Here is a 1,153,433-nt window from a genome sequence, read left to right as displayed (position 1 = left end):
TTTACTAGAAATCATTGAATTTACACTTAAAAATAAGTATATCTAAACAAATGAATGTTATGCTATGTAAATTTATCTCAAAGCTATTAAGAAATACAGAAAACAAAAAAAATAGCCACAGATACAACAGACATTAATAAAAATACTAAGGATTATCAGCTACTATGTGGTATTGATTCTGATAATATAACAGAAATGGATAAATTCCTAGAAAATTAGAAGAAGAAATAGATATCTTGAATAGTCTAGTAATTATTTTTAAATGGTAGTCAAACCTGTCCTCTGAAACAATCCCAGGTTCAGATGTCTTTACAGGTAGTTCTACCAAAGTTTCAAGGAATAGTCGATTCCTTGTTTTATAAGTGGTTTAAGAAAATTTTTTTAAAAAAGAGCATAAGCTACCCAGCTCATTTTATGGGGCTACTGTATTCTTAACTCCAAATATAGATGAAAGCAGGAAAAATTATAGAAAGTATAGGTGCATTTCATTTATGAAAATAGGTATAAAAATACATTATCCAACTGAATTCAACAGTGCATAAAAATATAATAAAGTGGAATATATCTCAAAAATATAAAGTATTGTTAAACAGTAGAAAACTCATATGATCATGGAAAATGATGCCAAAAAGTTTTCAAAATTGTTCATGCATCTTCAGGATGAATCTAGAAAGTCCCCATCTGCGGTGCATCCCAGGAAACTCTGACCCAGATTCCAGATGAGGGGACATGTGTGAGAAATTTCCTTATCAGGCTATTTGGGTTACTGAAGAGTTGGAGACAACCTGGATGTGCATTTCTAGAATAGTGCACTTCTAGAATAGTGGATATATCATTGTGGATACACACCTGGGAGGATTATGCAGCAGAGGAAGCAACAGAAGAAACAGAATAAGATATGTAACATGTATATAAATGCCATGTATATAAATTAAAATGTACATAGAACAGCACGCACATAGAATAGCAGTGCACATTTTGAAATAATATATCAAATAGAATACACATTAAAGTGTTGGGGGAGAGAGGCATGGGAGTGTAGTTTGGGTAGCCTAATGAATCAGTGAATCAAGCAAACAGCCCAGACACTTGGCAATCCTTTACCATGAGCTGAAGAGCATGATTAATTCAACCCTTGCACAGGGTGTTAGAGAAACATGATCTCTTTCTGAAGTTCTTTCTGGGACTGAGGTAATTCCTCTCATATGCTCTAAGACTAGTCTCTTTGTTTAATATTTAACAAGACTCATTTTACACATGGATTGAGTTGTCCATTTTTCAAAATAGTTGTTCCCAAACTTTTGGAATTCAGTTACCAAAAGCATTTTTTTAATGTGGATACCAACAGATTTATCTAATATTTAATTTTCTAAGAAAGGAAAAAACCTCAAAATAAAGTCTAGGTTTTTGCCAAAAAGTCCTGTTAGTAAAACTGCATGGGTTATCTTATCTATGCTATATAGACTTATATATATACATATGCGATAACACACACACCCATTTTTCTTTGGGCTGGAGAAAATATCCTTGTAAACTACTGTTTTTCAATCTTATTTTCATTATCATCTCTCTTTCCCTAAAGAGTCTTTTTAGACATTTGTTTCCTAATCACACTCCCTGCCCATGAAATTTTAACACCACAGGTATACTGCATATCTCTTAAGTACTGTGGCCCTTTGGAGGGTCACAAACCACTGTAATATCTAAGGATGTTTTCAGCTCCCCAAGAACCAATTTTCACCCTCTGGGGGACAATATCACCCCCACTGAGAACACATGCTATACACTGAAGCCAATTTGTGAACCAGGACTCAAAACCACTCTAGTAGGCAGTGAGATTCCAAGAAATATCTCCTCTACCTTTGCATCTGAAATCCCTCCTTCAGCAATTCATTCTTTTGTTTTCATTATTTTTTATTCTCATCCCATCTCTCTTCTAAGTAGCAAACATTTCTGAGACACAGCACATTAAGATATAAAACATTATTTTTTTAATTAAAATATATAGAACACCTGCTAAGAACAACATGCTTTGCTAAGCACTAGGAAGGATTGAGAGTTGACTCAGCTGCAGGCTCACCCCTCAGAGGAGTTCAGAACTGATGAGATTCTCCATCTCATGGGTACCAGACAGTGAATGTAGATGTGAAGGGGAGGTGGTTTGTGTGAGCTGGAGGTATAGAGGGACCTAGCCTCAAAGTGAAAAACTGGAACACTCTATTATCATAATGTCATTAAGTTGATTCAGTCTTTCTTCTAGCAAGGAAGAGTAGAAAGGAAAGAGCTGATAAGCTTGGGTAGGAGAGATGTTCATTCATTCATTCATCCACTTAACAAAAATTTATTGAGAACATGCCACATATCAGGTACTGTTAGGGGCTGATGCAGATACCCACTGTAGGGCATTGGGTCTTTACCCTCAAGCCAGTCCTTCTCTAAGGGCCAATGACCAGGGAAAACTAACATTCTAATAGTGAGAGCTCCTCTAGTTTATAGTCACTGCCACACTGGCTGCTGCAACTCTACTCCGAAAACAAGTGTTGTTTCCTTTCTCAGCCTGGCTGTCAGCAACACAGTAATGAGACGGGCACATTGTGTAGCAACCTGGTCTCCCCTGTGACTGCCTGACAGTGCTTAGAACCATTTGTCACACCGCTCAACAATGAGTTCAAATCCTTCGCAAGGTGGCAATTAAGAAAATTCAAGCATATCTTCATTTATCCCAGTGGAGTCTTTGTTCTTGACAGTTTGTGAAATTACAGTGTTAAGTAAAGACATCTCCGGAATGTTCTTAGCTTATTTGAAAACTCGTTAACTAGAAATTAAGTAAATTTATACTCCTAAATGATGTTTACAATTCTGTGCAATGTCTGGACGTTGCTTTTCTTTCTTTTTCCTTTCTTTCTGTCTTTCTGTCATTCTTTCTTATTTTTTGTTTGATACCCTCTGAATTTCAGGAGTTTTTGTTGTGTTTTGTTTTTATCTTTGATTGTAAATAACATATTATGCTCGCTACTGTGTAAGATGAGATTTACCTTCTGCAGAGTTTGAAATAGAAGTTTAGGGAAAGTCTAAACTTTGGGCTAGGGCTTGCTGGGGAATCTGCCCTTAACTGGTCCCACAAATGCCACTGATCCACTGTGTGACTAATCCCCAAAGCATTTTTTTTTTTGTGAGGAAGATCAGCTCTGAGCTAACATCTATTGCCAATCCTCCTCCTTTTTTTCCCCCCAAAGCCCCAGTAGATAGTTGTACGTCATAGTAGCACATCCTTCTAGTTGCTGTATGTGGGACGTGGCCTCAGCATGGCCGGGGAAGCAGTGCGTCAGTGCGCACCCAGGATCCAAACCCGGGCCACCAGTAGTGAAGCGCGTACACTCAACCGCTAAGCCACAGGGCCAGCCCCCCAAAGCCTTTCTAGTTGGTTCTAGAATACAAGATAACTAAAAATATTAAAAACCAAGGCCTCTCTGCTCAAATGTTGGGTGTTACTCTTTTTGTAGCTCATTATAGCTGGAATATGTTTTGTTCAGTGTAGAATGTTGGGGAAAAAACTGGTCTAGGAACAAAGACTAGGGCTTAAACCAGCTCTGTTATTAACCCGCTAGGTGACTGTATCAGTCACTATAGGTTTTTTGATGCTGCAGTAACAAATGACCTCAAGTGGCAGCTTACAACAACAAAGGTTTATTTCTCATTTATATCACTGTGAGTTAGCTATGGCTCTGCCTCACTTCATCTTAGATCTGGAACCCAGGCCAAAGGAATAGTCCCTATTTAGGACACTGCTTGTTGCATAGAAAGAGGTATAGAACATGGCAGAACCATAAGATGGCTCTGAAAATTCCTGATTGAAAGTGGCACATACCATGTCTGCTCATATTTCACTGGCCAAAGCAGATAACATGGCCAAATCCTATGGCAGAGGAGTAAAGAAATAAAATCATTCCACAAAGAGAAGCAGCAAATGTCTTGAAAAGTAGCAATCTACAAAGTGACCGTGGACAGGGCAAAGGACTTTAGTTTCCTCCTCCGTAAAACAGGAGGATAAGACTGAATGTCTCTGAAAATCCTTTACTTCTAATAAAACTAGTGAGTAACATTTGAGAAGCTGGGGAAGGTACATACTGGGGACTTCTGGCTGAGATTAAATGTTGTCTTTGGGAAGAAAATGTATGAAAATGAGTAGCTGTCCTGGACAATGCAATACAATGTCTGTATCACATGAGACAAGGAGTAGCAACAGTTGCTTGATTTTGAAAGAGGGTCTCACACAGTAGCTAAATAAGCCATCCAAATGGCATGATCCCAGGCATGCTAAAATTCTCCCCTGCCAAACCTGCCATGGGGCCAGAGATCCCCATATCCAAAGACACACCTTTCTGTTTAGCCAGAAAGCCCACATAATGACAGATGTGGGATGATCTAGTGTGAATCCCACCTCAGCAAAAAGTAGGTCTGGGAGTGACGTCAGTGTCATGGTGGAGCGAGCTTTCCCATGAACTCTTCCCCAGATAAGATACAACAAAAGGAACAGTCACAGACCAACAACGGAATCCCAGACAGTGAAAAGCTAGATCAGAAGGATCCACACTGCCACACATCTGAGAGTGGAATGTGCTGGGCCCCCGGAGGAAGTGGGGAGAGGTAAGGAGAACTCCTCTCCCTCCCCATCAGATCAGTGATCCAGGGCCACGAGGTTCCCAGAGATGGGGGAGGGGTGGCCCTCGGTGGGGAAACCGTAGCTCTTCCGGCTCTCTCAGCCAGTGGGAAACTCCCGCATAGAGGACTCAGAAGAGCCACAGGGCTACCATCAACATCTGAGCACCCCAGAAGCGGATAATGAGGGGCGAACGAGAAGCCCCCACGCGAGGGACCCAGAGGGCAAAAGAGAGAGCCCCCCCCCCCGCCGCAAAGTGGACCCTGCAGCTCAGCCGACCAGACCTGACCAAGCGATCCGCGGCAGACCAGATCAAGCGAATCCCACCACGGATTGCAGCGGAAAAAAGGAGGATCGCAGGGGAAAAACCGTGGCAGAGTGCAGGGGGCTTAGATTACACAGCCCTTTACCACCACACAGTGGCGGCGGGTGGAAATTGCAACCAGAGATTTCCAGGATGAGGAAAAACAAAGCCAACACAGGAACCACAGTGCAAAGATATATGAAATCACCAGACCAGAAGGAAAATGACAAGCACCCAGAAACCAACCCTGAAGACACAGAAATCCATAATCTAAACGACAGAGATTTCAAAACAGCTATCATAAAAACACTCAACGATATATGAGACAACACAGACAAACAATTAAATGAGATTAGGAGTTTCTTCACAAAAGAGATTGAAATCATAAAGAAAAACCAATCAGTGCTAATGGAGATGAAGAACACAATGGAGGAGATAAAGGAGAATCTGGAATATTTAAAGAACAGAGCTGGGCCGGCTCTGTGGCTTAGCGGTTAAGTGCGCGCGCTCTGATGCTGGCGGCCCGGGTTCGGATCCCGGGAGCGCCCGGAGGCACCACTTCTCCGTCCAACGTGAGGCCGAGTCCCACGTACAGCAACTAGAAGGATGTGAACCTATGACATACAACTATCTACTGGGGCTTTGGGGGGAAAAAACTGAATAAATAAAAAATCTTTAAAGAACAGAGCTGACAATATGGAGGAAAGAATTAGCATTTTAGAGGATAGGAATACAGATAGGCTCCAGATGGAAGAGGAGAGAGAACTAAGACTAAAAAGAAATGAAGAAATTCTCCGAGAAATATCTGACTCTATTAGGAAATGTAACATAAGAATTATAGGTATTCCTGAGGGAGAGGAGAGGGGAAGAGGAACAGAGAGCCTATTCAAGGAAATAATAGCTGAGAATTTCTCAAATCTGGGGAAGGAACAGGAAATACCAGTAAGCGAAGCCAACAGGTCACCTAAATATATTAACAGACAAAGGCCCTCTCCACGACACCAAGTGGTAAGGCTACCCAGGGTCAATGACAAAGAAACAATATTAAGGGCAGCTAGACAAAAACAAAAAATAACATACAAAGGAACTCCCATCAGGCTCTCAGCGGATTTCTCAACAGAAACTTTACAGGCTAGGAGAGACTGGAATGATATATTCAAAATACTGGAAGACAAAAACTTTCAGCCAAGAATATTCTATCCAGCAAAAATATCCTTCAAATATGATGGAGAAATAGTAACTCTCCCAGATAAACAAAAGCTAAGGGAGTTCATGGGCACAAGACCCCCACTATAAGAAATACTCAAGAAGGCCCTCAGGCCTGAAAAGAAGAAGAGAAAGGGAATACAAAGCTTGGAGCAAGGAGAAAAATAGGTAGATAAACTCAGAAAAATAGTAGATCTTTACCGGAGTAGGTTAGCAACCTCTTAAATACTAAAATCAAAGATCAAAGGAAGGAATTCACCAAAAATAAATTTAACCCCATCACTGTAAACACACAGCCACAACACAAGATAGAATAAGGTATAACAAGAATGACTTAGAAGGGGAAGAGGAAAGTGATTGAATTGACTTAGTATAAGGAAATAGGAGGCCATCAGATAATGGAATATCTCATACACAAGATTTTTAACACAAACCTCAAGGTAACCACTAAACAAATAATCAAAACAAAACCACATATGATAAACAAAGAGAAAACTAGAAGAGTCATAACACAGAACAACCAAACTGAATTGGCAGTCCAAAACAAATGGGACAAAAAACGAAACGCAAAAGAACCAGAAAATAAGTGACAAAACAGCAACATTAAGCCCTCATATATCAATAATTACCCTAAATGTAAATGGATTGAACTCTCCAATCAAAAGATACAGAGTGGCAGGATGGATTAAAAAGCAAGACCCAACAATATGCTGCCTCCAGGAAACACATCTCAGCACTAAAGACAAGCACAGGCTCAAAGTGAAAGGATGGAAGACAATACTCCAAGATAATGGCAAACAAAAGAAAGCAGATGTTGCCATACTCATATCAGACAAAGTAGACTTCAAGATTAAACAGGTTAAGAAAGACAAAGAAGGGAAATATATAATAATAAAAGGGACACTCCACCAAGAAGACATATCACTTATAAATATATATGCACCCAACATAGGAGCACCAATGTACATAAAGCAACTATTAACAAACCTAAAAGGAGACATTAACAACAACACAATAATAGTAGGGGATCTTAATACCTCACTTACATCAATGGATAGATCATCCAGACAAAAAGTCAATAAAGAAATAGTAGACTTAAATGAAAAACTGGACAAGATGGACCTAGTAGACATATAGAGCATTCCATCCAAAAACAGCGGACTACACATTCTTCTCAAGCGCACATGGAACATTCTCAAGGATAGACCATATGTTGGGAAACAAAGCAAGCCTCAATAAATTGAAGAAGATTGAAATCATAGCAAGCATCTTTTCAGACCATAATGCTATGAAAGTGGAAAGGACCCATGAAAAAAAAAACTGAGAAAGTGACAAAAATGTGGAGATTAAACAACATGCTACTGAACAACAAATGGATCATTGATGAAATTAAAGGAGAAATCAAAAACTATCTGGAAACAAATGAAAATGAAAATATGCCATACCAAACCATATGGGATGCAGCAAAAGCAGTCCTGAGAGGGAAACGCATAGTGATACAAGCCCACCTTAACAAACAAGAAAAAGCCCAAATAGGCAACCTTAAATTACACCTAACAGAACTAGAAAAAGAAGAACAAACAAAGCCCAAAGTCAGCAGAAGGAGAGAAATAATAAAAATCAGAGCAGAAATAAATGAAATTGAGACAAAAAAACAGTAGAAAGGATTAATGAAACAAAGAGTTGGTTCTTTGAGAAGATAAACAAAATCGACAAACCCTTAGCCACTTACTAAGAAAAAAAGAGAAAAGGCTCAAGTAAATAAAATTAGAAATGAAAGAGGAGAAATTACAATGGATACCATGGAAATACAGAGGATTATAAGAGAATACTATGAGAAATTATATGCCAACAAATTGGACAATCTAGAAGAAATGGATAAATTCTTAGACTCATACAACCTCCCAAAACCGAACCAAGAAGAAATGGAGAATCTGAATAGACCAATCACAAGTAAAGAGATTGAAATAGTAATCAAAAACCTCCCCAAAACTAAAAGTCCAGGACCAGATGGCTTCTCCGGTGAATTTTATCAAACATTCAAAGAAGATTTAATACCCATCCTTCTCAAACTATTCCAAAAAATAGAGGAAGATGGAAAATTTCCTAAATCATTCTACTGGGCCAACATCACCCTGATACCAAAGCCAGACAAAGACAATACAAAGAAAGAAAATTACAGGCCAGTATCGCTGATGAACATAGATGCAAAAATCCTCAACAAAATATTGTATTGCAAACCGAATACAGCAATACAATAAAAAGATCATACACCATGATCAAGTGGGATTTATACCAGGGACGCAGGGATGATTCAACATCTGCAAATCAATCAACGTGATATATCACATCAACAAAACAAAGAATAAAAACCACATGGTCATCTCAATAGATGCAGAGAAGGCATTTGACAAGACACAACATCCATTTATGATAAAAACTCTCAACAAAATGGGAATAGAAGGAAAGTACCTCAATATAATAAAGGCTATTTATGACAAACACACAGCCAACATCATACTCAACAGGGAAAGACTGAAAGCCATTCCTCTGAGAACAGGAAGGAGGCAGGGTTGCCCACTCTCACCACTCCTGTTCAACATAGTTATGGAGGTTTTGGCCAGAGCAATTAGGCAAGAAAAAGGAATAAAAGGAATCCAAATAGGTAACAAAGAAGTGAAACTCTCACTACTTGCAGATGACATGATTTTATATACAGAAAACCCTAAAGAATCCATTGGAAAAATATTAGAAATAATCAACAACTGCAGCAGAGTCACAGGGTACAAAATCAATCTACAAAAATCAGTTGCATTTCTGTATGCTAATAATGAACTAACAGAAAGAGAGCTCAAAAAGATAATACCATTTACAATTGCATCAAAAAGAATAACATACCTAGGAATAAATCTTACCAAGGAGGTGAAGGACTTATACAATGAGAACTACAAGACATAATTGAAAGAAATCCATGATGACATAAAGAAATGGAAAGATATCCCATGCACATGGTTTGGAAGAGTAAACATAGTTAAAATGTCTATATTACTTAAAGCAATCTACAGATTCAATGCAATCCCAATGACATTCTTCACAAAAATAGAAAAAAGAATGCTAAAATTTATATGGAGCAACAAAAGACCCCGAATAGCTAAAACAATCCTAAGAAAAAGGAACAAAGCAGGAGGCATCACAATCCCTGACTTCAAAACATACTACAAAGCAATAATAATCAAAACAGCATGGTACTGGTACTAAAACAGACACACAGATCAACGGAACAGAATTGAAAGCCCAGAAATAAAACCACACATATACGGACAGCTAATTTTCAACAAAGGTGCTAAGAACATACAATGGGGAAAGGAAAGTCTCTTCAATAAATGGTGTTGGGAAAACTGGACAGCCACATGCAAAAGAACGAAAGTGGTCCATCTGCTATCGCAATTCACAAAAATTAACTCAAAATGGATCAAAGACCTGAAGGTGAGACCTGAAACTATAAAACTCATAGAAGAAAATATAGGCAACACACTATTTGACATTGGTCATAAAGGAATCTTTTCGGATGACATGCCTACCCAGACTAGGGAAACTAAAGAAAAAATAAAAAGTGGGACTGTATCAGATTAAAGAGCTTCTACGAGACAAATGAAACCAGAATCAAGATGAACAGACAACCCACCAGCTGGGAGAGAATATTTGCAAAACATACATCTGACAAGGGGTTGATCTCCATAATATATAAAGAACTCACACAACTGAACAACAAAAAAACAAACAACCCGATCAAAAAATGGGCAGAGGAAATGAACAGACACTTCTCCAAAGAAGATATACAGATGGCTGATAAGCACATTAAAAATGTTCAACATCACTAATCATCAGGGAAATGCAAATCAAAACAACCCTAAGATATCACCTCACGCCCGTTAGAATGGCTATAATCACCAAGACAAAAAAACAACAAGTGTTAGACAGGATGTGGAGAAACAGGAACCCTCATACACAGCTGGTGGGAATGCAAATTGGTGCAGCCTCTATGGAAAACGGTATGGAGGTTCCTCAAAGAATTAAAAATAGAGATGCCCTATGACCCAGCCATCCCACCACTGGGAATCTATCCAACGAACCTGAAATCAACAATCCAAAGAGGCTTATGCACCCCTATGTTCATTGCAGCATTATTCACCATAGCCAAGAAGTGGAAGCAACCTAAGTGTCCCTCGACTGACGATTGGATTAAGAAAATGTGGTATATATATACAATGGAATACTACTCAGCCATAAAAAAAAGACAAAATCGTCCCATTTGCAACAACATGGATGGGCCTGGAGCGTATTATGTTAAGTGAAATAAGCCAGAAAGAGAAAAAACAAACACTGTATGATCTCACTCATATGTGGAATATAAACCAACACATGGAAAGAGAAAACTGTACGGTGGTTACCAGGGGCAGTGGGGGTGGGGGGTGAGGGGTGGTCACAAGGAGTGAAGGGAGTCATATATATGGTGATGGACAAACAAAAATGTACAACCCAAAATTTCACAATGTTAAAAACCATTACAACATCAATAAAAAATAAAAATTAAAAAAATTAAAAAGTAGGTCTGTATTATTCGAGGGGAGAAAGGAATGGGAAAGTTCTCAGACGTTTACATGGAGGCTCATCCCAGAGTCTCAGCGGGATATACTCTGGGCACCCAGACATTGTAGGAGACTGGAATACCAAAACAGCTTGGATTGGGGGCAAAAGAGAGAAGGTATCCACATTAGAGATTAAACTCCACTTTATGATTTATTCCTAAAACAGCTGATTTGGACAAGACTTTTTACCCCAATTTGGCTTTTTTCTATTACAATAAAAATGAAGTTTTCTAACACTGTGAAGTGGGAGCATACATTTAACAGAACTAAGGTAGCAGAGAAAAGCCATATTACTTCAAGGTCTTGTGGACCTAATGGGGGGTTTAGTAGGAAGTTTGCTGTATTGTTTTGGTTATACTACAAAGTAGTCACCGTTAGCCTTGCACTACGTAAGGGAAAGTGTACGTAGGATCACTTGAGGTATAAACATGCAATATTTAGGCATGTGATGCAGATGTTTTTAGCACATCTGTTCAATGATCTCATTCTTTCATATGCACCTGCACCTTTTGCCACTTGGAAGCTGGCTCAGTAAACACTTTTAGTAGTAAAGGCCAAGGCACTCCCAGACAACCAAAGGCTGGGGGCTCAGAAAAAAAAGTCAAGTTAAATCTCCCCATCGAATGTGCTGTTGGCCAGCTGTGTCCAGAGTGGCCCTCTCTCTGATCCATTAAGCTGTTCCCACAGCAGTGTCTTACAGCCAGCAGCCAGGTGGCTGTGATATATGCCACTGCACTGGGGAGCAGATAGAGCTAGAAGAAAAATGAAGGGATTTGCCAAGCCCCTTGTGCAGAACAGAGACCTCAACCAAAGGAAGTGGGAGAAGAGCGATTCATCTTGGACCTACCATCACTGCCTCTCTTCTGGGTGCTCTCACGACCTGCCCTGTGAGCTCTGTCTCACGGCAGTTGACAACACTGAGGCAGGGTCAAGGGCCTGGATTTCTCAACCTTGGCACTATTAACAGTGGGAGCTGTGTAATTCTGTGTTGTGGGGGCTCTCCTATGCATCGTAGAATGTGTAGCAACATCTCTTTTTTCTACCCACTAAATGCCAGTAGCACCCCACCCCCAAGTTGAAACAACTAAAAATGTCTCCTGCCATTACCAAATGTCCCCTTGAAGACAAAGTCACCTCCAGTGGAGAGCCACTGATCTGGAGAACATGAGTTTTGAGCCAGTTGATTGTTGACTGCAGCAAACAGACATGTGCCTCGCAGTGATGGGTTTCTGCATAATTTGTGTTTAAAAGTGTTAAAGAATGATCAAGAGTCTGGCTCTCCCAGGTTAGTAATTACCTCTGTTGTTATTAATTTTCAAAGCAGCCCAGTCAAATGAGTCATTATTATCTCAATCCCTCCACCATGGCTGATTGATTTCGCTCCCCTATTGTTTCTAATTTCATGTAATGTCTGATTACAATAAAGAAGTATTCAATACAATTCTCATGTAAAAGTCATTACAAATAGGCTTATTCCTCAGCTCTAAGTAGGAACAGACGAAGGGTTTTATATCACTTTATTGAAATAAATGTCTCACTAGAAGTAAAATGCTTGAACACACCACAAATTGATAGCACAGTACAAAAAGCCAAAATAAGTCAATACAAGGACCTGATCATTTTTAAATGTGCTAAAGATGCTTATATATGATTTGTTTTCATTTACGTTGTACAAATTAGAGCATCAATTCAATGAAAAGCACCCTTAAGTGATACATATCATTCTTCTCCCTGGAATTCTTGGGAGGTATGTGTTGGATTTGTATGATATTTGCTCCTGTTTGAAAATATATCAGGAGCTCCCTGCTGATCTTGGGAACAACCCTTGACAGATATAAAGGAGAGCAAAAGGAATGGGCTTTTAGCCTAGAGAGTGTCTGAGTCCCTGGTGAGAAATTAGGCATGTGGATGGCATATCCCCTTACTCAGCTCCTGCGGGGCCCTACCACTTACTACGTTGCCAGGAGAGCACCTGGCCAAAGCAAGAGTCTGGGCAAACGTTGGTATGGTGTACTGTGATGCTGTCCTCTCATCACAAGATACAGCCATAAAATAAGTATTATGAGCCAGTCAGGAAGGGACAGTGGTGGCACTCAAGGTGGGAGTTTGGAGGGGGGTGTGGAAAGCACGAGAAGATGAGGAGCCAGTCAACTGCAGCCAGCTACTAGATGGTGTCCAGACTCCAGAGAGGGATGTCTAGGGCTCTCTTTAGGATTAGAGGGGCTTTTCCCCAGGGACTATACTTTCAGTTTTAAGTGCTGAGCAAACAGTTAAGCACAAAGATTCACTATGTTAAAAGAGCTGTGATGAGATGTTGTTCTCAGTGTAGCCACAGACCTCCCCTGGCATAATTACGTGGTGGTAAGAGCCCAGATTCTGCAGCCAGACTGCTTGGGTTCAAATCCTGCCTCTGCCCCTTGTCACCTTGGGCAAGTTACTTAATCTCTTTGTGCCTCAGTTTCTTCCTCTTGGAAAAAGAGGATGGAGTAGTAAAACATACCTCATAGGGTCTTATAGCCATTAAATGAGTCAAAATGTGTCACGTGCCCAGAATCGACCCTGACAGGTAACAAGTGCTATATGGTGTTGACAGGAATATCTTTAATATTTGCTAATCTCTCTTTTTTTTTAAAAAAAAAATAAAGCAAGCTTTGACTAAGATCTTTCTAAATAGAATTTCTAGATTTAGTCAATAAAAATACAGAATGCCCTGTTAAATTTTAATTTCAATAAACAGAAACAATTTTCTAATACAAGTATGCCCCATGCAGTATTGGAGCATACTTGCACTAAGAAAAAATTAACAACTGCACCTGCTGCTGTTCGTAGACACCACTCCTTAAGAGACAAATGTGTCCCACTCACTTCGCTGATGTTTCAGATAGTGTAAAATAAAATACTCTTCAATCAGGCCACATAATACTGCTTTTCTGGCCCTCATTTGTAAACTGCCTCCCTCCACCACTCATAAAAAAAATGCAACTCTTCAAATACTCCCAAACACATACATACTCCCTACCTTCTAGAAAATCTCATAGTAAAGCTCCATGCTTCCAGTAAGCTTTTTCTCATTAATTCCATCTAGCTCTCTCTCTTTGCAATTTTTATTCTATTTGTTATATCAATTAGCAGATAGTTAAGTGTTTCCTTGAAATGTTTTCTTGATGTCTCCCACGGACTTCCAATGAGTTGCTTTATAACCTGAAGCAAGAACTATGTCTGTTTTATATTTTCCAATAGGAAAATATATTTTTCAACTCTGCACCGAGTATTCAAAAAGGGCAAGTTAAGATTGTACATGCGTATGATGACACAAATTCCCTATCAGCCCAGTAGCTGTTTATTTACTCATGTTTGAGTTATATTGGCTTGAAGGACTTTGAACAAAGTGGCAGAATGCAGATTATCAGTTGAATTATAACCCTTTAAGAGGAAACTATTTAGATGTATTTTTTTGGCAAGCGCGGGTCATATAAACTCATCTTTCTCAGAGGCAGATTTGCTTTGGGAAACCATGAAGACATCCATAATTTATAGCTTAACTCTTGGGCACATTATACTGGCTTATGCTCCAAGGTTTATGGTAAAATGACAACATTATTTTCCTAGAGAAGTTGGTAGTAAAATAGAGTAAGTGGATCTCTTAAAACTTTTTCAGTTCATTTTGTGCTCGTTTTAGATGAAAGACCTGCTGAGAAGCATATGAGTGATTTTCCCATGCTTCTGAGTGACACTGAAAGATTCTGATATGACCTGGAATGTATTCTCTCTGATTTTACTTACAGACAATAGTATTCAACAGCAACATTTTGTTTTGCAAAACCCTGCAGTCAAGATACTAATTGTTTCACATTACGCCTCACAGTCTCTTTTGAATGTCAGGTCTGAAACTCCTGCCTCACCTCTCTACTCCTGTTTTAACACTTGAGGAAACTCATGCTCCAAGATGTGATATAGCTTCCCAGGGTCACGTGGCTTGGGAGTGTCCGTTTTTCTTCCTCCATCACAGGAATAGGGTGAAGAGAAAAGAAATATATACTACTAGATTCTTTGACCTCTTTAGAAGAAAACTCCATAGAAATGGAAGCATCGTTATTAATAACATTTTCTGTACTGTCTTTGCAATGGTGTGTGGGCTCAAGATTCACAGTCGCTTCAGCACAGTGTTGTGGGTGGTTCCAACTGCCTTTGAACTAGGTGTTGACAGAAAAATAACACAGCACAGCAGGACTATTCAGAGAGGAGTCTCATGAGGACATGTGGAACATACTGGATCCCTCAGCACCCTTTGAGTTGTAAGTGACAGAATATATCTCAAACACACTGAAGTACGAATGGAAAATAATGTGTTCACCTAAGTAAGAAATCCAAGTGTTAGATTCAGACACACCTAGGTCCAGGGGCTAACCTGATGCCATCCAGACTCTATCTCTCCATATCTAGATTCTGCTTTATTCCCAGATAGGCTTCCTCCATGCAGTGACAAGGTGGTCACCAGAGTCTTCAAGTTCACATCATTCTAATGATTGCAGAGAGAGTGTGTTTCCTGATAGTACCAGGAGAGTTCTCAGAGGGGGCTTTCATTGGCCCAGTGTGATGCAGTTACATATCCCTTGACCAATCACTAGTGAGAGGAATGGAGTAATCTGATTGACCAGGCTTAGGCCACAGGCCCAGCCATTAAGCTGGAGGGAAAGGAAATTGCCACCAGAGCCATATATACTGAAAAGAAAGGATTGGGACTTTCCCTAAAAGAAGGGAAGTTAGACCACAAATGTTTTGTCTATATATTTATTTACACACACACACACACACACACACACACGCACACCCCTATAGCCATTGCACCTATTCCTGAGCGTAGCCTAATCCAAACCTTGGAGTCAGCAGCAGATTCTAAAGGTATTTCTGTGTAGTGTTTAGAGTTAATTTCTCATCTCAAGATTCCCTAGCTCCTTAAGGATCTCTTCTCATATTGTTAAATAGTGAGGAAAATCTGTTCTGTGGCTCTACTTGTTGCCATATTTATGACCTACGATTTGTTTCTGACTTGGACAGCTGCAGGGTACCCTTGTCTTATATAGTTGTTTCCTTAAAGGCTAAGAGGATTGACCCTATGATGGACTCATAGAATTGACGCTCAGATATTCACAAGACATGAGACATGATATCCTGAACCTGAAGGTATCCAGTAACCTGAAGGATACTGCGGATTTTAAGAATGTCTTAGAGGCTCCTTCATTCATTCATCAAATATTTATTGAATACAACTATGCACAGGCATGATTTTAGGCACAGACTTCAGAGTAATAAACAAGGCAGACAACAGCCCAATTCTTATGGAGCTTGCATTCTGGTGGTAGGGGGAGAAAATGATCAAGTAAAACAAGTAGGAAAATAAGAACAGGGTGATAGGAGAGTCACTGGGAGGGCAACTCTTAAGAAGTCAGGGAAGGACTCTCTGGGGGAGACCAGTCTTCAGCTGACACTTAAATGAAAAGGAGGACCATATATTCAAAGATTTGGAAGAGGAACATTGCTGGTCGAAAGTTCTGATGTGGGAAGAAGCTTGATTGATGAGCAGTGGAAAGAAGGCTCAGTGAACAAGAAGGAAATGAGGTCAGAGAGATCATCAGGAGCCATATCCAGAAGGACCTCACAGGCCGGGGTGAGGGGTCAGGTTTCTGGAATGGGAAATGAGAAGGTATTGGAAGCTTGTTTATGAGGGTGAGACTTAATCTGATTTGAGTTTAGGAAAGATCACTGTGGCTGTTACAGGGGAAATAGATTGTGTAGAGCAGTGGTTTTCAAAGTGTGGTCCCTAGACCAGCAGCAGCAGCTTTACCTGGGGACTTGTTAGAAATGCAAATCCTCAGGCCCCATCCAGACCTACTGAATGAGAAACTCCGGGGTGGGCCTCAGCAATCTGTGCTTCAGTAAGCCCTCCAGGGGATTCCAATGCACATTCAAGCTGAGAATCATTGGTTTTAAGAGTAACGGGAGAAAGACCCCTTAGGAAGCTATTGCAGTCATCCAGGCAGGGATAATATAGTGGTAACTTAGACTTGGGTGGCAGCTGTGGAGATCAAGAAAGACAAATCCAATACCGATTTGGTAGGAAAAATTGAGAGGACCTGCTATGGATTGGATGTAGAGATGAGGAAACGAGAGGTTAACTCCTGGGTTTGTGGCTTGAGTTGCTACTTTATAGAACCTTTGTTTCTCACATGCCGAGAAAGTATAGGCAAAACAGCAAAGGCACGGAAACCCAAGCTGGAAAGAGTAGAAGGAGCCAGATGACGCAGTTACGTCTTGGCTCTGCCCTTAGTGTTTCTGTTTCCATGGTAAAGTCACCTATGCTGTCTGAGCCTTAGTTTTCTCTACAGTAAAATGGGATTATTGATAACCTACCTCAAAATATGGACATTAGGACTAAGCATTGACTTTGTGAACAATTAACCACCATATAAATCGAAATTGTTGTCATTAACAGTGTTCATGCTGGGGGGGAAGTTGTTAATGTGTGGGGACATGGATCCACACACCATCCTGGGAAACTCCACTAAACAATCCCCCTTCAATGGTATCTGTTAACCCCTATGCTGAATTCCAGTTTAACTGGAATTCCTGATAGCTGTAGTTCCAGCAAAATCACTTGTTTACCTTGAGGGGTATATCTGATTAATTTCTATACCTGAAAATATTCTTCAACAAAAATATAATAATAATCAATTCATAAGACTGCATGCTAAACACTGTTTAGACTACAAAGATAAATAAAATCTACTTGCTGCTCTTGGAGAGTTTACAATCTAATAAAAGATAAAATGTATATGGAATATTAGAATGGCCATAATTACATTCTATAGAAGTTCAGAAAAAATAAAGATTTCCAAAGACCACTCCATCCTCCTTAAAACTTGCTTATAACTTGTAATGTATTACCAACTCTCCGGAACTCCCACTTGTGTTCCACACGAGAAGTTCCATTTGAGAAAGACAATCTGAAACCCCACCAATCTCAAAAGAGAATAAACAATGTGGAACTTCTCCAGAAGCCCACAGATTAGCAAATCTAGCTCTGAATTTTAAAGAGAATGAGAAAAGTAGATTCTGTGAACCACTGACAGTGTGTTAATTATAATCTTAGGCAATTTTTCTAGAATATAATATCAAAAGAAACTTCTAAGGCAGGCCTGAAACTTGGCTCTGCAGAAGGAGACTATGCCTGAGAAATTTATCTTCAATTCACCTAAATCTGGCAGTAAACATTCAGGAATGTGCTGGGGCTGTTTTCTACTAATTAATCGTACCTAGTGAGTAGGTGGCTCACAGCCAAAATCTTAAGGGCAGTTGGAAGGCAAGGAGGAAATAAAGATCTTTGAGTGTAAGATGGTGCAGGCTTTTTGCTTGTGGAGCATCCAACACTATATGAAAGGGGTACCAGCCATAGATTTCCATGGGGAACTTGGGGATACCTGGGAAGCCAAGAGCATGCTAATTATCTCCTGCTTTGAGTAGCCACCTCTAAATAGATAAATTTCCTTATCTTTTGCTATTAAAGAAACCTTGTAGCTTTTTTCTGCATCTTTTCCTGTCTTTTCACGCATGCATTGCAACAAACATGTAGATGAGTTTGGAGCTGTCATAAAAGGAAGGAGTTATCACAGGAACCAACCACTACACCAGACCAAACTCATTTCCCTTTCTGAAAGGATTTCCAGAACAAAAGGTAAATGTAGAAGAAACAGTATATTGAAGTTCCAGAAAGGCATCAACTAGTTCTTTCATAATGTGATTACAGACAGATACAGAAAAGTGTATATTAGAGAACAGTACCAACTGAGAGGATTCATAAAGTGGTTGAAAAGCCAATACCTAAAGGTGCAGATGAATTGATTTTCACTGATTTCCAAGCCCAGTCTGCCACTTTGTACAGGGTGATTAATCCACTGTCATAGGACATGATGGAAGCTGTCTCTAGAGACATGCCAAGTCAGCACCAGGTAAGCACAACTGAGCATCGGTTTAGTTCCATCTGTGATATGGGAGGTAGCGTCTTGCATTGATAGATGGATAAGAGAGGGATCGAATAAGACTTATAATGAGGTACTAAAAGCTAATCCAGAATGAGCCCAAATCTGAAAACCAAGAGCACAGCACTAAAGACACCAGGCAGTTATCAGAAAGGAAGCAAGATTTGATCAAAGAGTAGGTCAGACAACATCTCCAAACACATTTCTTGGCACTCCAGGCAGTTTTTAATTGAACTCTCCCGTGTGGCAGGTCTTTCCAGGGGCATCTTAAAGGTACTTTAATTGGAGCAGGAAAATCCTAAAATGAGTAACCAATATAGTGAGTAGGGTGGCCAATCATCCTAGGTTGCCTGGCACTAAAGAGAGATTCCCAGGATGTGGGCTTTCACTTTTAAAACTAGAACAAGTTGGTCACCCCAATAGTGAAGGGACTCAAAATCAAGTCACAAGAGGACACGTTGGAAATTGTTTCATCGGAAATGTAGTCATAATAGTAATAACTAGCATTTACTGAGCACTTACCATTTGGCAAACTCTGTTAAGCACTTTAGAAGAGTATCCTCATTTTAATCTTTGCAACCATTTTCATGAGGAGGAAACCAAGGCTTAAAATGGCTAAATAATTGCCCAAAGACACTTCTAGTAAATGAAAGAACCCTGAATTGAACCTGAGCAGTTGGATTCCAGAGCCTGCAATCTTAAATCCTTCAGAAAATTTGAGGGGACTCACTAGCTGCTTCATTACTTGAAGGGCTGCTATGGGAGAAAAAGTGGGTTATTTTCTAAAACTGTGGTGGTCAGCAAGTCTGTGAAGTCGTGGAGAGACACGGTTCTGAATTTCTGACCTTTCCAGAATAGAATAGGCTGCTCCAGAAAAGAGAATTCCCTGAGCTTGGTAAGAATGTTTAGAGAAAATTCAAACATTGCATAACTAGCCTCATCTTTAAAATCCCTCCTAACGAGATGCTATTTTTGTCATTTATTTTTCTAGAAAGGTCAAAATTAGGAAAGGACAACCCCACATATATTCACAAAATCCACTTGAAAAACACAATATAAAGGCAACTTTTTTTATTTTACAACAAAACCTATGATTTATCATAAATCCCCATGCTTTTTTAATAAATGCTGATGTACCATATGCGCCCTTCAGTTCAAGTCTGAGTGTAAATCATAAAAAGTCCATAATCCAAAACGCTTTATGAGTTTTTATGATCACAGAAGGCTGCCTTGCCTTCCATTCATGATTAATTTTTTTGATGGCTCCCTCTAGATCTTAGAAAATAATTACAGCTAATGAACAATCCGCAATGGCAGTAAAGCAAGGAGCATATTGTTGCCTATCTGGGCTCCAAGCCTGATCAAAGAGAAAGCTCACTGAGACACAGCGCACTGATGCTTTGCACTTCACTTCCTGACCACCCACTGAGCCCAAATGACAGCCTCAGGGAAAATCATGAAGTCAGATTTTTTAGCACTTTATAGAATCATTACAATTTGTAAAAATACAATTACTCCATGTAACTGCTGATCCCCCAACAGAGAAGGATTCTAAGCTATGCACTTTTTATTTTCTCTTGCCACTTTCCTGGGTCAGTGGAATCATGTCTTCATTAAACCAGATCTCCTAATCACAAATATCTCATAAACCAGGGTGACTGCTGCAAAAAAAAAAAGAGGCATTCACAAATTACCTTTTTATCATATTTTCCCAGGTTTGGTGATATGTTTTCAACAGATATTACAGAGACTATTTTATTCAGTGAATTGTCCAATCAAAGAAAAGAGGAAAAGCAAAGCTTTAGGTTAAATGGATACTTTCGGGGAGAGGGAGGTTGAATTGTGAGGTGTTTCTGTAGAAGGTAAGAGGGAAGTGGAATTTGGGGGGATGATTAATTACTTCCATCCATTTTCTATTGTATATTCTGTGGCTGCATCTATGGAAAAGTGCTTGACTTTTGTGGCTGACCTGATACTCAACTCAATTAAATTTGACCGTTCAGGCAATTAACGAATCGTAGTCAATCAAAATAGAGGCTTTGTCTTCTTTTGCTTTTCTTCTGCAAATGATTTTTTTTTTAAATAAATCCCATGCATTAAAGATACAGCCAAAGTGAATTAGCTTTTAACATCGACCTCAAAGGGGATTTAGATGATAATAAAAATATAGTCAATTCTTAATTGCTCTGAAGCGGATTACATTTGGGGTCTTCTCAAGAGTTTCTTCCTTCTTTCGTTTCCTGTCTTTCGGTTTATTGGCTCCAAATGGCGAGGAAGAAACCACAGATGCTCCAGAAGCACTTGTTAAAAGACTTTGATGCAGAGAAGTTGTCTGGAGTTGGTTAGATTTCGATCACCAAGCTTGCTCCATTGGCTCATTGGCACAGCAAATTGAAAGCTGGCAATATAGTTCCAGAACCCCAAGTTAGGAGGCTTCTGTGGATTTGCCACCAGCATTGGCTCTAAGCAAAGCTGTGAAAAGAGCGAAGTTCTGCCTTCAGAATGCCTTCATGTGCCCCCACCTTCTTCTATCTCTATTATAGAATCTTAAAACCTCAAGAATGGAAAAGCTTAGCTGTTTCCTCACCAGCCCCTCAGGTCAAAACTTCCTCTCAGAAAATGATCTCACACCTGCAGAATTTCAGATGGGTTTTTAAATCTTCTTTTTATTGTATTGACTAAAAGAGATTATGGGTTGAAAAGGACAGCAAATATCTGTGACTGGGTGGAGGAAAAAATCTTAGAGGATGGGAGCATTCAGAGTTTGAGACCACCTCAATTGCTGAATTCATATTTTATATACAACACACCTACTTAGCGCATATCTAAGATTGTCCCTTACACGTAATTGAGGGCAGAGTTCTTAATCAGGGTCCCTTGACAAAGGTCTAGTTCAGGGCTTGGCAATCTACATCCCCGGGCCAAATCCAGGCCACCACCTGTTTTTATATGATCTGTGAGCTGAGAATGTTTTTTACATTTTTAAATGGGTGAAAAAAATTAAGATTTTGTGACATGAAAATTGTATGAAATTCAAATTTTAGCATCCATAAATAAAGTTTTATTGGAACACAGCCATGCACACTCATTTACATATTGCTTATGGAAGCTTTTGTGTTACAATGGCAGAGTTGAGTCACTGTGACAGCCTGTAGAGCCTGAAATACCGGAAATATTTACTATCTGTTCCTTTAAGAAAGAATTTGCCCACGCTTGGTCTGGGTCAATGTTTTAAAAATAGTTTCCTAAGAATCCTGATGGTTCAACAGATCTCACCTCCAAGCAGAGAATGGGAAGGGAATGCCCCAGGAAGAGACCACGTGGAAGATGTGCTATCTTCACCCAGAATGGTTCTGCTTCTACCTCTTATATTTTAGAATCTACAGTTGAATTTGTAAAAGTTTAAAACCACTGTAAGAAGTGAACTTTCAAATCATAAAGTGTTTTAAATCTTCTTAGCACTTTTCCAAATTAAATTCTTAATAACAGGCAATATGCTTTCCAGGAAATAAGGAATTGCTAATATTATTTCACCATAAAAGCAGAGGTTTCTGTGGAAGAAAGCTGGAACTGGAAACTTGTCAGGACCCAGAGCAGTGCTAGGGATCCACCTTCTTCTCCTCCCGCTCCTCATCCCAGCTCTTCTCATCTTCACGTCTTTCTGCATCTGTTCTAGTTTCCTCCTCTCTCTCCGTGCTAACTTCCTCAGCCTCTGCACGCTTTCTTTTTTTTTTTTTTTTTTTTAAAGATTTTATTTATTTTATTTTTTCCCCCCAAAGCCCCAGCAGATAGTTGTATGTCATAGCTGCACATCCTTCTAGTTGCGGCATGTGGGACTCAGCCTCAGGATGGACGGAGAAGTGGCGCCTCGATGCGCACCCGGGATCCGAACCCGGGCCGCCAGCATTGCAGCGCGCGCACTTAACCACCAAGCCACAGGGCCGGCCCTCTGCACGCTTTCTTATTCCTTCTTAAACAAAGCTTACATGTGGCTTAGGCTTGCCATGGCGTCCTTGTAACTTCTGCTCTGCTGTAATTTGGCACTTTCTGTTTCTCTCCAAGAGAGAAGAACCTGGCAATTAAAGGCATAAGCTTTGGAGCCAGACTGCCCAGGTTTGAATCCTGGCCCTTAGACTTAACTAGTGGGGCAAGTTACTTAACTTCTCTGTGCTCCAGTTTCCTCATGAGCAAAATGGGGATAATAAATGTACCTATCTCATAAGGTTGTTGTGAGAATTGAATAATATAGGTAAAATAGTTAGAACTATGCCTGGTATATAGTACATGATAGAGGAATTTGCTGTTAAGAGTATCTGATTAGCCCACTCCAGCCATAGGTGGGTCCCTGGACAACTTAAAAGATTTTTAGGACTGATCTTTGTTAGCTGCCAACCCTAGGTATAATCAGCAAAGGTTGGGTGATAGGGTATGGTAGATTGCATTAAAGGCCTCAAGTCTTTACTCCTCCCTGTATCCACTCCCTGTATTGTATAATGTTGCAGTACATACATTGGTAGAACATGCTTCCCATGCCTTGACTCGAGGGTTGGTGTGTGTCTTGCTTTGGCCAGTGGAAAGTTGGGAGACATAATATAAACAGAAGCTTGAAAAGTGCTTACGCAGTTGAGTTTACACTCTCTGCCATCTCTGCCACTGTCATGAGAAGATCATGCTCAAGTTGACCTGCTAATTCCAAGAGGAGGGTGAAAAACATGTGGAGCAGAGCCATCCCTGGCCCAACCAGCTTAGATGAGCTAACCCCCAGTCAGCCTGCAGACTGCCGAGAAATAAGATCTGATTTTATGCCATCAGGTGTTCTATGCTGTTAGGTTTTAGGTGGTTTGTTTCACAGCATAAACCATTTTAGGAAGAAAAATATCTGGTTAAACCCAGTAACATATCAACTTATTCAATAAAAAAATCACACTCAAGCATGTTTGTAAAATATTTTTCACTGAATTCATCAAGATTTTTTTTTCTCTCAAACTAAATTATTCAGAGCCCCTAACTCCAGAATTCCAAATGCTTTCTCTCCTTCCATTGACTCTCCTAGCTTTAAATTTTCTTAAGCCATTTCTCCTATAAACTCCACAAATATCTCTAACGGGTTGAAACACGATGTTTTGCCTTGCCAGCAAATTCTCTTTGGGATTCTCTTAAAACTCATCTGCTGTCAAAGGGTACTGCAGGTGGTTTGCATAACCACGGAGGGTGAAATCGATTTCCAGGCGTCCAACTCAGTGGGGTTCCCGTGAGGTTCGAGGAGAAAAGGAATGGAGTTTATGGGAATGGAGGAGCAGGCTGACTTCTACATATTTGTAAACTGGAGATATTTTCCTTTAAGGGAGAAACAGAGAGAATGAGACAGATACAGACACATACATATAAACAAAGGTTCACCTCAAACCTAATCCTTTTTTATAGACATCCATCTATTGAAGCTGAAACTAGGGATATAGAGCCAAAATAGTGCACATAAATTGAAAGTCAAGATTTTTAGCCTTTCATCCCAGACGTGTCCATTTTCCAAATAGTCCAGGCAGGCTGGGATCAGGATACAATTTACAATCAACTGAAGTGCATATGAAGAAATGCCTTCCAAGAAGGGATACTGACCATTGTCTGTTCTTGTACCCTGCCTTCTAGGGTGGCCCTGAGGGTTTTATTGTCCCATGTCTGTGAAGCAGCAGTATTGAGCACTAACAGCACCAACTCTGGAGCCGGACTGCCTAGGTTCAAATCCTGGTTCTACTTCTTATTAGCCATGTAACCTTGGGCAAATTACTTCAGCCTTTTTGTCTTCTCATGAGGTTGTTATGAGGATTAATTTAGTTAAAACATTTAAAATGCCCAAAAGAGTGCTGGACACATACTGAGTACTCCATAAATGTCTATTGTTGTTATCGTTCTTGTTATACGTATTACTACTACTTTGATGAAAAACCTTGAGTGTCTTCTGGGGAACCACCTCTTCCTTTACTTTAGACCATAGTCTACAAATACTAACTCCATCCTTCTTAGCCCTGCCTGACCAATTAGAGCCATCATCACCTGGCACAGTGATGGACTGAGGTTTCAACATGTGACCCAGTTCTAACCACTGAGCTGTAACCTTTGGAATTGATGGAATTATGAAAAAGAGGCATGCTTTCTCTTCCACTGGACATCAACTCATAAGGAGCTGGGCTGAGCATGAAGCCCATTACAAAGAGCAGAGCAAAAAGATAGAGCAAGAGCAGGTCCTGATGAAAATATTTAAATCCTTAGATTAAGCCCTCCCTGATACACATAGATTTTTTTTATGCAAGCCTATAAATTTCCTTTTTTGCTTAAATTAATTCAAGTTGAGTTTAACAGAAGGAGATCTTACACCCCTCCTAATTATTTTTACAGAAAGTTCTATTGAAACTTTGGTTTCTTTTTTGAAATTTTTCATGGAGATTCAGGCTATTTCAGGTCAAACTTAAATGAGCTAACATTAATCAAAAAATGGCAATCTCTTTCAGATTGGGCTACCAAGAATTGTCATTTTAGGGGATTTTTACTTTTATTTTGTGGGGTTTGGGGGTGCAGGAGCTTATAGTAGAAATCACCACCTTACACTTCTGTCCTAAGTTGTGCACTAAACCATGTCAAATCTAAGAATTCATAGAATATGAAAATGGCAAATAAAAGAAAGCAGCTTTGATATTCCCCCCTTGTGAGATTTATTCTGACAGTTTGAAACTGGATGATATAGGTAATGGAAGTCCCTTGTCACAATAACTCAGTTTAAATGTATTGTCAGATTAATAGACTCAGTTATCTACTTCACCAAGGCCTGTAAGAGGCAAGGCTTGACATCACCTCTTCTCATAAACATCTGAAAGGATTAAAAAGGGTTTCTAAGTAGATAAAATTGTGAAATCAGCAAATTTCGCTTTCAGTGAGCTACTCCCTACTTCCCCTTCCTGGATGATGATGATGAAGATGATGATGATGTTGATGATTCCTGAATTATTGGTCTTCTTTCTCTCTCCTACACTCCCCCTTCCAAATGGTTGTCTCTATGCCTAGGAAGAATCTCCATTATCTTTTCTGGTCCCATCTCTGTGGCCCCAAGGGTGTGCACATAGTTCAGGCTGCACCAATCATATTCCCTCCCCTCTTCAGCCACAGTGATTGGTCCAGGCTATGGGAATGTGAAGCAAGGTGAACCAATCACAATCCTCCCACCGGATTTTTTTTTTTTTTTTTAATTTGAAGCTAAAGAAAAAGTTTCTTTGCTTGTGTGGAACAGAACCCTGTTAGGGTGTCAGTCCAGAGCTTCCTGCAGCCATGGAGAAAACAGATCAGCAGTCAGCAAAAGTAAAGAGTGGTGCTGTAATAGAGAGAAATAAAAATGCAGAGAAGCAGTCTTGGCAGCATTCAAGGCCTTAGTCCTCGTGGTTCTTGAAGCCAGTTCTGCCTTTGCCCCTCCCATGAATTTGTTATGTAGGTGAATAAACTTATCTTCATTTCTTGAGATAGAGACTTCTGGTATCAGCTCTGACCTGTAAAGAGCTTGAGAGACATCTTCCCATCCTTACAACAAGAAAAAACTGGGCAAACTGAAAATCAATTACTTTTCTTGAATTTTTCTTGAAAGTCCTGAGGACCACAGACTTTGAGAAACCCATATGTCCCTAAGCATTACCTTCATGAACCCCACTAGATTCCCACAATAAATACCCCAGAAAGATCCACTCATGGCTCTGGCAGGGACAGGGGAAGAGTAATCATTGTAAAATTCACCCAGGTCCATAACAAAGACCTACTCTCTCAGAAAAAACACTTTGCCAGAGCCTTATCCCAGTAAGGCAAAGGACATTCCTCCAATTCCAGTCCCTCAAGCCTTCCTGTCTCACATCAAGGGAAAAAAAGAAACTCAACAGGGGTCAGAGCTTCAAGAAAAAATACTGGGAATGCTATAGACAGGAAAAGGAATAGGAGGCAGGAGAGAAAAACTATACCACTGGAGAAACACTTGTGAAGGTCAAAACCCCAAGATTCAGGCTCATTAAAACACTGAGATTTAATCAGATTATAATGCTCCCCTTTCACTTCCCTTCACTTCCCCTTAAACTTCCTCAGTTTAACAACAGTGGATTGCAGCTGAAAGAGCTACAAAATACAGACTATATCTGAGGAACTGCACTTGGGGAAGCCCAACATCTAGAGGGGAGACAAAAACAAGGATACTAGATGAATTTGAAGCTTCTGCCACCTATAGCTACAACAAGCATTAAACACAGTCCCGTTCCTAGCCACATTACCATAAATTCTCATGCTAAAGTTCTGTTTACCTCAAATTCTTTCAACAAAATATTACAAGACATGCCAAAGGCAACAAAAAAGACTATCTGAAGAGACAAAGCAGTAGTTAGAAACAGGCTCAGATATGACATAGATGTTGGAATTAGTACAGGAGGTATTTAAAATAACTATGATTAATGTGATATGGGCTCTAATGGGAAAAGTAGATGACATACAAAAACAGATGGGTAATGTAGGTGGAAACTCTAAGAGAGGATGAATAGGAAATGCTAGAAATCAAAAACATTGTACCAGAAATGAAGAATGCCTTCAACAGGCTCATCAGTAGACTTGACACCTTCACAGAAAAAATCTGTTAGCTTGAAGATAGGTCAACAGAGACCAAACTGAAAGACAAAGTGAAAAAATAGCAGAAAACAAAAAAGAACAGAACATCCAAGGACTATGAGACAATTTCAAAAGGTGTAACATACATGTAATTATAGTATCAGAAGGAGAAGAGAGAAGGAAGCGAAGAAATATTTGAGTAATGGCTGAGAACTTTCCAAAATTGAAAACAGACACCAAACCACAGATCCAGGAATCTGAGAAAAAACCAAATAGGATAAATACCAAAAAACCACATCTAAGTATATCATATTCAAATTGCAGAAAGCCAAAGGCAAAGAGAAAATCTTGAAAGAAGCCAGAGGAACAAAACACCTTACCTATAGAGGAATAAGGACAAAAATCATCCCCCTTGTTAGAAATCATGCAAGCAAGAGTGTGGAGTGAAATATTTAAAGTGGTAAAAGAAACCACCCCTCCCACCAACCAGTAATTTTATATCCAGCAAAATTAATCCTTCAAAAATAAGGGAGATATAAAGACTTTTTCAAACAAACAAAAACAGAGAGGATTCTGGATATAGTTCATGGTGATGGTTACATAACAATGTGAATATACTTAATGCCACTGAACTGTACACTGAAAAATGGTTAAAATGATAAATTTTAACTTATGTATATTTTACCAAAATAAAAAAACTTTAAAAAATGTATATTTTAAACTCTAAGGCAACCACTAAACTGCTTTTAAAAATATATAATTGATCTTCTAAAAGAAAATTAAATGGAGTCATATAAAATGCTCAATTAAAACCAGAGAAGGCAGAAAAATGGGGTGGGGGAGAGTTTCAAAGAGCAAATACAATAAATAGAGAACAGTTACAAACATGGTACAAATTATATCAATAATCATTTTAAAAGTGAATGGTCTAAATGTACCAATTAAAAAACAGAGTTGGGGGGCCAGCTTGGTGGCGTAGTGGTTAAGTTCGCACACTCTGCTTTGGCGGCCCAGGGTTGGCGGGTCCCTGGGCGCAGACCGACACACCACTTGTCAAGCCATGCTGTGGTGGCGTCCTATATAAAGTAGAGGAAGATGGGTACAGATGTTAGCCCAGAGCCAATCTTCCTCAGCAAAACGAGGAGAATTGGCAACAGATGTTAGCTCAGGGCTAATGTTCCTAAAAAAAAAAAAAAAAAAAGAGTTGGATTAAAACAAAAACAAGACCCAACTATATATTGTCCACAGAAACTCACTTTCTCACTTTAATGTCAAGACTTAAATAGGTTAAAAGTAAAGGCATATACCTTGCTAACACTAGTTTTTAAAAAGCTGGAGTAGCTATATTAATTTCGGACAAAGCAGATTTTGGAACAAGGAAGATTATCAGAGACAAGGGCATTACATAATGATAAAGGAGTCAATTCTCCAAGAAGACATAACAAAATTTACTGTGTATGCACCTAACAAGTGTGAAAATACATGAGGCAAAAACTGATAGAAGTGAAAGGAGGAATAGACAAATCCATTATTATAGTGGAGACTTCAACACTCGTCTGTCAGTAATCAGATCAAGCAGGCAGAAAATCAGCAAGGATATAGATGAGCTGAACAGTGTTATGTATCAACTTGATCTAATTGACGTTTATAGAATACTCCATTTAACAACAGCAGAATACACATTCTTTCCAAGCTCACGTGGAACTTGTGCCAAGGTAGACCACATTCTGGACCATAAAATTTACCTAAACAAATTTACACAAATTATACAAATATGCTCTCAGACCACAATGGAATTAAACTAGAAATCGATGATAGAAGCTTAATTGGAAAATCCCAAAGTATGTTAAAAATTAAACAACACACTTCAAAATAACACATGCATCAAAGAAAGTGTCAAAAGAAATGTTAAAATATTTTTAACAAATGAAAATACAATTTACCAAATTATAGAATGCAGCAAAACAGTGCTTAAAGGGAAATCTACAGCGTAAAATACATATATTAGAAAAAAAGAAAGATCTATAACCAATAACCTAAGCTTCTACCTTAGGGAACTAGAGAAAGGAGAGTAATTATTTCTAAAGCAAGCAAAAGAAAAGAAATAATACAAATTAGAGGAGAAATCAATAAAACTGAAAATAAAAATATAGGAAAATCAACCAAACTAAAAGCTGGTTCTTTGAAAAGACAATGTCTTAGATAGATCAGATTGTCTTGTTACTTACAACCAAAAGTTCTGATTAATCTACACCACAGTTATCTCCAGCTTCTAAATGTTCAGCAGTTTTTCTCTTTTCTACCTGTCTTCTCTACTCTTTATAGAGGAAATTTTTCTGATAAATGGATTCACACTAAGGCATTAATGAGATAATACGTTAATCATCCTGGAATTATTGTGCACTGCTGTATCAGCAGTGCCTGGTATAATGAAGGTGCTCAATAAATATTGGTTTCAAGGACAAATAAATTATATACACTTTAAACAGGAATCACCAGAAGTGATCAGATTATCTTTCACGCTAGGAATTTGGAAGCTGCAGAGTCTAGATTGGGGAAGCTGTATGTAACAGATGTCCTTCGATTCGGATTACATATCTTGGGCCACCTCCTGAGACCAGCTCTCCAAAATTAGATTCACAGGCTCATCTTCATGATTAACTTTTGCTCTTTCTCCCTAATTACAAGCTGGAGATGACACTTAGCATCATCTGTGGTGAGCAAATGGATAATATACTTGTCAACTAAATCTATTCAGGTCCAGGGTTGTATGTATCAAAGCAAGAAGGGCATGGTTAGCCTTTACCCACCTAGTGCATCGCCATAAACAGAAAAAAATACCTCTACCTAGTGGCCAAGGAGAGTGCTGCTATTTTTAAATAGAGATGCTCAGCCTTAATTAGCATTAGAGGCCCATTCTAATTTTGAAATTTAGCTCAGAAAGCCCCAATGGTTTCTGTTCCCTTATTCTGCCTAATGGTGTGACCTTGTTATGGGTCTTATATGCCTTTTGTTTGTTTCTTTCTTTAATTTGATATTATTGGTAAATCTATATAGTTCACAGTAGTTCTCTTTATAGGTAGATCAGCTTAGAAAATTGGCAATCAAACCCAGGGCCCATCTGTTTTCCTTGAATGGTAATCATAGTATATCTGGTGGTGTTAATTAACGAAGACAGCATTAATATGAGAGAGCAAAAAATATTTCCATTAAAATAGTACACTTCATGAGCTTTTGCTCACTCTGTAACCAAATAACCTTAGAGCCTCTTTGGTAAAGTTCTTTGCCTTTAACTGTTAACAGTAGAGGATTAAAGCAAATATGAGACATAGTTTTCCACTATGTGGACTCCAAATTGCTACAATGCAAATTTACATGGTTTTTAAAAATACGAAATGCTATATTGTCAAAATTACACTTAGAATAAATCCACACTGCTTCATTATCATGCATTTGGTAAAGCTTTTGGTAAAATTCCAAGAAATTTCATTTTTAGTCTGGAAAAACAATAGCTGCCATTTTGCAAAGCACTATATTAATGCTCTTCTTTGAGTAACTTTTAATTCTCATGACAATGCTATAAAGTAAGTACTATTGCCTCAATTTAACAGACGTGCACATCAATTTAGAGACATTAAGTTCCTTGTCTAAGGTAGTAAGCTGAGATCAAATCCAGGTATGTATTACACCAAAAGTCGTTCCATTTTAAAACAATGCTTCTACAGAACTTCAGATTCCATGAGCAAATGTTTATTAAGCACCTACTATGTGCCAAGCCCAGTGTAAATGCTGGAGGGTACAACAATTGATTATGCTGAGACCTTGGCCCACTGCTTATATTCTGGTAGAGAGGAAAAAAAATTTACCCAATGTGCTGCTTAGGAGAGCATAGCAGCAAGAAGCTCTCAGAATTAAGTGAAGGAAGGAGAGACTCTCTTCACACTGCCTCACTCTTCCCTCTTCCCCAGATAGCTGTTCTTTTTTATTTGGCACAAAAATTTTGGAAAACTATGTATGAGAAAGGGCAAGAAAGTTGAAAAGTCCATTGCCATTTGGTAACAGGAAATGGGGAGTACAAACAGCTGAACTACACTTTCTCTTAGCTATTCTCATCCCACTGCCAGTGCAGATTTGAGCTTTCGTTAATATCGTGTCTGTTACTAGACAAGTCGTGGCCTTTGTGGCATAGAACAATTTGTAGTGTGAAATTTTAAGAACTAGTTTAGAGATTCTCAGTCTCTGCAAAACAGACATGTTCCATCACTAAATTGAAATAATTGCTGGGTTATTGCAATTTCCAGAAAATATAACTTAATGGATAAAATTTTCTCAATTTTAAGCTTTTCTTTGCCAAAAATTTTCAGTCTTTCTGCACCTGCTACTGCTCGCCTGCTGGTGTGTGCTGCCTGATACCAAATCAAACGAATAAGTAGCAAGCAAAAGTTAACGCAAACAGCCAATCACTCTTAATTCAACAGCATGCTTTTTTATGGATGTGTGTTTGTGGTTATGATTTTATATTGTGACATACAATAGAGCTATATTTTATGCCTGAAATTGTTCCTAGAATTAACTGTATCAATATTTCATGGTGTTCTATGAAGAGTATAATAACTTCCAAGTATTCTGTCATTAGGAACTCTTTTTAAAAGATCAAGAAAGTACTGTTTTTGTGGATCATATGCCAGATATGAAAATCACATCCTCTGGCATATATACCCTGGTAACCCCCAACGTCAGCTCAGTTAACTGCCAGGAGAGGGAGGGACACAGTCGGCCCCTCATCTCACATTTCTGACACTGTCTCTATGGTGAAATCGTGACAGAATATTAAGCCCTCACAACAGAGGAGGGACTGTTCATGTGGGGTGCTCATTGGGCCATATTTTACTAGTGAGCAGGTGTCTTAATTGGTTTGGACTGCTATAACAAATTACCATAGACTCAGTGGCTTAAACAACAGACATTTATTTCTCACAGTTCTGGAGGTTGGGAGGTCCAAGATCAAAGTGCCGGCTGATTCAATGCCTGGTGAGGGCCCGCTTCCTGGCTACAGATAGCTGTCTCTTCTTGCTGTGTCCTCACATGGCAGAAAGAGAAAGAGAGAGAGACAAAGCTCTCTACTCTCTTCTTATAAGGACATTAATCTCGTCATGAAGACCCCACCCTCATGATCTCATATAACCCTAATTACCTCTCAAAGTCCCCATCTCCAAATACCATCACATTGGAGTTAGGGCTTTAAGACATGAATAAGGGGTGGGAGGCGGGGGCGGGGTGGGGGGGGCGGTTGGGGAGCGGGGAGCACAATTCAGTCCATAGCAGCAGGATACCTGTACCTTGTCAGGAGTGCAACCATGCCCCACTTCCCTCTTCAATTCCTGTCCCCATTCTATGAGTACCCTCTTCCCACCTTTTTAATTTCTTGCTTTCATATGATAAAGATGAGAAACTTAAGTCCAAGGGCCAAGCCAGATGTTCAGGTTCATGCTCCAATTTGATTTTATCAAAAAGGCCACCCATTGCAAGTCAGTACTTGCCAAGTAACTACTAAGCTCTTACCCTATTCCCCATTCTGTAAATTATTCTTCCTTGGACAGAAGCTTCTTGCATTGACAGCCCTGAAGAGAAAGAGGTACCAAGGCAGGACTTAGCTCCCTGAATTCTTAATACCAACCATTTACTTTCTTTCCTACCAGAGCATATTATGTAATTATGCACCAGGTCACAGCCTCCAACTTCAATTCGGCTATTTCTGTCCTCTTTGCTCTGGTAAATGTTACCAGTGACCTCCTAATTCCTCTCAACCTCCTGGTTCCTCTTCCTTTGTATTCCCTTTTAAAGCATTGCCCTTAACTCCTGCTCTCTTCTCACTCCACCTGCTTTCCATATGTGCTCTTATCCAGTCTCACACACTCATCTATCACCTGTATACAAGTGGCTCCCAAGCCACATCAGCACCCAGATATCTCACTTGAGCTCCAGGCCAATTTCTCCGTTTACCTACTAAATGTCCCTAACTGCTTGTCCCACAGGTACCTTAAAGTGAATGTGTCCAAAATGGAACATATCAGCAGTTTACCTACCTTCCCCTAAATTCCTTCTCCTCCTGCAGTCTCGATGATGATGGTGATACTAATGAGGATGAAAGAGAAGAAAGTAAATAATTATAGACGCTATCTTCCAGCACAGTTCTAAGTGCTTTATGTATATTAAGTCATTTTATCCTTACAGCTTCATTTTACAGATAGAGAAACAGAGGCAAAGAGAGACTAACTTGCCCAAAGTTACATAGCCTGTGGTGTCAGTGTCAGGATTCAAACCCAGAGAGACTGGCTCTCAATACCACCTTGCATGCTACTACTCCTTATCTCAAAATATGACATTAATACCCATCCAGCCCCCTGAGAATGAACCTAGATGCCTCCCTCGTCCTCAGTATATAATCAGCCACCAACAGGGATCTTTTCTTGTATGCTTGGGAAGGGAGGGTTGTGGACAAGGGAAAGAAAGGCCCTTCCATTTAGCTAGAGTTCTGCAACATAGTAAATACATGAACAAGCATTAAAAACCACTCATAATTTTTAAAAATCCTCACATCCCAGTCTGGGATTTCATGTCCTATTTCTGAATATTGTTCAAATATTTATTCTACATGAGCACGACCAATATAGGAAATGGCATAGAAATAGCGCTTCAGTGACAGAGTGGAATTCAGAACTTGTGCTTAAGTAAAGTAAGATGTGTTATTCTCACTCCAAGGAGCATTTTTCCTTAACGCAGAACAAAAGATGGAGCCCTTTGGGGTCTTCAAATTCCATTGCCGGTGGGCTCAGTACGGTGGGATTATAGTATAGATAACATTGCCTTATTAATAAAATCCTTTTAGTCGATGGGTAATGGATTCCAAGAGGAGCCTATCCTGAGCTAAACTTTCCTCTGAATGAAGAGTATATGAAAAGTGTTAGTATATATCATAATTTTCAAGATTGAATATTGTGAGCATATTATAGATGTTGATTCTGCCAAGTAAATGTTATAGATATGAAGGCAGAAGTGAGTTTGTTTGAAAGTTAGTCTTTTAGTAGGGACTATTTCATAAAGTTTTCTCCAATATTTGAAGAACATAAGCTAACATAACTGTTCTCTCATAACCTGAGCTATTTTCCATTTAAGAAATATTTGTTGAGCAAAGGCACTATACCAGGCACCGAGATAGCTGCTAAGAACACAGCAGTAGCGAGACAGACATGAACTTTGCCCTCAAATTGCTGAAAGACAGAGTTAAAAGAAAAAAAAAAAGGAAGCAGAAAATTCAAATAATTTTAAGTCATAAAAGTGTTATGAAGGAAACCAAAAAAACAGGCCTCATATAAAACATAATTCACAGGATCTCTCTAGGAGCAATCAAGGAAGACTTCTTTGAGGAGGTGACATGGAAACTGAGTCCTGAGGATTGAAAAGAGGTATTAGCACTTGGCCCCCCCAAATCCATTCGCCTTGCCTCTTGCCCTAGGATGGGGATGAAATGCTTGTCTTCTCTTTGCACCGTCCCCTTTCATGTTCATCTTCCTGGTTCCACTTACCATACAGAGTGCATTTCCCAGCAATAGATAAAGTCACTCCAAAGCTTGAGACCAAGTTCTGTTCACCAAAGTGCCCTTGCCACTGCTATCAAAGTGAGAGAACCCAATTAAAAAATGGGCTAATAATCTGAATAGACATTTCTCCAAAGAAGATATAAAAATGGCCACCAAGTACATGAAAGGACGCTCAACCTCATTAGCCACCAGGGAAATGCAGATCAAAATCAGTGAGATACCACTTCACACCCACTAGGATGGCTGTAATCAAAAAGACACTGTAAGGACTGACAAGGACGTGGAGAAATTGGAAGCCTTGTACACTGCTGGTGGGGATACAAAATGGTGCAGCCACTTTGGAAACAGTATGGCAGTTCCTCAAAAAGTTAAAAATAGAATTACCATATGATCTACATTTCCATTCCTATGAATATACCCAAGAGAAATGAAAACATATGTCCACAGAAACACTGTACATGCATGTTCATAACAGTGTTATTTATAATAGCCCCAAACTGGGAAACAACCCAAATGTCCATCAGTGAATAACTGGATAAACAAAATGTAGTATATCCATACAATAAAATATTATTCTGCCATGAAAAGGAATGAAATACTGATACCTGAATGGATGAACCTTGAAAACATAAAGCTAAGTGAAAGAAGCCAGTCACAAAAGATCACATATTGGATGACTCCAGTCAAATGAAATTTCAGAATAGGCAAATTCACAGAGACAGAAAGCAGATTAGTAGTTACCTAGGGCTGAAGGGAGGGGAGAACTGGAGGGTACCTGCTAAAGGGTACAGAGTTTCTGTTTGGGGTGATGAAAGGACTCTGAATTTGATTGTGGTGATGGTTGCACAACTCTGCAAGTATACTAACAACCCTTGAATTGTATGTATACTTTAACTAGGTAAATTATACAACTATGTAAAATATATCTTAATAAAGATATTGTTAAAAAAAATAAGTGATAGGAAATGGAGACTTGAAATGGAGGGCAGGATACAAGTGTTGAGAAAGGGATTATTTTTCTCCATGACAACCCTTCACTTGAATAACAACTCTTTCTGCCTTTGTCCGAGAGGAAATTGCTGTATACCACTGAGTCTGGTATGGCAGTGATAGATGGTGACAACCTAGCTCTAACATTTAAATATAATCTCTTTCCACACATGGAAGAAAAAATGGCCTCTTGGCCAACTTCACCCTAATGTGATTTTTATCACTCTCACAAAAAAAAAAAAGTACTACAAGTATAGTCTGGCATCACTTAACGACAGAGATATGTTCTGAGAAATGCGTCATTAGACGATTTGTTGTTGTGCAAACATCATAGAGTGTCTTTACACAAACCTAGATGGTATAGCCTATTACAACCCTAGGCTATATGGTACTAGTCTTATGGGACCACCATCATATGTGGTCTGTCATTGACCGAAATGTTGTTATGTGGCATATGACTGTAATCGTTTCATGTCCTCTAGAATCAGAAATCCAGCACGAGTAGTGCCTAGACACGGGTCATGATAGAATGAACTATGGAAAAGTTTAATTGATCCTTTCATTTAAATTGCATGTTTTTAACAACTATATTAGGCAGAATTCTTTATTTCAAGTGACAAAACCCCAACTCAAACCAGCTGCATGATGAAATGGAGGCAGTGGTATGTATTAGCTTATGCACCCAGGGAGTCCACGTGTGGCTTTCATTCCTGGCTGCGGGGACTCAGACCGTGAGTGCTCTCTGATGCACTATCCATGTCTGGCCCTGCTTTTCTCTGGACACTCGGCTTGCCCTCTCCTGGCTCAGAAAGGCTCGTTCCACATGTTGGGAAAGATGGGTGCTGATAACCCCGGCCTGTGTGTCACAACTTGTGAGCCAAAACCAAGAGCAAGCTATCCCTCCGACTAATTTGATGAAGTCTGAAGATGGAATCTAATTGGTCTGACTTTGGTCACATGCCTGTTCCTGAGCCAGTCACCATTTCCAGAGGGGAAGTGCACTGATTGACCCAGCCTGGTCTACATACCCACTCCAGTCACAGGGTTGGGATGGGAGTGGGGAGCTATGATTGACAAAGTCCACATGTACTGGTGGAGGAGTTTCCCAAAGGAAAGGATGTTCTGTTACTAGAAGGGAGATGGGTATATATGTTGAGCAAATAAAACCACAGCCCACTGTAGTGCCCACCCTGTGCAGAATGCTTTACTACTGTGTTCTGGGGCAGAACCAGGCAGAAGTGCCCTCTGAGAAAGCTGACTAGCCTGGACTCCAATGCCATCTACCTGGGGCTGGCATCTTGACTGTACCACCATTGCCCTGTGACAGTATCTACTCCATTTCACCCTGTACCCTCCTTTTCCCTTCTGGAATCATTTCTCATCACAGGAGAATGGCAGACGTCTGATGAGCTGCAAACGCAAATGGGGAACATCATCCATGCCACTGTTCAAGAACAACTAAATTAGACACCACAATACACTCCATCAAACATTTTAAATGGCGCAATCAAATGAGAGGTTTATGGTTCCAAAAGCACTAATGATGCATCTATACTTGTTGCGAATTTTTGCTTTATGCAAAGAGTTTGTAATACCAGCTGCCGTGTTCTATGAACTGCTCTTTTTTATCTTTGACCCAGGTCCTTCAATCAAAGGTTCATTCTACTATAAACAATGACTTGCGGCCTGCCTAGTTAGTTGACCAAGCCTTGGAAAGTACATGTAAGAATAATTGCTTGAATCAGGTTTCTTTTGGTCCAAAAAATGCTTTGTCAATCTGGTTGAAGAGAGAAGTTCTTTGAATTATCTCCAAGGTCCAGATGCATAGGAAATGGCAAGTGTTTCTGCAAGTCAGACTTAAACATCTAAATCTTATTAGTTAAATGCAGAGGTGGTTCTGGTTTTCAAAAATGAATTCAGTGTCTTGTTCATTAACTGTCAACTGTAGTACAGGGAGCCCAGCTGGTATCAGGAATCAAAGAACCACGCTATAGATGTGTTGTGTGATCCTGGGAGCCGCATAGCAAATGTTTATTGAGGGCCTGTTGTGTTTCCACTCTGTGCTCACAAAGAGACCTTATAGGAGTTAATTTGGTAAAGGAAGGGTCACTCTGAATAGTCCAACTATCTACAGGCCTGAGTGCCTTTGGAAGAAATGAGGAAACTTAGGAACACTGATCTCTATCATGGAGAGTTTCTTACTTTTAGTGGTAGCCAAAAGACTGAGACACAGGAGTAGTTTGAGGAAGCTAGAAATGCAGGGCTTCAGCGGCTGTGCCAGAAGATAGGATTACCTCAAAGACATTCAGGCATGTGATGTCCCCCAGTGCAGTCTAGTTAAGGAAAGCTGAGCCACCTTGAGGCTCTTACAACTCACTTTGAGGGAAATGGTGGGCTCATTGGGGGAGATACAACCCCACATTACTTGTGAGGTTGATCCATCCTCATGGATGGGAACATATACCTTTGGTTAACTGACCATCTCTGCTATCTCTATGTTCTTGTCTTCCCTGATATCTTGAAAGTAAGGGACTGTATCCCTACTTCTATCTCCTAGACTATATTGATAGAAAGCAATCCTTCTCCATGTGGGACCTCTAAAACTCCACCTCCAATAGGTCTTAATGATACTCCAAGCCTTAGATTCCTGAGGCTGAGAGAACTGCACAATGATTATGTAGATTTTATCTGTAGGTGAGAGCCTTCCCTTTACAAACACTGTGGAGTTACAGAATACTTCCACATACAGGGTCTCATTCAATTCTGACAAAAACCCTGCAAATTACTTGTTAGTATTCACATTTTACAGGTAAAACTAAATCTACAGATAAAATCGTCCACCAACCTATTAGCAAAACCAAGACTGCAGCATTATCTTGCGTTCGAAGTCCTCTGCCCCTTCCATTCCCACACCAGCATTTATCTCTGGCTCTAGCTTTTCTATCCTTTTTCTCCCTTACCCAGTCATTGTCACATCTGGCCACTGCTCTCTATTCCCATTGCCTTTTCCTTAGTTTGGGCCACTGTCCCTGCTTACCAGGATTAGAATATGGCCTTTGCATTGGCCACCCTGCCTTCAGTCTTGTTCCCTTCATCCTTCACACAGCAACCAGAATTATCCTTTAGAAACCCAAATCTGATTAAAACCCATTAATCTTGCCCTTTGGATCAAGTCTAAACTCCTTCAAGATCTAGACCTTGCAGGTTTCTCTTACCTCCCCCCATCCCATTCCATACTTCAGCCATATTGAACCACTTTCAGCCAATTCCTGTTCACTCTCTAGAGCTTTATATGTTTTGTTCCCTCTGCTTGAAATGCTCACCTTGTATCACCCACTTTCTTCCCGCCCCTTATGACTTTCTGTGGGCTCTTCACCTTGGTATCCACTCATCATTGAGGTATTGCGTATACTTTATCCCACTTTAGATGCTTTTCTTAATCTTCCTCAACCTTCCTCTTCTAGTATCCCATTGTATTTAACACTTTTGTAACACGTATCACATGCTGTTAAACTTGCCTTTTGTATCAGGTAAACAAACCTTAGTTTCTATAACAGGTGAACACAAAAATTTTTATGGCTATTATAATATAAGTTTATTTTTTGCTTAAACAACAGTTCATTGAACCTGAACAGTGCAGGGGTTCAATGAGCAGCCTTCCACTGGGGATTCAGGGACCGGTGCTCCCTCCATCTTGTGGCTTTGCCATCTTTCACAGTCATTGCAGAGGAGAAAAGAGAGTGGAGAAATTAAAGCTAGTTCTTAGCCTAGTCAGCTTGAAAGTGACACACATTACATCGTTCACATTCCATTGGCAAGAACTTGCCATGCGGCTACACTTGCATGCAGGGAGGGTTGTGAAATAACCCTGGCTGGACAGCTGCTTCCTAGCAACAATGCTGCTGCATGGAAAGGGAGCGTCTGTCTTTGGTTAACTGGTCATTTCTGCTAGCCCTATGTTCTCTGTCTTCCCTGATATCTTGAAAGTAAGGGCTGTATCCGCAGCTCTATCTCCTAGACTATATTTATAAAATTAGTATACATATATAAATATTTGCCAATAAAGATCAGTAACTTTAATTTTTGCACATATTAATGTGCAACATATATGTGTAACATAGTATTTGTCACAGACACCACTGAGATATGTCATAAATAAAAAGTCATGTACCTTTTCTCCGGAAAAGTGCAAGTCATGAAATTTTACCTGTAATTTCATATCTTACATGTCACCAGATAGGTAAATCCATCACCTGTCCTCGGACAGAATGAAGCAAGGCCCAGAAAACAATCGAGCCCACTCATAAAATCTCTAGGGGGTTGTTGGACTCCATGTTAAGAACTATGGTGTAGGATACATCAGTGCGTCTGAGCAGATTCTCTGCATCTTAGTTTGGTTGGTTCCAACACAGCTTTTTATTCCTGGGAAACACCACACAAAGTGACTACCTTGCCCTCGTGATTAGGTGCTCCCTCCTGTCTGTTCCCATAGCATGCCCTACATTCCTCTCTCAGTGTCCAATGTAGTTAGAAGTTGGTCTCCCGCCTAAGTTGATTAACTCATCTTCAGCACCTCAAAATGCCTAACACACAGTAGGGAACACTAAACATATCTTGAGTGGAATGAACTGGATCAGTTAAGTGTCAACACTCTACAACATAGGTCTCAAGGTCAATCAGCTCAGTACCTACCCTAGAGAGAAAGTTCAGTAGAGCCCAGGAGACTGAGGTTACATACCAGAGTGACTAAGTCCCAGCTAAAGGGGGAAGGCGGGCTCCATCTGGAAAACAGATGGAATGCTCCCTTTTAGTGCTCAACATAAATTAAACCTCACTGTCTGCCAAAATGGAAAGTTAACATTGATTTTGGTTTTTTTCCTCCTTAAACAAAAAAGCCATTTGTTTATGAACTAAAACTTCATGACAAATTTTTGCTCCATATTGTGATTATAACACCTAATTTCCTAATTAAGCATGCTAATTGTGAGTTACCTCACATAACTACAAAGCACAGAAGTATAATTATGTAATAAAAAGCTTTTATGAAACTTTTGTGGGAAAAAGGGCTGGCTGAGGAGACAGCTGCTTAGCAAGAACAAGAGTATTGCTACCTAGGGCCCCCCTGTGTCTGAATTGCCAGCGGGTAACAGTTACACCTTGGCTCCATGCTTGAGTTTCTCAAGTTTTAAGTCTGAGAAAACCTCTTTCCGTAACTGAAGGCAGGGCAAAAAAGCCACTGCCCGGTCATAAAGGTGAAGGAATATCATTATGGACAAAAGAGTCTCTGCTCTCTTCCAGATTGAGAGTGGAGCAAGCCAAAACTTTCCATGTGGTGCTTCAATACCATGAGATTATCCCCAGCGCCTCCCCCATGCCCCACATACACACACACAACTTCCCCTGTCATCTGCCCGCTAAAGGAGACTCTTAGTAACTCCAGTTTTCTCATCTTCTATGTAACAGAATTGCAAGCAAGAAGCAGATCGGAGAGGCAAGTGGACAACTAGCAGGATGGACCTACATAAAGAACTGGGAGAAAATAGGAACACTGGAAGAAAAACCATTGAGCTCAGACTTGAGAGAGATGAGTGATTTGGTGTAAGAAGGAGTTGGGAAATTCAGGAAGGAGCTTTGGAGAAGTGTTGCTCGTCAGTATGAATGGAGTTCCTTTAATGTTTTTCAGGAGACACAATTAAGGATTAGGATTTCTTTTAAATACCCTTTGATGCCAAGACTGCTTCTTAGAATGCACAGTTGTATATACACTGGACCACATGAGGCCCACATATATATTTAAGTTATACCCTATCATCTTATCCATATTCATTCCCATAAAGCAAATGTCTTTTATTTCTCCATTGTTTTTCTCCCCATGCATAACCTCTTCACCTTCAGCATATATACACACACACACGTATACATATATATATGTATACACACACACATATATGTATATATGTGTGTGTGTATAAATTCTAGCTGTATTTTTTCATAAATCATCATTATCAAAATTATTACATTCACAATTATTTCCATATCCCATAAGACCTCAGATTCAAGCATCCCTTCCTGTTCTCTTAGCTCTTCTGTTGTTTTTTATTTTTTCGCAGCTTACCACCATCAGATCTATCAAATGGGCCTTTATTTTTCTAATCAGTAGTCCAAAGTTCAAGGCAAGTAAACACTTAAGCTGAAGCGTACAAGAGAAATTGATAGGAAGGTTGAAACTATGTCAGGTCAACTGACTGAGCTACGGCCACTGTAATGTCCTGTAATTATGCCCGTTACTCCCTGCAAAATGCTATGTTATCCTCTCATCAAACTATGCATTTAAAATATTACCCATGAGCAAAGCTATCAGGTTAGATTGATTTTCCCATTCCATATTATGTACGTAATTGATGCTATAGCCCAGCAGCCGTAAATTAAGTTGTATCACGTTGAAGTGACAGTAGAATTCATGGTGGTGTATGGGAGAGACACTCTGATAGCACCTTGTCAAGATCTCCTGTGAGGCGAGAGACCAGCTAAGCCTGATGTTTCCCAAGCTGACTGACACAATAGCATGGTCTCGTGTATTTACTGATGGAACTCACAGGCACTGTGGTTTATTTTTTCAGAGTGGAATACAGCAAAAATTTCCCAAACCCTCACATAACCAGCAGCATCCAGGGTAACACAAGGAAACAAATAAAACCCCCCACAGCCAGCCAGGGCATTTTTGGTGGCACAACCTGACCAGAAACAATTTCTTCAGAGAAAATAGATAGGCTTATGTCTGGAAAATTCTATTTCACATGTCAGAAAGAAAGATTTTGAAATGAAAGTTATTTAATATAGAAGAAAAATATATTCATGATAACATATTACTAGCTCATAGTAGGAGATCCATAAAGATTTGTTGAATAAGTTTTGTTTTTTGTTTTTTTTTTTGAGGAAGATTAGCACTGAGCTAACATCGGTTGCCAATCCTTCTTTTTTCTGAGGAAGATTGGCCCTGGGCTAATATTCATGCCCATCTTGCTCTACTTTATATGGGACGCCACCGCACCACGGCTTGATAAGCGGTGCATTGGTCTGCGCCCAGGATCCAAACCCGCAAACCCTGGGCCACCAAAGCGGAGCACACGCGAACTTAACCACTACACAACCCGGCTGCCCCCGAGATTTCTTGAATAAATATTTTTAAGTAAACAAATGGTGGTGGTTTAATTTTCCTTCAAACATTGTGCTTATTTTGATAATTCCATAAGTTTCCTGAAAAAGGGGGAAATATTTTCTTTAGATGCCGTGATACAGAAAACTCTTCTGGGTTTAGATTCTTAAATTCGTTTTTAAACACTGTATATCTTGAGATAATTTTAGACTTAGAAAAAAAGTTGCAAAAATAGTACTGAGAGTTCCCACATACTCTTCACTCAGCCTCTCCTTGTATTAACCCCTTACAACCTGAACAATTAGCCTTCTACATTATTAACCTGCAGAATTTATTCAGATTTTACTAGTTTTCCATGAATGACCTTTTTCTGTTCTAGAATCCAGTCTAGAATCTCAAGTTGCATTTAGTTGTCATGTCTCTTTAGTCTCTTCCAACCTATGACAATTTCATCATCTTTCCTCATCTTCATGACCTTAATACTTTTGAAGAGTACTGGACAGTTGTTTTGTAGAAAGCCCGTCAATTTGTGTTTGTCTGATGTATTCTCGTTATTAAATTGGAGATATGTGTTACTGGAAAGGATACTACGCTGGTGATATGCCTTTTTCTGTGTATCACATCAGGGAGGACATGATAACTGATAGGTATTATGGGTGATGTAACCCTGGTCACTCGTGTAAGATGGTCTGCTAGATTTCTTCACCGTAAAGTTACTTTTTTCCCTTTGTAATTACTAAATATTTGGGGGAGATCCTTTGAAACTATGCAAATACTCTCTTTCTGCTCAAACTTCCACCCACCAATTTTAGCATCCAAAACTGGATCTTGCCGGCAGCAATTATTGCTATGGTGGTCTAAAGATGATTTTCTATTTCCTTCCGTTTACGTTTATTAATTAATTGTTCTGTAATGAAAAATTATCACTTCTCCCTCATTTATTTGTTCATTTATTTATTTATATCAGTCTGGTTTCATGGCTATTTATTTTGTTCTTTGGTTTATAATCCAATAATACTGTTGTTTATGTATTTTGATGCTCAAGCTGGTCCAACTTTAGCCATTCAGAGTCTTTCACGTTGCCTCCTGTGCCTTTTCACTGTGCCCCCATCCTTCTTGTTTTGTTTTTTGAGCACTTCCTCACTATCTGGCACTCCAAGATGCTCCAGGCTTATCTTGTATTGTCCCTGCCCCTACCCTGGAATCAACCAATTCACTGAAGCGCCCTTGGTGGCTTTTATTGGCAAATGGTGTTTAGAATGCTGCTACTGAAGTGTCACCAATTCATTGTTTTTAAGACTGTCCTTGCCAGGTCAATGCTTCAGGAAGTCTCTGTTATGGAGTGATTGTTTGTGTCCCCTCAAAATTCATATGTTGAAATGCCAACCCCCAATGTGATCAGGAGGTGGGGGCTTTGGGAGCTGCTGTGGTCTAAATGTTTGTGTCTTCTCCAAAATTCAAATGTTGAAATCCTAATGCCAACATGATGGAATTAGGAGGTGGAGACTTTGGGATGTGCTTAGTTCATGAGCATAGAGCCTCATCAATGGGATTAGTGCTATTCTAAAAGAGACCCCAGAGACCTCCTTCATCCCTTCTGCCAGGTAAGGACATAGTGAGAAGGCTATGAACCGGGAATCAGGCCCTCACCAGACACCAAATCTGCAGGCGACTTGATCTTGGACTTCCCAGACTCTAAAACCATGAGAAATAAATGTTTGTGGTTTAAGCCACCCAGTCTATAGTATTTTTGTTATAGCAGCCCACACAGACCAAGACAGTCTCCCAACCCATCCACTCCTAAAACAAAAAACATAGCTCCTCAGCCCCAAACGTACATAACATATCAACACAAAGTCCTGTTTACCAAAAGTAATACTTTTTTAAATTCACAATCATTACTGCATGGACAACAACCAGTCAAATTGGATGCCAGCCTTAACCCTGGGACAGGCTCCTGAGCTGCCCTGCTGTGACAGATATTAACAACCCTTTGTCGCTAGGTCTTAAGGAGATACTGAAAAAATGGAAGGTATAAGGGAGACCCTTAGGAGGAGCCACAGCAGCTTGGGGCTAAGAGGCAAGCACTCAGGGGACTCAGAGCAGCAACAATTTCCAACCAGTAGGCTTGTTTCTATATTTTAAGTATCAGTAGAGCCATTGTGATATTGTGATTTATAATAAGAAATATATTTGGTTTTTATCCCCCTTTCTGGCACAGAGCTCCTAAAACCATTGGAATTTCCTAAGTGATGAGAGTTGCAAAGGTGTCTTTTATGTTAATGAAGTGGCTTTTGAAAAGACCCTAACTAACCTAAGGATGGGAGCTGGTTCCCAGGGGAAGTTCCACCCTTGACCTCTGGGAAGGAGAGAGGGGCTGGAGGTTGAATCAATCATGCCTATGTAATGAAGCCTCCATAAAAAACCCAAAAGGACAGGGTTTGGAGAGCTTCTGGGTTAGTGAACACATGGAGATTGGGGGAGAGAGGCACACTCAGAGAGGGCAAGGAAGCTCTGTACCCTTTCCCTATACTTTGCCCAATGTATCTCTTCCATCTGCCTGCTCCTGCGTTATATCCTTTTATAATAAACTGGTGATCTAATAAGTAAGGTGTTTCTCTGAGGTATGTAAGCCATTCTAGCAAATTAATTGAACCCAAGGAGGGGGTTGTTGGAACCTCCAATCTATGGCCAGTTGGTCAGAAGGCCCAGGTGACAACCTGGACTTCAGATTGGCATCTAAACTTGGGGTGATGGGCAATCTTTTAGGTCTGAGCCCCTAACCTCTGGGAGTTGATGCTATCTCCAGGTAGAGAGTGTCAGAAAGGAGTTGAATTGTAGGACACCCAGCTGCCGTCAGAGAATTGATTGGATGTATTGGGGAAACCCCCCCCCCATCAGAATTGGATGACACATAATCGTTAGCCATACATGTATATAGCAGTTAAATATCAGCCTCCCTATTAATACCTTATAGGGCCAGTCTTCTGCAAACTGGATGCTAATCCTGATTAGTGATACAGCATATGAGTCAGTTTAATCTTCTAGCTGAGGGCCAGGACTCTGGAGTCAGCTTGAACTGCGTTTGAAATCCATTTCTGCCACGCACCGGCTGTGTAATCCTACTCAAATTACTTGACCTCTCTGAGCCTCAGTTTCCTTGTAGAAAGGGGTGATGAGAGCACCTACCTCATAGCATTATGTACATGACATAATCCATATGAAACACTCAGCATAGTGCCCAGCACGTAGAATATGCTCAGCGAACTTTAACACTGTTACTATTTCTGCTATTAATACAAATAATAATAAAGATTATATGTTAGCCATTATTTGCTCTATCATTGAGGTGTTTTTCTTTTCTATCCTCCACAGAACCAGCAAACATTTACAGAACTCAGTGTGTTCTCTGCAAAAAGGGAGAGACTGGTATTTTGTCAAGATGGCGCTGCAACAATGAGATGGCGAGTTCCACCTCCAATTATGAATTACCTAGCATATTTCACATAACTGATCAACTCTGCATGGAGTGGTAAGATAATGAAATTTTGCTTTGCTTTGTCTTTATGAAGCCAGAAACAGTAATTGCATAGGAGAAATTCCATCTCTGTTGGCATGATTAGTTTAGGTTTTTAATTAGTTTTAATGCTATAAATACCGTGGGCATGATTTTAAGGTTTGTACCACCTATAATTATACTTGTAGAATACTGGAAGCAAGAGTAACTTTAATGATAATTTAGTTTGATAAACCTGTTTTGCAAAAAAGATAATTGAAACCCAGAAAAGTAAAGTGACTTTTCCAAGGTCATACAGCAAGACAGTATGTCTGCCTCAGGACCGCAATGCTTTTTCAGTCACAAAATACCATCCTGCAGATAACTAATTGGTACTCTATGCTTAGAGGTGAGAATTTTGTCCTGATGACTCAAGTCTTTAGCTGACTTTTGTGTTGTATCCCATGTCTTTAAGCTGGCAGCATCTTAGGTAAGCAGAGAAAGATTCATAACAGTGATATGAATATCATTTCAGTTTCCATAAAAGTTAACTCTTTTTATCATCAACATAACCCTGTGATCACCATACTATAGATGAGAAAACTTAAGCTCCTGGGTCTGGGATTTGGAATGATGAGCTCCTCTCATGGCAATCAAGGAAGACTTTGTGGAAGAGGTGGTATCTTAGTCAGCTCAGGCTACTGTAGCAGAATACCATAGACTGAGTGACATAAACATTTATTTCTCAGAGCTCTGGAGGGTGGAATTCCAAGATCAGGGTGCCAGCATGGTTGGGTTCTTGGTGAAGGCCATCTTCCTGGTTTACAGATGGCCGTCTTCTCATTGTATCCTCACATGGTGGGGAGCAGAGAGAGAGGAAGCAAGCTCTCCTGTCTCTTCTTATTAAGGGCACTAATCCTATTCATGAGGGCACCACCCTCATGACCTAAGTACCTCCCAAAGACCCCATCTCCTAATACTATCATATTAGGAATTAGAATTTTGACATATGAATTTGAGGGGGACACAAACATTCAGTCCATAACAGGTGGCATCTAAGCTTGGACTTAAAGGATAAGTAGAATTTTACCCATTGGACCAGAGGAATGTAGAGGAAACAGCATGAGCAAAAACAAGTGGTGTATTGGGATGTTCATTAACAAAAACTTCCTCTCATGCCTTGATTTAAGTGTTAAATACTGCACTGGAGGTAAAGAATGAGATATACAAAAGGCATTTTTATTGGTTGTGGAATTTCAAGGGCTTATCAAACAGTTAATGAGCAAGGACTGTGTACATTTTGTGGTTACAAGTTTAACTAATAGGCAGAAGGGGAATTTTAATTTTATCTTCCAGTGTCCATAAAACAGCATCACAGTACTGTAATTATTAACATAATCATTAAAAAACAGTTTAGTTAAATTTAGGAAAACCTAGACGCATGAAGACATAGTGTCTTCATCAAAGCAGCTCAAGTCCAAATAAAGCAAGCCTCCTAAATTGACTTTGATGCTGTGAAATAAAATCCTTGGAGTGCCAATTATAGCAGTCTCTGAAAAGCAATTATTATCAGCCACCACTGCTTTCCACCATGAATTCTAATTTAATTACATCTTCTCTTCTGTTTAAAATGTAGTGCTGTACTGTAAGGTGAAGCAATGGAAAAGGAGTTTAGGTTATTTTTCTTTAAGTATTTTTTATACTGAAGGTAATTAGTCTTGGTCATAACTGCTTCCAAGAGAGAAACAGGATTATGAACCCATTAATTTCAAGTGGTCATTGCTGCAAAGGAATTTTAATCTTCAGAATTGGGAGAATCATTATCCTTGGGTGAAATGGATCTAGAAGGAAAGAGACAGAGCTTGAGCATCCATTCGCCCTGCTGGGCCACATGGTAACTTCCAGGGATCCCTTTCAGCCAGGATCCCTTATTTCAAGAGAAATCAAGTTTACAAATTTGTTTTATCGATTGTGAATATTTAACAATCGCATTTGGCTTCCAACTCCTGTTGATGAAACAGTCATTTGCACAACTTGTGAATTCGCTTTTCACATTTATAACGCTGGGGAACAAAAGTGGATGTGCGCTTCCCTGGCAGAAAACCAAGCCATGTTGACGTTCTACAGAAAAGCCTTTTCCCATCATTCTCACAGCTCATTGCTTATCTGGTGGCACTAAAATTCCTCCTATTTCTGAATTCGCCATCTCCCTGGATGGTGGTGAAGAATCATCGCATTTTCTCGGTGGAAACAGTCCTTCTGATCACAGGCCCACTGATTTATTTTACAGATGAGGAGAGAAAGAGGTACAGTCATTAAATGGACTCCTCAAGGTCACCAAGATGCCAGGCAGGGGAGGAACTAGATTCCAGGTCACCTGCCTTTCAATTCCACTGAGGCCTGGAATATTCTATGGAATGAAATCTGCATTTGGTCATGACCTGTAGGCTGAAGTTAATCTCCACCCATTCCCCACTTTTTTTCTTTTTTAACTTTAGTTAATCATTGCTTCACAAAGTCTTCATAACAGTGTTTCAAATCCCTTGTGTGAACATTCCTTTTAGAAAAAAATGTAAGTGCATGTTTCTGGACCCTATGCCAGACCTACTGGATCAGAATGTATCACACTGAAGTTTTAAAGATTTTATTTATTTATTTTTTCCCCCTAAAGCCCCAGTAGATAGTTGTGTGTCATAGCTGCACGTCCTTCTAGTTGCTGTATGTGGGACGCGGCCTCAGCATGGCCGGAGAAGCAGCGCGTCGGTGCGAGCCCGGGATCCGAACCCAGGTCGCCAGCAGTGGAGCGCGCTCACTTAACCACCAAGCCACGGGGCCGGCCCCACACTGAAGTTTTAAAATATTGCCCTTCCCCAATAGCTCTCAATCGAGTGGAGGAGCTTGATATAAAAATCAAGGAACCTCTTCTAAACCACACATACAAAATATTCCCCTCTCATCACTACCCATGGTAACATACCTAGGAATGGACTCTTAAGAAGAATACTCCCCAGTATAAAAACCATTGCTCTAAAAAGCACCAGGAACAAAGATATATCGGGTTAAACATTCTACAGTAGGATAAATGGGTTCTATGCACTTATTTCTAGCTGCTTATACTGAAAGACACAGATATAATAGAATGAATAAAAACAAAGAAAAAAGAGCAAAATCAATGTAATGAAGATGTCTTGGCAGAGAGTACGGAAAACTGAGGGTAATGAAACCTGCTAAGAACACATAGCAACTTCTGAGCTACCTGGCAGCCAACGCCAAAAAGGAAATGCAATATACCGCAGTGCTCTCACAATCTAATAGCGGTACAAAGGAGTATTGGTTTTCTCAAAGCATGAAATTCTGAGAAATTTTAATGAGGTGACATTAAACAACAGTGGAGCAATGTTTGTCCTTACAGCTTTGGAAAGATGTAGAAAGATTGTTTGCATGGTTATTCCAGCACTCTTCAAGTGTGTAGGCCAAAGCAGTCTGACTATGGCCCCTACGTATCCCTTGGCCTCATCTCATTGTGCGTTATGGGGGAACAAGAGAAGCATAGGCAGAAAAGGACATTTTGGAGGAGTACTAGAGCATACCTGGATTTGCCTGCATCATGCAGATAAAAGTTTTCCACATGAAGCTGTTGACAGGCACAGGGAATTTGGCAGCCAGCACATCTGCCTCAAAGCTAATGATTCCTGTAGGGATCCAATCAGGGCAGCTGTGCCTTAGATGCATTGCAATTCACCAAGGCCACAACCCCAAGAACACAGTCTTAAAGATGCAGGCGTCCAGCCAGTCACATACTTTGGAGAATCCTAGGAGAATTTAAGCTTCAGTTTCCTGCAGGAGCTTACTGCAGCACCCCTTAAATTACCATCTTCAATGTGTCAGCATAAAAACTGAGCTGCTGTTACCTTTGGCTGAAAATTGTGTGACTTGAGTGGTGTTCTGTCAAAATATTTCTTAGAACATTTCTTGAGGCTATAAAACAAAACAAAACAAAACAAAATCATTTATCTCCAGGTCAGTAACTCTCCAGAGAGCCATAAAGATAATTTTTTGTTTATGTAAAGGGGAAATAATTATTAAAAAACAAAACCACAAAACCTGGCCTAAAGGTTTTATCAGACTCCTCTTGAATGGTGTAATGGAACTCTAAAATGTAGTAAAATTGTCCTCCAAAGGAACAGGCTATCAAAGTAACGTAAATAGTCTACTTTAGCAATGTTTTATTGAAAAAGTAGATTAAGACATATAATTTCACTCTTCCCATAGTGAGTTGCTATATGTTTTTCATTTTTGTTTTTAAACCCTGGGTCTAACACACCGAAAGATCTTATCAGCCATATCAATATATCATCTCCCAGGAGGAGGCGGCCTCAGAGGCAGCAGGCGGTTTTGTTTGAGCTGCCGAGTGCTCTGGAAAAGAGAAATGTTGTTCTCTCACCAAAGGGATTTCACTCTGGACCATGACTCATATTGCTAATTGCTCATGTGCCCAATTCTCAGGTCACACTTGAAATCATCCAGTTCAAAGGGGAGCTCCTAAGAGATTATTTCTCGTTTGCAAATTTGACACTCAAATTAAAGAATGGAAGTTACAAGTCTTCACGCCTTTCCTTTCTCAATTGATCTTTACAAGGACTTTATGCCTCTGCTTCTCCATCTCAGCCAGAGAAGACTGACCTCCTATGCCAGGCTCAACTTGAAACATTGAAGATTTCTCCTCTAGAAATTTGTACCTGAAATCTAGCACTAAATTCTGCTGCTTCACTCAGGGTTGGATTGAACCAAGAATGGGATGGTTAAATTCAGAAAGCTGTCACAACCTTGGGACCCAGGTGGAAGAGGGTGTCTGCATAGCACTGAAGACTGGAGCTTGAGACCTAGTCTCCCCCTTCCCACCTCCATCTCATAGAATCACCTACTGCCCCACCACTGTCCCAGATGTGAGCTTTGTACTCTCCAATAACTCACATCGCCTTCCTGAGCCCAGGGGCTCTCCCTTAAAAATTAAAGCATTACTAGGGAGGATTCTGATGACTTCTAGAGATCTCTCTGTCATTCTCTTACTCCCCTAAAATGATCTAAAGCTATGCAGGAGGGTGTAAAATGTCTCCCCAAATCACACAAGAATGTGCAGATTTTCAAGGAGGCTAGAAGCTCCCGAGATGACACACCCAGAGTTTGCCCAAAAAGAAATCTCATCTTTTCAGTATTTTGCCCTAGACCAGACTAGCTAGTTCCACTTAGAGACAAAAAAAAAAAAAAAATTTACTTTGAAGAGCTAAATATGATCATCTGACTGTACATTTTACTAAGGATTCCCAAGTACACTATTTCATTTAACCTTTATAATAATAGGACTAGTCAATAGTATTATCTTCTTTCTATTTATTTATTTTTTTTTGTGAGGAAGATTGGCCCTGAGCTAACATCTGCCAATCCTCCTCTTTTTGCTGAGGAAGACTGGCCCTGGGCTAACATCCATGCCCATCCTCCTTTAGTTTATATGGGATGCCGCCACAGCATGGCCTGACAAGCAGTGCGTCGGTGTGCGCCCAGGATCCGAACCTGCGAACCCCGGGCCACTGCAGTGGAGCGCGTGCACTTAACCGCTTGCACCACCCGGCCAGTCCCTATTATCTTCTTTTTTAAGAGAGGACTGGCACCATGCTCATGCGTTGCCCTATTGGTACTAAAAAAATGTATCTCACCAACCCAATATTACTTGAAGACACTAAATTTATAACAGGATGGAAGAAAAATGAAATTCATTGAGATTAGGGAAGTAGAAGAAAAAGCTAAGATACTCAGAGAATAAGAAAAAACAGTAAAATGGGATGACCTCTAAGCACCTTCTAGCTCTCAGCATTCTAGCTCAAGTTTCCCAAAGTGGTGTCCCACAAACACTGCTCCACGGGTTAATAGGTATGCTGAGAACATAAGGGTTCCATGCGCAAACGTGTTTGGGAAACTAATAACATAAAACCAGCTTCTTTGCTGCAGGACTTCTTGGGGTCATTAACATGTATGCTACATCTCCTAAAGGTGGATAGTAGGCATAGTGTACCAAATATTTTTCATGGGGCTGTTCATACCCATCCCTAAAAATGAAACTTCAATCTGATTCAGGGGCTTTGTGATCTTACATTCAAAACAAAAGAATAATCGGTATTCTGCATCAGTCAATGATATTTTGCTCTGAGGCAATCATCATTGGTTCCTTATGGTAAAAGGCTATTTCCAGTGATTTCCAAATCTAGGTATTTGAAGTCTTCTTTCCTCTACACTCCACAGAAATAGAACAGAATGCTTAAAATGAATGGTCATGAATTAGTGTTTATTATATACACACAGAAGTGATTTCAAGAATATCTGCTCACATGCTTTTATTCTGGACTTAAGTAACTTCCCCAATGTCACTCAGAGCCAGTTCTCAAAAACAATCATGGGACTCCAAGCTTTTGTACCAGTGAAGGCACCAGGATAGTATGAAGTGGTAATCAGGTAGGAAGGGGTGATTGAGAGCTCATCATACTTTCTAGATGAGGTTGACTGATGGTCATCAATACAGTGTTACTGAGCAAAATTATATCAAGCAGACCAAATGAAACAATCCTTTAAACAAGAAGAAACTATTTGCAGGTGCAAACAAGCGTGAAATAGAATTCTGCTAATGAGTTTCCGTTACTAGCTAAATACATAATCACATTATTTAGGTCCTACTCATGACAGTGAGAAATCAATTATTCATCATAAATCAGGGGATACGTATTGACCATCTTGGTATGTGTCTAACCTGGTTGGTAATGAATGAATGATGCAATTTAAAGAGCATGTTATCATTAGCACATAGGTAATGAAAAATCAAAAACAGCTAAAAGTTCTGAAGTAATGAAAAATCAAAAAAGTTGAAAAGTTTTCCTTCAGTTTTTTTTAAATAAAAGAAATATATAAAGATAAAACTTAAATTTCTTCTTTTCAAGAGATGGTGCTAGAGCAATTGGGCCTCTATCTTCAAAACAATAAACCTGAACCCACGCTTTGTACCTATAAAAATTTGACCGAAAATAGATCATAGATCTAAACGTAAAACCTAAAACTAAAATTTCTAGAACAAAATCTTTGTGACCTTGAGTTAGGCAAAGATTTCTTAGGACACAAAAATCGTGAATCATAAAAGGAAAAGAGTGATAAATTGAATGTCATTAAAATTAAAATCTTTTCAAAAACGCTGTTAAAGAAAATGAACAGAAAAGCCATAGACTGGGAGAAAATATTTTCCAAATGCATATCTGATAAAAGATTATAATCAAGAATATATAAAGAACTCTCAAACGCTATAATAAGAAAACAAAAAACACAATTTTTCAAATGGGCAAAAGATTTGAACAAACATTTCACCAAAGAAGACATATAATGGCAAAGAAATACATGAAAAGATGCTCAACATTATTAGCCATTAGGGAAGTGCAATTTAAAATCATAATTAGCTGCTGCTACACAACCATTAAAATGACTTGCTTTTTTAAAAAAAATTGATAATATTATATGCTTGGGAGGTTGCAGAGTGTGGTAGACAGAATAATGCTGCCCCCTCCTCCAAAATTGTCCACGTCCTAATCCCCTATACCTGGGAATATGTTATGTTAAATGACAAGACGGAATTAAGGTTTCAAATGGAAATAAATTTGCTGATCAATTGATATTAAAATAAGATTATCCTGGATTATCAAAGTATCCAATGTAGTTACGAGGGTCTTTTAAATGTGGAAGAGGGAAGCAGAAGAGTCCGTGTCAGAGTGATACATTGTGAGAAAGACACGGCCAGCCATTGCTGCCTTCCAAGATGGAAAGGGGCCACAGGCCAAGGAATGTGGGCAGCCAAGGGAAGCTGGAAAAGGCAAGGAAACAGATTCTCCCCCTAGAGCTTGTATAAAGGAACGTAGCCTGTCGACACCTTCTTTTTAGCCCAGTGAAATCCATTTTGGATATCTGACCTCCAGAGATATAAGGAAATAAATTTGCATTGTTTAAAGCCAACAAGTTGGTGGTAATTTGTTATCACAGACGTAGAAAACTAATACAGGAACTAACTGGAACTCTCCTAAACTTCTGATGAGTGTAAAATGGTGCCGCTACTTTGGAAAACAAAATTTGGCAGTGTCTAATAAAATTAAAAATATATCTAACATATGACCCAGCGATTTCATTCCTAGATATTTAAACATATATCCACCTAAGAGTCTATTGTGACTCTTTTCATAATTTATCACTGGTTAATACATAAACTGTGGTATATTCACACAATGGAATACTACTCAGCAATAAAAAGGGGTGAACTACTGGTACAGGTAATAACATGGATGACTCTCAAATGTAACCAAGTGAAAGAAATGAGACTCAGAAGACTATATATCCTGTGTGACTGCATTTATATGACTTTCTAGGAAAGACAAAACTATGGGGACAGAGAACAGACCAGTGGTTGCCAGGGGCTGGATCACGTGAGGAAATTGACTGCAAAGGGGTGTGAGGACAATTTTTGGGGTGATGGAACTATATCTTGATTGTGGTAGTGGTTACATGACTGTATGTGTTTGTCAAAATTCATAGAGCTGTATACCAAAAAAGGGTAAACTTTACTATATGTAAAATTTACCTCAATACGCTTGAATATATGTATATATTCTGCTTGTAAGACAAGCTACGTTTGATGTCAAGGAATCTGAGAAATCCCTTCTACTGATGGCTCCTTTCTACTGTCTCACAAAAATCACTTTTTAGAAAGAGGATTTTTGGAACTGGGAGGAATTTTAAAGATCATTTAGTCCATTAATTTTTAAAATCATTTTTAGTTTTCAGAATCCTTTCCCCAAATATAGCAATATTATTAAGTAGACACTGTGTACCAGACACTATGGCAGGCACCTTGCAATACCTCTTTGCATTACCTCAAGACATCCCTATAAGGTGAGTGTTGTTAATAATAATAACAATAATTATACAGGTGTGGAAATGGAGGCTTAGATAACTTTACACAGCTGGCCAGTGGTGGAATGGACAAACTCTGCCAGTTTGATTCTGGAGCACATTCTTGTAACCATTACATTGCACAGCCTTTTTTCTATGAAATCCTTAAAAAACAAATACATGTGGAGCTGCTCTGGTTGCTGAATGTGTTTATGTGTGTGGTGGGAGCAAGGGTCTGGATCCTGTTGGTAGTTTCACAATAACAGTATAATTTGAACACTACTGATCTGGTCCAATGATACAATTATGTAAGGAGGAATTTGCAGCCCAGAGAGGTCAAATGATTTGCTCTAGGCCACACAGCTAGTTAGTGCTGAGCCAGGTCTCCTGACTCCTAGTCAAGTGTTTCTTCTTCAATACAGTGCCAAATATTAATATAAAGCCCATTTTTAATACAAATATCTATCCTCTTAACCTGTTTAAGACAAAGTCCAATAGAAAATTGAAACTATTAAGTTGAATTTCTCCTCTTTGTGCCATAGTTTTCCATTTTAAAAATAAATATTATTACATTCAAAGGAGGAATATTGATCCCAAAGAGAGGAGTTGTAGAAGGGTAAATAAAGTCCCAGCTGTTTCCAAAACCTGGGCTTTTGCCATCCCACATTCTTCTGATTCTTTCTTTTGAATAGTGTTTGTTATGTTTTACCAGCCCAATAGCCTATATTAGGTTTTATAAGGGAGAAATGAATTTAATTTGTGTTTCATAGGCAACACTTGCTTGCATTCCCCATTGTGTTCTCAGATGCAAATTCTCTTTCTGTTCCCTTGAAGCCTGCACTGTATTGAAGCCCCACCTACACACCCTTCCCCCTGAGAACTGCATAGTGGACCTAGCGAGGAGCAAGACCTAGCTGATCTCCCTCCCAGTAAATCCCAGAGAAATACGATAGCAATTGATAAAGTAATGCAGACCAATTAAGAGCTCAATATAGTAAGGTGCTAAAAAATGAGGTATGTGAATCTCACTGAACATATTCTCACATTAGACAAGAGCAAATGGATTTCTATATTATCTCATTACAGAGAACAGGAGTAAGGATGGTGGCTTTAAGAAGCTTCCAGTAGAAAGTGGGTGCAATATGGCTTCAGTTCATTAAGATGAGTCTGCTTCTTAGTTCCACTGACCTCCTGTAGCTATTCTGGGATGGAGTCCAGAATATCTAGTTGGCGCGTCTTTCATCAAACAATGGCTACATCGCGGGGATGTACTTCATTCATTCAATAATTTACTAAGTGCCTACTATGTGCCAAAACTATGCTCAGTGTTTTTTATCCATTATCTTATTAAATCCTGTGTAATATTCCTGGATGGCAATCATTGTTCTTCTTGTTTTTGTCCTTTTATCTTTTTATTTTGACTCATTATTCTGATTTTAAAGATGCTAAAGAGATTAAGTAAATTGCTCAAGCTCACGTGTCTGTTAAGTTGTAGAATCAGAATTTAAGCACAGGGCTGTCTGATTCTACACCACAGGCTTCTTTCTATAGATCACATTATCTTCAGACATGAAATAGCAGCATAGGACGGTCAAACTAAGCCAACCAAGAGTATCATCTTTGCCACCCAAACCTGAAACTTTCTGCTCCTTAGAGACCATCTAATATGTATATTTTGGCTCGGCTAAAACATTAGAGATTCAGTAATATCCAAAGAATACTAGGATCAGAAGAAGCTCAGAAGCCATCTGGTCTAATTCCCTTATTTTACAAATTCATTCTTTTTTTTTTTTTTTTTTTTTTTTAAAGATTTTATTTATTCAGTTTTTTCCCCCCAAAGCCCCAGTAGATAGTTGTATGTCATAGGTTCACATCCTTCTAGTTGCTGTATGTGGGACTCGGCCTCACGTTGGACGGAGAAGTGGTGCCTCGGGGCGCTCCCGGGATCCGAACCCGGGCCGCCAGCATCAGAGCGCGCACACTTAACCGCTAAGCCACGGAGCCGGCCCTACAAATTCATTCTTTATTCAATGCATGTTTACTGAGAACCTGCTGTATGCTGCACGATGCTGAGGATACCCAAATCTCCATGCTCTTACGGAGATTACAGTGTAGTGGTAGTGAACGACAAGAATCCGGATCATTAGAGTCCTGGCAATGTGAGGGTTGGGTGGTACGGAGCTTAATGGAACACAGTGAATAGCCACTCTGTCCAGATTTGGGGGATCTAGCAGAAAGCGATGTCTCTGTTGAGTCCTGAGAAAGATACAAAAGAAATAGAAGATAGCAACTCAAGAGGACAAATGAATTGTAATTAAGGCCTCAGGGAAAAGGGACTTGAATTAAATATCTAGGAACTATACTGTTTGAATTTAACCTCTCCCTCTTCCCAGTTGCATGGAGGAGGAAAGAGAGTGGTAGCATTAGACTTGTGCAGCCAGAACTCCAGGCCAACATTGTAAGAGTTGGTTCAGCTAGCACCAAGGACCAGGTGAGAAGGATAAACATGTACAAGCAGCATTTGGTGGGTGCCACTGTGGATTGGGTAGTGCAGTTTATAGCTGCCATAGGAATTCAAGGGAATAAATAAACAAATGGGCAAGGATATGTAGTACACTCTGGTGACTATTATTTTGGGCTGCCCAATATATTTATCATCCATCAAACTGCTTGTGGTAATAGAACCTACCTCCTTGATATAAGGATGGACACTTGACCCAAGCATGGTCTGCCAGTGTACCCCGTTTTCCTGGACACAGCTATTGTCCCAGACAGCAATTGTTCCAACTAGAGTACTTCTGGGATTAATAAACAGAAATTGAAAAAGAGGCATTATCTTACCAATGAGCTTGCTAAACCAGGAAGAGTGAATCTAGGGTACCAATAGCCCTTGTCCTTGCCTTGTAAAGAGATCCTGACTGTTGCCTGAATCCAGAGACCAGAAAAAATGCGATATGGAGTCCTGGCAGCATTGCTTCCCTTATATAGTCCACGAGACTCAGGTTCCTGCACTTCTTTCATTTTCTGAGCTACTCCAGTGTCCCTCCCAGCTGGTAAGCTAATACATCTCGTTTTTGTTGGTTCATTTGTTTCAGCCCAATTTGAGATGGATAACTGGTAATCGCAAAGTGTCCTGATAAATAGAAAAAAAATCACAAAAGAACAAATCCAAATGTGAATATGTGTATGCAAAGTTCTTTACCATCCTAAGAATTAGAGAAATTGAAGTGAAACAGTGATATCACTAGCTTTCTATCAAACTAAAGAAGAGCAAAAGGCATAATGGTGCCCAGGGCTGGTTAGGATACAGGAAATGAATTCTCCCATACTTTTGCTGCGAGTGCACCTTGGAAAAATATCTGACCATATGTATCAACATGTGACGTGTGCATTCCTTTTAATCTAGCAATTCCTCCTCTAGTAATTGATTCTAGGGAAATAATTGTATAAGCTTACAAATGTGTATGAACAAGAATGTTTGTTGCAGACTTGTTCATAATAACAAAAGATTGGAATAAGCCCAAAGGTCCTTATTTAAGGGACTGATTTTTTTAAATGATTGTATGGTGATGGAGTAGAATACTGTTCAGTGGTTGTAATAATGACAGCAGATCCTTATGTTGGTGACATGAGAAAATGTCTATAATATGCTGTCATGTGATCAAAAAAGGATACTAAATAGCAAACATAGTATGATCTATTTCTTATTTAAGAGATATGTGTTTATATGTATGCGTACAAGAATCTGGAAGGTCTGGTTATCTCATGGGGACTCAGGATAATTAAGGAAATTTTACCTCTGCTGAATTGTTTAAATATTTGACAAAAATCTTCTATTATTCAAAATTCAAAAATATGTTACTATATTCTTTTGGGGGGAAAGAATGTAGGAAAAGGATTAGAGCAGTAGCCTTGGGAATCATCACATCATGGAAGAAGTCAGCCTACTTAGGCTTTAATTAAACCTTCCTAGAATAAAGAACAGTACAGATTGATCGACAAGATATGGAAGAAACATGTACACGTTTCATATGGTCCAAAAAATAGCCTGGAGGTGGAGTAAATCTCCACACATTTTCCTACTTCTGTGCCAAGCCCATCACCACTTAGAAATAGACCCGTATGCCCAGCCCCCACTGCAGCTAATGGCATTAGCTTATTAACTGAATTCAGTGACGTGATTCTATCCTTAGGATTTCTAGAATGCTGGCGGTATTTTTGTTTCCTCACATTTTAGGTTGAACAACTTGAAATTGCCACCATCAAACCACTTTGACCTATAGAAACGGTAAATTTATATGATTCGTCATAACACACTCTCTCTAATAAAGAATTTTATATTTTATATGATTTCTATGAAATGGTGTCTTCAGCAGCCCATAACTACTGATCAAGAAGTAGTATATATTCAGTCTGAGTGGGGATTTGGCCTCCCAGATTTGGATGATGTAAAAAAGTTGTGGTTGCACAATTTGAACTGTGTACATTTGCTATCGTGATTGCCAACTGTTGGTAGAAACTCAGTTGAAAGCTCTGCTCCAGCCACCGCTTGGCCCTCTACTCCCCTGTACCACAGGCATTTCCATCCCTGCCCTCTTCTTTCACACCTACTGGAAGAAGCTTTCAGCATATCTTGTTGTTTTTATTTCAAAATACTATTAAACACAGAGGCAAAGCATGAAAACCAAGCCGTGGAGATTCTCTGAAGCTAAACTGTGCTTTGTCAAAGATGTGAGAGCAAAGCTAAATGAAATAATGACCCGTACTTTCTAGGTGGCCTAAGTTATAAATTGTAAGGCAGCAAAGATAATTAAGAATAATGTAAAAAAAGGTAGAATCAACATAAATCATATAAAAAGGGTAACAAGGTTTATCAGCTGGACCGATTTTGAGGCAGGTTTTAAGTTGAGTATGTTTGGAAGGCACCAAAGCAGATGATTAGATACAATATTCAGCTTAATGTGTAGGAAAAGCAATTGGAATGAAGCAAATCAGTTTCCTGGACTCTAATGCAGGGAACGTGGAGGGTTTTATTAAATATAAAATTAAATTCAGATTTATGGCCACTGTTGATCCACTAGAAGTAAACTGACATTATCACATCATTATTTTTTAATTTCTTGCTTTAGATGCTTTATTAAACAAACAAAAAATAGACTGGAAGAAGAAGTCAGTGCCAGTTTCAGAATAATTTTTGCCATTTCCCATAATTGTTTCAATCTATACCCATTTATTTCCTGCATCGATGTCACAGAGAGCACACTGCAAGTATAAAACATTATGTTAAGGTGTAGATGAGACACAGGGGGAAAGACATTTTCTAATATGGACCTTTTTATATAAATGAACCAAGTTATTAACATTTTAAAAGATCTTTCCGTGACCGATGATGCCAGAAGCAAAAGAATTTGTCCAGAGCAAGTCATGCCGGGGAGGGTGTTTCTCAGGAGGTGGTTTCTAGGAAAAGTGACATGCACTGAGGTATAACAGGTGAACAGATGACAGATGTGGGAGTTATGTGAGAGGAGTTGTCGTTCCCAAACACTGGGGTGAATAGAACCCAGCTACTTCATTCCAGAAGATGCTGCTGAGTCCTGAGTGTGACAAGGCAGCGGCCTCCTTTCAGATTGTTGCCCTTTCTGCTGCTTTATGGAGGAGACCCAGCTCAGAGTGCAAATGAAACCACCGTAAGGCAGAACCCTGGAGAGGGACATGACCAGGGTTTTGCCACTTAATAGGAAAACAAAACAACAGCTAAAAAGAACCTGAGATGTGATTAGGTCGTGAATGTGGAGCTGTCTGAAGAAACGGGAAAAAGAAGTGATGTGCCCTACCCTAGAATGAGCCAGCTGCTGAGGCGCCATGAATGGTGAGTTTCTGTTCCAGAGTCACTTACCAGGACCCCCTCCATAGCTCAGATTCTGCAGAAGTCCCAGACATTCTATTCCCACCACTGTACGAGGGCAAGCCCACCAGTTGCCTCTGACTGATGCCTACATCCTCCGTTCCCAGGTGCCGGTATAAAGTGGGGCAGGCCCCCAAACGTGCTGCTCTTATTGACTTCTTCAGATTTCCTGAATGACCTGGTCCTGCTGTGCTTCCTGCTCCACGCTGCCATGACTGAGTGGTCAAGGCTTCATGCCTTGGCTCCCTGACCTGGAGTATCTACAGATCCCTTCTGCTTAGCCAGCTTCCAGTCATTGCCATCTCAAAGCTGCCCTGTCCCTTTGCCACTTATAGCCTGTCAAGGAAATGATTCAATCCTCCTCTAGTCTGGGGGATTGAAAGACAGCCTCTTTCTCCCCTGGAGGGATGCAATGACAAGAGTTTAAGGCAGACGGGTGAGATTGGTGTTCTTTCTTTTTTTTTTTTTTTTGTGAGGAAGATCAGCCCTGAGCTAACATCCATGCTAATCCTCCTCTTTTTGCTGAGGAAGACTGGCTCTGAGCTAACGTCTATTGCCAATCCTCCTCCTTTTTTCCCCCAAAGCCCCAGTAGATAGTTGTACGTCATAGTTGCACATCCTTCTAGTTGCTGTATGTGGGACGCGGCCTCAGCATGGCCGGAGAAGCAGTGCGTCGGTGCGCGCCCGGGATCCGAACCCGGGCCGCCAGTAGCCGAGCGCATGCACTTAACCGCTAGGCCACCAGGCTGGCCCCTGGTGTTCTTTCTTGACCATTTTTTGATATGGTTAGCCCTAAGTGGAAAAGGAGTTTCCAATCCTTTCCCCCACTCCCCAAGCTCCAGCTCAGGAGGCTCGCATATGCCGCAGTGAGCCGCAAGCCCCAAGTCACATATCCACAATGGCAGTGCTTGTTTCCATAGTGTGTATGTAATACATATGATAGGTTGACTACTGAAGATACTCAGGACAGTTTTCAATGGTATAAATACATACATGATGATATTTGAGTAACAGAACTATCACATTACATCAACCTCATGAATTTGTGGATTATTTAGGATGAGGCTAAGATAAAAGGAGGGAGTTTATTTAAAGAATAATAGTACAAGAGGTACAGAGACATAGGAAAAATAATGAAGGGCTGCACAAATGACTGAGAGTTAAGAAACCTCAAACTAGAGGATTTAATGAGCAGAGGTGAAACAATTGCAGCAGCTGGCCTGGACGGTTTGATCAGGAACGTTGTGCCCAGCTGGGTCCTTGATTCCATATACTGCCCTAGAGATTGACATGATGCCAGGTTGAAGCAAACTTTCCCCTGTCCAAAAGCCTCAGCATGTCTCTATCCAGGAGGCAGCATCAAAATACAGGATAAAGATGAGCTCAAGTTGTGTTTACCAACTTTGGACTCAGGCCCCAACTGTCTTCACCTCCCCCTCCCGGGATTGGGCAGCTTCTCTTATGGGCCCTCAAACATGAAAGAGTTGATGACACTCCTCCCAGTATCACGGCGTTTTTGACCCCTCCATCAAGGGATGGCCCCACTGTTTGCTGTTAGAGAACCCTGGGTGGGGTGGGGGGGCGGGATTCATTGAGTGACTCAAAAGTGAGTTCTTCCACCCACCCCCAGTGTAGATCAAGGCCCTTTGGGGTACCATCCTCCATGGAGCCAGGGGAGGGAAAATTTTCTCCATCATATCTGTAATGGTAGAGGTCAACATTAAGAGTGATCCTCTGAGTGAGTAATGTGTGAAGATATTAGTGGGTAAATATTGACATGGATACTCAGAAATTTTACTTGCTTTCTTCCTGGTTCTGGACTCTGTTACAACTGCTTGAGGTTTGACGGCTAATAAGTGAGGAGATACTGAATACTAATAGAAAATACCTATGTAGTACATGTATTAGTTTCCTAGGGCTGCTGTAACAAATTACCACAAACTTGGTGGCTTAAAATAACAGGAACATATTGTCTCACAGTTCTGGATGACAGAAGTCCAAAATCAGTGTGTCAGCAGGGCCACGTTCCCTCTGGAGACTCTGGGGAAGGTTCATTTCTTGCCTCCTCTGGTTTCTGGGTGGTTTTGGCATTTCTTGGCATTCCTTGTCTTGTGACCACAAAACTCCAATCTCTACCTCCATCTTCACGTCACCTTCTCTTCTATGTGTCTGTCTTCTATTCTTTTGTCTGTCTCTTATAAGGACACTTTGAACTGGATTTAGGACCCCCCCAGATAATCCAAGATAGTCTTTCTACCTCAAGATTAACTTAATCACACCTTCAAAGACCCTTTTTTCAAATAAGGTAACATTCGTAGGTTCCAGGGTGTATTAGTTGGAGTTCTCCAGAGAAACAGAATCAAAAGGATATGTGTGTGTGTGTGTGTGTCTGTGTGTGTCTGTGTGTGTGTGTACACAGAGAGAGAGAGAGAAGTTGATTGATTGATTGATTGATTGATTGATTTTGAGGAATTAACTCATGCTCTGTGGAGGCTTGGTGAGTCCAAAATCTGCAGGGTAGGCCAGCAGGCTGGAGACCTGGGGAAGAGTTGCAGTTGGAGTCCAAAGGTGGTCTGCTGGCAGAATTCCTTCTTGCTTGGGGAAGGTCAGTCTTTTTCTACTAAGGCCTTCAACTGATTGATGAGGCCCACCCACATTATGGAGGGTAATCAGCTTTATTCAAGGTCTACTGATGTAAATGTTAACTCATCCAAAAAACACTTCACAGAAACATCTGGAATAGTATTTGACCAAATATTTGGGCACCATGGTCCAGCCAATTTGGCACATAAAATTAACTATCACACAGGGATTCAGATATGGACATACCTTTAGGAGCCATAATCAGCCTACCATAGTAAATAAATTCTAGGCACTGTTGTAAGCTTTTCTATCTATTAACTCATTTAATAGTCACAACAACTTCAGGGGTAGAATTATTATCATCTCATTTTACAAATAAAGAAGCTGAAACAGAGAAGACAAGGAATTTGACTAAAGTCATACAGCTTGTAAGCGATGGAGCCGGGATGTGGACCCAGGCAGTCTGGCTTAATCCAATTAAGTTTGGATTAAAGGGTCATACTTCTGGTAAATCTCCATCTTCATTGTCTCGTGGACCTTTAAATTACATTCAACATTTGACGTTTCTGCCTGGATATTTTTTCCTTGCTAATTCAGTGTGTGACAGTGGTATGTAATAAAGGTGAGGCGATTTCTGTACTAATTTCTCCTTTCTCCTCTTCTTTGTCCTCCTCCTACTGCAGTGATTACCTCGCACCCTGTTTTGACTTGGTACACCCACCTCAGATAGTGGCGTCTGTCTTGATTTGACATTTGATAACACTCGGTCTAGTCTCATGCCAGGCTCTATTCCAGGTGCTGGGGGTACAGTTCAGAACTCTGCTCTGTTTCAGTGCTGACGGCTTCCTCCTGAACCCCCATGTTGTGTCATTATCTTTCTCTGAGCAGAGGCTGGAAATTGGCTCAGAGGAGCTAAGAAGCCTGTCCTCTGATTTAGTTCAGACCTGAAGGGGTCAGTGAGACACTTGAAGTATCTACTGATTTGGGGAGAAGATAACAAGGATGTTAAAGCGTATAAAATTATCCAGGCCTTTCCTTATCTCAAAACCTGGGTATGGCCAAGAAATCCCTCACATCACAAGGATGAGTCAGACAGATGTAAATAAAGATTCAGGCAGAACTCAGGCAGTTTACTGCTGCTGCTTCCTCTCAGGCTCTCAGCAGCACAAAGAGAATCTCTGTCTCCTTAAACTGAAACTTCATAAAGCTAAGGACTTTTCAATGTCTGTTTCCCTTTTTCTAAACACTTCACAATGCTATTTTGAAAGATTGAGATTCTAATGGCTGTTTTGCATTTCCTATTATGATTAAAGTTTAATGATAATCCTTTTTTATTTCAATGGGGCTTTGGTTTTCTAAGTGCTTTCACACATGCAATCTGGTTCAGCCTCACAATGACCCCACTGGATAGATAGGACAGGAAGGTGCCTCATTTTATAGATGAAAAAGTCAGACTGGGAGGAGTTAAGTCCCCCAAAACACACACGTGATGAGTCTGCCTGTTCACCTTTAGTTTTTAGATGTCCCCGTGTGAAATTAGCAGAGTGCAGAACACTAGGAAATATGACAGCATTCTACCTTCTTCTGAACACTAATAGCAGACACCTCTATTTTAGAAAGGTAAAAATTGCCATCCCCCCATAGAATATCTTCACATGTAAATGATTTTCAAGCTGGGTATGTCCAACAGTTCCTTAAATAATGTCAGGTTTTTTTGAAAATGACCTAATAAGTTCTATACAAAAATTTAATACTCTACATAATTTCAGTCCATTATACCCTATTAGAATACAATGAGGGAAACATATTAATTTTTACTGCACTTATTTTACGTAATGAAGGCCTGATGGCAGAAACTGAGCTACTTGGATAAAACTGCTCCAATCTGACCTGATTTATTGGTCAATCTTTAAGTCATAGCTACACATGAATATAAAATGTGCCCTTTTTGCCTGAGAAAGTGTGAATACGTATTCTAAATGGAATGTTTTAAAGTGGAGTTTTTACTACTATTTTATTTACGATAAAAGTTTTCTAAATCAGGTTTACCAGAGCTTCTATATGCCCCACACGTGGAGATACTTACATATGCTGTATGCAGTTAAAACCATGAACTATGGTATCAGATCACATGCGTATGTCAATATTAAGCTGTATGCCCTTAGATAAATTACTTAATCTCTCTAAGAATTGTCTTCATTTTCCAGAGACAGGAAATTAATAATCTGATCAGTCTCATGGGCTTGTTTTGAAGATTAAATGATAGAATGACTAGAAAATGATAGGCCTAGAAAATAATAGCCTGCCCATAGTTAGCACTTAGTACATATTATCTATTGTTTTTCTTATTCACAAGATGATCTCATTTACCCAAAATGGCTTAGACAGCGAATAAAGGAGACTATAAAAGAGAACCAGGTGAAAAAAATAAAAAGGCCTATGTGTTACTTTCCTACTGCTGCCATAACAAATTACCACAAATCTAGTGGTATAAGACAATGTGAATTTATTATCTTACAGTTCTGAAGGTCCGAAGTCTGAAATCAGTTTCACTGGGCTAAAATCAAGATGCTGGCAGGCCTGCCTTCCTTCTGGAGGCTCTAGGGAAGAATGTTTCCTTGTCTTTTCCAGCTTCTGGAGTGGCCCCCTCTTCCATCCTCAAAGCCAACAATAGCTTGTCAAGTCCTACGCTGACACTCCTCTTCTATAGTCAAATAACCCTCTGCCTCCCTATTACAAGGACTCTCATGATTACATTGGGCCCACCCAGATAATCCAGGATAATCTCAAAATTCTTAATCACATTTGCAAAGTCCTTTTTGCCCTAAAAGACAACATATACACAGGTTTTGGGGATTAGGATATGGACATGTTTGTGTAGGAGGCATTATTCAGCCTACCACAGCTTACTCCAAATATACACCATAATAACCATATGTTAAAGTTCATGGACTCCATTCATTAGAGAGTTCCAATTCAGAGCCTTCTTTCTCCTCATTTTGGTGCTATTCCAATGAACTTGATTCTTTATTTCTTAGTAACCCACTGCCGCTTAGAAACAGTCAATTATTGTGTGCCTGCAAAAGGCCTGGAAATTAGGGACCTCGCTTCTGCCCATATTCCATTGGCAAGAACTTGGTCACATGCCTGCCTTCCTCCCCAAACTCAAAGGAGCTGGGAAATGCGGCTGATGCCCCAGAGAAAAAAGAAACAGAGTTTCATAAATCCATACCAGTGTCTGTCACCTTCTCTGGCTATTGTAATAATTCAAGTTAGAAATGAGAGCAGAGGAGAGATCCAAGAGGGTAGAAATCACTGAAAGGGAAAAGAGAGACAACAAAGATAAGCTTCCTCTTTCTGGTTTGCCAAAGACCCATGGGGAAGAGAGAAAGGATGACCTGAGCACCTGAAACCTACAACTAGTCTGGCTTGTACTAGAGAGCCTTGGATCCTGAGCCAAAGCATCTCTTGGAAGACCTCAGAATTATTGCACAGTGTTCCAGACCAGATTACAGAGACCAGTGAATAGACCCACGTTGAATACGAATAGAACCATTTCCTTGGTGCACTGAGAACAATGTAACAAAATGTAATATAAAGGAATACCTAAGCAATTCTTTTTAAATGAAGAAAAATATTTTTCCTTTTGCTATCTATAGCTAATTACTAGATATTGAAAGCAGAAGGAAATTAGAGGACTAAAAATTGGCCTCAAAGCACAGACTGAGTCCAGTGAACTCAGAGAGACTGACTCAACAGAGATGAGTTTTCTAATACCTCTCTCTCCTCATCACAAAACCTCCCTATTACTCCTAGAGGCAATACTTTTCCTTCCATTCTGTTGTCATTTGTTTTAGATAGGATTTGGAGTTTGAGGTTGCCTTTTCTCTGGCTTTGGGGAATAGGAAAATTAAGCTTGAATGCAAAGGCACCTCCACATTACTGAGTGTCTTGGTAAAGTAAAACAACTGGTGAGGGAAGAAAGAAACCAGACACTCCTAAAGAAAATAAAAACATCAGCCTATGCTATGGATTTTAAAGCTTTGGGCAATCTTTTCAGCATGTCAGAATAATTTGAATCAGAACTTTAGAGCCCATCCTTTTCTGTAATTTTAAAATAACCATGGAAATATATACTAACCCATAAACAAGTCCAGTGCTAAAAGAAACTAAGATACCAGAGTGAAATCACAGAGTAGATTTGATGAGATGTGTGCACCTAGGAGACATCTAATACCCTCTGCTTCTCTGTTCTAAAATTTTTTTATTTGGCTTTCACAGGATTTTGAGACTGGAAAAGTCTGGACCCATCTCAGCTCAAGAATAAATCAGCACTAAATGAAACACTTGGGCATACAAATAAAAACCTCTTCTAGCCCTGGCACTGCAGCTTCTAGTTTGAAATGATCAGAGGACACATATTTGCATTAGAACAACCCCCTATTGCCAAAGTAAGTTGACTAGATGAGGTTAATATCTGTGAAAAAAGACTTGGGGTAAGCCACTCTCTGAAATCAAAAAGTGGTTTTCCTACAAAACAAGTACAAATGAAATACTAGATGTGAAGTTACTTTGAAGGGTCTAAAGTACTACACAAATGCAGACTGTTAACATTTTCAATAGATTTGTTCATATCCCACAGAGGTATGTTTGCTACAGATCAAGTATAATGTGCATGTTAGAATCAGATCTGGATTCAAATCCATCGTTTACTAAACAGGAAAGCCTGGGCAAATTTTTTAATTTTTTTTCATCTTGTATTGGGAATAATAGGAACTTTATAGTATTATTAGGAAGATTAAACAAGAAGAATCGGGCACAGTGCCCAGCTTATGCGGCACCTTCAGTAAATGTTAGTTTCATTCACTCACTGCATCACAGCACAAAGGTTGATAGATGCCATCTAGGAATGTGGATACCCTTGAGGCAGGATTTTGCATATGACCGTCAAAAATCTGAACCAACAGTTGAATGGAAGCCACCATATAATCTGGTCCTTTGGCTAGCCCAAGCAGGAAATCACAACATTCCTCTGAGTAAACCGAAGGTTAGTCCGCTAGCAGGAATTGCCAACTGTGATTGGAGACGGTGAACCTTATCAAATGGAGGGTTTGTCCCTCTATTAGACAAGCCTTCCTAGCTGAATTTCACAAACCCCTTGGGTCTAAGAAACGAAATTAGAAATGTCAAGGGAAGAGAGTCCCCGTGAGTTTTATATACAATGATAATTCAGAATCATATGCCGTTTTATCAAGAGAGAGAGACATTTCACTCTCATGGTGATTGCTAACTGGTCTAGAGACTCAGCATCAAAGAAAGACAGGCCTTGTTCTTGAAAATTGGCACTTTTTTTCAAACTTTTTTCAAAAGTGTTGTGTGCCAACTATGTTCCGAGCATGCTAAGTACTTTACATCAGTTATCTCATGTAATCCTTAAATGACAATTTTATGAGGAGGTACAGTTATTATCAGTTTCTAGGTCACAAAGCAGGGTTATCCGATTCTAAAGTCCATGCTGGACATGACCGTGTGTTACATCCTGTCCTCAAGAGACTCTCCTTTGCATGGAACCTGTTGCCACACAGACCAGATACATCCACAGATAAACTGGGTGAGTAGTCCCCAGAGTGGGGGATTGTACCCCTGGTTGTTTGAAGATAATTTTAAGTTGTATGTGATATTAAGCAACATTGATTAACATAATGAGAAAATTACTCCCTTACCTTTTTTATACCACAAGGAGAACCTCCCAGCCTGGTGTTAGCGTGTCTTTAACTCCTCTAACACTTCTTAATCCCACAGAGAGCAGACCTCAGGCCATGATGAGATTTCTGTAGCCAATACTATTCAGCTAGAATTTAATAATTATTTTTGCTTTCAGTATATATTTCTAATTACTTTCTAGGTACTGCTGCACTTTTATGGGAGCAGGATACATGTTTCCTTTTAAAATAAATGTATTTCTACTTATTGTAAATTCCTTTGAAAATAGCTTTAAGGGGCTGGCCCAGTGGCGTAGTGGTTAAGTTCACGTGCTCCGCTTCAGCGGCCCGGTGTTCGTGGGTTCGGATCCCAGGTATGGACCTACACAGTGCTCATCAAGCCATGCTGTGGCAGCATCCCATATACAAAATAGAGAAAGATTGGCACAGATGTTAGCTCAGGGACAATCTTCCTCAAGCAAAAAGAGGAAGATTGGCAACAGATGTTAGCTTAGGGCCAATCTTCCTCACCAAAAAAAAAGCAAGCTTTAAAGGGTACACCTAAAACTAATGCAATGTTGTATGTCAATTATATCTAAGTAAATAAATAAATACATAAATAAGAAGAAGAAAGAGAAAGCCTATCAGGAAAATAAGAAGTAGACAGAGTTTTACTCAGCAAATCTACATGTGAGGCTCCCCCCTTTTGAAGTCAGGGTGAAAAATAGGGTTAACAGGACAGCTGCCTGGAGGAGTGAAGGAGATGGAACTGTCTCGAGTGCCTGCCAGGTTTCGGATTAGATGCAAGCCTTCTCAACTCCGATTCCTGGAAGATTCAAGCTCTAATGTACAGAGGTATCCACTTATGTAGTGAATTAACTTCCCTCCTAAGTATCTGGAAAAGTTCTAGATACATGCAAAAAAAAATAGCTTTAAGGAATATTATTGAGTAAATAAGAGTATCAGTAGTATAAAAATTATTAAAAGTCTTAAAAGTGCTACACAGTGATGAGCAAAAACATAAATGTGGTACTAGAATGACCAAACTTTGAGACATTCTCCACTGACATACAACAGAGGAGCCACTTGTAGAAGCCACTGTGAAAGGGTGAAGCTGCCCTCAGGTATGAGCAGCAGTCCTGGTGGTCTTCCATCATGGACAATTTTGCTCCCCCGGGGACATTTGGCAACGTCTGGACACATTTTGGTTGTCAGACTTTGGGGGATGGGGATGGGGATTGTGCTACTGGCATGTAGTGGGTAGAGACCAGCAATGTTGCTAAATACCCTGCAGAGCGTGGGACGGCCCACAACAAAGGCTTGTCCAACCCATCGTGTCAGTTGTGCCAAGGTGCAGAAACCCTGCTCTATGCTGACTGTAAGTGTTGCAGGTAATTCAGCTGCTGCCACTTATCTTATCTGAAGGCCAAGACCCTATCTGATAAAGTTCATTTGTCACATTATAGTTGGCAATGCTTTTTGCGTGATTTGACCTTTGCAATTTTCTGCTTGTTCTAGACAAATTCTTCCTTTATAAAGTATCTTCTATGTTAGCTTTTAATTCAGAGTGTGTCCCAGCAGTGAGCTGCAGTCTTGCCCCTGGTCCTGTTATAACTAGATGTACAGGCCTTTTGATAACCATTTTTTAGTTGTTTCAGCTTTTAAAAGGAACCTCCTGTGGGTAGTTCTGATCAAAGGAGTGTGATAGTTTTTATTTCAGCTGTTTGGACCATTTCACTGCAGATTTTCCTACAATTTTTATCCTTTGGCTTATTTTACCCATTTACTTGTAATCTATATTTTACTTTTAAAAATATCTCTATAATGACATGTAATTTACCACAGCCAATTAAACAGGTGTGATGTTGGCGTTCTGAGCCTCAATTCCTATTATTGAAGAATGCATAGGGGCCTGGTCTGAAGTTGTACCAACCTTGGTCCATATCTGAAAATTGGATTTTCAGACTAATTACATGACTTCATGTTCTCGTCTCTTTCTCCTAAACATAAACCTCAGAAAGTAAACATTAGTTCATTGAAGATTTATGTCACTGGAGAGATGGAAAACCAGAGTTTTTCTATAATGTGATTATCCTGTGTTGGGTAAAAAAACACTTACTGGTATTACTCACTAAAATGGAGAAGAATCATATAAGGCTATACATTAATTTTTATAAAGGAATGAAAGAATATTTAATTGGTTTTTATCCTAGAATTACTTGTGGGTGGGGAATCTTGGAAGCCCAAAAATATTTACCAATAATTGACCTCTTACAAAATCAGCCCCTATCCACACACTCAGAGGCTATTGTCTACATTGGGTGGTATCACGTTGATTGAATATTTGTCAATTCTGTGCTTCAACAATGCAAAGCAATTGCAAAATGAAATTGCAAATCTGACAAATCTTGCTCCCAAAATGCAAGATTTCAGAAAGCTTAGGTAAGAGAAGGAAAACTGCTCTAACTGAACACAAAGCCATTGACACATAAGGATCTAGTAGAGTCAGACGGTTAACAGTTAAGAGAAAATCGACAAGAATGATTACAAGATAAATGCTTCAAAAGAGAAAGATTTAAATATCAAAGATGAAGAGAGGCTCTTGGGAAAATTCCTCAAGCCTTTCAATATTTTTATAGAAGTGACTCCCTTGATTATCACACTGTGAAAGTCAAACATGAAATAAAGGATATTGTATCACTCTACTGTTCAAATTAATTAGAAAAAAACTATTCTTGCCCCCAAATAATCAATGCTTGATTCAAGTTGTGCTCATTCTAACATTTTATGCGTAGTTACATTCATAATTTAAATGTTGTTAACTTTGGAATAAAATTTTATAATTTGGTTTCATTTTTTAAGACAACATTCCAATCAAACATTTCACTATTTGCTGTGAATTTTTGGCCCCCATTTTAATTACATTCATTTTAAACTGTCTTTTTCCAGTACCAATTATCCTTGGACAACTATTACCTCTTGTAATAGAATCTCTTAACATAGTAGAGTTGAAAGAACTTTCAGAAGCCATCAAGTTCATCACCCTTTTCCAGATAAAGAAATTAAGATTGAGAGAGATTGCCACCTGTCCCAAGGTTACAAACAATCTATACAAGACATTTTAATGGAGTATAAAATCACTATAAGTCAATAAAATAATTTCCAGACAAGAAGGGTAACTCTCTTGATGACCCTTGGATGCTGCTTCTGAATTTAAAATCACTTATTCATATAAAAGCTATAAAGTTTAACTATTTTTGCCCATATTTTTATCAGTCCCTTTCATGTTTTCAGTAAAGGGGTGAGAGAATGAGAAGTATGAATCTCATATCTAACACTTCCTCTGGATTAGTCATTCTCTGCTTCTCCCGAAAATCTGTTCTAGCTCAGTGTTTATTTTTATTTTCTCCTTCACTTAGCGTAATATGTGATGGATCACTACATAATTAATTCAAATTCCCAACATTTCATTATGATAATCTTTTTAACTACCTTGAAATGAATATGGTCCTGATTTGACAAGTTTGCACTGTCTGGTATAGGAAACCACATGAAGGCATCTGTTTTCTTCATGCTCTGAGGATGGTGAGGTTATCGTGTTCTTACGGTGTTTTTTCTCCCCACTTCCACCCCACGCAGCGTCCTACCTCCCCATTTACCCCAGGCTTCTCAAACCGGTGATCCATGAGCCAGAAATGGCCCAAAAACATGTTTTTCCCCAAACCTATTTGATTTTTTAAAATTTGTATTAGTGGCCAGCTTCAAAACTTGGATTGTTTACATAAATCCAAATTTCTAGCTTGCAGTATTGCTTTGCCATCGGCACCAGTCGGCTAAGGCTTGGTGACAATTGGCCCTTTTTGCAGAACACCCACTTTGCAGTGTGCCTCAGTCCCATCAAGTCCTATTGTCCCTGTAAAGACAAAATATCAGTTGCTATTTTGTATTTATGCTCGTCTTTTCTTACGGTAGAGTTAAGGTAAAATTTTTGCGTGTGTGAGGAAGATCAGCCCTGAGCTAACATCCATGCCAATCCTCCTCTTTTTGCTGAGGAAGACCAGCTCTGAGCTAACATCCATTACCAATCCTCCTCCTTTTTATTCCCCAAAGCCCCAGTAGATAGTTGTACGTCATAGTTGCACATCCTTCTAGTTGCTGTATGTGGGACGCGGCCTCAGCATGGCCGGAGAAGCGGTGCGACGGTGCGCGCCCGGGATCCGAACCCAGGCTGCCAGCAGCAGAGCGCGCGCACTTAACTGCTAAGCCACGGGGACAGCCCAAGGTAAAATATTTTATGTATCCATGTCCCCGGATAAAGTGGGAAAATGAAAAGACAGAGAGGGCTGCATATTTCACAGAAAATGAGAAGGAGCCTTCTTACACTCACTTGTTTCCAAGACTCCTGTAGGCCCTTGAGTTGGCAATCCCTGATTAAGCCTATCGTTTCTCATCATTTAGTGTTTGTATTAGGCAGGGTTCTCTAGAGAAATAGAATCATTAGGATATATATCTCTAGAAAGAGATTTATTATAGGGTAGTGGCTCATGAGATTATGGAGGCTGAGAAATCCTATAATCTGTCATCTGTAAACTGGAGACCCAAGAAGGCTGGTGGTGTATTTCAAAGGCCTGAGAGATGAGGAGCCAATGGTGTACATTCCATTTCAAGTCTGAAGGCCTGAGAACCAGGAGCATCAAGGGCAGGAGAAGATCAATGTTATAGCTCCATTAGTCAGGCAGAGCTAATTCAACCTTTCTCGCCTTTTTGTTCTATTCAGGCCCTAGACAGATTGGATGATGCCCACCCACACTAGGGAGGGCCATCTGGTTTACTCAGTACATCAATTCAAATGCTAATCTCATCTGGAAACAATCTCACAGACACACCCAGAAATTATGTTAACCAGCTATCTGGGCATCCTGTGGCCCAGTCAAGCTGACAAATAAAATTAACCATCATACTGTTCTTGTGGTGGAGAAAAAAAGTATGGCTCAATACATGAATTAATGCAGAACAGAAGTGTGTATATGCTTCATGGACCAAAGTAGCCTGTTGGTGAGGATATTTCACCAATGTTTGGAAGTTCACACCACAAATCTTAAAACCAAGAGGTTTTCGGACTTTACTGCAAATATGATGGTCGGATTGTTTATTCCCAGTCCTATGCTTTTTCCAGGGAAGTTTGAGTTCTGGCAGAAATTTACTTGAATAGAGGACAAAACAGCACAAGTATCTCCATTGTATTTAGTGCTTTAGAATCATCCGGGGTTTACTGACTCATTTTCGGCTTCCTTCCCTCCTCCTTTTATATGCTCATCATAAGGAGGTCTCATGCTATCTTAAACTGATTTAAACTTAAATGGAAATGTTTGCCTGCTTGTCTTGATAAGAGCAGACTAATGCCTTTTTCCTCTTCCCAAGTAAAGCAATCTATAGCCTGTGTGAAACTGTTGATAGCAGGTCCCAATTCCGGAGAGACAGACTGGTTGTGTACTTAGCGTTCTGCCTTGGGGGCTACACTGAGGAGCTCAAAGGTCAAGTTCCTAATCAAAGCTCTAGTGGAATATTTTAAAATACAGCCAGTAACCATCCAGATAATGATCATACAAGAGAGTTTAAAGCTCTTTGGCATGTTTATATCTAACCGGTCTATTAACCTCAAGGAAAGGTAATAAAACGTACACTCAAGAGAGATGATATTACCTACTTCAGGATAAATCTATTTGATGAATAAGTAATAAGCAAGTTTTTAAAGAAAATGAAATTCCTGGGGACTCTTTGGAAAAAATTTAAAATCACAATTTGGGAATGTGTTTACCATATAACTATGTAAATGATAATTAGCCCACAATATCTGAGCCAGAAAGTTTCTTCATTACTAAATAACGCACTAGGAAGAAAATGAACTAATACCACTAAATCTGCAATGACCAACATCAATTAAACATGGATTTCTAGAATCCTGTTTTAACTAGCTGTATTAACATACCCATATCACAATATCACGCAGTAATAAAGACAGTTGAAACAAAGAGCGGAATAGAAAGAGATAAAACAGCTATGATAAAAATATCTTTTTCTTGAGTGATCTATAGGATTGTGAAACGGATGGGAGATAGTTTACTGTCGTGAGGGAGATTAATTTGTGTTTGTTAGCCTATTTATACTGAGGTAAAACAAAGATTAAAAGAGCTTATTAATGCTTTGCTCAACCCTTTTAAGACCCTCCCCCACCCCCAACAATTTCTTACCAAGGAAATTTGACATCCCTTCTGGCATTCAAGACCCTTCACCATCCCTTTGCTTCTGTGTTTGAAACAGATTTCCTGCTTCTCCCCTCAGAAATTAGTAAAGCCTAGGGCTATGGTCTGGGTTTAATTTCTAATTCTACTCTTAACTAGCTGTGGGACTTGGGATAAGGTTCCTCAATTTCTCTTAGCCTCAATCTCTATCTGTAAAAGGGGTCATTCATCAAAGGCGTAAACAAGGATTAAATGAGATAGTCTGTGTCATGGATTTAGCTCCATGCTTGACAGAAGTGTTAGCTATTACAAAGATAAATTGAACTTCTCTCTGTTCCGTGGCAGTGACCCACCTTCAGGCTTTTGTATATATTAGTCCTTCCTGCTTGAAGGCTCTTCCCACCCCATCTCTTCAAGTCCAAATCCATCTGTCAAGTGCCTCTCAGTGAAGCTTCCTGACACCCCCACCTCCTCTGAATGTCATGTTTTACCTCTCCTGCTTCCTTTTCTTTTCCCTGGAAGACACACTCAGCATCTGATTATAAACTCCATAAGGACGGGAAGCACATCCCGGTCACTTTTGTTACAGTCACAGTGCCAATTCCAGTGTCAACAGATATGAGGTGACCCGAGAAGCAGAGAGAGGAGAAGGTGAAATGAGGGGAGAGGAATGCAAGCCAGAGAAACAGGAGGGAAATGGTAAGTGAGAGCACAAGTCCATCCAAAGAAGCCCCCCAGAAAAGGCCAAGGAAGGAAGGACTGAGTGGGAGAGAATGAAAAGCAGGTTGGAGGTACGTGGCTATGTTTTCCCTTCCATAGTTGCTGCTGCCAGCCAGTAAATGGCTCCTAGAGCTCTTCAGTGGGAACTCTGCTAGAATAAAGCAGCTCTGTGTAAATAATATCCCTGTGTGATCGTCAAAGAATGTGCAATAGGCTTTCTGTGTGAGGGAATGTATAATAGACTCTCTGATGAGGTTGCTGCTTCGCCCCTTTGCTATTTCTGTGCACTACTCTAATGAAATCTCAGAATATATTAACACCAGGACCACTGGAATTGTGGTGTTAGAGGGGACATAGTGGGGAAGGATAAGTCTTTCTGAGGTCATGGTGACCCCTCCACCATCACCCCTGGCCTGCAGTCAGCCTCAGTGTCCATGGAAATCATTCTCACCATGAAGCTTGCTCACAATTCTGGTTCTTCCCTCACCTGCACTCTGTATGTAGCTGCTACTGCCTAATATCTCTAAAAGGTAGATTTGAGGGATTTCTATCTATTTTCAGCCATCCTGTTGGAATTCAATAATCCTCTTCCAGGGATGTCTCTGCCTGAGATTTTCATTACTTGATGTCTAAACTAGCCTCTGGAGAGGTTCTGATAAGGGAGGTTCAGGCTGGCATGGCTGGGGACAAGAAGGTGTCACTCCTGGATTCTCTTCCCTAGAACCCTGCTGTGTGGAGCTCAGGGCTGATCTTACTGACTACAGAGACAGCTGTTCATGATACATGGCTCTAGGGACTTCAGAAGGGATCTTGCTCCCGAATTCTCCCAGATCAGCCTCTCTTCTTTGAAGGATCATGGACAAAGGTAAGGCTCAGCACACAAATACTTTGAGATAACAGATACAGTTTGATCTCTTACTATGTACCTGGCCTTTCACTATGCATTTTACAGACATTATATGCTTTAAGTTAACCCTATATCAATTGTATTCATTCACATATTCATTTATACACATTTACTAAGCATCTACAATTTTCCAAAAAATGGAAATAGAGCAGTTACCAAAACACAGTTCTGTTCTCCTAAAGCTTACAGAAATAAATACATACATATATAACATGTCAGACTATGTAAATAGATAACAAGTCTCTGATGAAAATAAAGCAGTCAGGGACTAGAGAATGTGACTGGGAGAGGAGGGGGCTATTATTTTATATAAAGGGGTCAGGGAAGCCCTCTCTGATAAGATGACTCTTAAGCAAAAATTGGAAGGAATGGAGGGAGTAAATGCTCTGGGAAGAGGGGTATAGGTGGAGGGGCCAGAAGTGCAAGGGCCCTGAGGCAGGAGTGTGTTGAGTATTTCTCAGAAATAGCATAAAGATAGGTGTAGTGGGAATGGAGTGAAGAAGAGGAAGTGGTAGAGATGAGGTCAGGGAGGAAGGGAGTAGCCTGGTCATACACAGTCTGGTCAGGATAGAATTTTGGTTTTCCCTGTGAGGTGGGGAACTTTGAGCAGGGGAATGCCATGATGTGAGTTGTGTTTCACAATGTTTGCTCCTACTGTTGTATGACAAACCACAAGAAGGAAAGGTGGAAGGAGGCAAGGGTCGGCAAGAGATGGTGGCGTGACTATGGTGGTAAAAGTAGTGAGAAGCGGTTGATTTCTCTGTATAGTGGCTAATGGATTGAATGTGGAGTGTGTGTAAGAGGAAGAAAGAAGCCAAGAATATCTCCAGGGCTTTGGGCATGAGCAATTGGACAAATGGAGCTGCTATTTTCTTAGATAGGAAGGGCTGAGAAAGGAACAGATTAACCTAAATCCATGAGGTGGGTATTATTGCCTCATTTTACAGATGGGGAAACTGAGGCATGGAATTACTATAAGTTGCCCCAGATCACACAACTAGACAAAGATGAAGTGGATTTGACCTTAATCCTGTTTGATCCCATCAACCTAACCCTAACCATAACCCTAACCTTAACCCTAACCCAACCTAACCCTAACCAGCAAATGTAAATTACAAAAGACAAATGTAAATTATAAGATATACATCATGTGATGATATGTATTACATGATAAATTATATTACTTGGGATTCTCCTGGTTGCAAGTGACAGAAATTCTAGGCAAGCTAACCGAGGCAAAAATATAGAAAATAAAGGGGAAAAGAAAGGAGAAGGTAGTCTACTTCGTTGGCTCATGTGTCTGGGAAGGACACTGGAGTAAGTAACTCACTGAACCAAAGAAACAGCTATGGGAACTGGGGTCTCAGAACCCGAATTGAGGGCTCTAAGCCAGTAGGGCTCTCCATGCCCCTGGCATCCTGTTCTTGCCTTCTTCTCTTGAGCATTGGACTTAATGTCTCCCACTGTTGACGGGCCTCTTCTACAGGATGGCAAACACAGATGTTAGCAGCCCTATCTATAAATCTCACACAAAATAGAATTTTTCTCTCTCAACATTTATACACTAATACAAGGTATAACATTTTATATTATTATTTAAAATAATTTACTCCCCCATCCCCGTAAAAGGATTGTAACCTCACCCATTGCCATGTGACTTACCAGGCCTCCTGTGGATCAAGTGTACATCCCACCTGGTTGACTTTGGGCTTGGCACTGTGACATGCTTTGGTCAATGGAATGAAAGTGAACACCGTGTATGCCACATATGAACGTAAGCTTTAAGAGGCATCACAGTTTTCCACCAGCCCTCTTGCTTTTCTCCTCTGCCATAAGACCAGACATGCCCCTAGGGGACTGCTCCATTGGTCTGGGCCCCAGAATGAAAAGAGCCACAAAGCCAACATAAAGCTGCTGATGTGTAACATGAATGAAAAGTAAATGTTTGCTGTTTTGAGCCACTGAGATACTGAGGTTGTTTGTTACAGCTCCCTCATATGCCAAGGAAAGACTCCGGTTGGCTATCTTTATATCGTATGCCCTTGGACCAATTACTGTGCCCAAAGAAATACAGTACTATATTACTAAAGGAAGCCTAGGCTGCATTATGGTAACAACCCCCAAATATTCGTAGTTTAGCAGATCAAATTTTATTTGTAATCATCCAAACACCAGTGGATCAGCAGGGACTCTCCTCCATCAAATAACTCAGGAGTCTAGGCTCCCTTCTTCTTAGGACGCTTGATCTAAATGCCTGGCCTCCAAGGTCCCAAAACATGGGAAGAAAGCTAGAAGTTTATAGAGGAGGTTTTAAAGGCCATACTTGGAAATTGCATACTCCATTTTCATCCATATCCCACCAAGTAACGTGGCCTCACCTAACAGCAAAGCAGGCTGGAAAATAATGCAGTTTTCCCACATGCCCAAGAAGAAGAAAACAGACTGAATTTGGTTATCCTATGGCACAGAGTCTGCCATAAGAACTAAGCCATGTGCCCACCTCTGTGATCTTTATTACAAAGGGAGAATAGAAAAAATGAGAAACCCTGACAATAGTAACCACTGTCCACTATGCAAAGTGGAATTGCAGTGGGTCACTAACTGCAGTGGCTTAGGAACCAGGAACCTTGAGCTGTGGTCCTGTTTCTATATCTTACAAAGAACAATAGACCCTTTATCCAGGGATCTACTTCCCTTATATGTAAAATGTCAAAACAAACGTTAAAAATTATTATTTTGGGGGTCATGGACCTCTTTGAAAGTCTTGTAGCAGCTTTGGACCCAGAAAATGCATAGACATAACAAAGTTTTAGGGGTTCAGCATTCTTCAAACCTCGTGTGTTTCAGGTAACAATCCTAGAAAATGATATACCGGGCCCCTTCCAACTTTGATGCTTTATGATTCAACCAGATGGATCTGAGAGAGAAATAAAAGGAGAGGTAATTGGCAGTGGAGAGGAGACAGAACCTACGGGCTGTGTGCTCTGCAAACCTGCCCTATGGGCTGTCTTCCTCTGCTTTTCATCAACAATAAAACTTACCCAGAGACATTTTTATCATGTCCCGCTGGAACAGATCAAAAATATATATATCAAGTGGATTTATTTTCACACATTTTCAATGAGTTGACAATCTCTTATTCTTAACTGAAATATGGCTTGAGTGATATCATCTTATTTGCAATACAGCCTACTTTGTACATCTGAATGAAAAATGGATGATCTACAGGTGGGTAAATAAGGAAACAGCCATCAGCTGTGCCATGTTCTCCATCGTTAACATGAATCAGTTTTACACGATGCGTCATATATCTTAGAGCAGAGAAAAGAGCACCTCGGGAAGGCAGAGATGAGAGTCCATCTTGACTAGACCACCAACTTCTCTAGGTATTTTGGCACTTATACTGTCTGCTACTGGTTTGTCTATCAGGAAAATGGATCTCAGTCCCTTTCATTAAAATATTATTCTCAGGAAATAAAGACAGTGGTTACACTCCACAGAGTGGGGGTGGGGGCAGAAGAGGGGGTTAGCCTTACTCTATTCTGCGCCCATAGCTAAGATCCTTCCTTAGATTAACCCCTTTGCAAATGTCTTAGGTGGATTTTGTGCGGCAAAGTATGATGGGGCAGTTGCAATGTACAGTTACTCCTGAAATTATTTTAAAAAAAGGTTAAAGGGCATACCTAACTGTGGCATCGTCACAATTGAGGGTTTGTTCATTCCCTCATTCAACAGACACTCATTAAGGCCCAAAGTGCATTGGATATTGTTTTGAGATGACAGAGGCCTGGTTCCAAAACTCAAGAGTCATATTCAAGTTGTAGAGATAAGACATATATCATGAGTCACCTAGGGCACAGAGACTAGATTCTAAAGCCAGCATGAGAGGCAAAAATGGCCATTGTCAACATTCTTCTTGAGGTCCCAAAGAAAGGTGTGGGCCATGTTGAAGACCAAGATATCTTGATCAGTAAGTCCAACATAGCCAATTTTTCCAATAGTTGAAACAGACCATCAGTTCTTTGGTTGAGCACTGTGTGAAGTAGTTGACTTCCCAGAAAGAGGAAAATGAAATTGAATTTGGTAATCTTCAGTGCTGTCTCTGCCTTGGGAACTACTTTTGGTCCAGCCTAAGCCTCTGTAGTGTTTAAAAAAAACACAAAATTCAACCAAGTAAATTTGAAGATCTAATTGACTTTATTAGGAGATTCACAAATCGGGCAGCATCCCATCTAGCAAGTAGAAAGGTGCTCCAAGGGGTTGTACAAAATGGAGGGTTTTTATAGGCAGAAAGGTGGGGCAAAGAAGTTACTGGCAAAAGAAAAGAAAGGATTATTTTGGACCAGCACATCTTCTCTTTGGAGGAAGGGAAGGCAAGAGTTTTATCATGCAGATTGCCTCTTCTTCCCTTGGTGAGGGGAATAGAGAGGGCCCACGTGACAGATTACCACACTGGTACCAGTCAGAAGATTCTGATCCAGTTGATTAAGATTACATTTCTGGAGAAGGTCAAAACTGCAATTAGGTTAGATATTAAATGTATGTTTGGTATCATAGGTTTTAGCACAAGTGATGCCATTTTGGACCTGTAGTTTTCTCCTTAAAAATTGCCCCCTTTTAGTCAATCTCAGCCTGACTGAGAGATGTGATCAAGATTTAAGGCATTAGTGCCACACTCAGCTACCACTCTGCACTTCTTGCAGCTTTTACCAATCCTGTGTGTGATAGTCACAGGTAACAACCTTCCTGCTTAATCTCTGCCGCACTCAGAGGCCATGGCTTCAGGTTCACGATCTTTAAGTTAGTCGTTCTCTTTGCTGCTTTTCTGACATTCCAGTCTTAGGAAGATTATTTGCTTAGTAGTTAGCAGCTGCAAACATGTATTGAAATCTTAAAAGAGGATAAAATGCGCCGGGGAGATTATTATAATTACAATAAGCAGGATACTTCCCAATGTCTGGAGTGCACTTTGGAGCCATGGTCCCCAAGACCCAAACCAATCAAAATCAAATAAGTCAGAGAAAGACCCCATCGAAGGAGTCATCTTTTTAAGCCAAGTGGCTTGCTCAGTGATATTATGTAACTGAGTTTCAACTTCCCCAGAAGTGTTGATCCAGGTACAGCAAGTATTGCTGGCCAAAGCAAGACACCTCCTTGCTCAGCTAAAGGATAATCAAGGGTTATCGTATTATCAAGAACAGCTTAGGCCAGAGAGCCTAAGGATTTTTGTTGAGCAGCAAGTGTCTTAGCAATGGAATCTGCAATGTCTCCAAGAGTTAAGAAGTTTCTGATCATATTCTTATTTGTACTTACTCCTAATTAGGGAAGTAGGTCCCCGCCAAAGGAAGTGAATCCTGAATCATGAAAGCCTCTTGGTCTGTCCTTTCTAGAACAGTTAGGGGAACAGTTAGATAACCTAAGTGCATTGCCCAGCTGTGTACCAGCTACCTAGGCATTCATAGGACCAAGGAGAATGATAACCACCACAGACAGAGATAAATCCTGTTGGGACACAAATCACTTCCAGTAAGGTGGCACTGTTAATGGACTCATTCACAGGGATCACTGTATTTACCTGTTCAAGCTAGGGATCAGTCAAGTTTTTAGTACATGTGGGAAGAGAATCTTCTAGCCTGAAACAGAGTCATCCTAAATGCATTGCAAAGATAGGCACTACTGGTGACATCTTTTAGTGAGTGGGGGCAAATCTAAGCCAGATAATTATGGATAGATTGGAATCTTTGATGACAATTCCTGCAATCTGAAAGGTTAACCCACTTAGCAATGGCCTGGTAGATAGAGATGATCGCATTAACTCTCCAGGCCAATGCTGGAGTGAAGGAAAGGAAAAGAAAGAGAAAGGGTTTCATGTTTAGTTAAAGTATGATGTCATCCTCTGTCATCTTGAGCAAATGTCAGCTACTTCTCTTCCTCGTCAATTTGATTCAGAGATCTCCAGTGTCTGTACAGGACCAGATGTCAGGTGGAGACTCCTCTAGTTGTGAGATGTGTACCAAGGCTCAATACCTTCCAGTTTTGCATCAGTGTCAGCGGTCGGGAGCACTTGGTAAGGTCCCTTCCAACAGGACTTGAGGGCTGTCTTCTCTGATGATGCTTCCAGAATACTCAGTCATCAGGCTCTAGACAACCAATAGGATCCCTTGGATTTGGATCCAGGAAAGCTTCTTTAACCTGTTGATGATAGACTTGAGCATAAGACATTAAAGACTTACAGCAGCTGGCCATATTAGCATGAGACAAGGGATCAGCAGAAGGTTGTATACCAATAGACATTGGTCTGCCGTTGACTATCTCCTGTGGAATGAGCTCATGTTTCCCAAAGAGGGTACTGCGAACAGTCAGTGAGACCAAATATTTTAAACCATCAATATGTTAAACACGAAGTCATAAAAATTAGAATCAAATATCTACACAATTATAATCAAAGAAGGTTTAGCATCACTTATTTGACAATGCTTCCAATGCAATTTAATGTACCAAGTAAGCTCTACTCCCTAGAAGGTAGAAGGTGATCGGTCCCCACAATATGGGAATCCAGATCTCTCTTCTTTCTGGGTCATATTATCATGGTTGTTCCTCTCAGATTTAGACAGAGAAATGGAGCCAACCGTTGCCATTGGACTGGAAAATTGATTTACTGTATGGGTAGCAGCTAGAAGAACATCTACACTTTCTGTGTTGTTGTCGTTTGATTATTGCTTTTTAGTGATTTGAAATAATAGGAAATGCAGAGACAGTACAGTAGTCCAACATTTCTTTACATTGTAAGACTCCTCATTGCTAGGGCTAGACTTCCAGGCTCCTTGCTTGAAGATTTCCAGGTCAGGCGACGACTGCCCTCACATTATTGGATGATTCTAATTGTTTTAAAGTTCTCTTAGCTTCCTCTTATGTGGTTTTTGTGTTACAGCTATGGACTCCTACATATACATACACATCAGCCTGCCTACTGCCATCTTCTTATGGTTGTGATCCTTTCAGGACCTAAGTTTACTTAAACATAAGATAGAAACTATTGAGAAGGATCTTGAGAGACTTTATTAACACATAGCATTGCCATGCAAAAGAATCATGCCAAGTTCAAATCCAAGACCCACTGGGGAGGAAAAACTTTCACAAATATATTTAAGCTCAAATTTTATGGTTTTTGAAATAGCTTTCCCCAGCCACCATAGCAATCCACATAGTAAAAGGGGCATGCAGGGAGAGTCTGACTAGTGGCCTCATCTCATCTTTGGGTTTTCCTAGATTTCTAATACTAGATTAATTCAGCTTGTCGTGATATCACAATCCAAATTTTGCTTATCATTGGAATTCTTTTGGGATAGAAAGAGAGAGAGAATGAAGAAAATAACAGAGATATTCTAAAGCATTTGGTTGAAGTAACAGGAAGGGGAAAAAAACCACAAAAGCCATTATGTAAATCTACATTAATTCATGAAAATCCGTTTAAAGTCCTTTTGCCTTGAGAAATATCACAATTCCTTGGCAGACAATAGGGTGAAGGCAAAGAGTGGAAAATTTTAGGTTAGTCTGAGTTCACTTATAACATTGGACATTATGATTAAAAATGTAACAATATTCTACAATATCACATAGTAATAATCTGTAGCTACCAGCCCTATTTCTTTCCCCAAGAGAGAGCAAGTCAGCTTTTTCTTCTCTCTCACAGCCAGCTATCACTTCTCCTTTAAGGCTTTTCTCCTTGGGTCCACACAGTCTCAATTTTTCTAAGCAACCAGCTACTTGGGAATACAAAGATGATTAAGACCCAACCTCTGCCTTGGAGAGTTGGCAGTCTCCAATTTGTCAGTTTCCAGACACCCCTCCCCCACTCTCCCATCAGCCTCTTCTACCTAGTTTCTGATTTATCACTGTTCCTATGAAAATATATCATTTGAGATCAAAACCAGTAGTGTTTATCTGGACTGACCAGTGTAGAAGACAGTGGAAAAGAAACTTCCCATATGTGTTAAATATTGTGCTTTTATTAATAAAACCTAAGAACCTGCTGGCTTACAATGAGTGTATGGTTAGCTCAAGCTCTCTGTCCACATATCCATCATGCCTTTATGCAATTTACTTCTTTGAACTTTAGTAAAAGATTATATATGCATTCCTATCAAATTTTATCTTAATGGTCTGGGCTCTTGATTTGTGTGGTTTATTAGCATCAAAATCCTTTTTAGATGCTAGACTCAAGTCTCTTTCTAAGCAGAGAGTAATCTGCTGGTCTGCCAAAGGTGAACTAATGCACAATAAGAAGTCACAGACTGTCCCAAATCCCTCGCCATCTTGTTCCCCTTAGAAAGGAGAACAAGAAGGGTTGAGGTTCAACACTGGAAAGAATACCCGCAGCAATCTCTGCCTTTGTAGGAAAAAACAGTGGAGCTCTGTATGAAGAATTTGAATGTTCCCATTCAGACTGTTTTAAAGATATAAATCTAAATTTGTCCCTATAACACTGAATGGTTTGCTTAAAATCTGGTACAGTTGGCTCATAGGCTAACTCCCCCGTGCCTGCATGCGAGTGTCACATCATCTGGAAGGAAATGGCATTTCCATGAGCTCTTTCAAGGAATTTAGTGCTCCAGAAGGAGCAATATTTTACAGGGGCTCCCAAACACACCCCTGAGGTACCATAAAAGATTAAGCTTGCCTCATTCATGGGAAGTAGATTTTTTAAAATCCTGATTTATTTCAAATTTGTGTAATAAAGCATTCTGATCGGCCCCTTGTGGATAAGAGAAACAAAGAGGATAGAAATCATGACACTGAAAATATTTTCCGAAAATTGTTTCATTCTCCCATCAAGATGCATTTCAACAATATGCAAATTAGGTGGTGCTATTGTACGGTAATTATGTCTTCTTAATGTCTCCACACAGCTCTGCTTTTGCCAGACTTCCATATTTTAGCAGCATAATGGTCACTTTGGAAGGGATGAACACCCATTATATCTGGAGAAGTAAGACCTTAGAAAATCAAATTCAGATAATGCAAAGAATATACTTTCCATTGCTAATTTTTTCATAGTTGTCTTAGCAAGGGAGAAAAATAGAGTGCTCTCTCCAGAAAAAAATTGGATAAAATGCAGATGAATTAATTAGAAACATCTTGAAATACAAATCCCTCAAATTCTAAACTTGTACCTAAAACCTTTTACAGGACCATTGGACACATAGGTTGGACAGATCTCAGTGCAGCTGTAACTCGTCAAAGTATGTGCCATGGGATGCGAGTTCTGGGCAATGTTAATAAATGCTATCTTTTAAAAAGTTGTTTTTTTGTCAAGTAAATGTGCAAAATGCACTAGATTAAACAAAATTAACCAAGTTTCATTCCTATAAGAAGACTCTCAAATATGGCAATATTCAAGGGGTATCTTTCAAAGCCAGGTAAAAGATGCAGCATTCCCAAGCTATCTGGAAATGGAATCCTGTTTTCATAGAGACTCAAGAAATGGGTGCGCCAAGAAATACTCTGTGGGGAACATTGGCTACACCAATCCCTAATGTTATAATAATAAAACTATAGCCCACGAAATTAAAGAGACTCATCTGAGGTCATCCATATGACTCAAGGTTGAATTAGAAGTAAAATTTTAGGTTCTCTGATTCTCAGTACAGCTCTCTGCTCCCTCCTGCACATTCACTGCCTACCCATTTGGCAGAAACTCATCTGATATAAACACATTTATAAATTTCCACTTTTTAGGATATTCCAGAATTTTCCAATAGGGAACAACAAATCTGTAATATCCTAGAGTATGCTTTTCATTTTCTAAATGAATTTTATAGTTAAAAAAATGAATGTCTACTCCCAGGTAATTGTTTAAATAAATGCAATCCTTTACAACAAGGGTCTCAGACCTCATTGCCTCAGGGGCCAGGGAGGTAATGCAAATAAAACAGCTCAGCTGTAGTCACCTCCTGCTTTGTGGAAGTCTGAGCCCTTTGTTGCTACTTCTGATTTCTTGAAAGAGAAAGCCAAATATAAAAGTTTTTATGTGAAACTTATTAACTTTAAATTTTTGCAAGTAGTTCAAATTAAAAAATAAAAGAAATTGCTGGCCAACAAAATACATCTGCAGGCAGAATTTAGCCTGAGGCTGCCAGTTTCCAGTCTCTGCTTTACATTTTGGAATTAGTCCACTTCTCCCCCTTAGTTCTGTGGGGGTGCAGTGGTGGGAGAGAGACTCTGGGTATCTTGGGGACAGACTCAGACACTCAACAGCCCAAAGATATCGCCAGCTTCCATTTTCCATTACAACCAAATGTTGCAAAAGAAGGGAGAAAGCCAGAGATAGAAAGTTAGAGATAAAGAGGAAGAGAGAGATCAGGTAAGATCTCTTCACTTTTATCTTTTTCTTTTTAATTTATTTTTTAATAAATTTTATTTTTTAAAGCAGTTTTAAGTTCACGACGACATTGAGTGGGAAGTACAGAGACATCCCCTATACCCCCTGCCTCCACACAGACTGCCCCAGTATTAACGTCCAGAACCAGAGTGGCACATTTGTCACAATAAATGGACCTACACTGATTCATCAGGTTGTAGTTTACATTACAGTTTACTCTTGGTGTCGTACATTCTGTGGGTTTAGACAAATGTATAAAGACATGTGTCCATCATTATAATACCATACAAAGTATTTTCACTGCCCTAAAATCCTCTGTGCTCTGCCTATTCATCCCTCCCTCCTCCTAACCCCTGGCAACCGCTGATCGTTTTTACTGTCTCCATGGTTTTGCCTTTTCCAGAATGTCATATGGTTGGAATCATATAGTATGTTGCCTTTTCAGACTAGCTTCTTTCACTTAGTAATATGCATGTAAGGTTCCTCTATGTCTTTTCATGGCTTAATAGCTTATTCCTTTTTAGTGCTGAATAATATTCCATTGTCTGGGTGTACCACAGTTTTTATCCATTCACCTACTGAAGGGTATCTGAGTCCCTTCCAAGTTATGGCAATTATGAATAAAGCTGCTATAAACATCTGATGTAGGTTTTTGTGTGAACGTAAGTTTTCCACTCCTTTGGGTAAATAGCAATGTGTGAGATTGCTGGATTGTATGATAAGGGTATGTTTGGTTTTGTAAGAAACCACCAAACTGTCTCCCACAGTGGCTGTACCATTTTGCATTGTCACCAAAAACAAATGAGAGTTTCTGTTGTTTCACAACACTTGTCTCTTTTAATGCCTGATATAACTTACTTGTACTGAGCTGACTGATGGAAATCCACTCACTGAGTGACTTGGTGCATATAGTTTCTTCTTCAGGGAATTGAGTCTCACAACACCTGAGGGAGGAGAGCCCTTCTGTTCCTCGGCTATTTGGTTAATTTTCAGAGTTGGACGTTGCCTGGCAAAGCGCCTTCTCACAGGGTCTGGCCTCAGACACTGGCCCTCACGAGCTCTCTCCCTCCACATTTTCATTGGGAGAAATCCATTTCCTCACTACTATTCTTGGAGGCAGTCTAGCAGCATAGACTGTTAAAGATTTTCCCCTCAGGCTTTTAAAATAGCCCAACCTCTAGTCCGAGTGCTGGCAAATTGAGCTGAGTAGAGATCTGGATAAAATTAGCATGTCCTAAAACCTGTATGGTAGCAAATTTTGCTTTTTAACTTCTGTAACCATTTTCTTACACAGCAGGCTCAATTAACACACAGGCAGAAGACAGCTTTATTGTCCCCTGTTACATGTTCAAATTCACTGCTGGTATGAAATCTTGGTCAGACCTCAGAACTTTCAGGAGTCACACTCAGATAATTACAAAATCTTCCCATCACTTTCCGTTCTCAAAACAATCTCAAATCCAGGAATTAAAATCTCCCTTCCAGTGCAAGAATCAAAACTCTGAACTCTTACCTGGTAGTAGAGATTCTCAGCCCCCAGCTCAGTATGCTTTGAGTCTTTTAGTTTTGCTGAAGCCCGTGGGGAGGGAGGGGAGCCCAGTGGACTACTACTCGGCCTCCTGGTCCTCAATAGCTGATTTACCCCTCCAGGCCCGGGACCGGAGGGTGGCGGGCAGAGAAAAGAGCACAGTCTCACGTGGCTGCTGCTGCCATAATTTGGCATCAGCACCCTCTGCACTGGCATTTTTTCCTCTAGTGGGGTACCTCTGTATGTTTCTCAGAGATACCCCTCTAGGAACGTCCAACTGTCTTGTGGGGATATTTCTCTTCTTCTAGTCTCATAGGATTCCCTCTCTTAGGCTCTGGAGTCAGACCACAGGAGTTTGCATCGTTAATTGTGAATAAATTACCAAACCCCTATGCCTCAGTTTCCCCACCCTTGAAACAGGATGATAATAGAATCCACCTCATAGGGCTCTGAGAGGGATTTAATGAAATTATTAATGTAAAGTATTCAGACTAGAGCTTGGCATATAGTAAGATCTAGTAATAAATGTCGTTATTGTTAGTATAATGTACCAATAGTTTGAAGGCAGTTTCTAGAAGATTATTACCAAAAACACAAATTCAGTGTCAAAGAAGGCAGTATAAATGTGAACTAGCTACAGAGAATTCTGGCACAGAGAAATAAATATGTTCTAAAGTTACACACGATGTTTAGTAAAGTGGAAAAACACTGGGCTCGCCTTCAGGAAACCTGAGTTCTAGTCCTGGCTCTGCTACAAACTGCTGTGTGTTTTTGAAAATGTAAAAGAACCTCTCTGTTCTGCACCTCAACTTCCTCCCTAAATTTAGATTAAGAAACTAGTTTTAAGTTCCTCTCTTAATTCTGCTGGTTTAATATTGGCCAAATTGCATACTCCTCAGTTTCTTCATATTGAAAATGGAATTATCTGCCCAGTCCACCACAGGGTTTTGGTAAGGATCAAGTGAGACAGTATGTAAATGAGCACACCATCAACTCTAAATCATTTATTCAGTCACTCAGCAAACATTCTTTGACCAACTACATTCCCAGACACTATGAAACTGTAAACTATTGCTGACGTTACCATGAAGGAACCAGGTAAACTCCAGGGTTTCTTCTAGTTCTAAAATCCTTGGAATCAAATCGTAAAAAAATAAGAATCCTTCCCATTGCCCATGAATAGTTGTGTACCTGCTAGAGAAACACTAAGGCAGCTCTGTCCAATAGAACTTTCTGTGGTGATGGAAACATTCTATGTCTGCACTGACCAGTAGAGCGGTCCTCAGCCACATGTGGCTATTGAGCACTTTAAATGCAGCTAGTGCTACTGAGGAGCTGAATATTTCGTTTTATTTAATTTGAAATAACTTATATTTAAATAGCCACACTTGGCTAGTGGCTACCATATTGGACAGTGCAGAATTCTAGGACCCTAAGCAAGGCAAGGCAGCAAGAAAGAAGCAATGCAGGCTATGAAGTCTAATTCAGAAGCTATATTTGCCACTTGGTAGGAGCATATGTTTGCAGATATTTGGTTTTATTGTTTTTCAATATTGAACCTTGGAACTTGGATAATTGTGATTTGTCTGGAAGAGACTCCAGCTTAAATTGCAAAGAGTTGTCCATTGCCTTGCCCTGAAAATGGAATGCAGGACATCCTCAAGCTCTCTATTCTTACAGAGAATAATTATGTGTGTTTCATGAACTGTGAAGAATTGAAGATTTATTAGAAATTTTCTACTCATTGGTCCTTGAAACAGGCTTGATTGAAGAGGCACCAAATGCAAACAAGTGCATTTCCCCCTAACTGCGCCATTGATGGGGATGTAATCATGAAGGATTTAGAAAACATATATTTAGTGCCTCTAATTCTGTAAATTCTGTAAGTGAGACTTTGCTGACTGGTGTTGGAGACAGATAGGTTATAAATTCACATACTGAGCGTAACATCGGCATGTCTTTATGAAAACACATATCTGAAATGCCTGGTGTGGCCAGAAGGGTGATGGACTCCACGTCCATTCTCATGCCAGGCCTGGGCTTTCCCCCACTTCTCCAAAAGGGGCAAAATTTCCCACATCTTTTAAAATGAGATAGTCAGATAGGAGAGACAATGTGTGTACAGAAAAAACTTGTGTTTCTCCCGTACTACTCACACAGAACACTTCTGTGACCTGATGTCTGGGTTTTTTCACACACCAGCCAATTCTCTGACACCAGCTGGGTATCCTACAATTAAATTTGGTTCTGACACTATCTACCTGGAGTTAGAGCCAACTCTGTCCATATTTCTCTATCATGGGGAAATGCCTGTATTTGTTTCCTAGGGCTGCCATAACAAATTACCACAAATTAGTGGCTTAAAGCAACACATATTTGTTATCTTACAGTTCTGTAGGCCAGAAGTCCAAAAGTGCCAGGTCTGTATAAGAGGGAGACAAGAGGGTCAATGTGAGGAAAAGAAGATGTGACAACAGAAGCAAAGGTTGGAACAATGTGCTTTGAAGATGGAAGAAGGGGGCATGAGCCAAGGAATGCAGGAGGCCTCTGGAAGCTGGAAGAGCCTGTAGGGGAGAATCTGTTTCCTCGCCTTTTTCAGCTGCTAGATGCCTCCTGCATTCCTTGGCTCATGCCCCCTTCTTCCATCTTCAAAGTGCGTTGTTCCAACCTCTGCTTTTGTTGTCGCATCTCCTTTTTCTCACACAGGCCCTCTTGCCTCCCTCTTATAAAGATGCTTAAGATTAGTTTGGGCCCACCCAGATAATCCCGGATAATCTTCCATCTCAAGTTCCTTGATTACATCTAAAGTCCCTTTTACCATGCAAGGTAACATATTCACAGGTTCTGAGGATTAGGCTGTAGACGTGTTTGCCAGGTCGTTATTCTACCCCAGAGCCATAAGCAGCTAACAAGCAACCTGACCAGTGAACAGCGTGCACTCAGGCTACCTGCTTTGCTTGGGGCAGTGGTTCTCTGAGTGTGCTTCCTGGCCCAGCAGCATCATCTAGGAACTTAATAAAACTGTAAATCCTTAAGCCTCACCTCAGACCTGCAGAAGCAGAAACTCTAGGGAGGTGGAGCTTGACAATCAGTGTTTTAAGGAGCCCTCAATATGATACTGATGCACCACTGAAGCTTGAGAACCACCAGCCTAGGGAATGGTGTGGAGAATCAAGGACTGATTTTCGTTTCATGCTTTTGGGAGCTGCTGTCTTCCATTTATTCTTTGTCAAGGAGAAATGTCTATAAGTTCTTTTAAGGTTAAATTTCTATCAGTTTTAATATTGTTGTGTATTTGTCACATGTATGCCCTGAATTGCTCCAAATAGAATTTAAGATGGCTTGCAAAAGCTGGTAAGTCACCTTTAGTAGGGAGGTTTTAGTTCTATTTTTGTCATCCCTGAGACACTTTTGCAGGGGAGACAGAATTTGGAGGAGAGGGCAGTGGAGGGCTGAGCTCCTCCCCCTTTCCTCCTACCCTCCTTTTTACCACTCCAACCTCCTCACCCCCCCACCCCCCACCCCCTGTCCAGGGCAGCCTTGCACATATTAGTTAAAAGTCAGCAAACACTATGTTGGAGGAGGTTGAGTGAAGTATGTAGCCACTGATTTACAGAATTAGAAAATGTTAGAACTAGAAGAGGTCTCTGAGAGCATGTTTCCAAGGCCTTTATTTTACAGAGGACTCTGAGGCCCAAAGAGGTCATACACAAGGTCATACGGTTAACGTGTAGAAGTCATGGCTAGCTGCCTGGATTCCTGATTTTATACTAGTCAGGTAGACTCCAACACGCCAAATAAAAAGTATGAGCCGTTTTCACCCGAAACAAAGAAACTTGACTTAAACAAGGTGAATCTGACCTACTCTCATTTTCATTAGGTTTCCACATTGTGGGGAGAATCAGTTAGCAACATGTGGGGATCAGGTTATTCACACTAATGCCAGGGCAAAATGAAATTGAAATTTATCTGAGGCATGTCCAGAGCAAGAGAAGACATGGGAAATCTTTGTAGTTCCATAGAAATGAAAATCTGTTAAAGGCAAAGATAAGAATTTTAGAAAATAATATCAACAGGGTAGATAAGGTTTATGAAGGCAGGTGCTGGGGTGGGGATGGATGGGGGAGTGAGGAAGAGTTGCCCATACAAAGGGGAAGACCATATGAGAGGGATTATTAGAAGAACAGTGCGAAATTCCAAATGCTAAGTTATAAAGCCAACCCAAGGATTTCTTGAAACTTATCTACAGGAAGGGAAATAAACAAGAAAAGTGTTCACTATGGCAAAGAGAACTAGCCAAAGAATGAAGAGCAGGGATTTCCTTTCCTTTAACCCAGAAGATGAAAATGATGATAATTTAAACAGGAAAGTGTGTAGAGACGCAGGTGGGGGCAGGCCAAGGAGGGGGATGGCGATCCAGTGAAAAAGTTGGAGAGAAATTTAGAAATTTGTCACCGTGGTCTGGCACGTAAAAAGTATGTGCCAAAAAATGTGGAGCCAACCAAATAACCAACAGGGTATTTTCCCTTGTTTTATATTTTTACTAATTTTTTGTTTGTTTGTTTGTTTGGTCTTGATGAGAGGAAATGAGGTTATCCTGTGGCAAATATGTTTTAGAAATTGATGAATTCAAATCGTTGGCATCATTATGTAGAGTCAGACGATTTATGAGGGGCCTCAAATCCAATTAGCATCAGTGCCCACAGACAAGGTTAGGGAAAATTTTCTCTATTTTTGAAAACTTAGTTGGACATTATTTTATAAATGCCTTTCTTTTCTTATCTACTTTTGTTTTCTTATTCATTAAATGGAAAGAGAGAAAAGAGAATATGTGTATATGTGTGTGTGTATCTGTGTGTGAGCAATTCTTCTCAAAAGATCCAATTTTTTTTCCCCCAAGGCACTCTTTGTGAATATCAACCTCGCCATCTTGTGGCTAATGGATATTTGTGCACTTGGCTTAAATCCACTTTGAAAAATGAACATTAAATTTGAAAAATACCAATATCATGATTTCCCATTACTTTCAATCATTAGGTAAAATGGGAATTCTGATGCCATGAACATTAACTAGAATGCAAAGTGTAATTGAACTAGATGCTTGTTGTAAAATATTGGTTATGAAATGAAGGACAATTAAAAAGTAAAGAGATCCAAAACCCTTTACCAGAATCTTATACATAAACAAAGCTTGAATATTTGTCCAGGTCTGTGATGACAATTGTGAAGGCTTCTATTTTCCACTCAAACTAAAGTCCCCCTCATCCTTCTCTCCTTCTGCCCCTTATCATTTCCTTCAGATTATTTATTACAACTTTCTGTTATTTTATTTGCTTTTTTCCTCCAGCATTGCTTTTAGAATGTAGTAAATTTCTCAAGATTAGGGATTGCTATTGTGTTTTTCACCCTTGTATCCCCAATGCTTAGCATTATTCCTGGCACATAGTAGACACTCAATAAGTATTTGTCAAGTGAATTTAATTGAATTAAAAATAAATAAAATAAACTCAAATTTTAAAAAGAAGTTATATGAACACATATAAATTAGACAAATCTCTCTGACTGAAGTCAACTAACATTTTTCAAAGAATTCAGTCAAACTGGTTTGGATATATATTTCTGCTACTTTCAGAAGCTGCAGCGTTTGGTGCCATGCTGCTAATAGTAAAACTGCCAGAATGCATCCATTATTCAGTGATGTGTCATTAGAAATGAAAAGCCCTCTTATTTAGGCTGGAGTCTTTAGCAGTAAACTGGTGCCTCTCAGAATCAACAATCAACTCAAAGAACAGCTGGGAAATTCATATCTTGATGTTTGCCAGATTTCACTTGGTTATTAAGTGACATTTCCGTAACCAATTTAAGCCCCACCATTGGGAGCTTCATAACTTGCTAAGTTTGTGGATTTCAGTGTATGGAAGCAAAGGGCTGGGGCTCTGCCCTCTTGGATGTGAGCTTAGTCATGTCTCATCACATGTTTGTTTTAAATCAGCACCACATCTATAGTTTGACTTCTGACAAATGCGAAGAGTTTCCTGAAACACATATTCTTGACATGGGCAAAGTCTATTTGAACACCAGAAGAAATCATGGACAGGTAGAAAACTGAATTGCACATGGATTTGAATTTGACATTGTGTAGATTTTGTGTTCAGTTGACTCTATTCAATTTAGACAGCAATCTCGGGAGTTCCCAAATGTTCCTCAAGGGAGATTATTTAGTTTGAGAACTTCTCAATGGATAATGGGGTCCAGATGAATTAATAATGGTAGATAAGTCCTACTCATAGTTAGGGGAAAGGATATGCTCTGGTTGGCTCTTCTTTTTTCCCTTACCCCCTCAACTCTTGCTTGGGATCCCAGTGAACCATGGACAGAGTATGGAAGTGGGGCTTTACCAACTGAATCATTTTTATTTACTGCAATAGGATCCAAAATTTCATGTGTATTAAAGTCATCTGGGAAGCTTGCTAAAATGCAGAGTTCCAGGCCCTGTGCATTCTACCTCTATAGATGTGTAGGAGCCAGGAATCTGGTAATTAGATGAGGCATAGAACACACTTTAGGAAACCGCGATCCACTACTTTCAGCCCTATCATTGCAGACACTCTCTTTTGTCACCACCATGTCCCAGCTGCCCCTGGCACATGGTCTGTATGCAATGAGTAACTTGTAGGGGAGGGACGATGAATGGCTGGGTGGATGGATGGACGGGTTGGTGGATGGATGGAATGATGGATGAGTATGTAGATTCAGGGACTTAAAGTGAGCAAGAGTAGAAGAGAGAACGATAACATTTCCAGTCTAAATATTCTTTGCACTTGTTCTTAAATTTCTGACACATAATATATTGCGTTCACCCACCTGATTTTGTGCGACCTTTATTTAAATATCATCTCCCTTTGGCAACAGAGTAATTTTGTCACTTGGGATTAAAAATGATATTTTTGTAGAATGGCAAACCATCTTGACAATTCATTACAAACCTTTTAACAAATTTTTGTTCTTATCGAAAACTACTCTTCCAAGTAGAACAGAGACTCCCATCAGTGGTTTTATAAAAACAGAATGCTTCTTTGCATGGAGGTTCCAATCAGAGGGGCCATAGGGAGTGGTGGGAAGAGGACTAGGCTATGAGCCAGGAGAGCTGGATTCCACGAGTAGCTCCTCCTCTGTAATCAGCCATGTGACCTTGAGCAAGTCATGCCCCTATCTGGGCCCCAGTTTCCTCATCTGCAAAGTGAAAGATTTAACCAGATAGTCTCCAAGGCCCTTACATATTATTTAGTATTGCTTTGAGGCTATGGATTTCCCCATGTGCTTCATTCTTAGTTGCAAAAAATAGGCTTTCCTGAAGGCCTCTGTTGATTGTATTGTGGCAGGCAGATTAATGACTCCCCAAAGATGTCTGTGTTTTAATCCCAGAACCTTTGAATATGCTACCTTACATGGCAAAAGGGACTTGGCAAATGTGATTAGGTTAAGGACCTTGAGATGAGGAGAGGTCCCCATCTACCTGGATCAGGTAGATGGATCATCCAAGTGGAACCAATCAAATCATAAATCCTTAAAATTGAAGAAGATTCCCTAGCTGTGATCAGAAAGAGAGAGATGTGACATGGAAGAAGGGTCAGAGAGGACATTGGTGGTTTGAAGATGGAGGAAGGGGGCCATGTGCCAAAGAACACATGCATCCTTTAGAAGCTGGAAAAGGCAAGGTAACAGAGTCTTCTCTAGAGTTTTCAGAAAGGAATGCAGCCCTGCCAACACCTTGGGTTCAGCCCAGTCAAACCCAAGTTGGACTTCAGACTTAAGGACCCGTAAAATAATAAATTTATATTGTTTAAACTGCCAAGTTTGTGGTAATTTATTATGGCAGCAATAGAAATCTAACAAATATGCCCTAAGAATACAAGTAATATTCAAGAGTCTGGTACTTTTCCCAGCTCATTGATTGGGCAAACCATGGCCTCCTGTAAAGATCATTTGGCTTGGACCTCATACTCATAAGGGTCCTCATATTTAGACTTTTTGACACTGATCCCCAAGTAATTCCTTTGAAAAGTATATATATAATATTTGCGTATGTGTATACATATACACACATACATGTGTATGTATACACACACGTATATTCAGTCAGATATAATCAGCCAGAATAATTTTTCAGCACCCCTAGAAAAGCCATTGAATGGTCTAAAAACACGATTGATAATTCATAACAAATGCCACTCAGGCTAAGCCAGTTGCAGTGGGTACACTGAGTGTAGACAGTAAAAGGACATTCTGAGGCGAGTAGCCTCTATCATGCACCTCTGGCTCATAAAGGTAATTAGGCTGAGTTTGAGAAATTTAGAAGCCAAAAGCAGCAACTGGATACACGTAAAATTATAGAGTAGAAGAGGACCTTGGAAATCACCCAGGCCTCCTCCTTCATTTCACAGATAACTGAACTGAGACTCAGGTTTAGGAACTATCCTAAAACTACATCTGAAGTATTCTTTCTGCTGTAGTAGAAGTTCTTATCATCAAAAGGAAAGCGGAATTGGAAAGTGAACTTATATCACAGCGTCCTAGAATCTGCATTGCATGAACCTACCTGGTAAATCAGCTGGTCCATTACATTTTAAGGTCTTGCTACCCAACCCGGGAAGTTGACCATGATTTAAGGAGGCAGCAGGTGGAAAAGGAGGCAGCTGGGATATAAGAACTGACACACAAGCAATCAACTCATGCTGGCTAAAGATAGGCACATATGTCTCAAAATAAATAAGTAGAATCTCTAAAGTTGTCTACAATCCACTTTGGCCTAAATTATCTGGATAATTTGGGTATTATTACTGGTTTTTTTTGATCGCTTAACAAACATTAATTGAGCACCATCTGGAACGTTAGCACTGGAAGAAACCTTAGGAGCATCTAGTTTATCCCCAGGATTATACAAATGGAAACAGGCCCAAGAGGCTAAGGGATGCATCCTAGTGGCAAAGCCAGGATCTCAGCCCCGTTTATCAACTCCCAGGCACTTGCTCTTGCCCCTCTGCTCATTGGAATGTAGATGGTGTTTTCCTGTAAAGACCCTGAAAGCATCATGAAATGTGTGTTTAGTCTCATGTACTACCACCCGCCTGTCAGTCTGAAAAGTGTGCCTCCTGAAGTCAGAATTCATGTCCTCTCATCGAGAAAAAAATATGGACTTGAAATCTCAAATCTTTGGCAACTAAGGAAAAGACATTCCACTTCTAGGCCGAGGACACAACTCCTTCAAGAAGATCGGAATGGAAAGCACTAATTATTCGCCAGTGAATCTGATACACTGATCACCACAGTGTTTGTGAAAACCACAGACTTCTCACTTTCCTTTCATCTACCAAGTAATATGGTATTAACAGGCTGTCAGTGATTACCCAGACATTCAGCTTAACCTATTTAACATTAGATAAAGATGACCACCCAGAGCCATTAGATAAACTTGAATTTGATGTTAAACCTAATTTGAAGGTATTATTCAAATACTTCAAACCTCAGGCCTTTGCTAGGGCAATTGCCCAGATCTTTATTCCTGATTTTTCTAAATTCACTCTCTGAATAAGGAGGCACACTAAATGCCTACCTGTCAAGTGCTACCATTTTAGGAAAATTCATTTTACTGTTAACACTTAAGGGACAGGGGGATTTCAGATTTGGGGTATCTGCATTCTACCGCGATATTTGATATGTGTCTCTGTGCTAATTTCAAGTCTCATCCTAGAAATGGAATGCGTAGGTAAGAAGAGATGTGTTAAATGAGCACTATACAGGGATTATCCATTTGCAAAGATTGATAATGCAATAAAATACTCTTAACTTTGAAACTGTGAGTAATAAAATGTAATCTTTCTTTGATAGTTCTGAATGCACTTCAAAATTATGCAGTGCCTTAGAGTCATTGCAGAGAATATTACTTTTTATAGATCATAGGACTATAGAACTTTGAAATTGAAAGGGACTTTTTGAGTCATCCAATTGAGAGTTGACAACTAGATTTTGTATAGTTGCCAACTACAGTCAATTGGTATGGCTCTGCTGTGCTATGCTGACAAGAATTCTGAGGCTACTTATGGGCTCAGTGGACAAGAGTAATGTGATTGATTAGCCATGTCTGCCACGAGTGGCAGGAAAGAATAGTCACTGGTAGGAGAAATATTTGCTATCCTTAACGATTCCAACCTCTTCATTTTAAAGATGAGTAGCCTAAGGCCAAGCATAGTTCAAAGGATTTGCCAGAATCAACCAGCTGGTCTGTGTTCAAGCAGACTAGCCACTACTATTTCTCTCGTAGCATGCCAGCTTTGCGATATCAACTCACAACTCCTAGAAAATAGGAAATCAACAGTTTCTCGGGTGTTTAAAAACTTTGACAGAAAAAAACATAAAATATATTTGGATGGTGATGTACATTACCTAGGAAGTTGGTGACAATTCACTGAATAGTTTAAAGGAATTTGAAGTTAATTTTCCAGTGAGGCACCATGTAGTTTAAACTATAATTATGCTTTTGGAATTCATTTTTACACACTCAATAAATATGTCTGAATGTCTGCTCCATGCAAGGTACTGTATTGGAGCTGTGAGAATAGTAATGAGACATTCTATGCTAAAATCCCCTAGCACTCATTCAATAGACATTTAGTGAGCACTTGCTTGAGTCAGACAACATACTCAGTCCTGGAGGCTCAAAACCAACTAAAACTCTGCCTTGAAGCAGTTGTCCTCCTGGTAAGCAATAGCTGGCACCACAACCAATGGTTAAAGCAACTTTGTTTTGTGTTTATATCTGCAGGGGATTCCAAGAAAGTGAAGAGAAAGACGATGCTCAGAATAAAGGTAACGTATAAGAAGGGAGAAGTTGGCAATTTTTCAAAATAAATGCCCAATGAAGATGAGAAACTTCAGGCTTTAAGTATGTTAAATCTTTTTATTGAAGTACAGCACACATACATAAATCAACATGCACAGCTTAGGGAATTAACACACAACGAATGGAGTAATCACACCCCTGAAACCATCACCCAGGTCAGGAAACAGGACATTGCCAACACAGAAACTCCCCTTGTCCTCCTCCCAGTCAGGACCCCTTACATCAGCCCCAAGGCTGACAACTATCCTGACTTCCAACACCAGATTGGTTTCACCAGTTTTTGAACTTTATGCCGATAGAATCACATTATATTTATTGTTTTATATCTAGCTGCTTTTGCTCAGCAATATTTTTGTCAGAGTTATCCATGTTTTGTGTAGCTACCATTTATCCATTTTTGTTACTGTATAATATCATTCCGTATAAATATACTTCAGTTTCTTTGCCCATTCTATTGTTGGAGGATATTTGTATTGCTTCCAGATTAGAATTATTACAGCAAAAGCTTCTGTAAACGTTCTTGTGCGTGCATTTCTACTGGGGATATACCTAGGATGTAATTGCTGGGTCATAGGGTATAGATATGGTGAACATTATATAAATACTTCCAAACAGTTTTCCAAAGTGGCTGTAACCAATTTATCCTCATACCTGTCGTGTTGGAGAGTTCACATTATTCTACATCCTCATCAACATTTAGTATTTTCAGTATATTTAATATTAATTGGTCTAGTAGGTATCTCATTAGAGTTCAAATCCTAAATTACTAAGGGAGTTGAGCACATTCTCATGTTTACTGGGCATTTGGATATCCCTTTTTGTGAAGTACATGTTCAAATCTATTGCTCACATTTCTTTTAGATTGTCTAATTTTTTCTATTTGTGCAAATTCTTTGATAAGTTGGATTATGTTCAAGGTAAGAACTTCTGTTTATCAAAAGACACCACAAGAGTGTTTCCATCAGGGTCCAGTCAGGATACATAAACTATCTCCCGGTTGTTTGGAAAGAGAAGGTTTAATACAAAGAATTATTAACTAGATACAAAACAGTTAACTAGGTAACTGAATAGGCAAAAAGAAAACACTAAGGCCTCTTGGAGTTGGCACTTGCAGGAAACAGTTACCCTCCCAGGACTGGAGGAACAAAGGGAAAGGTTGACATTATTAAACTCGGAAGCCTGGAGAAGGGGCTTCAGCTCAGGCTGCTGAGCTGAAACTTGGTTCTCTGAGAGAGGAGGCGTTGGTCCACTGGTGCTGGGATCTCTAGGAGGGGTGCAATAAGACTACTTCTGCAAATGCTGGAAAAACTATAGACTGGATTTGATTGCTGCTGTGGGAACAAACTGATGCTGTTGCAGTGAAGTGTAAGCTAGAATGATGCACCCAGGAACAAGCAAGCAGGAAAGTGCAAGTCTCCTCCTCCTCCAGCCTTGCACTTTCCCTCTAGCACCCCCTATTGGCAGCTGTCAAAGCAGAGCCACGGTTTGCAGTGTCCGGGTACCACTATCCACAAAGCCAAATAGAGAAGGGTGGGGTTGCAGCTGAGAGACTATAGCTGAACACCCAGAAAGAGAACAAAAAGGCAAACCAAAGAGCAAGGCAAGCTATACAACTGACAATGGGCTCGGATCTAGGCTTGAGTGATGTTTAGCGGTTACTAATAGCCAACCTTTGAGAAGGTGCTTACCATGTGCCAGCTTGTTCTAAGGCTTCCCTACACTATCACGTCTCATCTCACAACAGCCCTTTAAGATGAGAACTCTCACTATTCGCACTTGAACAACAAGGAAATAAAAGCAAGAGAGTTTAAGTAACCTGCCCAAGGTCATACAGCCAGGAGGTGCCAGACAGAGTAGATAATTCAGATCAATCTAGTTCATTTTTATTTTCATACTCCAATTCAAAAATAAAGAGGATTTACTGTAAAAAAAGCTATAAAGGATTACGGTAAATGAGACATGAAAATTAATAGCAGATCTCCTGATTTAAGGGAACTTTTATAGTAATCAATATTTTCTGGTCATATTAGCTCATAAAAATATGGCAGATGACATCAATATCTTTCCTGCTTTACCTTCCGCACAGTCTTTATGTTCCTTCAGTTGCTCTTTCAGGAATCCTTGTCACTGTGGTGAAAAACCACAGGTTCTGTTGATGTAGGTTGTTTGCCATTACATTTACTGACTGTTGCTTTGATTTCTGTACTTCCTTCTCACAGATGATAATTGTCTTTGGGTGACAACAGTCCTCCTCTGTCTTCTCTCAAATCAAAGCTTATGGCCAAGCTGCTCCCAAAGCCGTAGCAATAGGAAACCTCTCTGGTTTATTCATCGCCTGTATGTGATTGTTTCCATGCAGTTGAACCACCTACGGGCACAGTCATTTCACTGTCCTCACCATGGACTCTGTCTGACACGCTGATCTGTCCGAGATTTGGAGAAAATTGTTTATTCATTTATTCTCAGCCTGAAGTGTAGGGTAGGCTGGAAATCTGACCTCCTGTAAGACAAACCAGCGCGGCAGTCTTGTGGAAATTAGTGGCGGGAGCTGACGTTCATTGGGCTCCTCTGTGTCTCAGGCACTGTGGCAGGTCCTGCCTCTACCTCCTGATTGGTGTCTCCTCCCCAATTCAGCTGATCCTCCTCCCTGCAGCCAGATGCAAACCTGACAACATGACTCATTGCTTTGGGGAAGGTGAAAATTCTTCACGCAAACACAGGTGCTGCATTCCCTGCAGCCTCATCTCAGCCACTTGCACCTTCACTCCCTGACTTCTAGCCTACTGGGTCCCTCCTGCCTCAGGGCTCTTGCATATGCTGTTCCTGCTACTCTCTCGCCTCCCCCACAGACACCCCCTTCCCATAGTTGACTCTTACTAATGCTTCAGATATCATTTCCTGAGGGATATCTCTTTGCCTTCTCTCCCCAGGCAGGTCAGGTCCTCCAGTTAGAGGCTCCTAGCTCCCTGGACTTTCTCTTTAAGGCATTCATCATTTATGACATATGCTCGCGTGTCTATTTAATCCATCTCTGTTCTGTTTTTCTCACTAGACTAAAGGTTCTGGGGGAGGATGGACTGCCCATTTTGTTCACCGTTGCGTGTCCTCAACACCTAACACTGCACTGGAACGTAGTCACCATTCAACAAAGATAGTGAAGGGATAATTAACTTCCATGACCACAGCTGGTAGGGGGCAGTGAGCAACCTCTTTATCCTAGATCTGCTCTGAATTTTCCCCTCCACAAAGGCCAGTGCAAATCAATATTCTCATGTCAGCTGCTTTTGTTTATTTATCTATCTGGATAGGTTGTAACTTGATAGTCACCCTTCTGTCACAGCAGCACAGGTCATGAGGGTCACTGCCTGAGCAATCAGACTGGGAAGTTCTAAGGTGGGGCCCAGGGATCTGCATTTTAACAAGCACCCCAGGGTGGGCCCACCTTGAAAAACGCTCCCCCAGTTGCTCACCCTGCTCCATCCCCACCCCAAAACCAAGGTGACCTGAGAAATCTCTTCCCCACTTCAACACCTTTGGCATTCGGCCCTGTGTTAGTTTCTTTTCGCCACTGTAACAAATTGTCGCAAACTGGGTGGCTCAAAAGGACACAAATTTATTATCTTACTGTTCTGGAGGTCAGAAGTCCAAAATCAGTCTCAGTGGGCTAAAATCAAGCTGTTGGAAGGGCTGTGTTCCTTCTGGAGGCTCTAGGGGAGAATCTGTTTCCTTGCCTTTTCCAGCTTCTAGAGGCCGCTGCGTTCATCAGCTCATGGTCCTACCTCACTCTGCTTCTGTCATCACATCTTCTCTGATTCTGACCCCCCCTGCATCCTTCTTATAAGGACCCTAGTTTTTACCTGGAGGCACCCAGATATTCCAGGATAATTTTCCATCTCAAGATCCTTAATTTAACACATCTGCAAAGTCCCTTTTGCCACAGAAAGTAACATATTCAAAAGTTCCAGAGATTAGGATGCGGACATTTTTGGAGGACCGTTATTCTGCCTAGTGCACGCCCCAATCTCCACTCCATCATTCTTCCTTCCCTGCTATTTCTAGGGATTAAATGCCTCTCATATTTGCCAAGGCTTACACCATACCCTCCTCCCTTCTGCTGTTCACCTCCTCCCACACTGCCTGTCCTACCTGTAGGCAAATACTGCCTCTCATCGTCTTCGACTGTAGCGATTAAGTTCTTTTTGGAGACGCGCTGGTCTGGGTTTGAATTCCCAGCTCTGCTGCCTCCATGCTGTGTATCCTTAGTCATGGAACTTCAACTCTCTGGTTCCGTTTTCGTGAATTTACAAATGCCTACCTTTGGGGTTGCTGGGGGGAATTAACTGAAATAATGGATGAAAAGTCTCTTTCCCAGGGCCTGGCAGGTGGAAAGCATTCCGCTTAGGTAGGTTATTGCAATCATTATCTTCAATGTCTCCGCCTTTCTTCTGTCCTAACTTGGGGTCTGGAGGTCTATACTGCTTTTAAAGATGGTTGGGTTCTCTCTGTGAGCCATTACTCTAATAGCGCACACCGTGACTGGATAGACGCAAGCTGGACTTTTCCGTCACATCTTCTCTGTGTTGAATTCAGTCCAACAATTGTTGATCAACACCTCCCAACTTGGGGCTATTCACTGAGCATACAAAGGTGAGTGAGGTGTGGTTCCCCACAGAGCTGGGCAAGGGAACACACACAAAAAATTTCAAAATAAAGTGACAAATGCCATAGTTGTCTGGAGAGATCAGGAAAGATTTCTCGATGAAGGGACACTTGAGCTGAGCGAGGTAGGAAATACTTTTGCAGGAAAAGGATTATTGCTCTTTGTATTCATGGATTATATCACTGCCCGAGGCATTGGGCCAAACTCTATCATCAGCAAGATTTATGCTTGAGTGTTTCAGAATAATAAGAGCTTCACCACTCTGTTCTTTCAAGCCCAAGCCTGGCACAGAGAGAGCTTGTGGTGGGGGCCTGGCTAATCCCAGGATGCATGGCTTTTCCAGGGACAGGACTGTATAAATGTAAAGCAGCACAGTCAGTGTGCTTGATTGGAATATGGTGGCTGCCCAAGCGTCTTCAGCCAGCACTGAGGACTCCGCCGACGGGAAAATGGCCATGTGATAAAGCACAAAGGACATCAGGCTGGGCTGTAAATCAGCGGCTCTCTGGCTTTTTAGACCCTGACTCATTCCAGCAGAGCAAAAGCCCTACCTCTACCCATGCTATCCATTCCTGCTTTCCAGGGCGAAAGAACGCCACGATGGCTAAGCACTGAAGTGAGCACATAACAATAAAATCTCTGAAAATGCATCAGTCAACCAACATAATGACCAACAAAAGCAAATCCCAACATAGCTTCTCAACTATGTGAATTAATGCATCAATAAGAGCAACAATCCAAAACCAAGACCAACTGCAGACAGCAGTGATGCTGTACATTTAATACAGCCCCCTGCCAGAAAGTCGTGGAATCCTCTCGCTTCTTGCTTGCACGTTCTCAATAGAAGCTTTGCAATATTGCCAATGCTCTGTGTGACCGTCAGACCTCTTGATAGAATAGAAAATTAAAGTCTTTAGCAAACTCTAATAAATGCCCTAATTTTAGTTTATGAAAACCAAGTTTTAGTTACCCATATTTTTAAACTTTATTAATAAATAGTCCTTAGTTGTGCATTAAAATGGAAATCTATGAGCTATGTCTACTATCTCCAAAGAAAAGAAATACATTTACAATCTATCCAGAAAGATCCCTGTCGCCTACAGTGGACTCAAGGCCATACCCTGAGAAACACTGCTCCATCGTGAAACCAACATCATTCCTTGTCTCCGAGCCCCCTCTACTTGGTTCCCTTCATCCTCTGTCTTGGGGAAGCTGAGGGGTGTCACACAGAACTATAAGAAGCAAGAATAGGGCTGCAAATCTATGGCAAAAGGAGGAATCTGGAGGTAGATTCAGGCAGCGGTGGGACAGGGACCAAGCGGATAGGACACAGGTTAAGGAACACACAGTGAGCTAAAATCTCAGCAGACTTGAATTCACAGTCATAGAAGACGAAAGCTGATTAGGACCTAGAACATTATTCAGCCTGAACCTCCCGTTTCATATGGAAAAAGTGACTTATGATCCTAAAAAATAGAGATGATAGCACCTACATCTCAGGATTGCTGTAAATTCAGTGAAGGACACGTGCAAAGCACGTGTATCGATTTCAGACCAGAGGAGGTGTTTAGCAAACGTTTGCCCATTCATGAGTGACAGAGCCAGAGCCAAGTCTTCTAATTTAGAGGAAGTGCTCTGTCAGGCTGCCAGGAATCCCGAGCATACAGGAAATTTACAATGAAACAGTGGCAATCTCGAGAGCATGATACTGGGCCCATGCTCTGGTCCACTCAAAGGGATATTATATGTTCCTGTTTGGATAGCAATGAATCTCAAGCTCAGTATATGACCCCGTCCAGTGAAGTAATTCTTTACATGCTGTGCTCCCGTGGCGGGAATTTCTTCTCAACAGCACTTGCCACATTGTGGCTTATGCTATTATCAATGTGTGTTTTATCTCAACTATGATTGTGACCTCTTTGGAAAAAAAAAAATACACCTCCGTTTAATTTTTTTTTTAATTATGGAAGTCCTTACTTACAATTATGTTTGCTCATAAATTACTTATAATTCTGACATCTTGGAAAAATAGAAAGGTTTTAGAAAGCAGTGGGGAAAAAATATCCCAGTATCCAGAGGCAACCACTACTTCCTTATTTTAGTTATATATTATTTTGTCTACAAATTTTTTTTCCATATATATCAATCAGGATTTCAGTAACAAACAGAAATTGACCCTGGTTCACTTAGGCAGAGAAATAATTCATTAGGAAGATATCAGATGACTCATAAAATACTGGATATTTAGTTTGTTTCTAACTTGCATGTTTTAAGTAATGCTAACATGAACATCTTCGTGCATTAAATTTTTGTCTGTTCTTTCAATTATTTCCATAGGATAGATTTCTAGATGTAAAGACTAAAGGTGAATCCTTTTAGATCATAAGATCCTTATTCTTCGGTGTTTAATTTTGATTAAGCTCTTGGATGGCTAGTATAAGTCCATAAGTAATTTTTATGAAGGAAAATAAGTGAGTGATAAATCTCTTCAGGGCTTGCATATCTAAGATGCTTGCAGTAAAAGGCCTACCAACTGCTCATTGTCCAAATTGCGGCTGGTGCTGCAGCCAAATGCAGAGGTCTGATGTCACTGTTGAACTTGGACAATTGAAAGAGAAGCCTCTGTGTGCTGCTGCTGCCACCACCACACCATAGCCCTGCGTCAATGCTGAATCCGGCAGTTTGAAAGAGTGTGGCTGAGGCCAACCTTCTACTTAATCCTTCCCCTCTTAGAAGGTCCCTGCATTCCTTATAGAAATGTGTCTCCTCCTCCAGCAACCATATGGTTCACATATCAGTTTCTCTTGAGAAAAAAATATTTGATGTGGCCCCCTGCACCGGATACCCTGTTAGCTTGTTTATAAGCCTCCTTCCTCTTCTTCCACCTTTAAACTATAACCCAGCCAAGGGCAGAGATTACATTTTAGTCATCATTTTTTTGTGACTAGCTCATTATCCGCATTCTCCCAGTGGAATGTAAGCTCCGTGAAGACAGGCACTTCTGTCTATTTTCTTTCCCTGTCAGTTTCCTTGGTTCCTGTAACAACACCTGGCACATAGAAGACATTCAATGAATATGCTTATTAACCTGAGTTGAAGAATAGCCAAGTAATTCAGAGTCTGGAGTCTTACTCTGATTTTGTCTCGGAACACATCTGGTTCTGCTCTCAGCTCGGACCCTCGCTTGCAAATCATCTTAGCCTTTTTCTGTCTACTTGGCTTTCCAGTTGGCTCCTCTGCTGGAATACACTATTAGACTCTCTTTTCTCCATCTTTCTATTTTTCATTAATTGAAAGCCACAATAGTCATGCATCTATTAATAACTGCATATGAAATAACTTTCCCAATTAACACCTAGGTTCTAAATTTTTCTGCTTCGTAATACAAACGGTAGACTAATGTCAGTTGCAGCTAAGGATATGTTTACTAGAATCTGGGGACCCAAATCCTCTTCATGCTTTTGGAATTATATTTATTCAGACATTAATTTGATCGGTTTTCTCTCTCTCTTCTTATTCCCCTCATGAGTTGCTGGACCTTCTCATATAGCACAGGTGTGACGAGATACCTCATGCTGGTTACATCTGAATGTGGTCACTGTGTTGGTCTCTTATTTTTAAGCTAGTAGCTTCTGAAGGTATTGAGTTCCTGGCCATTGGATAGCATCACATCATGTTAGAGCTGTCCAGGGATTGTTGAACTGTGGCCCCCCTCAAGTGTAAAAGAGTGATGAGAGCTAAAAGCATCAACCTCAGCAGTTCCACTTTCATTTATTATATTTATTTATTTATGCATTCATGTAAAATTTCATTTAAGTCAAAGTATTCTGAAACATATATGTATATATATGAATACGTGTGTATATATGTGCATATACATATATATCTGTTCATATATGCATACACACACACACACAGGAAAACCTCTGATTTAGTTCCACCCTGTGGCAGATGTTACTAATGCAACCAAAATACAGAGTACTATACTTCCCCGACCCTTGAAGTCAGGCTTGGCCCTTGGATTCACTGTGGCTGGTGAAGTATGAATGAAGGTGATGTGCATAACTTGCAGGCAGAAGCATTTAAGAGGCAGTGCTCGGGGCCAGCCCTGTGGCATAGCGGTTAAGTTCAGTGCACTCCGCTTCGGCGGCCCAGGTTTGCAGACTCAGATCCCAGGCGCGGACCTACACCACTCATCAGCCATGCTGTGGAAATAGAGGAAGACTGGCACAGATGTTAGTTCAGGGCTAATCTTCCTCAAGCAAAAAAAGAGGAAGATTGACAACAGATGTTAGCTCAGGGTGAATCTTCCTCAGCCAAAAAAAAAAAAAAAAAGTGGCAGTGCTCAATCCTCTAAGCTCTTTTCTTTGACCCTGGCAATAAGTGATTGTAGAAGTATGTACTGATATGGAGGTACCACAAGATTGAGGCAGCCTACACTGGGGATCCATCTCAGAGAGTCATCAAACCCATAGCAAACTTGATTTGAACAAAAAGTACACTTGTTGTGTTAAGCCACTGAGATTTTGTTACTATAGCAAAACATCATGCATCTCAGCCATTGTAAACCCCTACACATGAGGCCAAGAATACAAGGCCAAGGGGAAGACATTGAAACAACCCAGCTGTGACCCAAGATTATGGTAGAAAAGAAGGCAATGACTGGAACCTAGGACTCCTCCCTCCTTGCTTTGTGTTCATCTCTCTGCAATACTCTACCTGTTTGCTGCCATGACTACAGTGGAAACAGCACACGGCATCAGAAAAAGCTACTGGGTGAGTCACGGAAACAGTTTTGCACACAAGTTTAAAACCATAAATTGCCCAACGTTTTACTGTCTTGCAAAATCTTCCCTACTTTACCTGTCAAGTCAGAGATGGATGGGACGGCAGGAAGTCTCAGTAAATTGCAACATTAAGTATCATCACAAATAATCATTTTTGCAAATAATCCAACATGCTTGAGACTTGAATAGGCTCTGGTGGACCTGAAAATATTACCGTAGCAGTGACAGATGTATATAAAGCATCTATATAAAGCATTTTTCAAGCCCCAAATTATTCATCATATTACTGAAATATGAAAGTGAGTAGTTAATAAAATTGTCAACATTTTGAAGGGGCTATGAAATATTCTTACTACATCTGATTTTATGTCTGCTCACAGAGCAGGTCCCTGTTCTCGCCCCTCTAGGTCTGCATAATGCAGACAAGATCCATCTTTCATTCCCTTGTAACTGTGGGATTTACAGGATAATAGATGCTGAAACACACATCCCACGACGACTGCTGCCAGACCCAACCCTGGAAGGTGAAAAGTAGACTAAAGAAAAGATGGCATTGCTGGATATATTATTACTTTTCCTGGTATTTAGGTTGCCAAAAAATTAAAAAGATTTCTCCACTTGGACAAGCTTAGAAAACTGTGGTTTCTGGAGACTAGAAACAAGAGAATTACCGTGATTTTATTCTAAAGGATATTTTTCAAAGTTAGTGACAGCACAACTAGAATAGTTCAGGGAAACTTCATGAAAATGATCCCTTTATGAGTGAATCACAGAACCTCAAAGAATTGAAAGATCCCTAACTTTGACCCTTTATTATCAAGGGAACCTAAATGTGAATGTGAACCCTCAAACAGATGGTTGTCTAAACCCACACAGCTCTGGCACAATGCTCTAAACACCTTTGTGGGTCATGTAATTATATAACTCATCGTCCAAACTGGCACACTTTGGAGAGTGGAATGGGGCGGTCAGTGCTCTGGTAGTAATTGTTCTGATACGCCAGACACATACCAGGGCTATCCTGGGCGTGGTGTCACTCTATCTATACACACTCATATGAGTGGTTGCAAACACAACGCCAGCCAGATCTGGGCAGGTAACACATTGGCTGGTTGGGGTCTCTGGCCGACAGCGGCTGTTCCTCTAAGGGGGTGGCCGCCACTTAGTTCAAGACAATTGTTCCCATGCACGAATCTCATCTATAATTACTAAATTTTCCTATTTTTAAAAAGAAATCAATATTTGTATGTATACTCTTCAATTTCCAAATGTTGTCAATTAATTGAAAAACTCAAAATACCACAAAGACCAAACAAATCCTCATAACTCTCGCTGGGAGGTCACCAGTTTTTGACCTCTGTCTTCAGACTGGTAGAGAGAACGGCCACACTGAAAGAGGAAAGGGCTCTTGGAACAAGGCAAATCTGTCAGTTCCACATGCTTTTGCACCAAAGGGTAAAGAACAGGAAGATTTATGCAGTTCCAAAATTAATGAATTAATCTCTTAATTAAAAGTGATAACAGAATATGTCTACAAGTAAATCTAGCTTTGCTTTGTCTAAAATCCATGATTTCCTTTCAAAATGATTTTGGCTGTTTGGCTGGTTTTATCCATCAAACCAACATGGAGCTTAATCTTCATCCCTGCAGGAGTGAGCTGGAGTAAAATCTTTTCCTTTAATCATGAAGGAAAATCTTTTCCGGAAGTTGTTCTCCCTTCTTGCTATTCTCCATGGCTGCCAAGCAGACTTCCTCTAAGTCATATCAGCCAGAACAGTGTCATGTGGCCACCACTAGCTGCAAAGGATCATGGGGAAGGGGAGTGGGCTATGACAAGCTTAGTGCAAACATGACCCAGGGGGCTGGCACACCGTTGCCCCAAACAAAATGAAGGTTCTTAGCAAGGAAGAAAAGAGGAGTTGATGTTGGGCCAATCAACAGTGTCTGCCATAATTGGGCAATTCATTCAATCAGGAAACATTTTTGGGGCACTTACTAAGTGCCAGGCCCTGTGCTAGGCCCTTGGGACACATGAGTAACCAAAAGAGGCAGAGATCTCTGACCTCCCCACTGAGCTTACGTTCCTAGAGGGGGGAGGACAATTTTAAAAAGTAAGCCTCATAGTATTTTAGAAGTTGATAAATGCTTTGCAGGAAAATAAAGCAGAGAAGGAGGAGAGAGGGTGATGGGACCAGGGTTGGAGTCATAATTTGATGTTGGGTAGTCTGGGAAGGACTTCCTAGGGAGGGGCATTTGATCAAAGACCTGGAAGGTATAAGGGAGCAAGTCATGCTGCTACGTGGGGAACATGGAAAGGCAGTGCAAAGGCCCTGAGGTGGGAGTGGCCCCCACTTGGTTGTGGAACACAAAGGCCAGAGTTGATGGAGAGGAGTTAGAGCCTGGAGAATAGTAGTGAAGGGAAGTCAGAGCGGGATGTGGGGGCCCACTGTGCATTACAAAGGCCTTGTGGGCTACTGTGAGGATGACTACAGTGAGACAGGGAGTGAAGGAAGGGTTCTAAGCAGCAGAGTCACATGATCGGACTTGTGCTTTAAAGGGATCATTCTGGCTGCTTTGTTGAGAATGAACTCTAGGGGCCAAGGGTGGAAGGCAGGAAACCAGAACTGAGGCTATTGTAATAATCCAGGCAAGAGATAAGTGACTGCTTAGAGCAAGGAAGTAGCATTCTTTAACACATTAAAAAATAGACAGAGAGAGAGAACACAAAAAACCGAAGAGAGCCAGAAATGTCTCTTCCCAGTATGTGCTTCCCAGGATTGCTGCTAATATGGTGTAGAAGCCAGAAACTGAAAGAGCAGCAGGCTTTTGCATTCACATGTTCTCTCATCTAGTGCTAGCCTTAATTATGTACTATGAAAGTTAATTGAGCCATGAGGCAATGATCTATGAACCTGTGTAATTCCTTTCCCTCTGGTTTGCAGAGCTCCTTATCAATGGACACATTTCATGCAAGCCAAGAAGAAATGTGAGGAACTTAGTATGATACCTTGTTTCAGGATACAGTTACCGAATTAAAAATAAATGGCAAATGATCATGCTTCCTTTTTGGGTTTTAATAACCAGGGTTTAATCCAAGAAACCTGCTTACTTAGTAGTTTTTGTTCAATGATCATTTGCTGTTATCCCTATTGAAAGATGTAGCTATAGATGACTGGGTAGACTCTGGAGGCATGAAACGAAGGAGGGAGCAGATGGTGAATGAGAATGGACGGGAGAAAAAGGAGGAGAGTGGGGAGTGAAAGATATGCAGATAGTGGCATCAGTAACCCTGGAGCAGTGCACAAAAGAAGAAAGAAAGAGCTAATGCTTTTCCACCCACATCTGCTGACCCCGCCAGGCTTACGGCTGTCCTTTCTCATCCACAGGGTTCTTGGTTGACCCAGGGTGCAGACCACAGCTCTGGCGCTACCTCTGGGGAGGACCACAGGAAGGTCAGCGCTTCCTTGTTTAGAGGCCAGATGCTTGCTGTGTAAAGACACTTCTGCTGCAGGTAAGCACAGTTTATTCAAATTCTAGAAATCATAGTAAGATTAATAATGCTACAGCATAACACATGTAGATATCTGTTGCTTTTGCCCTCCCTCTCTCTCTTTCACTTTCTCTCTCTCACACACACACAAACACCCACCCAGCCATTCCCTCATCATTCTATATCATTCTATCCCGAATTTTCGTTTCTGTCATTCTGGCGTAGAATCATCCTTCAACTGACGAGAGTGATCATCTTAACTCCACTAACCCATCACAATAACGTATTATATGTGACTGTTATTAACCTGATCATAAAAGGCGATGCTATCATCAATATCAGGGACATTATTAACAAACAAATCTGGGACACTATTTAGCCTTCTCATTTTGCAAACGGGTAAACTAAGGCCTGAGGCCATAGATGACTTGACCAATGCCACAGAGTAATACAGGGAGAGAAAGCAGAAAGACACAGAATGGATTCATGAGCCTCACTTACTAGGAGGTTTTTGGGTTTTAACTCTTCAGTGAGGCAAATTTTCTAAAGTTTTTAAAATCTCAGATTCATTATTGTTTTCTTCAGAGCAATGCTGCTGCTTCCCCTCCACACCATGTTTAAATATTTTATTTCATTTAAAGATTTTTCAGTTTTCCTCCTTTGCTGAAAAAAATGATATTGAAAAGACACTAAGAAAACTTTTGTCCATCATCCAAAACAAAAATCTTACCAGTCACGACCCCACTACTGTAACAGACTTATGTTCATTTTTGCCTACCTTAGTCTTTTTGCCACATAATGACTTATTTTTACTTAGTTGAAGTCATAATGAGTAGGCTATTTCATAGTCTGACAATCTTACTTACCAGTCAATCATGGGCCCTTTTCTATTATGTGTAATCATCATTTCAAGTCTTTGCCTCTGATTAATATATGTTAATTTTGGAATATATATAGAAACTACTGAAAATTGTTGAAAAGAAAATCAGCTAGAATCCTACCACCCTCGGAATAACTGATGCATTTTCCCAGTCTTCATATATATACCTGTTATTTTAAGAATTGGAGCTAATGCTGTATAAACGGCTTTCTATTTGCTTCCCGCCCCCTTTGTTAAGAGCGACGTGGAGACAAAAATCTGATCCTCAGTTTCCCCACACGTAAAATGTCACGCCAGGGGCTGGAACAAGGTGAGGGCTCTGTTAAGATGCGCGGCGGGCATGAAGTGACCGGGGACAGGGACAGCATTCGGTCCCCGCAGCCCATCGGCCCGCCCTCCTGCGGCAAGAATGTTTCCAGGCCTGGGCCGGCGCGCTGTCTGCCCCACGGGGGCCGCCAGAGGGCGCTGTGGCCCCGGTGCGCGGCGGCGGCGACGCGGCGCGGACCCTCCCCCGGCGCCCCGGGCGCCGCCCTGTCCCAGCTTCCTCTGCGGGTAAACAGACATGGCCGACGAGGAAGACCCGCACGACGCTGCGCACAACATGGGCAACCACCTGCCGCTCCTGCCTGGTAACCGCACGGGGCCGGTCCCCGGCAGCGGGAGGGGGCGAGGCCCGAGCCGCGAAGAGCGCGGCGAGGCCGGGGAGCGGGGCGGGCCGGGGGCGCCAAGGCCGGCGGGGCCGCACCGGGAGCGGCAGCACGTCAGGCCCCCGGCCAGCGACCGAATCCCGGAGCTTCTCTCTCATCGGCTCGGTCGCCCCGGGCCGGGGGCGAGGAGGGGGTTTGCTCCCAAGGGCAGGGCCCCGTCCTCTCCATCCCCCGTGTGTCCAGAACTTGGCTCCAAGGAAATGCTGTGATACTCGGGGCGGGGGAGGGGGGCGTGGGGGATTGGATCAGGTTAGCAGCAGTTACCTTTCCTGGACTTCTTCCTTTTGATAAAGAGTGACAGCTAACGTGTATTAAGCACTGACCATGTCACGGCCCCTGCAGTAAGCGCTTTGCATGCATTTCTCCGTTTCATTCTCTGCACATCACTCTTCTGATCCCGATTTGGTAGGTGAGAAATGGATTGGCCGGCTAAGTCAATGACTTGCCCAAGGTCACACAGTTGCAGAGCCGGGACTCCAACCTGAGTCTGTCTGTCGGTATAGCTGGTATCTCTTAACCACTTCACTGCCAAGACAGTATTTGGTCTGTTTTTTTTAGGCAAGTAGTTCAAACACGTGGTACAGTATGCTTGCTTAGACTGAGGAGTGTGAAGTTAAACTCAGTTTTCTCTTTACGTTTTGTGAAAATTTAGACGTTGGCCTTATGTTAGAAGACTGGATATAAAAAACGCGTGGAATTATTGTACAGACTTGTCATGGAGTGCTATAGATAAGATGCTTTCCCAGAGGTGTATCAGCCAAACCGAGACTATTAGTTGAGTCCCTTCACTGTAGGCCAGGGAAGTGTGTGAGGTGGTGTGGAGATGAAAAAAGGCATGATACACAGTCTGGTACTTAAGGAGGTTTATAATCTATATGAGGCCCCTGAAAATATAACTAGCAGAAAGTAGTTGATTTAGGGCCAGATAAGTGAGTGCTGTTATGGTCCTTCAAAGCAATTGGAGAAAAGCACTGGGAGGTGGATCTGGAGACATCTAAAAGCATATACTTAGAATAGGGTTGTGGAAGATAAGGCTTGAAGATAGGTTGGGGGTAGATTGGGTCTGAGTTGTTGGGCAGCTTGCATCTTGTGCCAGTGGAGTTGGAGTTTTTTTCTATGGGTTCCTAAGAAATAATTGAGGGTTTCAGGCAGTTGCCTAAAGAAAGCTATGCTTGTAGGATTAATTTGTCCACTAGGAGTTGCATGGATTGGAGGAGAAAGAGACTGAATGTGTGCTCACCAGATAAGAGGACCTTTTTGTATAAAAATAAACCAGAGTCAGGGGGCCGGCCCGTGGTTTAGCGGTTAAGTGCGCGCGCTCCGCTACTGGCGGCCTGGGTTCCGATCCCTGGCGCACACCGACGCACCGCTTGTCCCGCCATGCTGAGGCCGCATCCCACATGCAGCAACTAGAAGGATGTGCAACTATGACAAACAACTATCTGCTGGGGCTTTGGAGAGAAAAAGGGAAAAAAAAAAGGAAGAAGATTGGCAATAGATGTTAGCTCAGGGCGGGTCTTCCTCAGCAAAAAGAGGAGGATTGGCATGGATATTAGCTCAGGGCTGATCTTCCTCACAAAAAAATAAAAAATAAAACAAAACCAGAGTCAGAGTCAGTGGTTGTTGCTGACCAACCTAGCTGAGTTGACATAAGGGTAAGTGTGTCAGCCTTGGACTGAAAGAGCCGAGCTGTTCGTTTCAGAGACATCAGTCCAACTCTGTATGTGCTAAATCCACTGTTTGAGGGAGGATGGTGAATTCAATAGGGAGGCTACTGATGTTCTGTTGTTATTCACATGGTGCTCCTGCATGAGATGACTCATCAGACTTCACCCTGGTGGTTCTGAACAGTCAGTGTGTGTTTTGTTGGAAAAAATCAGGAGGTTATAGATATAATAATCAGAGAGGTTATAGATATAATAATAATGCTTTTCTAAATCATATATGAGTTTTGTTTGTAAAGGAACATTGGATTGTTTATAAATCCGTGTAGTATGAGTTGTTTTGAAGGGTAATTCTCTTTAAGTGCTAAGGAAATAGTTTAATATTTAAGATGCAAAGAATCTGTCTTGGCCAAAGGAAACATTAATAGATAAACAGCTAAGTAGGGGGAGGTGGCTTTCAGCCAGCTTTATGAGAAAGGCCACTATTTATAAGGAAATCATTTAGAGACTAGAAGCAGAACAGTTAAAATGTAAATTTTAAAATTATGAATTTTAGCCTTTGAGTGAATGGTTGATCTTTTAAACTTTCTGTAGTAGAGCAATAAAGTGGGTCTCTCCACCTGCCGAGTGAAAGCCATGCTGTCAGAATTGTAGATACAAGGAATTAGATTCAGAATATTTTTCTTATCCGTTTAGATTTTTCTTTGTTATCTCTTGGTGAAACTTCTACGTTCTTAGGAAAAATTTGTATGAATTGTTAGACCATTGACCATTTGAATATTAGTTGAAATAATTATGTTGTTCTCTGACAAAGCCATATATCTAGGAATTCTTAAGAATTACTAGAGGGCCGGCCCCGTGGCTTAGTGGTTAAGTGCGCCCTTTCCGCTGCTGGCGGCCCGGGCTGGGATCTCGGGCGTGCACTGACGCACCGCTTCTCTGGCCATGCTAGGGCCGCGTCCCACATACAGCAACTAGAAGGAAGTGCAGCTATGACATACAACTATCTACTGGGGCTTTGGGGGAAAAAATAAATAAAATTATAAAAAAAAAAAAAAGAATTACTAGAAAGTCCGAGGCAATTACCATATTGAAAAACATTTGTATATTCGTGTCAGGAGCCTAGCTGGAGGTAGTCTGATTTAAATAATGAACTATACAAAGGATAATGACTATTTTGTAGTGACAGTTTATCTATTTAGAAGTTTATTTGGGGCATTTAAAAATACATGAAATATGAGTTCAAAAATGAGATTCAGTAAATCTTTATGGTGTGTCTAAGCTAGGGTTTCTCAGCCTCGGCACTTCTGACATTTTGGGCTGGAGAATTCTTTGTTGTGGGAGACTGTCCTGTGACTTGTAGGATGTTGAGTGGCATCCCTGGCCTCCACCCACTAGATGCCAGTGGGACTCCCCTAGTTATAACAACCCAAAATATTTCTAGACATTTCCAAAAATCCCCTGAGGGGCAAAATCACCCCTAGTTGACAACCATTGATTTGCAATAGGAATTTTACCCATAACTGGCATAAAAAGGACAGTCTCCCATTTAATAGAATAGCACCTATGTAATGTAACTTTTTCTAACCTTCATCCCTATTATTAGTAACATCAGATTTTTAAAGATCAGCTTAGTTTTCAATAATTTAAAAATTGTGTGTGGAGAAGGCTTTCTAAGACATTTCTTTTAAAATATGTTTTATGTTTCATGTGAACTTTATTTTTAAATTTAAAATTCCAAAGCAAAATTCGTATGAAAATGATCACAGACATTTCATTTTTAAATAATGTAGTGACAGCCAGGGAGGTGATGTCACTACTATGAAAATCTGTCAGGTAATAATATCTTTTTTCAATTTTAATTAATGGATCTTCCTTCCTCTTTCTTTCCTTGCTTGCTTCCTTCCTATCTTCTATAGGAACTTTTTAAAGTTAAGAGTTTGACCTTAGGGATTGCCTTGTTCGTGCCTGTCATTTTTCAGATAAGGAAACTAAGGCTTAATCAGGTGGAATGAGTTGTCTAAGGTGTCAGAACTGGCAAGGGAGAAGAGACACATCTGTCACACAGAAGAATTTCAAATATCTTATGTAGATATTGCTCCTTCAAGAAGATGGAGCAAAATTCCTCACCCCTTAAGTGTGAGCTGTGCCTAGTGATTTGCTTCCAGAGAGTATTGTGTGGAAAGGAGGAAGAACGTGTCTTTACAGTGGAGAACCCTGACGGACACGACCTCAGCCAGGTGATCAAGGTCAGCAACAGCAGCGACAGGTCGTGTTGGTAGTATGCACCCTTGACAGGACGTCGTGAAAACGGCCCTTCACGGCTCTGGTCTTCCTCCCCAAAACATACCACCTCAGTCTGATCATGAGAAATACATCAAACAAACCCTAATTGAGAGACACTCCACAAAATGCCTGACCAGTATTCCTCAGAACTGTAAAGGCCATCAGAAACCATCCCAGCTCAGAGGAAGCTAAGGAGACGTGACAACTATCTGTAATGTGGTATCCTGGATGGGACACTGGGACAGAAAAAGGATATTAGGTACAAACTGAGGAAATCCAAGTAAAATGTGGAGTTTAGTTAATAGTATTGTGCCAACACTGAGTCCTTAGTTGTGACAAATGTACCATACTAATATAAGATGTTAACTATAGGGGAAAATGGATATGAGGTATACAGGAACACTCTGTACTGTCTTTGCAACTTTTTTGTAAATCTTAAACTATTCTAAAATAAAAGGTTGATTTAAAAACAGAGTCGTTAGTGGCAGAGCCCAGCATAGACCTCAGCCCTTTGGCTGCCTCTTCGCAGTCCTGCAGAGGTTACCAAATGTGAGTGATTCTTCTTAGAAGAAGAAGCCCTCTTCTCCAGGGCTCAGAATCCTCATGAAGGAAGTGTACATTTGAAAGACATAGCTTTGACATTTTCATGCATCCATCTTTTTTTCTTATTCTACTTTTGCAGCAGAGAGTGAGGAAGAAGATGAAATTGAAATGGAAGTTGAAGACCAGGATAGCAAAGAAGCTAAAAAACCAAACATCATAAATTTTGACACCAGTCTGCCAACATCACATACAGTATGTAATTCAGTAACAGATCTAATATAACAGATATATACATCTAACTGTAGATAAAAGTTCCTGAAAACAAGTGACTGATCTTAGCATTACTGTGTATTAACTCACATCAGAAATTGTGAGTGAGGACATGGGCTATTTGCCAATAGATAAACGCACTTACTGTGGTTTTTAAGCAGTTTCATATTATGTCTTGGTGTAATTCTTTGAGGAATTGTCGCCCTCCTGATGTTTTTGCTAGTAAGGGAGCTACTAAAGTACTTCTTATTCTCTGTACTACTGTGTACTCTGTGGTTATTTAACATACTAACATTTTATACGTATCATTTGTGGTATTTGGACATAGAAATATTTCTTATCTTAGTCAAAATAAAATGTTTTGAAATAAAAAATGCTCTTGAATTTGTACATGAGAGATTCTTCACAAAATACTAGAAATTCTACTTCTAAGAGTCGAAATTAAACTTTCCTGAGGGATGTTGAGACACCAAGGTTATTATTTAAATATTTGTACCCTCTGTTTATATTTCTTTTACTCTAATTTCTCTTTAGTCTGTTGAGCCTGTATTTTTATTGTATATCTATAGTGACACTGTATCTATGTATGTTCTTAAATAGTATCTGGGCTCTGATATGGAAGAATTTCATGGCAGGACTTTGCACGATGATGACAGCTGTCAAGTGATTCCCGTTCTGCCACAGGTGATGATGATCCTGATTCCTGGGCAGACCTTACCTCTTCAGCTTTCTCGCCCTCAAGAAGTCAGTATGGTGCGGAATTTAATTCAGAAAGATAGAACCTTTGCAGTTCTTGCATACAGGTAAAATATTAAAGTGAATTTGCTTAACATAGTCTCTCTCATGTATGGTCACAGTAGAGGTCGGTGTGAAAGCCAAAACTGATGATTATTTTGCATGCATAGAATATTGGGTAAGGTAGTGAGGTAAAAAATTTTGATGAAAAGATTGAAAGGGCAAGCTGGAGTATTTTTGTTATTATCATTACCATCTAAATCAGACATTTATCTTTACACGCAATTTAACTATCTGGTATTTGAAATTTTTTTAATCATTAATATTTAATGAAAAACTTTTCTAGAATCATTTTCAAGGACTGACTTTATTTGAAGTCAAAGAGGACTTTTACATTTTAATGTAAAGGATTACTTTTACAAAGGAATGGCTTGTTCTTTCTCTCTCTCAAAATTCATAAGTTGTCCCATTACAGACCACTGGTAAACTGAAGCTGAATTTCAAGTATCCTATTGGTAACTGGAGGAAATCTGCAGTAGAGGCAGGAAATGAATACAGGAAGTTCCCACCTCAGTATAGTGCTGCTGATAAGCAGCAGAAATGATGGTCTACCGAAGTAAAAGAATGTTTGGTTTGGGAAATGAGAGTTTAAGCCCCTATCAGTCCTATGTCATTTTCAGTGACTAGAAATCTATTCTTTTCCTAAAAGTGTTCTAATTGTATTTCCTGAAGCTTCCTTATATATCTAAATTCCCCCATATGATTTTAACATAAACAGAATTATAATAGCTTTGATGAGGGCTTATTGCTATAAATTGTTTCCCATGTGTATTGCTTTTGCCAACTTTGCATATTTAAAAATTAAATGTTCAAAACTGTTTCCTTCTAAAATTTACCTCGGAAGTAATATACAGGAAAGGGAAGCACAGTTCGGAACAACAGCAGAGATATATGCCTATCGAGAAGAACAGGACTTTGGAATTGAGATAGTGAAAGTGAAAGCAATCGGAAGACAAAGGTTCAAAGTCCTTGAGCTAAGAACACAATCAGATGGGTAAGAAATACCTTATCTCTTAAAGCTATGGAAACATCTTAAAATAAAATGGGTTTCTTATATATTTTGTAGTCTACTGACCTTTCACATTTTGTAACTTTTAACTAGTTGTTCTTTTTCCCTTTGAAGGTATAGCCTAGTGGTTTCCAACTTTGCTGTGCATCAGAATCACCTGGGAAGTTTTTAAGACCGTAGAAGCTTGAGTTCCAACCTCATCTCCCATCCCTAGAAAATGATTAGCCTGGGATGAGGCTGCGGCATCTTTTTTCTGATTTCCAGGTGATTCTAATGTCCCTCCAGGTTTGAGAAAAGTAATATAAACCCAAAGGGCAGTGTCATTGGGGGTATGGCTTCTTTGGGATTGAAGACCTCTCTTCAGAGTAAGAAAGGGTGACGAAGCCAGAGGCTTGTGAGCTCTCTGCTCACTGGGACAGCTGGGGTGTTTACAGCCTTCCTGCGGTGTTTGAAAGCCATGTTGGTTACAGCTGCCAGCTGCTCCATCTGAGCTGTAGAAACCATTTACATTTAGTGCCTATCTCCAGTGAGAATTTTATGTCACCCATAAGTGTATTACATACATAATAAAGAGATCAATAAATGCTTGTTGTCTTTGTACCTTATAAAGTTTAGAAATTCTCTGAGTATACCATTTTAGCAGTTACCATTTTGGCATGGCTCTCATGGTTAGGGTTTTTTCATAATTTTAAGGAATATTAACCTCATTTAAAAGAAATCCGGTTTACTTTATCCTCTTAAAAAAACAAACAAAACAAAGCATTTGTCCTGGTCATTGCATGTTATCTCTTATGGGAATGGGTCTCAACTGTGGCACATAAGAATCACCTATGAAGTCTTAGAAAGATAAAGATTCTTGGGTTCTACCCAGTCCTAGTGAATTGGTCTCTTATCTATAACCAGAGTTGAAAATCTCGTCAGACCTGGATTTTGCACAGGTAATGTCTTCTGAACACATGGAAATTCAGAGGTTTTTTTTAAGATTTAAAAAAGAACGTGAGCTGCATGAGGGCAAGAACTTTTTGTCTGTTTTGTTCACTTAGTGGGCATTCATAAATATTACAGAATTATGAAAATATGGATGGATCAGGCAACTCTTTGGGGCTAGAGAGAGCATAGAATAATGAGAGATGGGAGGCCTGAGCCCTTAAGGGTTTTAGTTCTTCCCTCCTGGTACTCCCCCAGAACATTCACTGTGCAGACTTGCACAGCATTGAACGCATTGTACTGTCATTACAGGATTGTATATCTGTCTCCCTCAATAGGTGAGTTGTTCAAGGAAAATGAATGAGACTTCTTTCTATTTTACATTTAGGACCATAAATGTTACGTGAATGAGAGAATGTCCTCCTGAGGGCTCTGCATTAAGATGATTAGCAAGCTGTTTTGTAACTGTGGATTTACTAACAGTTCCATTTTTAAAGTACTTCCTATCCTCATGCTTATAAAATTTTGATTATTTGTGACTACTGCATTCCAGAAACCATAATGGAAAATTGATTTGGGGAAAAGTATATTTCTGAGACTGTCTTGTTATCAGTGACTTTTGACTGTGGAAAAACTATTTTGAACACAAGATGGCAGTAGACCATTAACTGAAAACAAGGAGTATATATTTATAATAAAGATTAGCATCAAACTAATAGGGCTGGACAAGACTTGAAAGGGGCACATTCTCGCTAGTATTCCATAGACCTACTGTTAAGACCTCCCATAAAGGTGAGTGTGTCTTAATTTAAAAGGCCTCCATGGAGTGAGATTTCTCTGGCTCCACTGCCCATCTGGTCCTGTAACTACCTTCACTAGAAATGGGGAAACAGAAGAAACCATGGAGATAATTTAGTGCAATCGCCTCTTTTTCCAAATAAGGAAACCAAGTACTCTTAAAGAGTTAAGTGATTTGCCTAAAGTCATACAGCTAGTAAGCAAGAGCTGGTTGGTTCTAGGTCCCCTGACTTCCAGACTAGTGCTCTTTCCACTGGACCAGAATTTCTCCATAGCACATTTGAAACTCAAGCCACTTTCCTTTTCTCCAGTACAGTAGTACCAGATAATAGTCATTTGTCTTTTATATAAATAACCCTTCATATGTAAAAAGTATACTGCTACCTTCTAGCCTTTTCTAAGTTGAGTCTTTATTTCTTTAGCATCTTCTGAACACATGGAAATTTTTTTTTTGAAAAATTAATGAAAAACAAATAGAAGTATATCATTGAAGCACTGTGGGACTCTTTAGAATTTCCTGAGTATTTCTTAGTATGTAGAGAAGAAGAGAACATTAATACTCTATTTGGAATCGGAGAAGAAGTCCTCTTACCTATCATAATTGAGACCAGTAATTCTTACTCAAAAAAGTTAATTAAAGCTGGAAATCAGGGGCTGGCTCCGGGCACAGCAGTTGGGTTCGTGCGTTCCGCTTCAGTGGCCTGGGGTTCACTGGTTCGGATCCTGGGCGCGCACCAATGCACCGCTTGTCTGGCCATGCTGAGGCAGCGTCCCACATAGAGCAACTAGAAGCATGTACTATGACATACAACTATCTACTGGGGCTTTGGAGGGAAAAGAGGAGAAAAAAGATAGAAAGTAAAAGGTATCAAGAAAAAGTTATAAAAAAACCAAAAGCTGGAAATCATAAAAAGTTATACATATATACCTTAAATATTTCATTTTAACTTAAAAGGTATAGGTGTACATTCGTTCATTTTTCACTTGATGGAGAGACAAGATAACTTTCTTTGAACTGGGTCTGCAGATTGGAGATGGCAGCAGTCTTTTTCTCACAAACCACTTTCATTGTGTATTATCTGGTTCCAGTTTATACCTGTAAGTTTTCTTTAAAGAGAGATTGTAAAGATAATCACAAGGCAGTTTGAGTGCAGAATCCTTCCAGATTTGTGCTTTTTTTTTCCTGCTATTAGAATTGTCTGAACCTAATTTCAAAAACATTTTTTATGGCTCAACCTAAAATTCATTGAAGCCATTTTATTTTTGTACTCAGATTTCATTGGTTTTTATAGTATTTATATAAATTAATGTAACTATCATCACAAAACAACTGCCATAAACAGATCGGAAAGACACAGAACTAGCTTATGTTCAAAACAAATCTCAGCTGTGGGGAGAAGAACCGGCCGTGTGTGTGCATCAGTCCTGGGCCTGTCTGACAAAAGTGACGGAGAGCAGCGCTTTATCCTGCAAGGCAATTCAGACAGCTTGTACCGCAGACTCATTATTAAGATAACAGCAAGCCAATTTTTCAGTAACATTAATGTTTTTATCATAATAAAATCTTACATAATAGTTGGGTGAAACATAATTTTTAATTTAGTTACTGATGACCTTAAAGAAGAATCAGATTTCTAAAAATTTATATAGAATGGTATACACTTTGGCTTGAAAAATATGATTACCAAGTATTTGTGTTCATGTGGTCAGGTAAAGAAAATTGAGATTTTGGTTTTTTTTTTCAGGAGCTCTAATAATATAAGAACATTTGAACATAATTTGAATACAGTCAATTTTTTTTTAACATCTTCCAAAGTCATGTAGGCATCAATTTGAGCTTGCAGGAAAGAAATGAAGTTAGTGGAGTGAATCTGATATTATCATTAAATTAAACCTAGATATTTTCAGACACAATTAGCTATTTTCATTTAATAAATAAATAGAAATATCAAAATTTCATTCATAAATTTTTGTTGGTCAAGACAGTGGTTAATATGAAAGATCACTTTAGAATTCCTAAACATAATTAATAATGAAGCAGCCACTTTTAAAATATCAGACTTTGTTAATCTCAGAGTGATTTGTCCCAGCATTTGAATGTACTGATACATTCTGTATTTCAAAATATATTATATCCAGGAGATATAATGACTCACAAGAAAACAGCTTGTGGGTGCAACCTTCTTGTTGGCATTAGTTCATGAAAAGATGTTTGCGATTATGATATTGTCAAGTAGCATTCTGGAAGTGATGACTATCATGAGAGTTTAAGTAAAAAAAGATAATGCGTATTTTCATTCTTTGCATATTCAAGTTAAATGTTTGAGAATGGGAAAAGGAATGCACCTAGAAATAAAGGCTACATGTAATTCTCTAGTCTTATTTTAACTCATCCATGTAAATGAGTTCTTGATTTTCGCTTCCTTTCACTACCTACTCCTCAGGTTAGATGATTTATTAGAAGGGATAGGTGTAAGAGTCAGGCAGCATAAGGCGATGGGGAGATGGGAGGGGTGGGGTGTCTAAGAAATTAATTTAGAAGTGTCAAGATACAGAGTAGTAGTAGTTGGTATGTTGATTTTTTTTAACTTTATTTATAGACTCTGTATATTTGTCTGAAATGTTAAAATCTTCCTTTTCCATTCCACAGTGAGATTGGAAATCCATACCTTAGGTTATCTTTGGTTTTAACTTTGGTATGATTTATGAAATATAGTAATTTTTGAAAATTTCATGTATCTTAACATCAGCATTTGGTGAATATGTTTAAAAAGAAAACTTTGAAAATCTTAGAATTTAAAATTACCTGTATGTTTAGAAACTTAATAGTTTAAGTTAGTTTATCTTGAAAATGAACATCATGCTTGGTTCTCTTTATTTTAGAATCCAGCAAGCGAAAGTGCAAATTCTTCCTGAATGTGTGTTGCCTTCAACCATGTCTGCAGTTCAGTTAGAATCCCTCAATAAGTGCCAGATATTTCCTTCGAAACCTGTCTCACGGGAAGACCAGTATTCATATAAATGGTGGCAGAAATACCAGAAGGTGAGAAACTAATGTTTTATGTACCTTCAAAAAATGAAGACAGGTTGCTTTCTTCCTCTTTTTAAGGAAGAAACACAACGTGCATGATTCATTCCCCGGACACCTTCTGCGGCTGTACTCTGGCTGCATTTCATCATAGCTGGGGCTTCTAAAAATTTCATAGGCAGCTATTTATGTAAAAGCAGTTTACAAAAGTAGTAAAATGTCACAATACTGTAAGGTGTTCTTGCTGTTATGCCTATCAGTTAGGTATTAATTCATAGCTTGTGATAATTCTACAGGAATCTCTTACTAAACTATAATCAAATCAGATGTTTGGCTCGAATCATAAACACATTACCTTAAAGAAAAGAGATTTGGGGTTAGCACATGGTAGTAGTAGAGTAAATTATACTTCTGAACTTCTGAAAGAAAAGCTTTTTAGCTATCTTTTTGTATAACGCAATTGACATCACAAAAATTGGCTTGAGACTAGGTGCTCTTTAAAAATACTGCTTGTTTGGGCATCAATTCTTATGTAGGTCCTTTTGGCTACATCATTCTTCCTCTTAGGAAAAAACTGATGAAGCCTCTTGCTGCTCATTTGTAACATGTATCAGCTTTGAGTATAAGATAGGTAGTATTTGATTTCTGCCTCAAGGAAAAGATTACTAGTTTCTAGATTAAGAATAAATTGGGTTTTTTTTGAGATTTATCTTCTAAAAATATGGAAAGACAATTCCCATTGTAACCTGAGAAATCCTGCATTAATCATCCCTTACTCTTTGTCGAGTAGAGTAGTGAAGGTCTTAATTTTTATATAAATTAGAGTGAGATCCTAATTTGATATAAATTGGTGCATGTTATTTATAAAGGAGTCTCCTACACTACTGACTAGTAGTATGTTCTTGCAGTAGAATTCATCCAGTTTTCAGCGAGAACCTTGTGCAGGATGACAGCTTGGTGGGCATCAGGCTCATAACTGGATTTCTGGAGACTTCTTGGTCTTGTTACTCTGTATTTCACTTGACCAATCTGTGACGTGGTATTGTGTGTTTTAATTAGTGTTTCTAAGAAGATTCTAATGAAAAAGTTATTAGACTGCTTAGATTCCCAAGCAACCTTGAAACTAATATTTTTGAAGATTTAATAATAGTGGTACTGCCGTAGGTTTGTGGGCAACGCTTATGTAGTTGTGCAGTACTTCTTTTTCAAACCTGATACAGACACTTTAAATATACTTTCACCTTTGTTTATTTTAACAGTAGAACAGTGGAAGCTTTTGTTGTCATAGTCATTTTAAATGTAACTGCTGAAAATAAGTATGTAAAAGATAGCTCTGATGGTACATGGGCTTCAGGGAGTGGTTTTGGAATTTGTTGAGTCATTTAGTACCTAATAGTGTGTTTGGCACTGGGTGGTACTGAGATGTTATGTGGCAAGTAACTGCATCAAGATGCTGCCTGCAGGGCCGGCCCCGTGGCTTGGTGGTTAAGTGAGCGCGCTCCACTGCTGGCGACCCGGGTTCGGATCCCGGGCTCGCACCGACGCGCTGCTTCTCCGGCCATGCTGAGGCCGCGTCCCACATACAGCAACTAGAAGGATGTGCAGCTGTGACACACAACTATCTACTGGGGCTTTGGGGAAAAATAAATAAATAAAATCTTTAAAAAAAAAAAAAAGATGCTGCCTGCAGGGGCCAGCCCTGTGGCTTGGCGGTTAAGTGCACGTGCTCCGCTACTGGCGGCCCGGGTTCGGATCCTGGGCACGCACTGACACACCGCTTGTCCAGCCATGCTGAGGCAGCAGCCCACATACAGCAACTAGAAGGATGTGCAACCATGACATACAACTATCTACTGGGGCTTTGGGGAGAAAAAGGGGAAAAAAAGGAGAAGGATTGGCAATAGATGTTAGCTCAGGGCCAGGGTTCCCCAGCAAAAAGAGGAGGATTGGCATGGATGTTAGCTCAGGACTGATCTTCCTCACAAAAAAAGAAAAAAGAAAGAAAGATGCTGCCTGCGTATCATCTCAATATTTAGATAGTTGTGCATTTCATTTCAATCACTGGATTTTTTTTTGTTTTTTGGTGAGGAAGATTGGCCCTGAGCTAACATCTGTTGCCAGTCTTCCTCTTTTTGCTTGAGGAAGATTATTGCTGAGCTAACATCCGTGCCAATCTTCCACTATTTTTTTTTTTTTAAAGATTTTATTTATTCAGTTTTTTCCCCCCAAAGCCCCAGTAGATAGCTGCATGTCATAGGTTCACATCCTTCTAGTTGCTGTATGTGGGACTCGGCCTCACGTTGGACGGAGAAGTGGTGCCTCGGGGCGCTCCCGGGATCCGAACCCGGGCCGCCAGCATCAGAGCGTGCGCACTTAACCGCTAAGCCACGGAGCCGGCCCTTCCACTATTTTTATATGTGGGATGCTGCCACAGTGTGGCTTGATGAGCAGTGTGTAGGTCCGCGCCCAGGATCTGAACCCACAAATCCTGCGCCACTGAAGCAGAATGAGTGAACTTAACCATTATGCCACCAGGCCAGCCCGTCAATCACTGGATTTTTTTCAGGTGGTATTAGTACGGTCATGTATCACTTAATGACAGGGATACCTTCTGAGAAATGTGTCATTAGGTGATTTCCTTGTTGTGCAAATGTCATAGAGTGTACTTACACAAACCTAGATGGTATAGCCCACTACACACCTAGGTTATATGTTATTAATTTTATGAGACCACCATCATACATTCAGTCTGTCATTGACTGAAACATCATTATGCAGCGTATGACTGTATTTTGATTTATGTAATCATTCTTGTATACCAAGATTGGTTTTTAAAAATTATTAACCATTTAAAAATCCTAATTTAATTCTTCTTTGCAAAGTTCTAAGCATAGAGTGAGAGTGATTGTAGTTAATTCTTGACTTAAGTACTCTACTAGTTCTATGTCCTATTTGCAGGATTTTGCCATCTTAAACCTGAACTTGGGTTAAACAAATAAGATTGCTTCTTAAATTTACTTTTTGTGTGAATTACTGATTATATTCTTCCTATTCTATGGTTAAAGCACTTTAGCTTGTTCACATTGAATTCAGAATTAGGCCTTTGCAAGTGGGTTATTACTGGCTCAACAAGAGCAAGGAAAGACAGACTTGCAAAGACCAAGGAAGCACGTGTTTGTCTGGAACCAGCTCCTCTGACCTTTCCCTATGGTCTTATTTCTCCAATAATTCTGGACTCTCAAACATTAGCCCTCAGTTATTTTCATATTCAGAGTTGCCAGGGACTAAACAGAAGGTGCTGAGGAATGAGAGAGGCATAAAAGGTTTTAGGAGATAAAAATGCCTTCATCCCATGTATTTTTCAGATTGTTTGAAGGGTTCTCATGTTTAAACTTTGAGTAGAGTTTCTTAGGTTCTGAAATTTGGATCTAGATACTAGGCCAAGAAAAATTGCTGGCTGATCTATTTTGGACTTCAAATGACCTTCAAACTGTTCTACTTTAGAGAAACCACTTAGAGCCATTCTGTCTAGTATAGGCCGGGAAAGTCTAGCACAGGAAAAGGGGATGGCAGATACCACTGACAGGAACTCCCTTTGCAGTGGTACTGTCTCAGTGGTTCAGCTTACTTCGCCTTTAGCTGGACACTGACTTACCAGGGGGCTGGATTACATAACAGTGCTTGTCTTTAGACAGATCTAAGGTTCAATTCACTCCTCTTCATAGAGTTATTCATGTCTGACTTGTACATCCCACCACGATCTGAAGCAGTGCATCCATGTGTCTCCATGTCTGAGAAGTAGTTAACATGGTCAGATTTGGGTGATGCTTAGATGATTCTAAGGTAATTCAAGCTAATCAGGTTGCCACATACTTTTCCAGCAGAAAAGATACTTAAAAGGTGTAGAAGTGTCATCTACCTGAGATGTATTCAGTTAACCTTAAAACTGTTTGTACCTCTCTTAACATTTGGCATGGAAAACTAAACATTCTAAATGACGTCTAATTATTTAAGCTTCCAGAAGTGTTTTTGTGTAATCTTCCATTCTGACAAGGGAGCATTAGAGAAGATGCCCCTAATGATTAAGAAGTCAGGCCAGTATAATTAGGAAACACTTCCAAAACCCACTTCCATCTGGAGACCTTCCTTATTCTATGCTTTGATCTTTGTAACTAATGTTTACTTACTTCCTTTCCTATCATAGTGCTTTCTCTCTTCTCTGGGTTTACTGTAGGGGGATTCTCACAGCGTGAGGAAACTTTTCTTTAACCTACTTGGAGTATAATGTAAATGTTTTTAAGTATACTCCCTGCTTGCCCAGACTATCTACTTGTTCCTTTATAAAGCCCCATTATGTTAATCAGAAGGGAGTTGAATATGAAATGTAAAAAGAAATCAAATGTGGAAACATATTAAGAAAGTGATTGAAGCTCATCTTTCTAGTCTGTGCTAAATTTACAAGCCATGGTTGCTCCTGCTTATCATACAGAGCAGGGAGGAACTGAGCATTAATTCAGAAGGGCAGGGTCCTCAAACATGGGCTCACAGGTTAGTTTCTAAGTCTTCTTTCAGAGTTTCTTTATGAAGATACAAATAAATATTCTTATTTCTTTCCTCTTTCTTATGTAAAAGGATACCTGCTGTCCTGGACCTTATTGTCTTTTAACAGTGTAGGAGATTCTTCTGTATCAGTTTTGGGAGCACTGCTTCCTTCTGTTTAAAGCTGCACAGTATTCCGTTGTATGGATACACTATAATTTATATAAACCAGTCCACTGTGGAGGACAGACCTGCACTAAGTGTTGTATACAAATGACCTTTCATACAGGTAAATATATATGATTAAATTTTAAGCAGTGGAATTACTGGATGGCAGGGCAACTGCTTTTGTTATTTTGGCAGATATTTTCAAAGTACCTTACTAAGGAGGTTGTTCCTATTTGTACTCTGATGATCGGTTTCACCATGGCTTTACACACAGTGTAGTAGCCACCTTAATTTTTGCTGATCTGATAAGTGAAATACACTATCTTGTTGGCGGTTTCATTTGAATTTCTCTGAATATGAATGAGGTGTAACGTTTTGTGTTTAAGAGCAATTTGTATTTCCTTTAGTAAGCAATATCTGTTCATCTTTGCCCTTTGTTGATTTCTAGTTCTTTTTACCTTAGGAAGCTTATTCCTTTGTCTGTAATTAATGAGTTCCAGACATTTTCACTATTTTGTCATTTGTCTTTTAACTTTGTTTTTGGTGTGCTCTGTCATATAGAAGGGTTTTTTTTCTTATGTAATTGAATTTATCTTTTTTTTAATACTTCTGTATTCTAAATCACAGCTAGAAATGACTTCCCTGTGCAAAGGAATCTTCATTTTTTAAAAAAGTAAAAAATGTAATCTTTTATTTTCTACTTTTGACTTTATTGCTTTTAATGAAATCAGAACCTTTTTTTTTTTGTGAGGAAGATCAGCCCTGAGCTAACATCTGTCAATCCTCCTCTTTTTTTGCCGAGGAAGACTGGCCCTGGGCTAACATCCGTGCCCATCTCCCTCCACTTTATATGGGACGCCGCCACAGCATGGCTTGACAAGCAGTGTGTCGGTGTGTGCCCAGGATCCGAACCCTGGGCCGCCGCAGCAGAGCATGCACGCTTAACCGCTACACCACTGGGCCGGCCCCTGAAATCAGAACTTTTAAGCTTTGATCCATGTATAGTTTATCCTGAGATGAATTCAACTTTACTTTTTTCCAGCTAGCTCCCCATTGTGCCATTTCCATTTTCTGAAAAGCGCATATTTTCCCTCACTGATATGAGGTGCCACCTAATTATAAACCAGGTTCATGGTTTTTATTTTACTTTTCTTCTGCTCTCTTGTCAGTCTGTTAATGCACCACCACGATACTGTTACAACTGTTAACAACTTATAATTTGTGTAAATAAAAACATGACTGGTAACCCCCCTCACTGCTCTTCTTTTTTCATGGTTCGTTTAGCTGCTATTGCTTATTAACTTCTCCATAAAACTTCAGAATCTGTTTTTGCCTTGTTCCACAATAATACTAGTAGCAGTAAGAGCAATAGTATTTGTTGTCTATTTTTATATTAAAGAAGAAGAAAAGTCTTGAAATCTTAGGTTCTGTGTAAGCAGGGACTCCCTCAGCCAGAGTAGTGATTTCCCCCGCACACATCTTACACTTGTAAGTTGCGTATCCGCCATTATTCGTTTATGATCCTCAGGAGCAGGAAAGAGCTTATCATTCCATTCCAGTTCTTATAAGCAAATGGAAATTTGGTAAATGAAGGAAACAAAAATTGGTAGCTTTTGGATTATTTGGGTAAATTATCATCATCTACACTGCTGATTGTGATGGGATTTAGTACAATAAATGACCACCTTGGGTCACCATGTAAATCAATGGTGATGATTTACTATTCACGATTAGCCTTTCACATTACTCTTCCAGTTTCACTGCATTTCAAAGAACCATTTAAGTGGAGTTTCACATTTTTTGAACATTCTGGATTGTTGGGAGGCTAAGCTGAAGCTATAGTATGAGGCTTAAAAACGGAAGAACGTGATGCATTACCTCCAGGTAACAGAGATTTATTTTAAGGGCTTTTCTGCCTCTTTCAGTAGTAAATCCTGTTCCCAGTAAATACTTCACTGGAGAACCAGTCACTGGTCACTTTTTAAAAAGCACCTAACTTTTCAGCTAGTATTAAAGTTTTGTTGAAGTGTAGCCCTTTTATGAAGTAAATCGTGGTGTTGATATACTTGAAGAATGTTCATAAATTGCTAGGACTTATCATCAATATTACCCAGATATAAGCCAGGAGCCTCTCCTGTTGTGCCAGAAATCTAAATGGGACTCTTATTTGAGGATACTGAAGTGGCTTAAATTTTGGCAGTTGCTCTGTAAAAGCTAGCTAATCTTTTCTGGTATACTTCTCTTGAGTTTGTATAGTTGACTATATAAAGCATATTGCAAATATTAAAGATGTAGTAAGAATATTTAATTGATTTGTAAATAGAATTGTAGAATCTGTCAGAATAATCCCAATAAAGAATTTTAGAGGCCTTCTCACTTTAGAAAGTAGGCAACTGATACACCTGAAACTGCAGTGTGTTCACATTCACAAAGCATGGGTGGTGGCAGAGCGCATAGTAGCCACCTTGACCCAGTGCATTGCTCTTAATACAGAGCATGCCATATTCTGCTCTCTTTATGTTATAATGGGAAGTAATGTTTATATATGAATAAATTATTTTGGTTTCTTTTTATCTTGACATGGGTGCCAAATAAAATTACATGCTTTTATATTACAAAAGTGATCATTCTGATGTGTATATATTAATGACTGAATTGGGAGTGTCAGTCAGCGAAAGTGAAACTTCATTGGATCTTTGTCATTTTGTAATTCTAAGTATACCTCTGGAAAGTAAGCTTCTCTTTGCTAAAACGTAAGCTCCACAGGGCAGTGATTTTAGTCTTTTTTTATTGTTTTAATCACTGGGATACCCCAATGCATAAAAATGCCTTGACACATACTAGGCACTCAAAATGTTTGTTGAATAAATAATGGTTAGAGTCACAGACTCCCTGGATGCACATACTAGCCACTTCCCATTTACTAACTGTGACCTTGGGCAAGTTATACCATCCTTCTCTGCCTCTGTTTCTTTATGTTTAAAATGGGGATGATAATACTACCAACCTTATAGAATTCTTATAAGACATGTAAAGTGGTTGCTGTTGCTGTTACTGAATATTCAGTTATCTGGTGGGCTGTTAGTAGCATTATTTATTCTGTAACTGGACCGTAACAACAATCCTTAGCATTAGCTTTTGGAACTCCTTGGAGCTGGAGGGTACCTTAAAGTTCTTACGGTCTGACTCAGACTGAAATCACTACCTGAGCATTACCTGAAAGCACTACCTGAGTACTTGGAGGCCATGCCAGACCATCTTTGGGTAGCTTCAAATATAAGACAGATTATATTGAGGCAAAAATTCTTCTCATTAAAGAATCCATTGGTTTGAGGGCCGGCCCCGTGGCTTAGCGGTTAAGTGCGCGTGCTCCACTACTGGCGGCCCAGGTTCTGATCCCGGGCACGCACCGACGCACCACTTCTCTGGCCATGCTGAGGCCGCGTCCCACATACAGCAACTAGAAGGATGTGCAACTATGACATACAACTATCCACTGGGGCTTTGGGGAAAAAAAAAGAGGAGGAGGATTGGCAATAGATGTTAGCTCAGAGCCGGTCGTCTTCCTCAGCAAAAAGAGGAGGATTAGCATGGACGTTAGCTCAGGGCTGATCTTCCTCACAAAAAAAAAAGGAATCCATTGGTTTGAGCTGTAGCTCATGAGCCTTCCAGAACTAATCTATCCTCATCCTGTAGCAGTTCCTAATCCTACAATATTTGAAAACAAGTATCATGTCTCCTTGAGAGGCAGCTCCAAAGTAAATATCCCTGATGTTAACTCTAGCGCTCTCTTTGGCATCCTGGCCCCTGACAATGAAAGTTACCATTTCTGACCATCACAGAAGATTAACATTATTGTCTCATCTTAGATTCTAGACTTCTAATATAGCTAGAGTAAGATTGTGGAGGGAGTAGGGGGGTGAGCTCTACAGCCCACTGCTTAGTTCATAACTATCAACTAAGTCCCCCAAGTCCTTTCCATGTGTGCTGTGTACCCATGTTTCCCCATCGCATACCTGTTCATTTAGTCTTGCAGGTGCAAGCGTACATTCCCTTTTATTTTGTCAAAGGTTACCTTACTTTTCTTGTTCCATTCTGGTAAAGTCCTTTTTGATCTACCTTACTCCTTTCTTACCCAGTTTCATGTGTCATGCCCTGTGTCAATTAAGTTTGTTTACAAAATTACCAATATCTGTACATACATAGGTTTTGTTTTGTTGAGAAGAAGGTGATCATTATATTCTGTAGGTTTGATATGCCTGTTCTTTGATAAGTACAGAGTATGCCCTGGTGTAAACATTTTCTAATGTATTTATTTATTGTTGATTGATGATCAGGGTGTTTCCAATTTGTTGCTATTAACAGCACTACCACAATGCATCCTTTCGATCATATTTTTGTGTCTTGTAGAACACTTCTCTTTCCAAATTTTCTTGGTTGTTTTTCCATTTATTCTTCCAGATGAACTTTATTTATTTATTTTTTCTTTAATTAAAAAGAATGACTTTTATTGCTTTTCTATATAATAAAATCCATGCCTGTTCGCTAAATAAAATTTAGAAAACACAGACCCTGGAGACAGCCAGTTGGACTACACGTGTACATTTTACAAAAAACAACATTCAGTCTCATAATTTGCTTTTTAAAGATAATCTAACATTATGTTTTAATTCTTTCCATGTCAATAAATACGTATTGTCATTTTTTTTTTTTTTTGTTAGTTTGGGGAAGGCACCTGTTCTAACAGGTGGAATTATTTATTTATTTTTTTGTTTATTGCAGTAACATTGGTTTATAACATTGTAAAAATTTCAGGTGTACATCATTGTACTTCTATTTCTGCATAGATTACGTCATGTTCACCACCAAAATACTAATTACAACCCATCACCACACACATGTACCGAATTATCCCTTTCACCCTCCTCCCTCCCCCCCCCCCCTCTGGTAACCACCAATCCAATCTCTGTCCCTATGTGTTTGTTTATTGTTGTTATTATCTACTACTTAATGAAGGAAATCATACGGTATTTGACCTTCTCCCTCTGACTTATTTCACTTTGCATTATACCCTCAATGTCCATCCATGTTGTCACAAATGGCTGGATTTCATCGTTTCTTATGGCTGAGTAGTATTCCATTGTGTATATATACCACAGCTTCTTTATCCATTCGTCCCTTGAGGGGCACTTAGGTTGCTTCCAAGTCTTGGCTATTGTGAATAACGCTGCAATGAACACAGGGGTGCATGTACCTTTGCAAATTGGTGTTTTCAAGTTCTTTGGATAAATACCCAACAGTGGAATAGCTGGATCATATGGTAGTTCTATCCTTGCTTTTTTGAGGAATCTCCATACTGTTTTCCATAGTGGCTGCACCAGTTTGCACTCCCACCAGCAGTGTATGAGAGTTCCCTTCCTCCACATCCTCTCCAACACATGTTGTTTCCTGTCTTGTTAATTATAGCCATTCTGACGGGTGTGAGGTGATATCTCATTGTAGTTTTGATTTGCATTTCCCTGATAGTGATTTTGAACATCTTTTCATGTGTCTGTTGGCCATCTGTATATCTTCTTTGGAGAAATGTCTGTTCAGGTCTTTTTGCCCATTTTTTAATTGGGTTGGTAGTTTTTTTGTTGTTGAGATGCATGAGTTCTTTATATATTTTGGAGATTAAGCCCTTATCAGATGTATGGTTTGCAAATATCTTGTCCCAATTGTTAGGTTGTCTTTTCGTTTTGTTGATGGTTTCCTTTGCTGTGCAGAAGCTTTTTAGTTTGATGTAGTCCCATTTGTTTATTTTTTCTATTGTTTCTCTTGCCCGGTCAGACATGGTGTTTGAAAAGATGTTGCTAAGACCGATGTCGAAGAGCGTACTGCCTATGTTTTCTTCTAGAAGTTTCATAGTTTCAGGTCTTACATTCAAGTCTTTAATCCATTTGGAGTTCTTCCAGATGAACTTTAAATTAGGCTTCTAAATTCCAATTTCATTGATATTGCACTGAATATATACTTTGAGGACTGGCATCTTAATTATTGAGTCTTCCCATCAAATATTGAAATTCTACAGGAATTTAAGTATAATTCACATTTTTCTATGGATTTAGGCATGCTTCCATTCGGATCCCAAAATACAATTGGAAGAGACACGTAATGGTTTTCTCCTTTCCCTGAGTTTTATGAAGTGGGAGACTTGATCATGAAGTCTCAAGTATATGATCATTTTATTTTTGCAATTTTCACTTCTTATGTTTACCTCTATGGTGATTCAGTTGAGAGACATTGAAGGTTTTTACACAAAGACAGTTTGGATTATATTTTGAGGTTTTCACTGCAGATACTGGACAAGTATTAGTATAAAGGTAAATAATGTGGTTAGCAGAAATGTGATGTTTAGTCACTCTTTAAGTTCATCTTATTTTTACTTAGTTGTCTTCAGTATTGAAATCTTAATATTTGAACTTTTCAGTAAGAAGCAAGATTCTAATTGCAACATATATTTGAAGGATATACAAACATGAGTGTCAGACTTACTTAATAGATAACCATCTCTTATGGGATTATCTACAAAATTTTCTTTTTGAAATTAAAAAACCTTTTCCTGGGCCAAAATCGTATTTCACATGTGGCTCTTTCCACCATAAGAATCTTTATTCTGTGTGGTCTTTTAAGTGGCTTTTTTCTGTTTTTCAGAGAAAGTTTCACTGTGCAAATTTGACTTCATGGCCTCGCTGGCTGTATTCCTTATATGATGCTGTAAGTAACTTACCTTGAACTTTTTGTTTCTACAGTAATCCACGTCATAATTAAGGGTCACTAGAGCAAAACGTAGGTTTTCATACTCAGTGGTGTTTAATTTTCAAAACTAACGCCATTTGTTATATTAAGTAGAACATGCAGGAATCAGAGACACTGCTGCGTAGGCTTTGCCTTTCATTCATAGAACTTTTAGTTTTCCCACAGTTTCTAGTGGCTTATAACTTTAGGACAAGATACCGATACATTTTAAGGTTTATTAACAATTTGAAATTTTGTTAGGTCAAGTGGTAGTTACATTTAGAAAATTAAGGAATCCTTCTATAACAATGTTTTAGTTTTTTTCCTAAACAAGGATATTATATCTCCTGATTCCTAGTGTATTAATTGATGCATCCACAAGTGTTTTTGCTCCTCAAATTTTGATACTAGGTGTCGCCACATCTTGCAGAACTCACTAAAAGACAGACTGTTGGAATAGTTCAGAGAATCTGCATTTTAGACAAAAAGACTGTTTTCAAAGCATGATTTCTATCAGTCTCTCTGCTTTGGGGCAAATTCCTTGAGTATCTATTAAATGAGGATAATGGTAACTATTGTACTTGGCACATAGTAGACATTCAACAAATACTAGTCATTTCCCGTAGTGAATCACCTTGCCCACAGATTTGGAGTCCTGGGAATACTGAACAGATAGGTTTTGAGCACTTACCAGATGCACAAGATTAAAGGACACTACAGTTCACTCTACTCTTCAGCAGCTTTTGGGCCACTACAAATACACAAGAGCCAAGAGTGTTTTTTGCTTACACTTGTGCAAAGATAGTAAGCACTTTTCTGTAGTAAATAGGAACCAAATAAGGTATGTAGATAGCAAGTGCTACTGCCATTTATAGGGGCCAGAATCCCTATGGACTGAGTCAGAAAAGGCTTCCTCGAAAGGGGGAGAAGAGAGGCCAGTGCCAAGCTGCTGAGAACAGAGCACCTGCAAGGCAGTGAGTCAGGAGCACGTGCCCCAAGATAGCCAGACTGTGGGAGAGAGGCCAGGAAAACCAACTCCATGCTGCTGGGCAAAGGAATTGGGGCTTGGATCATTTCTGCATAAGAAAACAGACATATTTAAACTAGGACTCAGATTTTACTACATAGTGATGCCTTAAATTGCTACTAATTATTCATTTTATTAAAAAGAGTTGAAAAGCTGACAGTAAATTATAAAAAGTCTGTGAACTTATGGCTACTTTTATTTTAAACATCAAGGAAACCTTAATGGATAGAATCAAGAAACAGCTACATGAATGGGATGAAAATCTAAAAGAAGATTCTCTTCCTTCAAATCCAGTAGGTATGAAAAATCAGTTTCCTTCCTGTGGACTGTGATGTCTTACTAAAAGAAATTATATGTTTTCTGTTTAATGAAACCAAAAATTTTAGTTTAACATCTTTATTAGTTATGAAAAGCATACACATTTGCTTTGAGCAGTTAAAAAAATTAGTATTTTTTAGTTAATTGTAACAAAGTTCTTAAATTCTGTGAGCACTCCAATTTTGGGCAAGGTTTTCATAAAAAGTTCAAATTGCAATAAATGGCTCACATCCAAAACACACTTTCTGAGTGTAGACTCTCCTTTCCCTATTCTTTAAGGTGGTTTTAAGTGACCCCAGTTCCAGGACTTATTTACATATAATTTCTAAATCTGTTTATTAGGTACAGTTAGCTACTTTTCTAGTCTCGTAGCAAATAAGTGACTTCTTCTAACATGGGTTTGATTTCATGTTTAACTTGAAAGAAGGCATTTACAAAAACAAGTATGGGAAAAGAGGTTACATTTTAGAACTTCTTAAGAGTATATACTTGATATATTGCTTATAATTGTGTGAAATATGTTCTTTGAGAACCCTGTAGAGAAGGGTTTATTTCAAAGGGACATTATCTGATTTATAAGTTGTCTGATACTCATCTTGCTTCATCAGTTTAAAACTTGAAAAACCCACCATGTCTTTAAGATTTTTCTTACAGAGTAGCTGCTTGTCTTCCTATTGATGATGTATTAAGAATTCAGCTCCTTAAAATTGGTAGTGCTATCCAACGACTTCGCTGTGAACTAGACATTATGAATAAAGTGAGTAAAGTGAATATGTTTGTGATACTCATGTTTAGTCAGTCCAGAGAGCTAGGATGCACTGTTTGCTATGGGGGTCCACTCCTATAGTCATGCAATTAAAAAACTAATTGCCCATCATGGTTTACATTACAAATATTTTAAAGAAAGAAACGAATTGTTTTGCATTCCTCAAATATGAATGAATACCTTTAATAACTTCATTTAGACTTTGTGAACACTTGATTTCTACATGGAACATCTGTGGTTTTATATATCAGTCTTTACTTCTTTATCCTAGAAGGTCATTAATTTTATAAGGGAATGTGTCAGATCTCAGATTGTGGGTTTTTTTTGCTCCATCTTTAAAACTATATTTCTGAATGGTTAGAAGGAAAATATGACATTCAGAGGGATCAATACCTTAGAGAAGTTTCTTGATGAGCTATGTAATTACATAATTAAATGAATGTGAATTTTCCCCACTAATTTTCTCTTAAATTTTTTAGTGTACGTCTCTTTGCTGTAAACAATGTCAAGAAACAGAAATAACAACCAAAAATGAAATATTCAGGTGAGATCTTTATTACATTTTTAGTATACTTCTGAATACATTTTCCCAACTGCCTTAATAGAATTATAGTCAAGACTATAGTACCATTCTCTGTGTATTTCCCTCCATTAAATTAAATTACAAACATTCAGCAATTGAAATATGGGGAATTAACTCACTGTTAGGTAAGACAGTCTTCCTGATTGGGTCCTCAGAGCAACAATGGATAAGTAAGAGATTATTCAGAGGTAAGGAGGATGGTAAACTAAAACAACTGGGCAATCCTTTTTCACCCTGTCCTTGTTGAAAATCTATATATTATACAACATCTGTATGTTAGAATATCTTCTTAGTAATTCAGGACCTAACATGAATGCCTCATGCATTATATTTCAATCAAACATCAGTTTTGCCACATAGGGCCAAGATAAAGTAGGACAGTCGTCTGAACATGTGCTGAAGCTGTGTGATATAAGTGTTCAAAAATTATGATAAATTCATCATAATTATAAATCAAGACGGTAAGGAAACTGCTGTCTGCAAAGTAATAAGCTACCCAAAATGATCAAACGGGACCTTTCCATTGCATGTCCATTCTTGGAGACTCCTTTAGAGGAAGTTGAGCTCTGTACATTTTAGAAGGTTTAAAAACCTAGTACTGTTTTCCTTTTGGTCATCATGGAAAACATTTAGAATAAAACTGGGCTGACTACCAACCTCTTGTTATTGTATTGGATTCTATTATCTAAAACTAACTAAAAAGTTAAAAACTATAGCTCTTATAACCTTATTTCTTGGTGAACTTTTTAAATATCTGTTACTTTTTTTTTTTTCATTTTGACTTACTTATCCTCTGTGCTGATTCTGTTTTAGTTTATCCTTATGTGGGCCAATGGCAGCTTATGTGAATCCTCATGGCTACGTGCATGAGACGCTTACCGTGTATAAGGCTTGCAACTTGAATCTGATAGGCCGGCCTTCTACAGTGCACAGCTGGTTTCCCGGGTAATATGATGGTGGTGGTGACGTTTGTTTGTTTTTGATTTTGCCTTAATTGGGCAGAAAAACAGAGTCCTAAGCAGAGTTGCTAGAATTATAATCAGAAATAGACAATGAAATGAATAATTCTATTTAAATACTCTTCATTTTCATGAATGGCTAGAAACAGCTATTTTTCCATAGTCTCATTGAATGTAAAGTTAGGGAGAAAGAAGATTGGCAACTGCCATTATCCTCAAATCAACTATACAGTTAGTTAATCTAAACTTTTTTCATTTCCTATCAGCTCGTTCTGAAAATTAACTGTTTTATGACCCAGTAAAACTCTATTTGAACCATATTCTGTAATATGTAAAACCAGAGAATGTTGCTCAAGCAGTGGTAAACAAGAAAGATGCAGAAACCATTGACTCCTGCTTTTCTTCTATTTTTGCCTTTTTTTTGCCCTTAGTCCAGTGGCCTTCACAGTATGATCCTGGGACCAGCCGCACCACCTGGGATCCTGTTCGATTCCCTCAGCCATATTATCTTCAAGAACCCTATTATTTGTCTTTTGTTCCAAATTCTGGGTCAGTGTTTTATTTTGAAAGAGGCAAGCTGAGTAAGGATTAGTGATTATACTCTATTCTGGACCTAGAACCATGTCATGTGGATTGTCCACTCTTATTTGACACCCTTCTTAAGGACTAAAACTAGAATTAATTTATTAATATAAATACTAAATGTGGGCAATACCTAGGAAAAAAGTAAGGAAAGGGTTGCAGTTACATAGTTTGGTTTATTTTTCTTAAAAACAGAAATGCCATGGCTTATATTTCTGGTGAAATTATCTGAAAAAATCATTCTTATTTTAGAAGAGTAGTTCTTAAATCTTGTATGAGGAATAGGCTTATTTTTCCCCATCACCCTTCCAATTTTAACTCACCCAAAAGTGCATATTTCTACAGGTGGTTGCTGTTTTTCTAACTTAACTTGTCTCCAATACAAAACAACAAAGGAAAAGCAGGTGTGAGTTAGAATGTGGTCTTGGCAACCAACAATTTGTATAAAGAAATCCATATTAAGATGTTTTTCTTTTGCAGCATTGGAAAAAAAAATTTAAACATAGCTTAAGAACACAAACAAGTAACATATATATAACCTATATATAAAGACTGATGCATTACCATGATGAAATGTACAAATTAGAAAATCTTTTTTTTTTTTGGTGAGGAAGATTAGCCTTGAGCTAACATCTGTTGCCAATCCTCCTCTTTTTGCTGAGGAATATTGGCCCTCGGCTAACATCCGTGCCCATCTTCCTCTACGTGGTATGTGGGATGCCTGCCACAGCATGGCTTGATGAATGGTGCCTAAGTCCGTGCTCGGGATCTGAACCTGCAAACCCCGGGCCGCCAAAGCAGAGTGCATGAACTTAACCACTATGCCACCAGGCTGGCCCCTAGAAAATCTTTTTATGAGGTTTCATGGAACTGTACAGATCAAAGCTCAGAGTATTTATTCTTCTCAACCTTTAGAATTTGGCTCTAAGATCCATCTTCATAACAGGTTTATATGATGATAGGCTTTTGGGGTACAACAATGTGTTTCCTTAGCTGATATCTTTCCTTAATTTTGTAGGTATGCCTGGACTATTGCCCAGTGTAGGATCTGTGCAAGCCATATTGGATGGAAATTTACAGCCACCAAAAAAGACATGTCACCTCAGAAATTTTGGGGTTTGACTCGATCTGCTCTGTTGCCCACAATACCAGACACTGAAGATGAAATAAGCCCAGACAAAGTAATACTTTGCTTGTAAACAAATATGGTAAGGATAAAGTTATTTAACAAGTTGGTATTCTAAAAATCAGATCTGCTTTGGAAATTACCACTTTTGATGCATACCTAAGTAGAAAAGCAACATTACATGGAAGGTTGCAGGTTCTTAGTCAAATTGTATTTGAAGATTTAAATTAAAACATACTATTGAAGAGAATGAAAGTACTATTGAAGACAATGAAAAGATGGTTTTCAAAGACAATGGTTTTCTGGAGTATCTACTTTAGTAGCTTGGTGCCATTACTCTGTGGACTCTGATATGTCTGGGAGCATGTCATTGAGAGGACTAGAAGACACCTCTGAAAGGGATGAGATTGTTTCCTGCACAAAACATATTTGAAATTCCTGTAATGTGAGGTTAATTATAATGATATGATCCCAAAACACAGAACAGCATGTTTGTATCAGCGCTCCAAATGGCTGACGTTCCAAAAGCCAGGGTGCCATGCACAAGTAGATGTTCCTTTTTGAAAGAGGCAAGGCAGTGTATATTAAGGGCTTTGTTCCTTTAGAGCTTCTCTGAGATATTGTGCTTTGTAAATTTTGAAAATACTAAAGAGGTAAAATATGCAGTTTGAGCCCCAAAATAAAGTTTTCATTTCTTTACGTGTTCGTTAGTGAAAAACAGTATTTTGTGTATTTGTTCAGTGTTTGTTTGAAGTATAACCCTGGTTATTCTGTTCCAAGGTTTAATTTGTATCTAAACTACTATGGAGCAGAGATGCTATTTTTTAGGCTGTTTCATTAAATGTAAATTGAAGAAAATCTGTAAGTAAACTTTAAATAATGTAAAATATCTACTCATAAGTAGATAATTTAGGTGTAAGAAGTAATTTTTAAGATAAAGTTCTAGATAGACTCATTTGCCACTACCTCTTTGCTTATACATTCAAGGGTTTATCCGATCCTTTCACATTTGCGTAATTAACTTTGGTTTTGATATTCTTTCACTGCTTTGGGAAAAGTTCGACTAATCAGATAAAATGTATGAGGCCAAAAACAGACTGTTAAATTTCTTATGTTTTAATTTATCAGTATTTTGTCTTTTACCAAACATGCAATGGTTTTGATTGCCTAGACTGAAAACATTAATATCGTATTACATATTTATGTAAAGAGAGTAAATGAAAAGCAACCCAAGAATGCTGTCAGTTCTTTAGCACGTGCCCCTGCCTCATTCAGCATGCCCAAGATTGTAACTTTTTTTCGAAGCTTTACTTCATTACTACTACTAATAACCTTGGGTTTATATGACTTTACTAGTTGTTCATCAGTCTTACACTGAACTAAAACTTACTCTAAATGGATTCCAGGGAGTTCTTTGCAGCAGCACACCACACCTCTTTACATTGAAATCCAAACCAGTTGGCGTGAGGGAACATTGCTTTTACATTTGCCCCCTGAAGGGTGTAATCTTAGAATGTTCTATATTGTTTACTGACACTTGCAAATAAAATTTTCTGATACGTAAAAACATGCATATAATACTATTTTCAAGTGTTTTATACATGACAAAACCAGACCTCTGAAGTAGCTAAATCAACATCCCTCCTATATAGAATAGTAGGAATTCTCTGATGTTAGGTCCAAACATCTATTTTAGTAGTACTTAAATATTTCAATGTCTTATTTTATAGTACGTTTAATTACTGACCTGTGCGCAGTTGTCTCTGAGGCCCCCTTTCTTGCACCACAGCCCCTGTTACACTGAGTGTCTGTCACACTTCCTCTTAGCTGGGCTTTAAGAGAAATATGCTTTTCAAAAATGTTTTATCAAGGTCCAAAATTGCTATTTGCCCATAGAGTACAAAGATGCTATGACTGGCTACACAGAAAGGAAAATCAATTGTAAAATGTCAGAATATAGCAACTGAAATAATACTTTGTGCTATACACCCATTTACCCACTGAAAGCATTTAAGGCTCAAATCTTTAAAAAGCAAATGTATAGGCCTGTTCATGGAAATTTTAATGTAGGTCATATCCTTTTAATTAATGAAAGAAATTAACATTTACTTTAAAGGGACAGGAGTACTGTCCCTCTGTATATATGCTACCTGATATATACCATCAGATACCACATAAATACAGTTACCTTCCAATTCCAAAGGAAATGTTTATTAAAATAACAGGCTCAAGAGTGACCCTCAAGTTAATCTTTCCCAGGCTTAGCATGCCTAGTTAAGGAAATCATGAGAGAGGAGAGTGTCAGCTACATACTGAAATATAGCTTGCCTAGAAGTCTTGCATGTATGAATGGCAGCCACGTAGGACACATCCAGTCTTCACATTTTATATAGGGTATTTTATGCAAATTTGTCAACTATTTTCTTTTCAAACACAAGTTTATTCTGGAATTCAGATAAGAAATGATACTTATCATAGACAATTACTGTATAAAATAGCCCAGTTATTTCAATTGCCAACACTAAGAAACATTTTTTCTTCAAGACAGTTACCACTTTTTAAGATCAATCTTAGTACTGCCCCGTACAAAAAAAAAACACCTTTTTTTTAAAGAAGCCTAGACAGATTAAGATGGATAGATAGGAGAGGCCGAATATACTTTTCTCAGTAGGAACGATTCCAAAAGAATTATAAGGTTCAGTGATATAAGTCAGATTAAGAGGAGGTAGACATCAGTTTAGTGCCTGAAATATAATTATATTTCACAAAATAAGATCTTTATTCTTCTGCAGATGTCCTCTAAGCTGGCTTTTATTCAGCTGTATATTCAAGTCTCTTAAATCTCACTAAGGGGGAGGAAGAAAAATAACTAGTCTTACCAAAAATTTCTGCTTTTTAGTAGCCAGCTCTCATCAACTTTAGGTCTTCTTTATATAACTTAGAAGTTCATCTTTTTCCATCTGGTAACCACTTTTTTTCCATTGTTCTCGCAACTGCTGCAATAGAGCCCCAATTTCTTTTCCTGAAGAAATGCCCACTTTTCTGATGTCATGGCCACTTACAGGAAATGGAGGAATGGACCACTGCTGCATTTCCTTTAGAAGACCGTGTTCTCCTTGGTACTTCAGTAGTTCACATACACGAGTAGTTGCATCAGGTTCCCTAGACTAAGTGCCAAAATCAAACATTTAGTTCCATCACACAGATTTAATGATCTTATCCTAAAATTTAAAATAAATGCTTGATGTGAAATTTTTCATTTAAAATAAATGAAATCCACAGAATACATTGTGGGTCTTAGTATTAATAAATTAGTTCTACAGTTAGTGACAATGATTTATATTCTGACCAAGCCTTGTATATACTTACATCTATAATGAAGTCTTGATAGGGTTTCAGTGGTTCTGAACTATCTGTTGCTTTAATTAAATCTTTCCTGTTTTTAACTAGAAATAAACCAAGGTTTTTCTCTTCTTTTGAAATCTTCAACCTCAAATCCAATTTTGTGACATCATCCTGTACTTTGAATAATGAGGCCAAGAGAGTCATTGGCTTTGGTGAAAAACCTTCAACATTTTTACTGACTTTGTCAAATTCTTCGAAACTTGCATTAGCAGGTAAGCCTGTAGGGACAAAAGCATTTTTCACCCATTTTTACAGTGGATAAATTTAATAAAAAACACTCAAATCCTAAACCAGCCATTGTTTCAGTATACAGAAATGCCCTGTCACTAGGACTCATTATTAGTCCAATCTGATGCTTCATCTTACAGGTAAACTACTGATACACTCTTGCTATCCTCTCTCATATCATTCTCAAACCAAGGGAAGTCCTAAAATGCTCGTTTCCAGGTCTAGAGGCAGCAGTGGTGATGGTGGTGTCATAGTCACAAGGGATACTTATTCCAATTACAAATTCTTGACTTTACACTGACATTCTATCATAGAATGTCTACCCCCTCTTCAATAATTTTGTCTTTATCTGAAATATACCCAAGTTTCCTGAAGTGTGATAAATGATACAATCCCACTGTTCTTTCTGAATATTAATTACATTTATTGAATAATTTCTATGTATAAGTCACTCTTCTGAGTGCTTTACATGTATTAACTCATTGAATCTCTCAGCCCTTCCATTAGATAGATGCTATTATTTTCATACCTGTTTTTCAGATTCAGAAACTAACACTTAAGGCACTAACCCAAGTCACAAAGCTGGTAAGGAGCAAAGCCTCATTCAAACCCAGGTCTGTCTGACTCCAGAGGCCACTTTATATCACTGTAGTAGGTTGTCTTTGAGCTGTTCCCTACCCGTGACAAAACCGTCCTACCCCTGACCTCCAAGTTGATTGTATTTTAAAATATTCCATTTTTCCTTTTAGAATTCTTCAACTAAATTTCAAACATTTTTTCCTTATGAAATTTTAAACCAGATGTGTTTCATTGCCAAAAATGCAAACATTTTATAACTTGCTCTCACCTATGTAAGGAGCCACATCAAGATCATAGATGAGGTGAATCAAATGATTTACATGGTTACCAACAAGAATTTTTTTCAATTCTACCCAAATCCTTTCTCCTGATATTGCAGCCAAGCCTTTTGCGTTTTCTGCAATTGCTTCCAAAGTCTCAGGATCGTGGTCACCAAGTTTGCCTACAATTCTCCCATAAAACCTACGAAACAAAATTCTTGGAGTGTATTACCTCTGTGTTGGCATATCACCAGAAAAATCCATTTTTCATTTTATTGGTACTATCCCACACATCTATTTAATGAGAAACAATATAGAATTAGGTCTAGGGGGAACTTAGAAATCATCTGGTCAATTCTCCACCTTCTCTTTTTTCCCAGATGAGAAAACCTGAGATCCTATAAAATATAAGTAACTTTCTCAAAGTTAGCCAGAACTAGAACCCCCCCCCCCCACTTTCACTTCCAAATTGCTGACTGAGACACTTGGAGTGTCCATTAAATGCAGTTCCTGAATTGGTACTTATAGCAGATGAATAAAACAGAGAATTCTTGTAAAGGCACCAAAATAAGACTGGAATGCCATCATGGAACAGTCTTAATCCCTCACTGCTTACCTGTGTCTGTACACATCAATACTTTTAATGAAGAGTTTTAAATATGACAAATCTAGTTGCAGATGCTGAAGCATGTTTCATGGAATCTCAGAATTGGAAGCCTTAAAGTACACCCGTTCTACCACTCATACCTTTAAAATTCAGTTCATTAGTGATCTACATTAAATGACTAATTATGGCTAAGTCTCAGTCTATGTTCTGTTATTTGTAAAGAAAGACTGCAAATACTCAAGTTTAAAGGAATAGGATTTATTGACAAAATACGTAGGCTCTATATTGTAGAATATTCTGAGAGTGATCCCAACCAGCAAAAAATTAGTATAACTAGACATATAAACTAACCAGTTAGACTAGTTTTTAAAAAGGTTAGAGTTCAGAGTTTAAAAATCATTGCTGAGGGTCAGCTTCATTGCACAGGGGTTAGGTTCGTGCACTTCACTTTGGTGGCCTGTGTTTGTGGGTTTGGATTCCAGGCGCTGACCTACACTTGTCAGCCATGCTGTGGTGGCAACCCACATACAAAATAGAGGAGGATTGGCACAGATGTTAGCTCAGGGCTAATCTTCCTCAAGCCAAAAAAAAAAAGAGAAAGATTGGCAGCAGATGTTAGCTCAGGATGTTAGCTCAGGGCAAGTCTTCCTCAGCAAAAAAAAAAAAAAAAAAAAAAAATCATTGCTACCCACAAAACCATCCAAATGCATTTCATACTTAACAGGTTCATCTAAGAGATTTCCCATGACCACCTGAGACTGTAAGCGATATGAAGGCAAACTTTCATTCATTACTCTGTGTTCATAGCACCTAGCACAGGGGTTGACCTACGGTAAGCATGCAACTATCTGTGTAATGAATGATCAGTGCAGGAAATGTTCAGTCAAAAAGAAAAATGGACATTTAAAAATATGATTTAAAGCTGAATTATATAGAAGATCATCACAGAATAGAGTAAATATGTGTATGTTTTGGGAATGAAAATATGAACTAATTAATATCTCACTCAGAAGTTAATAGTCTGCTAAGTCTCTACTGGGGGGGACAGACATTTGGGATGTCACCATTTTGTACACTGACCTGCTGTGTGTTTCACATGACCAGAATTGTGCTCTAGTAATAATATTAAAAACTATATCATTAAATTTTTAAGAATTCTTACCTGAAATATCTTAAAATTCGAAGATAATCTTCTTGTATCCTCTGTTTAGCATGTCCAACAAATCTAACTTTCTTATTTTGTAAATCTTCATAACCATTAAAGTAGTCAAATAAAGTACCATCAAAACCTATTCATTAGAAAACGGGGGAAAAAAATCACTATTAGCAAATAAGAATTGGAAAACAGTGTGACACACACACACACACACACACACACACTGTAATGTTATTCAGCCATAGAAAAGAATGAAATCTTGCCATTTGCAACAACACAGATGGACCTTCAAGGCATTATGCTAAGTGAAATAAGTCAGACACAGAAATATACCATATGATCTCATTTATATGTGGAATCTAAAAAAGAAAACCAAGCTCATAGATACAGAGAATAGACTGATGGTTGCTGGAGGCAGGGGATGGGGGTGGGCCAAATAGGTGAAGGGAATCAAAATGTACAAACTTCCAGTTATAAAATAAGTCATGGGGATGTAATGTACAGCACGGTGACTATAGCTAATAATACTGTATTGTATATGTGAAAGTTGCTAAGAGAGTAGATCTTAAAAGTTCTCATCACAAGGGAAAAAAAAATTCTGTAACTATGTATGGTGACAGATGTTAACTAGATTTATTGTGGTGGTCATTTAGCAATATATGCAAATACTGAATCATTAGTTGTACACCTGAAACTAATATAATGTATTTCAATTATACCTCAATAAAAAAATTTAAAAAAGAATCCAACTGGGAAAAAAAAGAATTGGAAAACACAAGAAAATCAACTAAAAACTATCACTAACAGTAATAATTAAGCAAAGTGAAGAGTTACAAAGTTAAAATACAGACATGAATAGTATTCATCTGTATCCACTATTGAATGGAAGATATAATGGAACAAAAGGCTGCATTTACAACAGCAACTAAAAAGATAATACACTCAAGAATAAACTAAATAAGAAATATGCCATTTGGGTGGAGGAAGACACCAAACAAGCTGATTTTCAAGTTAATATGGGAAAATAAGAATAGCCAAAATACTCTGGAAAAAATAATTAAAATAATAAGAAACAACAGGAAAAAAATTTATAATCCTAGAATGGGGAAGACCTTTCAAAATATAATTACCAAGAAAATAAAACACAAACACACACAACACCAGAGCCTTCAAAGAAATTATTAATCAATTCAGCTACACAAAAAATCAAATATGCCTGCATGGTAAAAAACTACCACAATGCAAAGCGTAAAATCAGTGACGTACTGAGAAAAATGTATGTAAGTCAGTATCATAGAGACAAATGGCTAATTTCCATAATATACAAAAAGCTCTTATAAATGAAAAGACCACATAAATAGAAAAACTAACTAAAAATATATACAGGAAATATAAGAAATCTCTTTAAAAAATGAAGATTTTCAACCTTAGTCATAAAAAACGCAAGTTTATATCAGCATTTTTTCAGATTTCTATCAGATTGGCAAAGATCCAAGTTTGATTACTGCCAGCAAGGGTCTGGTGAATTACATCAGGAGACTTCATCACGCAGCCTTTTAAATTTTGTGAATTTTGAACCATGTGAACCTAATATCCATTCAAAAAAATTTCCACATTACATTCTCTCAGATGTTGAATGAAAAGAATAAAATTGACAAAACAATATAAGGCACATAAAACCTCAAGTACTACTAGAGTAACCAATTCATCCCATTTATCCCAGGATTTTCCTGGTTTTAAAATTAAAAATCACTCATGTCCCAGAAAATAGATCATTATCGGGGAAACTGAAACAGATGGCCACCCTAGGGACTAAGAAGGAAAAAGAGAAACACCGAGAGCAAAGACAGGCACCATTCAACCATCCAAATGCGAAGTTCAGTGATCCTAAGAGACATTTCACCTTGTGGCACCACAGAAAGGAGGCACTGCCACTACTTATGAAAAATAACCACCTGTCAAGTTAGTTCTGTTTGAACTTGAATGCTCTTTGATTATCCCAAATGCAACAATACTGGTAAGCTCAGGCTTAACACTTCCCAAGCTGTTTTGGTTTATATGGGATTTTGATATGTACCGCAAATTTAAAAGGCTCCAGATCCAAAGAGAAATAACAGAAAATGAAAAGAAAAAAATAGGTAAGTAAACAGATAAAAATATGATTACAAAGTAGCAAATAAATGTGGTATATCTGTCCCTTAATGCTATTTCTCTTAATGAAGAGACTCAGCTCTCCCTGGTGAGCGTCTGGAAATACTAAGGTCTTTTTCAGTAAAGGAAAGATCAAAATTTGGAGGAAAAAAACATAGGCTATGATAAGAGCAAAAACTAGTCATGATTCATCTAATAAGGCTTGAAAAAAGCCTGGACAGAAAAATGGGCTAAAAGTAAGGATTAGTGAGTGTCATATTGGTGTGTACTTTGTTTTGCTCTGAATATCATTCTTTTAAAATATGGTGAGTGAAAATAAGAAATAAAGTTGAGTTGCTGAGAATAATGTAGTGGTTAAGAACGTGACCTCTGGAGCCAGGCTGCTTAAGTTGGAATCCTAAGTCTGCAGTTTACCAGCCAGCAGTATCTGCTTCACAGGGTGGTTAGGAAGATTCAGTTTATGTGACGTGCTTACAACAGCGCCTGGCACATTGTAAGGATTCAGCAAATGTTAGAAAACAGTAGTACCAATAAGAATAGCTTTTATTTTTATAAAATAGTATCTTGAAAAAGAATATTTAGTTTCTCTCTTCAGTTAAGTTTGCTTACGAGAAGCTAGTTACAAGATTTTATACACTGCACTACCTGGAGCAGCAGTTTACCCTGAGTAAGAATGACGTAAGATGAAATAAACACCTGGAGTTTGACCACACAATGGAGAGAAAACATGCCACCAACTGGGCTCCCTCATAAATCACCTAGACTTTGGAAACAGGCTCAAATCACGGCTATCTGTGACTTGAGCTAAATTACTTAACATCTCTGAATCTGTTTCTTCATCTGTCACATGGGTTTAATACCCACTTTATGAAGTTCTTCTGAGAGTTAAATGAGATAAAGTATATCAAGTGACCAGTGATGCGTCTAGAACCTAGTAGGCACTCTAGAAATACTGTCATTAATGTAATTAGCAGCGATCCCACCTTGGCCTACAACCCCCTTCTGCATCCCATGAAGGAAATCCTGTTACTTCATCCTTTCACTATTACTGTTGCCGCAAACTAGGTTATGAATAGTGGACGCTTCATCTCTCTCTTGTGTAATCCAAAGTCTTAAACATAAAGGGCTTGTCTAAAATTTAAAGTACAAAAAAACAATGCTTCGATTATGTACCAAAACACTAACCTAATTCACATCGACTCCAATTATGATTCTTACTGCTTTCATCAACAAAAAAGTTACACTGAGATGACAAATAGGTTTCCTCTTACATGTCAATTCTGCCTGACTATAGATGATTCCTAAAATGCAATGCAATGAAAGAATTTCAGGTTGTATCTAGGCTCAGCAAAAGAAAAGGTGCTGACGTCATTCACCAATGTGTGCCATGGGCACCAGAAGAGAGGAAAGGGCGGGACATGCATGCACGAAAGATAGTGCAGAGGACAAAGAGGGACACAGAGGGTGCATCTATGTGTGCATTTTTCTTACCTGAAATGTTAACATTTTTAGATGCAGTCAGTAAGTTAACATTGATTGAATGTGTACATGTGCCAGGAACTGTTCTAAAGATTTACAACTGTTAACTCCTTTAATTCTCATAACAACTCTACAAAGGAAGCTAATGACATCCTCATTTTACAGCTAGTGAGTCATGGCATCAGAATTTGAACCCAGGGATTTTGGCTCCAGAGTCATCTTTTAACCAATATGCTACACTGTCTCTTAGAAGAAACTAATGCAATCTCTCAAGCTGAAGAACATTTCCAGAATGCAGGTTTCACTTTAAAGCATTCAAATAGATTGAATTAAAATACTATTTTATCTCCATATATTACCTAAAAACATAGAATTTATAGTGAGATCTCTGCGTTCAGCATCTTTCTGCCAGTCAGTTGTGAATTCTACCTCAGCATGTCTTCCATCAGTGACAACATCAATCCGTAGCGTAGTAATTTCAAAATTTTCTTCATGAAGCTGTAATTGAATATGTTTTTTAAAAATTAGTTTTTAGTATCACTGGATGGATTGTAAAAAAATACATGGGTACTGACAGGTATATCTTCTTTCTTTTTAAAGTCAACTAGTACACATATACCTTGAAACAGAAAGACACCCACAATATTCAAAGATAGATCTAAAGAATATTTTTAAAAAATAAAATAATAAAACCATCCTAATTAAAAAAGATGAGTCTGACATACAAAAATGGCAACTCTGACAAGAGATATGGCACAAGGGAGGAGCCCTTAAAACAGCATACAGTCATGTGTCGCTGAACAGGGACACGTTCTGAGAAACGTGTTGTTAGGTGATTTCATCATTGTGCGAACATCATAGAGTGTACTAAACAAACCTAGATGGTATAGCCTCCTACACACCTAGGATATATGGTACTAATCTCTTGGGACCACGGTTGTATATTCGGTTCATCATTGCCTGAAACGTCGTTATGCGGCACGTGACTGTATTCTGGTTCTTCGATTTCAGATCAGGCTTTTCTTTGAAAAATTTTTGAATAGCTTCAGTTTGCAAAGAGCTGAATACCAATTTATAGATTACATACCATTGAGCAAAGGACTGATAAAGAAATACAAAGAATTAACACATGCTGCAACTCCTTTATTAGTAATCATCAATGAAGTTAAAGTGTTACATATATCTTGGGAAGAGAGATTACCTCCAGCTGGGAAAAGTTGAGTAGCTTCATGATGGAGTGACACATGAGCTGAGCCTTGAAAAGTAAGTAGGATTTGTACATGCAGATGTGGGAAGAACATTTCAAATGAAGAGAAAAGGTGACTAAAGGCACAGTGGAGAGAAATAGGAAGTATACCTGACACAGAACACATTAGCATTTAGGGGTAGACAGCAAAGGGTTTTACATGCCAAACAGAAGTCTGGAATCTCTTCATTAGGAACTGAAAGCCACTAATGATCACCAGAAGTCTGTTCTAGAATTCCTCTCAATCTCATATATATTCTTCTCTGGAAACAAGCTAGTTCTCTCTATAGAATTCTAGAACTCGGGCACTGAAGCACAAGTATCTCTGAAGGCAAAGGGTAAGCAAAGGGTTTGAAATAGGAAGACTGTTGAAACATCATCACAAGAAACATCATAAAAATTATAAGAAATATCATAAAAATTATAAGAAACAGCCTAAGAATCATCATAACACAAACAATTAGACTGCCCTTACCCAGGCAGACCCCCAGAGACTAACTCACTAGAAAGACCTGAAAATAGTCAGAACTTGGAGCACCAGACAGATGATCATGGGAATGAAGCACAATGAAAACAAGATTAAGTGAAAAAAATCAACATGACCGCCAACCCTTTCCCCATTTGGTTTCCAAAAGGCTAATAAGTAGGCTTTTATTCTAACCTGGGTAACACTGGAGGATTCCTCTGATTTCTCCTAATGAAAAGTCCTACTGATATTGACATTGGTGCTCCCACAACTAACTGGCTGACCCTTCCCATGCAAAACTATAATAAAGCTCTCAAGTCATTGTGCTAACACTAGAAGATCACCCATAATATAGAGAGAGAGCCAAAGAATACCCACATTTAAAGAAAGCCAACCAGCAAAAAAGAAAAAGCTCAGAGGAAATAAAGCCATTGTCAAAATAAGTATAATTGGTACCATAAGGCGGGATATTGTGATTTATAATAAGAAATATATACATTTGGTCTTCATACCTGTTTCTGGAAGAGCTCCCAAAACCCTTGGAATTTCCTGTGATGAGAGCATCTAAAAACAGGGGCTGGTTGCCAGTGGAGCCAACATGTGACTAGAGGGTTGGAACTTTCAGTCCCACCCCGCCCCCCGCCCCCGACTTCTGGGGAGAGGAGAGAGGCTAGGGGCTGAAGATTGAGCTCAATCACCAACGGCCAATAATTTAATCAATCATTCCTATGTAATGAAGCCTCCATAAAAATCCAAAAGGCTTGGAGAACTTCTGAGTTCGTGAACACGTGGAGATTTTGGGAGAGAGGCGCACTCAGAGAGGGCAAGGACGCTCTGCACCCTTTCCCTATACTTTGCCCCATACATCTCTTCTATCTAGCTGTTCCTGAGTTATATCCTTTTATAATAAACGTGATCTAGTAAGTAAAATTTTTCTGAGTTCTGTGAGCTGCTCTAGCAAATTAATCAAACCCAAGGGGAAGTCATGGGAACCTCTGATTTATAGCCAGTTGATCAGAAGTACCGGTAACAACCTTGACTTGCAACTGGCGACTGAAGTCCAAGGAGGTGGTTGCTGGAACCTCCAATCTGTAGTCACTAGGTCAGAAGCACAGGTAACAACCCGGGCTTGTGCTTGGCATCTGAAATTGTGGGGAGGAGGGGTGCAGTCTTGTAGGACTGAGCCCTTAACCTATGGGATCTGATGCTATCTCCAGGTAGACAGAGTCAGAATTGAGTTGAATTGTAGGACACCCAGCTGGTGTCGGGAGCATTGCTCATTGGTGTGGGGAAACCGCCCCACCTCACGTTGGAATTAGTACCCCAACCCCTTTGTAAGGAAAATGAGAGAAGATGTTACCTCTGAAACAATAACAAGAAGCTTTCAAAAGAAATATTCTAAGAAAGACCTCTTGAAAATTCAAAAGAGCAAAAGTTGCAAATATAATAGAAAGATTGGAAGATTAAGTTAAGGCAATCTCATGGAAAGTAAAATAAAAGACACGAGAATATAAAACATGAGACAAAAGATAAAACTAGAAGATCAGTCCCTGGGGTCTGACATGCAATAGGAGTTTCCAAAGGAGAAGACATTTAACAAAGGGGATGAAATTATGAGCAAAATACAAGAGAGCCCACTAAGTGCCCTATATAATGAATGAAAAAATAAATCCAAACCAAGGCACCTCATCTTGAAATTAAAAACACCAGAGATAAAAAAGATCAGAAAAGCTTCCAAAAGGAAAAAAAAATCAGGTTTCAAACAAAAGAGAAATCTGAATGAGCTCTGACTTCTCAGCGGCAGCGCCGGAGGGTAGAAAATAAAGCCTTTACGTTTCTGTGCGTAAATGATTCCCAGCCTCGAATTCCACAGCCAACAAACTATCAGACCACTGTGAAGGCAAAATAAAAATATTTTCAGGCACGTAAGCCTTTCTCAGGTTTCAGACTATTAAAATGAGGGCATAAACCAAGCACGAAGACCACATGGGATCCAGGAACCAGGAGGTCTAATAAGGAAGAGGCCAAAGAAATTCCCAGGATGTGGTGCAGGAAAATCCCAGGATGAGAGTGGGGAGCCCACCTAGAATGTCCAGATGGGAGCAGAAGACAGACTGCACCAGGTGAGATGGCTCAAAAAAAAAAAAAGGAACTGAAACTTGATGTGTTTAAGTCTACTGAGAGGAACTTTATAGTTCTGACACAGAGTACAGGAATGAATTAGTGGCACATGGAAAGCTATGTAAAAGAAAAATGCTATTAACTGCAGGGAAAACCAACCATGCAACACAAGAAATGTAGTCATAATATACTACACGATCCAGCTGTAAACAATACACTTATAAATGTAAACCCAGAATATTGATTTAACCAAAAATTATGGTATAAATATACTGAGAAGATGAGGGAAGGAGAATTACATGAGCTTGCTGTTGAGGAGGGGTGAGGTAAGAACACTAAATCATCTTCCCTCGTACGAAGTCAATAGATAGCATCTTAAAACTGGGAAATTAAAAAGAAAAACAAAACACTGCAGCATAGAAAGGTCTTTTTTAGAAATGTGGAGGTCAGGTGAGTACCATAAAAATTAGTTGAAAGTGGCTGCAACAAAGGAGGATGCAGGGTTTTGGAGGTGGGGTAGAGGACACCGATATTTTTTTATTAGGCTTTTTGCTGTTTTCTTTTTTTAAACCAGAAAAAAACATATAGAAATTTTAAAAATTAGAAAAAAGGCAATGCAATTACTGTCACACTTTTCACTCACCCTGGCAGTAATTGTTCCATGCTTTTCTCCTTTGTTGTTTATCATACGAATTCCAGCAGACTGAAACATCTCCTTCATTTGAGTTGGGGTAGCAGTGGTAGCAAAATCCACGTCTTGAGGCTTTACTCCATTTAATAAATCCCTCACTGCTCCTCCTGCTATTCTTAATTCATGATTTTCTTTGACAAATAATTCTGAGATGACAAAGAATATTTTTTATTTCAATGTGTTTCTTAAGAAGCACAGAAGTACAAAGTTTTTCAATCTTTTAGGGACAGCTGAGATTATTTAACTGAGCCTTTTCATATGAAAAGTAGGAGAACACGGCCCATAGAAATGAAGTGACTTGCCTACATTAGAATGCCCGCAACAACTGTGAGAAGCAGGGAACTTGCAGAATTTTTCTTTGCTGCTTTGGAAGATAATTCAGAATTCCACAATGCACCAAGGTCATTATTATAAATCTGAATTATTACCAAAGAGTAAAGTGAACAATTCTGCTTTCTTTCTCCAGGTTTATGTGCATACTTTAAAAATGTGAAGTGTTCTTGTATGTATTTCTCTTTGTGTATTGATGTTGAAGCAATATGTTCATGCATGAAACTATCAAACATTAGCCTATCACACCAAGTATGATAAATGTTATAGCTAAGAATCCTTCAAGAAATAATCTGCATATGATGTTTAAAACCAACTCATATCTCTGCTCTGGAAAAGCCATATGAACACTGAAACTACTGTGAGGGCCTCAGTCCAGGAGCCAGAGCTGATGCCTCTATAGGTATAGGACAAGACAAAGTCCATTATAACTACCCATATGACCAAAGGACACCATATGGAACCTAGTGAGAATGACATCCAGGAACTGGCCTGCTATGACCAGCTAAGCCTTGGTGTTGTTACGAGCTGGGCTGGCACTCACAACTAGGCCCTGCTGTTCTCCTGTTGAACGTAGTGTCAGAGAACATCCACATCAGACAGGGCCACCCTGTGACTATGATGGATCAAGATAAGACAACTCATAATCATGTCCGAACACAGACAAGACATGAACACTAAGACACCACCCTATAGCAGTTAATATGTGTGATTGCTCCTCATTTACCAATCAGTTTTAATCTTGCACTGTATTCTCACCTTCTAGGTAAGAATTATTATAAATCACAGATTTATCCCTGCTTCCTGACACCACCTAATCCACAGCAAAGCCCCACTGCTTAAACCCGCCCCCAAACCATGTAATATAGCCCAAATCCTACAAGAAGTCCTTTCTAAAACCCTTGCACTGAGATGTCCCAAGGTTCTCCATGGTCAATGTTCTCCCTCACTGCAAGAAGTAACAGCTCAACTTGGTGTGTTCCTAGTGGTCTTTGGCTGGAGGGCACTGACCTGCGATTTCAGCTAAATGCATCTAAGTTCTAGCATCCCTAATCACAACTCAAAATGTCATCCTCCATCCCTACTCTAACTTCTTTTCTTTGTCATCTCCTCCTTTACCTATTCTTCCCAAACCTTCCAACCCCATTCTCTGTAGACTCCCTAAATGATCTGCTAAAAAATAACAAATGCTCCCTCCCTCTACCTTCTTGCCTTAACCAACAGCTCTCCCAGAAGGATACCACTTCCATGAGCCCTCTCCAAGAGGAAGTGTTCATGTTCCTTTAACTCCACATTTCCAATCAAGTCCCACTGACTACATTTCCCTATTAAGGGTTCCTTAACATGGGGTCCATGGTCCTTCAAAATAAAATATAAAAATCATGTATGTTAGTCCACAGTTTTCATGAGATTTATAGAGGTCCATGATCCAAAAGGTTAACGACTGCCAAAATATATCTGGACTCTACCTTCATTTCTCCCTAGTCCAGAGCCTCTTAATCTCCTTCCTGTACTGGTATAACAGTCTCACAAGAGTGCCCTCATGTATCTCCCTGCCTCCAGTGCTGCACCACTCCCCTTACATCCAGCCTCCATGGTCTAGATGTAGGGATCTAAATCACCAGCTTCATTACACTATGCCACTGCTCCTCTAACTAGTCACATCACAATATCCAAATTTCTTTAGCACAATATCCAAGAGCCTCTGTGACCTATTTCTGTCTCATGTCTCACTAATCTTCATATCACACCTTACAAGCACCGAACTCTCCCTGTAGTTTCCCTCTGTAACTTTGCTCATGTGAATCACTTCATCTAAACACCTTCCCAACTTATTCATCTAGTTGAGTGGCTGGCTATCAAACGTCTTGGAGCACAACCCACACTAAGAAAGACATTTCTCATAGCAGTCACTCATACTTGTGTGTGTGGAAGTGGGGTTAAATAAAAATTCATGAAATAATACTTACCCTTACTACATACCATGCAATTTAAGCTATTCTATTTTATCCTCTTTTCCTCTCCCTTTGCAATACTGGTCATGACCACCAAATTGACTTCTGGCTACTAATGGGTCTCCACCCACAGTGGGTAAAACACTCACCCTTACTCATCTTTTGTGATTCAGTTTAGGAAGCCTCTCCTGATGATGGAGTTAAGTGAATTTCTTCTAAGCTACCAGAGAGGCCTATCTTTACTAATTATATTAAAATTACCTGTTTATGTCTTTGTCTCCCCACCTCTCAGGGTAGAAAATCTATCTTACTCATCTTTATACCAACTTGGCTCACAATGGAAGTGAGTGTGATCCTAGCTTAAAAAAAAGTGGCTTCACTGGAAAGTATTTTTTTTTAAGGTTTTCTTCCTTCAAATTAAAACAGTATCTAAGAAAATGTTTTTGAATGCAAAAGATGGGCAAGTTTCACTTTCATTTGAATCTACTTTAACAGCCTGAAGAAGACCAAGGCTGAATACATAGATAACCACTGTTTTAAGATACTGGTGCCACTAAAATAAAATTGTAAGTTGAAAGTCACCCAATACATCAACTGTACTACAGAAAAAGAGATCCAGAACTCAATCTATTCATCATTTTGATTAGCCCTATGAAAATGGATAACTAATTCCAAAAACCTCACACTTCTAACATTTTACTACAATTGAGAAAGGCATATAAAGGCATATGTATGGGCCTGTATGGAATAGTAGTCATAAAAACTATAAGAAACGGGGGGCCAGCCCCATGGCCAAGTGGTTCAAGTTCCGCGCACTCCGCTTCAGCAGCCCAGAGCACAGTGGGTTCAGATCCCAGGCACAGACCTATTCCACTCATTGGCCATGCTGTGGAGGCATCCCACATACAAAATAGAGGAAGACTGGCAATGGATGTTAGCTCAGGGCCAATCTTCCTCACCAAAAAAAAAAAAAAAAAAACTATAAGAAAGTCATGATTTTTTTATTGACCTAAAACAGTAGGGATTATAAAGCTTAAAGACTCCTTTTTTCCTCAATTACTGACATCTTTAGTCTTATAGAAACAGGGATGCATTCCACTTCCAACAAATTTTGTAAACTACATACAAACTCAGTGAAAGTAACACCTAATGCAACTAAATTGTAAATTTAAGCCTAAGACTCAAGTAATGCAGAATCTCATCATTCCAAAACTGCATTAATTTGCTTCATCTGCCACATCTCATAGTAAGCTATGGTTAATTATTCTCATTAGCAATCCAAAAGCCCATGACATTAATGTGTCAGAAAACTTTTATAATTGTCTCCTATCTTTTTAGTTTTATTTTAATTTCCAGTCAAATTTTCATTCACTTCTTCCCTTTACAATTTTGAATTTTGAGTGTTGGAGGTTGGAGGGATGGACAGTGAGTGGGAATATAAGCAGGAAGACTACTACATAGCATGACGATCACTCCCAGAATACAAACGACCTGTTCTCCAGCACTTGCTGGAACTCCCAAACTTCAAGAGTGATCAGCTGTTCCTATCATCCCAAATGTTAATATGATGACTTTCTGATATCACATACCTTAGCAGCTGATAGCTAACCACTGAGCCCCATCACCCAGCAGTGAGTATGGACCACAGCCAAGTGGCTGAAGAAGCCCTGGCTCATCCACTGTGTAACTGAGGCAGAAATCACGACGTTTGGAACTTCAGTCTCAGGTATAGAATGGGGAAATAATCTTATATGCCACTAGCATTATACAGTTGTCCTCAAGCAAAAGGAAAATAAATTACATGAAATAAACTGACAAATTATAAAACCCCGTATGAGCATAGTAACTATCCTAACCTCCCAAATTCTTGCACACTGGAAACTAATTTTACATGTGGCAAAGCAGCTATTAAGATTTGAGAACTGGTAGAATATTAAACCACACAGTATCACCATACAACAGCCATCATTGTTTTCCTTTTTGTGTTTTTGTGCATATTTTCATACAGAACATTGTATTTTACCAGAACCCCCAAGTCTTTAGAGAGACGCAAAGGCCACATAAAAGCAATTACTTGATTTTCTAACTCTTGAGCACTGCACTAAGATTCCATTCTTGCCACTTCCCCTACAGCCTAGAAAAAGTCAACTTCAGAATACGTCCATGCTCCCGTTTGCCAGTCTTTCAAGGACAAGACCCTGGGGGCAAATACTACTTCCATCTTACCATACTATTTAGTTTCTCACTTCCTTAGGACTTCACCTCTCAAAGTGGAGAAAATTCAGCTCTTGAAATCAGACTTAGTAAGCCAAATGCAACTGTTAAAATAAAAGATGTTCAAGAACCTATAGTAATCAATATCCAGAGCCTTGTTTCCAAAAGAAAAATGCAGAAGGATCTGAGATAGGCTGCCAAGAGTTAATTACCTACATCCAATTATTTGGCACCTTTCTTCCAAGAGGCCTCTTGCAATGGAACTGGGAAAGGCATATAAAGAAAGAACAAGCTTGAATTCAAGCCAGAGTTGGAGCGTCTAGACCTGTGCTGTTCAAACAGTGGTCAAATGTGGATATTGAGCACTTGAAATGGGCAAGTCTGAATTAAGATGGTCTGTACCCGCTGAACACCAGATTTTGAAGACTTACAAGGAAGGATGTGAAATATCTCATTAATAATTTGCATACAAATTTGATATTAAAATGATGGTATCTTAGATATGAGATTAAATGAGACAATATACTAAAAATAATTATTAAAATTAATTTCACCTTTTTTTTTTTTCCCCGTGAGAAAGATCAGCCCTGAGCTAACATCTGTTGCCACTCCTCGTTTCGCTGAGGAAGATTGGCCCTGGGCTAACATCCGTGCCCATCTTCCTCTACTTTATATGGGACACCACCATAGCATGGCTTGACAAGCAGTGCGTCAGTCCACGCCTGAGACCCAAACCTGCGAACCCCAGGCTGCTGAAGTGGAGCCCGCGAACTTGACTGCTCAACCAGCAGGCCAGCCCCTCTTTTTACTTTTTTAATGTCGTTACTAGAAAAGTTGACATTACATATGTGACTCATATTATATTTCTACCGGACAGTGAGTTTCTAGCTTTTTTTTTTTTTTTTTTGTGAGGAAGATTAGCCCTGAGCTAAAATCCGATGCCAGTCCTCCTCTTTTTGCAGAGGGAGATTGGCCCTGGGCTAACATCTGTGCCCATCTTCTTCTACTTTATATGGGACGCCACCACAGCATGGCTTCACAAGAGGTGCATCGGTGTGCGCTGGGGATCCGAACCTGCGAAACCTCTGGCCGCTGCAGCATAGTGCGCGCACTTAACCACTACGCCACTGGGCCGGCCCTAGTTGCTAGCATTTTTCACTTTAATTAAAAACCACAGTGAAGCATCAGCTTTAGGCCCTCTACTTCAAGACCACGTGAAGAACCTATAAGAATCAAGTTCTGGACCATTTACCTCTGACATGTACCTAAAAAATCATCTAATTTCAAGAATAGGAAAATAGCTTTGGGAATAAGCTAAGACCAGCAAACTCATTTTAAAACAATGGTTCCTTCACTTTCGGTGCATCAAAATTATTAGAGTTTTATAAAAATTTATAGATGCCCATCCTCCCCAGAGATTCCAGTTCAGTAGATCAGGGGTGGGACTCCAGCATCTCTACGTTTTAAAAGCTCGCCAGGTGAATCTAATGGACAGCCAGGGTTGCAAACCTTGGCTGCAAACCAAAAAGTCTGTTTAGGTCATGTGTCTACATACATACACCTTAATATAGTTCTGAAGCACCACTAAAATAACACAGGCTTTGAAACGCAGCTGTGTGGCTGCTTCAGCAACAGCAGTAACTGATATTGAGGACCAATATAAGGAATGATAAAACTGTAGCAAGCAATATGGAGCTCCTGCCAGCAGGCACTTAGCTAAAGCCACTGCCTGTGTTCCTTCCAGATAAGCTTTGTACGTGCACAAGTGGAGGTGACTCCTCTTTCCTTCTGCCTTCAGTTCTCTCAGAAAGCACTTATACCTAGGGAGGAAAGACAGCTTAGCGGTTACAAGCTGGGTTCTGAAATCAGACTGCACAAGTTCAAAACCCAGCTCTCCAGTTATTAGTTATAAAAACTTTGGCAAAGCATTTTGCATTCCTAAGTCTCTGTTGCCTCATCCATAAAACAAGAGAAAACGTACATACTTACTAAGTTAGTAGGCCCAATGCTGGAATGTAAAGTACTTGGGATAGCAAACAAAAAAGCCATGCTTTTTATTGCAGCCATTTCTAGCCTCTTCTCGTGATTTAGTGGCTATAGTTTTGGATTACCCATAGGAAACCTTTCTCTCATTAGCTCAACAAGAACAAAAAACAGATAAAAAATGTTAACCCTCTGCTCCTCCGTTGACACAGGCTTTCAAAGCAAGAAAAGGCATCCTAATCTCTCACCTGTCAGACTCTTCAATCCTTCTGTGAAAAGTGACTGGAATTCTGGAGACTGCAACTTCATTGTAAATAGATATTGCTTCAGAAGGCACAGTCTACGCCAACTACAGCTCAGTAAGGGCCTGCGCCAGGGATACAGGCACCTCAGCATCTGGGGGAAAGTCGCCAAACACACACCTACAAGACAAACATGCATGCACAACAATGACATTTGTAAGTGAAGGAAAACAAAGGGATACAGTGAAATTTTATTTACCAATTGAAAGACATTCATCTCCTGTTCAGATGAAAAACTGAAATAAGTGGCAATCTGAGGGGCAGTTAGGCTTGCAGCTGTCCAGTTTCGTACTCCTGAAACACTACCGTACTTGCATATCGCATTTTACTGTTACCAAACTCGCCTGAGAGGCGGGTTTCAGTTAAAGCGTGAAGGGGTACAGGGCTGCCAAGAAGAGTGGTTCCAGAAAATGTAACTCAGAGACTCGCAGGAACACTCGGTCTCCTCCGGAACACGTCACAGAGTCACATGTGTGTATCACCGTACTTTCCCACACACACCTGAAATGTATGACCCAGGCATATTTCCTAAGCACTATAAAATGGACATCTTCCCATGACTCGTCTTTGCTGCCACTCACCATTTCCCGCCACCATACCGTGTCCGGACTCCCACCCACACTCTGCCTCCCGTTCTCCATCATCACACCCTGTTTTCCACATAAGGTGGGCCTCCAGGTGACTCCAACAGAAACCACTAGAGAAGAACCATGCCTTCCCTTGGAAAGCGGCTTTCAAAGAGCGGCCGTTCCCCCCAGAGGGCGAGTTCCTCTTACCGAGACCACATGGGGAAGAAAAACACTCCCGTTTTCTTCCACATCCGCCTCAATTCAGAAAAACCCACTGGGGACCCTGGCCCTGAAACGGCGAGTCCCGCCCCCCACACCAGGTGCTGGCCCGAAAAGAATCAGTGAGACCCTCGGGGGCCCGGCCGCGAGGAAGGGAAAGTGCCAGGGGAAGCCCGATGAATCAGCCCGCGGCCAGGCGAGACGTGGCAGGGACGCGGCCCCTCCACGTTGGGCTCTGTTCCCCACAGCTGAGGAGGCCTCTCGCCGCCCCCGGCTCCCGCCTTCCCCTAGTCGCGGCCCCGCGCAGGCTACACCGCCCCTCCCTGCCCCTTCCTGCGGCGCGCGCCCGTTCACCTACCCCGCCGTCGCCGCCGCACGCACGTCCGGACGGCGGGCGTCATGACGTCACAGGCGCGCGTCGGTCGGCGGCAAATGGGAAGTCGCAGCAGGGTGTGGGCGGGGCCCGGGAGGCTTCTCCCCGCCTACAGTGCGGCCTCTTGCTGAGTGCGGCTTCCCGGGTGCCCTGAGGCCCGATGGGGCCAGGGGTGCTCCTGCTGGGACTTGAGGGATCAGGGTCTGTTTATTTCTTTTAATTACATCTTACTGTACCTCTCTCTTGCCCTGAGGTGGTGAGACGCACATCAGCATTGCATTCCTGTGTGACCTTGGACAAGTGACACTGTCTTCCCTTGGAAAATGAGACTATCAATAAAACCTATCTCAGGGTGTTGCCAGTCTTAAATTGTTACTCCCTAGCAAAGAGAAAGTGCTTAGTAAATGTTAACTTGTTATTCCTGCCTGCTCCCCAATTCGCACTTGACTCGTTTTTTTGTCATTGGAAATTTTTAATTATTTTATTGAGATCATATGGGCTTATAACATTGTGTAAATTTCAGGTGTTCATTTCTGTGTAGACTGCATCGTCTTCACCAATAGTCTAGTTTTTATTTGGCATCATACGTATGTGCCCCTTTACCCTTTTGCCCTCTCCCCACCCCCTTCTCCTCTAGTACCACGTTACTTTATTATACCCTAATCTCTGCACAGGAATAAGAACACAATTTTAAAAATACTCAGAGACACATCGTCAAGACCTAGGCAGAGCGTTCAGCGCATACTCATTCTATTATTAAGCCCTCCGGTCTGTTGACATTACTGGGCCTATTTTATTTTCCTGCTTGGGTTTTGTAAACATTGGCTTCCGTGGTCTGGAGGCTTTTGGAGCTGTAAAGTGAAGAACTTGAATTTGATTCCGTTTTTTCGTTTTCCCCAGGGCAGAGAAGAGTGAAGAAAGTGGATAAGAGTGGGAGTACAGCCCTAAATCCTTAAAATGGGAAACTTTCAAAAAATTTCCCAATTATCTTAAAAATGAATAAAATCTGCATTGTAGGGCTAATGTATGTGTTTTATTTAAAGTGTAGGCTTTTCAATATAACTTCACTTAATTTCCCTAAAGTTTTCCTAGAAAAATTCGTGTGCCATGATATTTCTGTAGCTTCCAATGATTAGACCTCTTATTTTCAGGTGTGTTAAATAGCCTATTTTGAGAAGCACAGGACTAGCTTTCCAAGCTGCCATTCAGAGACAGAGCATTGATTCAATCCAACTTCTTAACATGGTAATGAATATATATATCCTAACTAGACTGACCAAGGAGAAAATACAGAGAATTCAATGTAAAAGAGCATATCACTACAGACATGTAGACATTAACAGGATAATAGGAGCTATTATGGACAATTTTACTCCCACCAGTTTGACATTGTAGATGAAATGAACAAATTCTTTGAAAAATACAACTTATCAGAACTGAAACAGGATGAAATTTTAGAATCTGAATAGCCCTTTACTATTAAAGAAATTGAATTTTGTTCAACAAACCTCCCACAAGGATAATTCCAGGCCCAGATGGTTTCCCACTTAAGAAAGAAATTACAGCAATCTTGCACAATTTTTGTTCAGAAAATAGAAGAGGGAACACTTTTCCTCTCATTTGAGGCTAGCATAACACTGATAACAAACCTGAAATAGATATTAACAAAAAAAGAATTTACAGATCAATATCCACATGAACATAGAAACAAATATCTTTAATAAAATATTAGCAAATTGAATTGAGCAAGTTCAGTTGATCAAGTTGAGTTTATCCCAGGAATGCAAGGTGGATTTAACATTTGAAAACCAATCAATGATATTCACTGTACTAGCAGACTAAAAAAGAAAAACTATATGATCATCTCAATACATGTAGAAAAAGCACTTATTCAACACTCATTCATGATAAAAACACTCAGAAAATTAAGATTAGAAGATTTCCTCAATCTAGTAAAGGACATCTATGAAAAATGTATAGCTAAAATACTTAATGGTAAAATATTGACCACTTTTCTCCTAATATCAGCAACAAGGCAAGGATGCGCAGTCTCACTACTTCTTTTCAACATTTTAGCATAGTTCATAACCATTAACATAAGGCAAGAAAAAGAAATAAAAGACATAACAATTGAGAAGAAAGCCAAACTGTCTGTTTTCATATGACATGGTGGTTTACATAAAAATCGTGAGAACTGACAAAACAGCTATTAGAACTAATAAGTGAATTTAGCAAGGTCTTAGGATTCAAGGTTAATATATAAAAATCAATTGTATTTTCCTATAGTAGCAGCAAATAGTTATCAATAAATTCTAATTTTAATAGTAGCTAAAATTATGTACAGATATATATAGATACAGATTATAATGTAGGAATAAATTTAACAAAAGAAGCTATATGGTTGGTAACCACGCATATATAAAGATACTGAACATCATCAGTCATTAAGGAAATGAAAATTAAAACCGCAATGAGATATCATCACACAACTATTAAAATGTTTTAATCAAAAAATCCAGCAATATCAAGTGCTGGTGACAATGCAGATCAACCAGAACTTTCATACATTGTTGGTGAGAATACAAACTGTTGCAGCCACTTTGGAAAACAGTTTGGTAATTTCTGATAAAGTTAAATATACATGCACCATATGACCCGGCAGTCCAACTCCTAGATATTTACCTGAGAGAAATGAAAACTTATGTTCACACTAAAAAATGTGTGTGAATAGTCATAGTAACTTTACTGATAATCATCCAAATCTGGAAATAAGCCAAATTTCCTCTAACAGATGAATGGATAAGTGAACTGTTGTACATCCATACAATGGAATACTACTCAGCAATACAAAGGAATGAACTATCGGTACACACAACAACATATCTAAATCTCAAGTCAAGAAAGCCAGACTCAAGAGGCTACATACAGAATGATTCTATTTATATGACATCCTGGAAAAGGCAATACTATAGAGACAGAAAATAGATCAGTTGTTGCCAGGGGCTGGAGATGGAGGGAGGGGTTTACTACAAAGAGGCATGAGAGAATCTGGGTAGACTAAAAAGAGTCTAGAACAGTACACTAAAAAGGGTGAACTTTCCTGTATGTAAATTATACCTCAATAAACCTGACCAAAATATTGTCTTTCTCTATATTAGCCAAAAACTAGAATATGACATTTAAAAAAAATATTTAAAAAGGCTCTCAAAGAATGCTTGTTCAAATGAATTCAGTTGTTAAAGCATTTACATATGAAGGTAGAATGAAGGACTTGGAGGTCATTAAACTAACTGCGAAAAGAACTATAGGTAGAATGCCCCTCAGCCCCTCTACAAAGTATATTGGTGAGGAAAGAGGGGCTCAAGATGTTTCCTATTATTTCTTACTATAGACCCATCCTAAGGGAAATAAAACTTTACCTGCAACGGAACTGACATTTACTACACAGAATTCCTACAGAAAGTATTCTCTTTGCATAGTACATACCCAAAAGTAAATATCATGAACAGAGGGTACTGCTAGGGTCAGGCAGGTTGCTATCATACCATGGAAACACTACAGCCATGAGTATTACTCTGCAGTTAGAAGGCAACATATTATTAAAAAGGAAATTCAAGAACATGAGATAAAAACAGTGTAGAAATATATATCAATATTTATTGTATGTACCAACTTTAGGTCTTAACAGTTATCAATGTTGGTTTGAAAACCCGTTAATGCTGGTTGGAATGTATATCAGTGCTGGTTCAAGATTCCCTCATGAGTGGACAGCTTCTGTCTTTCTTCACAGTAAATCAGATCTTTGATTCCAGTTGATACATCTAGTGGCCAAAATGTGGCTTGTAAATGTTTAGTTGTCTCTTCATTCATCAAAGTTTTGGTTGTGTTTCTTTGAAATTGATTCATTTCTGGAAACCAGAGAGAGAAATAATAGTGTGTGCGTACCAGTTGTCAATGTAACATTGTTTTCCTTCATTCATTCGTACATCCATCAAATGTTTTAGTGTCTACTATGTGCCAATGGCATGTGTGAATATGACAATAATAAAACTACCTAACAATTTATGTTGTGCTTAGAACGGTGCCAGGCATTATATTAACTCATTAACCCTCACAAACACACAATGAGGTGTTTTTCCAATGAGGAAACAGGCATAGAGAGGTCAATTTGTCTAAAGTCACACAAGCAGTAAGTGGCACAAACAGAATTCAAACCCAGACTTTCTGACTCAAAATCACTACTGCATTCCGCGAAAGCTGGAGAAGCAGGCAGGGACCAGATCATGCAGGGCTGGTCCTTCACATGATGACATTTGGATTTCATTTTAATGGTAATATAAAGACATCACAGGTTTTTTAAGCAGGGGTTTTCATAAATCTATTTGTGTTTTCATGCAATTAGTCTGGCTGCAGCACGGAGAATGGGTTGAAAGGCCTGGTGCATAAATGTATTTTCTCACAGTTCTGGAGGTCAGAAGTCTAAGAAGGGTCCAGAGGGCTGCATTCCTTCTGGAGGCACTTGGGGAGAATATGGTATTTTGTCTTTTCCAGCTTCTAGAGGTTCTCTCCCTCCCTCTTCAAAGCCAGCTGTGTAACATCTTCTTTCCTCTCTGACACTCCTGCCACCTTCTTACAGGAACTTTTGTGATTACATTGGGGCCTTAGGATAATCTTCTCATGAAAAGATCCTCACCTTAATCGCATCTGCAGTCTAAGGTGATATGTTCACAGGCTCTGGGAATGAGGACGTGGCCATCTTTGTGGGTCCAGAATTCAGCCTACTGCAAGCCCCAAATGTGTCTTTTAGTAATTAAGGGGATGGGAAGACACAGGAGCATCAAGGGTTATTATGTTACAGAACAACTGATTGGTCAACTTGGGACGTTAACTATGCAGACCTTAATGCTGAATTCTTTCTCCGTTTTTCCCCCTTTCTGGTTTTAGAGAGGTGGTTTGATTTCAGGTAAAAACACATGGCTGAACAGAGGTGGAACCATGAAATGGCAGTGACAGCCCTCAGATCAGAGCTCTCCACCCCACCTGCCACGTCTCACTCCAGGACCCTTCCCCGTCAGCTGTCCTTAATATATCACCACTCCCAGGAGCATTTGCATTTTAAAATAGGACAGAGAAGGGAGAATAATGTGTCACATAAAGATAAGAATTTATAATGACAGCATTTTAGGCTCCTTGGGGAAGATATTTGAGACAATATTTAGACAAGTCAGATAAAACATAATTGTGACCTAATTTTAATTTCTGCAGTTTTGGAGTTATGGTGGTTAGCTCCTGAAACCCCTCCCTCACCCTTTTTTTCTTTGTAAGCAACAGTGAGTAATTTGTTTAAAAGAACAAGTTCTGTTTCAAGAATGTGTTCTTTCTTTGAAACAACAAAAAGTACCTGTTTGAAGAAAAAGTCATTCACTCGTTTTGTTCTCATAAAAGTTTAATAGAAGCCAACTAAAGTTTAAGATCTCCCAGAGGACAAATAAAGATATTTCTCAGCAAATGTGGAATCGCAGTTTTCATTGGTGCTGGGGGATTTTACACACAAATGCAATTTTATTTTACATTTAAAAGAGGTAAGTAAGTAGACAAATCAATTTTAGCTGTTCTGAAATTTCATACTGCGTCATTAATTTTAAAAGATGGAACTTCAATAATAGTTAAAAGAACAGAGGCCCAAGGGTAAAGGCTGAGAATAATCACCTTCAAAATTCTGACTTAGCCACAGCCTGAGATCAGAACCGAGAGGCGTCTCAAGCAGCTGCCTTGTGATGTTTGCCATTGCATTTCTTACCTTTAAATATAGGTTCATATGGAATTCCCTACTGTAACAACACAAGCCCCCACTTCTTTCCTCAAAACTGGATACTCTGGGGCCAGCCTGGTGGCTTAGCGATTAAGTGCGCACGCTCTGCTACTGGCGGCCCGGGTTTGGATCCCGGGCGCGCACCAACGCACCACTTCTCCGGCCATGCTGAGGCCGCGTCCCACATACAGCAACTAGAAGGATGTGCAGCTGTGACATACAACTATCTACTGGGGCTTTGGGGGGAAAAAAAGGAGGAGGATTGGCAATAGATATTAGCTCAGAGCCGGTCTTCCTCAGCAAAAAGAGGAGGATTAGCACAGATGTTAGCTCAGGGCTGATCTTCCTCACAAAAAACAAAAAACTGGATACTGATGGATTCTGACAAAACCAAGCTAGATAAAATCAAGACCTGTCCTCGTGTCTAGTGGCAGAGACAGAGATATAAACATAATATTAGTACAATATAAAAATAAAGACACGTACACACAGCAGTTGAATATACACTCGAGGGAGAGAGAGTAGAGTCAGAGTTCTTCCCGTAGGATGTGAACATTCAGACTCAATCTGAAATAATTAGAAATTTCTCAAGAGGAATCTCCTCCCCCCACCACCTAATAAGATATTTAGTTCCAGTTAAGCACTTGTATTGTTTCTTTTAAAATAATTATTACAATTATAGAATTAAAGTTTTGCCATCCTGGGGAATGTGACTTTGGGGAGCATCATGAAGAAGCTGTGCTAAGTAAGATCTCTGAGTCTCAGTTCACTCATCTGTAAAATGGGTTTATAGGGCTACGATATGATAATATGTATAAAGCAATGGACAGTCCCAGGCAGATAGTAGAGTCTCTCTCGACTGAAATAGAACAATAATTTACATCAATAAAGTTTAATTGTATGCCTTTTTGTTTTTTGGGTTGTATTTTTCACATTCTGGTTGATTTTCTATACCTGGCTTTGAGAGCAAAGAACTGGTCACTGAGTAAAGAACTGAAAGAGCTTCAGCTACTGAGACTATGGAATAAAGACATGCTCTCTTTTTTTTTCTTTTGCAGGGAAGGAGTCGGCCAGAGCTAACATCTGTTGCCAATCTTCCTCTTTTTTTTTTTCTTCTCCCCAAAGTCCCAGTGCATGGTTGTATATCCTAGTCGTAAGTCCTTCTAGTTCTTCTATGTGAGCTGCCACCACAGCATGGCAACTGACAGATGGGTGGTGTGGTTCTGCGACCAGGAAACTAATCTGGGCTGCCTAGGCAGAGAGCACAGAACTTGAACAGCTAGACCATCACGGCTGGCTCTGAAGACGTGCTTTTAATTTTAGCTACACATGGTAAATCCACATTGATTTTATTCTGGAATTATTTTGCTAACTACCTGGGATTCTACTTAAATCTTGTTGGGGGTGCTGGCCCCGTGGCTTAGTGGTTAAGTGCGCGTGCTCCACTACTGGCGGCCGGGGTTTGGATCCCAGGCGCGCACCGACGCACCGCTTGTCCGGCCATGCTGAGGCCGCGTCCCACATACAGCAACTAGAAGGATGTGTAACTATGACATACAACTATCTACTGGGGCTTTGGGGAGAAAAAGGAGGAAGATTGGCAATAGATGTTAGCTCAGGGCTGGTCTTCCTCACACACACAAAAAAATCCTGTTAGGGCATCTTTCTAGTATTTTTTATAACAGTTTTATTGAGATACAATTCATGTCCTAAAATTTACCTGAAGAGTGTAACCCAGTGGTTTTTGGTATATTCACAGAGTTGGCAACCATTACCACAATCAATTTTAGAACATTTTCATTACCCTGAAAGATACCTTGCACCCATTAGCAGTCACTACCCATTTTCCCCAGACTCTCCCCACACAGCCGTAGGCAACCACTAATCCACTTTCCATTTCTATAGATTTGCCTATTACAGACATTTCATATAAGTGGAGTCGTACAATATGTGGTCTTTTGTGAACTGGCTTCTTTCACTTAACTTCATGTTTTCAAGCTTCATCCATGTTATAGCATGTATCATACTTCATTCCTTTTTACTGCTTAATAATATTCCATTGTATGGATATACCACTGTTCTCTATCCATTCATCAGTTGATGGACATTTGTGTTGTTTCCAGTTTCTGGCTGTTATGAATGATGCTGCTATCAACATTCACATACAAATTTTGGTGTGGATGTATGTTTTTAATTTTCTTGATTATTTGGCCTAGGAATGGAGTTGCTGGGTCATATAGAAACTCTATGTTTAACCTTTTGAGGAACTGCCAGACTGTTTTCCAAAGTGGCTGCACCACTTTACATTCCCTCCAACAGTGTATGAACGTTCTAATTCTCCACATCCTCTCCAACACTATTTATTATTGATCGTCTATCTTTTTTATTTCAGCCATCCTAAGGTGTGAAGAGTTGTCTCATTGTGGTTTTGATTTGCATTTTTCTGATGGATAATGATGTTGAGCAGCTTTTCATGTGCCTATTGGTTACTGTCATATTTACTTTGGAGATGTGTCTATTCAAACACTTTGCCCATTTTTTCATTGGGTTGTCTTTTCATCATTGAGTTGTAAGATTTTATATTTTCTGGATACAAGTCTCTTATCAGATATCTGATTTGCAAATATTTTCTCCCATTGTGTGGATTATCTTTTCATTTTCTTGATGGCGTCCTTTGCAGCACAAAAGCTTTTAATTTTGGTGAAGTCCAATTTATCTATTTTTTCTTTCATTGTTTATACATTTGTGTTTAAGGAACCATTGCCTAATCCAAGGTTACGAAGATCTATGTCTATGTTTTCTTCTAAGAATTTTATAGTTTTAGCTCTTCTTTTAGATCTTTGATCCCTTTGGAGTTAATTTTTGTATAGAGTGTGAGGTAGGGTATGAACATCATTCTTTTGCATGTGTATATGTGCCATTTATTGAAAAGACTGATCTTTACCCCCATTGAATTGTCTTGGCATCCTTGTCAAAAATCGATTGACCGTAAATGTGAGGACTTGTTTCTGGAGTCTCCATTCTCTTTCACTGATCTGTATGTCTCTAATATTTTTTAAAATAATTTTTTATTCCTACATTTGTATAGAATAAAACATTTGTATATATAGAAGCATAAGAAGAAAATTAGAGGAAATATTAATCCCACTGTGGCAGAATGAACCATTGGTGCCAATTCTTCACTCCCCTCTAGTAGTCATATACACCCACACTCTTGTCATGGTCTTATTATGGTGGGTGGAGTGTACTGTGGGCTTGGTCCACTTGAAACTGGGTTTAGTCGTGCAATTTGCTCTGACTCTTGGGATGTCAGTGAGTGTGACATGAACAGATACTTGCAGTGTGCCTGTGCAGTTGGTCTTGCTCTCTTGCATCACCATGAACAGAATAAGCCTTGGGTAGCCACTGGTTCCAAATGAATGTCAGATGCTTGGAACAAACCTGAACCCGCCCTATGATCTGGAGCCCAGGCAAGTAGAGCCAGACCCCAGTCAAAACTCAGACATTTGAGCAAGAAATAGATGCTTATCATTGTTTACCACTGTGGTGTTTGTGGTTGCTTGTTCTTTAGCAATAGCTAACTAATAACACGTACCCCTTAAAGATAACTACTCCTATCAGTTTGGCCTTTTGATCAAAAATGAGATTATGAAAAAAATTATGTACGTGTATATTTGTTCTCCTGTTGTTTTTACTTAACGTTTTTCCATAATACCCTGTTATTAAAAGTTCTTGATAAATACCCCTTCTATTATCTGCATATTTCAACCTTTAAAAGTTGTACATTTCTCTTAACCATTCCTATATTACTTTTACCATTACAAGTAAAGGTGCAGTGAATTTTACTCCCTCTTTCTCATATAAATCTTGGTCTACATTTCACATTTTTTTCCACAGAATGGATTCCTAGAAGTAGATATCTTTAATAAGTTCTTTTAACCAGAATTTGAGGTGGATCCACTGATTTCCTGATTTCCATGTTATTACTATTCATATTTTCACTTACACTATTTGGCTAAACCCAGATTGTTTTGTTTCTTAAGGCATACAGGCAAATTTGATTTAACTTTTTGTGTGTGGGTATGAGGAAGACCAGCCCTGAGCTAACATCCAATGCCAATCCGCCTCTTTTTTTGCTGAGGAAGATTGGCCCTGGGCTAACATCCATGCTCATCTTCCTCTACTTTATATGGGACACCGCCAGAGCATGGCTTGACAAGTGGTGCATTGGTGCGCGCCCGGGATCCGAACCTGCGAACCCTGGGCCGCCAAAGAGGAGCGCGCGCACTTAACCGCTGCGCCACCGGGCCGGCCCATGATTTAACTTTTTAAAAAACTATTTTTGTGAATTCTTCCAGCATGTTCCATTTTACTGTCTTTGGACATTAATAGTTTATTCAAAACAAGAAAATTGTTGCGACAAAAAATAGTCTATACAAAGCCCTGCCTCTCTTGTTTTCCTTTGGGCTTATGTCGAAACAGGGCATGGAGACAAAATGTGAGCACATGTGTTTTTTTGTTTTGGATTTTTTTTTTTTATTGGCATAGTTAATAAAGGATCATATACCCGTGAAGATGGTATCCAGGGTAGTAGCCAGGTCTAACTTTCTTTATATCTGTAACAGTGCTTAGGTGCATTCTATAAATATTTGTTGAGTAAATGAATGTAAGAAATATTGAGAACATTAAAGCAGTCTTTCAGGCCAGAAATTACTGCCCTCACAATGATTAATAACTATTTTTAAGGCTTCTATAGTGACACGTATGCTACATCTAAAATTAGATGTGTAGGACTTTGAACAGTAGGCCAGATGGTGATACTATATCTAAAATTTTCTGGGTGCTGCTTAGCAAATAAATGGCTCTCTCTCTCTGCTCCCTCTTCTCCTTGCCCTCTTCCCAAGGAAAATCACATTATTCGGGTCATCTAATAACAATTGATCCAGTTTCATTTTGGCAACTGCTAAAATGGTTACCTTGGGAACCCCAATATGTGCACTGGCTGTCTTTGCACAGTACATACACTGAGCCTTCTGAGAAGTTTCATTCGGGGATCCCACGGTCTGTTATCTTGCAAACCGAACCCCTGATCTCACCTGGCAACCGCCTCGCTGTACCTGCTCTAAGGGGACCTCGGTCCCTATGCTCCCACTTCTCCTGCACTGGCTTCTCAGGGGCCATCATCACTCAGCCTGGGCTAAGCCTGGGCTAAGCCTGGAGGTCCCCTTTCAAAGGCAAGGACTACTATTTGGTTCTGATACTTAATATATTAAGCGCCATTCTTATCTATTCACACCCCACGTCACATTTTTTTAAAAGTCATCTTTGCTAGTCAGTCACCTTGAAATTCCCCAGACAGAAATGGAACAAAGGACAGGAAAACCCTACTAGTTTTACTTAAATGCATGCATCCTGAGGACAGCTGAGGCTGAACTGGGAGATGACATGAAGGAGAAGGTCCTAGGATGCGCCACAGACCAACACTGCCACTGCCACGATTTGTATAAGATGAGTCCAGGCTACAGATGCCAGCAATTTATCACACCCAAAAACTCTCCCTACCCCCAGCACTCACATACTTACCTGAGGGTGCAGGACCCGCTAACAAAGCAGAGAAGGGCTAAGGCATTCCCTAAAGACCGAGAATTGCCGCTAATGCTCAGCGTGCAGAGAAAGGCATGTTCCTCATGCCTCATTTTTTGTCAAATCACGTGCCTGGTGCTGTGTAGGTGATGGACGCGCAATAAATACTCCAGCTGAATGAAGCACAGAAAGAAAATAGAAATGCAATGCTTTAGAGTGCCCACAGAAAACTTGATGACCTTGTCATCCAGAAGTAAATTTAATTTCTACTCCTGAATAGAGCAAAACATCTTGAAAGAGAGTGAAAATGCAGATAAGACAGTTATCAGATAGTGGCTATCTGGACAGGAGAGATCTTTTCATTTGTCAGTCTAGTCCTTGGGAGTTTCGGGTAAGGCTCGTCCCTAACTGCTCTCTTACAAAGGCACCTCGAGATGGTCTTAGAGAAGCCCTCTTGCCGTCCCATCGGAGAGCAAACTGCCTGTGAGTTTTCAACCATTTCAGCTGTGATGATGAAACAGTGAAGAAGAACCGCCTCTAGTCAAAAAGTGCACCCAGAGATAAGGTTCATTTTCAATGCCCTGCGGCGGCGTCTGCTGGCATGGCCACTGCACTTCTCAGTAAGTGGGGATACAAGGCTGATTCATCACGGAGTGAGCAAATGCCTTTTTTTCTATAACAATACCCTGTGCTCCACCTCCTAATAATTTCATTACATGGGTGAGGGTGGGGGGAATGGAAAAAGCGAGAAATATTGGTTTATAAATGTATGGCAAACTTTTAAATAAAGGAAAAGAGGAAACAAACCCTTGTAACTCTATTATTAGCAGAGACAGAACTAATAATAGTGCTATAAAATGTGTAGCAGACAAGTCACATCAATTCTGGGTGTAGCATTCTCCTCTTATGTATTGGCTACATAACTGAGGTGTACAGAGCCCTGGCAAGGTGAGTCCTATTAAAATAACACTTATAGTCTTGTCGATGCTTATATAGAGACTGGTTTCCCCCTGCTGCAGATACTTCAGGGATTAAAATGAAAACATATATTCTGCAAAGATTTCTTAGAAAATACATGAGTTTAGAAAACAGGGTATAGGATATAATAAAATATCTTGGTGAGGAAGTTTCAGAGTTAATTAAGAAAGCTACAAATTAAGAAACAACAGCAAAAAAGGAGATGATTGCATTGCATCTAACTGAAGGCACACTGCTTTTTGTTTCTCCTAGGGGCTCTGGGATTTTTTACATTGTTTGGTTTTATATAAAATGTACAAGAATTTGCTGAAATATCTCACTTGGTTTTACGTGAGATATTATAATTCACTAATTTGTCCGTTTACCCAAAGCAACGTAAACATATTTCCATGTATACAGTGGAAATGGATGGAATGAAACAAAAAGAAAGGGAAAGAGAAAGAAAGAAGAAAAGAGACAGAAAGAGAAAGAAAAATCAGACTCTGTTAATACCTCATGAGCCTAAAACTCAAAAACACAAGAAAAGTGACTGCTTTTATAGCCATATTATTAATGCATTTGATACCCAATTTAATGAATTATCATGCCAAAACTTTCATTACCTGGTACAATTTCCATTTCATGTGAAAGGTTATGCCCTCTTTCATAGCTATTGAAAGATGTATTAATGTATGTAGCTATTTGTTAAAAGTTTGCATTCCAAAACATAATAAAGCTTTGGAAATCAAATCACCTCATTTGTTTTCATTACTTGAAATGCTGCTTGGGGAAATTTTTAGGCAAGCTACCAAATGTATCACACCTTCCCCTGAACAGACCAGGCTTGTTACATGCTCCCAGCCTGCTGTGCTCTGATCTAGCTTGTCCCTGCACTAGGTTTTTCCCTACATAGCTTGACTTGGTAAGGGTTGTGTATTCATTTGCCTCTGTTCTATACAGGGCCAGGCACATTTAGCATCTGCCCTGTGCCTGATACTGTGCTAGGTGCTGGGGCTGCAACCACGGGCACAAACAGGATGGAGAAGGTGCTGGCACTCTGCTATTGAGTACGGTCATCGGAAACTAGAGGATCGCCAGAGACAGGTACGCCCAGGAATGGGGGAGCACGGATGCGGGATGACAATTCGCATCAGGTGCGATTAGCTGGAAGCTATTTAACCATTGGGAGATTTGCAACAAACTCTTTCCTCCCTTTTCCAAATACTCAGGGTGGCAGCCCCACTTCCACCTTGCCTAAAGATTGTTTATGTCTGTGGCAACAATTTGAACACATGAGTTATATTTTATGACCATTTCAGAAAATTAATCAGAAATCCAGCAGTATTTTAAAAAGTTGCATGCATTATACATGTTCCTTATTACTCATTTATATTTTTAGGAGTGTGCACAGTTTTTCATTTGGGGGTAATGCAATGTACCTAGCTAAACATATCATTTTCATTTTACACCTTGGTTTATTTATTTATTCTTCATCCCTCAAGAGAGAGGTTTTATTGCTGATTACATTGTACAGGAAAAAAAGAGGAAGTAAAAAGTTAACTCTTTACTTTTAAGGGCCTAATAGAGCATGAATCCTCTCAGTTGCTTTTCAATTTCTGTGCACTGAGGTTGAGCCTGGAATTAGGTGTCACCACAGCTGACTCAAAAAAGCTCTAAAAATAGGCCCGCAAATGCAACTTTGGTTATAAAACAAATGCCACAGGCAGAAAAATAAGTTGAAAAGAAAAAAGGAGGGGAAAACATTTATAAGTCTGAACTTCAGTAGAATTTGACCAATTCTCAGGAACACTGGGGAAACCCATCACTGATTGTTAAAACTTTACCCAACTTTCTAGAAACATCTGTACTGAAAGAGATAATGCTCCTGTTGTATCCCACATTTCAAAGAATATGCCACCTACCAGAAAACAGATTCTTAGAGGGCATTCGAGGAATTTTGGATTGACTCAATGAAATGTCACATGAGCAAGTAGCCTACGATCTCTCTAAGAGATCGAGTGTGTATTTCCGATGATTGTAGGTAGTCAACCCGTGTTTGCTTTGTTCCGCTTAATTTGAATCTTATTTTAACAATTCAATGGTTTGCTGCTGGATTTTAATTGGCAGCCATGAGATGAAGAATGAGTTGAACATTGTCATTTTGATATATTTTTTAAGCTAGTGAAGTAGCTCTATTTTTGTACAATGAAATGTTAAGTATTGCCCAGTTGACATCTATTTAACAGTATAGCTTTGGCTTCAAGCAATGGCCCAAAGAGGTATAGGCTGTTTTTCCAGCAGGATTGATTTCGATGCCTGAGACCAGAAATATTAAGGTGCCAGGGCAAAGCCTCGAGGAGCTTTCAGGGAACAGAGCAAAGAGTGAACAGAATTACAGAAAATATGGGGTCAATTGCTGAAGGTTCACTAATACCCGACCTTGTGTGGAATTTACCTGGCTCACAAAAAATTGTCATTGGTAATATTTAGACTCTTATTTGAGTATCTTGTATTGTCTAAAAGACAATGAATTTTTTTCAAAGGTGTCGTCTTTTTTAAACAGAAAATATCACAATGAGATTTGAAAAAATATGTATGGCAGTTTTATGGCAAAAAAAATTTAATCACTAAAAATTTTTGAATGATCAAATTTGAAAAAAAAACTATTTTCAGGGGCCGGCCCAGCGTAGCGGTTAAGTGCGCGCACTCCGTTGCTGGCGGCCCGGGTTCAGATCCTGGGCGCGCACCGACCACGGCTCGTCAGGCCATGTTGTGGAGGCGTCCCACATAAAGTGGAAGAAGACGGGCACGGGTGTTAGCTCAGGGCCAGTCTTCCTCCACAAAAAGAGGAGGATTGGCATGGATGTTAGCTCAGGGCTGATCTTCCTCGCAAAAAAAAAACTATTTTCAGGGGCTATAAAATCAAAATACGTAAGAAATTCTAAGGGAGAGTGCTTGTAAAATATTCGATTATCCCCACAGAGATATTCGACAGTTTCATTACTGCAACAATTTAATTGCAAAAAATAAATAGATGGTTATTATTTTTACAAGTATGATTATAACATATTACCTACTTTATCAGTCAGTAAAAGTCACTAGGGAGTATCAATTTTGCATTTTTTTCTGACCTAAAATTCCTCCTATTGATGACAATTACTGCAAAGTTAGAACATATATAATATTTCAGGAAATGGTATCAAAGACATCACCTTCTTAACTTGAAGAGGAAGCTATCTTTGTTGTTGTTTGTTAAAGATTTTTTATCTTTGCTTCTCAGGCTTAGTACGTTACTCATGCCTCCCTTGAATTCCTTAAAATTCTCAGTTGTTGAAAATTTTAAAAATACTAGAATACCTGCTTTTATTGTCATTGTCATTTAAAAAAATTCTCTTTCTACATGGTGTGGAATCATCAGAAAAAAACAGGATTATTTTTATGAAAAGTGGCATAATTCTGATTAGCAATATTTAAGTTCATTTGAAAAAGTAACTGAATGATTTATATGCTCTTTCTGTCTTCTATGTTGTGGCATTTTACTAATTTCATTAGTAAGTTAAGCAGTAATAGTAGTAAGTTTAGTGGTAAGTTAGTTAAGTAGTAAATGGAGAAGTAATAATAAAGTTGAGTGTTTTTCTGTTTCCTAAAGGTACCCATTTAGCCAATGTCTATCTTCTGTGGTTCTATCAGAAATATATTCGGGAAAAACCAAGCCATTTAAATAGATTTTTAAATTGAAAATTATGTCATTTAAATTAGTACAGAACATAGATTTTGCTGTAGGAATATCCGAGATTGGTCTAAGTCCTATTATTTACTAGCTGCTTGATCTTTGGCAAATTATTTAACCTTTCAGTCTCCTTTTCGTCATAGTAAATTAGGTAATAACCACATATGTCACACAGCAAGTCACTGGGGGAGAGCGCATGAGAGACCCTAATAGGAAGAACTGCTTTGTAAAAGTGAGGGCAGCACACAACAGGTGGAAGCTATGCATATTATTTGTTCCTTAAAATTAAGTTAATATGAAAAATGCCTTTCAAAATTTTCAGAGGAAACACTCAAGATTTCTAATCTACCATTCCCAGCAAGAGATCCTCAACTCTCTCCTTTTGATGTGTGAAATGAGATGCTGCAATGATTTATCCACTTTTTCACACTGCCTCACGGAGTTAGAATATTTCTACTCTAGACTCATTTTCATTGTCTGATTGTTTCAAGTAGGTAGAAATAATATTTTTACTTTCTCCGGGCTCATAACTATGTTTTCAATTCCTTTTATGGCCTGATTGCATTTGGGTTCATCAAAAAATTCAGCATCCCCAAAGCTCAAAGTACCACAGGTTCATTCTAGGTTTGTGATACAAGTTTCTCTTTCCCATGTTGAAATTGTTTTAGATTTAAGTATCTTGTCTTTGTAGGGTAGGAAGAAATATTCCTCTACCCTTCTAGGTTCTTCTGGCTGGTCTAAGAATTAAATTGACATGAGACATACTAACAGGAGAAAATCAAACAAATTTAATAACATGAATATATGGGAGAAACCCAGGAAACCTGACTGACTCACCAAAATGGCCGAAGCCACCACCCTAGCTAAAGACAGAGGAGGATGTTGGGGCTAGTGGTTTGGGACTTCAAAGGGGAGGAAGGCAATTCACATGGAGATGGAAAAGCAAATGTTTAGTAAACAAATGTTTGCCATGCCTGGCAGAGACCATGAGACATGGAAAGGACTTAGATCAAAGGGACCTTGCTAGGTTCCTCCCTGTCTACCACACCAGTTCATACTATATTATAGTTTTCTATGGTGATAGTCCTTCCTGGAACAGGCCTTCTATCTTAAATTCTTTTAAGCAGTAAGGGGGAAAATACAAGTTTCTTCCTGAGTCTTTTGTTCTTAAAAATAATCAAGCCCAAGAGACACATTCTGGGGTAGCCAATTCTGCTCCCCTACATTGTGTTGGCTCATATTGAAATACTCATCAATGAAAATGATAATGATGTTTATTTTCAACTTAATGAACTGTGCCCAGAACTTTTACTGTTCAAAGATCTTCTCTGGTCTCTCCCTGAACACCAATCCTCTGCTTATCTTCTGCTCACCTGGCTTTGCACACGCTGTGCATGCCACCAGGAATGACTTTGTTCACTTGTATGTGTGTCAAGAACTCTAGTTCATCCTTTAGAAGTCAATTCAGAAGTCTCTTTGCTCTACTGTGCCCCATACACACCTTTATTGGAGCAGTTTTTGGACTGGACTACAATGATTGATTTACTTCTCATTCTGTCCCTCAGACTATGGATAGACATTTGAAAGACAAAGTCCAAGGTTTATTCATATTTGTATTTCTAGCACGTAACAGATAGTTCAGAAATGTTTGTTGAATGGCCGAATGACATCGTACTTTAGAACGTAACTGTAAGTTTTTCTTAAAAATGGCAACAAGTGCCAATTTGGATCTTCACCTTGCTGTTTCCCATAGGATACGATCATCATGGCACCCGCATTACTGATTCTTTTGGGGGCCACAGTGATACTACAGGTAGATTTACTTCCTGATAAAAAATGTAAGTACCATCTATTAAATTCAATAATGTTTCTTTTAAAAAAAAGTACATTACAAAAATGATAACATTATTTTCTCCTAAATAATCCCTCAATTTGGAAATTATATACGGATTTTTAAAAAGGGATAGAATATTTATCATCAGAATACAAACTCTTTAAATGTGCTGTATTTTAAGAAAGCAAAGTTGGCTGAAATGCATATTTTAAGTTGCAACAGGAAGTAATATTCCAAGTGTGGGTGTGCGGACACTACGGAATAAAGCTGGAGCTGGTGGCCACTTTTGGATGTCTTCCCACACAAGGAAATGGTTAGAAGGCCTCACAACCAAAGAATTAAAAACTTCCACTATGTTTGGTTCAGAAACTTGTTGACCTATGGGTCTGGTGTGATGACAGAGTCTAAGAAAAGAAAACTGTCACATGGTCCCCATGTAGCATATCTAAGAGAACTATCTATGATAGTGACAATGTTCCGTGTCTGCACTATCCAGTGCAGTAGCCACTAGCCATCAGTAACTATTGAGCACTTGAAATATGGCTCATGCAATTAAGACAATGAACATTTGATTTTATATAAATTAATTTAAATTTTATGGACAGCACAGTACAGACAGAGCACTAGAAGTCTGTATGTGGCAAGTGTGGACATGGCGTTGTGGAAAGCTGGGAGGCTTTGAAATAGTAAAGGTCAATGCTAACATCCGCTTACCATATAGTAAATGAGCCAAAGGAGGTTTCATAATTGTGTGTACAATATTGTCCTAATTTTAGAAAAAAATTTAAAAAGTTGTATAAACATACACCCAGGAAAAAAAAGATAATGAATATATCACATGTTAATGCCATTCTCAGTGGCAGGATTATGGGTAATTTTTATTTTCCTTTTTTGCTCATCTTCGTTTTCCAAAATTTCTAAAGTGAACAGACATTGATTTTGTAATTTAAATGAAAGCTTTTATTTTGAAAGCAAAGTTAGAGAGTGGTTCATTGAGGAAAAAAACTCCTCTTTCTATAAATGCCTATTAAAACAGTTTTGCTCACAAAATGTTTTTGCCTTTAAGTCATAATAAGACATAAATCCATTTTATATCATGAACCAGTAAACATACAAATATAAGTGCATTTATATAATTGAAACAAGAGTTTCATGAAACAATACTTATTATATTTCATGCATCCTGGTATTTTCTACTCTATTTTCTTCCTTCTCATTAAAAAAAGTTGCTAGTCACAAAAATGAATTATCACAGCCCATTAATGGATAATGACCCTCAGTTTGAAAACTATGGTTATAATGAATAATGATATAGTAAAATATTCATATTTCAATAAAAATCCTGTAGATGTTATAGGTAAACACCTGGGCAAGGTAAAAAAAATCGTAATGAGTTAAAAGCAGTTTTAAAGAAAGTTTTTCTAAAATTATTTCAGTATTATACATTCTAATAGCCAGAATAAAATACTATACTGCACAATTAAATATTTAAAAAATTTAAAAAGTGTTGCCTATGTACAAGTGAACATTGTGTTGCTTCTTTTTTCTTTTGATCAACAGTTGTACTTCTCCCACCTGTCAATTTCACCATTAAAGTTACTGGTTTAGCTCAAGTTCTTTTGCGTTGGGAACCAAATCCTGATCAAGAGCAAAGGAATGTTAAGCTGGGATATCGCGTGAAAATAAATGCTCCACAAGAGGAAGACGTAAGTGTTTATTCTGATGGCCGTCCTGATTTAGACTAAATTTTAATTTTGACTGCATTTTCCTTATCAAAGGAAGTTTTAGCTCAAAAAAGGAAAACTACTAAAGGGCTTTTATTATGTTCCCAGTAGAGTAGTGACTCTGGTTGAAATGGCTGTGAATAGTGCCATACACTTGCTTAGCATTAAAGAACAGTATAGAACATTTTAACTTTGGGACGATTCTTTCACTTAAAAAAGAAAGTTTAGTAATCCATTGTACCTTCTAAGGTGACAAATCAGAGTGGCCAAGTTCGAATCCCTGTTCAGCCTCTTCCTGCCTGTGTAACCTTGGACCAGTCACTTAACTCCTCAGGCACCTGGTACACTGCAGGATGTGTTAAAGCACCTGGTTCCTTGTAGGTGCGCAATAAAACTAAACAAAGGGAGAAGCAATTAGTATTTATGATTTTTCGGTCAATATGGAATTATAGAGAATTTTCTATCAAAAAGTTACCTTTAGGGAGGAGACTGGAACTAGAGATGGTGGTCAAAGGGAATTTGAGCCTTAATTGTAATATTTTATTTTTATAAGAATGTGCTCATGTATCATTGAGGAATTATTTTGTTATTATTATATTGGTTTTTTAAAAACATGTCCAAATACTAAAATTGGGTAATTTATTTATTTTTTAAAACTATTTTATTGAGGTATGACTGATGTGTAAAAGGCTGTACATATTTAATGTATACAACTCGATGAGTTTAGGAATATGGATATACCTGTGAAACGGTGAGGTTAGTCTTTTTCTAGCAAAACGATTTCATTGCATTTTGTTTATGTGCCATTTAAAAAGTGGAAGAAAATGCATATTTGATTAAAATAGTTTGTTTAAGGCTATTTTCCTTTTACATATCATGACTTGTGGGTTTTATTTTTAGTATGAAACCAGGAACACTGAAAGCAAACGTGTAACCATCCTTCATAAAGGCTTTTCAGCAAGTGTGCAGACCATCCCGTGGAGTGACCCCTCCCCCGCAGCAAGCAGCTGGGTTTCTGCTGATCTTAAAGCCCCACCAGGTAAGGCAGGCCTCTAAAAGCCCAGTTTTATATTTCGGACTTTGTAGATATGGGAAAGTCAAGCAACTAACAACTCGCTTTTCTTTTCTATAGTCACTCGCCAGTTCCTGCCCAGTATTCTTCCACCTCATCAACATCCTCACGAAGGCTGTTGTCACTTCTTATTGTCACAACCCATACAATTCCATCTGGCACATCTCTGCAAACATCACACACACTTCTCACTGCCCTGCTCAGAAGACACGGGGTCATAAACAAAATCTGGGCCCATCAGGTCCCCCATAATTGGATCCTAAGACATCTTTCCAACTACACCCTACATGAGTCCTCTGCTCTTCTCAGATGGATTTCTAACCGTGGCCCCCACACACCAGCACACTCCTGCCTCGGACACTTTGCTTTCCTGGGCTCATCTCCTCTGCCTGCTTTTCTGAATCCTCCTGTACTTCAAAGCCCAGATCAAGTTGTACATCCTCTGTAAAGCCCTTTTTCTTTTTCATCCTACACACTGAAGGATGCTTTCCCTCCTCAGAACTCAATCATGGGCTGTGCTACCCATTTGGCACATACAACATTACATTATGCATCTTTCACAAACAAATAGATTTATACCCTGCCATCCTCAACTCTCAGCCCACTGCGGGCAGGGACGACGTCTCATGCTTTATTGCACCCAGCATAACAAGCAGCACGTGCTTTAGATGTGTATTCCCTCTTGTCGGGTTTGTGGACTTGTTTTCATTCTATGATTTCTCATACCAAATTGAAGAAAACTTTGCTGACAGTTCACAGAAGCCATGAGACGGAACAACCTGACCGCCATGAGGAAAGAGGACAACATCCAATGTCTGTATACCATCCTCCAGTGGAAAGTTGGGGTTTCCAATACTTAGAACTAGTGATGCTTCTGATTAAACCCTTGGACACAGACACACACATAATAGGGAAAGAAAAGAGGAGGAGTAGGCCACCAATTCCTGGGATATGTGAGTGCACCTAATAACAATTGCCTTGGCCAGTCTGGCCTGTGGGTAATTGTCAAACCCTTCTCTTGTCACATCACTGGATGGACAGGCCAGCCCTCCCAAATTGTGTTGGTGACTGAGAACAGTATTGTAAAGATCAAAGATTGTCCCATTTACTCATTACAACACATTATCTAGATCATATAGCAGCCAATTCACAATGGCTTGATCCCAAGTGCACAGACAATCCAAGGTAGACACAAGATCACAAACACAGGTCATTGAGGGCCTTACGTTAAACCACTTTCCCACCTCTCTAGAATGAATTACGGGAGTAAACCTGTAATGTACCTTTCAGAACTACATTTCTGTAATCCTAATTATTCTCTGAGCATGCCAATACAGGTTGAAATTAATGGAAAATTATTTCCGCCTTGAATCGAATTGAATTCAAACCAAATAATTCCTTGGAAGGGAGCTGGGAGACAAGCAGACTTCAGGAAACTCTAAACCGTACTCAGGCATAGACCATCTGGTCATTTAGTGTATGGACAGTGCATTTAGTACAAGGCATACATTATATGGATTTACATATTTATACATATATGGATGTAAACAAACAAACAAACATATCTGGCAGTGCATGGTGGTAATACAAAGTAGCCAGTCTTCCTTTTGTCTTTAAGTTCTCTACAGACAATAGGGGGCTCTATTCCTCTCCCCCTTGAACGACACGGGCTGATAGAGATGAATATGATCTTACAACTGACTTAAACTAAGCTAAAAAGACTCTTTTCTATCATTCAAGATTGAGTCTAAAGGCTTCCACTTTGATGAGGTCCTCCCTGACCCTCAGCCCAAAGTGCTTTTTCTCTCCTCTGAGCAACCACAACAAGGCCAGTCTTCCCACAGTGTGTTCTGAAGAGCACCTGTTAATGTGGTGACAAGGAGACTGAAACGAAGACAAGTCTTTCTAGTCAAATAACTTTGGGAAATCCTGAGTGAAATGAACATAACGGGTTCCATTGAAAATCTCAAGATTTCCTTAATGTCCTTGCATACTAAAGAGGACTTGAATGTGCTAGTGTACGTTGAGTCTCCAAAGAGGCGGTATTATTTTACAGCGTTGTCAGGACTCATTTCCTTCTGAGCAACAATCTATGTTATTCATGACTCATTTGGATACAACCTAATGAATCATACAGTTCTAGGATGGAAAACGGCGTCAGACACTTTCCTCAACCAACACTCCCATTTACAGTTGGAAAAACTGAGGCCCAGAGCAGTAGGGGGCAAGGTGTCACACCTACTTATTGACAAATGTGGCATCAGAACACCGAGGCTACTGGACACAAGCTTCGAATGACAATATATTGTACTGCTCTTGAACTTTCATACATGTATGTCACACACAACCACCCCTCCAAAGTAGCTGGAAAGCTCTTTGATGTCAGAAACTCCGGTTTTGTCATCCTAGCTTCATCCCCCAGTAAGCTGGCCCTTCGCAAATAGTAGATTTCTATAAATATGTGATAATGAAGACTTTTTGATGATGGATAAGATGTTCCCAACCACTACAATTTCGAAGGAAGTACAAAATCCACAAGTTATCATGGCAATGTTTTTTTCTTTTTCTTTTTGACCACCTAGGTTCTCCTGGAACCTCAATTGTGAATTTAACTTGCACCACAAACACTGCAGCAAATAATTATACACATTTAAGGCCATACCAAGTTTCTCTTCACTGCACCTGGCTTGTTGGCAAAGATGCCCCTGAGGATACACAGTATTTCCTCTACTATAGGTTAGTACCTATTTTTACTTATGCAAATGGGTTGTTTCCTCCAACCTTAAAAACTTACGAGCGTTCCAATTTAGGTATGGCTCTCGGACCGAAGAATGCCAAGAATACAGCAAAGACACACTGAAGAGAAATATCGCATGCTGGTTCCCAAGGACTTTTATCAATAGCAAAGGGCGTGACTCACTTGCAGTGCATGTTAATGGCTCAAGCAAGCATGCTGCGATCAAGCCATTTGATCAGCTGTTTGCTCTTCATGCAATTGGTAAGATGGTAAGATGGACTTAAACCCAAAACAACCAAATGGCAAAATCTCAGCATTGGAAGGGATTATAAAGGTCACCTAGTTTGACTACTGTTCTGATGATAAGTGACCATCTGGCCCCTGCTTAAAAACCATAGGGGCAAGGTTTGTCAACCTCAGCACTACTGGATATTTTTGGTCAGATAACTCTGCATTGTGGGGGCTGTCCTGTGCCTTGTAGGATGCTTATCAGCATCCCTGGCCTCTACTTACTAGATGCCAGTAGCAGCCTCCCCCGCCAGCTGTGACAACAAAAATGTCTCCAGACATTTCCAAATGTCCCTTGGGGGATAAAATCTCCCCCAGTTGAGAATCGTTGTCCCAGGGAAAGTGAACTCACTGCTGAAGGGAGCCCATTTCGTCTCTCAGCAGTTCTGACTGGTTTCATAAAATTTCTGCCCGTGGATCCTGTGAGGGATTGGCACCACCTCCAGACACTTCTGATCCCTTTCCCCACAAGATGGTCTCTCAGCTCTCTAAAGGCAGCCAGGTTTCCCATCCTGAGACTTCTCTTCCCCAAGCTACCTGCCCCCAATTCTTCGTGCATTCCTCTTATCATTCTTTGCCATTCTGGTCTGTCTCCTCCGGATGTTCTTGAGTTATAATGTCTCTCTCAGCATATGATTCTCAGATCTAAACATATCATTTAAGGTTTCATTTGCTCAGTTCTCAAAATAGAAGATATTCTCCTTCATCCTAGTTACTCATATCAATGAAACTCATCAGGTGCCTTTCACGTAGCATTCTTGGTTATGAACGCTCAAGATTTCAATGGTGGTATGGTTATTAGCGTGGGCCGTGGAGCCAGGCTGCCTGGGCTTGGATCCTGGCCCCTCCCCTGACTAGCTTAGTGACCATAGACAAGCTGGTCATTCCTCAGTGCCTCAGTCTCATCCAAAAAATGGGGAGAAACTAATACTTCCTATAAAGTTTTTGTGAGAATTAAACATGTTAATAATTAGAAAGTGCTTAGGACAGTGTGAGGTATAAGTATCCAATAAATATGCAAAATATTATTATTAAAGTGACATGATTTGGCTTGTGGCATATCTGTGTCTATATCAAATGAAGTATATCTTTGTTTAAAGAACTATAGTCCTTACTAAAGAGTTTATTCAATTCTCTTCAATAGTATTTTTCTTAATGACCTAAAAATGTCACTTTCATGAAAATAGGTAATAAAAAGTGCTGAGGAGGACCTGGGAAACGTATTAATATGGAAATGGACACAACCTGGTGCAGACCACAGAAATTCATTTTCTTGTATGATTTTCATTTTATTGAGACCAATTCCTCAGATTTCTAAAAGAAATGGATACTTTCTTGGTTAAAAATTTTTTGCTTAGGGAATGGCAGTCTCTGGGGCCAGTAGATCCCATTCTGAGCTTATTCCTATGATTCATTAATCATGAGATCTAAGTCACATAACCTAAGACAAGAACACTCCCTTAGAAGTAATTTCCACCCACATCACATGGCCATAAGGCAATCAAAGGAGAAGGTCTCAGGAGAAAGAACTGTAGAGTTATAAGCAAAGACAAATTTAGCCCAACCCATTCTTTTTATGCTAAAGAAAACTAATGCTTCCAACTCCATCCCCCAAACAAACCAAAATAAGACACACAAAACAAAATGAAACAAAAACGGGAGCCCAGAAAGGGGGAAATGATTACCCAGAGCCACACACCTGCTCAGTAGAAGCAGGGCTTGGTGGGAGTTCCAGGGCAATTTCTCTCCAGGATCAGGTTTATTCCAGGCTTGGACCCACTTGAAAAGTAAAAAGGGTTGGTGGGGTGGGTCTTGTAATGAGCTAAAGTGGGGAGGGATTCAACCATTCAATGCCATTTGGAGTAGGAATCCTTGAAGGTTACCAGAAGGATCTCTTCTTCTTCAATGCTACAAGATAGGAGTCATATGTGAGCCACTGGAGTCCTGTGGCTTGGAGATCAGTTAATTAAATCATGAGGGTAAATACTTGAGAAGATCATATCTTAGAAATGCCTTGAGGAGTGTGAATGGATTGGATTTATCAGCCCCCATCAGTGACCTCTCATTCTCTAACCTAGATCGAGTAAATCCTCCAGTAAACATCACAGTGGAGATTGAAGGAACCTCTCTCTATATCCAATGGGAGAAACCAGTTTCTGCCTTTCCAGTCCATTGCTTTGATTATGAAGTGAAAATTTACAACACAAGGAAGGGTTATTTTCAGGTAATTCTTTAGATCATTCCAATATTCAATGATATCATTCTTTTAGAAACTTTTATTGTTCTTCAGCAATGAACTTTTATTAAAAATGACCCTCCCCAATTTCCTCCTAAAACCAAACAAAAGTTAATCTTCCCTTTGTCTCTTTGGACTTGCCTATGGCTTTGTTTGTCCCGAGTTGCAATTCCTCTGCTATTGCTGAATGAACTCATCATTTTTTTGAGCTTGCCTCAGTTTACCTCTTTTTTCTAGTTTTTCCTTTTATTGAGGTAACATTGGTTTATAACATTATATACATTTCAGGTGTACATCATTATATTTCAACTTCTGTATAGACTATATCGTGTTTACCACCAAAAGTCTAGTTGCCATCCATCACTGTACACATATGCTCCTTTACCCCTTTTGCCCTTCCCCCATCTTCCTTCCCCTCTGGTCACCACAAATCTGTTCTCTGTATCTATGTGTTTATTTTCCACATATGGGTGAAATGTGGTATTTGTCTTTCTCTGCTTGACTTATTTCACTTAGCCTAATAGGTCCATCCATGTTGTTGCAAATGGCAAGATTTCATCTTTTTTTATAGCTGAGTAGTATTCCATTGTATATATATATATATACACCTTCTTTATCCATTCATCCGTTGATGGGCACTTAGGTTGTTTCCAAGTCTTGGCTATTGTGAATAATGCTGCAATGAACATAGGAGTGCATATATCTTTTCAAATTAGTGTTTTTGAAACACTAGTGTTTTCAATTAGTGTTTTAAAAATTATCTTCAGTGACTGCTCTGGTTACAGCTTGGATCTAACAAGGTCAAAGGTAACTTACATCTACCCAAATTTTATGAAAATAAACCAAACCTTACTGGCCTTTTGTCTTAAAAGGACATACTTTGGGTTGAAAATAATACAAAGGATCAGATGAAAATTCATTAGCACTACTGTTGGTGAAAATGTAAAATGGTGCTGTCACTATGGAAAACAGTATGGCAGTTTCTCAAAAAATTAAAAATAGAATTATCATATCATCCAACAATTCCTCTTGGTATATAGCCAAAAGAATTGAAAGTAGAGTCTTGAAGAGAAATTTGTACATCCATGTTCACAGGAGCATTATTCACAACAGCCAAAAAGAAGAAACAACCCAAGTGTCCATTGACAGATGAATGGATAAACAAAATGTGGTATACACATACAATACAACATTATTCAGCCTTAAAAAGGAAGGGAATTCTGACACATATTACACCACAGGTGAACCTTGAGGACACTATGCTAAGTGAAATAAGCCAGTCACAAAAAGATAAATACTGCATGATTCCACTTATACAAGATACCAAGAGTAGTCAAATTCATAGAGACAAGAATGTAGAATGGTGGTTTTCAGGGGAAAGAGGGGGATGTTGTTTAACGGGTAGAGTTTCAGTTTTGCAAGATGAAAAGAGTGCTGGAGATTGGTTACACAACAAGGTGAACGTAACCACTACTGAACCGTACATTTAAAAATAGTTGAGATGGTAAATTTCATGTTATGTATATTTTACCACAACTTAAACTCATTAGCACTAATGGACAAAAAGGGGAACAGAACTGAGAAGAAAGCTCTGACATTTATTGAGCATCAACTCTGTGTCAAGCTTTATTACACTAGTTTATTCCATCCTCACAGTAACTCTATCATGTAATTATTCTTATTTTACAGAAAAGTGAGGCACAGAGAGACTTAATGATTTGCCCAAAGTCCTAAAGCTAGAAAAATATGGGGAAGTCAGGATTCAAACTCATGTCTTACTGATAGTAGGCATAGCAAATTCAATTTGATTGAATTTGACTCAACAAATATTTACAAATTGGCTCCTTTGTGGGAGATATGAAGATAAATAAGATACTGTTTTGCTATCAAGGGACCTAGTCAATTGGACACACTTACCTAGCCTCAGAGTTGCCTTACCAAAGTAAAGGCCATGCCAGGGCCTCCAGAAAGAGGAATTGAATGGAATCTTGAAGGACGAATAGAAATTTGCTTGGTGAGAGAAGGGGAGGACTTTTTTAGCTAGTGCTTCCCAAAATATCTATGGTGAAAGACTGGCTTTCCTTTTTTAATTTCTAACCCACTATGGATTGGTACTTTCGTAAAACACAATAAAAACAATTTGCTGGAAAAGTCAAATATACCTAGAGACAAGCCCAACGATCATAGACTTGGATGTTGTGGCAATGTCAAATTGCTATGAAAGCTCCTGAATTGTAGTCCCAATTTCTGTATTTACCTTATCGCGGATCAGTAATAAACAACTTCTGACCCACACCAGTCCGCTAACCACACTTTGAATGGTGGGGGGGTCTAAGCAGAAGGAATAACTCAAAGGCTTGAGAGAGCAGGGTTCCTTTAGCCGAGTGGCAGTAATTTAGTCGGCCTGGACATAAGGCCAACATTGGAATCATAACTCTAGATCCTACACTGGGACTTCTCCCAGAATGACTCTGTAAGATTTTGTTTAAAAAAAAGAAATGGTTTCTCTTTTTTAAACCATGGCCATAGGCAATGGAAGCCACTGTAAGGTTTTACTCAATACAGAAATATGACGACATCTGCAGAATTGAAGAATAATATTGGTAGCAGCATGAGAGCTGGATGGCAGGTGCAGGGGGGTCACGTGGACATAGGGATATCAGTTAATGGCTACTGCAATTGTCCAAGCAAAAGATGATGAGAGCTCAAATAGGCAGTGGTCATGGGGCAGGGATGAGGAAGGGAAAAACCCATCCAGGAGTATGTAAGACGCAGGTGTAGCACAGGGGATTAGCCGGATGGTGGTGACACTAACCAGTAGAAGGAATATAGGAGAAGAGCTCATTTGTGAGAAAACAGCCTCATTTCAACACAATGTTAGCCTAAGTTGCCTGTAGCAAACTAGTATTTATTGAGCACATATTATCAGATTGATCCATCCAAAATTGCTATTTTTGCAGATCAAAAATGGGTTGAATATTGGCAGTTTTCAATGATTAAACCTAATGTATCCTTAAGCTTGGGTTTTACAAAGGTAATTCCATTTAACTCAATAATCCATGAGTTAGTATATTATTCCTATTTTACATACGGGAAAACGGAGGCTCAGAGAGATCAAGGAATTTGCCCTGCAGTTAGTTGGAGGTAGAGCTAGGATTCAAACCCCACCCTTCCTAGATTCAAGGTCTCTGCTCTTTCTACTTCCCTATGTACCCCCTCGCTCATCACCCCCCACCCCAGCTCCAGTTGTTTGAGACATTTCTGTGTCAAGGATCAGCAAACTTCTTTTGTAAAGGGTCAGATGTCATAGGTTTTGCAGGATATACCGTTTCTGTCACAATTCCTCAGCTCTACCACAAAAGCAGCCATAAGCAAATACATGTGGGTGTGTTCCAGGAAAAATTATTTGTGGACACTGAAATTTCAATTTCATGTAATTTTCGTGTGTCATGAAATACTGTTGTTTTGATATTTTTCAATCAATTAAAAATACGTAAACCATTCTTAGCTTGCAGACTCTACAAAAACAGGCACCAGGCCAGACTGGTCCGCAGATTGTAGTTTGTTGATGTCTGCTGAATATGATGAAACCAAGTGATATTGTTTAGTAATTTGACTACAGAATAGGGAGGGACAAGATGAGGGGGATTATGCGCTCTGTTGCCAGCCACTCCAGTCTTTCAATCTGGAAACATCAATTGGACCCGGATGGATCATCTAGATCTTACGATTGCCCATTTTATTTATTTTGGTTACGAGATAGCTTTGCCCTGAAGGGTGACTGCCAACACAGCCACACTGAAACCGTCTAGAATAAACTAATCAATGTTTCCTATTGATTTTAAATGGGTCACTGAACAGTGAGGCACATTACTTATATATGACCTCCCATTCTGGTAATTGACAGTACTTAAATTATGTGTCCAGAGATTCATGCTGGAAATAATGCTAATTTTTTCCCATTTAGACAGAAAAAATGACGGCCAATGCATTCATCTCAGTAATTGATGATATTTCTAAGTATTCCATTCAAGTGAGGGCAGCAGTTCGCTCTGTGTGCAGAGCGATGGGGCCCTGGAGCGAGTGGAGTCAGCCTATTTATGTGGGTAAGTATCTTGCGTTTATTTTAAAGCAAGCAACCTTACTCATGGTTAAAACAGATGATCCTGGAAAGTGTACACATTCATTTGTGGGACTTGAAATGCTTTCACATCTTTGCTATGCCTCATCTTCTGTCAATCTACTGCCTTTTTGACCAGAGATGGATTTACTGTGAAGCCAAGGAAGCTAAAGTGAGCTAGCATGAGCCTTTCCCAAGGCCCTGTACTTAATTTTTTTTTTCAGATTATCTGATTCTACTTCTATCCAATTTTTAATAATTTTTTATTTTGAGATAATTGTAGCCTTACATGCAGTTGTAAAATATAATACAGAGAGAGCCTGTGTAGCTTTCATCCAGTTTCCCCCAAGGGTAACATCTTGCAAAACTATAGTATAATATTGCAACCAGAAAATTACCATTGATATAATCCACTGATCTTATTCAGATTTCATCAATTTTATATGTACTCATTTGTGTGTTTAGTTCTATGCAATTTCATCACGTGTAGGTTCAGGTATCCATCACACCAGGATCCCTCCTCTTACCCTTTTATAAACACACTCATCTCTCTCACTCTCTCCTCCATTCCTAACCCCTGACAACTACTAATCAATTCTCCATTTCTATAATTTTCCCATACTTGATTTTGAATTCACTTTTGTTTCTTTTCTTAAAGAAGATTCCAAAATTGAATAAACTTCAGGGCCCACAAAATCTGGATCCATCCCTGGGTCTTCAGCCTAACAGACACAGAGGATCACAAGGATTGTGCATCATCCGGGCACCATCCGGGCACCTGTGTTAGTTCGGCAGCTGTTTTTGTTTATGACCAAATTTCCTAGTTTACTTGGCAAATAAAATGATCATTGCATCTGTCAGTGGGATCTGTGAAGGGTAATGAAGTACCCAATGGAGGCTCTAGATGAAAGGGCACACTCCCATTCTCACTCTGCTTCAGATGGCAATCTCGTATCCTGGAGACGCAGCCTTGTATCTTGAGGACAGAAAATTCATACCCTGTGTTTGCTATTATCTGGGTGTCTTGGGCACCCATCAGCATTTTATGAGAGAAGGAGATGGTTAAAAACAACTAGTGTATCTCATGTGTATTCCACAACCATGCAGCCTGGGCCTGCACACATACATGGTTAAGTGTTGCCTAAGATCTACAAGAACATGGAATGGCGGAAAGAACACTGGGGTCTTACATAGAAAACACAGGTTTAACGCCCAGCCTTCGCACATATTGATTGCACACCCTTGGACAAATCACTTCTCTCTGCCCTTACTCAGGTTCCCAGGACAAAAGAGATAATATCCACCTTTCCTGCCTCACAGGGTATTGTGAAATAAAAACAATAACAATGATAGCAGATAACATTTATTGATGGCTGTTTACCAAGCATTGTGCTTAATGGTCCACACATGCATTACTTTCGTTAATCCTATCAACAAACCTATTTTGCAGATGAGAAAATAGGTTTGGAAAGTTTAGGCAATTTGCTTAACTCTGCGTGGCCAGCAAGTGGCAGAGATGCGATTCAAATCTAGGTTGACTGACTCCAGCACCCGAGTTCTTAGCACTCTGGCATGCTGTGCCAGGATTCTGCAAGCCGCAAAGTGCTAAACAAGTTAAGACTTCTTTAAGAGATCCTGGTGGCTAACTTTGTGGTTATGGCTGGTCAAGCATCTGAATGTCACCTCTCACTCATCCGATGGGGTATTCAATGATCATTTGGAGAGCATACTTAAGGAGAGATTTCTTGCAGGCACATGCTAAAATTTTCTATTATTTAATTCATGCACTTAGGTTACTGGGTGGGTCTTCAGGAAATTCCCAGGCAGTGACCCAACATGGATATGAGTCAGATCAGACATATATCAGGCAGATTTCCACGGAAGACTGGGAAAGATGTGGAAAGGCCAGAGGAACGAAGAGCTGTTCTGAGGGGGCTGGTCATGCTGAGTTACTGAGTTTCCAAAGCGGAATGGTGCCTCCTCGGGTTGTGCAACACACAACTAGCACAGCCTTATGGAGTGGCCCTGACATTACCCTACCAGGACTCAGAGGTGCAGCAGGAGCCTTCCTGGGGGGAGGGAACAGAAAGGAGGATAAAAGAAACTGAGAATGGGCCAACTGCACTTACTTCATAATTCTGCCAAGGCCAATCTTCTCTCCCTCCCCTCCTCCTTAGATTGACACCCCAACCTGACTAAACAGACCCAGCACACACAGGACTTCCCTCCCTTTGCTCCATCTGCACAAATAAAATTCACTGCACTCACCGAGGGAAACACGCAGGGGAAACATTAATCAGTCCCAGGGAATTTTTAACAAGGTTATTAATTTTATCAAATGCCTATAGTAGAAGCTTAATTATCATTACCTGCATTTCATTCCTTTTAAAAAATGCTTTATGTTATTCCCAAGGACACACAACTCATTGGCCCCAAATTACTGATATTTCTCCATGTCTTCCCAACATCACTACACATCTAGTTTCAGATAATATTTTAGTGCTGTCCAAGGACTTCAAACCAACATGGTAGAGACCAAGGTGGGAACCCTGGCTAAGGAGACAGTTCTGCTTTCTGACTGTTTGAGTTTTGAAGTTCTAGTCAGTGTTGACTGTAAAGAGGTTAGAACCTACAGAGTGAGGAAGAAGCAAGAGACAAATCAGGAGATCCAGGTTTTAGCCATGGCTCTGTCAACGTCCAGCTCTCTGACCTAAGTTAAAGATGGCAAAAGATAATGTTTCACGGGCCAAATAATCGGCGACTGCTCAGAGTGCTGTGTCGAGGATTGTCAGGCTACATTTAGGTCGTCAGGAGGGGTGATCTTCTGTCACCAATACAGGCACAGAGTGGTGACAAGCATGCCAGGGTTTTGCCGCCCCTGACTAGTCATGCCTAATTTTTCAGTCTCCTCACCTGTAAAATGTGTGCTGTACCCCAAAGTTCTTTCCAGTTCTGCTACTCATGTTCTTCTGTACTCCATCAGCCCACCACAAAAGTGCTGAGAGTGAAATTGTGACCCATTGAGAGTTTATTTTAAGGTTGTTTTTAATTTATTACTCACTCCCCACTTTAGAGCTCTCTTCCCACTATTTCCTAAATAACATCTTCCTCATTTGGAACTGGGCTCATTAGCGTTTCCCCCCAGGTGCACCTCACTGCCATTATCTATGGCAAATCCCATTTCATTTACTGCCACCCTTTTCAGGAAGATGAGCTGATTAATATTACTACTCACCTTATAAATCCATTGTTTCTGGAATTGACTCCCCTGCTCAGTTTAGGATCATTAGTGAATTTAATCAATGCAGACTTTCCATTTTCATCAGGATGATTAATAAACATAATAGGAAGGCCAGGCCCCTCTGGGACCTTTTGCATGGCTCTTCCTTACCCCTTGAGGATGCAGCAATCATTATGCTCAGCTTGCAGTCTATCAGGCAACTTTGCTGCTACATTCATTTCCTTTAGACAACCTTCCTCCTCTCCTGCCTTGTCATATAAAAGGCACTCTGGAGCACTCCCCTTCCATTTCACTCCAAAGCCCCACTCAAATATCACCTCTTAGATATTATTAAGGCCACCTCCTTCATTTTAAGGTAAGGAAATGGAGGCCAGAGATACCAAATAATTCAGTGGTTATCAAACAGCCAAGAAGTGGCTGTTAATGGATCATTTTCTCAAATAGGTGACACAGGAGTCAATTAGCCAATTGGAGTAGATTCAATTAACTAATTAACCCATTATAGCCCAAGGTTATTGAATAGAGCATGAGACACAGGATGAGTAAGTTTTGATTGATGAAGAGAGGCTGGAGGAGACAGGACTGCCGTCCAGCTCCGGTTGGCAGGTCCCTGGACTGTCCAGAGGCTCAGAGGATGGCAGTTGAGGGGACAGCCAGCAAGCGTGTGCTCCCTGCCTGGCCTGAAACTGCCAAAGATTGGCCCTCTCGTGCTAGGATTTCCAGAGCATGGAACATTTTTTTTCAAACGGCAGTAGCAGTTTCATTTTATCAGTTCTCGTTATCAACTGCCCTTCCTCAACTGGCTTCTCTGTCTTATCTTATGAGCTAACTTCCCACTTTTCACAAGTCTTCCTCCTTTTTAAACTCTCTTAACTTCCGGATTCTTCTGTTCCTTTATTATCTCTGCTATCTCCTGTTTACCAAAACATTTGTCTCCTGACCCTGGTCTTAGCGAAGCTTTTCCTTTCCTGAAGTCCATCATCTTCTCTTCTCTGCCCTCCATGAAGCTCAAATGACATGCATGAAACAAATAATTATGAAAATAAATTTCCTACAGTTATGTCCTTCCCCATGGAAAAGAGTGTTATGTGAGTCCCCCCTGCGTTTATTTCCAACCATGTCATTGGTCAGGCTCAGTGTTCTGAGTCCCGCAGATCAGTGACGGGTCTTACCCACATTCACAGGCATTGCCTGTCAAACAGATAATTGGGCTTCGCCCTGACCTCACTGAAGGTCATATCTGAAGGCCAGGATCCATGCAATGGTACCAATTTACCAATTTTTAAAAAAAGATTTCTTGAAGCTTGAGATGTGTAGCACTTGCACCCAGAGGAGCAGAACAAGGCTGACCACAGTTCTCAGATCGCTCAGCCGTGCAGTCAAGGCTAACAGGGGTGCCCCCTGCTTTCCAGGGCACCTCCTTCCACAAGACAGGTTACTTATAGGAAATCCTGGCCTTGGCTTTCCTGTCACAGTTTGCGGGGGTTGGGGGTTGGTTCTTAGAGCTACATGACACATCCTAGAACTTGTGAGGACTTAATGAAAATAGGTTGAGGCAGAAAATCAGGAGGCATTTAAGAATTTGGGCTGACCGTGGCTTAGCGGTTAAGTGCGCGCGCTCCGCTGCTGGCGGCCAGGGTTTGGATCCCGGGCGTGCACCGGTGCACCGCTTCTCCGGCCATGCTGAGGCCGTGTCCCACATACAGCAACTAGAAGGATGTGCAGCTATGACATACAACTATCTACTGGGGCTTTGGGGGAAAAAAAATAAATAAAATTAAGAATTTGGGCTGAAATTGAAGTAAGGTTCCCACGGGGAAACTCTTGTGCCTTTGTCCTCTGACCTGGGGGACTGGGGTCATGGGCTGTGAATGTATGAGGAAGGCCAGTACACTGGCCCAGAGCACTGGAATCAAAAGCTGGAGGGGGTGGAGTCACCTTTGAGACCACCAAACGCATCTCCTTCATTTTACACTTTGCCAGTGGAATCACGACCCTGGTCCTACAGCTCCCACCCTCAGCTCTCTGACTGACTTCTGTGCCTGCACCCTCGTGCTCCTCTCTTTTTCTTTCTTTTTTCTTCTCCTCACTCTTTCTTTTTAAATTCTCTCACTGTGGTGAAACAGAGAGAAAACCAGGATAGGGAAAAATTGAAGGGGGAACATTGTAGAAGTCCCAAATTAGACTTCCCTAGCCTTCCGAAAGAATTTTGCAAATTCTAAAGCCTTCAGGAGGTAGGAGGTGGTTCCCTCTGGGTCAATAGTGACAAAAACTGGTTGAAAAATAAAAACAGTTGACCCAATAGCCTGAAAAACCCACTTGTGCTTACCTGAGACTGATAAAACTTGTGGTGATTCTGGATTTTCGTTGCAAATAGGGGATTTCAGGTTGGTAACATGGTAGTTGGTTTGGTCAACTGCTTCCTTTTACCCAGACTCCTGGGTTTCAAGGCTGGTTAGATACCTGGCAGCTCCATCACTTGTTCCCAGCACAGGGGAAGGACCACCTCACCCCACTGGTGGTGCCACTGGCCTGAAGGAGGGCTAGCAGGGAGCTTTCAGATTCTGTCCCCAAATGTCAGGAGGAGGAGTTCCCCCCACTGTGCTTTCAGGCATGGCCACCTCTAGTGGTGCCCATCCTGCTTTTCCACGCGTGAATTCCACCGCACGATGGGTCCGTCAGATGGGACCACAGCTTAGAGAAGGAGGGGCTCTACTACTGGGCCAGGCACTGTGCTAGGCACATTCACCTACATTATCTTGTGTATCTTCACAAACACAAGACTTTCCTAATTATACAGATTTATAGATTTTGAGAAAATAGATGCAGAGAGGTTAGGAAATGCCCAAAGTGATAGAGGTAGGAAGTGGTGGACCTGGGTCTGGAACCAAGCCACAGGACTGGCTCTACACCCTGTTTTCTGTGATACTTTGTCACTCCATTGGGTCATGGTGCCAGCCAGGGAGACGAAGGCAGGAAGAAGGGCAGTAGTGGCTGGGGCTTGTGAAAGAGGATGCTCAAGACCAAGTTGTCCATAGTGTTCATTTTAATATAGACCCTTGAGGGTTAGGGCCATAAATGCTTTATGCCCCTTCCTAGTCCTTAGCGTCTGGATTATTTGCTGTGTTTTTTCCCCCTCCAGGGCTGAGCTTATTACATTGTATTTTGAGGATTCTGACAGCACTCAAATTTTAGTCTTGCTTTGATGATTTAGGGAAATTATCTTGATGCCTTAGTTCCGACACAATGTGTTTAATCATAATAACTAACCTTTATTGAGCACCTACTGTGTACTAGCACTGCACTAAACACTTTACATGTATCATTTCATTCAGTCCTTATCCCTGTTTCACAAAGTAGGCAATGGAAGCTGAGGGGGACACCCTGCTCGAGGTCACCCTGGGACCAAGGGGCAGAACCAGGATTAAACCTCTTGTTTCTTGCTTCTGTGTGATGACTGCAGCCTCTGCAGCCAGCTTTCAGTTACATAGCAGGTTAATAGAACGAGCCCAGCAGCCCCTTACAGGGAAGAGAATTCTGGGTTGCTTGGGGGCCCCTGAAGATACACAGCCCTTGGTGCTGTGTGGGACAGCCTGTAAAGAACAAGAAAACGGCAAAGAGGAGTTCTCCATTCAACTTCATCAAGTCTAGTCCTACTGGGGAGATGCACCCCAACAGTGGGGCAGCGATCCATCCAGTGACTCCTGAACATGCACATGCACATACACACATGCACAGGGTCTCCATTTCCTCTCCATATTTTGGGTCACTTGAGCCCAGTTTCTCCAGATGAACATAATGCAAATTTTGTGCATTTTGCTCTGGGCCCTGGACTACTCTACATTTTGTCCACTGAAGCTGCATTTGCTGCCCCCTCTCTTTTTGTCTCCCTAAACCAGGTAAATCCCACAGCTGCTTGAAAAGCTCACCCACCCAAAAGGTTTTCTTCTGACTTGTGCTTGCATTGTGAGCCTGTGACCTAGTTGGGGTGTCCCTTCACAAATGATGAGCAGTGCCCATCAATTTGCTTGCATCTCCCTGCAATGAGAAGCAAGCCATAGGCAGCTTCATAGACTAACGCATTGGTGTTCTCTCAAATACCTAGAGCCCTGTTGGTGTCATCTGAACTTCACCCAGCACCTGCAGCTTTTATGAACACAGAGCAGGGATGCTTTATTGGAAGAGTCCCATCAATCTACTAATTAGCTCTTTTTCCTCAAAACCTATTGTTGAGTCTGAAATCAGACGCAACTGATTCAAAATCAATATAGAAGCACTGAAAGTCATACTTGTATGGACAATTTAAGGTGGAGCAGGCCTGCAAATCAAATTGATCTAAGAGTTATTAGTCTGAACGACATAGATCATAGAATTCTAGAACAAGAGGGGCTGCAACACCAGGAGGGGAGTGATTTGACAAAGCTCCCAAGGCAGCCAGAGGCAGAGCTGGGACTAAGTCAGGTCCAGCGCTTAGGTCTTTCTGCCCTCTTGGCTGCCACCATTTCATCCCACTCCTCCTTCCCCCCATATACACTCCCAGGTGATAGAACAGTAGCAGAATTTTCATTAGTTGGCTTATTATTGTCCAAGGGCAAATGGTTGAGATGTCCAAAACGACAGAAGCCAAGGTCACCAGAAACTATGGAGCTGAGCTCCCCAAATGCTCTAAACTGACACTGTAGGAAGAGCATCCAGGAATGAGGGCTTCTCCTCCTCAGAAGGACAGGCTTTGTGACTTCCTCTTTCTAAAACTCATTTCTTCATAACCAAATAGCAGTGCCCATCAATTTGCTGAAAAGAAACATCTGTGGCTTCTATTTTAATGGCAGGAAAAGCATTCTCCTTGAGTCAGAGAAAAGATTCTCGTTACCTGGAAATACTTGTTCTTAAGAAAATCTCCAGGGTCAGAGACCCCAGCTTTCAAATGAGTAATGTATTCAGGGGCCTCCCAATTTTTACGGTATTGAAATTCTTAATCATTTTTGACCCAAAGGATGTATTGGGATCTGTTCCCCTTTTCTACTTTCAGTGAAATCAGAGTAGATGCTAATTTTAATTATTTATATAACTGGCTCTCAAATTCTTTTTGTACTAGTAAATAACTGAACAGTAGATCATCAACAATAATTTCCATTTGGCAGGAATATGTGGAAGCTTTTTCTTGTACTAAATTTACCTGCCAGTTTGTTTCCTTCACGGTAAAGCTGACCTTGGCTCTGTTCTCTGGGGGTTAGTCCCGTTCTCAATAAGTGGTAGGAGAGTAGTTCTAAAGCACTTTGGGACACTGCAGAAGCCAGGCCAGGAGAAATGACTAATTTGCCAACTCCTTCCAGACAGCGAACATGACTTTGCTTCCCACATAGTACCTTGCATGCATCAATAACTTTTTTTGATTGAATGAAATAAAATCAGTTGCCTCTATATTTTTGCTAATTCAGTGAGAATCTTTGCTTATCAAAGTGAGAGCTGAAGTGAATAACTAGAGAGTGGTTTAACTGAAAAGATTTTTGTAATCATGGTCCGAAGTAAACGGTACTATTATCAGGACTTGACATATCAGGCTACGGGGTATTGCACAATTTGAGACACAAATGGGACTGAGTGTGGGACCCTGATAATATTTGCAACACTGCTCATTCTTTCTGCAGGACCCAAACTTTACCTGTCTGTTTAACCTAGTTGTAAACAGGATAACTTTTTTCCTGCTGACATACCTCTTGCTAAATTTGTATTCCATGTATATGAGGCTCGAGTTTCCGAATGTACTTATTAGGGTACTTGTATAATGGTTAAGAGTGTGGAATGGCAAGTTTCAGAGATGGAGAAATGAAGCAGGTGGAATCCCTTATTCAGGAAATCAGACTAGGAAATAAAGCAAGACAGTATTTGATTTGACAGTATTAGTTCACCCCAGTTGCTCTTTATATTAGCTATGAGCAAGTGCAGTAAAAACTAGGTTTAACTGGACCCTCAGTTATAATCTAGACTCTGAATATTAATTCTGGAACCACTGAGGATCTGTGGGATTTGGAAAAATAAAATGTTTGTCTTTCTGAGGCTCTGTTTTCCATCATTTTACAAAGTTAGGCTAACGCCTGTTTGTAGAATAATAGATATAAATACATAAAACTTTTTTTAATACTATGGTCATAGGTTTTTAATAAAGTGATTCAGTCCCAACTAGAGATTAGGAACATCAGGAGGAAAGGTAGTTTGCAGAGCAGACCCCTTCTATTAGGATGCAGCTTGCAAACCCAGCAATGCCCAGCAGTGGAGACACCACAACAAAACAGCGCTTCCCTGCAGGGAAGCGGTATCCAGCCGGGAAGATGATGCTCAGGAGAGTGTTCAGTGACAGAGAAATGCTTAGGATGTTTTCAGTGAAGTGCCTGCCTATCCAGTGTGTCCTCGGTTTGGGGATGGTGGAGAGGAATGGGATCCTGCACCGTGGTTGAGAGCATTACTGCTCAGCCAGTCCTAGGTTTGAATCCCAGCTCCCCCTCCTACCAGCTGCGTGTCCTCGGCTGACTTATTCTGCCCTTCTCTGCTCCAGTTTCTCCATCTGTAAAATGAGGATAGTAGTGCCCACCTTGAAGCATTGTTGTGAGAATTAAACTGAGAAGGCATGTTAAGCAAATTGCACAGTGTCCAGTACCTATGAGCAGTCAGAAAAAGTGATTATAAAGATATGTATAGAAAATAAGCTATTAGTTACTTCCAGTTACTGATGATTTTTATTTTATTTTTTTATACTTTACTATAACTTTTAATCTTTCAGCAATGGAAATATACTTTTCTAAAATCAGTTTTGTTAAAGGTAAGTGTACAGGACGTGACAATGCCCTGGATTGAGTGAGTGGGACTAGAAAAGGTGCTGGACTGGGAGGGATCTTAAGGGTCATATATTTTTCCACTCCTGCATTTTTTACAGATGAGGGAACTGAGGCCCAGAATGGCCACCTTCACAGCAAGCTGGGAATAGAACCCAGGTTTCCAGTCTAGGCAAGGATGGATGCATGAGACAAAAGCATGCCTCTCTTACATTTATGATTGGGTATGAATTAATGATGTAAACTGACAGAATGAGGAAAGGAGGCAAGGGCTGTAGAGAATGGGAAGAGTCAAAGTGACTTCCAAGGAGTCCAGTTTGGGAACTTGGAAGAGTGGAGACCAAGATGGGGAAGTTAGTGGGAGTAGTTTTGATGTGAAGAAGGGCATGAGTTTGGTTTTGAATGTTGCCAGCTTTGAGAAACATCCCAGTGGGCTTCAACTACGGGCAGTTTAAGATCTAGACCTGGAGCTGTGGGTCAGGGCTGGGCCAGGAATAAAGACCTGGGAGAAGACTGCATGGACTTAAAAGATGAAGCTATGCTAAACAAACTTTTCGAAGTTCAAAGAATAGACCGTGGTGGAAAATATCAAAGGGTCAAGGGGTGAGCTGAGAGAGTCAATTGAAATCAGAAAGGGGAAAGAGAAATGTCCTTGAAGAGGAATATTTAGGTAAAAGAGCCAACAGCTTGCTCTCAAGGTGGGCACAACCATCAAACCTGAAATTCAGGAGGGAGGTCAGGAAAAATAAAGTTGGAAAAAGAAACCAAGAGTCCTTTGGATTCAACTAGGAGGAAACCACTAGTGATTTAAAAAGTGGTTTCTGTCATGGGAAAATGAAGCAGCCTGAATCCCTTAGTCAAGAAATTAGGCTGAGAAATAGAGAAGGTATTTGATGATAGTTCGGAAAGATGGCAGAACAAAGTAATGGCTTATTCAAGATAAAGGACTCTATGAATATTTGAAAGCAGAAGGGAAGAGGTGAAGGAGGAGAGATTAAAGCTTTGAAGAAATAGAAAATAAAGCCTGAGCAAGAGTTCTCAGGAGGCAAAAAAGCAAGAGATCCAGGCAAAGTTGGACTTACTAGCATTAAATCCTCAAGACATCTCTCCCTCTTGACATGTTGAACGTTTTGGGTTTGAAGTATTTTGGAGCTTTTGGAGGTCTTAGGATATTTACAAGGACTTGAAAGTTCCACTTACATTCATTTCTCATTTTATAGAAGAAACTATTAAGGGACCTGTTTCTCTTGGTGCCATGTGGTTTGAACATCACGTCGGTACTTAGTGAAGCTGTCATCAAATCATTACCTGTGTCATTCTTTGCTTAGTGCTGCTCTTCTCTGACAGACTCTGAACCCCATGAAGGGAGAGCCCACATGAGTTCTTTTAACTGTCTCCCAGCAACTTGTCCAGTGCCAAACACACAAGAGCGTAATAAATATTTGTTAAATGGGTGAATAAAGGAATGAATGAGTGGCCTTTACCACAGAAAGGAAACTTGTATTCAGGGAGATAACTCAGGATTTGCATTATTCTCTGGAAGTGAATCAGGCAATTTAGCAAGTGCATTACCTCTTTAAACACCATTTGGTAAATGACCTCGGGATTTTCTATTTGGTTTTTTTTGACCTGGAGTTTTCCTTGAATGCATTTCTAGTACCTCAGAAAAAAAAAAAAAAAAATCACACACACTCCAAAGCTACTATCAAAGCCTACAGAAGAATCTGTCTCTGAGTGCAGATTAGAAGCAAATTTAACTAGGAAGTAAGGTGGCATGCAACGTATTTATACTGTACTGCCTTAGTGGCAATTTTCTTTTCCTTTCCAATCTGTGAAATGGGAATAATGGTAAGAGATGTTTTCAAGATAATTAAGATCGTAAAGAACTCACAGCAGAGTCTGATGCCTTTATTGTTAACTACGAGTGTTATTCCACACTTTACTTCCTCTAAAAGTTTAATTTCCAATTTTGTAAAACATTTTGATTGTAATATGATTAAGTTACTAAATAGGCTTACATTTCTGTAGCTTTTTCATCTAAAAATCTTACTACTTACCAAAAGCTGATAAGCTCCAAGATCTAAGTGACGTAGTACATAGAACATACTCCATAAATATCTACTGATTGATTAAATAATGCTTTAAGATTAAAAGTGGCCTCATTGCTGTTATTTTGTTTTACCTTCATATCAACTTTGTGAGATGGATATTATCCCTCCACTTTACAGATGAGAAATCTATGGCTCGGGAAGGCTAAGCTACTAGCCCAGCATCACCCAGTGCTGGCAACTCAAACCCAGGCTAGTCATTTCTCATATCTACTGCTAATCCTGCTCTGATTTCTTTCTTCATCAGGAAATGATGAACAGAAGCCCTGGACAGAATGGTTTCTTATTGTGCTTATAGCAACCATCTGCTTCCTCTTGTTAATTTTCTCACTCATCTGTAGAAAGTAGGTATTCTTTATGTTTGGGTGCTTCCAATGGGGTCTGAGTATTGAATTTTTACATTCTTGCTGTGCATCCATTGGGGTTCTTGTTATCAGATGGAATTTACAGCACTTGTGTGTCTTCTAGAAAGACTTTCCAAGATGAGTGTGAACCAAATCAAAAAGCGAGAAACACCAATAGGTGATTTACAGAAACTGGACAGAGCACTACATAGCCCTCAGCCATTACGAGCCCCTCCTTGAATCTCTCAACAGTGTATTCATTTCTGTGAAGGGTTTTACAGTCATGTTCTTTTGATTCTTTTACCACCTTCCACTCAGCACTTGGTTGCCTTAGTTGAGCCACCAGCACATACCTTTTACAGCTTGGGTAAAGGAAGGCAGCCCACCTGAGGCTGAAATCACCACAATGCCTCCCTCGTTATGATCCCCAATTATAAGGTACCAGCTCCCACCCTTGGCCTTCAGTCATCCGGCCCCTGAGTGGCTGATTGTTCTTAGGTCAAAGAATACAGATTCTAGAAATGCCGTGCAGATCTGGTGACCAGCCCTAGAACCTGCAAATTGTCCCACAAGAACTCCTCATCCATTTTAGCATTCAGTAAAACAAAGTGCCATTTAGGAGGCTTAAGAACACGTTCTGTCTTAGCCCTTTCATAATTTAGAAAGTGAGTTGTATTTTAAATTTTAAAATAGCTTCACTATTTTAAATGTTATATGCAGACAGCATCTATGGGTTTGGGGGGCAGCAGCACAAAGGAGAGGAAAAAGAAAGTAAACTCTGAGAGCCAGCAGTTGGGGAGGGGCTGCTAACCAGCATTGAAGGTAATGACAGGGCACCATCACTTGACATGGATAGCCCATTTTCAGAAATCAGTCCTGGTAACATGCACCAACATAAAGCAATTACCATTTTGTCTTTCTTGGATAATTCAGAGGCCCTATTAGAGCCTTGCAGTACCCTCAAGGTCTTCAACTATTATTACAATGGAGATATTTGGAAGTCTTGGTCAATAAAGATTTTGAATTTATAAAATGGCAGGTCCTGGGATTAACTAGGTCAATTTTTAGAGTAGATATTGAAGGACAAGAAAGGATGCTCTTGCTCACCTAATTCTCTGCTTTACTCTGTTTTCAGATGTCACTTATGGACCAAATTGTTTCCACCAGTTCCAGCACCAAAAAGTAATGTTCAAGATTTCTTTGTAACCACCCACTATGAGGTAATGTTGAAGGTTCTTATGATATGTCATATCTGCCCAGGGTTGGGTCACCAGGGATATGTCATTGGGTTATTGGTTTTCCATATTACAAGGCAGGGTCTTTACCCAGCATGCCAGATGCTTTTATGTTGCTTCAGTCATTCTGCTCTTTGGCTGATTGTTTTGTTTTAGATGTTCATTACTGTCTTGGAATATTGGAAGGGTCCTAACTCAGCTGAGCGTCCTCAATCAGTCAGACTTGAATCTTTTCTATCAGCCATCTCTTAACTGACCTTGGGTGATTCCTTCAACTCCATGAGCCCTAACTTCCTTTTCTGTATAGTAAGGAGCATAGATGAGATGTCCAATGTCCTATTTAGGTCTGACATTTTAAGAACCCATGTTTCTGCACGTGGGTACCCTAATCAATAAAGTTTTCAGAAGAATTTTTCCTAGTTCTTTAGTATAAAGAACCACAGAGAAGGCAAATGATTTCCCCAAATATGCATTTTCTTTGGCCCTATTCACCACTCAGAGCACTAAGGCCTAACCAAATGTTCACTTACCTATGGCTATCCAATTGTTCTAGCATCATTTGGTGAAAAAAATCATCCTTTCCCCCAGTGAACTGTCTTGGCATCCTTGTTGAAAATCAGTTGTCCATATATCTGTGGGTCTATTTCTGGACTATCTATTTGGTTTCATTGATCTATTTGTCTGTCTTTATGCCAGTACAATACTGTCTTGATTTCTGTAGCTTTATTGTAAACCTGGAGAGCAGGTAGTGTAAGGCTTCCAAACATGATGTTTTTTCCCAAAGTTGTTTTGGTTATTCCAGGTCCTTTGCATTTTCATATAAATTTTAAAGCCAGTTTATTAATTACTACAGACAGTGCTGCTGGAATCTTGATCAGGGTTGTGTAGTATTAGGCGTTAATTTCGGGAGAAGTGACATCTTAACAATGAGTTTTCCGACCTATAAATATGACATATCACTTTATTTATTTAGGTTTTTTAAATTTCTCTCAGCAACGTTTTGTGATTTTCAGTGTATACCTATTGCGCATTGCTTGTCAAATCTGTCCTTAAACTGAATGGTTATTTAGGATCAGGGATTAGCAAACTTTTTCTATAAAGACAGATAGTAGATATTTGAGGGCCAAACGATTTATCTCAATTATTCAACACTGCCATTGTAGTGTGAAAGCAGCCAGAGACAATGTGCAAATGAATGAGCTTGGCTCTGTGCCAATAAAACTTTATTTACAGAAACAGGTAACAAGCCAGATTTGGCCCACAGGCTCTAGTTTGCAGACCCCTGATGTAGAGCAAGCAATTTTCTTAACAAATTTAGTTTTCTCTCTAATAAAGTGACTCATGATTGGATGAATCAACTGGTGACTCATTGTAGGGACAGGAGATCAAACAGTCACCAAAATGAATTATTTCAATAAGCTGTGACCTTTCTTTAGAGTTTGTAGTTTGGGTGTTTGAAATGATTATAGACAACGATAGTTACTAACCTAGTGAAGCACAGAATTGAGGCTGGCAAAAGAATCACTCTGCCCTTAGTTCGATCCTTGTGTTCTCTTTTATCAGGGGAACAGCTGGTTTGCTCTTGTTAACCCCTAGCTTTTCCGGAAGGAGAGCGGGGCCCCAGTGTAAAACTTTCAGTTCATGTGAATCTGTGCTGTCAGTCTCTCCTCGCTCTAGCATACTCATCCCTAAGAAACTACATTTGATTTTAGCAGCAGACTGAAGTCATTTGTCCTGGTCTCTTAATGGAACATCTTAATGCTGGTATATGATTTCCCTACAGAGCCCCCAAAGACTTCCTTTAATATTTTGAGGTCGGTAAAAGAAACTGGCTTAAGAGCTTATTGTATAAGCTTGTGGTTTGTTGTTAATTAAAATCAAGTCATGTGTGCAAAATAACAACTTAGGGTAGACAAGCTGGGTTCTGAAAAAGCAAAGGATTAATGTCAGAACTCAGCAGTGCCAGGCTCCACAGGACAACGTACTCTCTTCTCACACTGTAAAGTTTCATGTCAAAACAGACCAGTGAGAGAGAGACAGAGAGATCAGGTAGAATTGAGAAAATAAAGAATATGAGAGCAAGTGCAGAGCTGACCACAGCTGGGCTACATGTGGTGGTGTCCCACCCTCTACCTCCAAAGGCAGAACCTGTCCAACTCACCCTTCGGGCCTCTGCTACAAGGATGACAAGGGGGCCCAGTGGTGCTACTGGCAGTGACAGTTTGGCAAACCACAGGGAAGCATTCAGCTAGTGGGAAAGGAAACCCTCTGCTTTGAATTACAACTTGCACCTCTGAGCTTGGTGTGGTTACCTGCAGCCCTGGGATTTGGAGGATAGCTGCCATCCCATGAGTCTCGTTAAGTGAGCTTTGCTTGTCCAAATCTGAGTTAGAAATTGTTCTTTGTTTCTACAATGGTAACCAGAGAAGGTTCCTTCCAAAATTGTAGACTATAGACTATTTAAGCACATAAGGCAGAGACTATGTATGCTGTTTTCTTCACTGCATATTCAATGCATAGTGCAGTGTCTAATGTGGAGTAGACACTAAAACGTATTGAATGAGTAAATGAGGTAGAGGAATATGATCTGGTACAGGTAGTATTTTTTGTCACAAATTTTCTAATTAATATCTGCATTATTTATAATAGCTAAAATTGGATATAACAAATATCCAAATTTAGAGGAACACTAGCTGTCCTTCCTACTCCCTGGATGTATGGAATATGATGGACCTACTAAAAATTATGCAGCCAGAGAATATATAACAATATAATTTAAAATATTATATGATGTTACATAGAAAGAAATCAATTTATAAAGCCATTTATCCATTTGCCTTCACATAACTGTAAAGATAACTTTATACCTAGGAAAAAAGGCTTATGAGAAACAGTGGGCCATGTTTGGGAGGTAGGTTTATGGGTATTTTTTTTTTTTGTCTTCTTCCTACTTGATTTTCTACATTTTATTCAGTGAACATTTACTATTTTTATAAGCAAAATAGACTTAAAACCAATTTTAAAGAAATCTGAAGAAAAAAAGTTCTCTAAAAGACATCTGAGGAAGAATGTTTTGTTTTGCAGAAAACTGGTTCCAATGAAACAGAAATTGAAGTCATAAGTTATGTGGAAGAGCCTGGATTTGAGACCCTAGAAGATTCCGTGTTTTGATTGTCACTGTCACATTCTCAAAATGAACTCACACTTACACGCCTCAGAGATAAGAAGAACAGGAACGGCTGTTTCTTGGCGAAGAGAAGTTCAGAATTTACTGAACGCTCAATTCAGCTGCAAGACAGAACACACAGACACATCTCTTAAACGTGTGGATGCCTCATCAAAATCTCTTCGCTCACTCAGAGCAAGTGACTGACTCATCTGACCATTCTGTCGTGTCTTTTCTCCCTACTCTGGTCAGGGTAGCACCTCCTCACTGCCAATCTTTGTGATTTGCATTACTTACCTCAAAGTTTTTTGTGCAAGAGACAGTTTTTAAGGCTGAAGTCAACTGTATTTACTGCTGGAAGTGCTGGTTTGACTGCTGAAACTGCCAATAGTAACACAGCTAAAATCTCAGGAAGAAAGCATTTTGCATCAGCCTGGAGGGAATCATGAACTTGGATTCAAGACTGTGTTTCCCATAACAAGTGGGAGCCATGGTGCTTTTTTTTTCCCTGAGTTCCAGAATACTTTTTCTTTCAAGTGTGTGTGCATGTGTGCACACACGCACATAAGCGAGAGAGAGAGAGAGAGAGAGAGATTACTTTAAGCTCCAGAGGCATGGTCTAGGTAGCATCATTTGAGGCAAATTAATTTAAAAACAAAGAGCTAGTACATCACTCTGTACCAAAAGAGAGGACAGGATTTTTTTGTGTGTGTGTGAGGAAGATTAGCCCTGAGCTAACATCCGTTGCCAATCCTCCTCTTTCTGCTGAGGAAGAGTGGCCCTGGGCTAACATCCGTGCCCATCTTCCTGTACTTTATATGTGGGACGCCTGCCACAGGATGGCTTGATAAGCGATACGTAGGTCCACCCACGGGATCCAAACCCACAGACCCTGGGCCACCAAAGCGGAGTGCGCGAACTTAACCACTACACCACCGGGCCAGCCCCTGAAGATTGTATTCTTGAAGGCAGCCTTCATATTCCGGGAATATCCTGAGAGGCATTGAGAGGAAGCGGGTTGTGAAAGGGATCACTGGATGAAGAACAAACTTTCTGAAGAGACGTTTGCTGGCAAAGACTTCAGAGCAAGTTGTTGGCCATGTGGTCAAGTAGCCCTACGTCAATCCTAGCCTCTTGGGTTTGGAAGCGTCCTACCTAGGGAGGATGGAAGGCCATCCATCAAACATCCCAATCCAGATGGGAATTCCTCCTCTGCATATCCTCCTGTATGAGCCTGCATCTAGATCAGAGGCCTTTGTGATGGGCAGTGGGCTACAGGCAGAACCAAGTACAGGTGTGTCCTTGGCAGAGAGGGGACAGGAGGAACAAGTTAGTACTCAAAGGGACCCAAATAGTTCTGATTGGACATGGCCCTGGAGCAGGAAGCTTAGTACAGGGAAAGGAGGTCACAGTGCTCAGAACCCCTCCATGGCGGCACACTCTTTATATGCTCTCTGGAGTTGGTTTAGTCAGTTTTGATTCAAGAAAGAGGCACGTTGACTACCAACTACTTCCAGGGGTTGTTTTTCTAGTAACCATCCACTGCAATGAGCAGGAAGTTGGGCCCAGGACAACAGGCACAGCAATTATGGCAGCTGTCAGTTATGACTGGTTTTCTTTTTTTTTTTTTTTTTTTTTTTTTTTTAAAGATTTTATTTATTTTATTTTTTTCCCCCCAAAGCCCCAGTGGATAGTTGTATGTCGTAGCTGCACATCCTTCTAGTTGCTGTATGCGGGACTCGGCCTCAGGATGAACGGAGAAGTGGTGCCTCGATGCGCACCCGGGATCCGAACCCGGGCCGCCAGCATCGCAGCGCGCGCACTTAACCACCAAGCCACAGGGCCGGCCCGATGACTGGTTTTCAAGTGTTATGGACTGAATGTATCCCCCTCAAATTCATATGTTGAAACTCCACCCCCTGATATGATATTAGGAAGTGGGGTTTTGGGGAGTAATAAGGTCCTGAGGGGAGAAGTCTCATGATTGAGATTAGTGCTCTTATAAAGGGACCCCAGAGAACTGTCTTTCCCCCATGGGAAGATATGAGAAGCCCAGAGCCTGCAACCAGGAAGAGGACTCTCACAGAATCCCACCATGCTGGCATCCTAATCTCAGACTTCTAGCCTCTGGAACTGTAAGAAATAAATTTCTGTTGTTTATAAGCCACCCAGTCTGTGGTCCTCTGTTATAGCAGCCTGAGCTAAGACACCAAGGGTCAGGAGCTGCACCAGAGACTTCACACACATCATCTCTAATCCTGACAAGCCCACATCATCAGTGTCACTGCCCCCATTTTACAGATGCAACCACTGAGGCTCAGAGCGATTATTAGATAGGAAATGGCATAGTGAGTGAAGAGTTGAATACCAGGCCCAAGTGACAGTAACATGGACTTGAGAGTGCATCAGAATCACTTGGAGGGATCATTGAAACAGATTGTTAGGCCCACCCTCTGAGTTTCTGATTGAGCAGGTCTGGGGCGTGGCCAGAGAATTGCATTTCTAACAAGCTCCCAGGTGAGGCTGCTGCTGCTGGTCCAGGGACCACACTTTGAGGATAGCTGCCCTGGGTGATTCTGATGAATATCAAAATTTGAAAACTAACTGTTGAAGGAATAAGTGATGGAAAAGTCCTTCCAAAAAAATCTGCCCCTTTTTTGGCTTATTGCTCCTTATCTGATCTCTTTCAAACTGGAGCCTGGAAACCTAGGATTGTGGAAACTGCCTTTGCCTAGGAGGCTGGAAGAGAAGAAGGGAGTCGCCCCCAATGTGACCAGTTCTTCATTGTTTGGTATGGTGCTTGCTTCAGAGATGACTCCCTCCACCTCAGCAGCCAGCCATCACCTGGGTACTGAGCTGGTACCACCATCCATCTCTCGCTGTATGTGTATCAGGAACAACACAAATACTTCCTCTTCCTCACTGCTCGGCTTGTGGAAATCATAGTCATTCTTTGGGAACCCATATCCCACATGTTCTCCTCCTTGAAGCTTTTAAGAGGCGAGTTTGGTTGATCCTGCCTCTGGGGTCTTATTCTGGGCCTCATCCTCTGTCTTGGAGGTATCACATTGTAGGATATGCCATTCCCAGCTTGAATGTCTTCCCACTAGACTGTGCACTCCAGGAGGATGGGGCTCGTGTGAAATTCATCGTTTTATCTGCAGTGTCTAGGACAGTACCTGGCCCTTAGAAAGCATAAATGCTTACTGGACTCTCTTAAACCCTCTTTAACTCTGGCACATCTCCTTGCATATACTTGGAACCGAACAATATTTGACAGAGATTATCAAGGCCTACAGCAGCATCATGGAGAGGAAGACGGGTGTCTAATGAGAATATGATTGGAAATAACCAGGGACACGTGTGTCTGACCATCTGGCTAGTGTAGCCTGGGTCTCTTTTTGTTGAGTATGCGTCTAAGTTATGGCATATAAATTGCTGTATAAAAGGAGTTGGGCTTTGGAAGCGGCACATTTGAGTGGTCTATACAGTTTTCACTAGCCTCGTCGTCGCAAATCAGAGTGTGAACATTCACTTAACAGTAAATACCCTCATCAGCAGGCTGATTAGACACTGGCACCCACCTCTTCCCATCATCCACCAGGACAGGGTGGAGAGCCACCTTCCTCCTAAAAGTCTTCACAGTCACAGGCTCAGAGCAAACAGTGGTTCTCCAAGACATCCTTTCCATTAAGGATTTTAGGCCAATCTCTTTCTTTGCCATTTGGAATTCTGAGTGCAGCACAGGGGAAGTGCTGGGGAGACTGGAGGGTGCAGTTCAGTTTGCCAACAGCTCAACCATCTGAGCCTCATTGAAATGCCTCCAGGCCTCAAGCTATTTATGCAGGCTGGGGAAAAATTCCACGTGGGCAAAGAACATCCTGATTAAAAATCCAAACGTTTTCACAGTGAGACTCATATGTGTCAGGACCATCTGTTGGTGGAATTAATAAACCTTAGGTGCTAATTTGTTAAAGAAAAAGTAGATATCTGGAAGTGAGAACAGAGAACCGAAAACAATCTTTGATAACACGAGTAAAGGTGAAAAACCTAATTAGAACAGGACTTGGTGTTGGCCCAAGGATCTTTGTGACAATGACTCTGTAGCTATTCCTGCTTCCATGTCCCAAATCTAGTTCCAGGGTACAAACCTTTTGAAAATCATTCTCTTTTTTTTTAGAACATTATATTGAACTAAGAGACAATCTTGTTTTTTCCCCAGTATCCTTCTGTTTTAGGCAATAGATGTGAATGTAAATAAGGTTCAGAATTAGAAATGTTTAACATAAATGACAATGAATTGTCCAAATTTGCAAATTTAACAGGAGCACATTTCTCATTTCTTCCCCTAAATATTTCCCTTCTTTGTCTCCACTATTGTCTTCATCATCTTTTAGCAAGGACTATTGCAGTAGGCTCTTAACTGAACTCCTGGCCGCCTGTATTTCCTTCCTTTGAAGCATGTATGTAAAAGGCACATCTGCCTATGTCACTCCCTATCCAAAACCATTAAATAACTCCCCATCATCTTCAAGTTAAAGCTCCTTTTAAAGCAAAATCCTCTCTGACTTGACTCCTCGGTAGTTCCCCAGCCACATCCCCAAGGAGGACCCCCTTGGGCACCATGACGAGCACCATGTTCTCTCATCCCCCCATAACTCTGCCTAAGCTTCTCTGGGGGAAAAGCCTTTTCAATCATTTTTGCATCTCGTTGACACTTTATCTTTGAAGTCTCAGCTCTTTGCCACCAGGAAGTCTCCCTCTACGTTCCCCAGGTAACTTCTGTTTGATTCTATTTTATCACTTACTATATTATTTAAAAATTTTCTGTCTCATAGTGGAAGCACTTTGTGTCCTGTTTATTTTTGTGTACTTAACTGAGTAGGAACTGCCTAAACTTAGCCAGATAATGGGAAAAAAAGCAAGTCTCTTAAATGTATGCCAGAATAGAAAACTACATTCAACTAGATCTAAAGAACTAAGCTCTGAGGGGTGGACTCATTTATTAAAACTGTCTCGTGATAGCAGAAATTAAATCATCAGTAGAGGTGAAGAATGAAGTAATAAGAACTCACAGTTGGTGTGGCTCTTGCTTCAGAAACGCTTCCCTCGACCTCAGCAGCCAGCCATCATCTGTCACCCGGTCTCCGCGGAGTTCCTGTTGAACTTCCAGGAGCCGGTACCACCCATTTGGCTCCTGATATATGGGGGTCAGGTGCAACAAAATAGCCTATGTAGTCCATGTGGGTTACTTTAAAGTTCTAGAGGATTCTTTTCACCATGAAGGTGTGTTATTAGGTTCATTTTATTTATTAAAATTAAAAGCAAAGATTTGTCCCTGCCAGGTGATAAAATGAAAGAACACATAAACTTGGGGAAAAATTGCAGGAAAGAAATCAACAAACTACTGGTGTCAGTTCACAGGTTGGCAAGCTTCTTGTTAAAGAGCTAGATAGTCAATATTTTCAGCTGTGAGAGCCGTAGGGTCTCCGCTGCAACCACTCAGTTCTGCCATCATAGCACAAAAGCAGCCATCGGCAGTACGTAAATGAGAATGGCTGTGTTCCAATAAATCTTTATTTACAAAAAATAGGCAATGTAGCAGATTTGGCCTGTGGGCCAATATTTATCTGTACAAAGCTTAATGGATCCAAAATATGTGACATTTGAGTGTGTTGTTTTCTTTTTTTTAGAACAGCCAAGCAACCAATTTAAGAAAATAACAATTATGTTTAATCAAATGAAAATCATTCTATAGGGGGGAGGTAATGGTGAAAAAACTTGTGTTTGACTGAACTTAACCTTGTTATAAGTTGGTTTTGCAAGAAACATAGGTCCAGAATTATGTTCATACTTTTATCTGTTCACACTTTTCACACCATCTTTCAAATAAGTGTGTGTTTTTGTCACCTCCAGTGAACCATGAGGAAGGTAAGCCTTAATCCCACTTATCTTGGTTTTTAAGTGTCCAGTACAGTGCTTGACACATAGTTAGCACTCAACATCTTATCTGTTGACAATTAAACAAAGGAGAAACAACTGGGCCAATTCAAACTCCCAGTTATTTAGTTGCAGATATTTGATCCTCAAGACTGATAAATGGTGCCTCAACCACATAATTTGTTTTCCAACTAGCTGTGCTATGATTATGTTCTAGGCAACAAGCCTATTTTTATAACCCTTCAAAATATTTCTGGAATCCCCCTCCTCACCCCTTTTCTTGCCACATAATCTGGGCTTTGCTCTGAAAAGATCCCTTTGTTTTAAGGCTCTTTGCTGCCAGCTCTAAGAGGAACCTCACCCACCAGCCCTAGCTCCCTGGACACACATACAGACACACACACACACACACACCATCCTCACACCATCCAAGGAAAGGGGGAAGGAGAGTTTGGCAAACCAAACAGAACTCAAAACAGCAAACCTGAAGCTGCACCCTCAGAGCCATCAGCCTTCAGAGATCTGATAACACATCAGCAAGACCCTGGAATTTTGCATTAGAAATTAATTACCTCAATGAGGATGCATCTTCCTATCTGCATAAGGTTGCCAGACTTAGCAAATAAATACAGATGAGGCCCAATTACATTTGGGTTTCAGATAAATACTGCATGGGACATAATTAAATTTAAAAAGTATTAATTTTTTATCTGAAATCCACGTTTAACTGGGCCTCCTGTATTTTATCTGGCAACCCTGATCTTGCAGGATAGCCCGAGTTCGAAAAACAGCTCTGAGACCCCGGAAACCAAGTACAACAAATAAGTAAAAAACACCATTTGCAGTCAAGAAAGAGAGGCAGCCAGGGTGGGCCACTTGAGAGCAGAAAAATCACCACACTTGAGCGGCGTGGGCTCTCTCTGAAGGAATCCTACACCTGGGAGCTTGGCCCAAGCCCCCGCCTGCTTTCCAACAACCTGTGTACAACTTCCTGGGAAGCACACGACCTTCTTCCTTACCAAGTACAACAAATAAGTAAAAAACACCATTTGCAGTCAAGAAAGAGAGGCAGCCAGGGTGGGCCACTTGAGAGCAGAAAAATCACCACACTTGAGCGCCGTGGGCTCTCTCTGAAGGAATCCTACACCTGGGAGCTTGGCCCAAGCCCCCGCCTGCTTTCCAACAACCTGTGTACAACTTCCTGGGAAGCACACGACCTTCTTCCTTTCTTGTTGGGAACCAGTGTCTATCTGTCTGTCTATCTATCTATCTGTCTATCTATCTACCTATCTATCTAATGTTTTGAGGTGGGGCCTAATGTTTTGCAAAGCCGCTAGCACCTGAATTCCTGGCTCCTTGGTCAGCTGTGTGACCTGGGAAAAAACCTCTGTACCCATCAGCCTGGGTCACCATGTGCCAAATAAGGATAATAAATGGTAACTAAACCACCAGGTTGATTTACACCGAGACCGGCATGTACCAGAAGCATAATCATTGTCAGCTGTTATTATCATTGCATTTCTTTGTGTTGCAACAAAATACCATTACTGGTTCCTTGGCTTCCCCCACACAGTCTGACTCCAAACCAGGCAATTTCATGCTGGCCTCCAAGTGTCTTCATCTCCTTCATCCTGTGGCCCTCGTGGGGTCTCTCTTTCCAACTGCCACACCACTCCCCTGTGCCTAGAACACTGCCTGGTACACAGAGGGCGGCCAATAGTCCCTTGCTGAATGACCAACCAAACCCACTTCAGGGACCCGCTCCTCCCAACAGCTGTGCCTGGGCCTGGTCATCATTCAGAAATTCCCCACGTCTCAACCTCAGACATCATACCCTCCTACCTCACTATCTTCCTCCTGCCGACTCGGTGTCCTGGCTGCTCTCTAGTTGAACTTAAGAGACTGGCCCCTTCCTCTCTCTTGTCCTTTCTCTGAAATGCACTGAATTAAGAGTTTCAAATTCTAGTCCTGATTTTATAATTGTCGGTGTTACTCTGGGCTTGTTGTATCACCTCTTTGCTTTCATTTCATAAATGAAAAAGGAATAAAACCTGCACCTCCTGCTTCCTAGTGCAAAGAGCACTTTGAAAACTGTAAAAACAAATCAAGATATGACTCTTTGTTAGTTAAAATCCTAAGACATACATACTTCCTGGTCTAGTTTGTGCTATTCATAACAATTAGTAAGAATACGTAGTGAAAGACCAATTTACAGCGATTGGGAAGATCCCATTTAAGTTACTTCAGCCTTGCAGTTTCCAGACATTCACATCTATCATATGGTTGACGTTTTTTAAAAACATACTTTCTGTTAGTGTGGTCTCTGTTATTAGAGCTCTGCTAATCTACAACTGACCACACTTGCTGATCAAGGACAGAGGATGATTTTGTTTAAATTGTGAGCTCTGTTGAGCACTGTGGTTTACACTTGGGTTGTGGAACTGGAACAACTAATCTGCATGGCCCATTTAGCACAAGGGGAAAGGGCCCTCCTTTTGGAATGGGGAGCCTGACTGGCATATGGTAATCACACCCTGACAGGAAGGCAGGGGCTGGGGAAATTACTCAAAATGGTGCCAGAGATTCACCTCCTTCTGGCTTTGTTAGGGTCAGAGATGGGGGGATACAGGCGTGGTGCTGGGTGGCACAGTCAAGAATCACAGCCAGACTCTAACCCTGAGATACTCTCTGTCTACAGGGAGGAAGAAGACATGAAGGCCAGTGATTTAAATAGCAGGTAATGGGATGGTAGACACGATGGGTACTGATGACATGCCCTGGAAGTCAGAGAAACGAGAGGTCAATGCCAGATGGGGAAACTGAGCGAGGCTTTGTGGAAAACCTGGCATCTGAGTGAGGACCCTACCTAACTTCTTTTATTAATATTAATATTATTAAATAACTTTATTTTATTTATTTAATTATTGAAATTATTAAATGATAATATTTACATTAAGAAATGAAAATATTTAAATCAAAGGTGATTGATAATGGATGTGTCAGTTGAGTTCGACTCATTTTGGTCATGCGAGGCACCCACATTCTACATCTGGTTTTTGTGACTCTCAAGTCTCTGGAGAAAAAGAACAATAACTGATTTATAAAATAAATAATTGCTAACATTTGGAGAGTTATGCATTTAGAACTTGACAAACTTTATCCTAGTTAATAAGTGGCAATTATCAGAATGCATCCCAGGTGGTCAGACTCCAGAATCCATATTCTTAGTCACTGTATTAGGCTGCCTGTGGAAGGCCCCAGTGTCTGTCATTTTGTGATGGAATAATCTGGGATATGTCCACAGATTGACTATAAATCTTTGATTTTAAAAGGCTTGCTCCTCAAATCACTGTGGTTGGCCAGAGAATTGTTCTAATTGTAACAAGAGGAAAATACAGTCAATTCTTGATTATCTGTGTTGATGGAGGGAAACAGTGGCATTGATAATTCAATACAGTGTACAAAATCATCTGGTGCTTGATTACATTACATTAAATTACCTTAAAAATTTCATGACATTTTAGTAGCTAATTATGTACTATTTATGTACTTTTTACAATTCAACATTCTTTGAGCGTATTTGCAGTAAGGTAAGGGCGTGGGAGAGCATGGGAAAAGGTTAATCAGCATTGAACGTTGCTTTCCGGATGTAAATAACCGAAAATTTGATGGTAGGAATAACTCAATCATTCTATTTTAAGATAAAGGCTTATGGAAGCTCCCACCTTATATGCTGGAAGAATTATGAGCTCACCTGAGAAATGAAATTTATCACCCATGTCTTCTGCCCCATGGAAAGATGCTGTTTTGTTCATATGGTGTGTGGGCTCTATAAAAACTCAGGTACACTGAGAGAATCCAATTATCTGGCAAAATAGAATTTCCTTTTCTACAGTTAAATCACAGGTGGATTACACACAAAAAAAGAGGGTAAGAGTAAGCACTTGAAAAGGTGAAATAAGCAAGGCAACTGGCCCTTTTCCAGTGCCCTTCCTTCAGAGTCATTGTGTAAAATTCCCAAGCAGTAAAAAATTCTGTCTGAGTTTATTAATTGGGACTAGAGCCTGAAAAAGTCCCCTTGGATAGCTAAGCATAGAAAGTGTGTTGCTTAGACCTTCCCTGGAAACATCATCTTAGACCTGGAGACATCATCTCAATTTTCTTTTAAGAAACTATCGCTCTCCTATTAGAGTGCAGGTTTGGCATGATCAAGGTGCTCTGGCTGTCTGACACAAATTAGACTGATCAGATTCTTCTAGAAATTTGGATATTGAACAGAGCTACATCAAAATCAGAAACAGAGCTAATTCATCCCCACACCAGCACCCCAAAAAGACTTTCTAAAGTTCCCGCAGTCTGGATCCTCAGAATGGCCTGGTTCTTATTCTCAAGAAGGCTTGGTCATTCAGTGTTTCCTTGGATCATGTGATCTAACCTGTGTCATTCCTTTTTGTCTGCTCAAGTTAGCCAGAGTTGTTTCTGTTGCTTGCAAGCAGTGAACCCAATCTGCAACAACCATGGAAGCCAACAAATCAGACACATTTGGGTGAAGGTGCCTACGAGGCACTTTCTAAAATACCTTCAGCTCAGACAGACTCAGCTAATCCAGGGTCTCATTTATCAGATGATGAAGCTGAGAGATTAAAGGACTTTTCCAAGGCATGAAATTAGAAGCAAGGCCTTCTAACGTTTTCCACGACCTCACAGAAGTAGTGACACAGTCTTCCCTGGTTGGTTCACTATGGCATACAGGCGGGCAACTGATGCAAAATGCTACTTCAAAGACCCCTTCAATCAATTAACCAATGATTATTTATTGCAAGGCACTGTGCTAGGCACTATGAAGAGTACATGGAAGATAAGACCGAAGTCCCTGCCCTCAAGGAGCTTACAATCTAGTTGGGAAGACAAGGCATACATACAAGGAAAATTCAGTAACAATACAGGAGTTAAGTTAAAATGCAAGATAACAGTACAAGAGATTTCCAAAAGTCGTACCTGATTAATTACTAAGTGAGTGGTACCGACAGGGCTTGCAGCTCATTCAGAGGCAGGACATCACAAAGGACTGAGTGTGGGAAGCCTTCACAGAAGAGCTGGGGCTGGAGCCACCCTAGGACAGTTGGGATTTGGGTGAGAAAGAAGCGTGGGGAGGGTATTTCAGGAAGGGGTAGCCATGTGACCAAAAGGCACAGAGGTGAGAACAAAAGCAAACAGTGTTCAGGGGCCAGTGAGGGCTCAGTATGGCTGGGTACAAAGTTAAGTTATTAGATTAAGAAGGGCCTTAAATGCTCAAGTTTAGATTTTTATCCTTTTAGCAACAGTGGTGGGGGAAAGCTTCAAACAACAGATATCCTTATAGGTTAAGTGTACAAAAGATTTAGCTAATCAAGAGAAAATATTCATGTTTTATATTCAGAACATTTATTTGTGGATTTTGACCTTCTCTACTTCCAAAGAGGAAGTGTCTTCAGGGCTGTCAATTCCAAAGGAATAGCTCAGGGGCATCTAGCTTTGGACCCTGGCCAGAGACTTTTGAGTCCGTCTATGATCTCAAATTATAACTAGCACAAGGGTGAGCTAACAAATTCCCTGACAGGCAGGCAGGAAAAATGCTCCCAAAAGACAAGTATCTTTACAAATGACAGAATATTTATTAACAATACCTTTAAAAAAAGATTACATATGCTAGATCACTGGTAAATATCATTTACACTGGGGTTGGGAACTACCTGGGGTGTCATTTTTTTTTCATTCATTTTATTATTTTGTTGATTTTTTTGTGTGTGATTTTAAATTTTGTTTTATTTTAACATAGATGTAATCATATCAAACTAAGAAAGGAACACAGCTTGAAATACTGACAATATTTTTTCCAGTTACCACTCTAGTTTTTACACACGTGGACTCCTGATTATGACTTTATCGGATAAATATAGCTAGAAGGTTGAAAAGTTAACTTATATCATTTGTAAGCAAAAATGACAAATTACAGGTAAATTTGAGCTCTCTGAGAAAGAAGAAAGTGGCAGCGTGTTTACAGGTGAAAATTTTTATAGAAAATTTCATTGCCTTTTATATGCACTGTTCCACTAGTGTCAGCTTACAAAACCTCCCCCATTATAACAAATAGTTCTTTTCATAAGAATACGGTTTTGTTGATATTGTCATTTTCCAATGTGTGATTTTAAGACTTAGAAGGTAAAGCTTAAAAAGCAACTAGGCTACTATCGCAAAACAGGAGAATCATCAAGATACCATACAATTGTACTAAAGATCTTTTATAGAGTCATGGAAAAAAATTCTTTGTGGCAACTATTTGGTGAAATAGGAGAAATCTGCCAAACTCCACACATGATTTTAATTCAAAAGAAGGGCTCTATTATTAAAGAGATACACACATTATATATAAAGAAATTATGAATCCATCAACAGAGAATTACCTTTTTTAAAAATGTACATTCAAAACAGATACATTTAAAGATAGTAAAATTATCTTTTATCCTTTGAAAGACTTGGTTGACTATAGTAACTTTTGGTCTATGTTACTACAGAATATGTAACTTCAAATTTAATGTCTAAGATAATGCTACTACAAAGACAATGCTAACTTAGTGGAGTGAAAAGAAAGTCTTACTGTACAATGCTAAATTCAGGGATGGGAGTATCGCACAAGGTACCTCTTGGGCAGTTAGTTTAGGTTTTGAGATTGCAGCCATTCCTGAAACCATCTCAAGTTGTGTTGAACAAAATTCAAAACAGGGCGGGAAACACATTATACATGTCAAAAGGACTCGATTCAATGCATTAACCATCCGAAGGGTCATTTACAGTTTACAGACAGCAGCCTTGAGTTACAGACCAAGTCTTCAGCTGTTCTGCCACTAGATCCTTGTAAAACTATACAAGTAATTTGCAAGTTATTTACCAAGATAAGTTCCAAAATCTGTCTTAAAAGGAAATATTTTCAAATAATAATTGTATGATTGTGTTGCCCATAGCATTTTACAGCAGAGGAAAAAAATTAATATCTACATTTCATGTTAACTTTAAAAAATTCTATAAAACACTAAATATATAATAAAAAATATGCATATAAGGACATATGTAAACTGCTTTGGTAACATCATATTACAGATGTCTTCAGTGCATTGCAGAGTTTCCAAAGAAACTTCAGACAAAGCTAGGTTTGCTTTGAGGAAGTACTGTATAATGCCATTCCTAAAGAAGCAAAAAACATTTTTTTTTCCAGTAATAAGATGTACTTGAACAACAATATTACCTAGTACTGGGCGTCTTCAAAACAACTAGCTAAATGTTGCTTATATTATAAACAGCAAGTCTTTTAGATAACTTCTGTCATAAACTGGACCTAGCTGTGAGGGAGATCATGATGGTACTGATGGCTGACAGTGTACATGCATTCGAAGTGGAAGGCCCGGCTCCTCTTGCATAGGCATCTGAAAAGAGAGAATAAATTCACTCAATATCACTTCACCCTGGCTACAAAGGAAAGTGAGGCCAGGGCTTTTGGAAATAGTAGAACTGGATGGGTTTTACCGGAAATGACCATTTCCTAATGACTTTTTAATATCAGGTCCATGACTACCTAGCTATGAACCTGGCAGTAGGTTATGGAATATCTTTGGATCTACGTTTAAGCATTTGTAAAATGAGGATATCCATATCTTACATGAGAAGAAACTTCAATATTACTAGTAACATTACTAATAAATATTATGAGATATCAATGATGCACCAAAATAAAAATTGCTACTTCCTTTTGAACTCTACCTTTGCACTGGGCACAGAGCAATATGACACATATCTTACAAAAACCCTAAGAATATTTGGTATTGTTATTACACCATTTCATAGATGAGGAAATTGGGGCCCAGGGAAGTAAAATAACTTGTTTAAGTTCACTTAGTTAGTAAACAGCTGAATTGGGATTCAAACCCATGTCATTTACATATACCCACTTTTTCCAACAAAATAATCTCAATCCTTTAAAAATTTTTTCTTACAGGTCTTACATTTTTCATAGTAAGAGGTCACCAACTATCATTTGATGCTTCTTTAAGAATGTAAGATCTTTGACTAACAAAATGGAAAAATCTCTTGAGGAAGACATCATGTTTTGCTTACAGTTATATTCTTGTCATCTAATAATTATACCAATATAATTGCTTAAACTATGTTTTTGTAATGAATTAAACCAAGAATCATTAGTTAGCCTAAAAAAAAAAACAATCCTTGCAATGATAAGTATGAAATCAGATTTTAACAAAGTGAGATAAATTAACCCCAAAACAAACCCCAATCTTGTTTTGTTTTTGTGGCCTAGAGATTACTTCCACATCTCACCATAAATCTGATTCCTTTTCAACAGAAGTCAGAATCCTTGGTTTAATGAGGTGTAGAATTCGATTCTCACCAGTTTTTTAAAAGACAAAAATGCCGTTAGTGTTTGTATGCAAAAAAGGTGTAGTAAACACAAACTTCATCTGGAAACTGGCAAATCACTCCTAAGTTCAGAGCACAGCTTGGTGTAGCCTTGGTTTCCCACCTAAAGTCTGGTTCTGTTCGTTAATATTAACAAATGCTTATTCAAAAGGGTGAAATGACCAGTGGACATTTTCTTTTCTGAACTGAGGCATCTGAATTTTATAGATGCTGTTAAAATTGCTTAGTGGATGCTCTACTCTAACTTGGTATCAGCAAGACACACTAGCCCCTTTCCTCATCTGACAAATAATGTGATGGACACTTAACAGAGGGGCTGAAACGCAGGACTCTGTGGTGAGGATTTTGCCCATGATTTAAAATATCATCTCTCCACTGAGGGCTTGAAAATTTATATCTGCAGTCTTCACTGAATCCCTTATCTCCAGACTGTTAGATGCAAAGGCCAGTGAAAACTGACACTTCGACATCGAACTGCAATTTTTTTTTTATTGTGGTAAAATCACATAACATAAAAGTTACCATTTAAATTATTTTAAAGTGTACAATTCAGTGGCATTAAGTACCCCCCGATGTTATACAACCAGTACCACTATCTAGTTCCAGAACTTTTTCATCACCCTAAATGTAAACTCAGTACCCATTAAGCCACAATTTGCACCACTGGCCAGTCACCAATCTGATTTCTGTCTATGGATGTGCCTATTCCATTTTTATTTTCTTTCAAATAAATGAAGTCACATAACAATGACAAAAAATAATATGCTGCTGAGATATTTGCAAACATAGTATTAAAAAAACAGGAACGAATGTATTTTCTCAAAAAAGAATACTCACACGCTATTCAACAATCTTTAAAAACAAATAATCTTGACTATATATAGACATATGCATTTATGTACATATGTTACACACAGATATTCAAAATAAATAGTGTCAGGTTCAAAATACTTGCAGCCAAAGAATGAATCACAAATGAATCACATCGTTTCACTAGAGACAAACGGCTACAGCATTTTAAAGAACTCGTTGCTTGTTCCTCCTGACTGAGTCATGCTTTTAACTTTCTAAGGTATAATTTTGGGGTTTTTGTAGATGCAAACCACATGGGTCCACGTGGAAAAACCTATGTAACCCATTTGGGACTGCTTTAATCTAATTTTTTATTGGAACAGATTAAATCAGCCAAATTGCCTTTTGCATGAGACTGCCTGTGATCAGCAAACATCAGTCGTCTGAGGAAGGGGGATGGTATTGTCCATTTTTATTATAAGTCTTTCTTTGTGGGCTTAGTGTCGTTGAAGCCCTGACTCATTGCGAAGGCTTGTAAGATTCCATTTTTATTTTCTTTCAAATAAATGAAGTCAGGCAGGGAGAAGGGAGAGAAAAAAAAGACATTCTTACTTGATATCTTTGGAATTCGAATTTGTTCACTGCTGCTGCCATCTCCTCCATCACTGAACGGCTTAATTTCTATTATATAATCTTCATCAAAAGGCAAAGAAAGCTCCACCGACGTTCTATTTGTTTCAATGACAGATGTGCTGCTTTGTCTGTTCCATCTGTACAAGACCTGCCGAGACAGAAAGAACAGGTGTCACCCGCTGTCCGCACAAAGGCCCCAGAGATGGGCCTTCATTTGTTTCCACCTCTGGGCGCCAGTGAAATGCAGGGCCGCCGAGGCTGTCAGCCTGCCCACACGCATTTGGAAGGCTCGTTTATAGTGAGAGGCATGTCTGCAGCTACCATTTCATCGTGAGGAAGGAGTTTAAAGGATGCTGCAGCACGCAGGTGGGGTAGCATGAGTCTACAACGTGCTGTGTGGCCTCCCATAACCTCTGGAAGGCTCAGCTAACACAGCTGGAAAAATCAATACCTCTGAGGACACACAGAGCTCAGTTACACATGAGGGGCTTTGGCATCAGAATAGACTTGGCCACTGTGTGACCACTGTCCACTTACTTCACCTCTCTGAGCCTCATTTCCCTCATCTGTAAAATGGGGACAATAATACCCATCTTTCTGGGTGTTTTCAAGATTGCACAAGGACTGAATATAGGGAAGGGCCTGGCTCAAAGGAAGCATGTAAAAATAGTATTTATGAGGGCTCAAAGGGCACAAGAGGGAAACATAGTTGGCAAACGTTAGAAGCATAAGGCAGGAGTAATAAGTTACTATTATCGTGAATCCTGTAGAGAGAGGACATTTCAGCACAGGGAGAGGATCTCCAAAAGGCAAGGGCAATTACCCCCTTTTTCCTCCCACGGGATCACTTTTGAGTTATGTACAAAAGAGGGGATGTTAGCGGCAATCACTGTCACTCTACAAGTGTCTGCAGCTTCAACAGTCCCACTCACTCATCTTTGTTTCCCTTCTTGGCCCCCACTCGGTCTGAGTCTGGGTTGGAGGCTCATTTGATATTTGGCCACAAGTGGCCAACTAGCTCTCGTGAAAACGCATTCCCCTGCCTGGTATCGCCTACTCCAATCGTCATCGATTCCAATCAGGAACAAAATATAAAAGCCTGGAAAAGTGCATCCATCTTTCTGGATACAAGTGTGATGATAACTATCCCACAAGTACTTTGTGATATTTACTATGAGCTAGGCACTTTATCGACATCACCATGTTTAACTGTCACAACACTCCGACATCACAGGTATTATTATTCCTTTCTACAGACGAAGACACTGAGACTCAGAGATGTCACAGAGCTGTAAGTGGCAGGATGAGGATTCCTAAACCTGTACACTTAAACCACTATAACCCACCACCACCAGTTTCTGACAATAAGAAAGATAGGGTTGGGTGAGATCAGCGGTTCTCAGTCCTGGCTGTGTATTAGAAGGACTTACGGAGTTTGTAAAGACACTGACGCCCTAGTCCAGTGGTTCTCAACAGGGCTGGGAGGGGTGGAGGAGCTGTTTTGCCCCCCAGGGGGCATTTGGCAATGTCTGGGCAATTTCTGGTTGTCACAACAGGAGCCACTAGTGTAGTGAGTAGAGGCCAGGGATGCTGCCAAACATTCGACAATGCAGAGGACAGTCCCCACGATAGAGAATTCTCCAGCTTGAAGTAGCAATAGGGATGAGGCTAAGGAACCGCTCTGGCTCCACTTCAGCCCGTCTGAGTCAGACTCTATACAGGCGGGGTCCAGGCTGTGGCACCTTTTAAAAACACATCTTCAGGTGATGTTAATGGAGGCTGGGAATCATGGATTAGATCAGGGATTCTCAAACCTGAGCATGCATCAGAATTCCCTGGAGGGCTTGTTAAAATACAGATCGCTGGGCCCCACCCCAGAGTTTCTGATTTAGTATGTCTGGGGTGGGACCCGAAAATCTGCATTTCTAACACATTCCCAGACAATGCCATTGCAGCTGATCCAGGGACTACATTTGGAGAACTACAAGATTAGTTCCTCCATCCCTAAGGCCCACTATAAATTCTGATCTGCTGAGGTTAGAGACATAAGGTCACTCTTCTATTGCAAGAAAAACCAAACACAAGTGAAATTCATAAAATTCCCCTAAAATGGTTCAGATCCCATTTGTTCCCTGGCATTTCATCACCTTAATTTATGTGTCTCTAACACAAGGTGGAAAACACAATTTCCTTACGGTAGAAAGATTCATAAGCGCCCCCCTTCCTTCTCTGGAGCATCAGTTGTATCAAACTCAGCGTCCCCTCACTAATGATCAGGCTCAAATAAATCTTCAGGCACATTCAGGAGTGAGTGTCAAAGCATCTCCTCACGGCCCTTCAGGAACACGGGCTGGCTGATGGGATGCAAGGGCACATCTGGCTTTGAGGAATAAATTGCTTCTTTGATTTACCTCTGGTCCTTGCCAGAGCGCAGAGAATTCGACTAGTTTCAAACATAAATCCAAAAGAAACACTTCCAGGAAAAAGCAGCCCTTTTATCAGCACTGCTTATCAGTCTTGTAATATTAGGGACTGCAGTGGAACCTAAATAAAGGCTTATACAACCTTTATTTACATCCAACACTTGGTTCAGCTGATTGACTTGAAGGCTGTGCTTGCATTTCATATAACCCGGGGTAGAAGACAAGGAGAAAGACTGGATTCCTGGGAATCATGATAATGGCATCAAACATTATTGAACACTCACTGTGTGTTTAAACACTGTATTTTCTGAATGCTACCATGAATGACCTCCTGAGGTAGGCATTGTTATTACCCTGATTTCAAAGATGAGGAATCTGAGACCTGGAGATATTAAGCAATTTGCCCAGGGTCCCACAGCCAGTAAGTGGCGGACCCAGCATTCAAACCCAGGCAGTCTGGGTCCACAGCCCATATTCTTAACTAAGATCATATGGCCACACCTGTGTACTTGTGGGCAAATTGCTTCCCCTGTCTAGTTTCTGTCTTCATAAATGCAAAACAAGGGAGTAAGATACTAGAAAACTGATGGTCCATGGGTCATATTTGGCCTGCATATGTTAACTGGTTGGGCTTTATGGTGTTTACTTTTTTTTTTTGAGTTAGATGTCAACAATTAAAAACCAAGAAATTATAAATGAAAAAAAATGTGGGTTCTACTGAAAAACTGGACGATATGGCCACGCTGGCCTATATTCTTTTCTGGCAGCAATTGGCTGGAGCTGAGAAGCCACTGCCTATTCTGGACAATCACAAACTCTGCAGTTTGTCACAGTCCCCAACACTTCCTATTGTGTCCATGTGCCCACCTCAGGACATTTGCACATCCTGTTTGCTGTGTTTGGAGCACTCTTTCCCAGAAAACTGCCTGTCTCACTCCCTCTTTTCTTTCAAGGCCCAAATGAAATATCATCTCTTGAAAGAGGCTTTCTCTGGCCTTTGTATAAAATAAGTCTCTCCTGTCTCTCCCATGGCACTGTCTATTCCCCTCACTCTAGAGTTATTTTTCTTGGTAGTACTTTATTACTACTTGATATATTTGTTTACTGCTGGCAGGCAGAAGAGCTGAGTGGCTAAAAGGTGGGACTCTGGATCCATACTGCCTGATTCAGATTCCAGATCTTCAATATACTAGTTATATTAATACTGTATCATATACTTGAATGTTTCTAAGAGAGTAGATCTTAAATGTTCTCACCACAAAAAGGAAATGGTAATTATGTGATGGGAAGGAGGTGTTAGCTAAGGCTATGGTAGTAATCATTCTGTAATATGTAAATATATCAAATGAATGCATTGTGCACCTTAAACTTACACACAATCTTGTATGTCAATTATATCTCATAAAGCTGGGAAAAAATAGACTAGCTATGTGAAGTAGGCAAATTACTAAACTCTGTGCCTTGCGTTCTTCATCTGTAAAATTGGGGCTAATAACTCCACCACTTCACGAGCTGTTATAAAGTTAAAATGAATTAGAACAGTGCTGGGCACATATATTTACAGTATTTGTTGAAAAGACTGAGTCAACTTATTTGTCAATCCATTTATGTAACCTGCCTGGCTCAGTAGGCAGTTTAGCTCGTGATACTAAAACCAGATGTTCTCTTTGTAGCTTGAGTGTCATAAAGTTGCTTGAGGATTTGTGCTGATAGAATATTCTGGGCCTCAAACTTCCTAAAGTCAACTTCTTATTGAGACTGTCTTCCCAAGCAGAAATCCCATGAGTCTAGAGAATTTAGGTGAAAATGCAAAAATAAACACACACACAAATACACATGTGTAATTTAAAAAAACTTATATATCTCCAAACATTTACATTGTATACATAGCAATTCAGTATCTAGAGCCAGTTACAGTGAGATTCCTTGGGATCTAACTGGGGAGATGGGGAGTCTGGCTCCTCCAATCCCAGCCCTAAGAGAAGGGAAGGGATTGAGTTAGAAATCAAGAACTCAGAAAGAGCCCTTTCCTACTCTCTGGTCTAACCTTGTGACCCCTTTTCTTTCCTCTACCGTCACACATGTAGTTTCTGCAGCATTTCACTCACTTGACACCCATCCATCATTGATGCTTCCTTAGATGCAAAATTCCCAACTTGCAGGTGCCATTATATTTTTCATAAATATAGTCTAGATCTACAGAATATAATGAACCACGATGAGAAACTATATTTGGAAAAAATGTCTAAATCCATAGCTTAAATAGATTATATCATCTGATCTGCTGCTCTGATCTGGAAAGGTTCCAAGCTCTCCAGTTATCATTCGTTCCAATGTTTTATTCCAGTTCTATAGAAATAAAAAGTTTCCCCAGATGTTAGCTCAGGGCTAATCTTCCTCAGCAAAAAAAAAAAGTTTCCCCCAATCTTATGCCAAGCCCAGCAGGTCTTTTCTGGGAGGTGAATGCCCCCATGTTTGTCTTGCCCTGCTCTATTTCACCACACGCTGTTTCACATAGAACAGCAGATTCTATGCTGCTCAAGTAAATCTCCTAGAAGTCTGCAAAACTGCCTGTTGCAGTAAAAAAAAAAAAAAAAATAAGCAGGGCTTTCTTGGAAAGGGGCTACCAAGACAAGCTCATATGAGAGTTTCTGAAAGGGGACAGGAGTATAAAGAAATGGCAACTAAATAATACTTGTTCCCCAATTTTTGTTTTCTAAAAATGCCTATAATCTTTTGGACCCAGCTCACTGAAGCAAACTTCAGCTTGCAAACAGATCTCTGTCCCTGTGAAAGCTGTGGGCACTCCGTGTCACTCCACTCAACAGGCTTCGGTTTCCACATCCATAAAATGAAAGGCTTTGACTAGATGATCTCTAGGATTTCTTGCCGAGCTAACATTTTGCCTGGCTGCCTGAAACACTTTAGGTAGCTCCCTGCCCTTGGATTTTATTTCAGCACCAGCTTGAACATGAGCTTAAAATCTAGTTAAAGCTTCACTCACGGAACTCGTGCCCCCTCTCTGGGATTCCTAAAGCATTTTTATTGTGTTTTCTCAATCTGTTCTAATGGGCGAAACTGGAAGCTGGGAGGAAGAATTTCTCAGTTCTTTCACTCTCTCCCTGGGTTTGGTTAAATCAATTCGGCCCACATCACGTGTGCATTTCTTTCCTGTGGTGCTCAAGGTCCTGCCGTGTTCCCTGGGGCAGAACTCCCAAGTTGCAGATGTCTGTCTGCACTCTTGCCTTCTTTCTTTTCTTCATTTTAGTGGACTCCCCCCTCTTTCATCTTCCAGCCTACTAACCCCAGTCTCTCTTGTCCCGGATAAAACAGATAAATTTTTTTCACATTATTTCACACTAAGAGGCTAATGATTTAGGAGCTCAGGAAATGAGAACTCCCTTCCAGTACAACCGGAATGAATGCCTCCTTGGCTGGAGAAATCATGGTGAAAGTCAGGCACTGTTCTCTTGAGGCCCCCAGTATGGGGATTCACAATAAGTCATCAGCCAATTACAATTACCCAAGAGGATGGAAAGTATTTTTAAAAATATGGCAAACAGAGAGAGCTCTGACCATCAGGGAAGGCTTCTAAGCTCAGATCTGAAAGACGAGTGGCTGCTTAAGGATGTGGAAGTAAGGAGTGGCAGGCCCAGGGAGATGGAACAGAGATGCAAAGGCTCAGAGGAAAATGAAGATACAGAAAATTTCTCCTTTAGTAAAAGAAAAATGCAGTCCCAAAGAGATTAAGAGATTTACCTAAACACAGCCAATAGGGGACCAAAACATAGGTCTCGCATCTCTTTATGCTATCCAGTCATTCGCCACATAACCACGTTTCAGTCAACAATGGACTGCATATCTGATGGTGGTCCCATAAGATTTGTACCATACAGCCTAGGTGTGCAGTAGGCTAGACACTCTAGGTTTGTGTAAGTACACTCTATAATGTTCGCACAATTTTATATCACCTAATGATGCATTTCTCAGAATGTATCCCTGTCATTAAGCGATGCATGACTATATACTTTAAGACCCTTCCAGGAGAGTTTGCTTTTAAAAAAGGACTCAGCGAAAGGTCTGCAGATTAGTTCTTAGGGAATGTTTCTCCACTGGCAGAATACAAATCATTGTGCCATTCAGGTACAGGAAAAACAGTTCATGATGGGGAGGATTTTCTGAATCCTTCTCTAATCACACCTCCCAAGGCTCTATCACCAACTATGTCAACTCTGAATTCCAGCTCTGGCTTTACCAACTATTTCCCTACAGTCCCATGTTCTTTAACTAGTGCCTGGCCGCACTGCCTATCTGCTACTCTCAACGTCTCTGTGCAAAAATGTCACAAACCGGCGGCCTGTGGGCTTCATTCAGCCTGCAGACCAGTTTTGTTTGGCCTGCACTGCATTGCCTCAAATATTGTTTAAAAGTAAAACAAAACAAGATATTTATAACTCCTTTTAGTTGGGGCACCAAGGCTACATACATTTTCTTTTCTAGCTCTTTAAAGTCAGGCTGACATTTATGGAATCAGGCAAATGAATTTTCTAAAAAATCCTTGCTTTTTTTCCTATATACAAGCCTCCCTAACTATAGGAACATGAGCAAAAATGATTAACCATTAGTAATTTTGAGAAGTTACTAGTGTTGATTAAAAAAACACAACCAAGGGGGCCAGCCCAGTGGCTTAGTGGTTAAGTTCAACTCGCTCTGCTTCGGCGGCCCGGGGTTCGCGGGTTTGGATCCCAGGTGTGGACCTACACGCCACTTGTCAAGCCATGCTCTGACAGGTGTCCCACCTATAAAGTAGAGGAAGATGGGCATGGATGTTAGCCCAGTGCCCATCTTCCTCAGCAAAAACAGGAGGATTGGCAATGGATGTTAGCACAAGGCTAATCTTCCTCACCAAAAAAAAAAAAAAAATACAACCAAGACAAAAGCAAAACAAAGCTGACAGTAGAGACGTTAAAAATGTGGTTCTCTGGGATTTTTCAGAGATGCAACCACAGGGTCTTTAACCGTTTCAGATTGACTCTGCCTGACCCCAAAGTTTAGGCAATTCTCTAAATCCTGGCCAGTTGCCAGCGACCATTTATAAGTGGTCAGAACAAACCACTTTGAGGACAGAGATTCCTAAAGAGGCTGTGAGAGCATCATCAGAGAAAGTGAGAACACGGTTCATGTGATTTGTGTAAAGAGACTGTCCCCACTAACAACAGGATTAGGTGCCTTTGCAAAAAAGAAATTACCCACTTTGTATCCTTTTACTTCCGACTCATTATCCAGGGCCTTCACTTGATCCCAATTCAGGATAATTTTGGAGTCCGATGAATTCCATATGATGTTTCCGGGGGGTTGACTTGGTGCTATAAAAAAATTAAGATATACGAATTCACAGATTATTAAGTCTCAATGGATTCTGAGGAAGATCTCCTTACTAGAATTCGAGAGTGGAGGCAATTTAATGGGCTATTGCACTAATATGTGTCTTCAAGGTCACTAAAATATGACGAGATACAGCACTGCAAATGGAAAAAGATTCAGTTGGTCGGCTAACATTTATAGCTAAAAGAAGTAGCCCTTCCCAGTGAGGAGAAAAACATTTATCTTTCTGTCCTCTGGAGCAATGAATTTTGCATGGTATTCGGAAAGGTTCAGTTAAAATGCTAAGGTAAATCTGAATCCACATAATGACACCAATTAGTATGCAAATGATCCTTGGGAGGTGGGGATAGGGAATGAATTTGGGATATGTTTAATGAATCCCTAAAATATTTCTGAGCAAGGTTGTTCCTACGTGGCTTTCTGGTTGTCACATTGACTGTCGCACTGGAGGGGCCTGTCCCAGCAGTATTATATGCCTTGACAGCTAAATGATAGAGCGCGCTTCCTTTTAAGTTGGTGATCTTTGTTGATGTCTGATTTCCGATTGTTCGTATTTTTCTAGCATTTTCTTCCTTGTCATCATGTCTCCAGTATTTAACCTGAGAAAATAAAAGGAAGACCTTGGAAATCATACCTATTGGGGATATTTCCAATGTCATCAGGTAATTTTTTTTAATACAGATTCTTATGACTGAGTTAATTTTCTATACCAATTCATAAGCAGAGCTTTCAGAACCAAGAGTTTTGTACGCTCTGAGAAATTATCCACAGTAAGAAGGGCCCCTTTTTTTTGTTCTTAGCTTCATAGTGAGATGGTAAATTGGCATGACCATTGCTGGCTACTTCTTCCTTTTTTCCCACCTTTGTTTTGAGCCCAAGGAATCCCCGGCATATCAGAAGTCAAAGCTCATTTTGCCAACTATCTTATAAATGCTTAGACCTCCATCTATTTTGAAAAACATCTCTGGACTGTACCACAGAAAAGGGTAATCTCACAGTGGAATGTTCTGTGCTTCCATTAATGCTCCCCTAGAAGCCATTGTTCTCTAAAACAAATGCCTCTAACTGGGAATCCAGGTCTTTTTCCCATCAGAGTGTGTCTTGAAGGTCTCAATGAAGGTCTCACTGAGTCGCGCGCTCCACTTTGGGCTCTTTCCCAGACTCAAGGCACATGTCTCTTCCTTACCTCATAACCTTGTATCCGTCCTCTATTCTTGTCTATGGGGGAGGCCCAGAAAACTTCTATGTCTGTCGCAGAAAGACTTCTGGCAAAGATGCTGGCTGGTGGTTTGCTGGGTTCTGCAGATGAGTATGGAAAAAGTTATTACTCTATCAGCTGCATCAGGACAGGCTTCTAGATACTGGCATTACAAAGTGCAAAGCATCCACGGTTATATTATAGCCCTTAGTGATTATGACCCAAATCCTTATTTTATAGAGAAGCCATGATTAACAGACGGGAGGGGAGTGGTGATGGACATGGTGGTAAAGAGACTTGTCCAAAGTCTTTGGCTTCTAAATTTGGGGGTAGGTGAAAGGGAAGTAACCCAAGACTACTTAAGTTTAAGCACCAAGTTTTCACAGCCAGTGATTCCTTTAACACACATCCTTCTTAATTAGCATTTGTCATAGGTGAGAGTCTTAGTTACTGGATTATGAAAATGAGAGAGAAAGGAAAAAGGAGAGTCATCTGACTTGACTAAGATTCAGGAGAGCCAGGTGACAGTTCAGTTCTACACAGTAAGCTGTGTGATCTTAGACAAGTCATTTATGCTTTATGGGCCTCAGCACCCTGAGCTGCAAAGGAGATCTGGACCAAGACTGCTTCCCAAATTTCAGTTATTTTTGCCAGAGCTATGTACCATTTTTATATGCTAATATTTTCCTTTCAGTGGTCTTTCTTAAAGAAAAACCTAGCCATGTCATAAACAATAACATTCATAAAATCCTGGTTTCATTTGATAGCTGTATTTTTTCTAATGCAATTCACATCAATATATAACTACTACATATTTTTAAAAGTTCATCTAGTACTATTTATAATCAACTTGTGTACTCCCTCTGGAATGCACATCGCATTCCAGAAAATGTTGGACAAGGAGATCTCTAAGGCTTTGTCTATCCATAACAATGTAAGGTTCTATTTCTGTTAATTAATTCAGTATTTATTAAGGGTCTGTGTGCCACGTTTAGACACTGGTGACACAAAGGTGAAAAATAAATAACCGGCCCTCAAGAAACACACCTTAGTGAGGATGGCAAACTAAAATTCAAAATTTATAATACATTGAGAGGAGAATTATAACAGGAATGTTAAGATATTAGGGGAAAGAGAAGCACTTGCCTCAGCTGGCCAGGGGAAATGAGAGAACCTTCGTTGTTCAGGTGCAGTCTTGAATGACGACCATGAAATCACAAGGTGGGCAGGACAGGAAACATTGAGAGAAGCTGAGGCATATGCAAGGGGCTAAAGCTTGTTTGGATAATTGCAAATCCTTCGGATATGGTGGGAGCATGGAGTATGCAGGGGAGCAGCAGGAGTTGAACCAGAACATAGAGGCAGGAGCTAGATTATGAAGGACTACTGAGTTTACGGGGCTCACTTCTCTATCTGGGGGGAAGAATTTATTGCATCTTCACTTACTCCAAATCAATGACTCAACTTGCAGATGTTTTAATATGGTCTTATTCTGAACATTACCTTTGAAACAATGAAGACAAACTCCAATGGTAATGAGGAGCGTGTAGGGGCATTCTGAGAGCAGGGATAGCACAGAGGCAGTAATAATGAGAAGCCCTAAACATGATGACATTGTGGATGACAATGGCAGCAATTGTGCTGCTTCATGACTTACTCTTCTCTTTAACAGGAAAGAATAAATTATAAGTCCAACATGATTTACGAAAATAAAAATGGTGAGAGGAAATGCAAATTATATTTTGATATTCACTTAAAGGCATAAAATAAAATAGAATTCTTTTGAAAGTAATGATAACATATAAATAGATATGAAGATCTTATATGGCACTTGTGATTTTGGTCCTTAGCAATGGAATTAATAATGGGGAGCCATTAGTCTTTATATACAGTAGAGTTGCTGTCTTTCTAAGAGACTAGCGGTAGATAATTAACCAAATTTTTTACATTATACTTTTCTCAAATAAGGATATGCCTTCAATTTATGGGTACAGTGTTAAATTGATTCTACATCCTAAAATCAACATCATCTCAGAATTGAAGAAATATCAAATGTCTAGGCACCATAAACATACCTTCTTCTGCAGAATATACCACTGTGGTGGGACTGAATGGACCTTCTCCTTTATTGTTGAAGACACCCACTTTAACCTCGAAGGGAAAGAAGGGGCGTACGCTCTCATTCCTGAATACATATCTGGAGGCGTCAGCTGAAGCCAGCACTGTCAGCATCCAGATTATTTTGCCATAGGGCCGGAAGGCTACCACGTAACCAAAACCTCTACCATTCTGTAATTCCTCGGGGACTGTCTGGGAAGGAAAGGAGGTGGTTTTCAGAAATCACAGTAGTTTGATTCAAATGTCAAAATTGTTTTATTCTCCCTCCCCAACATTCTTGTCCATATTCTTCCCCACCTATCTTATTTTGGGCTTTGCCAAGAGTCTTAAATTTGGGGCTTGCTATTGGTCTACCCTAGGTATTCATGAGGTATTGGAGCAAGGTTAAAAACACTCGATGAAAATTGGCAATGGAGAACCTGGCTTCTTGATGGGGTGACCCAGCTCTGAAATTGTTGGAAATGACTATGGAAGACACTGGACAGTTGATCTAGAAACCACCATTTCCAACATATACCATCTAATATGAATCTTCCTCCAGTGCCAAATAGACAAAAGATCTCATTGAAGAAGTAAAGACCATCTTGGCTCAGGCAAGAGCCTTCCTGTGAGAACTGAAGCATTGAGCTGGAGGGGGTGATTTCTTTTATTGCTGGGGCTTTGGTTGAATGAAAGATTTTAGCTTCTGGGGCTGTCATCTAAAATTCTTCAAAAACATTAAGAACTCATTCTAAAACTCCCACCTCCTCTTTCACAATCAATTTTTGATCAATTGGTGACTAACCTTCCTCCAGGTTGTTTAAAAAATACCTTATAGAAGAGAGCTCCAGCAGCAAAGCCAATTGCCAGGAAATCGTGCTAGTACACTGAATCTATTGCTGGCAGACGTTTTAAATCAATTGGTAATGCAGCAATTCAAGAAGGAAAAAAAACTGGTTTTCTCTGAACTAGCCTTCTTTCATATATATATATATATATATATATATATATATTTATATACACTTGTTTTTTTCTTGTGTTGTCTTTCCCTTCATGATTGTTTTTCCTGTGATGAATTGAATTAAAACTTAACAACTGATGGGCAAGCACCATCTTGTCCTGCTAGTCATTAGCTATGTGAGGGGGAGTGTTTGCATGCAAATGGATTTTAGCTGCTAAAAACAGAGGAGGAAACTGCCCAGATATGTTTAACATAGAGGAAAATAATAAAATCGCCTAGACGAACGTATGTTCCTTTTGTCCTGTGATTCATTTACCTCCCAGGTTATAACCAGTTCAGATTTGCTGCCTCCACCACCACTGACGTTAGCTGGGGTGACTTCGGGGACTGTGCAGGAGACAAAAGACAAGTCATGTCAGATGGCAAAGGCAAATGAGGGCCAGGAAAGTCGCCTGGCTGAGGTGACTCACTTTAAATGAATATTCTGATGCACACACCTTTGTCTTTTGAGGTCAGAAAGGGGCCCAAAGCATCAGCTCAAGGAAGTGAAATGTACTGAGTAAGTTGCTTTTAGTTACCTGTTTCCCATTCAACAAGGTACACATGTTATCTGACCTGTCTGACCAATTGTTCAGCTCCATCCCTAGAGGCCGAGGTTCAGTGGGATGAGGAAAGGATTGAGGTTCTGCTTCTAACGCTTGGGTAGGCATTTATTAACCATGTGGTTGTACACAAAGCAGAGACAACAAACACTCTGCCCGTGCAGAGCTTACAATCTAGTTGGAGGGAGAAAGCACATGCAGAACAATTGCAGAGCAATGTCAACAATAAACAACAGTACAGTATAGACAGGAAGGAGAAGTACAGTGGCGTTCTGAAGTAGCAGGCTGTTCAGAGTAGTGTTGGGCTAATGGCTTCTTGGAGGAAGGTGAGTTTTGAGCTGGGTGTTGAAGGAAGTGGTTGACACAGGTTGACCCCTGGCTCACTATGCTTAAACTCTTTGATCCCCAGTTTTCTCTGTAAAAGAGGGGAAATTATGCTAGCTTCCTCCTCAGGATTGCTGAAAAGAATTAATTAAAATACAGTTTTGGAGGGGGAAAAGAAAGCATGGGGGTTAGCTATATTATCACTATGTAAATGAAAGACTGCAGACAGAATTTAAAATGGTCTGGCTGGGGTATGTAGTTGGTGACTGTGTATGCCCCTTGGTTAAAGCCAATGAAATAGATGTAGATGGGTAGATGGGTTTTTGTCCAAGAGTAGGGTCAGAGTTCCCATTTGCTTAGGGACCTTGCTATTCCTTGAACAAATGTTTGGCCTTGTCACTGCTGGGAAGTCTACACAGACCCACACTTAGGCCTCCCACTTTCCATGAGAGAAGTAAAAGTACAACTAATGCAGATAAATTGATGTGATTCTCTCCCTGTGCGCATTCAAGCTGTGTACATGGAGGGTCATACTAAATGCTGACCGGGCTTGTGTGAAATAGCAGGATGTTCTGAATCTTAGCTTCTGGGAATGGGTTATACTCTAACAAAATCTTACCAAACATTCTGAAGAACTTACTCTTTGTCACAGTGATTTCTGTGAGTTGATTTCATTTGAAATGTGGGGTGTATATTAAAAAAAAAAATCCTGGTAGGAGAATCTTGGTGACAAACAAACCAATGAAGAAAGAGTTGGCATTTGAGAGAACTAAGCACAGAGGGTCTCTCCCTATACAAGGGGACCTGATGAAGAGTGAGAACTTAACTCTTGATTGAAACTCACTGCTGGTTAAGCTGAGCATCTACTGGCTGGATTTCTGATAATTATAATCATTCAAGGGAAGGGTGTGCTAATACAGAGCCTCACTAGGGCTGAAGATCAGGAAGAATTCAAAGTTTTTCCCTAAGGAACAGTAGCCACTGGAACAGACTATCTGTATCCTGGGTGCTACTCACGGGCCTCTTCTGTCCTCCGCTTCTCTGAGGGTCGGCTGGGCTCCCCAATCCCAATCACATTGGCTGCAACTGTGCGGAATTCATATTCAACCCAAGGGTTCAAACCCACCACAGTCGCTGTGAAAGTCTTCCCATCAATGAGCTCCGGGACTGAAAGACATCAAAAGGTGAGGGTGTTTCACAGGACTCCATGTTAGGAAGTCAGGAACTTTCATCCATCATCACCATTACTGTGTTCAGGGCACTGTAGGTGGTCTGAGAGTAGCAGCACAAACAGCTGTTGCAGGAAGGTAGTCCCAGAACTCTCTATGCTAAACAAATAAACTCAAATGAGACACCATCACAAAAGTCACAGTCCTCAAGGCCCAAAGCTACTTGACTGTAATCGTTACTGTTATCACCTGTAACACCTATAGCATGTTTTTCAGCACTACCGTATCGTGCTGGGCACATTGTTTACATACAACTATCCTATGAGTAACATACAACTATCCTATGAGTAAGGTAAAATTATTATATTCATTTTTTATAGATGAGGAAAATGTGCCTCACAGAGGTTAAGTGACTCACCCAAGGTCACCCCGGATTTGCATCTTTGTCTGTCTGACTGTGGTCCAAGCTCTGTAACTTATTATAACAATGGAGTTACAATGTTATAAATCTATATTACTACTGTCAATGAACTATATTAGCATATCTAAAGAATCTGTAAACAGAAAAGGGATGGCCCATGAAGAACACAAAAAATGGGAGTCAGAGAAGCAGAATTTGACAGTGTTCACCCAGCGGTATTTGGAGAAGGGCTCCTTCACAGGAGGACAAGGCCATTGCTTGATGCCACAGCCATGAAGCTCTGGACATTGCTTCCATGCTCAACAAACAACTTTTTGAGTTTTAAACTGATTACCATAGAGATTTCCCATTGCGTCCAGAAGACTCAAAGTGAGGTCCCCTGTGACCAAGCTGATGCCACCATACTGGTGACTAGGCTTCAGTGGCTGCCAGCCTCCTCGGGCCACACTTACACTGTCCTACCCTCCAAAGGTGAAGAGTGTGGGCTTTAGAGTCAGACCACCAGGAGACTAATCCTGAATCCACACTTAGTAGCAAAATGACCTTGGGCAAGTTGCTTATCCTTTCCATGCCTTGGTTTCTTCACCATAAAATAAGGCTAATAACAATATCTATTCACAGTGCAGTTGCAAAATCCGAAAAAAGCACTTAGCAGAGCTTATGGGATTTAGTAACGGCTCAACAAATTTCAGTTTATTTTTTTAAAACATGATAATCATCATCAGCAGCAGCAGCATCTTCATCCTCCTCCTTTCCTTCATTATATTTATGCAGCACTTTCTATTTCTTAAAAAGTTTCACAATCACTTCTCTTCTGGGTCATAAATAATTCTTATTATGCCCATTTAACAGAAGAGGAAAATGAAGATGTCTAGAGATCCGCTGATTAGCAGAGTCAGGAGCAGAATTCATATCTCCTAATTTCCAGATTTTTCCCAGCTTTCCTCTCTAAAACACTCTTGTGGCTCAGAAGAAATTCAGTGATTCAGCTGGAAACACAGAAACCCATTTCTAATGTTGGATAAACTAAAATGAAAAAAAAAAGTTATTAAAATCAATACGATTCATATGAATTACATAAAACTGGGCATATCAGTCCATTTATTTCTATTTCAAAACATCAAGACCACACAGCTAACCCTTGGGGACTAGAGAAGTGTGTATCTTGCTTGCAATAACTACTTGTTTGTCCAATTTTTCCTCAAATGAAACCTAAATAAAATAGCAAAATGAGTCAATTTGGAGGTATTGACACAGGTGGGATGCTATGGCTAACTCAAGTATTTTTAATTTAATTTAATTTTATTTATTTATTTTTAAAGATTTTATTTATTTATTTTCCCCCCAAAGCCCCAGTAGATAGTTGTATGTCATAGCTGCACATCCTTCTAGTTGCTGTATGTGGGACACGGCCTCAGCATGGCCGGAGAAGCGGTGCGTCGGTGCGCACCTGGGATCCGAACCCGGGCCGCCAGCAGCAGAGCGTGCGCACTTAATCGCTAAGCCACGGGGCCGACCCAAGTATTTTTAATTTTAAAAAATCTCATGCCTCTCCACGCCCCAATTTAACCACCTAAAAAAAATGGGCTCCAAGTCAAGAGTCTCCATGCAGTCCTTAGTTATTGGTTTCTTGAGAGCAGTGTATAAACTTCACACTGACTGTGATTGTAGACTAGCATAATCCACTGCTTCCCAAAGTGTACTAGTGGTATGCAGCTGATGTTAGGTAATACACAGATGGATGCATTTTATTTCTATAACTAACTTTTTTTTTTTTTTCTTGTGAGGAAGATCAGCCCTGAGCTAACATCCGATGCCAATCCTCCTCTCTTTGCTGAGGAAGATTGGTCCTGGGCTAACATCTGTGCCCACCTTCCTCTACTTTATATGGGACACTGCCACAGCTGGCTTGACAAGTGGTGCATCGGTGTGCGCCCGGATCCGAACCTGCGAACCCCAGGCCGCCGCAGCGGAGCACGCGAACTTAACCACCACACCACCGGGCCAGCCCCTAACTAATGTATTTTTAAATGTGTATTAAGAAAAAATATAATGAGCATAACAAACCTATCATTTCACAGATATTCTTGCTTAGGACAAGTTAAAAACAAATATGAGTTGATATAAAGAAAAATATTAAATAAATGATAGTACAGTTGGCTGAGGTGTAGGAAATACTTCCACAATGTATCATTTGCAGCTTTGTCTGAACCAGAACCTAGATATTCCTTGGCTTCTGCCACAGTGCTTTGCCCATTATGTTGAGTTTCAGAAGCCCCTAAAGACATCAGCACCGGGTATCCAATATGGTACCTGTATTGACAGCTTGCCAGCCCACGGAGAATGGAGTCCTGGCTTGAATGACATACATGGTGATGGGGCTATGGTTGTCAGGCCCGGGTCTCCAGGAGAGCTGAGCAGTGGTGTCTGTAATTTCATCTATGGTCACAGCCTCTGGGGGGCCTGGGGGACCTGCGAAAGAGCAAGACCCTCAGAACTGGAGCAGTGTGTTCAAACACCCAAGTAAGTAATCACTTAATTGAATGGGATGCTGACTCATTCAACTATTTATTGACTCACTCACAGATTCTTCACTTGCCAATTCCTTTTTGAATACCTACTAGGTGCCCAGCATTCTTCTGGACTCTGAAACTACAGAGATGAATGAAACATGGCCCCTTCCTTCTAGAGGCTCATAGTACAATAGGAAAAGCTAATAGGCAAACAAAGAATTATAATAGAATATTTGGTAGATGTTAAGAGAGAATATTGGAGCACCACAAGGGCCCAAATTCATTAATTCATCCATCATATATTTACAGGTTCCTACTATGGGTCAGGCAGTGTTATCTGGGGATATAGTACTGATAAATGAAGATTAGAGTCTTCTGAAAATTGAATTTTTAGGCTGAGGATGTGGATTTGAGCAGAAATGGCTTTAGAACTTTGGGGGTCACAGCATTGCTCTGTGCACTGTAATTACTGACCCCTTCCCCTGCTCCACATCAAATGCGAGCACACACTTGTATACAAGGGAACTGTTGTGAAAATGATCAGTGCTGAAGAGTCACAAGACTGTGGCTTCTTCAAAGCAATTTCAGAATCGGGCTGGAGTCTAAAGACCCTCTTTTGCAGTTTCTACAAGTCATATCTGTATTTTTCTACTTATCCTCCTGATGTTCACTGTTTCTGCCCATGTACTTAAACCATTGAAACATGAGGAAATCAGATTTAAATAAAGGCCTGGAAATCATAAAGAAATAGAGGGATGGAAAGTGGTTGGCAGGCAAACACAAAATATCAACAGAGCCAGAGCAAAGACCCAAAGCTACCCTAGATTCAAACATGAAAAACTCTTACTAGGCAGTGAAATGCATTTCTAACTAGGCACAACTGACCACCTCAGGAGAGAAGGTGATTGTGAGGGAGACATAACGACAAACCTCATACCCATTGGACGGGCATAAGGAGCTATTCCTAGGAGGGATTTGCTAAGCCCCAGGACAGCAATCAAATGTCCTGCCAAAATACTCCTGGGCCATGCCACAGGCGCAGGGAAGAAAGACACCTTTAAGAGAGTGGTGAAAAGTCAACGGCAATTTCCTGAAGTAAGACTTTTTGTTCTGGGATTCACTTCTGCACATGTTTTGTGATGCCCTAAATTCCTCTTTTAAAAATCATTTTTATAGACCCACAGGTGAGACTAAATTTATCTTCTCCCTCCTACTCCTGAATGAGAGGTCTGGAAATCTGTACGCTGGAACTGATTAATTTTCCATTGTGACATTTCAGCATGTCAGTCTAATGCCACCTAGAGAGAACTGAGGTAACCTTTGGTCTTCAGGACCCTTATTAACCAGATAAAGTCTGGAAGACAAAAGAATCTTTTTTTCTCACCAGCTGTTTCATCCAGCATTCTAGTCCCCTGTTTTAACACAGGCTCCTTCGATGGCCTTTAAAATCAAAGTACCACACATAGAAAAGTGTTACCCTCGAAACTCCTCAATGAATTAAATTGATAGGAAGTATCTGAGCCCATTGTTGGCAACTGAGTAAGAAGGAAATGAAGGGTGGGTATGAATTTGACCATTGGAGACAAGATGGTATTTCATAGCTTTCTTTGCTCTTTGTCATGTTCCTGCCACCCACCCCCACCAGTGTGTAGATATGACCTTACAGAATGTTTACCAACTTCATTTTGGGGAAGTTGGGTCCCTCTTTCAAAATGACAAAATGAGCAAATGTTTATCCTCTGAACAAAATGTTCACATGGTCAGGGGCTCATAGAAATTTCTGTCACAAGCAAGAGCAGAGGGAATGTTGGTGTGATACCAGTGTCTCTGCTTCTCTCTCAGGGAAGCGTGGCCTTTCTGGCTGCCGTTAGAGTGCTATGGATGAAATAAGTAGATATCAGAGAATCAAGGAAGCCAGAGCCAAGACTCAAAGCTTTACTAGATTCAAATAGGAAAATCTCTGACAAGGCAGTGAAACGCATTTCTGCCTCCCCTCTGTAATATGCAGAAAAGCTGCAAGGGCAGAGCTAGAGGAGATAAAACAAAAGATTATGGTTTAAAATGGCATATTAATTTATTGACCTTATTAACTGATTAGACTAGATTTTCTTTTAGTCTGCGTTTGCAGATTCCTCTTGGTATTTAATGTTATTTTCTGTGAAATGAAGTATACAATATCATTTAAGAACTTCAAGTATTACTGATTTAAATATTTATTAGTCTAATTTATTGGTGTTTAAACTGCTGATCTGAATATTATCCTAATTAAATAGAGGATAAATTTTCAGCAACAGAATTCTTTTGTTCCCAAGGGGAGAGCAGACCAGCTCTGGTGTATTTTAAAATGGAAATAAACACGTTTCCATAAGTTATTCTATGGGGAGCTCTACCCAGGTTGGAAGTTTTTCTCTTACTGGCTCTGATCTGTACCATTACTAAAAGGTTTTTTAGGCAATTTAAAGAGGAACCAGAGCAGACACAATGTAAAAGCTGTTTTTCTTTAACCTCTCTTGACAGTGAGTTTAAGTTGCTAACTCCCACACATTTCCCCCTCACGGTATGCCTAGAGGATATAGCAACACTTTTTGCTGCTTCCAATAATACCTTGTTCTCTGTGCACTCAGACTTACCCTGCCTCCAAATCTGATATTCTCCGGATTTTTATTTTCTGAAACTCAAAGTTCTGCTGGCCAAAGATGCCTAAACACCAACTGTTGGGGTTCAGATGAAGCAGATGCTAGCCAAGAGATTATTTTGATGTTCTAATTTGACTTCACTTTTAATACTTTAGAAAATCCTGGGCATGCATCAGTTTAAGTCTGGTATGTACACTGGTTCACAAAGATTTTAATTTTAATTTAAAAATATTTCTTAAAAGTCCAAACTCTTCCTTTACAAGTTGGTTTGGTGGGGCTCAGCCAGGGCGTCTGCAGCCATTAGGCTGAAGTTAGGCCATGTTAGTAATACTCAAGAGAATCTCACAAATGTCAGGTTTTACATCAGCTCCCAGCTTAGTTACTACATCCCAGGTAGTCAGGAGGTGTTTCCCTCTAAAGCCATATTTTAGGAATCGGACAGAGCTATTAACCTTAGGGAAAAAAGGAAACAGAAAAACTGGTGATGATTTTACTTAAGCCACTATTATATCAGCAGCCAAAAACACTAATTTGTTTTAGCCCAGATGAAACATAAAAAGGCTCAATTTGATCCCTATTTAAGCCATTTTCTTTTGTTAATCTAAAGTTATTCTAAAAGGTCAATCAACTCCAACAGCCATAAATCAGGTGCGCTCAGCACTCACAGGAGTTATTTTCAGTACAGAGTAACTGGATTTGCTCTGCACTTTCTGACGATCCCCGGTGAGAAATAGATGCACACAAAACTTCTGTAGACTGTACTGTTTATAATGTTCAGCTTCTACCTGACTTTTTCTCATAATTCTAAACCACTGAGGTTTTTGGAGCTCTGTGCAGGAGTAGATATCACAAAAATATTTTAAGTACAAAACCCAAAATTCTCATACCTCTTACAATCAGGTCCGCAGCAGCAGACAGCTTGTCTACACTTGTTTGGACCATGCAGACGTATTTCCCAGCATGCTTCAACTGGATGTTTCGGATCATCAAATCACCAGCTGAATCCTGCTGATAAAGTAGGGGAAAGTGGCTACAATTACTTTTTAATGAGCTCTAAATATCATTGTCACATGAAGGACACTGTGACTAATGGATTTATTTTACACTGGCTGATGAAAACATTAGTGATGCAAGCCATGGCCTATTAAAAATATGTGAACCTGCCTGAGAGATTAGAGCACCAACATTTTCAGAACACATCTTGGACAAGACTGCAGGTGTCTGGCTGCTTTGGGTTTCAGGAGCAGTCTGCCACCCATCTTGAAAGTACTTAAACTTACGTAAGGCGGCTCTTGATCTAGTCCTGTGGGTTTCTTCAGGCATGCCCTCAGCCTATAGCCTTCACTGGCATTCCAATACTTTGGAACTTTATATTTGGAAAGGGGAGGAAAGCCCACATTTGGAGGCATCTGTATGTTACTGCACAACTCTGTCTTATAGCCAGCATTTTCATTGCTCCCAGGTTTGATTAAAAGATTATGAGGACCAGACTCTCCAAGGAAATCTTGCATCACCTAATGTGGAATGGTGCTGGTTTGTTTTCCAAATGCCAAATGCATGTTTGATTAGCAGATGAATAGGACTAATTACATCCCAGTGTGAATGTCTATGTGCCCCAGAAATATTTCTACACTGTTCACCAGCACGATACTCTTAATAAATATAAGGAGATGCCTCCACAACCTATCACAAAGGTGGCATTTTAACTGAAGAACATGCTACACCTTGGAGTTTGGTTTCATAGCTCTGTTAATCAAAAGCTTGGAGAATAGCTGCTTGAGCAAAAGAACACCCTAGGGGTCAGATTCAGGAAGCTATGCTTATTTCTAAACCCTCAACGGATGACAAGATAACGTAGGTTATTTTGGCCTTGTTGCTATTCTTCCAAAGACTGTAACATTGGATAATGCTTAATGGTATTTACTATATGGCAGGCATATATTAAAGCACTTCCTGGTACTTATATTAACTCACTTAATACTCACATGTCCTATGAGTATTTAGTGCTTTAGTATATAGTCTTTTTATCCTTACTTTACAGATGAGGAAACTCAAGCACAAAGAGGTTATACGACTTGCCTAAAGTCACTTAGGTAGTAAATGGCAGAGCCAGGATGTGAACCCACATGGTCAGGCTCCAGTCTCTATTCTTCACTATAATGCTATACTACCATCCAGAAAGACTTTGTTCTCATTCTAAATCAATGCGTACTTGGTTCCCTTCCTTTGTTTCAGCACAACACATCACATATTTACCCAGGACAATGGAAGACACGGAACTGCCAATGGTTGTAAACAGGATGAGAAGAGAGGCAAAAGCATATAGTAAAGAGAGAGCTGAAGGTTCAGGACTTAGTTGTCTTGGGCTGATCCCTGCTGTGCGACTTCATGTAAGTCTCTTAATCTCTCTGAGCCTTAGTTTATTGACCTGTGAAAGAAGGATGCATTGCCTACTGTGCTAGGTTGTGAGAATCAAATGAGATTGTATGGGTATGTGAAAACCTTCTGAAAACTGTGAAGCACAGAGTAAATTTAAACTGGTATTATTGATGACCCGGATCAATTTTTTTGTGCAACAATCACGTCAAATATATTAAATCTAATTCAAGATGAGCTGTGATTTTTTTTTAACCTGAAAGCTCTTTTACTTATAACACTTGGGTTCTCATCCAGATTCTACAGTTTACTAATCAAGTCTTATAATTACTCAGTAGAATTGGATAATAACTGCTAACCTATTTCACAAGGTTTCTGTGAAGATTAAGGAGCTGATATATATGAAAGTGCTTGATAAATGTTAGGCACTTTGCAAATATAAGGAATCATCATCGTTATTAATATTATTAATACTTCTTTACCTAAGACATTGCATGCGTTAGGACTTTGAGTAAAGGTTTAAACACGAAATACGCCTCACAAGGGGGTATGTGCAGGGAAGGTGGGAAGCCACTCTGGTTTTAAGGAAATGCCTACAGTTTTCCAATAATTCATTTTATTCACCAAGGGCTCAAATGTTGGAGAAACTTGTAGCTTGTAGATTTCAGAGCACAGCAACCTATTAACAGAATTTTGTGACTGTGTCATTTAGAGTCTGCTCTCTTTATTTACAAATTTTGACCAGATTTGTGTTTTTAAAGTAAAACGGAAACGAAGAAAAAAATAAAGTCAGAATTGAGGTAAGTGTCTCACGGAAGCAGACCACAATGACTTTCTCTTTCTCTTTGAAGTCATCCAGACCACACTGTTAACTGAGATCTACGTTTATGTTCCTGCCAAACAGAACAAAACAGCACCAGCTTATTTTCCCCCACTGTGGTCTGTTCTGTTCCTGACAGAGTGGGTAGAGGCTATCAGAGGACAATGAAATAATAACTTTTCAAAAAACTACAATAGGGTGGCTCTACCAAGCATCATTTCCACCATGCTGATCCAGGAAGTAGAAACGGCGAAATGGGTTTGACTTCAGAATTGCTTCCTTATCTCTTCTATCGTCAAGTCCAAATCTACAGACATTAATGATCCTGGTAGCTGATACACTTAGCTCTCACAGTTTGTAGTGCTGTCCCTAATTTTGTACTTATTTCTTAGCAATAGTTGATTGGGGTTAGCACTAGTTTCCCAAAGGAGAAAAACATTTCCCATATGAAAGACTAATGAGGGTGATTCTACAAATAGAGGTCTCCACAAAAGGTGGTCATTAGTGCTTGACTTCATTGAGAGTGTTTCCACCTGTGCCTCAGCCCTGGCTGATATGCAGCCAGTCCAGCATAAAGGTCACATCTGTCTGACTGGCGGGGCATCTATTTTGATCAGTCAGGTACCTGTTCTGATTGGTTGGTGCCCGTGTCATTCTGGGAGATAATATTTCTCATATCTCTCCTGCCTGAGACATTGGTTTTAGCATGAAAACAAATATTCTGCCTAATTTATGAAGGTTTTCTCAATTTATACTTTTCTGTTATTAGAATCAATGTTACCCTTCCTTCAATTAACACAACCATTTAAATTTATCAAGTAATTCTTTTCTGGTAGGCATTGGGCTATGTACTTTTTTATACCTGAAGGTATTTAATATCCTTAATGCCCTTGTGAAGTAGTTAATGTCTCTTTCACTTGGTCAAGGTTATTAGGCTGAACCATATCAAAGAGGTCCAGAATGGTCAGTACTGGCAATTTCATCCAGCCTTTCTCAACTACGGTTCCAAGAGAGAATCACTAACGACCCGAGGCATCCGTTGATGTAATGAATTAACTTCTCTCCCATGCATCTAAAAGGGTACCAGTCATGTACAATCCTTGGGAGAACTGAGAAAATAGTTACTCAAATCATTTTTGGTGTTCTGTGATTCAACCGAGAAACACTGAGAAAGGCAGCAAGAATGTAAGTAACAGGACTAGTACTATATTTGAGTGGAAAATAGGCCCTCAATATATCATGTGGATAGCTTTTTAAACTTTAGTCCGTTTATTCTCAACATGGGGTGGGGGTAAGTTTAAGTGGGTAAATCAGATTCCTATGGCAGCATGGGGGATGGGGAGGGCTTTTCAAGTCATAGCCCATTTTTATATTCTGCTGTCTTTTGGTTGGACCCCTCCATGAGAATGGCAGCCAGAGTGAATCTTTATTACCAATGGGAATGTTGGGCTGTGTTAGGGCAGAAAAAAATTTTTGGAGAACAATTGTGATAGACCCAAATTGTTTCTAGATTTAACCTGTTCTTGGTGTGAATGCAACGATAATATGTATTTTTATGGAAAGTAAGGCATTTTGAAAATTCAACCATTAGAATTCAAATTACCTGGAGATAATAAATAATCTGATCAGACTTTCAGATTCAAGAAAGAGAGCCCTAACGTCACAGTGTTGAGTCTTCTAGAAGAGCCAAAGGGAGTTTAATCAGCAGCATAAAAACATAGGAGTAAACTATCCTTCAGCTATTTTTTTTCTTTTATTTATTTATATTATTTTTTTTATTGAGGTCATATTGGTTTATAACATTGTGTAATTTCAGGTGTACATTATTATATATCAGTTTCTGTATAGACTGCATCGTACTCACCACCAATAGTCTAGTTTTTATCTGCTACCATACATAGGTGCCCCTGTAACCCTTTTGCCCACCTTCACCCCATTCCCCTATGGTAACCACTAATCTGTTCTCTTTATCCATCTCTTTATCCATGGATACATATCCATGTATCCATGGAATTTGAAGTTTAAAGCTGAGTTCTGCAATTTTAGTAGCTGTGAGGCCAAGGCAAACCATATAACTCCCCTGAGCCTCAGTTTCCTCATTTATACACAGTAATGAATAACTATCCTGTAGGATTGCTGTGACGATTAAGAGAAGGCCTGCCGTATGGGGTTGCTCATATAGGGTGCCGCATTTATCATGCAAAAAGCAGCAGGAATTAACCAAGAGTTTCTTGAAATAAGGTGCTTAAACGAAATTATCAAAGAATAACTCTAAACAAGTTGAGTCTGTTTTGAGAAGTTCAGTCGCACATTGCATTTCCTGTGGATAGTTTGATATTAATACTTACCCCTCCGACTCTTTCGAAGTGGTCCCCGTCTTTGTCGAAGTCTATCAGGTGTCCATTAAATGACCAAGTGAACATGATGTCTAGTGAATGATCATGTGTTACCTGGCATGGCAGAACAATACTTTCTCCAACAGTGACATCCATACTGGAAGGGGGCACCATTACTCTTGTTGGATCTGGAGAGTGAAACAAAACAAAACAACAACAAAGACCATGAGCTTGTGCGGAAATAAAATGTAGAATCGAAGAGCACGGAATACTGAGTAGTTTTGCTTTATTTTTACTTAGGCTGTGACTGGCAAACCTCAGTCATCTGGGAAGCTCAGATTCAGGCCAGGAGGTCATTTTTAATATGAAAAGATGAAAACACTCATTATGTGAAACTTCGAATAGCAACAGAACTCAGCTGGGGAGCACTGAGGTTAGATTTCTGAAGACACTCGTGGAAGGGCCTACTTCTGGCAGCCTGCTCTGAAACTGCCCCTTTAAAAAGGTTTTTGGATCTCCCCAGTTTCACTAGAAAGCAATATTTCAGCTGAGTGCAAACAGGAAAATCCATGCTAACTTGAAGTTTGTTGGGCTTTCTTTTTTCCTATTATAAAAGTGAAAAATGTTTAGTATGAGAAATTTAGAAATTTCAGGAAAGTTAAAAGAAAGTACCAAAAAAACAAAAACAAAAAAAAATATAAATGTTATATTTACTTAATATAATATTAGGTATGTTTATATCTTTATCCACATATTTTTATAATCTGCATAATGTGCTATTAAGTTTACAGTTTTAACCATTTTGAAACTAGTAGACATTTTAGCAAATTTTATTATAAATATAATTATTATTAATACTTTGATGAACATCATTGACAAAATGACATATGTATATTACTTCTTTAAAATAAAGACTAATTTGTTTTTAAATTCACCGTTTACATTATAGTTTTAATTGGGAATGGAACGGGCTTGCTTAGCTGAGAGCTTATAAACTCCAAAACTACCTTCACACACAGGGAGTCTCTCATTTTTCACTGCAACATGATTTCATAAATGGTGTCAGAGAGTACAATGGTGAAAAGCAATTTGAGCTAAATATAAAGGTCATATAAGTGCCTAAAGAATGAAATTCTGAATTCAGCCATATTCCAGAGATTTCTCTATACTAAACCAAACCAAACCAACCAAACAAACCATAACAAAGAAGACAAATCAAAAGCAAACAAAACAATAAAAGAACATTGATTAATTCCCTTCCATATTCACAGGATTTTGTTTCAGGCTGTGGGGTATATAAATATTTATTAAGTGAACCTCAGATTAAAATCTCTCTTGGGAATTTTGAAATGATATCTTATAGGAGACTTTTGATGGGTCTTACTTTCCAACAACCCACACTAAAATTTCCTCTTTAAAGAGAGTCTTTAAAACAGTTTGTCTGCGCTTTTATCCAATAATGGAAAGTGAACATTTCAGGTTGTTAGAAAAGTCTGTGTCCATAAATAGATTGTAATCCAGTGGTAGGATGTACTTTTGCTGTTTTCTGAAAATAGGATAAGATAATAAGTGGATTGGTAAGCTTTCAGTCTCTGTTGAATGAGTGATGTCTATGAAATGAGGAGTGAAAAACAGGGACTGCAGCTAAGTAATAGGAGGGAAAAGCCTTTATTTGGAAACCCAAGGCTTTTGCAAGTCACATAATCAAAAATCTGCTCTACTGATTCACTGACCTGCAGGAATAGATACAGATTAAGAGTTTTTTAAATAAGGGAAGGAGTTGAGAGCAAATCACTTTAGAATAATTCTAAACAAAAATCTAGGAATAGCTCCATTTTGACTTAACATGCCATTTATCATTTTTGATTTAAAATTTTTCTCATCTGTAAAATGAAGACTGGAACAAATAATTCCCGGCTAAAATTATAGGATTGTATGGTTTTTATTTGGCAAGATGTTGCCTAATTCTACTTTAAATAGCTGTCCACTGATTTTGCAATTTAGATTTTCATTTTAATGTACCTTCATTTGTTTGTTGATTTAGCCACCAAGCATGCATTGTGTGTTATGTGGATAACATTGTCCTGGTACCAAGAGAGACATAAAGGAGACTGAGGCATAATAACATTTGTAATAACTAATTGAGCCCCTCAGGTTCTAGACACTGCGTTAAGCGCTTTACATGGATTATTTCATTTATTCTTAACAAATAGGTACTATTATCGTCCCTACTTAACAGATGAGGGAAACTGGTGCCTAAGAGTGGTTAAGGAACTATCTATTGTGCTATGCTGCCTCCCTTCATTTAGTTGAAAACATAATATCCATTCACAAATCATCCAGAGAACAACTCTAAGGGCACAATACAGCGATTTGCACTCTTCATTATGTGTAGTCAATGGAAGATATTTGAATGCAGAAGGAATTCAAAGAAGGCCATGGGGTGAAGCTGGTTTCAGAGGGCTTCACTGCAAGAGTAATGAAGTTACTGCCTTACACAAGTAAAAGGCAGCGATGATTTTATGCCTAAAATGCTGGCTTTGGCTCTAAGCTCACACATCAGACTTATGAGTGCAGAGTCAAATGTCCGGCTCAAGTCCTTAAACATGTCTTGGCTTCCTATCTCCTGACAACTTCTGGGTGAGCAACAAGGACTTGGCACATACCCCAAGGCCTAGAGTCATTTGCAATTCTGGCTCACATTTTTAATTGACATTTGTTTCCTAAAGAAATGTTCATCTCTTTATGCACATGTAGGGATCTGGAACAGATTTTCTTATTGGTGAACTCAGTTGCCTGTTAACCAAGGACCAGAGAAGTTCCCTAAATCAAGGATTATGCTGGTATGGTATGGTTGCTGTGCTGACAGCTGCTAATTCATTAATTTAGCACTTGTCACCGATTCATGTTCTGAGCCCTGAGGTAGCAAGAATCGATGCAAAGCAAGTCATGCACTGTACACACACCAGTGAAGTCTCCTTGGGACTAGAGAAGATTAAAGTAAAGAGGTTCAAAACCTCATTAGTTAGTTGGTTTTCTCAAATTGTATGCTTGTTCAGTACTCCTTTCTGTGTTGCGAATTCTTATGCTTTTTACTTGATTAATTTCTTTGAATTTGAATACAAACTCTGTACCCAAATAAACAGATGGCTTCTTCAAAACAAAACTGTCTCCCCTCTTTTGGTTTTAATTCATCAAGATCAGGAAGAACCTATATTTACAACTTCTGTTCTGAAGAGTCACTCCAGCTATTGTTCTGTGCATAGAACTCTCAAAGGCAATTAGAACTCAAGATGTAGAATTGATGTCTGGATTTGGATGTAATTAAATAGGAACAATACATAGGACCAACAACACCCCTAACTTTCCTGCTTATGGTTGGTTCATCCTGCGGAGAATGATAAATTCAGAACTCCAGAGAATTGATGCTTGAAACATACATATTTACGAAGTGCTTAACCCACCTGGAGTAAAAAAAAAATTATTCTTTTACATTCTATAGTGTTTTCTATAATATATAAAGGACAGAAGGTAAACTAAGTGCTTTGTTCTAAAGATCATGCCAACCATGAGAGAGAGCATGAATTATTAACCACTTTGTTAATGATTAGGCCAACAATTAGATGCATAAATTACAACACATCATCCAAGTCATATTATATTCTCACTTTCATTGTTGGTGGAAAGGCTTTCTGATTTAGGACTTTTATTATCTGTAAAAACAAGTGCTTGTGGGTTCGTAGGATGAGAATTCCATGTCAATGTTGCTTTCCCTATACCATATCAACTCTTCCATTTCTGTTTATAATTTCTTTACCTTTCACTTACAGTGCCAAGATACTCACATGGTCCCTATCAGGAAAGTATTTAATGTGTGTTTTAATCATCTTCATTCACGGAAGGGACACATCTCCTTTTGTTAGCAAATTTCTTACTGTAATGGTTTTGATGATGCTTTCAGTCAGATTGTCTTCTTTTTATATTAATTTTTATAGAGAGAATTTAAAAAATGGGATTCTTTAAAGACCTGGAACTAGTCAAAAAGCTGACAGTCAGGTCGCCTCATATGACACAAGGGGGACTGGACAGAAAACTATTTTCAATAATAGGTAAATGCCACAACAAAAACCTTTTATTAATGATCACAATAACCCGGAGCTAGCATCTCTAGGGATGAATTTCAGCACTCTCTAGTTGGTCCCATTTTTTTCAATAAAAATAAAACCAGTGCCAGACAAAGTGTATTTATCAATTCTGCATAAAATACACATCTAAAAGGAATACCCTAAACAGTAGAGAAGAACCAAGATTCACAGTAATTTCAAGCTGGACCAATTCTTTCATTTAGGATGAAATTTAATAGGGATAAAGGCAAAAAGTTATACTTAAAAAAGTAAGCTGTATAGGTACAGGCTGTGGGAAGACTGGATTGGCAGTTCACATGGAAAAGATTTGAGTATTTCAGTGTCAACAGGGTCCATGTAGCTGCCAAAGAAAGCTAATGCAATCTTAGGATGCATTACTAGCATGTGGTATTCCATTTTAGAGAGAGAATAATCTCGTATTTTGCATTAATGAGACCACAGCTCACTAGGAACATCCTTTGGATTCATTGACAGATTAGTGTATCTGCATTAGTGAAGGATCTAATAAATCTATAATAGCTAAAATAACTGAAAGTATTTGGCACAAGAAAGAGAAATTAGAGGAGACATGATAGTGGTCTTCAAATATGTGAAGGGTTTATACGTAGAAGATGAATTAAGCTTATTTTGTGTTGCCCACAAGTAGAAAGCAAAGAGTAACTACAAACAGGCATATTTCGGCTCCACATAAGGGAGAACTTTCTAATAATTTGATCTTTCCAATAGGGAAATGGGCTGCTTATGAGAACATGAATCACCATTTCTAGAAGTATTCAAGTGGAGGTGGTCGCCATCAGAGAAGGGATGTCAGGTTACACTGAAGGCCAGCCAGGCTGGACGATGTCTATTGTCTCTTTGGAGAGCCCATGACTCCAAGCCACCTTCCCAATGCTTTCCTGATCACCCTACTCACAGGTGACCCTTTCCTTTTGTGAAGCTCATCAGCATTAACTGTCTGTTCTATTTCTTCAATATTAAGCTTGAGCATTGTTGTAGAATATCATTTACATATATCCAGTTTCTCCCCTATAATCAGGTTCCTGGGGGTCAGGGACCACATCTTACACTTTTATAAATCCCTGATGCCTAGCTCTGTCCTTACTCATGAGAGTTGGTTAAAGATAAGTTGTTGATGATCTGTGAATGGTAGTATTGGTGACTGATAAAAATAAGGCACTGATCCTTGAAGTGCTGAAGCTGTTGTGCTGTATTTCTTACTATTTACCCTGACTTATGTTGACCATAAAAAGAAGCCACCTAAGAGTTCACTCAGCACTCACTGTGCAAACTCTGGCCCTTCTTCTGTGCTCATTACTGACTTTTGCCTCTAAGGCCACATTTAGGATTTATTTTTTCTTGCTTTTAAAAAGTAATTTATTTTAAAAATAATTTCTAACTTAAAAAAAGGTTGCCAGAGAAGTACAAAGACCTCTTTCACCTTCACACAGACCCCTCCATTGTTAATATTTTACTGCATTTGCTTCTTTCTTTCTCTTTCTCTCTTAACATATTATACATATATCTCTAAATAATAGATATATATCTTTATATATAATAAAGTATAATAGTTATATATATAATATATAATAGTTATATAATAGATAACAGATAAATTACATGATCTATAATATATATTTACCAGTTATCATTAGTCTTTTATATATAATATATATTATACAGATAATAGATAATATATATATCATATGATCTATAATATATAAGATTTACCCCTTATCCTTAGTCTTTTTCTGAACCTTTTGAGTGCAACTACAGACATGATGTCTCATCACCTTTAAACATTTCAGTGTGTATTCCCCCAAATAAGGACACTTTCCTAATAAGCAGCATACAAACCTCCAAACAAGTAAATCAACCTTGGTACATCACTACTATGCAATTCAGATCCCATTCAAAATTTGCTAACTTTCTCAGTAATGTCTCTTTATCTTTTGGTCCAGGACCTTATCTGGGAATGCATGTTGAATTTAATTGTTATGCTTCTTCTGACTCCTTCATATTAGAACACTTCTTCAGTCTTTCCCAACTTTCAAATCCTTGACAGTTTTAAAAAAGATAGGCCTTACATTCTGTAGGATGACTCTCAATGTGGATTTATCTGATGTTTCCTCATGACCTGATTTCGATCGTGCATTCTCAGCAAGAACATCACTGAAATAGTGTAGAGTATCTTCTAAGTGCATCGAATCAGGACCTATGCGACGTGATGTGAACTTGTCTCAACACTGATCATTTTTTTTATTTTTTGTGAGGAGATCAGCCCTGTGCTAACATCTGCCAATCCTCCTCTTTTTTTTTCTTCTGAGGAAGACTGGCCGTGGGCTAACATCTGTGCCCATCGTCCTCCACTTTATATGGGACGCCGCCACAGCATGGCTTGCCAAGCAGTACGTCGGCGCGCGCCTGGGATCGGAACAAGCGAACCCCGGGCCACCACAGCGGAGCGCACGCACTTAACCGCTTGTGCCACCGGGCCGGCCCCTCAACACTGATCATTTTAATCCTGATCACCTGGTCATGTTGGCATCTGCGTGTTTTATTCACCTTATATTTACCATTTCCCTCCTTACAACTGATTAGTATTTTTGTGGGGAAGTATTCCGAAATTACACCAATATTCTGATGCTCATCAAACCTCCACCTATCAGCCTTAGGATCCATTGAAGACTTCTGCCTGAATCAACCACCTCCATGATGGTTACCAAATGGTGAGTGCCTCTCTATTTCCATCATTCCTTCTACATACACTAGTTGACATTCTACTTTAAGGAAGTGCTTTCCATTATTTATCATTATATAAATATCCTGATGAAATAAGATATATTCAATCTATCATCTTCTAGATAATATCAGGCATATATGTATTTGGCATTTGTTTCCACGCCTTTATTTTAGTTATAATTATTACTGTTTTGGAAATCCCCGACATTTGTTTTCTTTTAGACATTCACTTTTCACTAGGATTTGTTTTCTCTTGAGTAGCTATGCCTGTGAATTGAGAATTTAAAAAATTTTTAAACAAACATAGGCTATTTTTCTCTTTATCTTATCTCTCTTTTTGGTAACACAATTAATATATGACTTTGTTGTTTGAAGAAGGGAAGAAGAACCAGTTGAAAAAAACCAATGATTTTATCTTGGCTAAAGACAAGGAAATCTGCCCTTTTTAGGTAGCGGAGAAACCACAGCAACGGTGTAGGGCACTTTCACGTGTCAAGGTTTTTAATCGATTCACGCCACGAAGCACTGCCACATAGTATTGTGACCTGGTTCTTTGAACAACTTGTGCAACTTGACAAATGACATCGGAAGAAAACACAAGGCAAATTCTGACCCCAGTCGGATTGAGCACAAACTGGAGCCCTTTGTAAAGCAATTTACAAATCACCCCTGAGCAGAATGCTTACCGATCTATTTTCAAGGACTAGGGAAAAAACACAAAGCAGAGCTGTTTAATAAGCTTGAGTGCCACAAATGGAAACCGCTATGCACAAGCCAATTGAGAGTGGCCAAGAACAGGTACTTGGGAAACAAGCAGCCAAATGATAATCAGAGTTATTAGATTTGCCTGGTCAAAATGTGTAGCAGAAAGCACCTATTTAATTATGAAAATGGCTCTAATGACACCCAAATGCTCTCGGATGCCTTTCAGGTCTCCAATAGTCAGTTACAACTATTAATAAGTAGTTTTTGTTTTGTCTTGTTTTGTTTTTCAACAGCAAGTTATAATTGGTCTTAAAATCATTCATGGTCAGCTCATTTGCTTATTTTTACCTGCTACCAGGGAAAGCAAACCTTCTGGTTTTGGATTTGTGCCATGTTTTAGTAGCAGGGTTTCTCAGCTGGGATGTCTTTCCAAATGGAAAGAATCTTCTGCAGGTGCCTAAGCTTCCACTATGAATAAGAATACTCCTCAAGCAAAGTAGCAAGCAACAACAGAGGGGGTAAGGGGGTGTGCTAAATTTACCTTCTCACATTTTCTTTGTGAAGCTTTCTTCATGATTTAAAAGAAATGATCTAAACAGACTCTTGGAAAAGAAAACATTGATAAAAATTTATCAATGTTCTCATTGATAAATTAAATAAATTGTATCTCCAAGTCAAGATATAATTAAAATTACTACTCTATGGCATTTTTGTGACTGGGTTGGAAGACAAAAAGAATGATAAATGGGAACCACAGATATCTTTTAACCACGGAGAAACGTTTTCATCAAATAATAATTAGAAATCTTTCTGTTTGAGAAGAAGGGATTACAGGCTTATTTCTTTTAGCTACTACACCTGAGTAACTCTCCCTTATGAGTCACTGGGCAAAAGAGTCCCAAAGAAATCTCATTAGTGTCAGTGAAATAAAGTAAATTCCATCATAGACAATGCCTAAGAATGGCATAATATAGTCTTTGCTGATTAAAGGAATATATTATTGTACCTGATGGGCATCTGGCTACATCTACTGATACCAGGTAAGAGAATATTTACCTAAATTACAAAAGAAATGAAATGCACACCTTGAGGGAAGGTCAATGAATTCCACAGACAATGCCTCCATTGTCTTTACGTACAAAGTAACCACCAAGTGCCCATCCATGCAGCTTCCTACATGGGGAAGGATTAATGTCTGGTCAGCAGGTGGTGCTGAAACCTTAGCAGAAGGAGAAAGCCTCCCTCTTTTCTGTTCATCCTGCTCCTGTCAGCAATTTTCTACATGTTTTCAAATTCCTCAGTTTAAGGATCTGCATCTTGGGAAAGAGGCAATAATTCTCATATTCTAAAGCAGTATTTCTTTGTTTGCTTATAGATTTGAGAAAAGGTCACTGTGGAGCATATGAAGCTTAAAACAGAGGGTATCACTATCTTGGTGGACATTATTAGCTACCCTCCCTTTATTTGATGCAGGAAGGATTGAATTATAAAGCTTTCTGCAAAACAAAATCAACCAACCTCACCCACTCCAGCAGCCAGGGCAACTACTGACTAGCTTGTCTAGGGGCTTGTCTATAATTCTAAGTGAACTTTTCCCTGAAACCCTTCAGGACAGACAACTATTCATAGTTCCTGGGCCCCTGCAATTGATGAAATGCTCCTTTTGTGTGCACGACAGGTAAGACGTCACGAGTTTAGCTAACTAAAAGAGATTCTGCTTCCTGTTGCATTACATGCTTCAGAGTGTGATCTGTATACACAATGAAACTTACAGGAAGGAGAATGAAAATTAGGAGAGTCCTCAATTAAGATTTTGTTACTGTTCTTCATTTTGAGGAGAAAGAGGCAAATCGTTGGAAAGCACACTCTTGTAGGGAAGAACTACTTTCTGGGGTAGATTTGAGGGTCACTGCACATTTAGTCTAGTCTTCCACACCAGAGATAGGGAAACTTTTCTTTCTATTGCGAGTTGCTGACCCAAAGAGAAAAAGAGATCATCTGAGGGTCAGAGAAGTAAAAAGCAACTTAATTTAGTTTATTTTCAGAGAGATGTTTACAATTTTTCATGCCTTTTAAATTAGGTACAGGGGACATAAAAATCTCAAGATATGTCACATAATTTAAAACAGATCTAATCTATGTAGAGAGGACAGTGAAGATGAGAGACCATGGGAAAGCAGGGAGATGGAGAAAAGGAGAGCAGAGAAGAAGAGCAAGAAAGGCACAGGCAACACCAATTTGCAAAGGTACATGCACCCCTGTGTTCATTGCAGCCTTATTCACGATAGCCAAGACTTGGAAGCAACCTAAGTGCCCATCAAGGGACGAATGGATAAAAAAGCTGTGGTATATATACACAATGGAATACTACTCAGCCATAAGAAACGATGAAATCCAGCCATTTGTGACAACATGGATGGACATTGAGGGCATGATGCAAAGTGAAATAAGTCAGAGGGAGAAGGTCAAATACCGTATGATTTCCTTCATTAAGTAGTAGATAATAACAACAATAAACAAACACATAGGAACAGAGATTGGATTGGTGGTTACCAGAGGGGAAGGGGGGAGGGAGGAGGGTGAAAGGGATAATTGGGTACATGTGTGTGGTGATGGGTTGTAATTAGTATTTTGGTGGTGAACATGATGTAATCTATGCAGAAATAGAAGTACAATGATGTATACCTGAAATTTTTCAATGTCATAAACCAATGTTACTGCAATAAACAACAACAACAACAAAAAAAAAAAAAAAAAAAAAGAAAGGCACAGGCAGAGAGCAGCAGAGTTCCCTGCTCCACAAACACCGAACTGATCCCACACTGAGTAAAGGACGCTCGCACCACGAGGAAGGCACAGAGCCACAAAAGAATCTTTGGAAAGTGAAAAGGCAGTCTTTTGTGGACCAACATTCCATTTTGTGGTTTTTAGGATATTAAAACAGAAAATCTTTGTTGGACAAGCTGCATCTTTGTAAATACAATCATTGACAGGTAAGTTGCATCTTGCTACTTCCACCTAAAGGTGGAATTTAAGTCAAAGTTCTGGTTTGACTCAAAGTCCCACATTTTCTACATCTTCATTGACTTCTAGAATGTCTTCTACAATGACAATTTGTGTTTGGCCACGATGATTATGTAAAACACTGCAGTGCTAATATTCTCTAAAAATATTGAGTAACAGCAGTAAAAATTGGTCAGACACTTTGGAAAGAGATTTATTAAGGGCAAAAAGAGAAATAGCTTTATGGCCAGGCAGATCTTGGTTAACTGAAAAAAAATTAACTACTTCCTCATTTCAGAAACATGTTAGTTACTTGAATTAAAAGAAACAAACAAAAACTTCTGGGGAGGGGATGTGTGTGTGTATGTATCCAAATGTCTGTTCCTCAGTAAATCTTTTTAAACTTTACAGGAAATGTACTCACTTCCTAGATTATCCATTAGAATCTAACAGCTCACTATTGGTAGCGAAGATAGTGAGGCAACACCTCAGCCTAGGGTATAACAACTACATACACATTATTTGCATAACTCACGCCCAGTCCCTAGGGTGTCTCTCTGGGCTGCAGTGCAAAAGAGTGAACAGAGTTTTTGCAAATTGCTGCAGCATAAAATAGACCAAAACTCACAGAGAGATATGGAAGAAAAATCAATTCATTCATTTGTTCAAGCAGGCAAGATATACAAGGCTCATGGCCCTTTGCATTGTTGATCATTCCACAGTTTCTAAGCGGTTTCACATCCATTTCCATAACTCTCCTGTACCTTAAGATACACCCCACTGGGAGTTGTTTCTGCATTAGGTAGAGAAGCAAACAGGCTCAGAGATATTGTCTTGCATTTGGCTACTATACAAGGACCTGCTACTTTGCTCAACTCCAGAGAGCACCATTCACATAGCGAACAATGTTCACTTGTGCAATTGTTGTGTGAACAAGGGGCCAGTAGAACACCTTGCCATTGTTTCCCAGAGGTGGAGGCTCCCGAACAACACTGGAGGATCAGAAATAAGCTGGATACTCAGTTCACTGGAAATAAGCCCAGGCCCAGAGCTCGTCTCAGAAATGGTAACTGGGAGTTATTTCTCATGGTGTAAAAGATTTTCTTTTAGTGATGCTTTGATGTCAACAAGGTTTTGCTAAAAATGTCAGCCTGATGAAATGTATAAAATACTCTATTTAGTGTCTTAAAAACCAAGTTTCCAGGTTTGTCCATATAGCTCTGATTAGGCATGTAACCACCAAGAAGTCATTTGACATCTCTGAGCTATAGTTTTCTCATCTGTAATTTGGAAGTGATGGTATTTGGCATCCCAGGATGACTATGAAATTCAAACTGGGTTAATGGATTTTAGCATGCTTCATAAACCATAAAGTGCTACCCTAGTGTGAGATACTATTACTGTTACTATTGATGCTGAAGATTTCCTTGGGAAAAAAAGGAAAAGGAGAGACTTATTTTGAGGATAAGAAGAGGGTGACATTCTAAGGGAAAGAGCTCACTGTAGTAAGTCACAGTTCCAAGACAGCTGTTGGCTGCTTAATAAAAGCCAGTGAAGATGACAAAGTAATTTCTGGTTCAAGCATGAATGCTCAAGTACAGCAGTTTATGTTTGATTGGTAGATGCTTCAAGCTAGCAGCTAAACCAAAGACACCAAAGACACTTCATGCACCAACAATATCCTAGCCTCTCAAGTTAGAGGACTGCATAAATGCACATTCCAAAAGGAAAGGATGTCACTGGAAAATTACCCAGGAGGAGGAGTAATTGTGAAACTGATGAGAAAGGTGGCAAATTCAAAAAGAATCACTAAACCACTGGTTAGAAAAGGAGGTAAAATATGAATAGAGAAAATGCAGCATTTATAGAGTTGAGTGATAAAAAAAGATAACACTGCTGTTTGCTAATGATGATGATGACCATTCCCCTTGGTGCTGGAAGAGGTTACATTTATTTACGATTTTTGGAAACCTGTCATCAGAAGATTTAACGTGAGTGATTTAAAAGACACTGTTAAAATGCTTACCTTTACTACTCTAACCAAGAGTTAAGGTTGCAGTATATTTATCAAGGTGGTCAAGTAACCTGTTTTTTAAACATTTTCCATTTTGTTTTGTGGTTACCTAGTAGATCCTTTATATAAGGAGAAAAAAAAGAGATCAAGTAGATTTCCTATTGATGCCTAGGTCCTGTGAACTGGAATTATCATTTCAGGTTCTTGTGAAATGGTGATGATACCATGGAGGCCACCATCACTGTCATTGAACACCATCATCATTATCATCACAGCAGCTTATGTATAGTATATGTTTACCATACGCCAGGATCTGTGCTAAATTACCTACATTTATGACCTCACTAAAATATAAGCATCATAAGGGCAGAGAACATGTCTGTCATGTTCAGCACACACATCTTACACACAGCATAGCTACTGACACAATAGGTGCACAATAAATATCTGTAGAATGAATGAATCACTAGCAGTTAACCTTCATTCTCGATGATACAGGTATCATTATTATCACCATTTAATAGACAATGAACCCGAGACTCCCTTAAGGTGGCTAAGACCACAGACCTAATTCCCCAAGGCCACAGACCTAATTAGAGGGAGAAAATAGGTCTCCAACCCCAGGTCTGGTTGACTGGAAAGCCCTTTCTCATATAAGTTACTGATTTCCATTCCAATATGACGGCAGCTCACTGCTCACTTTAATTCATTGTCAAAGAGGCATTTGGGTGGCTGCCAATGTTTAGGTATAAATGATCTATGCCTAATTCTCTTTTTACTCTGATAGAATGTGACATGATGTGTTGGAACCAGAGGTACTTGCAGGAGTCAAGACATAAGAAGGAGGAGGAAAAATGGGAATCCAATGGAGCCCAGTGTGATGAGGTGAGACAAGGATTCAAGAGAAGAGTGGCAAGAAGCAGCTCTGGGAAAGCCAAAAAGGAATCATCAGATTTTATTGTCAAATGCTCCCAAAGGTCTTGGTTATTTGTGGAATCCAGCTCCGTAAGTGAAGGCTCAGCTCAAGAGGAGGCAAAAATACAAAAACTATGTGGATTTAAAACATTTCTATATTTAAAAAAAATTATTTCAAACTATTATACACTGGAAAATCAGACTCCTGAAATGACAGGTGGTTTTGTTTAGGGATTAAAAATGTGGACAGTGGAGCTGGACTTCCTGAGTTTTAATTCTACATCAACCAACCACTTACTGATTGTGTTGATCCTAGGGAAGTCATCACATTTCTCAGTGCCTCAGTTTCCCCAGATTTAATGGGAATAATACATATACCTCATACTTTGAGGATAAATGAGTAAATTGATATAAAGTTTTGAAAATACAGCTTGCCACATAATAAATGTTAGCTACGACTATGAATCTAGCAGAAACAAAGATGCCTCCACATTTCATTCAGAAGCATGCCCAGGGGCTGGCCCGTGGCTTGGTGGTTAAGTGCACGCGCTCCGATGCTGGCGGCCCGGGTTCGGATCCCGGGCGCGCACCGAGGCACCGCTTCTCCGTCCATCCTGAGGCTGAGTCCCACATACAGCAACTGGAGGGATGTGCAGCTATGACATGCGACTATCTACTGGGGCTTTGGGGGAAAAAAATAAATAAATAAATAAAAAATCTTTAAAAAAAAAAAAGAAGCATGCCCAAATCCTTACAATGGCCAACAATGCCCCACCTGATCTCAACTGATATTTTTGTTGAAGACAGAAATCCTAAGTAAAAGAACCTCTTTCAGGTGTAAAGATAGATATCTGTACCACACATAGCCCAACTGAAAACTGCTATCTAGACTCTGATAGCAAGGAGGTGCAGATTCTAGGTCGAAAGCTGCTATTACAGACTAGAAGTGGTTAAGAAACTGAGCTGTGGAGTCAGAAATAGCTGGATGCAGACTTTAGCTCTACCAGCTACTAATTGATTATGGGTAGGTCACTTGACTTGTAAGTCAGTTAATTTGTTTCTTAACTTGTAATACTCTTATGGCTGCATGTAACACAACTAGAATATTTTAAGTGTTTGATGCCAGTTAAGTATCATCATTATCATCATCATCATCGTCGTCATCACCATTGTCATCACTGAGCTCATTTGTGCCTGGGTCTATGTGTTGTAAATGCAGGGACTTTAAAAGAAAAACAGCTTTCCCAAATACGCAGAGATTGGGGAAGGGGAGCGAAAATTTTAGTTAGAGAAAAATGTTCATATAAATCTCCAAAGAAATATTGTGGGTCTCTAAGTAATGACAAAATCTGCCTCAACTTTATAAGGAAGACAAGGAAAAAAATGAAATTGACAGCTACTAAAAATGGTAACAGATGCTCAAAACAATTTGCTGCTAGTGAAAGTATCATAAGGAAATTATCATTGTACATAGACATTTCTTTGCCAGAACAGTGTACAAATATCCAGAGAAACAGAACAGGTGCTTTCTTCCTCATTTGCCCGGGCAATACACCAAGCTTGAAGATGATCCCCAGAATGACATCAAGAGATTATCATGCTCGTTGTAGCCACATCCCAGGACCTCCATTAACTCTCTGGACATCATCAGACACTGTGAAAAATGCTGAAGACAGGACAATATGACCCTGAGCTGAGAAGATTAATAACCGGTGAATAACTAAACTAGCTCACTGATAGTTTGCTATGCTGATTTCTACAGCTATCTTAATGGATTATTTGAATAGTTTATGGGGCATGGCCAAAAATATACTTCATCAAAGGGACATGAAAGGTCTGAACAAAGCTTAGCTGAGTGGTCTTTGGCTTTAAAACATGGAATCTTTTTAAACCTTTGTTTTCCCCTCTTGTCTTCTATTTTATAATTCTCCAGAGGCCAGAAATCACACAAGGACTAAGAGTTACTTTTGGGAGCATCACAGCACAAATTCCTACAGATGCTGTAGGATTGCTGACCTCACAGCGTCACCCCGAGGCATACTGCTTCACGTTGTACAAGTGATACACATGTGGGAGGTGGGGTACCAAACTACTGACGAGCAATCCGTTCTTCAATAGGAGTCAGTGGAATCTACCAGTAATTAAGAGATCTGGATTCCAATACAGCAGTCTACTTACTTGATGCTAAGCATAGACTTAGAATCCTCATTGCGTTAGTGTCTGGGTGTCATATACACTCAACCCTGTTTCTTTTACAGGCTCAGTCTAAATGATCATGGTTATATAGATAACCTAAAAACAGTGGCAAGTGGGACCAGAATAAATCAGATAAATTACATAGGTCATGATTTCACAGGGCCTTCCCTTTCTATGCTATTTGGCTATATAGAGCTGGCCAAAAATAATTTACATACGAGGATGACTTTACAAGAATAGAATAAAAAAAAAGCAACAAAAATAATCACTATGATTATGTGTCAGACACTGTGCTAGCTTCTTTCCATAAATTATCTCATTTCCTCTTCATAATAACTCTAATAGAATTCTGGGAACTCTCTAAAACCTCGTGAAACAGTACCACAGGGATTTTTTCTTTTGAAAAAAGGCATAAGCTTATAGGATAGAGAGAATGGTTGGGAGGCATAACCATTAAAACTGGGGGTGTTTAGAAGTAACTGGACAGTTAATGAACAAGAAGCCCTGAATCCTAAGCTGGCAATGGGGGAAAACAAGAAGCAGACTGACTTACTCTTTAGAATATCCCCCAAAGATTCAGGAATTGGTGGCATCAGGTACTGCTGAATGGAGCACTGGATGAATGTTGTTTAGAATCAGTTAAGTCTCCAGACACTCTCCCTTATTCTACATAGCCAGAAGTAACCCTCCTTACCCCAGAAGTATGCTGGGAGTTTACTCTCTCAGCAGATAACAGAGGAAGGTCTCTGGGCCAGGGGACACCAGATTCAATTGAGAGTATGTATTTTGTGAATGTTTATATCATGAATGCTGAGATTCCCAGCTCCCTTCCTCAATATGGCTCCCAGCACACTGGCAGCCAGATGTCTGTCCTCCAAGGAGACCAAATACTCTTTCTCTAGGGACTGTGATCAAGCCCAAAGGAAAAACCTAAAAATAGTGACATGGGGTGGGAGGCGGTCATCAAGGAAATGGTTCAGACATATTGAATTCACAGTCAATACACTTCACCCACAGGTTCATGGCTTCAAGTTAGCTTTTTAGTGCCTCACTCTTCAATATGAGCCAACAACTAAGAATCACTAGACATCTGAGGACAGCTTCTAACATAAAAGATCAAGTCTAAAGCAAGTAAAGAAAATCTATCATTAATATTTTCAGAGAAATAAGACATATTAAATTCATACATAGACAAGAAAACAGTACTCTAAATAAGGAACATTCAGAGACTAAAACAAAAAAGGGATGTTATAAATAAGAAACATTCAGAGACTAAAAGAAAGTTCCTAGAAATTTAAGCTATGATAATTGAGAGGTAAAGGTTAACTTGTCTAAGACTAATCTCCTGTGGGCTGGCCTCCAGAAAAGGAGGAGGCTTTCTGTACTGCTCCATGGAAACTAGCCACGGCCCAGTGTTTAAGGCAATCAAGTCCAGTCAACTCTAACACTTGGCATCTAGCACCCGGGAAAGGGGTAGTGCTTCCCCAATCGTGAACACTGAGGTGTTGTTCCTGCCACTTGCCCACACACTAGCAACCACAAGCGTGGCGTCTAGTCTACAGATCATGCTAGGAAAGAAGCTGTGCTTCCATAATCATGCAGTCTGAAACCCTATAGCCTAAGGTTCAGCACCCCATTTTGTCATCTGATGATCAGCTTACTAGATCTTTGGGGGTTACCCTAGAATGCCACGGACAATGGGGGACTTGTATTCCTCCTACTGCTTATGTCTCCAAGAAGTTCTTCCTGAAAATGCTGCTGCAGTAGGTATGATGTGTGAGAAGCCTGGCCATTTGCCTTTGTTTGCCTCGCAATGGCACAGATGAAAAGTAGTTGGAAGAGAAATCTGAGGAAAGTTTCTGGAGGACAGAGCAAACACACAAAGAGATGAAATGAAAGAGAAAATTACAGGACCACTCTCAATAAAGAGAACAGGTAGAAGACAAGAGAGAAATAAATTCTCAACAAAATAGTACCCCCAATTTCCCAGAACAGGAGGACATAAGTTTCCAAATTAAACATGTCTATTAAGTATCAACCAGAAAAGAGAAAATTAGATTCCACAGTAAATCACAATATTGTGACATTTCAGAACAATGGAGATGAAGAGAATAGGCTACAAGTGTCGAGAGAGAGAGAGAGAAACAAAACCAAAAATAGGTCACATGCAAAGGAACAGAAATTAGAATGGCTTCAGACTTCTCAATAGCAGTGCTGGAATTTGGAAGATAATGGATCTATACCTTCAAAATTCAGAAGGAAAATTATTTCTATACTAGAATTCTATTCCTAGCCAAACTATCATCGTGTGAGAGTAACAGAAAGAAGCTTGAAGAGAAGCAAGATGCTTTTCAGGAAGCCACTGCTGGATATGCTTCAAAAACTGAAGGAACACACAAGATCCAGGAAATAGGTGATCCAAAAATAAAAAAGAGATGATAGGAATTCCCAGGAGGATGGTGAAGAAACATTCTAGAAGGATATTTTATAGTCTGGGTCTAATCATATTTCAAAAAGTTTTGAAAACTGGCCAAAAGTTTGGGGTTTGAATTAGTGATATGTATCTAGAAACTAAGTAAATGAACAAAAAGATAGCAGGGAAATAAAAAAGATGTGCCAAAAAAGAAAAGTAATCATGCTTTGTTCCATTGCTTACTTGGAAATAGCACTGCATAGTCACAATTATGTAATCGTGGGTTAATAATCTAACCAGAATTATGATTTATTTATATTAGGAGGATAGGAAATAAGAAGGGTACTATTTGGGTAGGGGCATGTGAAAGAGAGCTAAAAACTCATTTTCTATAATAAGAAGTCAATAGATAATCCCTAAAATGGAAGAATCAAGAGATAATAATATAGATGTGTTATTTAAAGATAAGAAAATCAATACAAAATCAAACCAAAAAAAAAAAAAAAAAAGCCTAAAGAGTTGAAAGTGGTTGCCTCTAGGAAAGAGAAAAAAGGGAGCAGGAGAGCTTATGTTTCTCATACTAAGTCCTTTAGAACTATTTCATTCTTTATTCTTTGTCCCAATAAACTGTGGGGGAAAATTAAAACTGAGAAAACAAAGTATTGTCAGGTGGACATTTTATCCCTATTTCAAAGACAAGGAAACTGGGGCTCAGAAAGTTTACACAATTAGTAAGTAGCAGAGGGGGAATTTTAACCTGGATCTGTGGCTTCTTAATTACGACAGCATAGCTAGTTCCTCTAGAAGGGAAAAGACCTACCATTTTGCAGAGCATCTGTACATGTCAGGTCACATGCTAAGTGCTCTGCGTAATGCCACCTCACTTAAGACTCATAACAACTCGGAGAAATGGTTACTATTTTCATTTTACAAAGGCAGAATCAGAAGCTTAGAGAGGAAGTGGTAGAATCAGGATTTGAAGGGAGGTTTCAAAGCCCACACTAGGGAGTCCATTGTGCTACATATTTTAATCCTCCCCATCATACTGAATGAGTTGGGGATACTGTCAACCTTTATATTAGATTCCTAAAGTTTTCTCAACATAACCCCTGCTTCTTTGGCCTGCTGTTACTGAGTCTCAAAAAATTCAACTCTGATTTGTCTGTTTTCTTTGGTGGATCTATGTAGGTAAAATGTTGTCTGACAGATTTCTCATTCTGTTACCTAACGTTCATTTAGGAGAACAGCAGTTTTCTGCTTGACTCACTACATCTCCAAGTGGAGATTTTGTATGAGGCATTAGCATTTCCCCTAAACTGACAATGAGAAAAGATCTTAGCGTGGATGGAAAACTGTCTGAACTTGATGTAAGATTATCCTTCCCAAGAATTAACAGCTCTCCTCTCCTAGTAGGAGCCATTATCTCAAATAATGTAAGTACTCTTTCCCTACATGGCTGAATAACAAGTGATGGTTAATTTATATCCCAAAGGACTTTCCTCAGAGAATCCAGAGGAGGAGTACACCACAGAAACAATGCCAACCCCAAACGTCCCAGTTACTCTATGTTACAGTGGTATGACTTAAGAGTGGCCATAAGTCCTTGCTTGCCCAGGACAGTCCTGGTTTATCTCTGTTGTCCCAGTCTATCAATAGCACCCTGTTAATTCTGATTTGGATGAAAAATTACATGATAGCCTGGCAATACTTCATCATTGCTCCCATTTTGGTATGCTGGCACAGAATCTTGATGCCAACATATGTGTTACCAAGCCAGTCCTGCATAATGGAGATGGATAAGGGGATTTCTCACCCCCTTGGTATCCTCTCTTTCTAAGAGAAAACAAGCTTGCATTTTACTAACCTGACGTATTGTTTTGCATACTGTTTTTAAAATAAAGGCAACTTCACTTCCTAGGTGCTTTAAATTAAATCAAGTTATTTGACAAATGACAGCACCCTTTCCATTGGACGTTATAGATAACCAGACGCAGAGCCAGGTGACACCTTTTGTAGGCTATTGATTAAGAGGAGCTGATATCCATCTTTCCAAGCACAGAATAATCCGCTGGCATTACAGAGATGATGGCAATCTTACAGAGAAGGTTAATCAGATACATGGGAAATCATACCTGCTCTTTGATAAAGTACAAGTCACTCAGAGATCAATCACAGACACCAGATGCCCACACCACCGTCTCTCAGAAAACAGAATTCGGGGCAGGCAGATACTAGTTTGTCAAAGACCTACTACAAAACAAGACATTCTGCAGGTTTGAACAGCTTTGCCTGCTGAGAGCATTGATTTGTGGGTTTTATAATACATGCACAATGGTAAACAACATAAATATAAGAAGTAGATATAAAGTAATGATTTACTTTTCCTGAGAAGAGAGTGACTAATCTTCAGTCCTCAGTGCTGCTACAAAAGCACTGCTGGATTTTTGATACATTTTTAGAGAACATAGGAAGATACAAAGTTAAGCACGTTGAGACATTGCTCTTGGATAAACGTTAGTGGAGACAATGGGAGGCAGGTAATGAAAGGACTAGAAGCACAATGATACCATCATTTAAAGGTAACTACTAAAGGCCAGGGGCTATTACTGCTTTACAGAGAGAATTCTAATTCTTACAACAGGTAGGACTTCCCATTTTATAGAGGAGGAAGCTGAAACTCCTAAAGATTAATTTGTCCCAGGTCACAGAGCTGCTCAGAAGGGTTGGAGTTGGTATATGAAACCAGGCTGTCAAACATCAAAGCCCATGTCCCTTTCACGGTGCCCCATTGAGAATCTCTATGTTTCCCTGGTCTATTACTTATTAATTTGCTCAGCTGTTACTTTAACAACAAGAATTTGCCAAGCTCCTTTGGGAGACAACGTGGTATAGTAGAAGGGGGCACAGACAATTGGGCCTTAGCTTGGATATGAAATTTACCCTTTCTAGTTTCCTTTGCAAGAAGAAGGAGCAGGAAGAGACAATCTCATCTCTTCCAAAGATCTCAGAGGTCCTTTCAGATGGACCATTCATTTATGAATAACTGTGAGAATAGGATGATTTTAACATGCTGCAAAAGGAGACCTGGTTATGTGGCCTATTCATTCATTCATTCATTCAAGAGATACTTACAGAGCACCTAATTAAGTACAAAGCATGTGCTCAAGATTGTGGGCACAGGTCAGCAGTTCTGGTCCTCATGAAGCTTACATCCTAGTTAGGGTGATAGATCATGGATGCATAAATAAGCAAAACCAAAAAATATGTTTAGGTTATGAAAGAAATGAATCCGGTACTATGATAGAGAATGATAGGAAGAAATTTGTTTTGATAAGATGGCCAGAGAAGATTTCTGAAGGAGATCTAAAGGATGAGACAGAGTCAGCCACGAAATAGGGGTAGGTAGGAAGAGAGTTTTATGATATAGAGAAAAATTATCCAAATATCTCATGCTATTATAATAATATGAACTACAAAGACAAACATGTACAGGTGCGTGCATACACACACACATACAGACACACATAAATACACCTTACTTCTGGAGGTATTTACATTATCAAAGCCCACTGGCAAAAAAACAAAAACAATAAAAAAAACATATAAATATATAAATAAATGAAACAGATGAGCCTCATTTTCTAGATGAGGAAATTGAGGCTCAGAGAGATGAGAAATTTTTGTCAAGATAACCCAGGCTGAGAAACCAAACAGGCTAAAGTTAAGGTTATTTAAGCCCAGCTGAAGCAGACTCTACCATATACCATAGCAATAAGGCTTGCTTTGGTCAATGTAACTGGTGAGATTTATATTCTTGAGAGCCCAACACACCAGTCATACTCCTTGTGTCTCAGCAAGATGGGCTCCAGGTAATCAGTTAAACCCAGTGACTGGCTACTGCTCCAGGGTGGCTTAGGAGATTTCACAGATTTTTCCAATCTGTACAAAAATGATAATAATAATACCTAATATTTATTATGTGTTTACCACATGGACAGGTACAATATTGAGCACTTTAAAGCATTATCTCATTTAATTTTCTCAACATCTTGATGAGGTAGGCATCATTTTTATTTTCAAGTATGCAATGGCATAGACAAGATGTTTGTAGAATATGACCATTTGGCCAGGTGCTGGAGCTCTCAATTGGCGAGCTGTGACCAGTAGTCAGAGAAAGAGAGGGTAATAAATATTTGAGTGGTGATATACACTAATTAATGTAAATATATTATCCAATTTAGTCTTCCCAACAATCCTATGTGGTAGATTCTGTTATACCCATTTTACAAGTTCATTTCGAACAGTTTGTAAGTGATAATGTTGGGATTTGAACCAAATTTGTCGATCTCAAAGCCTATATTCTTCCCCCTACAATATATTAGTAGAGAAGGGAACAGATGGACTATATTGGATGTACTAGAGAACTTCTCTGTCCAGTTACTATGCTCTTAATATCTGGCATGGCATCACAGGAATAGAGAGGAAGAGTGCTAAGAGTGTGCAGAGCTACAGTGAATGGAAGTGGTGCTGGAAGTACTCTCCAAGGATGTCTTCCAGGAGTAGAGTGGAGGGCTGTCATCACAGTAGAAGCAGGACTGGGAGAAGCACCTACGTAACTGAGAGTTGTAAAGCGGGTGATCCCTAAGAACACATCAAACTCGAGGAATTATACGATTCCTGGATATCACAGGTGGTAAATTTACTTCATTACTTCTTTTTTTCTTTCTTCTTTTTTTTAGTGTGCAAAATAGATCATTACTTATTTTTTCCTTTTTCATTGAGATATAATTCACGTAACATAAAATTCTCCCTTTTAAAGTACGTAATTCAGTGGGGTTTTTTTGTATATTTACTATTTATGCAACCATTACTACCATCTAATTCCATAACGTTCCATGACCTCAAAAAGAAACGCTGTACCTATTAGGAGTCAGTCTCAATTGTCCGTTCCCCCATTCACTGGCAACAGCTAATCTACTTTCCATTTCTACGAATTTGCTTGTTCTAGGCATTTCATATAAATAGAATCATACAATATGTTGCTTTTTGTGTCTGGCTTCTTTCACTTAGCATCATGTTTCCAAGGTTCATCCATGTATCAGTAGCATGTATCATTACCTAATTTCTTTTTATGGGTGAATAATAGTCCATTGTATGGATAGATCACATTTGGTGTATCCATTCATCAGCTGATGGACATTTGGTTTGGTTCCACTTTTGGCTATTATGATTAATGCTGCTATGAACATTCATGTACAAGTTTTCATTGCTTTCTGATACATCTACACAGGGCTCAGTTTTAAAGTCAGTATGTGAAAAAAAAGTTTTATATACTAAAAATTATCCTTAGAAGTGCCACTGGAAGCCACCACCTTGAAATCAATTAGCTATCCAAATAAGCCAGTCTTCTCTCCAGCTTTCTTTCGCTATGAGCCCGCTGAAGTGGCTGGCTTGTGTTTGGTGGCCATATTGTATAAGATTAACATGTCATCAAACACTGGAATTCCATTCAGTGTCGTGAAATGATCACATTTTAAGAGGTACATGAAGATGGAGGCAACTGAGCCCAGTGTCCTTTCAGATCCTTATCTCGTGACCACTCGTGGCTGCAGTGGTTGGTAAAACTGCCCACACCACTTAAATTGTAATTTTCCTCTTTCCTTCAGGGATCATAACCTGAATACATGTAAAATAAATGGTCATATAATGCAAATCTCTTGTACATGACACATTTCATCTCATTTTCTTTGGGAGCCTGAGTTAGAGGACCTCTGGATAGATTTTGTTATTGTTGCTGAGTGAAAAATAAATTGGAAATTAGTGGGCTTCATGCTTTATTCCAACTAAGTACTTTATCAAATCATATAAATTTAGAACTGGAAGAGGCCTTAACTCGCTCTATTCAATTCTTCATGTTACAGGTGAGGAAAGGGGAGTCTGGAGCAATGTGATCTACTTAGGCTCACACAATCAGCTGGTAACAGAGCTGGGGCAAGAACTCAGGTGGGCAGGACCTCAGTTCACTGTTCTTTCTGCTAGACCGCAATCATTCCCACATTCACAAAATTTAGAAAAAGTAGGTCATATCTTTCCCTCAAGTTTTTTACTATTCACAACCTTCGTAACACAGCATGTTGTCTATCGTTTTCTGTCTCTCTCTCTCTTTTCTGTGGTAAAGATGAACTATAATCCCCCCCAGGCTGGCAGGGAGTCCACGAAGATAAGTTAGACAAGGGAAAGAGCTATTTTGTCTGTAATTTATGGCTTTTCCTTTATACACAGAGCTTTCCCAAACAGAGTGGTACACGAATGGCACCCTGGTTTTCTGGAGCTGAAGGCTAGCACAAATTTCGTCATCAAACACACTAGTCAGATCGATTACAAATATTCATGAAAATGAGTTTACGGGTATCTCATGACCACGATTTTCGTACCATTAATCCACACTCTCCCTGTTTCTTTGGCAGTTGACAGGAATCCCCAGTCAGCAACTGGAACAAGCAGAGTCTTTTTAAAGACAAGACAAATTTGTCTCCTGGTGAGAGGTGACAACCTGCCTCAATTTGCTTCCGATTTCTCAAAGATAATGACTTGTGTTTTCTTGTTCCAATTAACCACTGGCTGCTCCTGAGAAGACCATGTCCATTCAGATAACTGAGTTTCTATTCCCACTGATAACCTCCTGGTATAGATACGGGAGTGAAATGCAGATTTGGAGTAGAATCATGTACAGAATTATAAATAGAAAGATTTTCAGCATTCCCTTTTCCAGTTTTCTTCTCATATTCCCACCATGGTTAATTTGTATCTACTTAATAATCTAATAATTGGAAATAATCAAAAGGCCGGCCTTTTCTACAGAGTGATGACACTCACAATACTGCATATCAAATGCTTCAGAGGGCCTTGCAGTACCATCAACGTGTGATTTAGAGATATACGATAATAAGGAATAATGAGGTCTGGGATCAATTTAGAGAATATATGCCCCCTGTCTAAAGGCATTCTGATTCAAAAGTTTTAAACACTCTCACAGCCAAACAAAACAAGTCAGTAGGTTCAAGTCAAATTAGCCATGAGAGCCACCAATTTGCAACCTCTGGTCTATAGCTGACATTTAAACGACATTTAAACGGGAGATGTTTCCTAACACACTTCTCTCTCCTCCTCTCACTCATTCCTCCTTATCCAATGGTGAGTCTGGGGAAAAACAATGAAGAATTCTTGGCTCTGTGTCATTCTTCCTCCTGGAAGTGTGAAGGAAGCACATACATTGGGTTGATCTTCCATTCTATAAGTTTTGTAATGAGAGAGACCTGAGGTTGTACAGTGGTGCAAGTCTACCCAATTTGGAGTTCAGTCTTATGAAGCCCACTATTGCTATGTACCTAGCCACACTCTCATCTATCAGCTCTACCAGTAACGAAGGTGACATTTGATTGCCTTGACCTACCTCTCAAAGAGTTTAAAAATCAGGCAATGAACAAGGGTATTGTTTACTGAATTCCCTCAGATTCCAACATACGATTAAACAGAAAAGAGATTCTTTTATTGGACTCTATTTTAAGAATACATCACTCATAGTTAGCAGAATAACCTTTTCAACCCAGACTGCATTGCTGATTATGGATAAATTCATGCTGGGAGAAAAAAACGGAAAGACTGCAATAAGAAAACAAAGTCAATGTGACAGAATTAACCTAGAAGCATGCTTTTGCTCAGGGGTAGAAAAATAAAAGGGCAGAAATACATTTTCAAAACCATAAAATCACAGAATGGTAACATTTCAGAGTTGGGAGGTTCATATGGGTGAACATTTACAAAGTCACCTGAGTAAGCCCTGAGAATGCTAAAATGACTAGAAATTGCCCCTTATAGGCCGCTCAGACCACACATTCCCATCTGATACAAGGATTCTTTCTGCAATGTTTCCCCAGAGTAGTCGTCCAGTCTAGACCTGAACATCATTAATAATAGAAAAAAATCACTAGTTTCATCTTTTGCAAGGTCTAATTATTTGAAGCTTTTCCTTTTATTGAATAAAAATAATACCCTCTGCTCCAATACTTACTACCCATCTATTCTAGTACCGCCCTTTGATATCACACAGTTTGATAGCTCTTTAAACATTTGAAAACATTGACTATCGTTTCCCTTCCACCTTCCATAAATTCTCTTCTTTGGCTTAACCAGCCTCAGTTTCTTCAGCTGCGCCTCCTTTCATAATTCCGGTCATTTTTCTCTAGACTGATTTTAAATTTGAATGTCTGAAAATCAAAACACAATCTTCCTCCAGTTGTATTTTCACCAGTGCTACAGTAGATTTTTCCCTCTCTTATTTTGGATACTCTATTAAGTTATAGATTCAATTTGCTTTTTTTTTTTTTAAAGCATAGAATATTGTTGACTCATCCATGATCTTACAGTCAACTAAGACCTTTAATACACTGCCTGACCCTAAAATTTGACTCTCTCCTCCTGATTTTTGGGGCCAAGTGCAAATCTTTACATTTGCCACTATTAATATTGTTACATTTGGTTCATATGAATATCTTTTCAAGGTAATTTTGAGTACTGATTCTGTCATGTCATCTATTCCTTAATGACTCATGATTAGAAAACCTACTCAGCATATTATTAGTAACATCATGTGTCACTAATAAGAAATTTCAATAGGAAAAGGTTAAGAAAGAAGACAGAGGGATGGCTAGGGATCTCCCTCCCAGGTTAACACTGATGACCTAATCCACACTTTTGGACTGAGACATTGTAACCAATCTTCCAAACTATTGTCCAGCATCCTCTCCCTATCTTGCCCACATAGGTATCACGATAGATTTTTTTTTAAAGGAGTCTTGCTGATGCTATTTTGACTAGCAGGAGAAAGAAATATATTTATAAGAAAATAAGGCTAGTCTTTATATCTTGTTCAAAAATCTATGCTGGTGGAAAGATATAATGAAAAAACAAGTTACAAAACAGTGTGTACAGGATGATGTTTTTGTGATAAGGATACTTATTTACAGATTTGAAGACAGATGATACAAATTTAAATATACACACACAGACACACACACACATATATACATAAATATATATGCATGCCTAGATATTATTCTGGAAGAAAATATTTAAAAATATTTATGTGGATTTCTCTGAATGATGAGATTATCTTTTTTCTAACATTTCTACAAATAACATGGATTATCACATACTTAAAAAATAATTGAAAAAAGTCCCATGCTGCTGATAACCACTTTTCTTTCTAAATTCTCTTAGAAGATGTAAAATTTCCCCTAAAGTTGGTGTCAAGATCATTAAGGTACAGTTGATGAAATCTCTCTTCTTTCCGTTAAAAGGAAAATAAAAATATTTGCCTCTCTGTTGTCCACAGTTCCTGAAATACAACTGACAGTGTTTCAGTGGCCTCCTCTCTGGATGTTTCTCATCTCACCTTTCCATTGTATTTTCCCTGAACGTGCTGGGGGTTTTCACACCTTTGGGCCATTAGATAAACTTCTGCCTGGGATTACCTTTACATTTTTTAACCTAGTGAACTCTTACTCATCTCTTAATTCCCAGTTCAATTATCACCTTTACCCCCTTAGTAAGGTACTCACTCCTTCCTTTGTGTTCCTTCTATACTTGGAACTCAGCTCTGTTTCTTTGCCTCTCAGTATCCACTCCTAGACCGCGAGCTCCCAGGTTTGTGACCTGTGCTGTATGTAAGCATTCCCTGGGGAACTTGTTAAAAATGAAAATTCCTGGGCCTCACCCTGGAGATTTTTGTTCAGCAGGTCAAGAGGAGGGTCCAAGAATGTGCATTTCTTAAAAAACCTGTAGGCAATTCTGATGCTTGAGGTCGATGGCCCACCGTGTCTAGACAGAGGGAAATGGCTATGTCTTCTGTATTTTTTGACTATTTCCTAATATTTAGACTGCATCAGAGTGTTCCCTCACCAATTATGCTGGTCTTTATAAATTAATTTCCTTTGTCTTATCCATCAAGAAATGTTAGTGCAAATAGCATGGTGACCAGATATTTTATTTATGCTGTGGGCAAAGCCAATGGACACAGATATATGTTACATCAGAAGAGATCAGAGGAAAGCATATACGGAAGAGAAGGCAATTCTGATTAGACCCTTTGAATCCCACTCTTCTAGGTAGAATTCAAGCTTCACTTACATCTATAAGCAGTTCTACTTCTGATGAGAGGGAAAGAGGGAAACAGTTAATGTGGTAATAGGTGACATGTTTTCCAGTTTGAGAAATTTACAAAGCAGATGTTGCTAATCTTCACTTAATAACATGTCTTGCACATTTGCACACTGATTACAGAACTGCTAGAAGGCCACGTAAAAGCCACTGTTGCTCTAAATGTTCTGCTTACATTTCCTCTCCCATAACCAGTAACCTACTTTCAGCTCTTCAAATGGCTGCATAAAAGAGACAACCATTTTAACCTTTTAGAAATGGATCTTGCTAGAGTAAATCAGAGAGAGATGATGGAAATGTTAATTAACTCGCTTTCATCTTGGTCAGATTCTGTATTTAACCTAAAGGCCTATAGTCTTTTGGGCGGTTTTCTTAGATTTGATTGCCTATGACAGCCAGAGAAATTCAATCACAGTTTAGTGGGGTTACTCCTGTGGGAGAGCAATACCCCTCCTGTCTCTGGCACAGAAAACAAATGTGAAGGAAGGAAGGTGAGAGTCACTCATGAATTATTCTGATACATCTCTTTTCTGGTTCAGGATTTGTAATAGACTAAACTTTGCAGAGTTGGGACCAAATGTTGGCTTCCCCCACGGGACCACTTCTAAAATACAAGGAGACCAAAGACTTAAAATACATACACACACACACAACCCTGTCTCTGAGAGATCACATCCACATAAAACCAGTCTGTATGACAAAGCATCATTCTCAAACCATAGGAAGTTCCAACATTTAGGAACAGAAGATAAAACTGCTTAATTTTACTTTCCATTTTATTTATTACACAATGAGCCATTTAAAATCCATTTCAGCTTTGAAAATTAGAAAAAAGAAAACACAGCATAGTTGAAAACAAACCACATTGAACTTTAAACATTTTATGGACTGAAAAGCTCAAGATAAACCATTTTTTTTCCTTTAGGAGGGTAAGAGCTCTATGGTAAGATATAAGATGACAGATGTAACCTAAATGGATGTGCATGAGAAACAGATGGATGTTTACTTATGTATTTGAAAAATATATAACTTTAATAATGCTGGGGATGTGTTCAGAAGTGGTAGCAGAGGTAGGTCAGAGATCTATGCTTTTTAATATCAACTTCCTCTCGAGTAAGGATTTTATCACATTAATAGCTAAATCATACTGATTGTAAAACAGCTGAAATGAGGCAATTAGTATGGCCTATGACAGCCATGAAGAATGAAACGTGAGGTTTTCAGTGCAAGCCAGATGGATATCTTCAATATACTTCTTATTATTTGCTTGTGGTAATAAGTTCAATTAAACTGAATCACTACAACACAAATCTTTTTGAATTGCCGGAAAAGAAATTAATTATGTGCTTCACATTTAATGAAGCCAAAGAGTCATATTCTGTTTGCCTTTGTTGTTTGTTTGTTTTGTTTATCTTGATTGGTAAGTATTCATTAGGAAATAAATTATTTATTTCATTCTACAGTAGAGTTTTTTTCCTTAAAAGAAAGTATTTGGATTAAACAGGTTAACTATCACTAGGTAATAAGGTTTTATTTATCCTGCAATATCTAGGAGAGAAGTAGAAAATCAAATGCATCATTTGGATGATACTGACTGCAATGTCTGACCATGTGGAAGAAATCTTACCTGAGGTTTTCCTTTTAATTTGAGATATTATACATATAAAAATACAAATTTTTTTTTTCCAATACTCCTATTCCCACTTCCAGAATTAACAGTCTTTAACAATTTTTATAGACCTCCAGCCTTTTCCCCCTCTGACTATACCTTAAAAATTTACCCAATTAAAATATTACTAATACAGTTAAAGTCCTTTCAGGTAATCTCGCTCCAGATGCCCCCCTCAAAAATACTATCATGAGTTAGTGCTTATGTTGAACATGTATTTTTATGTTTAAACATTACATGGTATTATTTTCTATTACTAATTTTCTATTAAATCATATTACATGTATTATGTGAAATAATACCATATGTATTATTCTTTAATTTGTTCGTATATGTTTTTTGTCACTACTAAGAACATAGTGAACATTTTTGCAAGTCTACCTCAGAACATGTATAATTTCCTCAAAATACCCAGAAATGGAATTGTTGGGCCATGGAGATTACACTTTTTCAATTTTACTCACTCTTCACAGTGTCTATTCCAATTTGCATTCCTACTCATAGTGTGCAGAGTACCATTTTCCTCACGTTATCACCAACAAAAGGTTTTGTTAGATGTTTATCTTTTGCCAATCTTATATGTAAAACATCGTATCACATTGGTGCTTAAATGTGCATTTCCTTGATTACCAGTGAAGTTAATGTTTTTTCAAAAGCTTGTTGGCCCACAGCATGTCTTTTACACCAAAAGCAAGAACGTGAAGCCTGCCTTCAGCATAGAGGCCTTCCTACAAAAGGGCAGAATCGGCATAGAGAAATACAATAGTTAAGGAATTACATCTTCCCTCTAGACCAAGGATGGAGAAATGATGGGCAGAATGGAGTCACGGTAGACGGTCATGGTGTGCAATCTTAATAAACTTAAATTTCAGCATTACAAAAGGTGAGAAGCTCTTTTACAGAGAGAATTGGACAGAAGGGGAATCACTCTATCCACGATTGATATTGCTAAAGGCACACTATTTGTTAAATCTACGTGGCTCTCATTAGGGCTCACAAGAATGTCAGGGGAAATAATTATGCTCTGTTTCAAGATCTTGCTTCATGTCTTGGTAGAAAGAGATTTCCAGGTGATGTCATGCTCTGTGAACACAGGAAGAACAAGAGGCACAGCTATCTATCCTTTCTTTAGGATTCTCCTATCTTAGCTGTTGCAAACTCCAGTGTGGCAGGTCTTCTTAGATCTAACAGGATCTAGTATTGGAATATTCTGGTCACTGTCCTTCTACCAAGGGACCTACCATAATTAGCATTTAGTTCTTCTAACAACTAACTTTTCCTTCCTACTCTAGATGCCTTGGGTCAGAATTTGTGTTAACCCTATTAGAAAGACCCTTAATTATCGCCTAGAAATAATTGGTTCCAGTGGAAGACATCTAATTAGGTTGAAGTTCATTCTGTTATAAGGGCCCAACGTTAAAAGCTTTTGTTGTGGATTAGCAGCCAGATGTCATTGCTGGTTACTGATTTCTTTTTTTTTTTTTTAAAGATTTTATTTATTTATTTTTTCCCCCCAAAGCCCCAGTAGATAGTTGTGTGTCACAGCTGCACATCCTTCTAGTTGCTGTATGTGGGACGCGGCCTCAGCATGGCCGGAGAAGCAGCGCGTCGGTGCGAGCCCGGGATCCGAACCCGGGTCGCCAGCAGTGGAGCGCGCTCACTCAACCACCAAGCCACGGGGCCAGCCCTGGTTACTGATTTCTGATTGATCCCCAGTCAAATATGGATAAAGCCTTGAATAATTTTACATAGAAGATATGAGCTGCTTCAAATTCATTTCCAAGAAAGGTTTCAATTGAAAAGACATGACATTATTGTATCGGTCATGCCCAGCATGGAAAGGTTGATATTTCTCAATATCCTACAGTTAAAACAGAAGAAGAATTTTATATAGTGCACTGTAGTAATGCTGTAGACACTCTGTGGTGTTGGTAAGAAAATTTCCTTTCTGTCTGCTATACGTACATATTGGTAGCATCTTTTCTTCTAAACATAAATAAACTCTTGATGAGATGGACAATGAGCACTAATTCTGGCAATGAAGGAATCAATTAAATGTTCAGTAAGCCACAGAAGCATCTTTACTTTACAGGGACGGAGAATAAGAATACAAAGTAATTTCTTGTTAGGAGTAGATGTGGTCTTAGTTAAATTGTACTGAGAACATTTTTCCTATCAAAGATAGTTAAAGTACAAATTATTTTTTTATTATTATAAAAGTAACTCTGTGCATTGAATAAAAAATTTTTAAACAAACAGAAGAACAAAAAGAAATCTTTTCAAATCCAGATGAAATGAGGGTAAAATTTGTATAGGGCAACTTCAAAAGAAAAAACATATATATTAAGTAAAGAACAACCTGCAGCCTGAGAGGTGTGGAAGCTTAACATGGAACAGTTCAACTGATTTAGGCTGGGGATAGTGGAAAGCTCAGGAAGTGATTAGTGTCTTAAAAAACCTCAGTTGACGTATTTTGTGCTTTAGGGTTTTCCCTGGCCTGACAGTCTGGTTCCAGCAGTGAGAGGCCTCCTCAAATCCTGAAGAATCAAACTGAATACACTGTTCCAGTGTCTGCCAAGTTATTATTCTCCTCTCTCTCAATCAATGATCTGATGGCCTCCCTTCTGGATTTTCCACTTATATCCAAGTACTGAGGTCAACCCTTTTGGGGTGAGGCTAAGGTTCTGGGAAAGAAATTTCCCTACCAATTCCAGCTTGTTATCACACTCAAGGCATCTGACATCAAGGAGATGTGAAAATTTCCAGTATGCGAGATCAGCATGAGGGGCATCACCTAGCTAAGCTACATCTTGGACCAAATTGTGAGGATCCGTCTGGGGAAGCGAAAAAGTTATCAGAAGAAGGGATCAGTAAGACATTTTCCGTAAAAAACTGAACAGTAAATATTTTAGGCTTTGCTGGTCAAGAGGCAAAATTGAAATATTATGTAGGTACTTATATATTATAAGGTCTCCGAAGTGACTACTCAACTCTGCTGTTGTCATGCAAAAACAACCAGTCAATACATAAACAAATGACATGGCTGTGTTCCATTAAAACTTCATTTATGGACGCTGAAATATGAATTTCACAAAATTTTCATATCTGAAAATATTATTATTATTTTGATGTTTTCCAACCAATTAAATATGTAAAAACTATTCTTAACTCCTGGGCTATACAAAAATAGGCAACTGGCCGGATTTGGTTCACGGGCTATAATTTGCCAACTCCTGAAAATGCAATGTTCTCAAACTTTGGTGTGTATGAGGATCAAGTAGGCTGTTTATTAAAAATAGCGTTTTTTAGGTCTCCTCCCTAGAGATTTAGATTTATTAGGTTAGGGGTGAGGCACCAGGAATCTGTATTTCTATTAAGCAGTCTACTAAACTTTCACTTTCTAGGTGGCATGTACAAAGTTCTTTGATGTAGGACAGGGTTTCTCAAAGTACAGACTAGAACCACCAGCCACGGATTTCCTCAAGGTTGTTTTGGATGTAGTTCAGCAAGATAATTATGGTAACAGCATCCATGGCTTAAAGCCCTGCACTTCATTTCGAGCCCTGGAGGTGATCAATAGGAGCTAGGGTTGCTATTACGCTAGTTATCTTGCTGAACTACATCCAAGACAAATACTCTAAGTTACTCTTCTCTAGGACTGCTACTTAAAAATATCTGTCATATGAAACCTGCACAGAAAGACACTGTGTCACGCAAAACGGCATGCTTTTACACTGCTATAGAGATAAAAGTGAATTAGTAAGTACAATATTGCATGTAAATGAGGTCTGCCCTCCATACAGTTCTTAAAGATGTTGACAAAATGATGTCACTAAAGAATGTCTTTGTTTAAAGGTCAAATATTATGCTTTCTGTTAGGATTCAGGGCTCTGACTTGAGAACTGTTCTTGCTTAAAATTAAACTGCAAATCCCAAATATACTATAACCATCTTAAAAAATAAAATCAGTAAAACTTAGAAATTCAGATGATGGGATGATAATCAAGAGCCCCCCTGGGCACCTGTCAGAATTCTGCAGTTTGGGAGCCTGCTCATGCATAATCTGAATATTTATCCATTTTATGGTTTCTTGCTAGAAAAAGCTCCGGTATCTGGAGTAGGGGATTTGTCTCCTCCTTCTCCTCCTCTACTTATTGAGCCTGTGTTTGACACAATCTTCAGCCTCTCTCCAAAACAGGGCGGGGGAGAGAACTGGATTTTAAAAGCGTTGTTAATGATAGAATTACTGTAAAAAGCTTAGAGAAGATGTGTTCTGATGTCTGACCTTCACAGTGTTTTAATCCCAGACATATGATGAGATCAAAAGGAACACAACCACATTTTAAGGTTAGAGAACACCTTCTCTGATAAATTAGTCCCTTTGTAGATCTCAAAATTGAATTAAAATACAGCACTCACTCATATTTTGTGCTAAACTGTTACTTTTGCATTAAAAGTGCACGGCTCAAGCATTTTGATGTGAGATTCAGTACTTGGCACAGTTCACGTGGAGTTCAGAATGGTTTTCTCTGCCTTTATCGTGCTTTATGGGGCAGATTTCTAAATTGTATTTCTCAGTTTATGTTAATGTCCTTCTCAGAGACCTGGCGGTCTGAATGCCCCTCTGCACACACACGTACTTCCCATTAATGCTAATGGGAGTCAGAACCAAGCCCTCGGAGATGAATGTTCTCTCAAATATCTTCTGACCTTACCCAAAGTAATAGGATTGTTAACTCCTGTGAACATATTGACCAGATAGAGCTCACCTCTCTCTTTTTTTCCCCCGTCTCATCTAGAAGAATGATATAAGAAGCAGAGGACTTCTGTGGAGAAACTGACTGCAGTCGAGTACCAGCAGCCAAGCCCAGAGAGAACTCTTACTTTGAAACAAATAAATTCTGCCTGGCAATCGGGCAGGGAACCTCACACCTACACATCTCTGCTTTCCTCTTTTCATAGGCCACCAGGCTCTTCCTGCCCCAGTCCTACTCTTTCTCCCATCTATTAAGAAATTTCCGTTTTTAAAGTGGTCCACATGCCTCAGCAAAACATGTGGCCAGCATAGGCACGGTATACTGATGCTGTCACATGTCCCTCAAATTCCTTTCCATAAGTCCACTAAAACTCTCCTAAAAATTGCCACTAAATCATATTTCCCAATCTTCATATACCACCTTCATGATTTTTTACATATTCCCTCATAACAATGCATATTTAATACTTTTCTTTATACTGACTCACTTTACTCAAATATATTTTAAAATAATTGTTTTAATCATTGCCATTAATGGAAATCTAGTGTTTTCCTAATACACACTGAAAGGAACAAAAATTATTAAAATAAAAAAACAGTTTAACTATGAACTGCCTAAAATTATCTATTATACCATACTTGGGAAATCACTGTTTACATTTTACTAGAAGGCAAGAAATAAAGTATTTAGTTTCTTAAAATAGGTAGAAGTTACTATCTCAACAACATTTATATCCACCCTAAAAATGAAGTGACCGTGGCATATTTCATCAGTGGTCTATCTGTAAACTTTGCACCATGATTCAGTATAAGACGAGTTCAGGGAGCTGCACAAGTAGTTGGGAATGGTTTTGTCCTGGGGCTGGTGGTACTGCTGAGATATGAACTCTAATGAGAATCAGAGGACCTTCCTTTCTGCCAACTGTCTTGAAAGCCAAAGAAGTCAAGGCTTATAAGAAGGATGATAATCAAGTACAGGACGTAACTTGTTCCTACATGTAAAAATACCCCACTTTCAGCAATATGGAACAGCATACATATGGTTTCTATGTTTAGATGTTTATAATCTTTCATACTCTCAGTCATTTCTTTGTGGCAGGCTCACTTCTCTTTGCTAATTATTCTAACAGGTTGGGGATGGAAACATCGTAAGTTTTCATTTCACTAAGATTTTGAATGTACGTATAGCCATTTTATTAAAATATAAACAACAGCAACAAAACTACTACTATTTCCTAAGTGCCAGGCACCATGTTAAGCACTTAACACAGATTATCTTAGTCACAAAACAACCACATGAAGTCGTACTGCTATTATCCCCACACAGGTTAATCACCTTGTCCAAGGTCACAGAGCTGGTAAGTGGGAGAAATGAAATTCAAAGACAGATCTCTCTGACTCTAAGCCCTGCCCCTTACTCACTACTTAAGACTGCTGCCTACTATTCTCTTGTATCTCCATAACTAGCAAATAATCTATAACAGGTCCTAGCTCTGCAACTAACCAGCTCTGAAACCTTGGGATCCCTCCTGGTCCTAGTTGATTACTAAGTTTTCTTTCGTAGTTGAGATAGCCATACATTAGCAAAGACCTCTATCTGGAATTTTCCTTTATAAATATTATCTAACCTCTTTTTCCTTTTCCCTGTGAAACAAAGTGAACACATAGTCAGTCATACACCTGTGCTATTGCTCTGAGTGAATAATTAATAGACTGAAATAGCTAAAGTCAATCTAAATACAGATTTACTTATGACTCTTGGACTTCCAATTTTCTATCTGCAAAGACAAGTACGTTTATGATAAAAAGCCTTCCCTAAATGGTAGTAATATATAATTAGGTTATTTTTAGCCTTCTTCTTTAAATTAAAATTGAGGCAAATATTCTTTTTGGATATTTTTATTTGCCTTGGACTATCTCATTTCACAAAGGGAGCTACCAAATGGGCGAGAAGGAAATAATATGATATAACCCATCCATATTCATTATGGAGAAACAGGAAAAATGAATAAAAAGATTTCCTGGTGCAGGAGAAAGAATCAAGCGGAATACAGAATCAGGATTTCTTGGTTCACATCCCTCTTCTGCTACTGATGACCTTGAGAAAGTCACCAACCTGAGTCTTATCTTCCTCAGTTATATCATTGCCAAGATCCCTTCAACTTAAAAATTCTATGACTTGGCAAGATATAAAGTGATAGAAATGCAAATGAATGTTAATTAAAATCTCATCCTTCCCCCCCCGCCCCCAAAGCCCCAGTAGATAGTTGTATGTCATAGATGCACATCCTTCTAGTTGCTGTACATGGGACGCGACCTCAGCATGGCCGGAGAAGCGGTACGTCGGTGCGCGCCTGGGATCCGAACCCGGGCCGCCAGCAGCGGAGCACACGCACTTAACCACCAAGCCACAGGGCCAGCCCAAATCTCATCCTTCACAATTCTTTCTTAGTATTTTCATCCCATCCCACCAACCTGGTGTTGAAATAGACTCACATCGTGTGCTGTGCTAAGAGCATAAAGGACTTTCTGTCATAAACTATAAAGCACCCAGTCTACGGTACGTGGAAAATTTTATTTCCTTAAAACTGACAGGGTTGGCTGGGTGACTAAAGCAAAGCACCGAGGTGATCAAAGCCCTTTATTAGGATAATAATCCATATCCATATCTCTGAATAACCAGGGTAGCTCTTTTAAAAATAGCCAATGTCATTGTTTAAACAGTGTTTGCTAAAAATAGTATTTGAGTTGTGGGTTTTCAATTTGTTAGCACAGTGTTCCTAGACATGAATTTCAAATCTACAGAGACTTGAAAGAAATTTAATTAAAGGATTGAAGATAACATTAGTTACAATACTATAAGAGATACAATGGCTGTAATTCTCAAAATTGTATTGGATGATTCCGAAAGAAGATAGCCTTTCAATCACATTCATTACCAGCTCTAAGAATTATTAATCATATCATGTTTGCCATGATGAATTAATTTAGCAACACAGTGATATCTGTACCTATTAATATGAATGATGCCACTTCTATAGATTACATTACTAGAAATGAGGACACAAATATTAATGTGTGTGTTCTCTCGGTTAGTCATTACCTTTTACTACCAAGTTTCCAGTACTGCTAGCAGTTCCAAAATGGTTAGTGGCTATACAGGTATAACTCCCAGCATCTGATTTAGTCACATTGACGATTCTGAGACTTCCATCTTCAGAAATGGTAATTCTGAAATCAAAGCAAATAAACCAAAAATGGTAAGTTTATCTCATATGACTAATTGGAAATTTTTTTCTGTCATTCTGTCATCTTTCAAACTATAAATCATGGCTACATCATTTGACAGCCTCATCTTTATTTAGGATATTTGTCTACATACACATAAATATAATTAGGACATGTGACTTATTTAGTATTTTTAATACTTTTCTTGCTAAAATGGTCTCAACATTCTGTTGGAATAACTATTAAAAACATTAGATAGGTTGTAACCATTCTCTCTTCTAACCACATTATTGTAGATCGCCATTAGTCTTAAAATTGCCAATGAGGAATAAGGAAAAAGTCCCTTGATTGGCCACTTTATGCATTTTCATTGAAAGTGTTTTCTTCTAGATGAGAGGCTTAAATTAAATGAAGTATTATTAAGCATATTTATTTCTGAAATATGCCAGACAATACATTTTTAATGAGATGCAACAATTGAACTTAAAAAAATTAAAATACTCCACAATATGGTATGACTTTGGCAGAACAGCAAATGCAGATGGCACATCTCAGGCACTACAATTAGGGACCATTATCTACTACCTGGTGGGAAGGTAATGCTTTCACTGGCAAACACAAAAGCTTGACCAGGAAGGATTCTAGAGAACACTATTGTCAATATGACTACAGCAGAAGAGGAAGATGCAAAGATGAATAAGACATACAGCTGTGAAAGTTGTACACAGATAGCTCATTCAGGTAAATGTCTGTTCAATCTCTACTATCTCTTTCAAATCTACCCACTTCTTTGGATCTCTTCTGCTCTCCTTCTCGCCCAGCCTATCAAATGATCTGCCTCCTAAATGATCTGCCTATTCCTACTCTTACCCCTCAGATGCATTCTTCAGTCAGTGCCCAGGTGATCTTTTAAAATATAAATCAGATTACAACACTTGCCAGGCTTAAAGATCCTACCTTGGCTCCCCATTGCATTCAGAATAAATTCCTTTCTAGAACCTACAAGGCCTAATGGATCTGGCCTTTGCCACTCTCTTGCCTACTTTATTTTATTCTAATCTTTCTACCCTTCAATGAACTCTAGTCACACTGGCTTTCTGCAAGTTCCTAGGGTATCTGAAACCCTTTCCGTCTCAGGGCCTTCCTATTTGCTGTTCTGCCTGCCTCGACATCAGGACATAGCTGCCACCTTCTCATCCTCTCAGGACCTCAACATAGAGGTAGCTTTTTCTTATAGACCTTTCCTAACTCACATTTCTAAAGTGGATTTCCCTGTTATTCTCTTTTCCTGCAGCCACTTTATTTCTTCCCATTAAACACAATCCAGAAGTTTTGTTTACTTGTTAACTGTCTTAACACACAGAATATTAGCCTCCCTGAGGGCAGGGACTGTGTTTGTATTAGGACTCAATCACCGGGATCTAGTACATAGGATGACATGTAGTAGATGTCCTGCAAGTATCTGTTAAGTGACTGAGTGAATAAGTAAATAAATAAATATTCTAAGAGAAAAATCAACAACGTGTTATAGGAATTCAGAGTGACTGAACCATTAGGCACTGGTGCCAGCCTTACCAGAGTCCTTTACAAATATTTGAAACAAGGAGTCTAGGATGGGCATAAATTCACTTAGAACTTTTGGCTAAGCATTTTAAAACCACAGGTGAAGATTTAAATACACTGGGTCGCAAATGCTGTATATACTTTTCATGAAGGCTCTCAGGGATGGAGAAGCTATAGACTTCCTGATGACCTGTTCCACGTTCTGTGATCACACTGAAGAGAAGATATGAAGGTGTAAGAACTCTACAAAGGATTTTGGAGTCAGAAGGATGGGTGTTTAAATTCCAGTTCTGTCAGTTCTAGCTGTTGTGACAGGAGGCAACTTGCTTAACTTCCTAAGTTTTAGCTTTCTCATCTATAAAATGGAGTGAACAATACCAGTTGGATAGACTGATAGTAAGAACTAGGTAAGTTAGGTTCAGTGAGATTCATAGCACATTTCCTGGTATTTATTAGGTAGTGATTTTCTTTCATCTTTAAAACTATGTTCTTTTATTTAGTCATTTGTATACGTGGGGAAAATCGGACAACATTCTCTTAACATACTTTCTCTTAATAAAGTAACTAAATCAGCCTGCTTTTTGCACTCCAACTATCATTTCTAATAATCTGAAGTCAATATACAAACTAACTGATCATCCCCAATCAGCGTACAAGATACAGACAAGGAGGCCCATTGTTCATTCACACCACAGATACGCACATAACAGTTGCTCAATAAAGACCATATGCTACCCCATTAGCCAAAGAGCAGATGTACTGACAAAAATAGAGTGGTGATCAAATCCTAATTACATCAATAATCACAAAAATAGCTTAAAAGAAGTTAATCATATTCCTATTTATTAAGCAATTCACTGGAAATTGTGAAATGTTGGCAAATGAGAACTCAACAAGGAAGGTGACATTTGTGTTTTGAATATGGAGTCATCTTCCGCGAGGTAACATAGATCTGCGGCGTATTAAATGCTCTGAGGGGTAAGCGGACTCTTTCATAGCACAAAGGCCTATTAATAATTTATACCATTTAAAATGGTATTGTAATTCCCCAAACATAAAGCCATCACCTGTATCGCACTGTATTATGGCAAACGATACGAAAAGGGAAACAAAGGATTTGTCATCAGATGACCTGGGTCCTAGCCTTGACCCTGATACTTGCTAAGCATATGACTGGCCAACTTATTTATGCTCTAAGACAGGGTTTCTCAACCTTGGTACTACTGACATTTGGACCAGATAATTCTTTGTCCTTGGGAGGATATTTAGCAGCATCCTTGTCCTCTACCCAGTGGACTCCAATAGCTCTGTCCTTCCTCCCAAGTTGTAACAATCAAAAATGTCTCCAAATATTGTCAAATGTTCCCTGGGGACAAAATTACCTGCAGTTGAGAGCTACTGGTCTACGTCATTTTTTATTTTTTTAATCTCAGAGGGTATTATGATGATTATCATCTATAATGAGATAAGATACTTGAAAAGTTCTATTAACTATAAAGTGCTGTACAAATGAATTTCCCAGTATCATTTCCATCCCTGCATCCCTAATTTTTGTATTTCCATTGCACAAAAGGCACCCAACATATTGTTGCTACTCCAGCTATGGGACCCAGCTAGCTCTTCACCATCTCTCACAAAAGTCTCTTTGCCCCTTATCATCAAAGCTTCCCCGTTCAATTTCCTTTTATCAACTGTACTATTCATTTTTAAGATTTCAGTGCCTGACGCTGGTTTAGTATTCTAATCCTCCTATTGTCATTTGCAAAGAGGTAAGTAAAAGAACTAAGCCTCTAATGCTAAAATTTCAGATAATGGAGAAGGTCGGTAAGAGAGATAATTTGTAGAAGGGGTAATTTTTAGTAGCAGTCATTAAATCACATCATATTGCTGTGACTACTTATTCTTCCTAGGTATAATACAAATATGGGTGTAATATGAAGTTGGGGGAACTGTTCTTTTGTGAAATTCAACCACTTTGTTATCCAAGGAATATAGTGTAGTGATGAAAAACATAAACTCTGGAACTAAACTGTCTAGGCTCAAATCAGGCTTGTGCCACATATAAGCTATGTGACTCTGGGTAAGTTAATTTCTCTGTACCTAAATTTCTTTATTTGAGATAATGGAATAATAAAAATAACTATATCTCATAGGGTGTTGTAAAGATATGTGATGCTCAGAACAGCACCTGGTTCATAATATGCACCACATAAGTGCATTAGCCAAATGTTCTATTAACTAAAGTTCTGTATGCTCCTAGAGCCATTGTTTCAAACATTTATAAAGGACTCTATTAAGACTATGACTATTACTGAGTAGTTCTGCCCCTCTGAAGTCCAACAACACGTGATTACGCTTAACGAAGCATTTGGGTGACAAGCAGTCATGGAAGGGGGATGAAAAATTGGACTCATTCATAAATATCTATTAAACACCTCCTCTATACTAGGCCTATATAAGTCAGGAGGACTTTAGATGATTATATATCTAGAAATAATTCCAATGTGTTACATACCATAATGCACACATTTGTATAAATGCATAGTAGAAGGGGCATTACTTTTTCCAGTGGGGAAGCTGTTTCTCATACTATCTGTAGTATAAAGATGGACAGGGACGGAGGCCTGGCTGATCAGGAGACTCTGTTCTCTGCAGTGACTGGTTTATGGATAGGCACGACACCAAAACTGGGAGCTATTTGAGGAAACAATCTCTTTATGCTAAATTGTTAAATTTGGAGATAGGAATCTAGAACTGTTTGCAGTCATCTTGCGTGCCATAGAAAGCATGCCTTAAAGAAGCCAAGCAAAGAGAAACAGAGCCCAAAAGAAAGAGAAAAAGGCAGAGACATTATGGCATCCTTGAGCCCCTGTTTCTGTCTATGCCTAAAATGAACAATTTCTCTTAGATGCTCCAGTTATATGAGCCAATAATTTAAGATATTGGAAATTGCGTTTTAAGCTCTTACAACTGGACAAGTCCAATGTCTTAAAGAAAGTACTGAACTTGTTCAGGAGAGAGTGGCAGTGAAAGTGGAGAGGACGGAATGGATTCTGCAGATAATTCCATGATGGCTAGCTCCATAGAACTTGTTGCTAGAAGACTGATTAACTCTATTATGGAAGAATAACCATGGATTTCTGAGTATGAAAAAATTGACCTTATATTTCTTCATATACACCTATATCATATACTTTTGCCTATTTATTTCTGCAGATAAAGGGTAAGTATATAATGACCTGTTGCTTTTAATTTGTTATATAGGATTTTTATGAGTCAGGAATTAGCTATAAAGCTAGCATTTCGCCTTGGGGAGCTAATTTGGACTAACTCAAGGAATTTTGGAAATGCAGCTCAACACTAATATTTAGACACTTGCTTCCTTCCAGTTTGGATCCTACACCAACTTAGAAAAAGAGTTTTCAATTAATATTTCTACATTCATTTTTTTCCCCATGAATATAGTACCTGAATCCAATCCAAAGATAGTTTTATTTTCATGTTTGTTTCTTGATGAGATTTAAAAGTTTCTATTTCATTTTGGTTTCCTCACTTCAAACTATTGACTGATCTGTAGCTATTAGCCTGATATTGAACTTGCAGCTCCTCCTAATACTCATGACCAGTGATAGAATTATAAAAAGAAATGAAAATGTAAATCCATTCCCAGCTTAGAACAGGTTAGCCCTGACCTACCTGTAGGCTCTTTTAAAATCATTGATAGTATCAGAAAAAAGTCAAAGATGATAAAGCAGCAAGGTGTAAAAATAAAGGTGTGATACAGGACTTAATTTTCCCTACACGAAAAGAGGTCATCTAATGCACAACATAGTAAATTACCTATTGCATAGAGAAGCCGTTGTTCCCTCACTGTCATTTGGAGATTTCAGATCCATGGAGGATAGGAGTGTATCTGGAATTATGAGATAAATTGAATCTCTCTTTCTTAATATAAGGCTCTGCGTTATAGCCATTGAAGAGCTGACCTTGTCAGTCCTATAAATCAAAACCAGTCTGGGGACACCAGACCTTTAAAAATGCTGATCTTTTCTTTTTGAGGGCTTTAGTAACAGATGATAGAAGCTGCCAACTCCACAATATTCTATCACCCTACAGAGGAGGGTTATCCCAAAATGGCCACCTATGACTTTCTGAGAAGTTCTATACTGAAGCCCCATTGCTGGTGAGAGAGGCAGCATTTCCTCGCCTGCCTCTGAGTCATAAGAAAATACTTCCCTTATAAGTAAATCCCTTTAAAATACAACTCAGAAAATCACTTCCCCCCTTCTGCAAAGGGCGGAATTATGGATTAATAATTTCCTTTCAACAAACAATGGAAGTGTCAAACTGTTAAATTTTAAATCATCTTTAACATTGTTAGATTAGTGATAACGTAACTCACTTAAAATTATGTGTAATTTAAAAAAATCGCAAGGGTCTTTTATACACGACGAGTTCCAAAAAACTTGTTTGAAAGTTGAAAGCCTGAATGTGAAAGAATAGATTTACACATTACAAGGGAGGTTAACACTCCTGGAGGGCTAAAATATATCATAAAACTTTAAACATGGTTAATATAAGTACTGCTACTTCTCAGCTCAAGCAAACTGGCAGGATGGTGGAGCTGTCACAGGAGGCCTGGTCCCAGGCAGGAGTGGACTCCTGACCCCAGGGGCCACCAGCAATGCCCTGGAATGAGGGCAGTTAAGTCAGACATCCCCAAACCAGCAGTTATTAACCTTATGAGACGGTACAGGGCTAGGTACATGTCAGCCAGCCCTTCATCATAAGACCAGAGGAAGGACTGACCAGCCACAGATGTGTTTATTTTATTATGCATGGAATTTTCTTTTAATCCAAGTAATTGGGAACTTTCATGTAAAAACCCATTCCTGGCTAATTATGACAAATGGAAAATAGGGCAATACTGTGACACATCTCCTCCAGGCACCAATGGGCTGGAGGGGAAGAGCAGCGGCTCCTTTAAGCAGCTGATAGGCCTTCTAGCTCCCATCAGTCCCTGGCTTGAACTGCTCATTAATGTTCCTACCTCGCTCCTGTGGGCTTCTGAGATTACTTTAAGCTGTCACCGTGTGCTGAGTAAATGGAACAGGGCTTTTGGGCATCCTTTAGGCTTAAACTCACACTTCCCTCCCTCTTGGAGTCTCTCCATCCCAGACATACCACACAGAGAGACCAAACAATGGAGTAGGAGAGGAAATTGGGTGTTGTACTTGTTTCCTAGGCTGCCATAGCTAAGAATCACAAACGGAGTGGCTTAAAACAGGAATTTACTGTCCCACAGTTCTGGAGACTAGAAGTCTGAAATCAAGGAGCTGCCAGAGTAGCTTATAAGTAAATCCCTTTAAATACAACTCAGAAAATCACTTCTCCCCTTCTGCAAAGGGGGGAATTATGGAGGCTCTGAAGGGGAAGCCTTCCTTGCCTCTCTCCTAGCTCCCTGGTGACAGTTAGCAATCCCTGGTGTTCCTTGGCTTATAGATGCATCACTCCAATCTCTGCCTCCAACGTCACGTGTTCTTCCTGCATGTCTCTTGACATCATCTTCCTTCTACGCATGTGCCTGTATCCAAACTTCTCTCTTCTTACAAGGACACTAGTCATTGGATTAGGGCCCACTTTAACCCAGTACAACTTCATCTTAACTTGATTACATCTGCAAGAACTTATTTCCAAATAAGGTCATATTTTGAGGTTCCTGGTAGACATGAACCCTCGGGGGACACTCTTCAACCTACAAGAGGTATCAAGCGAGGAAACTCACCAGGGTTGTTGGTCTGAGCTGAGCAGGCAGCTTCAAGGCCTACTTTGTAGACCTTAGAAGATGGGGAAAGAAAGTGATGTCGAGGAGTGTGTTTGCTGCCACGGGCCTAGCACCACGGCACACACCCACCAGTCAACCTCCTCGCCCTCCTGGCCCTTTTTCCCAACAGTAGCTAGCAGAGACTTGAAATTGTTGCTCTTCAGATGATACATTAACAATCAAATGTGGAGTATGAAGGACAGTTTTGGTGTGGTAATGGATAATGTGCAAAAGTATAAAAGTTGACCAGGAAAAAAAAAAATAAGGCCTGCCTGCAATTTCAATTTCTTATTAAATTAACCCAGTTTGTTTATTTATTTGATTAAATTAGATCTCCCATTGTATCCTTTTAGATAGACAGCCAATTAATTATTTATTTTGATATGAAAATTACAGCCAAAATTAGAAAGAGGAGGTCTATAGCAAAATGATGACCTATGGTTTTCTGACTAGTTCTGCACGGAAGCTGAACTGCTTGTGGAGTGGAACTGCAGTGTCTTTACTTGTCCTTGAGGCAATAGCCATACAACATAGTGTTAGAATGCAACACCCATGAATTAGGCAAAACTTTGAAGGATTGGAGACAAAAATAAAGATTCACATATTCAACCTATCAACTGGAGAATTAGCCTGTGACCAACAGAGTTGAAGACATACGGACTTAGTAGCGCTATCCTGGCTTTGTGCCAGTTGAGGAATAAGAAAAGCCTGGCCAATTAACTGGCATTGATGTACTGTAGACATTGGCCTCCACTGTTAGCAAATAACACCGAAACTTTGCTCTGAAGGGAAACAAAGGACTTATTTTGGTTTGAATTCGGCTACCTATTTTAATAAAATCCAAAAGGTATTTTAACTTTTGTGATGGTTAATTTTGTGTCAGCTTGACTGGGCTAAGGGATGCTCAGATAGCTAGTAAAACATGACTTCTGAGTGTGTCTGTGAGGATGTTTCTGGAAGAGATTAGCATTTGAATCAGTGGACTAAGTAAATGTGATCACCCTCACCAATGCAGGTAGCCACCACCTAATCCTTTGAGGGCCTGAATAGAACAAAAAAACAAAGGAAGGAAGAATTTGTTCTCCCTGCTTGAGCTGGGACACCCATCTTCTCTTGCTGTCATATGTTGGCGCTCCTGGTTCCTGGACCTTCAGACTCAGACCGGGACATATACCATCGGCTCCCCTGGTTCTCAGGCCTTGGGAATCTTTCTGAATTACACCACCAGCCTTCCTGGTTCTTTAGCTTGCAGATGGCAGATCATGGGACTTCTTGGCCTCCATAATTGCGTGAGCCAATTCCTAAATAAATCTTCTCCTATATGTCTTATTGGTTCTGTTTCTCTGGAGAACCCTGACTAATACAATTTTTATTGGAATTTGCCTGAGCTTACATATTTAATTTCACAAAATACATGGAAATTCTCAGCCTGATTGGAGAGAGTGAATTATCCTGATTTATGAAAGAAAGATTGTTTTGTGGTAGTGTGCAGTTTATAAAGAGTTGATAGAGAGCCCTAGAGGATGGCTTTGCTCCCCAGCTTAAGAAAAAACGATGTTTCAGATTAAGAATTTAAATGAAGGTCAGTGGGGAAAGTTACTCCAAGGGCAATTTCAGGCCAATCTGTCATTGATCTTTCCATGTAGTCTCTGTGGCAGCAATAGATATTGCTATTGAACAGACACCCTGGTGACAAAGTTTCGTTAGAGATAATTTGCTTTCTGTCGTAAGATTCGAGTTTAATAAACCACTGAACAACCTGTGTATTTCAGTCCGCCTGAAGAACAACCAGCAGTTCAGAGCCTATTGCCCTTGCCTGCAGCACTGCTAGAAAGAGAAAATAAACTCATGTTTCTTTAATTTGGTTTGATCCAGGTCTAACTTCCTCTGAACAACAGTTTTAAAAGCTCCATAAAATAACCTGGAAGGACCTATTTGCCCAGGGCTAGATGAGTATTAAATATCATACATACAATTTTAATTATTCTTTGTGACTCAGTGCATGGATGGATGCAGGAAATACTTCTCTTGGGCAGGTAAAACTTTGTAATTTTATTTATTTCCATGGTAAGAAAAAACACTGGAAACACTAAGTTTTGGAAGAAAGAAATAAAATAAAGGATGTCTTTTTGTCTAAAATTTGTTTCTTAAATTGCTACCTTTAATTTATGCAGGATCTCTCTGTGTCTCCATTAAAGCAAGATTTAGAATTCCTTTCTTCCAGGAAATTATGAACTGAGATAATTTCAACATAAATCTACAAGGCATTGTAAAGATGAATGAGGTAGGGACAGAAAGGTAATAGTATATTCTACTTTCTATACCTCTATGTATTTTTATCAAAGCATGATAATAAGTAATATTATTTTTATAATGAGAAAAAATTTATTATTAAACCATAAGGCATTCAGGAAGTTTTATATAACAACCTCTCAGGACACTAGAATAGCTGGTAAAAGAATAGTTTAATAACCAAGTGCAGTTGTCTTTAGAAATAATTGGAAATAAAGAAGAAGACATGAACAGAAATGGACCAAAAGACCCAGAGGAATGGCTATAAATACTCTAAGTTGCGTGTTGGGCATGGCGAGGTGTTAAGGATGTTTATTAGGCACCTACAGTATACTATTGGGTGCTGTTGGATGCTTGCACTTATTATCACATTTAATCCGCACAACAATCTTGAGAGGCATTATTATCCCAATTTTTCAGTTGAGAAAAATGAAATCCAGAGAAGTAAATTAAAATGTCCAAGGTCAATGCAGTTAATAAGTAATAGAGTGGAGTTTCAAAATCAGATCTCACTGCAAAGCCTGCACTTTTCCTACCACGCCATCCTGTGGTGTTGGAGGATGTAAGAAAGAAAGAAAACAAGAAGCAAAAAACATGACTACAATTAAGAGGTTTGCCTTAAATTTGCCATTAGATCTTTGGTTACAAGTAAACAAAAATTTTTTTTTTTTTGCTTTTTAATTTTACTTGTCAAAATAGCCTTTTTTAAGGGCCGGCCCCGTGGCTTAGCGGTTAAGTGCGTGCGCTTCGCTGCCGGCGGCCCGGGTTCGGATCCCGGGTGCGCACTGAGGCACCACTCCTCCAGCCATGCTGAGGCCGCGTCCCACATACAGCAACTAGAAGGATGTGCAGCTATGACATACAACTATGTACTGGGGCTTTGGGGGAAAAATAAATAAATAAAATCTTTAAAAAAAAAAAATAGCCTTTTTTAATATTGAGAAATTTGTGTTCACACTAATGTCTGAAAGCAGAAGCAAAAGTAAAGGATTATAAAAACACAACAGAAGTAGTCACAGAAGTTTCCTTTACCCCTAAGGAACTAAAATGACTGGAAGATAATATTAGTTTTTAATTAGAAAGGGAGGCCCACTATATAGGATATGTAATGTAGTAAGCATAGGAGGTTTCTACAACACAAATAGCAATACTGGCCATGCTAGAAAAAATGTTTTAATTTTATTATGTACCCAACTCTCAACCCTTTGAGAATTTCAGGATCATGGTTTGTTTGCTTCAACCCCTCACCCCAGAACTTTATAACATTTCTAAGAGAGGAAATCAAAGTGAAATATCCTAGTTCCTGCACATATCTCAATAGAACACCACTATCAGGGTCCAGCTAAAATTTCCAAAGTCCCTTCCTGCCCTGCATACTAGCTGCACTTACCATCTTTGCTTTCTGCAGAAGAACTGAAACTCAGGCTCACCTTAATGGTCATACAATCCAAGCTTTCCCAAACTCCCTGGCATGCCCCCAATTTCTGCCATATTCATATACTACCATACGGCTCGAATCCTTGCCCCAATATTTGTTAGACGTGTGACTTGGGAAAGTCTCTTAACATCTTTTGGGGCTCCAGTTTGCCATGTCTAAAATGGAAGTCGTAATAATAGCACCTCTATTTCACAGGGTTTTTAAGAAGGTTAAATATGAAAATACCTGTGAAGCATTTATAACTGTGGTGACGCATAGTAAGCATCTAATAAAAGTTAGCTGCAGTGATCACTTTTATTATTATTATTTTCCAGATCATTATCAAAATTAATAGTCACAATATTTTCTTTAAATGGCTCAAAGTTTAAAACTAAAGTAATTGAATAAAGGAAACTTTGTATTGCTACTATAGATAGAAACTAATGTCATTTGCCATAAATAGATACTAACCATAAAAATAAATATGATAAAAACATACCTAAGGTATTACATTCTAGCTGGGTATGGTGATCTGCCAGGATACTGAGCCTACGGCCTGCTTTTTCTTTGATAAAAGGGGTATTATCTAGGGTTTCAAAAGCATTCAGACATACTGGGACCAAACTGACTTGCCCCTTGATGGACTCAGAAGGAGTAACAGAGAACTTTTACTGGTTCAACGCCATTCAGTGTCTGCATACTGTGTACTGCCTAAGATCATCTGAGTGCTCAGAGAGGTGCAAGTCTTATACTTCATGAAACACACATCTATTTCAACCATGTTCCCAGGATCAAGTTCCTCTTACCACATTATGACCAAGTGGGCCATCAACCTGTGTTTGGCAGGTCCCATTACTGCAAATTCATGACCTTTCAAGGTTCCCCACGCTGCTCACATGGCATTTATCATATACTGCTTCAATATCTCATCACTCCATCTATCCAAAGAATTTCCAGAAATCAGGGCCCAATTATCACACTTCTTTCTGTCCCCTTATCATTTCATACAGTCCTTTATATACAAACAGGCACACAGTAAATATGTTGATTACTGGATTAAAATTCATTTAGTCTTGAGAATTTTAGAGACATGGGCGATACCTCTTGGGATAAGGACCCCGATGACCTGTTTTGGTGCGTGAGTGGAAGTCAGAGATGTCTTTAAGAATTCAAAGCAAATTGTAACGTTCTCCCCCAGAAATGCAACTATGCACTTTGTTTTTGAAAGTTTACAGGCCCCTTAAAGCTCCTCCTTGTCACAAAACTGTAAAGAGAAATCATTGTCCTGGAGTAAACAGAGATGTCACCAAAATTTTTACTCAGGAAGGTGTATAAGCTGTATTTACTGTTTTGTATCAAGCTCAGTTAGAGGACTCTATGCGCTGAAGTTAACACTTGGGTATTCTCTTCCCAGGGGAATTATGTTACATGCTCTGCACCCTCCGGTCTATTTTGCATAGGAGAAATTTCCATGATCAACCTGAGACCTTGCAGCAATCCTCTCTTCTCTCAACAAACGCTTGACCAAGTGTCTACATGTGAAAATGTAGACAGGGATCTGGTTGTTGTATTTTTTTTTCCCCTTGATGGAAAAGAAAGCTATTTCTTTTCAAGAAAGAGTCTTTTCAGACAAACCATCTAAAAAGAACTGTAAAGTCACACAGGTAAGGGGTTCCAATAAATAATTCTCATGATGACAGAACATTTAAGGAATTGATATATGGGCACTCTCCTATTTAATAGCCAAAATCTGCAAGGACCTTTTCCTAATTCCAAGGGGAAGTTGATGACAGAAAAAGTGAAGAGCTTAAGAAAGGAGCAGGAAGCTCTTATAATTAAAGATGTCTTGGTTGAGGGGCAGAAGATAGTAATTTAGATATGTCAATGATAAGGGGAGTTGGATAAGATTGTGGGGGGGGGCTCTAAAGAGAACAGATCATTGCGACTCTGACCTACTTAAAGCACAGAAAAGGACAGGATAATATCTGAACATATTTGTATTGTATGTGTATAAAAGAATTTTCTGGCAAATCCTCCTCTAATAATCAGCACACCACATTTCTTGGAAAATCTGGTAAATGAAGTATTTATGTGAATTTTAAACAAAAGAATAATGAAAGGAATATAGCAATCCTGAAAATACTGATAACCTCAAGCAAAAATCCAAATGTGCTACAATTATTTTCAAAGAATTCACAGTAGCGAATTATTCAATTTGGATGTCTCTAACCAGTAAAGAAATTAGACTGGATAATATTATCCCCAACAAAGCATGCTTTGTTGCTTTGTTGCTGTGTCCAATATCTCAGGTCAAGTAATGCAGAACTGTTAGATATGTTAGACTTGGGTACACAAAAAGAGTCAGATAAGGAACTTATTAGAAGCTTTCTTTTGAGTGTGTGTGCCTAGGTGTGTGTGTGTGTGTGTGTGTGTGTGTGTGTGTGTTATATATAGGTCAGGTCCAAAAATAAGGAACAGAATGATTATTAACATTTCTGAGTTACAGTGATAGATGAGCAAAGTGTTGTTAATAGCAAATTCATTTTTTCAAATGAGGTAACCTGAATAATAAGTGATTTAGGGATATTCACTTTGTAGTGGTCAAATAGCAGAGGGAAGCAAAGTTGAAAAGGATATAAAATATCAGGAGGTCTGTATAATTAATCAGCAATCCTACAAAGTATGCCATAAATTCGAGTTACAATTACACCACTGTGCTTGGAAAATAGGAAACTGGACTTTTTATATAAGCATTCAGGTTGATTTTTTAATATCTATCTCTAGCATAATGTAAAGTGCACTTTAGGAAATGTGGCTAAGAGAGTTAATGCTTTCATCGCTGCTATTTACAACCTAATTTGCAAGTTTTTATAGCATCTTAATAGTCACATTGCAGTTAAGAAAGAAATATCTTGCCATTCTTGAACTTCTTGTCAAGAAAAAAAAACTTTAAAAGTCACTGGAAAATGAAGTTTCTATTTTCCTTTTATGAAATTAAGTACAAAATTACTTTTAAAATATAAGTTGTGCCTTTGCAATTTTCAACTCCATTTCTTTCTACAGGCAATATACTCCAAGGTATACATTGCTAATATTTATTCCAAACATTCTGGAATTCCACATTGTTTTCATGTTACAGGTAAAGATTTGTACAGTTTGGGAAAAAATGGTGAATATAAATTACAACATGGTAGGTTCTCTGCCAGCTTACATTATACCACTGAATTAATTCCAGGTCATTCACTAGGGTCTCTCTTCTAAAGAAAGGGCATTAAGAAAGGTCAAATTGAGGGGCCGGCCTGGTGGCATAGTGGTTGAGTTCACATGCTCCACTTTGGCAGCCTGGGGTTTGCAGGTTTGGATGCTGGGTGCGGACCTACATACCACTCATCAAGCCATGCTGTGGCAGCCTCCCACATACAAAAAGTAGAGGAAGACTGGCACAGATGTAAGCTCAGTGACAGTCTTCCTCAAGCAAAAACAGAGGAAGATTGGCAACAGATGTTAGCTCAGGGCCAATCTTTCTCACCAAACAAACAAACAAACCAAAAAAAGGTCAAATTTATATACATAAAAAAGGCCCTTCACAGGGGAAGAATCTGGTTGCAACCTGCTTTTGAGTTCCTACACCCATCCAGCCATTCTCTGACCATCATGTGCCCTTGTGGCCTCTCAGAATAAGCCCCAAATTATTAGCTTTTAAGCATATTAGCCCTCTTCCTAACTTCTGTAGCCTTCTCAAACAATAAAATAAGGGAACATAAAGTCCTTCATTCTTGGTCGGCTCTGTTTCAGCCTAAACAAAATCAGGCCACAGATATTTCCCGAGCACTTGCTATATAAAAGGCTTTGTGATAACCGCTACAGGTGATTCAAAAGGAGACGAGCAGCATTGCTGTGATCCCTGAGCTCTTCTGTGGAGTGGACATCTACTGTATTGCCTCCTCAGCATCCATTCCTCTTTGTCTGGTAATAATAATAATCCCAATTTTCTTTGGGAAGTCATATCTCCCTACTCTGAGACCACACAGTTTGGGTGGTGATCACACCATCCCCTGGATACTGGGGTGTTCATGTGGCTCAGATGTGGCTAATGAGAGTATCAGATGCTTTTGGTTAAAGCGATTGGCTCAGGGGTGTGCATGTGACCTACTCTAGGCCAATCAGGGTAAATGAGTGTCATCTTAAGACATGTGCTAAAATACGCAGAAAAGAGGTAAGCGTTTTCTACTGGAGTTACGAAAATGGTAGATGACCTGCCAGGACTCACCTGTCATTCATATCGGGGAACAGCTTGCCTAAGAAAGAAACCAAGAGAAAGCAAGTCTTGATGAGATTCCTCTAGCTCACAGACCACACTCTGGAATTTTCAGACACATGAACCAATAAATTCCCTTTAAAGGGTAATGAAAATGTTCTAAAAATGGATTATGGTAATAGCTGAGAAACTTAGTCAACTTACTAAAAATTATTGAGTTGTGCGTTTAAAATGGGTGGATTTTATGGTATGTACCTCAATAGAGCTGTTTAAAAAATCCCTGTAAGCCAGTTTAAGTTGGGTTTCTGTCCCCTGCAACCTAAAGAGTTGTGACAAATAAACAGTGTTACTGGTGAGATGGCGCACATAGAGAAAACAATATCTATATGTCAACAGATGATGCATCAAATGGGTGAAACACCAAAAGGAGGGGGTCGATATGGGTGCTTATGCTGATTACTACTGTCCACCTCCTTATCTACCTCCTCACCAGACTATATGCTCATGAAATATAGTCCCCTTCCTCTCTGTGTTCAAACCCTGGTGCAGTAATGACTCAGAGAGGCTGTAACACACGTTTGCTCTGTGGTGGTGGTGGCTGTGCAGCTGGGGAGCTGTTCTTGTGAGAAGCGGCTTGTGGTAAGACAGCGAGTTCAAAATGACCTTGACTGTATGATACACAAGAGTAAGTGTTTGGCTTCCCTTTTAGTGACTGATCACAAAAAAATTTTTCTGCCTCATAACAGAATTATTCAAAGTTCAAACTTTGTTGTTGGTGCTATTTCTGGTTTTCAGAAAATTCAGGCAAAAATCATTTGGGAAGAGGAAGTTTGAACTGTCAAGTTCATCAACCAAACTGGGCGAATTCCCTGGGTAACTGCTAATTCTTCACCTCGCTTTGTCTACATGGTGACAGGAGATTATATCCCCTCTACATTAGGTTGGCCCTTCCACATTTTTCTCAGTGCTGGTGCACTTCTTTGTTTACGAATACATTCCAAAGTATAAAATGATAGATTATGATTCTTATCTTACTTTTGAGGAGAAAGAAAAAAAAAAAAGGAATATTGTAATCAATTTCGAAGAAGCTTAAAAGTGATTTTCTTGTGAGGAGAAATATGTACATGCCCACAGATTCTGTACTCAGTTCAGCTGCTGACAAGCCATTTTTGGAACTGTTCTTGAGACTAGTGCAGAAAAACAGCAAACGCAATCTCAGCTTATTTGTTCCAGCTGATACCATCTGAACAGAAGCCCAAAGGCATGGGTTTTTGAGATAAGGCAGACTTCCCTAACTTCCAACTGAAAGTGGTCATGGTTCAAAGACAGATGACCCAGCCCACTTTTAACTGACACAACATGAAGTACAAAAGACAGCACAACTTTGTAACTTTTGTTTTAAGTTACATTTCATCAAAATCTTTGTCATGGTTTTTTATAAACTCCTCTGAAGTAAGTTATTTGGAAAACAAAATGCCTTTCCTTCCAGACTTACACTTTTAGAATGTGTCCATGTACATACAAGGTTTGATTGAATTCACTCCTCACTTACTGACTTATCATGGGCAACTTGTATAGTTTCCTCTGTCGAAAAATGATGGAGCTGGACTTAGTGTTTTCTGGCTTTTATTAAAAGTCCATGATTGTGTCATCAGCCAATATAGTCAAAGATTCAGACATTGCAGCAAAAGGAAAAACAATTTGGTTGATTGAAACAATCTGGCTATGTAGAGAAGACATAATGCCTTTTATTTTGTACAGTTGAAACTAAATTCAAAAGATCAGTTGTTTATAGGAAAGCCATCTAAAAAACACGTCCAACTTGGATTTACACTAGCAGTCAATGGTGAGAAAATAAAGTTAACTGGAAAATTGAAATTCTCAAACAACAAATAACCAACATTTTAAAAAAAATGTTTATATCAACTGGTTTAATTCCTCCTTCCTTTTTTTCCTCCCTCCTTCTTTCCATCTCACATTCATTCAATGCCTATGAGTGCTTACCAACCATGGTAGGTTCTCGGGTAATCACGATGAATAGGAAATAGTCCCTGGCCTTCAAGAAACACCCAGTCTGGTTAAAAATGAAAGTCCCACCACCATTACCATCAATAAACAATAGACAGATCAGATAACGTGGTTAACTGAAGGGATCTATGTATTTGTAGGGTATCCTGAAACACATAGCAGAGATCCTCGGTGGGGATGAATCAAGAAAGGTTTTCACGGACATGAACCGATTCTTAAAGGATATGTAGGAGTTAGACACATATGTGTAAAGGACAGTATGTGGAAAAGCAGCACCTCATTGTCAGGCATTAATCTTGAGGCAGAAAGGGCACTGGAGGATTCAGCAAGGGCCCAGGTCACAAAGAGCCCTGTAAGTCATATTTGAAGCAAAGACTTTATCCTAAGGATAAGAACCGAAAGCATGAAAGAGATACCATCAGATTTGCATTTCAGAAAGATCATGCTGCTGAATGAGTGAGAAAAATGAATTAGAGTACAAGATGGCAGCCAGTGAAACCAGGTAGAAAGCTCCTGCAAGAGTCCAGACGTATGCTGTCCAAGAGATAGCTACTAAGCTCATGTGGCTACTTAAATTTAATTAAAATAAAGTTTAAATTTCAGTTCCTCAGTTCCATTAGCTACCTTTCAAGTGCTCATTAGCCACATGTGGCAAGTGGCTACCATATTGGACAGTGCAGATATAGAATATTTCCATCATCACAGAAAATGCAATTAGATGCTGCTGGACTAGACAAGAGGTGAAGAGAACCTGAACTAGGGAAACTGTGGCCAGGACGACCACAAAACAGCACAGGAGGAAAATTTAGGAGAAGAATTAGGTACTGATTGGATGGATGTGAAGGGGGAGTGAATGAAGATTCAGACATGCTTGACTGCAATCAGACAGAGAATGTTGGAAGAATTCTTATATGGTGGCAATGATCAGCTGAATTTAAGTTTATTAATTCTAAGTTTATTCATTAACATGCGGGTAGATGATGATGCCTAAGATAATGCCTGAATTCTATAATTACATTTTGTAAATACAGACATTTTAATAGAATCACAGAACATTGGAGTTAGGAGGGGCCAATCATTCAATTCACAGATCAGAAAACACAGTAAGACCTTGGTCTCATTCATTGCTGTATCCTCAGCCCCTATAATAGTGCCTGATGAGTAGGGAAGCATAAATAAATTCATTGTGATTGAGTGAATGAATGAAGCCCAGAGAGGTGTCATGAAGCAGTGTGTACGATGGAATCGAAGAGTCAACACAATTACTAAGCCAATTTGGTGGGAAACAAATGTAATTTGAGTCTGATTTATTCACATTGGATGTTCATAACAAGCTGATGGTCCTAGAAAATTGCTAGAGCCAGTCTAATTTTCTTATGTAGATCTAGTCTTGGTGGTGGCCAAATTTCTCCAATGAGATTGCTGATTACTTGGATGAGGGCAGGGATAACATGCTAATTGCTTTCCCAGATGATACAAAGTTGAGAGAGACAGGTCACATATTGTCTATCAGTCAGGGTCCAATCAAGAGGCAGAAACCACATTTTGCATCACAGAATTAAATTCCTAGATGATCCCCATCATCTGTGATGTTGGGCTGAATATAATAATCAACGATATTTAATAGGGATAAATATAAATGTCTCTATACAGGTTCAAAAACATTAATAGTGCAAATATGATATTCTTTCATTCAGTAAATAGATATATAATAAGAACCTACTGTGTGTCAGGCAATGTACTGGAAATGCAACGGTGAGCCATGCTGAAGTCTCTGCCTTCATGGTACTTAAACTCTTTGGACAACTATTCTTACATTCACTAATTCAACAAATATTTCTTGAGCATCCATGGTGGGCTCTGTACTCTTCCAGGTATTGGGTATATAGCAGTAAATAAGACAAATAATATTGCTGCTTTCCAGGAGCTTCCATTTCAGTAGAAGGAGAGAGATAAGAAACAATATAGTAAATATACAAATGTGATAATTTAGTTGAGTAATATGTACTAAGAATAAAATATAGACACTAATATGATAGATTTATGTGTTCCAGGAACAGAAAGAAGACTAGTGGGAGGGAAGTGGCAGTGGTAAGAGATGAGTCTGGTTGCTAAGGCTTAGGCTAAGTCATGTAGTAAGAAATTTAGATTTTATTTCTAGACTAATTTGAAGCCAACAATCATATGCATAAATGTAAAATTACATCACAATAGTTGCTATAAAAGGAAGTACATGGTATTATAGGAGTTTGTAACAAGGGGAATTGAGTCTAAGTAAGTGATGATGCTGATGAGATCTGAAGCAAAAGAGTTAACTAGGCAAAAACAAAAAGCAGAAGAGTGTATTCTAGTAAGAAGAAGAGATATGATCATGATGGGGGAAGACACGGCATAGACTAGGGGAATAGTGAGAAAATTAATTACCAAATTTCAAGTGACTTAAACTCAGTCTGATTCAATGAAACGATGAGATTGCCAAAATGTGAACATAATTGTAGGCTGCATTAATAGATAGATGGCATCCAGAATGAGGGAGGGGATAGCCCCACTCTACCCTGTGCTGATCAAAATGCAGCTGGAGCTAAGGCACCACTATTCATGTCCTTTGAGAAACTAAACACTGTCTAAGGGGAGGGCAGCCCAGGATGTTAGATGATGCATAGGAAGAAAAGGGATGGGAGTCAGGCCCTTCACATGAAAATGAAAGAATGATGCTCAACAGTTGTTTTCGTTGTTGCTTTTTGTGTGTGTGTGTGAGGAAGATTGGCCCTGAGCTAACATCCGTTGCCAATCTCCCTCTTTTTGCTGAGCAAGATTAGCCCTGAGCTAACATCTGTGCCCATTTTCCTCTATTTTGTATATGGGATGCCGCTACAGCATGGCTTGAGTGGTGCGTAGGTCCACACCCGGGATCTAAATCCACAAACCCTGGGGCCGCCAAAGTGGAGCGCACAAACTTAACCACTACGCCACTGGGCTGGCCCCCCCTCGTTGTTGTCTTTTGACTACCTAGCTTCCATTCTCCCCTTTTAACAGCACCCACATTTTCTTTTGAGGACATCTTTTCCCACTGGATTTGATCTGCTGGGGCCGTAGTCAGGGGCTTTCTCTTCCCCTGTGGCCTGGGACAGATGCTGCCATGATCATACACAACCACTTTCCCATAGAATAGCAGGACAAAGAGCCTGAATGGGGTTGGAGTCTATGTAACTCAGTAGTGGCAGCCTGATCAAACTATTCCTATAAAGAAACAGCTTCTGCATTTCCTGTTTCCTAGCCCCAGAGAGCCACTTTGGGCCCATTTAGTTTCAAACCTGCTTCTTCCATGGATTTTCTAAGTCTCTCGTCTCCTTCCCATAAAATTTCTGTTTGCTTGAGTTAGCTAGAGTTATCTCCATTAATTGCAATCAAAGAACGCTGACCCATTTAGCCTGGTGAACAAAGGACTTGGGTGAAACTGGCAATAAGAGAGCTGCTGTCTTCAAATATTTGGAAGACTGTTAGAAATCTTGGATTTCTCCTGCACCACACCAGGGAGCAGGCTTAAAACTCAATGACAAAAACTCTATTTATGCATAACATTTTAATAAATAAAAATCCCCTAAAGGGTACAATTCTTCACAAAAAGCAAGGAGTTCCTATTTCTGGAAGTATTTTTAGCAGAAGAGAGCTAGACAACTTAGGCTTTTCTCGGAGGGAATTCAAGAATCAGAGGGGAAAGGCCTAAAGGATTTTTAAGGTCCAGAGATTCAATAATTCTCGGGGTTCAAATGACATCTTTCATATAACTTAAGTTTTCAAATGTAATTGTCTTTGGCATGTTTTTGCCAGTATATTTTCCCCGAGCTTAAAAAGACTTTGATGAAGAAGAAAAAGGCAATAGATTTTTATAGGGAGTGCCACTAAAAGCAGGAATACAAAAATTTCAAGTATCAAATGGATTGAAAAAGTTAGGACATGCATTCTGGACCAATTCCACTTTTTTGTGTGTGTGTGTGAGGAAGACCAGCCCTGAGCTAACATCTGCCAATCCTCCTCTTTTTGCTGAGGAAGACTGGCCCTGGGCTAACATCCATGCCCATCTTCCTCCACTTTATATGGGACGCCACCACAGCATGGCTTGACAAGTGGTGTGTCGGTGCGCGCCTGGGACCTGAACCGGTGAACCCTGGGCCACCGCAGCGGAGCACGCACACTTAACCACTTGTGCCACAGGGCCAGCCCCCCAATTTCACTTTATTAAGTGTCTCTCAAGGGTTATTCTTTGCAGATGGCTTTGTGTTCACCCTCAAAGCATGACACCATGGCTAAACCGCAGTCTGATAACTTCATTCTCTCAAGGCCTCTTTTAAAGCGTTTGAGAGAGTAATAATAGCCTTTGTTTCCCCGGCCATTAAACAGGGTTGCTGTGCATGACTGAAAGGATGGCTGTTTTCTAATGACAAGGTGGTTTGGTTCAGAGGTGGGTATGTTATCCCCAGCAGGAATTCGATAACATTTCATATAGTAGGTACTGAGGCAAAGAAAAAGTATTTTTATTTTTAAGGTATGATCTCAAGGGCTGTCATTTGTTATATTCAAGATATTCCTATGTTGCTGAAAAACTACTGCACAAGACACTGTCTATTGTATTATTAAATATCCCTTGTATGAGGATCTGCATCAGTTAGCTATCACTGCATAACAAATAACCCCCAAGCTCAGTTGCTTAAAACAACAAGCATTTTTATTGCTCATGAGTCTATGCGTTAGCTAAGTGTTAGTGGGGTGACAGAGGTGACCAGGCTATGTGTCTCTTCCTCATCCAGCAGGCTTCCCTTATCTTGTTTGCATGGTAGTGAAAGATTTCAAAAAGGAGCTAGGGGAAAGCTCCAATGTGCAAGTGCTTTTAAAGTACTTGCTTGGGGGCCAGCCCCATGGCTTAGCGGTTAAGTGTGTGCGCTCTGCTGCTGGCGGCCCGGGTTTGGATCCTGGGCACGCACCGACGCACTGCTTGTCCAGTCACGCTGAGGCCATGTCCCACATACAGCAACTAGAAGGATGTGCAACTATGATGTACAACTATCCACTGGGGCTTTGGGGAAGGAAAAAAAGGAGGAGGATTGGCAATAGATGTTAGCTCAGGGCTGACCTTCCTCACACACACAAAAAAATAAATAAATAAATAAAATAAAAAAATAAAGTACTTGCTTGCATCAATTTTATTAATATTCGACTGGCGAAAGCATGTCACATGGCCAAGCCCAGAGTCAAAGTGGGAAGGCAGAGCCAAAGGGCATGGATATAGGCAAGTGTAAAAAAACTGGGGACATTACCGCAATCAATCTGCTACTGGATTCAAGTAATAAATTTAATTTATAATTTAATATCAGGAGAAAGTTGTCTCTTTTCAAGACAATTTTTCAGATAATGAATTTTAGTAGCTCACTGATTTCCCTTTTGGCTTAGGATACTAGAAAGCTCAATATATTAATATTGATTTAGCTAAATCATTATTAATGTATGATTTTCCCTTCTTCGACACGGTCTAAATGTGTTATTTTAACAGTCCTCTTGTATAGAACTTGTATTGTAAGCTGTCTCAGTATTTTTTGTTTGTTTTTGAGAGTTAGTATATTAATAAAAAATGAATATTTATATTTATTTAAGGTATGGCCATTGTCCATGAAGTACCTATAGACATTTGAAATATCTCTGAAGAAGAAAAGAGAGAAGCTCTATCTTTTAAAGGAGCATTAGTCATCATTACATATTACATTCTCCTGTGAACCAAAATGACAACTGTACACCTCAACAAAAGTTTTTCAGGGAATTATCTCACACCAATTTTCACCAGGGATGTAGCCTTTTACAATCTCCACAGGTTCAAAAAGAGAAATGTTTTAAAATTCAGAACCCACACCTAAGAAGCTGACAGATGTAAAGAAAATTCAGCTGAAAATGAAGTTGTTCGTTTCATTTTGGAATATTTTCTTCTAAAGATATCATGAGACAGATTTTCAAAGGGCTTTGAAGATATAGCTGCAGTGTTTCATGCCCATATGATTGAGTCCAGGAAATGTTACCTGAGCCTTGGCAGTTGAATTTGAAATGCTGACTTAAATATTTTCATTGAAGTTGTACCAGTTAAATAGAACTAGAAAGTTATTTAAGCTGGATTTAACATTTTCTTAAACATTTCCTCTCAACTGACAGCGAACTCTCAAAGCTAGTGAGACAAAGAATAAATAGGTGTCAAAAGTCTTTGGGAGAATTTACCTCAGAAGAAACCAGAAGATTTTTATAGATCTCAAACTATTTCTGATAAGTTGAAGATTTCTTTTTGATAACTCAGTCACTCACAAATTAATATGGGTTCAAAAATAAAAGATCAGTTCTCCCAATTAAATGTGGGATGGGCTAGGTATTCAATCTAATGGTAAGGAAATGATTTATATTAAAATAATGATTAGATTGTATATCCCAATTCTAAAACCAAGGGATATCTCCTTAATGATTTTCACACAATAGGTTGAGAGGCATAAATGTGAAGAGGGCTATCAAATTTACAATCAATCTGAAGAACTCACAAATACTTTGTGTAGACTTGAGGACTTTCTGGTCCCATCATACTGCAATATGATTAGGTATTTATAATTTTAAGGAGCTATTCATAGGCACTCTATAGATATCATAAACATAACTGAAAATATACTGCCTTCTGAAAACTTGCTCTGAAAATATTACCTCACTCCTTGTTTTTAATATATTTTCCCCTAGAAGCTAATTTCCTTGACCTAAAAGGACTTCAAAGGATTATATTCATTTCTTGATGTCAAGATATTGCTGTAGTTTCCTGTAATGATATTTATTCCTGTGCACAAAGAAATAGTTTATAGCTAACCTTAAATGCTTATATATTTTACTCAGTATGATCCATGAAAAGGCTCTGGCATAGACACTGAGAGCTTTGATTTCAATTAACGCCTCAGTCGCTCTCATTATACATGTGTCTTTGTCTGTTGGTATGTAGATACCCAAATGACTGCTGACCCTTCTGTTTCCTAGGGGCACAATTTTTGTCAAACAAGTTGTTTGTGCAAAATAACTAGTCAATGAAATGGTTTTTTCATCTTTATGCCAGTTGCTCTAGACTTATGTAGGAATACAGAAGTTCATAAAATCTAGATTCCCTAGGTCTAGCTTTGGTTTCCCCACTTTACTCATGAAATGCATGGAATGCCTGTCTCCATACCCTCTCCACAAATGTACTGCTTCCTTATCACATAAGGCACCTCTTAGGTGTTGTCTCTTCTATGAAGACTTTTCTGGTTCTCCCAGCTTGAATTTCTTTCTGCCTCCCCTGCATTCCTGCAGCCCTTGATTTCACTGCCTCTTGAGGGAGTTCTTGCTTTCTATATTATATTACAATGCATACATTTTACATGCTCCTTGAGGGGGACTCAATATCTGTCTTCTTTTTATCACTCACAGTTGCACTCGGGGGAGTGATGCCAGGGATAATTAAAAAAATGCAGATTGTTTATACTAAAGTTTAAAAGGAGCACATTGCAAAAGTAGTAGGGAAGGTGCTAGGCCGGCTGCTATGAGAATTCAGTAGTCTGAGTTATGCTGGTGAATTTCCATGGTCCAATACCCTGGCCACCACTGATCCTTTTACTGTCTCCATAGTTTTGCCTTTTCCTGAATGTCATATAGTTGGAATCTTACAATATGTAGCTTTTTCAGATGGGCTTCTTTCATTTAGTAATATGCATTTAATGTTCCTTTACGTCTTTTCATGGCTTGACAGCTCATTTCTTTTTAGCAATAAATAATATCCTATTGTCTGAATATTACTATTTATTCAGTTTACCGTTCATATACCGTTTATTTATCCATTCACCTACTGAACAACATCTTGGTTGCTTTTAAGTTTTGGCAATTATGATTAAAGCTGCTCTAAACATTTGTGTGAAGATTTTTATGTGGACATAAGTTTTCAGCTGCTTTGGGTAAATACCAACGAGTGCAATTGCTTGATGGTATGGTAAGAGGTATGTTAGTTTTGTAAGAAACCACTCTCTTCCAAAATGGCTGTACTATTTTGTATTCCCACCAGCAATGAAAGAGAGTTACTGTTGCTCCAAATTCTTACTAGCATTTGGTGTTGTCAGTGTTCTGGATTTTGGCCATTCTAGTGTAGTACTACCTCATTGTTGTTTTAATTTGTATTTCTTCAATGACATATGATGTGGCGCATCTTTTCATATGATTATTTTCCATTTGCATATCTTCTTAGGTTGGTTGTATGTTGAGGTCTTTGGCCTCTTCTTAAAATTGGGCTGTTTTCTCATTGTTGAGTTTTAAGAGTTCTTTGTATATTTTGGATAATAGTCCTTTATCTGATATGTCTTTTGCAAATATTTTCTCCCAGTCATTGCCTAGTCTTCTCCTTCTCTTGACAGTGTCTTTTCCAGAGCAGGAATTTTTAATTTTAATGAAGCCCAGGTTATCAATTATTTCTTTCATGAATTGTGCCTTTTGTATTATATCTAAAAAGTCATCTCCAAACCCAAGGTCATCTAGATTTTCTCCTATGTTATCTCTTAGGAGTTTTATAGTTACAGTTTTGCATTTTACATTTAGATCTGTAAGCCATTTTGAGTTAATTTTTGTGAAGAGTGTAAGGTCTGTGTCTAGATTCATTTTCTTTTCCATGCAGATGTCCAGTTGTTCCAGCAACACTTGTTGAAAAGACTATCTTTGCTCCATCGCATTGCCTTTGCTCCTTCATCAAAGGTCAGTTGACTATATTTATGTGGTTCTATTTCTGGGCTCTCTATTCTGGTCCATTGATCTATTTGTCTATTCTTTTGCCAATACCACATTGTCTTGATTACTGTAGCTTTATTGTAAGTCTTGAAGTCAGGTATTGTCAGTCTCCCAACTTTGTTCTCCTTCTGGATTGTGTTGACTATTGTGGGTTTTTTGCCTCGCCATATAAACTTTAGAATCAATTTGCCCACAAAACGACTTGTTGGGATTATGAGTGGAGTTGCATTGAATAGATAGATCAAGTCGGGAAGAACTGACACCTTGACAATATTGAGACTTCCTACTCATGGACGTGAAAAATCTCTCCATTTATTTAGTTCTTTGATTTCTATCATCAGACTTTTATAGTTTTCCTTACATAGATCTTGTACATATTTTGTTAGATTTATATCTAAGTTTTTCATTTTTGGGGGTGATATTGTAAATGATATGTGTTTTTAATGTCAAATCCCACTTGTTCATTGCTGATATAGGGGAAACAATTGACTTTTGTATATTAACCTTGTATCCTGCAACTTTGCTATAATCACTTATTAGTGCTAGGAATTTTTGGTCAATTCTTGTGTATTTTCTACGTAGCTAATCATGTCATTTACAAACAAAGAGTTTTATTTCTTCCTTCTCAATCTGTACACCTTTTATTTCCTTTTCTTGTCTTGTTGCATTAGCTAAGACCTCTGGTACAATATTGAAAAGTAGTTGTGAAAGGAGAGACTCTTGGCTTGTTCCTGATCTTAGTTAGAAAGCTTCTAGTTTCTTACCACTAAGTACGATGTTAGTTGTAAGGTTTTGGTTGGTATTATCAAGTTGCAGAAGTTCCTCTCCACTCCTAGTTTACTAAGAGTTTTTTTTTTTTTAAATCATGAAATTGGTATTGGATTTTGTCAAATGCTTTTTCTGATCTATTGATATAATCATATGATTTTTCTTCTTTAGCCTTTCGATGTGATGGATTGCATTAATTGATTTTCAAATGTTCAACTAGCCTTGCATACCTGGGATAAATCCCACTTGATTGTGGTGTATAATTCTTTTTATACTGTTTTGTATTTGATTTGCTAATATTTTGTTGAGGATTTTTGCATCTGTATTAATAAGAGATATTGGTCTGTAGTTTCTTTTCTTATAATGTCATTGTGTGGTTTCAGTATTAGGGTAATGCTGGCCTCATAGAATGAGTTAGGAAGTATTCCCTCTGTTTCTGTCTTCTGAAAATGATTGTAGAGAAGTGATATAATTTCTTCCTGAAATGTTTGGTAGAATTCACCAGTGAATGCATCTAGACAATGTGCTTTTTGTCTGGAATGTTTTTAACTATTCATTCAATTTCCTTAATAAATATAGGCCTATTCAGATTGTCTTTTTCTTCTTGTGTGAGCTTTGGTAGATTATGTCTTCAAGGAATGGGCTCATTTCATTTAGTTTATCAAATTTGTGGGCACAGAGTTCTTCACAGTATTCTTTGATTGTCCTTTTACTATCCATGGGATCCATAGTGATATTCCCACTTTCATCTCTGATATTAGTAATTTGTGTCCTCTCTTTTTTTCTTAGTTAACCTGTTTGAGTCCTGGCTTTCAATTCCTTTGAGGATATATCTATAAGTGGAATTGCTGGATCATATGGTAATTCTATTTTTAATTTTTTGAGAAACCTCCATACTGTTTTCCATAGCAGCTGCACCATTTTATATTCCCACCAGCAGTGCATGAGGGTTCTAATTGCTCCACACTGTCTTCCACTTTTGGCCATTCCTTTTTGTATAGACAGTTGTGCCCAGCATCCACTAGCCCTATATCTAATAATAGCCATTTTAAAACCTACCCATTTTCCAGTCTCAGCCATATGATTTTTTTTGGCTTTACTACTAAACCTTGGAGTGAAACACGAAACCCAGGCTTATACTGATCACAGAACTTAATTTTTTCTGGCCACAGTGATTGGTTAGGGATGAATACATGACCCAGTCTGAGTCAATGATCTACAATGAGACTTTTTCTGGAACTTTCTGGAAAATGATTCTCACTCTTTCCTTCTGGAATTAAATATCCGAAGATTTAAGGTCTGGAGCGGTCGAAGCCATTTTTTGGCCATGAGGAGAAAAACAGTCAACATGGTGGAAAGAAGAGCTGAGCTTGTGTTTATTTTGTCACCTGCATTGGGAAGAGGCTTAACATACTCCACCTGACTGACACATGCAAATACCATTTACTATGCTGAAAGTTGAGTCATGCTAATAAATAAGATGTATATGCATTTTAGACTTGAGTCCTGCGGAATATTTTATCTTTAAGCCTGATTTTGCATCTGATTTTACTCAGTATGTGTGACTTTTAAAGTTCAGCTCTTAGATTTTGGTGAGCACCTGGCTATCTCCTCTGCGTACTATTTTTTAACGGTCCATTTAGCTCTGGAATGTTTTATAAGACTCTTCAAGGCAGATTTGCCTTCTTGATTAGTTCTGCTTTAGCCAATATTAAAATGAGGTTGCACCACTGGAAAACCTACCTGCTGTTATCTGCCACGCATCTCCTCAAAATATTCCAGGTGATGGGGGAGGGAGAGGGACTATGGTTAAACATTAGTTTTAGAACCTACTTAATTCTGACAGTAGGAATTCTTATGGTGAGAGAAAATGACTAGAGAACAAAAGCCAAGATTTTTAAATCTAAACAAAATTGTCCAGAGATAGAAGCTCAAAATTAGTACCAGGCACAGAGGATGAAAACACTAGAAAATTCCATATGGTATTGTTGTAATTACTCACTAGACCTAGATTGCATGACTATAAAGTTATTACATTGCAAGATTAAATGCACTGAAGCTATAGATCTTTGCTAGTCATCCTAGGCATAAAAAGTTCCAACTCCAATAAGTGAACGGCCTTCCCCCTCAGTGAAAAAAGGAGGAAGAAGTCAGGTGTTGTTGGCCTTATTGATTTGGATGACACATGTTCTCTGAACCACCTAGAGGGATTCTCTGTAGACTAAATGAAATCCAAAGGTCAGAGAAAAAAACTGATAAATATAATTGCAATTTCCTTACAGTACCATATTTGATGACAAGATATTTGACACAGTGACAATTTAATATGTGGAAAGGGGGAGAAAGACCAGACATACTGTCCATCTGTAGTAATTGATCTTCTGCAAATTCCCAATGGGCACAGGGGGACAACTCTCATAAATAGCTTCTTCATGTAACCCAAAGGGAGAAGGTGAAAGACCTTGTTCATTTCGGTGAAGTTTCCTCTTCTCTCTAGAAGACAAGCTGACATAATGACATCAAGCAGAGGGACCAGAGGATGCTGGGTGATGTGTAGGCAATCAAGATAAGGTTTCTGAATGAAAACTCAATCTCCCTTAGGTCAGGTTTACAAAGCTGCAATTATCTTGTATGACATCCAAATAAATCTCCATTTTGGAAAGGATTATGTATATTTTAAAGAAGTGAATTTGGGGATGGGTAATTCAGAAATCCTCTGTTCACTGTGTATTATGAAAACTGAAAGCCGATTCTAAAGTTATCAATTTAATTTGGAATTATTTATTGCTTAGATTAAAATTTTTATCTAGAGTCTTAGCATAGTACTTGGCACATGATGTAGCTGCTACATAATATCTGAATGAATGAATTGATGAATTAATGATTCCATTAATCAAGGAATTCCTCCAGGTGGTTTGGAGAACATGTCATCCAAATCAATAGGTCCAACAAAGCTTGACAGCTTCCTCCTCCTTTCACTGGGGGGAAAGACAGCTTATGTATTGGAGTTAGGACTTTTTTTTTTTTTTTGGTGAGGAAGATTGGCCCTGAGCTAACATCTGTGCCCATCTTCCTCCATTTTGCATGTGGGATGCCGCCACAGCATGGCTTGATGAGCGGTACATAGGTCTGCGCCTGGGATCCAACCTGCGAACCCTAGGCTGCCAAAGTGGAGAATGTGAACCCAACCACTACACCACTGGGCCAGCCCCTGGAGTTAGAACTTTTAATGGCTAGGATGGATAGCAAAGACCTAGGTAAATATTGAATAGACTACAAAATATACTACTGCGGAGTTTTTGGAAGAAGTCTCGGCTGGAGACATAAATTTCCACTTCTGTAGCATTAGATAGCTTATAAGGCTATAGACTAGATGAAGACAAGGCACGTAGGAAGAGGGGATAGATAGAGAAGAGGCCCAAACACTGGGCCCTGGGTCAGTTTAGAGGTTGTAGAGATGAGAATATACAACAGACATAACCGAGAGGGAGTGGCCTGGGTGCAGAAGGAAAAGCAGGGTCCTGGATATCAAGTACAGCAAGAGTTTCACAATGGGAGGAGAGATCCACTACCTGTGTCAAATGCTGCCGAAAGGCCAAGTTGAGGAAGGAATACTGGTCATTAGATTTGACAATCCATGGGTCATTAACCTTAACAAGAGTGGTTTCAGGGCAGTGGAAGGGAAGGCTTCTGGTTAGGGCATCCTGGTAGATGACAGTACCTTTCATGGAAATGGGGTCATAGTGGGGACACATTTGAGGGAAGGTTGAGACGGTGAGATCAGATCTGGATATGCTGAGTTTGAGATGACATAGGATATTGATATGATGCAGTTTATGTTGTTTTGAAGTAAAATAAATCTACATATGACCTCTGGTTTTGCCATTTACTCATCTGCAAGGCTAAGAGTAAAGCTGGTTAATGCTGATGAGCTTCAGTTCCTTCAAGTGTAAAATGAGCATAACAATAATGAGCTGGACTGTTTTGGAGAGATTTAGACACAGCATTATGTAAAACACTCAGCACATATTAGGTACTTGATAAATGCTAGCTGTTACCGTACTCATGTTGGTAGAGATGCCCAAAATATGGCAGCTTGGAAATTCCCAGTTATTACTGCAATTCTCATCAGAACCCTAGAGATTTGATGTGGTTGATGTGAACTGCAGTAGGTTAAACAGCATTTTGCAAGAAGATACCGAGTTGTTTAAAAAACCTACAGTGAATCAACAAAATCATATAATGTCATGTGATCGAACAATTACAAATGAAAATATGTTCCATACCTACATTATGGAATGATATCTACTGTATATTTTAAATCAAAAAGTCAAGTTATAAAACAGGTATGATATAATTCCATCTTTGTAAAAATGTATATAGATTTACAATCTATAGAGTGAAACCTCTACAGTACTTTACCATTTATAAAGCACTTTCCCCTCTAATGAAGTCTCACTAGAACACCACAGGTAATTATTATTAAGTCTGTTTTAAAGACAAGAAATTAAGTGACTTGCTCAAGGCCACACAGAAGGCAAAACTGGGCATCTTATTCCTTTCCCCAAATCCATTCCTTTTCATGGAAGTTGTCTCAAGCTCCATGAGAGTCTGGGAATAAGAGTTCAAAGTACTTGGGAAGCTGTGAGCCCAGACAGGCTGCATCTACATCTGCAAAATCATCCAACTGAGGCTTTAGATAAGGCTGTTTGGGGAAAAAGTAGTTCTTATGCTCTTTCTCTTTCCTCCTCTGTTTGTGAGGACTTTTGCCTCTGCTTTAAGAAGCTCCCTACTGCAGGGGCAGCAGGTCTCCTTTCCAGGATTTTGGGCTTCAGGCCAGGGGTAGCAGCCTGGCCTCTCTGTGTTGAGTGACTTCCAGAACCTGCCAGGCAGCTGGTATAGGGTTGGGAATCCCCTGTAGCTGATGTTAAGTCTGTCAAGTTTCCTTTAGTTCACTCATTCATTTAAGAGCCACAGCACAGGGATCTGTGACACATGTGGCTAATTTTGGGGTTAAAATTCTGGCATTCCAAAACAAAACTTTTTAAAATAGTGTTTTGAAGGTAAAGTCACTAGAGGCCTACATTCACACACATTATGATTTTGACACAGAAAAGGATTTGCAATGAAAGTAAATGAATGGAATTGTAAAGAGATGAGCCACATTTGTCGTTCTGTTATACACATATGAAGGAATGAAACTTGCCTTGTGGGAAGTTATACATAAATATATTTATTTAGTATCTATTATGTGCCGAATACTGTGTTAAGTGCTTAAGATACCTCAATGACCAAGACAGGCAAGCTTGTCCTCATGGAGCTTATAGTCTCGTGTAGGAGACCGACTCAAAACCAATTACTGCAACTTCAAATGCTATGAAAGAAAAGTGTGTGGGCTATGAGAATAGAGACTAGATCATCTTGGCTTTCAGGAAGGCCTCCAAGTAGAGCTGAAGTCCAAGAATGCTGGGGCATCTTTTTTGCCTCCACACCCACAAGGCACCGCCAGGGGAACTCAAATGAGAGCCTAGGTGAGGGGTCACATTTTGCCTTTGACATTCTGCCCCAGTGCCATCACAATGCTGTCAGGGCAATGGGCACTCATTTTGCTGAAAGAGGGTCTGTTTCAGCATCTCTTGGCTCAAATTTCATGCAAAGGTGGGCAAAGGACCCCATCTGGATGTCACTAGGACAGGAACCTGCTCATCACAGACAGTGGCAGGCCTAACTGCTGAGCACAAGATGCTTATATAACAAGCTACTGATGTGTTAGGGCCTTCCCAAACTCATTTGTCAGATCCATTGTCCAAATCTCCTTCAGTGAGAATCAAGGAAGCAGAGAAGCACAATGACTCATTCTGGGAGGATACAGATGCCAGACAACCTGAGTCTGCACAAAGGCAGCCAAAAGGTTTCGGCCAAAGAACTTCACAAACTCCAGTGTCAGAACCAGAATGCTGAGCACATGCTGTGGCAGTGGTCAGCATCACACTCCAGTGCATGCTCTCCTTCTGGAGAAAAGAGCTCTCTAGAGGGGATGCATTTGTTTTAATTCCAGGGAATCCTGGAACTCCACATACTCAACACCATTAGTCCTGGATGAGGTACGTAGTCAGGTGGGTAACAAGTTAAGTTGAATGCAAATACCTTAGTGAAGCAAAATGTTTCAAACCACCCTCAAAAGGTTTTAGATATTCAACTTAGCAAGTTATCTAGTTCCAATGGGATATGATATAATCATTTTTAAGAACTGAGATAAATACCCAAATGCCATTAAAGGGTTGCTTCTTGTTTTTCTAAGGCAGATTTAAATAAAAAATATCTTGTTACAGATGATCCATGTGTTTGCCTTTATCAGTTGGGTTTCTGGATTGTAAGTAACTGAAATAGACGGTTAACTTATGCAACTTATTGAAAGGATATGGGGTAGCTCACAAACTGGAGACGAAGTTGAACAAACAGGACGTGGAAAGGCCAGCACCAACAGTAGCTCTGGGGATCTAGAGAGTAGAATCTAAGGGGCAGTATCCCCAGGGAACTGCCCTCAAAATGACTCTTTTCGAGAACCACCTTCTGCCCATAGGGAAGCTCTGATTTCTGAAGAGGGGAGAATCTGATGGGTTCAGCTGGTGCCTGCCCACACTGCCACCCACTGGACAGAGAAGGGCAGAGCATTTAGACTGACAAACCTAGGAAAATTGCACCTAATGGGAAAAGACACTCCCTGAAAGGATGACTGAGGTGCTTTTGTCAGAAAAAGAGCAACTCGATGCTGTGCAGATAAAACAAATTTCATAATATCCAAATCCTTTCTGATATCGTCTCATCTATGAACCGGGAGAAATTCACCTAATTCACCATCACACTATTTTTGGTTTGCATGACAGGAGCAATGTCATTTTGTATGTGCTAGAGGTCTCTCTGCAGAAGCTGCATTTCAGCTGAGATGCAGGACAAGAGGGAGCTGGCCATTGAAGATCAGGGAGGAGAGTGTTTCAGTCCCAGGAAAAGCAAGCACAAAGGCCCTGAGGCAGAAAAGAGCTTGATGTCTTTGGCTAACTACAAATCCAGTGTGATTACAGCTAAGTGAAAGAGCTGGCGAATGGCAGATATTGTCAGAGAGATAAGCAGAGGCCTGGCTATGTAGCACACTGCAGGACGTGGCAAGAAGAAACTGTGTTGGAAGTGAACGAGAAACCACTGGAGGGGTTTATTAGCTGTCTGTCCTTGAGCATGATACTTAATATCAGTGAGCCTCTGTTTATTTTATCTGCTTTAAAATGGTCTAATACATAACCCCTTATAAAAAACCCTCAGGGAAAGTTTGTGTTTTAGAATTCAGGATTTCTAATATTAAGAAACATACTATGGTACATAGTTTATTTTACATAACATCCCCAAAAAGTCTGATGTGGTACCTCACCGTCCAGTACACTATTATTTGTGCAATTGAACATGGGGTAAAAAAAACACTAAGTCTATAGCCTCAGTTTGGTTTTGCCACCAAATGAGTTTGCTACAAAACTGTCAAAAATGAACAAATAAATTAGTAAGAAGAAGAAGATGGGGCTGGCCCGGTGGCGCAGTGGTTAAGTTTGTGTGCTCCACTTCAGTGGCCTGGGGTTCACCCGTTTGGACCCTGGGCTCCGACCTACACACTGCTCATCAAGCCACGATGAGGCGGCATCCCACATAGAGCAACTAGAAGGATGTACAGCTATGACATACAACTATCTACTGGGGCTTTGGGGAGAAAAAAGGCAAAAAGGAGGAAGATTGGCAACAGATGTTAGCTCAGGGCCAATCTTCCTCAATAAAAAAAAAAAAATCCCAGCTAAAAAATCTTTCCTCCTTCTTCTAAAAAAAAAAGAAGAAGAAGAAAACCAATATTTTGTTTTCAGAGCTTTTTCGATTTCAAAGATACAGATACAGGATTGCAGGCCTGTGCCTGTAGGTAAGGGTCTTCTTTGGTGCCTGGCAGGTAATGGAGAGTCAAAAATATTTGCTTACCTGCCTTCTCCATTATCTCCGCCCCCCCCCCCCCCCCCGCCTCCCTCCCAGCCATAATACCCAAGTAGGCCAGAGCAAATATGAAGCCCTCCTACCCAGGGGGTTTTCTATTTTACTTGTTTCACTTTGCATCATGAACTTCAGTTCCTTCCTATCCCCAGGCTCTGTGGGCTTGAAAATATGTGTAGGTTTGCAGATCACAGAGCTTGTCACGTCTACAACATAATGGGACCAACTGGGAACACCACCGACAACCAAATCCCACAAAGAGAACAAACCTTCCTCGAGTTTCTAGGTCAGAACCTACTCTAACAAAGTGAGCCATGAAAGCTCCTTTATATAGTAACTTGTTTAATTAAGATAACAGATGTTACTATTATACGAGTCCTAGTGAACCACTATTTAATTGGACACTCATTCACATGGCTTGTGACTGGTAAAAACCAGTTCAAACAACCATTTCCCTTGCACGAGGTTTTTTTTTTTTTTCCTACAATTAAATTGAGTAAACAATGCACCCAGTGCACATTCATTTAAAAGAGACAGCTTTAATGGCACAGGAGTTTAATATGAGCAATAATGTTAGGATAGAATAATTTCCTCGTTTAAAAGGCAAGTTTAATTCTCTGTTTTATCTATCAGGCACTAAATTAGGCTGACAATCAGCTGCTCAGGAAAAACAGCTGAGAAAACCCCTCACTTGGGTGTTGTTAGATTCCTGGTATTTATAATGGAAGAGGATATGGCTGTAGCTTTTATGCTCAGATTTAAACATAATCTGCAAAGAGGGATAATTGACAACCCCTCATGCATGTCAGTACGACAGCGGAAACAACGACAAAAAGAAGAGGAAAAAAACCACCAGTGGATTAGCAGAATCCCCAGGGAAGACAAAATACAGAGATCCTGCTATTTAATCCTTCATGGGAAAATAAAAAGAACACCTAGCTAGATATCAGGAAATAGGTTCTCGTCCAGACTTCCACAGCTGGGCTAAGGGATTCCAAACCTTCTTGTTCTTCCAATTTATCACTGGTAACATAAAGGGACAGAACCAGACCTAGATCTACAGATGCCATTGCCTACAGGGGCTAGGCGGGTACTATAAACAAACGAAGTGGGTGAGAACAAGTTTTCATGACACACATTGCTTCTATTTGAAAACAAGGATATTAATTATGAGCACATGAAAACAAACTCTTTTTCTACATTTTTTTGAAATGTGTGGCCCTTTTGCCCAAGCTTTCTTAGTTTCATTTTTGATAGAGAAAAAGATAGCAGAAATATGTTACTTTTATTTTAACTTCTGTAAGAAAAACAGTAATTCAAGAGCAATGAAAACTGGCAACCAACACTACATCTTATTATGGGGCACACAGATTGTGTGGCTAACTGGAGATTTCATGCCCTTGGTAAAAGGATAACTGTTTTTCAGCTCCAGCCAATTATTGCCTATAGAAATACAGGCCGACTGTTGTAGATCATTCAGTTTTTTAAAAAGAAATCAGAAATCTGGATTACATGACATATTCTAAATTTTAATCATTAGAACCTAGTTAAAAAAAATTAAACACGATGATGGCTAATATACTGTGCTGACCAAAGAAAGCCTTTCTGCAAGCTGGATTCAGTGAACCCTCCGCTAGATGACTTTTGGGACCTTCTGATGGTATGTTTCTGGAATTCTAAATACCACTCTTGCTGTAAAGCTTTATTGCCAAAGCAAGAGTGGGAAAGGGTTTCTTTCGTATGGACATCCTGCTACACGAGCATGTATGTGCCAGCAGTTAGTGTGAGACCTGCTATGATTCATCTAACCCCATTTTTCTTATAAATGTAGAACAAAAGTGCTGGGGAAACCAGTGATTTCCATAGGTTGGAAAGCCATGCATGACAGAATGTTATGAAGGGGCTTTTCAAATCATACCCTGCCTGAGATTCTTACACATCATATGCTCCTGGGCTCCTTCCCTCCACTGCTTTCCCATCCCCTCTTCCGTCTACAACCAGTGTGTGATGACCTATTTCGAGCAATAGGAATACGTTGCAGTCCTCAGGTATGCCGGGGTAGAAACAGGTTGAAAACCACTGGCCTATTGATCTCTAAAGCTTCATCTAACCCTAAAATTCTCATAGCCAGAGATGACATTAGTTACATGAAAAGACATATATCCTTCAAAGAAGACAGGGGCATCTCTGGGCTCTACACATCATATACTTATTATTACTTGCATATATAAGTTGTAGAGAACATTTCCAGTATTCAAATCTTCTACCTCACTTTTGAAAACTCTCAAATGAATTTGAATGAATACATGTAGTCATGTTTGTATAACAGATTCTTTTTTTTTTTTTGACTTGCTTTTTTAGGCTTGACACATATCCACCCTCAGGGCAAGTGGCATGTACCAAGTTAGGCTAACTAAAGGGGACTTTTTTTCATGCAGCTGAAAGCAGAGAAAAGATACTCACTATTTGCATAAAAAATCATAGGTACTAGGCTAAGAGGTGGTCTCACTGGTGTGTAAAAGTTTGATAGTTTTAAGGTTTGCTTTCCCTCCGTCCTCCCTTCCTTTCTTCCCTCCTTCCCTCCCTCTTTCCTATCTTCCTCCCTCCTTCCTTTCTTCTTTCATTTTTCCTCCTTTTGTATGGATCAGAAATCTTTTACACTTTCATCCAGGAGGAAAAAAAGGAATGAAATGACTAACATCTCAGAAAAAAGTCAAAAAAGAAAGGTAGAGGTTGGCAGGTGGAGGTGCACAGAGAGCTTTAAGAGACAGAGGAGTCTGTGGGAAAGAAGAAGGAAAGAGAGAACTCAGAGGAGAGAGAGTCCCTGATGGTATGAAAAAGGAGATTCTGCGTAGGTGACTCCCTGAGTCTGCCTTCTGAGGAAAGGTTGAAGAATGAAATCAGGCAGAGAAATCACATGTTGTTTCCCATCCAAGAAAGACTTTCTATCAGTTTCAACTTATGCTTTGACCATGACATGAAATGCAGAGCAGATTCCTCTGGGCATCCTATGTAAGACTGATTGGCTAACATATCATGTTCTTTTGATGATGAAGAGTTCCAGCCATTCCTCTCATGGTAAGTGCGCACAGGCTGTTCTTATAATTATCCCAAAGAGTTGATCCCTTCCTCAGTGCCAATGCACACCCCTCCCCAACTCTGCCCAAGAGTCTTGGTTGTTGACAGCTCACAGCCATGCCCCTCACTGAACTGCCCTCTGCAGTGGGGAACTGCCTATACCAAGGTTACCACTCTCCCTTCCAGGCAGTGGTCTGAGGCTAGTGACTGGGTGGATCCAGGTTTCAAAGACCACTCCCCCTTGCTTCAAGATGGGACAACTCTGAAGGCATTCCGAGTTCCAGAGCTCCCTATGGGATTGGCTGAAGCCTCTACTGCAACGGCACTGCAGGGCAGCTGCTCCCTCTGCCCAGTTCTGCCGTCCTCGCTTCCCTACAGGTGCCCCACAGAGCACTCTCCCATAAATCTTCTGCATGCAACTCTCCATCTCAGAGTCTGTTTCCCGACTATCTAAGCTAAGACACTAGCCTTAAAAAAGCTTCCAGCAAGCTTCAAGATAGTCTTCATATTATATTTTTACTTCAATTCACTTGCCTCAAATATCTGTTAAATAAGGATGAAGGTCATCATTTGAAATTTGAAACTATTCTGTTATACATAGTTTGCTTACATTTTGCTTTGCTTTGTTTTTGGTAGGTGTTTAATAGAGGTCAGTATTCAAAGAAAATAAAATGCATTATAAATTCAGAACTAAATATTAAATGGTTTTATGGGGAAGCAGAAATAATAAAAGCTCCATCACCAACATCATAGGTCTCAGTTTTGAATAATTATTAGAAGGAAAATGAATGCGCTATTATAAAGGAGGAGCTAGTTTAAGGAGTTCTACATTGGATACTACTCTTAGCTCTAAAATTCTATTGCTTGGATTCAATTTTTTTTTCACTGTGTGCTATAGTGCTCCCAATAATAAAATGGAAAAGTACAATTTCTACTCTAGTAACCCCAAAATGTTGCTGTTAATATAAAATTTAATAAAGCAGCTATGATGTTTCTGTTGGTGTTTGAGGGTATGGGGCAAAAACAAAGCAGAGCAAAGCAAAATACAACAAAATTCATTTTTCTTTAGGCCATGTTCTTGGCTTGTGACTACGCTTGTTTGAATGATAAAGGTAAAGGTGATTAGGAATGAAATTCTAAGAACTCCTGAGGAATAACTCACCAATGGATTTTCTTTTTACAATGGAACCACAATCCCCTTATTATATAATCACATACAAATGCATACATCTGTAGGCAAAGTATATACTATGGGCATTCCTTCCAGGCAAAGCAAACACTTCCAAGCCAATTGGTAAGGAATTGTTTATGACCATTACAAATATTATCTAGGATTCTAAAAATACATAATGTAACAATCTGAACAACATCTATGTCTATATAACCAAGCATTCACTAATCAACATTAACTGACAGATGCCAAATTAACAAGGAAGATGATGAAACCCCTATGAAATTGTGAGTGTTCCTTCTTAACTATGTTTGAACTTTCAGCTTCTTGACACCTGAGGGAACCAGGAGTAAAGCCCTGTTGTTTCTTGGCTAATTGTAGGCTTAAGTCATTCATGCTATTATTCCATACAGAAAAAGCTGGTCTGCTTTTGATTCAGCTATTCAGTTATAATGCCTAACGCTCTTGTGGAAAAGTATATCAGGAAAAACTTGAGACTATTTTCCCATCTTTGACTTTGTGGACAGAAATCAGTTATGGGCTAAATGCTAGGATCCCTGTTGATTGATTCTCACAGGGAACTTGCATCCTTGTGCCATTCTTAAGGTGGCATTCTGCCATTTGTCTTAGTGATTCTTTTGGCCTGTTTTATAGTAAGGACCTGGTCTAAATTGGTAATACTAAATTGGTAACACAGAATAATTGCTTCTCATATTCTTGACAGTAATTATAATCTTGAAATTTCTTCTAACAAACTCTTAATACAATTCTGGCCATGAGAATTAATTATGGAATTCCTAAAGTAAATGAACTCATATATTCATTTAGATCAAAGTTTTCCAAAGTATTCTCCCTCCCAAAACCCTAATCCCTTGAGGTATTCTGTACGATAAGCTTCATTACCAATTAAATTTGGGAAATATAATTCTGTGAGACTCTTGATGCCAATAACAAAGTAAAGGCTCTGAGAAGGTCTGAAATACAGACCTTATACTTATTTGATCACAAAATACTGTATTATACAAAAGGTATCACCTCTCACTACCACCCCAAGAACTAGTGCTGGAAAATACTGCCGTAGATACTTAAAACGTTACCCTTAGGTCAAGTCTCTCCATTCAAACAACAACAACAACAAAACAAACTATATTCTTGGCCCCACCTCACAAAACTGTATTTATTAACTTGCCCTTTATCACTATATAAAATTTGCCAAATGTATGAAAATTTTAAGGCACATCTATGAATTCTTGTTGTATCTACCATAGTAATTGTGTATCATGGGGAAGATTTTTCTAAGATTTTACTATCAGGAAAAACGATTGTTTTTAATCTTACAAACACCATGGATCTTTTAACTAATTATGTTTCTCTCTTTGTTTAGGTAGTAAGACAGGTATATCCAAAGTTGTGAATTATACAGAATGTATTTTCATGTACTAATTTCATTTCTGATATTTTTGTTTTTCTACTGATAATTTCTCATTGTTCCCACTCCCTAAATTATGTACTTTTATCTTTTCTATTGCTTGTATTTTTTTTGTAAGCAGCCTCAAATCCATTGTGAAATGAGGCAAACTGTGAGTTCACTGACTTCTTTCTTCATTTATTCAACAACTGATTAAACTCCTCAGTTATAGTCCTGTGCTGGTGGTGGATAAATAGTGGCGAATGAAACCAGGTCCTGTTCTCACTTAGCTTACAGACCAGTTTGGGAAAATAGATAATAGTCAAGTAAAATAAGATATAAACATGTAATCACAAATTCAGAAAAATGCAAAGGAGGAATTGAAGAGAAAAGTAGGCTCTGGTGATCTAATGGGAAACAAGATACACACGGCCTCAGACATCTTGGAGGTTAGGATTAGTGAGCGGGAGGATAAACGAAATAAAAACCAAAAATAATATAATAAGGAACCAGATCATGCAGTACCTTGAAGGTCCTGGTCAGGAGCTTAGTTTCTGTGTTAAGGATTCGTGATAAGATTTATCTTTTAAAAAGACCATTCTGGCTGTGGTACAGAGAACAGGTTGGAATGAGGTGAGTGTAGAAGCAGGGTAACCAGTTAGGAAGTGTTGTGAACTGAATGCTTGTGTCCCCTCAAAATCCCTATGTTAAAATCCCAACCCCCAATGTGATGGTATTAAGAGGTGGTGCTTTGGGACATGATTAGGTCATGAAGTGGAGCCCTCATGAATAGGATTAGTGCCTTAATAAGAAACCCCAGAGAACTCCCTCCCTCTTTCTGCCACGTGAGGTTACAGCAAGAAGATCGCTGTCTATGAACCAGGAAGCAGGCTCTCATCAGACACTGAATCTGCCAGCACCTTGATCTTGGACTCCCCAACCTCCAGTATGGTGAGAAATGAATGTTTGTTGTTTACACCATTTGGTCTATGATATTTTTGTTACAGCAGCCCAGACAGATAAGACAGGGGGCTACTGCAATAGTCTGAGACGAGATGATGGTGATTGGGCCAGGGCATTGGCAACGCAGATGGAAAGAAGATAAATTCTATATATTCTTTTGAAGTAGAAATTATAAAATTTACTAATGCGTTGGATATGTGGGATGTTGAAATAGAGGAATCAGGATGATTTCTAGGTTTCTGGCTTGAGTAACCAGAGGGAGATGGTGTGATTGGAAGAATAGGTTTTAGGGTGGAGGTTGGTGACAGAAATGAGTTCTGTTTGGGGTATGTGAAGCTCGAATTGCTCAGGAGAGAATCCTGGACTAAAGATGTACATTTGGGAGCTGTTAGTATAGGTGGTGTTTAAAGCATGGGATCGCCTAGGGACAGAATGGAAATAGAGGAGAGCAAAGGAGGCAAAGTGGATGAGGAGGATGGAGATGTGCTGACCAGAATGATCCAATAGAAAGTGAAAGAGGAGGGAGAGTTTGATGATGCAGGAAACAGCAGGGATAACTGAAGGGGTGAGAGTCTTTGAGAAAAGGAAAAAGGGTAATAGTAATTTTAAAGTGCATTGCTTTTTTCTGAGTCAGAACATACTGAATTCACCTGAAAAACATTTTTGTTGGTGTTAAGAGCATTCAGCCTCATTTTTTCCATAACAACTTTATGCATCCTTTGGAACAAACCACCTCTTTTGGAATAAAAGCCTTCAGAGCAAATCAATATGTGGCAAAGTCAAAGTGTGTGGAAGCAACTGAAAATATAAAAAGCGCAATCCAAATCTTATCTAATTTCTATGACAATGACCATAGAAGACAGTCCTGACTGATGTCCCTTTCTCTCAAGCACACAATCACCTCCCATGGCCACACTTTCAAAAGATGACCTTGACTCTCATTTTATCGAGATCAAGGTCAAGTCTATATTACATGAAATTCCTCAACTCTCTCTTTCCCATTTACTTCTCTGTGCCCTTACCCACCCTCTCTTCCTCCCCACAGTCAGAGAAGAAGACAGGTTCATCCTTCTTTCCCACAATAATTGATTTTGGGTCCAATACTCTCCTGTCTCCTTGAGAATCATCTCCCCTCCCTTACATCTTTAACTCCTTCTTTACCACAGTGTGATTTCTCTCAGGTTATAAATATGCACCAATGTCCTCCATCCTAATAACATCCTTGCCACAAATATGTCACTCCCTTCCAGTATGTCTTATCTCCCTCTTTTCATTACTTAACATCTGCAAAAAGTAGTTAGTGCTTATCATCCAGCCAGTAGAGCTTTCGCTCTTACTGAAAGTATTTATTTCAAGGTTACTTTTGACTTCATTATCACCAAATATATATAGTTTGTGGTCCTCATACTTTATGACCTCTCAGTGACACCTGCAATGTCAACCACTGCCTATTTATGATACTCTCTTACCTAGAATTTCACAACACCGCAATTTCCTGGTTCTCCTCTCAGCTTTCTGATGAATTTTCTGGTTTATTTTTCTCTCTCATGCACTTGACACAATTCAGAAGAATCTATCCGGAACTCTTTTGTTTTTCCACGTTCTCTCAATGAAACTTATTCACCCTCATCACTTCAAAGAAGATGAGTTGGAAAGCTATATTTCTAGTCTTTATCTCTCTCATGAACTCCAAATTGGCATTGCCAACTCTGAGCTGCATATGGCCCACAGGTAATGATGTGCTGGTAAATGTTTAACAACTGGTTCTGTGTGGAAAAAAATGTCCTGATGTGTGCCAATTTCCATGGTTGTATCAATTTCTTGGGTAGAAATTAGATTAGATTTACCATATTTCCATGATAAATGTGGCAAGCTACCAATGTGACATCACTGCACCTGGGAGGAAATGTGCACAATCAACTCTTTCAAGCCCAGCCAAGTGGGCTCCAGGATACCACTGCATGATAAGCCTTTCAAATTCAACATACCAAAACTGAACTCAACATCTACCCAAACTGGTTAATCCACTTCCATAGATTATAAATATGCATTAAGAAATGCTTCTTTCTTGACTGGTCAAAGGATTCAGTTCTATTTTTGTTATATATTTAGCAGCCATTTGGATAAGTGTTTTTGCGTGGAGGGAGGCATATATGTCCCATTGAATAGTTCGTCTTTCACAAAGCTGCTTTCAGCGTTGCTGACATACTACACAAAGCTGATAATTTTTAGAGGCGTAGAGGGCTAAATAATTTATGCTAATGTTATCAATTATTTGTTTTAAATTTTAAAACTCCCATTCTATGATATAATTATGGTGTTTCATGTGGGAAGAACAGTTGAATTACAAAATATTTCTTATTCTGGGGAGAGTAGGAGGAATTGTATACATTAAAACACACATGCATACACACACACACACACACACACACACAAACTACAAGTTTGTTTAATGGGTCTTTTACCCACCACCTGGGTTTCTCATCAGGCAACCTATAATTCTACTATATGTACCCTCTAGGTGCCATATGTTGTAATTATATAGAAAGCCAGGTGTTGCTCTAATTAGATCATTTGGCAAAAGGGATTTAGAAACACCATGATGGATATTTACTAGTAGAGATCTGATTAACTCTGACATATCTGTGATTGAAATACGATGACAAAACAACCCAACAGAAACATAGGGTCAAACATAGTATATGATCCTAGACCTTCAATATTCACATAGCATCTATACATCTAAACAGTCTAGCAGATTCTATTTCTAAAGATGACAAAGTTAGGAGGAACCCAAATTATCTGCCATGTCTCTACTGAGAAGGCACAAACACTGCTTGTCTGGTTTTCTTTTTTTTCTTTTTTTTTTTAAATTTTTTGTTTATTGCAGTAACATTGGTTTATAACATTGCAAAAATTTCAGGTGTACACCATTGTACTTCTATTTCTGCATGGACTACATCATGTTCACCACCAAAATACTAATTACAACCCATCACCACACACATGTACTGAATTATCCCTTTCACCCTCCTCCTTCCCCCCTTCCCCTCTGGTAACCACCAATCCAATCTCTGTCCCTATGTGTTTGTTTATTGTTGTTATTATCTACTACTTAATGAAGGAAATCATACGGTATTTGGCCTTCTCCCTCTGACTTATTTCACTTTGCATTATACCCTCAATGTCCATCCATGTTGTCACAAATGGCTGGATTTCGTCGTTTCTTATGGCTGAGTAGTATTCCATTGTGTATATATACCACAGCTTCTTTATCCATTCGTCCCTTGATGGGCACTTAGGTTGCTTCCAAGTCTTGGCTATTGTGAATAACGCTGCAATGAACACAGGGGTGCATGTACCTTTGCAAATTGGTGTTTTCAAGTTCTTTGGATAAATACCCAACAGTGGAATAGCTGGATCATATGGTAGTTCTATCCTTGATTTTTTGAGGAATCTCCATACTGTTTTCCATAGTGGCTGCACCAGTTTGCACTCCCACCAGCAGTGTATGAGAGTTCCCTTCCTCCACATCCTCTCCAACACATGTTGTTTCCTGTCTTGTTAATTATAGCCACTCTGACGGGCGTGAGGTGATATCTCATTGTAGTTTTGATTTGCATTTCCCTGATAGTTAGTGATTTTGAACATCTTTTCATGTGTCTGTTGGCCATCTGTATATCTTCTTTGGAGAAATGTCTGTTCAGGTCTTTTGCCCATTTTTTAATTGGGTTGGTAGTTTTTTTGTTGTTGAGATGCATGAGTTCTTTATATATTTTGGAGATTAAGCCCTTATCAGATGTATGGTTTGCAAATATCTTGTCCCAATTGTTAGGTTGTCTTTTCGTTTTGTTGATGGTTTCCTTTGCTGTGCAGAAGCTTTTTAGTTTGATGTAGTCCCATTTGTTTATTTTTTCTATTGTTTCTCTTGCCCGGTCAGATGTGGTGTTTGAAAAGATGCTGCTTGTCTGGTTTTAATATCCAGTCATATCACTTCAGTTCTAATTGCTCTTAATTACATGCCACTTTGGTTTGAATATTTTCATGATCACTTAAATCCATTTGATGATACAGAGCTATTTTCTCTGAACAAAGGCACTGCTGAGGTAGTTCAAGGACTTAATTTACCTCTTTTCCAAGGGGCTTAGATGGTTCTAACCCAGCCCTGAAATCAGACCATGCCTCCTTCCCCCTAGGAAAATATAAAGCCATGTCTCTGAAGGCTGCCAATTTATTACTGAAGATATGAAACAACAGTGAAAGCTGCTTCTGGCCAATCATCTTACCCATATTAAAGGCACCTGCAATATTCCACAATTTTAAAAGGGAAGTAATGAAAGCAGTGCTTTACTTTACTAATAATTTATTGACTTATCATCAGATTCCATGTTCTCTTTGCAGTAGAGAGAAGCATCTAATGCTTGTTCTTTCTTCAAGCAAAGCTGAAGACCTCTGGAATAAGTGAGACCTGGATTTGAATCCTAGCCCTAATACTATTGAGCTTTGCAACCTTAGGTAAGGTAAATAGCCTCTTGAGCCTAGGTTTCTTTATCTTAAAGATGGGGTTAATAATAGGACTGATCTCATAATGTTTTTCTGAGGACTAAACAGAACACATATAAAGTGTTTAGCAGAGGGCACAGTAAAGACTGACGAAAAGCTAGGTATTATTATTATTATTATTAACAAATGGATAAAAATGATGGCTACAAGATAACCAAGAAATACATGAAAAAAGCCAAAGTAATAAGTATCCTGAATCCCCCCAAATTCCCAAAGCCCAAGGATTATTCATGAATGTGCTAGTGACAAAAAGGGAGATCAAAGTCTCATTTCAACTTAATAACTCGAGATTTCCGAGCTCTTCCTAGCCAAGCTGACTCACAGTGTTTCTGTCACTATTATTTTATATCTGTCAATGGTATTTCATAATGTTAATCATCTCTTCTTAAGAAACCTGAAGCATCTCCCTGAAGATTATTCCTCCATTTCTTACACCTACACTCTACAGATACCAAGTCTTCCACCTGGCTGGATCCCTCTCTTCGCCTCAATTCTCGTATGAGACTTGCTCATGTCTACCCCTTAATCTTGCACGTACATGAGCTCAAACATGGAGAGCTCCCTGTTCCCTCTTTGCCTCTCAATGTGGATACTTTCTTTAACAACAGCTTAAACTCACTTTCTGTTGGAAGCCAATTTTGGCAGACCCTGCCTGACTTGGAGAGTCTCTTCCCTGTGTGTTCCTTAAGCACTGCCGTGTACTTCTGTTTGGACTAAATCATGCTAATTTGTACATCACTGGTAGTTTCCAAATTGAATCATGTGTATATATATTGTCACAATAGGTGAATTTTATAAAACCCTATGAAGGAAGTCTTGGGATTTCTATCTTCTCTCTCCTCCTTCAGCCAAACTAGATGGTTTATAATTTTCATAATCATAAAATTAAAATGAAAGCCCCTGTGTAAAACAGTCACCATAAACCACTGACTTGTCAACCAGGGATGAAGATTTCCCACCACTTCATTTTTTTACTGTTTTTCCAGAAATTTGGGGCAGAGGATCAGGTATGTATTTTCCTCTCCATCCCCAACACTCCTCACCTTCTGTGTTTTCACCTTTAAAGCTCCTCCTGCTCTGACTTCTCTGAGGAGTTCAAGGCTTTGGGGACATGAAGAGAAGTTCCTCCCAGCAAAAGTGGGGAACCACTGCTCTAGAGACAGAAGGGAGGGCTTTCAGGCCTCAACCAAATTTACTTCCCCTTCACTTTGCATTAGATGCGCCCAGCGGCAGCAACAATTTAATCAAACGGTAAGTCCCAAAGGACAAGTAAAAGGCACAGTAAACCAAAACAACACCAAAATAAAAAAGAAAGCCAAGCAAAGGGAAGGTCATGTTACTAGGAAGATGTTTCAATATATTTCCAGAAACGTGCCATGAGTTGGATTGGGGGATGGGCAAACTTTTTCTGTAGAGGGCCAGACAGTAAATATTTTAGGCTTTGCAGCCCAGGTGGTCACGTCACAACTACTCAACCTTGCCCTTGTGGTGTGAAAGCAGCCTAGACAATTTGTAAATGAGTGAGTATGGTTACGTCCAATAAAACTGTATTTGTAGACGCTGACATTTGAATTTCACCTAATTTTCATGTGTTACAAAATACTATTTTTCTTTTTATTTATTTCTTACCATTTAAAAATATAAAACCATTCTCAGCTTGCAGGCTGTGCAACCAAAGGTAGCAGGTTGGATTAGTCCCGTGGGCTATAGTTTGTTAAGCCCTGGATAAGATTGTTTCAGGCAGAGAGAAGAGTATGTTCAAGGACTCTGTGGCAAGAGGAATAAAGACATTTGAAGAACTGACAGGAGGTTCACATGGCTCAAGAAGTAAGGTTGAGGGTGAGTAAGTGGGAGAGCAGGTAGGACAGCAAGGCAGGAGCCTGACCAGTGTGGGGCCTGTTGGTCATGTGATGGGCTGTCTGTTCAGAGGTCAGTGGGAAGCCACTCATATATTGTCACACCTGGCTGTGCATTAGAATCACCTGGAAAACTTAAAAACAAATTCAAATTCCTGGGTCTCATCTCAGAATTTCCGAAAAGGAATCTTTGGGGACAGACAGTGGGATTCTGCATTTTTAAATGTACCTCTGTTGGTTCCACGGTAGCCACCTCGGCACTGGTCTGCAGACCTGAATTTGGGAACTACTTGTGGATCTCTGCTTTAGGGATAGAGAAACACTGCCCCAGAAAGGTCAGGTGATTTCCCAGATGGGTGCACAGTAAGTCACAACAGATGCTACCTGAGTACACACATTGAACTCAACTGATCAAGGATGGGAAACAATTTAAGTGTGGAGACTCGTGCCAAAATCATTCCCTGAGTGGGTCTGTTTCCCAGTGACGGGCAAGCTCCTCAGCTTGCCATGCAATGCCTTTCTCAGCCTGACCCTGAGAAATTTTCCAGCCTTGTCTCCCCCTGCTCAAACATTCCTCTGTACTTTCCTTTTGAATATATTTGGTTCTTGCTGCTCTTTCCACTTAAATATCCCACCACCACCTTCCCCACCAATCTCCCCTAAGAATCAGATGATTTTGGTTGGCTGGTTCATTCATTTCACATAAAAATATTGAGTATTTACAATATTCTAAGCACAGTATCAGGAGGTGGGGGTGCTAGTGTGCTCAAACATGCCTGGCACCTTTCCTCATGGCCCTTTCAGCCTGTTATGGGAAATGAACCTTAATGAAATAATCATACCCATAAATATAAAACTTATAACTGTGAAAGAAAGAAAGAAGGAAAAAAAAATCCATAGTTCCAATTCCCAGGGAAACCACTGTTAACATTTTGGTGGAGTTCCTCCCAGGCTTTTTTCTATACATGTATATCAAAATATCTATATGTATATGTGTGTTGAAGGCTATAGAATGATATTTTATGTAGAGTTAAAAAATAAAATTTATAGCTTTATTAAGATAAAAAGTCTCTGTCCTTTAGACCACTGTATAAATTTTGTCCCTTTTATGACACCTGTAGAACCCTGATTTAAATTAGGCTACATTCATAATCTCAAATACGTCTTGTACAGAGAAAGTGTGTGACAAATGTTTATTGAATTGATCGGAGATGTGATGTGGGAAGTTTCATCTTGTAGAAGATTTCAGTGAGGGCTGGTTCCAAATAAACCAGTTAAGAGGTTAGTTTAGGGCCGGCCCCGTGCCTTAGCGGTTAAGTGCGCGCGCTCCGCTACTGGCAGCCCAGGTTCGGATCCTGGGCGCGCACCGACACACTGCTTCTCCGGCCATGCTGAGGCTGCGTCCCACATACAGCAACTAGAAGGATGTGCAACTATGACATACAACTATCTACTGGGGCTTTGGGGTAAAAAAAGGAGGAGGATTGGCAATAGATGTTAGCTCAGAGCTGGTCTTCCTCAGCAAAAAGAGGAGGATTAGTTAGCACGGATGTTAGCTCAGGGCTGATCTTCCTCACAAAAAAAAAAAAAAAGAGGTTAGTTTAATAGTTGCAAAGTCCATGCAAGCAATAATAAGGATAGAAAATAGGAAGGGGCAGACGACTGACTAACAGAGAGGATTAATGTGGAGACACTTAGAAGGATTTTTTTATTTTTAATCAGGTGTTGTCTTTAGATTGGGGACCTTATTTTAAATACTTCCATATAAAAATTCAGTTCTCGTTGCAGCACGTCCTGAGGCCTAACCAACACCAGGACCACACGAATAGAACAGATGGTAGGTAGTCCCTGCCTCAATTTGGTCATCACATTAACCCCTGACCATAATACAATATGACATACCATAGTGAAGTAGAAAAGGCTTGTGGCTGAGGGTAAGTTCATGGAGTCTCCCGCAGGACTGGGTCCGTGTATCATCACAAACATTTAAAAACAAATCTCTCTAAACTCTTCTGCACTGCTCTTCAGAGGAGCTTAAAGCCATAACTATTTTATCCATGGCTCTAGGAGAGACAAACTGAGGTAATGGGGGAAAGTTCCAGGTCTGAATTTGGAGAGCAGGAGGAGCTCTGTCTATTTCCATAACTGCACATGCAAAATTAAAATGATAAAGTACTACCAATAAGCAGGGCAACAGATTCTATCTAGAGCAATGATGCTCGCGTTGCTTTGATGTTGTTTTGCCTCCAAGGCAGGATTTCCATTATTATGGTGATGAACTGTCTCTAATTATTGCAATAACATAATTGTTCCCCAGGGCAGAATTCCTAATAATAGAGCTGTACAGCTCTGCAGCAACTGTAAGAGATATCCTGAGGGCAGGTTTCTCATTAAAAGCACATATATAGACACTCTGCCTCCAGAAGAGAAACAGAATGCCTGAAGCAATAAACTTTCCTTTCTATGCTAGGATTCGATCGGCCTTCTGGGCAAATACCTGCCATCACATTTGCTCTGCCTCCCAGACTGCCAGCATCTTTAGACCACAGTTTCACACCTTATATACAACATGGAGTTTTGCAGCCCTGAGCTGGGATTTCCTTCCATGTATTACATGAATTTCAACTTTTTCAAAGGCCTTTGGGAAGAGAGGCATATCCGGGCCATGATCTAATTTCATCTCTAGGCGAGACACAAGAACATGAATTTTTTTCCTATTTGAGTTGAATATTCTCATAGAATATTAGACTTGATCTGATTAACTATGGGGGTCAGGCAAACCTAAACATATATTTCAGTCTGGGAGAAATGCCTAAGAAGATTGATCTTTATAAAATTTTATTGTTTCTTCAAAACTGGTCCACCGTGGCCTAGAAGTGCTCTGCCCAAGATGATGTCAAGGTTCCCAAATCCAGTGGTCATCTTTAAGCTGTTATTTGGTTGGACCTCTTGGAAGCACCAAGCACTTGCTCCTTCTTGAACCTTTCTGCTCCCTTGGTTTGTTTCTTACATTCTCCTAGTTGTTCTTTCACTTCTTTGAGCCCCTTCGTTAGTCCTCCCAGAAGGCTCTGCTTCTACCCATTCTTGGCATGTGGCTGTTCCTCAGGGTTCCTTCCTTTGATTCACAGATGTTCTCAGTCTACAAAACTCTCTCTGGATGAACTCATCCACTCCACGGCTTCTTATCTACTGATGATATCTAGGTCTCTGTCTGTACTCTCCTGAACTCAGACCCATATTTCAATTTCCTCTTGGGCATTCATTCACTGAGCACTTACTCTATACTAGATTGCCCTAGATGCTAGTGTTAGAGCATGGAACAAAACACGCACAAAGGGCCCAATGTAACCACAACGGTCCTTCAAAGTAGAAGGAGGCAGAAGAGGAGATCAGAGTGATGTGATGTGAGAAGAACTCGACTTGACTTGCCTTTGCTAGCTCTGAAGATGGAAGAAGGGGGCCATGAACCAAGGAACGCAAATGACCCCTAGAAAGCTGGGAACAGATTCTAGAGCTTCCAGAAGGAATGCATGATTTTAGCCCAGCGAGACCCATTTCAGATTTTTGACCTCCAGGACTATAAGATATTAAATTTGTATTGTGTAAAACAAATATACACACATGCATGTGCACATGCACAAATTTCTGTTCTCCTGGAATTTACATTCTGATTGGGTGAAGGACGGGGAAGACAGAAAAATGAAATAAAAAAGTGAATATATAATATGTTAGATGGCAATAAGAACTATGGAAAATACAAAGCAGGGAAAGAGGATGGGGAGTTTTACAATTCTAAGTAGGTTAGTGGGAAAAGGCTCTTCACTTAGAAGGTGACGCTTGAATGGGAATCCCATTTGAATGTGACATCTCCACTTGCAGGCATCTCAAATTCAACATATCAATATTAATCTCTTTATTTTCCCCTCTCAAACTTGCCCTTTCTATATTCACTCTTGTGGCAAATGGCACTGCAATCCACCAGCTGCTCAAGTTGGAATTCTATGAGACATTTTCTTTTTTTTCCTTCTTTTAAAAATCTTTCTACTTAATATATCAAGTCGTTTAAATTCTACCTTTAACAGCCTGTATATCTGTCTTCCCTCCTTTACTCTCAAGAGACTGACATCATTCATTTGATGTCCATCCTAGACTATTGCCTGCAGTTGGTCTCTCTGTCTCTCCAATCTTTCTCCACTCTGATTCTTTCCCCATGTTGCAGGTAGAGCAATCCTTCTGCAGCACACGTATGCCTGCATACTCCCTTGCATAAAATCCTTCAATTCTCTCCAGGGTCTTCTAGTTCAAGTCTAAAGTCTACAGACATAAAATTCAAGGCCTCCACAATCTATTGTTGGCCTACATTTTTCAATGTTCCTTCTCAATATATCACCTTTATAACACATGCCCTAGGATTATTGAAAAACTTATATTGTTATTTTGCTACTGGGTCCCTGCACTAGCCTATGAGCATCTTGAGGGCTAGGTTTATGTCTCCTCTTTCTATCTCCAGTACCAAGCAGAGGACCTAGCATATGGCAAGCACCCAAATGAATGCTTCGTTCACTCAACGAAATTAGAGTTGGCTAGTTTGATGGAATAGTCATGCTGCTGTTCTGAAACCATGCCTGTGACATGCTGGCTGTAGGTTTGAGATTCTTTTCAGAAGCATTCAGTGGCATATCTAGACCTGCTTATTATCCATTAGCTTGACATTATGTATTAGCCTAATATCTAAAAGAGAGGTCAGAAATTCTCAAGCATGAGTAAGAATAAGAAGCCTTTATTTACACAATGTTAACTAGAATATTTCTTTAGCTTCAGTGAGAAGTAAAACATTTTGTCTAAGTGAGTTTTCCAGACAACTAAATTTCCCCCTGTAAGCACTCAGTTAATTTTTAAACCTAACCATTTAGGAGAGAGTGGTCTTTCTACATATTATGCACTAGCTTGCTTTACTAATATAAGCTCACTGAAGATAATTTTTCCTCTTCAGAGACATTACATAACAATAATTATCGTCCTTTGCCACAGAGATAAATAAAAGTATTTATTACCTTATTAATACTGCTTTTAATTCTGGGTAACATGCTTTCCAGAAAGATATTGATGGAAGTGATCAAGACAGTGAGAGGATACCAAATGATGTCATATGAAGGATATCAGGACATTTGGGCTTGGAAAAGAACTGAAAGCAGACATGAGAGTAGTCAGCCGGTATATAAGGGGAAGGAGAGTGGTGGAGAAGAATTCGATTTGTCAGTATAACTTGAGAAAGCAAAACAAAAAACAATGAGAGAAAGTTATAAGGATATAGATTATGAAGAAATAACCTTTTAACAATTAGTTAGGTTTCCAACAGTAGAAGTAACTAGGAAGGTCTAGCCATTGTGGGCATCCCTGTCCTGGAATAGAAGCCGGGCTCTGTGATAATAGTAGGAATTTGGCATTGTTGTCTGCCCGGTGTCCATTTACTCTTCTTGTGGTTGTGGGATCCTGAATTTCTTTGGGGAAACCCCTGTCCCATTCTCAGTCCACGCGGTTTGAGGTGGACTTCCCCATGGGCCTCTTGAGATAAGCACATGACTCACGTCCTCGTAATCAATGCAATACATCTCCCTTGAATGTGACTGGTTTAGGAAAGAACGCTGACCAAGATAGGTTTATTAAACTATGTGAGAATCTATTCTAGAATTGTTGTGAGGTGCTGCGAACAAGGGCAAGCATGGGGCTGCTGGCAGCCATCCTACCACCAGGAGAGGAGACCCCGTCAGAAAACAGAGTCAACACAGAGGAAGGCGCTGGTGAGAGATGAAGAGAGCAAGACAGTCCTGACGCCACTGTGTGAGCACCCGAACCTTGTCTCATCTCAACTCACAACCCATCTCTGTCCTTCTCAAATGTGTGAGAATTCCAATGAATTCTCTTTTGTACTGAAGCCAGTTTTGAGTTGGGTTCTGTCACTTGCAACCAAAAGAGTCCATCCTGGTTGATAAATGGTTTTATGGCTCCTTATAATCCTAGGATCCTAGGTGTTTATTAATGATTCTGCTGTTTCTGTGTTTTGATGTTTTTGTTTCTAATAGATCAACTTCAATCTCATCTGCCTCAAGTGCCCTCTGTCTAGAAATTAAAAGTAAACAAAATTATGAACCTTATTCAGTTAGTAGGCTTAATTGCTCAATTAATCCAAATAATTTTATGGCTTTGATGGTGACTAGAGGCCTCTCCTTAGGACTAAAGTACTTGGGCTTTGTGACAGTCATCCTTGTTTTAAATATCTGATTGCTAGATAAGTGTACAAGAATACAAAAAATGTTTTATGTATATGGATGTACTGCCTACACAATAACAAAGCTATAAAAATTGAAAATTAAACATTTCATTTAGATGCTTGGCTTAATACAGATAAGGCCAGCAGGAATATGCTTTAAATTTCAAAAGGCATGAAAAACCAAAATAAGTACACACAAACATATATATATATTTTTTTTTTTGCTGAGGAAGATTCATTCTGAGCTAACATCCATTGCCAATTCTCCTCTTTTTTCGCTTGAGGAAGATTAGCCCTGAGCTAACATCTGTGCCATTCTTCCTCTATTTTATATGTAGGACACTGCCACAGCATAGCTGGTGAATGGAGTAGGTCTGCCCCTGTAATCCGAACCTGCAAACCTGGGGCTGCTGAAGCGGAGTGCACGGAACTTTAACCACTAGGCCACGGCGCCGGGCCCCCAAAATAGTTTTTAAATGGTTCACATGTTAACATTAAATCAGTATTTATGAATCTATATCCACTATATATATATCTATATATCTATATATAGTTATATATATATCCAATCTATATAACTACAGTATAACCATATGATTACATAAGATAAAAACTTTTAAATTTTTTTAATGTTGCTTCTTACACTTATATTGTAAATTCATTTGTAGGCAGTTGGTTAGTTAAAATCCAAATTAAATATCACTTAATAAGTAGTGTTTGGGAAAGTCTTTCAAAATATAGAATCTAGGGAAAACATTAATAAAAAGGGTACGTGATCACAAAGTTTTGTTTTGCCAAACTTTGTTTCTACCAGTATTTTGTACTTAAGAGATTAATAATTTTAATTCAAAGATTAAAGACTTGCCTTTTGATTCTTAAGATTCCACATCTCAAAAAAGAATCAGGGATAACAAGTCAGTGCATTAGAAACTATTACTCAACAATGGGCATAGTCAAAGAATTTTGCCTCTTGTTGTCAATCTTTTCATAAAATAGGAATTCTAAAATTTTTTACTCATGAATTCTATGTATGATTGCTTTTGCTCACTTATTCACTTAATTTTGTTTCTTCTTTACCAGAAGAAATAAAAAAAAGAAAAATAGCAGAATTTCTTCTTTGCCAATGAGGAAATAATAGTAAGATCTTTCCTATTTTTCACCCTTTTCAGAAATTTTAAGATGTTCAGTTGAGGTTATGTCTTTCTCAGAAGTTACAAACAGTGGCCCTTGGAGTAAACTTGATCCATGGATGTGTGGTCCATATTGCACTAACATTAAAATAAAAACATTAGCTGCTGACATTTAAAAATGGAGATAGTTCAAATAAAAGTCCAGATTTCTAGTTTCTCTTGAAAAATGAGAAGATAGGGAGGTACCTGACCTGCATCCATGTGGTGGCAATATGCTAGAATTGAATGGCAGGTGGCTCCCCTTAATGGGGCACACACTGAACTCCCTACCATTCCTCTTATATTACACTTGGCCAGCTTTTGGATTCATTTACATCACCAAAATCAGTCTATCTGCTTAACACATTCTGAGTGAGGTAGAAGGCAGGAGCAGAGCTGTGAGAACACAGCACCCATGTGGAGAATGAAATGCTAATATTGACAGTTTGGGTCATGCCTGGTGACACTGGAGGTGGAGGTGATAAACAGCAAGACTTGGGTAATGATGGGGAGTTTCCTTGGTTTAAATACATCTTTAGTGTCCCATAAATGTTGAAGCAATATTTGAACCCTATTAATCAAATCAGGAGTAGAAAGAACAAAAACTGGAGAGAGACAAACTTTGTGGTAAGACAAGTGGTAGAAACAATCAATTATATTCCCTTATCAAATAGAATTCTTGATATTGATATGCCATTTTCGCAAAGGTAATTTGATCATCTTGTAACAATGGTTAAGTTATAGCAGTGGAAAGCAGTCATTAATACTGTTCAAAATGTTAGGTTGTCTCTTTTCTTCTAGGCACATAGTAAGATTGTATTTCTTTGCTGGGTTGAACTTGGGCAGAGCCATGTGACTTGTTTTGGCCAATGAAACATGAGTGAAAGTGAAGTGTTTCACTTCTGGGCAGAAGATTTAAGGACTCATGCCTGTTTGGCCACTCTCTTTTCCTTCCGTAATTCCAATGTTCCAGAGAGGGCTTCTCCACCAGTCTTGGCTTTAAAGGGCCACAAGCAGACCCCTGATGGGCATGCAGTGTGAATGAGAAATTGCCTTTTGTGGTTTTAAGCTACTGCAAGTTGTTTGTTACAGTAGCATAACTTAGCCTCTCCTGGATTGATCTACCATGTTACTCTAATTTCATTCATTCATGGTTTTTGACATGTCTGTCAATTATTCATATTATTTTAAAATATTTTTTCTTTATATCATTGTTAAATTAAATGTAGCCTTATTTTAAGCAATACATGTGGTACATACTAGTTATATTTAAATTATGTTTTAATACACATCAAAATAAATACATAGCTATTATACACAATCTTACATACTACATTTTGGGGAACACCGAGGTAAAATAGGAAAGGAATCTGATGTTTAAGGCTGCAAAATAACAAATTGTGCTCTCAAATTGCAGGTTTGGCTCCAAATTTGAATGCCATGCCAGTATAGTGAACTATACTGCTTTCTTGATATAAGAGAAATCAGAAAGAGATACATATTATGAATTTAATATGTGTGTGAATACACCATCTATAAACCATATCAGATTTGTTTGCAAAAATCATTAATAAGGGCAACATCATCAGTGCAATGACCTAATTTGCATATGCAAATCCAAAGGTGTACAAGTGTAAAGGGTAGATACATACACATTTTTACAGGCTTCCCCATTGCATCCTTGAATATTTAACCTTTAGCATCAATTAAAATCATTATGTATACAGCTGGTAAATGTTATCTTATGGGTGACACAGAATCATGCATAATTACCATTTTCCAACAGATTGAGTAGATTACAGAAAGGGGTAGGGCATATTTTATAGGGGTGTCAGTTGAGAAAAAATCTTAGAGACACCTCCCATTTGTTGCAATATGACCTAAAACTATAAACTATAAACAACCCATACATATTCACATTGTATAAACAATATGTATTCTAAATGTAATTCATGTATAACAGGAAAAACACAAGTGAAGAACTTAGATATCAGAAAGAAAAAAAACTGTTGTTTCAAAAAGATGTAATTAAAATAATCAAATGTTTATTTGATTTGCAGAATGTTATTTGCAGAATGAGTTTTGGAATTAGAGATATTTAGCTTCAAAAAAGGACAGACTAATAAGAGACATAACAGCCATTGCCAAATATTGGTGGGGTTGTCATAGCAAAGAAGAACTGGATTTATTTGTTTATGAAAAAAGGAGGTAGGATGGATAAAAGTGGGCAAATCTACAAATAAATTTTAGGCTAAAATTAGGAAAGCTATTTCTGGCTACCCATCTTTGTGCAGCTGTGGCAGAGTCTTCCACAGGGATCATGCCATCTCTCTCTGCAGGCAGAGCTTTGTGGACTCATAATATCAAGAAGGATTACAAACACTAACTACTATACCACCCTCTTCCAAAGCTTCAGTTCTTTGATTGACGTTTAGTCCATGAATAGCAGATAGTAAATTCCTCCCTCTAGAACTATTAATAACAGACCAATAAATTATTACAGGTTAGTCAAATATTAAAAATATTTCAAGATAGTACCTTTCATTTTCTCTTAATATGTCCCTTCCTTTCTTCCAGGTGTAGACAGGTTTCGGAGAAGCTTTTGGCTTACACTCAATGACAACTTCACCTCCCACTTTGACAAGAGTTACCCTTTTTAAGAGGGTTCTCGAAAAATCCGGACCCAAGGCTGGAAAAGAATATAGAAAATAAAATAAATAATTATTATGGAAGGAAAATCCCCACTAGATCTTTAGACTTTTTCTTCCTATAATGCACTTATTGTTGCCTTGGCCATCAAAGGGAGAAAATTAAATTTTTTCTAAAGTAAAGGAAGTAAGCACTGTAGGTTTTGATGGATTTAATAAAATTTGAGGTATAATTTATATATGGTAAAATGCACCAGTTGTAAGTGTATAGCTTGATGAATTTGGTATACTGCACTATGAAGATCAAGTATAGAACATTCCATCTCCTGATTAAGGGATTCTTTAAAAAAAATTATTCCATGTTCAAATGAACAAAAATTTAAAAATTTCTGGAAACCAAAAAGGAAAGAAAACAAGAAAATCCATAGGCATTTTTCTGATTGTGTAGGTTGAAGCATTCCCTCTTAGACAGTTACTGCCTCTGCTCTGCCCCACAACACTCTGCGCATGTCTCCATCAGAGTACATGCTGAAATGTCTCCATCATCACCCTCTGTGAGCTTCTCCTTAAAAACAAGGGCTTCGTTCAGCTTTCCACTACTACTGCCTAATGCAATGCTCGGCTCATGCAGGAGAAATTGTGACTTGCTCTTGGAAAACTCTATTCCATGCTCACTACTAGTATTCTAAAAAATTCACTCATGTCAATACCAAATATGTAGTTATTATACCATATTAAATAATTAATAAATATTATATTAATTATTTAGGAAAGAATTATTTCTTTCTTAAAACAATAGACATCTATATCCTCTCGGAAGGAACAGAAATGATGCCTTTCTGAAAAACCTCCATTTCCTTCTGAGTTAATTGAATTAACGTCTTCTAGGACCTGTTGTGAGAAGGGATTCATCTCTTGGAATCTTAATTTTACCATATTTAAAATCCCTGACTCCCTGCAGTTTGACCTGATGGAATTTAAGATTTCAGACCATGCTGAGTAAGAAATTTAAATACTAACCACAAATTACTTAAAGGAGAACAGGGAGTGAGTGTGTGTGTATGTATGTGGGGAGAATGGGGGTCAATTTCTTTAATGTACCCAAACCATATACTAGTGATTAAAAAAAAACAAAAAACAAAAACAAGCTTCAGTGGAAGCAAGTTAAACCTTTACCAAGTGCTTTTGTTGTAGAAATATTTTCAGTAATTGTCTAGAAAGAAAGAGAGAAGGAAAGATTACTTTTTAATGGGGTGATGCAATGTACACATGGGGCTGGTTTTACTATGTGAAGGTAAAATTAAATAAATGAATCTAGTAGGCAATTGATATCTCAATCTGTGTACCTTGGATTCATGAGAAGAGTCTATAATTCAGGGAGTAATTCTATAATGATAAGTGCAATTAATAAGTAGAGTGCAAGTACAGACATTTCTGCTATAATGAGATAAATGCATTCCTAGTATGATCTGCAAAATCCCATAATAAAAATTATAGGGTTATGGAAAAGATAAGGTCAGGACAGACCTATTCGATATTTATGTAACAAGAACACTAACAAAACAATAATCATCCTAGTAAATATTTAAGCATGATTAAAAAAGCTTAAACTGCTAATAGATAAATACCACAAAAAATACAGGACTTCAGCGCGCGCGTGTGTGTGTTTGTGTGTGTGTGTGTATGAAGAGAGCTTGACAGAAGAGGGAAGAATGGAGTCAAGATTGCTAAACTATGAAACAAGGCAAACTGCAGAAAGACTGAGGAGAACCATCTATAAGCACTGCCATGTTAGAGTACATGGCCGGACTGGGCCAAGACGGAGAATGTGGGATGAAGGGGAGTCATGGTAGTATGCTCTTTGCCTCGGCAAGCTGCACTGATCTGTGGTAGTGGGCTCTGTGTTTGGTTGGTTGCTGCACCCAGCGACACACACGGGCAAGGACAGCACCTGTGTTGTACTGACATTGTTTCCCATTTACTGACCTCGTACAGGCTAATATGCAACATAGAAAGGTTCTTGTCGCACAACAGACTCATCTTAGGCAAACACTTGAACTGACACATTAATGTAAAAAAAAATCAAGTCTCTAGAAGCATTTTAAAAAGGATATTGTGTGAAATAGAGTTACAAATCTGTATCACATAAAAATCCCTTCTTAAAACTGTATCTTTCTACACACATATATTTTTATCACTTCAGGAAGACATTTTTCATCTGTTCAGGAGGAATTCTGCACTTGCATTTGAAATGAGTTTACATAAATCAAACTGTGCACAACACATGGGTGTCTTTGTCAAAAAACTATATATTGCTTTTACGGGATTTGAAATAGTGTGATATCAGCCATACAGAAGATAGAAAACACACATTCCAGTTTCAAAACCTTTTGTACTGTACTATTTATATGCATATTATCTTTTGGATATCCTAGAGATAAGACTGGCTTTGAAAGACTTTCACTAATAAAAATGGAATTATAAATTCAAACTTTTTCCCTTTGTTTTTTCAGTTTGCTTAATTTACTTCTAGCGTTATCTAACCCATCAAATCTATCAGTCGCAACCATAAGCGGTGGTGCTTGCTAGGGCAAACCTTCATCAGTTTTTGAATACTTGACCCATTAACGGGTTTCTTAACATTCTGCCATTTTGTGAACATCTTTTGCATCTGAGATGTCTTTAAGCTTGTGGAATGATGCTTTTTTCCTGTCTGCACCCTACATTTATTCTGATTTCCAAACACCGGCCCAGCAGAGGCTTGAAGGAAAAGTGAAAGGAGCCTGTTCAATTTGACATTCACGGAAAGTGATGTTTTGAAAGTTATTGTTAAGGTTCCCAGTAGGTCACTATGAGAATCTAACCTTTGCTGGCACTGAAAAAATTAGCACACATTGAAGGTGAAACTTCACTAGGTTCCTAATAGTTCATAAAAGATAAAAATCAATTGTCAAATCACCCATTTGAGTCTGAGAGTAGCTCAGATACTGGGAACATCCTCATTTGCTAAATCACTTAGATGATAATATTTCTTACATGGGGGCACTGCTTTCTCAGTGTTGGAATGAGTCATGCTATAGGACCTCTTCCAGGTGGGAAATGCAACTTCTTTTTATTTATCAATGATCTTTAATACATTAACATCACAATATCTATAAGAAGCATCCAGCTGAGAGAAGCCCTCTATGCAATTCTCATCTGTTTGTTTTTACTTAATTAAACGACTCTTGGTCACATGTCAAGGGTATTTTAAAGTGGTCAAAAGAAATTTCCTTCATCCAGTACTAGATAACAACAACAATAAACAAACACATAGAGACAGAGATTGGATTGGTGGTTACCAGAGGGGAAGGGGGGAGGGAGGAGGGCGAAAGGGATAATTCGGCACAGGTGTGTGGTGATGGGTTGTAATTAGTATTTGGGTGGTGAATATGATGTAATCTATGCAGAAATAGAAGTATAATGATGTACATCTGAAATTTATACAATGTTATAAACCAATGTTACTGCAATAAACAAAAAATTAAAAAAAAAAAAAAAAAAGGACCCTTGAAAACAAAAGTTTTGTGCCTTAGTATCATTTCTCAAGAGAGATGGTCAGAAAGATAATTCCTTAACAGGATGTGCACTGGCAGTCGCATTTGGGAAATATATGGGTGTGATGTTTTACTCTATTATTTAAGAGAAAAGGATAATCGTGCGTACCAGTTCTATCACAGACTGTAGAAACATAGCTGGGAACACTGACAGTTGATGGAGACTATTAAGGCTGGCCCTTTTAGAAGTTCAGAGCTTCATATTATTCCAACCTTTCCTATTATCTCTAACTATTACCTCATCATTCCATAAAAATAAACCTAGATGGAATGCATTCATTCAAATATTCCCACCACTGAGGAGATAATGCTGGGATCAGATTTTAAAACCCCAAACTTCTCCTGGCTACAGTGGAAACTGTCTTCTTTCGAGGTCCATCATTTCAGGATGGCAGATTCAAAATCAGGCCTATGATCAAGGATAATAATCACAAGGTGACTCTCAACAAAACTCTAAAGCAAGATTTTCCAGTCCTAAGATCAGCATGATGTGTCCCTTCTAAGTCCCTAGCACCCAGGCCCTGCTTGTCTTGGTCTCCACTGAATGCCCTGTTTCTCCAGGGCTCCTCCTACCATGGTAGCTCTTATGTTTATGGGTTTCTGTTCTTTTGCAGCAGAAATAATAATATTTACAGTCACAAGGTTGTTTTGAAGACTAAATGAAATAGTACATGTATTGTACATTAAGTACTTAGCACAATAATTGCCCAGAGTAAGAATTTCATACATACTCCCCTCCTCTGCTATTTCCACTGCTGCCACTACCTCCACCACCACTATTAGGGGATTTTATGCTGAAAAACTTCTTAGAGCCCCAGAAACACATCTTGGTTCAAAAACAAAAAACCTTTTTATTCTGAAATAATTATAGACTCACAGAAAGTTGCAAAGAAAATACAGAGAGGTCCTGTGTATCCTTCATCCAGTTTCTCATGATTACACGCTATATGAGCATTGTATAGTATCAAAACAAGGACACTGATAATTGGTACAACGTGTGTGTATAGTTATATGTTATTTTACCACATATATAGACTTGAGTGAAGTCTGAAGTCAAGATACAGAACTACTCCATCACTACAAAGATTTCGCTCATGCTACCCCTTTATAGCAACATCCAGCCCCCTTTTGCCCAGAAACCACTAATCTGTTTTCCATCTGCATAGTTTTGTCATTTTGAGAATGTTATATATATGGAATCATACATTATGTGACCTTTTGGGATTTTGTTTTTTTCCACTCAGCATAATGCTCTTGAGATCCATCCAAGTTGTGTGTATCAACAGTTAGTTCCTTTTTACTGCTGAGTAGTAGTATCTCTTCCATCCTAGTGTGGATGAGAAATACATCTTTCATGTTGGCATTTCAGGCACTATGATAACTGACAAACCGAGCACATACACCATTTCAAGATCTTTCAACACTTTCTCTGCCAACAAGTAGGATCAGGCTTAGCCTTTTTTCTTTTTATAAAAGGTTTCAAAAGCCAAAAATTAGTTGTATAGACATGTGTGGAAACTTTTTTCTTATTCCAAGAAAAACATTTTAAAGCCATTTTAGAACATCATTTCTTATACAATAATTAACATGTTGATTAAAATCATTCTTAGAAACTTTAAGTAGATCTTCAGCTACTAAACTTCCCTTGAACTACCCTATCTATATAAATATAATAAAGCAAAATGCATTTTTAAATATCTATAATCACTTTCATCTTCTATCAGTCCAAATAAGAGATATTTCATTATATTTGGCAGTATGTCCTAAACACTCATACACATTCGTGTCCTTGGTTAGACAAGTAGTGTAGAGTATTGTAACGCCATGTTTGATTATGATTAACTTTGTTACGAGAGAAATATTTGTTGAACGTACAGAAGAGTCATTAGACTGTGATAGTGAGAGTCCTAGAATTCCGGTAGTTAAGAAATGGTAGCTCGTGTTATTAGCTATTATTAGTTCATCAGTTCCTGGAAGACATGGAGTATGTATTATGGATCTGTATGTCCCTTGGATCTAGCACAGAGCTGGGCACAAAGTAGATTTTTAACCAATATTTGTTGAATTAATGTATGTTGTAGGAGAGGACTCAGGAATTCAGTTCAAAATAGGAAATTCCCTTCCCATACGCTTTGCCTGGATACCACATCCCTTTGTTCCCTCCACGTGGAATTGTCAATGGCTTTTTTTTTTTTTTGTGAGGAAGATCAGCCCTGAGCTAACATCCGTGCTAATCCTCCTCTTTTTGCTGAGGAAGACCGGCTCTGAGCTAACATCCACTGCCAATCCTCCTCCTTTTTTTCTCTTTTCCCCAAAGCCCCCCAGTAGATAGTTGTACGTCATAGTTGCACATCCTTCTAGTTGCTGCATGTAGGATACGACCTCAGCATGGCCGGAGAAGCGGTGCGTTGGTGTGCGCCCAGGATCTGAACCAGGGCCGCCAGTAGTGGAGCGCGCACACTTAACCGCCAAGCCACGGGGCCGGCCCTCAATGGCTTTTTGAACTTCCAGGCATGTGTACAGAACACTCCATCGTCTCTGGTTTTGGACCTCAGTCTAATGAAGCAGAATTACCCAAGAAATACAATCTGGGCTGTTTATACTCTGAAACCACCTGGTGTGAGGGTAGATGTTTAACAACTGGCTCTTCAAACCAAACCAAACAAAACACCAAAGAACTTAGTTTTCAGTGCTTGCCAATTTCTGTGGTATTAATACTTCCATTATGGCCAATTTTAAGCTACCAACAAGAAGTCACTGAATGCTGAGTTGAGAAGGATACATAGACTCATCTCTTGTCAGTATGAGCTAGTTCCAGCACATAGACTCAACTCCTGCCAGTATGAGCTAACTCCAGCACCTAACTTCCTTTCCTACTTCCCCCCCAAAACACACACTTATGGGAAGGCAACAGGACAAGTGGGCCCTGGGAGGGCAGCTTTCCCCAGATTTGGGTCTTTCTCGGAGGCAATACTACCAACTCCTCTCTTCTCTCCAGGTACTCCCAACCAACCAACCTTGTGCTGAGAAGATGGGAACTTCAACTCCCTGCCAATTCCTATGATTGGTTCAATTTGTTCAAAGAATGTGTTCCCTGAGGCTTTGTGAGTCAAGGTCTTACAGTAGTTTTAAGGGCTTCAGTTACACATGCCCTGCCCCAGACATGCAGGCTCAATACGGATAAGCAATGTTTACATAATCCAGCAGTGACTGATTTCTTGCTTATCGTGTTCCCTCAATAAGGCACTTAGTGAAGGAGCTTAACGTGCAAAGAGAACACACATTTTGCTTTTCTGCTATGCTCATTTTCAACCACATTCAAAAGGCTTGATTAAAAGCAACCTGCCTTACACTAAGTACAAATGAATTTCTTCAGGAGCCTAGAGAAGCCACTGTCTGTTCATCTTGGGGAAAAAAAAAAGCTGGAAAGTTGCTGGTGCAAATGCTCTATTTCTGGCAGCAATTGTCTCACGTGATTGATAGAGCTTTGTCAATATTAGGTTCAATAATGGAAACATGAATTAACTGGATGTAGAGTGAGTATACAACAGTCATTATTCCTCCCTCCAACCCCACTTGTTTTTACAAATTAGAAAACTACTCTGCTGTGATGGTTTAAGAATGGGCAACAAGGAGATCCAGAAAGCATATTCTAGATTTGTGGCACCTAAATTTAACTGATCAGAAGAATCACGTGAGGAGCTTGTTAACTCTATATACTCCTGAACTCCACCTACCATGAGGGGGACCTGAGAATTTATCATTTTACAATTTTTACCACTGAAAATGTGATCCCCTTGTTAGAAATGCAGAATCTCAGGCTCCGGCCCAGACCTGAAATCAGAATATGAATTCAAAAAAATCCCTAAGTAATTTATACATGTGTTAAAGTTTGAAACATTGCTAAATCTTCTTGAATGCCAATTCTACCACTCCCTGAGTCAGGCTACCAAAATAAAAACAATTTGTTGCCAGAAGGCGATGGCGGGGGTGGGGGTTAATTTAATTTATTTATTCACTAATTCAAAGAGACTTGTGGTGGATAATGGTAAAAGATATAAAGTAATAAATACATTTATAATATGGCTGAAGTCAAACACAGGAAAGGTAGGAAACAATCTTACTAGACTTAGTACAATAGAGTAAACTTCTGGAAGCCAAAGCAGACAGGTCAACATGGTGGACAGAGAGACAAAGAAAAGCATCTTTCTTACTGGCTGATAAAAGAAAACATAATTTTGCTAGAATACTCAAGCTTTCCTCGTGGTTGTACCTTTTAAGAAGAATTTATTGGAAATATCTTTATGCAAAGGACTATGGACCTCAGAATGGACAATGCCTTCCCAGCAATTTTACAGAAGACTCAGAGATTTTGGTTGTAGGACAGTGTATGGGATCAATACCCAGTAATGCCTTGGGCTGCATTCCTGAGTTACAGTTTAAACTCTTACTCACTGAAGGCATTTCTCATGGAACTGTCTGTATGGAATTGTCACAATATTCATCCCTCAGATTTCAACATCTCCCCTCAGTTGGCTTTAAGCCACCAGAGTCTTGCCAAGCAACTTCTTAGCTCAGTCCTCACATGGCAGTCTGTGAAATCACTGTGTGTGCCTACTCCCACTCACTGTCTTGGTGAAATGGGTCCTTCAGCGAGGGCTGGAATCTCAGATGCCTGGTATTTCTCTTCTACAGGAGGACTTCGAATTCATAGTTCTGATCCAAATCAAGCTTTGCTAGGTATTCTATATTCAACTTAAGCAAACAAACAAACAAAAAACCTCTGTGTAAGCTAGATTTCCTATTTTAGGATAGTAGTTCTCAAAGTATGGTCTTGGAGCAGCAGCATCAGCATCACCTGGAAATTTGTTAGAAAGGCAAATCCTTGGGCCCCACCCCAGAACTACCACATCAGAAATTCTGGGGGTAAGGTTCGGCAATCTGTGTTTTAACAAGTCTTCCAGGTGATTTTGATGCATGGTAAAGTTTGAGAATCAATACCTTAGGAAAACTCAATGGCTTTCTGATCTGATCAATTTGAGCGGTAGTTCCCAAATGGTGCTGTTCACTGGAATCACACCAGGGCAGCTTTAAGGACTAATGCCTAGGTCCCAGGTCCAGAGACTGAATTAGTTGGTATGGAGTAATATATGGCATTGAGATGTTAAAACACATCCCAGATTATTATAATCTGCAGGAAAACTTGCGAACCACAGCAACGGGATTTACTGGTGGTTCTCTAGCTGTCTACGTTATAAGCTTTTGGTATGGATATGAGTTAACAGCAACAAATTTCTTATATTGTTGCAAACACTTAGGCTTGCAAAAAGCTTTCGCATGTGACCTCTTTCAGTTTTGATAGTAAGGTAAGTAACAGCATCCTCACTTTACTGATAAATGAAGGCTTAGTAACTTATTAAAGATATCAAATTTGAATTTGGGATCCAAGTTGCATAGCTTTCCCTGTTCACAATAATTTAAGTAAAGCTCCTGCCTAGATGACTGCATTTGGGTAAGAAAGGCATTTGTCCTCTCATTGGATGCTGATCACACAGCACATTTGATTATTTTGTAATCTGCCTCAATGAGGCAGTTGAGAAATCAGACTGAGATGCAGATGAGCACTTGTGAAAGTCCCTGTGAAATAACTTTTAGTTTAGCCTTAATGTTTTTCTAATTTGCAAGCCAATCATCTGGATACATGCCAAATTAACCAGATAATTGCTCAAGCCTGCACCTCACTTTAATTGGACCATCAGTTCCTTAATGGTATTGGAGTGTCCTGCCAGGGTCAGATGTCCTCCACTACACAGGCCTGGAGAATCCCCAGGATACTGACCGATCGGACAGAAATTCCTCAGGGCAGAAGCTACTTCTGTACCATTGCACAGTCCTGGCAAAGTCAGGTCATAGGCAGACATCCACTTGCTCTTAGGAATAGTTCATCCCACTTCAAAAATCAAAGATACTCTAGTTACACTACCCATTATGATCCAGGTAAATTGGACAAAGTAACCAAGCATCTTGATCTAGCACAATTACTTGTCCTCTGCAGAGAATGCCGTTGGTATCCTCACACAGATTCTTTTTTCTGGCTCTAGCTGCTGTGAGTGTTGGCTGCTTACCACCTCCAGCTGCTCTCTTCTCTGGGGAACTGAATAGAAGGTTTTGCTCCCAAACTTCCCAACCCCCACTGCCACTACCACCACTAAGGGGCAGCCCAAAGACTGACTGATATGGAGATTTTTTAAAAAGGCCAGCCTCCTTGCCTCAGGTGGGAATAACTCTGAGATGCAGGTTATGCTCCAGATATTACTCTCCAGAATGAGCTATAGGCTAGACTTTACCTGAGACCACATCCTTGCTCTGCTCCCCCATTCTCTAGCTTGCTTTCTCTTGCAGGTTTTTCCTAGAGAATATTCCTTCAATGGTTCACAGGTACCTGAATCAATGCCTCTGCTTTTGGGACCTTAGTTATCCTCTATCTTTACCCCATGATATATACATGACATAAGCATTCTGTATAGACAATCACAGAAAACTTCAATTTTGGCAATTCAATCAGAAGTCCGCGTCACTGATATGATCATCTATCTAAGTGGACACAAATACTAAACATGAATAGAAATAGGGCATTAGAAAAGCTATTTTTTTAACCAATAAAATATCTAACTTAGTTTTTTTATTGCATTTTTATAGAAGATTCAAGTTTCCCCATGATCATAAGATTCTATTCATTCCAATTCCAACACTCCTTCATGAGTGGGAGACAGGGATGGAGTAATGGTATCACCCAGGGAATTGTGCAGAATCCCAGGGATGCCCATAGGAGCACATCACACAGGTGAACCTCATCCACGACATAGGTTAATACAGGAGAAAGAGTCTGGGCACAGTCCCTGAAGAATAAAAAACTATCAATTGTAATAGGTCAGTCTCAAACAAGGACATTTCTATTTGATATACTCATCACTGGGCCTACTCTAATATACTGACCTCAAGGTAAAAGTCTCTCTATGACATTCACCCATTCAGTGAGTAAATCATCCAGCACCTGGGTTAACTATTTAGCAGTTTCAACCCATTAAAAATAGATATGTTACATACACATTAAATACCCAGACAGAACACATAAAACAAGACAAGGGAAAAGCCTATTAAATATATGCTTCCTACCCATCTCTTATTCATGACTTTAGGGCTATTACCTAGCATGCAAGGGAATCTCCTCTCTAGCTTTGGAGGATCCTGATATTTGATCAATTGCTGGAACCAATATATGTTTTTTTCTTCCTAATACTGAAGTATCTTGTTTTCATTTTGTTTCTTTGTTCAATTCAACCTCCCTAATATTCTAATACAGGTAATAACTAATCAGTTATTTGATCCCAAAGAGGCAAACTATTACTATTCTACAAGAAACAAAGTGACTTGTGGAATACAATCATATTATCGCTTACCCAAGATAACCAATAATAATTTATGTGTATTTTTAAATAGTCAACTGTGTTCTCCTTCATTTACTTAAGAGAACTCTGGGGATTTACTCATTCAACACTTAACTGCCCCTGACTTCACTTGGAATATATTAAGTTTTTTTTTTTTTTTTGGCAGGAAAAATGGGATATTAAAGAGGGAATTTCTAAGCTTCTTGTTTAAGATCCTCTAAAATTGGTCCTTAATTAATTTTTCCATCTTTCTCTTTCAAGTTTAAACTTTGCCTATATGCTTTATGTATCTGAATCAAAATTTTTGAAAAACATTCAGGATTCTCTATGTGCAAAAAACTATCCAGATGTTTTATAACTTTGAGCCATTTCACTCTGATCTGGAATATTCCCAGTCCTCTTTTCTGTCTCCAAATATAAATGATTTTTCAAGGCTCCGCTGACCAGCCCAGTCCAAACTCCCTTCCCTGAATTCCTAGAAGTCTTACTCTTTTTCCTACTTGTTGGCCTGTATCATCTACTGATATGCCTTATTGTTCTCATAGTCAACTTGGTTGAGATCAGGGTGGTTAAAAGAACTTCTCAGGCATCTTTATCTTATCTTCATTGCTCCAGTTTGCTGACCTCAAGGGACTTAAGAAGGGACTCAGATCAAGAATTCATTTGGAATTAGTTCCAATTGGAAATGATTTGAAATAAACCTCTGAATGTAAAGGTTGGAGCAGTGATTCCCACCTCACAGGCCTTGAACCCTGGGTGGGGGGAAGGAGAAGGGACTGGGAAGGGCTGTGCAGAGAGTTGTTTTAAATTGTTACACGTCATATATACATATGAATTAATACACACTCACACAGTCTATGTATAAACATATACATCTCACGTATACTCTATTATGTTCAGATGTGGGTAGGTGATCTAGACAAAAATCATTTAATAGCCTTTCTCACTTCAGGCTCTGCTTTTGGGACTTTAGTCATCCTCTATCTTCACCCCATGATTATATCCCATGACTTGCAGTCATTTCTTACTACCAAATTTTCTTATTTTTAACAAAGGGACCTGCAAAATCTTTTAAAATTATAACGGAGTCCCCAGACTCGTAAATTGGCAAGCACTCACCTAGAGGGTTTTAGGACAACGTGATTCATTCATTAGGCCACACACCCTCAATTTTAACTGTCCTTCTAACTAGTTGACATAACGGTTAATAGAGAACACACTTCTTTCTGCAGAAAGTCCTCAGCAATCTACCACGGAGAATTGTGCTCCAAGAGAGTCAATTCTAACTACCAATAATTAGAGCTGACCCAGGCAGGGTAGGACCATTGTCCTTGTCCTGGAGGAAGTTGGAATTATTGTTCCCAACATTTATGGGGTGGCAGCTATGCTTATTTAGGCTTCCAAAAAGGTCATGTGTACAGTAGGCCAAGCCACGCTGATGACTATTCCAGGAGCAGAGAATGCTCCTAGGCCTCTTTGAAAAAGGCTACAGCCCCATGAACTCACACAAATTCTTGTTTTGATGGGATGTTGGTCCAAGTAAAGAATAGGTGAGAAGAACAATTGTGGAAGCTTTTTCTTCTTTTATTTACCTTGCACAAGGTGGAAATACATTTAACTTGGGAGTATGTACTTACACATGTAAGATCTACATGCTAGGCACCAAGAAGTACACTGCAGAAGGGAAAGTCAGGACTCTGATACTGGGTAAATTATCAAGATTTATGGAATCAGCTCCATTTGTGTGTTGCTTTTCTCTTATTCATAATCTTTCTATTATGCTCTCCCTAAGAAGAACTACTGTTTAGATACTTTAGATAAATTCTGAAGTCAGAGTCAAGATTTTTCTGTGGGAATCATGTAAGTTGGTGGCCCAGACATTTTTTTTTTTTTTAATACTCATAGGTTCGTCAATTCACTTAACTTATGCTTTTGTGGGGGATCAGATTTGGCCACCTCAAAATATGTCTCTTTACCTTGATTACTTTCAAGGACAAATGACTCTGAAAGAAACTTTGACCTTCCCCCCACTAACTGCCTAAAACAAATTTAAGATAGATGGCCTGTCACAGGCCATCACCATAGATAACTCTGGGCATGGATAGACTGGGAGGGTCCTTGTTAAGCCCATTCTTATCAAAGCTCTGAAAACCAAGTAAAAGCAGAAGTTATCCTTTGTAAGAGACATTTACATTTGTAAGGAAAATCTCCATTTGTAAAGGTATCTCCCTCTCTGCACCAGGAAGAAGAGGGGATGAATTTATCTCTGGAAACTCTTACCAATGTGGAAGGTGAGGCCTTAAATCTGCATAATAACCTTACTCTTGTTTACAGTGCTTTTCTGGTGATCTCCCACAGCTGACTCCCTGCACCCCCAACATCCTCCTTTGTCTTTACCAGAAAATGCTATTTAAGATGAAAACCTCCGCCATTTTGGCGAGTTACCCCGTTTTTCCTGGGTCTCTCCCATGTATACATATTAAAAGGTTTGTCTGATAGTCTCTTGTTATTCTGTCTCATGTCAATTTAATTCATACCCCAACCAGAAGGACCCAGAGTGGGTAGAGGATATGACTTCCTCCCCTACACTTTCAATGATTTATTTACTTATTAATTCATTTTTTAAAACAGTCTCTCAACTACTTCATCACTTACCACATTCATTCATTCTTACATTCATTCAACATTTATTGAGTGCATACTATGTGCTTCAATATTGTATCAAGTCCTGAGGATAAAATGATGAGTTAAGCCAAATATGGGCCTTGACATCATGGTGAAATTAAAGTGCAGTGGGAGAAAAAGATAGAAAAATCACATAAATGTAAAATGCAACTGTGGCATCTGTTACAAAGGAGAGCTAAAAGGCAGTATAAAAATCTCTAAGAGAAGGAGCTGACATAGGCACAGGGCCAGGTGTGACTTTCTGAGGAAGCAACAACAGAGCTGGGAGATGGAGAATGGGAAGGAGTTAATGAAATGAAGAGGAGAAGGAAAAGCATTCCATGCTGAAGGAACAGTATGCGCCAGTGCCCCCATGGAGGAAGGGAGGATGGTGAATACGTAGAACAAGCGCAGTGGGGAAGAGGTCACATGATGAAAGAGGTAGCTGGAGGGGCAGACCACTAGTACATAGTCTGGAAAATGCAGATGTGGAAGAACAAGATTCACTCTGCCAGCTGTTCAAATAAAACTCTCCAAACCAAGTCAGCTCTTCCTCCTTCCAAATTAAGTTTGCACCAAATCAGAATGATAGCAACAGACTCCAAAGCATTTCAGAAACTTTGCTCAATTTAGAAGAGTGGTCGATAGAGGAATAAAAATGAGTGCCAAGGGAACTGTGGTACCCATTGCAAGCATCAGAAGAGGCTGATTTAGAAAGTGGTCTCTTCTTATTGCTTGTAGAATGCACTACTTGTTTCTCAAGCAATATCTTTGGTCTAAAGATTTCTTTACTCTTGTTCTTGGATTGAACATTTATGCTTGGCAAAGCTCATGTTAGTTTAGTGACTTAAAGAGTTTTTATTTTTTCCTTTCCAGTATAAAGACTCACCTATAACACTAAGCTCTGCACTGGAAAAGATAACTCCGTGTTTATTCTCTGCCACACACTGATACATGCCGGCATCTGAGAGGTTCACTATTGTTATGTTGAGTGTTCCTTGCTCGATTTGAATTCTATCCTGTGAAGGAAAAAAGGAACACAAAGCAATGATCTTCTACAACTGAGACCTTAAGGCAATTTTGCTACATGTTATATCAAAGGGGCTTAATGAGAAGGAAATAGCCATCATATAAGCAATTTACATAACATGATCTATTTATCTGTCAACTAAGTTTGTGGAGGGTCAGATGCTAAATGGAACAACCCGTACATCACTTGGTAAACGGAATTTAAATTGTAGGACTCTCTTGAGTTCTCATTGATTTAATAGCGAAACCATTCAGATTGATATGCCCTCTAAATAGATGAATTTGAAATTTAAAATGCTTTTAGGGCTTTGTGCTAACTGGGGGGTGAGAAATACAACCAAATTTACTGTCTAGAGTATTTAAAACACTTGGGTTATGAGCAGGCAACAGTTTGAAGGGTAACAGAATTGTAATCTTCTTGGTTGAAGGAGAGGCAAATATTTAATATTGGTTGAGGTTTACTAAAAAAAAAGTAGGTATTAATAAATTAATGTTCCCTTACTCTATTGCTGTCAGTGGCATGATCTAAGCTTAGGACCATCTGCTGGTAGCCAATCTGAAGACAGCAAAGTTAGCGTATGAAACAACAGACCACTTTCTTTTTTTTTTTTTTTTTTTTTTAAAGATTTTATTTATTTTTTGCCCCCAAAGCCCCAGTAGATAGTTGTTATGTCACAGCTGCACATCCTTCTAGTTGCTGTATGTGGGACTCGGCCTCAGGCTGGACAGAGAAGTGGTGCCTCGCTGCGCACCCGGGATCCGAACCCGGGCCGCCAGCATCGCAGCGCGCGCACTTAACCACCAAGCCACAGGGCCGGCCCGTACAGGCCACTTTCATTTGTCAGTCTGAGGATATATAACTTGCCTTATCAATTTTCATAAGTACCCAAAAGGATCTCCTGCTCCCCAGGAGACCTGCCATTTAAAAAAATAAAATAGAAAGCCGTACTGGTTTTCTATTTGCCTTAGGGTTGCAATTTAGCTGGGCAGACATGTTATTAGGCTTTGATCAAATCCAGGCATCCATGTTCCCTCACATTAAATAAAGGGAGAAAAATGCCAGTTCCCTGGGTACCTACACTCTAGGGACTTGAGTTTGGCTTTTATAATTGGGAGAGTCATGGGACGAGCAGGAGCCCTTCCAGTGACAGGAGGTGTACAAGACAGGGCAGGGGTTGGGCACATCAGTCCTCTTTCTGCTGTTGTGCACATTGACAGCCTGGCCATTGCTCAGGGCAGGCATTCTTTCCTGGGTGGCCTACAGGGGAAGAAATCTGAGCACGAAAAACTGGCTTTCAGCTTGGGACCTTAGGAAAATGTCAAATTTCAGTGAACGTGTGAGTGAACATTTGAGAAAATACAATAAGGAAAGTTAAATTGGACACAATTGTTCCTCATTCTAAGGTCCTTCTCTACCCTCCCCTGGCTTCATTCCCAGTTCTTTGTCAGGGTCTGCTCCATTAGATGGGCATGCCTGTATAGTATCCATCCCTTCTGGATTCTGAGACGTACCTTCGACGTATTCCCTTCAGAACCAAGGTACTTATTCTCCCAGCTGCTAAGAGTGATGACTGCTCACTGTGGAGTCTGTCTCTGGGAACTGCCCTTGGCTGAAAAAAACTTCCCAAATCCAGTGACTGGTCAGTGCAGGGGTGCAAAGGCAGGGCCCCCTTGCCTCAATCTGAGAAATTCTGAAGGACTCTGGGCTCCAGAGCGCCCCCTGAAGGCCTCTGTTGCAAATGCAACACTGTTTAACCTCCCTCTGCCCAGTTGGACTTCCCTGATTCCTTCACAGGTGAGGCTCCCTAGAGCATTCCCAACATATCTCTTGCATGAAATCTCTGCCAAAGAGTCTGTTTTTAGAAAACCCAAAGACAGAGAATGATGTTTGAACTACTTTCAAAGAGCATTTAAGCTTTTCTTCACTTTCTGCCATATCTCTTCCCCCTCATCCCTTTTCCTTAAGAAATTTTCCATATAACCAATTCTGAAAACGTTATTCACGGAAACTTTGGCAGTTCTGAATCCAGCAGACATTTAGTATTTGGATCCTGGCTCCATTACTTACTAACGATGGATTTGATCTTAGGCAAATTGCTCTGTTATGCCTATTTTACAGACAAGTTGGTTTCCTCGTCTGTAAAATGGGTATAACAATAGCCCTTACCTCATAAGGTTCCTTGTGAATATCAGATGAGACAATGTGAAGTGGTAAGATAGTCTAGCATTTGTTAAAATTGTTTGCCAAGTATGCATTCCAAATTCTTTGTGAATATTATAATAACCTATCGTTTCCTCTTACAAAATGAATAGTTTGAGCAGAATTTTTATTTCAATGGTTATATATTTCTAAAATTTCCACTTTGTTCTTTAAAAAAAAGATCTGTTTATCTTTTCAAAATATCTTGTTTATTTTTATGGACATGGTTCCTTCATTTACCCCTTTGATCTTCCTTCATTTACCTATAGAGCATTCCTATCTCTTTGTTAGACTGTTCTATAGGTTGGTTATCTTTCTAAAACATAAATTTTTGCATAAGTTTTGGAATATTGGTTTGCATGCTTATTTTTGAAAAAGAGTTATTTTTATTTGTTTGTCTTTTTCCCCATTTAGCAGTTTTGTGGCTGCTCCACCTCATCCCCTGGGCCACCAGTCCAGAAACAGATCTACTCATAGCTTTTCTGAGGTCCTGATATGTAAGGACAATGGGACTACTGCAGCTCCCATCCCAGGGCCAGTGAGAGGCATGGCCCAGTACCTTCTACCTCTCTCACACCACAGCATCCTAGTAAGCCAGGCAGCAGCAGTTTGGCTGCTTCTTTCACTGGGCAGCAATAGGTGGGGGGAAAATCTATCCCCATAGCCTTCACGCCAAGGATAATGTATCCTGTCTCCAGAGAGGATTTTTTTTACCTGAGCTCCCAGCTACCACTGCCTGTTCCCAGGCCTATAGCCTGGTGCCTCCAGCCCCAGTCATCACTTTTAGTTATTGTTCTATTTCTGTTGTATTAGAGATGTTAATCTTGTGTTTGAATATGTCATTACTACACGTTTGAGGCAGAGTGGGTATTTTGATGGTGATCTTATTGCACCATGTTGTCCAGAAGTCTCCCAAGATGAAGGAATAACGAACCACATTGAGAAGGGAATTTGGATGCTGAGAGGTCTTACTCATTCACTTACTCTTGTCTAGCACACAAATTTATATCTTAGCACTATTACATGTTCCAGACCTTCTGCACAACTTTCCAATTGTAAAGCCAGAGATGTTAATCTGTGAAGACCAAAGATCTAGTATAGGAGCTTAACAAGGCTGAAGAAGAACAAGGCTGAGGAAGTGGATTTATGTACAGTTTCTATTTATCAACTGCATTCACTTTCACTTTTTCCACTATTAATGGCATTTGGTTGCAAATTATTTTGGAAACATCTCACCAGTTTCCTGTTTCTAGAGCAATGAGCCCACGTTAAACATTACAGTCAATAGTAAGACACAATTATCAGCAATTTGCTTACCCGAGTTAACAGTGGTTCACCATTTTTTAGCCACCTGTATGTAGGTTTGGGTCTTCCATTTGCTTTACACTCCCAAAAGACATTTTCTTCAATGGCCACATGGATATCATATATTTTTTGAATCCAATTAGGTTGAGCTACAGCAGTTCAAAAGGCAAAGAAAAGACATAGATTGAGTGTATGTTCAATCTATTTTTATCATATGCAATCAAGGGACAAAAGTGGGCTTATAAGAAAATTCCTTTTCCAGATGTTATGCAAATTACAAGGCTAGGTAGAAGTTCAGGGGGTGCTTTTAGAAGACAGCCCATCCTTTGTCCAACTCTGAATGCCCTATCTTTGTGGCCTATGTGGCTAGTCTTTTAATCACTCAAGGCAGAATGAATAAAACTACCATATGGCAAAAATTAACTGTCCCTGTCTCCCAAGAATCTTTTCTTCCTTTTTCCTTTTAGTGGGAAAAATCTCCCACCACTGCCCCAGGGCTCATGTTTTGTTTTGTTTTTTTTTTTTCCCGCTGGGCTGATGTTTTCCTAGCTACACACTACATCTCCCAGATTCCTTTGCAGCTAGAGGTAACCATGTGAATAAGTTCATGCCAATGGTATGTTAGTGAAAGTAGTGAGAGCAACTTCCAGGTTATTCACTTAAAGATACTTGCCCTGGACTCTCATTGCCCCCTCCCACTGATTGGAAAAAAGTGACAATTGAAACAGCCTTGGGCTCAGAGATAGAACCTATGTAGGATGGAAATGATGGCCTGCCAACCTTGGACCTTGAGTGACCTTGTGGAGCAAAGCAGCCTCAGACCCACCTGCCTATTTTAGAGAGATATGTGAGAGATAAATAAACTTATTTAAGCCACTGTATTTTTGGGTCTCTCTGTTACAGTAGCTTAGTCTGTCCCTAATGAATATACTTCATTCTCACACTTAATTAGATAATTTTTGTGACTCCTTTTTCTTTCAAGACTATTATCATTTTTTATTATTGACTTATTCCATATTGATAGAATGTTATCCACAAGAGTATGGCCCTAGAACCCCAAATCTCTGAATAAGTCCTGATTTTACCAAAACCTTCTTAGGAAATCTAGTCCTGCCCACAGTCTAACATGGGAATTCATGGCAGCACATAATTCTCACATTGCCCACTGCCCTACACCACTCCTACCACCAAAATTATGCCACATTGCTTATGCTTCAATTGAAGTCATGTTTTCTCTCCTTGTTCTTGGTGGAGATAAAGACAGTGTTAATTCCACATCCAAAAAACGTCTTCATAAATATCAAGCCTTGCCTAAAGCACAATTCATGCTATTGTTAAATGTAATGACAAGTGTATTTAGGTAGAAGACCTTCAGCCCAAAGGTCATGCAGAAGAGAATCATAGCTATCATTCTGGAATGTTATGTTCTCACAGTGCATTTCTATAGGGTAATGCCTACCAATATAAACCTAATAGAGTTGGTATCAGTATTTAATTAGAAGATGCTACTCGATATTCTTAACATGTCTCTTAGCTGACTTGACCTCAGTATCTTCATTTAGTGAGGCTCCAAATCATCCACAATTTAATTCAAAAGGAAATTACTAGTGTTGGGGCCAAGCTGTCTTTCTTACCTTCTTAATGATAAACAAAACTAGAAAAACACTCAACAAGTCACTTAACCAGCAGAAGTTTCTAGGTCCCTGAATAAATACTGCTTCTTTTCCATCTATAAGCAATTTCATGTTTTTCAAAGAGCAAAACACAATTTTACAAATCCTCTACTGATGGGGATGACACATTGCTGCATGTGAGGGGAGGCCGAAAGGGTCAACTTTCAAAAAAAGTTGTAACATCAACAAGTATTAACCTGAATGAAAGGTTATGAACTTCACCCTTGAAAGTGCTGCAAGTCTGCTGTTGTTCTGTATCTTCCTGCTGCTAGTGCAAAGGGACCTCAAAAGGTAGATACCTTTTCAGTTCTCTGCTTGGAGAATTTGATATGCAACCCTGATAGGGCTAATGGCAGTTGTGTGCCTGATTTCACATTCAACCTGCTGAATATTTACCCCCCACAGAGTCCATGAAAACAAAGCAAAAAAGAAAAGCTACAGAAATCTGTGTGGAATATTAACAACTAAGCCAAACTTTTCAAAGAGTGAGGAAAAAAAAAGTGGAAGGGCAAATGTAACTTATGAAGCAATGTCAAGTTGAAGTTCAAAAAGGAAACATCAAAACTATGTGCAGAGACAGAGATTTCAGTGTCATAGATTTCCTGTAACACTTGGGCTTATTCATTGCTTTCTTCCAAAAGTATAGAAAGCTGGAAGCAAGACCTTGCAATCTCAAAAAGGAGATGAGGCAGGGAAGGGAGGGCCTTGAGAGGATTTTGAAAAGACCTTGCAAAGTTCTAACTAATTAAACACTTCTGAGGGCTCATTCTGTCTCTTCCAACAGGTTATGGAGGCTAAAGCATTGGACAAGAATGCTCAATGATAGTTATTTGTGCTGACCAAGGTGGAATCAATAACTAACTCAGCCTTTGTGAGACAGCATCAGGTACTTTCTTTGTTTTTAAAATAAATTAAGTTCATAGAAGCCCGATTTGAAATGATATAAACATATTCCTTTTGAAGTTAATATCTGGACATGGGCCCAGGGAGATCAGGAATGGAATGTCATATTATATAAATGGCAGAGAATGAGATGATCTTTCTTTTAACATGCCATTTGCAAATCTACAGGGCAAAAGCCCACACAGTGAAGGTTTCTGCTGCCACTCACTTAGATTAGATGAATCATATCTAAGTGGGTGAGTTTTTTTGTAGTAAAATAAAGTCCTTTGCCTGATGGAAGTTGTTCCTATCTCTCTATATGTCTTTGGGTCACCCAGTTCAAAGTCCTTGGATAACAAACAGTCCATTTTAGTGCATTATAGAAAACACTGTTTGTTTCCTTTTTTTTGGATAATGCATGTGAGTCTTTATCACTTAATATCTAGGTTCAACTACATTTTATAACTCCATGTATAAATAATAGCTCTGAGGAAGGCCTAAACAGGTTGGTTCAGCACTAGTATTTCAGAAAGAAGGTTATATCTAAATTCCTTTTTTTGGTAATAAATGTAGATACATGTAGATCCCATATACTAAACATACGTGGAATTAATCATATCCACATATTAAAACAGAACCACCGTTTTGGCCATTCATGTTCTTTCAAGGTTTGAAACAGGAGAAGCCCTCCTCTAAGACACCTTGTTCTCAAGCTACAAATTCAAATATAAGGTTAAATGGTTGTGTTAGGATTTGACCTTGTGACACTGTTAGTCTCTTGGACAGAGGAACAATCTCTTCATTTCAATATTTTGTTCAATAACTGCCAGAAATGGTCTAAATCAACCTTTGTGTATTCCAACCACTGGAATTGTGTAAGCATCTTATCCAATAATTATTTGTTGCAGATAGATATAATTTGAACTTAGTGGTCAAACAATTCTCAGAGGTATTTGTCTCTCTGACTCTCCAAAAACAGAAATTTCTATTAGAAAGAAATGCCATCATAAGACTTAGAACTTAAAAATTTTTAAATCTAAAAGAAAGGACATAATGGGAAAAAATTAAATTACTATTACAAAGATTACCTGTAGTCATTCAAAATTATTTCTGGTTGCTTACACAGTCTTGGAGAAGATGAATCATTTCCAGGGAATGCAGAGGTTTGAAGCCATTGCTTCATAAGTTTATTGGTAGTGAGCTTCATGAGCCTGAAGATAATTACTTGGCTCCAATTTACAACCTATATAGTATATACTTGTTTCCCAAATCTTTATCTCTTTATCTGAATTTCTTGTACCATTAACAGAATCATTGAGATAGTCTCAATATCTTGGCCTTGAATCCAACATTCCCAGTACTGGCACTTGAACTACTCATTTTTCAAACTTACTGTAGAGAGTCTTCTAATTTATTATTACAGTCTTCTCTCAAACTTCTGACTTCCCAATTGCATAAGTCACTGAAAAGAGAGATCATCTTTACAAGAAATACTCATATTGTGTTCCGGGGTAGAGTCCAAATTTGATCTTTGTTCAGCCTTGATACTCGCCACTCCTCTGACTTCAGGCTGTCATCCACTCCCCACACAACAGCAATCATCATCCTAATGAGAGTTTCCAAATTCAATTCTATGAAGCTCAGAGCGTTCTTAGGAGGTACCACCTTCAACTAGAGCAGGCTTGCTTTGTTTTAAATATAGAGAATTTCATGTAAAAAAAAAGTAACTCAGGGCCGGCCCCGTGGCTTGGTGGTTAAGTGAGCGCGCTCCAGTGCTGGCGACCCGGGTTCGGATCCCGGGCTCGCACCGACGTGCTGCTTCTCCGGCCATACTGAGACCGCGTCCCACATACAGCAACTAGAAGGATGTGCAGCTATGACATACAACTATCTACTGGGGCTTTGGGGGAAAAAATAAATAAATAAAATCTTTAAAAAAAAAAAAAAAAAAAAGTAACTCAATGATTAAACAACACATGCACTTGAATTACTCATTTGTAAAAATACTTTATGGAGGCATCTAAATCTTGTGGTTTTGTAAGAAGAGCTTTGGATTTGGAGGCTGCAGATTGAAAGCTTAAGTTTTCTCATTTAAATTGAGGGGAGGTTGACTTGATGGTGTATAAAGTCCCTTCTGTCTTTAATATGCTAAGCCTTTAGATTGCCTCTTGAATTAACCGAATTCTTGAATCTCCTGGGTTCTCTATTAATTTGTGCTTTACTTAACACTCCTATTTATGGTCTCTTCATCTCTATATAAGTTACACCGCACTTTTGCTTCTGGCAATGGCAGAGGAGATGTCATCAGGCCAATGGTCTTGTAGAAAACAACGATAAACTCTTCACAAAATATAAAAACCAACTTATGTGAAGGCACACTAGAGGGCAACCAAATGCAGGCATAGTTCTATTAATAGGTATTTATTAATAAATAAAACAGACACGGTTGTAGGAAGTAATCTGTGTGTGAGATAATGTACAGGATTTGTGAATGTGCTTTGCCCGCTGTGAATGTTATACGAATTAAGAGAACATTACCATCATTTCATATTTTTAGGCTAATATTTAAAGTACTCTGTTATCTGGTTCCAACTAGTTTTCTTTCTTTCTTTCTAAATGTGCTCCGTGAACCCATAGCTCCTGTCAAATAAGGGCCTTCTTTGTCCTCAAATCCAATAAGCCAGTTCCTGCCTCATATCTTTGTTCATACTACCTTGTCTTTTGGAATGTTCTCCTCCTCTTCATCCCCTAACCAGTTTTTACTTTGCAGAAATACTTCCTCCATGAAGCCTTCTCTGATCTGCCAATTGCAATCCTCCCCCATACAGTTCATTTGGCACAAACAGCATAACTATTTTGTGTCATCACTTGTATTGTTCTCATACGGTTTGGTTTAACCCATTTGTTATTAATCAATTTCTATAAGAGCACACATTTTCTCTTTTCTTCCCAGATGCGCTGTGGTCAATTCAGAATTTTAGAAATGAGTTGTGGAATAAAAAGAATTGGAAATCAGCAATATGTTCCTAAAAAAAGAACTTAAAGCTGGTTCACTAAGCCCATTTCTACTCAAATAAACCAAGCCATTATTCTCGTCTAACATGGATTAATTTCTTTACATTTCTTTTTAACCCTCAATTTAGTCACTACTGAATGTTCCTCTGAATCTCTTCTTATTGTGTTGAATTTATCCCTTTCTCCTTCCTCCATCCACCCTCTGAACAAAACACTACCAGTCATGGACACTATGTACTTACAGAATGTCTGATCAATATCACTTTATACGTGTTATTTCTCAACCTCATAATAACCTGCAAGTTAAGTGGAATTATCCCCATTTTATAGATGAGGCCCAGAGACATTAAGGTCCAGATTCAGAAAGTGGTTCAGTTAGGATTGGCACACAGGGCTGCTTGGCTCCAATGTCCATGCTCTACCTATAGGCTCTCAAAATACATCTAACCCTATCACTAACGGTGATGGGAGTATTCTTTTGGGCCTATGGTTCTCAAAGTGTGGTCTAAGGACCAGTGGGGTTCCCCAAGTCTCTTTCAGGGAGTCCATGAGATCCTTTCTTTCCAACTGCATATTTGTGTGAGACCAGATTTTCTTCACATACTTCAACCAAAACAACACATCGTGACAGACTGAATACAGAAGCACATATAAGAATCCAGCTTTCTTATTTTAAGACAGGCATTGAAAGGATTTGCAAAAATATAAACAGTGTCCCTCTTCTCATTAAAAGTTTTCTTCTTTGGAAAAAATATAGTCAGTTTTTAAAAAATATGTTAATTATGTTAACATGCACTGATTGTATTATTGTCATTTTAAAATAAATAAAGTACTAAATTAAATTCCCAGTTTTAATTTCTAACATGGTATATATTGGTAGGTATAAGCCACATAAGCAAAAAATCTTTGGAGTAGTCAATAATTTTTAAGGGTGAAAAAGCATACTGAAATCAGAAGTTTGAGAACTCCTGTTTTAGATAAGCAAAGAAACTTTCAGATAAATGAATCCACTTATGCAAAACTTGCTACAAGTAAATTTAAACAATACTCCTTGATGGATAAAAATTAGAACAGTTATATCTGCCTTCTGTGGAAATATAGGGTGAGGGGATTGAACTGCATTTCAATATACTGTCCTTTGTCCAACTTTTCCTTCCCTAGTCTGAAGGTTCTCAGGGGGTAAGGACCTGTGTCCCCACTCCTGTATTACTTCCCACTGACTATTATTCACAACATTTTCCCTATGCATCCCTTGAAAAATTGCAGAAAGCCACTTTAGTGGAATGATGAGATGAAAGGAAGGAAACAAAAACTGTTGACTTTAAGTGACACTCAGGAAAATTGAAGGTCTCAATATCTAGGACAATTAAGCAGACTATTGCTCTACTACGAAACTACTTTATCTTCTGTGTTCATTTTTCAGTCACTCTGTCCTTTAAGCCACTTTGCAGGGCTGAATATTATCTAGTGATCACATATACATAGTACATCCGTGGGGAAATTAGTAAGCTGTGCTGCATGATGCTTCTGTATTCACTTATTGACGACCTTAGAGATACTCAAGCATTTGCAGTGTCATCCAGCCTACAGTTTTGCCTTTAGAGCCAAAGGACCCTAGCACACAAGGTCTAGACATACAGCCGTACAGGTAATTTGAAGAGGAAAATAAAAAGAGCTTTTATGGACTCAATAATCAGGTGATCATTTTACAAAATAGGAAGTGAAAAAGTCAATTGTTCATCTGGACATTTTCATTTATGACATTGGTTGTGGAAAATATGCAGAAAAAGTATCTGGATGATTGATGGAGTTTTTCCCTTACCTATTGAATTAAAATGTTGTATTGTCATGAAAAGTAACATGTGTAGTGTAACAGAAAGAGCAGTTCTAGACATAGATCTGATTCTCACTAATTGTGTGATCTTGAGTAAGTTACGTATTTTATGTCTCTGGGCCTTATTTTCTTTACTTATAAAAATCAAAGTGTCGGCCCAACAGTTCCTTCCAGCTCAAACATTACAGGATTCTATGAAATATAGCCTTGTTTACTGCTCAAATATTATATTCCCTGTTTCCTAATGGTGAAGATGATTTTACTGTCTTAACACCTGTTACATACAGGAGAAGTTGTATAAAAGCCTTTAAATATCACGTTCTTTTAGTACACATGTCATTCTTCTAAATGATGACTATAATTCTATTGGTTTATTTGTGCCAAAAGGAAGTAACTATATAGACACATGAGGTTGAAAGATGAGTAATTATCAACTGAATCAAATCTATTTTCTACTTCCCTTTCCTCCCTTCAAAGATAATTAATTTGCACTCTCACTCTACTTTGTCTATGTAGACTGGCTACAATGGCTGATGTGACAGCAACCTATCAGCTTTCTGGAGAAGCAGGAACATCTTTCCTTGCATGTCATTTAACCTTCAGCTTCACTCCACCACTTGGAAATAGCTTAACACAGAGCAATGGTTCCCACAATGTGGACTCCAGACAAACCGCAGCAGCATTACCAGAGAACTTAATAGAAATGTAAATTCTCAGGTCCCATCCCAGCCCTACAGAATCAGAACCTCTGGGGTTAGGGCCCAATACGCTGTATTTTAATAAAATTTCCAGATTATTCTAATGCATGCTGAAGTTTGAGAACTTCTAGTATGAAGGAACAAGCATAACATTTGGAATCTAGCTCTGCTTCTTATTACGTAAACTTAAATACAAACTGAGTAATTGTAGGAATGACATGAGAGTGCCTTACTGGCTCTAACTCCAAAATATATCTCAAGTCTCTCCATTTGTTCTCCTTCCTTGACTCCTAGCCACCAACATCTCTCACCTAGATGCTTCCTGACTGGTTGTCCTGTTTTTGCTCTTGGTTCCCTATAATCTATTCACCACAAAGCAACCAGAGTGGTCTTTTAAAAGCATGAATCAGATTGGGTCATTCTCCTGCTTCAAATCCTCCAGTGGTTTCCTATAATACTCAGAATAAAACCCAAACTCCGTGCCTGGCTTACAAGGTACTGCATAATCTGTCACTCTCTTATGTTTCAAAACTTTTGCCCTTTCTCACTGTGATTTGGTTACATTGGCTCCCTTGATGCATCTCAAATATGTCAAGAAGTTTCCTGCCTCAGGGCCTTTGCACTTCCTTACTTCTGCCTGGTATGTCCTTCCCCTTGAAAGGCTGGCTCTTTTTCATCCTTTAGGTTTCAGCTCAGGGGTCAATTCTCAGAAAAATCTTCCCTGACTACCTTATCTTATGAAGGCTTTCTCCTGCTCCTAGTTATTTTATCAAATCATCCTAATTATTTTCTTCATAAGTTATCACAATACGACGTTTTCTGGTTTATTTATTTGCTTAATAGTATACTGTCTGTCAACTTCTAGTGAAATACAAGCTCCTTGAAAGCAGGGATTTGCCTTGCAGTCTTATTGCCTAATATTGCCTGCCATATGGTAGCCAACGCAAAAATATTTATTGAACAAATTAATAATATATTAAAATCATTTTGGAAAATTTCTACCTTTAGCATCAAAGATCCATAGTATTTTATCCCTGAAAATATACAGATCTATTTTTAGGACTTTTTTAATGCTGAAAAATGTTTGAAAGAGCAGATTAAAATTAGACCACACTGGTCAAGTATTGATCATGACAAAAATAAATTGGGAAGATGGGGTATGGTAAAAATGTTCATGTCTGAATTAGTTTCAGTTCTTTACACATCTCAAACATGAGGAGCACATGCTAACCTAAAGACACAGCCATAGTGGGAACACACCAACAGGACACAGGGGCTCCCAGCATTCTGACACAGGGAAGATGGGGGCAATGGAATCATGCTCAGCAGGTCTTTGGAGGAAGGTAAACGGTTTTAGTGCAAGAAGGAAAAAACTGCCATTTTGTCAAGCCAGAACAGAAGTTAGCACATCTGTGGTTGTTGAAGTGAAGAGTTGATGAATAGAATGCAACAACTTGGAACCGAAAAAGAGAAGCAGGTTTCTAAGCTCAAACCCATGGTTTATAATCCCTGAGCACAGCACATCTCAATGTCATAAGAAATTCTGCTGTCAACAAAGACAGAGTGCTCACGGATAAGTGACTTGGGCTACTCTCTCCCCTTTTGTGCTCTACATGGTGATTTTAATTACAATAACTCATTTAAACTGGAGATCTAGGCAGCTGGATATTAAAAACACAGCATTGGGAAAACCCAATAGAGACCAAAAACATGAGAGGAACAAAATGACAGCCAAGCACTTTTGTGTAATTAAGCTCTCCTGTGACAATGAAAACAATTCGATAATTTCTGTGTCACTGATATGCTAGTTGAGGAAAAACAAAAGAATAAACATAGATGCAACAGCCAAGTGCTATGAAAGTCAACTGATCTGACAAGCTTCTAACACCAAGGGTGGTTGACAACTGAGGAAAAAGCTGAGTTATCTTCAGAAAGCAGGCAAATTTCATTCTGCTTTTTTCCCCATGCATGGATGCAGATAACTCCATGTAAAAGGGAAACACCGTTAGGATCTCACTTTCATCTCCAGGGCAGGATCCCTGAAGAAACACCTCACTGCACAAGGCTGGGGGCCAGTGACAAGGTTGATTCTTCAGAACAGTAACTCTGGAGTATGCTTTTTCCAGTGCAGGAAACTTTTGACCCACTAGCAGGCACTATGCCAACTCCTGGTTACAGAAAATTTCATGCCTTTTTAACATACTGAAAACAGATATTTCACTTAAAAGAAAATCATGAAAGTGAAAATGACTATTCAATTAGTTGAGCAACGCAAATAATATTTAGGAAAAACCACCACTGAATTGAAAAGTCTATTCAACTAATAAAAAAGAAAAAACATTGGCCATTTACCTGAATATTTTCAGGTTGTTCCTACCTGACATATAAGAAATAATTATTACACTGGTGAGAAAAATGTACCCTAAACACTTAAAAAAAAACCCAGCAATTGCATCTCACTGAACAAATCTGTACCCTTCAGTCTTATGTTTTTCCAGTCAATTAACTGTGGTGTCTTTTGCTTTTCAACCAACCAAATAGGATATCAACTACCATAGTTTAAGAAAGAGCAAAGATCAAATGTCAAGTCTGCCATTTGGCATGAGTAGAGTTAGTGCTTTATTATTGTTGAAGAAAGATGAGTGATTAAAGAGGAGTGCAGATTTATTCAAACAACTGCTGCCCAGGTCATCATGTGAAGTACTTTCTAGAACCATGTGTGCTCTCCCACCACCTAGGCTACATCAGAAGTATGTAAGTCTAAAATGCTGAGGGTCATGTTGGGGAGGTCACTGAAGGCTAGCTGATATTAGAAATCTCTACCCAGTTTCTAATCATGCTTCTAAAAACCCTTATACGACTACTGAACAAAATTCTTCAGCTATATCTTAAAACCAATGCTTTGGAAGAAGAAGTGGGGAAATAAATAGACTTTCGTGGTATCAGTTATTGCAAGAAATGAGAACATTTAAAGATTTTGCTACAACTTGCCCCTACAGAACTACTGTCATCATTTTAATAAACATTTGTTGTTTATTTGAATAATCATCAATCTATAATATTTATTTTCAATACCCCAGACAGTTGGGATTCAGGCATGTTCCAATTTGGCTGAACTCAATCTGCTTTCAAAATGCCTATCCAATGAAATCCCTTTTTGGATATCAAATCAATACCCTAACACGGTTTCCAAGATAGGCTCAACTGACGACCACGTGCTAGAGGTTTTACATTCATATTATGTTTGGATCAATGCCGATGATTTGATTGGAATAGGAGCAGCTGCACATATAAAGTCTTTGGGGTGAGAGAGATTTGTCACGCTCCACGCTGATAAGAACTAAATTTGGACAGTGTGCATTTTGAGATGTTCATGGCACTACATTAAATTGCTATCAAATAGGAACAATTACACAGGATTAACACGAGCCTCAAATCAAAATTCCAAGGAAGAAAAGCATAGAGGTTTAAAAAAATAAATCAGGAGCAAGAATAACAAAATGTTTCCTGTGTCAGGTTTATAGCTTGATGGCAGGAGGGAAAACAGTTCCTTTGCAAGTGTGTTCACACTAATATCCATCCCCCAAACACATCAGCCTAATTTCTTCCTCTCTGCTCTGACAACATCCTTGCCCCCCACTCTCACTCGACACTCTCAGAATTACCCAGGGAATGCTAATTAAGTAGAAAACCATGGGTTTTACAGTCCTATTTTGCACAATCTTTCTCCAAAAGCCTGAATGCAAACTTCCCAGCTTATTATTTTAATAACAAGAAATTCTGCAGCACTACAAATGATAAATTGGAATTACAAACTTACCGTAAAAAGTCAACTGTCCCCTTGCTACATTTTTCCCTCTCGAATTTTCAGCCACACATTCATATAAACCAGCATCCTCCTGCTGAAAATTGGGGATTTCAAGAATTCCATTTGACTTGTGTCTTCTGGCTTTTCTCGCTATTGGCTTCCCATCAGCTCTTCTCCAGATAATGGTTGGTACTGGACTGATAGTAAGAATAAAAAGGAATGAATCAAATTAGAGAAAATTGTTTCTTTTATTTGAACCTATCCTCCCAACAACCTTTTTCTTCTCAGTTCTAAACACAAGCTTGCATTAGACAGTGTTTTCCAAACTTCATTCATTTGTATGTCACTATTATGATTTTAGCTATATCCACATCTCTAATATTATTATATACTTTGTATCTAACTTGTGTCAGTTTCAAGGCTCAGGTGATAAGAAACTGGCAGCTTCCACGTTCTGTCTCTTGGAACACTCTCTATGGAACTTTGCCAACATATACCAGTCCATTAGGAGAGTGGTTTGAGGAAACTTGACTTAAAATAGTGAGATAAGGAAATAAGCAATCTATGGGGTCTTTATGTACTCTCAAGGCATCTATCATCCTACAGCCCTAACTGTTAGAACACATCTTAAATTGCAAGGAGGGCATCATTGAGTCTGCAAATCAATGGTTTAGTGAGCTAACCACAGCTTTTAAGATTGCGGCTTCCTAGCAGGAGATACAATTATTTACTTATTTATTTTTCACAAAAACACACACAGAGAAGTAATTAGACTAAAGATTTGCTAATCTTCTCTGGAAAACCTGAGATGGTATTTAAAAAATTAAAGCCATCTACTCTACCACACTTGTTTTAGAAGAATTTAAGTTCATTATACAGACACTAACTCAAAATGCAGGAAGGGCTCTATCAAAAGAACATTATGGGTGTCTTTACATTTGATGAGAGATACACTTAGTACATGCCTTTACAAATAACTGTACTTAGACAGTCTTTCTGGTCTTTAGTGGGCGATGATGATGTGTTTCAGCAGCTGGATGTGCATACCCAAACATTTCTGTGTAGACTGGAGGAGCCCAATTTGGGTCTTTTGTTTTTATTCTAGTGCCATTCAAGCAGCATGAATAGAGTTTAATTCATAGCCCCTTTGAAGTGTGAACAACGTGAATTTTGCTCTTTCTCCACAGATGATTTTTCAAGGTGTCACCTTGCAGAGTTCAACAAATATATTCCTAACTTATCCAGTTACCTGCTTTCACCTTTTTCCTCAATTGAGTTTCTTAATATATATATTTAAAATAAAAAATGGGACCATATTATACTTTCTGGCAATCTGCTTTTAGTCTCTTAGCAATAAATCATGGGCATTTTCTATGTCTTATATGTTCTTTTACAACTTGACTTTTAATGTCTGTACAGTGTTCAATCCTACAGCCATGTCATAATTTATTTAATGTGCTAAGTTTTCAGGACATAAAAAACAATCATTGTATTGCACCAAAGTAAAGATACTACTGTAGCTTATATGGCCATGAAGTGAAAACATGGGAACCAAAAGAATCCTTCTACTAGAGCTGAAAATAAAATGAAAAAAGTAACACTTTCTTCTATGGTTGCTGTAAAACACAAAAACCATAAGAAAATAGATTACATGCTGATACAGGGGTTGGGCAAAAGTTAGTGTTGTTGCCTTAGCCAACATTTGGGGACAGAAAAAGGACGGGGCGCATTAGCAATGGTTTAGCCCGATAGATGGCGCTGGGTGTAGAAATTCACGTGCATCATTTAAATCCATAGAAGATCCAAATATTCTCATTTCAGATGATAGTTTTTATTGTTTATGCCAAACCTTTTCTGCAGGGTTACTGGCAAAATCTTAACCGATCTGCTTTTCATTTTCTTTATGCCTTCTGACAGATACTGTATGGAAAAGTTAACTGGGTCCCAAGTAGGCTTAGCTAACGATACTCCACAGACTGAATAATAAAGTTGTGAATAATTTTCAGACGAGTCTGTAAAATAAAGACACTCTTAGAGAATATCAGTTCTTACCTATCTCTAGCCATAGTAGAAAGAAGAGACTAGCAATTTAAAAAGAAATTCAAGAAAAGTTTGATGCACCCTCTGTAAACTAGGGCTGGAATGAAAGTCCATATTTTTCCAAATAGTCAGCTTGACTCTACCTCAAATGAAGGCACTGTTTTCCTGTCATCCTGGGTTAGACACTGTGCACACTACAGGTCATAATAACAGAACAAAATACTTTTTCAGAATTGCCCATTCTCCTCTCTTTCTGGCCATGGCAATTGTGGCCGCCAAATCCTCCCCACACCATTACACATTCCCTCCTCGTGGCGAGAGGGCAGAATCAAAGATGCAGACGCAGAATTACAAAGAGAAAGTCTTGACTTGCTTTTCAGTCACCTCAGAAACCATCACTGCAAACCGTGCAAGGAAAATTCTATACCTGCCCAAGCTGAAGAGAGGACAAGGAGGGAGAGAAACCAGAACTTACTTTCCTAAGGCAAAGCATTCCAGCTTCACTGTTGTTCCTTTTGCAGTGGGGACCGTTTCTGGGAACTGCACTTCTATTTTTGGCTCATATTCGCCCATCACCCCTGTGAATAAACAAAGGAGCTAAGTCTTGGAGATTCTTTGAAAATGTACATAAATGTTTATTGGTCAATGTAGGATGCTCCTATACATCAGTATGTGCACGATTAATTCTTTCATTTAAAGTAGGTCCTGGGCCGGCCCTGTGGCTTGGTGGTTAAGTGCGCGCGCTGCGATGCTGGCGGCCCGGGTTCGGATCCCGGGTGCGCATCGAGGCACCACTTCTCTGTCCATCCTGAGGCCGAGTCCCACATACAGCAACTAGAAGGGTGTGCAGCTGTGACATACAACTATCTACTGTGGCTTTGGGGGCAAAAAATAAATAAAATCTTTAAAAAAAAAAAATAAATAAAAATAAAAAAAATAAAGTAGGTCCTATCTCTAACAGCCGTGAATTGTGGCTCCTCTCCCAGCTACTGCTAGAGGAAAATTTGTATCACAGCACCACACCATCTGCCTAGGATTAAATTCTCCGTCTATATAACCTCACTTTTCAGAAATACTTTTTTTTTAGGTAATCATGGAAAAAAAAAAAGAAAAGAGGAAGGGGGATAAAGTCCTAGTCACCAGGAAAATTAAATAAATTATCTTTTTAGAAACATACTACAGAAAAATTTAGAATATTTAAAAAAATGCTTGCATGCTTTATTATGTCTACATAAGAAAAAAAATTCTGAGTAATCTATTTGTGGCCACAAATTACTTTATCTTTTATTTCCAAGGCCAATTGGAACTAACCATAAAGTAGTACATGCAAGGTAACATCAAAGGCCAATATTTTCATTATATTCTGAACCAATGTAAAAAGAATAATAGGAAGCAAGTATAGAAAACAACCTTTAAGTTATATCTACCTTGCCAATGGCATGCTTACCTTGAAGGACATCCTCTCCCACTTTCCCATACCCAGGAAATGACTACACAACTACCGCCCAGGTAAGACAACCTAACAAGCCAAGTCCATGCTTTAAACTAAATACTTATCAATTATTTCTTATCAATTCATTCTTGACCCCATCTACCACTGCTCTAATTGTTTTAACACATTTATTTCTTTCTATTCAACTTCTAATCATTTTCCATGGTCTCTGATTCAACTGTGTCAATATAAAGTTTGGAATTATCTAGGGTACTAAAAAATAATAGGATCCTCCCTTTTCTTTCTCCTTTAGGCTTCATTTAGTTAGAGAAAAAGAGATGGAAGGATTCAGAAGAAAAGGTTAAAAGCAAGGAATGGATGGAGACAGGAACAATGACAAAGAGAAGTGATTCCGAAGTGATCCTTTCCACTGCAGCTTCAGAGTTTGGGAAGCGTCAGGGGATTTCCTCAGTGTGGGGGGGAAAAAAAAAAATCAACACTAAGTGTCAGATGCCATAACAGTCTAGCTAAGTTTACTATGAGGTATGTCGTCAGAAGTGCAAAGATGAATATAGTTGTTTGTTTATTTCCTTTCATAAATGACAGGGAGGATTGGATTTGGTAGGGACCTTTGAGATAATCTAGTTCAGCATTCCTAATCTTGGCATTCGTGGATGCACACTTTAGTACAGAGAGGTCCATAGCTAGCAACCTATTCTTGAAGGGACCTTAACTTCTCCCAAATTAAAATCACAGTTCTCATCTATCCCTTCCTTTCACAAGCAAGGCTGTAATCTCAAAGGGGTTAAACAGTTTGTTTTTAGTCTCAAAAAACTAGTTAGTGTTCAAGGTTGCAACTCGGGTGCCTGATTCCTCGTCTCAGTCTTTTACTACAGCCTCTCACCATTGCAATGAATAACACTACAAAAGTAGATTCAAATACAATAAATCCATGCTTGACACGTTCAGATACAAAACGATTCTTCCCTTTTTGGCCAATCTCTGAGTTCTCTTGCACTTAAGTTTGGGTTTGCCTTCCTTTGAGCATTTGCCACAAAGCTGGACCAGTAAAGAAGCAACTCTTGCTAACGGCGGCATCCACACACAGCGGCTGAACTCGCTAACACACAGCCCATGCAGTTGACTCATCGTGCCATAAACAGCAGTAGGGTGATGCTGAGCGCAGGCACAAGTTAACACGTTTTAAAGCTGCGTGTGTGGCTGTGAACTACGAGGGCTGTGTTAATTAAAAAAAGAACTGCCTTGAGAGAGAGCTCTTTTGTCCTCCCAGGAAATCAAGACAATCTGCACTGCAGTGTATCATGTGTGAGAGAGATGACGATAAGGTTAAAATACAAGGGGCAAGGCTGTCTTAGCAGTGATCAGGTTTCCCCCTGCTTTCTCTTTCTAATAACATTACATATAAATTGAGTTTCTTTAAGCCAGCTCTGAACAATACGTTAAGGCAAATAAATCTCACACAGCCGTGTCCCGAGCAACTGAAATATTACTGCTGTGCGGAGACTCAGTGTCCCAAATCCCCTGAACTGGTATCTCCTCATCCTAAAATCCTACCTACTAAGGTCCAGACTCAAGGTTCACTTCTCTAGGGTCCTTTACCCGTCTCCTCTGTACGCCCTACACTCTAGGCCACAGTGGTCTTTAAATGATCAGAAAGTAGCAAAACCTCTTTTGCCTCAGTTCTCACTGTTCCCCATGACTTCTTAAAAAAAAAAAACACCAATTTATTGAGTTATAATTTATATACAAAAAAATTGACCAATTTTAAGTGTACAATTCAATGATTTTTAGTAAATTTACCAAGTTTTGCAATCATCATAATTCAGTTTTAGAACATTTCTATCATCTGACAAAGATCCCTCATGCCTGTTTATACTTAAGCCCCAGAAATAGTCCCAGCCCCAGGTAACCACTAATCTGCTTTCTGTCTCTACAGATTTACCTTCTCTGGACATTTCATATAAATGAAATCATTCAATATGTGGTCTTTTGAGACTGGCTTCTTTCACTTGGCATAATGTTATCAAGGTTCATCCATGTTCTAGCATGTATCAGTAGTTCATTACTTTTTATTGCTGAATAGTATTCCATTATACAGAGGTTCCACATTTTTTTATCTATTCACTGGTTGTGTTAGTCTCCTACGAATGCCGTAACAAAGTGATACAAATTGAGTGGTTTAAAGCAAAATAAATTTATTCTCTCACAGTTCTAGAGGCTAGAAATCATAAATGAAGGTGTCAACAGCACTATGCTCCCTCTGAGATTCTGGGTAGAATCATTTCTTGCCTCTTCCTAGCTTTTGTTCGTGGCCATCAATCTTTGGTATTCCTTGGCTTGCAGTTGTGTCACTCCAATCTCTACCTTGTCATCATGTGACATTCTCTCTGTCTGTCTTCCTATTGTTTTCTTTTAAGGACATCAGTCATATTGGATTAAAGATCCACCCTACTCCAATATGACCTCATTTAAACTAATTACATCTGTAGACACCCTATTTCCAAATAAGGTCATATTCCGAGATACCTGGGGTTAGGACTTCAACATATCTTTTGGGGGGACACAATTCAACCCATAGTACCAGTTGATGGGCATTTAGGTTGCTTCCACTTTGGGCTATAAAGAACAATGTTTCTAGCATGCAAGTGTTTGTGTGGACATGTTTCATTCTGTTCCCCACGACTTTTACATAGATGATTCTTCTGTTGCTTCATGTCTCAGCTCAAATGATGCCTCCTTGGAGAAATGTTTTCTGGTCACCCTATCTAAAAAAGGTCCCTACTGTTATTCTCTATTAACATCTCATTTTCTTTATGTTAATTATCACAGTTTATAATTCTCTAGTTTGTTCATGTTAGAATGAAACGTGTTTAGATTGTAAAATGCATGACATCAAGTAATGTGTCTGTCTTTTTCACACATCATCTCTGGCTTCTATTGCTGTTTCCTCACTTAATAGGTGCTAAGTAAAAAACTACTGCCATAAAACATTTAACATATAAACTTCTTGGTACCTCTGGAATAGCATTACTGTTTTCCATCATCTTGACAGCAATTTATATACATGTCATTTCTTCTGTTGTACTTTCACTTCCTTGAGGAATGGAAATACTTCTGATTTTTTCTGTACCCCTCACAAATCTCAGCTCAGCACCAGGCATATGGGAAAAAATTGTGATGAGCACAAATTTGTGGAAAGGAGGAAAAGACATAGGAATGTGGGCCTTTACACTGTGACACATAATAGCCCTTAAGTCAAACATGTACTTCTTTCCAGGCATGGAAGTCATTTATTAAGTATCATCATTGCTCTTTATATGAATTCATTCACTTAAGATCATGTTTTTCTAAAATGAGCTGTGTAGATTGTTTATGGGGTCACATGGAGGGATTTCTGAGTTGATACACAATGATCTATATTTATGGCTATAGGAATGTAACAGAGTTATCAGTAATAATACAGATTGATCTGTATTTATAGTAGTAGTTATAAGACATAAAGATATGGATCAGAGATGGTTTAGTATGGTTTTCACTGCTATTTAAAGAATTTTTATTATATATAAAGATTGTCTTAGTATTAAAGTCATAAAAAATGAAGGAAGCAATTTTCTTTAACTATATTATGAACATTTTTTGGAACACCTGTGAACTGGTCCATTTAATTTGGTTACATCTGGCACAGGCTACGTTTTTATTTGACTATTTCTCTCATTTTATCTATTTTGGCCTTTACTTTCTACATTAAATTTTAAAAGCTGTTGCCTTTTTTATTTTTTAAGAAACAAAAGGCCCCTTAAAACAAGAGTGCATTTTTCAAGTCATTCTTCTGACCACCTGTACACTTTTGAACTTAATTGGTCTACAGCTGCTCTGGTGATTTACAGAATGATTAGGCAAAAAGAGTGAGGCCATTAATGGAATTGCTCCAGAACCCTTTTTTCATCTTCAAACTATTCAAAAAGGTGGGAAGATATAAAGGCCTAGCTGTGTCTACACAACAAGGTAAGGTAGAAATAAAAAGTGCAGATAACATAGTCAAGATCAACCAGGATATGTAATCTCAGCAACGTTCCCTTTCTCCTGCATGATATATGTGATTTGCCTATAGACACAACTCTTAATTCCAATTCTAAATAGAGACACCTATATCTATAATTTTAAACAGAAAGTAAAAAAAAGTCTTAATTCATTAAAATGCATTGTCATTGTTTTCTATTTTTCGGAGTAAGAGAGCCACCATAACAATAGTGAAAGCTACAGCACTTTAAATTCCGTACATCAAAGTCCTCAGAAGTCAGGGGCTTAGCTATATTTACAGTCAATGAATTAATTCAATAAGTATTCATTTAACACCAATCATATGCTATGCACTGTGCCTAGAAATGGGGGCACAGTGTGGATAACACAGTCCTGATGGTTATCTTTATGACATTTGTAGGCTATTCTCTCAGTGCATTGCATAGCAATGTGGGATATGCAGGCAATGATTGTTTATTGAATAACTGCAAGTATTAATATCCAGAGGAAGACATGGCTAGAAATTCCTACGTGGTTTTTCTAAACCAGTGGTTCTCAAACTTTATATCACCTGGAGGGCTTGAGTTTCTGACTTAGTAAATTGAGATGGAGCCCAAGAATTTGCATTTCTAACAAGTTCCCAGATGATGTTAATGCTGCTGGTCAAGGGAAAACACTTTAAGAACTTCTGTAGTAACCAGAAGATGTTAAGCCAAAGCATGAAGTTCCACCTAACATTAACAGACGTCTGCTATGAGCTAGTCATTGGGAGAGTGCTAGTAATGGAGCCCACCAGCGACAATGCCCATCAAGATCCTGGATTCTGTAGATGACCTTGTGGCAACTATTGTTCCCCTTTCAAAACCTGGAAAATTATTAAGGCTGATGCTGATGTCTGTAAGAACAAAGAATTTCACAAAATAACTGGCAAATAACAGAATATAAAAGAGAAATCAGCCACACACCACGCTTGTTTAACTACAATTTGCAGAGTGCTGTGTTGGCAGAGGAGGCCAGTTTGCAGAGTTGCGTGCCATAAGATTTTACCAACACCTGCCTTAGCTGGAATCTGTGCTTGCTAAATTAAACCACAGAAGGGACTTTTATCAACTCCCACAGAGTGGGATTTTCTACTGAAAAAAAATTGCGAAAATTGTCTTATGAAAAGTTCCCACATTGACTTTCTTGAGGAATAAGTCATATGATGTATATTCCATTAATCTAAAAATGTTTGGAAATATCTGATTAGTCACACAAATTCCCTTGGCTGAGTTTATCATTTTGCCCTTTTAAAAAAGGCTTGTTTTGCCCTGGGTTGAAGCAGACATTGTGGAACCTACTGGAAGGTGAATTCCCATTGAGTCTGAGGCAACAACTATCCAATCAAGAACCTCCCCAGTGCTGGAGAGGAGTAAGGAACCTGAAGGTTGTATATTACCTCGTATACTTTGGGTTTTAATCTGACCTCAGAAACCTGTGGGATATGAAAATAAACCCCATTATTTGACCTCAATCAAACCTACATCTCGTTCCTTCCTTCTCAATAATTAAAGAGCAGAGATAACCTGAGTTATTACAGAAGGCAGTCTCCTATAAAGGTAGAGTGACTGTGTATCTCTGCTTGTCTGGGACAGTCCTGGTTTATGTGATGTCCTGAAGTAGTTTGCTAATAGTTTGCAGTTTGGGCAATTAATTATAAGGTCATCTTCTTTTAGGTGAAAGAAAGCCAACTTTTGTCTTCTTTTGAGGAAGTACTTGTATATTCATCTTAATAAATGTTCTTCATATTGTGTTGAACTAAACACTCTTTCTCTCCCTCTAATTTGTACATGCTGGTCCTAGTTCAAGTCTTTGGATCCACAAAGAACAAGTCTTTTGATGGACAGTTTTTAGATATTTAAAGATATTATCATGTTGTCAGGGATTGGCCAAGTTTTTCTGTAAACGGACAGATAGCAACGATTTCATTTAGGTTTTGTGAGCCATACAGTTTCTGTTATGACTCAACTCTGCCATTGTATCTGGAGACTAGCCCTAGACAATATGTAAACAAATGGATGTGGCTATGTTCCAATAACACTTTATTTACAAAAATGGTGGTGGGCTGTATTTGGCCTACCAGCCCTAGTTGGCTGACCCCTGGCTTAAAGGAAATGGGGAAGATAGCAAAACTTGAGAGAATCAATAGAATCAACAGACAAACTATTAGAACTAACAAGAGATTTCAGCAAGCTTGCCAGATGTTGAATCACTACAAGAATAATAGCATTTCCATACCTCAGCAATAACTAATTAGAGAATGTGATTAAAAATAAGCTACCATTTACAATAGCAGCAAAAATTACAGAGGATCTAGGAATTAACCAAAAATATCCAACATTTCTATGGAGAAAAATTTTAAACTTTATTTACAAAAAAGCCCAGGGGCAGTATTGGCCTGAAGGAGGGAGTTTGCCATCCGGTTTAAACAAATACTGTACCCCCTGCCTGGGAATTCTTTTCTTCTCTCTTAGATTGGCCAACTCTTTATAGAAGCTTGGGCTGATTCGCCAAGCCAGGCCAGGTTTCCTCACCCCCAGGCTGTGACTGTGTGTATAATCTCACTGGTCCTTGATTTTAGCACAACTGAAATTTAAATGAACTTGCTTTAATTCTCTATTCTCCCCAATACGGCCCCACTCCTGCCTCAGATTGCATTTAGGTTCCTCAGCCAGACTATAATCTGTGAGGACATAGAAAGACTTTTGCATCTGTAGTGACAAATATACAACAGATACTAAATGAATATTTGTTAGTTAAATGCATGATCAAATGAATGCCCCAAGTCACCTCTATTCTAGGCTGGACACCTCTACTTCCCTCTTTCATTTCAAATCCCTCTGTAAATGTGTTTTTGGAACTCAATTCAATAATTCTGATAAAGAATGAAACTTTAGACCCTTCACTAATTTGGAGTTCTCTAAGACTGTAGGTTCCCAGGGGCTGAGAGCACATCTTTTTTCTCATAGTGTATAACACATAATGAGTACTTAACAGATGCTTCCTAACTGACTAGCTAAATGACCATTCAAGACCTTTGGTCCCCATGGACCTGAGATAGAAATGACTGTACTGGAGGTCTAAAGCTGACTGCCAAGTTCCTGAGCATGTCAAGCCTTCAAAATACCCAGAGCCATTAAGACACTATTAAATCAGATTAGCAATGACAGTTTAGCCAAATATCTCACATCCTTTAGTCATTTAGATGTTCTTCTCCTAAAACATGTTTTACACTCACAGATCCTCAACCATGATGATGTTAGAAAATTAAAAACAAGATATGATTGCTGTGACAAAGCCACACAAAAGTTGCAATTAGAAGTGAGAGTAAAATAAAGCAAAGTGTTTTGGTGTAAACTCTAGATCTTAAGTAATACAAAATTACGTCTAAGTGAAGGGCATATCTCCACCCGTTGCCAGGCAGAAGTTACATCCTTGCCAGTCTAAATGCTAGGCCATCAATAAAAAGTTGTAGATCTAGTTTACAATCAAAAAGAGATCCTCTTAATGAATGGGTTTTTTAATCCGATGACTAGGTTAATTAAGTGGCCTACAAATAAAGCTGATCTGTTCATGAAGCCATATAGTGGTTGTTAATGCTCCCTTGAGGATCTAATCCAGTTTGGGGCAATATTAGGAAAGTTGACTCTGAACAGATGGCAGTATCATAAAGGAGGATACATTACAATGTATCAGTATGACAGATATTCTAGATAGTCTAGTTTTTCCCTTTCCATATTTTAGTCTTTGGGCTTTGGTCATAAATTTGGAACTTTGAGGGGGATGTAGTCTTCTGAGCCACTAGGAGGTCTAATAGTCACAGAGGTGAAGCCTCACAAAATGGCCTATTGTGGCCTGAAAGAGTAGACACACTTACTTTTGTGCTAGGATTGGTTATTAGCACTGGAAAGAAATCCAATCCAATGAACAGCATCTGTCTGTTAAGTAGTGTTTGATACTATCTGGCCTGTGCAAATGTTAAGATTGGAGTAAATTAAGGTAGAGAGTTGTGACTAGAATCCTAGAAGACAACTAGGAGGAACCTTATGTGTAACACTGTAAATCACTCATTTTTATAGTGAAGAAAACGGAGGACCAAAAAAATAGCTTGATTTGTTTTGCGAGTTATGGTAGATCTGGGACTACACTCCAGATTCCTATGACTTTCTTCTTCTTGAATTTTAGTCTTGCCTTCTTTGTACTGCATCCTAGGTGAGGCCACAGCAAATAAGACAAAGTTGGTACCAATCAGGAACATTCTCAACCCCATGTTTAGCACATCTATTTCTGTCTCACTTTGGGCTGCTCTGAAACCACAGGATGCTGAGGTTATCAGCTGATCTCTTCTCCACTAGGTTAAAGCTTGATTTAAGGCAGGAAGATTAAATGCTTCAGTGCTGACCTTATTCAATGTTTTCATGGCTAAATAAAATTCGGCTGAGAAAAATGAGTGAGGACTTAGAAAAATATGGTCATTTTGTTTATATTTGGGAACATAAATTTTAAATAATTTAACTTTATATTGAAGTTAATTTACATTCAGAAAAGTGAAGTTTACATTTTAACTTCTAAAGACAATATATCTAGTGTATACAAACATATGTATACTTATACTCACATCCTAGATATATATGCTTATCAATGTATACAAACAGGAGGATGGAGGAGAGAAAGGGAGAGAGGTCGAGAGACAGAGACATAGACAAAGAGATAGAGACAGATGGAGAGACAGAAAGAGAGAGAGAATTTGAAACTCTAAGATAGGATAAATCCTTTGTTCCCTGTTCCCTAGTATCTCTTATATTTGGACTTCTAATTAGGGACAATATTCAAAAATATTTAACAACCAATGTGCAAAGCATGGACCCAACAGACAGACACTGGCTGTAAACTTCGCCACATCTGTCTTGGTTCTAATAAGCAAAACAAAGAACTGCCAAACCAATCCCCGGCCAGGCTCAAAGAAAACAGAAAAAAAGGCAAAGGTCTTACAATAACTTTTCATGTGCAGTTCTGTACCTGTGTATGTAATGTGCATAAACAACCTCACAGACATGATCTCATTTCCCCAAGACTGTCCTAATCTTTGCTCATTCTTTTTGTCTTTAGCCATTTTAGAGCAAGTTAGGGGTAGTGACTAAAAACAGATAAACAGCCATATGATTATCATCTAAACCTACGATTTCTCTTGTAGTTATGCTGTATGAGTGGTCTATTGCCTTCATTTACGGAAATTTCAGTACAATACTTTGAGATCTGTGTAGGAAGCACATAATAGAGTAAGCTCATCATCATTAATAACCAGCAATTGGGCTAATATTGATCCATGTAGTACTTTAGTACCTGTGGTAAAAATAATTATGATATATTTTTCTCAATGAAATCTTTTTCTTTCATGGTACCTGAGCAACAGGTGCACATTTCCACATAACAAGTTATATTACTTTTTTCAAAGCAGATTTAAAAATATCTAGATAAATAAACATATTTAAACTCGGATATAAAATTCTCTCACATTTGTCTAGCAACTCTCAGTTTTATAGTTCCTACAGGTGAATACCACAAATAACATACAGTTATTTAGGAGAATTTCCAATATAAAATTTTCAAAAATCATAATGGAAAAGAAATAAAGTAAATATGTAGATCTAGAGCCCCCAAACAGCTTTTCTGAACCTCAGTTAAATAGCATGGTGACTGAGGATCAAGAATTTGTTCCTGATGCTGTCTTGAGTTACTTCTCTGGTCCTCAGTTCCCTTCTTTCCTGAAGAATAAAGACATAAAATTGTGTGATCTCTAAGTGCCTTCTAGGTCCAATAAGCTATGGATAGCCCTTTACCAAACATTTCTTCTAAAAATTCAATAAGTCTATAATCATTGTAGCAAAATGAGAAAATACAGAGAAACAAAAAGTAAAAAAATTAAGAATTGAACATTTTACCACTAAAAGTTAAACACTTTAAAGTTTAACATTGTTACCATTTTGGAGAGTAATATTCCAGCTTTCTCTGTCATTATCCACATATGTTTTACAAAACAAGGATAATACTTTCTATATACTATGTAATCTGTTTTTAAACATATAATTGTTGAGCATATCTTAGGTAAGTTATTGATGTTGCACTTCTATTTTGTCACTGTTCAAAGCACTTTATATGTAGTTTAACACACCAAGTAAACACCAAATGTTATCCTCATTTGACTGATGAGAACATGGAACACAATGAGGTTTAACTGACGTCCAAAGTCCCAGAGCTAATAAGTTGGTGAGGCTGGATTCCACCTAGAGAGCCTGGCTCCAGAGTCCTCACAGGTTAACGCTGAACCATCTGCCCCATATTTCAGTCACAATCTGAGATGCAAGAAGGGGTGAACCATGTGAAAAGTTGAGGAAAAGGGAACAGCACATACCAAGGTCTTGCAGAACTGTAGTGTGCTGGGAACAAGAGCTAACTGGGTCAGGGGGATCCACATGGGACACATCACACTTGACTCTTACCAGGACCTGAGCCAACTGTTCACTGTTCACTTTTTATGACTTATTGTGACCTTCTAGGCTGGAAACAATGAATCGTAGTCTGGAACTGCTTAGCTGGAACTCCAAAGAAATAACCTGAATATTGAGAACATCTAGTTCTTTAAGCTACATCTGTACTTAGCAAGGGAAATGACCAGCCATGGCAATTAGTTCAGTTCAGACAATAAACTCCACTGCCTTGCTTATTCACATTTCAGAGGCAGAAGGAAGATGCGAAATTTTGAGTGAGCTTCAATTATATAAATGATTGTACAAATTCTATACTCACCTTGCACTTATCAGTCTAATACACAGTCACTAAACACCAGATCATGCGGAACGATAATTTCATTGATTTTACTCTCACAGAGTAGACCTTAACAAGAATGTCATCTTTATTTTGCAATCTCTTCTTGATTCATGTTTCCCCTTTTCTCTTACCTCCAGACAAGAGCTAATTAAATAACCTATTTTGTGCTTAGTAATATAGTTCAAGTATCCATTTTATGTACTCCAGCCTAAATGGGAAAGACATATTATGAATTTTCACCATGCAACTCTTATGGAAATTAAGAATGAATGGGCATTAATTGTTGAAGAATGAGATCCTTAGTCTGCTAATTTTGTGATAAAATATTCTAATAAAAAACATTTGTCATCTCAATGAAGATATACTAGACAAGTCGAGATAAATCTAAAAGCCAAGCAAAAGGCAGAGTTGTTGCCAACTTGAGGCACACATGATGATTCTGGAGTTCTTGTGTTCCTGAATTTTTGTTCCTTCTTTCTGAATCAGCAATTCAGCGTGATGTCTCTCCTGGGCTGTGTCTTACTGCATCAAAGTCAATATTTCGTTACATTTGTGACTTGACACACTCAAAGGAATAGCACCACTGAACAGACATTTTGGCATTAGTGTACTATGGGCAGAGGCCAGAGGGGCTGTATTTTTAAATAATTCTGTACAAAAATGCCACTGGAGCACATATTTTGAAAAAATTTCTTCATTCTTAGGTCTTTCAAGATAGCACTGATAGCTTTTGATGGAACTGGTCCTTTGCCTACTCTTCTTTTTAAACTGATAAGATTTTTCAGTTTTATTTAATATAATTCAGTTTATTCCAACATATTAATTTAACATTTGTCATGTGGCAAGCACTGTGCTGGGCCCTAGTACAAGGACGGATAAAAACTATGATCTGTACTTAATCACAATGTCAGTGGGGTGGGGGAAGGCAAGCTGATAAGAAAATATGAATATATCAGATGAATATTATGATAGAGAGATAGAACAAGAGATACAAAACAAATAATTCTTTCTATTGCCAACGGAGAAGTCATGCTTTTGGTTTTACAAATAATGACTAAAATAATATTCTTGATTTTTCCCTTACAAACCTGTTTAGTAAAACCATTTCGGTAAATGGCATTCCCATAAACCCAACTGCTATGCCAGAAACCTATGTGTCATCCTTGATTTTCTCTTCCACCACCTCCCACATCCAGTGCATCAGCAAGTCCTGGCAGCTTTACCTGCAAACTGTATCCTAAATTCATCCACTTCTCTTCTCTCCACTGCTACTCCCTAGTTCAAGCTGTCATCATTTCCCAACTGAATTAGTGCAATGGTCTTCTAATGGGACTTCCAGTTTGCACTCTCACTTTCTTAAAGTCTGTTTCCACACCATAGCTAAGCAATCTTTTTAAAAACATACATCACTCTCTTGCATTAAGTCCTCTAACAGCTTCACTTTGCACTTGAAATAAAATCCAGTCTTCACTCCATGGTCTCCATGATCTGCCTGTATTCTTTTCCAATCTCAATTCAAACCACCCTCCACGCTGCTCACTATGCTCCAACCACACTTGCATTCTCTTTGCTCCCTGAACATGCCAAGTGATTTTTCAGGCCTTGAGACCTTTGTATGTGATGTTAACTCAGTCTGGAATGCTCCTCCTTCTGATCTTCAAAGGACTGACTTCTTATCATTTGGGTCTCAGCTCATAAATCACCTCCCCAGAAAGACTTTCCATGACAACCCTGTCTAAAGTAGAAATTCCACCCCACAGAGCCTCTATTTTATCTATTTATTCCTATCTAAAATAATTGGATTTTTGCTTTTGTTTATGTTCATTTGTTTTTACCTGTGTTCGCCAGGAGAATTAAGTGCCATGAGATAGAGGCCTTACTGTTCTTGTTCACTGGCACGCAGGGAAGTGGCTGTCACATAGCAAGTGTTAAATAAATATATGTTAAATGCATGAATAAATGAAGGAATGATTGAAATCTACATTATTTGCTCAAAAATTCCACAGTGTGGTCTATGATATAAAGATGTTCAGACCCAGTCTGCAGAGGTTTGTCTGCAAATATCCTGTTCTGGGAGGTTCAGGTTCATAGCCCCACTTGGGTACCAAGTTCCTTCAGTAGAAAGAGAAATTTGGAGTGAAATCTGAGTTTCAGGCTTGATTTGCCAAGTTTTTCTTGTATAAATTCAAGTAAGATGTAGTGTAGTGTAACAAAAAGGAACATAGTGAGGAGCTGATATTTGGCTCTGGAGTAAATAAGCTGTGAGTGCTGAGTGTGAATCTTGGAGTCATTATTTTTTAGCTAGCTGTGTGGCTTTGGGATTTGTTATTTAATATGTCTGAGCCCCAGTTCATTCATCTGTAAAATATAAAAAGGATATTCCTCATATAATGGCTTGAGATTTGAATGAGATAATCCAGGTGAAAGTCTGAGTGCCCAGCAAATAGTAAGTGCCTAATAAATGCTTGTTATTAATGTTCTTGGCTGACAGTTTCCTCACCTGTATGACAGGTCTAGTAATTCCTCTACATAACGTATGGTTTAAATGTGTACTTGGGAAAGGGATTTATAAAGAATAGAAATTTAAACATGTAAAGTGTGACTGCTTAAATCATTACACTAGCAACTACTGAAGAATTTAATTATGTCTTTGTTTTCATTCATTCAACAAATATTTACTGAGGATCTTCTATGTACCAGGTACTGTACTAGGTGCTGGAAATATATTAGTCATCCAGACACTGCATGTGCTTTTAAGAAGGCAAGTTTATAGTTAAGGAGACAGTGAAACTGGCAATTGTGATACAGAATAAAGAATTCTTGGGGCTAGTAATAGGTTTTATTGGAGTTTATAGAGAAGGCATCTGATGCAGCATAGATTGTAGGGGAAGACAGAGATGACTTCCTGGAGAAAGTGATATATTTGAAGAAACTGGAAGGACCAGTATAAGTTAGTCAAGGGACTAAAAGAAGGAAGAGTATTTCAAGAAGAGGGAACAGAATACATATAAAGACTCATGGTGGGTATATAAAGACCATTGTGGGGAATGGGCATGGTGCTACTAGAGTTTGGCATATAATTTGATAAGATTGTCTTTAAAAAGCACATGGTGAATTACCATATACTGTCATGTAATCTATCTAAGTAATTAAGGTGAAGGTCATATATTTTCTTGAAATATTCTCACAAAAGTGTGGTAAATTAAAACTCTGTCTCAAATAAGCCTTAATATTCCTGCATTTCACTGTGGTGGGAACTGTCTTCAGTATAATAAATCCAGAAGTTATTTGGAAAATTTAAAACTTCTTTTTGGACACTGAATACTAAATTACATAGAATTGATTAACGAGCTAATTGTTCAACCTTCCACTTCATTCTGCCTGTGTACACAATTTAGGTGGAAAGAAACAAGAAATAAATTCCTTTGTTATTTATATTCACCTAAATCCACATTCCATTCCTGTTGAGATTACCCATTAGATTTCTAATCAGTTTTCCAAAATGGATACATGGGTTTATTTCTTACACAAGTGGAGAAAATATGCGTACTAAATGTAGAAAGCATTAAACTTTTCTTAAATTTAATTTAGACAATCCAGCTTTGTGTGCCAATAACAGAACAATTTTCCATACTCAACCTGTGATCACCAAGAACAAAATTAACAAAATCCCTTGGAAAACTCACCGTCATTTCTCAATATTAGCGGTGTGGGTGGCCCCAGGACCTTGTGGTTTGTCACCGTATTCGTAACTACACAGGTATAATTCCCAACATCTGATTTTTCTACTTTGGCAATATACAGATTTCCAGTCTCTTGAGAAACGAAGCGGCGATTATCCTGATACGAAGGGTATTCATTGAAGATCCAGGCATAGCTCAGCTCTGAAAGCGAAAAGAATCATCATTACAAATATGTCTTTTGGCAATGGAATTCCACTGTATTCATGAAAGAAATTGTCAAGTTAGAAATTCATACTGTTGCCCAATGATCCTTTTTCAGCCTGCTAAATATAAACAGGAAGTAATCACAGTCCCTTAAAGCATTTTACCAGTCTTCCTACTGTCAGTCAAGAAGATTTTATTTCTAGAAAATGAGAAGGTACAACTGGATAGTTAAGACAAGTTCAACCTCTTTAAGTCAAGAGAATATGCATTTACAGTTTGCTAAGCACGTGCCAAGAACCAGGCAACACTTACTGAGCTAACATCCAAATTACAGACCCAGAGAGTCTATAACCTTGATATAGTAAGACTGGAGGCCACTTTGAAAACTATTTAGATCACTTCTTTTATTCTGTAGATAATAATCATTATAGTGCATCATAGTGCCACATACTTGCATAGCACTTTGTGGTTTCCAATATATTTTTATAGTTTTCGATTAACTGAGAAACTTTGGCACAGAGGAATGAAGTAACTAATCCAAACTTTTAGCCCTAGTTAGAAACAGAATAATTCCTGAGTCTCAATTCAGATTTCTCCTAATGCCTCCTACTATCAACACAAATTTTTACTCTTTTCTTACTTGTGAGGTTGAACTCTTTTTCCATTATTTTAGTAAGATGGTAGTTTAACATTGTAGCAAATACTTGCTAAACATACATTGACTGACTGGTTGGCTGGTCGCATAAATGTAAATCTGTATTTTAAAAAATTAGCTGAAAAAATTATTATATCCATAAGGGAGTAAACGTGAAATAACAGCCAAAGGGCAACCTTTTTGCAAATATTTATTCATCCAGGAATACCAGTGGGATGAGTGTAAAAGGCAGTCATACCTGAAAATGTTCCTTTGAAAGTTGTAATTTTTCTTAAGAATTAGCTAAATGTTTTTGAATGAACATCTGAGCCCATGCTTTCAATTTCAGAGAAGAACTCTAAACGACAGCGAGCTTGAATCATCTGCTGCAGTAACTATTGTGCTCCAAGGAAATCAACCTTTTTCAGTTCCAGGCATTCCACAATTCCTCGTTAAAGTGTGATCTCCAGATTTGTCCAAAGCTGGAGAAGTGAAATACTAGCCACTGGCACTGATTAGCCAACATGCTCCATTTTATCTTCAAAAGTTATTGTGATGGGGGAGGGGAAACAATTAGATGCAAACGGAGCCTCTGGTTTCAGAACTAGTTGCTGATTTCTTGTATGTTGCTCTTTAATATGACCCTGGGCTAAAGTCTAAATGCATGGAGTGTTCTTGGAAAATGGCAGAAAGGTCATTTCAGCTTTGTATAGAGAACACTAATTACTGAAAAAGGCATTTTTGTTGTTTAGTACTTCAATGAGTCTCAATTGTAATTGACCTCATTAACAGAATGTGCAACAGCCTTAATAATCCACTGTTTACATACAAAGGAGGGGTCATGCAGATTGCTTTCCCTTTATCACTGGATTATAACATTTCTGCATGCATTATTTGAGAGAGATATAATTATGTTTATATGAGAATAATCATTTTATTTACGCATGTGCATGTAATTATAAATAACCCCATGCTGATGTCAAGAGGATACTCAGTGTAAATAAGCAAGTGCTTCCCAGCAAGCTAGTTACTTCCTCAAGAAACTAAAATCTGGGAAAGAAAAGTCCCTTATAATAGGTCATGAAAAAGTACAATCTGGTATGGAAGTTTTCCCATAAAAACAGGAGATTTCAGCTAACAGCATGACACAATGTATTCTTCACTCAATTTGGTATTTGAGTTTCAGGCAAACCAAATAATCTCTGAACATCTCAATTTTCTCATATGAACAATGAGGAGAACACTGCCTATCCCCTAATTAGCTATCAGAGAGTTTTAAGTATAAATTAGCATCTCCAAAGTCACAAGGTAGAAGTTAGAAAGTAATTTACCAGTACAATATTAATCAACCCACACCTCTCCAGGGAGAGTTGTAATCAAATATGTGAAACAGTGTATTTTTTTCCCTGAAGATAGTTTTCAAAACTGTTGCTAGTGGCTAGTGGCTGCAAGGCTTTCTGAATTGTGTGGGAGAAGGCTGGTTTAGTAACTAGAAAACTGTATGGACTACGGATGTCAGGAAAAAGGCATCTCCTTTGTTATTTTTCTAATCGGAGAGAAAAAAAAAAAAAGACCAGGAAACCGAAATTCAAACTTGTGTTACATAAGGGAAACCATTTAAACACTCTTACTTGCAACTTCTTACTCCATCAAATGGGGATAATAATAAATGTGATGCAGGTAGGTAGTGAGGATCAATTTACGTGAAAGCATTCTGAATCATCAGCACATCTGAATCATTAGAAGTTAATCATATATATATATATATATATATATATATATATATATATATAGACACACACACACACTGGCATACTATTCATTCATAAAAAAGACTAAAATCTTGCCATTTGCCACAATGTGGATGGACCTGGAGGGCATTATGCTAAGTGAAATAAGTGAGATAGAGAAAGACAAATACCGTATGATCTCTCTTATATGTGGAGTCTAAAAATAAATAAATAAATAAATAAATAAACTAAGCTCACAGATAGAGAGAAGAGACTGGTGGTTGCCAGAGATAGGGAGCGGGGTGAGAGAAATGGGTGAAGGGGATCAAAACGTAAAAAATTTAAAAAATTAAAAAAAAAAAAACCTCATCAAAAGAAAATTTCCTGGCAATTCCATTACCTCAACAGAACGATATCCATTGTTTGGTATAACTTTCAATTCTAGCTTATATGCCTATAGGGTTTTCATGATTTTAACCATAGGTTAAATGGTATTTATTTATTTATTTAATTAATTAATTTATTTATTTTCCCCCCAAAGCCCCAGTAGATAGTTGTATGTCATAGCTGCACATCCTTCTAGTTGCTGTATGTGGGACGCGGCCTCAGCATGGCCGGAGAAGCGGTGCGTCGGTGCGCGCCTGGGATCCAAACCTGGGCCGCCAGTAGCAGAGCGCGCGCACTTAACCGCTAAGCCGCGGGGCCGGCCCTAAATGCTATTTAAAAAAACAAAACAAAAAAGGAAAATTTTGAGGCCTGGAAAGGGTAAGCTCAGAGAGTCAAAAAGTGGCAAAGCAGACTATATCCTAGTCCCTCTAGCTACACTTCCATTCCAGTACTCCCTCCAGGAAGCAATAAGAGCTCTTGACCATTGAAAGTAAAGAGGTAGTGTTATTATATCACTCAACAGATGATACAGTTTTCCCCTAAGAACCAAAGTCTATTTTTATCAGATCAAAATATTAATCCATTGGGTTACAGGAAATGCTATCAACATCCCGTAAAATAAAGCCAAGTAAATAAAACAAAATAAATTCTCATGTGCTGCAACTAGCAAAAATGTACCCAACTCAGTTTGATTTCCTTAGGGACTTTCATGCAATATTTATTCTTATTCAAACTTGACAGCTTTCTTTTGATAAGTTTTCACACACTAATTGCTCTGCAAGTGACAGACAGTTCCTGTCCCATTGGCAATTTGTAACAACTGAGTAAACAGATACTTGGAATGCAATATTTAATAGATTGTGAGGCTTCTGAAGCTCAACGGAAAAGTACTGAGACTAGTTATAATGGGATACCCATTAAAGCAGAAGGACCTAGTGATGTTTTCTGACTTGTAGCATCTAAATCCATAGGAAATTAACTATAAAATGTCACTCTCTTAATTGGTTCCTTTTTCCATATCTTTGGGCCACAGTAAAGGATGTTTGGTTACTATTTTTATTTATTTACATTATTTTATTTAGTTATTTATTTTTTAATTATTTTATTGAGGTCACATTGCTTTATAACATTGTGTAATTTCTGGTGTACATTATTATCTATCAATTTCTGTATAGATTGCATGGTATTCACCACCAATAGTCTAGTTTTTATCCATCACCATACATACGCGCCCCTTTACCCCTTTCTCCCACCCCCTACCTTCTCCCCCTCTGGTAACCACTAATCTCTTCTCCTTACCCACGTGTTTATCTTCCATATACGAGTGAAATCATAGGTATGTGTCTTTCTCTGTCTGGCTTATTTCTCTTAACATAATACCCTCAAGGTCCATCTACATTGCTGCAAATGGGATGATTTTGTCTTCTTTTATGGCTGGGTAGTATTTCATTGTATATATATACCACATCCTCTTTGTCCATTCATCAGTTGATGGGCTCTTGGGTTGCTTCCACATCTTGGCTATTGCGAATAATGCTGCAATGAACATAGGGGTGCATAAATCTCTTTGCATGGTTGATTTCATGTTCTTGGGATAAATACCCAGTAGTGGGATAGCTGGATCATACGGTAGTTCTCTTTTTCATTTTTTGAGAAATCTCCATACTGCTTTCCACAGTGGCTGCACCAGTTTAAATTCCCACCAGCAGTGTATGAGGGCTCCCTTTTCTCCATGTTCTCTCCAACATTTGTCATTTTTTGTCTTGTTAATTGCAGCCATTCTGATGGGTGTAAGGTGATACTTCACTGTAGTTTTGATATGTATTTCCCTAACAATTAGTGATGTTGAACATCTTTTCATGTGTCTGTTGCCCATCTGCACACCTTCCTTAAAAAAAGTGTCCATTCATATCCTCTATCCTTTTTTTTTTTTTTTTTTTGGTGAGGAAGATCAGCCCTGTGCTAACATCTGCCAATCCTCCTCTTTTTTTTTTTTTCTTTTTGGCTGAGGAAGACTGGCCCTGGGCTAACATTCGTGCCCATCTTCCTCTACTTTATATGGGATGCCGCCACAGCATGGCTTGCCAAGTGGTGCATCAGTGCATGCCCGGGATCCAAACCGGCGAACCCCGGGCTGCCACAGCGGAGCACACACACTTAACTGCTTGTGCCACCAGGCCAGCCCCTCTACCCATTTTTTCATAGAGTTGTTTGTTTTCTTGTTGAGTTGCATGAGTTCTTTATATATATTGGAAATTAACTCCCTTCGGATATATGATTTGCAAATATTTTCTCCCAGTTGCTGGATTGGCTTTTCGTTTTGTTCACGGTTTCCTTTGTCTTCCAGAAGCTTTTTAGTTTGATGTAGTCCCATTTGTTTATTTTTTCTTTTGTTTCCCTTGCCTGACTAGACATGGTATTCAAAAAGATGCTGCTAAAACTGATGTCAAAGAGTGTACTGTCTATATTTTCTTCTAGGCATTTTATGGTTTCAGATCTTACATTCAAGTCTTTCATCCATTTTGAGTTAATTTTTTGTACTTTTTATTTTTGCTGAAGAGGTTAAGCCCTGAGCTAACATATGTGCCAATCTTCCTCTACTTCATATGTGGGATGCCCCCACAGAATGGCTGACGAGTGGCATAGGTCTGTGCCTGGGATCTAAATTTGCGAACCTAGGCCACCGAAATGGAGCACGCTGAAGTTAACCACTGTGCCATGGGCCGGCCACTTTTTGAGTTAATTTTTGTGTATAGTGTAAGATAATGGTCTATGTTCATTCTTTTACACGTGGCTGTTCACTTTTCCCACACCATTTATTGAAGAGACTTTCCTCTCTCCATTGTATATTCTTGGCTCCTTTGTCGAAGATTAGCTGTCCATAGATGGGTGGGTTTATTTCTGGGCTTTCAAATCAGTTCCATTGATCTGTGTGTCTGTTTCTGTGCCAGCGCCATGCTGTTTTGATTACTATAGCTTTGTAGTAGATTTTGAAGTCAGGATTGTGGAGGATTGTGATACCTCCAGCTTTGTTCATTTTTCTCAGGATGGCTTTGGCTATTCAGGGTCTTTTGTTGTTCTATATAAATTTTAGGATTCTTTGTTCTATTTCCATGAAAAATGTCATTGGGATACTGATTGGGATTGCACTGAATCTGTAGATTGCTTTAGGTAATACGGACATTTTAATTATATTAATTCCTCCAATCTATGAGCATGAAATATCTTTCCATTTCTTTACATCTTCTTCAATGTCTTTCAGTAATGTCTTCTAGTTTTCAGTGTACAGGTCTTTCACCTCTTTGGCTAAATCTATTCCTAGGTATTTTATTCTTTTTGTTGCAATTGTAAATGGGATTGTATTCTTGACTTCTCTTTATGCTAGTTCGCTATTAGTCTAGAGAAATGCAACTGATTTTTACAGGTTGATTTTGTATCCTGCAACTTTGTTGTAGTTATTGGTTATTTCTTGTAGTTGTTGGTTATTTCTAATAGTTTTCTGGTGGATTTTTTTAGGGTTTTCTACATATAGAATCATGTCATCCACAAAAAGCAAGAGTTTTATTTCTTCCTTTCCAAATTGGATACCTTTTATTTCTTTTTCTTGTCTAATTCCTCTGGCCAAAACCTCCAGTACTATGTTGAGTTGGAGTGGCGAGAGTGGGCACCCTTGTCTTATTTCTGTTTTCAGAGGGATGGCTTTCAGTTGTTCATCATTAAGTATGATGTTGGCTGTGGGTTTGTCATATATGGCCTTTATTATGCTAAGGTACTTTCCTTCTATACCCATTTTATTGAGAGTTTTTATCATAAATGGATGTTGGATCTTGTCACATGCTTTCTCTAAATATATTGAGATGATCATGTGATTTTTATTCCTCATTTTGTTAATGTGGTGTATCACATTATTTGATTTGTGGATGTTGAACCATCCCTGCATCCCTGGAATAAATCCCACTTGGTCATGGTGTATGATCCTTTTAATGTACTGCTGTGTTCGATTTGGCAATATTTTGTTGAAGATTTTTGCATCTATGTTCATCAGCGATATTGGGCTGTAATTTTCCCTCCTTGTGTTGTCCATGTCTGGTTTTGGTATCAGGGTAATGTTGGCCTCACAGAATGAGTTAGGGAGCATTCCGTATTCTTCAATTTTTCAGAATGGTTTGAGAGGGATAAGTATTAACTCTTCTTTGAATGTTTGTTAGAATTCTCCAGAGAAGCCATCTGGTCCTGGACTTTTGGTTTTTGGGAGGTTTTTGATTGCTGTTTCTATCTACTTGTGATTGGTCTATTCAGATTCTCTATTTCTTCTTGATTCAGTTTTGGGAGGTTGTATGAGTCTAAGAATTTATCCATTTCTTCCAGGTTATCCAATTTGTTGGCAAATCGTTTTTCATAGTATTCTCTTATAATCCTTTCTATTTCTGTGGTATCCGTTGTAATTTCTTCTCCTTCAGTTTTAATTTTATTTATTTGCGCCTTCTGTCTTGTTCTTAGTGAGTTTGGCTGAGTTTGTCAATTTCCTTTATAAAGAACCACCTCTTGGTTAGTTTCATTGATCCTTTCTACTGTTCTTTAGTCTCTATTTCATTTATTTCTGCTCTAATTTTTACTATTTCCCTCCTTCTGCTGACTTTGGACTTTGTTTGTTCTTCTTTTTCTAGTTCTGTTAGGTGTAGTTTAAGATTACTTATTTGAGATTTTTATTGTTTGTTGAGGTAGGCCTGTATTACTATAAATTTCCCTCTTAGTACCACTTTTGTTGCATCCCATAAGAGTTGGTATGTTATGTTTTCATTTTCATTTGTCTCCAGACATTTTTTGATTTCTCCTTTGAATTCTTCATTGATCCAATGGTTGTTCAGTAGTAGACTGTTTAATCTCCACATATTTGTGCCTTTCCCAGCATTTTTCTTATAATTGATTTCTAGTTTCATAGCATTGTGGTTGGAAAAGAGGCTTCCTATGATTTCAATCTTCTTAAATTCATCGAGGCTTGACTTGTTTCCCAACATAAGGTCTATCTTTCAGAATATTCCATGTGCATTTGAGGAGAATGTTTATTCTGCTATTTTTGGATGGAATGTTCCATATATTTCTATTAAGTCCATCTGGTCTAGTGTTTCATTTAAGGCCAATGTTTCCTTGTTAATTTACTGTCTGGATGATGTATCCATTGATGTAAGTGGGGTGTTGAGGCACATTACTATTATTGTGCTGCTGTCAATTTATCCTGTTAGGTCTGTTAGTAGTTGCTTTACATACTTTGGTGCTCTTGTGTTAGGAGCATATACATTCATAAGTGTTATGTCCTCTTGGTGGAATGTCCCTTTTATCATTATATACTGCCCCTCTTTGTCTTTTTTATCTTGAAATCTGCTTTGTCTGATGTAAGTATGGCAACACCTGCTTTCCTTTGCTTGCCATTTGCTTGGAGTATTGTCTTCCATCCCTTCACTCTGAGCCTATGTTTGTCTTTAGAGCTGAGATGTGTCTCCTGGAGGCAGCATATTGTTGGGTCTTGAGCCACTCTGTGTCTTCTGATGATTGGAGAATTCAATCCATTTACATTTAGAGTGATTATTGATATATGAGGGCTTAATATTGTCATTTTATCTCTTGTTTTCCAGGTGTTCTATATTTACATTGTTTCTTTTCCCTTATATTTCTGACTGCCATTCCAGTTTGGGGTTTTCTGTGATGGTTTTCTCAGTTTTCTCTTTATTTAAGATTTGTGGCTCTGCTCTGATTTTCTTCTTTAGTGGTTACCATGAGGTTTGTATAAAAGATCTCATAGATGAGATAGTCCATTTTCTGACAGCCTCTTATCTCCATTAGCCTTAGCATGTTCCATCCCATTCCTCTTCCCCTTCTGAGTTCTTGTTGTCACAAAGTATTCTTTTTTGTGTTGTGACTAAATTGAAGTGTTTATAGTTATTTTTGATGCTTTCCTTCCCTTTATCTTTTATGTTATAATTAAGTGTTTGCTAATCTGTTCTGATAGAGAGCTGCAATTTTCTGATTTTGTCTGCCTATTTATCTCCTTGCTCAAAGCTTTGTAAGCCTTTGCCTTTTTGTTACAGGTAGGAGGGCTTCCTTCATAATTTCTTATAAGGGAGGTCTAGTGGTGATGAACTACCCCAGCTTCTGTTTATCTGGGAAAGCTTTCATTTCTCCACCACATCTGAAGGATAGTTTCACTGGATAGAGTATTCTTGGCTGAAAGTTTTTGTTTTTCAGTATTTTGAATATATTATACTATTCTCTTCTAGCTTATAAGGTTTCTGCTGAGAAATCTGCTGAAAGCCTGACAAGCGTTCCTTTGGAGGTTCTTTTCTTCTGCCTTGTTGCCCTTAATATTTTCTCTTTGTCATTGACTTTTGCCAGTTTTAATATTATATGACTTGGAGAAGGGCTTTTTGCATTGATTTAAATAGGAGTTCTGTTGGCTTCATGTGCCTAAGTCCAGTTCATTCTCGAGGTATGGGAAGTTCTCAGCTACTATTTCTTTGCACAAGCTCTCTGTTCCGTTCTCCCTCACTTCTCCCTCTGGAATATCTATAATCCTTATTTTGATTTTCCCAATTAAGTCTGATATTTCTTGAAGAATTTCTTCATTTTTTAAAAATCTTAGTTCTCTCTCCTCCTCCACCTGAGCATTTCTATATTTCTATCCTCTAATTCACTAACTCTGTCCTCCATAATATCAGCTCTATTTTTTATGGTTTCTAGATTATGTTTTATCTCATTAATTGTGTTTATATTGAGAATTTCTGGTGTTTTTTTTTTCCACTTACAGCTTCAATCTTTTTGATGAAGTATTCTTTCTGCTCATTAATTTTACTCCTGAGCTCACTGAACTGTCTTTCTGAGGCTTCTTGTAACTCATTGAGTTTCTATATGACAACTATTTTGAATTCTCTGTCATTTAGATTGCAAACTTCTGTGACTTTAGGATTGGTTTCTGGAGAATTGTCATTTTCCTTCTCCGAAGTGTTATTGTAGTTTGTCACGGTGTTTGATGAACTTATCCTTTACCAGTGCATTTGTGGCAGTATCAGGTCACAGATTCCACGTGCCCCTGCTGAGGGGTGGGGGCAGGAGCTGTATTTTCTGATACCTCCCTGTCTGCTGTAGTGGTGCCAGTAGGACCACTCTGGGTTTGCACGGGTTGGCTGCAGCTGCTGGGCAGATTGTTCTCATGGGTGGGGCCTCTGCACTTGGCAGGTGGGTCATACACTGCAGGCGGGGCCTCTGCGCTTGGCGGCTGGGTTGCTCTTGCAGAGGGGTGCTTTCTTTTGTGCAGGCTGGGGCTGCGCTTGTGGGCAGTTTGGCTGAGCTGCTGCGCTAGGTGGGAGAAGTGCCTATGTAGTGGCTGAACTGCTGCCACTCAGCGGGGAGTGTTCCCATGGGCAGGGCTGCCATGGCATGGTGGGCACTCCTGCGGCCCAGGCTACCTCCGAAAGTGTTCGTGTGCGGGCCGGGTTGCCCCTGCCTCCACTTACAGTCATGCCGAGCCACTGTGTGAGGATCTGGGACCTAGAGTGCTGTCACTGGGAAGGGGGAGGAGTGCACCCACCTAGTTCCATTGCTTCCCAGGGATCCAGTCTGATCACCTTCAGATATGTGACTGCATAGATCTCTCAGGCCTCCTATTGTGCTCTGTAGGGAATCCTTTGTTGGTTAATGAATGTCCATTTAGTTGTAACTTGGAGGAGAGAGACAAAGGGAACAATTCATTCTGCTATGATGCTGACATCACTTTTAGTTATTATTTTTAAAAGAAGACATCAATCAAGCAATTTTCAAATTCAGGTGCTCACTGAGCAAATTCACCCTCTGATCAGAGTCCTCTGGATGAATGCTCTTAACTTGTTCTTGATGCTGTCTAATTTCTTTCCAGAGTTATACTATGCTTCATTACATCCTGAGTCCTATCCCAGGGGTAGCAAAGATGTCAGTCTTCAAAGATGCCTTTATTAATCCTCAAAGTTTCAAATCTAAAAGGAACCTTAGTCAGACCCTTTCAATTTTACAGATCAAGAAACTGAAGTCTAGAGAAATTACATGCCTGGATCACAGTCACACATTTGGTAAATGGCAGAGATGAGATTGGGTGGTCTCAGTATTCAGAAGAGCTGGTTCTGTTAGAAAGCCATTTGTTCGTCTCAGAAATTAATTTGGAGCTAGAAGAGATCAATTTTCCTTATCTGTAAATTAAGAGAGTAGAACTAGATGACCTCTAAGACTCTTCCAGCACTAAAATTCCATGATTCTTGGGCCGGTCCAGTGATGTAGTGGTTAAGTTTATGCACTCTGCTTCGGTGGCCTGGGGTTTGCAAGTTTGGAACCCTGGATGCGGACCTATGCACCGCTTATCAAGCCATCCTGAGGCAGGTATCCCACATAAAATAGAGGAGGATGGGCACAGATGTTAGCTCAGGGCCAATCTTCCTCAGCAAAAAGAGGAGAATTGGCAATGGATGTTAGCTCAGGGATGGTCTTCCTCACCAAAAAAAAAAAAAAAAAAAATTCCATGATTCTTTATGTATGCCATCAAATCCAATATCCTATTCTGACAAACAAGGAAAGCGGGATCCAAAGAGACCCAATATCTAGCTAAGAATCACATACGTAGTTATTGGCAAAGTCAAGAACTAGAACTTTTATACATACACACACACACACACACACACACACATTACACTGATTTGATTTAAGCTGTGTTGTGTAGAAAAAAGATAATAGAATCAATAATCAAGAGTCCTAGATTCTAGTCCTTGCATTGCAACCAATTTTGGCTTTGATAAGTTATTTTAACAGCATGAGAGAGTTTCTTTATCTTTAGACAGTTTTATCAACACCTACCCTACTTTTTGCACACTGTTGTGAGGTTGAATTTAAACTGAGATATGATTCTAAGCAAGTAGATATGAAAAGTGTATTTTAAGTGATTCTATAAGTGAAATGGGTTATGTAAATGCATGCGCTGGCTTATTTGTTGGCCAAATATTTACCAAGCATCAACCATTTACAAAAGCACTGAGCTCAGCACTGGAATGTAGAGCAGTTAGGAAGACAGGGATTGGAATCAATCAATCTCTCTCCCCTGGGCAAGGGGAGAGAGAGCATAACCCAGTGGAAAGATCCTTGGATTTGGTGTCAAGATAGAGGGATTGAGTCTTGGCTTCACCACTTACCATCTAGAAAGTAATTTTTGCTCCTTAATTTTCTCAATTGAAAAATAGGGATAATAAAAAGAATACCTGTTCTGCCTAAACCAAGAGTTGCACTGAACATCAAACATGTTAACATCAACTTTTTAAGATTCTACTGGGAGGTTTTTGCTTACAAACAGATTAATAAGTCTTTTGTCTTTCTGTGACCTTAGGGAAAGGGAGATGTTTTAAATTGTGAGTAATCTAAATAATTCCAGAAAAAATAGAAGTCTACTGGGAACCTTAAGCATTCAACACCACTAGCGATTATGCACCATAAATATATAGCAGGAGCATCTAAGAGAAAGTGTGTTGTAGGAAAGATTTGTGAGATATTCAAAGGAGTAACTGATAGACTTCTGGTTTCCGAGAGATACAGTCTCTAGATGACACTTCTAATTATATTAAGACACTAAATGATCAATATAAAGTCATATTTGAACTGTTATCCAGTGAACAGCACTTTGGGAAACAGGAGTGGAGGGGAGGTGTCCGAGAGGAGCTGAAATCTGAAGGGCTGGAATAGGACAGATATTGTACCTCTATTAATTAGAAGACTGACCAATGGGTGTTTAACACCTCTATGATGGCCAGGGCCCTTCACAGCTTAGGTTGCTGAAATCATAGCTGTGGCTGAAAAGACTCCTATTATGGATGCTCTGTGGCCCAGAAAACTTAGTTTAGACAGGTCCCCAGCATCAAACAGGACCCCCCAGGGTTCAGACACTGTTTTTCATTACTTGTTAGTGCTGAGTAGAGCAGGGGATGGCATATATCTTTCACTTAGACCACCAGTCACCACTCCTACAACCATGGGAGACACTGATAATTGACTACGCCAGACACAGATTCACAGTCATTCTTAATACAGTGATTCAGGCAGTTACCTCCAATCAGTTCGTGTTGGCACATGAAGTCAAACCTTTTTACCATCTTCACAAAAGTGATTTAGGAGAAATAAAATGGTGACCATGTGAGGTAAGGATTAGATAAAACCTAGTGCTAAATCTTATCCAACATGTGGCAAGCTTTTCTAAAAATAAGCCTCCTGACTAAGTCTCCTGACTACTCACTATATTCCATGATTTTTTTAGTACGTGCTCTTTACTCACTCAGATGTGGCAATAGAAGTGTGGGAAGTAAGACGGAAAAAGGGACATTTTCTAGTCATGTATACAGCCCTTGAATATTGCTCTTATGTATGGCTTACAATCTGCCCCCCTTTTATGGGTTACTTCTTGTTTTCTTACAACCATTTTATTGGATAAATTGAGCATTTTTCTGGGGTGTAGATTTTCTTTAAAAATTTGTAGGTGTGGGACCATCCCGGTAGCTCAGTGGTTAAGTTCACATGCTCCGCTTTGGCCACCCAGGGTTCGCAGGTTTGGATCCTGGGTGCGGACTTATGCACCGCTCATCAAGCCATGCTATGGCAGGTGTCCCACATATAAAGTAGAGGAAGATGGGCACAGATGTTAGCCCAGTGCCAATCTTCCTCAGCAAAAAGAGGAGGATTGGCAACAGATGTTAGCTCAGGGCTAATCTTCCTCACCAAAAAAAAAAAAAAAAAAATGGGGGGCCGGCCCAGTGGTGTAGCAGTTAAGTTCGCGTGCTCCGCTATGGTGGCCCGGGGTTCACAGGTTCGGATCCTGGGTGTCGACTGACACACTGCTTGTCAAGCCATGGTGTGGCAGCATCCCATATAAAGTAGAGGAAGATGGGCACAGATGTTAGCCCAGGGCCAATCTTCCTCAGCAAAAAGAGGAGGATTGGCATCGGATGTTAGCTCAGGGCTAATCTTCCTCATACACACACAAAAAATTTGTAGGTGAAAGTTAAGGAATTTAACTTGAAGGCAATTTAACACACTGTTTTGATAATAAGCCAAATATGAGTATATGATGGAATAAATATATAACATATAAATCTTGAAGGTCAACAAAATCTTGTACTTGGAGCTGATTGCTTCAGAAAATGCTCCCAGGTTCCCAGGGGTAGATGCTGACTCTCCTTTGCTCTCAAAAATGTATCAGTAAAAAAGTTTGAGAAATATTGCCTAGGCCTGGACTCAGCAGACTTTCATACTCTAAAGGAAGAAGCCATATATTTTTTGAGCAGAAAAGCATCCTTTTTATTAGCATGTTCAGGCTGGAAAGTGACAGCACACAGAAAGGATTTAACTTGCACAAGTGTGTGTCTCTCTTAAGGTTTCACGTGCTTTAAAAACATTTGAAAATCAAATAGACATCTAGATACTGGGATTTTCTTGAACTCAAACACAGTTCTTAAATATCAGTCCTCAAGAGGAATCAGGGTGGCGCAGCACAGATCCACACACTAGTGGTTCTCTACCTTGAGTGAGCTGCAGAATCATCAGAAGGACTTGTCACCACACAGAATGCTGGGTCCTACCGGGGACCAGAACTCCCCCAGACTTTCTAATTCAGGAGGTCAGGGGTGAGGACCAAAAATTTGCATTTCTAACAAGTTCCCAGGCGATGTTGATGCTGCTGGCTGGTCTGGAGACCACACTTGGAGAAATACTGCTTTAAAGATTTTATTTATTTTATTTTTCCCCCCAAAGCCCCAGTGGATAGTTGTATGTTGTAGCTGCACATCCTTCTAGTTGCTGTATGCGGGACTCGGCCTCAGGATGAACGGAGAAGTGGTGCCCCGATGCGCACCCGGGATCCGAACCCGGGCCACCAGCATCGCAGCGCGCGCACTTAACCACCAAGCCACAGGGCCGGCCCAGAAATACTGCTTTAAAACATTTGAATACGTTAGGCTCTCATTCCATCACAATTGCAAGAGCTGAGTAGCAGCTTCCCACTTCACTTCAGAGCAGGCAGGCAGTCTCCAGTTTGCTATGGTCTCTACCAATCCCTACTGATATACCAGGCCCATATTACTCAGTAGGCGATTTAGTTTGTGATCTCTGCCTTGGTACAGACAAGTAAAGACAAACAAAGAAATGGAATTGACACTTAGCTGCATACTGTTGTCAGCATGAGAATGGTATTGGAGACTACAAACACAAGCTAATGTGAGTATTTTGAGGGGATGAAGGTGGAGGTGGTGCTGAAACCACACAGAATCAACAGTAGAGCTTTGTATGATTGTGACAAGGAGTGGTCCAGCCTGCTCAGTGTGGTCAAACCAGTAAGGCCACAGCACAGAGATACAGCTTGAGTGGACTATGATGAGCAAATGAAAATACTGTTCACTGGAGATTAAAGGATATTTCTTTCAGTTATTTGTTAAATATTTGGCATTTAAAGAAGTCAAATGTATCACCATATTTTATGAAGAGCTCAAATACCACAGCCAAAGTTCATTTGAGAAGTATTAATCCCTTGAAGCATAAATACTCTTTGATAGCCAAGTATAAAATACTTCAGACAATGTGAAAATTGCATAATAGTTAAAGAGATACCTATCAAAATTCAATGCCCAGTTCTAGAAAGAATACCACTTTTCCTTGGGTGGTGGGAGAACAGAAGAAAACCAGATGATAAAACTCTTTCAGCTCAATATTTCCACCCTCTTCAAACAACATCCTCTGTCAGGTCTCAGATTCTCTGGGAAGGAGTGAAGTTCCTATTGCTGGGGGAAGGGTATATCCAATCAGCATCCCAGTCCTGTTGATTTGAATTCCACAAGTGTTTTTACTTCCATGCCTGTCTCGTCATTACCTGTCCCTGGCCTAAGAACATCCTGCCATTTTGCCAACTTTATTTATTTATTTATTTTTTTAAAGATTTTATTTATTCATTTTTTTCCCCCCAAAGCCCCAGTAGATAGCTGTATGCCATAGGTTCACATCCTTCTAGTTGCTGTACGTGGGACTCAGCCTCGCGTTGGACGGAGAAGTGGTGCCTCGGGGCGCGCCCGGGATCTGAACCCGGGCCGCCAGCATCAGAGCGCGCGCACTTAACCGCTAAGCCACGGAGCCGGCCCCGTTTTGCCAACTTTAGACTCACTGCCACTCCAGGCCAACCCACACACCACTGCCAGATTAATCCTTCTAAAGAGCAGCTCTGAATCACATCCCTCCTTCCCACACCAGTTCTCCATGAGCCCCAGTGCTTCCTGGGTTAAGTAAAATGCATCCAGCTAGTATTTGAATCCTTCCAAAGCAGGACTCCAAATTTTCTATTCTTAGCTTTCCACTCTTCTCTCCTTGTAAGTCCATATTCTGGGGGAGTATTCCTCAACCTAGGCTCTGCAAAACTCCAGAGAGGCTGAGGAGAGGCAGCATTGATTAATTTATTCATATAATATATACTGATTCCCCCAGGGATCACCTTTAGATGCACAGATAAGGCACTGTGGGAAGGCTCTGCTCACCCTGTCTTGGCTTTAAGTAGAAAGTTCTGTTTTTAAATTTTTTGTGATTTGCACTTCTCAACAAAACTGTATTTTAAGAAAAGTTCATACTCTTAAGTAGGGCTGCTTAAGGTAACATGGAAAAATAGTCACTGATCCCTTGATGTGCTCTATGCTTTTCAGCCTCCCTGCCTAGGCTTGTGCACTCTCTTCTCAGAATTCCTTTCCAACTTCTGCTTGTCTCAACCACTATCTTTTGCAAAGAGTCATTTCCTGCCTGGAAAATATATATGGTTTCTCCTCAACAACCAAATAAGATGTGTCTCTTTAATGCCTCATAGCAACTACACATTATTTCACATATTAAAATTTTGTTTTTCCTATTTAATGGCTCAATTGCTTGTCTTTTCTACATCTACCAGACTTGAGTATAATAGTCCCCCCTTATCTGCAGTTTTGCTTTCCACCGTTTCAGTTACCCACGGTCAATGGCAGTCCAAAAATATTAAATGGAAAGTTCCAGAAACAAACAATTCAGAAGTTTTCAATTGCATGCTGTTCTGAATAGCATGATGAAATCTTGCACCATCCTGCCCTTTCCCGCTTGGGACATGAATTATCCCTTTGTCCAGTGTATCCACGCCGTATACGCTACTCGCCCAGTAGTCACTTAGTAGCTGTCTCGGTTATCAGATCAACTGTCGTGGTATCGCAGTGCTTGTGATCAAGGAACCCTTATTTCACTTAATAATGGCCCCAAAGCTCAAGAGTAGTGATTCTGGCAATTCAGATATGCCAAAAAGAAGCCATAAAGTGCTTCCTTTAAGTGAAAGGTGAAAGTTCTCAACTTAAGAAGGAACGAAAAAAAATCATATGCTGAGGAGGTTGCTAAGATCTATGGTAAGAAAGAGTCTTCTATCCGTGAAATTGTGAAGAAGGGGGAAGAAATTCATGCTGGTTTTGCTGTAGCACATTAAATATGTATGCATAGGAAAAAACAGTACATATAGGGTTCGGTACTATCCAAGGTTTCAGGCATCCACTGGGGGTCTTGGAATGTATTCCCCGGCATAAGGGAGGACTACTGTACTACTTGTGGACAAGAATACATATGGCAGGAGATCATAGTCACTTTCGTCCCTCACATTCTGTAATCAACTCAAGAAAAATTGGTTGAACTGAGCTGGAATTCTGAATGTCAGAAGTTTCCTGGCACAACAATTTCATTACTGAACTCCAGGCCAAGAGTGTTAATAAGAAAGACATTACCTGTAAATAAAGGGGTACTATAGTTTCATCAGTCCAGTGATGGCAAATCGAAAATCACTGAAATCAGAGGAGGGCAAAAAATCTGTATTATCAGAATCCATACGTTTTAAATCAGAATGCCTAAGCCCTTTCCCTAAAAAATCTTTTCCTTTATTGTTTTTCTGACTCTCTGGTGCAGTTTTACTGAGTTTACAAAATGGCAGAAAGAAAAGATGACTGATTCATAGTCTTCCAAATATCCAAGAGTGAGAAAGACTCAGCAAAATCAGAGAGGTAAGCATGCAGGGGTGGAGTCAGCCCTTATAACAGCCTAAACGACATATGTTGATGAAACTACTTGAGTTACCAGATGACACCTGTGTGACCTGGCCAGATTTCAGTTATACAAAGGCAGCAGTAATCCCTGGACTAAGATATTTTTATGCATTAGGAAGGTAAATTTGGGTCCAGTGAGCCAGGTTTTCCCATCTACCTTTAAATAAGTCTATGTCTTAAAGTACATTAGCAGAACCACAACTTGTTTAATTCTTTACATTTCCAAAACACTTTACTATCCATTATCTCATTTGTTGCCTCTGATAATTTTTGGAAATAAGTAGAATAAAGATTAGTTCCATTGGCAAGACAGGGAAAGCAAGACATAGAAAATAAGTGATCTATTCCAAGACCACAGAGAGAACCAGTGGAATTAGATTTGGGATTAAAACAGACATCTCCTGAGACAATGGCAAAGATTTCTTTTCCTATGCTAGAAACCACTACAATGGCAACCTTCAGCTTAATTTACCCAATAATGTGGTGGTAGAGGGGTTATCATAACTGATGTATCAGGCCCTTTCTGAAATAAATGCAGTGGGGATTGCGGTAGGGATCACAACAATCTTGTTTGCTTCTATATGCCACGGTGCTTAATCCTGTTTCTGGCTTTCAAGAGATGCTCAGAATTTCAGGGAACTAGGTGAGTAGCTAAATCCTGAAATATCAGGAGGTACATGTCACTCGTATCATCAGCATTTAAAGATATTTTCTAAGAAAAGATTGCACAAATCATCATTAATAGAATTTGTGCTTTTTGTCGCAGCATAATCAAAATCTGTCTTATTACTTTAAGCTAAGCAATTTCTGGCGAAGAAGAAGAAAAAAAGAAATATTCTAAGTGGAAACTGAAATGCATTCATAGAAGTAATGAAAAATTTTGAGTAAATGATAGAAAATGTCAATTAAACTACAATTATTTACATTTTTTAAAGGATTCAAGCAGTCATATGACTAACCTAACAAGCTTTCAAGCAATATCATCAACTTCCACACAAGTCACCAATACACAGCCTTTTCACGAGATTATTAAACAATTCTACACCCTCCTCCATTAAAGATGTGATCTAAAATTTAAACAATTGACATTTAAATTCTGAGCATAAATTAAGCCTTAATCAAATTTGCCAAGAAAATAGCAGTGTTCGTTGTAATCCAAGATGCTTTTTCCCATCTCTTCCTTGCATCTTGCCAATGCTGAAGTGAAACCAATAACAGAAGCATTTGGCCTGGTGGTCTATTAAAAATGGATCTGTCCTTCCCCAAAGAGAAGTATTTTCTCATTTTATTTGGGCCTTTAAAAACAAAAGAGATATTCACTGACTGCAGTGATCAAGTTCTGCCTTTGAGGTGTGGCACACAGGACCAGATGAAAGATTAATCATCCATGAGTTTGACTTCATTATCTGGTTTGCCATGAAAGGCACTTTTCTTCTTCGTAGCAAGAATTCTTCAACTGGTTCTCATGGGACCCAATCATCATTCCTCAAAGGCTAGCCATAGGAATGAGGATAGTCATGAGGCAGACCAATCATATTACCTCATCTCCCAAGGAACAGTGATTGGTCCAGCAAGGGTCATATGACACAAACCAGCCAATCAGAAATTTCTAAAATTCAAGCTGAGCAGAAGTATCTTTTTTCTCTGATTTCAAGACTTGGAGACTGTGAGCAGAGTACCCCATGCCCATGTCTAATGTGCTACTGACAAGTTGATCTGAGAGGATGAAGCTAAGACTCAGAGCTGACAGGCAGGGCAAGTGAGTGCAGGTAGTAATTCAGTTCCTCAAGAAAATCAACTGTGAGGAAACATTATTGCCCTTCATGTAATTTTCTTTTTTAAAAAAAATCAATAAATTTGGCCATTAAAAAATTTTCTCCTTCATCTGTTGTTTGTGTCCAAGTCTTGGCTATTGTGAATAATGCTGTAATGAACATAGGGGTGCATATATCTTTTTTTTTTTTTTATTATTGATGTTTTAATGGTTTTTAACATTGTGAAATTTTGGGTTGTGCATTTTTGTTTGTCCATCACCATATATATGACTCCCTTCACCCTTTGTGCCCACCACCCAACCCCCACTAGGGAGGGGTGCATATATCTTTTTGAATTACTGTTTTAGTGTTCTTTGGATGAAGAAGATGCAGTACATATATATCTTCTTTATCATAACTCCCCTCCCCCATTTCATAATGGCCCGGTCTTACCATCATCTTTCATAAGTCCCCTCAGAATGTCCTTTGAAAAATACTTGTATACTAATCCACCATCCATGCACTACCATTTAAAATTGTTCTTTAAATTATTGGTTCTTAGAAATGGTGGATTCTTACCAATGACTTTTGTATCTCTTTTAAGGTAGTAAAACAAAGACTTGCAAGAAAAAAGGCAGCTTCAAGAAAAACTTTCAGGGGGCCAAGCCAGTGGCATAGTGGTTAAGTTTGCATGCTCTGCTTTGGTGGCCTGGGGTTTGCAGGTTTGGATCCTGGGCACGGACCTACACACCACTCATCAAGCCATGCTGTGGCGGCATCCCACATGAAAAATAGAGGAAGATGGGCACGGATGTTAGCTCAGGGCCAATCTTCCTCAGCAAAAAGAGGAAGATTGGCAACAGATGTTAGCTCATGGCCAATCTTCCTCACAAAAAAAGAAAAAATAAAAACTTTCAGGACAAAAATAACATCTGATGATCACAGCTCTTTATTTCATGTCTAAGCAAGTCTGTGTTTTTTTGTTTGTTTTTTAAATATCTTCACCTCAGGTGTTTTAAGAGTATTTTCTATAACCAGTCAAATATCTACCCTAGTATTTGGAGTTAGGCACATCTGGTCCTCAAATTTTGCTTTGCCACTTCTGCAAGACCATGGAAGGTTACTTATCTAAGACTCAATTTTCCCATCTGAAAAGTAAGGCTAATTATACTTACACTTTATAGGTGTCTGAGAGGATCAAGGGCAATGCTGCAAGCAAAGTGCTTAATTATAATTAGCACAGTGTCCAGCATATACAAGCACTCAATAAATGTTAGTTAATGTTTGTTGGTATTATTGATAAGGCAAAGATGGTGCATAGAACTGTATGATGAACTATATATTCATTCAAATTCATTCTAAAGATCCATTCTAAAACATCCACTTAACACACCAAGATTTATGACTAATAAATTTTATCTGACATTTTAACTTAGTATAGTATCCTATTTTTCTGAAATTATTTTCACTTATGTTATTCATTTGATTCATCTCTAGGAGGTAATATCTGCTTTCCAGGAAAGGAAAGGAAGGAAAAGAGAGAAAAATGACTTATTAAAACTTAGCATGAAACAAAGCAAGTCCAGAAAATTAAATCTTCTGACCATTTGTATAGTGCTATTATACTTATGCTTATAAAGTGAAGCAGTAAAATCATAACTTAAAATTAATATGTTCTTTCACTTTCCAGAAACTGAGGAGATCTGGGAGAAGCTGGGAAGGCAATGATAAACAGAGGTGTGATGGGTAATAAACAAATGCTGTATTTGGGAAATTTAGCAGTAAAGTTATACTTAGAGCTCATGTATTACAGAGTATAGCTGGGAAGTACCTTAGAGAACATCTGTCCAATACTGTCCTTTTCAGAAGCAGGGAGAGGTACCTAGAAAGGCATTAAATACTTTCCTTGGTTTTTGTTTTGTTTTTTTGTAGTTAGTAAGTGATTAGGGCAGGACTCGGAATCTCTGACCCTAGTTTTTATATCTCCTGCTCTTTTCTCATACAGCATAGTTGAAAAGACAGTAGGGGAGGAGGTGTCCTCCATCTAACTTTGTGATCTTGGCCAAATCATTTAATCTCTCTAAGCCTCAATTTTCTCTCATGTAAAGAAGGGATAACCCTCACGTTAGAGGCTTGATGACCAAATAAGACCATATATGTGAAAACGATTTGTAAACAAGAAAATGCCAAGCAAAAGTGAGAAATCATTATCAGACAGGGACTGCAAATAGATTTCAACTTGACTATGGAGCTCTGCTTAATTGTTATTGGCTATCTGGAATGCTGTGTTAGGGTTCTGAGTATGCACTGGGACCAGAGGAAAAAGGAGTCATAATTGATTTGGGATGATTGCCGCGGGTGCAAGAGTGGGTATTGGAGACACGTGGTGTGACAAATATTTAGGGTACTGCATCTGCATAAATGAATAGTAGCTCGGATGGGGAGAGGAGAGCCCTGAAGGAAGAGGCATATGTTCTATGGCATAGTTTTTCACCTCTTTATTCCCATAAAATGTAAAATTCTGTAAAATGGATATTAAATTACCAAAATCAGTGTGTTGTCATGAAGACTAAATTAAGTAATGTATGCAAAAGAGCTCAAGAAACTGTAAAGCAACATCCAGTAGAAACGAATTAATATTATTATAGCACAAAAAATTATACATGCAACCATATCTTACCCATAGAAAACACCTCCTGTATGTGGAGGAAAATAAAAGTTAATTACTCCTCTGTAATAGCAGCAAAATAATACAAAACTGATGTTCTTTAGTGAATGTTAGTAAAAATACATTTTACCCACCTTCGATTTCTAGCTTTTTGCCTGTCACTTTAAATTGGCTAAATGTTTGACAGATGTTCAATAATTGACACAGCTTATCTTCCTCTCTCAGGCTCCTTTCCTACTCAATTGCCAGCATTTCTAGTTGCTATAGCAACTGTAAACATTAATGATTATTCTAACATGCCAAGGGGATTTAAACATATTCTTAAGTTAAAACTTCCCTCAGGAAAAAAAAAATCTATCCATCTCTGGCAAGATGGAAAATATATGATTTAAATTTCCTAGTTATTTCATTTATTAAAGCTAAATACACAAACCTATTTCTATCCTTTCACATAGATAATGATTTTTTTCTCCCATCTGACTAACAAAAGGAGTTGTGGGGAATTGAGAAACTCAATTTTCTACAATCCAAGGGAGAAAGATTTCATCTAGATAAATGATAAATAGGAGAACCTGAGGGGGAGTTTTGAAAGCAACCACCTGAGGTCATGTGATACAGAGCATTGTTTCACAACAATCTGGGTGCAAGTTTAGGCCCCTCCACTTAAAGCCTCAGTGGTTTCAAGAGTAAAATTGGGATGATGATATCTGTCCTAACCTTGCATGTCACCCTAAACTGTAAAAAGTACAAAATACATGAGATCATTACTGTCATTTGTGAGAAAGTGAACAATAGCCTATCCTGTGGAAGAAAGTGAAAATAGGTAGAAAGGCAGAGGTTGACATCAGCATCATGGTGAAGTGAGTTGCTGCCTTTGTCTCTCCCCTCCAAGTTACAACCATTAGGACATTCATAGACCAACAAAGAATTCTCTGCACAGCACACCAGAATGCCTGAGAGATCTGTACATCTGAAGGTGGGTGGACTGGACCTCTTAGAGGTGGTAGAACCAGAGGAGCAGTGGCGTCAGCTCCTGAGACCAGAGGCTCCAGAAGCTATAGTAACACCTGTGAACAAAGGCCCCAGGAACCAAGGCAGCCCATGTCCCTGGAGGCACCAGGAACCACTGTGGTGCCCACGATCAGAGGCTCCGGGAACTGTGATGGTACCTGCGAATGAGGCAACTTCCCCTCCCCCAGCAGCAGTACCTTCAACCCCAGCCCACCTAGCAGTGGGGACTGCATCCAAGATTCCAGTATCCCTGGCAGTGGCAATGGTGCTCATGACCTAAGGTTTCAGGAATCACACAAGTGCCCAAGACCAGAGGCTCCAGGAACCACAGCGGCACTTGCAATTCAGCCTCTCCCCCGACCCCAGCAGTGGCAGGTGGCACCTGCAACCTGAGGCTCCAGGAACTGCTGTGGTGCCCAAGACCAGAGGTTCCAGGAACCACAGTGGTACTGGTGACCGAGGCTCCTCTACCTCCTTCAGTGGAGGTGCCTCTGATACCTGCTTTTCCAGCAGCAGGGGCTGTATCCAAGACCCCAGGCCTCTGGCAGTGGTGGCAGTGCCAGTGACTGGAGGTTCCAGGAACTGTGTCAGTGCCTGAGACCAGAGGATCCAGGAACCCCGGTGGTGCCTGCAACCTAGGTGCCCCTCCTCCCATGGTGATGCAGTGTCATCCATGACCCTGGCCCACCTGGCAGCAGCAGTGACTCCTGCAAACTCACTGCCACTGGCAGTAGCAGCGCCAGAACCCACAGAAAACCTGGGAGCAGCAGCACAGGCAGCACATGTGGCAGCAGTGCCTGAGGCTGAAGAGAGTCCATGGAGAGCCTGGTAGCAGTGACAGCAGAGCCCATGACCCTGGTCCCCCCAGCTGCAGCAGCACTTGCAACTTTGGCTGCCCCACCCATGGCACCTAATTGTCTCAATGCAAAAAGACTTCTCCAAGGCACATTATATTAAAACTGTCAAAAGTCAATGACAGGGCCGGCCCTGTGGCTTGGTGGTTAAGTGCGCGCGCTGCGATGCTGGTGGCCCGGGTTCGGATCCCGGGTGCGCATCGAGGCACCACTTCTCCGTTCATCCTGAGGCCGAGTCCCACATACAGCAACTAGAAGGATGTGCAGCTACGACACACAACTATCCACTGGGGCTTTGGGGGGAAAAATAAAATAAATAAAATCTTTAAAAAAAAAAATAAAAAAAAAAAAAAGTCAATGACAAACAAAGAATACTAAGGGCAGCTAGAGAGAAAAAAACAATAAGCTACAAAGGAACTTCCATTAGGCTATCAGCAGATTTCTCAGCAGAAACTCTACAGGCCAGGAGAGATTGGAACTATATACTCAAAATATTAAAATAGAAAAACTGTCAGCCAAAAATACTCTATCCAGCAAAGTTATCTTTCAAATATGAAGGAGAAATAAAGGCTTTTCCAGACAAACAAAAGCTGAGGACGTTTATTGCCACTAGACCTGCCTTACGAGAAATCTTGAAAAGAGCTCTCCTACCTGAAATTAAAAGGCAAAGGTATACAAAGCTTTAAGCAATGTGATAAATAGATAGAGAGATGCAGAAAATTGCAATATTAAATATTCTGATATGTATGTCAGAATAGGTTATAATGCAAAGGCTAAAGGGAAAGAAATCAATAAAAATAACTATAACCACTTCAATTTGTTAACAAATTTACAATACAAAGAGATAATCTGTGACAATAAAAAACATAGAAGGAGAAGAGGAGAAGGAAGAAACCTGCATAGGCAAATGGAGATAAGATGCTATCAGCAGAAATAGGACTATATCATCTATGAGACCTTTTATACAAATCTCATGGTAACCACAAAACAAAAAATTCAGAGCAGAGTCGCAAAACAAAAAATAGAGGAAACTGAGAAACACATCACAGAAAACCACCAAACTGAAATGGCAGACAGAAACACAAGGAAAAAGAAACAATGGAAATATAGATCAAGAAGAGAACAAGAAACAAAATGGCAGTATTTGGTCCTCCTATATCAATAATCACCCTAAATGTAAATGAATTGAATTAACCAATCAAAAGACACAGAGTTATTGGATGGATTAAAAAACTAGACCCAACAATATGCTGCTTTCAGGAGGCCCATCTCAGCTCTAAAGACAAACATAGGCTCAAAGTGAAAGGATGGAAGATGATACTCCAAGCAAATGGCAACTGAAAGAAAGTGTTGTAGCCATACTTATATCAGAGAAACTAGACTTCAAGCCAAAAAAAGATAAGAAGAGACAAACATTGATGTTATATAATGATAAATGGGACAATCCACCAAGAAGACATAACGTTTATTAACATATATGCACCTAACATAGGAGCACCAAAGTATATAAAGCAACTACTAACAGACTTAAAGGGAAAAATTGACAGCAACACAATAATAGTAGGGGACTTTAATACCTCACTTACATTGATGGATACATCATCTAGACAGAAAGTCAACAAAGAAACATTGGCCTTAAATGAAACACTAGACCAGATGGATATTTATAGAACATTCCATCCCAAAGCAGTGGAATACACATTCTTCTTAAGTGCACACGAAACATTCTCAAAGATAGACCAGATGTTTGGAAACAAAACAAATCTCAATAAACTTAAGAAGACTGAAATCACATCAAGCATCTTTTCTGACCACAATGTTATGAAACTAGAAATCAGCTAAAAGAAGAAAGCTGGAAAAGTCACAAACATATGGAGACTAAACAACACGCTACTGAACAACTATTGGATCAATAAAGAAATCAAAGGAGAACTCAAAAAATACCTGGAGACAAATGAAAAATGAAAGTACAACATACCAAAACCTATGGGATGCAGCAAAAGCAGTACTGAGGAGGAAGGTTATAGTAATGTACGCCTACCTCAAAAAACAAGAAAAGTCTCCAATAAACAATCTTACACTATAGCTAAAAGAATCAGAAAAAGAAGAGCAAACAAAGCCCAAAATCAGTAGAAGGAAGGAAATAATGAAAACCAGAGCAGAAACAAATGAAATAGACACTAAAGAGACAATAGAAAAGATCAACAAAACTAAGAGCTGGTTCTTTGAGAAGATAAACAAAATTGACAAACCCTTAGAGCTAGACTCACTAAGAAAAAAAGAGACAAGGCTAAAATAAAGAAAATCAGAAAAGAAAGGATACAATGGATACTACAGAAATACAAGGGATTATAAGAAAATACTATGAAAAGCTATATGCCAACAAATTAGATAACCTAGAAGGAATGGATAAATTTTTAGAATCACACAACTTCCCAAAACTGAATCAAGAAGAAATAGAGAATCTGAATAGACCAATCACTAGTAAAGACATGGAAACAGTAATCAAAAACCTTGCAAAAAACAAAAGTCCAGGACCAGACAGCTTCTCTGGTGAATTCTACAAAATATTCAAAGATTTTATACCTCTCATTGTCAAACTCTTCCAAAAATTGAAGAGGATGTGATACTTCCTAACTCATTTACAAGGCCAACAGTACCCTGATACCAAAACCAGACAAGGACAACACAAAAAAGGAAAATCACAGGCCAATATCACTGCTGAATATAGATGCAAAAATCCTCAACAAAATATTAACACATCGAATACAACAATACATTAAAAGGATCGCACACCATGATCAACTGGGATTTATTCCAGGGACACAGGGATGGTTCAACATATGCAAATCAATAAGTGCAATACACTACATCAACAAAATAAAGAATAAAAGTCATATGATCATCTCAATAGACACAGAGAAAGCATTTGATAAGATTCAACATCCCTTTATGATAGAAACTCTACAAAATGGGTGTAGAAGGAAGGTACCTCAAAATAATAAAGGCCATATACGACAAAGCCACACCTAATATCATACTCAACATTGAAAAACTGAAAGCTATTCCTCTAAAATCATGAACAAGACAAGGATACTCACTCTTGCCATGCTTATTCAACATAGTATTGGAAGTCCTAGCCAGAGCAATTCGCAAGAAAAAGAAATAAAAGTAATCCAAATTGGAAAGGAAAAAGTAAAGCTGTAATTATTTGCAGATGACATGATTTTAAATATAGAAAACCCTAAAGAATCCACCAAAAAACTATTAAAATAATTAACAAATACAGTAAAGTTGCAGGGTACAAAATCAACATACAAAAATCAGTTGTGTTTCTATACACCAACAACAAACTAGCAGAAAAAGAAATCAAGAATTCAATCCCATTTACAATCACAACAAAAAGAATAAAATACCTAGGAATAGATTTAACCAAAGAGGTGAAAGATCCATGCACTGAAAACTATGATACTTTTGAAAGAAACTGAAGAAGATATAAAGAAATGGAAAGATATTCTGTGCTCATGGATTGGAAGAATTAACGTAGTTAAAATGTCGATATCACCTAAAGCAATCTACAGATTCAATGCAATCCCAATGAGAATCCCAATGAATTTTTTCACAGAAATAGAACAAAATAATTGCAAAATTTATATAGAACAAAAGACCCCAAATAGCCAAAGCAATCCTGAGAAAAAAGAACAAAGCTGGAAGTATCACACACCCTGATTTCAAAATATACTACAGAGCTATGGTAATCAAAATAGCATAGTACTGGCACAAAAGCAGATCCACCTATCTATGGACAGCTAATTTTGACGTTGGGAAAACTGGGCAGCCACATGCAAAAGAATGAAAGTAGACCATTATCTTACACCATATACAAAAATTAACTCAAAATGGATAAAAGACTTGAATGTTAAGACCTGAAACCATAAAACTCCGAGAAGAAAATGTAGGCAGTAGGCTCTTTGACTAGTCTTCGCATTGGTCTCAGCATTATCTTTTTGAATATGTCTCCTCAGGCAAGGGAAACAAAATTAAAAATAAACAAAGAGGACTACATCAAACTAAAAGCTTCTGCACAGCAAAGGAAACCATCAACAAAAAGAAAAGACAACCTACCAATTGGGAGAAGATATTTGCAAACCATATATTTGATAAGGGGTTAATACGCAAAATATATAAAGAACTCATACAACTCAACAACAAAAAAACAAACAACCCGATCAAAAAATGGGCAGAGGACTAAACATACATTTTTTCAAAGAAGATACACAGATGGCCAATAGGCACATGAAAAGATGTTCAACATCACTAATTGTTAGGGAAATGTAAATCAAAGCTACAATGAGAGATCACCTCATGCCTGTCAGAATGGCTATTACTAAAAAAGACAAGAAATAACAAGTGTTGGAGAGCATGTAGAGAAAAGGGAATCCTCGTACACTGCTGATGAGAATGTAAATTGGTGCAGCCATGCTGGAAAATGGTATGGAGGTTCCTCAAAAACTTAAGAAGAGAACCACCATATGATCCAGCCATTCCACTTCTGGGTATTTATCCAAAGAACATGAAAACACTAAATCAAAAAGATATTTGCACTCCTATGTTCACTGCAGCATTATTCACAACAGCCAAGACTTGGAAGCAACCCAAGTGCCCATCAACAGATGAATGGATAAAGAAGATGGGTAATATACATACAATTGCATACTACTCAGCCATAAAAAAAGATGAAATCTGGACCTTGAGGGTATGATGCTAAATGAAATGTCACATGGAGAAAGACAATTACTATATAATTTCACTCATATGTGGAAGATAAACAACAAACACATAGATATGGAGAATGATTGGTGGTTACAAGAGGGGATGGGGGAGGGGGAGGGTGAAAGGAGTAAAGGGGCACGTTTGTATGGTGAAGGATGGCAACTACACTTTTGGTGGTGAACACGATGTAGTCTATACAGAAATTGAAATACAATGATTTACACCTGAAATGTTTATTATGTTATAAGCCAATGTTACCTCAATAAAATTAAATAAATGAACGAATGAATAAATAAATAGAAAGTAGCGTTTACAACATTTATTTCAAGCTGGTGGACCATGGGCCATGTATGTATATATTGTATTCTTTTTCCCATGCTTATTGTATAAAATTTTAAAAACTAATTCTTAACATTCAAAAACTGGAAGATTTCACATAGAATACAACAAGCATGGCTTCGCATGAAAAATCATAAGACCAGGCAATAGTGAGCCGTTATTTTTTCAAGGCCAAAATTAGCCTGAGGTGAGCAGTGGCTGGCCTGTTTGAAGGGGGCATATGAATCTCCACCTGACCTATATTATCTTATCATTTACTTTCTTACCTGCCTGGCCCTCAGAGACAACAGAGTGTTCGAAATCTGACTGAACCTCTTTCATACATTACATGCATTCATAAAGAAAATCTTCCTGATTTCCATCAATCCCAACCATTTTGTATCTCTTGGTCTTCATGTGTGAAGCAGAGGGCAGCTAATATCTGTGACCGACTTTGGTGGACCAGCACTGGATAATTCCTTCTGCTCCCCTTGGTGACTACATAACTCTTGAGGTCCAGTGACTGACTAGGGCAAGCTTAAATGGAAACCAAGAGGACTGAAGAAGCCATCAAAATCTTTTCTTTTTTAATATCTAAGTTTTTAAAAAAAAAATTTATCGTGGTAAAGTATGCATAAAATGTATCATTTTAACCATTATTATGTATACATTCAGTGGCATTAAGTACATTCAAATTGTTGTGTAACCATCACCATTATCCATCTCCAGAACTTTTTCATTATCCCAAACTAAAACTCTGTATCCATTATGCCTAGTTTTTAAGCATTTACTCAACAAATACTTAATGTGTGTATACTACGTGAGAGGCAGTCTCCTAGATACATGGATATAGCAGAATATATACAGAATGGATATAGTTCTAGGGGAATGAGTTTTCTTGAATCCTGATCAGGTTTCCAGGATAGTGGATCTTCTAGTTCATGGTATACACCTCTTCTATCCTGAAATAACTCTTTGGGTATAGGATCCTGGATGACAACTGGATAACATTTGTTTTTGGTGCATAGCTCCCCCAAACCCGGTAACCTCATCCCAATTTTTCATCAGGAACCATTTCTCCCACACTCTCAGTAGATGTCATCATATGAGTGAGGTTGATCCCCATTCCGGCTCCATGTTCTATGTCTGCCCAACCAAATTTTTCTATCCACACCATCCCATATCCTACAATTACTATAATGGTCTAGGGATGGGTATATAACTCAAGTTGGCATATGAAAGTCACTTTTGAAGCTTTTGCTAAAATTATTGGGAATGAGGCAGTCTCTTTCTGCTGGGATTACCATGCAGTGAAAGCCAGTTTGAGGAAAGTAGAGCCAAGAGATGGATAGATAGATTCCTAACATTATCATTTGAGAACTGAAATCTACCTGCATCTAATGGGAATTTTATGTCAATAGTTTCTCATTTTTGTTTAAGCTCATTTGAATTGGATTTTGGTGCTGGCAACCAAAAGAATCCTGATTAATAGAACAATTAGATAATAGACACAGTTACACAATCTTAACAAGCATCCAATGGCCAATTGTATGGTGACTTCTGGAAATCTGTTCTCAAACTCTACCTTCATAATTCTTTTTTTTTTTTTTTTTAAAGATTTTATTTATTCAGTTTTTTTTCCCCCCAAAGCCCCAGCAGACAGCTGCACGTCATAGGTTCACATCCTCCTAGTTGCTGTACGTGGGACTCGGCCTCACGTTGGACGGAGAAGTGGTGCCTCGGGGCGCTCCCGGGATCCGAACCCAGGCCGCCAGCATCAGAGTGCGCGCACTTAACCGCCAAGCCACGGAGCCGGCCCTACCTTCATAATTCTACTTAAAACAAAATCATTCCCCTTGCACCTTACTAGTCCTACTCTGTCATAACATGTCCTTGGCTTCTCTGTTTAATTCTTCTTCCTCAGATGTCTACCCAATTCATTCCAACTGAAAAACACGTCATCTAAAAGCCTATGCTAAGATTTAAGATACAATGTCATATCTACCAATTGTTAGTTGTATGATCTTGGGCAAGTCACTTCAACTCTCTGAGCTGTTCTGGTAGTCAAATCCACCTGTAAGAGTGTTGGGGATGGGGAAGTGAGGCAGATTGATCTTCCACAGGGGTATCTCTGTAGCTGATCTCTTCTGGGGAATGGTGGTAAAAATTCAGGAGAGGGGCTAAGGGTGAAATGTAGGAAGGTCCTTCTTGATAAAAGCTCTGAGCACAAGCATTCGGTGTTCACTAATATTTACTAGGTGGTCAGATGCTAGCAAACTGAATTTGCACAGGACAGATACAAGTGACAGTAAACCACAAATGGCCTGGTTATCCTGCAAAGGAGCACGTGTGGCTGTAGCAGGGCCAGGGCTGAGGTCTACACAGAGCTGTTTTCAGCCAGCTTCACAAACACAGAGCAATCTCCTCCTGACATGTCAACTCTAGCTATAGGGACAACAAGATACATATAATTTTAGCATTCTTGCAACCCTTCAGATCACAAATTGCTGGGTGAACATTGATTAGCTGAGCCTCTTTGATGATGCCTGACCCTAGTTGTACTTGTTCAGATTGTGACAAGAGTATGAACTTTTTATGCTCTTCATAAGCTTCTTAACCAAGGCCTGGTGAGCAAGGGGTGATCTCAATCTTGACTCTCTGCTTGTGAATAATTGCATGTAGCCCTTATTGAACTCTAAGCGGAGGGGTGCCAAGGTCACAGTTCAGTTATCAGAAGAAACTACCAAGTCCACCTCTTGAAACATTTGTCTTTTCTCTCCTGAATATGACAAAAAGCTGAGAAATGGAAGGGTGCAACAAAAAGATTTGGACCAGAGAACAATGGTCAACAAGAGCATGTAAGAACAGGACTGGACATATATAAACACATAAGCACACATTCTATAAAGTAATATTTTAAAGATGTGTGCATGGAATACCAGTTCAATTGAATTTAAAGATTTTATTTATTCATTTTTTTCCCCCCAAAGCCCCAGCAGATAGTCGTATGTCATAGGTTCACATCCTTCTAGTTGCTGTACGTGGGACTCGGCCTCGCGCTGGACGGAGAAGTGGTGCCTCGGAGCGCGCCCAGGATCCGAACCCGGGCCGCCAGCATCAGAGCGCGCGTACTTGACCGCTAAGCCACGGAGCCGGCCCAGTTCAATTGAATTTAAAGAGGCATTACATGATAAAATCATGTGGACAAATATGTTTGGGAGATACTGGGTTGAAAAAAGTTAGGTACATTTCTTTACCACAGGACTTCTCCCAATCTTAGCACTGTAAAATCTCCAAGAGGAGAATTTGATATGTAGCATTTCCTAAGTCAATGAACTGCCTCGTTCTGCCTCCCTCTTAAGGGTGCGGTTACTAGAGATGTAAAAATGGCATTTCTATTATCACAATGTCATAGTGATTTAGATGCCATTAATTAAAATATATGATTAGCTCAGCAGTCTTTAGCTGACATTTATTTTGAAAAACCCGAGTTATAAAAGATCTAAATGAGACGTGTAGGAGAAGAGGTTTGAAGAGGCATTAAAGTATAAGATCTAAGAGCACGAGCCTTGAGTAAGGTAGATCTTACTTCTTCTTTTTTTTTTTCTTTGTGAGGAAGATCAGCACTGAGCTAACATCTGATGCCAATCCTCCTCTTTTTGCTGAGGAAGATTGGCCCTGAGCTAACAACCATGGCCATCTTCCTCTACTTTATATGGGACGCCGCCACAGCATGGCTCTACAAGCAGTGCGTCAGTGCACGCCCAGGATCCGAACCGGTGAACTCCAAGCCGCTACAGCGGAATGTGCGCACTTAACCACTTGCGCCACCAGGCCAGCCCCTAGATCTCAGTTCTTAAGACAGGTCAGCTCTAAGTCATTTACTCTCCTTAAGCCTCATGTATAAATTGGGAATAATAACTGTACTTTTCTCACATGATTGTTCTGAGTATTTCCCCTCCTTTGCCATTCACAACATGACTGTAATGGGCTGTAATGGGACTGTAATCCCTTCTTCTTCTTCTTTTTCTTTTTCTTGGGGGGGGTGGGGGTGAGGAATATTGGCCCTGAGCCAACATCTGTTGCCAATCTCCATCTTTTTGCTTGAGGAAGATTGTCGCTGAGCTAACATCTGTGCCAGTCTTCCTCTATATTGTATGTGGGACGCCTCCACGGCATGGCTTGATGAGCAGTGTGTAGGTCCGTGCCAGGGATCCGGCCTGTGAACGCCAGGCCGCCAAAGCTGAGCACGCGAACTTAACCACTATGCCACCGGGTTGGCCCCTGTAACCCTACTTTTGAAAGCTGTTTTTAAATAATGTAAAAACTCTCTTATTCTATACTTTTGGAACCCAGAGGTGGCTGGTTAATTGAAAAAGTTGTAGAAGTGGGAAACCATAAAAAAAAAGCCACATTTAGATCTTAAACATTTCATGCAATTAAATTTATTTATTATTACGTTTTATATATATAGTTTATAAATTTATAATTTATTTATTATTCATTAATAAAATTATTATTTAGGAAATTAAATTTATTATTTGTCAATTTTTTGATATAGGGCCAATATGCCCCTTGCCTTTTATTTTTTATCTTTTTAAATTGACTGTTGACAGGGGTTCTTGTTATAATTTTCACATAAACTACACTCATCATGCATCATCTACACTCATTTCCAGTCTTGGTTTCCTTAAAAAAAGGCTTGTGAAACTATATGTGTACAGAATCCTACTAGAGTTTAATGATCCCCTTAAACTTTTATAATTGTCGTGCCTACAGCATCTTTATTTTTTTATTGACTTGCCTTTATTGAGTCTTCCCCAAAGGATTTCACACAGTTTGTGTGGAAATGACACTCCTTTTCTTTTCATTATATTTCATTAGTTTATGTAATATTTAAAGTATATAATTACGAGTACAACTGGCATAAACAGGTTTGGAAATAAAAACAACTGATTCTTGGCAAGCATACAACTCAACAGGTAGGAAGTAGCCTAGCCATGAACCTTCAGCTTGCTACAGGCAATGGTCCTTGAATATTAGAGAAGGAATGGAGAAAATCTGCTTATCCAGAAAGTTAGTTAAGGGGAGGTGGGTTGAGAGAGCCTCTATAGCACTTTGGCGGAAGCCATATTCTGCCTTATTGCCCCATAAACTGACTCTTGCTCATTAGACCATGTTATTTTATCTAAAAGTCTCTGCATAGGCTTCCTATAGAGGCATTGTTAATTCACCTCTAATGAGGTGGGTTCCATTAGGGGAGACTAATGTGGGACTTTACAGGTATAACGGCAGAGCAATGACAGATGAATATGGGGAAGAAGGTAGGTTTTTAGGTATTTTTACATATTATGGATGATTATCCAGTCTATAAAAAACAGTGCATTTCAAACTTTTCCACCGATGTATCCTTAGTTGAAGAATAAGATGAACACACACTTCTAGAGGGCCAGGAGGCAAATCCTGAAGCAGCCCACTGCAAGCCTGGGGTTTATATTACATATTTACTCTAGTTCTGAATTCTACTGGATAATATATCTATGGTGGCTTTAATATAAAATGTTTTAAAATACAACCATGAAATTCTTCAAATCTGTTAATAAATACAATTCTCAGAAAGGACTATGAGGCCACGTGGTGCTAAACACTCTTAACAAGAAAAAAAGCAACGAAAGAGATGAAGAATGAAGGTCAGTACTATTTTAAAAACATCAGAGAAGGAGTGAAAATGAGCAGGGATCTGAAATGAAATAAGGGTGCAAGCCATACAGGTATCTGGAGGACAGGAATTCACGGCAAGAGAACAGTAATCACAAAAGCCCCATTGCAGGTAGGGACATGGTTAGTGTCTTTGAAAAACAGTATATGCCTGGAGTAGAATGAGAGGGGGAATGATGATTGAGAGGCAGCCACGGACCAGTTTATGGAGGCTATTGGCCAAAATAAGGGTTTGAGATTTTTTCCTTTTTTTTTTTTTTGGTGAGGAAGATCAGCCCTGAGCTAACATCCATGCCAATCCTCCTCTTTTTGCTGAGGAAGACCAGCTCTGAGCTAACATCTATTGCCAATCCTCCTCCTTTTTTTCCCCAAAGCCCCAGTAGATAGTTGTATGTCAGTTGCACATCCTTCTAGTTGCTGTATGTGGGACGCCACCTCAGCATGGCCGGAGATGCGGTGCGTCGGCACGCACCCGGGATCCGAACCAGGCTGCCAGTAGCAGAGTGCAGGCACTTAACTGCTAAGCCATGGGGCTGGCTCCTGAGACTTTTTTCTGAGTGAGAGGTACAAGCCTTTCGAGGGTTTCAAGCAAGGGAGAAACATGAGCTGACTTATACCTCAAAAGAATCACCCTGTCTCCTACAACAAGAAACAGCTGGATAGGGGCAGGAATTGAAGCAGGGAAACCAGTTAAGAGGCTGTTATGAAAAACCAAGGTAGATATGATGGGGCACAAAGGTGACAGTGGTGGAGCTGGGGAGAAGTGGTCAGATGCAGGGTATATTTTGAAGGTACAGTGGATGGGATTTGTTAACAGATTAGATGGACGTATGAGGAAAAGAAAGAAATTAAGGACTATGCCCTAAATTTCAGTCTTGGGCCACTGGATGAATGGAGTTGCCCTTTCCTGTGTCTGGGAAAACTCTAGGAGCATCAGATTTAGGAAGAAGATGCTCAGGTTTGGTCATATTATCTCTTGAGATGACAATTAGGCAATCAAGCAAGATGATGAACAGACAAAGGATACATAAGTCTAATATTTAGGAGGGAGGGATGTTGAAGATAGGTATTTGGGAAATATCTATCTTGGGAAAGATGGCATTTGAAGCCATGGAACTGGATGACATTACTAGGGAGAATATATATAGAGAGATGAAAGGTCTAGGTCTTGAGCCTGAGGGCACTCACAATTTACTTTAAGAAGATGGGAAGATGACAGGAAAATGAGAAGCCAGGAAAGGAGAAATGGAAATGGAGAAGGAGAAACTGAAATGGAAAGCCAGTGAAGTAAATGGGGTACCAAAAGACCTGTAGCTTAAAAGCCAAGGGAAGAAAGTATTTCAAGGAGTTTAGGGTGATCAACTATATTGAATACTGCTGACTGGCTGAATAAGATAACTGAGAATTTACCACTGGCATTAGTACTGTGGAGATTGTTGATGAGACTATTTTTGTGCAATTCTGGGGAAAAGTCCTGATGGATTAGGTGCAAGAATCAATCAAAGAGAGGATGTAGAGACAACTCTTTGGTGCAATTTTGTTGTAAAAGAGAGCACAGATGGGGCCAGCCCAGTGGCTTAGTGGTTAAATTCACGTGCTCTGCTTTGGTGGCCGGGGGTTCACTGGTTTGGATCCTGGGCGCGGACCTACATACTGCTCATCAAGCCATGTTGAGGCGGTGTCCCACATGGAGCAACTAGAAGGATGTACAACTATGACACACAACTATCTACTGGGGCTTTGGGGAGAAAAAAGGAAAAAAGGAGGAAGATTGGCAACAGATGTTATCTCAGGGCCAGTCTTACTCAAAAAAATAAATAAATAAATTGGGTAGTGGGGTCAACAGAACTTCTAATTTATTTAAGACAGGATATGTTGCTGCATGTTTGAATGTATATGGGAGTGATGTATCAGGGAATGACAATTTATCTAATGCAGGAAAGAGGAGAAAAACAACAACTAGAGCAAAGTCCTTGAGCGGGTGAGAGGGGATGGAATTCAGTGCACAAGTGGGTGAGGTTGACCTTAGATAGGGGCCCAGAGAGATTTTGTGTTTGTGTTAGGAAAGGGGGCAGAAAGTTTCCATCGCTACAACCACCACCTAAGACAAAGACAACATCATCTCTTAGTTGGATTATTGCAACTACCACTTTCTTGGTTTCTATTCACACACTCCTGCCCTGCTCCAAGCCATTTCCCACACTCTCAAAAGAGTTATATTTTCAAACTATAAACATAATTACCTAAACCTAATGGCTTTCCATTGTCTTATGTTAAAGAACAAAATCGTTAAGATGGTTTCAACAATGCTCAGTAAGAATATCTTAAATGTTGAATGAAAGCTCAATATTTTCTCTTAACTAAAATGTTCTGTAAAAAAATGGAGGAAGCTAGTTTCTGTATTTTTTTGTATGTTTCAAATGAATAAAAACAGGTCCCTCTGTTTTTACATCGTATATTTCAATGTGACCTAGTTAATCCTTTAATAGCTGGCTTCCAACACCTTTGATCAGCTTCTTACTGTTATATAAAAGATTAGATCCCATTCCTAAGACTAAATCTCCCATGGAACATTTCCTTGTTGAAACGTTTAATGTTGTGGTCAATGGAGAAAAGTGAAATTCCTACAAATGCCAGTGTTATCACAAACAAGAAGCATTTCTAATAACTGTGAGGCATAGCCACTTTCAACCTATTCCTTTCTGTTCCTCATGAATATACTTTTCCTACATAACAAAGAGCCTCTGACCCACAAAAAATGAAAAGCTTTCTTCAAAAAGGATTGAGCAAATAACCAAATCCCTAGGCTATTGGCCAAATGTAGATTTGATGTTGAAGCCATGTTGGGAGTTGATAAATTCTTTTCTTCACTGCTGGCTATATAACGGAATCCTTGACTTGGTCTCCATAAGATTGTGGATGAAACTGTAGCAGGAATATAAAAATGAAAATAATCTTAATTCGCTTTCATTTGTAAATGATTTCCAAACCACACTACATTTTCTTGGTGATGATGGTAGGGTTGGCAAAAATAAAGATATTTGAGTGATTGTAGAATATAACAATGTTACAATATGATGCAATTTCAGCTAGAGTTGTAGCAATTCTAACTATATTGGTAAATGGTGCATTGTATGTTAACATATCAATAATCTGAAAAACTGTACTGAGAGTCAAAATTCACCCAGACATAACTTTTTTGACCCAATTTCTATGGGAAATGCAAACAAAAGCAGATATGTTGGTCTAAATTCTACGACATTTAGCATCACCCCTCTTATTTTCTTTGTTGGAAAATCTTGTCAAATGATGAGACTGGTATCAACCATTTATGGTTTTGAAACACCTTTGACTGTTTTTCTTTTACTCTTTGGTTTCACATAATAAAGCAGAGTACAAAAGTTGAGTAAAGAGAAACAGACTCCCTGGCATTGAGCACATGAACAGGAAGTATCAACTCTTTGTCAATTAGAAAAGAGTAACAGAATCATAGAAATAGCTTTTCTCTTGACCTTATGCAAGACTTTTACTTTATGGATGTAGACCACACAGCTAATTGCTAGAATACTAGAACTTAGGTCTTCTGTTTTGTGATCCAGTATTATCACTCTAGTATTCTCACTTAAAGATTGGGAGATTTAATATTTAAAAAATCTGGACTTCTAGCTTTTCTAAAAGAAGAAGAAAAAGAAAGAGAAGGAGGAAGAGGAGGATTAGAGGAGAGAGAGGAGAAAAGAAAAAGAAAAAGGAAGATGTGAGCTCACACTCCCATATGGCAACAGTCGGTAAAGTGTGAAAACCCTTTCTTCATCTCCATGGACAAATTTATCTAGGGTTAACTTTCTGGCTTTGTTATCCCGGAAACCTGATAAAGGTGAAATGTCAGCTGTGTGAGCAGGCGATGTTGTTATGGAAAAATAACCCAGGATTGGCACCCTACATCTGGCTGGGAGGACTGCAAATGAACTATACTTATCTGGTGGAAAGTCATCAGGTTGGGCTTCTAGGGGGTGGTGACGCTTGACATTGGGCTTGGTCCTCATCAGGACTTTGAAAGCTATACCTATAGAAAGGTTACAAGAAATCTTGGCTCCTATTTAAGACATGGATCTTATAAATCAGGAGGCTCAACATTTAGCTACATGAGTCTCAATTCTTTGCTCTTAAAATATCACTTGGGAAAACAGAAAATGAAAAAAAATAAAAGTCCCTGGATTGCTCTTTGGATTACTCCAGGACTCTCATTGAAGAGAAGGGCCTGGCACTGCTCTGTTGGCATGCACTGTATCTAGTCCTTAAGCTGGATGCGAAGTGTGACTCACAGTGATCACGTTAGTTTTATTGTCTAGGTGAGCCTAAGAACAACCCCCTTGGGTGCATTGTAGCAACAACTGGTTGCCTCTTTTTGATGAGACGTATGCTCTCTATTCACCAGAGTCTTCACCATTCCCTAATATCTGACATCTGGCTCACTCTGATTCAGTTTCAGTGTGGTCTCTGAAAGTTTTAGAGCCCTGTTCTAGATTCTGGGTAGGTAATTTATTGCTACAGTAACTTGACAAGTAAACTGTCAAGGGAAGTGCTGAACCTCTCAATATTTATGAGCTTTAGAGAAACAGAAATCATTCACCTACAGGGGTCTAGTATATTTCTGTTTTGATGATCTCTTCGTTCTTTCTCTCATTTTTTGAACAGAAGCAAAAATCTCCCATCCTGGCCCAGTGGGCTTCCAATTTTCTCTTTCCAGCCCCTAGTTTTTATCTGCATCTTAGGTAAATTAATAAACAATCCAGCCCAAATCTTAGAGTCAATTTTGACTGACTTCCGAGAATTCTTTCTTAACAACTAATTGGAAAACAGGTCTTGACAACCTATTCAGCTGTCATATCTTCAGACAATTCCTTTGCAGATACAGAAAGAGATAATGTTTTCAAAATAATTGGGCTCTATCTCCAAAGATTCAACATAGCAATTAGAAATATATCTTTTAAATAAAAATTTAGGATGTGTGTGTCAGTGTGTGTGTATGGATTTTTTTTTTAACTGGTTACAGGCTGTCACCAAGCTAGAGGAAGGAGGCCATTAGCATGATATTCACCATTCAGTATTTCCAGGAACTTCATTTGACAGAACAATCTACCTGCTTTAGTTTTTATGAACCCCCTATGAGTTACAGATGCCAGATGTCTTTTCTCTGGCTGTCTTTATGATGACAGGCCTAGTGGCACATAAAAGGAAAGCAGTCGGTGTTGGGGAGGAAACTCACAGCTTACAGTGGGACAGTCCATTATTAATGGAGAAAGTCACAGGGTAGTTAATGTATGGATGTCAGACTTTCCAACTTTCATAGAGTCCCCTTGGGAAGTGGTGCTGACAGATGTGTTGAAGGCAGAACTGCAAGCAGAGCTGATAGTCAGCAGGGGATGATTAGTGTGTTTCAAGAGCTGGGGCTCCTGTGTGATTAAGAGGTAACAGCTTACAAAAGCCATGCATAAATTACACATTCCAGGGTCAACACCCCAAATTCTTCTTAATTTTTTTTACAAGGCACAAGGTCTGAATGGCAAATATATTCTATCAGTTTGTCAACAGAAACTCTTAAAACTTTAATATTTCTCATACTCACTGTCTATAAAAGCAAACTGACTCTTCAATTAATTAATCCTGGATTGTTTCCCAGCTTCTATTGGAAAAGGAATATGGCGGCATTATAATGTGAAAGGGTGTCCAGAAGAGCCCTTTCAGATACTTGTAAATCATTTTAAAGATACTTGCACATAGCAAAGATGAGAGTTTTTAAAGCTAGGATTATGGAGGATTAATTTTAGTCTCGCTTACTTTTATCTTTTAATGAGCCCATTTGTTCTCATTCTGAAAATTTCAGCATAATCACATGAAAGCTTCTGTACTTTAGGTTTTATGGATCTATTCTGACATTAAAACAGGAGACAGTACATATGGTGGTAACAGGGGAGCACCTTATATGTGGTTTGTTGCATGAAGCCACTCGTGGTCAAAAAACTGACAGAACAGCATTCTCTGCTTTACTCTGACATATTTACCCCTGAACCTCTGGATTTAATTCAGACTTGATTCTTAATTGTTTATGAGCTGTCTGGAATGCTAGTACATCACGAGATAACTTATGTTAATTGCATTTTTGCTGTTAAAGACTGCTGCTGGGTACATGGGATTTTGTTGAAAATAAAAGGAGACGGTCTACCAGTGGAAAGCAAATTTGGTATGGTATCTGCCACAAAATAAAACATGACATATTTCAGATCACAGCCACTCTCAGGCTTTGGACCACTGACTTTCCCATCCCCTCCCTGTATTTCACTGGTTGATTTTTAGTGACAAACACTGCATTTCCCCAGCTGAGATAAGTATGGAAATGAAAACAGAAGGTATGTCAACTTGAATTTAAAGTTTTCTAACCTGAAAACGAACTAGTCCTCTTAGCATAATGCACTTCCCCGCAAGCAATTCTCTTAACTAGGCTACAGTGCCATTTGGGAATGACGGTGTTTATATGTATATTTTTTTCATTCCCTGCAGAAAGTCAAGTCATCTGAGCATTGCTGAGTGCAGATTTAATGCACATCACTGCACACTTGCCCCAGTAACACAGTGAGGGCCTGCCACTGGAGATTCAGAACAGCTCCAGGCAGGAGCAAAGCGGATTACTGCCAATCCAGGCATTTTTAGTGATAACCATCTCTCAAGGCAGGGTAGCAAGGACAGCTATTTTAACTTGAATATCCAGAATGATTTTCAAATGGAAAATAAGTAATAAAATAGCTATATGGTTTGCAGGAGACCTATGTGTCCATGCATCGTAGAAACTCCTGCATACAACGTAAACCTTTTTTTCCCCCAAAGGTAGGTACAAAAAAATGCTTTTATGGAGAAAGAGGTAATTAACCATAGAGAACCACGTAAAATCTGAGCTAGAAGCAACCTTGGAGATCACTAAATCCAACCATATACTTATATTTTTAAATATTTTGTTATGAAAATTTTCAAACATACACCAATTATAAAGTAGACATAACGGTATAACAAATCTTCATTGTATCCTTATCCAGCTTCAATAATTATCAACATTGTTTCATTCTCATTTGTTCCTACTCTCCCTGTTGGCTGTCATTTAGCAGGTTTTAGACATATCTTTCTACTTTTCATTATGTTTTTATTTTGTTTCTTAAGTTTATTTTTGGTTTTGTATTTTTAATCTGGAATATGGGAAGGATTTAAGCAAATAAATACTCTTTTTGGTTCTATGAGTTATCTATACTTCTCAGATGTTTACCCCATTTTATATACATATCCTAAAATGGCTGTTTGTGAATTATTGAGGAATGTCATATTTATGCAATGTCTAGGGGTTTTGTTGTCTATAAAATGGGGATATATAGCACCTATACCATAAGGTTGTTATAAGAATTAAATTAGTTAATATATGTAAAGCCTTTAAAATAGTGCTTGAAATACATTATTACATTTAGTGACATCCACAAGTGAGACTGCCTCCCCTTTTGCTGTCTTTGTCAGGTTCTGGTGCCTGGATTATACTCATTTCATAAAATGAACTGGTAGTTTTTCATCTTGTCTTTGCTCTGACACAAATTATTTGGCAAGGGAATTACTTTAAAAATTTGAAAGAATTTCTTTGTAAAATGTATAGCCTAGAACACTTGGAGAAAATAATTCTTGAAAACTTTCAATTCCTTCCCTTATAATTGGTCTAATCAGAATTTCTATATTTTCTTGATTCAATTTTGTTATTTATATAGTCTCAGCAGATTGTTCATTTCATCCAGATGTTCAAATATTCATAGAGTTGTATGTAGTATTCTCTTATGATTTTAAAGATTTTATTTATTCAGTTTTTTCCCCCCAAAGCCCCAGTAGATAGTTGTATGTCATAGGTTCACATCCTTCTAGTTGCTGTACATGGGACTCGGCCTCGCGTTGGACGGAGAAGTGGTGCCTCGGGGCGCTCCCGGGATCCGAACCCGGGCCGCCAGCATCAGAGCGCGCGCACTTAACCGCTAAGCCACGGAGCCGGCCCCTCTCTTATGATTTTAAATCTTATATGCACAATCATATGCTCTTTTTAATTTCTAATTTTGTGTATTTGTAGATCTCTTGTTTGTTCTTGATTAGATTTGGAGAGGAAGATGCTTGATTTTTTTTTTTTCTCTCTTTCAAAGCTCCTCTTGGATGTCTAATGTATACTGTTTCTATTTTCTAATTCATGAATTTCTACTTTAATTTTCTTCTTTCTATTTCCCTTAGGTTTCCTTTGTGTTCTTTTTCAACTTCATGAGATGAACACTTAGTTTATTGATTTTGATTTAGGGTTATTAATTTGCTTCAGAGTACACTTTTCATAAAATTCATAAGTGTAGATATATACATTCTCATTTCTATCATTTTTTAAACATTTATAAATTATGGTTTTTATTTTTGTGTTAACCCAGTAGATATTAGAAAACTGACTTGAAATTTTAATGGATTGACTTTTTTAAAAAATTGTGGTTATTGTTGTTGTATAATACTGACCTATAGCTAATTTCCAGTTTAACTACATTATGGCAGAAAATAAGGCCTGACATGTACAATTTCAACTTGGTTAAATCTTCTTTTCTTGGCTTAATATATAACCAATGAAAATAAGCAGTATATTAGGCACTTGAAAGTAAACAAATATACATTTTTATTATTACACTATTCAAATTTTTGTATCCTTATTTCTATTTGCTTAGCCTGTCAAGTTAAATAACAAATGTGCTTTATTAATTTCTCCTTGTATTTCCAAATTTTTAGCATTATAAATTTCGACCCTATGTTTTATGGTGTCTAAAATAACAGAATGTCTTGATTGAGGTTTATGTACTTTAATAATAAAAAGCATCTTTCCCAATTTTATGTTTTCCCATGTAAATAAGACTTGGTCACAAACTAATAATTTCATTCTTCTTTCTTTTCTTTTTAAAGTCTATTTTGTTAGGAGAATAGATATTTTATTTTAAAATAAACTCCATTATATTTTGGTTAGATCACACAGATTTTTAACTCAATCTGATGTTCTCATGTTTAACATGGAAATTATATCTCTTTGAATTTTCTGTCATAAGCTATAAACTCTTATATCTGTCACCTTTTTTGTGTATCTTTAATTTATGCTGTTTCGCTCATCTTTACTTCTGGACTTTGGTTGAACAGATTACAATTTCTTTGATTTAACTGTCTCCAGCAACTTGGAAGGTACACATTCTGTTTTCATATCTACCAGATCTGTTTCCTCTAATTATTAAAATAAAGAATACCATAATAACTTTTGGCTCCCTCTCAAAGAGGAGAAAGTGCAATATGCTTTTACTATTAAAAGCATGATGTAATGACATGAAATATTAAGTACTCCATGATATTAAATAAAATAGTATGTATACACTGCTCAAGTATTTTTATCAATTACATTGTGTAGAGATTGGATCCTGACTCCTTAATTTCCATATTTACGAAGCTTTCTGATTGTTACACTTCCCTTTTGCATTCTTTAAAAAAACTTATCTAGTTAGTCACGCTTATCACTAATTCAATTTTCTACAATCTTCATTTGGCTTTTTATTGAGTCTGCCTTGCAGATTTTAATTCTCTCATTTCTAAACTTTGCAGCTCCCTTGAAACCCCAGTCTGTGTCAGAGTCAGCTCCATTTTCACATTAGCATCTTTGTTTTATAAAATCCATGTTTTCTTTTACTTGACTGAAAGCACAACAGAGATGCTTCTTTTAATTTTCCTGTATTTTTTCAAGGCATCTCTTTCACATGCTTTTTTGCTTTGTTTTGCATCCTCAGGCAACGGCTGACACTTCTCTCTTCCCAACCGCTCCACCACTCCCCCCTCTTTTTTTTTTTTTTTTTTTTTAAGATTTTATTTATTTATTTTTCCCCCAAAGCCCCAGTACATAGTTGTCTGTCATAGCTGCACATCCTTCTAGTTGCTGTATGTGGGACGCGGCCTCAGCATGGCTGGAGGAGTGGTGCCTCGGTGCGCACCCGGGATCCGAACCCGGGCCGCCGGCAGCAGAGCGCACGCACTTAACCGCTAAGCCACGGGGCCGGCCCTCCCCCCTCTTTTTATTGGTGGGTATTTTCTTAGGTCACCATGACAGAGTAGGTTTTTTATTTAACTCTGTTTATTAACATTGGTTATGATTTTACCCAGGTCTTAGGTTCACCAACTAAAAATGGGTGTATCCCTTTATTCCCTCAAACTGACCAGAGGGGGCTCCCAGAATCCCTATCTCAGATCTTAAGTTAAGCAATTTGATAGCCATTTACCTTTTCCAACTTACTAGTTTCTGGCTATCATTGATTTAGTAAGATTCTGAGGAACCGAGAACAAACTTTCTACTGCTTTGGTTGCCGCCTTCAAAGTAAACTGGTATCACTCTTTTCCTGTGTCCACACCCAATATGCCATGTTAGCCTCTTTCCCTATAAAGTATTAGCTGGAACTGTTGATTTCCTAGTAATTTTTAGCAGGGCGGGGGAGATGGTGAATGGCGTGTGTGTGCGGGGGGCGCGTGGTTAAGTATGGTTGGACACTTAAGAATGCCTTAGAAAAAATGTTTTCTCATAGTAAGGGGATGGCCATCAGACTTTTTAATTAGATGTCCAGATTTGATATATATTTGATATATAGATACAAAGTGGCTGCTGCTGGAAGCCTTTAAAGATATCCTTTCTATCTTCCTTGTCAACTTAGTTGTTTAGCCACGAGTCTCTGCTCTGGTCTGAATGTTTGTGTCCCCTCCACATTCATATTGTGAAATCCTAACCCCTTAAGGTGATGGTATTGGTAGGTGGGGCCTTTGGGAGGTGATTGGTCATGAGGGTGGAACCCTCATGAATGGAATTAGTACTCTTATAAAAGAGATCCCATAGAACCCCCTAATCCCTTCCACCACGTGAGGACACAGCAAAAAGGCTATAACCTAGGAAGAAGGCCTTCACCCTGGTCTCAGACTTCCAGCCTCCAGAACCGTGAGAAATAAATTTCTGTTTATAAGCTACCCAGTCTGTAGTATTTTGTTATAGCAGCCTGAATGGACTAAGATGGTCTCCTATGGTCATTTCTCAATTTGGCCTATCTGTGCTACAATTATAGGTAATTCTTCAAATTTTTGATGACTACCCTCTGTTTCCAGTCCAATTAGATCTTTGCTTCTTTCTTTGTTTTTTCATAGAAAGTGGGGTAATAATAAATCAGCCTTGGCTGCCAAGAACCCATTTTAACACTGCCTTCCACCCTAACTCATCCTCTATCTTACTATACTGCTAAAAAAATCTTTAGCAATTTCTAACTTTTTTTTCAGAAAAACATCCAAATCTTTACCACCACCTCAGAGCCTAGTCTCTGCCTACATCCCAGACTTAGACTTGTCTTATTCTCCCTGCCACTCTCAGGGTCCCACCACACTGACTTTTTCTTATGGTCAGACAACCTTCCCACTCCAGAATTATGTACTGTTGTTGTAATACTATTCCTTCTTTCCTTCAACTCTTTCATCCTTCCAAATCTAAGCTCCAGAGTGCTACTTCTTCAGGGAAGCTTCTCTCAGGCTATATCATGTCCTTCTATGCTACATGATCAGATCATTGAGCCCCGTTTCTCTCCCACCCGACAACCTAAAGCATACAACCCAGAGTGGTTATCTAATTACCCTCTTAGTTCCCAGCAGACCAAAGGTCCCATGGGAGGAGGAACCATTCTGTTTCTCCTCACTCCTATATCTGCCATGTCTATGACAATGCCTTGCATCTGAGAGGTTCTGCCGAAGTTCAATATTTTTACTTTTTAAAAGCAATCTATTCTCTTCAACCTTGAAATCCTGATTTACGTACTCCATCAGGACCCAACCATAAATCTCATTCATCACAAGCATTTCTACAGAAGTAAACTGGAACTGTACATTGATAAGGAATGCTGACTTGCAGATATAGTAAAAAAATTCTAAAGGTAGCAAGATTCACAGAGAATAAGGTGTAGGAATGTTTTCCTTATATTTAGGTGTTGATTTCAGAGGTGTGTCATACCTACCTCATTTTGCAGTAAGTGGGAACCACAAATGGAAGAAATATGATACTTAAATCAGCTACTTTTTATTTTTGAAATCTCATTTATCTTTTCAAAAGGCAAACTTGAGTTTGCATGAAATGATAAGAACTGGGCCTCAAACACCTACAACTGAAGTATCTTTTACTTCCTGGGTATTTTTTAGTGTATGTGCTGGTTTGAGGGAATGAGAAAGCCTAAAATTTCCAAATTACTTGACAAAGTAGAGATTCTTTGGATATTTCTGAAATGCTACATTATCGACAAACTATCTTTCCAGCTGTGCCTGCCATACGGATTTATGAATTCCTGTGGAGTGTTGTTATAACACAACTCCTTTCCAGGGGTTAATTTTGACAGTGAAGAATGTGATAATGTGTTAACCTACAACTAGCTAATGTGAGAAACATAGGGTGTGCCACAGTTAGAGATGAGAAGAGCTTTCTTGGCTCAGTACAAAATGGCTGCCCATTGTTTGTTAGCAGCCAGTACCTGCCTAAGAGATCAGGAACATTCTTCCAATCTGCCTCTGAATTAAAGATCTGACCTTACTCTTAATTCATAATGTAGGCAGAGTTGGTCTCATTGTTAAACTATTACAACTTCACCTGGAGTTTTGTATTTATTCTATATGTTCCAAATGTCAAAATCATTAGTGAATGTGGTTAACTCAAATCAGCATGATTGGTTGAAAAAGTTTTTCATCCATATTCTTTGCCGTTGATGAATATATAGCCACTTAATTAAAACATGTCCTTTTAAATCAGTATTCTGATATTACAGAGCATCAGAAGCTATAATATTACCTCAGACAAAAATGCCACAATCTATTTCCTTGTGTGTGAAAATAAATTTCACTTGCCCAAGTCCATAGTTTTCTCTGGTCTTTGATTTGGCCTACTCCAGTTATTTTCTTTTTAAATGTTTGAAAACTAAACTGAATGAGTTAAAAAAATATATCAGAAAAATAGCCAATTTCTTTTTTGTGCCATAACACTCACAGGATCAAGATCCCTGACAGTGGTGAATACTTTCACCACTGTGAAAGTATTCAATTTCTCATCTCCCAACTTGAATCTATTTCCAAACATCTAGGACTCAGCCAGCATTTTTTCATTCGATACATTGCACCATTATCCTGCTTAATTCAATGCAGCATCATGATGCGCTGACCTGACAAAACGCTGATTCGTTGTTGAAAACGTAACCAAAGAGGAGCTCATTTCTTCTTCAGCTGAAAAGACAAGATTTCTAGGGTATATTTCCAGTGAGCATAAAATAAGGATAGTTCTCATATACCCTGCAGTGATTGTTCACTGGATTATTTATGAAATGCTCAGCCAGGTTCATGTTGTTGAAAGATCACTGTTGATCATTTGTTCTGTTCTGGCTGGTACATCCCTGGTAGCACTCTACTGGATATATAATGTGTTTTTCACATCTCCAGACTCTTTACATCCCAACTAGCACCTGTGTTCCAATACAATACCATCCTTCATTGCTTTCTGGGACAGGACAACTCCCAAGAGGAAAAGCTCTGCATGTAGTTGAGCTTTGTTGAATGATCATGGTTGTAGATCATTCAGCTTTATAGATCAAATCTCACTTTCCAAAGCCATTTCCTTTTGGTGCTAATGTATTTGGCCCTCATTTTAACTGATCAATGGGCCTCTGGTTCCAAGGATCAAACCTAGAGATAATCCATCTGATTTTTTTTCTTGTTTTTTGAAGTTTAAAAAGAAAATAGAGACATTCTGTATTTAAATTTAAATCTATGCACAAATACTCTTATGTAGTGCCTATCATTAAATTAAATACAGAGTAACTGTCAGGAGAGAAGCTGGGTAATTAGGGTCATCATTAATTAACTAAAATCCTTGGTTTCTGCCAAATAAAGAACATGGAAACATTTGCACAAAAGCAAAGGAGGAAAGGAAGAGATAGAAAAAGAAATTCTTGAAATTTATTTCTGCTATTTAAAAAAAAAAACAACTAAATGATCCTCTTTAGGCTACTGAACACAAAGAAATGTAATTAACTGCTACTTATTAAGTTGCTGAGTTTATTTCTAAGTGCTATGGCCTGGGAGTTGCTATAGCTGCAAAAAGAGCTTAAACATCTCTCTCACTAGAACTAAAAGGAGAATTAAGGTAGAAAGTATACATACAGCTACCATTCCTGGGGAACTCTTCTTAGAAACCAGACCAGCAATTCTCTACATAGGTTAATTTAAGAAATTGGGGACTCAGCTATCTAAGGTCTAGAATTATTCTATGACCAGGGAATGTTTGCTACTTATACAAACTCATTTTTTCTTTTCATAAGTGTATAGTTGTTGACATCAAGGCAGTCAAGAGTAGAGTCATGAAACATTCAAGTTGTTTTAAAGAGTTGACAGGAAAATTCAAAGGCCAAAAGTATGTCAGCAGCATCACACAATACACTTAACCAATTCTGGAGATAACCCACATCAGAAATATTCACCTCAGTTCTTTCTGTCACATCCAGTAGGGGAGAAGCAAGTTGTTCTTCTAGACATGCAAGACCTAATTCCTTCCTTTTGTTTCCTCTGCTGATTCTTTCTTGGAGCTAAATGATCTCACGGCTGAGAGAAATGGAGCCTGTGTTTGCTGTAGTAAGGACAATAATCCTAGTGGCCTATCTTCCCAAGCACGAGACACTCCACCAAGCCATTTGAATGGGACAGTTTATAACAAGTAGTCCCTGATCAATGTGGCTCTTTTTCCTGCTCAATGGGTGGAAAAAGGGAGGCTTAATGAATGGAGAAAAGCATCACCTTCCAAATTGTTTCACATTACTCTGTGCTGATTAAATCACTCATGTGCTATAACTTGCTCTGATTGGCAAAGTGGGAAAAGAAAAAAGGGAGGAAGTGGCTCATTACATTTCACATGAAAGAGTCCAGGTTCATGTCTTTCAAAAGAACAGAGAGTCAAGGAGCACCAAACAAGATTGCCCTAAGAATGTTTAATACCAGAAAAAAAAAAAAAAATACAAGATACCTGGTAGTCTATGGCGTTGATTAACCAATCACTAACTAAATGTTAGCTTTTCCTCATTGAATTGGAATAGATATCTAAGTGAATATATAGTTTCTTGGCTTAGACATGGAACTTGAAATGCATTTTCCTTAGAAATAATACCATAAAAGGTGGTTTACCCAAATTTGACTGATCCCTAATATCCTCGAAGAATGGTAGTAGTAGTATTCCAATGCTGCCCCGGACCAGCATTTTAAACATTCTTTCCTAGGGTTTCAAACACCCACTTTTTGCCTTAGTGACAGAGCTTCTTCTGAATCATTGGTATCCAATGAGGTCAGTCTTAACCTACTGTACACCTGTGGTTTTAAAAGTTATTTGTAGGAGACAAGTCATCTCTCAGATTAAGTCACTTCTCAGGTGACATGAAATGATCATTCAAGGTCAGCTACCTCAGTGGTGACCAAACAACAAGGACTCAAGATCCTAAGACCATAATTTATCATTTTTTATTTAAGTGTTTTTAAAACTGGGTCTATTTTTGAGCACCTTTCCTCACTCCACACACACACACAGAATGAGATGACTAAAGTGGAATGCTGGGCCCTTCTTCATTCCCATAAACACATTCCACCATGTCCCCACTATACCCAGAAAGGGAGATTGTAACAACACTTAGAGTGGTATTCTTCCGATATCTTTTCATGATAATGAAGTGATTGTTAATTTCATAACCATTTAAAAATTTTAAATTTTGCCTTTTTAAAATTACCATATAAGTTGAAGACTACAAATCTTTACTCTATTGAAAAAAAAACCTCAGCAATATTTTAAAAATCTTGGTCCCTCTTAGGTCTACTTAATGTCTTGTTTCTTCTAAGGAAATGAAATGGAGCCCAGGTACATACTATACACACTAAAGAGAAAATGTAAACATTAAGAATTACATAGGGTTTGGCCTATGAGAAGACTATTGGTAGAGTTTAACTCAAGTGTCATTTTGAGTCTTTAAGGGCAATTTTCAAATGTTACAAGAATGGCTAAATCAGCATTTTAATAATGCTGCAGTGCCAGAGCATGATTAGTTTATGTTATTAATAGATATAAATTCCACATGAATCTCTTGGGAGACATAGCTGAAAAACATTTGTCTACTTAAAAGTTGTCACATGTATGTAAATCAAGAATCAAGTCTTCCAAAGACAAGCAATTTTCTGATTTCACTTTAATTTCAAGCTTAAGCAAATGAAAAAAATCAAACCAAGCCTAATTAAGAAAATCAGGAGTGCTTGGAAGTTTTAATTGTACAAATTGTTGCCACATTTATTAAGTCTTTTTATCCTCACAACACATTTGAGATGTTTATTGGACAAAGATAAATTCCATTTGGCTGGCATAATACTGTGTGAGGATTTGAGAGTTATGCTGGGAACCAAGATGTGGGGAGGGAGAGGGAGACAAACCTCGATGAGAGAAAATAGAGGGAATAAGCTGGAAGGGGGAGGGGCTGCTTCCTGAGGAAGGTGGCCAGGTGTCCAAATCACAAGGTGACAAAACTAGAACACAGCCAGCTCATGTCAATATCTAAGGGGATCTGATATGGTGGGTGGGCCCAGTAACTAGACTTCCTAGATGTCAGCAACACTTAGAATCTAAAGGATAGTATGTTGAAGTTTAAGGTTTGGAGTTGGATTCAAATGGGATCTGGGTGCACCTTTGGATGAGACATGAGGGCAAGAGCTAAACTATCTAGACTATAGTAAAACGGGTTGGTACTTGGATCAAATAAGGACACCCTTGAAAAATCTAAAGTTATGTAGAAACAGTAAACCTGGGAGCCAGTTTGGGGCAGGGGTGGGAATAAGGCATGGAATGAGGAGTTAGGCAGAGGTGGCAGCTTGACTAGAATTTGGATGTCCTGAAGATTATTCTGTGTATAGAGAAGGCTCATTTTAGCATAGCAAAATTAGTCCTGACCCAGTTACCTGTCAGCGTAGTTTGTACTATTAAGAAACTGGGTGAGCCTGATCCTCAAGGCAATATCTTTTTTGTGTGTATGAGGAAAATCAGCCCTGAGCTAACATCTGATGCCAATTCTCCTCTTTTTTGCTGAGGAAGATTGGCCCTGGGCTAACATCCGTGCCCATCTTCCTCTACTTTATATGGGACGCTGCCACAGCGTGGCTTGACAAACGGTGTGGCAGCGTGGGCCAGGGATCCGAACCTGCGAACCCTCGGGCCGCTGAAGCAGAGCACGAGCACTTAACTACTGTGCTACCGCGCCGGCCCCCTGAAGGCAACATCTTGATGCTAGAAGTTGAGTATGTGTGGGAAGATAGAAACAGAACAGGGCTTAGAGAAGTAACATAATTGGCCCAAGACCACACAGTAGGTTAATAGCAGAGCTAGGACTAGAATGTGGGTGTCCTACTTTCATCAGTCTATCTCTGTCCTATAGTAAATAGAAAATGATCCAGCTGAAATAACCATGCTGTGGGAAGGCATGATTGATTCTTTGAAGGTTATAATATTCATGATACGTCCGGATCAAATCAGATTTCTGGGATCCTGGAGATGTTTGCAAACAGAGAGGTTTTGCTGGGACAAGACCTATTTGACTGTGTGATGCAGACACACACTTCTACCCTGGCTGCATATTAGAATCACCTGGACTGCTTTTAAAATGATAAATGAGGGGCTGGCCGGTGGCGAAAGCGGCTAAGTGCTCGCACTCTGCTGTGGTGGCCCAGGTTTCGCCGGTTCGGATCCCAGGCGTGCACTGACGCACAGCTTGTCAAGCCATGCTGTAGCGGCGTCCAATATAAAGTGGAGGAAGATGGGCACGGATGTTAGCCCAGGGCCAGTCTTCCTCAGCGAAAAAAGGAGGAGGATTGGCAGATGTTAGCTCAGGGCTGATCTTCCTCACAAAAACAAACAAACAAACAAACAAACAAAATAAAATGATAAATGATGCCAGAGGACCCTTCTCAAGAAATTCACATTTAATTGATCTGGGATGGTGCCCAAAGAACCACTGGCATAGAGAGTCCAGTATCTATTTCCACTGTTGTCTCCTGCCTGGAAAAAAAGGGGCATGTTCTAGGCAAAGGTAACTCTTGGCCATGCCATTGATTAATGTGTGACCTTGCATAATCTCTGCTTCAATTTCCTTATCTATGAAACACGTCCTTACTTCTTATAGGATTATTGTGAGCATCAGAAGATAATATATGTAAACTAAAACATTATAAATATCATAAAGAACTCTACAGATGCTCTATTATAAGGTCCCAGCCATGTGAATGGGATCCAACTTTAATGGGGACATGTTTTATGTAAAAAGCATTGAATGATGATACCTATAGCTAGTTTCTATAAAATTCGTGACAGTGAAAATGATCTCAGAATCAGAATCACATGGTTTTCTTTTTTATATCCTAGGAAACCACACATTCACTAACAATAATGTAGTAAGAGCTGGCCAAATGTAAAACGCTACCTTTGAATATGAATACCTGAGAAAAAGCCAGTCTTTCTTAGTTGTTCATCTCTCTTATTAACAACCACAAAAATATACGAAGTCAAAGATAAAGCCTGAGGTGATTACATTTTATTTTAAATTCTTTTACATACGAATTTGACGTAAGACACACTCAGCCCTTCTGCTTGGGTGATGTGGAAATCAAAGCACTCCATCTCAGCCAGGTGGACCTGGGCTGGTTTTGTGGAAGGTGATCAAAGTGGGTGGATCTTAAATCTGGTGCTGCCTCAGAGTCTACTAAAGCAGCAGTTTTGGGGACCCTGCCCCAGATTTATCGAATCAGAATCTCCTTGGGGAAAGGCTGGGCACTTACGACTTTAACACATTGCCCTGGTGAGGCTTCAGCTTCCTTCCCACCACTGGCCAGAGGTGGTGGGGACCACAGATACAGCTCAGGGCTTCTCAAACATTCATGTGCATATGAATCATTTGGAGCTTTTGTTAAAATTTGAATTCTAATTCAGTAGGCCCTGGGTGGGGCCTGAGATTCTGTCTTTTTAACAAACTGCCAGGTGAGGCAGATGCTCTTGGTCCACGGATCATATTTTAAGAAGCAAGGATATTGGTGACATATAAAAGGGAGGTGGGAACAAAAACTTCCCTTGATGACCAGTTCCTGAGGACTTCACTGTTGAATAACCTGGCAATTTTAGTGCACTGGAAGGAAGAATCTCAAAGTACCTCAGTTCTGTTCCTATTTAACGACAGCTTGGTTAAAGATCATGAATTCCTGGTGCCAAATGACCTTGGAGTTGATGCAACGCAAGGTGAAAAATCTGGACCTCAATAAACTCTGTTTCTAATATGAAGGAGCATCACAGACCACCAGAGCCCATCATAGTGATTTCTATTCTTTGGTGTTTGCATTAAGATTTAATAGCAAAATCTACGTAATGACATCACATTTGAATTTGTATCTATTATCCAAGAGACGACAAAGATGCTACACATAGTGATTGGTAGATTACTAGAAATACCTGCTGACTGAAATGCTTTTTAAAATAGATTAATTGCTGTTCATTTCTATGTTACCCTAAGAAGGTCTGACACTGCACAGCTTTTAAATAGGACATGCAGCATCCCCTACAATGGATTTCATGCCATTACTCAATATCCCACTGATATAATAAAAGGCTGACTCATTTCCTTTCCTCTGCATGATCTGTTACAATTGAAACTGGGATACCATATGCTAGGTCTAAAACGCTCAGTACGTCCAGTGGCTCATGGTTATTCTGCCAGCTTTAAGGTGATATACAGCCTGCAGAACAACAAGAGAATCACTGCTAGAAAGTTTGCATTGGAAAGTTTTCAGTAATTGGGGGCATTTCATCCGATAATCAATGACCCACTGCCCAAAACTGATGGATGTCTGAGATGCTCTCTTACAACCTTCAAGATCCTCCTTGTTGTTTTCCCACAAATTCCCTTGTCCTGCCTGCCTTGCCCACCGTGTTACCGAGCACACAGTTTCTAATAGGGCCCATAATGAGAATATTTATTTCCTTGTCTTGCACCACCAAGACTGTCAGGAATGTCAGCACAGCTCAAGGAACTGGATTTCAGAGCTGCTGTCTGCTGCCAGCAGAGACAGGCACATTTCAGGGGATGTCTACGAAAAATTTTAACATATTTCTCTGTGGGAAGGGGAAAATGTTCAGGTACTTCATTGTGTAGCAGCACAGCAGCACTCCATGTGTTTGCCTTTCCCAAAGATATCATTATACCAGGGAGTAGTGGAGTATTTTTTTCTTAATATACCTACAAGATTAATTTTTAGAGTTGCTGCCATGTTATGAAAACTTAATGCTGTGAAGGTAGACTGCAGCAGAAATGAGAAAATCTTCAATTCTTATTTTGATCAGATTTCATAACAAGAAAAGTGTTAGTTTGAGTGAACTTCACTTTAACTTAAATATATGTCCAGTTAATTGGTTTCCTCACACAAATGACAGGACTTCAATAATGCAAACATACTTTATAAATAAGTTTAGTCTTTATTGAGTTATTATTTCATAGTGATAGAACTGAAAGGGATCTGAGAGATTTCCTTTAATCTCTTCACTTTATAGATACGTAGAGTGTAGCATAGAGAATTTGAAGATATTTGTCCAATATCAAATAATCATTTGAAACAGAGCCAGGGCTGGAACTCATGCCCTGGACTCCATATTTAATGCTTCTGATACTAACTTGAAGAGAAAATGAAGTTGTAAAGAATAAACCCATTTCTCAGAACACAAACTCCTGAAGTCTAATCTGGATTCTCTGCCAGTCTTCAAAAACCAGAACCCTAATATTTCCATGTCCGCGATCTAGACTTGGAGGGGCACTTGCCTCCTCCACCTGCTTTTATATTCATTGTGTTTGAAGTGCAAGCCTTTTAGCTATTTTGCTCATCGTCATTTCCTTCTGGAAATGTTAGCTGGGCCATTTGACGAGAAGGGAAAAGTCACAACTTTTGAATACAGGACACAAATAAAAGAGTGTTTTCAAATTCTCAGTTTAAAATATTTTCTCTTTTAATCACGTGTAAAGCCAAATAGGAAATTAAGGTAATAACAAGGATAGCAGATATCAAATTAAATTTTAGCGAGAATTCCCAAGAACAGAGTGTATCAATCTGGTCATCACAAACTTCAGTGGAATCCTAATAAATATCACTACCTATTAAACCTCCACACTACTGAATCCTTTATATGCAGTCAGATTTGCCTTACAGTCATCATTAGTCCTTTTAGCAGACACTGCAAGTTGCCTACACAGCATCTCTCTATATTCTCCCTTATTAACAAAATTATGATTTTTTTTCAGGGCCATCGTGTGTCTGTATAAAATAGCTGATTTTTCAGTCTCCTTTGCCACTGGAGTTAATAAATGAAATGTAGTCCTTGGGCAAAGCCAACCTTTCATCATACAAAGGCAAAGTGAAACAGAGAATTTTGACTTTCGTCCTTGCCTTTCAAACCTGCTATTGAGAATGATGATACAGAGATAAGAAGCAGTGCCGTAGCAGACGATGACAATGTGTGAACAATTTCCTAACAGCTTTAGAAAGTTTAGTGTGATACATCTCTCATACAGTTTGGGGCAAATTGTAAAAATGAAGAACTATAATTTATGTAGTAAAATATCTCATTAGAAGATTATTTGGGGGGGATTTCAGTGTGAAGAAAACCAAGAATGCTGTGTTGGACATTATTTCTTTGTAAGTGAATGTTGTAGAAATGAGGACTTTGGTTGACCCAACACTGACTTTCTTCATCACTGCAGCATTTCTCTGATGAGCAATGTGATGATATAACGAATGAGATTTTCTCATTTAATGATAAAAAAATGTGAATGTTTTGCAAAGCTTCTGTCTTAAAATGTCTGGTTCTTCAAAAAAAAAAAAGGGAGCTTACACTGTTTTGCTTTCAGTCATATCTTTTTTGTACGGTGGAAATCCTCAAGTCCACTTTATGTACCCCCAAACTCCCTCACTCCCAAAAAAGGACAATGTAGCAGGCTGGCTAAAGCTAGAGCAAAGTGCACTGAAACATTAAATTCCTGGAAAAAAAAAAGGCTTCCTTTTTGTCCTTCCATTTCTTCCTATCTAGATTGCTCACTTGGTGCCTTAGCAATGCCACATGTTAAAGACTTTAGAGAAAGATCAGAGAAAGGGCTTGAGTCCTGGCTGACATCCTCAAGAAGCAGTGCCAGCTTTAGACTACATGCCTTTGGAAATGTACGTGAGAACAACACACACTCCAGTCTGTCAAAGCCAATGTTAGCACTGTTTTCAGTTATTTGCAGTCAAATGCCTTCTTAACTGATCTAGTCATTATGAGTCTTCACAAAGTGATCTTGGATTCTGTGGTCAAGGGACTTTGGATCTGAGTCTGATCCCTTCCCAGACCAAGAACGAGATGAAATGAAGCAAGACCATCTTTTAACCAAATCAAGCTGGAAAAAGTACCAGTACTTTTATCCACGTTGCTTTACCAAGCAACAGGATTCTGATTTCCATTGACTCAGATGTCTTTCCCCCTGTCCCAGGAAGACAGCAAGTAGGGTGGAACATTTGCACAATCTGATATTTTCCTATCCTAATTATGGGAGGCAGTGACAACGATTCTTCCTTGACACAGAGGGACTTTGGGAATCTCTACAAATGACACTGTCCCCTCAGCTGGTGTCAAGAGGGAGAAAATCAGCAAGAAAAATAGCAGCCAGTGAAGTGTGCACATTTCAGTGCATTTATAGTTACCTCCAGAATGGGCTGGTGGGCCACACAGTAGTACCATCCCCTGACCTTGGCGGACAGACACAGTGCTTCTCGTTCTTGTTTTAAAGTTTTCAAGATCTATTGGGAGAAATAAAGTAAAAATGGTTTAAAATTTAAAGTCCTACTTGAGGATATTAAGCTAAGCGAAATAAGCCAGACAGAGAAAGACAAACACCATATGATTTCACTCATATGTGGAAGATAAACTAACACATGGACAAAGAGAACAGTTTACTGATTGCCAGAGGGGAAGGGGGTTGGGGGGTGGGGATAAAGGGTAAACGGGCACATTTATATGGTGACTGACAAATAATAATGTACCAACGAAATTTCACAGTTATAAACTATTATGACCTCAATAAAATAAAATAAATTTAAAGTCCTAAGATGTTATGGGAGAGTATCACTATATTTCAAAAGAGGATAGTCTTCTGCTGAAAAACAGCCTTAGCAGAACCCATACTAGGGGAATTCAGTGTAGACTCTTTTCACATGATATTATTCTGTTCTCCTTGATTCTATATCTATACTGTCCACTAAGGTAGCCACTTGCCACATGTGTCTATTTAGATTTAAAACAATTAAAATTAAATACAGTGTATAATTCAGTTCCTTAGTCACACTAGCCACATTTCAAGTACTCAAGTCACACATAGCTCCTGGTTACCATATTGGACAGCAGAAAGGTAGAACATTTATATCACTGCAGAAAACTAGATTAGACAGTACAGGTCTAGGAGAAGAAATCAAGGTTTAATGATGTTAATGACCTCCCCAAGATCTCTCTGTAATTAAATATCATTATCAGGATATAAATTCATGTCTTCTGCTACTCAATTCTGTGCACTTCACAAATCATTCTATTACATGCAATTATACTTGTCACTCTGTATGTACCTAGAATATGACTCTCTCTATACACACACACATTATATACAATGTATAAATAGACATATACATAATTGTTTTAAAGTTCTTACATATTTTTAAATATTTATAAGATATCATCCAATGATCTGTTTGGAAAAAAGTTCCCCTCTCTCAAGGGGGTCAAGTCTGGTTAGAGAGATAAGACATTACAAACCCAAAGATCACAGTTTGAGTCAGCAAATAAGCAGTTGCCAATAAAAATGAGTTAATGAGAGAAATATGTCTAATAAAGTGTCAGACATATTATTGTTCCAAAAAAATGTTTTTTCTTTCATCCTCCCAAATGTAAATCCTCTCAACAAGGAGTGTTTTAAGTGCCATTTCATTTTTTGTTGTCTAAAACATTTGATTTAATAGCCCCTTATCAGATTTGAGAATTATTCCAGCCAAGTATGTTCTGCAGGGTTGCAAGCCATCTAGCTGTGCACACTAGAGTACAGTAACATTTATGGACTATTTCCTCCGTGGTGGCCATTTTGGTAAGTATTTTATGATGATTATTTCAGGGGATCTTAATAACAATTATATGAGTTAAGTACCATTAGTGTCCCCATTTTACAGACTAGAAAAGAGAGGCACTATGGAATTTGTTAAAGGCTACCACATTAGTGAGTGCTGGAGCTAGAAGGTGAACCTGGACAGCCTTCCTGCAGTTACAAAATGGATGTTTCCACACTCAGGCTTGATTTTAGGGAGAGTTCAGGGTATTAAAAAATTTATACACATATATGTCTTGATTACCAGTTTCTTCTGGAACTAGACAAATTTTAAGCTCAAACATTATTGTTTCCATCAATCAAATATTTATAAAAATTTCATTAAACATCATCTGGTTGCTGGATCAGGATGCAAACATTGTGAGAACACAGTTTCTGCCCTGCAGGGATTCAAGAGTTTAGTAGGGAGGACTGACAGGTAACACCTAATCAGAGGAACCCAAAGACTGCCAGAGTTGAGTGTGAAAAGGGGCACCTGGAGGACACACACAGAACAAAATGAAACATTACTATAATTTGAATTACATTTCTGATGTAATAAACTTCTTATTATTCAATGAGCACCAGGTGAGGCTCAGACACGATTTTTTCTTCTCTTAAGGAAATTGTTTGAGAAGCCTTCAAAGGAGACTAAACCTGAGATTTAAAAAACTTTATTATGGCATTAATATTGTAACAGCATTATCCCTAAAAGTAACACTGAATCAGTCTGAATGGTCACTTCTGCATTCAGGTTCTTGGAATAAGTCATCTAAGTTTTTGCACAGAGATTCCATCCAATCTCCAGAATTGCCTGAAACATTAAGAGCTGATAGATAATAGAGATCAAGTCTTATCTAGGCAAAATCTACCACGGTTCTGACTAGAGGAAGTGCATTAGGAAATGGGAAAGATAATGAGAAATATATGCAACGGTTTTTAACTGTCCTAACTGAGCTTAAAAATCTGGATTCCTGTTTCCTCCTTTTTAGTTTATGCATCTGTGCAGTTCTACAAGATTCGGGCAGTCAGAATATATCACATTAATCTGGTATTTGAAAAAACAATTAGAAATGCTTTTTAATAGTTAATTAAAGTAGATTCCAGATGGTAGACTCTACCTACATGGTGATTGGAAAGACTGCACTTAGACAGATCTGAGTTTGAAAATCATCTCTGCCATTTATGAGCTGTGTTGTTGACCTTGGGCAAGTCGTCATTTTCTCATAAGTAAAATGAGAATAAATGTGCTTTGTTTTCAAATAGGAATTATAGGCAAAGATTAAACGGGATAATATTTGAAAAGCACAAGGCCTTTCATACCACAAGTTTGGTGCTCACTGTATGTTTTTTCTGTCCATTGAGGAACGCTGTAATCCAGTAGCAAATCATACCCCAATCATTCCATTTAAAAAAGGGTTCTAGGGGCCGGCCCGGTGGTGCAAGCGGTTAAGTGTGCACGCTCCGCTGCGGCAGCCCGGGGTTTGCCAATTAGGATCCCCAGCGCGCACCGACACACTGCTTATCAGGCCATGCTGTGGCGGCGTCCCATATAAAGTGGAGGAAGATGGGTATGGATGTTAGCCCAGGGCCAGTCTTCCTCAGCAAAAAAATAAATAAAATAAAAAAGAGGAGGATTGGCAGATATTAGCTCTGGGCCGATCTTCCTCACACAAAAAAATAAATAAAAAAATAAAAAAGGGTTCCAAATAGCAAATGCACTCTAGAGAGAGCTGTACGTGCTAAGCAAAAGACATCATATTTATGCACATGTTTAAGGAACGGCTGCATGTTCAAAACTAGTCTTTTCAGATATAACTATTCATCCGGATTCTAATCGGTAGCAGCATGATAATTTTCTAAATTAAACAACTTTTCTAAATTAAACAACTATGTGTGTAAAGTGATTCTTTTTGGTAAGTTGTTCACTCGTGGCCAGGCCCTTCTCAGCAATATTCCCATACATATTGTTTTAGTTAGAGTCATTTTATCTCCAAAGCTTTGGTACTGGGTAATGATCAGTATTATGAGATAGTTAGAATACATTATGGATAAGCTCTACTGCCACGACCATTGCACTATTAGCAATAACAGTATCTACTTGCAAAATGTATTAACGTCATACCACGTGCCAAGTACTTTTCGTATAGATCTCATTTAATTCCATTATAGTTCAAATTCCCAATTTACAGGTGATATAACTGAAGCTTAGAGAGGTTCAGTACTTTCCTCACGCACCTAGGAAGTGACCAGAAGAAGAACACAAACTCATATCTGTCTCTCTCCAAAGCCACTGCTCTGAAGCACCAGATATATGGCTTCCTCACTGATTTAGCGAAGCCAGCAAAAAAGAGCATTCAAACGAGTTACTCCATATCTTAGAGACAAAAAAAAAAAAAGTTCATTTGAATGAATTTTATGTTCTTCAGTGAACATGTAAGAAAATCCACATTTCAATGCACAATGCAATGAGTCGGTACATTTAATTTGAAACCTTCTATTCCTTTGCTTTCTCTTGTGGCCGAGTACTTGATGTGGGGATTTTAAACATTAGGTGCAAAGGATGAAGTTGAACAAGGAGAAAACAATCAGAAACAACTCTCTTAAGGAGCTAAATGCTTACATTGTTAGGAAGGTAGCTGAACAATTACACTTGGATTTTATTCCCTTTAGCTCCCGGCAATTGGTTACAAAAGATATGGTTGAATAAATGATGTGTATGTATGACAGTGAATTAATATCTGTGTACCATGGTTTGTCAAAACAGCTTGTTTTTCTAGCTTTTTATATGGTTCATCGACATGTTATTGTAGACGTTAAAAAAACAAATGGCTGTACTTTTTGGTGTTGATTTTATTCATTAGCATTTTACATAAATTTTTCCAGAAATCATGTACTAAGGCATGCACAATTTTGTGGCAGATGTGTTTTCATATCATATTTTTCTGTGAAAACAACTGTCCTTTGTTCTCCTATGGAATTAATCTGCATTTTATTTTTAAATGAGATTAGAAAATATGCTATAGTACTTGGAACATATAGCTTATTGAGAACACAGACAAAATGATTTAGCAGTTAAATTCCTGAGGAAGTAAAAGTGTACAGAGGTTTTAAAGTTGCAATATGTGATAAATAATAAAAAGCCTTAATATACACAAACATTTCAAATTCAGACTGAAGAGTAAATCAAAGAGTGAAGGGAAAAAAATTCTCTACATATATCCTCCCTGGAAAGTTATTAAATGCTCAGAGCTGGGGAAGAGAAAACAAAATCAAGAGGATCCAAGATATTTTTTGAGACATACTGGCAGTAAATAAGAAAGAATAACTTATTTAGGCCATCATTTAAGGATTACCTATCACACATATGAACAGGGAGAGCTGAAGCCATTCATAGGGTGGCACCACCCAAAGAAGAATATAAGAAGTTTAGTTTTAAAATGGCCAGGAAAGGTTAACGAGATGAGAACACACATCATGGTTTATTAAGACTCCACAGAGAGGCAGGAGAAAAGGAAAGAGGAAAAATGGTATAGTAAACCATGCAAGTAGTACATGTATTTTGTGTGTGTGTGTGAGGAAGATTAGCCCTGAGATAACACCTGTTGCCAATCCTCCTCCTTTTTGCTGAGGAAGATTGGCCCTGGGCTAACATCCGTTCCCATCTTCCTCTACTTTACGTGGGATGCCGGCTACAGCGTCGCTTGATGAGCGGTGCATAGGTCCGCGCCCAGGATCCGAACCTGCGAACCCAGGGCTGCCAGAAGTGCAGCGTGCGAACTTAACCACTACGCCATTGGGCCGGCCCAATAAATATATTTTTAATGCATGTATTATTTACTATAAGTGAAAAAAATACCAATTCACTTTTTTCCCGGACAGACCCGAATTTATTAATTCTCTCAGGGTGGCCTCAGAACAAGAAACTGCCAGCACCAGTTCCCTTTGTTATTCCTTCTTCTAATTCTGAAAGTAGCAATCAATAAGGAAATCAATATCAGCTTGGAAAAATGGTCAACCGATACATTTGTTACAAATATGACTCCCATAACGATGACTGCCCAATTTATTTTTTAAAAAAGAGGTATTTTTGGAACATAACTTTAAAAACCAATTATCATGCAGTGTAATTATGTTTTGACTTTCTGCCATTTGCTCCTTAAGTGTGTGCATGTGTGGATGCACATTTGTATGGTTTCTTGAATTCTAGAGACTCACACTGAAAATAAGTCTAAATTTACAAAACCTTAGGAGTTGCAAATCTACATTTTTGATATTCCTTCCACTCAGAAGAAGGAAGAAACCATTAGTAAGACTGGCATGGTTGACTGCATTTTCCTTGAGAGAGTATACAGAAAGAGGAAGAATTTCATAATGGTTTAACACACTGGCTTTGGAGTCACAAGGACCTGAGTACAAACTCAGCATTCTTGCTCTTTAGCTATATGTTGTAGGGGAGTTACTTAATCTCCTTGAACTTTAGTTTTTTCATCTCTAACACCAGGACAATAATTCCCATTTCATAGGGCTCTTTGAAGATTAAGATCACGCATGCAAAGCACTTAACATACTGTCTGGTCCAAAGCCTGTAGCCCATAAATGTTAGCACTATCATTACCATTTCTGAGCATCAAAGGAAAGTCTAAAGAAAATTGATCCACTGGAGGAAAGCTAGCAAGTCCAAACTTCTACCAGTTAAAGTAACACTAGAGTGGTCAAGTCAATCCTACTGTGGGAAAAAATGTTGATATGACTTAAAATACATCTTCTTTTGCTAGTCTTAATTGTGTTTTCAAGTCTAGATAGATGCTGATGTGAACCAGATACCTCATTCTTTGCAGTGCATGGACTGTATTCTTTATATGACTTACAATTAAGATATACTGAGATATACTGGATCCAGATAATTCTCCTTAAGAACTTCCTATGATGATATGGTCTGAGAGAGCTTGTGTTACTTTTTAACGTAAAGGTGGAAAATATCATTTTCATAAAACAGTAAAAATTGATGTTTATTTTTTATAAAGGGCGCAAAAATATGTTATTTTAAAACAGAAATAAAAGATGAATCATTGGATTATTTACTGATTATATAAATTTACTCATTGAGCTTAAAGTTTTAGGAGTTCACACTATATACCAGATGGAAATAGGAAGTTGAAATACATATATATAATCATAAAACATGACAGATATGCTTGTCAGTATCTTGCTTTCCTTATGCCATTAATTTTTCCATGTGTTTATCCAATCTTCAGCAAATACTTTTTGAGTTCCTCCTTTGTTCCCAATGTTGGTGCCAGCCATTTTTTCTCTCCAACAGCTAAGTAAAACAAAACAATACAAAAACCAATGGCTGTGCTAAAGATCTGACATTAATTACCCCAATTTGTTGGTGGTCTAAACTAAGGGTCCAAAATCTGATTATAGGTGGTGGTTTGATATTGAAAAGGAAAGCAAATCTCTTCAAGATCTTTGTATAGATAACAAAGGGTCTTATTAATATTCTTAAGTTAATGTACACTCAGTTTACAAATGAATCATTCACAGAAATGGCTTATGATCTTGTTCTTTCATAATTCCTAATGCTGTTGCTATGGACATCACTGTGAAAATCCTTAGAGCACTTACTTCAAAGTAAAAAGGAAGAACTTGTGAGAGCTCTCCCAGGTGCTGATTCTGACATCACAATGTTCTCCCTCCAAATGTCTGAATTTTTTTCTCACCCTCTTTAGTCATACCAGATGAAACTCTACAATTTAGGGATTACTTTGGAATTATAGAAATGCCATTTTAAAACCATAAATGGCTGCAAATGCATTACCTTGCTATTGCTCATTTACAGTGAAGAGTGAATTAATTCAGTTAGATTGCTTCCTCTTAATTAAATAAGAGCAGTATGGATTCTCTGAATGTTTTTGATTAAGCAAAAAAAAAAAAACAAAGGAAAATGTAATCTATGAAGTAATGGGGAAGGCAAAGTAGGTCTGAGAAAGCTCAAGAAAGATTAATGACTTAAAAAATAGGATGAGGAAAGGTGTGTAGAGATTGCCAAAGACAAATCTGCCTGAGGTCAGCAATCCTGCATTTAGCAAAAGAAAAGGTTACTCTCCTCCTTCTCTTCTTGCATCACATTACTATATCACTTTTTGTTGCCAACAACAAAACCTAAGCAAGAACTTAAAATAGCATAATCAATGTTATGTTTTAAGGAGGCTTCTTTGGGCTGCTTTGGAAATGTAATCACTTTTGTAAATATTAACTCTTTGGGGAAAATGTAAGGTCAGTTTCCAATAGCTTACATAAAGAACACAATTTCTCACTTTCCACGTATTCATTCATGTAACCCTCACAACAACTCTGTGAGGTATATATTATTACTAATCCCATTTTATAGAAAAAAAAATTAACATCCAAGATCACAGACTTAGTATAAGGAAGAGCATGGATTAGAATCCAGGTCTTCCTGACCTGGAAGCCCATATATTTAGCCTCTACTCTCTACTGAATTAAATAACAGGAGTGAAACCTGTTGCTGATTGTCTAATTGACTATAAGACTCTCACATTTCTTCACCTCTCTACCATTATTTTCTTGACTTTACAAGAAAATAAAGGTTGCTTTGCTGCCCTTTTCTCTGTAAGTGTGTGACTTTCCTGATAGCTATTTTTATTTCTCATTTTAGTTCTTTTCTCTTTCCTCATTTCTTTGACATACTCTTTTTTATCTAGACCTTTGTGCTATTTACGAAGCCAAAGAACAACTCAATTTAAAATGTTTGAGTTACCCTGTGTATTCCATAAAAACGTGCACCTAACTCACGAGGTTACTGCGATTAATGTGATATGGTTTCATAAATAATGTTGTTCTCCTTCGGAGACAGGTGCCCTAAAACACAAGCTATTATTACCAGCATTTTTCTCTATGGGAGATCATCTCTTTTCGCATATCACCCTGGCTCAGGAGTGTTAATGGTTAGGCAGCTGCATTCTCTATCTTTGGTTTCATACTTACAAAACACAAAGAGAAACCAAGGTTTCAGAAAAACATTGCCCTAGTAAATTCTGGAATAAACCATGGACTAGTCAGTGTGCGCTACAAAGGCCCTTTGGGATCTGGTCTCTGTCCACATCCCCAGTCTCATTCTCTGCTACTCTCCCCCTTACTTAGTTATACTGTAATAACCATGTTTCGCTCTCTGTGTTTCAAACACCTTAAGGCTAACTCTGTCTCAGAACCTTTTAAACTTGCTGTTCCCTTTGTTTGGAATGCTCTTTAACCATCTTTTGGCTTCTCATGTTCATTCTCCAGGACTCAATGAAATGTCACCTCCTCGGAGTAGCCTCTTCTGAGTGTTTATCTAAAGTAGACAACCACCGGGCTCCAGTTACTTTCTCTCACATCACCTCTTTATTACATCTCTCATAGCAATCATTACCAGCATCTGCAATTACTTCGTTCATTTATATGCTATTTGGTTTATCGTCCTTCTTCCCCCCTCCACAAATGAAGGCTTAATAGGGGCAGGAATCTTTTCAGTCTTTATCAGGCTATAGCACAGTGCCCAAAACAGTGTCTGACACACATTAGGTACTTTAGTGGGACTTGTTGAGCACTGCTTTCCCTCCTGGTTCACACACTGAGGTGGTAGTCAATGAGACTTGGACTAGGGTGAACTTTCTTCTATTTGTCCACATGACACACTGTTTCCCAACATCTTGGCTACAAAGGACCTTTGTACTTAATGGCCAGAGGTGCTCTGGAAGATAGCTTTAAGGAAACGTCTCTGATCAAGGGCATTGAGCCACCTACCACACCTTAAAATGAAAGCTCGGAGACAGCTAAGAGTGGAATGCAATCAGCATATGAAACAAATTCACTGCTTGGCAAAACAAATACCCTCCCATCTGACCACTGCCCCAGGGAATGCCTGAGATGATGAAAACATGAAACAACATCATGCAAACTGCATGGGCCTGTTATTTGTAACCAGGGCTGTTATCAGCTAGTCAGTGATATATCATACAATTATCTGCTCTTCACCTAGTATGAGAATTCTATAATTTGATAGACTTATGATCATTACAGTTTTGACAGAAAGAAACATGATTCTTCATTTTGAACTTTTACTTCATAGCCTTTTCTTCTCCCCTCTGAAAATTAAAATTAGCACATTGTAATTGATTGTACCAGTCTTCTTAATAAGCAGACAACACTAGAGGGCAAATCAGATATATTCAAATAACACTAGAATAAATAAATATTCTCTGAAGAAATGCTGAAAAGGCACATATCAAGAGGCCATTGTAAAATTAGTAATCTACAGGAAAAGCCTTGGGAACATATTACTGAATGGAGATAGTTGAGCCACAGATCTTGATCAAACCTGAGCGAACACAAATCTACCAGCCATACAGTGAGTCAGGAAAAACCCTGCTTTCATGTGAAAAAATCGCTTCATTTCAAACTTTTTCATTCCATTTCTTTTCTTTTGTTAATCCTTCAGGAACAGAAGCTGGATCCATGAGCTTACTATGGAATTTGCCTGGGACTTAATGGCCGTGGATGCAATCTCTAAAGGAAGAGGGGCAGTTTCTCACTTCCGGCTCATAAATGAAACTAGGTAGATGCTCATATAGGTAAGCTTTCTCTTAATTCTATCCCCCAAAATAGGAATTTTCCCCAAGAAGCTTGGGAGGAAATTACACTGATTGTTAACTTTAAAGGGAGAGGCAGACTTGATCAGTATTTGCCAACACCCATGCTCTGCAGAAAAGTTTCACTTTAAAAGGAGACAGAAGATTCCTCACTATGTATCGGTTTCGGATTTTTTCACTAATAAAATAGAGATTGGTGACTCAAAGGAAAATGCCAGTCATGCTTAGATTCATTGCTTCTAAGAAATTGGACATGCTTTGCCATATAGCTATTTGGGGGAAATCAAAGCTGTTGGAAGTAACAGGTTCGTTTAATCACTGGCTCAAAGGGGGCTATTTCTCTTCCCTTTTCTTTCCCCTTCTTTGAGTAGAAAACATTTCTTGGGATACTGGATGCTGAATGAGCTGTATACTGGTTAAACATTTTTAAGGGCATAAGAAAAGTTCTGCATATAAATGAAATTCCCAGATGAAGAGCAGCTGTTATTTATGTTGAATTTAAGTTGCTTCGGCAACTTCAACCATATATTTTTATCTCATTTAATTACAGTTTTGAAAATAAAACCATCATCAAATATACACCCAAGCTATGTGTTTATTCATCGTCTATTTAGACTCTGCTATGGGTGCTGTCTCACCGTTCTTATTCCCACAGAGAGAAATCGGAGAAAAGGCTGCAGTGTGGAAACCTGCGAATTTGGGGAAATGTCATCACTTAAGCCCCTTGCTTATAAATGCACTGTAAGGTAGAGAAGAACCAATACAGATTCATTCAATACCTACAATATGCCTGCTATGAGCACCTATTATAAGCCAGCTACTGTTTTAGGCACTGGGGATACATTATTGAAAAACAACACGAAACAAAACAAAAAAATCTCTCTTTCACCAAAGAGGTGAAAGTAGGTAAAATGACCATAAACAAAATAAATAAAACACTCATAATGTCTTTGATGGTGATAAGTGCTATAGAAAAATAAGTTAGGGCAACAGGATAGGGAATGTTGGTATGAAAACTTTAAAACAGGAAGAAAATACAAAAGTAGAATCTTTTTACTTCCCATCCTACCTCCAAATGTGGAGGAATAAATCACTCTCCCTCTGCCAACTCAGCTGCTGGCCCCCACTGAGACTGCCAAGAAGGTGCAAAGTAGTGCCAAGTGACACAGCAGTCTTAATTTAGTTTTGTACTTTCTTATTTATAATTGACATTGAAGTCACCTTAGTTCAGGTAACACCTGAGGAAACTAATAAATAAGTATTTTTAACTTACATCTAAAAGTTTAAAACAGTTCCCCAGCAAAAACAAAACCATACTTCTAAATAACGGAAGAAATAGGAGAAACAACTGAGCAGGCATACTAAATAGATACTGATTTCCTAAATAAAGACAATTACCAAACTAGTACTGTGATAATTTACGTGTCCCTTTAGACAGACCTACTGTTTTCTGCCTTAGAAATGCTAGAGAGCTGGAGAATTTCAGAGCTGAAAAGGTCTTACTGTTCGCGCTGCTATAATAAATAGACCATAGACTGGATGGCTTAAACAACAAATATTTATTCCTCACAGTTCTGGAGACTGAGAAGTCCAAGATTAAGGTGCTGGCAGATCCGGTGTCTGGTAAGGGACTGCTTCCTGGTTTGCAGATGGCCATCTTCTCATTGTATCCTCACTTGGTGGAGAGCAGAGAGAGAGAGGAAGCTTTCCATGTCTCCTCTTATAAGGGCACTAACCCATTCATGAGTGCTCCATCCTCATGACCTAATTACCTCACAAAGGCTCCTCCTCCTAAAACCATCATGTTAGGGGTTAGGATTTGAACATATGAATTTGGGGGGACACAAACATTCAGTCCATCACACTATCCTTTTTTCAGTCTGAACACCCTCCCTTAGCCTCCTTTCTTTCCTTCTCCTCACCAATATTATTTATGGTGTCCTGCGGAGGAGATGCTGTGGAGAATATGAAGGTAAATCAAGCATGGTTCCTGACCTCAAGAAATTTACAATCTAGATTAGACAGGCACAAAAGAAACTCTATTGCAAGGTATAAAGGAAGTAATCAATGCTATAGAGTGGTAGAGAGAAAGTGCTATGGGAGTTGAAAGGAAGTACTTTTTGCTGGGGGTGAATCATCCAATCAACATTCCATTTGGACAGATGATGGATCCAGGTGTATGGGGATCAAGACACTTGGATCTTGGGTTTAATTCATGTCAGCATCCATTACCTGGTTCCTCTCCATCTCCATCTCTGCCCTGCTCATTCTCCCCACTATTCTACTGCAGGTCAAAGCACACAGACAGTGCAGGGCACGGCCTCACTCTACTGCAAGGTGTGACCGGATTCTTATGAGAACTTTAGCATCGAGTGCATTCAGGTTGGTCAATCCAAACCCAGACTCTGACAACTATTGAGACTACTGGTACTCTAGTTTTCATATGAGATAAGCTCATGTCTTGCATTTCAGAGTACTAGCCTGTCATCTTTCCATCTTCACAATGTCACACCTGAGGTCATTTTCCATTCCAAAGTCTCTAGGTGTGTCTCTGCCTTGCAACTTGGCTGCTGGAGTTTTCATAAGATTGTAGCGCAACCTCCATTGTTCTTCTGTAGCAATAAACTCTACAGCTGCAACCTCATTGTGGTACACAAATTTCGACAGACTTCTTTAAATATTGTAGATGAAGCCATAGTTATCAGAATGCTACAAAGCACAGCAAGTGAGACAGACATTTTTAAATGTCCCTAAAATGTATGTATGAAGTTGAGTGATCTAGTGAAGGTATTATGGATCTCTGCTGAGTCATCCTGGGACTCAAGTGATGAGCTCAATGCTTGCATCTTTCTTGCTCAGTTGGAAGTTTGGTACTAATTCAGAGGCAGCTCTGGGTTGCAGCAATAACAATAGCATTTACAGCTAAGATTTATTGAGTGCTTGGCACTGATCGAGGTACTTTTCAGGTGTTAACTCATTTAATCCTCTTAACAATACCATGAGGCAGGTACTATTATATTTCCTTTTATATATGAGGAAACTGAGGCCCAGAAAAGTGAAATAATTTGCTCAAGTTCACACTGGTAGTAAATAGCCCTGCCAGAATTCTAACTCAATCTGTCTGGCTCCATATAACCCAAGATTTTTCTTTATTTTTAATTTTTTTGTGTGTGACATTTTAAGCACATGTATCATGATTATGTAGAGTTTAAAGAATAATAAAATGCACACCTGCGAACCCAACACCCAGATTAACAGATGAAACATTGACAGTAACTTTGAAGGCCCCTGTGTATTCCTTCGTGATTGCACCCTCCACTACTGATTAAAATAATATATTTATCATTTTGTGTTTTTTCTTATGGTTTTATTATACATACATATTCCTAAACAACATACTGTTTAGCTTGAAAGTTATGCGTACTTTATGAAAACGGAATTGTACTATGTATTCTTCTGTGATTTGCCATTTTTATTTAACATTATTCCTTTGAGGATCAACTTTGATGAGTATAGCTGTGGTTCATTGATTCTCACTGTGGTTTAATACTTCTTTGTAGGAATTTGCCACAGTTTATATACCCTTTCCACTGTGAGTAGATGGTTATTTTTTTCCTACTTATTTGTTATTATAAACAAAACTGCTATGAAGGCATGTTTCCTGGGAACATTTTCAGGGGTTTCTCTGATCTAGAATATATATATCTAGAAGTATAAAAAAATTTAGATATACTAGTTCACAAGAGATTTACACAATCTGTTTTCTAAAGTGGTTGGGGCAAGTTTTAATCTTGTCAGCCTGAATGAGTATTCCTGTTGTTCCTCACTAACCTTAGTATTTTAATTTTTGTTAATCTGGTATATGAAATGGCAATCCATCACTTCTAATTTGCATTTCTTTGGTTACTAATAGAGTTGTTGTTTTCATATGTTTATGGGCCACTCACATTTCATCATTCTTAAAATGCCAGTTCATGTCATTTACCCATTCATCTATCGGATTTTTGTCTTTTTCTTATTGACTCACTGGAGTTCTTTATATATTTGGGACCCTCTGTCAGTTATACTTTTACAAATATCTTCTCCTTGTATACGACTTTTCCCCCCACTCTCTTTCTAGTATTTTTTGATGAATAGAAGTCATCTTAACTTCTCAATCTTTTCTTTATGGCTAACATTCTTATTAGTTTCTAATTTAAGAAAGTGTTCATTATCCCAAAGCCATACGGATATTCTCTGATATTTTTTTCTAACAGTTTTAAAGTTTGCTATTCTCATTTAAGTCCAGGTCTTACTTTCAACCACAACACCACACTCCTGGGTATCTATAGTTGATGCTCATCACTGGCAGTATTTATGTTCGATAAAGTTGCCACAAATACTGAATTAGTGAATACCAAACCGTTGTTCCTGGGGGAAATACAGGGTTAGGTTTTGGGAGTCTTTGGTCACAATATTTTCATCAACCGATTCATACGTAACCTTTTTTTATGTGTGTTTTTGTTTAAATACACCTTATTTAATATGTAATGTTGATTCATTATCATTAACGTATGGCTAGTAGCACTATAACTCAGGTCTGAATGAAGTTTATCTAACACATGTATTTTCTGTGTAAGGCATATCGCAGCCTTCCTGCGCTTAGGAACACTTTAGCACTTCAGTACTAAACTTGGGCTATTTCAAACAGCGAAATTACCCACAAAGAGCACAAAAATGCAAAAAATGTTGCACTAAATAGATTGCAAAAAGGACACTTGTTTGTAGTATGAGAGCTGAAACAAGAAGGCACAGCATCACCTTGTTCAAGCTCGGCAGGGCAAGTATGTGTAGGGTGATCCAAATATTTTGCTGCTCTGAATATGTCCAAGAAAGACCACGAAGCAGCTGAGAGTATTGATTTTGGGGTTACAGATAAATTTCAGAGATCATCAACGTATATTGGGCATCAAGCTCAGGGCTGGGCACTTTGTAGGCACTCGATAAATGTCACAAATATTTAGTACCTTACACGGAGTTTAGACATAGGTGATACCAGAAATTTTATTCTTTTAGGCCATGCTTCAGGTAAAATGATGATTATGAAGAAGATGATGATGATGATGATAATAATAACAGTAATAATGACAATGACAACAAAAAAACTATTAGAGGTAGTAGTAATAACAATAGTGGGAGCAACTAGACCAATGATAATGTTTCCTTAAATTTTTATAGTACTTAAAAAAATTGCTTTATTTTTGTTGAGCTTTCCTGAATTTGGGACCATCTTAATTATCAAAGGCACCTGAACTCATATATCCAAATGAATGCAGTCCTTCAGCATGGGCTCCTTGGGGTATGTATATTTTTTCCCCAACATTTTTTTATTGTGGTAAAATACATATACCATAAAATTTCCCCTCTTAAATATTTTTAAGTATACAGTCACGTGGTATGAAATACAATCATAATGTTGTGTAACCACCACCACCATCCATCTCCATAACTCTTTTCATCTTGTAAAACTGAAACTCTATACCCATTAAACAATAGCTCCCCTTTCAAACCTTCTCCCAGACTCTGGAAACTGCCACTTTACTTTCTGTCTCTATGAATTTGTATCATCTTATTTTTAACAAGTTAAAAAAAAAACCAACATTTTTACTCATAATAACTCATCTGATCATCAAAACATCCCTGTGCAGTAGACAGGGACGGCATTAAGTAATAACAGCACTGTATAGAAGACAACATTTGAAATTCAAAAAAGTTAATAGATTTACTCAAAGTTAAACCTCTAATAAGTAGATAATATGGTTGTCTCATATCTTGGTTATTGTGAATAATGCTGCAAAGAACATGGGAGTGCATATATCTCTTTGAGATTCTATTTTCATTTCCTAAGTGTCCATCAACAGATGAATGGATAAACAAGATGTGATGTATATACATATACACACACAATGGAATATTATTCAGTCATGAGAAAAAAAGAAAACCCTGACATTTGTGACAACATGGATGGACCTTACAGCATTATGCTAAGTGAAATAAGTCAGACAGAGAAAGACAAATACTGTATGATACCACTTATACATGGAATTTTAAAAAGCCAAACTCATAGAAACAGAGAATAGAATGATGGTTACCAGCTGCTGGGAGGTGGGGGAAATGGGGAGATGTTGGTCGATGGATATAAACTTCCTGTTATAAGATGAATAAGTCCTGGGGATCTAATGTACAGCATGGTGACTATAGTTAACAATACTGTATTATATTCTTGAAAGTTGCTAAGATAGTAGATCTTAACCATTCTCACCACAAAAAAGAAATGGTAATTATGTGACACAATGGCAATATTAGCTAATGTTATGGTAGTAATCATTTTGCAATATATAAGTGTACCAAATCAACATGTTGTACACCTTAAACTTACACGATGTTATGTGTCAATTATATGTCAATAAAGCTGAAAAAAATAAGTAAATGATCTGAGACTAGAATCCAAAACACTTACTTCCAGTGGAGAGTGCAAGCTCCTTGAGGGCAAGAATGACCTGTCACATTTCTTAGGCTCCCAAAACCTATCTCAATGTTCTGATGGAGTGGACGTGTTCTTAACCATGATGATGGTGAAAGCAATGTTATGTTGGATTGAAGAGCGGAACTAAGGTATTTTAAAAGAGGGAGCCACATTTTTAATGCTCTATTTTTCTCTCTCGAAGAAGGTCTTCATTTATTTTACCAAAATTCATGAGAGGGAACAAAATTTACCTTATGAAATTGACATACTGTGCCTAGAGTGATATGTGAGGCTACGAAGAATCAACAACCCGACTCAGCTGTGTTATTAATACTGCTCTTCCTGATTAGTGTTAATTGGAATATTTTAATTGATGCAATGTTTTACTGCCTTCACAGCTTCAGTGAGCTGAAGTGCAGAGAACAATTTTTCAATAATGAAAGCTAACAAAAACTACCCTGATCTCACTAAGTTCTACATGAACATATTGTAACAAATAGCGCAAAATTTCTGTACTAGAAAATGGGATGAAAACCACGTTCACTCATTCAATTCTTTTAAAATATGTTTTATGAAGTGCCTAAAATAGGCCAGAGCCTGCTCTGGGGGTTTGGGACACGGCAATGAAGAACCCGACAAATACTCCCTCCCTGCGGGCTCCCATCTGGCCAGGTGAGATAGGAAAATAATAAACATGATAAATTTTAAATTACATAGTATGTTAGAAGGTAGTGAAACTGTGGGAAAAGGAAAACCCAAAACAGAGCAGGGTAAGAGCGACTGGGAGAGCTGGGAGGAGGGAGGAGAGCTGCTATTTTAAATAATGGGCTCAGGGTAAGTCGGAGCAAGGAGATGACATTAGAGCAAAGACTTGCAGGAGGTGAAGGATTTAACCAGGTGGGTATTTAGGGGAAATTATTTTAGGTAGAAGAAAGGATCTTAAAGACAGGATCTTGCGCATGTTGGAGGAATACCAGGAGGCCAGTTTGGCTGGAGTGGAATGAATGAGGGAGAGAGAAGTTAAGAGATGGAGTCTGGGAAGTAGTGGGGCAAGGAGGGTGGGTGAGCATGTAGAGCCTTGAGGATGCCTGTAAGGTCTTCAGCTCTTATTCTGAGTTAAAATGGAGGCCACTGCAGGCTTCTGGGCAGAAGAGTGACGTGATTTGACTTACAGTTTTATGGTTATTCAACTCAATTCTGTTCAATCAGAATGACTGTCTGTTACGTGCCTGGTGGAGTGCTAAGAAGCGAAAGATGTAAAGATAAATTAAGATAAAGCCAGGGCCCCTGAAGAGTCTCTCGTTTTGTAGGAAGACATGGACAATTACCTGATTCAAAACAGACAATGGCAAGAGCTTTAGCGGATGTATAAACAAAGTGCTATGGGATTACAAAGGAGGAAGCAAATTATTTTTCTTGCAGGAAAAAAAAATAATAACAAAGTACATAACATTCAGTCTTGACCTAGAAAAAAATAAAATTTCAAGAGGAGAAAAAAGACAGAAAGAAAATGCTGGGGTAGGGGTCAGCACGCACAAAAATCAAGAGGTGTTAAAAATATGCAGTGTGGTCACCAAAAGGCAGCAAGATGTCTGCACAAAAATAAGAGACATGAAGCTAGAAAGATGGGTAAGGGTCACAGTGCAGACACTGTTGATAGCCTGGAATTATATTTTGTTTTCCACAGAGTAATCTCATTAAATAGAGATGCTTTAAAAATGTTTTGTGGTTAAGTTGCAAGAGGTAAAAAACTACATTGACCTCTTAGAGAGTCACAGTTCACAGGGCAGAAACAATCCACAGTAAAGGGACTTGTTTAACTTTATCTAATCCCTCAATTCCTAAACTTATTTGAGCTCTGTACACTTTGAAGGTGACTTTATCAATATCCTGCAGAACCAGGATGCAACAAGGACAATAGCAGGAATTTGAGTATAGAATGTGGGTGATGTGGTGAGCAACATAATAGTATTCGGATTTGGGAAAGTTAACTCAACTTAAAAAATGGTATGAAACCAGGACAAGTACTTTACGGGTATAGCAATAGGATAGGATGCAGCTAAAAATAAATGCAAAGTTATTTGCCATCTTCATTTAATCTCTCTTCCAGAAAACTTTAAAGAACACAAGATCTTATGTAAGGACTTAAGCAATTAACATTTATTCTGCTAAGTCTTAAAGAAAGAAGCTGAAACACAATGTGAACTGGTAATACTTATTCATCTTTATTCAGAACAGTGGTACCAGCCTAAATTAGATTTCATTGAATTAATGTAGCAATGAGAAAACCTGGGGGTATATTTAGCTTGTGTATTAAGTATGGATTTTATTTTTAGATTCCAGCTTTTCATTTCCATTTTTTTTCTCAGAGAAATAAGGGCACATTAAAAATCATACTATGGAATTAAAAGGGATATTGAAAAGTGAATTTAATCAAGTGGTATTTTTAGATGAAGGGATGCCAAAAGATTCTGCTCGATTGGCTTTAAGAAACCTCAACTTCATTTCAGCTATACAGATGAGTTTTTCAACTTTCCACATTTGGTTTCTAGAACCTTCAGATATAACCCCGACATCTCTCAATAATTCCATTTTAGTAGGAACTGCAATGATGAAGTGAGGTGAAAGCTACCAAGTTCAGTTTGTTCAAGTTATAGTGTCGCTTGTTTAAGTCCCTATTTTTTTTTTGTCCCAAACCAAGTATTAACCTAATTGAGATGCACCTGGATTTAATTTAAAAGAAGAAAACAAACATAAACTTAACTTCCTATGTTTAAGTGTCAAGAAAGCACTAACCAACAATTCTCTAGTCAGAACAAAACATCCTGTTCTTTTCTCCAGCTGTTTCTGTGATTAATGAAAGGATAAGAAAAGCAATTTTCAAAAGTCGGAGAAAGAACTGTCTAAATTTTCTGCCGTAATGAACACATAAAAATTAGGTGTAATAAAAAGATTACTTTGGCCACAATCAAATTTTACATAAATCTGATTAGTCTTTGCACTGATCACAGATACTTTCTTTGGATACAAAACAAATTTGAGTCAAACAATACCCTTCTGTTATTCTAAGATAAGACTGCTGTGAGTGAAATGAGATGCTTCTTACCTATCTAACAGAATATATTATAGAGGGTCCCCTCCTCTGTGGGAGTGTCACCTGAGTTTTGGGAAAAAGGTATTGGGATCCCACCAAATCCTAATTATACAAGTTCTTCTCCATGCTCTTTGGAGAGAAGGAAAGAGAATGACGGATGAGAATGGGAAAACAAGGGACATATATGACGCCACTTTGCACCAGATCCTGCAGAAAGGAGAATGGATGGTTGAACTAATGCCATCAGGAAAAGATCTGGCCCTTCACCACCTGAACCACTCACTTTCCCAAAAACCTCGTGGTGTGCCAAAATCTATTCTAGCTCTTTATTTGGGTATAAGGACCAAGTGTCAGCCTGCCAGTTCCAATTTTGATATTTAACCTGCCTAATTTGGACTATTTGTTTATGACTATGATACATTCAAAATATTAACCCTTTTCAGGCTAATTATGTAATTATTCCAGTGGTTTTGATGATTCTTACTGAAACTTGTAGAACATAACCAAACTTGCAGACTGGAAGAGTGGATATTACACAGGAATCTCTTTAGCCATGGGCAGAGAATTACAGCATTTCAAGTTTTCAAAAGACTCAAGAGATCATTTGTTTCCACTCCCAAAGGAAGCTGAAATCTTGAGCTGTCAAGTGATTTGCTTAAAGTGCCCTGTTTGTGGTGGAGCAGAGACTAGAACCCAAGATGACACTTTCACTGCTTTCCCATTCCATTATATTGTACTATGCTAACAGTTATGGCCAAGTTTGTTCTCAGAACACTGCTTTTCTATTAACTAAAAGGAGATTTATCATCAAATGAGTTTGGGAGTTACTATTTACTGTATCTACTTCTTAGGGATATACAATGCACATTACAGCATCAAAGACTCCAAAAAGTTCTGCAGAAAACAAAGCTGTGAACTGTTCATTGTTGATCTCTCCTAGAATCAGTGTCCTCCTAGGCATACATTGAGAACTGCTGCAGTGGACCATCATGCTAGAATTTTTCTACTAATAGATAGGGCACCAGACATTGTTTGCAGAGGTAGAAATATTTCTTTGATGATTTAATCAACTTGGAGGATCAGAATCTGTAAACATGGCACATGTTTTTCATTATTTGTTCCAAACTATTAAAAGAGGTGAATGGACAGGAAAATATACCTGAAAGATATGGCGGGCTTGAAACATGCTAAATTTCCTGATGCTATAAACTTTATGCCGTAAGTCAACAACAACAACAAAAAGATATGTGGTGCAGCATGTTTTTATTTGATATTCCCAAGTACTCAAAACCTACCAGAAAAGTGGTAGGCAGCAGTTGGTCATTTTCCTCAGGTATGAATTTGAGACCCTCATGCTCCAAGACTCATATATAGGAGTGGGTTACCTGAATGTTATATGAGTCCTTTCAACTTCCCAGAACCTGAAGCTCCATGTGACTTGACTGTTCTCTCCTTAGTGTATATTCAGGAACTGTGATCAAGGCAAGAAGTAGTTACCTTTTTTCCCTGTTATTTTTTCTCTACAGCATGAAATGAGGTAATGCCATACTGGTAGCCACAAATGAGGTTATCACAAAGGTCTGGAAATTTGGCAGCTGAAACAAATAAATCATTCTTGAGAATTGTAAATATGAAATAATACATTAAAAAGTCCCTCAAATAGTACTGATCAAGAACTGAAAAGAAAAATCATTTAGGTTCCTGATAGCTGCAACTGTCTTTGATTAAACCAGTACCATGCCATATTTCATGAAAGTAATCACCCATAATTCAGGGCCAATTATACCAAAGTAAAATCCTCAAATCCCTTTTTCCATTATAGATGGAAATAAGCCAGATGGTTATGGATAAAACCTGGAAGTGGAGAAAGTTTGGCACATCACTAATAGTTCTAGCAGGGTCTTAAAACTTGCTTTCGGACCTCATCTGACATGGTTTTGTAGGTTAATAAGAGAGATTAATAGGCTTGTTGAATAGAGAAGATGATTAACCAGCCTTCTTATAGCTATGAAGAAACAAGCAGAAGTGTGATAAGAATTGAGAGTGAAATGCATGACCTCTGTTTCTAGCAAGTAAACTTTCCATTTAGGATGAAACTAATTGTGAAGTTTTTTTTCACTTGAACTCTGGCATTCTGTTTACAGCATTTTATACAAGGTTAGTTTTCTTCATTTTACTGCCTGTAATGTGGAAATAATTCAGCAACTGAACTTGCTGCTCCTCGGCAACCATAATGAAAACAATAATACTTCCCCAGGGAGGTTACATGTCTCAGGTCATTGGTGGTGTGACAGAGATGTCCTTATCTTTTATGAAAGCTAAGCTCTGCTTTGCAAATCTTTATTCACCAGGAGAATGTTCCCATGAATACTGGCATTTCAGAAACTATGTTTTAAAAATGCACAGTATACATACAGCCCTATACTAATTTTGTGGGATTTATTGTTATTATATTCATTTTAAAACTAAAAATCTAAACTAAGGGTCTCTCTCTCTCAAGGGAGAGAAGATATGGAGTTGAAACAAAACACCCTTTAACATTAGAAGTGAATGCTAAGTGAATGGAATTGGTTGTGACAGGTGTCTCACAGCAAGACAGTTTCTGTAGCTGATTCTTCACGAAGGACTTCCACATTTACCTGAAAAATGCTATCAAAATCCAAGTGCATTTGTTAATTCAATTGGCTTTCTAGCATTTTTGCTTAGGAGGCTCACAGCCCAAATTAGTACACATTCAGCTTTAAACTAAAAGATGCATGTATCAATTAGTTTTAGATACTTTAAAAGCATCTCATTCAAAACTAAGAGAAATATTAATATTCAAGCAAATTCATGTTATTTCTTTTAAGGTAGGAGGACTGTGGATCCCCAAATGATCCATCTCTGAAATAAAGCTTGTATCTAGCCATTATCACCAAAGTTGTTGTGCAGTAGAAATCTCTATTGTTTGATTCAAGCAGTCCAACACTTCTCATTGCAAAAATGTCCAACTAGGATCCATATTGGGAGAGCATAGGGATCATCTACACATATGGAGACCAGGTATACTGAGCTGAATGGTGGCTCCCAAAATGATATGTCCACGTTCTAAGCCCCAGAACCTGTGAGCATTACTCTATTTGGAAAAAGGTCTTCACAGATGTAATTAAGAATCTCCAGAGGAGAGGATCATCCTGGATTATCTGGGTTGGACCTAAATCCAATGATGAATGTCTTTAATAAGACAGAGGCAGAGGGAGATTAGGGAGACACACAGAGGAGAAGGCTATGTGAAGACAGAGGCAGAGACTGGAATGATGTGGCCAGAAGCACAGAAATGGCAGGGCAGCCACTAGGAGCTGGAAGAAGCAAGGAGCAGTTTCTCCCCTAGAGCTACCAGACAGTGCATTCCTATCAAGTTTTGGAATTCTAGGCTCTAGAATGTGAAAGAACAAATTTCTGTTGTTTTAAGCCACCAAATTTGTGATAATTTCTTATAGCAGCTTCAGGAAACTACTACACCAGGTTTGCATTCTTTTGCTATGTGAACTTGGGGGAAGAATCACTAAATTTGTATAGGCCTCAGTTCCCTTATCTTTTAAAAATTTGTTTTTGAACTAAATAATGAAAATAATAATAAAAAATAACACCACTATCACCACCACTTGTATAACTCCTTACACTAATCCTGTCAGTTGTGTTATAAAACTCACTTTAACAATAAGCTCAGAGAAGTTGAATGACTTGTCTTTGTTGGAACAGGGCATTTGTAGGGACTCTATCCTGGATCTTCCTTTTTTCCCTTTGTTATTCAATACAATTCAGGACACCATGAGTGCTCTGGTGATGTGGAATTTACAGTAGCAGGGAAGACAAATATTAAATAATCAACGATATCCAATCTCATTTGAATTTATAATTAAATGAAATAATAATACCTGTTACTTCTGCAAATTGGTGATAATAGATGCTGATTATCACTGAGTATTTATCTACTTCATGTACAGAATTTGCATCAAAGATCAGATCATTTTCCTTGTAACAGAAGGAAGTCAAGAAAATGTAGAAGTTATAGATGGCAGGAAAAGACATCTCATTGGTCATCCTCTAAACTGCTTCTATGGAAGGCAGATAGGTCTATGATGAATATCAAACTTGCTCTGCTACAACCAAAGCCATTGGATAAATCCATACAATACTCACAGAAAGCAAGGTGATTTTTCTGGACTTAAGACTTGGAGGCTGGTTTCCCTGGCCTGTTAAACAGCAAGTTCTCAAGCAGAACATCTCACAGCAAGCTTGTCAGCTGGGGGCCCGAATCACATGGAGCACATCTGCCCACGTAGGCCCTTACTTTGCCATGCTTGACCGGTTCCGCTCCTCTGCCTTCTGAGGAGGTTGTGAAGTGGCTATTCCTGAAGATCTTTCAGAAAAAATAGGAAGCATCTGTCTAGGATGGCTGGGTCACTCACCTGATGGAAGGCAGCAAGCTGGCCCAGCTGATCTCTTGAAATCTATTATGGCTCAATGCTTCTCTCTTTTTAGTTCCTTTAGCCAAATCTAATCCCTTTAGATGGTGCCAAATACCGAAGAGGGAACCTGGCCCAGGCAGGGCAGTAGCATTTAGAAGATGAGAACGTGATAAACTTAGGTTGGGATTCTAACTTTGCCACTTACTGTGTGACTCCAGATAAATTACTTCATTTGGCTTAACCTTGGCTTTCCATTTTAAAAATAGATAATGATTTTTCCCCCTAAATATAAACTGAGATTATGCTTGTAAATTGTGTAACTTGGCATTTGGTAAATGCTAAGCACTAAATGGCAACTGCTGCTATTATTGTAATCATTGTTATTAATTCCACCTTCTCAAAGAGTTATCTCACTTGTAAAGCCAATCAAATGGCTGGAGACCATATGCGTTTCCCTAGTTTGATATAGCCAGAATCATGGGTCGTGTTCCACTCTTTATCTTGCAACCAGATACATACCCTTCCAAATCTCTTCTAGTTTACTTCTTTTTTCCTTTACTTCTCTACAGCGTTCTTTGGGATCCCTCTGTTTTCTATCAGAAGGAAACTTCTGTTTTGCATCTACCTGGGCAACCAGGTCAGGGCTAAGACCTCTCAGAAACGGCAATTTAATAATGATAATGGTACAACAATAATAACTAAACACTATTCACACTTTACAAGTGTTATATCTTTAATCCTTGCAACTGCCCCATGGGTTAGGTATTATTATCATTATTTTTTTTTTTTTTCCTTCACAGATGAGGAAACAGGTTCAGTGTAAAGGACCTGCCCAGAGGCATATAGCTATTAAGAGGAGTCAAAATTTGATCCTACACAGTCTTGTTCTAGAGATTTCCATCAAATGGCCAGGCAAATTCCTAGGGATCCTAGATGCAGGATCCAAACGGATACAACATCACACACAGTGATGATCTACCGGATTATATATTAAGGAAATTCTTAAAGGCATAAAGAGAAAAAAAAAATATGTGGAGGACAGACAGAATCAGAACATTTTCCCCCCCTTTTTTCCAGGTCTCTCAGAAAACTGAAATTCTGAACTTTGTAGAGACCAACCTCTCTATGTGTTGCATCTTTAAAAAAGGAAGTTTCTTGTCATTTCTTAAGCAAATACAGAGGTTATGCTCTCCTGCTAGCCCTAGAGATGCTGGCAGGGCTGCTCAGCTGGCTGGAGGGGTGGGTGGTTCTAACAAAAGCCCTTTGGATATTAAGGATATTAAGCTTAATGGTTTTTCCATTTAAGAGTTGGCATTCTAATGACTATTTCTTAGAGCCTTTTGAGGATGAATGTTTTCTTTTTTTTTTTTTAAAGATTTTATTTATTTATTTTTTTTCCCCCAAAGCCCCAGTAGATAGCTGTATGTCATAGCTGCACATCCTTCTAGTTGATGTATGTGGGACGCGGCCTCAGCATGGCCGGAGAAGCGGTGCGACGGTGCGCGCCCGGGATCCGAACCCGGGCCGCCAGCAGCGGAGCGCGCGCACCCAATCGCTAAGCCACGGGGCCGGCCCCGAGGATGAATGCTTTCTAATTTGATCTTTTGAAAAGAAGTTTTGTATAGGATTACAATTTAATTGGAAAAGAATTTACAAAGATATAGCGTACTCTCCAAAAGATTGTGGAAGATAATTAGCCAAATAATAGTGTTTAAAAATTATCCTATCACAGATTCTTTTTTCATATATAAATTATATGAAAGAATATGAAATATATACGAAAGAATATCAAATGATATATATACACAAGTCTGACTGATTTTGGACATCTTAACTTGATAAGAATGTTGTGAAGAGGTATCTGCGTTATTTGAGAGATCAACTATTTATATCTCCAAATTCCATTTTATCCTTATATTATGAGGTAATGAATATTCCATCAGTTTATATTCCATTGGGCTAAATAATCTCAAATTATATCATACAGTGAAATGAATGGGTGCCTGCAATATGGAAGGCCACAGGACACAGGAGACAATCTCAAAAATTCATTTCCTTTGACTGCCTCAATTACTTCTTTATTCCCAAATGCCCACTCGAACTTTTGCAGTTTGGTCCATTGTGCCTCATGCCCTAAGAAGAGGGAAATATGATCTACTCTCTAACCAATTATTTTCCCCACCAGTGATATGAAATTCATTCGGGATGCTGGCTAGTGTCCTGAGGAAGGAAGAATCTCACTAGAATCTTCCCTGAGGTGGGAGACATTACAGATGCCAAGACTGTTTAGAATTAGAAAAAAAGAGGATAAAGGAGAGTCCACCATCAATAGACCTGTAGCGGCTAGGAAGGTGGGTAGGGATGCAAGCCTGTGGAGTAAGAAGTACAGAGGAAGGATGGGAGCAATCACGCTTGATTTCTGTAGTGAGTGCTGCTTCAACAGTTGAGCAAAAAGTCATCTGTACCTTACTGAGAACCTAGATTCTTTCCCCCGCATTCTGGTGTCTGGGCAGAAAGACACGCTAGTACAGCCATACTGGAAAGAAATGGACTCCCAGGAGGGGATATCAGAGCTCATACCTCAGGTCTAGAACAATCTGAGAGCCCCTTAGTCCAATGCCAAGCATAGAAAGAGCCTGATAAATGTTACTGAATAAATGAATATATGACCCTGTGTTCTGGCAGGATCTTCCTTATGCCATCATTGGAGAAAATCTTTTAAATAAAATAGTCATAAGATGAATTTTTTATGCATACTTACTTATACTAACCAGTATTTAACCAACTACACAGTCAGGAAATTTGTTTATTGGCTCTGAAATTTTAAATGCTAAAGTTGAAGTTCCTCTTATAACAGCAATAAAAAATTATTCTAACAATGAATAAGCATTAACAAAGATGATGGTTCTTATTAATTTGAATTAATAGTTGGAAACATTATTATTATTATTAGCAGCTAATGTTAATCTAAAAATGGCAGAGTGTTATGTTTAAAGCATAGATTCTGGAGCCATGCTAGCAGGGTTCAAATCTTGGTTCTACCACTTACTAGCTGTGTGACACAGGGGAAAATGCTTAACTTCTCTGTGCTTCATTTTCCTCATTTATCACATGAGGATAATAAAATATCTTATAAGTTTATGTGAGGATTAAGGGAGTTAATACATGTGAAGTGCCTAGAATAATGCCTGGTCTATAGTAGGTGCTCAATACATATTAGCTATTTCTGCCATGATGATGATGTGATGGTATTATTATGATGTTTACAGTATGGTAGGACTGTGGTAAGTACATTCTATGCATTAGCTAACCTAATGACCCTATCAGGTATATGCTCTAGCATTCCCATTTTACAGATGAGAAAAACAGGCTCAGAAAGTTAAATAACTTGCTTGTGCTAAATAGCTGAGAATTGACAGAGAATGGATTTGAACTCAGGGAATCTGATTCCAGAAACTGCAAGTCAATCATTACGGGATTCTGCCTTTTTTATGTTATCTCATGAAGAGTGCAGACATTGAGCAAATAAACACCACGGCTTTTATATCAATAATTCTTGCATATAACGACTGCTGTATGTCTCCTCAATTTACTCCTCAAGAGGTATAATAATTCTGGTCACATGCCTTTTTAAATAATTTTTCTCATAATTCTTATTTATATAAAAAATCAAATTTTGATTTTCTTGAAATATCTCCAAGTTTTTTTATTCTTCTTAACTGTCAAGGTCAAACTGTACATTCATATTATAGCATGTGTCTACTGTTATATCAACTTCTGACACAGTTTTTGTATGAATGAGTGCCAGAAAAGAATACAAATAAAAAATAAAATCATTTGAAGGAATTACTGAGGTCACTCACTGCATTTAAGGTTAATATTTTATTTTTGGCCTCAAGACTGACACCAGATTTTACCCTTCTGGAAGGTTGCCCTTGCTGATCTGTGATGGTATTCAGCGTACAGTTCAACTGCATTTCACAGAAATGGATCTAACAATTTTTAAATATCGAAAACCATAGCCAAAAGAGTACTTTTTCTTGCGGTCAAGCCACTCTTAGCTCCAGTGGGACCTATTTTTTCTTTCTTGAACATGATTATGACTCTTGAAAATGAGAGGAGGTGAGTTTTGGCAATTACCAATACATTATTTCAGTCAAGAAGGAGATGGTGTTGAGGGGTGGGAATCACTTCTTGTCTTTCAGGTCTAAACTCAAATATCCACCTCATTAGCAGCGGCACCATTTGGTGGTGGAACAACGCTGCTGTCTGAGAGGCCTTCCTGATCACTCTTTCCCAAATTTCCTTCCACTTCCTATCTATCACAAAACCAGTTGTATTTTCACCATAGCGTGATCACTGTCTTAAATAATTTTGTTTATTTATATGTTCTCTTGTATTCCATTTGGATTCCTCCTAGGATATAAGCGCCATGAAAGTAGAGAACTTGCTTGTCTTATCCATCGCTGTACAACTATGAGAACACAGCAGATCTCAATAAATGGTTGTGGATGGATGGACATGTCTATCTCTATGACTGAACAGAGGAACAATTAAGAATCCAGGGGTTGGGGGTCCAGCATCAAGTAAGCTAAGTCATGAGGGCTGACCCAACTAGGAGCTACTCAAGTTTAATCAACCAAGAACTCAGAAAGGAGAGACTCCTTGTAAAAATCTTCCCTAGACTCAAGCCAGCACTCACGTCAAGTCTGTAGGGGAAAGGAAACTAGTGTTTATTGAATGCCCTCTATGAGCCATGGCATTTAATTCGTAAAGCACAGTGGTAAGGTGAGCCATTTTAAGCCTTTTATACAGGGGGAAATGAAGCTCAGAGAGATTAAATAAGGCTCAAAGTGAGACAGCTGTTAAGTCACAAGCAGAGCTGGAATTTTGATCCAGAGATGTCTGCCACCAAAACCCTGCTCCTTCTAAGTCATCATAGTGATCCCAGGCTACTTCCCTCCGCCTGACTAAGAGCTATTCTTTCAGTGACAATACTGCTGGGTTTCCTCTGGGTTCAGGTCATATTTGCCATAGCATCATCTCAATTCTGATACATTTAGCAGTATGATTCAGCCTGAAGTGAGATATTTTAATCAGGTCACACATATTAATGATGTATCACACCTAGAAGGGATCTTAGAAATGATGTAGCTATTTGACCACTCTGATTTTGCAGATAAGGAGAATGAAGTGCAGGGAAGTTAAATGCCCTGCCCAAGGTCGCACTCTTATTTATGCATAAAGACCAGAGAAGACAGCAGGACTTGAACTTCTTTCCTTCCCGAGGGGTTAAACAGATTGCTTAAATTGTAATCCCTCTTTCCTGTCTTGGTAAACTTACCAGTATACATTTGTTAAACGATATCTATAAAATGGCTCCTAGAATCTAGCATGGGAGATTCCATAGTGGGCACAAAATTATAAATACACCAGAATGAGAACCAAAATGTTTAGAAATCAGTTTAAAGTCATTTCATTAAGGGCAAAACTGGGCCTGAAATGCAAATTGCTTAGTTTGTAGCTTGATGTTCATTTATCACTAATGGACTGCATTCATCACATTTTTTTCCTTTAGACCATGATTTTGGTTTTTCAGGCATCAGAGTATGGTTTGGGTTGAGTTTACATAACACTGTTACCACTTATTAGCTCTATGACTTGAGGCAAAGATCTTAATCTCTCCAAAACTCAGTTTCCTCATCTGAAAAATAGGGCTAATTATATTTTCCCTACAGTGTTTTGAAGATGAAATGTATGTGAAAGTGTTCAATAAACTGTAGCAAGAATGGGAGAATCAGCCCAAGATGTGTTGTGCCTGCTGAGCATAATTATTAACTTGCTTTCAAAACACTGAATGCTATAAAAAAGAGCACACACACTCTGGTCTGGCACAATTTTCACTCGCTCAGTTAGGCTTATAGCCATCCCTCTGCATCACCCATTCATGTTACCTGCCTGGTCGCTACATGAGTTTGGGTTTCTAACACTTGAGAAAACAATAAATAGTGTTGGTTGTTATTAACCCAATTTTCTAAATGTTTTCAAGTAAATATTTCAGCAGGCAATGAGATGAATGTACCCAATCTGTATAATCTAAAATTTGAAATCATGATACAATAGTCTATTCTCTGACAAACATACACCCAGAAAACCAGAAAGGGTTCTGGTTAATAAAAGAGTATACTGACCTTTCCAGAAGAACTATGCATGGCACCTTTATTACAAATATTGTAAAATGAAAAAGAAGCAAGAAAATTATGGAGTTCAACCAACTAGAGAACGGGTTTATCATGAACATTCATTAAATGTCAACCTGGTGGATTAGGAAAAGCAGTAATTAGCCTATAGTGATCCAATAATATTTCAAAATGCCAAGAATAGATTTTTTTTAAGTGACAACTCTTTTCTAGTCTTGAGTTCAAATGCTGTTTTATAATATGGGACACATAAAATTGATTTGCATTTTCTTCTAAGCATTGGAAACATTTCAGCACTAAAATATTGATATTTTCAAGTAATCTAGAGAAAAATTTAAAAAAGTTTAAAAGCCTAAATTCTGCTGAGAAAAATCACAATTACCTTGTAACTTACTCCCTTTGGTACCTACTTCTTATTCCTTCTGATCCTTAGATTCCCATAAAAACCTCAATGATGTGCCTCTGGAGATAAAGTGGGGGACACAATGTGAAAACCATAGTATGGTGGGAGGAGGGGAGAACAAGAAGCCCTAATAATAGCATCAGGACTTCAGCTAACAGCTGTGACCTTCAAGATGCATAGCCTCTAAGGCCTCAAACATCCTCGCCTTTAGAATTAGGGAACTGGATCAGAGTTCTTAGGGTTCCCTTACATAGCTAAGTAAATACATGGATCAGGTCAGGACACGCAACAGAAACACAAAACTGATTCTAGGTCATTCTTTAGCCCTAAGACTATGATTTCCCTTGAAAGCACTTCATAAACATGGAGTTGCTTTTCCTCACCACAGGGCTCTAGGATACAGGCCTTCCTTTTCTTTTCTTTATTATACATTAAAGAGCAGAGGGCCGGCTCTGTGGCTTAGCGGTTAAGTGCGCGCGCTCTGATGCTGGCGGCCTGGGTTCGGATCCTGGGAGCGCCCGGAGGCACCACTTCTCCGTCCAACGCGAGGCCGAGTCCCGCGTACAGCAACTAGAAGGATGTGAACCTATGACATACAACTATCTACTGGGGCTTTGGGGCGAAAAAGCTGAATAAATAAAAAAAAAATCTTTAAAAAAAAAAAAAAAAAGAGCAGAGAGATAAAGAGAAGTAGTAGCTCATCCTGGAAGCCACAGGGCATGAGCACTAACAAGGTTTTCAAAGTGAAGTGTTACTGGCTTTTGATCCCCAAACTGAATCTTGACACTTGGTCTCCCATCCACCCAGTGGGTATCATAATTTCTTAGAGAAAACAGCCAGAATTTTCTGGGGACTTAAGCTAATTCTTTGTTAGTAAGGAAGGCAGGACCTTTTATGAGTTGTCTATTCTTCTTCATAAAAAAATTTAAAAACCCATACAATAAGAAGGTAGGAATCAGGTATGGGTATACATTTTCAACTTTTTCTTGCCACTAGGAAACCATTTAGTAAAAAGCTGCTCCATGGAAGGCAGACTAAAAGGGTTAATGCAGTGTTCCCAGTATCTTGCTCACCTCACACATATATCTTTAGGATACAGCTTAGATCTGATTCGTAGTATAGTATTATTGCTTGCACTTTTTTCCATTTTTTAAAATTTGTAGTGTGTTTTATATTTAATTTGTTAATGATGATAAACTTAGAAGATGGCAGAGTATTTTTCCCATACTTTCAAAAGGAGGAATGAAGGATATAGAAGAATAAAGAATATAAATGGTATTTACTGAATTCAGCAAGTTTGAACTTGCCGAAATTAAGATTAAAAGCATTTTTATTCCTTGTTAAGGTTTCTGGAGGATACTCTATTTTGACAGATCTTATGGCATATTGGTCTCTTTCCTTTTCATTTGAAGCTGAGTACTCCACGTATATTTCTCTTTATTTTTCCCTTTCCTACTCATTTGTGATTTAGGGATGATCATATCCATTTTGTCCCCTGTTTTCCAGAGTTCCTAGGATAGTGTCATGTGCTCAGTTGGTATTTAAATGTAGATCAAAATATTTGACTTAACCTGGGTTTAGAATTGTGAGAGATAATTAAAATCAGCAAGTAATTCACACTAACTAAAATTTATAATGCAGGAACTCTAAAGAAGATTATATAATTCTGTATGATAAACAGCATCACAACTTTCCCTCTCAGGAAATAAAAATATATTATTATAAATATGAAAGTGGTACTTTTTCACCAATGCAAGCATGGAATTTTAAGAGCAGGAGTATACAAGGACTACAAACTCTCTTGCCTATGGAGTAAAAAACAAACATTGAATGAGCAAAGTAGGCTGAGTTTACTGCTGAGTTTAACTGCAAATTACATATAAGATCAAAGTGGTGGAAAAACATGCCCCATCTAGAGAAGCTCAATGGCAGCCATGGTTGCTAGAAATTCTGTTTTTAAGAGAAGTCTGGAATCCAAATTATCTTCTGGAGAAACTACTTTTTTAGAAAACATATATTCCTTTATTCTTAGGCAGAACAGCAAATATAAAACACATAAGAGAGACATGCTTATATTGAATACATTGAGGGTTGGAGGGTCCAGACCCCTTTGGAGATTATAAATGTGTTTATTGGGGGAATAGGGTGGGGGTGAAGAATCAATTTCACAGATGCTAACAGGCATAAAAGATCCCTTACACCAAAAAGGTCCACCTAGTCAGACACTAAATGTCTAATATAAGAAAAGACAATAATAGTAGGAACATGCGCTTACTATAGCTTGAACTGAAAATATTTAGAATCATTCTGTGTCGACACTTGGCCCTCGCAATGTAGATTTACAGGGCAATTGGTTTCATCTTACTCTCATTTACAATACTCTCATATATAACACTCAGAGTATGAGTCAGATATACCCACTGACATTTTCTCTTCAGTCACATGTCATCCACTACAGCTGGTGAGTTTAGATCCCTCCCCCCTATCTCTTTTACACTTGTATCAGAGAGTGTTTAATCTTAAAGTAATAATGGTCAGCTAGCTCTTCAAATATATGAATAAATTAATGTGTTTCCCTTATGTCACTATTTGATTTTGGTATGGCCTATTGCCAGTTAATATTGCACTGCTTTGAAGTAACATATTGCTAATTTACCCTATCAGCCATTTATCTTTATGATAGCTTTTACAAATATCCCAAGAATATCCCCTCTAATTTTAGGGGTTAACAGTAGCACAAATAACTACCATAACTTATTGTGTGGCTGCTGGGTACTTCAAATATGTAATCCTGTCTATTCGTTGTTCCAAAGTGTATATTATTATACCTATTCTTCCAAAGGGAACACTGAGCTTTTGAGGAAATTAAATGACTTACTCAAAGTTAGCCACATCTACTAAGTGAAAGAGCTACCATATGAACTCCGATCATCTCACACCAAAGTTTCTACTCTTAAATGTCCCTTTTCTTCCACTATAAGTATTTAAAAAAATAGTAAAATTGATTTCTAATTAATAACCGACTGCCAGAAAAGAAAGCCATTAAATGTTTGTCAAAGTCTCAAGTCATTTCAACATGTTGATGTCAATAAAATCATTACTCGAACTCCCTGCCCCCCTAATAAAAAAGTTATACAAACATGGCTTGCTTTCTGAAAATGCTTTCATTGTCAATTATATTTAAAACAATTACTTTGTTGATCATTTACTCATCTGAAGGAAATAAAGGCCACTATGGGGCATTAAGAGGCTAACACAGTAAAGAATCTGAGCTGCAATTATAATTTGTCTCTTAGCAACTAACAGCAAAAGTTATAAAGTTGATTTTAGCACATCTATAAGAGGCAGCATTACAGCCTTGGGAATATTGTGACAGTCCTTAACAGTATAATGTTGTGAGTAATTTGCTTTTCTGCTATCATAGATAAATTATTTTGGATCTGCCTGGTCAAAGCCCTAAAGAATTCTCATTAAAAGTCAGCTACTATGTGTCGTTTTCTTCCCCTCTCTCCCCCATTATACTGAACTCAACTGTATTGGTCATTCCATGCATCATAATAAGTTGAAAAGAATCAGGATGATAAAAACAGTTTCCTTCAATAACTAGGGGAAAGGAGTTCATCACTATAATAGTTCCATTTCCTATCTGAAACAGCACTTATTAAATGTAGTTATGGTTAAAGCAAATTAAAAATTTTATAATGGATATGAGTGAGAGTGATAGGGATTTTAAAGGGTCCTATATGCTGTAAACAAGGAAAAACAGTAGTGAAATTTGAGTGGTCTGAGATCGAAGAGCTTAGGAGTTTCTCAGGCACAAATTTGCTTTTAAAAGATCATATTGGTGGGTCACATTTTGGGAACAGAATTTATTTTGCTTGGCCTAGAGGAATAATATTCCATTCATCAAATTTAAAAATCTTTAAAACAATTGTATTGTGGTATTCTCTCATACATACATGGAATATAAATGATATGAAGTATTCCTGAGATAGTTTTTTCTTAAAACTAGAATATAGTACTATCAGGAAAAAATTATTGCATTAAAATACAAAAACATAATAATAGGTTAAGTAATGAAGGAGAACTAAATATTTTAAGAGCTTTCAAAGAGAAAAAATACAATTATATGGTTAGGCATGTTTGGAAATATGTTGGCCACACTGGAAAGAATTTGTGTTGTGTAAAAGGAGCTAGATTAGAACTGCTTGCTTGAGAATGTCTTGGGCAAGATATCTCCCAAATAAACCAAGAGTTCATGACTCCGCCTTGTCCTGTTGACATGCTGTGTGTCAGAAATCCAGCACTGCGGAAGAGCAGAGCCCCACTCTCCCAGTGACTTGTGAGGTGACTCAGTTTATAGTAACTGGGGAAGCTGAGAGTAACCTGAGTAACCTGAACTGAGGCATCAATTGGTCTTCCTGCCCTTTGCTGCTGTCAGAGAGGTCAGGCGCACCTAGCCTGGTCTCAGATGGGTAACCGACGCCAGGCATGTTAGCTAAAGCAAACCTTTATTCAATCAAAGACACACAAGCAGCTGTACTCTCTGGGAGAGCCTTCAAACACACTATTAGAAATAGCAGTTGAGGGCCGGCCCCGTGGCTTAGTGGTTAAGTGCACGCGCTCCGCTGCTGGCGGCCCGGGTTCGGATCCCAGGCGCGCACCGACGTACCGCTTCTCCGGCCATGCTGAGGCTGCATCCCACATACAGCAACTAGAAGGATGTGCAACTATGACATACAACTATCTACTGGGGCTTTGGGGGAAAAATAAATAAATAAATAAAATTAAAAAAAAAAAAAAAAAGAAATAGCAGTTGAAGATGTTTCCGGTGGTAACCATGACTCTTGCTATCTTCAGTCCCTCTTCACTAAATTTAGGGAAAAAAAGCACACCTAACCTGAGACAGATATAGAGTGCTAAGTAGTCTTATTTTTTCCCTCATATCAGAAGTACTAATCATGAATGAAATTTAATTTCTATTTAAATATCATATAAAAATTTTATTTTCCCCAAAACATAAAGGATGTTTGAACTCATAGATTTATCATGTCTCTTTTGGAATAGAAATTAGGGATTTCCAACATATCATATATATTTTTTGGCTTCTACTTTGTTTGTCTAAAAGATCAAATGAAGGGTCTATGTCTATTTCCAGTTAGCAAACATTCATAACCTAGGTCTTTGTACCCTATGGGCTCAGCAAAACTTATTAAATAAAATTTAATGTAGTGGATGCCTACATGCAATTCATCAAATATTTATTGAGCACTTATTCTATGGTAGGCTTTGTGCTGGGTGCTAGGGAATCAAAGATGAGGAAGACACAGTCCCATCCCTTCAAGAGTTCACAGTCTACCACAATCTACCCACAGTTCTACTGAGGGGAGAGGGAATGTCACACAAATTTGTGCAATACATATCCTATGACATAAGTATGAACAAAATGCAAGGCAAATGCAAAAAGAAGTGGCTATTTCTATCTGAGGAGCAAGACTTAATTCAACAAATATCTGCTAAGTGCCCCTACGGGTCAGGTCCCATACTAGGTGTTGGTATTATAGCAGTGAATATGAAAGAAAAGTTTCCAGCCCTTGTGGAGCTTGTATCATAGTGAGGGAGACAGACAATAATTTAGTAAATAAGAAAAAAATGAGATGATCATACAGTGTCATAATAATTGCTGTGTTGGAAAATTTTTAAATGTTATAGAAATAAAATGGAGGGAAATGGCTTTCTAGAGAATGGTTAGAGATGGTGTGCTTCCATGGGAACGCTACATACGGAAGAGTTTTGTATGGGGAAGAGGGCGAGGGTGGGAGCAAAACAGGAGCAGAAGAAATGAGGCTTGAAAACAGATCCATAAGAATGAACAGGCTGGAAAGAAACACACTAAGCAATATTTGAATTCTGAAACAAGCGAAAGCAGTGCCCAAAAGGAGTCCATGTGAATGTTTAATTGTTACAGTCACTGTGCAAACTTATGGATCATATCACACAAGATTAATGCTTTTAAGATGCAAAAGCAAACCATCACTTATGCCTGCTGCAAAGTCATTACTGTCCCACAGAGCATACGATGAATCAAGAGCACCAGCAGGCTGCTGGGTGAACCTTACAAGCACAACCAGTCTCTTGCAAAGCTGAACTAGCCATCCCTACTTCCAAAGAAGAGAACTGTTCAGTCAATGGTTGAATGGGAATTGACATAAGACTCCTGGGAATCTTGCAATGAACAATAAGCTGCTTTGTAAATTGCCCCCAAAAGTATCTGTCTTGTGTTCTACATGGTTAAAGAAAACAGTGTTAAATCAACACTTTGAAGCTGAATGATGCTATCCCATAGTCTACGGTCACACATTGGTTCCAAAACTCCTCTGATAGTCATCCCTCTTGTAGTTTTTTCAAATGAAAGCTAAGAAATACTTGCTAGTCTGAAGGAATGCCACGTGTTCTATTTTGCTGCCTTACCTCCTCCACTTATATGTCCAGTACACAAGGACACGTTAACTGCTTCTTGAAGGCTTTCTAAAACTCAAAATATACAAAATATCAGTTGCTGTCTAAATGTTCACAAGAGCTAATAGAGTGAATGATAACCATTATTTTTTAGTCAATTTGTAGAGGAAAGGAGTCCCTCCTTTACTTTGATGTACACAAGGAGAAAATGAGTGATTAGTTACTTTGAAGGTAGAGGAGACGAGAGATACAGTAACATAAGAGTGTTGTGGAAGAGAGAAGGAAGAATTGTTGTGGGAAGGGTAGGTTGATAGAAAGCAACAAGATTGGCAGATAAAATGAGGACTGGGGAGTGGAGCTGACATAGCTTTTCTGTATTAACACCTGTCTTGGACAAAAGCTTACTGAGTTGAGGTGAATGCTTCATTATTACCCAATAACCAGATTTTTGGTAACCACCTAAGTCCTCAATGCCTACAGGTTGTTCAGAAGAAAGGACATACTTTCTACCCATGGATAAGGAAATCAGTGGTGTAGACTTAGTGCAGCAAGTTAGGAGCAGGCACACAACCAGACTTTCCCATCTCATCTTCATCCAGAATCATACGTGCATCACCTTTCTGAGGTCTTCCCCCAGTCTCTAGGTGTTTTCAAATAATTCTCCAGCAATGTGTTGTTGAAAGTACCCAATAAGAATGTTGGATTCCCTTCCCCACCTACTTATGGGAGCAAAGTGCAAAACAAAACTTAAATGAGTTACTACTGTCACTGAATAAAAATGGTACAAACTTTAAACTTGAACGAAACTTAAATAAGTCAGTACCACACTTGAATAAAAATTATATCTTTTTTTTTTTTGAGGAAAATTGGCCCTGTGCTAACATCTGTTGCCAATCTTCCTCTTTTTCTTTTTTTTTCCCCAAAGCCCCAGTACATAGTTGTATATCATAGTTGTACAGTTGTAGCTCTTCTATGTGGGATGCTGCCTCAGCATGACTTGATGAGTGGTGAGTAGGTCCACGCTCAGGATCCGAACTGGCGAACCCCAGGCTGCCAAAGCAGAATGCGCAAACTTAACTGCTATGCCACCGGGCCGGCCCCTAAAAATTATATCTTTAAAGTTGCTCTTTCTGCCTATTAAAATATGCAAATTTCTGTCAACTTAAAAAAAAAAAACAAGCAAAACTTCCTTTGACTCTGTACTCCTTTTAGCTATGTCTCTCTCTTTCTCTTTCCTTTTGGTGTGCCCTTGCTTTCTCTACTTCTTTAGTTCCCATTCACTCTTCACCCCACTATCTGGATACTGTCCCTCAGTTCTACCTGAAATCATCTGGCAAAAGTCAACTCTATGTTGCCAGATCCAGTAGGCATTTTTCAGTTCTTTTCTTATCTGATTTCTCATTTCTCTGCTGCACTGGACATTTTCAACCACTCTCTGAAAATGTCTTCTCTCTGCCTTCTCCTGATTGCTAACTTCTCTGCTTCTTCCCTCTTAGTCTCCTTTGTGGGTTCTTCCAACCTTGCTTACCCTTTAAACATTAGCGCTCCTGGGTGTCCCTGGCCTGCTGCTCTTCTCTCTTTCTTTTTTGGATGATCTGAAACACTCTCATGATTTTAATTCTAATCTTTATGCTCATGTCTACTTACTGTAAATCTTCAATCCCAATGATGTATTATCCTCACATATTCAATGGCCTGATTAGCACAGACATATATACTTGAATGTCCTTTGGATAAGGTGACTTTACATCCTAGGTTCCCCGAGATAGTTGTGGTTTACATTTACTGTCCTGGCAAAATTATTAATAATGGCCTTTCTCACATTCATAAGTATCCAAGTTTGGATGCTAAATCATAAAACTTGGTGTGTCTTAAAGTAAATTTGCCATCTCTTCATCTTCAACCCTAATCTGCTTCTAAACTCAGTCAATGATATTCTGCCATCCAAGACAGAAACTTGGGAGTCATTCTATACTCTTCACTCCTTCTTCCCACCCTCACCCAAACCATCCACCAAGCCCTGATGATTTCATCTCATAAATATTTTCCTAATATGCCTCTTCTAATTCTACGGCCTTTGTCTTAGGACAGACTCTCATGATTTTCTGCCAGGAATATTAAAAAGTCATCATAAGTGTTTTTCTAGGCTCTGGCATTCCAGTCCTTTAAATGCACACTCCAAAATGAAGCCACAGTAATCAGTGTCTGAAATACAAACCTGATTATATCACTCTGCTGCTTAAAACCCTTCAAAATCATTACCCACTAAAAGACTAACTCAAGCTCATTAGCATCTCAAACAAGGTCCTCCATGACCTGACCTTTACCTCTCTCTCCAGCCTCATGGCCTCCCACTCCCCATTTCGTATTTGACAACCTTGATATATAGTGTTTCCATGTCTCCTGCATGTCCATGAAGATTCAGGCTTTCTTGCCTTTGCAGGTCTTGTTGCATGAAACACACTGCCAACTCTCTTGGCCTCTTTCTCTGTCAGCCATCTGTCAAGACTAGGCTCAGTCATCGTCTCTCCTGGGGAGCCTACTGGGCACCCCAGTATGGGCTATATGTTGTGCCTCGACGCTTCCAAAACATACTGTTTATGCTGCTGTCTTTTCATTTATCATATAATATCCTGGAATTAATACCTCATTAATACTTTATGCCTTTCTTTCTCATTAGAGTTCAAGATCCCTCTTAGTCATCTTTACTCCTTTCAGACATTTCTTCTTTAGATCTTTTTCTATTGTCTTTTTCCAATAAGGCATGTCTTACTTTTATAATTCAAAGAAAATATTCCCATATACTTTGTCTTAGTGGATACTTAACACAGCCATTGATATCAACATTATCCTCATTATATAGAGAATGAAACTGAGGCTTAGAGAGATAAAACGCCTTACCAGAGGCTGCACAGTGGGGTGACATATGTCAGACAGAAGAGACAGCCATATAAATAGCGTGGGCAATTCTCCTCACCATGCCACTTGATTGGTCAATTTTCCATATTGCATTAAAAATAGGGGACCCATATTTATTTTATTACTCAGTTTCAATTTTTACAGCTTCACACAGAGGGAGTATCTTGCCATGTTTTCTAGTAGTTAAAGATATCTATTTTTCATATAACATGGTTCTAAACTCAAGCTAACTTTCTTCATCTGATGCTGAACCAAAGTTACTTGTATATTCTGATTCTGGTGAAAAAAAAAATGGCATGCTGGTCTCCAATGTGGGCATGTATACTCACAACTTAAGGAAATTTTGAGGGTAATTTTAACTATATGCATTTTGCTTTAAGTACTAACTTTGGAAACAAACTTCTGTGAAGCTGTGTGAGGCTCCACCATGCTCTTTCTATTCCAGAACATTCAGTGCATCTAGACACTACTGGTGAAGGAGAAGCAGTATTTTTCAAGCACATTTGCCTACCACTCTGAATTTTTAATAGAAAAGCAAACAAAAAATAAGGAAAACACAATAAAATAGACCTTCTATACCAGCTGGGTATGCATTGCCTATGTTTCTGTGAGTAATCTGCCATGTTTGGTAGTAGAGTCCCTCAGCCTGTGCCTCAGATGGTAACAGAATCCCTGTGAACATTTTATCATCCACTGAGTGCGGCTTTTAAACGCTTGCTATTCCCAGTGCATCAGCTTTCTGAATAGCGGTTCTTAGCCACACGACACTTGGATTTTACATTTCTTTGCTGAGTCCAGTAATCTTTACAGGTCAGTGCAATGATGCAGGTGCAGTAGCTGTGCAAGAAAGTCCTGGAAAAAAGGAGATAATGTTCTGCAAAAATCTGCAGTTTTTAGGATTCCTTGTCTTTGATGGAGCCAGACTGGTGAAGGATTCCACAACACACTTCCTCTATTGGGAGGAAGGGAGATAATTTGCCTGGTTCAAGGATGGAGAAATATGTGGGTGCAAAAGGCAATACTACCTTATTCTAAATGGTTGTAAAGCTCCAATAGCTACCTCCAAAACTAAATGGATAGAGATAGAAAAGAAGCCACTCTTTTCTTCTTCAGTAATAGGATATAATTAATCTAACCTTGAAAATAAGATATAACACAGGTGTTGCGGTCCAAGAGACGGCCTCCAGGGAACACCATAAGAGGCTGGCATTGGCTCCTGGAGAAAGTTTGCTTGTCTCGCTGGTACTTTTGGTCTGCTTATTGTAGACCCTTGACTCTGCTGATGATTTCTAAGGACCTATGCTGCAGGAAAGAAGCATTTTTACCTGCCACTCATTCTATCAGCTGCATGCTGTTTTTAAAAACACTAGTTTGCAGACTTCTGGATTTAATGGAGCAATAGAATTGGAAGGAAAAAAAGGGGAGGTGTGTGAAACCAACATAAATGTTTCTAAGTAGTGACAATAAAAGCGACTGCCTCTACCACCACCATCTTCTACTATCATCAATTCATAAAAGAAAGAACTTTTCAACGTTAAAAATTATAGGAAGAGCATAATGTCAGGAGAAAAATTGTTCTTTAAATTGTCTAAACTCTGCCTTATTAAAAAAATATTATATAATTTCATCATAGATTAGTTTTGGGAACCAGCATTTGAAAGTATACCCCAAAATATCTTCTTCACAAAATAACGATCGCACATTTCTTTGGCTTAAGAAAGGGCCCATTCAAATGAAAATAGCAATGTGGTGCAGTGAACAGACATCAGTACTTAAAGTCAGAAGCCTGAGTTTTGATTCCTAGATCTGACACTTATTAGTATCACGGACTTAAGGAAGCCACTTTTCATATTTGAACTGCACATTCCACATCCACAAAATGGGGATGACGATGATGATAAATCATACCTCACGGGGCTTTTGTAACGACCAAAAGAAATAATAGATTTGAAAGTGCTTTCTAAACAGTAGAATAAATTGCCTTTTAAATAGTCAATTAGTTATTTTTGCACGGCATAACAGTGGTGGCTTGGATTATCAAGGAGACAGTGAAGCAGTGGACAGAAAGGACCAACACTCATTCCATGGACATGGTGACAATTCCCTCAGCTTTACAGTACTCAGTGCCATGACAAAGTAATTAGGGAAAATATCATCAAGATTGTTTTGGAGGCAATTGGAGGAGACGCCCCTATGGTCCTCCATATTTTATCATGAGCGCCCCACAGCTGGCTGAACAAGACTGTGCTACAAATTCAGTAAATACCTCACTGATTTCCATTTTTCTATAAACACAATTTCAGCTAAAAGACAACTCATAGTTAACAAATTTAATATTGAGCCAATTAGCCAGATCACCTACCTGCTAACTGTAGCAACACTAATTTTTGTTGAAATATTAATTATCCAAGACAAGATTTCCTACTTAACCTTCAAAACAAGCTTAAAATGCACTATTTTACATCATTGCCAAGGTTAAGAGGAAGATGTTTATGATGTGATTATAATTTATATTCCCAGACTCACCATTCATTTTAGAGGCAACAGGGCCACCTGGTCAAATGAAGGATACATTTGTGATGCTTAATTTCCAGCAGGAAATGGCAACGACACTCAAACTAATAAGTATGAAGGCTCCACAGATGTAATGTATTCGTTCATCTCTAAGTGCCACTCCTTGACCATTTTACCTACATTTCAGTAATTTAAAACCCTTCAATTCAATGTAACATTTATATGCAAATGTTTTCTAGCTTCATCATTTGGTTGGCAAACAGCAAATGACATCACACACTCACTGCTTTGTGACAAGATTTTAAATTCTTCTTCTCTCTAAGCAATTATAGAAAAAAATACAAAAATATTAAGGGGATAATCTATTTAATGTAAGCTTTTCTCTGCTCCCCACAGAGCACTGAACTATGTGCAGGGCAATCATGATGAGTAAGCCACAGTTGCTGCCACCAACGAACTCACATTCAAGACTTTGTTTCTTATCATTATTAGGATGTGGATCAGAGAGCAAATCAGAGACAGAAAGGGGATCAGAACCCACTGTCTGGGATTCCCAGTTTGGTACTCTCAAGCAGGAGTATTTCTCCAATGGGCCTTGCATTTTCCACCTTGACGTATTCCATAGACTATTATCTCTATTATCTGTCAATGGGACCACTAAACGAAAATTTTAAAAAACCAGCTCACTCAGAAAAGGCAGTAAAGAGCATTTTCATAAACTTCCTTTTTCAGATATACTAACTAGGTCCCAATTACCTAAGGCAAACAACGGGTCTATTTTGAAAATCAGTCATAAGACAGAAGCTCAATAAGAGTAGAGGGAGAATTGTCACTCCAGTGTCACAACATAACTCTGATCAAAAATTTACGTGCATGCCAGTCACGAGATAACAAAGGAAATAGTCTTTGGGAGATCTCCTTTCCCCTCTTCCCCCAGATCAACATCTCTCCCAAAAGGAAAGCACATTCATCTTTGTCTCTGAATTCAGTTTGTATGTTTAGGTCTAAAGTGTTAAAATTTTCAAGGATGCCATTCCTACTAGCTTCTCTTTGGACACTGGCTTCTATGTAGAATGACTTACTAGCTTGTTTATCCAACAAAAATTTATTGAACAAAGTAAGGGACTGGTAGGGTTTCTAGTGGGGTTGACAAGCAATAGATAGACTGATAGATAAAACTATAGACTATTATTTGGGCTGTATAAAGAAAATCAGTGGGGATTGAGAAACACAGGACTGAGGAAGGCCACTTTAGCCAGTGTGGCAGAGGCAGGTGATATTAGAACTTTGCACCTAAAACAAAAAAATGAGCCTTTATTACTTTACACTTTAATTCTGATTTGGAAGACAAAAAAAATGAGCCTTTATTACTTTACACTTTAATTCTGATTTGGAAGAAGTAGTGATAAGAGATACCTTCCAAGGGGGTGGGGGGTGTAAGATTCATTTGTAAAAGCTACAGAGAGGAGATAAAATTCTGGGAGGTTCGTACTCTCCCATTGCCCAAATTCCTAAGCTCATGAAATGTTTTCTTTTTACAGCTGGTGGTTTGTCTCTTCTGGCAACCAATAATGTTAGTTTCTATGTGTATAGGTACAGTGTCATCACTGAAGAAATACTCACTAAATACTTGTTTTGATCAGTTTTAAATTTAACAAATGCTTGTGTGCTTCTAGGCAAATGAAGGAATTAGGTTTCTCCAGGTGGCACTTGCCTTATAAAACTATGGAATGCTTTCCGAGACAAACTAGAGACAGACAGACAGAAAGACAGAGGAACTTTTATGCAGCTATTTACAGGTATAAAAACTCTATGTAATATAACACTATTTAATTATATCTAACCATATCTAAGCGATGATTAATACTAGAAAATTGTTACACAAAATTAAATACACAAATGCGGCTATCAGAGCAGAACCTGATTAGCTGTCTAACTATATGAAAACTAAGAGGTTCCCTTTTCTACTACATACCAGATATTTTGCAGATGTTTTCAAATTTCAAATTCCTACCACAACCATGCATGGCAAGTACTCCAGGCTGAAGGACCAGGAGAAATAGCTCCTTCACTAGGACAGAAAGAGCATCGACAGCATCATGTGAGCACCATTCTCGAGGTTCTTCCTGACCTCTTAGCATCTTCAATCTTATCCTCTCATTTTGTGCAGAAACTTAGTGATGATAAATAAGATTAGTGATATTGTATATCTCTCTGAATTGTACGTAGCACTGCTGCTTACTGGCTAGAGTTTGAGGCAAGGATTAAAAGAGAGAATTCATTCTCCAATGGCTGGCACATGTAAAGCAAGTAAGAATCGTTAGCTCTTGTTGTTACTATAGGTGGTTGGTTGTGTGTGGAGATATGTGAACCGAGGATTGGACTAATAGAAAGCTTCCAGTGTAGTGAAAGCCATGTAGATTTCGAAACACTGAGCATGTTTTATGGGAATATATGAGAATTTTCCTAATCTTCAGCCAGTAAAGTGACATGCTTAAGTACAGTGACCCCAGGAAATCTTGAGGTAAAAATGCAGCACAAATAAATAATCTTCCCTTTTCTCACACCTTACCATCATCTTCTATTCTGCTGCATTCACCCCCCTGCTCTGTGCCCTCCAACCACACAGGCAGGTCTTCTTCAATTCCCCTAAATGTGCCATGTTCTATTTTACCACAGTGCCTTTGCACATCCTGTGTTTTCTGTCTGGAAAATGCTTCTTCTTTAGTCCTTACTTATCCCTCAGATCTCAATTACAGTCATTTCCTCAGGGAAGTTTTCCTTATTACCCTCTGTCCATGTTTACTTTCTTCATTACAAATGTCATAGTACCACAGCCATTTTCTTGGCATTTATCTCAGGGATTACGTATTTTTTGCATGATAACTTGATGAACATTATTTTTCTCCCAATAGAATGTGAACCCTATAAGATGAGGGACTGCATCTTGTTTTCTTTACCTGCCCAGCACAAGTAGATACTCAGAAAAAAATCTGAATGAATGAATGCCACATACAGTCTATGTTCTCCTCTCGTGAAATGCCTTGCTCTCTTCTCTGTACCCCTCCACTTTTTACCTCTCCTTGAACATCTGTCTAACCAACTACCTTATTAACAAACACTACTTTCAGGCCATCTCTCCATTTCCTCTCTGTTGCTGCTTATTCTGCCCTTTGTTCCTTAGAAATCAAGACCTTCAACCTTCCTAACACTCACCACACTTGAAATGACTTGTTCAATGTCTGTCTTCCTTGCTGTATGTAAACTTCATATTTGTCCAGTTCATTGATGTATCCCTCCTCATCTAACATAATGCTTATGACCTAGTTGGTATTCATTAAATATTTATGGGAAGGAAAAAACCAAACACACAAAGGAAATCTCCAAACTCAGTATTGATAACTCAGTTTTTCACAACACATTTACTTGGATGATGATGTATTTTCCAAAGGTACTTAATTTTCCAAATACATAGGAGAATTAACAATTTCTTTCTTCTTCTTCTTCTTTTTTTTTTTTTTGTGGAAGATTGGCCCTGAGCTAACATCTGTTGCCAGTCTTCCTCTTTTTTTCCTTTTTTCTCCCTAAAGCCCCAGTACATAGTTGTATATCCTAGTTGTACGTTGTTCTGGTTCTTCTATGTGGGACGCCGCCTCACCATGGCTTGATGAGCAGTGTGTAGGTCCACGCCCAGGATGCGAACCAGCAAAGTCTAGGCCCCTGAAGCAGAGTGCAGGAACTTAACTGCTATGCCACCTGGCCGGCCCCTTAACAATTTCTTGACGGTATAGATAATTACTTAGCATAAATCTAGGTTGTCACTACTGATGTTGAATTATATGTAGGATAAATGGTTGGTTAGAGCAAAATGAAGCTTAATATCCTAGATAGAGCAATTGCTAATTGTGTGTGAAACCTGGAACATCTACTAGGTACAAGGAACCATGCTTAACGCTGAGTAAAATATAAAAACATGGATACAGTCTGATTCTCAGGGTGAGCCTAGTGAGAGGGCCAGACAAAACCATATGCTGTAATTCTAGTACTTCATAATAAATACTGGAGTACTCACAGACAAAAGAGATAAGAAAGCATAGCATTCACGTGTTAACGTACGTTCCATACATGAATAGGTGAAGGCATGTTCATAAACATACAAATTACATTTCCCAGGCATATTTAATTCTCACAACTCTAAAATACTATCATCATCCCCCTTCTATAAATGAGGACACTAAGGTTGAGGGGAATGTGGAAACTTCCTCAAGGTCACACAGCCTTTTGGTGGTAGATACAGAGAACAGCAGGTACAAAGCCAAGAAGAGGACTGAAAGTTCTATGCAAATTTAGGAGAAATGACTTATTATAAAGTACTCTGGTGGAGATAGGAAAACTGACATTTTAAAATAAACCCTGGGTCAAGAGTATTCTCTGTTCTGAGAAAACTCACCAAGGGCCCTTCAGGTATGCAAATATAGCAATTACCTCTCCACAGTTCTTGGAAGAGTTAGAAAAGGAGATGTGCTGGCCAGTGTTAAATGGTCTGGTTGCTTATTTAATAGTTCTCCTAGGACTTCAATGCCTTAGAGAAAAATATTTCTCTACGGATTTAGAGTGTGCCTGGCCTGTAAAATAGTGATGGCTCTTAAGAAATCACAACCATTCTTGTTTGAGGAAAACAGAACTGAGACTCTGAGGAGTAAGGAAAAATGAGTTCTTCCTCAAATTTGAGCAAACAGTGGATTATATTGTCGAGGCTCCAAACGTGATGTTATTTAAGATTACACAGCCCAGAATTTATCAATATTGAATTTTATATTACATGCCCAAAGGCGATATGCTTTGCGTATAGGGAAAGTAGGATGGAGTCTATAGTTAATGTGATAGGTGTAACGTATTTCTTTGATCTTATGATGCTATTAATGGACACTTCTTGATTTCAAAACTTACTATAAAGCTTCAGTAATCAACACATTGTGGTACTTGCATAAGGACAAACATATAGATCAGTGGAATAGAATTGAAAGTCCTGAAATAAACTCTTACATTTATGGTCAATTGATTTTCTTGACAAGTGTGCAAGACTATCCAATGGGAAAAGAACCGTCTTTTCAACAAATGGTGCCGGGACAACTGGATAGCCACATGTAAGAGAATGAATTTCAAAAAAATAAAAAAGAATGAAGTTGAACCCCAACCTCAACATACATAAAAATTAACTCAAAATGGAGCACTGACCTAAACTTAAGAGCTAAAATTGTAAAACTCTTATTAGAAAACACAGGAGTACATTTTCGTGATTTTGGATTGTGCAATGGTTTCTTAGATATGACACCAAATGCACATGCAACAAAAGAAAAATGGATAAACTGGACTTGATCAAAATTAAAACTTTTGTGCTTCAAATGATCATCAAGAAAGTGAAAAGACAACCTAGAGAATGAGAGAAAATATGTACAGGTCATATATCTAATAAGGAACTTGTATCCAGAACATATAAAGAAATCTTACAACTCCACAATGGAAGGACAAATAACCCAATTAAAAATGGACAAAAGGTTTAAATATACTTATCTCCAAAGAAGATATTACCAATAGCCAATAAACACATGAAAAGTTGCTCAAAATAGCATCAGGGAAATGCAAATCAAAACCACAATAAGAGGGCCGGCCCTGTGGCTTAGTGGTTAAGTGCGTGCGCTCTGCTGCTGGCGGCCCGGGTTCGGATCCCGGGCGCGCACTGACACACCGCTTCTCTGGCCATGCTGAGGCCGTGTCCCACATACAGCAACTAGAAGAATGTGCAGCTATGACATACAACTATCTACTGGGGATTTGGGGGGAAAAAATAAATAAATAAAATCTTTAAAAAAAAAAAAAAAAACCACAATAAGATACCACTTCACATCCACTATGAAGGCTAAAATAAAAAAGACAAGATCAAGCGTTAATAAGGATGTGCAGAAATTGGAACCCTCATACACTGTTAGTGGATTATAAAATGTCACGACAATTTGGAAGAGTTTGATAGTTGCACAAAATGTTAATCACAGAGTTACCATTTGACCCAGCAATTCCACTCCTAGGAATATACCCCAAAGAAATAAAAACATACGTCTACATTAAAGAACTTATAAATGAATGCTCATAGCAGCTTTATTCAGAATAGCCAAAAAGTGGAAACAACCTAAATGTCCGACAACGGATGAATGGACAAACAAAATGGTGTTATTTCCATATAATGGCATATTATTTGGCCATAAAAAGAAATGAAGTACTGATATATGCTACAACATAGATGAACCTCAATGATATTATGCTACTTGAAATAAACAAGTCACAAAAGGCCACACTACTGTATGGTTCCACTTATAAAATGTCCAGAATGGGCAAATTCATAGAGACAGAAAGAAGATTAGTAGTTGTCAGGGGCTGAGAGGAATGAGGAGTGACTATTAATGAGTACAATGTTTTTTTGGGGGGGCTAATGAAACTGTTCTGAAATTAGATAGCGGTGATGGTTGCAAAACTTTGTGAAAATACTAAAAACTAACTAAATTGTATATCTTAAATTGTTGACTAATATGGTACGTAACATAATAAAGCTGTTATCCAAAAAAAAAAAAGATAGTATTGAAAATAAGAGGCAATACTTCTTTAATGAATTAAAAAAAAAAAGACAAACAATGGGGCTGGCCCAGTAGCGCAAGCGGTTAAGTGCGCGCGCTCCGCTGCGGCTGCCGGGGGTTGGCCAGCTCGGATCTCGAGCGCGCACTGACGCACCGCTTGTCAAGCCATGCTGTGGCAGTGTCCCATATAAAGTGGAGGAAGATGGGCATGGATGTTAGCCCAGGGCCAGTCTTCCTCAGCAAAATGAGGAGAATTGGCAGATGTTAGCTCAGGGCTGATCTTCCCCACAAAAAAAAAAAAAAAAAAAAAGACAAACACTAAAAAAAAGTACTTCTCAGTTCAAGAAAATAGAACATTTAAGAGGAAATATTATGTAATAGGCTGGCAAAGGCCAAGGGATTTCTGTTTCTCTTATACTCTTCACTGGTTGATTCATATATTCATTCAGCTTCATTTACTCTACAAATATTTATTCAGCACTTATTCATAAATACCTGCCCTATTGGTGATAACATTTGAAAAAAGTAGGAGAAAGTATTCACTGAGCTTAAAAATAAGAAAACCCATTTGTTGATTCCCTTACACTCCCCTTACCTTTTAAAAATAAATGTGGGCTACTTAAAAGAGGATCTATAAGGTAAAATTAATCTAAATTTTATGAGGCCACGCTAACAGATTGCTCACAGCACAAGACTGTATCGAATTTGGGGTGAGAGGGAAGTAACTGCTATGAAAAAAATGAACAAATCTGAAATGCTAATGATATACAACAATGCAAGTATTTAGCAGCAAGTTAACGCTCTGATCATAATTAGTGTGTATCTTAAATACATACATCAGGGATAAATTACTGACCAGCAGTGCAATCCATTGCGAGTTTAGTGGCTAGTACAGAATTTAATCTCTGGTAAAATATCTAACAATAATATAGTTCTTAGAAAACACACACACACACACACACACACACACATATCTTTTCATGATGCCCTTAAATTTCAGATTTAACCTCTGAACCCTAAAGCATGCTTTGTTCTCTAAAGGGATCCCATATTACAGCCGTGAAGTAAAAACTACCTAGCGTCGTGCATAAAATACATGCCAGCTAGGAGGTAAATGGCTTGTTCAGATTAGAGTTTATGCAGTGAAAGGTGCTGATTGGGAGGACAATGGAATCTGGCCCTCAATAGCATAGAGGCTTTCTGCAGCTAGAAATGTCATAATAGGAACCATAACAATGCATGAGAGACCACAGTCGAACTGTTACAGCCACAGGTAGGTCAGACACTCTAAATGTGATAATAGCTAGTTTCTACGGTTTTAGAGTACCAGACAAAGGGGTCAAATTCAGGGAAAATGACCTAGAAAAAAGAAGTCCAGAGAGAGGGTCTCAGGGCCAACAAACTACTCTGAATCACCTCAACTCATTGTCCTACGGAGAAGGGGCCAATCCTGCCTATTTTAGAGAAGGCCTAGAGAGAGGCAGAAAAGTGCTGGGGAAAGAAAAGGTTACTCTTTGAATTTCTGCAGCTACCTTTTTTCATTATTTCATCAAATCATACTATATAAGGTTCAAAACCCTGTTATGCTCTCCAGAGGAAAATGCATAGCATGACACAAAACTTGCACAGATTATCCCACATTTAATCAAGGCCATCCCTCTCAATACATTGCTCCCCAACACAGTTAAGTTAGAAAAGCACCTGATTTCAGTCTCATTCCCTAGGTGGTTTTATATTTCCTTGATGACAGTGGTCAGGAAAGAAAAGGAAAGAAACTGTGAATATGTTGGTCTATTAGTTTCCTAGGGCAGCCGTAAACAAGTTACCACAAATTTGGTGTCTTAAAACTACATAAATTTAATCTCTCACATTCTGAAAGCCAGAAGTCTGAAATTAAGGTGTCGTCAGGGCTGTGCTCACTGTGAAGGCTCTAGGGGAGAATTCTTCCTCGCCTCTTTTGGCTTCTGATGACTGTTGGCAATCTTTGGCATTCCTTGGCTGCGTCACTCTAATCTCTGCCTCCATGGTCATATTGCCTTCTCCTCTTTGTGTCGTCTTCTCCTCTGTCTCTTATAAGGACCCTTGCCATTGGATTTAGGGTCCAACTGCATAATTCTGGATGATCTCATCTTGAGATCCTTAATTTAATTACATCTGAAAAGACCCTTTTTTGAAATAAGGTCACTCACATTTACAGGTTCTAGGTGGATATATCTTTTGATAAGTTACCATTCAACTTACTACAGGTGGTCAATTGGATTTTGAATTTTGAATCAACTGAATATTTGTATATGTTCTACAACATCATAACCTCTCAAATAAAAACTCTTGAAAAAGAATAGACCATCAACAAAACGAAAAGACAACCTAACAATTAGGAGAAGTTATTTGCAAACCATATATCTGATAAGGGGTTAATCTCTAAAATATGTAAAGAACTCATACATCTCAACGACAAAAAAACTAACAACCCAATTAAAAAATGGGCAAAAGACCTGAACAGACATTTCTCCAAAGAAGGTAGACAGATGGCCAACAGGCACATGAAAAGATGTTCAGCATCATTAACTATCAGGGAAATGCAAATCAAAACTACAATGAGGGGGCCGGCCCGGTGGCGCAAGCGGTTAAGTGCGCGCGCTCCGCTGTGGTGGCCCGGGGTTTGCTGGTTCGGATCCCGGGCATGCACCGACGCACTGCTTTGGCAAGCCATGCTGTGGCGGCGTCCCATATAAAGTGGAGGAGGATGGGCACGGATGTTAGCCCAGGGCCGTCTTCCTCGGCAAAAAAAGAGGAGGATTGGCGGATGTTAGCACAGGGCTGATCTCCTCACAAAAAAATAAATAAATAAATAAAAATAAAGACCTTCAAAAAAAAAAACTACAATGAGATATCACCTCACGCCCGTCAGAATGGCTATAATTAACAACACAGGAAACAAGTGTTGGAGAGGATGTGGAGAGAAAGAAGGGAACTCTCACACACTGCTGGTGTAAGTGCAAACTGGTGCAGCCGCTATGGAAAACAGTATGGAGATTCCTCAAAAAATTAAGGATAGAACTACCATACGATCCAGCTATTCCACTGCTAAGTATTTATCCAAAGAACGTAAAAACACCAATGCATAAAGATACACACACCCCTGTGTCCATTGCAGCATTATTCACAATAGCCAAGACTTGGAAGCAACCTGAGTGCCCATCAAGGGACGAATGGATGAAGATGATGTGGTGTATATCCACAATGGAATACTACTCAGCCATAAGAAACGATGAAATCCAGCCATTTGTGACAACATGAATGGACATTGAGGGTATTATCCTAAGTGAAACAAGTCAGAGGGAGAAGGTCAAATACTGTATGATCTGACTCATAATTTGAAGATAAAAACAACAACAAACAATCACATAGAGACAGGTTGGATTTGTGGTTACCAGAGGGGAAGGGGGGAGGGAGGAGGGCAAAAGGGATGATTAGGCACGGGTGTGGTGATGGATTGTAATTAGTATCTGAGTGGTGAATGTGATGTAATCTACGCAGAAATAGAAGTATAATGATGTACACCTGAAATTTATACAATGTTATAAACCAATGTTACCAATAAGAAAAACAAAAAAAGGTGTTTAAGATTAGCCAAGAAATGCCCTGAAACCCTACTGCTCATTATGAGAGCAACTAGATAAGAGTTTTCCCAGATTTGACAATCCTAAAAATTAACGTAAAATCACCAATTATAATTTGTGAAACTGAAAGTAACTTTTCTAAACTATTAATAATACACAACAACTTTTTTTGTTGTTGTTGCTAGAAGACTGAATTTTCTGTTTTCTTTCTAGAAAAGATTACACAATTGTTATTATGTATAGAGTTAATCAGAGAGTACGGAGCCAAAAACTGTGGGGGAATAAATTATTATAGAGATTATTTAATAAGATTATTTAATCTTGTATACAGACTATTAATAATGACAATTATTTAATAAGAATATTATATTTATGGATTTTGTGATACTTGTGGTATTAGTCAAATTTGATATATTTGTAATTTGTCATACTTTCTTCTCTCAGTCTAAAGAAATATTCACTTTTATACCAAAAAAAAGAAAGAAAGAAAAAGAATGTATAGTGATATGATTAGAGTGATCCTCTGTATGTGACATTTTCTCCCATTCGGAAACTGCTCCTCCCTTTCAACTAAATGGCAACACTGAACTGATTGTTGACCAAAACTTCAGCCAAACTTAAAGCACAGTGGTGGTAAGACTGAACCCCCAGTGTTTAAAAATTAAACTTGAAAAACAATCAAAATTATTTTAATATTTATTGACTGAATTATTCACAACAATGAAACAAAAAAGGATAATTTAGTAACTTGATTATTTTTTTTAATTAAAATACAAAGTGTTAGTTGTTTTTAACTTCAGTGATTTTTTTAAAGCCCCATCTGATCAAGCTTGTTTGGACCCCCATGTGGTCTTGGTTACCAATTTTCACGTGTACTATAGTCTTAGAATGCTCCTGAATTTTAAAAAAATCTCTGTACTTCATTGATTTAGTCACAAACTACTCTTTGTCAGTCATACAGACCCCAAATTGGACTGTGGGATGACTGAAAGGAGATATATCTAATAAACTAATAGTTACAATTAACTAGCATTTATACATTAATAGGTTTTGTGTAAGAGACAGAAAAAAACATAAGCGAGAATGATGTATACATGCAAATTTCAATTATTCATTATACCATAACTCACAATTGTCACCAACACCAAGAACCAATAATATGGTCATAAACTGACTAGTTCTTGAGGTTTACATTATGAAATTCTCAATAGACACCAATTGTCATCAGTAATATCCTTCTAGTACTATAGCAAGTGGCAGAAAGTATCTATTAAAAGCATTATTTCAAAAACTCAGCAAGTTTGGTTTGAATTCTTCTAACTATTCAAATGAGAAAAATTTACTCTCTTATTGAGGATCAAAGCTTTCCACTGATAAATGTTTTCAGTTTGTCATCCAAATGTTCCTTAGTTGATTAAGTTTTAATTGATCTAAACATTCACAAATTATTTATCCAAACAGTCATCCGTCAACATTTTATTGCTCAGAAACAAAAGTTTGCCTATGTAAGCAGCCTTCCTAATTAAAAATCAGTCAAGCCAGTCATGGGTGTGGCCATCTATCAAATCCCCAGCTATTGTTCTGATTGACTGCATATTTCATTCTTTGGCTATGAAAGATAAACTAATTATTGAATATTAAAAGCAATGAACATTTGAGATTTACTGTGAACAGAAGCAATGACCAAGGCTCAAAAACGAGATTGTCAAAAGCCCTAGTTAGAATACAGCACAACCTTATAAATTTAATACGTTTTTTTAAGCATTATTACCATCATCACCACAATTGTCAGAGGGGGCCCAAAATTAAGGAGAACTCAGACAAGGTTAACTGTAGTAGCCATAAGAAAGACCTCTTCCAACGAAGCTATCTAATCAGCTACTGTTCATCAATGTGATGTTTTCATCATAAAAAATGTTGGCTGCCACATAACTGATAAAGCTAACTGAAACTAACCTTAGAATGGATTGGTTTATTGAGTTACTTTATCCTTATAGATACATTGCTTGAGGTCACAGGAAGGCCAAAACAGTGTGGCTTTTGCACCTAAGCGTCCCCTTCACTTATCATTTCCTTCCTTTGTCTTCTTTTTTCAATCCCCTTCCCCTTAATGTAAGTTCAGGAGATAGGTATGCAGCGTATGAATAGTTTACCAGTTTAGTTTCTTTTCCCACCTCAGGCGAGGTATCATCAGAGATAAGCATAGATATCACTCCATTGCTTCCTTCAAAAGAACACCACCTTGCTATGGCCAAGACAATGCCAGTTTCACTATAGCAGGCAGGCAACTTGATTTTGTTAAATAATTTAATTTAACCATGAGCAATTTGGAGGTACTTATGTATGAACTATAGTCATCTACAACTTGAGATGATGAATAGCATAAGTCTTCTGTTTTGAAGATCTGAACTGTTATAAGACAGCTGAATTTCCAGGAAGAGGCCCCAAACAATGTTTATGAAGCAAACAGTTTGACAGGCTAAAATCTGCTGTTATTAGATTATTCTCTTGGAAGCTCTTCATAATAATCTACATTTAAAGTGCATCTTTTTCACATATGGAGGAGGAATGATATGGGAGTAAGAAAACTTATAATAATATGTCATTTACTGCTTGGGGATATACAGTTTACCCACAGTTATAATAACCCACAGTTATTTACCATAAAATACCAATATTCAGAATGTTTTACAACCTACTTGCAATAAATTTGAAATTTGCATATTAACTTTTAGAGCAGAAATATTGTTATTAATTATTCTCATTATGGAACCTGAAACCAATTATATTAAAATTAGAGACACAAATGTATGCATAATTGTGGTATACAACATTATGCTTTTAGATGTTAACAGTAAATCAATAGTATGACAGCATTAAGGAAGTCTATAACTAAAAAATTAAAAACAAAAAAAAATAGTGATGGATGTGCTACATTAAATGTTGCAAACACATTTTAAAAATCCAAGTTTGTGTCTACAAAGGAAACATTTTATCAACCACCCAAATCTATGGTTTGAACATGAATTCTATTCAGAAAGTGTCACGGGGGAACTGTGCACGTCAAATGCTATGTAATGGGCATCTGCCCGGGAGTCAGGCGGTCAGGTTCCTATGCTGGGTCCTCCTCCTTCCACTGCACCCTTGGTAAAAGTTATCTCATTTCACTAGTCTTCAGATTCTTCACCTATAAAATGAAAACAATACCTATACTTCCTTGGGTTATGTTGAAAACTAAATAGGACAATGTTTCCAAAGTACTTAGCATAATATCTGACATAGACTGATACAATTATAACAAAAATTATAATAATAGCTAACATTTATTAAACTCTTAATGTGTGCTAGACAATGATCTAGAAGTTTTATCAGTATTAATTTATTTGATCCTCATAACAAAGGGAGTATTAACTCCATTTTATGGATAAAGAAACCGAGGCAGAGAGAAGTACCTTGTCCAAGGTCATAGGGTTACAAGAAGAATTTCAACCCAGGGAATCTAATCCAGGGCTTTTACTCTTCCCACTATACCGAAGCTCTTAATAAATGTTAGTTATTATTCTTATTTTAAAGACAGGAAAGGAAGGGAAAGAAAGGGAAGGGAAGACTAGAGAGATAGGAAAGTAGAGAAGTAGTTATTGACTAACTTTCTCATGCTAGGAACTATTCTGGGATTTTGCATATGCTTTAGAATTTAATCTTCCCAACAACCCTAAGAGGGAAGTATGGTTATCCCCAGCACTAATGAGAAGTCTGAGTTTTAGAGACATTATGGGACACATGAAGTGAAACAGAGCAACGAACACCATTCCAGTCCATCTAAACTTAGGCAATGTAGTAGTATCTCAGCTTCTCAAGCCCACATTCCCAACTTTTTTTTTAAATAGTGATTTAGATATTTTGTGAGTGTATAAGTGTGTATTGCAATTTACTTTAAAAAAAAAATCCATGTTTATATGTCAGAGAAAACAACTGCCCTGCTGAATAACTGTGTACAATGATTCTCAAGCACACTTAGATTGGGATGCTTGGCTGAGGAAGTAGGCAGCTAGAGTGATGACGCTACAGCACTTCATTCTGTATAGACACAGCTTCTGGAAAAACCCTCACTGTTAAGCTTTGGAAATAATGACTTGAAATTCCCTCCACTCCTGGCCTTGTCTTCTGATTGAGTTGCCTACTTCAGCATCAAAGAATGTTCAACTTGCTTTTCTCCCTGGGTGGAGGGGCAGAGAGAGTAGGTGGAGGTTGGAGAGGCATGCCTAAGGTGAAAGGAAAGCTATTCCTTTTTTTTTTTTTTTTTAAAGATTTTATTTATTTATTTTTCCCCCAAGGCCCCAGTAGATAGTTGTATGTCGTAGTTGCACATCCTTCTAGTTGCTGTATGTGGGATGCGGCCTCAGCATGGCCGGAGAAGCGGTGTGTCGGTGCTCGCCCGGGATCCGAACCCAGGTCGCCAGCAGCGGAGCACACGCACTTAACCACTAAGCCACGGGGCCGGCCCAGGAAAGCTATTCCTAAACACTTCATTGAAGCTATGCATGCTCTCAGGCTTGAATTTTCAGGCGACAAATGAAGTTTGATGGATTCCCACATGAATTTCTTTTTGATTAGGCTAAGGCTTCCTGCCCCAACACATACTCTTATCTGGAATTAAGATGTCAACTGTCTTCTACACAACCTCAAGGTGGCAATGCTTGCACCCACCTCCAAAGCACTCGAAAGGACCATCAGAAAGTTCTTGAACTTAGGGGTTCAACTCAGGCCCCAAACATGGCCTGATGACTTTAACATCCAATTCCTACTTTTTATTCATTTATTCAACGACTACAATTGTGAGTTTATTAAGTGCCAAGCAACGAGCAGACCCCTGGTAAATTAATCAATCACGTTTTCTACCCTAGGTGAAATAGAAGGAGTAAACAGTAGAAGGGGTATTGGTAGCCTGCCATTAGAAACAGGCTAAGTGACAATAAGAGACGTGATTGCTGATGGCTCAATATTGCAGGAGGACAGAAAAACAAAAGGTGCTCCAAATTACATTATAATAAAGTATGCTCATGAAAATGTCCACACCTCATCAAGAGTGACTTAAATTATGCTATGCCTATTTAATCAAGGAAGGATTTCTATCCTAAAGATATTGAATGAAAAAAGTAGGGGAGGGGCAGGTTCTTAGAGGCATCATCTCCATTAACTAGAATTTTTGGTTATGTGAATTAATTCACTTTTGAAAATGCTAAATACAAGAGATTACCAAATTCTCTGTACAAAAGCAGCATGAAAATATTTTAAAAATAAGCCACAATAATGTCTATTTTATAAGATTGTCCTATGGATAAAATTATATAAAGTATATAAATGAAATTTAAAGTTGTGACATATTTGGGCCGGCTCCCTGGCTTGGCAGTTAAGTGCGTGCGCTCTGATGCTGGCGGCCCGGGTTCGGATCCCGGGTGCGCCCCAAGGCACCACTTCTCCGTCCAGCGCGAGGCCGAGTCCCACGTACAGCAACTAGAAGGATGTGAACCTATGACATACAGCTATCTGCTGGGGCTTTGGGGGGAAAAAAAATGAATAAATAAAATCTTTAAAGTTGTGACATATTAGATAAAGATTAAGAGATGTTTTTCTTATAAATCAAACTGGGGCTAAAGCAGAGGAGAGCCAGGGCTCACTGAACTAGGAGTTGAGGCTGGTGTTCCTTGGCTGTCACTTATTAACTGTGTAAATAACAATGAGCAATTCAGCTACTCCAATCTTCGATTTCATTTTTAAAAAGACACAAGCCAAGAAAACTTTAAGGTCCATTTCCGCCATGAAATCATATGATTAAAAACGAAAAAATATTCTCACTTGCATATTCTAGTGCAGTAACTACGGTCAAAAGACAATATTTTTTTCCTCACTGATTATGAAAATGATCGGGGTGAAAGCAATTACTCAGTAACATTCAAAAGATGTCATTGTCATGCTTCACTTTACATCACTGAATAAAAGTATTTTATTTGAATCAATTAAACATGGTTTTTGAATAAAGGCAACATCTTTTGACGTTTTTTAATTAAAAAAAGATAAGAAAAAAAAAGTCTAGAAATTACAGATTGATGATCTAGAGGCTGGACTCCAGAAAATGATTAGAATAGAAAGGGCGTGGGTTTATAAAAACACATCATCCCCCCAAAATAATTTTATACATATATTTTCTTTGTTGTGTCACTGAATAGGCAATTAATAAACGAACTCTTTTATTCATACGTATGAAGTGTTCTAGACTCTGGAGACAGGAGGATGGACAAGATAGTGTCAGCTCTCTTAGAACCTGGATTCTATCAATCACAGGAGTTAAATAATGAGAAAAAAATAAATATACAGAATCATTCCAGGTTATATTAAGTCCTAATAAACAAAATAGAGCATGCTGTTATATAGAGGTAGAGGGCTAGAAGAAGGTAGGCAGAGGAGAGGAGAAGAAATGATAGGAATTACTTCTTATGTTAGACAGGGTGATATGGAAACTTTCTCTCAGGAGGTCATATCTAAATTGAGAACTAAGAATCATAAGGGAGCATGTGAAGGATGAAAAGAAAAGCATATCAGTCAGAGGGAATGAAAGTATCAAGGCCTGTTGTAAAAGACAGTTTGTCATTTTCAAGAAATTAAAATGAGATCATGGTAATGAATTTGAGATTTATTCTAAGTGCAGTAGAAGGCATAAAACAGCAAAGTGGATTGATCTCATTTACATGTTTAAAAGATTATTCTGGCTGTTTTATGATAAATGGTTAAAGATCTAAGAGAAGATGCACGGAGATCAGGTAGGAGTGGAGGTTGTAGAAATAGCAGCACATCTTGATTTTATTTTATTTTGTGTGTGTGTGTGTGTGTGAGGAGATCAGCCCTGTGCTAACATCTGCTAATCCTCCTCTTATTTTGCTGAGGAAGACTGGCCCTGGGCTAACAACCGTGCCCATCTTCCTCCACTTTATAGGGGACACCGCCACAGCATAGCCTGCCAACCAGTGTGTCGGTGCGCGCCCGGGATCCACACCGGCGAACCCCGGGCCGCTGCAGCGGAGCGCGCGCACTTAACCGCTTGCGCCACCAGTCCGGCCCCCAGCACATCTTGATTTTAGCAAGGCATTTGGCAAAGATTCTCATTACTTTAGTAACAAGTAGGAAAAACTAGGGTTCAATTATAGTATGTTTGGGTAAATTTGTAGCTAATTGAACAAGAGTAGCAAAGAATATTGACTTAAAAGTTCAATCTCATCTTAGTGAAATTTCTCTGCCGGCATGCTGCCCATCCTGGTCAACATCTTTTATCAATTATTTGAATGGACACACGCTTATCAAATTTTCTGCTGATACTAAAATAGTAGGATAATCAATACGTCAGATGAAAAAAATGATTTAAAAAAATTCAACTGTGATGGAACAAAGGGTCACTATTCAGAAGGTGAATTTAATAGGGGTAAATATAATATTCCGCATTTAGGTTAATAAAATAACACTGTTGGGTAGCTGTGGATTAATAGACATTCTTGATCAAGTCTCAGATTTTACAGGACTGTACATTCAAAACAAAGTTACAATATGAGACCAGGGCTTTAAAAAATAAAGAATATCATTGTCAGCTGCATTCATTGAAAAAGAAGTTCACATCATGGGATACTACTGTTCCCATCGTCCTGTGCAAAGGTCAAGGCACATGCACGGAAATGGGTACAATTCTACACGGTCACAATTTAATAGATTAATTAACCTAACCGAGTGTGTTGTGAAGAAGATGGTTGTGGATTAAGTAGCTGGAGAAAAAAAGAATTATGAGACAAGGGACATGATCCTATTTTCACATATTTGAAGCCTAAGGAGAATCATTAAGTAAGCACTGAGAGTGAAAGTGATGGAAATTTAGATATTTAGCTCAAATTTAAGGAAGAGATGTTGGGTTTGTTTTTGTATTTTTGAATAACTAGGGCAGTCTACTACGGGTCAGGATACTTTGTGATGAATAGATGAGCTCTCTATTTCTAGAATTTTTCAAGCTGAATGATTATCAGCCAAGGATTCTGAGGGCGGCAGGATGCTTACATCACACATGAAGTAGGATAAGCAAGGTGGATTCCAAACACTGGTCCTCAGGCCAACTCAACCACAAAATGAGTGGTAGAGCTTTTCCTTAGGCTAAAGTATTCTCTTTAAATGACTGTCCTTGACGATGAGATTCTGTCTTTCAGAAACATTTGGTAGTAGAAATGCCTGGACTTTTTACAAAAGGATAGTCAAGAGTTGGTAATTTTTTAAATGTCAAAGTTAGAAAAACAAAAGCTTGGTAATGTTATGTCAATCTCTATTTTTTGCTGTTGTTTTAAAATTTTTCCTACACTATGAAATGCAAAAATCAAAGAAATACAAGAGTAGCTGAATACAGAGATTTTCCCTACTCTGAGAGTCGATTTTATGATTATTTTCCAAAATGAGTCCAACAAAATTCATTTGTCACTACTAAAAAATAAGTACAGATATTAGACTTCTATTAAACCAAGAGAAATAAACACTTTGGTTCTGTAGCACTCAGTCAGACATATTATCCTCCTATTATTCTGCACACCTAAGAATATTTGGAAGACTATCTCAGGAGACATTCACAAACAAAATAATCCTATTTCCCATATATACCTAATACTTAGAAAATTCATTTCTCAACTAATAAAGATGCCACCAAACAGCAATAATAGATTAAGCACTGGATTATTAGGTATATTTGACATTGAGTTCCTGGAGAGGATTTTGTTAATGAGAATATTCTACAGTGTTACTGCCAACAGACTTTGTAATTATGAAACCTTTGACATTAATGCACTGCTATATGAGTTGGGATTTTACACAAGGAAATATATAATCCCATGCAAATACATAAACCCTTCAAAACGTAGCTGGAACATCAATTCTCAAATGCATCTCTACTCAGATGTGTACTCATTGCTCTTGCCTATGAATTTTATTTTCAACTTGCTATTTCTAAATTCCACTTTCTTTGATATGCTCATGAACTTTTACTAGATGGTGGTCTTAAGAGATGGCAATTTGTTTTTTAAATATTCTAAACTGGAAATATAAAAGATACAAAAGGTAACACTTTGCTTGTCTTTACTTTTTGTTATTATTGTAGTTGTTTTTAAAATTTTCCTGTTCTATGAAATAAGAAAAACATTGGAGAATTATAGGATTAATAGACTACCAAGGTTTTTTCCAACTTGGAATTTTATAGTTAAGGTACTTCTCATATTGACTATTAAGTCAGTGGTAGTTCAACCACTTGCTTATATACACTCTCTTTATAAGGTGTATGTGTGTAATCTGTTGTGTATATAAATTTATATGTGTGTAAATTTGAGTGTGTGAATTTATGTGTGTATAGAGCATATAACCAAACTATCATATAATCAAACTATCTCAATCCTTATAAAAGCAGAATACATCTTCCCACTCAGATTTACAATTTATCCTACAAATATTTCCCAAATACGAAAAAAGGGTAAAGAAGACCATATAGCGAATTAAAATCTGTTTGGTTTTTAAAAAGAAAACTGTTTTAAAGCCTTATTGGTACAGTGATACAAAAACTCAAACTTACATTTGCAGCATGATATAATTGATACTTACAAGCAAACTGAAGCTTTGCTTCTCTGCTAACAATTGTTCCAAATGAGTTTGTTGCTATGCACTGGTACATTCCAGCATCTTGGGTTTTATTGGGGTTATTGATCAACAAGCTGCCTTCAACAACACTGTAGCGGAAATCCATACCAATGTCAACATCTGTTCCATTTAACTTCCACCTATAGTATAAAGATGCCAGTAGATAAAGCCTTGTAATATTAATCAATATTTCTGAATTGTCTAAAATATATAAAAACTATAAATAGCATAAAATATCATCTGTGACTTTTTTTTAACCATGGTAAAAAAAATTAGAAATGCTCTACCCAGCGATGGTGACAACTTAAATGCTCACGGAAAGAGCAAGTTCCTTATAGTAAACAACGATATTAAAATTTTAACATCTGTTTTTGTGACTACTTATGATGAACAGACATTCACTTTTTTTTTTTTTAATTTTCCCATAGTATCTTGTACAACTTTCTTCAAATAGGGCTCCTCAGTAAAAGTCCTTTTTCTAGTTTGTAGCTATTCTTTAAATGGGTCTATATAAATGACAGAATGCACCACTTTCAGGTAGATTGCTGAGTATTTGATGAAATTGCAACAGAGTTGCTTTGATTTGGTCCTTAATATGACTGAAATGGGTGACTGCAAAGCAGAGAAACTATTGATCTAGAGCTGTCTTAGGGACCAAACTAGCCTTACCCATGGATCCCTTTGAAGATCTCCTTAGCCACTGGCACTCAAACATCAATCAAGCCTCCCAGTAAACAGTAGATCAGGACATTAGGTAACAGAGGCAAAGAGAGTTGTGCTGTTCTTCTGTTTGTTTAGTTGGATCATCTGTGTGTCTGACTACAGTGTTTGGTCCAATAAATTAGTTTTAGTAGGACTCACACATTTAAACAGCAAAGCTTCAGTAACAAGACCTACTTTTTTTTTTTTATACAGCCAATAACATTCCAAAGAGAGCTTATCTTAACCAAATTGCCTTCCAGTAAGTCTTTGAAAACTTATGAACTTTTGAGCTAATACAATTCAATGACTATCTACCTTATCTTTTTCTTCCCCTCCCTCCGAAATCCTACACAGAATATCAGGTAATGAAAAGAGCATAGTTGAAGCTTCTGAAATATCAATAGTCTCACAGTAGCATTCACAAAAATAAGAAAACACTGAAGCACAAAGGAAATTGATCAGAAGCAATAACATGAGTAAAGAATGAGAGATACTCATTTTATCTCCTTCAAAAAGTAAAAAAACAAAACACTATTAAATGTGTGTGTGTACATACACACTCACTGCGCATCCTGTATAACATTCTGGAGTACTATGGCTGGTGTGCATAACGTAAAAGGATTTAAATGAAAAAATGCAGGCCAGTTAGTTTCAAGATTTTGGATATTTGATATCAACAAAAGTTTAAAGAATGATCCCTTTCTTCCTGCCAAGATCTCTCTCACACTTCAAGGTCAATCTTAAAGGACACCTCTTCCAATGAAGTCCTCCTTAATATTCCTAGTCAAAATTAATCACAGCTTGCCCTAATCTCCTACAGAATTCTCTTTGCTCCTTTATGTAGGAATTCTGCCTTCACTGTAGATAATTTGCCTAGATTACTTTTATATGCTCCCTGTAGCGACCTAGAACTTAACACTCTCATTACGCTCAATAAATGCTTGTGGAATTTGACTAAATATTTTACTTTTTTGCTGGATAGTTTAGATTTGAGCATACACAATTTATGAAGCATTCTAGCCCACCACACACAGCAACGTACGTTTGTTCACAACTATGTCTTTGAAATGTAAAAATTGAAAAACATGAGGGGTGGGAAAAGTGGGCCAGAATCACGAATGGGACGTAGCTTTTGACGTTTTATAAGAATGTGGGTATTAGAAACTGACACCATTTTTAGGCTTGACAGTAATTCTTTCTGTGTTCTGACACAGACAAGAAAGCAACAACCAATAAAAAGAGAACAGCCAAGTCATATTCTAGCAGGTCTACATGCACCTGAACCTCTAGAGCTGACTGCCTGCTCTAGACATTTTTTTGAGTCAGCCGATCATGTCTCGGCCATAACTCTCACTTCAAATGATAGTGGAGCAATTTAATATGACAAATCTAAAAACTCAAAGAGGAAATTGCAATATAACGTGAGCTGCAAGCAGAGTGTGGAATTTAGGAATGGGACCATGTTAGACTTGTTAGAAAAGTGATTGTGGGGATAATGAGAAAACCTCTGTAGGTTTGTCTACACTAGTCATCTCTACCGAAAACACTTTGTAGAAAGTCCATTAATCTACTTTATCACTTGCTTTTACATACAAATAGCAAAGGAAAGGGGATTATTTAGAAAATAAAGTGCTTGCTGTGAAATGCAGTTAAGTCTGGATTACAAAGCACTATACCAAGTTTTATCGTAATGCAGACACTGTTCATTCCAACTGAATGTGCAGTGCATTGAATTCCCTATCTTATTCCATACTGGAACACTCTTGAAAAATTCACAATTTATTTTCAATGTTTGAGGGATCTTTTAGGTACTGGTAATATAGAGACAATGCCCATTTGGAAGAAAGAGAGATTTTCCCAAGGGCCAGGACAAATTGGTGAGTCTCAAAAGCTGATTTCTGAATCACTTGGGGATTCATGACTGAACTCTGTCCAGTTTGGCACAACCAAACACTGACACTGCGAAGCTCTGGAAGGTACAATTTTTTGGACCTTGTTGGGAAGCTACCTATGGGATTTGTTGTAGCAAAACCCTCTTTCTTTGTTCACTGTTTCAGCTTGACATGTAAGAAGGGGCAGGACCTTTCTGACTTGGAATTTGTTGTCTGCAAACTTCACTGAATACAAACCTTACAGCAAAAGTACTCCAACCAAGTACTTGAACGTTCCTTCTGTCTAGAAAGGGAAGCTGAATGCAATAAGTAATGTCACATGTCCTCAGGGAACTTTAATTCACAGGAAGTTGACACAAGTCAAAATTTCTCAAATTTTCTGGGTCTGGGTCAATCCTTTCAAAATTGAGAGGCAGGAAACAATAAAAAGAGAAGGCTCAGTTGAGGGAACAAACACAAGGAAGAGAGGGCAGTTGGGGTGCCTGAGGGAAAAATCTGATGCTGAAGATCACCATGGAGAGCTCACCGTGAATTTCTCCTACTTGTTCTTTTCCCTCCAAGTTAGCCCGAAGACTGAAAAAGTTCAGCCAGAAAGATGTTTGCAAATAGCTGATCTCTCCATTCTTCCTCTTGTTCTTTCCTTCAACAAGAGGGAGTTTGTAGCTCTTTGGTACCAATCAGCTATTATGTTACAGAGAAACTGCCAAAGGTATAAAGGAAAGCAAAGTACACTGCAACCAATTGCTAGTGCATTTGATTAAAAATTTTCTTCTCAGCTTTTCCTGGTAATCTTTAAAAACATAATAGGTTTCTGTTCCGCTGCTTGTTTTAAATAACAAAGCAAGCCCCTGTATCTAAAAACACAGTATTACAAAAGTAATGTTAACTAAAGGTCACAGTTTGGGGAAAAACAAAGCAGCAACTTGCCAAATTCTGTTGCAAAATTTGTTTTCATTTATGGCTAACACCTGAACTTACACTTGGCTATGTACTAAAAAGTGGGGCCATTTAACTTGTCATTTATGTATGTAGGAACCTTTGCCTCTTGCATTTATTTTTTTCTACATAAAGCATTTTAAAATGCTTGATTTAGCACTGAATTCCACATATTATAGGGAGAAGAACTACACGTTCTGGTTTGCCCAGGACAGTGCTGGATTTACACTTGCTGTCTAGAATAATTATTCTAGGATAATTATTAACAGTGGCCTTTCGCTCTCAGAAGTGCTGGTTTGGACGATAAATTATATGTTCACCCTACTTATACGGTCCATTAGAGAGGTTTTTTTTTTTTTCTTTCTTTCTGGAATGCACTTCCTTCTCTTAACCATACGGCAAAAGATCATTCACCCTCCAGATTCAGTTAAATATCTCCTTTCCTGTGAAACTTTCACTACCTTCTCTCCATCCCAAAGCAGACTTTCCTCCAGGATGCCCTAGGACTTGGACATCCTTTACTCACACTTACAGTGTAGCACTAGAACTATTCCACATCTAGACAGCTCCCAGCATAGCACTGCAGCTAGTGCCACTTCTAGGCAGTCCCCACAACAGCACTCTACCTGAACATGTTGTTTAGTCATCTTTGAATACCTCAAAGATGCCTGGTAATTGCAGCTGCTTAATACAGTGGTTTAAACACCTTTCTTAGATGACAAACTTTTCAGAATCCTAATATATATCCAGTTCAAGGCAGAGCTGCTATGGTGGAATCTTGGGTGGAAACTCTGCAGTTCCTCACCACAGGTAATTCCATAGCCAAGTCCACGTACCCTGGAATTCAGTTTGAAAAACACTGGGGTGGTTTGATGAATGATGATATGTTTGATGAATGAAGGAATGAATGAATGAATGGGCAGACATATTAAATTCTAAAATAATTTCCACTGTGCTACTACCACTATCCTTTAACTTGTACGGGATGCCCTTTCCCTCTGCTAATTTGAAAACTCCCTATCTCAGTTCAAATCCCTCTTCTTCTGTGAATCCTTCTTAATGACTCTAATCTCTCCCTCCCCTAAACTATGACATATGTTATATATTCTTTTGGTTTTTACATACTGTTATATATTGGTTATTAGCTAAAAGTTTTTATCATTAAATTTGAATAGAGGCAAAAAATAATATTTATAAGATATATGTCAGTTATAAAGAATCATGACAAAATAAAGAAGTGTCTAAGAAAAGGAGTCTTATTATTTTTGAAGTCTTTTATTTCTACGCTGATTCGAATCACTCTCCTCTCAATGGTTAATTATAATCTTTAATTTTGGCTTTTTCATGACCTTGATTTTCTTTATGATTTTATCATGTATTTTTGTATCCTTAAACAATTGCTTCATCTCACTTGTTTTTGAAATTTATAAATATGGAATTATACTCTATACATTCTTCTATGACTTCCTTTGTTTACTCAAAATTATGTTTTGTGATCTATCATGTTGTTGCAGCTGTAATTCATTCATTTTCACTACTGCATGGGGTTGCCTTGTATGAACATACCAGGTTATATTTATATTATTTATATTAGGTTAAATTTAATCTTCTAAATTTCTGTTAATCTGGTAGGTTTGAAAGAGTGTCATTTTAGTTTTAATTTGTATATTTCTGCTCACTAATGGCATTGACAGACTTTTTATATGTTTATTAGATATTTGATATTCCTTTTGTTAGAAGCATTTACTCAAGTCTTTTGCTAATGTTTCTATTGAGCTACTTATTTTTTACTTTTTCATTTGTGGGAATTCTTAAAGATTTTTTATTTATTCAGTTTTTTCCCCCCAAAGCCCCAGTAGATAGTTGTATGTCATAGGTTCACATCCTTCTAGTTGCTGTACGTGGGACTCGGCCTCACGTTGGACGGAGAAGTGGTGCCTCGGGGCGCTCCTGGGATCCGAACCCGGGCCGCCAGCATCAGAGCGCGCGCACTTAACCGCTAAGCCACGGAGCCGGCCCATTTGTGGGAATTCTTTAAATACTTTGGATAGTAATCCTTTGCCAACGACCTATTTCAAAAATATCTTCTCCCAGTTGGAAGCTTAAAATTTTACTCATCTCAGTATATTCTGTTGAACAGAAGTTTTTAACATTAATGAAGTTAAATATTTTCTTTTATGATTTGTGCTTTTCCTGTCATATTAGAGAAATCTTTTCTGCCCTCCAAAATCATAAATATGAATGCCTATCATCTTTTAAAAGTGTTGTAAATTTCCCATGTAGGTCTTCTATTCACCTGAGATTGATCTTTGTATATATGCTGTGAGGTAGGGGTCTAATTTTATTTCATTTTTTTAACTATATGGATAATCCATTGTGCAGTACATCTCCTTTTCAATTTATTTTTACTATGATCATGAGTTTTAATTTTTCTTTTCCTACCTTCACAAAACAGTATTATTGTTTAAAATTGATTTTATGTGGAAATACTAAACTTTACTACTTGCTTTACTTATCATTTGTTCTTGTATCTTAGACATTCTACCTGGAATCATTTTTATTCTACTTAAAGTATATCCATTATAATTTTCTTTAGTGAGAGTCTGCTGGAGTCAAACTTTAGTTTCTGTCTGCCTGAAAATATATTTATTTTTTTCTCCTTTTTAAAAAGTATTTCTGCTATATAGAAATTTGACAATTAATTTCTCTCAGCATATTAAGATTCTGTCTTCTATCTTGCTTTTTTGTTGCCATTGAGAAGTCAGCTGCTGGTTTAATCATCATCTCTTTGAAGGTTGTCTGTATTACAACTTTGGCTAATTTTACGACGGTGTCTTCAACATGGTGTTCTGCTGTATCACTGTCATAATTCTAGATGAGGCCTTATATTTATTTGTACTGCCAGAAATTCATTGGTCTTCCTAAAGCTATAAATTGGTATTTTTAATTAGCTTTGAGAAAATCTTTAGCCTTCTCTTTTTTTTTTTTTTAATTTTTTGTTTATTGCAATAACATTGGTTTATAACATTGTAAAAATTTCAGGTGTACATCATTGTACTTCTATTTCTGCATAGATTACATCATGTTCACCACCAAAATACTAATTACCAATCACCAGTAAGGAGATCGAAACAGTAATCACAAACCTCCCCAAAAAATAAAAATAGCCTTCTCTTTAAATATTGCCTCTGCTTAATTCTCTCTTGCCTTTCCTTATGGAACTTTGATTAGACACGTGTAAACGTTTTTTCTCTTTCTCTTTCCCTCTCCCTTTCTCTCGCTCTCTAATATTTTGCTTCTCTTTATCCCTTTCTGCTGCCTTTGGATGATTTCTTCAGATATATCTTGTAGTTCACTAATTCTCCTTTCAGCTATGTCTCATCTACTGTTAAAATCACTTAGCACCAAGGTTTGAAATAGGCAATTACTTTTGCTTTATAGTCCCTTGTGGAGGCAAGCTTATTTCTCACTACATTTACTCTAAGGATGTAGCCCTTGGGTCCCAGGTCTATTTTGGGAGGTGTTCTCATGTTAGACTCTCCTCTTGGTTGAGTCTCCTCTTGTCTTGTGACCCCAGTCCCCTGGGAAGCTGCATAATCCAGAGCTCCAGTTCATATAGTTTATCAAGGTGAAAACTGCTTTTAGTGTTCGGTTGTCTTCTCTGGGTTCCAAACTGACTTATTTTTTGACTTCTGAGTATTTCTTACTTTCTTGCCAGTTTCCTGATGCCATTTTAAAAGGTGTTTTTAAAAACATGTTGTTAAGAAATGCTAAGGCTTTCAGTGAGAGTGTCAATCAGGATATTTAATTCCCAGCACTGCCAGAAACAGAAGATGGGTACTTAACTTTTCATGAACACAATCATCTCTTTAGAGTCTCAGGATACCCTATGACGCCTGTCTAAAAGCTCTTTACATAACCAATACTCCATAAGTATTTGTTGATTTTAATAATAGAAACTACATGCATGGAAACACATGCTTTTAAATCAACAAACCTGATATGAGGTTTTGGATTCCCTTTAACTTCACAATTGAGCTTCACTTTCTTCTCCTCAGAATCCAAAGGGAACATGACATGACTTGGCTCTTGAATAAAAATTGGGCCATGCAGTGTATAGTCATCTGAAAGGACAAGAGAAAACGTCCAAAATGAAGAATATTTTCCAAACAGGAACAACAACAACAGGAAACAACAAAATTAAAATAAAAGAGATAAACTAACAAAAAAATAATAATATACAACAGACTCAGTTCAGCCTCTGAATGAAATTTTCCATTGAAGACTAATCTGTGGATTATCATGAAGTGCAGATACGGACTCTCCTATTTCATATTGATAACTTATTTTCATTAACAACTTCCAGACACCGAACTGCTTGGCATTCCTTTTTCTCTCCTCCACTTCTATTGTTCCATCTGTCTTTAGACCACCTTCTTACTTTGTTCACATTTTGTGCCTCCTACATCCCTTTTGTGCTGCTGTCATCCTGGAAGGCTGTCTAACATCACAAAGTTAAAATTTCTCTGCTCTGTAATGGGATAATATAATTTGAAGCAAGCAATGATGATTTCGTAATACATTAATAATGAGAAACATCTCTGTACTGCTAAGATATGCATAAAACTTTCTTAATTTGACTATGTAGGTAAATAAAGAACAACCTAGAGTCATGATTCTCAAATTATCTGTAGTGAAGGACCAGTTTGTTTGTTTTTTCCAACCTGTATGGACCCATGCATGGTCTAGCTTGTGACGTATCACAAGCTGGAACCATATGTGACTCAGCACACAAATTCAGTAAAACCCAAATTGGTCTATAGCGAGTTCAATGATTTGAGTCCACTGATCATGAGCTTGGATGGGCAACAATATCAAAGAGCTATGAGTTGCTAAATGCTTTCTCTCAATAAGAGAAACTAGGATGCATGAAACTTATTTTGTCATGGAAGAGCAACAGAGTTCAAAGACTGGAATAATCCATAAACCACACTTTAAGTAGCAGTGTAGAGTACATATGCTTCTAGAGTACACACATAATAAATATTGGTTAAAATGCATCTCACCACCTATACCCATGAAAGTGATTTTCATTCTTCAAAATCTAGTTCAAGTTCTTTTTTTCCTAGAAGGCTTTTCTAGACACTTACCTTTTTCCTTTATCCACATGATTCTTAAATTATATCTCCCCATGGACATATCTTTTTCTATTAAGTGCATTTGTACCTTTCTTTTCCTTTCTTTGGACTATAAGCTCCTTGAGAGCATGACTGTATCTTACCCATTTTTGTATGCCCTGTGGTACCAAGTACAGTGGCTTATGCATAGAAGATGGTCAGTAAGGATTTGTTCTATTTGAGTGTAATTTTTTTCATATTTTAATGTATTCAATCAGCTGATTTTGGCATTGTCTAATGAATTTTGAGATATAAGGGCCAGTGGCTATGATGTAAATAATACATGATAATGAATATCACTCTGTAGCTGACAATCCATTTTCCCCTTAGATGTGATTATTTCGAAGGGTGTGAATTGCAACTGCTATCCTGGAAAACTTTCGTAACCAATCTTTTTTTGTTTGTTTTTATTTTTTTATTTTTTGTGGGGAAGATTAGCCCTGAGCTAATATCCTATGCCAATCCTCCTCTTTTTTGCTGAGGAAGATTGGCCCTGGGCTAACATCTGTGCCCATCTTCCTCTATTTTATATGGGATGCCACCACAGCATGGCTTGACAAGTGGTGCACCCGTGCGTGCCCGGGATCTGAACCTGGGAACCCCGGGCCGCCGAAGTGGAGCGCGCGCACTTAACCGCTCGCCACTGGGCCGGCCCCCATAACCAGCGTTTGTTGCTGGATGACAGGATGAGACTGAATTCATTCAGGTGAATCGGGACGGAGGAAAAAGAAGAAAGTTGATTTGGGGATCCGGGTGAAGAATGGTAATGTAATTTCTTTTAAGGCTTTTAATCCCAGCTTAAAAAAAAATTCCACACGTTGAGGTTGGAATAGAAAAAAAATTAAGGATACAAGATAACCAAACAGAATTCTATTTTATTATAGAGGAGTGGGGACAGCCTTGTTGTGAGAACAAGTGGGATACAGACTCAGAAAGACCACGAACTGAGATTCAATGCCTTGAGTCAATTACTAACTCCATGTCCTGTGGAGAATCACCTAGTCTTTCTATGCCTCAGTTTTCTCATCTCTAAAATAATAGGATTTGACGAGGTCAGTGATTCCACATCAGTTAAAAATGGGAAAGAAGCCATGAACATTCTCCCAGAAACACACATGTACATACATATGAAAATTGCATTCAAAGATGTCATGAACTATATTACCACTACCATCCTCTCTCCTTACTCCATGTATAAAATATCATGTTAATGAGAGACTTAAACAAAGAAAACAAGATATATCAAAGAACACAAAAGCATGGAATAAAAGTACACAAATATACTTTTTTTAACACTCATGGTTTGAAGGCAGATATTTCAAAATCCAGATATTTACATTTCAGATTTTCAACAACTATATAGATATTTTCAAAACAAATTTAGATACTGGTCAAGGGTTAGCTCAATTCAACTGTAAAGAATTGTGTGAATTTTTGGCATATTTAGTTAAGTAACAAACACTACTCATCAAGATCACTAACATAGCAGCAAGTTTCGTGTATTTTTCTCTAAGAGAGAAATATTTCTATTGTTGTCCCAACTCCAAAATTATGTGCGTATATATATAATATCAATCATCTCAATTCACTGGTGTTCCTTGATTTGAATTTCATACAGAAATACACAATCTATTACTAGTAATTCCAAATAAGAATATAACATAATAATGATTACCCAGGATGCAGCTGAGAGGCTGTGGATTAACATCTGTAGTATTCCTCAATGTATCCATGCCATATTTAAATAACAAAAAGGATATTTTTTCTGTGTATTTTGTAACAAGAATTGATAATAATGATGCTTTGCATTCGCTATAAATAACACATTTCATCTAAAGTTTTTATTTTCCCTTGGTTAACCGAGCTCACTGCCTGGAAATTAATATTAGCATAAAAGGAATGATATTTCAGTTCTCATCTCAGGAAATTCACATCCTTTCAAGCAGGAGCTATTTGGTTTCACAAAGATAGAGGGAGAGAGTTTAGAAAGTTAAGCCATCCAGGTGTAGAAAATGGATATCCTAACTTTAAAACCTTTAGTCCAGGGTTACCAGCATTTCTGAGAAAAAAAAAGTTATAGAGTTGCTTTATTGCCCCCAAATCTTGAGGTGCCTGGGTGAAACAGAGTCCTGAGAGGGACATTCTTAGATGAAACATGGAGGGAGGCACCACTAAGTTTGTTCTACCTTTGTGTAGTAGCCACAAAGTGACTTTCAAGTGTCTTGAAGGTACACACAAAAGACATTGCGTTTGCCATTTTCAAAGCCTAGAAAATAAAGTTCATCCTTTCCTTTATCACAGTAAGTTGTTCTACGTAACCAGAAGTGTAGCCTTGATTTTCAGCCAAGAAAGGTAAAGGAGCATCTCAGAAAACGACAGAGGACAAGATCAGATAAGCAAACGTGTCTCAAAGTTAGACTGTGGCCTGCATTGTAATCATGTCATGCTTGTTTTTTGTTTTTTTTGTGTGTGTGAGGAAGATCAGCCCTGAGCTAACACCCATGCCAATCCTCCTCTTTTTGCTGAGGAAGACTGGCCCTGGGCTAACATCTGTGCCCATCTTCCTCCACTTTATATGGGACTCCGCCACAGCATGGCCTGACAAGTGGTGCAACGGTGCGCGCCCGGGATCCGAACCCGGGCTGCCAGCAGCAGAGCGTGCGCACTTAACCACTACGCCATGGGGCCAGCCCCTGTCACGCTTGTTTTTTTAAACCCTAGTCCAGACTGACTGCACCAGAAAAATCTGGGGTCCATGAATTTGCCTTTTAACCTAGGTCTCTGGGGAATTCTTTTGCACCCTAAAATTTGAAAACTTAGACATAGACCCTTCTGTTTCTAACTCCCCATTTCCTAAGAGCAGAATATCAACCAATAATGGCTTCAGACACATTCCTAGACTTTCTTGGTTGGGCAAAGTCTAACCAACAAATCCTCACTTGATAATATTTAGAGAAGGAATTTTAGCACATGTTTGGATTAATAGTTGAGAGGCAAGCAGCCAGGAACAGAAAACTATAAAACAAACCCACACAAAGAAAATGGATGGATTTGTCAAGGTCTGGAAGCAAAGTTGTATAAACCAACCCCTCCTTAGAACACTCATAGGTGAACTCCAGCAGCTAATTGTGAGAACTCCCAAGGACTGCACTGAATTGACAAAGAAGAGGCAACCTCAGGGAGACGCAATAGTCCATCGACCTGTAGTAGTACCTTATCTTCACTTGATACACAGCACATTCCTGCTGCAACCACTACCCTTTATTTATAAGTAACGAATCTCTTCTAATTTAAGTGACAGGATGTTGGGACTGATGTTTTTACTTTTGGATTCCCAAAAGGGTGAAAAGTCACCCCAGTGTTTCACCTCCCGTGGAGAAGTTAGGGGAATGGGCTCACATTGTTATTAGGGATCTCTTAAGGGAGTGGTAGACAATGATTTTTCATCCTTCTGGGAAGCTCAAAAATCATGGTTAAGATGAAGGAGGGCACAGTCAGGTTCCTGACAGCCCAGATACAGTCCTATAGATTCCAGACCTTTGATCTCAGCCCCAGCTTGGGAGATTTAGTGCAGATGCCGATACTGGTACATGGCGACTTCCCAGGTTCTCCCCTCCTTGGAGACTACCTGCTGATTGGTCACTAGGCTACTTCTACCACACCACTTGCGTTCCCTAAAGCTTGGTACTACAGAAATTCTCCTGAACTAGTTTCTGAGTAAACTATATATTTGTAAACAGAAGAGAGAAGACCTATGCTAAGGAAAATCTCTTTTCATGCTTCAACCAAGAGTGGGAGACCTTTGGGTTTTCAGAAAAGAGTAGAGATTTCATGACCAAAAACTTATTTAGGCTAAAGGTCAGGCTACTCTTAATGCTTCTCCCCTTTTGTTCATTAAATATTAAAAATTATAAGAAAACACTGCTCTTAACCAGGGATTCTCAAACTCCTTTTCCCATTTGATTCTTTTCTTTTTAAAGATTTTATTTATTCATTTTTTTTTCCCCCCAAAGCCCCAGTAGATAGTTGTATGTCATAGGTTCACATCCTTCTAGTTGCTGTACGTGGGACTCGGCCTCGTGTTGGACGGAGAAGTGGTGCCTTGGGACGTGCCCAGGATCTGAACCCGGGCCACCAGCATCAGAGCGCGCACACTTAACCGCTAAGCCACGGAGCCGGCCCTGATTCTTTTCTTTTTAAAATCTATTTTTTTGGGAGACAAAATCAACGTTTGTTAGTCAACTTCTTCCTGCATTCTCCTGCAAGTGTCCCAGAAATAAAATGTAATGTCAGGGCTACTCTTAGAATTTTGGATTACTGAAAGAGATGCATAGAATTACAGAGATTTAGATTATAAGAGATCATTTAATCCTAAATGTATTTTCCCAGGTCACAGACTAAAAATATACTTTATCTGTAATGGAAACAAAAGTGATTTTCACCTAAAAATAAAATAATCCTCTAAGAAAAACAGTAATAACAACACCTCTCCATGGCCCAGCCTGGTGGCGTAGCGGTTAAGTTGGCGCACTCTACTTCGGCGGCCTGGGGTTCGCAGGTTCGGACCCTGGGCATGGACATACGCACTGCTCATCAAGCCATGCTGTGGCAGGTGTCCCACATATAAAATAGAGGAAGATAGGCACGGATGTTAGCCCAGGGCCAATCTTCCTCAGCAAAAAGAGGAGGATTGGCAACAGATGTTAGCTCAGGGCTAATATTCCTCACCGAAAAACAACAACAACAACAAAAAAAACCCCACCTCTCCACAGCCAGGTGTCACTTATTTTATCTGCAGCTTTGGGATATCAATGATCTCACTCTCCATTTTTTTTCCCTTTGAATTAATTTGGCCCATTTCTGCATGTCCCCAAACTTCTCCCCCAGGCAAGTAGGATGTTGCTCCGTTAGGCTACCAGAAGCCAGATTGGGCAGGGGAACTGGAATGGATGGGACTGACCTGAGGTTTTCTGAGACTAAGCACAGAAAAATAAGACTGAATCTCCGGTGATGGTGGACTCAAGGAAGCAAGGCAGAGGCCCAAGTATCAAGTCCACGGGAGCAAGTATAGAGCAAACTCTCCATTCCAAGTGGAAGGTCAGCAAAAGATAACACGCATAAAAAAGCAAGCTAGCAGATAGGTAGGGCTTGGAAAAATCCACTGATGCTGAATGTAGTTCTTTTTTATAGGGCATCTGTGAGCAATCCTAAAAGCTAGCCAAGACACAGGAAAAGCATTAAGGGGCTCAGCCATATAAGACAGCAGGTATGATCTCAGGATAAATATTTCATAGAAGGCAACTTAGTAAAAAAGTCAAGCTATGCCTAAAATAATTATTCCTCAAAGTGTGGTCTAGAAAGCTCCTGCATCAATATCATCTTTCCTGGGGATGCTTGATAAAAAGCTGATTCTTGAGCCCCTGCCAGACTTATTGGATTTTTATTATCAGATCTCAGCACCTCTGTTTATTATTGTGCATTCTGCAGTTGAAAACTAGTACCTTACGTTATGAATCGAGCATAGACGACGTTCAGCCCTAAACCAATTAAGGATACCAATGAAGAAAAACAACTCTGGAGTAAAAGGCCACATTTCGCCAGCATAGCCCTTAGGTCAATGCACTTCTCTTCTGCTGGAGATATTTTTCATCTGTTGCAAACTCAGTGACTCACCTCTGCTGGGAAAGGACAAAAATGCAATACTATGATTTCCTCTTAGAAAACTAAAAATATCAGATTCAATTCTACCTGTAATTGCCGTGGAGTTCCCAGGTGTTGCACCTGAGGGCTGTTTAGGCCCTTAATCCTAATGGCAGGTAGGAAGTACTGCCATCACAGCCAAGAATCTGGGACTGTGATATATAGTCAATCTTCCTACAACATCAGATAGGCTGTTTGATTAAACACCTGGTCTTGGGCAGAAATACTTAAATGGCAAGAATCTTAATTTGGGAAGTAAATTCTAGGATCCCTAATGGGGAACACAAGGGCTTGACTGTAAGCTCAGAACATGAGCCCGTGGGTTTAGATGAGAGTTATATCTGGGTCACATCTGGAGGGCAGGTAGATTGTTGCATTATGCGTGCACAGAAGCATCCTGACGCAAACCAAAGTGGCTTTGCCATGTTGTGTCTTTTACTCTGCATCCTGCAAAGCCCTTGACCAATCAAGAGAGTAAATGCTCTGTGTGTGTAATCAGTGCAAACATGTTGCCTTACTGGATTGCAGAGCAAAGCCACGCCACTTGGGACAAGGAAGGGGTAGTTCTTCTGTGAAGCTGGTTTGTTGGGTGTGCTCCCAAAGTCACGCTCATATTTCACTTTTTCCCTCTCACCACTTACATCAAGGGAGAAGCCCAATGGGGAGGACCATTATTTATTCTGCCACCAGAATGTTCCAAGAAGGGCCCACTGTATCCTGCAGGCTGGGAGCCTTCTCCTCCAGCCTTTCTAATGATCATGGAAATTCATTTTGGCTAAAAAATTGTAAGGTCAGCAGCATCTCTGTGGATCCAAATTACTCACAAAATGTATGGGCAATAAATTATGGAAATTCAGAAACAAATGTAATACTGTAACAGTGATTTTCCCAAGTGTGAGAATTCATTTAAAATTGAATCACTGATTGTAGAAATGATGACTGGACAGCTGTCAAACTATCATTACAAATACAATTTAGTGTGGTTAGTCTTTATAAAATAAATAGCAAGGGATGTTCAAAGGCCCCACACAAGTGCCTCTGTGTGAAACTAGCCAACAAATAGCATTTTTATTGAATAAGTATTCCATTTGGTTCTATTTGGTTGATCAGTTGAATAGAGCAGAGGCAAAACAAATATTAGAGGAGACAGACATGTCACTTAAAGGATAAGACGTTTCTTTCATTTGTCCTTGCTTCCACCTTCCTTCTTTTTATTATTTTTTAATTTTTTTGTGAGGAAGATCAGCCCTGAGCTAACATCCGTGCTAATCCTCCTCTTTTTGCTGAGGAAGACTGGCTCTGAGCTAACATCTATTGCCAATCCTCCTTCTTTTTTTTTCCCCAAAGCCCAGTAGATAGTTGTATGTCATAGTTGCCCATCCTTCTAGTTGCTGTATGTGGGACACGGCCTCAGCATGGTCGGAGAAGCAGTGCGTTGGTGCGCGCCCGGGATCCGAACCCAGGCCGCCAGTAGTGGAGCGCGCGCACTTAACCGCTAAGCCACCGGGCCGGCCCACCACCTTCCTTCTTTTAATTTTATTTATTTATTTATTTTTTTCCCCCAGAGCCCCAGAAGATAGTTGTATGTCATAGCTGCACATCCTTCTAGTTGTTGTATGTGGGACGCGGCCTCAGCATGGCCGGAGAAGCAGTGCGTTGGTGCGCGCCCAGGATCCGAACCCGGCCGCCAGCAGTGGAGCGCACGCACTTAACCGCTAAGCCATGGGGCTGGCCCCCACCTTCCTTCTTTTAACCCCCTCAAAAGAGCCTTTTAAATAGCAAGAAACAGAGAAGTCTACCGACAGCTGGCATATGTTTGAAGACAGAAAGAGAAAGAAAATCCAAATGAGAAGTGAACTCTTTTCCTACTCTTTCTTTGTTCTAGGGTTAACAAAATAATGCTGCTGCCATCATACATCATGTCACATCTAATGAGGACCTAATTGTACGTAACACTAGATCTAAGAAATGGTAGTGAGGTTGGGAAGTGTTAAGAGATAAAAGTGATCTCTGCTTAGAAAAAAATTCTGCTTTGGTGAAGGAAGGGTTTGAAGGAGTGGAAAGACACAGCAAGGGGAACTGTCTCAACACGTCCTACTCTGACCCTGACTCAAACCTTGACACATTTCAGGGACAATGGATTAATTACTCCTTTAAAAATAAGTAGTTGGGTTATTTTGACGTCAAGCCCCAGTTACGAAAAGAAAGATGAATTTTCAACAAATGCAAATATTTTGTAACTCTTTTGAAGGCAGAAACTGACCTGAACTGATGTGAGGCTATATACAGCCTTAGTGTGAATATTCATATTTTTGCTACAGAATTATAATGTGTTTGATTATGGAGTGCTGACCCAGACTCAGCTGGGGATGTTATGTAATACTGGGCATGTTTTGTGGACCATATTTCTTTTCTAAAATCAGAAAAATTCTTAATTCTCAAACATTTCTGAACCAAATGGTTTCTGATCAGAGTTTGTGGGCCTATACACTATATGCCAATTCCAATGTTCCATGTCGAGGACATATAGTGTGCAAAGCAGACATCATCTGAATAAACACCTCATAGAGTGTTTATTCTAGAGGAACTGAAAGACAATTGCGGAGGATCAGAATTTGCCACTCCAAAATGTGTCTCTTTGGCTTGATTATTTTTAAGAACAAAAGACTCTGAAAGAAACTTTGATCTTCCCCCAAACTGCCGAAAAGAATTTAAGATAGAAGGCTTGTTCCAGGAAGGAGCTAACACCTTAAGATAACTATAGTATAATATAAAGTAGGTGTGATAGACAGGGAGGAACCTAACAAGGGCTTTGAATCAAAGTCCTCTCCATCTCTCATTGTCTTTGCAAGGCATGGTCAACATTTGTTTATCAAACATTTGCTTTTCCATCTCCATGTAAATTGTCTTCCTCCCCTTTGAAGTCCAAAACCACTACCTCCAACATCCTCCTTTGTCCTTAGCTGAAGATGGCATTTATGGTAGTGGTTTCTGCCATTTTGGTGAGCTACTCAGTTTTCCTGGGTTTCTCCCATGTATACCTCTTATTAAACTTTGTTTGATTTTCTCCTATTATTCTATCTCATGTCAATTTAATTCTTAGACCAGCTGGAAGAACCTAGAGGGTAAAGGAATAGTTCTTGCTCCTCTACACAATAATCAGATAAGTATACCTAATTTTATCTTTTTAATTAATAGATTTTATAATTAGAACAATTTTAAGTTAACAGAAAAATTGAGCAGAAAGTACAGAAAGTTCCCATATACCTTTTTTCTCTTACTCACAGTTTCCCCTATTATTAACATCTTGTATTAGTGTGGTACATTTATTATAATTGAAGAGCCAATTGATTCAGTGTTATTAACTAAAGTTCATAGTTTACATTAGGGTTCACTTTTCGTGTTGTATAATTCTATGGGCTTTGGCAAATGTATTATAACATGTACCCACTATTACACTATCACACAGCATAGTTTACTTCCCTAAAAAATCCCTTATGCTCTACTATAGCTAACTTTTTAATTTATATTCAAATACATTACTATTTACTCATGGGAACACATGAGAGTATAGAAACACACATATGTATATATAATTGACTGGTTTTGGCTAAAAAAGTCTAAATGTGATCTCTGGGTCACTAACTCACTCAATATAGCTTCCCTAGTGATATGTGTATAGCAGACATCTATGGTTTTTGCCTGTTCAGAATCCATCACTCATCTTTAAGGTGAGAGCATTCTACTCTTTCTTTGGTGAACCCTCCCCCACACACACTGAATCTAAGTGGTTTGGATAGACTAAAATCCTCTGTGCAAGCCAGGAAGAACAGGTAATTCAGGCCCGGCCAACTGGTATTCCATTTCCCTTGTTAAATCAATTTTCTGGCACTATATCAGACAATGCTCCACTGCTAATCATAGAGTTTTCATGGCTAATTTTTTTGGTAGTGGGTGACCAGGTCCTTCTTCCTAGTCTGTCTTAGTCTGGAAACTCTGCTGAAACCTGTCAACCACAGGTGACCCTGCTGGTATTTGAAATACGGATGGATAGCTTTCAGCATCAGGGCAACACACAGCCACCACAGTATGACAACTGACAGACTGGTGATGTGGTTCCCTGACCAGAAACAAACTGGGCTGTGTTGGTGAGAGTCCAAATCTCAACCATTAGACCACCAGGCCTGACTACTAGGCTGAAAATCCCTTTCATAATCTAGGATTTCTTGGCGGGAGGAAGCCTGGAACTTCCAAAGGGCCCCACATAGAGAGCCTCAAAAAAAGAACGAGAGCCAGCGCTGATGGCCTAGTGGTTAAAGTTCAGCACACTCTGCTTCAGCAGCCCAGGTTCGGTTCCTGGGCACAGAAGCACACCACTCATCTGTCAGTAGCCATGCTATGGCAGTGGCTCACATAGAAAAACCAGAAGAACTTACAACCATACACAACTATGTATTGGGGCTTTGGTGGGGGTGGGGGTGGGGGGTCGGGGGGAAGGAAGAAAAAAGGAGCAAGATTGGCAACAGATGTTAGCTTAGGGTGCATCTTCCCCTGCCAAAAAAAAAAAAAACAGAGAGAGAAAGAATGAAACTAAAACGAAATGAAAGGACGGGGGCTGACTGAGTTTTGATGACATCATTTGAGCTTTGGAACCAGCCAGCCCCATCAAAGCATGTCTGTCCCATACCCTTTCCCATCACAGGACACTAATTCCTGCTGGAAAAAATTATATATAACTGTATGTTAATGCAGTCCCAAAACTCTTAGCTTCCTGCTGGAATTTATTCACTGTAATGGTGGTCCTTTGAAAAGATTATTAACCTAAAATAGTGGTAATGCTTTTAACGTGCTTTTGTGTATTCTTTGTATGCAAAAAGACTCTCCTAGGAAGACAGTTAAAAATGAATATAGAACTGGCATCCCCTTTCCCCCAAATTCTGAGTAGACAGATTTGGAGGTGGGGCAAAGGCATATACATTTGAATCATGCATCTCAGGCTAGTCAGATGCAGGTGATCCACAATCATGAGTCACCATTCAAGAAAGAAAATTTCAGGGAATGTCAGCAACCACAGTAGGCTGTTTCAAGCACCAGGTGGCTGCTAGAACTATTAACCAAGGAAAGAGAGCACTTATGTAGCTCTCAAATAAAATGCTACAAATGCCTCTCTTGAATGCCCTGGGTGAGCAGAATGTTTCTCATCATACATGCTCATGGGGATAAATTCTTCTGTGAAATAGGAGGTGTAAATGATTCTAACAGACCTGCTTTGGCTCCTGATGCTTTACTTATCACGCATTCAGAATACTATAATCCAGAGTTGTCTACGCTTCTGTGTGACTGGGAGAAACAATTAACTCTTTCCCCGGCTCTCTCTCTAAGCCTCCCAGAGCCAAAGTATCCTCCTCAGCTAAATAAAAGTAAGACCAAAGGGTTGAGGGTGCCTTTTCTGCATTCAGTTATAATTTCACACTTTCTGGGAGACCATCCATTTTACGCCCTTCTGGGGTGAACTGCTGGTGTTATTGTCTCCTCAATGACACCCTATGTTCCGCATGGCCTTCCCTGACATTAAATTGCCTGAACACAGAACGCCTGCAGGCAGTACTTTGATGTTACATGCACCATAGCTCTGCAAGTAATATTCATGAACCTTTGCCCCTGTCTCTTTGGCAGCTGAAGTACCCCATGGCTGTCTTTCCTTAAATGTTTCAGGTTTTTAATTTGGCACATAGTGAATGCATCAATATATATACTAGGAAATGTGAAAGGGAGTAATCTGGGAGCTGTTCAAGCAAAACTCTGACAACATATTTCTAAAAGGAAAGATCCACTAAATTTGAATTTAGTATGCTTCTCTTTCTGGTGTGTAAGTACTTTAGGGATTTTGCATATTGTTGCTTAGGACACAAGGCTGTCATGATGTCCCTGGTGAAGCTCGGGAGGAGAAAAAATTGAGATGACGTTAATGGCAGGCTGTGGGCTCCAGGTATGAGTCTCTCTGGTGGGATATTGGTATTTTAATTGAAACTTAGTAAGGAAACCCAAACTAGACTTATGTTTGACATCACTCACTGACTGAAACCAGTAAGTCCTGCTAGAGAAGGAAAAACACAACCACAATCACTTAGCTTAGGTAGAGATGTGCTCAGCTTTGGAAAAAAGATGCTTAGAAAACCACAAGTCAACTTTCACCTTCCTTTCCTCAAAAGATAACCCCTGTGTCTCCTATTTAGAGACATGTAGAATAATAATAGTAATAACTATCCATTATTGAGTGCATAATAAGGCCAGCCTCTGTGCTAAGTAGAAATATTTACTAGGGTCTGTCTCACTTACCCCACAACAACCCTACTGACTGGTCCTATGCTCCTCCTCACTTGATGATGGAGAAAGAGAGGCCTAGAGGTTGCAGAATAGGGACTTGAACCTGGTTTCTTCTAAGATTAGAGCCAAGTACTCAGTGGTACCATGATATACAGCGGCAATTGCTCTCTGTGAATCACCACCAACAAATAACAAATGAGATTCTGATATGTAAAGTAAAAATGGTTTCCTTAAATGTGAATGATTTCAGATTTCTAATCTAACCCCTTTTTTGAGGTGAGGAAACAAAGGTTTTCAGAGGTGAAGAGGTTTACCTAAAGACATACAGATATTCAGTGACAGAGCTCTAACCAGAATCCTGATTTTCTGATGACCAGTTGAATGTTTTTCATAGTACCATTGGTTCCCTCCAGTTTATTGTTTGGATAACAGTAGAATTGGTCAACTTTTACCTGGAAATATAATGGAGAAGAATGATGAAGTCATCCCTTAGGAAGGGAGATAATTTATTTTGTCAATATTTATGTCTTGGAAACTTTGATTCAGGAGAAAAGAAGTGAAGGCTATTTCCCCTCAAAAGAGAGCAGAAGGGATAAATGCACTCATCATATGCTGTACTTGTTACCAATTCCTTCAAATTACAATTGATGTACAGAAAGGATATTTTGTCCTAAAGTATCCTCTATAGAAAACTTAATAAAAAAAAGAGGATCCATAACCTTTCAAAACGACAAGCATAAAATTTGCATCTAATTATTGGGCATTTTGCCTTTTCTATGTCATTCTGTCACAAGGTAAAGTGGCATGCACACTGATTTAGGCAAACACAAAGCAAAAACTCTTTCTGTGAAGGAATAAATGGCAGCAGAAAATGCCATTGACTTGAATTCACAGGCTTATCAAAAGGGGGAGAAACGTTTTCTTGGCTTTCTTAAGACAAGGTAAAAAGCATGTCCATTAAGTTGTTGGGCCCTTTGAATAAGTCATCCACCTGTCTTCTTCATTTCCTTAACAAATAATGCTCACATTCCTTCCCATAGACCTGTAACTAGAGAGGAAGTGGATGACCGTCCTCTTCTCTACCTTTATAACAAAAGTATCCGTTTGCTTGAGCAACATACCAAGGAAGCAGGAAGTAACTGACATCGGATACTGTATTAACATCTTTCATTCATTAAATAAGTATTTATTGAGTCCCTACTATGTGCTAGACCATATTCAACGCACTGAGGCACTGAGGATAGAAAGAGAAGTAAATAAACACACCACTTTAAGAGAGCTCCTATTCTAGGTTGGGGAGGCAGAATCTAAGCAATTTATATAGCCTATTGAAAGGTGATTAGTGCTATGAAGTAAAAAGAAAGGGCATAGAGAGTGGGGGGGTGGGGCAGTGCAATTTTAAATAGGGTTGCCAGTGAGGGACTTTAGGAGAAGGTGATATTTGATCCAAGACTTGAAGGAGGTGAAGGAACAAACAACGAGGCTATCTGGGAGATAAACACTGCAGGCAAAGGCAGCAGTGTTTACAAAAGCCCTGGGGCAGTGAGAGGGTGCTTGGGGTATTTAAAACAGACATTTTCTTTCTGTCTGTCTCTGTCTCTGTCTCTCTGTCTCTCTCACACACAGACACACACACCATGGCAGCCAGTGTGTCTGGAGCCCAGTAAGCAGGGGGAGCATTCACAGAAGATAAGTAGGAGTGGGAGCAGCTATACCACCTATCAGTGCTTACCTACTGCCATATTCGTGGCAGAGTTCCCCAACCCCTAGAGTATAAGCAGAAACAGGTATTATTGCTGTATCCTAATTTTACAGATAAACAAAGTGAGGCACACACACAAAAAATCCACTTGACAGAGCGTGGAATGCCCTGGCACTACCATGATGTTTTTTCCTTTTCTCTCTCAAGGGATGCAGACGGAATTAGGAAACTGTAATTCCTGATCAGTTTTCTTATGTAGAATATGCCAAGATCTGTGAGTTATTTATAGCAAAGGAATTAAAAGCATGGACTCCAGACAACTGCGCCTGGGTTCAAATCTCAACTCTACCTCTAGGTGACCTTGAGGAAACTGCTGAGATTCTGTGCCTCAGCTTCCTCATCTGTGAAATGGAGCCTTACAGTAGCACCTACCTTACAGGCTTATCTGTGACTGTTAAGTGCCTTAATATTTTTAAAGTGCTAAGAACAGTGCCTGGCACCTAATGAGTCCTACACAAAGATAATAACACAAAATGTCTACAAATTCCCTCTTTAAAGTCTCTGATTTGGGTGGGGGGTGGGGAGCGTTAACTGAGGACAGGGAGGAAAATGAACCCTTGTTACTTATTAATGTTTCTCTAGTAGGTAGGAAGACATACCTGCTCCTCAGTGGTCCAGATGCAATAAAAATTTTCTGAATGTAAATCACCACGTACAAAAAATTTTCACCTCGGGGCCGCCCCGTGGTGCAAGTGGTTAAGTGTGCGCACTCCGCTACCGCGGCCCGGGGTTTGCCGGTTCGGATCCTAGGTGCGCACCGACGCACTGCTTGGCAAGCCACACTGTGGCGGCATGCCACATAAAGTGGAGGAAGATGGGCACGGATGTTAGCCCAGGGCCAGTCTTCCTCAGCAAAAAAAGAGGAGGATAGGCAGATGTTAGCACAGGGCTGATCTTCCTCAAAAAAAAAAAAAAAATTTCGCCTCAAGGAAAGTAATAAAGTGGGTTAGAACATCTTTCTCCCCTCACCCCTCTGTCCCCCCAAATTAGTAGCATGGTTGGGTCTATAAACTCAAGTGTAAGTTGCACACAAGCCATCTTTAATCTTCCTCTAGGTCTCCGAATGAGTGAAGCCAAGATTTAGACTCAGAATACTTGAGACAATCAAAGAAGGCCACCTTCAGACAAGGCTGGAAAGAATGTGGGTAATGTCTGCGTTTAAGAGGGAAGAAAGGGAATCTAAATCCTTTTGATCAGTTTCTCTCTTTTGATGCCATGGCATTTCTATCAATGACATCAAAAAAAGCAAAATGTGATGTGGCACAAAAACAGGTGATAGCTCTATACTTTTGGCAGGCAATAAAACATCCCCTCTAATGAAAAGCCTTTCCTCTGCTCCCAAAGCATCCTGTACACTATGATACTTACCTCCTTAGACTATGATAATACTCTATTTACTTGTCTATTGTTTGTAAGTTCTTTGAAGATAGGAACCTGAGTTAATGTGGTCTTTGTTCCCTAGTCTCTATCATTCTTTCTACCACACTGTTGATGTCTGATCCATCCTTAATGAATGAGTTAATGAATGAATGAAACAACTTGCCAATGAGTATAAGTTGAGTATGAGTATACAGCAGAACCAGAGTAGAAAATTAAATATCATGATTGCTTGTCAAGTACCATGTACAGTAGAACTTGGTGCTTCTGGAAGATCTTTGAAAACTAGCTGAGCCTTATTCCCATTAAGAAAGTCAATTTTAGAATTTTCTATGAAAATTAACTTTTCATTCTATTTTAAAATGGAGTCTTGTATTTATGAATCTGTTTCTAATGTTAGGTCATTCTACAGAGAAATTCTTTCTCATTCATTCATTCATTCATTCAATGAATGTTTTCTGAGAATTGTGTTCCACATGCCGAAGACACAATAGTGCACCAAGATAGACAGGTTCCTCTTTCTTTCATTGAGCATCTATTCATAGACAAGTTGATGCTTAGTAGTTGAATTAAAAAAAAAAAAAAATCCCGGAGCTACACAGCCCTAAGACATCATCTAGTTCAGTAGTTCTTATCACCTTTTGAGTCAGAGAATACATTGATAAGAAGGTGGAGAGGCGTCGATATAGACACAAAATTTTACATAAAATTTTAGGGGTTTCACAGACCTCCCTGAAGACAATGCATGGAATTAGGTTAAAAACTCCTGATCCAACTTGAGCCTATCATTTTACGTGTGTGCGTGTGTGTGTGTGTGTCTACATTTACCTTAATAACACAAATTAAAAATGTTTGGCCCATATTAGAAACTTTACAGCAAAAGATTAACTGTAAGTAAGTCTCTGGGGGTATTTCAGGGGCTTAAGAAGTTGCAAAAGTCAAAGTAAAATTTATAAAATGACAATAGAAAACATGAATAATTAGGGAGAATTTTGTTTGTTCTCTTTTAGTGGCAAAGTAGTAAGAAAATATATTTCAAACAGCACAATTATCCTTAACTCTTCTGTACCCTCAGGAAATCAACAGAAAACTATTGATTATAGTGTTAGAAGCCAATCTCTATAAAAAGATTAAGTAAAATACAACTATTTTTTGCCTGGGTAACAACTGCCCTCAAATGAGAAGGAACCATTCATTACCAAACTTTTGGGATCTTGACCCAAAACACATCCTGAAGTAGGATTTGAGCAATTGTTAACATTTTCTCAAAGGGAATTCAGGAGTTGGCAGTTGACAGTTGATATGTTTCTACTCTAGGCAAAATTTCCAGCGTGTAACAGAGGTATTTATAACCTTTCTGCAGATAATTACTGAAATGTGTGAAATACTTAGCCAACACAGGGAATTCAGTATGCTATCAACATAGCAAAAGTTATAGGTTCAGAAAAAATAACCATGAAAATATATGCATATGGAGATAACATAAATGAGGCTATTTTGGTGAACTGAAAAAGGCTAGTGATGATTTGAAGATATGATGATTAAAACATAATAATTACAGCTAACCTTTATGAAGCACTTAAAATGTCATGGGACACAGAATAGGAGAAAATATTTGTAAATCATATATCTGATAAGGGTTTGGTATCAGAATATGTAAAGAACTCTTACAGCTCAACAACAATAAGAAATCCAATTTAAAAAATAGGCAAAGGACTTGAATATGCACTTCTCCAAAAAGGATATATGAATGGCAAATAAGCACATGAAAAGATGTTCAACATCATTAGACATTAGAGAAATACAAATCAAATGAGATACCACTGGACACCCACAAGGTATGCTACATATATAAAGCAAAGTATGTGTGTGTGTGTGTGTGTGTGTGTGTGTGTGTATATATAAAACTTATATATATATAAAAAACAAACCCAGAGAATAACAAGTGTTGGCAAGAATGTGGAGAAATTGGGACCTTCAAATATTGCTGGTGTATATGTAAAATAGTGTAGCTGCTGTGGAAAACAGTTTGCAGTTGCTCAAAAATTAAGTGACCCAGAAATCCCACTCCTAGGTATTTACCTATGTCAGGGGTCTCCAAAGCCACCTCAGGTTCAATGATTTGCTAAGAGGACTCATAGGACTCAGCATATACTAGTACTCACAGATACAATTTATTACATCATAATATGAAAGGATACAGAGCAAAATCAGCCACGGGAAAAGGCACATGGAGTGAAGACCGGAGGAAATGAAGGGCAAGCTTCCAAATTCCTCTCTCAGTGGACTCACACAAAAGCAATGCATTTTGAAAACACCTGTGAAATATTGTCTACCAGGGAAATTCATTAGAGATTCAGCACCCAGGGTTTTTACTGGGCACTAGTCATGTAGGCAGCCTCTGATGGGCACATACCAAATTTCCAGATTCCCAGAAGTAAAGTAGGTATTCAGCATAAACTATATTGTTTGCATAAGCAGTTTAGGAACAGCAAGCCATTCTTATCACTTAGGGTAGTAGGAAACCTACAGAAATCTAAGTTTCCAGATGCTAGTCAACAACTAACCTTTTAAGCAGCCCCTTCAAACAGAGCAGTCAGGCTTGCTAAGTTATCTCTTTTCTGCACAATACCCAAGAAAATTGTGGTGATAGTTGTGCAACATTGTGAATGTACTAAAAACCAGTGAATTATATACTTTAAAATCATTAAAATAGTGAATTTTATCTCAATTACCAAAAAAAACTTAGGGATGTTAAGAGAAGATATACCTTTGAGTTAAATGTAAACAAGTACATGTTTGGTGTATTAAGAATGTAATGGGGACTGCTATGGACTGAATTTGTCCCCCGACAATTCATATGTTAAAGCCGTAACTCCCAGTGTGGCTGTATTTAGAGTAAGGAATTACTAAGGTTAAATGAGGTCATAAGGATAGAGCCCTGCTCTGATAGGATTAGTGCCCTTATAAGAGGAGACACCAGAAAGACATCATGCTCTTTCTTTGCCATGCGAGGACACAGCAAGAAGGCAGCCACCTGCAAGCTAGGAAGAGAGCCCTCACCAGAAACTGAACCAGTCAGCACCTTAATCTTGGAATTTTCAGCCTCCAGAATTGCAAGAAAATGAATTCGTGTTGTTTAAACTACTTACTTTATGGTATTTTTTTATAGCAGTCCTAGCTGACTAAGACAGGGACTATGCAATGTGCTTTACATGAAGTATCTCACTTAATCCATAAAACAATCCCGTGATATGAATTCTATTGATATTTCCTAAGTAAAAGCTTAAGAAAATTAATTTGCTAAAGGAATAAGGTACGACTTAAACAAAGATTGTCTGATATTAAAAATCCATGTGAAACCATACTCTATACTGCCTCAAATTATAATGATACTGTGAAAAATTTCCCAAATTATAAGAATATATAATATAAAATAGTCTCATTTTTAAATTTCCTTTGTTTATTTAATTTACCCTTTTATGCATGTATTTTACAATTGCTTTTCCTTTCTTATGTTGCTTTTCAGTAACTGCTTCCTTTAGAAGATCTTCAGAAACATCCAGTTTTAAGTTGGGAAAATAAAGGCAGTGCTTCATTCTTCTCTTGTTGGAAATCACCACAAAGCAACAAGGAGAATGTAAAAAGGAAGTGCAAGCTCTATCACAGACAAAAACAGGAGGTATCTATGGAACACAATACATGCAGAAAGCTGCCAAATGCTGTTGAAGTCAAATAGGAGTTCATAAAGATCCTGAAAGAATCTGATGATCTCAGACAAAGCAATAGAGTACAGCTCTCCAAAGCAAGTTGAGCAACCAATAATAAGTTGTTTGGAATAAAAAACACTACCTTAAGAAATGAATGATGAATTACCTTACATAGCACTATCATCATAAAGATAATTACTAGCAGCAAAAGCAAAAGTTTCTAAATTATCAAAAGAAATACACCAACCAAAAAAATAACCTCAAGCTATATGTGAAATATGTTTAAAAACAATAAAAACAGGCACCATATCAAAATATGATAATAAAACCAAATAATTATTTTATATTAATGAAATGTGAAAGAACTATTGAAAGAAAGATACTCCCAGTTAGAATCACAAAGCAAAGTCTAATTAATTCCTAAATAAAAGTGTCACAGCTTTGTAAAAATAAAGGGATGGACAAATGTATACTCAACAAATGCAAATATAAAGAAATCAGGGGTCACCATATCAGTATTAGACAAGGCAAAAGCAAATGAAACGAAGGAGAAATCTTTACAATGATGAAGGGTCCAATCCACAAAGAAGATATAGTAGTTATTAATATGTGTAAAAATAACATAGCAGCAACATTTACAAGGAGAAATATGCTGAAATACATTAATATTAGGAACCATTGATGGATCTCTTTCACTCTGTGGTGAAAAAAATTAAGTACATAGGATTCCTAAATAATATAATTCTAAGCAATATCTATTTGAGACGGATAGATAGATAGATCGACTAAAGTTGGGGGATATTCTCTGTATTATATAATACATACATAACACCATGCCCAATTGACAGAGAAATGAACTTCTTTTCATATGTCCATATAACAGTCACAATTGACCATATTAGTCACACATTAAATAAGTTTCCAAATAAAAGAATAGACTAATTACAAACTAGGGGAAAAAAAAACTTGGAAATTAAAAATAATCAAAGATCAAAGAGAAAATTAAAATGAAAATTTCAGAATATTTTCAGAATGACATAGTAAAAACATTATATCACTGTATATGATCCAACAAAAACAATGCTTCTTAGAGGAACATTCGTGTTCTTTAATATAATGAATTAAATATATTAAGCAAGTAAGTAAAGAACAAAGTAAAAGAACAACAAAAGTAAAAATGAAGCAAAGGAAATAAAAATAAAGAAAAAATCAATTAGAAAACAGAATAGTAGTTTAATACATCTAATTTAAAGAAACTATACAAGAGTTAGCTAAACAATCTTATACAAAAAAGGAATAAAAGCCCAAATACATACAATAAGAAATAGCCACAAACACAGAAGAAATTAAAAGAATCCAAAGAGACTATTTGTCTTAATTCTATGCAATTGGGTAATCAGTAGGAAAATATTAATGTCCAAAACTAATCCTAGAGGAAACAGAAAATCTAATTAGGTCAGTTAGCAGAATAGAGAGAAAGTTGTCCAGGAACTACCAAAGACTTAAACACAGATGGATTCACAAATTCCTACAACATTAAAAAGAAATCCAACGCTATTTAACTGTTGTCAAGCTAAGAAAATGAAGAAAAACTTCCATTCCAAATTATTCTTCTAAATCCTGAGAAACACATACACCATAATCCAACAAAAACAGCTCTAACTCTCTCTCTGTTTCAATCTGTTTCTGTCTCTCTCTCTCTCCACACCGATCTCACTTTTGACATTCTATTAAATTCCAGTTAAATAAAATAAATTTATAGATGAGAAAAATATGTAATCTAGTTTCCTTAATTTCAAGGTTACTTTTGAACTAATTTAAAAATAAATTTAGTATATATGCCTAGGGGGAAAGGGAACTTTGATTGACCCTCCTCACTTGAAATTGTATTTGGAATGTTTAAGTTTTACACATGACCAGTATAAAGTACTCCATAAAATCCAGAATATAGAGTAGACTAATGTCAACATTTAACAACAAACAGGGGTCTCAAATACTGATTATCTCAAATTGAATTTTGTGTAAGCAAAACCATGGCTCTCCAAGCCAAACCTCCATTAAATCTGATGCTTGGGAGAGGCCTAAGAAATGTTTAGGTGAATTTGATTTTTATTGTAACCATTCCTTTCATTCTAAGGTCACAATTGTGTAATTTAAGAGCCACATTTCCTCTGAAAAGGGCATAATTATTTTGTTTACGTTGTCTTATTGTGTGGTACTAATTTTGTCTAATTGACCAGTCACAAATTGAACAGATTAAAATTGCTCAGAACTATAGCAGTTTTCTTCATGACTAAACAATTTATCATGGGGCCGGCCCCGTGGCTTAGCGGTTAAGTGCGCGCGCTCTGATGCTGGCGGCCCGGGTTCGGATCCCGGGAGCGCCCCGAGGCACCACTTCTCCGTCCAACGCAAGGCCGAGTCCCACGTACAGCAACTAGAAGGATGTGAACCTATGACGTACAACTATCTACTGGGGCTTTGGGGGGAAAAACTGAATAAATAAAATCTTTAAAAAAAAAAAAAAAAAACAATTTATCATGGTCAAAGAATAGAAAATTCACAGGTAGATTCACAGTGTTATTTCGGCAATTAGATCTCTGCTTTCTTCTACATACAAACAAAAAGCTAATTCTGTCACTGGGATGTCGATGCAAGGAAAAGGTGCAGCTTGAGAGAGGAATAGAGAAAATAACGTGCATAGTATGATGACGTTCAGGTGAATATTTTGATCTGGGGTCATATCCTAAAGATAATTTTGTTGATTTGAATACATTCTCTTTGTCTATATGTACCAGAAGCCTTTATGAAAATCTATGAAGATTTCTCTGTAAAGTTTATGAGTGTTTTTAATTACAAGAGAATCTTTGTGTTGAAGGATGAACATTTGATATTTTAATTTTTGAAAGTGATCCCCAAATTCCACTTCACATCTTGTGATTTTGCTGAGGCACCATTTTAAACCATGACCCTGAGAGGCTGGGGTAGAGATCAGTGAGTAGACCCAAAATTCACTCAGCATTGCCATGTGGCTTTTGTAGTACCTACTCCTCACCATGCTCAGAATAAATACGGTGTTGACTCTAAACTTTATTTCTTTGTGGAAAAAAATGCCACCCCAGTTAAAGTCATGCTACTAGGTATTTGTGAATTTAGGGATTTCCATATATCAAGGGTCTCCTAAACCTTAATAAAGTATTCTAAGACTTTAAGAAGTGTATTTCATAAAAGGCCATGGTTTTCCCCAATAATCTGATTATTGTCCATTTTCTTTCCATGCCTTTAAACGATTTAACCTCTTCTCAATATAATCCCTAACCTCAACATTGGGACTGAACACAAGGCTGGGTAAGCTCTCACTGCCCTCTCTGCAAAAACTCTGGCCTGCTCTCTCACTGAATATTGATTCCTAAGAATCAATATTTGATTCTTTGGGGCTGAACACTTGTTTGACTTGGCTTTGTCTCTGGACTACAGATCCCATGGCTTTGGCAACCTGGCCTTACTCCTGCAGGTTAAAATATGTTATTTTCCTCTCAAATTCTCAGGTTCCTTTTTGGAATAGCATCTAATACCCTGGCAGTCCAATTAGTGAAGAAATGTCTCTAGCCTCAACTCTTCCCCACTTAGTTGTTCACTATGTAGAGTCATGCCATTTCCTAGGGCTACACATAGATTTGTCTGTAGAACAGTGGGAAGAACTCAGTTTTGGAATCAGAAATATCTGGGTTTAAACCCCAGCTCCTCTATTTCTAGCTATGACTTGTTGGAACAATTACTTACACTCTAGGAGCCCTTTCTTTATAATAATATTATTTATTATAATACTATATTATATAATAATGTATAATTATATATAATAATATACAATAATGTTATACTACTACAATATTATTTCTTTATAATTATATTTCTTTGTAATAGTATTATCAATAATACTTACTTATTTTTTTAAAGGATTGTTGTGAAATTTAGAAAACAATCAAGTAAAAGTCCTAGCACTCTGCCTGGTATATAGTGGGCACTCATTTCAATAATGAGTGATCACTATTAGGATGACTAGATTGCTGGTGCTTTTATTATGACTCCTTCTGTAAGGAAGAGTAAGATCCATAACTGTAGTGGTAATAGCTAACATTTATAGAACATGTCTCCATGACAGGCTCCTCGTTAAGTGCTTTACATGCATTGTCTCATTTCAGCCATGAGAAAGGCATTATCATCGTTTGAATTCTACAGATGATAAACCTGGGATTTTGAGAAAGGTTAAGTTCCTTTCCCAACGCAATATGCCTAAATGACAGAGTGGAGAATAAAATCCAGGTCTGGAAGAATCCAAAGCCTACTCTTTCTGTATTTATTTCATATTTCTTTCTTTCTATATTTATTTTATTACTTCTCAGCATTCTCATTTTACAGATCAGACTATCTAGTAGAATTTTATCTCCGTATGGCAAACTAGCACACCTCTGGACTTTCAGTAGATGTTCAAATAATAATTTATTCTGGTGGCTATACATTTTTTTTATTAAAAGTATATAGACAAATAACAATTCAGAAAAAAGGAATTTTTTAAATGACATGTAATTCCACCTCCTTAATAGCTACTTTGGGTATATTTTCTTCCATTTTTTTTTTGTAATTCTACTATAATAATAGTTGTAATCACAAAGAATGTATAATTTTATATCAAGATTTTGCACTGATGATAAGCACTTTCTGTACTTCTACAGAGCCTCTATAAAGTGCATTTTTAATGGTTTTATAATTTAGTAAATGCCAAGTGATGATTCATCTGTCATTAACAGCCAGAGCAGATCAACCACAAAGCCCTCTGATGACTATGCCATGAATAACATTTTTTAAATTTCTTAATACAATGAAAGGAGAGTTGAAGAAAACTGGCTGAGTACTCAAAATATTTGAACCAAATGCAACTGGGAGATAGGCTCTAACTGTCACTAACTAGTGATAGGATTTGGGTAAGTTCTTTATTATCCTTAGTGGTCTTTGGATCTTTATTATAGAATGGGGTGGAATTTATATTCTCTCAAAGGTTCCTCACTAGTTTTATAATTTTATTGTGATCATCGCCTGGTCCCAGTTTTGACACTCAACAGTAGGGTGACTGGACTAGTTCCCTAGCATATGAAGAGGTGATACTAAACGAGTAGTTTTCTTTCTGTCATGCTAATCCTCTCTGTAGTTAGCTTTTCTAATCTAGAGGGTGGTGCTGAAAGGATCCCCCTTTCAGCATCTTCAGGGACCTTGCCATCACCGTAAACTTCCTCCAGTTCTAGATGTACTTCCTTTTTCCTCCTTCTTCTTACAGAAAAGTTGAGGGACCTTGAATATATCAAGCCTAAAGTCCCTTGCTAAAACTGGGCCAAAGATATCTATTGTGCCGCTGCTGTGGTGTTTCAATACCTTTTTGAAATAAAAATCCAGATTTATAGCTCCTCTTAAAAAACTGGGAGCTCTTGGGGCTGGCCCCGTGCCATAATAAAGTTTGGCGCATTCCACCTCTGCAGCCCAGGTTCGTGCGTTTGGATCCCGGGCACTGACCTACACCACTCGTTAGCCATGCTGTGGCAGCAACCCACATAAAAAGTAGAGGAAGACTGGCACAGATGTTAGCTCAGGGCTAATCTTCCTCAGTAAAATAAAATACAATAAAATAAGATAAATAAAATAAAAAATTGAGAGCTCTTATCACACTGGTCCAGCATTCCTACTAGGCACAGAAACTGACTGGAACTTAGTAAATGCTGACTGTTTTGGATGAGTCATACATCCTCCAAAGTCTGGATCACAGCCTCTGTCACCACCTATTATCATCTACCTGGTCAGCTTCACTTAACTTCTTTCCTTACCTCGCCTCTGTAGGCATCTGGATTTGTGACCCCATGTTATGTGTAATACCACTTTAGCTGAGGAAATCATCAAAAACCAGCAATGACTCTGAAGGCCAGTGCTTCAAACAGTTCATTCAGAAACTATCAGAGCTCTTCATTGGGCTGATTGACCGTCACTTAAATCCAATTCCCAATTCCACTGGTTTCATACTCTGCCATTTTATTGATTTAATGCACATTGTGCCTGCTAGATAAAGCTGACTTCTCTGCTTTGAAGCTTGAGGTCAAGTACATTTTCATACTGTAAGTAAAAAAAGGAAGAGACTGGCTTTCTTTGAGAGGGAATGCTTCTCACTAGAGTGTCTGGAAGGCCTTTGCCACAAGCAAAGGGTAAAATAGAGCTGTTCTGTGTGTTTACTTTGCATAAACACTCACAAAGCATTTTCCTTTGTAACAAACTTTATGAAATTATTCATTGGAGGTAGAAATGGCCTCAATTAGATAAAAGAAATGGAGCATTTAATTAATTTGTGACAAACCCATGGGTGGCCAGAAAAATAAAATCATATCTAAAATTAGTTGAAGACAGACCACAAGATTGGACGCCTTCTCCATCCTAAAAAATGAATGCAATTGACACCTTTTAACATTTGTCTTTTATCCGTCTAGTAACAAAAAAAATTAATTTCCTTAGTCAAAGCAGGAAAACAAAAGACCAGGTTACAACTACTTAGAGCTTTCAGGAAAAGGAAATTGCACTAGTTACAGAAACAAGAAATTCTGGGTGCAGCTGTCACTATTAAAATACAACAAAAGCCCGAAAAAAATTGCCACAACAATATACAATTAGAATTATTCCTGACTGGTTTTTCTTTTTCCTCTCCAATTACTACTGGTGTCCGGCCAAGAGAAGCAATCTGTAAACTGCTTTACATATACCTCATACAGGATGGATGCCATTAAATACTGTCTTATTTGGAGTTTTCTCCAAAGTAACAAAAGTCCCCAAACCAAAATCACTCTCTCATATTGCACAACTAGAAACCCAAATCCCTCAATGTAAAATATGTGATTGTGATGCACTGAAACACTCATGAGAAATTTTTACTAGATAGTGTATTTACTAATTGTGGTTCTAATTATAACATGGGCCAAATATTATAGCTAGTGATTGTAATTTAATTTTTATAGATGACTTTTCCAGAGGAAAGGTAACAATATCTAGAGAGTGAGGGTTAAATATGTTAACAAAGGAGCATTTAGCAATGAGTAACAATTGGGGAAATATGCATTGTGGAATTTCAATAGTTAACTAATTATTGAAAATAATTTTTAATATGTGAAATTATTCATCTTATAGAATTAGAAAGAGGGCTGGTCTGGAAGTCTAGTGTAAGTCTTTGGCCTTAGGCTAACTACATAAACTCACTCTAATTCTGGGGATTGGGCTTCAGCAGTTCCCATCCTTGGCAGCACATTACTACGACCCGAGAGACCTTTAAAAACCCTGGTGCACAGGTCTCAACCAATCAAATCATAATCTGGGAGTGGGACCCACTCATCAGTATTTTTTAAAGCCCCTCACATGATTCCAATGTGCAGCCAAGATTGGAAATCACACTACACTGATTGTAAATTCAGGTCACTTTCGGGATTAGAAAAACAAAACAAAATAACTATGAATACATTTCACATTCAAAAAGGAATGTTTATCTCTATCAATAAAACTAGGTTTGTCTGTTGTAAATGCAATACACATTTTTGCTGGATTGTCATCAACTGTTAAGGCTGTCTATGTGATGATCTGGTGTAAAACACAGCCTCTGTGGTCTAAGCAAAGCAAAATTCACTGGGTGGGGGGATGCGGTGTGGGGGACATCTGAAAGAGATATATTACCTTTTATTCCAAAGATGCAAGGAGTAACACCCATTAAAATATGTACATGCATTTCTGCAATGCAATATCAAGTATGAAGCCATCCATACATAATTGGATTGACACTTAGTTCTCTTGGATTGACACTTAGTTCTCCTATTAGAACATTTTACATGAGGAATGGAGAGTTTCTTTATATATATGTATTTCCAACAAAAAGACTCCATCCCTTTTTTTTTATTGAGGTAACATTGGTTTATAACATTTCCTTACTTATTATAAAATAGTAATGTTTTTACACTAGGAAAAAAATCATATCATCTTCTTCTGGAGTGTGTGTGTGTGAGTGTGTGTACATGCGTGCACTGACTGGGAATGAGGGAATGGACTGCCTATCTAGGAGGTACACGAAGGTCTCCAGATTTCAGGTTTTGAATATTCATGGAGTGGGACATGAAGCCACAGTACTGGAGCCTCAGGCCCATACCAGTAGGCTCCTTTATTAAAACTTCACAGTTTTGTCACTGAAGGTGATTGCTCATCTCCCAGAGCTCCCGTAGCAGCTGAAGATAACCTAATTCTCAAAAATCTGGAGAGTGTATCTTCTCCAAGAATGGTCAGAATCTCCTAAGGAATCCTTTATTATCACTCTTCCCAATAATTATAATTATTTCTTGCAAATAATATGGGTTATTTTTTATATAGTATTTGGATATAAATGATTACCTTTTGTTGGACACTCCTTTTCCTTCTTAAAAATGCTGTTGTATTATTACCAAATGAAGATATTTTGTCATCTTTATTGTTGTTTTTAAGGTATGTAATGAAGATCAGAATTATTATATATTTTAACTTCACGTCACTAGCTTTCATTTTTAAGTAAATGGTAAGTATGAGATTAACCCACTGCAACTTTGAAATATAAAATAATATGGGAAAATCTTAACGATAATATATTTGATCAGCTTCCTAGCCTGAAGCCAATTTGTTAAATTCTCACTTTGTTTTCTCACCACCCAAAAGAATCAAGAGGAGAACAGATTGGTACTATATAAAACAAGCAATTTTTAAAAATTTTTTCTATCATATCTCAATATAACTAAATAGTAAGTAAAATCAAAATATTATAATTTATTGGATTATTTCCACACTTATTAGCTTAAATTGCAGCTGAGGTACAAATATTTGAGCACATGAAACCCAGTCAGACTTGTGAAAATTCAAACATATTTTAATTTACTTAAAAGCATCAAACAATATTAAACTAAGTTAAACAAAAAAGGATATAATAACAAAAATTGCTAATTTTTCTTCCCTGCCACTGCCAAAGGAGAAATTCTGGTGTGTTAGCGATAATAGGGGACTTTCGATTGGAAAACCTGACTTATAGACCTGGCTCTGTTATTAACTAGTTGAGAATTCTTACATACTTATCTACATTATCCCTTTGAAATTAAGAGGGTTGAATTAAATTATTCTTAAAGATTTTTGAGTTTGATTTTCTATGATTTTAAGCAAAAACAAAAGTAAACAACATTTACCAAATGGCAGGTGAAGTTTTCTTTTTTTTATAATTAAACACACACATGCACACACAATCTAGTGCTTCCCTATTTCAATTACTCTTCCAGGCACTTTGGAAATACTGACTCACTTAAATTTTATTATAACCCAGTAAACTATGTTTTACAGTTGAGGAAACCGAGGCACAGAGAGGTTAAGGGACTTGCCCTAGGTCATACCAGGAGAGCTGCGATTTGAATCTAGGTAGTTTGGCTCTAGAGACTATATGACCTTTTATTTCCTCTCCCAACATCTTGTGAAAAATTTTAAATATACAGAAAAGTTGAAAAAATTGTACATGAACACCCATCTACCTACTCAGACGATACAAGTACTATTTTCATATGGCAGGTGAAATTAAATAACCACAGGTGGATCACCTAAGTAACAAACTGCTGCATTTTTCACGTGCAGCATGAAATCTTCTACCCCACCTCCCTGATACTTCGTGAAGTGGGTGAGGCCCAGGGTCTGAAGTGATGACCCAGGAGGCCTGCTCATCAGCTGTGAAAAGTGAATTGCAAACGTGATTTAAGAGTCAAACAACAATGATACTAAAAACCAACACAACCACTTCTACCACGCTGATTCATATTTTATAGCACCTTACATATAATTAATGAAACATTGACAGGCATCATTTCTCTTTATGAAATCACACTGCTATTTTCTCAAAAATGATAATGCAGTATTGTCTGAGTGGACAGATATCAAGCAGATTTTACTGATCATAGTGGTAGGTGCAAACCTACCACTTAGCACAAAAGTGCTACTCATGTATTACGCATTATGTCACTGCGTTTTCCCTTTTCTATAAAGCAAATTTTAAATGGACTTCTATAGGCATGTGGCTATTCTACTACTCTACTAGATTAACACATGTCTCACTTCCACCAAAGTAGATGGGAACTTTATATTTAATGCTTTATAAAGCCTATATATATATATATATATATATACACACACATATATATCTGAAATTGAAACATTTTCTTTAGAATTCAGACTTAATATATGCCTAATACAGTGCTCCAGTGATCTCTGATCCTATCATCACTCATAGTCTTCAGGATCAACTTGAGATGGTTAAGGAAAATGTACATTAATATCCCTTAAGGAACATAGTCTTCTTAAGACTTAAACTTCAACTATCATTATCTATAGCCAACTTCAATAAAATATATTACACAAAGTTTTTTCTTCAATATCTCTCATTTCATTTTCTCTAAATGTTCCTGCCTTATAAAAATGTGAACCCATTAATGCTTTCTTTTTGTGTGTGAGGAAGATCAGCCCTGAGCTAACATCCATGTTAATCTTCCTCTTTTTGCTGAGGAAGACCAGCTCTGAGCTAACATCTATTGCCAATCCTCCTCCTTTTTTTCCCCAAAACCCCAGTAGATAGTTGTATGCCATATTTGCACATCCTTCTAGTTGCTGTATGTGGGACGTGGCCTCAGCATGGCCAGAGAAGCGGTGCGTCGGTGCGCGCCCGGGATCCGAACCAGGCTGCCAGTAGCGGAGTGTGCGCACTTAACTGCTAAGCCACAGGGCCAGCCCTATTAATGCATTTTTAAAGTGAATATGATGGTCCATATCTAAATCCATATTTTAGTACTTTGTGCACTCACACATATACAATATAAGGTCCAAACAGGAGGCTAGCTATTCGTGCTTTTTCTAGGTGTATATAATGCACATCTCTAGAATAAAGAATAAACCCCAAACATCACTTGACTAGTGAGTGCTATAGCTCTCTGTCCATGGCTTGCTAATAGGGGAGCTCCTAAGAGAGGGCTCTCATATTCTAGCACAGTAGTTCTGAGTATGGTCTTCAGCCCAGCAGCAGCATCGCCTGGGAACCTAGAAATGCAAATTTTCAGTCCCCACCCCACGTGTACTGAACAAAAGCTGTGAGAATGGGATAGTAATTAGTGTTTTAACAAGTCCTCCTGGTGATTCCGAAGCCTGCGAAAGAGAACCACTGTTCTAGCCTATACCATATGAAGTTCTCTCAGCAAGGGACGCCAGTCTTTTCACTGCATTGGTTAACCAGTTTTATCCACCTCAGCCATACTCCTATTAACTCTTTTTTTAAGCCACTAGAGACGACTTTTGTTGTATTTTTTAAATTGATCTTACTTTTAGAGTGTTATCCTATTTTCTGTCTCTACAATTTTATCTTTCTTATTATCATTTACTTTAAAGGGGTCTTGAAATAATAGTACATATAAGAGGGAGTGTATTATAGATCACCTTCAACTTGGAGAGAATGGCTAGTTTCAGTCTTTCCCATCTCTTCTCCTCTTCCTCAATAATTACATGGAGATTTTCCAAATACAAGTTTCTTTCTTCTTGTTTTCTTTATATTTATGTTACCATCTTTTTTTTTAATTTGTAGTGAAATATCTTGCTCTTTTATTTTTAATTTTTTTTATCTAATAAACACACGTAAACCTACGATCTTTTCCTCTTAGAATGGCATTTGCTTTTTCTGTTAATTTAGATATATTGTGCTATCATTATCACTACTTTAGAAGTAACTGTGATTGCCATTTTGTTTTCTTTTTTGATTCAATGTTGAAGTTTAATAATAACATTGTGATTTAATTTTTTATTTGCAATTTCTAGTTTTGTGATTCTGTGCTAATATAATGTGGTTTGTACAATTTCTAGATACTAGAATTTACTGAAGATTTCTTTGTTGCATAGTATACCATTTATAATTAAGAACTAGTCACTATGATTGTGTCAACATGGGGAAGTTATATTTTCTTTGAAATTTTATTTCAAGTTAAAAAATAAGAATAATAACACCCATTAACTAAATGCACTTCTTGTAAAAATCAAATGAGCTAATGAATATGAAAACTATAAATAAATCATAAAGTGCTAGGTGTTTTTTCTATTTCATGAAAGCTGTTACATTCAGAGATGTATGAATATTGCAATATATACCCTTATATTGTACCATATCATTTTAATTTTAATTAATTTATTCAATCATTTGTTCAATCTTAGCCATGTACAAGGTACTATCTTAGGTATAGATGATGTAAATATGAATAAGAAACTACTCCTCGCCTCAAGGAGCTTTTAGTTTAGTGACGAAAATAGTCATGTGAAGAGCATGGCAAGTGTTATAAAAGATCATATGTATATATTGGATGATCTTAAGCAATTTATTAACCCTTCTCTCTGACTTGGTTTCTTCATCTTTAGAATTAGGTTAATAATAACAACTATTCCATAGGGCTGTGATAATTGAATGAGATACTACATGTGAAACCCTTGGAATAGTAACTTTCCCGTTCCATTTGAAAACTTACAAAAATTACCAGTAGAACATTCCTGAGAGTAGTCAGAAGGCCCACTCTAGCCAAGATAGTTGAGGTTTGCAGTTGAAATCTATTTTAGTACCACGTTTCCTTTGGAAAGGCAGGCAAGAGGTGCTATACATAAAACACATACAAAAAAAATCCCTAGTGTCTTTACAAAGTGCATTCAACATCCTAAAGTGGTCAACTTGTGCTGGAAAACTCCTTTTTATTGTTAACGATCCTTCTAAGTAGTGCATATGCACATGAAGTACGTGAATGTGTACACACATGCACACACATGCACATCCCATGTCCTTTAGCCCTGGGGTAAAATTGAGTACAGCCAGCCCTGGTGGTCTAGTGGTAAAGATTGGGCACTCTCACTACTGTGTCCCGGTTCATTCCCCAATCTGAGAACCACACTACCCGTCCATTGGTTTTCATACTTTGGCAGCTGCTTGTTGCTGTGATGCTGAAAGCTATGCCACTACTATTTCAAATACCAGCAAGTGGACAGGTTTCAGTGGAGCTTCCAGACTAAGGCAGACTAGGAAGAAGGATCTGGCCACCAACTTCTGAAAAAATTGGCCATGAGGGGCTGGGCCGGTGGCATAGCGGTTAAGTTCACACGCTCTGCTTCTGTGGCCCGGGGTTCACAGGTTCAGATCCAGGGCACACACAGACACACCGCTTGTCAAGCCATGCTGTGGCAGCATCCCATATAAAGTAGAGGAAGATGGGCAAGGATGTTAGCCCCGGGCCAATCTTCCTCAGCAAAAAGACAAGGATTGGCAATGGACGTTAGCTCAGGGCTAATTTTCCTTACCAAAAAAAAAAAATTGGCCATGAAAACTCTATGAATAGCAGAATTGTCTGATACAGCGCAGGAAGGTGAGAGGATGGTGCAAAAAGACCGGGCAGGGCTCTGCTCTGCTCTACACAGGGTCGCTAAGAGTTGGAATCAACTCGATGGGACTAACAACAAAGATTAATTATACCGTCCTTTCCCAAGAACACTTTTTCTTTCTAGAGAGAGCACACCTAATGGAAGTCCTAGAACACTTTAGGCCTGGGGGTAAATCCTATCATAACTCTCACACCTTAATAGAGAGCATCTATAACATTCAAGCTGTTTCAAATTTTGTGTAATTATCTGCATGCTAGAGGGCACAAAGAGAAACAAGCAGCCGTAGCCTGCAAAAGAAGTATAGTTAAACCTCATCAACCTTGGCTGAGCATTTAGGATAATATTTGATATAACTGTCATATTCTAAACATTATGGAGAAAATATTATACTATGTTATATTTGTTAATTCAGGTCTACAAAAGTCATTTGTTGCCTTATTAACTTAAATACCTACTTGCATTGTCAGTTTGCTCTCTTACTTACATGTACTGCTTTTATATCTGTAGTGAACATATGCTCTTTCCTCATCTTTCGCCCTGATTTTGTTTGGTGGCATTATCGTTTCACTTATGAGTGCTGTCATAGTGGTGTATAAGTCAAGATGCCCAGCCCTCCTCTAGCAAAGGGGTGGGCACTGGTATGTCATTCAAACTAAGTCAATCAGAGCTTGTGATTTATAAGATTTTGGATCCTGAGCAATAACACAGAGATAGAAAAACAGTAACAAAGTTTAGAGCCCATTCATTCCATTGGCCATATTTTCCCTGAGAAAACTGTTGATCATGTCGTTACCTACACCTTTCACTCTACTCTGGCTCCTGTCCTCTGAATCTGGCTCTTTAGATCTCTATTCTTTCTGAGAACTCCTGCTAACTTTTTAACAAATTCCTTTTCCACTTAAATTATCTAGCATCAGCTTCTGTTGCTTGTATCCTAAGAATCCTAACTAATCAAGGAACTGTGAAAAATGAAGTTTTATCTTGACAAGGAAAAAAACTGTGAAAGAGGACTCACAAGATTAGGGCTGAAATTCCAGAGCATTTATAACCTACTGGGTAAGTTATTACCTTGCTAAGCCCCAGTTTTCTTATCCATAAAAAGTGGGGTGGGACTGAGGATGCTATCATTCATGTCTGGCCCTATGAAGCATTTGTCAGAATGCTATGGATGCTCTCTCCCCACCTCCCCACCTCCCCATATAGCTCTGGGGTCAAGCCATTCACAGAGACAGCAGAACAAAAGTTGGACAAAGTGGATCTCCAGACCATTTGAACTACAGCTCAACTACCCTTTCATCCATGATATCCCAGGTTAGGGGTGAACAAAACTGGATTTTCATTAGCAACGTTCACGACTTTGTGCCATGTTTCCTTACTTAAGTCCTCCCTCATTTCTGCCTAGTCTCTTGCATTAGACCACAAGCTACACTGAGGTACATTTGTGTCTGATTTATCTCTCATTTCCAGGATCTAGATCAGTTCCAATAATCAGTCTCTACTCAATAAATACTACACTGAATTTTTCAGAGTGGGTTATTCCTACCTATATCCAGTCCACGGATGCTAAATGGGTATATGCAGCTACAAGGAAAGCCCCAAGAAAAGGTTATGAGAAGTTTGTATACGCTCTAGTGAGAAGGAGAGAACGAGTATCAAACATGTCTTGTTTCCCAGTAGTTTTATTTAACAGAGAATGATGTGGGTACAGTATGAAATTTTATGAAAGACCTGCCAAATTAGTGGTGAAAATACTGCTATAAAATACTCTTGTGTTTGTAAATAATTCCACTTGTGCCCATATTCAAGCTACTTTGGATATGCTACATCGAAACTGGGTAAAAACTAAAAACAGAACTAAAGAAACAAACAAAACAAAACCCAGACCAAACATTTTCATTCAGGTGCATAGGTGAAAATCATTCTTATTGCATCCTATTATTAGATTCTTTGACAGAAACTGTTTGCTAAATGGAACTTCTTTCATTTTCATCGAAATTTATGGCCAATTTGAGGGAAGGTTTAATTGAATATCTCATACTGTAGGGAAAACTAATAACTAAACTGAAGTGAACACTTGGAATTGATCCATACAGATGATAAAATCCTTTCTCCCTGTTTTTTATTTGCTGAGGGAATTTATTTTAACTCTATCTCAGTGAATCAGACGACAGGCTAACTTCAAACCAACTTACAAACGAATATTTCTACAAGGCAGAAATCTATCAGGAGTCCCTCCTTCTAGGAATATAAAAAGAGAAGTAGAATAAATCCAGGAAGAGGTCAAAGAGCCTCTGAGTCAACTTTTTTATATTGTTGGAAATGATGAAAACCTCTGGATCTCACATTTGCTTGCAATCTGAATCATGCATTCATTGGTCACTCTCTATTACAAGGATAACACTGTGACTCAAAAGAACCTGGAATTCTTGCCCCATCTCTGCCACTAACTGACTACGTAACCTTAGGTAAGGGGCTTAATCCTTCTGGATATATTTTACTCTCTATAGGATAAGAGAATTAGGTATGATGATTTTACAGAGTTATTTTATCTCTAATTTTATCTTTGAAAATAATCTCACAAGAGCTTTACAACTGTGATGGATTTCACATGAACACCAAATGTCCAGTTCAAGAGTTGCACTGGCTTAAGGTACCATGTCTACTTTTCATTGTACAATTTCTCTGTGGCCTAGTAGCACACCTCATGAAGGAGGAATGGCAGGGGTAGGCAGAAGGACAGGTTCATACTCAGATACTCAAGAGGCAGAGACAGCTTGCCATTCCATCTGTTTGTTGCAGCACTATGAAAGAAGGCATCATCTGCTTCATCAACTCATCCAGTGGCAGAAGCCTGTGTGGATGCTCTGAATTTGTGCGGAGAGTCAATTGTGTAACCCCAACAATGTCTAAAATGCCAATAATCAATATATTACTGTTGAAGAATCAGGCCCATTAGGCCAAGCCATACAATCTTTAACATCTTGAGGCAAAAACTGTGATTCAGAGTCCAACTCTGATGCAAGAAGCTACATTGGTGAAATTACTGAATTCACATACTGCTGACTTCCTTTCCAAACTGGCCAAAACCCATTGAATAAGAGTGCCTGAAATTCACCTGAAGCATACTGTACTAGCCATTTGAATACTTGCCCTCCACTTCCCACTTTGGAGCAGGCAGGGGATTGATTCTAAGGGCAATTGAGTTATTCTCCAAATATCAGTTCCAAATAAACACCAAAATCAACCAAAAAGGCTTAGGTGTAAATCCATTCTCAATTTACACCTGACTTTTGGGAGTTCAAGTGAGTTGCACTTGAAAATGTCAGGTAGAATTCTTTTATGAAGCTGCACATGACTTTTGGGGGCACAGATCTAGTCTGAAGTGGTATTTGACAATCCAGGTGCAACATTCAGAGAGGAGCTGAGTGAAGAATAGTCAAGTGCATAGGCGACAGCGCAAGGTGTGAAACCATTGCAAAAACACACTAGGGATGTCTTCCTGCAAATTAACAATGATGGAAATCTCCACTCCAAAGCCCTCCCAAAAAATCTTAGACCTTGGTAACCTGAAGTTATAACCCACAGAGTGTATTTTAGGATTGAGTGATTAGATTTAGTGAGATTTAAAAAGATTATCATCAGATTCTCCCAAGCTTTAAGCCATTCTCCAAGTTGTAAGTTAAACAGCTTGGTCAGGCATGCTAATAATTCCAGGCTCCTAAAACTAGGTAGAAATGGCTATTTTTACATATTTTTCCTTTTTATATCTTAAGAGAATGCTCAAATGCCACGATCAATAGATATGAGACCATGAATAAGTAACTTCAACTCTGTTAATATTATTTGAAACATATGTTCTAGCTGTACTGACTTGGAAATGTATGTAGACATCTGACTGGCAAAGCACACAGCAGTCAAACCTCACTTTTTAAAAAGTCATCACATAGAGAGTAGCTTCCTATCTGTAGAATGAGTAGAGGGCTAAGTGCTTTCTCTGTGGTCACTTCTAACTCGAACCTCTTGGAATGCTGCCTGTTCAATAAGAAACCCGTTAATCTCTAAAACAGAAACTCTCAACATAAAGTCCTTGGAAAATTCCTGATTCACACACACACAGCAACAGGCTTACTCAGAGCCCCCAGTATAGAAAGGGGAAGGGAAAAGGGAGAGAAGATTGAACATTTAGGTGCCTCCTACGTACTGGCCATATATGTCTGCTTATTCAATTCTCCCAAAGCCACGAAAGATATTCCCACTTTACAAATACCAAATAGCAATGTATGAATTTTTTAACTTACCATGAAGTAGTACATGCCCTTGGAAGCCTCTCCTGACTGTCTCCAACCTATGATGATTTCTGTCACATCTGAGCATCTATACCAGTTACTGTCTGGATTAGCCACAGCTTTTTCATTTACAAGTGTGATGGTTAATTTTATGGGTCAACTTGGCTAGCCTATGGTGCCCATGTTTGTTCAAACATTAATCTAGATAAATGTTGCTGTAAGGCATTTTTTTTTGGTGTGATTAACATATAAATCAGTAGACTCTGAATAAAGCAGATGACCCTTCATAATGTGGGCAGGTCTCATCCAATCATCTGAAGGCTTTAAGAGGAAAAAGACTGAGATCCCCATAAAAGGAAGGAATTCTCCCTCCAGACTGCCTTGGGACTCAAGACTGAAACATCAACTCTTCCCTGGGTCTCCAGCCTGCTAACATGCTCTGCAGAATTCAGACTTGCCTGTCCTGTAATTGTATAAGCCAATTCCTTAAAACAAATATCTTTCTTTCTGTATATATATGAACCCTATTGGTTCTGTTTCTCTGGAGAATCCTGACTAATACAAGTGACAGAGAACTCAACTCAAATTGGTTTAAGAAAAAAATAAATCTGTCGTCTGACATAACTACAAAGAATAAGCCCTATTGTCTTTTGTTGTCTGCATTTCTAGGTGGACTCTCCTTTGTGGTCACAAAGATGGTCACTGGCAACCTGGGCTTACATTTGACCACTTCAAACATTGTCATGAGTAGTGTTTAAGTTCACACACTCCGCTTCGGCAGCCCAGGGTTTGCTGGTTCAGATCCCAGGCACGGACCTATGCACCGCTCATCAAGCCATGCTGTGGTGGCATCCCATATACAAAATAGAAGAAGGTTGGCACAGATGTTAGCTCAGGGACAATCTTCCTCACCAAAAAAAAAAGAAAAAATCAGAATATATCTACATACACAGATATGTATATATATACATACATACACACATATGTACATACATAACTCATGAACCCTATTTTCTGCCATACTTCATTCTTCAAAAATAACTACAGTGTCTCCAAAAGCCCCCTCTGCTATACCGATTTCTTACCCCAATGCCTTAACTCCTATTGTCTTGTTTCCTATCTTCTCCTGGCTAACATTTGGTCATCATTTCAGACTCAACTCTGTTGATATTTCCTCTAAAAATCTTTCCCTAAAAACCCAGATTGGACTAAACTGCCCTTCTGAGTGCCTCTACAGTATATCTTGCTTATTTCTGACATGATTTGCGGTATCATATTGAAATAATCTGACAAGATGATTGTCTCCCCTTTGCCATGCATATACTTTGGACAGCAGAGGTTATGCCCTGTTCATCTTCTCTACAACACTGCTCCTCACCTGCCCACCTGCATTATTCCATGGCAGATGCCTATCACAAGTCCTGTACAGAACAAACTGAGGAATAATGTTTGATGAACTGACAACAAATGTTTAAGAAAAAGCAAACAGCAACATGGAAACCAATTCCTTTGGAAAAAAATATTTTGATTTCTGTACACTTGGTCTGAAGAAGATAAGACTTTGGGGGTAGGGTGCATGACAGTCTTCAATACTAAAAAAGGTGCTGTGCATAAGAGTAGTTTACTTGATTCTGCAGACTCCAAAGGCAGAAATAGGGCCGACTGGAAGAAGTTGGAGCAGGCAGTACGAATTTTAGTATAAAGAAGAATTTTCTAATAACTGGGGCTGTCTGCAGACAGACGGTCTTGATTCACTAAATGATAAGTTTTTCACACGTACTTTAAAGGGTTAACACAGATAATGACTGACTCTTTCCCAGGGATCTCCTATAAGACATGCCTATATTGGAAAAAGAGCTACACTGGGACAGGACTGCTGTTGCCTAGCATCTAGCACATACTAGGCAGTCAATAGACATATTGAACACATAAATGACATAGACTTCTCTCTCCAACAGTAAACATTTATCATGTCAAGGCATTCCTTTTATCCTTTTCTTTATATCATTTATAGGATTCTCTTTTTAAATTTAAAAGCAAATGGTCCACTTAAAAGCCATTATGGACAATAAGGGAGAAGTTGATATATAGTCATATAAAATTGAACATTTTCTTGAGGTTTACTGCTAAAACAGCACCTTTTCTGGATTTATATTAAGTATAAGTAGAACAGTTGCAACAACACAGCTCTGATAGTGGAATAGCATGGTAGGTTCATTTAGATGTTTCTTCAGTTTTTGGCTGCCCTTTATGACTTCTGGGAATACAAAAATGTACAGAACACAGACCGTACCTTAGAGAAACTCTAGATCTAGAAGTACACACTGACATAAGGTAGAATTCATTATCTTCTTCAGCAAATACTTACTAATTGCCTACTTTGTGCCAAGCACTGTGCTAGACTTTGTTAGCTGCAGCAGAACAAAAGATCTGTGTTTGACTTTAAAAGGTGGTATGAAAGATCAAAAAGCTGTGGGAGTTTTTAGAAAAGATTAATAGATTCTCTTATGGGGGAACAGAGAAAGACTTGACAGATAGAAGGAATTTTGAAATGCAGATGTTAAGGAGACAGAATTCCAGGGACAGAGAAAGTCTTGGGTAAAGGCATAATGGCAGAAAAGTGTGAGAATGGGAGAGGTACAGAGTTGGGTACTATTCAAGTATAAAATGTACGTAAAGAGGTAAGTGCATACTGGAAAGTTAGATCAGGACTGTGTTATGAAGGTCTTTGAAGAAAAGCACCCAGAAACACTAGACTGAGAAGAATGTATATCATCAGATGCAATAAGTAGCCACTGAAGGAAGGTTTGGAAAGTGTCCTTTTGATAAGTTGGTGCCCAGGAAATCAGGGGGAGAGTAGTGGAAATACCCTGAGGGCACAGAGGGACTCTGAGATTCTCAGAGAATTCCCCACAATTTGTTTCCTAGAGTTTTGAGAGGACAATGCACGTTCCTCTGGGTACTCTGATTCACAGATTCTCCCGAACACCAGAACAGCAGATATTGTTTCAAAATACATCGTCCATTTCTTGGAGCAATTTCTCTTAACACTCTTTTCTCCTGGCTAACATTTATTCAATTTTCCAGACTTCAGCTGACTTCTCCAAAATCCTTTCCTAAGAGCCCAGATGGATTAACAGACACTCCTAGGAGGTGCCATAGCACCCATCACATGTCATTATTTCAAACACATTGAAAATGGAAATTTTCTATTTTGGTGTTTTTTGTCACCATATACATGATTTAAAGGGTAGGGATGGTGTCTTATTCACCTTTTGTATCCTGCCTGCATCTAACAAAGCTCTGGCAAAAAAACTTTTCATAGAAAATCTATTCATTTAAAAGAACCAGACAGGTATTTAGAACATGTGCTTCCAAAGTTCAGCTGTGATACTGCTGAGATGTGCAATCTTGGGAATGTCACTTGCTTATTTGGGATTTTTGCTTCTTCATATAGAAATTCAGAGGATCAGATCAGTGATCTCTACCACAGAATAATCATAGTGGCAGACACGTATTATTAACAGCAGATCACCCACTACTTAGATTTAAGGATCAATTAGCATTAAAAGACTCCTAGACAAGATCAGGAAATGGCAAAAATATAAGATGACTAGAACATAACCATTTGATGGCCATGAGAACAAAGATAATAACCCACTGGCATGACCCTAAGAACATAGATAATAATTCCCATCACATTTAAATAGGCTCTCCCTAATGTCACTAAAATATTCAAAAGAGAAAACCAAGGCAAGAACATTCATAAACTCACGCTGTAGGCAAATCTACCCTGAATTAATCTGTGAATATAACCGACGTTTTCTCCTGGCTCTAAAGAGTTTTAAAGAAAATCTTATAAAATCAATCTTTTGATATTTGATTTAAAACTCTGCTCAGACTTGGAAGGGACAAGGACAATGTTCTACATCTTGAGAGGGATTTGGTTTACACGGATGTACGCATTTGCCAAATCTCAATAAGTGGCCATTCAAGATCTGTACGTTTCACTGTATATAAATTTTAGCTCAAAGGAAAAAATCCTTGGTAAACAAATATTTAACACTAATTATTGATATGCAGGCTAAGTAATTAGGAAGAAGTGTGTGGATATCTGTAGTTTACTTTGAAATGCTTTGGAAAAAAAGATGAACTGATGAAAGAATAAGAGGATGGATAGATACATAGATGAATATGGCAAAATGTTAAAGGTAGAATCTAGCTGGTGTTCACTACGACATTATTTCAAATTTAACATATGTTTGAGAACTTTCATCAGAAGATGATGGAAAGATTTTTATTAAAAAAAAATAAAACCAGGAACAGACATTCATAAAAAAAGTACCACATTAGTCTTTTCAGACTACCATATAGTTTTTGTGTATGTGTGAGGAAGATTAGGCCTGAGCTAACATCCATTGCCAATCCTCCTCTTTTCGTTGAGGAAGACTGGCCCTGGGCTAACATCCGTGCTCATCTTCCTCTACTTTATACGGGACACCGCCACAGCATGGCTTGACAAGCGCTGCATCAGACTGCGCCCAGCATCAGAACCGGCGAACCCCAGGCCACCGAAACGGAGCACACGAACTTAATCGCTATGCCACCAGGCTGGCTCCCCAGACTACCATATTTTTTAAAAATGTACTCTAACCTAAGTAAAGAAATGCAAAGAGGTAAAAATTGAATGTATTTTTACTAACGGTTTTTATATATTTTAATTCAGAATTTGTCTATACAGATATTTCCCTTTCTTGACAGAGTCATCACAAGGTTAAATAAAATCGTGTTTGTATGTGTCAGTGTGTGGATGACAAAAAATATTTGCTAAAGGGTATTAAGAAAGAAAGCTTCTCAGGATATAGCAGGATGTTTTAGTCAAAGAAATAAACAGCAACAGGCCTCAGAGAGATAAATTTAATCTTAAATTTTCTGCCATATGAAGAAAGAGGCAAAAGGAAAAACAGAAAATATCCAAGTGTTCCAAAACAACTGATGGAACTAACATTCACTCCCTCCTTCCCCAATCCTCAAGGCTTAACTATTCACTGAACGACATCAAGGAGAAAGTAGGCTGGCAAGAAAAGGGAAATGATTGGAACTGTCTGCAGGGAGGGCACAGATAGTGGAGGGACAGCACTGGGCACCATAAGTTTTCACTGCTTTTCTGAAAGGGGAACATCAAACTCTCTTAGAAGCAGAGCTGCTTCCTGCCAACTTTTCCTTCTGCTATTTGCAGAAATACTTAGTCAAGGGATTGCATCTTCAAATATTTGTGAATAAGCAGATAGAATTGCCAGTTGCCTAGAGAAAAACTTAATACTTCTCCTGGGTCCAAGCGTGCCACTTCACTTTAATTTAAGAATCTGAGATACGGTTTATGCAACACACTAAACGAAAATCAACTGGATTGCATTCTGCTACCTAACAATAACAGGGGTGCAGGATGTTCACAGTCATCACACCGGGATACTCTGCAAAGCAGTAAGAACAAACATCATCATCTCTAGCAGGTAGGTATCCACTTGTCTAATACGTTGACATACTGGTGTGCTAACAAAGGTCATAAGTATGTTTGTGATGGGAAACAGCACGGGTGTTAGCTCAGCTCACTTAGAAAAAGCAGGGAAAAAAAGCTCTAATAATTGTTTATTTTAACTTGCACATTTTCTCAGCACCAAGAAAGTAAGTCTAACCCTCTTTTGTTTGTGAGAGAAATTGTTAGTCAAAATACATGTTTTAACTTACGCATATGTGCTACCTTGTTGATAATTATGCTAATTAATGTATTCCCTGAAGGCAACCGCTTCAGGTAAATAGCATGATGAAATATTATCCTGGAAGAAGCAGACCCTACAATTAATAGCTTCTATTACTTTCCAATGAGTTTCTCATTCTTAGTACCCCAGTGGAGAGATCTCCCACCTTGATTTTACCCAGCTTGGGTGAAATCATGTGATCCTTGAGATAGGTGATCCTCAAGCTGGTTGCTGACCTAACAGTCCTTGTGCTATCATTCTACAGTGGGAGGAAAACTGAATCATCTTCTTTTCTTTCTTCTCTTCTTCCTCCTTTTACCACTCCTCCTCTTCAATCATAACCAACACAAGTATCATATATTATAAATAAAATCATGTTTCTGCCTCTTTGTTACTATACCATAAAAAGCGTTGGGTAGATTTTTCAACAAATTTTGAGTGCATACTAGGGGTAATGTGATTTAAAATATAATTAATGAGGCATATAAGGAATAAACTTTGAGAAGTTCTTGAGGAATGCCTCAAAGAAATCGTCACACATTCTCCCAAAGAGCTGAAACTGAGGTACTACGACAGGTCAGGGTAACTGACAAGGGAGAAAGACAAGCTATACATATGAAGACATCGCATATATAAAAAATAAACACTGATTTCAAATGCAAGGCCCACATCAAAGATAACAAGGGTAAAGGTGATTATTTGTGATGGAGCTGTTTCTCACATGGTCTCCCCTATACAGTCATGTGCCGAATAACGACGTTTTGGTCAATGACAAATTGCATATATGATGGTGGTCCCACAAGATTAGTACCATATAGCCTAGGTGTGTAGTAGGCAATACCATTTAGGTTTGTGTAAGCACTGTAGAGGAGGAAGAAATTTTCCTTTATTCTCCTAGGTTCTTCTGGTCTAAGAATTCAATTGACATGAGACAGATTAACAGGAGAAAAACAAACAAAAGTTTAATAACATGTATACCTAGGAGAAAACCAGGAAAATTGAGTAACTTGCCAGAATGGCCAAAGCCCCCACTTTAAATACCATCCTCAGCTAAAAACAAAAGGAGTTGTTGGGGGTGGGGAGAGTCAGGGACTTCAAAGGGAAAGAAGGCAATTCACAGGTGCGTGAAAAGGAACAAACATTTGGAAAGCAAGTGTTTGGCCACAGAGAAACATAAGAACACAGAGAGGAGCCCAACAAACAGGCTTTTCTAGGTTCCTCCCTGTCTACCGTCTAGTTTACATTATGCTAAAGTGATAGCTCATTTCCTGAGACAGGTTTTTAAAAAAATATTCAGCTTAAAATAATCCTCATTAACACACAAAACAATCCTCTTTAAAGAGACACATTGTGGGGTGGCAAATTTTGTTCCCCTTCAGTACACTCTACAATATTCACACAGTGACGAAATCACCTAACAATGCATTTCTCAGAATGTATCTCCGTGGTTAAGCGACGCATGACTGTATAGTATTCTCTAGTGTAGAGGTTGACAAACATCTTCTGTAAAGGACTAGATAGTAAATATTTTAAGTATTGTGAGCAAGGGTCTTTGTTATGGTAATTCTGCAGCTATGGCGTGAAAGCAGTCAAAGGAAACATGTAAAAAAGGAATGAGAATAACTGTATTCCAATAAAATTTTATTGAGGGACATTGAAATTGGAATTTCATATAATTTTCACGTGTTATGAAATATTAACGTCATTCCTCATTTGTTTATTTTTTAAACCATTAAAAAAAATTGTAAAACTATTCTTAGCCGGTGGGCTGCACAAAAACAGGCAACTGTCAGGATCTACCCCATGGGCCATCATCTGCTAACCCCAGTTATAGGGTGAGTAGTGGTGGGGATTTATTACTTAATGACGGGTGATACCTTTTCCTGGCAAATGAAGAGGATATTGTTAAGGATGGTAAAAGCAACAATAACATCTCTCACGGATTGAATACTGATTATTTGCCTAAATTGTGATGTTGGCAGTATTACCCCACTTGTGGATTAAAAAATAAGGCTTGGAGAGTTAAAAATCTACCCAAGACCACATAGCTAGTATGGGGGTGCATGTCTGGATTATTCCAAACATCATGCTTAGTCTACTATGCTAAGTGGCTTCTCTGAGAAATGATTACTATAAAGATACTTGGGACTTTCCCCCAGACTACTTTGTTTCTTGGTGAGCATATTCATTGGAGACGGATGCATGTAACCCAAAGCAGAGCAATTTTGTTTCTCATTACCTGTCCCAGAGAATGTAATTTAACTGAAATGGTAGTTGTAGCAAAATATTCACAAGCTGTAGGATGCACACCACCTGCTAACACAATAGGAACTTTATTTTGGAAAACCTGTTGCTCTAACAGCTCACCAAAGGAATTGGAGATTGTAAAGAAAAAAAAGAAGAAATTATTAGCTTGTATTAACATCATAGGCTGGTATGGCTGCTTTTCTAAGTTTAGGTGTTCAGTTTTCCCCTGAGCAACAGAAATAGAAAGTAGTGAAAAGACATATAATCTTAGTTCTTAGGCGTAATGGCAACACACACACACACACACACACACACACACACACAAGCCCTCACAGGGCATGCCTAGTGTTTCATAAAGAATACACATGAAATAGTGAACTGATAACTTTTTTTGTATGTGCTGGAGGTTGAGAAGGAGGTATGGATTGCTCAGGGTCTCCGTAGAAACCAATGAATTCTCATAGTGGTGGATACAAGAGAGGAGGTAGAGGGAACTGGGGCCAGAGCACTGCATTAAAAATGCAGACTTCTTACCTCAGCCTCTCCACTGCTAATCCCAGAGTGAATTTCAGTGTTCACTCCATCCTGACCTTCTGAATCACCACCCTTCCACAGATTAATTTCTCTCTAGTATCGCTCCCTCTCATTTTTTCCTCTCAGAAATGGTTCCAAATATCTTTAGCCTGATCCCATTAAATAAGGCATAGAGCAGGGTTTCTCATCTTTGGCACTATTGACATTTAGGTTGGATAATTCTTTGTCGTATGGGACTGCCCTGTCGTTGTAGGATGTTCAGCAGCAGACATTGCCAAATGTCTTCTGAAGGGGAAGGGAGGCACTTCTTTCTCTGTCTCTCTCTCCTGAAAGGAGTAGTAAAGGGCCTGTGAAAAGCAGATGGTCTCTAGCAAGAGGCAGACAAATGGGCTGGAGCAAGAGTCATAAACAAGAATGGCGAGATCCCTCTGGACCGGGGAGGGGATGCAGTTCTGTGGGAGGGCAGCATCTGTGCCAAGCTAGTGCTCCCTCTACCATCATGTTACTCCATAATGTGCCTAGGGTACTAATATTGTTACCTTAGCAGAGATTCCTTTTCTAGAAGCAAAAGAGCTAAGAGCTGCCATATTTCAAGGAACCACTTGGGCATTGACAATGAGAATGTCAGTGACAACTTGAACAGACCAGAATTTAGATATCCTTCCCCATTTCCTGTGTACAACATTAGGGGCTGGGCTGACTCCAGTAAGAATGGAAATGAAAATTTCTCACCAATCTGGCAAAGACTGGATGGAGCTTGGGAGTGAGAAGTAAGTTGCTTTAAAGGAAATAAAGAAGTGAAGTTTTACACACTACTGCTACTTGCTTGTGTCTGCAAGCTCCAGAACTCTCCATTGTGTTAAACCTCCAGTCTCAGTTGTGGGTGATTTAGTATACAGGTACTACACTGGAACTCAACGACTATATCTCCTCATCTTGGCCCTGCTCCTTAAGTTTAACAGTTCCCAGATCGCCAACTTTTACAATGTTCTTAATGCTTAACCCTGACTAGTGGCTGGGCCACAGAAATGCTTAGCTCACTGCCCTGAGCTCAGATAACGGCTCCTGGCATTCCCAGTGGGGGTTACAAAGACCTACAGAGGGAATAAAGGCTGATAAATACTTCACTAGGGGAATGCGTGTTTTCTGAAAATCTTTCAACTGGTAACTGGATGGGACTATTCATACCTCTAACCTTGCTGAAGGGTTAACCTTGCTAGATGGTTCCTCGTTATCAAGCTGCGTACACTCGTCTGCTATTTTAATACATGTGGGCTCAAATTAAGCACCTTGCTCAATAACAGGAATCACATACCACTCCAGAGCAAAAAACCCTGTCCTCCCACCAATAACAGGGAGCTGTATGCATATGCTGTATTTATCTTTGTGTGTATACACACATTTGCAATTATTTTAATTCCATGTATTCAAGATGATAAAATACAGCTTGGGTAATCAGTAATTGTCTGGTGCTGTGCCTGGCATGACTCATATCTTTCACACCAAATGATTCCTTTGATTCTTGGGTGGAGGGTGGTGCCTGTGGGTCTTTTAATTTGGCTGCATTGCAAACTTTTGGAATAAAACTCAATGTGGTCCAATGGAAAATACTGAGGAAATAGTTATTTCTCTCTCAATAGGTAGAAATAAGCAGATTATTTTTTAAAAGGCACTGCTCAAAGCACAACTACAATAAGTAAATTTATAATCCCTTCAAAATCTGTATACTGTATTTTCATATTTTAATAAACTATCAAATTAGTTACAGGTTTTAACTTCATTTCTAGTGTCTCTTTATTCCCATCCAGATAGAAGTACCAAACTCTTCTGTTCAATTAAGAGTAAACATGTCAGTATGTGTTAATAACTAAAGATTCCAAGTTTTAGGAACAACCTTGTGACCTGAGTTTTATCTTTGCCATGATGTGAACTTATTGCCAACTCTGAGCAAATCACTGTCCCTGCCTCTTTGGGTGTTATATTCTCCATCTGCAGAATGAATGGCTAACTAAATAATTGCTAAGATTTCTTCCTACTCTAACATTTGGTGCTTGCATCTCTCTAATGACCTACAACCCTATCAAAAGCCACACTTTTAAGCCCCATTCGATTGTAAAAAAATTGCCCACCTAACTAATAAGAGAATGAAATCAAAGGCAAAGATATGTGTTTACTATGGGCTATCAGAAATTGCAAATTTAAGTGTCTACAGATGACAGGCTTGCATATGAATGGGTGAAGCGGACCAGGAGCAAGTGGTGGGAACTTTTGGGAACCAAAGAACATATGCCCTGTCTATAGAAGGCCTACAGCACTCATCTGCTGTTTTAATAAATGTATTCTCAAGTTAAGGGCCTTGTTCAATAACAGAAATCACATACTACATCAGAGCCAATATCCTTGTCTTCCTACCAACAACTGGGGAGCTAGTTTTCTATATAGGACGTAGTTCTGTTTGTATTTACTCCCACTTGCAATTATTTTAATTCCATGTACTCTGGGATTAAAATACAGTTTGGGATTAAAATCAGGAATTGGCTGGTATATTTTCTCCAGACAAAAATCAGGTTAGTTTGTGGTTTGGGTTTTCTCCTGCCCAAAATCACCGAGTGTAATATTGCTAACTGAGGTTGGAAATTGTAACAGAAATGCAATTGTGAAGTGTCCACTGATGTAAACTAAAACCACCACCATCCACCTTAAGACTCTTTAATTCCTTTACAATACAATTTAAATAACAAGGGCTCAACAAAGGGAAAACAAAGTTTAAATCTAGCAAGGAAAAAACAGATAAATTTCATGCTTTAACCAAATAAACCCCAAAAAAGCAGTTAGGTTTTCTTCTTTAAATCATTATCATGACCTAGGAAGCTTACTTCTTGAGTTCTAAACCTTAAAACTGCCTGCATAATTGTCAAAACAGCCACACTTTTTGGAAGGACCCCTTCCATTTTTGTAAGTCTTTTCTAGTGCAAGACCAAATGCTACTGAATTGTATGGGATAGTGCTACCTCCTGAACTGAAATAAAAGTGGATGCAAAAATGCAGTGAGGGAAGAATTACACTGTTTCCACTGGTTTCTTCAGGGATTTATATGCACTCTTGTATTTTAAGATAATTTTTTAACATTTTTGTTATAAGTTAAAGGGAACAGAAAGGGGATGAGGACACCTCAAGTATTCACTCCCTCACTACTTCTCCAATTGTGATGCTGAAGTTACTTCTTTTCATATGTCTCTCTTCAGTGCTGCAATAAAAGTCAGTATGCCTTTTTATCACCATTACTTGACCCTGACAAAGACAATTCATGGTATGGACATTTTTAGGTTAGAGACCAGATGGTAGGTAATGTACATACAAGGAAAGGATGGCTGGTTAAGATCACTGATGTTTATGTCTATTTCAATGATCAAAGCTAAATGCTATGTAAAGAAAGAGCTAATCACTAAAAGAATCTAATTTCTATTTCACAAGAATGTGTGGCTAATCTTTCTTTTCCACAACTTCAAACAAGTACAAATTATCATACTGATTCCTGAACAAGGCAATGGCCTGGCTAATTACACTCCTAAACGTATTCTCTTCTCTGCCCCTCCCAATTCATCTTGTCTGAGCATTCCTGATCCTTCATCATTTTAATCTGTATAATGATATGTTCACTCAGACAACAAGAATGTCACATGAACATAAATTTTTGTTATTATTTATGACCATTGAAAAGAAAAAAACGTTGAAAATTTTATATGTAATTTTTAAAAGAATTTAGGGAAAATGGTATTCATAATTGAAGAGAAAACTTTCATTCCCAAATCAAAATTAGCTAATTATTACTGTTTGGTTAAACCCAGGTTTAATTTTGTCTGACTTGTTCAGGGTCCATGCTTAGTCCCATAATTTATGCTGAGATGTCTGTGCTCAGCATTAGACCTTCAAATACACGGGTCCAGCATCAGACTCCACCACAGGTCATGCTGAGAAGGAAACAGGAAAAACTGGTCTTTGGGGCCCAGCCCTACCACCAACATATCTTAAACCCATTTACACAACCTGCTACAATTTCTCCTTTTCGCCTCCCAGCAGCCGGCTAAAAAATCCACTGTTTTACTATCCTCCTAGCTGTCCAGGATTCTTAGCTGCAATGCTTCAGTTAGGCTGATCTATTCTGCTCCCTGCCTTCTCTCTCCTTTGTCCTCAATGGGATTCATTCGTTTTCCTCTCCCCTTGAAGCCTTGCTAACTGATTGACTTTCAAATCCCTAAATCACACAGAGTGCTAATGGATGTTAATGGCTTCCCCAAGCATTTAAATTTTAAATGGAAACTCCTATAGGTACACTGGAAACCAAAAGAATAAATATTTAATAGTGTGAATTGCAGGAAAAGTGGTGAAAGACATTAGAGCCAGTATTCTCCTCTGCTAGTCCTCATCAAATTAATGCTTTCCTTTCAGGTAGATCCTACAAATGTTATGCAAACGTGAGTTATTTCAAAGATTGGCTAGAGCAATGATTCTCAAATTTGAGTGTGCCTAAGAATCAGGTTGGACAGTTTCTTAAAAAGACAGCCTCGGGAACATATTCCCAGAGACCCTGTTTTAGTACATTTAAGTTAGAGCCCAGGAATCTGTGTCTAAACAAATAACAAGGCAAGTGGTCCTGAAACAGCACTAAGAGATACCTGTCACCTGAGAGGCTCTGGGAACATTCTCAGTCAAGGATCAGAATGCAACACCTAGAGCTGCCACTTAGTTGCATTTCTCAGTTTACCTTTGGCTCAGATATCAAAGGGTTAAAAAGAATCATTACCTCACTGGGTTCTTGTAAGGAATAAACAAGTTAATATTATACCATTGTTAGCCATCATCATCAACAACATCATCAACACCAACAATTATGGAAAAACACCTGAAGTGTGTTCACATGTGCCAGGCTCTGGTCTAAGTGTTCACAAGTATTAACTCATTTAATCTTCACCAGGTGGACATATCTTCAGAGGGACTAACTGAACTATATTCAAGAATAAGCATGTAATTATATTCCTATCATTAAAAATTAATATCAGGAAGATCACATCATCAACAAAACTCTATAAAAGTCACTGACTGAGACGGTCCGTGTGTGCGTGCGCGTTTGTGCGCATGTGTGTATGTGAGAGAGATAATGTGCATTTGTATAGGGTTTATCAATCTCGTCTTCACTGTTTTTTCAAGTCAGCAGCCTTATCTTTACTTTTACTCCACTCAATCTCTTCTTGTCATTTTCCCTTTCTGTTTGAAAATCACTACACCTATGTCTGCAAAGCATCATCGTCTTTCTATTCCATTTCTTGTTGTAAAGAGTTTGTGACATTCTGGGAAATGGAAGTGCTATAACAATAATGGTGGCAGATTGTTTTGAATCTATGGAGAAAAATGTCCCCATACAGGAAAGTGACAAGACAGACCTCAATTGTTCTGAATGATGGGGCCAGTGACTGGTACAGTTTGTCCCAGTCTCTCCTTTGATTTCACAGAATACCAAATGCACACTCAGATGATGGCAGCAGAAGGAAAACCACTTTGTGAAGGATAAGAGCAAAATTTGTTGTTGCTACAGGCCTAACTCTGAAACAAAACTGGGAAGATTAGGCTGTTTTGTTGAATTAAGTGAAGATTAACAATGGCTAAAAGGCAGGTCCTTGGAAATGGACCCATGATATAATATGGTATAGGGTACAATTTTCAGTAATTAGGGATTTGATCCCCCTACCTTTCAATCTAAATCTTCCTATTATCTGATTTCAGAGATCCAAATGGAGCTACTCTCCACTTTCTATACATACCTCACGCATTTTGCCTTGGTGTTCTTAGTTATCTAAAATTCTCTTTGCCTGCTTCTAGCCTAGTGCATGTCCAAATTCTAATTACTCATTAAACTAGAGGATTGTAAGTTAAATGCACATAGATTGGCTTGGAGACAATCCATAAACTTATTAAATTGAATTACAATGTGCTTGAGAATTTTGGAGGTGAGAAACAATCATTTTCATCAAATGATAAAAGGGATCTCTGACCTCCTCACCAAAAAATGTTAGGAACTACTACAACCTGGAGCCTAAGATCATGGGCCACCTTTTCCATAAACATGTCCTTGATCTCTCCAGACCACAAGTCAAGGTCAACAGTTAGAATCAACACCTTTACTCATCTGATTCCTCCAAGAGATCATAAATGTTTCATGGTCAAAGAGTGCATTTTATTTATTCTAGAATTCTCAGTATCTGTAGACCGTGGGAGGAACTAATGTTCCTTAACTTCTATTTTATTTTCCTGCAACACTTATCAGTGGCTTTACCCCTAGTAGAGGATTTATAAATATTAGTGAAAAGATGAAAATTCATATTGAAAGAACAAACACAAAAATATTAAGTAAACATCTAAGAAATATCCTATTCTCCTAACATTTTGAGTTTGCTATAATACTTTCAAAAAAGAATTTATATGTTCTCTTAGGTATCTGGAAAAAATACTCTTGTTTTTTTTCAGAAAAATAAGGTATTTTTCAATTATAACAATGTACATATTTTTAACCATTCTAGTAATTCAACAACAATTTAGGCTGAAGCAAATTGGTGGCAACAAAGAAAGAAAACAGTAAATCCATTTAAGTGTCTTTATATAATCACATGCCATAGAAACTGAGTGCTGAGTGATTCCAGGAAAGAATTTATATACATATATGTGTGTATGTGTGTGTATACACACATATATATATACGCATATATGTGTGTATGTGTGTGTGTATACACACATATATATACACATATGTGTGTGTGTGTGATTAATGTTCATCATGTATAGGAGAAGGTACAACCTACATATTTAGATATTTAAGGTGGGGCCCTTTGGAAAGATACATAATTGAGGAAGGAAGGCCAATGAGTAGCATCTACTTGTTTTTGGATCCCTAGTCATATAAGGTCTGGAATCTCTCTATCCGCCTCCTCCCCAACTTCTCAGTCAGCCCACACATATTTGCCTATCACCCCCTGACTCTGTTGCCATGGCAGGTGATTGCAGAGCCCATGTGCCCTTGTATAGCTGGTGAGACCACATGTACCCCAAGGAGACATGGGTGGAGATGACAAAAAGTGCTTAGAAATTCTATGTAATTATTCAATAGGCTAATCTCTGATCTGAACTTCTAGGCTATAACTTACATACCACACTTTTGGCAATTTCTAACATCCTGCCTCATGGTATGGCTAGAACTGTTGACATTATTATTAAATTATACATTTATGTCTTGCCTCCCCAGCCAGAATATAAAATCTTTCAGTGGAGGGCCATATCACGTGATTTTTCCTATTACCCTGAATACTTAATACAAGGCTCTACCCACATTAGGATCTAAAGAAACTTTAAAATTCTAGCTTCATTTTCTAAAACTATTCTCAGTACATTTTATACTTTAGCCATAAGATATCATATCCTATTTCCTTTAGAACATATGCAATTTCAAATGTATCTATTTTCCTTATTATAAAAGCAATATATCCACTGTAGAAACTCTGGATAACAAAAAATATACAGAAGAAAACGGAAAGCCTTTGTAAACCTACCACCCAAAAGTAATTAATGTTGGCAAATTAGCATATTCCTGTTATTTCCTTTTTCCCCCGGGGTATATTTTTACATTTATATTTTTAATTTTATATATATTTACTTTATATTCAAATTTTCATGTATTATATATATACTGCATTCCAAGCACCATTCCATGTCATTAAATAGTCTTTAAAAACATGATTTCTTAATAAGTGTATAGCTCTTCATTCTATAAAAATTCCATAATTAATTTAATCATTGACCTACAATTATTTGTTTAGGCTGTTAGTGATATTTTTTTAATAATGTTCTGATAAAAAATTCTGAACATAAAGAATTCTGCATATCTCTGATCATTAAATAGATTCCTAGAAGAGGAAATATTGAGGCTTCTGATGTGTATTACCAAATTGCTTTCCAGAAAGTTTCTACCCATTTGCAGTCCTGCCAGCAGTGCAGAGCATGCCTGTCTCACTGGATCTTTGCCAGGATTGAGAACCATCATGTTTTCCAATCTTTGACAATTTGATAACATCATATTCATTTATGCATCTGACTTCTGCTCATCTTGTTACCTCTCCCCAGCATGTCCTTTTCCTAGGCCTCCATTTATCTAAAACTACCTTCAAGGCAGATTTTAAATAACGTCTGCATTTTTAAAGTCTTGGCAGGTTTGCTTTCTATGTGCTCTCATAGAGATGTGTTTATATATCATTTACAGAATGTATTATAGCCTGGCTTATGTGATATTTCATTGTATATGTTTCTCCTCTACAGTATTATGAATATTTGAAGGCAGAGATTAGCTTTTACTCATTCATCCCTTGCTCCCAGAACCTAATAATATAGCAGCACCCAACATAATAGACACTTCATACTTTAAAAAATGTCAAATAGCCTGCAATTTCTAGAAAAAATATTTAATAATTTATTCATTAAAAATTTTATTTATTGTCTACTCTGTGTCAATTACTAGTTAAACAAATGACAAATAAATGATAAGCAAAATTAGAAACAATTTCCGCCCCTGAAGAGACTTCATTTCTTGAGTGAGGCAGACAATCAAATAATTAACCAAATAAATTGAAATTTAGTTGTGGAAAATTTCTCTGAGGAAGTGATACTAGAAATAAATTGAGAGTGTGAGAGGGGAAAGGATGGGGAGAAGGAACAAAGATCTAATTGCATCCCTTTCCTAATCTCCTCACTGGGTCTCTCCTTTCCTCCAACCAGGCGAACTGCTCAGAGTGACCTCAGTATAATTCCACACATACGAAAATTGGCAAGTCTATTCTAACCAGTGTCCAAGGACTCTTACAGAATAGCTTCACTCTGACTATTCTTTTTAGGATCAAATTTTATCCATACTCATCACACTTTCTTGTCCCTCAGAGATTCCACATAATGCACCAAATGACTAGAGTTCACTGTCATTTATCAACTGAGAAAAAAATGCTTCCTACTTCTTTGTCTGGTTGACAGGCTGAGTCTGTCCTATTCAGTATGAGCTACCACACACCAGACACAAAACAAATCAATACGCTCTACTCCTCTCAGTCAAGGGATTCAAGGTATTCCAATAATTAAGCGACAATAAGTGTGCAGAAAAGGCAATATCCCCAATGATTAGTGTTAAATTTAATTAATTACCTCTAAAATAAAATGACACATAAACTTTGTAATTAAGAATAATTCTTAATTAAGGAACATTTGACAGACAGGCAGAAAGGAGGAAAGGGATGGAAAATGGCTGATTAAGATGGGGAATTAAGCACCTCATTGAAGACATTAGTAAGCCCTGCTGTGTGTTTATTTAGCTTTCAGAGTATTCAATGAACTGAAATTCAAAACAGATATATAGGGCATTTCAATAAAACACATGCCCACTTTTTTGGTTTAATGTAAAATTGTACTTTTGCAGCTAAAATGAGAGTTACATCTTTATCCTCTTGATCACCCAACTAAGAAAAGGGAACCAGTTGGTTGGGGAGTTACCACAACTGTTGACTTTCTAACACATGAGAAAAGCCAGAGTCCTTAAGACTTAATGTGGGCCTGCTTCATACAACATGCAGTTCTTTTCCTATTATTGGCATTTGATGAAGTTTCTTAGCTATCTCATGTGTCTGACAATTGGAGGGGCTGAGTTGTATCTTAAGCTATTCCATTTCATGCTGATAAACGAACCGTGCAAAAATGGCCTAGGGAATCTTGGATAACAGAAGATACAGCATAGCAAATAAAACAGAAAGGTTATCTACAAAATGGTCTCTCTGTGCTAGGAATATTTCTTGTGGTTCTGGTCACTTACTTCAAATATAGCCCTCAACCTCCATCCCTCACTACAGCCGCCACTTCCACTACTACAGAGCAGAGATCAAGCAGACAAATTAAAAAAACAGCTCAAGGGAAAAAAGTGACATAAATAATCTTGTTTGGGTTTTTGTTAAGCAATTGTCTAGTAAGATAAAGTTGAACAATATGTAAAATTTCCACTGAAAAGAGAAGTTATAACCAATATTTTCAAGGACAAAGTAAGCATAAACATGACTAATGATAAATAAGATTTTTAAACCAGAGTTGAATAAGAATTTCTTCACAAAATCATGGAATTCTAGACATTGAAATACTAAAAAACCTACAGGCAGTAATTAAACGATCAATTAAAAAGAATCATTTCTTTCCTCAAAATGGCATTAAAATAATACTTGTAAGATAAACATCATCATACTGCGGAAGGGGCTACTAAGGGAAAATGTATCCCTATTTTTTTCCACTTCAAATCATTGATAGAGAAACCACAATCTTTTAGAAAACACCTCTGGTAAGCTTTGTTGGAGAAAAACAGATTGGTCTGCATTTCTTTGATTATTACATACTAAAGAGATTTGGTAATACTCAAGTTTTCTGCTAAAAGACTGATTAAATGCTTTACATTTCCATAATGTAAAATACACATTCTTGTGTTTACTGCAAATTCTACAGTTTCTCACTTTTTTTGATTTGCACATAATATGATGCATCATAGGAAACCTGTTATTTTTTTCCTAACATTCACTTTTTGTTCCAAGCTTACGAATCAGCTATTTTAAAAGTTCACTTTGATTCTGCATTGACTAGAGTGCCTGCCTGTTGCCATCACCATCTGCTGGGAATTTAAAGTAAACCGTTTAAAATGCCTAATACAAAAACTCACAATGAACCATGCTGTTGGATGATGTTCGACCTAACATCATAAAGACTGTCTTACTTCCCAGATATCCTAAAGCTCTTGTTAAGATAAACCAGTCATAAGTCATATATATAATTAATGTCACCAAACTGATATTAAATGTGTGGGATATTATGACTTGCTTTTCTCACACAATTTCTGTTCAACCGAGAAGGTATCGAAACCTCTCAATCAAATCTGGTGTGTTAATCCCTGATCAGTTATCACCTATTACAAGATTCAAGTTATTTGATGTGTAGAGTATTCCTCAGACAGAGGCTTAGTCTAAAAACTCAGAATGCTGCAGATTGAAGAGTTTATCTGCAAGTGACTGAAAAGTCTATTTAGATCCCCCTGGTCCACACAAACATCTTTCAATTAAGGACAAACATCATATACTATTTAACACCGTTGTCCAGTTAGGGTCTTCTCTGAAAGATCAGCTCTCTATTTTCTTTCCAGTCTTTTTTTATGTGTCTTTTTTGTACGTTTTTCACATTTCCAAAGAGGTTGGAAATAGTTTAAGATCATCAGGAAAGTTTCCTCACTAAAGTATTTTCTTCCAAATACTGTAAGCTTTGAAAACTACATTATCAAAACCCCTTTGCAGACGTAGTTTCCTTTCCTTAGAATTCTCATTTTCTGCCTGGCCAACTCTTGCTCATCCATTCCTCAAGGTCCATCTCAAATGAGATTTCTCTATGAAGCCATCCCCCACACCCCAAAACTGTATGAGTCACATCTTCGGTTCTATTCACTGGGTGTTTGTTGCTCAGGGTCCAAACATAAGTAAGATAACTATCATCACTTTGGAGGGAGGAATAAAAATGAGATAATAATATAACAATAATTTATTGGGGCAGTTATAGTCTAGTGTATTATTTAAGAATGGAACTCTCAAGTTAAACCTTGTGAGCTCAAATCTTGGATATTTTATCTGAGTTAAAATGCAGCCAAGCTGTTTAAACTCTCTAAGACTCAGTTCTCTTGTTGGTAAAAAGAGGATAATAACAGAATGAGATAATGGATATAATATGCTTAGCAGAATGCCTGGTACAAAGGAAGCATTCAAGACATGTTCACAAGTAGTAAGTATTTAATTAGCAGTACTGTTCTCATGACCCAGGTCCTCTGCTAGGTGCTTTCATATTTGTTATTCTGAATAATTTCTCAGAATGACTACTGTATCCATTCATTCAATGTGTATTTACTAAGCATGTACTATGTGTCAGACATTGTTCTAGGAGCAGGTCACCTAGTGGTCCATAGTCTTTTCCCTGACCTCACGGAGCTTTCCTTCTTGGAAAGGTGGGAAAAACAGACAATAAACATTAAAAAAAAGATAATTGTAGATAGTGCTAATGCTTTGATGGAAAGACAGGGGAACTGGGTAATTTTTGGCTGGCTGCAGGGATGTGGCTATTTTAGGAAGTCAGAGAAGGTCTTTCTGAGAAAGTGACATTTAGGCAAGAACTGATTTGTGAGGAGTTAGGCATGTGAAAGTCTGGGAAAAAGAATTCAAGGAAGACAAAAGAGTAAGAACAGAGGTTCTGAAGTCTGAAAATGCTTGGCTTGTTCTGGGAATGTGGCTAGAAGAATGAGATAGAGAGAAGAAGAGGGAAGAATGAGTTAGAGGTAAAGACAGGTGGGCAGGGTCAGATCAGGCGGGACCCTTTTTAAAGCACGTGATGAGGAATTTGGATTTGCAACATCAGTTTTTGTTTAAAAAGGCCACTTTTTCTATTATGAAGTGTATGCAATATATGAGTACTTCAATTATATATTGTGTGTAACAAACTACTCCAAAACTGAGTGGTTAAAACAATGATTTATTATTTCTCATGATTCTTTCATCTGGGCTCACTTATGTGGCTACATTCAGCCGGAGTGTCAGCTGACTGAGAAAGTCTGAGATGGCTTCACTCAGACGTCTGGCGTTGGAGCTGGCAGTTGGCCAGGTCACCTGAGTTCTCTTCCACATGGCTTCTCATCTTCCAGTAGGCTAGACTGGCTTCCTTCCATGGTGGTCACAAGGCAGTGTTTCAAGAGGGCAAAAGCGGAATCTGCAAATCCTCTTTTTATTTATTTATTTTTTGTTTCCCCCAAAGCCCCAGTAGATAGTTGTACATCATAGTTGCACATCCTTCTCGTTGCTGTATGTGGGACGCGGCCTCAGCACGGCCGGAGAAACGGTGCGTCAGTGCGCACCCGGGATCCGAACCCGGGCCGCCAGCAGCGGAGCGCTCGCACTTAACCGCTAAGCCACGGGGCCAGCCCTGCAAATCCTCTTAAAGCCTAATCTCAGAAGTGTCACTTCTGCATTCTACTGTCAAAGCAGGTCACAAGTTTAGCCCAGATTAACAAGACAGAGAAATACAATCCACTTCTTAATGGGAGGAGCAGTAAGTCACATTGCAAAGGAGTGTGTACATCTGGATAAGAGGAATTCTTGGTCATATTTTGCAATCTGTCTCAGCAAGAGTGGTCTAGTTGGTCTAGGTAAGGGACAATGGTGGTTTAGCCCTGGGTGTGATGTGGCTGCAAAAATAGGACTACCTGAGACAGCTCTATTTTATGCCACTTTTAGTGTCTCTGGAATAAAGCTTGCACACGTTAAATGACTTCCCAATGTTTCCTAGTTAGTGAAGCCAGGCATTTAAATCCAGGTAGTCTGACCATGGATTGTGCATTTTTAATTAAAATATTCTATCATTTCCCACTATAATGTATTGAGAGGAGAGAAAACAAACAAATCTTTGAAAGATAGTATGATATTTACCATTTGGAAACCAGTAAATCTGTATTCCTATTGAACTTTGCATAACTATTATTGCAGTTACCAAACTGCATTGGAGTTACCTATTTATGTGTTTCTCCAGGCCACTAGAATGAAAGCTTCTACAGGGCAAGGACCAGGTCTTAATCATTTCTGTAACCCTAGGTCTGAAAACAGTGGCTGGCTGGTTCATAGTAGACTTGTGATAACTATTATCGAATCAGTTAATGAATGTAACTGTTATAAAGCTAATTAAGGGTATTTTCTGCCTTGAGCAGTGGAAAGTTACACATTTTAAAAATTTTATTCCTTGTGAAAAAAAGTGGCTCAAGGAATATTTTTAAAGAAGAAAACAGTAACAGATAAAATAAATCAGCAATGACTTATTTTGGAAAAAAAATCAATAATGATCATAAAAGGGCCACTTATAGAAAGAAAAATGGTTGCTACCTGAAATATAGTTTTTATTTTAATGCACATTTTCTTACTATCAGTTCAAAAATCAGGTCTTACTTATAATGACCTATTTGTAGAATTATAAACAATGGCTGTGAAGACTTCAGCTATTCTACACAAACAAGACTCTGAACGTAAATTAAACCCCCAAGGACATGAAACCAGCTATTCTAATGCCAAAAAATAGGTAGTAAATGGAACTGAAAAATATAAAGAGGAAGAGTATTAATTGGCCTGGATAACAAGATGAATCATCATTATTCCTATTCTAGGAAAAGTCATAAAATAAAGTCCTGTGAATTTGTTCTGCTGTTAGCTGTGGTGTGTTACCAGTGCAGGTTAGAATGCATGCTGTATAGACACCTTAAGGGGTCTGAACTTTATGAGGGTCAGTTATCTTTGCTCATTCATAATTACGGGCTATATCTTAACTTCAAAGTCTGTCTATCTAAATGAATAATATCCTTTACAAGGGAGATAAAATCTTTGAAGAATCAAAGCAACACAACTGGCCTTCATGTAAAGGCAGATGAAAGCATCCACTTTACTGACGCCTCATGTCATCTGTGTAAGCATAGGACAGCATTATAATTTTAGGATATGGACAGAAACATGTCCTCCATACTCCACATTTTTTTTTTTTCACATGCCAAGTATCCACCTGGAGAAGAATGTGGGAAATTATTCCATTTTTGGCCCACTGGGATTAATTGAGAGGGTAGCTTAAGTCTATACCACCGTATCTACCTCACATTCTGTCCTGAGAGGGCCAAGAGTGGTCACCAAATCAGATTGAGGCTCAGATCATCAGGATTTCTCCTATCAGAAACAAAAACTGAGACTTTCAATTTTTTCACCCAGGTTCTCCCAAGTAACCAGGAAATAAAAATTACCAACTTGCATGAAAGAGGTTGAAGCTTGCTGCAGAGATGCTAAGCTCAATTTCTCAATGTCAATCTCCAGAGATACTGATTCTGAGTTTCTATTTGCAGGTTTGTTGCTATATATGATCATGTTGAAAATTCAAAGATGGTTGTATATAATTCTATTCTCTATTCTGATTTATTCTGAGTTTGAAGTGAATTTAAATGTTTAAAACACATCAACAGAAAAGACACTCTGTTCCCTAAACTACTAAAGCTCACGAAAACATGTTGAAAAAGTCAACTAACATAGCTTCAAAGACCTGAGTACCATGCTTACAAAAAAGCAGAACTTGTACATAGCTTGGTTAAGACTAGGCAATTCACAAGAATGATGCAAGGCAATCTAAATTAATATTTGCAACACTAACAAACCAGATTCTTCTTTTGAAATATAAAGACCCACAAGAAAGGTGTCCTACATTGTCAGCCCCTTGAGAAACTGTGGATAAACACGAAATAATTATATCCCTAGAGATGAAATATAACTAGTTGTCCCCCTGAGAGAACCCTTGTTTTGATGTTAGTAAAGAATGGGTGTTATTGTATTTCAAAGGAAAAACCTCCCCAGAAGCTGGCTGCAATAAAAACTCACATACAGATTAAAAAGACGATTAAATATTAATGAAGCCAAACCCATTTACAAATCAAATGCTGAGGAAAGGAGACATCCTTCTTCCAGAGAAAGTTGGTTTCACTCATCACGTTCTATTACTTTAAAACAACAAATCTATTTGTGTTATTGCATACTAAGCAGCACGTTTTGGATAACATGGACCTGACCTTTGCAAAGCAAGCTGGTTACTAAATAATGTATAACTATGATATTTGTGCCATTCCAGGAAAACCTGGAGACTATCTTGGATGAGAATTCAAACATAAAATGACAAATGTTTTCCTCTGATAAGTTTGGCTGGGTTCACTTTGAATCCCAGGCATTGCTGAGGGTGTGGTTCTATCTAACCCTGGATAATAAAAGGCTACATGTTTATAGCTAACTGCAATATCTTCCAAGATAATTTTGATATTAAAAGTCTTTTATTATAAATAAAACTTTCTCAATCTGCTTATCATAAATCTCAATGCTAATTTACAGAAAACCTAGACTTATTTAAGAAGGAAAAGGCATAGGTGGTGAGCTCAGGGCTGTAAGAATGTGCCCAATTACAAGTAAAATAGAAGTCTTTTCCACAGAGAAATTTAAATATTTTTCTGGACAGAAAACCACACAAACAACAACAATGCCTGATTGGTTTAGAAATCATAGAATTTTACCTCCAGAAGTTTGCTCAGAAAACATATGATATTTATTGTATGCAAGACTTTGCTGGTCCCGCCCCCCCCTTTTTTAAATGACAGCTTTATTGAGATATATAATTCACATTCCATACAATTCACCTATTTTAAGTCTAAAATTCAATGATTTTTAGTTTATTTCCAGAGTTGTGCAACTATCACCACAATCAATTTTAGAATCATTCCTCCCAAAAGTCCATGAGCAGCCCATTTTCCTTCCACTACCCAGCCTCCCCACCCACCTCCTGCCCTAGAGAACACCTCATCTACTTTCTATCTCTATAGACTTGCCTATTCTGACATTCCATTCAAATGGAATTATACATGTGGTCTTTGATGACAGAATTCTTTTACTTAGTAATGTTTTCAAGGTTCACGCATGTTGTACCATGTATCAGTACTTTATTCCTTTTTATTGAATGATATTATTGTATAGATATACCACATTTTATTGTTGCATTCATCAGCTGATGGACATTTGGGTTGTTTTCTACCCTCCATTCCAAAATTCTTTCTTCTCTTTGTTCTCTTTGTTATCATTTTAGTCTCTTCATGGATCAACTCTTCCTCTAGTCCTTTAAATTCTGGCTTGCAGACTTGTTGTATGCCCTCTGCATGTCTTTATTTTCTTTCTCTTTGTGACTGCATTCATTCTATGTGCTTCAAGGAAACCTACATGCTGACAAGCCTCAAATCTCAACCTCCAGAGACTTCCTTCCTGTACTTCAGACCCATATAGGTTCCTCTCTACCTATTATCTTTCCCAATATCTAACTAATTTAGCCAGACATCACCTAGGAGGTATTTTTGAGTCTTCCTATCTTCCTCACTTTTCACATTCAGTGGATCCCCAAGTCATGTATCTTTCACTTACTGATATTTCTTGAAACCAACCCTATTCCATGCCATTATTTACTTTCTAGCTCATCATTTGTCCCTATTCTACAGCTCTAACCTCTTAACTAATTTTTTGGATCCTAATGCAATACTTTTTAGATTCTTTAATAACTCATTATCACTGAACAAACAAAACCCAACCTCCTTAGCAAAGTGTGAAAAGCCTGCATGGTCTTGCCTCTATTTATTTCTCTAATTTATCACACACTGCCTCTTCCACAGGTGGCCTCTACTCCAGTCATATCAGACTTTTTGTGATTGTCAACAGTGCCACTATTGCCCTCCCTTTATGTCATGGGATAGTTTATTCCCTCTGCCTCGAATGTCCTTTCCTCTTCTTTTATTGCCTAATTTCATATTGTTCTTTGAGGTAGAGACTAGTTAGCTGCTTACCAAACTCTTTTCTCATTCTTCCTGGAACCTGAGCTAGACCACGCCTCATCTTGCAGTTAGGTGTAGCCATGTGAATGAATTCCAGCCATTGGCCCACGGGTGGAAGTGAAGTATCCTTTCAGGTTTAGATCACGACAGCCTCCTGTACTATGTTCTTTTCTCTTTTCCTATCAAGTGGCTGAATGTCAATATCCAAAGACATCCTGAAAATCCCATGTTAAAGATTAGCCTGAGTCCCTGAATGACTACACAGGGCCACAGCTGTTCCTGCCACTCTCCTCCACTGACTCTTATGTGAGTGAGAACTAAATTTCTAGCATACTAAGCCTCAGATTTTAGGGATAATCCAACACAGCAGTCAGCACTATTCTTCAACAACCAGGTGCTTAAAAAGGTCTTTATTTCTAGCTCCACATCCCTCGTTTTGTGCATCACACTACTTACCAAACTGTATTGTAACTGATTTACAAGTTTATCTCCTTCCCTCGCTTGTGCACTCCACGCAGTCATGGACTGGGCCTTTCTTTATAATTCAGCATCAGCCATAATATCCAGTATCTATGTATTTGATAAGTATTTGCTGAATGAATTAAAGTTCTCTTCATACATTTTCCCCCATGTCTTTCTGCAGCAATGTTAACAGAAATTTTTTAACAAAAAGTATGTGGAGGTATTTCTGTGTGTATCTAAGTTTGGGGAATGCTAGGTTAAACAAAAACATGTTTCTTTATTACAGGCATTTTCAAAACTTCCATATATTAATGAGCATCAGGATAATAAGTTTTTTCCAAAACTTATTTGATAACAGGCTTTTTTTCTCATAGAATATCTTGAGAGGCGAGTGATCCACAGAGCATATTTTGGAAAAAGCTGAGCTTGAGTAATATAAATATTGCAAAATCTTGCATAGAAACTCTGAACTGTTTTATTTCAGTCCTAGATGCATAAATCACACAGTCAACTTAAACATTCAGGGGCTGCTGAATTTCTGGAGTATTCACACCAGAGGCTCTCCTCATTTGAGGTTGCCTAGCTTTGGGCTATTTTTCTGCCGTGAGTACACATTCAGAACAAGAACTACACAAGGGACGTGAAAATAAGTTAAATCATGCTCAGTGTATTTCCTTTGTTCTCTTAGTCTGGCTAAGAATGAGCTGGAAAGACTACAGATATTGGCTCAGCTAAAGAGAAATAGTTTGGCAGTCAGTGTGATATAGTGGAAACTTATTTAACTGGCCCTGTACCTCACTGCCCTCAATTATAAATGTCAAAACATGTAAAGAGCTTGGAACAGTGCTTGGGGAAGGTAAGTGTTCAATAAATGCTCCTTACTGTAATTATTATTTTTTTGTGTGTGAGGAAGATCAGCCCCGAGCTAACATCTGATGCCAATCCCCCTCTTTTTGACTGAGGAAGATTGGCCCTGGGCTAACATCTATGCCCATCTTCCTCTACTTTATATGGGACCCCGCCACAGCGTGGCTTGACAAGCTGTGCGTTGGTGTGTGCCCAGGGTTCTGAACCTGCCAACCTGGGCCGCCGATGCGGAGGGCATGCACTTAACCACTAATTATTAACAGAAAGAGCACTGGAGGGGAGCCTCCTTGTGGTGACCTTAGGCAAGTCACTTGACCACTCTGGGCTTCAATTCCCTGTCTTTCAAAAGCAAAGGGTGGGATTAAATTGCCTCTGACTCCTGGTCCTGCTTTGACATGCTGGGCTTCAGTCTTGTTTAGCTTTAGTCTCATATTTGTCATTCTGGCCTTGAGCAAATCATGTTCCTGTGTTTTCCCCTTTTGAAGATGCTAAGAGGCGGCAATCAAGTCTAGATTATCATCACTAGTAGAGACAAACAGAGGTAGGAATAATCCCCTCAAAAAGATAATTCAGGGCCAGCCCCGTGGCTTAGTGGTTACGTGCGCGCACTCTGCTGTTGGTGGCCCGGTTCCCGTCGGGGCGCACACCCACGCACCGCTTCTGCGGCCATGCTGAGGCCGTGTCCCACATACAGCAACTAGAAGGATGTGCAACTATGACATACAACCATCTACTGGGGCTTTGGGTGAAAAAAGGAGGAGCATTGGCAATAGATGTTGGCTCAGGGCCGGTCTTCCTCAGCAAAAAGAGGAGGATTAGCATGGATGTTAGCTCAGGGCTGATCTTCCGCACACACACAATAAAAAGATAATTCAGTGTCATTTCAATTTGACCTTGGAATTTCCAATGACTTTGGGGTTTTAAATTCACCTTGCTGATTTGCTAGATATTACAGTTTTAATTACCTGGGGATAAACCAATTGATGATAGGGTTAAGACAGGCCTTAGCAGACCACATACAGAACTTGTCCAACAGACAATATAGTCTTGGATTCATAAAAGGAGTGTGCTAGTTTGCAAGAAGCAAATTTATTCAAAGTAAAATGTCCTGGCTATCTCAGGTGAACACATGCTGTTTATTTTATTTAGTTTGCTGCTTTATCTCCTCATGCATGAAATACTTGTTTGATGGAACAGTGAGGCTGAATCCAACGCCCCTGACATTAGTACATCTTTCTTAAATAAGCCTTTACAGACTTATAACTTTATTTCTTTTTAAAAATGTTTCGAGTATACTCCTGTAGTTTTGTTATCATTTATAAACCATCTCTTAGACCTTGGAAAAGCAGTAAGTGCTGTGGCTTTACAGTTTTCAGGATGTTGGATGCTTTCAACTGAACTGAGGTCACTCCTCAGATAGATTGTTCACAGTCAGAGTACCTTGGGAAGAAATGTAAATCTCTCTGGCCATGAGGAAACAGAGATTTGCCAAAGCCTAGTGACTTTGCATCAAATTGTCATGCTAGTTTAAAAGGCAATAAAAGACAAACAGAAATAGGATTTCATTTACAAGGTAGAGCTGAGAAAATGAAGCTGTTCAAACAACCCTTGAGGAAGTACCCAGTTCTCTACATCGGAACAAAAGCAACATTTTGAGAAATTCACATGTTGCCATGTTTAATACAATGTCTTTCGAAAAGATTATGTATACTGAGGATGACTTCAAAACATCACCATATCAAAGGAAAACAATCAAATAAATACTTGTGCATGTCAAATATATACGAGACAACTTATAGGGGAAAAAAAGAAAGAATAAGATGTGCCCTTGGTCTTAGGCTGACCACCTTATATTTAGGAAGCCAAGTCAAATGAATGAAAAGGTAAATAATAATTAAGGAACAGCTCGAACATTAGTGTTAAAGATGTTACAATTCACTAATCATTATGGGAGCTAAGAGAACAGAAACCTCAGGGCAGACTAGGGTGATACTTGCAAGATACTACAAATTTACTCTCTGTTCCTATTTCTAAGAAGATTCTTATGGAATTTTATTCTGTAATTAAAAGTACCACATTTGTCTCTAATGACACAAACTATGTGATTTTCTAATAGAGACATTCTCTCTGATATCATTGTATTTTAAAACCGAATACCATTCATGAGACCTAAAATATTGGTTCTGTGTGTGTATGTCCACATTAAAAAGAAAAAAATTACCAAGCAGCTATTTAAAATCATGGATTCATGACTTGCAGCTGATCTCCTTTCGGGTTCAAATCCTAGAAACTTAAACACATTCTGTTGGACAAAGTGTGGGCTTTGTTATAAAAAAGACTTGAAATTAAGAACAAGTTACCTACCCTAGGCAAGTCACTCCACCTTTCTTAGCCTCAGTTCCCTCAGATAAAACAAGTATAATACCGGGCTGGCCTCGTGGCTTGGCGGTTAAGTGTGCGCGCTCCGCTGCTGGCGGCCCGGGTTCGGATCCCGGGCGCACACCGACGCACCGCTTCTCTGGCCATGCTGAGGCCGCGTCCCACAAACAGCAACTAGAAGGATGTGAAGCTATGACATACAACTATCTACTGGGGCTTTGGGGGAAAAAAATAAATAAATAGAATTAAAAAAAAAAAAGAAACAAGTATAATACCACTCACTTCTCAGATTATGAGTTAAGATTAAATGAAGCAGATATTTTACTGGAAATGTCAATAAGAAATAAAGGATGGTACAAATGCTCATGGTTCTGGGGATTTAAGAAAATGGGAAGGATGATACTTATCAAATATGAAGTGAGATCATAAAATAACAATATATCACAAATAGATGGAACAGACTTTAATTTATTTGTGTGAACTTCCATAAGTCACTTTACTTTTCTGAGCTTCACTTTTCCTCCTCTGTAAAATGGCAGGATCAATAGTACCTGCCTTCATAACCGCTTGATTAATTGAGATAATGTAGATCCCTTCGCATAGTATCTGGTCCCTAGTATATGATTAATAAGTCATAGCGATTTACTACTATGATCATTTCTATGGGCAAGTCATTCTCATGGCTTCAGCAGGACAAATTGGAATAATTTGTTAATATTATTTGTCAATTTTATGTAGTCGATAGTGTAGCTGGACAACCTTTAAGGGCTTTATTTATTCACATGCTCCCCTGAAATTAATAAAGTCACTAGTCAAAAAGAGGTTAAGAAATTTCCTTTCTAAAAATACCTTTTTTTGCCCTAGAACTCTTTGCATTGGAAAACAGTGACTACAACATGCCTTTTTTTTGTGTGTGTGAGGAAGATAGCCCTGAGCTAACATCCATGCCAATCCTCCTCCTTTTTTTTCCCCAAAGCCCCAGTAGATAGTTGTATGTCATAGTTGCACATCCTTCTAGTTGCTGTATGTGGGACGCGGCCTCAGCATGGCTTGAGAAGCGGTGCGTCGGTGCGCGCCCGAACCTGGGCCACCAGTAGCGGAGCGCGCGCACTTAACCACTAAGCCACTGGACCGGCCCAACATGCCATTTGAATGTCTCTCTTTACCCAAACCACAGAGCCATAAACATACACATCTGATGCATGACTCACTCATCTGAGAAACTGCACATATGCACCCCATCCTAACTAAATATGTGAGTTTACAGAATGCATATTTAGAAAAAACTAATTTACTTCCTGTGCTCACTGTAGTCCCATCTTGTTTTCATGCAGCTGATCCAACTTTCAATTCACAAAAGCAAAACCTCCTTAGAACCAAAATAAATACTAATCTTAAATTCAACGTACCCTGACAGCAAATAAGTTCGCTGTGCTTACTTCAGCATGAATAAAAAGCCCGCAAGGAGACTCCTACACAAGAGTATATTTACAAGTTCCATTACCCACTGGAGAGATTGATGTAATAAACCTATAATAAAATGCTCATGTTATAGATTTCTCTAATGTTTCTTATCAAATAGCCTGTATTATCTTGGCACGTGTATTCAATTTAAAATAGGTTTTCAATAAGTGCCTTAGAGCAAGAGGTAATTTTCACTTTGTTTTCTGACATGCAAGAATGTTCACAGACCCTTTCTGCCCCCAGAATTGGAAAAATATTGATGGTGCTCAGGGCAAGCTGCCCCAGGAAGCACCACTCTGGTATGTGGATTATTTTGAGCTGAAGACAATAAGGATATTTGACCTCCCCCACTAACTGCCTAGAGAATCTGGCATGGTGGCTCATTCCTGGAACAGATCTTCTATCATGATGGCTATAAAGATAATGTAAAATAGATGTTGCAATGGGAGGGGCACCAAGCCCCTTTTATCAAAAAACTCTCTCTCTCCCTGACCAAATTATCAATAGATGACCCTGAAAAGAATTGTCCTTCTGCCCTCTGAAGTCCCAGGCCACTACCCACCCCCAACACGTTCCTTCGCCTTTAGCTGCAATACTTAAGCAAGCAGCTTAGACAGAGGGACGAGTTGCTCATTTCTGAGTTTCTCCCATGTATACATGTTATTAAACTTGGTATTATTTTCTCCTGCTAACCTGTCTTGTTGATTATTTGGCCAGCCAGAAGAACCTTAAGGGAAAGGGCAGAGGGAGATTCTCCCTCTTCCCCCTACAATATGTTTGCCTGGTCAAGTATTTCATGGCATTAACCTATATATTTATTTTCAGTCTTTAACAGTTTTTCAAGCTGTAACACTTGGCTGTCACATTATATAATTTATTTTCATTGCCAAGTAGGGGTAGGTGAACTGTTACAGATCACATTAGACCACCACTGCAATCTTAAATTATTTTGCATTATGTATAGATTTTCCAGAGAGCTTGCCCATTTGAATTTGAAAGGATCTGACCAGAACTCCCAAGGAGCCATTCTCCTGAACTGTGAGGCAAATCACTTACATGAAACCAACAATCCTTCTACCCCAGGAAAAGGAACATAGCTGGTAAGGTATGAGTAGGATACTTGAATTCCTATCCACATTTGTGTCTATATATCCCCACTGAGTTCTGGTTGCTGCTCATCTATCTACATCTAAAGGAAATTTGTTGTAAATTAAGCTATTATTGCATTCAAATCCAAAATATTAATTAGACCTTTTGAGACTTGTTTTTTAAATAATTTATTGTCACATTAAAACTGACAAAATGTGTCCATTCATTAAATCATCCAGCAAATATTAATTTAGTCCATATTATGTTCCAGGCAGTGTACTAGAGTTTGGGTTTCAAAGGCAAGAACAAACAAACATAGCTGCTGTCTTTATGGAATTTACAGGGCATGGGAGAAACTAGACATTAATTAGTCATAATAACAAACCCTCAATTACAATCCATGAAATACACTCTAAGACAAGACCACAGGGAATCAACGATGCTTCTGGGCAATTTAATCCAAGATTAAATCAAAATATTTTTTGCATGGGCAAAAGTAGTATTATCCTTAGGTTACCTTTTTATCCACTTGAATTTATCTTTAATTTCTTGGACTTTGAATAGATTTTTCTGTCTTGAGATATTACGTGTATCCTCATCTACTATCATCAGTGAAATGAGACTATATCCGCCCTTCCTTATAACTTAAATTATAATTATTCTATTTTAATTGCTTTTGAAATTTCATAGGACTCTTGGTCCCACTCTTGAATATTCTTGCCAGATAATTCTTGCCACAATCCTAACATCTCCATGACAACAAAACACTCTCCTTTTCTCCATTCCAGAAAGTCCATTTTATTTTTTAGATATCATAAATTATGAGAAAGCAAATCCTAAATATGACATAGAATGTGCCTTCAGTTTTCACCATTTGTCCAAGTTCTGGGGCTACTGCAAACAAGTCAGCTTCCTTCTCCATGTGATGATCTTTCAAATATTTGAAAGTTAACAACCCAAATGGGATTACTCCGAAAGAAGAGCAAAAGAAACTATGGTGATATGCATATTCGTTTCGTTAGCATCCTCTGGCAAAGAAGTACTAGGCTATTTCATGTCAAAATATTCATGTTCCATCATTTCAAATCACTCCAGCAGTGTGCAGTCCTTTGGTTTCAGTTTGTAGACTCTTTTTCCTATCTGTAGTATAGAGCACTCGGGTATCTCAATATGGTGAGGTACTTTTCAAGGTGAACTGCCCTGTATGTTGGAATATAGGAGGAGCAGGAAACAGAAACAGAGGGGAGGCCACTACATGAATATGAGATAATGCTGCAATGCATTAAACCGAAATCAAGACCCTTAATTCAACTTTTATGAGAACAGTAGAGGAACTTTCACCATCAATCACATTTTGAGAAAGGTAAAGGGCATACAGAAGCAAAGAGACAGCTTGTCATTAAAAATGTTAAAAATGGAAAGTCTGGCGCACACACTGGGTGATGCAACAGTGCACACACATTCTTTAACAGACAAGATTTCTCTTTGCAGCTACAGCTAGGAATCTCCCAAGTCTAACATCCATAAACTCTCTTCAGAGTTGATGATTCAAAAGGCAATATAAGCTTCTCATTAAGATTCTGTATCGCACTGGAGGGAGAAGGAATAAAACAGAAAGATTTCTAAATTCCTTGAAATATCAGAATTTATATCACTTATAGGTTGTGACTTTTTAGAGAGAAAGTGAGCATATGTGACTTTGCACCTTGGGTAGACTACAAATTTCATCAGAAATAATTATTTAGGAAAATATTTCTTTAAAAAGCCATCTGATTTTTAGGATGAGATGCTACCTTGATTCACAAAATTCTATACATTCTGGAATGTAGGTTGCATGTAAGATATCAATGGGTCAAATTCCTCTCCAGCGTTATCTGGGGCATAATATCCAGCTCCATGCAGTAGATAATAAGGAGAAGAAAAGAAGTTACAAGCCAGACCTTCCAGAAAGGATTGCACACTCCTATTTGTTGTTACAAAGTTAAATCCTGTTCTCCTACCTACATTTACTGAGGTTAGAAAGGACTGTGGCAAAAAAAAAGGACAAATGAAGTAGCATATATTAAAACCTCCACACTCTTCCCAAACATTCCTCTTCTTTCCTAAACAATGACCCATTTTTCAAATACCTACTGCAAGGAAGGGCTGAATGCTTCAACTGACTAAGCTCTGAGAAAGAGTTCATTCTCAGAATTAATACTCTCAGGTTGGCCTCAATAAGTCTTTTGGAAAAGGGAAATACAAATTATAAAAAAGCATGGGGAAAAAAGGAATATACCTTACGATTCTAAGGTCTATACTTTATTTTTATATTCAAAATGTCAAACTTTATGCAAGCACAAAATAAACCATAAATAGAAGGATCCCTAAGAATCCATTTGTATACTTTACAAAAGTTGGTGGAAATTATTGCAAGATTAGGCTGAAGAAGTATATTCAAGCTATGTTTGAAATTAGACATTAAGCTGCCATTATTCTAAACAGAAGTCATGCACCTAATTCCCTAAGCACCACAGACATTTTAACCCATGATAACTGATTGTAAATACAGTATGAAACCAGCTGGAGCCTTATTTACACCTGCCAATTTGCTGCCCTCCAGCACTAAACAAAAACAAAATGGTAGCAAAAGAGCTGCCAAGTGAAACACACTCTGCCCCTCCTAGACATTCCTTTCTATTTCCACAAACATACTTCTTGTTTTCCACCAACAAATCCAACCTTGGGATTTAAAATAAACTTAAGGAAAAGACATTTGCATAACATGGCAACAACAAAATAATTGTTAGAATGGCCATCTCCTTCAAACATGTGTCCCCTTAAAACAATGTCAATACTGCAAGTGCTTCACGGCACTTTTAATTGAGAAGTAATATATGCAATATAAAGCACACACTTAAACCCAAAATTTTAGGCTATTTCAACATCATGATAACAAACAATATAATTTGGAAGGTAGCACAATAATTAAAATGATAAAATTTCCTTCTAGGGCCTTGCAATATATACTTTTAAGAGGATTCCAACTTTGAGTGGGTTTACTTAGACAATATTCACAACAAATAACAAAGAGGTTGGCAATGGCAACACAACTGACAGTCAAGGTGGTGAAGAACTCTTATTTCAATGGTCTTTCCAGATCCCTCTTGAATTCCTGTAGCTCAACTTTGGGGCGGAGGGAGTAGGCAAAGCTCATACCCTGAACAGAAACTCAGCAATTAATTGCTTTCAGGAAGCAAAGCAAGGCCTTGGGGAAATTAGGAAACATAAGTCTGATTATCAGGTTAGTTTTATTTACCAAGGACAACACAACCCAACAAAACCAAACCAAAATAAACAATAACAAAAAAACTCCACTTTTCTGTAAGTATCTATATTTCTAAACTTATTGTTTTGCAACTTCTAGTTGGCCCTATGTAGCTACTCATAACTCAATCGAAAACATATCCTGAATTTGGCACAAACTGGTCGCTTGGTCCTTAAGGAAGATAAAGCTGCAAAACAATTAGAAATGCATTCATCTAGTGCCCAGTACATGCATCATTTTTAACCAGTCACTGAAGGGAAATAAAGGAAATAAACAGGTAAGAATACTGCATTCCTGTTATTCAAACCCTAAAACAGATGGAAGGAATACAAGGAGAAAGGGGCATCAGTTTGGTGTAGACTAATGGAGATTGAAGACAGAGGTTTTGGAGAGAAAATAGAAGAAAGAAGAATATTTCAGGGTAAAATCACTAGACTTACATGAATGGAAAGAGCCAAGTTTAGTGGACTGAAGGTCAGGAAATTTGAATTATATTCTCTGGTCCATTAGTTACAACCCCATGACCTTAGATAAGTTACTTATTCTCTTTTCTGAGACTCAGTTTCCTTATTTGACAACTCTGTTAAGATATTTTCTATGAATTCAAGATATGAATACGGAAAAGAGCTCAATCTACAGATTAACTGGTAGACATCACCAAAGGAATAATTTTTAAAGAAACCAATTTAGCAGTTAAAAAGGTAATTTAAAATATATTTATTGAGTTTTAAAGTAGTGTGTTGAAATATAATTTAATAACAAAAATTAAAAAATAAGGCCTTAGATTTGTAGAGTGATTTACAATTTTTAAAAAAAGCTTTCACATGTATGATCTCATGTAAGTTTTAAAACTCCTCTTTGAAACTGTATAGAGCGCTGATTTATGAGCCACATAAGAAAATTAGCTTCATTAGTTTATAGTCACAATTCATTTTTCTACCCAAAACGGTATTACCCAGCATGATCACCAACATTTACTGTGACTTGGCTCTGAATAAGTTTCTAAAAATAGAAAGCTAGCTATTGCCAAAAATTAAATCCTACTTCAAAGGACAAGGATTTACCAGCACTTTAAATATTCAGGGGAATAAAACACAGGCCGGGGGCCGGCTCCGTGGCTTAGCGGTTAAGTGCGCGCACTCTGATGCTGGCGGCCCGGGTTCAGATCCCGGGAGCGCCCCGAGGCACCACTTCTCCGTCCAACGCGAGGCCGAGTCCCACGTACAGCAACTAGAAGGATGTGAACCTATGACATACAACTATCTACTGGGGCTTTGGGGGTAAAAAACTGAATAAATAAAATCTTTAAAAAAAAAAAAAAAAACACAGGCCGTAAAGAAAATCCCCAAAAAGAAGATCCATAATGAATGTTTTAAACAATAGCCGAAGTGTGTAGATTGTGGGAAGCAAATGTCTATGATGGAGAACACACTCACACAAGAGAAATCCAGTCTGCACTGTAAACAGTTACTTACCACACAGTGGCATGGGTTCCACAGGGACATGTACTACTACTTTCTTGTTTCACATCATCGTTGGACATGTCCCTCTACCCTTTGGGCCCCTGACCAGGTTTCTTCCTTAAGTCCCCTGTGTCTAAAAACAGTAGCACATCCTCTGGGTAGTCTTCTTTCTCTTCACTCCTTCTCAAATCCCACCATAGCCCCAGTCGGGGTTGGATTCGTGTTGGATGCTATGCCTCATTGTAGCTTCACTGTAGTCAGTACTCATTTTCCGTCCAACACTTACTGTATTTTAGGGAGAGGGTCTGTTTAGATTAGCAGATCCACGAGGGAAAGAACTGTGCCTTTTTAGATCACATTCTCGGTAACTAGTATAGGCACTTACTAAATATTTGTTTGGTGAATGAATGTGTGATGGGATGATGTTTTTCTCTCTCTTCTGCTCTTGATTTTGGTGGTGGTTTTGATAATGTTACTCACTCAAAGGAAGAGACAGAGTTTTTTTCATCATAACACCCAGGGTATGTGCTAAGAGGTCATTCTTGGAAAAGTGAAAAGGGTGGTTCTATTGAATCTGATAGAACTGAATGATTGACAAACTACATAGGTGGCCTTGGAGAAGAAATTCTATTTTAGAGACAAGGAGGGAGTAAAGGCATTAAAGAGACCCATGGATTAAAGATACAAAGGAATCACAGGGAGAACAAAGGAATCAGAGAGAGTCATAAGAGATTTTTTTCTCCTCTACCTATACCCTTACTGTAAGAGAGGAAACTTTAAGAGATGGGATAAAAAGGAGGGGGGCTGACAGGACGGAGCAGTTCAATAGATCACAGTAGCCACACCTGAATCCTTATCCCGGTAGATTGGAAGACATGACAAAGGAAAAGACTGCAACAGTCTTATTGACTCCGTGTACTTGGCCAGTCAAATCTGTTAATAAAAGACTCTGGTATCCTTCCTTTCCAAAGTAAAAGGTGTAGTAACAGGATTACAAATGAATCAGATGTTCCTTAAGATCCCTCTAGCCTATAAAATTCCATGCCTTTATAGTCTAACCTATAAAATGTTGCTTATCTTCTAGATTGAATTGAAGAAGCTGATCAAGTTTTCCAAATATCTGTAGGCTGTTTGAAAGTTACACATAGGACACAAGCATTCCAAATAAACTAAGTGACATTAAAATAATTAGTAGATGGTAGTTCCAAAGGCAAAGTGGTACTTTGACAAAGAAAAAAATAAATAAATCCTTAGAGCATTTGCTTTGCCATTGTTATATATCCTCAACGATGTCTGGGAAGGATATGTATTTTAAAATGAGTATACAGTAGAACACAGCAATTTGCTTAAGTGTCAACTGCAAATTACAGTTTTCCTAAAATCTAGAAAGAAACTTACATCTAATTTAAACTTATTGCTTTTGCAATGAAGTAAATATCTTTCCTAAAGTGACCATTAAAGCCTTTTATTATTAATAACCGTAAACTAACAACAATTGTAAAACTGTAAACGGAATTAATATTGCCTTTTCAGTTAGCAGACAGCTCGTACCTGCATAGCAATTTAGAAGTTATAAAGTTCTTTTCCCTATCCTGTCTCAGTTTACCATGAATGTTATGATTCTTCTACTACATGAGTCTGACATACAGGCTAAATATCAGAGGGAGAAAATAAAAATGTGGCTTTGAAAGGATGACTGTAGCCACAGAAAATGGACAGAGATTTCAAGATAAGGAATAGATTATATATGCTTTCTAAAATATGTTATGAAAATAGGTATGCTGACATTCTGGGATCAGTTCTGAGGGCAGAGCTTCAGGATATCTGCCATACATAACGAAAGTTCAACCTTGGTGTTATGGGCTGAATTGTTTCCTTAAAATTTAGAGTTTGAACTCAGAATGTGACTGATTTGGAGACAGGGCCTTTGAAGAGGTGATGAAATTAAAACGAGGCTTTTAGGATGGGCCCTAATCTAATCTGACTGATGTTCTTATAGGGAGAGGAAATTTGGACACACACAGAGGAAAGGCCATGTAAAGACACAATGAGAAGGCAGCCCTTTGCAAGTCAAGGAAAGAGACCTCAGGAGAAACCAAAACTGCCAACACCTTAATCTTGGAATTTTAGCTTCCAGAACTGTGAGAAAATAAATTTCTGTTGCTTAAGCCACTGAGTGTGTGGTACTTTTGTTTCGGCAACCCCAGGAAATTAATACAGTTGGTAATTGATGATAATAAAGAAACTCTGATATGTGTGCATATTCTTTCAAGATGATAACAATGATAGTAATGGTTAATATTTATTGAGTGCTTGCTGTGTGCTAGGGAATAATCCAAGGGTTTAACATGTACTAACCCTTTTAATTCTGACCACAATTCTATGAGGTTAGTATTCTTTATTATTCCTAATTTACAAATGAAGAAACTTAGGCATAGAGTGACTAAGTAACTTACAAAAAATGTTCAGTCAATATTTGGATCCAGTGTCTGGCAATGAATATGATCATTAATCAATGTTCACTGAGCTTAATAAAAACATTACTGAGTCCTAAACAGTGAACATTCTTTTGATAGTGTTTATGTATCTTGAGTACAGACCAGATACAATTGCTTACTGAGCATCTTCTATTGCCAGCTCCACACTAGCAGATACTTTCATATGCTATGCCATATGAAATCACAGTAATTCTAGAAGATACATTACATATTATTCTCTCTCAATTTTTACAGATGAGGACATTGACTCTCAGATAAAGTCATTTGCCCGACATTAGAGTCAGCAAAAGTAGAACACAAATACTAAGCCCTGGTGTGTTTGAATCCCAATGTCATACATTTTCTACCGCACGGTGATAAACCACAATAGTTGAAGTGATATAATTGAAAAATAAGTATAAATCATTTGGGAAGAGACGTCATTTGTATGTGTGTGTTTCTGTGTGTAAACATACCCTAAAATGTGAAAAGAGGTCAGAAGATGAAAACCTGGAACCTGACTTTCCCTTGTTTTGAATAATATTGTGTAATGAGGCAGGAAGTGGCTTTATACCAACCATTTCCCTGCTCATCTGATTTTTGGCTAAGGGCATTTTTAAGTAAATGTCTTTTACATATTCCCAATAGATTTTGAAAAGAATGCTGGGGACCAATTTTTAAATGGAACATCTTGAACAAATTACAGCAAAGGAAAATTTGAGTCTTTGATAATTTAAGTGTTATTTTTACTACTAATGTGAATTCAACCCTAGCAAATTAAAACAGGAAGAATTAATTGGATATGCAAATGAGATTATTCAGTATATAAATCTAATTACATACCAATTTGCTTTAACAGCATGAAAAAAGAATAAATTGTTCTATGTAAATTGATTGTCTTAAGTAACCACCTGTAGCCCAACAAAAATTGTCTTGGAAAAGCTATATTGTAAGTGCAGACATCTAAGTTAATAACATAATGTTCTTCACAGATCTTGTCACAAGAACCTCTTTGCAATGAAACCTGCTTATACTCTTGATGTGAAATAAGGTATTATCAGGTTTCTAGAACACACAGAAATAATGTCACAAGTTGGCTTTGTTTCCCCAGAGCACAATAGATTGATAAGACATGTTGATTTCTGAAACACTTAATGCTTTCACATAGACTAGACTTGAAGTCTCAGCAATTTTCACGTCTGAAAAATAAGAAAGAAAAATGGGTAAAGTGTGCCAGTTTTTGTTAACTTAGCTGTGGCTCTCAAATCTATCTAATGAAACGCTTTCAGTACAATCAAGCAACCCCCCTCCACTACCCATCTAAAATTTTCTTTGCCACTTAGTTTAGGCAAATGAGTTTTCAACATTTAACTAGAAAAGCAAGCATTAATTCATGAAGCCTGTGTCTTGGGAACAAGCAGAGTAATACTAGATGTTTGCAAAATACAAAATGAGGGATTAGCTGCTTTTCTCCACGTCAGGAAGAGTCACTGTGTCTGTCTCTTTATGCAGCACTGACATATGGCCCAAACAGAAATTACAGGCCAGTGTTCTCAGGGTTAGCCACACTAAGACTGGGTCCATTTTCAATGACTCTAGGTCAGACAGCCTAAATGTCCTAGTTTCTGTGACTCGCCTGCAAACAGACCATAGAGGCCACGGTGAGTCAAATCCATAGATTCATCCCAGAAATCCAATTCCACCTTAGTCTTGCCTTCTCAGGACTAGACAAAGGTATTTTGCAGAACAGTAGATGGATAAGCATGTAGCTGAATTGAGTGACAGACAGGCAGACAGACAGATCGATGAATTGATGGACAAAAGACAGATGGACAGATAGACAGACCGAGCATGGCAAGACAGGTGTCATCTCCCTTTGTTATCAGCATTCATTCTTGGCTCTGAGACTGAAGAGAGGCTCTAAAAAGAGCTCATAAGATGGTAAACATATTAGAAACCAAAATCTATGCAGCTGTGGTAAAGAAGGCTGTGGAGCAATTTATCCAAAGGAGACTTTTCTTCTACTTTATTATAAGGACAGGTGTTGCTGAACCCCTTTTCAATCTCTAAAATAAAAATCAGCAATGACAACTGGAACTGTTGTTGAGAATCTCTCTGCCCAAGTTCTTTTCTTTGGGGAGATAATTAGAACTTACCCTTAGGGGATTCCTTATCTGCTTTTCCCTCCCTGGCAAGAGGAACATCAAGCGGGGACAGGACACAGGAACAGATGTCCTGGCTCTGTGTACCTGCTCTCCGGCTATAGTAAATGGAATCATAAAGAGGGATCTAAGTTAGTGACAGTGTCTTGGGATGAACCTGAAATCAATGCCAGGCAGTTGGTAGCCTCAGTCTGAGCAGAATGGAAGACACAATGGAGTGATCAGATACAAGGATAAAATGGGTTTAAATCTGATAAGAGCAAATGAGTTTAAATGAGGGGGAGGAAGCAGCTCCCAGAGAAGTTGCCGAAGCTAGAATGTGAAGCTGCAGCAGTTTCTTATAGGATGTATATGACCTCAGACAGGTGCAGTCGGGAGCCTTTGAAAGAGATCCCAAAGCAGTGGTGTGGTCTCACTCTACTCTTTGTAATGTAGCTCCAAACATACAAACTGAAAGTTACCATCGCATCCTCTCTTTTATTTCCTTCCTAGATCCTATCACTATCTCAAACTATGCCATTTATCTATTAACTTCTTCATTGTCTGTCTTCTCCAGGTGGAAGGTAGGCGGGGATACCTTGCCTGCATTTTTACTACCCCATCCTCAGCATCTAACACAGTGTTTGCATTGCAGGAGCTCTATAAATGCTCAGTAACACAGAAGACAGGCATGCACTTGTCACTGGACTAGAGAACACAGTTCGAGAAGAGCTTTCTAACAACAAAGCACTATGAGGTCACTTGAAGGGAAAAGATTAATGCACAGGGATAAAAAGGGCTCCATGGAGATGATACAGCTCAGCTTGCATTGTTTAAGCACTTCCTATGTGACAGGTACTGTGCTCAATGCTTTAAAGGGATTATTTCAATACAACCTCACGTCTGCTCTAGGAGGTATGTACTATACCATCACTCTTTTCCAGAAGAGGACACAGGTTAGGTCACTTGCCTCAAATCACACAGCCTGTCTGTTGGTGAACTCTGAATTGAAATGCAAGCAATCAGAACATAGTATGTCTCTTGGGTCTCCAAGTACAGGCAGAGTTTTTAACAAATGGCAATGAGTGAGGAAGGAAGGCAGGAACAAAGACAAAACGACAGAAAGATACAAAGTTTTTATCTTCTAACTGCAGAAATAAACACATGTGCACTCATTGAGTAGGAGGAGAGAAACTGGGGAGAGGATTTGTGAGAGACAGCAAAGCTAAACATATTAGATTTGGCCATAATATAAATATACACATAAAATGCATACATATACCTGTTTCTAAGTATACAAACCTATACAAAATATAGTCAGGCTAGAAGGCATGGGCACTGAAGAGAAGCAGTATACTTTATATAATTTATGTGGTTTATTTGAGGAATGAGAGTGTCTTCTTTCTCTAACTTTTCACGAAATATCTTGAGATCCACCGAAGTTGAGGTGTGAAAGAAGTACTGATATAATATATTATTCAACATAATACAAACATGGCTTGCAATCTGACTGGCTTTTAAAGTTGCATCTGTCAATATAGGCTATGATATAATCCTAGCTTCTAAGCAATTTTTCTCGCTGGCATCAAATAAACTCTGGCAAACAAGCAAAAAACAAAATTTTAAAAATTCACCTCCAGGATAACAAATTGCATTGTAATTCACTGTGCTACAAACTTTGCCACAATCTTGGGGGCTATTTAGAGTAACAATGTATAACCAGGAATGTAGACTAGGGGCATCCTGAAGATGAAGTGTAAAAACATCAATTGAAAAGAAAATGGGGACCAATTTTAATACTAAGACTGAAAATGTTGGGGATGGGGAGTGGTGGGATTCAAGTTGATGAATTTAACATTCTTCAGGGGAGAATTTATTTGTGTTTATTTGACTTATGTCAATAGTGCTTTAATCAGATATTTCCTACAGTCATGAGGAATAAAATAACCTAGATTTTCTAATGCAAAGACTGATTTTTGGACAATTTAAGTGTTTCTTCCTTTCATGTCTCTGTGAAATATGTGAATAATATGTACTTCCTGGGAAATATCAACAGAATATACACAAATCATTTCAAATCTATTTATAGATAAATTCAAAAGAGTTTTTAATACTGACATGTCACAATGGAACTACTTACCATAATTAATGGAATGATTTGGCAACGGTCAAGCAGATAACAATATTTAATTCCATCCATCATTAAAATTTGATGCATTTGTTGCATTTTTATTAAAAATACATACTTGGAGCTGTGTATCACATTTATTTTAGGGTATTAATAAATACACTAAGTTGTAATGAACAATCTGGCAGAATTCTTAGATCTGTGACAAGGCAGAATTGAGAAATCAAGAGAAGCTACATGACCACCCTCCAAGTTTTCTTTGCTCCGAATTATCACCCTTGTTCTCTTCTCTTCTTACCCCCTGCCCAGCACTCTAATGCTGCCTCTAGTAGAGGCAAGTGACCTCTACTGAGGCAAGTGACCTGACAAATGTGACAGATTTAAAAAGAGGTCTTGATGAGGACATACGGTTCTAGGAATAGCTCCACTATTAGAAGGGCCTCTCTGCCTCCAAAGTCATTCAGCAATAAAGGAATTACCCACCAGTAATGGAAAATTTGCTATCAAGTGCTGAATAGTGATGTTAGTATTTCTGATCAAGGATCTTCTTAGTATTCCTCATATACACATACACAGTGAGTGTGCGTGCACGTGCATGTGTTATATGTGTGTGTATGTGTTTTATAATTTTATTTATTTACTTTTTTCCCCCAAAGCCCCAGCAGATAGTTGTAGGTCATAGCTGCACATCCTTCTAGTTGCTGTATGTGGGACGCGGCCTCAGCATGGCCGGAGAAGCGGTGCGTCGGTGCACACCCAGGATCGAACCCGGGCCGCCAGCAGCGGAGCGCGCGCACTCAACCGCTAAGCCACGGGCTGGACCTGAAGAGCTGTTCTTGAGTCTAGCTATTTATGTGACAGCCACCATTTAGCTTTGTAAGCGTTCCCAGATAAAATTTATAATCACCCAATCTTCCTTTCCCTAAAGAACTGAATCAGGGACACTGATCTTTATTACATTTTTTTTCCTCTTTCACATCCTATTCTTTCCATAAACTCACCATTTCCAATCCCTCCTAGACATATTTCTGTACAGAAACTGTATATGTCCTTTTGGTGGAAGACCTTATTCCTTCCATGCTAATCCATAAATGGCCTTACAAAAATCTCTGAAAACAGAGAATGTTGTTTCCTAAAAAGCCGAGCATTGTTGCAGAGTGCATCTTCTGCTCTGTTGTTTCTACAGTAGTTCTCATATATGATATGTCAGTGTTTGTTTCTCTTACCCAATTTAAACACTTCAACTTGTCACACTTTACCATCATGTAATGAATTTCCAAATACTGTCATTTCAGAGTTTAGAAAACTTGCATGAAAAGAAAACCAATGTCAGGGCCGGCCCCGTGGCTTAGCGGTTAAGTGCGTGTGCTCCGCTGCTGGTGGCCCGGGTTCGGATCCCGGGCACGCACCGACACACTGCTTCTCTGGCCATGCTGAGGCCGCGTCCCACATACAGCAACTAGAGGGATGTGCAACTATGGAATGCAGCTATCTGCTGGGGCTTTGGGGGGGAAATAAATAAAATCTTAAAAAAAAAAAAAAAAAAGAAAACCAATGTCAGATTATTCTCTTACTCATTTGTAATCCTTTAGCCCCCAGCTATATCCCCTTTAAGTCAGACAAAAACAGATTCTGTTTTACATATAAATGTTGATGATTTTCACTGTGAGTATTTTGGTTCATTGAATTCAATTAACTAAATTCTGTAAAAACCAAGTGTATATTGTATTATGTGCCTTTTTGACAATTCTAGCTGTAGCAAGGGGAGAGGGGGTGGAAGTCACATAGCTTAGTTTTTCCTTAAGCTATTATTAAAAAAAATGTCCAAACAACCAGTCAATTCAGTCAAGCATTCAATCATTTGGCTTTATCTGCACGAAGAACTGGTGAGATTTTCTTTTCCCTTCTGTTTTTCAACATCTGTTTTTCAACATTGCATAGAAGTAAAACAAACCTCCCACCCAACAAAACACTAATGTATTAAACTTTTCCAAATGAATTTACTTCAGAAAAAGTCTCATTCATTCATTCATGTATTCATTTGGTAAGGATTTATTGAGTGCCTGCTCTGTGCTAGGCAATATTCCCGAGGCTTGGGATACATCAGTGAATAAAACAAAGAAACTTGCCTTTGAAGAACTTATATTCTAACAGGAGGGAGAAATACAATTAACAAAGATAATACATAAAATTTATAGTATATGAGTTTATAAATGTTATAGAAAAAAGAAAATGTGGAACAGGATAAAGGGGACCCACGAGTGTGGATTGAGGTGGGTAGGGTGCAGTATGGATTATATATAGTGTTTAGAATGGACCTCATAGAGAAGGTGAGATCTGAGCAAAGCTTGAAGGAAGAGATGGAGTTAGCCAAGTATTTATCTGAGAGAAGAGTAGATCATAGCAGAGGGAGACAGATGCAAGGCAGGTATCTTGTATCTTGTACCTGAAGGCAGGTACAAGACTGGCATGTTCACAGTTGGGCAAGGCCACCAGTGAGACTGGGGTAGAACGAGATAGGAAGAGAACAGAGTAGAATACAATTAGGAGGAGAGGAGCTATATAGTTAGAGGTGGGGATGCAGCAGGCCACACAGTGCAGGCTATGGGAGGACTCTGGCTTTGCTCTGAGTGAAATGGAGAGCCAATGCAAGTTTTTGAATAGAGCAATGACATGTTCTGGTTTACTTTTTAAAATAATTACTCTGAAAGCTGCGTTGAGAATTGACTGTAGAGAGTAAAGGGTAGAAGCAGGGAGACCAGATTGTAGAAAGCAAAAGGGAGACCATTTAGGAAGATATTTTGGTATTCCAGGTGAGAGATGTTTGCGGGTGCCTCAGACCAGGATGGTAGCATGGAAGGTGGGGAGAAGTAGTTGGATTCTGAATATATTTTAGAAGTAAAGCCACAAATTGGCTGAAGGACATGAGAGAAAGCAAAGAACCCAAGAGGAATCTAAGGTTTTTGGTCTGAGCAGTGGAAAGGATAAAGTTGCCATCATCTGAGATGGGGAAGGCTGCAGGTGAAACAGGTTAGGGGGAGAAAAGGAGACCAGGTCAACATGTTGAGTTTGAGATGCTTATTAGACATCAAACTCCGTATGTCTAGCTAAATGGCTTCATCAACTATATTTGTCTTCATATACAGAAATTCACTCTGATATGGTTTTGGGGTTGTATATACAGTTGAAATAAGAATAAGTATAAAAGTTTATTGATTATTGCAGGGTTTTTTTCATATTATGACTTGTGTGAATGCATGTCCGAAAGCGAAAAAAGAGAAACAGACATTTATTCCCTCCAGAAATCTTCAATTTGTACACTTCACCCTTCTTTGATACAAATTAAATTCCATTATAAATTTCAAGGGCTTAAAAATGTTTAAGGCATATCCAGACCTTACTGAAATAAAAACCTTTTATTGCTACAGTTTTGTTAGGGTAGAGGAGGCACAACACTAAACCATGTGAAACTAAAAGTTTGAAAGTGAGGCTAGGAATAGAGAGAAAGGCTGTTACTGATTCTGCACCCAGTTCCAACACAAATGGGGTTCTTCCTACACCAAGCAATTAACTTAGTTGTCCCGGGACACCGACCAGGTAACCTACAATTCAACTCAATCCTGACACTGTCTCCCAGGAGGTTAAGCCTCAGTCCTATAAGACTGCCCCCCTTCACATGCCAAAAGCAAATCCAGATTGTCACCTCTGCTTCTGACTGACCGGCTTATAGATCAGAGGTTCCAACGACCACCGCCTCAGGTTCGATAAATTTGCTACAGTGGCTCATAGAATTCAAAGAAACATTTTATTTACTAGATTACTGGTTTATTATAAAAGGTTATAACTCAGGAACAGCCAGATGAAAGAGATAAAGAGGGCAAGGTATGACGAAAGGGTGCAGAGAGTGCTACTCTCCTCGAATCACCATATGTCCACCAACCATGAAGCTCTCTGAGCCCCATCCTTTTGGGTTTTTATGAAGGTTTCATTACATTGGCATGATTGATTAAATCCTTGTCCATTGGCAATCAATTCAACCTCTAGCCCCTCTCCCCTCCCTGGAGGTCAAGGGGGTGGTACTAAGGTTCCAACCCTCCAATCATAAGGTTGTGTTCCCTGGCAACCAGCCCACATTGTTAGGTGCTTTCCAAAAGTCATCTCATTAACATAAACTCAGATGTGGTTGAAAGAGGTTTGTTATGAACATTAAGACACCTTTATCATTGTTATCACTTAGGAAATTCCAAAAGTGTTAGGAGCTCTGTGCCAGACACTCTGTGCCAGGAGCTCTGTAGCCAGAAAGGAGGATGGAGACCAAATACATATTTAATTACAATATCACACTGTGATCAAGGAACTCAAAGAGCAGTGAAAGATTTCAAGAAACTACATGGAGTCAAGAATCTGAAACCAAATGAGACTGGGCACCATGGTAGAAGCAAATGAAGAAGTTTATCCAATGAGCTAGCAGTTAAAGTCAGGCAAGAGGAAAACAGCAGTTACTATATGTTAAGTTGCTGGGATATGTGTTACACTGTGCCTGATGGTTTACACATACAACTCATTAAAGACTTATCATTTACCTACCTCTATTGTAGAAGTAGAATTTATAGATGGGGGATTAGTAATTTGCCCAAAGTCATAGAGTTGAAAAGTACAATGAGTTTTGATTCCAAGTATGACTTCCAAATTCTGGCTTTTTTATTCCAATATGTAGGTTGGTGATCACATTCAGATCAGGTGATGTAAAAAGAATCAATAAGCAAAGCCTCTGTAATTGGGGACTAGAAATTTAGGAAATGTATTTAGCCAAGGGTAAGCATGGATATTAAATGACAGATCTAGAAGGACATCAGAGGTCAGGCAGAAAGCCCTGTGTCACACGCCTGAGGACAACTGTAGTCAAGAATCCAAGCAAGTGGTCAAGAACCAGGGATTTATAGGAGGTGAATGAGCAGGGTGGCAATGGGCAGATGGATGAATACAAATCCCAAGAGACCTTGACAGCAGGCAGCTTCAAAGCTCAGTGATGTTTCCTGTTGAGACATGGATCAATCCTGGGGTGATAAACTAGGGCCCTTGCATTGTACAAGCTGAAGAATAACAACAGCCAGAATGTGTGTATTCTGCTTGTCTTAGAAATAGGGCAAAGGAGGACACTAGCTTATTAAGAAACAACAACAACAAAAAAAAACCTGTATATGTAAAGAAAATGGAAATTATGTACTGCATTTACAAATAATTAAAAACTGATATAGAAATGTGTATGGGGGAGTTTTTTTAACTCTAAAACAACTGCCCTTGAGATAGTTAATACTGTTTTGTCCTACAGCAGCAAATGAACTTGAGTGAAATACATAATAGCCTTCGTAAAATTTGATGCTTTTAAAAAATCGTGTGCTTGTGATTCTGTTAGGATTTATAAGCTTGTTTGGATTTCATTGTTGATATGAGGAGTAGGGGCAGCTCTAAAATAATAAACAGGTCTGAGTTTAGATTGGGGAGCTTGGAAATTGCTCAATAACAAAATGCATTACGACTTTTATTTATTTTGTAAGCCACTTCATTTTGAGGTTAACTCAGATAATTTAAGGAGTAGAGATAAACAATTCCTTGTTTTTCTTCTCTTTGAGATGAGCAGATCTCTATCAGGTTGTAGGTCTCAGACTTCTGGAAAATGATTGCACAATGCTTAAAGGCTACTAACATTTTATCTTTTATGTCTAATTTCAATAGACATATTCAATGTTGTTTAGTAGAAACAGAGGGGACAGAGAGTAGAGGGGATGGAGTACATCCTGACGCCTGATGATGGGACGAACTGAGAGCATTTGAGATTAGCTCTTTTGTCCTGGTTCTCCTGATGAGTGGTGACAGTTCCCATCAAGATTAAAGAATCTTGCAAGCTCTGAACAAGGCCAGAAGACGCTGGGGTAGGAAAAGAGTAGAGCAGATGCTGGGTGGGCCTCCAGCTAACAAGTCTCTCTGTGGGCACTTTGAAGGCACCCCTTGTGGGAACTTCCAAAAACAACAGGAGAACAGAGTGGCAGAGAGCTGGGATCCAGCTATTTCATGGTGAAGGAGCCAGTAGACACGTGGGATGAAGATTATACATGGATGCATGAATGTGCATATAGATATACAGAGACAACACACCCTTTTTTTGCTCTTAAATTCTTCATTTTCAAACTGTACTTTAATGAGATAAAGTATGACTAAAATTATTAATAGAGAAAGAAAGTGTGTGGGAACTAGAAAACTTAAGAGAAAATACTTTGATTTCAAATGACATTTTGATATGTCAAACTTTCCTTTTTTCCTGACTTTACTTTTATCTTTCTTAGGAGATTGTCAGATGGACTCATCAAATGTAACAAGCTATTTTTCAAGGAGATGTAGAGGGGAAGGAATTTTAACAGTTATCCAGAGTGGTGGCATTGACTAGGAAGGGAATGAATAGGTTTCAGTTTAAACTTAGTACAGCAACACCGTTCCCCCCCCCAAAAAAAAAGTTTCATGAAAACTTAAAAATTCCCCTGGATGGTGCAGAGTAATATGTCTTGCTGATACAGATTTACTTACTACATAAAGTGAATCCCTTCAATAATTGGATGGCTTAGGCCACGTCCCCACTAAAAAGAATATCTTCATCTCCTCCCAATTCTGGAGTTTTTTTTTTTTTTAAGATTTCAAATGGTTAATGTATATAATCATTTATAGATTTAAAAAAAATAGTAATATCCTTCTCTAGCATCCTACACAAAACTAGCAGCGAATATGCTCTGAAATAGCATTTTCTTGGGAAGGAATGCTTATTTACTAAAATAAACAAATACCACTGTAAACACAAATACTTTTTGATACTTAAGAGAAGTTTTTTAAAAAGTGTAATTCTCTAGCATTGAGACTTCATTGAAGCAGTGTTTGCATTACAGACTAGTTCAAGTGAAGTAATGTCCAAGAGAAAATGCCACAGAGTGAATGTTAATATATTTATACATAGAGGCTAATACATTTTTCATTTAACTACAGAGTGGAAGCTAATCCATTTGTGTAGTGAAACTAATACATTTTTCATTACTTAAATGCATAGTAGATTGTTCCAGAGTTACTTATGAATTTACATGAGATCCTCCAAAGGACTCGGAAACAATTTAAATCGTTTTCCAACCACTGTGTTCACCTGCTCATGAAAAGCAATGATTGTAAGGGATAGGATATCATTTTTAGAGAGTAGGTAAGCATTTCCTCATCTACAATATCAACAGTGTCTAAAGGCAATGGCACTTAAGGTAGAAGATTCGTGTTTTCACTATATTACTTTACTCTGAGTATGCTTTTTCTTCCTTTCATTTCCTGACAAGTGATAGAGCAGATGTTCTTTTCCCTCTTCTTCTCCTTCCTTACAGGGAGGCAGATTTTGAGGTCAAGAGCTAAAGACCAAGTGGCTTTCTGAATTAACCTCATGCCAGCAAGGTTATAAAAACAGTGCTTTTGCTTTTGCTAAGACTTTCACAGGCTGCAGACTCCTGTGATTGCCTGGATGCCACTTCGGATCGAGCTGTTTTTATGATTACATTATCATCACTAATAAAATAGAGATAAAAGAAGTCTTCAGAAAAATCCCCACCTAATGAAAAGATACACTGAATTTTTGCAATGGATTTAAGCCTGAAATCAACCTTGGATTTCTGTATTAACGTGAGAAACCAACGTGTTTATGACACAAAGTCCACCAAGCTGAAATCTTCACACTTAAACTTGGACAATGCGTTGACATCTCTGGGAACGAAACATGTACAAGAGCGGAATTTGGAGGCATAGCACTGAATGCAACTAGTGAAGAAGTAAGACATAACTTTCTTGTGTGATGAAAACAAATATTTTTGATGAATACAATTTGTTAGCAGGCCAGGGCACTGATTGCTCTGCATAACTCTGCAGTGGGGGCACCATTCACATGGTGTTCTATGTGAACTGTGCTCCAGGGTCTGTGCAATATGGCAGGCGGGCTACAGCTAAGATTAACATGACCAGATTCCTATTTATAAATGGTTGTCAATTTCACTACCTTAAATCGTTCTTTGGACTATGGAAACAATAAATGTATAGAAGAATAAAAAATTGCTTCAGCAACCTGAAGCAAAAGCTAGATACTGTACAGTGTTAAGTTACATATACTTATTACCTGTAGTTTTCCAGTCAATATCAACATGTACTGATTGAGTACTTAAGATAGTTCAGCTTGGTTTTTAAGAGCATTTGCGGTGTTTAAATCCTGATTTTGGCATTCATTAGCAGAGTGACCTCCAACAATTTATTCAACTTTCTGCCCCTGAGTATCATCACCCCTATAACAAAGACGATGATAATATATACTTTGTTCAGTCTCATGAGAATTATTACTTGCAAAGTGCATGCAGTGTGGTTGGTTCATAGTAAGTGCTAAAGAAACTTGAGATACTATTATCACCACCTGGTACAATGGTTCAGCATCACAGATAAATTTAATTTACATGAATTAACTCACGCTTCAAGAACTCACAGGGTGATCTTGCTCAGAATGCTCTCAATGACTGTGCCCTATAGTGAGCATAAGAAGAGAGGCATAAACCTGAAGCTCTTTGAGTAAGCCTTGATCTCTACATGCCTCTCAATGCCATGTTAAGAGTGATTCTGGTGTGTGAAGGGGCATATTTTACATACAACATCGCCCCTGCAGATGAGAAAAGTACTTCCTCTAATGCTCAACAGCAATTTGTTCCAGCGTTATGGGGAAATTCAGAAGTGTAGGATTTACTGAGAGGCTATATATCAGTCTCCAACATGGCCCTTTCCTGAAAGGTTCTGAAAAGTAATATGTCTCGGTGCTGTTTTTAGAAATGAAACTCTGAATAAGATATGACTGCATTGTATGGGAAATGCACCTGAGAAGCACTAGGGGAATTAAGCAATTAATAAAACCCAGTTTCTGTCTTTTATGGGATTACAGATTAGGAAAGAAGGTAAACATAATGCAGCTGAACAAGAATGAAATGATTTTTAAATACAGCACAAACTCTGGACTCTTGTATACTTGGTTTGAATGGTATTTTACCTAATGCATCTTAGTTAATCTGACTTCCGTTTCCTCAGATAAAAAAAAATTATAATAATTAAATTATTTATATATGAATCCCTTAGTATAGTGCCTGGTACACTGTCAAAACTATGATTAAGACACAAAAACCAGTAGGAAGCCAGATGGTGGAGATGAGTGACCCACCTCAGGCTCTGGATGACCAGCGGGTCTTCCACAGCACACGGTAACTCTTAGGGGTATTTTGTTTTCACTGGGTTATGTGTTGTTCTTAGTGTCAAATTTGCTTCCTTCTTATAGTGTATATGAACATCCAGCTAATCTCTGGGAGTTACTAAAACATTTGTAAGGTTCACTGACAGAAGCATTCTGCCAACTGCATTTTGCTATTACATAATAAATGAAGTCTTTTGAAACTAAGTATTCATCACAGTAACCCATCACACTGTATGGATTTTAAGCTTAGAGTGACTGCTTGCTTTTTTTTCCCCTAAGCTAATTTCCTGACCTAGTAACCCTGGCTTCCTAGCAGTCAGTAATAACAAACAGAGAAATAAAGCATCAAACACTGCAGGAGAGCCATTACTCTTAGAAAACATTCTCAAGACTTAATTAATTTCTGGAGAGGGATGAGAAACTTTACCTGATAATAATACTCCTCCCACATCAGCACATACGGATGAGATCTGATGGGAATGCTAAGAAAAACTTTGCTAACTTGGTCAACTGGTAATAAATGAGTAGAGGGTTGATAAGATGGAAGTAAAATATACTATATTTTAATGAACTCAAAAACTCATTTGATCAAGTGCAGAGAATAACTATGTCTTCACTCAGATAAATCTTTTTGCTAATAAGACTCCTGTACTAAAAATATTTATTTGATTTCAAATTTTACATTGTTTTAAAAAGGGAAAGTATTCAATAAATCCTAGTGTTCCTAAGATTTTATTAAAAACATAGCATATATATATGTATATATACACACATTTATAAACACACTCCTAGATAGATATATATTAATTTCTCTCAAATTTTTATTTAGTCTGAGAAAAAAAATTTAACAATATTAAGTTATAGTTTCTCAGCATTATTTATGATTTATATTCTAACAAGAGTTAGGAGTATATTGGGGCTAGCAAGCAAAGAGGTCAGTATACAGCAGGGGTTAGCAAACGTTTTCCTTAAACGTTTTTTATAGGTAGTTAATGTTTTAGTGACATATAGATATATGTGTAGTAAATATTTTAGGCTCATATGGTCTCTTTCCCTCTTTTTGCAATGTCCCAATTCAGCCATTGTAGCATGATAGCAGCCATAGATAACTTATAAACCAATGAGTCTGGTTGTGTTACAATAAAACTTTATTGAGAAAAATAGGTAGAGGGCCAGATTTGACCTAAAGCTCTAGTTTTCCCAACCTAGGTAAAGAAAAAAGATAACCGAGGATAAATATTATCTTAAAGAGAAACACAGAGAAAAATCTCAAATTGAGTTTTGGGGAGGATGACCATGAATAAATACGATCTCATAGCATAATTTGATTCCAGAGTATCATAGGCCTCTGTAATGATCCACAAGTTCCCAGTTTAGGAAAACAAAACAAATAAACAAAAACAAAACAAAAAACAGTATCAGCTCAAGCAGACATCAAGTATTATACTGTCAACCAACTTGAGGGATGGCAAAAACCTAGAGGCATGTGTGAGGAATCTTAGAGTCCTAAAGGAGGAACTACACAGTGTATCAGACAACCAAGGAGGGCAATGTTATAACCCAGGCCTTCCGCCTTTTTATTAAACTTACAAAGTCTTGTCACCAGCCCTCAAGGCTGGAGCACCCACAGTAAGGAGCAGAAGTCAGTCTGTGAACCCGGGATGGGAAGAACTGAGGTCAAAGGTCTTCATTAGAAGATAGAGAATCTAATCCAGGAGTCAAGCAATGATGATCTGCCCTGGGAAAATGGAGTATTTTAAAAATATTTATTTTTAAATTGAGTGCTGTATTGGTCTGCTAGGGTTGCCATAACAGAATACCACAGACTGCACGGCTTCAACCACAGAAATTTATTTTCTCACAGTTCAGGAGGCTGGAAATCCAAGATCAAGGTGTGGGCAGGGTTAGTTTCTGGCGAGAGCTTTCTCTTTGGCTTGCCAATGGCCACCTTCTCTCTGTGTCCTCACATGGTCATTCCTGTGTGCATGCATTCTTCTCTTTCTCTTCTTATAAGAACACCAGTCCTAACAGATTAGGGCTCCATCCTTACAACCTCATTTAACCTTAATCACCTCTCTAAAGACACTATCTCCAAATACAGTCACATTAGGGGTTAGGATTTCAGCTTGCGGGGGAGGGGGACACATCTATAACAGATGCCCATTTTGGTTACATTTTCTTAAGAAACAATTTCACTATAGTCATTGATAATTGACCAAATTAAATTATTCTGAAGGTCTACAGTAGCAGCTGTTGGATTCTTACCCTAACTATCTGCCACACAATTGGGGAAGATTTTTTAGAAAAATTATATTGTGAAATTTTAAAAAACTTTTTGGTTTTGTCCAGTTCCAAATAATCACAACTTATAAAAAATATTTTATGATTTTTTAAAATAAAATGTTTTAGTATGTCCAGTTTTGAATTATCACAAGATTAGGTTCCTTTTAATAAGGCAGTTACCACTCTCTACAAATCAGACGTGGAACTACAGGTTGAAGGATGTTCAACTGATTTTTCAAGATTCAGATCTGATTTCTTTCCAATTTGGGAGAATAGAGAGCCTTGTTCTCATTTCACTGACACTGATAAAGGCAACTAGGGGAAAAAAAATCTCACTTCGTCATTGCCTACTGATGGCAATCAGAGAAATGTGGAAATCTTCTCTCAGTAGTCACTTAGGTTGGCACAAAACTACATCAGATATCCATTGCATTCTATCTGGAGTGGAAAATATTCTCATAAATCAAACCTTTTAAAGATTTTTTTTTCTTTTTGGCCCAAGATCAGAGCATTGTAGAATAGCAAAGTTGGTCTCTGGAGCCATTTCTCTTAAGGTGCCCTACTCCACCTCCCAAATGTGCAGCTGCAGCCTTCGTCACTGCTACTCTGTGCTCCTGATGACAGCTTCCTACCTGCTGCCTCACAATTCCTTTCTAGTTATCCAAATTCCCCCTCATCTAAGCTACTTTGGAAAGCAGATGATAAACTAATTTTTGCTAAAGGGGTACTGATACAACCTGTCTTAATATGCTGAGCTTCCTCAAGGCATTGGCATGTAGTAGGGAGTGCTAGAGGGAACAAGCGTTAACCAACTGAATGGGTGAAAACTGATGGAGTTTAAGGCACACATCAGGCCAAAGGAAACGATATTGCCTGCCAGCTACAGAAGCCATTTCAGCCACTTCTCAAATTACACTAAGAAGAAAACCCCTAATACATTTAAACACAAAAATGTCATCTCCAGGATAATTCAATAATAACAGAAAACTTGACAACTACAACTTTTATAATTCTAAAGAGAGATAACTGATGACAGAACAAAAACCAATATTTTCTATTAAAATCTGCAAGATGATAATTAAACTGTTAATCTTATGATTCGTAATAAATTCATTTTAATTAGTAAACTGTGAGGTATTTGTGAGAACAAAAAAAATACATAATGGCTAATGGCAACATCACTCATATGGATGACAGACCCTGTTGGTAAACAAAGCCTATCACTACCCTAAGGTCAGCCGATTAAAGAAAAAAGGCTAAACATATTTAAGAAAAATGACAGCTTAATGAGGTTGTATGCTAGGAAATAAACATAACTTGTAAGAAAGAGTAGGATCCAAGTCAGAATTGAGTACTTCCATCCAGACATAGAAGCCCAGACACACTGCCTCCCCCTTGTAACAATTTTTGTATTTCTACCATCTAGTACATTTGAGTAAAAAAAGGGTGACCTGAACTCTTAAGTTAAATCAGAGGTGAACACCACAAGAACATTAAAGTTTTGTTATCTAAAGATGCTGTGCAAATAATCTGGGTAATTATAAACAATTTTCTGGCTTTTACCCACAGTGTAGTAGTCATAGATGAAAAATGTAAAAAGAACCACTTCCAAGTCAAGATAACTCTTTCCTCTTCCCTTTGGTCATTATTTTTCCTTTTAAATGATGAAAAGGGGTTTTATTTGATCCATTTTACTATAGAGAAAGTAGATTGTGGAATTTTCTATACAAGATAGAAAGCACAATCATAAAGAAAAAGCTTAACAGCTTCAACTATGTTAAAATTAAGTACTTCTGCTGTTCAAAAGATTGCAAATAAGTGTGAAAAGGCTAGCAATAAACAGGGAGAAGACATGTGATTGAGATGTATCTATATATGGCAAAGGATAAGGTCCAGAATTTCTTCAAATTATGAAGAATACAAACAATCTTGAAGAAAAATGTCAAATTATTTGAATAGGCAATTCATAGAAGAGACTTAAATGGCCAACAAAGAAATAAAAATAAAAAGTGCAAATTAAAATCATACTGAGATACCATTTCAAACCCAAAAGATTGTCAAACGTGCAAAAGTCTGACAATACCAAGTGTTGGCAAGAATCTGAAGGAATTGATACAATTAGACACTGCTGGTAGGAATGTAAATTAGAACAACCCTTCAAAAACAATTTTGAATTATCTAGTGAGGCTGAGGATACTCATGATTGAATGATTGTTCTTAGAGTCAAGTATAGCAGGAGACATGTGTGAAAATATTCATAGCAGCACTTATTGTTCACAGCAAAAGAAAAGGCTATTAATAGTAAATGCATAATCATTTGGTGTATCCATTCAGGAAAAAATGATCGAAAAGCAAAAATAAAATAAAATGAATTATAGCTAGTTGTAATGGAAGAATCTCAGGAAACTAAACTGAGTGAAAAAAGCAAGTCACAAGTTTTAATATGACTCCATTCATATAAAGTTTATATTTATTTGAAGATATATGTGATAAAACTATAAAAGCAAGCAATAGACTAATAACCAAAATTCAGAATAGTGGTTACAATTGAGGAGAGGAAAGAGACTGGGATCATAGAGGAGCATTCTGGGAACAAAAGTTAATGGTAATGATTTTTTTTTTTTTTTTTTTTTTGTGAGGAGATCAGCCTTGTGCTAACATCTGCCAATCCTCCTCTTTTTTTGCTGAGGAAGACTGGCCCTGGGCTAACATCTGTGCCCATCTTCCTCCACTTTATATGGGACGCCGCCACAGCATGGCCTGACAAGCAGTACGTCAGTGTGCGCCCGGGATCCGAACCGGCGAACCCCGGGCCATTGCAGCAGAGCGCATGCACTTGACGGCTTGTGCCACCGGGCCGGCCCCAATGATGTTTTCTTTAAACTGTCATTAGTATATGTTATATTGTTATTCTTTATACCTTATACATACTTTATAAGCGCTCCTGTATATTGAGAGAAAATTTACTGAAACTAATTTTAAAATAGAATATAGGCTGATTATATGATAAGCCATCATATGAGTTAGGTACCAGGATCATGAAAGTCTGCTCTTATGGTATCCTAGTGGAGGAGCATGGGTTTTCAGGGATTGACTAAATTTTTGGAAGATGGAGATGGGGGTGGGCCACAATTCTTATTATGCACATAATTATAGTATTGAAAACAATACTGACGATTGTGTATTAAGCACTTACTATATATTATGACTTTTTAAGTGCTCTAAGTGCTTATTTCATTTAGCCCTCATCACAAGCCTATAAGGTAAGTACTGTTATTATTCCCCTTTTTATAAATGAGGAAACTGAGGCTTAGAAAGGTAAAATAATATAACCAGCATCACACATCTAATTAAGTAGTGTAGCTAAAATTCAGATCCAGGAATTCCAATTCCAGAGCCAGAACTCAATCACAATGCAAACTGTGCCTGTATAATAAAAGTATAGTCATGCGCCACTTAATGATGGGGATACCTTCTGAGAAATGTGTCGTTAGGCAATTCTGTCATTGTGCGAACATCATAGAGTGTACTTACACAAACCTAGATGGTATAGCCTACAATACACCTAGGCTATATGATACTCATTTTACGGGACCGCCGTTGTACATGTGGTCTGTCTGTCATTGACCAAAACATGGTAATGTGACGCATGACTGTAAAGGGGAAAAGGTGGGTGGATTATCACTGATTAATCTCAAAATTGTGCCGTGTGCCTGAGTTAGCATCCAGGTTGCAAGGTTTGACAAGTTGAAGATAAGGAATTACTCCCCAAATGAATCTTTATTTATGGCAGATGTTAACTCGTGGCAACACGTACCTTACCGAAAATACCAAACTAGAACTTTTTTTTTTCTCCCAAAGCCCCAGTAGATAGTTGTACTTCATAGTTGCACATCCTTCTAGTTGCTGTATGTGGGACGCAGCCTCAGCATGGCTGGAGAAGCGATGCGTCGGTGCGTGCCTGGGATCCGAACCCGGGACGCCAGCAGCGGACCACATGCACTTAACCGCTAAGCCACAGGGCCGGCCCCCAAAGTAGAACTTTTGCTTCCTCAATTTTTTTTTGAATTCTTAACATCACTGATCAGTTTTTATTTATATTATTAGATCTCAAACAATTTTGAAAAATTAAATCCTTAAGTTGCTAAGAGAGTAGATCCTAAAAGTTCTCATCAGAAGGAAAAAATCATTTTTTTATATCTATATGAGATGGTGGATGTTAACTAACCTTATTGTGGTAATCATTTCATAATATATGTAAGTCAAGTCATTATGCTATACAACTTATATTTATACAGTGCTGCATGTCAATTATATCTCAAGAAAATTGGAAAAAAAAAAATGAAATCCTTAAAATGCCAGACCTCACCTAACATTAAAAACATCTATTGCACCAATGTTACTGCAATAAACAAATAAGCTAAAAAAAAAAAAAAAAATCTATTGCAAAAGTTCATAGCTTTTTTCCTGTCATGGATTCTTTTGATACTGTGGTGAAACCTATAGATGCTTTCTCAGAATAATATTTTTTAGTGCCTAAAATAACATACATAGAATTACAGAGGAAACCATTTATACTAAACTATAATTATAAAAATATTTTAAAATTTTGTGATAAAATAATACATGTATTTCTAGCGGTGAGTATAATAACTACTGAAATTTCTAAGTAGTGATGATTATAAATAATATTTTGAGGTATTTGTAATAACTGTTAATATGATAAGAATAAATAAGTGATTTCTATTGGTGGTAAAGGCACCATAATTGATCATAATTCTGTGATTATTATCTACATTCATAATTGAAGCAACCGCTCATTTCAATTAAAGGTTAATGAACACAGAATTGGTTTTTTGTTTGTTTTTCTTTTTGTTTTCTATCCACGGGGCCTGGTTAAGAACCCCTGATGGACTGCATCTGAGTTTGCTTCTCTTCTCTAAGCTTACCTGCCTTTGACTGATCTGGTTTTCCCAGTCAGGGACACTGCTCTCCAGTCTGCACTGTCTCCTTCAGGCTGATACAGATACCATTGTTTTTCACTCTGTATTCCCAAGCCCTGTGATGTATCCAAGCTACCATGTTACTGCAGTGGCTCCTATGCTTGCTCCTTCACCAGGGAGCAGGTTTATGATTCATCATTCATGCCACACAGCCCTCTCTCGTAACATACAAGTTTTACAAAAGGCAGAGCACTTTGGGAACTAGCATTCATCATGCTTGTTTGCTCAACCCTGATTTATGTTTACCAATCCCCTGACCTCCTCTGCCCCCCTCTGTCTGGATTCCAGCAGGAAGCCCCACAGTAACAGCTAAATATCATCCCAAAGCCTTGGTAAAACTGCTGTGTGGTAGAAGAAGGATTAATAGCACACCACCAGAATATCTGTGCAGTGATCCATAAAACTCAGAAACGATTGCAGAGCTTCAGGACAAGGAGTTAAAATGACAAAAATTTACGGACCATGAATGGGCAAAATAAGGGGGTTCTTAGAAAATCAGGAAAGAAAACATGCAAATAAAAATGGAAATAAAAGAGAATTAATCTTGAAAAAGGATCTTTCAAGAAGCTGATGTTCAGTATTTACAGGCCCACCAGAATATTATCCTTGAATAAGGTGAAGATGAAGGGATTTTGTAATCTTCGGGTGAGCAGAGAAGTAGCTTCCTACAATGCTTTGCACCATTTTTCAAGGTGAAAGAAAATTTGCCCTCCCAAATGCAGCAAGGATCTTTAATTTCACCCATTCCTTTGCAGGTAACTCTTTGAAGCTACAGAAAAATGACTTTTTGTATAAACGCAGAGTTGATATTGGGTAAGAAAAAAACAGATACATGTCTCCATCATGCTCATTTCACCTGCTTGTTACACTAGGAAATCCAATCCTTAAGAGTGCTGGTTTTGGAGTCAGAGTGCACTGGGCTCAAATCTCAGCTTTTCCATTCCAGCTGCGTGATCTTAGGTGAGATATTGACCTCTCTGAGCCTCTGTTACTTCATCTGTAAATGGATATATCAATACTCCCTCTTTTATGGTTGCTTTAGAATGGGCTAAGATAATGTATATAAGGAATTTGTCATTGGGTCTGCCACACATGAAAACATTCAACAAAAAGTAATGATTATGTTAATTATTATTACTCCATAATTACTCACATGTTCCAGGTTTTTCAGCCATCTCCTCTACCTCAAAATGGACTTGTCCTAAATCTATACGACTTCTGTACTCTCAGAATCAAAACTAATCAATGACTTTCCCAATATAATAAATTATACTAACTGAATGTCCTTCAAAAGAAAGATAAAATTCTGAGATTATCACCGCTCTACAGTACCCATGACAGGTCATTCAGTGTCTACATAAAGACTCTTAGTTACGGGAAACTAATCTCAACAAACCTTACTGTGCAGCTACTTAATTCACTGTCAGTCTTGTAACTTGTGGTACTGTTAAAAGAATAACATCACGTTTACTGCAGCTCAGTGCCTCATAGTGCCACCCTGGCGAGTGAAGTCCTTATCTTCTGTCCAATGAGGCTACGTTTTCAGCTCAGACTCTCATCTGGAAGTTACTCTTTTCTACCAAAAGGAATAAATATAAAAGCCCTTCTTCCTGCCACAGTGAGTACAGAACCCACAGTAAAAAAGCAGAACCTTGAAACAGCAAAGCAAAAGGCAGACATGCAGAGCAAGAGCAGACTTAGAGAAAAGGGGTATTTTCTAACAATCAGGGCATAGATAAAACTGAAAGTGCCTCCCCACTCACTCTGACAGAGGGTCCCTTCATGTGAACTTCATGCCCTTAAACACATAAAGAGTCTGCAATTTTACAGTTTGGATATCCAGAAGGAGCGTGACAGCATATAATGGCCTGGAGCAAGTCCTATGCAGGCCACATAAAGGGTGTCAGAGAGGACATTGACCCTCTGAGAAGTTAAGTCTAAACTGAATCTGAATAGGAGTCATTCTCTTGGCCATACCTGCTTAACGTTTTCACAAATTGTTTTGTGAAAAGAGAATTTATCGTAACCCAATGGAAAATGTTGCTTATAACTATACAAGTTAAATGCATATAACTTGTATTTGGTTCTCACTTCATGAGGTTCATTAAATCATTCTCCACTTATGATTTTTATGTTTTTAATGAAATAAAGTTAAGAACTCTCCAGGTATTTTCATAGATGGTTGCTGAAATTGGATGAAACACATCTGAGAATTACAGTCAAAATTCTGGTGAGGAGGACAGGCAGAACAGAATGTTCTTAGGCAGACTCCATCCAGTTCCCATTCCTCATGATACACTTTTATAAACATTGGTGATGATGACGAGGAGGAGTAGAGAAGGAGGGTTGCTGACATTTACTATTGAGAATCCAACAACATGCCAAGATTTTTGCAGGTGTTTTCTCATTGAATCTTCCAAACAACTTTATAAGGCAGACACCATTTTTATTATTTCATTTATAAAAGTTGAAATTATGATTCAGTGTGGTCCAGTACTAACCCAAGTCCAAATATGTACTTTCTAGAGCCAGATTTCAAGTCTTTATTTTCTGTTTAGGATTGTTTCTCTTAAAACGTATAGTCTCCTTTTGTTAAACATTCAGGAAAGGGGCCCCAAAAGATAAAATCATGCCTAACTACCCTTAATTTTTAACACATGTGTTCTTGAGTTTGCGTGCCTTGTTTCAAAGGAGGCACAAGGATGTGGGGCTATTATAGAGGCTAGTGATATGCATATTTCTCTGTCAGTAAGGGTTTCAGATTTCGTAAAATCCTATTTATCCTATGCACAAGGACATTCTTATGTAAACAGCTTTTTCGCTTAAATCCAAGCAATTATAGAGGATTAAATTCAACCTGTAGCAATGTTTATTTTATATAGCTGAATCTTTTATCAGTAGAACAAAGGTATAGGGTTATTATTTATCCCACATGTTCTATAACTTAGATTTCCACGGACCCTTAATAAATGAATAACTTAGATTCCAAATCACTTTCTGCAGCATCAGAGTAGCTCAGCTAAAGTTATATTATGTGAGAAGTAAAATATGATTTAATATAGTAGGGCATTGCCCTGCTTTCAATTATTCAATCTTAATATAGCCAAATAAACTGCTTATGTCCAATTTTCAAAGCTCTCCAGCAACTGAGACAGACATGTCACTACTTGAGTAGACATTTGGAGAGAGACTCTTATTTACGCTGAAAAAAAAGCACCAGGTACAGAAACAAGAGCATAGTCTGTATCTCAGGAAAAACAGATACCAAAATTGAAAGGGTTAAAGCCATGAGCTCTGAGTACTGCTGAGAAAATGAAGGCACAATGAATGCACTGCGATGTCCTGTGGACAGAGAAGATGTAAGCAGTTGCACCCCTGGTAGACAGGTTATGTTGTGTTATTAGCATATCTGATCAATACAAAAAGCATTTCAAGGAAAAAGTGCTTGTTCCTTCATTTTCTTCATCAGGCAAATAAAAAGTCTTCCCTGTAAAGATATAAAGAAAGAGTCCTGAAATGTGCTGTGTGATGCCCTAGAACTAAACTCAACAGGATTTGCCCCTTCTTTCATTACTTAACCAAGTAGTTCCTCTGATGTCAACCGATTTACAACTATGACCCCATGACCACACTTTGTCTCTGATAAACAATTCTGAAAGACTTTAAGAGATAAAAGAAACAGAAAATGAAGGTATACACAGATGCTGCAAATGTTTTCCCCATAGGTGAACAGTAGAATGTTCTGAATCTATTCCTCAAGATATTTGTTTGAAAATATTTACTCCCAATGTGGTTTCTATGTTGCGTCTGAGCCTATGAATCAATATATATTGCTACTAGGGGAAGCCCCACTTTGGCACTTTTAGTCACCTACAGCTGGTAGCAAGAGCCAAGAACAGAATGCCACTCTTATTGGCACATTTGATCTTGATGACAATTCCTTGGGGGAAATGTTATATTATCTCTTCCTTTATCCTTTACTTTTACACATATTTCATACGTACTTCTGAGGTGACATAGAGTATCCTAAATGATACAAAGATACAAAGATAAAAAGATGTGCTCCCTATCTTTAAGGAGCTTATAGTCTATGGAGAGACATTCAAGTGAACAGAAACTCCCAGGCAATGTGATAAGGGCTACCATCTTGTTATTATGAAGATACAAAACAAGGCACCAGGTCAGGCAAGGAATACCATCCCTATTTTACAGATAACAGGTTCAATAACCTAAATAATTTCCCAAGTTCCTGCAATTATACTATAAGAGTTATCATTTCTAACCCAAGTCTCCAAACCCCAAATTTACCATTCTTTGCACAACACTAGGTTGCCAATGTGTCTGAAAATATCTCACACTTTTAAAATAAGTATTTCAGAGCAAATTCTGATTTTTTTACTAGGTTGGGACTACCACACGAAACTTTGTTAGGTCTTACTGATGTTAAACAATTGAAGTCATATGATATGACCAATGTTGATCATCAAAATTTCCAGTGGGAGATACTTACTAAGTAAGAGCAAGGATTACCGAGTCTGACTGTCTGCATTCACCATCCCGGCTCTGTCACCTACTATTTGGGGCACCCTGAGCAAACTATTTAATTTCTCTGTGCCTTAGTTTCCTAATTGGTTGAATGGGGCTAATAAAAATACCTCTCTCATAGGTTATTGTAAAAATTAAATGAAAAAAAAATATAGCTTAGAACAATTTCTAGAACATAGAAAGTGATAGTTGGTGTTATGATTCTTACTCGCTACTTCTAGCCAGCAAACCACTACCTATCTCTTGAAAATCTCAAATAATTTCATGTAATATGTTAAATATGACAAATATTTTTGATATACATACTTATCTAAATCTCAAATATAAATGTTGACCATTTCCTAAGCAACTCTTTGAAAGTGACATCATTTCAGCAAAGAGATTATAAATGAAAAGAAATAAGAACATTATCATTAAAAAAATATTTGCATTCTTTGGATTAGCCATCAGAGAACTATCCCTAAAAAGAAATAAGGCAGCCCCAAGAACTAGGACTCTTAATTTTTGCCAAATAATGTAATTACAGAAGAATCTGTGGTGTTGAAATATTATTTCAGGAACAGATTAATCCTAAGCCTGGATTCATCCTATCTAGAATTCTGTTTTGGATGTTAGCTTTCGTTGACTCATGGAAATATTTTAGGACTAGAAGAAATGGCATACCAATCCTTTTATAGGTCATTCCTAAGGCCTAGGTACATCCCAGCGTCCCCCACAAGCTAATTTCAACACCATCATGGATAAATTGTCCAAACTTTAAAATTTCATTTATTCTAATTATAGCATGATGATGATTATATAACTCTACGCATTTACTAAAAATCATTAAATTTTACACTCAAAATAAGTGAATTTTATGGTACGTAAATTATACTTCAAGGAAGGTGCTTTAAAAATTCACTTATTCTTTCAGCAGGTTTTTTTTTTTTTTATTGTTTTTTTGTAAAGGGGAATTTGTCAGCACTCTAAGTTTACTATTTTGGGGGTGAAATAGTTTACAAACTTCATTCTGTTGTCTTAACCCAAGAGAAATCTCAATGATTTAGTTAAGAGAAGGGCTTTTAAAAATACAAAACGTTTTAAGACATGAAATCCCTTTACCCACCTCAAAGTAGATAGAGATTTTAAACGTGTACAGACGTGAAAATGATCTCGGGGAATTTAGACACAAACAGATTAAAGAGTCGTTCATATCACCACTGACACCTGCAAAGTTTGATTAAGCTGAAAGTCACCAACTTCTGCTCAAAATGCTGACTGGTGGCTTGTTAATTAGTTGCTTTTCTCATTGATTAGCAACTTATGCCATACCCTGTTATAAATGGCTGTAATGCTTGCCTTGTTTCAGAGCTTAATTAATATGATATAGACTATTTAACAATTGTGTGCTTGTTTGATTTATGAACCAAAAGCAGAGAATTTTATTGCTAACCCAAAACAGTGATGTACAAAAACACATTTTCAGAGCAAGCCAAAGCCGATAACATAAAACTTTCTTTGTCTTGGGAAACTTGGATGCAATGACCCATCACTACTTGTCATGAGCAATCAATTTCTCAGCTATCGTGTTGTCAACAAATTTTCAAGACAAATGTTTCAATAAATAAGTAGCTATCAATTTTCAGTTATCCAAATTATACTTTAGAATGCTCTGTGGAATTAAAATAATTGTGTGGGCACTTCTCTTTTTTTATACGCAGATAACTCCCAAATCTGTCTTCATATCTGGTCTCTACCTGGAACTCCAGGCTCATGTATCCAACTGCTTATTTGACACCTCTATGAGGATGTCCAACAGGCATCTCTAACTTACTACGGCCAAAACCAAACTCTTGATTCTGCCTGCTACTTTTCCCCAACCAGCTTCCTACCCATCTCAGAAAACAATTCCTCCATTTACTCTAGTTTAAGCCAAAAATCTAGAAGTTATCCTCTTTCTCTCCTTTCCCCACTTTCCATATCCTATTTCCAAAACAGGTTGAATCTGTACATTTTTTGTACATTTCACTACTACCACCTTGGTCTTACCCACCAACATCTGCCACCTGGGCCATAGCCTCCTAATTCTACTTCAATTGCTTCCCCACAATACTGTCCTCACACCTCATCCAGTGTGTTATCTTGTCACTTCTCATTGTAGAGCTTTCCAATGGCTTCACACTGTGTTTGGAATAAATACAAATCTTTTTACATTTGATTACACAATCCCACATGATCTGGCCCCTGTAGACCAATCTGACCTCATCTTCCTCTCTCCCCTCTGCTCACTACATTTTAAGCTCTTTCTCACCTGAGAATTCCCAGTGCTTAGAAGGCACTTCCCTGGAGTTTCACATGTGGCTGTTTGTATTCATTTTCTTATCATTTAGATTTCAGCTTAAACGTCACTTCCTCAGAGAAGACTTCTCTGACCCCCTAAAATAGCCACCCAATTGCTTGCTATCAATGCCTTTCACTATCTCACTTTTCATGTTTTTTTCTGGTTGACATATTTGGTTATTTCCCTTTCCACAACAGAATATAAGCTCTATGAGAATAGGTATGTTATCTGTCTCATTCTTTGCTCCATCCACAATGGTTAGAACAGTGGCAAGCATGTAGAAGGTACTCAACATTTTTTTGGTTGAATATCGGGATGTCTGGGTAGATTTGGTGACGTTTATTCAACACAGAGTTACTCTACATTGGTTTTCTTTTCAAAAAAACAAACATGTAAATTGTTGATAAAACATTTATAACAGCAAACCAGGTTCTCTATTCACCTTAAGAAGAATGCTTATGACACACCCAATCAGGATAAATGGTAAACTAAGGCAAATATTGATAGTACAGTTGAGTCTCATCTTATATGTGGATTATATTCTAACACCAATCTGAGTCAAATTTACCCCCACGATAAGCCTTTATATTGCCCATGAAGTACAATGCATGTGGTCCTTTGTATACTACCTTACAGAGTAATATGAATACATAAATGTGAAATAGAAATAGTGCTTTACAATATATTAATGAATAAACATGTTGCACAACCTATTTGCGTACTTGACAACTATTTATTCCCTTTTCTCTTTTCTAATAGAATCCAACATTTTCCTGGGCTTAGCCCTGTGCATCAGAGGATACGAGCCTATTTCCAACTAACGGTTGAATCAAGCCAGATCTAAGCAAATCATCATGGTACCATTTTCCTTGCCAGGGACTGGTTTGGATATGTGAACAAGAAGTGAAGAGAAACAGGCTGGGGGAGCTTCTGTGGAAAGGTATCATCACTATTAAAATATGTGAGAAGAAACAGAACTTTTCCCATTGGACCTAGAGGCTCTATGTGAGCCTAGAACTATGGTGGCTATCTTAAGGGAAATGAAGTTGTCACTTTCAGAATGACAGAGCAAATTAATGGGGAAATTAAAAAAATTAGGTCATTGATGATGCCATTGCACCACTGATCTGCAGCCAAAGCTTTCTGTTATATTATGCAAAATATGCTTTTACCATATTGTATCTTTAAACGTATTGCTCATGCACAGCACCCCAGGATGCTTCCTCTAGTCATGCATGAAATGAAATGAGATCTACTGAATGACCAGCTGATTCACTTCTCCTATCTCAAGGTCACTTAGATTAGCACTCTTTGGTTGAAACAGTGTGAAAAATTGTTCATGCTATTTAAATTTTTATTTCCCCCATCCTTTCCTTTCATGTTTAAGTTTGCATAGTTGAATTTGGCTAAATTAAATGCTTATATGTTAGCATACTACTCTATTTTCATCTGTAATAAAGACATCATAAAGTACATGTTGATTTCTTTAAAGAGTAAGAAATGAGAAATGTAGCTTATCATGTGAAATCTCTAATTCAAATAATCTAGAAAATATCTTTTATCTACATCCTTCTACCTGGCTGAAAGCAATAGCTTCCTCACTGAATTCCCTTAGCAATAATAATGTTCCCTACTCTGTGAACTTAATACTAATATATGTCATATCTCTACCTCAAAACTGCTGCAAAAGCAACTGTGTATGCTCCAATTCTTAAAAAAATAATATATTTTTGGTTACATTAAGTTGAATAGTAGATTTCCAATGAAAAAACATTATAGTATTTTCAGCCATTAAAATGTTACCATCTGGGCATATTTAATAAGAATCTTCACGGATGCAGCTTTATAATAGTCCATCCTCTATGTAGCCTGAAGAAAACTGGGCCACCTAGCAATTCAGCTCACCATAGGTTTGTTGCACTCAAAATAAATACTCACCTGAGTACTTAAAATTATTCATCTAAGTAATTAAAATTTTTATAGCCATCTGTATAAGAGATGCCATAGGGGCAGTCTGTTACACGACAGAGAGCCAAAACATCTTAGTCAATCTTCTCACTAACCTGTATTTCCTAAATCTTCAAGACAGCTTCTTAAAAATTTCTTCTCCCTTCTCTGTTCTCTGCCTCAGCCCCCATTCACCCTTCCCTTCTGCCTCTGGATTCTTTCTTTCATGAGTACTTTCCTGCCTTTTAAAATATAAATCAATTTAACCTTTCCAGATTTCTTCTCATTCTGTATTCCATCCATTAATTGGGTATTCATAACAAAGTCCAAGCCAAATGGGCTCTAGGTAGCCCAGGGAAGAAGGGACAGAGAGAAAGGGTGTGAAAGTATTCAAGTCATATTTCTATTTAGACTTCACAAAGTGAATTCACACAACAGCTATCCCAAGTAGGTACTATCACCCATTCTAGAGATAGAGAAATCCAGACTCAGAGAAGTAAAGTGATTTTCCCAAGGCCATACAACTAGTTACATTCATAGCTATGTTTGCATCCATTTATTACATTCAAATCAATAGATACTGAAAATCTATTGTGAACTAAGGATTGTGACAGCCTGTGGGGCACAGAGAATAAGAGAATGTAACTTGGTTCTCTCCAAATTTCGGTCTCTTGTTATGGTTGTGGGATCTTCTCACTACTGGAGCTGAGCAGGGTCAGGTCCACCCTTGCCTCTCAGAGTAGCACCAGTTTTCTGCAAAGGCCAACAATCAAGATACAGAGGCTACTTGGCTCTTCCCTAAACTCCTGGAGCCAAAGCTGAGGGAGATGCTGCCACTCTCACTGGCTGATCTCCCTTACTTGTCCTTACCTCTATCCATGGCTATCACCATTCTTGAAAGAGTCTTATCTATGACAGAGAAATTTTTAACAGATCCCACTCTTTGTTCCAGGTGTTGTGAGGACTTTTGCTTCTAAACCTTCTCTTCTGCATGAGTTGAAAGGCTGCACGCATAACAGGTGCCATATGATTATTTAATGAGTGTTGCACCATAATAGAGGTTAAGCACGTAAGCTCTGTCACTTTCCATCAATATGACGTGTCTACACATTTCCAAGCTTTGCTTATGACATCAGTAAAATGGGGATAACAACAATATCTATCTAAAAGGATTATCATGTGAATAAAATGAGATAATACATATAAAGCATGTTATAATGTATTATAAGATTTAGATGCAAATAACTTTACTTTGAGAGGAAACATTAAAAATTATTTATTCAGGTATCTTTATACAATCAACACAAATTTAAGCACCCATTCCAGGTCAAATACTTTCCTGCATCATATACTTGAAAATGTATTTTCCTCAAGTTATTAGTGGAGCACCATGTCAATTTCTTCCTGGCAGTGGAAAATACTACTATACTCTCAGATAAAACACTCTACAAATGTTCATAATGGTTGTTCTCCCACTTGGCTGCTAGCTTATAATTTTTAAACATTCTGGTATCAGTCTTACGAGATAACCATTAAGTTTCTCAGAAAAGGAAACTAATAACAAAACAAAACAAAACATATTCATGTTTTCTTGTCCACCTAAGATTTGCTGTTAACATCAAGGATTTGTATACTTAAAACACATCAACCCAACCCCATAATGGCAAAATGCACAAAGTGTAAGGTTGTGCTAGATGACAGGTTGTCATGAGTTTCCACAAGTGCTGAAACATGACTCAGTGGAGACAGTTGCAAAATAGGTGAGGACAGCAAACACGCAAACATAAAGAGCCGTGCTGCCAGAAAGAGATGTTAGAACTGATTGACTGAATCATCTTGGAAGGCCACAGACCTAAACTTTATCATGTATAGCAAAAGCAATTTAAAAATAGTTGTAGGTTTCTACAAACTTAGGAAAAGTTCCTTCAGGATGGCAACCCAAGAAACAAAATTATCTCATTATGCAAATAAGGACTAACCTATCAGAGATGCTCTTTAAAATTTGAGGTTTTTTCCTTTAGTAGGAGAAGATTACAATCCAAGAGTGGAAGTGAGAAAACTTCCCTAGACCATAGATCACTATTCAAAAGGCAGTCAATTTCCTCAGGGTCCAATGGAATCAAAATGGTCACCTCTCCATTTGGAAATAGTACCCTTGACAGGAAAAGAGGGAGTGAATCTAGAATATTCTTATACGAAATATTCAAAATGGTTACTTCTATATTAAAATCCTAGGAGAAGAAAATTAAAGAAGGATTCCTATTCCTTCCCTTTCCTTTAACAATCTGCTTTGGAGTTATTGCAAACCAACATTTGTTCCTTGATACAAAACTTACAATATGCATACTATGCAACAGGCAATATTCTAGGTGGGTAAAGCAGTGGAGACAATAAAATCCCTGTCTTCTTGGAGTGTACATTCTATGGAAGGAGACAGATAGAAAACATACTACAGGGGCTGGCCTGGTGGCATAGTGGTTAAGTTTGCATGCTCCACTTCAGCGGCCCAGGGTTTGCAGGTTCAGATCCCGGGCACGGACATACGCACTGCTTAACAGGCCATGCTGTGGTAGGTGTCCCACATACGAAGTAGAGGAAGATGGGCACGGATCTTAGCCCAGGGCCAATCTTCCTCAGCAAAAAGGAGGAGGATTGGCAACAGATGTTAGCTCAGGGCTAATCTTCCTCACAAACAACAACAACAACAACAAAAAAAACATACGTGTAAGTACTAATGAAGAAAAACAAAGTAGGATGGGAGTGGCAGACTACATGAGGAGTATATTTTGTTAACCTTGGTATTCTCTATTTACTTGTAATTCAGAGGCTTCTTTAATCAGTCAATAGACACTTAAGTACCTACCATGTGCCAGGCATTGTGGTAAGTCTAGGGATAGATCAATAAGACATTGTCTTTAACCTCAAAAGGGCAAAGATAAATAGATATTTTTGTTTGGGTGAACATATTAAAAATTAAGGTGAAGAAAATAAAGTTTTGTGAGTAAGAAATCTGTGATGATATTAGTTTAATGGAACAAAATGATGCCATATGTAAGGCTATGCAAATCTAAAAATACCACTTTATTGATAGCAAGGGAGAGAATTTATTTGAAGATTGGAAAATAGAAGATTTTTAAAAGGGAAAATACATGATTTTCATAGAAATGTATTATACATAACATAGAAATATATATGTATACAACATAAAATATATATATTAGATATATATTTAACACAACTTTTCAAGTCCCAAAGACATATTTCCTTTAGAACAGTACAAAGAGAAGAAACTAAAATGCATTCGTAACCCTTAATTTTTAATTAACTTATTTATAGATAAGTTAGAGAGCTAGCCTACTGAATATATTGCTTTTGAGAACTACCTATATTTTATGAATACAAATAGCTGTTTCATTGTTTGGAATTCTGTATTATATTTGTCAGCACATAAAGCATACATATTTATTTTCTAAGACAGCCTACTAGAAAAACCAGTCTTTCCACAAAATGGCTCAATATGACCCAACTAAAGTACTAGAGGGTTTCTGAAACTTCTGCTGTTGATTATTTTACCTCAGGAGATGATGAAAGGAGAGCAAGACCAGACTGTGTATTGACTGTCAGCATCACCAGGCATTCCCGTCTCTAGAGAGATTATCTGCCCTGTGAAATCTCCCAAAGGTGGAACAATAGGAGAATCAGACAGTTTGTGCCACAACTTCCTTTTTTATCCATTGTAATCAAACAAAGGGGTGATTTTAAGAGTCTAGTATTAACTGTGCTCAAATCAAATGCTTTATGTGAGTAGGCTAGGGCAACTGGTTTGGTTGTTCTTCTCTGCCATGAATTCCTCTAGCTCGTTCAGAGCACAACTGTTCATTTGATGTTAACTTGAAAACCGCATCATTATTTCATGTGGTCATTAAGGTAACTAAAACAACACCTCAAATTTCACCATAGTCAAGTTATTTTCATCCCTTGGTTAGATCTTACAATAAAACCCTATGATTTTATTTTATTTTATTTGGTGAGGAAGATAGGCCCTAAGCTAACATCTGTTGCCAATCCTCTTCTTTTTGCTTGAGGAAGATTGTTACTGAGCTAACATCTGTGCTAATCGTCCTCTACTTTATATATGGGAGGCCACTGCAGCATGGCTTGATGAGTGAGCAGTGCCTATGTCTGCGCCCGGGATCCGAACCTGTGAACCCCAGGACGCCAAAGCAGAGTGCATGAACTTAACCACTATGCCACCAGGCTGGCCCCTAAAACTCTGTGATTTTATTGAAGAGTCAACTTAAACATTGAAAGTAGAGCATCACATCTAAAAATGATTCAGTCACTCACTAGAAAAAAAGATTCTATTATGTGCTTGGATGATATGAAGCACAGGAAAAATCCACAGAAGTGATCAAGATATGGCTTGAGAGAAAAATAACTGCAAAAAGACTTAAGATTTTTTATTATTTAATATTTTTAATTATTATATACTTCTATCACACAGAAAAGTTCATAAATTATTATGACACTCATGTACTTAAAAGCCAGATTTAACAGATGATAACAGCTTAAGATACATTTCTTTTTTAACATATCTTTATTTTTATTTTTTCCCCCCAAAGCCCCAATAGATAGTTGTATGTCATAGCTGCACATCCTTCTAGTTGCTGTATGTGGGATGCGGCCTCAGCATGGCCAGAGAAGCGGTGTGTCAGTGTGCACCCAGGATCCGAACCCGGGCCGCCGGCAGTGGAGCACGCGCACTTAACCGCTAAGCCATGGGGCCAGCCCTAACATATCTTTAAAAACTACAGATTTAGCTAAGACCTTATTTATCTCTCCTACCTGCTTTTTTTTGTTTAGGAAGATTAGCCCTGAGCTAACATCTGATGCCAATCCTCCTCTTTTTTCCGAGGAAGATTGGCCCAGGGCTAACATCCATGCCCATCTTCCTCTAGTGTATATGGGAGGCTGTCACAGCACAGCTTGACAGGCAGTGTTACCAGTGCGCGCCCGGGATCCCAACCTGCGAACCCCGGGCCACCTAAGCAGAGCGCGCGCACTTAACTGCTGTGCCACTGGGCCAGCCCCTCTCCTACCTGCTTTTATTCACTGAAGTTTTCTGAAATTTGTATGTATCATTACCATGTGTGTTTTTATACTTTTATTAGCCATGTATTGATATGCGTGTGTATGTATGTGTGTGTGTATATATATATTTATATTTCTAAAATGTACGTAAAGAGTATTACATTTCTATATTATTTTAAAATTTTCTATTTTCACTGAGTATTACATTTTTGCAGGAACTTTTATGGATACATGTAGCTCCTATTTAGTTACTTTATTAGGCAGTATTCCATTATGTGAAAAGACAGATTATTTATTCATTCCCCTTCTAATGGACAGTTAGGTTGCTTCTGTCTCTTTGCTATTACAAACAGTGCTTTGGTGAACATCTGTGTACACGTGTTCTTATGTACATGCACAAGTTTCTCTAGGGTATATATCTAGAATTATCACTGCTAGATTTTTAGGTATGCACATATTCAACTTCAGTGGAATGTTCATATTGCTCTACAATATGGGGTGTAACAATTTGTACTCTCTTCCTCACTCACATGACTATTTCCAGCAAAAACATAAATAGATTAAACCAGATGCCAAAAGAAAAAGGCCTTGGAGGAATTGACAGTCAACAAGTCCATATAATCTGCTCAACAAGAGAGGCAGCAGTGCAATAGGAGAGGAGCTTAAAATTGTTTAGACAAGGTTGCAATGGAAGTTTGTGGGAGGGCTGATAGAACTGAAGCCCAAGAAGCCACAGCCAGGAGTCAAGGGAAAAAGCATAGAGCCAGCATCTATAAAACTCACAGGTCTGGAGATCTGAAGAGTCTCCGAGGTCATTACTTTTAATCAATGCTAATAACAGGGATGAGGCAAAGGAAAGGTTTTGGCATATTTGCTATCCTCCATTTAAATGGTAAGTGAGCGTTAAATATTCAAAAAAATGTTCCTTTAAATGGAACACTTTTTTTTAAAGATACAGAGCTTAAAAAGAGTAAAGCATAGCTATTTGGGAAGTCTTCTTCCCGGAGATCATTTCATTCTCTAAGAATGTTGAGTAGTGGGAGCACAGAGTGGAAAATATTTATTTCACTTTAAAAACAAAACTAACAGCAATTGGTTATGTAGAGATAATAAAAGAATGCAGAATTAGCCATAAAACAATAGCTTCCAAAATGGTTTCACTGCCCAAGTCCCTTTAAAAGCCATTCTCCAGCACTCAGAGTGAGGTTTTTTTGGAAAGGTAAATCAAGTCATAGCCTTCTCTGTTTGAAACCTTAAGACTTCTTATTGCCACAGACTCATGATAATCTAAAATTCTTACCCTGGCCTACGAAGCCCAGTGTCACCTGGCCCAAGGCAACTTCCCTACCAATGCTGAACCACTTTCTTCCTTCAGGCTGTGTTTAAACAACTATTAGCTAAGCCTAAGGATCCTTGCACCACCTGTGTGTCTGCTTGACTGCCTGCCTTCCAACCCACCAATCTCTTCATGTCTGACCCTTCTTTGCTTAGGCCTCAGCTCTGCAGACCTGCCTGATTACCTTTCCCCAATGTAGCCACTTAAGTCACTCATGTCCCCATGGTTCAATTTTCTTTCTAGCACTAACCACTGTCTATTTCCTTATTAATGATTTTTTCAAATTATTTACTGTTTGCGTCCCTTGATTAGAATTAAACCTCATGAAAATTCAACCCCTGTAACCCCAATTCTTGGAACAGCACTAGCACCTGACAGGCTATTGGTTAGTTTTGTGGCATAGATGAGTGGCATGTACATAGGAATAATTATCAAGCTAAGCTCACATCTCCTACCCAATCCATTAACAAATCTGATGGTTCCATGTTCAAAATGCATCCAGGATCCAGTCCTTCCCCCAACCTCTACCACCACCACTCTAGTCCAAGCCAACATTATCTTAACATGGATTACTGCAACAGCTGCCCAACTGTGCTCCTGGCTTCCATCATTGCTGCCCTACAGATTATTCTCCACAGAGAAGCCACAGAAAATTCAGATCATATCATAATATCCCTCTGCTCAAAGCCCTCTAATCCATCCACCTCACTCAGAATAAAACTCAAATTCTCTACTGTGCCTACAGGGCCCTTCATGGTGTGACACCCTGCTATGTCTCTGATCACATCTCCCACCTCCTACCACTGTCCTTCTCACTCATTGCATTCCAGACACTCTGGGCTCCCTCTGTTGCTCAAAAGTGCCTAGCAGCACCCTGCCTTAGGGCTCTGCATTTGCTCTTTCATTTTTCAGAAGGCTGCTCCTACTGATAATTATGTATTTTGCTCTCCCCTTTCTTTCAGGTGTCCACACATTTATTCTTATTAGAGAAGCTTTCCTTGAAAAATCTACCCTACTTTATTCTTCTCCTTAGAACTTTTCACCACTTGAAATATTACATAGTTATTTGTCTATTTGTTTACTGTCAACTCTGTTAGAACATAAGATACACGAGATCACGGATTTTGCCTGTTTTTACTTTCTGCAGAGTCTATAAAGTTCAGCCAGTGTTTCACACTTATAAGGTCAAAAAATATTTGTTGAATGAATGACAAAAAAATGCTTTACTCTGGTGTCCAGGATACACAAGGTCAGAGGAGGGTCATGGGAAGAGGGGTCAAGTCAGGGGAATCCTCACTATTTTTTTTAACAGATTAGATTAATGAAGCTAGGATATACTAAGAGATTTACACAAAATCACACAGCATGGTAGTCATTAGTAATGTCTTGTTGGGCACACGGTAGGATTCTACTTTCTTTCCCTTTGACTATGTGATTTGCTCTGGCAGATGGAATGCCACAGAAGTTATGTGTCACTTCCAGGTAGAAACATAAATAGCCTCTATGATTTGCCACATTTCCCTTCCCATTATAGATGGTGTCTGAAGCAGCTCGTGAAAGGAAGCCTCCACCAGCCCAGGTCCCTGATGGACCCATGAGCAGAGGCACCCTGCTGAATCACCTTGGAAGATGTAGTGTGAGTAAGATATACGCATTTGCAGTGTTGTGACACTGAAACCTTGGAGCATTTTTTAAATTTCAGCACAAGCTAGACTGTGTTGCATAACCCAACTGATACACATAGCTACTAAGTGGAAGAGTTGAAACACAAATCTACATCTCCTATCATTCTAAGCTGCTCTGTGACAGTAGACAGTGCTTTGTTAAAGAAGGAATATACGAGCCCATAATGGGCATTTTTTTTCAATTGGAGCTCTCACATGCACCTCATTTCGTTTTTAAGGATAGGAAATAAAAAAAATCTTTAAGCCATATGACATGAAATGTAAGTCATTAATCAAAAGTTTCTGAATTCGATATTTAGAAACTACCATCTCTATTACTTACATGTTCACTCTTTCTACTTACCTAATCCATTTTATTCAGACACTTAAACCAGCAAAGCGCCAGAATTATTTTCCATAGGATTTTGTTTCTGTAGAGTAAAGATTTGATTATCTGCTTCTCTCACCACAGAAAAATCTCTATAAACCGGCACTTGCATAATATTACAAGAGACTGGCAATTTCTTTTTTTTTTTTTTTTAAGAATTTTATTTATTTATTTTTTCCCCCAAAGCCCCAGTAGATAGTTGCATGTCACAGCTGCACATCATTCTAGTTGCTGTATGTGGGACACGGCCTCAGCATGGCTGGAGAAGGGGTAGCGTCGGTGCGAACCCGGGATCTGAACCCAGGCCGCCAGCAGCGGAGCACACACACTTAACCACTAAGCCACGGGGCAGGCCCGAGACTGGCAATTTCTAATGATTTTTCCATACTAGCAGATCCCAAAGTATCTTCTGAATCAAAGACAAAATTTCATATTGTATGTTTTCAATATTAAGAAATACACTGTATTTCAAATTTCATTAGTCTTCTCTGTTTGGCATATAGGAAAATATCAGTTACCATTTATTTAACTCAAAATATCACTCCCTAATCACATAGTATACCAACAAGTTTGTCCCATCCTAAATGAAAAAGCGAAATTCCCGGATAATTATAATTTGGCAGAGAATTGAGAGGCACAGTAAGAGGGGAAGGGACTCAAGAATTCCAGAATACATCCTAACAACAAATTATAGTCAAGTAAGTGAAAAAAAAAATTCACCCCATATTCATATTCATTAAGTCACCCTGAAATTTAAATTTTCAAACAGTTCAGTAAGTTGCCTTAATATGACAGGACATATTCATATATGTGCTCACTGAAACTCCATTTACTTAAGCCTTCCTTTTTCCCAAAGCCAAAACATAGGATGACATATTCAACAGGCAAATGTTGTGCTTCGTAAAGAAGGTAAGTAGTACTTTTGTCTTCTCTGCTGCTTCTCTTATATTATTACCATATAACTCTTGTAATCTGTGGGTTATCTATGCTATCTGTTAATAAGACTCCCATAAACTAGAATAGAGATGGTATAGAATCCCAAAATCAAGGTTCTGAATTTCTATCAGTTGAGGAACAGAGAGCTCTAAATCCCAATAAAGAAGATATTTTAGACTCTTGCTAATAACTAACTCAGGCCTCGGGCAATGTAGAACCTCATCCAATTCGTACCCAATGCTTCTTTCTCCATTTAAGTCCCTCAGGAATTTGATCTCTGCTAGAGAACTGACAAAAATACACTCTCTAATGCAATAATGAATAATGCTGATGTAATTTCCTCTAAGGAATGATTTTCTTTGACTGAGTAGCTGAGGATTCTCTGGGATTACCAACTTTTAACCAAGAGAAGTTTGATGAATGCTACAAACCCTTCTACAAAAGACGGCCATAATACAGAAACTGCTGTAAGCAAAGCTGTGAATGGTTAGTCGGGCTTTCTGGGTGTCTTCTGACCCTGTACAATAATACCACACATTGGGCTAGTTACTCACTACCATCTTTCTAGTTCCAAAGAGGGTTTAGTTTAACCAGAAGGATGAAGAAAATGGCATCAGAATAAAGGGTCCATAAACTTGGGCCGTATGGAAAATAGATCCCCAAAGAACTGGAGATGGCAATGCTACATGGTGATTAACAGCTCACAGATTCTGGGTTCAGTTGGACTAGTTTTGAATTCTTTCTCCACCATATACCAGCTGTATGACCTTGAGAAGTCATTTAAACTCTATAAGCCTTAGTTTCATTGTCTGTAAAACTGGGATAAAATGGAACCTACAATTAGTAACAGTGTCAAGGGGTGGCATAGGAGAGCATTAGCCAAATCTCCAACCATATGTTCCATGGTCCTTAGATGTGGATATCCCCTGATCTCTGAAATGGACAATAGATATTTTACCAGTCTTTAGCATAGTGTGACTGAAGGTATTTTTAGGAAATGTTGCAATTTATATTGATCTATAACATATACCCCAAGTAAAAATAACATGCTTAAAATGGATATTCAGCCTCAAGGCAAGCTCCTTAGTCTACTTTAAAACCAGATTGCCATCACTGATTCCTTAGTGCATAGAATATCTGGAACTGCCACTGACTAACCAATTTTGAAAATTAAAATGGGATACCACATGCAAAACACTTAGCACAGTGCTTGGTATATAGTATATATTTAATAAATGCTAGTTGTTATTGTTAATAATATATTCTGTTGTATAGATGTAAGTGTATTTGAAATTACTTTTAAATCCAGGAAAGGAAACATAGCCTGTTGTCCCATTTTAAAATGCCCTTTAAATAGGAAAAGTTGTTACCATTAGTAACAGCTTGAGGAAATTTGTTCAGCTACAAAACCAAGAAAGTGGATCTTTATCTCCCCATTCATGCATATATGTTGAGACAACATTTGTGCAAATGTCATGGTTCTACCTGCACAAATAAATATATCAACTAATTGAATTGATTTGTAGACCCTTAGGTGCTGGGAACTATTTATATTTATTTGCCTTTAGGGTGTAACTTCATGGAATTTCTATTAAAGCCACATAGGTTTCCTGATATTTTTAAATTATGGAATAAGAGTGATACACACATGAAATCAAGGAAGGAGTGCTGGCTTCACTGTAGTTCACAAACTATATTTAAAAAAATATATGTGAATGTGTGTATACATACACACATGCACACACAACTCAATTTTAACTAGAAACGCCAAATTGAAATTGGTCCCTGAGAATTCCAATCCTTGGTGATTAGAATGTTGAGAGGCAAACAGAGTTTGCTTTGATTTTTTTCCCTCTTTTCTCTCTAAAGCATTTTCTTCCTTAAAATAAGCCAGAAGATTTCCTGTATAATAAGGGTAAGACAATTCAGAGTGTGCAATTGTACTTGCTAAAACCACTGCAGTTTTCGGAGTGTGGAACTACTCAGACCTCCTAACAGTGCCAACTGGGCTCAGTGATAGGACTAACAAGGTTGTTCGGTGACACAGCAAGTAAAAATTAAAATCGGAGGAGCAATCATGTTTGATACTGGGAGTCACTAAAGGGAGCAGGAAGAGAGGCAATAAGATGCTGCCAGGCTTGAAGCACCTGCTGAATTCAGAGTATGTCACAACCTCAAAATAGCCTGCTAAGGGAAGGCCGTAAAAGAGAATTACAAAAATCAATTCTTGAGGCAACCAAAGCCTGAATAAAAATTCAGCAGCTGCCTGGTTAGAACTGATGGATATAAGGAAGTTCATTAGATAGGGGGAGGGGAGAGGAAAAACTGACAAATTGCAATGCTTCCCTCCTCCTACATGTAGGTTGTTCACGTGTGTTTACTTTCAATAGTACTTTCATGTCGTAGGACTAGAGGGGGGCAAACACTGGCTGTTTTCAGGGACTGGTGAACACTGTCAAGTCCTTCTCCGACATCTCAGGCTTGATATAGTCAGATTTTCTCATTCGTGGCCCCTTGATATATGTGCATCTTTACGTGGGGGATGGTTCAGATTAAGTCTGTACTCCTCTGTGTTGGCATTTTTGTAGGTACACAGCATCACTTCTCAGATGCTGTCTTTCATACCTTCATGTTGCTGATTCTTTTGCACCTTTCCAGGAGAACAGCTCGGGTGCCGTCACCAGATGCACGGTGTTGCTAGACCTCTATGTTGAAGTTTATCAAAATTATGACTCATGAGCCCTATGTCGGAACAGAAATGCCTTGGCATTTTTACAGACTTTGATTAAGGCTCTCACATTTAAGTGTAAGGTCCTCCCTGTCAGACTCTTTAAAGCTCCTAAAATTACATTCAAATTGTTAACGCTGAACCTAGAAGGCGCACTACAAATTCAGAAGAGGCACTGTCCCTTCCTTCACAACCCAATGTTGTGGTCCTTATCAAATTTAAAACAAAGCTCTTACCTTGGTGTAATTTTCATGACCGTCTCTGAGATCTTGGCTATACTGAACTGGTAACGAAGAGGATTAAGTAGAGTAGCAGTAGCTACAAAAGAATGTAGGTTGCCTTGTAAATGCCTTGGAAATGACAGTAGCTGCCAAGAGCAGCTGCCAAAGCATTTGCAAACTAAGCTTGAGGAGTGACCTGGTCTTTCATCCCTTTCCCTCTACAAAGCTCAAGATATTTTGTTCGGTGAGCTCCCTAAATAAACAATTTCTGAGCTCATATTTGCTATGTGTGGAAACCAGATAACTTCAAATAAGAAAATACTATCAGGGATGTTTTCACTTAATATTTAACTGTGTCTTCTATGCAGTACCTAAAAAGACATGATTGGTAATCAGATACACAGCCAACTTAGTGTAGATTTAAAATCCAATTTTTTAAAAACTCAGCACATAGCATTTATGTATTAAAATAATATCTACAAGATGGTCTTACATCTTTTGGAGAGGAGGCAGTGTTCAATAGTGATATAAGGCATGGGGCTTTAGAGTCAAATTGCTTAGATTCAAATCCTGCTTCCACAAGCAGTGATGAAGAGCAAATTACGGAAATTCTTTAATTCTAAGTTTTCTTATCTGAAAAGTAGGTATCATAGTAGAATCTACCTCCCAGGGTTGGTGTGCAGCTTAAATGAATATATACATACATACATATGTGTAAATATATATATATGGCTTGGTTCTTTACTACCACCAGACTAAGTACTCCACAAATGACTGCTGTTGTTATTATTAAGATTAGGATTATTATTATTGTCAACATTATAATCTTTATCTAAATGAAAACATAGAATTTGGAGGACAACAAATGCCCATTTTACTAGTCTGTTAAAATTAAATAAATAAGCTCAATGTATAAACCATCATTTGTTTAGTAAACTAATTTGTATGTAAATCAATGTAGAAATCATGTATAATTCAATATGATTCTCTCCAAGGAAATATGTAAATCAGGATGGCTATAAGGTCTATTTTAAACATTTAATCTTATATCTACAAACTGCAGGATCCTTAAAATATTATCAATAAGTTTAATGAATCTGCATATGTATTCATTTATTGCTTTTAATTATACTTTCCTGCAAAAGGCACATATTATAGTGCTATTTTTTTATTCAAAAAGTTTAGACTTCAAGAACGATATCTCATAAACTCCTAGAAGATAAAAACCATGACACTTCACTTGTTTTATCCATATTAGTGCATCTATCCACTTAGGTCAGATGACGATAAATAAGTCTCATGGTTATTACAGCAAGCCTTCTACTACATGACGAGACTGTCTTAGAGGTAGCCAGCTTTGAGAAAATGTTATACCTGCCTGCTTGAGGATCACGTAAATCAGCTTATCATACAACCAGGGGCTTCATGCTCCATGCAAGGGATATGGTAACATCTCACTGGGTCTGAAGATCTCTAGATGCTGGGAAATGGTACTCTAGAACTCCTACAAATAGCTGCCTGAGGCACAGCAGTCTGCTTATCCTCTACTGACAGAATAGACTATTAGAGAGGAGGGACCCTCGACAGGAACACAAATCCACATTCAGGCTCAAGGCAGCCAGGTCCTGACATATCTTTCAGTGGGATGTGGATTAGGGATTAGGGAGCCTTTGGCTTCTCTTCTTTTTGTTAACTCTTTTTTTTTTAAAGCAATATTTCCCCATTTTGCCTTTCATCACACTGAGGTTTTTGTTTTTTTTTGAGGAAGATTGGCTCTGAGCTAACATCTGTTGCCAATCTTCCTCCTTTTTTCCCTTTTTCTCCCCAAAGCCCCAGTAGATAGTTGTATGTCATAGTTGTACATCCTTCTAGTTGCTCCATGTGGGATACCGCCTCAGCATGGCTTGATGAGCAGTAAGTAGGTCCGCGCCCAGGATCTGAACTGGCGAACCCTGGGCCGCCAAAGCAGAGCACATGAACTTAACCGCTATGCCACTAGGCCAGCCCCCTTCTTGCTAACTCTTGACCTATGTAAGTCTCCCAATAAAACCTGTTCTCTAGTCCTTAATATGTGACATTGTGGAATTTGTCCTGAAATCTATGGGATAGATGTAGACTCAGATGGGACCTACCATAGCAACTATGGACAATACTATCTTTAAAATGCTAAAAAAAATTATTTTACTATAAAACCTATTGGCATTTGATATTAACAAAAAGCATGCATCAGAAATACTTAGTAAATTGTGTAATATTGGCCTATGTTTTGAAGGAGCTAATAAAAATACACCAATAAAATCATAAGACATGCAAAGAGAGTATAGTGCCACTATCAAGGGACATACTATTTCCACTTTAGTATAACTCAGATCACATCTGGGACCTGGCTAAAGGCTGTATTTCACCTGGTTAAATGCTAGTCTCATACCCAATGTGAAATGGAATTGTGACTAATGTGATAAACATTCCTTTAAAAGTCTATAATTTTTCCAATTATGGTCAGATCTCAATTGTTTCCACTAGTAGACTGAGATCATAGGCAAGAAATATGCAAAATTTATCACATTTGTCTTTGAAAATAAATAAGAAAGAACTACTCTAAATATACAAGTATACACATACACAATTGCACAGAAGCACAGACATACACACGCATGTGCATGTGTACACACACACTCTCTCTTCATCCCATCTAATCATAGAGAACTCTCCAAGCTCCATCCTATCATATCCTGGTCAACCAGATATTCCAGGACCAATAATCTCTACCAGATTATTTACCTATGAAAAGCAAAGAATTTCCATGTTTTCATGGAATCAGTAGATAAGAATGTACCTTGTGCAGAGAATTGGCCTAAGTGATCTTGATCAATAATATTTCAAATTTTCAAAAGAAAACAGTTTCTCAGGAACCCTGTTCAACATACTCTAATAAAATGTAGCTCTCCAGTAATGCCAGACTAAGAGCCATTAATTATGTAAGGAAAATGATGCATTATGCTCCCAAAATAATCTCCCGCTTGTGAAAATTTATCTTAAATGTGTGCCAATAGATTTTCAGGGATCCCAATTTGCATGCCATTCCCAAATAAGTCAAGGTCTTCAAGGTACTATATTCTTGAAATACATAAATAATGAGACTATCTGAAAAAAACCTATTTATGTAAAAATAATGCAATTCATGCCAGGCTGCAATATTTATTGAACTATATAACTTTATTTAAAGACAAGTATAACTGTTTGGAACTGACAGGGACATCACAGGAAATCAATATGTGTGACTACTTGAGATGATGGTGATAATAATGACAGAGTCTCTACTTTTCTTGCTCATACCAAATGGTTTAATTTTTATCAAATACTTTTAGCCAACAGGCAAAACCGGCTTTAATCATTCAATCCAATGGCAGATGACAGAAATCCATCAACCCATGTATTCTCCTCCCCAAAATATTTTCAGCATGTCTGTATCTGGGCTGCGGCAGAACATAATTATGGGACTTTTATCTTCCCATCCAAAGTATGACTTATTGTTTTCTATGAAAAATACCCAATTCAGACTCTAAGATCAAATAAAAATTTGTCATCATCTGGACTTAAAAATCAATAACCATTGCCTGATCATTTCAGGGGCCACAAACTCAAGTTTCAATTCAATTCTGCTACTTACAAGTGTTGTTACTGCGGGTGAGTTCTACCTAAGCCTCAGTTTTCTCATCTGTTAAACAGGGATGATCTCAATGTATCTACCTACAGGGATAATTGTGAAGATTAATGGGGTAGATTCATTAAGTAGAGGTCTTGCCATATAGCAGGTACTGAATGAACAAATGAAGAAAGGAGGAAAGACCATTCAAGACAGAGTAAATAATAAGTGTGAAGGTCCTGAGTCAGGAAGAGACTGACATGTTTTAGTAATGGAAAGAAGGTTAGAATTTCTAAAGAGTTAGGGAGAGAGTTGTATGAGATGAGGTTAGAGAAGAAGGCTGGGACATTAAAAGTAGGACATGATAGGCTGTGAAAAGGCCTCCAAACTTTATTCCATGTGCCATAGTAAGCCACTCAAAGCTAAGAAGAGTGATATGATAGATGTATGTTTTTAAATGATCACTTTGACTGCTACATGGAGAATGGATTAGAAATGCAGAAGAGTGGAAGAAGAGTGAGGACGAGGAGAAGACCAGTTATAACTGTTTCACATTGTCTCGGTAAGAAATGATGATAGTTTGGCACAGTACGAAAGCATAGGAGATGAAGAGAAATGGTTTGTGTTGGTTTTAAATTATGTCCTCCTTCCAAAAGATGGAGCTTAATTCCTTTCCTTCAAGTGTGGGAGAACATAGTGACTCCCTATAACAAATGGAATATGGTAGAGGTGACATTCTACCACAATGTCTTGCAACAAGGCACTGTGGCTTCACTTTGCTTTCTCTCTGGATCATTTGTTCTTGGAGGAAGCCAGGGGCCATGTTATGAGGAAACACAAGCAGCTATATGGGAGCTCCATGTGGTGAGGAACAGAGGTCTCCCACCAATAGCCAGGATGAACTTGCCAGCCATGTATGCGATTGAGCCAATCTGAAAATGGATTCTCCAGCCCCAGTAAAGCCTTCAGGTACTGCAGCCCCAGGTGACATCTAACTGCAACTTCCTGAGAGACCCTGAGTCAGAACCACCCAGCTAAGCTGCTTCCAAATTCCTGACCCCAAAAAAGGCATGAGATAATAATATTTAACACTGTTTTATGGAAGAGGGAAAAAAGTTGAGAATGACCCCACCATTCTTTTAATGTATTCACAATCCAGATATTATCTTCGTGGGAAGAAAGAATGACTTGGATAGTCCTGCCTGAGGAGGAATTACACTCCCAGACACACACATTTGAAACATTGGGCTTATTATGGTAATCGCAATGGATGGCTAAAAACAGAAACAAGACTGCACTTTAACATATCCTTGAACAAAAAGGCACTTCAAAGAATGTTAAAAATAAGGCACTGAAACCAAGGAAACTGACAAGCCATGTTTATAAGAGCCATCTGGGCTCCCTAAGACTTTAAGAATGGTTTCTGTGTTAAATCTCATATTACTAATGCCACAACTACTCAGCACTCTGTCAAAATACTATGTGCTTAAAAGAGCCTCTAGTCATAATAACATTATATGCCAGGCTGTCTCTGTTCCAGGGCTCCATACAGGAGTTAGTCTAGCCCCTGTATGTCACTCACTGTGTGCTATTCTGGATAGGGTGAGGTAAGTAAGAGGATGGGCTATTTTCTTTCTACTTTCACAGCCTTTAAACATCATTAAATTGAATCATGAAGGCAACAGTATTGTCACATGTCTTAGCCTACAATTGATTTATATTAACTTTTGCATAGTACATAGGGTCAAAAATACAACAAATATTTCCATACATGAAAAATAATGAAGAAAAAATGATCACATAAAAATATGATTCATCTGAATCATTATTGCCAGGGTGCATCTGATACATTATGCTGGGGCATTACAGTATCCATTTTGGGGAACTGGAACTTGTTATCCTTCTACATTAGCTTGTCCCAAAGTGCTTTTCCCATGCATACCACTGGTATGTGAGACAATTTTTAGATTGTACAGAGATAAATAAATTAAACAAGATTCACACACTTAAAAATAAATCCACTCTTTTTTCAATTAACTCTCTTCGCGTTCTTCTGATTAAAATAAAGAAGAGTGTCTCAGTTGATGCCCGCGTGTCTTTGAAAACCTGTTTAATATCTCCTAGTCTGATTTTTATGGAGAACTATCAGGGTTCAAAATCAAAATCTTCTGAGGACAAGCCAGGCTTGAATATATTTGTTACTATAATATTTATCTTTATGGTTGTTTTTTTATTTTTTATTTTTTTGTGAGGAAGATCAGCCCTGAGCTAACATCCATGCTAATCCTCCTCTTTTTGCTGAGGAAGACCGGCTCTGAGCTAACATCTATTGCCAATCCTCCTCCATTTTTTTTCCTCCCCAAAGCCCCAGTAGATAGTTGTATGCCATAGTTGCACATCCTTCTAGTTGCTGTATGTGGGATGCAGCATGGCTGGAGAAGCGGTGCGTCAATGTGCGCCTGGGATCCAAACCTGGGCCGCCAATAGCGGAGCGCGTGCACTTAACCGCTAAGCCACGGGGCCGGCCCTATGGTTATTTTTTATTTATAACAAGTGATACTACTATGATAAAGTTCCTTTAGATAAAAATTTGAGTTAATAAAAAACTGAAATAAATAAATAATATGAGGGATATACAGATTGGACAAAAATAGATGATGACCACATTTTTGGAAACACTGGCTTGGAAAGCTCATTTGGGCTACATTCCACTATTTTACTTATGCAAAATGAGGTCCTAGTGTTAGAGTGATTTATTTAAAGTTATAAAACTAGAAGGTGGCAAATAGGGTTCTAGATTCCTTGGGTTTCTATTATATTAACATCAAAAAAGGTAAAGACCAAAATTCAAAGGTGATTTCTTTTTGTGTGTATTTTTTTATGTTTGTAATAGTGTTTGCTTTGTTTGCAGTTTTATTGCGATATAATTGACATATAACATTGTATTGGTGTAAGGTGTACAACTTTATTTGATATATGCATATATTGCAAAATGATTATCACAATAATTAGTGGTAATTAGCTAACATCCATCACCGCACATAGTTACAATTTTTTTCAAAAGTGATTTCTAATCACTACACAAAACATATATATATTTGTTTACTTTTAATTTATTCACTAAATTGGGGATCAATTTATATAATATGAAATCCATAAACAATTATGAAATGCAATTGATTGACAATCTCCTTTTCCCTTCTCTCATCTTTAATGCAACTGAATAGAGCAAGTAGATGAAATTGTAAGGGAAATACAAGAAATCTAGAGCATCAACGTCAACTTTGGCTATATTTCTAGTTAGATAAATATTATATTAAAACCAAGTTTTTGTGCAAATATCACAACACTGGGGAGAAAAGCATTCCCAAAGAAGGTGTCCAAGAACTCTGCTGAAGAGAAAAAAAAGGAGAGGGGAGAATTCATTTTCACTTGGCAATTTTCATTTTGCAAAAATCACTTGTGTACAACTCATATTTGCTAGTTTTATCAGTAGTTCATAACTTCTCAGTAAAATTCTATACAGAATATCACATCAAGTTCTGGCAAAAACTGTTGACCCAGACAAATACTGCTGCATTTTTATTATTTTCTCTTTTGCTCAGAGATGTGAATTTATTTTGGCTTTGCACTGTTCTTTGAATTATCATAATTCCCATGGGGAAAAGGCGATATTTTATTCTATGGACAAGACTTTATTAGAGAAGTTCACTCTCTCCTTTAAAAGAAGCACAGAAGATAGCATATACAAAGTTCATGCCATATCTGAATATACGAATATATGAGCCTAGTTAGTTTTAAACAAATAAATTAAAACTTTACTCATTTCAACTCAGAGGGAGGTGAACAGTTGGAGTTTGAAGGAGTGTTTAAAGACAATTTCATTAGCTTTACATCTGTATTCTAAGTTAAGATATAATTAGACTGAGATAGCAAAGGAAGGTAGGAGGGAGGGCCAAATACTCAGAGTAGGTTAGAGGGAGAGATAATGAGTATTACCAGGGGGTAAAGAGAAAACAAGGTGACAATTCAAAGGGAGATAAAATGTTGGGATTTCGGGGAAAGGTATCTCTAGGGAGAGAAAGTAGAGATCACTATACTGTGGCTACAAACAAGAAATAAAGCAACTTTGGGAGGTAATATCTACACAGTTTAATCTGGTTTTTTCCATAGTACTGTTGCCAATCAATAACTAGGGGAGAAGCCGATGAAGGGCTAAGCTGCACAGGCTTTGAGGGAGGGACAGAAAGGTTGAGTTCATGCACAGGAGATGAACTATAAAAACAAGTGTTGTCCCAGAGGGAAGCTGATAAGGTCTGAGGCTGATGTTGACAGGACCCAGGGCGAGGAAGATATCTGGTACTGGGGAAGCTATACCTGCATGGCCTTCAGCCACTTATTTAATCTGATTTAGCTGCCCCTCCTATAACGCAGAGGTGATGATATTAGCTATATTAGGGCTGCTTAGAGCCCAATATATGATATAATGTATTTAAAGCATTTAGATAAGAGGAAGGAGGACCGTATTTATTGCTGTTGTTATTACTATCATCATCATTATCATCATCATCATCAGTAATGAAAAAGTTGCCTAGGACTCTAAGTCATGTTCCAATGGTAAGAAATATGAAAAATCAGGTAAAATAATAATTATTAATAGTTAATGATTAAATATTAGATGAATGATATAGTATTATCCTCCATTTCTAAAATTCTCTAATTCAAATATTAGCAGATTGCCCAATAGACTGGATAAACATACAGTAATAAAATGCTTATATACATTTGTATCTGTATGGTTATAGAGAGAACATGATTTACCCTTAGAATAATAGAATTGCATAAGAGAAATAGCTATCAATCCTGTTTTCTTCCTCCTTCCTACCTGTGAAGGAGGTTGTGACCTGCCACCCTTCTTAGTCAACTATACCACAAAACTAAACACCATCACTTTTGACCTTTCATACTCAGTTTTATTCATGATAGGCCAGAAGTCATGCCCGATTTCGGTATTTTCTTTGCCTCTCACTCCCACTATTTTTTTTCTTCTTTATTCATACTATGTAATTCAGAATCCCCTGAAAGCAAAACAGATGGATGTGTTTTGCTTGCATTGGGGCTCAGTGGTAAAGGGGAAAGAAGATCATGCCCTTTTATAATTAATAAATGATTGCAACAGACATTATTATTACACCCTGATTATAGGCCAGTCACTGTGCTAAATATTTTACATCTACTTTCTCAGAGAATTAAGAATTTCCTCAAGTTCATACACTTAGTAACTACACTTATAGGCAGGTTTTGAACCCAGATTTATCTAGCCCCAGGACCATGACTCCTCTCCACTACAGGCAGTACCACGGGAGTGGCTTTTGATACTGCAACATTACAGTTCACTGAGAAGAACTGCATTTTGCCTGGATTTCCCACTTAAATCTGGCAGGACACATGAGTTTGAAAGAAATTGTTTCAGCCCACGAGATTATAAATTCCTTAAATCCATGGAGTAAATCACAAATATCTTGGTATGCCCAACATCTATCAGTATATAGAATGTAGTAGATGCTTAGTAAATTGTTACCAAGTAAATGAATAAATTAATAAATAAAGAATGTGTAAATATATCCAAAGGAACCAAAAGTTCCTTTGACTTTAAGAAACTAATCTCTTCTGCAAGTTTATTTGCCGCTGTGTCAAAAGACTATAGGGCATTATTAGCCATGTTACCTAATACTGCCATCTCAAGTGGGAAAGTAGTTGACAAAGGCAATCAAAAACTTTTGATGAAAACACCCTTAGTAATAAAATTCATGTCCATTTACATAAATAGAGTTTAGACACGTTATGATACAACAAGAAAACAATTATCAAGTCCACATAAAGAAAAAATTATTACTATTTTGATAAAAGCAAATCAAACATTCCCGGTATTTGATCCTTGCTCTGAAAGCAGTTAGCCATGTGAATTTAGGCAAATGAATTAATCTTTTGCTCTTTGGCTTCCTCATCTGCCTAAAGGGAGAACTGGACTGGATGAAAGCACGACTTGGACAATCTGTGAATCTCTGACTATTGAAGTAACATATTTGCTGCAATGGATTGTTCTGTTAACCTTTGGCCTAATCCTTAAAATTCCTTAGAAAAGAGTAATATTTTCTTCTGTATCTTAAATTGCTCGAGTTGTTTGTTTTGACATTTGTTTCCACATCAGCAAGCAGAATGCATTTCTAGCTGTGTTAATTCCTTTCTGGTATGGATGTCACATGAGTGGAAGCAATAAAGTTGAAACCAGGGAGTTTACATTGACTTTTGTTTCTTTTTACTTAAGTAGTTCAAGCAACATACTCACTGGGCATTCATAGCTTTTAAATAATCTCTTTGACATCAAGGTTTCCTCAGATACTCTTTGTCCATGAAACTGGCTTCCCTTTTTGTATCAAAATTATTTTCAAAGCTTTGGCTTGAGACATAACCATCAGGGAGGGGGAAGTTTAATCACAGACTCAATATGGATTTTTAATTTTGGCCTCCAGGGGGTTTGGTATAGACAGGTGGGAAATGAAAAGATGTTCTGCTTCCTAGGGAGGCCAATATGGGACAAAATTGAAAATAAGTGAAGTCACTGCTCATCCTGCCTCAAGATCAGCCTCACAACACACACGGTCTCCTTCTCCCTCCATAAGTCTCCCCTCTTTTGCTTTCAGGGAGAATCTAATATCACACCTCAGATGAAGTAAAGTAAGAGAGTTCACTCTCCCAAGGAGGTTTATGCTTTTTTCTTCTTCTCTTATTACAAGAAGCTGCACTTTGGGTGTAGGGTAGAGACAGATGAAACCCTTCGATGTTCACAAAACACACACTAGGAGATTCCATACTAGCATAGTGGAAGAGAGAGTGGGATTAGATTTTGGGAAACTTGGATTCTGATTATGCAACCAATTATCTGTGTGTCCTTGGCCAAACCAGTTAACTTGTCTGTAAAATAAGTTCTGCAGTCCTGCAATCCACTAATCATGTACAAGGGAGGTTGGCTGTGAGTAACTCTGACTCATGTATGAGGGAGGTTGGCTGTGAGTAACTCAGCAAAACAGGCTCTCTAAAGAGATAGTAATACTTCTTTTTGTTTTTTTAATCAGATTTATTTAATCTGATCAAGGAATGCCAAGAATTGGGGCCACAACCAGAAGGAAGTGGCAATGAAGAATTCTTCCCTCGAGCCTTCAGAGGGAGCATAGCCCTGCCAACAGCTTGATTTCGGACTTTTAGCCTCAAGAACTGCAAGAGAATAAATTTCTGTTGTTCTAAGCCAGTCAGTTTGTGGTAATTTGTTACAGCAGCCCTAGGAAACTACTACAGATTTTGGTAACTCCGTTTGGACTAGCCACATTTCAAGTGCTAAATAGCTATATGCGGCTAATTTCAGCACAATTTTAAAGTCTTTAGAGGGATCTTCTGTGGCCATTTTCCAAACCTTGCTATAGAAATGAGAACCTTGGAAATAAGTCTTTATTCAGATCTGAAGGGGTGAACCCTCTCCTGGGGATTATTTCTTTCCAAAACAAAATAATCTGTTATCTTTCTTAAGGGAAAAGATTCTTGATTACTCTGAGAAGACAAAACAACTCAGCCATCCACTAGGGGTTTTGCAAAATATGAAAACATTTTTTCTTTTATCTCTCTAAGAGAACTCACACCTAATAGCATGTATATTATTGTTTACCAAAATGATCAGTAATTGTACTCTATTTGTAGGCTCAGGGGACATTTTTCTTTTTTCTATTTTCCACAGATTCTGCAACATAGCTCTATTTCCCTTTAAAATTAAGGAATAACATCTTTTCTACGTTCATTACATCACAAAACAGAGAAAGAGCACAGGCCAATATCATACCTGTTAGTGGGTCACAGGCAGTGAAACAAGGCTTAGCAGAAAAATTAAATTATGTCAGTACTCAGGACACATTTTCAACATACAAAGCTCTTCCCTTATATCACCAAGTATTCATTAAGGTGCTCTGAAAGCTAGACTTATCTGAGTAAAAAGGCAGCATATATACCCAGGTGAAAAGTAAACCACTGGATTATGAACCTGAAAGCCTAGATTCCAGCTTTGCCATTGATGCCAATGATATAACCTTGAGCAGGTCACTTATCCTTCAGATTCCCACATGTAAAACTGGGACAATGAGAGTTTCTGCCTTACTTGCCTCTCGAGAGCATTTAGTGTGGTTCTCAAGCTTTCTCAAGCATCAGAATCCCCTGAAGGGCTTGTTAAAACACAGACTGGGACACTCACCTCCCAAAATTCTGATTCTGTTAAGTCTAGGCTGGGGCCCAAGAATCTGCATTTCTCCTAAGTTACCAGGTGATTCTGATGCCGCTGATCCACGGACTACATTTAAGAATCACTGGTTCATGGTATTTTACAAGAGGGTAAGCTCCATGAGGACAGGCACTAGGTGTCAACAGATATCATAGCATAACAGTGAAAAGCCACACTTTGGAGCTGGAGAGACCAACATTCCAATACTGCCTTGGACATGTACCTGCTCTGATTCCTCAGGCAGGCCATGTAAGCCCTCATCTAGGAAATGGGTTGTAGTGAGGTTAAATGTGATACTGCACTCAAGAATGTGATACTGTATCTGGCACAGAAATGCTCAACAAATTTTTACTCTTAATATTATTATTGTAGTTGTCTCTAGCCCCTAATAGAGTGTTTAGCAACTATTTTATAGACTAACAAGTGCTAAACAAATTAAGGGCATTATTAGGATATTGTGGGACCATAACCTCATCAAACTGTTTTCTTCATGTAGGTGAAATATCTGGTTAACATCACCAAGGGAAGCTTAGGAGCAGAGAAGAATGGAAGGATAGGGCCAATAAGGAAGTCTGTGCTCTAGCATGTTCCATCACAGTGCGTTAGGGGCTTCTATGTGCTCTTTTATCTTAGTTGTTTTGTTTTTTTGTAAAATACATTTTAAAAATCTTTCATCATTTTGAACCACCAGATCCTTCTCTTTTTAGAACACTTATCTCTTTGGAACTTGATACATTCCTGGGAGCCCCATCAGAGAAAGCTCCTCAGCTCTTTCCCAGTGCCAGGTCCCCAGATAGATGGCTCCAAGTGGCACCTGTCATAGCTGCCTTGCTGCCAGAAGGAAGACCATAAATGTTGTGGCTGCTATACATGTAAATGGATGCCCACTGATTTGTTGCTGCTGGTGATATTGATAATGATGATATTAACAGCAACTAACACTTAGTTACTAAGTTAATTACTAAGCCACATACTTTCCTGAGTGCTCTATACATATAAACAAGGTTAATAAATTTAGGTATTTATTTTTCATAGGTATTTACCATTATTATTATCATTATTTTACAGATGAAGTCAGATTACAAAAAGGCAGGGAAAGGGCAACATATGCGCTAAAAACTCTGCTACACAACCTTCAACCACTGAAGAAGGGCCAGACCCTAGTGTGCTAAGAAGCTGATATTGGCATCATCATCATCATCATCATCATCAGGGCCAAGAGGACAGAAACTGTGTTTCCCTTAGAACTAAACTACATTCTCAGAGAGCAGTACAATGTCTAGCACTGCAGGTCCTCAAATATGTGTTAAATGACTCAATGAATAATAACTACCACTAACTGGTGCTTGCTAAGTATCAAAAACTGTACAAAGTACAAAGAACATACACATGATTTAATCCTCATAAACACTGACATGAAGAAAATATACTTATTTTGCCCATTTTACAGATGGGTAAGTAAAGCAACCCAAGACTTAGATAAAACAGCTGGATCACACAGTTGACACGTGGCAGACCTATCTATCTCATGTTAAAGCCCATGATCATAACTACCAACTCTGCTGTGTCTCCAGGTGGCATTTTTGGCATGGTATGAGATGCCACAGGCTATTCCTTCACCTGCCATCCTCAAAGTCTGAGGCGGCATCATTGGTCCCACATTTCATCAGAGAATTATCACACAAGCTGATATTAAATGCAGGTATTGTTCAGATTTTCACTTTTCTGTTTTTCTCTCTCTTCCTAATTTGTTTCATTCAACAAAGTTCAACGTTTTTTTTTTTTTTTTTGTAGATACAACATGTCCTAGACTCTATCAGTAAGGGAGTTTTATTTATAGTTAAGAAATCCAGCTTGGCTGAGCATATTTAATGAAGCCATTAATGATTTTGCTTCATGAGAGATCTTAAATTGAATATTTCTAATAACTTTTGGTTTATACGACTGCTACTACATGTCCATGCCTATGGGGATATAAAATTGCTGCCAGTTTCTCTATTTACCTCAACATCTTCTTTAATGATTAATATTTTTCCACCATAAAATGTATTTAAATACTTAAATTGATATTCAAAAGGAGTTTTCCATTTGCTGTTTATTATTTTCTGGACATACTTCTCCCCATTCTTCTCCTAAATTTTCATCACTGGAGTCGCTGCTTTTTAATCTAGTTATTAGCTCTCTTCTTGCTAAATCTTGCTACCACTTTGGCTTCATTTCATGGCTATGGTTATGAGACAGCACAGAGGAAACAGGAAATCCATCCTTTGGCTTCAGTCAGCATGATTGTAAATGCATTGGCAAGCCAGTTTCTTAGAAAGAAACAAAATAAGAGGTCACTGCAGGACTATGTTTGCAGTAACTATATGAAAACTGACATTTACTCAACTCTCTTTTGATCTTAATTGAATACTTGTCACTTTTGCAAGAAAAGAGGCAGTACTAGGTTTAATATCTGTCTAGAACTGTGAATTATTTCAATGTTGCCTGTTCTTCTGTTTATTCTGGGGAAAAAATATGAGAGTCTTGAGAAATGAAATATTGTACCTCGCGGCTCTGTGGGGCCAAGCTTTGAAACTAACTTCTGTGCACTCTCCATCCCGGCGGGGCTTTATGGCATTTTGAATTAGGGAGGATGTTTTAGGGCTGGTCCTGAGTTTTGCTAGAATGTTTTGATTACGTGAGAAGATTGTGCTCATCGAGTTCTATTATCAACATCAACAAATAGTGGGAGCTCCTATTGTGTATTTGTGTCCTTCGACCCTAGAATAAGCCAAAACCATAGACAGCTTACTTCAGTCTTAGTGATAAGAGACTTCTTGAGGCTAAAATGTCTTCTGCAGACCACTGAGCAGTCTCTCCATGTGCTCTGATTGCAGGTATTGGCCTCTGGTTTGCATTTTATACTATCAGAGATTCAAGCTACATCCCGTGATTAACTACTCAACCCAGGGCTCCTCCTTGCTCCACTTTTTGTGAACTCTCACCAATCCCAAAATATGTTTCTCTTGAATTACACAGGACCTTTTCTCCACTGCCTACCCTCAGGCACAGCTGAAATGGTGGCATTGTGAACAAATCAACAAAATGCTTGGATTTGGAGAGGATGCACTTTCTGAAAAAAGAGATAATTGCTGAAGTTGGTAAACTGTGCCATAGAGATGGGAATAAATTTAGCCTCCCTGAAACCAAGATCAACAGAGAATACATCAAACATACATTTTTTTACTCATTCAGAGAGCATTTTTAAATGTCTTTATGCCTCTTGCTGCATATGAACATATGGACTAGCCATTTTATTCTTTCTTTCAAATTCTGCCAATGGGAATAGAATTAGTAACACATGGTAAAGCATAGGACCTATGTGAAATTTCATATTAGTTGAATAAAATTTCAGGCTTAGCTTTAAGCCCTCTCAGCATATATATCTGCCTCTCAAACCATGTGTATAGCTAGAATTACACAGTTTTACAGTTGAAAAGGACTTTAGGGACCATCTGTTCAACTCCCTCCTTGCACAGAGGTATAAATGGAATCCCAGAGATGCAAACTGACTTGTCCAACAGCTGACTAATAATAAAACACAGAGTAAAAGAGTTGGTTATTAGTAAAACTATCTGGTTGCAGGACCTAGATAATACTTACAGACATAGCTATATGGAGGCATATGTACACGTACTCATGTAAGTACTTGCATACGTGTGCACATACGAATCTACATCACAGTCAAACACTTCTATAATCTCTGTCAAAGCTAAGTTTCCTGTCTGATTTCTTCCTAATTACTGACATGATCAATACTGAGCTGCCTCTCTGCTATTAATTGGTGTGTGCATGTTCTTGGTTTGGATTCTCCCAAAAGCAGAGCCTGAGAGAAGGAGTTGGAAATAGCTAGTTTATTTGGGAAATGATCCTGGGAAGCAGGGGTGAAGAAGGAAAAGGTAGAAGGAGCTACTGTGGGCAACTGGAATTTGGTCTTGCTGGGAACCTCTAGGGAACTATGTAGAATGTACCTAAGGATTGTCCTTCCACAGGACAAGAGGCTGAGGCATGTATCTACTGAGTCTCATGCCCCATTGGTTAATGACTACATGCAAGGAAGAAGTTAATTTCTTATAGTTCCCCTTGCTTGTGAATTTAGAGAAAAACTTGAGGCAGAAAAACACAGAGGAGGACAGTCCACCCAGCTGTAGTTGAAGTCACAAGTAGGTGAGGGGGTGTTGCACCAAGCACATCTGATATAGAGTTCAACACAAACCAATTTCAATACTTTATATATTTAAATCTAATTTTAACAACTTTTGTAGAGATTAGCCTCAGAGGTGGCTAGTTCCCCACCTTAACATATAGGTGACTACAGCACGCCTTGGGTTCATAGCACAGCTTAAAATTGGAAACCTGCTCTCTCGAACTCATGTCTGGCCAATATGCAGCATTTAATCGTTTGACATATATTTATTTAACAAATGGCACTATGTACTAGGCACCTTCCAGATGCTAGGGATAGAGCAGTGAACTAAAAGACAGAAATATCTGCTTTAATAAAGCTTGAATCTAATGAGGAAAGACATTTAGCATAAAGGCAAATAAAAAATATAGTTCTTCTTTTATTGATAAGAACTGCGGAGAAAAATAAAATAACATGAGGAGTACAAAATGTTGGTGAAAGGGAATATTGCTATTTTAATTTATTTACTGTAGTCAGGGAAAGCCTCACCCATTAGGTGGCATTTGAGCACAGACCCAAAGAAGGTTAGAGGGCAAGTGATGGGGACATTTAGGGCAAGAGCATTCTCGGCAAAAGGATGAGTTAGTACAAAGACGCTAAGATCTAGTATACTTGGCATCGTGTCTAATATCAAAAAACCAAATGCTTGAAATAAATTTTGCAAACGGTGGTCTAGGAACTGCATCTAGCCTGAGGAGCATTTTGGGTTCTTTTATACAATTCTTTTATTTTTATTTTTAAATTAATTTGAATTAGTTGGCAACGTTAAAGAATTAGGAGATTTATGCATAAAAAATCTCAAAAAACTGGGAGACCTGGCGCATAGGACTAGAGCTGGGCACTGGTTGCTACTTTAGTGCAACATGTTTTCTCCAGTTTTCCACACTCACCATCATTCCCTATTGATTGTCATATTTCTCAATAGGAGTCACTATTTCTTTAAGAATGTTTTACTCACTTGTTACCTTCCTTGCTCTTTTAGGCAGCAGAGTTTTGTGATTCCTGGTTTAAATTCATTAAGAGGGAGAATAATAAAGCCAATTTTATAGAGACTGAATTTTCAGACTACTAGCATCAGTAGTCTTATTTTGAAAATTATTGTCAGAGACTGAGTCTGGCATTTGGCAAAAAAGAAGAACATTTCCATTGCACCATAAATTACTAATCAATGCCCTCAAATAATTAGCAGACCTTTCAAGGTGCACCCCTTGCAGGAGTAGCCTGCTTATCCATTTTGATCTCTATCTTATTTAGGGAAAAAGATCAGGAAGAGGCATATTTGAGATTCATTAATTATGGTAAACATAATAGACATAAATCCTTTCCTTGCCAAAAACTCACCAAGACATCTACAACTAAGGAAGTATAGACAAGGAAAAGAATGAACAGTTAAAGCAGTTAAAGAAATCTGTTCAAAATTCAGAGTGCCTAGTGCTATGTAAATTAATGAAATCAAGACAAATAGCAAGAAAACAAAAACATTAATTAAAGCTTGACTTTACCTACTGAAGGAGGCATATGGTAAAGAATATTAATGCCATGTAAAACAGTTCACATAAACATACAAAAAACCTCACAGAAACAATCAATATACTGATTCCCTACAAAAAGCTAAGTGAATAAAAAAGATACAGGTACACTTCTTAGGTGAGCTTTTAAAACACAGTTGAGGAGACTGATGGCTTCCTTTGCGACCCTTTAAATTCTTGATACGTACTCAGCACAGTGGGTTAAATAAACACATTGCTGTAGCCAAATACTGAGAAACTGATTCACTGCATTATGCTTTAAAGTATATGTTTATCCCAGAGTCATGAGAAGTTAGGGTCCGACTGTCTCAGTTGAGGCCTTTTAGCAGGGTCAAGGTGCATGAATAGACTGCAGAAAAGAAACTGATGCACAGAGCCTGAGGCATATTGCTGGGGGGAGGACTTAAGTTCTGACCAGATGAGGGAGAGAAGTAGTTATCTCTGAAAGAGATGGCTAGATGCCAAGATGTCCAGGATCAGGGAATGATGAGGATGTTGTGAACTCAACTACGGCAAGAAGTTCAGGATTTCAAGGGAGGGCATTATAAGATTTATAAGTGAATGAGGGTTTACATTTAGAAAAACACAGGAAAAATGAAAATCAATATTTCAATAATAAATTTGCAATCATGAACTGGCCAAATCAACAAGATAGGTAACAGACTGTATAGTATGGTGGTCACAACTATGGATTCTGGAGTTAGTCTGCTCGAGTTTGAATCTTATTAGCTCTACCACTTACTGGCATGGTGACTTTGGATGAGTTTCTTAACTTTCTTGATGCTTCAGTAATAATATTAATAATAATAGTGATAAGAGTAAAATAAATAGTAAATACTTACTTCCTAGTGGTCATGAGAGAATGAAATGAGACGAAGTACACCAAGTGCTTAGCATAGTGCCTGTCATGGAGTAAGTGATCCATACATGTTAGTACTACCATTACTAGCTTTAATTGTATAACAATTGCAAATAATCTACTATAACAAGTTGTCAGTCTATAGAACTCAGCTAACAGAGCTCTAAGAGAGCAGTAATTGTGTGTCTTGTTAGGAATTATATTCCTAGATACTAGCATAGAGCTGGCTACTTGCAAGGTACTCAGTAACATTATTTGAATGAATGCATGAGTCAAAGTAACAGTGATCCAAAAGTCATTTTTGTTTCATATTGTAAAAATGCAAATATATTCCAGATGTTCCCATTGGACTTGACTCTCCGAATAATAAAGCAGGTCAACTAGACTCATTTCTAAAAGACCTGGACAGACGCCCACCATCCCAACCTGGAAACCAACTCTCAGTGCACGCTGGACTTACGCTGCATCGACACTTGAATGATGTTTGTCAACTGGTAGGCTCACATCTTCCAGAAAACAGAAAAAGCAATAAATAGCCTGTTGGAACTTTTTAAAGCTCTTGTCTAGTGGTTGATCATGAGTATATGGTAAAAATCTCCTGTCTTTGCTTTCTGGCTCCTGCTAAACTATAGGTGTATTGAAATGAAAAAGAAAGCAAGTCAGTATCAAAAGACGGCGTGATATCAACAAAGACACTGAAAGAGCTACCCAGATAAACTTCCATCCACTGACATCAAAGTAGGCAATACTCTAGACTATATTATCGGTTTTATTGCCCAGTATCTCTGTGCAATTGAGCACTGGGATGAGCAAAAATAACAACTTTCAAACTAAATAATGGCTCAAATGATTCTAAAAGGACCAGACAGACAGGTGAAACATCAATGTCTAGCTTTGGATACAACACCATGAAAAGAGGTACTAAAAGACCATTAGGAAAGTGTATTCAACAGTGTCAGCAAACGCTAGTCATACTAGTGTGCACTCTGACGATTTTATCATTGCCATCTAAAGTGAAGGCCCACTTTTGAATTAGTGTGAAATACATGGCATTTTTAAATCAAAAAGTTTTAAAATGACACTCTACCTGCAAGGCACAACATGAATGACTGCAGTACCAGCAGTTCCCATGGCAACCTCATCTTCGGTTTCCGAGGTCAAAGGAGTTTCAAGTCCAATAACAAGTGAATAGATTCGCTGCTTCTTTTAAGTTTTGTTCAACCTTTAATCTGTGGGAAAGAAGAGACATTACAATGAGATTTGGGAATACTTCTCCTTGTGGTCTCTGCAAATTTATCCTTCCTTGAATACAAATAAAATTCACTTGTGGAACAGTACTATTGAAGAAAATAGAAACAAGTTAAATTATGAATGTGAAGCTAATAAGCCTTCTTTCCTTTTCTTCCAAATAATACTTGGGCAGAGATTGGAGCTGATGTGTCCCTGTGGCTACTGAATGAAGACAAAAACAGCTGATTTGGCGTGAACTAACCTGAAGGCAGGGGAATGGACTATTTTTTACAAGGTCCTTCTCAGTCCCTTAGTCTCCAGTCCCCATTATTATTTATTTTTCAATTAATAATACACCCAAAAAAGTGAATATGGAAGAACTGCTACTGAACAAGATAGGGTTTGCCACTGAACAAGATAGGGTTAACACCAGCAGACCTTAAGTAGAAATTCTCAAGCTTTAGAATGAAGTTATGTGTGGGAAAATTATAGCTACCCCATCAATTCAAACTTTTTTTTGTATGCTCTACGTTTCATTTCTAAAATGCAATAGAAATGTGCAGCTCCAGAGCCTACTGAGAGAAATTCCACCAACTATGAGTAGCTGTCTATTAGGTTCTCTTGGACAAATCCGGAGCATGATTAAGAACAGTAATTCTTCCGTTAGCCAGGAATCTTAAAACAGGAAAACTCTGTGGTAAAGAGAGGTTGCTTGTTCTGTGTACCAAAAGCTAGAAAAAATTATGCTAGTGTCTGGCAAGCAAAAGGTGCTCCATATATGCATAAATACATGGGTGGCTGGCAGGATGGACGGGAGAAAGGATGGGTACAGCTACAAAGCAGGTAAAGGAATGAGTGAAGCTGGCAGGCAGACACAGGCACTCTGGAGAACACTGACATGCCCTGTCTGAAGGTGCAGGTGCTCCTCAGCTCAAGCTGATGGCTCAAATGTGGGGGACAGACCCAGGGTTGCAGGAGCACCTACAACTTTTAAAAGAAAAGTTGAAAATATTATTGTATTTTGAAAAGCTCCCAAGTTTTAAATGTTGGAAATCAGTTCAAAATATATACATATATATATATATTTTTGTGTGTGTGTGTGAGGAAGATCAGCCCTGAGCTAACATCCATGCTAATCCTCCTCTTTTTGCTGAGGAAGACCGGCTCTGAGCTAACATCTATTGCCAATCCTCCTCCTTTTTTTTCCCCAAAGCCCCAGTAGATAGTTGTACGTCATAGTTGCACATCCTTCTAGTTGCTGTATGTGGGACGCAGCCTCAGCATGGCCGGAGAAGCGGTGCGTCAGTGTGCGCCCGGGATCCGAACCCAGGCTGCCAGTAGCGGAGTGCACGCACTTAACCGCTAAGCCACAGGGCTGGCCCCTATACATATATTTTTAAACACTGTGTGAACCAAGCAAAGCCAAATTGCCCTCAGGTGCCAAAGGTTTACAGCATGACCTTAGGAAAACAGAACTTGCACTGTGCTTGCTCTCATCCAGCCATGCCTTCCCCCATCCATCCTGCCAGCCAGCCAGCCATGTGTTTACGCATATATGGAGCATCTTTTGCTTACCAGACATCAAGTGAGGCACTGGACCCACTAAAGTGAAGAAACTAGCTCTAGCCTTAGGATCTTTTACTTTAGTAGGGGCATTTACCCGCAATTTCATAAAACTGCAATACAGTATGCCGTTATGGAGGAAGGAGGAAACTTTCTGGCCTGGGGAACTTCATAAAAGAGATGAGCTCCCACTGGGGTTTGAAAGAGGAGCAGGATGCTTCCTATTCATCAGTTTATCACATAAGTGAGAAATCTAGGGAACCAGGAGACTCACATCCTTTTTACAACTCTGGCTGTAACTAGTTGTGTGGTCCTGGGTATGCACCCCACCCTGCCTCTCTCTCAAGGTTGTTTCAAGGGAAACCTCCTGGTTAAGTAAATGAAACCTCTTTGAAAACTACACATTATACAAATGCCAGATATTATTATTATTGTAGCCCCAGTATTTTTAAGCTGATAAGAACCTGGGGCTTCTCATGTTACTCCCTCTTATAAGGAAAACACTGTGAGCAAACACAGGCTCACATGAAAACATGGACCAACACAAGCTCGCTAATCAAGGGCTCTTAGCATTAATTTATACTGCGTGGTCAATGAGAAGCCTTTATGTTCACCAGGAAGCTAACAGAAAGTGAAGAACCATCATTAGAGAACTCATCTTTCTTTTGTGCCCTTAAATAGCTCAGTTTCTGATAAAGCTAGATTTAGGATGTTGTGAAGACAAAAGAGACCCTTAACTTCTGATCTGCTGATGTGGCTGACAGCGGGCAACGTTTCTAATTGGATATGTTCAGATACTCTTCTGACATGCATGGTGATTAGGCCATTTTAGATAAACAGGATGTGCTGATCAATGAAAACTATTAATGTCTTAAGCAAATGATCAGGCTATTAATAATTAATTTTGAGAAAGAAATGTCATCTCGGACCCGGGGATTGATCTACAATGTTAAGCAGTTTCTTGAAGCAATTAAAATTAGCTTAGGAAATGTATCCAATTACATGATAAAGATTTAATTCATGATATGATGCTACTTACAATGTGTGTTCTATTAAGAGCTGTAGATTTTTAAGGATAAAGGAATTCAAGAACCCTATCGGCATTTATTTACATTCAGGTAGGTAAGGTTCACCTTCACTAATTGGAAATAATGGGGTCAGTGACAGTAATTTGTCTAGTGGGCAGTAGTAACCAGAGCACCAGGTTTTCTGAAGGGAGCTGAAGATTCATGAATCGCATGTGGGACTATGGCGCAGGATACCAAGTTTTATAATTTCAGTTTTTCTGCCAGAGCCAGAAAGAAAGCTGCAGGATGAGCCAAGAGTTATGGTGGTAATAGATCTCCTCTGCAGCTCACAGCTCTCTCTGGTTTATCCTAAGGTGGCTATAGCAAAAGGTAGTGTACTCAGCACTAACTTTGAGACCTTGCCCAAGAATTAGACTCGTAAATCCTCGGGAGGAGGCCACACAACGAAACAGGACTTGGTCGCTTCCTCTGGCTGAGCTGGAAGCAGATGAGTAATTGAAAATTCTACAAGATATTTTCACACACTGCTCCACAAAGCAAAACTCCTCTAGCCTCCAACTCTTCAAATAATTCTGATACTAGCAGTCATACTGAAGACCTCGGTATAAAGTGCTTAAGACAAAAGCATGATTCAGTTCTCCCTTAAGAGTCCTGGTTTCCAAGAATCTATAGGCAGGTCTGATCATATAATTATGTGTTTTAGCACTTTGCTAAAGTAAAATTCTGTTGGTATCCAAACAGTTCTAATCCTGCTCAACAAATAAGTAGGTGTGCTAATTGTGGTGCGGGGACAGTGCAAGGTATTGGGTGTGCAAAGGTAACAGAGGTAAGAGCCCTGTCCTCAAGGAGCTCATTGTTTACCTGATGAGAGAGGTGACTAAACCAGTCATAATTCAGCACAATGCATGTATTAAGTCTATTAAATACAAGGTGCTAAGGATGCAAAAGAATATCACCTATCTGAGCCAGGAGGCAAGGTGGGGCAGGGGCTTCAAGAAAGCTCCCCAAAGGGGCTAATAGTTTGAACTGAGTCTTAAAGGATAGATAAGAGGGATGAAGGAAATTCTAAGCCAAGTGACAAGGACAATAAACAGGTATGAAGCTGAGAATTTAGAGAGTGCTGAAGTTACCACAATGCAAGACACTGAAAGGGGCAAAATCAGTCAAATCAGACCTGTGCTCTAATCTTGGACCTACCATTCTCCAGCTCTGTGGCTCATCTACAAAATAAGGGCATGAATACCTATCTTCCAGGCTAATTGTAAGGATTAGTGAGAATGTATGGAATGCAGTGAGCACCGGCTCTTGACATTTAGTAGCTATCCTTGTTAAAGATGGCACAGCACAGCCTAAATCTAATCCCTGATCCCTAAACAGCCTGGAATATACATTAAAGATTCTGGACTTGAATCTGAAGGCTAGGAGGATGGTGCAAATGGCTTCAAACATGGGGAGGACCTGAACAAATCTGATTTCCCTGTAGGGGGATCTGCTTTAAATGCAATCCCCAGAAGCACAGAATATCTATTTTCTCCCTTTGCTTTTCTCCTCCGATCAACAAGTTAACTACATCTGTAATTATTAAGTATACTTCCAACATGTAACACATTTTTCAAGGCCTCATGGCAGCAAGACAAAGCGGGAAAATGCTGAACTTGGAATCAGCACATTGAGTTCTCTCTTCCTGGTTTTGCCACAAGTTATTTGATTGTCTCTATTTTGGGGATCACACCATGAACCCTATCTTCCTCACAAATGTGCTGTAAAGGTCAACTGACATATGTTGTGCAAGTGAATATTAATTATTATTATTGTTTAGACTCAGATTTAAATCCTCCCACCCCAATAGATTTTAAACTTTATGAAGGTAGGGAATCTTCGCTTTATTCACTGATATTTAAGAGACACATGGAATAGTAAATAACAGAATAGGCAGTCAAAAACTAGTTGGTACTGAAATGAAAGAATAAACTTAACTAACATCTTTTGTGGACCTACTGTGTACTTTTACATTCCTTTGATATTTAACCTTGATAACAACCCTGGGGGCATCACTAACCTCTATAAAATTATAGACTTGGAAATCAGACTATGAGAGACTACGGAACTTGTTTAAGGTCAAACATCCAGAAATCAATAGAGCCAGCATTCAAATCTATGTCTTTATACTTCAAGTACTGTCTCTTTTCCACTACAGTGACAGAAATATAAATAAAGCAATGTGTCTTTTAAAGCATGACATAAAGTCCTAAAGGTGACTCTTCTCTCTCTAATTCTGCTTTTTCATATTCTTCTGCAGAAGTGAAGCCAGATGCCAGTAAGCAAAAGTGCAGAATCTGTGTAATATTTATAAAGCAAAGCATAGCACAAGTTTCAGAGCTGAGACTTTGTCAGAAGGCTACATTTCACTAGTGTTAATTCAGAAGTCTTCTTGTGACAGCACGATTCTGAACACGCTCCTCTCCCTCTAAGTGTAAGAACAACATGAACATTTGTTTTCTTGCTAATTATTATTTAGGATGCAGCCATTCTTAGGGCAGGAATTTTATAAAAGATAATCCACAGTTCCCACTTGTATAGTTGAGTGTTTTCTAACTCTATTAATTAACTAATGAGGGGTACAGTCAATGACAATGGTGGAGAAGCAGTGAAAGGAACTGAAAGCAAGAGAGAAATTCAGCTTCCTCAGAAGGCAACCTGCCAATCATTTCAAGGGAAAATGGTATGCAGTCAAATCTTAATGTTCAATCAGTCAACAGATATTTATTGAATGTCCATTATTCAAATGATAATATGCAGAACGCAAAGAGTTATGGGTCAAGATCTCTGCCCACAGGGGCACTACAACTCAGCTAGGTAGAAAAGATTACTGACTATAAAAGTTAGTTTATATGTCAAGTGAGTAATACAAATAATCTATACTTCTTACGGTTATGGTAGCTGTCCTACAGGTTCTTCCTAGATAATGAAAATTCATATCACATCAGTCAATCAAATTAGCTTACTAGATTTTCTTCTTTTACCAGCTTTTTACTCTACTAGAAGGAACACATTTCCATTTCCCTGATGTCTTCACTACTTCAGTACAGACTGCAATAAGTAGTTTGCTAGGAGTGGTGAGAAAAATGTGTGTTGCTTGGTTTCTCTCATTGGATTGCTTGTCCCACCATCTGCAAGTTTGAAAGGAACAGTGCAAAGAACACAAAATTAAGGGGTCTGGATAATACATTTGGAAATGTATTATTTCCATAATCTATTAACCATATCTATTTCCATATCTATTAACCAAGAGGTAGACATGTATAAGTTGGAATCCCTTATTTAGACGGTACTCACCTACCCAATGGCTAATTTGGACTCTGTTTCCATCATATTAGAATAATATGGAATAATATGGTCCATATTCCATCATAGGACCATATTAGAGAGGATTTTTAGGAATTATAGAGGGTCACCTAAGGTAGACAATTTCCTCTATTTTTAAAGGATTTCTAGGCAAAATAGTGTCTGATACTTGTGGCAATCCTAACCAGAAATATAATGATTATATTAGGCAGATATGCTCTGGAATAAAAGCCAGCTACCAGTATCTCACCATTTCAGTCACTGAAGGATATCTTTTATACATCCTGATAGCCAACAGAGTTCTACACAGAGTTCTAATAAAATCTCTTATTAAAGTTTCTTAGAGTATATACCCACTATCAATTTCTCAACACACTCTCTCTGTATAAAATCTTGTTCTACTTTGATGTTGGACCTTTACACTTCGCTCCTGAGGGGATCATCTTAAAAAACTGAAGTAAACCAGATAATCACAGTGTGGTATTTCAAAAGATCACTGGATTGAGATTCAGAATAACTGGGTTCCTGGCCCAGTGCTGTTATTTGCTTGCTGGGCAAGTTTCTTCACCAACAAAAAAGGGTGCTGGACCAGATTGTTTCTAAGATCCTTGAAGGCCTGAATTGCATCACTATATCAGAGAAAGGTTGTGTATCTGTAAGATATTTAAGAAGTCAAATGAATGGTAGTCTCCATGCCTTTGCAATCACCAAAGCCATTTGAGACATCTCACAATTTCTCAGATTACATCATCATCCCACCCATCAAAGTTGTTTGAGATGCATTGCTTTTAAATTCTATGTATGGTACTGTTACTGGAAACTTAATCCCAAGCTACAAAGACATACTCACTATTGATAGTCTCCACTAAGTAATCATATATTGTACCACTTTTATAAGTTTTATTTAATTTTTAATTTTATTAAAGTAACACGTAAATATAGCTTAAATACTTATTCCTACTCCCCTGAGACAATTGCTTCTCAGGGAAAACAAGTTGTTTTTATGGTATGTATCTCAATATTCATTAACAAAATGCTTATACTACTATTTCTTGATTTTGGGGTCTTATGTATTATTAGTTTCTTTTACGGATGATGGTAATTCAGCTCTCTTATACAATCATGCCAATGACAGACACACGTACACAACACACACATATACCTGGTTCCATTGTTGTCCAAATTTAGTTATATCACTTAATTTGGTTAATAACTTCTCAACTGAGCCCCAGAATATACTGCTTATATTGTCTTTTTGTAGTACATGGATTTTTTTTTTTAGAGATAATAATTTCCTCTTTATTTGCTTAGGTTTCTAAGTATATATCACAAATTTATCCTACACATTCTACCATATATAACGCTTTCAGTATGTTCAAACACACCTTGTCGTCCAACAGTGTTAATAAATATCTATTTAGGACATGTAGATACTGAACAGTTTTACAATTCAGTTGAAAAACAAATGGACATGGTTTGTCTTCTAGCATCATTTAGTTGAAAACAGAAAAACTATGCATTCAAAACTATAATTATATATATTATGTATATTATGTAATTATTCATATATATAAAGCTTACATTTGTGAGTTCCCAATATAACATATGTAGTCAATAAGCAACACAAAAGGATATGTGATTAAACTATTAAACAATGTTGGAGGCACTGTAATGGTAGAATATAATACAAGATAACTGAGAAAATGACAATAGATATCATTTACAGAACACTTACTATGTAGTAGTCTCTTATTAAGTACTAACTCATATAATCTTTAAAATAACCTTTAAATTGGACAACAATATTATTTTCATTTTAAGGCTTAAGTATATTGTCCTCAGAGCTGATAAGTAATGGAGACAGGACATTATGAACTAGGTGAATATCATTTATGTTCATTATGAACATGAACTATGAATGTTTTTCCCCCAAGTTTACTGAAGTATATTTTACATACACTGATATGCATTCTTTTTAGTGTAAAGTTTGATGAGATTTCAAAAATTCATGTGATTCTATAACCACCACCACCACCACCACCACCATCAAGATGTAGAATATTTCCATCATCCCTGAAATGAACCTTGAGTGTTTGATTTCCGAGTATAGATATTTAACTACTCTTGAAATTCTCTCAAATAGTTACAATGCAGGCTTATTACAATAACAGGCAATTGTTATTACATACAAAATACATGGTGTTGTCCTCTTATTTATACTGCTTCTCAGATACTTCAACCTTCCTTTAGAATATCATTCCCTTATTGGTACACTCTCATCACAATAAGAACAAGAACAAAAGTAGATCATAGCTGAAGACAGGAAAATACATGGCACCTCCACCCCTCCTTCCTACTCCTAGGGAAAGCAATGCTAATTGAGTACGGCACTCTTTCCTGCTAGCCTAAGGGCAGTCCCAGAATCTTCTCAACATAGCATTTCAAGTAGACATGACAAAATCAATATGGTTTGCAAGTAAAATAAAAGTTTCTTTGCCTTCCCTATGGTAGTTGAAAACGTTGGCTTTAAAATTACACAAGCCAGGTTTAAATCCCAGCTCTACCCTTTAGCTGTTGACCTTGGGCAAGTCATTTAACCTCTGTTAGCCTCACTTTTCTCTCTGGTAAAGTGACAGTGATGATACAGGGTTGCTGAAAGGAGTATAAGAGAAAATCTTTATAATTGGATTCTGCTAGAAAAATTTGAGCATGGCTTTGAGTAGGTAAACATTTTGGTAAAAGAAGAGGGGCAAGCAATGGAAGCATCAGGCTATAGGAGACACCTGGATGCAGGAAGCATATTGTGCCAAAGGGGAAAAACCCATGCATGACCCATTGGATTCTCTCCTGAGCATCGGAGGAGCATGGATGAAGGGGACTTGGGGAAACGACATTGCTCAAAGACTCCAGTCTTAGTCTTGCTTTCTGGGTATTGGTCAGTAAACTTTGCAAACTTCCTCAAGGCTCCTACCACCAGAGCATGAAGGAAGGGTTTCTTAGCAATCATCTCACGTTTGTTTTCCTTCTGCCCACTGGTGTGCTGCAGAGTGCCAATTCTGCTAAACTCCCAAATAAATCACTGTTAATGAAGCATGTTGCACATAAAGACAGCAACAGGCATTTTTAATCACCTAAACTAAAGAAGAGCTAAAGGTAAGCACAAGACACTCTAATACCTAATATATTAGGTGTCAGATTTAAAGCGGCAAGAACTGTATGAGTTTCAGAGCTTTTCCTTGGATGCACTTAGTGGGGAAGTAAAGCTCAGTAGTATATTCATCACTCTGCACAGCCTGCCGATTGCTTGGACAGCCAAATCAGATATCTGGTAGCCTAAAAGAGAGTCTGTATCTACTTAATCAGAAGCAGAAATAAGATTGCAAACATAAATGCACAAAATATGATAGGCTATAAAAATAAAGGGGCTGAAATCTTTTATACTCTGTCTTTCACTCACAAATTATTAACTGAATTTCTAGTACTGACAAGCCATATAATACAGCAATGAATAAGACAGACATAGTCTGCCCTCATCGAGCTTATTTTATTCTACTGGGGGAGTAAATAACATAGGACTCTAAGGAGGCTGGAACAGTGGACAAGCAGGAAAGTGCACCAGTATGAGTCAAGAGTATATAGGGTCTTAGGAAACAGACCTAAGTTCAAATCTTGTTTTTTTATATCCAATATCTGAATTGTTTTGGAATAGTTATTTCTGATCCTCCAATTCTTAATCTATAAAATGGAGACAATGCCACCTACTTCAGAAGTTTATAGAGAAGTATTTGAGGTTTAGCACCATAAAACAATCTTAATATGAGCTCTTTGTCTTACGTAGGGGAAACTTAGAAGTCTCTCTTATAATAAGTGGAGTCTGGGGACATGGAACTACCCACCTCTGGGGTGAAATGATAATATAGGATCAGCACTCATAGCCTGCCATCTCATGCAACGGTAAATGAACTGTGCATTCCAGATCCTGTGCTATTATTTATAGAAATAAATTATTATATTAGAACATTCATCTAAAAAAATATTTGTTGAAACCTACAGTATGTCAGGCATTGTGCTAGGCACTGGACATCACAGTAAAGTGGACAAAGTCCTGTCTTCATAGAGCTTGCATTCTAGTGCATTCTCCAGTTTATTTGCCTATGAACCCATTTTCTTGAAGAACAGGCTAATTTCCTGTGAAGCACACCTCTCACCATTGTCCTTTAGTCTAGGACTGCATGCAGATGATAGGATGTTTCCATATCATTTGACAAAATTTTTTGAATTCTTATTTGGTATAGAATAGTTTTCCAGAAGTTCCCTGCATACTAAACAGAACCATTTAAACATACGCTCACCTCTATTTTCTTGTCTTTTGCACCCAAATCTGTATCTCAGGCATGAAAGATGGTAGAGAGATAAAATGACAAGTTGTTATCCTTTTTTTTGAGTACTTACCATGTGTCATTTACTACCCAAAGATTCCATACAGATTATCTAATCCTCACAATAACTTGAGGAGGTAGGTATACGATTTTTCTCATTTGTCAAAGATGAAAGTGAAGCTTGGAGAGAGGTATGTGAGCCACTTATTTCTTCGATATTCCTTCCCTTAAATGGCCAATTTCCTCTCAGAATATTGTGTCAGGACAGATAGCACTGACATTCAAAAAGAAAAATAGAGTGGAAAGCTGGTAAACCTCTTTGCAAAGGTTGCCTTTCTCTACATTGGTGGGGATACTTCATCATCAGATACAAACTAATGAGACTGAATTATAGCATATGGATCCAGAATTGTTAGCATGCCGAGGGACTTTTTTCCCCCTTATATGAACAGCAGAAATTCTGAATGTGAGAGTTTAAAAAAAGTTTTTTATTGCTCTTATCAATGGGTGGTTATCCATCTAGCTAGTTTAATAACCCAGATAGGCAGAAAGTGATAAATGTGTTCTTTGCTTAATTAGGCTGACTTAGGCCAAATTGGGCAAACACTAGCTGGTTCTGAGAGAACCAGATTTCAGGCCTGGACTATCACATATATAACAGATGTCCCTGTAGTTCTGGGTGTGAAATGAGCACACGGCGCCAATCTACTTTTAACCATTCTATTTATGTTCTTATTTAAAATGCAATAGAGTGATCATTTCCAGTTATAAAGTGGCTTTTATCCAAGAATCTCCAAAGTACAGTGTATTAATTCTTACTACACTCATTGGGATGAGAGTTAGGTTCCAGTACAATATTTTTCAGGCAGAGAAACTGAAGCACAAAAGAGTATAATGAGTATACAATATTTAGTAAATTAAGAAGAAATACATGTGTCTTTGTCTAAAGCTAATGCTGGGGAAAAATGGTAATTTTACAGTAGAGGGACTTAGCCGGCTTCCTCTTAACTAAGTGATCAAGGCTAACATCACCAGTGCTAAATCATATTGGCCTCATGCACCCTCTGATATTGTGCAGTGATGGGGGCACAACATTCTTCTGTGGTCTCCTTGCCAACAATGCCTAACCTCAATGTGATCATGAGAAAACATCAGACAGTAAGATTCTACAGCATAGCTAACCAGTAGTCTTCAAAAGTGTCAAGATCACCAAAGGCAAGGGAAGACTAAGGAATTGGCATGGATTGAAGAACAGTAAGGAGAAATGAATACCATAAAAAACGTGAGATTCTGGATTAGATCCTGGAATAGAAACAGGACATTAGAAGAAAAACTTGTAAACTTCGAATAACATCTGTTGTTTAGTTAACTGTATAGTACCAATGTCAATTTCCTGGTTTTGACTATTACACTATGGTTATGTAAGATGTTAACATTAAGAGAACCAGAGTGAAGGACATGTAGGAACGCTGTACTGCTTTTTTCAACTTTTCTGTAAGTCTATAATTATTTTAAAATAAAGCTAATGTTGGATCAATTATTTCGTAGGCTGAGAATCAGACTTTTTAAAATCTTCGTTTTTACAACACTGGAGCTATTCTCCTTGAAGGAAATATACATACATCATATCATACCAGTGTAGATGTTATATGTATGATTTGCTGCAGCATTTCCAGAGGAATTTCAAATATCACACAAGTTTACTCATAGAAGACAAGATGGTTGGAGGAAAAAAAGATGTAAAAAAAAAAGTCTGGATGCCCAGGCTGCAATCCATATTGTCAATGTTCTTACTTTCTTGCAATTTAATTAAAACTAAACTACTAAATAGTCAAATTAAGGTATGAAAAGAACCAAGCCTATCCTGCTTTTCTTAATGAAGAAAAAAATAAGGCCAGAATTCTGTACTTCTTGTATGCTAAAAATACAGCATGGAGGTTTTTGCTATATTTCTCATTTACTATCACTGTGAGCTCTTTGCAATAAAATGTGAGATCCATGTAAAGACAGGAGAAAAATATGAAAATGGGAATAGCTGTAATACTATACATATATTTTTTTCATGACATCAAACTTCCTCCTTAAATTAGCATTCTGGGCATGCTGTTGGTAAAAGAAAATATAGTAATTTTAGCTACCTGAGGAAGAAATAGTTGAGTTACCTACAAAAACATTTTTGGGAATAAAAATCTAATTAGTGAAAACTTAAATTTTGAGACTGAGGCTATTTCAGAGATGTGGCAAAGTACAAAAGAAAGATCTAAATATTTGAAGTTACTTCAGGAAAATTCAATTCCATGATTTCTGTTCAAGTACACGCCTACACACAGTTCAAGTTTTCATTTTATTGCCTTCTAGCCAATCACTTACTGCATATCAGCTGCAAGTTTCTGGACAGTATTTTTAAGTGTAGAAAAAAACTTGATAAAATATGTCCTCCTAGTGCCTATGTTTATATAACTGTAAACATACGTAATCTCTTCTCTAACTTTTCCTGGCATCACATTTCAGGTTCCGACTGTATCTCGGGTTGCCTGATGGAAACTCTGCTAGAGGAAAACCAAGCAACTGTAGGAAACAGTGACCTTGATAGATGGAAAAGAATAACCTGCATAAATACAATGAAATAGTCTTCCAATTGTCTAGCTGAGTGCAAGAAGACAAAGTTTTACTAAAAAGAAAAAAATATTTTTGTATGTACTTTAACTGTGTTCTTAGCTCATAGTAAGCCCTCAAGTGGGGCTGGGGTTAATGGTGTGTAATCAGACTGTAATGATAGACTTAACGTCACTTCTAAGCTCTGGCATCAATTCCTCCTGAGAGATTCTACTTTCACCTGAATTCACACAACTGAAGAATGAGTCTGGTAGCCATGATGAACATCATCAGAGAAATCAGGAAAAGACTTAGAAAAGAAACATATTACTTCTGTTTTATTGATATTAACCTGGATTATAAGGAAAGTCTTCTTTGATCCAAATCCCCAAACCTTACTTATGTCCCATTTCTCTTTAACACCTGCTCCTCCATCACAACCACAACAGCTACTAATTAAAAACTCTACACACCCTTTGTTTTGGACATTAGAAGTTGCATTTCTAAGCAATGTTAAATAGCTGTAATAAAATATATAAATGTTATATAAATCACATATATTATATATACTACATATATATAAAACTGTGAAAAAATATATAAAATATACCAGCCCCCAGCTGTCAACATAGAATAATTTATTCTATAGAAGATAAAAAAAAAACCTTCACATCTTTTTAAGTGTTTCACTGTGCTAGACTGGACAGAGCGGACATATTTCACATATCGTATTTAGTGAACACAACATTATGTTGCATTCTTTTTTTTTTTTTTTTTTTTTTTACAGTTATATATATATTTTTTTTATTGCAGTAACATTGGTTTATAACATTGCAAAAATTTCAGGTGTACATCATTGTACTTCTATTTCTGCATGGACTACATCATGTTCACCACCAAAATACTAATTACAACCCATCACCACACACATGTACCGAATTATCCCTTTCACCCTCCACCCTCCCCCCTTCCCCTCTGGTAACCACCAATCCAATCTCTGTCCCTATGTGTTTGTTTATTGTTGTTATTATCTACTACTTAATGAAGGAAATCATACGGTATTTGGCCTTCTCCCTCTGACTTATTTCACTTTGCATTAGGACACCTTCCAGAAATACCTCAAGCATTTGTAAATAAACAGTGCAGGGACAGGCAGAGTGTGTAATTATATACGTGTGTATATTTATATGCCCATCAGTTCTCTTGTCTTAAAACAGACCTAAGGCAAAGCTCTTCTAGGTTAATTGCTGTTACTCAGGAAAAGGCCCAGGTTTGCCTTCATAGTTAATCATTTCCTTCAGGTGTAACAATCAGGCTGGCCTCTTGGCGCCAACTTTTGTCTAACTGCAAATATGTAATCAAGTCGTCTTTGAATTTTCTAAAAACACTTTTTATTATTCACTCTTTACAATTTTTCCAATACCCCCAAATTAAAAGACAATCTAATGTTTCCAATAGCAAGGAGATGGTTTCAGGGAAATAATATTATCTGGCTCTTGGTTTCTTAATGTAACATAGGAGGCTTGGCAGCATGCTACCTGTCTGAAGGAAGAATCTGGAGTAATGAGTCTCCAATGGCAGGTTCCCTGGCAAAGCTATGAAGAGCTTTGAAGAGTCCCATACCTGAGCAGCCCAGCTCCTTCTAGTCCATTCTCCATATTCCAGCCATAGCTATATTACCACAGTGCAAATATGATCAAGCCACTCCCTCCAACTTTCCATCTGTCTTCAATACCTTTACAGAGCCAGGAAAGACTTGCTTCATTCAATCCCACCCATCTCTGCAACGTAATTCTATATTATAGTCATACTCTGTGTTAGCTGGATAAATCTGGCAATCTTGCCTCCTTATCTTTGTACCTGCTTTTCCCCTGTTTCTTCCCCTCTGTGGCTAGCTTGAAATTTTTACTTGGATGAACTTTCTCCGGAAACTTTCTCTGACCTCCTAACAATGTTTAGTACTTCTCGTATGTGCTTTGATAGCATTCAGGATTTCTCTAATTAGAAGAGTTATCATATAGTATTGTAACTTCCGTCTTTATTCCTCTTTGTTATTAAAAATGCCCTGAAGGAAGAGGCAAAGTCTGTCTCGTTCATCAGTGTGCCTGGAAAATATGCACACAATAAATTCCTGAGGAAAAAGCAGAGTAGTCCAACAGCTCAATTTGTCAGCAGAAAGTAATATGATGAGAAACTAAGAAAAGAATAATCAGAAAATTACTCATAACTAGCTAAGAAAGTTAGGTCTTTTTTGTGTGTGTGTGAGGACGACCAGCCCTGAGCTAACATCTGATGCCAACCCTCCTCTTTTTTGCTGAGGAAGACTGGCCCTGGGCTAACATCCGTGCCCATCGTCCTCTACTTTATATGGGACACCGCCACAGCATGTCTTGACAAGCGGTGCGTCAGTGCGCGCCCAGGATCCGAACCTGCGAACCCCGGGCCATTGAAGCGGAGCGTGTGCACTTAACTGCTATGCCACCAGGCCAGCGCCGGTTAGGTCTTTCTTTGACTACCTTTGGGGACAAGAGTTTGGGAATTGACTTGGGCATTTAAAAAGATTTCAATAAAGATATGCATATGAAATCAATATAGATAGTCAAGTTATCAGTTTGGAAACTTGCTTCTAAATCACATATTCTCAAATATTTTTAAGAGTTAATAAGATAAGAATTTCAAGGTCACATCTGTTTGGGGAAACTGCATTAACCAACATAGACAGATCACTTTATGAGTGACTTCTCATGGCCTTCAATAAGATGACATGGAGTTTGTCTAAGAGAAGAAGTATTCTGTGTGGTGTTTTCCAGATGTACTTGACTAGAAGTTCTTTTTCATCCATGAACATCTCATGAGACAAAAGTTCCTTAGAACTCACTTTGGGACATGTCTGTCATCTACAGCAAGGATTGGCAATCCATGGCCTAAGGGCCACACATCTAGACTGTCACTTGTTTTTGTAAATAAATATTTACTGGAACATAGTCATGCCAGCTCATTAAAGTATTGTCTATGACTGCCTTTGTGATAACAATGGCAGGGGTGAATAGTTGCAACAGAGATCATATGGCCTGGAAAGTCAAACATACTTACTACCTAGCCATTTACAGAAAAAGTTTTCTGATCCCCGATTTACAGTAATATTGTGTTCTTTTCTTAAGCTTCAATATAAAAGTCTTCTCTGTGTATGATTAGGGCCTACCAAAATCAGCTAGACCCACTGTTGATGTGTTATACAAAATCGTTGTATAAATGCAGGATGAAATGATCCATGAGACTGAAGAATCACATTTTCCCTAAACTGAGCTGACCAGCAGTATTTTCTGAATTGAAATGTGAATTAAGCAAAATATGTTTGGATTTTTCTGCTTTAAATTCTAATTAGAAATTATTTAACTAGCAATTATTTAGACTAGCAAATTAAAGCTTACCAATATAGACACATTTACAGCAAAGAAGCCTGAACCTAACACCTTAAAATATGTTATGGATAGATAATTTATTGAAACACTAACATACTAGAAATTTTACAAAGACAATTGAACTCTTATTTGATAATTTGAAAAAATCATACTCGTATACTAGTACCTAAAGTACTTCATTATAAAGATTAATTTTGATCACACAGGACCAGAGCTGAACAAAATTCGTGATATAGACAATCTAAATGAAATGTCAATTCATGTACAGAACAGGTGATCTGATTTTTTATTCCGGTTTAGTAGTTAAAGAAAATACATAGCTTTAATTCCTAGTAGAAATGAGCTTTTTTGTTTCTTCAATTGTTAATCCATACAATTAAACTAACTTAAATATTGGTTTGGTTCAGGATACATTCAACATTATTTTCTAAATTGCTTCAATCAACTTGTTTGGTCATTAGTTTAATAGAAAATAGTGGAATGGAAAGAAATAATTCAGTTAACGGTAACTTCTGGTGATATATACTTGCAGAAATAAGAGTTTTCTCTATTTCTATAATTCAGCAGAATTAGTCTGAAATTCTCTTTCTCACATGCTTTTCTCTCCTCATCCTTTCTAGCTTTCATTTCCCAAAAACATTGGACAGATATTGCTACGGGTTTTTGGCTCTGCTCTCTTTCTCCCTGTGTGCTGAGAAGCATCACATTTGACACCTGACCCCCTGGGAGAAACTGTTAAATGCCTTTACGCTCATTTTAGAAGCCAAAGGTGATATGCTTGTTTGTTTATTTTTTTCTTGTAGCAAGAACATTTAACATATAGGGGTTTTGATAATTATTTCAAGGCACTCTTTAACTAGAGTTTCAAAATAAAGAACTTTTGGTTTCTATGTTCTTGTTCTTCTTGGGATGAACGGCCAAACTGGTCATACATAAGTGACTTCAACTAAATGTGCTATGAAAAAGAAGAAAAACAAACCAACAAAACATACATATAGAGATACAATATTTTAAACAGCATATGCCCCAGAATGAGTGTTAGTTGGATATACAAACCCAATTCACTATTCCCATGGGAGATTTCAGTTCCCGATGATCTCTCATAACATGAGCATTCCCTCAGGGTGAGTATGATTCTTCTATTTAAAGATACAAAAGCTTTATGAAATATGGTTCCTAAACACAAGTCAACTACTTCTTCTGGTGTTCAACCAGTAACTTGGTCATCTACCTCAAACCTAGAAGAAAAACACTCTGTATAGAATCACTGTGAGATGGAAACATTCATTTCCAATTGGGCACCATCATTTTCCATGCTGAAGCATACATCCCTAGAAGGTCAAATGATTCTAAATAATATGTGGTGAGTGAGTGGAAGAGAAAAGATTGGAACTCCAGGCTCCAGACTCCCACTCACTGCTCCTCTACTACGCTACAGCACTTCACCTCCCTTATAAGACCATCTCCAGTCAAATTCCAACTGACTTTTCCAGCCACTCTCCCAGTCTCCCTGTCATACAACTGTCCTTCAGTCAAATTAGGTTTTCCATGCATGAGCTTGCTGCATACTATACCGGCTACATAGCTTTGTTTTGACTGTTTCTTCCATTCCTCCACCTTTTAAAACAAAATCCCCTCAATTGTCCCCTTTCAAACAGCTCAACGATCACCTTCCAAACAGATAACTTTCCCAGATGCTCACAGGTCAAAGTTACCACCTCTGCTTTGAATAAAGCACCTTTTCTGTACCTTTCCTGCGCCACTTATTAAATCCCAACTTGTATTATAATTGTATGTTAACGCCTTTATTAAGTAGGATGTAAGATCATTGAGGTTAGGTAGAGTCCATAATTTTTTTTAAGTTCTGCATCCCTCATAACATGCTCAGAACCATGTTTTGTATACCACAGATACCGAACCTATCTTCACTAACTTACAAGGGCAGACAAATGTTTCTCGCCACTAGCAAAAACGTGACATCTGTATTTTCCAGAATTTATTCTTTAAACTATCTTTAAAAGTCAGTGTTGTGGGGCCAGCCCCATGGCTTAGTGGTTAAGTGCGCATGCTCCGCTACTGGCGGCCCGGGTTCGGATCCCAGGCGCGCACCAGCACACCGCTTCTCCGGCCATGCTGAGGCCACGTCCCACATACAGCAGCTAGAAGGATGTGCAACTATGACATACAACTATCTACTGGGGCTTTGGGGGGAAAAAAAAAAAAAAAGGAGGAGGATTGGCAATAGATGTTAGCTCAAAGCCGGTCTTCCTCAGCAAAAAGAGGAGGATTAGCATGGATGTTAGCTCAGGGTTGATGTTCCTCACAAAAAAAAAAAAAAAAAAAAGTCAGTGTTGCTCTGTCAGCCTTCTGGAATTCTCCCTGATCTCCAACATTCCTAAAATATTATTCTAAGTGGTTTCTACAAAAACACCTGAAAGTTCTTGCTTTTTGTTTTGCTGTGTCTGAAAAAGTACCATGAGTTTTAATCCACTGGGGCCTAGATACATGGATTCATTTAAGAGGGGCTCAGTGCTCTTTACTCTGGCCTCACTTATCTCAGGATTCAGTTTACCTCATCTGTGATTTCCCCCTCACTTTATATATTTAGGAAATCCTTCTCCTTGACTGAGTAGACAGTGAAGACAGATAGTTTTGTCTTCTCAGATGGAAGGGAAGGGTTTCTTGTTTTAAGTACTGAATCAGGTAGCAAGAAATTCTGAATATCCATTTTAGCCCATTTTCATTTTCTCTCTGATGCTTTATTGTTTCTCTAAATAAAATAAAGACAATATTTAGGTTGCAAATGAGGGTTTCCAATAAATATTAAAGAAAAATAACTTTTAAAAAAACTGTTGCAAGCCAGTAATTTCAGCTGAAGTTGGTTATTCACAATACTTGTGCATAATCCTCTAATAGAAACTGAGATAGTAGAAAATATTTTTAAAAGAGTTGATGATCAACATGCATCTGTACATCCCCATTAGGGAAGATGTTTATTTCCTCTCCTGCATTACTCAAAACTCTCACATGCCTAACAAACTAATGTTCTAAGGTATGCCTCCTGATATTACTACTAAAGAAAATGATTAGTTCTTTTTCTTTTTGTTCAAAAATGTTTCTGTGATCATTTCAAAGTAATATTGGTGAGGTAAGTAATTTCTTCCACTTTTGTCCTAACATAAATTTAGGTATCAGTTTAAGCTTGTATATTTTTGGCCATTACAAATCGTCCTCATCCATTGCCATCTTGGAGTAATAATGAGGAAGAAGATTGTGTGTGTGTGTGTGTGTGTGTGTGTAGGCCTACATACATTCAAGCACACATGCACTTACACATACACATATGTATACACAAAAACACAAACATTTTCCTTCTTCCAGCATCCACACAAACTTCGGATTTTCCAGTTCAAGTCCTTCTCTACTTGAAATATTGCATCAGATGTCAAAAAGCTGCCACCATTTCTTGATTTTTAAAGCTCTGTATTAAGTGATACCTTTCCTTGCTTCTTAAGGAACCAACACAAAACCTTACAACTTGCTCCATCAACCTCTGGAATAAAAAGGAAGCTCCCAGATCTGCTTGGTCTACACCTAGCATTCTCTTTTCATAGTCACTTTTTTTTTTTTTTTTTGCCTTCTCTAGATTGCCTTAATCTGCAAGTCCCCATGAAAAGAAGGAACTGTTTCTCGTGGATTTGTGGACCTTTGGACAATAGCATGAGAAACCTGGTTGTTAATAAGCTACCTTTGTACATGAGAAGAATGAGAGCCCACTTTGTACCACTGTCCTCTAGATGAAAAACATCTCCAAGGAAAGTCCAGAAACCATGGCTCCCACATACACTCTGGTGACTTCAGCTAACTCATAACTAGACATACGACTCAACTTTGTTTCTCTAATTGTGCATCTCCCTGGAATTCTAGGTCCCAAATTTATAAATGCTTATTTAATATCATTCCATTCAATTTATTAAAAATCCTCTCATCAACAACTTGTTCTTTCTTTCACATAAACCAGCTCTTTCAAGAAACACTATATTTCCATTAAACCTATACTTTGTTTTTCCAGTCACCCTGGCTTAAAGACCTGGGTTATTGGTGATTTTCCCTATGTTTTTCTTCCTCATTCCCTACACCTCTATCACCTACATCCTATCAGTGATTAAGTTCTTCCAATGGCATGTCTTAAATTTATCTTATAATCAATATTACCTGGAACCTATTAAGTATTCAATAAAAAGTTTATTATTCTCATCATCTTACCTAACACTTTTAAATTTCCCTATTTTCACATTTGTGCATGTTAGGACATCCTTTTCTGCTTTGGACTGTGTAAATCCTAACAATCCTTTATGATCCTGCTCAAATTCATTTTCTTCCATTTACCTTGGAGGCCATTTCCCCGTCTTCTAGTCTCCTAGAGCATTAGTATTTCAACTATTCTTTCAATCACGTATTGCTTTGTGAAATAATCTATATTTAATTGAACAACTATTTGCCTTTTACATTGGCGCTTTGTTCATACTGTATTTTTCTTTTTCCTATTACATTGTGTGTTTCTTGAAGACAGAGAATGGTCTGTATTCTCACATTTTTTTGTATCCCACCACAATGCCTAACAAAGTGTATTTTAAAGATGCTTAAAATTTTTTGTGGATTTATTGATAATTGATAATATTCTATTCAGCTTTTTTCTGGTGGCATCAACTTTGCATAAAAATATACTTGGACAGCCACAGTCTGCTTATGATTACATAAGGATAATCTTTCTTCCCATTTCACCAAGGAGGACTAAGGCATTGAGTGTGCCTCCAATGTCTATCAAAATACTTAAGCCCAATCCATGAATAATTCTAAAAACAGCACCACCAATGGCTGTCATGAGACATTCATGAATATTGGCAAGTGGAGTCTCAGAGTAAGATTTAATTTGACTTATTAGGATTATAATATCAGGTTCATGATTCATGAATCTGAGTTTGTAAGAAACAACAGATAACTGCCATATTAAGAAAGGTTTTTGAATTTATAATTCAATAAATTAACAATAAGGGTTCTCTTGTGTGACCTCAGAGGAAAAAACAGGGCAGATGTATCCAAAATATGCAAGGCTGAACACCTGGCAGAAAGAGGTTTTTCTCTTCCTCATCTCTATACCAAGCTAGCTCTTGATTGGAACAGAAAAACACAAGTCTACTGTGCAGAAACCAACAAGATATTTCTTTCTTACTGTATCTATGTAAAACAACACTGAAGGTAAAACAACTCTTTAAATACTCAACACATGTAAGTAAAGGATGTATTAACTAATGGAAAGCACCATTCTGATCCTTGAAGTCGTCTTGGACCTTTTGTGAACATAGCAAAGAGATTTTTCATTCTGCCTGTCTCATGAACTCTCTGCATACCTAAATTCATATGGGAGAAAGAGGAAATGGAGTGGTAGTAATTCAGGCACTGGAATTGTCTTATTTGGGCTCCCTATTATCCTTCCTGTAGCCAAAATTGATGAAGCTATGAAGTCAATGAGCCCAACTGGTCCGTGGTATCCGCACGTAGTAAAGTACAGAGCTAAACTCTTATTCACTGTTATCCCCTCAGGGCCCAAATCCAGGTGACCGAGGGCTCCCCCTGAATGGAACCCAACGCTAAGACAGAAACACTTGATTAGACTTGGACTGCCTCTCTAGCATGCCATATTATTTGTTTATTAAACGGCTTTCCACTGGGTTTTATTTTAAAAGGTTGCTTCTGAAACTGAGTGCTTTAAGTGAACAGCTCTGTCTTCACCCGATGACTTTTTCAAACAGCAGGTTAGGTGCTTAGCTCTTTATTAAAGCTGCAATAGGATTGGAGTTCCACTCCTTTCGGGTCGAAATATATCCTCCCTCATTTTTCAAACTAATGGAAGCCAGTGAGGCATATATTTTCTGTAACTGATAAAAAATAGGTTTCCCAGAGCAACTGGAGACTAAAATAACTTGTAAGGATTTATCTTTGTACATCCTACGGCACATCCATGTATACAATCTGGCTGTGACCTTTCATAAAATTAACCTGCGTTTATGCTGATGATTTCTATTCCAGCTCCTTACTGCACATTCACTGCAGTGCTAACAATAAGTGGAAATGTTTCTTTTCAAAGCCGTCATTGGCACAACACAGGTGTGGTCAGGTGTTTTTTGATCTTTCAGTTTCACAGAGAACATTGAGTCCCCTTCCTGAATCCTGACCTGCTACTGACCTGCTATCCAGCCCCGGAAACATGCCACTCACTCTCCAGGACACCTAACAAGACAACATTCTGACTTCTTCCATTTGACTCAAGAGGCAATTTTGCCACTTCATTTATGAGAGAAGAAAAAGTGCTACGAAGCATCTCTGTGATGGCAGAGGCCTCATGCTGTGAGTTGATCTTGCCACCCTGAAACTAATCTGGAAATATTTGGACCTTAATCTCCTGCAGAAATAAACCTTCTGGAGCTCTCAATCTGACATTCAGCGAAATTCGTACTATATCAGCTGTTGCTAGGCACGCCGTTAGTTAGGAATAAAAAGAAAATGCAGAAGCTTAAATCCTGTGTTTGGGAGATTATTTCTTGTTTATGTTCTTCCTTTGCGGAAGACTTCCTGGTGCTAGTTCATTACAGAGATTCTGTCTCTCTTCCTCTACTACTCTCTCTTTGCTACCTCTCTTCTTTTAGCCTTAAATCATATCTCACAATCAAACCTTTTAACCTGGGTCTAGGAAGGTCTGTTTTGCTTATCTGACTATTAGAGATTCTCAAATGTAATTGCAGGCTTCTTACTTATCCAGAAGATAAGGCTGGTGGCCGAGAGGCCAGTTGGCTGCCACTATTTCACACCTACTCTTACTTCTAGCATCCTTGCTGATCTTATCAAGAAGAACTACTCCCCACAAGATTTAACCTGCCATTATGTTCAGGCTAAAAATAAAAAATGATGTCACTAAAGCGGTATTAGATGGCAAGGGGCATGGTGCTACTGACCCAAAGGTAGGTTGATACCTGCAGGGAGTGTGTTCCACCCTGGTCACTCCGTACACTGATAGTTAGTTTTAACCACCTACGTGCAGTCTCCACATTGCTGTTTTAAAATACTTGGAAACACCTATGCAGTGCCCTTTAGTTTCACGACTCAATTCTACAGAGATAAATATTAGAGTTGCCAAGGTCAGTGGCCCTGCCTAATGGTAGCCCAGACAGCCAGTCAAGATGGTGTCTCCACTCACTGCAAGCTAATTAAGAGTTGAAGGAGGCCTCTAACATAGTGGTACCAGCCTCCCTCAGCACATATTTTTGCCTTTGGCATTCTGAGAACAATCTGACATGTGCTCTGGTAGATGCCACTGTGCTTGCTTCAGCAAATTTAAATGACTCTACCCTCTGCCATTGACTGCCAATTAATTTTAAACCAAATGTCTGGGAGAGGTTATATCAGGTATCCTGAGAAAATTATATGTGACAAATGTAGGATAAATAGTGTCACGAACAGCGAATAGTCTTAGAATTTCTAAGTTTATGTTCTATTGTACTTGTTTCAGGAAGAAAGAAGCAAGACTAAGCGCTTTGGGAATTCTACGTCAACCCTGCTTATCGTGTCGAATTCCTTCATATGGAAAAAAGTATTTTTCTCTTGACTTATTTGTAAAATAAAGTTAATAATAGTACATTGAGAAGTTTTGTTGGCACGAGAAAGTGATGAATACATTAATGACTGTATTGCTGAATATTATTTATTTACTATACCCTTACTTTACTCCAGAAAAAAAATAAGGAAAGTGCCCTGGAACATCCCAACTCAATATCTGCAACAGCCATTTGCCAGAGTTGCCCTATACAACAGCTAATGAAAGGCACTCCATTTGAGATTTTTCAAAATTCAATTGAGTTTAAGTGTACAAACAAATAATTCCCCAAACACTCTGAATCTGGTCCAAGTCTCTGTAGGAAGCTAGGAGATTAGACCATGAAACAGAGACACGGGTTCAAGTTCCAGCTATGTAATGACTCAAGAAATCTCATAAATCTCAGTTTCCTCATCTGCAAAATAGATACATTGTAATCTTAATTTATTGTTTCAATAAATTTCTGCAGTGTCAAATAAATTATATTGGTGCAACCATTAATTGACAATATTGACTATTTCCCTTCTTTTCACTTTATTCTTTTATCTAGCTCCACTCTGTTAACTGGCAAATAAACAGAAAGTTAGGTGGGCACTGAGTATACGTTACTTAATAAAGCCTGGATCAAGAAAAGTGAAATACACAAAATATTGCTACAAAAAAATTTACTTTTCCTGGTAATTGGCTCTGAATATTTTTTGACGTGTTATTAGTTATTAAACTGTAATGTCTATGGAATTAGTTACTTTATTTATTAACTATACTACTATATTATGTCTGAAAATTATTCATATTCAGAATTTTTATAGACAGTGGACACATCATACTGAAACATCTGCTATTTTTAAAAGACCAGTGAAACCATCTACAGTAAGCATCTACTGCTTACTACAGTAAGCAGTATCTTAGGACATCCAGTATATGGAGTGGAAGAAGAAAAAATACAATTTTATCCCTCACCCTTTTTTCTCCTCTCTGCTCTATAACCACATACCTCTACTCTCTCCGTTGACTGCTTTCTGTCGTTATAAGAGAAATTAATCCTCAGTGCCCATGAGACACATGATTCCAAACTGTTTGGTAACCCAAATAAGTGGTGCCAAGCAACATGATGCAAGTCCATGTAATCAAACTATGATTCCATGCATTTTAAAATGCAACCACATCTACCCTCAAGCTCATTACTAATCATAAAAGGAAACAGACTTCCTAAAGAGAAGCAAAGAAATTGTATGGTTAGTAATGTATGTTAGCTTCTTTGGATGGCTCTTACAGCTCTCAATTTTTCTAATCATCTCTTAGCTCAAAACATTTGCTGATATAGACACTGATGAAGCAGATTATGGCATATTATCTCTTCCTCTGCCATTAGATCTGCAAGGAAAAAAAATTAGAATAACTCTAAGTTTCCTCCTAGCTCTCAAATGCAAGTGTTGAGTGAGTAGTGGCAATTCATAGTATGCAAAACAGCATTTCTTTATGCAAACTGTTTCCCATTCATTCATATCAGCTATCAGAAGGAAAAATCCACACTATTTTATCTCAAAGATTCTACATAACCTTTGAAGTATGTAGATGTTCAGCTCAGGGAGCAAAGCTTGGGAATCTGTTTACTTATAACATAATTTCATATGTTTTCCTTTATTGTGAAGAAGATAAAAAGAAATCATGTTTGTGAAAGTAGAACACCTCATTGATTTTTGCATCAGGCCTATGTGGTGAAGGACAAAAAGTCAAAGTTTGTTTTGTAAGTGTAAATAACACAGACTTCTTACATTGAATCTCTGGGGATTTATCCCTAGGGCATTTCCAAATACTTTTGTTCTCAAGATTATTATCTTAGGTGGAGATTTAGAGGAAAATAATGAAAGTTGTTGAACTAAGAAAAATCTATTTTTTTTTCAGGACACATATCTGAAAAGAAGTTAGTGCTTTGTTGTTGCTTTTATCTTCTACTTATGCACACAGAGACAGAGATTGGATTGGTGGTTGCCAGAGGGGAAGGGGGAAGGAAGGAGAGTGAAAGGGATGATTAGGCACATGTGTGGTGATGGATTGTAATTAGTAGTAGGGTGGTGAACACGAGAACATGATGTAATCTATGTAGAAATAGAAGTATAATGAGGTACACCTGAAATTTATACAATGTTATAAACCAATGTGACTGCAATAAAAAAAAAAGTTACTACTAATTAAAAAAAAAAGTTAGTGTTAATTGATAAGGATTTTAAAGACAAAGTATTATGTTACAGATATGAGGCAAACCAAGGTTCATATGAACAGCTAAAGCATTGATCTGATAAGGTACAAAATATATTCAGAAAATTAAAATTCTGATGACTAAAATCTAGCATTATAATGAAATCTTATCCCTATGTTACTGTTTTCTATCTGACTGGTTTATGCTAATCTTTAAGAATACACTGTCATCCTAAATTAATCAATTTCACTGTTATTTTGCTTATGGATAATCCTTACGGAAATAATTAATGGAAATCAACAAAATGTCATAATCTTTGATCTATTCTTCAAATAGATAAATATTCTTCTTTATTTAGAATAGTCATAGGTCCTGCAGCATAAATTCAAAAGCTTAAAGCTATAAGGAAACTAAATGTTCAATAATGGGGAATAGTTACATCAACAATATTTAAGGTATATGAATTTTATAGAATACTGTATGGTAATTCAAAATATTTTATAAAGGTAATATGAAAACAGAATATGCTTTAATATATTAAGTAATAAATTACAGAGCATTGTATATATATGTATATATATCTCAGAATTAGAAATATGTAAAATATGTATGCATATGAGCAAAACCTAGCTGTGAATACACCAAAAAGGAAAATAACTTCCATGGGGAATATATTCAGTTTCTTTGTTAAATTATTCAGTCCTGTTTTTAAAAATTAGGCAATTTAAGACTTTATAACAGAAAATGTAAGTACATAAAGCAGCAGTTATGAAAATTAACAAGCATGATAGCTTAAAATCTAAATCAGATTATAAAATCAGTCTGTAGAATTTTAAGCTTTACCATAAGTTAGAGACAAATTATTATACTAACCTATATTTTTGTGAACAGGTTAACATTTTTTAATTTGGGGAATAACGATATACTAAAACTATTAGAAATAACATAGAACATACTTATTTACACAGAAAAATATCCAAAACGTATTGCTAAGTAGATCAAGAATAGTTTACACAATGTTGGGCAGAGAGATTAATCCCATAGTTTACTGTATTAGTTTACTAGGTTGCTTTAACAAAATACCACAAACCAGTTGCTTAAACAAGAGAAATTTATTGTCTCACAGTTCTGGACGCTGCAAGTGAGATCAAGATGTCGGCAGGGCCCTGAGCCCTCTGAGGGCAGTACGGAAGGATCTGTCTCCTAGCTTCTGGTAGTTCCTTGGCTTGTGGCAGCATACCTCCAATCTCCACATGGCATCCTCCCTATGTGTCTATTTGTGTCCGAATTTCTCCTTTTTATAAGGGCACCAGTCATATTAGATTAGGGGCCCACTCTACTCCACTATGACATCATCTTAACTAATTATAGTACAACCCTACTTACAAATAAAGTCATATTCTGATATATTGGGGGTTAGGACTTCAAATTATGAATTTTGAGGGGACATAATTCAGCTCATGACATTTACTTATGGAGAGAGTATGAAGAGAACTAAGGGACTTGCATCCTACTGCCTGGAGGAGGGCTATTGGAGACGCATTCCCAATTCCTTTCTGTTTAGCTCTCTCACTTCTACAGGAGAAGAACCTTAGCTGAATAGGGAGCTCAGGACGAGAACACTAAGCATGCCCTTTTTGACCCTTTCTTTCAATTGGCCTGTTCTCAGATCCCTTGGTTCTTCCCTCTGAGGTAAAAACATTGACATGAAAGAATGAGCGAATGAATAAACGAATGAAAGAAAAAAATAGAAAAACACCAACTGGTAAAATATATGCCAAAATATTAACTATATTTAATCTGGGTGGTGGCAACATTTGTGATTTTTTTTTGTTTATTTGTATTATTTACAATATTGTAAATTTATAATACATCTCTTGTACAGTTTTAAGTTAGAAAGCAAGATGCAACTTCCCCCTCCACACGTATATGTATACTATATATACATGTATAATAGGTAAATAATTATAACTAACATCTATTTAGCACTTACTTTGTACCACACAGGATTTTTTTATTATTATTTCATTTTATTTTCTTTTTATTGTGGTAACATTAGTTTATAACATTATATAAATTTCAAGTGTACATCTTTATATTTCGATTTCTGTGTAAATTACATCATGTTCACGACCCAAGGACTAATTACAAACCATCACCATATACATGTGCCTAATCACCACTTTCACACCCCCCCCATAACCACCAATCCAATCTCTGTCAACACGTGTTTGTTTGTTGTTGTTTTTATTTTCTATTTATGAGTGAGATGATATGCTATTTGACTTTCTCCTCCTGACTTATTTCGCTTAGCATAATATACTCAAGGTCCATCTATGTTGTCACAAATGGCAAGATTTCATCCTTTTTTATGGCTATTATTCCATTGTGTATATATACCACATCTTCTTTATCCATTTGTCCCTTGATGGGCACCTACATTGCTTCCAAGTCTTGACTATCATGAATAATGCTGCAATGAACATAGGGGTGCATATATCTTTACGTATTTGTGTTTTCATGTTCTTTAGATAAATACCCAGCAGTGGAATAGCTGGATCGTATGGTAGTCCTAGTCTTAATTTTTTGAGGACTCTCCATACTGTTTTCCATAGTGGTTGCACCAGTTTGCACTCCCACCAGCAGTGTATGAGAGTTCCCTTCTCTCCACATCCTCTCCAACACTTGTTATTTCCTGTCTTGTTAATTATAGCCATTCTGACAGGTGTCAGGTGGTATCTCGTAGTTTTATAAGCGATTTATATGAAGTAATATTTATGATGGGTGGATGTGTGGATTGATGGATAAATGGATGGATGGATGGTAATTATAATTCATCTTTTTAAACATCCTCATTATCTTGGTCCCAAAACCAAGGCACTTAGAAGGAGATGAACAAGCAGATCTGAATAGCTTCAACTTAAAAAGCAGCCAAAAAACATCCTGGTGACTACAGGGAAATCACAGACATAGATCTCTCATAAGCGCAAGGACTCTGAGTACTCTGTATCCTTAAATCATGGGATCTATTTCCTGATATTATCCTTCAGATTTCCCAGACACTATCTTAGATCTGCCAACCCTAGTCATCTATACCTACTGTTCCATTGGATTCACAAGGAACTCGGTGACTAAAGCAATTATATGTCTTTGACACAGTATTGCAGTTGTCTATATGGCCTTGATACCAGTACCAACATAGTATACAGGAATGTGCAGTGTACAGTTTTCTAAATTTCCCCTACAGAACGTATGTGTATAAAACACAATTCTCGCCCCAAATTTAGAAATCCATGACATCTTTCCATACACTATAGTACCACGCAGTACAGGCTCTGTTGATTGATAGGATTTAATTTTGTTCTACTCACTTAATCTGCACAATAACTCCACACGGTACTTCTTTTTATACATTAGAAAACTGAAGTGCAGACAGGTTAAGTAACTTTCTCAAGGTCACATTGGCCAAACACTAGAGCAAAGATCTGAACTACTGTAGTGGGATTCTAGAGCTTGGGCTCTTCAACATTATGTTCTACACCCTCTACTTGCATGTATCAAATGGTTCACTTCTGAGACAGAGAAAGAACACAGCTATTTTCACTGACCTAGAAAAACTGCTAGGCTTTGATATATTAAAAATATAGTCATTTAAGACTATTCTGGGCTCCAATTCAGTGTACCACTTTGATACGATCTCACCTCAGTGGGGTCAACTCTTTTTATGATACATATTTGAGAATGCTAATTTAATATTTTCAGCATAGGACACTGATTTTCAGGTCAAGCTCTTTAAAAATAGTAAATTAAATAAAAATTGGTCTCAAATATCACTACCAGTCATTGAGCAAGTACAATAATGATTTTAGCTCTATGAATCTATATCAGCCTGAAAGCAATAGGATTAGGCTTAAAAACAGGGATGAAGGAATGTATTTGAGTAAACTTTTCACCCAGTTGAATTTTGTAGATCTGAAATTTACCCATAGATATAGATGGTTTTTAAAAGGTTCCCTGATGTTGCTAAGACTGATGTCGAAGAGCGTACTGCCTATGTTTTCTTCTAGAAGTTTCACAGTTTCAGGTCTTACATTCAAGTCTTTAATCCATTTGGAGTTAATTTTTGTGTATGGTGTAAGGTAAGGGTCTACTTTCATTTTTTTGCATATGGCTATCCAGTTTTCCCAACACCATTTGTTGAAGAGACTTTCTTTTCCCCATTGTATGTTCTTGGCTCCTTTGTCGAAGATTAGCTGTCCATAGATGTGTGGGTTTATTTCTGGGCTTTCGATTCTATTCCATTGATCTGTGTGTCTGTTTTTGTGCCAGTACCATGCTGTTTTGGTTACTATAGCTTTGTAGTATATTTTGAAATCAGGGAGTGTGATACCTCCAGCTTTGTTCTTTTTTCTCAGGATTCCTTTAGCTATTCGGGGTCTTTTGTTGTTCCATATAAATTTTAGGATTCTTTGTTCTATTTCTGTGAAAAATGCTGTGGGAACTTTGATAGGGATTGCATTGAATCTATAGATGGCTTTAGGAAGTATGGACATCTTAACTATGTTAATTCTTCCAATCCAAGAGCACGGAATATCTTTCCATTTCTTTGTGTCTTCTTCAATTTCTTTCAGAAATGTTTTATAGTTTTCGATTGTACAGATCTTTCACCTCTTTAGTTAAGTTTATTCCTAGGTATTTTATTCTTTTTGTTGCAATTGTAAATGGGATGGTATTCTTAATTTCTCTTTCTGCTACTTCGTTGTTAGTGTACAGAAATGCAACTGATTTTGTATGTTGATTTTGTATCCTGCAACTTTACCATACTAGTTTATTACTTCTAAAAGTTTTTCTGGTGGATTCTTTAGGGTTTTCTATATATAAAATCATGTCATCTGCAAATAGTGACAGTTTCACTTCTTCCTTTCCAATTTGGATCCCTTTTTATTTCTTTCTCTTGCCTGATTGCTCTGGCTAGGACTTCAATACTATGTTAAATAGGAGTGAGTGACAGTGGGCATCCTTGTCTGGTTCCTGTTCTTAGAGGGATAGCTTTCAGTTTTCACCATTGAGGATGATATTAGCTGTGGGTTTCTCATATATATAGTCTTTATTATGTTGAGGTACTTTCCTTCTATACCCATTTTATTCAGAGTTTTTATCATAAATGGATGCTGGATCTTGTCAAATGCTTTCTCTGCATCTATTGAGATGATCATGTGATTTTTGTTCTTCATTTTATTAATGTGGTGTATTACGTTGATTGATTTGCGAATGTTAAACCATCCCTGCATACCTGGAATAAATCCCACTTGATCATGGTGTATAATCTTTTTAACGTATTGTTGTATGCGATTTGCTAGTATTTTGTTGAGGATTTTCGCATCGATGTTCATCAATGATATTGGCCTGTAATTTTCTTTTTTTGTGTTGTCCTTGTCTGGTTTTGGTATCAGGGTAATGTCAACATCTTTTCAAACACCACATCTGACCGGGCAAGAGAAACAATAGAAAAAATAAACAAATGGGACTACATCAAACTAAAAAGCTTCTGCACAGCAAAGGAAACCATCAACAAAACGAAAAGACAACCTAACAATTGGGAGAAGATATTTGCAAACCATACATCTGATAAGGGTTTAATCTCCAAAATATATAAAGAACTCATGCATCTCAACAACAAAAAAACTACCAACCCAATTAAAAAATGGGCAAAAGACCTGAACAGACATTTCTCCAAAGAAGATATACAGATGGCCAACAGACACATGAAAAGATGTTCAAAATCACTAACTATCAGGAAATGCAAATCAAAACTACAATGAGATATCACCTCACGCCCGTCAGAATGGCTATAATTAACAAGACAGGAAACAACATGTGTTGGAGAGGTTGTGGAGAGAAGGGAACTCTCATACACTGCTGGTGGGAGTGCAAACTGGTGCAGCCACTATGGAAAACAGTATGGAGATTCCTCAAAAATCAGCGATAGAACTACCATATGCCCCTGCTCTTCCACTCTTGGGTATTTATCCAAAGAAGTTGAAAACACCAATTTGCAAAGGTACATGCACCCCTGTGTTCACTGCAGCCTTATTCACGATAGCCAAGCCTTGGAAGCAACCTAAAGTGCCCATCAAAGGAGACGAATGGATAAAAAAGCTGTGGTATATATACACAATGGAATACTACTCAGCCATAAGAAACGATGAAATCCAGCCATTTGTGACAACATGGATGGACATTCAGAGCATGATGCAAGTGAAATAAGTCAGAGGGAGAAGGTCAAATACCGTATGATTTCCTTCATTAAGTAGTACATAATAACAACAATAAACAAACACATAGGGACAGGAGATTGGATTGATGGTTACCAGAGGGGAAGGGGGGCGGGAGGAGGGTGAAAGGGATAATTGGGTACATGTGTGTGGTGATGGGTTGTAATTAGTATTTTGGTGGTGAACATGATGTAATCTATGCAGAAATAGAAGTACAATGATGTACACCTGAAATTTTTACAATGTTATAAACCAATGTTACTGCAATAAACAAAAAATTTATAAAGTGAAAAAAAAAAAAAAGGTTCCCTGATATATAAATGTTGGCTTTGAGTTTTACGGTAGTAGATATAGGTCTGAATTGCTTCACTCTTAAATCCCTGCCTACGTGAGAGTCCTCTGGACAGTTCTCTAAAGAAAATTAAGTTTCAAGAGCAAGCTGCTGGCACTCCAGTCTTTCATCTACTGCTTTTCCTTGTGACATAGAAAATCTACTCATTGTTCTTGTTTGGCACTGTTAGGAAAACAGTGGGCTTGCTCTTTCAAGAAAAGTCTTCGAAAATATGGCCTCAGGAAAGTGGAGGATTTCTTCATGCTACCAGGATATCACATAATTCCAGATTAGCCCTTTCTTAGATCACTTTCAAAATTCTGAAAGTATGTTAATAAAAGGCATATTTTTAATTCAACCTACTTTGAGAGAGTCTCTTAAACATACATGGACATACAATCCAAAGGCTTTCATTTCTCATTCAAATGTTCCAAAACTTAATAGAAGTAATGATATCTAAATATAAAACAATCAAATATTAGAGGTTTCCTTTTTCAATTCTAACATAGAGAAGCGGGACTCCTCTTAAATAACAATGTTGAGTAGAAGATTAGAACATAGGAGTCTCTGTAGTAAAAGGGGGTAGTCCAAACAAAGTATGAATTGGAATGTGAGTAACTATCTGGAGAGACAAGGGGATGTCCGTGGCTTCACATGAAAGTCTGAACAGCATCCTAGCAATGGGTGAGAAAGAATAACAAAAACATGAAAGAATACTGATTGTTTTAGAAAGAGCACAGAAAAAACCTAGGATCAAATAGGAGATTACTCAAAACTGGAATCTAGAAGTGCGGGGAGATACCAGGAAGAGACATACATTGGGAAACAGAGGAAAAGCAGAAATTCCTGAATCAGAAAGCAATAGCTTTAGAAAGAACTGAGGGCAGAATTAAAACGGGAAGACAAAAGCATCAACTGAAAAGATATGCCATCAGGGATACTAATAAAATTGCTCTTTTTTGTTGAAGTTCAAGATAGAAAAGCATTTTTGGGCAACTAGCTCTCAGATAGACACACTGACAAAATTATCTTTAAAAACATAGCAGGTATTTCTTCCTATTTAAAGCAATCTTCAAGAAGAGAGTGGGAAGGGACATAAGAAATACCCAGATCCAAATCTTATTATTATACAGATAAGGTATTTTACAGATGAGGCAAGACTTGGAGAGTTTACATTGCTTGCCAAGATAGAATAAGCTGAGGTATGAAGATTCCCGTGTCCCCAGCACTGTTTTCCATTTAAGATATCTAAATCTTTATTTATACACACGTCCACACAATGACCTAATCCTATCCCCATCAAATTTTAAATATATTATACAAGAAAATGACCAAAAGAAAAAAAAAAAAGAAAATTTTTCCTCATTTAGTATTAGTCCTAAAGAGTAAAATGGCAGCCTTTAACAAACAGTTCTAAGGTTACAGGACAGAAAGCAAAAACGAGGACAGTGTAACCAATTAAAACTTCAGAAGACCCTTAGATAAAAAGTTGAAATAAAGCCAAGGCTCTGAGGTCATGGCTCTCAGTGGCAGAACAGCGCCAAGGGACTTGTAATGACCAGAAGGAATCAGAGTTCACATCAACAATGCATGGCTAAGACTTCTGTTCAACAGTTTCCTAGAAAAAGCACCAATCCTCTCCAACACATGTTGTTTCCTGTCTTGTTAATTATAGCCATTCTGACGGGCGTGAGGGGATATCTCATTGTAGTTTTGATTTGCATTTCCCTGATAGTTAGTGATTTTGAACATCTTTTCATGTGTCTGTTGGCCATCTGTATATCTTCTTTGGAGAAATGTCTGTTCAGGTCTTTTGCCCATTTTTTAATTGGGTTGGTAGTTTTTTTGTTGTTGAGATGCATGAGTTCTTTATATATTTTGGAGATTAAGCCCTTATCAGATGTATGGTTTGCAAATATCTTCTCCCAATTGTTAGGTTGTCTTTTTGTTTTGTTGATGGTTTCCTTTGCTGTGCAGAAGCTTTTTAGTTTGATGTAGTCCCATTTGTTTATTTTTTCTATTGTTTCTTTTGCCCGGTCAGATGTGGTGTTTGAAAAGATGTTGCTAAGACCTTGAGGGTATAATGCAAAGTGAAATAAGTCAGAGGGAGAAGGCCAAATACCGTATGATTTCCTTCATTAAGTAGTAGATAATAACAACAATAAACAAACACATAGGGACAGAGATTGGATTGGTGGTTACCAGAGGGGAAGTGGGGAGGGAGGAGGGTGAAAGGGATAATTCGGTACATGTGTGTGGTGATGGGTTGTAATTAGTATTTTGGTGGTGAACATGATGTAGTCCATGCAGAAATAGAAGTACAATGATGTACACCTGAAATTTTTGCAATGTTATAAACCAATGTTACTGCAATAAACAAAAAATTAAAAAAATAAATAAATAAAATAAAACAGGAAAAAAAAAAAAAAAGAAAAAGCACCAATCCTTAGTACTCCCACAATGCAGCTGGAAGCAGCCTCATTCTAAAGGAATGCCAGAACTGGAACAAATCTTAAGATTAAGAAACCCTAACTTCTCCATTTTCTGAGAAAGAAACCAAAGTCTAGGATAGTTAATGTCACATGTCAAGGTCACAAAGAAAGTCAACAGGTCTTTCCAACAGTGGAAACAGGTCTCAAAACCTAGAAGTTTGTACAGTGATCCTATAATCCAATTATCAAAGATGATACTGATTTCTCGTACTCTGCCCTGTTAGTACGTTGAGTACACTTGCAAGACCATGAGTCTCATCTTTTTTTTCAGAACAATATGATGATCTCCTTTCTCACTGCACACCCCCCTTCATTATGGGTATATGCATATTTATGCAAATATGAAAGAAAACAAACTTCAGGAGGATAAGTATTTTCTCTATCAAAATAGAAAGGAGTCGCTTATAAATGTAATAGAGAAAGAGCATTAAGACTGCTATAGTTACTCTTTTAAGAAAGTAAACAGCTATTGCTTTGCAATGAATAATTACTCTGATTTACACTTATGTTTTGGTAAATCAAATCCATCTGCAAATGGAATATATTTATGCTTGGATTCTTTTTCTCCCAATTACAAATGTACAAAGTAAGAAGTTCTAAAATTAGTTACTTTTATAAAACTATATTTTCTCCATTGGTCTACTTCTACTTTGACAAACATGATTTTTACAAATACAGATGCTAAAAAAATAAAAATAAAAATAGAGATGCTAGAAATGGCTACTACTTTGATATTTGTTCTCCAGTATGAACATTTTGGCCAAATGAAAGAACCTGTCCCTTTAACTTGTCATAAAACCTAGGACCAACCATCTGACAAAATGGAGAAAAAACTGCCTCTTTTATTTCTCTTAACTCTCATTATAGGATCTTCCAACAAGCAGATTTACAAGTATGTGTAACTAAATTGGTCACAAGAATATCGGTTGTTGAAACTAAAGATGTAAAAAAGTCCTTATGAGTAAACAAGTCAATAACTCTCAAAACATGGCTTTTTGCACATTTAGTAACAGAACAATGCAAAATCTTCTCATTCTCCAGCTTTGTAATGCTGGCTCAGTTTTAATTCTTCAATTCATATAAAGCTGATATTGTCTCGTACAAGATGAAGTGTTAGAGCAAATATTGCCACAGGTTATTTCTGGCGGATGTCAGGGACATCACGTGATTTCTCATTATGAATATCAAGACAGATTTTTACTTGAGTCTGAATTTGTAAAATTGCATGTATTAGCCTCTCTAGGGCATTCATGACCATTAACAAGGGCGAGATAATTCCACTCATCAGATTGAATCTTCACTTCTAGAGACAATACAAAAAAGACCAAAAACAGGTCAGAAACCTCACTAGAAGAGTCAGGAAAGTGTCAATATTTTCTTTTTAATTGAATAAGAGAGCTAATGGCTGAAAAAGTAAATGGATATCGAATAGTGAGTCATTACATTACCCTCACATTTGGAGCTAGGTACAAATCTGAAAGGGTACAACATTATTTAAGTAGTGTAGTAATTAACTGAAAAACTATGGGTAACAGCTTAGATCCCTGAGGACATACTGCCTCCTGAGTTGGAGGGATGAAGCGACAAAAGAGATGGAGAATATACCCCATTTGTGCCCCCTAGACTGCTACTTAGGGATTCCTGACTATCTCCAAGCAAAACTGAGCAAAACCTGCCTCTCCCTACTCAGCCTTACCCACCTGAACTCTTCCTCTTGCTTTCTTTCTCTGCTCCAGATGGGCCAAGGTGAAGGGGAAACACCTTGAAGGAAACAACTCCTCTCCCTTATGGGTTGACATAGGATGAGGTAGAAACTCAAGACTTGCTACTCTTTCCAAATGACAAATAAAAATACTAACAAATGACAGGGTTCAGTTTGATGGCATCAAACACATTTTTCCTCCTTAGGAGATTCATTTTCCTAGATTCAGTAGCCATTTTCACATGTCTGTAATCACTTCTGTTGGTAAAGATAATCCATTTCCATATGAGTCGTCCATGAAGAAGGCACAATCTTTTTTAATTGCCATATTAGCATAACAAAAAAAACAAAAGAAGAGGGAATTTTTAACACACTGTTAAAAACAACTGAAAACATCACTATGATTTATTTCCTTTTATTCCCTAATTTGAAAGAGGATTATTCTCAAATTATTTCAGAAGGTGAAACTTGGAGTAACTCCTTGACTAAACCACATTTCTTGGACCACACAAAATACTCTTTTAAGAATATTTTCCCAAGGAAAAAAAATCTGTCTGAACAATTATTTCTAAATTACAAAAGGGAAATGTAAATAGCACTTATAGGGTAATGTTAATATAAAAGAACTAAATCATGGGAAAATTTGAAGCCAAGTCCCAATCAGTGTGTTTTTAAGAAGGAAACAGAAGATGTTCGTGAAATTAAAAAGTACGTTGACAATGTATTACATTTGGCAGGCAGTGATGGAGCAGGATTTTATTTATTTATTTTGGATGAATTCTAAGCCAATGCATATCGTGATGAAAATGTTGATGTGGCAGCAACAAACTTGGAAAGAGAAGCCCCTGCGCCTCTCACATCAGTGGATTTAATACAAGCTTTCTGAAAATCTACACTGGTGAAAGCAGAAGGTAACGAGTCCACTGCCAGGGAAGAAGCATGATGATACAGCTCAGACAAGCATCTGAGGAAAATCTAAAGCACAGCATCTCCACTTTTCATGGTTCACTGATGAAAACATATCAACTGTAAATACGTCTTCTACTGCATTGGGGCCAAAAAAGAAGCATCCTAACTAGAATCAAATCAGCCACTGTTAAAGGACTAAGATATCAAGATATTCTAGTATTGCATATTGTCAATGACGCCATCATCATGATCAACATCATGATCTTCAATTGGTGGTCACCATCACCAAGTCAGTCAAACAAGAGTCAAGACAACTGATCTAGCTAAAAGGATATGACCAAGTCAGCTCCTGCAGTGATCAACATATCTGTACAAGAAGGCAGGTCTGAAACCTTTTATAGCCCAGAAGAGGTGAGCGTCTGAGAAAACAATGGCCTCAATTGAGCGGTCTGCAGCCCCTCACACAGGGGTCCATGAATGAGGCTTCTGGGACTTTTTTCTAGTTTTTGCATGTACTTTATATGCCTGTGATATTTCATCACTGCATACCCTGGGAAGTCATTTTTTTTAAAAGATACTCAAATATGTCTCAATTTTAAAAAGATCCTCTACACACACATTTATTTGCTACTGAAAATTGAAATAGCACATCAAAAAATTTTTTCTTGCAATTCAAATTTTTTTGTGTGTGTGTGAGGAAGATCAGCCCTGAGCTAACATCCGCTACCAATCCTCTTTTTGCTGAGGAAGATTGGCACGGGCTAACATCCGGGCCCAGCTTCCTCTACTTTATATGGGATGCTGCCACAGCATAGCTTGACAAGCGGTGCGTAGATGAGCGCCTAGGATCCGAACCCTGGGCCTCTGCAGTGGAATGCGAGCACTTAACCGCTATGCCACCAGGCTGGGCCCGCAATTCAAATTTTTAAAAACCAGAAAATCTAATGTACCCTGTCCTAATTATGTTCTAGCCAAACCACCCAATGTTTTAAAATATCTCCTCTCGTGTTGATTTCTTGACAGATAGGTTATGTCATTTTATTATATGTGTTGACTATATATAGTAGGCAATATATGCATTATAATTACAAAATATATTTATATTATAAATTTTCTACTCTATGTGAATATCTAAATAAATAGCTTATGATACTCAAGATAGGGACAAATTACCACATTTAGATGAAGTGTAGACTCTAAGAGTTTTTTTTTTTGGTGAGGCAGATTGGCCCTGAGCAAACATCTGTTGCCAATCTTCCTTTTTTTGCTTGAGCAAGATTGTCCCTGAGCTAATATCTATGCCAATCTTCCTCTATTTTTGTATATGAGACGCTGTCACAGTATGGCTTGATCAGTGGTGTGTACGTCCACGCCCAGGATCTGAACCCGTGAACTCCGGGTTGCCAAAGCGGAGTGCGGAACTTAACTACTAAGCCACCAGGCTGGTCCCTAGAAGTTTTTTTAATGGTTAATATTGAAATAACTCTTGGTTCAGATTCTACCAGAGAAGTATTTACCCAATATTTACCCAAGTAACACACTTACTTTCTGGCGAAGACTTAATCACCACCTAGGTCTTTCAATAATCCACCATACTATCTTTCTCATACAAATGTTTTGGGAAAATTAAGTTCGAAATAGGTCAATAAGGTACTACAGTCTCAGACAAATAAGTTTTGGCTTCACTCAGGTTGAATTATGTTCATGTTATAGCATGGTTATATTAATATCAGTGCTGTCTGGTGTTTGTTTTAATGGGAGTGATTTGATCTCTAATGTATATTAGGTTCATTTTACAGGTCGAAGGAGCAAGTGCTCATGAGTGTAGCATAATATGAGTGATATCCCAGTGTTTGTGGGTGGGCCTGATAGGCAATAGTTGAGAACAAAATATGAACACTTAAAAGTATATTGGTTGTTTTAGGAAGAGCACAGAAAAAGTATATGTTCAAATAAAAGAGAATTCAAAACTGAAACCTCGAAGTGAGGGAGACACCAGGAAAAGACATATTTGGAAAAAGAGGAAGAGCAGGAATTCTTCCATCAGAAAGAGATAGCTTTAGAAAGAACTGAGGGCAGAATTAAAAGGGGAAGACAAAAATATACAACTGTGAGGGAAGATACGCCATCAGGAAGAGTAATAAAGTTGCTCTCTTTGTTGAAGTTCAAGATGGAAAAGCATCTTTTGGGCAACTAGCCCTTAGGAAGACACACTAACGAAAATTATCTTTATAAATTTGACAGCTGTTCCTATTTGAAATAATTCTCAAAAAGAGAGCCAGAAAGGACGTAAAAACGATCCAACTCTTTATTCTACAGATAAGGTAGTTTACAGATGAGGCAAGGCTTAGAGAGAATAAGCTGAGGTATGAAGATCCCCATCTCCTCAACACTGTTTTCCATTTAAAATACCTAAATCTTTATTTATACACATGTCCACACAATGATCTAATCCTACCGTCATCAAATTCTATATATGTTTCTACAAGAAAAAGACAAAAAAAAAAAAGTTTTTACTCATTTAGTATCAGTCCTAAAGAGTAAAATGGCAGCTTTTAACAAACACTGCAAAGGTGACAGGATAGGGAGAAAAGTGAGGACAGTGTAACCAATTAAAACTTCAGAGGATATTTAGATAAAAAGTTGAAATAAGGCCAAGGCTCTGAGGTCATGGCTCTCAGTGGCAGAACAGCACCAAGGGACTTGTAATGACCAGAAGGAATCGGAGTTCACATCAACAATGCATGGCTAAGACGTCTGTTCAACAGTTTCCTAGAAAAAGCACCAACCCTTAGTACTCCTGCACTGCAGCTGGAAGCAGCCTCATTCTAAAGGAATGCCAGAACTGGAACAAATCTTAAGATTATGCAATCCTAACTCCTCTATTTTCTGAGAAAGAAACCAAAGTCTAGGATAGTTAATGTCACATGGCCAAGGTCACAAAGAAAGTCAACAGTAGAAACAGGTCTCAAAACCTAGAGGTTTGTACAGTGACCCTACAAACCAATTATCAAAGATGATACTGATTTCTCATACTCTGCCCTGTTAGTACGTTCAGTACACTTGTAAGACCATGAGTCCCACCTTTTTTTTCCGGAACAATGTGATCTCCTTTCCCATAGTCGTCCCTCCTCTCCCATTATGGGTATATGCATATTCATGCAAATATTAAAGAAAACAAACTTCAGGAGAAATATTTTCTCTATCAAAATACAAAGGTAATGCTGATGAATACAACAGACAAAGAATATGAAGACTGCTGTAATCTTTTAAGAAAGCGAACAAGTATTGTTTTGCAATGAATAATAACTCTGATTTCTACTTGCATTCCGGTAAATCAAGTTTGTTAAAGAATGGAACATATTTATGCTTGAATTTCTTTTCTCCTAGTTACCAATGTATAAAGCAAGAAGTTTTAAAATTAGTGGCTTTCATAAAACTGTATTTTCTCCATAGTCAATTTCTACTTTGACAACTTTGATTTTTAAAAACACAAATGCTAGGAATGGCTCCTACTTGGTATTTCTTTTCCAAGTATCAAAATTTTAGCCATATAAAGGATTTGTCCTTTAAACTTGCCAAAAGTCCTAGAGAAATTATCTGACATATTGCAGAAATACCGGCTTCTTTTGTTTCTCCTAACTCTAAGAATTATAAGAACTACTGGAACAGAGTTTTCTCAGTCTAAGAATAAGTTTTGATAGAGAACTAAGAAAGTGAAGAGAAAGGAGAGAGTGGGGAGTAGAGAAGGGCATGGGAGCTGGGTAATGAAGAAAACCATAGTTCCAAGCACGAGTAAAATTTGCCAAAGGTGTAGGTGAGAGTATAAATGAAAAATTCACTAAAAATAAACAATACATACTGCATAGTCTTGTCTTGTGCTGGCCCTGATTCTTAATTGACATACTTAATTGACTTGCAAGACATGTTATAAGAAACTTGTCTTAAGACCATTATTTGGAGTAGCAATAGGGGGAGTATAACGTTAATTTCTATTTCCACATGACACTGTATATATATATTTCATTACTGCTAAAAATAAAACCAAATGATATTGCTCAACTATTTCCTTCATTACTCATTTTATCTGGCATATTCATGTCTGAATATACATTTTCAATACTTTTAGAAAGCTAGCACTTGATACTGCTTGTGTTCCAGATTACATATTTGTTGGTAATAATACTTATTAAATGGAAAACCTTGGCTGCTCCAAAATGAAAAGCAAAGAAAACATTAGTGACAAGATTCTGCAAAATGTAAACTAATGTGTATTTGTGCTTGGTGTTCAACAACGTTAAAATAACACATAATGTACAATAAAGACATGCCAATAACCTGTATTTTATTTATTTATTGAAGTATAGTTGACATACAATATTATATTAGTTTCAGATATACAACATAGTGATTTGACATTTATCTACATTACAAAATGATCACCCTAAGACTAGTTACCATCTGTCATCATGCAAAGTTATTACAATATTGTTGACTATATTCTCTATACTATACATTACATCCCCATAATAACTTGTATTTGAAGTGAAATACTTTCTGGTTTGATTTTGGAGCACATTAAATGAAGCGTACATCCATGTCTTTTACAGACATATACAAAATTTAAAATGTCTTTGACTAAAAATCTACTGACAATATTCAATTTACTATGCAATATTCAGTCAGTTGCTTTTTTTTGCAGTATCTTTCATCATTCAGGTCAAGGAGGATAATTTTTGTGGAAGTGTCTTATCTTTATTTTTTCTTTTCAGAGCACCAACATGTTTATATCCTTCCCCTAACCTATTTTCAATTGGAAAAAGAAAAGACAGTCCCAATAGAATACTTGCAAAACATCAAATACACAGGAGTGGTAATCAAATGCAATCCAAACAGCCTTCCATGGTGCACACTGCATGAATAATATCACTATCCCCAGTGCATTCATTCAGCTTCCTCTCTAATAGGTGTTCTGATTCAGCTCATCATATTCAATGATACATAGTAAAGATCTAATTCCAGTATAGGCATGAGCCATGTTTTATGATCTCAATTGGCAGTTTCAACGATGAGAAAATACAAGCTTGATACTTTTGCATCTGCAGCTTTTGGATTTTACAGACTGGTTGACCAAGGTCACCCACAATTTCCTTTCTTGCCATGTAAATATTTTAAGGCTCCAAAAGGCTGAGCTGGGATTCAATTAGATTTCTTTTTGTCGAGTGCTAACTAAACTAGTTTGTAAATATCCTGTATCCTAGTTGCATGTACCTTGTGCTCAATAAGTAGAAAGAACACATTCTTTGTTTCACTTTTTACAGACAATTCTACTTTCTGTCTTGTATTCAAATCCTTAATCCTTGGATGCTGTGCCACAATTGAATTTGGAGGAGAAGAACTAAACTGTTTAGGACTATTTATTTTCCAGAGACTAAAAAATTGGAGAGAGTTTATTTGTTTACATGAGTAAAACTATTCATTGAGAAGCACTTTCTTTTATGGCTTTTAACATATTCCCTTTAAAGAATTCACTATATTTCAGGGTTGGTGAAATTTAAACATATTGGTTAAAAATCTTCAGTTCAGATCCAACAATGCCCCTCCTAGGTATATGTCCACACAGAAACTGTACACGAAAGTTCATAGGGGCATTCTTTATAATAACCAAAGAAGTTAAAACAACCCAAATGTCCATTAACTGAAGAATGGATAAATAAAATGTGGTATATCCATACAGTGGAATATTTTTTGGCAATAAAAAAGAATGAAGTACTGATACAACATGGTTAAACCTGAAATCATGATGCCAAGTAAAAGAAGCCAGTCACAAAGATCACCTATTGTATAATTCCATTTTTATGAAATACCCAGGATAGGCAAATCCATAAAGACAGAAAGTTTTCCTAGGGCCAGGGGAGGGTTTAGGAGAAACGAAGAGCGACTGCTAATAGATATAAGATTTCTTTTAGGGATGATGAATATATTCTAAAATTGATTGTGATGATGGTTGCACAAGTCTGTGAATTTACTGAAAACATTGAATTGTATTTTTTAATGTGTTAATTACATGGATTATGAATGAATAAATCAATAAAGCTCTTTAATAATTATTTGGTTGAGAATTTTTCTTTTCTTAATTTTCACAGTCTTTTCGACACCACCACGCATTCACAATGCATTTTGTGATAGAAGTCTCCTTTTAAAATAGAGAAATGATTCTTTTTGAATTCATAAAACAAAGATTGTTTTGATGAAAACTGAAAAAGGCAGTCACTCATCTTGATTTCTAAGTACTCAGATGACTACCTATATATCCACCTATTTTCTGAGGATTCTGGGCAAAATAAAGCTAAGGAGACCTATACTGGTCATGATATTTGCACCTCTTGGAGAGAATCTTCATGCTGTTGTTTACTCTCTGTTGCCTTCCTGATCTGAAAAACTCTTCATTCTGACTCTGGATTTTATTACAGGGATAACCTTTTGTAAGTTCAAAGCCAAGGTCGTGTCCCTTCAGCTCAAATCCAGCCTTGAGGCATAAATCTTTCAGAAAAGATCCTTCCACACTTACATCACAAAGACTCTGACACATGTCACAATGAAGCAACTTTCATTAAGTTGCAGCAATGAATGTCCCTTCATTTGACGACTCTGAAAAATTGCTCTATCTTTCCCTAGTCCCATGACAGCTGTCATCATGTCACAAATGGAGAAAAGTTTAAAAAAAGAAAGGCCTCTCACTTTCCCGATGGTTGTCACCACTAGCAGCAACATAATACACAATGTTACCAAGGGGAAATAAACACTGTGTAGGAAACTAGAGAATGCATAAATTAAAAAAGCCCACATTTCATTTTCATAAACCGCAGGATAAAAGAGAAACAAACAATAGCATCATTCACAATATTCCAGAATATTCCATATGGAGTGTATCTGTCCTGTCTCCAGTATATATCTCAATTCCTATGATTCTGGAGAAAGAATCGCTCCTAACCAAAACATTCAAAATCTTTTACTTCACATGTCTTTAAATAACTAACCACAAGACTCGGGTGTCAGGCAAAGATGTACCAGATCAATTTAGGACAGATGGCAAAGATTTAGGGCATAAAACAGCGTAAAAATAAAATGAGACACAAACTTTTAACTGGACAGGCTGATAGAATTGTTGATGTAGTACATTTTCTTTTCTGATTTCAAATAACAATACAGTGAGAAAAAAGGAGAAAAGATGCCCCAGAAAGAATTCCTTAATTATAAAATTCAATATGGGCTGAAGAAGAAATTCAAATTGGTCTTTACTCTTATTACTCAAATGGGACGCAGACCCTCAATACTGACATCATCTAGGAGCTAATTATAAATTCAGAATCTCAAGCCTCACTCCAGTCTTACTGAATCAGAATCTGCATTTTCATACATTAATATTTGAGAAGCACTGTCCACACCATGTTTCCATTAGTGTCACTATCCAATGTTTGGACTCTTGGGCCAATGAAATTACACATTTCTTAACAGCTATTAAGCAATATTAACAGGAGAAAAGAAATGTAATACAACACAATACATACTGTATTGCTAAATTAATTAAAAATTCAAAACATCAGATTTCTCATGTGAGAGCTATGCTAAAGCCTTAATATTGATGTCATGTTAAGAGATACTCTAAATCAATTGATATTTATGACTACATCATTTGTTAGCGTCTCTGTGGAAAACACAACAACCTTGTTAATACTGAGTATAGATCTTTAACATTAAAATAGTACACCAACTTGATGCTGAGGTCTGCTGTGACTTTGCATAAGAAGGTGGTGTTTCTACACTATGAAAGGCAAGGAGCTTGTATTCTGCTAGTAGGTAATGTAGTATACTTTGAATTGGCCAATGAGGTACTTCATATATATATATAATAGCTGCTTAGGTAGGCCAAATGCCTACCAAATCCAATGATGTCTGTAGAGGATTTGCCTGCCTGATGATGCTGAAATAAACCCTTGAGTGCTCTGTGTTTAATTAAGGGAGCGGAGTTGGAAAGCCATAGAGCCTGTAGGCTTCGAATATTAATAATCATCCCTCTCATCATTTCCTAGGATCACAAGGGGTCAGAACCACTTCACCAAAGCTCAGAGCCAACTCTCTGTGGTGAGAAGCACTACCATTTTTGTGTTTCTGAAAAAAATGACATCAGACACCCACACAATTAATCACTCCAGAGTGTTCAGCCCTCAGATATCAGAAAAAAGACAAAGCTGTCATCTACTCAGTAAATTCCTTTAAGTGGCTACTTCAAAACTTAGGTAAGCTCCTGTGTTACCAAAGGGAAGTCAGACAGGAGAGAAAAGTCAACAGCCTTGGGAAAAGACATTACAAGGCAGACAGATACTACATATTTTACTACCAATTTTCTTTTTATGCATTGAAATAAAATAGTCCACTAAGAGCCCCTGTGCTCTTAGTTGCTATAATATTTATTTCCAAATTATTATCTTTACTACTAATAGCACTTTGCGGTTATAAAACATCTCGTTCCAAAAAGCTCAAAATGTTTCCCTATATATTAATTCAACTCTACTTAAGACCATATCCTAGGGAGAGATGGCTGTACCCATATCTAGGGTATAAATAGGGTTATAAATAGGTTTCAAATTAGTCCATTTGATCAACTCAATCATTTAAGGCAAGTGGAAAGGAAAACACCTAAGAAATGAGTGATTTATGAGGTAGGTAGAGATCCAGCTTTGTTCACAGAAGCGGAAAGAGTGGGAGGTCTGCCTTCAGAGTTTGATGGCCCAATTACAAAAACCTACTCTCAAACAAACAAACAAACACTTTGCCTCAATTACTCAGCTATTTTAGGCCAACATGATTTTGAGTTCACAAAAATATCTGGAAATTCTGTCAGCTGCACAGGTACACAAGAAAAACGTCTATGCCTAAACATCAAAGCACTGTGCTCCTGGTTCCGTTATCAGATACAACTTCTAAAATGTCTAGTGTACAATCAAATAGCATTTAGGTTGTGTCTTGAGGTCAAAAACAAGTGGAAATGAGACCATCTTTTCTGCCTCTCAAATGTGATGAAAGTATCTGTATATTTCCCCTAATTGCCTGATTAGATACATGCTCAATGAGTATCTATAGAACGTTAAATTTTTCAAAAAAAGGAAACAATCAACTTATTTCTTTCAACAGCAGTATAAATTGTTTGGCAACTTTAGTGCCACATTTAAATAAAAATATTACATGTTAGTAAAACCAGTAACCATATTTTAGTCTATTAAACTGAATTACTCAGGTACAGCAAATTATATTTATTAAATTCTGTGTGATTAACTTCATACTTCTATCTGTAAAACGTAAATTCTTAAGTTGGACCCCTATAAATTGACAATTCATGAGACATTTAGGGTCTAAAACAAGCTTTGTGGAATCTTAATGTGCTTTGCCCTATTCTCCCCTTAGGTTCCTCTCTAAAAGTACACAGAAGAGATTGTTAACGTACCTTCCATCATTTAGGTAGAGTACATGCCACCTCATGTTGTAAAGCCACATGTTTTCTCCCCACCAGTGAGAGGTCCCTCGAATAACTTAGAATAGAGGATGCAAACTATGTGGGTATGAATTTGATAGACGTCTTTAGCTTTCAATCATTTAAAAAATAAATAGCAATTCTTAAAATTTTTGTGACACGTGGCAACACTGGGCCATAACCCTAAATGACAACAACATTTAGGAGGGGTGCTTACGTGCTGTTCTGAACTGACTCTGTGGATTCCCTATTTTCTGACACCTGGTCTACCTCATTCATTCATGTTTTCAGTCTGGTTTCTACAGGCCTTTGCTTTTGGGTTCTCTGGCTCTCAGTAGAGTTCTAGCATCATGAAATGTGCATAAAATCTTTAAAAAAATTCAAGAGTGACTCTCTTGCCAGGAAAAGGGCACCATATGGGGCTCTGGAAATTCTAAGCTCTATTCCTAGCCATTCTACGAGACGGCCATTCTATCTTGGGTAACCTCCAGCCTTATTAGAAGAGAGTCAGACAAGACAATTTGTAGATCACTTCCAGACCTAAAATTCTGTGATTTCACGTCACTGTTTCCCCATTTGCTAGGCTGGCCATCCTTGGACACATAGGAAATAACCTATGACATGGTCACTTGCATGCCACCATCACAAGTTGTGCTACATTTGCAAATCGCTTCTAAAATCGCGTTATCAAATTTTTTCTTTTTAAAAAAATTTTATCAATTTAGGCTCGTCCTAAGCAATTATATCCATAAAATAATGTATTATATTTACTAGTTACATATTTTTTCCTTTAACATACCCATTAAAAATATCTATCTATATACTACCTAAAGTTATCAAACATTCCACCAGAGGTATTTGCTTCACCCTCTGGGAAAAACTCCCATGTGAAGCCCAAAGTTTACTAAAACAGATACTTGAGAGGAATTGTCAGAGCCTTATTCAGACTTTCAAACAGGTTTCTAACTACCTTTCCAACTATTTTGAAATTGAAAACCATCATATACAAACTCAAGAATGTTTCTCAAGTGAAATATTTCAGTCTATCACTTCACATAAACATCTTGGATGTTATTTGCATGTTATGAAAATGATTTGAAAAAAAAAACACCAATGTAAGAATGTATCATTCAGTTATAGCCTTGATGAACATTAAAGATTTGCAAAGATTTTAGTGTAGATGTATACACACACACACACAAACCAGTTAGCCTGAGAAATTGTTTTTCTCCTAATAATTTAGGTAAAAAGTTTAAAAGTAAAGTCATTTTTTAAAGATTTCACATCTCTTAAATGTACTCACATACCACAAAAGGTACTTTCAACAAGAAATATAATACTACAAGAGAGGTTAACAACAGCAATCAGCTGAATACCCTTGTGGATTCCCGCAGGGAGAGGGAGAGAGGGGACTCCAGGGAAGGACTGTGGCAGTCTAAATCTGCTGCTGTTCTTCTCTCAAAGCACACAGCCAGACAGCTGGATGGGAGGAAGAGTCACACACCTTAAATTACCAGATTCACACTTAACACATATCATAAAGATGCCAGAGACCATGTTAGAACACATGATTTGTTCTCTTCTGGGAGACGGTGGTTGTTTTCCCCCCGGTGTCAAGCAATATGCCTCTGTGTGAGCAGCTCCACCAATCTGAAAGGTGCACAAATGCATTGCATTCGAAGCAGCTCGGAGGCAATTTCTTGCAAATGACCATGTAGAATTAGAGACATGACTCATTTAGAGGCTCATGTCCAGGAGACAAGGGTATTTATTGAATGTTTGGGAGACCTAAACATATTACTACTCTGGATACAATGCTGGGTAGAGAAAAAGTGAAGTGAAATGATTTCCGGAAGTCATTCAGTACCGTGGCACACTATACCCTGCAATAACTTTAAATTTACTTCCTGAGCAGTTGAAGTGATTTAATAAAATCAACCTCCTGAGACTCAGTCATCCCATCCCATCTCCTGGGACTATCTGGGACAATACAGATAAACGGTGTGTGGGTGTCTGTTTGCGGGAGGAGATCAAAAACAAAAATTGGGAGAAGGATCATGACAATTCACTAGCAACCTGTATAAACAGCTACACAATTTCCATATATAATTTTTTACCAATGTCTACCATACTAAACATAATATCCATATATACTACTACAGAAATCATCATTAAAAATAAGAAAATCTACTTCTGGTGCCATCATAATTATGGCACTTCATTTAAGATAATTATATTTCTAAAGCTTGGTGGAGCACAGTCAAGAGCCAAAATGATTCCTTTTTCTATGTCTCTCTTCATTGATTCAAATTTCTTAATCATTAGCACAGTAAACTTAGCAATAAGTATGCCAACTATTTTGGAATTAGTCCCAGTGCCCTTACACTTGATATATTTCACTCACTCATAGTTTTCCTTTGTAGCATGAAGCCACGTCTCTTTCAACCACAATACACTCATTCCTCCACTTCCTTATTTACTTTTTTTTTTTTTGCAGGGCACTCAAATTTCTATCCCTTGATATAGGGTTTCCTTCTGGCAAGCCTTAAATCTGTCTCCTTCATTCCCCTTTGCCAACTGCCTGGCTCAGTCAGCTTCTCTAAATTCTGTCATACCCTCAGAATCTGTAACTCTGCGTTTTATATCTAACCATAGAAATACTTTATTCCTTTGCAGCTCCTTCTGATGTCCTCCTCTCAATCTTAAATCATCCTGTTCCTTCCTTGAAACAACAGATAGGTTTCTTTCTAATATGCAGAAAGACTCTCATTGCTTCTTTGGAATACAGGTGAAGGCATGTGAAACCACATACTAAACCTAAAGCCATGTCTAAGTCTGATGTATAACTTTACCTTTTTAACTACAGAATAAAACAGTCTGATAAACCACTGGAGCTATTAACTAAGTGATACTGAATTGAACATCTCAAGTAATCAGATGCACTGGTTTAAAACCAAAAGCGGTGCACCTAAAGCTGCCTGGTAACTTTATAATCTAGGATTTGAGAGCCACAAATTATCAAACATATCTGTCACTATTATATTTTTCTCATCGAAATTGTCTCTAAGTACAAAATCATTTTGGCCATGGAAGGATGCACGAGTATAAAACAGAGGAATTATTTCACATTACTGATTCTACTTACAACAGAATCTGCTGCCCAAAAAGCCAGGATATCTACCAATTTTATGAGATTTGGAAAATTAATTTTATGCTCTGCATGGATCACATCAAATACAGTCTACAAATTCAATAAGGAATAACATTAATATTCAAACTTCAGAATAGTAAGACACATATACACAGATTCCTTGGTGGTAAAATTTGAGAGAAAAATTAATATTCGAACTTACATTTAAAAGCTGTCATAACACTACTCTGCTCTGGAATAAGAAGTAGAGCCCACCCAAGCTATTACGGTCATCAAATGGCCACTTATCATCCATCTTAGGGTTCATTAGAAGTTAAAAATATATATAAATATTGTCAACTGTTAAGTAGAATATTAGCCTGTAATTATTTTGTGCCATTCCAGCTATCCAGCCAATGTGTATTTTTATTTCATTTAATAGTGAAATAAAAAGCACTACTATCCTTATGCTACAAATATCAACTCTGAAATTAATTTAGCTTCTTCCAGTATATGTAGTGAAGATGCTCAAACAAAATTTCCTCACAATCTGGTGTGAACACATCAAGAAGCCCAGGAATCATTAGTGGTGGGTTTAGTAACTTCATCAGTTGTTGCTTTTAACTGAGAGACTTATCTAGCAATAAACAGTTCTGAGATTACAAGAAATGCATTGTAAAGAAAAATTTTCATAAAGTTTTTTTGTACTCACTTGGATTCCACAAAGGTGCTCACTTGATTACGTTATCAGGTATATATTTCTTAAAGAAATCATTTATGGCTTTTATTTTCCATACTATTTAACAAGACTATCATTTCTTGGGGAAAAATGAAATCCTCTGGTGTAATTTCTTTCCCTTTCTTAAAACCAAGATCTTTAATATCCTGCTACATTGAAGTAGACTCTCACTTGTGAAACTTTTTTGTTTTATTTTTAAATTAAACGTTGTTAGCTTAACATATTAGGATGAATTCTGCTTAATCACCTTCAATTTAGAATATAAGATAAATTATTCCCTTATTTTAAAAATTAACATGGGCAATCTATACACATACCCATAGCTTTCAGGGTCCCATCTGCATACACGTGCCTAGGACAAAGTAAACGTAATATACAACAGACCAGTACATCAGTATATCACTTATACCTCAAGGACCTCTCATAAGAGAAGGTGGCAAACAAACAAGTACTTAAAAACACCCAGACAATCCCAATCTTGTTTCTGTTTGACTTTAGAACTCACTAACAAAAAAAGGGGAGAGGGAGTAAGGGAGAGAGTAGAACAGGGTACAGGGTAGAGAGGGAGGGGATAGGGTAGAAAGAAAGAAGAAGCAAGGAACAAAAGGTGGGAGGGGAGAAGGAGAAAGAGGAAATAGAGGGAGAGGAAGAAAGAAGGAAGAAAGAAAGAATCTTAGTGACATTTTGCTTCTGATGACAGTTATATCACATTTCACTCAGTCCCTAGGCAATTTAAAGGGCTTTCCAAGAGTGACACAATTCGAACGAGCTGTCACGAGATCACAGACTTTCTTAACCTAGAAAGTATCTTAGAAATCATACCTCATTTTACAAGCGGATACCAAGGCACAGAGAGGTAAAGTGGCTTGTTAGAGCTTGCACAGCAACTTAAAAAAGGTTAACTCAAGCTTTCACTGTTATTGGAGAAAACCTATGGAGTAGACACTTTGATAATGCATAGGCAAAGCTTGCTAATATTCAAATCATCCAAAATTTTTAGGGTTATTAAATTCTTTTTTTTTTTTTTCATTTAACTATATTCACTTTTGAAATTACTGCGGAGACAGTTTACAGAGCTTCATTCCTCACCTCACATTTGCTGGTCCAATCTGTCAAGGAGGGCTAGGGTACAATGTGTGTGCAAAGAGGTGCTACTTACAGATGCTGCTGAGGATGTTGTGAAGTTCGTTTTGTGCTTAGCCCAGTAGCTCTGGGGACAGACAGAACAGTCTGCCAAGGGCTCAATTCAAGACTGCCAAGGGGCTTTACTCTGTTGCTGTGTCCCCTGTCACGGGACTCTTTCCACTTTGTTTAACCCCAGCACCTTCTCGATGCTGAGGGAGTACTGTACTTGGAGTAGCACAAAAATTGTCTACAAGGTTGTTGGGTAGATTTGCATGCATGCAAACACATACAGAGACCCACTACTTTTATATACAAAATACAAGATACCTTTATTATCTTTTATAGCATTTTAAATTTATTTTGAAGACCAATCAAATCACCATGGCTTTAAAAGCACCTCTTACAAGGTATATGTAACACCCATCTGGCTTCCCCATCTGTCAAGTGACCAGACCCCAAACTAACCGCTGAAGCATCCAATCCCCTTTCCTACAGATTAAGCACAACTAGGAAGATAGTGTCCCAATTTTTAGAAAATAATCAAAACATTTCTAAAGTAATAGGAGCACACTATAAATCTTGCGAATACCTCCTGGAGCTCTGCAGTGACTAGTTGCAAAAATGTTTAATATTATAGGAGTTGAAATTTCTAAATGTTTGAATAGAAAATAAAAATCATACTTAACTACTTCAGGAAAATATTTCTCAACAAGGCAAAAGTTCCTGCTACATATTTAAAAAGGGAATTCAAGAGTCAGACAAAAAAATTAGAATTCAAAAGAAAGCAGCATCTACCAAATTAGGCAGACACAAAACAAACATCTATGAGAAAAAAGCATTGGACCTTAACTGGCTCTGTTTCTGCTCTTGTCATTTTAAACAAGACAGCATCTTTGCAAGATCATATACTTGCACTAGTTAGAAAAACACCAACAATTACTGAAAATATAGCGGAGGCTTCCTCAGTAATCATCACTCACAAAAGCTCAGTTTTGGAAGAAGGCATGAGGCCATTCTTTTGTTTAGGGGAAATGTAACCCTCAAAACCACTTGCCTTTATTTCAGATTTCAGTATCAGACCCTTAAACACACTTACTTTATTCCAGAGAACAGACTTTTCCTCAAAGACAGCCAGCCGTGGGACTATTCGCTACCCAGAGGTACCACAACTGTTCTCCTTTTGCTTCATCCCGCCAGACGTTAAGCGTTCTTAATTGGTTTGTTACCTTTTTCCCTCCAAACCTCAAGCTCTGAAACTGCCTGTGTTCATGTAGACAATCATCTATTTTGAGTCTTCTCTCTCGGCATCATTCCCTTCAACCAAATCTAATGAGAACATACTCTGTCCTCACCAGTGAGACAATTTTCTACTTCACAGTCGGTGGATTTTTTCTGCTTTGAGACTTACTACCTATTCAGGAAAACTGTATTTCCACTCTGGAAATTACAGGATCCTCTGGCTCCATGGTCTCAAGCCCAATGAGGACACTTGGATTCCCCTTTTCAGGTATGAATGATTTCAAGTTCCCTTTGGTCCACATCAGCTCTGGCCATTGGTTCAAGTGGTTCAAGCCTCTTATATCCAAGTTCTATTCTTACAATAGCTCAATTGTTCTACTTTCAATCCAGGAAGAAAACTGTGACTTATATGTAGGCTGGGGAAACCTGGATAAAAAATCCACATCTCTCTCTCCACAGTGATAACAATCTTTAATTTCACTAAGCCATTGATCATTTGAAAGTCACCACAAAAACATTATTAACAATATTAATTTCTAATATCACTTTTATGATCAACTCATCTTGCATGGATAACAAATATTAATTTAATAGACTGCATTTGGAGACACATGAATAATAAATGAACTCAGATTTGAAGTGATATATTTTGCTTTCTTAACTTCACATCACTTCATAAAAAGTGGTGCATTCAAAAGCAAAAATAAACTAAATATAGACACTTAGTTTTAAACACTGTCCCTTAGAATGAAAAAGGAGATATATAGTTTATATTTTCAAATATTCCTAATAGTTACCCACCTCCTGACCCCCAGCGAAGTTTCTAAACAGCATGCAACTAAAAAGCAGGAGCAACTTTCCTGTTTCCGCATTTCTTAGTGGCAGTAGAGAGCTGCAGAATAAACTATCTTAAATAAATTCTGGAAATATTGACACATGCTTCTTTTATATAGGAGTGCAAGTAAAATGATCTCTACATACACCTTACTTTTACTTACATTTTTCTTGCAATGGCCAGAGATACAGAAGAAGATAAATACATGCTCTAAGCATCCTGAGCAGCACGAACAATGCACCCATGCTTCCAAATTAAAAACAAAGCCAATCATTTTAAACTTCTATAAAGGCATTCTGAAAGGTCTTTTATTTCCTTGTATGAATCAATTATAAAAGAGATCTGACAGAAACAGCAAGAGCTAAACAGATTACACTCTGTCTCACCAGCTTGATTCAACAAAGAGCGAAGGAACAGAAAATCAAACGCAGCCTGCAAAGTCACATTCATATGGAGCTGGAGGGAGAAAAAGGGAGAAAAAAAACTGATACTTACAGACTGTAAAGTAAAATGTCCCAGTTTCGCTTTACATGTTACAGCAAATCAAACAGAGATTTCAGCTCTCAGCAAGTCCCTGCTTCCACTACACTGTTCATCCACGCAGAACAGGCCCTTATGGATTGCTTAGGCAGCTGGGAGATAATGGGACCATATTCTCAGCTGGGACTAGAGATGCTGAACTGCTCTCTGCTGTGCGCTGCATGGCTCTCCGCCAGCATTAATCAAGGAGGACCCAGCTTTGTGGCTGTGTTCCCCAAAGGATCGACATAATTAGCGCATGAATCAAAGACATACACTGGGAGAATCACACACATCTCTAACTGGCTCTGCTCACATCGAACCTGATTAGGAAATCAAGTTGGTTTCCCGATCAAATGTGTTCAACCTTTCAAAAACACACAGAGCCTCGCACAGCTGTTTATAGATTTCAAGGGAGGAGCAGAGATTAGGGCTTCCTTCCCAATGGGCAATTTATGTAATTCTTCAACTACAGAATATAATTACACTGGTTGTTTGGTACATATGGTGGGTTTGCCCTGTGATTTGGTTTGTCTGTTAGGGTTTTTTTTGCAGCTCCCAGGAAGGTTACAGGCTGTAGCATCATTTCCCCTATGGATTTTATGAGATGTGCATATTTATATTCTTTGCAGGTCTAGTCTTTGGGGTGGAGACTGGTTGGACTAAAGCTGGTCTCTATGGGGGCGCTTTACATCCCCAAAGATATGCTTCTTCTTGAGTACTGGAAGTCCAGGCATTCAAAGCAGAGTTTGGCCAAGTACTCAGGACACCAAGTATTCTGAAAGGAACTGTGATGTTGACTCTGCTGGCATAAGTGAAAGAACTCTCTTCTTCTCTCTGTCTGCATGGTGATGCAGTCAGGAGTTGCAAACTAGTAGCCTGTGGACATGCTTGGTTTGAGACAGAGATCTTAAAATTTGACTGTGAACACTTTTAAACAGAATGTGTGTTCTGTACTTTACCAAAATGGTGCCCCTCCTGCCTCCGCCCATATATTCTCCCTGCTAGCCCCGGAAGACATTTGTTTATGTAAATTTGACCTTAGTTAAGCAAGTCTGGGTTAAGGATCCAACACATTCCATTTCAGAGAAAGGAGACTCATCTTTCGTGTCACTCACTAAAACGCTGTGATTAAGGCACACTTGTGATGATTTAAAGTTCCTCCACACATGGCAGCTAGTAGTTAATAAGTCTGTGTGATAAAGAGGGGAGGAAATTTAGGGAGCCAGAAAGCCTGAGTCCTAATCCCCACCTTGCTATAAAAATCAAGTGATCTACAATATGACACATCGCCTTTCTGAGCCTCAGATTTCTTATCTGTATAATAGGACCTTGGTCCAGATTTCTGAGGACTTTTGCAGATATGACATTCTTCTATTTGTTCTGAAGCTAGAAAGTGGCCCTCCATTAGAAGAGTGCTTATACTTCATAACAGCAGCCAGAGTATTGTGAATGAAATAAGTGTATTTTTTTTTAAACTATCCCAAATTTAGAGGTCTCTGTTACCTGGGTCCCATGATAAACTGGCTAATAAGCAGCTGTTTCAGAGAACTGCAGTCATTGTCCTCAGTGTGAGTAAATTATAAATGTGTGAAAGAAAAAAAAAGACAGGTTGGGCAGAAAACGGTTTTATCTAATTCTACACTAACTATGCCTATCTGAGAGCAAAATATCCCAATGAAGAGCCACAAGTCCAGTCAGAGTGCTTTGTCTTCATGGTGCCAATCACCGGAGTACTGTGATTTGAGGGGTAAGGGTCTTTTTATATTTAAATGGAATTGTTCCATCTTAATTTCTATTATTTAATTAAAAATTTGTTTTCCATCTTACTTCTGTACACTCCTATCATCCAAAGGTAGAGAAAGGTGGGGCTTTTCTTCATATTCTTAGTTATGTCATCTTTTGTGGAAAAATGTGTATCATCAAGGTCAAGACAACCCAAACTGTCTTCGAGTTTTGATACTGGTCTTAGGGAATAAGAGGAAAATGGATTGATACTTTCATGGTGCCTTACTCAGTAAGTCAAAAAGTAGTCCACTCAAAGGACACAGGATTTTGTAAAAGATGCATGCTACCAGATCTTCTTGTGTCCATTACCAACTCAATTATTCCAAACCAGATACAAGGCCCCAAGTAGATTTATTACCAATACGTAAGAGCAAAAATACACAAAGTTGGGGATGATAAACCAGTGCAATTAAACTTTTTAAAAATTTTTCTAAACTTTTGGGTAATTTTGTTTTGGTTCAACATGTTTTTTTCAAGTCTTTTCAATTTAACTTCTACAGGAGAACCCATTTATTTATTTCTTTGGGTACTGTTGCAATTTGGCATAATTTGTAAAGTAGTACAAATTTCAGGTTTGTTATTTTTATCTGGCTCATTATTATTGAGACTTTAGCACATCAACTTCATGCAGGTCATGTGAGGTGCTGACAAAAAGTTAATTAAATAGCAATTGTGCACCTCAGTCATATTAGCAAACACATTGCTGAAGCAAATGAAAAGAGGAGCAAATTAAAATACTAAAATGTTTATTCAGTGGTACAGTCGAAATAAATAGTTTAATTGGTTTTAAGTTCTATTCAATCCCTGTTTGTCCGGGAATTACTCTCATTCATCTGTGATTTGGTATGTTATAGAGTCACTTTGACATCATGTGATTTGCACTTGTTTCTTATAGTAGGTGATAACTGTTAACGCAAAATTCCTAACTTCTATCAATTCCTCATACGTTTTTCCCCCAAGACATACCATTTAAAATATGAAGTGGTTTATAAGAAAAGTTTAAATCTGGGAAATGTCTCACTTTTTTTTCTTTTAAAGTCAAAGCCAATGTTAATGTCAAAATAAATATAGCAAAAAGAGGGAGAAAAAGAGCAAACTGATTAGTAAATGCACACAAAGAACCGTCTTCACAAAAACAGTAGAACCTAATATACTACCCCAGAATGTATTTCGGAAGCCAAAATGTATACAGAGATTGTTTTAGACTTCGCATGGAAATTGCAAGAAACTGCATCTCTTTGGGACTTGGAAGAGTCTGCAATTTTAACAACACTCTTGTCAAGGCTAATAAGAACCTGGGGAATGGGGCTCTTGAGGTCTCTTTCTGGTCCTAATACAAGATTCAGCAAGTTAAATACAGCCCTGAGCCTCAGCAAATCTAGGGGCAAAATGAAAATTACAGCAACAATTTCCTGACAGGTTGAGGCTTAATCAATATTTTTTAATGCTTTGGAATCTTCAGCAGTAAGTCACCTGATGTACATACAATTGCTCATTGCTTCTTCTAGAAAGTGTTCATATTTCCTATTCCTTGCCTCTCTCACTAAAAGTCAGAGTCAAAAGCTGAGACAACTGTCACATTTCTCCTGCTGAGAATAAAATTTCAAAGGAATGGATGGTTCAGAAATCGCTGCCCAGGGCACCCACTGGAATGGCAATCTAAGTAGCTTGATTAGACTTTCCAACCAAAAGTGATGGAGCCAGTAAGAAAAAAATCAAGAAGCAAGGCAAAAGTATGCATCCACATGAGAAAGTGCATGGCCATATTCGTTTTTCAGGAAGTAATCTGATTACTGTAACAATGATGCATTGAGACCAGGGTCACAAAATTAAGACGTCTATAGAGAAAATAGCCCATTTTGAAAATTATATCACAATGACATCAAGTTGACCTGTGAGCTAGATAAAAAATGCAATATACCTCAACATTTATCTACCACTAACGTTCAGAAATTTGGAGTCACCATTGGCAGAAAATGTCTTTTAAGGTGTGCGCGCATGTCCCTAGATGTGTGTGTGTATGTGTGTGTAGAGAGAGAAAGAAAGAGACAGAACGAGAGGGACAATTGTAGACAAATTTTTTGTAAGTGGTATTTCTGATTTACTTTTTAGGGTAGAACTGATTTATCCTTATTATATTGGCTAAAGAACACATACCAATTTTCTTATCAATTTTCTCTCTTTCAAAGAAAACAAAAATCCTTTTCCTCAGAAGATTCTGATTTTCCTTCCAACAGAAACAGAAAGTTTTGAAAGACTGGTTTTTGATTGTCACAACTCAGGGTGGGGATGCTATGGTATGTAGTGGGTAGAGGCCAGGGATTCGGCTAACTATCTTACAATGCACAGGACAGCCCCTCCCTTAAAATTATCTGTCTCAATATGTTAATAGTGCCACATTTGAGAAACCCTGACCCAAAAGAAGCATGATGGGGTCCTCATAGAATTCTTAAGAATTCAGAGCTCAGATTAAAAGCTGAACAAGTTTAAGTGGTGTTGTTCTAAATATAGCCACAGTAGCAATACTCAACTGACTGTTTTGTCTATGAAGTTACTTTAGACTTTTCATTATGCTTTCACAAAAATTACTATATTCACTACAACAAGCTAGTTCAAAAGTCAAGAAAGTTCTGTAATTCCAAGTGTATCAGTGTAAACAAACATGGGCCTTAGAACAAATGACTAGTGGCATGATCACTAAGTAAAAAAGTCAAGTCAGAACAAGTACCCAACATGGCTCTCGCCCCCCTCTCCTGCTTCTCACAAAACCAAATAGAACTGAGAAAAATGAATCTCAATCCAGCCTCTGTTACTCTCTCCCTCCCACCCCCACCATGGGAACCAATGAACACAACTCTTCGACAAGTTGAGCTTCATATAATTCCATATATGTATTTTCTTTCTATCTCAGTGATTGTCCCTAAACAAATGGGTATCCTTTGGTATGTTCCCATGTCAGGAATCTGATCTTACTCCTGAAATAGTTTTAACAGAGTTGAGATTAAATGCAAATATGCTTCAATTCATGGGCTTTCATTAGGAACTCAGCTGTTAAATCTCTTTTATTTACTTACCCGTTCAACAAAAATTTATTGAGCACCTACCAAATTCATTGTCCGTTTAAATTATTGGGGAGAGAAATCAAATCTCTCAGCATCTGCTTTCCTTACAGACTTCATGCATTTATATTGTATCCCCTACATCATCCCATCTGGCTCAGAAAAAGTTTAGGGCATTTCTCATCACCCACTAAGGTCATTATTATTTATAATCAGCTTTATCACTAATGTAGTGCCCTGTGGACTCTTCGGCTCTGGTGCTGAGCTCTTTTGTCGGCTCCAGGGAATGTAGGCACTAGGTAGATGGCAAAGGCTTTTCATTTTATTCTTTGGCATCCCTTCTATCAACTGCAAAAAGCCTTGTTCAGGCTTTTACATGAGGGGAGTCACAGCTCACCTTTGTTTCTTAAAGGGAAACTGTCTACCCTTAGATCTGCTGCAGATGGAACAAGATGAGAAAGGTGACGTCCAAAGGATGAAGACTGGCAGAAGCAGAGCTAAATCCAAAAAGTTCTATATTTGTTAAGTTTACCACAGTGTTACATTAGGAAAAAAGTAAGTGTCTGATTAGAATGGGCAAAGATTGTCCTTAGATTTTATGAAGTGAAATAGAGGAATAAGATGCCTCCTTTCCTTCCTACATGCTTAGAGAAAATGGGTTAATGTTTTTTCCCAAATGGATTTCCACATCCAGAGGAATAGACTTAATTTTGGAACACACGTGAATCAGAGATTAAAGCAGAGTTCAAAACTCCTTTTAGAGATTGTAAAAGCTCATTTCAGGGAAACGTCCATCTAAAGTCATATCCTTCTACCTTCTTTGTCTATATGATGTGGAAACATTGCAAGCTAGTGACAAATACAGAGAAATCAACCTTTAATTCTAGGAAACTAAAGTTTATGCAATCTATATGATATAGCCACATAATCATATGTAATTTTAAAGTATACATACATCCTTATGCTAAGTGATATATTTATTTGGGTCTTTGCAATTTTAAAACAGTTTGAAATTTTATTTATTTTTTTAGGGGAGGGGTATTACAGATTTATTCCAAGCAGTGCAAAAAGCAGGATGATGTTGACCCAGAGATACATTTTTTTCTAAAATGGGCTATCTTAATTTTGGGTGTTTACTATGTGTCAGAAACAGTTTTGCACTTTACATGGATTATCTAATTTAATCTTCACCACAACGCTATGAGATAGTGTCTTTACTATTTCTATTTCATGATGAAGACACTGAGGACCAGAGATTTGAATAAGTTGCCCAAACGCTGATAGCTAAAAAATGGCAGATATGGGCTTTTTAAAACTTAATTATGAAGAACATTTATTTTTCTTTGTTGACAATTTTTCCCTTTCCAATCATGTTTGTAACCGAAAATAATCCTAAGTGTTTTTGTCTGACATAAGCCCCTGGTTCTAAGTTTGAAATTTTAAAACAGGCTGGTATAAAATAAAGCAAATATATTAAACCTTAAAACTGTTGAGCAGAGTTGATCTAAAATAACATACAAAATGTTATAACTTTGGATAAGATTAAAGAGCCTCAATTTCAAGTTGAACATCTGGATTCCCCTCTGCCCCCCAATTTTAAAAAAAAAAAAAACTTAAAACTTACAGAAAAGTTGAAAGAATGGTCCAATGAATACTCATGTGTTTTTGACCTAGAACTAATGTAAACATTTTGATGTTTGCTTTCTGTTTTTATTCCCTCTTCTCTCTCCTTTCCTTCTTCCTTCTCTCTCTCTCTGTTATATTCTATTTTTTTCTGAATCATTTGAGAGTAAGTAGCAGACATCATGAGACTTTATCCTTAAATAATTTTCCTAAGAATTAACCAAATAATGTTTTTTCATCTTTACTGAGGTGTAAGTGACAAAGTATAAAATACTTAAAGTGTACAATGTGATGATTCACCAAATAATATTTTTCCAAAGAACAATAACTTCCGCCTACATAACCACAATGCAATTAACCAATCCAGGAAATTGCACACTGATACAAAACTATCATTTACTATGTAGTCTATGTATAGGTGCCATTGTATTCTCAGTGCATTGCATTAGAACGCAGGTATTGTCAGTTTGTCCTGTTATTGGTGGTATTAAGTTTGATCACCAGATTTCTCTGTTATAAATGTAAAGGGATCATCTTACTTTTGTCACTAGTAAGTAACATTTGGGGAATACTATTAGACCGTATAAATATCATTTTCACTAACAGCTTTCACCTGGTCATTTTAGCATACATTGAGGAACCAGGACTGAATCAATTTTTGTAATGATGGTTACAAAAACCTGGATTCTTAAATCTCAATAGTCTACCAGTTTCTTATCTTAAAGGACCACAACCCACTCACTCAACCCTCTCAACACATCAAAGTAGTAGTAATGGATGCCATTCCGGAAATACTAAGTTTCTGCAGTTTTCTCAGAAACAGAGGCCAATGACAATTCATCAAGCTATTTATTAAAATTTATTACCAGTTCCAGAAAACACAAAGATGGGAGGAAAAATATGAAATTAACCACTTCTTTTTGAGGGGAAGAGGGAAATTGTCAGGATAAACATGGATATCACTTTTCTTAGTAATGTCTTAAGTTGAAAAATGAGCCATCTCTCTCCACATCTACTAGTGCTAAAAATACTATATTTGTCAGATTAGGGTCACTTTAAACTTCTGCAGAATGCCGCCTATATTAAGAAGCCAATGAGTTCCTTTCAGACATTTTAAATTGTGCCATTTATTGATCTTTAAACCTTCTATTTTGTTGTAGCATTTTTCACCTGGAAATGAATAAAAAATGAAAAGCCCTAGTTGAAATCCATTCTCCAAACTGGTTTCAGAGTGCTCTTTCCAAAATAGAAATCTAAACACATTATCCTCCTGTTTAACATCCTTCAATGGATCCCTATCAACTACTTGATAAAACCCAAACACTACTAATTCATACAAAGTCCCCGCTCTAATGTCCTCCTTTGCTCACTGATTTGTGCTTTATATTCCATTCATCAGCCAGGATCTTTTCCTCTGCCTTCCTTGAAAACTCCATGCTATTTTTTTTCCCTCCATGCACATATATTTGCCTATAATGCCTCCCCACCCCAAATACCCTCATCAGAAAACACTTCCAATCTTTTAGAGGTAGTTCTAACCATCAAAGTTTAAGAGTGAAAATTATGGAGTCAGACAGCCTGGCATCCTAGATTCTCCACTTACTAACTGTGTTGAACAAGTTACTTAACTTCTCTGTGCCTCACTTTCTATAAAATGGTGATAATGATAGTGACTATCTTTGTTTTTTTTTTTTTTTTAAAGATTTTATTTATTCAGTTTTTTCCCCCCAAAGCCCCAGTAGATAGTTGTACGTCATAGGTTCACATCCTTCTAGTTGCTGTACGCGGGACTCGGCCTCGCGTTGAACGGAGAAGTGGTGCCTCGGGTCGCTCCCGGGATCCGAACCCGGGCTGCCAGCATCAGAGCGCGCGCACTTAACCGCTAAGCCACAGGGCCGGCCCATTGTGACTATCTTTGTCACACAACTATCCACCTATTTATTCCTCTATCCTAGCCATCCATCAATCCAATAATGCCTATTTTAAGATAAAGCATTTCTGAACCCTTCTTTCTCCTCCCCCACCGATCACTCCCACCCTCCAGAATAGCTTCACTATGTCTTTTTTGGGTTCACATGATACTAAGGCACACTGCATAGTAATTATCTGTTTATGCAACTATTTCTTCTACTGTCCTATGACCTCCTCAAGGTAGATATCATGTCCTATTCAGTTTTGTTTAACTAGCATCTAGCTCACTGGTATAGCTCAATAAATGTTTAAAGAATTAATGAATGATATTTGTACAAGTACTGCACTTACAAAGCCATGTAATAATATGGTTTTCATTAGGTTCTTGTATAATTTGGCAATTCAGTAATGAGTATTAACAATCACAGGAGTAATAATAATAAAAGTACAGTTATTAAGATTTATGAAAGAGCTTTCATGTCCGAGTCAGGACACCACGGTTTTATCCTGATTTGGTCATTTATTAGTCAAGTATCCTCAGGAAAGTCAGTTTATTTTTCTGGGAAGCCCTTTTTTCATCTATAAAATGAAGGTGAAGTTCCAGCAACATGATAGGCTAAGCCTCCTCTTTTAAGAGTCACAAAAATGCTGGTTAAAAGAAGGAAAGAAAAACACCAAAATTATATGTATGCACATATATATAGCTGAGCTTGGAAGAAAAGAAATGCCAAGTCAGAGTAATAAGGTTAAGCTGATGTTCGAGAGTCTAGTAACATGAGCCGGCTAGGATGTCATGCTGTGTATCTCTAGGTGTCACTCACATCCCATATCATGTGAATGTTCTTCCTGGAATTGTGCAAGAAAGCATCTCTGGGGGCTAGAGAACAAGTTTTAATACCCTGCCGGGACAGATGAGGCATGAAGCTGAAACTTTAAGAACTCTGCTTAAAACATGGATACTGGAAGGTTTGCACCATGTGAGACAGAAAGTAGTAAAACTCCGCCCCCACAGCACATTCAAGTACTAAAGAAGTGCATTATCTCAAAAATTCAGGGAGAAGGACATGGTAGGCTAAATAATACCCCCTCCCCAAATGTGGAAGTCCTAATCCCCAGAAACCGTGAATATGTTACCTTACTTGGTGAAAGGTACTTCGCAGATGTGATGAATTTAAAGATCTTAACACAGGGAGATAATTCTGGATTATAGGGTGGACCCAGTGTAATCACAAGGGTCTTTCTAAGAGGGAAATAAGAGGATTAAAAACACAAGCACAGAAGGCAACAGGACAACAGAAACAGAGACAGATAGTTTTGAAGATGTTATACTGCTGGCTTTTAATATGGAGGAAGGATGAATACAGGTAGCCTCTAGAAGTTGGAAAAGGTAAGGAAACAATTTTCCCCTACAGTCTCAGAAGGAACTCAGCCCTCAGGCTCATTTTAGCTTTCTGACCTTCAGAACAGTAAGAGAATAAATTTATGTTCTTTTAAACCACTAAATTTGTGGGAATCTGTTGCAGCAGCAATAGAAAACTAATACAAAGGTAACAATACAAAGTTAATAAATTTTACTTTAGTCTTCACAGATGTAGTCTACATTTATATTGCCTAGAGTTGACCGAATAACCCCAAGGTGAAATGTTAACACAAAAACTAGGCAAAACCCTATGAATCCATTTGGAACCTAGCAGAAATGAATTCAGACTTTCTGTACAGGGATATATCTACCATCCTGAGGACAGGAGTCTGCCATAGTTAACATGAAACCTGTGAAGAATATACCACACAAGAAAAACCAACAGGAGGAATAAACAGAAGTTGCAATTGAGAAGTGGCATACAAAGAACTAAAAATAATAGAACAATTTGAAAGATATGATAAAGTAGATATTTAAAGTTATTATAGAAATAAAACATATGATAAAATAGGTATTTAAAGTTAGTATAGAAAAAATAAATTTAAAATTTACAATTTAAAAAATCTATACATTTTGAGAGGGAAAGTGGATTTGAAAAAGTGGGACATGAGGGAACTTTCTGCAAGAATAAAAATGTTCTATATCTTGATAGGTACGATGCTAACACTTTTACATATATATATTTGCAAAGAATCATCAACTGTACCCTTATATCTATGTATTTCAGTGTCAGTAAATTATACTTCAACAGAAAAAAAATAAAGGAATAAATCTTAATGGAAGATTAAAGATAAAATTAGGTTTTAAGAGTAAATTCATGAATTAAAAATCAAATCTGAGGAAATCACACAGAATACAAAAGATTAAGCTAAAATAATAAAAAATATGAAAAAGATCTCATGACACATGTAGGAGAGAATGAGAAGGGAAGTGAATGCAGGAGACACAATATTCAAATAGAAATGGATGAGAATTTTTCAAATTAGATTGAAAGATATTTTCAGAAAAAAAGAACAGTGAATGTTTGGGAGGTTCAATAAAAACAAAGCCTCATTTAAGCAGTCACATTTTAGTGTACCAGAGAATACCCAAGAGGTAGATTACCTACAAAGAAATAACAATTAGGCTGAAAGGAGACTTCTCATCAGAAAGAATAGGCAAGAACACAATGGAATAACACTATTTTCAAAATGTTAAGGTAAAATAACTGTCAAGATATAATTTAGACTTTCATTCACCTTTAATTTCACTAAACTTCTGTTAAAGAGTGATGAGGAAGTAAAGACATTCTCAGAGTATTTTACTCAAAATCCATGAAAAAAATATCAAGAATGTAGGTCATCAAGAAGAAAGCTATAGGGCCAGCCCCATGGCTTAGCGGTTGGGTGCAGCGCACTCCGCTGCTGGCGGCCTAGGTTCGGATCCCGGGGGCGCACCGATGCACTGCTTCTCTGGCCATGCTGAGGCTGCGTCCCACGTACAGCAACTAGAAGGATGTGCATCTATGAAATACAACTATCTACTGGGGCTTTGGGGGGAAAAAATAAATAAATAAAATCTTTAAAAAAAAAAAAAGAAGAAAGCTATAGTCAAAATGTAGAAATGGATAAAAATGAAGAACCCAGAAATAGACCCACACAAATATGCCGAATTAGCTTTTTTAAAATAGTTTTACTGATACGTAATCCACATACTATAAATTCCATCTTTTTAAAGTGTACAGTTCAGTGTTTTTATAGTATATATTTTAGTACATTCACAGAGAAAGAACAGCCTTTTCCACAAATGGTGGTAGAGCAACTGGACATCCACAGATGAATGAATATCAACGTAACCCTCACACCTTATACAAACACTAACTTGAAGTGGATCATAGCCTTATAAAATACAAAACTATAAATCTTTTAGAAAAAGCACAAGAGAAAATCTTCAGGATCTAGGGCTAGTCAAAGAGTTCTTAGACTTAACACCAAAATCATAGTCAATAAAAGGAAAAATTGATAAAATTGGACCTTATCAAATTAAAAATTTTGCTCTGAGAAATGCCTTGCTATGAAGATGAAAAGACAAACTATATCCTGGGATAAAATATTTGCAAACCACATATTCACAAAAGGACTATTATCTACAACATATAAAGAACTCTAAGCCTCAACAATTTTTAAAAAAAATAACACAATTAGGAAATGGGCAAGAAAACATGAACAGATATTTCACTGAGGAGGATAGACAGATAATACGAATAGACGTTCAACATCATTAGCTATTACAGAAATGCAAATTAAAACCATAATGAGATATAATACACACATATCAGAAAGGCTAAAATAAAAAATAGTGGAAACGCTAAATGCGAGGAGAATGTGGAGAAAATTGATCACTCATAGGTTGCTGACAGGAATGTAAAATGGTCCAGCCTCTCTGGAAAACATTTTGGTACTTTCTAAAATAACTACACTGCAATTACAATATAACCCAGAAATTGCACTCCTGTTAAGCCTCAGTTATTAACTAATATATTGCCACACACATAATAAATATCTACCAAGCACTTATCAGAGTCCCATATAGTAAGTATTTATATATATTTATGATAACTAGTGCATAAAAATAGAAATAATATAGAAATATTCAATGAATTGGCTGCATATTAGTACCCCATGATATAAATAATTTCTTACCAATATAGACTTATTATATTCCAATGGGGCATCTGAAATTACTTCATCTACTTCTAATTTAAAGAACAACTGATTATTGTTGGGGTAGGGAGGTGGAGAGAGGGAGCAACAACAGATGAGTAAGTGAATAAGTGAAAGGATCCGTTGAACTCATATTTATTATCTATTGGATGGCAATCACTGTGCTGGTTGCTGGTGAGCCAGACAAACGGATAGCAACGCTTATGGAGCTCATATCTGGGGAGGGAGAAAGACAACAGGTAAGCAATCAATAAGTAAATTCAATAATTATAGATTCTTTCAAGTACTCTATAAGAAATAAAAAAGAGTTGTAAGATAGAGAATAACAAATTCTGGCTCTTCTGTATTCAACGGGGTAAGCAACATCAGAAAAATATTAAAGAAGTAATCATTAAGAAGCAACATTAGGACAGGCCCCGTGGCTTAGCGGTTAAGTGCACGCGCTCCGCTACTGGCGGCCTGGGTTCGGATCCCGGGCGCACACCGACGCACCACTTCTCCGGTCATGCTGAGGCCGCGTCCCACATACAGCAACTAGAAGGATGCGCAACTATGACATACAACTGTCTACTGGGGCCTTGGGGGAAAAAAAGGAGGAGGATTGGCAATAGATGTTAGCTCAGAGGCGGTCCTCCTCAGCAAAAAGAGGAGGATTAGCACGGATGTTAGCTCAGGGCTGATCTTCCTCACAAAAAAAAAAAAAGAAGCAACATTAATAGAAAGTATGTGAAATTTTTTATGCCACAGTGCTGGCGTTACTTCACCTGTGTCTTGTGAGAATAAATCCACTCCACCTCTCAAATCTTCTCTCACTGAAATGACTTAGGTTTCTATATGTGTACGCTCATGAACAAAGGGCATAAAATTGTTCATTGCACATGTCAATGGGAGAACCACAAACAGGAGAAATGAAAATGTACCAAATTCTGGATTTTCCAAAGACAAGCTAATGAGCTAAGTTATTTGAAGGTGAAAATGCTATGGAATGCAAACTATGGGGTAGAGATTTTAGATACTCTGGGGTCAGTTCACAGGGACCTTGGGTATCAAGTTAAGGATTTTATATGTGATTCAATAGTGAATGAGTGTCCTCTAATGTTTTTGGATCATTGGTGAGAAGAAAATGATGACATAAAACAGTATTAGAGGAACACAATGAAATACGTATGTAAGAAGGGGGAACACTTATTACCCAGCCAGATGTTCCCACTTGGAGGGACAATGGTGAAGTAACACTCCTGGACTTTCCCCGTTAGTTTGGAAGAAGGAATGGATCATAAGCATCTCAGCTCCTTCTTCTATTTTTTCTTTGGAAACCTCTAATTTCAGAAAGGGTGCCTTCTGTTCTGCTCGCTGACCATGCAGCATTGAGCCTGTCCCTTTGGGAAAGTGTCCAGGAGACTAAAGTTGTTCAGGTGTGCAAGTAACTGGGTAAGTAAATCTCTTTAATTTACGAGTGAATTATTAGAAATCTACCTGTCAACAAATCTATGCCATGTCTCTCACTTTATCAGTAATAAGTGTTATATTTTTATCTCTATTAGACTGACTGCTAATTATGTTTCTCAGTTGATTCTGAACTTTGTAGGGGAAGAAGGGCATTGACCTTAAGCCTTCTAAAATCCCCGAACAGGATTTTCCTGGAATATCTAAGAATGTCCAATACCTCAGTAAAAATAAAATGAGCTGATGAAAAGCAACCAAGTATAATTAAACTAAAATTGCCTATAAGCACATCAGATGTCATCAAGAATAAATGGCTTTCTTAGTGGTAGAATTTTGCAGTGCCAATATATTTTTGAGTTTGTATCTAAAGGTAACACTTGGTTAACTTTCCTTTGTTTCATAACTTATACACAGAAAGTATAGTATGGTAACAATTGATATTTCCTAGGTAGAAAATTGCTTATATCTTTCTAAATCTAACTGTTCTGAGCAAGCCCATGCACAAATCTAACTTCTATTGTCATCTGGATAGTTAGGGACAGAAGACAAGTGACAAGATCTGCATTTTAGCCATGTACTGTGGATCACCATCAGCTCCCTCTCTGTGCCATGTTCCAGTGGCTGAACTCTGGATCCAATTTGAAGCCTTTCCTACTAATTACTTTTGAGGCTGAAGTTTGCTATTTTTTAGAACAGAGCTATATAAAAAATGTACTGTATACACCACCAAGATAAGCAAATGTTTCCAGGAATTTATTCATCCAACAAGCATTTACTGAATAAGTCATATGCATAAGTGAATGGGGATTTAATACATGTCTAAACTTGATACTTTGCTTTCCAGGAATTTGAAGTCCAGTAGAGAAGTATAAAACATCCAGATACATATTTTAACAGAGTATTTATTAAGGTCCTATGAGAAGTTAGAAAACGGAAAGATTATTTCCTACTTGGTATTTTTAAAAATGCTTTACAATCTATAGATTCAATGCAATCCCTATCAAAGTTCCAACATTTTTTACAGAAATAGAACAAAGAATCCTAAAATTTATATGGAACAACAAAAGACCCCGAATAGCTAAAGGAATCCTGAGAAAAAAGAACAAAGCTGGAGGTATCACACTCCCTGATTTCAAAATATACTACAAAGCTATAGTAACCAAAACAGCATGGTACTGACACAAAAACAGACACACAGATCAATGGAACAGAATCGAAAGCCCAGAAATAAACCCACACATCTATGGACAGCTAATCTTTGACAAAGGAGCCAAGAACATACAATGGAGAAAAGAAAGTCTCTTCAACAAATGGTGTTGGGAAAACTGGAAAGCGACATGCAAAAAAATGAAAGTAGACCATTGCCTTATACCATACACAAAAATTAACTCAAAATAGATTAAAGACTTGAATGTAAGACGTGAAACTATGAAACTGCTAGAAGAAAACATAGGCAGTACACTCTTCGACATCGGTCTTAGCAACGTATTTTCTAGCACCATGTCTGACCGGGCAAGAGAAACAATAGAAAAAATAAACAAATGGGACTACATCAAACTAAAAAGCTTCTGCACAGCAAAGGAAACCACCAACAAAACGAAAAGACAACCTAACAATTGGGAGAAGATATTTGCAAACCATACATCTGATAAGGGCTTAATCTCCAAAATACATAAAGAACTGATGCGTCCCAACAACAAAAAAAACTACCAACCCAATTAAAAAATGGGCAAAAGACCTGAACAGACATTTCTCCAAAGAAGATAGACAGATGGCCAACAGGCACATAAAAAGATGTTCAACATCATTAACTATCAGGGAAATGCAAATCAAAACTACAATGAGATATCACCTCACACTCGTCAGAATGGCTATAAAGTAACAGGACAGGAAACAACAAGTGTTGGAGAGGATGTGGAGAGAAGGGAACTCTCATACACTGCTGGTGGGAGTGCAAACTGGTGCAGCCACTATGGAAAACAGTATGGACATTCCTCAAAAAATTAAGGATAGAACTACCATATGATCCAGCTATTCCACTGTTGGGTATTTATCCAAAGAACTTGAAAACACCAATGCGTAAAGATACATGCACCCCTGTGTTCACTGCAGCGTTATTCACAATAGCCAAGACTTGGAAGCAACCTAAGTGCCCATCAAGGGACGAATGGATAAGGAAGATGCGGTATATATACACAAATGGAATACTACTCAGCCATAAGAAACGATGAAATCCAGCCATTTGTGACAACATGGATGGACATTGAGGGTATTATGCAAAGTAAAATAAGTCAGAGGGAGAAGGTCAAATACAGTATGATCTCACTCATTAAGTAGTAGATAATAACAACAAACAAACACATAGAGACAGAGATTGGATTGGTGGTTACCAGAGGGGAAGGGGGGAGGAGGAGGGCGAAAGGGATAATTCGGCACATGTGTGTGGTGATGGGTTATAATTAGTATTTAGGTGGTAAACATGAGGTAATCTATGCAGAAATAGAAGTATAATGATGTACACCTGAAATTTATACAATGTTATAAACCAATGTTACTGCAATAAACAAAAAATTTAAAAAAAACGCTTTAGGGAGGAAGTGGTGTTTGAAATGAGAACTTGAAGGATCTGTCAATTTTAGACATTTAGAGATAGCTATTAACTGTTGATTATGATGTTGAAGGGGGATTTCAAATAATCGTCTACTTTTGCTGCTGTGCAATAGAAGAGGCCCTTCTCTAGAAAAATATCATCTTCCTATTTTGGACACTATCTCTGATATCTAGATTCTGTTGAGGATTTAAAGGACCTTCTCTCTAGGGGGAAAAGAAATTGTATCCACAATTACAATTTTCATAGAATATCAAGGAATTCACAAACTTTCAGTTAAGAAACTTCGCTTTAGATCAAAGCAATGTTATTAGTAGAAAACATATCACATATCAGTAGTATTTTACACTTTTCCAAGAACTTTTACATTATCTCAATATGAAGAAATAGTAAGGGCTATTATCATTGCCTCTATTTTTTAAATAGAAAAGTGAGATACAGAGAAATCAAGCAACTCTTCCAATATTATGACTTTCTTTGGGAATTACTGGGATTATGCCAGTATTTCTTACAATGCCTCCCTAATCTGCTGGGATTCTACTTCTCTTAGCATCACTCATTTAAAACTTAACTCTGTCCAAATTAGTTCAACTATGTGTGAAAGGAAAATCAAAATAATAAATAGCTCAAATGAAAGAGAAGTTCATTTCTCACTCACAGGGGAAAAAAATCCTAATAAGTATTCTAGGGCTGGTATAGTAGTTCCATAGTCATCAATTAAGGACCCAGGCTCCTTCTATCATTTTCCTCCACTATTCTAGCATATTGCATTCATCTTCAAGATCACCACTTGGTCCAATGTAGCAACTAGAGCTCCAGTCATCAGGTCTGCATTCCAGGCAGCAGAAAGAAGGAAGTGGAGTGGAGGACAAAAAAGCACAATTCCCAGATAAATCATCTCCCTTTGAAGAGACTTCTCAGAAGTCTCCCTAAATATTTCTGCTTATATCTCATTGGATAGAACTTAGTTACATGGTCATATCAGTTGCAAATGTGCTAGCAATTATATTTTTTTTTATGAGGAAGATAGGGCCTGAGCTAACATCTGTTACCAATCTTCCTCTTTTTGCTTGAGGAAGATGGTCCCTGAGCTAACATCTGTGCCAATCCTCCTCTACTTTGCATACGGGATGCCGCCACGGCATGGTTTGATGAGCAGTGCATAGGTCCGCACCCGGGATCCAAACCTGTGAACCTCGGGCCACTGAAGCAAAGAGCGTGAACCCAACCACTATGCCACTAGCCTGACCCCACAATTATGGTATTTTATCTGGGCACACTGATGCTCTAACTAATATTGGTGTTCTGTTATTAAAGAACAAAGGAATAATGGATATTAGCTGGCAACTAGCAGTTTCTTCCATAATAACTACCCAACACTAACTACTCAAACCAACAAACAAAACTGTAGTGGCAGAAATCACTGAACGAGGATTCTGAAGATGGGATTTCTAGTGGATGAAAAGACATTGACTGGGGCCGGCCCCGTGGCTTAGCGGTTAAGTGTGCACGCGCCGCTACTGGCAGCCCGGGTTCGGATCCTGGGCGCGCACCAACGTACCGCTTCTCCAGCCATGCTGAGGCCGCGTCCCACATACAGCAACTAGAAGAATGTGCAACTATGACATACAACTATCTACTGGGGCTTTGGGGAAAAAAAGGGAGTATGATTGGCAATAGATGTTAGCTCAGAGCCGGTCTTCCTCAGCAAAAAGAGGAGGATTAGCATGGATGTTAGCTCAGGGCTGATCTTCCTCACAAAAAAAAAAAAAAAAAAAAAAAAAAAAAAGACATTGACTAGGTCTCTGGGTGGTTTGGGTAAATGAGGAAGGCTGGAGGCTAGATTTGGAAAACGGTGGAGGCTAGAGATTAGAGTGCTTGTGAAGTGTCCTCCAGCTTTGGAGTTTTAGGAGAGCTAAAATTTTACCTCATCACCTTATTTCCTGAGGAATGGCATTTTCTGATATATAAACTATCCCCACTTCTGGGAATAGTCTAGTTTAGATTCTGCAAGGATATGAGAGTAACCCCATTGATTCTATCATTTTAGAGCAGATAATCATTTTTTTTTTTTAATAAAGGTAAAAAAAGAAAGAAAAGAGAACAAGAAAATTCTCTTGGGAGTTGAGTGTGGATGGCAACTTTACCACCTTGGTCCCAATAGAAAGTAACACACTCTGTATATTATCTTCTTGCTATTTGGGGTGGGGGATGGAAATTCACAATTAAAATGAAACATTTATGCCTACAATTTAAGCACTTGAAGATACTAACAGTAAAATGTGCAGCTGTTTATAAGAACTACCATTTATGCAAGTAAAATACTCAATCAGTAAAAAACAGTTCTTAATGCTCCCAAGGTAATCAATTTTTTTATGTTCACAGAATTAAATCTGTGTAACTATATAACCATCATGTCTTTGTACCATCTTTCTATAAAACCTGATAGATTGGAAAGATTATAGACAATACAGTTTGAACTATAAATTGCCACCACACTTCAGATTTGTTAATTAGGGTACGCGTCTGTGGTTCTTTCTAAGCATTATCAAGGAAGACAGCTAATCCCAGTTTATCTGCTTCATTCCTCTCCTTCATTTATTGAAGTTTCTTAAATAGAGGGACCTAGAGTGTCATAAAAAAAGAAATTAAATAGAAAATTTAATAATGAGCCAAATGACAGACTTTTCTTTTTTAGCTACTTCACCAAATAGGAAAAAATATCTATTAAGGACGATATGATCACTTATGTATCTGTGAAAGCAGAAGAGAAAGGAATGGCTGATCCTAGCTCTGGGATCTCTAAAGCAATATATCTGGAAACAGAATCTGCTTTCTCACCCTGCCAACTTGGAGCACTGAACAAGATCCCCCGTTGCAACTGACCATGATGTCTCAGGTCCAGTGCCTTCAGATTGCTTCTGCAGATCTGAGATAAGCCTCTGGGACCAAGCTCAGCAACCTGACCCACTATCACAACCTACTGTCTCTCTGAAATTTGGGATGTGTAGAAGGAAGGGCTCACAAATGCTATAAAAAAGGTGCTATAATAAAAGGGTGTGTAAAATATCCACAAAGCATATGAGCCACCTCTTGCATCAAATGCATACAGTATTAAGCACCTATTGTATGCAAGGCACCGTGCTAGGAACCCAGAGGCAACATTGCCTGCCTTCAGGGAGCTTTCAATCCAGTTACTGTGAAATAAACTTAGAAGGGTGCCTAGAGATTTTCTAGAATAACAATCAAAACCAAAACAACAGGGCCGGCCCCGTGGCTTAGCGGTTAAGTGCGTGCGCTCCGCTGCTGGCAGCCGGGGTTCGGATCCCGGGCGCGCACCGACGCACCACTTCTCTGGCCATGCTGAGGCCGCGTCCCACATACAGCAACTAGAAGGATGTGCAGCTATGACATGCAACTATCTACTGGAGCTTTGGGGGGAAAAAAATAAATAAATAAAATCTTTAAAAAAAAAAACAACAACATGATATAGCCTAAATTGCCATATTTTTTGATTCACAGGTAGGTAATAAGGTATTGAAGACTTAAACACCCTAGTGTGAGAAGTTTACAGTATAGATTTGTGAGACAGAACAAAACCTTATGAAGTGATTCACAAATAATCACAGGGAGGATATAGGTGGTAAAGCACCAGAATGCAATCAAACCACGACAGGCAGTCTGTTCCACGACTGAAGATGCACCTCCCCATTCCCCAAGACGCAGTGAATTTCTAGTCTTATCAAAAGGATTTGGATTATGGGAACACAGATGTCTTTTGAGGCATTTCCATCATACTGAACATCAGAGGCCATAAATACTAAAACTACAGTTAGAGTGATTTTAAACACATATGAAAAGACAAGTTGGACAGATAATTCAAACTAAATGATACAAAGTTTAAAAATGATTTTATAGCCTATGAGGAGAGTCTTTAAAATATTAACAATATCTCTTTTATTAGACATAGGCAAAAGCATTTGTTTGTCCCAGTATTTTATCGTGAAAATGCTTACAAATTCACAAAATTAAAAAAAAATAAGAAAATAATTACCAATATATCCACCACCTAGATTCAACGATGATTAACATTTATCATACATGTGTGTATACATGTTCTTTTTCTTTTTATATCTCTTGTTGACCCATTGGTGAGTAAGGCATCTGGTTAGTAGGACATGTTAGTAGAAAGATTTTTGAATCTGTTACTCTTCTCTAACTCAGTTTTTCAACTTTTAGAGCTAACTTTACTTTTGTTGATAATGATAAATGGATGCATGTGGGGTGGATTTGTTGCTACCACAGTCAGTTGCTTTCTGTAGACCTTTTCTGAGCACCTACCATGTACTAGGTGGTGTGGAGGGTAAAAGAGATATATGAGACACAATTTCTACCTTCAAATGCTTCTTTTATTGATTCTCCAAGTTGATTCAGGCTCTGAAGAAGCATATTTCTTGCTTTCATATAGAACAGCCTACCTTCCTGGAAGCCTCAAATTTCTTCCCCTATTTTTTTCTTTAATAGGAAGTTTGTATATACTAAGGAAGGTAATATCTTGGTGTCTAGATCAGTGATGTGATAGTTGATTTTGCTCTCAATTCATGTTCACGTGTTAGTGTGAGATTTGTCCTACTAAATACCATTTTCATTTACTAATATACACAAACTAAATAATATGACTTGTAACCGCAACATATATTTCAGGGTTCAAGCTATTTTCCATATGTTTCCATAGATAATGTTGCTTGGTACATAAATATAAAACTGTAAAGAAGTTCTGTATTAGAGTAAAGGAAGAAAAAGCAGGCATTTCCACCATACTAGGACATATACATTTTTGAAAGACCTCACTCTTTGTAAAATTATGCAATAAAAATATGGGAAAAATAAATTTAGGGTAGACCACTGAAAACCCATGCAACTTTATAACCAGAACATTAACAAAGACAATTATTGGTGCCTCCCTCAGAAATTATCTTGGATAACCTGGGCAGGCAGCTGAGCATGGTCGCAGACTGCCTAGGTGGTACAAAAATACACAAAGTCGGCATGAGAGTTTCTTGCGCTGAAACAATGCAGGAGGCAAGTAGGCTTTAGGAGAGAAAGGCTACTGCTAAGGAGGACCCAGGAGGAAGTGCAGCCCACCACAAGCAGGAAGTCCTGCTCAGATGGGAGTGTGCCTTTCTAGGGAAAAAGTCCCTGGTGCAGATGCTCAGGTTTTTTGTTTTGTTTTGTTTTTTCTTTTCTGTAAATACAGTTGAGAATGCTCTTGTCTATGCAGCTGCTAACTGAGGACTTTTTCCTTTCCTGGTGAAGATAATTCTAATCCTGCTATTTTAGCAAACCCTATCTAGGAAAATATCATATGATCAATTATGACTTCCACCTTCCCTTATTTACCATTTGCCTATGAGGTTCTTGGTATTTATAGACACATGTAACATATTAGAACAGACTGTATATTTTACCCAGATACAGACACACAAATATATGTTCATTTTATAATAAAGGCCAAATAGGCAAGATGAGTAGAACCAATGGTCCTTAGAGTATTCCTTGTTCCTTAGAGAATATTCTCCAGTGTTCCTTAGAGAAAACTGAAAAAAATAAATGTGGAAGGTTGGAAGGGAAGAAAGAAGAGAGAAGGAGGGCAGAAAAAAAAGATTAAATTTCATCATTTTCCTAAACAGGTGAATATGTGGCTTATTCAAGGCACAAACATTATACCCTATATCAATAGCTTTAACATTTAGCAACATGTAAAAAAGGTATTCTTAAGAGTGACTGATATAACTAGGATTATTTTGGATGAGAGGTTCTAAAATTAGTACATAATCCTTCCCACGCTGGACATATGAGGTTACTCTTCAAACTCCCTCAATTCCTCAAAAGATGGTACTTTGGGAACTAAGAAATAACTTCCATGTTTCTCTTCATTTCAGCTGTAGGAAATGGAAGATTTTACACAGCAGAGAAGACAGGATCTAGCATAAGGGGATAGGAAAACAAACAGTGGGTGCAGGAGTATGGGCTTCCTTCCTTTAGTGGCCGCCATCAATTTGTTTCAAGAAAGGAAAACTGGGTGAATAATGCAACTCCACTGTTTCATCTGTTCCTCAAATCTTGGTGGGTCTTGAGAACAGCCTTAATCACTATGGTGACTTCTGTTAGATTCAACATGATAATTCTAGAATGCTTAAACATCTAACGTCTTTTGTTGAGAGGGAAAAAATAATTTTCAACAAGTTTCTTATCCTCTCAAGATTGGCAAAAGCTCCCAAATGATCCATTAAACTGAGTTATTTCAATATTTCACCAAAAATAAAATGAGTCAATACATGCTAATGTGGAAAATATTTCAACATAAAACCTCACAGGAAAAAAAACTGCAAAAACAAAGCAAGGCTTGATGCCAGGAAAATATCTGATGGAAATCAGCGTGTCTCTTAGAGCGATGCAAAGATGAATGATTTGGATTCTACTGTATTATTTATCATTCCTTTTTATCTATGATTCCAGACTATCTATTATTAAAAATGGAGCTTACATTCAATTTAAATAACATTATGAGTTGCTTTTCTCACTTGTAAGCATTCATTTCAGTTGAAGGAAATGGTAATGTACTAATGCATAAAGAAGACTATGCAATGCCATTGAATGCTACTATACAAGTTGTGAAAGTTCAGACTTGTTTTGTACATTTTCCTAGCAAACATGAACTTAGAGTGTTTAACTGTTAAGTCTCTGCGTCTAAAGATCTTAGATAACTACCCATAGCTGTGCTTGAAGGATAAGTGATTGTAAAATGTGCAGTTTGGTTAATGCTCAAGAAAGTAAATCAATATTAGGGAAAATTATAGATAGTTTAATTGCTTGAGGGGTATTAATTGGCAAGGTACATACAAAGAAGCAAAAGGGGAGAAACTAGAAGTGTCTTTGAATCTGTGCTGACCCACAGCTTTGCTAAGCCTTCTCTCTATGTGCAGCTTAAAATTCACTGAGTCACAATTTAACTCTATAAATTTATTTTCATAAACCCTCAAAACCTACTGGTACTTGTCATTTGTTTTTGCAAAAATTAATTTGCTGCCAAATTCTGATATTGTTCCTTTCCAACTCTCTGTATGTGGCAAATCTCATAGTATATTAGAAACTGAAGGGACAGTATAAAAGACAGTTTCTTATAAATTCCAGAAGTTACAAAGACATAGAAAAAGAGAGATCAACATCAATGCAATACCTAGCCAAAGGTGTTTTAAATTTTAAATTTTCTTGAAGTCACAGAATCTATTGTATGAAAAAAGAAAAAACCATTTTTATCAAATGCTAATAAAAATTTTATCGTTTACATGTATTTGCACTATAGATACACACAGATACACCCACACTTTTTATTTTAGTTCGAAGGAAATAATCTGTGGTAAAGAGTATCTTAAAGTGTTGATAGTATCCTATGGCAATATGATTCACTGTGAGCTTCTTGAGGACCAGGATTATGTATTTTCTTGCTAAATCCCTTGGCAATAAATAATTGTTGTAGGTAGATGGATGGAAGGATGGATGGTTGGTTGGTTGGTAGGTTGGCTGGATGGTAGGAAAGGAAGGAAGAAGAAGGTTGGTTGGTTTACAAAGATATATCTTTCCCTACTGTTACTCTTTTAACCTCGGGCCCTCTAGGACCAGTTCAATTGACTCCATCTTCTCAACAGAGTAATTACGAGTGGTTTTTCAGGAACTGAGACCCCTTGTCCCGTTCAGGCCAGTTGAGACCACTAACCCATCAACTGGGCCTGCACAAATGCCCGATAAGTGACCTTTTTGATGTCAAAGGGCTGAAAACTCCAGCCTCAGATCATGCTAACACCACCATTTCAGAACATGCGTCCTATGAAGAGCCATGATGCTTGACTAGGCTTGCGCAGATCATCAATTACCTCACTTCTCCTTACCTCCAATCATCTATCTCCACACTTCAGACTGCCCTGCCCTTCATGCCATAAATTTTGCCCCAAGCTCTGGATCAGGAAGACAGATCTGAGAACTGATGCCTCATGTCTCCTTGCAGATCGCTCTTGTAAATAAAACTATTTTTCTTTTCCCAAAGGTTGATGCCATAATAATTGGCTCTTTATGCACATCAGGTGGTAAGCCCTTGTTTGGTAACACTATCATAGGTTAAGTTTACACAATAACCGCCTGCCCCCAAGAAGTGGCAATACTTGTAGAAGTCAATGCACTGGAGTAAAGATAAGCATATTTACAAATAAACCAGGAAAGGAATCAGATTCAGAAATGAGATGCTTATGTAAACTAAAATTATTTTTATATTAGAAATTTTACCAATAAAGTGGCTACCACTAGCAAAACCTAACAAATGGAACAGCAATAATTGTATATAGCAGTGTTTTTACAAACTTTCTGTGGATCCCTAGTGATGCCTCTAAAGCTGCTAGAGGAGAAGAAAGTGGGAAAAAGGTAGGAGGCATTTGGTAGTTCATCATTTCAACTAGGTTAAAATTTTTATCTGATTCACATGAAGAAAGGATCTCACAAATTAATTTTAAAAAAGAAAATGAACAAACAAAACAATCTAAAAATGTTATTTTATATAATCTTAGAATTGCATGGAAAAGCAGTTTGGAAAAAACAAGGACTCTAACTTTAAATTCAGCAAACCTCCAAATGTTCAATTTTTACCCATTCTGGTATGATGGTTAACCTGCCAAAGGTTCTCCAGTCATCAAAAATCAAGGTTGGGCCGGCCCGGTGGCTTAGCGGTTAAGTGCGCGCGCCCCGCTACTGGCGGCCCGGGTTCGGATCCCGGGCATGCACCGACGCACCGCTTCTCCGGCCATGCTGAGGCCGCGTCCCACATACAGCACTAGAAGGATGTGCAACTATGACATACAACTATTTCCCCCTTTTTGGGGGAAAAAGGGAGGAGGATTGGCAATAGACTTTAGCTCAGAGCCGGTCTTCCTCAGCAAAAAAAAGAGGAGGATTAGCATGGATGTTAGCTCAGGGTTGATCTTCCTCACCAAAAAAAAAAAAAAAAAAAATCAAGGCTAATTGATTCCTTTACAGCTGTACCCAAATTAAAGTGTTACTTGGAAAAAAACAAAAAAATTATGGAAATAGCAACAAAACAGTCAGCCAAACTGATACTTACACAAAACAAATACTTATCAGAGATAAATTTTCATTTTTTAAGTTGAGTTTTTGGTGCTTTATAAATTAAAACCTGTATCCAACATTGATTTTTGGGGTAAATTGTAGACCTAAATAAATATTATATTTGTGCACAAGAATTAAGTTTGATTCTGTGCTTATTATATCAGTGATTATGATTAGTGAGGTGCACAACTGCTTTTTACCATCATATCAAATCATTCCAAAATCCACACGTTTCCCTCCCTAGTTAGAACACAATGTTCTAAGCAGATATTTAATACCCACTGGAGGTCCCTCTTAGATTCAAGTAAACATTTAGACTCAAAAGACTATCCTAGGCCACATCTGACATCAAGCTACACAGAAGAATATAGTTCAGGAGCACAGCCTGCCAGCAGGGCAGCAGCAGTTCCTTTCTGTAGATGTCCTTGTAGCAGTTCATACAGAACCTTCCAGGAGCCATCTCCTCCCAGGTGACAGCTCTGGTGTAAAGAGACAAGAGTCACATTGGGCAAGTGCTGGAATCATCCTAGTCTAAAAGCCTCATGTCCCACAGGAGCCAGCATCTCTTTTAACAATTCCATAGGAATAGCTTCCAGGGTCCTCACAAGGGATACGTAGTTACAAGATTCACTGCATTCCAGGGAAGTCCAAAGTATTACATCCCAATCTAGTATTCACAGGCCATTTACAGTTCCTCTTAATGCAGATACAATTTATGAACTACAAGTTATTTTCACCAAAAACAATGCTGTCTAGCAACAGAATTGTACTTACTGTCTTATCAGGTTAGCAGGTTAACAGAGCTAAAGTAATGGAAGGTGAAATTTGAATGTCAAAGGGAAAAGATTTTTTTAAACTTTTACCCTGAGATGGGTATCTTGATAGCAGTCACTTCAAATACATTCTTCTTCTATAGGTTAATAATTTAGAGGCAATAGCCTGAGCATTGACAGCTACCATCATCTAATGCTATGCAACTGATGGCAGATTTGTAGGAATTCCGTTTCCTCATTCTACTAACATCCATTAGACATCAAGAAAACTTTGATCCAAACCCAAATCATCCAAAATCATTATGAGACAAATTGTTCAGGATAAGTTACTAGTTGCTTGTTAGTTAAAAAGAACTGAAAACATTGTTCCTGCACTAACTAATAGATTTCTACAAAACGTATGCAACTTAAAATCTTGTGTGCAAGCATACACAGGGCTTTACCTAGAGTTAACAGCTGTTAACAGAAACTAGTCAAACTGAAATTTTTGCACATGTTAATTTGTTGAATTAAATGGGGAAGGTTTAAAAGTAACTTGGTTCCTGGGGCAAAACGATAAAAGGCAAAGGAAATGACAACAGTAGGTAAAATTATTTGGATATTAGTTTTCATCTTTCCTAGAAGGAAAAAGAAATCTATGTTCTTTTTGGATATTTAAAAGGAGAGACAAAACAAATGTTACCGAAATGGTTGGGGCTTTCTAGTCACAGACTGTTTGCCGAAGTAATAGAAAGATGGAAAGAATGAGCAAGGACTTATGTCCTACTGGGAAGCAGGAAAACCTAAAGGAGAGAATATACAGTTAATATAGCATCTCTTACGGGTATGGAAGAAAAAATAATAATAAAGTCTCTTGCTAATGCTGTGATCAGGATTTTACATAGTAAAAATGAATGATTAATAGATCTAAGGGATAAGAAAAGACATATATCAGACAGTGTACACTTTTCATTCATTACGCTTAAAAATTAATTTGAGAGCCATTTTTATGGCATGCATACATCCTGTAAAAGAGCTGGGAGGTGGACTTCTAATCCCTTGATCCTCAAATCTACCTTGCATCTCAGGCAAACTTAGATCTCCTGTGTGTATGACCCTCTGAAATAAGAAAACATCAATTACGTACTTTTCTTTGTGCAACGTATTTTCCTTCATCTTTAAAATGAAAAGGCTTCAAGTCAATGCATCATCTATTATATTTTTCATAAACACATGGTGACTTCCCTTTCCCCGCTTCAGATTATTGAACATAAAATAGGAAACAATATCCAAACATATACTTCAAGGTACAGTATTTTCTTTAAAACATCTGACTATTGATAATCCTTTTCCATATCAATGCTTATGCAATTATTTCAAAGAAACTTAAAAATAGATTATATGTTTCAGCAAAATCGCCTGTTTGTCTTCTGGCCTACTAATAGCCTTTTATTAAGCAGCTGTTCCTACTGAGTTTACTGCCTTCTTGCTTGAATGGCCGTAGACCGTGATACCTCAGCATTTTCACACAGCTCATTAAATGTAGCACAGTTTAGAACACGATGACGGAAATTAGTCCTTCTCAAAGGATTAGCGCTAAAATAAACCAGTCTTGGTATTGGTCAAACCATCAGTGATTCCTCCCCCAAAATGCATAGGCCGTGTATCTCTTTGCTTTTGCATTTTTACTTTACTAGATTTCAAGAACTATATTCTGTTTATAAGGAATTCTAAAGGTAGAAGTATGGAAAATATGGGCCCTGAATTCTGACTGCTTCATAACTGGGTCTGCCATTCATTAGCTATTCGAATAAGGCTCACTAGTACTCAGGTCTACAGGTGTAAACAGGATAAAAATATCCTCTGCTTGCAGGGTTGTTATAAGTATTAAATGGGATGTATATAAAGCACTTGTCACCGAGTCTATGACATTGTAAGCATGAATTTTATCATTATATGTATAATATCATTATACATATAATAATTATTATAATAAACATAACACAGAGCATGGAATAGCTGATGGCACTCCTTCAGCATCTATCAAAATCCTAATGCACCGTTTATATTGGAAGCCTCCATTTTTGGCCTGAATCTCCTCCTAGATTTTCTGGGACTCCCTTTCTAACAGGCAAGCACGTTTTTTTATATGGAAAATAACTACTTTAGAAGCCAGCTGCTTATACCTCTTTTGCCTGCTGGAGAAAGCCAGGCTGTGCCAGACTTTACATTTATTTTTGTTAAATTTCATCTTATTGGTACCAACCTAGCTTTTCAGGCTGTCAAAACAATTCCAAATCTGAGTTTTGGGTTCTATTCTATTAGCTATCCCTCCAGCTATGTCATTCACGAATTTGAAAACATGCCATCATCTAAAAAGTTGATAAAATATTGATGAAATCCAGCCAAGCACAGGGTCCTATGACATATCCCTAGAATCTCTCACTTTATGTAATATGAATAATAAAAACTCAATAAGACAGATAATAATGACTAATAAAAATAACAAAAAAATTAAAAGACATTAATAACCACTGACTATGATAAATATTATTTTTAAGTTTCTTTTTTTAAACAATTTATTGAGATATAATTTACACAGCATAAAGTTTACCTGTTTTAAGTACATAATTCAATGATTTTTAGTATATTTACAGACTACTCACTCATCATCACAATCTAATTAGAACATTTCCATCACCCCAAACAGATCCTTTGTGCCCATTTGCAGCCAATCCCCATGTCCATCACCAGTCCTAGCCAAGCACTAATCTACTTTCTGTCTCTCTATATTGGCCTTTTCTGCACGGATCATATAAATGGAATCATATACATCTAAGTCCTTTCACTTAGCATAATGTTTTTGAGGTTCATCCATGTTCTAGGATGTAGTAGTAGTCTACTACTCTTTATTGCTGATTAGTATACCATCCTAGGAATATACTATGCAAACACTGTACATACATTACCCCATTTTGACACTTACAGCAATTGTAGGAGGTAGATGTCAACATCAGCACCCCTATAGCAGAGATGAAGAATCCGAGGCTTGAAGAAACTGAGAAATTTACTCAAAGTGTCAGTTTGCAGTGGAAAAACCAAAATCTGAACCTAGACGGGCTGACTCCACTCCAATATACTTAATCTGTCCTGCCTCCAGTCTCATGAGAATTATCAAGCATTTAAGAAAGCATGTGCCCACAATATCAGTTGAACTACTCATTATTATCCACATTTTCCACAAAGATGTCATTAAAATTGCTGCCCCATATCTTGCTGAATGACAGCTATCCTGTCCTAAAGTAGTCCTCCAGTGTACCAGTCATGAACATAAAGGGAGATTAATTTTGTGTGAATTATTTGGAGTAAATCCAGACTGGTTCCCAGGCCATTTAATACCGTGCTTTCTAAACTCAGATTTTGTGGGGATTTGGCAAGTACTCTAAAAGTGCAACAACAAATTAGGCTTCAAGAACACCTTTAATACATTTTGTAGTCAATATTTCATAATTTAACTTTAAATGACTTGAAATATATATTAAAAAAAGACGATCCATTTTGCATAGCATACAAGAATAGGAAACTAAGATAACCAGACCCCTAGATTTAAATAGTAGTGCAACTTTGAACAAGTTACTTGACCTCTATGTGACTCAGTTTTCCCATCTTTGAAATAGAGATGAAAATAGTACCTACATCAGAGTGTTGTTGTGAGGAGTAAATGAGTTAATATCTGCAAAGCATTTACAGTGGTACTCAGAACATAATACATACTCAAGTTAGGTATTATTATTGTTATTGCTATTTTTATGTTATTATTGTTATTATGAGGCAGAGAAGTACATCATAAACCACAAATAGCTTTATCATGGCAGTCAAGCAAATAAAAATAGGTATCAATAAACGAGAGACTGGTGGAAGGAATGCATGCAAGAGGATTTAAACATCTGTGCACTATTTGTCATGTTTTGAAATAAAACATAATGTAAAATGTCCCTAGAGCAAAAAAAAAAAAAAAACACAAATAACTAAAAGTCCATTGCTTCCCTCAAAGCTAACCTGGGAACACATGATTCATTTGGGTTCTTGAGCTCACCAGATCCTATTCCGCATAGAGTGATGTGACACTAATGCCATACCTTTACCCTCTTGAGTAGGAACACCTAAGAACTCGAGTTAATAAAGGGGATATTAACTTTGGTGCATGAGAAGTTAGGGATTCAGTTTAAAGAACTGAGTAAAATAAATGGCATCTCTTTCTTCTTTGGACTCATTTTTTTCTCAACATGATACTGGTTATCTAAAAGAACGCTATAGTGTTTCGAGAAAAGACATTTCCCACCACATCCTCAACTTTACAATCCTTTCTGTCCATTTTGTATCTGTTAAATTAACAAAAGAATTTAAAATGATGACAATACACCCAACCTCATGGGGAAATATTTGGCAAAATGTTTCAAACACCATAAACTCTACAGATTTTTATACTTAAGCAATTTAGCCTAAGGTAAAATCTCTCTCAATAAGAAAAACTGCTTACACAAAAATATTCAATGCATTGCTATTTAAAACAGCAAACACTGAAAACAATCTAACTATCCAAAAAAGTAATAGGGGAATTTCTAAGTAAATCACACTGACATTACTGGATAGAACATTGTGCAGCCATTAAAAATAATTATACTGTCCATGTTGGATACCTATAATGAAATATTAATGTCAAAACTAAAAATAGAAACTGAGCTATGGAGGCAACTGTAAAATTATGTATTCGTGTAGTCAAGGATTAGAAGGCAACATAGAACAAAGAAAACAGTTGATTTGTTCTAATTATATTAAATAATGGGCTATTCACATGGCTTGGCATAAAGCAGACTTGTGCTAAATGCAGTTTCCTTCTCCTTAATTGGGTGTGAGACTGACGGTAATATTTCCTTAGATTTTCTGCTACAATGATGATGATGATAATGATTATCACCATCATTGTCATCATCACCATCATTGTATGATTTAGGGTTAAATATTTTTAACACAACTAATAAATTCTTAAGAGTAATATCATTAAGGCCAGTGTCTGAGGAAATTAATTTCTAGTTTTATAACATAGTCAAATGAAAAAAAGGCTTCGATTCATGGAAAATTATAAATATATTTATTCTATTAGGTGTGCCAGTCTATTTCAAATAAAATAAACATTTTAATTTATTCATTAATTAACCAAAAGTTTATCGAGTGCTGCAAAGTTCCAAGCACTAAGCTACATGCCCCAAACATGACACTGAGCAAGAAACTTGGATTTAGAGTCTGGTGGGAGATAGACACAAATAAACATACACTTATATGTGATGAAATTCTATGCTAAGGGAAGTCCTATGTATAAAGAACAGCATAGAAAGGGAACTTAACCAAAGCTGGTGAGTTGGGAAAGGAGAGGAGAAAATATCTCAGCATATAGCCCCAGAGGAAGGAACCCTAGCTTAAGAAACCAGAAAGGGAAGGAGGAGTTAGGCAAGTAAGGGGAGCTTGGTAAAGTGAGAGTACTCAGTTATCCCAGTAACTTTCTGGTTTGTGAGAAGGACCAAAGGCAAGGGAGAGCACTAATCTTTGTAGCATTGCTGCCCAACTGAACTTTCTGCGATGATGGAAATATTCTAAAATTTGCGCTGTCCAATGCAGTAGTCACCATCCATAAGTGACCAGTGAGCAACTGAAATAAGGGTAGTATGATATAGAAAAAAAATTAAAAATTTTAATTTCAGTTGATTCTAATTAATTTGAATTTAAATAGTAGAGAGGGAGGAAAGTGGCAAGAGGCAAGACGGGTAGAGTCCAGATTGTACAGGGTTGTGTGTGTCATGTTACGGAATGGCAACCTATAACCAAGAATGACGCAGTGATTTCATGATCAAGTGTGCATTTTAGAAAAATTTCTGTTGAAAATGGAATTTAGGAAGCCAGAACTAGAGGCAAGGAGACCAATCAGGATACTATCACAGCAAATTAGGAGAGAAATTCTGTAGGTTTTAACAAGATAGTGATATATTAGGGATGAGCCAATCAGCTGCAATCAAGAATTTGCTATGAGATGTAAGGGATAGGACTTGGGGATTGCATGTGGGCAAAGAGGTAGAGGGGCTCCTCAAAGGCTATACCCTTGTTCTAGTTGGGCAAAGTGGATGGTGGTACCATTAGCGGAAATGAGGAATTTAGGAGATGCAGTAGATTAAGAGAAGAGAAATTCGACCATCACTGGATCCTGACTCGGGTACTTACTTGGTGGGTAACTCTAGTCAAGTCACTTAACTTCTGAGGGCCCCATCTCTCATCTATCAATCAAGAAGACTGAAGGAGGTGATTGGTGAGATCTGTTCCACGTGATTTTAGGAGTACATTTACAAAGATATTTATTTTTATTATCAAACACTTGTATCAAAGATAACTTGCTTTTCAAAAGTATTTACCATTGAAAAATAATATCATGTGCCATGTCTCTTCACTCAGTCTCAATTTTGACTGTAGATGGGACTGTAAGATTCCATTTGTTGGTAATCGGATATGTTAAATTATATAGCTAAGCTATAGACATATACACAAGTCCTAGAGTACCTTCTTATGTGTGGCAATACATAACATTATGATCTATAATAAATCATAGATGCATCAGAAACAAAAAATTACAAAGCACATCTTATTGTCAACATCCTCCTTGGTGGTAATGTTTTTGTGCAAATTCTGCATTTTTTTCTTCTTTGTTTTTCCTTAAGTAGTGATAACAGTGTCTACTTTGATTAAAACATATTTCAGATGAAACTGAATTGTCACAAATCATTTTCACACAGATACTTGTTAGTCTGAGATATTCAGAAGATTTCTACTTTTGGATTCAATGTGAGCCATATCCTTCATCACTTATCTTGAGAGAAGAAGGTTTAGGAATGAAAGTGCAGAAGTGGGAAACACACACACACATGTACACACACAAGGATGTATGGATCTGCTCTTAAAGCTGGAAAGATAAGAATGACTGTTGAGTGATTGCTACTTTTTTATTTAGAAACTTTCTAAAACAGGTCAAGCCCTGAAATTCTTTACTGAAGATGTTCAGAGTGAGCCGTCCAGAAACAGACAAGGTAGCAGTAAAGGAATTCAGGTTTTTTTCCTACCACAAGAAAGACATAAAGCCAGATGACTAATTAAGCACAAGGATACAGCATATAACTGTCAGTAGCGCTGACTGTCAATGCAACCTCTCTGGGTTTGAATTTCTAACTCTACCACTCATTAATGGTCAATCTTGGGTCACTTGCCTAGCCTTTTAGTCTCATCCTCCTTATCTGCAAATGGGAATAATAAGCAGAATCTATATTATCACCTTATTGTGAAAATCATCTATCATATTATTTATGAACTAATAGATTTTGTAACATATTTAATATTATTCAATCATTTGTGGCCATTAATTAATTTTACTAATTAATCTTATTAATGCTCAAATTATCCCATTTAGTTCAGTGGCGAGCCCTGCAAGTTGACTCTGTGTCCTTTTGTCATGATCTCATTCATCTTTGATAGCTGCCTTGTTTTCTGGCACAACAAGAGATCTGGTTCATCTTGACATTTCCTAGAAGTAAGGAATATTCACTTGTCTTGTTCACTGATATATCAGTGCCTAAAAACGTGCTCAATAAAGATTTCTTGAATGAATTAATTAAATAGCATTTAACATACGTTTAATAAAAGTTATCTACCATTTGTCATGGTATTATAAGAATTTCTTCCTTAAGAATCTGATTATGCAATTCTTTCAAATCAATTTAATTTAATCACCTTCTGAGGACCCATTGTGTGCATCCTCTCCAACCCCCATGCACAAATGGTTTAGCTGGTGTGAAGAATATAAGTACTATTAACAGGTACAAAATACAACTATATTATAAGGAAAATGGAAGGAATATGAAAGGATTAAAATATACAATCTTATAATTTTACTTCACCTAAAAAATTCTATAGTTCTCTCTATATCATCTTCCTTATATTAGAATTAGGCGATTCTAATGTCAAATGTGTTTCTGGGAGAAATCTTGCACTTCTTCTGCAATGGATCCTATTTAACTCTTCGTTTCTATTTTATTTACTGTTTGCATTGTCAAAGCCCTATGTTGTCTCTGCCTTCCTTTCTTTTTCAGCTTTTTCTCAAATGGTAATCTAGTTTTAACCACATAACCACCTTCACTGCACTCTACCATTTCCAAAATAATTTTATTCACCATGTAAGTAAAATTTGCCCTTAATTTATCTGCTGGAAAGCTAAGGAGAATTTCTAAATTTAGGATTCTTTACCTTATTCAAATTTTAAGTAGCTAAAGAAATACTTCACATCTGTAACATTCTTGGCGTCAAAATTACTCAAAACACATTTTGTGCCACATCTGTGCTCTTTAACTAGACTCTCAAATGTGTACTGCATCCAGCTTTGCCTGGAATGAGGCATTTATAAATGTTATCAGAAGGTAAAATCCAAGACCCTAATACAAAATGCAGGTAAGGTTAATGAAAAGTTCATTAGCAAATGATTTTGGCACCATGACCTACTAATGCTTAGACCACTTAGATGAGAAATTTCTTAATTTGTCTTGCTGGCACATGATCACCTCATTTTGGACTATTGTGAACCAATACACCTCTGGAGGGACAGATGGCCTCCAACTCAACAAAGCCAGATGATTTACAAGTTTAACATTTATGGAGGTCAATCACAAGATTAAACAAGCACTATTTCTAGAATTAACTGTTTCAGCAGAGAAATGCTAATTTTTCGTCATTAAAAAGAGAAAATACAGGAGCCAGCCCCGTGGCCTAGTGGTTAAGTTTGGCACGCTCCGCTTCGTCCACCCAGGTTCGGTTCTTGGGTGCGGACCTACACTACTCATTGGCGGCCATGCTGTGGTGGCAACCCATATACAAAATGGAGGAAGACTGACACAGATGCTGGCTCAGGACAAATCTTCCTCAAGCAAAAAGAGGAAGACTGGCAACAGATGTTAGCTCAGGGTGAATCTTCCTCAGCAAAAAAAAAAAAGAGAGAAAATATAGATGTTATTCATATCTAAGGAAAAAAATTACTCCTTTATTTGTAGATCATGCTATCATTTTAAGGAACATAAAGTGGGAAGGAGGGAAGCAGAAAGCTAGCCCTTTACCATCTTCTCTCTCTCCTCACAATAGATAGATTTATGTTTATTTTTCTCCAAATATATCTGGCAAATTAACATATTCATGTTTCACTCCCCTACCCTCCAATTTTCTCCCTTAGGAATTTTTTCCATTCCTTCCTGAATAAATCTAGTTTGTCAGTCTCTAGGAACAAATCCTGGTTCCATCAATAAGAAATGTATAGCTCTTTGAAAATCATAATCACTCTCTGGGACTTAGTTTGAGACTTTCGTTTATTTTTCTATAAGATAAGGAAACTGGACAACTTCTTCAAGGTCAAATGTTGTGTGACTTTTCGGTCTTTGGTTGACAATGGTCTGTTCCTCATACGAATTCCTATAGCTCTTGTTACTGGTACCATATTCATTCAACAAACACTAATTCAACCAACAGGGTATAGAGAGTCTTAACAGATTAACTTTTCATATACAATGCCATCCTTCCCCCCTGCAAAAGTGGCCGTGTCTTGAGGGTAAAGACTGTATTTTATTCTCTTCACATTTCTCAAAGCATCTAGCCCCAAACCTTACACATATCAAGTGCCTCCTAAATACCTGTCTACTGATTTGCTGATAGACTTAGATTTTCCTCAGTTCTACTTGAAAAGCTATACAAACAGGCATGACTCTAAATGTGCTATTTTCCTAAAAAGAGAACCAGATCAGGTTTGCTTTTATCACAAGCTCAAGTGGGCAAGAAGTAACATTTTTTCTTATGGTAAAACTGTTAGAGTCCTTCAGAAGAACATAACAGGAAGAAATAAGTGATGGGGGTGCAAGTGTTAGCCTCTCACGGTAGCAGAACAAGAGTGTTAGAAAAAAGTCACAATTTTAGACAGGATCAGAAATGAGAATAGATGTGACACTAAGAGGAGCATTTACAACCCAGCTCCAGAATGAGCAGGAATTCGGAGATGAAATAAGGAAGCAACAAAGGAGTAAGCTGTACAGTTTTACCAACAGAGAAAATACATTGTTTAAAAGGGAAGAACTACCCAATAAGCAACATAACCTAATCATAAAGGAAATGTTATAGTACTTTGAAAAGCAAGGCCACTCACATGCTATATATTGATGTCAGTGAATAGCTGTATACAAACATTTCTTTCAAAGATTTTCAGTCAACAATTTCATCTCATACCCTTGATTTTCCTTCCACTAGGTGGATAAGCAGACTTTAGATGAGTAACTCCTACAGTGAAAATTTATTTAATTTTTTCACTAAGACATTGGGAAGTAGATTCTCACATGAGTCAAGAATTCAAACATTTGATTGTTCTACTGCGCCCACGGGCCAACAGATTTGAAACCAGGGATCAAGAGAATGGAAGGTCTACTTTTGTATTCACTCAGAAAGTACATGTAGCTTCTATAAACTAATGAACAACTGGTTGAAAAATGGGCATTACCTTCAAACAGCAGACTGTGTATTCTGATAAATCGCAAAACGAGGCTGTAACCTGACCTAGTGTTAGAACATTCCTCTAATTGTATGACAGATCTACATGAGAAAAGCAAAGGACTGTTGAGAATTATCTGGTGCATTTTTCCTGTTAAAAGTTATACTAAAACTTGATGACTGTAAAGGACGCAAAGTTCATACAACTGGGAGTAAATTAAGTAACAAATAAGGCATCATGTTTAACTATGACCATTGTTAGAACTGACATGGGACAGAATGAGCACCTGCCAGGTAACCAAATGATCACTTGCAGGCTTTACCTGACCTTGTCACTTCATAAAATCACTCACTGTTTTCTTGGTCTAAATAGCTCCAACTTTAAAAGTGAATATCAGAAATAATTGCCATATTTAAGAGTAAAAGAACTAAGTAAATGGTTATTATGTAACACATTGGAAGATTTTAGGACCGACAAGGTATTTCTCAATTTAATTTAAAAAAGTAAAACTAAGTTAACTTTTCAAGATTTTTGGAAAATTATCACAGTAAAGAGAGACATAGGTGGTTGGTTAGCTAACCGCCAGCCTACCCTTTTCTGTGAGAACAGAATTCCGTTTCTCCTCGGAGCAGCAATGAACTCAGCCACAGTGATGAACTATGATCGGGCTGGACCAATTACAGCAATCTTATTTCTCTTTACCAGATATTTACGTACCTGGACTCCATGAAGCTAGAAATAAGCCATGTGAGCTGGTTTCAATCAAAGAGCTATAAGAGAAATTTTGTATAGGAGGGATGTTTCCCAGAAAACATTCCCTTTTTTATAAAAATGACAGGAATAAGAGAGACCTTAATGGTGCATCCTTGTCTCCATTTTTTCCTACTTTCAACACTGATACGATTCCTGGAGTAATAACAGCCACCTTGAGACCACACACTGAGATACATGAGAACTAAAGGCCAAGATACTAACAAGAGCAGAAAGGAAAGAAAGAACAAACCAAGTCATTGCTGATACCAATGAGCCTCTGAGCTAACCTTGGAACCATCTAACCTACAGTCTTCCAATTAGTGAAAATAATGTATTGTTTAAGGCAGATATTCTGCAGCCTAACACTTGCAGACTAATGATATAGTCCTCTCTGCAGAATCTAGTCACAAGAGCCCACCATAAATGTCTGCATTTCTTAAATGTAATATATCCCATCCCTTAGGTGACACCCTAGCGGCCTGCTCTAACAATCTGCTTATCTCATATGCTTGGTAACATCCTTTACTTTTCTGTGTATAGAAAAGTAGTCCCAGACTCAAAATCTGATATGCCCTCTGCCCTGGAAATATATTGATAACATGCAACATGAAACACATTTCGTAGGGCTTGGGGAGCTCCTTGAAAACCATCCATGAATTCTTGGTATGGTCTTCAGAGAGGATCCAAACATAAGAATCCTAGATTCAAATGATTTGTTATTTCTTTACTCTTAATAATCCTTTTTGATAATTTCATTTTATAAGGAAAATCAAATGCCAACTGCAGTCTCATTTGCAGAACTCTCTGTGCTCCAGTTTCTTAAGGAGGAAAGGATTCAGTTGATAAGGAGCAGCAAAGTGAGGCAAATATCTCTGGATTAAGACTCAGGAGAGATTGGGTCTGGGAATGATTCTCTCCCCATTTACAGAGTGACCAAGGTCATTTTGGGCTTCAGGTCTTTCATCTGTAAAATATGGATAATACTACCTATTTCATCAAACTCTTCTAAAAAGTATAATGGGGTGTCATGTGGGTGCTGTATGAATGACATATTACAGATAGAGTTTCTATTAGCAGGCATAGTCTCTACATGCAGGAGGGACCAGGACACTGCACGGCCAAGCTCAGGTTTGTCTCTGTCATATCTGGTCTCGATCAAAAAAGACGATTCTCTTCTGTTGTAATTTCCATGTCTATCTAAAAGGTTTATTTATTTATTAAGTAATTACTGATAATAATAATAGCAATTATCAATTACTGCATAGCTAGCATTTGCCAGGAATTCTACCTGGATCTTCACATATATTATTTTATCATCACAAGTCAGACATTATTATCCACAATTGAGGAAACAGTGGCTCAGAGACATGAAATAACCTATAAAGGGTTACACAAACATAAGTAGAAAGGCTGGGATATGGACACAAGTCTATTCTTTAATGGAAACCATTCTATTGTTTTTATGTTAAAATGCATTTCACACATAGAATTCAATTTTACTATGACCCAGCTAAAAAGTACGCTGGAGATGGCTGAGAAGTGGAGTTGTAACTGCCCGATAGCAACCATAATGAGCAGTCACAGTTTCCTAGGTCTTGCACTTAGAGGCCAAACTACAGTAGGGGCCAATGCAGATGCTAACTAAATTTAGGATTCAGAAAGTAAATGTGTTAGTAAAACTCTGCCAATTTCGGAATCTTATCAATATTCACACCCTTGGTATTATTGGTAATCAAGGTCTGACCAGGATTTTTTTTTTCTCAAAAGATAGCATAACTTTAGCCTATCATCCGCTGGAAAAAATATATATTAGTGATACTGTAAGACTTTTTTAATGAGGCAAGACTGGCATCTACTCCACATGTGAATACTAAAATTAGATCAGTGACTGAGAGCTTTGGCAGCTGGAAACGAAAAAAACATTTTTTTTTCTTAAAGCAAAAATGAAGATTTAGGGCTTTGTTAAAAGAACAAAGGGACCTCCACTTCCTCCCATGATGAACATAACAGCTGGAATGAAAATAGTTAACCCTTCCTGTTATTAAAACAATTAACATATAAGTGCTATTTTGTTCACTTAATTTGTTCATTTTTGGTAGAGTCTTGCATTAAGTAAATAATTTAATTTTGAAATAGAACACATGTCAAAACAATCCAGCTTTCACATGGAAACAACAGTCAAAATGCGTGTACAATACCATTTTAAATGACCAGTTACAGCTGTGACAGGCGATGCCAAAAGCAATGTTCAGATACCATAGCAACAAGTCTTTCTGCTACAGAAGCACACTCACACTCACAAGTTGAAAGAAGGATCATTTCAGACCTTTAAAAAATTTACTTTAAAAAATTACTGCCATCCCCTCCCTCTCAGGAAAATTTCTTCGTTCATTTTGAATTCTCAATTTTGTGATTTAATGCCTTGAAGGGTTCTTCACAACTGCTGCAGATCTTGGTAAAAGATGCAAATACAAGTTGAGAGCAGCACCGAACTTTAGGTTTTGTTCCACATATGCATATTTTTGTTCCAAGAAAATAGTCTTAGGTGTTCAGGATTTTTTTTTTTTGTGAGGAAGATCAGCCCTGAGCTAACATCCATGCCAATCTTCCTATTTTGCTGAGGAAGACCGGCCCTGAGCTAACATCTATTGCCAATCCTCCTCCTTTTCTTTTTCCCTTTTTCTCCCCAAAGCCCCAGTAGACAGTCGTATGTCATAGCTGCACATCCTTCTAGTTGCTGTTTGTGGGACGCCACCTCAGCATGGCCAGACAAGCAGTGCATTGGTGTGCACCCGGGATCCGAACCCAGGCCACCAGTAGCAGAGCGCGTGCACTTAACCGCTAAGCCATGGGGCCGGCCCCCCAGGATTTTTAATATATATTTGTTTGACAAGTATTTCATCTTTTGCATCAAGTACTTAGTAAAGTTCTCTTATAATTCTTTCTTTTTTTTTTTTTTATTGCAGTAACATTGGTTTATAACATTGCAAAAATTTCAGGTGTACATCATTGTACTTCTATTTCTGCATGGACTACATCATGTTCACCACCAAAATACTAATTACAACCCATCACCACACACATGTACCGAATTATCCCTTTCACCCTCCACCCTCCCTCTTCCCCTCTGGTAACCACCAATCCAATCTCTGTCCCTATGTGTTTGTTTATTGTTGTTATTATCTACTACTTAATGAAGGAAATCATACGGTATTTGGCCTTCTCCTCTGACTTATTTCACTTTTGCATTATACTCTCAATGTCCATCCATGTTGTCACAAATGGCTGATTTCATCGTTTCTTATGGCTGAGTAGTATTCCATTGTGTATACATACCACAGCTTCTTATCCATTCGTCCCTTGATGGGCACTTAGGTTGGTTCCAAGTCTTGGCTATTGTGAATAACGCTGCAATGAACACAGGGGTGCATGTACCTTGCAAATTGGTGTTTTCAAGTTCTTGGATAAATACCCAACAGTGGAATAGCTGGATCATATGGTAGTTCTATCGCTGATTTTTGAGGACTCTCCATACTGTTTTCCATAGTGGCTGCACCAGTTTGCACTCCCACCAGCAGTGTATGAGAGTTCTCTTTCCACATCCTCTCCAACACATGTTGTTTCCTGTCTTGTTAATTATAGCCGTTCTGACGGGCGTGAGGTGATATCTCATTGTAGTTTTGATTTGCATTTCCCTGATAGTTAGTGATTTTGAACATCTTTTTCATGTGTCTGTTGGCCATCTGTATATCTTCTTGGAGAAATGTCTGTTCAGGTCTTTTGCCCATTTTTTAATTGGGTTGGTAGTTTTTTTGTTGTTGAGATGCATGAGTTCTTTATATATTTTGGAGATTAAGCCCTTATCAGATGTATGGTTGGCAAATATCTTCCCAATTGTTAGGTTGTCTTTTTCGTTTTGTTGATGGTTTCCTTTGCTGTGCAGAAGCTTTTTAGTTTGATGTAGTCCCATTTGTTTATTTTTTTCTATTGTTTCTCTTGCCCGGTCAGATGTGGTGTTTGAAAAGATGTTGCTAAGACCGATGTCAAGAGCGATTGCCTATGTTTTCTTCTAGAACTTTCACAGTTTCAGGTCTTACATATCAAGTCTTTAATCCATTTGGAGTTAATTTTTGTGTATGGTGTAAGGTAAGGATCTACTTTCATTTTTTTGCATATGGCTATCCAGTTTTCCCAACACCATTTGTTGAAGAGACTTTCTTTTCCCATTGTATGTTCTTGTCTCCTCTGTCAAAGATTAGCTGTCCATAGATGTGTGTGGGTTTATTTCTGGGCTTTCGATTCTATTCCATTGATCTGTGTGTCTGTTTTTGTGCCAGTACCATGCTGTTTTGGTTACTATAGCTTTGTAGTATATTTTGAAATCAGGGAGTGTGATACCTCCAGCTTTGTTCTTTTTCTCAGGATTCCTTTAGCTATTCGGGTCTTTTGTTGTTCCATATGAATTTTAGGATTCTTTTGTTCTATTTCTGTGAAAAATGTTGTTGGAACTTTGATAGGGATTGCATTGAATCTATAGATGGCTTTAGGAAGTATGGACATCTTAACTATGTTAATTCTTCCAATCCAAGAGCACGGAATATCTTTCCATTTCTTTGTGTCTTCTTCAATTTCTTTCAGAAATGTTTTATAGTTTTGTACAGATCTTTCACCTCTTTGGTTAAATTTATTCCTAGGTATTTTATTCTTTTTGTTGCAATTGTAAATGGGATGGTATTCTTAATTTCTCTTTCTGCTACTTGCTGTTAGTGTACAGAAATGCAACTGATTTTTGTATGTTGATTTTGTATCCTGCAACTTTACCATATTCGTTTATTACTTCTAAAAGGTTTCTGGTGGGTTCTTAAGGGTTTTCTATATATAAAATCATGTCATCTGCAAATACTGAGAGCTTCACTTCTTCCTTTCCATTTTGGCTCCTTTTTCTTTCTTTCTCTTGCCTGATTGCTCTGGCTAGGCCTTCCAATACTATGTTAAATAGGAGTGGTGACAGTGGGCATCCTTGTCTGGTTCCTGTTCTTAGAGGGATAGCTTTCAGTTTTTCACCATTGAGGATGATATTAGCTGGGGGTTTCATATATGGTCTTTATTATGTTGAGGTACTTTTCCTTCTATACCCATTTTATTCAGAGTTTTTATCATAACTGGATGCTGTATCTTCTCAAATGCTTTCTCTGCATCTATTGAGATGATCATGTGACTTTTGTTCTTCATTTTATTAATGTGGTGTATTACGCTGATTGATTTGCGACAATGTTAAACCATCCCTGCATCCCTGGAATAAATCCCACTTGATCATGGTGTATAATCTTTTTAACGTATTGTTGTATGCGTATTTGCTAGTATTTTGTTGAGGATTTTCAGATCGATGTTCATCAGTGATATTGGCCTGTAATTTTCTTTTTTGTGTTGTCCTTGTCTGGTTTTGGTATCAGGGTAATGTCAGCTTCGTAGAATGAGTTAGGAGCTTCCCTCCTCAATTTTGGAAGAGTTTGAGAAGGATAGGTATTAAGTCTTCTTTGAATGTTTGGTAGAATTCACCAGGGAAGCCGTCTGGTCCTGGACTTTTATTTTTGGGGAGGTTTTTGATTACTGTTTCGATCTCCTTACTGGTGATTGGTCAATTCAAATTCTCCACTTCTTCTTGATCCAGTTTTGGAAGGTTGTATGATTCTAAGAATTTATCCATTTCTTCCAGATTGTCGAATTGGTTGGCATATAGTTTTTCATAGTATTCTCTTATAATCTTTTGTATTTCTGAGGTGTCTGTTGTAACCTCTCCTCTTTCATTTCTGATTTTACTTATTTGTGCCGTCTCTCTTTTTTCTTGCTGTGTCTAGCTAAAGGTTTGTCTATTTTGTTGATCTTTTTAAAGAACCAGCTCTTGGTTTTATTAATTTTTTCTATTGTTTTTTTGGTCTCTATTTCATTTATTTCTGCTCTGATTTTTATTATTTCCTTCTTCTACTGATTTTGGGCTTTGTTTGTTCTTCTTTTCCAGTTCCTTTAGGTGCATTTTTAGATTGTTTATTTGAGATTTTTCTTGTTTGTTGAGATAGGCCTGTATCGCTATAAACTTCCCTCTTAGAACTGCTTTTGCTGTATCCCATAAATTCTGGCATGTCGTATTTTCATTTTCATTTGTCTCCAGGTATTTTTTGATTTCTTCTTTGATTTCTTCGTTAACCCAGTCGTTGTTCAGTAGCATTTTGTTTAATCTCCATGTATTTGTGGCTTTTCTGATTTTCTTCCTATAGTTGATTTCTAGTTTCATACCATTGTGGTCAGAAAAGATGCTTGGTATTATTTCAATCTTCTTAAATTTATGGAGACTTGTTTTGTGGCCTAATATGTGATCAATCTTGGAGAATGTTCCATGTGCATTTGAAAAGAACGTGTATTCTTCGGTTTTTGGATGGAATGCTCTGTATATATCTACTAGGTCCATCTGTTCTAAGGTGTCGTTTAAGGCCAATGTTTCCTTATTGATCTTCTGTTTGGATGATCTATCTGTTGGTGTAAGTGGAGTGTTAAAGTCCCCTACTATTATTGTGTTACTGTCTATTTCTGTTTTTATGTCTGTTAATAATTGCTTTATATATTTAGGTGCACCTACATTGGGTTAAATAGATATTTACAAGTGTTATATCCTCTTGTTGGATTGTTCCCTTGATCATTATGTAATGCCCTTCTTTGTCTCTTTTACAGTTTTTGTTTTAAAGTCTATTTTGTCTGATATGAGTACTGCTACCCCAGCTTTCTTTTCATTGCCATTTGCGTGGAGTATCTTTTTCCATCCCTTCACTTTCAGTTTGTGAGTGTCTTTAGGTCTGAAGTGTGTCTCTTGTATGCAGCATATATATGGGTCTTGTTTTTTTATCCAGTCAGCCACCCTATGCCTTTTAATTGGGGCATTTAGTCCATTGACGTTTAAAGTAGCTATTGATAAGTATGTACTTACTGCCATTTTTTAACTTTTTTATTTTTTTTTTCCTCAGTGTTTAAGTAGTCCTTCTCTGTTCCTTACTTGTTCTATACAGAATTGATGGTCACTTTAGTTTGACCTCTGTCTGAAAGCTGTACTCTTTAACTACCCTCCTCCCTCCTTTTATGTTTTTGATATCATATCTAACCTCTGTTTTGTGCATTTGTATCCATTACCCTCTTATCATGGAAATAGATAATTTTTCCTAATTTTGGTCTTCTCTTTTCCCCTTAAATCAGTCCCTTTAACATTTCTTGTAACACTGGTTTCTTGGTGACAAACTCCTTTAATTTTTGCTTATCTGGGAAAATTTTGATCTCTCCTTCCATTTTGAACGATAACCTTGCCGGGTAGAGTATTCTTGGCTGTAAGTTTTTTCCTTTTAGCACTTTAAATATATCGTGCCATTCTCTTCTAGCCTGTAAGGTTTCTGCTGAGAAGTCAGCTGATAGCCTTATGGGGTTTCCTTTGTATGTAACTTGACATTCTCTTGCGGCTTTTAGGATTCTCTTTATCTTTAATTCTGGACATTTTGATTATGATGTGTCTTGGTGTGGGCCTCTTTGGGTTTATCTTGTTTGGGGCTCTCTGTGCCTCCTGTACCTGGATGTCTGTTTCCTTCCTTAGGTTAGGGAAGTTTTCATCTATTATTTCTTGAAATAGATTCTCTGCCCCTTGTCTCGCTTCTTCTCCTTCCGGGACACCTATAACACGGATGTTAGTGCGCTTGATGTTGTCCCAGAGGTCCCTTAGACTGTCCTCACTCTTTTAATTCTTTTTCTTTACCTGTTCACCTTGGGTAATTTCTTCTAGTCTTTCTTCCAGCTCACTGATCCGTTCTTCTGTATCCTCTACTCTGCTTTTGAGTCCCTCTAATGAGTTTTTCATTTCCAGTATTGTATTCTTCATTTCTGATTGGTTCTTTTTTATATCTTCCATTTCTTTGTTGACATTCTCACTGAGTTCATCTATTCTTCTCCCCAGATCATTGAGCATCCTTAACACTCTTAGTTTGAACTCTCTGTCAGGTAGGTTCCTCATTTCTGTTTCACTTAGTTCCTTTTCTGGGGTTTTGTCCTGTTCCCTTACTTGGAATGTATTCTTTTGCCTCCTCATTTTGCCTCTTTCCCTGTGCTTGTGTCTACGTATTAGGTAGGTCAGCTACGTCTCCTGCTCTTGGATAGGTGACCTTATGTAAGTGATGCCTTAGGAGGCTTCCAGTGTGCTTCTCTCAGTTCTCAATGTTCCAGGGGTGGCCCCTATCTGGGCTACGTGTGTCCTTCTATTGTGGCCTGTTAGCTCTCCCTATAGGCGCCCAGGGAGGCTGAGTTATGCTCCTGGCCAGCTGTTGTAATGCTCAGCTGCTTGTAGTTGTTGTGGGCCCTTCAGTCTCTTTATCAGGTGTGGGGAGCCCCAGCACAGTTGGCTGTAAGTTCTAATACCACATTTGTGTTGCAGTATTTCTTTTAAGTGAGTAGGCCCCCAGTGTGGCAGGTTGTTAGGCTCAGGGCCTTAGAATTGCTGTAAACCTCTAGCCTATTAGGTCTCTTGTCAGCTCTCTGAGGATTGCAGCTGGGTGGGGCTGGCCTCAGGCACAGGAGCACCCAATTGTTTCAGGCTTTGGAAGGTGGGGCAAACCTCCTATGTGGGTCTTTGAGAAGCACAAGTCTTCTGCAGCTGACAAGCCCTGCCGCCCAGAGGTCCACACACACAGTCAACACAGTCCTGCCCCGTGTGAGCGCCCCGACCTCCCCAAGCGGACCCAGTCTCTCCACGGCGGGAGCCCCACACACTCCGCCACCACCCCACACTCTCCACCTGCTCCTTGTGCACACCCTGCCCCGCTCAAGTCAGCTCAGTAGCCAGGCTGCAGAAAATCCAGTCACCAATCTATACAGGCCCACACGTTGCCTGAGGGCTTGTTGTTAGGTGGGGCCAGTCTCTAGGGTGGGCTGCCTGCCTTGGCTGAGCTGGATTAAATCGGTGCTCTAGCGGGTGGAGCAGACCCTGGGCTAGCAGGTCTCAGGGAAAACTCCAATGGCGTCTGTGTCAGCACGCTCACACCAGGCCACAACAATGGCCGCCGCCAATGTCCCAGTCCCTGGAGAGGTCTCACCCCTCACCGAGATGCACTCAGGGCCTATTAGGTGAGTCTCTTGTCACCAAAGCAGTGTGCACCTTTCTTTCTGGTGATTTTAGGATGCTTTCTGGAACGGGTGAGTTTGTGCGCGGGCCCTTTAAGAGCCAGTTTTAGTTTCTTTGTGAACCGGGTTTTCTGGGGGTGCTCCCCAATGCTTTAGTAGCAGGCAAGGTCAGATATTATGCCACTGGTGTCGATTGTGCTGGGTCCACAAAATGCCCACAGTGGGGGCGCTCCCCGGCTCAGGGCCCCGCGCCTCCAGGGAGGCTGCGTACCTGTGAGCTGCTCCCGGCGGCCGGCCGTGACGCTGGCAGCTTGTGAAGGCGGCGTTTTTCCTCTCCGGAAGGGAGTCTCTGCCTCTTCCACCCCAGTTAGGATTGTCCGTTGTTGCAGGAGTTCCTCTCATCCAGTTTTCAGTTCTGTCTCAGGGGTAATTTTTCCACGAGTAGTTGTAAATTGGCTGTGTCCACGGGAGGAGGTGAGTTCAGAGGCTGCCTACGCTGCCATCTTGACTCCGCCTAAGATCTATAATTCTTTCTAATGACCTTAATATTTCAACAGAATAATGCATCCTAATATGAATGCCCATTTTAAATGATCAGGATACACCTGCAGTAATTACCGCAGTGAGATTAGCGAGGCCATCCTATGCTCTGACAGCTTCATGTAGTCTTGGTTCAGTGTACCACAGTGCAAGTAATAGACTGAATTCCCAGGTATATGCCTGACAGACCGCCATTTACAAAGTACTCATACACTTGATGCGTTTGACCTTGCCCACAACACAATCAGAACGCATGCACCAAGCCACTTTCAAATAACAACAATGAAACCCTCCTCCCCAAACTTCCCAATTATGAATTGCATACTCCATTTTAGGTGAAATATTCCATTTTGAAGTGTTAAATAATTACATAAGTAAACTACAGACCTATAGAACTTCACATCAGAAAAGAACCAAGACACTTGAATCCATCTCAGAAACTGAGTTTTCAAGTTTCAAGAAATAACAGATAGCTCAGGGCCAGTCTTACTCAGCAAAAAGAAGAGGACTGGCATGGATGTTAGCTCAGGGCTGATCTTCTTCACACACACACACACACACACACACACACACACACACACAAACAGAAATTAAAAAAAAAAAAGGCAATTCTTGAAAAAAAAATAACAGAGAGGTTTCGAGTTTGATACCTACATTGCTATCCTATTAATTTTTATTTTATAAGAAACCATAGAAAACATCATTCACATTTTTCAGATCTTTGCTAAAACTGAAATAAAAGGAAATAAACTGCAAAAAAGTAATTTTTTCTAAATTGATGAACAGTTAATCTTTGTGGAGGCCTGCCTCATTGAAGTCCTCATCAAGAATCACGCCCACAGATCACTAAAATAATCTCGAAAGTAGCAGTTAGCGAGTAAACAAAGCTTTTGTTATTGTTGTAATATATATAGTAGTAAAATATACATAACATAAAATTTACCTTTTAATCATTTTTAAGTATAAAATTCAGCAGCAGTAACTACATTCACATTGTTGTGCAACCATCACAACCACCCATTTCTGGAACTTTTTCATCATCCCAAATAGAAACTCTGTACCCATTATATAGTTTATATATTTTTAAGAAACACAAGTAAGAAAAAAGTTTTTCTCCTCATCCTGATCTGCTCCAGAATCTAAATTATGAGGCTTACAAGGTTATTAAAGCTGCAGTAGAGAAGTCATTTCCAGCTGGTTTACATGCCAAGGAAGGAGGTTCAATAATTGCAGTTGCCACAAAATGGCCCTCAGTCCTGGGATTCTCTGCTGCCTTGAGAAAGAACCAGGAAATGGAATATAGGATCCTCCCTTTTCCTCTAGGGCAGAGCTTCTCAAGTGTAGTCCACAGTCTTGGGATCCTTGATAAAATGCAGTTTCCCAGTTCCAACCTGAGTCCCAGTAAATCAAAGCCTCTTTGGGAAGTGTGTAGATAACCTAGAGAGTGTCATTTAACTTGGTCCCTAGGTGATCCAGATCCACACCCAAGTTTGATAGACACTGCTTGACTGCCTGTAGCTCTCTAGTCACTCTTGCCCCTCACCCGTCCTTCCCACACATCACTCCACCACCTCCACTCAAGCACAATACCTCTGTATGCCTTCCCTTCACTCTTAAACATTCCCTTAAGCCATCCTGTCTGATGAGAGAGGCAATGGTTCAAGTAAAGGGAGTTACAACAGTTTAGTCTCAATATAAACCCAAAAGACTAGTTCCTAATGCAACATTTCCCACAATAACATTTAGAAATAATTGATCTAAGGAAGAGGTAACTATGAATTCCTCTTGCTTGCCACGTTGACAATCTGGACAAAAAAAGACCAAGGCATGTATATTAAATAGCTTTCTCCAGTGGCGAGTTATGTTTGGCATAATTCACACATAATGAACTGCCTGAGGTGCACAAAGAAAATTTTTGACTTCCTGAATATCTCACACAGTAAACTTTGAAATTAGTAAACTTTGAAATTACCAAAGTACAGAACTTCATGACTATGCTATATTTTTCCAATGATTTGTGGGTAGAAAACCTTAGGATATTTGGTAGGAAATATACGTCCAGAATATTAAAACATACCACAGATGCTTTATATGCAGAACCACAATCTCCTTTCTCTGTGATCCATAGCATATTTTGTAAGACTTTGCTAACATTTATGTCATATTTCCCTTATTTGACTATGAGCTATTAGAAGGCCATATGCTATATATCTTTCATAGTTCTTGGGCAAAAGCACCCTTGATGATGGAAGAAGAGAAATACTAAGGTCTGGGACAAGAAGACTTCTTGTCTCAACTGGTATTCAAGCCCCTAACTTGAACCTCGCTTTAACCAGCCCAGTCACAGGACAAAATGATGAAAAACGACAACAAAAACACAGGTACCAAATCATTACTGCTAGCAGCCATGCTTGACTCTAAACTTGCTCATCTCCCAAAATGTATAAGATACAGTGCTTATTCAATTGTCTTATTAAAATACATATCTGCTAAAAGCAGATATTTTATGTTTGACAGCTTTATTTCTAAGTTGACTTCATTTAAAGTTGAAGGATATTCTTAAAAGAATGCTAGTGGTATGCTATTGCCTTTTGGAGGAAGAAGAAGAATCTATAAAAATATTGTGCAAATTAACTCTTTTATCTATATGTAAACTTATATATATATGTAAAATCAGATAAAAGCTCCAATAAAATAGTTTTATGTAGTAAAAAATGTTTGAAGTTAATAAAACTAAACAAAACATACAGCACAATCCATCTTTAGTTTTGACCTTCACTGTAGATCTTTCATTTTCTTTCTCACATTAGACAAGTTACTTAATTATAGAAGCTATTTCAGGAATAATTAAGAACTCCCCTTTCAGGAGCAGCGAAGTAGTTTATGTGGTCATCTGTGGAAGGTTATAACTTGAATGTATTATTTCTTGGACGGTTAACCTTTTGGGGAGGCTAGGAAAAAAATGATGGCATCCATTTCACTTATGAATATTCAATTGCACCCAGTATTTATTAAATGCCAAGAGTATATGTGTCTTGTCCAGTTACATAACATAGGCTATGCAAGCTCTAAGTCTAGTTTACCACGTGGAAACTTACATTGAGGGTGGAGGCAGAGGTTTGGTTCCTGAATTTAATTTTGAGTTCTGATAATATAAATAGGGCATTTCTGTTAAAAACAGCAATAGAGTGGGGCAGTTAATTACAATGCTGAACTTACAAACTAAAAGACAAAATTAAACTGACATACCCAGGGGGTTAGTCGACTGTCTAGGATGGTTAAGGCAGAGCACTAATGCAGTTGTCATAAGTGGTTCAGTATAAGTTAAAGACAGTTAACTTCATGTAGAAATCAAACTCGGTTTAACGGTCTGAGAAGTACAAAACTGTTGCCTACAGTTAGGGGCACAAGAATAATTTCAAAGATTGTACAGGAGCGTGAACAGTTCAAGGCATTCCATTATTAGGCTTGGAAAATGAAGCCAAACACAGGTGTTCTGCTGTTTTAGGTCATAAAAATCAGCTTCACTCATAAAGGCAGTGTGCTCCTCTACCAAGGTGCATGGCATCTCATACTGTATCACCAGACACACAGAAGCAGGGTTAAATAAAAAGCAATTCATTCCTTTTTTAAAACTGTCTTTCACACAAATCAACAGTATCTTTGTATATAAAGGAAAGCTGTTCCATCTGCTGAAAGTTTACCCTGTACCCTTGTGTTCATTTAACTTTGATAAATTTAACTTTGATAACATAGATTGGTAGATCCTCACACAAGCTTTTATTTCAATTGAGGCAAAGAGGAGCTGAATTTTGGGTTTATTTTGTATGATGTGTTTTTATTTCACAAGCATACTCTCACTTTAAAGTTTTATCAGTAACCTTAAAGTCAAGTGCTTAAAAAACCTGACAGTCCATTTAGTAGATACAACCTTCTATTTCTACAGTTATATCTTTGTCTTCTGCCTTTTGACATTTGTATTCGGACAAGACACTTTATTTGTCATCAGCAATGATGACAAATTAAGTTCAAAAGACATGTGAGGCTAACCATTTCATTCCTTAAGAGCATCGAGTAAGGGAATGGTCCCCCAATATAGCTGAGTCTCAGAAACAGTGATGTTCCTAGTACAAACTGAGATGTGCTGTAAGCGTAAAATGCACACCAGATTTCAAAGACTTAGCATGGAAAACAAACGTGAAATATCTCATTAATAATTTTTACACTGATTTCATTTTGAAATGATATGATTTTGGATATATGGGTTAAATAAAACAGATTACTAAAATTAACTTCACTTGCTTCTTTTTCTTTTCTCTAACGTGGCTACTAAAAGATTTAAAATTGGATACATCTGGTATTATATTTCTATTGAACAGCACTGCTATAGATAGTGAGATAGTGAGGAAGATGTGTGAGAGAACATGGGTATGGCTGTGTACGGGTGACTACACAGTGAGTAAATTTAAAAGTATATTGCATAGTCCTTAGAGTGTAAGAAGACAACAGCAGTAACAATAGCTGATATGTAAGTATGCAAGGTGCTTTAAATGAATGCTCTTATTTGATAATCAGAACAATTCAATTTGCTCATTTTACAAATGACAAAGCTTAGGAGTGAAATAATATTCCCTAAGGAACAGCTATATGCGGTAGAACCAGGATTCAAATGCAGTTCTGTCTGACTAGAATCTGGGCTTTTACCCATAAAAGAAAATCTTAGTCAGTAAAGCTTCTTTCTTGTTTATTGCCATATCATGCCTCTGTCTTCTATCATACTATTCTCTCCACCTACCATCCAATTCCTTATACTCATTTGCCTACTCATATCAACCTTATCTTTTAAGATGCAGCTCTAGTTCACATGAATATGCCATTCTCTGAAATTTCTTTATTCAGCACCACCAGCCTAAGGGTTCACAGATTTTTATTTGTGTCAGGTGTGTTAATTCTATCTGACTTATCAGTTTCATGAAGGCAGAGATTGTATCTCATTTCTTTTGGGATCTCCACAAAAGCTAGTACATAGTAAATAGACCAAAATCGTTATTAAATGAAAACACAGGGAAAGAGAGGGACCACGGAGGCAGGTAGTCCTACATTTGATTACCTGGATGATATAAACAACATAAACCTTTATAGGAATAATCAGGAAATTTCCTTTTGCTTGGAATGTGTGTCCCCACCTCTTTAAATAACTTATATACTGGACTTATGCCCAATCCTGACTAACCAGTAACCAAATGTAAGATGCACACAGCTGAAGATTTTTGATGAAATTTATGGGTAATTACACTTGGAAACTCTTGCAAGAAATATATAATGTATGTATAAGAATATTTTTATTCCTCTTTTTAATTTTGTCCAAACGTGCTGCCTAAACTGTAATTGAGCTGCACTACTGATAAAAAGCATACTAAATCGGCAAAATAGGTTTGTTTTAATGAAAAGAAAATGCCTGAAACATCAGCTTTCTTCCTTTTTAAAATAACGTGTTTTTCGAATAACAATGTAGCTACTTTTCTTTACTGACGTAAATCACCACCAGTCATCAGAGTGCTACTTTTATCATCTTCTCCATCTAGGTTGCCATTCTGTCATCCAAAATCTAAACACACCAATTTGTGCTTCCATTGTAATAACTGATGAGCCCCCATATTCCTTGCTGGGCACAATGCTAGTTTTTATCCTTATGAGGTACCTGATAAACTATAATATTCCAACCCAGAATTGCAGTCATGATAAACGACACACTAAACTAAGCATGTGCACTGGAGGCTACTCTGCTTTCCTGATATGGGAGGGTATATTATACTACATGCCTCTTCCCAGATCATGTTGGTGGCACAGGGAGACAGTATAGCATAGTGGCTAGAACAGTGGTTATAACACTATTGACATGTTGGAGCAAACAACTTTTTGTTGTGAGGGGGCTGTCTTGTGCATTGCAGGATGTTTAGCAGCATTCCTGGCCTCTACCCACTAGATTCCAGAAATACCCTCTCCCTCAGTTGTGACAACTAAAAATGTCTCCAGGCATTGCAAATGTCTCTGGAGTGGGAGGGGAAACCCTCTCCTCACTGAGAACCACTGGGTTAGAACACAAACTCTGGCACCAGACTGGCTGGGTTAGAATCCCTGCTCCTTAACTTTGCCGCTGTGTGACCTTAAGCAATTGAGTTAGTCTCAGAACGCATATGTTTCCTGATGAGTAAAATGGGGATAATAAAAGTACTTTCCTCAAGGTAGTTGTGGTGGTTAAATAAATGAACCTATATAAAGCATTAGGAGCACGCCTGGCATGTAGTAAGCACTATAAATGATTAAGCTGTTGTTGTCGTTATTATTAATATTATTATATTAAAATAAAGATATAAGATTTTGAAGCTAAATGATATGTCCACTTGGCAAGTCACTTAACAACCTGGGTTTCAGTTTTCTCATGAATAAACTAGAGAGTACCATATGTTTGCTAGAGATGCAGTGCAGTATAGGGGTAAAAGAGTTCAGTATAAGAGTTCAGGTTCTAGAACCAGACTGCCTGGGTGAGAGTCCTGGATCCACAACTTACCAGCTGTTTGGCCTTGGACAGATCAATGAACGTGCCTAAAGTTCGTGTTCTGGTTCCATAAAACCTAAACAATAGAACCCAAACCCCATAGGGTTCTTGTGAGAATTAACCGAGATGATATAGATAAAATCTTAGCAGAGTATTCAATAACACTGTAAATGCTCAATATTTGATACCTGTTGTTATTATTACTAACCTTTCTAGCTTGTAAGTACATACAACTAGAATAGTGAGTGTAAATAAGTCATTTAAAAGAGTAGCCCCAGTGCAGTACGTAGAAAGGGGAAACAAAATCAATTCATTTGTATTTACATAACTTTGGTTCCTATCAGGTCTAGAGTGGCCAAGAGTCAGTACAGTAGTCTACCGACCTGGATACTTCAAAAGGCAAAGGATAATGACCATCTGAATATGGGCTTTGAGGGTCCTGGAATATGACAAAGGTGGGACATCATGCTTTTAGGATAGACAACTACAAGACTGTTTGCATGAATTCCCCTCATTGGCCAGAAGAGCATGGGCTCACTAGGTTACTGGACAAGGATATGGCCTGGTCAGAGACATCAGGAAGCAGAGTTCTCAGCCTACTGCCTGTCTCTCTCCACACCTGGAAGCAACATGAAGCGCTCTCTCCCTCTCATGTAGTGCTGTACTTTCAGTGACTGAGCATGGTGCCAGATACATGATAGATACTCTGTAATTTATTGACTGATGATTTCAGAACCAGTGTTCCAATCCCCACCAGAATGTCTGGTATAGATGCCAAGCACATGTAGTAGTCTAATCTATAGAAAAAGGTTTAGCTTAAGTTACCTTTTGGAGGACCATCCTTAACTGTAAGCCTTGGAGGCCAGCACTAACCATGGATCATTTTTCACTTAAGATAGACAGAACCATCATCTTCATCAGTGACAACTCCAAGGAAAATCAAGAAAGTGGATATGATTCAGTGGTTATGTCCTACAGAGATCTGCTCCTTCCTCCTTAATATTTGAGCCACAAAGCAGTCTCATTCATAAAAAAGTTCCAGAGTTCACTCTATTGATGGTGGCACCAAGCATTTGTGAAACCATAATGTTAATGTCCAGGAGTTCCAGAATGCATATATGGATTGCCAGTGACCTGGCAGGAGATTTTAAAAGTGGAAACTGTCAGAATGGCGCAGGGAATAATTTTTGGAATAGTATCACTTGGAAGGTGGTTGTAAATTTGAGAAACAATGATAGTCAAGGGTTAGTGTTGAGTTGGGAATACGAGAAAAGATCATACTGAGTAACTGTGGTGATAAACTATACATAGGATAAGATATCCAGGGTACTTCTATTGTAAAGGTGACATCAGAAAAAGTGAGAGTCCTTTAACTCTACACTCAACATAGTAGATATTTGTTAGAGAAGAATGTGACTATAAATCAATGCAGAGCTAGACAGCCAGACCAGCAGCATCTCATGTGACAACTCTGATCCAGCAACAGTGGCTTTCTCGAGGGCTATGTTGATAAATATTATGAAGCCATATCTGAGTTTAGCAGGAAAGAACATCATAGCAAATTAGTGATGACTGCCATAAATGCAGGGAAAGAAGAGTGATAACAATTAAACTGAACATTTGCCATGTGTGGCTCAGAAACTGAAGTAAATTCATAAAAATCAGATCATCTCCTTACAGTCATTTGTTGCCTTGTGGACCCAATGGTTGGGGTTATTCAGTCAGAAAGGAGAGGGACCCTGCTAGCTTTTGTAGTAGTCAAAGGGCTCTAATAAAAGACTTATGCTTTTGGAGCTTTGAGCTGTTTTTAGTTTATCTCTGGAAGGCATCTCCTCTTCTCTCTGCTTGCCACCCTGCCACCAGCACCACAAAGTAATCCTGAAGTGCAAGACCAAGATGAAAGGCCATATTTGCCATACCATGAGAGTAGCTCTGCATCTAGCAAATTTTACTGTTTAATGAAATACCATAGATAACTTGTTTGAAATACATTTTGCTTTGGAGATGCACTGCAGATGGAATAACGACAGGACTGCAAATGCAATGTGAAGGGTAGGGGCATCTTTGAGTGATTCCTATAGCACCTGTGCATTTTTCCAGTTTTCAAGTTTTTTGACTGTCTTCAGAGGCTTCACAGCATGTGTCTATATCTAGATAATCCTAAAGGAATGCTTTCTTTTAAAGATGGAGATGACTCATAAAATTAGTTAAGGGAAAAAGAAAGGTTGAAAAAGTATAGTCATTCATTCAAATCTACAAAGGAACAATCCACATCTATGATTGTTCCTAGCAAATTGTTAACATCATTTTTTGTATCAACAATAGGGCAAATCATTATTGAGGCATTTTCTGAGACTGCAAGTCACTTGCCTTAGATATTAAGTGTATATAATTTTCATAACCGCAGGGCATCCGTTTATCAGATTTAAAATGTATAGGGAAAATCTGATGCTGCGACTTAGCTTCAGCTATGAAAGAATACGCTGCACTCATACATATATATGTGTGTGTGTGTGTGTGTATAAATATATGTATATATACACGTACACATATGTGTAAAGGGTAGTATGCAAGGCAGACTAGGTGGAAAGGAAGAATTATACAGTCTAATGTACAGATGAAAGATTCGATATTACATAAGTCACTTACACAAAGAAAATATGCTAGGGGAGGTTTGATAGCAAAGCCAATACTCTGCATTATAGTCACCAGGCCAGAAATTTATGAGCACTGCTGTTACTTCATTTGCATTTCCTTCCTATCACAAAATCCATTTAAAAAGGAAGCCAAGAAGAATCGCTGCCTATATAAAATAATCTTAATAAAAACAAGAAGATTTGGCTTGCCTTTATCCCTATGTAAAGAAATCACAGACATTTATGGGCACTGACTTGTGGAAAAATCCATTCTTGAAAACTCATGAGTAAAATGTATAGTTTCAACAAGCATGTCTACCCCCAAATGATCATTATCAATATCTTATAAGAGGGAATAAATAGATAATGCCTAATTAATATCTTCAGACTTAGCGAAGACATCAAAACTCAAGTATAAACACTTGATAATTAGGGATTTTATTCTAATACAAATTATTTATTGAAAAAGATAAAACAAAAGCTTAGCTTGACTTATATTTTAGATCTGTTATACACAGGAATAATATGTATCTCAGGGTTAGGCAAAACACATTTCATTTTATTGGTTAACATTAACTTATACTGGTAGAAAAATGGAATCATATATTATAACTTTACCATTTGGTTTAATTCATAGCAGCTTAGTGAGATTAAAATGTGGTCGAATGCTATTAAAGTAGGCATATCTCTCAGATAATAAATTATACTGAGCAAGAGATTGTGCAATTTAATACTCAAACCGAGAATTGCACAGAACCTCTAGTTTCAAATGCTATAGTTAAATTTGATGAATGTCTCTCCATCCCTCCACATCGCATCCTTGTAAATGAAATTCCGGTTCTACAACTGGAACCTTGTTACTCGGAATAACTCCAAGGCTGGTAGGAGATGTTTGATCTGAGCAGGAATCTTTCAGAAATAAGTACAAAGCAGATATGATTCTAAGTGTAGATTAAGGTGGTCAAAATCTCCTCCCAGCTGATAGTGTTAAATACACCAATTAAAATAAATAAAAAATCCACAGGATGGTCAAATGGCAGAGTTCTTTGCACTTTCCCAACTGAGAGTGATCATTAACAAACTGGATATCAGACTTGTGATGTAAATTTATCTTGAGAGAATGGCACTGGGGCAAAACATGCTCCATGAATTACACAGGGACATGGCAAGTTCTGCCTTAGATCAAGAAAACCAATTGCATAAGTCAGTATGGCAGAACGGGGCTATGGCTTGGCAACAGATAGTAAACAAAGAACCTGGGAGTCCTAGTCCACACTCAGTAGGAGCCTCTGGTTTGGTATATATCTCTAAATGAGCTAAAACAGATCCTTGAGGAAACAAATGAGACTCTGAACACTACAATTGTCAGAACACACCTAAAACATGTTATTTGGAAATATACATAATTTTCCAAAAAAAAGTCACAATAAAAATTTTATATATTTCTTTGCTGTTTGGACTTCTAAATTTGCATATGTAATATGATATTATTTTAGTAAAAAGTAAATTAAGACTAGCACAAAGATATTAAGACTAGCACAAAGTAAATTCTCCAAAAGATAGAGCTCTCAAAGAATCGAAAACAGTTACTCAAACAGACTCTTGTATGTGAATGTTCATAGCAGTACCATTCACAGTAGCCAAAAGTGGAAACAACCCAAATGTCCATTAACAGATGAATGGATAAATAAAATATAGCATACAGAATATTATTCAGTCATAAAAAGGAATGAAGTGCTAATACATACTACAATGTGGATGAATCTCAAAAACATCATGTTAAGTGAAGGAAGCCAGACACAAAAGGTCACATATTGTATGAGTCCATTTATATGAAATATCTGGAACAGGTAAATCCAAAGAGACAGAAAGCTGACTGGTGATTGCTAGGGGCTGGGGGTGGGGTGAGGAGGAGGAACAATGAGTGACTGCTTAACGGATACTGGGTTTTATTTTAAGGCGATAGAAATATTCTGGAACTAGATAGTGATGGTCTTTGCACAACATTGGGAATGTACTAAATGTCAATGGATTGTTCATTTAATGGTTAATTCTATGTTATGTGACTTTCACCTCATTAAATAAATACATGTTTAGATAATATTCATAATAATAAAGGTAAGCTGTTGCTATATTACTACTACTTCTAGTACTCCTCCTCCACCTCCCCTTCTTCCTCCTCCATGGATGGGGAACTCACTCCCTCATAAGGCAACTCATTCCATGTTCAAGCAGATTTGTGCAGTGAAAGATCACGGGCTTTGGATGCAGCAAAAAAACTCAACGGGTTTAATTGTTCTAAGGGCTACTTACCCCCATTTCTCATTTCTATCAGCTATCAGCTGTGCAGAATTGGCAAGTTGCCTAGTATCTTTTCACTTCAATTACTGATATGTAAAACAGGGATGCAAATGTCTATAGGATTGGTTCATAGCGTGGATTAAATAAAATAATCTACCCTGTGTCTAGTACAATGTCAGCATATAGTAGCTGCTTACCAGGAATGAATACAATCTGAACTTAACAGATCTAAGTGCGGACACTGATTTTGGGGGGATTGTAGGAGAAAAGTAGAGGGGCAAGTTTTGAAGGTTCTAGTGGCTAGGTTTTGTCATTAATTAACTGTTAACTAACTGTTAACTCAGCCGTTAACTCTGCTGACCTGTGCACCACTGGTCATCCCCCAAAACTTGATTCTAGTTCTCCCTCTGGGGCCACACAGTAATGTAATCCCTGCTCAAAAGGATACCCTTCAACAATAACTCTTGAAGAGGCAAGAAACTTAGACACATCTAGCTAAGCATACAATTTATTAAAATGCTGAATTAATTTTCCATACTATTTTGAGGTGCCCTCCCTCCATCACTGACAAAACAGTAAAACTTTAATGGTAAAATTCCCTCCTTCTCCTCACTTAATACCAGAGCAGTTAAAATAAAGATTTCTGAAGAGATTTCCAGTTACGGAAAGTAAAGTATAGAAGTAAGAGTGGGTGTCTCCCCTTAAAAAAGACCAATAAAGGAAGCAAGAACCCACTCTCTCCCTGTTCTGCCTCTCTTCTTTGTACGTACTGTACTTTCAACACTTCAACTATTATCCTCTCTGGATAATGATCATCTTGGAAGGCCGACATTCACCCAGAGTGGCTCTAACAGTTCATTACACTTGTTGTCCTAGCCTTTAGAACAATCGATAACCCCAAATGAAGAGTAATGGTTATTATAAAGCCAAACACAGGTTGATGATCCTTCCTTACTGATATTAAATTTGCCTATTGCTTCCCGCACATTTATCTGCCACTGCCCTTGCTGCATTCAGCTACAGCCCTTTCCTGGAAGAACTCACAAGTCCATCCCTACCTTTATGTGAGTCTCATGCATATCCTCTTTTGGGCAATCCAGTGATGATTAGTTGCTTCCACATCATATTTACTGGTTTTATTTTTGTCTCTAAGATGAAATGTGCTTGATATTTAGTGAGTTATCCACTGCTTTTAGTTATTATCACCAAATATACTCAAGACTCTCCTTTGTTCTCTATTTCCAAAAGGCTTACGGCATCTCTTAATTACTGGCCCACCACTTGCACTCGTGAGTATACGAGCTATAGTTTAATCTCTCTAAACGTGATCCAAAGAGTCTTTTAAAATGTTCACACATTCAGCCATCCACTCATGAAATACTTACGGAGTTATTAAATTAATAGGAAAGTTAACATGGAGTAGAGGTAAGATCATTAATGGAGCAGAAAACAAGTACATAAATTTTGGAATTAGAAAGACCTAAACTTGAATTCTGGCTCTGCCATTTTCTTTCCATGTGATAACAGGGAACTTCTTTGAGCCTCCGGTTCCTTGTTTATAATATTTTTTTGTTAGTGCTGTCAAGTTGATTCCAACTCCTGGTGACCCTGTGTACAACAGAGCTGAATGCTGCCCAGTTCTTTTGTAACAATTTTTTTCAGAAGTGGGTGGCCAGGTCCTTCTTTCAGTTTGTCTTAGTCTGCAAGCTCCACTGAAACCTGCCCACCACCGGTGACCCTGCTGGTAGTTGAAATACCAGTGGCATAGCTTTCAGCATCACAGCAACACAGAATCACGACAGTATAACCACTGACAGATGGGTGGTGTGGTTCCTTGACTGGGAAATGAACCTAGGGCCACAGCATAAGAGCGCCATATCTTAACCACTAGACCACCAGGGCTGGCTTGCTTATAATATGGGGTTGATTACATCTATCTTCTCACAATGTTATAGCATATAGGAATGCTTATACATAAATCATTTAAGTATATTCCATATTTACTATATAAAAGTGTCATTTTCTTTTCCAAATAACTTCTAGATTTCAATTAGAGTTTATAAATATATTTTCATATGATTTGTAGGTTTTAAGCCAAATCTTCCTAATGATTTTACATATTAAGCAAACTATAATTCACTCTGTTTATTTTTTTTATTTTTATTTTTTTAAAGATTTTATTTATTTGTTTTTTTTCCCCCCAAAGCCCCAGTAGATAGTTGTATGTCATAGCTGCACATCTTCTAGTTGCTGTATGTGGGACGCGGCCCCAACATGGCCGGAGAACTGGTGCGTCGGTGCGCGCCCGGGATGCGAACCCGGGCCGCCAGCAGCAGAGCGCGTGCACTTAACCGCTAAGCCACGGGGCCGGCCAACACCCTGTTTATTTATTGTAGTTTTGGCTATTTCATAACACCAAACTTCATATTAAATATACTTATCTAATTCTCTCATGCATTATGAGTAAAGTCTGAATCTAATTCTTTATGATCCAATTCATAAAGAAATGTACTAAAAACCTGTAAGATCTACATCCCTTAAGTTTTTCATTTTTGTTTTCTTAATGGTATAGTAAAAAAAGGACACGAAGTGTGCAATAAATTTCTTATTTCTGCCCCTGAAAAGCTACATGATCACGAACATGGTATTTAATCCCACTGAGCCTCAGTTCTCTCATCTTTAAAATTGGACTTGATTAAACTTTGCCTCACTACTTCATTTATTTCTTTTAAAATATGGTTTTATGTATGTAGAAGTGCTTTATGAACATTAACAACTAACAAACGGCAGCCATCATTAATTTTTTCGAGATTTTTGCTATTTTTTTCTTGATTAGTCTTTTTAATTTTAGTGGCAAACAAATGAACACCTTTCTCCTAAAAATATCTTTAAATAGTATTTATGTTTAGAATTGACTGGAAGTTCACTGTAGGTAACAGATTAATTTTAAAAGTTCCATACATTTTTTGATTCTGTAACTTGATTATTCTGACTTGATTGACTTTTTATCCTTAGTGAGTTAATCACATAATTACAAACTAGTAGATTATGTTATGCAAGAAGATTGTTCCACAAATTAGGCCACTGTCATTTATCATTACCATTTCTTTTCAAAACATATCAAATCTTATGATCTGTTAACACTTGCTTCAGCATATATCATTTTATTTCCCTCAAATGAACATTATGAATAATTGCAAAGACCTAATCAGGAAAATAATTAAAAATTCACTGTAAAGTACAACCATGAATATCTGCAATGATCAAGGCCAGTATAAGAACAACAAAAATATGATAATTATGGTTTTAGAGCTCATAGAGAACAGGGGAATAGAGTTATTTGGGGTCACGTCTCTTTCACAAGTTGGGACTTCATGGGATGAAGTAACAGCTGTTTGATTAGAGATTGTTTCTTATATACTCCTTTATGCTTTACCCCATTTCCACTCTCAACTCCATCAAATGCATAAATAGACATGATTGGTTCTGAAGGGGTAGAAGCCTGACAATCATAAATACCTATTCAGTTAAAAATATAAGAGTAAAATATGGATGCATTTAAGTTTTAGGAACCTGTGTACAAGCACCCCCCTCTCCGGACAAAAACACTATGGGCTAGGGGAAAATGAATACCAAGCTCATACTGTAATTATAGATGAGGACCAATTGGTACTTTGTAATTAGTAGGCTGTAATCATGCCAGACTAAGTCTCCTTCCAAACAGAATCTCTCTCTAAAGCCACCAGCAGGCATATAAGGACAGGACTATTACAGCAGAATATGGCTGCACAAAGCCTGGTGAATTCACATGATGTACGTACAAAGCAAGTAACACTTGGTGCTCCTGCAATAATTAAGTTTGTAGCACTAGAGCTCAATGGGATCCTGGGAACATTCTGCACAATCACCTTATTTTACATTGAAGAACACTCGGACTAGGCCAAGTAAACTGATTTTTCCAGCTCAAACAGCTAATAAATAGCAGAGCCCATACCTAAGTGGGAAGTAAAATGATTTTTCCAGCTCAAACAGCTAATAAATAGCAGAGCCCATACCTAAGTTTCTGGCTCCTGTTCCCACTTTGTTTGCTCTCTATACAATGCTGCCTCTTCATATCAATGCTGAATAGGTTTTTCTTTCCCAGTCTCTGTGACTATCACCTAATACTGTACCTGATTGAGGGCTACCTAAAAGTAATGATAACTAAGAGAACTCCACTAAGAATTAATAATCTCTCTCTCTCTCTATAAACATGTCTTATATAAATAGAGATTTAATTCTTGCCCAGAATTCTTGTTTTTGGTCTGTGAGGGAAGGAGATAAATGGGTTAAAACTTACAACAGTATCTAGCACATTGCTGTGGTAATTCTAAAAAATACTGAATAGATTTTTCTATTAATTTAAAGAATTTATTAGAGCTGGGAAGGCATATTCCATATATAATCAGGGTACAGTAATTAAAGGACAGAAAAATAGAATATTACATCATAATAAAAAACTCAGGAAAATATACACACTGAAGAAAATATGTTATATCAAAACGGTTATTTTAAAACCATTGTAAGGATATATACATTTATGTGATTACAGTCAACTAATAATTATGAAAAAAATTAACATTGATAAAAGAAAAAGTAATTCATTGATATTAGTATAAAATAAATAGTAATATTAGCATAATAAATATATTTACAACAGATATATAAACACATATAAATAGTTTGGTCTAAGAGAATACTGATTTCAAACCTCTTCAGTAAATTTTAAATAAAGACCCTGATATTGAAACTGTTTTAATACACAAAATACCTCATTCCTGCTTATTTCAAATCATAATGAAAATAAAACATATGAAGCTTGCTGGTGATGCCCCAGATTGTATAATTCTACAAAAGACATTAACAGAAGCTCTAAAAATCTAATTAAATTTTAGAGAGATAGTAATGTCACCATAAGGCCCATGTAAGCTATTATCTACATTAATAAAAATTAAATTCAGACTATATCCAGATCTGGATAATAATATACTTGGTTTCAAGGTCATTCTTATTTCCTTACTTAAGGATATTTCTTCTCTATTCTCATAAATAAAATTGATTAATCAAGAAGGGGAAAATCAAATTCCTTCTCATATCTCCACATTCTTCTTCTGGCCATGTAAAAGGGATCGAACAGCCTTCCCACTTTGGGGGGCAGAGTTAACACCTCGGCACCTCTTCGCCCTTTCTGACTTCTCCTTGCAAGAAAGGAAGGCCTCTGTAATCTCTGTCTTGCTCTCTCTTTCTTTAACAAATTGTGTGCTCAGCTTAACTTGGTTCTAGCCTCCATACGCTAAGCAGAGACAACAGTCTACCATATACAGGCCCAGTTTGTTCTTTTCTCTCTTTATTCCAACATCTATGCATGTAACTGGTTTGCTTCAGTCAAGGTAGACTCTTCCTGGGACAGGTTACCCTACCCAATTCAAAGTTGGGAGGAGGGGATTTTGGTCCAAGTCAAATTCACTAGTTCCATTTTAGCAGAGAGCCCGTACTTTGGGAGTTATTCAGTCTCCATTAATAAAACCTTGAATGTTATTTGGCTGCTTAGTTCTCTTTTCAACTAGTAAGAACCTGGACAGGAGGCAGAGTGTGACTGACAAGATCTTCACACCTCCAAGGAAACCCACTGCCAAATTACCATATTACATCTGTCAGCAAACTACCATTCTAATGTGTGATATCAAGAATTAACATAGACCCCCAAACTTTTTAAAAAGCAAACATATCTCTTGTTCTCTCTCCGTCCTTCCTAAATACACCTGACTGATGTCTTAACATATGAAGAAAATATACATTATTTAAAGTGATTTATAGAGGAAATATCTGGAAACAAATCAGCTTTTTCTAACTCATTCTCTAAGAATTCAGGTGTTTTCTTTGTTTTTCTCCTATGTTCGACTACATATCATAGTCTTACATTCTATCATTTATCTCAGATCTTAGCTCCCAGTTTTTTTCCATCTGCTTGATCTCTAGGCTTGTTGATGCAATCTCTGAACCCAACCCCGCAGGTTCATTCCCTACTCGCTGCTCCCTATAGACTGATCTACCTATTCTTGGTCAATGAAACTATCTTTCAAATAATGATCCTGAAAATGACAATGCCTTTCTCTATTATTTTTTTTCTTTTTGAAATCTGACATGTCTCCAACATCACCCTAGCTTGGGAAAATGTGTAAAGGTTCCAGGTTTTCCTTAGCTCCTAGCATCACCCTTTGACAAGAGAGTTACATAGGTAATATGCACTCTCTGAAAACTGTGATCTTTTGTTTGGAAGTGAAAATTAGAGTGATAATTGGAAAAAAAAAGTAACATGGGCTAGACTGTAAATTTAAAGTCACAGCATCTGGAGAGAGGAAAGCAGCCTTGCTTGGCTTGGTACTGATAATAAAATAGCACCTCATATTTACAGGGTACTTCATCATTCACATAATGCTCTCATATACATTCTCATTTCATCTGCATACCAAACACAAATTAGATTTGATCACTCTCAGTTAACAGATGAGGACATCTGTGCCGCTGGACAACCACAGAGGACTTAACAGAGGAAGTAATATATTCTCTATGTTGTCGGAGTTCGTGCTCAGTAATATTTGTAAAATAGATAATTGTGATACGGTTGCCACAACTATGGTAAATAGAGAATCGTGTGTGTTGTTTGCCCCATATCCATTCAGAGAATCATCTCATCCTATCTCTGTGTGACTCTAGAGGAGGAGGGGCTGTCAATTTAGAAGCCCAGATACGTGCCCCAGAGTAGTCAGTCCTCCATGCCCTGGTCAAAACTTCAGAGATATTTTATGATGTTTAATTTAGATGCTGGAGAGAAAGAGGGTAATTCTCAAATTCATTCAAGTTGTGTTTCTGTAACTTGCAACTGAGAAGTTCATCATTACACACATCTTCTTATCACTCCAACAGTAGAGAATGGTGACCCAATGACCTGGGTTATGTTCCCTTCCACCTGTATATTCATTTGTTTTCCCCTTCCTGAGAGATGAATATTCTTAGCCACTTTAACTGAACACTCTGGTTCATGGTTCTCTGGTTACTCAGATTTTGATTAACTAACGACACTTCCTACTGACCACTAAATAACCTGTCCCATGCTTGTGCCTAACTCCTCTTACACATCTCTGAGCTTTTATCTCACCACTAGGCATCATTGCCTGCTCTGAGCTTGGCTATGCTCACCTCATCCCTGGGGGCCACTTGATGATCTTATTCTGTTAGTGCCCATGATCCCACCAGGCATAACTCTCCCTGCATTTTCACGCAGAATTTCCTTTCAGGCAATTATTTTAGGGGAAGTATGTCACAGTGGTTAAAGTCATTTGCTTTTGTTTTAAACAGGCCTGGACATAAGTTTTAATTCCATCTTTTATGAGCTGAGTATGCTTCAGAAAGCTACATACTTATACCAAGCCTATATCTCCTCATTCTTAAAATTAGGATAATAACAGTATCTATTCTTAATTTGGATCTTGAGAGATTGAAAAGAATAATTCATTTGAATTACATATGACAAAACCTAATACATAATAAAAACTCAATAAATTCATTCAAATGTATTTATTGAGTATCGAGATTATATATATGATAATCATATGCATATGATTATATAACTGACTATCTTATTACTGTATATGTAATTGTGAAAGTATCTCTCCTATATTCTCCTACAGATGAACAAAACAAAAACGTAATGTTCTTGTGGACATTACATTATAATAGTAGACAGACAACAAATAAGCACACAAAGGAATGAATAATGAAAATATATAAATGCAGTATATTTAAATATGAGAAATAAATCATAAACACTGACTTTTCAGGCTATTTGAGGAGTTACTACTGCTGCTACACTGATATGGACTTGATTGATAGAAAAATAATTACTATATCTTTATTACAACACTAACTCTTAAAGACACAAGATAATTAGAATATGCTAAAATTTATAATTAGTAAGCAAGTGTTAAGGCAAGGTACACCTAGGACAACTAATACGGAAATAAATGTTAACCAGAGGCACTTGTAATGTGTTGACAGGAAAAAAAGGAAGTAAGAGTCATTATTGCAGAAGGCAATTAGTGAAGAAAATACAACAGTGTCAAGCATATGAAACCTCAACAACATTTTCTTGAACTGAAAGATAAATTTTGACATGTCTTATACTGCATAAGCAAAAGTACAAAATTTGGGCTTTATTCTGTACCAATGAAGAACCATTGACAAAATTCAGCCTTTGTTATGCAAAGGCCTTGATACGGGAAATAAAAGTTAGAAGCAAGACATTAAAGGCAGAGAAAATAATTAGGAGGTGATTGCAATAACCTAGGAGATAGATTATGGGGTCTGAAACTCAGACAGTGGCAGTAGTGGTACAGAAAAATAAATTGAAGGGACAGTATTTTTGTAAACTTTTTCCTAAGATTAAAGGGTTTTCTAGTTGTTTGTAAGTAAAAACCATACAGTGCTTTTACTTTTAAAAAATGCACCATTACCGTAACAATTTGAAATATAGAACAGCATAAAACAATTATTTTGAGAGGTGTAAGTGCATAACTTCCTTACATATATGTGGACAACCACACACACACGTATTTAAACATATACAGATAAAATACACACACACACACACACACACAAATATTCCTACATACTGAACAAATAGCAAGGTTATATCACCACTGTTTTGCAAATATTATTGCCCTGTCATAGAAGGATATATGGCTTTCACAGCAGTTAGTTATTTTCTCCTGTTTATTGATTAACATAGTACACACACAGAGACAGAGTAGTATTCCTTCAGTGGCTTGACTCTCTATGGAGTGCCAGATTCTCACATGTATTTTAATACAGCTGTAATGTGTTCTTTTAGTGTTACTGGCCCTTCCAAGTAAAATAAAATTTCGGATATAGTAGAAGCCATGATTAACACATACCATCATTTAATTGTATCTGCCATTATTTTAGTGTCTTATGCCTCTCCTTATAAATGAAACACTAGCAGAGACTTGCTCATATTGTAATTGTGCATAAGTGCCCATGTAGTAAAAAATACACTAGGTTCTAGGTGGTTTAGTGGTTAAAAAGCAGACTCTGGAGCCAGACAACCTGAATTTGAATCCTGTTTCCATCTCCTACTGAGCTAAGTAATCCTGGGCAAGTTACTGAAATTTCTTGTCTAAATTTTCTCTTTTTTCAAAGGAACTAACATGTATATATAATATATATATGATAATTATATATTGTGCATAAATAATAGATATGTTATATATACACACATAGATAATGCATCAATATACATAAATCTCTTAGAACAGTCCCTGTTACATGTTAAGCACTAAATAATTCTGTCACTATTTTCTTTGTTATGATTATTATTCTTACTACTACTACCATTATTACAGTTTACTGTGTGATCTTAGGCAAGTCAAAGATAATACGATAACCTGTTATTTTTCATGAGCAATAAACATATCAAGATTCTAAGTTTGGTGGTCTCTTTTACTGAGGATTTTTCTCTAGGCTACTTGATAAAGGCTTAGTGACATAGCATTGACAACAATTGAAGAAGTAAGGGCTAGAAATACAACACTCGAAATGACAAAGTCTCTGCCTTCCAGAGACATACAGTTTAGAAGGGAAAAGACATGAGGACAAATTTCTCTAATAAAGAACAACAATATAATAATAAACAGTGACATAAGATACAGCAAAGGGGGCTTATTCAGCCTCATGCATTCAGTGGTGTTAGAGTGGGTTCAGGAATGATGTGGAACTGATTTAACTCTCAAGCCTACCTCTTATGAGGCTCTGAAGGCTCATAGAGGCTCTGAAGCCAGACTGCCAGTGGATCTTTTCCTCACTAGCTGTGTGACTTGGACAAGTTCCTTAACCTCGCACTGATTCCTCATTTGTAAAACGGTGCTAGTTTTAGCTACATCTTATGGGTTGTGATGATGCTTGAATGAGCTAATAGAGATAAAGACAAAGTTGTTATCAGCACGTAGTAAGCACTCAAATACATGGCAGTGTCACTGATATTAAAACAGGACTCTTCATAACCTGGAGTTTTGACAGGGGATCCTAAATTAAAAACAACAGACAGAAATCCCTACATTCTAAATCTAGGTGCTAGATCATTCTTGAAGGACTTTCAAATGAGGAAGCCCCAAAAAGGTTCTGGCACTTTTAGCAAAATTGCTAAGAATGGCTTTTCTGCAGATTTCCTCATGGAAAGCTGTCAGTTCACTATGCACTTACAGTCTTACCCACGCCTAAACCATGGGTAAATGGGGAGCTTATTCACCTTAAGCCAAGTGATGGAGACTCACAGAGGGCTTAAGCTCTAGACTTAGAGTCTAAAAGCCTGAATTCAAATCCCAAGTCTATATCACTTGTTTCCTTTGTGACTAAGGACAAGCCATTTACTTCTCTGAAGCTTAGGTGTTCATCTATAAAACAGGATGAAAATGTTTTGTTGGTAGTGTTGTTCTTCCCCTAGTTAATTCCTTGCTTATCTACTACACAGTTTGCTAAACTATGATCTTCAACAATAAAGGGAATTAGAAGAAAAGGAAAGAAAGATTATACTTCTTTCATTAGGCCACTAGACTAGATTTAACTTGGCTCTCTCCAACAGTTGCAGAGAGGAGAGTTTCCTCAACCTGCGTAGCCCCTCAAGACATATTTAGCACTGTCATTTTCAGAGTAAAAAATGACGCGAGTTCAACCCACAAGATGCTGATAGCATGAAGCAAAACATATGCTGATGTGACTCATCTAAGTATCAAACCTAAGTAAACTCAGTGTGTTTATTTATAGCAGGAGATGTTTTACACTCAGAGAGACAAACTCCAAATCAGATTCTAAATTCAATTCAAGGAGTGAGGGTGAAGGTATGAATGTGCTGCAGGATAATGTATTAGAAGACGAGAGTTTACCTAATTTGAGTGAAAGGAATCAGGGAGAGAATGAGAAAATAATTGGTACAAATAAAAAATCAGCCCTTTAAGAAATATGACAGTTAAATGGGACAAGAACAAAATTCTCTAAAGCTCTGGAGGCTATGGAAGAGAAAAACGGACTCTGCATTCAAGTCACATTAACATCACATTTGTTTATCTTTGCACCAGTATGGCATGGCTCATTGTAACATATATACAGCAGTCCAGTTTGGTACACCAAGAAAAATAAAAATAAAAAAATAAAAATAAAAAAAAAGGACTGTGTCACAGCAGGAAAAAAGAGCCTATTCTCTTTCTTTTTTTTTTTTTTTTTAAAGATTTTATTTATTTATTTTTTCCCCCAAAGCCCCAGTAGATAGTTGTGTGTCACAGCTGCACATCCTTCTAGTTGCTGTATGTGGGACGCGGCCTCAGCATGGCCGGAGAAGCAGCGCGTCGGTGCGAGCCCGGGATCCGAACCCGGGTCGCCAGCAGTGGAGCGCGCTCACTTAACCACCAAGCCACGGGGCCAGCCCGCCTATTCTCTTTCTAACAGGTGAAAATGCACAGGAAAAAAGACTTTGTACTGTAAAAAAAAAACAAAACAAAAGTCTCCTCCTTCCCCAGCTAATGCTGCCCTTCTCTATGATCTCTCCAAGGTCACACGGCATTTTGAGATTCAGATCTCTGAACCGAGCTGGCAAATCAGGGAATTACGGATTTAAGAACCCAAACAAAACCCAAATAGGAATAAGATCTTCATTCATTCATCTATCTATCCAGTCACTGAACAGCTAGCTGAGTATCTCCTACAAGTAGGGTCTCTGCTGGGTGCTACAGGAGATAGCAAAAAGAGCAGGATATAGTCACTGCCCTCAAGAATTGTACAAGCCAGATAAGGTAGAGACATGTAAGCAGTATAGGTTACCCCAATTCCTGTGCAAAGCTTTAAATGGATGTTTGGAGCATCTCTTAGCGTGAATAGAAGAGGAAGTGATGGAAACGGACGGGTTTTGGAAGTTCCAGCCAAATATGCTCCCTGGCAAATACACAGCACGAAAAGACTGCTAACTTTAGGATGAAGAGTATCAAAGAACAGAGGTCAAATGTTAGAATTATGCAAAAACAAATGCAAACAAGAGTTAGCCAATTATTACTATTATCACTATTATTCATGGAGAATCTAGCAACAACCTCCAAGTCTTTCTTTGAGCTTATATTTGAAAACTCTATGACTACTTTTTGAGATAATTCAAGAAAAGAAAAGAGAATTAGAAAACCTAAAGAAAACACACTTAGTGGTACATAAGAAAAAATTTCAGGCATCAAAACATTGATTTCTGGGGCCGGCCGGTGGTGCGAGTGGTTAAGTGCGCGCTTAACACTCCGCTGCGGTGGCCTGGGGTTCGCCGGTTTGGGCCCCAGGCGCGCACTGACGTACCGCTCGTCAGGCCGTGCTGTGGCGGCGTCCCATATAAAGTGGCCGAAGATGGGCATGGATGTTAGCCCAGGGCCAGTCTTCTTCAGCAAAAAGAGGAGGATTGGCAGATGTTAGCTCAGAGCCGATCTTCCTCACAAAAAAAAAAAATGGATTTTTCCTGACAAAAATAATATATAGACTTAAATATTATTTTTAAAAGAGGGCTATTTAGGTAACATTTGTGTTATGTTCCACAACCATATTATTTTACATTTGATCATATTATATGGACTTGTTATAGAAGTTGGCCACAAACCTTCTATTTTTTAAAACTAAATATAGTATCTTTAAATCACATGTGACGTGAAGTGTCACAAAGACACTTCAATGGTAGTAGTTAAACATTTCTTAGATATCAGAAAAAAGTTCCAATTTTTACTTTCTTATCTCAGTTTCCAATGTGTAGATAATCACGGCAAAGATTTTTAAAATGCTACTCTCATAATGTCCTTGATTTCACTTCTATTTTCCAGATTGACCAAGAAGTGCAAATGGCTGTCATCTTTATACTTTCAGGGAGTAGCACCTGAATTTGATGGGACCCCTTGTGAGAGAGGAATTGCAAGGATGCTCAGGTCTCCTCTGCCCCAGCAAGGAGGGTGTTACCAAGCCCACAAATACATATACTGGTGCTAGGGTCCTCCTGAAAGGAGATTAACTGGGTTATGATCATTCTGTCTATCCCATCCCATTGTTTTATGAGAGTTGATGTCTGATCCTCTGACCTTTGAGCTGGGGAATCTGGCTTAACATTATCCTTTAGGATTAGTTATCACATGGAAATACGAGGAAGCTTAAGTGGACAGTCAATCATGTTCAAGCTGTCAAGCCAATCAGATTTTTTTATCTAGCGAGAGGAAGAAAAAGGACATAGCATTCAAGGTATGAGATTTAGGAAATTCTAATTATCTAGATGTAATAAATTTTAAACTTAATTTTGTCAAGAGATACAAATGCGACACCAACTAGCAATACACGTAACTCTGATATTAGAAAAGCAAAGCAAAACAAACTAGCAAAAAGCTTTATTTTTAACAGAATCACCTCAGTAAAAAAGCAACAGGGTTGGAGGGCTATTAATTCATTTGTCAGACCATCCATCCATCCATCCATCCAATATTTATTAAGTGCTGGGCTTTGGGGCTGCAATGGTAACTGCAGACCCTGTCCTCATATGGCAGACATGGTCTAACAGACGAGATATGACTTAAAATCCTACCATGATTTTCCACTGAACACACAAAAAATATGAACTTATGTCAGCCAACAAGGCCATATATGATCTGTTCCCTGTCAGTCAATCTCCATTTCTACCACTTGCCCTCCTTCACCACACCCCGAGTCACTGGCCTTCTTTCTCCTCCTCCGATATAATAACTGAGTCCACCTCCTTCCTGAAGAGCTCTTCCTATTGACCTTCAGTGGATAAAGATCAACTTCTTGGCATTCAGTTCTTGGCTCTATACCACCTTCTCTTCCTTTCTAACCAGTGTATTTAATCTTGCCACAGCCTCTCCTCCTAGTCATTCTCCATTTTTACCTTGCTTTACTTTATCTCCATAGCACTTTTCATTACCTGACATTACAACACACATTGTTAACTTTTTGCCTTTCTTACTGGAATATAAGCTTCATGAGGCAATGGTTTTTATCGATTTTATTCACAGAATACATTCACTGAAGTAATGGTAGCTGGTATAAGGTAATCGTTTGAAAAACACTTGATGAAAAGAAAAGAGAACGCAAACATATATAAAATTACAATGTCACAAAAAAAAGCTCAATAGTCCAATAGGAATATAAATAAGGTGATTGGAGCTATACTGGAAGAAGCTAAAAAGAAAGATGCTAAAAAGAGTTTCCTAAGGAATGTTTCAAACTTAATCATACATGTTTATCAGATAAACTATGTAAATCAATTTGGTCCTTCATTGCTTAAAGCCTAGAAGGAAACAAGACAAACTACAAATGAATCAACTTATACATAAATTAAACTGGTTAGTGTAATTAAAACTGACTGCTTAAGTAAATGAAGAACAAAAAAAATCAACATGGAACCATATCCCAGGATGAGTGGTCACTGCTTTGCATCCCTCCCACCAATGAACTGGCGTAGGCCACTAGTCTGTAGGCAGAGCCCAGGTCCTCCAGCCAGTCAGAGACCCAGACTCAGTGAGTTGATTTAGGTAAGCACTTAAATATATATTTAAAATCGAGCTCAATGCTATATGACTGAAATTACTTTGGAATGATCTCAAAATGATATATATATTCTTTCTTATTGAACTATTGTGATTTTTGATGATTTGTCTTCTTTGCTCTAGAAGCCCAATATGAACTTTAAAAGAGGCTGTGGACTCTTTAAGCACTAATGCTAAGACGCTACTAAAAGGGCAGTCACTCTACTGGTTTAATGGGAGAGAAAAATACTGAAAGAGAAAAGGATGGGTAGGTAAATGGGAGAAAAGAATAGAAGGAAACTCACATGTCCTGCAAGAAACTAGTGGCCCTGCCTGACAAATGGACCACAACATTCATTTATTGCATCATTTCCTACTCAGTGCTGGATGGGTCACCAAGAACCAGAATGGAACCAACTCATCAATTACAATGAACAGACAGGTTTGTCAAAAGAAAACTCTTTCCTGCAATGTCTTTCTTTAAAACCTTCCGTCTCTTACAGAATTCTCTTAAATTACTTTCCATAAGTAAGCTACTATAATTATATAAACTATAAATCTTTAAAAATGTTATAAATTTTTTACTTTATGTAACTTAAATTTCTCTTAAGTATATTATTAAAAAAGAGTCAAAAGTGTTTTCCCCCCTCTAGAATATATTTCTTCAAAGTGTAGATATCCAGTTGGGAATTAAACTTGGAAAAAAGAAATAGGTGTACTGTCCTTAACCATTTCAAAAATGTTTGGTAATTTAGGATTCACATCAGTCACACTGTGATGGTTAATTTTATGGGTCAATTTGACTGGTCTAAAGGATGTCCAGATAGCTGGTAAACCATTATTTTTGAACATATCTGTGAGGGTGTTTCTAGAAGAGATTAGCATTTGAATCAGTAGACTGAGTAAAGCAGACCATCCTCATCAATGTGGGTGGGCATCATACAATCCATTGAGGGCCCCAATAGAGCACAAAGGGGGAGGAAGGAGAAATTTGCCCTTTTGCTTCCTTCCCAACTGCTTGAGTGAGGACATCTCATCTCATCTTCTCCAGCCCTTGGACTGTGATTTAAACCATCGGCTCGGGCCGGCCGCGTGGCTCAGCGGTTAAGTGCATGCGCTCCGCTGCTGGCGGCCCGGGGTTCGGATCCCAGGCGTGCATCGACGTGCCGCTTCTCCGGCCATGCTGAGGCCATGTCCCACATACAGCAACTAGAGGGATGTGCAGCTATGACATACAACTATCTACTGGGGCTTTGGGGGGAAAAATAAATAAATAAAATCTTTAAAAAAAATAAATAAATAAAATAAACCATCGGCTCCCCCGGTTCTCAGCCCTTCAGACTGACTGAATTAGACCAATGGCTTTCCCGGGTCTCCAGTTTGCAGTGGCAGATTGTGAGACTTCTCGGCCTCCATGATCATGTAGGCCAATTCTTCATAACAAATCAATCTGTGTGTGTGTGTGTGTGTGTGTGTGTACATATCCTACTGGTTCTGTTTCTCTGGAGAACCCTGACTAATACACACACCTAGAAGCAAGCTTCTGAATTTTATCTACCACAGAAATAGTAGTACTGGATCTATCACTATTTAGATGACACTAGTTAAACTTCCCAAGTAGTTTAAGGTCCATGTAACAGAATAAAATGAACCACGGTGAATATTACAAGATCCTAAATTATAGTAATTTTCTTTTTTGGACTAATTCACAAAACTCCTGAAATAAACTTTATCTATATGTGTATATGTGGGGGGAAAGTAAATGACAAGTTTTTGGTAATTCAATATTAAAGGAATATGAGATAAAAGAAATAATTATAGAAAATAAACAAAAAAGTGTTCTAATTCTGTTTCCCTTCAAAACACGTCTTGACATTCAGCAGGATGCTTTGTAGATAGCAAGATAATTCTCAATACTAGCTAAGGCCTAGATTTTCTTCATCTCATACTTAGAAACAATCCATTTGATTTCTTGGGTTATGTCTACTTAAATCTTTATGGTCCACAAGCTACCGTGAAATTTTTTTGTTAGGTTTTTACAGTTCCAAACAATTATAAAAATGCAACCATTTGATGAATTCCATCCTGGATCTTGAGCCAGATTTAACAGAGGTAGACTAGACAGAGAAGGTAAAAATAAATAAATAATAATCAAAAATGACACAGAAACTGTATGCTTTAACAAGGTTGCAGAAAGATCTGACTTAAAGAGAAACTAAATTTCTATTTTATAGAACTTACTTCAATATATATTTTAATTATAAACAGATTTTTCTTTTCATAACAGGTAAATTCCCTGATATCTCTTTAAATGGCCTATTAAATACTAGTTTATAGAATATTAGTCATTGGAAAGAGGAAAAAAGCAAGCAATGAGATGGGAAAGTACTATATTAGTAAGAGAAACTCCAAATAAAGGTTAATCAGAAAGGAAAATAAAACATTATTTAAAAGATCAGGCTTTCATAGAGTTTTCTATTTGTATAAAAATTCACTTTACACAAGGCTTTTCTTTAAACCAAGCCCACCCTGTTTTGTATACTGCACACTTGCTGATGATTTCTCAGCGTCTACAGTGCTCCCTGCTGCTGTCCCATGTTGACAAGGACCCTGCACAAATTATGATGGGGAAGATCTGGAGATAGGCCTTCCTAACCCCCTTCCTATAAGCAATTACTAGCAATTAGTCACACTGCAGGGCTAAAGAACTCTTTCTCTGCACCTGCAAAAACTACCTTTGAACACCACAGCTGAATCCACTGCAGGAATCAAAACTAAATTTGAACTGAAAATCTAGCGTAATACCTTATTTATTACCTACTACTATCCAGAATAGAATACGTGGAAGAAGAAGCCCCCAAGGTTAGACCTGATCTTCAATTTGTTAGAATATTTCCCTATGAAGAGTCTCTTTTGCGGACAGATAATATTGTGAAATATAGCTGTATTTCTCTTGGGCCCTATTGTAAGCAATGCTGATTCAATCAGGTCACACAAACTTGTGAGGCTTAAATAAGAAAACTTTCTTTCCTTGAAAATGTTACTTTTTGAATCACATATTAATACTTGCACTTATTAATACATATCACATTATACTCATCTCAATAATGGACTTCTTGGGGGCTCCCTTGAATTTATTCAAATATCTCACTCATTTACTTAGTCATTATTGGATGTAAAATATAGTAATTCATTTTGACTTCAATAGTAATATTTTATAAATGAATTGAAGACCACATAAGCGAATGGTGCCTGGAATATACAGTAGGTACCGTGTACCATAAGGTTCCACTTTCGATCCTAAATCAACCATTTATCAAGTACAGGGCCTTGAACTAGTCACTTAACCTCCTTTTATATCTGTTGAATGGATAGATGAATCCAAAAAAAAAGATTTCATAATATTTGCCTTTGTAATACACAGACATCTAATTATTCAAAGACAAACAATGGTATTCTCAAATACACTCATATACATATATCAGTTGGTTCATTTTACATAACTGATCTGATCTATTTGGACATGTTAAAAGTGATCTGAGGAACTGCAGCTCTTGAGAATTATGGGTGATTCACAAATTATCTGCTCACGATATTTACCAAAATCGTATCTAATTAAACAATGCACACCATGACACAAAACCTCACAAAATTGAAAAATATATGAGTGATTTTTAAGTACCTTCAGTTAATAGTTCTGAGGTCTGTGCGACTTAATCCTTCAGCAAGTACCTTTGCCAACAGGAAACTAAAAAGTAAGCTGGCCAGTGGGCAGACAAGACTCAATGCCAAGTAGATCTCTGCAAATATAATATCTATGGAAAAAAAAACAACCTACTTTTCAGGTTTGTAAAACTTCTGTGCATTTCTCTTAGATTTGTTGTATGAATCTCATTAACTTATTGCCAAAGGCTTTTGCTAGCACTAGTTTCGACACTACCAAAGGCTAAAACTAAAAAATTTACTTCTTAAGATTTTTTTTCAAAAGGAACTGCTTTTAAAATAGGTTGTTGTGCTAAAGAGCAAGTGAACTGATGGTCTCAGTGCTTGCCTCGGAGCTGAATGCCTCCGCCACCGGAAATGGAGGATCATAACCAGGCTCTCTAAGAGGACAACTGCATCAACACTTGTCTCTGTTTTATTGTTCTTCTCTTCTCCACAATACCATTCATTCCTTTTCATTAGCTGTCCCATTCAAACTTGTCATCGTCCTCCATTTTAGAATATCAGACACACACACACACACTCACACAGCAATATTTCTCGTAAAGAAGAAAAGTCAAATGACTACACGTCAGGTTAAGGCAGGACACTCATATCTCCTCTACAGTTCTTTCAATGATGCATAACATTGTATCATCACTTACATGAGAAGATATGAGAGGAGCACCAAGATCTTTTTTAAAAAATCACATTATTATAAAACTAAGTAATGACAACAGTAAATCAGAAAGGCACTGGTTTGCCATATTCAATAGAGCAGTGGTTCTCAGGTTTTATTATGCATCAGAATAACATGGAAAGTCTGTTAAAATAGATTGTCTGGCCCCATCCTCAGTTTCTGATTCAGTAGGTCTAGGGCGGGGTCTGTGGAGCTGCATTTCCAACAAGGTATCAGATGATGCGGATGTTGCTGGTCTGGGGCTCACACTTCAAGAACCACTGCTCTAAAGTTCTAATGCTCTAATGCAGTAATTCTCTTGCGTTGTTTAAACCTCCTAGGAGCAGGACGCACTGTAGATTCCACTCTACTCCCAGAAATTTTTAAGTAGCCTTATGGATCTGCAATTTTAAAAAAGATTTCATGTAATTCTAGAGATGGTGGTCGAGGAATAGAGAGAACATTGTCACAATCTACCTTGGACTGTCCTAGTTTACAATTGCTGCCTCAGTGTCCCATCTAGTTAGTGGCCCCTTTCTTTCTAAAAAGGAGATGGAAGGAATCTTCTAAAATTGAAGATTCAGTATATGCTTATTGTATCTGTGAACCATACCTTGAGAAACACTGATACAGAGGTACACCACATCAGTAAATCACCAATGTATTTATACCCCTTTTAAAACATCCTGCCCAATAAGAACCAGAGCTGCAGACAATGTTCTACATTCTACATTCATTAGCCTTTCATTACCGCAATTGCCATTGCTACACTCATTTGCCTGCCATTACTGCAATTGCTCAGTCAGCCAATGGTCTACTACCATACTCTGAGCTAAGCATCTTCCAAAATGTATGTTATCTATAGCACTGACACTTCACTTTCTGCCACTTATTTCTTATTTTGGCAAACAATTTCAAAAAGGAAGGGTAGATAAAAGACATTGTTTGGACCTGCCACAAAAAAATAAATTTAAAAATAAAAGAATAAGAATATTTTGAAATTTTTACAGCTCTGGACACCTTTAAAGAACTGGTGAAAGAAATAATAAGGTAAAGGTAAGCAGGCCGTGAAGAAAAGGTGGGAAAGTCTTTGCCCTTGTGAAGGTCAATATAAGCATAACTGCAAAAAAGGAGAATTAGTAAATGGAATGTAAGGTAGGCAAAACAAACTCTGGCTGGAAGCATGTCCTCACCTCATAGACTTTAAATATAAAGCAAGTACCAATTTTGACGCTGGGAATGGATCTATCAATACTTAGAGACTAAAGACTGTAAAGATCCCATTGAATGCTGATTTGTTTCCAGGATGGATACTCCCACCAGTAAATTAAGCATGACATTACCTCCAGACATTTACATTAACTCTACCCTAATTCGCCTATTTCCTCTATACCCTCTATCTCCTCTCCACTGCTGCCAATATGAATTTCATGAATCTTCAAAGACATAGGTGATTAAGCTTCATGCTTTAAAAGTTTCTCAGTGTGTACTAGAAGCCACCTACATCATAATCATTCAGGATTTCCATTTTAAAAAACATTTCAGACCCCAAGGCAGGGTATTACAATCAGAATGTTTGGGAGTGAGCCTGGATATCTATATTTTAATCAATATAGAGGTGATACTTATGCATATTAAATTTTTTAGAACTTCCTCTGTTAGGGTTTTCCTTTTTTTCTATTGCTTTTAAGTGGATGGTCCTCTAGAACAAAATATATGGATTTAGAAATTTGGGGTTTGATTGTGAGCAATGATATTTCTTAAATTTCACAATATAAAGGGCTTTAGATAAAATGCACATTTATGGCAGTGAAAAACCATCATTCATTATATTGTGAATAAAGAATTCAAATAATTGGTCTTTTAATAGACACTATTTTATTTTACAATGTTTTATTTTAAGGAACATTAACGGAGTCGGTTTCTTTTTTTTTTTTCTTTTTTTTTATTTTTCCCCCAAAGCCCCAGTAGATAGTTGCATGTCATAGCTGCACATCCTTCTAGTTGCTGTATGTAGGACGCGGCCTCAGCATGGCCAGAGAAGCGGTGCATCGGTGTGCGCCTGGGATCCGAACCCGGGCCGCCAGCAGCGGAGCACCCGCACCCAACCGCTAAGCCACGGGGCCGGCCCTGGAGTCGGTTTCTTTATGGAAACTTTTCCTCTAAAATGTACAGCAGTTATTATTTGTATCTAGTTTTTCTTATGCTCAAGTGATTTCCAAGAGGGAGAAAAACTATGAAATTGTCAATTAAACAGATTTAATTATCAGAACCTCTCTTTTCCTCACCAAAATGGAGACTGAGGAATGCACAACTCTTAAATTGTTGCTAAACTTGGCTAATTAACAGGTCCCATTTGTATGAAAACAGGTAGAAAGCAGAGAAAAAGTTAAAGATGAAGAAACATTTAACATGATATGTCTCAAGCCATCTACACATGAAGTAAACATTTTACCTAACTCAATCTGAAGGTTCACATAGATCACCTTCCTCCAATTAAGTTTAAAGTAGCTAAAAATTAATCTTAGCAATATTTTGTTCTACTACCTGATAAAAATGGAATTTAACATCAAGATCTGTAAACTCCAAGTCCACCATTTTATACTTAAAAATATTGATCTTAGGGGCCAGCCTGGTGGCACAAGCAGTTAAGTATGCGCGCTCCGCTGCGGCGGCCCGGGGTTCACTGGTTCGGATCCCGGACGCACACCGACGAACCACTTGGCAAGCCATGCTGTGGCGGCGTCCCATATAAAGTGGAGGAAGATGGGCACGGATGTTAGTCCAGGGCCAGTCTTCCTTGGCAAAAAAAAAAAAAAGACGAGGATTGGCAGATGTTAGCACAGGGCTGATCTTCTTCACACACACACACACACAAAATATTGATCTTAAAAATCATCTAGCCAATTCCAAAGCGAAGGAAAGTATAGTTCTAAGGAACGCTCTCAGTTTAATATGCACAATTTATTTACAAACTGCCAGTTTATGGCCATATGTAAGAAAAATATATGAAACTGTGTTAAACAAAATATATATGAGACATTAAACTACAGACCAGAGATTAAAAACTACAGTTCAGTTAAAGTGAATAGATAGATAGATAGATAGATAATCAGCCACAAGAGTTGAAGGCATTATATTTTGCAGTTAACATCTCCACCAAGCTCTGTGGGATTCCTTTCCCACAAAGGGAAACAGAGGATTCCTTTCCTGTGCCCAAATTCACGACACCAGACGCCAATAGAAAGTGATTCTAGAAAAACTGAATAAGATAATAAAAGCTTAGAAAACACTTAAGAGTAAATACTAAAACATCTTGCCCCCTAAACAGAAATGCTATTCACTGCCTCATCTGACTAGGAAGGTCATGCTTAGGACTCTAACTAGGTGCCATCTCCTCCAGGATGCTACCTCCTACCCCACCCACCACCCTTCCCATCTCATTTACTTATCCTTGCGAGAGCTCCCTAGAGCTCTCTACTTATACCACTGATGGCACTGTGCACATTATCTTCTTCTGTTCACTGTGAGCAATTATAAACTAAGGACTGTGTTTATTTAACCCGTGAATCCACAGCCCTGAACTGAGTTTATGCCTGGCTCATAATAGGTATGCATCCAATAAAATGTCGGTTAAATGAATAATTATTGAAATACTCAGCTGAAAACACTGGCCAAAGGATGAAGTAATAATTGGCTCTAGCTACAGCTTTCTCAAAGCAATTCAACTCAATTCAAACTAATTCAATTCAACTTCACTCAACAGACGTTTACTAAAGGTCTAGCCTTTGTCTGTAATAGAGATATAAACAGTTTTTTGACCCACGTTATCTCTTCAATTGCCTTAACACTTTACTTTGCCGATAAAGGCACTGTTTAGGTTGACAACCAGAAATTAATTACAAGGAGGTAGAAATCATAGTATGCTCCAAGTTTAGTGGGAAGAAAACAAGAGTACATAGATATAAAATGTGTTCTCTAGAATTTTGTAGAGATTGTACATAGGTATATATTTATGTATAGGGCTTTTTGAATAACCCACTAGCCTTTTTTAAGTGGGCTTCCATGAAAGAGTAACATCCACTGTATATAACGGATTATCTCTTTTCCTTTACATCTAGAATAGTACTAGAATAACACTAGTATTCCTCAGAAGAATGAGAAAATAGTCACTCAAATAATTTCCTGTGTTCCTTCGTTCAGATGAGGAACGAAGCCAGTTAAGACAGGCTGCCAGTGTCTCTACTACAGATTGCATGTAGCTGTATATTTATGTGTAAGTTTTTCATAACTTACCTCATTAAATTGGTAATTAATTGATGGAATTAATGGTGTTTAGCAGTATAGACAACCATGGGGATAATTCAGGAGATTCACTTTAGTATTAAGCCTTTCCTTTGAATTATTTATATAATTGGCTCAACTCTCCACCTCACACATCTTGGACAATCACTAGAACAGATTTCAGGAGAAACTAACTGTTGGAAAAGCCCCTTCCTTGAGATGGTTTAAGAGAGGGTTACTCTCCTCTGTCTCAGGGTTCAATAGAGCTCCACATAAAATAATGACTGTTTTAAATGTTTCCAACCATTAAGATTCCTTGGTGTAAAGAGAGCTTCCTTTTAGGACACTGGAGGTATGAACTAAAAGCATACGGGGTATAAACAGGAGTGGTGCTACAAAAGGATTCAGGGTCACCTTTGTGGAGGAAAAGGATGATAGGTCTTTCAGTCAATCACAAAACTGGCTCTGAGAAAAAAATCTGAGTAGTGATGGAGAACTTCAGCTATTGAGATCTCCACTACAAAGTGCATTCAACAGGGAAATGATGTGATTAGATCTCCTTTAGAGTTTCTTTCACACCTAAGATTCAATGATTCCAAGACAAAGAGTGCCAGCCTTGGAGAAAATAAAGCAGACTCTGATCTTTCACTGTCTCAATAAAGGATGTGCTTTCAGAATTCCTGGGTAGTATTTCCCTCTAGGTATTGCACCAACCTGGGGCTGGGATCCTTGTTCAATGGAGCTGTGCTCCTCCATTCACATTCACCTTGTTTCAGTTGCTCAAACACTCCACATTCTTTCCTAGCTCAAGACTTTTACACATGCCTATCCCATCACTCTTTCAATATCTGGCTCTTCTAATGCTGAAGTCTTAGCTTAGGGGCGTCTCCTCAGAAAAACTTTCGATGACTATACCAACTAAAGTAAGCCTTCTCTATCCCAATAATTTCATTCACAACATTATAGCTCTATTTGTATGTATTATTAATTCTTTGTTTCTTCCAAAAGAATATGAACTAGAGTAAGGACCATGTTTGCTTTCCCCAGTACCTGGCATATACAAGGTGTTCCATACATATTTTATTGAATGCAAGAATGCATGAGCACATGAATGGAAGGAGGAAAGGAAAGGGAAAAAGACAGGCAAGTTAGTTCAGGTGACTTTGGGTATGGCCTGGGTGATAACAAATGTTCAGTTACCCAAATGATACCAACAACAGTGAGTTGAAGCTCACTGGGCTAGGTCTCATAAGTGCTTCAAAAGTGAACAAATGAAGATACACTATTTTCAATGGTACTTGGCTCATTGTTTGTGCAGTCAGTTACAGTGACTAATTTTTCTGGACGGTTTGCCATTTGCAAAGAATTACAGATTAACTTCAGCCAGTTGGATAGACTGGATAATCTGGCCTACTTCTTAAAAAGTATTCTATACTCTATATTTTTATTCACATAACTCTTTCTTTAGTGTTTCCATTGTTTTGACTTCATAAATAGCCTCCTTGCTTAGGTAGGCTGATTCAGGCTTCAGATGCTGGTGCAAAAAATTCCTTCCTCAGGAAACTTGCACTGACCAGATAATTACAAACTTTTCTAACTCCCTGTACTTTTCCTACGTAAAAATAAACGTGCACATTTATACAACTTTTATCAATTTCTATATCCCTGAGCTCAGGGCCAGTGTGTCTCTTTGCTCTCCATTGTATCCCCAGTGGCAACCATAGTGACTGACACATAGAATGTGTACCATAAATATTTATTGATTGGATTAATTATGGCTTCTCTCACCTGTTTCACGGATTTTCTTCTCTAAAAAAAAATCAATCATAAACAAGTACATAAAATTCAGTTTCATGCATTATTTTTGTAGAATAATGAAAAATAGAGATGTATGTATTGAAACCCCCTTTTCAATGCACCACTTGCTATTCTCATCCACAGAGGAAAATAATTCTCTTTCAAATCTTATTCTTTGAATCTACATACATATATAAAGAGATGTATATATTTTTCTTTTTATTTATTAAATAAGTAGCATCATAATATGCACAATATTTACGTGTTGCTTTTCTTGTGGACATGTACATCCTTCATATCTGAACACACTGATCTGCCATATAATTTTTAATGGGTTATAATATTCCACAGTAGATGTGGACCATAACTTTCAGAATTCTTCCCCTATTTATAGATACTCAGGCTATTTACCATTTTCTTGTATGACAAACAAAACTGCAATGAATACCCCTGAATATATTTCATTATACACATGTTTAATGTTTTTGAATGATGCGGTCTTAGACAAAAATTAAATGCTAGGTGAATATTATTTTCTAAAGGTGTACCACATTCTGGATGGAATGCTCAATTTATTTTACAAGATTATCAAAGTCTAAAGGTTGAATATGTGAGACTCTTGGCATCATGATTCAGCTCTAATTTTCAGCAGCAACCTGAAAAATCCACAAATTGTTTAGATGAGTCTGTAGTATAATTTGAGCACATCTGTTTTCTTCAGCTATCTCATGTCCTAGAGTGATGGAAAAAAAGCTCAACCAAAAGAAATATAAATGTTGAAATAACAATACATGCAGAATAACGTAAATGTACTTAGTCCTTTCCAAAAACTGATTAGGATATTCTCCCAAGACAACAGTTATGAGTAAATCATTTCTAAATATAATGCACCTCTAGCTGGGGCAAACTAAATGAACAACTTTTTTTAATTTGTTCTGGATAATAACTAAATAACAAAAATATCATTCATAAAAAATGATGTCTTCAAATTATAAGAACCTAAACTATTCCTCTTATGAGACTGTTGACAGGATGCAAAAATCAAATGGTAAGAAAACAATAAGTATTTTTCTCACTATAATGTAGAACAATAAATCCGGAACCAATTGATCGGTGTACTCAACACAATTTACTAATGGTGAAAGTACCCAGCAGGAAGTTTTATAATTGAAAGAACATTTTAAAAAGAACAAAAAAAATGACTTTTAGAACAGACAAAGCTACAACACTTGAAATATCTATATAGCAACCTAATGATTATGAAAATCATTAAAACTTCAATTTTAAGTAGACAAATACTGGACTTAGCAAAACCGGAATAAATTTTTAATTAACATATTTTATCATTTGTAGGAAAATTAAGGGTACATTTTCGGCGCACTTATTTATTTATTTTTGGCAAAAAGTATTCCACGGAAGCAGTTTGCAGAAAAGGAAAGTTTCTATCACGTCTTTCAGAAATGACTGAGTTCTTGTTTGCAGCATGGAGAGATGTGTCTGAATGAACATGATCAATGTTCATTAAATGCACTAAACTGACAGGTACAGAAAATGGCACCACATGTTTGTGCATCTGAGCTTTCTATAATGGATAAATGGAGCGTGTGATCCCAAAGGCAGCTGCACCAGCCATAACTTTGTATTTGACACTTGACTGCCCTTAGAACTCTGTTTGTCAAAAATCGTCCATTTGGAAAAAAAAAAGTAAAGAAAGGCAAAAACTTGTGAGGCTTTCTAGAGGGCAGTTACACACAGGCTTCTCAGGAACGCCACTTCTAGGAGTCAGATTGTTCTGAGATGAATCAATTATTTATTTTATTGGTTATCAGTTCATTACTGTTAGAGTTCATTCAAAGTTCATTTCACTAAAAACCCTGGCATCACCTTACATGCTAAAATTCAAAGTCAATGTTAAAAAGAGGGCAATACTTCTTTTTCAGCTTAGCATGGAAATTCAGATTCAGCATAAGAAATCCAGGATAGGTGGCGAACAGCATAGGATAAAAGAAATTTAATTCCTGGACAACACAGCACTCACTAATTTTCAGGAAATGTTATATCTCATTACCTGAAGGCCTCTGAATCCCTACACATGATAAAGCATCCCTTTGAAATCATGTCACTTTCAAACACTAGGAAAAACAGGATGTTAATGTCTCTCTTTATGTCAAAAGATCTCCACACTTTGTGACAATGAGCTAAAGCCATTCCTCTAAAATTCTTTTGAGGATGTAGAGAGGTTCATAAAATGCTAAAATAAATTTCCTGTAACCCATTTCAGACCAGCAATACCAACAATCTATAGAGAAGAAGGGACTGGCAGTGGAAACTAGCTTACAGAACAATGGCTTCAGATTATAAAGACTTGATCCAAATCATTGCTTATTTTCCTGATATAGGCTGTCAGGAATCCAAATAGCTCACTATTACAGCGCATTTAGAATTTATAACTGAAAAGATAGTTTTGTTTTTGGGGGACAGCGAAGAAGACAATATCTGTTTAGGGCTGGAAGGAACCTTGGACACTATCAAATTCAGAGCTCCCATTTTATAAAAACCCACATGTTAACAGAATTGAAACCAAAGGCCCTGGATTATTTCTGTTTTTACATTGGAGAAGTTGGAAAAGGGAGGTGCTCCAAAGGAATTGGGGTTGGCACTCACTCAGGTTAAGGGCAGAGAATTTCAGCGAATAACATAAATCGGCCTAAAAATTTGGTCTGCATTTCTCTCTCTTTTTTTCCCCCGGAGAGTGTTCTTTATATGCAATACCCCTCTGCAAGTCTGTATAAATTTATCTCTGGTGAAAGCCACCTAGTAACTAACTAGTCACTTTTTTTTTTCCATTAAGATACAGTTACCCACGAAAGTTAGTTACAGAGGCAGGATTAGACTGTGGCTAGGAGCACAATATCAATCAAGTACACCAATGTTCAGATGCCAAGTTTTATAAAGGACATCTAAAAGCCCAAATGCTCTTTCAGCCTCTTACTTGCTAGTGTGTTGTTATGTAAATTACTTAATCCTCTGTGACTAAGGTTTCTCATCAGTAAAATGGGAATAACAGTACTACCTCAAAAGATGGTTATGACTATAATACCAGATAACAGTGGTAAGGAGCTTAGCATTTTGCCTAACAAAGGAAATGTTCAATACTCAGTAGTAATATTGTACATGAGCTTCATGTTTGCCCTGTCTTTGATGTACAGATGTTAGACTTTGGTGAGGACACATGTGTCATTGAACAGAATGCCAGATGTGAAAAGGGGATTCAAGCACTGATTGTCTTGTGCTGCCCATTAGAGCAAGCAGAAAAAGGAAATGAAGATCAACATATAAAACTCTCTTAAGGATACCCTAAAGCTCACTCTCCATCACTTCTTGGTAATAAGGCATCGATTACTGCAAGATGTTGTTTATTAGAGTGATGGGAGATGGCTGAACTGGGACTGAAATGTGAAAAATGTACCCTGAAGTAAGGGCTGGTTCTATAAACCCCTTCAGGAGGGCTTGCTCTTACCATCTGGGTGTGGGATGCTCCTTAGTTTGAGTTCTTCCAGAAGTTGACTCTGAGATAAGTATTAGAATAAAACTAGTTCATTTAGGAAGTGCAGGCAATGCCAAAAAGGAAGTAAGGAAATGACATAGTGGAGTGAAAACCATCCAATAAAGAATAGTCTGTTAAAGCAGCTAATACAGTGGGCAATCCTGCAGAGAAATTCTGGGAAGTGGTGTAAAACACACCTTGCAGAGTTATCCTGCCTGAAGCATAAGGGAGCTGGGGTACTTACATAGCACCACTTGAGAGTCATTGGTGGAGGGCTATTCCCAGGGGATGTTAATTTTCAGCATTTAAAGCTCAGTTATACACAGAAGCAATGCAATTTCCCACAGTTCCAACAAAGAGACTTTAGAAACAAGGCTGCAGATACTAGTGGTTGGAAGTTCTCAGGAACACAATTAAGGGTCTGAGGCATATAGACAGGGTACTGACAGCACCAGCTATAGGAGGCCATAATGTCTACTTGTACTATGCAGGGCATCAGGAAGAAATCCCAGCAAATTCCCTAAGACTCTACCTGCCAGACTGTCTTCTAGACATCATGTTGCCCAGTGACCATGACTTTCAGCAGAATCAATACCCTGCAACTATTCAACCTGTAACTAAAAATTATAGTCATCAAGTGCAGTGATTAGAAACATTCAATGTTCTGAAACTATAAGTGAATAAATATCTGAGCTGATGTGTATGCTTATGTTTGTGTGCATGCGTGAGGGAGAGAGAAATAGATAGATCCTGGAAACCACTCACATTTGGATACACATGATTACTCCCTTAAAGATTTGGCAAATTCATTTAACGCAAGAAGGCATTTGGTTATCTGCAGGTTTCCTTAACATATCCTTTACTCCTTGTCATCTTCTGCATGGCACCATGTTATGTATGTTAGCAGAAGTTTTAAAAATTGGTTCAAAATTACATTTTAGATTTATTCACACAATGCTATTTGACATATAAGTGCTTTATCTTTTAGTTGCAGACTTTTCTATTTGCTATGTTATATTATGTCATCCATATTACATTTCACTAAAATGCCAGCATTTTTTGAATCATTGAGCTGGAAGGGACTTAAGAAGATCAGTTTATTCTGTTCCCTGCCTAGCAACAAATAAATGTTGGATATATCCTGAACACATGAGGATCTCAACAGGTAAACGCCTCGCTCCCTACCTTTTTTTCCTTGTAAGACATTCCAAGTTCTTTATTAACTCTATTTATTCCTAAAAATCATAAAATGTTAAAAAAGTTGAATATTTTAAGGTACAGAAAGCTATATTAGAGTAGAATGCAGAGGATAACCATTCAAGCTTTTCATCCAATGGAATTTTTGGTACATAATTCATGTCAGGAGATTATCTGTTATACGACTGATTACTTGCAATAATAGTACATTCACTATTATTCAAAGCAGCTTATTTTTCCCATTGTTGGGAATATTAAAACTTGAACCATGTTAGCCATTTAACTTCTACCTATTAATCCTACTCCTGAATCCTGAAGCAAACTTAAACAAATCTACTTTTACCACAAGATCTTAAGGAAGTCCTTTATCTCTTTGGGCCTCAGTGTCCCTGTCTTGCAATAAGATTCGTAGCTTCTTTCATCCTATGGGTCTAAGGTTTGTTTCATCTCCTGGGATTCTCTAAACACTGCGATACAAACATCATGCACTTTAAATTATTCCTTTCCTTCACAACGCAAGCCAACACTGATTAAAAATGATATTGATTACTCAATTCAGTCATGTCCCAGACATCACCTTATGTGTTATTTCTTCTTAATATAGTACATCTTGTCTTCTATATATCAGAAATGCTGAATGATTTCCTTTTGCTTACATCTTGGATGTGTTTTAGAAAAGTGGAATCTTTTTACTGATTCTTTATTTCAGCTTTATCAACAGTTATTAAATACACAAATGCAATTGCCAAATTACAGCTTTATGCTGACCTGGATCATGTTAAATAGAATATAATAGGACAGCAAGTAAATATTTGCTACTGGGGGAAATTCTACCGTAGCTAATGGTTTAGTAGTAATTTTAGTACCTGGGCTGTAAGCAGTTTTGTGTTGTGAACTGCATGTCATAGCTAGCATTTGTAAATACTCTATATATATTATTTTCAAGAGGTTGCTTCAATCCCATTTTATTAGTTAGTTTTTCATAATCACTCCCCAAGGGTTCTGTTGGCAGCTTATTATTATGAGGGAATGAGAAGGGAGCAGCAGTTCACCACCTTGTCCAAGACCCCAGAGCTCAGTGAAAACTCAGTATTTCTGAATCCAAAGCTTGATTGAAATCGTGGAATTAAGGTTACTGTTTTTGAAACCAGCTCAAAATGTGGTCATTAATGTTCTTGGTTGGCTTATGATACAGTAGACAGTGTATGAGACTAAAGGGACTAGATACTACTCCTGAATCTGCCACCAACTGTCTATTTGAGTATGGGCAAATAATTGCTGGGCTGAAAGAGCTGTGACAGGACAGCCCACACTCACCACTCTCTGACGGGCTTATTCTCCTACATCCACAACCTTACATTTGCTTTAACACTGAAAAGACAAGGAAAGAGGAGAAATGGAGAATATGTTCTAGGAAAACCAAAGGCGCCTCTGTCTGGTCAAGGACAGATAAATACCTGAAGGGAGTGGGCAACATGCCACACAGTAGGTAGCTGGAGCCCTTATTTATAACCTATCTGTCAGCCCTCAGTTGAGAAGATTAGCTATCAAAACTTCTGGCCAAAGAAGTAAACCTGATACAGGAATAAGTCAGGACACTAGAAAGCTCCTTGATTCTTTTATATCACATGTTTCACAGGTTTTTCAGAAGCAACAGTGGCAACTGGGAACTCAAATGAGGAAGCATGAAAGAGTCAACACACGTAATGTCCACTAAGGGAGCATGCTAGTCTAGCGCCGGTAGCCTCTTAACTTTGGTACATCAATATTCTCATCTGTAACACAAGATGGTTGGATTACCTACCAACTATCATTTATGTACATTTACGCACACTCAAAGTATATTTCACATATGTCATATAAGGCAGATATTCCTATTATCTCCATTTTAAAGACAAACTCTGAAGGCATAGGTAAATTAAGTAAATTTCTCCAAGGTCACAAAGTCAGTACACGGCAGAGTCAGAATATAAAGTGACATAATTTATAAAGTCTCAAATTTAATGATCCTATTATTTTTGGAGGATAAACGGCATCCCATGATATGGAAAGACCTTATGAGGGAATCAGCTCCTAACTTACAGAAAAGTTTTCTTTTATTATATAAAATCATTATCTGCTTTATATATTTTTAATTTCTCTCTCCACTAGATGGTTCACTCTGTAAGGACAGTACACCAGTCTTATACGTCTCTTAAAAATATCAAAGGATGTAACCTAATCCTTATTAAATAGCTGTTGATTGACTAAATAATTCTCACCCCCAATTCACCTTATATAGAAATCCACCCAGTGGTTAAGACGATTAGAGTAGAATAATACAAATGTAGGTTATAATTTTGGTTATTAATCTTCCAGAGTTGGTACTGTGAGGAGAAGCATGTGGTAAAATCCAGAACTCTAATGAGACAAAGCCAACATGAATTAAAAACAAAATTTCAAAGAGGTGAGAATAAACAAGGCCAACAGCAACAACATATAAATGAAGTATCATAGTGCTTAGGAAGTTTATGAAACCCATAGACATTATGTTATTAATAGAAAGATAAAAGAAAAAATATAGAAAAAGGAAAAAGCAAAGGAAATTAGTCTAGCAGACCATCAAATCAAAGTGCTGGTTACACAGAGAATACACCAAGCAAAACTATCTCCCTTGTTATTGGACTAAAAATAACAAGATGTGTTTAATCCATTTTATTCTTTCTTATAAAATGACCCATCACACCCCTGTCCTTGAAAATGTTACGACTTTATAAAAAGCACCAGACAATTTCCCACACCTGGTTAAGCCCAATGAAACTCCACACTATTACACAGCTGATCCATAAACTGTAATTCTATAAAATTCATATAGATCACCAGGAGGCTCCAGCTATTATGGTTCTCTCATTCAGAGAGCACAGGTTTGATGTGGGTAAAACATTACAGCCCTTACAAGCCAACACAATCAATACCTTTACAAAATATGGTTGCTCCTGGAATGGTCATTCATGCTGAGAAGGCTAACGATAGGGGCCACATAACTGACAGTGGGCTCTCTTAGCATGAATGCAAGACAGAGGGTACATTTAACACAATGATGTTTGGCTAGGTTGCACTCTTTTAAGTCACCTGAGAAGTCAGAATACTTCATCCACAGGATAAATTAAGGGTGCTCTTAAATGAGTTACCAAAATAGAAAGTGATTAAACCTACAATTGCATTATGCTTAACATATTGGAAATAAAGATTTAAATGAAGAGGAAACTGCTTCCCGATTTTGAAATACTGGAAGAATTTTCTAAAAAAAATTCATTCAACGTTGATCATTTTCCTTTCTTTTTCTGTCTTTCTTTTAATGTACAAATAAATTATTGCTAGTTTTAAATAGGATTATTGAACCTATATTCATAAGTCTAATTGACATGAAGTGTTCTTTTTGTTGTGCTGTTTTTGGCAGATCTTTGTATTCACATAATGATGGCTTTATAAAAATAACTTTTAAGATATCCTTCTGTCTCCATACTCTAGCAAAAATTAAATATCAAAAAAAATCTGTCCTTTGAAGGTCTAGGTATACTCATTTTTTGGAAAGCGGTTTTTGGAAACTTTATTGATTTTTTCCTATGGTTAATGGTTTGTTTAGATTTTCATTTTCAATCTACTATGAGCACATTCTTTAATTTCTGTTTATATAAATAATAAATAATCACTATAAAAATGATACAATTACAAAGAAGAAAAGTTTTAATCATTTGCATTCCCAGTCAAAGATAACTACCAATTAATATTTAAGTGAGAATCATTTTACATATTTCTTTAATGCATATATGCTCCTTTTGTTGTCATATTCTTTTAAAGTAATCTTTTTTTTTTTTTTCCTGAGGAAGATTCACCCTGAGCTAACATCAGTGTCAATCTTCCTCTATTTTGTATGTGGGTTGCCGCCACAGCATGGCTGCCAATGAGTGGTATAGGTCTGCATCAGGAACTGAACTCAGGCTGCCTAAGCGGAGCACACCCAACTTAACCACTAGGCCACAGGGCTGGCCCCTAAAGAAATCTCTTTATCTCACTGTCCTTTTTAAATCTAATATGCTTGCTGCATTTATTGAGAAATATTTATGTGAGATATAAGTGCAAGGCCCTATGCTAAGTGATGTAGAAGGAACAAATTAACACTTAAAAGGTCCCCCAAAGAAGTTAATGGTCTAATAGATGAGATGAAACACCTACATAAATAATACAAGTAACATCTCGGGTATGTGAAAAGCATGGGCCTTTGGCACTCACCAGCCATCCTACATTGTTAGGAAAACCTGAAATCCCACAGATTAATAAAGTCTTACATCTACTGTCTGCCAGCAATATCTCCATGTGATCTATCATTCACATGCTGGAGGCACCATCCTTAGTGTTCACGCTGAAAGGTAGATTTCGGTCTGTGCCATCCTTGGTACCCAACTAACACCACCAATATAGATTCTGGAAGCCAATGTAGGGATTAGGCTAAACACTGACTTGTTCAGTACCAAAAATGTGAAATGTTTAACTAAATAAATCCATACCTGTAGCCACTGTTAGTAGGTCTTCAAGAAAAACAAAAAAACCTTAATATGTTTATACTCAGGGCTTTATACAGAAACCTTCAGAGAATGAGAAACATATTAAGAAAAATGTATTTTGCAAAGCTAAAGAATTCAGGATGACAGAGTGACGTCAGCATCATGGCGGAGTGAGCTTTCCCGTGAACTCTTCCCCCGACAAGATACAACAAAAGCAACAGTCACAGACCAACAACGGAATCCCAGACAGTGAAAACCTAGAGCGGAGGGATCCACACTGCCGCACATCTGAGAGCAGAACGTGCTGGGCCCCCAGAGGAAGTGGGGAGAGGTAAGGAGAACTCCTCTCCCTCCCCATCAGATCAGCGACCCCGGTCCGCGCGGCTCCCAGAGAGGGGGGAAGGGCGACCCTCGGCGGGGAAACCGTGGCTCTTCTGACTCTCTCAGCCAGTGGGAAACTCCCGCACAGAGGACTCAGAGGAGCCACAGGGCTACCATCAACATCTGAGCACCCCAGAGAGCGGATAAAGAGGGGCAAACGAGAAGCCTCCCACGTCAGGGACCCAGAGGGCAAAAGAGAGAGCTCCCCCCTCCCTGCAACCCGGACTATGCAGCTCAACCGACCAGACCAGACCTAGCGATCCGCGGCAGACCTGATCAAAGGACTGGACCCGTGGATCGCAGCGGGGAAGGAAAAAAAAAAAAAAAAAACTGCGGATTGCAGCAGAAAAACCGGGGCAGAGCACAGGGGGCTTAGACTACACAGCCCTTTACCACCAGACAGGGGCGGCAGATGGAAATTGCAACCAGAGACTTCCAGGATGAGGAAAAACAAAACCAACACAGGAACCACAATGCAAAAATATATGAAATCACCAGACCAGAAACAAAATGACAAGCACCCAGAAATCAACCCCGAAGACACAGAAATCCATAAACTAAATGACAGAGATTTCAAAACAGCTATCATAAAAACACTCAACGAAATACGAGACAACACAGACAAACAATTCAATGAGATTAGGAGTTTCTTCACAAAAGAGATTGAAATCATAAAGAAAAACCAATCAGTGCTGATGGAGATGAAGAACACAATGGAGGAGATAAAGGAGAATCTGGAATCTTTAAAGAACAGAGCTGACAATATGGAGGAAAGAATTAGTACTTTAGAGGATAGGAATACAGATATACTCCAGATGGAAGAGGAGAGAGAACTAAGACTAAAAAGAAATGAAGAAAGACTCTGAGAAATATCTGACTCTATTAGAAAATGTAAGATAAGAATTATAGGTATTCCTGAGGGAGAGGAGAGGGAAAGAGGAACAGAGAGCCTATTCAAGGAAATAATAGCTGAGAATTTCCCAAATCTGGGGAAGGAGCAGGAAATACCAGTAAGCAAAGCCAACAGCACACCTATATATATTGACAGACAAAGGCCTTCACCATGACACCTAGTGGTAAGGCTAGCCAGGGTCAACGACAAAGAAACAATATTAAGGGCAGCTAGACAAAAACAAAAAATAACGTACAAAGGAACTCCCATCAGGCTCTCAGCGGATTTCTCAACAGAAACTTTTCAGGCTAGAAGAGACTGGAATGATATATTCAAAATACTGAAAGACAAAAACTTTCAGCCAAGAATACTCTATCCAGCAAAAATATCCTTCAAATATGATGGCGCAGAAATAGTAACTCTCCCAGATAAACAAAAGCTAAGGGAGTTCATGGCCACGAGACCCCCACTACAAGAAATACTCAAGAAGGCCCTCAGGCCTGAAAAAAAGAAGAGAAAGGGAACACAAAGCTTGGAGGAAGGAGAAAAGTAGGTAGACAAAATCAGAGAAATAGTAGATCTTTACCGGAATAGGTTAGCAACCACTTAAATACTAAATTCAAAGATCAAAGGAAGAAATTCACCAAAAATAAATTTAACCTCATCACTGTAAACACACAGCCACAACACAAGATATAATAAGGTATAACAAGAACAACTTAGAAGGGGAAGAGGAAAGTGACTGAATTGACTTAGTATAAGGAAATAGGAGGCCATCAGATAATGGACTATCTCATACACAAGATTTTTTGCCCAAACCTAAAGGTAACCACTAAACAAATAATCAAAGCAAAACCACATATGATAAACAAAGAGAAAACTAGAAGAATCATAAGACAGAACAACCAAACTGAATTAGCAGTCCAAAACAAATGGGACAAGAAACAAAGGAAATGCAAAAGAACCAGAAAATAAGTGACAAAACAGCAACATTAAGCCCTCATATATCAATAATTACCCTAAATGTAAATGGATTGAAATCTCCACTCAAAAGATACAGAGTGGCAGAATGGATTAAAAAGCAAGACCCAACAATATGCTGCCTTCAGGAAACACATCTCAGCACTAAAGACAAGCACAGGCTCAGAGTGTAAGGATGGAAGACAATACTCAAAGCTAATGGCAAACAAAAGAAAGCAGGTGTTGCCATACTCGTATCAGACAAAGTAGACTTCAAGATAAAACAGGTTAAGAAAGACAAAGAAGGGAAATATATAAAGACAAAGATAAAAGGGACACTCCATCAAGAAGACATATCACTTATAAATATATATGCACCCAACATAGGGGCACCAATGTACATAAAGCAACTATTAACAAACCTAAAAGGAGAAATCAACAACAACACAATAATAGTAGGGGATCTTAACACCCCTCTTACAGCAATGGATAGATCATCCAGACAAAAAGTCAATAAAGAAATAGTAGACTTAAATGAAAAACTGGACGAGATGGACCTAGTAGACATATACAGAGCACTCCATCCAAAAACAGCTGACTACACATTCTTCTCAAGCACGCATGGAACATTCTCTAGGATAGACCATATGTTGGGAAACAAAGCAAGCCTCAATAAATTTAAGAAGATTGAAATCATAACAAGCATCTTTTTCAGACCATAAGGCTATGAAACTGGAAATGAACCATGAAAAAAAACTGGGAAAGTGACAAAAATGTGGAGATTAAACAACATGCTACTGAACAACCAATGGATCATTGATGAAATTAAAGGAGAAATCAAAAACTATCTGGAAACAAACAAAAATGATAACATGCCATATCAAACCATATGGGATGCAGCAAAAGCGGTCCTGAGAGGGAAACTCATAGCGATACAAGCCCACCTTAACAAACAAGAAAAAGCCCTAATAGGCAACCTTAAATTACACCTAACAGAACCAGAAAAAGAAGAACAAACAAAGCCCAAAGCCAGCAGAAGGAGAGAAATAATAAAAATCAGAGCAGAAATAAATGAAATTGAGACCAAAAAAACAGTAGAAAGGATTAATGAAACAAAGAGTTGGTTCTTCGAGAAGATAAACAAAATCGACAAACCCTTAGCCAGGCTTACTAAGAAAAAAAGAAAAGGCTCAAGTAAATAAAATTAGAAATGAAAGAGGAGAAATTACAACGGATACCATGGAAATACAGAGGATTATAAGAGAATACTATGAGAAATTATATGCCAACAAATTGGACAATCTAGAAGAAATGGATAAATTCTTAGACTTATACAACCTCCCAAAATTGAACCAAGAAGAAATGGAGAATCTGAATAGACCAATAACAAGTAAAGAGATTGAAATAGTAATCAAAAACCTCCCCAAAACTAAAAGTCCAGGACCAGATGGCTTCTCCGGTGAATTTTATCAAACATTCAAAGAAGATTTAATACCCATCCTTCTCAAACTATTCCAAAAAATAGAGGAAGATGGAACACTTCCTAAATCATTCTATGAGGCCAACATCACCCTGATACCAAAACCAGACAAAGACAATACAAAGAAAGAAAATTACAGGCCAATATCGCTGATGAACATTGATGCAAAAATCCTCAACAAAATATTGGCAAACCGAATGCAACAATGCATTAAAAAGATCATACACCATGATCAAGTGGGATTTATACCAGGGACGCAGGGATGGTTCAACATCCGCAAATCAATCAACGTGATACATCACATCAACAAAACAAAGAATAAAAACCACATGATCATCTCAATAGACGCAGAGAAGGCATTTGACAAGATACAACATCCATTTATGATAAAAACTCTCAATAAAATGGGAATAGAAGGAAAGTACCTCAACATAATAAAGGCCATATATGACAAACCCACAGCCAACATCATACTCAACGGGGAAAGACTGAAAGCCATTCCTCTGAGAACAGGAACGAGGCAGGGCTGCCCACTCTCACCACTCCTGTTCAACATAGTACTGGAGGTTTTGGCCAGAGCAATTAGGCAAGAAAAAGGAATAAAAGGAATCCACATAGGTAACGAAGAAGTGAAACTCCCACTATTTGCAGATGACATGATTGTATATATAGAAAACCCTAAAGAATCTGTTGGAAAACTATTAGAAACAATCAACAACTACAGCAAAGTGGCAGGGTACAAAATCAGTCTACAAAAATCAGTCGCATTTCTATATGCTAATAATGAACTAACAGAAAGAGAGCTCAAAAAGATAATACCATTTACAATTGCATCAAAAAGAATAAAATACCTAGGAATAAATCTTACCAAGGAGGTGAAGGACCTATACAATGAGAACTACAAGACATTATTGAAAGAAATCCATGATGACATAAAGAAATGGAAAGATATCCCATGCACGTGGATTGGAAGAATAAACATAGTTAAAATGTCTATATTACTTAAAGCAATCTACAGATTCAATGCAATCCCAATCAGAATCCCAATGACATTCTTCACAGAAATAGAAAAAAGAACACTAAAATTTATATGGGGCAACAAAAGACCCCGAATAGCTAAAGAAATCCTAAAGAAAAAGAACAAAGCAGGAGGCATTACAATCCCTGACTTCAAAACATACTACAAAGCAATAGTAATCAAAACAGCATGGTACTGGTACAAAAACAGACACACAGATCAATGGAACAGAATTGAAAGCCCAGAAATAAAACCACACATATACGGACAGCTAATTTTTGACAAAGGTGCTAAGAACATGCAATGGAGAAAGGAAAGTCTCTTAAATAAATGGTGTTGGGAAAAGTGGACAGCCACATGCAAAAGAATGAAAGTGGACCATGTGCTATCGCCATTCACAAAAATTAACTCAAAATAGATCAAAGACTTGAGGGTGAGACCTGAAACTATAAAACTCATAGAAGAAAATATAGGCAACACACTATTTGACATTGGTTTTAAAGGAATCTTTTCAGATGACATGCCTACCCAGACTAGGGAAACTAAAGAAAAAATAAACAAGTGGGACGTTATCAGATTAAAGAGCTTTTATAAGACAAATGAAACCAGAAGCAAGATGAACAGACAACCAACCAGCTGGGAGAGAATATTTGCAAAACATACATCTGACAAGGGGTTGATCTCCATAATATATAAAGAACTTACACAATTGAACAACAAAAAAACAAACAACCTGATCAAAAAATGGGCAGAGGAAATGAACAGACACTTCTCCAAGGAAGATATACAGATGGCCAATAGGCACATGAAAAGATGCTCAACATCACTAATCATCAGGGAAATGCAAATCAAAACAACACTAAGATACCACCTCACGCCTGTTAGAATGGCTATAATCACCAAGACAAAAAACAACAAATGTTGGAGAGGATGTGGAGAAACAGGAACCCTCATACACAGCTGGTGGGAATGCAAATTGGTGCAGCCTCTCTGGAAAACGGTATGGAGATTCCTCAAAGAATTAAAAATAGAGATGCCCTATGATCCAGCCATCCCACTACTGGGAATCTATCCAACGCACCTGAAATCAACAATCCAAAGAGGCTTATGCACCCCTATGTTCATTGCAGCATTATTCACCATAGCCAAGAAGTGGAAGCAACCTAAGTGTCCCTCGACTGACGATTGGATTAAGAAAATGTGGTATATATATGCAATGGAATACTACTCAGCCATAAAAAAAGACAAAATCGTCCCATTTGCAATAACATGGATGGGCCTGGAGCGTATTATGTTAAGTGAAATAAGCCAGAAACAGAAAGACAAACACTGTATGATCTCACTCATATGTGGAATATAAACCAACACATGGACAGAGAAAACTGGACTGTGGTTACCAGGGGCAGTGGGGGTGGGGGGTGGGCACAAGGGGTGAAGGGAGTCATATATATAGTGATGGACAAACAAAAATGTACAATCCAAAATTTCACAATGTTAGAAACCATTAAGACATCAATAAAAAAAAAAAAAAGAATTTAGGATGACACACTAATATGTCCAACAAATTGGATGATTATATTTCTTTCACACCTAAAGCATTCTCCCAATATCAAAAGTCTTAGTGTTTCAAAAAGGGAGATTTGAGTTTTCTTTAGTTATTCCTAGAAGTAATATCTGGATTTTGAAAGTAAGCAGTTGAGACAATTCAATCAAGACAATTGTTGAAGTAATTTAAACTGGAGTATCTCATTATTTGTAGTCAAGAAGCAATTTCTCTATGGTTGTCATTATTCACTTTGGTTCTGCTAAAGTAGAGATACAAGAGCCAAACTGAGTGAAAAGATTTAGCCCTTTGGCAAAAAAGCCCTTTCAGTTACAGAAAACAGTCAATAGTTTAATTTAATTCACACATTACATTTTCCTATGTGTATGTATACAGGATCACATGGAATCTTGCACATATTTTGAACAGAAATGACTTGCATACTTGAAACAATAGTAATAATAGTTCACATTTATTGAGTGCTTATTATCTACTCTGAAGGTATAGTCTAACTTAGTTACAAAACAACTTTAACAGGTAGGTTCCAATATCATTGTTCTTACAAATGACTAAAGTAAGATCCAACTAATTTAAGCAAATTGCTTCAAAGTACACAAAGCAAGTAGAATATCTATGATTCAAATCAGGCAGTCTGACTGTAGAGCTTTCCATCTTAACTACTATGCAATTTTTCCTTGTTATAAATTACGAAAGTGTATACTTACAATGCATAAATGCAGCAAAAACCTGTTATCAACGTGTCACCAATTATTTATTTATTTATTTATTTATTTTTTTTAAAGATTTTATTTATTCATTTTTTCCCCCCAAAGCCGCAGTAGATAGTTGTATGTCATAGGTTCACATCCTTCTAGTTGCTGTACGTGGGACTCGGCCTCGCGTTGGACGGAGAAGTGGTGCCTCGGGGCGCGCCCGGGATCCGAACCCGGGCCGCCCGCATCAGAGCGCGCGCACTTAACCGCTAAGCCACAGAGCCGGCCCACCAATTATTTAATAACTGTTAGATTGGGTCAAATATCACTGTATAGTGATGAGAGAGTGCAATGTTCTCATTTTAATACAGAAGGCCTATGGCCCAGATATTGGAGTCTCATTTCTTGACATGAAATAAATACATATATAAAATGGAATGAGTAATATATATTAAAAATGAAGTGATACTAAAAATATAAGGAGCAAATAATAATATGAAAGGTTCAAAATAAGGGTAAGTGCCTAAAATAAAATGGGAAGGAGTATAACCACATGACCAGTTTAAACTGATGCCATCTTACCAAAAACAGAATGTTAAAAGCTGTCCTGCAGGGGCAGCAAGCCAAAACTGCAAGTCATGTAGATGGAGCACGCACAAAGGAAAAAATATTGACCTGAAATAATACCCAGTACCAAAGATTCTTCCCCTCCATGGAACCGAAAGGATTGGGACGTGACCGGAACTCAAAAGGTGGACCCTTTTCAGAAGCGAGGAGTCCATTGTTCAGGAAGATCAGGTGTTAAAGCCCCTTTCCATACCTTATCATCAATGGTCTTCTTTGGAGTCCCTCCTATTGAAACCTGCCCTGTCAGCACTTCTGCATACCAGCTTGTCCTCCTTAATACTTTAAATTTTACCCAAAACCCTGGATCAGAGAGACAGATTTGAGAGTCTTGCCTCCTGTCTCCTTGCCAATTGACCTTGCAATAAAGCCTTTTCTTTTCTGAAGAGCTGGTGCCATAGTAATGGCTTTTTATGTGCATCAGGTAGCAAGTACTTGCTCGGTAAGAGGAGAGGACTAAAGACAGAAGGATCTAGAGTTGAAACTACATGTGCACTCTTTAACATCAGGGTGCAAAAATGAGAGATTTCTAGGGGGAAAATATAGATGTTATGGAAGCACTGATTGTCTATGGAGGGTCTCTGATTAACTGCATTGAGTGAGTGATATTTAGTAAATGCTAACCCTCTTTCTAAACTTGAGTACATGAAAAATTGCAACATGTCATCCATACCTGAACAGGTTGATTATTCTGAGCTCAAGTTCAAATTAAATGCCAGAAAAGAACTGCCCCCGCCACTCAGTTCACTAAAAATGGTCTCTAAGCAAGTTTCACATAGTCTATGAACTAAAGCCCACGGACTTGATTCTTTCACAGCCTACAAAGTTAAATTTTTATGCTGATTCTAACATGATTTCTTGCTTGATGAAGCAAAGAAGATCAGAAGCAGAAAATGCAGGAGGCCTGAGTAGTAGTAGCGAGCAGAGAGCTGAGTTAAAATAATGAGATATGATAAAAGCCTGAGAGGAAAGCAGCAAAAGAACTATAAAAGTTAAGACAATACCATGCAATCATCAATATTTCCAATTAAATCATAAAGATGATCATATACTCACAGTTGGGAAGATACAAAAGTGTGTAGTTTATTTTAAAGATTTTTATAACATTAAATAATTTAAAACAATCTGACACTTGAAAAACAGAATTCTTCATATTTAACTCCTTCTCCTTGACACTGTAATTATACAGGAATTTTCATTATAATACAAAAACAGTAATAATCTAAGTATTTGTTATATGTTTAATGAGAATACATCTCTATCTATGAAGTACCAAAAACCTTTAAGTGAAACCTTACTAATTCATCAAACATTATTGAGTACCTATTAGGTGACAAAACATGCAAGATTCTTAGAAATCAGGGGGAAAAGATTCAATCAAAGGGCTCCCAGTTTGGAAGTAAGCAGGGTAGGAAAAAAAAGAAATATAAAGAAGGAAGAAAGATGAATGATTACCAGAGAAGGGAATTACAGCTGGTGGTACAGCTATGCTATGCAGATGTAAATAGGATAATTGAATCATTTGCCTTCAAACTTGTGCTTGCTAGATAATTTTTGAGATTTCAAGAACATTTAAACAGTGATTTTTTTTTTTTTTTAGAATAATTGCCACAGCATGAGAATTAGAAGAGTAAACCACTACCCCTATGGGTATACCCAACTGACAAGAGAATAGTGGACAAATACATATGTAAATATGCTTCAGATATGTCCATCACCAAGAGAATGGACACAGAGATTGTGATATATTCACATAATGAATAACATACAGCAATGAAGACAACACACACTTGATACATGTAGCGACAGGGATAAATCTCAAAAAAATATTACGTTGAGCAAAACAAGCTAGATACAAAAAAGTGCATACTTTCTGATTCTACTTATATGAAGTTCAAGAACAGGTAAAACTAATATATACTGATAGAAATCAGAAGAGCAATTGCCTCAGGGTAGGGAGGTATTGACTGAGAAGAAATAAAAGAGAACTTCTCCAGTTAATGAAAATATTCTCTATTTTGATCTGAGTGGTGGTTACGTAAGTACATATATTGAGCTATATATTTAAGATTTAATTTTTTTAGGGTGTGTAAACTATATCTAAACTGAAAACAGGAAAATATAATTCAAAACGCAACAACCACAGAATCAAAGGAAAAGAGGCACAAAACAGTGAAACTTACACAATATACACAGAGTAAAGGGATTCACTATCCTTTCCCAATGATTTATTTTTCCATCATAGACGAAAGGAAGAAAGAGAGGGAGGGAGAGAAGGTGGGAGGGAGGGATGGAGGAGAAAGAAGAAAGAAAAAAAGAAAAGAAAGCAATTAGTTCAATGAATGAAAGGACAGGGCACTGTGGAACTCCTAGTTTGAAAAATAAAATTTCCTTTTGAAAACCCATTCCAAAAAATTAAATAGAACAATAATCTAAGGCTGCAACTTCCAAACTGTTTATATCAATAGTCTACCTTCTCCCCAACAAATGTATTTAATTAGGATTTTATTAATTAGATTTCAGACACTTTTATAATTTGTATTAAATAAATAGCTCAATACTTACAAAGAAATAAGTATGTGTCATGCATATCAGTTTGTAAGTTGACTAAATAATGATCGAGGAAGAGAATGACTGCATTAACACCATCATTTTAAATATAAAGTCCAGTTGAACTACAGACATTGCACTTGTGGTAGGCTGTTGCATATTCTTAACATGCAAGATTACAAAAGCACAGCAAAACTAATAAAGGGTTTAAGGAATAGTTCTGGCATTTTATTAATATCACACATTAGTAAAAATAACATTTAGCTTTTCTTGACCAAGATGCCACAGTTGGGCAGACTGTACTACTACTTTATTTAATGAGAAAGTAGAGGGAGGAAATTTATCCCTAAGCTTATTCACATGATTGAGCTGATCTAGTCTTTGATTTTTGATATCTGAGTAAAGGACACGTATTCTAAAGCAATAACATTGAAAATATACATGAAATTGATTTTCAGTGTTGATATAGTCTTCAGAACCCTAGTAACCTAGCCCTGGCTTTCTATAGCAGTTTTATTTTGGCCACTAGCAATGAAACTAGCTATATAATTTATGAGGTTATAAGACAGAATATGAAAATAGGAGAATAAAAAAGTTATCTTCGAATGTCCTCTGAGAGGATAAAAATGGAGGATTACCATTTTACATCTGTCAAGAGAAGGAATTAATTTAAAATCATTTTCTATTTCCACCGCCTGATGTGGTAAAGCTGGATGAATAGAAGGCCATTGTCTTTATTCATTAATTTCAAGAGATTGTTAGAAGATGTAAATCTTTTGGAATTATAATGCTGCTGTAACAATCTTTATCTAAAAACTATGACTCTTAGAGAATACTCTGTTCTCTTCTAACTGTAAATGTTGTCAGAAGGATGAATTAGAGACATGCTGTCAACACAGATTTTCAATGTCTGCCCCTCAAAGTTCATTTGAGGGTCTTTTGTCTTCCTACACTTGCCAAGACAGCGTTTTATCAAAAAGAACTTGATTTAAATTAGATGAAGAGAAATGTGTAAATGTACATCACTGATTTCTGATGTTTCTCCTCATAAATCAACATGGATTAGATTAATGTCTGGAAATAAAACTATTAAATGACTAACTTATGATATTGTTGACTGACTTTAACCTTTCCAAATACTGAAATTTTTATCAGAGACCCAATGGAACCCTTTCATGATGTGGTAACAGCTGGATACCAACAAAGCCATACTAGTGAACTGTTTTCTGCAGAGACTATCAGCTCAGAGATCAAAGTAGCAAAAAAAACAATGTCCCTATAGGAATGTATGTATATACATATTTTTAAATTAAATACAAATACATATTTTTATAAATATATAAAAATATATAAAATAAACATTAAAATACATATTCAAACATATATATACATAACTTTATAAATATGTATGTATAGTTTATATATAAATAATATCTGTGCATGTTTTCTTTCAAATAGATATCATGATACATGCTTGATTATGTCTTTGAAATTCATATTGAAATACAGCTTAACCATTCTTGCAGAAATGAAATTAAAAAGATTGAAATGGGATCTAAAAATAAATGTTAACTACAAAGTTATGATTTCATTGTTATGAATTCATTTCTTATATATTTGAAATTATTACGTGCAACCATTATAGTAGTACTGAAAAGACATCTGGAAATTTTCAGAAGTTTAAAAAAAGGAACCCACGTTTTTAAATAAAACCTACAAGATGAGTGTGCTTTAATTCCCTGGAATTCATAACATAATAGAAGATGATCCCAAAGCTATAACTTTGTTCCCCTTAACTTCTGGGTGTAGAAACACAGCTACAGTTCATCTTGCTTTAATGATACAGGTGTGAAGGATATTCTCATAATGCACAGACCCAATCTGACTGATTAGTTGAAGAGCAGAGTTCTATCATACCAAATCTGCCATATATGTGCAAAAATAAATCCCGAGGTAAGTCTTACAAATAAGTATTTGTATTTTAAAGCTTAGTATTTTAAAAGTTCTGAGACCTTGCGTTACCCATAAACAGGTGTGGCCTCAGTTTCACCACCTGTACAATGAGAAGACGGTTCTAAAATCCTTTCTAGCTCAAACGCAGAATGTCACTGACATCTACTATTATCACATTCTATTCTGTGATGAAGGTATTTTCACTTACTATTGATAAACATAATATTTTTGTCATGTGGAGGAGTTATGAGATAACACATATTGATAGGTCAGTTTTGTTCTTTACTATTTGTCACTTTTCCAAGGGGTCACTCTGAGGGAAAAATTGGGAACTTCTGTCTTCACAATTTATTAAAATGAACCACATGCCCAAATATACACACTGAAGACTCTCTTCATCTACTATCTCTATTTATTACATAAACCACGACTACGTTTCTAAGAGTGACTCTTGGTGTCCTTCCATTAGCAAATTGCTGGCATGACTTTCTCTAAATGAGAATTATAAATTATATCTCTTACTACTTTTTTTCCTAAAGTACATTTTCCTAATATTTAATTTATAAATCATTTCCCGGATGTATTAGTAATAAATGGTTGAAGGCGGCAGACAGGTCTTCCACAAGAAAGCATCATGCTTGCTGTTTACTGGGAGGCCTCATTAAAAAGGCATCAAGAGAAAGCAAAATAAAAACAACCTTGTGAACCTTAGTAATTGGTCTCAAGGGATATGTAACTCTGAGGATATCAATACAGAAATGCCTTAGTCCAAACTCCCTCTTAGATTGTACAGAAAATACCTCTTGGTGATATACTGTTTGTAGGACACAGTTGCTTATGATCAGAATGAAAACAAAGCAAAAAATAAGTGCTACTTGATTTCACATATTTTCTCCCTAAAACAGTATTTTTCATAGAATGACCATGCTAATCCTTTTGAACTACCATGCTGCTCATAAATGAAGTAATTTGAAACAAATGCGTCACAAATGTTTATCATGAAGGTAGAAGAGCACAGACACATACATATGTACATTAAATACATAATATACACAAATATATTATTAGCGGTAAAGTAGTCAACAATTTAGATGAATCACATAGAGATTATTTTGTGAAGTGAAGATTTATCATATATAGTGATTAATCTTTTAATTTACCAATTTTTGAAATACTGGCTTTTCTTAAAGTAAGACATTTCCATGTAGGGATGGGGACAACTTTTCTTGATTGCATTTGTTTGTTATTCATCAGACGTCAAATTTGACATTTTAACTGACTGGATTATCAGTTGTAACATATCACATTATTTCTACATTCTCATGACCCAAAAGGAAAGTATCATCCCACACGATAGATAAGGAAGTAAGTTCAATAAATGTGGCCAAATGATGCATGAAGCTAAGATTACTAAAATAAACACATCATCCAAATCCCACTCCAGTGTTCTTAATATTTGTTTTATTTTATGATTTTTCTATGTTTTAAAGTATTCTTCCATACAGTGAGATAGATTTATGACAGTTATGTTCCGAAAGTTATCAGATCTTGGTTGATCCATAGATCAAGTGGTGTATAAAATGGATTTGCAAAGAACAAACAAAAAAAGAAAACCTTAAAAGTATGTCAAACCTCAGCACGATTCTGTAGATATATCTGGGTTTCTCAGAAGCTACTTGACAACTGATTAATCTCAATTTTTTTTTCTCTTTGTTTCAAGCTAAACAAGTTACAAGTAAAAATAACTTACCTCTTTATGGACCTTTTCTCCATGCAAATATACCTGCAATCTTATTAGTCAAACATATTTATTACATATTAAACAGCTTCAAGTAAGAACACATGAACTAAGTATTTGAGAGATGCTTAATTTTCAACATGTCATTTACACAAAAACAAAAGAAAATTCTAATTGAGATACTGGAATACAGAGCACTGGATCCAAATTTGTATTTCCTCATTCTTAGTTCACCTCCTGGCATAAGCATTTACAGATTTACTTGTCAATTTACAAGTAATTTATGGACTAATAATACTCTGGGTAGTACTTGGAACATTTTAGCTCAGATTTTGGCTATACTAATAGTAAATATAAAAGTATTGATCAGTTGATTAAATATAAATTTGTTCTTATTTTTAGATATTTCTCTTAGGAAAATAATATATTGTTAAAATAACAACTATGAAAAATAAAACAGAAAATAAAATTCATCTGTTATCCTACTATCCAGAAATCATCAGGCAGCATTTTAATGTAACTCAGTTTTAATTTAATCATTCAACCATTATTGGACATTTAGGTTATCATTTTGCTACAATTAATGACATTGTGATGAATATTTTCACATATGTAGTCATGAGCCAAATAAAGACATCTCAGTCAACGATGGAGCGCATATACAATGGAGGTCTCTAAGATTAGTACCATATGGCCTAGATGTGTCTATACCATCTAGGTTTGTTTAAGTATACTCTATGATGTTCACACAATGAGGAAATTGCCTAATGATGCATTTCTCAGAATGTATCCCCATTGTTAAGTGACACATGACTGTAATTTCTTGGAAGAATCTTTGGTTAATAAATTAGATTGACATATTTTTGTTCATTTGCCTTTTTTAACACATTAATAAAATATTTTTCTGATCATCCAAATCATACAAGTATAGAGAACATTGTTTAGAACAATAGATACCGATTTGAGATTTAACTAAAAAGCTGCATTGAACAGAAACAAAAGGACAAATATTATATGATTCCACTTATGTGAAATATCTACACAAGGCTAATTCATAAAGACAAAAATTGGATCAGAGGTTACCAGGAGCTGGGGGTGGGGAGGAATGGAAAGTTGTTGCTTAGTGGTTCCAGAGTTTCTCTCAGGAGGTGAGAAAAAAGTTTTGGTGACGGTTGTACAATATTGTAAACATAATGCCACCAAATTATACACTTAAAAATGCTTAACATAGCAAATTTTATGTTATATATATTTGACCACAATTATTTTAAAAGTTGCATTGAAGTCAACACATAATAATTAGAACCTATTAAGTCAATGAGAATTTTATACATAAATATGTAATAATAATAGCAAGTTTTTGAGTATATGCCATGTCAATGGCTCAAATAAGTGCTTATCTGTTGTATCATATTTAAAATTCACAGTAAGCTTGTAAGTACCAAAAATAGGAAAACTGAGGCTTAATAAACTTAGGTAAGTTTTGCATGGTTACACAGTCTTAAATGGCAGAACCAGGACTAATACCACATTTGTATGATTTCAAAGCAATTGCTTTTAATTATTATGCTACCTAAATTACATTTCACATGCTTTGTCTGTAATAGGCTCTGTATTGTTAGGTCTACTTTACCGATAAGAAAAGTGAAGCTCAATCAGGTTATGTGAGTTGTCCAATATTACAAAGCTAGTTAATGGGAGAACCGGACTTTAAAATATATATATTTTAGACTAAAAAAAAAATGGCAAAAATAGTACAGAGAATTCCCATGAACTCTTCATCCAGCTTCCCCAGTGTTAACCTACATAACATAATGCCATATCAAAACAACTAACAAACTACAAACTCTATGCAGATTTTACCAGTGTTTGCACTAATATTATTTTCCTGTTCCATAATATAATGGTATAATAAAGAATATGGGTAAATTATTTTGTAGTGTCCCTCACTTTGGGTTTGTCTGATATTTTCTCATGGTTAGATTGTGGTTATGCATTTTTTCAAGAATAACACAGAAGTGATGTGCCCTTCTCAATGTATCAGGTCAGGGGCACACAACGTCCATATGTCTTATCATTAGTGATGTTAACCATGATCACATGGTTGTAACATGATCACTTGGTTAAAGTAGTGTCCTCTGAGTTTTTCCACTGTAAGGTCATAATTTTCCCCTTTGTTAAAGACTTGGGGGGAGATGCTTTGAGAGTAAGAAAAGTTAGTTTTTCCTCAAACTTTTATCCACTAGTTTTAGCATCCATCAATGGGTCTTGCCTGCAAAGTTATTACTGCAGTTTTCTAATGATGTTGTTCCACTTTCTTTATTCCTTGTACATCTATTAATTGGAATTCTTCCATAAGAAAGAGTTGTGTCTTCTATCTATCTATCTATCTATCTATCTATCTATCTATCTACCTACCTACCTACCTACCAACCTACCTATTTATTTCAGTGTGGGCTCGTAGATACTTATTTTATTCTATGGGTTAAAATTCAACATTATAGTTATTTATTGGGTTGCTCTAATTTTTCAGCTTTAGCCATTGGGAGCTCTTTCAGGTTGGCACCTGCGTCCTTTGACACAACCCTACCCTTTTAGACCACTTCCTTACTTTTGTGGTGCCAAAGATGCTCCAAGCTCATCTTGTACTTTCCCTACCCCAGCCCTGGAATCAGCCACTTCTCCAAGGAGCCCTTGAAAAATGGCATTTAAATATCAAGATTTAGGTGCTAGGTGTACTCTTTGCTACTGGAGTATATTGCTTCTAAGCCCTCTCAGTAATAAACCTTGGAAATATACGTACTACATTAACAAAGAGCCAGGCATTTAATCCAAGCATTTTCACTCCTCTAAACAATCTCCTCCCTTGTCCTGAAACTGGTTTGTAATCTGGTAGGATTCACAAATCAGAAAGAAAAAAGGAAATAATAAGTCAATTATTTAAATAATTAAAATGGAAGAGTAAAATAAGGGCCTGGTTCTTTTACCAGGCTGAGGACTAGCAGATGTCCCTTACACTAAGAAAAACTCTAATACTTTCAGTTATAAGTCTAGTGCATCTGAGGAGAACTCTTAAGCTCCATGCCGTGATTTCCCTGTCTATGAAATGGGAATGATTACTTCCACCGCCTAGAGACGTCATGAGAATAACATAAGACAATAAATGTGAAGGCACTTTGTAAACTCTAAAATACATGATTTTACAGGCATATTGCTGTCCAATATGAAAATGCTTAATACAAAAAACAATTACCAGGATGTGATAGGCAGAATTCTAAATATGTCCTCCAAGATTCCCATTCCCTGGTTATTCCAATAAACACTAATCTAAGTACTGCTGTGAAGGGTAATGAAACTAAGGTTATTTATCAGCTGACTTTAAAATAGGGAGATTATTCTGATTAAGTGGTTGGCCCAAATGTAATCACATTACAATTTAAGCAATACATCGCTTAAAGGCAGAAGAGGAAGGCAGAAGAGTCCATGAGATATATGTGGATAAGAAGGTGAGGCCAGAGTAATGAGGCAGGAGGAAGGGTAGCGAGAAGAAATTGACCCACCATTTTTGGCTTTGAAGAAGGCCATGAGCCAGGGTATGTGGGCGGACCCTAGGAGCTGAGAACGACTCCAGGACAGCCAGCAAGAAATGGGGACCTCAATCCTGCATCACATGGAACTGAATTCTGACAACAGCGTGAACGATCCTGCAAACAAATTTTCCCCTATAGCTCCAGCAAAAAACATTTTTTAAAAGCCTGCTGATCCCTTGCTTTCAGCCTTATGAGATCCTCAACAGAGATCCATGCTGTGCTCATACTCCTGACCCATGAAAACTATGAGCTAATAAATGGCTGTTGTTTTAAGTCGCTAAATTTGTGATAATTTGTTAGAGCAGCAATAAAAAACAAATACATAAGGTTTTTGCAGAAGAAAAATGATTTAGAGAAATGAAACAATTCTTTTCATAATCTCTGTCAACCATAGAGCCTCATACATAATGACCACTGGTTGATAGATAAGAGGAGTCAGAAACATTTGATGTGGGAAAATTGAAAAGTACTATATGGACAATTTGCACTTACAGAGTCCACTACATAATTCTATAGGTCTCTATTTGAGACCCAAATGAGTCACAAACTTACCTACACCCATTTTCTAAAGAGCAACACACAACTGAGTAGAAAGAATTCAAGATTTGGATTTGAAATTTCTCATAAAATCTAACCCAGGCTGTATCTAATTCAGGCATTAACCAAGTGACATTTGGCATTTCATCACCTCTAAACAAGAATTTCTACATCTTTAAAATGGGTATAAATAGTAGCTATGTTGGTTTAAGTGAGATAACGTAAACAAATTTCATTGAAAATGGAAAATATATAAACTTTCATCAGGTATGGGTACATTATTTGGTGATTCTCAGAAACGGACTAAAATAATTCCTGGTAGTCAGATTAGCCTACACTGTTAATTTACTAAGATTGATTCACAATTACTCATTATAATGTTTATCTCATTGTATATTCTCCTACTTTGAGATTATAAATCAAATATATTAGGAGGTGGTTTGTAGTTTCTAAAGAGAGTAGGAATGGAGAAATGGAAAGATGCAGAATAACATTATGGTAATCTCAAAGTTTCCAATCAGTAAAAAGGACACTAAGTAAGGAAAAAAAAAAAAAAAATTTCCCATGCTCCTTGTTATGGATTGAATTGTGTCCCCCTCCAAATTCATATGTTGAATTCCTAACTCCAAGTACCTCAGGATGTGATCTATTTGGAAATAGGGGCATTGTAGATGTAATTAGTTAAGATGAGTTCATACTGGAGTAGGGTGAGCCCATAATCCAATATGACTGATGTGCTTCTAAAAATGGGAAATTTGGACATAGACACACACAGGGAGAATACCATGTGAACATGAAGGCAGAGATCAGGGTGATCTTTCTACACTCCAAGGAACATAAAGATAACAGCAAACCAACAGAAGCTAGGAGAAAGGCCTGGAGCAGATTCTCCCTCACAGTCCTCAGAAGGAACTAACCCTGCAGAAACCTTGATCTCAGACTTCTAGCCTCTAGATCTGAGACAATAAATTATTGTTGTTTAAGCCACTCAGTTTGTGGTACTTCGTTACAGCAGTCCAGGCAAACTAAAGCATTTCTCCATTCAAGAGAAGATACACAAGGAACTAGGACAATTACAATTATCCTGCATAGGGTATGAACCACTTAAAGAACTTTGAAATACCTTAAGTATATTTAATTCCTAAAAACTCCTTGAACCATAAAGAAGGTGGAAATTGTTATTGCTATATTTTACAGGAAACTAGTGGATATAAGATAGTTTGAGAGGCTTGCTTAAAATTAAGGAGGTGGAGGAGGAAAAGCTTGAATCTGAAACTTTTAAGTTTGAATCCACATCTCCTTTCCTTACGCCATTTGGTCAATTTCCACTGGGCTAAATTCCTCACGTTTACCCCTAAACTCAGATGGGAGAATCCACCAAACAGAAACAGGAAGGGAGCTCGGCCCTTAGACTGTACGTTAGGGACACGAGAAAATTCCATTAAATTCAGCTGTAAGGGGCTTTGGAGGCAGAACCCTGAAGGAAGGGTACAGCTGTCCTAGTGAGGCAGTTTCCACAAGCCTGTTGTCTTGATCAGTTCATCAAAGCAAAACTGCTTGAGCTGTTCAAGTACAGTTCCAGCAGAGCATATGTCACAGTCCTCATCTTTGTCTGATTCTGTTTTATTAGATTACAGTCCAGCAGATGTTCTTTGCCGCGAGTGGAGCTCTAATGTATTTTAAATTCCCAGCCTAGCTCCTCTGAGAAATACTCAAAATCCAAGGACTATTTTGCAAGTGAACAAAACTGCTTCTGTAGGATTAAAATATTCAATCTCTTGAGCTTTTAGTTAAAGTTTACTTGGCCACGCACTGTGGTGAACAAACAGACACACTTGTGTGGTGGAAGTTTTAACCTCTACAAAGTTTGCAGCCTATATGAAGAGCAAACTATTATTAGCTATAGCAGCAATGGATTTGGAATCCTTGAAGAAAACATCAAAGTAGGTATATTGTTGATTCTGAATAAGAACAAAATAAGTCTTTCTTTTTTTCTGTTTGCTTCCCTCCTCTTGAATTACTTGAACTGTCTCCATCCCTCACTCCACTTGAGAAAACTAGAAAAACCAAAAAGTCAGAAACTTACTATTATTGTACAAAAAAAATTCTAAGTTGTGAAATAATTTATGTATGAAAGCATATTCAAGTGACAACTATCTTCTGTTATCTTAATTTCTGAGGTGATACTCCAAAATAGCCACTATGCTACATTATCCACAAATATCTGAGAGACTTCTGCATGTCAGCAAGGAACAGTTTATCGATCTCAGAGGAAATATGGTGCACTAATAAGGTCATTATACAAGAAGTCAGGAGACCTGATTTCTGTATCTGGCTCCACCACTAAGAGGCTCTATGACCTTGAGAGGCTTCTTGGGATCTATCTCCCCATTTATGTAATGAATGATCTACATGATCTCTGAGGTCCATTTCTAATTTAAAATTATGAGATCCAAATAATGTAATTAAGATACTCTCTAAAGTCTATTATGAAGTAATTTTTTATTGTGATTTTGGCAAATTTGGAGAAATAACTAACTCTAAATATAGGCTGATCAAAATGGGAATAACTATATCATTTCCATCTCATTATTTGGTGTACATACCTTAAAGGTGTAAAGTGGAGGAAAAATTAAAATTAAATGACTACTTATCATGTGCTATGTTCTGTGCTAGTTTCTTAATACACTCACACCTATCCTATAAGAATCCTAGAAAAGAACTATAATAATGGCCCCCAAAGGGGGTTAGTTTTAAACCAAGAGAGGGAGTATATATATTCATTTAGACATTGAAAGTTGGAGCATGGGGCAGTGTTTCTCCTATTATGTACAACATAATTCAAATGATTTCAGAGTAGTCACTGGAAAACTTGGAATAAAAGCTATGACAAAGTCAGTTTCTTTGCTTATAGGCAAAAAATGTCATCAAATATTTCATTTTTAAAATTATAATAGGCATGATTTCTGCACCATCACTCAGATATAGTCACATCTTAACACTTTATCTTATTAGTATTTTGGGAAAAAATATCAACTTATTACTAAATCTACATTTTATATCTATTTATTTTTTAATTGAACTAGCATTTAGAAGCTGAGCTATATTACTTCCCCACTTGCCTATGGAAACACAAACACGGATCAGGTGGCAGGGAAGGTTTGCTGGTAAGCATGTGATTCCGAAACCTTGTAATGAAGTTTAAGGGAAAAAAACGATACAATGAAAAAAATGGAGAAAATGTCAAAATAATATAGGAACAAGTTTCTGGTTTTGTTACAGTAGAAATGTTTAAAGTAAGAAAAATATTATTTCACGGTAGTGTTAATCAGGAAAGTTCTATAAAGAAGTTAGGTTTTGAAGGAAAGAAGGTGCAGCTTTAGTGAAGGCAGAGAACTTGGAAATCCTAACAAGATTGATTTCAACCTGTAGAAGTTAGTTATATAAATATTTCCTGGGAAATCCTAACCCCATAATTAGTCTCAGTTTGTCTGCTCACATTAAATTATATCACATGATGTACACAGTTAAATTTCTCCTTGATATATTTCCTAACTAATGAAATCACTCATATCTATTGATTCTATTTGAAGAAAAATGGGGAGGTTATTCTTTACAAGTAGATTTCCACCACAGTATGATTATGTGGTGAGCTGGTAATGACAGAAACCATTTGATTTTTACTCTTCATTAAAAATAAATATACATTTAAATAAGATTCATGGTTACTCTACTTAGAATCCATATAACAGACCAAATCCATTACTACCCCAAACTAAAATTAATTGCAGTGATTTTTGAAAAAACATAAGCCCTCCTGATACAATAGGTGAATGCAGTAATAAATTTATTGAGCATTTACTAGACAAGGCAAATACTAAGTATTTTATGTGCACTGTCTATTTGATTCTCTCAATAATCTGAGATAGGTAGTATTAATATCTTCATCTACAAATAGGGAAAAACAGAGGCTCTGAGAGCTTATGTAACTAGTAACCACTACAAAGTAGCATAGCTTGTTTTCAAAATCAGCTCCCTCTCACTCCAGGCTGAAATCACAAACGTATCCTAAAATATCCCACATGAAAAAAAAAAATCATCCACTACAGGAGATCTGTCTTGAAACTGTGATCACAGAAGTTACAATGGCTCAAATCTTCCATGAGTAAAACAAGACTTAAGCAAGACACCAGACAGAGTATAGCAAGTGAGTAAGCTCAAAATGCTTACCATGGCTTAACATGGCCAGCAATAAGAAATCTAGAGACTAACCCTAGAGACTAACCCAGGGCAAGGGCAAATCAGAATAGAAAGTGATCCTACAACAACTGACACAGATATGGGATGGCAACAACAGGGGCTCCAATCAAAGGGATACTTTTTTTTTCCCCCAGTTCAATAGCTCTTTCTTAGTATAATGCCTGGGTTGGGCCAGAGGATGCTCTCTGCATATTGCCAAAATGCTGCCCTGTTCCTAAGTGCTTATGGATTTTAAACTTACTATCTTTCCTCGGGCAAATTTCAAACTTAAGATTCATCTAACAAATCGACCTCTGAAAAAGCCTGACCCCTACATTCTATAGTTTCATTGAAAATCCAAATATATAACTCAAATCTCCACTAAAACTGAAGGTAGGGGATTGAATTTGGTTAGCAAAACTAATAGGAGAATGAGCCCATCATTTGTGATCAAGTCCAGATCAAATTTCATTTCCAAGTGTTTCAGGGATCTCTCATGTTTTGGTAACACGCTGCCCAACAGTGATGGGCCAGAAACTATATCTTGGAAATGCTTTAGTTATAAAGAGAGCTTTGTTTTAATACTGAACCAAAGCAAAGCCGGCTCAACACAATCTTACTAAACCTTCCCATAATAAATCTACTTCTATACAGTTTTTTCCCCCTTAATGGCAATATAATGGGTCAACTTATCATAAAGAAAATAAAACCAGGAAAATATTAATTTTTTTTAATGATAACTATTGGCCAATAGTGTAAACAGGTCTAAAATAGTACCATATTAACAATGAAACAATTTCATGTAATTGTCATTCTGAAGTATATTTGTCCTTAATTTTGCATATATAAAACAATTTATTTAAAATAGAAAATGAATTATTTCACCCTACAGGAGAAACATCATTTTTTGTTTTTGTTTTAATGTGTCCTACAATTATGTGGCACAATCTCTTTCTTTCAGGAAACTCTTTGGATCTGTACGCTACTGTTCAAGCACTCTTAAAATAATAGGAGTTTTCATAATTTTTGATGCACTGTTATTTAACTTTGAAGTGCTATATGTCACATCTTGAACTTGCTGGCCTAACAAAGAAAACCGCCTCTATTTTTAATACATTAACATCGTGTAGGATTCAAGCAAAATTTTAACTTGTCAATTTGTTAAAACTGGCTATACCGAATCAACAGAGCATAATCAAGGTATTTTTTATCTCCCAGGTCATTTTCACATTTAGCCATTTTTAGAGAATGAATTTACTCTCTATTTTCCTGCGCCAAATTCAACCCCATAGAACTATTTCTTAAAAATGTAATCTGTTAGTTAAGTCAAATAGAACTACAACTAGGATCACTGCAGAGTACTGAAAGTAATAAAGCTACTGAAATTTCTATTAATAATATGAAAGCTTGCAGAGATTTAGCAAAATTATTTCTAAAATAATCTCTTAAAATGGCTAAGCTAGTGAAACATAACACATTTATTTTGGCGTAGCTAACCACAACATATATTTCTACCTTATTAGAATTTATATTGATAAAACCACCAATTCAAAATCATTGGCTAGATCAGAGCTTTCGTGTAACTTCCTTCTTTAAAATGTAATGCTGAGCAATGTGGGATTTATAATATTAGTCAAGAATGCTGTTGTCTGAATTTGATAGAGTCAGATCTGTGCATATGTGGAGAGCACACTTGTGAAATATTCAGAAATTGATTAAAAAAAAAATCCTGCACATAAAATGAGGCTAATCTATTGTGTTCAAAAAAAAAGAACAGAATTTAAGCTCATATATTTTTCTGCAGAAGGTTTTAAAATAAAATGACATTACATATTCAAGAAAGAACCAAAGAAGACTGGGAGGCTTCATCAAGTATTAAAGCTAAGTATCCCAGCAAAACCCAAAAAGGATCATACATTCTTAGTTCTTGCTTCTTTGAAAAGCTATAATTCGCATATGAAAAATAATGTACTTACTATATCAGATGTCTGCTTTCAACAAACACTAAACTTATCTTTAGCACAACTTCAATCCTTGGTGCATTATTTATTTCCTCCTTAACAGCAGCAGAGATGCAAGATGTTCCAAAGCTTTACTTTCAGACAGTTTTCTTCAACCACTGTCTTTTACGTGTCCTGTTATTTCCTTCAGCATCTATGAAACAACTCCATCCTTCACAATAATCAAAACCCTTGAAGCAATCCACATCTGCTTCTTTACACTGAATTTCAAATCTACTTACAGAAGAACCCTTCTTTGTTTTGCATTTTATTTCAAAAAGTTTTGCAGGTTGAATATTCCAAATCCCTTTAACATACCACAGAGAACTAAATGGTAAGAATTACATGACTGCAGCTCCTTAGATTATAACTGATAAGGGGAGCCTTTTACATTTATATTGGGTTCTGAGGAGCTGATGCCAAACTGGTCTAATAATTAATAATTCATGTAGCCAAATTACAGCCTTAGAAGGAAACAGCCACTTTGACTAGTTCTTTCATAATCCTCTGATTTATGTATGACAGCACAGAAGAGTTCTATGAGAGGTTAATAAAAAAAAAATTCCAGACATAACACTTGAGTTTTAAAATTAGTGCTGCCTTTGCACAAGCTGGGTTTGTTGTGGCATCATGGGAGTTCTATCTCTTGGAGCACAGTCAATTCAAAGGGATAATAACACCATTTTAAATGAGCATCTGGCTAGTGAGGATGTCCAGAGAAAAGTATGGGATGCAAGAGGTTGGGAGAGTGGGCAGTAAGCTCAATCTGAGGGGCTTTTTGGACCAAAAAGGGAGTGGTGGATTTCGAATTTCCCCCCACTGCTTCCAAAAAGTGGCCTTGAACAGGATTCCCGAGAAACAGTTCAGGTTCAAATCTACCTTCTATCTATCTCATTATCCCTCACACCTAAAAACAGATCAGTTGGGGACACAGTCACCATGCACGTGCTACGTGCACCTATGTGTTTTTGTGCTCATTCCCACATGAGTATTTGGCTATACACAATAATTCACATAACAGTTTCTTCAATGCATGGGCTTCCCATTATCCGTAAGGCTTAATAATTTTAAAGAATATTTTTATTGAGAAATAGTTTACATATAGTAAACTGCACAGATCTGAAAGGTACAGTTCAATCCATAGTCCTATCAAGATACAGAAGGTTTTCACCTCCAGGGGTTCCCTTAAATTCCTTCCCAGTCAACATCCTGCCCTCAAAGGAACTGATTTCTTGCATTATAGATTATGTTGCTTATTCTAGTGTTTTACATAAATGCAATCATCATACAGTATGTATTTCTTTGTGTCCAGATTCTTGCACTCAACATGTTTAAAGATTCATGCATGTTGCTGCTTTTTATTGCTGAATAGTATTCCACTGTATGAATATAACACCATTTGCTTACTTATTCTGTTGATAGACACCTAGGCTGTTTCAAATTTTTGTGGCTGTGATGAACATTCTAATACAAGGCTCTTTGCAGACACGTTTTCATTCCTCTTGGATAAATTCCCTTATATAGAAACATAATTGTTAGGTCACAAGGGCAGATTCATTTTAACTTTTTATGAAACTGTCAAACTATTTTCCAAAGTAATTGCACCATTTCACATTCCCACCCATAATATATGAGAGTTCTGGTTGTCCCACATTCATGCCAATATTTGTTGCTGTCAATTTCCTTCATTTTAGCCATTTAGAGAGTACAGAAGTATGTCATGGTTTAAATTTTCATTTCTCTTATAACTTTGATATTGAGCACTTTTCTCATGGGCTTATTGGCATAAGGCTCCATCAGTGAAGTGTAAGGCTTCACTAATTGTTAATAAAGTGGGCTTTGACTTAGTGGTAGATCAAAAAGAGATTTTCCACACATGCCTAAGCCTCAATGGTCTTCAAAATCGCATCTGTGACACACTATCCTCCCATTCAGCTAGGTCTAGCCCCTGCTTTTATGTTTCCTGTTAGCATGGAAACCCTAAGCCTTGCCTACTCATCTGCCAGCGGCCCCCTTTATTCTGGTTTGATGATGCTATGCCTTTTGGTATTTTTTTCACTCTCAATATTCAAAAATAACTTCCTTTGTATATAAAGTGACACTGTCTTTGCAAAGGCATGTTCATTAGCACACCTAAGGATTTAGCTTTCATTGATGGGCTTTGGACTAGACAGATTGGTGTTTGAATATCCATGGGTAATCCTGACCAAAACACAAGTCTTGAGTCTTGCTTTCCTTATTTGTAAAATGAAAATAATAGCTCTCTCTTAAGGTTGTTATGAGGATTAAAATAGACAATTGGCATATGACATATCTGGACCCATCGAGAGCAGTGATGGTGAGGAGATAGCAGCAATTGTGCCTCCTAAAGGTGATCTCGGTTCACAGTGATAATTATTTTGAGTGCTATAGTGGATTTATGATAATTCTTTCCTATCTTTCACTTCCTCTCTTCAGGTATATCATTTACTATCTGTGAGCTTCAATGATGATGATAACAATATTTAACAAGTATTTATAGTTTATGTAAACCAAGGTTTATGTAAAGATAATAGGAAAAGAAGGTAACCTGATTTGAAATGTTCAATATTATTGCACTTTATATAATCTCACAGAGTAAGTTAGACCCATACACACAAGTATTGATTATTTACTAAGTGTCTATCTGCTGATAAAGATACCTATATTTCTCTACCTATATAAGTATGGAAGAATAGACAAAAAGAAATATAATCCATATGTCTATGAAAAAACAGAAATGTACCAATAGGAATGACTGATTAGTATCTGTCATATATTATTACCTCAAGAGTTTGGGGAAAGATGATAGATGTTATGTGTTGCATTTTGTCCCCCTCAAAATTCATACTTAGAAGTCCTAACTCCCAGTATCTCAGAACATGACCTTATTTGGAAACAGAGTTGTTGCAGATATAATTAGTTAAATTAAGATAACGTCATTAGGGTGGGCCTTAATCCAATATGACTGGTGTCCTTATAAAAGGGGAAATTTGGAGACAGGCACACAGGAAGAAAGTCAATATGAAAATGAAGGCAGAGATCTACAACCCAAGAATTCCAAAGACTATAGTAAGCCTACCATCAGAAGGTAGAAGAATAGCATGGAAGAGATTCACTCACAGGCCTCAGAAGGAATCATCCCTGCTGACACCTTGATCCAGGCTTTCTAGATGTGAGAACTGTGAGACAATAAATTTCTGTGTTTTAAGCCATCCAGTTTGTTACAGCAGCCCTGGCAAACTAATATAATGGGTAAGTCAAGTGTTCCGGAAAGAGAGGCTACAGAGAATCAATCTCATGTCTCCTAGGTCATAAAGACTATGCATATATTTATAATCTGATGATAATAGGCACAATAAATAGCAAACCAACAAGAGATATTTAATGACAGGATTTATGGATATGAGGGCACAGAGCAGAGTTTCCAAAGGAGGTGTCAGGGGTCATAAAGGGAAGGAGAAGAAGCTAAGTATACATGAAATCATCAAATCTTTACCGGGGACAGCTGATTACGGACTTCCTGAAGCGAAATCCTCACATAGTAACAAAGTGACAATTGTTTTTGCTTCCTTGATACTAACTTGTCCTTAGACAAGATAGCCAAATGGATTTGGGAAGGCTCAGAAACAGTCTGGTAGAATTTGATTTAGCATTCTGATTTGGGGTCACGGAGCCACATTTTTCTTGGCTGGGTATTACTAGCAGGGTGCAACCTGGAGGATGTCCAGTTCTATTCTGAGCTCCATAAGAGCAGCCACAATGACTCTAATATGTTCACTGAAACGAGTTGAATAAAAACTCACTCCAACTACATAATGCTGTTGTCCATACTTGATCCACCCAACCAGCAGACTGAGAGCACCTAGTTAAGGGGCTTTATTCCATTTTGTAAAACTGGTGGGTCATCAGAATCCTTACAATAAGCTCTATGAGTCACAAGCTCACTCAAAAAGCTAGCTACTAAAGTTTTTATGATCAGAGATGATCTTTGATTCTCAACAATCACTTTATGGGATCATGAAGCTCAAAATCCTTGCTGGGGTCATGAAGATGTCCAATACAATGTTCAATGTTTATGTAGCCAGGTATCTTTCTCAATCTATGAAGGCATCACCTGTAAACATCTCTTGTGCTCCATCCTTTATTCATTATACTCTCCAACAAAACAAGGCTCAATTTTCTCTGACATATATTTTCTTTGGGGGCCATGTTGGTAGAGTTTTGAGGTGTGGAACAGAAAAAGAAGTTACGAAGCCGAATTTGTGTATTTGGTTTTGCTCTCCTCTAGCTCTATGAACTTCAAAAGCTACTTCATTGTATTCTTCATATAACACCACACCTTTTGTGTTTTTCTTAAGGTTTGTCATGGCTTCATATATTGAATTTGATAATGACTCTCAGCCATGCAGGGCTGAGATAATCCAATTGTAAAAATGGTCATAAAAGGGGCTAGCACGGAATTAATCAGGAAACAAGGAGTCAAATGAGCTTAAAATAAGCACACACTAAATGACTCTAACACACTCTTAATATGCACTCTGTTTCACTTTTCTGCTTCAGTAATTTTGGATCGGATGCTGGTTATTATATTTGAAGATATGGAAGGTATCTAACCCCATAAACAAAAGTACTCCTCAGATGCTAGCCATTTTGTTGTGTTAGCATGACGCCCACAGGTAGTGGGGCAGGGAAGGTCAATATTGAGCCCATTACAATCTAAATCTGGCTCCCATATTACAGTCCAGCTATTCAGAATCTGTAAGGAACACCTGTTATTAGAATTTTAAGCCAGATAATAACCAGTATGAATTCTGCTTTGCATCTTTTATTTTATAACCTCAAAAATGTATTTACAGAACAATATATCTTCTGGAAAAAGGAAATGCCTTTTCAGAGTTCATGCTATTTAAAAGGCATTCAATTGAAAGCTCAGGTTTAGTAATTCTCTGAGCAAAATTTCCCATTGCAAGAAGTAAATAAAACATCATTAGTTAGAAATTAAAGTTGCTTGATAAAGTCTCAGTTATGTCCAGTATCATTTCTTTCTAAAACTATTCTAATTCTACAAACATTATTTTACATCAGAAGAAGTTAGGTGGGAAAAAAACCTATGAATCCTATTTAGGTTACTCCTCAATCACTAAGTGCATGGAAAATATTTAACTTGTATGTTACTCTCAAAGTAGAATGCATTAGCTCTCTAGCTGGCTTACAATGATTTCAATAGGAAAAATACAAATCTTTGGTTTTCACATCAGTTTAGTTTATAAAAAAGTACACCATTAATGTTATATCATGTGTTTTCTTAAGCAAATTTAAGGTTTCTATTTAGGGTGCATCAGTATTTAAAATTGCTTCTTTGTGGCTATTTTGTTCTCTGATTATATAGATAGAAACTTTGACTAGATGCATTTTTCTTATGTTTTAATTTTGATAATTTCAGACTTATAGAAAAGTTGTAATAATAGTACAAAGAAGTACTGTATGCTCAAATTCTCCAAGATTGCCCACATTTTAAGATTTTACTACATTTTCTCTACCATTTCTATTCTCTCTGTCGCACTCTCTATAAACACGCACACACATTGTTTTCCCAACCCATTGACAGTAAGTTGCAGACATAACATTTATTTAACTCTAAATAATTTAGTATATATTTCTTAAAAGCAAGGACATTCTCTTACATAGCCACAATAAAACCACCAAAATCTGAAAATAAACAGTTATAAGTAACCTAAAGACCTTATTCAAATTTCTCTAATTGTATCAACAATGCCCTTCAGAGCAGAAGCAAATCTCAGACCATATACTCCATACACTTGACATCTCTCTTTAGTCTCATTTAATCTGGAACACAATTCCTCAATCTTTCTTTGTTTTTAATGTCCTTGAAATTTTGAATATTATGAACAATTATTTTGTAGAATTTGGATTTGTCTGATGTTTCCTTATGATTAGATTCCTTTGTGATTTTTTTGTGTGTTCTTCTCAGTATAACATATCAAGAGGCACATGGATGTTGTTTGTCCCATTACTGATCATGTTAACTTTGATCACTTGATTAAGGTGGTGACCATCAGATTTCTCCACTATAAAATTTCTATTTTTCCCTTTCTAGGCAATGGGGATATGTAAATGAAGGAGACAGATAAGGTCCATTCTCTCAACGAATATACAGTTTATCAATGAAGGTAGACCACAGTAAAGGGAAAAAAAAAAAAGAGGGAAAGGGAAGAACAGAGAAAAGTAGTGAAGGGCAGGGAGGAAGAATGAACAAACAATAAATAGATAAATTGCAGTAGTGTTAAGTGCTAGCAGAGAAATAAAATAAGGCTATTGGTTTTAAAATAGGGACAGTTAGGACAGATAAGTGGGACAGGGCCTCTGAGGAGGTAAATATTTACTCTGAAAACAAAATAGTGAGAGGGCTCCAGCCATGTGAAGATATATCAAGGGGGAAGAGTATTCTTGACTGAGAACAGGAAGCTCAACAGGCAGAAATGAGTGGCAAGAGTTAAAATCAGATTGGTTACGCAGGTTTCCAATCATGTGAGGACTCTGCAGGCCATAGCGTGGAGTTTGGATTTTATTCTGAGAGCAAGCCAAGGAGTGAAATAACGTAGTTTCTCCTTGGATAATGAATTGCAGTGTGTAGCAAGAGCAGAAGAAGGGAGGCCAATATGGGCTCATCTGTTCGCAACATTGGGACCCAAATTTCAGCTTTTCATCCACTGAGAATGTCACTGCAATGGTTGCATGAGAAAACAGCGCTGATATACCTACTTCTTGTGCATTTTTGTATCCAGAACATTCAATTATGAGAGACAGATTAACCATTTGTATGTAGTATATTATGGTATTAATATAATATACCTGGAAGTTTTTAACCAAACATATGTACAACTCATCAAAAATATTTCCAGCATTTAACTCTCCATTTTAAGTGCCTTTTGCAGAAAGAAAATTTAAAAAATTGTTTTTCAAAACATATAATGTTTAATTTCATATATTTTAAAATTAGCTCTACTGACTAAATTTGGAATAAAAGTCTCCCCCCAAATCATAATACCACACTTCATTAAGTCATTACATGGAAACCAAAAGTGACGGATCCTGAGTATTATTTTAACCATGTTTTCAGAGAAGCTGATTGCACTCTTCTAGAACCTCACAGCTTACATGGTACAGTGCAACTTTAAAATCAATTTTATTAACACTTTGTTCTTGGGAAGACCAGCTCTTTATTTTCGGTCTTCTGATGATACACATAGTTCAGGTATAATGGGTGGAACATAAAAAATAATGAAGAATAATGGAAGTGTGTTCCTTAAAACGAGTAGTATTGCAACACTTGCAGGAAAAACAGCAAAATAAAACAAGAAAACCTCCTTCGAAAATTGGCTTTATGGATAAGAGCTTGGAAATAAAAATAAAAGTGAAATTCATCAAGCTATCTACTTTTAGGTTTATGATAAACTAAATTCTTTTATAACTAAATTTAGAATTTTTCAAATATTTTCCATTATTAAATTTTTCTTTCATCCATAAATCAAATAATAATTTAGCAAATTTATTAGTCAATAAAAAACCAACTATTTAAAATGGAAGAGGGTAGCATTATTATTATTAATAATTTTGACATCATAGTCAAAATAAAACAACACAGAAATCATGTTCCTTTTGATAAAAACTAAATTCCCAGTAGCAGCAATACTCTATGCCAATTTTATTTTTAAATGTTCTTATTTTCACTGTGAATAAAGATTTGCCTTGAGAATAATGGAAATAACTCATCAGGTTAACATATTTTAACAGTGATTTGCAAACTGTTTGTAAAACACTACTTCTGTTGAGTAATAAAACCACAGTCCTTGAATTACCCTCAAAAATAGGTAAAAAGACAAGGAAAATTTAGTCCTTCCAGTTAGAAACCACGGATATAATGTGGAGATGTCACAGGCAAATACACACAGAAATACGTTGAGTCATTAGTAGTGTGGGAGCCAGAGAGAAATCTGCATGCGGAGGCTGCTTGAAATGCTAGGCTAAGAGCATGGCAGATGTGAGAGTCCTATTTGAGTCTCAAAGCAGAAAAACAGACTTCCACAAAGGGACTGCCTTTAAGTCTTGATTCAGCTGGACATTTGCAGCTTACTCTGACTTAAGATTTGCTTTGACAGACTTATGATTTCCCAATCTATTGTGTCAAAAAAAAAAAAAAAACATTAAAATAAGCATAATAAATACGTCTCTCCTTGGCATTCTCTGACATTAAATCTAAATGGTAAGATTTAATTTCTCTTGCTTTTTTCTCTCAATTTAATCTAATAGATGAATTTATATGCTCTAAGTGATTATGTGACTTTGGAAGAGGCAAGACAAGAACCTGAATGGAAGCCCACCACTACTGGACTAGGGAAACTTAACTCAGGTTCATAGTCCTTGCCCTCCAGCTGCTCAGAATTACTGAACTTAACGCAGGTCGGTCAGCACACCGAGGCCTATGGTTAGGCTTGTCTTCTTCAATATTTTATTAATAATGATGCTAACAATAACATAGTGGCTAATGTTTATTGAGCACTTATCATGTGCCAGGCTCCATGCTATAAACTAAATGCATTACCTTATTTGATCCACTCACCCACCCTAAAAAGCAGTCCCTAATCTTATTCTCATTCTATTGATGATGAAATCAGATCTCAGGAAAGATAAACAACTTTAACAGGTGGTGAATTAAGGATTTGAATACTCTTTTAATTATTAAGGTATTAGAGTCAATCAGAGGTATCAAATGGCTATAATGTATACATATACATATAAAGAGAGTATAGTGTTGTGATTAAATTTATAGGGTTTTGACAAGATTTTGTAGGATCAGAATTTAGATGCAGCTCCATCTCTGCTGTGTTGTTACCTGGAACAACTTACCTAATCCCTCTAGGCCTCAGTTTCCTCAAATGTGAAATGGGGAAAATAAATAGAATCTACTTCAAAGGGTTGTGAAAGGATTAAAACAGTTAATATATGAAACTGTGCGTACAAAGCAGGTAGAAAGCACTAGTTAGCTACTGTCATTATCATTTTCATCAACATCATCATCATCACTTTAAGTGGTTACTCATTACTGCAGACATTTAAACAGAGGTTGGACAAATATACAGCAGGGATATTATAAGAAGGATTCACATGCTGGATAGGTAATTAGATAAGATCATCATTATCCTGTGAGTTAGGATCTGTGATCATATAAGTCTGGGAAATGATACAGAATATATTTCCTTCTTGGACTTTCAAAATTAGTGTCAGACCTAATGTAAAGGTTTCAATGGTCAATGAAGCTGTTTATCTTGCCTTTAACCCAGAATTTCTCAGTTCTGTCAGATGATGCTACCTTTCTTGAAGTTTAGACCTGAGTATAACTCACAATATTGGTGTTATTTAAAACATATTATAGAAAGTGCCTAATCTGGTGGCAAAGAGAAGCATTTCTTATTTTTTGTTTCTAACCCACTAATAACTCAAACTCAAATAATAATCACATAAATGAGCAGCATAGACACGCAAGGGACTTGCGACTTTTTAGAGACTAGGGAGCATTTCTTAGAAAGTGTTTCTTTTTTACTGGTTATGGTTTAGACTGAAAAATGCCTGGAGTGAGAAATCCAAACTCAGATTAACAAATTAACATAACACAAAAAGTATGAGAAAAGAAAGTTAAGCTACTGTCAATAAGGTATCTATTGGTTTTTTTTTATATAAAGCTGTAGAGTGGTCTGGGTTTAACATACCTCCAGCTGAAATAAGAGTGACATATGTACTATCTCCATAAGCAACTCAAAATTATTTTCCGTGTGTGAGTGAAATTGGCTTTGTGCATTCTCTTTGCCACAAGATTTAGGAAAAACAATAAACTTTCTTGACAGAAATTATACTTTTTAAATTTTACACAGCTCTAAAGAGATAATTTAGTGTCAGAACCTGTCCCTTGCTAGGAAAATTGCAAAGTATTGACAAAAAATATTATACTATACGATGCTTTCTGAATTATTTCCAATGAGCTAACCACATTTTTCAAAATATGCAATATTTTATAAGGAGTGCATAGTTTCTTAAATTACACAATCAAAATGGTACTATAGTAAAGGCTTTGTTAAAGAATGGAGATGAAGAGCAAATCATTTTCAAATATTTATTTTAACTAGGATAAAATAAATCTCAAAATCTTCAAATTTCTATCCTAAGCCTACAGACTTGGAAGGAAGAGACTAGTATGTATTACATGTCAGACCCTCTCCTAAGCACTTTTACATATTTTATGTCATGTAATTCTCACATTAATCATATAGTTAAGATTAATTAATCCCATATTACAGAAGAGTAAAGTACAGATCAAAGAGTTTAAATTATGTTCCCAACTTCTCCCAACTAGTGACTGAGATCTAAGGAAGAGACCTAAATGAAGAAGGTTAACTTAATTTCCTGATTCCCAAGTCTAGCCAAGAAACAAACTATGATAAAGCAAATATTGTGGTCCATCTCTCCCTAGAAAAGAAAAAGAAGGCAAGGGTTTAAAAATTCTGAAATAATTGGTCCTCGGGACACAAGACACCAGAACACAACAGTGTTGAATTCAGAAGAGGAAATATATACAATACATATAGGAGTTGGTCAATTATAAATCAAGTAATCCAGAAGTCACAAAACTGCTAGCAGTCTTTGAAACTAGAAAGAAATGTCTAGTCTGCCCTTCCCTCTATTAGGCACCCCGTTTTGCAGACAAGGCTACTAATCTCTGGTGAGTGTAAGTTATTCAGTCTAATGTCAAATAGCATAAAAATAGAAAAAAATAAAAACCACAAAGCATGCATGATCAGAAAGTCAAATCTGGATAAACTTAATTTGGTAACAGTCAATGTAGTAAATGACTCAGGTAAATTGGCCATTTCGTTAGATGTCCACTGGCGTAAAATGAGAATATTTACTTAGCCCACAGAAGTGATGTTCAGATAAACTAATTAAAGTTTGCAAACTGTCTTCAAAATATTGGGTGCTGCAAGAGTGGTAAGCATCATTACTATTCAAATTAATACCTATCTCACCTGTTCCACAGAGCTATATAAATGTAAAATAGACTCATTTCATTTTCTTCAACTATTTCCTGCCTCCAATCTTCAACATCTGATCCTACGGCTCTTTAATATTTTATCCAAATGATTTAAAGAATCAAAAGAGAAAAACAGATCCCTGGAACTGACAAACACCGATGCAAACCTTAATGTCATCCCCAGGGCTGAGATACACTGGCAATATCCAAACTGCCCAGAAAAGCTGAAGGGTTGCTTTGGAAAAACCTCATTCCATTTTCCCTAATTTCTGTCAAAATAGAAAGGACTGAGGAAAGGAAATGATGTTTTTATTTCAAACGATCAACATTTCTTTGAGAACTTATACTAAGAGACAGATAATATTTAATTAAATTCTCACCCAAACACTATGGAGCTGATACTACTTATAACGCACAATTCTTTAAGCTAATGAGGAAACTGTACCTTAGAAAGGTTACATATTGTTCCCAAGGTCACATAGCTGAATCAAGTGGTGACAACAGATTCAAATCCCAGCAGTTTGATATTTGAGATAAGATTTTAACAATAAATCATATCCCCTGACCCCTTCTCGATGTTTTATTTTATAAACATCCATCTCATGTCCTTAACCAACACTTCACACGAACATAGCAGTTAGGTAACAAAATTGACTTAAAGAAGCCTGTGATACGCTGGATGCAACACCTTTCTTTTTTAGATTAGTATACTGAGGTCAACCACATTAATAAAATTAACTGTCCAAGGTACTATCAGAAGTTAGCAGGCAAGAGTGGGAACAGAACCCAGAACTTGTAACCTTATGATTTTTCCCTCTACACTAGACAGAGCTGCATATTTCTTGAAGAATTTTACCCATATTGGAGAGATAAGAGAAACAGAGAAGACAGACAGACAGACAGACAGACATGGAAGGAGGAAGGGAGGGGGAGAGAGGGAGAGAGGAAAAGGAAGAAAAGAAAGGCAAGTAAAAGAAAAAAAATGAGTTCTATGATCTGATTATCAGAAAAATTGTCTTAATCCTTTCTGCTGCTTTGGTTATTCCATGACCCTATTTAAAGGATCAAATATACCTTGGGGCCGGCCCGGTGGCGCAAGCAGTTAAGCATTTGCACTCCCCTGCGGCGGCCCAGGGTTTGCAGGTTCGGATCCCGGGTGCGCACTGACGCACTGCTTGTCAAGCCATGCTGTGGCAACATCCCATATAAAGTAGAGGAAGATGGGCATGGATGTTAGCTCAGGGCCAATTTTCCTCAGCCAAAAAAAAAAATTCATACCTCTATTCTATAAGAGAATGTGCTAGGCAATGAATGGGGAGCATACGAAGCACAAGCAACATGTCTGCCCTCATTTGACCTACACGACAATGAAAAGAAAAATTGTTAATGCATGGATGGTGGCTGAATAAAGTGCCTTACACTGAAACATTTATGGAACTATGGTATAACCTTTCCTTTCCTCTAATACCAGTAATAAAAAGATGCACTCTTACAAAACACTAATAACAACGATGCAAATTCTCCTCTTACTAAAGATGATTCAAAGGGCAGAAAAATAATGCCACTATCAGAATTATATTTGTAATCCTTCTCTTCTCAAAAAGAAAAAAAAAGGAGGAGCTGAGCCTAAAGTCTCCAGTTCCCATATGTTTTAACTGGATCTTTAGAATCATTTCTCTAACGCAAGACATAAATTAATTAGCTGTTTCTCTGATGCACCATGAGAAGGCCAATGGGTCAATGAAATGATAAACACAGCACCTAGCACAATGCCTAATAAATAGGTTGCTCCCAAAACATATTGAATGAAAGAATGTGTGAGTGTAGCAAAGACTGCTGCCTGTCCAGCAAGACCCATTTTTTCCCTTTTTCCAAGGCATTAAGCTAGATAATATTTCCCAGCTTCCCATGAATAGCCAAGGAAGGCTATGTGACTGAAGTCAAGTCCCGCCAATGTAAATGGAAGTAAGGCCTGTCCTATAAAATCACTTACAAGCTGCTCCAAGTTCTTTCTCTCATCCCGCTGACTGGAACGGTGATGCCCAGTATCATCCTGGAAGGCCCATGTTGAAGAGGAAGAACTCTCATCTGCCTGGATCCCACATAACTATGTAGCTCAAATGACCACCTCCCTTGCCCACTGCTGGACACAGAACCACCTGGATTTTTAAGAACTTGAGAAATAAAATTCTATTTTATTGAGTCCATTTGTTGCATCTATTTATCTTACCTAAATTAATGCAATGAGTAATCACAGAATTCAAGCCCCGAATCACAAGGTGGCATCTAGGTTTTACACTACATACACTCAAAATAATGAAACTGCAAGCAACTACTCCATTTCATACAGACAACATAAAAAACCATGACGTGGGGCCAGCCTGGTGGTGTAGCAGTTAAGTTTGCACGCTCCACTTCAGTGGCCTGCAGCCGAGTTCACAGGTTCGGATCCCGGGCGAGGACAAACGAACCGCTTGTCAAGCCGTGGTGTGGCGGTATCCCATATAAAGTAGAGGAAGATGGTCATGGATGTTAGCCCAGCGCCAATCTTCCTCAGCAAAAAGAGGAGGAGTGGCAATGGATGTTAGCTCAGGGCTAATCTTGCTCACAGAAAGAAACAAAAACAAAAACACCATCACATCACCACAACAGCTAGTGGGAGTTCATCCTTCTACTAACCCATTCTTTTGGAAAAAGAAACCTTTGTGTTGGCATTCTGTTTGCTTATTAAAAATATTTTATGCAAACTTATATATTATAAATATTCTGAGCAGCTTTAGTTTTACCATCTTCTTAGCTGTAAAAGAGCTCTTTTTTTTTGTTTTAAAGAAACTCAAATCTAAAACTAGTGTGTTAGTGTGCAAAGATAATGAAACCTGCCTGACCTTTCCTGGGAAGATATCACATCTCCAGAGAGGAAAGCTTTTAGTGCAGAGGGACAACACATCCCTTAGTGACTTAACAACCTGCGTGTGGGTGAAGGAGATAGAGAGAAAGACTGTGCCTTGCAGGTACGACCAATCATTCTATCAATACTCTGTTTAATGAAGCACAGTTTGAGATGGCATTTATATTAAAGACAGTGTGCTATGCAAGCTATTTGCTTCCTATCAGAGAGTGGAGCTATCAGAAACACTAATAACACCTTCATGTTTAAAAAAAAAAAAAATCACTGGATATAGTATCTGGAAACTGGAATGAGAAGAGCTCTCCATCATTTTCTTTTAGTGTTAATACAGCTGTGCCTTAACACTATCTCAGAACTGTACAATGATGAATAATGAGTCAATGCAGGGTCAGCACACAACCTGTGTGAAAGGAAACAGCAAACATCAAAAGTAGAAATATTACAGCATATTAAATGTTAATCATACAATTTTTTTTCTACAAATGTCCCCTTCCACAGAATTATTAAGAAAACATGAAAATTGAGAGAGAGGAATTTTCAAGGTAAAAAGACCTAAAGGAACAGTGGCAACTGTGGACTGAGCTTAATCTATCAAGAACACTTGTCATTATCTCAAAGACTGCCTGATGATATACAAGTACTTACGCTTCAAAACCCACTTCAAATATCACCACCTCTTTGAAGCCTTCCTTGACTTTCTCATAGTTGCCCCTGTCTAAAAGTGAAAGGTAATCTGCCTTTCGTGTGCTCTCATAACTCTTGGTTCTTATCAAAAAATACATCATCATCATCATCATCATCACCATTGCCACTAATATTTATTGCACAATTACTAGGAACATAAAATAGGTAAATGTTCTGAGTTGGATTAGAGAATGTATAATAAGAATTATTCTATTTCAATTAGATAGCTCAATAGGAACAGTTAGAAGAATAGTGCAACACAGAAAATCATTTTCTATCTGATGCATGGATTACTGATGTCTTCAAATTTATAGTGGAGTCTCACAACCCAGTCCTGGGACCACAAGAGTTTATTCAACAATTAGCACTTTATTGTCGCCCAGTAACAGAATAGTAGGTGTTTATCTCACATTTCCTTATCTTTCCTGAGTTGTAGAAAACAGCTTTCCTGTAAGGTAGGGAGTCCTATGAGTCAATAAATGGCAAAGTTAAGAGAAAAAAGAAAAACACACCAAATCTTAAGTTGAAAGCAAACAGCAGAGGTTTTGTAGAAGCAGCTGTTCTTTTTCTTATTTTTTTTTTTTTCAATTGATGTATGTCAGGCTGGTATAAAAGAGGCGAGTTGAACATCTGGACCGAAACCAAGGCATTTAACATTTCCAAGCAATTCAGAAGCATGGATGATTTATGATGCTATTCTCAGATTTTTGTCATGTGTCCTCTCACTTTATGAAATGTGGACAGGCACATAAACCTGGTGACACTTCATGACATAAAAACAGTGATTGAAGACTGATAAATAAAAAAGAAAAGAAGAATCATTTTCGTTTGGAGATGTTCAGACAGGCAGGCAGGCAGGCCTGTTTGGAGGCAGGCCCCTGGGAAGATGAGTTGAATTTTGCTCCAGCCTCAGTGCCTTTCAGCAGTTGGCAGGAGCTTTGTACTTAGGCAATCACTGGCCTCCTCTATCTCTAGAAAAAGCAGAATAGGATCTGTAACTTAACTGATGTACCTGTGTGGCCTTTTTTGCTAGAGAAGCTGAGGCAGTCACGTTATTGAGTATTGAAAGGCCCTGAAGAGAATAAGGCCACAGTAACATATTTTCTATCTTCAAAATGACCAATCTCCTTCAGTATTGGCTAAAAATAAAGAAGAAAAAGAAAAGAAGTGAAGGGGAAAAGGGAGGATGACTTCTGACATATCAAGAAAAATAGAAATAGCATGGCATTTTGGCAAAGCTGACGTTTATTTATAAATCACTTCTCTAACAGACATCCTGTGTAAGACAAAATAATGCCCCAGAAAATGTCTGTAGGTAGCAATTTCTACTTTGTGGCAAAGATATGCCATATATTTAGAAAAACTAGAAGCCGCTTAGTGTCATCAACTTGTTGATTAATTTCAAACAATATGCAGTATCATTAAACCTCTTTTGATTGGAGCAGATTTGCACAATGATTTTTTAAGATGTCACACTATATGTATATTGTCAGATGGATTTTCATCTTTTAAAGTGTGTCACTCTATAACAATCATCACTGTAGCGTGAACTTGCGAAAATAAGTAACAGATTATGGCATAAAATGCTAAATTATATCTAAATATAGGTCTAACATTTCAAAAAGGTCATTAATCTTTTTCTCATTTATTTTATCAATATTTCAACCAGTGACACTTGATTAGTATCGCAGAGCAAAAAGAATGTGATCTTCCTTTTATTTCATCATTAAATAAAAATTTAAACATTCATTTATATTTTCTGTATTTATGATAGTTTTGGCATTCAAGCCTTTTTAATTTCCTCACAGTCAATCGTGTTTAATGACTAAAACATAAATATTTTATTGCTTCTAATAATTATTTCTCATTAGAAACATAGTCTTATTTTTTCAAATAAATCTTGTCACTTCAGAATGATACATCAGGAAAGTACGATGTTCCACTTTACACACAGATATGAGACAAGTGAGTGACGCTTCAGAGATTTCTAGTTAGTGTAACAGATTCTCAAATAGCTACTCTGAAGAATACTGAGTAGTTACAGGTCATTTGCTAGCAATCTTTGAGAGGTCACATTTTTAAGTTAAGCTCTTAACATAAACAGCTGACATGACATCAAGGGAAAAGAGCAACTCTTCTTTCTAGGTATTAGAGTTCAACTGCATTAAGAAGCACAGAAGTAAACTTCACTATAGAAGGATTTTAAGGGAGCTGGGTGATCTTCCCACACAGCCTACCTGTACTATCAGAAGCTCCGTCTGGGAGCCAGGGATGAGTAATCCTGGATTTCCCTCACAAACCAATTTATTCCATGACCTTTGGACAGAAGATTGTAAATAAATGTCCCTGAGTATCACCTTCTACCTGAGGAGCCCATTTTCCTTTGCTGATTAGATAGGAAGTTACATTACAAAAGAACCCTTTCCTTTAGGGGTTCTAAAATAGAGCTACTTAATTATTCTTGCCATGCATCTTGGAGAACAAAAGTTCTCCTAATCATAGCAAAGAAATCATTATTATTGATTAAAATGTCATTTCAGTCAGAGATCAGGAACCCCAAAAAGATCATTTTTCCTTTCCAAATTAACCATAAAAGTTTAAACTGTAAGTGAAATGCCATTCTGTGCTGCTGCAATGAATTTCCAATAATAGTATCTACTTTATATTGGTTCAAAAACATTGTCTTAATTAGGTTGACCTTTAAATAGCTTTTCTGGAATTGAAATTCTTTAAAATGCTTCCGCATACTATATTCATATGTAATCTATCTGTCCAAATAGGATTATAAAAGCTTTAAAATCACATCTTAATATCTGTTTTAGATGCTAAATATTATTTTTGTCAATTCTGCCAAACATCAAAATCCTATTTAGAACCCATTAACAGATTTAAAGTTTTAATACATGCTTATACCAGTTGAAAATCTGCCTAATGATACAAATTGTGTTCTTGGGGTATGGGGTGCAGTGGACAAAAAAAACAAAACTTGCTTCAAGATATCAAGCCAATTCTAAGCAATGTGTCCATTTTGAAGAGTGTGTAGCGTATGATCATGACGTCCATACTTGTTGAATTCTTACCTTGGATTTCAGTGTTTACAAACACTTCTACATTTGAAAATCACAGCATTCCTGGGAGGTACAGAAGAGGAGTCTTCTACAGCCGTGCGTTGTTTAACGACGGGGACACATTTTGAAAAATGCGTCATTAGGCAATTTCATCATTGTGTGAACATCATAGAGTGTACTTACACAAACCTAGATGGTATAGCCTACTACATACCTAGGCTATATGGTACTAATCTTATGGACCACCATTGTACATGCGGTCCGTCGTTGACCGAAACATCCTTATACAGCGCATGACTGTATTTTAGAGATGAGGAAATAATTTCAGGCAGAGTAATCATTTCATTCATCTCTAGGTCTTTAACCAGCCACTACGGTCAGGGAGTGAGACTCCCCTCAGCCATGCAGGGCCTACCTCACAGCCTTTCTGATGTTCACTAAAGGACAACATTGCTTCCTATATCCGTAATCACCGGATGAACCTTCAAGACTAATTCCTCTCAGGGCCGGCTCCGTGGCTTAGCGGTTAAGTGTGTGCGCTCTGATGCTAGCGGCCCGGGTTCGGATCCCGGGAGTGCCCTGAGGCACCGCTTCTCCGTCCAACGCGAGGCCGAGTCCCACGTACAGCAACTAGAGGGATGTGAACCTATGACATACAGCTATCTACTGGGGCTTTGGGGGTAAAAAACTGAATAAATAAAATCTTAAAAAAAAAAAAAAAAGACTAATTCCTCTAACCTCAGCACTCCTCCCTACCTTAAAAATTGGGGATGGGTGGGATTAGGAATAAAGCGATTTTTCCAAAGTCAAACAATTTATTAGAGCCCACCTGACACTAGACTCAGATGTTCTGACTCCTGTTCAATTGCTCTATCATCTCCAGTCTGTTTTCACCTTTTCCAGAACTGAAGAGATAAAACATTTCTGGTCAGGCTCTGAAAACCAGCTAGCCAGTCCTGCAAGACAGTGGAATTGCCTTTGGAAACATTTCTTTCCCTTTTAAATTCATGCTTTTCAGAAGACACTAAGGATTGGAATAGGGTGCCAAATGTCAACCACACCCTTGATTTGAGTTTTTGAAGGATGGGTACCCTTCCTCTATGGACCTCTCAGCATTGCATATGTCATACCCTATGCTGAAGAAAGAAGAAGGTACAAATTATCCATATATTTCACTGCCCTTTAGACTCTGTATCCTATGACATATTTCCAGCCATCATGTTCATCAGTCTTTTCGTTAATCAATTAGTCACAGAAAATCATTATTTTCAAAACTTTTCACACATTTATCGTATTTCTGTGCATTCAGCAAGCATTAAAAACCATTTATGACTCTTTCACATTACTGCTTCAGTCTTTTAAGTTTTAAGCCTCTGAAGCATATGTCCTCAATACAAATAAATAAATAAGGCTACTGTAAGTGCTTGTCATTACCCACCGAGGGTTTAACAAAGGATTATTATGAGGATGATCACCTTCATGCAACTTTCGTACTCTAAGCGGGAACATAAACCATTATTATCAGAGCCTGTATCATCATTTATATGAAAAACATGTAGATTGTTTATTTAAATGAGGTGAAATTGTTCTTATCTAAACCAAACAGCACAAGGTAATCAGATGCTGGTTTTAATTCCTCCACTGAAAATATATTTGTCTACTTACAGGACTTGGCTAACTGCTGTATTATAAATATTACAACTACATGCACTTGATTATTTAGCATGTTTCCCAATCACCTGCCAAAAGAAATTATTTAATGAAAAATCAGCATCACATTAGTTTTGAGCTTCTATGAGGACTGGAGGGAAAAGTTGAAGAGATATGTGAATATTAAAATTCTTCCAAGCCCTTTTCATGGTTAATTCATTCATTCAAAAATATGAATTACATGACTATTATGTACAACCCACTGGGAATACAATTCTGAACACAAAAAGCAAACCACATACCATGTTCCCTATCTTCAAGCATTTTAGTCTAGTGGGGGAGCAAAAAATAAATAATAATGAAAGAAACAAAAATATTCATTCATCCAATAGTCATTCAACAAATATTTATTGAGAGTCTACTATGTGCAAAGGCACTAGGCTAGACATTTGAGTTATTAGTGACTGGACAAAATCAGTACCCTCTTTGTGTCTATAGTCTAGGATGCAGAGACAGATGCAGTGATAAGTGCTAGAGGAAAAAAAGAAAAAGTGGAGAAGGATAAAGGGGATTCAGAGCACTGGAGGTGGGGGTTGTAATTTTAAAAAGGATGCTAAGGATAAGCTTTATTGAAAGGTGACATGTGAGCAGACTTTTAAAAGTTAATAAGTGCCTTGAATAAATGCAAAAAAACAGAAACTTGAAAGACATGCAGGGATGTGTGAGCCATGAAAAGAATGTTGGTCTTTACCCCAAGTTCAATGGGAAGCTAACATGGCTGGCTTAATATGATGAACGGTGAGATTACTTACTGAGTTAGAAAAGAGGGAAAAGAACTAGAAGGAACATCCTCAAGTATCAATCCATTCTTCCACAAATGCAGTGTCCAGGATATGGAAGAGCTCAGAAACCACTCTACACCTCCTCTCATTTCCACCTCAAAACGACAGCCAAACACAAACAGGGAAGTTGGATTTGAATTCTCACTGGATATAAACATGAAATCCCCAAGTAATGTAGTAACTTGGGGATTTCCCTATGCCTCAGTTTGTTGCTTTTACATCACACTTTTCACGTAGATAATGAAGCTTATCACTCTCACCAGGGAGGTGGGGTCTTCACAGATGTCTGCCTGATCTTCTTTCACAGAAAGAGGCAGGTGTGGGACCTAGCATGTAATTTGAAAAGCTGGTCTATGGCCACCCCTCCCACCCTGGTTGAGCAACAATGGGATAAACTTCTAGAATTCTATGATTCTTTTAATCTATGATAAAAACACATTGAAACTTGTAAGCAATAAATCAGATAATCCATTCACTTATAAAAAAGTCAAAGGATACCTGCCTTTGAGATCACCACCATATTCAGAATAAGAGGATCACTCCATAAATTACAGAACCACTTTCTCTGATGAAAAATATGCAAATGGTTTTGAATCAAACAGTCTAATCATTAAGCAGTTATCCTTCCAATGTTGTCAGATCAAACAGGAATAGAAGCAGTAGGGGACATTCCATCACTCTGTCGCCCTACCCTCCCCTATCCTGTACTCATTTCATTCTTTTGAATGCCATTAAACTTGACTCTGGTACACTCTAACTCAGATTTTTTGTAAGTCATTTTCATGACCATTTTATGATTTCAGGCAAACCAAAGCATCACAGTTATGAAACAGTTCTCTTCAACATAATATTATTAGTGAACATTTTTTTTATTTTAATGGATTTAAGCATTCCACAGAACGACTAACGTTGGCCCTGTATTAAGCACTTTTAAAGATATTAAATATCAGAAACACATTTTACAACATGACGTCTTTAGATATGGGTAACTAACCTTCCTACTGGCCTCAGTCTGTGAATCCAGTTGTGTGTATTAAAGCTGCAGCCTGAGGGTTCGCAGGTTCGGATCCCGGGCGCACAGTGACGCACCACTTGGCAAGCCGTGCTGTGGCGGCATCCCATATAAAGTGGAGGAAGGTGGGCACAGATGTTAGCCCAGGGCCAATCTTCCTTGGCAAAAAGAGGAAGATTGGCGTCAGATGTAAGCTCAGGGCTGATCTTCTTCACACATACACACAAGAGAAAAAAAGAGAGAGAAGAGAGAATGCAAAGACAAAACAAAAACAAAAACTTATTCCATGTTCTAGAACTAAAAGTGGTGTTGATACTCAATTAACCACGACTGGGCATTTTATCAGTAAGGCTGTGTACTGGCACTGTGGTCAGCAATTTCAGTGAGTTCACAGACTCTATGGGAAACTAAATGTGAAAAGAGACTACCAGCATGGAGAACTGTACCCTATATCAAAAGAATGATAACATTATATACAGACCCAGACATTCTCAAGAAGGAAACATTTTTTTTAGGAGAAATGATTAAAACACTACACTATTAGGGTAGATATAAGAAAAGAAGCTAGTCTCAAATCAATGGAATTATTATTTGTTTTTTAATTAATTTATTTTTTTTACTTTGTTACAAGTATTGTAATTTTTACCATTAGATGCTATACAGGGCTCGACCTCAGAGAATAACCATGTGCTTTCTTGAAAATATAAATATATTTCTACTTTCCAAGCAAGAGAAAGGAAGCATCAAGTTTCTAATATATCCTGGACATTCTGCTGCCTGGGCTCAAATCCTGAGGGTAAAACCATTATGTGTAATGGGGGTCATCATACTCTGCCTAAAATTAGGAACACTTGTGATTTCTGATAACTCTTTTAATTGCTGCAACCTCCTACTAATCTCTGTACAGCTGAGGCTTCCTTAGAACCTCCTGCTCTTCATATCAGTATCTTGTCATTTGATACTTATAGGGAATAATGCAGGTTGTTAAATAATAATGGCTCTGATTTTTGTTTTTAATTAATGCAAGAACAAGAGTAACAGTATGATTAGAATACTGAGAGGGGAAAGTCAAATTATTCTTACCTGCTTTGTGAATGGGAGTTTAAAATGCTAGCTTTCCAAAACTCAAAAGAAATGGGGAGGACTATGTTTTAAAATCAGTGAATCACTATTTTCATTGATATGGTTCCCTACTTTGGCCTTAGGCTTAGCTCAACACACAGACAAAAATTTAATTCACCGTCCAATTTTGCATTAGCATTTTCCTCCTCGCTTCTTTATAATGCTTGACGTGTGACTGTAAGTTAAGCAGAGAAGAAAATGTTTCCTTATTTTGTAGTCACAACTTTACATTTCAATAGTGTATTATGTAATGGTGCAATAGTGATTTCCTAATACAGTCAGAGATTTTATAGTCTTACACTTCAGTTCAATTAATTCTTTCTGTTATTATTTAAGGAAACGTGAAGACCCCAGTCCATTCATATTTTACATCTCAAATAACCATCCAAAATATGTAGAATTCATACATATTAAAGAACAGTCTTGATAATGCCCAGGTTTAGAAATGCTTTGGTAATAATGAAGACTTGTTCATTAGCTCCTATAAATTTGTAGTATGTCAAAATAAATGGCAGGAGAACTTGGAGATAAAGTAGGTTGAGAAAGGGTGGTTCAAGTAAAGAAGTGGTTTTGAGTCCCATTGACTAGGTACATGTGCATATACATCCATATATAAATTCAGACTATCTGAAAACATAGATGAAATGGAAGTCTCAATATAGGAGGTAGGAAAAAGAGAGGTGAGGTAGCTATATTAACATTTTTAAAATACTGAATTGTAAAGCCACAGTGAATCATTAAGTAGGTTCTTGCTTAAATAAATCTGCAGGTAAGTTTAATAGAAAAAATAATAGTGCTTATGGATCCTGAGGTGAATTTAATGATACTCAGGTGGGCCAAGAAAGCTAAAGGCTCAAATACTCTGAGTCTTTCTAGGAGCTAGAGAAAAAAGTTTCAATGGATTCTCTCTCCATGTCAAAAAAAATAAAAAAAAAAAAGACTCAGCCCAAAGCCAAGTGAGGTTTTCTACCAGTGGAAAGATGTTCTACCCTCATTGATCCACTATACATCATCACTATAATTAATATTGTTATATTTTCAAGGGTGGTTTGTGTTTTAATTTCCTTGAAAATAATCTAAAAATCTGATGAGGGGTAATTTAAGCTTTCAAATATAGCTTTTGTAATTTGCCTCTGTACATTTTAAAGGAAAACCCGGAAAAGCAACTTATATATTTTACATGTCCCATCCAAGAGGTTTTCCCCCAAAATCATAGAGTATGACATTTAGAAATCCAGTAATTTTTCTTCTGTAGATCTGTGTATTTTCTATAAGCTTTTTTTGGGTTTTTGTTTTCTTTTTATGCTAGAAACTACTCTTTCCTTATATACCATTTATTCTTCTATCAGGACATCCCTGTACACACACACACACACACACACACACACACACACACAGATGCTTAATAAATATTATTGGAAAATGAAAGTTAAATATAGCTAGATCTAAGAGGTCACACACATTAAATGTGAATCCTTATTATTTTGGGTTTCCACAAACTATAGCTAAGCATGAATATTTTCGCCTTAAAACTTTTGGATGCAACTCATTAAACATCACATTCTTCAGCTATTAAAGCAAGTTATGCAAACATAGTCAACAAGACAATGTTGACAATAAATCTTAGAAAGATATGACTTTGAATCCAAGTTTTAAGAAGAGATACAGACTGTGTCAAGATGGGTTTTGTCCCCCACCCTTTTGTTTTTTTTTTAACAAAGTGGTGAATTATAACCCAGGAAAGCGTGTTATGAATGAAAAAAGGTAGGAATTTTAAGTCAGAATCCCAGAATTTAGGTCCTGATGTTTAATCTCTTGTGGACAACCTATAAAATGAATTTATTTGGATGCAAACTGACAAATTTACCTGAATTTAGTTTCCTGGGCTCTCACTTAAGGACATGATATGAACATGTTTTTCACCTGTAGATTCACTTCTTATGTAAGGATACAGCCGAGAACTTTCCAAACACAGACAGACTTCCAACAGAGAAAGCAATAGAGTAGAGTTGAGGGTTACAGCTCAAAGAATAAGTTGAAAATAAGATACAATCAAAATTACCCTAATTCTTTGTGGAGTTGCCATGTTGAGGATGGACATACTTTATTTTCTTTCAACAGGCCCAATACAGACAGATTGTTGTGTTTTTGTTTTGTTTTATTTTATCCTAGCCTTGGAACAGATGACTGTTTCTTCATGGAACACTACACCTAGTTGACTTTTGACTTGTATTTAGGGGGCACATGGTATAAAAATTATTTATATTTAAACTCGATCACACTAGGCCTAGCAAGATGTTCACACGAAAGAGGCACCTGGGAACTAGAAGAAGAACAGAATCTCACATCTCATCTCAGTCTCACCTAGGCAAATAGGATCACTAGTGAAATGCAAGGAAGAAATAACTGCCTTCTCCATTCTCTCTCTTTTCCACTTTTTTTCTCCTTCCATTCTCTCCTTTCCTTGTTCCCTTATTATTAACTGAGTACAGTAGAATTTTCAAAGATAAATTTGTGTTTAATGTAATTCCACATCATTAAGATTAATTTGAGTGGGCCTGAGGAGTAGTAGAAAACATAATCAGCACAGAGATTTGAAAGGTAAATTGAGGACAGAACATAAAGAACACTGAAGGTCAAGATCAGACTCTCTTTTTCATAGATAATAGAGAATGTTTTTATCCACATGAGGGACTAAGAAGAGCTGTGTTTCAGGAAGAAGAATCTTTAGAAACAATGAGCAAATACAGATGAAAGAAAATACCAGACTGAACCAAATAAGGTAACACGGCACTGAGGAAGAGAAAAGAGATGCTGGATATATTATTACCTGTACTTATTACAACCGTTTCAGATGCCCTTACAGTCTTTTCTCCCACCATAAAATAATAATATTAAACCAAATAACCACTGTAGGATCTCTCAAAATTGAAAATTTAGAAATGTGCTTAAGTTACCAGGTGAAATACACACAATATATAAAATACTGTATTGTAACTTCCTTATCCCCAAAGGATAAATAAATGGTTTGAAAAATGCCTCCAATACAAAGTTAAATTGCACCACTATTAATAGTATTTTGTGGACTATGAAAATAGTAGTTTCGAGGCAGAACAAAACACACACACACACACACACACACACACACGCAAAAACAAGAAAGAAAGAAATTGCAAGACTTGGTATTGTCATGGCAATGGCCTAGATTCACCATGGCTCTCTTAAAAATAGTAACAATAGAATTTTTTTCTTTAACTTCGTTGGAATCACTAATAGGTGCTTTCAATTACCAGGAAACCAAGATTCACAAGATCAGATTTTGCATAATTTTTCCTTTTACTTGCAACGTCCAAAACAAAATGAAATACACTATCCATTCAGTTTAGTTTCTTCTTAAGCAAGGCCTGCATTATAACTATTTAACTGTCCTCCAGGGATCCAATTAGATTAAAAGAGATCTAGAATGGCCATATTGTTAAAAAATGCCAGAAGGTTCTTTTGAAATGATCTAACTCAGGCTAACATTCGAGAGTTTTGAAAACGAAAATTCTATTGTCATCACTTTCAAAGATTCCAGTAACACCCTTTCCTCCTCTGACATGCCAACACTTAGTGGTCCTTGGAAATACAATAGCAACAAAATAGAATAAAAACAGCAAGTGCTGCAACTATTATGATAATATCATGACACTTTCAATTTATTGTGTTCATATCTGACACTGTACTAGACACTTTATAAATATCCTGACAACAACTCTGGGAGAAATAGTTCCATTTTATAGAGGATGGCTCAAAGGATTGAAAATTAAAGTTTCATTGTCAGGCGGTTTTAGCACTAGAGCTGAAATCTAAGACTCTGATTTCCAAACTTAATTTAGTTGAACTCGACCATGTTACCCACACAACACAAGGTTAATGAGTTGCACTGAAACATTATAGCACACATGCAAGCAAAACTCTGGCTCTTAGACGGCAGGAACATAAAGTTGCCTAGTCTGTTATAAATATTCCATTCTTCAGTGATCATTAAGATGCGATCACATAACTGGAAATATGCAATACGCATTATTTATTTTCTATTTGTAGGAAATCACCTACATTAAGGCTATAGATTATGCGTTACCTTACTATTTATTGTTTCAGTCTTTGGCAGAATTACTACATTCCATGCTTTATGAAGCCTGCTATCAATACCACCTTGAAGGTGACTTTAAATTATATAAACAGCCACTCTGAAGAGGATGCTGACCAGTTATTCTCCACCTCCACAGAGGTCTATAAAAAGAGGAAAGACATTAGACTTTGATAATTTTTGGAGACAGCATTATGGTACAGTGAAAAGAGAATAGGTTTTGGAGACAGACAGATCTAGACCTAAACCACATCTCCAAGGAATTATTAACGAAGACACCCTGGACAGAGTTTCCACATATATAACATAAGGGCAAAGTAATATCTACCTTACATGGTTATTGTAAAGCTTAAAAACAAGACATATAAATTACCTATCTCCTATATGTTGAAGGGAGAAAAGTACAGGTTTGGGAGTCAGAGAGATTAGTTTTCTTCACATCTTTACCACTTATTAGCTTTGAGGTCTTAAACTAGTAGGGTCTTTTAATATTTCTAAGATCTGGTTTTCCGACCTTTATAAGAAAAATAACATTTGCCTTAGAGAAAGGATAGATGTGACATGCTTAGCATAGTACTGGCACTTGGTAAATAACCAATAAATGTTAGTTCCCTCCCCTGTTACGTAGGAGACATTTGAAAAATGCTAGCTTTCATCCTTTAGTAACACATAAGTGATGTCCTACCACAAGTGGATTAATACCTGGTTCACACAGAGAGGGTGTAGAATGCGGATACTTGACATAGCAGAGAATCAGCCAGGCCTTGATTGGCTCAGACACAGACACCTATAGCTTTTCCATCTTTAAAGTATTATAAGATATGCTCCTGCATAAACTTAGAATATAATGTTCTCTCATTGTCTTACTTAGGCTCTAAGTGGGAATCTTATCATAGTCACTCTCCTGCTTAAAAGTCTTAGAAATCCAATCTTATTTTTAGGATAAAGTAAAAAATTCCTTACACGGCTTATAAGACCCTAGGGAGATCTGGGCCTTGCCAAATTCTCAAGCCATTCTCCTTAACTGCCACACTTAGTCATACTTGACTCCTTACAGTTACTTGAATGCACCAAACTCTTTCCTACTGCCATACCTCTGCCTATGCTGTTTCTTCTGCCTAGAATTCTTTCTTAGCCTTGTCAACTCTTACTCTTTCTCATTTTTTCTACTTAAATGGGAACTTTTACTAGATCTTTCTAACTCACGTCCGTCTGTAGGTTTTAGATCACCCTGTGTGTCTGCTTACCATAAAACACTTACCTAAATTATAAATTTCACATGCAATTATGTAAATATTTGTTTAACATTTTCTTCAGATCCCATGAAATTATAGACCTAATGAGAGCAATGTCTGTGTCTATCCTACTCCCTGATCTCTCCCCCATGCCTATCAATTAGGTCAATGCTCAATGTTTTCTCAATGAATGAAGTCACTAATGCTACAGTCACACAATATCATTAAGTGAGAAGCTATTTCTTCAGCTATTTTACGTGAAAATATTTTATTTTATAAAAGAAAAGATTTAGTTTTGTTTTCTGGCTGAGTATATAATTTCCAACATAATTACTCAGTTCTTACTCCAATACAGTTGTGTAAACATACTAGTTAATTAATTTCTCTTTTATAATGGGGCATAAACTATATCTTAGGGCAAAATAAGATCTTATTGCAACATCAATATCAATATAATAATATCAATAATTTGAGCTAATGTCAAAGTCACAGAATGACCTTAGGATATGGTGTAGGGCAGGGTTTCTCTACCTTGACACTACTGACATTTTGGGCCAGATAATTCTTTATTGTGGAGGCTATCTTGTACAGTGTAAGATATTTAGCATTATCCTTGGCCTCTACTCATTAGATACCCATAGCACTCACTCCCTAGTTGTGACAACTAAAAATATATCCAGACATTGCCAAATATTTCCTGACAAAATCAGCGCTGGTTGAGTACCATTGATTGATATAGAGTATCTGTATTAAAACACTGTCTTTCTTCTCAATGAGTTGCAAACCTAGGTGGGTGGGGTTAATATAGGTAAACAATAATGAAAGAGACACAAACAGAATGCTATCAAGTTTAAAGAAAAAACTCTCCTTTTTCAAGAACTCAGCATTTCATCTTGTTTTGTTCCATATTGATTGTACCATGGCTATGGTAAAGTTAATTCTTTATCCACATTATGAGCTGCTTAACAAAAGCAACTATACATCCCACAATACCCACCACAGAGCCCCAGTGAATCTTCATAACCGTCAGCATTCAGACTGATGGTTTGGATTATACCTGATGGATTATACCAGAAGCAAAACTGACCTCTACACCAGTCTTTCAGGAGAGGTAGATGTTGAGCATTTAGAAATTTTTTTTTTTTTTTTTTGAGCAAGATCAGCCCTGAGCTAACATCCGATGCTAATCCTCCTCTTTTTGCTGAGGAAGACTGGCCCTGGGCTAACATCCATGCCCATCTTCCTCTACTTTATATGGGACGCCGCCACAGCATGGCTTGACAAGTGGTGCGCCGGTGCACGCCTGGGATCCGAACCGGCGAACCCCGGGCCGCCGCAGCAGAGCGCACGTTAACTGCTGCGCCACCGGGCCGGCCCCCTAGAAATTTTTTAAAAGTCAATTTTCAGCCTTATGCAAGACTGTGTTCACATTTCACTGGGCAAACATAGAGACTGAAATGCCGGGAAAATTATGTTTTACAGTATTTCCAGTTCAATGAAAGATGAAATAGAATTGTTTAGGAGGGGGAAAAAGGAAAAAGAAAACTGAAGATTCCAGAAACATTATTGAATTGAAGAGTAAAATATTTTTTACTGCTAAAAACAAGGCAATATAAAGTAATCATTAATTCCCACTCATATCAACTTTCTGTTCTGTTTTCTGGCTGTTTTTTGTCTTCACCATCCTGTTCCAACGTGACCTGTCCCATGAAGTTTTCCATATACTCTGTGCTCCAAAGAGGACAAGACTTGCCACAATATATAATAATTATCTGCTCACCTGGTCTTCACTCTGCTCTATTAATTCACTTAAGGCAAGGTATGTGTTTAATAGTATATTGCACAGGACTTAGAATTTGGGAGGAACTCCAAAATATCTGTTTAACAAGTGAGTGAATGAATAATCAAATATACATGACGCGAGGTAAGCACTTGCTAGTTTGGCTTTGCTTTAGTCTTAAGGTAGAAAATGATGATTTGTTATAGATCATACTGTTAAAACTCCCTTGATGATTGTGTAACTTCCATCAGAGACTGCAGCACCTAAATAACAGACATACTAGCAACTCCAGAGAGGGGCTCCTAAGTAAACATGGGGGTATTACACTATAATGTATTACAATGTACATTATACATCGTAATAATTACATAATTGTATTCACTTCTCTCCAAGCAGACAATGAGCCCAGCTACAAAAACTAAGTTGATTCTATCTGTAAAATCACGTCCAGGCAACAAAATGGTGCAGACTTTGATGTATCATCTGTGTGGCATCAAATCTTATAAAGTCATCACTTCATTATGTCAGAGGGTTGTCATTCATTGGTTAAAATCTTGCAAATAAATACTTACCATAATTTAGTCAGAAAAGATTATTTTACTTGGATGGGGTGAAAAGGCGAGCATGATTAAATGATTTGATGCAAATAGGGCATATTCACGAACTCACCAGTAACACCTAACTGCAACTGGAAGGCAGAGAGAAGTATCTCTCCTTGGAGGCTTGTGTAATTGTAAAAGAGAAAATGTATGCTTTTGCACACATGCCCTATGTTAGATCAGGCATATTTTTTCATTCATCATATACTCTTCAGGGCTTTTTTTTTTTTTTTTTTTTCTTTAATCCCCTCCGGCCCCCAAAGCCCCAGTAGATAGTTGTATGTCACAGCTGCACATCCTTCTAGTTGCTGTATGTGGGACGCGGCCTCAGCATGGCCGGAGAAGCGGCCTCGGTGCGCGCCCGGGATCCGAACCCGGGCCGCCAGCAGCAGAGCGCGCGCACTTAACCGCTAAGCCACGGGGCCGGCCCCCATATACTCTTGTATTTTATAAAAGAGACTTACTCTCCTTGATCAAGTAACTGCACTGGGATAAAAAAACGATTTCTACAAAACTTCCACAAAACTCCAATATGGTAGTTCATTACATATAACCAATAAATTGATCCTAATAATACCATTATAGCTGCATGATGAAATAGGACTATGCACTTTAGTTCTGATTTGTGTTGCCATTATTTACCATTAACTCTCATTTATACATGCTAATAGAGGAAGCAATGGTGTGGCGAGTCTGAAATAGTAAATCATCAAGAATCATTTTTAACTGGTTCTGGAAAGCATGTTTATTTTTCCCACAGCAAGTTTACACTATTAATTGTTCTGTTTTGATTACAATTAAAACTTATTTCAGTTACCCAAGAGCATTCTAGGTGCCAGAGGTAAATAAACACAATTATCATTTTGCTACAGCTTACTCTTGGAAACATACATGTTTCAGAGAATGAGAAGAAAAGAATATTGGCTGAGTGCTTAATATGCCAAACACTGGTTAAGTGCTTTTAAATATGCTGTCATTTCATCCATGTTACCCCGTGAGGTTGATGTTGTAAACGCAAAAACTGAGACTCAAATGTAAGCTTGCCCAAGGTCACCACCGAGCTTACCCAAAACTACCAAGACATGTTGCTACTCAGACTAAGTGGACTCTGATATCCACCTTGAATAGAAAGAAATATTGTACCCTTTTTTTGTCAAGTATTCTAAAGATAAAGCTGGTAGAAACTGTTAGACACCAAAAGAAATGATTTTGCCATGGCAGACTTTCCCTCATTCACACTAAATAAGAATGTTGCATGAGGGTAAACAGATGTTCCCAAACCACTGACTGTGTTACCCGGTAGGTTTATAAATCAAATACTAAGCGTAGAAATCATGCATTTTATTACATAACAGACAGTAGCTGGAGTTATTTTAAAACCTCTAAGTGAAATATGATATATTCTGTATTCTTTCAGAAATATATTGAATATCACAGTAGTTTAAATTTACAGATGTTACAGCATGATACCAGATACATACAGGATTAAGAAGATGAGAGCTATTTATAGTAGTTAATCAAACCTAAACTACAAGTTGCAGGTTCATATAATTGGAATTAGACACTATTTATTTTTGCATTGAGAAAGGACACAGCCCGCTCACTGGAAAGATCCTTAATAAATCTGAGTTTTATTCTCATCGGTCCCCTTTAGCCCAAGTTACTCATCTTGTTGCTGAAAAAATACTCCCAGCCGTCAAAATTTTAGTATCAATCAACCATCTCTCTGCATCCTGGGCTTTGCTTTGAGAAAGCCTGGCTGATAAATAGATAAATCTGTCTTTCTGTGTATGTTTATGTTTACAGTACCCGCTCAAGCTGAAAACCAGACAGTGGTAGTGAATTAAGGCTATGTATTGCATTCATTTTTACTAAAGTGAACAAAAGAGCACAGAATCACATAATAAATATGAGAGTCCTTGGAATTGGTAGGATCAACCAAATTTAGGTTTTAATTCCAACACTGTCCTTAAGCAAGTTACCTAACTACACTGAGGTTCATTTTGTTCAGGTCTAAAATAAGAAGTTAGGATAGTCTCTTCTTTCCTGAAAACTCCAGTGATTCTGGGTGTAAAAACAATATCTTAACATCACTGCTATTTAAAGCATAGTCCCTGGACCAGCAGCATTACGATCACCCAGGACCTTGTTAGAAGTTAAACTTTCCAGCCCCACTCATGCTTACCAGAGGAGAATTTGCATTTTTAACAAGATTCCCAAGTGATCTGTAGGCACATTTAAGTTTGAGAAGTACTGGTCTAGATATGAAGTTGTAATAATAAACAGGCACCATGCCATCTAGTCTGCATAAATCTGATTGTGCTGACAATCTCGAAATTGCTCGTAAGAAAATGCAAGTCTTTTCATGATATTCAAATGTCTCTTGTAAAAATTTATTCTGCTGACTTAGTTAAGAGCTAGATACCACAGAAAAGACCACAGCCAAAGGAAAGCATCTACATCCTCTCCCACTTCTTTAAAACTGTAAAGCACTTTGTCTGTAGTAGCAAATTCCTGATCAGAGCTGGTACTCACCCTACCCCTCCCCTCTCCAAGAGCTGGAAATGGCGTAAACAAGAAATAGAAACCCCGAGTCTTGTATTGAATTTTCTTTGATTCAGGATTAGCAACCAGGAAGCAGTGAGTGAAACAAGGTGAAAAAACCCAGGCAACTACTGAGGAGACTTCAAGAAGACAAGGAGGAAGTGGCTCCCCTGGTCTTGTGTTCATATTACACATTAACCAGGGATAAGCCCCGCCCTTGCTATAATTTGAGTTATATCAGAACTGAACATTCAAAGCAATTTGCTGAATATAAAAAATCTTTGAGTTGTCTGCCGAGTGAGCATACAGCTCTTTCTCTTAGAAGTATCCAACTCCCACAGCCCCTGCTGAAAGGAAGTCCTGGTGTCTCCTTGCACCACAAAGTGACTGGAGCAGATTTTTCTCTTTGTGGAATTTCTGAATAGAACACAGACTAAATCAGACTTGAACAAGGGAGCCAGTGGATCATGTTAATGCAGGGCTAGGATGACCAATTTTAACTGACTACATGCTAACACAGAAAGAATAATCTGAAAAAAGAAAAGAAAACAGCATGGCAGAGAGAGAGAGAGAGTGAGCTGTGTGACCACATGGTCCCAGAAATACAGAAAGGGTAACACCTTTGCACCTGACCTGTCAATTCTGATTTTAGCCTCGCTGTACTTCCTAGCTGGAGGTTCTGTGAGATTCCTTGTAATCTTCCAGGAAACTAACTTGTTGCTTGGGCTAGTTTAAGGGGGTTTCTGTTTCTCACAATTAAGATTTCTTGGCCAAGATGTTGATCAAATGTGCCTCATGACAGCATATTTACACTGTCTATTTTTAAAGACTAAAACTCCTTGGAACCAACATTTGCAGTTTTAGCTCATCAGCTGAATCGCTGGGTAGTATTAGGCAAAATGTCTCTAGTTCTTTACAATTCTGTATTCCTACTGTTATACGTGGATAAAATTCCATCATGATGCCTTGACTCACAGCTCAGAAGTTAGGACAAATGCTAAATCTACTTGAGAAACACGCAAACTGTGCATACTTCAAGGATGTTAGCAGACGCTAGCTTGAGGGCATTAAGAGCAGTGCTGGCACCTTTAAATAGCTAATAGAGCTTCTGAGGCTGCCCAACTACTGACACGGCAGGGTTTATCCACTGGGACTCACTTATTCTCCCAACTCCCCTAAGTAATCTGACACGATGAATCCCCAAAACACTTCCTGCTGCTCATGCTTCTATTTCTATCTTGGAGCCTTTTTAATTTGTATTTTCCCCAAATGGCTTATGTCTGCTTGTCAAGTGGGATTCTCACCTCACTTGGAACTCCTGGCTCTTTGATAAGGAAGAGCAGCCTGGCAAGGAGAGCTGGCATGCCACAGAAACCCATGTAAGCAATCAACAGCTTCTTTACAGCCAAGTGTGATTTTTCTGCAGTGCCAGCCGAAAGCAGCTCAGCACAACTGTCTCCTGCTAATATCAGATTCTCATACACAAAGTCGCTATTAGAACTTTACCACCTTGTGGAAGGTAAGAGTTTGGGGTGTAGCTAGCTGCTCTGACATCACCCTGGTGGATACATTTCTTGAACCCTGTGTGCATTACCCCTTAATTGGCACTTAAGGTTCAAGAACATTCAATTCCTGTTCACCTATAGGAAAATGAACTGTGATTATAAATCTTGGCCCTGGAGTCAAGATGGAACTGAGTTTGAAGCCCAACTCTGCCACAGATTTACTATGAGACACTGGGACACTTATTTAACCACTCTGAACTTCAGATTCTTTATCAAAAAAATGAAGAAAATGTTAGAACCTACCTTTGGATGAGATTGTAAGTATTAAGGAAGAAAAGGTGTTCATAAGGATTAGGAAAGTGCCTGGCATGTAAGTACTCAAAATATGTAAGCTGTTAGGATCATCATCATCACTAAGTGAGGACTGCTTTATGTGTTAAAGCATGTAAACTCTCCTGCGTTCTCCTGTTTCTATTGAGTATAACTAAATGCCATCCAGTTTTTCAAGGGAAGTAAGATCATCTTCCTCCTGTCCTTGAGGGAGAAAAATAACTTGTGAGAAAGTAAATTCTCACCATCAACATGAAGAAGACGCCCCATCATTGTAGAAAAAGCACAACTCTGAACGTCAAGACTTCTGTTTTATGTGACTATGTGACTCTGGACAAGTCATTGAACATTTCTGAGCCTAGGTTTCCTCAACTGTTAAATGAGAGATTTGGACTGGATTTTGCCTGGGGCTCCTAAGTAATGAGTTTACTCCTTCCAGTTTGATCACTAAATGATCTCACATTCACGCTAGTACTTATACTACACAGGCTCTAACTATGCAATAAACAGAACCTGAGCTTCCATAGTCAATATGTTTGAGGTAAACTCACTACAGGGACTTTTTAAAAATATAGAATTACTAAGGCATGGAATCATTACATTGCACAGAAACAATTACATTGCACAGAAACAAAGTTATTTTCATTTCAGGCTGTATCATGCTCTGGAGGGCTGTATTAATCAGGATTGGTAGGCTCTGCTACAATAATCTAGGAATGTCAATGGCTTAATATATTAAAGTTTTAGATCTCTCTCCCACAAAGTCTGGTGCCATTTTCCTGCTTTGCTCCCCACTTTCTTTGTTATATTTGCCTTACTTAAATTTTCATTGGTTAATGAGACATCTAGATAGCTCCTGATTAAATTCAATTTATAAGCATCAATTAAATATTGACTGAGAGCTATTCATTTCTAGCTATTTCATGAACAAAAACTTAATGAAGAGGCATTAAGAGGGATTTAGGCCCTCAGAGAATAATACCTTTGGAAGTGCCTTAAAGAAAGGACCACCCCTAGAACTCTACTTTATTTTATTCTTTATTTAGGCATGGTTATTATGTCTTTATCTTACACTTGTACACAGCTGTCTATAGAAAACGCCTGTCTCTTTTGTTCAAAATTATTAGCATTAGGACAAATTTGTTCTTGTATACTTTTGATGCTCCTTTTATTTCACTGCCATCAACCACTTGGTGGAGGTTTTTATTTTCCTGCTATTTTTCTCCCTGTGGAGTACAGATGAGGTTAAGAGGATTATTCAGCAGCTGTGTCCAACCGCCTGCTCTCCAAATCCTTGGTTTTCAAGCTCTTAAGAGCACTGCTGGGGATACCTCAGGTTCTGTCATTACCAACATGGCTAATCCTGCACTTCCCCAAGACCTGGCATCTACCTACTTTGAAGATAGCTGTAATTACGGCTCTCCTTTAAAAGCTTCATTCTTCCATCAAGGATCCAGTTAGCTTTCATCTTATCTCTAATCTTTTATTTCAAAGGTGGATTAAAAGGTAAAATAACCACAACCACTTCTCTAAGGCACATTCAGTCTTTGACCTTTGAGACAAGTGCCTGTCTCACTTCAAAACAGATCTTAATGGGAAGTGTAGATTGTTCTAACTCTTCCATACCCTGCCCCCAACAGGCTGACCACAGATATGTTAACATCCTCCTGTTGTATGATATTTCATCCTTTTCAGATAAAGTTGGCTGTTGTTTCTTTTCACTTTCACTGCACTGAGCCCCAAGTTTAAGCTTCTCAAATTTCTCTAGATTGTTTCTTGTTGTTCGTTTCAATGTATTCAGTTCATTACATCGGTCCGTCAGCACTCCATCCGACATCTTATTCCACTTTGTATTTGAACATCTCTACGGGGAAATATTATCCAAGTCCACGTGTTTGTGAAATCAGAGCTATGCTAGTATTTTGCAGACAGTCCATCAATCCCCCCAAACTTGGATTTTTAACAAATTTTCTGTACAGTCTTCAGACAGATGTATCATATTTACTTTTTCCTTAAAATTTACATGGCTAAAACTGAACTGACAGCAATTCATGGACCTTTGGGTAATATCTGTTAGTACATCTTTGACTGCGATGCTCAAATCCTGGGAGTCTGTGGTTTAGGGGCCACTTTTAAAGAGGAGACTCTAAAGGGAATTACACCGTGTTTTGGGAGATCTACAAAGTTTACATTCCTTTATTACACATGAAATTAAAAGGGTGATTCTGTACTAAATGTTCTCAAGACTTTGTTTTGCAATTTTGACAAGCTACCACCTGTCTTAGTTTAAACATGACAAGGTAAAAGTGTACCCAAATTTCTGTTTTCCGTATGATGAGAGCAATAATGAAGGCTTACTTTGGAAGGCCTCTTGAAAAAGTACCTGATAGCAATCAACAAACACTTTATGTTAATATTACCTCTTCAGATCCTAATAATGGCAAACCTAATTTCATTCAATCCATAGGTTTGATAAGACATGATGGTTCTTACACACAGTTACTTATAAAATATCACAAACCAAGTGGGGTAAAGATATAATTTTTTCAGTAATAATAGGTTCAAAAAGAATTCCACTAGAAATAATTGAATATTTAAATATTAGAATATTGGGAATGAAGTATGGTCTTTCCTAAAAACTTGTTAGTTCTAAACTTGCTTAGCTTAGAGAAGAGAATCCATTTATCTAAGGCATTGAGTCCCAACTTCTTATGTTATAGATGGGGAAACTTAAGTCCAACGAAGTTGAATGATTTCTCTAACATCACACAATTGGTTAATATCAAAATGGAAAAAGGATAGGAGACTTGCTATTCAGTCTGGTTTTTCTTCCCATTACTTCATATAGAGAGATGTGTCGTGGAGTTATGAGATCATGGTGGAAAACATAATATGAGTAACTTTTCTGATAGATTAGAAAGTTGATGCTAGAAACTTCCAGTTTTGAAAACATGGTGGACTCAGCTAACGCAGACCAATGCCCACCTACAAATACAAAGAAATAATGAATAAAATATAACCAAAACAATATATATATTTTTAAAATTCTGTCAAGGTTAAATAAATAAAAGGTAATTCTGAAGGTGTCATAAAGAGGCAGAGGAATTGAATATCAAGCAATAAGTTTCAGCTAATGCGGCAGTAGTTTAGGGACATGCTGGTCCCTGCTATAGGATTAAGGGGGAGTAAGTCAGGGTATTAATGCCACATTAGACATTGGGCCACAGGAAGATAGATCTAAAATCCCTGAATAAAATATCAATTCCCTAAATTCATGAAAGAAAACCAGAAAACTACGTAAAATGGCAGCAAGAACATTTGAAATTTTGCTGTCTGCCCTGGGCTTAAAATGTCCCCTGCAAGAAATTGAAACCTCAAGCCTTTGCCAAGCTTGAGTATGTGATTTAAAAGTACACTACTCATGAGGTGTAGGAAAATAATGCTGGTCTGGTCTGGGACACTTTAAATCCCAGGGCCTTGGTAAAAGCAAAAGCAAAACCACTCTTACGGCATGCTTTCACAAAACAGGGCCCACAGCATTCCCAGAGGAAGAAAAAATATCTAATGTGAGCTCACAGTATAAAATCACAAACTATGTGAGAAAAGAAAAAACTACCACAAAAATGAATTGGCTGGCACAGTAAAAAGATCATGTGATGTAAGCACTAGTAATAATAAAAAATTATGAACATGAACAGAAAATAAGTGTGTAAAACAACTACAGATAAAAAGGAATCGAACCTATAATAAGAAAACAGAACATTATGATAAAAGAAACTGAGAAATATAAATCAAATAGAACTTCTGGAATTAAAAAAAAGGATAATTGAAAAGTTAAAAACCCAGTGGACATTTAAGGTTGCAACTAAGTTCTTTCACAAATATTCTGGTTCGTTATTTCCAGGCAAATGTTAACATTGTATGTCCTTGCCCTCTTTGGGTCATCCATGGCCATGTGGCTCCTTTAGCCAATGAAATGTGAGAAAAAATGACATGTGTCCATCCTGGGAAGAAGCTTTCAGACCTAATTTGTGATCCTACAGGTTCTCTTTATTTTGCCTTAGCACTCACGGAATCATTCCCTGATGGTGATTCCATCAACATGGGTCCCTGAGTAAATATAATGAGCAGAGTTCCCCTGTTAACTTGCACTGGGCATGTAACATGAAGGAGAAAGAAACTTTTGTTATTTCAGCCCATGAGATTTGGGAGTTGTTAGCTAATGCAGCATAAACTAGCTATCTTGACTGATATAAACAGTTAAATAGAGTAAATACTGATGAAGGAAGAATTTAAAAATTGGAGGAAGAATCTGAGGAATTTTCCCAGAATGCAAAATGGAGACCCAAAGAAATACAAAATATGAAAGGCTAGCTAAGAGTTATGGAGAGGGGAAATAAATGGTCCAAAGTATGTCTAATTAAATATGTAGAAAAGGACAACAGAAAAAAAAATGGTAAGAGTGTCAATTTTCAAATAAATGATGAATAAGAATTTTCTAAAACAGAAAAAAAGGAAATGTGTCCTCAGATTGAAAAGTAGAGTACTACATGAGAAAAACTAAAAATAAATGCATATTTGGACATATCATAATGAAACTGCAGAACTCTAAACACAAAAAGAAAATCTCAAAAGCAAACTGAGAAAAGAAGACAGATCACATACAAAAGATTATCAATTTGACTAACAGAAGACTTCATTACCTGCAGTAATAAAGAGTAGAAAACAATGGAATAATGTCTTCAAAGCATTGAGGGAAAAAAATATTGTCAACTAGGAATTCCATACCTAGTTTAACACTATTCAATAACAATGGCAAAAGAATGATATTTCATGACAAACAAAGATTAGAGAGTTTACCATTAAGAGAACCTGCTAAAAGAAATATTTAATGGATATGAGTAAAAGGAACTTGAACTCAAAGGAAGAGGGATACTGGAAGCAATGATGAACAATAAATTGGTAAATATATAGTAAAATCTATGTAAGTTAAGCCTCGACTATATTAAATATAACAATAATAATTACTAATTGGAAGAAAAATAAAATTTGAACTAAGATACTATGTATACAACAATAACTTGGAACTTTGAGTGGTGTAATTAGAGTTATTTTAGATTTTAGAGAATTTAGAGAATTTTAGGTTTGTTAAATTTAGCACTGCTAAGTTTAAAATTTAAGGGAACCTACTGAAAACAAAAATAAAGTGACAAATCCAAAATACAAGGAAGGAATAGTGGAATAAAGAAAAATCAGTTAGTCCATTAGAAAGCAAGAAAAAGAAATATGCAGACACAAAAAACCTGACACAAAATATGCAGATCCAAAATAAGATGGTAGAAAGAATGTTAAAATATTTCAAGATTCAAAATAAGTGCCAACAACTCAACTCCCTTGAAAGAAAGAAAAAAATCAGACAGAAAAATATAGCTATATGCTACTAACAGGAGAGACACCTAAAATGACACATAAGGGTTGAAAACAAAGTAGAAAAGGAATCCCAGGCAAATGTTAATTTAAATAAAGCATGTACAGTAATATTAATGTCATACAAAGTAAATATTATGTCAAAAAGCATTATTGAGAACCAAAAAGAGAATCATTCCACAATGATCAGTGTCACATCATCAAGTTAAAAGAAATTTGATGACCATTCATGATAAATAGTCTACCCAGGGACACACAAGTTAGTAGTCACGCAGAACTTATTACCTGTGCTTCTTTAGAGTTGCATTCTCTTCCTTTCCTTCATAGCACCTAACACAATTTTTATATTTTTACTTGTTTATTATCTGTCACCCCTATTAATATCAACTCAAAATTTTAGAGTACATATACATTTTATTTGCCACCGTATCACCGGATCCTAAAACAGATTCTGGCATAGAGTTAGATCCCAATAAATACTTGTCGAGTGAACAAATAACCCCAAGTTTCCAGCTATTCTGGCCATTCACCATAGCATAATCCTTTCCATTATCCATAAGGAAAAGCATAAAGCAGCAAATGGATCAAATGGAGCCATTCATAACAGCCATTTATTCATAATTAAGATTAAAAATTTCTGCTAAATGTTACAATTTGTAATATATTTCACTGAATAACTCAATTATCTTCTATAGTCCCACACTATGATTTTAATTTCAATTTCCAAAGACCAAGCCAAAGGGAAAAAAAATCTACCATGTTCTAAAGTAAAAAAATCAAATAATAAAAATGAGGGACAATTGAATGGTACATTTTCAGGCAGTGGCTTATTTTCTTATTGGCAGCATCTTAAATTGCATTCAGAAGCACAGGCACAGAAACATTTCAATATTAGGCCACAGGGATGTGTTCTCTTAGTTCTAACACTACCCTCATGGTATGTTAATGCTCTCTCTCAGCACAGGTAATGTTACCTCTGCTAGAGAAGGCTCTGTCAACTACCAAGAGAAACACAGGAAGAATAAAAATCATGTTTCTCTGTTAAATATTTCCCTGCTATATCAAAAGTCCCTCAGAGGCTGATTAAATTCATTAAATGCTAGCAGAAATTCTAGCCATACTTTTCTCTCTGGTCAATGTGCCAGCAAAAGAAAAGCCAACCTTGGGACAGTTGAGCTGCCAAAAATCTAATGTTATAGCCTAATATTACAACCAAATAACACTAATATAAAAGTATCAATTATAGAGGGCTTTTTTTTTTAACTGGCACCATGGTATTTGACATTTGTTCTTCCTAACTCTTACAATAATCCAATAAAATGGCTATTAGTACCCTTACTTCACAGTTTGAGGAATTTGAGGCTTAGATAGGTAGTAATTGAACCATTTAAAATATGAACCCATTTTTGTCTGACCCCATCACTTACAGTCTTTGTATTGAACCATGAATCCTTATGATTAGAAATCTGACTTGGCCTTTGGCCTTAAAGGACATGTCAGGACTTTTAGGAAGACAGTGTGTGTTGAATGACAGCCCAAGAAGTATGCTTGCTTTGTTACCTTCCCGGTCACCACATATGAAGGAGAAATTTTGTCTTCCTAAAGCAAGCATTCCCTAATCTATTACTTTATTGAGATATAATTCACATATCATAAAATTCACTATTCACTGTACAATTCAACCATTTTTAGTATATACACAAGGTTGCACAACTATCACCAGTAACTAATTTCAGAATATAGTTATCACACTCCCCCCTAAAAAAATCTGTGCCCATTAGCAGTCATTCAACATTCTCCTCTCCCCTTAGTTCCTACAAACCACTAATATACTTTGTCTCTATAGTTTTAGTTATTCTGAATATTCATATAAATGGAATTACACAATATATGGCCTTTTGCATCTGGCTTCTTTTACTTATCATATTTTCAAGGTGCATCCATGTTGTAGCATGTATCAGTACTTAATTTTCCTAATCTATTTCAATTGTTTAATATCACCTAACAAAAATGAAAATTATTTGTGCCAATCCAGAGAAAAAGAATGTAACTATCTTATTCCATTTTCTCTATGTGTGTAGGTGAGACTAAATTTTATGATATTAACAAAGCAACTTTATATGATGCAAGCCCATGAATAATATCACATTCTCCATTTTACAGATGGGAAAAAAGAGGCTCAGAGAGCTTAGTTTATCTGTTCAAACATTAGAGCAGATATTTAAGCAAAGGGCTCTGAATACAAAGCCAAAACTATTTTCACTTGGTTGATGGATATATGACAGGAACAGCTAAATGGCCCATTCAGCCACTGAACCTATGATCTCTGGTTCACTAGAGACAGACTCTTAAAAGCCGAGCTAAGCTTCCACATTCCATCAGTTCAGATGTCTTTGTGCAGCTGAGGATATTGAACTCAATGGCCTGTCGGGGCCCTCTAGGTAGCAAATGATGCAGCATGATGAACTGGAGAAGGTAGAGGAAGGCAGCTGCTGCTCACTTAAGCCCTCTTGTCATCTAGGAATGCAAGTTCGAGGTAGAAAGATATTTTGATTTCTTCTAAGAGAATCTAGAAATCACCATTGTATGTGAAATTGAATTTTTAAGTGTTGGCAAAAAAATTATCTTTTTGAAATTAAAAGGAAAAAAAAGAACAAATGTGTGAACCAAAATAACTCTTGTTTTGGGCTGTTCTGATCCAGAGGCTACCATTTTTAGAAGCTGTGCTGGAAGACAAAAGGTCAGGGCACCTGAGAGCACTCCTTAGGTAGGGCCAAAGGAGGATGATGAAAATTTAAGGGAACTTGACCTCCTGCCTTTCAGTCTTAATTCTGAAAACGTCCAACAATTTAAACTTTTAAAGACAGAGGTATTGGAACAGGAAAGATGTCATTAAATCCTTGATTCTTTCCATGGATACTTACTGAGGACATCCTTTGTGCATATCCTGCTAGGTTCTAGAAAGACCATGATGCAGAAGAAGGTGCAATCACTGGCTTCATAGAGTCCACAATGGGAGAGGAAGATAATCAAGCAAGCAATTACACTACCATGTGATTGTCATGTTCTTTACATTGATGTTGGCACCAGAGGGAAGCCTAACCCGGACAAGAGAAACCAGAGAAGACTTCCTACAGGAAGTGAGTTTTCATTTAGTGATGAAATGAGTTGATTAAATAAAGATGGGAGAAGCGGGCAGCGGAAGGAGAACAGAACATTCATGGAGAGAGGAAGAGATGAGCAAAAGCAAAAGAAAATATGGCATATCTAAACAATTTTAAAAAATTCAGGCTGGGGGCCGGCCCCGTGGCGTGGCGGTCAGGTGCGCGTGCTTCACTGCTAGCAGCCCGGGTTCAGATCCCGGGTGCGCACTGACACACTGCTTGTCAGGCCATGCTGTGGCAGCGTCCCACATAAAGTGGAGGAAGATGGGCGTGGGTGTTAGCTCAGGGCTGGTCTTCCTCAGCAAAAAGAGGAGGATGGCACGAATGTTAGCTCAGGGCTGATTTTCCTCACGAAAAAAAAAAAATTCAGGCTGGTAGAACCTATTTTGGAAGGTGAGGGACAGAGGAAAGAAATGAAGACAGAGAGGTAAGCAAGGGCCAAAATAATGTAGAACTTTCTAAAGCCATGTCAAATAGCTGGAATTGATCAAAGGAAAATAGAGAACAATGAAAGATCTATAGGTGGTTGTGGTAATCTGCTTAGATTTAGGAGGTGACTTAGGAAGATCACTCCTACTGCCTTGTGTGGGATGGACTTTAGGTAGACAAGTCTGAGGAGGTAAACAAAGAAAAGAAGTTAATAACGGGCCGGCCCTGTGGCTTGGTGGTTAAGTGCGCGCGCTGCAATGCTGGTGGCCCGGGTTCAGATCCCGGGTGCGCATCGAGGCACCGCTTCTCCGTTCATCCTGAGGCCGAGTCCCACATACAGCAACTAGAAGGATGTGCAGCTACGACATACAACTAGCCCCATACAACTGGGGCTTTGGGGGGGGGGGAAAGAAGTTAATAGCAAGTTTGAGAACACTCAGAATATCTTGGAATAATGCTACCACCATGAGAAGAAGCCTGGTTCCTGCTGGAGGGTTAGAGACCGCATGCAACAGAGGCTCCCCCTAACTAACCTACAAGCTGACTCCAGACACATGAGCACACCCAGTCAAGACTGGGGGTGTCTGTTCCACACCAGGAGACCCAAGCAGCTGACCCAACAAACTCGTGAGAAATAATAAATGGTTATTGTATTTAGCCCCTGAATTTCAGAGTGGTTTGCTACAGAGCTACTTAATCGGTAAAAAATACCTTACTCAATCTTGGATTATAAAAAACATCTAAGAAATCAAGTGAAATAAAATTTTTCCTAAATATTTTTTTAATTAAGTATGTTAAAAATGATCTTCCCTGAGATTCAAAATCACACACTTATATTGACACAGTGTCACCAATCTGTGTACTGAATAACTAAATATTTAATTTTATGCTGCTTGGGAGATAAGTTGGCCATCAAGAGAGAATTATTACATCTCTTAAAATCACTCAGCATTTTATTTTGTGTGTACCAATGAAATGAGCCCTTCCTCCATGTTAGTATTTTTCCCCATGAATGCCTAGTTAACCGTAGTTAACTTTAACATCACTCATATCCCTTTTAAAGGGATAGCTACTGTTATGTCCCTCAAAAAGTCCCAAAAAGTGCTAATCCCCAGAACCCGTGAATGTGACCTTATTTGGAAAAAGGGTCTTTGCAGCTGTAATCAAGTTAAAATGACATTTTATTGGATTAGGGCCTACCTTAATCCAATAGGGCCCTAATCCAATGACTAGAGTCCTTACAGGAGGGAAATCTGGTCACAGATACACAGAGGAGAAGGTCATGTGAAGACAGAGAGAGATTTGAGCGATGCAACTACAAGCCAAGGAACACCAACAATTGTTGGCATCTACCAAAAGTTAGAAGAAGCAAAGAAGGATTCCTCCCCTAGAGCCTTCAGAGAAAGCAGTCCTGCCTACACTGATTTAAGACTTCTAACCTACAGAACTGTGAGAGAATAAATTTCTGTTGTTTTAAGCCACCCAGTTCATGGTACTTTGTTTCAGCAGCCTTAGGAAACTAAAACAGATATCAATTTTACTTTTTTATTTTTTAGATCTGTATCTTTTTTTAAGGAACAAATTTGCATACATTGTAGACAGTAAGTTACATTGCTCATGTTATATCCTTAAAAGCCTTCAACTTTATGATCTGAATATTTGTAGGATCTAGTTAACTTAACACTTCTGTAGCTTTGACTGATAAAACAGCCTCTCCCATAAAACCATTTGGCGAAAGTGCAACAACCTTCACTTTATGCCCAATTCTCTTTCCATTATGCCAAATTCTGAAGTTTTTGAATTACCAAATTAATATGAACCACAGAAAATCTACCTCAAGTATCTTCTCCAGAGAAAATTGGGAAAGGTCTCAATTTCCTATTTTCAAGTCTTAATTTATATGACTTCACTACCTTCGTTAAATTCAACCTTCAGAAAAATATCAAAAATAATCTCACGGTATCACTCTGTAAGGAAAGGTTCTCAATGTTTCCACAGAAATTAAGGACGTTAATCAAAGGTAAAGTACGTGTAAGGAAGTTCTTCCCTTCTGGGAAGCTTACCTTTTAGGGCAGTTCTTGGGGCCACATACTGTCACTATATGTCAATGATTCCTAGAATAAAAAACAAAAATATGAAAATAAATACATTTTTCAAGTATAAATACATTTTTCAAGTATAAATAGGCTTACATGTAGCTGATGCTTAACTGTTCCCACCGTAAACTTAAATTAGAAGGAAATGAAAATTAAGTATAGTTGGTATGGATTTCCAGCTTGACAGAATTACCTAGACTAAGAGCCAGGATGCTAGGTTCCTTTCTCTGCTTTGCTTCTCACTAGCTGTGTGACTTCTGACAAATCAACTCACCACTCTATCCTTTCCTTGTTAATATAATGGCTCTAGGAGCCTGTGACATTTTGTGGTATTCAGATTCAGTGAAAGAGACAATTTCCTAAGAAAGTATATTACACAGGGTTTTAAAATAATAAAAAGGTGAGCAATGAATTAGGAGACATCCTGTGGATTTTGCTAGATATATGACTACGAAAAATGAGGGTAACAATAACAAAAACAAAACAAAAAACTCTTCCATAAATATGGTATTATATCTTTTCTTAAAGCTACCAAGTTAAACTTTAATTGCAAAATAATTTTGTACCTGAGAGTATTTTTCCCTGAAACAATAGTTTTTCTTCTAAGGAAAATATATACACGATATTACTAAGAATAAATGTATATATTCATACCTTCATGTTTCTGTATATGTGTGTATCCTCTAAGTTTCTACTGTAGATAACATTACTTCTGAGTAAAATAACTGTCTTGTAATTTTTTTGTAATTAAAAATATCATTTTACATAGATATATATGATTGATCATTCAGAAATATCTTCGATTATACATGTCTAGTCTAATTTATATTTAAATATAGCATAATTAATTGGGACAGAAATATTATATTTTCTTGATTAACCATAAATGCATTATCACTTCTTAAATTTATGCTATCCTATGCTGGGTAGCATAATAATTCATCACTATATTAAGTACCCAACCACCTTTACTTTTAGGTTAGTATCAATAACGTCCAGAAAGTAAGGACCGAGCATGTGTTTCTTTATATTGTTAATATATTCAGAAATGTAATTTATCTTTTTTCTCTGTCTTTTCTTACGTATTCCCCTAAAACAAAGTTTTTATTATGACACATGTTAGGGTTTCCTATAAAACAGAAAAAAATCCTATACTCAAGTTAACAATGAATCATAAATATATCACCATTTGTTGTATTTTAATATGGTTGGTTACCAGCTGTATGTACATGAGTTAGCTACAAGAGTTCAGTATGTACCTCAAAGCCTGACTTTATTTTTCTCACACTAAGGATACCCACTGATAAGAAACTAAAGTTCTATTTACAGCTATTGGTACCATTTGCAACCCCAGCTTACATATCAATAACAACAGTTAAAATGATAATAATCCTAAAAAAAAATGGTCAACTTTTCATTCTTCCTTTTCAAGTATTACTAGAAACTCAGAACTTGGTATGCATCTTTTTTCTTCTTCACAGAATGAAAGTGAAGATTATATTTATCCAATGAAATGATAGAGACTTGAAATCTTAGGCTCTAACTTTATTCATTAAATAATAATGTTCCTCTTGTTTAAAAACACAGGCTTTGGGACAACTGCCTAGGATGGGATATTCAATTATTGACTAGCTTTGTGATCTTGAGCAATTCATTAACTGATATAAGCCTCAATTTCACCTATGATGTGAGGACAGTAACATTCAGCCTCAACGAAGAACTGAAAATTAAATAACATAATGTAATCTAGGTATTTGTCTACTACTTGGCATATGGTATGAAACTAGTAACATTATAGTAACACTGGGAAGAGATTCTTATACATTATGCATAGTCTCATGAAGGATGACTGTACACACAAAAAGCAAAGTCAGCACCCAGATAACGCATACTCCCAAATATTTGCCAATTGTCTAAAACATTTAGTACAAGATTCACCCATTTGATTTTTGGAATTGCTTCCAGAGGCAACTCTGGCCAAAAGAACTTAACTGTTGGATGGGCTAACATCATGAATGCATTTATCAGATTAGTCAGCTGCCATGGAGCAAACAACAATGCCAAAGAGAATGGAAAGCAGGATAGAAGGGCTGGAAAAGTAAGGAGGAATATCTGGGACTGATCCTGAGAAGGCCTCCGAATCAACATCTGCTTCTTAAAGAACTTGCCTACCCATAGTTCCTGAAAAGGAAAGCCTATGTACTACTACGTGATTTAAACGAATTGGCTACAGCTATTGAACCACTGATGAACACTTGACCCACATTTGGCCAATAATATTCTCTCTCTTAGAAATGTGGAATTACCACACTGAAAGTTCCAGGCATATAAAGGTGGAATTATTGTCAAAGAAGTCAGTCTGTTGAGAGAATCAGCGAATGAAACAGAGATTCTGAGAAAACCAGAACTGAGATAACATACACCCTTACTCCTGATTCCCATGAGAAATGAGGGACGGAAAATAAGATAAAGAGGGTGAGAAGAAGCCACATCTCCTGACTTTTCAAATTAAGTTCCCATGAGGTGAAGTTTTACCTAGTTTTTGTTCTTAGATGGCTATCATTTTGCCTTGCATACAATTTCAATAGCCCTTCCTTTTATGTGAGCTAGTGTAGGTTTCTGTACCTTGCAACTAAATAGTTACTGGTTAAGAAATGAGCGCACTGAAGGCAAGCTTTCTGTGGGTAATGTGAATCCCAGCTATGTGCCTATAGAAACTGAGGGAGACATCTGGGTGAATAATAAACAGAAACAAACAAAAAAAAATCACCTCACCATACTCCCTATATGGAGAGAAAATCTCTCCACATACAAATTTTCCTGGCTCCTGAATATGAATCATAGTCAGCTGTTCCCTTACTATTATAGACCAATGGTTTTTATATTTGCATTTATTCATTTTTGCAAAAAATATTTACTGGAAAAAAAAACAGAACAAGGCCCCTAACTTCATGGGGTTTGCTGTCAAAATAAAACTACTACTCTACTCTGCCACTGCTCCCCAAACAAACAAAAATCATCAAAATAAATGTAAAAGAGTAATAGACTATTATTTTTGAAATAATCCTTTTAACAAAACCATAGCATTTGAGGATCATAATGGATCTTGTGCTCCTGTTACATTCAGCATATGTTTCTCGGATGACACTAATCGCAATATGTGTACACCCCCCCACATATACAAATACAAGTCTTTTATTGTGGGAAAATACACATCTATCTTATCTTGTCTTATTCTTCAGTTTGAAGCTGCAGAGCCTAGTACAACCTGGTCTAAAACAGGTGCCCCTTAAATGTGTGCTGACTGAATGAATAGCTCCAATTTACAATCTAAGTTAAAGAAAGGGATATGTGTTAAAAATAAGTTCCATTTCGACAGTGTATTTTCATGACTACTCTTAAAAGGAAATTTCTCATGATACCTAGGTTGATATTGAGAAGTTCTTTATTTTACAATCAGCAATTGTTTATTCATTTCTCATCGGAAAAAAAGTTAAATAGCCATATTCTTATCACAGGAAAAATTGATTTAGTTAAAACTTTCCTATCAACAAAATGAAAAGACAACCTATGGAATGGGAAAAAAATATCTGAAAATCACATATCTGATAAGGAGTTAATATCTAAAATTTATAAAGAACTCATACAACTCAATAGCAAAAAACCAAATAATCCAATTTAAAAAGGGCAAACGACTTGATTAGACATTTTTCCATAGAAAATATACAAATGGCCAACACGTACACGAAAAGGTGCTCAATATCACTAATCATTAGGGAAATGTAAATCAAAACCACAATGAGATGTCACCCTATGCCTGTAAGAATGGCTATCATCAAAAAGACAAGAGATAACAAATGCTGATGAGGATGTGGAGAAAAGGGAACCCTTGTGCCCTGCTGATAGGACTGTAAATTGGTACAGCCACTATGGAAAACAGTACGAAGATCCTCAAAAAATTAAAAATAGAACTACCATATGATCCAGCAATTCTACTTCTGGGAATATATCCAAAGAAAATGAAAACACTATGTTGAAGAGATATCTGCACCCCCATGTTCATTGAAGCATTATTTATAATAGCCAAGACATGGATACAACCTAAGTGTGCATCAAGAGATGAATGGATAAAGAAGTTGTGGTATATATATATAATATATATATATATGTGGTGTATATATATATATATGTAGTGTATATATATGTATATAATGGACTATTATTCAGCCATAAAAAGAAGGAAGTCCTGTCAATTATATCTCAATAAAGCTAGGAAAAAAAGAAAGAAAGAAGTCCTGCCATTTGGAACAACATGGATGGACCTTGAGAGCATTATGCTAAGTGAAATAAGTCAGACAGAGAAAGACAAATACTATATCATTTCACTTATATGTAGACTCTAAAAGAAAAAAAAACCCAAACTCATAGGAAAAGAGATCATATTTGCGGTTACCAGGGGCAGGGGAGAGGGGTGGGGGGAATTGGATGAAATTGGTCAAAAGGTACAAACTTCCAATTATAAGATAAATAAGTACTGGGGATATAATGTACAACATGATGACTATAGTTAACACTGCTATATGTTACATTTGAAACTAGCTAAGAGAGTAAATCCTAAAAGTTCTCATCACATGGGAAAAACATTTTTTTTCTTTTTTTTCTATCTATAGGAGATGATAGATGTTAACTAAACTTATTGTGGTAATCATTTCAAAATATATGTAAGTCTTATATTACACAGTGCTGTATGTCAGTGATACCTCAATAAAACTGAGAAAAATAAAGAAACAAAAACTTTCCATCTCAGATGTGCCAGCACATGCAGAGATAAATCAGGTAGATAAACACCCAATTCCATTCCCTGAAAGAGGGTAAAAACACAAGAATTATTCTTGGTCACTTTTCTGCTGCTTTATGCAGGGAAAGAAACTATGCATCTATTATAGTCAATTATATAATAGCCTCTCCCTGGACAAGAAGACAAGGAAAGGCTTTCATTTCACTCATCTTCTTTAAGTTCAGCTTCCTTATGCATAAAATGAACACAATAATTGTGTTTTTACCTTATGCTGTTTTTGTGAGGACAGAATGAGACTATCCACGTAAAGAACAGTGCGCAGCTCATAATATGCACAAAAGAATTATTTTAAAAATCATTAAAAATTTATTAAATTTTCCAGTGTTACATCCATATCATTTACATCCTACTGTAATAGTTTTAAGTTATGGTTAAATTTTGGTTATGGCTTTTATTATAAACTCCAAAAAATCACATGTAAGAATAGACAGGAAATTAATACATGAACAAATGAATAAATGGATGAATCTCCCTCTGCTCAGGAAGATTGGGTCTCAGAGTTTTGAACAAATCAGCTGGTGTCAACATAAATGCACTGGCTATCTTACAATACAAAAGAACCAGAAATCCATGAATGACTCATAGCTTCTTGGCTAAAAGCAACTAGGAAGAGGCAGCAGCCTAGGCGAAGGTCAAAAAGGATGATTTCACTCTACAGAACAAAAAGTCCTAATCCAGATCCTTCCCCAATACCTCAGAACTAAAAAGGGTGTTGCTTATTTATTCAGGACAAAACAATCCTTCCCAAGTGACAGGGAAAAGCACGAAAATAACTCTAATGAAAATGTTCAAAAAACTAGATGAATCATCTCTAATTCTTTCTTCTCACAGACATAGGATGCAAGATTAGAAGGAAGAAAATAGTTTCTCTTCACTTAGTGGTCTCTTTTACTTCTACTGGGGTCAGAATGTAGCTACCTAATAATAAACATATATATGATCACCGTTAGTTACAAGTCTCCTATAATTGTCCTGAATCCTCTTGTGCATTATGCCTCTAAATAATCAGTGGATAACACAGGGACTTTGAAGTCAGATATGAATCTAAGCTTTACCACTTACCTGTTACATGAACTCAAGCAAGTTATTTAATCTTTCACAGTTTCAGTTTTCCTCAGTTGTAAAACAGGAACAATATTAACTACCTTGCAAGGTTCTTGTAAAGATAAAATGAGAGAATGTATCAAAACATATGGTCTATAGCAGGTATTTAATAAATGAGACCTATTACTATCATATTATTTGAACATGAAAGCATAGCACGAGGTGAGAGGATAGAGATGCCATTCAATAACTGTCCATATTCTGAAAGGCCATTAGATTTAAGGGGCTTTTCCTTACATGTATCCTATTTTAATTAGGTTATTGATGGCATTTTCTATCACTGAACCAGCAGGTATTTCTCATGGGTGTTTACTTTCTTCATAGGTAGTTAAAACCCAAACCTGAATTTTCTGTGGGAGGTAAAGGTCACATAGACATTAAATTATCCATGTTTATTTCTAGAAATTCCATTAGCTTTGCTTGACATAATTTAGTATTAACATCCAGGTTATTACACTAATACTAAGCAAGAGATTACATTTAAATGCATTTTTCAATGGGAAGTGGGATGCATTTCTAATTGTGTTGTCTAGTTACAAGAAAACAAATGATCATTTGATTCTTTTATCATTATCAAAACAAATAGTATCAACCACAAAAATCACTAATGGGTTCCCCCACACACACATTCAACATAAGTAACAATACAACATGATATATAACAGGCTTTAGAGTTGTTAAAAGATAATCACATCCTTGGGACATTCACTGGGCACAATAAGTGGCACTGCTAGAATATGATTATCTCTCGATAACAAGGGTTCCTGCAGTTTTCACATAGTGAGGAAAAAAGTCATTACCGTAGGGAAAATGTGTATTTATTTTACTGAAACATAAAGCTGACAACTTAAGCTAATGAATAGTGGCTCTGCCTGAGATGACAGTATCACACAGTGTAGGAGGTTTCGTATCAAGGTTACACAGGCACCATCACCTTGAAGACTCTGGCTTGAAAAGCCATTTTCTGGAAGACTAATTTCTGGGGTCTTGACTACAAGATAAACAGGACTAGAAGATGCTTAAGAGCCTAGAGATGTATGAATCTATTTAAGACAGAGACAGGACTGAGAACAGCAAAGGGAATGGCTTATGTAGCTTATCAGTTGTAAGGATAGAAACTGGAGATTCCGAGCTTCACAAGTAGTCCTGATGTAACATAATTAGGGCTGCTCACTTGAGGGGCTAGAGACAGATGCTCCAGTCTACATGAGGTCCCAGGACAAACAACCAGTGACATGAAAATAGGGAATGAGAGTTTGTGAATTTAGAATTAGGAGAGCAGGAGAAAGAAACAGGCAAGAGTGTTTGGCACTGCTCTCAAGGACTGGAAAAATACACAAGACTTGAGCTTTACTTGAGGGTCTTAATCAGCAAGAAAACTCTACTCACCTAAAATTACTCTGAACAGTGGTATTTTCTGATCTCTCTAACTCACAAAAAAATAGACAAAAGTTACTCTTCTTGACTCATTTTTTAATTAAAAAAATGGGTAAATAAAAATCCTCCTCAGAGTTACTGGGAAAATTAAAATGTTGAGTTTGAAAGCACCCTGTAATTATAAAACTCTATATCTGTCAGAATAAATAATAACTACTTTACTGTAATATGCCTGGAACTGTACTTGGCACTGTGGCCCATAAGATAATATTCTTAAAGAATCTAGTCTTAAAATGTGTACAAAGGTATCAATTTTAGGAGTTTACAACAACAAAGAGCCAAAAATTCTACGGCTCTAAATCAGTGATTATCAACCAGAGGCAACTTTCTAACAAAGTCTGGAGACATTTTTGGTCACCATAATTGGGAAAGAGAGGTGGCATCTAGTGGGTAGATGACAGAGATGCTGCTAAACCTCCCACAATGCACTAGACCCTGTTCTAAATATAAGCACTTACTGTTAGCACTTAACTCATAATTTGAATGACTTGCATCACTAGGTGCCCACATCTACAATTCAGTACCGTGAAAAACTACCCCATCTGCCTCTACATCCTAGAAATAGAGATGGAAAATAATTCTCTTCAAAATACTGAAGCTCATATCCAAATGTGGGCTTTTTAGCCCCTTAAATTTCCATTAAGGAAAATTATCAGGTTTGGCTAAATTCAATTCTGTCTTTCCCACTGGGAAACTATAGGGGACATATCAAGTGTTGGCAATTTGCAAAACCAGAGAATGAAACTTTCAAGTGTTCATCATTATCACAAAAAAATTGGCACAGTTGTAATGACAACCTGTCACTTTACATTGCCAAGTCATGTATTATGCCAATGCTTGACATTCCACAACAGCCTAATGTGTCACATTATGTGACATGATATAAAAATATATTGGACACTTAGAATTTGATATTTCCTGTAGGTGCATGCTCCTTATCTGAGTTTTACCAATGTATGGGGAAGAAAATACCTACCTTTATGCACAGCAAATGGAAGACAAATGAAATGGAACATAAATCACAAAAAGTAACTACAGAATGATAGAGTCCAAATATTTTCACATGCGTAATTTCATATAACTCTGAGAAGAAATACAGCAGTTCAGAGTACAGAATATAGGTTTCAAAACTCAGATCTACACTTTCTAGCTGAGTGCCCTTCAATAAATAACTTAATCTCTTGGTGCTTTACTTTCCTCACTTATTAAATGAAGGTATTAATCCTATTTGCCTCATAAGGTTGTTATGAGGAATACATAAATTAATCTTTAGAAAAGCAGAGCGTATTATCCCATTTTACAGAAGAGGGAACCTAAGTTCTGTGACTTTAAGAGACTTTCTCCAGATATTACTGGTTCTTTTCTTTGAGCTTTTTGTTTGGCATTGCCCTGGTTCTCATAAGCTGCACTAAACTTCATTCCTGGTGATTGCTGTGTGAGTGCTCAACTCATTGAGTGCTTATCAAATACACAGCACATAACTCTATCCAGTGAGAGACATAATGGAGCATGTATGGTGGGGGGATAAGAGCTGAAGGGCTCACAATTTGGTCCTTCAAGGCAGAAAATGTGTTCATGCCATAAATGACTTGTATATCATGAAAACCATTGCAAGGACTCTGCATTGAAATTTCAATCCTGAAAAATAGGTGTTATGGGAGTCACAGTTTTTGAAAATGTGGTCATGGGACCTCTGGAGGTATACACTACTATTTTTCTTTTCTGAACATTTTAATTTAAATCTATGTGTATTTATTTTATGCTTGTGTAAATATTTATATATTCATTTTTATGTTTATTTCCATTTATGGCAAATTTTATTCTATTTATATTATTGATATAAACATTCTTCTTACCCACAATTAGTTAAAAAATCCATTAGCTTTATAGAAAATGTTAAATAGACAATAGTAGAGATGGTATGCAGCTATGTTAAGAAATATGACTGTGGTATGCAAATGTCCAGAATTTGGGGAATACCCATATATGAAAAGAGAAATGCTACGTAAGTAATCAGATCTAAGACCGAGAAAAGGAGGATTTCCAAACATGGTCCCTGCTTTTCACCAAGAACATTCCTTTATTCTGGCTCCCTGGAGGAAGATTTCTAGTTTCCAACACTACACTTGAGAATGTGCATTCTTTTCCATGTCCACTGCTACTCACGGTCCATAAAAAAATCTACATTTTGGTTTTCTTTAAAGACAGAAGTGCCAATTATACAATGACATACTGCTGAAGGAAAACACATCCAAAACAAAATGTAAAATACAAAGCATGACTTAGTTTTCTTCTCTGAAGAAGGGGAGACTGGTTGATGCAATAACCAAGCGCCATCTGAACAAATGGCTGCTGAACGCTAAAACGAATCTTAAAGATCTGTATGTGTTTACAATATCATCCAATATTTTGCTATTTCCATCAAGAATGAAATAGCAACGAAACAACTTAAAGAGGATGAAAGAAATAATATTTTACAACTTACTGAATTGAGCTACACACACAATAATTTCCAGGACTGATGTCCTGTCTACTTATGAAGCAAATAGCCATCAATTTGGAAATCCATGCACAAGCATGTGAAGAAGGCAAACATTTCCTACTCAGTGGGAAATTTCTTTAGCCTTCTTGAAAAGAAACTTAGCACTTTACGCACACATACACATACACACATTTACTCCCAGGATTGTATAATTCATACCAACTTGAAATTTCCCTAGTTCACTATAAATCAGTTGTGGTTTAACTGAACTTCAGGCTAGGCAATGCTACATTTGAAACACCCTGAAAAATTATCTAGGTCTCCTATATCTCTGTAGGTAGGAAATTGTTTTACGTATAGTCCAGGTCCAAGAAAGCTTGGTGATCTGGTAGGAGAATAGGCTATAGAGTTAGAGAAATGCTGGTTCAAACATAGCAACCTCATTTACTCCTGTATGACCAGAGGCAAAGTATTCTCTCTCAGCATCGATTTCTGCACTTGTAAAATGGAGACCATAACACCTTTATTGCCCAGGGCCCAGCACATAGTACTAATTCAAAAATAGTGGCAGCCACTCCTATTCTTGCTTCAAGTGAAACCCCATTCCCTCATTCTATCCTTATAAGGGACAAGTCACATGGCTGAATGAGTTTTTAGACTGAAGAGGTTATGGAAATCATACTCAATTTCTCCTCATAGTTGGTACAGGTAAAAGATATTTCCTCAATGGTTTAATTAACCTCCTAAAATAAATATCTGTTCTTTAGGAACAAATATTTTTAACTCTGTATGAAGTTATTATTTTCCAAAATATTAGCTCAAACACTCTCAACAAGAGTTCCACATTTTTCGATAGAACACTTCTATTTGGAAGAAAACACACACACAAAAAACACTTCTAATTATGCATTTTTATTTCTAAAGTATATACATGTACTATTATGTCATTAAATTATATACATAATAAAATATAAACAGATTATTAAAAATGATGTAAAACATATAAATAGAAATTCTCATATTTTCACCACCCTTAAATGGATATCCTTGCCCATCATCCAGCATGCATTCTAATCACTGGCAAGTCCTTTGTTGTAGGGTAAAGAAACACCTAAATATAGGAAAAATTGAAGACTTTCAATTTTGGCCATTTTAGAGTAATGGGTATCACACTTATTTTAGTCCTGTAAACTATTATAAAACTGAACAAAATATATGAGGAAACTCATTGCAGGCACTGGACAACAGAAAACAGAAGGCTGTGATCCTTGAGAGAAAGGAAACACATGAGGTGAGCTCCTCATTCATTCCGACTTTCTTTCTGTGGGCAGTTTCCAAACACAGCAAACGGAAGTAAAGTCCAAACTGAAAGCAGTGGTCTCGCTAAAGTAAAGCAGAGACTGGAGTTTGGAGCTATTTGGAGTTTGGAATTTAAAGGGTTAGGTAATGAAAAGGAGGGAGCTGCACAGAGAAGGATCCGTAGACATCTGTATAGGAGTCCACTGAGTCTTAGGCTGAACACTAAAATGCAAATGCCAAGGGCAAGATTCCACAACACCTGGCAGAGAACAGCTACTGGGGGCTTGATAGGAACAGATTTCAGTTTTACCAGGGCTAGAGATGTTGGAGTTCCAAAAGCCAGAGTAGAAAGAACTTGATGAACACTCCAGGTATTCGATTGAGACCATAAAAAGGTACATTCTTAAAATGATTGAGAACCCCTAAGAGCTTTTATTTATATGGCTTATGTCTATCAATATTTCCCATATTAGAAATTAAAACTATAACTTCTAAAAATACTTACTCATTTAAAAATAACAAAAAATCCATTACATATTAACATAAATAACATGTCATGGAAAAACAACTACATTATCTGAAACAAAAAAAATAGTAACATGTTTTACATTTTTCCAAATCATTTTAACTTCTGACTCAATAGTAAATAATTGGATTCGCCTATTTGTCTCGGGATTCAGTCTTATGTGATATCGCATGTCATGCAGCCTCTGGAAAACTCCACTGTACACTTGTGAGATCCTGAGAGTGACAAAGGCAAATACCATCTTAGCATTATCATGAAAATAGCTTTGACCTGACAAACCACCTGAAAATCCTGGTTACCTCCTTCCATGGTTCCCTGGATCAGACTATGAGAATTACTATAAGAGGATGCCTTGGAAGCAGAGGGAAGAGATACCTCATTCAAAATATATGTGAGCAAAATTGAGGGGGAGATTTTCATAAAGAAATTTAGCTTAATTTTCTCTTCAAAAGAATAATTAATCTCTGCTTTGCAGGGAACCATTCCTTGTGATTCTGTTTTTGAGGGTGGGGAACCGGCAGAGAAGAATGGGCAGGGATTAGGTGATCCAGGTTAGTCCATGCTCCTGGAAAAGTGCCCAGATCAGAAGAACACATAAGACGCATGTGGACCCAAACACATCTCTCCTGATTGTGGTATATGGACTCAGGAAAGAGGTGGGCCCTGTACTTTGAGGGGTAAGTGCAAGGTTGTCAGGAACCACCTATCTCTGTTCTGGCAACAGACCAAAGGAAGCAGAGATGAGAAACATAGAGAAACAGCTAATGAGAGTGTAGTCTGAATCCCTGTATACTCAACTATGCATAAATTGAATCCCTGGATCTGTCAATTATACAATTAAAACTCAAACCGAAAGAGTCTTGACAATACCTGGAAGAAAGTACATTCATGGCATAAACAGAGAAAGCCATTTCTTAAGTTAATTTCTTATGTTTCTGGATAATAAGAAAATGGTATAGTTCATGCCACACAGAAGACATGCAGGTTGTGCAGAACAAAATGTGTGTGTGTGTCTGTCTCTTAAAAGCAGCAACGCCATCGGAAAAATACCACAGACACATTGTCTATTTTCTCCATTATTCCTGTCTTCTCACTCCACATTGCGCTCCAAAAACCTAAGCTTTCTGAGCCAGGCCAATGCCGTAGCCTTGGAATTTCACACCATAGTCTAGACAGTACTTCTCAGCTGGGGGTGATTTTGTCCCTCCCCCGCCAGAGGACGCACTGGACAGTGGAGACATTTTTCATTGCCATGACTTGGGGGTGGGGGGAATGTTATTGGCAGCTAGTGGGTAGAGGTCAGGGATTCAGCTAAACATCTTACATTGAACACGACAGGTTCCCACAACAAAGAATTACCAGTTCAAAATGTCAATAGTGCTGAGGTTGAGAAGCCCAAGTCTTGAGGAAATAACCTTGGTTTGAGAACCATTTTTCTAGGCTAGCACTCTCTGGATTACCAATGCACTACTTAAGATTTCCAAAAACACCAAAGTAATATTATAAAGCCCAATACTAACCTTTGCTATTTCCCAAAGCTATTTGTATTAATATTGTATTGTTCACACTTAAAAGCGATTTAATTCCAATCAGTGCACCAAAGTAGCCCACATGAGAGTATACATAGATACATGAGCATGCATGTGCTTGCTTATTCCAATCAGAATTGCAATGCCATAGTCGCTTTGACCACAATGTGCCAGGAAAACAAAACAAAACAAAAAGAAAGCATCAAAGAAACTTAACGCGTGAATTATTTGTTTAGCTTCAAAACATGTTCATTTGGTTTGAGGCATACGGTGACTGCAAAAAGAATGGGTGATCATTTCAACCCAGGAGCTCTGAGAAATGGAAGAAAAGGGGGCATCTAAAAGTCTGTACACACAGAATTAACAGAACTTGAAGCAGAATGGCACTTTAAGGGAATGATCTGAGCTTTCGTTTACTGGGTTCCATGAATCACCACAAGAATATGGCGTGCAAAGATGTTCCCCCAGATTCTACAATTTCCATTCACTTCCCCTCTTCTGTCTGACTTATCTCATTTTGCCATTTACAGTCAGTGCTCCAGGGAGAGACTAATGGGGCTTGATTTTGTTACCTCGGCCAGCACTCCTATAGGAGACTTCATCCTGTAATCATCATAGTTCCAGCAGTGCATGTCTATGAAATTAAAATGGAAGAGATTGATTCTTCAGGTATGTGCTTGCTGTTATTGACAGTCACTTCAGATCAGTCCCTCTGAGGCAAGACAGCTCTTGCACGAAAAATACCTTTGCTTATCAAGCCGAGGCTCTGTGCCACTGAAATGGCAATTTTGGGCCCAAACGACAGCAGTCAGAGATGAACTAGGGCGCTTGGGAGAGTGTACTTCAGTAATCCTGCAGTATTCCATAAATCTGAAATCCACAAATCTGAGACTTCAAATTTGTCTCCATATTAAAGCTCTGATCCACTTACAATATTACATAAACACAGCTAGTTACTAAATGAAAGAAAAAGACACTGCTGGCAACATATGTCAATGTTAGATTTTCAGTATTTTAGGATTTAAATTTTGGTTCCTTTTTTAAAAAATTTAATCTATTTTTTATTGTGGCAAAAAACATTAAAAGCAAAATTTACCATTTTAACTATTTTTAACGTACAATTCAGTGGCAGTAAGAACATTCAGAATGTTGTGCAACCATCACCATCATCCATCTCCAGAACTTTTTCATCATCCCCAAGAGAAATGCTATATCCATTAAACAATAACTCCCTAGACTCTGGTAACCTCCATTCTACTTTCTGTTGCTATGAATTTGACTACTCTATGTATCCCATATAAGTGGAATTTTATATCAATATTTGTCCTTTTGTGTCTGGCTCATTTCACTAGCATAACGTTTTCAAGGTCCATCCATGCTCTAGCATGTGTCAGAATTACACTCCCTTTTAAGGCTTAATAATATTTTATTTTATTTATTTACATATATATTACATATAGGATATATATTTACATATATAGTTATTTATATATATAAAATGTAGTGTGTATATATATATACACACACTACATTTTGTTTATCCATTCATCTGTTGGTGGACATTTGAGTTACTTCTATCTTTTGGCTATTGTGAATAACATTGCTATAAGTGGTTATAAGTATCTGACTCCCTGCTTTCCATTTAAATTTTGATTCGTATTTGCTTATTTAAAAACACTGTCTGACAGCTGTAAGGTGTGTTACAAAATAGATAAAATAATCTAATGTGTATTTTATCATGTGATCCTATATGACCTTGTGGCATAGGTGGAGATAATTTTTGCAAATGCAAACAATGCCACTTAGGGCATTTAGCTTATTTTCCAAAGCATACAAAACAAATAGGTACAGGTGTTGCTAATATTCTTTCTTCTCTCTCTGTGGCCTCCCAAAACACCTCGTCCCTATTACAGACCATGAACATGGATTTTGAATAAACAAACACTACTCTATTTCAAAGCAGCTCACTATGTCTTCGGTTAAGTTAAAATGAAGGTCAAATCATGTCGCTATGTATCATAAGACACTTTTCTCTCTTATAAAACAAATAGCCAAGTGATAGAGCAGAGCTAGACATAAATGATTCTGAAGTTTACATGATCACAAATGTCCTTCTTAACCACGTCAACATATTAATTCACAAATGGAAACCTGAGCTATTAGGTTGTTTAGAACTAAGACTTTGAGACAGTCTAGCTGTGACAAGGTTAAGTACAAAAAGAGAATAAATTTAAAGTTGATATGAATAAACGATAACAAAATAATGGTACTGAAAACACAGGTTATTAAAAATTATAATTATTGTATGCAAAAGAATGAAATTTTGAAAAAACATTTTAATAGAGCAGCACTTATTCAAACAATTGCAGAACTCCACATTTTTTTAGATGTTTACTAAGTCTTGGTCACTCTGGTAAGATTATTTTATTGAACTCTTATGGCAGTTCTATGGGGACAAACTGTTATTATTCCATTTAAAACTAAGGAAACTAAAAGTTTTAAATAACTGTCATGGAAGCACATGGCTAATAAATGGTGAAGCTGAACTTTGAACCTATATCCACGCGACTCCTGAGTTGAAACTTTTTATGACTATGCTATCTAGAATTGTTCCAAGCCACGTTTCACAACTGGGACAATGCTTCAGACAGATATATGTTTATGAGGGAGATAAGATTTAATGTGCCTTACGAATTAAAATGAGTCCCCTCAGAGCTATAAGACGGAGTCTGCTCAGCCTGCTTTTGACAGTGCCAAATTATCTGGTATTTCTCCATTCTGAGTATTTAGCAACCCAACATGACTCCACATGGATTCATCTACCATTTCTTTTAGAGCTCTCCCCTGAGATTCTGATGTTGGCTGTTTTTACTAAAATAAACGTATTTTAGGAATGATAGCATATCTAGAATGTTCTAAAGAGAGTTTCACTATTGCTATTGCAATTATTCTTTTTTTTTTTTTTTTAAAGATTTTATTTATTCAGTTTTTTCCCCCCAAAGCCCCAGTAGATAGTTGTATGTCATAGGTTCACATCCTTCTAGTTGCTGTACGTGGGACTCAGCCTCGCGTTGGACGGAGAAGTGGTGCCTCGGGGCGCTCCCGGGATCCGAACCCGGGCCGCCAGCATCAGAGCGCGCGCACTTAACCGCTAAGCCACGGAGCCGGCCCTGCAATTATTCTTAATTATAACTGTTGTTTCCTTTAGAGCAAGTAAACTCAGAGAGAACTTATGCTATTTGCTTAGAGAAAAAGACTGATAATAATCTATAAAGAAATTATCAACCAAATGTAGACTCATGTGTTTCTTTTTACTCTCTACTGGCATTAATAATTTTAGAAGTCAGCAGTATGCATGGTTCTGAGTTCACACTGATATTTGCTGCAGGATAATTTATGGCAGCCAAAAGTGACACAAGCAACTTAAAACAGTAATCATTATTAACATGGTAAATTAAAATAGAAAACTGACTGATGTCTCGTGTAAAATTAATGTGCCATTAACCTTAACTATACCAATAAAGTTATATTATGAAGGTCAACTACAAAAACAGTTATCCACCCGGGATACACAGCAAATGTACATTAACTCTATGTTAACATGAAATGTAGCTATTAAAAGGGAAAGGTAAATAGGGCCAAATATTAAAACCCAGGTTGAACTAAAACCCATATATTAGGCACATAAGCTATATTAGTTCAGGACTCCTTATCCCATGTCACTGATGATATTTCCTATAATTTGTGTTGATTAGTTTTTATCAAGTAGCTTCGACCAAAGTTTCTTTCTCCGTACAACATTAATACATTCCATGAACATTGTCAGAGAGCAAAACATTTTAGAGTTTGAAGAGTCACAAGAGATGATTAAGTTCCACCTTATCATTCTCTACATAAGGAAACAAGTATCTAGAGATGCTGTAACACAGGTTGAGCACAGAGCCTCAGTCTAACTCTCACTCCAGAATTACATCCACTACTACCTGCTTGATTTTCATTTCAGCTACTTTTTGCTAAGGCACCTTCTCCTTTCGTTCTCTAATTCTGACAGACTGGAGAAGACTAACTTCTTAAATAAGTAAAATAGAGGTAATAATGCCTAATATATGGATTTATTGTGATGGACAAACAAAATGCTCCTGAGACACTGCCTGAAAATTGTAAAATTTTATAAAATTATTTTTTATTACTAATATAAATAAAGGGCTTGAAAAAGTTAAAATCTCTTTTAAGAATTCTCTTTTGCAAAGTCTCTTTCCTCTTAAGAAGTCAAAAAGAATATAGGTTTTCAGACCAGAATAATATGGTTTCTAGTCCCTGCTCACCCAACTTACTGGCTATCATTCTTGAATATGTCTAGATATTCCAGATATCTAAAATCGTAACAGTAATATTTCTCTTATATGGCACTTGTGAATATTAAATTATATGTAACTATATATATATTAAAAAAAATACTGATTGGGACAATGTAGGAGCCTAGTATACATTTGAGGAATATTAATTTTCTTTCCTCTTCCTTTTGAATCTTCAATCTTTCTTTTTAATAGGTATAATTAAATTGCAAAATTTTGAATAGTACTAACAGGCAGAGACAAATTTGGATTTACAAAATTATTTTATTACAATAGAGAACTACTGAATGAGCCTCTCCATAACATAAACAGACAATTTAAAGACACAAAACAAAAAGTAAATCTGCACATTGAGATGGCACCACACACCCCTAAGCATTCTCAATTAAAATAGAGTACCTGTGGCTCTCACACATTAGAGGGAGATGAATATATAAAAATCTGGATTAATCTTAGAAGTGATTCAATGGGGAAGAATATAGACTCATCCTCTTCAAGGGAAAGGAATCCTGACATGTTAAAAGATACTTTGCTGTATCCTGGGTTTTCTGACAATTCCTGATGGAAGCAGGGTCAACCTCTTCTGGTATAAGCTACCTTTCTGATTAGTATAGTTCTAAGAATGTGTATATCCAGCACACTATATATCCTTTCCTATATAGTATATAGTGAAGGATCTATTCACATGATGACATATCAATATACTCAAACTCTCACTTTTAACATATTAGATCACTCCATCTAAGATTAACATCCAAATTAATTTTGACTTAAATCTAGAGAAATCCAAAACAATGGGGAAAATGAAGTCAAAAGACTAAGTGTTCTAAAGTCATAGAAGTCATACCAAAGACATCTATACTGTTGATACAAAAGTAAGATAACACTTTGAAACAATGTTAGTCTTTTCAGAAAAAAAGGGATGCCATCTCCCTGAGCTACAGATTCTGAGTGCTAGCACATCAATCCTTTAAAGAAATTACTAGCATGCTGTGTTCGGTTTACTGTCTCTCACCTTGCATTTTACAAACTGTATCAAAGCACGGAGTGTAACAGCTCCAATTTCTTTCACAGCAGCTGCACTGTGTGAGAAAAATTGACAGATTAACTAGAAGAAAGCCTCCCAAGTCACCGGAAACTATGACTGCCCATTAGAACAGAATTGTAGACCAAAGAGCACACATAAAGGAATGCCTCAGTGCTCCACTGCACCATCAACCAGTGGGCATGACAATGCTCCTCAAGATTTGTGTGTGAGAGGGAGGGGTGCAATCCAGAAATGATAACATCTGCAGTTGGGTTTAGCACTCACTCTGGGTGAGGATAAAGATCTGGAATTGAAAAGTTGCTATTGATTTTTAATGTTATTATTTTGATGAATCCTCTACTTGTTAGCTTTTCTAAAAAATAAACTACACTAAACATATCCAGTTCTTACATAAATTAATGAAGCTAAGCTAAATGAAACTCCAACTGCTTTACAAACAAGTACCACTATTAACTGAGTTCAGGAATGCAAACTGGTCTTCTTTATGATAATCTGTTAGGTCTAGATTCAGCAGGCAGCATTACTACTCGCATTTATACAGAAACTTATAGTGTGTTTGAGAAAAAAAATTTGTCATATGGTCCACACAACCACGCTCAAGCAATAGGTAGGACTGATATTCTGGTACCTATTTTAGAGATGAGTGACCTAGAGGTCTGAGAGTTTAAATGTGGTGCCTAAAAGGGCAGAGGTAATTAGGAAGGTGATAGTGTGCCTGTTTGTGGGATGAAAGGAAGGCATGGGGGAGGAGGAAAGTAGTCTTAAAAGAGAAATTAGAGGAAGATACACATTTGGATCAACCTCAACTTAATTTGCATGTATTTTTTCTTTTTTGAGTTATTTATTTTAAAAGGTTGCATCAATATGCATTTAAAAGATAACCATGGATAAACTAAACCTTTCAAAAGACAACTGCTATGTACCCATTACCAGAAGATGTGATATGATATGCAATGTTTTACACTGTATGTTTGAATGAAATGGATAAAAGCGACTGCACAATAGACCATAGCTTATACCTCTGTTTTGTAGTATTTCCTTAGGAAAAGGGCATTTTCCTAAACATTTATTATAAACCCAAGTTTTAACGTGTTTATTACAACTATTTAAATTATCAGCAACCTACACTTTAAGACTTTTTCCTCCAATCATTTAGTATAATTTGAGCTTCTAGGATTTTTTAAGTAAAACAGATAAGTAGAGGTGTATGCCTCAAATATATCTTGAAAAAGGATAACCTTTTCGAAACCACATTTTACTGTCAAATAGATGAATTAATACATAGAGTTCACACAGAATGAAAGATTTTAAACATCAGAGTGTTTAAAATCTACTTATTGACAATTCACCAAACATTCTACTGTTATTTTCATTGTTTAATTTATTAGTTTCAACATTAACATCATGAGATTATGATGTAAAAAAGGAGGCTCTACGTCATAAAAAAGATAATCCACATCTTCAAAATTAAATTATCAATATAACCCATAGTTTGCAGATGGGGACTCCAAGAGTCACACAAGCTAAATGACTCACCAATGTTCATCATTGGTAATTCCAGAACTTGTATCCAAGCCTTCTGATTCTAGATCCACAAATTTTTATACTATGTAAGAAAACTCCTAATTGGTTAAAAATAGGCCAGTTCAGGATATCCCAATACATTCTCTAGTTCTATATTTTAGGAATCTTCTTACTTTATCCTCACGTGGTGGAGGGGTGAGGGTTCTCTGTGGGGCCTCACTTATAAGGGCACTAATCCCATTCATGAGGGCTCCACCCTCATGTCCTGATCAACACCCAAAGGCCCTGCCTGCTAATACCATCACCTTGGGGGTTGGTTTCAACATATAAATGTTGCGGGAACACAAAAATAGCATTGCGCGTGCCCCTAGTCTAACAGAGGTTTCAGAATTACCACCACCATCACCACCAGCACTCACATTTATTCAGTGTGTCAGACTCTACACCAGGTGCTTTCAGATTATGCTGCTTCATAAAGGACATTTATCAGTTTTCCCTCTATTTTTGTGCTCTGGAACATTTTGTAACATAAAATTATATACTATTCATTTGAAGTAGTTTATCCATTAAATGGCAGCCCAGTGTCACCCTAATGGGGAAAACTATGACAAGTTTTACGTTATTATTATTATTATGTGTGTGTGTGTGTGTGTGTGTGTGTGAGTGTGTGTGTGTGTCTGTGTGTATGAGGGAGACTGGCTCTGAGCTAACACATCTGTGGCCAATCTTCCTCTTTTTGCTTGAGGAAGACCAGCTCTGAGCTAACATCTGTGCCAATCTTCCCTCTATTTTGTATGTGGGTCACCACCACAGCATGGCTTTGATGAGTGGTGCAGGTCCACACCCAGGATCCGAACCCGTGAACCTGGCCTGCCGAAGTGGAGTGTGCCGAACTTAACCACTATGCCACCAGGCCAGCCCAACATTATTTTTGGGGGGGAGTTATTTTGTTTATTAATTTTTTTTTACTTGAGTTAACTTAAATAATTTGCATTACACAAAAAATCATCCATTTCTCTAGCATTTTAATCTCTTCTATATCGATATAACCCCCTTACACAGATTGCAGGATCTCCCAGGATGGATTTCCTCCTGGCTCAGTGGGATTCGGAATTTCCTGTAGATCTTTGTAACAAAGTGACTGATGACTTACAGGTTTATATCAGCCAGAATAGCTAGGTTATAGTCCAACATTAACATCAAAATCAAGGCCTTAAAGCAATTTATTTTTCATTCATGCTCTATGTCTAATGTTGGTTGGCAGAATAGGGGATGAAACAGAGTTAGTATCAACTATTGGTTGGCAGAATAGGGGATGAAACAGAGTTAGTATCAACTACCATTTCTAAAATCTCTACAACACTGCGAAGGGAAATGGAGAATTAAGCACTGGTTTTTAAACCTTCCATCCAATTTTGATTCATGTCACTTCTATTCATATTTCATTGGCCACATCAATTAGTTTGGCCTCACTTTTAGGGGCAGTACAACCCTACCAGGTACCCAGAAAGAGATGAGAACCAGAATATTGCACAAAATTCATTCTATATTTTTATCTTTAGCTTAAAAAATAGTGTTTCCTCATGTCATGAAAACCCTGTGCTAGAGCACAGAAGAAAATCTATTCAAATGCTATTCCCGCTGAGTGACCAAGAAGAGCATCAACCATTTGTTCTCACAGGTGCACAGCTGCACTCTCTGTCAAGACTGTTTCAAGTAACACTCTATGTACTACTTTTACCTCAGATGATAAAAAGTAGATTGGCAAAGAGTCATTAAAAGCATCAATAGAAAGAAAACCCAACAGTCCCAGTGTCAGTGAAAGGCCTCTTTCTGCTTCTTGTCAAATATTTTTCTGTTTGATATATTTCTTCAATGGTTCCAAGAAAATAATGAAGCAAATTAAAATCAATACAAAATTACAAATCAAAATGCTATTTTGGGGTTGACAGAAAGACAGAGGCAGAAGTATTTCAAATCAAGGGGAAAAAAAATCCGCAGTGCCTTGCTTTCTGAAGAGACTGTGACTCATTCCTGCTGCTATTGCTAGGCAGGACAGGTTGAATCAGGAATGGAGAAACAGCCCTCAATTAGAAATTCATTGAATTTTGTCAGATCCAATAGGACATTAATGTTATTTCAAGGGGGAATGGTAGGTATGTTTTTTATTCCATCTGCTTCTCTGTTTCTGATCTATTCATTCTAGGCTACATTCCGTAGCTGTTATTTTTCATTCTTTAAGAAGAAAAAAAGAGTGAAAAACAGGAGGATAAAGTCAAGGGAGACTTTTTGTTTATAAATCAAATGTGAAAATTTCAAAACACATCTACTGCTTTGAAAGACAGGTTGAATAGCTATCATTTGAGAGTTAACCAGATTTGTGCACTCAAGCACTTGCAGTAAGAACATTTTATAGTATTTCAAAAGCAATTCTTTTATTTTCATAGGATAATAGAAAACAAATGGGAGCAGGGATAGAGTAAGTCCTAGGTAGTAGAGGGTTAAAAGGCTTTCATATACACAGATAATCATGGTAATTTTAATTAAAATATCTAAAATTTAATTAAAAATTTTAGAAATACTTCTAAAGTCTCACAAGTGCTTAATATGACATGGGGGTACAAAAGAAGCCATTTGTAAAGGGAGACAGTAGTAAAGTATGTATTAGGTCAAACATTAACTACAGTTGATGGCATAAAAATAAAAATAAAAACGATATATGATGAGGCAGAATGTGCTGAGGTGAAAAAGTGGCAATGCAAACCTTTATGTTATAAATGTCTTCCCAGTAGCTTTGGAAACCATCAAGGACACCACTTTTAGGAATAGTGAATGACTGACACTCTGCTTTGTTAACCCTTGTACGTGATGTACTGACTGCGAAAAACTTCTTATATAGATTACATAGCTCACAGTGTCAGTCACAGTCAAATAATGTGAAACTGTAAAATGAGAATTTTATGATCATGAAGGTTAACCTATCCACTTTATGAAACAAAAAAACTGAAGTCTATAAGAATGGGAAACTTGAAAAGCACCCAGAAAATTAGTTGAAGATAGGCTAAACCCAAGCCATTTGGCTGTTGCTCCAATACTCTTCTCTTTTATCAAAGTCTCAGTTAAGAGAACATATATTTTCCCATCCATGCATTTGGTTCCAAAAAATCTAACATTTAGAAGCTCTTGAAGTGTTTAATTGGTGTCTGATAAAATATTCATGTATTCCACCTGACAACTCAAATAAGTTAGGACAAAAAGAGTTAGTGACATGAATGTATTGAGCGTACTATAAAGTGCTAAAAAGAAGTAAGAGTTTACTACTGTTACTTCATACTATTTTACGGGTAGGCAGAATTTATATAAGTGTGAGAAGACACCATATAAAAGCAAGCATGCCAGACTTGAGCTGATCCTGAGACCTACCAAATATGGAAAACAGAGGTGGCAAATGGCTTCTCTTTAACTGTATTTGCCCAGTAGATACAGCTTGTTAGGGTCACAATAATGTTTTTAAAAATCTGAATTCGTTTCCAAAATTTACAAGTTGAGGAAATTCAAAAAAATCCAAAATTCCAATTTGTTTTGATATATTAGAAGACCTGGCATCACTAGGATTCCACTCTGCAAAGGCAACAATTACCTAAACCAGGTAGGGTGTTCTGTTGAGTCCCTGCCAGGTGAAGGCCTAGGCTAGGGGTATGTCAATGGAAATGGAGAAATAAGAAAAAATCAGAAACAAATAATAAAAATGCAGATATAAATCCTACCTTAATGTTAAATGTAAATAGATTAAACAGTTTAATTAAAAGGTAGAGATTTGCAGAATGGATTAAAAAAATACATGATCCCACTATATGCTGTCTAAAAGGGAAACATTTTAGATTCAAAAGCACAATAGACTGAAAGTAAAAGAATGGAAAATGATATACCATGAAAACGGTAGCCAAAAGAGAGCTGGACTGGCTTTACTAATATCAGACTTTAATACTTTAAGCCTAAAATGTTACTAAAAATAAAGAAGGACATTTTATAATGAAAAAATCGTGAGTCCAACAGGAAAATATAGTAATTATAAACGTATATGCACTTAACAATAGAGACTCAAAATACATGCAAGAAAATTGACATAATTGAAAGGAGAAATAGATAATTCAACAATAATAGTTGGAGACTTCAATATCCCTCTTTCAAGAGTGGAAAGAAAATTAGAATATAAATAAGGAAATAGAAGATTTTAACAACACTATAAACAAGATAGACCAACAAACATCTATAAAACACTATACTACAAAACAACAGAATACATATTCTTCCCAAATGCAAACTTAGAAACATTTTCTAAGTTGGAATATAAAAGGTCTATAGGCTACATATATACTATAGACTACATATAGACTATAAAAAGTCAGAAAACAAGTTTCAACAATTTAAAAGGACTGATATCACAACAAATGTGTTCCCTGACCATAAGAGAATAAAGTTAAAAATTGACACCAAAAGAAAATTTGAGAAATTTGCAAATATGTGGAAAGTAAACTCTCCCTAAATAACTAAGGGGTCAAAGAAGAAAGCAAAATGGAAATTACTTTGAGATGAGTGAAAATGATGACAAAATATGTCAAAACTTATAAGATGCAGCTAATGCAGTGCTTGGAGGGATATTTATAGCAGTAAATGCCTATATTAAAAAAGAAGAAATATTTCAAATCAATAATCTAAACTTATACTCTAAGATACTGGAAAAAGAAGAGCTAGCAGAAGAGAAGAAATAATAAAGATTGGAGAGAAAATAAATAACATAAGAGAAGAGAAAAACAATAGAGAAAATCAACGAAACTCAAAATTGGTTCTTTGATAATAAAATTGACAAAACTTTAGCTAGACTGACCAAGAAAAAAAGGGAGAAGATTCAAAATCCTAAGATTAAGAATAAAAGAGGGGAGGCTACAAGCAAACTTACAGAATTTTCTTTCAAAAAATGAATATAAGGGAATACTATGAATCACTGTATGCCAAAAAACTAGATAACAAATTAAATGGACAAATTCCTAGAAAGACATAAACTACTAAAACTGCATCAAGAAGAATGGAAAATCTGAACAGATCTATAACAAGTTAAGTGATTAACTTAGTAATAAAGAAACTTTCCACAGAGAAGTCCCTGAACAGAAGGCTATAGTGGTGAATTCTACAAAATATTAATAAAATTCTCTAAAAAAATGCAAGAGGAGGGAGCACTTCTCAACTCATTCTATGAGACCAGTATTACCCTAATACTAAAACTAGTCAAGACATTGCAAGAAAAGAAAACTACATATTAATAACCCTTATAAAGAGAGACACAAATAAACTTCAACAAAATACTTACAAACCAAATCCAGCAAGATATAAAAAGAACCGGTGATCTAATGGGTTTATCCAAGGAATACAAGGTTGGTTCAACATATGAAAATCAATCAATGTAACATGCCGTATTAATATAATAAAGGACAAAAGTCACATGATCATTTTATAGATTCACAAAAAGTATTTGACAAAATGCAACACACTTCCATGATAAAAACACTCAAAGAACCAGGAATAGAAAGGAATTTCCTCAACCTGAAAAAGGTCATCTACGAAAAACCCACAGGTGACATCATACTTATTAGTGTAAGAATGAAAGCCTTCCTTATATGGCCAGAAACAAGACAAGGATGTCTGCTCTTGCTACTTATATTTAACATTATAGTGGAGGCTCTAGCCAAGGCAATTAGGCAAGAAAATGAAATAAAATGCATCCAAATTGGAAAGGAAGAAGTAAAGCTATCTCAATTTGCAAATGACATGATGTTCTATATAGAAAATCCTATGGAATCCATTAAAATAACTATCAGATCTAATAAACAAATTCAGCAAAGTTACAGGATAATTGGTCATTATATATAAAAATCAGTTGTACTTTATACACTAGCAATGATCAATCTGAAAATAAAATAAAGAAACAATTCCATTTAAAATTATATCAAAAAGAATAAAATACTTAGGAATAAACTTAATAAAACAAGTACTAGATTTGTACACTGAAAATTTCAAAATGCTATTGAAAAAATTACAGAAGACCTAAATAAATGGAAAGACATCCCATATTCATGGATTGAAAGACTTAATATTGTTAAGACTGCAACAGTCCCAAATTTATCTATAGAGTCTATGCAAATCCCTATCAAAATTCTAGCTGGTTTTACTGCAGAAATTAATAAGCTGGTCCTAAAATTCATACTGATATATAAGGAAGTCCAAATAGCAAAAACAATCTTGAAAAAGAAGAACAATGTCAGAGGAGTCACACTTCATATCCAGAATATACCAAGAACTCTTTCAGCTCAACAATAAAAAACAAACAAACAAACAAAAATGATTTTTAAAAAATGGGCAAAGGATTCAAATCAATATTTATCCAAAGAACATATACAAATGGCGGACAAGTACATGAAAAGATGCTCAAATCACTAGAGATTAGGGAAATACAAATCAAAACTGTAAAGATATACTACTTCATATCCACTAGGATGGCTATAAAAAGACAGGCAATAACAAGTGTTAGCAAGGATGTGAATAAATAAGAACTCTCATACATTGCTGGTGGGAAAGTAAAATGATGCAGCCACTTTGGAAAACAGTATCATTGATCATTCCCCAAAAAGTTCACCATAGAGTTTCCTTATCACCCAGTAATTCCAATCCTAGGTATATACCCAAGAGAAATAGAAACACACATCCACACAAAAACTTGTACACAATTGTTCATAGCAGCATTATTCACAATAGTAAAAATATGCAAACAACCCCAATGTCCATCACATGATAAATGAATAAACAAACTGCCATATATCCATATAATGGAGTATTATTCGTCCATAAAAAGGAATGAAGTACTGATATTTGCTACAACATAGATGAACCTTGAAGCACCATGCTAAGTAAAAAGCCAGACACAAAACTCTACATATTATATTATTCTATTTATATAAAATGTCCAGAATAGGTAACTCCATAGAGGCAGAATATAGATTAGTGGTTTCCAGGGGCCGAGGGAGAGGCAAATGTGGAGTGGTTACTAATGGACTCAGGTTTCTCTTGGTTTTGAAAATATTCTGGAATTGAATAGTGATAATAGTTGCACAGACTTGTGAATACTGTAAAAACCAGTGAATTGTACACTTTCAAAAGGTCAAGTTTATGGTATATGAATGATATGAGTTAAAAAAAGAAGATCCACAAAAATATTTTTATGAAAGTATCCATATAATTTGTGGATTGGCCTACATAAAGAGGAAGGACTATGAAAGAGGAGTCTAAGATTTGGAAACTAGGACACTGGTATAGGAGAACAGAGAAGTTGAATCCGGCAACTGGTAAAGAGCATTACTTAGAAATTCCACATTAAGTTGATGCAAAATATTAGGCAAATATATGAAAGAGTCACAAGCAACCAAAAAGAGAAAAGGAAAGCAAAATAATTCCTAAGATTTGCCTGAAGCAAATATATTGTAAAATAACTTTCAATTAATTCCCAGATAGGAGCAACTGATCTCAGCTGTCAAATATGTGTCTCCTTTCTTTGAACAGAGTGCATTCCCTTATATGTACTGCCATACTGGGCTGTTAACTACCCAGGCCAGACCAGAACCAGAAATTTCTAGCACTGATAACTGTGCAATATTCATGATCATTCTGTCCCATTCATACAGCTACATTTCAAGTGTCAAAATTTGAAAACAGTTGACAGCTCTGAGTATAAAATGAATGTAAAGGCCATAGCAGCACTGGGGAAATGGTCCTATAAATGAATTCTCCCTGCACACAGGGAGCTAAAAATAACTATCTCATACAATCCTTATTAGCCTCCTAATCTTTTTAGAATATCAGTTATGCCTCTATTAGCTGTTTTTGAATGAATAAAGAACTGCATAAATTTCCCCATTGACCAACCATTCTTTTCATAGCATACCTGATGTTTTTGAAAGATACAATCTCAACCGATTATCACACAGAAACACAATGGTCTCAAGCCACATATCATAGATTACAACAGAGAAGGCCCATTCTGTTTACTCAATTCTGTTAAATAAACATACTGTGAATATGGGCAATATCTGACACATTATTCATCGGGTCAGATCAGACGACATGATAAAGCTGACTCTTTGCCTTCATTATTTTCCTAATTACCAAGGCTAACAGTGTTTCATCTAAATTATGTTGTGAATTGAAGCGAGAAGATGTTAAGTGTCTTGCTTGTAAGTGATATAACACCCCTTCCCTCCCTTTGGTCCATCTTTGCTCATAATCAATGTCAAGGATCATGTAAAATTCAAAAAAGTACTAATAGACTCTGGCTCTAAACATGTTTCACTGAACGTAAATAGTGTAGATTATTAATCCAAATAACATTTTCCAATGAGGTATTTATAATATGCAATTAATTTCTTTCTTTAAATATACTAATACACTTTAACAACAGGGAAAATGGAGCATCATAACTAAGCTACATAATTATTAGATGAGCCATAAAATAAAGAATTTAATTTGATGTGAATGATGAAATTAATATGCATATAAATCTGACCTTTTGAAGAAAATATATTGTAAGAGAAATTTTCTACTTTATATAGTGGCTCCCCACTTCCCATCACACTGTAATGAATAGGTCACATCACCAAATGATCCTTTCTTGATACTACTGTCTTGAATATACTGTCAAATATATATGGATTGAGTATCATTGTGCATCTCACCTACTAATATGTAGTCTAGATTTACAGGAAATTTGAATAACACTCAACTAAAGGTGCCATAATATAATTTCTTCTAAAATGGAAAAATCCAAAGGTGATACTCTCTTGTTATACAAAATATACGTTTTACACAGTATTCCAAGTATCCAATCTGCTCTGAAAACTTGCTGAAAATATTTTCCTTCTTTTATTGCAAGTTGGGTAGTGTGACTCTTGAGCTAAGGATTCAGCTGAAGAGAGCTGAGAGGGCAGATAGAGGGGAAGTCCATGTGCTCCTAACCCAGGCTTGCTTGTCTTATTACACTTCTCTGAGGATCACAGCTAGGCTGAATCAGAGGTGCCTCTAGGCCTCAGAAAGCTTAAGCTTGAAGCTGTTCTCTGTGGTAGTACTGAAATAGTCAGCTGAGCTGTCCAAATTGTCAGGTACAAAACACCTCTTGTGGTTACACGAGTCAACCCGAAGTAACAGGAGAAAGGGAGTAGAGAGTTGTGGCTAACAGAGTATGCGTTAACATCCATCAACTAATAAATGACTAAATAAAATATACATCCTTACAATGGAATATTTTTTGCAATAAAAAAGTGAAATATTGATATATGCTACAACATGGGTGAACCTTGAAAATATTATGCTAAGCAAAAGAAGTTAGTCACAAAAGACTATGTATGGTCTGATTCCATTTATATGAAATGTCTAGATCAGCAAATCTATAGAGACAGAAAGTAGATTAGTAGTAGCCTAGGACTGGGGGATAGTGAACCAGGGGAAAGGGCTGTAGTTGCTAATGAGTACAAGAGTTTTGGGGGGAGCAATAAAAATATTCTAAAATTGATTATGGTGATGAATTAATATTTACTCTGTGAATATACTAAAAACCATTGAATTGCACACTTTAAACAGGTGAATCGTATGGTATGTAAATTATATCCCAATAAAGCTGTTATTCTTTTAATAAGACCATGGATTCATGTCATAGCTCTACCACTTAAGAGCTCTGAAATGATGACAAAGTTACCTAAATTTCTAAGCCTCAGTACATTTTCTGAAAGTACAGATGGTAACAGTATCCATACTTCATAATATTGAAGACTAAATAATTTTTATACGTTTAAAGCATTTAGGACAATGCCTCACACAATAAATACGAGCTGTTATTACAGCGAACCAAAGCATCTTCTTCCAGGGTGGACCGCGAAAGCTGATGACTGCCATCGTAATATAACATTTGTGTCAACAAAAGGGCCCTTCATTGTTCAACATTCCATTCACATGTTTATTCTTAAATATTAATGGAGCACATACTGGCTGCTTGGCATTGCTAGATACAAATAAAACTCTATATGGACTAACCCGCTTATGGATGAGAAACCCAAACATTTCATTAGATGCTCCTCCTTATGGAACAAAGTGTCTAATATCCTCTTAGCATCTACAGTAGACAGAAATGGTGCACTGTTTGTCTTTCATGCACTCCCAATGAGAAAATGGATAGAGATGAAGGAACGCCTGATGAAAGTAGAAGCTAATTATAAAGATCTGGCTTTCAGATTTCCAGGTAGGAGAATTAATCTTAGAAAATAGGATTGCCTTCTAAAAGTAACTGCTGTGATTACTTTAGTTAAAGTCATTAACTTTAACTCAATTAACTCAAACTAAGATTACCACATAACATATATTTATTAATTTATTTTTAAATCACATGTCTAAACTATTAAAAGTTTTACAAAGCAAGAATTAATAGTCCCTTCCTTTACCCTGCTTACCCTATAACATTTCTTTCACAAAGGAAAACATAAATGAGTTCAATTCAAATTTAGACAGAATAAAATATATACACACCAGTATGATTAATAACTAATGGCTCCAACTGTATCCCTCTTAACAATTTCAGACTATAGTTTAGTGTTACGGGTGATTTCTGTCAAGTAGATTGCTAATCTGTGAAAACCAGAAGTGAATTTTAAAATTTAGTTATCATTCGGCTTAGAGACATTTTTTAAAGCCAGGCGAAGCCAGTCTGAATCACAAGTTTGGTGGCTTAAGGTACACATGCAACAGAAGTGCCTGCAGAAGCGAAAAGTGGATTCCAGTCCGAAGTCTGATATGAATGCTCTATTAGAGTGCGCATCTGAGTCAGCCAAACTCAGACTTCACACTGCTGTTCAAATGACTCTCTATTATTCCCTAAATGACTTGCCTCCTTTCACTGTGATTATGATTTCTGCTCAAGGCTGATAATCAAATTTCTTACAAATCAAAAGGAATAAAACATAAGGTGAAGCTGTTAAAAACCAGCTATCAACAAAAAGGTCAAGCCCTCCGGCATGACAAAGAAAAAAAAATTATTCTCTGCTCCTGGATCAGATTTATCCTTGATATAGAGCAGAACCATTTACAGCCACAGATTTTTTTTAACTAGTAGTAAAGCATATTACAAGCTTTTTTAATTCAATTTTCTCTGGCATTTATTGTGTTTTATAAAATATCTAAATGTCAACTAGATTTATACAAATGTATTTATAACTTAATAAATGGTTAAAACAGATTATTCACAAACAGATAAAATGCAGACCATAATAATCTAAATTGATATGGATTTTTGTTTTCCTCTCCATCACAAAAGTAATTAGTGTTTGCCTACAAAGTTTTTTATTCTACAGTAATGTAATGGGTATTAAAAATACATCTGTATGCATTTGAGATTTCAACATTACTACTGTACAGTTAACGTTCAATACCAGAATATTTGGCGGATTTATATATTTCAATTTGCAATGAATTCAATGAAGGGTCAAGGATATAACAAGGATGGCTTAGCCCAAATCCGGATCTGAGGAATAATACCAACAATATTTTGAAAATGATTATCCACTAAGTTGTTACTTCCTGCAGGTGAACCAAGCTCCTATTTGAAAGCCACCAAATGGGCAAGGTTTCATGCTATTTTCAGGTTTCTCTGATAAAATATTTTATTTAAAAAAAAAGAAGATTCACTGACTAAATATACTCTCATCCTTTCTCTGGGGTAAATGGAAAGAGCAAACAGTTACAAATGAGAATGTTATTTTCACCATTTGGGCTCAAAATAAACATCCACCTGTAGCTGCAACGTTCAAGACCTTCAGCTTTAAGAAAGAAGTATTGTTTAAGATAAAAATTGCAAAACTTCCCAAACAATTCTGCCATCTATTCTGAGAACTTTACACAAACAAATCTGCCCTGCAGTTCCAGGCACTGAATTTTTTACTGTCTCCATAGTTTTGCCCTTCCCAGATGTAATATAGTTGGAATCAGACAGTATGTATCCTTTTCAGATTGGCTTCTTTCATTTAGTAATGTGAGTTTAAGTTCCTTCCATGTGTTTTCTGGCTTGATAGCTCATTTCTTTTTAACATCAAATAATAGTTCATTGTCTGGATGTACTACATTGATTTATCTATCCATCCACTGAAGGACAATTTGGTTGTTTGCAAGTTTTGGTAATTATGAATAAAGTTGCAATAAACATCCATGTGCAGGTTTTTGTATGTATATAAATTTTCAAGTCCTTTGGGTAAATACCAAAGAGCATGATTGCTGGATTACTAGCCTTTAAAATATGAATGTAAAGGGATTTGAAATTCATTCTCCATTAAGTTTTATAAGAAAAAGAGAGAGACAGAGGTAAAGAGAGACAGAGAAGGACAGGAGAAAGAAGGGAAAGGGAGAGAGGAAAGAGGATAACAAATTTTTAAATTCCCACTTATTTCAAGGGCATTTTGATACATACAGAATGTAATTAGGAAACTACTTTCTCAGAATGCAAGGTTAATTAGATAATTAGTTGAGCTGAGCAATAGATGAGGTATTGCATGTTAAAAAAATTAATACACTAATTCTGAGTAATTATAACTACAGGGACAAAAGCCAGGTTTGAAAATAAGCCTGTTAAATACCAAGAAAAAGGTTGAGACTAGATTTTAATTTGACTGACAAGAGGAAGACAGCCCTGACAGAGAAAGTTATAATTATACATTTATAGCTATTTTTAAGCATAAAATGGGATATATATTTAAAGGTGATTTATTACTAATTATGTTCTCTTTTAAGGATCAGTTAAATGCATTCATTTATCCACTTAATTGCTCATTCATCCAATATCTATTTAGTGTTCCCTTTGTGCCAAGCACTGTTCTAGTTGCTAAGTACATATCCCTCAATATAACACTCAAAATTCCCTGGTCTCATGAAGCTTATTCGTGTGTAGACAGCCTGGAAACAAAAATAACAAATAAAAGTACACAGTATTTTATAAGTCCAAAATGCCTTGGGGACTAAATGGGTAAGGTTAAATGGAACAAAGGTGCAAGGAAGCTGCAATTTTATATAAATAGGGTAGGCATCTGAACTGTATCTTTTTTTTTACTGCATTCCTTTTTTAAATGGGAATATAAACTCTTAACAGAATCTTCAAAATATTCTATAATTTTTTAAGTAATTGTTAAAGCATCAAACTATTTAGGGGCCGGCACGTTGGCACAGCGGTTAAGTGTGTGCGTTCCGCTGCGGCAGCCCAGGGTGCACAGGTTTGGATCCTGGGCACGCACCGACGCACTGCTTGTCAAGCCATGCTGTGGCGGCATCCCATATAAAGTAGAGGAAGATGGGCACAGATGTTAGCCCAGGGCCAGTCTTCCTCAGCAAAAAAAGATGAGGATTGGCATCAGATGTTAGCTCAGGGCTGATCTTCCTCACACAAAAAAACTATTTAATATCATTTGACAATATCCTACTGTATGATTTATACAGATGATTTGATTTCTTTCTGATGGAAGTTTTAAAATAAAATTAGAAACAGGGCCGGCCCTGTGGCTTAGTGGTTAACTGCGCGCACTCCGCTACTGGCGGCCTGGGTTCGGATCCTGGGTGCACACTGACACACCGCTTCTCCAGCCGTGCTGAGGCCGCGTCCCACATACAGCAACTAGAAGGATGTGCAACTATGACATACAACTATCTACTGGGGCTTTGGGGAAAAAGAGGAGGAGGATTGGCAATAGATACTAGCTCAGAGCCGGTCTCCCTCAGCAAAAAGAGGAGAAGTAGCACGGTTGTTAGCTCAGGGCTGATCTTCCTCACACACACACACACACACACACACACGAAAAAACTAGAAACAAAGTCTATCCTACATTCTTTTTAGATGTAAACTACAAAGCATGCTACATATTGTAATAGTTGCAAATCATATAAATTATTTGACACCTCACGTCAAATATGGAAAAATCTCACTAATGAATCAATTGAAAGACATTATAGCTGACATGAAAGTACTCTTAAACTGAACTTATATTGTAATTTAAATCCATATTTTGTCAACAGGATCCTTAGATGGTGAGAATTACCATAAAAGTTCTCTGAAACCCCCAATGTATTCAAAATAAAAATAGTGCCTACATTGAAAGGCATGAGGAAAGACTTTTATTTCACCATTCCCCTATACAAACTTCTTCAATTCCACTCAGTTCTGTTTAGGAAAAAAACTGAAGCAACATGGTTTAAAATTAATGCAACAGAACTTTTGGAATACTAAAACAAAAGATCTGTCAAAAAAATCTAAAAGATTACTTTTTCCCTAAAGTCTAATTTTCTAGTTCACTGGAATTATTGTTTCTTTAGGGCAAAAGGTCGTAACATAAACTAAACAAACATACTTCTGCATACACTACCTGTCAGCTGCGATAGCGGTGGACCATCTTACTTTTCTTCTGTCCTTTGTCCTATAAAATCTCAAAGTTAGTGTTGCCATTTCTATTTGACTAAAATTTGTCAGGGTAAGTAGGTAACATTTATATTTAGGCTCCCATTCTTCACAGGCAAAACCATTTATGCCTTGTCTCCTTTTAGTCTTCAAATATTTATCACTTTTAAATGATGGTAAATCAAAGTGGTATCAGTATTTTTTCTGACAAACTTTAATGCTCTTTATTTATTTTTTTATGTGTGAGGAAGATCACCCCTGAGCTAACATCCATGCCAATCCTCCTCTTTTTTTTTTTTTTTTTTTGCTAAGGAAGACTGGCCCTGGGATAACATCTGTGCCCATCTTCCTCCACTTCACATGGGATGCCACCACAGCACGGCCTGACAAGCAGTGCATCGGTGCACGCCTGGGATCCAAACTCGGGCTGCCAGTAGTGGAGTGTGCGCACTTAACCACTATGCCATGGGGCTGGCCCCTAATGCTCTTTAATAACTTTCACAGAAAGAATTAGAGATAGCCTATTCTTTTTTTTTTAATTGAGGTAAAATTGGTATATAACACTATACAAGTTTCAGGTGTACAAAATTATAATTTGACATCTAGATACACTACAAAGTGATCACCAAAAGTCTAGTTACCATCCATCACCATACAACTGACTCCCTTTACCCATTGCACCCACCCGTCAACCTTCTTCCCCTCTCGTAACCACCTATCTTTTGTCTGTATCTATGAGTTTGTTTTTGTTTTTGTTTTGTTTGTTCGAAAAATAAAAAGAGAGAGAGAGACAGCCTATTTTTTTTAATTGATGTTTTAATAGTTTATAACATTGTGAAATTTTGGTTTGTACATTTTTGTTTGTCCATCACCATATATATATCTCCCTTCACCCCTTGTGCCCAACCCCCACCCCCATTGCCCCTGGTAACCACAATACAGTTTTCTCTGTCCATGTGTTGGTTTATATTCCACATATGAGGGAGATCATACAGTGTTTGTCTTTCTTTTTCTGGCTTACTTCACTTAACATAATACCCTCCAGGCCCATTCATGTTGTTGCAAATGGGATGATTTTGTCTTTTTTTATGGAGACAGCCTATTTTTAACAAGCACTTGAATAATGTTTTCAGTAAGGAAAACTTTCAATGCTATGGTAGACTGAAAAACTCACAATTCTCTTCCCCTCTCTTTGCGATATAACTTTGCAGCTCCTCACATTAGCCCTCACAACAGGTGGAGTCTACTTCTCTAGCCCTTGAATCTGGGATGGCCTGTCACTTGCTCTGGGCAATAAAATGTGGTGGAAACCACACTGCACTAGGTGCAAGGTTGGGTCTCAGGTAGTCTTGTTTCTGCTCAGTCTCTTTGGAGCCCTGCCGAGCCACCATGCGAACAAGCCAGCATGACTGGCTGGGTAATGAGAGACATGTATCTTACTTGCCACCACTAACTAAAGCAAGTCAATCCCTAGAAACAGAGCTAACCAGCAGTGCATCCAGGACCAAAGGAAACACCAGTTGAGTTCAGCCCAAACTGCTGATTCCCAGAATTGTAAGCTAAATAAATGGCCATTGTTTTAGGCCACTAAGTTTTGTAATATAACAATAGATAAATGACACAAACTCAAGACTAAGAGTACTGCTTGTACTTTCAATGAATAGTTAGGTAAACCAGATTATTGGATTAAAATTGATATTTTATAAAGATGTTAAAATGAAAATGTTTAAAATGGTTAAAGAGATATACTCACAGCAAATATATAAAGAAATAACAATACTACTGATAATAACAGCCAACACATGTATATTATTTACTATGCGCCAAGAAATCTACTGACTCATTTAATATCACACCAACCCTATGAAATAGGTGCTATATTATTCCCATGTACAGATGAGGAAACTGATACAGAAAAGTTAAGTAACTTGCCCAGAGTCACACAGCTTATAAGTAGTAAAGCCAGGATTTGAATTCAAGCAATAAATACTATTCCATTCTGACTCTCAGCAATAATAGTAACAATAATAAAATGACAATATACTGGTTTCTCTCATATTAATAGCTAAAATTTATTGAGTAATTACCATGTGTCTGGCACTGTGCTAAATTTATTTGATTTATTCTTCAGAGAAACAAATTCAGATATTACCAATATCTTAGTAACTTTTAAACAAAGGTTAACAGAGAGATAAAGTAATTGCTTCCTCTTTTGCTGGAAAACTAAAAAAAATGATAAAATGTACAATTTATGCATACTCCCATTAAAATTTGGTACTATACAATCAATAGTCATCAAGACAATTCCCATTGAAACCACAATGCTATATCACTACACAATCACTAAAATGCTAACATTAAAAAGACTGACAATACCACATGTTAGTGAGGATATGAGTGCCAGTGCAACTCCCATGCATTGTTGGTGACAGTGTGAAAGGATACAATCACTTTGGAATATAGCTTGGCAATTTCTAATGAATACGTGCACACACGAAGCCTATCCTCGAGAATTCTGCTCCTAGAGAAATGAGCGCATATGTCTAAAAAAGACTTGGACCAGATATTCATAACAGTTTTATATATAATAGTCCCAAACTGGTAACATCCAAAATGTTCCTCAAGAAGAGAAAGGAAAGGGGCCAGCCCAGTGGTGCAAGCGGTTAAGTGCGTGCGCTCCGCTGCGGCAGCCCGGGGTTCGCCGGATCGGATCTTGGGTGCGCATCGACGCACCGATGCACTGCTTGCTTGGCAAGCCATGCTGTGGCGGTGTCCCATGTAAAGTAGAGGAGGATGGGCATGGATGTTAGCCCAAGGCCAGTCTTCCTCAGCAAAAAAAGAGAAGGATTGGCAGATGTTAGCACAGGGCTGATCTACTCACAAAAAAAAAAAGAAGAGGAGGAAGAGAAAGGAAAAATATGTTGTGGTATATCTATACAATAGAATACTCTCAGGAATTTTAAAAGATCAGACTACAGATACATGAAACAACATGTATGAATTTCAAAATGTTATGTTGAGCAAAAGAAGGCAAAGAAGAATATGTACTATATGTTTCCATTCATAAGAAATTCTAGAACAAGTTAAAATATTCTAAGGTATAATAAGTCAGAAAAATGGTCACCTGGGGTGGAGTGGAGACTACTACTGAAAAGGTGCACAAGAGAACTTTCTGAAATAATGAAGGTATTCTATATCTTTATCCGAATGGTAGTTAAATGGGTTTCAAAAAGTCAACACATTGTACACTTTAGATATGAGCATCTACTATATGCAAATGATACCTGAAAAAGCAAACCAAACCAAACCAAACAAAATCGGTCATATTTGACTTATTCAAGTTAACAAACATCTATGGGTACCTACTACGTGTTTAGCACTGTGCTCAAAGCAATCCTGAGTGACAGAAGGAAATTTGGTGAAAGTCTATGCCATTGTGAAGTTCCTTCTGCTGTGAGAGAGACAAACTTAAACATACAGCACAATTAGAGAAGAATCCAGGAGAGAAATAATCTGCTGCCAAAATACGTGGGACAGGTAAGAAGTGCTACAGAAGTGACAATACAAATATCACTTTTTATATGTGAGATGGGGAATAAGCATTTATGAGACATTTTGTTTCAACAGTTAACGACGTGACAGATTAATATTTTACTATATTTTTAATAAGTCATTAAAATATTACAGTTCAAAACAAAGCAACAAAGCAAATAAAATCACTTAAATCCCAGAAGAATTTTAGAAGCCTCCAAATATTTTATCATGAAGCCTTCCGTGAATTAACCCCTGAACGATTTTATAGTAGCTGATATCCTATGATGAAATAGAGGATAAACAGCAAAAAAAAAAAAGCATCCATTCAACAATCATAATTAAAAGTTCATATCGAGTCCTTTTAACACCGATTTTTTGTTTCAAATATCCAAACTCCTCTATGGATAGGCACCAGTGGTAACTAGGGTTACCCTGCTAGTCTGATTGCATGTCAAAAATTATTCATAATTTTAAAATGATGGTAAAATTTTGGAGATAAATTCTTAAAAACTGAGAGGCCTCCCATATGGGTTGGAGTTTCTCCATAAGATTCACTGAACAAGAATTTATTGAATGCCTATGTTCCTTATTCATTGTCAGGGAAGTTAACATGCTATTCCAATATACAGCGCTATCAAGGAAATTCTAATGTAGTCGGGTATAGGGTAAGAATAAAACATGTCAAAAATCCAAGCAGAGGACCAGGAAAGAATGAAAATCATCATGTTTGTAATGATGGGGTCCAGTTCTCTCAATGACCCGGGATGCACTTAAAAGCATACAGCTATGGTGCAAGTCAGGACCAAAGTGCACGGGACACTCTCAACATAGATGGTTCTATTCTTTTCAATAAAAGCAGCTCAATATGATACGGTGATTGAACTTTACAATGCAAGACTTTCATATAAATACCATAAATCATAAAAAAGTTCCATTAGTCTCTTGAGTTTTTCTTTGGAAAATGTGGTCATTTCAATAGCAATAAACTCAACAAAGCTCAGACCTAGAGTTTCTATTCAAAGGAAAATGAGCTGTTTCCTCCAATCTGATCTGTTTGAAGTCAGAAAACTTTTAACACCTATCTCTCTAGCTAGGTTCCCAAGACAGTGGCTGTATATGCACAATGATCTCATACCCTGCTTAACTCATGTCGCCTTAGCATCAATACACACATCTTTAACATGGCTCTCAAGACCCTGTGTAGCCAGGCTCATCTCTGCTTCCTCAGTCATTTCTTTCCAATTCTGATTCAACAACCGATTTTATTCACATTGAAATTTTTAATTCCCCTAGAGGTACCATTTATTTGTTCACTTACTTATGTTTCATATATAGTCTCTCTCTCTATTCTAGACTTTCTTATATCAAAATCATCATTAATGATTTTCATCTGTAACATTTATTAAGTACTCAGTAGACATGTCACATATATAAATGAAAAAGTTAAAATGGCCTCAAATCAATTCCATAAAAACACAATTCAATGTGATAGTATTCAACTCATAATGTATTAAGACTGGATTGAATAATTTCTTAAAATTACTAAGGATATATTCAGGGTCTATCTGGCTTCTCTCTTCTTGCACTGTGACCTGGAAGCTCTCTCTAGGCTGTGAGCCAGGAGAATGCTAGTGCTCACCTTATTTGTTGCCCTTGTTTCTGGGATCATTGTTCTATGCTGCCTATTGTTCACTGTCTAAAAACTGTTTCATTTTTTTTTTGCATTTTTGTTGTTACTATATTAGATAGAAAGGTAAACCCAGTCCCTGTTACTCTATCACGTTAGATGAGGAAGTTCCAAGATCTCAGAAAGTGCCTGGCTCAGAGTTCACACCTTAAGAGAGGCACTTGTAATATAAAAAATACTAGCAACGAAAGTTCTAAAACCCTGAAAGTTATACTTCAAAGTTTCCAAATGAGGTACTTTTAATTTTCCAACCACCAAACATCCAGATAGAACTGCTTTATAATGAAATACTTTTAATAAGTTATTCAGCTACTATCGTGGCAACTTATATATCAATGACTATTCGTATCAAGGCTGGATGTAGAAGAAAATGAGAGAGAGGCCAAAAACTGAAGATAGTTGCAAGAGGCCCCTAAATTGATTCATAGTCTGGTCTTCATTTTCTTTCTTTCCTTTATATTTCCAAAGGGTGAGAAGTGTGGGTTGGAGGTTGGCAGGGAGCTGCCTAAACTAAAAAAATCCCTTGTGGATTTGAAAGGACCAGAAAGATCGTCATATTTGATTTAACTTCCCTCCACTACAATATGTGTTCCACAAATGTTGACTTAATTGAAACAGATGCCTTCATTCCTTGCTTTTCATTATTAACAACAGCATTTAATAAACATCATAAATGTGCCAGGCACCACACTGTGTGCTTTACATATAATATCCAACTAATCCTTACACCAACCCTGTCACGTAGGTGCAATTATTATCCCATTTCACAGATGAGAAAACTAAGCACAGAAAAGTTAGGTAACTTGCCTAGGATATTTCAATGCAATGGGAAACAGAGGTCTAACCCATGCTCATCTTTCTGTGCAAAGGCAGGACATTTAATCAATTCATGTTTTAGGGGATCTGGTCTCCCATCTCCCCCAGCATCCCACCTGACCTGTGCTGGTCACCCAGTTATTCACCAGTTTGTCCACTGCTGTTCTTGTCTCCTACTGGCCCATCTGCAGATCAGTTATGCTTCCACCATTTCCCAGAAGAGGATCTGATTCAATTTAACATACATTGTCTGCATTTATCAGAGAATACAAAGAGAACCCTTACTGAATCTTTTTAAGCCAGTGTACATCTGCCCCTGCTGAGACCCACGTCTCATTGCTGAGCTTTTTCCTCATCACTTTCCTTCTCTCCACCTGCTTCCTCCTAGATTCCACCTGTCATGAGAGATCACTTCTGGTAGAATTTGTGCAGCCATCTCTACCACCAGCCTTTGCTCTCTCTTTCCAGCTTTACTTCTCTGACCTACTTATGTTTATGATTAGAAGTCAAATTTCAACATATTAAAAAAAAAAAATGGATGTCATTGGCCTATTCCCCAACAATTTAGAGAAATTTTACGTAAAAGGAGTTTGAACTTGGATAGAACTGGGCAAAAGTTCATTGACCTTCCTCTTTTTACAGCTTTACAATATAAATAGCTTATAATTTATATCATATATAATAAAAGTATTATATAAGTATTTTATTACACAAATTTATAAATAAAAGCTATCTAAAACTAGAATGTATTATCTTATAAGGTGATGAATTCCCTTTTGAGTCTATATTGATCAAGTACTTCTCAGGAATATGGGACTAAGGTCCATTCATTGGGTAGGGGGTATGAGTAAATAATTTTTAAGATCTTCCTAGCCCTAAGATGGTTATTTATACCATCAATCTCACTACCTATCTTTAATACTTGTATATACTGCCTTCATTTAACTCCATTCCTTGGAATTTCTTGTTCTTCTACCACCTTCCCTACATTGAATGAACTTTAAGTTACTTAAATTAAGAATAACTTAAACTACTTTCTCTTATTTATATGCTTATCTAACATTTACCAGCTCTCTTCCACAACAAGAAAAAATGAGTAGTTTTCTTTCATTCTGATTTTCATTCATGTTTCTTTTACTATCCTTCCACTTATTTGGTAACATATACATTTGTGACATATTTTCCGTTTTATGCTTAGTATGACAACCTATTCCATATCAAATAGAAACTATTGGAAGATCTCAGCATGTGGCAATCTCTCCCAGCTTCTTTAATCTTCCTTTATAGCAATTTCCTCCCTTCCTTATTTTCCTTTCAAATCCATACCACTTTATTTCTACTAACATCTACTCAATTTATTTGCTAATTCCGCTGTCGGTCTTCTTACTGCATTATGAAATGTCTGTTTCTGTCAAAATTGCCATCAGTATCTGAAATTCTCTGTTCCTCACATTTCTTTATAAAATTAATACAATCAAAACGAGATCTTAAGTCTCAACTTACTCATTTTAAAACTTAGCAAATTTTTATTAACTTTTTACTCTCGTAATATGATCTGAGTATAAGGAGATGAATATAAATAGTTTAAGTTCACTAAGTCAAACAACCCAGTTATAATCATACACAGCCAATTTCAAATTTTCAGTTTACAAATGTTCTGTTGTAAAATAGCACCTTTTTTCACACATTACATCCTAGAGCTACAATGAACAGAATGGCATAAAGTCCCTCAGTTGTTCAAGTTTATGGACTCATATTTAATCTCAGGGCTGTAAATTGCCTTAAATATAATCTAGTTCAACTACCATCATATGATACAATCATCTCTACAATGACTTGCAAGGTGACTGTCTAGTCTCTGAACAAAGAAGTCCAGTGAGAGAATGTGCCACAAACTTTCCTTAGGGAAATGTTTGATCCAACTATGAGCATCGTTATACGACAGTTATTATATTCCTCATCCTTTTACCTACAAATCTTTGTTCTATCTTAAGAGTATAATCAAAACATTAAATCTGCATCCATAGCCCCTCTAGTGTTTGTATACAAAGATGCCATTCCTGAATCTTAACTCATCTAGACTAAACCATCCCTTGATTTTTCAAACATTTCTCATGACATTGTGATTAATCTTTTCCCCATACTTTACGCATTCTCTAGTTCATTTACGTCCCTTTCAAAAATGGTGCCCAGAGTAAACTAAGCATACGTTCAATTACGTCCTTGGATCACCCAAGATATTTATAGCTCCTGCTATGTTCTATGAACAAAATGTTCTATCAAGAACATAAACGAATTTATTACCAAGTCAGTTGTAATGCATCCCATTCACACAATGATCAGATATTTTGACTATAACATTCATATAAACTAAACAGTACTTTACATATTTTAGGACAGTTGTCCTATTTAGAAATTGCAATTTTTATCTGTTTCCAGTTCTTTTTATATACGTTGAGAAGGCTTGTTTAATAACCATGTATTTTTAAGCTAACTGGACCCTTTATGGTTAGAATTGTGGTATTTCACTTTCAGGTTTTACAATATTTTTATTTAGTTACTATAAATTTGCAGAAAGAGAAGTGCTCATCTTTCTAATCAATAAGAAAATTGATGTATAGACCAACCACAACATCAAAATACAAGTTCAAAATGTTTTTAAAACTCTAGTATATATGTGTGTGTCTGTATGTACATATAGATAGATAGAGAAAGAGAGGTGGGAAATCTGATAGATAGACAGACAGACAGATATACATTAAACCTAATACAGATAATTTTTTTTAATTACTAATAGAATTCAAAAAGAGGGGCCACCCCCATGGCCTAGTGGTTAAGTTCGGCACGCTCCGCTTTAGCGGCCCAGGTTCACAGGCTCAGGTCCCGGGTGCAGACCTACACCACTCATCAACCATGCTGTGGTGGCAACCCACATATAAAATAGAGGAAGAGTGGCACAGATGTTAGCTCAGGGCTAATCTTCCTCAGCAAAAAGATATGATATGATTTTGCTTATAATAATGGCAAATAAAAAGAAAAATTGCCTCCCCAAATCAGCAAGAAGCTAGCTAAATTCTACTTTAATTCAATGCAGACATGTAAATTGGTATAAATTTTCATAATGGAAATTTATTAATGCATTAAAAACATAAAATACACATAGTCTTTGATTCATCAATTCTGCTTCAGGAATTCATCCTGAAGAGACAGAAGATAAGTTAAATAAACTATGTACATCCATAAATGGAATAATAACTGGCCATTAAAATAATGGAGAATAGTATTTCCTGACATGGAATATGTTCATATTATAAAACTAAGTGTGAAATACAGGGCACAAAACATTTGAAAAATACATAATCATTTATAAGTGTGATTTTTTAAGCACAAGAAAAAAATCTAGATAGAAAACACCAAAATGGCATTGGTTATAATCTCTTAGTGTTAGAATTATAGATGACTAACTATTTTGGTTCTCCCATGTACATTTTTCTATTTTTCTAAAGTGAACATACACAGCTTGTGTAATAAGAAATAGAAGCAATGATACTTTCTAATATGGGGAAGTCCTCACTTGGTATCTCTCCTATGTTATCAATTTTTATCACAGCTATATATTTAGAATATAAATAAGAAGTACGGTACAGAAAAAGAATGAGGAAGAAAAAAAACTGTGAGGCACTCTATTGCCCCAATGCAATCCTACATGTTTCCACTTCAATGATTTTAATATGTGTCACTAATGAAATTATGGTGTGACAGAATAATAAGCAATTGCAATGTCATTAAACAGATTTATCAACAGTAATTGAACCAGATAAACTATTTTTGTTAACCAGCCCATTCATCGAATTAAATCCTATTCAGTTTTTTTGAAGATTAAGAACTTCTTAACTATGAGCTTTTAAGTATGTATTTGTTACTCATCTTTCAGTATGTTATTTAGGTCTTAATGTAGCAACTACAAACTCCACATTCTCCTTGTTTGCTAATAGTTAACATCACTTTCTAATCCCATATTGTGTCTTTGTTGTAAGAAAATAAAAACCTCATTTTTATGTAGACTAAGCCCTTTTCATTTTTATATTTGTATTATTTATTCTTCTTATTATTGAAAGCATATCATGTTAGATAAAGTGGCAAATACAGTATATATAAGAAAATAAAATAAAAACTATTCTACTACCTACCTCATAAGATAACAATTGATAAAGCATTAATGTATTTTTCAGGACTTCTCTCTGTGGTATAATTTGAATCACATTAATATTAATAATTTCCTATAATATGTATTTATGCTACTACATCAGGAATATTTTGCATATTATTAAATGTTTCCTCAAGATTACTTTTTCATGGCTCTTAGTCCACTGATATCATAAGTTGTTTAACTCTTCTACTACTATCAGAAATAGTTTATATTACTGTTAAAAGTGAACAAATCAAAGATGACGCCAGCCCATTTTAATAGCTCTATTATAGAAGCTAGATTGCAATAACTATGTAAATAAATTATTCTACAATAGCTTAGGAGAGGAAACATAATTTTCCCTCTACTTTTCTGAGTTCTTGACTGAGACCCTTGGAACAAAGAATGATTAATAAGAGAAAAGCAAGCAGAAGTTTATTAACATGTATACCTCATGTACACATGGGAGATACCTAGGGAAAACTGAGTAACTCAAAGAGGTGGCTTAGAACTTTGGCTTATATGGCATCTTCAACAAAGAACCATACATCTGTGGAGAAATGCCAGAACAAATGCAAGCAGTTTTAGATTTCCAAGGACGGCAAACTGTAGGTAGGTAAATCAATGGTAGATAAAGGCAAATCAGTTAAGTTTGTTAGGTAAATTCCTTTGGTGCCATCTCCATGCTGATAGGGTATAAAGTTGTTTCAGGTGATTAACTTGTCTTTTCTAGTAGACGGGGAGGAGAGACACCTTTGAAAATTTATGTCCTGTTTTTAGGCAAATAGAGGGAGAGCAGGGAGCTTTTCTTGTAATGCCTTCTCACTTGCTTTCAGCTCAAAACAGTCTTTCTGCCAAAGTGGCACATTTTGGAGTGGCATATTTGGCTATCCTTCAATAGTGTAACTATATAACAGACCTTTACCTTGATGCTCCACTATAAATTATTTCAAACCATGTCTTACATAATTATTTGTTTCATTTTAAGCAATCATGAGAAGTTTGGTATAAATAAGATTCATACAATAAAAAAGATTTTCTTCCATATTTAAAAAAATTCATGGGCCAGCCCCATGGCTTAGCTGTTAAGTGTGCACGCTCGCTACTGGCAGCCTGGGTTTGGATCCCGGGTGTGCACCGACATACCGCTTCTCTGGCCATGCTGAGGCCGCGTCCCATATACAGCAACTAGAAGGACGTGCAACTATGACATACAAATATCCACTGGGGCTTTGGGGGAAAAAAGGAGGAGGATTGGCAATAGATGTTAGCTCAGAGCCGGTCTTCCTCAGCAAAAAGAGGAGGATTAGCACAGATGTTAGCTCAGGGCTGATCTTCCTCACAAAAAAAATAATAATAATAATAAAAATTCATGAAAAACAGTAATAGAAATTTTTTTTAAAAAAACCACCTTCCAGAAGGTTATTAAGATTAATGGGACAATTATTACAAGATAATCAAAAAGTATAAAGCTACCCTCAACACCAGACCAAGCTAAGTTTTCATATGTATATTACAGATTGGCCTAAATGAAAATATATTTGCAAAGAATTTAACTTGTTCTGCATTCTTGCTTAATAATTAAAAAAAAAAGTTCATGTCTTGTTCTTAATTTTTGCATCATTCCTGAAGTGGCCTCCTTCACTACTTTCAGCCTATAGGCACCATTCTAATTTCTTCCCAAACTGTTTCCTCATTTTCTTTCTTCCCTTCTACCTGAACCTCATATAGCAATCTATCACCCCTGCTCCGATTCTCTCTTTGAGTACTTATTCTATTTGCCTCACTTTCCTTTCCTTTTTCACTTTGCCAACACGCCCTTACTATTTTAGTTGTTTTTAGTCTCCCATTTGCATTGGCAAATAGCAAGAGATGAACTAGATAAGTAGGAAGTGGATTTCAGGCCAGGGAAAGGGGCAGAGAGCATATAAGCATCAAATGAGCATATGAAAAATTCATAAAACGGAAATATGCTTTCTTAGCTTTTGTAGATCCAAAAAAAAAAAAAAAGGTTCTAATGGCCTCCCTTGAGCAGATATGTAGAAGTTGTAGGAAAATTGAACCTTACAAACTAAACCAAAAAATAAAGTTTGTAAGCTGTTTCAAATATATATATAAATATATAAGAAATGGATGCTCGGGTTCAATGCTGAATTGACTAACCCTTTCTGGATAGAAAAAGAAATTATGGTAAGATGAAAGCTCTTGATGCTCATGTTTTCCCTCCGTATCTACAACATGGAGAACTTCCATACATGCTTCCAAAACAAGTTGAAAGGGAACCTCTCCCACGAAACCCTTCTTTACATCCAATTCAGCTATGCCGTATGAGTTACCTTCTCTTCCATACCCTATTCTTCCTAACATGGCACTTACTACACTGTGACCCTGTTTCACTGACAGACTTGTGAATACACTACTCTATTCGTCCATTCCACCGTTCAATGACTAGTTACCTGCTTTTCATTTTTGGAGAGAGGGAGTCCATTCACGGAAATTGGAACAGCCACTAACTTAGCTTTATAAAGGGTTGTGATAAGTTTTTCTTATCCAAATGCATTCCTGCATTTAGTATCATTATTATTTTGCAAATGCTCATCTATGTTTGTCAATTCTCCTGAAATCTAGACTTATGATGCTCTTCTTAACGTCAAAGCATTTTCACTAATTCTATCGGCTTCTTATTTTTATACCCTCTGTTTACTATAACATCTTCTTCTTTATTTTTTTACTGAGATAAAATTCATATACCATAACATTCATCATTTAACCATTTTGAAGTGTACAATTCAGTGGTTTTTAAGATACTCACAAGGTTGTGCAACTATCACCTCTATCTAACTCCAGAAAATTTTTATCACTTCCAAAAGAAAGCCCAGGGCCGGCCCCATGGCTTAGCGGTTAAGTGCAGACACTCCACTGCTGGCGGCCAGGGTTCGGATCCCGGGCGTGCACCGACGCACTGCTTCTCCGGCCATGCTGAGGCCGCGTCCCACATACAGCAACTAGAAGGACGTGCAACTACGACATACAACTATCTACTGGGGCTTTGGGGAAAAATAAATAAATAAACAAAAGAAACCCCATATCCATTAAGCAATCACTCTCTATTCCCCTCTGCTCCCAAGCCCCTGGCAACCACTAATCTACTTTTTGTTTCTATGGATTTGCCTATTCTGAATATTTCACATAAATGAAGGTATACAAGATACAGCCTTTTGTGTCTGACTTCTCTCAATTCATGTATTTTCAAGGTTCATTCATGTTGTAGCATGTATGATTATTTTGTTCCTTTTTATGGCTGAATAATATTCCATTTATGGATATGCCACATGTTGTTTATCCATTCATCCATTGATGCATATTTTGGTTCTTTCCACTTTTTGGCTATTACAAGTAATGCTGCTATGAACATTTGTGTACAAGTTTTTCTGTAAAAATATGTTTTCAATTTTCTTGGATATAACATCTTCTTGAAAGCAACTCAAGGTACTCTAAAACTTGCATTTTAATAGCCAGTGTGATAGTCTTGCTTTGTGTCCTTACATCACATGCACATGTTTAGTCCGTCGTTTTTGTTCAAACTATTCACTGAAAGAGAAGGAAAAAAAAAGGGCAGAACACAGCCATACACTCATGAACAACACATACTACAGAATAAAACTAGTAGAGTAGGTTACAGCACAGATTGCCTTACAATGGTCACAGCGTTATGTGTTTGCTCTCATTGCCAGAGAACATGAAAAATATATACTGTGTACTGTAATGTCATTTTACATATCCTTATTTTAAGAAAAATATCTTAGAGACAAATAGAACTACAACCAATCAGCAATAAACAAAAATCATTAAATGTCTGTCACCATTGATACATTTTCAGTAATTTTATAAATGTTTGCTGCATTTAAGTGGACTCATAAAATTCAGACCAATCACCCAAAAACTGCGTAAAACATGCATTCACAAGAAAATAATTGTAAAATGAAAGTTTATATCCTTGAGCCACCAGACAATAAAGTATAAATATTTTCATCTTCAATATATTAGTAAACTGTAATGTATAGGAAAATAAGAAAATTTCAAAGAATGATTGTAAAAATGGAGCAGGAGTATATGTAAAAAAAGGAAAAAAAAATGAATGGCTATTGGGAAAAATGTGGGAAGTTAGAAGCTGGCTTATCAAAATTTAAAACACATGAAAATCATTGTTTTAAAGTCAGTTAAGAATACCAAACCACTAGTATACTGCTCAAAGTTAACCCATCTTCATCTCCATAGAGCAAGATGACGCTAGATAGAAAAGTAATGCGACTTGACAAATGCAGCAACTCAAATAGGTAACACTAAAATAAAAACGCAAAAAAGGTAAGAGAAAAATGCAAAAAGCTAACAATAGAGAAAGCTGTCAAACTTTTTTCCAAGTAAATATGAGATATACAACTATTTAAACTCGTCAAGAAATAGGAAAAATAAAAACCTATCAGTTGGTATATGATGACAGTGTCAGATATGACAGGGGCCTCAGAAATTGCTGTATTCCTTCAGGGATAGCTAGCAAGTGGCCAGGAGGAGAAAAGACCACAATGTACAGTAGACAGAAGACAGATGACAAAACACTTTCAGTGTATTACAGTGCTTAGCTCCTGAAGATGCTGTAGGCTTGAAATAAATGAGCCACGGGGAATAACAAGCATAATAGCTGTGGTAAGTATATATTGGACAGTCACAGTTCTGGGCATTTTATTTATCCTCACATCCGCAGTATATGGTGTGCACTATCGCCATCCCTACTTCATTGACAAGTAGAGTGAGGCACAAAGAAGTTAAATAATTTGGTTAAGATCACACTGCTGCCTGACTTCAGATCCTGAGCTCAACGCTGCTGTGCATGTTAATGGACTAGAATGTATTACAATAAGGTAGAGCCATATCCAATAATCACAAAAACTAGTAATTATCAGATAGTTTTTTAAAACGAGGCTATGAAATCACTTATGTGACCAGAAATGACTTCTCTAACTTTGCTTGTTAGGTCACAGCAAACTTTTAGTACACAGTCTTTCTGTTTCATCCCATCAGCATGTCATGAACTGTCAAGAGTGTGGAAAACGCCATCCAAATCTCAACTTTTCACTAACAGAGTAAGTAGGTGCCACCTCTGAAAGGCTGCTTCTGTCACTCCAAGACTCAGCTGAAGGTTGATGCCAGTGTGACGTGCATTCCCCAGGTGATGTGAACAAAAACCATGTGTGTCATTCTCATAATGTTACAACTTCTGTCAGGAACTTAAGTTAACTGGCATTGAGGCTTTTAGAACAATTTTGCAGGAGCTGGCACTCTAAGTACCAAACTTCATACAGAAGTTCTTATAAGCTGACAAAGAAAGTAGGCAACAGAGGTTGGATTTTTCCATGAAAAATAGTAAAGTTTGGTTTTTTCTTTTTTTATTTTGGTATTTCACCATGTTTTCTAGGGTTGGACCATATATTTATAGGAGGTCAACAGCTGAAGACCTTACAGCATATTGGCTAAGAGCATGGTTTCTGGAATTAGACTGCCTACATTTCAATTCCAAAAGCCACTAGCTCTGGACCTGGGGCAAGGAACGTTACTCTCCGCTTGTATCATCAGTGGTACATTAAGGTTTTGCAACTTGGGTTCAGAGGGTAGAGACAAGAAGGGAGGGAGAATGGGAAGATGACTCAATTTCCTACTCTTGCTTTTATGATTATTCCCTTCCAAAGAATCATAATAAACAATTACTGAAGTATCCCTTTAGTCAAGAGCACTAGATTCATAACTATGCTTATAAATGCCTGTTGACCTGCCCAGTATTATACCTAGAGATCAAGAAAACATGATGAAAGCAAGAGAACATTTGCAGGTCATAAAAAATATATATCACAATTGTGTCTAGGGATATTTTAACAAAAGTCCTGCTTATTCCTTACAATACATACCCTGGTTTACAAAAACAGGCACTATTTACAAATATGTCTTTACTCTGGTTTGACAAAATAAGTATCTAATTCAGGACCAAGCATCACATTTTGTTATATTCCTTTGGTCCCTTTTAATATAGTGCAGTCTCTTTTCCAGACATTAACTTGTTGAAGAGACTAGGCCTGCTGTCCTGCAGAATGTCTCACGTTTGTGCTTTGTGTGGTTGCATCTGTGTGATTATGTCTAGCTTGTTCTTCGATTCCCTGTATCGCCTGATGATCTGACGTTAGTAAAACTTTTTTGACTTGAAGACATCATGGACGTTGTCCATTACATCTTGCATCATATCAGGAGGCATAGAATATCTGACTTACTACTGCATTACAACGAAAATAGTCTGATGCCGTCATTGTATAATTTTGGTTTTCTCCTTTGATGAGGAAGTTATGTGTGTAGTTCTACCTTGACATTACAAAACTATCCAGCTCCCCAGAAACCAATTTATTAAAAATTGCTGATCTTTGCCTGAATCAATAATTTCAGTTGGATGTTTTTGTGAGTTTCAGTTAGTTGTTTTGTTTGTCTGTCTGTTTATATTTGAACAGGCCAACGTAGGCCAGTTGTTGCTCACATAGAAGGCAAACAGTTAAGGTTGGCAACTTCAATTGTCAGGTCTAAACTTGAATTTTAACTTGATGGACATGGTCTGTTAGCACAATCTGCAAAGCTAGGAGGGATTCATTTCCTTCTAAGCCTAAGATAAGGATAAATAATAACAGCGGCAATCATCTATCTAATGCTTACTATATGCAGCAAACACCAGACTTAGTTCTTACTTATTTAATCCTCACAATAATATTATAAAGTATTTTATCCTCATTTTACAAATGAGGAAACTAAGGCACAAAGAAGTTAGGAAACTTTTCCAGAGTTAGACAGTACCTGGTGATCTTGAAATTCAAAACCATCCCATCTATTTAACATCCTTTCTCTTAAACTACTATGTTGTAAGTGTATTTTAAAGTTCTAATTTGAAGAGTATAGAAACTTCCACATGTATACAGTATGCACAATACTTCTTTTTCCACAACTAAGTATGCCTGCCTCTCTCCATACCATTTATCTCAAACACGTTGCCTGCTGAGATTTCTAGTTTCTGTGTTCATGAGAAAGAAAGGAGCTGACCTTGCTGGGAAGAGAGGCCAGAGGGATTTTCGCTCTAATTATAAATAGTACCTTGTTCAGGAAGGGTCACCTATTTTTCTATTAAATTTTTTCAGTGCATAACAAAATTTGTTTATTATTGGTCAGTTTATTTTCCTACTTTATCAGTGGCCAGCTGATATGTTGGTGTACACTAGGATGTGTAGACTAAGAATGCATTTCCTAAGCAATTGCAAGACTAAGCCATTAATGAAATCTGCTCTGCTCTACTGATTTTTAGTATTAAGTGATATGGATAAAGTGAAGCCATTTTGATTTTTATTCCTTCATAGATTATCTTTTTTTGTTTATTTATATTTGGAGGAAAGGTTTCTGTTTTACAATCTTGCTGCCAATTTGTGTCTTTCTGTAAATCTTCTTAGATATTTCATGAAAATTTGAGAGGTAACCCATCAGAAAACCATAGTCTGCTGTCATAGTCACCTAGGAAGTCCTATACAAACTTTAAAAGTTGCCACCTTCTGAAGTGATTGGTCTTCAAGTCTAAAGTCTCTTTTTGATTTACAATTTTCTGTTCAAAAAAAAATTTAAGTCACTATCCTGTGCATTCTAGTATTGTGCTGATTCTATTGAATTAGTCATCCATGCAAGGTAGGAGAAATTGACAGATAAATTCAATAAATAGTATTGTGCTGAACTTGCTGAGTCTCCAAACAAGAAGGAAGTAAGCACAAATGAGCCATGTAGGTGCATCCCACCTCAATGGAGGAGAATCAATACTCCCCAAGTGAGAAAAGGACAAATCAGGAGGAGAAAAGCAAGAAGTATATAATGCTAGCTTGAATGAGAATTCTGCCAACAATGGAAACTGGAGGGGAAGATGAATAATTATGCATATATGTGTTCTACATAGGATTACTCTACAAAGTCCCTGAAAGGTGTACAATAATACCCTGCTGTGACCACTGGTAAGAGGGGGAGACCAGAAAAAAAAAAGAAAAATAAGTATAAGAAATAAAAATATTTTATGGCAGACAGAGCCTGCCGAAAACTACATTCCTTCCTGTATTTTTCTATAAATCATTTAGTGAAAACTTTTGTTCAGGTCCAAAGAATGTTTTTTGAAATAAGCAACAAATTACATGTGCTTTAACTTTAAAAAGTCACTTTCTTAACATTTAAAAAAACAACCCAAAAGGCATTTTGCTCATTATTAACCTCGCTGAGAGTCTGCCAGGAACATGTTTACACCACCATTCTCTAACAGTAAAAGAGAAGCAATTAAATGATGTATATCGTATTCTCAAGTGACTTGGGGTATCGTGATTTTATGAACCCTCAGGGCCCTTAAAATTCCCCTGGTGAACCAGTGCGTTCTAAAATACATAGCTCCCTCCTCCTCTCTTGCTTTTTTGGTCTGTCTTTTCCAAACCTACCAAATTTTTTTTTTACTTTTGTTGCCATTCATTTGTATAATAATTTTTTTTTAGAAAGCTATAGATTTACACCTTGGCCTATCCTAAGGCACAAGGATTCTTTAAAAGCAATTACATTAATCTATGCTATATCACCATAATTATGGACCAAAAAAATTTTAAATGAGTAAATGACTTTAGAAAGTGACCAACATTTAGTTCACACAAAAACTATTTATCTAGAACTTTTATTTGCAATGCATATGCTTTGGGGATCACAAAGAAACAGAAGAGTCCTACTTTCTAAATACTTATCATTAATTAGCTCATTACAAAAAAATTTTAAAAAGAAAAACTCAAAACAGTAACGCAGAAGATGTTAAAAAGGTTATGCAAACATGTGGTATGAACTCAACTTATTTACTTTAATATGTTGAAAACAATCATAACCATATGTATACGGAACAGAATATTTTTAAAACTATTAATGTCAGTTGCTAGGATTATTGCTGATTTTATAGTCACCTGATATTTCAAATCTCTCAAATCAAATTTTAATTTTTTTGATCAGAAAAATAAATACATAACATGAAAATTAATTGTGAAATTCATTGCACATTACTAATACTTGCTAAAAGAGTTCAGAAGAAGTAGTGATCCCTGAGAAAAAGGGATAGACCAGTCAGAATGGAAGGTTTAGGACATTACGCTGTTCAACTTTCATGTGGCTAAGTTTTAGCAAATAGCATGACTCTGTAATGCAGACAAAAGAAGTTGGCAGATATTTAAATTAACATCTAATAAACATAACCCAATTAGCACATGAATGGCATACTATCCATGTAATATTCTGTTTTGTCCATATAATCCATAAAATATGATTTAAAAACTGGTTTCTCCAAATTCTACATGAAGAGAATACTCCACTGTGACACTGTACAGCTCAGCTGATATGAATGTATTCAGCTGATAAACTCCTAATTAACCACTTACAACACTAAACATTTAGTGACTCCAGTTAACAGGCAACATGAACAATGTAGAAGCAAAATTTTTAGTTAACTCTTAAATTCTCAGCTTAGTCTCCCTAAGGAGAAAATTTGAATCCCTCTATGTAGTACATAAGAAATAGACACACTTTGAGTGGTTTTTCCAATTAGAGATTTGGATTTGCGCTAATTCATCTACACTCTCTAAACACTCCCAATCCTCACCCCTGTACCTTGTTACACATTATCAAAATTAACCACTAGGACTCTGAAAAGGTATAATCCCCATTCTTGAATTCCTTCCATTGTGTTCTAACCAAAGGAATTAACCAGCCATATCACAGGGACCTAGGCTATTGATCCTGCTAATATTTAACATTTTCACTAGGAAGCTGGACTAAACTTTTGGTTTCATGGACAGAATTCCTTCTTCTCAGGTCACATGGCTTCCCTCCCCCCCACCATTTTTCCTCCCTCCCTCCCTGGGGATATCTTCTCAACTTTCTATTTCGAAAGCCCATATACTTGACCTTCTAATAGCTGAGAATCTAATAGCTGAGAATATCACTGAAGACAGTTTTATTAGAGGAGAAATGAGGTGATCCATTGGTTGGTTGCATTTATCAATGAGGGAGAGAAGTAAGTAGCCATATTCAGAAAAAAAATTTTTTAGTTTTAAAAAGTAATGGTACTTCTCCAGGTTTTGTGAGAAGAAAAGTAAGCAAATATAGATCCTAAAACAATTACAGATTTGAAGAACAAATAATTTCCAGGATAATTCCTTCATTTTTGGATGAAGATTTGAGTATGGTATGGATCTCTGTAGGTTGGAGAAGGAATCGGAAAGCACATCTACCATCCTAAGATCCAAAATGGATTGTTTTCTCTCACACAAGTCTCCAGGGGAGACTTATGCTTATGTGTATGTAGAACAGGAAAATAATGCTAAATCCCATTAAATGAAGGAAAGAAGAAGCTCTTATTTCTTGGATTTCTTTTCTACTATGAAAAAAAGCACATTAAGAGAGATAGTATCTCTACTTTACACAGGGAAAACCGAACTGGATAATAAATAACTGAGCTCCTATTTAAAATCAGTCTGTTATACTATAAACCCGGGTTTTTGTTTTTAATTCAATATATATCAGTATTAAGAGAAAACAGTAAAGTTGGAAGCTGACCTTCACACTGCAGTGTCAAAGATTTCCTTTATCTGGCAGGCTCAGTCAATTAAATTTCTAGGGCAAACAAACTTGAAGATTCAGGCAATTGACTTCCAACCAAGGAAACTCTGTTTCCATCTATGTACCATCATCCCAAATTTAACTCACTAATCAGTCATGGTAGTTACCACAAATGAGACCAAGAGGTGAAGTTAAATGTCTCCATGTAAGACATCAACAGTGCAAGAAAACCAACTCCAAGGACATATCCTACTGATACGTCTGTCTGTGGCTCACACTGCAAAGCAAGCTGAGTTGGGCCTTTCATCACTTCCTTGGGGAAATATATATATATATAAAAATATAACAGGACTGAAGGAGCTACTGAGGGTCTTCAGAAGGCTACACTTAAAATCAAACACAAAATGAAAATGAAGAGCACAATGGAAAAATAATTACTTTTTAAAAGGTCATTGAAAAAATTTGTAGACAATTTAAGAGGATCATGGTTTACTGTTATTACTGCAAATTTTTTTAAAGATCCTTAACAAAATTTCAGCTTTTGGATGCCATCTCAAAATCTGGTCAGTATCTGACTTCCAGCACTGGCATATGGCAGAAAAAGTGGACCACTAACAAAATTTTTAGGTTAACTTCTATTTTTCCTCACAGTTTAGCTAATCTAAGAGAAGACTTTATATCTTATATTTATATTTTAAAAAATAATCCCCATTTCTGCCTCAGGATGCAGAGAGGTATCTGTTATACTGTGTTATACTGTGAATAATTTTGTCTAGTTGAGGTGCTCAAATACACCTATGAAAAGATATTCAACCTCATTAATATTTAAAGAAGGGTAGATTAAAACAATAATGAGATTTTTTTTAAAAACCAGACTGGAACTATTTTCATATACCTTTTTTGGTAGTGTAAATTGGTATGCACTAGGATGTTTACCAGAGTGTAGTTTTAGTGCACTAATTGTAAAAGACGAACAAACAAAAAAATAAACTCTCTCTCTCTCTCTCTCTCTCTCTATATATATATGTCTATTAGTAAGAGATCATCATACATCTATTCAGTGGACTGGACCATTAGGATAATAATGAAGGTCAGTATATTTTGTGAATGGAAAGGTATGCATGACATATGGTTGAGTGGAAATAAGTAGATAATACAAACCCCATTTAAAGAAAATGAAAGAAGTGGTGCATGTAGAAATTCATATGGAATTTCCATCTGGAGGAAAGTTTTTTAAAAACCTTAATAATGGTTATTGTGAGGAGGTGAGATTGAGGATGATTTTAACAATCTTTATGTTTTTCTCTGTTTTGCTTGAAATATCTACAGCGAGCTTCATTACTTTTGTAATAAGAAAAAAAGAAAACTGTAAAGTAATTTTCATTTTGGAAATGTTAAGACCAAATCAAGAAAGTATTCATTAAAATTTATCATAGGATTATAATATTTTAATAACATTTTTCATGATTATAAAATTCTTTGATGATAGCAAATTTAGAACCATACTGAAATATTGTTTTGCAACCTGTTAACCTGTTTTTTCTACTTAACATCTTGTGAACATGTTCTCATATTTTCAAATATTCTTCAAAAATATGGTTTTTAGTAATTTTTTAGTATTCATTGTATAATATATTAGTTTCTTAACTATTATTTAGGTTTCTGATATAGAAAGTAATTACATGACGTGATTCTGAATTACAAAAAGTTGTTTATTGAAGAATGAAGCTCAGAAAGTGATATAGGGTGAGGTTCTCAAGTTAAAGATAGTTGCCTCATAATATTTAGACTCCAACAAACCATTGCTGGAGGAGAGAACCCACCAAGTGATTCTGCTGCAGATGATCTGATGCCCATGTTCAGAAGCACTCATATAAGCAGGATAATCTAGGAAGAAAAAGTCTAAATTGGCTATCTACCTGGAATTATACTATTCTTTTCCTTAATAAGATAATCTAAATAATGATTTTCTTATTATAATAATAATGGCAAATAATTACATAGCACATTACAAATATTAACTCATTTCATTTTCATGATAAGCCTTTGATGTAGGTGCTATTATTATCCCTATTTAACACATGAAGAAATGGAGGCAAAGAGAGGTTATGTAACCAGAGAAAGACAACTCAGTGAGTAACTGCAGAGACAGAAATTAAACTCAGCACACTGGCTACAAAATCCATGCAATTGTCTTCAAAATTATGAGCACATCCACAAAATATGAGGCTCAGTCAAGAACATATTCTTAGTTACCAGGAGATCTAAGATTAGAACTCAGGTGTATATAGGTGTTCTTTCCATCACACTCCACTCTCTCTTAGCAACAACAAAATTATCTGGATAAATGAGATTATTTTCTTATTTAATTAAAGGGAAAGGGGAAGAAAGACACACTTATTGTCCATGTTTCTGGTGATCACAAGTTAAGTCTAAACAGGTTGATTATATACAGACATAAATAAAAGAGTTTACAGAAATGGCATAATTTTTTTCTATCATTTGCATTCTTTTTGTTACAATGTATCACCAAAAGCAGATACATCCAGAAGTTCATAAGAAGTGGCCTAATTAACATTCAGATTTCTAAAAAGAAAAACAGAGATGTTCAATCTTAGAGATAATTCTTTAGGAGAGAACAGGCACCTCAGCCCACAGACCTCTGAGCTACTAATACTCCTCATACGTAATGATTGCTGATTAGCATATAAACAATTGCACTTCACGAGGCAGCGAGACTATGAGAAATGAGTAGAAGAGAAGGAATTGAGCCCCTCTAGGACCCTCCAAAGGAATGTAATTATCCTAGGTAGTTCTAAGATCCATTTACTGTCATAGTATACTTCAGTCTTCCTCAAGCAACTCACATGGTTAATGCTAGAAAATGACCACAAAAAAACACATTCTTTCTCCTCCTCGTCATGGTGTCTAAACATAGACACAAGTGCACATTAAGAGACCCTACTGGCAATCCTCCTCAGAGCCATCTGTGAAATATCTTTGAAAATGGGAGAACTCGGGTCCCATAGGTCATAACAAGTACTCATGGCCCCCACACTTAACGCCAAACGATATTTTTACACAAGGTGATCCCATATTCCTTTACTTCTCTCTGTCTCCAAAGGTCTAGGAACTAGGTTCTCACCACCACACATACACTCTTTAAACTGACTATAAAAGAGGATCAGTAAGTAAACCAAAAGTCCTGAGTTGAAAGCCCTACTACAAACTATCTTTACATCTAAAAAAACTGTCACTTAACTTTTCAGAGTTTCCATTTTATTATTTTTGAAATATCCAGTTTCCTTTTTACTCCAAAAATTATAGTCTTAATATAATCTATTACATTGCAGACATAGTTATACTTAACCAATTTTAGGACCCCACTGAAAAAGGTGTAATTCTTCAAAGGACCTAATTTTATCATGATCTCCCCTAACTCTCCTAATTGGTTTCTTAAGGCAATTCAAATGGATGATATAAAAAAACTTGAAGTATTTACAGCCACCGAAACTGTTCCTTTGGTGTTCTTCCCAGAGATGAACTAAAATGGTGCCATTTCCTGTTTGTCATTCTTAGTCTGGTGAGCTAATCAGCACACAGCATCCAGGATGTCTTTGGCTCTGAGACTGTGAACAAAGAAGCCATTTAGAAATGCTGAAATGCATACTGTGGAATGACCAAACTGTGTAAATTCATCCAGGAGAATATATCTTATTTCCAGAATATAAATGAATTAATCAGTAGGCTTGCCACCCACATGCCAGAAACATCCCTGATTAAATTTAATGTAGTGAATTTGTGCAATCACCACCATACTAACCATTGATTAAACAAAGGCCTCTGAGTGCTAATTCTTTTAATGTGCAGTTTATTTCTGCTCTTGTTTGAAGGGCACACCTCTGAAAATTTTGCTAGTTTGGGGGACACATTCACATTTGGAATTCAGTCTGGGTTTATTTCTTAAGGCAGCCCAGCTCTATTATAAGCAGGGTAACTAATGCATCAGACATTTAGACAGGTGCCTATTTAATCTGTCACAGTGGCAGATTAAGATTTCCCTACTACCTTGTGGATAGGTGGAGAAACCTGTTTATCACAAGATAACTAGCCACCTAATTTCCTCTCTGCATGTATAAACAGGAGAGCAGCAACTATTCCTTACCCTAGAGATAAGAGTTAAAGGTTGAAATACACCAGAGATGCCTGTCTCCTATATCCTACACATTTTAACTTCAGGCGTAATGCTATTTGCATGCACCTGGCGGAGAAAGATGATAAGGGAGGTGCAAAATATGTTATAAAGGACTGAGATTTTTCAAGACCAGTTCTTTATTTTCCTCCCAGATAGATACAGATACAGATACAGAGATATAGATAGATATAGATAGATATAGATATAGATATAGATATAGATATAGATATAGATATAGATATAGATATAGATATAAAGATCACACATTAACCAGATCTAATTCATACAACAAATCCACTTACGGAGACTCAGCTTCCAGTTTAACAACAGTTCTGTCTGTGTTTACTGACTTCCTATTATACAACAGGTACTATTTAAAAGAATCAAATTCCTGCTCTCAAATAGCTTAAAATTTAGCGGCAGTGGCGTAATATGTCTGGACTGAAAATGTTTCCCCCGGTAATTTATCAAAGACTGTCTCATTCTAAGTCACGTGGAATCACACTCATGTAAATACTGGATATTCAAAAGTATATTTTTAGACTTAAAACTGAGTGTTAAATCTCTAATCTTGATCCATAATGAATATATAGAATTGCTCTCATAAGTCAAAGCATGAAGGTGGAAAGAAAGGGAATCTCATTTGGCCATAAAAGAGGCCTGGCTCACATTCTTTTAGACTTACAGAACATCCCTACATGTATCATGGAACAACTATTTGAATGCACATTTGATTGTGCTTTAATGCCAAACATAGTATATTGAGTACATAATAAAATGTGTTCAGGCCAAAAACATTGACTTCTCTTTCTCTCACAGCCCACTCCATTCCATGAACAATTCCTGGGGCTACTGCTGCTACATATCCAGAATGTGATCACTTCTCATCACCTCCATTGCTACAACTCTAGCCCAAGAGTCAACAGGTTCCAGAGGACATGATTACAATATAGAAATAACTAAGGACTGTTATGCAGGAAATGGAAAGCCTTGGTCCTGTGTGACTCTAAGTGGCAGAATCAAAACCAATAAAGTGGTATTTTTTTCAATGTACATAAGAAAATCCAATATTTTCCAACAATATAATGGGCTACATTAGGAAGCAATGAGTGTTTTCACATAGCTGTTAAGGAATGTTTTAGAAGATGGTCAGCATGGTCAATTGAGAGTGGGAGAGTAGGGAAAGGAGATGGATTAGAAGATACAGTTCCATCCAATCCTGCAATTCTATGCTTTCAAACTGTTGCTTTCTCATAAAGTTCATGAGTCACAGATGAGATAGAATTGTCATGTATATACACACAGCATGTTTATAATATTGTAGAACCGTGAAACAATATCCTATTAGAAATTGGGATGCAATTCAAATATTCCTTTCATTCCACATGAATCTCTCCTGCTTTGATTTGTATACATCATTTCAAGATTTCAGAAACCAGCTGTGAAATTGCTGATTTGTCTCCAGTACGAATTTCTTTGTTAGGAAAGAAAATGGCTCTTTGAAATAGTCTTCTTCCTATGAGAAGAGGAGCTATTTATGCTTCTTTTACAATCACATACAGGTCAATTCAAAGGAAACCTACATATTCCTTAAGTAAAAGGCAGTATCATCTCAGGAAATGGTTCTTTCAGTGGATGTTACGCTAAATATCTACACCCCACAGTCATGTTTGGCACAGGATCTGGGAAAGGAGGTGAATGCTATCTTTTAGACACAGGCAAAGTTCACTTGTCAGAAGCTCTTCACACTCCTGAAAGGGAAATTCCCCTGGCACCATCTTTGTTTCTTTGAGACAAGACAGATCCATGCCAATAAATGCATTTAATTCTTAATTGGGTTCCCTTTAAAATTCTATAATAATAAAGTGGATCGCATAAAAGCTTGCTTATATTTGAAGAGCTATAAAAATAGCTTTGGCAATTTCATCTTTAGTTTTAGTACCAAAGAGCCCATACTCTTTTGATATCTAAAAACCTCAAGCCAAGCAAACTACTTGAGCGTGGTGGTGGTACAGCTGTACTACCAATGACTTTCCCCTTCTGAGAACTCTCCAGCAATCCTTCTGAGAAGCCTCCAATATTGTGACATTTCTAGAACACTCAAAATAGTAATGCTGTTCTTTACCAATGAATCAGTTTGCATAGAAGGCATTAAAAATTCCTCTATGACAGTGCTCACTAAATGAAACATCTAATTAATTTGATCCCAGGATATTAAGGCTCCTTGTCTCAGAAGTATGGGAGCCTCAATCACAGCTAACAGCCCTTATTTAAAAATCCTCCAACGGGACCAAATATGCATCCTATGGGGGTACATTGGACTTTTTTTTGGAAGAGTCAGAAAGCTGTCAGAGCAAAACATGAAAAAAGCAGGTTTAAAGAGAAAAATTAGTAGCGAAGAGAATTATTCCCTTACGTGTTTTGAAACATAAGCCTGAAAGTCATTTCCAAAGAGGAATCCAAAACACACCTTGATAAATGGTTGTATCACAGTTGCCAACATAAGAAAAACTATACTAATTTGACTACGGTACTTATACATAAGAGGTTCAGTGGTTATTGAATGAATCACGGAATTGTTGGTACAATTGTTTTCAATTTTAAAAAATCAGTCTCATTTTTAGACACATTTCACATTTAAAAAAATACTCTCTCTCCATATACATATTCAATGAATATATATTTATTGCTTTGGTGTTGCCAGTAAGTTAAGACTGATAACACAAAATTATTTTACTATACTAGTCCCTGCCCACATGTAGTTCACAATCTACTCAGCAATATTATGTTTTTAAATGTAGGATATATTAAAATTAATGTTTATGGGGAAAATACTGCTCATTTTTTTTTCCGTAAGACAGAAATTTTAGCTGGGCACATGGCCACAAGCATAAGAACTGTATCTTCTAGTCTTCTTTGCAGCCACACGTGGGCATGTGACTAAGTGCTGGTCCATGGGATTAACCAGAGCAGTTGTATGCCAACTACTGGGAACTTTCCTTAAAAGAAAATAACTGTTCCTTTTCTCCATTATGTTACTTGGAACGTGCCTATGACACCAAAGCTCCATCTGCAGTCACAAAGACAAGGACGATATATGACAAAGCCTGGATCTCTAACATCCTGCAACACTATAGCCACTTTGGATTGCCTACTTTGACTCTTACTGGAAAGAGAAAAATCAACTTTTATCTCATGTAAGTCTCTGCTATCATGAGTCTTCTTTATCTTGCAGCCAAGTCTAACTCTACCTAACATAGAAAGATTATTTAAAGTTCTAATGGGTCTAATGGAATAGTTATCAGGAAAAGTCCTGAAAAAAAAAATAGATTTGCAAAATAAAATAAACATAGAACTACAAAAATATTTCACATCTTTGTAAACCTCACATTTGAGAACCTCAAAAATCCTCTGGGCAGGAGAAGGGCACATGATAAAATTCTCATTTTACATATAAGAACATGGCACACAGAGGTTATAAGACCAGTCCAAGCTTATGAAACCTACCCTTCTTTTCACTCAGTACCTAAATGAACTGCTTGCCTTACTCCACTATGAGGATTTTTATTCCTTTACATAAAATTGCAAAGAAGTCTAAGTGGGCTCTGGTATTTTTTTGTTAGTCTGAAAAGTCTGCAGCACAGAACGAATCTGAAAAAAAAAATGCTTTTAGTTTCCTGAATTATATGATGCAGATGAAATTGGAAAGAAAGGGAAAACTATCCGGAAAAATTGGTCCAGTTGGGGATTCAGAGCAGAAAACAGATGAAGCATTTTAGATATCTCTTCTACATTACTTTATATAGTGTGAGTTTTCAATAAATGGAAAGCATCGTACAGAAGGGGTTAGAAATATATTTGCAATTTTCACATTAAAAGTGAAGGGAAACACACACAGAATATGAAAAGAGAAAACTCTGAATCTTGCTGAGGAACCAAAATGCGTTTTACCAGCTGGAGAAAGGCCCGGGTAATAAGTAGAGACAATGTGATTTGTGAGGCAAGTTGCAAAAGGTACTCTATGATGGGAGAGGAGAAATAAAATGAAGACGACAGCATGTTTGGGACTTATTGGGCAAAAATAAAATCACTTTCAACATGCATCCCACACACAGACACTCAGGCAGATTTATTTAACCAGTTCTGACAATAATAAAAAGTAGTACAAATGGAAGATGTCCAGCCATTCTCAAGGTACACAAACCTGTTTGAAAATTAAAAACTAACTTTTACATCGAGCAATACTCCACTGAAAGGAAAGAGCAATGAGGCAAGCCTGTCTTACACTATTTGTTCTATTCCACATAATTTTTGAACTGTTTCACACTGAATTTCTGCCGCCTGGAATAGGTGGTGTTGATGCTCAAGCTTCTATCCCAGATGGTAAGTGCTGCAAGTTACATTAAAATAAATTAGTACAAAATTCTTGACAGAGAAAATGCTCACATTCTTCTGGACAGCTTTTTCAAAGCCTCATCACCAAAGCTTATAATATAAATAATGTATAAATGTGTCATTTTAATAAAATCTCATACATGAATATCAGCAGACTTGATAATAACAGCATGAGCAATAACATGCTCACGCCATTAATATAAGACTGCCTTAGAGGATTTTTGGATTTTTACTCTGTAAGTAGTAGACAACCCAACATGTAGGCCTTTAAATTTAATTGGCACCTTCTATGATCTCAATTCAACAAAACAAATATAGCATAAATGCTCCGACTCCGAATAATAACTTTGAGTCACTATGTAGCACCAAATACCACCAAAATAAGAATAATATGCAATAAAACATGTAGGAAAAAAACTAGGGATTATTCTACCTCCAAATGTGGTGTATTCATTTATTTTGACAATTGCAATTTAGTTTTAATTATCCATCATGTGGTAGTGAATATGCTGCAGAATATTTCATAAAGAAATGAAAACTTAGAAATCTGTAGTGGAAAGTCCTATTAACAAGCAAAATTATATTAAATATTTGCTTAGAATAATGCAAAAGCAAGAAATTCATAGCAGGAATCCAGACGAGTGAGCTTTCACAATGCAGTAACAGTAGGGGGCCAACTCTTGTCCTTAATGTCTACACAGTGCTTTCTCTTCTGCCTGCTTGCCTCATCCACCGCAGTGAATTTTTGTTGTTCTTAAAGGTCATCCTAATAATACCTTTAATTTGAAGAGTGTTTTGAAACTTACAAAACACTTTCATATTCATTATCTTAATTTAATCAAAAGTTTAAATTTTGCTTCCCCTGGTAGCAAAACATCTGGCAATGTCCAAAGACACTTGGTTGTCATAACTAGGAAAGTGCTACTGGGTGGAGGCCAGAGATGCTGCTAAACCTACAAAGCACAGGACAGCCGCCTACAGCAAAGAATTTCCTGGCCCAAAACGTCTATATGCTGAGGTTGAGAAACCGTCATTTAATCCAATAGCTACATTATGTGGTTGAAAGTAAAAGAACTGTTATCTCCATTTTTGGACAAGAAATGGAGACCCAAACGCTCTCCAAATTATACAACAAATTGTAACTATGGACACACATCTTCCTTCAATGTATATTTCACAAAACAATACAAAATTCCAACAACCTGTAGAAATTGTAGGAAAGCTCAGTAACCAAAACAAAAAAGCTTAAAAATAACAGAGTGAAGTGCCCAGAAACACGGGACAAACAAAAAACAAAAACAAAACATGGGAAGAAAAAATTATCTGCAAGTACCACGCTGCAACTGCAGGGGAAGAAAAACAAAGATACCAAGATTTGAATCCCAGGTCTGCCACTCACCCACCAGCTGCAGACTTTGGCTACAGTACTTAACATTTTCAACTCAGAACCTAGTTTCCCCAACTTGCAATATGATTACAACTAAATGAGAATTCATGTGAAAAGCTCTTCAAAAAACATAAGGCACTGTCCAAATGCAATATACTATCACTAACATTAGAGACAACTTTCACTCACCTCTCCCTTATCGTTTGGTTAGTGAACTCCTAATTTGTGCTCACAGATTGACTAAAAAAACTAGGCTTATGTCCCAAAGCAAACATATGGCCAGATGCCATAAAGATGTGGGGGAAGGGAGATGTATGCAGAAGACCAGTGAAAAGCAGGGGATCTGAAGTCAAAAAGTCTGAAATTTAGAGAGACTAAATAATCACTAAATAATCAGCTTACTAGTGCAATCGAGCTCTGGGTGAATTACTTAACCCGTCTCCATTTCCCCATTTGAATAATAACATCTGTCCCTCACAAGGTTGTAAAGACTAAATGAAATAATAAATGAAAAAGAACAATGTCAGAGTACACAATAAACACCTGCTGTGATATTAATAACCATAGTGCATGATATATATATTGATAATAACCATAATACGATATATATTTTTCTGTCTTTCTTTCTTTTTGAGAACTCCTCTCTGGTCAAGCAACGCACTGAGGGCCTGGGAAATGGTAGCGGATGAGATGGACAAGGTCTGCCCTCATAAATCTCACGTTTCAATGAGGGAAATGAGCAAAGCAATATAGGAGTAATATAAATAACTAAAAATAAAAATTTTTAAAGGTCAGGAACTCAGGCTGTAGACATGAGATGGTAGTTCAAAGTATCTGTGAAGCAAAAGATTAGAGTTTCCAGAAATGATTGATAAATAAGCTGTGTGAATGGAATTATTAAATATAGGATTTGTGATCCAGGAAGTCCAAAGTCAATTATTGTACGAGTAGTGGGTTCACAAACATGAGTAAATAAAATGCATCTAGCAGAAGTAGCTGATTAAAAAGGTAGGGAAACCCTCTCCAATTGTTTTCTTAAGCAATCTTTCATCCTAAAATACAATATTTCATCCAATAACTATGTAGGCCTTCTCCTTACTTATGAGGAAGCCAGTTTCTAAATACTTATTGAGACAGAAATAATATAACAATCTTTGGTAATACTCAATGAAACTTCTTAAAACAGAAGAGCCAAAAGTAACAAGACATATATCAACCATGCAGATATAACTGAAAATGTTAAATTAATAAAAAATCTTGGCACATTATGATCAAACTGATTCCATTAAAGAGGAGATTAGTAGTAGGAAGTTGTATTCTGTTCAAGGAAATAATTTAATTACATAAAAATTAGTGAGCAGAGCTCTTTAGCAGTAAATTCATCAAAGGATAGATAAAAGAAATTCTAGAACTATGGTATAAATCATGTGACAGAACATTTATTGTTTTGCTTTGTTTTGTTGATTAAAACATTATATCATCACATTTTTTTTTTTTCTGGTGAGGAAGAGTAGCCCCTGAGCTAACATCTGTTGCCAATCCTCCTCTTTTTGCTGAGGGCGATTGGCCCTGGGCTAACATTCATGCCCATCTTCCTCTCCTTTATACGTGGGATGTCTGCCACACCATGGTGTGATAAGTGGTGCGTAGGTCCTCACCCAGGATCCGAACCTTGTGAACCCTGGGCCGTCGAAGCGGAGCATGCAAACTTAACCACTACGCCACCAGGCCAGCCCCTATCATCACTTTTTAATTTCTGATCTCATTTCTCATAAACACTATAACATCAACGCCTATCAAAAATAATTTTTTTAAAGGAAATAAGCCTACTTCTATCTGCAATAAAGTTACTGTTCATCCTAATGGGCAAAAAAATAAGGCAGCAGGAATGGAAGTAGTTTAAACACTTTTAAAAACACTGACAAATGGACCAAATTCTTCAATATGCTTAGAACAATCACATAGCACAAAGTACACTGGTGATTTAGGATTATCTAGCCACCTTGATCAACTTTAATTAAAAGGAAGCCAAACTAGTAATTCTAGACTCTAGGAATGTTCTTTGGATCTTAAATTACTACTTGCAATGGCCATTTACATTAGTGAAAGTAATCATGCAACTACTAAAACTGGGTTTTTTTCTTTGTACTTTGCATATACTACATGCTATTCTTTCAAGAGTATAATAGTCTCCAAAGGACAAAAAAAAATTCTTTTTTAGTTAGCTTAACTGGCATAAAAGGTTAAAGACTAAATGAGCAGACAAAATACCCTGGCAAGCAAAGAAGTAATAAACAGGTTTTCAAGACAATCTTGTTTTCTGAAGTCTTTAGATAACAACAGTATTGATGACTTCAGAAAGAACCAAATATTCTATAATACTCTGGAAAACAAACCACTGGATCATCAAGTATGTTATCAAGCCAATAAATACTTAGAAGGATTCAGCGTTTATATCACCTTACTTAAGTAAGTGAGTTAAGTTTCCTAGTGGATGGACTTCTAAATCATCAACCACATTATATCTATAGTTTAAGCCAGAAAAAAGAAGAGCTAAGCTGAAAAATCAAAGTGATGGTCTATGATTTCACCATTATTACAAGCAATATTCTTTCACTTCCAATAAATGTCTTCCAATTTTTTTTTTCCTTTTTCTTGTTCACATGTACGGAACATAATTAGTGAAAATGATGGAAAAGTAAGGGAAAAGAAGAAAGTAATTTTCCTTTTTATTGATATGTAAATCTTGGGAATTTTGGGAAACATGTTTAGGAAATATTAAGTAACATAAATTAATAAAGCAATAACAAGGTCCCAAAAGAGATACACAAAAATGTAATAAAGGTGACTTAAAGACTTAAATGTTTTGTTGAAGATCCATTTGTAAATGAAGTCCATTTTATTTCCAATGGGACTTAATACATTGGTATAATAAAAAACTTTATCAAGAGTATTTTTACCACTCAACTATGCTGGAAGAAAAAATAAATTCAGTCATTTCATTAGAGACTATCAGTTTTAATATCTATAATCCCTTCATTCATTAAGTCAATATGTATCTAGCACCTATTATATGCCAAGCAATATTCCAATTCCCATAAATACGAATGTGGAGTATGATAGAAATCATCACAGGTTACACTGGCATACATATAGTGCTGATTTGAATTAGGTTAGGCCAATAGAAAGTAAATAAAATTAAATCAATGAAACTTAGTTTGATGTACTCCCTTTCCTAACAGTTGTTTTTTATTATATAAAATAAATTGTATGAAAAAGGAATATATTAACTAGACAACTGATTAAAATGGCAAAACAGCCTCTCTTTTTAATATTTATGCTTCATAAGCATTGTTTCAATGAAACTACATCAATTTTATTTTTCAATGGAATCCCTGGTGTATAATGTACAGAAAAATACAGAACCTGCCTACATAACACACTGTAAATTAAGAAAAATAACTAGTACTAACTCAACTTTTAAAAATAGGACAATATCTTTTTTTGCCAACATACATCACCCTAATACAGGCGCTTATACAATATTTTATAACTAGGGCTAAATTAAATAACAATAATTCATTTCCTTGCTATCCAAGAATACCCAAATACAGAAATGACAATGGCCCTATGAGGAAGTGGAGAGAAGGGCAAACTCATTCTTTATTTTCACTTTATTTCCCAAGTCACCTCAATGCGTTTGATTATGCAAAAACATATCTCCTAAGGGACAATTAGTGATGTAGCCCTGAGAGCCCTATTTCCAAACTTTGACCTCTAAACATGAGTGAGAGTGTTCAGAATCAAATGAGAACACAAAAATCAGAGGAATTGAGGAAAACGGATCTGAAAACATATTCTTTCATTTATTTGGTACTCCTTAACTATGCTCTTATTTTAAAAAAATACTTTGAGAAAATAATGTCAATACACTCTATTAGCATTCTTGGAGCAAATATTTAATATCCTACATGGCCATGCTGAACTTCCCAAATGTTAACTGATACCACTACAAATTGCTTGTGGCATATTCAAGGTATATCAGGAAATTAACAACAAAGCTTATAGGACAGAAAATATATTTTAATTACTGGTCAGGAGGATCAGTTTTTCATTAGCTTCTTTTCCATGGTAAGAATCGACATTCCTATTTGGAATTCTGAGAACATTTAGATAATGACACTGTGTAAATAGGTGACAACACAACATTAGCATTATAAGCAAATTTCTCTTCCTCAGATTTATGTGTAAACTTTGCAAGTGCCTTTACTAATTATGCTTTTAAAATAATCTCATCTCTTCCTCCATTACTAGAATTAGAGCGAAATCAGTGAAATATTCTATTCTAAATTACTAAGCATTATATTGATCATTGAATACCATGTTCTGGGTTTCCACGATCACTGTCTATTTTTGTCTTTACTCAGGATCTGGTAAGACTATAAGAGTTACAATAATTATACTCTTTGGGGGATAACATTTAGTATGTTTTAAATATGGTTATGCGGTCCAAAACCAAATGAACATGGAAACAGAGTGAAACAATGTAAATTTCTTCACAAGCAAAGTTTCCAAAATTGGTTACTTTTATTTCCCACTATTATCATAGAATCACCTTTAATCTTAGAGCTCTCAACCATCATAACCTCAGAAGTATATAACGATAAGATCAATAATTAATGATAATTAACACTAATAATAGTTCTCTGAGGAAGCAGAATTCCGAGCTGAACCCCAAGACTCTTGCCCCTTGGTGTACATACTCTGTATAAGCCCTTCCCTATTAATGAGGGTGTGACAGTGAATATGAGATGGATTTCACTCCCATGATTAGACTATCTTATATGACTAAGGTATTTGGATTAACGTCTTACATCAGTTGGTTTTGAGTTATTCGAAAGGGATATTCTCTTGGGTGGTCCTGATCTAATCAAATAAGTGTATAAAAGAGATTGGCTCTCTTCATGAAAAGAGAGATTCAAGTGAGAGAAATTGTCCTGCTGATATGAAGAAGTAAGCTGCTGTGTTGTAAGATGCTTATGGAGGGAACCACATGGCAAGGACCTGAGGGCAGCATCTGGGTGCTGAGAACAGTCCTGGCTGACAGCCAGCAGGGCAAGAGGCCGAGATCTCAGTCCCACAACTGCAAGGAAATGAATGCTGCCAACAATCTGAGGGAGCTTGGAAACACGTATTTCCCTAATTGAGCCTCCAGATGAGGACACAGCCAGCTGACACTTCAATCTTAGCGTTATGAAACCCTAAGCAGATAACCCAGCTAAAGCATGCTGGAGTCCTGGCCCATGGAACTTGCAAGATAATAAATGTGGGTTATTTTAAGCTTCTCTATCTGTGGTAATTTGTCACACAGCAATAAAAATCTAATATAGATGTACTATCATGTATTGAATATTTTCTAAGACTGCCAGGCATTGTGCTAAGTCTTATATTTATTATCCCATTTAATCCTCAAAGCAAATTCATAAGATAAATATCATTAACCCCATTTTACAGATGAAGAAGTAAAAGCTTACAGGGTAAATAACTTGCTTAAATTCACACAACTAATATGGATGATAGCTGAAATTTTAATCTGATTTTGTTGGACTGCAGAGACTATACTCTAAAACACTCTATTCTGTTCTCCCTGAGAGAAAGAATACTGAACTCATGATCCTAAAATCTGAGTTCGAATCTCATTTTGCTACAAATTAGCTGTGCCATTTGAAGGAAAACACTGACTCTCCTTCCTCCTCCCTAGTCTATTAACTGAAGGGTAGTACATTCTCTAAAGTCTTTTCAAATCTAAGGTTCTTTCATGGAATTAAATCCTTATATTTTTAATTGACCACATAGGAATACAGTTTTATGTAGAAAAGTTAAATTACAAGGGCCAGTTATAAGATGCCTTATTTTGTCAAGTGAGCCACCTTCTCTCTATGACACACAAAACTCATGTTGAAAACAACATTCTGGTGCAGTGCACAAATCCCTGGAAAGGGACTAGGAGATATGAAGAGATGGCTTATTTTAAAATCCATTTCTGGCACACATCCCAGCTAAAGCAGGAATTGAAAATTATTCAAAATCCCTCTGCAGGGACCTTGAAAAGAATTAAATATCTAAAAGTGGGGCTCAATAAAATCGCTCATTATGTAGGGGATAAGGTGTAAGTATGTTCCTGGGTTCATCTTAAGAAAAGGTCTATGGCAAGGGGTACTATGGGTCTGTGAGTGGAAACCATAACCACAGTGTGGTGGGACAAAGTTTTCCCACTCTGTGATTTTTAGGGTCTAAAATTTGTTTGGTTGATTTCTTTCCAACTCACTGGATCTCATTTGCATGTTTTTCCATGACCCCCTTCTTGTCTCTCCATTCAATTCTTTGCCCAATCTATGCTGTTTCAACTGCTCTTCTCATTTGTGCTTCTTGAAAACCTCAACAAATATCTAAACTTGACCCTGTGAGCTAGATCCTTTTGCCCAAGCCCTACCAGTTCTTTAACAAAAAATGAATGAGTCTGTCTTCACCTGTCATCTGTTCTCTTTCATAAGCACTTAACTTACCTGGGAAACAAATAACATTTGTAGTCGTGAGATGACATCTAATTGGTGTTTTATCTCATTTCAGAGGTCTCAGCATGACTGTAATCACTCTGACTGCACTAGATCCCATATGTGGAGAGCTCTCTGGATGTGATACTGCATGCTTACTTCCAGGGATTCTGCTTTTCATTTTTCATAGCACTCCCTCCCCCGCCTCACAAAACAGTTCATCAATTCCTCTAAAGAGTGCTGGTCAGAGCAGCTACTCATATCTTGGTTATTTAAGGCCCTCTACAATTTTTTAAGGTATTTTATTGAACACAGCAGATGATTCTGCTTTCAGCAGCTAATATTTTTAGTCCCATTAGAACACTCTCTATGCATTTGGAGGGTCCAAAGGAATACCTTCAACATCTACATCTTAGCTCTTTCCATTCACAACCTAATTTCCCCTTTATAAGAAATCCTCCTCCTACAGTTCAGCTGAATTTTACCACATCAAGCCAACACCAATATAAACAGGCTCCAGCATGCTATTTTATGTTGCCAGGAGAATATATGTTTGTTCTGTCACTTTAACAGGCTTTTCCCTTTACAAATCCACCAAGTGGCTATTTTCAGTATTAACCTAAGAGAGTGCTCAAGCTTATCCAAACTTCCAGATATGATGAATGACCGAGGCAAAAAACACATTTGTTAAGGAAGCAGCCCATATAAAGCTTGTAAAGCTTTGATTGATCATGTTTACCCAATGGATACAAATGTTATTGGCCTTTAAAAAATATTTGGGGGGTTTATGCTTTGTTTTCTTTTCCTTTCTGAAAGTGGCTTTTTCAGACCAGCATCTGCTCAGGCTTCCACAATGGAATGGTATGGAATAGCAGTTATCAGTGATTTTATATAAACAAAATTGACGCCTTTTTCCTAGAATGTGATGAGGAATAAAAATGGTCCACCTGAGAGTAAGTCCTCAATGTTCCATTTCATTTTCAGGGCTATTTGTTGTCTGTATTATTTATGTATACACAAAAGCAACTTGGGTTAATAAACCAAAAAGCTTGAGTTTGGCTCTAGAGCCAAACATTAACTAGCTTTTTAAAAATATCTTGAGCACATTATTTAGCCCTTTGTGTATAAAATAAAGAGTAATTCATTCAGCTAATAATTCAATAATTACTAATTGCATACCTATTATGGGCCAGGAACTTTTACAGGTTCTTAATTTATAGCACTAAACAAATCAGTTTCTGCTCTCACGTAGTTTACATCCTACCATGGGGTGATAGACAATAAATGAATAAACATATAACACATCAGGTGGTGAAAAATGCCACGTAGAAATGAGAAAGAGCAGAGGAGGTGTAGATACTCTTCTAGAGATGATGATCAAGGAAGGCCTCTCTGATGTGACCACATCTGAGTAGAGATACAAAGCAGGAAGGGACCTAGCCATGCAGGTATCTGGGAGAAGAGCAGCGCAAGAGAGGGAACAAGGGCATAAGCCCTGAGGGACTTGAAGAGAACGCTGAATATTCATGTGTGTGAACATTCTTTGAAGACTTTAGTAAGGCACTGTTATTATCATATATTCTAAGTACCACACTTTCTTCCACTTCTCTAACTAGACATGGGTTGTCATTTGTTCCCCAAAACATAATTCACCATGAGATGACACTTTAAAGCCCAAAATAACTGCTGTCACTCAACTAATATATATGGAGCAACTTATAATCATTTGCCCCATAGCTCAGCTATAGAGCCATTTTATCATAGAGAATACAGTCCTTAGCAATTTCCCTTTTAATCAAAAAAGATACCTAATATGACAAGAAATCCCTAATCCAGACTACAACATCAACCAAAGCAGAAAAATAGCAATTTCCCCTGCAAAACTGATTTCAAAACTATCATCATCCATCATCATCATCATCAATCACAAGCAGCAGCTGCTTTTGGCAGCATTATTTTAAGTCCATATTTAACCAGATGACAGCTTAACCTTCTTAGGAAGCAAAGTAATCTCTCCTTACAACCCCAACCAAATACCGAAAAGCAGATTTGCTCTAATGTAGAAATTGGTTTTCATCTGATTTCATATACAACGCAATGGCATTTGATGATTTAATAGGTCCTTGGAGTTTTCTTTTGAACATTCAACACTCTATCAGGCTGGTGAAGACTGCATAACTCAAGGAGTATTGCAGTCACATCAGCAAGAACTTATCAACAGAATTGACTGTGTACGATGGCCAGGTAGAAAGGCAAATCTACCTTCCAGAGAAATTAGAGATACTTGCCTAAATACACAGAGGAACATGGTGTACTTACATTTCGCTCGACAGGCACATTTCTTTCCCCACTCTATGCTTGAGCTTAACTGATCTCTTCCACTCGCTGTTCACATCCATGCCCCAAGACTTTTCATATCTCCATGTTTATGTTCACATTACTTACTCAGCCTGCAGCGACCATCCCCACCATCTCTATATATTCATATCCCAACCATAGTCACTGAGCAAATTCAACACCAACCCCTTCCATAAAATTTTTTCTGGAACCCCAGAGAGAAGTAATTTTTGCCTCTTCTGAATTCCCCACTGACTTTCTCTATACCTCTTTTAGGAACTCATCTTGTATTCTACCTTGTATTAGTCATTTGTTGTATCCATCATCCCCTTTGTCCTGTTGATGAAAAAAATATTTGTGGGCAATTATAATAGCAGTTTATCTTTTTTATTTACTAAAACATTCTTTACATAGTACACTGCTACAAAGATATGTGGTGAATTAATAAATACTACACATTCTAAATAAGCTGCATCTTTAAACCAAAATCCTCAGTTAAAAATGTGCCTTCCCTCATTCCCAGCATAGCTAAGGGCCAGAATCAAAATAACTATTTATGGAAGCTACTTAAAGCAAATGTCAAAAACAGCAGTTCTATTATTCAAAAGAAATTTTTAAAATATAATGGCAAAAAATATCCCCATTAAAAGTTTCCTTTCAGCGTAAGGAGTATTGTGAAATCCTTTCATTATGATTTCCACAACTACTAGCACACTGCCTTCATTGCAATTTGTTGAATGAATAAGTAAATGACTGCTTGATTATGTGCACTTTACTATATCTCAACCAAAGAATGTCAAAAATTCTGGGGAGGGAAGATGGTTGCAGGATGAGAAAGTCCAAGATAAGCAGAGAGTACAAGCTGAACTACTGCAAATTGAAAGAAAATAGATCATTGCTGTTGTTAAACAGAATCCTAATAGAGAGTATGAGGTTAAAAATCCTACCTGTACCTGAGAAAAATAATTAGGACCATTGACATTCTGAAAAACTAACATCCAGGAAAGTGTTCATCTAAGAGAATGTAACAGTAAAAGAGTATGAGAGCGTGAGTGAGAGGGAGCATACACACACACACACACACACACACACCTATCTGTCTGCCTGGTGCTGGTGAAGTTGGAGAAGGTGTGGGAGGAAAAGGATAATTCTCAAAAAGCAACTCTATTTACTACTGGGATATAAGCATTGATTCATAAAAAATATGAAAGTTTCAGCACAGCTAGACAATTTAAGACTAATGATAGGATACATAGTTAAAGGTAGCTGAGAGGTATATCATTTTTCATGACATAGGATGAATGAGACTCAATGAATAAAATGAAAGATTAAGTTAAATTTAGAATTTTTCACCATACAATCATTTATTTTTCTAAGAGAAAAATACGTGCACCCATTTTTATTGTTTTAAATTAAAATGCTAAGAATTTAAAAACACGTACATGGTACTTTTCTAAAAGTCAGTGTTCATAACTATTATTTTTTTTTTTTTTGCTGACTTCAAAGTCTGTACTTCTAAAAAATAGCTATAAGCTGGGGCCAGCCCGGTGGTGCAGCAGTTAAGTGTGCCCACTCCGCTGCAGCAGCCCGGGGTTCGCAGGTTTGGAACCCCGGGCGCGCACTGACTTACTGCTTGTCAAGCCATGCTGTGGCAGCGTCCCATATAAAGTTGAGGAAGATGGGCACAGATGTTAGCCCAGGGCCAATCTTCCTCAGCAAAAAGAGGAGGATTGGCATCAGATGTTAGCTCAGGGCTGATCTTCCTTATTAAAAAAAAAAAAAAAAAAAAAAAAGAGGGCCGGCCCTGTGGCTTTGCGGTTTAGTACGCGAGCTCCACTGCTGGCGGCCCGGGTTGGGATCCTGGGCGCGCACTGGTGCACCGCTTCTCCGGCCATGCTGGGGCCGCGTCCCACGTGCAGCAACTAGACGGATGTGCAGCTGTGACATATGGCTATCTACTGAGGCTTTGGGGGAAAAAATAAATAAATAAAATTATTTAAAAAAAAATAGCTATAAGAGTTTCAATGCAACATGAGCTTTTGGGAAATTAATTATAGCAGGGGAATCACACTCAGAGTCAGTGTACACACTGTCATTTCCTTTTTCTGGAAATATGAGAACCATCACCTGGGAACCTAACAATTGTGATATTCCCCAACCTGCTTGTCTTATTCACCTTCACATTGCCAGAATGCATCTGGCACAAAGTAACTACTAGAAAGTATTTGTTAAGCTGTGTTGAAACTGCATCAATGTGTCCATTTTGCCCAAGGTTCAGTTTCTGAAAACAGCAGCTTAAAACCACTAACAAATTAGGCAATCTCTCAGCCTCAATTTCCTCCCTAATAAACTATCATGAGTTTATTTTCTGTTAGGTCAGTGACTCCCAAAATATGTCCTGTGGAATACCGGTTATCAAAGGAGTAGGGGGAGTGGGTCCTATCCTCAAAATATATGAGCACTTCTACTTGAAATAGTAGTAGATTTTTAGCTGCAGGACTTCTCGATGTATTTAATATGGAAATGTACATTGTGTATATTATCAAAGATACATAAAATATATAGAAAGTTTCTCAATTTATTTGACTTTGGAATACTTTTTAATTACAATATTGTAGTGAGTTGGTCAAACTATTGCACATTTTAAGCATTAAATATCATGAATTACAATGCTTTCAACTTTGTTTCCAATATTTTCCTGCGGGCAACCAGCATATACTAGTCTTTTTGACTGCATAGTCTTTTTGAACATAGATCATAAGGAATATGTGTAACAATGATTCTTTATCAAATGAGAGTTTGAACGATAACCTCTCCACATGTAAAATCCTAAAGGTGTTAAGAAGAATGCATTTAGAAATCTCAGAACCTTTATTTTGCCTTTATTTTTGAGAAAAGCTTTATCTTTCACTTGTCCACACTGAACTACACTATGTGTCTCATCTGTCTCATTTTGTTCATTTATTCATTCAGTTAACAAGCATTAAACCCTCAATATACCCCATGCACCGACCTGGAAACCGGTCATATAAAGATGAATATAAACGTTCCTGCTGCAACAGAGACCCTTGTCTCATTGAGAGAGAAAAATATAATAATAATAATAATTCATAGTAGTGGTTGCTGACATAAGAAAGGGATGCAAATAGTTACAAAGTAAGGTCAATTCTGCCTTGGACAGTCAGAGAAAGCTTCACAGAGGTAAGCTCTAACAGAAGTAGGTCCTAAAAGAATGAGTTCACCAGAATTAAGAGGACAGTAGATAGAGGAGAATAACACATCCAAACAGAAAGAATAGCATTTGCTGAGGTGTAGAAGTAAAAAAAAAATACAGAACTTTAGAAGATTGCAGTGATGAGGCAAAAGGTGGATTGCAGCTACTTGCACAGGATCTTGCACACCAAACTATATAATTTGGCTAAAATTTTTTTTGTGTGTGTGTGTGAGGAGGACTAGCCCTGAGCTAACATCCAATGCCAATCCTCCCCCTTTTTCTTGAGGCAGATTGGCCCTGGGCTAACATCCGTGCCCATATTCCTCTACCTTTTATATGGGACGCTGCCACATCATGGCTTGACAAGTAGTGCGTCTGTGCGCACCTGGGATCTGAACCTGTGAACCCCAGGCTGCCGAAGAGGAGCATGCGCACTTAACCACTTGCCCCACCGGGCCAGCCCCTGGCTGAAATATTTTAAAAGGATACGTTATAGAACAGAGCCTTCAAATTTTCCATCTTTTGTTTCCAAATTACTACATATATGGGAATGTCCATGTGAGTAGATTTGGACTGAACTGCTGCACGTGGTTAGCATTTTTAAGCTCCTCTGCTACTGTCTTATTCATCTTCACATGGCCACAATGCATCCGGCATTCTGTGAGATTATAATGACCTAAACAAAGCAGCAAGTGAATTTATGATGCCCTATATAATTAGTCTGCTTATAGTTTTTATTCTCACAATGCTCAATACAGAAGAATGGGTGATATGTCCAGATCTCTCTTTACCCATACCTTGTACCCATAATAGAGTACAGGAAGATTCAATCTACTATTCGAGGACAATTTTTTTTACTTCTACAAATTTAAATGATACGTGCATGGATATGTATTTTGAACCTATAATCTGCCTTAAACTTATTGGAGAATTGCTGTTAAAAAGAATCTATGCTCACCTTTTCCATGAACCCTTCCAAGTTTACCCCTCCTATCTTGAATCTTTCCACTAACCTAAAGTATTAGGTGTATGCTTTAAGAATTTCCTTTTTTATGATTTTTTTTTCCCCATTTTTTGGCCTGGGTTCTGCCTTCCTGTTTTTTCTAAAAGCAAAGAGAAGAAACTTGATCCTAAAGACAACAAAGACTATAGGTTACTTATCTCTTTGTCCTCAGGACCAAGCATAATGCTTAACATATGCTAAGTAGTCAATGAGTATTAGATGCACGGATGCACAGACAGGTGAATGGGTGGATAAGAGGGAGAAAGACAGGGAAAGAAGTAAAAGGAACAGTAGCAAAAGAGGGAAAGGAAAGGAAGGAAGAGAAGAAAGAAAAGAGGAATGGAAAGTTGAGCACAAAAGAGGAAGGGTACAGTTACATCAGTGATCTTATCTGCATTAGTCAGGACTCTGAACCGCAAATAACAAAGACCCAACTCAAACTAGCTTAAATAAAAGGGTAATTGATTGGTTCCTGTAGCTCCCAGGGTATATCCTAGGGTATAGCTCAAGGGATTGGAAAAAAGTTGCAGGAAACAGGGCCTGAGGAGAGAGAAGTGGGGACTCAGCTGTTTGAGGACTCTCCCCCCATCTCCTGTTCACCCTCTCATCTGGGTATCTTGGCTTCGCCTAACTGTATGAACGTTAGCCACCTTCCTGATGGAGAGCTCCTCAATCTCCATGTCTATACTCTGATGATACTTTTTAGGGTAGAGGCCTACTCCTTATCTAATCCCTTTGTCCAGAGGAATAGGGAATTATCAAATGGTGAAACTTGGGACCCTAGCCCATGAATTTTGGTCAAAATAGCTATATCTATTATAAAAGATATAGCTCAAAGTATATAGTTGTAAATTATGACATTGCATTCTGGATTACACATGTTACTTTATTTTTCAATTATGCCAAGAGATCATAGACATTAAATATTAGACTAACATTTAATAAGAGAACAGTGAGATTTTACAGTCAAGCTGGAAAAAATATTAGACTGTTCATAGCAAATAACCTTGGCCAAATCGGAATAATATATAACTTCTGCCCCACCAATCTCATGGTATGTGATGGTGCTCAGGGCAAGCTGCCCCAGGAAGCACCACTCTGGTATGCGGATTATTTGGAGCTGAAGACAGTAAGGACATTTGACCTCCCCCACTAACTGCCTAAAGAATCTGGCATGGTGTCTCATTCTTGGAACAGATCTTCTATCATGATGGCTTTAAAAATAATCTAAAATAGTTGTTGCAATGGGAGGGGCACCAAGCCCCTTTTATCAAAAAACTCTATCTCTCCCTGACCAAATTATCAATAGATGACCCTGAAAAGAATTGTCCTTCTGCCCTCTGAAGTCCCAGGCCACTACCCACCCCCAACACATTCCTTCGCCTTTAGCTGCAATACTTAAGCAAGCAGCTTAGACAGAGGGACGAGTTGCTCATTTCTGAGTTTCTCCCATGTATACATGTTATTAAACTTGGTATTATTTTCTCCTGCTAACCTGTCTTGTTGATTGTTTGGCCAGCCAGAAGAACCTTAAGGGAAAGCGCAGAGGGAGATTCTCCCTCTTCCCCCAACATATGACATAAGGATCAAATAGGATGAAGTATCAGAATGCATACAGTAAATTCTGTGAAACTACAGTGACCATTATAGTCGGCATTTTTGCTGTGATTAATATTAATATTAAATAGATATTAAGAAGCAGAGCAAGAAGGGTCAAAGAAAGCATCTATCGCCTTGTGATTTCTATCAAAGATTTCCTCCTGATCCTTGATAAAATAAATATTACTTATTTAATTCCTTTTTAAATAACTGTGTTCTTTCCTGCACCAATATATATTTTTAATGGTCTCTCACCCAATACCTAAGACCACACATGAAGAAGCAGACATTCTTTTTTTTCCTGGTATTTCTCAACACTTAGGAACTGAGCCTGAAGTTAAGTAAATGACGGTGTGAGACCATTTACCCAATGGGGCAGAAAACAAGAGGATAAGTGAGGTCCTTTGGAAAAGAAGATGTGGAAATAATTGGTCCACCCACTCCAAATGCAGCACTTGGGGAAATCAAGCCTGAAGCTCTACTACCTTGTCTGATATACAGTTTTAACTTTAGAAAACAATTCAATTGAACATACCTGAATTGCTTAGAAAAGAATAATTTGTGCCAAAGCAGGGAACACAGGGAAGGGTGATACACAATCAAATTGAGGGATGGACACAGAAAGAATGTGTTGGTCACAAGGCAACATGCTTAGATGAGCTACAGTGGAAGGACAAGTCGACAGCAATGACCTTGAGCGGGAGTTCTGAGTGTGTCGCATGTGGATGGCCCTGGGAAGAGGCAGAAGTTAAACTAGACATGGGAAGATAAGTAAAACTCCGACAGATAAGGACTGGAAGAAAGGGGTGCCCTGACAAAGGTAACTGAATAAAAGAAGGCAGAGAGGTAGGATCACATACGGGGTGAAATAGCGAGTGATAAGTAGCAGGAGTATCAAGAACATGAGATGACGGTTAGAAAAACTGAAAAGTCATCTTCTCAATGTCAGCATTATAACTGTCTACCCAATGCCTAGCATACTTAGCAATAAAATGTAGGTAATGAAAATGGAATTAATTTACAGAATAATTATGATATTGAAACCGGAAACAGCCATTGATGATTAAACAGGTAATAACTATGGGGGATTAGAATTTGCCAACTCAAAATATGTCTCTGCCTGAATGACGTTTTGACCCCCACCCCCACTAACTGACCAGGGGAGTTTGGGATGGGAGGCCTGCCCCTAGAAAAGGCCATTACCATAGACATCTTCTGCTACCTGGGTGGATCCTGCTAAGCCCATTCTTAGTTCTGGTTACCCTTTATAGGAGACATTTACATTTGTAAAAAAAATCTCCATTTGTAAAGGTACCTTCTTCCCTATACCAAGAAGAAGGGAGGGATGGCCTTACCTAGAAACTTATCAGAACCAAAGGCAAGGACTTAAATCGGCATGATAAACTTACTCATTGTTAACTGTGCTGTTTGGACAATATGCTATCTGACACCCACTAGGTTCCTATAGATGATATCTCCCTGGAGCCTAGGTTACCACGGTAATGGGTGTTTGAGCTATTTTTTTCAGGAACTTAACCCCTTGTCCACTTCAGGCCAGATTGAGAGCACCAATCCATCAACTGGGCCCTTTTGACTGCAAGAGGTTAGAACTCCACCCTCAAGGCATGCTAATGCCGCCATTCTGTGAACATGTGTCCTAGGAAGAGACAGGAAGCCTGACTAAGCTTGCGAAGATCAATTACCTCATCTCTCCTCACCTCCAATCATTTCAGACCACCTTGCCCCCTTCTCCATAAATATCCCTGGGTCCCTATTTTCGGGGAGGTGGATTTGAGACTTGTTCTCCCGTTTTCCTCACTTGGCTGCCTTGTGATTAAACCCTCTCTCTCTGTAATCTCCTTGTCTCAGTGATTGGCTTTCTGGGCTGCAGGCAAAAACGGACCTGGTGTGGTAACAATATTTACAACTTTTCTAATTAGGATTAAATTGGCCTCTGAAAATAAGTACACCTAGGTGCTCTATTATATGTTCATATAATTTCAGTAAGTAACACACAAAGAATATCCATTATTTTAATTGTTTATTTTTAAATATTTCCCTTAAAATTTGCTTATACTGATTTGTATTCTTTTGAAGAGAAATGACACATTTATCTATTGCCTTTGTCAAAGCCACGCTGAAAACCACCCTTTGCCATAAAAATATATTTTTACTAGTGGCATGTAATCAAGCATGCACTTCACTAGTCATTAAAACTTACTGCAAATATTCAACAGCTATGTGGCAATTGCAAAGAAAACAAAGAAATTGATTGGAACTATAATGCCTGTGATTTGTCTCATAAAACAGAAAAATAAATTCCCTGTAAAAAGAAATAAGATATGCAAAGAACATTATTCCCATTTGATTTACAAATGTTTAAAATACACTTTTTAATACCTGGCACTCATGATAACTAAGGATTTTTAAATGAAGTTAATGTCTTAATAAGCTTTGCTGCTTGTCATTACCATTTTCGTAGATGAGTTATATATTTTTCTCTAAACAATGAATAACTGATCTTTCATATGTAGGCTGATCCATATAAAATTGACACCATCTTATCATTTTTCACCTACAAAAATGACAATTTTTTTAGATTTAACCTAACAGATAAAAATCATAGAATCACAGAATCTCAGAGTTGGAAATATGGTCTAAGAAACATAGTGGATTTTTTGGCCTGGTTCATAAAAATCCCCTATAGTATAAAACAGTAATCATTTGTCATTTGATATCTGCTGTTGGAATGTTTGAAATAAGGAGGTTAAAATCATACATGAATGGGAACAAAAAGGAGCCCTCAATGCAGAATAAGCCCAAATCTCAAATGGATCTGGATCTTTCCCCATATTCACTCACTTCAGATAAAATTTTTTTAAAAAGATAAATGAAAGGAAAAAAGAAACATAGCTCAAGCAAATACCTAACTTGACAATATAAAACGTGGCTGAACATTATTTAGAGTTTTTTAAATGACCAGATTAAAGGATGTGAGGACATAGTATCTAGACTAAAAATATAATGCATTCATTTCTCTAATTTCAAACAAAAGGAACCAAAATTAGTATTCCTAGATAATACTCTTTCATCTAAGTAGCTTGGAAGAATCAAGTGAATTATTCAAATCTAGAAAAGGAAACCACGAAGAAAATAGATATTTTAATGCTCCTCAGCCTGCAACCTATCCAGGAAGAGAGAAATCAGATAAAAGATAACCTTGAACTGACAAGGTTATGAAGGATTCTTTCAAAATGAGTGATTTTCAAAATGAGTCAATCTTGAGCCTCCATGTCAGGTAGGACAAAAGGGCACAGAGGGGAAGCCTGCCTTCCTAGATCCACTCTCACCCCAAAATTCAGCAAGAAAACAAGAACATTACCAACTAAACAAAGAAACAATTGTACCCTTCTAATGCCTTATTCTGATAAATGAATTTACCTTACCCTGTAACCTCTTAATTAATATCAGTTTTACCAACACAAAATTATTCACCTCTAAAATTTAGCTTTTTGAAGTATGAAATGAAAATTTTAGAGAAAAAGGAACCTAAGAAATCATATGATTTAGCCCACTAACCACACAAATGAGGAAAGTGAACCTTAGGGACACTGAATTGCTCAAGATTGACAGCTCCTGAGAGCAAGATCAGTCTCAAAAGACTTGACTCTAGAACCCCTGGCTCACTCCTATGAGGGCCCAACACTGCAGGATACCATCCCCTTTGTTGTAGCTTGATCATTTTTGCTATGGGATTGGGTGGTATGTGTGTCTGTGCATCTATCTGCATGTAGCTTAGACAGGCATTAATACAGTTAAGACTCAATTTTATACTGATTAATTAATCATTCTTAAATGGTCAGTAATCCTTTTTAAGTCTAAAGATCTTTCCCATAAATTAAACTCTGTAATACCACAGGATTATCTGCAATTGGGTAACCAAAGACAAATCACATTATTATCACAGAATCACCAAAGTACAAATTGCTAAAACAAGCAAACTGATAATTCTACATCATATGATGTATGCACTAAACCAGGAGTAAAGACAGAGAACTTTGTACAAAATATAAAGGTATTAGGTTGAATAATCAAAAAAATTATTATTGAGAATTTTTCTATTAAAAACAGAGCCAACTGATCACTAAAAACGACAACATATAAAATAATGTTACGGGGGCCAGCCCCATGGCTTAGCGGTTAAGTGCGCGCGCTCCGCTGCTGGCGGCCTGGGTTCGGATCCTGGGCGCGCACTGATGCACCGCTTCTCCGGCCATGCTAAGGCAGCGTCCCACGTACAGCAACTAGAAGGATGTGCAACTATGACATACAGCTATCTACTGGGGCTTTGGGGGAAAAAAAATAAATAAATAAAATTATAAAAAAAATAAAATAATGTTACGGTGGCAAGTTAGGTTCCAAAATGCACATTTTGGTAATATTAGGATTTAACATAGCAAAAATATAAATGTTATTAAAAACATCAAATATTTATAGCCAAATAAATATCTGAGGGAAAACTAATGAATGCATTACATATTATATTTAGTTATTCAGTCAATAAACTTAATTAGTCAACTTTCCTTCTTTGAAGAGTATACAACTTTAAAATGGAAAAATGAGATTTTATAATAAAATTTTATTTGCAAATGAATTTAGTGGGTCACACATTACATTTAAAATCACCAATTATCTTACAGCTTAGTATAAAATCTATTACTATTGCTTTCTGTATATATGATTTACATAAGACAGAGCTATAGATTAATTACAGAATACATAAGGAAAAGTAGTTCCAATTAATATCAATAGTTAAAACTTTTGTACAACTCCTAAATATATATTTATGTATTATACATATTTATTTATTTAAATAAAATGGTACATACCCTCAAATACGTTATTCATCTCAAGTTCAATTACACATCACCTACAAATAAAGAAATAGATTTTAGAATAAAGCATAAACCTAGACTTTTTTTTTTTTAAGTAGTCAGTTGCATTCCAGTGGTGTCACTGGTTTTAGAGAAAACAATCTCAATGGCAAGTCATGTTAGAAAAACTTTTTCTCAGTGAAATACACAGGACCTGCTTTTATCATGAAATTCTTTAACCTGTTACCCTCATGAGCAAGAAAACTGTCACAGTAAATCTATGAAAAAGGCCTATAGGCTGATCTATATCTAAATATCTGAAATGAAAATGAAAAAGAGATACTAATACTGTAATATATTCAAATAAGCAAAATTAAGTATTTGATTTCATATGAAAGTCAAAACTCAGTCTCATTTGAAATTAAGGGCTAAATCTCATAATATTATAAAGAGCAACAATTAATATTCATTCCTCATAAACTACACGAAAACAACTCCTTTCTTACTGTTTCTTTAAAGTCACTGCCAAATTTTTAGATAAGAATTAATATACACACACACACACACATATATATATATATATATATTTTTTTTTTTTTGGTGAGGAAGATTGGCCCTGAGCTAACATCTGTCGTCAATCTTCCTCTTTTTGCTTGAGGAAGACTGTCGCTGAGCTACCATCTGTGCCAATCTTCCTCTATTTTGTATGTGGGACGCCGCCATAGCATGGCTTGATGAGTGGTGTGTAGGTCTGTGCCCAGGATCCAAACCTGCGAACCCTTGGCCACCGAAGCAGAGCACATGAACTTATCCACTATGCCACTGGCCTGGCCTCAGAATTAATATGTTAACTAAAAAGGTGAAATCTAACTTTTAAAGGTTAGACAAATTGTGCAAGAATTATAGAAATTTTAAATGGTGTGAGGGCTACCCAAGTTTTACAAATCCCCCACTTTTCTTACCCTCAAAAATTTTACACTACACTTTTCTAAATTTAAACTCTAGGTGATATTGATGATAGTTTGGACTTAACACAAATATATATTTACCTTTCTGTGACTTCTATATTTTGTCTTCAGACTCTCTTTTCTGAGCTCTATCCATGCAGCCAATTGGCTATCTGACATCTCTATTTGGATAATCTAAAGGGATGTTAAACTCAACATATGTGAAAACAAACTCCAATCCTTCCCGCCCAATGGTCCACTTCCAGTGTTGGCAGTAAATAGCACCACCATAATTCATCCAATTTCACAAGCCAGAAAAACAGGAGTCGCACACACCTTCCTCTCTCTCTCACCTCTTATAAGTAGCACCACTTATAAGCCACTTGAGTCTAGACCATTTTACTTCATCCATATCTCTCCATCTCTGCCACCAGCTCCCCACAACCGACCATATCTCTCACCTGCAATAGGAGCAACAGCGTTCTCACTGCATTCGCTCCTGACCCCACCTATCCTTTCCCTATCTATTAGCTGGTATGATCACCCCTCTCTGCCCCAACCATCTTAAGATGCTTCAGTGTCTTCTCATTAGTCACAGAAAAAACACCCAAGTTCTTTAATTGGCCTACAAATCCCTGCATCATGTAGCCTTAGCCAAATATTTCCAACATCTCATCTTCCACCATCCTCCATCTTGCTCTCTGCACTCCAGATACACTGAAGTGTTTTCAGTTCTTGAAATTTTCCATGTTGCTTCCCATTTCAGGGCTTTTATACATACTATTTCTTCGGGCATGTTCTCTCCCTTAACCACTTCCACCTATTCATTCTGTAGATCCCCACTTAAACTTCACTTTCTAAAAGAAGCCTCCTCTGACACCTTAAGTCAAGTCCTCATAATATACTATACTCTCACAGGACAGCATATGCTTTTTCAAAGCATTTATCACAGATTGTCTATGTGATTATGTGATTTATGACTACAGCCCTCACTGCACTCTAAACTAAATGAGGGTAGCACCTATGTTGTATACCCCTGGTGCCTAGCATAGAGCCTGACATCCAGTAGAGACTAGTAGGTGAAATTAAAATGGATAAATGAATGAAAACGATAGTTTGGGGCATATCCTTTTAATGTTCCATTCGTATCAAAGCATGTTAGCACGAATGGAACATAAACATGTTGTATTCCACAGGAAAATGTTTCAGATTACTCCTGAGCCCAAAACAAAAGGTAAAGGGTCAAATAATGACCCTTATAAAATGCTAACTGCTTTTTGAAGACTAAAACAAAATGAAAGCATTTACTTCCCACATGTAATTCAATAAGTGAAACATAGGAGGTGTGTAATAAATATGCATAGAATGAAAGAAGTTACATTTTATAGAGCTTTTCCATTTGCAGTATGCTTCCAGATACATGATCTCCTTTGAGTATTAAGTCAAACATTTATTGAGTACCTACTGGTATATCTCCAGTTGGCAGGTAAGGAAGTAGGGTGAGAGAGGTTCGGTGTCTGGCCTGTGGTTGCATTGCTAATAAGCAGCAGAATGAGACCTCCTATCTCCAAGCCCTGTGTACTTCCCGCTAAATTACAGAGCACTGGCAGTGATCCAGATGATGTAAATCTAACAATTTCTCCCAATGAGACCAACTTGTAACTTCATGATGATTATGTTGCTCCTACACAGGATTTTCACAATACTGAGAGCTACTCATACTACCTTATACCTAAGGAAGCATTTACTTAACATCCCTCAAAACTCAATTCCACCAACCTCACCTTCCTGAGCCCTTCTCCACTGATTTAAGATGGCTCATCTCTGCATGTCCTATTACAATATCTCCTGCACTAGATTTTAGACTGATTTACTGATACATCTCCTTTAACTAAACTTATGTGCACTGAAACAGGATGGTGCCCAGTATTTGTATTCCAGCACCTGGTGCAATGCCTCTGTCACAGTGGTCAATGAAAACACGGGTGCTGAGTGGATGTGTGCGATAGTAAACAACTGAATTAGCCCAAGAACATGCACAGTACTAGATGCTCCTGTGACATCTAAATCATCAAAATTTAAAATCGAGTGAGAGAATTTTATTGAACTCTAGTTCTCTAGTCAGCATAGTAACCATTACTACATTCTGTGTTTATCATATAGGATAGCAAAGCTCCTCTGACTGACAAGAGATTATATAATTTGTGTTGGGAAGATATATTATTTGAAAAATACAGAAGGGTTCAAAAGTACATAAAAATAAAGATAGGAATTAATTTTTTAAAGTGAGAAAAATAGAGAGGAAGAAGTCAAGATGGCAGCGTAGGCAGACTCTGAACTCACCTCCTCCCGTGGACACAACCAATTTACAACTACTCGTGGAAAAATTACCCCTGAGACAGAACTGAAAACTGGATAAGAGGAACTCCTGCAACAACAGACAATTCTAACTGAGGTAGAAGAGGCAGAAACTCCCTTCTGGAGAGGAAAAACGCCGCCTTCACAAGCTGCAGCGCCTCAGGGCCGCCCGGGAGCAGCCCACAGGTCCACAGCCCTCCCTGGAGAAGCGGGCACCGAGCGGGGGAGCACCCCCGCTGTGGGCATTTTGTGGACCCAGCACAATCGAGACGAGTGGCATAATATCTGACTTTGCCTGCTACTAAAACATTGGGGAGTACCCCCAGAAAAGCTGGTTCACAAAGACATTAAAACCAGCTCTTAAAGGGCCCACTCACAAACTCACCCATTTCAGAAAGCAACCTAAAATCACCAGAAAGAAAGGTGCACAGTGCTTTGGTGAAAAGAGACTCACCTAACAGGCCCTGTGTGCATCTCGGTGAGAGGTGAGACCTCTCCAAGGACTGGGACATTGGCGGTGGCCACTGTTGTGGCCTGGTGTGGGCATGCTGACACAGATGCCATTGGAGTACTCCCTGGGGCTTGCTAGCCAGGGTCTGCCCCACCCACTAGAGCACCGATTTAATCCAGCTCAGCCAGGGCAGGCAGCCCACCCTAGAGACTGGCCCCACCCAACAATAAGCCCTCAGGCAACTTGTGGGCCTGCATAGATTGGTGACTGGATTCTCTGCAGCCTGGCAACTGACCCAACTTCAGTGGGGCAGGGAGTGCACAAGGAGCGGGTAGAGAGTGTGGGGCGGTGGTGGAGTGTGTGGGGCTCCTGCCGTGGAGAGACTGGGTCTGCTTTGGGGGGTTGGGGCACGCACACGGGGCAGGACTGTGTTGACTGTGTGTGTGGACCTGTGGGCAACAGGGCTTATCAGCTGCAACCTGACATAGGCAGTTTGCCCCACCTTCCAAAGCCTGAAACAACTGCGTGTTCCCATACCTGAGGCCAGCCCCAGACAGCTGCAATCCTCAGAGAGCTGACAAGAGACCTAAAGGCTGGAGGCTTATAGCAATTGTAAGGCACTGAGCCTAACAACCTGCCACGATGGGAGCCTACTCATTTAAAAGAAATACTGCAACACAAACGTGGTATTAGAACTTGTAGCCAACTGTGCCGGGGCTCCTCACACCTGATAAAGAGACTGAAGGGCCCACAACAAATACAAGCAGCTGAGCATTACAACAGCTGGCCAGGAGCATAACTCGGGCTCCCTGGGTACCTACAGGGAGAGCAAGCAGGCCACAGCAGAAGTACACACGTAGCCCACATAGGGGTCACCCCTGGAACACTGAGAACTGAGGGAAGCACACAGCAGGCCTCCTAAGCCATCACTTACATAAGGTCACCTAACCAAGAGCAGGAGACATAGCTGACCTACCTAATATGTAGATACAAGCACAGTGAAAGAGGCAAAATGAGGAGGCAAAGGAATACATTCCAAGTAAGGGAACAGGACAAAACCCCAGAAAAGGAACTAAGTGAAACAGAAATGAGCAACCTACCTGACAGAGAGTTCAAACAAAGTGTTAAGGATGCTCACTGATCTGGGGAGAAGAAAAGAACAGTGAGAATGTCAACAAAGAAATGGAAGATATAAAAAAGAACCAATCAGAAGTGAAGACTACGATGCTGGAAATGAAAAATTCACTAGAGGGACTCAAAAGCAGAGTAGAGGATACAGAAGAATGGATCTGTGAGCTGGATGAAAGACTAGAAGAAATTACCCAAGCTGAACAGGTAAAAGAGAAAAGAATTAAAAAGAGTGAGGACAGTCTAAGGGATCTCTGGGACAACATCAAGTGCACTAACATCCGTGTTATAGGTGTCCTGGAAGGAGAAGAGCGAGACAAAGGGGCAGAGAATCTATTTCAAGAAATAATAGATGAAAACTTCCCTAACCTAAGGAAGGAAACAGACATCCAGGTACAGGAAGCACAGAGAGCCCCAAACGAGATAAACCCAAAGAGGCCCACAACAAGACACATCATAAACAAAATGTCCAGAATAAAAGATAAAGAGAGAATCCTAAAAGCCACAAGAGAAAGACAAGTTACATGCAAAGGAAACCCCATAAGGCTATCAGCTGACTTCTCAGCAGAAACCTTACAGGCTAGAAGAGAGTGGCATGATATATTTAAAGTGCTAAAAGGAAAAAACTTACAGCCAAGAATACTCTACCCAGCAAGGTTATCATTCAAAACGGAAGGAGACATCAAAAATTTCCCAGATGAGCAAAAATTAAAGGAGTTTGTCACCAAGAAACCAGTGCTACAAGAAATGTTAAAGGGACTGATTTAAGGGGAAAAGAGAAGACCACAAATAGGAAAAATTATCTATTTCCATGATAAGAGGGCAATGGATACAAATGTACAAAAAAGAGGTTAGATATGATATCAAAAACATAAAACGAGGGAGGAGGTGAGTTACCTTTCAGACAAAGGTCAAACTAAAGAGACCATCAATTCTGTATAGAAGAAGAAAGGAACAGAGAAGGACTACTAAAACACAGAGAAAAAAAGTTTAAAAATGGCAGTAAGTACTTACTTATCAATAGCTACTTTAAACGTCAATGGACTAAATGATCCAATTAAAAGGCATACGGTGGCTGACTGGATAAAAAAACAAGACCCATATATATGCTGCATACAAGAGACACACTTCAGACCTAAAGACACTCACAAACTGAAAGTGAGGGATGGAAAAAGATACTCCACGCAAATGGCAATGAAAAGAAAGCTGGGGTAGCAGTACTCATATCAGACAAAATAGACTTTAAAACAAAAACTGTAAAAAGAGACAAAGAAGGGCATTACATAATGATCAAGGGAACAATCCAACAAGAGGATATAACACTTGTAAATATCTACGCACCCAATGGAGGTGCACCTGAATATATAAAGCAATTATTAACAAACATAAAAAGAGAAATAGACAGTAACACAATAATAGTAGGGGACTTGAACACTCCACTTAAACCAAGGGATAGATCATCCAAACAGAAGATCAATAAGGAAACATTGGCCTTAAATGACACACTAGAACTGATGGACCTAGTAGATATATACAGAGCATTCTATCCAAAAACCGAAGAGTACACATTCTTTTCAAATGCACTTGGAACATTCCCCAGGATTGATCACATATTAGGCCACCTAACAAGTCTCCATAAATTTAAGAAGATTCAAATAGTACCAAGCATCTTCTCTGACCACAACGGTATGAAACTAGAAATCAACTATAGGAAGAAAATCAGAAAAGCCACAAATACGTGGAGATTAAACAAAATGTTAAACAAAATGCTACTGAACAATGACTGGGTCAATGAAGAAATCAAAGAAAAAATCAAAAAATACCTGGTTATAAATGAAAATGAAAATACGACATGCCAGAATTTATGGGATACAGGAAAAGCGGTTCTAAGAGGGAAGTTTATAGCAATACAGGCCTATCTCAACAAACAAGAAAATCTCAAATAAACAATCTAACAATGCACCTAAAGGAACTGGAAAAAGAAGAACAAACAAAGCCCAAAATCAGTAGAAGAAGGGAAATAATAAAAATCAGAGCAGAAATTAATGAAATAGAGACCAAAAAAAATAGAAAAAATTAATAAAACCAAGTGCTGGTTCTTTGAAAAGATCAACAAAATTGACAAACCTTTAGCTAGACTCACCAAGAAAAAAAGAGAGAAGGCACAAATAAGTAAAATCAGAAACGAAAGAGGAGAAATTACAACAGACACCTCAGAAATACAAAAGATTATAAGAGAATACTATGAAAAGCTATATGCCAACCAATTCGACAATAGGGAAGAAATGGATAAATTCTTAGAATCATACAACCTTCCAAAACTGGATCAAGAAGAAGTAGAGAATTTGAATAGACCAATCACCAGTAAGGAGATGGAAACAGTAATCAAAAACCTCCCCCAAAATAAAAGTCCAGGACCAGACGGCTTCCCTGGTGAACTCTACCAAACATTCAAAGAAGACTTAATACCAATCCTTCTCAAACTCTTTCAAAAAATTGAGGAGGGGGGGAAGCTCCCTAACTCATTCTACAAAACCGACATTACCCTGATATCAAAACCAGACAAGGACAACACAAAAAAAGAAAATTACAGGCCAATATCACTGATGAACATCGATTCAAAATCCTGAACAAAATACCAGCAAATCGCATACAACAATACATTAAAAAGATTATACACCATGATCAAGTGGGATTTATTCCAGGTATGCAGGGATGGTTCAACATTCGCAAATCAATCAATGTGATGTACCACACTAATAAATTGAAGAATAAAAATCACATGATCATCTCAATAGATGCAGAGAAAGCATTTGACAAGATACAGCATCCATTTATGATAAAAACTCTGAATAAAATGAGTATAGAAGGAAAGTACCTCAACATAATAAAGGCCATATATGAGAAACCCACAGATAATATCATCCTCAATGGTGAAAAACTGAAAGCCATCCCTCTAAGAACAAGAAACAGACAAGGATGCCCACTGTCACCACTCCTATTTAACATAGTACTGGAAGTCCTAGCCAGAGCAATCAGGCAAGAGACAGAAATAAAAGGGATCCAAATTAGAAAGGAAGAAGTGAAACTGTCACAATTTGCACATGACATGATTTTATATATAGAAAACCCTAAAGAATCCACAAGAAAACTTTTAGAAGTAATAAACGAATACGGTAAAGTTGCAGGATACAAAATCACCATACAAAAATCAGTTGCATTTCTATACACTAACAACGAAGTAGCAGAAAGAGAAATTAAGAATACCATCCCATTTACAGTTGCAACAAAAAGAATAAATACCTAGGAATAAACTTAACCAAAGAGGTGAAAGAGCTGTACACAGAAAACTATAAAACATTGCTGAAAGAAATTGAAGAAGACACAAAGAAATGGAAAGATATTCCGTGCTCTTGGATTGGAAGAATTAACAAGGTTAAGATGTCCATACTTCCTAAAGCCATCTATAGATTCAATGCAATCCCTATCAAAGTTCCCACAACATTTTTCACAGAAATAGAACAAAGAATCCTAAAATTTATATGGAACAACAAAAGACCCCGAATAGCTAAAGGAATCCTGAGGGAAAAAAACAAAGCTGTAGGTATCACACTCCCTGATTTCAAAATATACTACAAAGCTATAGTAACCAAAACAGCATGGTACCGCCACAAAAACAGACACACAGATCAATGGAATAGAATCGAAAGCCCAGAAATAAACCCATACATCTATGGACAGCTAATCTTTGACAAAGGAGCCAAGAACATACAATGGAGAGAAGAAAGTCTCTTCAATAAATGGTGTTGGGAAAACTGGATAGCCACATGCAAAAAAATGAAAGTAGACCCTTACCTTACACCATACACAAAAATTAACTCAAAATGGATTAAAGACTTGAATGTAAGACCTGAAACTATGAAACTTCTAGAAGAAAACATAGGCAGTACGCTCTTTGACATCGGTCTTAGCAACATATTTTCAAGCACCATGTCTGACTGGGCAAGAGAAACAACAGAAAAAATAAACAAATGGGACTACATCAAACTAAAAAGCTTCTGTACAACAAAGGAAACCATCAACAAAATGAAAAGACAACCTAACAATTGGGAGAAGATATTTGCCAACCATACATCTGATAAGGGCTTAATCTCCAAAATATATAAAGAACTCATGCATTTCAACAACAAAAAAACTAACCACCCAATTAAAAAATGGGCAAAAAACCTGAACAGATATTTCTCCAAAGAAGATATACAGATGGCCAACAGGCACATGAAAAGATGTTCAAAATCATTAACTATCAGGGAAATGCAAATCAAAACTACAATGAGATATCACCTCACGCCCGTCAGAATGTCAGAATGACTATAATTAACAAGACAGGAAACAACATGTGTTGGAGAGGATGGGGAGAGAAGGGAACTCTCATACACTGCTGGTGGCAGTGCAAACTGGTGCAGCCACTATGGAAAACAGTATGGAGATTCCTCAAAAAATCAAGGATAGAACTACCACATGATCCAGCTATTCCACTGCTGGGTATTTATCCAAAGAACTTGAAAACACCAATGCGTAAAGATACATGCACCCCTGTGTTCATTGCAGCGTTATTCACAATAGCCAAGACTTGGAAGCAACCTAAGTGCCCATCAGGGGATGAATGGATAAAGAAGATGTGGTATACATACACAATGGAATACTACTCAGCCATAAGAAACGATGAAATCCAACCATTTGTGACTGAGGGCATTATGCAAAGTGAAATAAGTCAGAGGGAGAAGGCCAAATACCGTATGATTTCCTTCATTAAGTAGTAGATAATAATAACAACAAACAAACACATAGAGACAGAGATTGGATTGGTGGTTACCAGAGGGGAAGGGGGGAGGGAGGAGGGCGAAAGGGATAATTGGGCACATGTGTGTGGTGATGGGTTGTAATTAGTATTTGGGTGGTGAACATGATGTAATCTATGCAGAAATAGAAGTATAATGATGTACACCTGAAATTTATACAATGTTATAAACCAATGTTACTGCAATAAACAAAAAATTTTTAAAAATATAATAAATAAAATAAAATCCTGATTCTACCACTTAAAAATTAAATAAATAAAAAAAATAAAGTGAGAATGATAAAACAATATAGAATAGGTTTAATTTCTTCAAAATTTTGACAGATTTCTTTTAAATATTTACTGTAGCATGTTTAAAAATAGGCTGAGATATTCCCCTCCTAGATAAACATTTGGGGTTCCATATTTGTGACTTCATCAAAGTTAGCTTCTATATTAATAAGCTTCTTAATCTCAATAGCTTTCAGGCTATCCTGGCATGCATAATCCTTCACACCTGGGTAAATTACAAATTGATAATGTTAGCATCATTAAATCTCATGCTATTCACAATAATCATTCAATTCAAACTCTATTCAAATGGCAAGTAGATGGGGCCGGCCTGGTGGCGTAGTGATTAAGTTTGCACGCTCCTCTTCGGCAGCCCATAGTTCAGAGGTTTGGATCCCAGGTGTGGACCTACGCACCACTTATTGAGCCATGCTGTGGCAGGCATGCCACATATAAAGTGGAGGAAGATGGGCACAGATGTTAGCCCAGGGCCAATCTTCCTCAGCAAAAAAGAGGAGGATTGGCAACAGATGTTAGCTCAGGGGTCATCTTCCTCACAAAAAAAAAAAAAGGCAAGGAGAACTTTTTGTTTCTGGAATGTATAGATTTATGGGTCTTCTCAGCCACTTTGTTCTTTTGCTAGTTCTGAGTGAGTTCTAAGACAGCAGATCTTATCAATACCACAGATAAGCCAAGATAAATGGGAACTCTATTTTTCCACGTAACTACTGCCTTTTTTCCCAAGCAATACTGTTCAAAGCAAGTGAACAGACTTTGTCAAAGCTTCAAGCCACACGAAAGACAAGTATCTGGTCTCCATTTAATAAACTTGTATCTTTTATGACTGAGGTAATACTGAAAATGCAATCACATGCTTCTCTGGTGGAGAGATGGGTGCTACTGACTAAGCAAGAGAAAAGGAGAAGAGAAAAGAAAGACAAGAGCAATACACTCTCTGTGAGGACCACACCGATAAAATAATCAAGCTGCTTTTGGAGTAACTGATGAAGATTAAAACAAAATTTCTTTATGACAAAGGCAATCAACAGTGCATTTGCCTCATGCTAAAGAAAATAATTTTACTTCTCCCTAACTCTAGGTATTTTACCCAGTCTTGCAACCTCCATAAAAGGGCATTTAATGAATTTTCGTATCAGATATATCAGCATAAATCCCTTGCAAAGATTTGTTGGTCCAGTGTCTGGAATAAAGGCATCTCTATAAGTAGCTCTGGATATAAACGTGGTAAGCACAGAAACTCCACAAGCTGATGAAGTCTGTAAGTCTCAGCTGGATGCAGTAAAGACCTTTTCATACATATCTATTACTACCAGTTTTCTTGCCAGATGGTGGATTGCCATTTCAGAACCTAAAAGCTGGCTGGCAAATTTTCATCAGAAAACGTCTTACATACCAGCAGAGCAAGGAATCATATGGAATAGCTGGAACGGTGAGGAAATACTTCCAGTACTAATTATATAAGGTAGATTTTCCAGGTGATTGTCTTTGGTTGTTTATCTTCTACTTTTGCTGTATATTTCACTTCTTGTTTGAGCAGGGCACGTAGAATTTTGAGAAAGAACTCACTGGGCTCAAGCCAGGGAGCCTCGACTTTTCCAGTAACTTTCTTGGAAAAGCCATTTCTCTAATGAGCTTCTTCATCTACAAAATTAGAGGGGTGAGCTAGATGACCTTCAGATATCTGCAAGAGATAATAACTATGATTTCTAGGATAATTCTATCATACTGCTGCTCTGTTAAAAGGTTTATTAGGGAGGGCACTGAAATAGGCACCCAGAAAATGGTCTGAAGATTCTTAACAGACTTCATTTCCCACACCATCTATGCCTGTCCTCAATCACCGGAGATAACCCTTAAGTGGTATTATTCCAGAGTCAAGTGCTACATGCTGAATTGTATACACCTAGTTCAGAAAAACTGTCTATATGATAGTCAAAGCATACAGTCATGGGGGAGAATGCAGAATATATCATAAGACTAAAAAGAAAAAACACAAAAGGAGGCAAAAGCCTTTTAACTGATCACTTAAGAGGTTATGTATAGGCCACAAGGTGAAGTTATGAAGTATGTTTCTAGTCGAGAATGCCAACTACTGACAATTAAATACTCAATATTCATCTGATTTTATTGAGCGAAGAGTCAATAGTGGATTTCGGGCCTGGATCAGTTAAGAATCCGGTATGTAAAAATAAAAGCCCATCAATTCTTAGCATCCCTTTGGATTATCTGTGGGTATATGTTTAATAACTGTCATATTCAAAACAATTCAGTCTGACCTCCATTTAGTTTAAAAATACAATGATAGCAGCTATAGTTGCCAGCCATGCTTGGTGCCCCATTAACCAAGTTCTTAGCGTGCAACCAGATTTCTACCAAAAGTGCTCCAACCACCTCAGGAAGGCAAATAGGGCATTTCACAAAAGTACAATTTACTTGCCAAGGTCAAAAAGCTCTTACTTCTATTCCTCAACTCAATTTTTCTTATGACTTTCCACCCACAAAGTCATCTCATTTAAAACTTGCTAATCCCCAGGCAGGGCTGTTTTGAGATGTGGAGGGTGATGCGGGGGTGATAAAAGCTATGGAAAGGGCTTGATCTCAACTATAATAGAAAATACAAATGAAAACAAAAATATTTTCACACTTGGTATTTTCATCTATCGAATTGGCAAAGATCAAAATTTTTAGGGCCAGCCCTGGCAGCCTAGTAGTTAAGTTCAGCACACGCTGTTCCACTTCAGCAGCCCGGGTTCGGTTCCCCAGTGCGGACCTACACCACTCTGTTAGCAGCCATGCTGTGCTGGTGGCCCACATAGTAAAAAATAGAGGAAGACTGGCACAGATATTAGCTCAGGGCGAATCTTCCTCAGCAAAAACAAAGTTTTACACTGCGTGATAACAGTGTGGGATAACAAACATTCACATATCTTTTTGGTGGGTGGATCTGTTGGTACAAATTCTGTGCGGGGTTGTTTATCAACATCTATAATAAGTAAAAAAGCAGCTTTTTTTGACTCGGAAATGCCTCCTCTAGAAATAGTCTAGGAATATATAGTCATTGGGGTACCTGTCACTGGCTATAATAGCTACCTAAATAGGGTCGTTCTGAGGATTAAACGAAATAATACATGTGAAGTGTACAGAATAAAACTCACATTGTACTGGCATTAACAGTAAGCACTGATAAATCTTAGTAGTTGCTCATGTCATTGCTGTTATTATTATTACTATTATTAGATGATGATATGATCAAGCCATTTTAGGAAATACTGCAAAATTTAGGACAAGTAGAGTCTCATATTCATTAAGGTAAAAAAAAGCATATGTGTGCAGTATACATATCTATATCTAGAGCATGATATTTAAATGCTCTCTGGTAAGCCTTGCCAATTGGGGAAATTTCTTTATAGAAATGTATAATTTATGTATAATCATATCTGTTAATTTCCCAGGAATGTTTTATATTAAATTAATAAATGTCTAAAAGACTAGGAAATAATACAGAAATCCTTGTAATCTGGATCAAAATTATCATAATTTTATTAGGACATGGTTGACTGAATGAATTGAAGAGTAGTTTAAATATTTTCTGGCTTTTTCTTTTCTTTCTATAGTTAAATGACATTCTAACCATTATCAACCATTCATTTTAGCTGAATGGCAAAAAGAGGAAAAAAATGTGAAGTGAAAGCACATTCATTTGACATTAATCCAAAATAACCAATTTGCTTCTCATGAGCCTCGGATGCTGCTGAGGTGCATTTGTTAAATTATAGCAGCAATTTTTCCTCAGGAATCTTCTAATTTTGTTCCAATCACTAGAGTCATGTTTATGTATTTCCTTGCACAGATATACCGCTTCCTCAGAGAACTCTTGAGAATAGAAATTCGTTATCAGATGACTGAATATCAAACAGTGAGACGACTAGCCGGTTAGGCTAAAAATATGAAAAGACATTTAAATTTAAACATAAAGGAGATCGTCCGAATGACAAAATATGAGGGATGTAGGGGAATGAATTAGGAAAACCTCTTCTCTTCCTTTTCTGTCAGAGCTTCTCCATACCTAAACAGGAAAACTGGATCCTACCATCCTGTGGTGTAGAGCTGTGCTGCCCAATAGGCAGCCACTAGCCAGACATGACTATTGAGTACTTATAAGGTAGCTAGTAAGACCTGAAGATGTAGTGCAAAAAATGAGGGTAAAGTATCTCATTCCTAATTGTTTTAACATTGGTCCATGTTGATATAATATTCTGAACACATTGTATTAAATAAAACACCTGTTTCATTGTACTTTTTACTGGGACTTCAAGAAAAGTTGAAATTATATTATTGGCTCACTTTTTATTTCCATTGGACAGTGCGGAACTAGAACATCATTATCTGTGACATATATGTTCCTTTGTGCGTACCTTTGTGTATCTGATGGTTCCAGTAACTCAGTCAGTCTCTAAAGGGGAAGAACCCATATATCTGTATAGCCCTATCTTCACTAGGCATGGGAAGACTGGTTGATTGCCATTATGTGGTCCAGATCTTCCCCCTCAAAACAAGGTACTACCTGGCATGGTGTTGAAGTCAGAAGGGTTGAGTTTCCAGCTGGGTTACCTGGACAAATCACTTAAATCCTCTCAGCCCATTTTCTTAGCTCTAAGATGCCTGTCTACCTGACCAACAGCATTGCTGTGAAAATCATTTAAGGTATATATGAGAACTCTTCGATTCATATACACTACGGCACTCGAGGTGGTATCAATATTTAGTTTTATCTCACAAATGGCATTTGGAACAACTGATCCTTTGTAATCCATGTAAATTGGAGCAGAAATACCACACCTGTGCTGCCAATCACACTGTTGTGTAGGACAGGCACAGCTGATTTGTTCAATCGTAAGTCATAACTCAGATTGTTCCGTACTGATTCTCTTTCAAAGCAAGTAAATAGAGTATGGATCTCTGAAAAAGCTTAATAATGGTCATCACAGTACTAAAATTAAGAGTAAAGAAACTTTAGATTAAAAACATTCAAATTCCATGATGATGTTTTCCTGATAACAACTGACTGTCTCTTTCCTATACTCATGCATTCACTCATCAAATATTTGGAGCACGCTCTACAACACAGCAGAGTGGAAAATATCTCAAGCTTTGGAGTTAGAGATACCTGAGTGTTAATTTCAGCCACTTTGAGTGTTTTATACGGCCCTGTAAACCCTGTAATATTGGAATAAGTTATTAAGACCAGCAGGTTTTTTGGACAATTAAATGATGTATTAATTGTAAAAAATTAGCACAACTCCTGGCATATAGTGTTCAATAAATGTTAGCTAAAATATAGTATTTACTATTGTTTCATTATTGTTCTAGACACTGAAGATACTATAAGACACAGGCTCTGCCCTCAAAGCATTATTTAGATTATTATCTATAAGCTATATCTAAGGAAGTCTAAGAGAGTCAATATTTTCAAGTATCCAGGTAACTATATAAATCTTAGGCTGTTATCCTGATATTTAGCACTGTGTAATTACAGCCTTGATCGTCAGAAGGGGCTATTCAAGAAGCCTAAGGATTTTTGCAAACTAAAATGCAGTTTACCTAACATGTTTTATTTACTCAGTCTTTTAATACTGGATTTCGGGAAGCTCTCGAGGAAACAGTGGTTCCCTCTTCTACCAGGCTTAAAGTTAGCTTAAGTACTCTGTTAAATGGACTTTCTCTTAAACTATTTTTTAATAACACACAAAACCCATCATCATCACATCCTAATGCAACAATCATTAACTGTGATCCTCTAGTTCAGCAAGGAATGTGAGAGATAAATGATAAAAAAAAATCGATAACTTCTTGCCTCCTTCCATATACCTAGCTCAATAAGCTCTTACCATAAACAGCCACCATCTTTGCCAATTTATTTTTTTCTATACTAAATGAGTCAGCAGCAAGGATTTCCACAGAAAGGCCCTACAGGTCAATTCTGTAAGACTACTGTATTAGAGTTCTCAAAATAAAAGTTGCATCACTTTGTAATCATTTTTACATATAGCAGAGCAAAACAGGATCCATATGGACACACAAAAGTGATTCTGCTATCTACACCAAAATGGAGTACCCACTTCCCCTTTGTTGATAGCTATAAAGTAATATGGCATGTCAAACTTCCATATGCTAGAATAACTGTTTTCAAATCAATCAACTCAATCCTATTTAATAACTATTAATTGAATGATAATAGAAGACGCAAACCCATTTTCAAAAGACTTACAATGTTGTTTTTAAGTAGGTCTAAACTCTAGTCATTTGTATATATTACAAGTTTTATAGTTCAAGACTGTCTTCAAAACCCAGCTCCTATTAGGTAAATTACTTAATCATCAGAGCCTCAGTGTCCTGATCTGTTGTAAAATGCAGAGAATTATACCTGTATTGCAGTCATATTAGACAGGGTAGAAATAATGTATTGGCTAAGGCAGGGGTCTGCAAGCTTTTTTGTAAAGGGCCAGACGATAAATATTTTCAGCCTTACAGGCAGAAAATCTGCATCAGAACTGCTCAACTCTGCTGTTGTAACACGAAAATAGTCACCGACAATACGTAAACAAATGAGTGTGGCTGTGTTCCAATAAAACTTTATTTGTAGACACTGAAATTTGAATGTTATATAATTTTCATGTATCATGAAATATTAACGTCCTTTTGATTTGTTTCAGCCATCTAAAAATATAAAACCCCTTCTTAGTTTGTGGGCAACACGTGAAGAATTGGAGAACCAAATTGGACCAATGGGCCATAGACTGACAACACTTTGGCCAGAAGGGTGATCTAAATGTATGTAAATTAATTATATAATTAATTGGTCGATCAGTTTTTGAAAAAACATCACTTGCAACAAATTGAAAATGCTTTTCTCTATGCACAAAACCATGTTATTTTCATTTAATTTTTTTGAACATTTTTGGAAAAAAATATTGTTTTCACTATTTAAACACCTATTTTACAGATCTTTTAGTATTATTTTATCTCTAATGTAAAAAGTTCAACTACGGTACTTCAAAGCACTGCAAACAAATTTATTTAGAGTGCTTGTTAAACATATTGCTTATTTTCCTTACTAAATTAACTGTGGTTTGTGAAACAAACAAATGGATCCAACAATACAAGATGCAAAAACAATTTCAATAAATAGGTTTTCATTTACTATTTAATCTCCTTTCTGCCAGTGACTTAAAAACGTCTGCCAGGAAGAGGTGCAAACACCATATTTCTCCAGTTACATAATGTTAATTATAATGGAATTACTCTACAAATAAAATCTTAATCATGTTGGCCACTCTTCCCTGTGTTCTTATTACTTACAGACTCCCAATCCATTAAATCTGTGCTGCAGTATTAAACTGGGGAGCAGTGCAGGGAGAGAGAAGATGAATTTGATTTGGTCAAAAGGTCAAGGCACAATAATTTAGCTGAATAAGTAAAGTGGGGCATAGTCTTTTCATCCTTTTATATTTTATGCTTTTAATGCTGGATTATATGTAAAATGAACAAAGACAGTGAGTATCAGGTCCACTATGCTGAGACTATCAAGCTGACTGACAACGGCACCGAAAGATGTGCTGCTGAGGTTCACATTAGCTGCTCTCATGACATTAACTTAGAGTCTAGAAATATTTACCAAGCATTCCTAGTCTATCCATATTTTATCATCCACCGACTTATTTACCTTCTTGAACCTAATTACAATGAAAAGTGAAAATATAAGGATGCAAAGATACGTAAGTGATAGAAGTTTGCAAATCCACAAAAAAGGTTTTTGTTTGTTTGGGTGATGATATCACATTGGCCCCCAAACAATTAAAAAAATACCAACATCATCAGGGATGTATATATCCACAGATAATTAAGTACACAGATAATAATGGAAGGGAGCATAGAATAGGGATTAACAGTACATACTATAGAGTCAAACTGACTGTTTTTGTAAGCTCAGCCATTTATATATTTGTGTGATCTTAGATAATTCACTTATCATTCTATGCCTGACTTTCTTTGTCTGTAAAATGGAAATAACGATCATAGCTACCACAGAGTGTTAGAAAGATTAAAACAGTTAATATGTATAAAGTTTTTGTAAAGTTGTACAAAGTAAGAACTATGTAAATGTTCGTTAAATAAAGCAATGGCTAAAATAGCTATTTATTATGGAATAATACTCTATATTACTGTTTCTGTATAATATTTGCATCTTAATAGGTCACTACTATATACCTCTTTTTAGGTCTCCACGAGAAAAAAAATCTAAAGTACTTAATAGCCCTATCCATGATAAATGTTTGGCAATGACAAAGGTGAAGTGGAAATCTAAGGGTTGTTTGCCTGAAATACCATCAACATCTGACATAATTAGTGAAACCAAATACAGGGCAATAGGGCACTTATTTCTACAGCAGCTAATAATGGAACCTTTAACCAGCAGTGTAGAAGATTTGCCTCCCTCATAATAACCTTGAAAATTTGCCACTTCATTAGCTCCTGCTCTGTATGTAAAGTGGTTACTCTCAATCCAGTGCCTTCTTCTCTTCCAAATATCCCTATGATCTGCTGTTTCCAAACTCCCAAGTCCTCATCAATGAACTTGACAAGATTCTTAACTGAACCCCATATAACAGCACACCACTTTGCTAACTAGCATGGGGAATGTGAAGATGTAGAAGAGGCACCCCAAACCTTCAAGGAGCTTACCATCTATTTAGAGAAACAAAGTATAACATAAAAAAGTAAGAAGATAATGGCAACATAAAACTCTACAGCAAGGAAATAAGTACTAAAAAAGCAAACATAGGTACAGTGCTTTAGTGTCTATGCATTGCTGTCACCAGTATATTAACTCATTTTGTGCCTCCATCATACCCTAGCCCAGCAAATAATCCTCAGTAAATAAAGTATTATCTTGATATTACAGATTACCAAACAGAGCCTTGGGAAATCTAAATAACTTGTTCAAGGTCTTAAAGTAAGAGGCAAAGCCATACTGAAGAACCCAGATCTTCATACTCACATCCATAATTTTAAAACTACAGCATTCTTTTCCCTGAAAGGAGAGACCCATAGGATTCAAGCACTCTGTGATAACTTCCCAGAGAGAGGATGTGAGCCAGTTCATGACAAGTGGTCAGAAGTGAGCATGTTGATGGGAGAGGAAGGTCACTGCAAATGGGAAACGGTGTCAGCTCAGAAAGGGAAAGAACAAGTTCAGGTCAGTGGTTTTGAATGGAGTGTTTGGAAGGAGGCCTGTGTTGACAAGAATAGAAAAGTGATTAGCTAATATTCTTCATTTCCTATTGGCTGTGCAAAAGATGAGGGAGAAGGAAAGGGGTTTTAAAGCAACTATATTGCGCATTACCAAGCTAAATTTCAACTCTAGTACCTCGAATGCCAATCTATCCTTTTATATCTCTTGAGACTCTGATAAGACCGATAGACTCAATCTGATTAACTTGGGATTCCCAAACCAATTACTATCCCATACTGAACTGACAGGAAGTATATTAGTAAATCTGAAGATTTATGGCACACTTATGATGTTAGAAGCATTGTGCTAAAATTTCTATATTCTTTATCTCATTTAATCTTCACAATAACCACAGCAGGTGTGAGAGGGGTCCCCAAGACCACCCCTACATTCAAAGACTTGCTAGAAAGACTCACAGGACTCAGCATCTAAGTTTTACTTAACGGTTAAGATTTATTACAACAGTGTATTAGAGATACACAGTTGGATAGTAAGAAAAAAAAAAGACACAGGTGGAGTCTGGAGGAATACATATGCAAGCTTCCTTATGCTCCTTGCCTTCTATGAAGTAGTCACACAGAGTGTACTCTTCTCCCAGAAATTAAACGCATCAACATGTGTGCAGTATTTCTGTCCAGGGACCCTATTAGGGACTTAGTGCCCAGGGTTGGTTGGTTTGTTTGTAGGAGGGCTGGTCACGTAGGTACCCTCTGCCTAGAATTACCAAAATTCCAGATTACCAGAAGATTACAAGAAGAAAGCATAAACCACATTATTTGTACAAACAGTCTAGGCATAGTGAGCAACCTTATCAATTAGGAAAAATTTTATATCAGTACCAGCCAAGATCTCAGATGCCAGCCAAGGGCCAATCTTACAAGCACGCCTCTTAGGATAGCAATCTCAGGCCTGCTACATTAACTCTCTCCTGCACAGTAGGCAATTATTATATCATTCCATGTAGATGAAACAACTGAGGTACAAAGACATTAAGCAACTCACCTAGGATCCTAGAAGTTCTAAGTGTTAGACAATGTGTCTTAGCTTGACAGCTCCTAAAAACAGACACTGAGACAAGGGCTTACGTGCAAGCAGCTTAGCTTTAGGAGGGATCCCAGGAACCAGAAGGGATGGGAGTGGGCTGAAGGATGGCTAGAAAGGATGGAAAGCTAATCGAGGAATGTGTTATCAAATTGGTTACCACCATGGGCAAATGAGGGTCAGTCCCACTGTGGTACAGTATAAAATGAACTTTAAAGTTGTAAACTCAAAATAACAAAGAGGAGAGTATTTAACTACAGGCTCTCCATCGCCTATTGGTCAAGGTTATCAGGAGCCATTAACTTCAGATATCAGAGAAATGTTAGAGCAGAAAGCAAGAATCCCTACAGCACAATGCAATCTGGTTTTGCAGGAAGGGTGGGAGTCAAAATTTGCATCCAGAGAATGCAAGATGGGGCATAAAAGATGTAAACACAGTCTGTTTGAGAGCTCAGGCAGTGTGACTCCTCACGCCTTACCTGAGTCATCATGGTGTGCTTCTGTCAGATTCCTTTACAAGGGATTAGAAGTCCATAAAAACTTTCAAGGATTAAGGAAAGAAATAAACAATGTAGACCAACATGACAGCAGTAACAGCAGTTTTTGTTTGGTATAGAAGAAAATGATAGAGTAAAAATCTGTCTTAAAAATTCCATGTACCTCAGCATTCTTTACAGGAAGCATATTTGTTTAAGCCCAGCAATGGTGGATACATAAAGTTTTGCAGAAAGCCTGACTCTGGCTCAGTCAGGTTTCTGTTCAATACCCTGGGGGAGATATATATATAGATCTTTTATATACATATAAAAGCTTTACTGAGCTATAACATAAAATTACCCTGTTACAATATACAATTCAGCGGTTTTTAACATTAACATTTTCCAAGGGTTGTGTAGCTATCACCACCATTTAATTTCAGAACATTTTCATCCCCTCCCCCCTCCAAAAAAACTATATAAATTTACTCCTATATTTCCATTTGGAATCATTGCCCATTTCCCCCTCCCCCGGCCCCTGGAAACCACTAATCTTTCTGTCTTTATGAATTGCCTATTCTGGAAATTTCATATAAATAGAATCATACAATATATGGACTTCTGTGATTGGTTTCTTTTACTTAGCATAGTGTTTTCAAAGTTCATCCATGTTGTAGCATGTATCAGTACTTTGTTTCTTTCTATTGCTAAATGATGCTCCATTGTATGGGTATACTACATTTGTTTATCTGCTCTTCAGCTGACAGACATTTGGGTTGACTCTACTTTTTAATTCATAAATAATTCTGCTATAAACATTCATGCACAGGTGTTAGTGTGACGGGATGTTTTCATTTCTTTTGGGTATACACCTACAAGTTGAATTGCTGGGTCAAATGGTAACCCTACGCTTAACATTTGAGGGATTGCCAAGCTTTTTCTAAATAGGCTGCATTATTTTACAATCCCACCAGCAATGTATGAAGGTTCTCATTTTTCCACTTCTTTGTCAACACTTGTTATTGGCAGACACAAATATTTGAAGGCCCAGCAAATTCAAGGGGATCAGTGGCTTGGCTAAGAAACTTCCTGCTTATATGTATTCAATATTCCTGAATACATTATTATGGAGAAGGTAAGTACCCTGGTGGGTTACAAAAATGATATGCCCTCTAGCAGTCATTATCATAGTGGGAAAACAAAAACATCCTCACTTACACATAACACATGGCAGATGGTGATAAATTTTTACAGTAATTCCAAATAGCAAGATCTAGGGTAACCCAAGATGGTGTGATTTGAGCTCTACTTTAATTGGAGTAGGATATGGGTGGGAGTAAAGGAATATGACAAGAGAAGAAGACAGTTGTTATAGACTGAATGTTTGTATCCCCCCAAACTCATATGGTGAAGCTCTAACCCCCAACGTCATGGTATTTGGAGGTGGGGCCTTTGAAAGGTAATTAGGTTTAGATGCAGTCATGTGGGTAGGGTACCTATCATGGGATTAGTGTTCTTATAAGAAGAGAAAGAGTGATCAGAGCTTTCTCTTTTGGACATGTGAGGACACAGGGAAAAGGTGGCCATCTGCAAGCCAAGAAGGGGACCCTCACCAGGAACCCAAACTGCTGGCACCTTCATCTTGGACTTGCCAGCCTCCATAACTGTGAGAAATAAATGTCTGTTGTTTAAGCCACCCAGTCTGTGGTATTTTGTTATGGCAGCCTGAGATAAAACAATAGCATACCAGATGGAGGAAACATTATGAGTGACAGCACAGAAAAATAAATAAGTAGTTGTATTTGTCCAAAAACAAGTAGTGAAATATTGATCAACTCATTTAAACTTGTGTCCTTAACATTGTGAAAACAGTATTCTCCTGGTAGATGGAAAGGAAGTGGAAAGAAATCTGAAACAAGTGAGATGTAAGAAGAAAGTTGTCATAGCGAAATAAATAGAAGCATGGTATGAATTTGGCAAAGCAAATTCCATTAACTTTAAGGTCTATATTTCTGAAAAATGCCATCTTTTATGGAGGAATATTTGATAGCTTAAGATCCAGCTCAAAACAATCATAAAAAGTAATGCTTAAATCAGTCTGAACTGTGAATAATGATTATGAGTTCTAAGTAAATAAACAAAGCTGTTATAAATTACTTTGCCATAATTAAAACAAAACAAGCCATCTTTTTATTATCTTTTATTGTTAATATGGACCAAAATTAGAGAATATCCCAAGAAAGCTGTGCTTTAAAATATAGGGAAAGATAACTCCAAAGCTCTAGGAGAGGTAGTTTAATAGACACTTCAGTAGTAACTGGGGGCCTCTAAATAATGAAGAAGAGAAGAACACAATGGGCTGGAAGATCCAACATAACCCAAATAGCAGACTCTGGCAAAGCCAAGCCAAATGACATTTTTTCAGCAACAGATGATAAAATCATACAAGAAGAAAGAAAATTTAAATAAAAGAAATAAGTTCAATTCACTGAGAGAATATCTGACTGGTTCATGCACATTTCTAGAAATTTTCTGTGTCAATGGGATATGAAAACTCAAAACTATCTTAGACATATATATGTATTTCTGGAGCTCTACAGAAGGTATTAAGCTATAGCTAAGACAGATGATCGTCCCAAATTAGGAACTGGTTAAAATACAAATCACCAACTCTCTTCCTTCAGAGTTACTGTTAACATCAAGCCAGACAAAGATTAGCACCATGCCAACTCACCATGTCTATGCATCCAGGCATTTATGGAAGATAAAATCTGCCTCATAGAAATGTGCTGTGCATTAGCCCTCTAGTATCTTCAAGCCCTGTATAAACCTAGGGGGAAGCTGAGTCCAAAGCCTTATCATTTCTTTAAAAATTTAACACCTTCAACGCTAGCATTCTCTTTAACAGATGCTCCTCAGATCTCACATGTCATAGCACAGCTTCCTACAATCCCTAAATATAGAAAACAGGATGACACATTTTGGTCCTAACTGATAAGCACAATTGGAATTGCTGTAGGACAATCTGATAAGCCACTCCTAGCACAAGAAATGGAAGGACCTCATTCATAATAGGAGAATTTGGGGGAGGAGAATGGCAGACTGGGACCAATACTTCTTTGTTGTATGTAAACATTTACTCTCCCTTTATATCGGAGGAAAGGATCCCTTTGGTTTAATACTATAAACATGTGTATCAGAATAACAGATAAGGTAAAGAGTTGGAGATATGGACTTTTTACAGTTATATGCCACCAAATATTTAAGCCAATTTACAAATTAGTTAATTTCTACATATCCAGGCTTGAATATGTGTTGAAAAACAGGTATTAGACTTATATTTTAAAAGAAAGTTATAAAACAGTATATATGTATGTTCCCAGTTTTTTTTAAAAGTATAAACATACCATACTATTTTATTCTAACATGCACTTTTATAAACTTTCAATTTATCTGAAACTGGTTATGCCATAAAATTGCTTTGTACATTTTAATTCTTGTATTCTTATCACCACTTGATTCCTCCTTGGAAAACTGTGATTAAATTGATAGTGTCTTCCTAACTTTAGCCACATGACAACCTCTTTCATTTCTATATACATTCTACACAGGCAATTCCATCCCCCTGTAATCTTCTCCTCCTTGATCTTCACATTCTGTTTTTCTCATCCTGCAGAACTCAACTGAAATATTTTCTTCTAAAAAATACTGGCCTTCTCCATCATACTAATTAGTTTCTATCCAGACCTTCAGCCCTTGTAACACACTCTTGCTACCCTTTCAATCACATTACTATCACCATACCTCTTTGTTACCTTCACACCCTTTTTCTCAATTTGTTTTCACATATGTTATTTGTCTGTTACTCTTCTCCCCCTATAGACTGTAAGCTCCATGAGAGGAAGATCTATATTTGATTTATTTACCACTCTTTCTATACCCAACATCCAGTAGGCACTCAAATATTTATTCAATTAATATGTACTTGTGTATCTTTACATCTGTATTGGTACAAAAAGTTAATAATGGTTCCATGATAACCTATTTTCTTCTTTATGTGTTGGTATATTCTCCAAATTTTCTAAAATGAATAACATGCACTGTGAAATCAAGAAAATAAATCCCCCTTTTTAAGGGTTGCTTTCCCTTTATAACGCTTTGCTTAGGCCTTTGGTTTTCTGATATACTTCAGATATTTGAGACAAAGGTAGTAATTTGCTGCTTGGTCATCAGAAAGTAGATATTAGTCACATCTGTGGAGACATTCACATCAGTGAAGAAGATATTGAAATATTCGGTTGTTTTGGAAGTGATTATGACCTTCAGAGCTTACTCAAGGAGGAAAGACAGGAGTTAAAAAACTGGCAGTTTACAAAAGATTAGATCAAACAGCATGAAATCACTTCCAGAGGTGACAGTAATCAATGTTTTTCTTAAATGGTATCAACGGTAGAGTCCATAGTGGAATAAGATTAACTTGTTTGGAACTTGACCAGCCCTCAAGGCCAGGAAGGTGACAAGAGAAGGAGCCCAGTCAGAAAACACTGCCTGCAAGAATGGTAACAAATAAAGGGCAACCTTCTCATAATATAGACAGGAAGGAAGTCCAAAAGAAGACAAGAGAGGGTTGGTGAAATATGGGGATGAAGAATCATGTTACAAAAAGGCCCAGTAGCATTAATCAAAGTCCCAAGAAACAGACTAAATTTCAGGGGCTGACCTTCAATGCTTGGAAGACAAACTTTTGAAGTCAGATAAAGTCTTATTCCTACATTTAACGTAGGATTCTAGAAGAATAGGCTCTGAGACAGAGCAGAAAGATCCACTTTTCAGAATGTGGGTCTAAGTACCTTTAATATGAAAGAAAAGTCTAGTTATTTGAACTAAGTCACAAAGTAAAAGCCAGACTAGCAACAACCATAATCCACCCATGAGCTAAAGAGTACAGACGGTGCCCAACTTAAAATGGTTCCACTTAATGATTTTTCGACTTTACTATGACTTGAAAGCAATACACATTCAGTAAACCATACTTCAAATTTTGAATTATCTTTTCCCAGATTAGCGATATGCGGTTGTGGGGGATCAGAACTGGCCACCCCAAAAATGTATCTCTTTGGCTTGACTATTTTTAAGATGGCTTGATTATTTTTAAGAACAAAATACTCTGAAAGAAACTTTAACTTTCCCCCTAACTGCCTAAAAGAATTTAAGATAAAAGGCCCCAGGACAGGCCATCACCATAGATAACTCTGGGTATCAGTAGACTTTGAGGGTCCTTGCTAAGCCCATTCTTATCAAAGTTCTGTTTACCAAACATTTGCTTTTCCATTTCCATGTGAATTACCTTCCACCCCTTTGAAGTCCCAAACCACTACCCCCAACATCCTCCTTTGTCTTTAGCTAAAGATGGTATTTAAACTGGCAACCCCGGCCATTTTGGTAAGTTACCCAGTTTTCCTCGGTTTCTCCCATTTACACATGTTATAAAGCTTTGTTTGATTTTCTCTTGTTATTCTGTCTCATGTCAATTTAATTCGTAGCCCAGCCAGAAGGACCTAGAGCGGGTAGAGGAACTATCTTCCTCCCCTACAGAGCCCAACACTGTCTCTCGATGCTGTGCAGAAGCAGCAGGCCACAGATCCCAGTTAGCTCCCAGTCAGCCATGCAATCACAGGAGCAAACAACAGATATACTTAAAACCATTCTGTACCCATACAACCATTCTGTTGTTCACTTTCAATACAGTATTCAATAAATTACATGAGATATTCAACGCAATTATAAAATAGGCTTTATGTTAGAAATTTTTCCCAACTGCAGGCTAACGTAAGAGTTCTGAGCACATTTAAAGTAGGCTAGGCAGGGGCCGGCCCAGTGGCATAGTGGTTAAGTGCGCGCACTCCGCTGCTCGCAGCCCGGGTTCGGATCCAGGGCGTGCACCGACACACTGCTTGTCAGGCCATGCTGTGGCGGCGTCCCACATAAAGTGGAGGAAGATATGCACGGATGTTAGCTCAGGGCCCGTCATCCTCAGCAAAAAGAGGAGGATTGGCATGGATGTTAGCTCAGGGTTGATCTTCCTCAAACACACACTAAAATAAATAAATTAATTAATTAACTAAAAGAAAAGTAGGCTAGGCTAAGCCATGATGTTCGGTAGGTTAGGTGTTTTAAATGCATTTTTGACTTAGGATATTTAAACGTACGATGGGTTTATCAGGATGTAACCCATTGTAAGTCGAGGGGGATCTGTAGCAGGTTGTAGCTCCGTCTTGCCCTTGCTGTGAAAGGGCAAGATCTGTTCAAGAACAGCAGGTGAGGCTGAGACTGCAAGGCATTTCAAAAGGTCATAACTATGGAGAGAGGCGGGATAGGTGGACAGGAACCAGCCAAGGCATAACATCAACTATAAGCAAAATAAGAGAACTCTTAAACACTATTGGTGTGAATGTAAATTGGAACAACCACCTCAGAAAACAATTCAGCAATATCTAGTAAAGTTGAGACACATACCCTGCAACCCAGTGATTCAACATCTGTGGGGATATGCCCTAGAGAAACATTTACATCAGGAGGATGTATGTACCAGGAAATTCATTGCCATAGTTTGTTAAAATGACATTTTGAAACTCAAATGCCCAGTCACATGAAAACACATAACTAGCATGATCCAGTCAGACAATAGACTATTATACTGCATTTAAAATAAATGAACTAGTACCCATATTGATCATATCAAATACAGGGAAGAAAGAAAGCAAAAAGCCAAAGGATATGTGTTGTATCATGTTATGTATATACATTTTAAAAACACAAAATAATACTACATATTTTTGGTTAAATGAATCTGTATAAAAGTGTATAAAAGTAAAAGAAACACAGTTACTTGAGGACATTTAACCTCTGAAGAGGTAGGAAGGAGGAAATTAGGGTGAGAGGGGCTTCATTTGTATCTGTTATTTAAGAGTTTGATTCTATCTGTAATTAAAATGGATCTAAAGTAAACACAACAAAATATTAACATTTTTTCCAAGGAGGTTAAGAATACATGGATATGGATTAATATTATCTCCTGTGTTATTATATATTTAGAATATTTATAAGATTTTTTAAGAATTAATATGCTAAAAGAACATTTTCTTTTTTGCAGAACTTCCTCTTTTCAACTGACTACCAAATTTTAAAGTATTATTAAATAAGAATCTCAGATTACATTTAACAGTACTGAAGACTATACACACTGGGATTTATTTATTATGTACCTATCGGAATGCAGCCTAAGCTCCTCCTGATGTAGAAATGCTATCCTACCTAAGGTTTTGATGGTTTTCAAATGATCGTTGTAATTGATTTCATGAGATTGTTTTCATAGGCTCTATGCTTTTTCTCTAGCTTTGTGAAAAATGTTATGTTGTCAATTTCACTTTAGGAAGATTTATACTGTAATGTCAACTCATAATGTCAAAATTCAGTCATGCATAATTTCTCTCTCCTTCCATCTGAGATACTGTCTGTTTATTACCATTACTAATTTTTGAAAGGAGAAACAAAGATGGGGGAGGGGTTGGCATTATCCCTTTCAAGGAAAAAATGACATTTATAAAAGCTCAATATTAAACAAATGTAAATCTGATCAATTGTCTGACAATGGATGACTACTATGAAGACACCATTTAAGACTCACCACTATAATCTACTCATCAGCTGTCCAAATTGAGAGACAAACACCAACTGATCCGAAGTGTTGGACTGTTTGGAGATGTAGAAACATGCAGACTTCAACTGAAGGATCCATACTTGTATTCCCTTAAGCTACACTGAACCAGATTTCCACACTCAGGAAGCTAATGTATTTAAATTACATTACCCACCTTATCTCTAGGAGCAAACCTTGAGCAAACATACATTTAAAAAATCAGTCCTACCTCTCAATCATGGATACCACTTCGGTTAAGCCCAGGTGGAAAGAATGCAAAATTTATAACTATGAAATTAGAGTGAAACAAACATAATACTCTACCACATGAAGTGATTTAATGAAGCCTAGTATGAAATAAGCCTACTAGCATTTTCTATCCTCATTTCTGAACATGATAAGGGATGTGGCATGCCAATGAGCCTATCCCTCTAAAAAAAAAAAAAATTTAAGTCCATTGATGTAGTTTATTGCTAATCTCATCCCAACTTCTGTAATCTTAGCTGTGTACAATATAAGAAAATAACAGAAAAATATCCTCAACTGATTCACTGCTACTTTATGCTCCTAGGGAAATCATTTCCTATGAGAATGGCACTATCTCATTTGACCAATGTACCACTTAACTGCACAAAAACAAAACCTGCTTTTCAGGGGGAAAGCAACCTTTTGGTGACTGGCAGTTGGGAAAGCTGATGGGAGCCTGGAGAACATTTGATCTGTTGGCAACAGAAACCCTTACACTGTACTCTGCATCAGCACCAGCTAAATTTGAGACGTTGGCAACCTGAGTTTGTACATTAATGCTGATTGCTACCTCTCAGTGGAGAAACACTGCTGAAGGTACAGGTGTAGATCACATTCCAGCTTTTTTTTCCTAGAAAATAACACACATCTGTTCACTGTAAAGTAATTACTGAATGGTAATTAGAACTTAGCACTGGGGCTTAAATAACAAATGGAGTTTTTAGGATCTGGCTCTGAAGGAACAAGTGACGTCTGAAGTCCTGTGATATTTCACAAGCCTCCTGGGAGGCAAAGGGTGAAACAGAAAGAACACCGGACTACGAGCCAGGAACTCCAAGTTTATAGTCCCTGTGTCTCACTTGACTAGATATGTGAAGTTGGGCAATACATCTCATCCCTCTGGGACTCAATTTCCTTATTCATAAAACGAGTGAGTCTGACTAAACACAATTAAAGCTCTCAACTCCAACATTCTAAGAATCCCTCAACTTTCAGCTACTTTAAGACAGAAATTTCAGTCAGTAAGCCAGGTTCCCAACTTGCTAACCAACACTAAATAAACCACACCATGAATTTTTATTTATTTATTTATTTTTTTGTGAGGAAGATCAGCCCTGAGCTAACATCCATGCTAATTCTCCTCTTTTTTTTTTTTTTTTTTTGCTGAGGAAGACTGGCTCTGAGCTAACATCTATTGCCAATCCTCCTCCTTTTGTTTTTTTCTCCCCAAAGCCCCAGTAGATAGTTGTATGTCATAGTTGCACAGCCTTCTAGTTGCTGTATGTGGGACACGGCCTCAGCATGGCTGGAGAAGCGGTGTGTTGGTGCGCGCCCGGGATCCGAACCTGGGCCGCCAGTAGCAGAGCGTGCGCACTTAACCGCTAAGCCACGGGGCCGGCCCCACATCATTTATTAAATTGATGCCAATACTGGCAAGACATCTAGAAGGCTTGAAATTTAAAAATTCATTATTTCATATCAAGAACAAAATCTCTATTAATATGATAAGAGTTTTGATGATCTCAAAGACTCATAAAAATCCCCAACGATGTGTCAATCACACTTTGAGAAAGTTTCTTCTCAATCAAAATTCCTCTAAGCAAGTTACATATAGGAATCCCATGATGTCTGGCCTCAGCTCCCACCTCAGATCAATTAAATCGGAATCCGTGGGGGTAGGGCTCTGTCATTGCTATTTTTTTAAGTCCCCAGTCAATTCTAATGTTAAAAGACTGAACACCACTGTTTTAAACTAAATTAAAATTAATGAAAAATTGGGGTGGGGGCACTCTAAGGGCATTCAAGAAGAGCTTCAACATGAGGAAGGAAACGTTTTAAAGCCTCAGAATACCTATAAGGAGATAAATCTATGACATAAAAAAGGCAACAAAAATATTAATGTGGGGAAATTTTTTAAAATGTAGCATTAAACATACTTCGTCAAAGAGCTGGCCTTAGTCTATACATAAGTCTGCCCACAGAGGGTACTCCACTGACTGAATGAATACGTAGGTTAATTTCATGACTGACACATGTGGAAGAATATTATAGAATGTAAATAAGTTCTGATACCAATTCCAATGCTGGGCGAAGGTTCTCCATACCATCAAGCAATTCTCGGGACACCAGCTGGGTGTCCTACAATTCAACTCAATTCTGACACTTATCTACTCGGAGACAGCATCAGGTTCCACAGGTTAACGGGGTCAGGCCTACAACATTCTCCCCTCCCCACTTCAGAGGCCAATCTTAAGCACAGGCTGTTACATGTGCTTCTGACTGACTGGCTATAAATTAGATGTTCCCAGGACCTCCTCCTTCCTTGAATTCAATTACCTTGCTGGAGTGGCTCACAGAACTCAGAGAAACATTTTACTGTCTAGATTTAACTCAGGAACAGCCAGATGGAAGAGATGCAAAGGGCAAAGTATGGGGAAAGGACACAGAATTTTCATTCCCTCCAGGCATGCCACTCTTCCAGCAACTCCAAGTGTTCACTAACCAGGACGCTCTCTGAACCTTGTTCTCTTGGAGGCTTCATTACATAGTTATGATTGATTAAATCATTGGCCATTGGTGATTGATTCAACCTCCAGCCCATCTCTCCTCCCCAGGTCAGGGGTGGGACAGAAAGTTCCAACTCTCTAATCACAAGGTTGGTTCTCCTGGCAACCAGCCCCCATTCTTAGGTGGGGTCCAAAAGTCACCTCATTAACATAACAAGAGACAGCTTGGTCATTCTCAACAGTTTGGAAATTCCAAGGGTTTTGGGAGCTGAGAGTCAGGAATGGATGAAGACCAAAGATATATGAGAAATATATTTTGGTCAGCTGAATGACAAAATACATATTTTTCTTATAAATAACAATATCTCAAACGTGTCTCAATATTTTTAACTAACCACCAAGAAAAAAATAATTTTAAGTTCAATGTGAAGAATTAGCTAACTTCTTTTAAACTCCTCATGAGTGGTACTTCTTACAGACAACTTTGTGTTATCAAAAAGGTTTCAGAATGCTTTAAATATGGGAACTTTTTTTAATCAAATAGGTTTTGGAATGCCTTTAATATGGGAATTAAAAACAAGAATTGATTGTAATCCATCTAGGAAAACATACACATAGTTCTCTATGTGTATGATATTAAGGAAAAGACAAAATCAATATAGAGTGTAGACTAGCATAAAATTACATATGCATATGAGAACATAATATGCTCTGAACCAAAAGAAAAAGAACAAACTAAAGCAATAGCTGCTACCTGACCCAAGAATCCTCTGAAAACCCATTATCAGGAAAATTACTTTATTGCCTAAAATATAACTGTTAAATAAATATTAGCTATCATTATCATTCATCAATTCAGTACTATTTGCTTTTCTACTGTGTGTTTACTTTTGGGGAAAAAGCAGTTAATAAAAAGCCTTTGCTTCCAATGAGCTTTAGATGTAGTGAAGGAAGTAGGCAGATTCAAACAGACAGTTAAAAGATGCTAAGAAAGCAGTAAGAACAAAGAAGGAGCAATTAGGAGATGAGGAGTCTCATGGAAGAGAAAGGGGAAACAAAGTTGAGGCCCTAAATAAATTAGGAATATTTAGCTAGGTATAGGGATGGGGAAAGAAAATGAGAACTAGCATGTTCATAGCCCAGTAATGACTTCTGTGTGCCAGGACCTGGGGTCCTAGCTTTGATCAACTGTATCATCACACCATGTGTACCTCCTCAAAGTTCTTTCTGCCTCCCCCATTACTGGACCCTCTCCCATCTTGTCCCATCTCAGCCTGAGGGCCAACTGCCACATGCCCCAAAATCTCTGCTACCTCCTGTTAATGTCATATTCAGATGAGTCACCATAGCTCCTGTGGAATCTAGCTTCCTAAACAGCTCCACAGGGCCTCATGATGCAACTCAGAAGCATGGGAGAGTTTACCAATGAGACCAGAGGGAGCTAGTGGGTGAATTCTCTCTTACTTCCTCCCTCTGATAAGGTATGTTTTTCTTTAAGATGTGGTTTTCTTGTGTACACATCAGAAACATCCCACATGGTCCAACCACTGTACCTGCCAAGCAACCACCCTTGATTCTAAGCAGATTATAAAGAAGTGGCCACCCTGATAACACAGCACCTTTCTGCTGCCTCTTTTCCTTGTCCTCTTCATATCCCTTTCTCCTCACTCTCACTGCTATGGGATCACACCTCATATTTTATCTTAGTAAAGCTTCACTTCTTCGTCTTAGGCTCTGTTTTTTAGGAACCTGGGCTAAGACATGGAGTTTTTTGTGGTAAAAATGGGGGTAACTTTCAGTTTTGAATAGGAGAAAAACCTACTTAAAAGATCTATGACAGGGCCGGCCCCGTGGCTTGGCGGTTGAGTGCGTGCGCTCCGCTGCCGGCGGCCCGGGTTCGGATCCCGGGTGTGCACCGAGGCACCGCTCCTCCAGCCATGCTGGGGCCGCGTCCCACATACAGCAACTAGAAGGATGTGCAGCTATGACAGACAACTATGTACTGGGGCTTTGGGGGAAAAATAAATAAATAAAATCTTTAAAAAAAAAAAAAAAAAAAAAAAAAAAGATCTATTACAAATATCATAATGGCTATTATGTGGAAAATGGATTAGAGGGGGCCAAAACTGGAGGAAGGAAGACCATTAAGAAAGCTAATTTGGTGATTTGAGCAAAACATGGTGGTGGCTGGGACTCCATCAAGGATAATGCCAGATGCCATCACCTCCTCAGCTCTCTACCTGGGAAGTCCACTTCCCTAAAAACATGTGTACAAAATTGTTAGTGACACTTTGAAATACTGTAAATATAATTTCATGCATCTTTCAACTTACATTTTCCACATAACCATAGATCATGGACATCTTTTCATGTAGGTAAATATGGGCCTACTATATCCTTTTTATCAACTCCATATATTCTACTGTATGGTTACAGCATAATTCTTTTAATCAAAACTTATTAAAATAAAACTCCAATGAATATCATTGGATAGACAGATAGACACATGTACACAGAGACCTTTATGTACTTATAAATAGTCCTGTCTTACATCACTAAAAGTAGAGATTCCGGGCTAAAGTGTGTATCAGTCAGGAAAGGTTAGGTTATGCTTTAATAACAATAACACTAAATAAATAAAATAAAATAAAAATAAAACCCAGTGGCTTACACAAAATTTTCTTTGTCACTCATACTACACATCTAACATGGGCCCGCAGAGGAGCCCTACTCATCAACTTCGATAGGAACCCAAGTTGACAAAACAGCTCCAGTTGGAGCACTGCCTGTTGTCATGATAGGAGGATCAGTGAGCACAGGAATCGCCAGCTGATTCTTAAAACTTTTCTCCACAAGGTGTACTTATTACTTGTGTTTAGGGATTTCAGCATTAATAGAGCTATAGCAAAGTCTAGTGGAGGCCCCTGCATAGAGCATCAAGTCAAAATCTCAGCCATGCATCTCTCTGGATACTCTTTTCATTGGGAAGATACCATGTGTTTCCAGGGTATACCACAGTAAGGTGGCACATTATCAAGCCCAGTGTTGAAGGAGAAGGCAGTGCTTAAAAACATGGACTTTTAGGCAGACCTGGTATTAGCATTATCTACTTAGATGATATCAAATATTATTTGAACTTTAAGACATAGTTTCTTTTTTTTTTTAATTTTGTTTTTTTTCCCCCAAAGCCCCAGTAGATAGTTGTATGTCATAGTTGCACATCCTTCTAGTTGCTGTATGTGGGACACGGCCTCAGTATGGCCAGAGAAGCAGTGCATAGGTGCGCACCAGGGATCTGAACCCGGGCTGCCAGCAGCAGAGCAGGCACACTTAACTGCTAAGCCACGGGGCCGGCCCTAAGACGTAGTTTCTTATCTACAAAAGGGGAATAACACCACCTTGTGGGAGAGACTGGTTACTTGTTCACCAAACTTGTTTTCTTTCCCCACTGCACACGTGGCTGGACTGCATTACCCAGGATCCCTTGCAAGTGTAGCCACATGACTGAGTTCTCGCCAATGGAATGTGGATCAAGAGACAGACACCTCTTCTATGCCTGACTCATGTAAAGCCATCTTTGCTATCCTCACCTCCTCTCTCCTCTCTTGTGTCAGATGGAACAGAGAACGCAGCAAAAGACTCAGAAGCTCTGTGAAATGGTGGACCACAACTGGAAGGACATTTGTATTACACTGTTAGGTGAAATAAAAACATCTATTGTGAAGGCTGTTGCTTATACTAATTAGCCTACACACACTATTTTACTCCTATACCAGGGTAGTCATAAAGATTAAATGCAAAAATGAAATGAAAATTTTCATCACGGTGTCCATAAATACTGCATACTAAACAACTACTAACTACGATTATTATCACTATTCTGATATTTACCATTCAATATGTCTGAATATTTTTTTACTCTAGTCAGAACCTACTTGTGTACGTATCATAACTGACCAACAAAAGCATTTAAAACAAAACAGACTCCAAAAGTCATTCTTAATATCACTATCTTAATATCAAATACAAATATTGTCCAAGGCAAAACTAAATATGGCTTCTTCTTTTAGTAAAAATCCAATCCTTAAAAATGTTATTTCAGGGTAAAAAAGTACTCACATTCATTATTTAGAGAACACTGGCACAAATGTATATTGATTTTTAGGTTTTATAATGAAATTTGCTTGATGTGGTTTTCTTCACAAATGAAATGAACATTGACCTGCCTGATTGCATATTGACAATAAAATCATCCTTAGATACAGAAGGCTTTGTAGATACTGTCAAAGAAACTTAGGCATGATGAGCGGGTTCTTTTATAAATTGACAATATTAGTTCTGACCCTAACTTTGATTTTTCCCTATTGTGTAGAAAGAGCAAGCAGAGAGATACTACTTCTCTTCTTCCTCACTTTACCTCAAAATTGTCCTGTTTCAATAACTTACTTGGGAAGAAGGAGAAGTGGAGAGGGCCCATGGAAAGAAAACACACATCGTAAGAGCTTACATCTATACAACAAATACAGGTGAAATGTTCTCACCTATGAGTAAAAATAACTGCCTACTAAGAAACAGAACTGGAATAGCTGGAATACTCTTCTGCGTATTCATCACCTCCCTACTTTAAATGCAAAGTAATGAAATGTATTCAATTGTTTCGCATTTCCTCAAAATGAGACTTTCATCTCTCAGAATTGCTGATTAAGTGTTTCTCTGGTTATTTGCATAGGATATACCATCTTATCCACTCATTACAGAAGTTTATTTAATTATCTTATTCTTCTGAAAATGAAGAAACAGCCAGTTTTCTCAGGACCGTATACATGTCAGTTTACTGGGGCAAATATTTCTCCTGTTTCATTCTGGATTTCTAGTATTATTATTTGGACTTCAGGGTGTAAGTACTGAGGGACTATCTTTTGGAATTGCATAAGGATACTTGTCATTTGTTACCGAACGGCTGCTATGTGTCTGACACTGTGTGAGCCTCTTGAGAACAAGACAGACACAATCCCTGCCCTTGGGGAGCTTAAATTTGAGTAAGAACTTGACCGGGTTGCACTTAAGACCCAAATATTCCCGGAATACAGAAGTCCCTACAGTCCCTGATAGAAGTTTCAGTTGGAGAAAAACACAACTGCTCCTAAAATGGTCAAAGAAATGTAAAATTAGGTTGGAGAATCCCACTTAAGTCAGTGATCATACTTTTCTGCATTTTCATAGTTATTTCTTTTATATAATATATAATAATAACTATGAAACATATTTCATAGTTATTCTTTCACAATCAGAAAAGAAATACAAAAATAGTAATATTTAGAAATTTTAAGAAAACTTTTTGTTATTAAATAATATCTTAGATATGACAGAAAACCATTCACATATTAAAAAGGAAGGTGAGAAGGCTAAGAAGCTATTTTGAACTCAACAGTTCATAAGAAGAGACAATACTAAAATCTAGCTAAAAATATTTCATTCTTATATGATCTTTTCTCACCAGAAAGACAAAAAATAACTCATGATTTGGAAAAAAAAAAGCAGTGATTATTTTATTAAGCGAAAGCTAAGTAATGTCTCAACCTACATCTACTACATAAAAATACTTAAATATAAAGGAAATAATATCATCAGTGCCTTTCAAAGTAAACGGATTCTACAGGGGTCTATAACAATTATGAGACATTCATATGCTATTAGGACCAGAAATCCTGTCCTAACTCAGCTTTCTCAACTATCCACTCAGTAAATTACTATTTCAGAACTCCAAGTGGTTCTTCAAGAGCTGACAGGTTGTTGTTTCTCTGATTAGGTTGACTTTTTCTGACATGATGCCTTGCATCCTTTGAGAATCCTGAAACAAAAGTTAACACACAAGCATTTTTCTTTTGTGCCCTAAATCTGAAAGGAAGAAAAAGGTTTAAAAGTATTTGTTCTTTCTTAGGTTAACATTATTTATTTAAAGACTGTTTATTAATTTTGAAGGATGTGTACAGTTTTAAAAGCCATCCTAAAGTCTTACTTTGCTTAACCAGTAAAACAGCAAGCAGAAACACACAAAAGTACGAAACTCCAAGAAGAATCTGTGAACAAATTGCAAAAGAAAGTTTAATTACCTATTTTTAGGATCAAAAGAGAGGCTTATATTATTTTTGTGTGTAGTTGCATATAATTTCATTAAATGTGTATAATAACATCAAAGGAATTAATTCATTGTTAAGATTTGAAGGTGTTGGAAGTTTGGGAATAATTAAAAATATGTATGCAATTTTTTGCTGAGTAATGAATATGTCAAGAAATATGAATTTTACTGAATGTATTTATTAAAATGGGTACATCAAAGATCTTGAAAGTTAACCACTTCTCTGCATTTCCAAGTATTCACAAGTGCTCCTCGTAAGATATAATGATGAATGAATACAAAACCTCAAATATAAGTTATAAAATATAATTTACTATGAAATTTAATAATTTAAAAATTACAAATGTTTGTTACATTTACATGATAAATTTTTGAATATACAGATTTAAAATATACTCATAGCACTCATATGCATATATACGAAGAAACTTACAAGAGAAAAGGAAAGAAATTTAGAGAAATCTTGTTTTATATATGAACTATATATCTAGGTCCACATACTGATTCTGTCATTATTAGCTAAGCAACTCTGGGCCTATAATTTGAAATTGTTAGTTTCCTTATCTATGTAAAGAGGTTATGTCCAGTATCCTATTTATTGGCTAAGAAAAGGAGTGTTACTGATTTGAATGGGACAATTCTAGGGCATTGATTGGGCCACATCTCTATGGGTAGAGCTCTCGAGGAGCTAAGAAGGTCAATACACCTAGATATGCTCTGACTTTTTCTCTTTTCTCTCTCTCAATGTGACTATCTGGGGTAATGAGCTGACTCAGTACCTGATCCCTCTACACAGGTAGAGGGATGCACCTATTCAGGAATGGACTTAAGCAGGCCAAACTAGGCCAAGTATAGACTAATTCACTTAGAGAAAATGAATCCTTTCACATAGTCCATAATATTACACTTCAGTTCTACACTGGCCCAAGCCCCAGGTTAATATAAGGTGCTCTATTTTGCTTTCTCTTCCTTTGTTTATGCATCTATTTCTCTCAGAAATATGATGGGAAGGAGAAATATCTTGGACAAACAGACTATGGATATCATCACATGCATGGCCACACTGCCACCATAATGACAGCATTCCATTTCTCAGATCCTAACTATTAACACCTAGCATGGTATCCTGTACACAATGTGCATCAACAAAATGGTAGGTAGTGATACATATTCTCTCAAGAAAGCAAGAACCAAATAGTCCTTTTGTAATCATTTAGTCCTAATCCTTTCATCTTCTACATTGAAAAATGTTAAATACAAGGACACAATAAATGAACACTCTCCTGAGTCCTAGACAGAAAAGCATTAACGAGTGGTACACTTATGACACTTAGGTAAAATAAAAGCATTAAAATTAATTTTAGTGGTTAAAAGGATAAGTATTATGGTCCCACTAGGATACCAATAAAATATAATAATGAACATTTTTATTTTTATATGAACCATTTTAAGGGACTCTCACTAGTTACACCTGAGATCCTCATAATGGTTTCTGAGTTAGGGGGGAAATGAACTAAGCTGACATAAATTAAGTATCTTTTCTGTGGTTGAATAATTAGTAAGTAAACTCTCTAAGTCCTAGTCAATTATGTAGAAGTCAATGTATATATATAAGAATATACATATGTATATACACATTTAACTGTAGTCATCATGTTTTACATTAGATCCTCAGCACTTATTCATCTTACAGCTAAAACTTTGAACCCTTTTACCAGCCTCTCCCCATTTCCTCCACCCCTCAGCCCCTAACAGCCACTTTTCTACTCTCTGTTTCTATGAGTTTAACCTTTTTTTTAGATTCTACATATAAATCATACCATGCAGTATTTGTCTTTCTCTGGCTTATTTCACTTAGTATAATACCCTCAGGGTCCATGCCTGTTGTCTCAAATGGCAGGATTTCCTTCTTTCTCGTGGCTGAATAATATTGCATTGTATATATATATATAAAAACAGATCTTCTTTATCCATTCATCCATTGATGGACACTTGGTTGTTTCCATGTCTTGGCTATCGTGAATAATGCTACAATCAACGTGGAAATGCAGATATCTCTTCAAGATCCTATTTTCATTTCCCTTGGATATACAGCTAGAAATGAAATTGATGGATCACATGGTAGTTCTATTTTTAAATTTTTGAGGAACCTCCATATCATTTTCCATAGTGGCTACACCAATTTACATTCCCATCAACAGTGCACAAGGATTCCATTTTCTATACATCCTCACTTTTTATCTCTTGTCTTTTTGAGGAAACACATTCTGACAGGTATGAGTTGATATCTCATGGTTTTGATTTGCATTTCCCTGATGATTAATGATGTTGAGCACCTTTCCACGTACTTGTGGGTCCTTTGCATGTCTTCTTTGAAAAAAACGTCTATTTAGTTCCTTTGTCCATTTTTTAATTGGAATGTTCAGTTTTTTGCTATTGAGATTTATGAGTGCTTTATACATTTTAGATACTAACCCCTCATCAGATACATAATTTGCAAATATTCTCTCATATTCCATAGGTTGCCTTTTCATTTTGTTGACGGCTTCCTTTGCCGTGCAGAAGCTTTTTAGTTTGATGTAGTCCCTCTTATTCGTTTTTGCTTTTGTTGCCTTTGCTTTTGGTGTCAAATCGAAAAAATCATTGCCAAGACTGATGTCAAGGACCTTATCCCCTATGTTTTATTCTAGGAGTTTTACAGTTTCAGATCTTACATTCAAGTCTTTAATCAATTTTGAGTTGATTTTTATGTACGGTGTAAGACAGGAGTCCAGTTTCATTCTTTTGCATGTGGCTGTCCAGTTGTCCCAACACCATTTATTAAAGAGACTATCCTTTCCCCGTTGTATACTCTTGGCTCTTTTGTCGTAAATTAATTATGTATGCATGGGTTTATTTCTGGGCTCCCTATTCTGTTCCATTGATGTACGTGTCTGTTTTTATGCCACTACCCTACTGTTTTGATTACTACAGCTTTGTAATACAGTTTGAAGTTTAGAAGTGTGATGCCTCCAGCTTTGTTCTTCGTTCTCAAGATTGCTTTGGCTATTTGGGGTCTTTCGTTGTTCCATACGAATTTTAGGATTGTTTTTTCTATTTCTGTGAAAAATGCCACAGGAATTTTGATAGCGATTGCACTGCATCTGTAGATTGTTTTGAGTAGTATGGCCATCTTAACAATATTAATTTTTCCAATCCATGAACACAGAATACCTTTCCATTTATTTGTGTCTTCTCTAATTTCGTTCATCAATGTCTTATTGTTTTCAGTGTATAGGTCTTTCACCTCCTTGATAAAATTTATTCTCAGATATTTAATTCTTTTGGATGCAATTGTAAATGGGATTGTTTTCTTAATTTATCTTTCAGATAGTGCATTATTAGTGTATAGAAACAACTGATTTTTTTATATTGATTTTGTATGCTGCAACTTTACTGAATTTGTTTAATTGTTCTAACAGTTTTTTGGTGGGGTCTTCAGGAGTTTCTATACATATCATGTCATCTGCAAATAGAGACACTTTTACTTCTTCTGTTCCAAATTGGATGCCTTTTATTTCTTACTCTGGCTAGGGCTTCCAATACTATGTTGAATAAAAGTGGTGAGAGTGGGTATCCTTGTCTTGCTCCTGATCTTAGAGGAAAAGCTTTTAGCTTTCACCATTGAGTATGATATTAGCTGTGGGCTTGTCATATATGGCATTCATTATGTTAGATATGTTCCCTCTATACCCAATTTGTTGAGAGTATACACGTATATATAGTAAAATATGTATATATTTTAAAATTAAACTGTGATTATTACCCAAAAAGGTATGGCCATTCCCAGATTAAATAAACAACTAATAAATCGGGAAATGATTAGTTTTGCGGATCAGCAGATTACATATAAACTCTAAGCTCCACCATTAGCTAGCTATATAACCTTGAGTAAATTACTTAGCTTCTCTGAACCTTAAGTTTCTATAGTCTGCAAAATGAAGGGAATGAATTATCAATGATGCACAAACACATAGAGAGTGACTGTAAAATAATCATCACCTAAAACTGTGGAAAACCCAAACTCAGTAAGTTCTAACACTCCATCAGGTTTCAAATCCATGTGGGTAGGGTTCTTATATTCCATCAGGTTTCAAATTAACTTAAAAAATTGACCCTTTCTACTTTAACATCCCTGGATTTAAGCTGAAACTCAAGGTAAATGACTTGCCCAAGGCGACAGAGGTACTTAGTAAAAATGATGAAATTAGAACAAATACTTCTACCTCCCATCCCCACCATTTTTCCAAGGAAAGCATAAGCAAAAACACGATAAGCTGATTATCCTCCTGTTTTCAACAGAGCTAGGAGCCTTGAACTCAGGGAGCTTTGGAAATACGCAGTTTTTCTCCAACCAGAAAACGTCTTGGGAACTATATGTATCCTTCAAAATGAATAACTGCTTGATGGCTACCGAAGCTAGAGGAAGAAACAGAAGCTGCTCTTCGAAAGGAAAAAATATATTTCCTTCAAAAAACAAAAGAAAAGTGCCTATAGGAAAGTCTCCTTCTAAGAAGTGACTCTACAATATGGCTTAAGAGCTTTGTTTTTCTAGTTGGGGATTCTAAAAACAGCCTCCCCTATAACATTTAAACCACTTTAATGTATTTTATTTTATATATAGGAGGGCGTAGAGGAGGTTGAGAAGGATTGGGAAAGGAAGATAACTAAGAATTTTTTAAACGAGGAAATCATGCATTATGTCAGTTTTGGCACATGTTATCATGGATGTGGCTCACTATCCATCTGATAGATTCTCTCATACAATGTCTGGATGCAGAGAGAAAAGTCTGGAATTTTTAAGTGCTAAAGACTAAAAACGAAAAAATGCTCCTTTTTTTGCCAGCAGCATATGCCAACAGAAGAGTTTTCAGGCTTTACATTCTGAGGTCACCTCCTAGCACTTCATTCTTGGGTACTTCTAGCTGCCTACCGGACCTGGCCATCAATCTAAGTAAAGCAGGTCTTCTGAAAAGAAATGAATCTTTTGACAACTAGTTATTTTTAGCAACACTTTGACAAATGTTTAAATAGTCAAGGGCTGAAGAAAGAAAGTACCGGGATGTAATTAGCAACTCTGCTAATTCTCTGTATTTTCAGTTCTGCATTTTTAGTTCTCCTCTTGCTTATTTGAACTGTTGATTAAGTGATTCTCTGCCAGCTAATGTAGGCACTCACCTAGCCATTGATTACTCCAAATGACTGCCTTGCATATTTACTGCTGGTTAAAAATTTAAACTTCTACCAACATTGTCTTGTACCCCATTAAGAACTCATTGAGGCAGTTTTCTTTTAACCTCTTTTTCATTGTACGGAGTATGCTTGAAGCTAATTACAGGTAAGGCTTACTTGTTCTCCTCATTTTGAGACACAAATTCCTAGAGGAAGGTGCCCTGTTCTCTGCAAGGTTACTAACAAGAGCTTGGTGCAGAGCATCGCATGGGGTGGGTGCTCACCGCTAGAGACAGAAGGAAGGGAGAACTAGCTACTCTATTCATGCCTCTGCTCTCTCTCCAGCTTCTCTAATTAATTCCCTTGGCATTTCTCAGGGAAAAAAGGTGGCACAATCCCCCTAAAGTCTCATGTTCTCCTACCCACCACTTCCTCTTAAAAATAAACATTTACTTTGAAACTCATTTCCAATGAATTTCCTAATCTGTCTTTCTGCAACACAATTTAAAACGGTGGCTGTAGAGGAGTCAAAAGAACGCTTGAAGCAAAATTTTTCATTTCTTCTCTGCTACTCTACTGAAGCACGATGGGACTACTGCCCAAAGTACTACATTCAAAATGCACCACATCCATTCAGGACTAGGCGAGAAGAGACCCTTTTGATTATTCATCTGTAGGAATTTATTGTCCTTATCCCAGCAGACATGGTAAAATTGAGGCACCAATAATATTTTGTCTCTGTATAGAATTTAAAACTTCCATCCTTCTTTATAAGATATTATTTCAGCAAATCCTCACAACCACCGTGTGAGACGGATAAACGTATTTCAGGTTTTCTCAGCCTTGGCATTATTGACATTTGATGCCAGAAGATTCTTTGTTGAGGCAGCTGTTCTGTACATTGTAGGATGTTTAGCATCATCCCTAGTCTCTACTCACTAGATGCTAGTAGCATCAACTCCATACACAATGGTGATAATTAAAATTGTCTCCAGATATTACCAAATGTACCCAGGGTTTGGGGAGCAGGATGGTGGCAAAATCACCCCCAGCTGGAAACCACTGATATATCTATAATTCTGATTTCATGAGGGGCCTGTCAGTAGAAACATTTAAGTGACTTACCCAAGTCACAAAGACTTTGATTCCTCTCTTTACTTAACCTCCACAAACCATCAGCAAATCTTTAACTCTACCTCAAACATATCCCAAAATCTGTCTACCCATCTCCATCTCTACTACTGTCACTGAGACTAATGAACCACCTATTGCTTGGGCTAGTGCAATAACTTCCTATCTAGGATCCCTACCACCCCTCTTCCCCTCTCAAATTCATTCTCCACATATCGAATGAGTAATATTTCTAAAACAAATTAAATAATAACACTATGCAGTTTGAAATCTCCAGTGACGTCCCAATGCATTAAACATAAAATCCAAACCACTCATCTTGCTTATCTCTCTGGTATCTCACTCTCATTCAGCACACTGGCCACAATGATCTCCTCCACATTCTTAGATTATCACAAGTTCGTGCTGCCTTGGAGTCTCTGCATAAACCGTTTCCTCTGCCATAAATGCCCTTCCCCTGACCTTCATGGCTGGTTCCTTCAGATTTCAGCTAAATTGGCTACCTAATCGAAAGTAACAATTTCCACATTTCCTATTTTAATTCTCCACATACCATTTATTTGATGTTTGTCTTGATTATTTACATGCTACGTTATTTATCATCTGTCTTCTCCATAGAGTGCAAACTCCAGGATAGCACAGATATCTTGTCTATATCTTGACTGTTTTGTTCACTGCTATATTCCCAGCACCTGAAACAATCTGGCACATAGTAGGCACTCAATTAAGGATGCTGAATAAAAGTATTAATTCATGACTAATAAGTTAAGGAGTCAGAACCAGAATCCAGATGGCTCTTTCCACTATATCGTTAAAAAACAATAATTTCAAAGTTATCAATTCACAAAAATGTTTATAATACAAATATGGTAGGGATGGGAGGATAGAAGGTGAGTAAGGTGGAGTCTCTGCAATGGAAAAGCTCAAAATCTATGGGAGAGTCACACACACACAGAGACACACACACAGAGACACACATACACACACAATCTTTTTTGTAAAAGCACATGTGAGAAACACCGAAACAGTGGTATGGATGAGAAACAGTGAGAAAGAAAGAAGTAGAGGGTCGGATTGTAGAAGCCTGCATTTAGGAGGTTAGTTTAAGCTGCATCTTGAAGAAAGCATAGGTCAACACGTATTTCAGCAAACTGCAGGCTGTCAACACATTGGCCTTAGAAGGTGTGGATTAATAATGCCAAGTGAGGGGGAACTACCAGCTAGAGACTATGAGCTAATTACATTGCTTATATGTTTGCTGTAGGTATTGTGACATCTCTTGGCCATGGGCGCCATGACCCAGAGAGACACTCCTTTCTTGCTTGAGTGAAATGGTGATTCAGCTTCCCCAGTTATTTCTTTGTGTGGTTACTCAGAACAAAAGCCGTCATCTGCCCTGGACGTCACCAGTGTGGCCCTCGGCTGGGAGACTGGAACAACCACTGAATGAGATGAGAACATAAAACTACTATCTTTTGTGATCAGCATAATTTAAGAACTTGGAATCTGTGACAATAATGTCTAAAACGATAAGAGCTGGTTTTCAAATAAAATGTAATGGGAAGGCTGAAAAAGAAATAGCTTTGAAAATGAAACTCAAAATGAAGCAAATTAAGTCTCAAGTATATTCTATGCAAGTCCCTGATGATTGTGGGGGGTGGGGGAGGAGGAAGAGTATTTGATTTCTTTGACTGTACTCTTTTTCTTCTGGACTCATTCCACACCAATTCAGAGGTCCAAAGTTATTCATAAATTTGGATATCTGGAAATGAAAATTTTCTAGGATCTTAATTAACAAGCATTTTGTGATTCTGATATGATATATCCCTGTACGACTTCACAACCATAAGTTAAATTGTTGTGGAGTTAGTAAAAATCATCGTGATACAAATACTTTTACATTCCGAATGTACTGACTAAAACACAGCATAATACAAAATTGAAAACTGACACCAGTTTGAATTCTATGTGTTATTCTGTTCAAACATTAAAAATGATCATCCAAAGGCATTATTTCCTTTTCTGAGATAGGAGAAGATATATATTTCAAATGGTAATAAAACTGAGAGCAACCAAGTTAATAGGAGAAACTAAAATTTTCCAAAGCTAAAAAGAGCACTATCAGGCAGACAAATACATCTTCCTCCTTGTATGAGAGTATTACAGATCTATGATTCAGTATGAATTTGCCACTAACCAAGAACCCCATGTGGTGACACCGAAATGTCTGTCACACTGTTTCCTCAAGAGATTTCACACATTATTGAAACTCTTCTATTGTAAAAAGTATGTGCCTATCAGCTTTCATCTTTTCACAAGACTGATACTCTTTACTTAGGATAGCATTAAAAGAACAAAATTTATGCCAGAAAACCTTGAGTTCAAATTCAGATCTGACCACTGATGAGATTATACTAACATGAGACATTAAGAAAACCTCTGAATCTCATTTGTGAAACGAAGAAAGCTACACTGCAGCATTATCTTGAGGATTACCAGAAACGCAGCATATGAAGGCACAGAACCACCCTCCTGGCACATGATATGCACTCAATAAAGGTTAAATGTAGAAAAATTCAGATGTATTCTTTCCTGATTCCTCTTTCATAAAAAAATCAATTAATTCAAGCTAGCTAAACCAATAAGGAATGAAAAGGGAACGACAGTATTTTGAATTTAAAAATGGGCCATCACCCTCCACTACATACACAGGATGAATCCAGGTAGAACATCCATGGAAATCGACAAAGAGCAGTAGTGGCCTGAAAGCCAGTGTGAGGAGGGAAGAACTAAGGAAATGATGCTAAATTGTGAAGATTCCTTAAAAGTTGCCACAACTTCAGGAAAGCCTGTGCTCCAATTCACTAATGGAAGAGGTCCAAGTGCAAGCATCTTTCACAGGTGAGGGGTGGATCACTGCTCAGAGCACAGAGAAGGTAGAAGTGATTCACAGAGAAGACACCACAGTCAACTAAGCCAAGAGCTTCACCTGAAGGATATCCCTTCTTTGTCTCCCTTTATTCCCAGCACATGGTAAGAACTAAATATTTGTCAAATGATACCAATAAAAATAGTGGAAAAGAAATCAGAGATCAAGTGACTAATGCTATAGCAGATGCTCAATAAACATTTTCCATATTGGACAAATGAGTGAAGTGATGAACAAATGACATAACGATTGGAGGAATGAACATCATTGAAGGTTTCTTTGAGTCTACCAAGCAACCAAAAAATAAAAGAAAAAATTTGTTCTTCGAATATCTTGTCAATGAAAGAATTCAAAGTCCATGATACAAGCCAGAATTCATGGCAGGGTTTACAGGAAAGCAAGAATACCAAGTTGGCCACGTCAAAAAAACACTCTGGCACCATTTTTATTCTCTCCAGCCCTAGACCTTCACATACACACCTCAGACTACCTCTTTCCACATACGGTATAGAAGCTAGGTACATGAAAAATAGCAAACAGGTGTTAATTCCATTCTGTTCTCTTTATAGAATATAACTTATAGATGATATAGCTCTGTATAAATTAGTGTCTTCTGAAGTTGGATCAGACACAGATACTACTGATTACAGGGCCTGCAGAAGCTACCTTATTCCCATGCCATCTCTAGATTTTTGGGAGAAGTTTCTACTCAAAAGAGGATCAAACAAACACATGAGTACTTACTAAAGCTTAGTAATACATTGGGTAATGCCACAATCGTTACTGACAATTCAGTGAGAAAGCGGACTTATTTTATTCCCTGCCAATTAAAGAACACGTCTCCAAGAATGTCATTTTATCTCCAGAAATAAGTTGGTTCACAAGAAGCTCCAGGCTAGGTGATTGTCATTATAACTATTATCCCGAAATACTGGGAAACTACCCACTCTTGTTTCTGGAGGCAACTCTGCACAGGCTGGACAGCCACTGATCCCTAGAGTGACACCTGTCAGTGGAGGGCTTATGTAAATTATGGACCCAGAACTGTGTTAAACATTTAACAGGTGCCATTTACTTTGGGTCCTGAATTAAGTGACTAATACTTAAAAACTACATGCTAATTTTCCTCCAATATTTTTTCCTTTAGGCTGTTACATTACATATTGCACCAGAATAACAGTTATTTCCAAATATTAATATATAACCATAAAACTTTTAATTTTTTGTAAGAAAGTCAAATCTCTGACAAATCAGATTTTTTTTATTACAATGCACATACTATTACTCTAGTAGCATCATGAATGAAAAAGATGATGCTCAAGAAAATATAAAGAGAATCTGCCAAACATTTCTTAACATATATCCTCCCTCATGTTCTGTATCACTTGTTTTCAGTGGTAAACTTTAAATTGTCTCATCTTAGCAATTTGGATTCATTTGTTTTACCACACACCTTCTCACTCATTAAACAAAAGCACCAATGGCGCTAGAGTTACTAGAATAGAATCTCCCCCTTTTACGACTCCTGATTTAACGAGAAATTTAGAGTTGATTATAAAGGTATATACATATTCTGGAAAGAAAAACTAAAAGGAGTGAAATTGGATAACTACCTCCTTGAGTATGTATTCATCTCTAACTAAACTAAATGGGGTAGGAAACTACCACATCCTAGTTCTCAGAGCTGACCACAGGTTTATTAACTTCTTTTAAAATACTTTTTACATATCTCTATTTTAATAGCAAGAAAATCTCAAACTCAACACGAAGGGCTCTGTGCAGGGCACACAATTAGTTGCCTATCCAATGACCATTACCCTTTTCTTACTTGGAGGAAAAGCGTGGGTTTTGTTTGGGAGTTCAACTCTTTCTTCTAAAACTTGAGAATGTGACAAAGGGACAGAGTTGAGTAATTCCAACAAAGACTGTATTGCCTGCAAAGCCTAAAGTATTCATCATCTGGCCCTTTACAGGAAAAGTTTGTCACCCCCTGGTATAAACCAATTCTGATCAACTCATTCCACTTACTGGTGATTGGTCTGAATAAATACATATAACACAATCCTAGCCAATAAGATATATGGAAAAGTCAATGGAGAACTTCTGAGAAAAGTTTCCTTGCTGATCAAGAGAAACACATATAAAGAAAGAATCTCTCTTCTTCTTCTCAATGTTGCTATGTCCACAAAAAGTGCTAAAATTTGGGCAGCCTGTTTTTTTGCTTTCTTAATAGGAAAAAAATTGTATGTTAAAGACATTTGAGTGAAAATAAAGAACTTGGTCCCTTGATGAAGTCAGTGAATCACCAAATGAACCAACCTTGGAGACTGCCCATCCCAAAGCTTGTTTTTAGGTAAAATAATAAAGATCCTCATTTTCAAGCCTGGTGGGTTAGGGATTACTTTTACTTGCAGTCAAAAGTTTCCTAAGGGGCCGGCCTCGTGGCTTAGCAGTTAGGTGCGCGCTCTACTACTGGAGGCCCGGGTTCAGATCCTGGGCGCGCACCGACACACTGCTTGTCCAGCCATGCTGAGGCGGTGTCCCACATACAGCAACTAGAAGGATGTGCAACTACGACATACAACTATCTACTGGGGCTTTGGGGAGAAAAAGGGAAAAAAAGGAGGAGGATTGGCAATAGATGTTAGCTCAGGGCCGGTCTTCCCCAGCAAAAAGAGGAGGATTGGCATGGATGTTAGCTCAGGGCTGATCTTTCTCACAAAAAAAAGAAAGAAAGAAAGTGGTTGGAAACAACAAAAAAAAGTTTCCTAATAATATTATCATATCATGGAACGTCAGAGAAAGAAATGACTGGCCAGGGAGAGGAAGGGGAACACAGGTGAGTGAGCTAAGGAAGTAGCTCCTCTTAAAAGATATTTTATTTTACGATAATGCAGGATTGGAAGGATGATGGAAGATCCACACTGCTTTCTACAGAATGCAATGAGAATTCTGTATTTATTGTGTTTTTAAAAATTCTACTCTAAGTAATTAGGGCTACTTGCCAATAATCCATGATTGCAAACAGTCATTAGTATAGCTATATATTATTAAACAAAATGAGAGATTATTTCACAGATAACTAGGAAAGGAAAAGATTCCTAAATTTACATTCACTTTAAAAACTTCCTACCAATGTTAGGTAGTATGATTTAAGTCACCTGCATTTAAAATGGCATTCATTCAACAGATATTTACTGAGCACCCACTATGTGCTATTCACCTGAGATATAGCAAAATACAACAAAAAAAGGTCCTTATTCTTGAGGAGCTTATATTACAGTGGGGGCAGTCAGATGATAATCCATGAGAGTAAATAAGCAATGTAAACAGTATGATAGAAGGCAACATAGCATGGTAAAGGGGATGGGGACTATTGGAGGGATTCCTGGGGAAGGAGAAGATGCAATATTAAATAGGGGTGTCCACATGGATTCAATGAGATGTAATTTGAAGAAAGACTTAAAGGAATTAAAGGAGTGAAGAAGTAAATCAGTCAGTCAGACAATTCAGAGAGTACAAAAGTTAAAACAAGGTCTGTGCCTAGCATGTTAAAGGTCATTGTGGCTGGGGCAGAATGAGTGAGGGAAAGAGTAGTAAAGAAGAAATTATAGGGCCACATCATGTAAAAAATAACTCTAGGTCATTGTAAGGACTTTGGCTTATACTCAGAGTGAAACGGGGAGCCACTGTAGGACTTTGAGCAGAGAAGTGTCATGATTTGACACACAATTTAAATAGAGCACACTTTACTAAAACTAGACTACAGTGATTGGGGCATGGGGCAAATGCAAAAGCAGGGAGAACTAGTAGAAGGTATTAGAGTAGTCTAGGAGAGACATGGGATGACTCAGACCAGGGTGATGGAAGTAAAGGTAGTAAAAGGCTATCCATTTCTGAGTACATGTGTGTGTGTGTGTGTGTATTTCCATTTAAAAAATCTTTTTTATCTTACAGTAATTTCAAATATCCTGAAAGTTACAAGAATAGTAAAGAACACCCCTAAACTCTACCTAGATTCACCTAATACATTAGTTTCCTACGGCTGCTGGAAAAACGTACCACAAACTGCTGGCTTAAAACAATAGTAATTTATTGTCTCACACATTAGGAGGCTACAGGTCTGATACCAATGTGTCAGCAGGACCATACTCCCTCTGAAATCTGTAGTGGTAGCCTTCCTTGTCTCCTTCTAGCTTCTGGTGCTTTGCTGGCAATCTTTGGTGTTCCTTGGTTTGCAGCTGCATCACTCCAATCTCTGCCTGTGTGTTCACATGGCCCTCTTCTTAAGGACACCAGTCATATTGAATTAGGGGCCCAACCTACCCTAATATGACCTCATCTTAACGAATTACATCTGCAACGACCCTGTTTCCAAATAAAGTCACATTCTGAGATACTGGGGGTTAGGACTTCAACATATCTTTTGGGGGGAGACACAATTCAACCCATAACAACCAGTTATAACATTTTGCCCTATTTGCTTACTTTATGCATATCCTCATTTTTCTTTTTCCTGAACATTTAAGACAGGTATTATGGACCTTATACTTAGATATTTCAGCATTTCCTAAAAAAGGGATATTTCCTTCACAGTACAGTTACTAACTTAATTGAACTGAATGTTTAAACAGAATTTTAATTTGTTGGTTGTATTTCAATTTTGTTAGTTCACCTAATAATATGACTTATAACATTACATCTCTTAGACATCAAGATCCAGGCTATAGTCTATTTAGTCATCACATATCTTTATTATCTTTTAATCTGTATGTTCCCTAGCCTTTCTTTTTCTTTTATGATATTGATATTTTTGAGGAGTAAAGTTGATGGGCCATTTTTATAGTCCCTTATATCACCTTAATATTATCTTTCTAGAGTTTATATTTCTTCAAATTTCGAAGGCTGTTTTTATCTAGGGGAGTCTTAAGACTTTAGGGGCAGTCAGGGCAAGATCAGCCCATAAATGACAATGCCAGAGTCGCTAGGATATGCAAAGGGAATTCTCCACACAGAAAGAAATCCTGCAGTGAAGGGAGAACAGATTAGGTGTGCAACTTGAAGTCTAAGTATTTTGGGGGACAGGAACTCTGGAGAAACTTTTGCTGCAGAAGAAAATAGGCAAAGAAAGGATCAGTCAACTCTGATAAAGACTCATAGGAACAAGCACATGACACAGTGCTTCATTTCAACACTCTGTAATCCTAATAATGAAGCTGTAAGTACTCAAATGTGTTATATGCCTGGTAACACGGCAAAACACACACAAATATACACACACACATGCACATACACACGCACCACCAAATATTTGACCTCATTACTTATTTTTTTAAATATTGGGAAGCCAACGGTGTTTTGATGAAAATTTAGAAAGTAGAAAAGAAAAATCAGTAAATCATTCACAGAGAGAGTAGCCATAGGTATAAATTCAAACCAAACCAAACATATTGCTCTACATAACTCCAACTGCTCTCATAAGAGGTTGAATTTTGCTAAAGAGATGGCATCATCAACTCCCCAAATCAGGATGCATTTATGTACGCAGGTTGGCATTAGGACGTAGAAGACCTGAATTGCTCAGTATGAATATGTGAGAAAAAATTTAAAATACTGAAGGGGTAGAGGGGTCTTGAGAGAGAGGGACCAGCCTAGGGAGGCACTACAGGGGTAGAAAGTGGGGATTTGAGAGGCCTCAGGGCAAAGTAGCCCAAAAGGGACAAGAATGACAAACAATGACTAAGAAATGCTTTTAAATCATTTGCTATGCGGTGTACTCACACCTTTCTCCAGCTTTATCACTCTTACAGTATCTTTAATACAGAGGTATATTGCTTACTGATTTGTGTGTGTGTGAAAATAGGTTATTTTGGGTAAACTTGGAGGGGGAGTGGGAGTTAAGTTCTATGTCTGGGTTAATGCAAGAAAAAAACACATTATGCTGGGAAGCCTGAGATGAAGATAGAGGAGATTCTGAGAGGGTAAAGTGCTGGGAATTAGTAAAAATTCCTGGGACAACTTCAGATTTTCAAGGCTATTGGTGAAATTAAAGCCATAAATTCCAAGGGGTAAAGATCAACCCAGCTAATATCTGGATATATGTGGAATACATAGAAAATTTTACTAAGGTGTGAGTGTGTGTGTCACATATATGTATGTGTATGTATATATATATACACACATATATGTATATTTAGTAAATCTGTATGTACATGTATTATGTGCATGTGTGTGTGTGTTGTTCATGTGTGTATGTATGTTTAGTCTTCCAAGTCCTGACCCCAACATGCATTCCAATATATACAATATGCTGAAAAGTTGAAGCTGGAAAATAGCAAAGCTCAGAGAAGGCTATAGGGATGTAATAGTTTCAGGATGGGTTGTGGGATCCACTAGGATAAATGGTGGGGAAAGAGTCTGTAGATTCATCATTTTTTGCATCCTTCCCCACCCTGGAGGCTCCTCCGTGATTGTCCCATAGCTCTAAGGTGTGGGCCAGAATTCTAGGCTAGAGTATTCACGTTTAATACCCAGTTTCTTAGGAAGTAGTATGCTCCAAAAATATGGAGAAATATCTCTACTTCCTGAAGAGTCTTTATGCCCATGTCTGAGCTCCAGCTCAACTTCATGGGGCATTTTATCTATTCCCTTCTTCCCGTGTAGAGTGGGAATCCTCCTTCTGTTTTTGTGCTTCCTCTAGAAGGATCCATTTTTATAATTATTTAAGAAAAGAAAAAAGAGAGATAAAAATCAGATAAGAGAGTCCTAGATCCACCCAACGGCTTAGATTGATTCTTGTTTTTTCTGTTCTCCTTTGCATTTTACTAACTCAATGAGATGAGACTTCTCAAGAAAAATTAGACCATTATCCTTCCAGTGGAACAGGCTGAGCAGAACAAAGGTTAGAGTGGAGTATAGGGCTTCTAGCCAAAGCTCACACATAAACTCACAGAGGACTCCAAGGTAGAATCTCAAACAGATTCAGTGTCCTTGAACTGGACTACTAAGAGAGTGTAAGATACCTGCAGGAGAACAGAGTCCCACAGCACTGTTCATCATCACCTTCCAATAGGAGCTGACGCTGTTCCAAGTCTTCATGTTAGGGTTGGTCTGAAGAGCAATGCTGAGCCTCTAAAAGCATCTGATCAGATGGTAAAAACTTAGTTCTGGTCACTGTAGGTCTAAGATTCTGCACCCATCCTCAGCAGAAGACTACTGACTAGATATTCACCTGAAGGTCACTTACTGAAAGTTAGTTATTTGAGTTTTACAAAGAGGGAACATTGGAAAATTATCTGTCTATCTATCTATCTATCTATCTATGTATTTATTTATTTATTTTGGGAAGACTGGCCCTGAGCTAACATCTGCTGCCAATCTTCGTCTTTTTGCTTGAGCAAGATTGTCTCTGAGCTAACACCTGTGACAATCTTCCTCTGTTTTGTATATGGGATGCCACCACAGCATGGTTTGATGAGTGGTGTGTAGGTCCTTGCCCAGGATCCAAACCCACAAACCCCAGGTCACCGAAGCAGAGCACGCGAACTTAACCACTACACCACAGGGCTGGCCCCATAGAAAATATTTTTATTCACTTTAAAAACAAAGGAACACAGAGCTCTACCTATTCAAGGTAGAAAGTCATATTTTTTCATGAATAATGAAGATCCCCAGCTGCCCTAGAGAGAGGAAAGTGAGAATGGGGCACCAGCCCCTCCATCTTTTCCTGCTTTTGAGAGACACTACAGAGTCAAGAAGAGAATAGCTTCACCTGACTCCTCATTCTCAGGATCTCAATCTCTGGAGTCAGATCTTCCAGGGTCTCTTGGTCAGGCACAGGGAGGCTTTTCTGGCTATAATCCAGGTCTGTAGTAGCTGTTCTCTGGAAGAGTCTCCCTTTGTCTTATTCAATGTAAAACCTATTGCCACCCAAAGCCTAATGAAGGCTAAAGAATCCCTCCTGCTTCCCCAGCTGCAGCTCCTGCCCCACCCTAAGGCCTAGATCCAGTGCCGGCCTAGAACTCAGCCCCAGTTACAGCCCTTACATGTGGCTCAAACTAAGCTCCAGGCCCACTCTCAAGCCTCTCTCCCACTCAGATTATGGGCTGTAGAGTATCCCTCCCTAGAAGCCAGAAAGAGGAGCAGTCTCTCACTCCACTTGAAATTCTACACCTGAAATGGCACTTGTGGCAGAAACAGAAGTAAAATTTGTAGTCTTGATTTACCCTCTGAGGTCCAAAGATCTCAGGAATCCTTTACTTCTCCAGCTCCCAACCTTCCACAGGACAGTCTGAACTTCCAATCCTATAGGTTAGTCTCTATCTTTCTTGAAGAATTTGAGAAAGAAAACACGGAAGCAACTTGTACATCACCTTAAAAATAGGCTCATAGAAGAAGAGAGGGGTCCGTCCACAGCATCCAAGAGACTTGAGCACTAATGCAGTCTAAACGTAAATTACCAGGAACCTCTCAGATGAAGGCCCAAGGACTCTCATAGCCCTCTGTGTTTAAGGGCCAGAGAAACAAGGATCTCAAGAGGATTAACTGAAGCATCCAGGAAGATTCTATTTAGAGGATCTTAGACTGGAGAGGGGCTACCAACAGGGTCAGAAAGCTATTCAATGAAGACTCACTCACAGGACTGATGCTCAGAAGGAGACAAAAAAGGAATTGATGAGTCTCTTAGGGAATTATTCAGTGGCCCACAGGAGAACCCCACCAGAAGCATCCTGAAAACACTCAGAACATACACTTGGGGAGGAAGAAAGGGCAGATCAATGAGTGCATGATCCATGAGGGTAAGCATCCTTCTTGGATTACTGGCCATTCTACATTGCCCCTCCTAAGAATTCCCATATCCTTCTGGATAGCAGAAATTTGGTACCATCAGTGAGTCAGAAACATCAACATGAATACTTCTTGGGAACTTTCCTGCCTTGATCCATGCACTCAAGAGGTGCTACAAGTACACTTCATTTGATTTCATGAGTGGCAAAAGTGAGGCCTACTTCTTAAGGTCTTTGAATTTAAAAAACTATGGTACCAGATGAGAGAGGCTCAATCTGACCTTTTTATCACGCCACCTTTCCCTACTCAGACACCCATGTTTCAGGGGCAGATTTATTCAATAGCTGAGCTAGGGAAAACAGGTAATTAGAAAAAATGTAGCACCTAACCTGGTGAGTGAACAAGGGCAGAGGAATGAGGTGGTCCTGCTTTGATATTTGTGATGGCCTTGCATAGAATTATCAGGCTAGCAAAGAGGGAAAATATATTTTCAACCCTCATACTCTGCAACAGAGAAAACCTGGCAGAGTATGACTTAACTGGGGGCCAATAGGGTGACTCAGAGCTAATTATAAGTCAAGCCACAGTACACCATGAACCCAAGGGATAAGAACAGGAATTGTGCCCCAGGAGACTCCAGCCATAGCATAGCCATGCCACAGAGAGTAGAGCTGTGGAAGATGAAGTTAGAGGTGGCTTCAAGGGCCGATGGTTCCAAGGAGATAGTACAGTTAGGACTGTGAAGTCCATAGTGCCTCAAAAAAAAAAAAAAAAAAAAAAAAAATGAAGATACATTCTAAGAGCCATCAAGCTCAGAAGCTCCCAAATACTAACTGGCTATCTGAGTAGTCTAAGGGCTCTAATAACGAAAACATGCCCTGTGCCACCATGATTGCTGGTAGTCCAAAATCTAGGGATACCATGCCTTAGACACCATGTTTCTTCTCAGTTAAAGCCCAAAACAAGGTAGAGCCTCAGAGCCAAGGTCATAATTGTGCCACTGAAGTGCCCCCTGACTCAGTTTGGCTGCTAATGGCTCAGAGCCCCATCCCCACAGCATGCACAGTGGGGATATGGTACCTACCCAGGTTTTATATATCCACATGGAGGGGAGGGAAAGTACCCTGGGGTGGCAGGACCATGGATCACCTAAGATTCAAACCCAAAGAAAGATTTAGGATACTAATTTAGACCCAAATGAAGAAAATGAGAACTCCAGCAGCCTCCAATCAGTAGAGAATCCAGAAGTGGATACAGGGTTGGGGACATTCCACACCAGAGGGAAAGAGACACTCTGCAAAGGACAGAAGAATAGCAAAGACCCTGTTGAGCAAGATATCCCAATTCCTGCCCCAAAGGGCAGAGGCTCCTCTAAAAGCTAAATTCAGAGAAAGAATGAGTTATTTGTCTCTGGGTTCATCCAAGGAGAAAAGGGAAAAGGCAGCCAGGTCCTCTGTAGAATGCCAAGTCAGTGTCAGCCTCCAAACAGAGCCCAGGCCCTGTTCAAATCAGAGTTGGCTTTTGGCTAATGAGGACACTGAAGGCCAAGAGCACACATCAGTCATGAGGCTGATCAGGGAGAGATTATGTCTAAGGCATCAACTTTGGGCAGGAGAGCACAGCCAACACATCGAAGAACTCCAGGCTCACGTACAGCCTATAGCTGAACAATCCTGTGATTTTTCCTCTTTCCTTAAGCAAATAAAAGTGAGAAGTGCCACATCCTGCAGTCTTCAAACAGATTCTGAGGGCCTGAATGTTTTGAGCAGGAGAAGTCAGTTCAGAAACAGGGGTCAATATCCAAGAAACACTGAGGAAGTCAACAGTGTCTGAGGCATCCTCTTTCCATGCTTCCCAAGGAGCCTGTGTCCCCATTCTGGCCCCAACAGCAGGTGTCCAGCATGTGAGATATCACAGCTCACTCTCACCCCCACTCTGAGCTCTGTATTTTGGGGCTATCATTTCTAGTATATGTGAAAGTCCTCCTCCATTTCCCACTAGAAGGAAAATATCTTTCAATGAAAATTTTCAGTCCTTGTGGAGAAATATATTTCACTAGAATGTTCTTGAAGAGGACAGTCTCTGTTTCTCCTATCCAAAAATGTTTTTTTTTCCAATTATATTTGTTTCTTCTAAGGAGAGAGTAGCATCTTCTATCTCTGCTGTATTTTCAGTTAAGGTTTATAGATTCTCAGTAGCTTGGGCTGATTAAGTGAGCATCATTCTCAAATATGCCATGCAAGGCTTTGGTTGCACGCCATTATTTCCAATTATATACAGTCCCGATATCAAAGAACTGTTCTCCTTCCCAGTGGAAACAAAATTCTTAACTGATTCGAGCTCAGAATTGACGAGTACACACATGGATACAGACTAACAAACCAGATTCTCTATTGTCCCTACCCAACAGAGAACACATGTCTATAAACCATTAGTCCACTTACAGAGATCACCAAAAGGTCAGACCATAAAACTAAACTCCAAATCATTCTTGCTACTAATGAGGAATAACTTATCAGCCAAAAATGAACCAAAAACAACAATAACAACGAAACATGAAATTAGTAGAGAGGAAAATTAAAATGAGAAAAACAAAATCAGTAAAATTCTATTGTTTCTTTGGATTCACCTCTAGGAGCCAAGAAAAGCATAAGTAGGCTTAAATTTTCCATGAAGCAAACTTGTGATAAAATTTACCTGGTTCTGTCAATTGAATCCATTGGATATTTCAGTGGAAGATCTCCAAAACTTGTAAAATAAAATCAACTAAAAAAAGTTAAAATCATGATTGTCATACAGATATAAATTTGACAAGTGTTAAAGATTTTATTTTACTCAAATGAAGGAAACAGTCAGATGTTATAACTGCTTCCTGTTTCTGGACATATTTTGAAAGTAGATCCAAGGATTTCCTGAAAGATTGAATATATGATGTGAGTTATTGAACTTACTGAAAAATCTTTTTTAGAGAAAATATGAATTAGAGCTAAAATTTTATCTTTCTTCCACATGCATATAGCTCTTTTTTATCCAGCACTTTTAGAGTTGATTTTCAGTATTTGTGAACACCAAAAACATATTCAGTATAATTCAAAACAAAGAAGAGAGCACCTGCTGTTAGGAACAGTCACTTTAAGTTGAACAAAATCATTCGGGAGGAAAAAAAAAACACACATGCTGGGTTAGTGGCTTTATCTCAAAAGTGCCAGTTTTTAACCAAGACAAAAACAACCTTATGGGGAAATTTTTCTTGGAAAATAGCTCTTAAATTACCAATAATTGGATAATAGGAAGATATATTTGGTTCTATTAGTGTTATAATGAGCTACATATTAAATAGCTTTTTGGCTGATTGACCCATAATTTTAAACACTAACTCAGATAATTCATAACATATACAATGAGCTGCATATTCAGTAACCTTTTTGGCTAGCCATCCAGAATTTTAAACACTAGTTCAGAGAGTTCATAGTGCATATAGATGATAGATATTACATATTGGCTGCTTATTAATAAAAAGATAAAACGACATAACTTGGGATCTCCTATTTAGTGATAAAGGAATAAACAAGATACAAGTAATATTACATCTCAAGACTTTACTAAAGATGATTAACAACTTTATATAATCTCTCTTCAGTTAATGTTATTGTGAATTTATTTATGGTCTTGCCTTCGAACAGCTAACAACAATAGGTAGGTAGGTGGATAGGTAGGAAGTTAGGTAGGTAGTTAGGTAGGTAGATAGGTAGGTAGATGACAGAGAGATAAACAGACTGACAAACCTCCGTAAAGGAGAAAAAAAGTACAATTGGTAACTGATTTTCCACTTACAAATGGCTATCACCAGCTGCATCCTGAAATAGGCACCACCTAGTGTACTTGCTGAGAATTTCAACCTCAGCAGTACTGTCCAAAACACGCTGAAGCCTAAGTGTTAACATGGTGGAACATCATGTAATTGATGATAAAATTACACTTTTCCTGAACCTATTGGTTCTATTATATTGTTTTCTCTAGAATCCATCATTGTTGGAATGGATTTGCTGTGGTTAGTGTGAATGCCTGTAGGCATTCAATACCTGTTCTTGCAAGGGAACCAGCAATGACACACAGACTACCAACTAAAATTGGTTCATGTTATTTGCTTATGTAGTGTTCTATTTTATATATGAAAATTTAACTATCATACCACCAAAACTGGGGCTACTGCTATTTTCTCTGGGAATTTATGTTTAGTTAGCCCCTACATGTTCATCCCACCTGTGATCAACAAGACAATTTTTTTTTAAATAGTCCAGTTAGAAGGACAATATGGTAGCTGAAAACATAACAAAAGCTACTAATCCAACAGTGATGAAAAGCAACATTGGCTTTTTTAACATTAATTGATAAGCCAACCAGTTATTGTATTTAAAATTTTATCATTTACAAAGACAGCAAAGTTATAGGAGGAAATAACACTGGATTAATAGTCAGGAGACTGGGAGCCCCATTCTAAGTAAAATGTGACAAAGAACATTTGACTTCATCTCCCTGTGTTTTCATTTTTTCCTCAAAAATAAACCAAAAATTTGCCAGTGGAGTTTCACTCAAATGACTCCTGGTGTTTGACACATTCTGCTCAATATGAATTTTCAGAATTTCACACAAGTCACCTGTCCCTTTATGCATGGCTTATCAGTGGCATCCATCACCTCTCACCACCCATACATCTAGTATACAGATTGGCTAATAGTCTTTAAACATTTGGGGGCTTCCAAACCCCTGGGGGTGGCCAAGTTTGTTTTCTTATTACTGTTTAAGGAATTATGCACCAATTCATGAGTGCCATTTTCAGCACCTAACATATTTTTTTCAGTAATGCATCAATCACTTTAAAATGATGAGAAAATATTTTACAACACAGTTATGACAATCTCCCAAATAAAGCTTTTTTGAAGGTCATATAGGAGTCATTATAGTTGATGGTTTTTCAAGTTCACTTTAAGCAGGATCATTTTGTGTTAGCAGATAAAGCACATTTCACAGATAAACTAAAAACAAACAAGTTTCCAATGCAGTTGCCCTCAATAAGATGTTAAACACGATGAGTCCAGCATAATCATGAGCAGTAACCAGGTGGCTAGGCAATATTTGACACATGACTTATCTGTCAATGCTCACAGCCACATACTCAATTCACTCTGGGTTTGACCTTGATTGTCTTACAGACTCTGTCAATCACAATGGCATGTGATTCTTCAATTCAAGGTAAATTTCCTCTGTAACTACAATCAGATGGTTGCTAAGGCATTGCTGTCAATCACTGAGTTATCCCCAAACGTAGGCTTTCTAAGAGTTTGCCTGATAATCAACAAACTTTCAGTTAATATGCCACCGAAAGACAATTTATGCTGTATTTGAGATAAGTTTGTCAGAGCTAGCTATCAGGAGAACGCAATTCAAAGAACTGAATTGGGGAACTTAATTCAATGGATAAGGCAAGTCAAAAGTAACCCTAAGAATCAAATTAATCCGCAACTTTCTTCCAATCAAGCCTGTTAAACAATATTTAGGGAAGTATGGGTCATTCAAAATCCTCTTGCTAGGAACATCAATGAGCAAGTGGACCCAAAATATGTTTCTTATTTGAAAAGCATGAGACAAAATTTGTTGTAACGAGAGCTAAGTCTGGATCCCAGCTCACTATTCACTATACTACTTTGATGAGGTGAAACTTTCTGAGCCTCATTTTTCTAATCTGTAAAGTGAGGATACACAATTTATCTTTCTGGGCTATGGGAGGATTAAATTAGACAACAAATGTAAATGTTCTCAGCAACAAATATGACCTAGTAAAGCAGTTCATAAATGTTAGTTCCATCCCTATCCTTCTAGAAAACTTGTTAATTTTAAAAAACAGAGAGTTTTAAGTTTGAATATGGTTTTGTTTTTTTACCAGATTATTAAATATAAACTGATAAAAATTATATAAATTAAAAAGCAAACTTGGGGCCAGCTGGTGGCGCAGTGGTTAAGTGCACGTACTCCACTTTGGCAGCCCAGGGTTTGCAGGTTTGGATCCCGGGCATGCACCAATGCACTGCTTGTCAAGCCATGCTGTGGCAGCGTCCCATATAAAGTAGAGGAAGATGGGCACGGATGTTAGCCCATGGCCAATCTTCCTCAGCAAAAAAGAGGAGGAGTGGCATCGGATGTTAGCTCAGGGCTGATCTTCCTCACAAAAAAAAAAAGCAAACTATACATTCATTAGGACTCATATTTCTACCACATAGATATGATCAATATAATAAATAAATCTGCATCATCTAATTCAGTAGCCACAAGCTACACGTGGCTATTACTTGAAAGGTGGCTAGAAGAGCACTTGAAAGGTGGGAGAAGCTTAAAACAACAATAATCATTTATTACTTCACACAATTTGGGGGGGTTAGAGATTTGGGTGTGGTTTACTTGGGTGGTTCTAGAGGTTGCAGTCAAGATGTCATTCAGGGATGCATCTGAAGGCTTGACTGAGACTGGAGGATCCACTTCCAAGGTGTCTCACTCAAATGCCCAGAAAGTTGATGCTGGCTTTTGGTAGGATGCCTTAATTTCTTTGTCATGTAGACATCTCGATAGGGCTGCCTGAGTCTCCTTAGGGCTCTCTACATGGCCACTGGCTTCCCCTAGAGCAAGTGATCCAAGAGAGAGCAAGGCAAAAGTCGCAATGTATTTAATGACCTAGTCATGGAAGGCATACTCCATCATTACCAAAATGTGGCAAATCTGAATTGAGATGTGCTATAACTAAAATGCACACCAGATTTCAAAGACTTAGTCCAAAAAAAAGTAATATAATTAATAATTTTTATATTGAGTAGCTTTGAATTAACAATTGTTTTAAATAAAATATACTAAAATTAATTTTCCCTGCTTCTTGTTTTTTGTGTGGCTACTAGAAAAATTTAAAGTGAATATGTGGCTCACATAATATTTCCAAAGGACAACGCTGGTATATATAGCTGTTCTTTAATGGATATCTAAATAAAGAAATTTGGGAGATGCTTTTCAAATCATACACGTAGCCCGTCCCACTCTAAACAAAGCCTTTGAAAATTAAAATACACACTGAGCGTGAGTAGATGAACACTAAAAGTTTTCAAGAGAGAATAGTGTGAGAAAAATAAAAGTTCAGTGTAAAATTGCTAATGGTAGTTGGTGTTGGACATGAAAAACACATTGTCCTCAATGACATTCATAGTGTATACTCTTAATAGGGTAATATTTTTTGTTATAGCTACTACAAGGGAAAGCATTCATCCATGCTGAAAGTTGAAGTTTATTAACTCAACTTCATTGGATGTACAAGGAATTCTATTAATGAAATCTAAGTTTCTCTTCTCCTTACCAATTCATCCTATTTGGGGTACTCTGAAAGGGTCAGATTGACAGCTCTACTTTATCCACAAAAGAGAAGACCAGAGCAACCTTTCTTATTTTTCCAAAAAAAAATTTAGTCTCATGGATAATTTTTATTTGACCAGAAATATTTTAATCATGTGAGCACTTAATAAGGTACAAATAATTATGTGCAATTACATGATAATTACTCTCAATGTAATTACCATGCCAGTGAGGCTTTGTTAGAGATAATCAGATGGTTACTGGTGAACCACAAATTAATTGATAACAGGACATTTATAATTGCAAACGATCATGACTACCTTGGAGTACTATGAGCACATTAGAAATGTGAGCAGGATGGCAGGAGGATCAGGGACATTCATTTAACAGGAATGTCATAGAACAAGTAAGATTAGCTCATAAATCTACTTGTCTCGGTTCCAAGCTAAAGGATGCTCTGTGCCTGCTGTTAGTGAATTTTTTGGTCCTATTTCACTCAATATATACACGATTTGGGGTTAGTCTACCAATCAGAGATTTTCTTCATGTATGCACCATCTGTGTTGTGGTCTGTGTTGTGTATTTAAAGGCATTTAACTAACAAATTACACTTTTAGAGTTGGAAGATAAATTAATGGAGTATTTATACAAAAAAGGGATACAGATAAGAAAGGTAAAATGTCTTAAGATCACACAATGAATGAGAGAGCTAAATAATTTCAGATCTCTTCATTTCTAGTCTAGGACTGCATTATACCAACGTTTCACAAACCTAATTCCTTCATATACTACTTCACAATGTTGCCATACTTACATATTGACCCTCTATTACTTATTTAATAATTGATTCATGCCTAACATAGGTCTCTATTTTAATCTCACCCTAAACCTTAATACCTGAGAATTTATTAGTTTGATGTCAATTACATTTTTTCTAAATCGCACTAAAATTAACATGTCTGTTAATATAAATACTACTTTCTGTGTGAGAATGCCTAGCACACTTTGTAAGACACTATGCTATATCACACTTCCACTGTATGCCAGAACGTGTCTATAATTCTTTAAGGGTAGGAATGACTTAGAATGGCACTTCAGAAAACAAAAAATTATAAGCACCTTTGTGCAGACTAAGGTATTATATACTAACTCAATGCAAAAATGTGTGTGTTACCTCCCTGGCCCTTGAGAAGCTCAAAGCTCTCATATAGTTATAAAAGCCTTATACAAACACATTCAATACCAGTCAGCATGAAATGCATGCTATGAAAGTGGTACATCCTGCTACAGAATTTCACAGGTCCTAGCTATAACATTCCTGGCTGAACTAACAGTAATGACTTTGCAATGGAGGGAGAAAATGAGCTGGGGCTTGAAGGGTATTCAAGTTTAGGAATGTTGAGTAGGGACATATAAGGCAGAGAATGCAAAAAAAAAAAAAAAAATCAATTTGATAGAAAAAAAAGCAAGGGATATGTGATGGTTAAATTTTATGCACCAACTTGGCTAGGCTATGGTGCCCAGTTTGGTCAAATATTAGTCTTGACATTGCTGTAAAAGTATTTTGTAGACATGATTAACATCTACAACTAATTAAATTTATGTAAAGATTACCCTCAATAATGTGGATGGGCTTCATCCAATCAACCAAAGGTCTTACAGCAAAAACTGAGGTTTCCTGGAGAAGAAGGAATTCTGACTCAAGATTTTAACAGAAATTCTGCCTATGTTTTTAGCCAGACACACTGCCCTACAGGTTTCAGACTCAAGACTATAATATCAACTCCTCTCTGGGTCTTTGACCTGCCAGCCTGCTCTACAAATTTCAACCTCAAGACTTCAACATCACCTCTTGCCTGAGCTTCTAGTCTGCCAGTCTGCCCTATAAATTTCAGACTTTCCAGCCTCCACAACTGTGTGAGCCAATTCCTTGATATATATATATAATATATACATTATATATAATATGTATATATTCCTTAACATACACACACACACACACACACTCCTATTGTTCTGTTTCTCTGGAGAACCTTGACTGATACAGCATATTAAGATAAAAGTAAACAAATACAAGAATATAGGGAAACTCTTGAAAAGTAGATTTGGAACAGACAGCAGAGGCATGAAGAATTCAGATGTGAGTAGGAATTCATGGAGAAGCCACTGAAGATGTGTGAGCAGAGGAGCAAGAGGTGCTTTAGGGAGACAAATGTGTCAGTAGTATTCCTGATGGATTAAAGAGAGAAAAGATACTAGATGTAGAGAAACCAGGTAGAAGGTTACAATCAACATTTAATAATTAACCTTCTCAACTCAATAAAGTCTGTGAAAAATCACACTGATAATGTTGAATTCATTCCTGTAATAAAATGATCTGGTGATGAAATCATAAATTCTCACCTCAACATTTGACTTAAGAGCTCTTTTGAGAAAACACTCAGTTTTAGCCACTCTTGCTTTCAACTTTCTTTTTTCATGATTCCTTAATGGATACACACCGTAGAATTACTCACCACCATATCTCTGCTTTTATCTGCATTTTTTTTAACTACTTGACATGCAGCACGAAAATGGACATCCAATAATGTTTATGAAAAAAAGTTTTTTTCCTCTGACTCCTGAAAGTGACTTTTTTAATTCATATTTTTGCATGCTTCTATATGTGTCGGCAGGTATTCTTGGGTGCTTGCTACAAAGATAACTCGTTGTTGATTTTCTATTGACTTCTATTTGACACAAAAGTTATTCCTCAATACATCCTTAAAATTCAGAGAGGGATCCAATTTCATGATATTGAACTTGCAGTAATGTTTATTTCTTGTATGACTAGTGCTAGTACAGAGAATATTCTCTTTATTTTACATTTAAGCTGACTTTTAAAGTGATATATCTGCCAAACTATATAAAATATCTTAAAATATACCCACTGAATTTAGAAAGCAAAAATAAAAGGGATAGGGGCTGGCCCTGTGGTGTAGTGGTTAAATTCGGCACGCTATGCGCATCAGCGGCCTGGGTTCATGGGTTCGGATCCCAGGTGCGGACATACACCACTCATCAGCCATGCTGTAGTAGCAACCCACATACAAAATAGAGGAAGACTTGTACAGATGTCAGCTCAGGGCATCTTCCTCAAGCAAAAAAAAAAAAAAGAGGAAGACTGGCAATGGATGTTAGCTCAGGGCAACTCTTCCTCAACAAAAAAATTAAAAAGTAAATCAAGGTGATAATCTCGGTCAGGTTGCCTGTGGCATATCATGCTAATCTGGTAATACTTTTTTAAAAGAAGTCTTATACTAATTATAGTCATTAGCAAATATCCTCCATTACTTTGATCATATGTGCATGCCACCAAACCTGTTTACTTAGTACTTTTTAATTCATATTTTAAATTTAAATACCTATTTTACACTTGTCCTAACCAACGAAATCTAGGAAATCATAGATTTGTCATGCTAATCATATTTCCCTAATATACATTATAATAGATACATAATTATTAAAATAAAAGTTAAAGTCTTAAGTATGCTGCCCAAAACAAACATAGTATCACAAACTGGAATGGACATTCTACTCAGCAAAATGTAATGAGTGAGTAAATACTGGATCCTTTAGTTATACTCTACTATTCCTTACCGGGATAGTACTAGAAGGTTGTGCCATGTGAAGTCCTCACTGATACTTGTTTCCTATAAATGACAACATCCCCCTACTGCTGAAAGATCTGTCCATCCTAGGAGATCTATCACTGGCCAGAGGGTTAGTGCATCTTCTGTGTGATTTCAGGAAGCACGCAAGTACTTATGCATGGAAGCTACAGGGAGGCACATTTAAACTCAACATATAAAAAGAGTCACTTCTATCTCAGAGATTACTAAACGATGCTGCATCAGTTAGGCTTTTTTTTTTTTTTTTTTTTTTAGCTATAAGAAATAAGCTACATTTCCAGGTCACTTCAGTTGATGAGGGTTACTCTAAAGATAAAGAGGTTAGCAAAGAGTAAAGAGGGCCGATAATCTCCTGCCTCTAGTAACCACTTTCTTTACATTGACTTTAATGCTATGCTATCTGCTTGCCTGCAATATCTGATTACTTCTGATTACTGCCCTCTCGCTAAGCCTGTCAGCTTCAGTCCATTCACTCTCTGCTCATTCCCTCTGTATGATCTGATTGGGTCACTGTTACCATGAAGTATTGAGCACACCTGTTAGCCTGAGCTCTTGCCAAGCCACCTATTAGAGATCACCACCCTTTGAGAGCAGGGAGCCCTCTTGCAAGGTTCACTAAACTGTGGTTAGTGGGATAAGTCATCTAGTGTCAAGCACTATTACTCAAGCTAAATCCTCAGTGTGGCATTTAGGGAGCCTCTGCTTCAAACCCTTCCCCATATTCTCACATTGATTTGCTCACCTTTCTCTTAAGGAGTTCACAATCTAGTACGATAAAAAAGATTTATATACAAATATACAGAGTACCAGACCATTTGAAATAAATCTCAGTAGTGGTCCAAAGTTCTATAGAATTTCCAGACCTCATTCCTAGTTGAAGTGAAGGGTAATTACTTTGCTAAGGAGGAGGATTGTAAGCTGGGTCTTGAAGGATTAGTGATTTCCATGTTTAGAAATTTTAAGTTAGGATATCCTAGGCAGGGAACCTCACAAAAAATTCAAGCCCACAGAGAAAAAGTAAGCCATCAGCAGAAGTTTAGGAGACGACGAACGCTCTGAGGTTCCTTAAAATAGGACAGTATTTCCAGAAGGTACCTTGTATGACCCATCCAGTAGAGATCTTATTTTCATAAATTAAACAAACAACATATACATATATACATACTCATAGGGGAAAAAATAGTCTAGTTTTCTTATCCACCTCTGCCAAGGATTATTATAGTTTTACCATCAGTTGTTTAATCTGAATGAACAACTGAAGCCTCCCTTTCCACAGAAAGGACAGCAATGGTACATTCTGGAATAACCAAATCACTGCACCTTTCTACCCTAAAGGTAAAAACAAATGAATGTGGACTTTATCAGTTCCTTACCCACTCCTCACCAAACAAGTCCAGGCTCGGTGACACTTTATCTTGTAGCTGACAGTGCTGGTGAAAGGTATCAGAGGGATGCAGAAACCTCTCACCTCAAGATCTGCACACTTACAGCTGACTCTCAAACCCTCTCAAACAATAAAAGAAAATAACAATAACAGCAACAAGAGCTACCCTTTCTGAGAAATTATCTCTCCAGATTCTGTGTTAAATGTTGCATATGCATAATCTCATTTAACTTTTTTCATTGAATTCTTATAATAACTATATGATATAAACTGTTATTATTACTCCTATTTAACAGATGATGAACTGAAGAGTTCAAGTCAGACTAAATTCTCTCAGGAAGTAAGGAGTTCGGCTTCGAACTTTCAAAGATTGTTTACTCCATTCCTACATCTTATTGGCCATGTATATCCAACTTCAAACCTTAGTTCACACTGATCCACCTCCTAAGAATATTTAACCTATCCTTCGATAGTAATTAATAGTTCTATATCCCACAAAAGGCTCTGCTAAAGATAAATAAACCATCATTTTAATAAAAATCTAAATAAAGTACTGTGGAAACTCTGAGGAAGAAGTGTTTAATTCTGTACATATACTCTAATACAGGTAAATTAGGTTCAAGGATGAAAAACAATTGATTGTTCAGATTCCCAGAGGCTCTATTGCACTAGCTTCCCACCATTCCATGTCCTGGCTAGAGTCCATCAACCAGCTAGTACCATCCCTAGTCAGCAAGTTAGTAGATTATGCCTATGTTGACATTTCTGTTCAAGCCAAATGGTCTGTTTGCTCAGTTGATCATGTGTCCTCATTAGGAGTTCTTAGACCCTCAAAATCATATTTGATGAGTCTGGCAAAGCACTCAACTGTATTTGTGTTCTCTTTTGTTCTAATGCTAATCATTGAGAATTTTAACCATCCTTCTGATGAACTTAAAGCCCCAATTTAGACATCCAAACAAACCAATCATTTTCGTGATGATGATATCAGCACAAACACAATCTACCAATTGACAGATCACTGATAGTCATTCTGATCTGCAGCACCAATGATACCTGTCACACAAGCTTAAAACTTGAATCATCTTTGCCTGTTTTTTTTCTTTTGGCCCCTACATGCAATCAGTAACCAAGTGCTGTTTTACATTCACAATCTCTCTCATTTGCCTCTTCTTTTCCAATTCTATTTTCTCCAGTCCAATTCAGCTTTTTATTATGTCTTGCTTGATCTATTTTAGAGCCTCCTAATTTGTCCCTGTACCTCCAATGTCAGTCTCCTATAATCTGTTATACACTACTGCTGGAACAGTCCTGATGGACATCTCTATTCCTGTCCTTCTCATACTCAGAAACATTTAAAGCTTTCCACCATCGACCAAAAAACTCCAACTTACCTAGCCAAGTATTCAAGGGCTCTCAAGGGCTGGCCTATCAGCAATCAATTTTCTAATCATTCTCAACGAATTCTCTGATACCCTCTAAGGTGAAAGATCAATTTATAATAAAACTTGACTTAGTAAACAGCTTTCCCCTGGATGTACTAGAGAAGTGGTTCTCAAATTTTAGTACCCATCAGAATCACCTGGGGCGCTTGTTAAAACACAGATCCTGGGGTAGGATGCAGCAGTTTCTGATTCAGAAGGTCTGGAATGAAGCTTGAGAATTTGTATTTCTGAGAAGTTCCTCAGTGCTGCTGGTCCAAGGACCGCTGTTTGAAAACCACTTCTCTAGATTATCCCAAACACATCAAGAATTTGTTGCAGGGCCGGCTCTGTGGCTTAGCAGTTAAGTGCGCGCGCTCTGATGCTGGCGGCCCGGGTTCGGATCCCGGGTGCGCCCCGAGGCACCACTTCTCCGTCCAGCCAGGGGCCGGGTCCCGCGTACGGCAACTAGAAGGATGTGAACCTACAACATACAACTATCTACTGGGGCTTTGGGGGGAAAAAATGAATAAATAAAATCTTTTAAAAAAAAAAAAAAGAATTTGTTGCATACAATACAGTGAGTAACTCAAGTAAATATATTATACAAATAATCTGTTCTTGTCATTTATGATTTTTGATGTGGCTGGAGACTATGTTTCCCTCAAAACGGTAAACAGACACTAACAGTGAGTACGGTTACTGCGCTTTGGGATGTGTCATTCAGAACACCTTCAAGTATTAGAGTGTGGCTTAGGATTTTACTTAATATACATGTAGAAATTAGCCTATAACTTCTCACTGATTTTCTTACCTAAAATAGAAATAGCTCTTTTTCCAATCACTAAAGCAGTGGATGCTCACCATAAACACTGAAATAATTCAGAAATATATAAAAACAAAGTTAAAAGTCTCCACTCTGTCATTTCAGCCCCCGGGGTTCTTGAGAGTCTGGTATTTATTTTTGCATCTTTTTTTTTCCTATACACAAAGGACAGACACAAACACAAAGATATAGGATTACAAAAATGAGATCACAGGTTACATTCTGTTTTATAACTATTTTTCCTCTTAAAATATAATGAACATTTTCCAAGTCAATACATGTAGACTCACCTCATTATTATTTAGAGCTGTGTAAGCATTCTTTTGTAAGAACGTACTGTTATTCAACTACTCATTTCCTGGTGGACATTTAGATGCCTATTTTTTGATGTAATCAAAAATATTGCAATGAATATTCATTTACATATAGGTTTATGTTTATTAAGAATGTCTGTCTTATAGAATTTAAATTTTTAATGAAACTTATGGATCATGCTAAGGAGGTCCTCCCCTGAAAGTTAAAAATATTCTATACATATTTTCATCTAGTAGCATGGGATTATATTTAAATTTCAGGCTAATATAAATTTTTTATTTGAAGTATTGATCTAACTATTAAAATAAGTGGGCTTTCTTATAGTATTTGTTATTAATCCATACTACTGTTCACCATATATATTTAATATACACTTAAATTCCAACTATAATTTGTTCTGTTTCTATTGAGCTATCTATATCTGCACAATTTTTTACTATACTGTATTTTTTTTAAATGTTGGCTTTTTAACTCACTTTTATATCTAATAAAGTGCCCCATCTCCTTTTCCGCAAAGTTCTGTTTCAAAATCCCCTAGACTCTCCTAGCCACGTTTTCTACAGAACAAATTTAGATTCATTGTTTCAGTTCCACTCTAATTCTAAGCACAAAAATAAATAAAGCAATAAACCTGTTAAGATTTTTATTCGAACTCCAATAAACATATATTGATTTGTGACAACTGGCATCCCTAAAATGATAGGTCTTCCCATTTAGGAGGAGGATGTACTTTACTTTTCAATCAAGAATTTGTTTTATATTACTTAGTAAATGGTAATACTTTTCTTCATATAGGTCTTGAGCATTTCCTGTTAAGTTTACTTCTGATTTTTTTCTGTATTTGTTTCTCCCCTAAATATAATTATATTTCCTTCACATTTCTGATTCCTATAAGTAAAGCTATTGGTTTTACCTTACATCTAGCTATGTTAATAAACTTATTAGTTCTAAAAGTTTTTAATTAATTGTAAAACTTTTATTGAAGAACTCAAATATAATCTGAAAATAGTAATAATTTGTCCCTTACCATTATTTATTCTTAATTTTGTTTCCATTTTACCTTCTACAACCTTAGAGGATTGTTGACTAAGAGCATGGGTAAGGGGCACTTTTGTCCTCTTTCTGATTTTGAACAGGAATGCTTTTAGTGTTTACTATGAATTGTTATTTCTATTACTATTTTTCATAAATATCCTCAATTGTAATCATGCTAAGAAATTTTCTTTTATTTTTCCTAGTTTGCTAAGAGCTTTATTAGGGAATGGCTATTCAAAACACTAAATTTATCAGAACACTAAATTCTATTAAAATAATATGGAATTTCTTATTTATCTTTTTAATGTATTGTAATGAATTATATTAACATATCTCTGAATACTGAACTCTCCTTATGTTTTTAAAATAAATGTATTTGACAAGTTTATATCATTCTTTTAATGTAATGATGACTCTGATTCACTAATATTTACATCAGCAATCATAAAGAAACAGGTCTACAATTTTTGTTATTGTTATTTGGTTTAGCCTTTCTCAAATTTGACAATGCATTATGTTAGCCTCTCAAAACATGAACTTTAAATGAGATATAAGTGTTGCCTCTTACTATTAGTTTGAAAATTCTGAAACATTTTTTTTTTTTTAAGGCTGCTGATTTATTTATTGGACTTTTCAAAAGATGTGCCCCCATGCCCTGGGGGCCCGGGTGTATAATTTATTTATGTATTTATTTTTTTTAATTTTTTGTTTATTGCAGTAACATTGGTTTATAACATTGTATAAATTTCAGGTGTACATCATTATACTTCTATTTCTGCATAGATTACATCATGTTCACCACCCAAATACTAATTACAACCCATCACCACACACATGTGCCCAAATATCCCTTTTGCCCTTCTCCCTCCCCCGTTCCCCTCTGGTAACCACCAATCCAATCTCTGTCTCTATGTGTTTGTTTATTGTTGTTGTTATCTACTACTTAATGAAGGAAATCATACCGTATTTACCTTCTCCCTCTCACTTATTTCACTTTGCATAATACCCTCAATGTCCATCCATGTTGTCACAAATGGCTGGATTTCATCATTTCTTACAGCTGAGTAGTATTCCATTGTGTATATATACCACATCTTCTTTATCCATTCTTCCCTTGATGGGTACTTAGGTTGCTTCCAAGTCTTGGCTATTGTGAATAACACTACAATGAACACAGGGGTGCATGTATCTTTACGCATTGGTGTTTTCAAGTTCTTTGGATAAATACCCAGCAGTGGAATAGCTGGATCATATGGTAGTTCTATCCTTGATTTTTTGAGGAATCTCCATACTGTTTTCCATAGTGGCTGCACCAGTTTGCACTCCAACCAGCAGTGTATGAGAGCTCCCTTCTCTCCACATCCTCTCCAACACATGTTGTTTCCTGTCTCGTTAATATAGCCATTCTGACGGGTGTGAGGTGATATCTCATTGTAGTTTTGATTTGCATTTCCCTGATAGTTAATGATTTTGAACATCTTTTCATGTGTCTGTTGGCCATCTGTATATCTTCTTTGGAGAAATGTCTGTTCAGGTCTTTTGCCCATTTTTTAATTGGGTTGGTAGTTTTTTTGTTGTTGAGATGCATCAGTTCTTTGTGTATTTTGGAGATTAAGCCCTTATCAGATGTATGGTTTGTAAATATCTTCTCCCAATTGTTAGGTTGTCTTTCGTTTTGTTTATGGTTTTCTTTGCTGTGCAGAAGCTTTTTAGTTTGATGTAGTCCCATTTGTTTATTTTTTCTATTGTTTCTCTTGCCCGGTCAGACATGGTGCTTCAAAATATGTTGCTAAGACTGATGTCGAAGAACATACCGCCTATGTTTTCTTCCAGAAATTTCATAGTTTCAGGTCTTACATTCAAGTCTTTAATCCACTTGGAGTTAATTTTTGTGTATGGTGTAAGGTAAGGGTCTACTTTCATTTTTTTCCATGTGGCTATCCAGTTTTCCCAACACCACTTGTTGAAGAGACCTTCTTTTCTCCATTGTATGTTCTTGGCTCCTTTGTCAAAGATTAGCTGTCCATAGATATGTGGGTTTATTTCTAGGCTTTCGATTCTATTCCATTGATCTGTGTGTCTGTTTTTGTGCCAGTACCATGCTGTTTTACTATAGCTTTGTAGTATATTTTGAAATCAGGGAGTGTGATACCTCCAGCTTTGTTCTTTTTTCTCAGGATTCCTTTAGCTATTCGGGGTCTTTTGTTGTTCCATATAAATTTTAGGATTCTTTGTTCTATTTCTGTGAAAAATGTTGTTGGAACTTTGATAGGGATTGCATTGAATCTATAGATGGCTTTAGGAAGTATGGACATCTTAACTATGTTAATTCTTCCAATCCAAGAGCACAGAGTATCTTTCCATTTCTTTGTGTCTTCTTCAGAAAATTCTGAAACATTTTAACTTACTTGATAATGATTGTTTCTTGAACTGCTTCTAGCACTTAAGTATAAAGCAATCCGAATTTGCACATTTTGCAGAACTGAAGGTAAAATCTAAGACTGTATTTTTCATTTTTTTCCCTGGTAATTCATTTAATAGGGAATTTTTCTTTTCCTGAAAAAAATACTGGTACTGTTTTTTCCAATAAAATCACCAATTCCATTTGCATGTATGTATCCACAAAATCACTGACAATTTAAAAAATTTCTTACATATCTATGGTCCTATCCCCTTGATATTTTAACATTATATATTTGTAGACTTTTCATTTTTCTTAATCAGACATGACAAAGCTTTGTTGATTTTAGCAGTCTTTTCAAAACATGGGCTATTTTCAATACTATATATTTTGTATGTGAACAATTCACTAATTTATGCTTTTTAAATTACTAATTACTCTGTACTGATTTCTTTTGGTTTGTAATGTTTGCTTTCTAGCTTCTTGAGTTAAATGTTTAGTTTACTTAATTTCAATCTTTCATATTTAAAAAAGAAAGCACTAATATTTGTAAAACGTTTCTCTGAGTAAACATCTGACCATATATCAGAATATTAAATAAATATTTGTAGTGACTTTTTTTAAGATAGAAAATTTAGTTAGGATTTCCTCTTCAATCCAAAAGCCATGGAGAAGTTGTCTTTTTTTTTCGTTTAATTTCCAAGTAGTACCACTTTTGCTCCTTGTTAATTTTTAGTTTTACTGCTCTCTAATTAGAGAATGTAACCTGTAAGATTTTTTAAATTTTTAAATTTGAAACTTTCTTTAGATCTCTTATATGACCAGTTTTCATAAACATTCCACAAACACTTTTTAAAGAACGTATAGTTTGCATTCGTAGAGTAAAACTTTCTAACTAAATCTTTGAAATAAATCTTCATTGAGTCGTAATATTCAAATCAGTCAGCCATGGTGGTCTAGTGGTTAAGATTCGGCGCTCTCACCCCTGCAACCCAGTCGGTTTCCTGGTCAGGGAACCAGACCACCTGTCTGTCGGTTGTCACACTGTGGCCACTGCGTGTTGCTGTGATGCTGAAAGCTATGCCACTGGTATTTCAAATACCAGCAGGGTCACCCATGGTGGACAGGTTTCAGTGGAGCTTCCAGATAAGACAGACTAGGAAGAAGGACCTGGCCACCCACTTGTGAAAACTCTGGCCATGAAAACCCTATGAATAGCAGCAGAGCATCGTCTGATATAGCTCCAGAAGATGAAAGGATGGCGCAAAAAGACCGGGCAGGGTTCTGCTCTGCTGTACACAGGGTCACTAGGAGTCAGAATTAACTTGAAGGCACTAACAAGAACAAATATTCAAATCAGTGATGCTCAAATGAGCAAAGAGAAACAGCACATACTACAATAACCTAAAAGGTCATATCAAAATGGGGTGTATAAACAAAGAAGCATTTTATTCTAATGCTTTAGTTTATTTTTAGTCACCAATTTGGTTTTATTTTAAAATTGGAATGACTTTAAAGAAGATGGTAGAGGTTAATGTTATCAAAGAAGAAGTTTGAGTTTAAAATTGTAGAAAACACTATTATGTTATTTATTTTGAATTTCTTTGACTAGTCCAATTCTAAAAGATGTGTTAAAATTTCCCAGCCTGGTAACAGTTGTTCAACTTTTCCTTGGATTTTTAAGTTTCCAATTCATCATACTTTAATGCATGTTTTTCAGTACATGAAGGTTTAATGCTACTATATCTTGTTTAATGGTCAAATTTTTATCAGTAAAAATAGTCCTGTATGCCATCTAATAATTTATTACTTTGAGGTATACTTTGATATTCATATCGTTAATCCTGAATTTTTTTTTTTTTTTGGTGAGGGTGATGGGAGGCTCTGTTATATCTTTGCACATCCATTCATTTCATGAGTCGACAACCATTTTTGAACCGTATGTTTAACCACAAAAGCGCTGCTGATAGAATTCTGAATAACCTTCTGATTATTTTGCGCCATCTTCTTTAAATGTATCTTCTTTTAAACAGCATGTAAATGGGTTATCCTTTCTACCTAATATAAGAATATCTGTTTTGTACTTAACATTGAACTTACCCACCTCAGTTATAACTTGAATATATTCTATCATTTTATTTTAGTTTTTTTGTTTGTTTATATTTTCTTCCTGTTACCTTCTCCCAAATTTTTACTCTGTTACTGAAGCTTTCTTTTTCTCCTTGTTTATTTTCTCTTCTCTAGTCATTATGGAGAGCTTTACCTTATTTCTATTGTAACATTAGTTATCTTACAATATATAAGCATATGTAACTCATATTTCTCCGTCTATCTCAATAATTAAACCGTCTCCAAGAACTCCCCCTTCAAGAACAAGGCTAGGCATTTACACACTTCTATGTTTCATTGATCCCCTAACACTGCACAGCCTTTTCGCTGCAACATACACACTTTGCCTTACTTTTGAAAAAAGCTAGGATTTTAGTTTCAGAGAAAAAAAAAATGTACTTACATTATGTTCCTTCCAGCTGAAGATCCTTTCTAAACCATTACACTACCATTCATGACAACATTATCAACAATAATTTAATTATATATTTTACTGGACTCATTACTCACAGGTTACCAAATGTGGCTGGGCGTCAGATCACTTAGAGAACTTATTAAAAATACAGACAGCGGCCCTGTGTTGGGTTTACACACTCCATATCTAACTTTGGACTCTAAGAATCAGCATTTAAAGCCTCCTTGGGTAACCTGAATGCAGTCAGCCCAGGAGCAGTTTTGGAGCAGCATTTGTGAGCCATGTCCTCCTCATTCATGATCTATGCTGACTCGCGCTCAGTTTGGCTACAGTACTTCATTACTTCATTATGCTTCTCCTCCCACTGCCCCACTGTCCCTCCTCCCCTCCTCCTCCTTCTGCTTCTTTTAAGGAACAACACATTTGTAGATACTTTGAGTCCTTTCATATATCAAAATGTACTCTTCCCGGTCATATATGAGTAAAGTGTGTCTGGTTAAAGAACACCAGGGTTGTAACTCTTTTTACTCAAGTTCTGAAAAGAATGCTGCACTGTCCTCAAGCATTTTGTTTTTATTTTTTTATTTTTATTTATTTATTTTTTCCCCCAAAGCCTCAGTAGATAGTTGTATGACATAGCTGCACATCCCTCCAGTTGCTGCATGTGGGATGCGGCCCCAGCATGGCCGGAGAAGCGGTGCGTCGGTGCGCGCCCCAGATCCGAACCCAGGCCGCCAGCCGCGGAGCGCGCGCACTCAACCACTAAGTCACGGGGCCGACCCAGCATTTTGTATTGTAGATGAGAAATCAGTTAACAGTCAAATTCTCATTTCTTTGTAAGTAACCTATTTTTTCCTGTGTCAGTTTCTGTATGAATTTTTTCTTTATCCTTAGAATTCAAAATTTTCACCATGATATGTCTAAAAGTTTTCATTTCCATTAATCTTCACCAGCCTGTGGTGAGTTCATTTAATGTGAAGTCTTTAAGAATTTGTTCAGCTTAGAGGAAATGGTAATCTATAATTCTTCCTCCTTCCTCGCATCTGTTTTCTATTTCTAAAACTCCTATTATTAGCTATGAGATAAGCCCCAGGATCTATCCTACGTGTCTCATCTTCTCCTTTATAAACTTTTTACTTGTAGTTATGCTTATTTCGCCAGCCTTCTAGTTAATTAATTTGATTTCTACTAGCATCCTTTCTGATATTTACTATCTCTACTACAGTGTATACTTTGTGTTTTTCCCTAACAATCTCCTTTTTTTCCCTTTAATTTTCAGTTTTTCTCTTTTCTTTTCATGGTTGCTTTTGTTTGATAAATGCAATATCCCCTTGTGTCTAACTGAAAACTTCAATTGGCATATCATTATAGTCCTCTCCTATACACAGCTAGCTATAAACTTTCTCTAAATAATTGTGGTTATGGGCTTTGACAGGCCAGCAGAGAGCGAGAGCATCTTTCTCCATTCCCTAAGTTTGACAAATATTACTGAGTCAATACACAGGTCACAACAGCTCACCCACATCTCTCTTTGCATGAATGGTGGCCTCAGAGATCCCTCAAGATTTCTGGTATACAGATGTGGACCTTCATGGATTTTCCAGTTATGGGGCATAGTTTTCCCTCTTATATTATGTTGCAGGAAGTTGGGAACAAAAGAAGGCCCAAAACAAAACAAACCAAAAAAACCTACTTAAATTGCCATCATAGTCTTCTGCAAAATTTATTTACACCGAGAGGATTCTTTTAAGTTTGTAAACAATCCAAGCATACATCGATTTGTACAATATGTGAACACTCAAAAGGAATATTTTTCAATGCAATGAACAGAACTCTGAACACAAAATACTTCTCAATTAGATAGGAACCTCATGGCAATGAACAAAAATGAGTAATTCAAGTACAAATCAAGCTAAAATCACAATATATTGAAATGAATAAAATGTATATAAGAAAACTACACTAAATTATGTGATATTTTATTTTAGTCTCATTCACACCTACACTATATTTAGTCTGACGCTTAGGTTCTCAGTGAAAAAGAATTAAACTAAACAAAAAAAAAATATTTGAGACATTTTCCAAAGATGTAAAATCAATATCCTGTGTACAAATGGCAGCAGTTTTAGCTTAATTTTGGATGCAAATATTCTAATCAATCAATTTACACCAAAGAACGGAGACAGACTATCCCAGGTTTCCATTAAAAAGTGATGAATTTAGTTGACCTAAGTGGTTCATCTGATTACTGTCACTGAAGAACACTATGCCCATCAAAACAACAAGAAACAAAAATTCCTCAGTTCCGATTAACATACACAAACCTGAAATTCATAACTTAACTATACTGACTACCGGTATGTGACTGTCTTATTACTTAACATACTGGAAGTATGAATGTCTTCTATCCTAATCACGACTTAGAGTCCTCTTTTCACTTCCCTCTGTGTGATATTGTGATTTACAATAAGTAATACATATTGGGTCTTGGTCCATGGTTCCTGGTACAGAGCTCCCAAAACCCTTGTAATTTCCTAAATGATAAGAGCACTAAGAGCATCTTTTGTCCTAACATTTGGTCTTTGACCTGGGTTCCTGACACAGAGCTTCTAAATCCCTTGGAATTTCTTGGGTGACAGGAGCCTCTTTTGTTCTAGTGAGGCAATTCTTGGTGGGCTCTTGAATAGCTTCTGAACGGGGGCCGGTCACCAGAAAGACCAAACCATGATTAGAACCATGGAACTTTCACCCCACCCACCCCCATGCTCTGGGAAGGGGAGAGGGGCTGGAGATTGAGTGAATGATCGATCGTGCCTATATGATGAAGCCTCCATAAAAATTTCAAAAGCACAGGGTTCGGAGAGCTTCCAGGTTGGTGAACACATCCACACACCAGGAGAGGAGCACATCCCAACTCCATGGGAACAGAAGCTCCTGCACTTAGGACCCTCCCAGACCTTGTCCCATGTATCTCTTCATCTGACTGTTCATCTGTATCCTTTATCACGTCCTTTATTATGTAATAAACTGGAAAACATAAGTGTTTCCCTGAGTTCAGTGAGATGTTCTGGCAAATAATCAAATCCAAGGAGGGGGGTCATGAGAAACACTGATTTATAGACAAGTCAGACAGAAGTTGTAGGGAACCTGGGGTCCTGGTACTTGCAATTGGCATCTGATATTAGGGGGCAGTCTTGTAGGACTGAGCCCTTAACCTGTAAGGTATGTGATAACTCTGGTTCGTGTCAGAAATAACCTGAATTGTAGAAACTTAGCTGGTGTCACAGAGAACTGCTTCTTGTGGGGGAAAAAAAACCTATACAGTTGTGTCAGAAGTGTTGTGAATGTGGTAGTAGTCTGAGAGTAAAGGAGAAACACACAGGAGGAGGGTGTTTTTCCTACACACTCTGTATTGTGTGGTCCATGATTTCAATCAGTTTTTTGCGAGAACCTGGAACTCCTTTGTGCTTTGGTTGCATCCGGAAAAATTCTGATCATATTATCATTACTTCCATATTATCATCAACCTTACTCCATCATTCATGATATCTGAAACTCAAGACAGAGTGGAGTTATTCTTGACACCTCTTTCCACCTCTGTTGATACACCAATCACAAACCAGGCTCCTTCACTGTACTTCCTGTGTATCTCTCAGATCTCTCTCCACCTCCACTCTCCCCACCCTATTACAAGCCATCCTCTATCCTGAACATCTCCATCTGTTTCTGATCTTCTTTCGTCCACCCATTCTTCATGGAGTGCTAAAATGATTTTTTTAAAAGATCTGGCCATGACTTTTTCTGTTTCTAATCTTCCACTAACCTTCCATTTTCTCATAATAAAGCCCAGAAAACTTAACATGACCTAAAAATTCATGATCTAGGCCCCTCTTCCTCTCCAGCCTCATCCTCCAGCATCCACTTGCTTCAGCCACAATGACTTTCTTTTCTTTTTATTTATTTATTTATTTATCTTTCCCCCAAAGCCCCAGTAGACAGTTGTATGTCATAGCTGCACATCCTTCTAGTTGCTGTATGTGGGATGCGACCTCAGCCTGGCTGGACCAGCGGTGCGTCGGTGCGCGCCGGGGATCCGAACCCGGGCCACCAGCAGCGGAGCTCGCGCACTTAACTGCTAAGCCACCGGGCCGGCCCACACAATGACTTTCTATCCATTCCTAGAATTACAATGTTTTTCCCTTCTTGCACCTCTGCACATACTATCTCTTCCAAATACAAAGCTTTCTGCCCTATTTGCCTAGCTAAAACCTATTCACCCTACAGGCCTCCAATCATTGATCCCCCTCTTTCACTCACTCATAGCACTTGGTATTCATTTTTATCACTTGCCACACCCATAAATAAACAAAAGTATCATTAGTTGTTTAGCATCTATTCCCCCATCCCAGAACATAAGCTCCATGAGCCCAGGAGTCCTCTTGTTCACAACTGTATGCTCTGGATCTAGCACAGAACTGTGTACACAGAAGAAGGTGCTCAATACATACTTATTAAATTTATGATCAAATATGAAGAATGGAAATCAAGGGGGAGGGGGTGCAAACTTAATAATACAAATCCATATACACTGCTGAACCACATAAGACACCCTCAACAAATGACAACACATACTGAGCCTATTGAGGAAGTGTGAAAGACCTCAAGAAAGCCTTTAGATAGTTTGGAAGCATTGCTAGAGCTGTGTAATAAAATAAACCTAGGCTGGTGATCAGGATATTGATAATATAATATTGATTGTGATAGTGACATCAGTAACAATAAAAACTTACTGAGAACTTACTATGTGTTAGGCACTGTGTCACGCAGTTGGCGTGGATTCTATCACTTATTCCTCATCACAACCTCTTGAAGTGAGTACTATTATTATCTCCATTGCAAAACTGTCCAAACTGGGGCTCAGAAAAGTTATTTGGCTTGCCTGAATCCATATGGCTTGCCTGAATTCATAGTGAGATAATTAATATATGATCAGCCAGCCAGGACACAAACTCAGTTTTGTCTAACTTCAGATCCTAAGCTTTTAACTGCTGTGCAATACTGTCTCCTGATTTCACCACCAGCACTTGTATGACCTTGGCCAAGTCGCCTCTCCTACTTGGTTCACGATTGCCTTTTCAGCAAAACCATAGTTTTAGATCAAGTGACCGCCAAACTGCCTTCTACCTCTAACAATCAACACAATGCAAATTTACAGGGTCATAGAAGGAACATCGTGAGACTGACATTCACTGATAAAAAATTTAAAATTACAATTTAATAACATGTCTTTCCCATCCTACTTTAGCTTTTCTGTAAACAAATTACATAACTATGCATTTGACTAGACCATTATTTTTCAAGCAATTTTATTAATATGAGCATAAGAAATTAGGGAGGTAGAGGGGAAAGCAAAGCAAAGAAAAAAGAAGGGTCTGAGTGAGCTTTGGAGTTCAATAACAAGGAAAAGGAAATAGGTATTTCCTAATTTGCAAATCACATAACCAGTCAAGGCAGGTGGTCCAAGGTTAAACACAAACATGGACAAGTTTTGTCAAAGGATTAAACTAAATGTTAAAAAAAAAAGTCAGGCTTTGTCAAACTGACCTTATTATTGTTCAGATAAGAAAAGATCATAGTGGGACAAACATAATCCATTTAAATACCACTTTAAAAATAAAATAGGGTATTGTTAATGGCTGCTTACAGATCTCAAATTCTACAAATCACCTGCAAAAAAATGGCTCACATCACACAACAGAATTTTTCAATACTCCCCAGAGAAAGGAAGTGAAGGAGGAAGGCTCAAAATGCCTGGCAGATGGATAATCCATTTAATATGAAATCCATAGGGCAGGGAAATGGGATACCTTTCATGAGAATGGTCTCAAAACAAATGTCCTGATGCCTTTTGTATCCTTTCCCAGTGTGGCCCTTGCAATTTTTTTCCCATGCCCAGGTAAAAACTGGCTTGTATCACCATATGAAAAGCTTGATAAAGAACCTGAGATAGATAGGTCAGGACAGAGGACAAAGTATGCCTAACAATTCTGTATTCTGTTTTGATATTTAATTTTTAAAATATTAAGAAATTTCATAAGGAAGAGTTAGCGGCATACATATGGCAAACTTTGGGGATATGTTGAAAATTACTGTTTTCTTTTAAAATGCAAAAAATATGTTCAAAGTCTCCGTGGAAAGATCCTGGTTAAAAGTATCAATTCTGGAGCGTCAATCCTACATAACCATCTCCCTGATCAGATCTTGTCTTGTGCTAAGACAGTCAATCAACGCTCCAGGAAAATGTAGGCTTGATGCCAAGAGTGTTGACTGTGATCTGAGACTTCATCCCTACCCTATCTCTGCCTCTCAGGATTCCCACATCAGACATTAGTCCTCAGAGATTGGGAAATGAAAGCCCATGGGCCAAATTTGGCTTACTCATATGCCCTGTCTAGCCCACACAGTGCTGCCTACACTGACTTATGCTTTAAAAAGAATGTTGGATCGGTTTCCAACATTTTTAAATCTGGGAATGTAACCCCACCAAAAAGCAAAAAACAAACACACACCAACAGATGACTTGCTTATCTTGAAAAATTGAAGATCTGGAAACAATGGGCTCAATTGACAAAGACCAGGAGCACATTCCTTCTCTGCAGCATCTCCAGCCTTCTCTGCAGACTCATATGTTCTATAAGTAGTCTGATTCTCATATTTAGGTTACCTGCTGCTCTTTATGGTCCCTGCTGGCATGGACATTTTCACTTCCCTGCATAAGATGATTCACTCCATTGAGAGTCTAGGCTCTTTTCAAATGCGGAACAGGAAGGAAAACGAGGATAATCTGCCTGGCCATTTTCATCTAAAAGGCCAGCATTTATGTTGGTTGTCTTTGGTGCAACAGTTTAGTTTGTCCTTCATAATTCTTTTAGCAGTTGTTGAGACCACAACCACATTTGTATGGTAAGAAACTGTTAAATAAAAGCTTTTATTTCTCTATTATTTATGAAATGCATTTTGAGAAACACTGAGTATGTACGTACTGAAATATTAATGAACAAATAATGAAGGACAGTAGACTTTTGGAAACATATCTAAACTTCTTACATTAATACTTTTAGAAAACAAAATCCCCATTTGTCAGTCTTTTTGTTATAAGCTGCATTTTCCAGAACATAAAATTTGATGTGTAACTTTGCCATTCTGTCCTATTTACCAGGGTTGTTAAAAAGCCCTTCTAACATTTTCATTTTCCACGCAGTGCAGCATGTCCAGGATTAAAGAACATGTGAATTAAACCCTGGCAACTTCTACTAAATTGAATCCAAACACTGGTCTTTCTAATTTAGGGTATGAGGTTGAGGCTCCCGTCTAATTTCAGTATAAATGAAATCATCCTCCCTAATTTGGGGTTCTTTTCATTGATTTTGATAGATTCCTGGGAGTGATTTTATGCAAATATGTCCTTACTCAGCCATGTTTCTTGAATGAAAACAATGATTTATTTTGTACCTACTTATGAAAGACTATTAATTTCTGAGAAAATCCAAAGGGAAAAGTTTATAAATCAGGAATGAAATAATTCAAGATAAACTGATAATTTTCATTCAGTACTACGTTAGTTATCACAATTTGGAATGAATATATTTTAATATATGAAACTAACATTTATGGGACACCTCCTCTCGGCCAACATTGTCCTAAGACATCTCATTGGATATTTCACTTCGTCATCACATTTTTGTTTGTTTGTTGTTTATTGCAGTAACATTGGTTTATAACATTGTATAAATTTCAGGTATACATGATTATACTTCTATTTCTGCATGGATTACATCATGTTCTCATGTTCACCACCCAAATACTAATTACAATCCATCACCACACACGTGCCTAATTATCCCTTTCGCCCTCCTCCCACCCTCCTTCCACTCTGGTAACCACCATCCAATCTCTGTCTCTATGTGTTTGTTTGTTGTTGTTTTTATCTACTACTTAATGAGTGAGATCATACAGTATTTGACCTTCTCCCTCTGACTTACTTCACTTTGCATAATACCCTCAATGTCCATCCCTGTTGTCACAAATGGCTGGATTTCCTCGTTTCTTATGGCTGAGTAGTATTCCATTGTGTATATATACCACATCTTCTTTATCCATTCTTCCTTTGATGGGCACTTAGGTTGCTTCCACAGCTTGGCTACTGTGAATAATGCTGCAATGAACAGAGGGGTGCATGTATCTTTATGCGTTGGTGTTTTCACGTTCTTTGGATAAATACCTAGCAGTGGAATAGCTGGATCGTATGGTAGCTCTATCCTTAATTTTTTAAGGAATCTCCATACTGTTTTCCATAGTGGCTGCACCAGTTTGCACTCCCACCAGCAGTGTATGAGAGCTCCCTTCTCTCTACAACCTCTCCAACACTTTTTGTTTCCTGTCTTGTTAATTATAGCCCTTCTGACAGGCGTGAGGTGATATCTCATTGTAGTTTTGATTTGCATTTCCCTGATAGTTAATGATGCTGAACATCTTTTCATGTGTCTGTTGGCCATCTGTATACCTTCTTTGGAGAAATGTCTGTTCAGGTCTTTTGCCCATTTTTTAATTGGGTTGTTAGTTTTTTTCTTGTTCAGACGCATGAGTTCTTTATATATTTTAGAGATTAACCCCTTATCAGATGTATGGTTTGCAAATATCTTCTCCCAATTGTTAGGTTGTCTTTTTGTTTTGTTGCATCATCACACTTTTATAGATGAGGAATTTTTTGTTTTTTTTTTAGATGAGGAAATTTTTATAGATGAGGAAATAGACTTAGATCTTAAAAAGCTTATCCAAAGTCACCCAGGTAGTAAGCGATAAATTCATATTTGAAACGAGAAATTATGCCAGAGATTTTTTTGTTTTTTATTTTTACTTTGTAATGGTAATCCCCAATTTACACATGCAAAACCTATGAAAATTTCTTTCCCATTAGTTGGAACCCATAAGAGTCTGCATTTTTACAAGCTCCTCTAATGATCTTTATGCACCAGTCATTCATCAACTTAAGGTTCCCCCAATCCCAGGAACTCCTTGCTCAAGCCATCCTTTCCTCAGCCGGTTCTGTGATCCCATCAAGGCTTACCAAGTCTCTTCTCTCAACCCCAATATCTACATGACATAGTTCTTCTCCACCTGTCTCACTTCTCCCTGGAATGCATGTCTTCTCCTTATATTTTTGAATCTCATATCTTAAAACTCTCTTCCTCTAAGAAGCCATCACGCATCAATCTTACCCCATTCCCACTTTTATTACCCACTAGGCCTTATGTAATCTACTTTATTATATTAATATGTGCTTACTTCACTTATTTCACATTTAAAATATTTTCTTCCACTTTTCCATTTTCTTCCATGTGTTAAGACAGTAATTTCAGACCAGAAAGCAAAACTTCTCTTTCTTTAGAAATCTATTTGGGAAAGCAATGAAGGAAAAATGTGTCAAGGAGGTAAGTAAAAAGAAAAAGAGGGAATTATTAGGAAAAGTGGAAGGAAGGGGTACAGACACACAGATGAGAAATTTTAATGATCCCAAAATGACTGACAGACTTATAAAAGAAGCACCCTGTAGACAGAGACCTACGTATTCCAAAATAACCAGGAATAACTGTGGCAATTTATAGTTTTCAGTACTCTCATAAGAAGGGAATGGATTGTGACCTCTTAATATACATCACGGGAATTTGTCCAGCCTTCCTCACGATATCATTCAACTCCAGAACCACCAAAACTGGGGCCAGAAGATTCACATAGTCTTATCCTAACTCTACCACCACTTAATGTTCTGATCCCGTGATAAGTTATTTGACTTCTCTCAGCCTCCATCTCCTCATTTGTAAAACAAACTATTGAAGGTCTACAATGAATCTTACAAACCAATGGAAACAAATGCTTCCTCAAATCAGGGTTCATATGCAGTTGTGTATCTTACTCTTCCAACTTATCCCTTCATATCCCACAGGTATAATGGGCAGGAAGTCCTCCTAGGACATCCATACCATGGAGGAGAGACCTGATCATTGTCATTGCTTACTGATGCCACATGGTGGTGCTGTTTAAGGATGGTGTAGAGGAAGCTGAGCCATTGCTGCAATGGGCTCCTGCTAGTATAGATCCTCCCACGGGCCCCACATGGCCTATGCAGGACAATTTCACTTCCTGAATGCTAAGCTCATCAAAGATGCCAGTTCTTGGGCTTCCAAGATTCCCAGGGCTCAGACTTTTAAATTTCCACAAATAGCCACCTCACAAATCCCCAGCTAGTCATGGAAGCACTGGGCAGGTATGGCTCTGGAATCTACCATCTGTCCAAAATTCCATCTGTTTTCCCTGAAAGATTCCAAGCATTTTTGCTTTTAGGCTTGACTGTACTCCTTCCGAGGCAGCCATGCTACTGGCCTGCCCTTAGCGGGAAACTCACATATATGCTTCTAAGGGGAGTGATTCTGGAATCTTTGTCACTGGAGAAGAGAAAAAGCAAACCCACGTAAAATACCCACCTTGTAGAACCTCATCTACAAAATGTAATTATGAAGTATGTTAAATGGTTTGATGGAAAAGTAAAGGTGCAATAAGGAAACAATATGGGGAAACCTAATGTAGGCCAAGGAGGTGTTTTCTGAGGAAATGGCATATAATCTAAGATCTTAAGCATGAATAGGAATTACTGAGGGGAATTTCAGGAAAAGTAAACCACATATGCAAGGACTCTGGGGCAGACAAGAGCTAGGTGTGTTTGAGGAAATAAATAAAAGGCCAGTGTGGTTTCATGGTAGAAAACAAGGGGAGAGTGAGAAAATGAACCTGGAGAGGAAGGTCAGGTCCGGATCAAGCAAGGCCTTGGACTATGTGGTCTCTAAGACCCTTCCAGATTACCATCTTTAGGACTCAATGCCCACTGGCAACCTAGCAGAAACAAATTCATTTAAAAATTGTCTTCAATCAAGTCAGGGAAAAGAGAATGATTTGGGTCCTGTAATACAGAGATTGTGGGGGTGTCCTCTGTTCTTATCACTAGTCTTTTGAGGAGCTGATCCTGTGGGACCCCAACGTCTCTGCTCTCACAAAAGTTACCTCCCAGGTACAGATCATCTGTGTTCACATCTCCTGCAGCACTGGGTATACAACTTCCTCAGAAAAGACAGAGAGCCTCTGCATTTAGAAGCTGATGGGTCAGATATCTGAGGCAAATCTCCATTGCTGTACAGGAATTAATTAATGCAGGCAGGTAAGCATTGGACTAGAGAGAGAGAGAGAGAGAGAGAGATGGGGAATTCAGGTTTAAAATTAGCTTTCTGAACATAATGAGAAGATTATGTATAAGGCTCACTGTATTACAATCTCAAGCTTTTTCTGGAAACAAATCTTTCAGGGGAAAAATAATTAAATGAAAATGACTGGCAGAATGCCAAAGTCTAAGACACCAAAACACTTAACAAATTTTGTAAAGAATTTTGTAAAGGTATCTGAACCAAGAAAGAGACAGATGATGGGAGAGATTTTGTTATTATCAGATTTAGGACATTGGGGGTTTTGCCATCTATCAAATCTATTTACCATGAGCAGGACGTTTTTCTCTGGGCAGTCCCATATAGATAGAGATTCTAGTGATTTCATTTCCTTCCCTTTTCTGGCTCTTTCATGGATCACACAGGATGATTAAATGGCTTTTCTGTATCGTTTATTAAATTTGACTCTTCCCACAAATTGGGGGCGGTTCCCATGGGAACCTCTGGACATGGTATAAGTGCAAAACAGATCACAGACAATCATTTGAGTCTCTACTGAAAGCATATTTGGCAAAATATTTTATTAACCATTTCTTTAGGAGCAATTCTCTAGTACATATAAATCCAAGATCAAAGGAAGTAAAAGTCTGTCTTGTTGTTCTCGCTTAATCCTCATCCCAAGTAAACACCATGGAAATTTTTCCATTCAAAAAAAAGTTATTTTGCACACAAACTCAGTCAAGGACATTATATCAGAAACTGTAATGTCACGTGAGCAAAATAGGCCAGTGTCACTGGAATGGTTCAGAGTGGAACGGAATTTGAAGGAGAGAAAAATGATCATATCCATTTTCCCATAGACAACAGAAATTCTCACGTTGAAAAATGGCAGAATGTAAATTTTAATAACTTAACCAACATAACATCATATTGCTTCAAATAGGCAATTCACATAAGATAAAGTACAACTGGAAATAAATTATAAAAAATAATTCTCGTGTGCATTTGTGATTTTCATTCGATCACAAAAACTTTTTTAAATTCTTCAAGCTAAAGATCCCACACTATTGTCTTTCTAATAGCATAATGCTATACTGCTTTGTAAAATTTATGCATGACTTTCCACATCTCCAGTGCTACAACTCTAGCCAAAGCCAACATAATCTCTCACCCAGGAAACAGAAATAGCTTCTAAACTGTTCTGCCCACTTTCACTCCAGACTCTTCTGCTTCTTCCAGCAGCTAGACAATATTTAAAAGACAAACAGATCACTATTTAAACACTTCAACTACCTCCCACCTCACTCAGAATAAAATCCAACACCTTTACTACGGATTACCATTCCTTTTGGGATGGGGCCACTGTTTAATCTCATTTCTAGCTCCTTCCTACAATACTCTTCAAAAAGTAATTTCACTCATTATCTGTCCAATTACTCTCCTCCTATATTCACGTTTAAACTCACTGTAATCAAGGCTTGCACCTCTGCTATGCCTCTGAAACTGCATTTATCAAAGTCAACAATGACCTCCCAGGTTACCAAATCCAATGACCAATTGTGAGTAGTCGCCTTTGACCCAGCAGATCACTTTCTCCTTCTCCATATTGTTTTTGTCCACTTGCTTTTTAGGGCGATCTACTTTCCTTTTACCTCACCAGTTGCTCCTCCTCAGTTTCCTCTGCTGGTTGCTTCTCATCTTCTAGACGTTGAAATGATGTAGTAATGCAATCCTTAGTCACCTTCTCTACTACATTCACTCTCATGGTGATCTCATTTCCACTTGAGGTTTAAAATACCATCCATACACCAATAACTTCCTAAATTTCTATCTCCAGCCCAGATTTCTCCTGAACTCCAGACTCTTAGACACAACCCCCTATTTCGCTTCACTGCTCAGATGCTCTATTGGTGAGTTACTGCCACAAAACTTCTGCAAAACAGATTGCCCCAAAACTCAATGCCTTATAACAGCAGCCAGGGATTTCTGTTGATTTGTAACTCAGCGAGAGTCTGATGATTTAAGGTGGGCTCAGCCCTGCTTCAAGCTGCGGGTCTAGTTGCACTTAACTGGCGTAGCTCTAGTTCACTTGCACTCACTTGGGAACCAGGTCAGAGGTCAAAGCTACCCAGGGGAAGCTCTTCTCATGATAAAGAAAGAAGTGCAACTGATTTTTGTATGTTGATTTTGTATCCTGCAACTTTACCATATTCGTTTATTACTTCTAAAAGTTTTCTGGTGGATTCTTTAGGGTTTTCTATATATAAAATCATGTCATCTGCAAATAGTGACAGTTTCACTTCTTCCTTTCCAATTTGGATCCCTTTTATTTCTTTCTCTTGCCTGATTGCTCTGGCTAGGACTTCCAATACTATGTTAAATAGGAGTGGTGACAGTGGGCATCCTTGTCTAGTTCCTGTTCTTAGAGGGATAGCTTTCAGTTTTTCACCATTGAGGATGATATTAGCTGTGGGTTTCTCATATATGGTCTTTATTATGTTGAGGTACTTTCCTTCTATACCCATTTTTTTCAGAGTTTTTATCATAAATGGATGCTGGATCTTGTCAAATGCTTTCTCTGCATCTATTGAGATGATCATGTGATTTTTGTTCTTCATTTTATTAATGTGGTGTATTACGTTGATTGATTTGCGAATGTTAAACCATCCCTGCATACCTGGAATAAATCCCACTTGATCATGGTGTATAATCTTTTTAACGTATTGTTGTATGCGACTTGCTAGTATTTTGTTGAGGATTTTCGCATCGATGTTCATCAGTGATATTGGCCTGTAATTTTCTTTTTTTGTGTTGTCCTTGTCTGGTTTTGGTATCAGGGTAATGTCAGCTTCGTAGAATGAGTTAGGGAGCTTCCCCCCCTCCTCAGTTGCATTTCTGTACACTAACAACGAAGTAGCAGAAAGAGAAATTAAGAATACCATCCCATTTACAATTGCAACAAAAAGAATAAAATACCTAGGAATAAACTTAACCAAAGAAGTGAAAGATCTGTACACCGAAAACTATAAAACATTTCTGAAAGAAATTGAAGAAGACACAAAGAAATGGAAAGATATTCCGTGCTCTTGGATTGGAAGAATTAACATAGTTAAGATGTCCATACTTCCTAAAGCCATCTATAGATTCAATGCAATCCCTATCAAAGTTCCAACAACATTTTTTCACAGAAATAGAACAAAGAATCCTAAAATTTATATGGAACAACAAAAGACCCCGAATAGCTAAAGGAATCCTGAGAAAAAAGAACAAAGCTGGAGGTATCACACTCCCTGATTTCAAAATATACTACAAAGCTATAGTAACCAAAACAGCATGATACTGGCACAAAAACAGACACACAGATCAATGGAATAGAATCGAAAGCCCAGAAATAAACCCACACATCTATGGACAGCTAATCTTTGACAAAGGAGCCAAGAACATACAATGGGGAAAAGAAAGTCTCTTCAACAAATGGTGTTGGGAAAACTGGATAGCCATATGCAAAAAAATGAAAGTAGACTCTTACCTTACACCATACACAAAAATTAACTCCAAATGGATTAAAGACTTGAATGTAAGACCTGAAACTGTGAAAGTTCTAGAAGAAAACATAGGCAGTACGCTCTTCTACATCAGTCTTAGCAACATCTTTTCAAACACCACATCTGACCGGGCAAGACAAACAATAGAAAAATAAACAAATGGGACTACATCAAACTAAAAGCTTCTGCACAGCAAAGGAAACCATCAACAAAACGAAAAGACAACCTAACAATTGGGAGAAGATATTTGCAAACCATACATCTGATAAGGGCTTAATCTCCAAAATATATAAAGAACTCATGCATCTCAACAACAAAAAAACTACCAACCCAATTAAAAAATGGGCAAAAGACCTGAACAGACATTTCTCCAAAGAAGATATACAGATGGCCAACAGACACATGAAAAGATGTTCAAAATCACTAACTATCAGGGAAATGCAAATCAAAACTACAATGAGATATCACCTCACGCCCGTCAGAATGGCTATAATTCACAAGACAGGAAACAACATGTGTTGGAGAGGACGTGGAGAGAAGGGAACTCTCATACACTGCTGGTGGGAGTGCAAACTGGTGCAGCCACTATGGAAAACAGTATGGAGATTCCTCAAAAAATCAAGGATAGAACTACCATATGATCCAGCTATTCCACTCTTGGGTATTTATCAAAAGAACTTGAAAACACCAATTTGCAAAGGTACATGCACCCCTGTGTTCATTGCAGCCTTATTCACGATAGCCAAGACTTGGAAGCAACCTAAGTGCCCATCAAGGGACGAATGGATAAAAAAGCTGTGGTATATATACACAATGGAATACTACTCAGCCATAAGAAACGATGAAATCCAGCCATTTGTGACAACATGGATGGACATTGAGGGCATGATGCAAAGTGAAATAAGTCAGAGGGAGAAGGTCAAATACCGTATGATTTCCTTCATTAAGTAGTAGATAATAACAACAATAAACAAACACATAGGGACAGAGATTGGATTGGTGGTTACCAGAGGGGAAGGGGGGAGGGAGGAGGGTGAAAGGGATAATTGGGTACATGTGTGTGGTGAGGGGTTGTAATTAGTATTTTGGTGGTGAACATGATGTAATCTATGCAGAAATAGAAGTACAATGATGTACACCTGAAATTTTTACAATGTTATAAACCAATGTTACTGCAATAAACAAAAAATTTAAAAAAAAAAAAAAAAGAAGTGCAAGAGGCTGAGCCCAACCCTGTTAGCATATTTCAATCCTGTGTTTCATCTCACCTCTAACGACCCACTGGCCAAAGCCAGTCACACCGCCAAGCCTAAATCAGAAGCGGGTATACACTGTGCCTGTGGACACAAGGAACAGTAACCATAGTGTGTAACAGACATCTCGCACTTTACATATCCAAACTTCACCCCAGCCGAACCTGCTCCAGCCATAGTTTTTCCCATCTTAACCTTCCATTTGTTTAAGACCAAACACTCAGAGTCATCCTGGACTCTTGTTTCTCTCACACTCCACTTCCAGAAGGCTTCAAAATATATTCAGAATCTGACAAAGTCTCCCCATCTCTACTACTTCCTTGTATGAGCCACCAGAATGTGTCCCCTGGCTTACTCCATTATTCTGCTAGCAGGACTCCCTGCTTCTATCCCCCCGAAGCCCACTCCCTGGCCCAATCCACGTCCCTTAACTTACCTCCGGCGCACACACACACAGATGGCATCTCATTTCATTGAGAGTCAAAATGAAGTCCTGACAGCAGTTTAAAAGCCCCACAGGATATCACCTCTTATTACCTCTCCAAATCCGTCTCCCACCACTCTCTTTCTCTCTTTCACTCTGTTCTGGTCACGAAGGCTTCCTTGAGCCTTTCTAAATAAGCCAGACTCAATGCTGCCTATGGCTTTTGCTCTACCCCTTACCTATGCCTGGCAATTTCTTCCCCTAGATACCCACATGGCTAACTTCCCTACCTCCTTCAATATTTTGCTTAAATGAGACCTACCTCGATCTCACTATTTTAAATTGTATCCCACCCACCCCCACACTCCTAACTCTCCCACATTATTTATTTTTTCATATCAGCTAATATTTTACATAATTAACTTATCTGTTATGCTTCTTTATTTTCTGCCCCCTCAACACTGCCCAACTCCCCAGGCTGATAATGTAAATACCATAAGAGAAAAAAAAAAAAATGTGTATTTTGTTCAATGGTGTATATCCCAAGCACCTTGAATAGCACCTGGAACCTAGAAGACTATAAAAATGAATTCAGTCTTTTTTTCCCATTCTCACCCAGACTGAGATCCTTCTTGCCTCAGAGCCCTTACACTTGCTGATCCTTCTGTCTAGAACCTTCTCTGCCCAGAGAGTTTCCCTCTCACCATTCAAATCTCTGCCCCCACACCACTTCCTCACAGGGGTCTCCCCTGGTCACCTCATCCAAAGTACATCCATTCCTCTTGCCTCTTTGTCCCATTTTCCTGCTTCATTTTCTTCATCATACTTTCACATTTTCAAAAAAATTAAAAAATATTTTCAAAAATATTACTCGTTTCCTTTTTATTGTGTCTTCTTCCACGAAGGTGAAAGCTCCCTGACAAGAGGGACTTGGTTTATCTCAGTCATTGCCGTCTCCTCAACTCAACTGAAACAGCGCCTGGTGGGCCAGTAAGAACTCAAAAAATATTTGCTTAATAAATAAAGCTCCTCCCTCAAAGAGGAGGCAAAACAAATCTTGTCCACCTAATGTGGAAGAAAAGTGGTAATTGCATTGAAGGGAGGGCAAGCTATTTAATAAATTCAACAGAGGGAACATGAGTTTTGTGGTTAAACAGAATGTTCCCAAGTTCAGTCATCCTTAAAAGCTGTAGGAGAGTGCCCTGCTCTTCCAAGACAAACATGCTTGAAAACTTTAAGAGGAAAACCAAGAAAAAACAGCTTCTGGTGACCATTTTAGGTTAACTAATTTCCTCAATAAGAAAACATGCATGAAATGAACAAGCAAGTTATTTGATGTTTCATATGATTAAGTGCAAACTGAAACAGCTTTGAAGAAGCTGCTACACAATCCCCAGGGGAGGATCTGTAGACAAATACCAGACCATCCCTTCGAAATACATTTCTCTGACAAGAGGGAAAACATGGAATAATGTTAAGTCCTATACCTAGGTAGAGCCATCTGCAGTTTCAATTCTCCAAAGAAGGCAAGGAAATGAAGAGATACTAATTTTCCAAGAATATTAAGAAGTATAGTTATGTTACAAATTAGTTTTAGAATACATTAGAAAACACAACTAACATTTAGCTGGCATTTTTATTATTATTTTCTTGCTAATTAAAAACACTGTATAAATGCTTTCTATGCACTTAACACCTTTTTTCCCCCACAACCACCCTGTGAGGTAAATACTTCCATCCCTATTTTGGAGATGAAGAAACAGAGGCACAGAGAGTTCAAGCAACTTGCCTGAAGTCACTTAGCTTAAACCCAGAAAGTTTTGCTCCAGACTGTATGCTCTCAACCCCTGTGGTAAATGCTTCTCAAGTGCTTATAATGAGTCAAGTATGATGCTAAGCACTTGGTGGATATTAGCTTACGTGTATATGAATCTACTTAATCATTATTTTCTTCATTCTAATCCTGCATATGTCCACCTACTTTACAATGTAAAAAATAAACAAAAGGCTATCTCCACTCCATTTCCTATGCAATTTGCACTGAGACTCATAGGTTTGCCAGACAACCTTGTGGAAATCCTTTTTAGTTAACTGACTAGCACAGGTCAGGCCCCTGGTTATATTATCAGTATGACGAAGTGAAAACACACAAGTTAACTATGTAACCTACAAGGCAGCTGATTCTTGCCATTTTACTAAACACTAAAATAATTTTATATTACAGGGAAAACTCACTGCATCAACTTATATAAATGTAAGCATTACTATTCTTAAAAACCGTGAGCTTAATTGCATTTATAAGTATAGATTAAAAAATACATATGACCTAGCATAGCATCTATATAGCATGCTGTTTTAAAGACATCAAATGGAATTACAGAATTTCAAGCAACATTTCCTGTGGTCTAGGGTAATGCTATTTTCTAACTATGAAGGTCTCCGTCTCAAAGGTCTCCATCTCCAGCATATAAACCTGAAGGTGCTGTTACGGTACAGCAATACTTGTGAGCCAGTGGGGCCTCCGAAGTATGCATTAATCTCAAATTGATAATTTATGGTCAAGTAACACACTTCTCAATGTATCCCTCTACAGACTAAAGGTTGCCATTTAACTTGTCTTCACAAGAGTTCTGTGCTCTGCATAAAAACAACCAAATGGAAGTTGTACACCCCACAGAACGAAATAAAACCACTGTCTACTGTCCTTTTACAATTTTTACAATATTAGTACTCTGCACCGTTCCACCACTTGACCAAACTTGAAGGCCACCATAAGGCAGATGGAAATTTCTAAAACGATATAATAATCTAATTGTTGACCCAAAAGCTTAATACAATGTGAAATCAGCCTGGTTTGCTCTAAATTACAAAACAAATCTCCCAAATTAGAGCAGAATCAATAAAATATAGCAAACTCAATACAATTAAAGAAAATCTATAATATGTCGGTATTTGAGACTACAATAAGGGAATTAATAGATTCACTCTATAGACACAAGAAAAAAATCACTGGAGGAGGAGGTGTAATGTTTAAGTGGCATCCAAAGGCAATCAGCTAAATATTAAAAAATATTAAATATACATCTCACAGAAAATTACATTTGTCCTTGACTTTTGCTTCTCTCTGATCCACATGTTATTAACACATCGTAATACAGTATAAATGCCACATATTGAAACTGTCCCAAGGCATCTAGTTATATGGAAGAAGAGACATTAACATTCACCAACTCAATTTTGTCATCATCTGATAATTATTAAGTGCATTTATCAAGCCTCACAAGATTTGTACAAACTAGATAATTCTGCCCTACTGCCATAGCCCAAGAAACAGTGTATGTTTAAAACCACAGTTGCAGAATTGCAATTAGTCCTACTGCTGTTCTTCTGAATTTTCTTCAGGGATAAATTCCCACCACCAATCAGCTGTATGGGAGCCATGAAATACTTTCAACTTCAGACAAACTGTACATGCCTTGAGATAGGAAGAAAGAAGACCCTAGGCATTATGCTAAGTGAAATTAGTCAGACAAAGAAAGACAAATACTACATGATATCCCTTACATGTGGAATCTTAAAACGCCAAACTCACAGAAACAGACTAGAATGGTGGTTACCAGGGGCAGGAATGGGGAAATGGAAAGATGTTGGTCAAAAACCTCCAGTTAGAAAATGAATAAGTTCTGGGGATCTAATGCACAGCATTGTGATTATAGTTAAGAATACTGTATTATATACTTGAAAGTTGCTAACAGAGTAAATTTTAAATGTTCTCACCACAAAAAAGAAATGATAATTATGTGACATGATGGAGGTGTTAGCTAAAGCTACAGTAGTGATCATATTGCAATATATAACTGTAACAAATCAATACATTATACATTTTAAACTTATACAATGTTATATTTCAATTATATCTCAATAAAGCTGGAAAGAAAATAAAAAATAATTGGTAGATTATTTTTCTCTAGGAATTTGTTCATTTATTTCAAATGTGCTTTCATAGCGTGGAGATGATCTTATGAACAACAAAATGGACACATCCACAGATAAAGTCAAGATTAAAAGACTGAAAAAAAAAAAGAAAGAAAGAAGGCCCTCTGAGGGGGCTTCAGAAAAAAGCATCAATGGAAGTAACATGAGGGCAAAGGGGGAATCAACTAGAAGAATCACAATGAAACAGGCAGCTCTGATATGGAATTTGAAAACAGGAGCAGGGTTTTTAACAGGTAGAGATGGACTAGGAGATAATCTTCTAGGCAGAAAATAAGGAAAGGCACAGAGACTGGAAATTGTGAGATCTGTTTCAAGACAAGTCATCCTGCCTGATAGGCAGTTAGTATGAAGTAGAAATTGGAGACTAAAAGGAAATAAAGCTTCAAAACTAGGCTAAAACTGTAGCATGAAGGCCTCAGATCCAGTCTGAGGAGACTGTGACTAATTTGAAGATAACAGGGAGCCAGTGAAGGCTGTTTAGGTGGGAGATAACTTGATTAAAGCTTTGACTGAGAAAGATCTTGGGGGTGTCTCTACAAAAAACGGGCCAGGAAGGTTAAAGAGTGGAGGCCAGAAAAAAATGTCTTAGAAAGTGTTATAATAGGTGGTCATAAAAAATAATTAACAAATACAAGTAGTCATTTCCAATACATAAAAATTAACGAGCCCCTAGATTCTGTTCTGGTTTCTGAACTACTTAATGTTGGTCTATTAAAATTACTACAAGATATTACTTTTGTTGTTTGTTATTGGTATGTATTTTTTAGCCCAAGATATGAAGAACAGATATAGTTAAAATCACAAAAGAGTATAAAAATCCAATAGAGTGCTGGAATGCCCAAACAACTAGACACTTTCTATCATATTATGGAATAATTAACTGCAGAAGTATGAACTCTAAAGACAAAAGAAATGGACATTTACTGAGCATCTACTAAGTATCCAGCCTCACAACCACCTGGGGAAGTATTGATTATGACCATTTTTCTGTTAAGGTGACACATAACTAGTATATACCAGGGAGGGACCAAACCCAGGTTTATGTGACTGAAAACCCATCCCATTTGTTATCTACCACACTACACTTGAACAAACTACAAACTGCAGGTCACAACTGGAGTGAGTTATGAAATCAATATTATGGGTCAGGACCAGCATATAATTTGAAATGGGATAAAATGCAAAATATCATTGAGCACTGATTATAATAAGGATACCAATATTTTATGAAATATTAGTTTTCTTATATATGTATTTGTATGTGTATTTAAAGGGACAGCATTTATTTGGTGTCATAGCAAAATAAGTCTGAAAGCTACTGCACTCACTACACAATCCTTGAACAAAACGTAGTTAGATATTACTCAGCTTACTTTGGGGAATAAATAAAATTTTAATCTAAAATTCTAATACCAATTATTCTAAGTTTTGCATATGATACCTGAAATAATACATTAGTCTATCAAATTATTCCCCAAAATCAAAGTAAACAAAATCAATAATTAATATATGGTAAAGTCTTGGATTCCTAAACACCCCTCAAATGAAAACATAAATTACTATTTATTTTAAAAATATAATAAACATCATAAATAAATAATGTAGCAAGTTCACTTGATTTCCAGATGATTTTTAAATTTATATAACTACTTTCTTAAAATTGTAACCATGGGCCCCATTTAAAGCCAGTTCAAACAGACCCCATCTCTTATCAACAAAATGATTAAGAATTGTCTTTCAGAAAAACTGCGAAGTGACCTAGCCAGGGCATGCGCAAAAGAAGAAATCATGACCTGAAACAACCACGGAACCGAAGATCCTTCTTCCCACAGAACCCAAGGACCAGGACATGACTGGATCTTCAAAGTCAGACTATTATCAGAAGTGAAGGGTCCCTCATTCAGGAAGATCTGGTGTTAAAATGCCTTCCCCGTCTCATCAGAAATGTTTAGAACCCCATCATAAATGTTTAGAACCTCATCATAAATATTTAGAACCCCGTCAGAAACGTTTAAAACCTTACTATAAATCCTTGAAGCCCATCAATCAAAACCTGTCCCACTAGCATTTCCGTGTGCCAGCCTATACTTCCTAACCTCTTAAATTTAGCCCCAAATCCTGAAACAGGGAGACAGATCTGAGGGCACATGCACCCTGTTCTCCCTGGTGATCAATCTCGCAGAATAATGCTGATCTCTCTTCCCAAAGGCTGATGCCGTAATTACTTGGCTTTTTTTTATGTGCATCGGGTAGAGAACCCCAATTTTGTGTGGTAACAAAATGGTTATCAACTCTCAAATAAAAATACTATAAACAACAACAAAAAAACTTCCTTTTCCAAGACTTGCTTTTATAAAAATAATTATTCTAATATAGTAATTAGAGCATCCTGGGTTTGTGTTCCAGCCTACTATACTAGGCTACATGACCTTAGTCAAATTACTTAAGGTTTCTAATTGCCAAATATCCTTGTATTGAAAGTGGGAATGATAATACTACTTACCATATAGGTTTGTAAGGAGGCTAATGAGAAACTGTATGTAAAGTGCAGAGCAAGAATGTCAAGCTCTTAGAAACTGCTCAACAAATATGACTGAAACTGCATTTCACATTTAATGGTTGGCATGATTAATTTATGCAAAAAGCCAAAGCCAATTGTTGCTTTCAGTAAACTTCATAACAATTAAACAGTGTGTGAGGCAAATAAATCACAAAAGCTAAAAGCTGAAGTTTTTAGGATATTTTATCATTAGGCCTGATTTTTCCCTGTCATCTGCCCTTTCCTATCAGTCTTCTCACTCTTGGTTAACTTGGAAAAATCAAAAGCTCAATCTCCCCTTGTCACACTATTGTGTTTTATATGATTATTTCCAAGCCTCTGAGTGACAAAGCCTCCAGTTTCCATTCTGAAGTATTAATGGTAGCCCAGGGATGGAGAGACATGTAATGTGACACGGCCAGAGTTGCTAGGCCAGCGACACGGCCAACTGTACCTTAAAATTCTCTAAATGGGTTCAAATCATTGTGGTGTGATAAATGTGTAGACTGCTTTATAAAGAATGGCTTAACAGCGATTTACTTCCAGAGGAAAACAAAATGCCACCAGAACTAATTTGACAAAGTGACAAGAGAACACAGATTTTAGTTGTGGGTCACAGACTCTTCACCCTTCTGCTACTGTATTTCCAAATGAGCAAAGGAAATGTGAGGTTGAAAACCACTCTCTTTGGGCAGAAAATTATGAAAAATAAACCCACAGCATCAGAGATAACATCCACATCCACATCTACTCTCATGAGACCCCTCTCAAAATTGTTTTAATTGGCAGTGCTTTCCTGGGGGAGGAGGGAGAATGTATATCATGGTGCAAAAGCCTTATAGTAGTATCTTATCTTCCTTGCACATATATTCCTATTTATATAAGTAAAATAAATCTGGTATAAACAGGGTGACCCCAGTGTTGAGAAATTTCTCCAGAGAAATTCTGCGTAGATTTTTCTGTCTTCGCAACAGGACACCACTCCAGCTAGGCACTGCCTTCTCTTCAGGTTCCCAATTCTAGGTTTGAGAATAAGCATTAATTGGGGCCTGCCCAGTGGCATAGTGATTAAGTTTGCATACTCTGCTTCGGCAGCCCATGGTTCATGGGTTTGGATCCCTGGCGCGGACCTACACACTGCTCATCAAGCCATGCTGTGGCGACATCCCACATACAAAATGGAGGAAAGACTGGCACAGATGTTAGCTCAGCAACAATTTTCCTCAAGCAAAAAGACAGATTGGCAATAGATGTTAGCTCAGGGCCAATCTTCCTCACCAAAAAAAAAAAAAAAAAATAAGCATTAATATTAGAAACTGAGACCAGAAGGATGAATACAATACAACCCAGATCCTCAACAGTCCATGTTGAATGTGGGCAGAGCTGCATCAACCATGACCGATAGGCAAGTGCCACACATAGCCCCTCACAATCACCCTCTATACCTCCCTGCCCTGAACTCCTTGATCTATGTGCTCATCCAAGGCTGATGAACTTTCTACAATGAGAACCATTCTTCAGGCAAGTGCTTGTCTTTCTCTTCTAGAACCTCTACAAAAACCCATAAGGTAGACACAGACAAACTGAGATGCCATTAGTTTGAGTGAATTATCATGGGAACAATCTACAGGAAAGCTTTCAGGTAAAAGGAACTTGTATTTTATCAACATAGAAGCGGAAGAATAATTTTAAGGCCAGAGGCTAGAACCTCCCGTGTCCAGAAGACTTCTAGGACTTCGTATGTGGGCTGTGGTCAAAGAAATGAAGAAAGGGACTGAGCTTTGCTGACATCCAGCTCTAATTTATCTTCTTAGTCTCAACTACTACTGTAATTCAAAAAAGGGGGGCTCAGAAACCCTACGTCCCCCTTACATCATTCACTGCTACAGTTCAAGCACGCATACCTCAGAAGGCCTAAAAAGTAACCAAAACATGACGGTATAAATCAACTTATATCACCCATTAAAATTAGTCATGGCTGTCTAATTACTACTGTCACCTTTAATGGCTCATCACAACGCAAGAGCTCAGACTCTGGAGGACACGGCATATCCGTGTGGTTTCTGATTCTGCACTCACTAACAACAGAACCTTGGGCAATCGCTTAACCAAAAACTCACTTTCCCTTCATATAAATCAGAGATAATAATAGCTCACAGGATTGTGGAATAGATGAGTAAATGTAAATAAAGGACTGAGTGCAATGCCTACCTAGCACATAGCCTGCATTTAACAAATACTAGTTATTAATAAAATTGGCAGAGTGAAATAATAAAAGGAGTAAAAATTTAGACTGATGATCCGGGCTGAAAGTTTCATTCTGCTGGTGACCCCCTGAACCTCAGATTCGTCATCTCTAAAGCAGGAATATTTTCACCTCCTCCTAAAAGTTGTTGTGAAGACTAAATGAAAAAATGAACATTATTGAACCTAATATAGTTTTGACACAGTTTATGCAGAATCAGAACTGACAATCTTTGGTTTAACCTCATTAGCAAACAAAACATCTGGGAAGGTAACTGTGAACCAAACCCACAAATAAAGGAAGAAGAAAACATATATCCAAACAGACCTATTTTATTAATTAAGGCAGTCATGGTTTATTCCAAGTCATAAAGAAAATGGGAAACCTTAAAACAACAACAACAAAAAACAAAACCTTCAGTCTCTAAAATGAAGAAATGAAGATGTACCAAAAATCATGAGATGGTCTGAAAATTTGTGGCTGTACTGCAGTACAGTGAACCATCCAGAGGGAGTAGGCATCAAACTCTAAGTGACCTTGAGATAAATCGCTTATGTAATGAAGGTACAAAGCAGGACATATATTTGAATCTAGTTAAGAAGAAAACCAGAGTGAGAAATAAAAGAATGTCCAAAAGGCAGGAATGCAGAGGCCCAAACTCTAAAAGAAGCAGAGAAGGCTAGTATATCTTGGAGAGATTACAAAATATTTTTATGAAAAGATATTATTCATGGTAATCATATATAGAGATGGATGCTTCCACAAATACTGGGAAAAGTTGCATGCACCCACATTGTACATCCTTTGCTTTCTTCTTTGTATGAGCAGTCAACATAGCCCCATGGAAAAGCAAAACAGTGACCTATAGTTTTATGTGTAAACAGTTAACATGCCGATGACAGAAACAATTAAACTGTCATCAAATGAATGTGAGATGTATCAGGATGAAGAAATACGTACTGACAGTAGCAAGGTCTAATGACCATCAGCTTTAGATTTGTAGACCCACCCTCGGTTCCTGACCAAGCCACTAACAGTCAGTGATTTGTTTTTACTGAAGCTAGATTCATAAAATGGATGCATCTGCCAAAGGCTTTAAGCTTTCTGGAGGCAATCACCAGAACGCCAAGTGAAAAGTATTTCATAGTGAGAGTACATCTGCCTGAACACAAGTATGGTGTAATTCTGCTTGTGGTAAACCCGAGAACACTGAAGGTGTGATTATGTAGTTATCAGTTGGTGACTCTGAGAGCCACATCATTCTAGAGTGTAAGTTAAAGATTCATTTCAAAAGTCTCAGTGAACATTCTGTGGGTTTCTTCAACTTCACACCTGTATGCATTTCCTACTGCTGATGTGACAAATTACCACAAATGCAGTGAATTATATTGAATTAAACAATATGACTTTATGAATTAAAACAATATGAATTTATTATCTTACAGTTCTGGAAGTCAGAAGGGTCTCACTGGGCTAACATCAAATATTGGCAGGCTGTGTTCCTTTTAGGAGATTTAGAAGAGAATCCATTTTCTTGCCGTTTCCAGCTTCTTGAGGAGGCTCTCATTCCTTGGCACGTGGTCCTTGTCCATCTTCAGAGCCAGCCATCGCATCACTGAGACTTCTGTTTCCATCATCACACCTCCTCCTCTGACTCTAACTCTCCTGCCTCCCTCTTCCCAGGGATTAGGACATGGACATTTTTGCTGGGGACCATTATTCTGTCTACCACAGCAACCCATATGACAACTTTGTAGAAAGGTGCCTATTGTCATGGAGGAAAAGCATTTAAAATGCTAAAGTGCTCCACATTTTAGGAATTTTTTCCCAACTCTCCCAACAACTAGTATTCCAGCTGAAGAAGAGGGGTAAGTAATATCTAATTGGAAGGATCCATATAACCCTTTATTTTATAGACTGTATATTGAGTTTGGTCAGGCTGGTAGATAATGAAACTTGGGAACTTGAAAAGAAAAGGAGCTGGAATTCTTACCAAAATCAGAGGGTACTCTTATCACAATGAAACAGTTTAACTCATATATATATAACATACCCAGGCATATACAAGTAGAGAGCAGATGAATGAGTAGCTCAGAAAAAAAGAAAAGGAAGTATTTTTCCAAACTCAAAATACAAATTTTGAAGCAGACTCGAGCTTTGTGCTAATATACACAATACCAAAAAAAGAAACCATGCCTTCAGATATACCTAATTCCTTATTGGCCTGATCTAGGTAGCAGAGGTATTCATCTTTCTGCTAATTATATACGAAGAAAGATGTGTTTTCTCATGAGTCAATAAATAAAGAGTTAAAAAGCTGCAGTTTTTTAGGTGAGTTCTGCGGATTGAAAGGAAAAGATTGTACACATCTGTGATAAGGGCCTGATTGATTTACAAAAGAAAATACAGAGCAGAAGCAGAGTGGCTAAACTGAAGAGGAAAGTTTACTGTGCACCTTGGCATACCTTTTCCCCAGCCCTTGGTTCTGGAACCACCCAGCTCCTGTAACATTCCCCAACCAAGCTGTCTTGCAAGAGTGCCCTTAAACTCAAATTTCCATCATCATCCCATTAGAACTTCACTGACAATTTATTTCCATGGTTCCCTAGTTGTGTTAAACTTTCAAGGTAGTCCAAGGCAGTTACAGTTTCCACATTAGATTCTACATTCCTTTTGACGATATCATATTTTCGCAAAGCTGGGTTCATATAATTGTTATGACAAAATGAGCGGTTTGAAAATCAATGCGGACAGAAAATAGGGTGGCAGTGTTCAATCAAATTCCAATGTTTGAGAAGTCACTCAGTGCCCAACACAAGAGACATAGCCTATTCATAAGTAACTATGGTTAAGACAGGAATAAAAATATTGTTCTTTCAATTTGTGTGTTTTTTCAAATACTATAATTGTTTTCGAATTATGTTAGGACATAAATATTTATTAATTTGTTTCAACCTAACTACTTCATAAAGGAAACTGTTGAGTATTTCTTTGGGGCCAGGGGTGCTGTGAAAACATTACTGAGATACTAAGAGCACCATGAACCAAGAATGTTTGGGAGCCCTGGATCTACGCTCTTCCATTTAAGGGAATGTTTACAAATATTGGCTCTGCTGGTTCGTTAACAAATCCCAGTACCCAGAAGGCCACATCTTCATCTGTTAGAGAAGAAAAGATGCAGTACCTAAGTCTCCTAGAAAAATCTCTCTCTCTCCTACTTTCCGGAAAACTCCTCTCTACTCCTCTCTCCCCACCCCCCACCCCATTGCTGCACCCACTAAAACCATACACAGTTATCTCTTCTTTGGCTGCCAGGCATTTGAAGCCTCTTCCTCTTTTGGGAAGTCTCCACCATAAGAAGATGTACTGGAGGGCAATATGATTCCCATTACAGAAGTTAAAATAGCAGGCTACTCACTTTCCCAGCCTCCTTGCTGTCTGGGAACAAATGCCTGATATATACTCAGCCAATGAGATGCATTGCTCCCAGGAGTTCAAATGGGATCCAGAGAAGCGAAGAATATGGAGCAGTATGAACACGGTGGCAACAGAAGCAGCAACATTCAGTCTCAAGGGCAGCAGAGGCATTGGTACTAGCAGTAATGTCCAATGTCTAGTGCAGCAGCCAGGGCTGAGCAGTGGTGTTGACACCACCACTTTCTTGGGAGGTTGTAGCTGTGGGGATGCCTGCCTCCTTGGACTTTGTCATCCTCTAAGACTGACTCTCCAATCTCTCAGCTGGACTTTAATATCTTTCCAAAAATTTATGTCTTCCTGCTTAAATCATCTGCAGCACATTTCTGTCACTTGTGGGTAAAGCCTGATGAGCATAGCTCCCCAAATGTAATCTTCTTTCCACAGAATGTTCATAAACCTTCCAATGTGATAAAGTTACATAAAATAACACACCAAGACAACTTTAGCAAGTGAATGGCTTGAAGGTAACAAAACTCATTTTAAGTCAAGAATCTTTCCCAACACCCCCACCACCACCACCACCAAATTATCAGGTACAGGGAATGAAAATGTAGAAAAATACAGAGAAGGCATCCTGACTTGGAACACCGCACAGTTCCAGACTCAGGACACTGAGGAAGTGGTCCTGCCACCCCTGTGCACATTCCCTTTGTCTGTAGTGGCAAGTCAGTCCCATTGCTGATATCTCTGCTTAGTTCATTTAGAATAAGACCTAAATCATTTGCTTTTTATGGGTAAGGCTGACATAGCCTTAAGTAGAGCAATATGAAATGTGCCACTATAACGTATGAATTGACATTTCATGTCCATTTTAGATACAGCTAGATGACCTTAGTCTTAAAGAGCCATTTTAAGTGAGAGCCAGAGTTTTATTTTTTGACAGATGGGTGCCACAGCTAGAGAATTTATCTAGGTTATATCTGAACTCAAGTATGATCTACACAATTATTTTGATTCAATGGTTTTAGACACTGTGAAAATATTTTTCCTCTCCCAGATTCTAATTTGTTATGTCACACATGTCCTATTTTAGTTTTTGCATTTCAGCAATCATATGAAACAGGATGAAATGCAACTAATCCTTCAAACTATAACCCATATATTTCTATCTTACTCATTTCACGTTGTTGGATAAGAACAGACTTTACAATTAACTAATTCCTACAGTGCACTAATAAAAAAGCAAACACAGTCAATTGTATTGAGTGGCACCTGTAATTACAAATACATAAAGTATATTGCCCCTGTTTACACATCTGGAACACTCTAGGATTTCTTTTTTTTTTTATTACCAAGGAACCAATGTTATAATTTAATTTTCTAAGAATTATTTCTAAAATATATATATATTTCTAAGAATTTCTCACAAATTCCTATATAACTTCTCAAATACAACTCTCTAAAATATGAAAAATGCCTTAACTGAAGCATTAGAGGCAGACTGTGCATTTTGCTAAACTGGCCAAAACACAAACATACAAGAATGGAAGAATATTATGAATATGTTCACAAAGACTAAATAACGGAATAAGAAAGACTAATCCATTAGTTATTACTTGGCTCCAACACTCCCTCTCTTACTGTACAGTTTCTCCTAATAATTCAGCATATCTTTTAGGAATTTTTTCAGTTGTCACTGAAAGGAAATACAACACGAACTGGTGTAATCTAAACGGAAATTTAATGGTTTACATAACTGACTTCTGGGACTATACTGGCTTCAGACACAGCTTCATCCAGGAGCACAAACGATATCATGTCTCTCAGTTTTGTCCTCCTTTGAATTGAATACACTTTTAGTCAATGCCTCCCTTTAGGATGGTAAAATGACTGCCAAGAACTTGGGATTACATCTTCACACCACCAAATTCAGAAGTAAAGGAAGAAAGGAGTCTTAGAATGAGCATCAATGTACCTGAATGGATCACCTGAGATCATGGGTCCATACCTGAATGAGACTTATGGCCAAATGCTTCTGAGACAGTATGCCTATGTCACAAACTCAACTCTAGAGCCAAGGACAAAGCCAACACCTCTCAGACCAAGCAGACCAAACATGGGGAAAGGGTATCCCTGAGAGAAAATTAAGCCTCTTCTCTCCAATTAGGCCTAAGTTCCAAGAGCCAGGAACCATTTTCCATACTTATGATAACCCCATTCATTCTGAACAACAAATCTGGACACAGATCAGGCAATTAGAGATACATTTATGAAGACAATAAACAACATATTGTAAATCACACCGTTCCCATAATACCCCCTGATCTTCACTGACCAGCCCCACCTCCCCAAACAAAAAGTTCTGCCCTCACTATCGCCGCATTACTAGCCCTGGAGAGGAAATAAGCGTGGGCCAGTTACCCAACTCTTTCTCCGATACTTCCTCTCCTGGTGACAACAGTCCCAGAATCCAATTTACTATCAAATTCTCTCTGGCTTCACTTATGCTACCATTGTCTTGTGTTTCTAGTTTCCAAGGCTCAAGAACTACCATTAGGTCTGATAGAACAGAGCAGATTTACTATCTTAAAGCTGATATTAAATTTGCCCTGTTTTTACAGACTATAAGATATATTGTAATTGTATTTTATATTACACTTTCAGGAAAAATAATATTCCAATGAACATGCCTCTTTCCAAGCTCCTGATGTTCATTAGAACTCCTGTCCCAGGACTTCAGCCTATGTTCATGCCTTCTCTTCCTACTTATTTCATCTGGCTTCCTCACGGTCCACACAGGCCATCCCCAGTGCTCTCCTGCCTGGCCTGTCACACTCTTTTCAATGACAGCTCTCAGAATGTTTTCTCAGAATGAAGAATTTCATTGCACTTCACTAGATCAGTTTTTCAACCTTGGCACTATTGCTATTTGGGGACAGATAATGCTTTGTTGTGGGGGGGGCTGTGATGGTTAATTTTATGTGTCAACTAGACTGGGCCACAGGATTTCCATACATTTGGTCACATATTATCATGAGTTTGTCTGTCAGGGCGTTTTGGACAAAATTACCATTTGAATTGGAAAACTGAATAAAGCAGATTGCCCTTTCTAAGGTGAGTGGCCCTTATCCAATTAACTGAAGGTCTGAATGGAACAAAAAGGCTGAGTGAGAGAGAATTACCCCTGACTGGAACTTACACCATTAGCTCTCCTGGGTCTCCAGCTTGCCTACTGCAGATTTTGGGACTTCTCAGCCTCCATGACTGCGTCAGCCATTTCCTTATAATATCTCTTTGTATATAGAGATAGAGATAGGGATATAGCTGCTATTGGTTCTGTTTCTCTGGGTCACCTCGTCTAATACAGGAACTCCCCCATGCATTGTAGGGTGTTTAGCATTATTCCTGGCCTCTACCCATTAGACGTCAGTAGCATCCCCCTAGTTGTGACAACCAAAATGTCTCTAGGCATTGCCCAATATCCTCTGGTGACAAAACTGCCCCTGGTTGAGAATCACGGCACTAGGGTTTAACTGAAGACACCATCAAGACAACTGGGGACACAAAAATGTCTCAGAAATATCACAAATTTTTAGCAGTGATTACACTATCATTCACAACACCCAAGTGCTTCCTAAATTAGGGGTGCCTCCATGCTCTCTTCTTGCAGCTTTTCTGTGGTTCACGCTAGATCCTATCATCCATTGACCTGTTGCCCTGTCTGTAAAGTAGTGGTTCTCAGACCCAGACTGGGTATAAATTCAAATCACCTGTGAGACTTGCTCAATACACCACCACCCTGGAGACTCTGACTTAATAAACCTGGTTGTGGGGTCAGGGACTCTCTATTAACAAAAAGTTTCATAGGTGATTCTAATACATAGCCCCAGTAGAAGCACAATTTCCCTAAAATTGCAACAAGGACTGACAGGCAAATGACATCCAGGAGACCAAACACCTCTAGACACAAGAAAGTATTCTGCCTCCTGATGGAAGTCAGAATGGGCATCCCTCAACTCAAATGCCTTCGCAACAAGTGAAGAAAGATCATGAAATGTCTTTTTACTTCTATGGGCTAGTTTTTCAGATGAGGTCAAATACTTTTAATTCCATCAGTTCTAAAAGGATTATCTTTCATAACAGAGGAATAGGCAAAGTCATAGAAAAGAAATACAGGCTTTATAAGACACATACTCAATTTTCATAGGAAAAGCATATGAAAACAATGTCTTTAAATCTAATTGTGGAAAGTGACTTTTAATAAATCAAAAGATTGTTAAGGCACCTATCCAGTGATAAATTTAAAAAGGAATCCTAAATTCAATAATTCATGAACTCAGGCACATAAGTAATTTCCCAAAATTCTCTAACATTTCAAGCTGCAGTACATATATTTTTACTTTGCTACATCAGAATATAAATTTCTCATCCTCAAGGGCTTTCGTTTGTCCATTTTAACTCTACAGAAAATCAGTAAACATTAAGGATAACGTAACTGTGTAAAATTTTCCTCGAAATAAAATCTAGGTACAGCCAGGAAAAATACAGAAATCAGAGACTTTTTAAAAAGCTATGAAGAAACTTTGAGTCATTCTCTTTTGAGAACAGATCAACATTGGAATGTGTAATTTGCTCTTTATTACTTTTTGCAAAATACCATTATCTTCTTCTAGTCCCCTCTGCTAAAATGCATAAAATCATTAAAGTCATAAAACGCATGGAGACTCTAAATTTGATGAGACAATGACACTTAAGAAATCTGAAGAACTACATGGGAAAACTGACTTCACAGAAAACGCCCTTTGATTCCAAACAACTACAATATAAAGAAGACAATACATGTCACCTTTTTTTTTCTTTCTCTAGAGAGAAAAGAACTAAATAAAGCTAGAATTAATTACACATGGGAGGGAGTGAACCCATTAAGTGATGATGTCCCAACCAACCCTTAGTTGCTTCTTTTTCTCTTCCCCAACTCCTCCCATTCGACCTACTACAGATAGTTCCGGTGTTCCAGTATCAAATCTCTCATTTCTTCCCCTCCATGTCCCTCCTACTTCTTCTTTCTTTGTTTCATTATCTGCTTGCTTATAACACCACCAAAGAACCAATTTCTCTTTGACAGTCACTCTGGCAGCCTTTCCCAATTGTTGAGAAGCTGCTCAGCCAACTGTTCTTCAACCCTTACTGACACTTTTTCAAAATCCACCACATCTATTTCCCCTATAGTTTCCAGACAAAGAGTCTATAAAAACAGAGAAAGAAGCCCCATCATCCAGAATGCGGATCCATCAGAAGTTCTAAGTATTGTTATTGTCATAACAATAAAGGCCTGTTATTGTAGAAAATCCCATTCATTATGAAAAATAAATATGAGTGAAAAAAAAGGCAGAATTTTTAAACTCCTGCAGTAAGGAAGAAGGATGACCATCTTGGCTGCCAGCCAACCACAAATACTCTCTGTACTTGTCCAGGGAGTACAGAATGATCACCATCCTCATCACAATGGCAAATTATAATGAAACCTCTGAGGATATTAGAGAGACAGGCCTTGGTTTTGAGATTGTTAAAACAATTATAATAAAACAGCTGCTCACCTTTATTTGAGGAATTTAACACATTATCTCCCTTCTTATTTACAACAAACCTGTTTTTGGATAGCTACTGCTGGATAACAAACTACCCAGATACTTCATGACTTATTGTGATGGATTATTATTTCTCACATTTCTGTGGATGGGCTTAGCTAGGCATCTGCCCCTGGGGGTCTCTCATGGAATTGTAGACAGATGGCACTTAAGACTGAAATTATCTAATGACTTGGCTGGGTGGGGGTGTCCAAGGTAATTCAGATGCCTGGCACATCGGCTGAGAGAGCTGGAACAGCAGTTGGCTTGTCAGGAGTTGCTCTTTCCCCTTGTGGCTAGCTTGGGCTTCCTAATAGCATATTGGTCAGGCTTCTAACATGGCAGTGGCTTCCTCCAGAGTGAACATACCAGGAAAATAAGGTGGACAGTGCAAGGCTCCTTAAGACTTAGCCACAGAAGCCATGCAGCATCATCTCCACTGCATCTTCTGATTGCACAGGGCCAGCCTGGATTCAGTGTCGGAGATGAGCCACAGAAAGCTCTTTGGGCCATCTTAACTATCACAATGCCAGTTGAGTAAATGGGGAAAAGTATTGTTTCAGATTACAAATAAGAAACAGTCACTTTGATTCTGGGTCTGGGTCTGTGATCCAAGACCTAGAAATTGTCCAAACTGGGACAGGAATCTAAGTATTCAGATTCTAAGTTCAGTGTTCAGCCCATACCAGGCAGGCTGCAAAGTTAAAATGGATTACACTTAAGAAGCTAAATGAAGTTTTCATCCAAATGTTAAGTTCATTTGCAATTAAGTAACTGTCCATAGAGTGGACATTTCAGGGCAGTCTGCTATCCCACATTAATCACACCTTCTTTTGCTAACAGCCATCAATTTTCTTTTAGGAACACTGCTCCACCCACACTGGATTCACAATACCCTTCTCTACCCTCGCTAAGGGCAGCACATGCTCAAGTATTCTCTCTCTCTCTGGGATCTGAATCTTAAACCCAGTGGCAAAAGGACTGCAATATTTGAAGCACATTTATTCTAGTGGCAACGTCCTGGTGAGACAATCAAATAGTTGTTGCTATGAGACCCATCCCCTCCCCCAGTTATCCCGGAGGCCTGGTACTCTGGCCACCTGATGCCTTTCCCATAAATTCCATTTGTGCTGACGTAAGCCAGAGTCTATGGCCCACAGGTCAGATACACTGGCTATGCAGTAGTTGGGAGAGGAGGGATACTCTAGCGGGTGTACACGCCAGCTTTGAGGTCTAACTCAACTCAATTTAAATATGATTCTGCCACTTCCTTAAAGTATGTACACTCTTAGGCAAATTACTTAACTTCTCTGAAGCTGTTCCTCAACTGTAAAACAAAATGAATAATATTGTCTTCAAAGAATTGCAAAGATTAAATGAGGTAATACAAGTAAAGCACAATGTCTGGCTCATAGTAAACTCAATAATCGTTAGCTACTACGTTTAATATTACAAGTCCTAATCCCTTATCTGCAATTCTAATAACCAAAAGCTCTGAAAACCAAGCCTGTTGCCAGCAAAACCTGACCTGAGGTGAAATAGAGCTCCTTATGATCTTTATCTTATTCAAAAGGCCATTCTTATGTTTTACTGCAGAAATGTCAATATGCTTGGGTGCTGCCCAAGATCCTATGGGTATGTCACACGACAAATAGCATAGGCAGCACACTACCTTTCTAAAAGGTAAAATTCTAAAATGCCTTTGACGCTAACGGTTTCAGATAAAAGACTGTAGATCTGTAAGTTATTATTATTTAAGAAATTTATAATAAAAAAGGCACACACTAAGAACAGTGGCTATGGAGAACTGGGCGATCCTACAAAAATGGAACTATTTATCAAAACCCAGAAATTATACTAGAGCCAATTTCAATAACAAACACTTTATACTGAACTAATACTGCTTATATAGGCAAATTGTGCCAAAGGAACAAATTTACATATAATTGGATAAGCTACTCTACAAATATCGTACTTCTGATTAAGGCATGTAATTAGAACTGCATCTTCTGGCTTTTTAATTGAGTGTGTGTTTAAGAATTATATTTTATTACCTGAATTAAATACCATTGGTTCCACACTTGTAGGTTCTCACTGGCTTGCTGTTCACTCATATTGTATCCTCTCACTCATAGTGAACTGGATAAATCAGAGGTTTGAATTATAAATCCATCATGGGATGGTTGCTTTTGCTTATATGGTCAGGTCTGGCTCTCAGTGGTTCAGAGCTCCAGAAAAACAGACTAAACCACTGCAGCATCTTTTTCTCTAGGGTTAAAATTTAACTTCAGAAAGATTCTGAGGCTCTGTTTTTAAAGTTAAAATGGAAAGTTGAGGATAAACATGTACAAATCTCTATATGACAAAAATGAAAATTATAACTCAAACCAGAATAACATTTGGAGAGCCTTATTACTTCTGATAATGAATGAAGTTATGATGCACTCTATCACTTTTCCACTGTAGTTCTTTAGATCCTTTTTTTTTTAAAGATTTTATTTACTCAGTTTTTCCCCCCAAAGCCCCAGTAGATAGTTGTACATCATAGGTTCACATCCTTCTAGTTGCTGTACGTGGGACTCAGCCTCGCGTTGGACGGAGAAGTGGTGCCTCGGGGCGCTCCCGGGATCCGAACCCAGGCCGCCAGCATCAGAGCGCGCGCACTTAACCGCTAAGCCACGGGGCCGGCCCAGATCCTTTTTAAAAATTCTTCCTTAAGGTGTATTCTAACTCACAGTGTAAATAGTTTTTGGGGGCAGGCAAATGATAATATGTAAAATTTACATATAATGCCAGCTTTGAAAAACCTTCATTTTAGAAAACATGTCTGTCAAAACTGCAAGATTCATTCATGAAATCACCAATATAAATTTGTTTGAAAGGATCTATCTGTTCATATAAACACTGATATGTGGCATGTCATTTTATGTACAATCTGGTTAAGTAAGTAGGTAAATGAAGAAACTGAGTTATATAAAAGCCAGGAAGTTTGTTCAAGGTCATGAAGTTAACTGCCAAGCAGATGATGCAAAAGACCATTCATTAAAAACAATCTAACTTTAATAATGGGATGAAGAGCTTCTCTCCAAAGTCTCCAGCATATCTTCAGTTTTCATGAATTTTTCAGAAAGCATCTGTTTTTAAGTAAGTAGAAACATACCCAGGGAAAATAAGGCCTGTTATAAGAAATTAAAATCAAAGTCCAGAAACACGCTCTTCTTCTTTACACGTGTGCTAAAGGAAATTTAATGCCATCAACACTTGATTATTTCCGAGAATAGAAGAGAACGCAAAATAGTATATCTAAAACAACCTTCTTTATCCATCCCTGCACCATGCAAAACTACTGGTTTCTCACAAGTCCACCAAGGAAGCCAAAAGTTCTTTTGTTTCTCATTAAAATAGCTGCATCCCACGCCCATGGAAGGTCGCTGCATATATGCCATTTTTTGTAGGTTTAGACCAGTATTTGCAAACAATATTCTACGGGTTCTTAACTGCTGTCACAAGAAAAGAAGAATTTTGTGGTATTTTAAAATAATCATATTATAAAATAAATTTAAAATCTTGGGAAACTCAGGGTTAAATAAACAGTTTGAGCAATTTTGTTTTCCTAAATAATTTCTTGGGCCTTTCACATCTTAATATATATTATGAATTGACAAAAGAGGCACTTCTCAAATACTTGTCCTCAGAAAATTATGGTCTGAACTTCCTTGATGCTCCACAGAGTATACTATGGATAATGATTCTCTATAATACATCATAAGCAATCCATTGATCTAAGATTCCTATAAAACCAAAATCTAGCCCATTTTTTAAATTATTCTGGTAAAAGGGGATTTACTACATGTTGAGAGAGCCTATTCATTTTTGGACCATTCCACTCAGTTGCCTCTCTAGTGTTTCCTTTAATATGTCTTGCTTCTTACCTCTGTGCAAATGCAAAACCGATCATCTTCCACTTGAAAGCCTTTTATATATGTGAAGACATCTACTCCAATCCCTTGCATTGAATTTCCACCACTACAAGCTAGTCATCTTAAATTCTTCATGCTTAGGGATGCCATCACTCTCCAAACTGATCTCCTCATGATACATACTTGTTTGGAGATAAATGAAGTAGTGTAGATCACAGTCTTCAGAGTGTGATCATATCAGCACAGGATTAATATTAACCCAGTTTTCCCGGGTCCAAGCTCTGGCTCTGCCACTCACTATCTTCAAGAGCTTGACAAGTTAGCTAACTTTTCCTAAGCCTCACTCTACTTATTAGTAAAACAGTAATAACAATAGTTCTTTCCATTATGAGGTTTCTGTGAACATTAATTTTTATTTTTATTTATTTTTATTTACTTATTTTTTTCCTGAGGAAGATTTGCCCTGAGTTAACATCTGTTGCCAATCTTCCTCTTTTTTTTTGTTTTGTTTGAAGAAGATTAGCCCTGAGATAACATCTGTGCCAACTTTCCTTTATTTTATATGTGGGTTGCCACCACAGCATGGCTGACGAGTGGTGTAGGTCCGCCCCCAGGATCCAAACCCGCGAACCTGGGCCATGGAAACCAAGTGCACCAAACTTAACCACTACGCCACGGGGCTGGCCCTCTGGACATTAATTTTTAAATATTGAATCTGCCACATAATAAGTGTTCAATAAGTATTAGCTAGTATCAAATGTCTATTTTGGAAATATGTGTTTTCTTTTAGCCAATTTAAAAAAGTAGAATTCACCAAGTACTCAACAGTGACTGACTGGCTCAGGGTTGTAATCAGCAGGTAAATGGAACAGGAAAGAAACTGGCAGAGGATTAAAAATAAGCCACAAATTATCTGCAAGCAGATAAGGCCCTAACTGCATAATCATTACTGAACAGACTCTATCTTTGTCTTCCCATGTAGTAACATGTCACTTTCTTTTAAGTGTTTCAGTGAAACACACTCTGCAAAAGCCTTCAATCTGAACAAGAAATGGGGGTGTGGAAATAAATCTCTCTTAACAACACAGACTTCAACTTTTCTCTGCTCTGCTTGAAAGAGTGGCATTCAGAGGCAGAAGAAAATTCAGTATCAAGTTATTTTCTGCTCCTGGTCTGATGCCACTCAGCTTTGAGTTTGCTTTTGGCTACACCAGCGGAGCTTGCAATCTTTCAATTCGGTGCATGACTTATAGCTCCCTGTAGCACCTTTTAAACACTGGCAGAGTTCTACAACAATGATGAATGTGGCTCCAGTTAGCCCAAACCCCTAGCATCTTATAGGTGCAAGAATTCTTGGCACTGAGCCGCTGAATTGGCATGTATTTCCAATATGGATTCCGATCCTTCCATATTTGGTGGGGTTGTGGAGAACTCTTGGCAGGAGTATAAAAAGTGAAGAGGCTCAAATTATCTCTCATGTAATCTTTTTGATATTTTAGGAATGTTCTTGATTTCTAGCAATCAATTAAAAAGGTGAATAGAGGAAACAAACTAGTTTCAATCATGGTGCTTGTTCTCAAAGGATTATGGAGCATCACATAGTTAAATTAGTCTGAATTTACCACTAAATTCGGATCTTGTTACTCCTCTCTCCCTCACTCCACTTAATTTAATCAAAAATTGAGTTCTCTCCTAAATTAAAAAAAAAAAAAATAGGAAAGAAAGAAAAGGCATCCACTAGGTTCTGAAGGATGATTCACAGAAAGGTACTTCTGTGAGTTCTCTTATATACTTGTCTCAGAACACGAAGCCAAGCCCTCAGCCATGCATACTGGCGCTGTGGTGGATGCCTGGTAAAGGGCAATGGATCACAGGGTAGTCAGCAGTCTACTAGGTGGCCCCTAGCAAGAGCACTGCCCCCCAAACTGGGGAGATGGTGACTTTACCAGTCCAGTCTTCTCATGAAAAAGAGCAAGCAATTTATTGGGAAAGAAAAAAAATAAACACAGATCATAAAAATGAGAAAGACACAGCAAGTAGTTAAATCGTATTAACTGTGCAACAGTGAAATAGGGATGTAGGGGAAGAAGAAATATTCCTCTAGCCTCTAGGTTCTTCTGGCTTATCTAAGAATTAAACTGACATGAGACATAATAACAGGAGAAAATCAAACAAAGTTTAATAACACGTATACACATGACAAACCCAGGAAAAATGAGTAACTTGCAAAAATGGCCGAAGTCACCACCTTAATTACCATCTTCAGCTAAAGACAAAGGAGGATGTTGGGGGTAGTGGTTTTGGAACTCAAAGGGGAAGAAGATAATTCACTAGGAGATGGAAAAGCAAATGTTTGGTAAACAAATGTTTGCCACGCCTTGCAAAGACAATGAGATATGGAGAGGACTTTGATCAAATAGGCCTTGATAGGTTCCTCCCTGTCTACCTCACCTAGTTCATTTTATACTATAGTTATCTACAGTAGTAGCTCCTTCCCGGAACAGGCCTTTTACCTTAAATTCTTTTAGGCAGTTAGGGGGGAGGGTCAGAGTTTCTTCCTGAGTCTTTTGTTCTTAAAAATAATCAAACCAAAGAGACACATTTTGGAGTAGCAAATTCTGCTGCCTTACCGGGACCCATAAACTGCTAACATTCCTAATCAGGTAAGTATCAAAAAGGATCCCACATAACCTTCTAGTCCTGAACTTCCCTGTCTTGGTGAGGTCCAAGGGTACCATGGTTTGTATAGCTTTCCCAGAATTCTCATCAGAACCTTCCATGAGAAAGATATTTCTCTCTTCTTTATGTCTGTATTTCACCTTCTGATAAACCCCCATTACTTAACAGAACCTAAATAAGTCTCTGCTGCTTGCAACCAAAGGAGGCCAGAGCACATCTGAAAGTAAGAAAGCTACTACTTGATTTTTTTTCAACCATGTTTAAAGTTACATTCTCCCCTCCTCCTCTCAACCTTCCCATACATAGCACTTAGTTTTGTACATGAAATTAATCTAAATTATCATTCCACTCAAAACAATTATGTGCTAAGCAGCTAAAACTATCAAGTATAGGGCTACAGAACTGCAACACGTTCAATGAATCTTATTAGTTAATGATTAAATAAAGTCCACAGGACAAAAAAATTATTAAATCAATATTTATAAATTATAGGGCATAAATCTACTAGAAACCCAGATCTCCACTTTTTATTGCCCAGGAAGTACAAGCGAAGGTGTCAGATAAAAGAACCAAAATTAAATTCATTCATATATTTATTGAACACTTGAATACTAGGAACTGTGCGACCCTGAAATGTGCCATGCATTGGGAACACAGACAAGGAAAACACACAGTCAATTATCTCACACTCTAATGGGAAATATGGACAAGAAAACATCATAACACACAGTAGAGATGTATTATTCATTTTCCATTCTATCACATAAGAGCCTGTGGGCTCTAAGTAGATGGAGATCAGTGAGCTCCTAGGAAAAAACATGTTCATAGGTGGATACTCCATAAAGAGAGTCAATTGCCTAATACTCAGACATTCAAATGGCTCTATTCAGGACTCCACAGTCAAGGGACACTTGTAATACGATACACTGCAGAAAGGGCTTCTGATACAACACAGAGTCACAATCAATGTCAAACATACCCATCAAGAGGGAAATCTTAAGTATAATGAGATTTTTAAAATTAAAACATATCCCCACACACACAAACAAAACAAAAAAACTGAGGAACCCAGAAGTCTTAATAGAAATCTATGCAGACAACGGCTTTGAGAAATGCATGACTTCAAAGAGAAAAGAACCCTCTTTTTACCAAGAAAGCCATCATTACCTAAAACTGCCCCATTTTAACAACATACCAAGTTGACCTTAGTGGTTAGTGACCTGGTTAACGATGGTGAGAAAACAAGTGAGAGCTGATTCAGACATCTTCTCTCTCACTACTACCCTACTAACACTTTTTGGATAATCCCTTCCCCCTCCCCTACTGCTTCACCTCTCCAAAATCTGTCAGTGGGTTGGAAATTTTACCTGACTTCTTCTGGCACTCTTTTAGAAGTAATATGTTGCCAATCTACTATAAGCGATTTTTTTCCCTAATCTTCATTCTATGTGCAAGCCTTGCCAGGGAGATTTCTCTTACTTGCTCTTTATGCTTTGATAGTCTAGGGTTTTGTCTTCTGGCTTCTTTGTCTTTGCGGAATTGTTAGAAGTTTTTCTGGATTCTGGGCATTGACTAGCTCATATTTTAAATTCTTTTAATCTGTTGATATATTTAAAAATTCACCAGGGCCTAATCAAGAAGAACTAATTTGGCCATGTACCTTCTTCAGTGCTCTTAATTGCTACACATTTCAGTTTTACTTAGAGATAGAGAGTAGGGATGACCTGTGCTATGATGTCAAGCTGTCTGGAGATCCCAAACGTAGTTTTGATGTGTTAAGTGGTGCAGGACAAGAGCTGTAAATCTGAAATTCTAACACTCACTTCTTAACCCCAAAACACAAAGTAAATTTCTAAGGAAACCTCCAACAATAAATCATCACATGTCAGCAACTAATTACCATCAGTGTAGTGCTAGAAAGCTACAGCATCTCAATAAATCTTGTGAGATGTCAGTTCAGAAACACTAGGTTTCTGAAACTAAGCCCCAATAGATAGTTGTATGTCATAGCTGCACATCCCTCTAGTTGCTGTATGTGGGATGCAGCCTCAGCATGGCCAGAGAAGCAGTGCGTCGGTGCGCGCCTGGGATCCGAACCCGGGCCGCCAGTAGCGGAGCGCGTGCACCCACCCACCAAGCCACCGGGCCAGCCCAAACTGCACTACTTTTTGACTAAGAAATTCCAATTCCTTTTTCAGGAATTTATTTTACAGATACACTCACATATGTTTACAAATATAATGTTTATAGTAGCAAAGCCCTGTAAAGAATATAAGTGATGATGAGCAGGGCTCTAGTATTATGGTCTTAGTGCAAGGGAATAAATATTCTAAGTAGTCATAAGCAAGCAAGAGATAGCTATGTGTGGACTGATACCTAAGATTCATCTTTAAGTGAAGAAAGGAAATTGCATGCTATTGTTTTCATAGTAGATGTTCAGATTTCTTTTTTAATTGAAAAAGTATCTTAACATATATGTGCTCATATACAATAAATATCTCTGGAAGGATAAACAAATAATAGTAACCACCTCTAGGAGAAAAAGCTAGCAGAAGATGATGAAAAGGAAGCTTAGTTTTGACCGGATACTCTTTTAAACTATTAAAATGCACATTCACAGACACATAACCTTTATAGAAAAATAATTAAAAAATACAAAGGGTTATAAAGGCAAACTGCAATGGAAAGTTCAGACATTATCTAGGGAAATTAAACAACATTAATAGCCAGTCCAAATCAATCAAGGTCCCAGACCCAGTATCAGTACCAGAATTTTTTTCTTTGTAATAATACGGATAATTACCTTAACTCTTCATTTCAAAAATGTAGACAGAGGCTGCACGCCTGAATTCTTCAAGCTACGAAATGGAAACTGCCAAATTACAAGTTTGACATTTGCTTAAATTCTTCAGTGAGAGGCTTCTTATACAGCACAAGTTCTGTAGTAAGTATTTTACAATTCTACAGGACTGGAGGACACAGATCCCCAGGCATATACCTTCTTACAGCTGAAATAATACATTCACCATAGCCAGTGCTGCACTGACTTCTTAGCCATTGGTAAGGACTTGAAAAAAGAAAGAAAGAGAGAGAAAGGACAGGAAGGAGTGAGGGGGATGGAAGAGGACAAGAGAAGAGAATAAATAGTTATATTATTAAAATTCACGAAGTCAGTAAGCCTAGAGTTTCAAGTAACTTGAAATATCGAGATAGCCTCTTCAAGTATGGAGAACCTTCCAAACCAACAATATGACACTCTAAGATTTAAGATCTCTAGACAAGTATCCACGAGTTAGCCTTAGATAGTAATCCACATTCATGATGGTCATACACATACTAAAAAAATTATTTAACTATTACCTAAATGCCTCATGTATGATTTAAATAATATGGAAGTTAAACATATTTAAAAACTAGTAAACAGTGAAATTAATATTTCCCCTTTAATATACTCTCAAACTTGAATCCAGCTAAATTAACTTCATTTTCCCAGTGTTACCATTTTCCTATATCATTCTGTTTACAGCCTTCACTCCCAACATCCTCCTTCACTCAGTTTTGGCTAGGGCTTTCTTGACCAATGACAACTTCATCATTTATATATAAAAACTGAAGTCAAATTATGAATCAAGCTCTTCCTTGCCTACTGTCCCTTTACATGCTATTTTCTTTGCCTGGAACTTTCTCTCCTGGTGATTTGTATGGCTAGCTTCTTCTTAAGTTTTGGGTCTCAAAAATCACATTCACCAAGAAACCTTTCATCACTACGCTATTTAATGTAGATCCTACGTTATTCTCCATCTTAGCACCCTCCTTCTCTCCTTCAGAGCACCTATTTCAGTTTATAATTACTTTTATTTTAAGGTGGTTTTTTTTTTTTTTTTGGTGAGGAAGATTAGCCCTGAGCTAACATCTGTTGCCAATCCTCCTCTTTTTGCTGAGGAAGATTAGCCCTGGGCTAACATTCGTGCCTATCTTCCTCTACTTTATATGTGGGATGCCTCCCACAGCATGGCTTGATAAGCAGTGAATAGGTCCGCACCTGGGATCCCAACCTGTGAACCCCGGGCCGCCAAAGCGGAGCACGTGAACTTAACCACTACATCACCGGGCTGGCCCCTATTTTAAGTAATTTAACTCTTTTTCAGTCTCCTCTACCAGACTCTAAGCTTGATGAAGGCAGGGTCCATGTCTGACTTTTTTCTTTTCAACCCGCAGGACCTAACTTGGCCCTAGTACTTAGCAGTACTCATTATCTGAAGGTTAAACAGAAGAATGAAGTGAATTCTAGAAGGATATTCCATTCACATTTTTCTGAATTATCCCACTTTCACTAGAAGATCAAAGCCACACCTGAAAATTTGTAATACCACAAATTTGCATGGAGCAACAAATTTCATTTTGAACTTTCTGTGCTCCCATTTACTCTACAGGGCATTTATGAAATTGCCCGATTCATAGGGAAACATCACCAGTGTTGGAGATGGTAGAATTTGGTGCCATCCACTACTCACCATTCTGCAAAAGTATGATGGCAAGTGTGTGGACAAGGATATCCAAGTAAAATTCTTTGAAAAACAAAAGATCCTCCTTTAAACAGGAAGAATAAGGATTCTTGGTGTAGTAGTCAGAGTTCTCCTGAGAAACAGTTCAATAGAATGTGTGTGTGTGTACACATACACACTATATATATACATACATATACATACATACATACATACATACATGAGAGAGAAAGAGAGATATTGAGAGAGAGAAATTTATTTTAAGGAATTGGCTCATGCAATTGTGGAAGCTGGCTAGTATAAAATGTGCAGACTAGGCCGAAGACCTATCAGCAGGAGACCCAGGGTAGAGCTGTTGTTGCAGCTTGAGTTCTGAAGGCACTTTGCTGGTAGAATCCCTTCTTCCTTAGGGGATGTCCATCTTTTTCTTAAGCCCTTCAACTGATTGGACGTGGCCCACCTGCATTATGGATCTGCTTTATTCAGTCTCCTGATTTACATGTTAATCTCATCTAAAAAATACCTTCATGGCATCATCCAGATGAGTTCAACCAAATATCTGGACTGTGGCCTAGCCAAATTGACACATAATATTAACCATTATACTTGCTTAAAAAGACCCTGTACAGGCACACCTCAGAGATATTGTGAGTTTGGTTCCAGACCACTGCAATAAAGCGAGTGTCACCAGAAAGTGAGTTACACAAATTTTTTGCTTTCCCAGTGCATATAAAAGTTATGTTTAGGGCCGGCCCCGTGGCTTGGCGGTTGAGTGCGCGCGCGCTCTGATACTGGCGGCCCGGGGTTCGGATCCCGGGCACGCACAGGCGCACCGCTTTTCTGGCCATGCTGAGGCCGGGTCCCACATACAGCAATTGGAAGGATGTGCAGCTATAACATACAACTGTCTACTGGGGCTTTGGGGGAAAAAATAAATAAAAAAAAAAAGTTATGTTTACACTATACCGTAGTCTATTAAGTGTGGAATAGCATTATGTCTAAAAAAAGAATGTACATACTTTCATTAAAAATATTTTATTGCTAAAAAATCCTAACAATTATCTGAGCCTTCAGTGAGTTGTAATCTTTTTGCTGGTGGAGGGTCTTGTAAAAAACGCAATATCTGTGAAGCACAATAAAGCGAAGTACAATAAAATGAGGCATGCTTGTCTTGTCATTTACGTATTACTCAATTTATCTTCTCTGTCGAAATGGAAGACATGCAACTGGAAACTTTTCATAAATGTCATAACAAGATGCAAAGGCATGTACTTTAAAATGAAACATCATGTTCTGAGTGACTAATAAGCATGCATTTGGACCCATACATAAATCCCCTTCACGGAGTTTTATTGCCAGTAGTCAAAATCATTCTTTTCCCCTTATTTAAATTTGTGGCCAGAGTAACAAAAATCCATCAAACTCAATATTTTCTAGAAGCTTAGCAATTTGGAAGCCTATTTGTATGAAATATATAATTATACAGTGAATTTTGAGTATTCAAATACATTTAGAATAATGAACATAACTTACATAATTGACATACACAAAATACAAATCTACTGTAACTACAAAAATTATATTTACATTGACATATCAAAGTTTGCTTGAAAATATTCCTATTTTGAAATAGTTCTTAACATTTGGAACACCTTCCCAAACCCCTACAATTTATAAATATTCACCATCCTTGTAACAACATATAGTTCTGAAAGCAATGTGTACATGCTGAGGTCTTTTAACCATACATTGATCGTCAAACATAAAAAAAAATCTCTACCTTAGCCATGATTCCAAACTGGTTAAAGCTTTAGCTCACAGGCAGACATACTGGGGGTCTGACATGAGTATTGCCATTTACTAGCTGCGTGACCTGAGTTAAGTTAATCTCTTTCGTTCTCAGTTTTCTCATCTAGGACCTAGAGGTCATCATAGTACCTAGCTTACAGAGAACAATTATAGGTTTAAATGAGATAACAAAAGTATTTATCAACTTGCCTATCACATTGTAAGTATTCAGTCAATACTACTCATTATGATTAAAATTTACTTTGACAACCCATATTTTTTTTTTCTCACAGAGTGTCTCCAATGACTGGGGGTAGTTCTTCCTGAAAAGAAGTTTCCATTATAATCAGAAGGAAAAAAAAAAGATATTTGAAAGCCTACACTGAAAAATACAGCATGAGACATATAAATTGAGTAAAACCACCTGATAGATTTGAAACAATGAAAAACTGGGTAATACAGAATACACACTAGGACTAAATTTCCCAAAATAGATTTCAAAGAATATTCTACTATATCCATGGTCTTAAACTGTGCTTAATAAAATCATCTGGGAATGGGCCGGCCCCGTGGCTTAGCGGTTAAGTGGCACACGCTCCGCTACTGGTGGCCCGGGGTTCGATCCCAGGCGCAGCACACCAAAGCAGCACTTCTCCGGCCATGCTGAGGCCGCGTCCCACATACAGCAACTAGAAGGATGTGCAGCTATGACATACAACTATCTACTGGGGCTTTAGGGAGAAAAAAGGAGGAGGATTGGCAATAGATGTTAGCTCAGGGCCGGTCTTCCTCAGCAAAAAGAGGAGGATTAGCATGGATGTCAGCTCAGGGCTGATCTTCCTCACAAAAAAAAAAAAAAAAAATCATCTGAGAAGCTTTAAAAAAACTCCATTACCCAGAACCCACCTTCACCCAGACCAACTAAATCAAATGATTCTAATGATCAGCCAGGGCTGAGAGCCACAGGTATTAGATGTTTAGTAGACAGTCCTTGCGCTGGGGGGAGTGGGGATTGTTTCTTAGTTGCTATAGAATGAATGTTTGTGTCCCCACCAAAGTTCATATGTGGAAACCTGATCGCAATGTGATGGTAAATGGAAATGGGCCTCTGGGAAGTGATTAGGTCATGAAGGTGGAGCCCTCACAAATGGGATTAGCATCTTTATAAAAATGACCCCAGAGAGCTCCCACACCCCTTCCTCCATGTGAAGAGGTTACAGTGAGAAGACCGCCATCTATGAACCAGGAAATGGGCTCTCACCAGACACTGAATCTGCCGGCACTTCGATCTTGGACTTCCCAGCCTTCGGAACTGTAAGAGATAAATTTCCGTTGTTTACAAGCCGCTCAGTCTACGGTACTCTGTTATAGCAGCCCAAACGGACTAAGACATTAGTCAAATAAATCTCAGAAACATGCATTTCACAACGCACATAAAGATTTTGAGAAATCCTAATGTAAGAAAACCTGTTTAAGATCCAGAATTTCCTAAGCTCATTTCTGCTAAGAATTTTTTAAAGGGAATTCTATTTATATCTCGAAGAATTAGTGTTGTGCAGAACATGCTCTAGTTCCCAAACCTGGCTGAACATCAGAATCACATGGGGAGTGTTCAAAATATAGTTTCCTAAACCTCATCTCCAGAGACTTTGATTCAGTACCTCTAGAGTGGGGCTTTGAATCTTTATTTTCTTCTAAAGTGTCCAGATTTTTCTGAGGAACATATTTTGTAGCAATTACCCCAGAGAGTTTATATTCAGTCTCATAAACATGTCCCCCTCTTCTACTTCCAAGTTGCTGTTGGAAAAGCAAACTTGCTCCTGTGAATTAAAAGAAAAAATGTCCTCTACAGTATCAATGGCTACTACTTGAAATGTTGTCAAACAGCATTAGTTTCCCTTTAATAATGTCTAAGACAGCAATGTTATTAGCAAAGGAATGCACCTCAGTCACAGGAGAGACATATGGACTACAGCCAGAAAACATGGTGATAGCAGATGGGCAGTAGATACCTCGCCATGTAAACCTCTGACATTTCAAATAAAATGTTTTAAAATAATAATAATAAAAAAGAGTATCTTGTACTCCGTTGAAATTGTCCATGTGGAAACCTACAGCCAAATTGTCCATGTGGAAACCTACAGCCATGAGACAATTCTTCTCATACTACAACATAAAAGCACTTAATTACCATATGAGATGCTTTTTTATTCATTATATGCATCAGAACCTTTGTTGTTTGCTCATTTTCTTAGTTTTCTAATTTAAGCCCCAAATTACTTATTAATCCCTATGCATATTGGATTTAAATATGAAATACATTAAACAAGTATAAATATTTTACATAAATAAATGCAAATGCACTCTTGCACCCAATTTACTGTTATCTTACATAATTAACATGAACCAGAACAGGAAATAAGAACTAATCATAGGTCAGGCATATATCTGAAAGCTTAGACAGGTTATGGATGGCACTCCACATACCACTCTCAACTAATAATTAAGATTTCCACATTGGATTCAGATGGAGCTTTCAAATTTGACAATCTGATGTCACCCCAGCCCTTTAAAATCTTGTAATGGCTTTCCACGGCCTAAAGGATATGGTCCAATTTCCTCTTATTCCCCAACTTGCCTCATATGCTAGAGATGCTACTTTGTGCAATTCTATGACGCACCAATCACACCGTCTTTGCTTGTTCTCTGCACAATTCTTGGGGCATCATTCACATTCTAGTCTATGAAACTGTATAATGCAAAGACCCTGCTGCCACCCTCCCATGTCCCTAATATCCACTCACATTCAGCTATTTGCCATTCTCTGAACACACCATCTTCTCTCATGCCCACATGCCACTTACACACTATATCCTCTTTCTTTTTTTTTTTTTTTGTGAGGAAGATCAGCCCTGAGCTAACATCCGTGCTCATCCTCCTCTTTTTGCTGAGGAAGGCCGGCTCTGAGCTAACATCTATTGCCAATCCTCCTCCTTTTTTTTTCCCCCAAAGCCCCAGTAGATAGTTGTATGTCATAGCTGCACATCCTTCTAGTTGCTATATGTGGGACACGGCCTTGGCATGGCTGGAGAAGCGGTGCGTCGATGTGCGCCCGGGATCCGAACCCAGGCCACCAGTAGTGGAGCGCGCGCACTTAACCGCTAAGCCACGGGGCGGGCCCTATATCCTCTTTCTTAAGCATCCTTTCCAAACCCATCTTGCAAATCCTGTCCATGTTTCCACTTTATTTTAATTCAATTCTCCCTTATAATCTCTATGCAACTGCTACCACGTTGTAATTTGTAGGATACCAAGCAAAGAGCTCCTTAAAAGCACATTTAACATGTCTTTTCATATATATATACCATAAGTCTATCCTTAAAATCTGCTATGTAGGAACTCACCAAAGGCTGATCAATTACACTGATGGGTAAGATGGTAGATACTCTACTCGAGATTCCTGACCTTCAACATAAATAAGAATGGCTTGAGATACTCCACCACTAAAGACTTCAAGAAGAACATGACGAGAACATGTTCCCAAGAAATGAAAAATCTTCCCTCCAATGATTTCTAAAGCATTGTCTATTCCGTTCATGTTGGCCATGTTCTACCTGAATTTCTGAAAATTTTTGCATATATATACAAAATATGGCCATCTCTCTAATATATATATATATATATATAGAGAGAGAGAGAGAGAGAGAGAAAGTTTTGGCCAAAGTCTACTGTACCTATCTTTAATCCTATAGTATTGGGATATAATAAATAATTATAATATATTAATTATAGCATAATTAATATATAATTAAGCATGTTAAAAATATGCTTGATATTTAGGCCAAGTATCAGCAAACCAGTTAGTTCAGTTAGTTAAGAATATGATGTAAATCAATGCCTATGAATCTTTAATGTGAATACAAATCACCTGAGAAAATAAAGATTCTGATACAGTAGGTCTAGGTTGGGGGCAAAAGTTCAGCATTTCTCACAAGCTCCCAGGAAATGCCAATCTATGGACTACAATGACACCAATGTCTTGGGCAAATTCCCTACATGAACATTCTGTTCTGAACTATAGACTGTATACTTAGACTGTATACCTAGGCCCCACTAGAATGGATATTCTTAGTCAATGAAAACTAGGGTACATAACATCTAGGATCAATAGCAAACTCAAATAATCCCTATTGATGGACAATTCATTATATTATTTTCAGATACAAGAGAAATAGCCCTTTACTCCCTTCAGTTACTCAACCCAGGTAATCCTGGTAATTGGGCGTGGTAAAATCCATCAGTGTAATTATGTTTCTGTAGTTCTTTCTAACATCTAAAAGCCTAAGAAGGCAGAAATGGCAAGATTTCTACCATCCTTTTCATTGAAAGTGCATACTTTGGGACTTTCACAAATACTTGGTCTGGTGCTGAGAAGAATAACTTAGAAACTGTAGTACATTGTGCATCTTGGGAATAATCTAATGGCAGAGAATACCAGGGCATTAATGATTAGAAGCCTGCAGTCAGGCTAATTTCCATAACAATTCACAACTTAGATTCTATAAGATATAAGGAAATGGATGGAGGTCTGTTAACGCATTAAGATTCTGATGTGAGTTTGCTTACTAGATAGCAGAGGAAAAAATGTAAATCACAATGGAAAACAGTAAATAAGTTCTTATTGTATGTGTTAGAAATATAGAAAGAAACATATAAAAGTAATTAAGACATCTAAGTAATGAGGTTAAATAATGAACTATAAACAAAACAGGATGTGATATAAATATTATTTGAATTCCACAAACTACACAGTAAATCCACACACAAGGAGGAAATAGAAAAAGACAAACAGTAACAATGCTTCATTCTTTAAAGGTTATACAAACACATCGGAAGTAAAATAACATTAACTTATTTCTCTTCAACTATGTAAAACTCTTTCATTGCATGCATATTAATAATATACCAGTCATTACTATTATGTTTGCTAAGTTGTGAAATTCAAAGCATCCATAAAGAGAATGCTATTCTCCAGAGCAAGCAGAAATTCATTTCCCAGTACTGTCAGTATCACAAATAAAAAAAAAATTGTGTAAATCTTTTAAAAAATTTCCATCACATTTGACTGAAAGCAACTCGAAACATTTTATATTTCTACTCTGTCACATGTCAGCATTTCCTTTTGCAGCATGGCAAAATGTGCTATAGTTGAAGTAGAAAGAATACAGATGAGAACTTATTCAGTAATTCATTCTTTTTAATAAATTAGACTCTTGACCATAGCCAAAACCATTTCTGCAAAATGAAACCTCAAATAGTGCTAATCGCATCTCAGTTCTGATACAGTGCCTCTCTGTAACAGTTGACCATAAAACAACGCACTATGGAAATGTTGCCTTCCTCTGTTTCCACACAGCTAAAGCGGATCATATTGTCTACCCATGGATAAAGACACAAGTGCAAACATAAATCACTTTATTCAGTATTTTAAAAGAATGACATTTCAAATTATAACTTGCACATACTTCATCAACAACATAGGTATCACATTGAATAAATGCACCAAAAGAATAAGATTATAATGATAAACTCAGCATTTTTACGGATGGTCTGATTACATGTCTGGCACCAGGCTACGTGTATATATAATCATCTCATTTTAGTCTTCACAGCTCTACAATAATATTCCCATTATACGGATGAGAAAAATGAAGCTGAGAGACGTTAAATAATTTGGTCAAATCTTATGAATACACAAGTGGTAGAGCCAGAATTTGAATCATCAAATCATTCTGAATCACCAAGTGTGCCTACAGCCTTTCTTTTACATCATATAAAATAGTGTTTTCTATCTGTGGAGACTGACTCCCAACCTAAAACATGGAATTAACTATTTTGGAGAGTATACTATCTTAAGAGTTAACCTTAATATACTGACTTAAGGAGCTACATTATAAGAAAATTACTAAAATTTGTAAAAGCTCATTAATTCAGAAGAACAGAAGACTCTGCTGCTTTGAATAACAGTAATGTTCTAAAAAAGTACTCATTTCAGTTACAACACATAAAATAAACTACAATATACTGGTAAATTGCTATTAATAAAAGAATTGAGTAGAGTTAATGGAACTATAAATTCACAACAACCCCAGGTTACACAGTGCATATCCATACCTCACCACCACCTCAACAATATCGACAATTGTTGCAGTGTCTCAAATTCTGACCATTAAGTTCAAAAAAGAAAATGGAGGGAAAATACTAGGAATTTTAAGTTAGAATCTAATAACTGGTAAATGAGACCTTGAAATGTGCTAAAGAAAACAAAAAGGAACTTCTTTATACAGCAAAGACCACATACTCAGTGTGCAGAATTTTGAATGAAGTTGATTGAACTAGAAGTAAGATAGCCAACATTCCACAACTGTAACACAGGAGTCTTCACAAACGTAACTCTGCTGCAAAGAATATCACCACTACACACGACACTATCAAAGCAGGTTATTTTCTATTTCTACCGTACTACGATAACACATTACCTCTCAGGATCTCAGGCAGGAAGCAGAGGAAAGTGAAGCTGAGAAGGGTGAAAACGGATGTGAAACATCCATACTACTCTTCTCTCACATAAAGGGGGGAAGCCCCCTTCAAAGCCTCATTCAGAATCCATTCAAACTATTACATATAGTTTGATCAGCTTGAATATTTTATTTTTTTAGTCCACAAACAGTAAGAAACTAATAGAAATGGCTAGTTCACCAAAGCAAGGAATCATATACGACCACCCGCAAGTTAGCAGAACACAGACAGTGGTCACTCAGCGTAGCTACCAACATCTCAGCTGCACTTGATGGGATCCTGTTACACAGTCCAGTATAACATTAATTGTTTCAACAAATACATAAACCATCTATACATGCTACGTTCTGTATAAACTGCGAAGATTATAGTACAGGGCTAATTTGCTTTGTGCTTTAGAACGTGCCACGCACATTGTACTAGTCTTAAACTCTTATCGTTTAATGTCCACAGCATCTCCATAGGTAGGCACAATCAATCTCTCTTTACAGATTTTAAAAACTGCCCTGAGAAGGGTTAAGAACATGTTCCAGATCACACAGCTGGTAAATGGCAGAACAAATCCAGGTTTGTCTGAATCGAAGGCCCATGCTCTACTCTAAACTACTATCCTATGTTCATCATGGTGGCCTTGTGTCATCAAGAAGTAAATCATACTTAGCCACTTGTTTAAAGGGGAAAGTAATATATTTTACATGGATTTCCATTTTTAAAAAAAACTATTGTTAGATTAAAGACAAACCTCTACTTATAATTACTCAGTTCCAAGAATTCTAGATGACCATGTTTGTACCATCATTTTTACTAGGAATTTGAAATGTGACGTAAGTAAACATTATCTCCTTGAGGATGTCATTTCACCTAATTAAATACAGTAAAAGTAGAGCTTGGACTCCCAATTAATTTGCTAATCCACAAGGATTCTAGAATCAATAGCTAGCTAATAGCTAATCAAATGAGTCACTAAAGACAAAATGTTCATATTTATATTTGAGAGTTGAAAAGCAATCATAATATAGATGACAATACAAATTTGTACAACTCAAAATGATGGCAATGTGCCTAGAATCAAGCCTTATAAAACATATTTGGGAACTTGAGTCATATGATTTTTTGTTTTATTTTCTTCTCCAAATTGGACCCACCTCATCATAAGCACACTTACACCACCTGTCCTCATTGGAAATTTCCATGAAGAACCTAAAAGGCATAGGCACCATGAATTATCAAGGTTTATACTAGTAAAATTGTGCAAGGTACAAAATATTTTCATCCACAAAACTTTAGCCCAAAAGTAGAGAGGATATTTTACTGTGGTAAGAACAAAGGCGACTTTAGCATGCATTTTTTTAAACCTCAAGGTCATTATGGAATCAGCAGTGCTTCTGCTATCCTAACCCTCATTTTCACAGGAACCAAACTCCCTTCCCGGAAACGTGCCACTTTTATTTAATTAACAGTGAAAAATATGTACTTGAAGGGTTGAGAGCTGAAATTGACCCTGCTCATATGTGGAAAATATTTTCTTTCCAAATCATAAAAATTGTTGACTCTGGCTTTAAATAAGCCAGAAAAATAAAACCTTGTCTAAAAAAGTACTAATCTTGCAGCCAACCCCTGCTTTTTCAAGTTTCAAACGCGAAAAATCTATCTCAAATATTTTCTAATCACTCTCACTGACATATTTGCTCCCCTTATCACAAACTCCCAGTAACATCACTAATGCTCCATGAACATGTATTTTATGAGTTTCACTGTATTTTTGGTGCCTACCACGTTTTAGGCAAGAGATAGTCAAATATGAATCACAAGTCAATAAAAAAAACTGTTTATTGGAAACTTACTAGGATTTAGGCACTGTACTAAGTACTTTGCATGCAGTACTCTACATAATCTTCACAAAACTTCTGTCTTTAGGTGCTACCCAATTTTATAGATGTGCCCATCAACGAACTAAGTGATTTAATTTATTATGTCTTTTAATTATCTGAACAACCCTACGAAATGCATAGTATCCCATTACACAGCTGATGAAACTGAAACCTAGAAAAGGTAGGTAACGTGTTATGTCACACACTCACACAGCTAGTACAAAATGGATTTAGGACTGGTGAGAAATCTGTCTGACTCCAAATTTCCAGCTCTTATCCACTGTCTCAAGGAACTCACATGGTACCGAGCCACATGTGAAATAACTATTACAAAGTAATAGGCAGGGCAACGAAATAGTCCCAATTTGCCCAGGATTTTCCTAGTTTTAACACCGAATGCCCAGCATCCTGGGAATCCCTCAGTCTTAGGAAAACCAGGAGAGTTGATCACTCTCAGGACAGGTGTTATATCAATGATACGGAAAAAAAATACAATAGGGTACATACAGAGAAGGGAGCTATTCTTTATGCCCCAATAGTATTGAACGAGACTTAACAGAGTGATATTTGAGTTGCGCATTGTGCAACGTGTAATAAATATGGTTGAAAAAGATGGCAAGAGTACACCAGACAGAGACATAATGTAAAAAAAAAGCATGGAAACAAAAATCAGATGTTTGGTTCCAGGATAGGTGCCTAGACTGGTACAGCTGGGGCTGCGAGCCTGAAAAGGGGAAAGCGATGGGGAAGTGTGACTGGAAAGGAAAACACCATCCAGGAGGGATCAGAGTAAATCTCATAAAAGGGAATTAAGCATGAGGATGTGGTTTTACTTCCACTTCCCTTCACAGCTCTACAAAGAGAGAGAGTCTTTGAAGAAATGAGAGTTTGGCTTTATGATTTAGTGACCAATATATGTATCTGGGTAGGGGGAATGCCAAATGATTCTTGACTGGAAGTCTGATTATTACAAGGGAGTGGAATTGTTGTTAGGCATACAACCAAAGTTACACATCAGATGAGTTCAAGAGAAAACAAAAAAACTAGATTTCCCCACCATCCTTGTCCTGAATTTTTTTCCCCTTGTCTCCTTGATCTAATAAATCAGTATTGACTGCAAGTGATAGAAATTCAACCCAGATCAGCTTAAGTCAAAGAGTAATTTATGAATTCAAAGAGCTGAAATATCAAGTGGTAAACTCACTTTAGGCATAGCTGGATGAATGGGCTCCACCTATGTAAGAGGACAAAGTCTCTCTCCATCTCACCTCTGGCTTTCATTCTCAAGCGACATGTGGTGACCCCCAGTAGATCTTGGCTCTCTTCTCTGGTGGCAAGACAGCTAGAGCAGTGGCAGACCGACATCCTCCTGGTTCTGGTCTCCTTGTTCAGAAGAATTGGTTCAGTTGCATGCATGAAGCCCACCTGGAGCCACTGAGAAGCAGCAAAACATCTCACTTCTTTGAAATGGTTCTCATTGGGCCCCATGGCTGTTGTGGAAGCAATTACTATGGACAGGGAAAGCTACTGTCCTTCCTTAGGTAGAAAAGCAGGTTCAAATCCTTAAGTAGGAAATGGAGTTCCACTCCGATCATATGCACTAAAAATGGGATAGTACCAGACAATAAACTATTTTATTCAGCACTAAAAATAAATGAGCTACAAGACATCATCATCATGGTAGCAAGAGAGGATCCCTTTGTCTCTCCCCTTTAATCTACAGCAAGTAAAATGTTCATAACCCAACAAAGGCTACGATGCCCAAAACATCAGGTCACTGGAGAGATCCACACATCAGTACATATGATGGTGGACTGGAGCACACAGAGGAGGCTAACTAGGGGAACAACAGAGGTGGCACCCAGGATCCTGGCCACCTGGGCAGCAGTGGCTGAGCCAGCTATCCCCAGCCCCAGAGAAACCACTGGGCAGCAGCAGAGGTATGCATGCAACTCCAGCTTCCCAGCTGCAATGACACCTGTAGCCACAGGAAGCAAAGCAGCAGCGGAGGTGGAGCCCCGCGATCCCAGCTCCCTCTCTACCCTCCCCCTCCCACTGCCACAGGAGTGGAGCTTCTGACCCAGGTGATCCCAGACACAGTGGAGGTATCAGCCATCCCTATAAGCTGAGAGGCAAAGCCAGCAACCACAGTGACACTGGCAACAGCAGGACATCAGTGATTCCCAGGGCTGCAGGCAGCCATGACAAGAGTACTGATGACACCCCTATTAGAGGCGGGGAGGGTGGAAAGTACTAATCTTCAAATATATAGCCAGAGGCAGCTTAAGTAAGAGAAACCAAAAACCAGTGCTATAGCACTCCTACAGAGAAACAAAAGAAAGGCCTCTAATCTATAATCAGTTGAAAAGTTTGAATCAAACAAAGCTATACCTAAATAAGAAAAGTGTTCACCAAGACAAATGTGCCAGCAAAGGAATAATTCAGTAACCTCCATGGAAAGCCATAGTAATACACATGACAAAAAGAAAATAACAGTTCTCCAGAAACTAAACTTAAAGTCATGGAAAAGTGTCACGTAACTGTTTACTAATTCAAAACAGCTCAGATGAAGAAACTCAATGAACTACAAGAAAACTTATAAAGGCAGTTTAATGAGCTCAGGAATAAAATCAATGAACCGAAGGACTACTTTACCAAAGAGACTGAAACTCTAAAAAAGACCAAACAAATTATGGAGCTGAAGAACTCAATAAATGAGAAAAGGAAAGCATTATAAAGCATTGCAAATAAAGCAGAGCATATGGGAGAGAGAATCAGCAAGCTTGAAGTTAGAAATCTAGAAATGACACAGGTAGAAGAGAAGAGAGAACAAAGATATTTTTAAAAATGTAGAAATTCCATGAGAATTATCTGACTCCATTAGAAAGGACAACATAAGGATAAGAGGTATCCCCGAGAAGAATACAGCGAGGGGTGCAGAGAGCTTATTTAAAGAAATAATAGCTAAGAACTTCCCAAACCTGCAGAAGGCACTGGATATATGAATCCATGAAGCTAACAGAATACCCAATTATCTCAATGCTAAAAGACCTTCTCCAAGACACATGATAATAAAACTGTCAAAAGTCAATGACAAAGAAGAATATTAAAGGTAGCCAGGAGAAAAAAGATAATCTACAACGGAATTTCCATTAGGCTATCAGCAGATTTCTCAGTAGAAACTCTACAGGCAAGGAGAGAATGGAATGACATATTCAAGATATAGAAAGATAAAAACTGTCAGGCAAGAATGCTCTATCCAGCAAATCTGTCCTTCAGATATGGAGGAGAAATAAAGGCTTTCCCAGACAAACAAGCTGAGGGAGTACATCGCCACTAGACCTGCCTTACAAGAAATGCTGAAAAGAGCTCTCCTACTTGAAACAAAAGGCAGAGGTATATGAAACATTGAGCAAGGTGATAAATAGATAGAATTAGAAAATTGCATTGCTATATCAGAATACGTTAGTAAACATTTAACTATAACATAAAGGTTAAAGAAAAAAGAAGCATTAAAAATAACTATAACCACTTCAATTTGGTAATAAACTCACAATATAAAAAGGAATAATTTGTGACAACAAGAACACAGAAAAGGAAGAGGATGAGGGCAGAATTTGCATAGGAAAATGAAGATAAGATGGAATCAGCAGAAAAAGGACTACTTTATCTATGAAATCTTTTATACAAACCTCATGGTAACCACAAAACAAAAATTCAGAGGAGACACAAAACATAAAACAAGAGGAAACTGAGAAAAACATCACAGAAAATGACAAAACTGAAATTGCAGACAGAAACACAGACACAAAAAAAGAACAATGGAAACACAGAACAACCATAAAACAAAAGATAAAATGGCAATATTAAGCCCTCATACATCAATAATCACTCTAAATGTAAATGGATTGAATTAACCAATCAAAAGACACAGAGTGGCTAGATGGATTTAAAAAAAAAAAAAAAAAGACCTAACAATATGCTGCCTCCAGGAGACCGATCTCAGCTCTCAAGACAAACATAGGTTCAAAGAGTAGGGATGGAAGATGATACTCCAAGTAAATGGCAACCAAAAGAAAATGGGTATAGCCATACTCATACCAGACAAAATAGACTTCAAGCCGAAAAAGATAACAGGAGACAAAGATGTACATTATATAATTATACAGGGAACAATCCATCAAGAAGACATATTTTTTAATTTATATGTACCTAACATAAGAGCAACAAAAATAAAAAGCAATTATTAACAAACCTAAAGGGAGATATTGACAGCAACACAATAATAGTAGGGGACTGTAATACTCCACTAACATCAATGGATAAACCATCCAGACAGAAAATCAACAAGGAAAGATCAGCCTTAAATGTTAGAAACATTAGACCAGATGGACTTAATAAATATATATAGAAAATTCCATCCAAAAGCAACAGAATAGACATTCTTATCAAGTACACATGGAACATACTCAAGGATAGACCATATGCTGGGAAATAAAACAAGTCTCAATATATTTAAGAAGACTGAAATCATATCAAGCATCTTTTCTGACCACAGCAGTATGAAACCAAAAATCAAGAAGAAAGCTGAAAAAGTCACAATATGTGGAGACTGAACAACATGCTACTGAACAACTACTGGATCAATGAAGAATTCAAAAAAGAAATCAAAAAATAGCTGGAGAAAAATGAAAATGAAAACACAACATACCAGAATCTATGGGACACAGCAAAAGTAGTACTAAGAAAGAAATTTATTTATTTTTTTTTATTTTTGTGAGGAAGATCAGCCCTGAGCTAACATCCATGCTAATCCTCCTCTTTTTGCTGAGGAAGACCTGCTCTGAGCTAACATCTATTGCCAATCCTCCTCCTTTTTTCCCCAAAGCCCCAGTAGATAGCTGTATGTCATAGTTGCACATCCTTCTAGTTGCTGTATGTGGGACGTGGCCTCAGCATGGCCGGAGAAGCGGTGCATCGGTGTGCGCCCAGGATCCGAACCCGGGCCACCAACAGTGGAGCGCACACACTTAACCGCTAAGCCACGGGGCCAGCCCTAAGAAAGAATTTAATGGCAATACAGGCCTACATCAAGAAACAAGAAAAATCTTAAATAAATAATCTAACATTACACCTAAAGGAACTAGAAAAAAAGAACAAACAAAGCCCAAAGTCAGTGGGAGGAAGGAAATAATAAAATGAGAGCAGAAATAAATAACACAGAGACTAAAAAGACAACAGAAAAGATCAATGAAACTAAGAGCTGATTCTCTGAAAAGATAAAAGTGTACAAATCTTTAGCTAGACTCACTAAGAAAAAAAGAGAGAAGGCTCAAATAAATAAAATCACAAATGAAAGAGGAGAAATTACATAAGATACAACAGAAATACAAAGGATTATAAGAGAATATTATGAAAAGCTATACATCAACAAATTGGATAACCTAGAAGAAATGGGTAAATTCTTAGACTCATACGACCTCCCAAAACTGAAGTAAGAAGAAATAGAGAATCTCAATAGACCAATCACTAGTAAGGAGATTGAAACAATAATCAAAACTCTCCCAAAAAACAAAAGTCCAGGACCAGATGGCCTCTCTGGTGAATTCTTCAAAACATTCAAAGATTTAACACCTATCCTTCTCAAACTTTTCCAAAAAATTGAAGAGGAGGGGAAGCTTCCTAACTCATTTTAAGAGTCCAACGTTATCCTGATATCAAAACCAGACAAGGACAATATGAAAAAGAAAATTACAGGCCAATATCACTGATGAATAGATATGCGAAAATTCTCAACAAAATATTAGCAAATCGAATACAACAATACATTAAAAGGATCATACACCATGATCAAGTGGGATTTATACCAGGGATGCAAGGATGGTTCAACATCCACAAATCAATCAACATGACAAAATGAAGAATAAAAATCATATTATCATCTCAATAGATACAGAGAAAGTATTTGACAAGATTTAGCCTCCATTTATGGTAAAAACTCTCAATAAAATGGATATAGAAGGAAAGTACTTCAACATAACAAAGGCCATATAGCTAACATCACACTCAATGGTGAAAAACTGAAAGCTATCTCTCTAAGAACAGGAACAAGACAAGGATGTCTATTCTCACCACTCTTATTCTACATAGTATTGGAAGTCCTAACCAGAGCAATTAGGCAAGAAAAGAAATAAAGGGAACCAAATTGGAAAGAAAGAAGTATAACTTGCACTATTTGTGGATTACATGATTTTATATACAGAAAACCCTCATGAATCCACCAAAAAACTATTAGAAATAAACAAATATATTAAAGTTGCAGGATAGAAAATCAACATAAAAAATCAGTTGCATTTCTGTACACTAACAACAAACTATCAGAAAGAGAAATTAAGAAAACAATCCTATTTACAATCACAACAAAAAGAATAAAATACCTAGGAAGAAATTTAACCAAAGAGGTGAAAGACCTGTACTATAAGAACTATAAGAACTATAAGACATTGTTGAAAGAAATCAAAGAAGACACAAACAAATGGAAAGATACTTCACACTCATGGATTGGAAGAATTAATTTAGTTAAAATGTCCACATTACCTAAAACAATCTACAGATTCAATAGAATCCCTATCAAAATTCCAACGACATTTTCACAGAAATAGAATAAAGAATCCTAAAACTTATATGGAACAACAAAAGACCTCAAATAGCCAAAGCACTTTCAAGAAAAAAAAAAAAAAGCTGGAGGAATCACACTCTCTGATTTCAAAGTATACTACAAAGCAATAGTAAGCAAAACACCATGGTACTGGCACAAAAAAATACACAGATCACTGGAACAGAACTGAGAGCCCAGAAATAAACCCACACATTTATGGACAGCTAATTTTTGACAAAGGAGCCAAGAACATACAATGGAGAATGGAAAGTCTCTTCAATAAATGGTGCTGGAAAATTGGACAGCCACATGCAAAAGAACGAAAGCAGACCACTATCTTACACTATGCACAAAAATTAACTCAAAAGAGATTAATGACTTGAATGTAAGACCTAAAACCATAAATTCCTTGAAGAAAACAAAGGCAGTATGCTCTTTGACATTAGTCTTAACAATACTGTTTTGGATATGTCTCCTTAGGCAAAAGAGACAAAAGAAAAAATAAACAAATGGGACTACATCAAACTAAAAAGCTTCTGCAGAGCAAAGAAATCCATCAACAAAATGAAAAGACAACCTACCAATTAGGAGAAGATATTTGCAAATCATATATCTGATAAGGGGTTAATACCCAAAATATACAAAGAACTCATACAACTCAACAACAAAAACACAAAGAACCCAATTAAAAAATGGACAGAGGATCTGAACATTTTTGCAAAGAAGATATACAGATGGCCAACAAGCATGTGAAAAAATGTTCAATATCACTAATTATTAGGGAAATGCAAATCAAAACCACAATGAGATATCACCTCACACCTGTCAGAATGGCTCTTATTAAAAAGACAAGAAATAATGAGTGTTGGAGAGGATGTGCAGAAAAGGGAACCCTCGTACACTGCTGGTGGGAATGTAAATTGGTGCAGCAACTATGGAAAACAGTATGGAGATTTCTCAAAAAATTAAAAACAGAACCACTATATGATCCAGGCATTCCACTTCTGGTTATCTATCCAAAGAATATGAAAACACTAATTTGAAAAGATATATGCACCCCTCTGTTCACTGTAGCATTATTTACAATACCCAAAACTTGGAAACAACCTAAGAGCCCATCAATGAATGAATGGATAAAGAAAATGTGGTATATATACACAATAGAATACTCTTCAGTCATAAAAAAAGATGAAATCTTGCCGTTTGCAACAACATGGATGGACTTTGAGAGGATTATGCTAAGCGAAATAAGTCAGGCAGAGAAAGACAAATATCATATGATTTCACTCATATGTGGAAGATAGAATAAAAAACAAAACAAACACATAGATACAGAGAACAGATTGGTGGTTACTAGAAGAGAAGGGGGGAGCGGAAGGAGAAAGGGGTAAAGAGAAACACTTGTAGGGTGATGGATGGAAACTAGACTTTTGGTGTTGAATATGATGTAGTCTATAGAGAAGTCAAAATATAATGATGTACACTTGAAATTTATATAATATTCTAAACCAATGTTACCCCAATTAAAAGAAAAAAAAGAAATGAGCTATCAAGCCATGAAAAGACTTGGAAGATCTTAAATGTATACTACTAAGGCAAAGAGGACTATCTGAAAAGGCTACATACCATACGATTCCAACTATACGACATTCTGAAAAGGGCAAAACTATGGAGACAATGGAGATCAGTGTTTTCCAGGTGGGAAAGAAGGGAGGGAGAGATGAATAGGCAGAGCACAGAGGAGTTTTACAGCAGTGAAAATACTCTGTATGATATCATAATGATGGATATATGTCATTATACATTTGTCCAAACCCATACAATGTACAACACCAAGAGTGAACCCTAAGGTAAACTATGAACTTTGGGTGATTATGATGTGTCAATGTAGGTTCATCCTTGGTAAAAAATGTACCACTCGGTGAGTGATGTTGATAATGGGGGAGGCTATAGACGTGTGGGGGCAGGGGGTATATGGGAAATCTCTGTACCTCCCTCTTAATTTTGTTGTAAACCTAAAACTGCTCTTAAAAAATAGTCTTAAAACAAACAAAAACAAATGGGATAGTAACAGAGGCCAACGGCAAAAACAAGAAAGAGAATAGATATTTATCAGGCAAATAACCAATATCCTTTGTGCACACATAGAGAGAGGGAAATGGAGGAATTAGCTGTAATTTCACATTTATTCATTGAAAATCTGAGACAGAGCCTGGCTAGTTATTCACCAAACCTATTTTCCTTTCCTCCTGGGCACTCAGTGTGACTCCATTTCTCAGCTTCCCTCACAGAGAGAAATGGCCAAGTAACTAAGTTCTGCTCAATAGAATGTGGGTGGAAGCCATGACAACCACTCCCAGGCTGCGCCTATAACAACCTCCTGTGAAACTTGCCAGGACATTTCTCTCCTCACACCTCATATAACTTGTGTGAACAAGGAGGATTCTGGGGATTTAGGAGAGGACAAAGACACAAGAGGATAAGGAACCTGATTCCTCGAATGACCCCATGGAAAGCCACTCAGTCAGGAACTATGCCGTAAGCATGGAACTCCTCCACATGAACGAGAAGTAAAAAGTTGTTTTAAGTCACTGAAAATTTAGAGTTTATTTGTTACAGCACCTAAAGTCAGCTCTTCACAAGGCCCTGGGGGACTCAGCTCACTGGGAGTCTGATAACATGAAAATAAGCTAGTTTAAACCTCTCTGTCCCTCTAACCCAGTAAATCATAAGAAGGGGCTTGAAAACACAGACACACACACATATGTATACATATATACAAATCGCACGGATTTGAGGAAAATTGGAAGGGAGGGGAATTTAGAAAAAGATAAAGCAGATTTCTTAGGACAAGTGGTTCAGGGAAAGTGAGGAGGAAATGAACAGGGGCTTTTGAAAAGGAGGTGACTGCTAAGTATACAGTATATCTGCCTACCTACATGAGAAGATATGTGTCATTAATTAATTGTGAAGATGCCAAAAATACATACTGAAAAAAGAAGAAAAATGACTCTGTAATGTTGGAACACAAAGTGTCTTGGCAAAAACTACACTCTCGTTATTGACCACCTCACATGTCCACTGAGGCCACTGGGAACTAAAACTATAATAGGAATTTTTGTAAAAGACAAATACATAGGAAAGGTGAGATGAAGCAGATTCTCTAATACAAGTTGGACAAGACAACAGGAAGAGAAGAGCAAGAGGGATCATTTTCTTTTAGAGGATACTAGGATGGTAGACAGAGGTCCCTTTAGTCATGCAGAAAATACTGAAAAAGTTTTGCAAAGCTGAGAGAACAAAAGGAGAGTTTTCTTTCTTGGGAGGTGGGGGTGTTGATGAAGAGCAATGCCTTCGATCAAAAGGAAGGTTAGGAGAGAATATTACCAGAGAGAACTTACCAGAAAGGATATTTGGTTAGGTTGGGAAGTGAACAGGAATTTATCTTCACATACTGCAGCATGAAAATGGTAGCCCAGTATTCCCACAAAGAAAGCTTAAGAGAAAGGTTATAATTCAGGGCACAGACCCTGACAATTTTATCAGAAGTGAAAAGGCATTGTAGTAGGGGATCTTACTTTACATATTTACTCCTAATCCTGGTAGGTACTCAAGATAAAACTATATCATATCTAATTCTACTCCAGTATATTTTAGATTAAATGCAATCTTTTTTCTTCTTTAGGATTTTTAATTCTCCTCCAACTTTTTATATAGACAAAAAGAAAAGGTAGTCCAATGGCTATAATAAGAAAAGTATTAAGGCAAGAACAAAAAAGTAGTACCGTATAGTGAAGCTGTTAACAAAATCAACTCTAGAGCCAGAAACCTTGGTTCAAATCCCAGCTCTGCCACTTACTGGCTATGTGGAGCAAATGACTTAATTTCTCTTTGCCTAGTTTTTCTCATCTATACAATAGAGATAATAATAATACCTATCTAGGAGAGCAAAGTGCTTAGAAAAGTATCTCAAAAATAGTAAGCACTGTGTATGTATTAGCTGCTTCTAATTTTTTTTTTTTTTTTCTCTCCCATATCTGTCTCCGTTTTTCTGCTAGGAAAACGAGGGGTTGAGGGAAGGAAAGGGAAGTAACATTTATTGAACATGGAGGAAATATCACACATAGTAATAGAATGTCAGAGAATGCTGGCTGTTCCCCAAAGCGTTTCTTCTCCTTCCTGGAAACACACCTAGACACCATTTCCCAGCCTCCCTTAGAGTAAGATACACCCACATATAACTGAGTTCTGGCCAATGGAATGAAAGCAGAAGTGACATGTGTGACTTCCAGGTCTGGGTAATTAACATCCTGCAAGTCATTCTCCTTCCAATGGCTTGATGCAGATGAGCATGGTGACCCTGCTAAGCATGCCCCTGAGCATGGCGGGGCACAGAATGGATGAAGGCTGCGTCTTTGAGTCACACCTAGGAGGAGTGCTACCAGGATCACCCATTTTGGGACTTTACATGAATGAAAAATAAATTTATTTCACATCTGAGGGAATATACTTTTTGGATTCATTTGTTATTAATGTCAACCTACCCAATCTAATTATAGCCAAGCTCTATACCTGTACTCTCATGTTTAATCCCTACCATGATGCCTTGGAATAGATGGAATCCCAATCGTATAGCTAAGGAAACTAAGGCTCACAAAAGGTATGGAAATATCTTGTCCAATATCATGAATGTAATAAGTGGTAGGGCCACATTTAGGTCCAGGATAATATGCTCCCGGGTAATATGACCTTTCTACTCACCACACAAGACTGCAACACAGAAAGTGTCATTCCTTTCCTCACTCATTTACTCCTTGGTTTCCTCACTTTCTGACCACTGGAACTTTAGTCTTTAAATTAAAACTTCATTTTTTTTCATCTCTATATCCAATTTGGGAGATCTAGGATGACCCCTAGATCATATTCATCTCTTATGCCTCATTCCATCCACATAAGAGTCCATGACAGGGAAACAAGCGCTCTTAACTCATCTGTTACAGGAGACACAGATTTCCAGCCGTTTTGCAACTGGCTACAGCATCAGAAATGATGAATGGCAGAGCCAGAGACGAGGAGAGAAAGGTAAAAAACCCCAAACCATCAGTGATCTCCAAAGTGGGGGGTATACCCTAGGGGCTGTGCAAAACAATCCACCGGAATACAAAAAAACAATATTAGAACTTCCGTTTCATAATTTTTGCTTATTTATCCTTTAGTTTCTCTCGGTGTATGTTTATAATGTAAGTAGTATATCAACATAACAGTATATGTGTATAATTTATAAATAAATTTTAGTGATGTATGGTCAAATTTCCTTCTAAGAGTATAATAATCCATAATCCAAAAAATATGAAGACCAATAAGTCTAGGTAATAAATCTGGTCTCCTTCACCAGACTTAAAACACTGTGTTATGGAAAATGAAAACAACAAAACTTTCCAAATCTGTGTGTACAGACATCGCCTAGTTTACCATATGAGATAGATTAGTTCAATTAAAATCATATAAAAGCATGTTTTCACCACAGATTAAAATCTTTAGATAAAAAGAGAGATTGAAACTTACGTATATTATATTTATGTCTTCAAATATAACAAAGAAGAATCCAACAAGTTAAAACCAATATCAGACAAACGTGGCAGAAAAGTCAGAACTATAAAGGGGAGTTTTCTGCTAAGAAGCTTAATTATCCAGGTTTACCTTTTTTTATAAGACCTAAATTGAAGTAGCAGATGTCCTACGTACCTTTCAAAAGAAAAATTCTAGCTAAAAGGTTTAGTGCTTAGAGGGGAAAAAATTAGAAGACCTACTTGTGAATAAAAAGGAGAGAGAGAACTAGGTAAAATAAGTAAATGACAAAAAATCCAACGTTATTTGAAAGGCTTGTTCTCTATTCACTCTTAATGACCCAGCAATATGAAATGACTATGGAAAGGTGCTGAACTGACTCAAGGAGAAAAAAGTCCCCCAAGTTAAAGGAACTTGAAAGTGTTTTTACAAAGGCTGCAAATAAAATCTGCCTCTGTTGAAATTTCCACATGGCTTAGACGTACACCCTTAAACAACAGGTCACTTCTCTTAAGGTCTTAGCCTCTAATTTAAAAAGATCAGTGTTTCCGTGCTTGCCAGCAACCTGACAGAGTCCAGTCTGAAAAATAATGAGGTTTATCATCATGACCCCTCCTCATCAACCCAGGGCACTTGAAGTCAGTTTAAACAAACAAACGAAAAAAATCAATCGCATTTTATAAGGTGGCAAAAATAATATTCTCATGGAATGTATTTTTGATCCTTAGCAGTCTTATACTCCCAGGACCCACTGTGGAGATTCACATAAGTCTTGAATGAAATCAAGATGAAGATAGCAAGAATAAAGTTATGGGTGAAATATGAATTTTCTCATGAATGCCACAAAAATCACCTCAAGGTGTCTGCCTCCATGACACAATGTTCTTTCTTCACTCACTTGGATAGAAACAGAGATAAACTTGCTAATCAGCCCGACTGGAAATAATTCTGCACGGACCTGCCTGCATGGAAATCTACAGTCTTTACGCTTCTACCCCACTTCCTAAAGGACATAAACCATAAACCTCAAAATACAAAAATAAAAGCTCATTCCAAATTATTATTGTGTTAACACACATCAGTTATATGGAATTATTCCTTGAAATACCCAATTCCCATCACAATAAACTGCAGGAGCTTCCCATGCAATCAAAAGACCGTTATTCTCACAAACATGTCCCCGCCCCTATGTTGATTCCAGTAGGAGAACCAGAAAAAGTTCCACAAGCATTCCTCCCACGAGCTCCTCCTCGCAAACCAACCTCCAACACACCCCAAGATCCACCACCCCTCTCCACGCAGACCACCCACCCAAAGTGATCAGTCACACTGATTCGCCGTACACTACCTCCGCAAGCCTTTTCGCTCCAAATCTGGAGACCCCGGCCAGCAACCAAGCTCTTCAGCTTCCCGTCGCGCGAAGCAGCCTCCTGGCAGGGGCTCCGCTGTGCTTCAAAATGTTTTCATGCATCAGACTCCCTGACTGGTTCAGAGAGATTCAGGAACCCACGTCCTCCCACCCTCACCTCCACATCTTTCATAAATAATAAAATATATACACGAAGCACAAAGAGAGGAAATGCACGCAGGTTTTGAGCTCTCCGTTCCAGAAGGATAGCGAGCGGGTAGGAGTCTGCGGGGTGCCTGGCGCTCGTCTCGCTGATGTCTGGGTCCGGGAAGGAGACCAGGAGGTTGCCTTTGCCTTTCAAAAGAAACTGCAAATCCGCCTTAAGTTGATGGAAATGAACGCCACTCCTACAAGCTCCCTTGGCAGAGCCTGGGTATACTAGGTACGTGCCACAAGAGTGGGGACTTGGTCAATGTGGTTCGCTGCTGTACCCCTAGCGCTTAGCACTGAGCCTGGCACACAGTGGGCGCCCCCAAAATCAGTGTCTGTTCCAACACGGCTCCTTCCACCACGGCTACGGGCTCCTGCTCCTTTAGTCCTAAGTCCCTTCAAACCCCAGCCCAAGTTCGCCTTCCTCTCCTATGGGCTGCAGCTGGGCAATCCGAGCCGCGGGTACCAACACTGGAACGAAACTCTCGCCACGAACCGTGCGCCAGGGGCGAGGGCTCACGGAGAGGAGGCAACAGCCTGAAACAGTTGGAGCAGCCGATTTTGAGGGTTCCCAAAGCATTCGGGCTCTGGGCTCCTTGTTTTGTGGCTGCCTCGCAGCGCAACAAACTTATTTTCTGACTAAAAAGAAGCAGGGTCGCCGCGGGTGGCGTCGTCGGGGCCCTGCCTCCTCCCGCGTTCAGGGCGCTCAGTGCCGGCTGCTGCCCTGACCCCGCAGGGCTGCCCGCCTCAGGGCAGCACGGCCCACAGCCCCTGTCCAGCCCTGCAGGAGTGGAGCCCCGGGTAGCCCCTCTCCACTCGGCAGCCTGAGGACCATGCCCTTTCCCCAAAATCCGAGAGCAGGGGTGCCCGGGGCAACACACGCCCAGGCTGGAGCGGACCCCACAGCTCGCGCCTCACCTACCTCAGCACCTGAGCGCGGCGCCCGCTACAGCCTCCGGGGCGGCGCCGGCACAGTCCGAGGGTCCCGGGGAGGGTCCCGGGGTAGTGGCGAAAGCTTCCTACTTGCGACCAATCCTAGGGTTGAACCCAGTGCTCTGTCTGGTGCCGCGCTCCCCTCCCTCACGCTCGCGGCGGCTCACAAAACCCGGCGCGGCGGATTTCAGGCTCCCGGCTCCTCAGCCTCGAGGAGGGGAGACGCGCGGAGAAGAGGATAGGCGTGGGGAGGGCGGGAGCTGTGCGCAGCAGGGCTGAGCATGCTCAGTGCGCGGCCGGACGAGGCGCGCGCCCGGGCGCAGCACCTGCCCGGCCCTGCCCCGGGGAGGAGGCCTCTAGTTCCCGCGCGCAAAACTGGGAAAGAGCGTCTGGCCTGAACCCCAAGCACCCGAAGACGATCAACCCTGTTCCCGTGCAGGGATGTAGAGGATGTGCTGCTTAGTGATGCGGAATATACCGAAGCAATGCTGCCTTCCTTTGCAACCCGGTATTGGGGCACGAGGAGGCGCGACCTGCCCGGGTACCCAAACCTCTGGCCTCCGGGAGAAGCGGAATTCCAGGGATCTTTAAGGCGCCCTGGCCAGGGAAACAAACACTTCTGCTTTGGGGCTGAGAATTGCTGAGTCCAGGGGGATAAGGGGTTGGGGGACGACACAATTTGAGAAGCCGGAAGAGGGGCCTTTCGGAAGGTTTTACCTACCTGTCCTTAGGCGGAGGACATCAGCCAGACAGGCAGCGTTACCGACCTGGAGTCTCACCCATACAACGTGCTTTCAAGCTGGAATGTGTTTATGGGAGAGGAAACGGTTGCGATGAAATAGGTATAAGCATCAATTTGCGGTGTGTGTGGGCATATTGAAAGCTTTGTTATTCAAAAGCATGTGCTTTGGACAGTGACGTTACCGTGGTCATTCTCCACTATGAATCTACTGTTTCTCGCAGAAATGGCTCTTTTCACCCCAACTCCAAACCTCAGGGTAATCGTAGAGATTGGCAGCAAGGCTGCAGCCCCTCACCAACCCTGTGCAAAGTGAGTCTGACAGGCAGAGGAAAGCCAGCCGGGTCGAACTCATCTGGAATGCATTTCCAGCAACCCCAAGAGGAGCCTGGGTTCCTCTCGCAGGGAAAAAGCCCCAGGGGCTCTGCTGAACCCCTGTCTTCCTGCGCAGCGCTCAGCAGTTCAGAGCTACATAATCAGCTTCTGACCATTTACACAATCATGTAAACTTGCCCTGACATCTCCATTATATGGAAAAGATGTTAACTGGAAAACTATTTTTGAACTACTATAGTAAGCAAACAAACACCCAACTCCTACAAATGTATGCAGCTGCCTTGTTAGTTCACACAGTGTTTTTTGTTTCTTTAATTCCTAGTCAGGAAGTGGGCCAATTCAGACTTGGTGGTCGGTATTGTTGTGGTCAAAATTTTCACCACTTGAAATGCCATAGCTTTGCCTGTTGCTGAGATTAATGCTAAGGAAGGGAGTTTTTGTTGTTTTTTTCCCCTGGATTTTTTGATTGCTTAAACTTGGAGAGAGAATTTAAGATTTTCCCCTCTCCTTGTGTGGTGTGTTTCTCTAACAGAGGCACTTTTGCAAAACTGGAATGTCGGTCATGATTTTCCATGGTCAATAACTAGTTAAGATGAATTGTTTCTACTCACTTTGAAGGCTTTTGTGTTCTTGCCAGAACTATGACTTATAATGTAATGTTTTTTAGACTGAGTGTTTTCTGCACCTAATCAATTAAAAATAAAAATACATATGATTTTCAGTAAAAATATAATAAAAAAATGTCTGGCCAGAAGTTCTCCAGAAAATATTCCTACCTACATGCATACTCTTAACATGTTCAGGGAAAAAGTGATTATTTTAGACTCAAAACAAAATTTCAAAGAAAAAAGAATAAAGTAGGCTATCACATTCTCCCAAGGAGACTACAAATTGAACCAATTTTCAAAGTTTTATAAAGATTTCAGGCAAAATCCCTTAATAGTGTTTCAAAATTTCAAATTTTAATATTTTATTTTCATTCTTTCCTATAACCATTCTTCTGTGTCTATTATATGCTAGGCATTGTATTCTAGTAGGTGCTGGGAAACTAAAAATGACCAAAACTTAGAATCTGCTCCACGGTCCAACATGTAGTTGGGAAAACAGATATTATGTATCAGGAGAGACAGATCTGGGTTGTGTTGAGGGGATGTCAGTTAAACTTTATGATGAGAGGCAGTCTTCCTTTTCACCAACAGGGCCACACCAATCAAATGCTAAGCTTGATCAGCACCTCCCCAACATTTCCCCAAGGAGAGCAGCTGGCTAGTTTAAAATGCAACCAATAATCCAGTCCCTTTTTTCCATCCCACAGGGAAGACATGAAGCTCAACTGCCACCTCTACCAAGAAAGCAAGCCTCTCACTGAAGCTCCCAGGATTAGAGAGTGTTCCTAGGAAAACCAGCCCCTGCCAGAAGATGAGAATGGTTTATTTTGACGACAGCATCCTCACACGTGTGTCCCCGTATATCCGGGACCCTGGCTGGGTGTCAGTTTCTTGCCCAGGGAAGCTGTCATTAGGATTCTCTGGAGAGAAATGTTCCAAACGAATCAATTAATGCTGCCAGCAGCAAGCTCAATACCCCTACACTGAGTCCTCTGGTCTGTATCAGTGCATGCATGAATTACTAGAGCCATGTAATTTGCAAATGATCATTATAACACAGTGGAAAATTTCTCTTGTCCATTTAGCTTAGGTAGCATCTAAGCAGAGTTTTGAGTTTACCCCCCCACTACACCCCCCAAAATAATTATTTACACATATATGTGAAGTTGTACTTCCAGGTCTTTTACTATAGGAGTATCTGTGTGGACACAAGGTCACCTCTTACACTCATTAAACCAATCTGAATGAGGTCTGATAACTCTTAAGGGAAATCAACGCTGAAAATGCTTTTGACTTTTTGGAGACGTGAGCAGAATACACCATCAGGTTAGACTCAGTGTGCAACAGTTCTGAAAACTCCAGAAAGGGCATCTCTCTGTCCCCTCTTATTCTTCCTTCCCCACACATCCTGGGGATTTGGTGGGAGTGACTTTGATATGAGAAGAGGAAAGAGGAAGAGCGTCACAGGAAAAGAATGTCTCGTCTGATCACATCTGATTTGATTCGACTTTCTCCTGATACCTTGCATCCAGTGAGATTTACACAAACTCACAAACACCACCCTCTTTGTTCTAAATGACTTGAATAAGGTCATCCAACAGAAGGGGTGCCTCAGTCAGATAAAACATACCTTAGTTTTATAATTAATTGTTTATTTTTGATACATCAGGTGCCTGGATAGATCTTCAGGTATAAAGCACTACTTGTATCCTATCCCAGTTTTTAAAACTAGCTTCAAATTCACTTTAATCAAGTGGCTAAAGCAGTGTTTTTGAAAGAATTGTGTCAGGAAGAGCTTTGTGTTCAGTGTTGAAGTAGAGTATAAGAAAACAGAGCTCAGGTAAGGACTTTCAGATCAGCCTTCCTAAACTTCCTCCTATGCAATTGTTTTAGGTAACTGATTGCTGCTTGAGCTGCAAACTAAGGACGTCAGAATACTAATGGCCGCATAGTGGGATAACGATCATTAGCACACAAAAGCGCAGTTAATTGCCATGAAGGTTGTGACACAGACTGACAGAGTCAAAGTAAACTAGAAGCCTGACATCCCAGCCAAGACTCTTTTATAAGCATGGCTGTGAGACTCCCGCTGATTTTAAGCGTAAGGAAATGGAATTAGGAATCAATCAGCTGTGCTCCCCTCCACACTTTTTCCACATTTTATTAGATTCTTTATACACAATGCAAAAATAAAAGTTCCAGAGGTCTTTACTTTGCAAAAGTATTTACAGTTGATTTTCGTGTTTGCAGTATTTACATTCTATAAAGTCTCTGTGAAAACTGAATTAGTGAATACTAAAACCATTGCTCCTAGGAGAAATAGAGTTAGGTTCCTGTGAGCCTCAGGTGAGAAAATTTTCATTAACCAATCAATACAAAAACCTTGTTTTATGTTTGTTTCTGCTTAAAGACACCTTACTTAATATATATTGTTGATTCATTAACATTGAACTGACAGCCAGCAGCACTATAACTTATGCCTGAGCAAAGCTTATCTAATGCATGTATTTTCTCTGTGAAGAACAGCACACACCCAGCGTCCTTGCCCTTGGGAACACTAAAGACTTCAGCACTACACTTTGGGCCATTTTAAACGGCAAGAACACCAATAAAATGCATAAAAATTCAAAAAATGTGGTACCAAATAGACTGCAAAAAAGAGACTTCTTTACAATACGAGAGATAAAACAGGAAGGCAGAGTGTCACCTTTCTAGACTTCAACTAGGAAAGTAGGTGACTCAAAATTTTCACTGTTCTGTTCACTGTATGTTCACAAATGACTGCAAAAGTGCCACAAGTATTGACTTTGGGGTTGCAAATAAATTTTAGCAAGTAGGCAAATTTGCAAATATGGAATCTGTGAATAATGGAGATGACTGTACCAACCATCCCCTTTAAATGGCTAGCCACATTAGTCCATATGGTATATGATTCAATTTACAGATACTCAGTTTACACTCAATCATTTTAGGAACACATTATTGTGAGGAAAAAGGTATGTTTTGTACTATCGAAGACTGCCTTCTGCCAGCTTCCTCAAATAAATTATATATTACAATCACATAGGATTTTTCTGTTTATAACAGACCACAGTCACTTTGTGTTTATTTCTAAAGTGGATTTTGATGTTGTTGCTGTTGTTCAACATTACACTTCATGCAGTTGTTCACAAAGTAGGATAACTTCAAGAACTAAGGTAAAGCTAAGAGTAAAGAAAGAGAAAGCTTAATGAAGTGAAAAGTGTGTCTTTTTAGGAATTGAGAAAACTGGAGTTGTGGTCTTGGCCCCAGAACAATGTAATCTTAGATGAGTCGTAAGACTGACAATTATCTAGGCAGAAGGCTAGATGCAAAGCAAACCAGTCCATGAGTTGAAATGAGTCAGTCAGAGTATAAGTATCAATTTTTTTGTTTTATTAAAAGGATTCAGGAAATAAATGGTTTGTATATGAATCCTTTAAGAATGTTGTTAAAAATTCAGATTTGAGGTCTCAGCATCTGTTAGGAAGTTTTATAAGATGGCTCCCAACAATTCATGCTTTCTGGTGTTCACACCCTTATTTAATTCCTTTCCTTTTAACTGTTGGCTAGACTTATTGAGTCACTATTATTGATTCAATGAAATGGTGATGATTTTCACTTTCAAGATTAGGTTACACAAAGACTGTGGCTTCTATCTTAGATGCTCTCTCTCTCTCAGATTGTCAACTTCCATGTTGTGAAAAGACTCAGTCAGTCTATGGAAAGGTCCACATGGCAAATGACCAAGGCCTGCGAGCATTCATGGGAAGGAGTTTAGAAGTGGATCTCCTGAGGCTTATCAACAGCTATGTGATTGAGACTGTAAGCAGATTCTCCAGTCCCAGTAAAGTCTTGAAATGTGTGAATCACTGGTCAATAGCTTAACTTTGACTTCATGAGAGACCCTAAACCAGAAGCACCCTCACTAAGAGGTACCTAGATTCCAGACCAATAAAAACATTGAATAACTATTGTTTATTAGTTTAAGCCCCCATGTTTTGTTGTAATTTATTACATAGCAATAGATAGTTAATATACCCCCAAGATATTCTGATTTGATAAGTTTGGGATAGGGCTTATATATGTGCATTTTACAAACAAACCAAGTGATTCTGATGCATGTGGTTCATAGACCACTCTTTTGTAAACCCTGGTATTTGGAGATGAAAGAGTTATAAGGAGGGCCGGCTCCGTGGCTTAGCGGTTAAGTGCGCGCGCTCTGATGCTGGCGGCCCGGGTTCGGATCCCGGGAGCGCCCCGAGGCACCACTTCTCCGTCCAACGTGAGGCCGAGTCCCACGTACAGCAACTAGAAGGATGTGAACCTATGACATACAACTATCTACTGGGGCTTTGGGGGGAAAAAACTGAATAAATAAAATCTTAAAAAAAAAAAAAAAAAAAAGAGTTATAAGGAAATTAGAGAGCTCATCAAATCATACATCTTTCATTTTTTTCTAAACAATTGACACTATATTCACAACAGCACAATTATATATTTTCTAAAATATTTTCATGTTGTATCTATTGTTTTAATATCATTTTCTTCACTTACAGTGTGTCCTGAATTTGTTTTCATATCACTAAATGCTTTTCTATGCCCTAATTTTTAAAAGCTGCTTTATATTCCATTTTAGAACATACTACAAATTAATCAATTCTCAATCAATTGTTGAACATTAAAATTGTGTATTCTACCATGATAAACAACACTTTGATAAACATATTGAAGTTAAATTGTACACACATCCTTTATTATTTCCTTAGAATAAATTCCTAGAATTTGAACTATTAGGTGAAAAAGTATTGTGATTTTTCTCATTCTTAATGATTAGGTTCTTTTGAGTAGATATCCATGATCTCCAACAATTAAAGGTAGATGAGAGCTCTGGGTCTTATTCTCAAAACTCTCAAAATATAATAAAGTAATTATAATAAAGAAAATACAAAAGTAAAAAATAAGTAAAGTATAATAAAAGAAAATAAAATTCTGCACATGTAAGAATATAGCAAGCAGACATAAAAAAAACATCATTCAAACTGTAAGCTCAACAAAGTCCCAACTCTGTCCTACAGGCTCTCTAATAGTCCTTTGAATGAAAGAGTCACTAGAGGCTAATGCAACAGTATTGCAAGGGCAGGATTCAGTTAACAGTTCTGTTGCAGTCAGGCAACAAAATCCTCTGAAAAGTGCTCAACATAGAAATGATTGCAATCATAAGTACAGGGCAACATTCCTATGAATAAAAGCTATTAAACTCACCAGATTCTCACACTGTGTTCTGCAAGAGCAAAACTCACTGCAATATTTCTAGTCAAACCCATATCTTGAGCACCACTCATTTCACCAGTGAATAATCATTGCTACCTTCAATTACGCCAATTAACAAAGCTTTTATCATTGATCTTAAATAAAGTTAATTGAATCTCATCTGAGTTTCTGATAAGAGGCTTACAGATGCTAACTACCTACCTCTGGAATGTGTATTCCTGATTAGGGAACTACAAATGTTAACCAACAGCAGCAAAAGGGTAGGTTAAAACCAACACACATGCAGGCACACGCGCGCCTGCACACACACACACACACACACACACACACAGCCATCAGCCATACATGACAGCATGCTAACACTTTTAAATAAATTGACTGCAACATGGCAGTCATGCACATATTTAATATGATGTTTACTCATTTTGTCAAAGTTTGTCTCAATTTACTCTCTCATCAATAGGATAATTGCCCAGTTCCTTGCATACTTGCTAACTGAGTAACACAGTTTTATTTATATCTTTTCTAATTTGTGGACATAAAGTGTTTCTCATTTTTCTTTTATTATTAGTGAGGTTAAACTTTTTACATACATTTGTTATATGCATCTTATGAAATGCATATAACATTGCAAAGAACTTGTGTTCTTTGTTCATTTACTTATTTGAGTGTTCATCTTTATCCTAGAGATACATCAAAGTTTTCAGCATATTTAAGATAAAATTTTATCTGTTGCAAATGTTTCTTTGTTTGCTTTTTTTTTTTTTCTGAGGAAGATTAGCCCTGAGCTAACATCCAATGCCAATCCTCCTCTTTTTGCTGAGAAAGATGGGCCCTGGGCTACCATCCATGCCCATCTTCTTCTATTTTATATGGGATGCCGCCACATCATTGCTTGACAAGCGGTGCATCGGTGCACACCCATGATCCGAACCTGCAAACCCTGGGCTGCCGAAGCAGAGCACGTGCACTTAACTGGTATGCCACCAGGCTGGCCCCTCTGTTTGCTTTTTAACTTTAGAAATATACATATATTTTACATTCTTGTATAACCAAATTTATTACTTTTTCCTTACATTTTTATCTTTTTTACAACTTTATTGAGACGTAATTGATATATAACATTGTGTAAGTTTAAAGTATACAATGATGATTTGATAGATGTACATATTGTGAAAAGTTTACCACAATAAGGTTAATTAGCACATCCTTCACCGCACATAATTACGATTTTTTTTGTTGTTATTGTTGTTATGGTGAGAACATTTAAGATCTACTCCCTCAGCAACTTTAAAATATACAATACAGTATTGTTACCTATATTCAGCATGCTATTAGATCCACAGAACTTATTCCTCTTATAACTAAAAGTTTGTATCCATTGAGCAACATCTCCCTATTTCCCCCACCCTCCCTGCCCCTGGCAGAGGAACTGAATAGATATTTTTCCAAAGAAGACATACAAATGGCCAACAAATGCATGAAATGGTGCTCAACATCACTAACTATCAAAACCACAATGAGTGTGAGGAACTGCCCTTATATTTTTTCTATTTCTCCCTCCTGATCTGTTAATATGCTTAATATATTTAGGTGCTCTGATGTTGGGTTCATATATATTTATAATTGTTATATCTGTTTAATGAATTGACCCCATTATCATTATATAATGCCTACTTTTTCTCTCGTTACAGTTTCTGACTTGAAGTCTATTTTGTCTGATATAAGTATAGCTACCCCTGTTCTCTTTTGGTTTTCATTTTTGCAGAATATCTCTTTCCACTCCTACACTTTGAGCCTATGTGTGTCCTTAAACTGAAGTGAATCTTCCGTAGGAAGCATATAGTTGATCTTGTTTTTTAATCCATTCAGCCACTCTATGCCTTTTCATTAGAGAATTTATTCCATTTACATTTAAAGTAATCATTGATAGATAAGGACTTACTAATGCTATCTTATTAATTGTTTTCTGACTGTTTGTAGTTTCTTCGTTGCTCTCTTGCTGTCTTCCTTTGTAATTTGACAATATTTCACAGTGGTATGCTTTGATTCCCTTCTCTTTACCTTGTGTGCATATACTGTAGGGTTACGCTTTGTAGTTACCCTGAGGCTTATATAAAACATAGACATAAGAGTCTATTTTAAGCTGATAACAACTTAACTTCCATCACATACAAAAACTGTACTGTTTTACTCCCCACAACCACAATTCATGTTTTTGATGTCACAATTTACATCATTTTATATTGTGTATCCATTAAGAAATTATTATAGCTATAGCTATTTTTAATACTTCTGTCCTTTAACCTTTATACTAGGGTTAAAGGATTAATACACCACATGGAGTATTCTGAATTTGACTCTATGATTATCTTCACCAGTTTGTTTTATATTTTCATATGTTTTCATGTTACTAATTAACATTCTTTCATTTCAGCTTGAGGAACTCCTTTTAGCATTTCTTGTAGGGCAGGTCTAGTGATGACAAACTCCCTCAGTTTTTGTTTGTCTGGGAAAGGCTTTATTTCTCCTTCATGTCTTAAGGACAATTTTGCCAGATAAAGTATTCTTGGTTGGCAGTTTTTTTTCTTTCAGCAGTTTGAATATACCATCTCACTCTCTCTTGGCCTGCAAGGTTTCTGCTGAGAAATCTGCTGATAGCCTTTTAGTGGTCCCTTGTAAATTTCTCTTTCTCATTGATTTTTGACAGTCTTATTATGTGTTTTGGAGAAGATAACTCTGAATTGAATTTCTTTGGGGACTTATGTGCTTCGTGAACTTGGATGTCAAAATCTTTTCCCAGATTTGGCAAGTTCTCAGCCATTATTTCTTTAAATAATGTTTAATGTTTAAATAATTTCTTTAAATAAGTTTTCTGCCCCTTTCTCATTCTCTTCTCCTTCTAGAACTCCAACAATGCATAGATTATTTCTTTTAATGGTGTACCATAAGTTCCATAAGCTTTCTTCATTTCTTTTCTTTTTTTTTTCCTCCTCTTACTGTATAATTTCAAATGATGTCTTTGAGTTCACTGATTCTTCCTTTGATTGGGTCAGTGCTATTGAAGCTCTCTATTGAATTCTTTCAGTCAATCACTTTATTCTTCAACTCCAAAATTTCTGTTGGGTTCTGTTTTATGTTCTCTCTCTTTGTTGAATTCTCAATTTGTTTTTGTTTTCCTGATTTACGTAAATTGCTTATCTGTGTACTCTTGTAGCTCTCTGTGCACCTCTAGAACAATTATTTTGAATTTTTAGTCATGCAATTTGTGTCTGTCCATTTCTTTGGGGTCAGTTACTGGAAGTTTACTGTGTTCCTTTGGCAATGTCATGTTTCCCTGATTCTTCACGATTCCTGTAGTTTTGTGTAGATGTCTGAACATCGGAAGAAGCATTCACTTCTTCCAGACATTCTGAACTGACTTTGGTAAGGAAAGACTTTCACCAATGAGTGGGGCCCCACTGAAGCATGCTGTGACCCCAGTTCTAGTGGTGCTGGATGCCAAAAGCAGGGGGATGTGGTCACTGCAGGCATGGGGGGGGGAGTGTAATGTTTCATTGGCTCAGGCATTGGGGTCCATGACATCAACAACTATGTGATTCTTGGCAAGAGCAACGGGGGATCTGCAGAGGCTACAAGGGCTGTTGGGGTCCTCAATGGCACCTCTAGGTCTAGCGGCTAGGGACCAGGGCAGGCAGCTGTAGTTGCTGGAGCCAATTATGAAGCTGTGGGGGACACCTGCAGCTGCCTATGTAGCGGCAGGGACCAGCTGCAGACACACAGGTAGTGGAGAGGGTGGGGACCAGCAGCAGGGGCTGGAGTCAACTATAAGGGCACTAGCAGCGGGGGGGGGGGGGTCCTGGCTGTCAGCATGCATTCCTATGGCTGCAGGGTCTCCCCACAGGCATGTACATAGCAGTGGAGGCCAGGGATGGGAGCTCAGTCAGCAGCATGCACGTACATAGCTGCAGGGGCTAGCTAGGAGTCCACACACAGGGTTGGGGGTCAGCCATGGGGGATCTAGGCTGGTATATTGCCCACACAGCTGCAGAGGTTGGGGCTTGCTGCAGGTGTGGATCCCAGGCTTTGGCAGTGGGTGGGGGAAGGAGCATGGAGAGATTCATATGACTGGTGTCTGTGAATGCAGAAACCTGTGAAGCGAAAACCTCAGTGGCAAAATCTGCAGGGGGTACATGGTGGGTCTGAGGGCCATTGGTTCCTTCATGGTGAAAGCTGCTGAGGTCCTCTGAGGAGCAAGCCACTGGGAACCATGGTCACTTCTACTGCATAGATGATATTGGTATCCCCTGCCCTTCTTCCTTATTCGTAGCCAAATTTAGACATATCAGGTTTGCAGGTATCTGGATAGGGTGAAACCAAAGTGAGCCCGTCATGTGGTGCCCTGAAAGGCTAGGGAAGCTGTTTGCTCACTCCACTCTCCCATTCCTGGTAAGGGGAACTCTTTCAAGCTGCGGAGTTCCTTCTTGGGGCTAAGCAGTGCTGGCCTAGGGGATAGGATGATGCAGGCAATGAAGCTGTTCTTTTGACCCTTTTTGCTCAGTTATTCTGAGGTTTTTTGTTCCATTGTTCCATTCTAAACTCTCCCAGAGCTGTTTGTTCATGGACTGCTGTCTAATTGTTCGTATTTATGGGGTCATGCAGGCTGAGATCTCCTACTTCACCATCTTGGTGATGTCACACCTTACATTTCTATCTTTGATGTCATATTTCTATACTACCCAGAAAAACAGGCATAACTGGAAGTACATATTATTTTTAAAACATGCACAAACATTTAAGTTCTCTAGAAGTGGTTTTAAGGGTATACATCAAATGAAGAAACATTTATACAAGAAAATCTAGTAAAACTCAGCAAAAACAGCCAAGGTCTATGGCATTTGAATCATGACTCCCTCTCCCCCAGCTCAGCATGACAGAAACTCCAGTCCAGGTGGAGCAAGAACACAGGACTCCTTCCTCCTCCCCACCAGCTGTCAGTGGAGGGATATGGTATCTTTCTGGGAGGGGGCGGCCTTTAGCATTTCTTATCTTCCCCCCAACTACCTATTACAGAGGCTAAATAACAGGTGAGTGTGACTGAGGTCAGGGCTGCCTTCTTCAACCCAGCCCTCACTCATTGAGCAGAGGCTCTTCCCCTGGCATGACAGGCTGAGAAAACTAGGGCCCCGACTGCCCTCATCCCAGCTCACTTGTATGGTGGAGGTTCCACATCAAGAGAGGTAAGTCTAGAATACCAGAGCCTATTGCCCCTACCCTGAAACCTCCTAAATCTAGGGGGCCACTCAGAGAGAATCATACCAGTGTCCTCACAACCAGTTCCAAAGCCATGGCTCAGAGATTTTGCCCAGGGAGAGAAATAAGCCATAAGAACAGAGAGCTCCTATGCTCTCTGAAAAAGAAAAAAAAAAACATTGAGTTTATTTGAAAGAGTGAGGAAGTTCAATTCTAAGGGTGCTCTCAAAAATAATGAAGGTTTTGGTAGAAAGCAATTAAGAGGAGGCTGTTAGCTTCATGAGGGATCTTAGATAAATCATAGGCCCATAAGTAGTAAGTATACCAGAGACAGACAGCTAAGAAGAGCCTTCTTTGGGTCAGAACAAACCTCAAACATTGACCTCAAAAATTACCCATATAAAGGAACCCAAATTTAGTTGGATCAGTCTCAGTCTAGGGAACAATTATGTGACAGTGTATTGTTAAAAACAATAGAGCAGTCAGCTGCTAATTAGTAGAGCTTAAAAGCTGGATGTGATCAGGGAAAAAAGAGTCTGAAGAGAGCCCTCCTAAAACCACTGTCACCCCAGGGTGACATGTGCATACCAGGCCTGTGCCCTCTGAGAAGCAAAATAGAGCCTTCACACTGTGAGAGAAATGGACCTTACCATAACAGTCCAATGAGTGACTAAACAGATAAACAAGAAAACAATAATTACAAACACCTGAGGCAAAGGGGACCCTCCAGAGTTGTTACAATATATATTTAAAATATCCAGTTTTTAACAAAAAAATTACAAGACACATAGAATCGGAAAAGTGTGACCCAGACAACAGAAAAAGAAAAAACAAGCAGGCAACAGAAACTGCCCATGAGAGGGACCAGATGTCAGATTTAACAGAAAAAGACTTCAAAGTAGCCATTTAAACATGTTCAAAGAACTAAAGGAAAGTTATGATTAATGAAGTAAAGGAAGGCATGATGACAACAGTGCATCCAAAAGAGAATGTCAATAAAGAGATAGAAGTTATAAAAAAGAACAAAATGGAATTTCTGGAGTTGAAAAGTACAATAACTGAAACGAAATCTGTACATGAACGTTCAGAGCAGTATTATTTATAAGATCCCAAAAGTGGAAACAACCCAAATGTCCACCAAATAATGAATAAGTAAACAAAATGTGGTATATCCATACAATTGAATATTATTTGGCAATAAAAAGAATGAAGTAATGATACACGACAACACGAATGAACCTTGAAAACATGCTAAATTAAAGAAGCTAGTCACACAAAAAAATACTATATGATTCCCTTCATATGAAATGTTCAGAACAGGGAAATCTATAGAGAAAGAAAGTAAATTAGTGGTTGCTTAGGGCTGGGGATTGGGAGTGGGGAGAGGGCCATAAGGGGGTAGCAGTTAAAGAACACTGGATTTCTTTTTGGGGTGATGAAAATGTTCTAAAATAGATTTTGGTGATGTTTGCACAACTACGTGAATATACTAAAAACTAAGTGTATGGTATGTGAATTATATCTCAATGAAGCTGTTACTGGAAAAAACCCCCTCTAGTCTCAAGGAAACATAAAAACCCATCTATAGTTTCTCCTACCATATTTATGCTCTTATTTAAAAAATATTTGTTTTTAATTCACCTGGCATTAATTTTAGTTTATAGGTGCTATTTAATTTTTTAAACTATTATTTTTGTTTACTAAATAATTAGCCAGCTGTCCCAATATCATTGTATATGGCAGTTCAGCCGTCATGTTATCAATTCTACTTTTGCCAAAGAAATAAGGTTGTCTTTGGAATTTTGTGGAAAAAAATGCTAAAGAAAATAACTTCAAGATATCACACTTGGTTGGAAATATTTTACTCAAAGATCCTAGTTTAAGAAAGAATAAGTATGAAATAAAAGGGTAACTAACCCTTGGAAGAGAAGAATCTTCCCAAGTTGAGAGTATAATTACTCTCATGAAAGTATCATGAGATCAAACTGATGAAACAGCAGGGGCAGCAGAGAGGGTGGAATATCGGGTAATAAGGCATTTGCTGCTGAAATAAAAATAACACCAAGTCAAGCATATTCTATTTTTCTACCAAATCAGTTTTTCAAAAAATCTGAAATGCTAATTTATTTTGTTTTTTATAAAATATGACATGTAGTTAATGAAATATACATATGGATCATTTATTCATTATATTCTGGGAGATCTATATAAGTATTATTCTTATTAATTATTATATATGATATAATTTAATATTTGTTAGGAGAGTAATCATTTTGATTCTTCTTTCACTGTAGGTTTTGGCTATTTTTATTAGTTGATTCTTCTGAATATATATTAGAGTGATTTTGTCAGATTAAAAATTATTACTGATATTTTTATTTGGATTAAGTATGAAAAAATAATGATGATAATAATACCTACACACATTTATTAAGTGCTTTTGATTTGTGAGAAATTAAGCTTAATCCTTACAAGTCCTATATCAATTGATCTTTGTAAGACCTCTCTGAGACAGGTAGTGTGTTTTTTTAACTTTTTAAAGTGTTAAATAAACACATACAGAAAAGTGCATAAACATAAATGTAGAAACTGATAAGTTGTTACAAAGTAGACATCTGTGCAACCAGTAAATACATCAAGAAGCAGAACACTGCCATTACCCCCTTCCAATACTACCCCTCCCTCCTACCTAAAGATAACCACTCTTCTGACTGCTAACAATCATTATGTATTGTTATATTTCAGGTGTATTTCTTGCAATTAGTATATAGTTGGCTTTTATTTTATTTTTTAAATTTCAACTTGATTATCTTTTAAATGGAATGATTTTTCTTTTCAAATTAAATGCAATTACTGATATATTTGTGTTTAAATTCACCACTTTATTATTTTTCCTGCCTGCTGTATGTTCTTTTCTTTTTTTTTTTTTTTTTTTAAAGATTTTATTTATTTTATTTTTTCCCCCCAAAGCCCGAGGACATAGTTGTATGTCATAGCTGCACATCCTTCTAGTTGCTGTATGTGGGACTCGGCCTCAGGATGGACGGAGAAGTGGTGCCTCGATGCACACCGGGATCGAACCCGCCACAACAGCATGTAGCAGCGCACTTAACCACCAAGCCACAGGGCCGGCCCTGTATGTTCTTTTCTTCTTCCGTCTTGCCTTCTTTTGGATTAATTGTTTTCATCAATCAATTTCCTCCTCTATTAGTTTCATATTTCTCACTCTTTTAGTCTTCTTTTGGAAGTTACCCTAGGGATTACAAGTGCATCCTTGACTTATTAAATTTAATGTTCCTTGGAACTTTTATCATTTTTTCAGTAATTCATGAACCTTAGAACATTTGATTTCCCTTTATCCCTGTCCAAACTTATTACTATTAGTATTGTGATTATTAATTCTCTCTTCACTCTCTCTATCTAAATACTACTTTTGTATTTCCCTATACATCTATCTAATCTACTGAGGCACTATAACTACTGTTATATGTAGTTATTATTCATTGATTTTTACCCACATATTTATCATTTGAGTCTCTCCTATCTTTCCTGCATCTCTTATCTTTTATGGGGATTCATTTAGAATTTCCTATATTGGGAATCTGCTGCTAACGAGTTCTCTCATATATTGCTTGTCTGAGAATTTCTTTATTTCTCCTTTACTTGTAAAAAATATATTGGCCACACTTGGGGTGGTTTCAGTTACCTCTTGCTCTGTAAAAAAACCATTCTAAAATTTAAGGGCTTAAAACAACACTTTTATTTGGCACAGATTCTGAGTGCCAGCAATGTGGATTGATTCTTCTCTTGATCGTGCCCAGATTACTATGTGATTGAACTCATCTGGAAGCTTGACTGGGGAAGGCTGTTTTAAGATGCCTTCCTTCTGATGTCTAGTGTTACACATGAGACATTGGTTGGGCAGTCTTCATGTGGTTTATCAGTCTCCTAAGCAGCCTAGCCTTGGCTTCCTCACTCACTCTTGTGCAGTGAAGCTGCAAGCCTTCTTAAGGTCTTGCTCAGAACTCCCAAAATATCATTTCTGCTACATTTTTTTTTTTTTTTTGTGAGGGAGATCAGCCCTGAGCTAACATCCGTGCTAATCCTCCTCCTTTTGCTGAGGAAGACCGGCTCTGAGCTAACATCTATTGCCAATCCTCCTCCTTTTCTTTTCCCCCCAAAGCACCAGTAGATAGTTGTACGTCATAGTTGCACACCCTTCTAGTTGCTGTATGTGGGATGCGGCCTCAGCATGGCCGGAGAAGTGGTGCGTCGGTGCGCACCTGGGATCCGAAGCCGGGCCGCCAGTAGCGGAGCGCGCGCACTTAACCACTAAGCCACCAGGCCGGCCCTCTGCTACATTTTTGTGACTTTTTTGACCAAAACAAGTCACAAGGCAAGGCTTTGTCAAAGTGGTGGAGAAATTAAAACCATCTCTTGATGAAAGGAACAGGAAGTTATAGTGCACAGAGTTGTGCATATATGAATGAGAGGAATTTGTAGCTAATTTTGGTAATTTACCACAATATACCATCTGGTCACAAATTATTCACAATCTTCTTCCATGTAAAATATGCTCACATGCATCTCAGGACTCCCAAAACTCTTATTCAATTACACCATCAGGCTCACCGTTTTGAATCTTGTGATCTGCATCCAGTATAGATGTTGAGAAGCTCCTAGAGTATGGCTCCTTTTTGTGTGGCATCTCTTCTGAACTAAAAAGAGACTTTGGAACTGAAAAGACGTTATATGCCTCCATATACCCAGCTTACAATGGTGAAACAGGGATAGGATACAGGGATAAGACAACTAGAATAAAAACTGTTCAAAAAGGGGGAGAACAAGAAGCCATAGCAATCATTAGTCTGTAGAAATATTGAAATATAGCTACACACATATTGTTTGTTTATCCTCCTTCAGGAGCAGAGAATGCTACTTGATTATGCCCCATTTCTGCTACCTATAAGTAATTCTTTAGTCCACTATTGTCTGAGGCTCTTGGCTCCACCCTCTGAATAATCATTCCTTTTCTATATGAAATGGTCTATTTCTCAGCTAAAAATATATCTAATCATTCTTCCCACAGAAAGTTACAGGCTCAGAGGCTTTCTTTTATATCAAATAGCTTGAATAGTCTCAGTCCTTTTTAGTTCAAGCTAGTCTGTTTCTTAAAAAAACACAACTCTCTTAAAAACTTTGTGGGTTTCCTTTAAATCTTTTTGGATGACATTCCAAATCTCCAAAGTCACATGCACAGTATTTTCAAGACAGACCTTTCTACTTTGGTCATGTGAAGCAGCTGTGAGGCAGAAGCCTTAACGTTCTTTTGCCATGCTGAGATTGTCTACTAGTCACTTTCATAAATCTTTCTGGATCTTGGAGCCACACTTATGATTTGATTTTTATTCTGAGTCTAATTCTTACTTTGAGAATATTTTGTTAGCTGGAAGGATAGGAGATGAGAAACAGTTTTATTTTCCAACCTGGAAAGTCCTGGGTCCTCTATATTTCCTCTACATTCTTCTTACAAACTGACTTTCAACATTCTGTGACAGATGGTCTTAGGAAGACACACAAATTCATTAAGTATGTTTTCCAAGCCACTCCAGGTTATAGTTTCACTTGCCACTGAATAGCATAGGTCACTCCTTTTCTAGCCTCCTATAGATGTTTTCTCATTTCCTTTCCAGGTTACACTATGAATTTCCTCCTCAGTTTTCCAGCCTTCACTCAATACCAAATTCAGAAGCTACTGGCACATGTTTTATGTTTTCATTATAGCAGCACCCTACATTCAGTATCAATTTCTGTATTAGGTATCAGTTGCTGCCACTACCTCCAAAATGCCTTAAAACAACAATTTATTTGCTCGTGATTCTGTGGGTCAGCAATTTGGGCTGGATTTAGCTGGGTGGCTCTTCCCCTTGGAGTGACTTATGTAGCTGCAATCACCTGATTGCACAACTGGGAAACGATAGTCCTATGTCTAATAGTAGGTGTTGGCTGTTTGTTGGGTCTCTCTCGTCATGTGGTCTCTCATCCTCAAGCAGGCTAGCCCCAGCTTCTTCATATGGCAGTTTGTAGGCAGCAAGAGAGTGGCAGCCAAAGTTCAAAGCCTCTTGAGGCCTATGCTCAGAAATCCCACATCAAAATTTCTTCTATGTTCTTACTAGTCAAAACAAATGACAAGGTCAGTACAAATTCAAGGGAGCGAAGCAATACACTTCCTGATAGAAGGAGCAGCAGGGTCATATTGCAAAATAACTTTCATTCAAGAATGGGAAGAAATACTGGCCTTTTTTTTTTTCAATCTTCTTGAATCTGTGACTTAATGTCTTTTTAAGTTTTGTAAAACTCTCGGGCATCATATCTTCAAATATTGCTTCTGCCTGAGTCTTTCTATAGTTCCTCTTGAACTCCAATCACTCATATGTTAGACTTTCTTACTCTATTTCCTATACTTACTACCCACCCCTCTGCATTTTTCTTCTTCCTTTTTTTTCTTTTTTTGGTGGCTCTTTATATTCAGTCTGGATATTTTCTTCTGATTTATGTTTTAGTTTACTGTTTTTCTCCCCAGTTATATCTAATCTGCTTTCATACTCATCCAATGAGTTTTATAACTCCAACTGGTGTGTTTTCAATTCTAATTGGTATTTGAACAAAGTTTCCGAACTTGTCTTCCTTGAATGTAAAAACCTTAGTTATTTTAAATTCTGGTTCTAATAGTTCTATTATCCAGAACTCTTATGAATCAGTTTCTATTTTTGGCCTGCTGTCTTGCTTTCCATTCATATGGTCTTTCCTCATCATGTGCCTGGTTATTTTTGATTCAGTATGAGACATTTTATATGAAAAGTTGTAGAAATAATTTGAGGCCTAGAAGAACATAGGCTTCTCCAGAGAGTATTTATGCTTGATTTTGGCAGGTGGCTAGAGCCAATCACAGTTCCAGTTCAGCTTAATCCTATTGTTGGGATTCCAGGTCATCACTATTCCTAGAGGGCAGCCTACATGATTCTAACCCACAGCATGAAAGATTTACCAAGGTACATTTTTCGGGAGACTAGACTCTCCTTATTCCATTAGGCTGTTAAAAGTGCTGATCATTTTCTCCATCTTTCAGCCCCTCTTCCAGATCAGGAATGGCCTTCAAAGAACAACAGCCCCCAAGTTTATGCTTACTTTCCTGGCTTTCCTCCTTCTTAAAGATCTTTACTGCCTTGTTAGCTTTTTGATGGCTGCAAGCAGATTTTTTAAAAAGATTTTATTCAATTTGTTATCAGTGGGAAAGGTGGTCTGAATGACCTAGTCTGCCCTTACCAAAAGTGGATGTCCCAGTAGTTTCTATTATTATCCTGTTTTACTGATTAGAAACTTAATAATTTTCATACATCTAACAAATGAAAGATTGAAGCAAATTGACATGTTTACAGTACAGGCTTTCCAATTCAGTAATGCTTATACTTTGCAATTATAGATATTTATAAAAAAGAAAAAAAAAAAGCAACATCTGCCAAGAAATTTATTATTATAATTCAGTTCAATTAATATTTATTAAGCATTTATTATGTGCTAAGCACCCAATAAAGCAATGGGAAGCAATGATATAGACACACAGTATGAATAGAACCTCTCTCAGTTCTCAATCTAGTGGTTGGAAAAAAGTTACTATAATTCACAAACAGTCACTATTTCTATTTAGTCTATGACATGTAAGAGTAATTATTTTGGATCAAATTCCAATTCTGTAGAGTAAAATACTTAGGTCCAAACACATCTATTCATTCATCTATCTGTGTAATGGAAAATATCTGCTTCCTGAGCCTATAATTCAGTGTCTCTCCAAACGTGGTTAAGGATCCCCATATCAGAATGACATGGGGGTACTTGTTAAAAATCAGACTCCTGGGTCTAGCCCAGTTTAACAAATATGAATCTCTTTTTGTAAGGCCCTTGGAAGCTGCAAAAGCACCCAGATGATTTTTATGCATATTAAATATGGATATCTGCTACCTTAAAGGTATAGGTATTCTTTCAGTCTCTTACAAAGAACTCTCATATATTATTCATTTTTTCTTGGACATTTCACCCTGTCTCAGGACTTCAATTATCATCCATATTCAGATAAATATCAAATCTCTATCTTTAAAATTTTCTCCTAAGAACTGGACCTATATGTCCATTTGCCTTTTGAACAAATTCACATGGATGTTCCACAGACTTTAATGTCCAAAACTTACCAATTTTCTTGACTATTCTCCTAGCTCCCTCCCCATTTATTCATACTCCTTTTGTTGCCCTCAGAGTGAAAGGCCTTACTGTCCACTGAGTTGCCCAAACCAAAAACATGATCTTTATCCATGATTCCTCTCTTTCTCCATTAAAATTCAATATTTTGATGACATTAAAAGTCTGGTTCAGTAGACTTCATCAATATGTCGCAAATCAATTCACTTCTTCCCATGTCCACTGACATAATACTGGCTCTAGACTTCTCTTGGCTGGATAACAGTTAGAGCTTACTGAAAACAAACAAACACCCTCACAGCTTTAAGGCTCTTGTCACTGAATCAGAACCACCTGGCACGATGGTTAAAAATTCATATACCTGGGCCCTACTTCATATTTATTAAATTTTAGTTATGAGAGTGGAGCCAGGAATCTTTTTAAAATAAATATCTGCAGGCAATTCTTATGCAAATGTCAGTGTGAGTGCCTCTGCTTATAGAGCTGGACACTTTCCCTAAAGACAGCGCAGAGGGGTTAAATGTAGGGCAACTGAATAGGCAGAAATAGAACTCTGGTGCTCATAAGGAATTTCAGATGTGAAAGAAACCAAAGAGATAATATAACCCAAACCCTTCACTGCACAGAGGAAAAACTGAGACAAAGTCATCCAGCTGGTTAGCGGCAGACTCAGGAAAGGAAGCCAGAACAGGTTACCTCCAATAAAGCACTCTCCACTCTCCATTTTACTATGCTGCTTCCTTCTTTGAAAATATTCAAAACTAGAGATTATTTTAGGAAAATTACTTAGAGAAACTAGATTTTGATAACGATATTGTAAATCACCCAATGTTATCTCTTATGTAAAATATGTAACTTATTCATGTTTTTTGTAAAAAGAAATGAAAATGAGCTATTTATTTAAACATCTCATGGTGAAGATTTCTAAATGCTTCTATAGAAGACCAGCGCATGTTTCTTATTAAAGGAAAAATGTACTCTGTAAGTTTTGAAATGTAACCCACAAATGAGTTGCAATCATTTTAATTGTAAGGCAAGACTGAATTGTAAGCCCCTAAAGCTTTTCCATTGAAAGGATACAAAGAAATTTTAATTGAGATTTAGATTTTAAGAAGTCATTTACCTAGAAATCTTAAAGGAATAATATACTTGTTTAACTTCATTATCTAGCTCTGAACTTGAAATTGTGGTTGAAAAATGAAATAGTTTCTTTCCAATTATTAAAGAGATATGCATTTCAGCAAAGAGAAGAGATGTTTAAATGCCTTATTAAAACTTGTTCAAAACGTCTTGCATAAACAAAAAAAGTTTCAAACTTGTAAAAAAACAGTGTTTCAGGAAGATTTGTGAAACTCAGACTATATTAGCACTCTAAATTTTCTTTTAAATCTCTAACAAATGTTTGCCTGTTGTTTAAAGGACATGAAATCTCATGATCATTGAATATCCATTTATTAGGCAGATCACGTGAGCTCAGGGCTCAGTTTGCGGCTTTCTCAGTGTTCCTTCCCAACATCCCTGTGGCAGCCAAACTGAGCCTCATATCTGCGATTGTCTTGGGCAGAGAAGAATTTCCTACTATCCCCCAGTGGTTTCATACCTTTGCTTTCTATCAATACAGGATTCTATGTGTAAGAGGGTTGCCTGCCTCCTGTGAGATTGGCTTTTGCTTCTATCCATTCCTCCTGAAACAGTGCATCTTTGCCAAGGTCCTGAGAGCTGGAGGATTTCATACCCCTGCTGCAGCAGATTAAGGCTTTTTAACTTGGTGGAGGGAAGGGTCTGGAGATGTGGGTCAGGTTTACTTCTCAAGTGCCACTCAAAGTCCCCTGTCTAATCTTCTGTTTTGCCCAGAATCTTTCTTATGAGCACTCAGGAGAGACCTAAGGAAAGGCGCTTGCAGACAGCAGACTACCATTAACATTGGGGATCAAAATTAATCTGAACTTTCTTAAACCTGTCCTTTAAGAATAGCCCACACCTGTCCCGTAAGCTAAAATTTTAGCTGTTTCCTTTCAACCCACCTTAATGACAGCCACCTCTTCCTCTCTTGCTCTGCCAAAGGGGAAACTGTTCATTCTATCCAGTCTCTTCTTGGAGGGACTTGGCACTTCAGGAATTCAGTTCACCTAGTTGCATGCCATTTAGGTATCTAATGCACTCAGAAAAAGTTATGATTTTGTAATTTATCCAGCTTTTGTTCATTATTCTGGGGGCGGTAACGATGTTTTCTTCCTCAATATGCTTTTAATGCCTGCTGGAGCTATTGTCATGTCCCCTTTTTTAATCCTGACATTGGTGATTTATTTCTGTTTTCCCTATTTTGTTCTTGATAATCAGTCTTCATAGATGTGTATCAATCTTATTAATCTTTTCAAAAATCCAACTTTTTTTTTAATAACTTTCTATTACTGGTCTACTTTCCATTTCATTGATTTTGTATGTGTTTATAATTTTATGGCTTTTACTTTCTTCGATTTTACTTGATTTGTTTCATGTCTTGAGTTGGATGCTTAGATTGCTGATTTCAAGCTTTCCCTTTTAATATACAGTTAATTTTGTAGATTTCCCTGAAAAATGTATCTTGAGTTACATCTACAAATTCTGATATGTTGTATTTTCATTATCACTTAGTTCAAAATAATTTTAGTTTTCATTTTGGTTTCTTCTTGATCCATGGCTATTTAGAAGTGTGTGGCTTGATAAATATATTTGTAGAATTTTTTGGATTTTTTAAAATTAATTTCCAATTTAATTCCATTTTGATCTGAGAAGATACTAAGATTTTAATCCAGTTGAATTTATTGAGTAAGATTCAAAAAAATAAATCCCACCATATGATCTATCTTGGTGAATGGTCCATGTGCACTGGAAAATAATTTTATAGTTTTGTAGTTGTTGGATATAAATACAATAAGCTCAGGATAGTTAATAGTGTTGTACAAATATTCTCTATCCTTAATCATTATGATTGTGGATTTTTTTTTAATTCAGTCTGTTCTGTCACATTTTGTTTTATGTGTTTTGGAGCTCTGTATGAGGTGCATACACATCAGGGATTGCTATCTCCTGCTTAATTGATTCTATTATCATTATAAAATTATACTCTTCATCTTTGATAACACTTCTTGTTGCCTTCTTCTTCTTCTTCTTCTCTTCCTTCTGTTTCCTCTTCCTCTTCTCCTTCCCCTTCCCTTCTCTTTCTCCCTCTTTCCCCTTCTCCTTCTTTCTCCTTTTCCTCTTCTTCCTCCTCTTCCTCCTCCTTTCTTCTTCTTCTTCTGTAATGATACATCTTTTCCTATCCTTATATTTTCATCTTATCTGTGTCTTTGTTTTTTAAATTGCATCTCATGTAAATGTCAAATCTTTTTCTTTTTTTAAATTCAGTTGGACAATTTCTGTCTTTAGACTGGAGTGTAATTCCTTTTACGTTTTATGTAATTACATGTCTGGTTAACTTTTTGTTTGTAATGTTTGTTTGTTCCTTTTTCTCCTGCTTCATTTTAGATTGACTATGTTTTCTTAACGTTTTATTTTATCTCCTCCAGGGGCTTCTTAGCTGTGCTCTTTTTGTCACACATTTCACTTCTACATGTTTTTAATCCCACAATATATTTTTCATATTTCTTTAAACAGAAGTCTTCTAAATGTTATTTTTAAAGTCTAGTATTTAGCCACATATTATCTTCTTGAAGATATCTTGGATTATTTCACCTTCACCAGAAAAATATCTCATTTTGGTGTGGGTCTCCTGGAAACAAATTCTATCGAATATTTTATTGTAGAAATTTCTTCACATGCTTTCGTTAATGATTTTTTTTCTAGATTTAGAATTCTAGGGTGATTTCTAGGTTGACTCTTTCACACTTTGAGTCATTCCTTGTCTTCTATTTTTATTGTTTCTAAAAAGTGGTTTTCTTTTTGTTGGCCAGCTGCTTTTTTTTTGAAATAATATAAATTTAATAGTAAAAAATAGCAAATAAAAATTATTGTTCAATTAATTGTTAAAGCAATATAAAGATTGTCTTGTTTCAGAACTAAATACTTTTGAGATATATAATGGTTAACTATGGAAGTGAAAAACTAGTAAAAAGAATTGTGGAAATACTTGCAAAGTCTTGAAATGTGAATGAACTTTGTAAACATAAAAATAATGGGAGAATTCAAGAAGTATAATTGGTACTTTTTCCAAATAAAAATCAAAATTTTCTTATGTGAAAAACATAGCCAAACTAAAATTTATATTTAAAGGACAGGTTAAGATAAATAGCTACAGTAAGCATAACAGAAAAGAAGATAGGAGTATCTCTGTTATATAAGTAGCTCATAAAAGGCTTTAAAAAATCTAACCCAATCAAATGGTGTAAGGTGAATAAATAATAAAGGTTGTTTTTTTCATGAAGCAAATATAAAAATGGCTGTTTGAACTAAAAAAATGTTAAGCTTCAAATTTTTAAAAATTTTAATTATTTTAAGAGTTTGCATGTGTATATTTATTAAAACTTCTTTAAAAGCCTTTATTTTTTTAGAGCAGTTTTAGGTTCATAGCAAAATTGAGAGGAAAGTACAGAGATTTCCCATATATCCCTGCCCCCACAAAGGCACAGCCTTCCCCATTATCAACATCCTCCACCAGGGTGGTACATTTGTTACAACTGATGAACCTACATTGACACATCATAATCACCCAAAGTCCATAGCTTAACTTAGGATTCAATCTTGGTGTATTGCATTCTATAGACTTGGATAAATGTATAATGACATGTATCCATCATAATAATATCATACAGAGTATTTTCATTGCCCTAAAAATCCCTTGTGCTTCACCTATTTATCCCCCACCACCCCCAATCCCAACTCCTGGAAACCACTGATCTTTTTACTATCTCCAGAGTTTTGGCTTTTCCAGATATCCTATAGCTGGAATCACACACTATGTAGCCTTTTCAGATCGGCTTCTTTCACTTAGTAATATGCATTTAAGTTTCCTTCATGTCTTTTTATACCTTGATAGCTCATTTCTTTTTAGCACTGAGTAATTTTCCATTGTCTAGATGTACCACAGTTTATTTATCAGTTCACCTATTAAATGGCATTTTGTTGCTTCCAAGTTTTGGCAATTATGAATAAAACTGCTATAAACATCTGTGTACAGGTTTTTGTGAGGATAGAAGTTTTCAACTCCTTAGGGTAAATACCAAGGAGCACAATTGCTGGATCATATGGTAAGATCTTGTATAATTTTGTAAGAAACCACCAAACTGTCTCCAAAGTAGCTGTACCATTTTGCATTCCAACAATCAGTGAATCAGAGTTTCTGTTGCTCCACAATCTCACCAGCATTTGGTGTTGTCAGTGTCTGGATTTTGGACATTCTGATAGGAGTGTAGTGGTATCTCACTGTTGTTTTAATTTGCATTTCCCTGATGATATATGATGTGGAGCCTCTTTTCATATCCTTATTTGCCATCTGCATATCTTCTTTGGTGAGGTGTCTGTCATGGTCATTGGCCCATTGGGTTGTTTGTTTTCTTATTACTGACTTTTAAGAGTTCTTTATATATTTTGGATGCTGGTTCTTTATCAGATATGTGTTTTGCAAGCTTTTCTCCCAGTATGGTTGTCTTTTCATTCTCTTAACAGTGTCTTTTGCAGAGAAGAGATTTTTAACTTTAATGAATTCCAACTTATCAAGTTTTTCTTTCATGGATTATGCTTTTGGTCTTGTATCTAAAGAGTCATTGACAAACTCAAGGTCACCTAATTTTTCTCTTATGTATTGCCTAAGAGTTTTACATTTTAAATATATTTCTATGATTCATTTTGAGTTAATTTTTGTGAAAGGTTTAAGGTCAGTGTTTAGGTGTTTAGATTCTCTCGTTTTTTTTGTGTGGTTTTTTTTTTTGCATTTATCCACTTTTTCCAGTAGCATTTGTTGAAAGCTACTCTATTAAAAAATTTTTTTTCTCTGTAATTAAATTTGAATAATTTCTGTTGGCTCTCTTTGAGTTCACTGACTCTTTCTCCATGTCCAATGTTTTGTTAAGCACATCCAATGAATTTACATTTTTGATATTGTATTCTTCGAATCTAGAATTTCTATATATTCTTTAAACTTTGCATTTTGTCTTGAAATTCTTCATGTCTTCCCTCATTTTGCCCATCCATCTTTGTGTATTCTTTAACTTATTTAGAACCATTGTTTTGAATGACTTGTCTACTAATTCTAACATCTGGATCATCTGTGTGTATGTCTCTATTGGCTCTTTTTTCTCTTGATTATGGATCATAGTTTGCTACTTTTTTGCAAGCCTAGAAATTTTTATTCTGTGCTATACATTGTATTTTGGACATTTTTAAATTTTTTTTTTCCTTTAAAGACTGTTGAGTTTTATTTTAGAAGAAAGTTAATTTATTGGCAGTTTACTTTAATCATCTTGAAGCTCAATTTTAGACTTATTAACATGAATTTACTTCAGTTTGCTCTTAGTTCTAGGGCAATGTTGTTTGTCCCAGTATGTGTTCCTTACTCTTAAGTAATGGACCTTTTGGCATTTCAATGGAAAGCTTCATGTGTTTACCAAGCACCTCTAAGCTGACAAGATTTTATCTCAAAACTCTATCTGACTAGCATTGGGCAACTGCTGAAATCTATGGTTAGCTCTTTAGGCACCCAGATGCTGCTTTATGATTTAAAAAAAAATTTTACCCTGCACATTTGTAGTTTACGACTCAGCCAAGGATATGATGTAAATCTGCACTCATATTTGGGAATTATCCATCTGTGGTTGAGTCCTTTGGGGGATTTTTCCCTCAGTTTTGAGCCATTCTGGCAGTCCTGAACTCCAATCTCTGTATCCTCAGCTCTGCCTCTTTACGCTTTACTTTTCCCTCTGTTTGTCATAGTGAACTGGGATGTGTGTTCTGGGAAAGTTCAGGTACATATGGAGTTCACCTACTGTGATTCCCTTCTTTCATAGACTTACAATTGTTATCTGAAGAGAAATTAAACTGATATAAGATACTCTGTCCTTAATGGATGCAGAATTCCTCCTTTCCCGATTATAGCTATGATAGAGTCCCTGTCTGACAATCCCAAAATCTCAACCACGCTGGATCTGTTTCTGTAGTCTGTTTTTGTTTTTTTCCTCTTGGTGTTTGGTCATTTGGTTTTCTTTCCTAACATGCCTGGTAGTTTTGAGCACTGGACAGTGTGTATGAAAAATTGTAGAGTCTCTGGATGATCTTAATTTATTCTAGAAAGGATTTAATTTTCTTCTAGGAATATTTAAAGTGGAGGCATATTAGTTTAATACAATCAGGGATTGAGATGTTCCAAAGATGTATTTCAGGTTTTCACACAGAATTAAGAAGGGGTGTTAGACAAAGGTCTTAACTCCAAGTAAGAAAGAAAAAAGAAACTTCATTGGGAATTTATTTGGATCTTTTATGATTATCAATAGGGGTTCATTTTATGACTCCTACTACATCCTGCACTAGCTATGTTTTATGACTTCTTGTAATTATTGAAAATATATTTCACAGCACTTATTATCTACAAAATATAGCGTTAGAATTTATATTCTAATAGAGCTAAAAATGTGCCTCGTGTTCATCTTAGAGCATTTATACCTTCTCAGACTGTAGGTGTCAGGAGACTTGGGGAGCTGAAACCTCATGAGAAAGAACGTAGTGCAGCAGAATAAGTCTGAATTGGATTTTTTTTTAATAGTCCAAGTAATTTAGCTAGCTAGCATTCAAACCCCAAGGATAATTTACATGTTCTGAAGCAAAGGCAGTTTACTGCATTAAATATGAATAAAAGAAATTTACCATTGATAGCCTTATAATTTTCCCTAAAAATAAGCTCATTTCTTCCTTAAAAAGTCCCATATTTCTGATTTACTGAATTCTCATCTCAAATTGGGGGCCTATGTTATTATGTTTCCACATTTGGTAGCTTAAAATTTCTGTTATCAGTGGTTTGCCAACTCCAAATATTGCTTTTAGTAAATTGCTGTGTACTCCAAGATGTGAGATAGTTCAAGTATGATTTGCTCTAGTTAAAGTAGGGGTGAGAGTAGAACCATTTCATCCTTTAGACACAACAGGGCTAGGGCCTACAAGCTGTGAGCACCTTCAGAAGATCCGAGATTTGTAAAACATGAATAGTCTCCAAAAAACAAAACAGAAATATTCAAAATATAAATTAATAAATATTTGATTGAATATCTGCAAAACATATTTTGTTAACTTCACTATCCATAAAAATTTCATCACTTATGAGAACATTGTGTGGAATAGACTTTTCTCACTTTGCAAGAATTCCTGAATATGCTCTATGATTGCTGAGAAATCATAGGCAATAAATTAAATGAGTTTCTCACGGCCACACAATTTTAAAAACAAAGTTATAAAATGATTCTAAAATTTTAATTTACTGTGTAATATGGGTGCCTTTTAATATTTAATAATATCTTTAAAGGAAGGAGTCTTGAAATCACAACTGCTGAGCTTCTCCTTTGACTTGCTCCCTTCTGCAGAAGTTCAAGAGGGTACAATTTGAAAACCACAGTAGTCAGTGTTCTCTCCAGTCTCTTTGAGCTTGTAACATTTATTATGAGCTTAGTCTATTTCAGGAATTGTAGTGTAGTTGTTACGCAGTGAGTAAGATGGAACTAGCTTCCATGTAGTGTATTTCACGGTTAGGATTACGAATGGAAACGTATAATAGCAGTTATGTAAGTTAGGAAACAGTTTAGTACGGAAGTAAAAACAATTCCTGAATGATTTTCAACTTGTTCTTCAATAACGTTACCTTAGACATTAAAAAGCAAAACAAAACTAGCCTTTGCTTAGAGAAAATATTTGAAACTCTGGACTCACCACCTCTGCATAGATCACTCTTACTTATTACCCATCTTAACAAAAATTTATGGGAAGTGAAGCAAAGTGTATACCAATACAACCTGAACTTTTCAGACAAAAGATATTCTTATGCTTAAAGCAGTAGGGACATAACACAACATATAACACATAACATAAGTTATATGTTATGACATTGAGTTCTGAAAAAATATATTCTCGAGTTTTTAAGTGGATGTCCTAAAATCACTTATATTAATATTATTCTAGATCCACAAGTCAAGAGCAGCACATTTCCTTAGCTAGTTTTAAAGTAATTATTGAAGAATAGTGTTCGTTTTTTAGGTCAACGAGAAAGGGTACACTCTATTTTGCAAAAAAAAAAAAAAAAAAAAATGTGGGCCGGCCCTGTGGCTTGGTGGTTAAGTGCGCGCGCTGCGATGCTGGTGGCCCGGGTTCGGGTCCCGGGTGCGCATCGAGGCACCACTTCTCTGTTCCTCCTGAGGCCGAGTCCCACGTACAACAACTAGAAGGATGTGCAGCTACGACACACAACTGTCCACTGGGGCTTTGGGAAAAATAAAATAAATAAAATCTTTAAAAAAAAAAAAAAAAAAAAATGAAAACAAGCATATTAGAAATCTTCTTTTTGAGAAATTTACAATCCAAGGTATCATGAAACAGCCCTAGCTAGAAGCATTTGATGTTTGGTCTTGGTAATTTAAGTTGTGAATACAATTTAAGCATAATATGTTTGTTGGGAAATTGTACCTGCTCAGGAAAATTTCACATTTTTAACTAATGTTATTGCTGTGCAGGGCCCTTTTGTGTACGTGAGGATTTGACTTATTGTTAAAAATTTGACCCTGGTTAGGACCATAAAACCCTAACTTGCTTACTAAGTGTGCCCTTTTATTCTTTTGGAGGAGTGATAAAAATACACATGTGGCTTTATTCTTCAAAGAGCTAAGCATGAATGTATTTGTCCTTCTACTTAATATTGACAGAATACTGTACTCCAGCAACTTTGCTGCAAACTATTATTACCTGAATAAGCCTTATTTGTTATTCATAAGCTTTCAAGTACTTACTACTTGATCTTTTTTTTTACTCTTCGTTGTCTATAATTGCCTATTAACTGCTTTCAAATAAATCTTTACTTATCATTTCTATTCTTACCCAAATCATTCCCTGTAGTCAAGGTGAATCATCACCATCCCCTTTCTTACTGTTTTGTGCTAAACAAGCATATTGTACTGTGGCCTATGTGACTAATTTCATTTACTGCTGTTATAAGAGAAATCTGCAAGCCCACTGAAATCAGCCTTGGAAGAACTGCTGAAAGACTACTTCTCGATATGTACAGAATTTTGCAATATTAGTCCCTCTTTGTGCTTGCAGTAGATCACAAAGTGATTAAATGAAAGTATATACAGGGCCAGCCCCATGGCTTAGTGGTTAAGTGCTCGCACTCTGATGCTGGCGGCCCGTGGTTCGGATCCCGGGTGCGCACCGACACACCGCTTCTCCGGCCATGCTGAGGCCGTGTCCCACATACAGCAACTAGAAGGATGTGCAGCTATGACATACAACTATCTACTGGGGCTTTGGGGGAATAAATAAATAAAAAATTATAAAAAAAAAAAAAGAAAGTATATACATACATTTCTGTGTTGAGGACCCTATTGTGTGTGACAGAGACCTCTGTTTGACTACATTTCTCTCAAAATGTAGTCTTTTCATGGAGAAAATACAATAAAACAGGCTTCAATTTTTCTGGTTATTTTATTACTATGAATATATTCAAACATGAAAGCTCAAATAATTAGGTATCTAGTTGGCTTGGTTCTAAGATATGAAGGACTAGAGTTGTTAGTATCTACTTTGTATAGAGGAAAAAAAAGAGAAGATCTAATTCAATCAAACAATGAGATATTGTTTGGTATTAGCTATTCAAATCTGTCAAAAGATTAAATATGTGGATGTTGGATGTCAGGGCTGCTGTTTGAATATATTTCTTCCATAGACCCTTGTGACATAGAAGCACCAAAGGAAACTGACTTTCATCTTGACTGAATTCCCTGGGGTTTTATGTATCTGCTGCTAGTCATCTTAAACATGTCAAGCATTAGGGAAATATATCTTTAGGGACCATTAGACCCCCCCCTAAATAATAGTTGGGTCATCACTGAAGGCAGCGAAGGACTGCAAAGATGTGGTCTTGGCTCAGTTTCTTGAAGTTGAATAGTGTTCACAAGCACGGGATACAAGTAGAGGGTTCATGCAGTACACGCCCTTACCAAGAGTTCATGCATTTGATGCAAGATTGATTATACATCTCATGAAAACCACAGACTCAGACTACTACTGAAATCTTCTCTTACTTCAGGCTAACAAACCAAGGACTACCTCCTCAGCAGAAACAAAGTCTATTAAGAGATAAAGCACTAGAGACTCAGCCTGGATTGGCCATTCTCCAACTTAATCAGGAAAAGGGAAAGGTGTGGTGGGTTACAAAATACAATAATCAAACTGACCTTGTCATGTAACACTGCCATCAGGCTAGCATTCATTTATTCATTCATTCATTTATATAAGAATGTTTGTGCGTTGACAACCTACTAGGCACTGCTAGGACAGCGGTATGGGGTGGTGTCTGCTTTGCCTTTGTAACTCTAGTACGTACTTGTTTTATGTGCTTAACACACTGTCCTTGCCTTCTAGTTGCAGGGCATGTATTCCAGTGACTACAATATAAGATAGTGTGTTAGAGAATCATTAAAAATGAGAAGTCACTTTCAAATATTATGCTTTCAATACTTTAAATATTTATTCCTTTTCTCCACCATTGGCCTTTTTTTGACTTTCAAACAATAGTTTCTATTTGTCTATTATTCCTCCCTATATAATGATATTTACATTAAGTATTTGTCTATTATTCTTCCCCCTATACTCATATTTGCAAATCAAATCCCATATCACAGGGAAAGCTTGGCAGTTACAAACAGGCAGTGGCTTAAATTTAGATTTTTTATGTCATCTTCAAATAAAGTATTATATGTAGTCCCAGAGATAGTTACAGAATTGAGAAAAAGACTTTCATCAGACATTTGTTTGTTAAATGTAAACACTTCAAACATCTTACAATTTTTGTTACCCTGTTTGGCATTTCCTAATTTTTAATATGCCAGGGATCTCAGAAAATGGAAATGTTCTTGGTCTCTCTTGACCTCTGAGAGGTCTGAATGAATCTGCATGAGTATCTATGGATAATATATATACATCTCATGTTTGCATGTGACTGTGACTGTCTTGACTTCTGTGATCAAATCAATGGTTTACTTATTTGTTGATGATGGTTGTTTTCACTAGAGTCTGTTACCAACACAAAAATAGGTGTAAAAATCTACCAGTCTTGAGAACAAGTACTATTTGTTAGCCTCAACCAGCAACAATATTATTGAGGTGAACAGCCGTAATGTGCTCTGTGGAGGTGTTAGAAAATTCAATAACAATATTTTTGATCTACTTAGTATCAATTCTAATCATTGGTTAATCTGTCCAGGGATTCTATTGCTGCCTGTCACTAGAGATGGTAGGCTTACATTTACAAATATAGACAAATTTTGCACATGTTACAGTTCTTAGCTGAGATCCCAGACTCAACAATCTTTTGTCTTAATGGCAACCATTACCAAACTATAGCTCTCCATTGATTTTTCATATAATTGTTCATAAAAGAAGTGTCCCAGTGGCTCAGATTCCTAGCAGTTCTGGAATAACTAGCAGAATTCCTAACTAGAATTCTGAAGAGGTTCATTGGCTTCCATTAACCTAGATATCTATGTCTATTTATTAGGGTATGTGTGTATATGGTACTCTTTTTTAGCAACAGACATTCTTTGCGGGATTGAGGAGTCATGTATGTTAATGGAGTATGTATGGAGCTGCGTCCATAGCACTTTAACTTTTTTAAGTATCAATGACAGTAATGTGAGCATTATAGTTGAAAATCTCCTGCCCCTGGCAACATTCACAGTCCTTCCATCTGCATTCATTTTCAAGTATTTAACTCAGATTATCTAGCTACAAATCTAGTGCTTTGAGACACTCTGGCTCCATTTGGTAGAAATATTTTATTTTGACCTTTTGAGTTTCCTCTCCACCTCTTGTATTGCTTTTCTGTGGAACGTGCTTGGCTAATTTTTTGAGAGCCCAATTTATAATTCCTTGGCAAACATCACACAGTGTGAATATGCTAATGAAGCTAAAATACAGAATACACATTCAAATGACTGAGACTTATATATGTAACATATTCTAGCTATTTTACTCTCCAAACTGTTAATAATGACATTCAGGGGCAAAATCTGTCCCTCTTTTGACGTTTGGAAATAAAACCAACTTTATGTATGCAGTTTTTAAAGGCAACATTTTGGGCTTGCAAATACTGTATAGCAGATTTAGTTACTTTCAAGTTTGTATTAGATTGTTTTAACAACTTTAATAATACTGAGGTAGCTAAATTGCTAATAACTCTCCATTTATCTTTTGTTCTAAAGAACTCAGGATGGCACATGTTTATCTTGAAATACTTGCAAAATGAGGTGATGAAAGTCAGACTGTTGCATATGCATGTGAATAGTATTGACATCACTAATACAGTAATCTATGATTACTGATGACAATTCAGATCCATTTCAACATTGCAACTTTTATTTTATTATTTTATTTTTTTATTTTTATTTTTTTTAAAGATGTTATTTATTCAGTTTTTCCCCCCAAAGCCCCAGTAGATAGTTGTATGTCATAGGTTCACATCCTTCTAGTTGCTGTACGTGGGACTCGGCCTCTCGTTGGACGGAGAAGTGGTGCCTCAGGGCGCGCCCGGGATCCAAACCTGGGCCGCCAGCATCAGAGCGCGCGCACTTAACCGCTAAGCCACGGAGCCGGCCCCAACTTTTATTTTTATAGAGCTTTACAGTTTAGAAAATGATTATCCATACGCTAACATTTTTATTTTGATAATCATAATTATTACTATCATCTTCTTCTTCATCATCTTCAAGGATTTATTTATTGTTTACATGATACAAAGCACTATATAAAGAATTGATAGATGAAAAATCCAGCCTCTCATCTTAAAATCAATAAGAGAAATTCTCCTTTTTTCCTAGTGAATGTATAGATGACTTGAAAATTTATTGTCTCAATTTTCCATATGATTGCAGTGAATTAGGAAGGGTGCTATCTCCATTCTACAAAAGGAAAATCTAGGCCTAAGATAAGTAAAAGTAGCTTACCCAGCAAAAAAATTGCATCGAAAGAACCAGCCTAATTCTGCTAATAGTCTAGAATATTCTCTAGCAGATTATTCTCTTCTAGAGGGCAAGATTGGAATATTTTAATAATTGAGAGATAATTTTCTGAAAACAACTAAAAATAAAGTTCTTTTGTAGACCAATAAGAACACACATATTACCTAAAATAGATTTAAACCTTTCCTTCAAACTTAAAAACAAAACAGGCAAACAAAACCCACCAAATTACAACCTTGCTTTTCTCTGATTATTATATAGGAAAGTGGCACTAAGTAAAGATGTCTGAAATCTCAGTGTTCTCTACTGATTCTAAAATTAGCTATAGATTCTGTTTTAGTTTGGGTCATTAGACAATGTCTCTGGAAAATAATTTCACAAGAGATTTACTTGGATTAAAAATGCATCCTGATGACTCCTTTCACTGCAGTGAACAACAAAATTAGCCTGTATGTGTTCCTTTCTAGAAGGCATATAATAGAATAAATGATATTTACAACAACTTTTAGCAAAGACAAACACTGACATTTCACTCCCATGTCTACCAGTGTCCCAGAAACATGTGGTCATACCTTCAGCCCTCTCACTTTCCTGGTTATATATTAGTTGTCAAATTTCATCCTGAGGGTCACAGGCAGTGCCTTTGATCACCAGTGCCCCTACTCACATCCTTCCCTTCTCTGCACTGTCAGAATCAGGTTCTTTCTCAGTGTTCTCTCGGTTGGGGTATGATGTTATACTTTACCAGAAAACTCACAAATTTGTGCACATATCTTGGGATCTGATGTGAAAGTACTTTGCAAATATTTGAAGAGCATCAAGGTTTGCCCCACCTCTGTCTTCTACCTTATGTAAGTGCGGGAGCATGATGCTCAGTAATCTAAAGGCACTCGTCCTCACCCAGAACCGTACCAAGCCTGAATGTTTTCTGGACAGCCTAATACTTTGTCAACCTTTCAAACCAATGTGCAGTAAATATTTCTTTAATATTTATTTAGAAGATAGTCTGAGATGTGTGTAGGAAACAGATGGAGATGAAAGACCATGCTTGTTAGCAGTTTTCAGCCTCTATTTTATTTTCCTGAACAATTCACCTCTGGTGACAAACTCGCAGACCCCAATCAGAAAAACAAGACTTCCCCAGTTAACCAGACTGACTTTACTTAGAAGACTTCTTGGAGGCTCTGCTTCTATGAGCACGTAGCCATCCCTTTTGTCTCATCAAAGTGGTTTTTGCAAACGAACTTTTCCTCACAAGGATTCTGGTAAATTTTTTTCTCCATCTCATTTTATTTCCAGATAATTTTTTAATACAATGGTGAAGTTTCAGGGCCCTTTATCAAATGGCACTCCTAAAGGTTAACCCTTAATCTCATTTTGCCCTTACCCTAAATTAATCTCCTTACTGGCCTCAAAGCTTCCACTATCTGCGGGAGACACAGATTATCGAGAAAAATATCTTGGTATAATCCAACCACCTTCGTATAACCACGAGTAAATGGAGATCCCAAGAGGGGAAATGGTTTACCCAACGTCGTCCAGTATTTGCAGTGTCAGAAGTAGGTCGTCTGATCCTAGATTACTGTTTGCTCTACAACTGTAATTAGATTACAAAATTATCTGAATGAGGGGAATAAAAAATAAGAGTATCACATACCCTTAGAGTTTTAGAAAAAATCTTATTAAAGGTTATGCAAGATCTCTTTTGACATCTTAACCTTGTAATTTTGACTCTAGGGTATATTTTTGGGCTTTAATTATATTTTCCATTTTTCCCCTTGTCCTCTCTGCCTGGGGAATCTCTTATACCATCATCTAGTTAATTCCTACACTTTTTTGTATTTCATCTTAGGTATCACTTTCTTGAAGAATCCTTTTCTGGCTATCTATATTAAATTTCTTTTTTTTTTTTGTGAGGAAGATTAGCCCTGAGCTAACATCTGTTGCCAATCCTCCTCTTTTTGCTGAGGAAGATTGGCCCTGGGCCAACATTGGTGCCCATCTTCGTCTGCTTTATATGTAGGATCCCTGACACAGCATGGCTTGATAAGCAGTGTGCACATCTGTGCCCGGGATCTGAACCCGCGAACCCTGGGCCTGCAAAGCAGAATGCGTGAACTTAACCACTATGCCACCAGGCAGGCCCCTTAAGTGCTTTTTTTTATATCCTTGTAGTTCTTCTGAGTAGCACTCATCTCAATTGTAATCAATAGTAATTTATATTTGTTTAACATTTTGTCTTGCATACTGTACTGCAAGCTCTGATGAGGATAGGGTCCATATTTGTTTGGATTATTCTACATTTCTTTTGGAAATCATACTAGCTTTGGCCATGTGACCCAGGCTCAACCAATGAGTCTTCTTACCTGTGTAACTGCTCTGGGGAGTGGCATATGACCCATGGTGGAGTTGTCAAACTGAAGGTGGTGAGGAAGATACTATTTTTCCTCTTGGTTGGTAGGATATAATCCCAGAATTGTCTAATGCCCTGGATCTATCCTCCTAGGAGCAGCTGACTTGAGCTAATGACATCAATATGCATAATCAGGGATAAGATAGAGTATAAAGAAGAGAGCAAGAGAACGAAAGAGAGAGAGAGGGGTTTGAGGCACTGGAGTCCAAGGATAAAGGTATCCCAAGGCTGCCTCTATTTCTATCCCTTACACAGTATGGTGAAATGAGTCAAAAAATTTAATTTTTAATTGTTTGTTTATTTTGCTTAAGCTAGTATCAGTTGAGTTACTTTCTCCTACAACCACATTTCTAACTAATAATCCACTGTATTTATAGCATCAAGTACAGTGCCACACACACTCAAATAATTCTTAAATAAAGAATGAATAAAAAAATATTTTTGGATCAGGATTGAAAATTAAATATCTCACAAGAAGGTGTCCATATTGGTTCTAATTCATGCCTATTGATCAACTGAGATTTAATTAT

The 1,153,433-nt window shown here is 37.8% G+C and overlaps 4 protein-coding genes across 14 annotated transcripts; 2 read left to right on the top strand and 2 right to left on the bottom strand.

Annotated features, from left to right (window-relative positions):
• The first annotated feature begins 114,925 nt into the window (after nt 1–114,925).
• Nucleotides 114,926–143,949, top strand: CRBN (cereblon). Of its 3 annotated transcripts, none has more exons than XM_087431369.1 (11): nt 114,926–115,007; nt 119,718–119,830; nt 120,533–120,651; nt 121,488–121,637; nt 126,261–126,420; nt 137,806–137,868; nt 139,129–139,213; nt 139,876–139,991; nt 140,480–140,544; nt 141,397–141,528; nt 143,143–143,949. In XM_087431369.1, the coding sequence occupies exons 1-11, from the start codon at nt 114,941–114,943 to the stop codon at nt 143,321–143,323; spliced, it is 1,251 nt and encodes a 416-aa protein (XP_087287495.1). In that variant the 5' UTR covers nt 114,926–114,940; the 3' UTR covers nt 143,324–143,949. The 3 variants fall into 3 exon arrangements, with proteins under 3 accessions (XP_087287495.1, XP_004442463.1, XP_087287496.1); XM_004442406.3 differs by having other exon boundaries at nt 120,449–120,651; XM_087431370.1 differs by lacking the exon at nt 141,397–141,528 and having other exon boundaries at nt 120,449–120,651.
• Nucleotides 143,950–145,445: 1,496 nt separating this feature from the next.
• On the bottom strand, nt 145,446–165,489 carry TRNT1 (tRNA nucleotidyl transferase 1). Its single transcript, XM_004442405.3, has 8 exons — nt 165,200–165,489; nt 164,370–164,543; nt 157,592–157,785; nt 153,475–153,613; nt 149,492–149,618; nt 147,731–147,924; nt 146,620–146,873; nt 145,446–146,417 (listed from the first exon to the last, which is right to left on the bottom strand). Exons 2-8 carry the CDS (start codon nt 164,515–164,517, stop codon nt 146,169–146,171), a joined length of 1,305 nt encoding a protein of 434 aa, XP_004442462.3. The 5' UTR covers nt 164,518–164,543; nt 165,200–165,489; the 3' UTR covers nt 145,446–146,168.
• Nucleotides 165,490–178,959: 13,470 nt separating this feature from the next.
• Nucleotides 178,960–212,646, top strand: IL5RA (interleukin 5 receptor subunit alpha). Its single transcript, XM_014796746.2, has 11 exons — nt 178,960–179,040; nt 183,420–183,504; nt 185,061–185,206; nt 186,125–186,263; nt 188,879–189,032; nt 189,107–189,294; nt 191,400–191,545; nt 195,525–195,663; nt 208,104–208,200; nt 209,336–209,420; nt 212,520–212,646. The coding sequence occupies exons 2-11, from the start codon at nt 183,432–183,434 to the stop codon at nt 212,604–212,606; spliced, it is 1,254 nt and encodes a 417-aa protein (XP_014652232.1). The 5' UTR covers nt 178,960–179,040; nt 183,420–183,431; the 3' UTR covers nt 212,607–212,646.
• A 10,684-nt stretch (nt 212,647–223,330) lies between these two features.
• CNTN4 (contactin 4) lies at nt 223,331–1,116,045 on the bottom strand. Of its 9 annotated transcripts, none has more exons than XM_087431362.1 (26): nt 1,115,816–1,116,045; nt 1,093,921–1,093,971; nt 969,010–969,050; nt 883,800–883,850; nt 665,368–665,509; nt 526,235–526,361; nt 518,672–518,847; nt 456,125–456,220; nt 398,023–398,220; nt 382,472–382,574; nt 379,969–380,153; nt 368,059–368,195; nt 364,402–364,531; nt 349,695–349,845; nt 291,570–291,697; nt 253,706–253,881; nt 249,049–249,169; nt 245,326–245,484; nt 242,440–242,589; nt 240,813–240,883; nt 239,514–239,748; nt 237,427–237,539; nt 236,653–236,839; nt 236,109–236,221; nt 228,412–228,580; nt 223,331–226,001 (listed from the first exon to the last, which is right to left on the bottom strand). In XM_087431362.1, the coding sequence occupies exons 5-26, from the start codon at nt 665,420–665,422 to the stop codon at nt 225,901–225,903; spliced, it is 3,081 nt and encodes a 1,026-aa protein (XP_087287488.1). In that variant the 5' UTR covers nt 665,423–665,509; nt 883,800–883,850; nt 969,010–969,050; nt 1,093,921–1,093,971; nt 1,115,816–1,116,045; the 3' UTR covers nt 223,331–225,900. The 9 variants fall into 9 exon arrangements, with proteins under 9 accessions (XP_087287488.1, XP_087287490.1, XP_087287489.1 ...); XM_087431364.1 differs by lacking the exon at nt 1,093,921–1,093,971 and adding an exon at nt 897,640–897,701; XM_087431363.1 differs by lacking the exon at nt 1,093,921–1,093,971 and adding an exon at nt 859,452–859,623.
• Between the last annotated feature and the right edge of the window lie 37,388 nt (nt 1,116,046–1,153,433).

The sequence above is a fragment of the Ceratotherium simum genome, chromosome 5 (assembly GCF_057802395.1).
Source record: "Ceratotherium simum simum isolate JZ-2026a chromosome 5, ASM5780239v1, whole genome shotgun sequence".
Taxonomy (NCBI): domain Eukaryota; kingdom Metazoa; phylum Chordata; class Mammalia; order Perissodactyla; family Rhinocerotidae; genus Ceratotherium; species Ceratotherium simum.
This window is presented reverse-complemented; position numbering and strand designations above follow the sequence as displayed.

Excerpts from the sequence above, each read along its gene's own strand:
- TRNT1 (XM_004442405.3), bottom strand. The coding sequence starts at position 164,517 with ATGCTGAGGTGCCTGTATCCCTGGCGCAGGCCCTTACTGAGCTGTAGT. Across the intron at positions 147,925-149,491 it reads CGAATTTTAAGATATTTCAG|GTTTTATGGGAGAATTGTAG; the intron begins GTAAGAATTCTT and ends TTTGTTTCGTAG. Across the intron at positions 146,418-146,619 it reads ATCAAGACTTCATTATAGAT|TCTAGGGAACCTGATGCAAC; the intron begins GTAAGTATATAC and ends TTTGGCACTTAG.
- CNTN4 (XM_087431362.1), bottom strand. The coding sequence starts at position 665,422 with ATGAGGTTGCCATGGGAACTGCTGGTACTGCAGTCATTCATGTTGTGC. Across the intron at positions 249,170-253,705 it reads ACTTCGAAAGAGTCGGAGGG|CAGGATTCAGCTGGTGATTT; the intron begins GTAAGTATTAAT and ends CTACTTTATCAG. Across the intron at positions 236,222-236,652 it reads TGTGACAACCAGAAAGCCAC|CACCAAGTCAACCCCCCGGA; the intron begins GTAGGAACAACC and ends ATTTTTTTATAG.
- CRBN (XM_004442406.3), top strand. The coding sequence starts at position 114,941 with ATGGCCGACGAGGAAGACCCGCACGACGCTGCGCACAACATGGGCAAC. Across the intron at positions 119,831-120,448 it reads GTCTGCCAACATCACATACA|TATCTGGGCTCTGATATGGA; the intron begins GTATGTAATTCA and ends GTTCTTAAATAG. Across the intron at positions 141,529-143,142 it reads GTGCACAGCTGGTTTCCCGG|GTATGCCTGGACTATTGCCC; the intron begins GTAATATGATGG and ends TTAATTTTGTAG.
- IL5RA (XM_014796746.2), top strand. The coding sequence starts at position 183,432 with ATGGCACCCGCATTACTGATTCTTTTGGGGGCCACAGTGATACTACAG. Across the intron at positions 185,207-186,124 it reads ATGCTCCACAAGAGGAAGAC|TATGAAACCAGGAACACTGA; the intron begins GTAAGTGTTTAT and ends TTTTATTTTTAG. Across the intron at positions 189,295-191,399 it reads GTTTGCTCTTCATGCAATTG|ATCGAGTAAATCCTCCAGTA; the intron begins GTAAGATGGTAA and ends TCTCTAACCTAG.